We start from the raw sequence: 1153433 nt of genomic DNA, 5'->3' as shown, positions 1-1153433 counted from the left end.
GGCCACATGGTCCTGTCTCATGATTTAGTTGACTGACACATTCATGGAGAGACAAGAATTTGTAGTGTTCTCTCAACCTGTGTCCCCTGCTCTCTCCATCTGTGTCCCCTGTGCTTTCCTTAGGTGGTGCTGCCACTTGTATGCATGTGTTGAACCTCCTACCCCTTTCCCTTTGAACTCCTGCATCATAGGACCAATCTGTCACATAAATGTGGATCCAATATGATGTGATGCAAAGATCTATCTTCATATTCAAAATGGCAATATGTACATTCACGTAAACATTGTGCCGTCATCATTATACTCTCTGGTCTGAGCTTGGGACAAGCAAGCCATGACAATGCTTCAAGGTAGGTGCTGGTGGTGCTGCTGGATGGTCAGGGTAGAGAATATTTAAATCCCTGTTAGCATGCAGAGATTTGAGAGGGAAACTTTTGGGAAGAATAAGATGAATTTCCCTGTTTCTTTTATCATGCCAACAGTCACTTCTAGAAGTTGTTTTTTTTATTCATATGCTAAAAATTCTCATAAGACAATAGCATAGAAGGAAAAGAGTTTCAATCTTTGCTTTACTACTCCCAGGCAACAGTGCTAGTAAGTATGCACACTATGACATACAAATGCAATTAATGCAACTACATTGAGTACTTTCTCATTTCCTTTATTTTGAGTCATTGAAAAGCAGTATGTGATTCACACTTCAGGTGCTAAAAGTAGTTCTCCTTTTTAAATGTGAATGGCAAAGCTTAAAGACCATGTCTCCATTGCTTAGCAAAAGAGAGGGACAGTATTCCCTTCTCAGATATCTGGATATTTAAGCCTGCTTCCCTGTCAGAAATAGACCTGTGTCTGTCTTTTTCTCCCTAGCTATTCCTCCTTCCCTCTTTATAGCTATAATAGCTTCAGTGGGTTTTGAATTCAAGCTTTCAGCATCCCATGACCAAACCTCTGCAGATAGCATGGAGAATTGGTTTCCATGCCTGAGATGCCAGCTTTCAGAGAGCACGCTGATGCGTTGTGCTGAGAGAGGAAATGGACCAGACTAAAACTAACCTGGGGGTGTCAGCCGACTCTAGTGTTTTTGTGGAGGAAGCAAGGAGGGCTTGTGGTAGCCCTGATTAGTTATCCTGCTGGGTTTTAAACTGGTTTGTGGATTAGAATTTACTGGGAACTATATGTCCTGGGCTTTGTGCAAATCAAACTACAAGCTAGGCCAGCTTCAGGATTACTGGTGTGCTGAATAAATTGTGTTGCAGTGGCTGCCAGTGGGCACATAATTCTAAATGTTTGGCACCCAATTGTTAGGAGCAGCAGCAACAAAACACAGCAGCAAGAAGAGGAAAGATTTTAGGCTGAAATTGGATGACACTTTGTGAATTCAGACTGCTGCGTCCAGCTGTGTCACAGTCACACTCAAGACTCACAGATAGCCCTGCCTGGAAAGGCATGTACATGCTCCTTTTGTCTCTCCAGGTAGTTTTCCCAGCATTATTGCTTCTGCAGGCCAAGCAGGGTCCTCACTGACCCTTTGCTGTACTTTGTTGTGGGTTGGCACTGGGAAGAGCATCCTGGAGATCACTCAGGGGACTGGATGGATTAGCAAAGCTTTTTCCTGCGGATTGCATTGCTACAGAACCAGTCTGTATCCGTGACAGGTTTACTCTACTATCAAACCCGCAGGAGACTTGTGTGACCACTTAGACTATAAATCTGCTCTTTTTATACATTTAGTCCTCAGCTAGTCATTTCTCTCCTGTGATGTTTCTCATCTGTTTTCTGCACTGCTCCTCTTCAACATTGCTGTTAGTCCTGACTTCCCCCCCATCTCATTTCTTTCCCTCTCCCTGTTTTTCTCCTGTCAACAGATTTGCCTGAGCAGTTTGATTACCATGCTGTAGTTTTGGTTCTTCTATAGAGTGCACATGTTGCTTTTCCTGTCCTCCTTACCTCCCACATCATTCTAAGAAACTTGAGTAGGCACAAAGACTAGACAGAAACATTTTAAACCTATTTATTATCTAGCTTTGCTACAGCCCTCTTCTTGTTTCCCTTTCATGAATGAAATATGTGCCTATTTCTCTGTTCTACCAGCTTGTCATACTTTGCCTCTTACTGAGCTCCTGTGAACAAGGTGAAATGCTCTGTAAGGAGCAAGGGAAGGAGGGCCAGATTAATTGATAACAATTTGTAATAGTGTTTTTTCCTAGAATTGAAAAGTAGGCCATACTGATGGGTTTGGAGTTCTAGAGAAAATGTTTAAGCCCAGTGTCCTGTAATCTCTTCTGCCTCTTCAAAAGGCTCTGATGATATGATTTCACAGCCCACCTACCCTCTAGGTGTCTGAGTCTCTATGTGGCAAGAGACCAGACTTAGGTCTGTGCTACTTGGGGTTTGCACATTTAATCCAGCTGAATAAGAAAGTTAAATTACTGTATACATCATGTGCATGTGTCTGTGTGTGTATGTATGTGTGGCCCACAGTGAGTTCATACACAGATGCATGTACCAACCGTGGACACAGAAACAGTATACCCACATGCACAGTGGGGAGAAATGATTTAAAGAGAATTGACTGGATGTAATGGGAGACATAGAGATAAGATAAAGAACAAAGCATGTCTTCTGTGCCTGCCAGTGGAGCTGATGCCATCTGGGGAGAGAGAGAAGGGGGTAGCCACATGTTGTCAGTAATGGTTAAGCAGCTTTCATTGAAGCCAGGGCCCTACTGAGGCTAAGTCAGCCTGAGCCCATTGAAGAATCCCTGCTGCACCATGAACATCCTTCCTCAATGCAGAGCACTGCATAAAACCACCATCTGTCCTACTGCAAAGTGTGTTTTTAACAGTATCAGATTCCACCGAGAATTTGTAGCCTTGGCATGCCTTATTAGTTGTTTTGCTTTCAGATAACATAGCAAAAGGAGATTTCCTCCATGTTCTGTGTTGCTGGCTTTGGTTTGGATCTGACATTCACACCATTTGGAAAGGAATTAGAGCAGGAGTAATTTTCTAGTTTCACTACTGCCTTTTTTTTTTTTTTTTTTGGCAAGTGTTGGGGAGTGCCATACCTGGATTGCTGTGTTCAGGAGTGAGTAACTGGTCTAATAACACACTCTTTGTCATGGGCCAGAGGAAGTTGTTTCAGTAAAGCAGAGATTAGCAGTCACTGTATGCATGGAAAGCAGTAAATTGCAGAATCACTTGAAGAAAGAGCAGTGAGATCTCCAGGCTGAACTGGCAGAGCAGAATTTTGCAGGAGCTGCTGGTTTTTAGCAGCAAGTCTCAGCTTTTGACTTAATGGACCACAGGGCAGACGGTACCCAGAAGAAACTGAATCTGGGATCACAGATCCTGACTTAGCATGTCCTTCTGGGCTCCAAAAACCTGCAAGTGTTACTTTCTCTTTCATGGAATATCTTGTATCTCCTTTCCTATAATCTATGGGAAGCAAAAATAAGTGCTATATGCATTGCGCAGAGAATAGAAAAAAAATCTTTATATGACCCACATCTCTTCCCCCGCATCAAAATATCTTGGCTGCAAAGTCTACTATTTTTTTGTCATTCAAGCTGGGCAAAACTGCACTTCTGTCTTTCAGAGTAAGATAAGGTTGTCATGTCAAGCTAGCTTGGCTAGATACATTGAGCAGATACAGATAGCTTAAATTCTGACTTAAGTCTTGTGTTTCTACATAGCTGACTCAAACTTTTTAAAAGTTCATATCCAGAAGCGATTAGCAAGGGTTTTTAGGTAGAACTGAGACTGATCAAATTTGGCTCCTAGTCATTGAATTTTGGATCTCAAGATGACTTTAGGTACAGGTCTGCATCTTGGCTATCCCTACGTACCTGGCCAAAGTAACTGGGAAAGGGGAGGTTAGACTAAGAGAAAGAAGCTGTTTCTGCTCCTGTGTTTGTTTAGAGAATATTCTAAAAACAAGGAGATAATAAAACATTGTTAACAGGGACAGCTCTTTCTTTTTGAATGTCTGAAAAACACACAGTGCCTAGTGATCACTATCATAAATTCATTATATTCTGCCTCTCAGATAGTCTTTTTCATTAGCAGATCCCAGGGCTCAGCTGCAAATGCAATGCCCACATCTGTAAAAAGCTGTATTTACAAGCTGGTATCTCCTCTTTCATCTCTGTTGTATAGCCTTAATATAGTTTCCTAGGTTGTTCCATGCCAGACTGCTGCAGCTGTGTCCAGGTGTACTGGGTTCACATATTTGTAAGCTTCTCTTGGCCTGCATAGGCCATTTGCCTCATTTGTTTTTCCTCCCTTTGCCCTGTGTGGTGTACTTTTTGTTCTTACCACAGAAACTGGAGCTTATGCTCTGATCGCTGCAAGCCCTTGAGCTGATCCTCACTGCTTCAAAGCTGAAGTCCACCTTTTGCCAGACCTCTGGCTTTGTAGGTGGGGGAGTTTACGGACATCTCTCTTAGGGACCCATGTAACTTAAAGCAGAGTTATACACAACTGTAAACACTCAGAAATTCCATAAACTCTTTCCCTTTACCAGCACTTCTATATAATTTGTTATATATTGCAAAATAATACACTACCCACTACCCCACTTCCTTTCCCTTCTCCCATCCAAGGACATGGTGATCCTGTGCCTATCACAGAAATTGTGTGGCCTTTCTGTTTTCACCTTTTTCACCAGCCTTCCTCTCCAAATGACCAAGGAAACACTCTTGCTTTTATAGTAACTGGTTACCTCTGCAGTATGTCCCCACTTCTGCCTCACCAAGTCAGGTGCTCTCTTTCTTTCTTGCTCTCTTTCTCCCTTCCAGTCTTAGATTTGAGGTGGAAAATTGGCTTGTTCTAGGCAGCAGGCATTGGTTTTCTTTTATGTTCCAGTGGACATCATGAAAATTTAACAGGATTTTTTTGTTATCATTGTCATCTCCTGTGAATTTTAGTCCAACTTGGATACAGAAAAGCACAAAACAGAAAATTCAAACCAAATAAAGAGAAGGTGTCAGAGCCTGTCATTAAAACAAAGCTTAAAGTTTTCCACTAATACTCAAGCTCCCCGTATCAAACAGAGTTCATAAGCTTCACACAGATAAATTACCCAAATATTTGATGCAACTGGCATGTATGCACCTCATCATCCACTAACACGTGTATTGCTTGATCTGGAATGCAAATATTGGTTGGAACTCCCAGAAACAGGAAAGTGTGTGCACAGTGGGTGCAAACGCAAATAGCATCCCTTCGAGAGATGACCGTGAAGCTGCCTGTGGTCATGGAAACCACTTCTGTCTTTCCTCCCCTTCCAAGACAGTGGGACTGGAACAGTTTGTTCTCTCAGTAGCTGTCTTGTGCACAGTCTGAGGGGTCCTGTGAAGCTAAATGTGGCTAGCCTTTGTGCTTCGCTGTGCTTCCAGTGGCAGGCCACATACAGTTAACAGCCTTTCCCACACCCCACCAATACCCCTTGAAAGAGAAAATTAGATCAAAGTTTTATCAGTTCACTGTGTTCGAGAGTAACACATGCCAGGATTAATAGTTCTCAATTTTTCAGAAATATTAAAATTTGCTCTCTATTGTCAGGACAATAAATCTTTTACCCTGGAAGTTCATCTTGCTCTGGGAACGACCGAGCGATTACTGACCCCAATTACACAATTAAATCTTTGAAATAATACTGTTTGATATTAAACAATTACATTTCTCACATGAAAATATCACCATTCTCTTGCCAGCTAAGAGGGTATTAATAATGCATCTACACAGATTCTATTGTGTGTTAATAATGAATGTCTACAAAACCTTATAGGCTGTTAATACTGCATGTACCCACAAAGCTCTATAGGATGTTAATACACACCCACAAGACCCTAGGAAATGCAAATAGTGAATCCAGAGCAAGGAAATTGTATTCCCTGCCCATTCTAGTCTCCAAGGCAGCAGAACATCATAGGAAGACTTGAAAAAAGTTCAAATTTGAGCAGCAGGAGCAGCCAGATGGTCGGGAGATTGATTTGAGGGGCAAGGGAAACAGCAGCACTTGGTTAGTTGAGGTCTAAGATGTGTGAGTCATTAACTATCAGAAGTTATGTTTGAGACTCACGAGGAACCAAAGGTTTTTGGCACTGACCTCAGTGGGACTTGGACTGGAGAGTGTGAGGATTTAAAGGGGACACATGGGTCTAATCAGAGATCAAAATGGAAACATGGGAGCTGTTGGTCTGGTGAGCTAGCAAGTGGCATGAAACCCTCAATGTACCTGCACAACAAGTATGCCAGAATGTTTCCATCCCCAGATGTAATAAATAAAAGCAATAAAATTGCACTGAGAAAGGAAAGATGGAAACTGCCTGGAAGAACTTAAGATACTGAGACCTGAAATATGTGAAGGCCTGGAAAGATTAGGTAGAAGTCTTACTGCTGGCAATAGTTAAAACCAGTATGGACTAGGCTGGAGGAAAAAACACTGAAGGGAATTATGTGGTCCTGGCTCCACTGATGCTGGACTAGGTGACACAAATGATTACTTTTGCCTGTGCTGTCCCAGTTGCTCTGGAATACTGAAATACGTGAGTCTTCATCACTGAATTTGATTTAAAAATAAACAACTCTGCCACTTACTATTGGATGACAATGATGTTTTTCCACAGTTCCCTGCTAGAAGCTAATAACTCAAACCTACCAAGTGAAGGTTACTTGGTAATTATGGAAAGATGCCCTTTACTATTCACACTGGTACTTCAGCACTGAAAACAGAGAAACTTCTCTCTTCAGTGCCATACAATATATTATAAATTGGATAATACGGGATCTTTGAATCATACAGGATCTTTCTTTCAATTACATTGAAGGAAGATCCCATACAGAGCTGGCGAGCTTCTCCTGTTGCCGCAGAGTGGGGTCGATTCCTGTGAGTGGGCCTGGCTATTCTTCAAGTTTTTTTATGGCAGCACAGGACAGAGCAAGCAGTGACTTGCTTGGCATGCTCAGCAGCGACAGTCATTCTTTCTGTTTGGATGGTGCTTACCCAGTGCCCTGTGCTCAGTGGAGACTTCTGAGACAGGCTGGTAAAGCCAGCACACAAAGACGATGTATTCAGTATGCAGCACAGTTTGCGTGAGAGTGACTTAGGGAGAACATAACCCCTGACCGGGAGAGCTGGAAAAGCAAAACAAACCAGGAAAAAAAAAATACCCCAAAACTAAACAAACCTGCAGTCAGGTCCCCTAGGAACAGACTGGGGCAGTGTGTAACAAAAGAACTATTTGCTTCAGCTATAAAACATTCCTTTTGTGGTCTCTTCTGTGTGTATTGTAGTGAATATATTGACTGGCAGGAATGTTCATGGGAACAGTGAATTTTATGTAAATATTAGAGACTATTTGCAGGAAGCAAAATTTGAACTCATAAAGAGTAGTATTCTCTATGGAAGCCTGATCCTAAAGGTTACCCAGAAAACAGAAACATTCAATGGGATTTACTGCATATATTTAACAAAAATGTATCTAACCCAGCTCTGATTTTGAATATCGACTATCTAGGGACAGTTTGTGGACAAACAATATGCTGAGAATTATTTACCGAGACAAGTCAGCAAATAATTGCAAATGACAAATAAATTTGAGAAAATTACAAACTGCTTACGGACAATTCATGAACAGAAGCAAGGCAAAATTAATCAGATAAATTATTCAAAATGAATGAATCTCTCAGCTCTAATTAAAACTCTGTAGCATATTAATAATACATGCCCAGAGAACCACAAACAGAATCATATAGCCAAAAGGATCCATCTGTGTCTGCATCACAGACCTTCCCATCCTAGAAAAGGATTTGCTGTATCTTTCTTGCTGTAAGATTTCTCAGTATCTTTTTGTGTTTGCATGTTGATTCTTGTTGCAGCTGATAGAAACCCTTTCTGCACACAGTGTATGTGGTTAATGTGGTATGTTTCTCCACTGATGCTTGTGATGCGTGGGATCATTCCTTCACAGTTTTTTTGTTGATGATTTTCCAGCCCTAGAGAAATTCCTGGAAAATATGCAAAGTATCACCTGGGCTTATCTGAAGTTTTTAAAGCTTTTCTTTCATGAGTGTTGCAAAGGATTCTTTTCTAAGATACAAGTAAAAGCAAAGACCTATGGATTTAATCCTGAAAATGCTCAGAAGCTGAAATGATGCTGGCTCTCCCAGTCTGAGGCTGCCTACACCAAATCTGCCAGTGCTCCCCCTCCTGCCCCATGTACTGCAGTTGGTGACGCCTTGCATAAAGGTTTTCCATAACCTGATGTATGTTGCCTGCTTGGAGGAAGCCTTATCCTAAATGGGAGTGTTTTGAGGGGCTCAGTCACTGTGTGTAGCAGGAGGTCCTGCCAGGGGCAAGAAGCAGAAGCCAGTGGCAGTAGGCTGGCTGTGAGCTGGGCATCTGAACATCAGCAGTGCTGCATGTTTAAAAATCCCAGCAAATGAAGGAAATTGGCTCTTTCCCCCTCCCCCACCTGTATAATTTAGCTCTGCTTTTAATATAACTGTGTCTTTGTACTCTCAGGAACTCCCCAAACCCATTCCCCCTACTTTGATTCCCTGCCTGACAGAGAAGACTTAGTCAATCAGAAAATTGTTTAATACTTTTCCTTTTATTCCCAAGAGATCCCCTGGCTTTCTGTGTTCCCATTCATCAGCCCCTCTTCTACCAGCCACCCCCACCCCTCGTGTCTTTTATCTGCTTAAAACCAATCACTCTTCCCCTCTTCTTTTTTTCACTTCACAAAAGGAATCGGAATTTAATAAGAGAAAGCTGCAAAATATCAGCATTAATCCCCTTGTCCTCATGGGGCTGACGCCATGAGTCCCTGGGTCCCCTTATCAGCACCAAACTGTATTTCACCAGCTAGAACCCTTCTGATAGCATAAATACCTGCCATGCAGGTGTCTCCAGCTGACAAGATAACATGTTATCAGTCATACATCCCCAACTTATGCAAAAAGCCCATCTTCCTTCTGTTTATTTCATCTCGTGGTGGATGAAGAGCTAGGGAAGTGAGAGGCTGAAAAATTAAATCTTTTCTGTTCTCATACTCTTGAAGAGCCAAATGACACATCTCCTACCTATGCAAAGCAAAGGCCTTTCTCTCCTGTAATTCACTTGTTAGCGGTTGTGCAATGGTGTTGTTGCAGAAAAATGTGCAGGGAGTAATTGACTGTAGAATCCCATTAAGCTTTGTCATAATGCACAGTCCCAGAGTGGGCACTGCAGAAACACCTCCCATCAAACCCACCTGCTGGAGGGAATAGTGGGGTGAGGATTACACCATTGTGGAAGGAAAAAATGCTCAGAGTACACTCTGCTCTTCACTGGCCACCTTGGGTGCCTGTTTTACTCATAAACAAGGGCAGGGACACAGCTGTATCTCTTGGAACTGCAGAGCTAGCTCAGCCTTAAATTCTCCTGTGCAAGTAGTCAAGGGTCACATTCCAAGAGGATCTGTGTAGCAGATTGGGAAAAGACACTTGGTTTTGGCAGTAGCAAGTTTTCACCTCCGGGTGATGGTAGTGGGCTACTCCACCATCTGAAGAGGGTGCCAGTTGTCCATGGACAGCTTGTGGGAGTCCTCTGTGTCAGCAGCTGGCATTCCTCCTGCAAAAGCCCTCAAGTGGCTATTGCCTGATGAAACTTACTGGGACTGCAGGCTGAGGAGGATTTGCTTCAGTTCACAATCCTTTTAGTTGTGTCCTCTGATGCAATTCACCACCATCACCAAGAGAGGAATAGTACAGGTTGTGCAAGAAAATAGCTGTCTTTACTTCATCCTATGGGGCAGAGTAGGGCTGGGACTGATCTCAGTGAGCAGGATGCAGCAGGGAAATACAAGTGCATGGAAGATCACAGGTTTTCTAAAGCTTTAGTTATATTATCTGAACTACATAAGGTTAAACTGGTGCAGCCTCCAGATCCATAACAGCTGTTGGTATAAAGATGCCTTTAACCAGAGCAGCTTGTTCTTTTCAGTTTAGGAAATCAAGCTTTAATGGTAAAAGGACCTAATACAAGTCTACCATTTGTTTTGATTGAAATGTCCAGTTAAGACTTCACTAAGTCAAATAGTCAGACCTGTACAAAGACTGAGTTGACCAGCTTGACCTACACGCTGAAATCTGATCCCAGGGGTAGCTGAGACAGGTAGCTTGAGATCAGGACAAACCCTGCTGGAAAAAAAAAAAAAAAAAAAAGAAAGAAAGAAAGAATGGTACTTCATAAGCAGAGGAATGGTGATGCAGTGCCATTTCCATTCCTAGGAGGTAGCATTTTCTCTGCTCCACAGCACCTTCGGTTCACATAGTGACTGATGATGTGTGGGGAAGGAAATAAGCAGCAAGGGCAAATGACCTCAGAAGCAGCAAAGAGCTTGGTTTCCATTGCAAGTGCCCTCATTAGGATAAAAAAAAGGTAGGAACAAAAAAAAAATACAGAAAGGGCAGAGCAGAAAAATGCCTAGAAAAGATGTCTTCAGCTGTTTCCACACCAGCTTCAGCTGCTCCTAAAAGGGGTTGTGATTCCTTAAACATGTATTTAACCCTAATGTCACAAGTGTTTTCCTTAATAAAGGCAGATATTAAAAACAGTGGTGATTTCAGGTGAATCACACTTCAGTATTTATCTTGGTCTCAAATCTGCACTTGATTTGTAATGTGCTAGGAATAGGAGTTGTATCTTTGTTTTTTGTGTGTGTAATACTTATCGTAGTGCCTTTCTGTTCTGCAAATACAGCTCTCTTGTGCTGCCTCTGTACAAAAAATTAGAGATAATAATAAATCACAGTCAGGTCTGATTCTAGGCAAACCAGTTATGTGGGAGAGGAAAAGAACAGCGGTTGTTAAACTCAACTCATAGATGTTCCTGTACACTCTTTAGGTTGTCATCTCTTTTCGATGTTTGCCCTTGGTACGTGTTAAAAAGTAAAATGACTTCTCTAGGGTGAAGGCTTGTTTTGCTGGTGCTGAAGATCCCAACTTTTAAGCTCTGGGGACAGGTGTGGTATCTGCCATCACTCACAGAGCTTGGAAATCAAAACGCCTGTGCCTGTTATATCAGAGAGAGCGGCTGCCTCACTCTGACAAAGGACTCACTTGACTGGTAGACTAGCTATAATGAATTACTATCTGAGCCAGTGTCCCTTTCCTCCCTCATCAAGGCTAATTAGCATTCTGTACCACCCGGGTCCCTCATGCCTCAGGAGTCCTCACCTCTGCACTGAGGTGCTACAAGGAGATCAGCTCTACCCCCAGACCCTCCAATTTTCCATGTTGCAACTGATGTCACTTGCCAGACCTCTACCTCATTTTTGCCCTTGGGACCTCTCCATGAAGACACCTGCCTTATTAGATTAGGACAGTTCCCCATGGGGACATGGAGATGTATGGATCATGTCTACTGCAGTTCCCATCTCCAAACTATGACACATCATCGATCAGCAACTTTCTGCTCTTGTGTCTCCTCTCTCAGGCATTAATGACCTTGATGGACACCTTCCTCTGTAAAAGTATATTGTACTGCCATGTTTTACAGCACTGAAAAACATGCCTATGATGCTATCTGAAGCCTCCTGTTTCTTCTCCAGCACTGAAATTTTTGCTATATCCACAGCGAGAGAGAACATTAGCATGAATGAACATGATGGAGAGCTATAAAGATTTTATTATCGCAATTTTAGGCTGTTCATCTTATAAGTGGCAAACTAACTCCTTGGGAGGGAAGTGCTTTGGGAAGAACTCTCTGAGCAGTTCAGGGAGGAATCCCAGTGGGGACAGAAGAGAGGACGGACAAGAGAATTTGTGTTGTTCATAAAACCAGAATAAAGGCGGTTTGCCATAATCCCCTCTCAGCTACACTCAGGTAGTGTGAAATTGTTGTCTTGAACTGGCCTGCTCTGGTATAATAGAGAACAATATTTAGCCTCTTATATGTACTAGTTTGGGACTGGGTAATGTGATTAATAAAAAGCTGCTTGCACAATACCCAGCACAGCTGCCATGGCACATGTACACGTTCTGGATTTGTGGATGAATAGACTCTAAATGTGTAAGCACTTTTCTTGTATTTACTCCCCTTGGCCCTCCTCCTCATTTATAAAACACAATTTCTGTGCAACTTTCTCTGGTCTCTGGACTGTGAGTTTTAGATGGGTCTGGATAAGTCTGTGTGGGTGGGGGTTTTTTTGTCACTTATTGCTAGGGCACTGCAGAGCTCTCTGAATTTAAATTTATGTGTTCCAGCTTTTATTGCTGTGCCACTTGGCTCTTTTGAATTATCTCAGTCACCAAATGAATTTTATAGTCCATTGGGGGCTGTCCATGCTTGTTAAGGTGATATTTCCATCTCCAGTGTGCTGTGGAATCTCATCCGCCACACAGTGATCACTTCTACCCGCCAGCTGCCTATTGCTTCTTCAGGAAACGTCTCTGCTCCTTGGAGACTCATGCACTTATGGGATCACTTGTGGGGGGAGCTTCTGGAAAAAGAGCCAACTCGCAGTGCACAATGGGCATAACTTTTGCTCAGGAAAGAGGTGAAATAGATGCTGTTGCAATGTTGGGTTGTGCCAGCTGTCAAACTGGCTGTTTGGTGCAGAGAACCAGCAGGGTGTGACTTTCGGGTACTGTGCACCCCTGGGCCCCACTTCAAGGGTTTTGATGACATCCCCCAGTAAAGGGGGATTATCAAGCAGAGGAGGTAGCCCCATGGTAGATGACTACAGAAATGGCAGGGCTGCAGCTGCAGTAGCTACAGACTCCACTGCAACCTGATATTCTGCTGACAGTGCAAAGCCCATTCACCTGGGCCTGATTAGGCAAAGGATGTTTGACTTTCTGTAGGGTTTCTCACAGCATAGCCACTAAAGCTTGGCTCTAGTGTAGATTCCATCTTTGTGCAGAGCTGCTTCCTGTGCTTTTGTGACAAGGACCCCGGTATGGTCTTCCATCACGGTGTAGAAAAAGACTGAGACCAGACCTGGACTTCTCTTGCTTTGTTGCTCTTTCTTCTGATACCACCCTTTAATTCTTCATTAAACTGAACCCTCTCCCTCTTCCAGGGGGATTTGTCATTTTGCAATTGGCTCCCCAATGTTTCTACTGAAGCTGTCAAAGTTTTGGAGGCATTTTGGAGAGAGTTCCCCATCCCCTGCATCAGATCTCATATTGAAGCAGATCTGCATGGTGGCAGAGGTGGGAAAGAATATGAGGATTTTATCACTTTGCAGTGATGAATGCTCAGAACTTAATACGGTGCTGCAGTGTGAGTAGTCGTCCAAGGACACACCTAATACTTTGCACTCCTAGCAGGGATGACAAAAATCTCCTTTTCCAACTCTTTGTCCTGAAGCCCATCATCATCTTCTATTGGACAATGCTCTCAGGCATATGGTGTGATTCTTGGGGTGTCCTGCACAGGACCAGGAGTTGGACTCTATGATCCTGATCAGTCCCTTCCAACTCAGCATATTCTATGATTCTATTCTATGTCTTTCCCAGGAGACTTTACCTCTTCTCAGTGTTCCTCCTAGGACACCTACAGACATACTGCATATTGCTGTTTAGATGTCTCAAAATAAATTTCTTTCCCTTGGAACCTCACCTGGTTTTTCTGGGCCCACTACCCAAAAACCTTTTTTGGCCTTTGACAGCCTGGCTGGTCAGCAGCCCCAGGACTTCTGCAGTCGTGGGACCCCGGAGCTAGAGAGATCAGCTCTGTGTTTCAGCATGATACTGGTTGTTCTACAGGTCATCTAGGGTTCTTACTTTTTTTTTCCCTGATGCCTTTAGCAGTGCTCTTGTAGGAATAAACTACTGGAAGATAACTTGTCAATTTCTTTTTCCTGTGCAAAAGGCTCCTGGATGATATTTCTCCATGAGTCCTTGCTGGACTTAATGTGATGTTGTTTCCTCTCTGCAATCCTCCTTTGTAAGCTACTGATCTGTGATATATTGCAGCTGTTTTCCACAATTCATTTCCCTAAGCCTGTCGTCAGGCTAATTGGTTTTCTGTTTAAGTCCTGGATCTTTCAGATTACTATGTGTGGGCACTGTGCAGGATCCAAGCCCCAAATTTTCATTCTCCACTGTCATTAGCTATGTTAGAGTCTGTGTTAATCCCTCTCCAGCTAACTATCTTCATACAGCAATTTAACTGCTCCATATTGGCATACCTCTTCCATCAGGGTTGTGCTACGTTCCTATGTCACCCTTGTGGCGGCCATTGTGTCTCTCCTACTGAGTGCAAATAAAAGCAAATTATAAACAAAATAAAGCTTAGAGCTATACATTTCCTTCTTTTCCTCCCCTTCTGTCCCTCACAAAAAAATGAGATTCCTGTAAAATGTTATCGTGTCCACCATTTAACTAAACTGTACATATCTAGCATTTTTAATCTCCCTTCGTAAATCAGTCCCTCCAGGCCTTTATCTCATTCAGCTGTCTGGAAATTAAAAAATAAAATAAAGCTCACAATAGGAAGAAGTCCGGAATGTCTTTTGAGGGGAGGGAGAGTAGCAGGGGAGGGAGCGAGTGGTAGCAAAAAATTCTTACCCTTCCATCTAAGGATCTCAACGTACTTCACAAACGGGCATGAATTAAGGGTCATCATGTCCCCCATGAAGATGGGGAGTCTTGTCACAAATCTGAGCCAGTCAGCACCAGTTTTTATGAAGCACATGCAGGTGTTGGAATTGCTCAGCCACTGCAGGGATAGAAGTTATTTCTTCCTGCTGCAGGAAATTAGTATCTACCTGTTTCAGTTAGAAGTGGAGAGGAGAATTCGCATTAGAAGCAGAAGACATCTGAAAAAGATGAAAAATTCAGACCCCTTTTAGTAAAAGTAACTGGATTAAATATGAATGCATTATAAATACTCGGTATTTTAGAGGCAGGAAAATTCAGACACGTAAAGACAAAGTAATATGCCTAGCTCATGCAGCAAACTAAAGACAGAGAGAGGGAATCTTCATCAGTTGCTTTGACTGCAGAACAATCCTTTCTGCAAGTAGCAGCAAGTTTTCTCTACTTGTGGCCAGCAGCATGAAATTTGGGCTATACAGCTAGGGATTCAATTGGCTTTATCAGAAACTCCAGATTTGCTTAGAGGCACCAAGGGAACAGTCTTTCTCAGGAGATTTCCACTGCTTCCTGCTTTAAGGAAGATTGTTTTCAAGGAAGACAAGAGCAGCTGTCTTTCTGGTAGTATCTTGGCATTCCACACCAGGTGCCCCCAGCTCCAGGAAGGCACACTGGCCTGGCTGAGATGAGATAGAAGGTCACAGCTTTTTTGTCAGATTGGACCTAATTTCTCAATGCAGGCTTGCATTTGTTCTTCTCTTACTGCTTTAACCCATCCCCAATACTTATCTCCCAGATTCATCCCTTCCCTCTGTCCTGATTCTCCTTAACTGCTTGTTCAGATTAGGAAACATCCTTTCAGTGTCTCTCTCATCCTCATTAAATCTTCTTTTTATTTTTTTTTCTTTATCTTCATCTCCTCCTTCCTAGACTGTCACTAAATTAAAAAAAAAAAGGAAAAAAGTGAAGAAAAGCTCTTTAATGTGTTTTTAAAAATCTCTTTGAAAATTATACCATCTGTGTCACTTCTCTCTGTGTGTCTCTTGTTGTATTTATTTATTTATTTATTACAGACCAAACTAAAAATTGGCTTATTGATAAAAGCCACAGTGGCTGCTGTTTGCTGATGATTAGGTGCAAAGAGGCTTTTCCCTGTTAAGATGGATAAATAACAAGCAAGTTTGCCAATGACACCAAGCTGTGTGATGTAGTCATCACATTGGAGAGAAGGGATGCCATCCAGAGAGACCCTGGCAGGCTTGAGAGGTGGGACCATGCAAACCTCATGAAGTTCAACAAAGCCAAATACAAGGTCCTGCATGTGGGTTGGGCAACCCCAAGCACAAATACAGGCTGGGCAGAGACTGGATTGAGAGCAGCCCTGAGGATTTGAGGGTGTTGGTGGATAAGAAGGTTGACATGAACCAGCAGTATTCGCATGCATCGCAGGGAGCCAAACATATCCTGGGCTGCATCAAAAACAGAGTGGCCAGTAGGTCAGGGGAGGTGATTTTGCCTCTCTGCTCTGCTCTTGTGAGACCCCCCATGGAGTACTGTGTCCAGCTCTGGTCCCCCAACATAAGAACTACACGGGCCTGTTGGAGCGAGTCCAGAATAGGGTGACAAAGATGCTTAGAGAACTGGAGAACCTCTCCTATGAGTGCAGGATGAGAGAGTTTGTATTGTTCTGCCTGGAGAAGGCTCCAGAGAGACCTTATAGCAGCTTCCAGTACCTGATGGGGGCTACAAGAGAGTGGCAGAGGGACTTTTTACAAGAGCACATAGTGATAGGACAAGGAAGAATAGCTTTAAACTGAAAGAGGGCAGGTTTAGTTAGATATAAGGAAGAATTTATTTGTGAGGCATTGGAACAGGTTACCCAGAGAAACTGTGGATGCCTCATCCCTGTAAGTCTTCATGGCAGGTTGGATAGGGCTTTGAACAGCAAGGTCTAGTGGAAGGTGTCCCATGACAGGGCTGTTGGAACTAGATGATATTTAATGCCTCTTTCAACCCAAGCAATTCCATGATTCTAGGATTCTATTAAATATGCAAAACATGTCTTTTACATTGCAAGGACAGGCTGAGTATTTGCATTCCTCCTCCCCCTTCCAACACCTCATGTCACAGGGACAGATGTCCAGGAAAAAGACTGGACTAGAATCCAAAGATAAAAGCACTTTGCCCACAAATGTGCACTTAACCCCAGGCACTGATTCCAGAAACAGCTGATGTCTTCAGACCCTTGAGAAACGTTCTGGTTTTTAGCAGACTGCAAATTGCAGTATCTCAACCCTCATGGCTTCCATTAGTCAGCCCTAGATAGGAAATGGTACATAAGAGCAGCTTCTTACCCAATGGGAGCAAGAATGGGATGTTCTTTTTCACCAAGAAAAAGAAAACAGTAGCACTTTGCTGGTTTCAGATATGTGAGGGCCCAGACCAAAACAACTCCTCAAAATACCCTTAAGTTTAGGAAAATTCTTATCTGGATTCATGTACTTGTAGATGTTAAAGTTAGAAAAGACCAAATTTTGGCTCTGATCTCAAAGTGGTGGTACAATATAACCATGTGTTTCCATGCTATCATTGCTGTATCTATCTCAAGTATTAAGAGGAATGAAAATGCAGCAGCCTAGACTTCTGTGTTGCCCATATGCATCTATTCAGAGCTGTGTGCCTTTGGCAATTAAAACTTCTGCCCTTGCAGCTTTAAAGCTTCTGGCAAATAGGACAACCAGGTTGAAGGTAGCTGGCTTCTGGTATTGGTGATGGGGTTGGTAACTCCTGGTAGCAGACATCCAGACCATCTGTGCAATTCTGTTTAGCCACAGGATGGGCACTTTCATGAAAGAGAGAGTTTGATGACTGCGTGTAGAATCACAGAAGTGTGGGTTGGAGGAGACTGCTCGTTAGATCTCTAGTCTCCAGGCCAAGTTCCTTCTTGAAGCCAGACATCTCCCAGGTGCCAGTGTGTCAAGATCAAAAGGGTTACATCTCAGTGGGCTAATTTCTTCTTCTCCCAGCCTTCCCTGCCTCATGGCTGCTGCTACATCCTTGCCACTCTGCCAACACCAAGGGCGGCCTTGGCTGCCTATCCAAGTCTCAGTTCCAGAGGCACACGACATGGCATGTTGCAGAGCCAGTGTCAATCTAGATCAGCTTATTCATCAAGGCCTTGTGACTAGTGAGTGAAAGCTGCTTCGGCCATTGCAGACCACTGCTGCAGAAGGCAAGAAACAGGTTCAATGCACTCTGTAGTGGGGACTTCTCTGTCTCTGTGTAAAGACCCTACTGTGGAAAGTGTGCAGGCTACTGGGAGAAAGAACAGAGTCTCTGCATAATTAGGAAGCATGGGAACCTCTTCCAGTCAGTCTATCATTCCCTGCCATCCAACTGACTGGAGAGTCCGTGTCACAAATGAAAGGGTACATCATGGCTTTCCTGCTGAAATAGTGATGAAGTAGAAAAAGGGAAAAAAAAACCTAAAAATTGATAAAAACAAGAACTCACATAGAAAAAGTGAAATAAGACAAAGATGGAGGAGGTTTCAGAATGAAGAAACTTTGTATCACAGGGAAGGTCAGTACAAGTTCTCCTCAAGGTGGATCCAGCCAAGTTCCCCCAACAATAAGGAAGCAAGAGTGAAGCTCTAACACCATGAATAAATTTAGCTATGTTTAATCATTGCTATGGCTTGTACTAGAAGACAACACATAATAATACAAATAATACAAACTAGCATAGCTGCACAGATCCAAGGAACTCTATGCTCCTTCTCACTTTACTTCACATAAAGCTGAGTTCTCCAACAGCAGCAACAAAATGTTGCTGAGAATCCAGAGGAAGGTACACATGGATCAGGGGAGGACCTGTGCCCTGACTGGTGCTGGTAATATTTTGCTCAGAGATAGAAACTAATCTACCCTCTGTGGTGGTGCCAAACAAAGCCCAGAGCATATCCATTTGCAGTTTATGCTGTATCATTTTGAAATTGCCTTCGGCTCTCCTATTTATGTGTCATTCTGCCTTTTATCTGCCCCTTACTTTCTTGGTACATAAGCAAGTTTGATACCCTGTGCCTTGACGCCTGGAGTTGCCACTCCTCAAAAAAACAGTGAGGCTCAGCAATAAAATGCCATCCTAGCAGTGGGGACTGCTTTAATGTCTTCTGTCTCAGGGAAATAGCTAGCATTTGCCATACAAATCTCTGTAGTCCTCTTCAGTGTTTATTCACTAATTGTTATCCACTGCTCCCATAGAGCCCTTTGTTTTTGATGACTTATCTAAGTGACACATTTATTCCCACACAAGCTTTGTGAGTGAGAACAAATCTAGTTTATTCTGTTAAAGTGAAAATTAAACCAATGGGCTGCAGTATTGGAATCAGGAGTTATGCAAAATGAGACTGTAAAATGCACTGTCAGTTATCTATGTGACACTATCGCTCCCTTCCTAGTTCTGCCTTCAGGAGCTCTCTTCCAGCTCATGGCTCCTGCAGCCCTATGAATGCAGAGTGGACACCAGGAGGTATTCTTCCTGAGTGAATAACTCCTGCATTTCATAAGACCTTCTGGGATATACCCTTTCATCATTAAGGAACGATGGAGTGAAAGTTCCTTTTCAAAGCACCTCCTAACCCTACTGTTCTTACTAGGTTTTTTACCCAGAAAAGGAAGATGTACACTACTATAGTTCTTTCCATTCCTTATACGGTATTCAGAGTATCTCTGTTTGGAGCATCCTGTTCAGGATGTGATAAGAAAGGCAAACAAATAATTCTTGGTTTTGCATCTCCAGAGCAAGCATTAGGCCCTTCACTTTCTTTAATGCTGGCAGTTGAGGTCTGGTCCTCAAGGGCTCACACAGATCCAGTTGTCTCTCTTCAAACTCTTTTGCTTGTTTAGATGGAAGTCTCTGAGTAACTACGAGAGTCTCTTCCCCTAGGGGCCTGCACAGGATCCAGCACTCTGGGGCCTCACCACTACTGGGACACATGATCCCAAAAACAACCAAGCATGGAGGCTGGGATTTTGCTGGGGAGAAGTTCAGATCACAGTGCTGTGAGCAAGGGAGGTTTCCAAGTTTCTTCAGACCTGGAATGTGATCAATTAAACATGAAAAAATGTTTAATTAAACTAACTTGAAAAAGCCTGAAAGGGTCACGAAAACTGAAGGCGAAGATGCCAGTTCCCCACAGCATATGGCAGAGCAGCCACTCTCTCCGTGCTACAAACACAGGACTGTCACTTCAGAGGGATACACAGCCCTTTCATTTTGCCGGCTGTCACCACGGCAGCAGGGGGACCATCCTGGGAGCCACCATACCCACTGCCATGCTCCCCTTATGAACAGGTCCCTCAGGGCACCCAATTTAACCTGGGGAAGGTAAATAGGGAAAAGCTACCCATTTTTCCACTGTTGGAGACTGGTAGAGGACAGCATGATGCAGGAACATCATCTGTTGTGAAGGCTTTGGGGGCTCCTCTGCTACCTGCCACTGGGATTGAAGCACTTTATTCTTGTATCAAAGAGAATTTATACTGGACATTTAAAATAATTTTAAAACAGAGAAGTCTTGATTTACTCTGTGTTCATGGCTGTTTTGATGTGGGAGCATTTCAAGGGGAGGATAGCCCTGGTTTCTCAGCTCTACCTAGCAGTGCATACATCCTCAGGAGTGCTGGGGCAGGAGAACCCAAGGCTTGTCATGGGGAGCAGGTCTGTATTGCAGCCACCAGCTGGAGGGATGGGGAGCAACTTTCAGTTTTCAGAAAGGATGAGTGATTGAGTAAAGCCTTCTTTAGATCACTTAAATTATCATGATGAGCCCTTTCCCATAGGAAGATATTAGGAAATCTAGCTTGAGCATTTAGTGAGGGAGCTTCTGGTGATAGTGATGACTCCCACCATTGGCTTAGAAAGTTTTGCTGTCCATTTGCCTGCCGTGGCTTCCCTCAGCTCAAACAGCAATACATCATTTGGTATTCCCTTTTATGAACAGGTAATGTGCTCAGTTATATGTAAGCACAGAATGTACAATCACAAACTTGAAAGGTCCTGGGCTTGCAAAACACTGTGGGAGGAACAAGGAGGGTGGCCACATGTTGGTGGCTCTATTTTCATAGTGCACAGGGGAGATTTTTAAAGGGTTATGGCATCTCACTGGGAGTTTGGTGTTCAAGTATCCCAGTGTTTCAGGTGTTGGGTTTTCTTAAACATGCTGTCTATATTTTATCTGTATAGGAAGAAGAAGGGAGTGGCTCTGGCAGCACAGATTTATGAGATGAGGCCCAGAAACAGGCAGAGACATGACTGAGTGGGAAGCATAGGGCAAAGCAGGAGGCTGAACTCCTAGGAGGTAAAGTCAAGCATGTGAAAAGGACAGAGAGACTGAAATTGCTGTAGATTTTTGAAAGTGAGAAGAAGAAATTGAAACTCAATCCAGCAAACACTTCAGAACCAAAGGAGGGATGAAGCGGGATAGATGTGCTATGACGGGATTTCAGGGTGAGGAAAAAGAATGCTAATGGCTACATTGTGTATGCTTTGTGTGTCGGAAAAGCTGGGGAGAAGTTGCATTGCATGGAAGTTAAGCAGTAATAAGCGGCCAGGCATGTCTCCCAGCTGTCAGGACAAAAAAGAAGGGCTTGGGTGCTGGCTCTGTTGCAGAGCTGTTTTTATCCCAAGGGACTTCAGTCAGAAAGCCTTTCCTTAGGAGGTTCATTATCTCCTCTGTCTTCCCTGCAGTCTCTCATTCTCTGCACAGACAGAAGTGGCCCCCAAACTCCAGAGACCAGGCTGCATCATAGTGGCCTTATTCCTTTCAGACCTACCAACTCCCTAAAGGCTTCTGCCTTTCTGAGCTCTGTCAGGAAATTAGTTTGCTGAAGAGAAAAGGCATAGTCATGTAAAAACTATTCCAATTAAGATATTTAATTGCAAAGGAGGAGAAAACATTTGTAAATTAAATGAATCACCCTGTTTACGGCACAGAAGAGTAAGGAATGATCTGAGGGGAAGCTGACATTTTGGCAATCTGAGGCACAGGAGATGCAGCTGAGTGTATCAAAGTAGCAGAGGACGTAGTGGCTTTTACAGCAATAGCAAAACAATTAACCTTGCTTTCCCTGCACTTCCTTAGACATCTGATTGATTTTAAATACCAAAGTGTGTCCTGTATTCCAACTACCTCTCCAGCCAGGCATGTAGCGGGGCTGTGCTGAGGCAGGGGGCAGCAGGGAAGGGGCAATTGCTGCAGGCACAGCAGTGACCACCTGTCAGCTGAAGCTCATTAACTCATCTAGCACCTGCTCCCACCCTAATGAGATGGGGGGAGCACCTTCAGCAGCAGCTTCTTTGCCTGGACACAATGCAATTACATTTGGGTTTGTCTCTCTCTCTCTCTCTTCGTGTAGCATAAGACATCAGAGGTGCAGCAGAGACTGGAGCACTCCTGAGTAGTCAGGGGTTGTGGCTGCCTGTGCCATGTGTATATTTATAGTACAGCCTCCGGGCTTTCCTCTGAATTGCTGTTGCTGTGTGAGGAATGAGAATGGTGAGAGACATCCAACAAGTTGTCAGAAGGAGGTGGAATCCATGAAGCAGTCACACTTGGTAAGATATTGGCAGCAGTAGCTGTGTGCCTGGTTGCTTAACTATTAAATAGCATGTCTGTACTCCCATAGGATGTTCTGCAGTAATAATTAAGAGTGATTACATAGTGATAACACAATGGTTATGCTAATAGTTCTATCAGTTTGTATGTAAAGAAAGATGAGCCGCTACTATAAATATAGTACTGTGTGGAGAGCAGTCTTAATGACAAGAGCATTGCATATAGTAAATATGCTGATATTGTTTAGAGTAAATAGTGTAGATCCTTACCTACTATGATCCTTATCTACTTTGCATTTGCCCTGCAATTCACTTTCAATGTTTCAGTCCTGCTTTTCTGTTTCCCCCTCTACCCTCAGATGCATAGAGATGCATCAAGATTCATTGCTTTCAAGTCAAGAAGAAAACATGTTGGGCTGAATAGATGCCCATTAACATGCATACTAAACCTCCCAGCAGAAACCTAAGTACCCATGACAGACAGGTGCTCAGGACAGCTACAAGCTCAGGGCTCAGAAGGCTTTGCCTGGATCTCCACTTTCATAAGTATTTATTTTCCTTGCACTGTGTCACATGGAAAGATTGAAGAAGGTGGATGAGAAATGGGATGAAACCTCTTACATGGCTCAGTTAGGTTATGGTGTCCATTTCATCAAGGTGCCCTGCTACTCAAGGCAGGCACACTTACTGATTCACAACAGCTGTGCAAGAAAACCCAGCCTCCTCTGAGTAACTGAAGTGAGCACAGAGGTGCAGTGGTGCACGCTGCGTGCTCGTGTCTCCTGCCATTGACTTCAGGGAGGAACTTGGAGCTGTTTTGTATTTTTGGGGGGCTTAGTTCCCAGCCACTGATGCTTTCTCAGGGTGCTGCCAACCAAAGATGAAGGAAGGAAACCCTGAGGTTAGTGATATTACAAGCGCTAAAAAAAGATAATTGTAGGGAAGCAGGGGTTAATGGAAGGAAGATCTTCTGTAGCTGCACTAAGCAGGTTACCAGTTACAGCTGGAGAGAAGGGCTGCACCAGGGACAGTAAAGCAGTATTTGGGGAGGCTGTTTTTTACTTCAAGGCTCTTCTTACCAGCAGAAGCCTAGAAAGGAGACAAATAGATTCATAAGTCCTGTGACCTGACTGGCGAGCAGCTTGTTACCAATGGATTGCAATGTATAGAGAACACTAAGGTTTTTTCAGACCCAGACAGTTATGCTCTGCAGAAGAGCACATAGCATGTGGTAAGCTGACCAATAGGTCAAGTGTTATGAGATGATAAAAATGGGCAAGGTAGCATCAGGGAGAGGAAGAAAACTTCTTGGGAGTGTACCCACGGGTGAGGAATTACACACCTTGGACCATGCTGGAGGGTGCTCTAAAGCAGGTAGATCTGCCTAGAGACCTGGCTTATGTTCCTAGCCTAACAACAAGTTATACTTGTGGGGGAGCAGCAACTGCAGGCAATAACTGTGGACCTGTACCTGCTCCTGCTTATTAAAGCAATGGTGTGAGGCATGACTGTGGTGCTTGTCGGAGATCCAAGGAGCATCCTGGCAGGACAGATCTGTACAAACTTGGTGTACTTTTACTGTCAAATGGTGAAAGCTGCTGTATTGAGGTGCTGAAGAATATGAGGTGTAGTGTCTCCTAAGCTGATGCTTTTATGGGGTGCATTTTAAGAATATGTGTTGCTGCTATGGTTGAATTACTTGGAAGACATTAATAGTGGTGGATCAGATTAGACTTCTCAGTAGAGCACTGCATTGGTAGCGTTACAGAATTAAAGACCCGATGCTGGCTGGGAAGGGTGGAAGAAGTATTGCTTTTGCGAGAGATGTCTTCCTCCTTGTGGGCTTCAACCAAGCATATAAACCCTGTGCTGAAACAACCCCACCTGCCCTCTTACAAAATTCCTTGGTGCAAACTATTTTCCAAGTTCAATTACCCATTGCAGTCACATTATTATTACTCTGTAAGATTCTGTGTGTGGCCTGCTTGGCAAAATTTTTAGGAATGTTTCAGTCTTTTCTAAGGGTAGAAGTGACCTCATGGTCTGGTGGAAGGCAGAGGGCTTTGAAGGAATGCAAAAGTATCCTCAACATCTGTCTTTATTCTTTGAAGATCAGCATGGGATACAGAGGGTCCAAAGTGCTAGAAATATGATGTGCAGTGGCAACCTCTGAATCAAATCTATTTGCATAGGAATTGAAATGTGTGACTTCCTAGTTGTATTCTAAAGTGCCCATGTCCACTTCAGAGAAAATGCCTTTATTTTCTGGAGAGCTTACAATTCTATTGTACCTTGGCTTAAAACACTGTTTAGCGTTCACTGGTAGTGCAGCACCTGGCCTAGCAGAGGTGCCTAGAATTCCTCCCCCTCAGCACTTGTGACTAATCACCTTTGCCTTAAAGCCAAAGCAGGAGGGCCTGGGATTGACAACACCTGTGCAACCAGAACAGCAAGGGATAAACTTGCATGTAGGTAGCATTCCACACTTGCCATGCTGTGCGTGAGTGAAAGTTGATTCAATCTTTCTCACAGCCAAGCCCTAGTGAATGAATTAAATCCTGTCATAAACCACAGAGCCTATACACAGGAGAAACCTCTCTGTGCATTACTTCTTCCCACTGAGGAACCCAAGGATTTTAATGAAACAATACAGGAGGAAAATGACAGCTTGTATCCTAAATAAAAAAAAAAAAAAAAAAAAAAAGAAAGGTATAGGAGAAGGCGGGAGGCTGGGGACTAAAGGGAAACAGAAGGAGAAATTAAACTCTCATTTTCTGCTCTCCTTCTCTTCCCATTTCCTATTTTTCCCTGTTTGAGACTGTGTCAAATACCTCTATGCCTGTTCTCCTCCCCTCCTCCAAATATCGTCTCTCTTCAGAGCTTCAGCTTTATACATGCACACATATATATGCAATTAAATGCAGGCCTTGACTTTTCACCTGGGGAACTGGAGGGATAAGTTGAGCTAAGCTTTTAATTATGAGTACTCATTCTGGGAGGCAGGGAATTCAAGCTGACAGTAGATGCTGCAGTGCTGCTTAATCCTGTCTTACAGGAAAGAGAGGGAAAACCCCCATGAACCTGCTAGAGAAAAGATTCCCTGAATATATAAAGAAAATATTGTGTCTTTTTGCTCTTCCCTTTTCACCTTCCCCTTTCATATTTCTTTTTTTCTTTTTTCTTTTGTGCCAAGTGAAAACTAGGTGCTAAATACTGAGGATTTGATTTAGGCTTTTATTAAGGCGGAAATGTTAATGTGCAGCTGTGACCCCTAGGATCAAGCTCTTTGTGCCAGGGTATTTTTGGTTTTGCTTTTGGTTTGGCTTTTTTTCCTTCTCTTTCTTCATTGCTATCTCTTTTAGAGTAGATTTAATGGACTATGTTCATCTGGGCTTTTTCATCCATTGACATGACTGGAGTTTCAGCACAGACACCTTTGGCTCTAAGTGATTTTCTTGATGGGGGGTGAACAGCATAAGGAGTTTAATGGCACTACTTCCAAGGCAAGCACAGTTGGGTTTGTTTTGGAGAACGAAAGAAAAAGAAAAGAACATATTAGTTTCTGTCCTACAAAGAAATCACTGACAAGATTTCCAGCATTCAGGAAGAAATCTATTTTTCTCTTTTGCACACTACAGGCCAGATATGATTCATTGATATACACCAGTCATTGGATTTTTTTTCATTTTGTCCCAGGATTTGTCCCTGTGCTTTAGGACCAGTAAGTTCTTGCCTTGCTAAGCAAATGGAAAGGTAGGATCAAAAACTAGAATAGAAGTGAAGTGCACACACATTTTAGAAACGTAGTATCTCTGCCTAGTCACTGGAAGGCATCACGTCTCCACCTCTTTCTGCCCTGTACTAGGGCAGTGTCAGTCAAAGCCTGCTCCCTCTTGAAGCCGTTCATGTGCCATTTTCTGCAGTGCAACTTCCTCTGACTTGTGCTGGAGCCTCTTTTTTGCCAATCTCAGTTCAGGCTGGGATGTGGAGCTGTTCTAGTCCCCACCATTAGCTGTTGCAATGACTTAGAAGCTTCTCCCACTTCCTTCCTTAGGTTAAATAGCTTGGTAAGAGTGTGAAGCTACTGCTTCTGAGTGTGGTGGTAAAAGACAGAGAGGTCTTGCCTTCCATAAATGAATACAAATTACTAATACAGGGATACTTTGCAAAGAAGAGCTCATGGTACCATGCACAGGGACATAACTTTCTTAACATCCTTTAAATGTTTAAATTAAACTTTACTAAAACTTTTTTACATCCTTTAAAGAGGATGTAGTCAGGGCTGAGATTGTTAGAAGCCTATCAGAGAATGAGGTAGAGATGAGAGCTGAAAGTTCAAAGGACAAGTTAGACAACAGCATTATTGAGTTGTTGCTTCCTTCCTTGTTTCTGTGCTTCAAGAGGAACTGGGCTAACAACAGCATTTCAAATCGGATGTTTTTTTTGGTTTGAATACTTCCATCTGAACTTGTTCTTACAATTCTTGTTCTGAATGGTGTCCTGGTTTTGGCTGGGATAGAGTTAATTTTCTTCCTAGTAGCTGGTGCAGTGCTGTGTTTTTATTTCAGTATGAGAATAATGTTGATAACACACAGATGTTTCAGTTGTTGCTAAGTACTGCTTACCCTAAATCAAGGATTTTTCGGTTTCCTGTGCTCTGCCAGCAAGTGGTTGCCCAAGAAGCTGTGAGGGAGCACAGCTCCCTCAACTTGGATTAGGGCAACTAATCCAAATTGGTCGAAGGGATATTTCGTACTGTCGAATGTCATACTCAGTTTATAAATTGGGGGGAGTTTTCCAGGAGAGGCTGATGGCTGCTTAGGGATGGTCTTGGACTGGTCAGTAGGTGGTGAGCAATTGTGTTATACATTCCTTGTTTATATTGGTTTTTATTCCCCTCTTTCACATTTTCATTATTAACATTAGTACTACTATCATTATATTTTTCCTTCTTTCAGTTATTAAGTTGTTCTTCTCTCTAAACCTAAAAGGTTTAGGTTTGTTGTTTTTTTTTTCCCTTTGATTCTCCTCCCAACTGGGGAGAGAATAGTTAGTGAGGAGCTGTGTGGTATTTAGTTGTAGGCTGAGGTTAAATAATGGGTTTCTACTTGGCATCTCCTGACAGCTTTCTGCCATGGGCTGTGACTCTCTCTGCTGCATAATAGCTGAGGCCTTTGCATACCCTGCTGTTAACTAGGAGAGTTGTCTGTCTTACTGATATGAAAAACCTATCAATTTTCCTGCTGCCTCTGAATATCCTCTGTAATGCCATCATGACCCCTCTGATTAATTTCCACAATGCAGGTCTGCCAGGTGGACCTCAGTAACCTTCTAGCTGACCTCCATAACCTGCTGTTCCTCACAGAGTTCCCACTATTAAGAGCTGAATAATCCAGCTAAACTTATCACCTTCAAAGAGATTCATGGAATGGCATGGCGTTAGCATTTAACATGGACTCCAAAGACATCACTTGCACAAAATCTTTATTTCTTGGCCTCAGTTCTTTTTAGAGAGGCCAAGAATTCCTTTGATTGAATTCTTCAACTTGAAAAACTGGTATTGTGTCTGTGTGGCTACAGTCTGAGTCAGCTGTGGTAAAGGAGAAGTGACACAAATTATGTGGTTTTCAGTTTAGGATTTAAAAGTTTGTACAAGGGTCTTTGCTTTAGATAGATTTCCTGTGTGACTTTAGTCAAGTAGGAGGTATAACAAGGAATTTGGTGGTTGCTTAATGAAACAAGATCCATAGGGATCTGGGCTGCCAACTTGTGCATATGCAGAGAAGGCATTTGAAAAACTAATATATTCTTTAGCTTAGAAAAAAATAAATATGTATGGGCTTCTCAAGAACACTTGAAATCCCAAAAGAGCTGGTTGTACCCTTTGCAAGTCTTTTACTGCCACTTAGTCACTAGAAAAACGCTTGGTGAATTTTGGTTTTGGTCTTCATGATTGCATTACTTTGCCTGACTTGCAAAATGTGTGGTGAGCTGCTTCACTGAGACACAGAAGGATAAACATGTGAAGTCGGTGTTTGGCTAGTGTGGTGCCTGGCAAGTAGGCAAGAGGCACAGAGATGTGTTACTGGGATTCCCTATCCCTGCACAGGTACATGTGAGAGTTGGGTTTGTTTGTTGTTGTGGGGAGGGCTGTCTTGTTTCTGTTTGCATCTGAGGGCTGTTGCATACTGCCTTCTTGATAGGTACTTCAGTGGGTGAAAGAAATCTCAGCCCAGGCCAAAGTCACTTACTTTCTTTTCTTGGTTCTGCTGATCCTGAAGGGAGGGCTTTGCGAACAAACAGCAAGATGAATGCAGTTTGTGTTGGTGCCCAGTTTTGCTTAACATTTAAATGCACTCTGTGAGCCATCACTGGGCAAAGGCAAGGCATGGAGGGATTGTGAAGGTCTGAGGTAAGGACCTTGATCAGTTGTTTTGCTGCTTCCCCTGTTCTCCACCTCCAGCCTTGGCATCTCCTTCTGAGAGACTCACGTAAAGAAGCTCAACACAGCCATGCAAGATTAAGCACTCTGACCAGTACTGTAACCTACACTTCAAACCACCTTCATAGCAGGCAGTAAGTCTGGAGAAGGGACTCTACCTATCAAAGCATTTTGGGGAGTGGGTGGTTGTCATGGTAGAGATAGTTGTGATCGTGTGTATAATGTATTGTAGTATTTATTTGTACAGTCATTGTAATATATTCCCTTTCCCCACTTTGAGTCTGGTGTGTTTTGTCTGGAAAACCCATCTCACATTAAGTTGAGATGTGGGAGGGGGCTTAGACTAGGGAAATTAGATTTTGGGGCTATCTCAAACCATGACAGTGGTGAAAAGAGAGAAAAGAAATTACAGCAATGTAAACAACACACTAGAGAAGAGAGAAGCAAAAAGAGAAACATTCAGTTTCATTTGTTGTCAAAATACCTTGACCGTGGACTTGCCTTTAAGATGGTGTGAGAGAGGTGAGACTAACAGTGTAGTTGATATGTCAAGAGGGTATGTCTGGAAGAAGCATTTATTTAAGACAGTTGTGATCAAATATTCATCAACTCTCTCTCCCTCCATCCCACTACAGCTTCTTTCTCGCTTTTCTCAGCTGGAAAAGACTTCAGAGTAAAAGAGGGAGCAGCACTTAAATGCTTATTTATGTTGTCATTTCCAGGCATTTTATCAGGTCTCTAATGAAATAGATTTTCTCTCAAGAGGTGCATATTTTCTGAGCCAGAGGGGGAGAGCACTACAGATTGCTGAAAAGTCTGCCCACATTCAATACATTTGTTGCATTATTAATGATATAAAAGCGAGAGCTTATAAACATTTTCTATTCTAAATACTAATTGCAGCTGACCTTAGATTAAGAAAAAGAAAAACAAGGAAACTGGATAGGGTGGTGGGGCAGGGGAAGCACAAGAAAACCCAGTGAGTCCAAAATATAACTGTCAGTGCAAAACTTCTTTCTTGACAATCCCCAGTGCTTTCACATATATCATTTCTAGAAGTACTGCCAGAGCCAAACCATTTGGGACTAGAATTATAGCAGAGATTAGCAGGATTCTGTTCCAAGAATATCTTTATGGTGATCACTTGTCACTTGTCGTTACAAATAAATCCTATTGGTCTTCTTCCCTCGGTCTCACTCTTGGTTTACTTACACTTGAGAAATCATTCTTCTTGTCCCTTCTTTTTCAGAAAGTGAAATTCATGATGCTTCTTTGAATGGCTACTGGTTTATCCGGACTCAACACAGCCCAGGTGGAGGGGGCAAGGGGATAGACACAGGAATTTTTCATGCTTGTTTTTCATCCAGCTGCTGTTAAAATGTATTTTCATTGTTATTATCAGAATATTGGATGATCCTGTGGTGTCACTTGGGACTGCAGTGTGTACACAAAGGTTTAGACAGGTTAGCTTGCCTCAAAAAGAAGAGAGGTAATTTTTTTTTTGCTGTGATTATGTATCACAACAGCATCCAGAGCATTCAACCAAGGTGAGATTCCTGTTCCATGTACATGCAACAAAAGGTTGTCTGAGTAAACTGGTAGAAAATGAGGGCATGAAGAAATAAAGCAGGTTGTTCTCATTCCTGTATCAGTTCAGTGGCTGCCCTGGTAGAAGAACTCAGGCATTATGGGTCTTGCAGTGCTGCCCTGTCTAGTGAATCACATTCCTCCTCTCAGATACTAATACTCACCAGGCTCTGGACAGGGTGGTTAACAACTAGAACATCTGCTGGTGGTGCTCTTGTTCAGAGCAGCATGAGGCAAATTCTGCTGGTTGAATTCACCACAGCTGTAATGAAACCCACTGAGTTTTTATGGGTGATGCTGAGAGCAGGCTGAGGCATCCTAGGGCGAAGCAGCAGAAATGGAATTTGAAGCAATTAAGGATGATATTGTACCATTACATGAACAATTCTAGTTGTTTATCAATATGAACCCTTGGAAGGGTTCAGGCTGGAAAAGAGCTGTCCACAGACTTCTGTTGCTTTCCCTGGAGTTTTAAAAGAGACACTGTGTTTTAACATTGGAGCTTAAACTGGTGTTTGGATATGCTTTAAAAGAACTGAACACGTTCACTAATATGTTGGCTTTGTTTGCAACAGAATGCCTTATTTCTATTTATTATTTCACTCATTTATTATTTACATTGCAGTAGCAGCTAGAGGCCTCTTTCTGCTAGGTGTCACACAGATTCTTTGTAGGAGGAAAGTTTGTCTTCTAATACTCTGCCTTAGAGGAAGGACTGTGTTCAAAGGTAGTAGCAAATGTGTTGTGGAACTTTGGAAAAGGACTCAGCTCTCTCAAGTCCTGGCTTTTTGACTTAACCAGTGCCCCTCACAAAGAGCTATATGAAACAAAGCTATTGCTCTCACTTTGCATGCAATTTAAACTGATTCTGAGTGGGAATCTTTAAACATACCAAATAACTTATGCTCTGTTTGGATGGAAGGATGGTCATCCTGTAATAAATTGAGCATCTTAAAAGGACCACATGGCCTGAACCCATTGGCATCTCATTTTTTTTCTGGAGCCTTAGCTGGTTTTTCATGGGCTTTTCACATGGCAGAAAATTAGAACTCTTGTCCACATTGCACAAGATATCAGGGGAAACTTCCCCAGATGTGCAAGTTAAAAACTAAGGGGTTTGATGGCTGCTGGTCTCCTTGTCTCTGAGTTTAAAAGCAATCCGTCAGAAAGGAACTAAACCCTTGGGGATTCACATTTGCTTTCGTTAGGATAATTAAAGAACAGAATAAGCAGAACAGACAGACTTGTCCCTTTTAAGATGCAAATGAGAGATTCTGTGAATGGTGTTTTGGAGTCAGTTTCCCTTCATGCTTATGTAAAGAAATAAAATACCAGTTTGAAACATAATGGGATAGCCTTAGCATCTTGATTTAATGAGTTTTCTGCCAGTGCTGGGACATAGGTGATTTCCCCTTATCTTTTTCCATATAGCCATTTTCATTGATTATAGCCTCTTATGTAGGCTTCTGGTATGGACTGTGAGAAAAAGGTATTCTTCAGAGCCTTGGCCTCTTCTCTAGATGCTAATAGTGACCCAGGCAGCCCTTTTGAGACCTGTGTTTCCCTCTGGAGTAAGCTAATGACTGCTGGTCATTTGCTACATGACTCAGTATTTTCTGACGTAGGCTGAGAGTTGATATCACCTCATGAGGGCAGCTCCCATCCATGAAAGCACGCAGCAGTTGCTGGGGTGGGATGTGGCTTTCCCACAGGCAGTGTGTTGCTATCCAGTGATTACAGTCACGCAGGGAACATGCCAGAGCGCAGATTTGTGTGGAGACAACAAGCTGTTTATTTGGTTCTAGAAGCTAGGTGTACCCTGGCCTGTGGAAATGTTCTCTACTTCTCCTTCTGTGCCCCAGCAAAGATCAAGAGAGGTTGTTGAGGTTCTCACCTACAGGGAGCAGGCAGCTGCCAGTGTACCTAGATGGATCTGTGCTGGGAAAAGCTCAGTAGTAGTGGCCACAGTGGATCATAAAAGCATGAGACCTGGCCCATGAGCCTTTGAAACAATAGTACTTTTGGCTAAAATAAGTATTGTAATGAAGAGAGTTGTGGCTGTGTTTTTCAGAGGAGTGTTCTTGACATCTTTTCTAATCTAAACAGTATTCTTGTCCTTTGCCAAAGCAGCAACTTCTTACCTTCACTAATGTTACAGCGTGTCTGCATGCTTATTCATGCTATTGAATCATCATCCCTACTTTTTTTTTCTTTTTTTTTTCTTCTTTCAGTTAGGCCAAATAATCCTCAAACAGATGCCTTTTCCTCGGGGACATCACTAAACTAATTTCTGACAGATAGGGGAATTTTCTTATTATTTATTTAATAATTTTCTCTGAGGAGATCTAGGCCCTTCAAAAACGCTGCTTGGTTTTCTCCCAGTGCATTGAAGCTGTGTGCACACACCAGCGCTATTCTGCTCATGCATGCAGTGTCTTTGTATCTGATACAGTCAGTTCTTGTTCAAGTGGTAGACTTGCTCTTCTCTACTCGTTGTGTTGTCACTACATTTCCTTCTGCCCCTGGGACAGGTGCCAAAAGGCATGTGGGGGGAGGCAGTGATTCCATGGAGACTACACCAAGTATAACGCTAAGCAAATAAAGTCATTGCAGGATGCTGGCCTTCACCTCTAGTTTTGTAAACACTCAAGTATTAAATATAAATGAATGTTTCAAGGATGCATGTTTCTTCAGGGATGCCTGTTTACTTTACCATTGTTATAGGAAAGCTTGTTTCCTTGGGGACCAGAAAGCAAGAAAGATCATCTCTTTTTTGCTCCCCCTCTCACTTCCACACTTAATATCATACCATGGAATAGAATAGAATAGGATCACTCAAGTTGGAAAGACCTCCAAGGTCATCAAGTCCAACCTTTGATCAAACACCCCTGTCAACTAAACCATGGCCATGTCCAGTCATTCCTTGAATGCTCCCAGGGATGGTGACTCCATTGTTTCCCTGGGCATCCCTTTCCAATGCTTAACCAGCCTTTCAGTGATGAAATTCTTCCTGATGTCCAACCTGAACCTCCCCTGGCACAGCTTGAAGCCATTTCCTCTTGTCAACTTTCTTCTCCCTTCTTTCTTACTTCCTTCACCAAGCAGTAACAGTGCAATGACCCTTCCTAAGCAGGAGATCCCTTACGTACACATGTAAAATCTAAACTGTGTTATGAACCTCAGGAGCTGTCCTCTTCACACGGAGCTTTGCCTGACTCTGGTCTGTGTTTCATCTTCATGTTGCTCACCTGGGTAGCTACATTGCCTATAGTGCTTGATGACAGCCTGTTCAACAGGGGACACAGGCTGACATCAGAGCTTACAGGTCGCTGTCCATCTTCTGATACAGTTCTGTAGTAGCCCAAGCGTGTATTTTAACTAGCTCCACTTAATTGCTTCAGACTAAAAATTTGCTCTCCTGTTCTTTAGTAATTTTACAAATTAAATAACTGGAGACATCACCTTCTCGTTGGCTGCTTTATTTTTTTTTAAGGTAAGTTGTCTTGCAGTAGAGGCAAATCATCACTGGCTGAACTGCAAGGGCAAGATTACTACTGAATGTATGATCTTAATTACATCACATGAGTGTCATGTGCACTGCAAACTACCAATGAGATAATCCTAAACCATACCAGCTCTCAGCAAGAGGAAAGTTAGGGATGCATTTAATTTTTTTACACTTGGCTATTTTGCATAAATAAGCCATTGCATCAGTAGTAGTTTGAAAAACATGCAGATTAATTATTTTGCACTTACGAGCAAAACTATTTTTTTTTTTTTAAGTCTCTTATGGCATTCAGGATGTAACATGCCATTTGTATTTTTTTCAGTGGGGAGCTCACAACAACTCTACTCATAGTTTCTTGCAGCAGGGAGCAGGTAAAAACAGCAGCCGTAGGATGCTCCAGTCCCAGATGGATAAAGAACATATGCCACAGCACAAAAGCTATGTCACTAGGGAAGTGATCAAAGCTTGCTATTTAAAACTATTGAGTTTGTAGTCTCCTGCTGCCTTGGATCCAGGAGCACAGCTCTTCCCTGTCCCAGCTGCTTCCAGGAGAAGGTGCTGTCAGGAACTGCAGAAAATCACTAGCACCCACAGCCACTTCACCCTGTTGCCTTCCCGTGTCTTCCAGTTTTTAGCATGTGCAGTGTCACCAAATGCACAGCAGTTCTTCTTAAAAACAGGATTTAGCAAAATAAATGAGTTGAAACTCTGCAAGGAGATTATTCATCACAGCAGAAGCCTGAGCTCCCGGAGTGTTTATCATCTACGGTGCCTTTGTTATCAGTTCCATCATCAAAGCCAGTGCACCTTGTCATGTGGTAGAAGTCAAACCACTGGCCAGGGGCCTTTCCCTTCTGCTTTTGCAGCTAAGAGGAAAGGTTGAGGCATTTGAAAACAGTTCACACTTGCACGTTTGGGCAGAGACACTGCAGTTCACAAGTGGAGTATTTGTTTCTGTAGCATTTGTTTTACCTTAAAGGTGTGAGCTTTTTTCCTCACTTCTCTGCTCCAGTGGGTAAATAAGAGTTTGGGGGTTCCATCTCCCCCTCCCCTCACCACATTCCTCCATCTCCCCTCCTCTCTGCAATCCTTTTTTTATTTACCCCATCCTATACAAAGAGAGAACGGTTCCATTGATCTTCTTGGAAAGAGGAGAAATAAAAGAGTTTGATGAAAAGGAGGATAGAAGGATGACAGACCTGGAAACTAATGGAGGACAGGCTGGATGACAGATAACCTGTCTGCCTTTCTTACATATTTCTTCTGTACCTCTTTCCAGTCATGCTCATGTACTTTCTCTCACTCATACAAAAACATACACAAACTGTTATCTAAAGTCTTTTATTTTCCCACACATATGCTTTCTCCTCTTTCTTCTCCTCTTCCTAATTAATTACCTCTTTTGAATATGTTCAAGGGGAGATGTAAAAACACTTAAGATTCATTATGGCCTGGGAAGGTAAAAGCCAGCAGTAACATGAGAGAGTTGGTGTGGAGGAGGAAAGGAAATTCAGACATGTCAAACCTAGAACGCTATTATTTCTGGACCCTACTGAGGGGTAAGTGCATGTCTTCATATGGGAAGGAAAAGCCCAATGGCTGCTGTTTCTCTGAGCAACTTTCCCACATGCTGCTCTACAGGTCGAGATAATTTCATTGGGATCGGTATTCTGGATACTGTCCTGCACCAAGAAAAGCCCTGGGAGTAGTCACCTTTGCTTTAGGAGGTCACCATGACCACGAGGGAAAAAGACAGCATTGCAGAAGAGGAAGCACTTGAAGTGGTCTGTAATTTTGGATGCCTTGGTCCACTTAGCGTTTGAGACTGGCAGGACTCAGATTTTCAGAATTCACTGTTCAGGACACCTCAGCCTGGCCCCCCAAATATGACCTCATATCTTACAGCATTGCTTCCTTTCCAACACAGGGACCCTATAGAGAGTAGGGTCTGTAGAGAGAATTATCTTTTTTGTGACTTTTAGAACCCCATCTTGCCTGCCACTAGCTCCCTCTTCCTTTCAAGCTGCTGTTTTGAAATCTCATGGAAAATTGAACCAAAAGAACTGCAAAAAGGATGTGCACACAGACTTTTTTATCTTCACTTCCAAGGGAGGCCTGCCCTTTGTCCCCTTTTCCCAAATAACCAAAATTCATCAGATAACCTCTTAAGACCAAGCCTAAGGCAAAATCAATCTCCAAAGGAAATAGCAATCGCTGTTGCTCAGACAGCAAGCAGAACATGAAATTCATATTGGCTTATTAAAAGCACAGCCTTTGCCTTGCTCATCTCTAATGATTACAAGCAGCAATTATTTTTATTACAGGCACACATGGACACACGTGGGTAAAATACAGACTATTTTAAAGGCAGAGGTTTCCTGTGGGTGCTTGTAGTGATTCTCATCACTCCATTGCTGAGGGCGGATGAATCCTCTTCCTTGAGCAATGTCCTGTCTCAGTGTCTGAATGAAGTGCTCTGATTTATCTGTTTCCCTCTGGATTTTATTATCCATTCTGTTTCCTTGCAAGGAATTTGGAGGTGAAATGTATGGAGGTAAGACAAGCAAGTAGTGTGGACCTACCACCTGGGTCTCTAATGTATAGCCACAGGTTTTTAAAAATCAGTGGGATAATAGCACCCAATTGGTCCCTGAAAAGAAGGATGTTTCAAGCAGAGGATTTTTATCTGGGCAGGCTGGAAGGCTCCTAATTACTAGAAATCAAGAGGAGAGTCAGTCAGGCATGAGATAGAAACCTCACAGTGGGGAGACAGCTCAGTGAGAAATGGCTGTTGAGTAGACAAAGTTTCTCAGCTCTTCATAAATGTAGAAAATTATTATTGTCAACCTTTTTCTTTCTCCTTATCTTCCTTCTCCGTGGAAAGAAAAAACAAGCTCTGCCTCTCCCCTCCTGTCACTCTGGAGCCCCTGCAGTCATGTAGGGCACCCTCCCTCTGCCTCTGCCACAGTGCCTTATGCTGGCACCCAGCAGACCCCACACAGTAACCTGGGATAGGGTTAATGAGCTGGCCATGGCTCCCTTACATTATGTTTCTTGCTTCAAGTTTACCCTCCACCCTTACCCCCTCCAAGCCCTTTTCCCCAGGTACATCCACGATGAATCCAGCTGCGTGAGTCAGTTATGTAGTGACCTGCTTCGGGCCGTTTCATAACCTGTATGGCTGTGGTTAACTGGGAGAATCTGGTGACAGGTGAAACCAGGACACTGTAAGCACCCTGTGATTGCTGATTCCTTAGGAACACAAATTGAAGGGGAGGGCAAAGCGAATTACCTCTCTGATAGGATTGAGGACTAGTCAGCTACTGCCTTGACAAATCTGCCTTGTCTTTGGGGTTTTCTATCCCCATTTGTCACTGTGAAGATTTCCTCTGCTTTGTGGTTTCTCTGCTGTGATTCAAGCACAGGCTTGGGAACTGGGAACTCTGGTTTTTTTCCTAGATCCCTCAGAATTTCATGGAGTCACCATGAATATATTCAGCTCAAAACAGACTTGCATGATGATCTTGTCTCTTGCACAGGAACTGTTTTCCCTTTTTCACATGCCTAGCTTTGAGGGATGTGTTTCTGCCTTGACTCAAACTGTGATGCTGGGATGCTTCTTACTTTCATTATGAAGTACTGTTGGCCACCTAGTAAGACCAATGTCTCATGGAGGTGGAGAGGCAGTAAGTAAGGAAAGCTAGAAGGCACCTGTGTTGTGTTTGGTTTCTAGGAAGTCTGATCAGAGCTTTTTATGACTGCAGTGTCACTTTCAACTTTTTTTTCTTTCCCATCTCTTCCCCATAGCTCTGTATGCTACTGCTGATCTTCTGCTCAGTTATTGAGAATGTGTGGCACTGTCTTTTTGGCTGGGCAAATAACACTTGCAATTGTGGCTACAGCTGCTGCCATTGTACTTAGTCCTGTAGATATATAGGGAAGGGGTGGACCTGACACCTTTTACCCACAGTAGTGTTAAGGACTGCCCTACCTTGCTGAGTTCCTTCAGAATTTGGATTTTGGCTTGGATTCTCCCTGTTGGCTGCCTTGACATGGGGAGTAGTCAATTCATGGGAAGAGACAGCCAGTTCAGGCTAATGGGGAAAAAAAAAAAAAAAAAAATGCCCCTTACTTCTTTGGGAAGCTCTGAAAATGGGAGGAGGGAGACAAGTGTAAAAAGCCTTGCCTCAAGTCCTTGCTCAATCCTCCCATGAACAGCAACGCAGCCTTAACTCTTCCTGCACTCTGATTACATCTCCAGAATATGCATGGAAAGCAATGCTGAGGCAGGAACATGTAGGTTTGGGTTCACAGAAGAAATAAATGGATGTTTTAGCTACAAACACTACAAGATGCAGCATAAGTCCTTGCAGTTGGAGCTCAATTCATTTCACATCTGTGCAGTATGAACAGCTCTATCGCTAGCACTTAGCTTGTAGGCTGCTTTTTAACACCTCTGATCCAGAGAAATAGAATTTCCCTAATTCCCATTTTATAGATGAGATGAGGAATGGGCAAGTGAAACAGAGTCAGCAACTTAGCCAGAAATACAACATTTACCCTAGGATCTACACTAATGATCTTCATGTACATATTCTATATGAAAAACCAAAGTTGTATTTCACTGTTAGGATGGTGAGCTGTGGAGCTCTGGCCTGGCACTTTTCCTCAGGAAATGAATGTGCCTGATCCTTTTCCAGCAATCCTTGCTACACTCTGCTGCTGCCATGACTTACTGTCCACCAAGTTGTGCGCAGGTGATTTTCTGTAGTTAGTTTGGGATTCTTTTGTATCCTCTTTTGAGTGCCAGCCTTTGATGTTACTCCAAAGAGGATATCCCTATATCAGTGTTTCTTTTTTGTAGGATATTATAATTATAAAGCACAGGTATGTTAAAGCAGAATAAGCTTGTTTTTTACTGCTTACAGCCTCTGTTGCCTCAGGAGGTCATCAAGTCAATTATTATAAAAGCGTTTTAAAAATGGCCTGGATAATTTTATGACCATTTGTAATTATGTGTTAAGATAGGGGTAATCAAATCTTATGCTTTGTGGCAGATGATAACCACAGGGACCATGAAATGGCTCATTTTCTCTCTCATGCACCGGTTGACCATTAGGGTGGAGTTTCCGTCTTTCTCCAGACCACTTTAAATTAATTGCTGCTGAGGGCAGGAGACTGAAGGCCTTTAACTTCCTGATCTTGTCTGGCATGGTTGAAAACTGCTAGATTTTGGCCTGCTGCTTTGTGTCCTGTTTGTGGGAAATGGTTAGGGGAAATGGGTCTGGTAGAAACCCAGAGTTAGCACAGAGCGGTGGGAACAGTACCAGATGCCCTGTGCTTTTCATGACTGATGAAGCTCACGTCTGAATTGCTGGTCACGGGGGCTGCAGGCTGTGGACAGTAGAACAGCATCACGGCCATGTGGTGCGTGTTTTTTGGCTACAATGGCACAACCAGGGCAGCTTTCACTTTGCCTGGCCTCTAGGCAGTGTTTGTATAAGCAGCGTCTCTAGATGAATTGTTGCATTGGGTTTTGGATGAGAAATAAGTTGTGTAAGTGAGAAATAAGTCTTTGAATTTGTTCCAGGCTTCAGCTGTAGTGCTTGTGTTGGCTTATCTTTAAGATATGCATTGGGCAGGGGAAATCAGGCCAAGGGACGTTAGGAGGTAATATAAGGAATTTTTTGTTCTATTGCTGTGCTGTGCTGGCTCCACTGTGATCCATGGCTCTCTGCTCCATTTGTTTCATAGCATGGTGAAAATGGATGAAACATTTCACTGGATAATGAATTGTGGCCTTGGAGGGTCCTGCAAACTATTTCTGACTGTGAAGAAAGCGATGTTCTTGCCAGAAGCTGCTCTGGTTTATGCAGTTCCTTGTGCAGTTTCTTCATCAGCTTTCTATATAAAACTGTAATTTCAGCTGTGTCCAGTTTCAGTCACTGTTAGACAAACTAGTTTCCTTCCCTCATCTTTTTAACCTCTTTGTTTGCAGGTAGCCAGAGATCAAAATGCAATGTGTCTCGGATAAAGCATGGGTGAAGAAAATAAAGCCAGTCAGAGGTTTTATCTAAACACATTCTTTTTAGTCCTCTGCATCTCAAAGATACTGTGCATATGCATCTATGTGGCAATAGATTTGCCATATGCAGGATGGAAAAAGTCCTGTCAGAGATGGACTGGTGAGGAAAACAGCTCTAATGTTATAGAAACAGAATGCATCTATTTTTGGGGGATGGATGCAGTGGTGGCTTTTACACAGCAATGTTAACCAGTATCCTGGGACAACAAATAAAGCTAAAAAACTCTCTACTGAGTAAAGGAATACAGAAATGGCATTTTTCCATCTTATCCAAGCCAGGAGACTGCAAATGTCCCTGCAACTGTATGAGAGAGCCTCTTCAGTGCCTCTTGCTTCAGTCAGTAGTGCTCTGAACTGGTAAATCTGAACTGCTCTGAAATGCTGTTTTGTAGCGTTACGCTGCCCATCTCTTACCAATGGGAATCCTAAATACTTGATGGAGAGAAATGAGATCAAAAGGAGAAAAATTGCAGGCTGGTTGGCAAAGGAGAATAAGAGATGCTGTCAGGAGAGGAACTGAACTGAGAGGGGGAGTAAATGAGGTAGATAGATGCAAAAAGGCTGTTCAAAAGGCAGGACACACAGAGGAGAGGCTTTCACAGCAACAGCAATGAAAGGCTTACCATGCAGGATGGTGCAGTGAGGAGGGCAGTAGTTAGATAATGTAGGAGCTCTGTCTACTTACATTTATGTCTTGACATACATTAGGTCCTTCCCTGATGTTCCCTTCTTGCTCCCACCTGCTCCCCCCTTCTTACCTTGCGTTATATCTTGCTGCTACTTCCCAGCTATTGAGGTTTCAGGGCTTGAAAGAGAAGCTATTGATAATTCTCCCCAGCTGTCACAGGCTTGTCCAGGTCAGGATTAGATGATTCCATGATGATTCAAGATGGGTTTTTCTGCACCTACAGTAAAGAGGCAGTTTAATTTTCCTAAGAAACACTGCATCCACCCCTTGCCTCAGCTTGGTGGCTCTGCACCTGTACAGTCAATGTGCATATCATGATGTTCGATGTTCTCCCACAAATTGGGAGTCCTCAGGTCACAGAACTGTATGTTTTAGTGAGCTTGGTCTTCTCATTACCTGCAGTAATTGGGGGAAACTGTAACTTCGTGGGACAGAAATTGTCAAAACTGGTTTTCTAATATGCCCATAACTGAAAGAATTTGTAAATAGGGAGCGCCAGAGCAGCAAAGCACTGATTGGAGCTCACTGCAGAGTTTACCAACAACCACTAATTGTCAGCTCTGTTTGGATGAATTGTAAATGACCAAGATAATGCAAATTAGGAAGACACTCTCTTGACAGAATTTTAGCAGCTTTTGGGAACTGGGGAAGTCACGCAGCTCCCTCTAGTAGTGAGAGCAGAGCCCAGTTTGCTGTGGCTTCTGTAATGCTTGCTTAGGCTGGAAGTGAGTCAGTGGAGCCCAACTGGATCACATGCTGCCCTCCAGGGGTTTCTTGCTAGTTAGTCCCATACCGAATCAGGACATCTATTTATTTTTTTTTCAGTCTATTTATTTGTTGCTGATCATTTGAGGGGAAAAAAAAAAAAGAAGAAAAAAAAAGAAAAAAAAGCTTGAAATAAATATCAACTCTGATACTGATAAGGTTTGAAAGTACTTTGTTAAAAGCTAAGTTTTTTACTTTTATGCACTGTTTTTCCTTTAACCGTACTCATTTTACATTGGAAACCTCTCTGTCTGGGGGAATACTGGTAGGGATATGGGATCAGCTTCAGCTGAGGAAAATACCATTATCCTTATTCCCCAGTCATACTGCAGTTTTTTAAGCAACCTGATAAATCTGGGATTGCAAGTAGAGTGGGGTATGCTCCTTGGGGAAGGGAGGAGAGGAAACACATTTCCCACTGCCTGGCCCCTTCGAAGTTTGTTAGCCCTGCCTTCATGGAGAGAGCTCCAGCCCCATCCATGTGTGCTTAGGGAAGTGGGGAACTGTAGACTTGAACAGGCTGTGCTGCTGGTGGCCTGGTTTGGCAGGCTGTGTTGGAAGGGAGGGCGGATGTAGATACTTCAGCTTTTGCAAATGAAGTTCTCTTCCCATACTTTTTTCTGCCCCTTACAGCCATGTGGTTTGGTGGGGGCAGGGAGAGGAGGTGGGTTGTCTGCACTGGGTGAGGAATTAACAGAAACCCAAGTTAAGCAGGCAAGATGAATTTTGACCTTGCTTCGTACAGCAGCACAGCCTCAGCAGGGGAACACACACAGCAACTTCCCATTTGGGAAGGGATCCAGGTCCATGAGAAACCTTTGGCACTGACAAAAGGTAGTAGTTCTCTGGTGTTTGTGGGGGAAATGGATATCAGTGAGCCTGACAAATACCCAGCTGGAAATAGTCACAAACAGATAACAGATTGAAATCTGTCAAGATGATTTCTCTTGATTTGAAACTTCCTAGGCAATGTATGCATAACTCTTGGTCCAATAACAATTTGTTATAAGGATACCAAAGCAGCTTGAGGCCTCAGGGTACCTTTCATGCCATCCTACTCAGGCAATAAAGTCAGGGCAGCAACCTATCAGAGCAGCTACTAGTGGAGCCTGGAATTAACTTTCTTGACTCATGTCCTCTGGTAATTGATGTTTCCAGGAATGAACTTGTTAAGAATTTGCTCACCAGAATATTCATGGAAAGCAGACACATCAGGGGCAAGAGCACAGCCAAAGCACAACTGGTTTTAAAACTTAAAAAAAAAAAAATATAGGGGAAAATTGGATTTTGGTTTTGTTTTGGTTTTGTGTGGGTTTTTTTTTTTTTAAATCCAGTCAGCTTTCAGGAAAAAAAAACTGGATGGGAAAAGGCTGAGTGGGAGCCCATGTGTATGCCTATGATCACAGTGTTCCTAGTGGATAGTGAGAGCACGTGTATAAGACCTGTAAGGAGTGAGATTCCTGAGACTAGTGGTGTAATTATTTTGAATTTAGCTTGTTCAGAGTTAAGACTTGAAAGAAATGAGAAAAGCCTGGAGCTGTGAAGGCAGAGGAAGGACTTCGACTTTAGCAGTGGAGGAGAGTGGGTGCCTGTAGTGGAAGAATCTAGAGGCTCAAACCCTCTGTGTCTCTGCTTCCCCTTAAATTCCAAGTGCTGCACTTATGTTAAGCAACCCCCATCCACAATGAAAGCCAGTGTACTTTATTTAATAACTGTGTTGCAGGGCCCCTCTGAGAGCTGGAGTGCCAGAATTGGTTGGCTTTTTAATGGCGCCTGTCAAGGGAATTGGCTACAGATGGGTAAATGAGACGTGTTCACTCATCTCTGGTTTTAACGTCCCAACTCTGGAGTAGAGGGTGGGTTTTGTTAAGTGCACTTTGTGCCTCTTTCTCCTCTGTAACAGCCGACTATTTAATGCAAAATGCTGCTTCTCAGCCTTAACACAGCAAGGCAAAGTGCTGTGTTACAAAAGCACTGTGGGGGGGGAAAGAACGGGGAGGACAGCACGCGTGTTTATTTGCTCCCATTACGACAATGCTGCTGTGAGCATAGATCGAAGCTTTTCTTCCAAAAGGCCCCTTGGCACAGGTTATTTGCACATAAATGGCCGCAGGTGATTTATTTATTCAGCGCAGCTGGGTTCTGCAAAGGAAACTGTAGGCTATACCTACCAATAGGCTAATGCTCCTCCCTGCAGCGCTGGGAGGGCATGTGGAATTTGTTCTGCTACAGGAGACTAGAGACTCAAAGGCTCTGGCTGAAATTTTCAAGGGTGTGGGATAATTTTATAGATGTCCTGTCCTTTTGGCTCACTTGTTTGTTTTGCTCTTTGACGTGTTGCATAACCAGGCTAGTGTGTTAGCCTGTTGAAGAGAAAGAAGAGCCTGCATGTGAGGTAGCAACAGACATGGACTGCTGTGGGATTGCTCAGTGGATAGAATTGGCAATTCAGTAACTCACTGTGTTGAATGCCATGTGGCCATAGAAAAGTTATCCCTTAGCATGAGGTGTTTTAAACCTATGTCCAATTTCTCTATATAGGTGGTTAACTCTAGCTTTTGATGACTTTTATTGCTTGAATACCACTCATACTGATTTTGTTTCTTTTAGGGCTCTTGGTGTCCACCATTCTGTACTCAGACATCATGGTCTCTGTGTTTTCATAACTCATTAGAAAAAGTAAATTTTATCCCAAAGACCAAATTAAAAATTTCTGAAGTGCAGGATAATGTGTATTTACCTCTGCTGACTTCCACGGTGAAAAGGACTTTTTGAATAGAGCACCTGGATTCCAGAAGTTTTGGGAGAGGAGTATTCCAGAGAGGATTGTAGGGATTGGGTGGTTATGTACTTCAGTGGGGTGAACTGAGGATGCTATGGAGAGGAATTTTTTTTAGAAACCATCTTGCAAAATTTGGGGTCCTCAGAGCCATCGGTAGAGAAAGCAGTCTGAAAATCTCTCACATCTAACTTCAAAGGTGCTCAAAGACTTTCAAGTGCAAATGCCTAGAAGCTCAAACATCAGCTGAGAGCAGAGAAGGTGGCTTGTTTTCCCTCTCCTCCTTCTTTTTTCCCTAAGTGGAATTATCCACTCTGATAGTTCCATGAAGGTTTTCCACAAGAGAAGCCTGTCTCCATGGATAGCATATTTGCAGGAAAGGCCAAAAAGCTTGAACCCTGCAGCACTGGAACCCTACACCCCAAAGCACTTGTCTTTAGACATCTTTCTTCAATGAAAACCTTATTTGTTCTTCTGTAGCCTCATCCATTGCATCTGCACTGTGACTCTTCTTATATAAAATCTTAAGACAGGAAGGCTGTCCCTTCCTTTTCTTACCCTGCTTTCCCATATTTGGATGAGCTTAAAATTGGATGTCCACTCATCAAGGAAAAAAGGAACTGAAAAGAAGATATACTAAATATTTAGGTAGCTGCTGTCACTGCCTATCTGGTATAAGATTGTGTCTATACAAGACTTTGCACAGTGGAGTGGGAGAATATGGTGGTTAGGGCATGAACTAAGATTTGGAAGACCTGGGTTTGTAACAGTCTTGGTTAATTCTTGGATGACTTCTTTAATTTTTTGGAATTTTATCTTGCTATTTGCAAAACAGGAATTGTAACATTCTCTTAAATCAGAAGAGTTGGAAGCATATAAACATTATTGAGTCTAAGATGCTGGTGACTTTATAGATGCGTGATAGTTTCAACTGTTAAAATGAGATAGTGAGGCTTTGGTTGAAGGAGCTGGAAGGTAATTGGAGATTAAGTTCTGTTCTGGATTCACACTCCTCCAAACCTTGCCCATAAGAAGCTGAAATGAGTCTGGAATGTGACATCCAGTTCCTTGCCATTTCTAGAGAAGCAGAAATATCATCTAGAATGTACACTTAGGAAGTTAGCATATATCAATTTTTAACAGATCTGAGGTTATTTAGTCTTTTTCTGCTACTTCTATAGGAATCAGGATTTTTTTTTTGTTTCCCCCTCTTATTTTTATGACAAAACCCTATCTACTTAGAGTTAGCTCTATAATAAATTTTTTCTTTTCACAAATTCAATATTATAAAAATGTAATGTGAAATGCTTCTCTTCCATCACTGAACGACAAATCTAAATGTAGAAGCTGGAGTTGTCAGTGGAAAAAAGGTCTAATTTTTTTTCTTTATATTTTGTTTTATCCAAGTTTCTGCCCTTGGAAATAGAAATGTCCTCATGTACATTAAAACAGATTCAACTTCCTTGATTTGATGGAGCAACTTTTATTCATATCATTTAATTAGTGGATGCAGGACTAAAATGTGAATGTATATAATGTCCATATATTCCTCAAGTGACTATGCTTTTGAAGACTCAGCTTGTCTGGTCAAGAGCAGGCAGGAGTGATCGTAGAACGGCTTGAGTTGGAAGGGGATCTTAAAGATCATCTAGTTCCAAACCCCCTGTCTTGGGCAGGGGCATCTTCCACTAGACCAGGTTGCTCAAAGCCCCATCCAACCTGGCCTTGAACACTTCCAGGGATGGGGCACCCACAACTTCTCTGAGCAACCTGTTTCAGGACCTCACCACCCTCATAGTAAAGAATTTCTTCCTAACGTCCCATCTATCCCATTTTAGGTACTTGGAGGCTGCTGTAAGGTCTCCCTGGAGCTTTTTCTTTCCAGGCTGAACAGCCCCAACTTTCTCAGCCTGTCTTCATGAGTTGTGTTCCAGCCCTTTGATCATCTTTGTCACCCTCCTCTGGATGAGTCCTCTGGACTCATTCCAGCAGGTCCATACCCTCCTTATATGGGGGCCTCAGAGCCGGACACAGTACTCCAGGTTGGGGTTTCATGGGAGAGTAAATACAGGGGGAGATTCACCTCCCTCGACCTACTGGACATGCTTCTTTTGATGCAGCCCAGGATACTGTTGGACTTCTGGGCTGTTAGAGCACCTTGCCAGTCCTGTTGAGCTTCTGGGCAACCAACATCCCAACTTCTTGTCAAGAAGTACTGAGTCTTTCTCCTCAGGGCTGCTTTCAATCCATTCTCTATATTTGTGCTCAGGATTTTCCCAACACAGGTGCAGCACCTTGCACTTGACCTTGTTGAACTTCACGAGGTTTGCATGAGCCCACCTCTCAAGTGTGTCAAGGTGCCTCTGAATGGGGATCCTTATGTGATGGTATTACATAAGAAATATGGAAATGTTTGGAGTACTGCCTGTAAGACCGAGAAGATGAGGCAGAGAGAGAGTATCTTGCATGCAAATTTAGCCAGAGTATATCTATGAAGGAAGTTCTGAACATCTGCCAGTTTTAAATGGTTACACATGTGCTTAATTGCAGTAATATAGGTGCCTCAATAATGTATGAGCATAAAGATCACCAATAGAATCACCTTAGGTGCCAACTGGCTTTGGAGCAGAAGCCAGGTGGAGGTTTTATGACTGCCACAAGCACCTACATGTTCAAGGTCTGTTTTGGGGATTTAGTAATTGGCTTTCCAGGAATGATCACTTAGTTCTGTTCTGCCTGCCAGAGATGTCATGAGGATCAGTATACAATTGCTGAAACACCAGAAGTTGAAGGTGTTTGTAAGTACCTACAAAAATGAGACCAGGTTGGCTCCTAAGGAGTATCTGCAAAAATGAAATTGGAGCTTCATTTTTCTGAAGGAAAGCAAAGCAGAAATCCTGTTAGTTCTTTGCAGTAGACTGTTGCTGGTCTGAATAGTGCAATTGAGTTCATGCGATGAGGAGAACATTGTTCGTGGCATGGTTGGACGTAACAACATAGGATTTTAACCCTGAAGCATTTTCTGAAATCCCAGATGAAGAAATACAGTGCTTCTGTTAGGACATGTGTGAGGAAGCAAGAAACACTGCTGGGAAAAGTGCATCAAGAGAAGGTGTAATCTGGCAGTGGCAAAGCTTCTCAAGGTTCTCTTAGCCTTTGCATTTCACTCAAGCCTGAAAACCTATAAAGGTCAAGACAAATTGTGTACTTCCCCAGAATTATGGGGTAGGCTGTGTTTCTGATGTCTCAGGGTTTTTACATTCCTTTTATTTGCTTCTCTTCCTCTCCTTGTTTGTGCATCTGTTTTTTGCAAGTTGTTGGGAATCAAGGGAGAAAAAAAAAAAAGTTTTACTGTTAGGAAAAAAAATAGTCAGTACCCCTCACTTATGCACGGCTCGTGCACATACTTCCTACATTTGACAGCAAAATCAATTAATCATTAGGAATCTCCTCCTGGTATCAGCACAGAAAGGTTTCTACTCTGCAGAAAGTAAAAAGCACACAGAAAAAGGCAAAAAGTAAAACCATTTTTCCTTTTAATATTTTTTCTCTCTTATTTTTCCCTTTCCTTGCACATCGCCGCATGCTCACACCTGCAGATGTTGACACAGCAGTCTAGCTAGCCAGAGCTGCCAGTTAGTGCAAACATTGTGGGAAGGCAGTAAATATCACTCTGAGGAATAAATGCCCCCTGTCAGTCCCACTTGGGAGGAATATATTTTATCGGTCTCCTTTCTCTGTCCCTTATTCTTTATTCTCTGTTGAGAGCGTGTCCGTGGGGCTCCCCTTGCATTTCCCAAGAGACATGAGTGCCCCTTTCTGCCCCCTGCTTCCTGCAGAGGAGAGTCTGCAGAAAGACATCTCTCTGAAAATTTGAACAGGGTGTTTTCTCTGCTGATCAAGTGTTAGTCCCTTCTCTGTCTTCTAGGATACTTGTTCTCGATGCCCGTGTGTGCTTCTGATTTAATGCACTGCTGAGAATGAGCTGTGTTTCTAAGCTGCTCTATGGAAGGAAGGGCAAATATGTCATCTCTGCTAGCTGAAATCTTCAAGGTGAGAGAAGGGCTCAAGCATAAAGCAGAAGGTACTCTACATGAAGGTGACCCAGTGGTCATACGATTTTCATTTGTTTTCAGAGAAACCCTGTGGATATGTGTGTAGTGCTGTACAGAGAACAAAAAATGTTCATGGTACTTTGATCCTATACAGTCCTATTACAGCTCCAGCACAAGTTGATCTTAGTCAAATGTGGTTACCCATAGCTGGCCACCCAGAATTTCCTGCTGGAAGTGTGCATGTCCTGGCACTTGTTCCTGCTGCATCAAGGGCCCATTTCATTAAAAACTCACTTCTTATAAGAAGCACTGCTAAATGGATCCCTCCCTGACAGTCCCCAGCAGGCACCAAGCAAGTAGGTTCTAGGTTTCCTGTCTCTTCTTAGTGGAATGCAGGATCATGCACAGGGACAATATTGAGCTTAAATGTGAGAAGTGTATGTCAAAAAGCCGACTTGAGACTCCACATCCAAACAGAGACCTCTCTTTGCTCTGTAGGTAAAATTCACGTTCAACGCAGTTGCATGGTCATTCTTCCCACTTAAGCCATGCCCTACACTCCAATCACTAACTCTTCAGCCCAAGTGTTGGGGGTCAGGACCCTTTTCCTATTTGCCCAGGCAGTTTTGAGCATGTATTTCTGCATCCCACCCCAGGAGACAACATTGTCTTTTGGGATAAAAGATAAAAGAGAGCACAGCTTTTCTCCCTCTCTCCCCACTCTAATTCTCTCTGTGTCCTTAGTGCTATAACATCCATTAGTCTGAATGAAAATGTCTGAATGAAAACTCCAGTTACCCATCTTTGGAAGAATTTTTAAGTTCAGGACCCCAGTTAAAAAAATATAAAGTAAAATTAAGAAGACATGCGGACATTACCATTAAAATTCTGTGGCAATAACTACAGCATGTTTGAACTGGAAATTATTTGCTTTTTCTAATCCCCAAAATAAGCCAAATAAACCTAAAGCACCTCACTGCAAAGGTGACTCTCACTTTTTTGTCTGTTTGGAGTTGGCTGTGATGATCCTGAATATTTTGTCATGACTGAAAAGAAATAAAATTCAACCTTCTGTGACTGCAGCTCTGAAAAGGTTTGGTTTGTTCCAGCAGGTGCAGTGACTTCAGTAGCTGTGTAAGGAAAAGACTCTGTGGCTGAAAATATAAAAGGGAATTAAGAAAGATGAGGCACAAGTCTCATCTCACACCTCTCTTGGTGAGGGAAATTAGTCAAGTTATGAAAACTTGGATTTTTCCCCTCTGTTCAAGCCTGACTGACAGGCATGCTGCACAAATACCCTCGTTGGTACAGATTTTCCACTCTGGTCAGAGTCCGCAGCGAGGATGGTGTTAACAAAGAACTACTGGTTGGCTCCTTGGCTTAGGAGTCAATCCTATGCTAACCTCCATGTATAATTTAAAAGCAGCTTGAGGTAATATTAGCCTGAGTTCCTTTAAACTCTGCCATCTGGCCAGGGCCCTAGGGCCCCTAAGTGACAAATGAGCTGAGCCAAAGAGTGATAGTATTTCTTCCAGCTGTACCCTGTTTCACTTGCCATGCTCCCCTTACACTGGGGACTGCAGAGGGAATCCACTGACATCAGATTCAACTCTGCACAAGCTGGAAATATCCCTACAATGAGGTCTCCTGCATCTGAGGACATTTGGCAACTCACTGCTCTGCCAGCATGGGCTAATATCTTTCAATAAGAGCTTTAGATAGAGAGATTAATTTTTCAAGTCAATGCCACAATGAAAATACTTGGGTTTGTTTTCAAGCTGGTTTGTTTTGTCTTTTTAAATATTATTGTCTCCCGAGAAATCATCTCTATTTGAATTTCAGGGAAGATGATTTTCTGCAAGTCCAAAATATACATTTTTATGAATCAGTAGAGAAAGTGCTTGATCTCTGTTCTGCTTGGTCCTCTGTAAAACCATGTACTCTGATTTAATACAAGAGTTGTCTGTCACTGACAATGGGTGACTCCACCTAACAGAACTGTTGACGCACAAAAGTTACTTCCATTGCATCTACAAGCTTAAAGAATGTGTTTTGTAGATGTAATTAGTTTGGGACAAACCCTATGTATCCAGTAGAAAAAGTAGGACACAGCAAATCCAGATGAAAAAGAATGGCATCTTAGCCTCTTTGCTTGTCAGAACTGCATGCAGAGCAGAGTTGTTCGAAAACAAACACTGGGACTGCTCCACCCCCAGAATTCCAAAGCCTATTACATAATGCAAGGGTGCACCCTTTGCTGGAATCTCATTGGATTGGAGGAGTCATTATACCTCAAATTCCCAATCAAGTGAACGGCTACTGTAAATGATGTTACCAGGGCCTTTGGCTATAGCCTCTTGAAAGGTACAAAAAAATCTGTGTGAAGTTGGAGAAGAATATGTTAGTGCCAGTCACCCTGTTAATTACCTGGACTGGTGCTGGGAGAAGGAAAGAAGGGAGGTGAGCTCTGGTATATCAGGACTGAGGCAGGCCCCATTCTCTTCACTGCAGTTTGGGCTTATCTGATGTGCATTGCCTGACACCTGAACTTGGGTGCAGAACAGAAAGAACACGTCTGATTTGCTCTCTGTGGTCAGTGCCCTGTAGAAGAGCACAGCTGACGGGATTGCTTGGCCTTTAGTAGTCTCTTGTATTAGTATATTTATATTACCACTACAGGAAGAAGGGCAGAGAGGTGCCAAGACCCCAGTGTGCTGGGCAGTGTGCAGGCACAGCACAAGGTAGATGGCTCACTGTCTTGCAGAAATTCAGGGCTGTTCCTCTGCTTAAGTCTACTGCATTGTTTTGGGTTTTGTTTTTCTTTTTCTTTTCTATTTTCCTCTTCCCTAGAATGGGACAAAGGCCTGATCTAATCTATGGCTTGGTCTTCATAAAGGTCAACAAGTGTTCAGGCCTGACCACTTTGAGTGTTAGAAGTGATGCATGACAGTTTTCATTACTTATGTCCTGCGTTACTGGGAGACTGGATATAGGAGTGTTGGAGCTTAACATGTGAGGATACTTGGCAACAAGTTCAGGCAGTGGCAAAGTGAGTAATAGGATTTAATAAATACCTGCTTACCATCTAGTGAACAAACTTGCCAGCCAGCATACAGAATTCAAATAGATGCATGGGAGCTTTGGACTACCAGGGCTGACCTCCAGCACCTGGGCAAGCAGGAAAGCATTACAGGATGTTAGTTAAGAACAGGCACCACATTCTCCTCTGAGACCCAGCCATCAGCGTGCAGCACGTGTACACTGGCAGAACAATCACACAGCGTCTGTAATGCTTCATGACAACTCAACATCAAAGGCTTCCATACCAATGTGCTTACCATCGGGTTTCCTTATTCAAGCTCCCACCTCCCTTGGCTTCTCCCCAGGGTTGGAGTGGGAGGACACTGCCAATTATTCTATTTGTGCTCTGTCCACAGTCAGAAACTCTGCCCATTGTTGGAGGGAAGACAGCTGTTTTTGTTGAAATGACTAGCTGAAAACAAGTTAACAATTCTGACACTTAAATTGACATAATTAGGCTTCAGAGGCAATACCCACAGAGACCTGTGAGAGAAGCTGATATTTATCATAGCTGTTTTTTCAGTTCTTTTGCAAAGGAATAAGGTAGAGCTGTGCTGAGGTACAAGAAAAAAAAAAAAGTGGCTCGTAACCATTAGGATTATCACTTCAATAAGTGGAAATCTGAAGAGTCCTATAGTCTCTGCTGGGTGCTGCTAGAAGATATACTCCAGTGCATTGTTATCTGCAGTCTGACCCTTCCTCTGCTTTCTGAAATATTTTCCAGATAATTTCATGGTTTAATTGCTGACTGTGTTTGACATATAACTCACCTGGCTTTGCTTTATTCTTTCTTGTTCTCGTTTTTTAAATCTTGTTGAAACTCTTTCCTTTTGTTGCATGTTCTAGCTTGTCACAATGCAAATTTTAGGTCCGAGCATGCACCTGTGTACATGCTTGTGTGAAATTTGCCATGGTGTCCATTTGTGCCTTCCTCTGTTCTTGTAGCATGTTATTGTGTTTTTCACTGCATGTATAGTGTTACTGAGTGGCAATTTTGTTTACATTATGCTACCTAGAAAAAGAAAATGAGTTATCATAGAGGAAAAGGAAATATCTTTTTAATAGGCTCTATAACCCTTTTGCTGGTTTACCTGAAAACAGCTCTGAGCAGCCTGATACTGGCAAGGGTGCTTAAAGCTGAGGGTATTTTTTGTTCCTGTGGAGCAATTGTAGAACAGTGCAGAAGACCAAGCTCTCTACCTCCATTTGTGTAATGAGGCCACTGGAGGTAGAAGTTGAGATGCAGACTAAGTTGTGCATGAAAGATGCTGAAATGCTCTTAAAACAGACCTACATAATTAAAGTACTTCTCATTTTCCTGGAACACTGGTTTTGTGCTATTGGTTTCCTGACAAGGAAGTCTGCTTAATGTGTTTGATTTATTTTATTTTATTTTACTTTTTAGCACTGCTGGAGCCAGGGTGTAGTATATCCAGAAGCAATAGAGCTTTTATAGGAATTTGTGTCTTTCAAGCTGGCATTTGCCCTTTTGCAAGAAAAAAAGAAATTCTGAAGTCTTTCTGATGCCTAGTGAGTCCCCCAAGCGAGCCACAGAAGTCTTAAGGCCTGTACTGCAGGGCACACCATAGATCCAGACTGTCCTCCAGGACTGTTGTTTGAAGACAAGAAAAATGCTGGAAATGCAGTAGTCCAAGAAAAAAAATCAGTACTCTCCAAAGACAAAATATACTAAAGAATAATTATGTTGGGAGCTGCCCTGAAGAACCAAGTTTAGCTCTGCCTCTTCCTGTAGTTCCACGTTGCTAAGATCCAAGCCCTTGTGGTTGGCTTAGGTTCTTCCAAAAAAAACCCCCAAAAAACCAAACCAAACCAAAAAAACAACAAAATTAACCAAACAAAAAAAACCCAACAACAACAACAAAACAAAAAAAACCCAAACAAAACAAAACAAACAAAAAAAAACCTAACAAAAAAAAACCAAAACACAAACCACTATGACATTTAGTTACCCCTTTTCCTTACAAAAGAAGAAGCTAGAATAAAAAGTGAGGAGGAGAAGAAAAGCCATAAGGAAATGATAACACAGTATTTGGCTTCCCAAAGGCTGCTCTGGACTACAGAGATCCCTGTTGCCTCAGGCAGCCTGCCCACAACTGAGGGAAGCTTGAAACTTTCTTTCCAGTTACAGAGGTGCACTTTCTCAGAATCCATCTCTGAGCCTCAATGCCTAATTCTTGTGGGCTGACTTCCACTTTCAGGCTCTTTGCCATGTGTCTAACCTAGTACGTGTGGACTCTGCAAATCCATTTCTCCACGCTGGCCTCTAATATCTCTGCCCTCAAACAAGGACTTTGAGTCCAAAATGGCATTTATTATAGATTAAAGAAACCATCAAGAAAGAGAGCACAGCATGTTTATCTTAAGTTTCTTAATGTGAGAAATGATTCCAACCTCTTGCAAATTAGCAAACCCAATTCATGGACTAAAGAGGCTGGCTGGCTTTCAAAGAATATAGTCGACAAAGAGCCTAGCAAAGAGAAAACATTCTTTACTTCATGCTTGTGAAGACAAAGAATATTTTAAGCCTCTGTCCTGCCAGCTGTTCTATGTGGGTAGATCTGTTTTGCTAGTGAAAAACTAAAAAGGAAAAAAAAAATTAAAAATTGAAGAGTTATGGTTGCTGGACTGGTTTTTTATTCGATACACACCAAATAGTGAGAAAATCCCTGACCTCTGAGATAAAACATGGCATTCTCCACACCATACTCTATATCAGAGCTTCAGAGACCTATCAGAAGCTAACTTACAACTTTGTATAAGCTATCTTATACAAATTTCAAGCACAAAATTAAAGTATCTGATTTAAGAGGAAGAGTCTTTAATGGAAACAGTAACAGATTTATCCTTTAGTCAGTCAGTCTCTCTCCCTCTTCGTTCTTGAATCACCTGAGATGCCCAAACTCTTCACTTATGCTGCTCAGCTGAGGTAAACCTGGGTATAAATGGCAGGCAGACACCCCCTATGCCAATGTCTGTAGGGAGAGAGGGTGTATCTAGAGCTCTGGTTTATTTGAAGTTATCCGAATATCATGGTTGATCAAACTAGACCTTTTAAGGATCCCTAGTCCACGTGGCTCCCTGTACTAATGGTTGATCAGGGTTGTTACTGGAGAACTCACTGAGATAGTTGAAAAGGAGTAAATGTCTCTGGCATACTGTGAAATCCTTAAATGAACTCAAATGACTGGTCTCCCACTCCCTTATCCTTTAGTTGAGACAGAAGTTTTTAGCCCTTTGGTTGAGCTGGCAGCACAGACAAAAACAGCTGATTGGGAGTTGAATGTGAGGGGCCAGACCAAAGCTTTATCTGCTTACTTAGGACTGAAAAGGCCAAGGCAACCAAATAAGCTTTGCTTTTGCTGTGTAATATCAATTCATGATCAAGGTTTTGATCTTTGTCCTGAATTATGAACAACTACACCTCCCGTATTGTCAAGGTACAAGCCATGTCTCACCTCTCTGATTCTTGGGCAGAGCAGAGGTTTTTCTTGGAAGTTTAGAGTTGGTTGGGATATAAGATAACCAGTTTCTGTTAATTTGTCAGCAGCCATGGAATGAATGGCCATTGCAAGTCTCGCAAGCTTCTATTCCAAATGTAATGCGCTTCCTCTGCCTTTCTTCTCTGAGTATTATTTGCATGTATAAAATCAGCAAAACACATGAAAGAGCTACTAGGACAAAAAATACCAAACAACACGCAAACAAACAAGTAATCCTCCTCCTCTCTCAAATGTACTGCAGTTGATCTAGGGGAACAAATGAGGAAAAGAAAAAATGATCCATGACAGATGTTAGTCACATCATTGCCTTACTACAGGAAGTTGCTTTGATTTTTCCCAGAGAAAGAGTAGAGAAAAACCTGCACAGAAACAACACAATACTTTGCAACTAAAGCATAATTATATTTTAGATATTGAGTGCTTTAGATATGAGTCACAATCTGTATGCCACAGACCTAGAGGGTAAACCATTTTTTGATGCAAGGGTCAAAATGTCATCTAAAACAGAAAAAAAAAAAGGTATATCAAACTATTTTCATCAGGGTTGCTTTGAACTTCATGCCATGTTTAAGAATGTCAAGTGCTTTTCAGTTTCAAACTTCTTCATGTGCACCTTTGATTTAATTTTTAATGGCCGTGCAAGAAGAGTGAATATTATTCTCACTTCTTTTTTGAGGAAGATTAGGACTGACATGACTTCCTGAAAGTGATGGGAGGAGTCGGTAAGCTTTCTGTTTGACATAGTTGGACTGATCTTTCTCGAAATCTTAAACAGAGCACAGGTCAATTCGATGTAAAGGCTGTCTTTTATTCGTTGCCAAGATCACGATTTTGTTAGTCTGATTGACAGCATGTAATGTATCATGGAGGCTGTACAAATGGGAGCCATGCAGTAGATACTCTCTAAAGAGGGGCCTGGAAAGACTTAACCTGCCAACAGCACCAGTGCTGGCATTTTGCTCAGTAATATCCTTGACTTCTTTCCACTCTTTACAAATAGGGAAAAAAAAGAAGTAATCTGTCATTAAAGAAAGATATAATTAAAAAATAAATTAAGAATTGTTAATGTGTAATGCTAAAGCAGACAGCATAGGAGACCTCTTAATTCCAAGGAAATCTGTAGTGGGACAGTGCCATATGTTTAAAACATATGGACTGATGAAATAAAATGCTCTGGAGGGAGGGCACTCCAAGGCATTACACCTTGCCTAGCAGCATTTGAAGCCAGAATATAAAAAAACATGGTGGGGTGGGACAGAACTACCTGCTGTACAGACACATTAATGAGGTAAGTGGAGAGTTAATGGACTACTGATTAAGCACATTTTAGACATTCACTTAACTAAAGGAGATATTATTGTGCTGCTGCTTCTTACCCAGGAGGTCAGAGATTTAAGCCATAAGAAGCATCCCTGAGGGTTATTAAGACATAACCTTTCAGATCTTCCAGGAATGAGCATTCAGCAATGTACCATTAGCCTGTGAAATCGCATAGTCTTCCTACCCTCTCTTCCTCCAATTTTTGTTACATTCACCTGCTGGGTCTTGTCTTAAATTAGACTGTGAGCTCTTCCTGGCTGTCTTTGTATTTGCATAGAGACTAGCACAATGGGGCCCTGATACTGAATAAGGCTTTTGGATCCTACTATAATGCCAACATATGAGTAATGAATAGCTAATAGTAATAATAATAATAGTGTAATAGTGTCTGCTTTGTGTATAAGCTGCTTTTTTTTTCCCCTCCTCTCATTTGTGTGAGTTACCTCACCCTCAGTGGCTTGAGCACACAATTTCTTTTCTTATTTTTCTTTTGTAAATTGAAGTGTCTCCAGTCTAGCAAGCAGACTTACACTGGTGTGCTGAAGAAGAGCACAGGGCCCTAGCAGGAAGAAGAGGGCATACGACAGGTAGCACAGGCATTCGGTCAGGTCACATAACAGTGTTGTACCTTGAGTCTCAAGTTTCATCTGAGCTGCCTTTATAGTTGTTTTGGTAGCCTCTCTCCTGCAGTTTATTCTGTTTCTTGTGACCTTTCCAGCTCTGTTTCTTGCTTCACAGTTGCACAACGAGGATGCCAAGGGTAGCTTTACACAGAAGCCCATACTATAAACAGGGATGGCTTCTCTAAGGGGAAATTGCCTCTACTTGGAGAGATTTCTCTAGAGACAGATCACCATACCCTCAGAGGTAATAGGCTGGTAAAGCACTGAAGGCAGCTAGTGTAAAAAGAAAAACAACTTTTCAACTAAAATTGTATGTGTCAGAATTAAAATATTAAGAGAAAGAATAGGGTACAGTTAGTTACCTGTGAACTGCCATGGTCTAGCTCTGATTACAGTTCTGTTTAACTGTTCAGGGGCTTCTAATGGCTGCCTATTATTTCGATTATCTAACCTTTTTAAATTGAGGGAGACAAATTTCTTTAGTGGATGGATTTTTGGTTTGGGGGATTTTTTTGGTAATGTTAAAGTGGATACTTAGCCTGTGTAGCTGCACACACCTTCCCCTTGCATTACCAAATATTTTTTATTTCCGTACTGCATGTTGAGTTTTCTTTCTTCCCCTTATCCCGGTGAAGGTGACCCATCATTACTCAGCAAATATGGATAAAGAAGAGTAAAGCTTTGCTTGAACTTGTAATTCCCTGACCAGGTGAAAATGAGGACACAGTAGAGTCCTTGCAGGGAAGTTCTTACACTGTAAAGAGCAGTTCTAAAAGGGGCCTTCTGTAGACCCTTTTTATCCTCATGCCCTGCCCTTGCATTGTTTTCTAGTGACTTCCCTGCTACCGATACTGCTACTTTGGGGCCAAAGAGCACCCCAGAACTCCCTTACTATTTGAAGGAGTGGGACTGCTGCCAAAAGGATACTCTGCCCCTCATAGACACACATCAATGTAGATCTGAATGTGACCTCAGGGAAGCAGTGTGAATCTTGTGTTTGGAGAGGTGCATCCATGAGTGTGTGCCCTATTTTAAGTGGGAGATGATGCTTTGGGAAGACCGTAGCCTTCCAGAAGAACCAAAATCTATGCAGTGCACGGCCATTTCCTGTTTTTGGAGGTGCATACGCTCCGTGGACTGCCTTGGTGTATATTCTGAAGATAACCACGAGTTAGTCTGCCTGTCTGTCTGAAGGGGATATGCTGTAAGGATGGGTCTTTCCCAGTATAATTTTTGGCTGGAAGGAGACTCTGAGAGGTGTGTAGAAAAGGAAAGAGATAACCCCCAGGAAAGTCAAACTATCTATTTATTTAGTTATGTGTTTTGGGTTGCGTTTTGCATTAATCGCTGCCACACACAGGAGCCCTGTAATTTATTATTGGTGATAAGTGTGGACAGTAGCTATTATTTTTGTTCCCTGTTCTAAAACGTGGCAAGCGGGGACACTTAGATTTATGGAACATGCATTATTCAAATCTCGGGGCCCAATGGCTCAGCATGAACAATTCCAGCTATTTCCAGAACCTTTCATGTCTTTCCTCCTTTATTCCTCCTTGTTTTTTCCTTCCCTTATTTTTCCTTTCCTTTTCTTTCTGTTTTGTTAGGCTGTATTAGGACAAGGGGAGTTTATTTAGGCTAGGGTAGCTCCAGTGAAACTCGTGTTTCCATACCAGTGACAGGACAGGCCTCATCTCACAGGGACTTCACAGGCTGATGCAGAGGGACCCAATTAATGCCCCTTATGCAGAGCTGGAGGAAAAGGTGGTGTGTTTTTGAATAGATATCTAACTAATAAGAAAATGCTGACATGGTGAATAGTTTCCTGGGTTAGAGTCTTCTTTATTTACCCTTTAATGGCTGACTTCCTCTGGAGCTGTTGTAGTGCTGGAGCAGACTGTTCGTCTTCCCAGGCTGCTGTCCATGGCACTAAAGCTACTTTACCTCTCTTCCTCAGGAGTGAACTGCCTCTAGATGTGCCTGAAATCACTCTCACATCTGCATTCATTGTCTATACAGGTGGATTTCACACTGAGGATCTAAATACCTCTACTCTTTTCTTTGGTGTAAACTGCAGGATTATGCAGTGTTATTGGTTACACCAATGAAAAATTGTGGGACGTTAGGGAGTGCCCCTGGCAGACATGTCCTCTAGCCAATGCATATATTTTGGCTAGTTTCTCCCTCTAGCTGGTGGCAACTGCTGCTTAATGAATAGCAAGGAATTTCTGCAGGAAGGCAGAAGAGTTGGTGTCTAGGAAACTCCTACTTACATGCAGTTAGAAGCAAAAGAAAAAAAAAAATCTGATGTAGAGCCATGGGAAAGCTAGTAAATTCTGAGGAACCTTCTGAAGAAGTGATAAAATCCAATGGTGGTAGCAAAACTGAAAATGAAGTCTTTATCACTAAGAATAATATGTGGGGGCCTAAACACACCACAGCATGGAAAGGCAAGAATAGTCAAGCAGTAATGCTCAAAGCAGAAGCATAATTTCATCAAAATGAAATTATGAGTGACTTTCATCAGTGACTTGATACCACCTGGGGAAGTCCAAATAACACCTGATCCACACACACTCTGCTGAAGTCTTACAAGCCTCCATGTGAGCACGTCGGTGCCATCTGGGGCATGTTTGTATTGGAATGCCTTCCTTTTGTGCAGGAATGGAAATGATCTGCACTAGTATAGCCTTCTTTTGTATCAATGTAGGTACATCTGCTCTGGGCTTGTAGGATAAAACCACTACATTTTCACACACATAACCCTTGTCTCATATTACATACTACCTTTTAAAAATGCTGTTGGAAATAAGTTGGCAGAAAGCCACAAAATGTGGGAGACAGTGGAGAACTGAAGGAGACAGCCAAGCTAAGAGGCTCAGAAAACTGGAATCTGAGGGTTTATTTCCCCTGCATTAATTCACAATGATTTTGTCTGCCCTCCTGTTAAATTGTAGAGCAGGGAGCCAGGGGGCTCTAGTTATACTCATGAAAATATAATATATGGATAACAAATGCTTCCTTACACAACATGATTGTATTTGCTCAGTCTGTTTGTGTAACTACCAATGAGCCCTGGTATTCTCGTTATTCCCATACTAAATCACAGCAGAAGAAATCTTTATTTTTCCTTCTTTTTATTGAGACTGCTAGGATATGTTCCCAGTCCTAAGCATTCTTTAAAGAAATGAGTCAGAATTGGGAGGAAAAAAATATAAATATGCAACAGTGTAAATGGCAATTCTGAAACAAAATGGATTAGGAAAAATCAATGGGATATCATAAATTTTGTCTCTGTGTGGGAAAAAGTGTTGTAAGGTCACAGACAAGCAATCTACACAGATGTGTGCGGGCTCTATCAAAATACCAGTTCTAATAGAACCTTCAGTGAGAGAGATTTCAGGTCTCAAAGACATAAGCATGTTAACTGTCAGCCTCCAAAATACTACAGTGAAGAGACACTCAAAGCCATGCTTTTTATACTTTAGGAAAGAAACAAAATCAATACTAACTCAGAATTGGACCAAAGTTAGACGTCCTGATTGCAAGTGCCGCTGAACTTTGACATGTCATCTGCAACAGAACTTTGTGGTTTGTGCTTTTCTATAATAGGATTACTCTGAATTATCCAAACTGAAATTGAACACACATAGCTGCAGCATACGGGTTGGTGAAACAGTTTATCAGGCTCAAGCAAATGTTGTTTGTAGCAGCTAATTTCTTGAATGCACAATAAGGAGTACTGGCTTCCATTGTAGGTGCTCTGGATATAGTTCTGAAATAGAACATTTTCTCTGGTTGGAGTTTATTTGTTTGTGGTTTTTTTTTTTTCTTTAAAGTATAAAAGTAAAAATTAATCATGAATCAGGATGGAAGGTTGGAAAGGCAAGAACAAACAGATGATGATAAATTAATTTCTAGGAAAATATCTGAGCAAATTGAGTATTCTGCCATCCAAAGCTTTGATGAGATTAACACGTACCTGCAGACACTTTGATTTCCACAAACTTGCATTTTGATAGAGTTTTTCCAACAGAGTTTTTTTCTAACCAGTGTTGCTTATTGTGGCTCAGTCATTCTGAGTGACTTGGGTAGACCAAGTCTGTTATCTTCCCAGGGGAACCAGTTGAAGAGTGACGTGACACAAAACTTCAAGTAAGTAGATTATTAAAAACTCAGATGATAGTTGTAAGAGTCTAGAGGGAAACATAAGGATATTGAAATCCTTGCAATGCTCTGTACTTTATTTATAGTGTTAGGATAACGCCTAGAGGTGAAATAGAGTACCTGTCCCAAATTTGGTATGTTTTGAACAGCAAAGGCTTGAAGCTGCTATCGAATATCTGCAAAGGATTTTCTCTGTCTGTGAATAAAGGTGAGAACACGAAACCATGTATATCAAAGAGGTGACAAGGAAAACAGAATAGTCAGAACACATAAAAACTTTAAATGTTCTCAAAACCTGGAACCAAATCTTATGGGTTGTGTCTACATGAAAAAAGGAGAGAAAGACAAGATGATAAGGACAGTCATACACTTAAATGAATCAGCAATGCTAATAGCATGTGCCAGAGATTTCTGGTAATAGGTATATTGGAGAGATTAATGGATCTACGAAGAGATGAGAATAATAATTAGTGAAGTGTATAAAGACAATGAATGTATTATTTATAACGTGGTTCTCCATCTGGAAAATGTGTTTATTGGTAGTTTCCTGTTGATATCCATGAGGGTTGAATTTCCTCCTTCCTGATTCAGGCAGTAGGGCGTGGTCAAGCTGTCCTGTTTCCAGTAGTAGCTGGGAGACCTAGTGTCACCCATGTACTGCGAGAGGCACCCTCCTTGAAAGCACAGCCCATAATTTTAGGAATGTATTAGTTAAATCCAACATCGGCCCAACTGACAAACCTAGCTACTATGCTCCCAGGATATGTCCTTTCCCCAGTTAGTTCTTAACTTTTAATAGCTTCCCTTTCTCTGCTTATTTCTGATAGTTGCATGGTATAGCTGTTCTCTTCTTTTCTAGCTATGAGGGATGTTACTAGGGTAAGATTGCTTTTATTTCTTCCCTACAGCCCTCTTAATTCTCAACCCATTGCTAAACTAATCTAAGAATCCCTGTTTTTGACTGGGTTCTTCAATCCAGTGGAGACATTTGTACCCACTAAGTTCTGGTAGAGTCCAGCAGGTTACCTGCAAGTGATTTGCCTCTCTAGTCTGGATTCTTCCTCTCTCTTAATAGTTATTGTTTGTTCCATCTGTCACTGCCTCAGTTTCTTCACTTGTAAAATGAGTATAATACTAAAGCCTAAGCTTACCTGGAGCAGGAGTTGGCATAGTGAGAGTCTTAAAGATGTGATGCTGACAGGTGTGGAAGGAAGGCTATGTTGCATGCTGAAGTAAATAATGCTTATTATATTAAGTTTCTCAGTATCTCCCTCAGATTCCTTTGGAGATTTTCTTGTTTTTACCCTAAACTGATTAGTAGAGTTCTCTATGTTTTTTTGCAAGGACTGGTGCCAAACATCCACTATCTCAGACAAATGTTATAGATCCTCCAACACCAATAGCTTTTTAGAAGTTTTCAAAAGGAAGACAAGCAATCTTATTTATTTATCTGCTAATTCTCTGTTTTATTTAGGGTGTCTGCTGTTTGGATAGGTGTAAAGGGATTGAAGAATGTCAATGGGCTTTTCTAGAATAAAGGAGAAAGGATCAGATATCTCTGTAACCCACATAACTTGTAGATTAGTAATGCCAATGTATGTAATAAAAGTATCTTAATGGGCAGAGGCATGATTTCTGGATTGCCCCCACTTGGTGCCTCCTTGACTGTGTTTTGCCACTCATCTATTCCATGATAAAGTTCCCTCCAGAAGGCCAGTCATCACTTTGGGTTTTAGATATATTAGTTCCTTTTCAGGGATCTGGGGGTGCTATTAAAAACATGACACTGGCATCTGCAAGGAGTTGGGTTGGTTCCATCATTTGATCTTCATATCACGACTATCATGACTTACAAAACACAACAGGACTTAGGAGAAACCCACAGTAGGGGCTCTACCATCTCCATGTGCATCAAATATGAAAAAAATGACAGATGTTCTAGAAATCTTACCTAAAGAGTTTTATGACATGTACCTTGTTCTTCTAATCTATTGAAATTAGATGAAACCCTCTGAGAAATTTTGAGACAAGAGAAATATGAAAACCTATGTAAGAGGGATACCAACCAACTGCAGCTTATCTTTTTGCTCACTGAAATGAACACTATGACTGTTCTTTAAATCTTTGTGTGCAATCAGCATTTGGAGTAAAGCTTCAGGCTAGAACTAAGCTTGAGAGAGGAGACAGCTGTGCCGCTGGAGACCATGCTCCCACAATATTGCTGCCTTCAATCATTGGCAACTGCCTCCATCTTTATTTGAGCTCTTTTACTGCACTCAAGGAAAATACTTTCCCTTACCTCCATTGTCATGGGCAGAACAGTATCTACTTGGGGAATTCTATTGAAACTTCCTTTATTGCCAGTTAACATAGGCTTTTAATTACTAGTTTGTGTATGGAGAAGAAAAAAAAAAGAAACAGCAAAACAAACACAAGGAGAAAACCCTTTCTTCCCCTGCCCCAGGCTCAGCTTCCACCTCACATCTCCCCTTACCCCCTTAAATTTTTCTGCCACACATTATGCTCACTGTGACCTTGACGGTCCCTAGAATGAGCTGACAGGAGACAGAAGAGTGGGTTGGTACGTGATGATTTCTTGCTGCTGCTCCTGCTTTCTTGTTTTTATTTCCTTGCTCCTTTCTCTTCACCTGTTTCCTGCTTGCCTTAGGGCTCCACAGCTGTGGACCCACAGATCCCTGCTTTGGCGTTGGTCCACCCATAGCAGTAGTCACCTTAAAGGTGTACCTCCTCTTATAAAATCTCCTTTTGTGTTTCCTCATGTGTCCTCTCCAGAGCTCCTTACCCCTGTGCCCTGTGCTGGGGCAGTGGTACCAGGGCCCTCTGACTGGCCACAGCACAGTGGTGGCATGGGTTGGTACTGACTGGGACCAGCACAGGGCAGTCCCTGCTCTCTCCCATACAGGTCACCCTGCTCCCAGACCTCTGACAGTGATGCCTTTGTGTTCATCGGGGGGAAGGTGAGACATGCTCGTTAAAAGGAGAGAGGGCTAGCACATACTAAATCAGCAATGGTTTAGCCCTCACATGCCAGTTGTGTTGAGGTGCCAAGGATTTTAGACGTGCTGAGTAACACAGAGTAGACAAGCATAGCTGCTGTGCTGTTTTGAAAGAATGTGTGTGTGGTTGGGCTGTAAAAGTCTCAATTCAGGGCAGCTCCTTCAGCTGTTTTGCTTTGCAGTTTTGCCCATTCTCCTTAAATTTTGAATGTCTCCTTCTTCTGTGTAATTATCAAGACCACTATGGAAAAATCAGGAACTTGCCTTTGCCTTGTAAAATTTAGATTGAAGACTTGAGGCGTATCCTTTGGTAGTCCAAGGTCAGAGACATGGCATGATGCAGGGTTCCTTCAGCTCTTGCCCTGAGGTTTGTTGGAGGAGGGCTGCATTCATCTGTTTTGCAAGTCAGTTTAGGAGGGGCTGAAAGAAAAAAGAGGATCAAAAAAGGCTAGAAAGCTGGTGTATTTGACATTGGAGGGGAAGATCTCCCCTTGAAGTTGTCCCAAGACCTGTCTGAATAACGAGGCCTGTCATGGGTAGACAGATAAAGACCAACTGCTTGATAATGGCAGTAATAACATTTTATCATTGGTTGAAAATATTCCATGAGAGGTCTGATAACATAGCCAGGGATCATGTATGACTTATTCACCTGATGCTGGCATCTCCCCTTCAAAATAGTTTCTGTGGGCAACAGAATGCAGACTAGCAAAGTGTTTTGCCCTGGACAGCAGAGCACAAACTGAGCCTGAGGTCCCTTTAACAACAGAAGAAGAAGAAATGAGCAGCATCCCTGGGACATTTTGCTAGTGCCAGCTGGACTTTTAAGTGAGCTGAGAAAAGCAGATGTCATAGCACTGTGGAACTGAGAGTTCACTTTAGAGCTAACTCTTCAACAAGGAACTACTTTAGTTTTTTCATCAGTGTTGTTCAAAAGAGAGGAACCTTTTTTGACAGTCTGCCCTTTTCACAGTCTGTTTGTGTTTGTCAGCCTAATTTGAGCTTTAAAAAAAATCTTGCATCAGCGTGAGTATCACAGTGGGAACTTGAGGAAGCTGGAGATGCTTGAATATCTGTCAGGTAAAGGTTGTTTGTGCTCATCACCAAATGGAGTGTGCACTGTTTGGGATCATTGGGTACCTCTTCTTTCTTTGGGAAAACCGAGGACTGAGAGACCAGATGGAGTGACATGTCAACTCTAAGTTCCGTCAGGGCAGCTCTTGGGACCTTTTGACTAGAAGAGCAGCTGGTAGTGGAGGTAAAGATATAAACTCACCAGCCAGACTGTTATTCAGAAAGGGAGTAAGAGGCATTACAAGTCATCTTGTTGATAGCTGGAGCAGCTACCTATAAGTGCAGAGGTACACCATCCAAATTCTAAATAATCTCTCTTTTTGATTACATTAGGCACATGGAAAATATATATTTAATATTTGCTACTACTCTTCTTTCAGTTGTATTCTCCCTGTTCTGTACAGTGTGTTCATTTTAGGAATCTTCTTCTCTATAGTTTAAACCCCTGTGAAAGACAGCCTGTGTTTGCCCCTCAGAAATCCCTTAATTGTGGATGCAATAAATGTGACCCTGGAACATGCCAGCATGCACACAATGTCACGTGCTACAAGCTGGCAGATCCATAGACCCCTTTGAGCCAAAAGTGTATAGCATTTTATTTTTTTTCTTTTTTACCTCTATGTCTTCTAATACCGCTGTGAGAAAAGCTTCAGTTTGCATTCAGTATTTCACCTGATCCCATCCCAGCAGTTGGGGTGAAAGCAGCTATGTTTTTGCCATAAAATGTAAATCATCAATTTTCTTCCACCCAAGCCCTCTTCTGTGACTTGATCTTTATGGCCATCACACTCTGGCAATACTATCGCTGAAGATCAGGCACTTGTTCTAGGAATGTGCACGGAAAGAATTTCACTGTCTCTGCAACATGCAGTTGACCATTACTGCTGTTGAAATAACATACATTTTGATCTCTGGTGTGTTTGTTTCTCTCACCATTTAGTCAGGGCTCAAAGGTGACAAGAAAAGCAGATTGTCCTTTAGCTTAATAGGTTGCCCTGCTGTTTTCCGATGCAGAGATCCCTGGCTTAATTTATTGCTGGAATGGATTGCTTCCAAATAAGGATAATCCTCCTCATGCTGTTTCTTCACTTGGTTACCTTCCTGTTCTTTTCACTGGCAACATCCGCCTCTGCAATTCTGGTTTATTCTTGCCAAAAGACTCTTATTCATTTGCTGTGTTTATTGTAGTTATGGTCCTAAACCCGCTATCTTCAGCAGCTTAAGACTTTTCAAGACAACTGCTTCAGGGGCTTGAACTTTTTGCTCATGTTTTCAACCCAAAAGTGAGTTCCAGAAGAGGAATCTGCTTGGCTGTGTTGGTAGTGAGGATTTTGAAGTCATGCCTTTTTTTCTGGCTAAACACATTGAAAGTAATTACTTTGTGCTAGATCGACTCCTGCTTGCACTAGGGAGAGGAAATGCCAGAAGTTTCCTATCATGAAATTCCTACAGGAAAGCACCAAATAATGCAAAGACATCTCTCACAGCTGCTCTTTAATAAAAAGAGATATTTAATCTGGCTTAATGGATCCCCTTGGCCCTTGAGGCTGGACCCAGCTTTCACCATAGTGCCTGTGTCAGTAAAGAGTAAGAACCACTTCCAAAACACATGATTGGGTTTCACCTTCAAAACATCAAGTCCTCTCAGATCTGAAGTGGCTTTGGCAGCCTCTACTCCTATCTGTCCCACTGCTGTACTTCCTTTACTCATGTGATTGCAGAAAAGAAGATACTAGAGATGAGAGGTGGAATTCTGACTTTGGTGTGATTGATTGCAGTGCCCAGCTCAGTCCGATTTTGTTTCTCAATCCCTGAAAAGGCAAAAGGAATAGTATGTGATTGTCTCTTCCCCTCTCCAGTTTATGAGCACTTCACATCATTTCTTCCTCTCTCTCTCTCTTTTTTTTTTTGTTTGTTTTGTTTTGTTCCTTTGGAGGGGAGCAAGGGCATTGGAAAGGAAGTTAGAGGTCTTGCAACATTCAGATTCAAGCAAACTTGTGGAATTCAATTGCTACTTCTCCATACAACCTTTTTTCAGGTTTGCAGTGAATGGGCAATGACTCTCAGTAACAGTATATAACTAAGTGTAGCACTGGGAAAGAGCACTGGCACTTAAGTCTGTGCAAATTTAATTATCAGCAGCAATTCATTTATGCCAGTAATTTTCAGCAAGAAGCTCCTATTCTAAACAGAGGCTGAAAAGACTGTGTGAGAGTGCATTTAAGACCGAGACAACTTGCTGTCTAAAATGAAGAAATGTTCTTATCCAAACACCTCAAGCGCATGGAGTGCCACGATCTACCAGATCCTTGCCTCCCTCTGCGAGGGGCCAAAGATAAGGTTGCTCTCTGAACCTTGGAAGAATGAATTTCTGAGTTCCTGCATGATTAGCATCTCAACTGGAAAGCTACATCAACAGAGCTAATTGGTGCTAGACTAATTACTGTGTATGAAGGGGTTAGATGTTTTCTCATACAGGACCTCCACTAATGTTCTGCTGGGCAGCAACTCCATTAGTGTGAGAGTCAGCTTTCCTTCTTTAAAACCAGTGAAGGTGTTCTGCCTCAGACCTCCACACTGGTTGTTGGAGGACTGATTGAAATTTGAAGTCGTGCTCTTCCTGTCTGGCCTTTTGACAGAATGGCTTTAAAACCTGAACATTGCCCTGTCACCAAGGGACAGCGCAAAATTGCAACAGGGCCTGGATAAAAAGGCACTGTGGAATGGGAAGTTGACTGCTCACCTGTAGTGCAAAACAACCTCATTGATACACAGGAGACTTCAGTCTCTGTGACTTTCAACGTCTTCCACAGCATCAAACTGATATTTCAAAGCGATAAAGAACTGAAGGGAACATATGATATCCATTTAAAGCCAAGACTTCAGATTTAATGAAGACTGTATCAGAATGAGATATGATTCAGATATCAAATTACATTTGTTTAGCCCAACACGGCTTAATAAATCACAGCAACATTTAATAAATATTTATCTTCTTTTAATCACCAGTTAGTGCTTTTTCTGATCTCTCCATTCCCTTAATGGCTCACTCCTGTATTTATTAAATGTGATTTCCATTTCTCAAATAATCAATACATCTTTTTATATTTTATAATTTGGGCAGCTTTACTGAACTTTTGTGAGATTTAATTAAGATTAAGGTTTAATCTTTAATTTCAATATATAAATTACCATGCATTCTCTATTAAGACATTATTTTGTAACCTCATTTGGTTTGAAATCTTGACTGGAAATGTGGCATGCTCAACAGTAGTTACAGTACAAATGTTAATGAACTTCAGAAGAATCTTTGGACTGGAGAGGGAACTGGCTGAAAATGCATCTCCTTAGCTGATGTGGGTATCTGATTAATAATGTGAAATGGGCAATAAGGAAGGTAGATTCTGTGTTCAGACAAAGCTTTTGTTTGCATGGATATCTGGTGCAGCAGTAGGAGTCAGGGTGAAGTCAGCTGGAAAACAGCAGCCTGTGGAAATAACACTTGTAAATGATGACTCAGGCACCACACAATGTGCGGCACACGGGAGGCTCTGAGCAGGTTTGAGTCTAACACAGTATTTTCTATGCCACGTGCCCATACCCGCTAAAATCCATGGATTCATCCATGGCCAAGTAATCCAAGGGGAGACCCCAAGTCTGGCATAGGTGCTGCTGGAGGGGGTGGCTCTTCAACTCTTGGAAAGATCTTGACTGCCACCAAAATCTACCAAAACTGATGCTGTGTAGCAGTTCTGTACTGTCTTCTCCATCATTATCAGCTCCCTAACTCAAAATAATATAAATCTGCAAAGCTGTGAAGGTGGTTGTCAAAGTCTAATTTACATTTCAGGACACATGCATTTTGTGGCCCTCTGCCTGGCCCAGGTACACCACGAATCTCATCTGCTTACTGGCCTGGCTGTCCTTTCCATGAAAAAGAAAAAAAAAAAAAAAGGGAACTAACTGAAAAATCAAACAGAGGAAAGCAATATAATGTGTAGGTGTCTTGTCAAGACTTGGGCATGCACCGGGATCCTGGGGAAAGCTCTTATGTTCCACAATGCAGGTAGAGCTTATGTTTCCAAAGAGACTCTAGCCGGTTGTTCAAGTCAGAGATGTTTGAGTCTGACCAGGAGCTCATATTGTTTCATGACTTTGGCATTGATGGTTTGCTTGATATTGGTCAAAAGTTAAATGACTTTTTTACTTTTGTTTTTTCTCTGCGTGAGAAAGTTAAGCCCCCTGCAGGGTGTCATGATGTGCAGAAAACTTTTTTGGGTTTACCTACAGAACCAAGGATATAATCACTAAAAAAGCCATAAGGGTGAATGTAATATTTATAAAGGTAATGCACCTGTCTTTGAATATTCGGTGCTTCTGTAACATCTGTCATGTATCAATATAATAATCTCTGAATTTTGCATGACTCCAGAACATCACATCTGCCACGGCCCCGTCTGGCAACCTACTGCCTGGAATGGTCAAAGTGCCCCTTTTGCAACATCTACACCTAATATACCCCTGCCCCACCCCACGTGAGATACAGACCTTCTTGACTCCAACACGGGCATCACTCTTGCACAAAATTTCAGTTATTGATTCAGAATTCTCACTTGACCACTGGACAAGTATTTATCCTAGTAATATTACCTTTAAATGCTACTCAACCACTTTTTAAATGGAGTTTAACTCCTTCAGCCATTGCCTGTCATGTCTTCTTGATGTTCCCTTCTCTAGCCTTCTGAATGTGACAAGGTAAAATACAGACTCAGGCGCTTCATACTTCTTTTTGTAGACTTCTGCAGCACAGACATATCTCAACTGGGAGACAGACACTGATTTTAGTTAGTGAAGGGCTATCCCCATCTCTTGTTCTATCAGTCTCACTAATGCAACATAACTCTTCGCTTAAGCTTACTTTGATCATTGCTGCCTTTTAGGGGCCCTTTTCCTTCCACAGATGTCTAGGCACAAACACTGTTGGAAGTGGAGGAGGTTATTTGAGGAACTTTGCTTCCCTGACCCCATCATTGTTATTGTAATGAGATATCCCTTAGACTGGAAACAGGACTTGAGCAGATAACACAAGCTGTTTCTGAGAAATAGCATCCCAAACTACCTCTTCTGTTAGCTGTTCCGGAAGGCAACAGCGCTCCTACTGACATGAGAAAGGAGCAGGATTTCTTTCCTCTACTCCCTTAAGCCCTCTGGTTTGCTACCCATTGCAGGTTTTGAAAATGCCTGTAATGAAATTGTTTGCAGTAGCAAGGAGCTGGACTTGATCCAGAGGTCCTTTAAAGACCTAAACTGGTTTAGACTAAAATATTACTTTCTAGTGTAGTCAGCAACACTGCAGGCAGTAAGAAAAAAAAGGATAGCTGTATTAGATTCAACATTTTGATGATTAGGTGCATTAATCCAACACACAGGGTAATGTTCATGTTGAATATCTAAAACAGAGTTCTTTGCAGACTGCTTACTACTTCCTTCTCTCTGCCTTGAGAGTCCTCAGTTGTGGCTTGTGGAGAATAGGGGGTTTGAAAGGCCATTGGGTTGTCTTGCAAATGGCAAACTTGAGTCCTGGAGTGTGATCGCGTCTGACTGTGCTCAGCCTGTGGAACCATTTGGGACTGTTGCCTTGTGAAACCCTGCAGTGTGAGATATGGTGTGTTGGGGCAAGTTTGATGGGTAGCAGGCTGGACATTTGGAATTATCAAGCCTAGAGTACCCACATTAAAATCCTTTATTAATGGAACCTACCTTGCTTGTTTGAAAGAGACACTCTGGTAAGCTTAGCGGCCTGATATAACAATAATGGAAGTACTATAATGGACTGAACGAGAAATGCCATCACTCTCACCTAGTTGCTGACATCAAGAAGACATTTGGCTTTGGGCGAGTTTGTTGTGATTTTGTAGCAAGAGCTCTGGCTTAGGTTTCTGTATATTTTTGCTTTAGTTTGTCTCTCTACACCACAGAAATTGCGAATCCCTGCAGTCACAAGAACAATAAGAACAATAAATAGCAGGAATGAGTGCCCCTTTCATTAACATTTCCCCAAATTATTAGTACTCATCACTTTGAAAATAGGGAACCAGGAGGTTGGCATCTGTCCTCTGTCATCAGAGTATGCTGTATGATTTTGGGAAGCTTAGGTGTAGATTCTGTAGACCAAACAGTTCAGAGAAAATACAAAAGGTTAAAGAGGAGGAGATACCTACCTAAGTGGGGGAAACATTAAAAGCAATTAAAGTACAGAAAGAGCAGTTCATCAACAGTAAAGCAGGTGAAGTCCCGGCTGGCCAGACAGCTGTCTGCATCTATCAATTGTCAGCACCTGCAGACAGACATTTTGTTGTTCATATCCTGCAGCTACTCGGCACTAAGGCAAGGATACTTTGGGAGAAGCAGAGACAGAGAACAGCAGACATTTGAAGGGAATTTTGGACAGATGTAGGAAAAAAAATCATACCTTCTGCTAAGGCTGAAAAATAAGGTAGGAACACCAGGGGCTGTGCACTGGGAAAAGCCTTTAGGTCACTCAGAGGGGAAAGGAGGCAAGCAGGTGTATTGTGCGAGCATCGTCTTTCCCTTTCCCACCCCTCTGCTGGGTTGAGTATGAATAGCCTTGCCTTCTATATCCTGTAAGGATGATTGCTGCTATAGTATGCCAGTTGCATGGCTGCCAACCTCTTCTAATCTGCATGTAATGTATGGCAAAGCCATAATGTCATTTCATTGCATAGATCTTGCCAGAGACCACATTCAGAAGCCTGCTATGCAGTTTCTGGCTCTGACTCCACAGCATTAGTTACCCCATCAGCCCCTTTGGCACTGAGCTTACAAAATCGAGTCCAGATGCCAATTACTTTAATGAGGCTGCAGATTCTAAAAAGGACACTCCCCCCCACACCTTGCCCCTGGCTACTGTTTCCCTGGGAGCGGGCACGGGTGGTTTTGACAGACACTTATTTTTTTGCAATGAAGCATGCAAGAACATCTGGGGAAAGAGAGGGACTTCACAGTTGTCTGTAACTGAGAAGAAAAAGGCAGCTTGGCACAACTGCCTTGGATGTCTTTGGCTGACAGATATCATGTGAGTTGTGCCTTGTGAACGCAGAACAGCCTGGTGCCTTTAAAGTACACCAGATGCAGAGGTATCACTTTCCTGAAAGCACTGCTGTTGTTCTGCTTCCTTCTGGTTTTTAATGGTATAGCCTCAGCAGGAAAGCTGGATGTGAGGTAGGGCCACAGTTAGGAAAGGTCTGGGTTATCAAAGAGAAGGGTTTGCAGCCAAGCCTGTGGATGCCTGGAGGGAACTTGATGTGGACCAGCCAGAATTTTGTTGTGCTAAGGCTCTACCAAAGGCAAAACCCTTGACACACACACAAGGGCTTAAAAATAAGTTTTTACTTCAGTTCTCACAAACATTGGTGTTGCCCCCTTATGCTGAAGGGGAAATTGCACAGTTTGGAGGAGATAACTCAGCCTGTTCTTTTCCATAAATTGAATCACTAGAATGCAACACATACCCTCAACGTTAGAGAAGACTCACCCCAGCCATGAAGGTCCTCAATCCATGAGGATTGCCAGATAATAACAGATCCATCCTATACAGGCACAATTACCAAGTCAAACACAAAGGGTTGCAGTCTCATCTCCTTTGCAAGCTCTTGGACAGGGAAATCTTGTTTTGTTCAGCTCTTTCAGTTTGTTTTGTGTAGCACAAGAGGACACTGGCCCGTAATCACAGAGCCTGAGTGCAGCTGCAGTCCATCTGTTGAGATTGTGACAGCAGTGTGTAAAACGAAAGAAGTCCACTGAAATCAGTGGGATCATTTCCACTCTCAAGGGACTGAGGCCAAGGTGGGAACAGGGATCAGAGTAACGCTGTGGCTGTGGACTGATTAACTTCCTCTGCTGTGCCTCAGTTTCTCCATCTCAGAACTTGTTGATGACATACTTTTGCTATGTTGCCCTGTGTATTTGAGAGTGCTGTGCTGTCTGTAAAGGTGGTTATAATCCTCAGATATTGTGGGAGTGGGAGGGATTATCATAATTATTTCTGACAAGCAGCTATAATTCATCTTTGCTTACCAGACCCCTATGGTTGTTTTATTGTGAAATGAGTAAAGGTTATTTCAGTGTGGGAATCATGTGAGCTTATTTGTTGTGGAGCCTGGTAATAAATTGGCTTCAGACAGTGTTGCCTGAGCTGTGCAAACAGAGAAAATTTTATGATTCTTAATTTAATTTGTGTTTTCTATTTCACACTATTTGTATTCTCTCAAAGTCTGAAAACACTTCTTCACCATTTGATCTGGACTTTTCCCATCTGATGAATGCTGATTATTTCCTTTTCTCCTTTCCTGAGGTTTTTTCTTTTTTTTGTATAAATACAAAACAATGACTTAATTAAGTCAGTCTCTTGAAAGTAAAGCTTTTTTTTTTTTTAGTTATTTTAAGCTCCCTCCACTGGAGGCTTCTGCAACAGCATTGGAGAATGAACCAACCTGGGATAAATACCATTTGACTTGGTTTTATGCTGTGTGTTCCTTAAAGAAGTACAAGAAAGGGAGGTGATGTTTATCTTTTATTTAAGTCCAGAATTTTCTGCAAGGGGATCTTAGAGCATTTAACACACATTAAAGGCTTAACCCTTGTTACAGACCTTTGGGAAGTGAGTGCAGTGCTTTTAAGGCAAAATATACGGATGTAGTTTAGAAGAAACCTTAAGGGATATACCAGGGAATAGGACAAGAGAAGGAATGCAGGATCATAGTGAAAGCTGCAGAGAAAGTTCTTGCACCATTTTGAATGGACAGCAAATGTAGCAGCAGAAGAGAAGATGGTATTGTCCAAACTGAGAAAGCCAGAAAAAGGAATCAAATGAAAGGCTCACAGGATTGAATGAAATAAATTCAGAAAATGAAAACTCTGCAAGTATTCTTAACACCACCTTTCCTCCTAAGTGTCACTACACACTCTTCCATCCCATGCCTTCTGCTCAAAACGAGTTTTCAAAAATTCTGTTGCATGCTTACTGCACTGAAGAAGCCTGTTGCTTAGAGCATTGCCTGCAGTAATGTTACTGCATGACATGCTGGCCCTCCTCACTTGTGCACAGTGCCTGGGGAACCCTCCCTTATCAGGGAGAGCTTTGCAAAGGTGTGGGTGACAGCAGAGAGACAAAGCTTAATTGCATGGTGCTTTTTCTTCGTTTTTTTTGTACAGCTCTTAATAGCTGTGTAATAAACCAGTATTGATGAAAGAGGTCATTTGCCATTAACTTATTTAGTTTTCTGCAATGAGCTGATGTTTAATTAATGTGTAATAACTTTTGCAACCAAATGTACCCTTTTATGTTTACTATAAGGGACAGTTTGAAAATCAACTTAAGCGGCCAGTGACTGCAAATGTATTTATTAAGGTTTAAACATGTGTAAATGAGTTTGTGCTTATTTGCAGAGCTGTTAAACTACAGTAAATATGTTTTTTTGTCAATTGGTGGTTAATTAACATTCATTAGTTCTCCATTAAGAGCACAGTTTGGTGTCTGAATTTCCTTGCTTTGGATTACGGCTGTATTTTTTCCTCTTTCTACACAACAGTTTTCAAAATCCACTGCCAGTCCTTTGAATTTACCTTGCAAGGCAGGAGATTCAAAAAGGGAGAAGTGGAATTTTATTGCCTAAAGTCAAAGCTCCCATTTAGGAACTTGGCAGCTTCCTTCTTCGCACATCTTTCTCTCCCAGACTTTTGAAGCCAGTGCAAGTTGTAGAGTTGTCCCAGTTGTTTAATGCCTTTGTACCTCTGTGAGGGCTTTTGGAACCATTAGTGCAAAAGCTGCTAACACCTGCATGGAGGGTAGAGAGTGGACAGATCATGGAGGTCCTATTTCACCCCAAAGGAAATTTGCAAGGTTGACATTCCTGAATAAAGGCTTTTGGGGGCGAGGGGGTTAGGTACAGGCAGTATCCCCTCGGCTGGCCGCTATGTCAGCAAACAACCACAAGGTGACACTGTCCCAGTACATTATTTATGTTTTGACAGACGAACGTATACATTTCACATAAAAGATTGTTCTAAGCATCAGCATCCGCTCCATATTTCTTAACTGAGAACTAAACGTCTGAGCCAGGCATCATGCGCTTGTTAAATCTAGAAATTAGGAGATTTTCAAATTACCTTCAATACATGTCTTGTTACAGAGTGGATAGCCTTCAACAGTGGCAGTCCCATCCACCTGCCCCTACTCACAAAGGCGTCTGGGAACTTTGTCCTACAACTGAAAAATGCCAGATCAGTCGTCAGTCCCAAGTCATCATCAGAGCAGTTCTGTCTTTGTCCTCCATTCCTTTGCAGCTATCAACATTTGAGGTGATGGAGTATGTTGCTTAGAAGTAGATCCGGGGAAAAGTCCTGTTTCTTTCTTCAGTTGTGCAAATATGCAAGTAGAGAAATATAGGCCTGAGAGGCCTTTTACAAGTTAGGCTTTTGTCCGGAAATATTTATTTATTTACTTAAATGCAATAATGCTTTGGTTGTTTGCTGGAATTGGTTTTGGATGGTTTCACCCAGTGAGGTTAAGCTGTGCTATGTGTGTAACTCAGGTGTTGAGTAACAAGATCTGACATACATGTAAATGGCTGATACAATAAGCATCCTGGAATGAGTCACCATAATGTATGTCAGGTTTTTACAATCAGACATAGTATCAGAAGCATTTTTGAAAAAAAATAAAAATCTGTATAGTACATTAAATACAGGAAAAAAGCATGTTTGTAAGGGTAGACTTTGACCTGATTTTCCTCAGGGTGATGTTTGTTTACATCTGGCCATCCTGTTTTACCAGGTTAGGTTTAAAGAGTTAACTGGGTTGCTTGTATGTGTAATCATGAATAATCAGCTGAACTTGATACTGTTCAATTGCCACATGCTCTGCGCCTGCAAACGTCTACTTTGGTTCTAGTAACATTACCTAAATTAGTAGCAATGTTAAATGCTTCTCCTTGATTTCTCCCTCATGAACCTGCAGTCTCCCTGAGGTTTGTGGCTCTGAAATTATTAAAGGCACAGTCTTAGAAAACAACAGAAGTTTAATCAGCTTAGTCTTGTTTGATCAGTTATCAAAGTCCCCCCTTCAGTACTGTAGTAGTTGGGACTACCAAGATAAATTGCCCCAGTGTGTGTGTAAGGGGAGCACAAGTAAAGCATTGAAATATTCAGGCCAGTTCTAGAAATGCAGTAAATGTAAATGGGCTTTCCTAGAAAAGCAGCAGCTTATTCAGGCTCCCTCTGGTTCCATGCACATTTCCAGCCTCACTGGAGAGGAAGCCCTTTGTCATACCTGACATGGTAGCTGAGAGGAGTCATGGGGCATTGCTGATATTAAAACTATGCAACTTACAGAGAAGGGTGCCATATCAGCAAGCATCTGGGTATGTAACCCACCTTCTGTCAAGTTATATTAGCAGCTTTAATTTGAGGTGAGACATCTGTAAGTAGCAATCATGACCTTTCCTCCTCTTCCCTGCCAATTCTAGACAGGCCAGTCCTTGAAAGAACAACCCTGTAAGCTGCGAACAAGTGGACATGATGACCATATCAGCTGCAGACATAAACCCAAGGTGGCAGCTGCAGCAGAAAATCCCTCCTTCAGCTCCCTGTACACAGGCTTGACCTGAAAGAACTCATCCCAAAAAGTCAAATCTACTGTAGGATGCTTTACTGACTCATAGAAGGAGAGTTGGACTGGCATCTAAAGCATGTTATTGGGGCTATTCAGCTTTATATTTACTTCTTCACTAAATTGTCCAGCCCTCCTTGCTGCAGTCAGTGCCTCTCATTCAGGAGCTCAGTAGAGGCAGTAAGGAATAGTTTGATGATGATTTTCTGCAGAGCAATAGGATAGGGAGGCCCAGCCTTAGGGCAGGATGGGGACAGGCAGCACCTAACTAATAGAGTTATCAAGTTCAGTGGAAAAACAGGGACTACAGCTCCCAGGAGGCAATCCCTTCCCAAAGGCAGATGTATTGTTGAGAGACTCAAAAAACCAAAAATGCACTAAATTCAGAACGGCTGAATGTTTGGTTCCATCAAACCCACCAAAATTTCCTAATCAACCATGGCACTTTTTTTAAGCATTCTTGATTTTGTAAATGTGTAAAAAATATTTCAACTCTTTTCTCTAATTTAGGATGAATAGTGATGAAGTTGTTGAAATTTTCCACACAGAATAAGTTCTGATTTGGTTTTTTTCTAAGCTCAGCTTTAAAAACTGAGGTAGCTGCACTTGTTTCTGTGAAGTGCTTTGATATCCATGGATGAAAAGAACTATAGAAGTGCTAATTATTGTCATACTGGTTTTAATTATTCTGTCATACTGACGGAGCGACTGCCAGTTTTCAGCCAGTGATGTTTTTTTAAAAGATGTTGTCCAGTCCACAGTTTTCATAGAAACAGTCAGATACTTCTTTTTAATTGTTTTAAAAGAAAGAAAAAAATAAAATCCTCTCCCTGCTCAGCAGCTGCTACAGTTCTCTGATGGAAGTTCAAATCTGCCTGCATTTGTACAGGATGTTATTATCAGGATGGTAATGAAGAGAGGAGATGCAAAGCTCCAGTTGTTAGATACTACAGATAAAATAGTGGGAACTGCTAGCAAGGGTAAGACTCTCTGAAATTTGATGTCTACAATGATTTAAAATGGAAAATATGGTTTACAAAACTTTGGGAATGGTGTGATTTTCACCTCTTTTATTATTACTGTTCTTATTATTTTTGAAGTACCTTTTATCATTTTTCTGGGAAGGTCTAAATGAAGTACTGTGTTTCTAGTCGGCTCAAACAGACTACTACTACTACTTTTTAATTTAACCAGTTTGCAGAAAACCTTTCTTTACCCGTCATTATCCCTGGCTGTCATGGGACCTGTAGTTTAAAGGCCTCAGTGCTCTCTTCTTTTCAGCCATTCTGCCTGGCTGTGCTACAGCTCCCCATAAGGCATCATGCTCGTGCAAGGCCAGTGTCATGTCAGTGGAACCTCATGGCTACACTGGGGAATGTGTTTGTCCCTACAAAACTACCCAGTAAAAATCTGACTGGTTTACCTAAGGTCCTCCAGCAAAGATAGACCACCTGGCGAGGCAGTACTGGCCTGAGCTTAATGTATATTCTAAGGGAGGGTTTAGGACCAGGCAAACAAATATGCACTAACCTATCTAGTGTGTTCTGTTGTCATGGTAGAACTATCAGTGCCATGATGTCACTGAGGGAAAGGAACCTTGCAGTTCCAACTGTTAGTGACCTGATCTACCACCCAAATATGAACCAGGACATCTGTGGAAGTGATCTAGAGGTATTCATATCACCCAGCAGCCATTCCCCATAGGATAGGAAGCTGCCACATAGTAAGGACATCAGTGTACATGAGTGGGTAACTCAGTTCCACAGGTGCCACATTTTGGAGCAGGCTCTTTCTGTCTATGCAATTTATGGGAATAAGATGAAACTGTGCAGAATACTTCATAATTGCATTGTACCATCTAGAGAAAAAGCATTTGCAGAAGACATAACTGGCATTGGTGGGTCACTCCCTTGTTGTCATGGCTTTGTGTGTCCCTGTGTCAGCATAAGGCAAGCAGTGACTCTCAAGAGTGACACCGGGCAGTTGGTCTCCTTAAAAAGGTAACAGTGATACTTTTTTGGAGAAGATGCTCTCTTCTTGAAAGTATCTAAAATGGTCTGGAAAATGACATGACAGACCATTAAAACATAGAGATTATTTGCTTCTCCCCCATTTGCACTCTTTGTTTGCTTTCTATTTATTTCAAAAGCCAACATGATGCCCCAAATGGAAACCTAAGCAAAGTCTTTAACATCCAAGTCCTTCCACACGTGTATTCTTTGTTTCAGTGTAAAAAGAAATAAAAGGTCATTTACGTAAAAGCTTTTGATGCAGCAAGCAGTAATATTGTGTTGGGGTTTATTAATATGAAGCAGAAAGATTTTGCCCGTCACTGCAGTTACTACTCAGTTGTTGCCTGAGGATTATGAGGCTTTTAAAGAGATAATATGCAGTTATTTTTCCTGTTCTGGAGAGAGCCTGGTCGTTCTCCTGTGAGTCAGCTGTAAAGCAGAGGAAGTACACACAGCAAATGTGTCACCAGGACCTTAAGAGCCCCTTTTATACTCTGTTGATGGTGGTTTGGTGCCTGACTAGGCACCACTAGGCCTCACCAACTAGGTCTCTGGCCTGGTGACATCCAGGTGACTGTCCCACCTGAGCAAGTAAAAAGGCAGAAGGAAGAATAAAATTTCTTCTTCAGAAAGTCGCCCAGAGAAACAGCACAATGAAAGTGATGACTATATGGGGACCAGTTGTTTTTCTGAAAGGGCAGTGGGTATATTTAATGCGTCGTCATACCTTAGAGGCAGGGAATTTTCTTTTGCAATTAATGTTGAAAATCTAAATCTGAGTCATGTAAAAGTAACTTGTAGATTTGGGAAAATCTTATGGAATGCTTTAATTTAGGAAAGAAAAATTAGGATGGATTCACACAGGTACTGGGACAAGTAGCATTTTCTTTCCTACGCTATGGTCAGCAGTCATGACCCAAAGCAAGACTATTTCAGGATAAGCCTCAATTTGTCTGTGTGAATTGACAAGCGGCACATGAAATTCTGCCAACCTGGTAGGCTGGCCTCCACTTTCTTGTGTCCAGGATCAGGTCCATGCCTTGGACCTTTGTTGCTCTAATCGTAGGCATGAGGACGCAGGATGCTGAATGTGACACTACTTTGTAGCCAAAGTGCAGGTGCAGCTCTCTGGCCTTGTAATCTTTTTGCCAAGAGTGTTTACTGGGGGAGTGAAGAGACAGGAAGTATGTTACAGCCACATCAGCAGAATGTCAACTTAAGATGGCTTTGCCAACGGAGCTAAACCTTTAGGTCTTTCTCATGGGAGCTTTAAGGTGAAGCTGTCTTTGGGGGCATGTATTAACAGCCTAATGAAAACGAGACAGTATGATTTTAACATACGTTAAGCATAATGGCAAGAAGTAGCTTGAGGTTTAACTGATTTTTAATACATCATGGAAGCATACTGCCTTATTTGTGCTAAGCTGTTAATACACATTAGCTAGCTAAATATGTGTTCTTTGCACTTCTTAAATCCCAGTACGAACAGAGCCAGTAAGAATAGTTTTCTTAAAAGAACATCTATACCAAGTTAAAATCCTAAATGCACACCCTAATTGGGATTTTCCTTTCTTTTGATTGAATATATAAGTCTTACTGTGGCTTTTTGTATTTACTTTTGAAGATGTCTGATGAGGGAATAAGAAGAAATGTTTTTACATTGGTTTTTCTTCTTTACTTTTCATTGCTTATATTCCAAATGTTGTTACAAAATAATGAGAAAGCATTAATCATTTCTCTGTCTGGTCTAAGACAAATGGAAGGAATTTACAAATAATACTGAATGCTTTGGGTTTTAGTTTTTTGTTGTTTGTTTGTTTGTTTTTGTTGTTTGGTTTGGTTGATTGGTTGGGTGGGTTTTTTTGAAACATTTTCTAGTTTTAACATCTATTTCCCTTTACCCTAATTTTCCAAAGTTTTGTGTTATGACTTAGTATTAATATGAAGTAGTTGCTGTAGCTGCCAGATGAGTCATCAGAACAGCTTTGCATTTTTCAGGGGGATGCTAGTATTTGGCAATCTCTTCCACTCTGGTGAAATAACCAAGTGTCATGGTTTAACCCCAGACAGCAGCATCATGCAGCTGCCTGGTCACCTCCCCCCACCAGCACAGTGGATGGGGAGGAGAATGAGGGGGAAAAAAATAGTAAAACTCATGGGTTGAGACAAGAAAAGTCCAACAACTGAAACAAAATACAATATAATAACAATAGTAATAAAAAGAAGAGAGAGATAAAACCCAAGAAAAAAACAAATGATGCGCACATAACACAATTGCTCACCACCCGCTGACCGACGCCAAACCCATCCCCAAACTGCAATCAGCCCCTCTTCTGGATAACTTCCACAACTGTATATAAACTGAACATGACATTGTATGATACGAAATGTTCCTTTGGCCAGTTGGAATCAGCTGTCCTGACCATGCTCCCCCATGGCTTTTTGTGCACTTTCTCATTGGCAGAGCACGGGGAATGAAAAAGGGAAAGCACTACTTGCAACAGCCAAAACATTGGTATCTTATCAACATTATTCTCATACTGAATCCAAAACACAGCATTGTTCCAGCTACTAAGAAAAAAATTAACTCTATTCCAGCCGAAACCAGGACATTGAGGAAGACAAGAGCTGGATTCAGAGAATTGGACCACGTTGAGCAGCTCGTACATCCTTTTCGGATTTGCCATTAGAGCTTCATTAGCTCGATAATCACATTCCAATCACAAAATGTTTCTCTCTGTGTACTCAACCCCATCCATCTCCCTTACAGCTATCCAAACACTGTCAGCTTTATGGAAAGATACTACAGGAACTAGAAACAATGGACACCAGCTTCACATTGTAAAAGCTCTTGACTGCACACCTAAGGGTCATCTGTCCAATACTGATGACATCTTGAATCTTTCTGTAGGGAGTTGAATACATCTAGTAAACTAAAAGTACACTGTATGTTCCTCAGTCATCAATACATTGACTCTGCCCTGGCCAAGGTACTCAAACAGTGTGTTTTAAGATTGGCTCCTGATATTGAGGAGATCTTTAGAAAGCTGAAGGATCATGCTGGAAGTTATAAGGAAGTCTTGATTTCAGGGTGAAATATGGGCATTTTTGCCCTTTCTATCTAAGGTTATTTGGTTTGTTTTCTTGTCATAAGCATTGCTCCCTGACAAAAAGGCCATGGAGCCTAAAACTTAATATTTGTTCTTTTCAGTCATCCCAGTAGGTTGGAATATCCTGTATGCCGATCTCACCTTTCTTGCACTCACGCACACAAAGGGCATGATGGTGTCATATGCCCCTTTCCACAAAGGACTGTACCCTGACCCTCCTTCACCAGTTTCTTTCCTTATGGATTTGCAGTGCCTGGTACATCACCCTCAGCTCTGCTGTGCTGTGCAGGTAGAGTGGGGAGAGTTCACCCTCTGTGAAACCTAAATCCTTTGTGCAATTCTCTGTGGCAGTAAAGAGCAAACCACCTTCTTCACTGCAGAGATTTAAGCTATAACACATTCCTGCTTTCTTGTATATGAACGGAACTTCTGCTTCATGGAGCTTTCTCATTGCAGAGCTTTGAGGGACTGCAGACACATTATATATTAAGTGTTGATTTCTTGTAGTTTTCTTTGGACATTTTTGAGTGTTCATGGCCTTTCTCTGCTTCAATCAGTACTGCTTGATTTGCACAGTGGCATAGAAAGAGCTGTCCAGTACAGAGCCTTTAACAGAGTCATAGAATCATAGAATGGCTTGGGTTTGAAGGGATCTTAAATACTATCTAGTTCCAAACCCAATTCCATGGGAAGGGACACCTTTCACTAGACCAGGTTGCTCAAAGCCCCATCTAATCTGGCCTTGTGCATGGGTGGGGCATCCACAGCTCCTCTGGGCAACCTGTCCAGTGTCTGTCTCACCACCCTCACAGTAAAGAATTTCTTTCTGATGTCTAATCTAAACCTACCTATCACAATGTGCCCTTGTAAAAACCCCATCCCCAGCTTTCTTGGAGTCCAGCTCAGAAGAAAAAAGCAGCAAGGGCCATCCAGAAGCTTCCTGTTACCTATGTAAATATTTTCGTGATGGCTCTCAGAATTCATTTACAGACATTATGTTCACCAAAATGTTTAAATTTTGCTTGAGCTTCACTTGTGGTTCCTTTGACTTTGCTTGTGTGGTATTAGTGCAAATGTGTTGGTGTGATGATTTACAGTGAACATTCAAGTCTTGTATTAGCTGTGTGACTCAATGGGCAAATATTTTCAATGCTTTTTGAACCTTGACCCTTACTTACAGATATCTCCATCTTTAAGCCATGGAATAGAGGCTGAAAATTTCAGCTGGTGTGAGCAATGCATCCTCAGTACCATCAAAGGTATATTGTGAACAAGGCATTGGCTTTTCACGAAGCACTCATCAAACACTTACCAAGAGTGGATGGATTTGTTTCAGAAAGTTCTCAACCAACAGTGAGTGTGATCTGTACATTGCTGGTGGCTAGGAGTCTGATCACTGTGGCCTCTTGGTGTCTGAGTGTTGTTGTTGATTGAATGATGGTGGATAAGACTGGACGATTTGTAATTACATCATATTCAGCTAGTGGAAATATTTCCCAGGGGAATATTCTCATGCATCCATGTTTGTCAGGGATATGCAGACAGCTTGTCTGAAGTCAGAGGAAGAAGCTTTTCAATAACTTACATTAGTATATGTACTGTATTATGTCCTTTAGTAGAGAAGAGAAAAGGAAAGGTCTGGAATTAATCTATACTTCCAAAGAGCCAAATCTGTTTGAACCCCAGTACCTCTTTCCTGTTAGCTGAAAATTGCCTTCCTGCTGTGTGGGTGCTTAACAGATTTTCCTGTATGGTCTTCATCTGCCTCTTGGCACTGGTGGATTGGCTCAGCTAGTGACAGGATAGAGACAGGTCATGTCAGTTCTCTCTATGGCATTACATTCTCTTGGGTGGTTGCTTGGTGTGTACAAGCACACGGTCAGTAAAGAAGTAACTGCTGGGTTTGTGAGTTTTATTTAAAAAATACCAGTAACAGCAGAGACCTAAAATACAGCTCCTTCTGTGGCATATTACTACCTCTTTAGGCTTGGGTCCCTTACTGCTGGTCATACAAGTGCTTTCAGGTGTTGGGAAGCATTCGCAGGTGAGTGGGGATGTCCCATTTAGCATCATGCTTGGATAGAGGGTACTGGACTTAAAGTACCTGCTTGGCTTTTTCTGTCATGTGATGCCCTGCTGATACACATAGGCAGAAAGAGGCTGTAAGAATAGGGGCTTTCTACTGGCATTGGTTCTTGCATTCTCCCCTGCAGAAAATGTTTCTTGAATAGGGACCTTAGTTTGAACACTGCTTTCACTTCATATTGTGTTCTAATAATATCACATAAGAGACATGAAATGGCTTTGATCATAGGGAGTAAATGCCACCAAATATTCTTCTTCGTGCAGCCTTTTCCTTGCTACATTAAAAATTCATGGGCAGTAGCAGCTTCTTCTTTTCAGGACTTAGCTACATCAGCAGATGGTGAGAGCGGGCAGGAATACCAGGGCACGTTGATGGACAGAACAGGGGTGTCCTGAACCAGCCAGGTGCAGGAGAAATTTGCACTTAATTTTCTTATACTGGGTCTGTCTGAAGCCAGACAGATTTACTGTTTGTTCCTCACTTTGATGAGCAATGGAAAATTGTTGTAATTCAGTTAAATTGACATGAATCTGAAGATGTGCCTTAATTTCCATGTTTGCTTTATTCTTTGTGTTGCATTCATCCTCCAACCAAGAGGAGTTTACAGGGAATGAGAGAAAGGCAGACTTCAAGAGGTGAAATTGTAGCCCCACAGAAACTGGTGGCAAAGCTTCGCTTGATTATATCAGGGTCAGAATTCATCCAAGAGGCCGCTGCATCCGACTGTAGAACCTGTCAGGGTTGCCTTTGACATCTCAGACACTGATAGACAACTTGTATGGGAAAATTCTTTGAGCTTTAGGCTCCTTTTTTCTCAGATCCTCACCACATCAGCTGGTAACTCCTTGCATTTGGCAGCAGGTTTTATCATCCCAAGGCCTGTAAAAAGCTTTCCTGCCAGCTCCTTCATGCTATACACTCACCAGTTGTAAAGCATCTCTGGTAAACAATTTTTACTGTTCTTTCTCATAACTGTATGTGAAAGTGGTTGCTTACCAAAAGCTCAGAAGCAGATGCTTGAGTGACTTGGAGCCCTCCATTTCACAAATTCAGGCCTCCCCTGGATTCCCACTGATGTCTGGCAAACACAGGATGATTCCTTGCAGACAGAAAGAGTAGGGTGAAAAGGTGTTATGGACAATGACTTCAGCTAAAAAGTAATCAGATATTCTCAGAGAACACTTGAGGTAGACTTACCCAAGTTCAACGGGTGAGGTATATGGAGTTCATCTTCCAGTCCATTCCTCTATCAGAGGGCAAGTAATGAAGCATGTAAGTGCCCTATTCAGAGCTCCATCTCTTCATCAAAGGTTTTCTTTGGTCTTTTCCTTTTTACCCTGCTCCAGTCTGATCCAACTTTAGTGATTTTTTCACATCACTTGCCTTTGTTCAGCCAGCTGCTATAGTGCTCTGCCCAACCTGCTCTTTGTCCTTCCTTGATCTCTGCCTGCTGGAAGAAGCTAGCAGGCTCATTACATTATTTAAAAACTAGTGGTCTGTTGTATAAATTAAGAAGGTAATAAAGTGTTGCTGAAGGCCAGGACTGTGCACAACCCCCCAGGGGTTTCACAGGAAGCAATGTTTCCATTCCTGTTTGGGTTGTGAGCTCTTTGTTTTATAAAGCCCTGCCAGCTGCTGGATCTAACAGGTTGCTTGAGCTGAGTAAATTGTCAGTAGGGGGGGGGATGCATTTGCTGGCATTTCAGGACCTGCGCCAGATCATGTTCCCACATGGATTTTATGCCCCTCCAGGAGAACACCTGCCTATTCTCCGTCTTATCTGAAAGGCTTTTATAAATAGCCCACCCCAGACCTCTGCTTTAGGAAGCTGTTTCAGGATGTGTGCATCCCTTATTCAGCCCAGCCTTAGCAGTGTCTTTAGCAGTGATTCAGGGAAGAATTCCTGTCCCTTGAAAAGTATTGCTTTTTCTGATAGGTATTGCTTCATCTGAGCAGTTTGCAAGTTTGTCCACACTTGGGTTTGTTTCGACTTATCCAAGCTGATTTAAACATGACTTGGAATGAAATGGCATCAGGGTGGTTCTGAGATGAGGTCTCCTGCTGCTGCAAGGAGCGAAGCCCATAAGCCATACAGCTGCATAGCTGATGCATCCAACTGTAGAACTGGAAATTCCTCGGTTCTGTCTGACATAACCAGATGATGGAATCACCTTCAGCAAAATGCCTCCTCCCCCTGAGAAGCCACCTCATTCTTGCACCTCTTGGTGGGCAGGTCCTCTGTTGTTCCCTCCAACTTCACAGAATCACAATTAAAAGGGACCCACAAAGACCATTGAGTCCAGCTCTTAGCCGTGCACAGGACCATCCCCAAGAATCACACCATGTGCCTGAGAGTATTATCCAAACGCTTTTTGAAGTCTGGCAGGATTGGTGATGTGACCAGTTACCTGGGGAGCCTCTTCCAGCACCCAACCACCCTCTGGGAGAAGATGCTTTTTCTAATATCCAACCTAAACCGCCCCTGACAGAACTTCAGGCCATTCCCTTAGGTCCTGTCACTGGTCACCACAGAGAAGAGATCAGTGCCTTTCCCTCCTCTTCCCCTCACAAGGAAGTTGTAACTGCAATGAGGTCTCTCCTCAGTCTTCTCCAGACTGAACAGACCAAGTGACCTCAGCCACTCCTCATATGGCTTCCCCTCAAGGCCCTTCACCATCTTCACTGCTCTCTAATAGCTTAATATCTTTCCTATACTGTGGTGCCCAAAACTGCCACAGTATTCAAGGTGAGGCTGCCCCAGGTCAGAGCAGAGAGGGACAATCCCCTCCCTTGACCGGCTGGCAATGTTTTGCCTGATGCCCCCCAGAACACAGTTGGCCCTCCTGGCTGCCAGGGCACTGCTGACTCATATTCAACTTGCTGTCAACCAGGACCCCCAGGTCCCTTTCCATGGCACTGCCCTGTACATACATCTGGGGTTGCCCCATAACTTCTACTTTCCCCTTCTGTATGCTTAGACTTAGACCTAAAGTGCCTACCTTTGGCCCTACTTCTTTGCTATCTGGCTCATCCCCAGGACAGTGATATTTATCTGCCAACTCTGTTAGAGGCTGCTGAAAACACCCTATCTCCCTCTCTGGCATCAGATGTCAGGCATCTGTGGCAAAGTATTGGACTAGGAACAAAAGTGGTACAAAGTAAGACTCAAACAGATACAACATAATGCATTGAGGAGATAGTATTTAACAACAGGCAACCATTTAAGCAGACAAAGGCATGATTCAATTCAGTTGTTGGATGATAAAGGAAATAACATTTGTGGTTAAAACAACAGGAAAAATTCTTAACCTGGTGTGATAGTTAGTCATTGAACTCAAGAAGTGGGTGAGTTTCTGTGGCTTGAGGCAGGCAGCTCGACAGGATGACAGAAATGAGGCATGGGAGCAACCTAGGAAAGGGAGATAAACTTGAAAATATCAGGGTGAGGAGGTTGGAGGAGAGTAGCAGTATGGGAAAGATGAGAAGAAAAGGTAAAATGTTAAAAAGTATATGTTGAAAGACTAGGCAGGCACTAACTCCAAACACTGATGCAGAGACATCCCTGACTTGTAGCCTGTAAGAGTGGTTTTAACTGAGTCTTTGTCTGTGAGAGAGTTCTGCTGGCTTTTCATCTTGAAGATCTGGACATGTTAAAGATGTGTTTTCCTCATTTTCAGACCTGAACACAGTGAAACGACTGGAAGTGTTTTCAGAAGCTTGAATTCAGGCAGGTCATAGTTTCAAAGGAACTTTTACCAAATTTCTGCATAAAAATTTCTCTCCCTGTTTGTTGCACGTGAGGCTTTCTGACAGTGCCTGATCTCCTGATAACATCACAAATCTTGAGAATCTTTCTTGTCTTGCTGAAGGCCTCAGTTTAGGTTTCATAAAAGCTATGTTGGAGCTGCTGTAATGGACAAAAATGTATGGCACAACAGCCTGCCCACACTCTATTCTTCACAATAAAAATAATTCCCTGGTAATGATGGATGTGTAGCATGTATCATTTCAGCAAGACTTTGGAGCTCTTTTCAAGATCATTGCTGTCAGAATGATTATTCTCGTCCATTAGAATTGTGTTGAGAACTCCATGCCAGAGCAGGCCATCGAATATGCATCAAGGCTCAGCAGAACGGGTTTGATCACCTCTTAGTTGTATAGAATTCCTGTCTGCAGCGATCTACATCCCTTGCAACTGCCAGGCAGTTGTTTTGGGGCCTGTTAAAGAGTAGGCTAGAAATAGGTCACGCCTGGCATGTTCTGTAGATTGTGTCTTGCAGGGGCTTTCTGTATAGTGGTGTCAGGTCGTGTCAGATCATCCTGCAGTCTTCAGTGCTTCACACTTTTTAGACTATTGGAAGCTTATGTTAGGATCTCTGCTACGTAGCTGGAAACTTTGACACGCCCTGAGAGATAGGGCAATTTTATACAGTTAAAGTAGACATCTGCTCTGATGTGCCCTCAAGAGAAGATTACTTCTCTGAGGGCAGAGGGAGCCTAGGGTGATTAACTTTTTGTGCCTCTGTGAATGACTCATTGAGTGCTTTACCCAAATACACTGAGGAAATTGGGACGGTGTATCTCCCAATTCCTGCTAGAACTTCTCAACCTCTAGGTCACCTCTACTTCTCTGTTGGAAGGGACTGTTAACCATTGTAGTCTCCTTCTCTGAAGTCAATCCTAATTACTTGTGCTGAGGGCAGTACAAGTAATTCTCCAGTGCTGAGGAAAGTTTTGGGGGGGCAACTTGGGTGGATAGTTTTTGGATTTAAGCAGAGAGAGCTACTGCCTTCCTATGGGAAGTAAACTATTTAAAGACCTGTAAGGTTGAACTCTGGGTCTGCTGAACTCATCAAGTGTTATGTGACATTTGTGAGGCAACAGGACTCCCAAATATAAAAAGAGATCTTGAAGTTGTCTTCAGTGGGAAGTACTGACTGCTTGTCTAGATTCGCATGCCTAATTCCTATAGCCACACTTAAAAACACAGGTTGACATATTGCCTCGCTCCGTGAGAAATGTCGAACTGGGATCAGCTGTTTTCCTGCTTCTGAAGCCATGAGCCAGCCTTTCTTGTGAGGACAGGTCCCACAGTTTCCCACTGGGACTGCTGACTGGGCTGGGAGATGGCAGGCAGCTTGGCTCCCTGCCACGCAGCAGCAGTGGCTGAGCAGCGTGGCTTCCCCTGCTTTTGAAGTGATTTGACGCCCTCTGGCAAACAGCAGCTGCAGAGTCCAGTTCTGAGGTGTTAGTAAGGAAGTCGCTAATGGTACATGATCTTTCAGGGAAAAGGTAGTGTGACACTCTTGAAACCACTGACAACTTTTATTCTTGTGTTTACATCAGGCTGGAAGGGCAACTTTTGTTTTAATCAAAAAGGGAGCACTCTCTATGTCTCGTCCCTCTCAAGTAGGAAGGACCCTGTTACAAATGACTAAGTAGTTCTACAAGCACTTGCTGTGGTAACAACCAGTAATTAAGACCACAAACGAACTGCAGTGCTAATTCTTTAATCCTGCTTGGTCATACTGATGAAAAAAGGCATCTTTAGGCTACTATTTACCTCCTGTCCAGCCTTCAGATTTGGTCTTTAAATAAACGTGAAACTTTCTAAATTAGAAAGTCAGAGCACGCTCTTTATCCAGTCAAACAAGTTTTTCTCTTTCAAAGGTGATAACACAGTTTTCTACCCATGCAGTGCAGAGGAAGATGAACTTCACAACTCATGTTTAGGTGGTGGAAACCAGCATAGCTCTTCTGACACTGGTGGTGATATGTCAGCTTACAGCAATTGAGAGCCTAGCCCTTGACCTCTAAATTGTCCACACCAAGGACATCAATTGTGAAACTAGATCGATTGCATAGTAACATGGTTACAAATTTGTGAAAATCAGCTATTGTTCTTGTACGGCAGGAAGTTCTGTTACAGCTCAGTGGCCACACTTAGAAAGAGGTGTTGTGCGTGCACGTTATCGTCTGCAGTTATGGCCTATCTGAGTGCTCTCAATGCAGTAAATCCTTCTACCTAATGAGGTCCTTACTGCAGCAGAAACTTGGTCTTTTTGCATTATGCATCTGGATGTGAGTCTTGGCCCTAAGCTGGCTCTGATTCTCAGTATCAAAAGCCAGTTTAATTTATAGACTTGCAAAATATTAATAAAAACCATATCTTTCCTAAAGCACTTTAAGGAATGGGTACTTCTAGTATTAAAGCCATTTTATACATACATTTTTCTCAAACCACAGAATTTTTTCCTATAACATGTCCTTCATAAGTGCCTTGGGGATATAAATAAGTGGCATTGATGTTCTAGTCGGCACAGGATCATGTTTGGTAGATGGCATCCTGTCCTTAGCAGACTTCCTTCTAATGATGTCATGGAAATTATTTCTCTGCTCTTTCCAGCAGACTCTGACCTGGCATAGTTAGAGACCACTTTATTAGGGAGGTGTAGGTGAAGGAATGGACAAAATATGGTCTATGGGAACTCTCGGAATATGAGAAGGGCATTTACCATTTAATGCTCATCTTCTCCTCAATTTGCCTCTTGAGGCATCTGATATGTTCGAATGATTTTCATTTTCTCTTCTAGCCCTGCCTTTCCTCCTTTTCTCCTACTCTTGTGGCTCCCTGTATCCCAAGATCTAAGGGAGTGTGGTACATAGATGCTTAATTGCAGTGGGATGCCACCCTTGCACATCAGGGTGGAAATGTGTACATGTAGGAGCTGCAAGTACAGGAATGAAGAGAGGAAGGGGAGATCACCCCTGTCCTGCCATGGTCTCTTAATCTTCCTCCCCGTGTGGCAAAACCCCTTCGGTTCTTCCTCGTTCCTCTCCATAACTCCTCTGCCAATGCGACAAAATTGCATTTTCTCTTCATGGCTGAGAAGCTTTGAGCAGGTATTGCTGCAGAGTACAGCAGTGTATCTTGACTAAACATGTTATAGCTCACAAAACATCATATGTTTTTGCTCACTGTTGCAGATACCCCAAATAAAGTCCCTAGATGCTTGGACTCTGCTGACAGAGCCATGATACAGTCCCCTTAAAACAATTGTGTCGGTCATTATAGGGTCTGGAGACTGGTGTGAGCAGTTTTGTATGTTTAAGAATGCCTTTTCCCTGATTCCAACAATATTTGGAATCAACTTGCCAGTTTTGGTGTGGCTAGTAGTGCTTGAAAGTCAAGTGAGAACAGTTGCTGTTTTGTGGCTGTTTGTGGTGTGATTTCATGAGCCTTATTTCAGCTCCTAGAGGGCAGCCATCCCCATCATACAGATGGCTGTTGCACTGAGTGAAGTTTCCATGGATCACTCTTTGCATTTAGCCACCTCAAATGCAAAAAAAAAAAAACCAAACCAAAAAACCATTCCTATTTGTGGACACAGTCCATGCTTTCAGTGTCTCTTGGCTCTCCATGAAAAGCAGATGGTACTTCAGGCTTTCCCAGTGTCAATCCATGAGCATCTGTAAAACTGAGCTCCCACACAGGTAGGCGGAGGTGACCTGAGTACCTGTCCCAGAGGATCTCAGCACTGCCTATGCCAGCACAGGCTGTCCATCCAGGGCCAGCATGAAGCATCTCTCCTTCAGTTGGCTTAGTATCCAGACTGTGATGTCTTCAGCAGGTTTCCCTCACAGGGAAAGTAGGGCTCACCAGGCTATGTTAGCTCATGCTGCTGTTTTCCTTCCAGCTTGTATGCAGAACAATCCCACACTCATAGGGTGGAAACACAGACACCTTCCTGAACCTGTCATCCAAGCCTTTCTATCATGTCTCTGGCTGTGCCATACAGCCCACGTTCATCAGTGTGGTGCTCTATGCCCTGTTCCCTTTGAACAAGGTATAAGTGTTTTGCATTAGAGGAGGGTGATATGGTACCTGTAGGGCTGGGCTTGTGCTGCCCATCCGTTCCTGAACTGCATGGTGACAAAATTTGGTCAGCCAGGCTCGTTCCGCCAGTCCTGCACCTACCAGGAGTATTGATAAGTGGCATTAAAAGGCAGCAGTAGGGATTTGTGGTGTCCATGCTCTAAATGTTTACCTGAATTTTTCCTCAAGTTTTCGGAGGGTAGGAAAGTTAGAAAGCAGACCTGCTGTTCATTATCTGCTTCCAGCAGGGGGAGATGGGTCCAGAGAGTTATTTCTTCTGGGAACACGTACAAAAATAACATTATTTATTTTACTCATGAGGCGCTCTCCTAGGATTTGTGTGATTCCTGCTTGTTTGGCCTTTTACACCTAGGCAACCCCTTCTTTTTGCTTCTATATGCTTCTAAAAGCAAATAAGACCTATCAGCTTTAGTTTTTGTTTTATTTTTCCCAAGGTTTATGAGACCCTCAGGGAATTTCTTCCTCATCTCTCTGTTTATTATGATTATTATTATTATTATTAAATAGTTATGCTGTGGTGGTTCTAATGAGGATTGTATAAATGCGGAAGAAGATGAAGACATTCCCAGCACTGCCATATTAGCTGAGAGGCAGCTCAGAGTCCACAGTGATCCACCCCTCTTTGCAGGGAGGCAGGGCCACATGCAGTCCCATCTCAAATCAGGATGTTACTAGAGTCTGGAGACAGGATTGCTCCCTTTTCCCTCCCTGAAACCCTGTCGTTCTCTGTATAAAACATATTGGTGCCACTTTCTATGAACTATATTTAACTAAGCATTAAATTTAGATTTAACTGGATAGTTATTGCCTCCTAAGTAAATACTCTGAGATAAGGAAATATTTAGTGAGCTCTAGCAGTTGGGTGGCAGATGCTTCTTGCGTTGCATAATAGTTAATCTTCGACAAATATGTTTTCCTTACTCTGCTGGCATTTAATTATCATACAATAGCTCTTATTAAATGTAGATGAAACATATGTGGGACACCCTTGTAAAAAGGATCCATGTAACACTGGTTTGCAAGAGGGGTGCATTTCTTTCATTGGTTACTTCATATGAGACCAAGTCTTTTAGCTGTACTCGAATTCTGGCACAGGAGTGCATGGGTTTCCTGTTGGTGATGCCAATCTTCTGCCATGCCAGCAACTTGATGGCATCTTTGTCCCTTGCACTGTCCATTGCCCTAGTGTGGTGGTTACTAGCCAGAAATCAGATGTCAGCAGCATGGTCTTCAGAGCAATATCCTTGTCGGGTGACATCTCTCTCTGCAATAGCTTAGGAATATCTGGTGTGTGGATTAACCCCTTTAGCTCCTCATTCTTCTCCCTCTGGTGCTATCGGTGTCAAGTCTCCTGCAGAGGAAGTGTCTGACTTGCCTCACTTTTTGGCTTGAATACAAAGCAGTCATCTCTTTTTGCCACTGCATGCGTGGCACTGGAGCAGCAGTGTCATGACCTTAGTCCTTAATTTCTGTGCCTTTAACACTTGCAGGGATTGTTTAAGTACTCATAAACAGTGTGGCTTTTTTAAGTACTCATAAACAGTGTGGCCTTTCCATACCAAGGCTGCAGGGGCCAGTTTCTAGGCATTCAGAAAGCAACTGGACACATTCCTGGAAAAAAGAAAATCATTCAAGTACCATTAACTACAAAGACAGTGCCATTGGCTGGGGACATGCCTTAACCACAAATCACTGGAAATAGATAAGTGCCCTGGGGCAGTGCTTCTCTTGTGCTTGTGTGCTTCCTTAGGAATTGGCTTTAGGCTACACTTGGAGACAAAACTAAGGGTTAGAGGGACCTTTGATCTGATCCCATGTGGCCATTCGCATAACACAATGACATTCCTTATGTGTCTCCAGTTTGTGTCCACTGTATCCCACAAGGCTTCAGGAGCAGAGGTGAAGCAGGCATCGTACAAGTGTTTTTTCCCCTCCTGCACACACACGTAGCAGCGCTGTGATCCCGCAGGACAGCAATTCTCAGCCGATCTCCCATGGCTGTTCTTGCACCTGCTTCTCTGGACCCCTCTCAAACCACGCCTTCCCTCTTTGCTTCCCCGTCCCAGCCCCGCCGTGCTGTGGCTGCAGAAGGGTTACACTAGCGAAGCATCCCTAGAAACAGTTCTCGTCCCTCCCGCAGGGCAGAGATCGGGCTGGGGAAATGGCAGGCAGGCAGGCAGGCATCAGCAGTAACACACACAGCTTATTCCTCTCCATTAATTTAATCTCCCTTCTCTTTGCGGTGGCGGTGGTATGTGGGCTGCGGGAGCGTTCCCGGGTGGGCAGCGCTGCTGCCGGCGGGCGCGGGGCTCAGCTGCGGGCGCCGGCAGCCGGGAGGACAGGCCGAGCATTCACACCGCGGGCAGCTCAATGCCGGCATTGTCTCCGCTCCGTCCCTCCGGCTGGGAAAGGAGGTGGGGGGCGGGAAGGGCTGAGTGGAGAGAGGTGGGAGGGAGGGATGTACAACTGCTTATCTGTCGAGGGGAAAGTCTGAGAGGGGAAGAAGCAAGGTTTGAGGGTGCAGAGGCAGTTGCCAAGGATGCTGCTCTGTAAATCAGTTAGCGTGTGGCTTCAGGCCGCTAAGCCAAGTTGTTTGCACTTTTGGCCACGGACCCGTTTTCCTCACTATTTTCTCTTGAGAATATTGGCCGTACCTTCCTCCATTCTCTCTGCCCTGCTCCCTGTGCCTCCCTCCCGCTCAGCATCTCCTGGCGGCTCCTGCTTTCTCCTCTCCGGTGCTGCTTCCCGCTCGCGCTCTCTTTCTTCTCCTTTCCCCAGCCCTCTCTTCCTCTCCCATCCCCTTCCCTCTCTGCTTCTCCCTCCTCCCCTTTCCTTCGTGGCTTCCCCCTCTGCCCTCCAGCCCTCATCCCTTCACAAGCCCCTCTCCCTGCTGCAGTGCCCCGCTCCCCTCCCCTTCCCAGCCGCCGTCCAGCTCCCCGAGGCCCGGCCCGGCCGCCGTTTCCCGGTCCCCCCAGGGCAGCGCCGCTCCCCGGCGAGGGCGGGTGGGGGCGCGGGGGCCTCGGGGCGGGCTGTGCCCGCGGGAGAGGGATGGGGAACGCGGCTGGCGGCTCTTTCCGCGCCCGCCGCCGCCGCTGTAGTGCCGAGCTGCCGTCTCACGAGTGTGGCTCCCTCCTCCCTCTCTCTCTCTCTCCTCCTCCTCCTCCCTCGCTCCGCCTGGGAAAGTGGGTTAGGAGGGAGCGCGGGGCTGGAGGCTGCACAGCCACAGGACCATCCCCTCCCGCAGCCCGGCGGCACAGGATTCCTCTTGTTCCTTTTCCTTTTTTTTTTTTTTTTTTTTTTACCACCTCTCTACATCACTCTAAACGGGTCGATTTAATTGTTATTATTTTGTAATTATTTTACTACCTGACTTTTTCCTCTTGCTTCTTTTTTCTCCCTTCTTTTTTGATTGAAGGCTGTGCTAAGACTTTTTTTTCTTTTTTGAAAATCTTAAAAAAAAAGAAAAAAAAAAAGACCAGGTGGGGAAAGAAGCCAACAAGAGACTGAAAAGAGCAAGAGAAAGTGGCAGCTAAGAAGGACTGTGAAATCACCTCCCCTTTCTGGGCTGTCGATCAGAGCGAGAGTTGTACATTATTATTATTGTTTTTCTTTCTACATCTATCTGTCCACATACACAGGCAGAGAGAGAGACAAGTAGAGACTGAAACTCGACAAGACCAGCCATGGTAGCAAGGGCTCAGCCTGATCGGAAACAATTACCGCTGGTCCTACTGAGATTGCTTTGCCTTCTCCCTACAGGGCTGCCAGTCCGCAGCGTGGATTTTACCCGAGGTACCGATAACATCACCGTGAGGCAAGGGGACACAGCCATCCTCAGGTAGGGCATTTTGCCAACTCTTCTGCTTCTGTGTATCTGTATTTCTATGTATGCAACGTATACATGTGACGTGATACATATTTGTGTGTATATGTCTCTGTGAGAGTGTGTGTTATTTTACCTCTGGAACTGCAGTAGCAGCAGCTGCTACAAACAAGCTCTGCATGCGTGTACTTTAATATGAAAAAATCGTAAAGCTTTTGAATACTTCTTGCCACCACTTTGCTCTGTGCAGTGCTCTGGATCAAAAGAATTTCAGTGGGGAAGATCCGCTTGTGTTAGCCAGCTCTTGTGAACGTACACTTTCCACCAGCCCTGCAGTATCAATAGAGAAATCGAAAAGGGATCCAGCTGTGCTTGCCAGATGTTCCATTGATCTTCCCGTGCTTCTTTTTGTACATATGCAAAAACTTTATCCCTGGTGCTGCCAGAACTCTTGGGCAAGTTCTTTTGGAAAACTCTGGGTTTTAATTTTATTTGTTTATTTTTATACCCTGTGTGGAGGGAAGATGGATACAATAGTTGAAAAGGCTGGTGAAAACATGGTGTAGGAGCTATGACATTTTTGAAGGTTGTATCTTTTTCGGTGTGTTGATGTTTTTGCAGGGCTACAATAAATGGGTGTATGTTGTGCCTATGTGTCTGATTGTAATGAGGGTGTCTTTGCACATGAAACCTTGCTCACTGGCAGTATTGAGTGTTATATTTCTGGTTTTGTTGTGCAGGCTTTCTAAAGGTAGTTCTGACACTACTTGGGCTTTCAGTTAGGAGTGTCCCAAATAACTAAACTGCAGTAGTCTTTTTCCTGTGGGTTTTGTTTTCACATTCTGTCTTGTTCAACTTACCTGCAGTAACTTCCTTAGTGAAGGAAAATTCTCAGTGTGTGAGTGTGTGCACACACTGTGTATTATGACTATAAAACTACTGTGTGTAATTTAAAGTAAGTCTGTGATCTGTATGAAGAGCTGATAGTGCACAAACCCTGAAGCATCAAGGGAGCAATCCCCTAGCAAAGCTAACAGCAGCAGCAAAGTTTTCTTTCTCTTTCTGTGAAATAAATCCTGCTGAATGTCACCAAACGGTCTGCTACACGATCCCCTGCATCCTGCATCCCTCCCATTTAATGATAGAGGGAAGAAGGATGCTAGAGGAGGGATGTGTGAGTGCGCTTACGCGTATCGCTTCTCTCGGCTCCCGTGTGCTCCGTTGTTTTGATCCTGGAATATCCATTCAGCAGCTTCCATTCCCCAGCTCTCCAGACTTGTTAAGTCAAATGTGAGATTTATCCACATGGAGTAATAGGATTTACAGAGTAATTCATCTGCCTTGCATATGCAATGGAAGTGGTTCAGATTAGACATGGTAAACACCTAACAAGGGGTGTTGACTCTGACTCTGGCTTCTCTCCTTTCCCTTCCACTCACTAGCAATTCATATATCCTATTAACCCTTTTTTAGCAGGACTCCTAGCTGACTTATCCCATTTTTAAAGGCAAATCGCCTCCATCAATCATTTATTTTGGAGAGGCTGCTCAGACAGATGTTTGCCAGCATACGTTTGGTACATACAGCAGCAGACAAGTCATTAAGCTCACTTGCCCAGACAGGGGTCACTGAATTTCTATTTCCCACTTAACCCTGGAGCTTTTGAGTTTATCTAGACGCTGTGTGCTAAAGCTGCATTTGCAGCAGAGAGGGCTAAGCGAATGGTGGAGTTGGTGCCTGCATGTTCTGTGTGTGAAGCGTTTGCTCATCAACAAGCTCAATGGGGCTGCATGGGAGAGTGGTTTCAGTGATAGTGTGTGGCTTGCCAGTGTTATGTTAGGCACTAAAATAAAACACCTGAGTGAAATGATCCAGCTGTGTCAGCCAGATGTGTGCCAAGTGACACAGTCAGCAGGAGCAGCACACCACCCAGCCATGTAATGGCTTGCCCCAAGCAATACTGGCAAGGCTGCGTTTCTCTCAGAAGTGACTGTGGCCGGTACACAGGCTTTACCTCTCTCAACTGCCTTCCTAGGCTCTTTAAGCAGATCTGGCCAGCTATATGTTCCCATTTCTTGGGAAGGGCAGTTGTCCCTCCTCCTTTTCCCTGGGCCCATCCTCCTGTTTCTAGGATGTTTCAGTCTTTCCTTCAGAGGTGAGACAGAAGCCAGGCTGTACTGGGCGACAGGACTGCCACATAAAGCTGGAAGGTGTGAGATTTCCCTGTGTCCCATAGATTTGAGGTCCTGCAGGATAACATTTAATTTCCACCATTTTAAAGCAAGTGTTAGTTTGCTAGCTTCCCCCTTGCTGTTTTCCTTGACCCCCAAAACATAACACAGTTTAAGACAGCCTTGTGTTTGAAAAACTCCCAGTGTCTTGCTTTCCCTGTCTATAGATCCACTAGTAATGATGGAAGGGAAAGAGCTAGATGGGAAAAAAACATTAGATAATCTATACTAACTGTGTTCAGATCTTTACCTCCACAGAGTGACAGGTAAAAGATGTCTATACATGGATCATATCACCCGTCTTTGCTAAACATCTGCTTCAGAGGGAACAGGGAGTGTGCAGCATCAGTTTACCAGTGCTCAGTAGCTCTATCCTGTAGCTTGAAAGCTTGAAGGGAAATGAAAATGTAGGAGGGAGAAAAAATGATATGCAGTTGGAGAGAAATAAAAGCAATGTACATAATGATAAGATATCAAAAAACATTTTGTTCCTGTAAATTGTGATGCAAATCATTCAGCTAAGCACACAGGACAGGATATTCTGAATGAGTTTTCTCCTTTGGGGCCTTATGCATTTGTATATAGGGTTACACTTGTGGGCGGAAGAATGGGTGGGTGGACTGATCTATGAAGTGGAGAAAAATGGTTTATTATAAGCCCTAATGTTCCTAAAGGAAGCCACTCCTCTGAAGCTTCATCTACAGCTTGTTACTCAAATAGAATTATTCTGAGAAGTTTGGAGATGACTTTTTAAAACTACAGCATTTAAAATATTCTCTCACTATGGGACTATTAAAAAATGTCCCTAACTCTAAACTGGCTCATCTCCTAAATGACCTGGCAGCAGATTTGATTCATTTGTTGGCTTTGCTGAAGGTTGATGACTTTTAGCAAGTATTTGGCATGGGGAAGTTAGGGAATTGCAGAGAGAATAAAAATAGCTCATGATGGACTATCCACAGGGAAAAGGGTAATGATCCGTTCCTTAGAGCAAGGCAGAAAAGAGAGGAGAGGTCTGAGAGCTGCAACAGGTGATAATGGCTTAGCAGAGTTGCTAGTATTTATCCAGCTACAACCAAGAAAAGAAAGCAGGATGTTTCAAAGATGACACTGTATATTAGTGACACTGTCAGATTTTCTAAGGTTTGATTTTTTAACTCTGTCTTCAGCAAGTGAAGAAAGACACTGAACCTTATTTTCAGTATTGAGAAAGAATTGTAGGCTGCAGTTCCTGCCGATGTTTTGCTGACAAAATTACAGTCATGAGGTTGTCAGGTTTTGCAACTCCCTGGCTTAATGCTAGGAAAAAAAGGAAAAGAAAAGAATCTCCAAACAAGAAATGCTCAAAATATCCCCCAAATTAATTAAAATAGGAAAAGTAAAACAGTCCCCAAACCCAAGTCTTCTCCAGCATCCTTTCCCACCTCATTTACTGTTCTCATATTGGGTGAACAGGGACCCTGTGGTCTGTTGTGCACAGTCTAGTGAGGGGATGAGAAATAAGAGGATGTTGGCTAAGTTGGGACATGTGCAGTAATGAAGAGCAGCTGCTGCAAACTGGGGAAGGGAGAGAACTGTGCTTTTGTGCTGTGTTTGGCCCTTAAGATGGCTTAGAAGCAAAATGGCAGTGCTTATCCATGCTGTGGGATCACATACCTCTACAGCATGTTAGGGGAAAAACATCAGCTCCCTCAGGAACCATCACAGCAGTTCACCCCAAAATATCTTTAAAGCAGTATTCTGAGGGTGTCAGCGGGACTTGCAGGTTGTCCAGGGCTTTTAGTAGTCCTGGCACAAGTGCAGATTTGGCCTTTAAAGACTCCTGAAATGGAGCTTGTCACTAGCTGGAACCAAAATGGGTCACATCCCCATTCCAATCTGCTCAGTTATACCAGTACAAATCCACCAAAGCCCAAGGGCACTGCCAGAAATACCACATTTGTCTTTGGGGCAGATTCCCGGGGACTGCTAATAAAGAGGTACAAGTGACTCATACAGGGCTTAAGCTGCTGAGCGCTGCTCAGATGATGTTCAACCTGTTGGAGAACTGGGATCTCGCCAAGGCCAGCATTTGGCTCATTGCTCCGGAGTTTTTCCAAGCATCAACTTTTCATCAAGAATTAAATCAATCTGATGCTTATGTAGAGATGAAAACCAACATTTAACAGAGTGTGCATTTTTAATTTTTACCAGGTATTTCTAAATAATGTGAAATTTCAGGCTGATAGCGTGTTTAGGAATTTCCATCGTAATGGGTACTTAGTTACTTCAAGTTACATGTGTCAAAGGATGGGCTAGAATCAAATTACCAGCAGTAATGATAGTGCTGTTGGTATAATCCTGCAATATAAGCAATTTATGCAAACTCCGTTCTTGGCCTCCCGGTATTTTGCTGATACGTTACACATGGAGCTATGCTAGAGGACAAAGGCACCTCAGGCAAAATAGCAACACAGCATCACAACAAAGTTTATGCCCTATACAGTCATTTTAAAAGAAAAGTAAAAGCTGTTCAGATTACACTTATAATTAGCATATGATTTATAACAGGGAGCACTGAGCTGAGCTCTTTGCTAGAAATGAGAATAGGCATGTTCAAAGGTATAATGCTACATAATAATACAGTCTTGGCAGTAAAATTGTAACCTTAATTATTAGGGGTATTGTTGTGGCACTTAAAGGCCACCACTGAGTTGAGGGACCCTTTTGTATTAAGGGCCATGCAAGCACAGAGTAAAAGAGGCACCCTCTTCTGCAGGGCAGGCAGGCTATTAGCTGGATTGGACCGAGGCTGGGGGTGGGCAGGAGGTGCTCGGAGGGTGAGGGGACTCGCCCAGGGTTGCACGGCGGGGCTCAGGCGCACCCAGCCTAGCAACCCATCCATTAACTTGGGCTGCCACAACCCAGCAAACGTGACACATGAGGATTCCCTGGTATGTCCTCATCTGCACTGCTATTGACTACAAGTCCCAAGTGCTTTTCTCTCTCTCCGGTCTGTACAAAGCCTTCATTATCAAATCCAGTGTACATGTGTCGAGAGAGGGTGTGTTGGTATCTGTGCAAACTCTGCTGATGCTTTCCTTTAAATAAAAAATAAAAATGTATAAATGTAGTAACAGATGATGTTGCAAAACTTCCAGATCTGGCAGCAGATGGTGCCCTTATATGAAGACACACATGCATCCATAGATATGTGTGTGTGCATACATATGATAAAGGAAGTTGCAATATGTGTGTGGTCAAAGGCTGGTGATTTTCATCTCTCCTTATGCACACACAGTATTTCTATAGGGTCTGCCCAGTGGTGAGGGGGAGCCTTTGTGATACTGAGCTTTCAGCAAAGTGGGACTAACTCATCACAAGGAAAGGTGGAATGAAAATTGAAAAAGGATAGGCTTTCTTTGGTGAAATTATGTATATTTAATAACACCGTATGGAAAATCTACGCTCAGAAAGATGGAGGAGGAGAGACAATATCAAACTGTATGGCTTTAACCTCCTCCCCTGAGTCTGCACACACACTTCAGTTTGCAGCTAAGTACCATATGTTTTCCTACTTAGTTGGCATTAAAATTTATATAGTAGTACATGTTACCTGGAGTGTCTCAGAGTCAGTACCTCTTCCATCCACTCCCCTCCCCAGCAGGTCATGAGGAAGGACCTAGTCTTAAAATAGCTTGTAGTTACTGGAATTTGCCATCTCATAACTATAAATTTTCAAAATATATATTACGCATACCTGCCCTTTATATCCAGACCCACAGGCATCTGATTCTGACAGAGCTGCAGGGCCACAGCTCAGTGCTGATGCAGCGGCAGGACTTCAACAGGCTTACTGCGAGGCTGAATATAGCCATTTCCATTGGAGGTACCTAGTTTTGTTGTCCATCAAAATTCACTCTGGTTTGTGTGAACTCGTGCTCTGCTGGAGTAAGTGCAACAGAGGGCACAAAGGTGAAGTCAGGAATTTACTGAGTTTTCTTTTACTGTTCTCTTGCTGAAGAAGAAACGAATGTGATTTTCAGCTGAATCTGATACCAAAACATTTGCTTCAGGCTTCAGGCACATCTAACATACCTGGTTTTATGGTAAGTAATGGGAACTAATAATGATGAGTTTCACCTCTGCCTAGAAAACAGCTATTTCAAAATAGTTATTTCAAAAATAGCTATTTCAAAACATCCAGTCTCCCCTGTGCTTGTATATTTGCACAGATTTTTATTAGGAGCAACTTGATTGTGTGGGAGAGACCAGCTATGATCCCAGAGTGCCCCCACAGTCCTCAGCCCTGTGTAAAGAGAGAAATAGCCCTGCTGCAGCTCTATTGATTTCACCAGGGTTGGGCTTTTTGAGTCCTAGCTAACTTGATGGAAGTGAGCCCGCTCAACTTGGGCTGAAGTTCAGCAGATATTTTGCAATAGCACATCTGTATGAGATTTGGGAGGTGCGTGCTTGCATGTGCCTGTGCTCAAGTGTGCGTTTCCCTACATTTGCTCCCACTTAAAAATGGGAAGTGTTTTCTTGTGTGTAGTTGGACAAATGTTCATATAATTTGTAAAGTTGCCACACTTGTAACTGAGAGGCAGCACTGCTGGATGGACAGGATAAGGGTCTGCTTACTTGGAGGTCTATGTGGCTTTTTCCAAATCCTGGACCTCAGTAACCATTACTAATGCTGGAAGTGTCCTTTTGCTTCAGTATGTCTCAGTTGCTACAGCTGTTAAGGAAAAAAGCAGCAAGTGAGGAGAATATAGCATCTTTCTCCTCTGAGGCTTAATGGTTAACACCACTGTAGATCTGGCCAATACTGTCCCTTTCCAGTAGCAACCTGAACCACTCTCACTTCTGAAATTGGCATTTCTGTGGCAGAGGGAAGTAGTGAAAAGTTTCAAAGAGCAGGGGGTTCTTGTCTCCCACACATCCTCCTCTAAGAGCCCAGACATGCCTGAATGGTTTCTCATGGCATTTGATGAGTTCCTAGAAGAGCACTGGATTCATGTGGGGAAGGGAAATCCCAAGGGTGCTCCAGCTTGACCATGACTCAGAGCTGCACATCCAATCACCTTTCATGCCTTTCTGTGCAAACAAAACCCATGTTGAAATCCACTGGCAGGCAGCATCCATGACTTTGAATAGTAAATACAAATCTCTCCTTTTCCCTCTCTGTCTCTCTCTCTCTCTCTCTCTGTTATTAAGCTGACAGGCACTTAGCCAATTATCCAGTCGTCGTCTCAGCTGTATTTGGAAGAGACAACGCACACAGCTCTTGTCTTCAGGGCTTCAGCTGAGTCTCCCCTGTGTGCTGTAGCATTTTCCCTTGTGTTAACTGCTTAGGATGCACAGGGAAAGAAACCAATGAAGGGGATTAGTTGAGAAGAGGGATGGGGGGAGCAGAGGAGGTGCAAGGGGTCTGTTCCCCCAGACCAGGCACATGCCAGAGCTGTCATTGTTTGCCACTGCTTTTGTGTTTAAATTTGGCAGAACACACGTGCCTTTGTTGCATAACGTTGTGATGGATGGGGAATGCGGTGGCTGTGGGTACTTGCAAAGTCATTTTGCAAAGACCAAAATCCCAAACTATGTGGTGGCAGATTGTGAGTCTGTGACTTAAAGTAGGGGAGTCACATGTACTTGGGGACATGGTGTGAATCTGTGACTTGGATCCAACAGCCACCCCTAATCCCCAGTGCGGTATTGCCTAGAACATACAGCCTGCGCTGGCTCAAGTGTTTACTCCAAACAGCAAAATTTAGGCAAATAGCACTGAAGTGTTCTGTGAATATTTTCATGAATGTTAAAAATGAATTCACTTTGTCTGCAGCTGTGCTTCCTTTGTGTGTGTGCATGTGCATCTTTTTTTCTCTCCCCCATGTGAATAATCTGAGTGGATGAGTTTTCCTTGCCCTGGCGTTCATGGACAGAACATTTTAAACAGGTCCGTAGATGAGCGAAACAAGGCTCTAGCTGCAACTTTTGCAGCCGGAAGTCCCTGTCTGTACAGATTTGCAGACATGTGTCCTTTCCTCCCCTTACACCTAGACACTAACTTTGTGTGTGCCTATGGTGCACTTGATATATATTTATGTTGATTGTTGCTTAGGGAGCACTGGACATGGTTCTTGCAACCCCTCATAGGAGCCCAGGCATAAAGGTAGTAGAAAAAGCGAGATGTGGAGCTGATCACAGCTCGAGCCACAATAATTTATGTGCATGTGACAAGAGAAAATTACCTTTAAACTCTGCACCCAACCAATCAATCTTGCAGCAGCCTGTTTTTGCTAGGAAAGGTTCCTCAGGCCAAGCCTATCAAGCTCAGAAAAAGAAAGGTTAAAAGTTCTAACATCATTATCTCTTTCTTTTTCTTTGGAGGAGAGGAGCCACAGTGACAAAGCCTAGCTGACTCCTTCACACCAGCTCTTTTGTAGTGAGTTCCATTCCCACCCCCAGCCCAGATCCCCAACTGGAGTCAGCAGGAATTTGTCCACGGTCAGGCCCCGTGCTCATCTTGTCAGAGAACAGAAAGGAGAGCATGTGACAGAGAGGATCAGGCACAAATAAGCATGCTGGAATTGGAAAATGCCCAAGAGGATAGGAAAAACACCACCACAGCGAGGTAGCAACTACTAAGTGCTGCAGTTAGCACAGGAATGCTAGGAAACCCTCATCTGTTCCAGGGCGTCCTCTGAGCTTGGAGAAAAGTGAGATTTGAAGAGTGATTACTCCCTGAAAAATTATTGTCTCCTCTCTGCCAAATACAATATAATATGATCTGTAGTCTCCATCCCTGCAGCAATAGAGCAGGGAGCCTGCGCCAGCTGAGGCTGTTGTTTATTGGGGCTTCATGGGGACAGGGGCATTGGAGTCCCCCTTGTTGTATGAGCAGAGGCAGGTGTGAATTGTGAATCAGTGGGCCATGTTTGTCCTTTCAGTGCAGGCGTGTTTATTAGCTGTCCCCTTGAGTCAAAGGACAGGGGAGATTTTAAGCTGGTGGAAAGAGATGGGAAGGGACTGATGCAGCCTGTCCTCCCCCCTTTTCACATCAGCTGCCTCCTTAGCCTTTGGCGCTCTGTATAAATAGGGATGGTCCTTCTGTAACCCCCTGACATTTCTCAGGCAGGCTCTGTCCCATCTTCAGCTCTCCAGAGTGGCCCCGCAGACTTACCATGAGTCCCCCATTTAACAGGGTTCTTGTTCTTGACAGTGGGGTGGTGATGACCTCTGAGCCCCACAGCTTACTGAGCACCCACACCCTTCTCCCCTGTGGGAGATGGGGACATCTCTCACCACCACCTCTATTCCTTGTGCAGCAGAACTTGCAAGGTCCTCACAACCAGAGCGGTCAACCCCATCCATACCACATCACTCCTCTTCCTTTTAAAGAGCCCCTTTTGGATGCACGGGCTAACTTTCCCTAGCCAGTTACTGTTGTCACCTTGCCAGCGACTCCATGCCAGTGACCACTGGGGTGGCTGGCAGCACTGCAGAGAAGCAATCAGGGCTGGAGAGAAAGTGAGGGAGCAAGCTGCTTTCCAGAGTCCTTTGAGCCACCATGGAAAAATGACTCACACATACCCGCATCGTTGCTGGCACACACCTGCCATACATACACACACATATTTGTCTATTTCTTGGGTTACAGTGCTGTTTAATTGAAATCATTCGTGGGCATGGTGGAGCTGAGGTGGAGGTGCTGGCTGTGTGCTCAGACAGGCCTTATAGGTGCAGGTGGGTACCTTGTGAATAGCTGACTTGGGTCCTGTGAGCCACGGATGGACCTTGGGATAAGAAGCTAAGAAAATGCAACCCCCTTATAGTTACTTTCGCTCTCAACTTTCTCACTAATGGCAGTTGTTGTCTGAAATGGATCAGATTATTGATGGGGAACATGGAGGCAGTCTCCAGGTAGTGCTCGCCTCATGTTTATTGAAAGGGAAAAAAAGCCCACCACCCCAAGACAGAAAGTGTAAAGAAGTATGCATAGTCATATTTCATATTGCCTCTTTCACCTGCATGCTACAAAAGGCAGATATGGTTTTGGGCAGTAAAGAAAGAGTTCAGGACAGCATATGGGGGCAGTACTCCTTAGAATGTGCTAAATGTGGGCAGCAATAACAGGAGATCCGATCCTAATGAGGAACAGAAAATTAGTTACTTCTCTCACCAGATATTCCCACTCCTTAGGGCCTGTTGTTATTACACCTGCTGCTGAGGCTCAGAGTGTGCCCAAACCTTTTTAGTTGTGCACATGCTTACCTCATCCACCTTCCCTCTACTGCTACCCTTGGCTGTCTCTTGCCAGCAAGGAAAAGGAAGAGTGTGTTTGCAGACGTCTGTCCAGTGAGATAAGTTTATCAGAGAGACAGAACTGAGGTATTTTTCCTGTCTCCCCTCTTGCAAATCACACACAGCAAACTCTCCTTGGAACACTCCCCCATACAGCTTCCTACCTTGCTCGACGAAGTTGTCTGTCACATCTCTTTCTTGCTTTCTTCATATCCTCCCTCCCTGCTTTGCTTTCTCTCTCTATCTCAATCCATCTACTCCTCCCCCTTCACCCCTCTTCAGCACGTGTTCTCATTCCTGATTCCAACCCCTTCCCCCTCTTCCTTTCCTTTCTCTCTCTTTGCTCAACTCTGAATTCCCTTTAAATTCCCCTCCCTTCTGGACCTGAGAGATGGAGTGGAGGAAAAGCAGAGAAGAAAGGGGGTGCACCACAGTGACTGCAGTGCTCTGGCTCTTCTGCTGTAGATGATGGAGCAGACTGAGATCTGTTGTTGGACATGGTCACTCAATCAGCACTTTGTATTCAGGCCGGGCCTGTGGAGTATTTCCCAATGTATTTGTTTTCTGTTCCCACACAGAATGCCTGGTGCCCTTATGTCCTGTGAGCTCATAGAAAGGGAGTATGTGGGAGGGCTACTAAGAAGTGGGGCTGCGTCACCAGTAAAGCTCTTCCTTTTCCTAGTAGGAATGTAGCTGGATGCCTGTTGCATTCCAGTGATCTGCTTCTCCTGCTTTTAATTGCAGTCCAAGTTGGAAACAGAGCGATAGGAGAACACATTCCTTGATGAGGTGGTTGACAGGCAAGAGCTGAGGCTCCAGGCTGCTGTGAAAACCACCTTGCTGCTGTCAACAGAGGAACATGCTGCAGTGCATTCCTGGTGTACTGTGATTCTACTCCTGGAAGTATCTGGGGGCTTTTTCTCCCTCTTTTGTAGCTTTTTCTTGGGTGAGAAGCTCCTGTGTGATGCCACTGTGTGACATTGACATGGGGTGACAGATCAGTGATGGGGTGCAGACCTCAGATTTTCTTATGCAAGTGGCAAAGAAGGCAGATGCATTTAAAAGACAATGGTGGTGCAATATTAGGGAAAGTTCTTGGTGTTCGAAGTGCCAGACCTCTCTGACCTTAAAGAGAAGCATCAGGACTTTACCTCATGAGTTATGATCACTCCAGCCAGATTTGTCCATTGCAGGAGTAGCTTTCCAGGTATTTTGGAGAATGTCCCACGTGTTTGTCATGAAACCATAAGATGCTACAGAAAACCAGCTGCTAGTGCTGTAGCAGGGACATTCCTCAGTGCTAGACACCCTTTATTATCCTCCTGTGGTACTTCCTTTTTGAAGGACTGGGACTCTGAAGCTTTGGTGAAAACCCACACATCCTGGCTGCTTTTACGCTTAAGGGAGACCTGAGATTGGCATCCATAATCAGGAGCAGAAGGTGCTGCAGGCAATCTGTCTTCCTAGCACTGCATTAAACTCATTTTAGTTTTTTCAGCTAAATATCAAATTATCTGTCCACCCACACATCCTCCCCACTGCATCAACCACGGTTAGTGATGGGCCATCTGTAGGACTTTTACCTGGACAAGGGGATCCACGGGGGTTCTTGCGTAACATATTTCTTGCGTATTTATTGGCCTTTAGAGTGGCATTTCTTTTCTTCCTATTCTTCTGGCTAGTCTCCAGTCCCGGCAATGAGTCAGAGGCATGCAGGTCTATCAATTTGAAAAGTGTGTCCCAAGGTGGAGGAACACATGCAGCTTTGTTCCTACCTGAGTTGGGAAGCAGTGCTTAACTGCAGACCAGGTGGGTCAAGGACTTCGGACATAGTCAGATTAGATAGCCTTTTAAATGTCTTCCCCCCGTCCATGGGGCTCGAAGTGGAAACAGCATCCAATTCCCAGAGAAGAGAGAAGGGCATACAGCAGACTTTCCAGCATCATCGTTGTGTTCTGCTGTAGCCGTGTTCCTGCCTCTGTGGTAGTGTTGACTGCTTGCTGATCGCTGTATCTAGTGCAGTGGAGTCCTGTGTCTATTTGGAGTACTTTATGCTTCTAAGGAGATCTGGACCAGTTGGATGTAATCCCAAAGAGGGAAGTGGGAATGATCAGAAGTCTGGACAGCATACTCATGAGGAGAGATGGATGGAAATGGGAATTTTTGGGACTAAAGAAGAGGGGACTAGGCATGAGATTTGCATAACAGCATGCAGGTACATAAGATACAAAATAAAGGAATTATGTCTTCCGCAGAAGAAGATGAGGAGGAATAGTTTAAGACTGTAGCAAGAGAGACAGCCTGAATGTCGGTAAGAACTCTGCAGCAGTAAAGACAGCGGAACGTTGAATCAAACTGGCTTGGGAGGCTGTGTAACTCCATCACTGGAGGGCTTTAAGGACAGACTGGACATGTATGAGGAGTGACAGATGCCACGAATGACAAAGTAGAACTGATCCATCTTTCACAGAGTAGAACAGACTAGATGGTTCCTTTGGGTCACTTCTACCTCTGCTGCTTGATTCGGTACAGCCTTCAGGCTCAGAGAATGGCAGGAGCATAGGCAGAAACACAGCTGAAAGGTTCAGGGAAGTGCCTCAGCAAGAAACCAAGTGAGCCTGGCCAGGAGGTCCTTACCCATTTCTTTTGCTGTGGCTGTCCTTCTCCCTTCCATCCAGGAGCATGATGTGCTCCAAGGAGCCTGTAATCAGTGCCACTCCAGTGCAAGCATGTGACACTTAACCTATCTGACAAACAGAAGTAGGAATCAGTGTCAAGACTATCCCTAAAACTGATTTTTTTTTCATAGGAACTCAGATCTTTTTCCCATCTGCTGCCCTTGGAGGGCCAGAGGATCTAGAGAATATTTTACCACGAGTGTGATAGGGAAAAACAAATCAAAGGCTTAGTGTTTTATCCTGGCAAAGTTTGATGATGTTGCTGAATGCTCACCTCATGAGGCTTTGTCAGCATGTTCTGCTAATGAAATGTCACCTTCTTCTGGGGTGACATCACTTTGTGCATTGGTATATGAGCCCGTGAGGATGAGGGTCTACCCAAGGAGTGGATGTGGTACAGTTTATGAGTACTATTGGGATTTTTATCCACTGGGGAAGGGGCATGTGACATAAGGCACAAAATGGGGCAGGCAGCAAGCCTTGCAACTATTGACTGTCACACCTTAAGCAGTGAACTGGGTAACAGTTCAGTTACTGAAGTGCAGTGCAGTGAGGATGTAGGAGGAGAGTAGAAAAAGGACTTTTTAAAAGGGTGAGAAGCAATTTAAGAGAGGAAAAGGGAAGGAGGGGAACAGCATAAAGGGGCCTGATGTAAAGTTTGGAGGAATGTGTTTGGTGTTAATCTTTCTCTGGCTGTAGTGACCCAGGCCATTGCTAACCTGGCCAGGCAAGCTGCCAGAGGCTGTCTCCATTGCTCACCCATCGTCCACTCTCATCCTGTCTCCGACTTGTGTTTTCTTGTCAGCATTTCTCTTCCACAGATCGATTCCTCCTTGGCTCATCCAAGTGATTTTAAGCATAGAGAGAAACTTCCTCTTGGCGGTGAGAGATAATCAAGCTGAATATTACCCATCTCTAAAGTGCAGGCAGTCCATGAACAGAGCCAAAGTCAATATCTTGGCAGATGTTGCCTTGCATTGATTTATCTTCTCCTGGAGCAGGGTGGATGGCCTCGAAGAAGGCAGCACGGTCACCTGGCTAAACCCCAAAACATTTGCAGGCTACATTAGCTTGGTTGATTTGGTCTCCAGAAGCTGCTGTCCTCAGTGTCTGGGTGTAGAAGAGCGTGGTGCCAAACACAAATCCCTTCTTTTGCTCCTGTGTGACATCAGTGTTACTTCTTGTGCTGAGACACATCCTGGGCTCAGAGCACCAGCTCATGGTGCTGAGCTAATCCTGCCTCATTTACTGGTTTAATGGAGCAAGAAAACAAATGTGTTGGCTGCTACTGGGGTGGGAGAGGAACGGGAGACCAATGCCCCAGAAAGGCCTTGCAGCATGGGGGTTTTTCCTTGCGGGGAATCTGAATGTGTTGAAGGTAAAGCAGGGGAGAGGAAACTTCTGTATGAGCAGGGAGGGAGCAGCAGGAATTGGGGGAAACAGGCGGGGCCTCTCTTCAAGCCAAAGGAATTATAGCCAGCAGATTGTTGTACAGGACAGGGTGGGAGGAAGGGGAGCTGCTGACAGATAGAAGGGGGTGGTGAAGGCAGGCTGTGGAGGAACCGGTTGCCAGACAGGAGGACCAGGTCAGAGTGCTACTCCTGCCTTTGCCCTGTCACATCAAACAGATAAAGTGTGCAAAACTACCTATATAGAGTTCCAGTTCCCAGCTTCCCAGCATAATGCACTCTCTGTTTTCAGAGACTTTGAGCTCTCCTCCTGTGTCTGGGAGCTCCAGGTTTAGCTCTGGCAGGAAAGGGCCTCCAGCAGAGAAGGCAGGGGGCTTTTCAAAACCACAGCTAAAGAGAAACCATCTGTGTGATCTCAAGTAACAGACACTCGCATGCAAACCCCATCCCCTTTGGTACCATCCCCTTCTTCCAGCCCCCTTCCTGAGCCCCTCATCTCCCCAGCCCTGCCTGAGTCCTTTACAGCTCCTGTCTGCCCATCCTGCCGTTTTCATGCTGTAGCAAGGGGCACTGCACAGATACGTATACAACATCTCTGGTTCTGCAGTTTCCCCGAGGGTCTGGACAGATGCTGGTTGTCTTCATGCCCAGTTGGGGACAGCAGGAATTATTATAAATAGCTCCAGTTCCTTGCATGGCAAAGACAAAACTTTCCACTAGAAGTCCATCTCTCTACTCCCAGGACTCACTGGGAGGTCTCTTAAATGTCACAGTACGTTTGCAGCAGAAAGTACCTCTGGAGGCTTCCTGTGGGTTCAGGTCTTGATCCAGGTGGAAAATGGAACAAGTTTGCTGAATCTTTCCTCACAACCTAATTCCTTTCTGGCTGTCCTCATAATTTTTATGTGAATGGTACTTTCTGTTCAGAAGAGACTTGGGACTAAAATAGGAGTAGCTGCAGAAGTAAGCACTTAAGATGCATAAACCTGATGTGCTGAGGAAAGAAATAGGTCTGGAGCAGCACAAGGGATATAGGGGTGCAGTGGCGGAACTGATGTGGGGAGCCCCAGGTCAGGAGAACTTTGTTGTGGGAGGGGGGTATTGCCATTACTATCACACCAGACAGACATGTTAAGAGCAAAAAAACATTCCTGCAAGAAAGTAATATGTCTTCCGGCACTAAAGGTTCCCTCTGCTCCCCTCTGGAGTTAATTTGCTTCTACGGGAGTTCAAACTACGAGAGGAGCCAAAAGCAACCAGTTTAGAGGCACAATTGTTCATCCTCCCTCTCCCCAGCTCCCTGCCCTCAGGCAGAGAGTATTGTTTAACACCTGTGGGCAGATGAAGAAACCCTTTCCATCTCCCTAGCTAATATCAGACTGTCCTGCTGATGGCAGCCAGACATCCCCTGCTGCAGCACCATTTCAGCCCTAGGCACTGATTGCTGCTGCTGAAGCCTGTGTTTGCATCAGCAAAAGTTCCTTCGCTGGGGGTTTATGGCTACAGGGGCTGTGCTGTGCTTGGCAGCTGGAGATCTCCCTGCAGGCATTGTGAGGAGAGGCCCTGGTGGCATGTGCACAGTGATATTTAAATTAAAATTGCTCATATGAGATTGAAGGACTAATAAGGAACAGTACCAGGACTTGGATATCCTCCACCTCATGTGTGCCTCCCAGAGGCTCCTGGAGTGCCTCACAGCGGCCCAGTTTGAACTGCTGGTATATCATATATTATGTTGTTGGCTTCTCTTTGTGATTTCTACCCTGTCCTTGCTTGCTCTCTGGTTTCCTTTGTGTTTATTATTCTAATTTATTGAGTTACCTGGAGTGTTTTCTCAGACACCAAGGCTGCTTTGCAGAAATTAATGATTGTGCATTCTGCTTGTTGGTGCCTTGCATAGACTTTTCTTTTATGTGATGGAGCCTAAAATATGCTCAGAGAAAATGAAAATGTTAACCTCCATTAAAAACATACATAGATAAGTTGTCAGATCTATGCCAGAGCACATGGAATTACTTTGAGATTATTTAGCTCAGTAGTCCCTGCCACTTCTGAATCTCAGAGTATTTTAATTAATTTCTCCTTTGAGACAAGTCACCATTAGTGCCCCCACCTTGCAGAATGGAAAACCGAGGCTCAAAAAGGAGATTTGTCTCAGGAAAGTATTGGCCAGACATAGGTGACCAAACTCTTCGCAGGCTGGAACCCCAGTTTATAGGTCCTATTCAGTGCTATGCTGCCTAACTGGCTGCTGGACTAGGATATCATGTCTCCTAAGGTAATACAAAAGCAGGACATCATCTTTTCTCAGTTGTGGTCTGAGAAGCCAGAACTTGGCAGTTCCAATTCAGTGTAAATGAGCTGTGGGAGGGAACACTCAGCTTTTTTCCTGTTCCCAAGGAAATCAATGACTGATGCTTGCACCTGAGTGTCCTCCTCAGTGATGTGGAGATTCTGATCCAGAAAATGAGCATCCTGGTAAAGGAGGAATCTGCATTCATGTATTTCTGTAAAGGAAGTGAGGAAGTTGAGAGGAGAAACCTACAGATAGCAGTGCAAAGCGTTTTGTTGTTTTTTGATGTGCTTATTCACTTTTTTGAGAAGGAGTAAAGCAGGATATCCAAAAAGGTGATTGCAAAGTGTGTAACAGCTCACACAGCTCTGTTGGAAAGATCTAGGTGGGGTCATATGAAATGACAGACCTGTAAATCTTGGAACTATGTCTGTGGCAGGTCCTTGCAGGGACTGATATTATAAATCTATTGAAACAAGCTGTCTTTCCCTAGAAGTTTACTGAGAAAGCGCATTCCCTGATTGGTCAGGGAATGACAGATGCAGCATTTTGTGGATATTCTCCAAGTCACTATGGGTGATACAATACAGGGGGAAATTTTTAGCTGCTGGGACACGAGCCATCTGAAAGGGAAGTTTCTTTTCAGGTCCTCCATGAACTCATTAAAACAGTAGGATGATCATTTTCCTCTCTTGCTTGAACACTTAGAAGTCCTTAAGAGAGAGTGCTTTTCAAACAGACTCTTGTTTAGCATATATGAATTTCCTCCCAAACAGAAGAATTTAAGAAACAGCAGATGATAGCAAAACCATTTTACATCAGTATCTTGTATTTTTAAATTTACATTATATAAGAAAATACAAAAACCTCCTAAGTGGGAAAATATGCAGAATCATAGAAATAACTTGCTGATAGGAGAAATTTCTGTGTCCTGGACAGATTGTTTCCTTCTTATAGTCTGAAGCAAGAGGATTGACATCATTGGTGTTGCATGGAAGGGGTCATGAGGAGGTATTTTCATGTATAAAGTGACCAATTGTATTCTTGCAGTTCATGTAACTGGATTGTACTCTTTGAGGAATAGCGTTAGGCCTGCATGTTGTCTTGTGGCAGTGACTTCCACACAGTATTGCATGTGGTAGGAAAGCAGCAAGTCCCATCTAGCCTCAAATGGGTAGTGTTTCAGTTGTATGGGATGCTCCCTAGCTTTATCAGGGGGTTTGCCTTTGCTGTATCTTCATTGTTTTATATATCCCTACACTCTCCAGCCTGATTTGTTTCCTCTTTGAAGCAAAAAGCCCCAGTGTTTTCAATCTCCCTTCTTACCAATACTTTGTGAGGCCTTTAACTCATTGCTGTCACCTGTCCCTGAACCCTTTTTATTTCTATTGCATCTTTTGCAGATAGGATGACCTGATATGGGACATTGTATTGCAGTACAGTACTGCACTTGGCCTTATTTTTTTCTCTGTCTCAGTGCATCCTACGTTTGGATTCTTTCCCATTCTGAACTGAGGATATTTATGAGTTTGCCATAGATGAATCCTAATTTCTGAATTATTCTAGTTAACTTAGAAGCCAACAGGGTAACTTAGATAATTCCTTCTAGAATTTGCATCACTTAACATCGTGTGCTTGATCAATGCTCCTGCTTAAGACAGGGTATAGCCCAGCAGAATGGCTTTTGTTGTTTGTAAACTGAGTCGATGCACTGCTCATTTGTGCTCTTGTTTTATGGAGTGATGCTCTCCTTTTTTACCTTGAAATTAATTGCTTCTTAAAAGTGGGCTTATTGCCTTCTTTAGAATCTTTGAGGTGAGGTGTCACTGGTAATGGTGTAAGAATGTGTCTGTGGAGAGGTTGCTGTGCTCTGCTCACCACTCAAGCCCAGTCACCTCTGAAGTGGAACACTGCAAATATTAAACAGCAAATGGCAGTAGGTTCAAGACAAGAAAAGAAGAAGAAAACATCCAGTTGGAACTGCAAGGACTATTTTGGAAGGCAGATTGTAATTAAACTAATCGGAATTCAGACAAGACTACTGTCTTTGCACGCTTGCCTTTGAAAAGTGTCAAGTGATCTTTGATTATAAGCAGTCTTTTTATTTATAATCTTATAATAACAAAGATATTGCCCAAGGAACGTATTGTCTCCAATATTTAGTCCCTTGAAGATAGAAGATATTAAGTAGTTTCTTTGAGTACAGGAAAGCCAAAGCCAGCTGACAAAAACCATGGTGAAACCCATCCTCCTGCTGCACCAAAGCACAGAGCATCCCCAGAACTCTGCCACTCTGCACACCATTAGAATAACACCCTCTTCAGCATCTTTCAAAGGTCATTAGATTATTTTTTAGAGGTGAAGAAGTAGGGGAAAAATTATTCAGGTAGGAAGAAGTGGGCATGGAGGCTGGTGAATGAAGATGGACCTGCAGAAATCAGAGCAAGGAAAGGAGGAATATTTAATACGTGCTCCCTTAGAGCAAACTCTTTTGGGCCTGCCTATTACCTTGACCAGTTACTAGACCGTTGTGATTATTTCAGTTGCACTTTATTTGAGCTGTGTTATTTCATATGAAGCAAGAAGTCCTTTTGCCTTGTAACAAACTTCTTAAACCATGTGACTGACCTCAGTTCCCAGGAGAGCCTGCTGGAGAGTACAAATGTGCAAATGAAAAGCATTTGCACAAAATACAGGGTAACTGCTTGGTGTGGTTTTGACCTGAAATACACTCTAATAAGTTGCTGGTAGCAGAGACTGAGATCACATGATATTCAACAGAAATCCAGAAATAGCTTATTTTCTATTATTTTTCCCCCTATTTAAATTAAGTGAGGGAGGTATTCTAGGTCTGTGTTTCTGAAGAACGGTAAATCCAGGCATGTCTTTTTAGTAAAAACCCCTCAACTTTTTGATCTCCTAAAAGTAATATCAGCTTAGTGTGTGTCTAATACAGCCTATTGGTATATGCTTCCTAAAATCTTTGGAGTGGATGGGGACATGCCTGCTCTTAGGGTATGAAATACAAAAACTGCTAGCTTGATCACAGTGGCAGAGTTCAAGGTCTGTCTTTGACTTCTAGGAAAATATCAATCCTATGCATGTCCAGTGCTCTCCCTGCTTCCCCTCTTCTGGGAGCATGCAGCTGTGGAGCCTGGCAGAACTGGAGGGCCCTTCAGATAGCCAGGACTGCAGTACATTAAAAAGACAGCCTTTCATAGTAACAATATCATCTCCATCCGACAATTCCTTTCCTCACAGAGAGCAGTTTGCCTCCCACTCCATCTCCGTAACTTCACACTCTCTGTTCAATCCTCCAAAGCATTTTACGACTCTAATTAGACACGTATCTCCAATTTACTACTATTTAAAAGGGTAAGCAGTTAATGTCATAAAACTGAGAATGCCTGGTAATTAATTACTAACTCCAAGGACCTGGCTATCTCTCTAACCAGCCTTGTCTCAAATAGCATCTCTCTCTGTTAAAACCTCTGTTCACAGTAATTAAATAGTAGGGAGGAGGAGCACCTTGGAGCCTGCCCAACCAGGTCTGTGTGACACAAAGTGCAGTTCTGTCAGGCAGTCCTTTTCTACCTGACTATCCACCATGGACATAATGGGCAAACAAATTTTGATGACCATCAGGTGCACTCCAGCTTTGTCCAAAGGAGACTTCTGTAGCAGGATCCCTTTTGCACCACTGCCATGGAAACACAAAGCCATTTGGAACCCTCATCATCTCTGGGAAAACAGTACATCCCTAGAAGGATTACAGGTCCTCCTAGCAGTGCTCCCACCCTGTTCCCAAAAGCAAGCCATTATAAGCTGAGGAAGCTAGTTTGTGCTGCTGCCCCTGAACACTGCTGCAGTTTGCCTTGAAGCATCCTGTGAGGCAAAGCCTAAGTGGCACTTGGCTCAGGTTCTGCTCTTTACAATATTCTTCAGCCAAGATGTTTGCAGGTGGAAATGCTGGTGTGTTGGCAACCGATGTTTGTTAAGCGTGTACTGTGCCTTACGTGGAGATACAGAGGAAGATATGATTGATGGGGAGAATCTGTGGTTTGCAGTGAGAACACAATGAAAGCTTGATCTGTGGACTTGTAACCTCAGATTGGCTAGCTGGATGCATAAGTCTCACCTCATCAGTTTTAAATACAGATGTGTCCAGATGAAGTGAGCACAGGGATAATGTGGGAGATGGCGTACCAGATAGGATAGCAAGCCTGGGAAACCCAGGGTTTGTTCTCTGCTCTGCTTCTTACTCACTGTGTGTGGACTGTGGCACACCATCTCCCCTTCCTTGTTTTCCCTTTCCTTATCTACTATATGAAAGGGATAAAAATACTTAACACCTTCAAAAAAGTGCCTTGACCTCTATTAATGACAGGTATTAAGTAATGCTTGGGAAAAGCAGCATCGCTTTATTGTCTTCTGAACAAATTTCATTTTGGTGAATTTTCACCTTAGTTTAGGTTCCCATAATTGCCTCTGTGCTTTTAACTGCAAGAGGTATTCTTTAGGGCTTCCTTAAACTGTCTTATGGTGCATCTGTGCACTGCTAACAAGCTCTGCTTTTGAAGTCTAAAGGGAGATGCCCTTCTGTGAAGACTGAAGTGATCGTTCATTGTTCCTTCTCCATCCTCCCAAAGGTGCTGCCAAGCTTTAATGAACTATTCATCAGGTGCTTTGAGATCTTTTGATAGAAGCAGTCCGAGCAAGTGCATGATTCTCACTGCGTAGTGAGAGGGTGACATCCACCTGTTTACTCATCAGCTTTATCTGTACTGAATAAATAGCGCCTTTCTTTGGACAGGAGTCCAGCAGCAATAATACTGTTGTGAATTTTACATGTCAAGAAAGATGAAGTTGTAATTATGTCAAGCTCTTCGTTCTAATTGTTTGCATTGACTAGATCTATGGAAAAGATAGGCAGATTGTGTTTGGGGTTATGGTTTTGTTCGTTGTTGATTGGTTGGTTGTTTTTTTAAATGGGGTTTGCTTGCTTGTTGTTGCACAGAAAAGACTATTTTTCCAAACTGGTCAAGATCTGTTGCTATGAGTTGGTCAGAATTGAACTTTTGTGTGCAGGGTTGTCTTCTGTGCAGTCCTTGTAATTTTACCTCTGTAATAAAGCTCTGTGCATAGCAGAACTCAAGTGCATTTGATGTGCCAATAAATCCTGTGGCCTCACTGTGGTACCCCTTGTCTCTGCATGCATGTGTGGATAGATGGTGAAGCAGGTGGAAGATGAATATGTCTGAGTGATGGAGAGGTCTGATCTTCATGCTTATGTCTCTCCTGCCTGTACACGTAGTTGTCCGGTTTATAGTGCCACAGTATTCCGTTTATATTTTGAAAAGGCTGAGCCTCAAAAGGATAATGCACTTCACTCCTGCTGTCGCAAAATCTTTCCCTCTTCCTGCTGCAAGCAGTCTGTTTCCACATGCTGAAGAAGTCCTTCCATACTCCCTGGCCCTACATATCTGGGCTCCTTCTTTTTCTACTTCTTGCCTCTTTTTCTCATTTTTTCTTTCATTCTCAATTTCCTTTAGTTATACTTCTTTTTTAAACCTCTCCTTTCTGATTATTTTCCATTTTTCTCCTTTCATTTATCCAACTTCTCCATTTACTTTCTCTCCCTCATTCCGGTGGTCTTCCCTCATCCACTTCTCTTGATGTCGTGGCTGCAGCAAGGCTGAGGGACAGACAACACTGTTGTCCAAGCCTCCTTCGAGTAGCGCCACTTCCCTAACCATGCATGAGTCACCCCAGCTTGCTGGGCTTTTGTTGTCCTCCTCGCAGCCTGGGGTTGGTGATAGCTATATCCCTCGTGAAGTGCCTTGAGCTCTGCTTATTCCTGCTGTGGCCACGTGAGCCAGGGCTATGCATCTGTATCCCTTTTTGCTTGGCCCTGAGCACACAGAGAACAAAAAGGAGAATCCTCCTTCAGGGAGCTTATGCTCCAAGAGTTGGGGATAAGAGGTGAATGCGGACAGAAGGGGAGCACATGGAAAGCACAATATACTGCAGATCGGCATAATATCGTCAGTCAGGTCCTATAGAAGTGCTAAATAATATTATTCCCACTTCTATTCCCCTTTCTTTTCTCTTTTCTCTATCCTTTTAATCACTTTTGGGTCTTCTTTTTCTTCCACCTTAGAGATTATAGGGCTTTGTCATTTTGTTTCCAAGAACAGGGAAAGAGTACAGAGTGTTTTCATTAGGTCAGGGGCTGGAGGGAAGGAGAAAGCCATGGTATTTGCTAGCTTTAATCTTTATGGTAATACTTCAGTAAATATCTGCCGTTCTTTCTCTCCTGACAGTGTGGCAGCCTGTGAATGATACGGAGCTGAGATCAGGGAAGAAGAAGAGGCAACTGCAGAGAGGATTAGAAGGTTAAGATAGGATTACAGGGTCAAAATGGTAAAAAAAGGAGAAAAAAGAAACAGAAAAAGAAAGGAAAAGAAATGAAGTGTAGTGGTTGTGACAGGGGAAAGGAAGGCAAGTATACAGGGTAGAAGAGAAGATGAGATTTTTATGAATGGGTCGGTGCATTCAAAGGTCCTGGAGTCAATAGTCTCTCTCAAATGATTTATTGAAGAAAAATTCATTTGTTCTATATCACACCATGAAAACTTTTTTTCCCCTTCATCAATCCTAGGGATGGGATCTGCAAGGGCTGAACTGGAGGGATTCACAAACACTTCATTACTCCAGCATCCCTGATTGGACAGGAAAGTATGGTGGGTGGGGAATGTGGCAGTTGTGTCTGTCAGAAGGGGTGCAAGAGCCATCACAGCCACACAGGTGAAGGCTTGAGTAGTGGGAAAGGTGTTGCTCAACTCTGACAACCTCACCCACTCCCTTGGGGCCCTAGTGCTCAGTGCCCTACTTTTTGACTGTGTCTTGCTGAGAGTGACAGAAAAAGAGAACAGGGTCCAAGAACCTGTTTCCTTGAACTCTCTGTTTGGAATTGAAGGAACAGTTTGTGAGGCAAGTTCAGATTTGGGGCTTTGAACGTCAGGGCAGTTTGAGTCCTGCTTTTGGTTTGTGCAATCAGTAGGAAATAATGGGTAAAGCTTGCTTGGACTGAGAAGAAAATGACCCAGACCATTGCACACATTTAAGATATTTGGATGAATTAAACCAAGCAAGTCAAATGCCTGATCTGCAGTTTCTCCTCTAAAAAATAATGACACAAGAAAAGCCAACACAAATACAGCATCAGGGCTTGGTAACAAAGCTGTTGGAGTTAGGGCAAAATGAATGTCTCCCTTTCTCGGTGTGAACTGAACTTCACATTCAAAGTATTCTCACCCCTGGCAATGCCAGTGAAACATAAGCATTCCTCTTCTTGTTACATGTCACGTAACAAGAAGGTGCAGAGGCTGTGAAATGGCTTCTGATCTGATGTCAGAGGAGGGGATGGTAAGAGGCAGCAAGGAAGGAGCTGAGCGTGACTTATGTATCCATGTGCTTTTCCAAGCAGTCCGTGAGGCCCGCTGTATAGTCTGTTGCACAGGCTCTGCTGCTGACCTAGCATGAATTTTGCAGGAGGCATGGATGCCTTTCTGGAGGCAGGGATTAGGCAAAAGGAGCGCACCACTTCCTTTGCTTTAGACCCAGTGCATTCCATGGTAGGTTGCAGCCTGTAGCCCTTACATTCAAGTTATCAGATGCACTGCTGTTTGGCACCACTGGGACACGCGACAGCTGAGGAGCAGAGTTGTGAAGTCTCCTTTGGCCCTCTTAGTGGGAAAAGATAGATTCTGACTGGTCTATGTGCAATTGAGAGGTTAAAAGGAGTATTTGTCTTCTCTTTTGTATTTTTTTTCTGAAACAAGTTCTGCTTCTGTCAGGGCATGTAGTGTCTGCTTCTTGCTCTTTCCTAAGGGAGTGAAAGTTCGTTATAACTCGTTTCCTTCCTTTCTTTGTGTTCTACTCATGCTTTGCGAAGCTGGAGGTGGCAAGTCCTGCACTCTCCTCCTCTGATTTAACCCAGTCATTCTGTGGAGCAGGACACGGTGCTTGCTGTCAAATGAAGTTGGGAGGCTCTTAAAAACTAGACACCCCTTTTCTTCAAAATACAAACCTTTTGCCATTCTTTTATCTCTCGGTTCTCTCAGTCCGCTCTTCATTTGGGCCTGTGCTTTCTGAAGTCACCCTATAACCTGTATCACTCATTTGAGTTATTGCTGGGTGCAGCTCATCTGAATCACAGGTTTTTGCTCTCTCAGACCGTGTTCTCTGGACAAGTTAAGATCTCCAGAAGGTCTTGTGGGCTTTTTGTAATTGCTATCTGCATCCAGGCAGCTGGACTTCATTTTATTTGAATTTAATAATAAGCTGCTTTTCTTTAGCTGTAAGTTGCAGATTATCAAAACCCATCAAATCCTATCCATTGAAACTAAATATATAGTCTCCAATGAAATCCAGGTTGACTGGCTGCTGAATGGTCTCAGGGCAGGACTAGGACCACTGCTGTATATACAGGGGTGGGAATTTCTTTGATGTATTTCTCTAGGGGCAAGGCAAGACATTTCTGATATAATGTGATTGTTCAGAGAAATGCCTAAGCTGCCTTGGCCCTGTGTATTCATCTTTAATTATTAAAATAGGACAGATAATTCACAACCCTTGAGGTCTTTTATTTTTTGACTGTGATATTCAATGTATGCTTGGCCAAAGGGGAGAAAGGTAGATTCCAAGAGCAAGAGAACAAAGCAAGAGGAGCAGAGAGACGATGAAGCAAAGCAAAATAGAGAGATATTAAAATAAAAAGCATGTTGGAAATGAGAGAGAAGGAGGAGTAAGTGGGGGAGAGAATGAGGAGTAAGAGGAGTAAGTGGGGTGGAAAAGCAGAATAGCCTAATGGTTAATTCTTTTATTGTCAGGGACTGTTCTACATTGAACGTAGCCATATGGTTGCTTGTTATCACATACAAGTAGGTGCACTGATATTGCTGGTCCGTCCACTTCTGTATTTTGAGGAGTCCAGTGTGATCCAATTGAGACAGGCACTCTGCAGGGAGAGGGAGTGATGGTGCTTGCTCTAACATCTTCAAGTGCATATGCATTTGCATCAACTCACCACCAGAGCCAATTGCCAATCAACAACTTCTTCAAGGGGGTCTTTTCAGAGACTTTGGAGGATGAGATGCAAGAGAGGTGAGGGATGGAGAAGATAAAAGTAGAAAGAGAGGAAGAAAATACAGATAAGGAGGAGAGACTCAAATCACAAACAGGTTGCAATAAAGTCGGAGGGAATTAAGACAGACAGACCACTGAGTAAGAGCAGATCCCAGCAAGCTCAGAGGCAGTAATGTCAACGTCCTCTTGCTCGGTCACCATCAGTCAGTATAAATGCTGCTGTATATTCACAGCCAAAAGGGCTTAGCAAAGCTAATGAGCAGGGAAAGAATGAGGAACGGGGGAAGAATTTCTCTGTTAAAACTCTGGCTGAGATGGGATGTCTCTCTGCAAAAGGATTTGCAGGGCATAACAGCACCGCTAGTGCAATAAATAAGCAGAGGTAGGGCGAGAGTGGAGGGAGGGAAGGGAAAATAACAAGAAGTCAGGCTATAGTAAAGAAATGTGAAAGCATGCTGAATTTGCCCTGTCTAAGTCTGCTTGGTCCTGGTAATTAGAAAGAACATACTGAGAGTGTTTGTCAGAGTTGCAAGTTTAATGACTCAGAATTACAGCAGCTGAAGCATTTGTTTTGGAATTGTCATTTTTCATGAGGGAACACTGTCAGAGCACTGCCCAGTCTTGTGCTGGCAGAGCAACAAATAATTGGCATATCTAGAAGTTCAGGGCAAGAACGAGGACTATTGGCAGAGGTATGTTTGGGAAACTTGGGGCTGGAAGAGTGGGAGTGCTGCAGAGTAGGAGAGCAGCATTGGAAGGATTATATTCAAGCATACCACATACCTTCCCCAACTTGTGCCATTATTGTTTCTAAGTGTTCATATGCACATGCATTTTTCCTTTATGGGAGATGCAAATTCTGCTCTATTTCTGAATCTGCCGTACCTGGAGCATCGTATGTAGACAGGTCTCTCTGAGCAAAGCAGGATCTGCTTTTGTTCCTGATGGGGCTTGCATTCCATTCTGAGTTCAGAGGAGTTATAGGATCATCATAAAGTGAATTGGATTGGAAGGGACCTTGAAGATCATCCAATTCCAACCCCCCTGCCACAGGCAGGGACACCTTCAACTAGACCAGGCTGCTCAAAGCCCCATCCAGTCTGGCCTTGAACACTTCCTGGGATGAGGCATCCACAGCTTCCCTGGCCAGTGATTACCTATCAATGTTGTCCTCAATATTCCCATCTAAATGTCTGTGTCCTTTCTCCCTGCCTTAGTTTCCCCCACAGTAATATGAAGGCAACAGGGTTCCTCTGTTTCACAGAAATGTTCATTCATGGGCACACGTTAGTGAAGATCACTGTAGCAAAAATATTGCAGAAAAGCAAAGTATTACCTTTTGAACAAATCTCTGTACTTTGAGCGAAACTACTTCTAGTGGACATACATTTGCAGACCAGGGCAGGGAATGAATTGTTATGATCAAACCCCAAGCCTCTTCCAAGTAGTGGAATGTGTCATAAATTCAGAAAGCTACAAAAAAAAATACATTACTTCAGAGCCCATAGCCTGTCAGCATGAACTTGCAGAGCATGTCGGGCATTTCATCACGGATGACTCTGCAATGGATGTGGAAGGACACCAGGTAAACTCATTAGAAGCATGTTTAAAGTTCTAAGGAATCATGGTTTTGAGGCTTCACATATCACACCACTGTTGGGTGTTGATGATATAAAAACTGTTTGTTTATTGTAGGTTAATTTTATATATTTCCTGCCAAGTACTTCTTTTAGTACTTGGTAATGATCCCCAAATGTATACCAGTGTCAGCGTTTTAAGACCAGCAACTACAGTAGTTCACATCCATATTTTATTATCTATTTCCGAAATACATTTCAGACTGTTGAAACTGTGGAGTCCAGGATTGAAATCTGAGCCAAACCCCTGAACCCATGAAGTAGGTTGAGTTACAGCAATTTTGGCTCAGTCCAGTGAGCCCATGGCTCCATGTGGCTCCATGACCCAGGCCAGTAAGCAGGGATACCAGGTGCAGTGACCCTGGACAGCATAGATTTATGCTAGTAAGCTACTGAGAAGGTAGCAATCCTAAGGTTTGTGTGAAAATTCACCCCCTAGCAAGAGAGTATTCACAGCAAAATTCAGTGCCAGGTCTGAACTTTTCTGGCATATTTCATAGTATTTGAACTCAGGCTTTCTCAGGTCTGTTGCTGCTTAGAATATGCTTAGAATATGCAAATTTTGTTCTGCTCACCAAGGCTTTGTGTCAGTTGCCTGCTATTTGATGTCTTTATATGTGGGCTTGTTATAGCAAAAGATTCCTGACAGTGCCTTAGGACAGGAAGCAACAGTGTGAGTGCAAGTTTTTGGGATGACAGTACAGTACTGAGGATTGGCCAGAATAGCAAACAAACCCTCCTGTTTGTCATCCCTTAGAAACAGTGACTGGCTGAGAGATGGCTGCTGAATTTTAGCCGAAGAGCACCAAGCCATTGAGTCCTTTGGGACCAGGTCTGTGGCTCCAGCTTCACCAGTCATGCCAAACAGAGAAAGTCCGCCTGGCTTTTCCTTACTTTTTTGCCTCTTTAATCACCTTCCTGCTGAAGGTTGGCTGGTTTTGGAACAGATACTGGAGATCCTACATTTGTATCCTGTATTTTTTCCTCTCTGTACCATCTGTTCACAGACTGGATTACAGTTGCGCCAGTTAAAAAGCAGATTGCCTTGGCCCAAGGTCAGGATCACAGCCCCAGTGCCCTGCCTGCCTCCCGTGGATTTACACTCAACACAGAGCTCACTCCCGTCTGCTGCACTCCCTGAAACTCCCACCTGCTACCATGGAGGGATGCTCAGTCTCTTTCCTCCTGCACCATACTCACCCTCTTGCTCCCACCCATCCTCCTGTCCTTTGTCCTCCTGTGTGCGCTCCATTTGGCTCAGTTTAAAGGCCAGGAAAAGGGGGGAGAAGGTAAAAGTACTGGCTGTCAGCCTTGATTTACCTTCAGCAACACGCCGTGCTCAGACCTGTCAACACACCAGTCCCAGCATTCATCAGCCCTGCTCCAAGGAGCACTTCTCGCCATATCGCTTTGGTGACTTCAGAGGGACACTTTGATCCCACTTTGCTAACTGTTTTGTGGTTAACTCATTGATGATGAGGAGGAGATGCTGGGAGTTAGCATGTCCGTCCCCCCATGCTACATTTTGTCTATGTGGCAGTAGCAGAGAAGAAGGATTTGCAATGGTACTGCACTGCTGTAATCACAGGCATAGACATATCCTGTATTAAAAAATGAAGGCATTGCTTTTGTTCACCAGGGTCCAGTAGTATCCAGAGGGTTCTTATGAATAGCAGGTGAATTCCTGATTAATATTCAGGGGAGAGAAACAGAGCAGCTGGCAGGTTTACCCTTGGCCTCAGGACAACTTGCAGTCCCTTGTTCAGTGGCTCTGTGATTAACTCAGGCCATATAGCTGGCTAGATGTCCCATTAAGAAAGTGTAAGACTCCCCAGTCTTGGACTACTTAGGTTTAGCATGCTGCTTCTTTCCCCTGAGCTCAAAGTAGTCTTCTAAATCCCCAAGTTTGTCAGCACAGATTCACATGAACCGGGGGGCTGTGCATGGGACTAAATAGGAACCTGGTACTCTGATCTGCCCCTTTCCTTTACTTCTGAACTGATTGTATAGTCAGTTGCTGTTTGATTCTTCTCTTCTCTTGTTCCAGCACAAAACCCTCCTTAATGTACCCTCTGTGTTTTATGGGCAGTGCAGTGTCTCAATCAGCTTCTTTGCAGCAAATGGCAGGGCTCTCCTGATGCTTCCTTTTTTATGTACCACAGTCCCTTATTCTGCTTTCTTCTTCCAACTTTGAGTCACACACAGTGTTCTATCTGCCAGTGCACCGTCCTCATGAGTACAGTGGATCTCAAAGGGCTTTGTCCTTCATGTCTGCTTTGCAGATGGTCGCATTTGCTACATCCAGGTTCAACCACCTAAAGCAACTTCTAGACATACTACACACCCTGACCTGTCACATATTGTCTCCCCAGATCTCAGTCAGCAAATGCTCACAACTTAGGCTGAATAGTGTTAAAAAGCTGCTTGTCTTTTCCTTTGGATTCTCTTCACTTCAGTCTCTTTATTACTCCGTGATGAAAAAAAATCCTCCCAGTCCCATACTGTTGTAATATAGAGCCTAGATATTTTCTCCCTTGTATTTTCCCCAACATCTTTCTTCCTCTACCAGCTATAGGAGATCCCTCTCTTCATCACTTTCTCAACACCAAGAACCTTTGTTCATGCCTTAGCCTTCCTTAGTCTTGATTGTTGTAACATCTTCTGTCTCTCTTGCTTGAAAGCCAACTCACTTTCTCTGGCATACTAAAACTGCCCCTTTTCCTCTGCCATGCAGAACACATCACCTTTCTATTTGCATTGCTCTATCAGGTCCCCTTTGAATTTCGTAGTCCCTGCCTTTATGACCTTAGACAGTCCTGCTGATGTTTCTAATCCAACTTTCCCACCCCTCCCATTCCCTACATTTCTGTAAACTGCATTGTCCCATTCATCTCCCAGCAGTATTTTTCAGATACTGCTGGCAACACAACCCCTTTCTGAGGCTGGTCTTTCTCTGTATTTTCTCCTGGCTTTCTAACTCTCTACAGTGTTTACTTTCTCCTTTGCTTTTTCAGTGTCAAATGGGTGAACCTTCCTGCCTTCTTTTTCTGTGCCTTACCTCATTCATTTCTTTTGGCATTGAAGGGTGCTAGCTTTGTCCTCAGCTTTGCAGGACTGCACTTGGTGACTTATACACCCACTCAGCTGTCCTATAATCCAGCCATCCCTGCAAAAGTTTTAGCTCCTGACACCTCAGTAACCCATCTTACACACTACAACCTGCCTTGTTTTGACAAGTAGCCTTACAAAGAAGGTCAGGGATCTGGGTGGGAGCAGTACCCCAGGTCTGAGTGGGGCATCTGTGCTGGACATGGCTGGATTAGGGAGACTTAATCAGTTGTATAATAGCACCTAAGAGGATTGCTGTATATTTCCCAAGCATGACTCAACCGAAACGTATTTTAGATGTAGGTGGACAGGTGATGTGACCTAAGAGGGAAGGGAGGGGAAAGATTCCTCAGTCGTGTCTCCTTTTTTTTTTTTCTTCCCTTTTTAGTTTAGTCTTGTTCTTTTTGCCAGAAACACAGTACAGCACCTGACTCCTGCAGCAGAAATGATCCTCTTGACCTGACCTTCCTCTGTGGCTTCCCTGGAGGCTGCTTTGCACCACTTCCCCTAGTGCACATCCTTGCTTATCAGTAGAAGCAATCAAAGTGTGGGATGGGAGGTGGCAGCTGGGGAAGCAGAGATGGAAGACAGTCATCTGCAGGTATGGCGGAAAGGTCTTGGGAATGACAGACACAGAAACATCATTCCTAGTGTGGGGTTTGAGGAGGACCTAGAGAGGAAGAAGAGTCCCAGAGCTGACTCCTCTTGCTATAGGTCAATGATGACTCTGGACAGGGAGTGAGTCATTCCTTGTGCCACCCTCCATTAGCAGTACAGGTTCAGGTGGAAGATTAACGCCTGCCTATGGTGCACAGCCACCACTTTTCTCTACCCAACCTGTACAGATTAATGAGGTGCTCCCCTATGCAGCATATGGCCATGTGCTTGTGCAATTCAGCACAGGCCAGGTTAACTGCCTAGTCAGAGTTAAAGAGGTTTGGAACTGTGCTGAGTGGTCAGAGGAGAGAAGGAAGGGCTGCTGCTAGTTGGAGGGGGGCTATTAAAAGCCAATACACTAATGAACCAGCAATGGCACCTAATCAATGTGTGAAAAATGGGTAATTCTTGCTAATACCCTGTTAATGTTCTCATAATGATCTGTCAGGGAACTCTGGTTAATTATTGTCTTGGCAATTTGGCACAAGTTTGCTTGGGATAATGTGGCCTGAGTGAATGGGAGCACTTGCTGCCCATGTCCCAGTGCCCTGCTGCCCTTCCCAAACCTTCCTGCTTTTCTTCTACTATCTCCTTTTTCTGGTCACTCTTTTAATTAGGCAATTAGTTGATTGATTAGATAATGTTTGTACAACACTTTGTACATGTAAAAGTGCTAATTCTGTCCTCTTTGTGATTCCTCTTTTGCATCTGTATTTTTTTTCTTGCTTTTCTGGAATGACTGGGGACTAGTTGTGTTCTGTTATGTCATAGAACACTGGTGAGGTCATAGCTGAGAACCCACAGTGCAACTGCCTCCCCTTTATCCTTAACACCTGCCCCAGGACATATATTTTCCTCTGTCTATTACTTTGGTCTGCCATCCCGTTGCAGTACAGCACTGCTTGGTGCATGTAAATCTGAAATGTACTCCGCATTAATTTGAACTTCTCGGTGCTTAATTTAGGCCTAATGTGCTGCAGACAGCATGGGGCTTTGCCAGGGTTCTTGTAAATCGTGGGTGAACATGGCTCTCGAAAGTCTCTGCAGAGAATGGGTGTCATTGGACTGCTGATCCTGTTTTACTTGCCTATGGGTTGTTGACTTCAGGTTGTGTTTTTCCCTAACCTAACAGGATGGAGCTTAGGGAGAAGAAAGAACACGTTGTGCTCTGCTCATCCCTCTCACCTTTGGAAGTCATGTCTTTTCCCTGCTGTGCTAAATCAGGAATATTGGTGACTTACATTTAAGCTCTTGCTACACAAGCTTTCAGCTAGCTGGAAAGGAAGAGAGTGGGAGGGCAAGTGGAGAGCGACCTATTTGCACATTAATGAATGATACGCCCCATTGTATTATGTAAAGGCCTGGTTTTGCATGTGTTTACATAGCTTTTCAAAAGGGGAAACCCAGTCATTGGCAACCCTGGAGAGAAACATATGGCTGTAGAATGGCTGTACAGTTATAGAGAAGCTTTTCACTCATAGCTGACATTTCTACAGCACTTTTTAGTGTCATCCAGGAGGATCCCAAACCATTTAGCTCACTGCTGAAACACGGCCAACTCCGAGGTGGAACAAAGTCACCATTCTTGCAGTGGCATTCCTGTACAGTGAAAGTTTAGAAGGGGGTTTGGAAATCCTTTCTGTAGCAGGGCACTCTGGACCTCAGCTCAGCAGGCTAAGGCTCCAGCCGGTACCAAGCTGAAGCAAGCGTCACCTATGCTCATGACTTCTATGGGATTTCTTATGGATAGGCCAGGGGCCTTGTCTACTTCCAGTCTGGAAAACACTACCTCCCACAACTGTGTGCTCTCTTCAAAGGTTACACAAAGTCATTTCTCAGCTTCTTCAGCACTGGGAAAACCAAAAGCCATTGCCTGCTTCTAATGAAGGAGTAGGACAGCTCCTAGGAGCACAGCTCCTGTTCTGAGTGATGGCAGGGCAGTTATTTCTATTTTCTTCCACAACAACAACTTTGCTATCCCCTAGAGACCTGGAGAAGGTGTCACTACTGCTTAACATTAATGGCTGTGACTTGTTTTCCTCTCCTCTGACCCAGCCTGGCTCTTGAGAGTGACTTGCTCTGATCTTCAGCCTTCTTCATGTTTACTTGCTATATCACTTTTGTAAGATGTGGATGCTTTTGTACTTTTGAAGCAAATGCAGAATGTAAATCTCCTGAGATTTGGATAAATCCTGCCTGAATGTACCGTGGCAATAGTCGGCATGTCTGTTTCTAAAAGGCATTCCTCCTGTAAGTGACCCGGAGCTGATTCACATTTACTTTGGTATCACTCAGCTCAAGTTTGTGAATCTGGCCCAGGGACACATTTTGTCTATTTTTTTACAGGAAAGAGTCAACACAAATGATGGAGATATTGCTTCTGTCTCACAACTCTGAAACCCTCTGTGTTTTGTTCTAACCCTTTTAGAGCTTGTTTGCTTACTGAGCTGTGCTCCCTTCTGTGTTTCCAGAGTGAAGGAAAACAAGTACCCATATTCCTACTGTGTGAGTGGCTCACATAACAATATGAAAAAAGAAAGCACAACAAACAGAAAAATACTCTGGTACAAGATTAGACTGCTTAGATTTAGAACTGAAATGTGTAAGCCAGAGGGCATAGCTATATGTCTCAACTGTTTACTGATCAGTTTCTGTGCCTGTTCCCCCTCCTGTGCTCCCTCCTGTACCCATTTAGACACACTGGCCAGCATAGGGACCAGATAGCTTTCTGCTCAGAAATGTGTTTCCAATTACAGGTCTTGCAGGCACTCATTTGGATGAGAGATTAGAAAGTGACTTCTCTCTGCTGCTCATCCCCTCCCATAATTTACCTGCTCCTACATGTGCGTGTACAAGTTTGACGTGCTGCTTCCTTTACTTCTGTGTCTCCCAACAGGGAGAGATGGTATAGGCTAAACTCCCTGGCTTTGAAAAGAGACAGTAAAAGGAGGACTATAATGGGCATTTACAAAATTTTGAATGTTATGGAGAAGGTTTCACTGAGTACCCATAGTGCAAGAACTAGTAACAGGTTCAGAATGAACTGGAGTTACATTTTTCAAGCATGGATTACAGTGTAGAACTTTTGCTCATAGGCCATAGCAACCAGAACCAGATTCTAAAGGTCTTCTAAAAGTTACTGGAGGACATGACCATAGATTGCTGCTCTTTGTAGCACATTTGCTGCTGGTGCCCCTCAGTGATAAGCATTAGGCTAAATGCTGGCTGGGTCAGGTTTGAGAAAGCAGGGCTCATCCTCTCTGCTGTGGTCACACCTGATTTCCCCCAGGGTGGTTAAATGGATGTGTTTTGTGAGGAAGGCATGGTTCTGGGATTAAGACTCAGTACTAGGATGCTGTTTAGCATTGTTCAATTCACTGTCTTGTTTACAAGTTAGTTTCCAGCCTGTAAAATGAGAATTATAGTACCAATTAATATCTTAAATTATTCTACAAATGTCTCATCTGATTAATGTCCTTTAATACAATGTGTTGTCATCCCTTATTAGCCATGGGAGACTATACACAGGGGCCCCTTCTCCACTTGCACATATGTAGAAAGCCAAGTTACATTGTTTCTGCTCCTTAGTGTTTTTCAAGTGCTTTGTCACCTGTTCCTTCTTTAAACAGTTTCTGTTTTCTAAAATCTTTCCCATCCCGATTTTTTTCCAGGACTCTAATCGTTTGCATTATCTGTGTGTGCTTTTCTCACTCTTATTTTTAAGAAAAGCTCCAGAGCTGACCAACCACACTATTCCAGCTGAAGGTAAGACTTGATGTATGCAGTGGCATTAATACTTTTCTCAGTGGGTGAGATTCACCCACCCCTGAGAGAAATGACTCACACAAGATCTAGGCACCACTTAAATCCAACATAAGCTGTATTTTGTTGGCTTAGATGAGATTTTGCTGAAGCTTTGGCCTTGCACTGAGCCTCTGCACAGGAGTGATTTTTCACCAAGTATTATTTTTACATCTTAATGTTCCATTTACTTTTTGGCCTGCTGTTGAGGTACCTCAGAGAAAAGGCTTCATTGATCTGCCTACAGTAACTATAGGTTTTTTCTTGTCTGACCATACTTAATTTTACAACCCAGTAAGATACCTGAGGAGTATGGTTTATTCTTCCCAATACATATTGCCTGTGTCAAGGCTGAACTCTTTCAATGGTATGTTAGGCTGCTGCGTATCTTCTTAGCACTGTGAGGATCCTTTGTTCCTCATGCTCCAGATATAATCATTTTGCTTTATCAGTAGATGTTGGTCTCTCACAATTTCATTCTCCTACTCAGTGCATTAGCTGATGTATTACATATGCAGGTCATAACAAACTTCTCAGCAGCACTCCTGCTGTTAGGTTTTCACCATATTAACGGAAGATCCATTGTTCTTTCATTTCTGCTTTTTGTCTTGTACAGACTTGTTCTCCATGAGAGAACTTTACATTTCCAACCCAGGAGTTCTTTGAGTTTGGAACTTTTTTTTTTTTTAATTAAATTCTTGGTCAAAGACTTCTTGAAAGACAGTTTATAAAAATATCCATGTGTGCCCATCTTTTGCTTGAGGATATAACTCAGAAAAGAAAACCACAGAGAAAGGAATAAAAAGAAACCAGTTGTATACAGAACTGTTAAAGATGGGGCTCAATCAGAGTGTAATTGCCTCTAACAAACCCTGTGGCAAAGGCTGCAAAACCAAAACAGGACAACCCAGGCAGCTCTTCTGTGATGACCTTTGCTGAACCTCACATACTCCAGCAGTCCAGTTGATCCACTGACTTTCCTTTTGCCAAAACAGGACCATAATAATGAGCATCTGTGCAGCAAAGGACAGAGAGAATTATTATGAGTTACTGTTTTACAGTAATGCCAGACCTCGAGGCTTGTTGTCACAGTGATGTTCTAGCATATGGCAGATTTCAGGCAGCGAGTTATTTGTGATCATGCTTGGCAAAACTATGAGAATGGGGACAAGTTTGCCTTCCTTTGTTCCTTCAAGAAACATTTTTGTCTTCTTCTCCTTTAGTGTCGCATGATTAAACAGGCTTCCCTTCAGGTGAAGGTGAAATCCCAGGGCAGCTGACACTGGTAATGCCTGTGAAGGACACCCGCTAAAGCGCTGTCGGGGTGGTTTTGTTTTCATTCTATTTATTATTGTCCTTGAGGGCTCCAGAAGAACAAAATGTATTTTTCAAAGTCACGCATGAGCCGGAGTAGCAGCTCTTAGCAGGACATAGCCAGATACTGTACATCAGTTAGAACAGAGTATATTTGGGGACATGGAGTGAGGGAGACCTCTGGCTTGCATTTCTCTTGTGCTCTATTCCACCCCCATCGTCTTAGTGCAGGCCATCAGCTGTAGTCTTGGTAGAAAACTGAAAATACATCTTCCTGGAAAAGAGACTTTGAGAATGAGATAAAAAGCATTCTCCTTTTTCACTTTCTCTAGCTTTGCATTCCTCCTCCTCCACCTTGTCTTCCTCAAACACGCAATCACATGGATGTACTCACGCATGCAGGCACACACTCCTTTCAGTTGTTGTCCCTTCAAATTAAGTGTTGATCTCTATGTGGAAAGCTTTTGGCACAATAGAGGAACATAGATCTGTCTGTAAGAATACCTTACGAACGAAGCCACACACAAAGACAAACCTCTGAGTAACACTGAGTGAAACTGCGAGAAAGCTGTCTTGTTACATATAATTGAATTCCTCAGCACCCTTAAATGACACCTTTCTTGCTTACACATACAGGAAATATACTGCACAAATGCTATTAAGGTGGAGCTAAACTAATTTAGCTGGTGGAGTGGGTGGACAGAATCCTTCTTCCTTTAAGAAATTGTGTATCACTGATTGCCTGATAAATGTGTACTAAACCCCCACTTTTTAAAGAGAATGCAAGGATTGACAAAATGTCCAGGCTCATAGCTGGAGTAGAAAGGGACAGCTGTTCCACAACAGACAATTACCTTTCAGTGCAGAAGAGTTTACACAACTGCTTCACTGTAACAATGAGGGGGCGAGCTCCTGGCAGCCGTGTGCAGTTATAGTGCTGGAAGCTGCCGAATACCAGCAGCTCTGAGACATTGGCTTTTGCAAAATTCTTGCAGGAGCATTAGTGACAAGAAGTGGTCAGGCCCCTGTACTTAGTGTTCATCCATAAATCTGCTTGCTGTGTTTCTGAACCTGCCGAACAGCACATCGATCTTAATAGATCTAGTCCTTGCTTAAATCCATCAGGTTTCCATATGCAGTGGCAGACAGGCAAAACATGAAATTTATCATGAACATTAGTAAAGGCAGGCAGATGGGTAGGGGCTGGTGAGCATTGCCATTATAGGTGCCGAGAGTTGCTTTTGCCAGAAAGGCCAGTGACTGAATCCTGTTGTAGCATCTTGTGAAGATTAGGTGAATAAGATTCAATTCTCACTGTGTCTCTGGCTGGCAAACTCCTGAGCACTGCTTATTCATGTGTAGAAAAACGGTGATATTTCTGTAGTTGTGATAACCTGCCTTAGGGGCCCAGCTCTGAAAAGAGCTGATGGGGAAATGGTGCTGGTGTTGAAAGCTAGAAGTGAGGTGATGCCTCTCTCCATTAGTGTGAATTCATTATGTCATTATTTACTTCTTTTGGAAGCTTCTAAGGCCTTAACTTCAGTTATTGATGGGTAATTAGCATGTTTATCAGTAGACAGTGACCTGATATGATGCCAACTAGTCTTCAGTTATGCCGACCATGGATGCTGGGTATCTTACTGGTGGAACATTAGCCACTCATCAGTGAAACTAGGATTTCTGCAGTGTTGTCATGAAGATCTCTTGTTTTGCTTTCCCAAAGCAAGAAACTTAGGGTGGGATTAGCCAGCTCCCTTTCCAACAACTGTACTGTGTTGAGTAGGGAAACCAGCACATTAGCTTGTTAAAATCTGCTCTTAGCCAGAGTGATTCTCATCTTGAATTAAACATGGGTCAGATGAGCCTATGCTTAGAGGAAGAAGACGTTACATGGTGGAGAATCTCCAAAGGGCCTTTGCCCCATCTGTGCTTTCAAAGGAAGTTGATGTGAGGCTGGTGGTCTTGTACACTGGTTGTAGAGATCTCCTTTCTGATAGTTCTTAGTCACTGAGCTGTCTTAAGCAGATGTGTGGCCTTCATTGCCCTAGTATATGAGTACCTCTCAATCTTTTTAATGCGTTGTCAGAGCACCTCAGGCGTGCGAGGAAGTAAAATTACACTATTTCACAGATGGAGAACAGGAAAATTGATGGTTAAACCCTCAGAAGGATAATAGGTACCAAAGTCTTGCCCAACTGCTACTCTTGGCTCTTAAGTCCAAGTCTACTTATTCACTGATGCTCACTTCTATGTAGAGAAATATATGTATATTTCTAGTGTTTGCTGGCATTTATAACCATGTACTTGCAGTTGTATTTCTTTTCAAACCCAGAAGAACCCCACTTCTTCTTAGCCACTCCGTGTTAGAGCAGAGGCTGAGGGGCAGACATGGGAATGTGTTTATCAGCAGGCTGTGCATGGTTCTTGCTTTCTCTGACACAGTTAATTTTTATTAGTGCATGGCAGCTTCAACAGGAAGAGCTTAGTATCCTCTGAGCACTAGTGAAGATTATAGGCATTCCTCTGGGAAGTTGGAAAGGATGAACTGAACTTTCTCAGATAGAAAACAGAATTAGACCTACCTCCTTGATGAGTTTTTGAGCTGGTGGGTTATAATACGAAAAGGGAGTTGGTAGCAACCACTTCTTTCTTCATGATCTTTTCTGAAAATTATGGTTGTCCTGGGAGAGAGCAGATTTATTTTCCTGAGTATTTTAGCCAAAGAGATAGGTGGCATTTGCCAGGTTGATACAGTCAGCATTCCACTTTATGCACCACATACCATTAACATCTCTGAGGCATCCTTTTTTAGATACATAATACAGTAGCTGCTGCAGAGCTCCTTCAGAAGAGATGATGTCCAGAGACTGACTCTGCTCTAGCAGGTAAGTCGGCAGGTAGAAAGATTAAGTGCACAGTTTAGGAGGCCATGGGAAAAGTGGTGAAGCAATTTGCAATTTTAATGATTGACAATTGAGGCGGATCAGTGACAGAGACACTACAGCATAGCTCCTACACCAGGTGATTGTCATCTTCTCCACTCTATCTCCTTTGCCCTCTCAACCTCAAAAAGGTGTACAGAAGAAGGGCAGAAAATTTGATGTGAGAGTTTGTGAGTCCTGAGCTAACAGGACTGGCTGAAAATATAAGTGAGGTCTTTATAGACTATGAAGAAGATGAAGAAGATGAAGAAGGAGAAGCAGTTAAGAAGGGAATTAATTGAGTGCAAAATCCTAAACTGTATAGATAATGCCAGGGAATGTTACTGTTCACAGACTGGCTCATGGAGAGGACAGGCAGTGGCAAAGGAAATGAGTTCAGTTCAGCTTGTCTTTCAGGGCTTATTTGCACAAAACCTACAGGTGCCTGGGACAGAGACAACCAAAAGGAAGGAGCTTCAGTACAGCTAGGGTAAAAGGACATCTCAAGAGGAACAGAGAACTGTGAATGTCTGGACTAGATATCTGAGGAGGCAGATGGTGTAGCATCAAGCAAATTACTTGGTTACAAGCTAGGACCGTTCTGGCCTATACCTGTGGAGGTGAAGGTACAGCATGGGTAGGATTATCTGTGTTGTTTCAAGCTCGATAAATCTGGAGAGGTAATGTTAAGTCCTTGCCAACTCTATTTTGAGTGTTGCATGATCCACTCTGTGAATTTTGCTTCTTTAAGTCTTATTTTCAGAGTAGAAAATCTGATCTGCTCAGTGCCCCTGAAGAACCCCAGGGAGGAGCTTCCCTCTGCCCACTTAAACCTAGTGAAACAGGCACTGGAACCAAGTGTGAATGAGGAAGAAAGTAGTGCAGAGTTGCCCACTGTCAGTACTATACTAGATCTTATTTGATGTTTTAATTGAAGCCTGAGCATGGTGAGTATGTTCTTAGGAAGGAGCCTCCATTTTCTTCTTTAAGTTTCTGTTGTCTCTGTTTCCAGAAGGAAGCTAAGAATTATCACCCAAAATAACTGAAAGTCTTAGAAATCTCCTCCTCTTTGTTTCTTTCTCCTCCTTCTTCCCACCTTCTGCAATTATATTTTTGGTAGTTTAAGCAGGCAGTATTGCTGATAACATTTTTAACATGGTCCCTGCTCTGAAGGTTACACTAAATAAGGGAAATATCATTAAAACAGAGTAGCGCTTCAAAGGGAAGGTTTTCAGTATTAGCAGTGAGAATGAGGAGGGGAGAGGGCTATATGGGGACTCCAAGTAAGGAGGGAACATACTAAATAAGTGAAATCTGTGAAATTAGTGCAGTGCCATCTCTTTGCAGTCATTAGAACAGAATTAGTTTTGCAAGGGGAGAATACAGTTGGTTTCCTATATCACTGAAAAACGATTTCCAAAAATGTGCTGCAATGTGTGAGAATTTACTAAATTCTCCATTTAAAAATGAATAATAATAAGAATTTAGCTAATGAGAAATGTACACATACAAACAAAATCATCCTCAAATGCTGTTTAGCTTTTCCATATCTCCTGAGAATTAGCTTCTGCTTTCAGTCTGATTTTACCTGCTATTGCTCCAAGCTAAACTTTTCATTTATATGAGAAGAAATGGAGTCAGGAGGATTACGAGCCCCTCTGCTTTTGATTTTTAATAAAAAGCCAACATTTACTTCTGAACAGTAGCAGTGAGAAAGGGAATTAAATCTGAGGAGAGCAGGCTGACCTTTGGGAGTGCAGGCGTGTTCACACGCAGAGATTCCCTTGCTCTCTCCCTTTGTTGCCTGCTCATTTTGCTGGTGCACGCGCTGCTCCATGTGCATGCAAAGGTGCATATACATTGTATTGCTGTATGCTCTCACACACGTGGTTTCTCACATATGATCCCATTATTTTATTATTATTAATTATTATTTACATTGTTTTTTCTCCCCACCGTGTTACATGCACAAAACTCCACCCCCTTTTCTTACATCAAATGTTCACTTAAAACCATCCGTAGGGTTGTACTGTGTAGAAGTGTGGACGGGATCTACAAAAGCGTGTTTTAAAATATCAGAAGGCAGAATATATTTGAGGTTTGTCTTTTTGCCTCCTGCTTTTTTAGTGTGCATTTATAAGCTTTCATTTGAAACAACAATAGCTAGAAACTTAATGTTCATATTTGAAAGAAAAGCTTGAAAGACCTCTGGGTGATCATCCAACTTTAGAAGCTGGGACTTTTGGGAAAAACCCTACTAGTGTAGTCACAGAGCACTGATAAAATTGCAAATGTAGGCAATATCAATGGAAATCAAGATTACAGGAGAGGTGACTCCACACCACTGTTGTGTTTTCTGATCCTGCTCGGGGTAGGGCTTTTTGATCCAGCAGTAGGGAGAGGGAAACAACCTTTCCTTTTTCACTGAATATTTGTGCTCTTGAGACAGCAATCCATGTGCCAGGGTAGTCCTGGTAGTAAGTCAGTAGCGGAGGATTTCCCAAGAAAGAATAATACTGGCTGGGTTGAAGGAGCAGATGTACATGATTTGTATTGGCAGAAGCTGAGAAACAACCCAGCCCCACACCTAGAGAAGCACACTTATAATTAAAACCCAGTAGATTTATTGCCTTGACTCATTCTGGTATTTATAAAATTATAGCTGGGTGGCACAGAACTATATGGCATGATTTACAGTGATGGTGCGGAAAGGCGCGGCAGTGATTCCCTCCCAGGAGAACAGAGGGAGTGTTGTTCCTATTGTGATAGCACCAGACATGATGGGAGAACCTGGGTAATTGAGTGCTTTGTCAAAGCCAACCTCTTTCCTCCTCTGTGTGTGTTTGCACAGATCTAATCACTCTCATCACATCAGACACTCTATAATCATTCTGACGTTACATATGGGGGAACAGACATCTAAAGAGCAGGAGCTGCTTTCTTCACCACCATCATCATCATGATTGTCTAGCTGTGTTTTTTTAAACCCACTTATGAAAAAAACCACACAGGAAATTGAGAGCAAGAATAATGAATTCAGGAACAGGTTATAGATGTTGGCATCAACTAGGAAACAGGTTTTCCCAAACTTTATAATTCTTGTGTTCATTCGAACAAATCAATTTAAGTTAGCATGCAGTGATCAGTAGTATATAATTTTTGCATTTGGAGAACAACAGGGGAGACCCAATGAAGGCAATATAAGACCAGTAAATTGCAGACCCAGCAAAGAGACTGTGTTAGTCTCATCATGGATGCAGCGCTTGCCTCAAACTGTAACGACACAGAGTGAGTTCAAATCCCACCGGGGGTTCTGTTTTTATTAGAAATACTTCATATCTCTTATTCTCGGTGTCAAATGGATCGCTATGCTTTCAGCACTTAATTATCTTTATCATCCAAAAATACTCTGCCTCTAATGAAAATATTTAAGCAGCTCTTCCAGGAGCCAAACATAATGCAAGACCCTGTTGCTCAGAATGGCTTCAATTTTTGAGAATGTCACAGTGGGCGCGGAATGGGCTGCTACCTCACAGCTCACAGCCTCACATCCCCACATAGCACAACATTGGGGTTTCTGGTGGGTAGCAGAACTGGGCAGGACCTGGAGGATGGGCTCCCTTTCCATGTCGGTCAGCTGCGCCCATTTTAGCCTGATGTAACTTCACCAACTGGGGTAACCAAACATAACGTTATAGAGCCTATATGCTCTGTTTTGTTACCCTCCACGCATTTATGGTGCTCCACGTATTTCCTGCTATAAGGGAGCATAAGGAAGGCCTCCTACGACTAATCCAAGGCTTCCCGTTTCTTCTAGACTACAAGTGAAGTTTGTATTATCTTGTGACTAAACTGTGTTCTTGCTTCCATTATAGCAAGGGCAAATTCTGCTGATGTTGCTCATGTTTTGCTGACGTTTCTACCCATTTGTTTCCACCCCTGCAAAGTTTTCATCCATACTAGTTTTGCATATCAAAAGCTGACTACATCGGGTCTGTTATATATGGTGGGTGGAATGGAATTGTCAAAAGCATCTAAGTGGTTGAGGAGGTTTTGTCTATAGAGAAATCACATGTGTGATTGAAGCCTGGGTAGTCCTACCTGACCTAATTTGAACTTCAGAGCTACTTATTAGAAGTGAGATGTCAGCACAGATGTTGGCATGGGCTGTGAATGAGACTGTGAAGTGTCCAGAATGGCTAATTTTCTTTGAAATCTGTGCCATTGTGCCTTTAGTGCTGCTGTTGTCAATGAACTCCAGCTACTTTAATACCTTTGTGGCCATGTCAGATAAATTGTAGTCCTGTCTCCCATTGCAGTGCATATGCACTGCTTGGATAGGTCCTTGAATCCTGCAAGGGAAGCAAGAAAATGCAGAGACCAAACATAGCAAGGTGCTTTATAATTATGGTCTTGTGGTATATTTGTTGAGAGGGTTTATTTATTTATGGTGGTGAATGTGAGGTTTGATATTGCTAATGCTGGGTAAGAGTTCATGCTTCACTTTCCAAATAGAGGCTTCCTCTCTTTGTTAAGAGCAGCACACATGGCAAAATGAATTATTTCTTACAGCGTGGAGTACAATAACTGCTGCCTCCATTCACATGGAGAATACCATGGATTCTGCTGCCTTGCCTTCAGAGTATTATTTCTTGTCACAAAATACAGAGAAAAGGGCATTTTCAGAGCACTTTTCTTGAATGATTTCAGTCTTACCACTGTATTACTAATACTGTTTTGTTGTTGTTTCTAAATAGTGTGGCTTTCACTTTGCTTGACAGCATTTATTTTCAAGGACTGCATTTTGCTTATTACATGATTATATTCTGATTCTCAGATAATGTACAAACATTTCCATCGAGTCATAACATAGAAGCATTACTGATATCATTCTGCTTAACTGGGGATCAGATTCATTCAAAACTTGTGAAAGCCACCTAATGAATCTGAGCAGAATTTCAGCCCAGTGACAGACAGATGACTGAATACAGACAGCTTATGCTTAGCTTCGCCTTTTTTTTTTTTTTTTTTTTTTGCTGCAAGCATTAGATATGGCAGTAACAAAGTTCTGCCAATCCTTGATGCTAGAACAGACTGGTCAAAATGACAATCAAACTTGGCAAAATATCCATGTTTAAATATTTTACTTCTGTGATTTTGGAGACTTTCAGTATTTTCTGGAGTCATTTGCTAGAAATTATTTGGCAAATTTTGGAATGTTTCAATACTCTATAGAGCATCATTGAGGTTTCTTGTCTGTCTGACATGAACTGGCAGAAAGTGCTATATTTACAGCTACCACTGAAAATGTCAATTAAGTAGTGTACTACTTTTTGAATAATGAAAACTTCAAACAGCATACTCATTCAGCGTTCTCAGCAGATGGCCCGAGTGGTGGTGTTAGGTGTTTGAGCATATTTTGTGCCTGGTTTTTTTACAAGATATGTACTGTCACTGTGGAAAATCTGCTCTTGTCATTGGGTAAACACGCTCTTGGTGTGGGCCTCAGCCTGTGTGTGTGAGCAGAGCATTCCATGTAGGCTGAGGCTACTCTCGTAATTTCCCTCTTGATTTAGGTGTTTAGCCTAGTGATAAGATAAACTCTAACACTAGTAGTGATAACAAACCTCTCCAACTAATCTTGTTGGCCATCCTGCTTTAATTTGTACTTGAAAGTGAGTAATATGGCTGTACATTCACTTCTCAGGTTTGGTTTGGGAAGGATAGAAATATGCTGGGGAATTGCATGGATGGTGACCTTTCTACCTCTGGCGGAGCTTGGAGTTGAGCATCATTCTCTGGACTGACTGAAGTGCAGTGACAGGCTATCTTTGGACAGCCTCCCATGCTACCGTGCTGCAGCTTCTGGCACAGGGATGATGGATGTTGCATCCCAGCAATGAAATCCATATGGTCCGTGTGCCATACAGCCTGGGCCAGCCGGTTTTCTTGGGTTAGAGGCACTGAGCTCCTCTGACTGTCCAGACACCAGTAATTTCCCTCCTGTGGTGTTATCCTTGCTTTGTTTCTCTCTATTCGTTTCCCTCCCGACGTTTCTCTCTCTTCCCCCTCCAAAGACTGCCCCATTGGTACCTATAGCCCAAAGTTTCTGCTGCGTCTTCGTTTCTTCCTTGCAGATCAATTCAGCCTGTCCTGCCCAATTTGCGCTGCTGACTGGCCTTGGCAGCCTACATCCTTGTCAATGCTTTGCTGCATTCAAAATTAAACCATGTCAGATTAGAGAAGTGTAGAGGCCTTCTACAGGTCATCAGCAGAGTCTATTGACAGTTTCTCATCTCACTACCTCACATGCCAACTAACAACAGCAAAGGAAACTGTGTCACTTAAGCCAAAATCCGGCTAGGTCTTCTCCAGGTTTGACATCAGAAATATTTTGGGGATTTTTTCCTGTCTGTAGGAGGACAGCAGGGCATAGGCAGACATCAGTATGGCGACGTGATATGGGTATGCACTCCCAAGTCTATTTGAACGCGGGGTTGCCCTGATCTCACGTTTTGGCAATTGCAGTTTAAATTAGCTGAAAACTAGTTTTCAGTTTTGCTTCGTTGCAAGCATAACTCTCTCTCCTTAGCTGCTTTCTGCAAAGCCAGATCACTGCATGATTGGCACTGCTTTTGGTGCAGATACCTGATTTTAGAGTCGGTGAGAATATAGAAATACTGCAAAGACTTTCCACTGCAGAAATTCAGGGACCCAGTAAGTTTACATAGGAAAGCATCTAGCTGATGATGTGGTAAAGGGTTGCTAAGCTGAGTCAGACTGGGAATCAGTTTTACAAACCAAAGTTGTGATGTGTTGTCATTAACTATTTCCTTGGTCGTCTTTCATTCTCACACCATACATATTTAACACAAGTCCTCCAGTGCTGGTCTGACAATCAAATCACCTTCCCAGGAGAGGGGAGGTACAGGACATGAGTCTCAGGTAAGCTGGTACACTTGCATGCTCCTACAAGTAACAAGCCTGCTGCCCTTCTACAGTGTGAGGAGGCTGGGTGTTTTACCTGACTAGGAGAAGCATCTCCTCACTAAGGTGGGAAACTTGCAGTGCAGGAGTTGAATGTCCTCAGATATCCTGGTTTCTAAAAATGAAAGTGGAAAAGAAACGAGGGGAAAGACCACTTTGAGGAGGCAAAGATGTTTTACAAGATATACAGTTTGACCTTAAGATGTTGTTACCAATGCATCTGAGGAAAGATCAGGTACTTCTAGATGGAGCAAGGATTTTCTTTTCCCTTATCAGAGGGTTAAATTAAATGCTCTTTCTCTGCTGCCCTTTTTCCTCAGGTCTGCTGGCTGATAAAAGGAAGATCTGTGTTATCAGCCAAGGAGACCGGTAATCCTCAAGGAGGAGGCAGCAGGCTAGATGGTAGGGCAATAGAAAAGAAGGTTCTGTATTCCCTAGCAAGGAGGAGAGGGGCTGTGTCTCAGCTCTTTCTCCATGACATGAGACAGCACAGCCCATTAACACAATGCAGGAGTTGGGCTAAGGTCTGCTATTCAGTCACTGACTTACTCCCTTTCCTGGGCCTTGGAGGGAAAAGATGCTTTAAAAAGATGCAAATTCTTCTCAGCATCTTGTGAGAGAAACATATGAGTGAGAAGAATGAGTAATGGAGAGAGTACTGAGGTCAGGTTGAAAGATCACTGGCTAAGGGACAGTGATAGCAGCCTGTGTGATGGTCTGTGTTCATAATAATGCATCTTAGCATGGTTTTATCTCATCCCTAGATGTCCTCTCCGAGAGAAGTGCCTGGTTTTGGGTTCTGCCTCCATCCAACCTTTCTTTCAGCATTTTCTCCCAACCAAAGCCAGACTGGGCAATGATTAAATCTGAGAGGCAGGCTGGGCTCTTTGCAGTGGTGCTACAGCCTGCGTAACCTGTAGTTAGGTGGAGCTTTCCTGGTACTGCTGGCGAAACAGTCCCACTTTTAGAGCTGTTCTGGCTCCTTCAGGAGTGTCAGGAGAAAATAGTAGCATATGTTTATTTTAGTTAAGCAAGTGAAGAGTGCTCTCCTTGAGCAGCCCAGGGGAGAATGTGGAGAAAACTCTGCATTCTTGCATAGTCACTTTTCTGAATAGAGCTGCATTTTGAGAATGCAGAGCTTTGCTTGGTGTGGAAGGAACTAAGCTTTCATGCTGCTGCCTCAGCATTCGTGCCATCCGTTTGTGCCGAGCAGGTTTTTTTCCTTTTTTTCTTCTTTTTTTCCCCCCAGAGTGCTCCATGAGAGGTTAGTGACTCTTTAATTATATCAGGAGCTCCATGAGCTATTTTGATGTGTTGTCTCTCTGGCTTTGGCACATACTCTGGGCTGATGACACATGGTCACTGTTGTCTGTCTCTGTCTTACTCTGTCACCACTGAATTTCAAATGTCGCCCTTGGATTTGACACTCTGGGGACTGGCCAGACTTCAAAAAAATCCTCTCCTGCCTTCAGATACCAGTACAGATAATAAAAGGGATTTATCAGCCTGCACTTTTCTGTGCCTGTGCCTCTGGGGATGTGCAAGGTAAATTCATACCCAGTTCTCATGAGACCTGCTTGCCTCTCTTTCCTTCAAAATACCGTGCGGCACAACTTTATTTTCTTAAGGATATTTTTTTCCCCACAAACTGTACCTCAAATGCTTACAGAGGAAAACAATTCACAACAGTGGGTAAATGAGTATATTAGAGCCTCGAGCCAAAAAGCCAAGAACAGAGAAATGGGAAGAGGGAGCCATGAACAGCCTGGAGCTGGGGAGAGGATGAGGTCTGAGCTGAGTCAGGAAGCAGCAGATATGTCTGAGCTAGCAGCAGAGCTGTTTTACACAGTGGGAGCTGAGGAGGAGCTAACTCCTGGGCATAGATGTCTCATTGCATGGAGGCAGAAGGATAAGCCTTGTGTGGGGCAAGGCCAAGAGAAGATGGCAGAGAACTCATCTGGAACAAAGACAGGGAAGAGTTAAAAGCAGGGGCTGAGTGCTTTTGAGAAGTGCACGTTGTCTGTCAAGGAGTAAGGGTTGTTGGAACAGCTCAAACTGTAGAACAGCATCCTATGATTTCTGATAGGGAGAGACATAACTAGACTCATAGAGGCATATTGTGAGGGAAACTGGAGAGCCAAGTTTAAGGGGAAGGAAAGACATTTCCTCCTCACAGCCACCAGACACAAAAGCTTTGGAACAACTGCCTTTAGTGGCTGAGCAGGGATGAGTTTTGGCCTCCTGTAATTCAAGTAACCTTTGGTGGGGACCTATCTAATGTTTTCCCCCACCCACTCATGCCAGGGTTTGCCATCAGCACTCCCAGGCTTCCAGTCATGAAATGATTTGGCCAGTCCAGAGGGATTTGGGATTTCACAGACCAGGACACGCATAGGTGTGGCAGACAGCCACTAGCCAGTTGTTTTCTTCCACCTCTCTGTGCTAAATTGGTGTGATCAAAACATACCCAAGACCTGGGAGTCTAAATAATGGTCTTGTGCTCCCTGTGTGGAGCTCAGTAATATTTACTGAGCCTGACGGCTTCATTCTCCTGCGTGCTGACTGCATTAATGGCGGGCAGGGAGGGAGGGCAGGGATGAAGGATAGCTGAGAGGGGTCCGGGCGACACAGCTAACGGATGGCCTTATTAGAGACACTTTCCTGGGGCCTAAGTGGAGCTTTTTTGTCTGAGTCGGCAAGAAGTGGGTCATTTTGCTGGGCTGTCAGGCCCCAGCTCTCGCTGGAGAGAGGAGGCTGTGACTGCAGCAGCCTGCTGGCTTCTCGCTGCTGTGTTTGGTTGGGGGATGAGGTGGTGCAGGGCTGGGAGGGGACCGAGAGACCATATTTGTAATAGCCCTCAGGGATCCCTTCCTGGAAAAAAATAATAATGTCCAAATTGCTCTCTTATCCTACCCTGCCAGTGAGCAGTATTTGAAGGTCAGGAGGGAGGTAATGACAAGGCACAAGACACTCCCTTCTGCCCGACTTTCATTGCCATCTCTCTCTTCACTGTCTGCCTATCTGGAGAGGCAGTGATGCCTAAGGAGGTACAAGATCGAGCTGCTGTCCATCTCACCTGTCAGAGATTTTTTTAGAGAGCCTAGTGGCAACTAGGTCTCATTGATCCTGCATTGTGCCTGGTCCACAGGGATCCAAGCCTGCTGCAGCCTTCCATGGGAAATCTTGTCTCTCTGTCCTAAGGTCTTGCTGCTAATGGTTTTGGCTCTGTGGATAGCTGCTTCTCTCTGTTGTATTGGCTAAAAAGGGGAATATCACATATATTGTGATATTCTGCCCTGCCCATCCTCTCCATCATAACTGTGTTGATGGATCATCTGAAAAAAATGCAGTATCAGAAGCAAACGTGCTAGAATACACCACAAGGGACTGCTCTGAGGGTATTCCCAGCCAAGAAGGAAACCAAATCTCCTAAGAATTTACAGATCAATATCAGCAGATTTGAAGTTAGAGATAGTCCACAATGAGATGTACATTTCTCTCAGCACTTTCCCAAAATGCAGCTAGTGATGCTTGTGATGGTCACTGATCCTAGTAATGCAGATCAGCTGCCAGAGGACAATACAAGGTTTAACCAGTTAGCCCTACAGGGGAGCTGGTTAAAACAGAGCAAATACTATGTCAATCCTGTCCTAAAAGAGCTGAGAAATGGAGGGAATAGTTTGGGGACTACTGTTTTGTTCATACTTAGAGAGGGTCTGCTGCTGCATTACACTGACTTTCCACGTGAGCTGACATTATGTGAGGGATAGCTGAAAAGGGTGTTACAGCTGGGGTTAAAATTCTGTTTCATGAGGTGACATTTCTCTTACGCGTATCTGGCTCCGTACACTGGAGAAAGGCTGGATGAGATAATTTTGAGGGAAAATGCAGATCCAAGTGAAATGCTAGCCTAAGAGACAGGAGTGGAGCATTTGTTACAGAGGAGTTACAGGCTTGTGCTTCTTTTCTAATATGGTGGAGGTGAAGACAAGGGCCCAGTACCTGACCTTCCCTGCTCTCCATCTTCAATAGCTTTATTTTCTGAGATCATCTTCCACAGAGGCTAAACTGTGCTAATCCTCAGAGTAAACTCTACAGTTTGTACTCCCGTGGATGCAGGAGGGAATGCAGAAGGCAAATTTAATGTAGATTTATTTCTCCTATCCCATTTTTGTACTCCCAGGAATCGTATCAGATTCTGCACTTGCACTGATTGGGAGGTTGTATGGTCAGGGCTGCACATACAAAATTCAGGAGAGGTAGTGGCAGGAGCCATAGGCACTGCTCAGTCACTGGTCCAACTTCTCTGTGATTTGCTGCACACAGGAACATTGGAGTTGCCAACCTGGGTTAGACAGATGTAATATCTGGGCTCCAGTAATTGCCAAATAATTCAGAAAGGTGCAAGAAAGCCTGTACCGCACCATACCAGAATTACCTGCTCACAGGAGACATTTTCTTTCTGACTGAATGAGGTTAATGACCATCTTATGCCTGCCAGCATGAAGGCTTATAGTCCTTTATCAAACAGAGGTGATGACTCTGTTGTTGCTATAAATGCTTTGCTCAGGTTTTATCCATTTTAATTTTTTTTTTGTTTTTAATATGCAATAGGAAGTTCCAAAAAGTTCATTTTACATCATGTAAAAAAGTCTTTGGGCAAAAAGGAATTTGTGAGCGCTTTTGTCATTAGCTCTACAATATGTCTATAAAGAGGTTACAACTGTGAAGGGTGGTTATTGTTTAAAAAAACAAAGAAATCCATTACTTTATCCTCTGAACAATCAGCATCCTATTGCTGATTGCCATATCCTTGTGGCAGTAACGAATTAATGATTACCTTTAGATTAGGTCTTTACTGTGCGCGTGATGCACCGAGAGCACAGCTAAATTGGGCTGGATGTAGTAAGGATTGCTGAGTCTGTACTCGAGCCTCCTTGGGCTGCGATCTTGTCAGAGCTCATAAGCTGAGCCAAAGAATTTGATTAGGCGGCTGGGTCTTTGGGGAGGGTGTCGGAGAAGAGGGAAGAGCTCAGGCTTTTTGAGAGCAAAGCCTCCAACTCACCCATACCTGCAGCTGGATTTGCAGGGCAGTCAGGACCTAGGCACAAAGCTGGCAGGTGAACAAGCTGCCAGGATGCTCAGGCCCCCACACAGTGGGATGTCAGGGAAGTCGGTCCCTGACTCTCACAGGGGCCCTCAGTCACTCAGGGCCAAAGCGTGGCGGCAGTGACTGGCAGTGAGTGTTTTCAAGGGTGACCTGGAGCTCTTCAAAACTGAACAAAACACCTGCCCCTGAATGCAATGTGGTGACACATGCAGCATCTTGGGCACCCGACCAGCTGAATGGGGCTTGTCCAAATCATCTAAGACAAGACTTGGGTCCCAGAGAGCCAAATTGGTGGCTTCCCAAGCCAGCAAGGCTTTCTTTGGCAGCTCCACATCCAGGCACTGATTGGATCTGGCCCTTTTCAGCTTTTGACACAGACGTGGACTTTCTTCCTGGCATTAGGGCCTCAATTAGCCTTTTCTATTTCTGATGTTCTGAATTTGCATGGTGAGAGCCAGGATTAAGGACAGGCAGTCTTAATGCAGCTACTATTAATAAATAAGGAAGATTAGGAGCTTTGTCAGTAACATAGTCCTTCCTCCTTCATTTAATTATTCAAAAACACCTCGTGTTTAACCCTCCACCCTCTGAATGAAGTAAATAAAAAGAAGTGAGATTATTGAAGATAAAGTTTAAATTAACTTTCTATATATGGGTCAGGTAAGAAAATTCTGTCTCTTGACTGACGCTGGTGCTGGCTTCTGCAAGAGGTTGAAAAAAATCTTCTACTCCCTTTTTTACATAAATACATTTTTATATCAGGTTGGTAATATTTCTTTATGTGTTTGGGGACTGCTGTTACCTACTTACAAAGCACAAGTAGCAGCAGGGCAAATTTCTTTCCTATCTCCATGCCACAGTTCATCTCCAGAGGGATCACATTTGGAATTTAACAAGGAGTGAAATTTTTATGGCCCACGTTTCCTCACTGATACTGCCAAAAAGAAGGATGTCTAGTGGTCTATTTGAGATGATCTTTGGGTTGAGGTTTTCATCTCACTGGGAATTGTACTGAGACCCTCTAACTCATTTCATAGCTGGTTGTCCAAGAGGCATTAGTAGCCAGTAACTAGGTACCGAGGATGCATTCAAGCTGCAGTGACCTCAAGATAAAAAAGTACTTCATCCCATTCCTATGGAACTTAATTCCTTCGGGAGGTGTATCTCAAAGTGAGACTACAACAGTTTCCAGATGTTTCATATCTGCTCATGCTCTATAAAGAATGATGACTAAATTGCAGTTAAGTGACCTTAGAGATATAAAAAGGGGGAGGGGGAGAGGTGGCTGGCTGGCAGAGAGCTTTACAGTAATGGGATCTTTGCCAGTATCATTCATGCTTGAGTCAAGGACTTTCATTTCCCAAAAAGACGTGGGGATTAGCACAGCTTCTGCAGCCTGCCCTGCAAACAGACATGTCTTCCTCACGGATGTTGGTTGTGTGTTGGTGTTCTGAGGTCAGCTCTCCTTGTAGGGTTAATGAACATAGCAGAGATGGAGCTGCTTAATCTCAAAAATCCTGGAGGAAAAGGTGACAGTTACTAAATCTAGTATGTTCTACTTGCTTTCCACACTTCTGGTCAAGGTGGGCTCTGCAGTGTCCTGGTGCAGGCTGAAAAACCCAAACTCAGTGCTGTGTCCTTCCATCTCAAGCTCTAGGACTGACACCTGAAGAACTACTCTGTATTATTTGTTCTAGAAATTGATAGGGGTTTTTTGTCTCATGGGGCCTTTGGATTCAATGTCATTTCTAACAGGGGCAAGCAGGGACTACGATCACTGTAATTTGGCTTGGAGTTTTATTGTTGCCTTTTGCTGACTGCTCTTGCCTCATGCTCAGCGTTTTGGGATATCGGAGATGCTGCTTCCCAGCTCCCTGAGCTGTTTTCAGGAGCCCGTGTAATGTCTGGGCTGTTTGTTTTTTCTTGTGACCTAAGATCAATAGGTTGTGCTGTTTCCAAGTGAACTGCTGCTAAATGGCTCTCTGACTACATCTCTGGATTTTGTTCCTAAGCAGGCCTGCAAGTCTCTGGGCATGTAAAGGCACATTCGCTTTGAGGAAAGCCTGCTGTACATTGCCTGTTTCAGAGCAATTTTCATCTAGGAGATTAGCAGAGCACCACAGGGAGATCTTAATGTACAGTTACAAACTCAGAGGTGGTTTTCCAGGGCATCTATTCTAGTTTCCGGGTTTAGAAGGTGCTTTCAGCAAATAGTCTCTACTGTTCACTTAACACTGACTGTTTCTGTGAGTGTTCTGGTCAGTGAACGTATTCAGTAGAATAGGCCCAGAAAGAGACATGGCTAGAGCGAGCTAAATACATAATTGAAAAGACTATTTACTTGTTTCCTTGACCAGCATCTTGTACTGTGTTTTGTGTCATTCACATCCTTGTAGTGGATTATCTTGGTCTCCATAAAACACAGAATGGGGATGTATTTTTGCTGTTGAATATATCTACAGTGACAGAAAGGATGAACTCCAGATGAACAATGTACTTTCATCCTCATATTTTCTCAGCCTGTACAAACTCTTCTTGCTGTTTTCCTCCCTGGAGCTGTGAAAGTTTGGGATGTTGAGACCTGCTCTCTATTTTACCCTGTCAGGAGACATCTCTCCTTCCACTGAGGACAGTGGACCAGATTTTTTTTGACAATGCTTTGCCTTGCCACTGATCTACAGAGCCTTCCCACTAGGCTGTAAATCAAATGACCTTAGTCCACAGATCAGGCCTCTTCCAGAGACCCTGCTGGGAAGGGCTGGAGTTCAAACTACAGTGGACCAGCCACAAGTGTTTGTTAAGCTCAAAGTGAAAGACTCAAGGTGCAGGGGACAAATGAGCGTAGGGTAAATTCTGTAAGCCTTGATTTTGATTCTATGGCTACTGAGGAACTCTTCTTTTACCTTAACTACCCCATTGTCCCCAAGGGATTAATCAAGCCTAGCTGGAGCAAGGAGGAAATTCCCTTTAGGTAGAAAAATCATAATGTTTTTAGGCTTTTTTCCTGCATTTGGAGAACACAGTCAGCAGGTGGATAACAGCTATAAGAGTCATGTGGAAACTGGCTTTTGGAATAACTTGAGAGTATGATAAAGAAAAAGACTGGGAATGCTTTTTCATTTTCACAGAAGTGTGATGATGATAGGACTGCTTGCTGTGAGCTTTCATTCTGTCCAGGATGAAACTAGTAAGAGAAGCCCCACACACATGCAAGTGTGCCTTTGCTCTGAAAGCTCCCATGCTCTCTGTGTGTGCTGCTCCTGTCTGAAAGTATCATTTGTGTATTGCTCTATTTCAAATATGTCTCCTTTTTACTGTCTCTCTCTTTGTCTTTGGAAAATGTTAGGGCACTAAGCTGTGCAGGCTGATGGTGCCAGGTATCCTTTGTACACCCACACAGAGACTCAGAAATAAACATCCCTGCTGTGACCTGGAAGCTTTCTCTTCATAATAGCATGTGGGCACATACAGAGAGCAAGTGGCAAGAGGAGTCCTTAGGATGCTCTCCATACCTTTTGTTTGATGTGCAGGTTTGTGTACAGTGAATTAAGACTCATACCTGGGGAATGCATATTTTTATATAAGAGGATCATTTGTAAGTGGGGCAGGTCAAAGAATCTCGTATCTCACACTAAGCAGCTTTGACCCGTGTAATGCACATCAGACTGTCGCTCTTAATTTGATAAACTAAATGCTAGATTGATAATCCTGCCTTTCTTTTTTCCCCTTCTCCTCTTTCTAAATATATCCATGTACCTCTGGTTCTTGACTGCGAACCTCTATCTACCTCACTCCATAGATTAATCATAAATATGGATATAGATGACAGAAGGTTAAGGGCATGGCAGGGAGGCTAAGCAACTCCACTTCATTTATCATTGTTCCAGTGGATGTTGGGGGGGGTGCCTCACCTGTCCCAGCTTCTTTCAAGCAGTGTCAAGAGCAAAGGTGTTAAAACAAACAGGTCACAAACGCACTGATTTTAATCTTCCCTTCTGTATAGTTTCTCTATCCTCTGTGCTTTCTTGAGTGAGTAGAAAAAAAGTCTGAAAATTTTTAGTCAGATTGAGCAGTTTTACACTGAGGAACAGAGAGGCAGACCCCTTGACTGCTGTATGTCACCAGGATGTGCAAGGATTTTTGAAGGGGCTGATCATTGCTGACAAATATTTGTAGACAATCTTTCAAATTGAGTCAAGAGTTTTGGAAAATTATAAAGATGCAAGGTCATATTCTGGAAATGAAAGGCCAGGGATTTTCTTTTTTGTATTGGGCAAGCTGAATGAAATATGAATTAGAAGTAGGTAAAAAACCACCAATACTTCTGAAAACATTGAGTTGAAGATGAGCAAAAAAGTCCCTCGATGTCATTCTGAGCAACATGGACTGGAGTGTTATGTGCTAGGCTCTGCTGACATGCAGCCTACTGTTTGGGGCAACACGCTTTAAGGAATATGTAAACAAGCAGGAGAGAGTCCAGAGGGGAGCAGCAGGCTTTCCAAGAGGCTGAGCAAACAGGACCTGCATAGGAAGGTTAAAAGAATTAGAGCTATAAAAATTTACTTGCTCTAAATGGGGAAGGCAAAGAGAAACATAAGAGTTTTGTTCCTATAAATTGTTCTTTTAAAAGTAGTATTGATCTGTTGTGCTGCAAATCCCCAAGATGAGAAGTAATAGGTTAAATACTAAGAAGACCTTCTAACTAAGATGACTTTCTAACTGTAGGACTAGCAATGTACTGGAAGGGGTTAGTGTAGGTGGGAGGATATGGAGCTTCTTTCATTAGAGCTTCTTCAAACCGTGTAGGCAGATATTCTCCAGGAATGGATTTAAAAGAATATTTGATCCTGTCTTGGTGTAGCGGGCTAGACCAAATGATGTTCTTGAGGTCCCTTCTGGTTCCACCTTGCTGCAATTTCTGTGATTCGACACAGTCAAACCAATCTGACTTCCATGTAAGCTGGCTGTCTTTTTTTCACCCTGCTAAAATTACTCTAGTCTGAAACAGATGAGATAACAGGAAAGGAGTAAATTTCATGTAAGCAAACTTTTCCAAATGCTTGTTGGATTTGTTTCTTTACTCAGTCTCTTTTAGGAGATTATTAAGGAACAAACTTGTCATGGAATATGAGATAAAGCTGTATCATAAATAAAGTAAGAAGAAAAACAAAATTTACTGAATAAATAGAGAGGGAATATATAGCTGGTTCACAGCATGAAAAGATGCCACAGCTCAGCGGATGTGTCACTGAGCAGTATTACGGCTGGTGTTTAATATGGATTAATAACCCAAAAATGGGAAGAATACATAGAAGGAAAAATGTGTAGATAATAGAGCAATGTTTAGGTTACCCAAGCCTATAAAAGATACTGAGAAAGTCTGGCAGTGAGCTCGCTGAGGCAATTTGCAAGCATCATAAGAGTAAATGAAATGCAGTATGGCAAAGGCAAGGTGATGCACTCAGGAAACAACACATTAGAATTAGTCATGCTCGTTTCTGGGTTCTAAAATAATTGTAACCACTCAAAAGAAAAGAATGAGGGGGAAAAAAAGGCACGACTGAGCAACTCAGTAAAAACATTTGTTCCGTCTGTAGTGATGGTGAAATAAAAGCATGCAAGATGAGAGACTGCATTAAGAAAAGGGTAGAGAATAATAGATAAAATAATACAGTACCATTATATAAATTGATGGTACGTGCTCTCCTTGTACACTCTATTCAGTTTGCTCACCCGATCTTTCAAAAGGTAATAACAGAAATAGAAGAATGACCAGAGAAAGGGAACAATAATGCTGGAGTCTTTTAATAGCTTCTTCATAAACAATGATTAAAAAGAGCAGCACTGTTTTCTTGAAAAAAGATAAATAAGAAGCATTGTGGTAAAGGTATAGAAATCGTCACCACAAAAAAGAAGTTCACTCAGCTGTTCCTATTTACTTCTCATTTTATTAGAAGAACAACAGGGGAAGCAATTACATGAAAAACATCAAACCACTTTAAACCCCTGTAGAGGAAACTCTTTTACAAAATGTCTAATTAACATATAGAACTTGTTGCACCAGATAACTCTGAAATCAGAAACTTAGTAAGAGCTCAATAAGATTCAAAACAGACTCTAATTCTGATACTGTTAAGATTTACAGCTGAAATAGGGAAGATATGAAGATACAAAATATTGGAGGAGGTATTAATCTAAGATACAAGGATGTGAGGGGTCTTGAATCTTCTCATTCCAGGGTAACAAAAAAAATCAGGAAGTGGCTGGAGAGTAAGAGGCAATATTTCTTTGCACCATGTTTTTGTATGTGTGGCCAGTACTGGGTATTTTTGGTAGCTTTTCTCACTACAAACCTTTTGTAGAGGTGGGGCGTGGAAGAGGTGAGTTGTTAATGTCATGGTATATGTCTTCTGAATTATGGTATTGGAACAGTTTGGCAATAAGGCAGCTGCTTTCCAGTTCTGATTCTGCCACTGACTTTTTTTGGGGGTGTTTTGCATCCTCTCTTCTGCTTCAGTTTACCTATCTGAACATAACCGGATTGGTGCACACTTGTGGTTTAGGAGACTTATGAGGCTTAATCAATGTAACTCTCATTTGTGAGTCACTTGAATGTGCTGATGTGAAGTGTGCTGTTGATACCTATTTAGTGAAAAAGCCCTGGCAGTGTGCTAGGCTGCAGTGTCATGATGTTCCTGCACAATTTTACGTGTGGCTGGCCTTTGAAAGAGGCAGTTTTGTCTCCTCCACCCAGGCACGAATTCCCCTTTCTTCTCCCACTTGTGGTCATATGGCCATACCCATAGGGCTCAACACCCTGTTCATGGGTCAGGATCTCCTTTGCAAGACATTATGAAGACACAGATTAAAAATGTGATGTTTTCCCCTGCCTACTCTGTTTGTGCTATCTCCTGTGTGCCAGTATCCTTCCTCTACCAAATTGATGTTGATAACCACTTGTACCATCCATGATCAAACTGTTCCTGTGCCTGCAGTACTGCCTGGCCTTCCCTGTCTGCATTAGTCTCAGTCTAAAGCAGTTCCTCGGTATACCTATATTCTGTCAAGTGCTGAGTCAAATTCAGATCCTGGAGCCAATGTCTCTGCTAATCCAGGTAAATCAGCCATATCTGGAGACAGACAGACAGAGAGGGAAGGAAGGGAAGCTATTAAAACCAAAGAAGGCCCATTTCAGGACTAAAAGACATCAGCGAGGTACCTGATTTATAGGAGGAGAGTTGCCTTTCAGTCATTTTTAATGGAATATTATTAAAGGAAAATCAGGAGCTGTGAAACCTTTTGTGTCTCATCTCCTAATGTATTTATTTCTGCAGCAGAGAACCCTGTTAACCCCGCCAGGTAATGTATTCCTCGGCTGGCACGGGTGGCAAGGTTGTCCCCTAGAAATTTTATTATGGAACAAACTCAGTTAAATATTTGCACATGAAAAGACTATCTCAAGGTTTCAGGGGTCTTAAATTTGTTTCCAAGGAAAACTGCCTAGTAGAGCTGCTGAATCTTCCTGCATGTGGCTACAAAATACCATAATTTTGACGTCTCTCTGGCTTTTTTTCCTTTGTCAACGCAAATGAGTTTAGATAGATAGATGACTAGATGGATGCTTGCCTAAGGCAATGTCAGGCTCTGGGCAAAGTTTGGGTCGCACTTCTGAATTGCTTTCCCATAATTTTTCAAGCAGACTAATAGTTGAGGTTGTCATCATTGTAAGAAAGGCAAGTTCTACATGGCAAATGACACACAAGCCTCAATCCTACAGACACTTAAGCACCTATTTAGTTTTCTATGCTGCGAACAGTCTTGCAGCAGTTGCTGACAATTCTCACAGGTGACTGTATTGAAGTGACAACCTCAGATTTGACTGATGTGTAAGACTTGGTTTTTTCCTGATATAGAGAAGGACTGTACAAGAGTGAAGATGTCTGTATTGGACGTGTCCTTCGCTTTCTTCATTCCTGTTGTCAGCCCCTTCTTAGCTCTTTCTCAGTAATACTTTCTAATACATGCCGACATACTTACAAAGTTGAAAAAACACCTTTTCATTGGATTTCCAATTGGATGATACTGTTTGCATGAGAGAAGGTTCCTAGAGGTACCCACCTTTTTGGCTCACAGTGGTCAAGGGAGTGCGTGCAAAACTCAAAGCATTTAGCTATTGCATGAAATAATGAGCCATGTGCCTTCAAAGGCTCTGTGGATATATGTCAGCTAGTTGCATGTACGTATCTTTACACTTTCTTGTAAGGTGTTTCGATAAAAATTAATCACTCCCTAGGGTCATTGGTTTCAGCCAGAACAGGGGCACAGAGGGAAGTGTGTTTACATTCAGATACTGCCACCTCAAAAAAAGAAGAATCTGTAAAAACACAAATTTGATTTTATACGATCAGAGAAGAGAACATCCCAGTGCTTTCCTTTTTATTGTACTAGGTCTTCTAAGCAGGCTTTGTTTAAACAGCATGAAAGTAGCTATAACCAAATTAGGCAAAATCTGATAGTAGCCTGATTAGGAAGGTATAAGTTGCCTTCTTCCAGGTCCTCCCACAGCATGCCTGCTGAATGAGATTCAGTGCGACTTAGCGACGTGTGTCATCGTTCATGTGTGGGCACACTGAGAGAAACCCTGCCATTATGCTTCTTTGAAAGTTTTTGTTCAGCAAAGCTGTAAATGACAACACAAGTTAAAAGCTGATGGAGAACTAAGACCTCAAGCAAACCAAAAAGCCAGGTTATGGTCTTAGTATCACTGGAATAAAGCTGACATGAAAATAGCTATTGTCACTTCTAAGTGCACAATGGTATATCACAGCCAGACTCTGGTCTTCTCCTGGAAGGTCCATGCATGCTTACACAGGCGTGGGTTTTGCAGCACTGTGTGTGTATTGGCAGAGAGCAGTTTCTTGTGATACTTTCGTAACATCTCGTTCTGGTTCATGATTAGTGTTTTGGTGCAACCATATTAGACACAGGTCCGTTTAAATTCTTCTCAGGCTTTTTACATGTGGCTGTGTGTGCTGAAATTGTGATGCTTTCGGAGCATATGGTGAGCTTGAGATAGAGCTGACCTGCCAAGGGTGTATTTCATCAAACAGTGATGCAGAAGTCTAAACAGACAGTTGGGATTGGTGCAGTCATTTTAGGATCCCATTTACATGGGCCACAAGAGCTGTCAGATATTCTGATATTCTCTTTCTGGACTTTGTATTTTTGCTGGGCAGCAAAGCTCTGGCCCGGCAAATTCAATGGAAAATTTTCTAGTGGGCTTTGGAGAGATGTGCTCACTGAAAGGGCTACATTCAAACCTGTTGGACAAATGGATATTTTTCCCCACATGGAAAAGGGATGATCTTGCAGAAGTTTTCCATTAGCAAATTTCAGATAGTCAAAAGGTTCTCTTTTTTTTTAATCACAAGATATTCCTCCATGTGAAAAGTCTTTTCTTTTCTTTTGAGAAAAAAAAAAAAAGACCAGATCCTTAACTAATTTAGAAACTGAAATTTCCATTTAAAAAGTATTTCAAAAGCCAATTTTCAAGCAGATGCAGATCCATTCTTTCTCAAATCCAAAGATTGTGGCACATATTTGTCTCCAGTTGCAGTTGTCTTCCCAGCCTCTCTGTCCTACACCTCCCCCCAGGAGAGAGCATGTGAGAGACCAGACCTGTTCCTTAATCCCAGCAAAACTGTGTGTGCTGCATCTGGTCCCCAAAGACTGCTGTACCATATAAACTGACTATGCACAAAATATACTGATATACTGTGTATTTTTCTTAATATAGTATTTCCTTTAATATCCTCTCACACCCTCCTCTTTCTTCCATGCTTTTCTCCAAGGGCTCATGAACCTTTTTAATTTTAGGGTTTCATTTTGTTTTGGTAGATTATGTTTTGTTTATTGCTTTCTGGCCCTCTGAGGTTCCCATACAAGACTTAGCTTCATGTGGCTTTTATTTGAAGAAAGTCCAAGCTTGCCTCTCTCCTAACCTCACTGGGTTTTCTTTTTCTGTGTGTTTTGGATTTTTGTTTGGTCGGTTTTGTTCTGTTTGTGTTTTTTGTAGTTAGGAATCCCTTGGGCTTCTAACCTGCATTTTGACATGGGACAATGGTCTGTCATCTCTGGTGCGCTTCTAGAGACGGGGAAGAATAGGGATGGTTGTGCAATGGTTGTTTAATTAAAAGTGGAATGTGTATATTCAGAGGCGGGTATATCATTTGTGCACATATATATGTGTGAGCATTGTGTATGTGTCTTGCTGATAATTGCTTTGAGCCTCTTTCTTGCTTTCCTGAGCTGACATTCACTGTTCACTGTTTGCTACAGGGGAAAGAAAAAGCAGGGAGCACACAGAAATGTCACAGCTGAGAGGGTTTCTGTAATCTTCCAACATATGTTCAACATTAAAGCTCCTTCAGCAAGTCTGATGTGCTCACAGTCATCATGGGACCAGCAGTTAAAGCGCCCCAGTGCTGCCAGGAAAACGTTATCCTGGCCCTAATTGAGAGCGACTTAACTAATGTTTCATTTCCTAATTAGTCCTTGTCAGCCGCTGGAAGGCCGCGGATGCTGCTGGTGGCACGGGGCCCATCGCTGCTGTAATTGAAGTTGTTCTGACAGTCTAGGGCTTTGGGGTGATCCATAAAGTAGGGCTGATGGTTCGGGACCAAACTGGGTGGAATAGGAGAGAGGGTCAAGCATCAGCTGAGACACACTGTGAGCATGCTCTGCCAAACCTGAATGGTTGTGAATCAACTCTGAAATGACAGAGATGACAGAGTAACAGTGAGGGAATGAGGACATCACTCTATGCTGTGCTCAGTGGGAGCACAGCTGGCTGGAGAGAGCTAGCCAAAGAGAGCTGCTGGGACCAAATGGAGGTGAGAAGATCCTTTCCTGGAGAGGAGCTAATGGACAAGGAAAGGCCAACCACAAGGAATGCTGTGCTCATCTTCAGAGCACAGGGCAAGTGTTTTGCCATGAACTTGAATCTTAGAGCAGCGAAGAACTGTATCTTCCTTAAGAGGCTTTTGCCTCTTCTTCATCACTGTTGTTCTTTGGCATGAGTTTGGTGGAATGTACTCAGCCTCCTTCGCTTTTGAGCACCATGGCTGAGCTCTTGCCTTCCTTCCCACCACTGTCTATCCTCTGTCTCTGCTGGGACAGGGCATCCACATGGCTTTAGTGTTGATGTGCCAGCAATAGAACCAACACACAAGACAGGAACACCCTCCTGCCATGCTGGCGCTGTGTCACATCAGCCTGGGACAGGGTGTTTGGCTAGTGATTGGAAAACAACTTCTAGAACCCCCTTCCAGGTGAAGATAGGACAGAATGAGGATCTAAGCTTGAGATCAAATTTTAACTAGAAAGAAATTATTTGTGGTTGCTCAGCAGAGGGATTGTTGTGCCTTCACAGAAATAGTTTGCCAAAACCCTTGGTAAACAGTGGGCTGGGATGCATCTGGTGGAGGAACCTGGCTCGTCACACAAATCCCAAGGGTTGTGAAGTGGGGCATCTGAGCACCCTGGACTCGGCAGACACAGCTGGCAGGCACTCACAGGACAAGTGGGCAACAGGAAGCCTGCAAGAGGAAGAAACAGGCAGTGTCAGCTTTGAGGCTCACAGACAGTGCATGTTCACTTGCTGGCCTTCTCCAGCCAGCCAGCCCCATCTGTTCCCCTCCAGCTTTGGAAAATGGGGTGGATGGGATAAAAGCTTCTCCACAGTGCAACTGTGCTGACTGCTGGGCTTTGGGTCCTGTGGCAGTGCTGGCTGCATGCTGGGCTGTTGCAGTTCTGTGCCTCAAGAAATCATGACCCTCACAATGGGGGTCGGCAGCTCACAGACAAGAGGTACATGTGAAGTTTAGCAGGCAGTGGTAACAGGGATACAATGATTCCCTTAAACCAGGATAAATCTCTGCTTCTCCTTGCTGACAGTGGTGACACTTTCTTTGCTCTAGGGCTCTAAGTCTCTACCCAAAGCCTTTTAAGGAAGGACAAGCTATAGAAAACACTACATTCTCCAAAGATACCTGCCTTCTGTGGGTTGAAAGTGGAAGGTGACTGGGACTACCTCTGTCTGGGAGGTGACATCAGGGAAACAAGCCCAGCAGGTCCACATACATAACTTGGTATACAAAGATTCATACAAAGAATGAGGCACTGCACAATCCACTGGGTCGACTAATACAGTGTGCTGCTGTAGCTACCATGTAGGGCCCCTACTGTCCCCAGACCATGGTGGGATGGCTACCTGGCTACTCCAGATCACACAGGCCCTTCCTGTAGTGCACAGGTGTCAGGACAAATCTCGGGGTGATTAAGGGTGTCAGGACAAGTACCATGTTAAGTAAAACTCAACAAAGCTGAATAGACTCCCTCCTTAATTAATATATTCAGTGATCCATGCTGTGAATGGACAAGAAAGCATGGACTTGTAGCACAGCATCAGCTGAAAGGAGAGGGCTGCCACTTGGCACCAGATGGTGTAAATTACATGGTAGGAGAAGAGGAATTGAAGTGTGCTTGTCTATACTCAATATACACATCTTAGAATCATAGAACAGTTTGGGTTGGAAGGGATCCTTTAAGATCTTCTAGTTTAACGCATCCGGCAATGAGCAGGGAATGCAATAAGAATCTTTTCTCCAGAGACTCTCCTGTTTCCTACCAAGAACCCCACAAAGGAAAAAATGGGCTTTAGGATACATATGAAGCCCCACTGTGTACATAATTTCCATAGCAAGCCACTCACATCATATAGCTCACTCCTGGCGCCTGCCCAGGTGATTTCTTCTTTCGTACTGATGAAGTTGCTCGACCTTGGTGCCCTCTGTGAAGCTGTGAACTTGAAGGCAGCATAATAAATTTCCACCTCATCCCAGGTGCCTGTCAGCCTGAAGCTCCTGCAGTAAGGTGAAGGGGGAAAGAGGGGGATCATGTCTCTTTACCAAAGCAGGCTGGCTCTCTAATGCCCCATTAGCATACCACACACAAGCATTCAGCTTTTAATTAGTTACGTGGTGTGATAATTAAGTAATATTTCTCCACAATTTTCCTCCTGTGTGGAGCAGAGGGGAGGGGGATGGTGCCTGTTGGGGATGGGGGTTAAGGTTGTTTTAACGTTGTAAGTAATTGCGACCCCAAGGAGAAGCAGAAGCAAAATGCAAGCACTCCCTTCGAGAGTGGTGGAAGCCCCAAGGTGGGCTCTCTCATGTCTCTCCTCCCATTCCCCCTGGCATGGGCTTACCCTCCTTCAGTCAGCAAAGTGCTCAGTGGGTAATAACACATCCTCTGGAGCATCCTTCTCTCCATCTCAGTATATGCAGCTTCAGATCCTGGTGGGCTGATGAAGAGCTACCCTCCTGCCTGGATTCGAAGCTGTTTGTGTGTAGGGGACTGTTAGGGAGAGGCTGAAGAAGAAAGCACTGGATGGGGGAGAATCGCAGGCCTTTCCAGAGCTGGGGAGCTGTATGCAATGCAAAGGTGAAATAATCGAAAAGGTGTTTCACGGTGACATGGCAAAAAAATGTGTTGGGAGGCCAGAGCTAGGAGAGGGGAAGCTCTGCACAATGAAGTTTGTGTCAGATTTGGTGCTGCAATATGTGTGGTAATGAAAAACAGCTTTCCTACCATCAGGAACAGTGAAGGCCTGTGCCTCGCTGCAGCAGGGCAAATGTGGCCTCCTCAGCTGGGAATCTCTTACCGGAGAGCAGAACAGGTATAATTGATCCATGCAAAGCAGTGGCAGAAATAAAATAAAGCCTATTACCAAAGCAGGCTGTTGTTTCAGCAGCGTGCATGCCATTGGGCTGCTTATGACAGGGAAACAGATGGTAATTCTGCGAGCCCTGCACATCCTGGCACACGTGTAGATTCAAAGAGTTACTGCATCAGGGAAGAGGCAGATGCAAGTTTGTTGGGATATGAAATAACATACAATTTCCTAATGAATTCAACAGCTATACCATCCCTCAGTCCGGTCAGAATTATCTCCATTAAACATATCCCCACTTCCCAATAGGAAACTCAAATGAAAATGAACCCTAAAATATGGTGGGTTTATCTATTCTTAAACTGTGTAGAAGCAAAGATTGAGATACATCTTTGAAATAAGGTCCAGAAAAACCTTTGGAAAATTATCCATCAGTCTTCAGATCAACAAGGCAAAATAAATCTCTTCTAGGCCTATTAGGAGATCACTACCAACACCATGCCCTAGCGCTTTCATCTGCTAGGGTGAGTTGCAGTGCATGAATTTGCTTGCTCACCCTGGCACATCAGGCACTCCTGCCTTATCCGAGAGGGAGGGATTTATGTCCTCAGCGTGTCAAACTCAGGAGATGCTGAGGCACAGGTACATTTTGTCCTTGTAGTAAACTTTTGGTGGACAGTATGTGCTCTTTCACTGAGAATTGCTAAACTTCTAGTTTTCATTCCAGTCTGTTCCTATCCAGGTGAGGGGACATCTTCTCCAGGGCAGCTTGAAATGGGAGTATGATGTTTGTTGAAAGTGCCACTGTTTGGACAGCTGTGTCTTTGCTGCCATGGGAGAAACTGTCTGTGTCCATGTCAGTGGCCAAAAGCTGTTCCAGAGGGCTCTTCTCCATGCCGCGGAGAGAGGCTTTCTAGGAGGCAGTTTAACAAAGGTTGATTGAAAAAATGAAGTGTCGTGTCTCCTGTCACTGGCTTGTACTGTGTACAAGAGGGCAGGGGACACTGAGTATCCATGGAACCCTACACAGGTGGGCATGGGAGCTGAACAAAGAGTTGCAGAGCCTTTATGCGCCACTGAGCGTAGGTTGTTGTGGTGGTGGCTCACTTTCCTGTTGTTGGGCAACTCTGAGGGTGAGACCAGTGCTTTGCATCCTTCCTGCTCTCCCGGACCTGCCTCCCATCTGGGCCAGTACCTCTCTCTGCCCCACTCTCCTAGCCCTGGATATATTTTATCCCAAGGCTGTCATTCCTGCCCAAATGTGTTATGATACATGAAAGCATCCAGTGGGAGAATCATCTGCAATTATCAGAATACTTTCTTCCACTGACAAAGCTCAGCTTGGAATTTGGAGTACAAGACATAAAAGACCAATAGAATAGAGCTTGATTGATAGCTGGCATGATTGCAAAACTACAGTACCTGCATCCAGCCAGCTATAAATTGTACCACGGTGCCTATCAGCCAGCTTCTCTTGAAATATTTGATTAGAGCTTCTTTCAGCCACCCTTGGCCCTCCCCAGCTGCTAGGGAAAGGGCTTTTGAGGGAAAAAACCTTACATGATTTGAGCTGAAATCATGTCCTAAATATTTGAAGTGACATGAATTGAACACCCACTTTTTTTTTTTTTTGGTAGTCCTGAAACTGGCTACTAGAACTGCTTTGCAAAATGATTGGGTATTCAATAGCCAAAGCATAAAAATTGCTTGCCCAAAATAAAAGGACAGAAATGCCAAAAGATTATTTTGGAAGAAGAGGATTTTTGTCCCTTTTTTTTTTTTGTGGTTTTCATCTGGTCAGTGGCATTGGCATTTGAGCAAATCGTTGATTTTTGTTGTATCCCCCATCCTGGCATCCCTGGGGAAGAAGGCAGCTGGTTTCCTCACTGAGTTGGAACCTGGCTGCTCTCATGTCCCATTGGGAAGCACTGTAGTGATGTCACAGAGGCACTTGTGAGCTCAGACACAGCCCTCGTTCTCTTGGGAATCATTCCACACTCACGAGGCAACGCTAGAATCTTCACATGGCACATCACTGTGACATACAGATGCAGCAGCTTGTTCCTTCCATGGTGAGACTTCCTTGGAGACTGTCTTCACTGGGCTTTCAGGCATGCTGTAGCAGGCCAGTGAGTGTTGCCCCATCCCCCAGAGGAGGTCATTAGTAGAACAGGGAGTTGAACTCCATACAGGTTTCTGCATCCTGTTCTTCCCTCTCGCTGCTACAGAGAGAGCTCTGGGCTGAGGAGCATCCAACCCATGTGAATGTGAGTCACGTTTTGCTAAGCTGTGCACCTATGTGAGCGTACTACCAAGTTTAAATGACAATGGGCAGAGACCTCCCACGCAGAGCTGTCAGGGTAGCGATTATTTATTTATTTATTCTCTTTTTGATAATTTAGTTTAAATCAATGTGACACACACTAGTATGTTTTCCAGTATAAATCAACACCAAAATATAGTTCTGTCCTTGTTATGTGTACAGGCTGGCATATCTGTCTCCTTGGCAGAGAGGGCTCCAGGGGCCTGACAATGAAACTTCCCTGGGGGAAGACACTTTTGCATTCACTTCCCAAATTGTCTATTGCCTCTGCAAGCACTTTTTCTTTTACTAATGAGAATAATAAGCTTTCATGTAGAGACACTTGCAACATGTGTTTACTGCTGTGAAAGAATTTAGATAGAGGCTTAAAGAAAAGCAAAATAGGGTATTGTCTAGGATATCTCCTTGAGAACAATGTCAGTTTAAGTAAGGGAACTCAGGATTGTTGAGTATACTTGAACTTGGTTGTGGGGTTCTTTTGATGGAAGCAGAAATGAAATAAAACCACTTAACAGCTTTGAATCAAAATGCTGGCTACATTTGGCAGAAATCTGTGAATCGAATTATTCTGGTATGTGGAGCTATTAAGCAAAATCTGAATACATTTCTCAGTGCTTGAGAATTTGAATGGGAAAGGAAGTAAATACCACTCCACTTCGATGGAACAGAACTGCAGAGGAGGGGAAGGATTTTCACAAGCTGACTCAAAAGGCCAGTGTCCAACTTGAAGCTTCCAATTCTTTTTCTGTTTCCTACTTTTCACAACACTCATGAGTTTCCATATCAAGACCCCAAACCTATGACATTTCAGCATGACACTCATGCCATATGAGCGGAAAGCACAAGGACTTAGAAGGGGAGAATGATGGGTCTGCCTTTTTCCTTGCAGAACCCTTTTGCAGCCCTCAATGGAGCTCTTCCAAATGGAAAGATACAGGTCAAGAAAGGGCTTGCTGGCTGGTTTTCTCATGGAAAATAGGGCAAATAACTGCCACCCACCCACATCAGTGTGGAGCAGGTGAAAGGAAAACTAGGCTTTAACAACCAACAGCTTTAACTGCAGCTTTGTCAAGGAGACCTGTCCTCTAAGATCTTTGGGATAATGCAATAGGCACAGCAGTGGGGGGAGAAGAAACAAACCCTACAGAATTTGGGCTGTGGCCTCTTGCCCCCATGTCTTCAGAAAATGGCTTGTTCAGCACAGCTCACAAGCCTATTTTGCCTTCCAGGCACCTCAACACCAGGAAGATGCAGACGAATCATAGAGAATCTGGAGAAGCACAGCTAGCATGATTAAAGGGTTGAAGGATTGACTTATTAGGGAAGAAGATTAAAGGAGCTAAATATGGCGAGGTTGGCTAAGTGGCAACTTAAGACGGGACATGAATGATAACAATCTACCAGCTTTTGAAGGAAGGGAACAGCTAGGAGAGAGAAAGAAGAGGAATTGACAAATCTGGTTCAAGGGGTGAACAGTAACTGACTGAGCATGTGATAATTGAGGTCGAATAACACACAAACAAAAAAATCCCAATCAAAATCCTAGATAGCTGATGGGTATCTAAAAGGAAATAGACACTGAACTGTGAGTTGCATTTAAATAGATGTGTACTGTAAGAGCTGAACCCCATGCTCGACTAGTCTTCTATGTCTTGGCTGTAGTCCACCAACACTACAGTCCTTTCTAGCTCTGTCAGTAGTTGCTGCTCCTCAGATCAGGGCTGCTAACACATGCAAGCATTAGAGTGAGAAGTCTGTCCTGGGCACTCCACATCCATCCTCACCGAGGTCAGATCTATTAGGAGTAGAAAACAGGGGCTGAGCTGATGATGTGGGGTGGGGAGGCTGCTCAAGAGCATCTCACAGTTCCCTTCCTGTCTCATTGTGGGGATCTGAGGTACTTAAATGTGCCATTAGCTTTGTAACTTTATCTTGCCAGTAGGATCAGGAATCAGATTAAAGATTTCACCTCCTCCTCATTTCCTTCCTGCTAGTTGCATGGCCATTGCACAGAGCATGTGCTGAGCTGCCAGAAATTCTGCCTGTTGAGAAACTTACTATAAAGACAGCGTGAAATGGAGGTGTCAGAAAGCTTCGTGCTGCTAATTAAGCTGGTGTGCACGGAAACATAACTGTTGTCAGTGTTTAATTCTGTATCGTGCCTTAAAGCTCTGTTGATGCAGCTCTCTCTGCCTGCCCTGCAGCCTCCCAGATCTCCTCACCCAGCACTTCTCTTGACAGCTCTTCCTGCGCCCTTGCCACCCACTGCTGCTGCATTTCATCCTCCTGTGTAGATGAGCTTCCCCAAAAAATCCCCTAGCACATCATCAGGGTGCTCTGCCCCCCTCTTGCTTAACAAAGTTTCCAAATGTCCCACAATGATATTTCCCAGCCTGTCCTTGCAAGGGTGACAAGCTGTCTCTTGGATGGGTCCCTTGCTTTGCTGCTGGTAAACCTGAGGTGGATCCATGGAGAAACTGAATATATATGTTTTGGAAGAGTGCCACGGAGTTGGGCCTTGGCAGGGAAACGCCTGGGCTAGACTGTGTTCCAAAACAAGGTCCCTCAGGCACACTTTTTCACTATTGTCTGTGGAACTCAGGTGTAAACAGCCAGTATAATTTGCAAGAAAGAGGGAGATTGCAGTATTTCTGTCATCAGTAATAAGTGGCACAAGGTCCAGAGAAGGTAGTTTGCTTGGGTTGCCAGCTCTTCTCAGCTCCTGTCTGTGCAGGCAGACTCACTGGAAAAGGATGATGCTGTGACTCTTTCCTGTGCTGTGGAGATGGTGCTTCTTCAGCCCCATCTCTGCTCTGTTCGTCTTTCCTCACTGTGGTGCAAAGCATGCAGGTTTAGTGATGATCCAGCACTACCTATGTTGCAGAGGGCAGTGCTGGCTTGTCTCTGGGTGTACTCTGTAGGTCTACACAGTCAACCCTTCATAAGGTATAGATTTACTAGAATGAGAAAGGTTATAAGGGGAACTTCCTACTACATAACCAGCCCATGTTATATGTGCTTCCTCGTTGCATGGTGCAGTAGTCCTTCCATTGAGGCCAGGGCTTGGGCCACCTCTTGACACACAGGCAGAAATAACCAGTATTGCCTGTAATCCCCTGTCACTATAGATTATCTGTACAAACAACAGAGGATGCTTGAGAAGTCGAGGCAGGCAGGATGTAGTGCCAGCAGAATACAATACGGGGATGTGTTCCCATACAATAAGTTCTGCACGATTTGAAGCCAGCCCCCCCCCCCCCCATGTGACCAAGTATACTTACTGCCTGCACCCTCCTCCCTCTGCCTCTCCCCTCTTGCACAGAGGCTGTTTTGCAGAAAACACCATGGGGAAAGCGGCTTTTGCTAAATGTTTTATAACGTGCCAGGGAACCTTTATCAAACATTTAATCCCAAACCTGGCTTTGAAGCAGGGAGGCATACAATTCCGTAATTAATTTTTTTTTTACCTTCTTTTGCTAATCGCTGATAAAAAGCTTAATTCTATTAACAACTCGACTTGACAAATTGCACCGTTCAACGGAAGCGTTTAGAAATTAATTACGCATTTTATTGCATTAGATCGGATAAACAGGGGAGGGCCGGCTGAGCAGGAGAGGAGCATCAGCGCAGGGCCCACCGTTGGGATGGTGGCCATTTTTTTCCCCGGCTCCCAGTGAGTGGTTTACATGGCTACAGAATTGCTGACGGGACTGTTTTCCTGTTTGTTTGTTCTCGTCTCTTTGCTGATTGCAAAAGTTCCACGTAGGAGAGTTTATTTTTGTAAAGGTGAATTGCAGAGCTACGGTGAAAATTCAGCTAAGCACAAATTTCTGTGCTGAACAGCCTCCAGGGGGGACAGCCAGGCTCAGTGAGTCTGAGGATAATGAGAATATGGGATATTGGAACATGCTATGAGGTGCAGAACCAGTGAAGTGTTGTGCGCCACAAATGGGCAGACTGGGACAAGGGGAAGTCCAGTATGTCGTATGTACATCTGGCAAAAGAACCTCTGGGTTTTTAATACATGTATGTTCATAGATGTAGATGCATGTATATTATCAGCATGCCTAGGTACATGCACACACATGCATATGCGTGTAGATACAAACACATTCTCAAATTCTCTGGTGTAAAATTCAGAAACTATTCATAGTTTGTTGAAGATAGTCTAAAAAAATAGGGGAGATAAGAAACCAAAATGGTGTGCGAGTTTTACCTACCATTCTACTGTACATACCTTCCCACAGGGAGATTTAAGGATATTATGATTCAGAGTTGCATTAGTGAGTGTCTGGGTCTGAGATGCAGTTTTCACTCTGGGTCCTGTTTTAAACCTTGTTGACATTTGGAAGAAGATTTGGGTTCAGTCCTGTTAACCTGGAATGCATGGATGGCATTTCTCCTTCCAGCTTTGCTGCCTGTGTGCTGGGTTGTTTTTTTCTCAACTTTGTTTTTATTTCTTAGAGGCACATAAATAACCTTTCTCCTTGGCTGTAATCCATATAGTTGTGACCCTGATGAGTTTCAGTCTGATTCTGGAAAAGGCAAGGAGAAGAAAATGAACTTCATTTCTCGCTGCTGCCTCGTTTCCCGTTTGTGGGCTGGGTAGACGTGGGTGCCTATAACCAGCCCTGTCAGCTGGCAAGCTTTTTCTCCAAGATGTGTGTGGATCAGGTTGCTTGTGTGCTCTGGAGCAGCTCCTGCTTCCTCCCCACAGGATCTGTCTGCAGCGAGAGGACACACACAGTGGGCAGCAAAGCCTATGTGGCAGAACAGAGATGCTTCAGGCCAGGTCGAGCCCTACCTTTATTCCCCCAGTGAGTCCAGGCACAACCTCAGGAGAGGGAGGCAGCAGGGATGGCTGTGTCCAGACCATCCAGGAGAAGACCTGCTCCCTTGGGGAGGCAGGGAGAGACCTGCCCACATTGCTGCAGATGCTTGCTGTAAAAAGCAGCTTGCTCCAGCCTGGTTCTTGGCCATTTTTATTCCCCAGCAGCCCGCACTACAGTGGCCTCTGCACTCAAATGCCCTGCTGCTGCCTCCCTCTGTCCTTTACACGTAGTCTGCAGCTGGTGGCCAGAGCTCTGGAGCAGCAGTCACAGGATGCTCTCCTGACATCTATTTTCACAGTGCTTTGAAAAGACAGTAATTGAGGGCTCTCCTGCTCCCCTTGTTGTGGGAAGCAGTGGTGTGGGGAGATGGCCGAGGCACTGGGGAACAGAGGGGTCATGATTCCTTGGTGCACATCTCTCTTTGGATGGAGAATTTCCTTTACTTTTTAGGCATCGATTCTAATTCTTCAGTTATGGGTGAGTTTGTACTTCCCTTTTCAGGCTTATTTTTCGCTTTCTAACCTTTATTAGGAGGAACTAATTTGTTTGCATAGTGAGATGTTCAAAACCGGGTAAGAGATGTCAAGAGGAGGAGGGATTTTTTTCTTCTTTTTTTTTTTCTCTCTCAGAAAATGCAGAATTAAGAATATTCATGCTTTGGAAAAATCATACATTGACTGCACCTTCTCTTATTGCATCTTGAGTCTTCTTGACTGAGGTGCTCTAAACAGCTTTGGCTTGCCAGAGCTCATGACGTCAACACTCCTACACAGGTATTTTTCACAGGCAACAGCTGGAAACCAGAGGAGGGGAACCCAAGAAGGGGCATGGCCAGTTTTAAATAGCACTTTTAAGGGAAGAGGGAGTATGTGGGGAGAGGAGACAAGGGGCTGTGGTGATCAAAGGCAGTCAGAGAGTAATCTAGTTGCGGGAGCATGAGAGAGGCAGAAACAGATATACAGATGGTGCACAGCACCTAAGAAAAGAAACATGGTGAAGGAGTGAAAGAAAAATAAATAAAAGTTAATAGAGCTAAGCAGAAATACTGAGAGGAAAAATATAGTGCTTTTGAAAGAGGGAACAGAATGAACTTAGAGACAGGCAACAGGGACGCTGCAGAGAAAAAAAATATTAACAATAAAAGATAGATCACAGCATGTTAGATGGCAAGAAATAAACAGCAAGTTTATACAATTTCAAGGAAAACTATTGAGTCAAAACGTGTAGAGGGAAAAGGGAGGGAGAGGAAAGAAGGCAAGGTGGGGAAAAAGAAATTCAAAGGCTCCTTTGTAAAGAATAATTAAGTGACTAAGGCATCAGTGCCAAATTACTGTGGTACTCCAGGGGCTGAGACATTCAGCAATGAAACCTGTAGGGACTGCTGGGGAGGGGGGGGGCTGAACTGAGAGGGCCAAGAGACTGGTGGCAGCCTCCCAGCCCTCCCTCCCCGGGGGCTGCACAGCTATGTGCTGCTGGTCTGGGTCCCTGCACAGCCCTGGCAACCCTCATGGCAGGGAGGAGAGGTTTAGGGAAGACATGCCTGGAAAAAATGGGGAGAGGATAAATACATCTGCCTCAATAAGCCTTCTGGCTGGGGGGTCTATGCTGCTTTCGAGGCTCTATCTGCCCTTTGTGGGATGCTTCCTCTTGGCTTGCAAAGCCAAGCCCTATGTTTAGGGTGCAAGGCTAGTGTTACACAAGGCAGGAGCTAAGGGGGAATATGCCATTGGTGTCCAGTGAGGCAGGAGGAATTTATTAGTATTTAAAACTAAATCAATGCACTGCCTGAAAAAAATGATCCTTTTTCCCTGAATATTAATGTAAATTTGGCATATGATAATTTAAATTTAATTTAGTTGTATAGGATTCCTTCTCAGCCCTATGCATGAATGGACAAGTAATTTTACAACATGACTTCATCCAGCCTTTGTGCTTGTAAAGCCGTCAAAATGCATTCAGCCACAGGCCAGGATTTCCCCATCTCCTCTCTCCTCTGGTCCCCTGCTTTCCTTTACTGCCTTCACAGCACTAAGCCTGATGGAGCATGGCAATGACAAATGTGAAAACAGTAAGCAAAAGATTTTCACCCTTGCAGAAGGAGCCCTAGCAAAACCATCCCCGCATTCCTTGCTCAGGTTCCAGGAGCTATTAATAGAGGTCTGCGAAGGTTTATTAATTATGCTATTATACCAGGCCTTCTTCAATATGAATAGCGTGCACATTCTGTTCCCATTTCCCCATGTTTTTCTGTCATCTGAAAAGGCCTATGTTGGTGCAAAAACCTTTTAAAAGAGAAGGAAGCATAGCCAGGCAGGCACCTTCCAACGTGTCTGTTCCAGCCCCAGTGTAACCAAAAGACCTTTGTCCTGAGAACTGAGCCTATGTTGATGCTGTGGTTGTAGCTGGGCAAAATAGGAAAACTTGGTGTCCTCAGGGTGTTGGGCAAATCAGACTTTCTTCTGAATTCTGATCCGTGCCAATTGACAGCTCCCCGGAAAACCCACAGGTGAAACACATCAGTAAGAGTTCATTACTTACAGGCCTGACACCTTGGAGTGCAGCTGAGCATCTTGGCTTCCATTAATAGAAGTCAACATGACCTGACAGGACTTTGATCTCCTGCAAATAACACGAGGTTTCAGCAGGCCAGCAGTGGCTGTAGGGCTTTGTGGGCAATTTACAAGGGACTCCTCAGGTTCCTTCACTGAAGAGCTTAGCCTTTAAGAGCATGATCCTGTAAACCTGTGCTTAGGCAACTAGCCCATTGAGTTTAATGGGATTACTTGTGTGAGCAAGGCTTTGTGAGACACAGCCGTAAGGAGTGGTGGAAATGGATGGAGCTGCAACATTACTGTATAGCATGAGGGGGATGCATACAGCCCTGGCAATATATTTATTGCACTCACATGGATGTGGTTCATGTCACTTGGGAGGGGGTAAAGCCATTTGTGTCGCACGCTCCTGGAGTATGTTGAAGGCTAGATGGAGCAAAAAATGACATGGAAGTGGGGCTGGGATAGATTGGGACTGTTTGGACAGAGAGGATGCGAAGAAGGTAATCACTCTTGCGGAGCTGAGGAAACATGAGTGATGGGTGGAGACGGGGGCATGAGGAAGGGTGGCAGAAAGGCACAGCCACGGAGAATGCCAAGACCATGACGGATGGTCCCTAAGATGGCTGAGGTATCGCCAAAATGGGATGGAGGGAGTTTTGCAATTGTTTTGCTCTGATTCAAAATAAAATCTGGATTTGATGATGTTTGCAATCCATCTGCCATTCCTCTCTGCAGGCAAGGCAGCTTGGGTGGAGCAAATACTACAAAGAGGAAATTGCTACTATGAGTATTTCTGTCAAAGGTAAATTTTAAGCGATCTGTTGGATGAGGAAATTTGCATTTTGTGCTGCCAACTATTGTCCAAGCTTTGATTTTTCCTGGCCCTTAGTTAGCTGAGTCAAGTTGGATAAATCACACATTGTTTTACCGAGCAAAATCTTTGAGTGGCCCACTCAAAGTAGGTGCTATCTCAGTCTAACTGTGTTGCTTCCCCAGCCTCTCAGCACATCATGCAGGCCATGAGCTGCACCGGGAAACACTGGTGGTGCTGGTCTGCATTCTGCAGCTCCTCACATAAGCTCAGCCTTGGTTCATACACATGCCTGCACATTTTCCAGTGTTTCCACCGTATATGCGGTTTGTGTTGTACTGATTTTGTTAGCAATGCGGATGTTACAGTCCGGTGGTATGTAGGAGGGAATGGTGGATTTTACAGCTGACTGCAATATTCACAATATGTTTAATGTGTCAGGAAAAGATTGTTTGCTGCCAGAAAATACTTCAATAATCCCAAATAACAAATAAGCATGAGAGATGGATATTTCCCTTGCTATCACAAAAATGCTAGCTTTCATTAGACACTTTTATTTTCTCACTACTCATAAGTGGGTTTGGTCAGCAGTACAGCTTCCTCCTGATTTCAATGAGGAAAAAACCCTTAGCAATAGCCCTGCAAGCTATTGCCTCTTAAGGAACCATTTGACGTGAGTTTCAAGTGCCATTTAGCTCCAGGTTTTGCAGAGTTCTGTGTTGTCTGTCCAGGAAGCCCAGTAATATTCTCCAGATGGCATTTTCCAGAGCATGGCATCCACTCACTGTGGATATAATTTTTGTCTCTGTGGGGTTGGGCAGGGAGAAAGGACAACTTGGCATATCCCCTTCCCTGACAGCAAGCTACATTCCAGTCATGTTCATCCTCCTGTGCTGCACGTGAAGAGGCTGCCCCTGCACTGTCCCTGGTCAGTTTGTCATGCCCAAGGACATCCTACTGTCCCTCCTGCTCTCCCTTCTCTCCATGCTGCTAGTTCTCCACTAGGCTGGGGCTGTGATGTCACCCCACCAAGCTGGTTGGCATTTTGAAGTCTACAGCTTCAAAATGGAAATACTCCCAGGCCCGGCTGCTGCTGGGGATGGAGAGGAAACCATGAGAGCCCCACCAAAAACTGGACATTGGTACAGCCACTCTGGGGCTGCCAAATCTTCCTCATCCTTTCCTCCCTTCAGTCAGGGTGGTTAGCAGCCTTCTGGGCAGCCGACCAACGGGGCTGAGGTGTTCTTGGAGCTGGTGGATTGGGGTTCATGCTTCCAGGCTGAGGGTGTGGACCCCGAGGGGATCTCGCAGGAAGCCAGATGCCATGCTCGTCTGTGTGCTTGCCTCTCTGCCTGAATGCATGCGAGCTCACAGGGTTGGCACGTGTGCTCAGGCAGGGGAGGAGAGGAGAAATGGGAGGTGCTGGCTGTATTTCCAGAAGTGTCTGGCATGTGCCGCCTCTTGAGGGCCCCCCTCTGCAATGTGGTGCCCAGCACCTGGTAGGCTTCCCTACAAAAGTCAGGTTAAAGCTGTCTAATGCTGGACGTGCAGCACGAGGGCTGGGAAAAGCAGTCAGTCAACCGGAGAGCACATCTTCCTCCCTAGGAGAGCTAGTGCTTTTTCCTTCCTGCGTATATTGCTGGAGAGAAGCGATCCATGCTGATGAGCAATATGCAGCTCTTGGGATGGATGTGTTTGTCACCTGCCATGTGCAGGCACCCTAGGCTCTCCATGCTGGCGTGCCTGGATTTGTATGTCTGCCTTCCCCGGGGAGTAAATCATCTTGGCAGGGCTGACATGTGGGGGGCTGTGCCTAGTTGGGAACACACGCGTGGGGCTGTGTCGGGGGTGTGCCACCCTGTCCTCTGCACGTGTTTACCAGCTTGTGAAGTATGCACACATTCCCTGCATCTAACTACGGGGATTGTTAATCCTGTTTATAGCCAGCAGCAAGATGGGCAGGGAGCCGCTTAACAAGAGCTGACACACGAAAAAAAATAAGGCTTTTGTCTCTGTTGTACATTAAACAATTCATGAGGTTTGGAGTTGAATAAGACATTTAATGAACATTGGCCTGTTCGGCCTGCCTGCAGCTGGTCATTTCTCAACCAAGGGCTGGGTGCTTTTAAAGGCAGAAGAAGGAGACGTGAGCTTTGAGTTATAAAATTTTAACAAATAAATGGTATTTCCTACTTATCTAAAATGGAGAAATAGAGGAGAAGGCTAATAGCTGTGTTTCCAAGTATCTGGAACAGAGGCAGGTTTGTCGACATGGTGAAAGCCCATCTAAACTGATGTGAGGATTCTTTGTGAATAGCTTTATTTATTTATCACTGAAACTATTTGTTCAGTGGTACAGCAGCACAGCCAGAATCCCTGCTTGTTTTGCAGCAGGCACCTTGTTAATTCTCCGCTTAGATCTCACACAAGCATGTGGGGTGGAGTAAGGAGAAAGGAACTATTAGGGAACGGAGCAGACCTTGTAAGATTGGCTAATTGGTAGTCAGAGGAAGGGGAGGCTGCTGAGAAGACTGAGAGACCTTTGCGTTTGGTTACAGGAACGCGTGGTTATGTGCATCAGTGTCATCTTTGTTTTATATTATGCAAGGTCACTTTCCTTCACTCTAGAAGAAGAAACTTAGTGTTTACACACTTTAAATGTTCAGAAATATAACTTTACAGCATCATTCATGTTGCTGTGCTCCCACTTGACCCACTGCACCAGGTTTAATGGTGACAGCAAGAAGCATCAGATTTAGCCTTCACAGCTCTCTCTCTCTCTCTCTCTCTGTGGGGGCATGGAGCAGTAGGAAGCTGGATTCACTCTTGACTCTCTTGGATTTCGACCTTAAGCACCAGCATTGATGCAGTTCATTGGACCCTTCAGCCTTCCTGATGTCTCACTCTTTGGTTCTTGATGGGTGGCTTTCAGTGCAGCTCCCAGTGTGAGTTGTCCTCTCCTGGTCCACCTCTTTACCTGGAGCCCAGCTGTGACCTTTGCCAGCACTTCAGCAGAGAGGCCAAAGGCCAGATGGACCTGTGGGCACCGGGTGCCCCTGCATATGGTCTGCCCAGACTGGAACCCAGAGCTGAGGCAGCTGCAGGGGGATGTGCGCTGCCATTGCCAACGAAGTACCGCAGCTTAATTTGCTTTCAGGGGATGTTTCTTTGCTGCTGGCTTAGAGTACAGCTGCTGATTCCCCATACTGTAGGAAGCAAAGAGGTTGCCTTTCCCTCCCTGGTGCACGCAGACCCCCTGTTCCAGTGCTGGGGCACAAGCTGGCAACCCAAAACAGATGGTGCTGCTTTACGCTCAGCCTGCACCATTGCCTGAGGCAGACAGCAGGCGCATGCACTCCCATCAGATAATACAGGAGAGGGTATCTCAACATGATGCTTTTGTCCATCCATTCAAAGTGCAGAGCAGCTCAACCTTGGGACACCAGTCCAACTGGTTCTCAGCAGCACAGTTCTGTTGGAAAGGCACAACTTTGCTTTGAAAATCCTGTTTATAATCCCAGTCCAGCTTTCACTACAGCAGCAGGAGACTTTTGTTTTGGCCTGCTTATAATACTGAGGCATTTTGCTCCAGAACAAAGAATCCTGTTTTAGCAACAATCTCTATTAGTGCATATTAATGTGCTCAGTTTGTGTAATCTATTTTACCATGTAATTTATTTTAACATTTATTTTAACACTTTCTACCCCTACACTAGATTAATAACAATCTCTTCACCTATCAGTGGGAGGCAGCTATTTAGGATGTTTAACCTTGTATGCCCCGGCATTTAGTTCACTTTTTAGATTTGTAGCCTTTCAGCATGATGGTCTTCTTTTTCTTCTTGTACAGCAGCCTGATCCAAACATACAGCTCTATAAATAGCCATTACTACTAATGCATCTAATACGGTATGGAAAATTGATGCGAGTTCAAAAATGTTGTGAAGGAGAAAAATGCAACGTGATATGGAATCCTTAATGGTCTCAGGGATCATAGCATTGGTTTTACACAGCGGTTATCTTCCTCACTTCTGCAGCTCCTCGTGTCCTTTAATCACATGCCCCTCACATCAGAAGGGGGATCAGCACTGTCATGGCCTCAGTGAAGAAACATAGTCCAGTGGTACAAAATGCCATTTTCTTTGGCTGTCTCCTGGCTCAGGTTGTTACCATAGGTCTGTACGAACTTGCCCTTGAGATCTGATCAGGTCATGTCCCAAGATGTTGCTTTTTCTTAGCCTAGTCTTGAACACCAGAATTTACAGATGCAGCTTTAAAATAATCAGCTTTACAGTTGCTTCCTTTCACCAAAGGAATGCCTGCCCTCAAACACAGGGGCGAGAAAGTAGAGCAAGGGATTACATGGGAAGATGATATGCCATGCACAAATATGCATCAACGGCCTCAGGCTTTGACACCAAATTATTATGCTAATGCCATGCACATTGGTACAGTGATTGTTTGGAAAGGCAGTGTCTTTTACGAGTGGGTCAAAACCATATTTGCTTGTTTTCTCATAGGACTCATCCTGTAAAACTAGAGTTATAAACCTACCCTGATCCTTCACTGCTGTGAGATTTACAGCCCATAAGCTTGATTCCCAGAGAGGTGAGAGCTCTTTGAAGCATAACTATGTTGGTCAGTCGGACGTCCTTAGGTCTCATCAATTGGGAGCCTGCATCTGAGAAACTGGAGAGGGTGAGCAGAGCCAAGACCCTGGTACTTAAGCTGTGCTGAGTAGCTGCCTCGCCACCGAGTGGCATTTGCTCAGTTGGAAAGAGACTTACCTCGTGTGTCTGGGTTTTGGCCATACATAATCTGAACCTTATGGCATCAAGGAGTCTTTGTATGGTCATAAGTGGTTGATCAAAGCCAGCCCTTCATTTATGGAAGAGGGACAGCTGTAGAGGCTCCAGTCTGTATTCAAGATTGGAGAGGAGAAAATATGACTGAATTGGTGTTATACTTTGCTGCGGGAATCTTGGAAAAACATTTAGGATTCAGACAGGAGAATCACAACACCTTTTACTGTCCGTGAAAGCAACTGGCAACCTATTGCTCTATCCATCCTTCGGTGTATATTTTCTCTGTCTCTCTCCTTTCACTCCACCATATGTGGCATGTTGGATGCGCTGCCTCCCGCTCTTGTTTTCTGCCCCAAGGTTGTTGTGAGCTTAAGAATGATGTCTGGTAGCATTCTTTATTGCACACAGTACAGAGAAATACGAGGATGGCAACCCTACAGGAGCAGATGGCTTTACATGCCTGGACCTGTTTCCTCAGACAAAATAGGATACTGCATTTCATAGGGCGTTCATTTCACTTGGTAACATCTACTTGAAATATTGGTGGGTGTTGTACCATTTGGAGAAGCGGGTGGGCTGTTACAAAGACTCATGTGGGCAGGACATAGTGAGGGCATATAGATGCTGGGAATCCTGCACATTTCTGGTAGAGTGTCCCTTTTCAGAAGAGAGAACAGGATGCCAAAAGAAAGAAGTTGTAAGGAGAGGGGTATTTCCCTGCACCCCGCTGCATGCAAATATGTGCCCAACTCCAGCACGGCTGGCCAAGAGTAAAGGCATTCACTGTTTGGGAGGAATCATCCACAGACTCAACCTGGACACCTCAGGCATGGACCGCAAAGGCTCAATTTCTCCTGAGGATGTTGGGGAGTGGACACATAGTAAATACACTCTCCAGACAGTAAGTGGAGACTGCAACATGGCAGGGTCTGTAGCACTAGCAGGAGAAGGGCCTCTGCACCACCTACCCTACTCTGCAGGGTAGTACTTGGAGGTGCACGTAGGAGGAAAGGTGGGGACATAAAGAGACAAGCAAAGAGCAAGGACGTCTCTGTCTGCAGAGAGGACTCACCGATGGGAGGGAAGAGGGGGAGACTGATAAACATGTGGGGGAGAGAAAGGATTAATTAGACCAGCAAGGAAAGGGAAGATTCACAGCTCAGGGATGTCAGAGGCAGGAGTGGTTCCAGGGTGGTGGCCTAGAAGCGCTCCCACTCATCCCTGCATCGCCTCGCATGACAATGCTGTCCCCTTCTGTCAGCAGTCTCCATCATTCCAGCTTGCTGGCCCACCCTCTCCATGCTAACGTGTTTCTGATGATTACCATTTTTCAGAACTATTCTGACTGTTAAAAAATGCTTTTTTTAAAATATAAGCTGATTAAAAGAGACTACTCATTAGCATAAGCTCCTTGCTGTTCAGCCCTCTTCCTAATTAAAAGCACTCATCTGTGGAGACCTCGATTCTCCCCTGTCCTCTGGGCTAGCTTTTTGGACATTTTTCCCTGGCAGTTTGCTTTATTTTGCTTCATCTTCCTCTTTTTAGTTTCCTCTCCAGCAGCTTCCTGGCAAGGATGGAAGAGGATTCAGGCAGGTGGAAGCTTAAGTATTTAGTACCAGATGAAAACCAGAATGAATTTGTTGTCCCTTAAAGCATCATCTTCTATTTATTGCTGCTGGCTTGGAAGCAGAGCCAGCAGCATGTTGGCTCCTGGGTTCTCGGGAGATGCACCTCCTAGAGCAACGATCTCCTCCGGTCTAAACAGTGTTAGGCTGTGGTATGTTTGGGTGGCAGATCTGTAATGCAAACCCAAGGGTGCTGGTGGCTGTGCAGCAGGTGTTGATTTTTCTCTCACTCAGCACTAAGCCAAGGTCCCAGCAAGGGATCAGCTGCTGCTGTGTTGCAGGGAGAGCAGCTTTATGGTGAGCTGCAGAGGTCCCGACCACATAGCCATATGATGGCTCTCAATGTGTGTAGCCTCAGTACTTTGCAAAATTTTAATGCAAAGAACTATTTTCTCTCTTCCTTAGTGTTTCCCAATGGTCCTCAATTAAATAAAGTGGCCTCTTTCATCTCCCTCAGTGTTTCCCATTTCTAAGCAGCTGCAGTGTTTAGTCCGAAGTGGCAGAATTTATGAGGCCACTGAGGTCTGTTCCCCACAGGGGCTTGGAAACTTCCAGCAGAGCTGGAAGGCCCTGCAAATGATATTCAATGTCTTCTAAGCATCGGCCATTAAATCCCTGAGGCAGGAATGGTGTTTAAGCTGCCCCACAGCAGTCTGGCACTGCAGACAGCTTGCTCACGTCTGTGGAGTGGATGAGATGCTTGCTGGTGCTCTGCAAGTGCTCAGGAAGAGGGAAACTTGGTTGCCTGCACGGGTCCAGCTCACCAGCATGCGCAGAAGGAGGAGATTTCTCCAGGCAGTGGTGTTTAGAATTCTGTTCACTGATAATATCTTTCCATGCTACGGAATGATGGCAGACCCTGAACTACTCCAGCAACCATTTGCTTCACTGAGAAGAATTTCTGTGGTTCACCTGTGGAATGTGACAGATGTCTGCCATCAGCAAAAGTCTGGGTTATTCATTTAAGGAGCTCTGTCCTCAGCTCCAGTCACGCATCACTTGATGCCACTAATGATGAGGGGGTTAAAGGCTCTCCTTGCAGGGATGCCTTGGACATAAGTTTTTGTCTAAGCAAACTCAGGGCTGGCTGGCCTGGGACCTGTAACCTATCATTGGAATACCAGGAGACAGCAGATATTTTCCTCATCCCTGTTTCCACTTCATTCCCTCTATGCTAAGGCTGCATTAGAGCTGGGACTAGGTTTGGCTCAATATCCTTTCTCCCCAGGGTTTGTTAGTGTCTTATGCTTAGCCTTGCAGGAGCTGACACAGCTATGGAGAAGTGAGACTGGCGTCTAATTTGCGTCATGCCTCAGCAGCTATTGTCTCACTGTAGGCTCTTTCTTCCTGGGGTTTCTCTAAGAGCCAGAAAAGAACAGCTGATTTTCAGATCGTGGAGATAGCTGGGAGGTTACATACTCTGGGGTTAATGGTCATCTCTTTCGCATCAACTCTCCACTGGTGGAAGTCCATTGGTTGTAATGAAGTGATGCCTGATTTACCATGGCAGTTAGAAAAGCATCACTCTTACTTTATTTATTTCCTTTAGCACTGAAAAATGAAACCCATCTGAACTGAAGGGGAGAATGTCACCATCACGTGAGAGATTTATTCCGGTGAAAAGAGCTGCCCTTTCATACAGACTCTTTATACTCCAAACCCCACCCTTTGCTTCAACATCCTCCTTCCCTGCTTTCTTACATGATGTCTGTAAATCCCCTTTTGTGCTGCACATGCCCATCTCCTTCCAACTCATGTCGATTCAGTGGTACATACTGGGGGGAAGGTGTTGGCTCTTGCTTATACCACAGCACCTCAGAAGTAACTTGAGAGAAGTTTGTGGCACTGCAGCAGTCAGGCCCCAGGTATGTGTTCAGCCAAACCACAGCTGTAAAGTCGCATTTAAAAGGTCAGTAATAATGTTCTTAGCTCTCACCACCCCTTCATGGATCTGCTCTGCTTGCTTGACTGTCCTTTCAAAGCTGTCAGCCAGGCTAAGGTCTCACCTGGAATTCTGAAGGAAGCCAAAGGGAACAGCCTGAATAGGCTGCAAAGGTCAAGGCAACGCCTCAGCTCTGATGAAGGGCCAAAGTTACTCCTGGTTTCACACAGTTGATTCAATAACTTTACACCAGGATGACTTCAGCTTAAGGTAGTGGCTCCACCTTGTCAGTAAATAATCCAGTCTCACTTTTGCAAAGCAGGTGCTACCATCCTGCTTTCACAGGCAGAGAGTCCAGAGCAGAACCAGGGTTTGCACTGAATTCTCCAGGTTGCCAAAGACTTTCTCTGGTGTGTTGCTTTTCACCAGAACTCTCAGTGTCCTACATAAGAAGAATGTCATTATCCCTATTTTGTAGTTATAGAAACTGAGCAATGTTGAACTAGATTGGAAAGGAGTTTCCAGGGTGGCACAGTGTGCACTCCAGAACTGCCCTGATGCCTGCAGGAGCCAGATCCAGCAGATGTTAGACTAGGGCTATAGTACTCTCTAGCTCTGAAATATTTTAGGGAGGACATGTCACCTGTCCATCTTTTCTTCACGCAGGGGCCACATCACACTTAGAGCTAAGAGAACATAAAACAGGAGGGAAGAGCTTTCATGGAGGGGAGATGGTCTCACTCTCCTCAGTCCTCACAGCTCTCTCTGCATGGCAGCCCTAGCATCCTTCTCAAAAGTGGGGACAACACATATGTGTTCCTCCATCTTGCCCCCATGTGTGGGGCAGGTGTGGCTACTGTTTCTTAAGATTGAGTACATTCCTGTCGTGCACAGGCATGCAAAGCACTATCAGCCATGGCAGAATCAGTAGCATCTTCATAATGGGTGTTGTCAGTACAAGTCCAGAGTCAAGAGATGAAAGTTACATGGGAACAAAGTCCATTCCCCCTCTTCAGCGTGTAGGTGGGTCCTGCTGCTCAAAATCAAGCTGAATTCCAGCCTGAAGAGAGCAGAGGCTTTTAGGGCAAACAGTCAGGACTTTGCTCTTGAGTTTCACCACAGGGTCTGTCTGCCTTGGCTTTGCTGTCAAACCACATTTCTTTGACCTTACAGAGGCTAGGCGGGAGGGCTGGTCCTAAGGACTTGGTTTCTTAGTGTGTTTGCAAATGTCTGAAATTGGCCATCATGGTGACAAGCTGCTCTGGAGAGAAAACAGGAGAATGGACGGGCAGTGCTGATTTGAAAAACTGCGAAGTTTTTTACAAATCAGGAGTTTTAAATTTAGGCCATAGGATCTCTCTTTTTTCAGGTTTTATGAGACTTTGCAGGCACTGCTGCTCTCTTAGTAACATTTCTTCCTGACCCAGGCCACTTAAATTCTCTAATATTAACTCTAGAATAGACAAGTATTTGTAGATAGCTCATCTAGAGAAGGATATTTATTATTGGTCACCTAGAGCCAGCAGTCCTAATGGGCATCCATGTATTACTCTTAGGGAGCCGTGATGGATGGAAAAGGAGGTTTTTGTCTGCACTGAGGCAGTCTGTACATGGGAAACTTCTGAAGTTCCCAAACTGAAGTGTTTGAAAAGCAGTGGGTGCTACAGGATAGTTGGATGGGTAGGTAGATGCTCTTAATCCTGTAGGTTTGAACAGATTGTTCATTTCTTCTTCTCTCATTTGCTAGACTCCTGTATATTAGGAGTAGAGAAGTGAGACGTGCATAACAATGGTAAAATTCAAAGTAATTTCCAAAGATGGATTTCGATTAGATCTGAGCCATGAGTCTGTCCAAGAAAGCTCTTCTCTCTTGTCCAAGACTTACTGAAATGCTTCCATTTCTCCTCCTTGTACAGTTTCTCTTCCCTTGCATTCAGCAAGGCTGTCTGCTTCTGCTGCTGCCAGTGGCTTCCTTCGTCTCTTACACAGGTTATTTCTTATCCTTTCTGCTCAGTTAGCTCTCAGGTCTGTCTAAGAAGATGGGACTCTTATGAGGGACAGAAAGAGTTAAGCAGTGAAGAGGGAAGTCATCTGGCTAAAAGGAGGGAGAGGGGCTCTGGTCCTCTACAAAAAGTGTGTTGCAGTTGCTAGGACTGGCTCCCAGCATCAACTTTGTAAGAAGTCTGCCCTCTCTTTCAGGCATCTTGGTATTTTCCTTACTTTAGCAAGGGAAAAAAAAGCAAGACACAAACCAAAACAAAAAGCCTGACATCAGATCTAATTAATAATAATAGAAAAGCCAATTTCACAGCCCATTACCCCTCATAGCCAGGTGGGGGGTAGGAAGGTGAGGAGGAGGAGGGACTTGAAGAAACATGGGCGGGTGTGTTTGTGAACCTCATGAAAGAGATGGGGCGATGGTGACTCACAGAGTTTCCCTGCCAGACGTATAGCTTTAGGCTCCATTAACCCAGAACCCAACAGAAGGTACCATAGCCAAGGGGAAAATCTTTAAAAATGCCGACGGCATCATTTTGCTTCATTAGCAGGGCTCCTGCGCGCCTCCTTCTCTCTTCACTACCACTATGACCCCCTCCCCTCCATGCCCCCTCCTTTCCCTCTCTTTCCGTTTCGTTTAACTGAAGGCAATTCATCTCTTTTTAATTAATTTTTACTTGCAGCGTTATCACCCCGAGTATAAAGGCAAAAAGTTGTTTTTTTTAATTACAAAGCTAACGGCATTAATTACCAGTACAGTTAATGCATCAACGCATGGGAGCCAAGTGGCGTTTGGAGGCACTGAGGCAGTGAGCATTCGCGACAGCTGCAAAGGGTTTGGTGGTTTTTTCTCTCTCTCTCTCTTTTTTTTTTTTTTTTTGGTCTGTTTAACAAGCTTACCACAGAAAAGCCACACTTGAGGAAAAAACAGCCTGAGTTTTTTTAAACCACAAGTCAGCTCCAGCCACTCACTGGGATATGGCACCTGAAGGGATGCAACAGAGCATCCTTAAACTGTAGGGGTGCAAGAGACAGGAAAAGACTGTTTAGTCCATCCCTTTCCACAAGACAGATGCCACTAGAACCTGTTTCAGTCTTGATGGATGTTTGTTAACTCCTAATATGCACAGTGAGTCTAAGTCCAGTTGGTTGGGTTGTTCATGCAAGTTTCACCCCTTGTTTCCTTAGTGGATCCTTGTGGTGTGGAATATTTGCAAAGCTTTGATGAGCTGAGTAAGTGGATATGACTGTAGGGAGCTGACTTCTGTCCAGTCACGGCACATGAGTCCACTTCCAGGTTGTGAAGGTGACCCTTTGCTTCAGGTCTGAATGGCCTGGACTCTTAAGGACAGAACAAAAAGCATAAACCCAAGTACTTTGTGTTAAAGAGATGGGATTTGGTACAAGGGTTGCACTTTCTTCTCAGATTCATGGTGGTACAGAAGAGGCACATCATATGCCAAGGGAACCTGCTTTCTGAGAGGACTGGGCTTGGAGGAAGAAGTGTGAATGGCATTGAGAGCGATAGGAGAAGGGCTCTTAGCTCTCTTCCTTGGGCTATCAGGAGGCATCTGGCCTGGCTCCCTTTATTTTGTTCCAAGAGGAAGATGCAGAATCAGTTGAGGACAGGAGAGGAACACTTGAATGTGCCCATGTTGCACTGGTACTTGGAACATGAAGGTGGCTTGGCCTTTATCAGGCAATGAGTAATCTCTGGAGGAAAGGAAGGATGGTACAGGAAAGGCACCTCCTCAGTCAAATGGAGCAAGGGGAGATGATGCAGCATGTGAGGAGGATTGCTTCTGCTGCTCTGTTATTTCCATTATGTTAGGGATAAATCAGCCAGTGCTGAGGAGCAGGGGAGCCAGGCCCCAAACTGAAGTTTCCATATTTGCTTCTTGAGCCACATTTTACTTTGGCCTGTTTCTGGCTAAAACCATATCTGCTCCTGCCGTGGCAAAACCTCTCTGCTAAGTTGTAAAGGAAGTCTCATTCTAACCCTCTCTGAAAGAATGGGAAGAGGTGTCTTTGTATGGCCTTGCCTTTCAGTCAGAGCCTGACTGTGAAAGGACAGTTATAAGGTGTGAAAATGACCTTAATAAAGCGATGTCTATCATTTTCTTATTGCAACTGGAAATTCTGTGGCACAGAACATCAAAAAAAGGAACTTAAAAAAAAAAAAAAGGAATTTAGTCAGAAACAACCCGAAGGGAAAAAGTTATGAAATTAAAACCCAAAGAACCAGCAGGGAAAGTGCTTTAAAAAAATCCCTTATTAGAGTCACAGGAGGTAGCACCATACCCCCACATGAAAATCAAAATAAAAACCTGGAAGCAAAAAGGTAAGAAAAACTCATGCACTTAAGTACCAAGTGTTGGTTTATTCAAGTCAGAAAAAGAATCCTTTAAAAATTGGATATTCCATCCAAGTGATGCTAATAGAATGGAACATAAAATGGAGCACTGAGATGTAAAATACAGATTAAGAAAAAAATTGAAGACCAAATAGCCAAAGATAACACAAGCAATAATAATAAATTCTTTACATACCAAGAGTAGGCAGCCCCAGGGAGAGTCAGTTAAGGAAGTAATCAGGACAAATAGAGATTGCAGAAAAGACTTGGTCATTATTAGAGGGGAGAAGAGAACCCTGAGTGCCCCATCATGCATTTTGCAGAGAAAAGATGATAACTCTGTCCTTGGATAATATGTGAGTAATAATGAAACTGTGTACAAAATGGGACTGTAACAGATTTCCAGGTTATTGCAAAGGGATTCCATGTTGGCAGGTCCCACGTTTGACTTGCAGTCCTCCACAGAGGAATTTATATTCCCTGATCATTACCTCAGTACCACCACAGATTCTCTGGGGGAAGAAGCAGCCTAAGAAGAGCAGGTATGAAATGTGAATCTGTAGAACCAGCAGGTGGACTGCTACAAGAAGACATTCCTTAATAGGTTCACAGGAGATCACACCAAATTCCCAAGTTAAAATCAAAACCTGGAAACAAAAAGGAAAAAGGAACAAGTGCAGTTATGTGCCAAATTGCATAGGTTTATTCACATTAAAAAAAAAATAAAAAGGAAAAAAAAAAAAGAACAGAAGTAAAGATTATACCAGGGACATGAAATATCTTTTTTTTTTTTTTAATAATCAAGTCTTCATTTGTACTATCTTAAGCAGTTCTGGTATTCCCCTTTAATTGTCTCTGTTAGTTCTGCCCACTCTGAAACATCATTTTTTTGTCACTCATATTAGTCTTCAGGCTGATTTGTCTTTTCTTTTGTCATTTCCAAAATGAGGGGCTCTGTCATCCTGTACTCCAGGACCCTAGCATGGTCTCCGCCCAGCATCCCAAAGTGCACACACTGGGTGTACAACTTGCAAGTCCAATGGAGGAGCAGAAACTGGTCAGGAATCCATTAAAGATTATAGCCTGAGGAGTTGGTTCACATTCGTCAACATATTATGACATTAGTCTTTCTTCTCTACCTGTTTCTTCCTTTCTTTCCTAAAAGTATTTTCATAAGGACCCTTGGATTTCTGCCATACCTGACCTCACTTTCAGCTTAGTGCTAAATTGCCCCTCCCCTCTCTCTCTTTCACTGTCCTCCCCTCCACCTCCAGCCCATGCCTGTGATCTGCATCCCAGTCACCTTCCCAGTATTGTTCCACATCCTTCTCCCTTTTGCATTTAATTATTTATTTATCTTCCTCTGGGATGGAAGTGGGGGGAAAAATAAAAATAAATATGCAAATGAAAGGGAAAAAACTGAGAGAAATTTAATTAAAATGTGTGTGTTTCTTTCCCTTTGAGTGCTTTAGGGTGAAATAGCAAATTCTTAAAAAAGAGAGCACTCAGAATAAGGTTAAAGAGCTGAAAACTGATTACATGCAATTGAAAATGAAAGCAGGGAGGGGGTGGTGGAATTGTAGCATATTGAGATAGGTAAAAGGCTCAGGGAGACTCTTGCTGGCAATGGGGCATTTTTCACAGTGAGTTACAGCCAAGCAGGCATTGCATACAAGGTCCGTAACAGGGTTTCAGATGCTTTGCATCAGGAGAGAGGCAGGGAGAAAAGCATTTTACTTTGAAGAGCAATATGAAGAGGGCACCTTGCAGATGAAAGCTGAAAAAAAAAGAGGACAGCCAGGAAGGATAGAGGAGTGGGGGAGAGCTGTCCACTTCAACTCAGTCTGGTTTGTAACTGTAGATCTGCCATGCCCCAGGAGAGGACAGTACTTGTAGAGTGCTTGAGGGTAGGGAGGAGAGCAAGAAATAAATAACTTAGTCTCATGCTTTATGCAGGATCTGCAATCATTGGTTCTAAGCTTGATCAAAGCCACAGCTGTAATGCATCTGTGTGAAGGAGAAGAAGAGTTTATTTGGCTGTGGAGTTGTGCTTTAGCTTATTAAAGATGCGAGGGTGAAAGGAAGTTTTGGGGAGGGAATTGAAGTTCTCTAGCCTTACAGGCATGTTTGGACAGCAATGGTCTGGCTAGGTCCCATTTCTGATCGACCCTTAGGTGTTCGCAGGGTATTCTAGCAGCTTCCTAAAATAACAGAGATCCCTTAGACCAAACACTGGACCTTCAAGCGTAAAACTCATCTTCCCCACAGACACACTACAACAGGATCAGGGCCAGCAATAGATTTATGTACAAGGGGTGAGAATGTGTATATTATGTGGCCTCGCTTAGGAGCAGTGTTTTTCCAGTGCATCTTCATTCTGCTCTCATCCCAACATGGGAATATTTTCTTGGCAGCCTGTTGTAATTAAACAGAGCCTTTGAAAGACCACGTCCCCACTTGCACCCTACTTTGGTTCCAGCCTGTCAAAGCCTCTTCATTACTCGGAGCCCGTGGGATACTTCTTAATTTTTAAACCAGTGACATTCTAGCAGGTGTAGGGCTGTCCCACTGCAGTCACTGAAAGCAGCTCTTTCTCGGGGCCATTGCTGCCCACTGCAGGGACCAGGGAGCTTTCTCCCCAAGCTGAAGCAAAACCTAAGCACTCCTTTTCTTGCTTTGGCTGCTGGCACCCACATTGCATTGTCTACAGGAGGCACCATTTTGGTGCTGTTCCTGCCCTTCAGGGTCTTGTCTGGAAGAGGAGAGAAGGGTGCTGGAGGCAGCTACCGGTATGGGCGGTTTGAATAGTGTCTGGAAAAGCTCCCATCCTAAATAGCCATCCCACCCAAGTTCATGATTTCGACTCGTCCACACGCTGTCTGACTCATCAAGAAGCTCTAGCTCTCCTGGAAGGGGCTTAGCAGCAAAGACAATGGCTGCTTCCTACTCTGGTGTGGCAGGGATTGATGCTGCAGCTTTTATAACCCACCAAAGGTAGCTCTCCCCTTCTGCCCACAGATATTAAGGGTCCAATTTTCCTTTCTATTTCCTATGCCTTTTAGAATGAAAGAGAGAAAAGAAGTCCTCTTGCTGTGATGCAGAGTGATTGTTGCCATCTGACATTCACATTTATCTGCTTGGTCTTTTCATTATCTCCCTCCCATTTGTTTCTGCTCATTCTCAAGTGTCTGCTGATCCTCTCCCTTCCTCGGAGACTGGCTGTTGTTAAAACTCCTCTGCTTACCTGCTCCGTATATCTTGACTTATCTGCTTGGTTCACATCTCCGTTCATTGATTTTTTCGTACCCAGCTGCTAAATGAGAACTGTTTGCACCTCTTCCACAAGCATCTTCTGCTTTGCTACTGCAAATTCCTTTGTAGTCCAACTAAAACAGTGTAGCTTCTCATTACAAACAGAAAAGCCAGCAGGCTTCCGATTTTTCTTACTTCTGCCTGTGTGCTGCTTGTTTTATTTCACTTGAGAGGTCACACCACTGGTGACTCTTGCTAGAGCTGTTTCCCTAACTTTGAGCCCAATTTATCAGTTAGGATACAAGGCTCATTTTTCCCAGGTGCCCCAGACCAGGAATAGCCTCTGGCTGTTACATAGCTTTTCAACAAAGTGTGTCAAGAAGCAGTGAAATCCTGCCTCCGGGAACATGTTCCCTTTCTTAGTTTTATTCTGTATGGTTACAATCTCAGTTAGTGTCTCAATTACATATAGACAGGCATAAGCTGCAAATTCAGATCAGAAATTCATGGATGTTTGTGTCCCATGGGCTTGTCTACCTCAATTTTTTTGTACCACTACAACTATATATATATATATATATATATATATATGAGGGATAAGTGACAAATACCTTTGTAGGAGTTTCACTGTGCCTACATTGGAGGGTTATTCCATACCATTCAAAGCTGCTTTAGTAGTGCCAAATCTAGGAGGAGGATGCCTCCAAAGTTAGCTTGTAAACCTGAGTGCTATGCATTTCTCTGGTACAGGAATGCTCCACTGCAACTAAAGTCCAACTTATGACTTTTATCCCATTTGTATCTGCAGAGTCATCAATCTCACATTTCTTTTTCATGAAATCAGTGCTTTTTCTGTTAACTGTGACATAAACCTTCAGCTTGATCTTCAGCATAAATCTTCAGGCCTGCTGTATGGGGAAAGAGAGGGAATAATAAAACCACAAGACACAAAGCATAGAACTTCTGTTACATTGCAGTCTGGATAAAGGTGTGAAGATGTTGCAGGTAAAATAAGAAATGGCCAGAACTGATGCTGAAAATTCAGGCTTCCCTGTTGTGCTGCTGTGTGTTCACCACAGTTGGGTTTTGGAAGTTTGGGGCTGTTGGCTTTTTGAAGTAGGAAAATGGTTTCATTACCTTCTTGACACTTGTTTTATTTCAGAAATGGGAATGAGTTTGGCTCACAGGAGATGTTCTGTGCTTGTAATTGTGGGAACCTTCTGGTTGTCTTCTTATATACATCTACATCTGCTCCCAGTCAAAAAAGAAGTGTTGGGATAACAGACTTTTATCTTAAGAGTATCTAGGAAGTCCAGCATCTAATACTCATGAATTTTTACATATGAAGTAAAAAATTAATCAAATTTTCAAATATCAGGACTGGTCATACAATTGGAGATCCGAGAGGAGTCGGTTTGTTTAGGCTTAGATTTTACCATGCTCTACCCTCAATCGTTTGCAATGCAAGGCCAAGGGCAATTCTCCATGCTCAAGGCATGCAGCATATTTTTTGCTGCCCTTTTTGCTTTCTCATATTTTGAGGGACACCTCGTGCAACCAGGACTCTCTGAATGGTTCTGGACCAGACAGTCCATGGATAAAAAATCTGGGCGGAGAAGTACGGTTGGAAGCCCCACCAGAGGGCAGCGAAAACCCCGTGGTGTGCACAGGTGTCTGGGGGCCGCAGGGGCGAGAAAGGCTCCCAGGGAGTGAGTGGGGAGGTGGGAGCCTGCAGGGCTGCTCGTCCCAGCTCTAGTCCTCAGCTTTGCTTTCCCAGTTGCGAAAGGCTGGCAGCGTGCACATGTCGCTCTTAATCTTCCTTTTGCATCCCTGTTTTTGCAGTTGTCAGAGCGCCGTATTATGCAAATTGGAATTAAGCAATTAAGGCGATAATGTTTCCCTTGAAGAGTTTGACAAGGCAGAAGGAACACAGACTACTTTTCAGACAAGCTTTTGGTTGCATATTTACCTAAAAACAACAGCAAGAAAGAGATGGACAACTATGCACATGCCCACACACCAGCTCTGTGACCAAGCCACCCTTCCCTCCCCATGGATCTCTCCTTCTTGCTTGTTCCATAGCACCACTGAGGTCATGGGACCTCAGAGCGGCTGCTCACTTGCCCCCCTCACCACAGGGGACTCAGAGGAAGGGTCTCCACAGCCTGTGATGAATTTGCATCTTAAACACATGTTTAAAGGTATAGCTCAGCACCATACTTTGCGCTTAGGAACAAAGGCTTTTGTCACTTATGCGTCTGTACTTTCACAGATTTGCAAGGCTGTTGTGTGGGGGGTGAGGAGGGGGGAAGTTGCTACCAGTTTCTGGGAGACAAAAGTTCAGAGCTGCTCTCTGCAAGGAGTTTTTCTGACTTTGTGATTTTGCCAGCATCTTTTGTGACTTCTTCCCATCTAGTTCCCAGTTAAAGGTCCTCTTGTTCTAGAAAAGAACTTTCCAATCTTCCTTCATTTAGACTCGCAGTGGGTTTGTGAAAGAGGAGAGCGTTATTCTCTTGAATTGTTTTGCCATGGCAGCGATTTTTACATCACAATTGAAGATGGGCTAAACTAAGGCTGCAAGTCTCAATTGTGTTGGAAGCCAAGGTGCTGGGAAGCTAGCCTGACCTACGGAGATTCATGCTTCTGGTGCCTCTGCACCTTTCCTCTGTTCAGCAGATGAGGTTGTGCCTTTGAAAGCTGTTGATAAGATGTAAAATTTGCTTTGAACCAGTAATAATGCTAGGGATTGGGCCCTGGGGTACAAATGTTGGATTCTGCAAAATGGCATCATTTGAAATAAGCTTCACCCTGTGCTTTTCACAGGACGTGCTTTCTTTCCTTGGGATGTGGTTGGTCACCCCTGCTTTGAACTCGCTTAGCTCTTGGCATAAGCTAAGCATTTTCTGCATTTCCTACAGACTCCAAGAGGGAAAAGAGTAGAGAATGGGGAGCTCCTGAGTTGTTGCCAGCCGAGATACGTAGGGCCTGATTCACCACTGCTTCATTAGACCCAGAGAGTCACACTGGCATAAAGCGATGAATCAGAGACGGTGACTCAGGCTCCAGCGCTCTAAATAGTCAGCAGCAGTGGCAAGACGAGTCCCAAGTGGCACTAATGACTGAAAGACAGTTTAGAAAGTGTGTGGCTTAATGGGGTGTATTCCCCAGCTCACACAGGCACACAGGGAGTCATTACCAGATAGAGATAATTGGGTGATTGTGTAACAGAGTGGTCACATACACTGATATATAGTAGTGCATGGGAGGATTGGGTTCAGTTTAAACCTTTTCCCAAGTTGTATCAGCTAAAATGAGGGCAGGCCCACTCAGAGCAGATTGCTGGAAGCTGAGAGGATGTTGTGGGGATGGATAACCCCTTTACTCAAAGCATACTTCACTGCCTACTTTCAGAAAAAAGGATTAGGGAGGCCCTTGTTCCAAGTCAGCAGGGCTGATCTTAAGCTAAGTTGCTAGGTAGGGGTGTAATGAGATAATTCTGCCAGTCTGAGACCACTCTGCTTATGTAAAGTAGCATTCATGTGGAAGCAAAGTTGTCCCAGTTGGCACCCGTGTCCAAAGCTGCTCTTTACATCTCCATCTTGTCTGGTCACTTCCTAGTGAGGTCAGCTGAGCTTATTCTCAGTGGCAGTTTTTTGGCCTGAATTAGTGCTCAAGGAAGCATCGGCTCAATCGATCCAGATAACTCTATCTAACCTTTGTTTAAATAGGGCCACAAGTTCCCACCAGCTCTACATCACTTATCTGCTGTGGAGTTCAGCAGCCAAGCTGTGTTTGTGAAAGCAGGTAAAACAAACAAAAAGGGGAAAAAAAAATCCTACAACAACTAATGGAAATGCCCATTTCTGCTTTCATTCACAACAGTTGGAGGAGATATTTTGTGGCTACTATCTAGCCTTGGTCCCCTTCATCCCTTCCCCTTGCTTGCCAATAACTGCTCCCTGTGGCCACACTTAGTGGCTATTCCACACTGATTTGCCATTTAACCAGCTTATCAAGCCCTGGTTTTGACTGTGATTGCTCCTTTCATCTCACTAGCTGAGGGTTACACCGCATTCCCCTCCCTTCTTTCTTCCCTCCCCCCTTCTCTACCTCCTCAGAGGAGCTCTGGACGCTCTGCTGGATGTTTTAATGAGCTTGCATTTTCATGAAAGGCCAGATTTGATCGTGACTTGAATGGCAGCTGCCAAACAGACAGAGCTTTTAGTTTCAAACTCAGCAAGAAAATGGCTTTACCTCCCTTCAGAGCAGCTTATGTACTTCAGAGGCTCAGTCATTATGAGCAATTTCTATTAAGAGCTGAGTACCTTTTGTGTTCCTTGGGAGCAAAGGATGCTCTCAGGGTCTGCTCAGCACCATTGAGGATTGTGCCTTCTGTGTGTTTTGAACATCAGCAGAGATTAGACAAGCATGCTGGGAAGAACGTGACTACAGTTGCAGTCCCTGAAGGGATTTTTGTTATTCGCGGGTTTTTTTCTTCTGGTTTGCTAGGTATTCCCCCTCCCTTATTAATATATTTATTTAAAAAAAAAATAGAGTTTTGTACTTCTCCTGAAAAGCATTTTCCATTTTCTGTACGCCTGGCAGACCTTCTCGAGTGCTGTGCTTCCCACCGTGGACTGCAAGCATTCAAAAGGTAAATATTATGAAGGACAAGAGCTTCTTAGAGGGGGTGCCAGCCTGTGTAATTGGGAGACATGGGTTGTCATTACTGAAAGAAGATACACTGAAGTGCCTTGATGATGAGATTGGCTCAAGTCCTGGCAGCGGAGCAGATCTCCAAGAGGAGGGAGAGAGGTCTCTTTTCACAACAGTTTGAGTCAGTAGATATGATGAGGGGAACATAATGAGCGGGTGGGATTTTTTCTGTCTCAGAGGTGAGGGAATTTCGATCCAGTCCCTCTGAGACTTCCTTGGCCACAGCACCTGAGCACTCACAAATGTGAATTTGGGCATATTGTGCACTCCAGCAAACAGCCTTGGGAGAAAAGAGTATCAGGAAATGCTCCCAAGTACCACTCTTGTCCTGGTAAGGTCTTCCAAAGGGCAGAGGATGGTTAGGATGTGCTGCAGCCCAAAAGGAGATATTTTTTTTCTCTTTCACTCTGTGCCTCAAACCCCACAGGTGAGCCTGTGGCTTATGGCTGCCACAGCTTGCAAAGTGACAGGAAACCAAGCACCTGAGGGGAGGAGGTGAACAAAGCCTACCAAGTTTATCCTCTGCCTTCTTAGTATGTCATGGGTAGCACTTTCAGAGGACTCAGAGAGAGTGAGGTGTGGATAAAGATAAGGTGAGCATACTGAGATGTTTCCCATGCAAGGTGTTTTACAGAGTCCTACATATTGGAAAAGAGCAGTATGTCAGGAAAGCTACAAGAGACAACTTCAATAAAGCAGATGGTACTAAAAACACGAGAGAAGCACAGTAAGACAATCAATTCTGTGATGGGGACGGGGGTGCTTCAGGCTGCCTTTGTGTTAAACCTAAGCACAAAGCAAATTGAGAACAAGCCTTGACCTACAACTTTAGGAAATGGTGTTTTATCACAGTTGCCCAAACTATCAACTGCCCCTCACTGCAAGCAGGAAAAGACCATGTTTACACCATTGTGTGTCTTGAGCACGCCCACCAAAATGGGCACAGGCAATGTGATCTATCTACTAAATGCATCTAAATCTCATTGAGCCAGAAAGTAACTGGCAGGTGGGTGAATACTCAAGGCAATGTAGGAAATCTCTCTAGCCCAGTTCTCACCTTGTATGAAGTATTTATGTTACCCTCTGATCCATTTTATCACCATGCCAGAAACCTTTAGGTCCTTGTTTTTCCCAGGCATAACATGGGTCATCGAGCTATTCCTTCTGTTTGGAAGGAAGCAGCCAGAGCACGAGAACCTAAGTAACCTGTCCAACTAGTCAAGTCAGTAGCAGAGCAGAGAGCCCTGATTATGCGTCCCCAAGGCCTACATTTGTGTTTCTCTCCTGAACAAAATCCATGAGAGCCCTGCAGCTTCCCCAGCATCCACTGAAGTGTGCCTACCTTCAAAAGTTCCTCTAGCACAACGTGTTTGAACCCTATGCATCAGGAAAGTAGAGTGGCCCCATTTATTTCCATTAAAATGCAGGCACATACTGTTTATCTCCCTCTGGGAACATGACAAGAAGAGTTTTAGTGTCAGGAAAAATAGTAATAATTGTAATAATAATAACAGCAGCAATAATAATAAGAAAACCCTTTAAGTGTCAACTCCACATTTTCTGGGGCCTGGTTAAGTTCTCTGGAGCATAGCACTCCATCACTTTTCTCAGCAGGGTATAGTTGCTCATAACTTGAAGGTTTCATCTCTGGGCTTCCTCTACTAAGCAGGAGAAAGGAGGTAAATTTGGCATTCCATGGGAGCACAGATGTTTAATTAAGTATCACATTTAATTGTTCCAGATTTCTGTTTGACAGAAAATATGTTTTGAAAATTTTGCCTCCTTTTTTTTTTTTTTTTTTGGTATATGGTGTTCATCCCGTGTCTCTCATCTCCCTCTGCACCTTGGAGTGACTCTGATCCAGGACTGGTACCCACGTCCTGCTGGCATGCATTTGTGTGACTCTGGTGCACACTGCATTTCACTCCAGTCTTGTGGGGACAAGTCCCTTCCTGCTTCCAGTGGCCTTTTCTGTCAAATTACGTCTAACCTGACTTGTGCCTGCTCTGTGGCATTTATCCTTGGGTCTCTCCTCTTTCTTTTCCCCCGTTCCTTTAGGATTAGGGAAGGAAAGGAAAAAACTGCACCTTGGAAAAAATAAATGTTCTGGGCCTTTCTTGCAAAGATCTTAGATCTCTTGCACCTTCCAAGAATTAATAATATAAGGCTTGCTGCCACTCTTGCTGCTGAGACAGACTAGTTTTTTATTGTTGTTGTGAAATTAGCAGTCTCTTTGCATTCTACTTAGTCTATTTTAGGACCGGGACACCTTCCATCAGATCCTAAGCAACACACTCCAGGAACTAGAAAACCAGAGAGACTGGTCAGAGTGCAGTAGCCTCAACACAGAATCTGCCAATCCACCCATCATTCCCATCTGTGATGCTAGGGAGTCACACTTCCCACGCTATTGCAGACACAGAAGTGTGGTTAAAAGTGGTTCACCCAGAGGCCCAATGTTGATAGAACTTAAAGTACCTGCCTTGTGTGTGCTAACCCTCTTCCCTTTGCCAGTCCCCATCACAGGAGCTCTTCTGGATGGGGAGGAGCTGGGGTTGCCCATGTGCTTGCTCAGCCACTCACCAGTCTCCACTCTCCATACGATGAGTTTGTGACCTTGAGACCTCAGAGAAATGTTACGCTGGTTTTGACTGGAGTAGAGCTAATTTTCTTTACAATGGCTAGGATGGGGCTGTAGTTTGGATTTGTGCTGAACACAGGGTTGATAACATAGAGATACTTTTGTTATTACTGGGCAGTTCTTACACACAGACAAGGCCTTTTCTGCTTTTTGCTCTGCTGCTGAGGAGACTGAGGATGCATGGGATACTGGGAGGAGACATAGCCAGGTCAGCTGACCCAAACTGACCAAAGAGGTATTTCATACTACCTGACATCATGCTCAGTATATAAAGTTGGGGGGAAGAAGGAAGAAGTGGGGAATGTTTGGAGTGATGGTGTTTGTCTTCCCAAGTAACTCTTACATGTTATGGGGCCCTGCTCTCCTGGAGATGGCTGAACACCTACCTGCCCATGGGAACCAGTGAATTAATTCCTTGATTTGCTTTGTTTGCATGCAAAACTTTTGCTTTCCCTATTAGACTGTCTTTATCTCAACCCATGAGTTTTCTAGCTTTTGCCTTTGCAATTATCTCCCTGATCCTGCTGGTGGGGAGTGAGCAAGCAGCTGTGTGGTACTTGGTTGCTGGCTGGGGTTAAACCATGACAAACTTTTCTGGGGATAAGGGGTCAAATATGTCTCAAGCTGGAAGAGAGTCAAATTTAGACTCTGTCTTGTGATCTTGAAGAAACAGTCTCTGGAAGGGGAAGAGAAGATAGCTCCCCTCCAATTCTGCATGCCAATGAGCAGTGAGACATCATGACCTGGGCTCTGGTAGGGTGTGACACCTGGTTTGGAAACCACCAGGGCCAGAGGTGTGGACTGATGTGTGAGGCTATGCAAACTCTGCTAGGAGAGAGAAGCTGCAGCAAGGCATGAAGGGTGCTGGGGAAAATTGGGTCTATGGAAAACTCTCCTGTTTGACCAACCTCGAGAGACTTCAAAGGAGGAAGGCCTGACATTTACATGCAGTAGGTAGAAAGATCACAGATAATAAGCTCTGTGTGTGTGTGAGACAGTGAGAACTGAGTCACTCCTGCTGAATCTCATCATAAACAGTACCCAATAGCAGTTTCTCCAGTGGAGTTGTTTCCTGGGGTTGTCAAAACTGTGACAGAAAGAGAAGAATGTGGTGATTTGGTTTCCTTGTCTTTCGGCTCTTCTCTCAAGGATAAAAGGCAGTTCTGGGTTGCTTTCCTCCTACCTGCCTCTCTATTGCAACTTCTATATACAGCACAGCAACTCTTCTGTGCTGCATTTATCCCACCTCCGTACCAAAATCCTCTGGAGGCCAGCCTCCCACTGCCTGTGATTGATTGCCATGCCTTGTTTATAGCTCCAAGACACTGAGGTGAACCAACATCCTAGCCTGACTGGAATAAGGTGAATTTTAGTCTCTTTTGAGGGTCTCACAGTGGCAAGTACTACCATGGCTTGCTGAAGCAGAGACTCTGCCATCCTCAGCTGGGCAGAGGGAGCCTTTGTAATGCCATGACCACAGCAGCCCTTCAGTTCAAATGCAAAGTGAGACCTATGGCAGGAGACCACAAGAGGAGAGGCAGGATAGGAAAACAATGGGAGAGAAAAGAGAGAGAGAGAGACAACAGTTGAGGGGGAACAAAAAAAAAAAAAAGAAAGAAAGATAAAGAGTGACACGAAGACTTTACTCTTCATTTATAAAAGGCTTCATCTATCAGCTGGATTGCCTTAATGTGTCTCCTAACAAGGCTCCCCCAACACACACACCCTTTCCTTTGGTTTTCTTCTTTGATACTGTCACATGCTCTTCATTTTCCATCACGTTGCATTCATTCTTTGCCTTTAAACTCCAAGGATTAAAGCAACTGGATAAAATAAATAAATAAATGAAATTAAAAGAGCTGACATATCATGCTGTTGTTGGCAGCCTTTGATTTTCTTCCAGAACAAGATCATTACTTTTCTCTCCGGCTTTGAAAAAAAAAAAGAGATGGACAGATTCCTTTCTTATAAATTCATTTATCACTTGTGGGCTATGGTAGGTGTGGGGAGAAACTGAAGAAAGAGAAGCTTGTGTCTGCAGCATAGGGAACTGTGAATGACTGTATTAGAGCAAGGTAGTACCAAATCTAGTTCCGGGCAGGAAATGTCATTTTGCTGATCTTTTATACAAGCCCCACGACAACAACTTCATGGTCTGCACTGAAGTTTAGAGGGTGCTACCATATAGAAACAATAAAGACTGGGATCATCCTGATGAAGAGCAGCATCAGCTGTGAAGCTTTGAGTCCCACACCAGTATTTCACAAGCTTTCAGGAGGAAACAGGATGACCACTATGTTTTTTCAGCGCAATCAACTGTTACGAGCATGAAGCTTGTAACATGAAGTGTGAAGAGTTGGTTTTACCACATTTGGCACTGGATCTGAGTCTGTGCAAGCTTGCAAGTCTCCAGGCCCGGAAGTTTTGCTGACAAAAGTTTAGATCCATCCAGTAGCTTTTCATAGGTTTGAACCTATGAAGCTCAACCTTGAAGTTGAGCTTAAGCTTGCTGAGTCTCTGCCTCTTAGGAGCAGGCTGAGTTGCACCTCTACTTGCACAGGTGCAGTCAGGATCAGTGAATCTGACAGGAGCTGCTTGGGAGCCCACTAGGGGCACGTTTCACACCATGAAATTGGAGGATATGTGGCTGTTCAGATCCAGCCTTGTTTGGGCTTTGAGCGTATCATAAATCTCTGGCACTGGGTGATGCTTTGCTGCGCAAATGAAGTCCAAGGAGAGCCAGGAGCAAAGAAAACGTGTTTGCACTCACAGTTCCAGCCTGACTGAATCATAGAGTGGCTATAAATAAGGAGAAGGAAACTGCTGCAAGGAAGCTGATTACTTGCGTTCCTTACCTTTGCTTTCTTCAGGATGGTTCAGTGCATCATCTCTGTGTTTCTGACAGGACAATTTTGGTCCATTCTAATGCAGACTCTCTTATGGCTGTGGTCATATCGTAGTTTTTTTAGCATTACTCTGCAAAGTTTCTTGAGCTACCTCCTAAGATAAAACCCTGCATTGTAGTACTGGTAGTTTGGTGTTTGTCCTGAGCAGAAGGCAGCACAGAAGATAAGACAAAAGGGATGTCAAGATCTGCTCCAAGCTAACTTTTGCAAATGAGACATACGGGAATCCATTGATGGGATTGTTGTGCTCCATGCAAAAGGCTCTGTGCATATCCTACAAATGCTGCACATCACACAGTGCATTGCACTCAACTCTGATTGTATACTCTTGGTCCTCTGCTTTTGAGGACAATGAAATTCCTCTTGTCAGAACTTCTTATCTCAGCAGGTGTATTGACACAGAAGGAGCTCCAAGCCTGCGATGTCTAACGACAGGAACTCAAAGACAATGTATTCAAGGTCACCTCCTGAAGGGGCAGAACAGAATGATGCAGTGCAGCTGTCTGGGGCTCTCCAGCAACCATGTGTTGCTTTTTCTAGTCAACAGGCCTACATACCCATTTGGCATGCTGGGAGTTAACAGCAAGCGTCGTGTTCCCAGCCACACTGGCTGCACAGCTGTACCAAAACACAAATCTGGTTTCCCAGCAGTTGTCCAAACTGAGTCTCCCTATGGGCAACTCAGTTATGGCTAGAAAACAAATGAAGGACGTGTCTCTTGGTTTCAGCCGTCCCTGAACTCGTGTTGTACTGTGCAGCTGTTGCTTTAACCAGATACAGAGACTTAATTAGGTTAGGATGACCTCTAGAAGTATAGCATTTAACAGCAAAGTTGCAGAGCAAAGCACTCTGGGTACCATTCTGCAAATAAAAATTTTGTCCTGATGTTCTGTATTGCTCTCAGAATTTGCACATTTCGGAGCTCTGTCACCCTTCCCCATCCTGTTTTCTCCCCTGCCGCACACAAGCTAAAGAATCAGCTTTTGTGTTCTGGAAATACTCAAGGAAAAGGTCATTTTCAGAATTTAAGCCCACAAGTTAAGAACTTAAGCAAACAAGTTAACCTGTGCTTCCCTGCAGCAATTTAGGGAAAAAGGTTCAGATATAAATTCTTCTGCATACTCACAATTTCCCCCCTCACACACCACCACAAGTGCTTGCCCTGCCTCACTCTGTGCAACTTACCCCCCACAGTCACTACCCTCCACGTGTTACCATCATCTGCTCTCTCTCTTGCTGTCAGTCACAGCAACACCCTTACTTGAATTTAGTGACTCTCTGGACCTGTCTGTGTGCATCTTCCCAGCAATACCCCTGAGCACACCCTGCTGCACCCACTCGGCCTGCTTATATTGCTGCCATTCCCCCATAACCCCACCTGCATTTCCTTGCACGTGCTCTGCCACACAAAGTCACACTCACTGTCTGTTCCCCTTCCCTGGTATTTATTTCTGTGCACACAAGATGACCAACCCTGGGGACTTGCTTCTGTATTTGCCTTTGCAGTGAACACAGGCAAATTGAGGAGGATATAACAAATCTTAACCTGCAGCTATTAAAATGAGCTGTTCCTACAAGGCTCTGCCTGCATGGCAGCAGCTGCAGAGAGGTTGTTCTGATGTCCTCTTTGTCACCTTTCTGGAAAGCCCCCCCAAGGAGAGCCATGAGCCATTTGCAGAGGTTATGGTGCAGGAAACAGGAGGGGGCTGCTGCCCAGGCAGAGCTTTTGTTGACACTTGAGAACTTACTGGTCCACTTTGATACTGGACATACTGGGCAAGGGCTTATATTTGGAGCCTCAGAGATCAAACCCAGCTAGCTCCCACCCTAGTTTATTCAAGCACTGGGGATGATGAACTAGCTGGCTGGGACCACAGGACACAAGGAGAAAGGCTTTGTGAGAAGAACACCAGTTGTTCTTGTGTTTGACAGCAAAATTTAAATGAACCCACAGTAGGTGGAACACATCTGCTTTTACTCACTACCCCAGGATTATCACCTTCAATGGCATTTCCTTTTCCTTCTGGACCTAAGTGCAGTCTCCTCCCTCTCCCACACTGTTTTTCTGTTCCCAAAATTGACCCATCGAAGTGTTGGGTTCAGTCACTAGCTGTGAAAGTGCAGAGATGTGCTGCTGGTTCATTTGCTGACCAGAGCAGGTGAAGCTTAATAGCCTCCAATGCCAGAGAAGAAGCAGTGAAACACCAGGAGGGCAACAGAGGAATAAAGAGTAAGACAGATGTGCTGAGAGAGCACTAGATATTGCCGACTCAAGGAGGAAACACAGGCAAACACAAGAATAAGATTCTCCTCATGAATTCTCCTGGTTGTGGAAACACAGTGAACTGTTGTCTTTCTGCAGCTTCTTCACTGAGGTTTGTGTTCTCTCTCATTTCCCCTGCTGCTGGAGGTTGGCTCCTGAGTATGTATCATTTGTTTCTCAAACCTCTGCTTGGATAGGAGATGAAGCATCAGTCTGAGCCAGAAGTGGCACATATAACTCCAAGTGGCTTTCTCAGCAATCCCCACATCACATTTAAATGTGTTTCACCCTGACCAGAAATAGATCACCAATGCCAAAGATGGGGAACATTTCATTTTCCACAGCAGCCAGACAGCATTTTCCTTATGCTCCTCTCTACGTAAACTACTCTGCTTTGACATGAGAACAGGGTCCAGGCTCTACAGCCTCTCTACCTGAAACGACCACTGAAATGACCTGTCTAGCAGGCTCTTGGGTCTCCAAGATGGGCACTTCTCCATCTAGGCACTGGCTTATACTCACAGCATATTTCCTCTGAGTTGGTAGGCAGGTCTTACACAATCACTTCCAGGATTAAGACCACTGTAATTTTTCTCTGGAGAACCAGTACTTGTATACTTAGTGCCACAGGGGTAACTCGGCCTCTTGGTAGCAGGGAAATTGCCTAGCTCAAACTGTATGGAAAAGACTGAACTTCCACGGTAAGTTTTTGAAGTTAGATTTAGAAAGCAGGTGACATGTCCCAAAACCCGTTTTGTGCCTTGCAGTACAGATCCAACATCCTTGAGAAGACATTTTCAAGAGTGGTGATTATACTGGTAGCCTGAGACCTGAGACATTTGCATTAATTTCCATGCTCTAATGAGCATCCTGCATGAGCTGGGGTCTTGCTCAGTTGTCCAGGCATCTGAGTCAGGCAGGCTTAGACAAGGAAGGATTTATACCAGACCCTGGCTTCCTACGTGGTCATTACAGAGAATTAAGTGTTTCACTCATACCTTCTCATTGTGCTCTAGGGATAGGCTCTTCTTTCCTCTGACTCAGTAAAGAGTCAAGCTTTGCCGACCTTAAATAACAAGTGACCTCTGTCCCTTCAGCTAGGAAACAGCAAACAGTGAAGCCTGGTGCATGCAGGCAGTAGGGCCTCTTTGCTTCGGCACCCTGGAGCAGTGAGAGCATTTCACATCCTTCCAATGTGTTTCACGAGCATTAATTAATAATCCACTGCCCAGTTTTACTTTCTACAGTTGGCATTAAATGGGCAGAGTACTGTCTGGTTTGGGGTGAGGGGGTATGGTATGAGGTGTATTCTTTCAGTATGTGCTCTGAAGTGAGACCTCCCAGCTTTGCAAGCAGGGCCTGGAGTAATAGTCTTTTCTCAGCAGCATGATAAAATCCATTTGCCTGTGCCCACAGGTTCAGTGGCAGCTCCATTTTAGTGTGCAGTGTTTTGTCTCTTCAAAGATTGGGTACATTTGTTGTGTCAGAATCCAGTGGGAGCGATGCTACTTGTGAGACTTGATCACTGAAGTGAGGGTAACTCATGGACTGATTCAGTGATGTCACTATGTCCTTACAAGCCACTATTGACCCTCTAGCCCAGCGTTGAAGAAGCCTGAAATATTAGTTACAAATCTGATTTGTCAGGGCCAGGTTCTACTGTTGTTACAGCCTGCAGCACTCAATGCTAGGAGAAGTTTTCACTTGGAGGTGATGGTGAGAAGAATAAGGATATGAGAAAAGCAGAGGAGTGTTAAAGCATTGTCACTGTGTGATAAGCAATTTGTTTTTAAGCAGCTTCAGATTTTCTTCCAGTGTTTTAGGGCTTGGTAAGTGCTCACTAAAAACCAATAATTTTTGGGCCTCCAGCTGTTCTTTACAAAATGTTTGCTTCAGTGAATCATTACTCGCTTAGTATTTGCACTCTTTTATTTATTGGTTAACTGAATATCATGCTAATTGTTGTCTCTCTCAACTGGGTAACTAAAATGTTGGTCAGATTTTTTTTTTTTCAATTTCGTTGTTGGAATATTTTTTTTCCATCTGAAATAGCAGCATGTAAAATGGAAACATTTTACAGAAACATGTGTTTTTATATGCAGTGATCTTCACCTTTTCAGGCTCAGTATTTAAATTTCTGATGAAAAGATGAGAGACAAGGTTAAAATGGCCAGTAACTTCATGAGTGGGGATCTTGTTTGTAGAAAACTCTGGCCAAACTCTTGTGTAGCAATCAGGCAGAGACTTGTACCTGTATTTTGCATGTACCAAACAACTTAATGAGCCACTCCTGTTATCTGCTCAGGAGTGGCTCTTTCTTGCAGGAAAAAAAAAACAACCCAAAACTGTAATAAAACATGAGGACAAATTACAGCACTTCAAAATTTATCATGCACTGGAATTAATTTATTTTAATTATTTTGGCCAGTCCTGTGAATAACAACTAGCTTGCTGTCTGGTTAGAATCAGCCTTTGTATGACAAATCATGAAACCTTAGCAGTTCACAAATTTTCACGTGACACCCAGCAAGCTGTCAAATGTTCTCAAGTAACAAGTGTCATTAGAGAATGAACCACAAATATTCAAACTCAGCTCTTTTGCTTCTGAAGCTGTTAACCAATTCCTTTTATTGTTCTATTCACCTAGTACTAGCAAATACAATATTATCCACCAACAGAGAAGTAAAATAGGAGCCCTTGCCAACTGCAGCTGTTACGAGACCTCAGGAACCTCACAAAAAGGATAACCATGTCAGAGTAATGTGCCCCTTGCTTTTATTCGCTTTGTATCTCCTCTTTGATACTTTTGGTTCTTAACTTGAATCACCATTAGTTCTTTTGTTGATAATTATGTGCAGTTTATCATAGGTGAGGCTGATAATGATTGGAAGCAATTTTGAATATTTCTTAACAGAAAAAAAATTAAATAGGTTTCAGTTTTTTGGGTTTTTTAATGGCTAATTGTAGAGAATCTACACTTGATGTCAATGGTAGTTACAAACTGCAACCTCAGATACTAGGAAATAATCTTTTGGGTCTTAAAAAAAAAAAGTCTTCAGACAGCTGTCCAACTCAGGGAAATAAATGGGAACAATTTGATTTTAGCCATGACAATGCACAATCTGGCATTTTTTGAATCAGAAGAACTTGGAGCCTGGAAATTAAACTGTCAGTACCAGAAAGTATGGGACTGTGAAGCCCAAGAAGTGTTTAATCAGTATGTTAGGCTCTCAAAATGGGTAGGAAACATTGTCCTGGAAGGGCAAAACTCTACAAAACTTAATCGCTGTGTAAGGACAGAGGAAGGGACAAGAGCTGGAGAGAGAGGTGGAGGCCAGTGGAGGAAAAAAAGAGTTTGCTTTTTCTACCTAGTAATGCAGGAGAGAAAATTCATGCTCCCCACTAAATCCTTTCCACGCAATCATCCTTACCCATACCCATATCTTCAGGGACAGACCAGAAGCTGCCAATTCAGGCAGTGTTGACAACATGGCACTGGTGCTGTAAATGCATGGTCAGAGAGTTCCATGGTCAGAGACAAGGGAATGCAAGCACCAACATGGGGTGCAAGGACAGCAGTGGCATTACACTGTTAAATTTTGATACACAGGCAACCATTAGCTCTTCAGTACTAATGTACACCCTGACTCTGCATTTTTATTGAAGGCAGAACTTTGGGCCTTCATTTCATTGTTGTTGTCCTTGACAACACTACACACTCACTTCAGGAAAGACATTGAGGTTCTGGGGCATGTCCAGAGATGGGCAGTGGAGCTGGTGAAGGGTCTGGAACACAAGTCTTATGAGGAGCAGCTGAGGGAGCTGGGGGTGTTTAGCCTGCAGTAAAGGAGCTCAGGGGGACCTTATCACTCTCTACAACTACTTGAAAGGAGATTGTGGTAGGCAGGGATCAGCCTCTTCTACCAGGTAACAAGTGACAGGCCAAGAGAAAATGGCCTCAAGTTGTGCCAGAGGAGGTTTAGAGTGGATATTAGGAAAAATTTCTTTACCAAAAGGGCTGTCAAGCCCTGGAACAGGCTGCCCAGGGAAGTGGTGGAGTCACCATTCCTGGACATATCTAAAAGATGTGTAGATGTGGCACTTGGGAATGCAGTTTAGTGGTGGGGTTGGCAGTGTCAGGTTAATGGTTGGACTAGATAATCTTACAGGTCTTTTCCAATCTAAAGTGTTTTATGAACCCGGCAGTATCCCTGCACAGGCTGCAGCTGTATCATTCATCCAAGCTTTACTGTAGCAGCATATTGGACAGTAATGTTTGCTCCAGTCCCAGGGACAGTGATTGCATCTGCTGTCGAGTAACATGCCCAACATTTTCAATGAGCTGAAACCGAACAGTTTCTCTGTAGAGATGAGCTATGTTTTGCCATTACAAACCCAATGCACTTGAAAGGTTTTTCCCTCTCTATTGTCTCTGATCCTAACCATAATGTTTCCCTTCAGTCTTGCCCTCAAACAATATAGTAGAGCACAAATTAAGATACCTGTGTCCAGAATATTGTGTTGTTATGCGGTCCAAATATGGATGTGGTTTTCCATCATTCTGCCCAGTTTTATCCAATGTCTTTAAATTTTGGTGAATTTGAGGATATCACAATGAATTGAAGGGGAGAGGGCTGAACCTGAGCTCCTTTGCTCATGGCTGGTTTACATGCAGCTAAAACCGAGTGATGCCCGTATTTTTTGCACGCTCAATTATGTGGCACCTCCCCACAGCTTGTTAGCTGTCAGTTAGGATCTGAGGGGAGTGTCACAAACCAGTCACTCCCAAACAGTGCAAACTGCAAATTTGTGTATGAATGTAGCTTCCCGCATGCGTGTCTGATCAGCATCCGTAATTGATGTCAGGGAGATTGTTTATGGTGCTGGGATGAGGAGCCCTGTTTTCAGGTCGGAATGTGCGACTCTGCTGTGACTTTGCTTTCAACTCTCCTGTTGTTTGTTTTATTTGTAAAGCCCTTTTCCCTCATCCTCTCCATCCCTGTCTCTCTGTTTGTAGAGAAAACAGGCAGAACTGACATAGAAAGGTGCCCTCAGAGCCAATTTGCAGCAACTATTAAAGATCACACTGTATCCATCTAAAAATGCCTATCCATAGGGAGCTACCTCTGAAGCGGAATGGAGGAGGGTGTTTTAAAGAGGTGGCTAAAGCAGGAAAAGCAGCTGTTTTAAAGTAGAGAGAGACAGATCAGTGCAGAAACAACAAGGTTGCAAGGTTGTCCTCAGCCCCTCACCTAAGCCTTCTCTGAGAGCTGAGAGTTTTGTTGGTTTTGCTGCCTTTTTTTTTTTTTAATTTCCATACATTTTTGCACTGCTTGTTTTTAATTCAAAGAGCAAAAGCACTGAAGTATTGCTAAACACACTGCATTAACAACTCTTTTGTAACCACAAAGTAGAGAGACATGAACAGAATGCTCTAGACCATGCCTTTACAGATCCAAATCCCTTGGCATTTGGATGTCCCACAAGTTAGTGTGTTAGCCCTTACTTTTGGTTTCTTTACAGTTTTGTGGTGGCTTTTTGCTCCACCCCTTTGTAAAGCTAAGACCTAGCTGCAAAGTTTGTCTCTATATTTTGGCCAAAAATATTATTTCTTTTGCCCTATCTACCTAGCCAAACTAATTTGGAATTTTCTTGGTTATGCCAGCTGGAAAAAGGAATTGGCAATGAAGTGAGGTTTCTTTGGCAAGGTCTGGTTGTTCACAAGAATGTATCAAGGCTTCCTTTCTGTTGTGCAGCAGGGAGCACACAATCAGAGCTGGTTTCTTCATCCAGTGCTCCAGCTTGGTTGCAGTGAGCACCCTGATGCGAGAAACCCTCTCCTTGGACTCCCATCTGCTGGGTCATCTCTGTTGCTCTTCAATGTTCTCCTCTCTGTTAGCTTCAGAGTGTTGTCAGTTTTACTACCCCCACTGTTTGGTTGCCATTTGCATATCCAACAAGGTTTCTTAGCAATTCCAAGCTCATGCACACTCTAACTACTATGGTGACAACCTCAAGTGGCTTTTCCAGGAGCAGTTAAGCCTATGAGTTTCAGAAGGGTTTACCTTGTTTATCTCTAGCCTTTGGGGCAGGTTGGGTTATACTACAGGTCATGCCTGATGAGCATCAAGTGGGGCAAGGCATCTGCAGTCTTGTGGCTTTAGGCTGGCAGGTGATGCAAGGCTCTATCAGTTGTTTAGCAAGCAATGTGCACCTTCAAGTCACCTGTAAGGTTATTATTGCTAAGAATTTTCTTATTCTTTATTCCTTCTGCAGGCTTGTGTCTCCTTCTATCCCTTGCCCCTCATGTATGTTGTAAAGCTATCTTTAGCTGAGCAACTGGCTAATCCAGCATTAATCGACCTGCCTAATTGTACTTTGCTATTTTCTCTCCCTTTATCCTTAAATTGGTCTACTGGGCAGGGGGTCTAGGGGGCAAACACATTCATTATGTTACCAGCAAACAAGATATGAATCGCACTGCAGGGGACAAAATTAAATTTACAGTTTCCCCTTGTAGATGTCATAAACTATTGATTTAAACCAAGAGGGGACACAGCAGTAGAGCCAGCATATTGGCTATGTTGCATTGTTCTCCTTGTGTTCTGCCAGGGGTGTTTGCTGCCAATCCCTTTGTGGCTTTTGGAAGAGAGTGGCTGGTCCCCCAGGGGAAATGCAGGGCAGAGGGAAAGGTTAGGTGTAGTTTGTTTGGTAGGTCCATGAGTGGGTTATTTAAGGCTGTCTTCTCGGCTCTGGATCTTAGAGATCTCCCTTTGGCACCACTGTAATCTGTGGTCAGGGACTGCACTCGAAACCTTATCCCACACGTTGCCTGCGCTCAACATTCCCTGCCCTTTTTAGAGGTTTTAAAAGTGGCATCTTCAGATGTTTTGAGAACCACTCCAGCTCTGCCTAGGCTTCCTTCACCATGTTGGACATGGCATTTTGCCCCTGTTAAGCCTCCTGTTTTTTCCCCATCTCATCATTTGCTTGTGGGAAGGATTGTTCTTTCTTCCCACACATGCAGCAAGGGAACAAGGGAAGGAAGGGCTTCTAGATACTGCCCATGGAGCTTGGTGTTGCTGTTACCCCTGTATGCTTTGCAAAGAGAGGAGCTAATGTCTGAAACTTCACCAAGCCAGAGAGTGCCTTTGTCATGCTCAGCTAGAGTGAGTCCTAGCAACTAGAATTGCTAAAGCACAGCATTTGACTCTGTTCCCTGTTCCCCTTTCATATCATCTCTACTAGTCTGGAAGCACTCAGGTGGTAGGAAGCCAGGAAGAGACATACAGTACGTTCACATGGGAGAAATGTCCTACTCATGATAATGGTTGTCACCAGTGGACCCCGCGCTGTGCCCTTCCACTGCTGCTAGGAATGGTTTGAATGGCAGAGGCAGGCATGGGGCCAGACGTGAACTCCATGCTTGGTGAATCATCATCTATTCCGTGTTTAGTGATGTTGCAGAAGAGTTTAGTCCCTCCTGTGCTGTCAGCCAGTTCTCATCGGTTACTTGGACTAGAGATGCAGTCACTGTTGAAATCCATTGTCAGGAGCAATTTATTATATTAGTGTATATATTAGTGATATTATTATATCCCCAGCCTGTGTGAGAGGGTCAAAAGCTGTAATTACATAACCATTTTCCTCCTCCCATTCTTTTCTGGGGATCACTCTGGTTAAGGTGTACCCTGGCAAGACTAATACAACTGCTGATACACAACCAGGGATAAAACTGTGCTTTGTCCAGACAGCACAGGGAATTCAGCATTTCTCTACACCAGAAGCCTTGTCACTGCTCTCTGACAGCTGCCAGAAAGGTGGAAAGATCTGGGTGGAGAACCCTTTCCTTGCCTGTCTGTGCCCTCCCTGAGCTGTAGGCAATCTGACTGGGTCTTCATGGAGATTTAGATGCAAGATTCTGCATACTACCTGCTGTGGGACCTAATCTAACAAGTGGTCACAGATAAGCACTGTCTGCTGAGATCTGATGGGAAAAGCCATTCAGAGGAAGCTGTTTGCAGTTATGAACTTTTATTAACTCCAGAATATTGACTACATAGACTCAAGCACTGTTTTCTCTCATCTATTGCTTATCTATGTGCCTACCACTGACCTCTCTCTTCCAGATAGTTCCTTTAATCAGCTCAGGGATGTAGGAGAATATTTTGTCAGAGAGTATTTCTGACTGCCAAACTCAGTTTATTTGTGTCTCATTGCAAAATAGACCCCAAGAGGTGAAATGCTGTAATCACTTGCATTTCTGATTCCCCAGATCACTTGCCTCTAAATAACTATGATGTGCTTTGAGGACTGGGTACGAATTTAATGATGTTATCACAATTAACCTGCCATCTTTTTATTTTACATTTTTTTCTTTTTTTTTCAACTGCAGAATTGGCTTTAATTTTGAGTTGAAGGTTTTGTTGTCAACAACTTTATCTGCTAGTTGCCAACTCACCACAGAATTCTTATCAGCACATAAAATGAGAAAGCACAAAACATTTTAAAAATTAAGGACATCTTTATTTTTACAGTCTCTCCTGTTCCTTTTCAGAATGGTCTCATACACTCTGTAACATCTTACTGAAATTACTCACTGCCATGGCAGCCTCACGTACCCCAGACCTCATGAACCATGCACATCAGCTCTTCAAATACGGAGTCACAAAGTGGAAGCGGAGTGTGGTACTCCTGTGAGTGAGGAGTTTTGTTTAGTGGCTGTGGAGTTTCCTTTAGTGGTGATGTTCAAGAACAGGTTAGGAAAAGTTCTTCCCTGGGATCGTTGTGCATAGTTGATTCTGCTGTCGAGCTGGAGAGTGCATTTGATGGTGTCCTACAGTCCTTTCCATTCATGTTTTATTGATTCTGTGAGAACCTGCTATGTCCATTCTGCCTTCTTCCTTGATACTACGTGTTTCCTAGGGCCACCAGAACCTCTCTGATCAAATAAAATTCACCCAGGTGGGCTCCATACATTCTCCTGCCTTGCAGGACCTCTTCTAGAGATGGCTAAGGATCATGTTAGGGCTTTCACTCCTATTTCTTCCCCCCGCCCCCAGAAGATGAGAGCTTTCAATCCTTGATGAAGTACTGAAGCTACGGTGGTGGGTGCTTTTCACCTCTAGGGTCATCAGTCCCCCCCCAGTATGTCAGCTAACATGGGGGCTCTCACCTACCTCTCACTAGAAGACTCCAACTTAGAATCATAGAATCATACAATGGTTTGGGTTGGAAGGGACTTTCAGGATTATCTAGTTCCAACCCCTAACTTGGTACAGTCAGCTTTGAAACAATCTAATTTCCATCACTTCTTCAACAGTATTCACATGGGTTTTTTTCTTTAAACAGTAGTTTTATGTGCCATATTGAGATTTTAAAGTGATTTTCCTCCCACTGTGGGCAATTTAAGACTCTAACATGAGACAACTAAGCCATGGTGCCATTAGTCACTCAGTTTCTACTTTTCTCTTTCATATGACACATCTTCCTCTCCTTCCTTCCCTGTTCTTCAGCAAGGGATTTTTCTACCTTTCTCCTTCTCTGTGCAAGCTCAAGTATGAAGCAGAGCAGCTGTCTTCTTTCTGCCTGGCCCATGGGTCTGAGCATCTGGATGTAAGTGCTGACTCTTCTCTTTTGTGCAGCACAGAAAATGTACCCTAATACCCTTCACTTCCAAGCAGAACTGGAGCTGGTCCAGCCCATGAAATCTGCTTAGAATCTCTATTTTCCTCTCCTTGCCTGCTGTCACCAGAGAAATCCCAGCTACATCAAGTGCTTTTTCTGGTCCTTGGCTTGTCGAATTGCTGGGGAAGGTGACTCAGGAGAATTTTGGGTCCTTGCCAGTCATTCAAAAGCCAATAGCAGCAAAGGTAATTGTCATTCACAGCACTTGTGCCAAAATGTGGGCATGGGCCTAGGAGCTTTCAAGAGCCCTTGAAATGTCATGTTATGTGGTTGTTCAGGGATATTGAAGGGTCACCTGGTTTTCCCTATCTGCCCCTATCAGTTAGGGAAGTTACTCTTTTTTTTTTTTTTTTTTCAAATTAAACATATGCAGCTGCAGTCTGACCTAACCAGACATGATTGTAAGTCACTTCCAAGACCCAATTTTACCCTTTCTTCTTCTCTACCATCTATCTCTGTCCTTCTCTACCATCCATCTCTGAAGGGTAGGCGCCTGAGTGCAAGACCCTCTTGCACTTCTGTCAGTGCTCCCCCTCATGGCTGTTTGTTCTGCAGAGGCCATTGTGTATGTAGGAATTACTACAACACATGGCCATCACTCCACACTTCGTATGTTGTTCATCACATTAGAGAGTCCAGCCACATGTCCCTCCTGCAGCCAGGGGAAACTGTTGTCCCCGTCCCTGTCAAGTGGTCCTCCTAATCTCTCTGCAAGCAGCTTCGTGGTCGTTTGCAGGTGTTACTGAGATGTGAGGGTAGTGCCAAAAACTTTGCAAAGGATGAAGCAATAAGAAAGCAACTTGCAGAAATCAGCTCAAAGAGGGGACAGTACAGAGGAAATTGAGGAGAGAGGAGGAGTTCAGGTTTGCAAATGGAAGAAAAAGGAATAAAAGGAGTGTAATGACTTGAAGGAAGAAATAACGGACAGCTGTGTTTTGAAGGAGATATTTAATCAACATTCTCGCCTCTCTCAGCTATTAAATATCTCTGAGTTTGTTTTGAATCCCAGATTGTTATCCCAGGAGTCAGGTCTAACTAAATTCAGAGTGGCTAGTTGCAGGCTGACCTACTTGTCAATTCCATTCTGGTGGCTTCAGGGTCTCCCATTTTGGTGGCTTTAAGCTCTCACATTCTAAACTGAAATGTGTTACGTGACTGCTGTGATCTAACCCAGAAATGGCTCCTTCTCTGTGATAAGTGAAACAACTGTGACATAGGCCTCTCTGGGTTTCTATATGCCCATCCCAGTTCCTTCCCAGGAAAATTCCTTGCGTTTTAGAAGGGCATCCCTCCATATTTTGGGAACAACATATACCTTCAGAGGTGCTCAGAAATCCTCTGATTGCATAAACAGACGTGTGCCTGGGAGTTTCCAGCCCATTTATAACAGCTTCTTGGTGAAACTGCGGGGCAGCAGGGTGAAGAGAGACAACGCTGCTTGTGCTGTGTATTGGCCCCTGCACACATAGTGCTGGCAGATGGCAGAGCTCTGAGCCTCAAAAGAGGCTTCTGGGAACTGATGTGGGGCAAATCTCCAATTTACTCTTCCAAATTCAGCTTTCAAGCCACAGCTATACCACACAGAAGAAAAGAACTATAGCATCCTCCTTGAAATCACAGAAAAGTTTCAGTGGGTAAGGAGATTTGGAGGTCTCTCACCCAAGCCTCTGCTCCAAGTGGGGCCAACTTCAACATTAGATCAGCTTGCTCAGTCAAATTTTGGAAATGTCCCAAGACAGTGATACTTCAACCTGTCTTGGCACCTGTTCCAGTGCTGATCCACCCTCATTATGAAAATGTTTTTCTTTTATGTCCAACCAAATATTCTGGGAGCCCAAAATTGCTCCACATACAGCCTTGGAAGTGCTGAGTATAGAGGAATAATAATTTACTTTGGCCTGCTAGCTACACTCTCATCATTGCAGCCAGGTATGCATTTAGCCCTCCTTGCTTCAAGGGCATGCTAGCACACTCATTTTCAACTTTTGCTCACTGGGACTCTCTGATCTTCTTCAGAGCTACTCCTCAGACAGCGAATCCTCATCCTTCAGTGTTTCATGGGGATCATTTCAACAGGTGGAAACCTTTGCATTTATCCTTGTTGAACTCCATGAAGTTCCTGTCATCTGATTTCTCCGCATCCTCAAGGACATGAATGGCAGCTCTGCTCTCCAGCGAGTCAGCCACTCCCCTAAATTTGATTTCTTTACTGAAGTTGTTGAGTGTGTCTTCTGTCCCATCATGCAAGTTACTGATCATCAGGTACACCTTTCTTTCTGGTTGACTGTGCAGAAAAAACGGAGAACTTTATGATGCTTTGTTACTGTGATTTACATTTTGGAAAGCCAGAGGCCTTTCCAGCCTCTGAGGTATCAAAAAGTATGAGAATCCTTCTATGTTGAAGAGGATACAAATTAAATAGACACAGCTGAGAAAGGGCCGGTAAAAAAAAAATTGAGACTGGGGGATGTTTTGACCTGGTTCAGTTGATATTCACGCATTTTCAGTGCTGGAGAGTCGAACTGTGTTTGCTGAGTATTAGGACAACATGGTAAACATGCTGTGGGCTGCCCGGCTCACTGTGCTGCGTTATTATCTAGCCTGCAGATAAGCTGGGGAACTTGCTTTTCTCTCCCTCCCTTCACCTGGCTTTTTGGACGGGTTTGTCAGCCACCATCAACCCTGCTCCATGGGGGTGTTCTGTATGTTACTGCATGGCATGTCACAGGGCTGAGAGCTGCCCTGGAAGCAGGACTCCAACCCACTAGCCCCCTTCATGGTGAGCACAGAGTTTCAGCTTTTAGACAGATTAAGGAAGTAGTAAAATCTGCTAATGCAATAATAGTAATTAATAGCAATAATGGGTGCTTTTAATGTATTTTGGCATGATTTATTAGGCAGGGAGTGCTGTAGGACAGCAGAGACTTTTAAGGCAAGAATAAAAAGGCAAGGTGACTGGGCCCCAAAGTGCACATCTGGGCATGATTTGGAGGGGCGATTTATTGACACTATAAATGACGGCTTTTTCGAGCAGCTTGTTTTGGTGCCTATGTGGGAAGACATGATTTAAGGCTGTGTTCAGCAGTACTTACTCTCCAGGTGGGACTCCTGGGATGTTCCTCACGGCAGAGAACAGCTGTGGCTGGGCTGCTGTGAGCACGTCTTGATGAGGCATGGGACAGGCATGCAGTTCTTCATGGCATTCCCTGTCTCTCCAGTGCCTGTGTGGTCTCTTAAAGTCTGTACCATTGCAGATGTGTGTCTCTGCACCCTGGACAGGATCAGGGAAAGCCTCCCCCCCTGCTTCAGTGCTGTGTGCTGGGGCTGGTGCGTCTCAAAGGCCTTGCACAGCTCTGCAACCCTCTCTCTCTTTTCCTACCCTGGTAGCATGAGGGCATGTGGCCCCAGCTCAGATCTGGCCAAAGCTGTCAAACCACCAGGAGGGGTTACTTCTGCTCCTAGAAACAAACTGGTTTTTTCAGGGATGAAATGTGAAAGGCAAGGGAGAAGAGCATCCTTTGCAGCACTTAGTTGGTGTTTTCATTGATCTCAGTGATTTTGTGTCAGCGCAGTGGCAGGAATTGGCCTCTGTGCTCTAGTCTTGCCTGGGTGAGTGGACATCTCTCAATGGGTTTTATTACTATTATTATTATAATAGGGCCTGCACCATATTAAGAGCTTGCCAGGATACAGCACTCCCTTTCTCGAGGCTGCAGCCGTGTCAGGGGAGACGTCAGGGAGCAGGGAGGGTGCGATGGGCAGTAGCAGCAAGTCACAGAGGTTTGAGTGCCAAGGACTTGTCTGCATCACGTAGGCAAGTGCGTGGGGGTTTGCTCCTCATTAGGTTTGCCCCCTGTGTGGCGTGCACAGGATAGGTGAGCTTCAAACAGGGCAGCAGAAAAACTCAAGGAGAATGATGACAGTGAATCTTAGGCTGAAGGGCAAAATAAATTAAAGCAAACAAACCAGAAAAACAGTCCTTAAAAGCACTGGACTTGCCTTGGAGGTCATCACTGCCTTGGCGTGCAAGGAGGACATAGGAGGGTGGAGAGGAAAGGGGACAGGAAGGATCCACAGCCACACAGCAGAGTGTGGATTTTCATTAGGGTTCATCAAGCACCTTTTAATGAACGGCCAAACTGCTGGGGGTCAGATGAAACAGTAGGCGAGGTGTAAATGAGAAGGAAGCTGAGGGGAGTGAGCGGAATGGCAAGCCACGCTGTGGCTGTGCAATCCCGCGAGCAGGAAAGCTACAGGTGGGGGATGCAATTAAAGAGCTGAGCCAAAGCCAAGAAGCTGAGTCTCCGGCTTACACCAAGCTGCTTGCAGAGTCCCCATACCAGGCACTCTGGGATTTTTAATTTACCAAGGCAGAGAGACCCCCATCTGTGGGCTGGGACAGGCTCATGAGGTTCCTCTGCCCTAGCAGGTCTGTCCTTGTCAGGGAATGTGCTGCAGGGCTTGCTGAATTTTCCCTGGAAAACGGGAAAACTTCTGGATATGAACTTTAATTTTGAAGGGACCACATGTACTGGACTTAGAGCAAAGTATGCTAAAATTGGGGTGTGGGAGACACATTTGTGTGAGGAGGCAGCTGTACCTACAAAGGCCTGACACTCTGGTACCTTGGAGCAGCAGCTCTTCTGGCATCATATGTTCATCTCTGTGTGGGTTTTTGCTGACTGGTATGATATATGCATACAAGGTATTTTGTTATTGTTATTATTACCCGAAGTTATGGATCAGCTTGAGAAACTCAAATGCAGTAAATCACTGGGACTCGGGTAGCATTAGTCTCAGGGCTCTGAAGTAAATAATGCATGAAATATACTGACAGCAGTGTCTGACGGATCCTTATAAACAGCATCTCTAACGAATGCAGAACTGCTAATATTGCAGGATTGGATTTGGGGGAAAAAATGCTGAAATCTCTCCGCACTCAGGTAAAATTATGCAGATAGGCATGTACCACCCCTTCCTCGTCCCTGAAGATCAGGGTGTGATTTTAGAAGAGGAATGACAGTTGAGAGGGTTAAAAACAGGATGGTAGTTCCATATCCAGCTGTGGTGTGGACTTCATGGGCAAGCTGCTCTCCCTTCTCTTTCCCTGCTTGCAAGGAGAAGGTGCTGAAAGGCTGTCTCCAGCCTGTTCTGCCTTCACCCTGGTGTGGAATGCTTTGAGATCCTCAGAGAGGGAGTGCTCCAGGCATGCTAAGTACTATTATTATTTTTTTAATAATCGAAAGACATCCTGGGAATTACAGATCTATGAGCTCTCTTTCAGTTCCAGCCAAACTGATTGTGAAGCTAATTAAAGACAGACTAGTACAACGTTCGAGTAAGTATAACATGACAGGGTCAATCCAGTATGGCTTCTGGAAAAGAAAATTCTGCCTTTTTGTGCTGCAAGTGGGTTTTGTTGTTTTTTGGTGGGTTTTTTTGGGTTTTTTTAAAGTTTAATAAAATAAGATAAAGGTGATCCCCAGCAGACATAATGTACTTTGATTTTCATAAAGCCTTTGATAAGGCCTTTCACACAAAATTATGAAGGGAAATAAATAGCCATGGGCAAAGGGACAAGATCTTGTCATGGTTGAAAACCCAGTGGATTGTTAATTAGCAAAGAATACTTTCTCTTTTGCGTGGACAGAAGTTAATAATGGGAGTCAGTACACACTGTGGAGGTGTTTAGTCTCCCCTGTGTTATGTGGTTGGTGTGTTGGTACTTTGGTGATGACTCTTTGTTTGACTGATGAGAAATGCATCAGGGTTGTCAAAAGCCAAAGGAGATGTTAAGAGCAGGCCCACTCCATCACATCCTCTGCAGGCTTGCTGCACAGGTCATGGAGAGCCAGTGGGACCCGCTCACAGGGCTTGGCCTGGCTGCTCTGAGGTCTCCTCCCTGGAGCTGGGTCCTCACCCTGTCCCAGCATCCCTTGCCGTCTTGCCAAACAAAGGCAGGCTCAGGCTGCCACTTCCATGAGTCAGCAGGATTTAAAGGCACTGTGGGGACAGGGCAGCAGGATGACAGATGAGCTATAACGTGGATGAGCGTATGGTAATGCAGACTGCAAAAATAGTCTCCACTTCATCGGTACACTGATGAGCGCTGAGCTCCCAGGCTCCTTGGAGGGAAGAGATTGGGAGTCATGGTGAGTAACTAGATAAAAGCTTCTTCAGTGGGTTGCGTCAATTCCAACAGCGTGGAGGATGCTTGGTTGCCTTTAAGGGACAGAGAAACAATAGGAAATATGTTATAAAAAATGACATTATCTTGAACACTGGCTACACCCTCATTTATGACACCATGTAGAATTACGAGAGGGCCATGAAGCATGGTTAGTATAATCCTGCGAGATTTACCTACAAGGAGGCAGTCAGTTGGACTGAACAGGCCATGCCCTCTACTGTCCCTGAGCTCTCACTGCCTCTTCTTTCTCCTGGCCCACTCCAATGGGAGATGGCAAGCACCAGCCATCCACGTCCTCCCCAGAGAGACACACTAAAGGCTTATAACTGAGTTATTTACACTAATGAAGCATGTGGTGAAAACTGATCAGTCCCTCCTTTTTCTGTCCTCCTGTAATACTAGAACAAGAGGTCACTTGGACATGCTAATGGTGGCTTAATTTAGATCACATGAAAGAAGACACTTTTTCACACAGCAGGTAGTTGGACTGTGAAATCCACACTGCCTCCCGAGGTCAGAGAGTCAAACGCTGCAGAAGGATATGTACAGGTTTCTAGGTAATTTTCTGAACAATAGTAACTATTGTTACTGAGGATGCAGTAGCACCCGAGCAACCCCCATCAGGAGGGACCTCCTCTGCATAGCCCAGTGCCTGCCCAAAGCCAGCCTGACCTGGGTTGCTTAAGTCTCCATAGCCAAAGAAAGGTGGTGTTCATTTGTTTGGATGCTGGAGGGGTGATGGTGAAAGGGCCACACCCAAACTCAAGCCCTCTCTATTGCACTTTTCCTGCACCAGCTCTGTGCCCCAACATCAAGATAGTAGTTGCCTTCCCCTGACTTCATGAGAGCTCTGTTTTATAGCTGTAAGTCAGAGCTGTTCACTCTGATTTTAAAAGAGAGAGGAAAGGACAGAAAGTCCACAGCTGCCTTTATCCGGAGTCATCTTCCAATGATCTGCAGTGTTCTGGGTGAAGCTTGGGTGAGCTGCCTTAGGATAGAGGTTCATCTGCACTTCTGGCCCTTTTCCTGGATCTCTTCAACACCATGTCTTTAGTCTGGTGGCTTTGCCACTCCTGCAGTCAGTTCTTGGCATGCTCCTGTCTTCCTATGCATTGCCTGGGGCATTGTAAGCTACTTAGCAAGTCTGACTGGACATTGGTATTGCTGGATTTCCTCTGTGGGCAGAGTAGGCCTGTGGATTACGATAGCATTGAAGAGCCATAAACTTCTAAAGGTGTTTAAATTTACCACGATAGAACAAAGCGTAACAGAACAGGGAAAAATTATTTCAAAGGCATCCTTATCTCTGTACCCATGTTTATCTGACCTGCAGTCCTAGAAAGGTCTTTAGCCCCAGGAGGCTTGGGACTAAATCTGTTGTTACTGGTTTTCCTTCTGTTGATAAATCTGGCTCAAGTCCCTTGATTCCAATTTTGACAAGAGAGGCTGTCTAGGCTCAGAGTAGAGAGCTTTGCAGGGGATTGAGCAAGAGCACCAGCTCTCCTTGCATTGTTTTTTGACTCTTTACTGCAAAATGGCTATAAGGAATAGGCTTTTGAGTGTGTTTCCTTGTAGCTAGCTCCAGAATCAACTCAGTATGTGAACAGTAAAATTGATCATAATCCACTTGAAGGATGGTCTTCAGAAACTCTCACAGGCATCTCTCATTGCAGCAGCTCTCCAACTATTCCACCTGCTTTTCTCCTCACTGTTTGCTACTGCCTTGGTAGCTGGCTGTGTTTAAATATGTCAACCTGGGTTTTTTTTCCATCTTCTTGTTTCCTGTGTTCCTCTTAACAAGCAGCTTGCAACAGAACAAACAAGCAAGGCAGGAGCGCTCCAGGCAAAAGGGGTGTTTTGTGTTTGATTTGAATACATACATATTTTTCTTGGTTAAAACTTGTGATACCCATCAAACACATGCAGGAAGGCTGTGAATAAGACCTTTCTCTTTCTTCCTTTCTGACACGCGTACTGTCTAATATGAGCACCTTCTCATTTTCACTCTCGCTGTCTGATTCTCTGTGAAGAACAGTTTCTCTCGTATCCTTGCACATGTTTGGTAGTCTCATCCTCACTCCTGCTCTGTTGCGTACACAAAACGACCTTCTCATCTCAGCAGACCCCAGCACACATGCACTCTCACAGACATAAGCACGCATGCACGGCCACCCACACACTCACAAAGGTTTTATTACTGAGGGGGAAATTGCTATCAAATATGGGACTGGATATAATGAGACTGGATATAACTATGGCAGAGATGGGGAGAGATGGGAGCAAGACAGGGCTGGGAAATTGTATAGTCCCTTTGCCCTTTAGAGACATGAAGCACTACTCAGGTGGAGGGAGGAACATGGCCCCAGGGTCCTCATCCCATCTGCCATGCACAGACAAGCACCAAGTGTCACATATTTGCATCCTCACAGGCAGACTCTTACTGCTCTCCCTTAAAGTTTCTCAGTTGCCTGTTCTCGTGCATCCTTCCCTCTCCTTTTTGACTGTCTGTCAGGTCCTGATCACATCACTGTCACGGTTGCTATTATATCAGCATTTTCTGACAGGTGTATATGTTTCTGTCACTCCCAGCAAAGCTCTTTAGTACCCAGTCTGCTGCCGGATCTGAGCCAGGGTAGCACTACTGGAAAGCACGGCCAACAGTATCTCATATTGCTGCATGCAGAAGATTACAATCCTGATAGAACTGACTGCATGTTTTCAAATAAGGCCTTAAAACTAGTGGGTTTTTTTATGAAGAGTGAAGTTCACTGCTGTTCAGAAAAGGGAGGAACACTTTGGGCATTTCTCTTGTGAACACCCAGAGGTCTTCTTCCTCATCCTCTGAGGCAGGCTCTGTATTTGGCCTGCTGGACTGGACTACTGCCATGGGGGGCACTAACTTCAAAAATTACACTGATTTTCTACAACCCCCAAGCTTTCAGCGCAGCCCAAGGTGCTGAATGCTTCGTTACCAGCTGCAGGACGGGGATGGCCGCGTGGCCTCTCCTGACAAGGGGTAATGAAAACATATCATCTGCCACAATGGGGGCCACAGACGTGTTTCAGAGCAAGTCAGTGTAGGCCCTTTGTTCAGGAAATGGCCGCACGCCTCTGCAGGGGCTGTGAGAGTCTCAGAGCGTGCGCAATTTGGAAGAAATTTCAGGTTTTCCAATTACTGTAGCAGTGGCTGGTAACCTTCCAGCAAAGAGGCGCTGGAGCACAGTGTTCCCATGGCTCCTGCTGGGCTCAGCCGGTGTTTGTGTTTGAACTGGCACCAGGAAAGCTAGGAAGCGAAGAGATTATTAATAGGGAGCGCAAGGAAGAGGAAAGGTGTTTAAACAGTTCCCACTTTGCATGTCTAATTTGGGAGCTACCCTTCTGTAGTTCCCCAAATGAGTGCCCAAATCCAACGGCAGACTTCTGAGAAGCATAACTCATTAGGCTTTAGCACACCGTAAGATAAGGACCTTGCTTGCATAAGGCCATCAAGCACTGATATTGACTCTCCAGGACGTTTTTAAGGCTATTTATATCACAATAAAGCCATTTTATTAGTATCATCAATCAAGAGAGACTGCATTTTGGCCTGGAAATGATTCTGCTTGAGTTTCTAGAAAGGAGAAGGGTGAGTAATTATGGGATGCATTATCTTCAATCTCATTTGAAATCTCCTAATTGAAACCACATATGAGTGCAGTTTATTACTTATAAAATAGATGGTAGGGCCATTGCTAATGTACCTATGGTAAGTACAACCTTCCAGTTACCAGAGTGGCAAAGACTGGTTTTTCAGTAGGTAACACGTCTCTGGCAGAAGCTGTCCCTGTCCACATCTGGGCGAGCAGCTGGTTTCTGGCACATGGTTTGAACTGAAGCTTATGACCCACACTGGGCTGGTACTGAGCTTGTGGTACTTGGCATCTGAGGTTCAGCTCTGCTGCCAGGTACCAGTCAATCCCACTGGCAACATCAGGTGTCTTGACAGGATGTATCTGCTCCTGCAGTGGGTCTGGGGTCTGTGTGAGGGTGGCAGAGAGATGGTAACTGAGTCTTGGTCAAGGAGCATGGTAAAGCTTCCTGGCTCTCAGCACATGCATAGCTGGAGTCGCTGTCAAAGAGGAGAAGGGGACAGGTGTTTGCAGCTCTTCTTCAGGGTTTTGCTGGCCCCTGTTCTGTTTTTCTGCTATCAGCTCAGGGAAAGGGAGCAGACTTGCAGGAGCAGTGGTTACTCAGGTAAGGAGAGTGTAGCTTAACATTGCCTGTGGGGGCCTCTGAGACTGAGTAATGGCAGGGCTTGAAAACTGTTACAGATATTTGATAATTAATTGGCTGGGAAATCAGTTTATTTTAACGACTCCAGTTAAATAAAGAAGAGACCTAAAAGGGCTGCACTTTCCTGCGGTGCTAAACTACTTTCAGGGACAGAGAAAGCCCATTACATGTCTGCTTTTATGCCAACAGGGACTTTCTTGTGAAGGCTCTTCTGAAAGGTGGTTGACATCTTTATCTCCCCTGAATCCCAGCAGTTTCAGTTTTAGACAGGAAAGGCTGAAGGGTGGTTTATTACCAAGGATCCATCAGGCAGAGGGGACAGGGGAGTGGAGCTGCTGCTGTAACCTCATGCATCACCTCTGGCCAGATACTTACTGCAGAGTGGTTCCAGTTGTGGTTTATCACCATTTTATACTGCTCTAGTGGGAGCAATGCACGTAGCTCGGTTAACCTCACTTGTCTGTCCAAGTACTGGCTGATCACACACATACACACACACAAGGTGGAGACAAGACTTGTAACAGTCTAACGTACACGAGTACTTTTGCATGCTCTCCCTGCCTCTCGATGACTGTCCAGGACCAACCTCCTTTTCCCAGCCTAAGGAAGAAACAGTAAGTGGAAAGTCAGAGAGACGTTGGTGGCAGGTCCATTTGAGTTAGAGCTCTCTTATTTCCCATCTTATTGGAAGTATCATTGTTGTTCAGTGGGCAGAACTGTTCCTTTAAGAAAAACAATGTGCACCCTGGTCCTGTCCAAAGAAAGAGGACTTGACTGGGGTCTCAGGGCAAAAGTTTTGGAGGATCCTATTGTTTTGACCTTTATATGCTTCTGTAGGAAGAAATTTTGTGTGTGACGATGCATACTAGAGACCTCAGCATCAATGCTGAAAGAGAACTGGATCTGTTCTTTGTTGCAGATTGTGCCTTGGATGTGAACTTATGTCTTAAGCCAGTGTATCTTGTCCTGAGGGTTGTACAGCAAGTGCGGATATATGAACAGCATTCCAAATGCAGTCATATTTGCCAGAGTCTGCAAAGAGCCTGCAACACCATCTGTTTTAGTGAGTGGATAAGAGATTAAACTGTAGGAATCACGAGATCTGCACAATACATGAGAGCAGGCCAGACGATCACAGCACATCTTATTTTTTTGGAAGCTAAGAATAACATCCTTTCATTTAGTGTTTAATGTCAAAATTAAGTAACATTCTACTCCTGTCTCAAAAATCCCAAACTGTTCTTACTGGCCCCACTGCTGCCCTACTGCAGATTCAAATTCAGTGCAGATACCCCTGTCCCCCACCAGTGAAAATTTAAAACCAAAAAATAAGCCCTTCAGCCTGGTGGAGGTACAGCAGAACCTCTCTTCTGCTACCCTGTAGCACTTTGAACTGAGCATCTTCACAACAAGATTTCAACCTAGGTTGTCCTCCCAAGGGTGTGAGGTCCTATGTAAACGTCACTCCATGCACAAACACTGGGGATGCACAGGCATCCATCAGGTGGGCATGATCTCATCCCCTTTTCATGAACGATGAGAGCCTACCTTTAGCCAAGTGTAAACTCAGGGCAGGCTACAAATCCTCATCTTTAAAACATTCCCTGGATGTGAAACCTCATGCCAGCTGGAGCTTCTTTTAGCTGAGCAGACTGAAGTGCTGTATTTAATGAATTCATTTAGAGTCTGGTGCAAGGAAGAAGGGCTGATCCTCATCTAGTGTAAATCTAGGCTTCCCCCTTTACTTCAATGGTGCCCTGTTGGCCCTTGATTTATGCCAGCTGAAGTCGCAGTTTGGCATCTCCCCGTATGGTACAGGACTTCTGGAAATTATTTAGAGCAAGTGACCTGTCAGAAGAACAGGTATAGAAATCCAGCCTCAGACCAGTCAAAGCCCAAGTGCACAGCCTTAGACCAGCTGTGTAAGAAATTAAACTACCAGTAAGACTGCTGTCCAGAAGGGAGCTCCATGGGGAAATATCTGTACTGCAGATAAGCTGTGCACAGGGGAGAGGTTTCGTTATTCAGAAGGCTCTTGGGAGAAGAGGCAGGGATGTCAGTGGATCCAGATAACATATCCCTGGGTAAATGCATCCAGTAGGATTAAGCAACATTGTCTTCACTAAGAAATGAAAAGGGTTTATGTTCTGTGTTCCAGCCAATTTGTGCAGCTTGTTTTGCCAGTGCCAGAAGACTGCAGGTGGGAAGGTGCAGATACTCTCAGAGCAGTCCCTGTGGTTATGCCTGCACTGAAGTCATTAGCCAGGCTGGAGTTCAGGCTCCAGAGCACAGACCCAAATGACCCAAGCTGGTTTGCCTTCAAATCCTGGGGAGGAGGAGCTTCAGCCAGTCCTTTCTGCTGTGATTAAGTATCCCTGGGCGGATCCCAATTAGAGAGGAAAGCATGGTCTCTTGCAGTAGTGCTAAGATAGATGTGGCTGGAGGAGGCACGTGGGTTTGTGAAGGCTATTTTGCAGTCATCACTACCCCTCTCTCGCTATCGTCATGCAACCAATACACACCAAACCAAATTCTGTATGAGATAGGTCAGGTCTATCAGGTTTTGTTTCTGACAGTGAAATAGTTTCATTGTATGACTTTGCACAACCTATTTCTTTCCTTCTCCAATGTCTCCCTGTATGTGTAAAACAGATGTCATAACACTTCTTCACAAAGACAAGAGTTTTAGTTCCGCAGTGCTTAGTCTCTTTGACAAAAGCACTGCTTGCTGTTCAGCATGTGCTGAGATGCCTTGCAAGACCAAGTCCTGCAAGGGTCTCAGAGGAAAAACAGTGCAAGATATTAGTATGATTAGTAGGATGGCAAGAAGATCTAGCTGTGGGAGTTATTCCTGCCCCGGAGTTGTACCTTCCTCCCATTCTATTTCTGACTATGAGATTTTCAACCAGCTCCTGGCTTTCATATCAACAAATATCAAACTCCATCAAATATATCTTGACATTTCTTTTTTTCCACTCTTCCCCCCTCCTCTATTTATTTATTTATAAACATGTCCTCCTCTGCAAGGCATATTGTGCATGTGGAGATAAAGGTAGGCTCAGATCAAAGCTCTTGGGAGTTCTCCCTCACAGCATCTCCTCTACCTTCCCTACAAGTCTTTCAAATGCCTTGTTTCACAAGACCTGATGGTGGACAAAAGTGAGGCATTAGGGAAAGGCAAAATTTAGCAAAACTGCAAATAAAGGAAGTGGATCAGAGCCTTGCTGTTACAGTTTTACTGTGGTTTCCATGTAAAGGAATGCTTCAACAGAGGATAAATACAGCAAGGGAGTCTGAAGTTTGCAGCACTTTATTATATGATTTTAAAACACCCATGGGACAGATTTTCAAAAGTATGTCACTTAAGGCAGCAAGAGAAGTGGCTGTCTTGGTGAAGGAGCTCACTGTGCCAAATGCTGTTTTGAAAATTTGGTTCCTGCGTGTTAGTTTGGGAGCTGGTAGGCCCAAAAGTACTTGACAAATCTGGCTTTAATTTCAATGCTAAGCACTTTAAAAAGTCAAGTCTCACTTGTGACTTTTAAGTGCCGGACAACTTTACTCACAGAGCATTTGGGAATACAACCATATGCCAGTGCCTTTTGGAAATAGCAACACTGTTAGTCTTTGTATCAGTAATTTTCAACCTGTCCATGTGCGACTTCTAGAAAATCCAGTTTATGAACACAAATCCAAACCTGTGCCAGTTAACTCTAGTACAGTATGTAGAGATCTAAGGTCTTGACAGGAAATATATAGCTGTATTTGAAGAGAAAATAGCTGAAAACATCACTTAATCTGGAAGAAACTTGTGAGAGGAGTTGTCTTTTCCTGACATACTGATGAACTCTGTGAGGTAGGTGGTAAAGGTACTAAGACCAGTTCACTATAGTTTGTTCTCCCTGCAGCCCCTGTGAGGCTGGTCCCCCCATAGCTTAAACATCCTCTGGTCCTCACCCCAACTTTGTTCCAAACTTCTGAAAGATAAGGGCTTCCTTGCTTTCCTTGGGAGACTTTTTACAAGACTATCACTTGCAGACGACAAGAAGTTTTTCTTCAAGTTGGAACAGACTTAGTTCTCTTCTTTTTCTGACCCGTTACTCCTTTCTCGACCCCTGTGCATCTTGCTAAATAATTCCTCTCTTCCCTTGGTACTTTCAGCTTTCAAAGAGGTATGGCTTGTCAACATGTCCCTTTTAAGTCCTCTCTTAGTCAAGTTATACATATTTAATGTTTTTAAGCTTCCCTTAGATGCTGATCCCTTTCCAGCCCTTGATGAATTTTGTTGTTGCTTGCCTCTGAATTCCCTCCAATTTCCCCATATCATTCTGGTAACAAGGTGCCTTGGATTGACTGTTCCAGTCCAGGTGTATTTGGTATTTGGTGGCAGTTGTTTTTGGATGGAATTAAAAAAAGAAGCAGCAGAGTCTCTCAAAGGGAATCTGCTTCATGGTCTCCTCTCTGAGAGCATTATTTCAGGATGGTATTTCGGGACTGGCTTTAGATATGGAAATGAGAGCATGTGTCTTGCTCAGAAGCTGTTCTCTGCTTTCAAGTGGGAGAGAGATGGAAAAGGGGAAGAGGGGTTAAGCTCCTCAAAGGCTTTGTCTACATTAGGATTTTTTCTTCATATTTCCCACTGTTGCTTGCACGGGTGTAGCTCAATCCACAGTGGCACTAATGACAGCTCTGGCACAGGCAGGGAAGCTAACATGTTTCACTACACAGCGTCTCCACAATCTCTACAAGCCCCGACTCCACCAGCAGTGCTGCAGCAGCGGGAGCTGGAGAAGGAAAAGGTCAGCTGTAAATAATAACTGGAGTGTTTGCACATCAAGAAGGTGTCCTTCATTGAAATGCAGCAGCTGGGAGCGAGCAGGCAGGATGGACCCTCTTTCTCATTCATCTCAAAATACCACCCTTTACAGTCTGATGCTGGCAACTTGAGGATAACTCTTGGAAGGGAGGATGATAACTTGGTTGGGGCACCTCTGATATTCTCATGACCTCAGAAAAGAAGGACAAGTTAAGACTGATTTTCCCTGCTATCATTCCCATTCCCATTCTGATCTGCCACCAAAGAATTTCAAGACTGATTTCTCCTTGGTGCAGATCCTTCTCTCCCACCTCCCCAAGACAAGAGCTGATGCTTCAGATGTGATATTCCCTCTTGAAGAAGAGGCAGTATGAGATGAAACAAATATTAGGGTCCACAAAATGGAAAGCACATTCCTGTGTCTCCGGTTGCGTGCTCCTCAGGCATTGGAAAGAACTATTTCATACAGTACAAAACACAGGAGACACCTGCCAGTTTCACATAACATTTATATCTGATATTCTTTCACAGCCTTGTACCAGTTAATGGTTAACTGATAAAATTCTCAGCCAGAAAGTATCACCAAGATGAAGATGTTAATGAGTTTAAAAAAAGAAAAAGGGGGCAGGGGGTTGAGAAATGCCTGGGGATAAGAAAGCCAGCATACAAATTTACAAGGTGGATTGCAAGCTGTCACTCGGAGAGGAAGCCAATTTACACAGAGGGTAGATTTAGATTAAATATTAGGAAGAAATTCTTTACTTTGAGGGTAGTGAGACACTAGAATAGGTTACCTAGAGAAGCTATGGATGCCCCATCCCTGGCTGGCAGTGTTCAAAACCAGGCTGGATGGGGCTTTGAACAACCTGGTCTGGTGGAAGGTCCCTGTCCATGGCAGGATGGTAGAACTAGATGATCTTTAACCCTTCCTACCGAAGCAATTCATGATTTTCTTGGGGCTATATTTATAGGGTTTTATAGTTGGAAAGGATCATATCTTATTTAGAAGGTGATTTACATTGTCATTTTAGGATGTGTTTCATCTTTCTTTGAAATGTCTGTCACTAATCGTGGGATTATGGTCACTGGACCATGTGGCCCAATGCTCAGACATTGTGATACTGTTTCCATTTTCTTCCCCAAACGATCAGGTGTGAACATCTGGGCACTTAGTTCTTCCTGCATGTGTGGAGAGGTGCAGCCACTGCAGATCTACCTCAGGCACTACCTCAACAGGTATTGAGGTTAGTGGCCAAAATTAGTCCCTGACGAGCTGTTAGCCCTAATCTGATTGTCTGTTTGGCAGACAGTCACCTTCATCAGAAGCCTTCCTAGAGGTGGTGCAGGGCTTCGTGCCACCTGGCAGTCAGCTCTTCCTGACCCACTGAAAGGATGCTGACAGTCCTGTGGGCATGCCCCTCCTTTCTGACAGCCCCAAGAGTGCGTGCTGATGCTGCCATGTTGCTGTGTGGGATGGCACTTACAGCGCCTTTGCTTTCTGTAACTGGGCCATGGCACCATGGCATCAGTCATGTGGACTGTTTTGCAGGCTTACATGTGCCTCTGTGTGGGCTACCATGAAAGGGAGAGTCAGGGAACTCCCTCTTACCTCTCTGCCATACAAAATACATGGGCTGGTGGCCCAAAGCTCCAGTTTTAATTATTTAGGTCTTAAGCTTTATAGTCCTCTTCCCTGAGCAAACCACTGGAATCCGCAAGCTGGAAGGTACTATTTGCAGTGCCATGTCTCTCTTCAGCTGTGAGATACTGATTTTCACATCTCCTCCTTGCTCTGAAACAGCTTGTGGTGATACGTCCTGCATTTTTAGCCTGTGACTGCAGTGGGAAGAAGGGACCCTGGACCACACAAAATGTGTTGGAGCTCACTCTAGCATCACTCTCCCATTCCCTCTTGTATTTGCACTGTCCCTTTTCTGCATCTGCTCTCTCCTGACCTGCCCTCACTCTTTTTCTTTCTCCATTCCCCCCTCTTTCAGAGATGCCCTGTGTATTACTAATCTGTGGCATTATCTCATTCTCCAGTAGCTGTGCCGGCTGCCTTAATGTTCCTCTCCAGCTCTTGCCTCTCCCCCTCTCTTTTTCTCCCCCCGCTTGCCAGCCCATGATGTAGCACTCCCTTTCTCCATCTGCCCGATTGTCTCACTGCTTTTTATCTGGGTGCTGGAGCTCCAGGTGCTGTCATTCTCTGCGACAGCACAGAACGTTTCAGTTTCCCTCTGTGGCTGGATAATTACCAGATAGAGTCACGTGGAATTCCCAGCAAAACCCTCCCTCCCCTCCTGTCAGACAAGGAGATCACATCTCTGAAACACACTTTTCTTATTATTGTAATATTTTTTTTATTGGAAGAAATTCAAGGGAAAAATTTGGATTAGCTTTTCTGAAATTCACGAAAGTTACCTACAAGGCACTGAGAGTTCAGGTAGAATAAATAAGTGATTTCCAGTATTGACATTTGTGAAGAAAAATAAAGGGACTGATAGGCTGTATGGTCCTATTCTCATTTTTGGTGTATCCCTCGACTGGAAAAAAGTTGTAGTGGTGCAAAGACTCATCAGTAGCTGTTTGGTTTCCAGTTCTTTTACAAATTTGGTATAAGAGACAATACCCAGTTCACATAAATGACTAATTATCATTGTCTTTTGGTGAGCTTCTCTTCCTAAGGGACCACACATATTTTTAAAATATCAGCCTGTGCGTTCAGTGATGCCAAAAGCACAGGATCCATAATGTAAATGCAGTGCAACAAAAAGGCAAATCATCTGGCAGTGGGGAACACTGACATTCTGCATCATCTCTGCTATTCCTTGGTTTCCTGTTTTGACAGTGCAGGAAATCTGGGATGCTATGGGAAGCTATGGACAGCAGAGTGAGGCATATGATCCTGGTGGGACATTTCACTAAGACCAAACGATCAATAGCTGATGAGCATCGCCTAATCATACTGGATTAAGAACAGAGCCAGGGTTCTGGCTAGACTGAAAAGGGACACTGACAAGTCCTCAGCTAACCGAAAAAAGAAAGAGGGAGCTCAGCATCTATTTCCTCAGCAGTCTCAACCTCCCAGCTGATCTTAGTGCAAGACCCTGATGTGAGCTGTCAGAGCATTTGGCATTTCTGTAAGCATCAGCCAGAGTGCAGTTCATCCCCTCTGCACACATGTGGGAAGTAAGTTTCCTTTGGCAGGAGGCCCGTGACTGGAGACAGTTGTTCCAGATGCGTGCCTTGGAATGGCCAAAGACCTGTCCAGGGATTACCTGACTACACTATAAAGAGATGGAGAGTATTTTCTAGGTATGGTGGAAGACAAGAAAAGCTGACACTGTGGTGGTAGGCCTCACTCTGAGGCTTTTCTGTATTTTGAAGTTTTAAACCATGCTGGGATGTGGCTGGGATAGAGTTAACTTTGTTCATAGCAGCTCATATTGATATTTTTAAGAAGGTTCCTCTGCAGGAATGGATGTGGACTGAAGTTGTTTATGCAGGTATACTGATCCCCAGAAGATGGGAAGAGCAATAAATCATACCAGTGTAAGTTCCTTTATTCTGATATAGTTACATCCACCCCTTGAGAGTACTGGCATAAAAATCACTGTAATTTTGGGCTTGATTTCTGTTGGTTTTTGTTTTATTTTGTTTTGGTTTTTTCCTACACAAACAGGAACCTATATTCTTAAATAGTAATTTTAACAGAAAGAAAGCCCATGTGAGACCAGCTGTGTGTCTGCTAGTGAGAGCCCATGCAGCTAGCTGTCTTTTTAAGATGGCATATTTTTTGTGAATTCCCTTGGGTTTCATTTTCTATCCGTATCACATGGACTGAGAGACGAGGATGCTTACAGCACATGAGCAGTTCTGCACTGATACTCATCTTTGCTGGTTGCAATTCTTTTCGCTTTCATTAAAAAGAGTTGATGGGAGACACAGTGAGACAGGAACATTTCTGTACAAGGCACTGGGGACTCCATCTAAAAAAATGGGTACAAATTCTGGTCACGAAAGAGGAATTCAGACTGGAGCAGGTGCTGAGAAGGGCTACTGGGCTGTTTAGGGCAATGGAGAGTTTATCATACGAGAGGAAACCGGGAGAGTTTGGCTTGTTGAGTCCAGCAAAATGAAGGCTGAGAGGGAATATGATTTCTCTCTGTGAACACACTGGAAGATAAACACCTGAGAGAGAGAAGACCTATTTAAGCTAAAGGATGGCTGGCATGAGAGGGAATGGATATAAGCCAGGCATTAATAAATCTACACTTAGAGTTAGAAAAAAAGGTTTTAATCAGCAGAGGAGACAGACTTTGAGCAGCCTGACCTACAAAGCACGGGGACGATACCCCCCATCAAACACACTAGGATAAAGTAGGAATGAAGTACATATCTAAAAAAGATGATAAGGTACAGCTGGCTGTGCCTGCAGAGGCTGGGGCTTCGTGACCTGGTGAGCCTGTCCTAGCCTCATGCTTCCATAGTGATAATTTACTAGAGGATGAACAGAAGTGTAGGCATCCTATCAGCCATGCACCCTCCCAGTAGGTGAGTGGCCAAAAATTGTCACCTGAGTGCTGAGATACCCAGGGAGCTGCAGACAGGTGTGACGACCAAGGTCACATAATAATAAGCTGAAAGAAAGCGTGGGCTGAACAGATGCAGCATTTCCCCCTCCTGCCAGTTTTCTAGCACAGGACTAGGTTTAAGCAGTAGTTTTCTAAATCCCTCTGAGGACCTGTGTTATCATGCTGGCAGTGGTGACTCAGGAGCTATTTATGTCACATTTTGGGAATCCATCCTGCTGTGGAACAGCTTTTGCTCTCAAACAGTGACCCTGCTGTGTGTCATGGCACGTAAGAAGAGGAGTAGCAGCTCTACCAGGCTGGGGAAAGAGAGGAGCAGTGGCGGTGGGAAGGAGAATTCTGAGCAACACCTGATGCCCATGTGCATTCAAATTCAGCAAAATGAGGCTTTTGGTGCTTGGCTGAAAGGAAGTTTGAGATGTTTGGTTGATGTGGTCACCCACTGCCATCCACTTAATGGGCTCTTGCCTTCGCAGAAATGAAGATATGTTCAGCTGTAGGTATTGTCTGTAGCATGTCCAGCTGAGGAGAGCCTGATCTGGAGCAGTGGGAACCACCCAGGGACAACAGCTCTTACACTGCTCCACTCTACTATGTGCTCCTTTGTGCTCTGCCAGTGTACTCCTCTGGTGGGGACTGCACGCCAGGGACAGAGCTCACCGCTGCAGCAGCAGCGCTGCGTTGCTCTTGAGATGCTGGCAGGGTCCAGCACTGCAGTGGCGTTGCAGGGCCTGGCTGGACTCTTCCCTGAGCACCCTGCCCGGGAGGGTCAGGGCTCGCACGCCTGTGGTCTGTCCTTAGCCCTTACTCCTATATCACTGCTGGGCCATAGGCTGCACTCTTGCTGCCTCCTTGGTTGACCATGGCTGTGCTCCAATCCTTGCTTGCCAGGCAGGGAAGGACTGAATTGCTCGAGGAGACAAGACGAAACAGCAGGAGCGTGATTTGCTCTTGAGCTTTCCTCACAGGGCTGGGAGCAGTACTGTGTTTAACCACCGCATTAGCTTTCCAGGATCATACTTTGCAACACAATGGAGAATTTGTCTTGCACGTTCAGAGCTGGCAGCCGGGCTTTGTGCTGAACAAGCCGTGTTTGATCCCTCTCTCTTTTCCCTCCTGCCATTTTGCTGCCGGGGGTAGAGGGCAGTGGGGGAAGTTGTTAGCTGGATCCTGTGAGTGTGTGTGAAGTGAGAAGATTAGAGCAGGCTCATCACAGAGCTGAGGTGAAGGCAGGATATCTGATGCAGGATGGGTTGTGACATCCTCTGGCAGAAGGGGGTCATGTCCCTCAGTGAGTGCAATGGGGTGGGTTTTGGGTGCTTAATTGTGTGTGCAGCAGACTGCTGAGTTTGGGCCTGCTGCACAGAGTTTGTCTTACAGAAGAGATGATCAAAGGGTTAACGGAGAAAACATGATTAAAGAAGAGTGAGGGAATTATGGCACAGAGCTGTCACCACAACATGCTTTTGAGAAAGAGGGCAGAAAACACAGTCTCTAAACCCACTATTTATTTTTTTTCCCCAAAATGAGTTAAGAGCTGTGGCTTGCTGCAGCACACCATATTTCATTAATCCTAGAAGCTTGCCTCTTCTAACTAGGGGGGCTCTGGCAGAGAACTGTGGGACTGACTCTGCTGTAAAAAAAAAAAAAAAGTTTATTTAGAGTTACAGCAACAATTAAAAAACCCCAGACAATTATCCCAGGTTCAAGATGACACAACATATCATTGATAATGCTGTAAAACTCCCATCATGTTACAGTAATAATTTAAACAGCAGCTTCACCAGGTCCTAAAGGGCTTCCTTCCTGCCTCTTCATCACTGTAGGTTCTAAATATCATTCACTCCTTCACAAGGAAATGAAATACCCCCGCTCCATCTCCATAGGCTAGGGCCATAGCTGCTGTTCTGTTCTCTCTGAGGCATAATGGGAAAAATTGCTGAGACCCCAGTTCTCATGCATCTTCCTCCTCCTTCTCCTCACCCCTTGCAGTGCCCATCCTGGCAATGGTGCAGCCAGCCTGGGGAACCCATGCAAGGGCTTCCCAACTAAATGCCGCCTCTCAGCAGCGTGCCCGTCTGTTCGCCGGAGGAAAGAGAGGGCGGAAAGCTTAGGGCCGAGAGCTGCTGGAGTGACAGGCACAACATAAACTGCGATGAGTGTTACAGCAACATGCTGGGAAATCAATGCACTGAGCAGTGGTGCCTCGGCGGGAGGAGGAGCAGCAGTCACGGGGGCTGGGATTCAAGCACCGAGACCCGAGTGAAACGGAACAGGTGGTGAAACCTCCAGCCTTGGTGTTCAGCAGGAGAGGAGATGTGGATGCCTGAGCCTCACTCTCCTTTTCTTTGCTCGCTTTCCCACCTATCAATAGGCGTAATGTAATGTAATGTAAAGTAATGTAATATAATACTTCCAAGACGGGGAAAAAAAAGACATCTTCTCTATCCAGATGGAGTTTTCTTTGGAGCCTACAAAGGCAGGTTTGCGGGAGTACTGCTTTGGCCCAGAGCTGTGCATTAGATTGGCAGACGTGGGAGAAGTGAGGACCAGCAGCAGGGCCTACTCCTGGTTCCTGCCCATCCCCCTGCCAGATGTCCTGTCCCATTCTGATATCCAGGGACCAGGAATGCTAGTGGGCAGCTCTCCATCCCATTCAAGGCAATGGTTCCTACTGAAGGTCCAAAAGCATTCCCCTGCAACAAAAGCATCACTCCGTCCTCTCCCTCCTGTGGCATGGCTCAGCCCCGCTGTCTGTGTTTGCATGTGAGGAAACTGAGGCTGAGGGAAGAGCGCGAGGATGACCTGGCTTCCTTTCCCCATGTCCAGTTTCCAACCATCCTCTCCTGGCTGGTTGTTATGCAGTTGTTAGCCACTGTGTGAGAACTAGAAATGCGTCCGTAGCAGGTAAAAATGGTGCTGTCGCTAAAAAACCTCAGGTGTCATACTTGGTTGTGTTTGTTTATGAGGGGGCAAGGAGGGCTAATGGGGCATGGCAGCAAGGCTTTTGTCCTTCAGTGTCTGTGGTTTGAATTGGTGCGATATCAATAGTTCCCAAGTCCCTGCAGTGATCGTGCAAGGCATGACCACCACCACCACTCACTGGTCCTCTTGTTAGCCACCTCGGAGATGTCAAGAAATTAAACCTGAAACTGTAAGGACAAGCAAAATTAATGGATCACAAATTGCTTATTAGCTTTCACTGATGCTGATGGTAATGCTTTCAATAAGCCTAATGAGAAGTGTTTGACTGTCTCTGTGAACTTGATTATTGATTATTAGTGAACGATAAGAGTCATTTGATATCTTGCTGATGCCATGCTCCTATTGCTTTGCAGTTAAAATGTCAGTTAACATGCCATTTAATATTCTATTAGTATTGAATTAGCACTTATTACACTGTGAAAATCATCACCATAAATCCTTATTAAAGCGTGATCCATACAGCTGGGTGGCATCTCTGGCAGACTAAGAAGGTGCGTGTGTGCAGACAGACGTACTGAGATGCATCATCCACACAGATGCATGTTCAGAGCATGTCGGGACTGGGAATTTTCACATTTGTACGTTGATTTTCCCTGACAGTTTGAGAGGAACATGTATGGTGAACAGAGAGCTCAAATCCACTTCACTTATGTTTCCCATTTTCCTCCTTTCTTTCTGCCCTTCCCTCCTTTTTTTATTTTGGTAGCACTTGCTAACTTATTTCACAGGCATTTGCAAGGTTTTCTGACTATAGCTATTGACCACCGTCTAGGGCTGACCTTGATGGGTGTAGGACAGGTAATTACATGTTTTCTCTTCAAAAGAGAGGAGGGAGGGTCCCCAGGTGAGCATACCCTCAGAAGCAAGAGGACAAGGCTTTGCTCTGACCATGGCACTGAGCTGTTACTGACATGAGGCATATGACAGGGGCATCTTTGCTGCCTCCAAAGAGAGTTTTATAATGACTAAGTGCAGGACAGAGCCATGGAGGGCTGCGCTAAAGGTTTGGAAAGCAGCCTGGCAGGACTGGTGCAGTGCCCTGGATCTGCTGGAGCCCAGCAGCACATACAGGTGTTCTGGAGGATTTTCAGAAGTGACAGAACCTTCAGCTCCCACTGACTGCAGCTGTTAAACTGCTTAGCTTTTCACCACCAAAAGACCTAACTCCTGATTCTTGGTGCTGTTACGACTCTACACAGAAACGCATGTGCAAGAGGGCTTGTGACCCTTAGACAGCCAGCTCTGGAGGCAGTCTGGATGTTCCTGCAGGGGCTGCTGCTCCCAGACCTGGGGCACACTGCCCTCCTTGGGTCCTTGCTTTCACCTCCTGTCAATGCTGATTACAACCTGGTTCAGCCAATGCAACTGGAGGCATGCCCCGTTGTAGTAGTACTGTTTTCTACATGTAAGTGGCTGCTCATGGATTCCCCTGCCTCTTTCTATTTGACAAAAAGCAGCTTTTAAAAACAACTGAGATCACACCTGAGAGCTCACCTCAGGGGCAAGTGCCTGCCTGGCTGGGAGGGTGGGCTCTGGCCTGAGGGCCAAACCCTCTCCCTGCCTTTGGCTGGATGGCAGTAGTAAGGGACAGGATCTGTTGGGCTGCTCTCTAAAGCAAATGTTTGTTGGATCAGACAGAGCTGCTTACAGCTTGGCCAGCAGTGTGGTGAGCCTCTCATTGATGCTCACACAGCTTGGCTTTCCTGCTGCCCACAAGTAACCCCAGAACAACTTGGACACAGCATCCATGGGCATGCCAAAAGGGAGTGGGTGAGAGGTGCCGGCCATAATGGTAGGGTCACATCACAAGGGATGGCAGCTGCAGCACAGCGTGAATGAAATGCATTCAAATAGAGGAACTTGGAAAATGTCTGACCAATGCTAAAAGGCTGTATGAAAGCCTACTGTCAAATATTTGTCTTATCTTGAAGCAATAATCTTAATCCTCTCTCTTTTCTCTTTCAAATACAACACATGCATGAATAGTGAATAGGACACAATCCTGTGCAATGTGATGTAGAAGACTCAGCTTGAGCAGGAAAGTTTGACCAGATGACCTCACTGTGGTCCTTTCCAACCTTACCCATTCTGTGATTTTGTAGCAGTGGTGGGGAGAGGTGCTGGCTTATTTGGATGCTGCGACACTGTGGGCAGAGCTTTGAGAGGTGAAGGAGCAACACCTCTGGAGACTGAGCTTCCCCATTTATCCACAAAACAAATGAGGTGTAAGCTGCTGCAGGGCAAACCCTCTCAAACTATCTGGGCCCACCCTGGTGGGTACAGCTGCCAGGAGGAAAGAGGAGTTATGTCTCTGTGTCTTCTTCAGCCCTGGTCCTCTTGAATAAGACACAGCTGAGAGTGAGCAGAACGTGCCTTGTCATTGGCATCTCCCGATCTCTTCTGTGCAAGTTTTCTGGTGGTGGGAAGTGATGCAGAGCAGGTGCCTTTGCCAAAAGGGTATTTATCTTCGCAGCACCTTGTCCGCTTTGTCAAGAAACAAAATACTTCTCATGCAGTTGCAACAGGGTTAGTCAGTCCTCTGCCTTGTGATGGTTGGCAGTTGGGGCAGTTGGTTGCTGCTCCTCCTGCTGCTCCTCTGCATGCCACCCCTAGCTGTCATTCCTCCTCTCCTGTCCACCTGAGATCTTCACAGGATGTGCTGCGTGTCTCATAGGGATGGCAGTGACACCCTGCAGCCTCTCCTTTTCAGCCTGAGATCTGCACTTGCCTGCACAAGCAGGCAGATGTGCATCAGCGGGAAAGGATGGGGGGGGGGGTGTATGTGTTAGAAGGGTAAAGTTTGAGCAGTGAATCCCTCTTTCCACAAACCTATTTTTGGTCAGAGGGATGTAGAAGGGAGATATGCTATAGTTCTCTCCCCCTGTGCTGCTGAAACTGAGGGATGGAGGAGCTGTGCCCTAGCTGACAAAGCTGGAGCCCTGAACCTTTGCCCTCCAGGCTGGAAGAAGTCTGGGAGTGTAACTCTCTTGTATACTCAACTTTTGAAGGTGAGGGGAAAGCATAGGAAGAAGTACTTCTCACCTTTCCCATTGTCAGGGTTAGAAGGGATTTGGTGATCAGGATCTCTTTTGGCCTTCCAAAGTAACTTTTGGTGCAGATATAAAGAAGAGAGAACAGGAGACATGACCACCTCAAATCCCATGGTTTCATTAACCGAAAGTTCCTGAAGCCCTTAAAAAATCATTGTAAAATACATGTCCATGGGACAGCAATGATGAGAAGATGCTGTGGTTCACTGACAAGGCAGGAATGTGCTATGAAATTTCTAAGCAAAGTAGTAAAGGGGAGGGACAAAAAGGAGATGATGGAGAGGGTTGTTGATCTCCCGCTCACCTTTCTCATCCTCTGCAGGTGTTATGTAGAAGACAGAAGCTCCAAGGTGGCCTGGTTAAACCGTTCCGGCATCATTTTTGCTGGAGAGGACAAGTGGTCCCTGGACCCTCGAGTAGAGCTGGAGAAGAGAAACCCCCTGGAATACAGCCTGCGGATCCAGAAAGTGGATGTCTATGATGAGGGGTCCTATACGTGTTCAGTGCAAACACAGCATCACCCCAAGACTGCCCAGGTTTACTTGATCGTGCAAGGTAAGCAACATACCTGTTAAGAGAGCAAAGAGTAAAATAAACAGTGAGTGGGGGGATCTGTATCTTTCTTAGAGAAACTCCAGCCTGTGTATCCCTTATGTTTACAACAGGAGCCAGCAGGACTCTCCCCTTCCACTGCAGCACAGCATGGCTTTACTCTGCTGTCAGTTTGTCCTTTTAAAAGTGGTGACAGAGCAGGGGACACCAGTGATGCCAAGACATATTCTAGTATAATGCAAACCTGGCTCCTTGCTCAGGTTGCTTTGGCACTGAGGGGAAAGCATTTGTTCATAATGACACTTGTCAGAACATTGTGCTTGCTTCATCTCTTCCCAGACAATCCTCTGGTTTCTTCGCCTCCTCCTTCCTCCTCAGGTTTCCTTTCTTTTTTCTTGTGTCAACAAGCTACTGTGCTGTGTTTTTTGGCCTTCCATTGTCAACTCTTTGCAAGGCTGGGGAATTAATTTTTCTGGGTGTTTTTCTGTGCTGGGTCATTGGTTTGCAGGGTGTGCTGTCACTAGGCATGTGTGAAACCTGGTACCTGAGATAGCTGCCATGTACCTTATGTTGCCCTCTCCTTTTTTAGCTGCCCTCCTCCTGTGTGGGTTGTAGGGAACTGGAAACTTGGCAAACCAGCACTGTCCTATCTGTCTGCCTGCATTTATGGTATAACAGACAGTAAACACATTAAAGGGTTCGCCAATTACTGGTAAGGGCATTAGTGAGTTTACTTGTTCCATCCTGTCCTGACCAGAATACCAAACAAGTGAGTTTACTCAGTTTTCTTTTGTTTTTCTTTTGATATTCAGGCCATTGTGTCTATCTGTCCATTTATCTAAAATATTTATAGAGCAGCTTAGGTGATGGGTATGTATAAATGCATTTGATACATATTACCAATATGTTCGATTTCTACATTATCTTTCAGGCTGGGGTTTGTTATTTCTCCTGATTTGTCTAGTAACCCAAAAGGCTGTAGATTTTATTCCTCTCAGCAAGTTTTTTAATTGCTCTGGATATAAATGCATGCACAAAGGGACTTTTCCTCTTGCTGGTACTACTTGGCAAACCGGGGGGCTAACTAGCTTACCAAGTGTTTATCTGCAAGGTGGAGAAGTCCAGACATATGGTCAGAGGTGATGCTTTACACACAAGTGTAGTGAGACGGAGGGCTCCTGGTTTGCCTTGCACAAAATCCTCCCCCAGCGGCATGAAGAGCGGCACACACCAGCACACAGAGCAGCTCTCCCGGCCTGGCCGAGTGTTCGCTGGAGTGTGCCTGGTGTGAAATGCACTCAGCAGCCCTGGAGCTGTACCCCGCCTCGCTGCTCGCTGTAGCAGTGCGTAGCTAACCGTCTGGAGGTGGTTTATTGCTGGTAAAATCTCGCAGCACACAATTTCCATTTACCTGTCAAGAAAAATATAGGGATAAATGAATTTTAGAGCCATGCACATGTATTATTAATTTTATTTGTGCCTATTAGGTATGGGCCTAAGCAGCAAAATTGAGTTCTCTAGCTTAGCTTTCACCTAAATATATAGGTATCTGGCTCTGAACTACTGCCACCTTTCTGAGAATGAGAAAATTTAAGTTTTGACACACCTAAACTCTGGATACCTGTAAACAAGGTATCTGTGGGTAATCATGTTCTAATACCTGCTACAGATTTAGCCAAAGACCTGTTGTGATATCGCGCTTACTGTAATCCTGTAATTAGGTGAAATTCATAGCTTTAATTTTCTAAAACTAAATTTCATCTGAAAAAAAAAACAAGCAAAATATAAATAAAAAATCCTTTACAAATTGGAAGAGTTAGTCTCATTTTAAACCATGCTTTAAAAATAATCTTAACTAATAAAACTAATTTATTAGAAAAAAATATGTTAGAATCCCTTTTGTCTCTGAGTATCATATAGTCATATTGATTGCTATTTTTCTCAGATTTGCAGGTTGTCTGCCTGAAAAATAGTCTGCTGTTAGTACAAATTAAAGGAGTTTGGATATTGAGTCATGCTAAGCTTGTTATTTATTTAATGTTGTTTATTTACTTCTTGTGGTTTTGTGTTCATAAATTTCAAAATGTAGGCAATATAAAGCTCTGGGCATCCCAAATGTAAAAATAATAAAAAAGAAAATACAGCTCCGGAAACATTAAATGACAGGGTGGTCAACTGATCTGCCTGCTAATCTGTGAAGAGAATTTCTGGAATGATGGTCAGTGATTCCCTTCAAAAAAGCCCAGGGAAACAGAAACAAGCCAGGGTCAGAGACACCTTGCTGTCTTTGTGCACACAGTTGATGCCTGGATTAGCCAGTGAAAGATACTGCAATGATAGTTGCTCATGCCCTGGAAACAATAGGCTGTTTTAGGGCCATGCCCAGGCTTCCTGTTCTGCTCACTCAGCACTGTCATGGATTTTTCTGATCCCCTCTGCACTGTATCCTAAAGACAAGTCCTTTATCTCCCCTGGTTCAACTCTCTCATCTGTCTATCCCCTGTGGAAACCCAGCCTCTATTACCCCTAGAAATAATTGGGATAGCTATACCAGAGACTAAGAAATGAGTAGACAGATACTAGAGGGCTGTTGGAGCCCTTATAACTAGAGACCACTCCAAGTCCAAATGCCAGCTGAAATAGATGGGCTTCAGTGTATCCTGAAGATACACTGCATTTAGGTCACTGCAGTCTAATGGAGTTGCCTTCTAGGAGCAGGTCCTTTCCTTCCTTGAGAAAATCAGCTTTCTCCAGGGTGAGCTCTGCTTGGTAACCTCTGCTGGCCAGAGATGCAGAAGTATATCACAGAAAGAGGGACATCACCTCTCTAATGTGTGTGCCTGTGCCCTCCAGTATTTCCAAGGGAAGAGCCATTTCTGGTTTGTCAGCCAGCACCAGTCTCTATATAAAAGCCTACTCAGTCTACTCCTTTCCTCTCTTAAGTGTTTATATCCACTGATAGTATCCTTCTCAACTGGGGCGTATTGCAGACGTCTAAAAGGACATAATTAAACAACACTTAAAAAAAACAAAATCAGAACTTCATGGACAGCTAAAAGTAGAAAAAGTTTTCTTCATAGGTCTTTCCTGCTTTTGAAACATAAAGCCAACTCTGCTGGTAGAAGTAGGCATTCACTGCCAAAAGATTCGTCAGTGCAACTGTGGCCATCTCTTCTGTCTTTCTGACCCAGGTGTGCAGCACTGCTTGCAAGGTGGATTGCACTGGAGCGAGCTGTGTCTGCCCAGCTCAGTTTTTATGATGCTGGTGCTGCACTCTCTGCACTGGAATGTATAAATGAAGAGAATGCTCTGAACCACCACCTCACTCAAAGCATTTTTGTGCTGTTTCAATTGGAGTGTAATGGCCACTAGCAAATCTTTCTGTTTCCTACCCCAGATATTTCTGTTGGTGTCTGATCAGAAGAGTAAACATCTGGAAGGACTTGCAAAAGATGGTCTGGTCCCTCCCTATGCAGTGAGACAAGACCAGCTTTACAGTGGTTGCCCCTAACATGTATTTTTTGAAGACACCCTGTGCCTGCATAGCTGGTGCATGTCCATTATTCACTCTCCTTGCATTTGAAAAGCCTTTAGTAATGTACAATTCAAATTGATTTTGCTGCCAATTATTTCTGGTCCTTCCAAGATATGTGGTAGTATTTCTCCTCCTCTTCCTCAGAACTACCTTTTATCTGCCCGAAACCCATTAATTCCTGTGTCTCAGATGCCTCTAGTCCAGCTTAACAGGCTCATTGTTTCTCACAGGTCCTATTTTCCAGTCTTTGTGTCATACATATTTCACTACTGTTTGATTTGTCTACATGTTTTCTTAAATTTACTGTCCAAACCCAAGAAAGGAGTTCCAGTTCAGGATTCAGTCATGCAGATACAAATACCAGCCATGTTTTCCCTATCACACTTCACTTACCTGACCCCAGAATGAATGAGATTTACCTTTTTTTTTATAATAGTGCCTCATTACTTTCACTCAGTCTCTCTGCAGCTTTCTAACCCTCTCTTACTGGTCTGCAACACAGTCTGCATCTCATTCTCCACTTCTGTATTTGAACATTAATTGTTTTTCCTCCCTTCCTGAGCACAGTGCTTTGTGCTCGCTGTTGCTGGATGCCATCTGGTTGGTTTCTCCATGGAGACCGCTTCTTCAATTTACTTATGATCCTGGTCTCCAAAGCACTTGCAACTGCCCCCAACTTGGTGTCATCGACAAAAGTCAGGTGACTTCTTTCTGTTCCTTCATGAAGGTGTTAATTAAAGTATTCAAGAGATCAGGACACAAAAGCAGACTGTGGTAGGAGCCCACAAAAACCTCATCCCTGGTGGATAACGATCTGTTGATTGCCGCTCTTTGAAGCATCCTGATGGTGATTTAACATCCGCCATATTCTTGTAGCTTGTTGAAGACTGTCAGGTCTTCTGAAGTCAAGATATATCTCATAATCACACATACTGCTCCTGCATTATCTGCTATGCCAGATATCCTACAAAAAAGGGAAATGAGGCTGGGGTAACATGATATGTGCTTGCCAAAAGTACATTGCTTATTTTTTCTTTCACTCTGTTATTATCCTCTCGGTGCTTATAAATGGGATGTTTAATTATTTGTTCCAGTATGTTGAGTGACTTGTTCCAACAAGGACACAGTGACTGTCCCTTTCCCAGCATTACCTTGGCTTCTTGTTCTTTTAGGGCGATATCCTCATGCCCTTCTCAGGCATCAAATATCAATAGAGAAATCTCTATAGTCCTTACTTATCTCATCAGGGTCACAGACACAAAGGCACAGAGGTTTTAGCATGCATAGGGTTTAAAAGTCCTGCAATAAAGAGATAGGCCTGTCCAAGTCAATCTAAAGGAATAACTCTATTAGGAGGAAGCAGATGGTTGCTGTATTTGCTGTCCAGAGCCTTTACAGCTAGGCATCATTGTGAATGGAGGTGTTTGGGAACTTTTCAATGAAACAAAAACATTCCACTGTTTTTGACTTTTAAGTTTTAATTTAATCAGGAAGGTTTTAAAGGTCTGAGGTACTTTTTCTAGTCAAATTCGGGAAGACAAAAAGGTATAGCATTGCCACAACCTATCTAAAAAATAGAGCATTCAGTTGAGGTATGAAGAACTCACGTTCACATTTTTGCTCAGAGGCTGGGACTCCTGCAGACTCACTAACATTTCTTGTGATTCCCAGTTACTGGCTGTTCAAACATGTGGGCTCTCCCTTGGTTTAATGTTTATTTCATGAAAAAAAATAAATGAAAAGGCTTTGTCATTTTTGCAAAACAAAAACAAATTTAGAAAATGTCAGCAGCAAATGTTCACTAAGAGGAATGCTTATTTACTGTCCTGTCTTAATCACAAACCTAAAGTCAAATGCATAGCAGCTAAGGCCAAATCCTACAATTTTCTTTCTAACTGATAGGCATTAATGTGTGATAAAAAGCACAGAATGTAGCCTTTCTCCATTATGAATTGCCTTTGTAGAGCTCCTTGCTTGCAAAGATTCAGACTCACTAGTCATTGTTACAAAGTGGTATAAGGATGTATTTGTTGCTGCTGGGATTTAACCATAGAAAAATTATTAATAACTCTGTGAGTAGAATTGCTGTGCCTCCTCTCAGTCCACTCTCCTGAAATTAAAGAACTTTGTGCTGGTGACTGGCACAGCACAGCAGAGAGAGATCCTTTAGCCAGAAAGGCAGCTGAACCAGTCTGGCTTCCCCAGTGTGTGAACTGCTCTGCCAGTGTGCCCCTTGGTAAGAGCTGGGTCTAGGGCTGAGCAGGGAGGGTGTTGTCCACCATCCCTGGAGGTATTTGAAAGATGTGTAAATGTGGCTCTTAGGCACATGGCTTAGTGGTGGACTTGGCAGTGCTGGGTTAAAGATTGAACTCTTTGATCTTAGAGAGCTTTTCCGACCTAAACAGTTCTGTCATTCTATGATCCGCCCAGACCTTGCCTTCATTTCTGAGGACAGCAATGGGGAAAGATAATGCTTTAGACTTAGAGACTGTAGGAAAGGTCTCTGATCAGAACTGAAGCAAGGCACATGAGTGTGTATTCTAGGAGCCTGAAGTGGTGGTAACTTCTGCTGATCACCAGCCTGGGTCCTGAGCCAATGAGCCAGAGAGGGGAGTCTTCCGATCAAATGTAGATGTGACCATTGCAGTGGTTTATCTTGTACTCCCTTTGTCATTAGTGAGGAGACAAGACTCTTCTCAGGCACAGCCCAGTTCATCCTTAAGTAGCCATCCAAAATTCATCAGATGAATTGACCAATGGAAATGTGATTGTCCCTCCCCTGGCTGTAGCAGGAAGCCCAGGGTGAGCAGTGCGTTTGGTGCCATGAATACTCTTAGCCTTTCCACACCTCTTTCAGTCAATCTTCACTGGAGTTTATTCCCTGCCAGAATATGTCATTGGTGGCTGTCAGGACTTGCAGGAGGTTGCTGGGAGACTGGAGCCAGGCTGGTCTTGAGCTTAGCAGATCTGTGGTGGGAGCCCACCTACCCCTGGCATGCCTGGCCTTCCCACCTCTTCGGCCAGCACTAGAAGCGGAGTGGTTTGAAGAGATTTTTCCTTTGCTAGATAGACAGTAAGTGTGTTGGAGTCAGATGCTGTTCTCTGAGAGATTTTGACTTCCCCACTTTGTGGGTGCAGAGCCCAGAACTCTGAGGGATCTTTCTGAGCACTAACACTGTAGTGTTTTTCATTCCAGGGAGTATGCAGTAGGTAAGAACAAGCACAGGCCACTTTGTCTTTTTCAGGACATAGCTCCAATGGGAAAATAACAGCATATTTGGCATGCTGTTGCAAACAATAATGAGGTGACATGGGAATATGAATTTTCTGGGAAGTAGGAAAAAAACCATCATTTTTGTGGGAATGGTGGGGGAGGAGAAAAAAAAAAAGGTTGGAGGGAGGAGATAAAGTCAGGTTACTACAGGGACTGGAAGAGACAAGTCCAGTATGCTTGGAAGGAAGTGACAGCAGATCAGTTTGATGGGGAACAGGGAATAATCTTGGGGAACTGAAGGATGTCAGATCTTGCTGCACCCCTTTTGCTGTTACCATGGACCTTAATTTCTTACCAGCAAAATAATTCCAGAATGTGAGGCACTCGTTAGTATTGGTGGCAATTTTTCTAGGTTTTCCATGCTGGTTTGTTTTGGCAAACTCATAAATTGCAGGAAAATGCACCTGGTGTTTCATAGGTTATCAAGGAACTTCCTTCCACTCCCCATCTCGTATTTTTATTGCCTCCCCATAGTGTCCTGATGCTCTTAACTTCTGTTTTCCTATCTCCAGGCATGTCTGGAATGTTACTATGCATCACCAGCTTTGGCTCATTATATTGGTTGGATCTTAGCACTTCCTAGTGCATAAATCAGGAGTTTTTTCTGGAAATATTTTGGTGCTTGCTTTGCAGGTGCAGGCAGGAGACAAAAACAGAATACTTCAAAAAATGCTTACTCATTTTGGAGAAAGAAGTACAGCACAAAATATATGGAATTCTTTCATATGGCTGGGAGGAAGGATCTTGATATGATAATCCAAGTCCTTAGTAATATAAATCAGCTTAGCTTGAGTGGTCTCTTCAGAGCTGTATCAGCTGACTTTGTGTGATTTTGTCAGATCAGCTGATTCTAGATTCAGACCAGTCCTTTGAAAGATTTTGTCTTGTTATTTCTCAGTTTGATGGTCTCAGTCTACAGTCCCAAGTCTTAGCTCAGACTGTAAGACAGGGGAGCTGGGACAATATTTTTTTCTCAGCTCCAAACACAGCAAGAACTTAGTCCCACGACCAAGTCCAATAGTTCTTGAGAGAGTGCAAATAACCATCAGTTTTAAAGCCAACTATGTTCCTGCTCCCACTGCTGGAAGAAAGCTGTAGTAGCACAATAGGGTTGCCTTGACCTGTTGCAAACTTTGAAATTTGACCCAATTTTTCCACAAGAGGATATGTCCTCTTAGACATCCTAAGTCACAGATTGCCATTCCCTATTCCCTCCATCATGAACTGTGTGTTGTCAGTAGTGAGTGAATAATTTTTTTTGCCACATCCTCTTGAGATCTCTTTGTGGAAAAAAAAGTATATCAGGAATAAATATCTTAGTATAATCAGGAATATCTTACTCATTTTACATAGCAGGTCTGTAACTGCTTAGTGGCTTGAAAATGAGCAAAAATCTGTTTTTTAAAAATTCTCAAAAAGTTCTGATCTGAAGCTTTGGATTTCTAACACAAAAGAATGAGAAAAGATACATAGCTAGTCTCTATTAGATACTTAAGGATCAGCTTGTCTCTTTACTTGCAATGTGGATGTAAGCTAAGGTTAATTATGCTCCACATTTCTCTGTCTCAGCTCAACCTTTTCCATAACTTTACTGTCCATTTTATTTTCTTTCTTTTAGCTGAAAGAAATACTGCCAGGTTGAGATTAGCTAGATTTGTGGTTCGCTCAGTTGAGCTTTTATTATATCCAAACCCTAGAGGTACTGAGAGCAGCTTGGCTTCCTGAGGAAACAAGGGTGTATGGGTTTATTTATATGGTTATGCTGTTTGCTTGCCTTTCTGCTTGGCAGTCCTCTGCTCAGCTTACTCCAGCACCCCTCACACCTGCTGTAACCTTGCCCCAACAAGAGCCCCTAAAATTCTCCCAGTGGACCTCTGTCTTCTGTATCCCTTACCAATGGGATGTGTGAAAGGCTGTGTGGTTGAAGGTTGGTTTGGAGCCACGCATGTGCCAGCTGGTGGGGTGCCACCTTGCCTAAAACTGGTCAAGAACTCTGAAGGTTTTCCGAGGTATGAAGCATCAGGACCTAGGACACGTAGCTGTGGTAAAACAGACCTTGCAAATTCCAGTGTTTGTGGAACAGTGTGTTCTTTTTTCTGTTTACTTTATTTCATCGGTGCCAGTGGAGTCAATACTGCAAATCTGCCATGCTCAGAACTCCATATGGGATGAAGTTCCAGATTCCTGGGGTCCACCAGCTCACGCTCTTTGGTTTTGGCTGCTGTGTTGCTATCTACACTCATTGTAACTGTTTGTTAGTGGATGAGAACCTGGATCAAAATCTTGATTCCACTGAAGTTAAAGGGAATTTTGCTTCACTGGAGCCAAGATTTCATCTGAAATTGGAATTGGCTAGAAACAGATTGTAAAATAAACCTAAATTGAGCCAGCAGTTCAAAAATAACATCAAGACTTACAGAAAGAAGTAAATTTCTTTCCTATCTTAAAAGCTTTCAACTTTGCTCTTTAATATTAATTAATTACAGAAAGAAAGAAAGAAATCAGCATTTCAGGGAAGGGGAACAAGGAGACTCTCCTTTTAGAAGTGGCTCAAGGATTTGAAGAGTGGGGAGAAGCAGGTAGGCATGGTCTCTGTGCTGTGCCTTCCTACCACATCCTTCTGTCTGCTTGGTGGAACCTGACTCCAGCTGACACACAGTAACTGTGTGTTCTTACCATTTATCTCTCTGCAGTTGCTGACCCTCATCACTCCTGAACGAACGCAGAGTCTTTCTTTTTGGTGTGTATGCGTGCTATGCCTTGTAGGATAAGGCTCCAGCTGCTTTCCACAAAAACAACGAATGATAAATCGTATTAGGTAATAGGTTTTCAGGGTTTGGATTTTCATGGCTTTTTCAGAGCTGCAACTCTTCTTTTTATCTGTATAAACATTGGAATTGCTACCCCAGTAGCAGCTCCTTATTCACCAGAAAGTGAAGAAACATTCTAAGAAAATAATTGCTTAATATCACATTTGCTGTATAGCTGCTAAAATGTCAGTAGTTGGTTGCTTGGGAAAAAAAAAATCCACAAAATAACGGAATAGCAGTTCCATTTAATAAAGCCTGAGACGTGATAGTTAAGGGGAAAAAATAACTTGCCAAATGTGCACACAACAAAATAGACAAAAAAGAAACAGATACTTAGACATATGGCTTCCATTTACAGAGTATTCAGACAGTGAGCACTTTCTCAAAACCCAACCACAGCTTTTGAAAATGTCTTTGAGAAAACAAATATTAGGTTAAAAAGTGTTACGCTCCAACAGAAAACAGGAAGAAGGTTGTTCCTGGGAAGGAAACAAAGATTGGTGTTGGCATTCAGAGGGAGCATGAGCACGTGGCTGCTCTTGCTGGCAGTGCTGGGTCTCTGCATGTCACAGCTCAGGCTGTCAGTGGGCAGACCTGTGGTAGCAGAAACTGAGCCCTGCTTGAGAAGTTGTAGTGGTGTGTGAAAGTCTGAGAATAAAATCAAAAGATCACATTTTTTCTACAAGATGCATTGGGAATGCCATCATTTGCCTGCCTGCCTACCTCTTCCTGAAAGGGCCTTTGGAGATCCCCAAATGAGATTTGTAAGCTTTCTCAGTTCTGATATCAAAAGACAGAGGCTGCTGAGGCTTGAGGAACACTACTGTTAAAATTCCCTCCTTCTTCATCTATCAGATTTCCCTTACATTGTCTATTTGATGGCATGATCTTGTGCTTCCCAAGTCTTTCATAAAATCTTCTAGGAATGTCTGAATTTATTATGTGGACCTATAAGAATGAGGAATGGTTCTCAAAAAATAAAACTTTTGGTGCTCCTTAAACAGAAAAGTAGACTACAGATACATTTTTTTCCTCATTCCATGAAGGTTACCTTTAAAAAAAAAAAATCTGTGGAGAAAAAAAATTGATAACTAATTCTCTTTAACAAAAAGAGAATTGGATTTTGGTGATAAGTTTTAATTTAGGGCAAATAATTTAATTGGAATGACTCATTAATTTTGGGGTGCGTAAATTGGGCCTCTGGCAGCCTATTATCTTCTTTACTCCTTTCCGAGTCTTCTCTATCACTGGTATAAGAAAAGCTTTTTGCCTTTAATAAGGTAAGGAGACACTGCCTTTGAATGTGTGGGGAAATGACTGTCATGGTGTAATGATTTTAACGTAATGGCATCTCACCTTTAGGTGCCCTCAGCTTGTGAGATGCTCAGGCTGCAAGACCACTGAGTTTGTTTTCACAGTGTCTGGGCATATGGATACTCAGCTCTGCACAGGGTGTGGGTGATGTGGTGGGCCTGGGGCATCTACCCACAGTTGGTTTGGGCATAAGAGAGGTTAGTAGCACTCTGCCTGGGAGGGTGGTCATGAGCTGCCTGCTGGATACTCTGAGAAAATTCTCTACAAGGAGACCAGAACTATGCTACCAGAGAAAAATCTGTGTTAGGGCTAAAGTACTGTAAGCTGTACTCTGAGTTAGTGGGTGAGTGGGACATCTACTCATGTTTTGTTAGCTGGGAAGTTCAGCTCTCAGCTTTGATATCCAGCTCTCAGCAAGTATATCCATTAAATTGTTAAGTGTAGACAGGCAAAGTAAAATACACTGAGTAAGGAGCCTTTTGCAGGGAGAGAAGCCAAGAAGCAAGATCCTAAACCTCAATTCCACATGGCCCTCACGCAGGTGTCATGGCAGCAACTGTACTCTGGAGAGTCTCTTCAAAATGATTGTCCCCTTGTTAAACTGATGGGAATGTGACTTTTGGGTATGTTCCTGTTTTGAATGCAAAAAAAAATAAAAAAATAAAAAATTCTTTGAGAAGAAGTATGATAAATCTCCCCAAATAGCTACAGAACAGACTGTGCAAGGTAGAAGCCTTATGACCTTGACTATACAAATCCAGCTATGATTTTAGGGATTATGAATGCATAGAGCTCCCAATTCATGATTTTACCTGAAAGATTAATCCACTTGTTGACCTGTGGGAATGAGGTTAAGAACCAGAGTTCATAGGGAGACCACCACTCATGAATCTGTTTGAAGGGAGTGTTAACAGAGTGTCAATGACTGCTTCTACTGTGTTTTTAACTATTGTGAATATGTTTCACAGAATTCATGGCATGCTTGTATTCCAGGAGAATATTTATAGCTGTGTAAAATCTGTGGACCACCTCGGAAATTCAGGTTGACACCTTGGTTTTGCCTATACACTTTCTGTGGATAGTATCAGGGAAAGCCCTGGACTTGATGGCATAGATAAGCTCATGTTCCTGCCACTTGATGGTACTACCTTCTGGCATGGATAGATCACATCCACAGTACATTGGGCACTGGTGGGGAGGGCTGGTCTCCTCCATGCTCACTGTGGTGACCCCGTGGCCCTGAGACATACTTGGTTTTTGATTGCTTGATTTGTTTTCTGGTTAAAATTGCCTGAAATTATGCGAGGGCTGGGGCACAGTCTGGCAAACTGGTGCTTTTATAACTCGATGCCAAGATGTGTGTTGCATGGCACAAGAAGGTATGGAGGAATTTGAAAGCCTAGGGTCTGTGGAGTTGGAGGACTTTCACTGGTTGAGGAAGCCAAACTTGGCATTATTTGCATGTCTAGAGCATGCTGTCCATATCAGCTGTGCCTGCTTCTCTTCTGAGAGGGGATGCATTAGTTCATTCCAGGAAAGAACCTGGGAGTGGTCTCATATTTGTGTGCATGGATGTCCAAAGGACTGGAGCAAAACCAAGAGACTGTGGTTTGCTCTCTGGAGCAAAAGAGAACAAACCACTTTAGCAGTATAGATATTGCCATTCAAGGTCATAAAAGGTTCACCTCATTTTAACAAATCCAGGTTGTGTACATGGTGCTGCTAAATAAATTACACAGGGGGTCCTATCAGAGACAGGCCTAAAATCCGAGTCCAGAGATACACGTCTCTGTCATCGAGTCTTTTAAGTGTGACTCTCCTACTGTGTGGCATCTCTTGTCTGTATGGACATAAAGTCATGCCAATAGAAGTGGTATACTGCAGGTGAGATTCATCGCACTTAATCTTAGACATCTGAGTGTTAGTAGCACAAATCTAAACTAGTCATCTGGCCCTCATCTGTAGTCTGCTGTGAGAAGTTGGCATATTACTCTTTCTGCAGTCTGCCTTGAGATAATGTGATGGATCATCCTCTAGAAGTCCCTGTTACTTTGGACTACAAGAGGAATGAGAATGACTAACTTAGATTTACACAGCAAACTTCTTGATGCCTGAAATTTGGTGACATGAATCCACCCTGCATGCTGATGCAGGAAAGATAAAACTGTGTAGAAGACTAGTTTTGGAGACTCTGGCATTACCCACAATCTAATACTGTGTCCTCAGCTGCATTGACTCTTCCTCTTGCCATAGCTTGGATTGTGTGATATTAAATAGTATAACAATACCTTTTGTTTTAGTCTATAATCTGTTCTTCATTGGATAATGCTTTCAGTTATAATCCCTGACATATTTACTTGTCCTTGCAATGGGCAGCTACATTCCCCTCCAAATCTCGTGCTTTAAGCCTGACATAAATTCATACAAGCTCTCCCAGTAGAAGGTTGCTATCTCCTTGATTCGATACTCTTGCCTGCTGTTTCCCACAGTGCCAGAGGGTAAGGGACTCCCCTGAAAAGATTTCTGCACTTCCTGCCACCAGCCCAGCATAGCCTGAGGCACAGACTATATTTTTCACAAGATGAGTAATGCTATTCTAGCCCAAATTATTCCAGGGTACTTCATTTTTCTTCTGGATTTCATGCTGCCCTGTCTCTCTAGTCCTTGAACTCCTTTGAGATATCACTAGTGTTAGACTCAAGTGTTTTTTACTATCTTCTTTCTTCTCCCTGGGGGTAGAACGATATAAGATTTTAAAAAGAAACTCTGATATTTATTCACTTGCACATGTAGTTCTAGGGAGCTGCAATGCCTGTTGCATACCAGTGCTGGGTGTTGCCATGCTTGTTTCCATCTCTGGTGCTGCAAAGTCCATTACTCCTTATGGATTTCCCTATGAAATGTTACCTTCTTTCTCTTGGGGTTCAAGAGCACACTGCTGACTGGTTTCCCAGCCCTTTCACACTCCTTTAAAAAAAACCAAAAAAACATCTCTCCATCTCCATTTATCCAATCCTATTGGGTTTGTGGGCACGTTTCTCACAGCAATTGCAGAAACTCTTGAGTCTGCACCTGAACAGCAGAAACTCTCCTCTCTTTGGCTCCCAGATCAAATCAAATTGGTGTTTATTTCATTGCCCTGATAAATTTTTTATTAACTATGTTAGAAGTCTGTGAGGAAGAGAGAGGGGGAAGAGAAGAAAAAAAGCTGTTCAGGAATGTAGACTGGGCAAAGTGCCCACGATTAATGGGGTAGCAGCAACCAGCGGGTATTTGAAAATTCACCGGTGCCAACTGCCAGGAGGTTTTTGCTGCCTGTGACAGCTGGTCATCATTATCGGACGACTGCTTCTTTGTACATCTTAAATCTGTGTCTTTGTGTCTTACCAAGTCATTCTCAGTTTCTGTTTTGCAGGGACATACTGAAGCAATTAGGGCATGTTGGATGATTGCAGGGATGAGTGAACAGTGTTGTGTAATATACAAAAATTGCAATTTCTCTTCTATGCTAACCCTAATTCCCATATCTCAAGATGAGCTTAAACCACTGTCCCAGAGACAGGCCTCCCTCAGGATTGTATGAATTTGAATTGCAACTTTGCAGCTCTACCCAATCACTTGGTTATTCCTTATTCATGGCTGCTACAGGGCAGTTGAACTCCTCAAAGATTGTTACAGCCCATCTTTAAGGAAGCAAATCCCACCGTTTGGTGCACCATATATGTTGCTATGTTGCTGGCCCTAATGAAATAGTGAACACCTAATCTTGGTGAAGGGTTGCAAACTCGTTAGCAGTTACTGAGGGCAAACTGAGACTAGTGATTGTGTCACCCAACCTGAGGAAAAGAATCTGTAAGGCTAAATTTCTTGTATATATCTGCCAGAAACCCACCTAAGAGACATCATGTCTCCTCAGGAATGGAGTAAATCCAGCTGATAGGCCAAAGCGGAATGATTGTTGTAAAGGACGATCTCAGAACAGAAGGGTTAAGTACAATGAAGACACATTCAGGTGGGGGTGAAGTGGCAATGGTGGACATGTCAGGGGAGATAAAAGGCTTATACCAGTTCTCACTGAAATTTTTGATCTGGAGCTCCCCACGACAGGCAGTGGTTTGACTATATGTAGGGATTACTTGCAGGAAGACTTCTTAAGGATCTAGAGGGGACTCAGGCAAAACGCATTTACAGTGCCTGACATGAAGGGAACATATGAAATAGAAAATTGTCTTCAATGCTATACTCCCCAGGTCTTTTGTAGTTTCTGTTCCTCCTTGATCTGGTACACTCAGCCATTGTCCTGTTCTGGAAGGGGAAGCTCAGACCACTGATGGGAAGAGCTGTCCTGAGCTCTTACGAGGTGTACAGCCATGCCTTCTCAGGAGCTTTCCAACCCAGTCCTATTGAGCTAACAGCAGAGTGACCTGATTTTTTTGAAAGATCTATCTGGGGCACACTTGACACCATGCAGAGAAAGGAGGAATGTAGTTTTTTTGGATGAATAGCTTTTTCTTTTCATGGCAGCCTCAGAAACCTGGAATGGGTTGAAGGGGAGACTGAAGTATATCTTGAAGAACATTGTTCAGCCAGGGATGTTGGGCTTGGGAAATAAAGAGAGAATAGGGAGTCCTCCAGACTAAAGCTCCTGTGGGACGTGGCACCTCAGCAGGGAACTACACTAACAGCATTGTTTACTTTCTCTAAGTATGAATGGGTATCCATGCTGTGAACATTTTAACTTTTTTTTTTTGCTTCCACATCTCTGCAGTAAAATGCATTAAAAATTACTGTGCCAAAACCCAAGTAGAGAGGTATTCCAGACTGTGTCCCCATAAGCCTTTGTGAGGCAGCCTGTGAACCTCACAAGGCACTAGCTGGCAGAGGAACTCTCTAATTGGATCCAGACTGTTGTAAATCAGTGGGAAAATGCTTCTCATAATTTGACTGGTATTTTAGTTTATCATCAGTTAATGTTGCCTCTTATAGGGTCTCAAAGTATGCCACAGTTCAGGTTCTTCAGTGAGTTTGTTCATTAGCAGACCAATCACTGAGTTGTCTGCCATGGCAAAGCAGGTATTCTTGTCATACATCAGTTTTCTTCTCCTTCGCTTTTGCTGCTAGTGAGTTCTCACCATCCCCATCGTGTCTTCATTTCACTTGTTCACAGTGACACAAAATGTCTCCTGCCTGAGGTCAATCTCCCTGTGATAAAAGTCTTCCATAGAATTAGTCAGACTGGAAGACAGGCAGGTATCAAAAAAGTAAGCCTTCAGAAAATGGTGGCAGGCTGTCAGTTCCCATTAGCAAATGCTGCCTGGGCAGCCTGCTGACTCTTCACCGTTGTAGGTGGGAGAGAGGTGTTTTAATGAGCAGCAAGAAAGTGGAGAAGGGAGCAAAAAGAAAGTAGTTTAGATCTGAGATGATACTTCTGGTAGTGGATGACAGACATAGGTGTGTGCATGCTCGTGTTCATGTAGTGTTTGACAGCTGGTTTATATCAGTGCAATTTCACTGACTTCACAGAAGTTGCTCCTGATGTTTTCCAGATCAGTGCTGGGGTGTGCTGGATTGGACCTAGGTGCAAAACCACCCTCAAACAACTGTCAGACTCACCAAGTATTTAAAGAAGTTGTGTACTTCTCTGTGGAGGTCATAGCTAGGACTATCAAGGGCAGATCAGGAATGGGATGTATTCAGCTGTGAAATAGCCTCCCAAGGGCAAAGGTAGAAGAGTAATTTTCCAGAAACTTTAAAGACTAGTTGGCCAAAACACTATTAGATATGCAGCGGAGAACAAACCTGCCTTTCCGAGTGCCCCTAGCTCTGGAAGATGGAATAAGTGTGCAAATGATTCTTCTGTCTCTAGAGTACATGAACATCTGAGATCTGAATTGCTGCAGGTCCCATTCTTCTCCCTAGCATTTGACCTACATTTAAATTCTAATTGACTTAGAGTGAAGACTCATAAAGCTTTCTCTGTTTCACCCGGATGCTGAATCCTCAATGAAAATATAAACTGTGTCATTAGATGTTGGGCGGATGTTGAGCATAAAGAAGCTGGTTTAAACTGAAAATTGCACAGCTCATTCCAATTAGTCATTCTGCATATAAAATGCTCAAACTGACTATACTTTTAGCATGGAAAGACATTAGTATAACTGAATACATCCTCATGGATATTTTTATTAACACAAAAGTTGATGCTGGGATAGTGATGGAGATGTCATATGCCTTCTTCAGTTTTCTAGACAGATCCAACATCTTCCTCCTACTGGGAACCCCTTTTACTTCTTCAGAAAATGCATTGTCTGCCTGAGTGCACTAATAATACCAGACCTGGCTTTGCTCACTCTCCTGGAATCCTAGGGGACTATGCTGAACTGATGAGGACGCTGCCATGGTCATCCTGAGCACATTGTCAGTGCAAGCTGTGTGACTGGTGGGACTTACCTCACTGAACTGTGTCCTTCTAATGGGTATCTAACTGAGGTAGTCTTGGAAATGCTTGGAATGAATGGACCCCTGAAAATCACTCTCTATTCATTAGCTCTAAGGTTAGGTTAAAAGTAATAGACTCACAGAATCAGAATGCTTTTGGTTCAAAGGGACCTTAAAGATCCTCTAGTTTCAACCTCCCTACCGTGGGCAGGGACATCTTCCACTAGGCCAGGTTGCTCAAAGTCACATCCAGCCTGGCCTTGAACAATTCCAGGGATGCACTCAGATTAAATGTCTTATTTTAGGAGACTAAATTAACTGAAGAGAATTACCACCATCACCTTTACCAGCTTAAAATTGATGTGTAAATTCTCCTGCAGTTTGTTTTCTTAAGAAAATTGTGTTTATGCATCTACCAACAGCCTGATTCTGCTTGTCTCTGGAAGAGCAAATAGAGTTATGTTTGTGTAAGCAGGAGGAGAACTGGATCAGCAATAAAGGTTCCAAGTAACCAGAGACAAAACAGCTTCTTCCTCATTACAGTCTATCGCTAGTGAGGTGCCTGTGAGCCTCCCAGTCCTTCTTTGACTGAACACTAAAAATTCCTGCACTATTTTATGCATCAGAGGGAACTTTGCATAGAGGTGCAGCTTGCTTCATATATTATTAGAAATTATTAGAAACATTTTCCTCTATCTTGCTGTCTGTCCTCAAGAGTTTGCCCATAGAAAATTCACCACAGGGAAGGGAGTCTAGCATACTGTTGGGACTTGATTCAGTGTTTGACCATTACATTGCTGAAGTCCAGGGTGGAAATTAGGATTGTAATTCTGTCTTTTGAGTTTAAAAGGGTTTGGGTTCTTTATACATGAAGAAGGATCCCCTTTCTTTAGCCAGTAGAGCTCTCAGCAGCTCATGGCCAAAAGAAGAAATAAATCTCCAAACCCTTAACTGGAGCTCTCAATACATGCAGTAGTACAGTGTTGGCAGTAAGGCTTAGGAACGATCAGGAAAATAGCTCCCCAAGCAACACCTGTAGCATGTTTCCACTTCCCTAGGAGATTCAGGATTGGTAAGGCCAGATCCTCTGATGTTTGTCAATACAAGGCTCACAGTCCTCTTTTCTTATCCTTTGGAGCTGGACTGCCTGAGGGGCTTGACCTCTTGTTTGTTTGAAGTGCAAAAGGCACACACATATTTGGGTTTCCTCTCAAAACCATTGCAGATTGACAACCAATACGAAGAAGAAAAGGGAGTAAATATCTCTTTACGTTAGGCTTGTCTTAGTATGTCTCAGGCCCCAAGAAGACTGTTGGGGACTTCCATGTTACTGTTGACTGTCGTGGAAGATAGTCAAATACTGTGACAGACAGCAGAATCAAAGCCTTTAAATAGGTTAAAAAAATAGGTTGCACCTCATCCACAGGGCAAAAAAAAGGAAAGAGAAGAAAAAAAGTTGTATTTTCCCTGTTTCTCCAGAACAAGTAGCTAGTTGTTGGCAGAGTTTCTGTGCCTGAAGGCATTGCAATATAATATGTTTCATAATGGCTGCACACCTCCTGCTGTGGGCTGTGGGATTTGGAGAAGAGGAACCGAGGCTGGCCAGGAGAGCAGCTCACACAGTTGGCTTCCAGCTGCCGTTGTCATCCTATTACCTGGCGCTGCCTTCTCATCAAGGGTGAGGGTGAGGTAGGGCTCCTCTGCCAGCCAGGCCATCCCTGGCTCATCCTGCCGCATCAGCTGTGAGAAAGCTTTGCCTCATCACTAGGGGAGTACAGGAGCAGAGCAAACAAAATGTGCGTGACAGGCAGCATGAAAACAGGCAACACCCCTCCTGCTAAAATACTCCGTGAGGAACTGCTGTGGCCGCTCCCAATACAAGGCAGTGGGAAAGCCAAGGCCAACCTGACTGAAAAGAGCAAGGGAGGCAGGAGTGAAAGGAGGCTTTTCTCTCCTTTAGAGTAGAGAGCAAGGTCACTCCTGTGTTTTTCGTACCTACTGGGGGTATCTAGATCCCATCCTGTGCTGTGCATCAGGCTTCCAAGTAGCTGTGGGGGCATAATCTCTAAGCCTCAACTCTTGTAAGGCTGCTTGCAAAAGGCTTGTAGACTCAGGGTATGCACCTGGCAGGTTTTCAGAAGTGATCCCATGTTATCACAGGTAACTGTAACGAACATACAAAGCTTCACTGCACAACAGATGGTGTTTTCTGCCCTAACTGGAAGGCTGTAGCAGAAACCAAGGGTTCTGATGGCCAACCTCCCTCCAATTTCATCCTAAATACCACTCTCTTGTTCTTGATCATCCTGTCCTTTATCTCCAGAGAGATTCCCATTGGAGGAATACCCCAGGGAAGGAGTGCTAGTGGTACTAAGGCTGTTGTTTGGATGGTGGCAAAGAGAGGCTGCGTGATGATGTGACAAGGGCAGTGATCCTCCCCCCTGTACATGGCGCTGGTGAGGCTTCACTTTGAATACAGTGTTCAATTTTGGGTCCTTGACTACCAGAAAGACATTGAGGTGCTGGAGCATGTCCAGAGAAGGGCAACAGAACTGGTGAAGGGTCTGGAACACAAATTTGATGAGGAATGGCTGAAGGTGCTGGGGTTGCTTGGTTTGGAGAAAAAGAGGCTCAGGGGGAACCTTATCTAACTTCCGGAAAGGAGGTTGTAGCGAGGTTGGGATAGGACAAGAGAAAACAGCCTCAAGTTGTGCCAAGGGAGGTTTACATTGGATATTACGAAAAATTTCTTCACAGAAAGAGTTGTCAAACCATGGAATAGGCTGCCCAGGGAAGTGGTGGAGTCACCATCCACGGAGATATTTAAAAGATGTGTAGATATGGCACCTGGGGATATGGTTTAGGGGTGGGCTTAGCAGTGCTGGGTTATGGTTGGACTCGATGATCTTAGATGTCTTTTCCAACCTAAATGATTCTTTGATTCTATTGTATATCAAAGAAAGGTGTGGGGAGCTAGTCCGCTTTGTGTACCTGGAAAACCCAGCCAGAATCTGTATCATGGGAAGGATACAGGGGCAAGACACAGAAGAATCCCCTTGAGTGCAGCAAGGCAGTGGAGAAAACCCCTGCATTTCACAGAGCTTAATTAAGTAGCAGGGGGATTACGTCAGAGATCCTGTGATGTCCCTGCTGTGCCGTAAAACTGGAGAGACTGAGGAAAAGCAAAGTTCTTTTCCCTCTCTTGCTGATGCAAATGCTCTCTAGGAGACTCCTGGTTTTGTAGGAATTTGTTTTTCCAGAGCAGGTTAACAAGGAGGGGCTGGGTTCTTTACCTCGCTCTGTTTCCTTTAATGAATTGGGGTCTTCCTCTACCGTATACACAGAGAGAGAAACAAGGGAGTGTGTGCAGTCAGCTCTCACTCAGCTGGCCAACGAGATGTGAAATAGGTTCCAGGGTGGATGATACCCTTGAACGAAGTCACACTGACTTGTTTGCTGTGATAATGTATGGACGCTCCTTCCTTTAAAATCTCCTGTGTAATTCAGCCCTGGCACCTGGTAACTGGTAGCGAGTGAGTAAATTGCTAGTTCCTAATGGAGGTTAAATGCTGCAAGCCTTGTTCACAGCATCTTATCCAACTGTCCCAAATGCTCTCCTTGCCAGTGGAAACATGCCCTTCAGGGAAGCCCTGAGGCATGCAAATGTCAGAGGGATTCCTGCCTCCTCTACAGGCATCCCAAATACAAATTGTTTTCCACTGTGGAAGTTATGGTAGGCCACACTGGCTATTTCCCATTTAGTTTGGGGCGTTTTCGCTCTGCAGCTCCGGCTGTCACTTCCATTTCTTGCTTGGCATGCACTGAAATAGCCTTTTTTTCCATTGACAGCTTTTCTCACTCCGTGTGCTCTCTCCTTTTCATCTTGCATTTATTTCTTCCTTTTCCTTCTCTCTCTTCCTCTTGTCCATTTTTTTTTTTTTTTTTATTTTATTGTTTTACTTTCTGCTGAGTACAAGCCTGGAGGCTTTCCTGCTGGGTACCCCTCCTAGTGCATCAGTCATTCATATTACCCACGGTAAGTCACTTCCCCCACCCTACCTCATTAATGCCTCAATTTCTCCATGGATATATTTAGGATGGTAATTAGGTGTTTCACCAGTGCAGGAATTATAGGACTTGAACAGCTTGCTTTGAGGTCCTTGATAAACACTGATAATGAAGCCCATGCAGTCAGGCTGTGGGAAGACACACAGTGAAATAAAGGCTGCCCCTGGCACAGACTAAAACAAACCCATTTTCAGTTCCCTTTCATGATGGGCTTCATAGACTTTGGTAGCCATGGTGTCCAAGTAGATAATGTAAGGAGGAGGAATACCCCAGACTTTTTCTCACCTTACTATTCTTTGAGCAGCCACATAAAGCTTCCTCTTGTCAGTACCAACTGGCTCTTAGAGACGAGGCTGGGGATTGGTGTGGGCAAATTAACTTCATTTAATTTACTGCTCATTAACACAAACTTTCTGTAGCAAATGTGGATAGAGCCTTCCCAAATCTTCGTTCGCGAAGCCCAGCCATGACAACACAAACTTTTAATTTCTTGTTTGGCTATTAAGAAACAAAAGAGAAACAATGCAACAAAGGGAAACTGCTTTCCAACTGCTTCCTCAGGCTCAGCCTCACACCAAAATGTCTCCTTCCACCTTGAGACCTCTCTCCCCCTCTTTTGACCCCGCTACATTCTGTCCCTGCAAGTCCTTTGGGTGACACAACAGGCAGCGCAGAAGATGGAGTTGGGACAGTACGGTTTCTCACTGCCACTCCTGGCTTCCTACCCTTTTTTTCCTCAGCTCTTTCCTTCTTACTCTTTTCCTGCTACAGTCTGGGTCCTCCATGGACTGCAGTCTCTTCAGGGATGTCACTGTTATAGTGTGGGTCCCCCATAACCCCTTCATCTCCAAATTATCCCCCAGCACAGCATGCCTCCCTCCAAGAGCTGTTCCCAGCTCTTTCTCCAGCAATGTCCCCTTCCACATGCCTCCTTCTGTATCTGCTTCTCTGTCACCTCCTGTGTCTCCTTTTGTGCATCCTCACACCTTCTGCCTTGTTTCCTCTTATTTCTCTTCTCACACTTCCCTATATATCCCCTCCAGAACTCCCTGACCCAGTGGTGCCACCCTCCTCTACCCGTGCTGGGGCAGTAGGCTGGGACCCCTCTGACTGGCTGTTATGGCATTGGGATGCAGTGGATCCGTGCTGGCTGTTGCAGAGCTGATGGGACTAACTAGGACTAGTAGGGGTGACCCCTGACCTGCTTCACCCAGGGCACCCTGTGCCCCACCCCCCAAAAACCAAAACCTGACAGTTATGCCCAAAAAGGGGTCTATAGCAAAAAGAGGGGAAATCCTGCAAGATGCTGGCCTAGCACTGCTCCCACTCGATGGCACAGATACATAATCTGTGTGTGCCGTGCAGCTGCTGAGCAAACAAAGCAAATCTGAGTGGGTCATTGGCTAATTGCTCAGTTTTATGGTTCCTCTTGCAGCTCTTCCCATGTGTTTTCTCTCTCATCAGAGGATCAAGACAAGAGTACTTTTGCAGCAGTTTGCTGGACTGAGAACTGTTTGCTTTGTATTTTTCAGGGGGTCACCTGTTTGGGCTGGGAATACTGGCTTTTATTTTCCCCTCTTGCCACCACCCCGATCAGTGCTTTGTTTCGTGGGATGGAGTTTCGCAGCTGGCAGATGCTTGCATGAGAGGGGCGGTTTTGCAGAGGGCTGCGCAGATGTTTATGTGTCAGTCCTCCTCCAAATTGGAAGTGACATGCCTGTCAAAGTCAGGCAGAGCACGATCCCTGGGAAAGGGTGGGAGCAACTCTGCTAATGTCAGCTGAGCTATGCCAAAGCAAAAGCAATGCAAGGGAATGGAGGGTGAAACTCACTGTGAGCAAGCAGAGATACTATACACTAAATGGGTGGTGAGGGCTTCATTTTTCATCCTATGACTGACAGGCTTACCTTCATCTGTATCATCCCTATAATGGATGTTGACCTCTTCACTCCATCAGTGGAGTTTCAGTTGACAAATCCTGCCTCTCCCTCCTTCCCAGGCAGCGTGTTAGAGCAGCACAAGGCCATTTCATCAACTTTTGGCTTGTTGTTTCAAAGGAAATTAATATTGCATGGTCGTGGTGACTGTCAGTCCTGTGAACCCAGAAGCCTGTTGGCTGATTTCCACCACAGTTGGGGGAGGAGTTAAAGCCTCAAGGCTATTAGGGCTCCCATGTGTTTTGTGCAAAGTATGACCCAAAAGGAAAGAAAGCCTCTTTTATTACCTCCATGGAGAAAAAACATGAAAGAATGAGCACAACTCTTTTTCAGACATCAGCAAATCAATACAGCAACTCCACCTTTCACGGGAAAGCTGTGGGAAACCAGAAATATGCCCAGAGAAACTTCATTATGCTCTTCATCTTTACCTTTGCTTCCATGTACATGAACAAATATAGCTCCAAATAGCTCCTTTCCAAGTTGTGTAGAGCTCTGGTGTTGCCAGGGCGTGCTGCCAGCAGAGTCACAGCACCTCGTACGCTGCAGAACGTGTGATGGCTGCGGCGGCAGCCACTCCTGATGGGAACATTGTGTTGTGGGATTTCATCTGGGGAACTGCTTATGCAGTTATGCTTATGCAGGATGGATTTGGATTTGAGCACATGCCTCCATATTGCTGCAGTGACAGTAAGCAGAGGGTTTACATTGTTCCTGAAAAAAAAAAAAAAATAGCTGGGTAGGAGGATGTTTTCTAACCGGTGGACAAGGTAGGCTGTATCAAGTGGTGGGTTTGATGTGCACCCAGTTGTAGCTGGGCTGAAATTATCATCTCCCTGACCTGTTAGTGTTACAGGTGGTAAAAATGGACAGCCACTCATAGGCTGCAAAACAGCCCTGAGGAATGTTGTAAAGGTTATTGGGTTTGCTGATGTTCTGCTATCTCCTTTCTGTCCTATTCTTCTAGCCAGTACCTTTCATATAGATTTCTGATTCTCCAGTGGAAAGACTCATCATACTTGTAAAACTTTAAATATAGAACATTTCCAGAGCACCCTGACACCGTGCTGGAGTGAGGTGAGAAAGGTAATTTTCTTTTTCTCTTGTCCCTTTCTTTTGTCTCTGAGACCTCCAATCATAACCAAAGGACCTGCAAAAAGCAAAAATGTGGAAGAATACACTTCACAGTTCCTCGTGGGAGCTCTGGCTTTATTGCCTCTGTGCTGGTGAGGACCAGGATCTTTGTGGCATGCCTGTAAATGAAAGGGGCGTGCTTGTGCCAGGGATAAGCGAGTGGAACATATGTGACCCTTTGGTGGGAATGTTCTGAGCTAGCCAAATCCTTCCCCTTTACTCCAAGCTGCTTCCAACTATTCCAGCCCTGCACAAACATCTTCTCCCTCTTGTCCTTCCTTTTGCTTGTTCCAGCATCCCAAACTAGGGCCTTTGAGTTCTGCCCCTCCATCTAATCTGTGCTTCCCAGTCTAATGACATGCACTAATGTGTGCTAACAGATGTCTGAGTGAAAATTAGCTGTGGTGTCCAAATCAATTAGACTGGAGAGGCTATGCAGGAACAATTGCTCAATAGACTGCGTGGGTTGTTTTTTCTTCCCCTTTCCCTTTCCTTTCTTTACAAGAGGTGAAATTTTGCAGCCAAGCCTTTGCCTGCCTCCCTGCCTTGCAAGCTCCACTTCCATGCAGTCTGCTACCTCTGTGCTTAATGGGTTCTGATCTGGTCTCCAGATGGAGCTGGCTCCACCAGCTGCAGGCGAAGAGCAGCTGCTCTCCGAAAGGAGAGGTACACGCTTCTCCAGAACCTCGCAGCATGGGTACAGCCGGCACGTCAGAGGCAGCTAAACGATCCTGGCATTTTTCATGTGTTTGCCTGCTTTGCAGGAAAAGCAAATTAGTTTTACAGGATCAACCACTTGTGGAGCAGCATCTTGCAGAGAGCTCAGAACAGGCTATGGCACACATAGGCGTGTTGGCTCAGAAGTGCTTGAAACCATAGCTGGGATTCACCTGGTATGGGAAAGGTTCTTGGAGAGGCTGGGAACAGAGGACATGAATCCTGACATGTAGTTCCCATACTACTTGGGCAAGAGAAGATCTGCTGCTGAGGCACAGATTGTTATTGTGTGCTGTGACAGAAGTCTGTCTTTTCAAGGACCTTGCAGTAAAGCTCATGACAGATTGTTACAGACGGCTCATATAAGTTTTGCCTTCATTTTTAATTAAACAGGTTTCTCATGCCGCTTGTCAAAGAAATGACGAGTCACAGGCCCAAAATAAGCAATGTTGTTTGCAAGTGAAATACTGAGGTGCTCATAGAGATTGGTTTAGGGGTATACAGGTCTTTCCCAGCATTCACTGTCCTGTCTGGACTATCTTCCTAGCAGCTATTGATGAATTGGTCTACCGTGGGTGCTAGCCACAGTTTTGAAGACCAGATCTAGCCACAATGCATAGACCTGGCCAGGAAAGTCTAATTTCCATGAAACCTAAGTATTCTGGACATAAATTTCCAATTTCACAGAATTAACAAAAAAGGGGAAAAAAAAAAAAGAAAAATATTACATCTGGGAAAAGGAAAAAAAAAAAAAAAAAGAAAGACTCATTGCCAATGTGTATATTCTTGCACTGCTCAAAAGGCTATGGGATATTCCAGCTGCTGCTGTGTTCTCCTGAAGGCTAAACTGCATTTATGAGGATGCCCAGCAGTCTCTTTCTCTTTCCGAACTGAATTTACCTCATGCATGAAGTGGAAATGCATGACTTGCACTCACCTATAGAAATAAACAGTGGACTCCAACTATTTGCTTTCAGAGATGATATGTCTAAAAGCACATACCATCAAGAATAATCATATACCTAATGTCTTCACAAAGTCTTTCTGAACTCATTTCTAGTTTCAACCACCTTTCCTTTAGCTGCACCTTCCTTTTTGAGAACTAATAGTCCTTAAGAGTCTACAGCAAAAGTTTTGGCACAGGTAATTCATCATCTCAGCTGCTGATACCCCTCGAGTGGAATTTGTTTGCTCCTACCTCTCATTTTCAATACATTTCTTGTAAGATGGTACTGCATGAGGTTGCCAGTCAGTGAACCACAGAAGCATTTACTTTAAGTGGGCAAGTACATCGACCAAAGGAAGAGCCTTCAAATAATTTGTGTTCTTTGCTGAACTGTGGCCTAGGTGCATTTGGTCTCACTCAAGCCTTTTTCATTTCTCTGCAAGCTTGTGTCTGATTTCCTGCCTACTGTCACCTTTAACTCCATTTTGCTAGCACACTTTCCTGGCTTCCTTCTCCTCCCTCCACAGTTAAGTGTCTGTGTTTCTCTAGTTGTTCTAGTCTGCTTTTCCAAACTGCGTCTTGTTTTGTTTTCCTCTCCCCATTCACATCTCAGTAAGCCTGTTTTGCTCTTGATCTTTTAAAGAGTCTGTCCTACAGCACTGTATCTGTCCTGTTGAACAGACCCCCTGCCTCTGCTCTCCCTCCCGCCTGGCTCACCCCAGCCCCATGCTGCGCCCACCTCTTGCCCCCTTCTGTGTGTGCAGCAATGGGCTGTGAACACACGCTAGCATTGTGCTTGGTTCTGTCAGCTAGGCTTCCCAGTCACATTTATCAAAATTATCCCACAGTTCCTTGCAGAGTTGAATATTAATAGGGTTCATTTAAAACCAAGAGTGTCGCTAATGCTTTTTTTCATATGCACTAAATAGGAGGAAACAAGAATTACCCAAACAAGCACACATGCAGAAAGTGGAGCTGTTGGGAATAGTTAATAAGGCAAGCAAAATTATTGGTGGAGGGGATACAGAACAGAACCAGCAGGACACATAAGTGCCGAGTGCCCCAGTTGCTTCCCCCAGACCTGGTGTCAGGGCTGGTAGAGTGCTCCTCTGGCACCAAGGCAACGTGTTTCTTCCTGTCCTATGGGCTATGCTTCAAAGTTGGGGGAAACCTGGTGCTTCTCTTGCTTTAAAGGCTGAGGGATGAAAATTGGAGGTGAACTCAAGACAGGGATGAGAAGGGAAGCTGGAAGCTTAGTTAGGCAGGCTGCAAGAACAAAAAGATGCACCTATGTCATTCATCCCTTTTTCAGATGGTCTCTTTATTCAGAGCTTCTACAACATTTTGCCATTCCCCACTCACACATCCATCCACAAAAGTGCCGAAATCCTCCTCCTTTTCTGGTTGTAAGTTCATATATGTTGGATCCTGTATCTTACTGTTCATCTCCCTAGCCCAACAGTCAGAACAGGCTCTTTCCAAATGCTCCACCTCGATTCCCTTGCCCACATCAAAACTGAACCTCCAATGGATTTGTAATAGAGAAAGTACCCAGGATCATATGCTGTATAGGAAAAGACTTAACATGCTGTCATGAGTTCCTGTGGGCAAGTACTATGCTACCATCAGGCTGAGAGTTATGGCATTGTCTGGCTGCCCACAGCAGAGGGGTGAATAGCAGGCAGCCATCAGCACCCTGTGGCTGCAAGAGGGAGAGGAAGAGAGGGAGAAAGAGCTGCACTTCACAGCAATACTGAGAATTGCCCATGCCAGTGAGAGTTCATCCAGCACTGCTTTCTGTCCCAACATCTCATATCACAGACCAGGCTACTCTTCCTCATTATGGTTGGCCAAACTCAACTACAGCAGCCCCAGTCACTTGAAGAAGCAGCATAATTTCCTCTGGCTTCCAGGAGGCAGCTGCTTCCCTCACGCCCTCCCAGCTCAGGAGGACATGTATTCTTGTGTCTTAGGAATATCCCCCGAGTTTGAAAAACATCTCAGACCTTTGGCATCCTTATCTTCTCCCAGGCAGCTGGTATCAGGCACCCTGGATTTTTTTCTTATATTCCCTTGTTAAGGGATCAGCAATGGTCCACCACTTCATAAAGCATTTCCCTGCTGTTCCTTTGGTTTGTCTCCAAATGCAGCACCCGGGCACTTATTCAGTATTGCGATACGCAGCAGTCAGGGAACCTAACTCTGTTCATGCTGCTTTGGATAAGAGCAGAGTTTGACCCACTGCCTTTTGGGAATGGCCAGATCACTGCGCTGGAGAGAAATCCTGTGATGCTCTGTGAATCCTTCATGCTGAGCTCTCTCCTCCTTTTTTCCATTTCTGTCTTGACCTTTGCTGCTTGGCCAGCTGTCATGCTTAAAACAGCCCAAAGTGCTTTGTGGTTCTCACATGGGGATCTCCAGAGAGAGGCAACTTATGCCAGCTGCATTACCCAGGTTTTTCCTCATTCTGTTCTGCCTGGCCTGGGGAGCTATCCCTGGCTTGGGGAAGTGGAGGATCAGAAAGAACATCTCAAGTACATAAAAGCACAATGATCAGTACCTCTGTGCAGTTAAAAAAGCTGGTCCAGCCTTTCAATGCTTTGTTTATAGTGGCTCTAGCAGTAATGAAGTCATAAAAAGCTGGTATAATTGGCATGAGTGCTGGCCAGCTTAGTCCTGGAAAAAAGTGTTCATTCCTAGGAAAGAGTAATATCACTTCTACTGTCTTCAGCCTTTGACATTCAGTGGTAGGAAAGGGAACAGGGACTTAGGGAATGCCAAGGAAGCCTAGAGAAAAGTGTTTGCATTTAATTAAATATTTTGAGACAGCCAGAGCTTATGAGGGGTTGTCCAGTCCCACGAAACCAGGAATGTCAGGCTGATATGTGCTAGCAGGTAGTCCTAGGAATGAATGAAAGGGTTGGCATGAACATTCCAGGGAAAGATGGTATTTATTTCTGGGGGGAACAAGCAAAAGAGAAGGGAAGCATGAAGGTTTGGCTTCACAAGGGGAAACAGCAAAGGGATCATTTATTACTTACATGAAGGTTTCTAGGGAATTGTATGTAGAGGAGGAGTGGGATGAGAAGAAACAAACAAAAAACCAAAATGCCATGTGACTTCTGCAGCTTTATGAAGCAAAAACAGATCCTGAGCAGACTTCATGTATATTTGCAGTTTTATAGCTGTTAATGTGATTCCGGGGGGGGGAAGAGCGAGGGGGGGAGGGATGACAACCAAAAAATGACAACAACAACAACAATGAAAAAAACCCCACACAACAAAAAAAAAAAAAAAAAAGAGAAGAGTCTTAGCAGCAGTGACAATAAAGTAAATCACTTAAATGGGAGCAATTGTGTTCTCTAGTCTTCCTGCCCATCAGCTGGTTTGATATCCAGTGTTTGTAAAGGGAAAGATGTGATGATTTTGATGCTCCTCGTCTCAGGCTTTCCCAACACAAAACCCCTTGTGTCTCCTTCCAAGCCACCTTCATGTAAATCTCCAGCAACTCCATGGTTCCGTCAGATTTATACCTCTACAGCTAAGACTTAGTGGCCTCCTGTGCCCCTGTTCCCTCTTCCCAGTTGAGATGAGTATTTCAGGTACATAAAGCTACAGCTTCTAGACTGTTTTTTGTATAATACTGTTTCCAGCCAGCTTTACTCTGTTTGGGATTCTGCTAGAATTTCCAGAGGCTGTTTTGGCCAAGTAGAACTTGGTCAATGGGGAGAGAAAGAAAACAAAACACAAGACCTTTCCTGCACAGTCGTTTCACAAGAGGACAAAATTTAATTGCAAAGTGAATTGGGGAGATCAGAGCAGCAGTGGCTGCAGGCAGTGAGGGGGAAGTTCACTGCTAATAAATGAAACGTCCCTGATCCAAGGAGAGAAAATAATCAGCACAGCTATAGGACAAACTTGGGACATGACACCAGGCAGCAGCACCTGTCAAATTAATAACGCCCCTTTAATTTTGTCCAGCTATCCTATTAAGCCTTTTTCCTGTAGCTGAGTGCTATGAGCATGCTGACTCAGGAAAATAGGGAAGGGAGCTGGGACAAAGGAAGGAGCTCAGAGAGGAGGTTCACATGCATGCAGAGAATTTTGAGAATCTCCTTATTAACTTGTTGTGTGCCAGGAGATGCTACAGGCATTCAGCTAGCCTTGGAGCAGGTGCTGAAGGCTGGGACAGAGCCCTCTGTCAACAAACTCTGCAGTCCTGCTGCCTTGAGGGAAAGTGCTCCCCAGCTATTCCTGCTGTATTTATGCTGTCAAAAATCTTGGGTAGTTGCACTGCTCCTTGAGATGTCAGGAATGCCAATTGCTCTTCTGGAAGTCAGTTGTGGATAGGGAATCTGCGCTTCCTTCTTCCCAGTTCCCCATGGTGATGTACTGTACTCCTTATGCAGGAGAGACCCCCCATGCTCCCGTTTGTTCTAGAGAGCAGTGCAGTGCTTCCAGTCCTCTGCAAGCTCATGTACAGTTGGTCTGACATGCTTCTGGAGCAGTTCTAATGTTGGTGGAAGGCACTGTCCTCTAGACTGAGATCTCCAAAGGCTCTGGTCCTGGTCCGGAGAGACATGAGAGCATTCCCTGAGATACTGAGGGCTGAGACAGCCTTCCCCCGTGGTCTATGCCTACCTAGGTGGAACAAGAACATGCACATAGCAGTGCGTGATTTTTCCTGCCTTTCTACCCAAACCTCATTCTCCATTTTGTTATCCAGTGTGATAAGGCTCACAGCTCTGGCTTCAGATACCTGAGCAGGAGAAAGAAAGAACTGGAGTTTTTCTCAAGCTGCGAATAATGCAGCAGTAGCCTTGAGCACACCTGGTCTGTGAGTGGGGGGCTGTGGGGGCAGAGGTGGGAGGGCAGTGGTGGGAACAGACAGACAGACGCTGGGCACTGCAAGCGTAATTGCTGGCTTGCCTTTAGGTGAAAAGATTGCTGCTGCCATTCCCACTGGGGCCAATTTGCTGTTACTGCTCTTATCTCCGATGTTCATCAGGCTGCAGCTACAAACCTCCTTTGTCCAGGAAGTCATCTGAACCTCTCTCGCTTCCTCCTACCCTCTGCTGTCTGTCGACAGAAAAGGGGACAATATACATTTGCCTGTCAGGACATGGAGAGCTGTTCTGCTAAATTGGAAATCTAGCTTGAGAAGGAGAAGAAAATCTCAGCTACCAAAACTAGTGGTCCACTTACTGCAGCTGGGTGCCCTGTGGAGTGCCTGTGTGCCTGAAACCTGGCCTCTGGGGTTAGGTTCTGAATTTGTTATTGGATATTCTCTGTGTCTGTGTGTTAAAACTCTCGGTTCATAGCATCACACTTTTCATGTGCTAAAAGTACTTCTTCTCAGACTCTGTGACCCTGGGATCTAAGCCCAAAATTGAAAATATGAGGCCTCCTGACAAAAGCACTTACGTCCTTTGTGGTTTTTAGCAAGTCCCTTAAATTCTCTGGGCTCCATTGCTTCTCCTTTCTTCATCTCATCGACTTTAAAAAGGGAACTATTCAAACCTAGCTCAAATAATGTTATTTTAAGCATCCTGAACATAATTTTCTGAGGGGAAAAAATATATTTCAGGCTGAGTTGCCATGTTTTATTGAAGCTCAGTTGCAATTTTTTTTTAGTGAGGATTTAATATTTAATTTTGTCATTTTGCAAAGAACACCATACAGAATTAAAGCCACACTTCTGCAAGTGAACTAATACTTTAGATTGCTTATTTAGCTCTTAGATATCTAAAAAACAGGTTTCTTTTTTAACTTAACATTTGGCATTTTTTATGGTACAGACTAAACCACATAATTTCATTTTGCTTATTCCAATTAAAACTAGTGTACTGTCCACAGGCTCTAAGGTAAGTTTGTGAACAAAGCCTGAGAGATAGTCTCTGCCCTACAGAGTCTACAGTTAAAATGGACCTGATAAAAACAGAGTGGTACGAAAAAAGATTGCAACTCCCGGTGAGCTGAGGCACATGGAAGCTTGCCCAGAATAAGGGCAAATTAGTGGCAGGGCCTGGTTCTGAACTGCTGTAATCAGTAGAATATTCTATTTTTGATAACTTCCTTGTCTTCTCTGTCCCTTGACACCCCGTTCATTCAGAATTTTTTAGCATACATAAGCATACATTTTTTAGCGTACATACATTTTCAGCTTCTTTTTGCCCAGTTAAGTTTTAAAGACCTTAAATTAAGGAGTTGGAGTAGGCACAGGTGGACCACAGGTGATGTAAAGAAGGGACAGGCGAAATTACTTATTACTTTTCATTCCTGATAAGTTGTTCCATTTGGATTGCTCATTCTGCTTTGTTTTCCCTTAATTTTTTTTTTTTTTTTGAAAATACAAATACTAAATATAAGGGAACGCATCTGCTATAAGGGATAAGTTAGTCTGTCAAGTATTGTGGTCATGGAATGCAAAATTGCAAGGATTCACGGCTATGAAACAGTTAACACTTTAAAACACAGTCCTGTGACCTTCTGCATTTATAGCAAGGAGAGCAAATTCTGGCCAAGTTTTCAGGAGTGCAGGGGGGACACTCCAGCACTGGGTTACTTGGGGATTAAAATATCAAGCTCTTCTCTGGCTAACAGCAAGTGGTATAGATCAGTCTCAGATGAAGGGTTAGCCATGTTGTGGAATACTGTGAAATGAGCCTTGATTTAGTCAGGTTTTCATGTTGCAGTGAGATGTTGTGCAGGAGCTGCTGTATCGTCCTCTTTTACATTCAGATTTAGCAAGCTAAGGAATGCCTCTCCTGCTGTTTTCCAAATCTTTTGGGTGCTGCAGCAGAATGACTTGTGACATTGAATATGTATTGTTAGCAATGCTAAGAAGGGCCATTCTTCCACCACATGGTATTTTTTGGCTAAAACTTTACTCATCTACTATGTCATTTGTCTTGGTCCTAGGGATACTTCTTCAGCATTACTGTTAAGCATACTGAATCCAGGAATTTCAGTATTCTCCTTCCCCCTTCTTCACTGTGGTTAATTGTGCCTCAAATGAGGGAAACATTATCCTTGAAGCATTATTTAATTTATGTATTTTAACCATCTGTGAAAATAGATATGGGCTGATGTGCCATCCCCAGTACAGATGTCATCTAGATTGGGCCTTAGATGACATTTCCATCTAGTTAATAGGGTGCCTGGATGCTTTACCATTTATTCTTGTCTTGAGTTCAGACAACCCACAGTTTTACATTCTTCAGTCCTTTGAGAAATTTCACCCAAAGTTGCACATCCATTCTGTCTGAAAAGATGTGGGGGTCTCTTCAACTCCCATGATCTTCCCTTACCACAAGCTGATTTTTTTTTTCTTCAGTAGCAATAATCAATATGTTCCATTATTTTCTTTCTGCCCCTATGACTAATCCCTGTGTACCCCTTTATGTTTATCTGCCCTGATGGATGTTTGCAGCTCCTCCCAGTTGAGCATCATCCACCACTTTCATTAGTAAGCTATTCTTAAGCCTCATTAATGAAGATGTTAAATGAAAACAGACATCACATGGATTCCTACAGCACCTCACTTACACCTGCTTACAACTTTGCTCTTACATGCCCCTTGTCATTATCCCTTGTTTATGGTTCTTCAGGCAATTGCCAATCCATGACAGTGCTCCTAACCCAAGACAGATTGAATTAAATTTGCTAGCGGGAGTTCATGTGGTACTGTATTAAACATCGCATCCTCTGAATTCCCTTCAACCATGAATTTTAAAACCAGCCTAAAAATGATATCATAGGCCATGCATAGAACATAGTGGACCCTCACAAGTTACAGAGTTGGGGTTTGAGAATAGATAATAAATATTGTTAGCGTGATGAATCTGGAAATGTGCCTTGGCTCAGATCTCATCATCTCCAGAACTGACATTGCTTGTGTCATAATGTCAGGCCTGAGACACCTGATTTGGAAGTTTCATCTGTTTTACGAGCCACACTGTTTTTCCTCTTTGAATTAATAATTTAATTGCTGATATATGTGCTTAGCACTTATTCCTGCTCCAGAAGTGGATTCCAATGTCAGTGCTACAGTGCAGGGTGAGAATTGCACCAGTGAGGTTCCCATTCTGATCTCCTTCAGGGAAAAATCTCATTTTGGTACTAATTTTTCCCTGGTGATCAATTATTTCATCATTACTGTTTATTTATTTTCTATATATCCTACAATCTGCTGACTCTCCAAGGGCATGACTTTGGAGGAGTCCCAAGGAGAAGAGTAAACTTAAAGGGAGAGAAGAGGTAGTCAATATCCCCATGATCATTTCCTAAATGGTGCAAGCCAAAATGGAAGTGGTCAGGAAAATTCAGAAAGAAATTGTGAAAGTAGCGATCATAAGATGTGAGAGAAGTTCCTGTTGGAAGATCAGTTCTGTTGGTATCAAAGCATTTTGCAGGAGCATGGTGATGCAACAATTTTTTTTGGACAGATGAGTGTCACAACAAATCATTTTAACTTTCTAGTTTCATTTCACTAATGTCAAAATGTTTAACTGCAATGAGGCAAAAAGGTTTCATTTTGACTGTAGCATTACATTTAATTTTGTTTAGATTGGCATGTTAATTTTGATACCATATATTTATACCTAATGTTGCAAATTGTTATAAAGCAGTAAGAGAGAACCCCTCTTTCCATGCTTTTGAAATACAGACTTCAAACATTTGCACAGTTAAATTTTATTCAGTGACAGTGACATTCTCTCACTGGGGCAAATGTTGTACCCCACAGTGGCAAGAGGCAGCCTTCAAATTTTTCTACCAGCACTGTTTTCCTCTGAGCTCCATAGACTTCTGGAGTTCTCCAAGCCTTGTCACATATAATTAGCAGCTGTTGAGTGAATTGATCAGTTAATTTCCATCTCACACTCAGATGCATTTAATCCATTAGCTGATGATTTGCAGAGATTTTTTTTCTCCCGAATGTTTCCTCACCTGTGTTTTATCGATAGTTAAATGAATTGGGTCACCATTACTCACTGCTTCTCCAAGCCCTTTTTATTTGTTTGCCTCCCTCCAGACCACATCGTATTTTAACAAACACTTGGCATCTAGTAATTTAGATGTCATAATGAATGTCCCCTATTGAACAGTCTTTTCAAATGAAATTCAGTCATTCTTCCTGTCTGTAGCCTCTAGCATGATCCCATCACCGCCTTACAATACTTTTATCTGTTTCTCAGCTAAACACAGATAAAGGCAGGCCACCTTTGAGGTGTCCTGGGCTCCTCAGCAGTTCAGGATAGCAAGTTGGTCATGGTTGGTTTTAAAAGGCTTTTTGAGGAAGGGAATTTTTCAGTCTAATACTGTTTCCTCTGCAAGGTCTCATGTCTACAAATTAGATTTTCTAAAAATAAGCCTAGAATACAGGCCTGGTCTTTGCAAAAGCACAACCCTGGTCAAACTGCTGGGTGGGTGGCAAGTCTGAAATTCTAGGTTGTTCCATTTGTATTGTTATAGTAACCAAAAGGCTCAAGTAAGGCCCAGGCTACTGGTATGTATGCACACACACAGAGCTTGTCAATTCGTGATCAAAAGAACTGGAAAACAGAAGGCTCGGGAGAGGGAGGAAAAGAGAGGGTAAAGAGGGTTGGAACAACTGGCTCAGAACCACGCAATGGCAGAGTAAGAAGCTAGCCTTCCTTACCACCAGCCCGATGTCACACTGCTGAACCTCACAGCCACCTCCCTCAGCTTTGGTCCCATCTGTTCCCTTGGGCAAGTCACATTGCTTTCGATGTGCTTGGTGTTCCTTTCCTGTGACACTGGGATCATGACACCAGCCCTCCTCATGAACTGTTAAGGTGTGGCAGAGGAACCCGCATGCCCTAAGAAAGAGACTCTTTGGGAGTGGTCCTGATGTCAGTGCTTTCTTTGCCTCGTGGGTTGGAGTGGAAATCATTTAGCAGGTGTACCTTCCATACACATGTACCTCCTCAGCTGGACAGAGAGGCTGTCTGAAGGATTTTTTCCTGCTTGCTTCCTGACTTGGCGCTACCCAAAGCCCTGCTTAGCTAGCAAGCAACACAGCCCACTTACAGATGTGATCAGTGCCACCAGGGCCAATGCCCAGGTGCCAGGACACCACTGGTGGTGTAAGTGCTGTCCTACTCTGAGAGCCTGGCATTCAGGGATTTACATGTGCATCTCAATGACCTTCTGTTGTGGCAGGGACAGCGAGGCACTACAGAGGGTCAGTGGGGTGCCTTCACGAGCAAGGATGCCCATAATGGGTATGCGTGTGGTTAGAAGTGACTTCTTGTGGTGGGGCAGGATGTGTCTGGTAACCTTGCAAGGAGACAGGGACACTTAAAAGTACTGCAAGCCTCTACACATCAAAAGGTCCCCATGTGGCAAAAGGTCCCCATGTCTGCAGCTTCGTGTTTCTGCTCCTGTTGCTAAAGTGTCAATAATCAGCTCAATACCCCTAACAGAAGAAGACTATGAATCATGAGACATTTTCCTTTCTTCCCCTTAGTAAGTGAAAATCCATCAGATTGCCACAGTCTGTGACTCTCAGGAAGTATATGGACTTCAGGAAAACCAAACCTATTGTTAACAGATATATTCACTATATGGTGCATGTACCTTCCCCTGGAAGTTGCAAGGTGCCCTCAGAACAAGAGGGATTGGAAGCCACCAGTTTAGATCATTTAAACTAAGTTACACGAACACAAAGATCACAATTCCTGGAAGAGAAATGTCCACTTTACTTGAATGAGGGACATACTCGTGATTTCCCAGTAGGCCAAGCACAGCTTCCACTGTGCAAACAGTGAAGCAGATTAAAGCTGCCCTCAAATTTAATACAGCGCCACAGCCCGAGGGCACTACAGCTGATCTGATTTGGGCATAAGTCAGATCAGAATGGAGCTTGGCTCAGTGAGATCCCTGTTCTCATTTGATATTGAATTGAAGGTAGCCAGCAGAGCTGCACCACACAGCTCAGGGGACTCCGGTCAGGGCAGCTGTGTCACGGCTGCCTGGCAGCTGACAAAACACCAGCCAGAGGAGAGCTCTCCAAGAGGCTGGGAGTTTCAGGAGCAAATGGCAATATGTGCATGTATCAGTATGTATCTATCTATACATATGTACACTTTCTAAGTATGTTTATGTCTTGTATGTATGCACATACAAAGACACCCACATAAGATAGTTTTATGCCAGATATATTATTTCTCTGCATGGACTTGTCAGATGTTATCATGTGTATACATACTTCTACCCAAACTCTCCAAATATCCTGAACAGTTGTAAATCTTCAGTTTTTCACTCAAGCTGAAAAGACTGGCTTCTCCACTTGTGTAGCTGAGTCAGAATTTCTCCCTGATCAAAGGAAATACCAACAATACTTCTGTCTGAAGGAGGAATCTAGGTTTTTTCCTTTCTCCTTCCTTCCCACTTCTCTGTCCAAGCTCGGGGCATCAGTGGAGCATGCAGCAGCAGAGGCCATGAGAGGAATGAATCTCGGAGCAGGTGGTGTCCTTCTCTTTCTTGGTGCAATGCCTGGCGGTTGGTTGCGATCAGCTCATTGCAGGGAAGGGTCAGTGAACATGTCTTGTCACATAAATGTAAACATCTTTGGATGGCTACAAATGAGGTCACAGGGGGTCTGAGGTTGCTTTGGAAATCAGCTTCTGTGACTCTTAGTCCCTGTGGCAGATACGAGAATTTTTGTTGGGAGCTGAACATCTTCTGGGAGTACAGGGGTTGCAGAAGCTCCTGAGTGGGAAAAGATGAGTTGGAGGAAAGAAGGGAAGGGAGTAAAGAGGCAGACACATTTCTCAAACAATTGGGGCAGATACTGTTCAGTTTGGTAAGTTGTAATAGTAGGGGAGAAAAAGTATATTGGGTGAGGGCATCATACCATTGGTTTTCCCATTCCAACAGAGTTCACTGGAGTTCTGGGGGATGGCAGGAGCTTGTGAACTCCTCTTCTAAGACATGCAGGATCCTTTAAAAAGTTAGTGACAATCTCCTTAGCTGTGCAGGAAAGCATCTTGGAGCAGTGCCTCCCTGGTGCCGTCAGTCAAAGCTGCTCGCATCTCAGTGCCATGCTTCCAACTCAGTCAGCAGAGGATTTTGTCTCCCTCCTAGCTTTCCAGCACATCACCCCTCTATGCCAGAGCTGTGCTTTCCATTTGTACTTTCCTTCACGTTCCCTCAGTGCTGCAATGCTGGCTGTGCTCTACACCCTTTTTCTCCCCTCACAACAGGGGTATCTGGCTACTTGATCTCAATATCTTCCCTCAATTCCTCAAGGGATGTCCCAAGGCATGTAGTACTGTGCAAAGGCATGTGTCTGCCCTGTTTCCCTTGAACCCCAGTGAGTCTCTCCCCCGTTTTTCTCTTTCTTGAACCAGGCCTCTGTTTATCTCTTTGCTTTCTGCAGTGTGACTGGGTGGACAGCCTGAATCCAAAATGAGCTTCCCTGCCCAGCATGATGGGGAAGCACCTCTCCTTCCCCATTGTCACTACTTTGTTCCTGAGGTAACTAATAAATTGCTCTGAGTCTTTAAATGGGCTGTTATTTCTTCCTTCCATCAGCACTCTCTCACTCTTGACTCGCAGTGCAGCTTCAGCTTCAATGAATTTATTGGCATGACAAGGTACACAGGTGATGCCAAAGTTGACAACTTAATTCATCAAGTGCTACTGTCTTTTTTTCATTTGCACTCTGCTGTCGCTCTTTTTCTCTTTCTTCCTCCTCAGCATTCCTTTCTTTCTGTCTGTCTTTGTCTTTCAGTCTGTCTGTTTGTCTCTCCCTCTCTCCCTACTTCTCCCTCTAATAGCCTCCCCAGGTGATAGTTAGCTATCTCACACTCCAGACAGTCTGTCTCTCTTGACGAACGGAGCCATCAATCAGAGGGCTCACCAGAGAGGGAAAGGAATTGGTCTTTGCAGCATGTTGGTTGTTTTCTTGCCTTTGCAGCATGCATGGAGGCAAGGGTTGAGGGCAGCAGTTTTCAAACCAGCTTAGAGAGGCCACATTGGCTCAGAGGTTGGTTTGGGACTCCAGAAGAACGAGGTGTTGTGTTAGAGGGACAGAGAGGAAAGGAGTAAAGCCTATCAACCCCAAATGTGTACAGGCAGGTAGAAATATCATTTAAGAAGAAATCCAACATCTTGACAAAATCCCCCTAGAGGATAAAGTCTCTATTAAACAGAGTGGCAAATGATCTCTCCTTCTCACCCCCCCAGTCCCATAATCCTTTGTTGGCATGGCAATTGCCAAAGTGTATAAAGAAAGAGACAGATCCCTCAGGTATCTGTCAGCACTAGATACAATCTACCCAGGACAGTGTGTGTGTGGCATTTAATCCTCCATACATCAAGCGTATGCCCAGGATATAGTGTCACACTGTATTTGCGCTGCATCCCTTGTGCCTATTTGTCACAAGTGTCTGAGCCCAATCCAGTGGCAGGTTGATCCATAGTGTGATGCCATCTCGGCTATATCTCTGCTTTTCCTCAGGCTTTGGCAGAGTTTTCATCATTGTGTTCCGATGCAAAGTTTCTTTATATTTTTTATCACTCTTTGTACTTTAAGAAAATCGTTTTTTGCAGACTCCAGTATATCGTGACCATCAGAACGGAAAGTGTATGAATGTATCCTTATCATTCATCAGTATCCCTAACTATATTGATTACATTTCTATTCCTCTTCAGTTTGCACAATATTTTGTGAGTCTAGCTTTTTACACTGGGTTTATGAATCACAGGGCTGATTCTCTCCTTCTCTGCATTCCCTTTCTTGTAAAAGAGTATATTCTCTTTAGTTTATACCACCAGTAAAGGATCAGGCCTGTTTCCTGTGCCCATGAATAGGTCTGCCTTGGATTTGCCCTTTTTGCTGTGCCAAGGAACTTTGCAGCATGTTAATTCCTCATAAGGAACAGTCTGAGGCTTTGCAGATATTCTTCCCTTACTTCTCCTACTTGCCTGTTGGAGCTGTTGATGGTAAGGCACCATACCTCCTGTGACACCAGTCAGGTGTCAGTCTCAGGGGGATGCCACATATCTTGCACACAGTAGTTCCCTAAGAGTGACAGTGGGAACTGAGCCTTAGAAAGGTGGAGCACAAGTGTGTAGCAGAACAGCTGCTTTAACATGAAGTACCTGAGTGATTCCTTCAGGTTTTGGTAATGTTGCTTACCCTGCTAGCTGTGCTATTCCAAGTGCACAGATGTGGATGTGCTGCTACAGCAGAGAGACATGGCTTACGTTTTCCATCAGACTTAGTTTTTGATTCCCTATTGTGGTGGAAGTATTTGCAGTTTTTTGTTAGTGTTCTTTGTTGACAATCAGAGGAGGTATCTCATTCCTAATCTCCAGCTAGTAGCATTGGATTTCTGGGGTGATGAGCATTTGCTTGCAGAACCTTAGACAAAAGTTATCTGTAAAGCTGTTGTCCCACTCAACATAAAGGTGCTGGAAACCTTTCTGGATGTAACCTCATTGTCCTGGATGGACAATGTCTACCGTGTTCTTCTTGGTTTGTTACTTGTGATTCTGAAACTTACAAAATTTTGCTGCTTCTTTCTTGTAGGCACCTGCATTTATAGCTAACCCTGAGCATCTGACAGTCTGCCTCCTCCCAGCCTCTCAGAATAATTTGGGGGGGTAATCCAGCTCAGCTCTGGTGGAAATTGAGTACCTGAGGCTCTTGATCCTGCATTTCTCTTCAATCCTAGAATTTAATGTGTATTAGGAAGAGCATTGCCAGCAGATCAAGGGAGGTGATCCTGCCCCTCTACTCAGCCCTAGTGAGGACAGAAGTGCTGTGTCCGGTTCTGGGCTTCTCGGGACAAGAGAGACATGGAGCTCCTGTACCAGGCTCAGCGAAGGGCAACAAAGATGATTAAAGAGACTGTAGCATCTCTCTTAGGAGGAACAGGTGAGGGAGCTGGGCCTGTTCAGTCTCAAGAAGAGACAACTGAGAGGAGACCTCATCAATGTATACAAGTATCTGAAGGGAGGATACCAAGAGGATGGAGCCAGGCTCTACTTGGTGGTGCCAAGCAATAGGACAAGAGGCAACGGGCAGAAGCTGATACACAGGAAGTTCCATCTGAGTATAAGGAAGAACTTCTTTATTGTGCAGTTGACCCTGCACTGGAACAGACTGCCCAGAAAGGTTGTGGAGTCTCCCTCACTAGAGCTATTCAAGAACTGTCTGGATGCAATCCCATGTAGTGTACTCTAGGATGATACTTGAGCAGGGAGGTTGGACCAGGTAACCCACTGTGGTCTGTTTCAACGTGACCCATTCTCTGATTCTGTGACTCTCCCTCAGTTTGCTAACACTAGGAAATCAGAAAAAAAAATTGTCAGTTTTGAAGAGGACAGACTTGAACCCCCCTGGGGGAAGAAGACAGTGTTTTTGTGTGTCTTGGTAAAGCTGCAGGCCACATGGAATAAGCCTCATGCCTGGCAGTCTGGGAGAGATTCTCCTTTAATTGAAATGGCATCAATTCAATGTAATGTGTTTACAGAGCAAAGCTCTTGGAATTCATCCTTTTCCCCCTTTGAGGTTGTCTGCATGTATACAGCGCATCTTTACCACAGAGCAAAGCTTGGAAAGGGAAACAGTGGGAAACTTCCAAGACATCAAGGTGCTGCTGCACGTGGCTGAACCAAAACAGAGCACTCTCTTTTGGCGGGGAACTCTCTCCGACAGCAGAAATTCTCTTCCTCAGGAAACCTTGGCTGTCCGTTGGTTTGTGGGAATGAAATCACCACAATCACATCTCAGCTTTAGCCTGCTGCTTACTTTTTTCAAAGATACCTTTACTTCAGGAGTATTTTATTTGTTTTTTTCTCTTTTCTGCTTGATCAGACTTGTGTAGATGGGAATTTCCAACAAGAGGCATTCTTTGCCTTGAACTCTTTGGCTTTCCCTTCTGAGATGATGATAACACCCTGGCGTTTAGAAAGTAGGCTGCTGCAGCTATCACCAAGCTAACAAGTGGAGGTCTCACAGCTAGCATTTCATAACTGTGTGTGGTAGGGAAGGCCAACATCTGTGGATCCAGCAATAGTGACAAAGCAGGAATGTGCTGAGCAGCCCAAGCGAAAAAAATGTGAAGCTGCACTTTCAGTCTTTTTCACACTCAAAATTCGTGTGTTCTTAACAGATATCTGTCCTGGGCCATAAGTTGGAAATTTACAGATGAAGGACAGTGTACAGTACTTTACTGTCTTCTCCAAATCCGTGCACTTAACAGAAGAATAAATTTTATCTAAAGCATGAAGGATGGGATACCATCTAGAGGGAACCACACAAGCTTGAGAAGTGAGCCTATGGGAATCTCCTGTGATTTAACAAGACCAAGTGCAAGGTGCTGCACCTTGAGTGGGGGTCGGGGCAACCCTCAGTATCAATAGAGGCTGGGGGAGGAACAGATCGAGAGCAGTCCTGCCGAGAAGGAGTGTGGGGTGCTAGTAGGTGAGAGGCTGGACACAATCCAGCAATGTGTGCTCACAGCCCAGAAAGCCAAACGTGTCCAAGGCTGCTTCAAGAGCAGTGTGGTCAGCAGATGGAAAGAGGTGATTCTGCCCCTCCACTCTGGTGAGACCCCACCTGGAGTGCTGCATCCAGCTCTGGGGTCCTCAGCACAGACAGGACATAGACCTGTTGGAGCGACTCCAGAAGAGGGCCACCAAGGTGATTAAAGGGATGGAGCACCTCTCCTATGAGGAAAGGCTAAGAGAATTGGGATTGTTCAGCCTGGAGAAGAGAAGGCTTCAAGGTGACCTAATTTTGGCCTTCCAGTACCTGAAGGGATCCTCCAAGAAAGATGGAGAGAGACTATTTACAGGAGTATGTAGTGACAGGACAAGGAGGAATGGCTTCAAACTGAAAGAGGGTAGGTGTAGATTAGATATTAGAAGGAAATTCTTCACTGTGAGGGGGGTGAGGCACTGGAAAAAGTTGCTCAGAGAAGTTGTGGCTGCCCCATCCCTGGAAGTGTTCAAGGCCAGGTTGGATGGAGCTCTGAGCAACCTGGTCTAGTGAAAGGTGTCCCTGCCCACAGGAGGGAAATTGGAACTAAATGATTTAATATCCCTTCCAACCCAAGACATTTTATGATTTTATGTAAAGGTCCTAGTATGGGTATATTATGCTTGTTCTTTATACTTTTGACTGGAAGCAAACTCAGTATTTTCAAAGTGCTATGCTAGCTTTCTGCTCCCCCAGAAGCCTGAAAGCAATCCTGAAAGGTGGTTACAGCAAGCTCTCCCATTCCATTTTGCTCGTTTCAATGTGTAAGGAAGGAAAGCCTGCTAATAAAAGATATTTTACATGTACCACATGCATTTTATTTGAGTGAGAGGCTTGTCACTAAGAAGCTGTCTCAGTTGAAACTGCGCCAGATCCTTGGGTATGTGGTATGCACAAGACACTTAGGAGAGTTTGCCACCCTATGGTTTATCAAAGATGCTGTGGGATAAACCATGGGCAGCCAAAGGAATCTGAGAACAGCATTTGGAGAGAGATGCTTTTTCTTTTCAGCCTGTATGTGGATGTCTGTCAGGTGGCTCATGAAGGCTGTTCTGTTGGTTGTACTGTCTGTCCCTAATGAGCTGAACATAAGCACCAGCATAAGATCCGAAAACAAACAAACAAAAAACCAAACATTTTGGCTCTGTTTCTCCAGTATGTAAAGCTATGATGGACAACCTCATCTTCATCCAGAGTGGGGTGTTAGCTGACATTAACTTCCCTGCTTGCCTAATCAGGAAAATCTCAGTCATCTTCCTAAACCTTCTCTGTACCTGGAATTTCATAGGCTTTTCTCTGTTCTTTTTTCTCATACATGGCCTGTGCTCCCTAGTCTACTTCCCAAAGTAAGAGTTAACAGGCAGAAGCCAAGGACAGCTGGGACTCAGTTAAAAACCCATAATCTTACTTTTTTTCTCTCAACTGGCTTATAAAGCATCCCTGTTATGGCTGCAGCATTTCCTTGAAGCCATACCCATTCTGGCTCTATAAGAATTTGTCGAAAGGCCATTAACATCAGAGGAGGAGCTCCCTGGGCTCTGAATCAAGCCCTAGAAAGGCTGCATATTAGGACTCAGCTGCATGCCATATACATCCAACATGCTTAATGCTTCTGTGGAAAAGTTCTTCTTAAAAAATTCTCAGAGATGTCTTTGGAAGACCTGCACACGAAGGACAACTTTTCTCACAGAATTTCTCTTCCAGAATGGCTGATTATATATGCAGAAGAAAAGATTTTGTATTGTTACAGTCCTGTAAATAAATACTTCCCAGATTTAAAAAGAACAGTTTAAGGGAATATATAAATACACTTGAAACAAAGACCAAAAGCTGTGTACATCTATAGTCCCTAAAGTGTTTGGGATTAGGTTGCATTCCAAGGGTAATCCCTGGGGATTAGAATGGCAAGCATTTCTGTTGTTGTTTACACGTCCTGTGAGGAAGGCTGTGTTTTCACAGCAGGCTTCTTTAGGAGAGTTAGTTTTACAAGAAACACAAACAGCAGATAAGTGTCATAAATTTGCCATGTTAATATAAAAGAAAAAGAAGTTTTGTAGCAAAGAACCTCATATCCAGATGTGCAAATCTGGTGATAAGGGGACCACATAATTGAGAACCTGCTCTCCTGGGCTGCATCAGGATCTGCAAATGTGGGTTCTGTAACCTTGTGCTTGGTGAGGGAACACCAAAAAGCCAAGTGTATGTGGAATGCTATCAGCATTGGGCCAAGGCTGGCGTAAAATATCCAAGCTCAAAAATACTGGACTTGAGTGTCAGGGTCTTTTTCGGCCAGATAAGGGAAATGCAAGAGTTCTTAAAATCTTTTGGGGCCAGTTTTGTACAAAAGGGGTTCTCTCTTTTTGGGCTAAGAACAAAGGAAGATCCATCATCCTTGACAGGGGATGCCTTGCAGCCAATCAGAATAAAAGAAAAGCCCCTTTTTAGAGAAAAGAAACCTTTTTAGGTAAAAATGAATATATTAAACTTATCTGAAAAAGGGGGGGATTTTGTAAAACTATAAAATGAATGAGATATAAAGCCAATGGGTCTTTTCTCCCCGAAAACTCAGTGGGGGAAGGACCCAGCACGCCAAATAAATTCTTTTTTGTTTCTTTGTTCCCTGAGTTTATGCCGTCTTTCTAAAATTAAAAGAGGGGTTTTTCCCACGCTGGGGCTCAAGCTTGAAGCTGTAGCTGCTTTAGAATGAAAGCCTGGCATCCAAGTTTAAAGTAGAGGTACTGGGCTAGGAGCAGAAGTGAGACTGCTTTTAATCTTGTCCCACATTGTCACCTTGAGTGCACCTTCAGTGCACTGAGAAACAAGATTGGCTTGAGACTTAAGGTACTCTTTTCCATCCATTTCTCCCTCAGTCCTGAAGGTAAATACTTTCTCTTCTGAAAATTTCATGGAGAGAAATTTTAAAAAAGTAGAGTCAGTGGAAATGACTGTAAGCAACTGAGCTCAGTTCTGTGCTGACTTTTCTAGCAGCTCAGGAATGGGACAGTCCAACAGGTTTGCACTCTGTGCTGCTCTCTGCTAAGAAAGAATGTTCTGGTAGTGCTTCCCATGCAATGTTATGCAGAAAAATAGTCCAGACACTTAACTATATATTGGATGCGACACAGCTGTCCTTTGGACAAAATGTTTTGGCTTGTAAGCTCTTCCTCTCAGGTGTGGTGAGCTCTGATGTGCTACCCAGCTCAGCAAAGGGGGATCGCTTTCCACAAGGCTTTGATTTACAGCATCCCGTCTGCTTCTCTGCTCCCAGTCAGTGCAATATGTGCAGTCCCCATCTGGATTTTAAATAATTTCCTGCCTGGCGTCTCAGTGGGTGAGGCTCAACTGCGCAGTCGGGGAAGCTCATCAAGATGCAAGGCCCAAGGTAGCAGTCCCTGTGACTCCTTCTGCCCGGCCTCTCTTGGCATCAGCAGTGGTGCTGGATGGAGATCAGCCACGATGCTGCAGAGCGGTGAGGGAGCACACTGTGGTTTGGGAACTGCAGATCTCTTTAAGTGGTTTCCCTGCTCTGGCTGTGATAGACTCTTCCCTAAGGACCACGTGATAAGGCACTCCCTTTCAGACAATAAAAAGAAGCACTTTTTACACCTTGTAAAAACACTATATGTATTTGGGGTGGGTTTTTGTTCCCAGGGGATTAAAGAACAAAACCAAGCCTTCAGCATTTGCCTCTACTTCACAGAAGCGTTAATGCCGCGAGGCATTGGCAGGGTGAAACCAAGCCTAGAAAAGCGGAAGGTCAGAAGGCTGTTTCAGAGTCCACTCTCTTTAATGTAAAGTTCAACAACTTCAGTCTCTGCCCTCTCGCCCTGGTGACAGCTTCATCTCCCTCTGGCTGAGACTGCAGCGTGAATCAGACCGTAAAAAAACACATCTTGGGTCTCATGTCGCATTTCTTCTGCAAAACGCTTTCAGAAACATTAGCATGCCGCATCCCATAGGGTGTCTGGATTTTACTTTCCAGTCCTCAGCTTGCTCCCTTTGCGGACTTTAGCTTCAACAAGCTGTTTCTTGTTACAGCCCTAAAGAGCTGTGATTAGCCTGCTGTACACATAAGAGGGAAATTAAACCATTTAGTTGTGTTTAGCAGCTCAGCCCCGTCTTCAGGTCCTCTCTTCCCAACTAAACGCTGTAACTAAACAATGACTAATGAGGCCAATTTGCTGTCAATTAATTGCCCCAGGAAAGGACCCCTAATTGTGGTGAGCAAGGTGGCTGCTTCAGAGCATTCAAGGGGCATATGATGGGCAGCGTCCCCCCTACCTCTGCCTTGGGGCTTATTAGCGTCTTTGCATTTGTTGCAAAGTGCTGTTAATTGGGAGCTGGGGACAAGGAAATGAGAACTCTCGAGGCTAATTGATAGGCACCTGCGGAGGGCTTTAGTGGCTGCAAAGTTCCTTTGACTTTTGAGTGAAGTCCTGATGTTTTCTTTTTTTGCCCTGAGAGCCAGGGGCTCCTGTGTATTTTTGGATGTGAGTCTTAATTTTCTCCAACAGATGGGGGTCCTACTTGCCAATAGAGAGGAAGGAAATAGGCTGGAGGAAGCAACTAATGAGGATATATGGAAGGGATTGCAGTGACTTTTTCCATTTGTATCCAAGGTGCCCTTCTTGGGACAAGCAGAGCACTTAAATGAAGCTTATGGGCTTTCTTAGGAAATTTCAATACTGTTTGCATCTGTGTCTTGGAGGTATCAAATAGCTTTTGCTGTATCATAGGTCTGTTGAGTGGGAATAAGAAATGTGTTTTTTAAAATGTATTTTGTGATTTACTGACAAAATACTTGGCTGTTAAGCAGTCTTGTAATTTCAGATTGGGGAGTAGATGCTCCACTGTAGAAGGCTGCACTTAAGGGTCTTATGCAAAGTTCTGTTTGCCCACAGGGAACAGTCGGAATATCTGACTGTTAATTTCTTGTGTGTGCATTACAGGGCTCGAGGTGTCTTCCAACTAGATCTCCTCTGTTTCCATTTTTTTATTCTACCATACCTGATTTGAGTTCCTCGTCCTGTGCTTCCTGCCCTTGTCTCTCAAACCAGTCCTCCTCCTGTACTAAGATCTTGCGTGTAGCATCATGAAACTGGAGTGCCATCAGTGCAGGAGCCAGAAACTGCTGCCGGGGGCCTTTAAGTACCCCTTGCATATAAGTACCTCTTGTGCAAAGCAGTGGTTCCTATTCAACCCACTTTGTGCCTGTGCTGTGCTTAAATGTTTTGATCAAAAGGCAAGTATTTGAACTCTTTGGGAGCTGTGGCATGACCAGTTCCAGTGTAAACTAAATTAGGAAAAGGGGTGTAGCACTACTCCTTGCCTCCTTCCATAGCCTTGAATTATAATGTTGATCCAGCCTGCCCCACACCTTCCCAGGTAAATATCTCAGGGGGAGTTTTGAGCTGTGAAGGGCTTTGGTCATAAAAGGCAAGGATAACAACAGCAGATGTTTGCGTATTCTCTTGTTTGTGGTTTCCTTGCTGCCTCCCGTATGCAGCCCCTGGTCTGTAATAACTGCTATAGTGGGTATTTTTGTGGAAACAAATCACTTGCTTTCATCTGGAGAGCAACAGTGATTGTGCTGGGGAAGCATGCTCTATTTTTCATGTCTCAGTCTTTCTTATTATTTAAATTAATGTGAGTTGCAGTTGTCAGGAAGTGAAGGATTGACGGCAATTAACTAGAACAGGCTCGGTGCAAGCTGTTTCTGCAGAAGCCTGTCCTACCTAGCTCCCTCACTGCATCTTGCTTGGGACTTGAATTCCCACACTGGTTCTCACCTTGCACCCCTCCTGCCCTGCAGCCTTCCCAGCCCAGAGCACCCTACAGTATTTCTGCCCTTGTGTCACTCCTGCCTTGTAGCTCTCCTGCTCTTCCAGTCCAAGCTTCTTATGGCAAACGCCACTTGTTACTTTGGGGCTTGTTATTTACTGTCAGTGACGTGGAAGATGAGATGCTGACCTGGCATTAGCTTTATCCTATAGATGTGAAATGTAGAAGAAACAAATACATGAGTTTCAAGCCATTTTTCTCAGCATTCATTTCCTTCTTGTCAGAATCAGTCCCTGGTGTGGGTGGAGCATTCTGTCTCTCTGGGGATGAAGCAGTGCTTGCTTTCATGTCTGTCTCTGCTCCCCTCATCATCCAGGGGGATCCTAAGCACAGTGTAATGGATACCCCATACTATATTTACACAGAAAGGGAGGAAAAAATCCGGCAATTTCATCTTTTTCAGCAGTACCAGAAAAAGTACTGGCATTCATTTCCCATGGTCTTTGGAGCCAGAGGGGTCCAGCGGCAGCCTGGTCTCTCCTGGAGGAAAAAGTCAGAATATAAAAATGCCTAGAAGCACTGTTTAGCAGTAGTACTTGTCCTGTTGTGGGCCTGCAACCAGTGGTTTTGCCTCTGCTAATGGTTCAGAGAGGCCAGACACAGAAGAGTGTTGCAGTTGAGGGTCAACAGGAGATGGCTGGGCAAAAGGAGGCTCTGATGCCCAGAAGATCCTGGCCCCAGGAGATGTCATTCTCAGCAATTCTTCTTCCAGCAGTCTAGAACCTGTGAAAACATAACACAACCCACATATGGGAAAAAATAATAAGGTCAAAGCCTCTCATTTAAGGCTGTCCTAAAAAGGTGTGTGCAAAGTAATGACAAGTGCCAAGGAGGTAATACTAACTGTTGCTGGTGCTGACAGTTTTGGCATTTTAACATGCTGGCTTGACACCCTGAAAATTAAAAGTCTCTGACTTTTTATCTGAGTGAAATTATTGTCCACTGGCTTTGGAGTCTAAGCAGATGAAGCCAAACCGGGTTTTAAATTTACAGGGAAATTATTTCTTGCCCTATTCCCCCTTCTCTCAGCCTTTCCATGCCCTCTGACCAAGGTGTCAGCTGAAAGGAACCAGCCATTATATTCCTAACAGAATTTCAGCCTTGGATGCCCTTTCCTCCCTTGTCTGAAAAAGTGGCAAGCAAGATATGACCATCTGGACATATGCTCCTCCCCTTGGGCATTTGGTAGGCGTGGTCAGATCTGTATTTGCTGAGTTTACTTGATCCTGCGTGAACTAAAATGTCTTGATGGCTTTGGGAAGTGGCAGGTTACACATGTCCTAACTGCAGCTCTGCTGCTGCCCTGTGGTGGCTTTTGCTGCTCTCTCCTCAACCTTGGCTGGCATTGCACCATTCTGCTAGGACTTCACACTGGCTTACAGCTCCATCTGGTAATGCTGATTGAGCTTAGTCCTTCTTGGTTTGCTGCACAGCTTTTTTTTCCTGATGCAAATCTTAACCCTTTGAGGTTATGATAATATTCCCAAACTGTGGTCTAGCCACTGGTTTTACTCCTGTGTTCTGCTTGCCTGTGTTTGCCGGTGACCCATGTGTCCCTATTGTGCTGGCCCTCAACTGATTCCTCACTGCCCTCTGCACTCTCACTTCTCCGCAGGTTCTGGCAATCCTTCCTCAGTGTGCTTGGCTTAAATCATTCCTTGTCGGGATGAGTGAAAGTGTCAGCAAGTACATGCCTGCCTCACTTCTTTTCCATAGGTCCTCTTTCTCCAAGGGAGTCCCATGGTCATAGATGCTAAAGTGTTTTCCATGGGTCTGGGGCCTACAGAGAGGGACTAGTGAGCTGTGGGTTGTAAACAATATTCCTATGAATCCAGCAACACAGCTGGAAGTAGTGAGTTGCTCTCTTCAGGCTTCATTTCCTTTTCCCCACCTAGCTTATAGGCTTTGCCTCAAAAGGACCATCAGGCACTCCTGCCAGGGAGGGGGAAGGGGAGGCTGTTGTCTGTTTACTCCGTGGTAAGCAAAGCAGAAAATGATGTTGTTTCATTCCTCGCTACACACAAATTTGGAAGCTGAAAATATATTTTAAAAAAAATTAGAAGATTCCTTTTTAGTCAAACTCCCTCACTACCTCTGCAGTTTGAAGCATGGAAGAAAGACATGGATATGGGAGAGGAGAGACTACAACAGCTGACATACTCCACACCTGGATGTGTTCAGGTCCCTGCATGGTCACTCTGGTCCTGTGACACAAACTCAGCTAGCCTGGAAGGTCTTTAGGGATCCTGAATGCCCAAGCAATGGCTGGTCTAGTGAATTTTAGAGACCCTACTGTGCTTTTGGTGCTGTGCTGTGTGAGGTGCAGTCATCCAGAAGCTACCTACTGCAGGTAGCCCATGGGGCATCTCTATTGGCTGAAAGATGTCACAGAAACTTTCCTGCTGTTGCCACTGTAGAAAATCCCATTAGCTATGGTGCACATCCTTGCTTCTCATGCCACTGCACAGTCTCTACAGGAAGAAGCTTATGGACTCTCTAGTTCAGTTCCCAGTGAGCATTTGGTTATGTGAACAGAAGAGCAGTGTGCTGGCTAGCAGCATGGGTCCTATCTGCCCATGGGAGGTAGCAGTAACTACTGCACCCTCTGAGTCAGTGCCTTGAGGCCTTGCATTCTGCAGGAGGATGTAGAACTCTGTCTGGGACTGTTTGGAGTGTAAAAATGAGCTGGGATGGTGCTTGGAGCCTCCTGGCTCCTTCCATGCAGCCTTGGGACAGGCAGGCACATTCTTAGAGGTTGTTTTATGAAGACCTCCTAACCTGTTCAAACACAAAGCATTGCAGTTACAGCAAAAGGCCATTTCGAACTGCAGAACTTGAAACAGCGGTACATACTGTTCTGGTGTGATTTCAGAAACCCAGGTAGTAATGAGGAGTGCAACCTGTGACAGGGCTCTGCTTAATAGATAGGTAGTTTAATAAGCCAGAAAGGCTGCCTTCCATAATTCTTCATCTAACAACGTCCAACTTTCTTTTGTCTTCACAGTTCCACCAAAGATCTCCAATATCTCCTCAGACATCACCGTGAATGAGGGCAGCAACGTGACCCTGGTTTGCCTGGCAAATGGGCGTCCTGAGCCTGTCATCACCTGGAGGCACCTCACCCCAACAGGTAAGAGATCCAACTGGACTTGACTGTGCTGATGATTTGTGAACTGTTCAGTAGTTTCCTTCTCTTCCAGCATCAAAAGAAAATTTCAGTAGCAATACAGGCAGCTGTAGAAAAGTGGCAAGAATCTTAAATGCACTTCATAACTTGTTTTGAGTTGTGATTTCCCAGGCACAATAAACAGGTTTTCCAAGTGAACAAATGAAATTACTTCAGTAGATGCTCTACAGAACTGGACCTGTAATTCTATTTAGCTTTGGTCTTCATTGAGTTGTCCCAGTCTCTACTGCTGGTAATGCACAGCACAGTGGTGGAGAAAAAATGCTCCTGGTGCCAGACCGAGGGGAAAGGATTTCTGTTGAGATACTACATAAAAGAGTTTGCTTCCTACTGATTTGCCTTAAAAGAGAGAGACAAACAGTGGCACAGATGATTTCATATTACGCTGCACTTTGGCAGACAGTTGTCTTGTGTCTTGTGAGGTGAGTAAAGAAGGCATTTGATCCTCAAGGTGAGTGAAGAGCAGGATGGAGACAGAATAAAGGAGAACTCATCATCTTTGTTCTGCTATCTAACTGTGCCTTCCATGCTCAAGGACGTAACAAGCTTGGAAGGAGAATATCCTTTCAGTAGTCAGACTCTGTGGGGTTAGCAGCTTGGGTTGCAAGGAAACCTCACCCCCTGAAGATTTATCAGTAGGATGAGAACAAGAGGTGGGTTTCTCTTCCTCTGTTTCATGTACTTTGGGGAGAGAACTCTTTAACTGATTTCTTTTGCTGTCAGATATTCTTTCATCTGAAATGCATGGGGAAAGCATTGATTAGCTCTATGTGAATGGTATCCTGTGATACTCCCATATATTGTAAAGGGTTAAAGAGGATTTGAGGTAGGCAGAGTACAAACATTCTGCATGTGCTACAGATAGTCAAGTATCTACTGCAGTTCAGCAGCCAGAAAAGAGGAGAGTGTTTCAGAAAGAAGGTCTGAGAGAGAAAGGTAGAATGACACGTTGGAAGAGAGCTTAATCCTAGGGCTGCATCCGGAACCCCTCGGATTTGGAACTTGTGGTTCAGGTTGGGGTTACTCAGATTTCCTGTCTTGTCCCTTCAGCCAACCCAAAGTCCTTCTGGCGTTTCATGCATATGAAAGGCAGATATGCAGTTTGTATTTCTGGCCCATTTCTTGCAATGTCAAAAGAAGGAAGATGGGGAAAGAATGCCTGGAAGAGGTGGAAGGAGCAGAGCCGATGAGAGGAACACTACTCCTCTGTGTTCCATCACTACCTGACTTTCCTCTTCTGCTTTTTTCAGCATTAAGCATGATGGTGCCATTTGCATTTATAGGAAAATGGATCCTATTTTTTTCATCTTTAAATATGTATATAGAGCCTTCTACCTCTGTTATTTCTGTTCCTAAGTTTTATTTCAGATCAAATCTTTCATCTTACTTCTGCATCAGTCTTTCAGTTCTCTATCTCTTTCTGTATTCAAGTAGAAGATATTCCCTAGCTATTCTATGAGCACAGCCTAATATTGTCTGAGTTAAGGGTGTTCCAAGAATGCTAGTTTAAATCTTCGTGAAAACTAAGACCTGGTACACATGAGATACATTGTTCAAAGCAGTAAGAAGATTCTTGTCCTGACTCATCACTTTGGCTGTTGGTGCTTTGTGATTTTTTTTTCAATTGTACCACCTACTCCATTGTATCAGATACAGACTTCTTTTCTCCTTTTTATATAAGTCTCCTCAGAACAAATCTTCATTTTGGCTATCCTGTCTGGTGAGCAACAGAACTGGAGAACCCCATCCCCACTTTAACTCCAGAGTCAGATTGCCTGGATTTGTTGTTCAGTTTTCCAGCATGTCCCTTCACATTTTTTCTCCCATACTGTGTGTTTCAGAGCCTCCTTCAGCACCATTTCACTGACTTCCTTCCAACCTCTCCTCAGTCTTCCTCCCTACAGTGAAGCCTGCCAAGCACCCCCTTTGTAATGACCTAGGGGTTACAGTGAAGGGCAGGCAGTCCTCAGTCTGTCACCTCACTGTCTCACTGATTGTTGTTCTCTCTCTTTTTCCCCACCTGAACCCATGTGCTACCTTTTACAGATACAGAGGAACTACTTTCAGGCAGACATCAGGTCTTTGAGCAGCATGTAGCCCAGTGAGACATTTGTCCCAAAATGGGCGAGTGAAGGCCTTCTTTAAAGTGTTTTCCTTGAGGTTGACAATTAATATAAATTCCATATCTATTCCAGAGCTGCTGCAGTTGGAAATGCATCTTATCTTGGAATCTCCCTTTTCCAAAACTGCAAGGCATTTTGGCTCCGTTTATGCAAGTTTTGAAGAAGACATCTGCTATGCATCAAAGAGCTATTTTAGATCATTGTAAAGGTTTTTTAAAATATATCTCTCTCTGATTTTTTTCATGGTTAAACTCGTGACTGCAGAACTGGAAGATAAGAGTGTTATTGAGCTTGTGTGGGAGATTTTGAATGGACAGGTAGTGAAATTAAACCCATATTGGGGGGCGAGAAGGCCAAATTACTTTCTCACTGTGCACTCTCCTCAAGGAGTTCATTAGCAACTTTGTCCACTGTTTCTTTCATTCATTGACTTAGTCAATAGTGTTTGTTGGCTAATTACCCGAGTTAGGATCACAGAAATGATTTATTTCTTTTTGGCTGTGAAGTGGAAGATACAAATGCAAAGGGAAAGCAGTGCTTCTACTTATGCAGAGAAGGCAGGAATGCATGTTCATTTAAATTCTGTGATCATAGCCTACTCATCTTCCTATCTGGGAAGTTAAAAAAAAATATTTATAAAATGCTATGTCCTTTCCTTTGCTGGTCCTTCAGTGAACAGTTGAACCAGGCATTTTTCTCACATCAATTATAAGTCCCCAAGCCCTGAAGCAGCCCCAGGAAAAAACCCTCACCTAAGCCTGTGAGATAGTAAAGTGTGACTGTAGCACTGACACCTTAGGAGGAAGGCAGGTAAAGGGAAAAAAAAACCTTAATAATTCCAATGGCAAATGACAATACAGATCAGCTTTAATTTGCTGAAAGCAGGAATGACATTCTTTGGAATGATGCAAGTCCTTGCTCTCCTCTCCCATTCCTCTTCAGATGATTGACTGATTGCATTTTGACAGAGCAGGTGGAGAGAGTCACGCAGACCCTTTCCTTTCTTATCTGACAGGCTACTGTTCTGTAGGACATTGGCAACCTGGTCTAAATAGTTGTGGATAATTTAATAGACATTGTCTGGGAGCACATACAGCTTCATTAGTAACCACAGTGGTAGTGGATCAAAGGTTGGACTTGATCTCGGAGGTCCTTTCCAGCCTGGCTGATTCTATGATTCGATGATTCTGTGATTAGCTCTTCAGCTCCAGACAGCAGAGCACTTTTCTGGGATTGCTGACCTGCAGCTTCCAGCAGGCCAACACATCCCTCCCTGCTCATAGTCTGATCCCTTTCCTGTGATTCAGGACATAGTGCAGGCTTGTTGAGCCTGCCATGCCCTATGACTTTTGCCGTCCCTGTTTGTGATGGTAATCCATGGCAAAGATTGTAGCAGCGCTCTGAACTGGATTTGTCAGGAAACTGGGATTTGTTCAGTTAGAGTGGGGATGAGTACTGATGATGTCCTTTACAAACTGTATGAGTTAGCAATTGTCAGCATTAGAAATTCTTCACTAGGGAATATGCTGTAGTCTCTCATCTCTTGAAAGGGATAAAACCCAGACTCTTTGTACAAATAGTGGGTGGTACCCTATTGTTTCAGTCTCCTTAATATTAAATCATAACCTGCCTGATCCATGGTTCACAAAGGCATAGATTATATTTTCCTCACGGAATACAATAACCTCAAATATCCAGTAGCTGTGCCACAGTCTGGACAAGGTCCAAGCACAGGACCATGTATCATTTATCACACTGACATGGTCTGTGCAGGCTACCCCAGGCAGCCTACCCATCTATGGCTAGGTATGTTAGCAGGTGCTCTGTTTTCTTTGTACCATGCACAAAGAGAAAAACTAACACAGCCAAGAAAAAGATCCAATAAGGTAGATTAGACATGGCAGCCAGTGCCTGCTTTTGAGCTCATCTCAGTTTTACTTCATGTCTTTATTGACTTATTTTTATTCAGGATAATGTGACTTCTCCCTACCCATAAGATGCTGAGATCACAGTCCAGAGACTTGATAATTTATCACTGCTCATCCCTCTGTCTTATTTAGAGCCATACTAGATGCCTGGTTGACTGAAAAAAGAGCTTTCTGGGGAAAGTAAAGATTCATGTATGTTCATATTCTTATCAATAAACTTCCTCTCAACGGAAGCCCTAAAGAGTGGCCTCTTGGGAATTGAGTTAGCAGCAATATGAACATGGAGAGTTGTTGCAAGGTCTTTACATTACCAGAGATCTCACTGCCAATCCTTTTGCTGTGTATGGGCAGACAAATGTAGAAGAAAAAGAAAAAGGCAGCTCCTGTCCTGAGGAGCTTGTACTCAAGCTCACAGGAGTAGACCCATTCACATTTCTGCTCTTCTACCACAAACCATGTGGTTGAAACCTTCTTGAGGGCCTTGCTCATGGGTGCTGTGCCAAGTGCCATGGTGTTGGTATCCATGTTGATGATGACCTGACAGGCAGTGGCAGGGAGACAAAGCTATATTGATGAAAGTTGAACAATTGAGGCTTTTACTGATTGGGCTCAACCAGCTGAGGAGCAAGCAATTCCATTTTCCTAGAGAATGTGAAACCTGTATAAAACCACTAGGTACCTCATTCTTGATCCAACTTCCTTGGCTTCAGCCTGTCAAGGCTGCTTGATGGAGAAGAGAACAGTCTGGATTCTCCCAAATTCCACCTGACAGTCTAAAGATACCCACTTTGGGTCAGAAAAAGGAGCTTAGTTATTACAGTGGTAATCACAGCATAAGAACCAGTCTAGAGCAAAGCAGATAAGTACTGATTGCAACACCCAAGTTTCATGTCACAGCATAAAATGAAGGAGATGGGAAGGCTTGTCAAATATGCCACTCTGATTCTCCCTAGAGGATGCTAGAAAAAAAAATTCTCATTGAGCCTTAGAGAATTTGCCATAGCCTGGGAAGTTTAGAAGGGATAGAGAATACAGAAATGTGCCTGCATGCTCTGTGTAATTGAGATGGTATATGTATAAAATGTTTATAAACAGCTGTAGAACTCATTGCCACGGAAAGTTATTTAAAGATGAGAACTTGGCAAGACTCAAACAGCTTATGTATTCCTGAGGATAATGTGAACAAATCTGGATATTCTTGTTATTCACAATAAAAATATTGAAAAGGATGTTAAACTTCATGCTTTGGGGCTCAGAGATCAGGATAAGACCTAAAGTGAAAGAGACAGATTATCTCACACCCCCGCTCACTTGTGTATCTTCCTTCAGTGCATGCCAGTCTCCCTGTAGAGCTGAAAACTGAGCGCTGAAGGAAGCAGAGACAGAGAGCTTTCTGAAAGTATGAGATTTAAGAAGGCCATATCATTCACACTGGGCAACTTTGATCATTATGTCCTGTGTTTGCTTGCTTTTCATTGCTAAGTCCAAAGCCTTGCTACTTCGCTTTGAAGTAGCACAGGAAAAGCCAGTTTATGACCACAGAAAGTAACAAACAGAAAACCCTCATCCAGAGTCACCAAAAGTCAACCCTGTGGGTAATAGGTAGTGATGAGTGGGAAGTGGATTTTCTGGTTATCTAAACAGTTTGGATTTTTCTCACTTCTCTGCTGCATTCCTAAAAACCTCAGTAAAACAGTTGTGGAGAGGAGTGTTGTTTTGAGAGGCTAAGGGTGAGGTTTTTTGTTTGCATTTGGTGGGGGTTTTGTGGAGTTATTGTGCCAGCTCTTCTCATGTCACAACCTTCTCCCCACGTAACTGTCTCTGCCTCATCAGGAAGTTTAAGATTCAGAAGGTATTTGTTTGACCCTGCATTTTAGAATGTTGGGCGGGCAACTGATGATTTTTTAACCAGGTCTCCTTTTCCTCCTTTTTTTTTTCTTGCATCCTCAAAATACTCTCTGGTAAAAATGTGGTCTCATCTTCCACAGAGACCTTTCATTTGCCTCTTAAACACTCCTAGTTTGTTTTAGCACACTTTCTGAGATGTCTTTTTCTCTCTTGATCTAGTCTTCATCTTATCCAACATAAAAAAAAAAAGGAAGAGGATGCTGGCTCACAAAGAGCCTGGGAAACAAGCCAAACTTTCAACTTTTTCAGGTCTTCTCCAGAAGGCATCCAAAGTTGTTTCAACCTCTATTTGCTTCCCACTTACACTTGCTCCACATTTCTTATATTTTTAGAAGTCTGCTTTTCTTAGTGCCCACAATCCAGATCCCCCACCTCCTTCCTCACCTGTAACAAACTTAGGTTGAGAAGGTGCTCTTTCATTTTGCTTTCTTCCTTCTACACCCAGAGACACATACACTGCATGGAGATCACTCCTGTTGTAGTAATGCCCCATTTGGTTACTGTGGTCTGTGATGCTGTTTCAGTACAATCACTGTTGATGCATGAAACATACATTTTTTTAACAGCTTTGATTTCTCTCTCCTGTCCCAGGTCATAGAGGGAGAGCAAAGCCTCATGATTATTTTGGCGTTTCTGGGGAACAAGCAAATACAGCTGCTGTGTAGAGGAAATTTACTCTGCTGTTTCAGCAGTGGTTGGAGGGGAACATGTGGAGTGCTTGGCTGCTCCACCTCTGGCAAAATTTTCTGTGCTGTTGCTGGCAAGATGTGGCAGTTGTGTACCCAGTTAGTGGCCTTCCTGCCACATAATAATGTTGCTCTTTACAGCAAGTTGGAGTCTGGATAGAGTTACTTCCTTTTTTCCTTCTCCCAGATGGATACCAATTCTAGTCGGTCATGCTGGTAAAGTCTTTTCCATGGCATTTTAAAGGCTGAGCTGGATGGTGTCCATATGAAAACTTTCCTTCACCTACAGAAAAGCAGAATTTTTTCAGCTCATTGCATGCTGTAATACTGCTGTCTGTGCAGTGCTGTACAGTCTGCCCTCAAGATTAGTGCTGTATCTCTGCCTTGAAGGTTAGTGCTTCTCAATGGGCTGTTTGGTAAGGTCATTCAGGAATAGCTAGTTGCTTTCCCTCCCCTACCTCCATCAGCCAGTCTTGAAGGATCCCGGAGGGCTAGATGTGGGAGTGAAAACTGAGTACCCCAGAACATGAGAATTCAAAATCTTCCATAATTAATGATGACAGAAAAAGGAAGTGCCATACACTGCCACAAGTCAGATCTCAGCAGCAGGTTACTGAACCTTACCAATTCTCTGTCTTTCCCACCATCCCAAACCCATTATCAGTACTTTTTTGTCCTGATTAGAATTAAAAGAGGAGAGATCTGCTAGGCCTGCCATTCTTAGCATTGTAGATGGAGTCTACCTTGCCCTCCTTCTCTGCCAGCCTTTCTTGTGCTCCAGACATGCCATTGAGCACTCTTGTGCTCAATTGTCCTATACCTGTATAGTCAACTACAGCAAAACAGATTGTTATTGAGTGCAAGACACTGATGGGATGTGTGTGTGTTACTGTGTCTCCCTCTAGTGATCTGAACTCATGAGTCTGCTGTGGGTCTTTCGTGCTTGGAGCTGCTCGTTTGGTGATAGAGCTTCTCTGGGTTCACAGGGGTAAAGGGCAAATATTTTAGGACTGGGTCCCATTCACTCTGCCATCTGGAGGTCATATTCCCCACTGGCAACTCCATATTTGCAGCTGTAGTTTGCATCTGAAAATTTAAATGTGCTTGTAAAGATGCAGAGAAGGTTGAGTGTGAATTAAAGAGAGAAAAATTTCATAGCATGTTAAATTGAATACTTTCAATTCAAACATCCTTAAGAAAGTAGCCTTAAGAAGAAAATGGAGAGGCTGCATTTTTTTTTCCCTTGTAGCTGTAATCTATAAGTAGTTTTACTTTAGGCAAGCATATTTCTCACTTTCTCTTCACAGTAGGAGAGAGACAAACTAATAAAAAGAGAAAGTTAAAGTAGTAGCTTATAGCTGGTCCTTGCTTCTTTTTTTTTTTTTTAATTTAAAGAAAGAGACTTCACCATTTTGTTATTATGCTGTTATGTGACTACAGCTGCTCTCAATGGCTTCACTGACTTCAGTGTCTGGTATATTCTACACTGGAGCCAGACCTATTGTCTTCTCTCTTCTGAGGACCCCAGTGAGCATGGAGGACAGCATCTTCTGCAGCACATGGGTCCTGCCAGGACACTGATGTCTGGAGGGAGTTTCCTGTACAGCCCCAAAGGCTTCACCCCTTCACCACCAAAGCATCTCTTGCACAATTATCTAACTGTCTCTTGCCTCTGCTTCCACCCCCATGCCGATCTCACTGATGAAGCTGCATGGCTTCTATATTTCAGCTCTAGTGATAGCTGGAAAATAGTGAGAGAGAGAACAGAGGAGTGTAGGGAGAAGCAGGATTATTTGCAAGAATCTCCTGTATACAGAGATAGACCTAGGGCAAAGAAAAAGCCAGCTTTAGGGGCAAGACATCCTGAACCTGCTTGCCATTACAACTACAGCAAGGTCAGAGGTCACTCAGCCTCCTGTGGTGTGGAGCTTTTCTCCCAGGTCTGAATTCAGCTGTAGTGAAAATGGGAGTCTCCCAGCTGAAGGCAGTGAGCTATTTTGGTAACATAAGGCTGCGATAGGCCCTGGTGAACACTCGTGTTCTGTTTTCTTCCTCAGCCTCCTTTCTGAGCATTTCAGAAATGTGTCTTCAGAACATCCTCCCCTTTCCTGTCTGAAGAAAAACATGAGAGACCAAAAACATGATTCAGGGATTTTATTTTTGGGGGTGGAGGTGCATGTTCAAAAGCTTTGTTCTTATTTCTTTCTTATGATTCTCATTTTCTTTCTTATTTCTTCTTCAGATACTCTTTCTTTCTGAACAGCACCTGAAAAATATGACTCTTCTCATGTACTCTGCATTCTTTCATGCACTGGCTGAACAAATCATCCTTTCTCATAAACTCACAGTGAGTGCCCACCGCAGTGTTACTGCAGCACGGGAGCAAAGCAGGGGGGCTGGGAGGGATTGGTGAGTCCCAATCCAGGAAAGCAAGAGCTGCTCTCTGATGCAGCCTTTGAATTTCACGCCCAGTTTGGAGTGACTTGAGCCGTTGTAAAGATAAGCATATCCTGCCAAAGGATCAGCACAAGCTGCAAGCAAGAAAAGTGTAATGGAGGTATTGATGACCTGGGAAAGACATTGATTATGAGAGATTTCAGTTGTTGTATCGACTGAGGGCTGTGGCAGATTGGAAGGGTCATGGAGTGAGGACGGGACTGTATCTATGGCACACTTTAGAGCATACTCATAGAGCCCACACCTTGTTCTGTCTTGCGTCCCAGGAAAGGCACCAATGGGAGATGAGATGGCTGCAGTCTGGGGTAGGCAGAGGGAAGAGCGATGCGGCCTCCCAGGGGTTTCTTAGGCTCCTCATAAGAGTGCCTGTGGGTCACTGCCCTGTCATACGTGCCTGGCTGAGAACTGCTGGCAGGATCATCTAATTACAAGCACTGTAATGGTCACCATATGTCATTACCACCATCCTTACCTGCTGTGCAGCCTGTACATTTGTAAAAGCTGCCTGAGTATGCAGGTGCACACTGCTGTATGCGTTATTTGTGAGCATTTTACTGTGTGCTCCTTTGTATGTTGCCCAAGCTGGTGTCTGTCCATCCATTTTACTGCACAAAATGTGCAGCATTTTGATGTTTACCAGCCTTATTCACCAACCTCAAAGGCTTGCATTTTCCACCTTAAAGGTAGAACTGTGAAACATAGCAGTAAGCATGAAAAATGAGAGCAGAGTACCTACCATCCTTTGGCTGTGTGGCATGGTTCTGTCCAAAGCCTGCCTGTACCTAAAGTATAGCTGCATGACAGGGACAGAGAATTAGTATTTTTGAAGTCAGTCATGCTAGGAGACAAAACTTCAGAAGTTCCCTGAGCTGCAGAAGATCAGGTCAGGCTCCAAACTCTGTAACTCCAGCCTCTCGTGCTCACTTGTATCTATTGCATTTATCTCTGCTGTACTTGGGTATCTTCCAAGCAAATAAATAATTGGTTCCTGCTTCTATCTTTCCTTCTGCCCAAGGGACCTGAAGTTAATTTGTGCTGACTGTTAGGCTTTGGGTATGTGGTGGGTTGACCTTGGCTGGATGCCAGATGTCCACCAAGCCGCTCCATCACTCACCTCCTCAGCAGAATGGGGGGAGAAAATAAGATGGAAAAAGCTTGTGGGTCAAGATAAAGGCAGTTTAATAAAGCAAAAGCAAAGGCCACTCACAGAAGCAAAGGAAAACAAAATATTTATTTTCACTCTCTGCTTGCCACCAACAGGCGATGTTCAGCCTCTTCCCAGGAAGCAGGGCTGTAGCACACGTATTGGTTTCTCCAGAAGACAAACATCATAATAATGAATGCCCCTACCCATTTCTCTTAGCTTTTATTGCTGAGCAAATGCCATATGGTATGGAATATTCCTTTGGTCAGTTTGGCTCAGTTGTCCTGGCTGTGTCCCCTTCCAAGATTTCACTTACCCTTAGCATACTGGTGAGGAGGAAATGTTGGCGAGACAGCCTTGATGCTGTGCCAGTGCTCCTCACCAGTAGCCAAAACGCTGGTGTGTGTTATCCACACCTTTCTAGCTCCTAATGCAAAGCACAGTGCTATGAGATCTGCTGTGGGAAAAATGAACTCCATTTCAGGCAGACCCAGTACAGGGAAGAGGCTGCTATTGTAGAAGGAAATCAGGCCATATATATGTAGATGTTCCTTGCACTGTGAAATTCTAAGTGCCCCCATTTTCTGTGGGGAGAACTACAACCATTTGACTTCTGTGAGGAGGATTCCTTGTAGCTCTTGGGAGCTTTCCAAGAGGCAACACAGAGAAGCTAATGTTTCCTAGATACTCCTCCTGCAAGCTCCATCTTGGATGCCTGGAGCTTCATTTCACTTGAGTGAAATGCAGACCTATGGAGAGCCAATTCACTCCATGCAAGGGATGGGTCTTGGAGTTCATGCCCAAAGCAGAGGTTTTAAGGGAGTTGGGGACAAAGAAAAGTCACATTTGCCATGCAGCATCTCCTGTATGAGACCCGGAGAAGATGAGGGAAGGAGACTGTTAACTTGAACAGACAGAAGTAATTAGAGGAGTAAAATAATAGATTAATGAGCAGCCAGTGTCAGGGGAACTTATTAATTATCAGTAGAGGATTTCCTTCAATGTGCACTCTGGCCCAGGGCGTGCAAGATAGCAACCAAAACTCAAGCCCCATTTAAGGAAGCTACTAAGGAATTAGCAGCATTGGATGTCTGGAGAGCGATAGCAGGAGCTGACTTAAATGCTTCCGTTGAATCTCATGTTCTGTGTGGTTCAGGTAATGGCTGGGGATGAGGGGGATCTGGGAAACACTAGATTGTATCTAACCAGTGTTAATAATGGCTCAATAAAAATGCTCTGATAAGAACACATTAAAGTTGCACAGTTAAGCACTCACAAGCCAGGTAAGGTGAGACTTCAGGTTACAAATGCGCCCTTAACTCTTCTCCTGCTGAGGGTACCTTAGCAGGCAGCCTCTAATTAAGGGGCATTGGGCTATTGCCCAAGTAATATGTCATAACATCAGTTAAAGCTCTCTTCAGCTTTGGACAGGTGCACAGAGTGTCTTGCAGTACTGTGGTTTTGTCTGTGTGTGCCTGGTGAAACAGACTCCATTTGAATTATGGTACTGAGAATATTGCATTCATTGTACTGGAACAAAGCATGGTGGTTTAGAACATGAGGTCCATTTAGACTGTTAAGATACACGGCAACCCACCACCCATTCTCTCAGGTCACCATTTGACATGTCAGAAAGCAGTAGTTTTGGAAGATGTTGACATTTGGGGCAAGTTGTGTTGAAAATGGGGGTTTCCTTCCTAGGGACTGATTTCTACTCCTTTAGCTCAACATATTGTGTTTTTTATGTAGTTGCCTTACTGAAGCATTCAGACTGTTCACAGAGTGAGATGGTACCCTGTCCCACAAAATAATGCCTCTTTTCTATCACCTAGGAGTTAACTGTTCATATATTAATGTATTTTCCATTTACCACTCCTACATTTATAACTCTGAGTCTCACTGCATGTACAATGGCTGTGATATAATGGGAAAAAGAGAAAATGTAAAGGGGAAATTTCTTCTTGGGGAACACTGCAGAAGCAAATGGGTTCAATGGTTTTAAACCAGACATCATAGATCTGACATCCTTCCTTAACATTGATGCCGAGTCGTTAGCCTGCCCACTGAACACAGAGTTCTTTGAGGGGCGGCCAACCTTTCTGCTGTGTAAGTCCTTGAGTAAAAACCTCTGTCCTTCCCTGCATACCCTGCAGTAGTCTGAGATTTCTCAGAAGCCACTGTCCATGTGTCTGTCGAACACAATCTGCAGCACCTCCTGCTGCCCCACTGCTCATCCTTGCAGCTACACAGGGAGGCCTGCTTTGGTTGCATTTGAAGCAAATATTCAGCACTGTTCTACCATGAGCATTGTCAAATCTGTTGGGCATCATGCGAGCTGGGGTGCAGACTTGCATATGAGTTTGAGAGTATCTAAACCAGTTCAGATGCCCTGAGCTTTATTTTTTGCATTTTGGATCACTGTCTAAAGAACAGATGGGGTAACAGGAATGGCAAAGGCAAGGGCAGCAGTTTTAGCAGCAGCCAGAGATCTGTAGATATTTTTAAAGGTTTCCAAATGTGTATTCATCTGTCCTCAGCAAGAAACAATTGCGTAGTGAGAGCTGTCCCTTAGAGGCAGGTGCAGGCTGGTCTGAGTGGAGCAGAAACTCATCAAGGGGGTTACATATGAAAAGGAAAGGTCACATAAGCCCAGGTGGCCCTGCAGGAGACAGACAAGGTGGCCACAGTGGGAACAGATCTTATGTGCAAGGTACAAGAGAACAACTATGAGGAGGAAAGGTAGAGAATTTCATAGAAAGCCCCCAGCACAAGGAAACATGCTGATTAATTTCCACAGACCTGCACAGATCTGAAGCGAGATAAAAATTTCCTCACTCAGAGACTTTGGGGATCACTGAGCAGAGTTTGTTTAAAAGAAATGAGCTTCATCTGAGAGGTTTAGCAACTTGTGCTAATGAGAGTCTGTCTGTCAAACTTAAGTGGCATCAAGTGGCCCAGAACAAGGGCTCTTGGGCGTTAAATGGTTCCTACCAAATACCAAGCCCATTACCATGATTGGCTGTTGTAGCCCTCTAAACGGCAAAAGTGATTAAATTGGTCGTTATGAAACACTAAAGATGCATAATTATGAAAAATAAGGTTTGAGTAAGAGGAGAGTTCATCTCTCTGGATGCTTTGTATCTCAAGAAGGAATCAATGTAGAAATGTTTTAAAAGCATCCAAGGGTTGCCCTGTGTCTGGTTTTCTCTTGACAGTCTGGGAATCATGAATGTGTTTGGAAGTGAAGGTGTTTCTCCAGTCTCTAGGCTGATATAAGAACTGGAGACTGAATGTCCCAAAGTCCCCCTCTCTGCATAAGATTGTGTTTCATTGTCCAGTCTCTCCCTCCTGTTTGCTAAGGTGAGGTCCAGTGCATGACTTTCCTTGATCACCTTGGCTCATCAGGCACTCTTGCCTTTTCTGGGAGGGAGGGATTTATCTCCTCAGGCAGTGCTGCAGACATGACACAGGCACGTTTTCTTCTTCTAGGATACCCTCAGGTGTTCCAGTGGGCTCTTCTCCATGCCATGGAGAGAGGCTTTCTGGGAGGCAATTTAACAAAGGTTTATTGCAAAAATCAAGTGTTAGGCTTTTGGTCACTGTGTACAAGAGGACAGGGAACAGTGAGTATCCATGGAACTCTATGCAAGTGAGCGAGGAGGTTGAATAAAGAGTTGCAGAGCCATTACACATTGTTGAGCATAGGGTGTTGTAGTTGTGTTGGGGGAAAGGGTTGTGAAAAACAGGAAGTCTTTTGCTTTCATAGCAGCTCACTTTCCTATTGTTGGACAACTCTAAGGGTGAGACCAGCGCTTTGCACACTTCCTGCTCTCTCACATCTGCCTCCCAGCTGTGCCAGTACCTCTCACTGTTGCTTTGGAGCACCTCTCAAATGTTTTTATCCCATTAAAAGCCTGGAATAGCAACAGGCATAGAGCAGAATATAAGCATAGAGTTTCTCTGGCACAACTACTCAACTCAGACTTCCTAAAGCTTTAATGTTCCTAGTTTGCACAGACCTTCAGCAGAAATAGATTATTTATTCATTTTACTCTCCTTTTAGTTATCTCACCCTTTGGTGCTACCCCAGCCCTAGAAGAGTTTTACAGCCTCTTTAGAAAGAGTAATAGTGGTGGTGAGTTATTTCAGCCTCTGGGGCCCTCTGCTCTCCTTGGGTTGCTGCACTTCTCTCTAGGAGAGCACTAACTGAGCCACTGAGCCAAGTCCTTGTTTCTCTTGTCAAAACTAAGTGGTCACTAGGGATATGCTGGTATTTACATTCTGTTACTCCTGCATGAGATGTGTAATGTGCTAGCAGATCCTATCTGAAACTCTGCTGACCATTCATCTCCCTCATCTGTCTGTCTGCTCACCTTCCTTCCTTGTGTGACAGCTGATGTTGAATATCTTTCAGGAACTTGATTTGTTTGTAGATCAAATGCCTTTAAGAAATGATCAGACATTGCTTGGTATCAGAGTATGTCATTTAAGGCAGTAGTCACTTTTAAGAAAATACTCTGTGTGTGTGTCATTTATGGCATTATGCATATCCCAGAAGACAAGTAGTGTCATCTGCATGTTTATGTGAGACTGTGTGAGCCATCTAGTCAGCTGATTTGCCATATGAAGTTGTCTTTTCCCCAGCACGCCTGTGGCTGTTGTAGTCAAAATAAAATGTACCATGTCTTAAATGGAAAGCTGACTATCTCTGCCTTTTGAAGGGGCTGCACTCTTCACAAAGATAAAGTTAGAACATACCTCTTGGCACCTACCTGTGTCTCCAAACCTAAGGCAAACTTGATCTGTCTGAAAAACTACTTGTGCTAATTTAAACAGAGTTAGATGCATCCTGAAAAGTTTCAGACCATTCTTGAGGTGCTGATCAGAGGACAGCCTGTGAAAATGATTTGATTTCAATCCTTAGATGTTTTTCTAACTTTTTTTCACGGTTTCTGGTAATTTACGCATAGTTGTTGGCTTAAATCCTCAGCTGTACTGGAAATGATTATTCTCTGTAAGGGTGAATATTTTCACAAATTCTGGCCATGGGAATGCAGAAGTGTTTCATTGTTGCAGCTCTCTTCCAGAAAACACTGTGACCACTGTAAGGTTCTTTGCCCACACAGTAGTTTGTAGGCATTAAAAAAAATGTCAACATTTAAATTCTCCTGAAATTATGAATAAGTTTGTCTAAGACCTCCCATATTATTGACCTAACTTGTGCTAAAATATAAAAGGGTTGTGGTTGCCATTGTCTGTGGACTTGACACTATGGGTGTTTTTATTGGGACCCAGATCACTTGAGGATTAAGCTTTCTCACTGGAAATACTTCTTAGCAGAAAAATAAAATTAGCCCAGATGCCTTGAAGGCCTTAATTTGTGTTCAGGGAACAGTTTTTCAGGAAAGTATGTACTACAGAGCTTGTAGGAGAGAATGAGTCAAAAACTGATCTCAGTTTCACATGTGGAACCTTTTCTCAGCAATCTTTACCACAGAATATAATTTGGCCTATAAGCCCCAACATTAAGCATGTTAATGAGTTGCTCTTGTGATGGCTACTTGTATGACAAACAGTATGTGTGTGGGAAACTCAGTTATATAACCAAAGTGATTTTCATATAATTTGGAAAGGCCTCAAGACCTCCTCAAAGTTTATAGCCTTCGTGGCCAGCATATCAGTGTCTGGAAATTGTACAGGGAATTGTACCTAGTCAGGGAGGTTGCATGTTTCCATCCTAAAAATGAATATACTATTGGCAAACATTGCCCTGTGACTGTGGTCTTACTGATATTTGTTGTTGTTTTGCTGGTCTCTGTCACATCACTCCATGGGGCCAAATCTTTTATATAATCTAGTGGTTATACAATGTCAGTAAATCTAGGAGAGAATGTTGCAAATTCCTATTTCCCCCTCTCAAACCCTAGACTGGAAATTCAATTTTAAGGTTGTAAGTAGAATCCACTTGGACTTGTCTTCTCATTGCTATGGCAAATGGTGTGCATTGTCTTTATGATGATGCAAATAGCTTCACAAGGACACAGCTTTGTTCAAGAGAGTTGGTCAGAACAGATTTTCTGAAAGTGATTTTAAATATAAAAATATTGTCAAAATACAAATTTGCAGCTTGTTAGCCTGCAAACCTAAAAACTCTCTACTAGCTATTGTTTAGTAGACATCACCCTAGTAGAGGTATACCAAAGATATCCCTCTGTTAGTTGATTGTTCCTTTTCTGACCATTTGTAATGCAGGCTCTTTTCTCTCCAGAATTCCCCATGTTAGGAAAAGAAAATGGAGCGAGGTACCCTTGTCAATAGCTCTTCTGTCAAAGCCTGCCTAATTTATATGCAGGCAATAACTAAATGATGCCTGTGGGGAAAGGCAGCAGAGACAGGGCTGGTTGAGCAGTTTTAAGCAGTCCTTTCCCATATGCATTTTTCAGTGTTCTGAAGGCCATTTTAAAAGGTAATTTTGCTTTAAATTCCTGGACTTGCAAGTGTGTGAAGGAGCGGGATTATTAAAGCCATGCAGCCCCCTTAAGTATCTGAAAGAGAGTGCAGCTTGTGCTGAGGAGTTGCACAAGAAGATAAGACATTTGCTGCCTCAAGATGTTGTTCCCTAGACGGGTCTGGCAGTCTCCAAAGTGTTTGTCCTATAAATGTGGTGCCTGGGACAGGGATGTTGCCGGAGTCCCTCCTCGTGCCAGGAGCTGGAAGTTTGGGGGCTATGAAAGTGGAGGAGCGATAGTTGTCAAAGAGCTTGGAGCAGATGCCCGTGGAGGGAAGAAGGCTGCCCTATGTGATGCCTGTCTCAGGCAGGAATCCAGCACACTGACATTTTCACAATTGGCATCCTCGAGGACACTACGAATGAGGCTCCCTCTTCTTCTGCTTCTTTAGGTCATTAAATAAGCACTGCTCTGGGACTTGTCTCTTCTCCTCATATCAACATCAGAAGCCAATATGCATAGCCTCTTACATCCTTTCCCCCCACTCAGTGCTGGCAGCTGTTCTCCCACCCCCTTCCTGCACTTGAGATACCTGCCAGAGTAATGGGATCCTCCTGCAAGCTCTTTAATTGAAAGGAATTTCTGTCTGGCCTGAAGATGTCAGGAGGCTGACGGAGACGTGTTTCTATAAAATGAGGCTTGATCTACAGTGCAACAGGCACTGTCTGGATCACTGAGAATCCTTCACACTCGCTGGCTGCATCCAGCTTTTTGAAGGGGGGCATTAATTAAGGTGCGTCTGTCAGGGTGTGGGTTCTGGAGACCCCTCTGGCTCAGCTGCCAGCTCTCCCCCTGCAGTGTCAGCCTGCGAGGTGCCACTGCTTTCTTTCCACTTGGCGCTTCCCCTTGCCCGCTGTGCCACTTCCATTTCTGATTCCCATCAATTTGAAACAGAGCCCTGCTGACCCTGCTGACCGCTGCTCATACATCTCCCGGCATGGTTAATAATAATGGCCTCTGTGGGAAATGATGGGCTGAGACGGAGAAAGGACATAATGATGCTCTGGCTGGGGTAGGCAGAAAGAGGAAAGTGAAGTGACAGGCAGCTAAACAGCAAGAGAGGGGTGTGATGATAAAAACAAACAAATCTGCAAATGCCTAAAAATCCACAGCAATGGCATCCCTGAAACAAATGGGGAGAGACAAGCTTGAGTCCCTGAGGGAGGGAAGAGGGAAAAAGAGGGAGAGAGAGGAAAGCGACCAGAGAATCGGCCAATAATTGAAATGGCATCAGGGAAGAAAAGAACTGGAAAGCACAGACAGGCTTGGAATTGGCAGGTGGCAAAGAAAGAGGGTGAAAGACAGACAGAGAGAGCATGGAGGAAGGAAGATGCAGATGTAGAAAGCAAAAGGCAAAAATGGGGAAGGTGGCCATGGGGACCAAACCAAAGAAAATGGACACAGAATGGGAAGTGGGGAAGCAAGGAGGGGAAGAGACCCATGCCTAGGCAGAGGGAGGGGAGGGGAACTGAACCAAGGTAGAGGAAGGAGAGAAAACAATGTATTTGGGCTTAGGAAGAGGGAGAAAAGAACAAAGAAGTGGGAGAAAGAGTTAAAGAAGAGCAAATTGAAGAGCCCCAGGCCTATGCCATTAAGGTTCACCAAAGGCATAAAGAACAGGGTTTGAAAACCTGATGGTACCTGCTTCTCCAGAGCTTGGGATCCCAGTGTAAATTCCAGGGAAGTGCATGTCATTTTTGAATAAGCAGAGTTTGACTTGATGGAAAAGCTTTGAGCCCTGCGTTGCAGCCCTACCGCCCACAGCACGCAGCAGGCAGGTTTGTTGTGGGTTTCATCTCCATAGCAATATAATGACCCCAGCACAGAAAGCAGCAGACACCTCTTGGCTGGGCAGATCAGTCACTCCCCTGCTCCATGTTTGCTGGGTAATTGTCCCTAGTGCCTGATGCTATGCTGGAAGGTTGTTTCCTTCTGTTGGTAAAGCAGATCAATGCTGACATCATGCACTGTCAGAGATTTTTCTCTCAGTGCAAACAGTTGCGGCTGCCCCTGGCTCTCATCAATAACCAATTATGCTATCATCTGTGTTTCCTGGCTCATGATTTTTTACCCCCACACAGAGGAAATCAGAGAAGATGGTTAAATTTCCTCTCCATAATTTCTGTCCCTCAGCTGTAGCTGGAATGAAGCTGAGTGGCAGTTGCTGGAACAGGACCGCTTTTGCTGTGCCGAGGGGAGGTTAGCCAAAGCACAGGGGTGAGCTGTGGCCTGTCCAGGCAGAAGTGTGTGGGCAGATCTTTGGAAGGGTTCATCACTCTTCTTAGCTGCTCCCATGCTCAGTAATTGAGGACTGTTTTGCAAGCAATCCTCCATAGTCCTTCCATGAAACACTGGCACTCGTGTCCTGGATTCTGTGCTCATAGCTGTCCCTGCCCTCCTGTGTAACACTGCATAAGCCAAGGATCTTTCTGTGCACCTTTTTTTTTTTTTTCCTGGAAGAATTGTCTCCACAACATCAGCCGTGGGAATTTTAAATTTGTTGTACTTCTAAGGCAGTTCTGGTCTTTTTGATGGAATGGAACAGATATGCATTTATGGTAAGCACATAAATGGATTAGGGTTGGGTTACAGGTGAAAATACATGTACAGATAGGAAGTTTGTTTACTTCAGATCTTCCATAGCATTTGTCAAATTGAGGCAAAAGAATAAGTCTGAAAAGCAACCACAAAAACATCACAAACAGAAAAAAGTATTTTTTAAAGATCTGCATCAGTATTCATGGAACTATTTTTTATTGCTACCCTTTTCCCTAGCTTTTTTTCCAACTCCTTGGAAACCACTCTTACTCCTCCCATCTCTGCCATTTCAGCTTCCACCTATCTTGTGCAGAATGCTCAAATAAGCTCTTGTTATTTTTTCTTCCCTGGAAAAGATGACACTCGTTAGTGTCTAATACAAGTGGTTGTGGCATAGAGAAAAAGAGGGACCTGGGTGAGCCTCCTGGCTGGCATTCAGATGCAGAGATTTGGTTTTCAAGTAGATAATGCTCTCTGAAAACAGGACTGCTGGAGTACATGGGACAATATTGACTGAAGCACAAAACAATTCAGTGGGTGACCTTCATGGTCTTGCGTATGTAGCCAGTCAGGATGCCTGGTGTGTAAATGCCACCCACTCAGTATTCATTTCGTGTGACTCGTAACCAACCTGCACCAGGGAATGGATGAAAGGCAGCATTCAGGTATGTAATATGATTATCAGATGATATATCAGACTGTGATTCCACAAAGCCAAAGGGTCAACAAGACTGGAAAATGTGTTTTGCAGCTTCTGAGATGATAAATTTTTTTAAGATTACCGTGTGCTCAATATAAAATGAATAAATAAATAACATCAAATGAATAGATGTTATGTAACGTGGTTCCCGCCTCTCCTTAGCTGACCAGCTGTCTCCCAGGGAAACTGCTGACTGTGTGGACACCATTGTACATATTTGGTCTGGTTTGTGTTTGCACATATGAAATGAGAGAAAAGTTCTGGCCCCTTCACTGTTTAGGGCGAGAAGAAGAGGGTGGTTCGTTCCCACTGTTTTTCTTAGCCCTTTGAGATGGTGGTCTCTCTTACTGAGATGTCCTTTTGGCAGTCACCATGTCTGGACTCCCAGGGGTGGAGGCAAGGTCGTCAGTCTGTCTGTCAGTCCTGGATCCTCTCACTAGCATGCCTAGAGAAGGTTTTGTGCTGGGCATCTACATCCTTAGCAGCCTGACAAAGGTTTGAGTCAAACCTTTGCCTCACAGAGTAATGCACTTTTTCTCAGGAGTCAGCCTTTACTTGACCTTTGACTGGTTGACCTGACTCCCTCTCATTTGGGAGGATGAGAATGGACACTGTTATGAGGACTGGCTGAAGTTGTGCTGTTTAAAGTTTTAGCAAAACACATTCAACTGTTTTCTCCAGAGAGACTACAGCTGTGGTAATGTTATAAATCATTAACACCAACCTATAAAATAGGTTCCCAGGCGTTTGCACTGCTGCTGTTGATCTCTGATATGAGGAATAGCCTATGATACCAATTCCTGTCTCAAAAGATCATTTGTGTGATCTCACCAGCACTATTGTTCAGGCTGCTCGTGACAAACCACCAGGTTCAAAAAGATGGAGACAACTAGCACAGGCAGAGGGTTTCAGGTGTGTAAGTGGATACAGCTGTCCAAAAAAAGCTGGGAGCCATTATCACAAGGCACCCAGAATAGCTTGTGCTTTAGTCAGTGAGAGCAGCTTTTAAGACAGACACTTTCTTTTCTCACAGCTCAAAGAGTGAATAACAAAAAGTAGTGAATCTCAGAGAAGAGGAATGACCTCTGAATTTTCTCAGAAAAAAAAATGGATCTCTTGAACTGAAGAAAAAAATGTAGCTGGGCTTTGTGAAGAAATATTCCTTACGTTGAGCAAAATTTTAAGGCCAGAAGGATCATCTAATTTGGTTTCATTGTAGCACAGTCCAGAGAACCTAGCATGGCAATTTCTTCATTAAGTCCATAACATCCCTTGGAGTGACAGCCCATCTTTCACACAAGAGTGTAGGTGGCACCACTGTGGCCCTTCCCCATGGCCTGTGCATGCTCCACCAGAGTGCCCAAGCACTATGTCCCCTCTGAAGAGACTCCACTAGACCTGGCATCCTGAGAGCATAGCCCCTTCTCCCCTTCTCCCTTGAACCAGGATTTCTTTACATGGAGAGCTTCACACAACCTGTGGGGTGTATGGAGGAAGCAGGGGAATGAAAGCTAATGAGGTAGAATCTAATCATAGCACTCCTTCATACTCACAAGCTGCTGGTTCTGGGGATGGGCTACCACTGGTCTTTCTTCCAACCTGGCTTGAACTGGTGCACCTTTCCCCCACTGAAATGCTCATGATTGGAGTGCCTTAAGTGAGAGAAGCATAACAGCTTCACTGCACTTAGGACATCATTGTCCAGTTGAAGGACTGGGGAGGAGCCACTTCAGCTGAGGAAAGCATTTATATTCAGCAACTGCTAAAGTGCAGGCAGCTTCCTCCCTGTGGTCCCATAGGGGAGTGAAGCACCTTCTTGCATTTTGCCTGCTCAGGGAAACAGTTTGAATTTCAGAATGTGGACAAGGTAAGGAGAGGAGAAATGGGCAGGTGGTTCCAGGGAATGCACAGCTTTCTGTCCCGCTGCAAATGCTCCAGCATGGCAGCTGTTCTTTCTTACCATTTCAGATGTAACTGGAGAGAGAGGACAAAGCCCTGCAAATAGGTGAGGACAGGAAATCCTAGCCCCGAAGGGTGTCCCATGTAGCCAACAGAAAGCTTCATGTAATGTTTGCAAGTTACAGTGTCCGTTTTAAGTGAATACTAAATGGAGCTGGAAAGGGAACAATCTGACAGGAACATGTGGTTGTGTTTTGGACTATTTCACTACATTAACATGTGTGCATTTTTTGAGAGTCTGACTTTATATCTTCATGTATCTTAACTTTGGAGCTATGGGATCTGCTACAAAAAAATAAATAGAAATTAGGAAAGAAAGTGCAGTTGGGTGTGTGCTGTGCCCTGAAGAGACAGTGATCAGACAGTGCACAGAAAAACAGAAAAAATCAAGAATCTCTCCATCAAGAATGGGACAGACAGGTAGGCTTTGTATAAGTTGGGGAGAAATTTTATATGTTAGATCTTCTGAAGAAATGTTCCTTTGTGTGCAACTAGACTCAACTGATACCTGTTCCAACTTGCTTAAAGGAAAAGGACAACTAGAAAGTATTTAATACTGGGAAATCAAAGGTGGCTCTAGGTTGCCATTCTGGGCTTTTTCTGTCAGAGCTGCCCAACTGTTTACCTTCTGTGAACCATGGTTGTTTGCTTTTGTTATGGGATGGTAGAGAGCAAGGTGCATCCTCTCATATACAGAAAGGGTGATGGATCTCCCTGTCTCACAATAACCTGTAAAAGAGAACACCACTTTGAAATTGTAAAGTGTACTGACTTCTGAAAATTTCGACAAATTTTCTTCTGAATCTTTGGGATGATCTCCACTAGAAGGCAGAGCAAATTGCTTGACTGGATTTCTGTGATCTCACTGGATAGAAGTTGCTATTGTCATGGTTTACTGCTGATACTGCCTACCCATTTATTTGTCATTCAAGGATCTCAGTGTGGTTTACAATAGTGTGCTGTCTGGCTGTCAATCCGTGAGACGGGGAGTCACCAGTTCTGATTCTGTTTCCAACCCTATCCAAATTTGGAGTGTCTATCCAACAAACCTCTTTCCCTGTTAGTGCCTCTGAAAGCAGCGTCTATGCTCTTGCATTTGTGTGGAGCCCACTGATCCCTCAGACAGGACACGTTTCTACTACCTAGCACAGCTGATATGGAATAAGGATGAGCAGGAAGCTATGCTCTTTAGAAGTCCCACCTATTCTTCATAGTTAAATCCAACTGCCTTGGTAGCAGTATGAACTACAAAGAAGTGAGTGGAAGCTCATGGCTATCCTTTGGAAATTGAGATGCTCCAAAGGAGCAGCTCTACTTGAAGGACATGAATAATCTCCCTGTAGCCAGCACAGAGGCACCCTTATGCTTACAGTTGTTCCCTGGGTTTGGGGAGTGCTCTGGACCTCATGGGAGGGAGCATAGCTGGACTTTATGCAGGCAGTTTAAGCCTGATAGGACAAACAGTGAAGACACTGGAGCAAATGGGATAAGCCCAGTTGTACACAGACACATTTAATATATAAGTTCTGTTGGCTTAAGCAGATTCAAATCTCAGGGTTTATATTGTCATTTTTTCCACTGTGTGATAATGCAATTTAGTGGATAGACTTAATACAAATCTGTTAGCTAATTTGGAATTTTTAGGGGAATTGGCAAATTTGGGAATTAATGTATTTTGAAGACTCCAAGCTCATTAAGATTTGGGATTTAGGATAGGCTTGTCACATGTTAGGAAAATGATCTTGAAAGTCAGAAGTAGAAAAGGATGTTCAAGGAGAGATGCATGTTACCATACCAACAGTGCAGAGAGCAGGTGTTGAATGTGTATATGCCCTGTCTCCCAGACCTTCTTCTGACTTTGAGGGAGATGTCTGAGTGGTAAGAAATATGATATATTATTGTAGAGTAATATTTGTAGAACTGAAATTTAAAATCTGTGTCCTACAAATAGTTTTCTGTAACTGAGTAGTGATGGAGAATGCCTGACAACTTGAATAGAACAAGGTGGTCAGTATTCCCACCTGAGGACTTTTTCCTTGCTGCATGGCTACAGATATTCCAGCAAGAGCATTTTGAACAGGCTTACAAGAAGCCTCCAGACTATTCAGGATCATCCTATAGGTGTCTGTCCCAAGAACCATGGGAGAAATTGTTGATTTTAAAAGATTCTCAGTGTTAGCAGAGTTACCATGGCACTAGAAGCTGTTGAAAAGATAGGACAGCATTAGAAAGAAACTTTGGGTCTTTGAAGCAGGGCATTTCTTTCAAATGGTCACCTTCCCTTCAGGTACTAACAATAACTTTGTAAAGCTGTGGGTAGACGATAAACTCTGCCAACTGTCAGTACCATCCCTGGAAAACCTGTTTTTATTTAGGCAGGCCTCTGAACCTAAAGATTCTGGGCAAATGTGGGTTGTAGAATTAGATATGGAACTTTACATTCAATAGATTAAATTTTTCTAATCCCTTGGACTTCCACCACTGCCTCCCCAGGAAAGTGATCAGCATTTATTTGTTGAATGATTAGGTAATAATTGAAAGTGATTAATTGAAAAAGAGAGAATGGTGGCTTTGGAGAAGGAAATGCCTTTGACGGGTAATGAGAAAAAAGCATAAAATCTTCAATCCAGAAATAATGGATTAGATACCCAGAGAAGCAGGAGAGTAACACTCACCTTGCCTTGAGAGAGAAAGCAAAATCACAAAAGGGACTTTTAGCAGGTTGCCATAAAGCTGAACACAGAAACAGTGCTTGGTGGCAGATAAGTGGTGCTTACGTCTATTTTAGGTTAAGAGACATAGTAGAGGTAATTTGTTGTGCGTTGTTTTTTGTTTAATTTTTTTTTTTTTAAGAGGATTAATTTATTTTCTTAAAAGCCATTTCTGGTTTGCAAAATTAAAAATTGAGTATATTCTTTGGTTTTATAATATTTTAAAAAGGAACTTTGAAGAATGTATTTTCCTATATTTTTTTTTCCCCTCATCATTGAATGTGGTAAAATGATAATGCCATATGTATTTTGTGTTTATATATATTTACACTTTTCACTTTCTAATTTTTGGGAACATCTCCATTTCTGAATGAGCTAAAACTTGTCCATTTATTATACAATAACTCCAGAAGTTAAGAAAGCTAGAAAGCTATAACAAAAAAATTGAGTTATAGGAAAAAGCAAAGGTGAAAAAATAGATATGTATGGATTCAGCATCAAATAGAATGAGGAAATGGGCAAAGGGCAGGAGAGAAACACAAAACCGATATGTTTCCATTTTTTTTTAATGAGTATTTTTAAAAATACTTTTGAACTTGTAGCAAAGTTTTCTGCTGAAATAGTTTTCTTTTTGAAAAAAAAGATCATATGAATAGTACATCAGCTGTGGAAAATCAGGTTTTTCAGGAGTACCCTTCAGCTGGAGTATTTCGTCTGTCTGGAGAAGAGGACAACAAGGGCAATCGAGAAGTGTTGTGTGGCCTTCCTATCTGAGAGGCTGCAGTAATTCTGGGAACAAAATGTCTTTAAAAATGTTAAAGGACAGAAACAGGCATTATGGTTTACTTCTACATGTTCCTTGTTCAGAATACATATCTAAGCCCTTCCAGTGTGCATTCAGCTGTGACACGCTCTCTATGCAAAGGTACATGGTATTGAACTAGGTAACAAACCTTATTGTACCTGTGCAAATGTTGAAAATGAAGAGAAAGTGGAGTCTGGAAAAAGAGTACATCAATACAGACATAGCCCTCCTGACTAGGGAAACCCATACCTCAGCAGCAAACTGGGTTTATTGCTAGCCAAAAAAGTATATTTGGAGAAAGATTGCAGCAATAGCAGAACAAATCATTTTAGCATGGCATGGTGGGGCGTGGAATAGGAAACTGAGAATCCTGATGTCTGCTTTTGCATCTGGCATGGAATACATGACCCCATATAAACAGCACCCTTTCTTTGTGCCTCAGTTTCCTCAACCATAAAAAGGTATTAGTTCATCTTTAGAGCACTTTGGGCTGTGTGTCTGATAAGTCCTGTGCAAGAGCTATCCACGAATTATTTATCCTAAATGACAGCACCTCATGTTCGCTTTGCACTTTCCTCTATTACCAGCCCTTTCTTCACTCGTAGTTTTCCTTATTTATGTCTTTGCCTCCCCATTACCTTTGTGTTAAAGCTCGCATCTGCATTGATTTTACATCACTGCACTGTACTGCAGCCATTACAAGTTTACATTTCTGAGAGATCCTTCTGAATCTTTAACCCATTGCTCCAGAGCCCTGACCACAGGATTTCTATCATCAGGTAACCCCAATTGTGCTTATTGTGATGGGGTGTTAACTGACTGGTTACTACCAAGGGAAAGGGCCAAATACAGTGGTGATAACTGTGTTCCTGCAGCTTCTAAGTCACTCCTTCCTGGTGCATATAAGATTTTTCAAAGCAGGACACTGTCGGTATTAAAATAAAGCATTGTACTAACTTGGGAAGGTTGAATGGTGTTTCGTGTTGTGAGGAGACTTCTACTTGTTGGGACATATGAGTCTTTTAAAAAATGAGCTCCCTTGTTCCATTCCTCTGACTTTGTGTTGTTAAATCACCGTATGTGCAGCACACTGGCTTTGTGTGCACTATGGCAGCAGCATTTGCCATTGAGTGTGGAGAGAGCCAAGCATGACAGCCCTGGAGGAGAGGATTTCTGGTTTGCTTTCTGCTCTCATGAACATGGATGCCCAGCACACCCCCAAGCCCACATCAGCTGTCCTGGTAGCTAGACAGAATATAGTTTTTAATTTTTATTTTTTTTGCATCCATTCCTCATCTGCAAAACGTTATAAAAGCACCTCCCTACTTTATTGTGAAACAAAGTTTGCTATAGATAGTATGTTCCTACACATCAGGAAAAGAAGTACTCAGGCATATGAGACTAGTCAATAAGACACTGAAAATATTTACTCATGCACCTAAGGAAGGGTTTACCTCTTAGTTTTTTCAAGGGGTAAGCTCGCTGTTGCAGTTCATTTAGGAGGGGTAATTAGAACATAAAAATTTTATATCAGATCTTTCCTACAGTCTAGCATAACTCGTGAAAGTCTTCCTTCTGCTGACAGGGGTTTTAGGGAGAAGGCCTTATCTCCATGCCTAAACATCAGTCTTACAAAGGCAGGAGTAAAGTGCTAGCTATTGCCTTTTTGCTTCTCTGAGGATCAGTTTAGAAACATCAGTAGTCTGCTGGGATGAATTGGAAGCCTAAGTGACCTGTCAGTCAGGTTCACATTGACTAGAAAGCTCTGCAAATGATCTCATCGCTTGAAGAAAGCAGAGTTGAGTCCTTTCACTGTAAGTGCAGGTATTAATAAGTGTTTCTATGTTTAAGTTGCTGCATAACTTCAATTGCTTTTCACAGTGTACTAAAGCACAGATTTACAATGATGCTGGCACATAAGTAATTGCTTAGAGACAGCAGGGCGTAGGAAGCAGAGGAGCAGGTATCCTTTCATTTTTGAATTAGTTACAGGACTCACTCACCAGGAGTCCTGATGCTGGAATAACAATATCCTGACATTGGCATAAGCGTATACTGAGTCAAACTGGGTTCCTAATAGACTTGCCTAGCTGCTGAATGCAAAGAGTTTGAGTTATCCCTCGCAGAGTAAACGATGAGATGAGAAAATAAAAGATCCTGTGATTAATTTACTAAAGAACAGAAGAGATTTATTTTCCATGTGCTTAGTCTCGGTGTTCAAGAGTAATTGCTCATGGTCTTGTTCCATCTGAGAATGTGATTGTTTAGTGAGGATGAAAGCTGGGAGATCTGGAAGTTCACTCAGAGCTTGATTTGAGAAAAAAAATTTTCAGTGCTATCCAAGGACAGATGAAATGGCAAGACTGAGGGTATGCATTGGGATTAAATACTGTGATAAAGGACACTTCCTTTAAACTAAGAAGGTACTCCTATGTTAAGTATTAGACAAAGCTATCTTTTGGTTTCCCTGTCTGGTCTGCATTATGTTAGATTTGGTCCACACTGTCAGATTAGTTACAGGCAGAAGCACCTGCCCAGTCTCAGAAATGTCCAAAATTGTAGCATATGAATGATGTGAATAAGTTGTATTCACACAATCAGATTTTTAGTACTTGCTTCTGTCCTTGGGATTGGAGTGTGGGAGGAGTTGTTTGAATGATTGTTTTCATTTCCATTTGATTTGGTGGATTGGTTACTTTTTCAAAAAAATCAACATGACTTGATCCACTGTGAGTTAAAAACTAAGAAACTGCAGGCAAGGTACAGTCTGAAGCTTCATTAGTGCATGCCAGCAGCAGGATCTCTTATGGTGAAACTTTTGCCCTGTGAGTTTTACATCTGTGTGGCTTCCCACCAGTAGTCTGGTATGGTGAAGTGCCCAGGTTCAGCACAGCTCCACAGCTCTGTCTGGAGACCCCAGAGAAATGTGCAGTGTGGACTGTTTACATGAATGAGCCTTTGGCATGACGATTTATGTTCTCACTGTAAGCAAAGATTAAAAACTGGACACTGGGGACCAAAGGAAAAAGGTAAGTGACATCGTGTCTCTCGTTTTCTGTCTACATATAAGGCTAACTTTGCGTGGGGAGCCTCCCTGCAAAGATCTGGCAAGGCAGGCTTGCCCGGTAAGGAATAGCTCTGGTGTTCCTTGCACCTACCTACTGCCCTGGGAAAACTACATGAAGCTGTGTGATGAGAATAAAACAGCAAGGTAGTGCCTACGGCAGAGAGTGCTGCTGGCAGTGAAGATTTTTCAGTGCCCTGAGGCAAAACTGTTTTTAGTTGGGACAGGGGAGTGCTGATGTTCTAATTCAAAGGAAATGCTTGGCTCTAATTGCAGCAGAGCAGGAGGAGCATTGATAGGTTTAACAATAGATGTACCAAAAGAAGGCATGGCATAAGGAAATAGAGAGAGATAAAGACCTGGATTTGAAGTAAATGGCTCCAGCCCATTGTGCCAAATGGTTCCAATTAGTTTTGTTCTTCTGGCCCTCTTCCTCCTTTTCAGTGAACACATGTGTGGCTATACAGCTATTGTTTATCTAAGGTAAAATCCAGCTTTCAAGGGAACTGTTTTGTTATTCCTGAGCTCAGCATTGCATTTCAGTTGAGAAACTTAGCTCTGTTTTTTCTCTTCCTGGGTTTCAGTAGGCTAATGTATTTAATCCCTGCCTTGCACACGGTGAGTGGATGTGGACATAAGAACTGACTCAGAACTTGGACACAGATGGTGATTTCAAGAACAAATTTTCTAGAAGATTTGAAAGCTTGGGGGTTAGTTTCTCTCACAATGATCACTACTTTTTACATGCCTAGATGCTTCTTGATTTCAGATTCAACAGGGGAAGGAAGTGCCTGACTAGAAGGAAATAGACAACCTTAAGCTATTTCTTCATCATCTCAAGCAAGAAATCCCCTTAGAGAGCTCATTCAACTGAGATTTCTAGCTCTGTTTTGCAAACTGAGGCCCCTCATCTTTTTGGTGGAGACATGATACAGAGTGGCTTGGGAATTATAGTTTGTCCCAAATAGGTCGTCCGACCCTGGGAAGTTGCTCCTCTGCCCTGTGTGCCACTTTCTCCATCTGTAAAATACAGATAAAAATACTTAATAAAGATTGGTGTTGGATGGGCATCCAAAGCCAGTTGAGTGTGCCTCAAAAAGCTAACTGCTTCTCTTCATGACCTTTTTTATTCCCAGTTCTCAGTACTTATGGCATATAAAATTTTTCTCACCTTAAGGCTGGTGTGTGATTGCTCTTTGTTCACCCATCTGAATGAGATTGGAGTGAGTGTGAACAAATATGGTCCATTCATAGTCATTCTCACTAATGAGGTTCCCATTTTTCCACCAGGGTGGCTAAATGCTGTCCTGTGACCCAGGGCACCAGTCACAGTCCTCAAACTGCTGGGGCAAAGACTTTTGGTGTATTCTAGTACAGTGACATTTGTTAACGTTTTCTGTTCATTAAAAACTTTGGAGCAGCAGACACGTTCATAAAGCTCACAGCCTGCTCACAGATAATTCATGAGCATAATAAAAGGATTCATTATTCATGTAAGATCTTTGCTGTGAAAATTAAACCAACTCTAATACCTCACAAGCATTGGTGCATGTTGGGAGGGTTTATTTTGTGGCATTTCTCTTGTGCTTTGAGATCGTGGAATTAAAGTTGTTATGGAGAGAGAAAGCAGTATGGACCGAGTTTACAGCTGTCATTAATGCCCTCATTAGTTGAGGCCTTACAAACACATAAAGTGTAACTGCATAGCTGTAGTTAAAGCAGTGCATAACCAACTAATGCACAGTGTACTAAAGCAGTGCTAACAGCACAGCTGAACAACAGCAGGAAGACTATCCCTGTATATACGCATGCATGTTCCAGACATTAACTTTATAAACATCAGATGCAAGAGTATTGCCCACTCTTTCACCTGTGTTCTTTTTTAACTTTCTCCTTGCCGAAGATTGCAATTCTGTATAGGCAGAGGAAGGGGTAGCACCATACTTCTCTCATCTGCTTTAGTGTAAAGTCAGCTGAGGTTGCTGTTGGCTTTTTGCCTTAGATGGAGCAAGAGGTGCTGACATGGTCAGTGGCAGCAATAATCTCTAACCAAGAGGTAAGAGTAAGCGTGGGGAAGGGATGATATCTTCAGATGTCAGGCGTGGAGTGAGCACCAGAGCCTCCTAATGTTACTCAGACTATTACTATACAGGCACTCAAATTAGTTGTAGACTAGGCCTAATACCCCTAATAGAATCATTTCAGTGCAAGTTAAATTATATAAATAGTGCAGAAATCAATGACTATTTCTATCCAATCTGACACTAGCATAAGCTGTTTGTTATTGCATATTTGAAAGGGTATTATTACACATCCTAAACAGAAAGCTATGCACACTGAATGGCCTGTGCACAAATGGGCACTGAACTGCGATCAAAACAGACTGTTGTGTGTAAATGAATGTGTGAGCATGGAGATATTCTCCTGACAGGCATCCACATACATGCCAAGTGAAATGCACCAGTGAGGCATTGTTGGTAGTAGCAGTGGTTTAATCATTTTCATGCCTACAGGACCTTAAAGATCCCATAGACAGTGAAAGGTGCTTCAGGGAGAGGGGAAAGCTGTTATATTTATTTTTACCTTGTGGACTTTGGCAGTGGTGAAATTGCTTTTTAACCATTTCTTCTTACTCATCTGATGCATTTTGGGCAAACAGTAAGGCGAAGTTGTAACCAGGGATGAGAGGAAATGTGTTTTGTAGAACGTACCATTTACAAACAAACATGTTTGCACTTGTGCACTGGGGTCTCCCTGCAAATTGTTCCTGCTTTAATTTTTTTTGTTTTCTTTCAGTCTGTCACCTGTAGGGATACAGTGGGAGCAGGGCAAGCACAGCAGTGTGACCACGGTCAATAGACCCCTTGCAGTCCCTGAATAGGCAGTGAGAAGGGATGTGGACCATGAAGTCAAGAGAATGTCTAAATGAGGCAGGGACAGTCTCTGAGGCTCCTGGCCAGCACTTTTTATAGAGACACGCCTCTATATTCTACTGTCCCCAAAATGTGACACTGGGGAGGAGCTCCCCCAAGCAGAGACTTCACAAGAATTTCTGGGCACTTTGCTAAGGCAGGAACCAGCTGAAGAACAGGGCAGGTTCTGCACGAGTACTTTAAGCACTCTTTTGTTTCTATATCTATATTAAGTCACACTCTGAGCCAGCAAACTGCTTATGTGCTAGCCATACTGGCTTGCTGGGGACTATGGCTACAAATAGTACCTTCTTGAAAGAGCCTTGCATGCATGTTTATGGGGTGTCCTTCCTTTCTGGATAGATAAAATAGTCATATTCAGCTGCATCCTCCAGGCAGTGCATGGAGCAGTCCCATTGATTTTCTCCCCTCTTGGTCAGGGAGGGCAGAGCTAAACTGTATTCCTCCCCCACCTGAAGAAGATGTGAGATCCACAAGAGCAGACTAACTTGTCAGCACCTGGAGCTGAAGGCCTCGGATTTCATCAGCTACCAACCTGCACCTTTATTAAATATCATCCTACTGGCACTGTGACCTTCCAGAGTGAGTGCCTAAAGGAAGGTGAGCGAATACAGCAGTGCTCTACCCTCCTCCATAGTCTGTACCCCTGCGTGATCAGCCTTGGGACACTGCCATGGCCAAGATGTGATCTCAATGGGTGACATGTTTCTAGGCATGGACAAAGGCCAAGGCTCCATGCTGGAGTTCCTTGATATGTTGGTATTCTTGATTGCATTGATCAAAGAATTCTTTGAGCAGCATCAAGGACCCAGCAAGAGGTCGTGTTTGTTGGACAGATAGAAGAGTCAATATTGTTCCCTCCCTTTTGCTCTATTCTGTGCACACACAATCCCAGAGATGTGAGGCACAATCTGCTGCTTTGCCAATAACACATTGATGTGGTTCAGTTCTGCACAGCCTTCCCTACTGAGGCAGTGTCTGACAGCCTCACCAAGATGTTTCCTTGCCTGGAGGAAAGAAGCAGATTGACAAAGGGTGGCTACTTCCAACCAAGCACAGAGATCATGGAAGTGTTTGTGACAGGAGGGACATACTCACAACATATCATCAATTTGAGGCATCTGACTACCAGCCACCACACACTCTCCTGCTGGTCATCCTGAATTGCTAACTACTCTTGAGCACTCAGATCAAAAAAACGTCAAGGAAAATATGCTGCTATGCTTGTGGAGGTGGCCATACTCAGATTCTTGCCTTGAACAATTTATCCTGAAGGTGAAAACCTCACAATCCAAGCAATAAAGATATACTGCATGAAATGTTACTTTGTGACTTCCTGATAATCCATGGGTTTTTTCTGGGTTTTTGAAGCAATCGATCTGCTCCACAAAGCAGGTCTGGGCAACCATGATGGTCAATACTTAATCTGTAACTATCATCTTCCCACCAGAACACTCATCCCACTTGGTAGTATAGACTCTGGTACACAGGAAGAGCAACTTTCAAATAGCATTTTGTCTTGGGAAAGTTCCCTTGAGCAATAGCAATTCCTCCTCAGAAAGAAGAAATGAAATTGTCTTAATAGGTGGCAAGGAAGAGAAATAAAAAATATATCAGCAGTGAAGTTGCTCTTGAGGAGCACCTGATGAAGAAATGTGCCTTAGGAGTCACCAGGATGGATGATGGCCAAGTCCAATCCATAAACTGGACGTAGAACAAATGCTAGTTGAGTACTGGATGTATTTGAAAGTTGCTTTAGTTTTGTCCCTCTCAATCAGGTTGGAGATAAGGCCTGAGAAAAGCCTTGAGTCTCAAGGATTTTTCTGATCTTTAAAAATCGCTGGGAAAGACACAGTTTCTCTGTTTGGTTTATATGGCTCAGCCATCCTCTGGCTGTGAAAAACAGGGAGCATTTGTGCCAGCTGGGGAAGCAGCATATGTGAAGAGACAGCCACCTGCCCCCTCGTTAGAGCAGCAGATAACAGGAATGGCCTCCCCGTGCCAGGCTTGATCTCTCTTGGTCACCAGACATGCCACTTCTCAGTAGGGAAAGGGATCGCCTCGAGATCACCTCTCCCCATCCTGACTGCCCTGACAAGGGTAAGGAGGCCAGGCCATGTCAAGTGGGATGGCTTACATGGTAAGGGGAGCTGTCCCCATCCCTCTGAGCCTCCCCTGAGTCTGCTGCAGCCCAGAAACAGCCCTCAGTCCTGCAGAGAGCCCCTTAAAGGAGGGCTGGTGGCTTAGCTGCTTCCCCTGTGTGTGCACACCAAGCCCAGTTGGCTTGCACTCTTGCTTTCATTTTAACTCCTCAGCTCCCTGTCAGTGATGCCAACTGGCTCACCTCATTAAGTTACAGAGAAGGAGGCCCTTGGATTGATGGCAGGCAGGTTTAATGTGGCTCTTTCTGAGCACTCAAGTGCAGCATGTAGGAGGCTGCTGAGGAGATATTCCCACAGGCTCCAGCAGAACTGGCTGATTGAAGTTGCTCTGAATTGATGGCTAATGGGGGAGCTTTCTTTGATAGCTCTTTCATTCTGGGTGCAGCTGGATGGAAAAAGATATCTTGACACGAGGGAGAGGGGTTTTATTCCCCCCCGCCCTTTATTAACAGATGCTTCCAGGGCTTCCAGAAGCAGAATGAGATCTGATGAAAACCTAATGGTTTAAATGATTCTTAACTCCTTCTTTTTCAGCAGCAGCTCACTGATACACACCAACTGACAGTTAGGTCAGCCAAAAAGGTGATAACTATGTAAAGTAAAAAATCCCTTGGGAAAGTTTAGGCCACTGTAGTTGGATGCAGCCTCTCTGTTTGTGGCTCTGAAAATGGGTTCTTGTTTTGCTGTAGGTGTGGTAGCTGCAAGTAGAGCATCTAATGCCTTAATGTGATGGGTGGTTAGATAGTGATGGAGTAACTGAGGGGCAGGTGTAGGGAGCTGGTGTAGGGAGCCAGGGTGCTGAAGGGCCAGAGAGAGCAGCGTTAGTGGAGGCTTTAGAGAAGCTTTCATGGCACCTGGTTGTGTTATGTATGGCTCAAGCTGCTGTGGCAAGAATTAGGCACACTCAGGCAGAATTATATCAAAACTGATTAACAGAAACTGGCTAATGGTGAGCTTTTTGTGCCCTCCCCACAGAGGCCTCCGTTCAACAGGCTCATTGCAAGTATTTTTCCCCCTACATTATCTAACCTTTTAATCAGATAATGGATTTCTTCCCATTGCCATAAGTTCTACATCTCCTAAAGTTTCTGTCAGCCAGATGTCCTTGCAATCTGTGTGTATCCATGAACTGACATATTTGCGAGCATGCCATTTCTCATTCACATATACTGATCAGGGCATGTGTTAGAGAGTCCAGAAACTCCAATAATTTGATCCAGTTTGAGATCAGCAGGCCAGAATTTGGCTGATATAAATCAGTGCTTTCTTGGAGCACAGTCATTTTGCTCCATTTGGGGATCTGACTCATAATTTCCAATCTAGGCCCTGGCATCTGGCAGGCTCTGTGGCAGGGCACTAAAGGAGCTGTTTGTGTAGAGTTTGCTTTGCCCATTTCCATGGCTTGACACAGCAGCCATTTGTCTTCAGTGATGTGTGCTGTGCCCCGTCTTAAACTGCTGAGGTAAATCTAAGACAGTCAGAAAGTAACTACACCCTTACTTGGGAACTTGACCATCACATTGCACTTAAAACCCCTTTAAGTTTACAAGAAAGGACTTGGACTGCAGTGAGTTTTATTTGCAGGTGATCAGAAAATGTAGTTTTTCACCTCGGAGACAGCAGCTTCACTTTTTAATGACATGTTGAAGAGCAAGAAGCCTTGAGCTAGCTCTGAAAAAAAGGTCATCATGTCATAACACAGATGAGAATGGATGTGTCTGCTTGGTTGGGATCCAAGAGAAGACTTTGACCTGTGGCACCTGACAATCTGACAATAACTTACTAGTTAAAGCAGGGGGGGCCCATCCTGGCCCTCCCTTTTCCTTGATAAGGTCCTGTTCCCCTTTTAGCTGGAGGTGTCATGCACAACCCCAGTTACTACAAACTATGATAGTGTTATTCCTCCTCCCCTTCCCTGCCTGTAAAATGCCACCTGGGAAGAAGGGTTTCCACATATTTGCATATTTGCTGGCCAGCTGGGGTGATGTCCTGTGACTTAGTGTGGCTGATGCTGCAGGCCATCCCATAGCACTCCATCATGGCACCCATCCCCCTACCTGGCTAGGCCAGGGTTGAAGAGCCACAGGTGAGGAAGTGCCAGTGCAGGTTCACAGCAGCTTCCTGTGGATGTGTGCTAAGCTGCAGCCAATATGGCAACAAGGAAATCCTTCACATGTGAGTTAGACTGATTGAGTGCATTGATGTATCCTGGCAATTTTAATGGTAAGAATTCCTGTATACTGTTCCCCTCCTTTCCTCTTCCCTGTTGGTGCTCTGACCATCAGTGAAATGCTGGCTAGTGGCAGCTGCTGGTGAGACTCTGCTGTTGTCAGTACATCATGGGTGCACAGTGCTCATCTTACAGTGGATGAACAGAACAAAGGTCTTTAAAGGATCTCACAAGTTACCTAGTCCATATCCCTGCATAAGGGCAGGCTCAGCTCTTCCCAAGTCATTCCTGATAACTGCCTCTCTAGCTTGTTTTGAAGGACTTCACACCCTCCCAGGACAATTTATGCTTGTGCTTCAGTATCCTTTGTGTTCTTCCTGAGTTTTAGCTGACTCTTCTTTGTTGCAGTCTGAGCCTGTCATGAATCAGATGCAGTCATCTGTTACTTTCTTTACTTTGTGGGAACCTTGTCCATTATTTAATCACTTTTATTTCATCCTACTTCAGTCTTTTTTAAGCTAAGAAGGTGCCACTGCTTTTGTCTTTCTTTGTAGCATGTGTGTCCTAAATATCTGATCATTCTCCTGCTCTTTTCTGGACCCTTCAGTTGGTTCACATCCTTCTTGCTCTCACTCCTCCATACTTGTCCTGCTCTGGCCTTTCCAGTGGATTTCCAGTTTGTTAGATAAATACATTGGTGATCTATTGACTGCAACTCACAATCTGGTTGTAGGTAATGCAAATACGGGAAGACATTCATAATCCCATCAAATCTACAAATGTCCAGTGATTGTCTGCTGATTTCCCATCCTGGGGCTCGAATCTGGAACTGGCCTGGCAGCCAGTTGTTCTCAGCTGTAGGAGAGAAACATGTATGAAACCAACTGTCTGCCTTTTGGCCAGGACACAGATGGATTTGTGCTACTGACAGTGCAATTCCCATCTGCCCCCATCATCTTCAGCAACTGTGGAAATCATTCCTGGCTGCTACTCAGTAGCTGAGCCACAAGTTCGAAATAAGATTGTTGGAAACTGGAACAGTTATTTTGTGTGGTGCCCTAGGTTTACCTTTGCTTTATGGTGCTCCAAATACTATTTCACCAATAGTACACATTATTGCTGCTACTTAGAAGGTGCTTCCCAAGCCGAGCCACTCAGGGTGCAGGGATTGTTGAAAGTACATCATAAAGATTTATGGCAAGCCCAGTCATCCTCTTTTCATTACAAAAAAATCTCCATCTATTTCAAAGATATTCTTGGTGAAACAAGAAGAGGGGGTAAGACAAGCCTACTCCCATGTGCACTCTCTCATAGGAAAACAAATGTAGTTGCAACAACCTTCACATGTGCACTTAGCTCCTTAGTTCACCATGACAGAGCTGCACTGAGGTCAGGGCATGTCATCGATTCGCTTGTGCATTGGCAGAGTTACACAAGGGACAGACTGGGCCCTAATACCTGTGCTCCACACAGTGCTCATTTTGAACCAGTTACACCCCAGTGAGCGTGTCTGCAGAGTGAAGGTTAAGCAGGCAAAAAAAGACTTAAGGTCTAACAAACTACCTGGAGTTTGTCCCCCTCTCTTTCTACTTACCCCACAACCTTCCTCCCCTGAACTTTGGCCAAATATTGTTTATTATTTCTAGAAAGACAGCAGATTTTTTTATGCCATTTTCCCTGCTGCTACTCACTCTAGCCTGATATTAATGGCCTTTGAGATTGCACCACTGAGAATCTAGACCAGGGGCTTTGCTTTTAAAAGAAGCCTTCCATAGCCCTAATTTATTTTCTTTCCTCTTGTGTTTCATCCTCCTTTCTTGCATTTCTGTTGAGGAAGTATTGACTGTTTGAACCCCTATATGATGCTGGAAAATAGACCATTTTTGTGCATTGAGGAGAGAGGGAAAATGCTTTCATTCCCTGTCTAGCAAGAGGGTCTGGCAGGCTGATTTCTTCCCATCAGTTGGATCTCACAGTTCAGTACAGGAGAGCTCAGGGGTGAAAGCAGCTGAGAGAAGCTGAGGCTGGAGGTAAAGGGTGTGAGCCTGTCTGTCTGAGCTGCTGCACTATCTGGGCAGCAAGCAATGCTGGATGCAGGAGAGAGAGGTGGCTGGGAAGCAGGAGCACAGGCAGGCAGACCAGACAGCTGAAAGGCTAGGAGACATAAGCAGCCCATTTCAGCTGGTGACTGAGGGGTACATAGAGTGAATATGAACCCAAATCAATCTGCAGAATTAGCCAGGATGCCCGAGCAGAGCAGGAGCCTCAGCTCATTCACCAGCACAGAGGGAATTTCTGTGCTTTTGGGATCCCATGCTGGGCAGAGCAGAGCAGCTGGGCTAGGGGACCACATACCAAGCAACAACTCCAAGGGACCCATTAACTCAGTAAGTGAGATTCCCAAACCATGTGAGTTGCTCTGGCTGCCTTCAAACCAAACGGGGTGATGCTAGCTGTGAACATGACCAGGAGACAAAGGTTGTCTTCAAAGCAGAAGAGACTCCACTGACCTCCTTAGACTTTCTCTGAAACAGTGACGCTCTGAACAGATGATATTCCTCTCTCTTGCAGCAGATTATCCCCCCAGTTAAAAAAAAAAAAAATAAAATAAAAAAAGGCCTTTGTTTTAACTTCTATTTTGAGTGAAAGGGAAAAAATGCAGCTGTCCCCAGAACTGCTTGTCACAGTTCCAGTAACTGAGCAACTCATGGGCTTTCTGCCTCTTACATGATCATTTCCCTCCTGAATGAAGCAAACCTTGATGTTCAGTTTAGGGGCAGGGGACTAGAGGAACATCTTTAGTATGGTCTTATTCTTTGTTCTCTCTCGTCCTGGCAAGTGACCTTAGACCTTGCTTGCCTCACTCCCCATTTCTCTGCCTTCCTGGATGTCAAGAGAATGAATTTAGAAAGCACTTTCCCACTCCTGCTGTCTGGTGTTGCTGTGAATTTGGTACAGGCTCTCTTGAAGCCGCTTGCATTGGCTGCAGTGCTGCATTTATAGTTCATCTGAGTCCAACCTCCTCACTCATCACTTTTCCTCTTACCTAAGCTTTACAGTTGTCAGGACTGGTATCTCTCCCTCTTCTTGCCCTCAGTCCTTTGTTAACTTTCAGATCCTTCTCTGGACTGAGCAGGGGGAGGAATCTCAGGAAAGTTCAGGTTCCCAAGTCATTTTGGCTTTAAGACTGACAGCCCAGCAAATATACAGCAGTGGGAAGGGAGGGATACAGATACAGACTGCTGGGATCATCTGTCCATCAGTCAGCAAGAATGTAGTGCTTTATTCACTTACTGCATCTTCTCATGTCATAAAGCACAATCCAAATGAAGGCCTGGGGAAAATGGATTTCATACTCCATAAAGAGCCCATTTCTTGCACTCCTGGGTAAGACCATGAACTTCTTCAAGTAGGCTCTTTGCTGAAAATAAGAGACCTGAATGTCTGGCATTAACAGTGAGTAAAACATTGTGCTGATCTAGGCCCTGCGCCTAATACTGTGTGCTGAAGTACCTGGGGACAACACCACAGCCTTTGAAGGATCTCCTTCACTTAATAATAATGACAGGATACTTCAGATGTTGTGGACCACAGGGAAAATGCATTCATGTTTTCCAAAGAAGTGTGGGATGATTTACCTAGGGAGTGTAAAACCACCAGCTATATTGGGTTTGAAAGTATGTCAGGATTTAATTCTGGTCATGATCCCTTAGGACAAGAAGATGGAAAAAGAGAGAGAAAAAGAAAAACACGAAAAAGGAGAGAATGTAAGCCAGAAGCTACATACACAGTGGTGACCTTGTGTGTGAGTGCTCAGAAAGTGATAGGGTGTTGTTGCAGTGAAGCAGAACTTGGGTGTGCATGATGAGTGGACCTGAACTTTGAGGCTGGCAGGAATGGGTCACAGGAAGTTGTAGTGGGGAGAAGCAAAATAACATCAGCTACTGCAATTCCCAACAGCTTCTTGGTTCACTGTCCCTCTCTCCCACTGGGCTGGGTCCTGAGCTATACAGGCTGCTTGGGCTTTTTGGCCACATGTCCCTGCTGCTGACATACACTAGAGCATCCAAAAAGGACTCGTGTTGGTCCCTGGGATCAGCTCCAACCTGGAGAACTTTTGCCCTGTCCCTTCCCACTCCACCTTCCAATGAACAGGTTACAAAGTCATCTGAAACCGTGTTCTCTACCTGTAAGCACTTCATGCACTCAGGGTGTTTATGGAGCCAATTAAACTGCTTGCAGTGATAAAGGAGTTGGAGAAGTGTGAGAAGAAGTTATATTCATTCAGTGCACTCAGAGAACACCAAACTCATCCTACAGACTCAGGTTTTCACCTCATATGGCCTTTTTCCAGCCATTTTGTATCTGATGTGCCTCTTATATACAGCTTATTTTGTTGCCTGAATTAGGTTCTTGTCTCAGTAGGCATGAGTCTTTATGTTACCAGCTCTGGTAAATGTTTGTCAGCTAAAATAAATGCAGCATTATTTGGAATAGGCATCCTGGTAACAGCAGGAGATGGCCCTGCTCAGGAAAGAGCTCAGAGCTTAAAGAAGGCTCTTCTCCTTGCAGCCCTAGTTTTCAGGGTGTATGTCAGCCCTAGCTCATCCCTAGTGCATGTTATTGTCCCGTACACTTGCAGAACCTTGGATATCACACAGCTTTCCAGTCCTTAGTTTAGATGTGCGCTGTTCACTAAATCGACAGATGGTGAACGGGAACTAGTCCCCGCTCAGCAAATGCACTGCCTTGCTCTTGCTCACTGTAAACTCATCAGGCCACATCCTGACCTTTTTGGGATGAGTATAAGTCTAGAGTTAACGCCATCAGTTATGGTGGTGTACATCTGGCATTAGGCAGGTGCAGCAGAGATCAGAGCCTGTCCGTGCTTTTGCATTTGGAGTTCCTGGGCATTGACCTTGGCTTAGGTGCGTACCCTTAAGCAAGGGTCACTTCCATTTCCTTGCTCTCCTTTCCAGGTTCTGCAATGCTGTTTTGTTCATGTACCAGCTTCATGGACCCATTGCATACTGCCAAATCCTTGCACACGTTTGAGGATTTATCTCAAAGTGGCAGCAGATTTAGCCATTTCAATATTTCCTGTAAACTCGAGTCTCCCCAGAACTGGCTGTGTGGTGTTTCAGGCTCCTCTGGCAGAAAAGTAGAGATGGTGGTAGCTGGCTGTGTAGACAGTGAGAGTGAGCAATTCTCCCTAGAGCTGGATTGCCAGAAAGACAGACGTGACCACACTTCAGCTCACTTTCACTTAGCCCAAACCCACAGTCAGCAGCGGCCCAGTGCTGTAAACAGGGACAGATGATGCACAGGCACATAATGTGCATATTCCTACTGGCATTCCATGGAGCTGGTAATCTGCACCAGAACAACTGCTGGAGAGCACAATGTCATAAATTGTCTAGATAGACAGGTCACCTCAGTTCGTCTGCCAGGGCCCAAGTCTCTACAGGCAGAGGAACCAGCCTGTATAGCTCGGGCTGCAATGAACTTAACATCACTGGGGCTTGAGGGAAGCTGGGTCAATTATCTGCTCACACCACTGTTGAACCTATCAAGTTGCATCTCTTTCAGTTGCCCCAAGAAAACTTGCTCATTTTCTGTGTTTTGGAAAAAGCTGTTGATCCTATCTTAGGTCTTGAACAGAAATGTCTTTCTTGGGCATATTCTTCATTTTCTTTCAAATTTCTATTCCTTAATAAGTGAAGAAAGAAAAATGACATGTGTGAAGCTGACCTCTATATACCCGAGAGCAGAGCATAAGGCAGATTGCTGGGAGTGGTGGAGACCACGTATGTGAATGAATTCGCAGGTAGATAGAGCTGAACTAGGAGTAGTAGTGAGTGAGTGGTGGATTGCGCAAGGATAGTGCAGGATGGCGCTAGAACAGGATCAGGGGGAGGGAGATGCACCTCTGTTTCTGTACAAAAGAGTTTGAAAGAGGATTTGCATATGTAGCATGGGTATAGCTGAGAGTGGAGCAGTAATTGGGAGTAAGTGAAGGTGAAGCTGAAAGAGAAATTTCATGTTCAATGAAAGATCCTTCCATGTAAGCTATTGTTCAGAAAGGTTATTAGCAGACAGCAGTACAAACTGTCCTGAGCCGCATGCTCTGCCTTTGTCTGACTACAGGATTTTTACAAGCCTTTTTTTCTTTGAGAGCTGACAGCATAATAGTCCTGGACAATGCCAAATCATCATCTGCACACTCACTAGGGGAGCTGGGCTTTTATATCAGAGTGAAGAAGATAAAAACAGCACACTCAAAGCAAGACAGAAATGACTGAATAAGGGAATGAGAGAAGACGAGAGAGATTTAAATGCTGTTTGCTGGGCTGGCTGATTTTTTCTTCCCTTTAATTTTTTCCCCTCCCCTGCTCATCATATTCAGGATGTCTTGTTCCAAAACTGCTTTAGTAATTCTGTGGGCCTGTGTTTGCAGAGCATGAAGGCTCCGGTTTTGAGGTAAATACCAGATAGATCCTTTAAAAAATGAGGGGGGGGGGGAAAGGCGGGGAGAGAAGCTGCCGTAAGGAAAGTTTGGGACAAATGTTGTGTCTCCTTCCCCAAGCAGCATTCTGCTCCTGACAGGCAACCCTGCAGACTGTACCTGCAATGGAGCTCCACCAAAATACTTCTCCAGAAGTATTGCATAAATGAGACCCATTGGGTCAAGTTCTTAAACTGGACAGGTGGCCGGTTTCAATCCAGAAAAAGCAGCCTGTTTGTGATTGCTGCCTGCTGGATAGGAGTGCATTCATGTTGCAAGACTCAGACAGAAAGCCAAACTTTTCTAACGCTCAGGGGTATTAAGATAGATCAGCATTCATCAGACTCCCATAGGCGGACTCGGGCAGGGAGTGTATCTCTTAAGCCCTATTCCTCCCCTCTGTTCCCTTATCTCCCTTCCCCGAGGCTTCCTACGCATCCCTCACTGTGCAGTTCCTTTCGTAATACAGCAAGAGGATGAGTGACAGTCAATCTCCTGCTCCTTTTCGGCCACTTCCCTTACAAAGATTGCAGAAGCTGTTACAGTCGTTAAAACTGAAAAAAAACAGCTGTGAAGCATTTTTGCTGCCAGTCTGTGTTTGGTAGGAGGAGGATTTCCTTCAATCAGCAGGTCCTTAAGTTGCCCCAGATATACAATGCTTGCTGGTAGGGGTGGCATCTGGCTTTGTCAACTTTGTTGTTGGGAAAAAACTCCATATAGTAACCCTGTCATGCAGGAGTAAGGCAACATATTGCAATTCGTGTTGGTAAACCCTTTATGCTGTTGTGTGTTACTATTAAAGATATGATTGTGTCTGGCATTATGAAGTGTTTTAGAAATGGTTTAGGACATTTTAGCTCACTGTACCAGTTGCATCGTCTGCATGCCTTCAGTAACAGGCACCTTACTAATCTGAAGTCCAGCTTTACAGGGCTGAAGGAATCCTCCAAACTATCATCCTTCTGCATGTAAAATCATCTCAGTTTTTTGGATGCATTTTATGTTAGATTCTTCCAAGGCTAATACAAAATGAGGAACAGGAATTCTTTTCCTTTTTTAGTGAGTAAGGCTTTTCTTCCTACTAACTAAGGAGTGAAATATTGCAGTGTAACAATTTAACATGCAGAGAACTGGAAGTTCTACCGTGAGCAATGGGGTTTTGGTGGGGAAGCAAAGAGATATTTCTCTAGATAGCTGCTTTGCCTCTCCCTAGTGGTTTATGAATGGTTGTGAGTGTGGGGCTGGAGTATCATGGATGGAGAGAGTCTGGGTGTCCTTACCTATAGCTCTGCTCTTTGCAGGTATCTTTTGCCAGGCTACTAGTTTTGTGGCTGCATTGTCAGAAGACCTGGGGATCAGTCTTAGGAGCCTCACCCCAGTGTCTGGAGCCCTCTCTGGAGACTTTTCTGGCTTCTTGTGTGCTTCCTTGGGAACAGTATGCTTTGCAAAGAGCCTCGGTTTTGCTTTATTACTTGATTGCATATAAAGAGCTTATTAAAAAATGAGTAACAATAACCATGTAATTAACATTACATTTATTATCATCTAAGTCCTGTATTGACTGCTGGTGTTTGGCACAGGCAATGACATGCAATTTAAAAATAAATAAATAGACTAAATGAAAATTTAGCTTTTGGAGATTTTTTTGAAGACTCCATCAGTGCAGCAAATTAGTGGTACCATACTAACTCTGTCTTGGGACTTAGATTAAAATCCAGTAGAAGCTAGTCAGTCTGAATACATTTTCTAAAATGAGATTAGGTACTGAGGCTCAGGATTTCTGGAGAATCCCCTTCTCCTTTCAGGCTCCAAAGGAAGGAATCATTTTTCTAGCCCAATGTGTGCTGCTGTTTTTGACCTTCTGGCCCGAGTGCAGCAGAAACTCAGAGTATGTGTTACTCTTGAGAAGATGTTACTCTTGAGAAGATGTCCTCCTGCATAAGCTGCACTGTTCAAAACTTTCTCCCTGCCCCCAATCCAGGTGGTGGGATTAAGAAACAGTCAATTGAGGAATCAGTACCACAGCGCAGAGCAAAGTCTGCAGGTCTCCACTGTGCTATTGCAAAGCACTGAACAGCAAAGTGCAGTCAGCCTGTGCTCCCCCTGGACATCACATCTCACTGGGAGGAGAACTGTGATAGTCCTGAGTATTTTGAGGAGAGTAATTCTTGGCTGTGTTGCGAGAGCAGGACTATCAGTGTATACCTGGGTCTTCAGCCAAATGGCTCCTGCTTGCAGAAAAGTGTTGGTACTGCACACACAGCAGGCATCCCCCCGGGAGCCATGCCAGCTGCCATGCTATACCGTCAGGAAAGAGGAGGCCAGTGCACTCTATGCTCCTGCAGAAAAAATGAATTTTTTTTTTTGAATTTTAAATTGATATTTTATTTATCAATTTTTCCCCCCTTTTTCACTTTTCCAATATTGCTGTCCAGCTCCTGTCACAGACATTTGCCAGCACTCAGGTCAACTTTAAAAAGTTTTCAGACCACCCTTTTAACTGAGTAGGAGAAAAATCAAAACCTGAAGGAGTTCCCACAACCCCTCTGCAGCCTTTCTGCTGTCTGGCCTGCAACCAGAGCAGTCCCTCTCCAGAGCAAGCAGGGAGAGTATTAAGTAAGGGATGGGGTGCTGAGTCAATCCTGTTCATTCATTCATTCATTTCTTTCATTCATTTCCTTTAGTGCTGCTGCTGTTCACCTCTAGAGCAGTTTTTTGAACAGGTTGTGGGGGATACATAACCATACATGTGAGTGCATAGCACTGCACAGAGGTCTGCTCAGCAAGAGTGTCCCTGAAGTACCAGCCATGAGTGCCAGAAATCATAGAAAAAAAAGAGGAAAACCCCCACAATATCTGAGGTCAGTAAACAGGAATGGAAAAACCTGTTTACTGTCCACAGACTGAGATGAAAGGAAACTGTTGTTTGACGGCCCCAAGAGAAAACGGGAGATGTCCCTACCTAACAACTCCCTCTGAAAGCTTGGCTATAGCTTCAGGGTTTGCTTTGTGCTCTCTCTACTGGCAAGTTGGAATGCTGCTGGGCTCATCAGGGGAAAAAGGAGCTGAGATGAAGGTGGCCCTGCTGATAACAGTGGCCTGTTCTAGCCTCCCAAGTCAGCACTATGCACAGAGGAGAGAGGCAGGCCCTGTGCTGCCCAGGGTTTGTACTAGAAAGGAAGAAATAAGTCAGAGATAAAAGGGAATGCACTGGTCAGTTGTAGTAGCTCAAAATAAATTGCTGCATTCTTGCCAGCAAATTACTTTTTTCTGCAACCACAGCCCCCTCCTTCCCACACACACAGATGCCTCTCTCCTTCTCCCTCCATCTCTCCATAAACCTCTTCCAAGTTTGCCTGATGCTCCATTATATAGCATCAGCTCAGCATACTGAAAAACATACAGCTGTGGGTTGTGACTCATTCCTTTAAATGCCAGAGATCAGACCCACTCTCTGGAGTTACCTATGCCATTCTGTCCAGAAAGGGGACATGCCATCATCTCTACATCCAGCACCCCTCACTCTCTCTCCCATGTCAGCAATTCTGGCAAGGTTTCCAAGAGGATGGCAATACACTGCCATGGGCAAAGATGGCCTTGCCATCATCTTTTGCGCTTTCTTTGCTAACAGGAAACTTTTATCTTACATGTGTGCCTCCATCTTTAGTCTCTGTGTCTGCATTCTCCCTCATGCAAATCCCTCCTTCCCTCCCTACACCTCGCACAGATCCATCTCTCAGCACTGGTGGTGCAATTGCTCCTCTCCAAGGCCAAGGTCAGCAGACCAAGTGCCCAGCCCAATTAACCCACTGTGCTGGGACATAGATGTGATTGGGGACTGATGAAATTATTGCCTTGAAAACGTAATTCACGTAGCTCCAGGAGCGTGTGCACACCTGTGTCTGAGTGCAGGGGGTCATTTGGGGGCTCCCCATCAGAAACACAGAAGTGCTCAGAAGCAGGAAACTTGCTCTCCTTCATCTCCTGCTAACCGTGGCTGTGGAGCAGCAAGGTTGCTGCTGCCAGAGAGGTCCAAGGGCCAAGGGAAAGGCCAGGTGTGCAAAGGACAGAGTGAAAAATCAGCATGGGATGGATTCAGGTTTCCTTACCTCAGTCGGGGTTGTTCCTGATTGCTGATTTTTGCCTTTGAGGCCCTAGGACTGGGCAGACACCTAAACAGCATGTCCTGAGCTGTTGCAATAGTTGTTCTCTAAAACTTTCCATCACAGGAGGTGTCAAGCTGGTCAAACCTAATGAGATACTTGCTCTAATGCATATCCTGTTCAAGAGGAGGCAGCACACAGACGGCAGCTTCAAGAAGGCCAGCAGAGCTGTGCTGTCCAAGCATCGCCCATCAGAAAGCACCGTAGGGAGCACCACATTGTTGCTGCCTGAAGATAGGGCATGCAACTCCTTATCTGCCATATGCCAGTGCAGCACACTATTGGAGAGCCATCTGTGGGTCTGCACCCAGTTAGTGCTGCCTCAGCCTCTCCCAGAAAGACAACCTTGGAGTGATGACTACAGAGAAAATAATTATAACAGGAAAACAAACAAACTGAAAAAAAAAACCGCTCAGAGCTCCTGCAGCACTGCAGTCTGTTCCAGAAGGCCATCATGTCAGAGGAGAGCAGCATTTGACCGATGGAAGCTGATTTGTGTTACAGAAAGAACATGTAATGTCATATTGGATAATATCATCCCTTTCTCTGCATCTGGGTAAATCTCTCAGCTTTTGATTTCCCTTGGTTTATCCTGTTGTGACACTTCCCACGCAGAAGCATGGGATAAGCTCCCTCACCTCTACGCTGCTTGAGGGATGATTTTTTTCCTTTATCAGAGCACACTCCAGAAAGACACTGGATACTCAGCTAAATCTGCCCTCTTAAGATTTTACTTAGGAAAAAAAAAAACAACATAAAAGCTTTAGAAAAGCTTATAGAGATAGTAGGCACAACAGTGCAGAGCTGTGCTCCTTGGCCTTATCTCCTGGGTGATGCTGGCTGCAGTACACTAGCAAGCTGTAGCAGTTGTGGAAGCAGCTGCCGTCCGCCTGCAACAGTAACACCACCGTTACAAAAACCCAGAAATATCAGAAATTACATTTGTGACTGCACTGACTGTGCCAGCTGAGCTGACCTTGCCTTGCCAGTAGCAATGACAGCCAGTGCATGCTAAGGGAAGCACAAGTCTCACTGGAAAGTCATCAAAAAGGACTGTTCAGTCGGGTGGAGGAAGAAGCAGCACACACCATGTTGCAGCAGCAAGGTAGGCACAGCCAGCCACGGTGGCAAGTCACTCTGGATCAGGCCCTTAGCAGGATGTGCTGAGAGAATCACAGCTTTCCACCTAGTGGGAGTAGGTTTTGTCAAGCCTCCCTTGCAAAAGTCATTCCCTTTGCTTCTCACCAGGAAAGAGGTGTAGGCAGCCAGGGGAGCAGAATACGTCTGTCACCATGGGAAGGGGAATCAGACGGATCATGCTGAGGGGAAGTCCTGGGACAGGGCTGTGAATCAGCAGCACACGCTCGCTGAGACAAAGTAGGTTCTTCGGTGGTGATGCTCTACATTGCTCTGCCACACTGCCTAAGAGCTGTTACAGCCCACAGCTCAGGGCTGTTAGGCATACAGGAGATGTGCTTGGCCCATGCCAGACTTGGCATGTAATATGGCTATGTCCTTGGGATAAGAAATTGTGATGGCACCAGCTCAAACCTCTACCAGCATCTGAGAGGATGAAGGAGTGCATTGTGCTGTCACCCTGACCACCACAGGGGATGTTTCAAACATACAGACATTGCCCCTGCTCTATCCTCTGAGCTGGACTCTGCACCTGAGGCACTGGGAGATGGGGCCCATTGTGCTGGCCTGAGGCTGGCCTGGGACATTTCTCCCTCTCCACTGACTGCACAGGGAGACAGGAAGACAAGACACCTTGTTCAGGCCAAGCATGTTTTTTTCCAAAAGCCAGTGCCAAGTGAGACAGCTATCGGGCTTTCTGTGCTCTTGTAGATCAGGGCTTGCATCAAGTGTTTGGGGAGCCACTGGAAGGTCACCCTGGGTAAAAGATGTAGCCCCTTCTCTCTGCTGTCTGCAGTCCTTCTCCAACATGCAGTACTTCCACCTACATCCTTTTCAGTGCTAGAGCAATATCTCAGCAAAGGTACTTGGTTAAGTCTTCCCTTTTCCACCTGCCTGACCTTCCAGCTCTTCCCTTCCCTGGGCCAGCAGTGCAGCTGAGGGACAGAGAAGCTCCTTAGTGTGTAGCTCAGGTGGAAGCTGTGAGGATGGAGGCCTATGTCCCCCATCCTTCTCATCTGATGCCCCTGACAAGAGAACTGTTGCATTATGCTAGCATTTAAGAAATAATAATAACTAAAAGCTTTCTGATGAACATGGTTAATTTCCTATTCTAAAAAGCTGCTAAGGCAGCGCCTTTTGTGCATTAGCATATTTGCAAGGTTAATGTAGTGTACTTAATAAGATAAATAATGCTTGTCATGATATTTTGGGCCAATTTTAAGGGGAGGGAATAAAAAATACTTTGCTTAACATCTTAAGTTTTTGCCTGGTCAACTTTAAGTTAACTGCTGGGCTACCACTGAGTGTTAAGGTATGTTGTTCACTTTTCTCCTTGGCAGGTGCTCACTAGCACTTGCAGAGGGTTAAGAGACAGTCAAAGCACAGATGGCATGGGTGAGCTTGAAGTGGGCTCTGTGGTGACTACTGTGATAGACAGCACTTTGGGAATGTGCTCAGGAAGGGCATTAGGAAGGCAGCAGAGCTGTAAACAGGCTAAAGGAAAAGGATGTGGGATCAGAGACAATGTCTGTGACAGGGTAGGTACCAACCTGCAGGAGAGGATCTAAGGCTACAAACAAGGATGGGAAGCAGATGGCAGCAGTAATAAACCAGTGACTGATGCAGTGGGACTACAAGGCTGGAAGAGGTAGTGGTCCTCTTATTTTTATATCCTTCTTCAACTCTTATTTTTATATCCTTCTTCAACTCATAGTTTAATGCTTATTTTCATATGAACATCCAGAATTAGGGAAGCATTTGAAAAGTCCCCATGTAGGACACTATGTATGGGCCATGGGAGACAATCACAAACCTGCCTCCAAGTTAACAGCCCTAGGCAAGTCTCAGGCAATGATTAGCAGAGAGCCCTTGTGTTCCTAACAGCTTCTTTTGCCTCCTCTTCTGCAAAATGATTGCTTTCTTAGGCTTTTTAATAATATACAGTAAAAGCAGCTATATCCTTAGATAAATGAGGCCACAGTGGGCAAGGAAGAAAGACGAAAGAACTTTCCAGGCAAACAATCGAGGGCACCTGGCTTGCTACTCCCACATGCCCTTCCTTTCTCTCCCCTCCTCCCCCCAACCAGAAACACAGACCAAACAGCTCATTATTTTCTCATAATGATGAGGAGAGGGAGGGAGAAGCAAGCAAAAAAAAACCAAAAAAAAACCTGCTGGTATTTGCTATATAGGAAATTAATAAATAGATATGCCACACAGATACATTGCACAGTGAAAGTGGGGAAGGACTGGTAAATATTTAGCTGGTTTGGAATGCCAGACCAGTATGATGAAGGAAGGGAGGGACAGCAGAGGCAGCTGGAAGATAAGGAAGCATGGGGGAAAAGTGCAAGAAATAAAATGGAGAAAACAGAAAGCACAGTGGGGAAAGAAAGCCACTGGAAAAAAGATGAAGCAGGGGGAGAGATATGAGTGAGGAATAAAGAGGATGGGGATGGGTAAGCAGATGCAGCAAAAAAACAGACAGATGATTTTGGCAGAGGATGGAGGGAATAATATGTTGTTGTAGGTGTCCAAGGGGGAAGGTAGCAAAGGGGTAGAGGACCAGCTACAGTGGGTGGATTGATTTTGATGTTAGCTATATTGCAGGTCAAACACAGTCCTCACACCACATCGGCTCCACATCTGTTTCTTCTTCCGCGTGCCTGTCAGCCCCCCACTGTGTCCTAGATTTTTTCAGCTGGAGCACCTCTCGGGCTCAGCACTGACTGTCTGTCAGCCCCAGGGTGGGGGGAGACCAGAGCACAGGTGAGGCACGTACCAGCCTGCGTGTCCTGCAGCACCAATGAGCCCAGAGGCTAAGGGCAGCCTTACAGAGGTGCAGTTGTCAGGACCCTGAGCATGTTGCTGCTGGCATCCCACTCTTCTGCCCCCTGTCCTGGGGACAGGGAAGGCAGATTGGTGGCTGGAAGCCCATCCTGCAAAGGGGAAAGGGCTGAGTGCTACACCCAGTGTCAGACAGGCTCCGGAGTAAACCTGAGAGACTCTCTGGCTGGCTGGATGTGGGGCAACCCATCCCACCCCACAGGACACCTGTAAACTGGAGGTGGTGTCAGCCCATCTTGCTGTTTAACATGGGGAAAGGACTTTCACAGCAGCTCTGCAGGCTTCTTGTTGCTATGGTTTTGGCCTGTGATGATGGCCTGTGTCAGGCCAGAAGGAGCCATTTCTTCAGCCTTATCTCTGCAAATGGTATCACTTGGCTGACTTCTCTGTACTGTGGGGATTTCCTTCACCCTGGGCTGCTGGACCCAGATGCCAGGCTGAGGTAGCCTGGTATGGTGCAGCTTGTGCCCCCAGACAGCAGTCCTGCATCCCACCACCTCGCCTGACTGAGGTGTACTTGTCATCCTCCAGCACAGGGTAGACAGCCCCTAACATCAGAGCCTGCTACCTCTGCAGTGCTGCAGCACATTATTGTCGATAGCAGCTTATTAAAGAAGGAAACTAAATCATTCCCTCATCTCTATCCCAGCTGATGGTTTCTTTCAGTCTCTGGGGTACCGCAAACAGCAGAATTTACCACTTCAAAAGGAGCTTTGTTTCCCTACCCAAGCCTTGAGCAGCTCTGCAGGGCTCTGGCACAGGTGTGACCCATCAGGCTGGGTGCCAGCCAAGGCAGGAGAGATTTCAGTGCATCCCAGTGCCTGGGCAGGTGGATGAGTGGGTTGGGCTGCCCTGGAGATGGTGGTGGCCCTGGAGTGTCTCTGAAGCTGCCTGGCTCAATGCTGCTTGCAGCTTTCCTGGGGGAGAGCACACCCCTCATCACTCTGCTGATCCCAGTTGCATGATAACTTTGACTGCACTAAGGGATAAACACCTCAGTCAGAGCCCTCCCTGCTTCTTCCCTCACCTCCTGTCTGCTGACACCCATTAGTTTGCAATCACTCGACCCTTTTTCGTTTTTCTCCACTTGCCTTCCCTCTACATTTGCCCCATCCTGTTTCTGTCCTCTGTGAATAATGCTTGACAGCGTGGTGTGTTGCCATAAAGGAGTTAAAGCTGCTCTAGAGAATTAACCACTCATGCAGGAGAGGATCCTGAAAAGCAAAGTAAGAGAACAAACAAAAAAATAAAATCAGGTTTTCTCCATTCTCTGGCTCCTTAGTGCTTGCTAGGGCTATTGGCAGAGCTGGGGGTGGGGCACCCAGGGAACAGGGACGTTCTGGGTGAAGCCCCAGGTGCCTTGATACAGCTTTAAGAACAAAGACATAAATAGAAAGAGGAGGAGAACTGCCAAACCTGTATGAAGCTGAGGATTGAGATAACGAAGGCTGATGCCGTTGAAGACTGAGCTGTATTGTGTACAATGTACCAGCTGTCCAAGCCATTCTGCCCAGTGCCACGGGCTTTGCTGTGCTCAAGAGCTCTGGATATTGCCCTGTGGATTTCACAAACCAAGGAAACCTAGAAGAAATGCAAAAGAAAATAATTTTTTCCGAGTGGAGGAGGAACAAAAGGAGGGCATATTCCTCACCTTCCCATGTAGAGCCAAGTCCTCCATCACAGGCAAAAGCACACAGGCGTGCATACATAAATGAATGCACACAGAGCTCTTTTGCAGTACTCTGAAGAGATTCAGGAGCATTAGAAAGCTTCAGACTGAAACTCCCTAGATTTTGGCTCCCGTCCCTAATCTTAGTTCTTGTCTGCTCTTCCAGAGCATGCCAGCAAGGCTCCACCAGCTGCACTGCATCGATGGGGGTGTAGCAGACGATAATGGTGACATCAGGGAAGTGTTTTGCCCATTCTGTGCATTGTGTATCAGCAGAACACTCCTTGATCTGTTTATGAGGGCCATCAGATAGCAAAACTTCAGGAAGGAAACGTCCTATCAGAAAGCATTTGTGCAGTAGGCATGGGGATTTAGAATAGTGAATGATGGGTGAAAATGTGAGGAGGTATTCTATATATATATATATATATATATATATATATATACACATATATATATATAATGATAGCTCTTCACTAGGAAATGAAACCCAGCAGGGGAGAAAATACTGTGTAGATTTCAAAAGTCTTCACGTGTCCAGGCACTAAAGAGCATTTCTTCTCCTTCTCCTGTTCAGCCCTGACACCACAGATGCCTCAGACTTGAGCAGTCTGTTTGAACTACCTGCTGTTCAAAAATCCTGAGGAGACAGCTGAAGCTTTTTGCTGCTGAAGCCTTTCTTCCAGAGCTTCCAGGAGCCAGATAAGAGGAGCATCCAGGCTGCTTTCTGCTCCTAGGAGAGCAGGAAAACTGCCAAGTACCTCTGCACCCTGTTGTGCACACTGGTGTGGATTAAGGCTACTGAAACAGGGGTCCACTGGCCTGTGGTTGCCCTGCAGTGCAGTGAGTCAGTGATAAGCCCACATTGCTCGGGAGGTGGGAGTTCTCTCTCTCCTCAGGAGATCCTGAAGGATTTCTATTTTATTGGAAATCCTAATAGTAGCCAGTCTGACTTTTATCCATTAATCCTTGTTTTACTGTGAGCACACCCTCATTACGCAGCTTGTATTTCTCTATATTCAAGTCCTATCTTCTTACTGTAAACAACTGCCTATTTCTCTTAGTCTCACAGACCCAATAGAACAAAAAGTGAATGAGATTTTGTTTCCCCTTATGCATCATCAGCAGAAAAACCTTTGTTTCTGATGGCAGGATTGTTTCTGCTGGGAATGTTGGGTGAGGCACACAGAGTCTTCTCTGATGAACTTCCTGGTTTTTGGCATTTGAAAAAAGTATCCTTTGCCTTGAAAAATTAGCAACTCACATGGGGAATCTGTTCTGCTGTCTCACTTTTACAACCAGAGGTTGGTGCCTATAATCAGGATTTTTAAAGGAATAGCAGTGAAGTTCCTCAGGCAGAGGATGATGGAAATCTCTGCTCTGATAAATTTTTGGACATGGAGATCACAGAATAATCAGAAGAAATTCAGGATCTTGGAAGCAATCTGATTTTAGTGCACGTAGGTAGAAGTGGTGGAGTTTCCTTTTGCACTTAGTACAGTGAAGTGTTGGCAGTTGTCATGAATTTTCCACCCTGGGTGTAAGTAACTACAAAGGGAATTAATTCTGAATCATGTTTCATATACAGAAATGTACCACTTATTAAGTGCAATGCAACATACGGTACAGAGTGTGTTCACATTAGCATTTGAGTTTAAATCCTGACTGTGCTTTGGAAGCATATCTGCCCATCGTGTCTTTGCTTTAGTTCTGTTTCAGGAAGGTTTCTGGGCATATGGAGGTCAGCCCATGGGGTCTGAATAGATCTAGTCCCAGGTAAACCTCTGCAGTGTACACAGTGTAAACAGCAGGTCTCTAGAATCATTTTCCTCTATGAATCTGCTCCTTTGGCACTGCAGTGTTGATAACATAGTCACAGTGGTTATCTGGGCTACCTCCTTGGGGCTCAAGGACTGAGCCTTTTAAAAAACAAGTACTTTTTGGTCAAGTTTTAGCCACCTCAAAAAACACAACCTTGCCCATACAATCATTTCATTTGATAGTTTCCCCAACCTCATATCATTTGGACCTGCATATGGGTTTGCATTGGGGTCTAAACTTACCACCTATTGACTGCCTGGAGTTTACATTGATCAGGCCAAAACTCCTTCATTTTGATCTAGACCCACTGTTCTCCCAATTCCCTTACACCAGCGGGTAGCTACTTCTTCCCTAGTACATAGTGGCAGAGCCTGGCGCTTGGCTCTGTTTGGTGAGAAAGGGTGATGTGAAGAGACCCTTCTTACAGCACGCTCAGCACAGCATGTCTAGACTGGTGCTTTTCCTGATTACCTGCAAGGAGATTTTCTGTCTAAGACCAGGAGGACACAGCAGACGAGACCCTCTATATACAGATAGGAGCAGCCTCACATTCACAAGCAATGGTCCTCTTGGGGGTCTTAAACCACCACACTTTCAGTTGGAGTAACAACACAACAGGGCATAAGAAATTCAAGAGCTTCCTGGATTGTGGTGTTGTGTCACTTTCTTCTCCAAGTGATAGAGGAGCCAATGAGGAGAGGTGCTATGCAGAGAACAGACTGAGAGCAGCCCCGAGGAGAAGAGATTGCGGGTTGGTTGACGTGAAGTTCAACATGACCCTGTAATGTGCTTTTGCACCCCAGAAAGCCAACCACATTCTAGGCTGCATCAAAAGCAGTGTGGCCAGCTGGTCAAGGGAGGTGATTCTCTCCCTCTACTCTGCTCTGGTGAGACCTCATCTGAGTATTGCATCCAGCTCTGGGTCCCCCAACATAAGAAAGACCAGGATCTGTTGGAGAGAGTCCAGAGGAGGACCATGAAGATGATTGAAGGGCTGGAGCATGTCTCCTGTGAGAACAGGCTGAGAGGATTTATCTTGTTCAGTCTGGAGAAGAGAAGGCTCTGGGGAGATGTCGTAGCATCTTCCAGTACCTAAAGGGGGCTGACAAGAGAACTGGAAAGGGACTTTTTACAAGGGCATGTAGGACAAGGGGGAATGGCTTTAAACTGAAAGAGGGTAAATCTAGATTAGATATAAGGAAGAAATTCTTTACTGTGTGAATGGTTGAGACACTGGAACAGGTTGCAGATAAATTGTAGATGCCCCATCCCTGAAAATGTTCAAGGCTAAGTTGGATGGGGCTCTGAGCAATCTGTTCTGATGAAAGGTGCCACTGCTCATGGCAGAGGGTTGGAACTAGATGATCTTTAAGGTCCCTTCCAACGCAGACTGTTCTGTGATTCTATGGAGTTAGTCATCCAGAGACAGTGACTTTCTGTGCATACAGAGCATCTAATAATTCTCTTAAAACCCATGAAAAATACCAACATTATTTCCTATGCAGATGGTTGCTACAAAGAAGCAATTAGGAAGATAACCATTTTTAAAGCTGCAGGGGAAAATGGCAGTATTTTGGTCGAAGATAAGTATAAACCAAACCCTAAGGTGTTGACAACCCAAAATACTTGCATGTTTCAGTTTTAAAACATGCAAGTATAGCATCTAGACTTGTATCTTGGATATCATCCCTGGCTTTACTTCTTTGAATAGTAAATCTTTCTCACAGTTTGAACTGTGAATATAATTTAGCATTAATGTACCGTGTATGTCTTTGATATGGCCAAAAGGGACAAGTTATGTATCTGGTTTGGAGCAGAGAGGCATATCACTGTGTTGGCAGGATCTTTACCGCTGTAACACTAAGTCCAGGAATGTAAAACATGTGAGACTTGGAGTATATTTAGGTCTGGAAGAATAAAGTATGTTCATACATCTAGCAGTATATAGATCATGTGAAGTATTTCAGATGTAGAAGTGGGGTGCTGCTGTAGGGTGGTGGTGGAGGCAGAAAAGCATCTGCAGTGAGGAACCAGTTTCTGTGGCTACAAGGTCTCCCCCAGCAATGAAGAGGTCCTGGTTCTGTTTCAAGGTTCCCTCTTGGGAAGATTGTTTTTCTTTTCTCTTCATCTGTGGAAGAAAGAGGTAGAAAAAGGTTTACGGATTGTTTACGGATAGAAAACTGAGCAGGAGTTCTCAGCATGATACAGTCTTGTTAAGCAATGGTCTGTTTTTCCTCCTGTTGTCTTGATGGAGAAAGAAGGAAAGAATTAGCAATCCCTAGATGTGAACAGTAGAATTAATTGTAGCTGTGATTCATTACAAGCAAACCAGCTAACCCTTTCTCTGCTATTTTTAATTTTCCAATTGAATCATAGAGTGTGTTAAACCCAAGATAGGGTCTGAATTCCTAGGAACAACTTCATTCCAAATGTGCATGTAGCAGAATTGCCAGGAATTGGAGAAACAGTGCAGGCAGACAATCTAATTTTTAAAGGATTGAAAATTCCCTCTGTTGTTTTGTAGTTGGTCTTACCTGTTGATGGTGTGAGGGAGGGATGTCCACAGTCAGAACAAGCCAGATCACTGAGTTTTGCTTAAATTTGATCTGTTGTTTTTAATGTAGTCTGTGTTTTGCTCAAGAACTGGCTAACTGTGTCTCTTCTTTCCATTATTTCTTTTTTTTCAAGGGCGGAGGGAGGGTGTTCACTACTATTATTGCTACTATTGCTACTATTATTACTAGTTTGCAGTGGTTTTTTTAGTCATCTGTGTTCGGCTCTCTTGAGAGCAATGAAAAGAAATCAAACTGCTTTTGTGAGTTGTGGCAGAAGAGTGCAAATAGATTGATTAAAAACGCTGTTTCTTTTTTTAATTTAAACAGAGCAGAGGCTTGTGGGTAATGTGCATAATGTATGCTTGGTGGTAACAAGCCACTGTGGGGAGAGGGGATGAAAACAAGGGAGAAAGAAAAAAAAAAGGAAGCTGAGCCTGTGTTGTTCTACCTTTAAACACAAGATTGATTTTACATTTTCCCTGTGTGTCACTTTCATTACTAGCAAATTAATCCTTCTCTCTGAGGCTTGAAACTTATTTCTGGGGTCTCTCATAAGAAAATAGCTTTTGGTGTTCTACCTCTTCTTAAAAAGGGAGCTTGGGGCTCAGCTACATGAGGAAGTTGCACCCATTTAACCAAAGGTGTAATTTTAAAATTTACCCTGTTATAGAGGTGCACATGACTGGCTTATTTTGATTTTTTCTTTGTTTTGAATCTGCCTGTACTGGCAGAAACACAACACTCTTGAAATGATAGGAGAATGCTGACTAGGGGACAGGTAACATCACTTTAACTAAATCAATAAAAAGTTATCCCTTCACAGCTATTTCACCTTGTTCAGATAAAGAAGGCAATTACAGAGACCTGTGGTCTGAAGGATCAAGTCCTCAGCAAACCCTCTCGGAAGGAGGCTGTGAGATGCTTCTGACACTGATATAGTTCTGCAGTGCAGCATCGCTTTGAACCGTGAGGGTCTGCAGGCTGCTGTACCCTTGGGGACTCGGGGAGCTTCCCGGCATAATAAAGGGGCAGATGTATTGAACACTCATTTTAGGCCAATGATTACAGGCAATTAAATGATTAAATAATTGGACCGCCAAAAGCTACAACTCTATTGCAAGTTGAGTAAACCACTTTGAGGCTGCTGGGTTTCTAGCAAAATCATAATGCTGCTTTGTGGGGCTGCTCTCTCTTCAGTCCTCAATTCATGGTACCATGTGTAGAAATTTAGACTTGCTTTGTTTCTGTTTAAATTATCTGACATATCTAGAGCTTGCATCACCTGTGCTCTCATTGCAGAAGGATTTGGATTTCTTTCAGGTTTAGGTATTTTTTGCAAGTTGTACATTTTTCAGATCCAGGAGATACATGTGTGTTATCGTTCCTTTACAGTCCTTGGTCAGTCAAGTCACCGGCTGCTTACAAAAACCTGCTGCTTCTCTGTTTTGATGCCTCTGATGAAGTGAGAGGGCTGTTCTGATTCAGTTCCAACTCAGAAAACTGGAGAGTGACCCATAGCCACTTCTTTACTTCTGTTAACATTGGCACTTTCATTTCTGTTTAAGATGAGTAAGTGGGTCACAGCCTGCCCCACTCTTTGAGGATCACTTGCCAGCAGTGGCCCAAATCTGTCTGGATCCATGGTGCCGTAATGGGGCAGTAGTCTGAGATCTCCAGTGGCTGCCCAGTAACTGAGTTAATGTAGCAGCAATTTTTCATCATCAGTTGCTGCTACAGAGTATAAGTGTAAGAGTACAGTCTTTTGGGCTGACGTGAGCAGGGCCCTGTAGTCCTGTTGACAGCAGTGACTGGTAATTAGCTTGGGAAGGGTGGGAAGAAGGGCTCCATCTTTACTGCTGAATATCAAACAGCACACAGTGAAGACTTGCTCCTGTTAGTGAAAATGTTTTGTCTGACCAAAGGTCAGGTGTTCGTTTGGATTAACAAACAAACTGGACGCCAGGTGCAAGGAGGAGAGTAACTATTTTTATATCAAAAGACCTCTTATATTTTCCCTGTGAAAACTCTAGTGGCAGCATTTCAAGTTGCTTAGACTGTGTTTCAATGAAAATGACTTTCCACTTTTCCTGTGCTGTGCAGTGGCCAACTCTAACCGAGGATCTGGTATGTGATTAGGTTTCTTAAGTGGCAGGTGGGGGAGTGCATCCACTTACAGAATTATTGTTAAAGTGAGGAGCTTTTGGGACTTCTCTGCAGGCACTCTGGATTGCTGGAAGCATTCCATCTGATTTCTCAAAAATGCTCACTTATATTTTGAAAAACTGCAGCCTTTACTGCTCCTTTTGGATTTACTAGAGCCTTGAGCAAGCCATTTGCTTCTCTTTGAGCATGTACTCGTTTAAATACACCCATGCAGAGCAAAGGGAGAGACATGGTTGGGCCATATTCATTTCCATTCTGACTGACTCAAAGTGAAGGGTGCCTGTGAGCATCTGTGGGACTTGTTATTGCTCAGTGGGCAAGAGCTTGTCAGAAATGTTGAGCTGATTATCTGCTGTGTGAACCACTTTCTCTATAACTGACCTCTTTACTCCTGCCTTAGCAGAGGACAATCTTATTTTTTATGCTTCAAACAACTGCAATTCAGAGTGAATAGATCTTCACACTGAGACCTAGGATCCAGCTCTGTTCCCTTCAGAATAATTGGCAAAAGTTCCCAAGAAGGAATCTCAGTTTGGATCAGTGGATAGTTTTAGATACTCTATACTACCCAAGGCACTTCTGAAACATGCAGAAATGTCCCAGAAGGAAGCAGAAGAGAGGAGAGTGTCCGTGTAGCGGTAGGTATGTGGACATGTGCATGGGTATAGGAGTGACCTGTCTTTGACCTGGCTTGGGAGAGCAAGGACTGCAGCAGGGGAGGAGGGAGGACAGTGACAGAGCTGGAGGGCTCTGGGATTTGCCTGCAGTAGTAATGTTTGTACCTCATACAGTATAAAGCTTGATTTTCCAGCTACCAAAGGCATCAATTTTGTAGACTAGGGAGAAAAAAATATAAAGGCAAATATCACAGAGATTGGGGGGAGGAGAGAAATGAGTGTTACACTGGTTTGTTTATCAAGAAACAGAATTTTACTAGGACACAATGCAGAACTACAAGCATATTATCCTACTGCTTTTCCAGCTCCAGCACCAGCTCTTTTCTTTTCCAGGTGAAGCATTATTGTGTTAATACTTGCAGGAGGAGGGAAGAAATGAGTCCAAATGCCCCTGTTTGAAACGTCCTATCAGTGCATAAAATATGTCTGCGGATTTGAGAATTACGCTGACTTCACAACAGTAAATTTCAGATAAATAATTTATCTCCTGCAAACACATTTCTGTGCTCTTACACATCCATTTGTTTCTGGAAAGCAGCGGGGGTGTCAGGGAGGCAGAAGTGATTGGTGCTTGCTGGGGAACTTTCCGTGGAGCTGCCTGTAGCTTGGGTGTTGTTGGCCACTGAAGGTAGGGTTTTGTTCTCACAGCCACCAGCTCCCACATCATAAATAAAGCCATTTTGGAAACAGGAGGCACCTTGAGCTAAAACTGGCATTTCTCACAGTATTGGCAGATCAAGCCAGCAACTGTTGATTTTAAATGTTTAATGAGCAATATGTTGCTGATTCTGGTCATAATGTTGTGTTTGCCTAACCTTTCTCGATGTGCTCCCTTCTGCTGTATCGCTGGCAAGTTTCCAGAAGAGGAGGAAAGGGAAAGGTAAAAAACACAAATCCCACTACGAAGGGTGAAGCAGGGCAGAGAGAACGGAAAAATTGAATGACTTGAAGAGAAAGGGCATAAAAGGCAGAGGTAGAACTTAACTAACAGGAAGAAATAGCAGCAAGATATTGATGCCATGTCAGAGTATTAAATTAGGGATTGCAGAGAAAGACAACTTTTCCCTGCAGAGGTATTCATACTGAGGCAACTGGAAAAGAAAGGCTGGTTACTAGAGAGAGATGGACAGAGAGAGCTGTGTGGAGGTGAACCCCGAACCAGGGAGTCTCCTGAGACACTTCAGCTTGATGTTTAAAAGCAGGCAAATTGAAAGGGAAGCAGTATTGTACAAATCAGTAAGATGTTCAGTCACTTTCCTGTCAGGCTTATGTAATCTCATTCTAAAAACTATCTCCAGGATGCTGTATTTTTTCCAGTTTTTTTTGTTCAACCTCAAAACCCCCAGTGGTTCAGCATAAGCCTGTTTCACACTGGGTTGCAGGTTGGCTATAGAGAGGCTTATAAAGCATAAGTAGGTATCTCAGGATACAAAGGAGACTTCGTTGACCAGTGGAGGTAGGAGCATGCAATGGAAACAGAAAAAGACTGCTTTTATAGTACTAAATAGCAGCTGCTTCAGCTTTTGGTCCCATCCTATACTAGACACTCCCTCTACTGCTGTGGGTGCTGACCATTGCTTGCTGTAGGAGACTGATCTCTTGCTTAATACATACTACAACTCATGTGCTACGGAAAGCTCAAGACTGAAAGTAGAGGAAACTGAAGTCTTTTGTTTTCTGAACAGAGAGGTTTTTTGCACAGCAGTGTCAAATGCTTCCTATCCCTGTGCCTTGGACACTTCTCAGTAGGAGTTATCCAGTGACTTAATGTGTAAAAACTGTAGAAAATTTCTGTAATATGTTGATTGGGCTCTTGAGTGAGACCAGGCATTTTCTCATCTTTTAATCATTACCTGTTTGGCTGATGTTTAAATCAATGAGAGCATGCCAAACACTCACTGCCCTATTAGGAAGATGTTTCTTTGTTTAAATGATGGCTTATTTATTGCTTCCATTGTATGTACAGTGCAGTATATATTGTCCAAAAGGGAAATATAGTTACTAAGTCAAACTTGGTGAAGGAGGATTTTTCTTTTTTTAATGAGGAGAATATCAATTTTGCAATGCTTGTTATGCTTTCATATCCAGGCAGCTGCATACAAATTGTGTTATATAAAGTTGACCACACACAAATTGATGTATAGAAAGTGTGTGTTAAGACACTGTGAGATTGATGTGGAAAGAAACAGCACACAGAGGACTTGTCTAAGAACAGCCTTGCCAGAAAAATGGGCAGTGGTCCACCCAGGCCACCGTTGTTCCTCCAGCAATGAGAGAGGTTCAAGAAGGAGATAGTGTCCTTTATTTATATAACTGCTTGATTTATTGTTTTTCCTTCATGGATAATCTATCATCTCCTAAAGTTACTTGATTCCTTGTTAACAAATGAGAGTGAAACATGGATGTATGTTCCACACTAAATTTTCCATTTTTAAGAGCAGGTATGCGTGGGATTGCTGGATTGACCTCTCTCAATTTTAGGGAGTCTTTTACTCCCTCTTTTATACCCTCTTTTATATCTTCTGTTGTTTCCTTGCTTTCTTGATAAATGTCCTAAGCATCAAAGCTAGTATATGCAAAAAAAAAATTAATTAACCTTAAGCTGGTCACTAGGGTCCTCAAGTACAAACAAGCACAGGCCTTTACCCGTTCAAATCAAGCACGTCTTCAGTGGGTCATCTTCAAGGAAACTTCCAGCATCCCAGCTTCTGTAAGTGAAGTTCTTTGCTGCCAAAACCTCTAAGTGATTTCTCTTAAGCTGTAGCATACTCCATCAGCTGTAGGGTATTTTTTTACATTCTCCTCTCCACACCCCCTTGGTTCTGTTCCCTACAGCTTTGAAGTAGAATGAAGTCTTTCCCAGCCATGTGGTGCAATATGTCATCCTCTCCCTTGAAGCAATTGCCACATGTGTTTGCCATGTAACAGACAACTATAAAAGCAAAGCAAAGCCACAAGTATAAGAACTCTTTTCCTAAATGTTTCAACAATACACTATTCCTGCATGAATGCCTTTTGTCATTGCAATAGCTCAACTGAGTTACGGTCAGGTTTCAGTCTTGTGGACATACATACGAGTGGAAGGGAAAAAAAAGTTGGAAGATAAAAAGGAGAATAATAGGGAAAGAGGAGGAGGGAGACAGGGTAAGAGGAAAAAATGAAAAGACAAAAAAGAGGTATGTGAACTGAAAAAGGGAAAAAAGGGCTGTGATGGTTAAAAAAGCAGGAGAGGTTATTCAGACCTGTAGGATGGTAAGGTCTGAAGCAAGTGAGCTCTTGACAGGGCAGAGCCCTGCAGAATGCAATATAATCTCTATTAGGGCCCTTCAGTTTAGAGGCATATAAATGGAGTGAGGTTTATTGCGAATTCTGGCTAATAACTTTCTCAAAGGGGAAAACTTCTGTATTCTCTTTGAAATACAATTTCTTGTCTCATAAATTGAAACAGCTGCGACTGTTCCCTCTGCACAGAGACTTTTTTCATCTTTTGCCTTTTTTGCTGGGAGTATGCGTATGATTTGGCTTAATGATTTTTCCCTGCAGAAGGGACCCAGAATGTGGTGCTGTATACAGGTTTGTGATCAGTGTCTTTGCACAAGCACAAGAAAAATGCCTTGAGCATTTTCTGCTTTTAGAGAGGAACAAGTGTTAGGCTATTAGTCTGAATCTAACTTAGACTGCATTTCTCCTGAGAAAACTCAGTAAGAATTTCTGCAGCCTCATTCCCTAGAAAGACTCTTGCCTAAACTGAGATTTAATCTATCACCTAGACCAGATTCCAGTCTTGGAACTGTAAAGGCTGCTACCACCTCCATAACTACTATGCAGAAAGCAAAGCAAAGAATACAGGTGAGCATCGTGACAGGCTATATTTCTGCACAGGGATGCCGATGGGCACCACAATGCAGGTGGGAAGAGATATTCCCACTTGGGAAAGGAAACAAGACCATTTCCCTCCTTATGACTCTACGCAGTGCTAGATATTCTCTGCCAGCATCAACTCATCTCTGAGGACTCCTAAATGTCTCTTCTTTCTTCTTTTTTTTTTTTTTTTTTTTTTAATTGGAAGATTCAAGATTGCCTCTAGGCTTGTACAGAAATCAACCACTTCTGAGGATGACTGAATGTACAGAAACACAGATGGGGAGTCAAACCTTCTAGCCTCCAACTCGCTGTCTGCTCCAAGTTAAAGTGGTTAAATCCCCAAATCATTAAACAAGTGATATATGAGTTAACATAGCATGCTGCCAGCAGCAGTATGTACAAATGTCCCAAGGAGGTTCAGATTCAGAGGGCTATATGTCACCTTCAGCCAGTTTCTGTTTGGAGAGAGCTCAGGAGGGGTTTGAGGTTAAGTGACGAAATACTTGAATAGGTATCTCAGTATCTCAGTTTCTCATTTCTCCATCTCTCTCCCATGATTCCCTACAAGTGCCTCCAGCTGGAAGAGCAAAGGGGTGTAGAAAAAGCCAGAATTCATCAGATCTGAGTGGAGAACCCTTTTCCCTCATAGCAGACTTCAGCCTGCCCAGGGCAAGCTGCATTTTAGGAGATCACAGAGCAGCAAAGCCATTTTTCCTGTTGCGTTAGAAGCAGACCTGTGGTCCCCAGCAGGTTGGCCTTCTTTCCCATCCCCTCTTGCAGCAGCTTCCTGTTGCATCCCAGCCTACAGGCTCCCTCCCATGCCTGCATCCAGTAGTTCATCTGGTGGCCCAGCTCTGCTGTGTGACAAGCTGCTGCAGCTGGGAGATGTGAGGAGTCTTTGCTCACCAGAACAGATCTGTAAGTGAGGGCACCAAAACCTCAAATGACTCCAGTGACAGGTGACTGCAGAAGCTCACTGTTTCTTTCCTCCTTGAGCCTCTTGGCAGCCACAATGGCCTCCTTGCAAACCAGAGCATGTTCATAGCAAGAGCCTAAGGGATGAAGAGGAAAAGAAATGCATAGGAGCTCTTCCAGGGCTACATGGAAAGTGCTAGAGAATATCTTCTAGGTCTCCTGCAGTGCTAGAATTGTCTGGGGGTTGGGACTATGGCTTCTTCCTTATCTTTTTGATCCATGAATTGCAGACTGTCTTGTAACATGGAGCATTTTATTAACTAAGACTTTCTAGGGGACCTCTCTGTATTTGAGAAGGTAGCAATGAGAGCATTTGTTTGTCTGGAAATGGGATGGTTGTTAATGGTGTATTTTACCCACCTTTAATGAGATGAAGCAGGCAAAAAGTACGGAGGAGTCAGCACTAGACATTCCCACTCCACCCCAAGCCCTTATTACCAAAGGTCATGGGAACCTACCTCTCTTTCTACTTGTATGTCCTGTGCATGCATCTAAGTGTCTGAGACTCTCAGTGATACTGCCAACAACCTTCTATTGCCTGTGAGCTATGACATTGCTTACCACAGATCAATATAACTGTAATATATCTGAAAGACTCAGGCCTCAGTTGCCCCTTGCATGTTGTATTCCCAGCCAACACTAACTGCATTCCTCACTGCTTTCCCATGGCAATTCACCTTGCTCAGAGCTCTGCCTGTTTGCCATAACCCTCTGCATCCCCTCACTTTTTTTTTAATCAACCTTTCATCTCTATCTCATGGTCTGTGTTTCATTTTCTTATCTATTTCCTTTTCTGTCCTTCTCCTGAAGACTTGGGTCTCACAAGCTATCCTCTTTATGCTATTTTTAAAATTTTTTCTTGTCTTGACATTTTTCCCCCTGTTCTCTGTTCTCCTTCCTTCTCTCTTCTCCCCTCTCCTTCCTGCATGTTGCATCCCCCTGTATATGCAAGCTCATACTGCCTGGAAATTATCTCAGGACTGTCTACTCCTGAAGTAGTGAAAAAATACAGTCTGCAGGTGAATTTTCCATTTTAATGTAGTTAACATGCCTCCTCTCCTTCAACCAACTGCTGAGATTAGTGGCATAAAATCCCATCAGGATATTGACATAACCTATAAGCCAGGAAATTGTTTTAATCAAACCCAGCATCCCATTTGGAATGCCGGACATAGAAATACAAGGACAGCAGTTTTGAGAGCAGATGAGAAATAAGGAAATAAGTGTTTGAGGACAGGGTGTTTTAAAACCTGTTTTTATAATATTCTTTCAATACCCTATGGTCAGAAGTTGCAGGACTTATTTTTTCTCCACTGAGTCCTAGCCAATACAGAGTCCTCAGAGTATTGGTACTGGAGAGGTGATAGAAAGGAATTTGGTTGAATTACTGGTTATTAGGAGGGTCTGTTATCTAGTAAAAGTGTCAGAGGGCCTCAATCCACAAGACATGGATGATTACTGCAGATGAATTCCTGGTCCTTGGAGGCTGGGTGGGAGGGCATGATTGTTGGGTTTTTCCCCCACTCTCAGTAAAATTTAAAGCAGTCTTGGATGAGCCACACATAAAAAGATGTCTCTTAAGTTCCTTGGAAAGCAGTGAACCAAAGAAATAATAGAAGATACCCCAAACTATTTGTCAGTGTCTAACTTACAACTCCACCTCTCACTGTTTCCCTCTGTCTGCTCTTGGGTTTCTAAAGAGGTAACCTTTGTCAGTGTGTCAGTGTGATTCACACATAAGCAGGGTGAGGACAGATTATTGACAAGCTATTGCAGATGGTTCCAGTGGCAAAGCTGATAAAGAGAAGGTGCTGCAGTAGAGGAGGGGTGATCAGGTGCTATGTGCTGTGGTGCCAGTCAGTATGCCTGCTGTCAATACAGTCCAGTGTTGCAGCATTGTAAACTGCCAGGAGAGAGAGAAGTGGCCCATTTGCAACCTTGGTCTGTGTGTACCATGGCATGAAACCCCCACATAAAGGAGTTTGTACATTATGGTGATGAGAGACAAGGGGAGATTTCTGTCCCCAGCTGGTGATCAGTTTATTCACTGAAGTATGAGGATTGATAGCACTTGTCACTAATAGCCCAGCTAATATAGCTGCAGATGCTACATTTAATCATATAAACTGTGCAGTGCAATTGCAGAACAAGGGCCTCTGGCCTACACCACTGGAAAAGCAAGCAGAGCAGATTCCTAAGGGGCTGGTGGAGAATTGCAGTCATCTTACACCCTTGTGACAGGAAAAAAAAGATGTGTCCTGCTTCTTCATGACACTCTATGAAGGGGTACATGTTTATGTCCATGCACGTGTGTAATTTACCGAACGCACATGACAGAACAAAAGGACCTTGTGCATGAAATCAAGAGTATGTGTGAAAGAAAGGACAGGTCCACTGTGTAGAAGAACTGAAGGGAGAGGTTGGGGTAGAAGGATGTGCCAGTTCCATTTGGCTGTCTTTCACAACACTGTATTCCTGACAACTTTTTCTTGCTATCTGTGGCCAAAAGGAGATTCAGAGCATTTGAGAAGATGTGGTGCTGTCCAGCAGCACAGCTGCATAAAGCAGCTAAGACCAGAGTCCTTCAACAAGGTATCTGTAGTGCAATGAGGACAAGTTAGGGAAAAAAAGGGAATGTTTGGGCTTCTTAGTGCCCCCATCATCAAACAGCAACTCATTCCCCTTCTGCTGCTTTCCAGGATGTTTGAAACTGGACGTTATAGGTTTTCAGCCATTATTAAGGAGTCTTCTCTTCTCCCACCTGCCAAAAGGTGTTTTGTTAGATATGTACAGGACTGTGTGGATGCAGGCACCATGCAACACTTGAAAGGCAAATGCACTCTGTACTGCAGTCCTCCACACACAAGACCAGAGGCACAGCACAGCTCTGTGCTCATCCTCTCACCCTCTCCCCTGCCTGCCAGCCAGCCTTCCTTCCTTCACATCTTCACCTTAATGCTCCATCATACTTCCAGTCCCACACCTGTGCTTCCACATGTATTTTTTTCCACCTTCCATGCACCTGCACACACGTGTGGAGAGTCTCATCCCTGGGTACTCTTTCACCCATCTGCATTTCCTCTTGCATCCCCACAAGCTTTCGTACTGCTTTTTTTACAGTGCTCGGCAGCTCTTGCCCACACACCCAGCTGGTACTCACTTGTGCTCACCACACTCTCATGTTCTCTGTCTCTGAATGCCCAGCCCTGTAACCAAGCTGTTACTAGTTTGGTTCAGTCATATGTGTGTCCTGTCAGACACACATCTGCAGCCAAGTGGCCCAGAATGAGACTGGCATATATCAGGGTTAAAAACGAATATGCCAGGAATGTCCCTCTTCTCTAAACTCACACCCTGACAATATAGCCCCCAAGGGGATCAGTTTGTGGTGTTAAGAAGCTGTTTGTGGTTTTCACTAGAGGAGAGCATGGGGGAGGAAAGTCCAGCCCAACACCTAGCCCTTCAAATGAAGTGACTTGTCAAGTATGCAACTGTGACGGAGATCTGAGAAGCAATAAATTTAGCAGCACTCACTTCCAATGACAGCCTGTCATGTGCTTGAAACATAAATAGTGGTGGAGACAAATCACTGCTGTTTTCCTATTAAGCTTTGGCCCACTGGCCCTCTAGCTTGCCAGTAGCATTTCTACCTGGCCTGCCAGCATGCCTCGTCTCAGGGACAGATGTGCCTCCCCATTACAGGCTTTGGGAGAGTCAGAATGGGAATTATCATGCTGTTATTTCCTCAGGTGTCCTTGGTGTCTGAGTACTTGCTCCTCAGCTGATGGATTTGTCGCTCAGGTTGTGTGCTGCTGGCACCTCCCCCTTCCACCCAAGGCTGAGCAAACATGGACCCTCTCCCTAGAGAGCTTATGGTTTTCACCTTGGCCCCAAGTTTCTTCCGCGTAGCCTGCCAAGGTCATGCTGATGGAGTAAATGAGGCACTGATTTTAATAAGGGAGCAGAGGTGAAGTTTTCCAGTGCACCTGAGTGACATGCAAGCACAAATGCCATTGAAAGCTATTGGATCTTGTCCTGGTAAAGCATTTAGTAGCTTTTGGAAACCCTTCTTTCAAATATTAATTATTATATAACCATTTAATAAAACATGCCATCAGAAGCTCACATGAATCTTTACAGAGATGAGAGACATCCTTTAGTGCTTTAAATTGAGGAACCAGGGGCTCAGCACATTTCACCTTCTTCCCTCTCTCTTATCAGTTTTGATTCCTCTTCCACTCTCTCCTCAAGGAAGATGAAATCATGCCGGTGATTAAGGTGGCTGGCTCTGCGCTGTTTAATTAGAACAACTGCTGTTTCAGTTCCAGTGAAACTCTCACAGGTTTACAGTTGCAAAGGCACTCTAATAAGACCCCTGCCACTTCAGGAAATTTGAGAAGGAAAGGAGCCAATGAGTCCTCAACTTAAAATGAATATTTTTTCATGCTTTCTTGGGTTTTTTTGGCTGACTTGGGCTCCTGTTGGAGCAAGATGTTTCTCTCCCCAGAGAATGTAAATTATTTGAGGGAGCTGGGAGAGAAGAAATAAATAGATTCCTGCCCATGACAGTAACATGGTGGTGAAGCCCAGTGAGATGCTTCTGACTGACATGGCTGGCCATGGTCTTCTCATGCCAGGAGTGTTACAGTTGTTAGAAGTTTTCTATAAGCATCAGAACAAGAAAGAGCAGTAAGGAGTTGGGACAAAGGCAATGAAATATCTTTTAGGTTTGTCCTCAGACCCCTTCCTAAATTTATGGGGTAAGCTGTAAAAAGTCAGAAAGCAGTTGGTTTGAAACTGTTTTTTCTACTTACAATGTTCTGCCTTTTCCCTTTTTGGTGACCCCCTTCTTTTTCCCATATCCCTGGCGGAGAGACCCTGCCTCACAGGCATGAATTTCAATAGTGCTGATGGCCAACAGCTGCACCAGCAATGGTAGTAGCTGCACCAGGGAGCTACAAGAGCTCAAAGTCAGGGCCTGTATTTCCTCTCTGCTTGCCTCCCCTGTAGGACTGTATAGACTGCAATATTAGACACTGAGCAAACACCTTCCTCCTCCTTCGCAGCCTTGCAAGTTTGAGAGAGAGATTCCTTATTCTTTGGAAATCAAGGGAGTGGCTAACTGCATAGGAATTAAATATCATGGACCGAACCAATCATTTATCTGGCCCTCTATCACTATCAATCAACAGCAGATACCTCAGATGATAATATCACAGGAGCCAGCCCAATTGATCAAAAGTCTGTGCAGCGTGTGAGCCCAAACAATACCTTCCCAGCATACCCCACTCTGCCTTCAAACCTCTGTGATACTTGCCTTGATACTTGGCAGTGCTTCATGCCTGCTCAATCCTAAATCCAGCCAGTTAGCATCATCTCCTGATCCCTTGTTGTGCTCCCCACAGTTGTGCTCACCTGTCTTTGCTTCAGGAGCAGATATGGGGGATGGTGTTAGGCAATCACTGTGCTAGATCTAATTGAGAAACATTGCAGCAAGGAGAGGGGTCAACAGAAAAGCAAACAAAACGATTTTTCAAGACGCTAATCCACCTGTACAAATATTGGCACCAGGCATCACAACGCACTGGCATGTTTTTGAAAGGGTAAATCTTGCTGAGGGGTGGCTTAACTCTTTGACCTCATTTCCTCACTTGAAAACTATAGCTGTTTAAAAGATCAGTGGAAAGATCCAGGTTGATGCAGAAATCCCAGTCTTTATGTGTTCCTTGCGAACTTCATATTTAGAGTAGCCTCACTGAAAACAGGGGTGAGCTACAGGAACTGCCATCTTGCAAAAAGACAGGAGATTTGGAGGCTGTGTGATCTGACCAGGAAATATTTGGCATCAGCTTGCAGAGAAAAAGCCACAAAAATGTCTAAGCTTCTGAGTTAATATTCTTTCCCATTTGAAGTAAATTTGGGCCAATTCGTAATTTCTCAAGCCTTCTTCTAAGTTTCAAACATACAAGAATGGAATTCTATGGCCTAAGTTGAATCATGGCGGGGGTATTCAATATTTTTTTTTTTTTTAGTTTTTTTTTTTTTTTTTTTTTTAGTTTTTAAGTTAGGTTACAGTTATGTGTTCATTCTTACCCTCTCATCCCAAGAACCATGAGTGGACATAAGACAGAGGGGAGCAAATACATTAAATTTAGAAACAGAAAAACATTTTCATGGATGCCTACGAAAGAAAACCACTTGATTCTTGCACAATAGTGTATTGTGCATGTCTTGAGCTACAGGAGACACAACAGTCTTTGTAAAGAACATAACAAGGATTTTTAAAGATGGCACCAAACACAGACAAACCCTATAGTTCCTGGATTGAGAGGCTGGGACAGTTGGTACCACTGAGCACCATCACATGAGGTTTTCCTACAGTCTGGGCCTGACATAATGGTTTGTGGAATTAAACTAGGGACTACACTGCACACCATCCCCACTCTTCACAGGCAGGACAGAAATTATACAGTTCAGTCAGGCTTCTTGCCCCAGATGGAACTTGTTGCTGTCAGTCTTTTCTTTGGTCTTGAGTCTGTGAGGATGGTCTTCAAACTGTATAAAGATAATAGCACAATTGCATTGTCCAAAATAAAAGAACTTTAGGGGAAGGAGTACAGGAGGCCAAATGCCCCTGCATCAGCTCTTGGCTTGCATTACCTTCTTGTGTTTAGCACAGTGGGCAATAAAGACCTATTGATCACACACACACACACACACAAACACACTCTGCTGTTCCTCTTGCCAAGAACAACTGCTGGCCCATCCTCTTGTAGGTAGTGGAGGAAGAGGGTGCAGATCCCTACAGTGCTGACCACACTGCTGGGAGCGAGAGGTTGGTGTGCTGTCATCGATGTGTGCACATCGAACAATTCCTTTGCCTGAGCTGTGATTATTTGTCTGACTTCCTGTTTTCAACCTCTGCTTTATTATCTGCTCTAGCGTGGTCCTCATAGCCCTGAGGCTTTCTTAATACACTCAAAGATTTGGTGTCATCTCAGTGATTCGTCTAGCTGATGATGCCTTCTACCTCATGTTGTTGTAAAGTACCCTCTAAAAAGCAGCAGGCAAAAATTTTGAGATGCAGAAACAGTACAACTATTGGTATGTTCATGTTTATATGTCATTTTCTTGGCAGTAAAATTAAGGCTTGGTGTTTGGTAGCATAGTCATGACAACTCACATTGCAGTATGTAACATTTAGGGAGTGTAATATTGTAGCTGTGACATTAGATGACTTAATTTACCTCATGATTCATAATTTACTTTATACACTGGCATCACAGCCAAGTTTTATTCAACAGCAATTCATCTCTCCAAAAAATGCTGTTTGTGTTCATTAAAAAAGTGTTAACAAAATTGGTTTAAATTCAGTAAGTAATTTTTGGGAAAAAAAGTCATCTTCTTCAACATGAAATAATTATTTTAAATTATATCTCAAGTTGAGCCAGAACATTAAGTCCTTCTTCTGATTCAGCAAAGAACAGAAGAAAACCACTGGTCAAGCAGAAGGCTTTGACCTGAAGCAGGGTTGGATTTTTTTTTTTTTAGGGTGTGGTTCCCTTTCTTTCCGGTATTCACATATGGTTTTTGAAAGGAAAATCTAATCAGTTGCTGAGATGAAGGAGTATGTTGCACACCTGCTCCGTGCCCAGATTAAGGGCTGCGTATGAAGGGCTATTCAGTGTGATGGCCTTTAGTGGTTGTTTATGAATAAGAGAGGGTGGAAATTCAGACACACAGCAGACCCGCTGAGGCTGCCTCAAGCAGACAACCCCACTGACATGCACACACAGCCAGGTTGCAAAATGCCTCTGAGCTGTCAGCTTTTGGCTTCCATCTCCTGGGCAGAGCCATCAGCGATGGCGAATCGTCCCAAGTGGTTTGGTCAGTGCTGTCCCTGGAGAGAGAACACAGAGACATCATTCAGTCTAGGAAGGCTGCTCTTAACCTGGAAGGTTTTTTCTGTTTTGTTTTTTTTTTTTATTATTATTTGTATGCTAGGTGCATGGAGTTTGAAGAGAAAGACCCCACAAAAATCACTGGCTTTCTTAACGCTGGTTATGCCAGCAGATACTTTGTATTGCCTCAGCCGGGCAGCATCCCCGGCGCTGTCCTTGGCTTGGGAGGCACAGCAGCCAGCTTTGCACATAAGGTGCAAATGTGATTGCTGATGAGCAAGGTCCTGTGAACGCCAGGAGAAACCGTGCCAGGGTGTTTCCTCCTGATCTGACTCATTCTCATTCATGAAGCCAGAGCCAGGCCAGAGCCCTCCCTGGCACTGCACTAGTTTTTTGGTTTATGTGTAATAGCTACAGACCTAAGGGCATGGGAGGCATGAGGCCAGCTTAAACAATAAATACCCTGCTGTGCCTCGCTGCTTAAACAGAGTAATTACTGCCTTACTACATGTGACCCCTCTGTTCCTGTCCCTCTGGCAGTTGTTATTTCATGGCTCCCTTTACACAAGGGATGGCTCTGCCTCTCTCCGTGCCATACATCTCTCTGTCTGCCACTATCTCGTCTTCTGTCTTTCTCACTCGCTCTGTCTCAGTGAGTTTCTCTTTGTCAGTAGCTGACTACCATTTTCTCTTTTTGTCAGTCACTGAAGAATCTCATTGTGTTTGCATTTCTCTCTACCAGCCACTGTGCCTCTCTCCATTCCCTGTCTGGTTTTTTTCCATCTATTATCCTCTCTCTCTCAAGCTTTCCCCATTTTCACAACTTCCCATGCCATGTGAGTTTTTCTGCCTGCCTTCCTTACTGTATCATTGTAGCACTAGCTGTCCCTTTGCTCACCCACCATCTGCTGCTCTCCACCGATCTCTTTGCTAAAAACAAGCCTCTTCAACTAAGGGATGGGAAAAAAATGCCAAGCTCATTGGAATTTGTTATGGCTGACGAGATAGAGACTGATAAATGAAAACTTCAAAGTTTTGAATTAAAAAAAAAAATTCCCAGCTGGAGGTAAAACAAAAAAATTATGTCAAAGGCTCCCTTAGCTATTTTTGTCTTTCAAAACCCTGTTCCTAGGGTGTTCCTAAGGTGCAGAGAGAAGGAGGAAAGTTAGGTGAGCAAAACCTGAAACACTAAATGGGGAGTGCAGAGACAACAAAACCTGCGGTTCAGCAATAGAAGTTACAACACACAAAAAAACTTCAAATGGCATTTATTGATTTCCAATCCTTTTTATCTCCTCACATCTTGTTTTAGGCAGAGGAGGGCCCAACAAAGATTCATAACCCATTCTGCTCTCCCCTCTTCACAACTACAAAGATGCTTGGAGGGAAAACAAACGTAGGAGCAGGGGGGCTGATCTCTTTCCCCACATGTCAAATGCAAACAGATACTTTCAGTGGATCTGAACTTCAGTTTAATTTAAGACCACAGCAGTGCTAAAAAAATAAGAGAAGTAAAGTAATTTTTGCACAAGTGTTGGATGGACAAACAGGAGAGGAGATGGAGCAAAATGTGGCTGCCACCTCTGCAAATCAGCTTCCCCTTTGGAGATGTAAAGAACTGGGGCGTGAAGGGAAAGGCCTCTCTGGTAGACCACGTGACTGAACACATTGCTGGCCCCCTGACTACCTGAAAGAGCTGTCTGTACACAGTATAAGTGGGATTTTGTCTGCATGTGTGTCATCTCTAGAAAGAAAGCATTTAGCCTTTGAGGAAAGATATGGTGTGTGGCAGTGAAAGGGGTCATTCGAGTGGAGGTCAGAAGAGCCCATAAGTATGTAGGGAGCATGTGTTTCTGCACACACAGTGGGATTTATAGATATAAAAATTAAATACATAGTCTATAAAACACGTAATATTATTTATACATATATATTTATACACACACAAGAGCATAGGCAGGTGTGCACACCAACAAGGACAATATGCAGAGCCAATGGGGTTGCACAAGGCTGTTTCCAGAGGGCAGGGGGAGAGGGGGCCTGCTTGCCAGCAGGCTAGCACAGCTGAGCAGATTTGCTCTTTGAGTTCATTATTTACTGGGTCCAATTAGGAAGCCAGGGGATAGGAAATGTGGCTGAGGCAAGCGGGCCTTCAAAGCCTTCCTCCTGCACACATCAAAGCCGCCTGCCGCAGATCCCTCTGCAGAAAGGGTTCTGTCAGCTCCAAGCAGCAGCAGCCGCCTGGCTCGTGCTGCTCAGGGTCGTTCCCTATTGGTTTGATTGTCAAGCCTCCCAGGCTCGTACTCTCTCTATCTCCAGCCTCCAGAGCAGAAAGCTCCTCTTTCTGATTTACTGGGACAGAGTTAAGGAGCTACAGCTTGGCAAGATGGTGTTTAATGGGGCTGCAACAACCAACCAAGCTAACTATGAACGTGTGAAAGGCAAAAAACCTGCAGGGAAGCAGGTTGCCTAAAGTCACAGGAGGGGATGATTTGGGATGAGAAGAGCTGCACTGTGTGAATAGTCATCCCCTTAGGGAAACCTGAAAGGCCCCCCACTGGGAAAGGGCTGTACTGAACCAGGCAGAACAGCCAGGAGACAGCCCTTGTCAGTGAGGAAGCTTTGGCAGAAGGGTCAGAATTTCATCCCTTGAAAACATGCTCAAGGCAAATGTCTGCTCTTAATGGGAATGGAGTGGCTTGCTTGCCAGAAGCTGGCAATCCCTCTGTTCACCTAATAGAATATGTTCATTGTTATCAGTACCAAGGAGCATTGTCCAAGCCTTCTCCCTCCCTGCTTTGATAAACTGCATAGTGACAACCATCAGTTCCCTGACAAAGCTGGCTCCTGCGCAGAAACATTTGTAAATTCACTCGATGGATAAAGCTCTGTTCCTGCACCCACTACTCCCCTGTTTGCCTTGGAGGTTAGAGTTAATATGACTCACCTAATCTGGCTGCCAAAGTGAATTAGTGAAAACATCTCTACAGCTCTCTGCAAGATATCACAACCTGACATTTCTCTAACACACTGTGATACATCTATCCTCTCCCTGGTCTTTACTACGACACCTCGATTTTATATAAACGCTTTTTGTTAGAAATGGTTAATGTACTCTTAGAGGGGACAAGGCAGCAAGCAAAAGGGTCTGTCTTGCAAGTGAGAGCAGCTAAGTTCTTGTAGCAAAATGTTGATGCCCAGGGTCACCAGTGCAGGGACAAGAACAGTGCTACCACTATTTCAGCAAGAGACTGTCACAGAAACTTTCCCTGAAGTGTTGTGCTTGTATCTGTGTCCTGGAGCAGGGGAACGAGGAACTGAATAGGGTTATTGATGTCTTTGGCATGCCCTTTAAAACAGAAGTCCTGCCTTTACTTACCTCTAGAGAACTCCACTGGGCAAACCAGCAACTCATCATGTCTTGGGAGGGGTTTTGCGCAGCTGTAAATGCTCTCCTGCTGGACAGGGCACACGGTACATTTTAAGTGCGTGTATGTATGCAGGGGAGAAGCTAAAAACCATCTTCCATTGAGAAAGTATGTACCCTTTTAGGATACTTTGGCACTTCATTGATGTGGTTCTCTGACAGACAGACTGAACAGCACCCTTAATGAGCGTGCTACTCCATTAGAGCTGGTTAAGTCACCCTCAACCCTGTTTTCATTACGGTGACAGTCTTGTGACAAGGGCAAATTGCAGGAGAAGCCAGCCCCACTTGGAATGAACCCTGTGTATAAACAAGGCAGAATGGCAGAGCAAATGATTTGCAAAACGGAGGCAAATTACGTTTTAACCTTTTCTTTCTGAGTCTTTCCCTGATGTCTGATTAACTTTCCAGTCAACTGACTAACCTACCAACTGGGAGTGCTGCTGCGAAAGGAGGGTAGTGTTGGTTGTCAGTTTAAATTGGGGGTGGGATTTTAAAAGTGCTTTATTAGCAGGTAGCAATATGTCATAAGAGGATCGGGGAATTAAAAGGGTTCCCAAACAGAAATGATTCATGCTATAGCAAAAACACAAACAGCATATTTGCTATACAGACAGCAGCACAGTGCAGAAGTTGTGACCCAGTCCTTTATCTGTGTTCAGCCCTGGTAACACCTCATCTGAAATGCTGTGTTGGGTTTGGGATATTGCACTGCCTGTGAACCTGTCAGAGGGGTCTAAAAGCAAAGAACGAGAATGATCAAGGGTCTAAAAAAAACCTCACCTACAAAGGAAGGTTGAAAGACCCTGGCAATGTTCAGCCAAAAAAAAAAAAGATGACAACTGAGGGAGGAACATAAGTGATTTAAAAGTTGATAAAAGGCTATTGCAGGGAAGGAGGGAATGATTTGTTCTTTTGTCTGTAGTGGCTAAGACAAAAATAATAGCTTTAAATTGCAGCAAGGGAGACTCAGGTCAAACTTCAGGGAAACTTCAGGGTAAGGACAGCAAAGCACAGGAACAGATTGTCTGGAGTGGCTGCCGCTGGAGGGCAGAGGATGGCTCTGTCCCTGACATGACCCATGTGTCCTGCCTTGAGGTTGGGGAAAGGGTTAGGTGGTGACAGAAGTCCTTTCCACAGTGTTGTGACTCACCTAACTTTGGTCCTACAGGGTTCTGTAACATATTCATGAGTTACAGCAATAAAAAACACCTGTGAAAATTCCCCCTTGCTTCCTTCTCCACTGACTTTCCACAGCATCAGCCCCAGTGCACAGCAGAGGACCGAAAGCCATGTCCCAGAGCACCAGGTGCCCAAAAGGAGCCAACTTTGCCTCCCTCCTTTGTACAATGTGCTGCTCCCATGCAGGAAGGCCCTTCAGCAGGCTATCAGGGGATACAAAAACCAAAGCAGTTGTAAGTTTTAGACATAGCAATGAGATTTCCACTCACCTGAACATCTGGTAGGAGCTCAAAAAAAGGGACTGCTGGTTAGCCCTGCTGAAAGAGAGGGGAAACCTTGTCACTACATGAGTTTAATAGGTACACTGCTGTTTTCACACTGAGTCTCCGTGACGGGGGGTGGTTTTCCCCTAGAATGATTCTGAAAATTGCCTGGGAAAAGAAAATAAAAAAGACAAAAATAATTGTGTAAGGGACAGAGTTCTGAGCAGATTTTGAGGTTCCTAAAGTCCCTCTCTGATGCAGGAGGGAAATGCATGAAACTGGCATTGCCAGTGTGTGTGGCCAGCCTGACCCGGCCAACATGCAGCAGCAAGTCTGTGCCTCTGTTGTGGGATCCATTGCAGGTGGCTCCATGGCAACTTCAGCTCCAAAGACAGAGCTTACCCACTGCTTTCACACAGTGCCCTAAGCCAAGCAGAACAGCCCCATCCTTGCAGGCACTATTTGAACTCCATCAAACAACTGTAAGCACTTAGTGAAGTGGGCAGGGTTTCAGAAGTGCTCGGCACCTGCTGAGCAAAAAATGTCTTCTGGGCAGAGACTTACTTTGGAAAAATCTGCTCTCTGAGGAACCTGAACGTGAGACCTTGTGAGGTGACTTTTTTTTTTTTTTTTTAAATCTGGCTTTTACCCTTTGGGGGTTGGGGGATGCTTTCTCCAAACATACAAATACACGGGCTGGTGCTTCCACATTCCGTAGAGCAGTGCTCACGGCCCTCTCAGAGGAACGAATGTGGTTCAGGTTCTTTCCAAGAGGAGCCTTACTTTGCTTTTGGAAGGAATAGAGTAGATATAACAATCCTAATATTTCATGCTTCCGTAGCAACTTTCCTCCAACGAATCTAATGTGTTTTACATGGGTTAACCTCACCGCCCTTCTCTGACCAGGAGGTGATGAGAGAGGGGGAGCTATTTGCTGCAGTTCGGAGAGGGAGAGAGAAGGACTGACTCACCCAAGGTCGCACAGTGAATTAAAAGCAAGGCCACAGACCTCTCCCGATTCCTGCTCCTGTTCATAACCCCCACTGACACTCGAGCTGCTGTTTTCACAAGTGTGTCAGTGAGGCAGCACAGTTTAAATATGTCCATTTCATATGTACAGTAGATCAGGGATGCGTGATGATTATTGGTCTCCACGGATCAAATTACACTTTGTTTCTCTCAGTTGGGCTGTGTTTAACAGCATCTTGATCTGATCGATGGCACTTCAGGGTGATAGTTGCTCTGAGAGACAGAAGGACATTTTTCACAGTTTTGCAGTGGAGAAAAGGGTGCTGACAAAACACCACCACATCTGAGGACCCAGCTAGCCCTGCTTGAAGTAGCAATCAGCCACAGTCTGACTAACCTCTCCTGGTGCTCAGCCATCACACTAGTGAACTTATCTGATCTCAAGTGGTGGAGATTTTGCTTCTTGGCCTGGGCAGCCTGTGAGATGGGATGTGTTGGTACTACTTGTAGCTTCCTTCCAGATTTTCAGTTTTCCATAACTAATAAAAATGCTAGTATCTTGCTGATATGGCTTCTGAAATAACTTTTAAATCGCTCATGACTGTTGCTTATTTGCAGAATCCCTTTTGTGATTGTTCCTCCATAGCTATTCAGCAGGAGGTTTCCCAAATCTGAAAGCCTAACAGAACCATCCCCTGTATTTTTCTGCACTACCAGGCAGAGAGTTCGAAGGCGAGGAAGAGTATCTGGAGATCCTGGGTATCACACGAGAGCAGTCGGGCAAGTATGAATGCAAAGCTGCCAACGAGGTTGCCTCAGCAGACGTCAAGCAAGTCCGGGTCACTGTGAACTGTGAGTACATTGCAGCTGGAACAGGTCAACGGGGAGAACTTTGCCCACAGGCGGGGGTCACTTCAGGATAAATAGAGAAGTGTTTCTGGGTTTATATTATACAATCTGAAAGGGACGGTGCTGAGAAAACTATCTGCACACACTTGCCACAGGATATAGTTTGTGCTTTAAACCTGGTAATATATAAGAAAGGGGGGGGGGGCAGGCTGCGGGGATAGAGAAAAACAGAGAGGGAGAGAGAGAGGAGCTGTGAGTTGCCCCTGTCTCTCCCCTCAGAAACGCTGGCAATGCCTTGTTTTCACTCATTGATATTCGAGTGAACAGTAGCGTGAAGAGAAGCTTCAGCAAGGCAGCGAGGAGAGATAAGGGAGGGTTCAGCTGGCTCAGAGCAAACACACGCCTCCCTGCACCCAGCCATCTCAGCAGTGCCTTCACGGGTATCACAGCCCAGGGGACATGCAGTAGAGGCACGTGTTAAGGAGAGGGTACAAAAACTTTAATTTTGTGCTGGTTTCAAGCTCTGTCTGAGAGACCCTCCATGCACCAACGTAGTACAGAAAGGGGCTTGACCAAAGGATACAGCAGTCCACCTAAAAGCACTGAGAGGCACAGTTAGCTATGTGGCTTCCATCCACACCTGTGTGAGTGGGGCCTGGATCCCATTGCCCATATACGCTTAGACAGATGTCCAGTTCACTCAGCTGGCCTGTTCCTCTCACAGTGACACGAGATATGTCAGACTGATGTTACTCGTGTAATCCTACGCGTGTATATGTCCACCTCTGTACTTGCACGGTTTATATTTGGCACTGGAGTGATTTAAAGTGAATATCTGCATTTACCTGCTCTATTTCCTTACTTGGAGGCTAAAAACTTTGCAGCAAGGACAGATGAATAGGAGATACATAGTCTCTTGACCTTCTTCATTTTATACACCAGAATACTACCTTAAATTGCAATTGGAGATGATTACAGGCATGTTTCAGGGTGCATATTCATGGTCTTGATTCACAGATAGAACTGTCAGGAAGTGGGTTAGGGCAGAGACCTGATGGCAGTAAGTGTTTCAGCCCATCCCAGTCTTAATTTGACACCACAGGTGATTATAGCACCTTTTAATACCATTCTTGCTCTTTGTCTCTTTCTTTCTCTTTCGGTCATCACATCAGATCAACTTTTCTGTTTTGCTTAGAAGTCAAGGTTATAGGCTCCCTGCAGCATCTTCAGAATCCACAGTTTTTATAATTCCCTTAGAAACTGGGTGGCAGTGGTTTAATACCAGCTGCTTCATGGGACAAATTTGGCATAAATATGAACTGTAGTAGCAGATTTTCTGCACTAAAAGTGTCGAGGGTTTTTTTCTTGTCAAAAACAGCTGAATTTATAAAACTGAGACATTCCATGATAACCAATTAATATTTTCAAATATTTCTGTGAAACATAATTTCAACGATGCTTTTAATGTGTTTGAAACAGATTGTTTGTATAAAGTCAGAATGTTTGATTTTGACTTAGTTTCAACACATAATAACTATGCCACAGTTAGAGCTTAAACATTTTAACTGTTGGAATATATGAAAATATAATGTGATAGAGTATTGTAATATTAATATGTGGTGTAATTTGTAATGTAAGCAACTTAAAATTCCATCAGGACAGAACTTTTCCTTTGAAAGAAAGGGAAATAAAATCTAAGAGATCATGAGGACCATGCAGGAAAAAAAAGTCAGTCCTGTTTGAGGAATGAAAGCTAGACATTTGCATGCATCTTTCCTGAACCTGCTTCCTTAAACAACACCACAAGTAGCAGAAAGTGTGAAAACTACAGTAAGTTTGAAAAATGGGACCTGCCCAACCTAAGGAGCTTCCTGGCTATCTTTTATCATCTGCTGTGGAGCAGGTAGCTTGCCAGCTCAGACCGCAGGAGAGCATCTCACTTTGCTTTGGTCTCACACTACCACCTTCAGGCTTCCTGAGTAATGGCTCTTGTAGCACATCACAGACAGGGAAACTGAGGCCTAGAGAAGAGTGAAAGGAAAACAGCCAAAGGGAACCCACTCCTGGCTTCCCGGGCAGGAAACAGCTACACACAGAATATCTGCTTTCTGAATGCAATAGGCTGGTTTATTCGGGGCTCCCACCTGCCCCTTCTCATGGGAGAGCACTGCAGCAACATTTTAAAGGGGTGAAGATAGGGACTGCTCAGAGCACGGGCTCCCTGGCAGCAGGCTGGGGAGCAGATGCCTGCTGGGATCATTTTCTAAGCCCATAGAAAGGTGCCTGTTCATTCTGTAACTCGCCTCTTGTGCCAGATTCAGTGAAATGGAAAAGTCTTGTCTCACTTTAGACAGCAAAAAGATATACTGTTTGAACCAAAATTCAAAGGAGGATGGTTAAAAAAATCACCTTCACTATCCTTTTATTATCCCTCCTCCTTTTCAAATTAAAATATTTGCGTGAACCCACAGCCTTTGAATGTAGGATCCTATTTATGTACACTTATTAATATTTATGATGTTAGAGGGCGCACTGCAATATCCCTAAAGCCCTGCATAAAATCCCGATTAAGGTCAGGAAAGGGATCACACTGAGATGGCTAATGTGTTCACAAACAAATTTCCTTCCATACATTTTCCAAACAGAATTATTTTTTTTTTCTTTGACTGGCACAATCCATTTTGCTTGTCTTTTTCTTTGGCCTTTCAGTGCCGAGACAGACACAGACGGCAGAGCTGTACTCTGCACACGCACAGTGCGCTTTATGGTAACCCAAGTCTCAGAAAAGTAGCTGTCTGAGTTGCAGTCCCATAATCTCAGGGTGTGGAAGTATTAGTGATGAGAGACAAGGCACTTATTCCTTGATCCCTCTCAGCAGCCAAGGGGAAATATGTCTGCCTTTTAACGTGTAAAGCTTTATCACTTAATATTTTGAACATGGGGCTGGGATTGAAGATGCTGGTGCCTACCCAACCTGGTACCCAGCCAGTACTGAGACGTAGCTCAAGCAGGGCCCACCAATATGTTTTCCAAGTTTGTTTTGCCCATGGCTACAAATTAAGCAGAGGTGGGAACACCATGCTAGGCTGAGGGCAAGCTTCATGCAGAACAGTCACAAGCAAGCCTTCTTGAAGCTTGTCACAAAGCATGACGTCCAGGAACACTTGAGCAGGATTTTTAACCTTAGACACCTAAGGGAAGTGTCTCAACAAGTTATCTGTCTCTCAAAGTTGCACACACAGCTTCTCCTAAAGCTCTTCCCTTTTAAGCTGTGAATGTATTTCCATATCATACATGTTGCCTCAGTCCTTGCTTATTATACTTTTGGCATTAGACAAAGAGTTTGTACGGAAAATAATTTTCATGCTAGTGTTAAATTCCTTTATTCCTTTACTTTTACTGTCTTCCTTTACCCTTGATGAAGTCTTTCTCTCATGTTATCTCTGATGAGTCCATGTGAACTAAAGATCCATAGGTAAATATTCATAAATTACAGAAGTCCATCATTAACCTCAACTCTGCCTGTGTATGCCTATGCATTTATGACAGAATTTTATTCAGCAGTGCTGAAGAGAAGCACGTGTAAGGAGTGATGCTAACGTGGTATATTAGGGAGAGTTCAAAGAGCACATATTCTGCAGAGGAGCAGGGGGGAACATGTGCCACAGCAAGCAGCAGCTGTGGGTCTCCACTAGCTCGAACAGGTTGCATGAGGAAGCCATCCCTGACATAGTTTTGCTGTTTTGTCACACCTGGAAGTGTGTGAAGTGACCACACGTTTCCTTCCTGCAGACCCTCCCACCATCACAGAGTCCAAGAGCAATGAAGCGGCCACGGGACGACAAGCCTTACTCCGGTGTGAGGCATCAGCAGTGCCCACACCCGATTTCGAATGGTACAGAGATGATACCAGGTAAGACCTTTAGCTCGCCTCTTTTCTTCTCTCCTTTTCCGTCTAATCAATAGAGGACCCTTAGAGCATCGCCTATTGCTTTCCCCAACTCTTCTTCTCAAACAAATTGCTCCTTACAATCCATTTGAGTCACAATGACCCATCAGACTCAGCAGAACCAGCATGGTCAAGGCTGGAGGATGCAGTCTGTCTCTGTGCTGGGGATGCTGAAGGAGGTGCAGAGGGTGGAGCTCTTCCCTTTAAGTCAACTATGGGCCAACACACAATTAAGACAATGTTCATGCATTAAGTAGCCCATGTTACAGATAAAAAGGTAGGTAGTATTAGTCTCCAATTAGGTAATGCCAATCTAGGTGCCTTCATTTAGAGGAAGGAGCTGCTGAGGGAGGTGTGATTCCCCCATCTGTGTGACCTGAGCCTCTTAGATTTGCATATGAGAGTAGATGAGAAGAGAAAAGGGATCTGTCCTTTATACCTGAGCATTTACCTGGTATTAAGAAGGTTGTGTTATTACCCTAGTTTTTAACATGACATTACAGGCTCAGGGGTGACTTAGCTTTGGCATATGCACATATTGGAACACATGAATTGGTTCAAGTATGTACTAGCTTTCAGCTGGCCATGGTGTGTTCATTTCCAGTGTGAGCCTGTGCTGGAAAAATGCTTCCTCCCTTCGCTTGTTTTTTTTTTGCTTTTCCACTGCCTTACTGGTGGCATTTCACCCCACTGCACTCTTACTTCCTTTCATTCCCTTCTGTTTTCCATACATGCCTTCTTTGATCTCTGTCTTCTCACATCTCCTTCCCCCCTCCCTCTATCCTCCCCTTCCAGCTGGGCTGAAAGACTTTGGTTTACTGCCTGCCAGGCAGTGATTTCCTTCCCAATACATAGCTACCATTGCACTATACACCTCTTCTTCTGCCTTCCCAGGATAAACAGCGCCAATGGTCTGGAGATAAAGAGCACGGGGAGCCAGTCTCTGCTGATGGTGGCCAACGTCACTGAGGAACACTATGGAAACTACACCTGCGTGGCTGCCAACAAGCTGGGAGTCACAAACGCCAGCCTATACCTTTACAGTAAGTATGGGAGAGGGTAAAGGGAGGCTCTCACAAAGACCAGGCTCTGTAGAAAGCACATGGTGACCAAAACTCAGGAAGGCATCCACTTGGCAATCCAGGCCTCTCAATCCTCCAGCCGTGGAGGCTTTCAGCACTCTGCTTCAGATACCTACATGTTCATACTTGCCGTGAAACACAAACACAGCCAAATTAAAAGGTTTACAGGCAAGCCCTTTGATTGACTGGCTTTGGTGAAGTCAGATTTTGTTAAAATAATAAAAGCATGTTTGTTTTAAGGCTGGAAACAAAAAAACCCTTAGAATGACAGCCCCTTTAATAAGTAGACAGAAGGCCAGGGCTCGGAGGATCCATGACAGCTGAGAAATGACAAGTAATTCAGAGAGATGGAGAGAACTAACCACTGAGCCTGAGGAGAACAAGAGACAGTCAAGAAAAAGAGAAATTGGTTTGAAAATGGAGGAGAAAGAAATGAGAAAAGACAGAATGACTTTAAATGTGCATATCAGAGGGAACATGGGGGGAAAGGTAAACAGATGAAAAATGGAATAAGATTCTTTGGATCTCATTCTGCTACCTTTCAATTACTAAGTTTGTCTTAGTAAGTGTAAACACACAGAATCTGGGACTGGACAAAATTCTAGAGCAGAATTACCTGCTGGTTTTGAATTTTGCAGCTGATTCAAACCTGCCCATAAACAAAGCCCCTGCTTCTCATCTACCATCCACATGTACAACCCATACAAACCACGGTGTATTCAAAATGCAGTTCTCTATTCCAGGCCTAGACTTGGACCACATGGTATTGCCACAAGAGATAGACTGCAGCAAAATTGCCCACTCACACGAGGGACATGTAGACACAAAGGTGACTTATGGTAGTATTCCTTGCATGGTCCTAAATTGAATTAAAACACTCATGTCATGACCTGCATGTCCTTTTAAACAGAAAAACAGATAAGATGTGTGAAGCAGTCAGTATGGGATGCAGTTTAGTCTGGTTTCTACTCTGTGTGGTCAGATTAATCAAACCACTATAAAAAAAACAGTGTTTTGGTCTGGTTGTTTTTAACAGAGGTAGTGCAAAAGGATAAATCCATTTGTATTCCCTGTTTACCACCCTTGGATTTATTTCATGGCAGTTTGAATTTTTGCAAATTTCAGTGTATTTTGTGGAGGTTATTTTCTAAAGAACAGATATTATCATAAAAGAACATATATTTGATTTCCTGTAGCAGTGCAGCACACAAAGCAAATTTCTACTTTGAAATTCTTTTCACCCTGGTCTTGTGACTGTCATGAGATTCAGACAAAATCCTCAGGCAGCAATCTGGAACATAATTTTCAAATACTCCAGATTTGTTCTTGCTGATATTAATATAATTCTAAGTTTAGAATCCATTATTTGTGACTGAATTCTAAATTTGGCCCTCTCTCTTGGTTCCTGTTACACAGATGAACTGAAATGCATCACTAAAACAAAATATAAAATGAAATTCAATAATGTATGTATGCACATATGATTTTAGCTGGGGGGTTAGTTTTGCTAGAAAAGCATTTTGCATGACTTCAGAACTTCACCTCAAAGGATCTCAAAGGATTTGCTAGCAATGAATATTTTAATATCACAAGTTATTTAGAAATGGTTGAGTGTTATTAGCACTGTTTTGCAGTAGGAAGCTAAGGTACAGAGTGAAGAAGTGGTTTACCCATGGTCATAAAATGAGTGGCAGAACCTGTAAGAGACCCAAGGAAATCTTGCAAAGTTGCCATTAACTATTCCAGGAGGAGATGTGGCAACTATTAAAGATGGCTTGCAGCACCAAGGATCCTATTTTATCCCCCTTTTGATGTCTATGAAGAACACTTTCCTTCTTTCAAGTTGCTGGATTTTGTTTATCATTTTTACCTTAGAAATGCAAGGCCTATTTATGCTGGAGAATGCTGGCGAACTTCACAAGAGCCAGGTGAACAGGAGCTGAGAGAGATTTGATGATTTTCAGTGGACTCTTTCTAACTTGTTTTTTGTTGCTTGGTTAATCCCTGTTTCTTTAGTGTGTACTTGCTTCACAATGTTTCAGGAAATCTGTTCTTCTAGTTAGCGTGGAAGAGAGAAAGAGAGAGAAAAACACAAATTCAGGCAGACTACAGATGGTATTTTGAAGGTAAAGGGGGGAAATGAGTGAAAGGAATCCAGCTTCATAAAGATAAAGAATGCAGCTGAAAAAAACCTACAAGCCCAGATGAAAAAAATGCTGTAGTGATCACACAGTAGCTGAAATAACAGGTAATGCACACTCCCAGCCACACATCCAGACAGAAAAAATAAAGCAGCTTTTGCAAGGTACAGCAGATACTCAAATACTTGGGAGTGTTTTTCATCCCTGGAATCAGAGATTTTATTTCCTTTTTAAATAGAGAACAAGCTCACTGTAGAGCAACATCCCACTAGGGAGGTAAGTACAGCGATGGTTCCTCAGTGTCCCATTGCAGCACAAAAAAGAATGGCAGCGAGAAATGAAGAAACAACCAGAGAGTTAATAATGAGGTACTGGCAGCTTTGCCTGAGGTGGAGGGCAGACAGGGAGCTAGCAAAGTGATGTGAAAGAACAGTTTAGCAGTAGAGAAAAATGGGTGACTACCATTTCATGAAATCTCAGCCAGCACTGAAAAACTCTCAGAGAGACTGAGTGCCTTAGATGTCAACGTCATAGATAGAAGATGCATTAAAATACAAAAGCAGCTCCCTTGAGCTGTATGAATAGATAGCTAGTGATCTTCCTTAAAGAATGTAGCAGCAGGATTGCCTGCTGTAGGTGGAGAGATTTAATACCCCTCACTCCTGGAGACTGAGTTTACAATAACAAAAAAATGGCCACAACAAAGGTTTAACTTACCCAGGAACCTGTCTTCGACAGCAATATGGAATATGTTTGCAGACAGGCTACTTAGGTACAGTTTGATGATACAAGCGACCTAATAGCTTGCTGACATCCCTTCCTCCCCACTCCTTTTGCTCACCCTGCTCTCTGCCACATGGTTTCACTTATTCTGCTACTCAGTGGACACTGAGCCAGATCAACCTGATAAATCAGTGAAAAGGTAACTGAGCTTTACTGCTCACCTCCCCAGAATGCCCCCAAATGTTTTCTTTTGTTGTTCTGAGCTGAATTACTTCATGGACAGGCTTAAGAAGCACCAAAGCCCCATGCAAGAGAGAAAGCTGTATCATGCATCTGTGGGTGTGAGGAGTTGGGAGGCAGGACCATGTTTTGCAGCAGTGATGATCCAGTAGGTCAATTCAGCTCTGTAGAGCCTAGGGGTGTTTGTAAGCCCCAAGCACAAAATACGGTGAGACCTAAGAAAGGGGCAGTAACACACATCTCTGTGAAAATTACCTGATAGAGAGGCAAAGCCAGGGCTGCCATCACAGAGCAACAGAGGTGAAAAGTGATGTCACAACTGAAGGGAAAGGGTTTTACCTCCAGGTGTATTAGGAGGTAGGGATCATGTTTTCTTTTTGTTTTACTCATCTAACAGAGTGCTATGAAAAGCATTATGAGTAAAAGTCACCATTTGTATCTTAACCCATGTTACCCAGAAGTGTATATGTTTCTATATAAGTATATATAAATATACAGCAGATACACATTTGTTGTAGGAACACAGATACATAGGTTTATGTGCAGGTGAGTATGTATACATAGGCATGCACCTGTGTGATGTATAAGCAAGCCCACACACGTCCACCACAGGCACACAGAAGCAGGTGCATTCTAGCAAGGCAGAGGAAAGAAATGAAAGCTTTTCCAAATTAGCGACTTCTGCCTCCCGCAGAGCTAGCCCTTCCCATAGGATGAAACAGGAGACAACAGAGCAGTGTTGCACATCCTGATGCAGTCCTGCTGGCTAAGTTGTCTCAGTTATAGGAGACTGCCACCTCAGCAGATGCCATATCATCTGCATCCTTTGGGGAACTAGAAAACACGGAGGTGAAGCAGCCGCTGGCATGGCCGGTACCAACTAGAAGCAGCAGCAGCAAGCGGGATCCCACCCCTGCCTCCTCGAGAGGCTTCAGGTGGAGTCCAGCTGGTTTGATTGCAGAGGGGCACGTTCCTAAAGTGAGCTGGCACTGGCCTCTAACTTGTCATTATTCATTAGTGTCCTGCACAAGCGCTGGCTGTGTGCGCGGGCTGACACCCCTCCTTCTAACTCTCTGCCCACACTTCGTTGTGCCTGAGCATTTGCTTACAGTGGTTGCTGTGAGGGTTTGGAGTGTTAACTGGAGCTGAAATCCCTCTTAGTGGTTCTTAGTGCAAACCCTGTGTCTTCCCCCCAGCTGTCACTAACGGGGAGACTCAGGAGACAGGGAAAGTGGTTTGGGGTGACAGTCAGACGGGGCAAGGCTGAGACACTGCTAATGAGCCAGGGTGGAGCAATAAAAGCAGCACACAGCAGGTGAAGGGAATAGAGGTAGAGTCCTTGAATAGAAAGCAGCATGATAATGAGGCCGTAGTGCTTTGCTTTAACTGCTTATGCTGTGCAGCCTGTAGCCTGCTGTGCAGGAAGAAGGTAAAGGGGAGTTGAGTTATTTAACCAAACTAAATAACAAGGAAGTCTTGTCAGCACAACAGCCTGCTTTCGCAGAACAATAGTCCCCTGTTGCTACATAAACACAGAGATCCAGGCTAGACTTGTATTTGATCTCCCCTGTGCCTGCTGTGGATTCAAACAACTCCATTACCACCACGAGGGCAGAAGTTCTGCCAGTGTCACAGGGATCGGCCTGACCTGCTACATCCTTATGGGCTCCAGCGAGGCAGAAACTTACTCTTTGCGCCAAGGATACAATATAAAGACCATTAGCCTCCAAATAACTGGGCCTGGGTTGATCAGAGAATGATAGTGGACTACTATCCTGCCAAGCTCTATGTCCATCAGCAGTGATCTTAGCAGGTAAACCAGAAGACCACTCATTGTCCCAGGCATACCATCTGTTGCAGCTAAATGTGTGTGTACCTATGGATCAGTCCATGAGCAGGAACTTGTCTCAGTCAGTACAAGGCATCCAGCAAGTTCTGAAGGCAATGAAAGGAGACCCAGCAATCAGAGTAAAGCCTGGGGACCTTGTATTCTTGGTTCTATGCCTGGCTCTGCCAACAGTTCAGCATTTGACCATGGGCAAATTGCTTCCTTGCTCTGTGCATCAACTGCACCATCTGTGAAGCAGAATTAACACCACCGTTAGCCTCAGACTCAAGTCTCTGCTACTGCAATTCTTTTGGGATCCTTTCATGGAAGAAGCAAACTGTGAAGTCAGCAGTGACGTACAACAAAGTCCTGCTGTGACATATAATGAGGACATGCTGTAAAAACCCTATAAACATGACAGCAGGCTCTGGGTACAACTGGATTATGATGAGTGCAAAAACTCTGTTCCTTTCTGAGGAACAAAACTCTAAAGAAGGATTCTGCACAGTGATTGCTCCCATGCACAGATCCTCAGGGGACCTGTCACTGGGAAGAAATCCATTGTGGAGAAGGTTCTGGGGAGGCAGCAACTACCCATGGAGGGCTTCCACAACGCACCTCTCTTCCAAGACTAGCTTCCAGAAAGAGGTGTAGCTAAGAAGAATTGTAGAATGATGACATGAGTGGTCTTGAAAGTCAGAGGGAAGATATGGCCCATCAACTCCAATTACCTTCACTGCAGATGCTTAATCCCTCTTGCTGTGTGGCTGTTATTTGTTTAGTTTTTCAAATGACTTCTCTCTGACTCCCAGTCCCAGGGGTTGTTGATGTGTATTAGGCGTGTTGCTAGCAAAATGCTCTGTATATGAAACCTACTCCAGTTCATCTAATTTGGGGATGGACAACTCCATCAGGTTTGTATCTGCTGCTTGCTTGGTGTGAAAAGTGGCTTGTCCTTTTCTCCTGCATGTTGCTTATTGTTTTTTTTCCCCCCTTAGAACGAGTTTTACCCACACTCCCCAATCCTTTTCCAGGTCAGTATATGTTTTATGTTGAAGTAGCTCTTTAGCCGGGTCATTCTCCGTCATCCTGACAAGTGCTCAGAGTTAGTGATGGGCAAAACGGCTCAGAAATGCAGGAAAATAAGGGCTTTCCCTTTTCATTTACATGTCATTTTGTCTTTTCTGCTCACCTTCCTCTTTCCCCCTCTCTTTTTGAAAAAACAATCAATGGAACAGCAACAACCAACCTTTAGCCAAGCTTTGAGCAGTGACATTGTGTTGTCATGCAGGTCTGGACAGTTTTCAGTGAGGTTCAATTTGTCTGCAGACCTACACGTAATGTATATTTCCATCCTAAGCTGTCTTTGCCCACTTGTTCAGACTTGGATCAAAAGCATAAGCAGAGCTAAAATTTTGCAGTGACAGTATAAGGGACAAGTGAAAAACTAAAACTGAAAATGCTGCCAGAAGGTTTTTTCATTCTAGTTGTGCAACTAGATGCAACTGCATCCACAGGAAAACACATTGTTTTCTGAATCTTTTGTCACACTGCTCCAAGTCTGCCAGTCACGTAGTCCTGCATTTGATGCAGAGAGCATGTAAAGAGGCATGGTGAGGTGTTACTGTCTGCTTTATTCCAAGGGAAGAAGGGTGTGAAGGCAAAACAGAGTCTGTGTGTTTTTCCCACCAGAAAACAGAGTCTGGATGTTGTGTCTGTGCTGCCCAGTCATGCCTCAGGTCCTGGCATTGTTGCCCCAACATCCACATGACACTTGGGGCTTGGTTGTGACCTTGAGATTCTGATAAAGCACAGAGACCAGGCATTTCCAGAAAGCAGGCTGCGGCATTTGAAAGTGGTGTTTGAAACTAAATCAACAGTAAGACAGCAAGTCCCCGCGTTCACTTAAAAAAATCTTGGCCTAGAGCCCCTCGGTATCTTTGTTTTACTGCCGTATGATGAAGATGCACTCAACTCATGGGATGCTCAGAGACCTAAATTGTTAATGTCTGCGCAGAGCTTTGGGGTAGAGTGTTATTAGGAACCCATGTTGTTTTGCAAAAGAGCACCTGCTTGAACAAAGCACCTGCAGGTACTGCCATGCAAAGAACAATAAATGCTGGGTGTTACACCAGCTCCATTTAACCACTCTGCTGTTTTCAAATCAAGCTCTTGGCAACTTATTCACGTTCAGGATGTAGTCACAACTGCCTATTTAAAAGGCAAATCCACAAATACAATTAAAGAAAAGTACCTACAAAAAAAAAATGAGGGGAGAGGTAGAAATTAGGCTACCATTAAAATTAAATCCCAGAGAGTGATTTGTAAATAACATTCAAGGAGCTGAGGAAAGGAGTAAAGTAGGCCATTGGGAACCTAGTGTGGAAAAATAAATCCAATTAAACACCATTATTATATGTATTGCAAATGAAACTTGTGCTGGGATATGAAATTAAAGTTGCTGAGGCTGTTTAGGATATAAGGTTTTGAGGAGTATTCCAATTTTAGGTGCTATTTTTTTAAGCAGAATTTTCAATGACAAATATTTTTGTCTGATGAAAAACCCAGGGTTCTTTGGTTTTATGATTATTTTTATTATATATCCTTAAATTCCACAGGCAGGCAGTGTTAATTTTTTTCATAGGCAGTCCTGTTTACAGCTGGTTTTGAATTAGTAGCCTATTAACCTAAATGATAAAGCAAAATCTGTGAGTAAGCAAGGCCAGGATTCCCATTACAAATACACCTCCTAATCAAGTTGCCAAGGCCATCCTGCACAGCTTTAGTCTATCCTTTAAAACATTACCCTCTCTCTCTTTGAAGCTGTTATTTTTTTACTGCTCCCCAGTCTCCTGAGATCATCTTGAAGGACATCCTGGTGTGACATCACTTCTGTGAGGAGTCTCCAGGAATTTGTGGTGCCAAATGATGGTATATCTCCAGTGATCCAGGACACACTTAGAGGATTTTGCAGAGGGGGAAAGTAGAGTTTAAATACTCTCGATCTGTTTTCTGAAAGCCCCTACCAGCTTCTGCAGTGTGGGCCGTCAGCACAGATACTGGTGCTTATCTCAACATGTGCTTTTACTTTGCTGTTCACCTTCAAAAAAACCTTGGGCATAAAATTTTCTTGTAGACCTTTTCCTCCCTATGAGTTGATGTTCTGAGATGTAGTCCACAGCTCTCAAATAAGCATCTCCTCAATGACCAAATTCACAGCCTTCTTCCTCTTTTTCCTTTAATTTCCATTTCTCTTAATCCTCAGTAACACTTCCCTGCCCTGTGAGGCTTTGAGCATTAATTTAAAAGGAAGATGTTTTGAGATGAAGCAGCTATCATTAGCTAGCTGCTGTGGAAATATCTTGCTTTCAGGCAGGCTGGAGACTCAGAAGCAGCCCATTCAACTAAACAAATGGGACTTGAATTTGATGAGGCAGTTTCCTAAAAGGCTGGTGGAGCCCAGCTGATTCAGCTCTCAACTGAATTGTCCTTCAGTAATTTTTCCAGCCCTCCTAATTTTGCAGCCAGGCACTTCAAATGCCTTGAAATGTCTTCTGCGATGATGCCACATCTTCGTGTCTGCATTGTAACATCATGTTTTAATGGGCTGACACAAGACCTGGCTGTCACAAAGCAGAGGCCTTACTGCATCATCAGGTGCCTTTTCAAAAGGGTTTTTCTTCTTGAAAAGGAGAATTTGCTCATTCCCCATCAGATCTGCCAATGACAGAGCAAGTGTGGTCACTGTTGAAGCACTAAGGGTTCTGATACAATTATAGCATTAGCTCCATCTTTGTCCTCCATTGTCCCTTGTCCTCAGCCCTTTGAGCATAGTGTCCCTCCCCTGTGAATATCACCTAGTGTCCACATCAGAATGGCTTAGCCAGGCTAATGGGCTTCAAAACCTGTGAGTCTTCCTCACAGGAGTTTTGTGATGAGGGCTTACCACAGGCTAACTAGAGGCTTTCTCAGCATGGTTAGCTTGATGCCCTGGGAGCTCTGCAAGGGAGATGTGCTGTTTCCCAGAAAGGAGCACATCCAGAGCTGCTCAAGGGCAACAAGCATGTCAGTCTTTGGGGCCTGAACAGACAAAGTCATGGCCATCAACTGGTTGACAAAAGATTTATAGCAGTAGTATGTTAGCAATTAGTGGAGGGGGAGGGAAAAGGAGAATGACCAGTTCTGTCTTTCTGCCAAAACGTGCACTGATCGGAGAATGACCCTGTATGGCTGTAGATTGTAGATAGTCTCCATTAGCTGTAGCCCATGTAGCCTGTACTGTCACTAATGCCTTCATCAGGTGGGTGGGAGCTGGGGGAGAGAGATGTTCATTTGAGTTTGATGACCAGAGAGCATCTTTCTTTCTAATACTCTCTCAGTCCTCTTTCCTCTTTATGGAGGTCCTGGCTGTGGAGAAGAAAGCTCATCTGTTGCAGTGGTGACCTCCACCCATCCCTGCTCCCCTTTTGCTTTCTCTAGTGCATGACCCTGCCAGTTCTGCTGAGCCTGCAGCTCTTGTGTCAGTGGGGTCTGCTTTGGTCAAAAGATGAACATCTGAGTATTTCAAAGCTAAGGAGAGAAGCATGAGGGTTTACAACAGAGACTACAGACTGTAAAGGATTAACATGTTATGGGGGTTTGCTGACTAGGCAGTGGTGTGGGAACAGTCTGCAGAATACAGCCCTCCCAATACAACCAGCTAAAGAACCCATCCATCTCTGGAGTTCTCTTCACTGAGGCCAGAGGGTGCTTCCTCATCTGAGCTCCAAGAAAGGGTCAGTGAAAATCCAAGCCTTCAAGCCTTTGAAACAAACTAGTTGGCAGAGCTGGGGAAGCCATAGCATGAACAGGCCAAAATAGACAATCTTGCCTGACTGTGATCCTGACAGAGAAATAGAGAAAAAAATAAAGAGCGGGGGAAAATAATGGTCATAGGGACCAAGCACAGGAGGGCATATTTGGAGCCATGTGCAAATCTGGTATTTCCATAAATTCTAAGGCATTTGAGGGCCACAGTTCAGCTGTTCTGGTCACTCCACAGTGATGTGTGCCTGACTACTCAGAGCATGCCTCACTTTGGCAGCTGATAACGCCCATGACCCTGGGCGGGAAGCGCAACTCATGGTTCTCCTTGCTTCTCACTGGTGGTTCCAGCCAAGTTTTCCAAAGAACTCATTCTCCATTTAGGGAGTGCAGAAGGGATTGGCTCTGCAAAGTGGACGCTCAGACAGACCAAGCTTCTCTTGCCGATCAGTCAGTGTCTGTCCCTGCCAGTGCTGCCCACTGGGTGCCAGGCCTGTGGGGGTTTCAGGCCAAGGGAAGAGGAAGGACAAGACAGGGTGAAGGCAGGCAGCCAATATAATATTAATTGCTTCTTGCTATTTTATAGGTACCAGGCAAGGGATAGCACTGTATTTTATTTTGAATGTGTGGTTTAAAGTGAATAATATCAAAGTCAATGGTGATGATTGTGTCTTTCAAGAGGGGGTAGTATAGATGTAGCCAGAAACAGCATCTTAGGGAAAACAGAAATGCCAAGAATTATTTGTTACTACAGCTACCAACATTGCCTGGTGGTTTTTTCTGAATAGCAACAGACAGCTTCTGTTTGTTGAGATTGCTTTAAAAAAATTAAAAACCAGACTGCTTCTTCCCCCCCTCCCCCCGAAAAAAGTGTAGAGAAAAGAAATGAGCTTTCTGAAAGAAAACAGAGAAACACAGGGGAAAAGAAAGAGAAATGGCTTTATTGCTTGATCTGTTTCTGTACTTTTTGTTCATTAATTTTAATTTAGATTGATTTATTCCAAAATGAGCCTTGGGTTGCATATATTTGCATTGTAGCAGCACTGTGGAGGATCCAGTGAGTGAGGAAGAGCACCAGCAGAGGGTAGGAACTGAGATTAGAAGTCCCAGAAAGATATTCCTCCCAGCTGGGCCCTTGCAGTGGGAAGGCATTTCAAGGTCTGTGTAGTCACTGGTGTGGCTTTGCATCCACACAGAACAACCCTATGGAAGAGAGGTCAGGGCACAGCAGTCAGGTGGGAGAGTAGAGGTTGGGTGGAACCAGTGGGGAAGAAAACACACAACTGAACTGCAAAGATTAGAAACAAACCCATGGAAGAGTGACTGCTGTGGAAAATCAGTTGTCAGATAAGGACACTTACAGTGTCAGCATTGTAGCATGGACAGATTACCCTGCAGAACAGAGCTCAGGCAGGCTATAACCCTCCTGAGCCAGATATTCCCAGACCAGAGGACACTCACAGTCTCATATCATCTGTATGTTGGATGAGCTTTTGAAGTCATCAACTGGACCTTCCTCCTTAGACATGTTGAAGGCAACTTATCCCCACAGCACAGCAGGTGTACCTAAATCCTTGCTCTCCTTATTTCTCATGTTGAGCTGCCATACAGGCTGACTGGAACCCAAGTGTGGAGGGCAGCGAGGAGGAGGATGGAGAACAGCCACTGTTGTCTTGATTTAATGCTTACACACACACAAAAATTCCTCCAGCCCCTGTGAGAAAATAATCAAAGAGTAATTTCCACCTTCATCCTCCTTCCCCCCCCTTCCATTTCCAGTGTAAACCACTCAAGAATTTTCCTAACAAGTTGGCCTCCCCTCTGGTTATTGTCCTAAGTGAACAGTCTCTCCATTCACTAACGCATGACGGTAAGTTGGTTTGGGAAGCAGCAGGTTTATCTTCCCAGCTCAGGCAGTGCACCGGGCCTGCTTGTGAACCAGTTGCCATTCAGTGTCTGCACTGCTGTTGATAAAGCACATTACACATGGCTGGGCTTGCATGATTAATACAGCTGTCTAAGCGCTCTCTGTAAAAACAAAAACAACCAGAAAGGAGAAGGGAGGTGTGGGATTTGGGAGGGAGGGGATGCATGGGGAAAAATCCCAACCATTCCAAAGAAATCAGGCTTGCAGAAAAAACACAGCACTTCTGGTAGGCCTTCCCTTCCATGTGAGAGCTGGTCTGACAGCAGAGCTCCCCTGCAAAAGGGAGAGGCCTCATGGTAAGCTGGGCAAAGGAGAATTGCGCTTGGCCCTTCCCCAGCATTGCCTGCATGTCCCTCTGCAGTTTGGGGAGTGGATGCATGGATGGGAGCACGGGGTCAGGCCATGGAGAAGGATGTGCTATAACCAGCATAGCTCCAGCGAGGTCCAGTCAGGCAGCCTCTGTGGGAGGTGTTGCAGGTACGCAGGCACTTACACTTCTAAGCCAGATCACCACAGGCACCCTATGCACCCACATCCCATAGCCACCAAGCAATTTCCAGGCACCCTGGAACATCTAAAGGAGGAACAGGAGTAGCTTCCAGCATCTTTTCCATTCCTCCAACTCACCCAGCTGAAGGCCTGCTCAGCTGCCTGTGTAAGCTGTATTAACTTTCCCTGTTTAATTACTGGTCTGGGAACGGGTTGTGGAGATCCACAATGGCTTTCTGCTCTGGCTTTTCCCAGGCCTGGACCAGGTATTAAAACCATGCTTGCACTGTTAGGATGTTAAGGTGACCAGGAGTCTCACTCTGGAATTACAAACACACAGACATATCCATACATTGATGAGAACACAAAGCAATATTTACTTAGACCCCACACTTTAAGGACATACACCAGCCTGTGGGCCCAGCATGATTCTCATGACATCTCTAACTCATTGAAATGCTGAAAGGAGCACACAGGCTTGTTAAGAGTGTTCCTATGATAAAGGCCCTGTACTACCCATTGTTCAGAAGCAGCCTTTGACAAAAGCTAGCTTAAACCTCCTCCTATTTTGTTCCACTCCCAGGAAAGGAGGGATGGGGACAAGGGTTGGTCTCTGCTAAGCTCACTGCAAGGGAGTACCCAGGTACTAGAGAAAGGTAGGAAGGGCAGAGACTGCAATATGACTGGATTTCAGTACCACAGTAACCTCAAGCATGCTGGTCACTCTCCACCCCCATTTAGTTCTCCTTCTGCTCCGCTCTCCAGTCACCCTTAGGTGTGCCCCCCCTCTTCATTTCTGTCCACAGCCGCTCAAATCTTTCCCATGCCATATATTCAGCAAAGCTTGTAGGAAACCATAGCAGAGAAAAAGTAAATAAACAAACAGACATGAAGCTGATGAAACCATTAATTTTTCAAGAGGTTCCAGAGCCTCCAATTAGCAAACCTGCTTCCTAAGGCTGTGTGTGCTCTGGATGAGGGGAGCTATGCTGTTTGTCCTCTATTAAGACACCAGGTTATGTGCTGGCATCACCTTTGATCTTCTGTGCCCTACACGTGCTTGAGAGGTGAGCAGGGGAGAAACTGCTTTATTTTAGGAAAGTAAAAAGCAGAAAAAGCTCAGATCTTCTCCATTATGGCCTGTAAAAAAGTCTGCGCTATGTGGGTTTTTTGGATGTTTTGCTTGTAGAATGAGAGTCTTCAATAAGTGATTTGAAGACTATGCAGTTTTAAGTATCTGATTTTGTATCAGTCATTTGCCAAGTGTTGGGTTTTTTGTGTTTAGTTTTTTTTTTTCCTTACATCTCCAGTTGCTAGGGAAATGGAAAGAGTGGGAGAACTATTTCTTCAGCTGTGAAAAAAAACTTGGCACTTTTTTATACACACAGGACAGACTTGATGATGAAAGATCTGTGTAACCTTGAAACGTAGGTTGTCTTCTAGCTACCACCAGCCTCACTGGTCAGGATAACAGTTCAATTTTAGACTAAGATTACTGTAAACCAGCTTCAGGATAAATGGTGTAAGCATCCAGTCTTGAACACCACGACCTTCTCAGAAAGACACTGAGAAATACAATTTCAGGGATATTCTTTAGACCTTAGGGAAGGATGAGTGAGCTGCATTACAGAATGAATCTTCTCTCAGACATAAGGTGTGATAGATGAGTACTTAGTACACCATGAATGAGCTCCAAAACATGGGGAAGAACTGCTCAGTGCTAAAAAAGCATGAGCAAATTCTCAAATACATTAAACCAAGTGCAAAGATTGATAGACACCAGAGACATTTCCTTAATCTTGTTGGAGAGTTGCTGGAGGGCATCCTCCCTAGTTTACACAGTGGTACTTCCACCTCTAGGAAAGCCAGCCTATTGCCACTGCAGTCACAATCAAGTTTTAATTACAGGAGCAGAACTGATAGTGACAATGGGGAACGAGCAGGCAATGAACAAAGTAGTTTCAACACTGAGAACAGGGAGGGAAAAAAACGTATCTTTTTCTCAAAGAGGAGGGGGGAGGAACAGGAAAGGAGTAAGAAAAAAGCCCCAAATGAACCCTAGTAAGTAGAAGCTGGTAATCCCTAAAGCCTCAGAGTAGAGTGCAAAGCCCTGGAAGAAAGAAATTAATAACTTTCAAAGTATGACCTTGAAAATGGAATTAACAGTATTCCTCCCTTTTAAGCCTTCATGATAATAAAGATTTCATCTTCTGAAGCCTTGGCAGGAGAGTCAACAGACTAGGAAGAATTACTTCCTGCTCAGAATCTGGCAAGTGTAAACCCTAAGACCTCCTTCAGGCCTCAGGGAATGAGAGGATAGAGACACCTGTATGATGCACATCCTCTACATCCTCTTTCCCTCATGCCTTCTCCTTTAGAGGTGGGGGTTTTTTTTCCCATCCCTCCCTCATCTTGGTGGTTTTGTTCACTCAAGAAGCAGGACTCCAGCCTTCGCTGTAAGTAGAGGCAGCCTATCAATAGCATGGAGCCCAAAGCCAGTCAGTGTGAGCAGCACCGTGGAAAAACAGCAGGCTGGCTATACTTGTTATACCATCACTCCTTCCTTCCCATGACAGACAAGTTCTCCTAGCCCATCCCATGCTGCTTTCTGGCTCACTTCCATTCAGAAACTAATGGGGACTGATTGCCTCTAACACAAGGTGTTACCCCATGCTCTTTGACAGGATCCCAAGGGCAGATTCCCCAAAGCAAACAAGGAACCAGTAGCTCTCTGATACCCTTTGAAACTCCTCTGTGGGCTCTCCTCCATCAGCACTACAGATACATCAAGCCCTGGTGTCTTGTTAATGTAAATATGAGAAAAACTGCCATCTGCTGTCTCTTCTCCTGCCTGCATTTCAGTTTAATCTGATGATGGGACCCAAGAGCCAGTAGAATATTTTATATTGGTGAATATGAGTGTGAAACATGTAGATGGATGGGTGATTTTTTCCCTCTGGATTCAGACCAGGAATGTATTTGCTTTCTGCTTGCAACTCAAATGGCCATTTTTAAAGGCCTGTGTTAGGAATCTTGAAAGTCACAGGTTCAGTGTCTGATGGTTATGATCATGGTGCTTACATTTGGAGGCATGTCTCTGTGCAACCTGGTGAACTTGTGGCTTTGCTTACACATCTGGCCTCATCTGCCTCTTGAGCAAGGGTTACATGTCATGCCACAGCCTCCATCTCCCTCTCTAATGGGCCCTGTTGGTGTTACAAAAGGAAGCTGGAGGGAGTGAGGAGACAGAAGGAGAAGTATCTGTGTGGAGAAAGTAGAATTATAGAATGGCTTGAATTGGAAGGGACCTTAAAGATCACCTAGTTCCAAGTCGCCTGCTGTGGCCTGGGACACTTTCCACTAGACCACAGTGCTCAAAGTCTCCTCCAACCTGGCCTTGAACACCCCCAGGCGTAGGGCATCCACATCTTCTGTTAATGACTCACTACTCTCATAGTGAAGAATTTCTTCCTTATATACAATCTAAGTGTACACTCTTTCAGTTTAAGACCTGTACCTCCTACAACTACATGCCCTTACAGAAAGTCCCTCTTCAGCTCGTCAGCCCCTTTTAGCTACTGGAATGCTGCAATGAGGTCTCCCCAGAGTCTTCTCCAGGCTGAAAAACCCCAACTCTCTCAGCCTGTCTTAGGTGGTCCTTAGGAGAGGTAGTCCAGCCCTCTGGGCATCTTCATGGCCCTTCTCTGGACTCAGTCCAACAGGTCCATGTCATTCATATGCCAGGGGCCCATCATAAGAATAATAAGTAGAATGATTTACAGATTTCACCACCTCCCCCTGCAACCTCAATTTCTGCTGCCATAGTGGTAGATGTCATGGTTTTTATGGTTACAATCAACCAGTAGGTCAGATCTGCCCCCAAAGGAGTGTTACCAGGGAGGCTGATGCATGGTGGTTGTGGAGGGATGCAGGCCGGTGAGGGATCAGATTCCGTGCCCCATAAACGTGGCCGTAGGGTGCTGCTTGGGGCAGCAGTGGCTCGGAGCGCGCACGGCTGGCACCTTTCCCTCAGGATGGTACCCGGGGGTTTTACCGGGGGGATGTGCGGAGCCGCCCTGACCCCGGCTGTTATTCCCGGGGTTATCCGTGCCCTGTCCGGAGGCTGCCTGGAGTCGCAAGGGAGGAGCGCCCGCAGTATTTGGGTTTCGTGGCCCTCGGCTGCCACCGCGCGGGGAAGGAGCGGCGGATGGGCGGCGGCGGCCGCGGGTGGTGGCCGGGCGAGGAGAGAGGGAGAGAGGGAGGGAGGAAGGGAGGGAACAGCGGGGAGCGGCCAGACCTGCTGCTGAGTGTCTGCGGGGCACAGTCGAGACCGCCGGGGAAGGAAAGGTGCCAGACTGGGAGTTCGCGAGTGCGGTTCGCCTGCATGATGCCACAGCGCTGGCAGCACTCCTTCACCCGCTGCTCCTGCCCTTTCTCCTACCTGCTTGTCGGCGTTTGAGCTTCACTGGGCACCACATCCATATCTAAACAGCTCTTAGGAAACCCCACTTTTTCTTTTGCAATTCTGACCCCGGGCTGGTACTGGCTGCCTGTCTTTGCAGTCCTGGTACTAATGCCCTCTTCCGATAAGCACCCTCAGCCCCTCTACCTGTCTCCCTCTATCCCTGCTTTCCTATGCCTGATCAGGGCTTAATTTCCTCCTTTATCTCCCCTTCTCCGAGGACCTGTTTTCCTTACCTATCCAACCTGTGTGCTTACATAAAGCCCTACATTTCACCATCCTCACACTGCCTTGGCATCTCCTCCTCTTGCTCTCCTCCCATGTCCTGAGCTGAGCATTCCTGTATTGCCATTTCAATTGAAGACCTTCCCTGTCATTGTTTCCTCTGCTGTACATGGGTACAAGTGCAAGGCTCATCCTATCACCTCTGTCCATATTGCCCCCTTCTTATATCTCTCATCACAGCAGCCTTTTCTTGTGCCTCTTCCCAGATGCACTTAAGTGTTTATCACCTCCTCATGCAGTCTCCAACTTTCAATGGGCACTGTAGGCTTTAAAGGGCCAACACTAGCCATGAGGTAGGGCAGGTACAGGGCTACCAAGCAGTCTTCTGACCTTGGACACTGGCGCTGAATCTGTGTGTGTTGCAGTGCCTTGTAGCACTATAAATTCAAGTCTTGTAGGCAGGGAGAGAAAGATCAGGCCCCAGAAATCTGCCCCCCCTCTCAGTGACTTCTGCAGCTAGCAAGTCTTAGTCTGCCATAGAGGATGCACCACTGGAATCTCAGTTGCTGAGGCCTTGTGGGACATCATACTGAGTCCTCTCACAACTACACACCTTTCAGCTGCCGAAGTAGTGTCCACTAAAGGCTCGGTAAGAGCTGTGCCCCAGGTGTAGTGAGGAGACTTGCAGTTCTGTGATTCAGGACTTGAGCATTCCATGGCCACCAGTCTCTCAACACTGGGTAGTTTCTTTCTTAACAGTTTTCTTGACAAAAAGCTCATCTCTCCCCTTCCTAGGAAGATCTGAACACACTCCAGCTAATTCTTTCCACACTGAGCAGTTTTCTTAGCCTGGTTCTCCTGTAATCAGCAGAGGAGACTGCAGAGCAAGGAGTGACTGAGGCAGTTTTAATCAAGCCAGTTCAGGTAGCAATTAGTAGCAGGTGGTGTGCCAGGCCACCTGTTAATGTCAAGGTCCTAAAGTCACAGGAGAACATAGCACCCAAATTTAATGTGTGGCCATAATGTCACTGCTGGAAGCTGACTGCCGCTGTGCTCCTTAAAGAGCTAAGGGAGATTGTGGATATGGAAGTTTTCAGGCAGTCCAGAAGTGACTGAACAAGTTCATGTAATCTCTCAAGGGGTGCAGCTTCTGCTGGCTCAGGATATCTCTGAAGCACCAGGGGCAGGCCATGCTGGCCATGTACTACTCACCCAGCACCCACAGGGGACAGGACTGAAAGTTAGAAAAGACCTTTGGACTGACCCAGCAAAGGTCTTTTCTTGTGGTATGCTTCTCCTAGAGGCAGACTTTCTGAGGAAGAGAGCAGCTCTTGGCTTTGCAATCTGAGTGTGGTTTGCTGTGAGTGGAAGCAGCACCCTGCTTTTGCCCTCTCCCTCTCCCATCTCATCCAAGTCCCACCATTCTTCTTGCTACGTCTTTTCTTACACTCTTCACAGGAGTAGGAGTAGTATTTGAGCCATCTCACACACACACACGCACACACAAAAGCTTTACAGCTATATCAGGAAAATTACGGTATAGTAGCATACATACCTATCCTCTCTAGTGAAACCTAGGCTAGCCAAGCTTGCAGTCCTCTGCACATGAGAGCATGCAGCAACTCTTCCGCTTCATGCTGCATGGAAGAGTTTGCCTCAGGAGTGAGGAACCAGGTGAAATCACTGAAGTCGCATGCTTAAGGGCCTCACCACCCCTTCTCATCCCTACTCAAAAGTACATAGAAGTTCTCCCAGAAGTGTCAGGAAAAGAGTCCTGGAGCCTCTCTGTGCAGGGCTAGTATACAGGGCCATTACACGCATGCAGGTGAGTAGGAGCACCAAGGTCAGTGGCGTGGCTCTGTTTTTCCCATGGTTAAATTAAAGGATGCAGCTAGGGTAACCTGGTCTTGGGGAGAGGAGTGGGATGGGGGCTTCACATGGTCCTCTTCAGCCCTCAGAGAACTATAGCTTTCTAAATCTTGACCAAGGCTATTCTGGGGTGTATACCAGTGCAGATCACCCAGGGTGAACATGTGGCACAGATAAACCCTTGGAAACATAGGGCACAGCATCCTGTGAGGTTGTTGCAGCATGATGAGGCACTGTAGGGCTCCACCTGCATCTGCACCAGGTATCGAAATGTCTCACATTTGAAGCAGGGAAGAGCAGTGCAGTCATTTTGCCCTTGCTGATTTTCAGTCTGCTCCTTCTTGATTTGCTTAATGGAATCTGACTCGGTCAGCATTTAGGGTCTTGGGTCCCCTGGGAGTTTATCTGTGAAAAGCTGCCAGATATTCATATTCACTCGTAATCATCATCATCAGAAACTCAATTTCCTTCCCTGTCTGTGGTGGAAGAACACTCCCTTGAAAGCTGTTGCGTGGTCAGGGACTTGGCAGGGCTTCCCAATTGCGGCCGGGCAGTGATTAGCCCGGGATATTGCAGCCCAGGCCACAGGCTCAAGGTTACCGAAGCGGGAGAGCGCAGGGACAGCCCCGAAGCCCCCGGTGCGGGCGGAGATGTAGCAGGGGAGCGCAGGCGGGCCGAGCGAGGGCTTTTTTGGGGGGTCTCAGCAGGAGGCACCGGGCGGGGGCGGCTCCGGCGGCGGCGGCTCCGGCGGCGGCCGCCAGGGGGCGCCGGAGACCGCGCGGCGGGGCTGCGGGCGGGGCGGGGCGGCCTTCGCGGGCCTGGGGGGCTGTGGGGACGGGCGGCTGTGGGGATGGGCATGGCGGCGTGTGCGGGGCCTCCCGTGCGGGAGGGTGGCGTGCAGGTGCGGGGCGTGGGGGTGAGCGCTCATCTGTGCGTGTTGGGCAGCGCGGCGATCGCTGCGGGGGCTGGACGTTCGCCCGTGGCCGTGGGGGTGCCGTGGTGCCCGCGGCGGAGGCGGACGCGCCCCACAGCGGGAGAGACAAAAGAGAAGTCACCGCGCAAACGTGGGCTGTCAAAGCCCAAGTTGTGTCTGGGAAGGAATGGGGAAAGTGATAGAGTGAATTGAAAATGGGAGCTATTTTCTGCACAAAATCTCACTCGAAATTAATATTTCATTTTATTCTTACATTTTCGGTCTTTATTACACTTGAGCAATTAGTGCCCCCCAAAAGCCTTCGAGAATTTTATTTTGTGATCGAACTATAACCTTTCCCCATTTTTGCAGCACATGTGACAGTAAATGTATCATCCGTGGCATGTACTTAAACCAGTTCTGCTGTAAACCCCAGAGATTACACGTGGCCCCCAGGGTTACATGCAGGGACCACACTGGATGCCAGGCCTCACAGTCAGCATGAAACTCTGCCCGACACCTGCACAGCTACACACAGCCCCTTGGTGCAGACAGCTGCTGGTATTAGCATGGAGTGAGGTGCAGAAGATGATCAGGACTGCACCTAAGAGGTGTCTGTAGCAGCCTCACCACCTCACTGGCACTCACAGGAGCTTAGTGGGGAAACAGGACGCTGTGTAACTCGCACCATATTTTATCTGTGGAGATGGGAGTTTTGGCTTGTCAGATACCCTCAAGCTTATACACACAAGCTCAAGCAGAACAGAAGTGGCCTGACATTCTCCCAAGTCCTTCATCACACCATGTTTCCTTGGGTGTCCTTTCTTATACCTACGTGTTGCAGAAGGACATCTCTTTACCATACCATGCCACACCATGCCATGCCTCTGGCCCCCACCAAGCTCACAAACCCCGAGCTATGCACTGATATGTATCAAGGCAGCAGTACCCAGCCAAGGCCAAACATTCCTCTGCCTCCTCTGTGCTGGATATGAGTTGCAAGCCACCATCGGTGCATATGCCTTTGCTCTGATTGTATGGGTACCCTGGAAAAGTGACAAGGAGGAGGATTGCTGCCATGTGTGTATGTGTTACATACATGTCAATGTATGTGTTCAAACAAATACTATTTAAAACAAATAGTATTCAAGACAAATAGTACGAATGTGATGGCAGAAGATTTTGTGTGGGCAACACAGACTTGCCTGGTGTGCTCTTGATTATCTGATGGGCCAGAGGAGTCATGTTTTGGAACTTCTTCACTGACAATAAGGGATGCAAATGGTCCCAAACAGCCTCCCTAAAATTATTTGACAGTGAAAGATGCTTTCTCTGAAACATAGGTCAGGTAAGGGTAGTAGCTGAGTTTAAACGTGTTCCTGATCTCAGAGGGGGAAATAAGTTCCTGTCACCCAAAAAAGGAGTAAAAAACCAGTATTGTAGGATTTGTGTGACAAGCCACAAAAGACATGCATGGACTAGCAGAAAAAAGAAGCCATAGACGGAATATAAATTTTCCACACAGTCCAGCACATACTTTCTTAATAATGAAAGAATAGAATTGGGGCACAAACAGCTAATCTAGTAAGTAACAGGCTACATTAGGAAGAAATCAGACAAATGAAAGTGCTGAAGAATTTCAGAGGCTCTGAAGATATCCTTCTTCGATTTGCTGCCTTTCAGTCACCAGCTCAAGTTTAATAGTGACCGTGCTGCTGAGCATGCCTGTGGCACCCGTGCACCACGCAGTAGAGTGAGGGTCTTCGCCTGATAAACTCTGCAGGTTGTGAGAGGGGAAGTTGCACTTTGGTCTCACAGGGCTCTCCTCAACAGGGCCTTTTTTTTTTTTTCTGGCACCACTTAGATATCAGAATTTGCTTCTCATGGTAGTAAGCATGACTTCTGTCTTCTACAGCACAGTCAGTTCCAACACAAGAACTCGTCTCCATCTCCACACTTCAGCATTTTCCTGCACCTCTTCTGTGTAAAACACTGCACATACACACATATGTGTGTTTGTATACACTTGTATGTATATGTGTACATGCACACAGGCATGTACATATACACGTGTGTGCATGCATGTGTACATATACATATAAAACAATGTACATATATGTGTAGCCATATGTGCACATATGCATGGTGGGCATGCATTTACAGAACCACAGCCACGTACATCTCCCTGCCTATTATAAAGAAAAGACTGCCAGAGACTGGTGTTGCGGGGTGAATTTAAAACAGTATCACTGCCGTTAAAGCCATCCAGAAAAGGGGACTCATAAATGAGTGGATGAATGAGAAGATGTCAGGAGTGTTAGCGCTTAATATTCCTGGAGTGAGGCTGCATTATTTGTTGCTGCAGCAGCATGCTCCTCCCTGCCCGCTCTGACAGAGCCTGTGGATGCGCATGCACACATATGCAACTTCGTTTCCCACCCTTGTGAAAATTCAACCTCCCTGGCATACCCTGCACCCTCACCCCATAGGTGTCATGTCACAGGGCCATAAACACAGTAGCGAAGCCTGCCTTCTCTCCGATTCAGAAACGCTTAATTGCAGTGCAGCCTGTATGAGGGAGGGGAGACGTCCGCGTGTTGGCCCCATGTTTTATTGATCAGACCACTGTGATGAATCAGCTCCTGCAGAGCTGGTGTCTCGCTGCAGACAGGCACTGGCCACTGCACACAATTACAACGAGTCCTGGCATCTCAGGGCCACCACTGGGAAGGTGGCAGAGCGGGCAGCTGCGGAGCTGGTGACTAGGGGCTGTGTCTGCAAAGGTGTGAACTGTGTTCTCATGTTGGAAGGCCAGCAGTTCCCAGCTGGAGGCACAGCAAAGGATGGGATGTGGTTAGCAGCTGGGATTGAGCCTTCCTGCTTGCTCCAGCCTGAGTGTTTAGGGAAAACCACATGCCATTGGAGTGTTGGACAGAGGGAAGGAGCATGCTGAGCAGCTGCCAGGCAGCAGCCTGCACCTGGGCTGGAGGGAGCTCACTGAAGTGGGAAGGTGGCTGTGCCCTGCAGCCCCAGCCCGAGAGTGAAGTGTTGTGTTCCTGTGTTATCCCTATCTCACCCAGCCATGTGTAATCTTGTCTTCTTTTCTCTCCCTTCTCACACCCTGCAGGACCCGGCACAGGGAGAGTAGACAACGGCTCCATGAGTTTGGCCGTCCCACTGTGGCTGCTGGCAGCGTCCCTGCTCTGCCTACTCAGCAAATGTTAATACAAATCAGAATTAAAAATAATAATATTAATAATAATTAAAAAAACAACACGACAACGACAACAACACACAAAACAAAATGCGTTATACAGGAGACAGAGCGAAGAGAGGGGAGAGAGAAAAAAGGGGGGGGGAGAGAGAGAGACGACTGTTTCTTTCACAACTTTTGTGTGTTCAGGAGCGAAGAGGGGGGAGAGGAAAAATTACAGCAAAGAAGACTCAGCAACATTTAATCCAAAACCTGAAAAGCCGGCTGTCAAGTCACTGACTGTCTAGGAGGCAACACGAACCGAGGGAGAGAATGGGGCACCAGCAAGGATCGCGTCGCCGGAGGATGCTGCAATGTAAACAATCCAACAAAACCCATAAAGCCAATCAAACAGAAGATCCCTTTTCTTTTCTCTCCTCCTTCCTCTTTTCCATACTTCCTCACTTTCCTTCCTTCCTTCCTCCTCTTTCTTTCTTTTGCAGAAAGAGGTCTTTGCTTCGGTGTCTATAGCCATTTAACTTTTTGGATGCCCTGGGTCATTTTTGTGAGCTAATGCTCAGCCAGTTCATACTTTTGAAAACAAATTAAAAAAAAAAAAAAAAAGAGAAAAGAAAAAAAGAGGAAAAAAAAAAGCCACGAACCAGAGCAAGTCACCTGAAGCTCTCTGCACACTGGTGTCCTGTGAAGAACTCTTCCTCTCTTCACTTCACCCTGCGCTCATGTGCACCCAGCCCTTGCTAAACACCTTTTTTCCTGTCCCTTCCTTCATGCAACATCGCCCTTGCTGGCCTGAACTAAAGCTGTGTCAACTCTACTGAAAGCCTACTTTTCTTTTTTTTTTAAATCCTCTTCCTCTCCCCCCTCAATTCAACCAGGTGTCTTTCTCTTTCTCCTGTGTATGCCTGTGTGCGTGCGTGCGTGCATGTGTGGCTCTCGCTCTGTCTTCACTCTTTCTCTCTTTCTCTTCCTCTCTCTAAGCATGCAAAATGAACAGTCCATGTGTACATATGCTCATCCTGCTGTAGATAATGTCCTGCCTTGTAAGTGTGAGACAAGATGCAGAGAGATCACTCAGGCAGAGAAGAGGGGTGAGGAGAGAGGGGCAGTTGCAACACAGATTCCAGTGGATTCCTCTCTCCAGCATCCTCACTGGCTTTTTAACTTCTGGCCACCTTGCTTGCAAGAGTCAGTCTGCACCCTTGTCTACCCTTTTTTTCTCTCCCACCTGCAACCTGTCTGGCTCTCAGCCTCTAAGTACCAGCATAGCAGCCCCTGCTATGCATGAGTGCTCGCACACATGCATGGGGGTGTGCACTCATGTGCAATTGTCCAAACGAGCAGAAGAAACCAGGACTGGCCTACAGCACTATGGACTGAAGAGTGCAGCCAGCCATTCCTCCTGGGAATGGGAGGCTGAGCTGGTGGGATGTGAGTGATGAGACCTTGGACATCACCAAGCAGCCATTCCTTTTAGGTATAGTGTGTGCATAGAAGCAATGCCTCAACATGAAATCAGCAATCTGGTCATTCCTAACCATTTTGGTAGTCATGCAAAAATAGAGCCAATACTCTTTTTTGTTGTTTTGTTGTTTTCATTCTTAACTGTCCTCCCTGGTATAAAAGGAAATGTAGGCTGTGTGAGAGGGTGAGTGTGCGTGTGCATGTTTGTGTGCTGTACACCACTGCTACTACAAAACTCACTGCAAATTCCATGTTTGAAACAAATTGGGTCAGAAAATGTCCAAGACCTGTGAACGGAAGAAGTAAAACAAATCTCAGGTCCAAAATCCTGGGCTTATAAACAAGGAGCTTAAAGTGGTTCAGCAAAGAAGTGGGCAGCACAATTCCCCTTTCTCTTCTCTTTTCTCATCTCAAGGGTGCTGGTCTTGCTGGAGAGTGCTGTTGCTTGCCATCACACTTCCCATGGCAGAACCACATGCAGAGGTGCCAACAGGAGATGCTTTGTGGCTCCCAAGTGAGGAGAAGGAGAGAACGCCCTGTTAGAAACAGGGCTGAGAAAATGCTGAGTGGTGGCTGGAAGTTGCCACACCAGCACAAGGTCTGCTGCAGGGGGAGAGGGCAAGACAACAGTCATGCTCTCCAGTGGCTGCAGTGCATGTGTGTGGGCAGGGGCAGTGGGGAGAAACTCCTGTGTCTCCTGGCTAGTCACAAGCCCTAGTATCCACCAGCAGCAAAGATGATGAAACACAGTGTTTATCAGGTAGCCACTTGCTTTTCTGGGGAGAGAGATGGGCAGGAAGAACTTAAGTTAGCCCACACAAGTCGAGTGACCATCCCATGACAGTACAGCTCAGCACCACTGAGCTTCCAAGCACAAGGCAGCTTGCTTTTCTGTCTTTGCCCTGCAAGTTGGCACAGTAGCAGCACGTCAGGCAGTCGCGCTCACACGCTCTTGAAAGCAAGGGGAAAATTGCTTGGCCTTGCCGCTCTCCAGTGTGCTGGAGAGGATACCCACCGGGTGGTCCCCTGCCAGGAAGGAAAGTGGGAAATTGCTGCCTGCAAGCCCGTTCCCATCTTTGCTTGAGTGGGGCACAGTCTGATGAGGCTTCTCCCTGCTGCTCAGCCTGATGCTTTCGCCTTGCACTGCGGCACTGCTGACCCTGCCCCCTCGCTGCTGAGCTCAGCTGTTTCAGGCAGCAGCAGGCACGCAATTAAGCAGGCAGTCAAGGGCTCCTCACAGGCAGCCAGAATAAGCGAGGAAATTTATTGAAGACACAGGAGGCTGAAGTTTGGGCGTTACAAGAGTTGCTACAGAGCTACTGTGGGATTGCATGGTGGTGTATTATGCTCCTCCAGACCCCAAAGCCATACCTGGAGGTGTTTGTGCTTTGCTGCAAGAGGGGAAAGCCAGGCAACTGGTGCTTGAAATCCACTCAAGGCATCCACAGATGGCTCCCCTCTTCCAAGACAGGGCAGTCATTGGTGGGACCTGGGCATCTCCTTTGGAGACTGGTGTGCCTGTGGCGGCCCAGGAGGAAAATGCCCTGTATCCTTCAGAGCATTCAGACATGCCAGTCCTTGTACCTACCCTTAAGGAGCGTCGTGTAATTCGGTGTCTTAGTAACATATCCAGATTTCCTGCTGCGACAGGGCTCCTCTTTCCCCTGGTACAACCACGAGCTGATGCTGTTTCTAGAAGCCAGATCTGGGAACTGCACCCTTTCGAGCACACTGACACAAGGGAAAACACCACATTGCTCATTCTTGGGGCTGTACCTATGCCTGGATTTATTGTTGCAGGCTTGGTGTGAAAGGTGGGCAGCCTGCTGTGTCCTGCTGTCACAGGCTGTTCCTAAAGGCTGGGTAGGCCCACTTTAGGTTCTTTGATGTCAGCCTGGTTGCTGTTGTAGCGTCTGTCCCATGTGTTGTCCTCTGCATGTGTTTTTGTCACTGTGGGATCACTCCTAGGCACTGGGATCACACACATCAGAGCCCTATGGTGTGGTGGTGGTCACAAGTCCTGATACTTCATTGTCTCACACCTGTTTTGGTTTGAAGGAGTTTTGAGGGGATATTTTTTAGATGTCAAGGCACAGAGGCTTATGGTTAAAGGGAAATATCTCACTAAAAGCAGGACATCCATTTTTTGAAGCCACCTGCCTGTTAGCTGGGGGAAATGGACACAGCCCCGGTGCTGTGTGTGAGGGATCTGGTCTTTCATGCAGGCCCTTGGCAGATCTTTGCCTCTGTTGCATGGCCGTGAAATAGGGTTAAAGCCAATTATTTGCAGACCTGTCTGAGACAAGCCACCAATAACAAGTATGCCTGTTGTCTGCAGCAGTGCTGGGAACCCCGCTCCTGGCAATGTCTGTTCCTAGTAGGGGTGGGAATGTCGTGGGTAGGCTGGAGCTTGATTTACTCCTAGAATCTAATCCTGTGAGCTGCAGTGTGCATCACAGGATGCTCTAAACATCCCCCAATTTCTCCTGAACTCGGGCAGTGATTGCTCAAAGCATATGTCAAGTGGTGAGGCTAGATGAATATAGGAGACACAGGCAAGGTCAAATGCTTTTTTCCCAATCCCTTTCTCCACTCCACCCTCTGACAGAGATGTTGCAAAGGTTTTTCTCATGTCTCAGTCCCTTTTCTCTGAAATTGTTTCTGGTTTTCATCTATTCTCTGCTTTCATGTTGCTGTCTTTCCCATTCCCTCCCAAAAAGCTGGGCTCTTACTTCCTGCTGCCTCTCAGCTGGTTGAGGACCAGGAAAGATGGGAGTTTGGAATGGGACACCAGTTCCTTGAGCTTGTCAGTGTAATTGTGTTTGATTGATGGAGATTTAACATTTAGTGTTATAAAAAGAGAAATGAACAAAATGAAAAAAAAAAAAAAGAAAAAATTGTATTTCTTCAACTTGTTTGTAAATATTACAAGAACTACATGAGATGTCTGGTAATGTCCAAGCAGAGGAACAAAAACTTAGATTTAATATATGGCCCCATACTTGCTAGCAGATTTCTAACCCTTTTCGGATGACTGAGAGGAGGGGCGAAGGCAAGTCTTTCTGAAAGGAACTGGACAGGGGAAGTGCAGCCACCCCAAGCCACATGAACTCCATGCATGATTGTAGCATGTTGCTTGGAGCGTGTGCCTGGTCAGATGGAAAACGAAGCAAACGCCTGTCTCTGAACGGCTGGGAAGGGCAACATGGGATGCTCCAGCCGACACCTGTATCTTGGCAGTTGTGTTCATTTTTGTTTGTCTGCAGCCCCGTAGCTTGGGGGCATGTTGCTCAGTGATGCACCCCCTTCCTCTCCCCACTGCTTTCTTCTCCAGTGAAGTTGTGTCGCCCCATGCTAGCACCGAGTGCATGTTAACGTGCCATTCATGAAGATTTCATTGGTGACATGCCTTGTGTCAAGAGTTAGTCTTTGTCCGCACATCTTTCTCATGCCACTGACTGTTCACCACTTGGGCAGATCTCTCGTGTAGTGCTGCTTGCCCCACTTTTGGTCAAAGTATATCCAAACCCCACCAGCTCTTCTTAGCTCCAGGTGCATCCAGACCATGCCCCCAGGCCACCTGTCTAAGCAACCCCATTTTGAAAGTCCAAGCACACAGCATGGACAAAGTCACCGTCAATAGCCGCATGGGCTCCAGACTGAGTGGTAGCTACACATCTGGAAGGAATTTGGGGGAGCAGCAGTGAGTCCCAATGATACAAGAGCTTTTGGGGAAGAAGATCTGGGAAGTCAGAGGAGTTATGCTAGAGTCCTTCACAGCCCCACCACCAGGTGATGTTTCAGCTCAATCTTTGTGCAGTGTTTCATCGCTTCACCCTTTCCTGATGAGGGAATCTGCAGGCACAGGGAAAAAGCTCTTCTCCTCCCAACCCCTCTCACACCTCTGCTTCCTCTCCTCCAAGCACACTGACCTGCAGCCCAAATGCTGATGGTGCTTGATGTGACATAGCAAGTGACACAGAGGATGGCTGACCAAGACAGTCCGACAGAGGTGGTGCTAGAGGAGTGAGCAGTTCTCTCTCTCTCTCTCTCTCTCTCTCTCTCCTGATGGTGCACAATCTTACTGCTTCTCTGACTCAAGTACACAAAACTTCTTGATTTAGGGATGCCGGGAGCAAACTATTCTATGGGAAGAGGAAAACTTCAGGCAGAGAAGTGATGGAGAAACTGGATGGTAATTTCCAAGATGTGGTGCCAGTGAAAAAGGGTAGGGATGAGTGCTGTCCGTCGTCCATGCACAGAACTCTCAGGTTCACCAGTGAGGAGACCATGGCCTCTCAACACTAATCTTAGAGTGGCTTCATTTCCAGTGCGATGCCCAGAAGATGGTTTTTTTTGACTGCATGACTCCTGCTGACTAAGAAGCTGTGTCACACCATTAAAACCTCTTTCACTTTTCCTTCTTGTAACATGCTAGAATGATAATTGGGAAACTCCCACAGGCAGGCCCCCAAAATTTTGCTTGATGGTTGGCTCCCATTAGGGCAATATATGGTGTTTGGTTGTTGGTTCACTCACCGTAACAGGAAAGCAGAACTCATCTTGGTTAGGATATGTTGGTATGGTCCTCTGTACCTCTGTGGCTTGGGTTGATGTGTATGAGGAAGGAGACCTACCAAGGCAGGGCTTAGGAAAGAGGAGCAGATCTGATTAGCCCAGGCAGGTGGGAAGCAAAGCGTCCTTCATTTGCTGCAGGTTCAGGTTAACTGGTGCCACAGAAACTCAGACTGCCCTGCAAGCCTTGTAGAAGTGCCCAGGCAGCGGAGGAGGAAGGGGCAGTGACAGTCAGGAGGACATGACTGCAGTGCAGGTGATAGGGCTGCATAAGCAGCAGGGCTCCTTGGGTAGCATGGCTGAGGAAGGGACAGACACTGCATCCCAGAAGGGCCATTCCCAGGTAGGGCAGGCCCTTCCTTCTCTTGCTATGCTAACAGTGCATCAGAAGCTCCCTCCTGGCCTCGCAGGGCATGCTCACTGTGCTGCAATGGGCCTCACGAGTGATGCAGTGTGACACCACAGTGGCTCCAGCCGTGTCCTGAGAAAAGGCATGTGGATGTTTCTGTACATGACATAGGGCCATGGGTGGAGACAAGGAGCAAGGGCTACCTAGGAGCCAAGCAGGGAGGGGAGCACCTCCCAAGCAGGGCTGTCCTCCAAAATTATGACATTTGCTCCCCATTCGGCCACGCACAGGCGCGTACGCACACCCCCGCGAGCTCCACCGCGCACATGCCGCAGTAGTCCTCACGGCTACCATACAGATGCTCCCTTTTCCCACACTCTCCATCACACACACGGCCAGACAGGCACTCATCCACTTGCTCCTGGCCTGGCTCTGTCTGTAACCCACACAGCTACTGGTGACCTCCTGAGGAAACCAGGAGAAAGTGTGTGTGTGTGCCTGTGCCTGTGCATATAGGAGCACCTGTGTGTGCCTGGAAAGGGAGGAGGAGGCAAAGAGCGGGAACCTGCCTCCTCAGTGCCACCATCACCTCCCACAGTCATTCAGCTTTCCCAGCTGGAGCCAAGATTCATCCTCTAGACCTTGAGAATGAAGGCCAGTCCCTTCTTCTTGCTACACAGTGGGGTGGTTAGAACTCTCCTCATTAACAGTGTTATATACATATAAATATATATATATATCTATATCTTTATATATATTTTTCCCCAGCACTGTAGACATGAGCTGAACTTCTCTTTAATGAAACGAGAAAATGGCCATTTAATTTTTTGCCATTGGTTTGTTTTTGAAACTAGCTCTGTGAAAGAAAATTTTAAAAGCGCAAGTGTGTGTGTAAAAGAACCGATCAAAAAAACTAAACAACCCAACAAATGAATGAACAAAACCCAGTGATGGAAAAAAAAAAAAGAAGCTTTTTATTTTTTCTTTTCTCAATGTATTTAACTTCTGTTATCTCGTTTCTGTTTCTTTACATGTATGAATGCTCTGCTCTTCTGTGATCTTAAAAAAAAAAATACAAAAAAATACAAAAATTAAATAAACGTGAAAAGGAGGTACTGTTTCCTGATTTCCCCTCCCTTCCTTGCATATTCTGGCTTTCCTCCTCTCTGATCATGTCTAGTGATGATTTCCCAGCCCACCTGGGGAATGTGGGCCAGGCTACCCCTTCCTTCACTTTTCTTGGAGGGGCAAGGTGGTACAGAGCTGCAAGAGAGGCAGGGGCCAGTGCCGTGGGACTGAGGGTCCTGGGTCACCCCCAGCAGACTGGCCCCTGCAGTGCAGTGTCTGGGGGTGAAGGGAGCAGGCTGGCTGTAAATAGGTGTGATTTGGGGCTGCCAGGGTGGGGGAGGGAAGGGGAGGTAAGGGAGGGGAGTGGAGGGGAGGGGAGGAGCCATGGGTGAAAACTGCAGTGCCCAGCCCTGAAGTCAGCACTTGCCTTTGGCTCCTGCAATTTTATTATTTTTTTTTAATTAAATAGCATGATTGTATGTGTATGTGCAGATAGAGGCTGGGATCAGGGTTGCAGTCTCAAGAGGGGAAGAACAAGGAAGCTGGTGGAAGGGATGGGCTGAGGCTGAGCTACATAAGTGAGCACAGGACAGGAGCACCAAAATACAGAGCGTGATGGTGGAGGTGGTGGAGACAGAGGAGGAGGCCAGTGGGGAAGGAGGTGGGAAATAACTGGCCAAGAAACAGCAGGACACAGAACTAGAGGCAAGATTTTATATCAAAGAGGGAGTGGGGAGACAGGGGAACGGAGAGGGCCTGGGGCTTGAAGTGAGGGCAGCCGGGACAAGGGGAATAAGGGCAGAAGTCTAGTACCACGGGCACAAGCAGGCATGAAGGGAATAGGTTAGAAGAAAGGGAGCGGGAAGGAAGGGGCAGCAGAGTAGCCCAGGCAAGTTTTCAAGGAAACACAGCCAAGGGGATGAAGAAACCAAGAACTGGGATCCAGAAAACCTGTTAAAAGGAGCACCTGGGCTTTTTAAATGTGAGGATTGGAGAACCCAGGTCATCTACAGCCAGATAACTCCAATGGTGGTGTCTCTCCAGAATGTAAGTGCCATCTGGCTGTCACAGCCTGGCATCACTGTCCTTGTCCCAGTGGGAGAACCACAGGTGGCACAGGGCAGCAGTGTGACAGGGCTGGGGCAGCCCAAGGGTGGAGCCCAGCAGGGAACAGGGCAGCATGTGTCTGCACCCAACACCAGAGCAGCAGCACAAGGCTGCATGTGGCTGAGCTCAGCTTGGACAGTAGGAGAGCCTGCCTGCAACTCTGTGAGGGAGGTGGTCTTGTCCTTGCACGCTGCTGGAGCATGAGAAACCAGGTCTTCTTATTTCTGGGTCTGCTCTGCCCAGCACCTGTGTGGTACCTTCACTGCCTCTGTGTCGCTTTCCACCTTCTCTGCTGTTCCTATTTCACTGGGATAAAGACTCGAGACCTACATACAAAAGAGGGGTATAGTCTATGAAAAGTTTTATCTAATTTTGTTTCTAGAACATAACACATAGGACAATGAAAGCCTTGTTTTCAGTAGAGTACAGACTTGTTTCTTAAATTGCATGAAATTAAATAAAACCTGATCTATCATTGAGCACTAGGGGCAAGCAGGATGGTGAATATGAACGTGACTAGCCCCTACCACACCTTTGCTATTTGAGACGGAAGAGAAGCGATGGATTATAAACCCTCCTCCATCACCATCATTCTTTTCCATGGTGCTGGGAGAGTCAGGGAGCAGAGCATGGAGAAACACCGGCAGAGCTGCTGGGGGGAGTCCCAGGGAGGGGGAGTATCACTGTGCTGTATGGATATTAAAGTCCGTGCTGAGCTTTGTTGGCTGATTGCTGAGGTGGAAGCAGACCAGGTTTGTGATGCTGTACATGAATGACACCAAGCACTGCCAGGGCTCCACCTCGATGTCTGCTCTGAACACACCTGGAAAAGCTGTCCTTGCCTTTTCACCTCCACCACCTCAAAGCTGAGGCTAAAAAGAAGACGGGATAAACCCTGTCAAGCACAACCTCTCTTTTCATTAACATTTTAAATGGTTATTTTTAATGGTACATTTAACTAACACTAACTTATCCATGGGAAGGGAATTTGGCTGTTAACACTGGCATCTGCTTAACAAATTGAAGTTTTGCATTTGGTGAGGCGTGAGCATAACACCAATAGTACTGCTTGCTAACAGCAGACTCATTAACATTAATTCCTGCTTTTACTACCCTGAAGAGCTTTTTGTGTCTGTAACAGCAGTTATTAGATGTACCCCCTTCTTACCGAAAATGGTACATAGGAAATTATTAGCACTAATGCAGACCTACCAGTAAATGAGGATCTAAATTCTTAGCACTTACCATAACTCAGAACTTCCAGAAGAGTAAGAAAAGCGATGAGATGTTCTGAGGACTGTGTTCTTCATCTTTTCTCACTGGAGAACTATGTTCAAACACAACTAAACTGCAATTGGATATTCTTTAGGGGTTACAGTGCTCAAAGGCTGGAGCAAAATATGTGTCCATAAAAATATCTTGCAATTCAGCATAGACTTCCTATCCAAAGCAGGCATTTTCAGAATGGGCAAAGAGCTGGGTTTAGAGAGAGAAACTTGATGGATAAAACCAGATCAGATTTGCCACAGCTGTGCACTTGTTGGCACTATTAAGGTTGACAGGACTTGTCACTTATGCCCACCAGCAGCTGGATACACAAGGCAGCATATTTGTCTTAGACACACCTTATTTTGATACGTGGGATGTATAATAAGGAATTTTTTTTCATAAAAGTTTGCAAAATCTGACATTTCAGGCTGGATTATCACAGAAGCACAAAATCGTTAAGGTTGGAAAAGACCTCCAAGACCATCAAGTCCAACCACGTCAACTAAACCATAGCACTAAGTGCCACATCCAGTCGATTCTTGAACACTTCCAGGATGGTGACTTCACCATCTCCCAGGGCAGCGCATTCCAATGCTTAACCACCCTTTCAATGAAAAAATTCTTCCTGATATCCAACCTGAATCTCCCCTTCCATAGCTTGAGGCTGTATCCTCTTGCACTAGTTGCCTGAGAGAAGAGACCAACTCCCACTTGGCTACAACCTCCTTTCAAGTAGTTGTAGTGGGTGATAAGGTCTCCCCTGAGCCTCCTTTCTTCCAGGCTAAGTAACCCCAGCTCCCTCAGCTGCTCCTTGGATGACTTAGATGACTTACCCTCTAGATCCTTCACCAACTTCGTTGCCCTTCTCTGGACTCACTCCAACACCTTAATGTTCTTCTCGCAGTGAGAGGCCCAAAATTGAACACAGGATTCAAGGTGCAGCCTCATCAGTGCCAAGTACAGACAACCACTGCCCTAGTCCTGCTGGCCCCACTATTAATGATCCATTGAACTTCTTGGCCACCTGGACACACTCTGGCTTGTGTTCAGCTGCTGTGATCCAGCACCTTCAGGTCCTTTTCTGCCAGGCAGCTTTCCAGCCACTCTTTGCCAGGCCTGCAGCACTACATGGGGTTGTTGCAACCTAAGTGCAGGACTCAGCACTTTGCCTTACTGAACCTAGTACTGCTGGCCTTAGCACATCAATCCAGCCTGTCCCTCTGCAGAGCCTTCCTACCCTCCAGCAGATCAACACTTCCACCCTTACTGCCATCTGCAAACTTACTGAGGGTGCACTCAATCCCCTCTTCCAGATCGTTGATAAAGATATTAAACAAAACTGGGCCCAGTACTGAGCCTTGGGGAACCCCACTAGTGACCAGCCACCAACTGGATGTGGCACATTCACCACCACTCTACAGGCCCAGCCAACCAGCCAGTTTTTACCCCAGCAAAGTCTGCACCTGTCCAGCCCATGAGCTGCCAGCTTTTCCAGGAAAATGCTGTGGGAGACAGTACTGAAGGCTTTACTGAATTCCAGGTAGACAACATCCACAGCCTTTCCCTCATCTACTAGGCAGGTCACCTGCTCATAAAAGGAGACCAGGTTGGTCAAGCAAATATAAATCAGGATGGAAATGTCACAACTCATCATAAAACACAGACCCAAGCAACCCAAAAGCACTGGGGGCATTTTTCAGTGGTTGTGACATGGGATGTGTCCGAGAGCCAGAAATTGCAATGGTTTCCAAAGAAATGCCTGTATCTAACACCTTGTTACTGGTCTGTCATCTGTGTTATGAATTCTGTCCACATGGCAGGTGTGGTGTCTGTAAAAACTTGAAAACATGTTGGAGAATATGAGTCTTACACAATGTTTTCTGGTGATTAATACTTTAATAGTGTATGGTTTGTAGAATATTTACTGCTTTCTTTTCACAAGTGCTGCCTTTCCAGTTTAGCTTAAAAATGGTGCAATGACCAGGAAGTTAGAGGAACAAATGTTTGAACCATTATCACAGAGAGGAAGGTGCTAATTGAAATGCATAAGAGAGTTGTCATACATTCCAATAACTTTGGTGATAAATCTGATTTTAGGTCTTTTAAATTATTACAAATAATGAAAAACACTGACCAGGAATAACACTACTCTGCCAGATGAAAGCTACTCCAAAATTGTTACAGACCTGGAGGGCAGCAAGACTTTAGGCTTGGTTTGGAAATCACACTTTGGCATTGATCTGCTGCTGCCCCATCCTTGGGTGCTAATTTTTTTATCCAGCTTTCTGCCTGGGCTGACTTGAAGGCTGCAGTCCCTGACACCTGTGGTTACAGGCTGCAGTACTAAAAATGGGAGAGTTTGTGGAAGTCATTGGCAGAAGTGGACAGTCCCATCTTCTTCTGAAAGCTCAACATATGGATCTGGATTTTCCATCTCTTGGAGCCCAGCCTCTAAGGCTGCTTCTTTAGCTTGCAACCCAGTTTGCAACCTGGTCCTCCCAGATGGAGAAATCACCACAGAATCTGAACCCCTTGAGAGTGTCACACACACAGAGGGTCAGTGGGGATGCACAAGACACTTGACACAAGTGCAGGAATCCAGCAGAATTTCAGTCCCTCACAGTGCATCTGTCTTCCAGTCCTGGCCCTGCATTCCACCCTACATGATCACATATAGCTCTGATATTTCTGCAGGCTTGTTTCCTCTAGACACCTGAATTGAGTCCCATTATATTTTTGCCCTGATATTTGTATGTTCCCTTCCAGCACTGAAGCCATGCACTTTGTCTAGCATTGAAATTTTCATGGGGAAAAAGGGTCTAATTCCCACTGCAGACAAGTGGCAGAGCCAGGACCCAAAGATGCATGTCATTATGAGAGAAGTTATTTTGCTTTCAGGCCAATAGATACAGCAGCACAGAATGCAAGGATCTTGCACCAAAGAGTCTGCAAAGGTACTCCTTGCCACTCATCCCACCTTGCATAACAGAGCCAAGACACCCTTCCTTCCCAGAACCAGTGCTTGTGTGTTGGTTGTCTGTCTAGTGAAGGACAGGGTGGGCTCACCACATCTTTCTGTGACTGATACCTTACCCAACCCACGATCTTCCTTCCACCGCAGAACCCTGCGTACCTTCAGCACAGCCCCCTGCCACTGATCAAAACTCTTCTCTGTGGCACAGAAGCAAAGGTGTGCAGAGGTTCATTGCTGGAAGCAGCTGCTAGTGCCAGCCCCAGCTGCACCCCTGGTACCTCAGGATGGCATGTAGCCTCTCTCACTGCAGCTGAAGTGGAGCCAGGAGCAGCGCTGCTGTTTCCACCCACAGCACCTGGTGAGGATGAACACGGTGCCATGCTCTTGAAGCAACCTGCTCTTCCTGTTAGTGGTGCGGTGCTCTTCTGCAAGGTTTTCTGGGGCAGCTGTTGGCACAGTAGAGCTGCTGACAGGCATCAGGGCAAGCCTCCCACACTGCAGGATGGGGTTCCAGCTGACATGGCCCTGGTACCCGTCAACACAAGCTGTTCTGTGCTCTGTTAGAGGGACAGATCATATACTGGAGCCCAGTCAGGCCTTTTACTGCCAAGGGATCTGGCAGCAATTGGCTGCAGGAGGGGTGGGTGAGCAAACGAGGCCTTGGGCTGCTGTTTATCTGAGGATGATTAAGTGGGGCATCTCTCTAGGGAAACACACTTCTTGGTGTGCTTGGGGACCAGAGGGCTGTGGAGAAGACACAGGGACTTGTGCAGCTGGCTGAGCACCTCTGTAAGGAGCTGGCAGCTGAGAGCCAGCTCCTGACTCCAAGCAAACCTGGAATCAGCATGAGGGCAAGGACCACAAGTTCAGGGGGCATTCCTTCTCTTCTTTTGTTACCCTCATTAGCTAATTGAAATGGAAATAAAGATATCAAACATCTCTAAGAAGGGGCTGTAACAGTTGCAGTTAACAGTTTTCATCTGCTCTAAAGCACCTCCCTGGCCCCTGCCCCAGAGAACTACCCCGGGCAGAGATATGTCCTTGGGCAGCAGAGGGATGAGGCATCCTGAGGCAGCCAGATCAGACTAACAGCAGCTGATTGCTGCTGAGTGATAGCAGAGTTAACAAACCAAGAGGTACTAAGGAGAGTGACTGAAGAAAGGAAAAAAAAGGCACTGGAGGCACTTTGTGCCTCTAACAATGGCTACCATGTGACAAATGAGGGGAAAATTAGCAGCAGACAGACAAATGGAAACTCATTTCAAGAGGCACTGAATGAGACAAAATTGCAGTGAGAAGCTCAGGAGATTGACTCCATTGCATGAAATTTTACTTCCCAAGGAATCCAGTGCTCTTGCACACTCCCTTGCTCACTGTCTGTACTCTTGGAGCTCTCCCTTCATGCCCTTTAGTGATCCTCCTTCCTCTCATATAAATACTAGAGCTGAGAAAACATTTATTCAGAGCAAGAGGGTGAATTTGCTTTAATGCTGTCCTCACTCCCATGTTTTTTAATTCATATCTGCAACAGTTTTTTACTGTGTTCAAGGTGAACACGAGTAGGAACTCATCACTACTCTGGAGGCCAAAACCTGATGTTATCCTAAGCTTCATGCAGCAATCTGAGAAACTGGGATGGCCTGATCAAGGCTAAGGTGAGGTTTTGGACTGGGACATGAGGAGAGAGGCTGTGTACTATGGATTTTGCTTGTACACCAGAGGGAATATTCCCCTTCCTCGGTTGGGAAATTTAAATTAATGAATTGCAAAATTCTGTTATCTCCAAAACACTGGCAATGCCACTGCGTTCTCCTGCTTTGTGTCTGTGACATGTGACTGTGTTTTAGTCTTGTACCCTCTTGCCCTAAGAGATGTAAGTTTGTCAAGGGTGGGAAAAGATGCATGTCATGGGGAGAGAACCTGTTCACTGCTCTGTGCATCCTTCTGTACCTCGTGCCTACTTCAGGGTCACCTGTGACTGAGGAACAAAGCTTGACAGCCAGGCCTGAGCTGTCATGCTGTGCATGCAGGCAGTCAAAGCAATGCAGTAATTTAGGGAGCATGAAGTCTACAGCCTGGGACTCTCATTGTGGCAGCAGTTTCTGTCCAATGCTTACAAACAGTAGGGATTCATACCAGAGGTAGACTAGTACCTGCCTGAAGTCCTTATTGACACTTCCTGAGCTAACTGTGCCAGACCTGACTCATTGCACTGGATTAAGCTTCACTTTAAAAGGATTGCACCACCTTGGTGCGAGAGGTTACTTGGTGATGAATCAGGCACGACTGGGGGGGGGTTGGCATCTGTGCTCATTACAATTGTCTGTGGATAATCCCAAGAGAAACAGCAAAATGACACTATTTATGCTCAACAACGGTTCTGTCATCTGAAAAGACTACTGTGATTACTGTGCAATTTTGGTTTTAGGCACAGACACCTTCTTTAAGGGCCAGATACCCACGTGGTGAAAATCAGCATTGATATGCCAACACAAATGTGTCTGCTAGTGAGCTCCTCTCCCATGGCAGAGTTATCAGACTTAGAATCTATCAAACAGAAGGGATTCACCCGTGTCATATAGTGGTGGGACTCTGTGTTTGACAGATGCCGCAGAGGCAAAGGACAAGGTATAATATGTGGCATCTGCTCTGGAGGCTTGAAGTCATGCTGTTCCATAATGGCAATCTTACCCTAGAAATTTATTTTGCGGGACAGCCCATTTAGCTGAGCTACCCTTTGTTCAGCAGCCCCCAAGAAAGACTGTCTGGACTGTGAGTGTTCTGTGCACACGCTGTGTTTTCAACAGGCCCCCTGATGCTAGGCTCACTGGTCCCTCTGATGCTGGTTGCACATCTGCATCCCTCCAATGCCAGCAAGTGACCGTGGGCAAACCTGTCAGAGGCATTGGCAGTGGCTGAGTCTCACTTAGGAGCTGCAGCGTGCTGGCAGGTACCAGGCTGCTCTACTAAATTCCTTGTAATGAGCAAATTAGCTAAATCAAAACCAGTCTCCAGACACTTCACGGACAGATGAAAGAATTGTTTGATGGGTGCTCAGCTCTCCTGTTTTCTACTCTTATTCTCTTGCTTCTCTTGCTTCTCTGTTATTCAAATCTCTTTTCCATCTTTACTGGTGTTAGGTGGTTAATTTCCTTGCAGGGTTAGTGTTTGTCTCTTCCATTTCTGTTTCTTATGCATGAGTTTGTTGAGCAAGCACAAGCCATTTGGCCCACATTGATTATTTATGAAGGTGAGAACCTTTTATCTCGCTGCTTAGTAACTCAACAGTGGTGTAGAAAGAGGCTGTCTGCAAGAAGCTGCACGTCTTGCAAGAGCTGGGAGATGAGGGAAGGAGGTTGAGGCATTTCGGTATCTGATAGGAAAGGAGTAGGGAAGGGAGACAAATCGGGCTGAACTCACTGTAAAGCGTGATTTATCTATAATGCCATCAGAAAGTAGGGGAAAAATTATACCCTTGGGATTTGATAGCACTTTGCATTCACCTTGCAGACGTCCTAAGAAAATATCAGTAAAGAGTGAGACCCATTATTATAAATTCCAACAAGAAGGGATGAAGATTTCAGGAATACGGGCAAGGAGAACATGGCACCTATGCTTGTGCACTGGTAGATGCTCCACAGTTGCCTGGGTGCTGGCTGTACAGCCTGACTCTGCGAGTGCAGAGCCAAAAGGAACAAAAGATTTCCAGTTCGAGACAGGCTTAGTGGGAGAGGCATTGCAACCCTCCAGTGAGACTGCATACCGTGATTTCTGCAAAACCAGGCAAGTCACGCACTTGTAATGGGTCACTGGGACCTGGTCAGATGGAAATAGAAAATGAGTTTCCCTCCTCAGCCCCCGCCCTTTCCTACCCCAGTTTTTTGTATTTTCTCTCTTTTCGGTCGCCTATCTGCTCACATTGCACTCCACTACTCCAGAAGATGGGAGAAGAAATACATCTGACCAAGTGTTTACAAAGACTTTGCAGAGGGTCACCCATATGAAATAACATACTGTTGGGAGGATCCATTCTCAGGATCCAACATGCAAATATAAGGCTGGCAGCCTGGAAAGGTGTTGTCTCTTTCCTATACACATAAGTATGCAGGAAGGCAAATTCAATGTGTTTGGAACCTGCTCTAGAGCAAAACAAATAGATCAACACTAAAGGACAGGAGCTGAACTGTTTCATGAATGGAGATGCTATTAGAGTGCACTGCAAACAGGATAATGGAATATCAGCTCAAATTTCATGTTACTGTTACTACTAAATCAAAATCCTACACAGAGTTTAATATAGTTCTCCTAAAAATTTCCTGTCACTTCTGCTCTTCCCTTCATCCAGCGACAGCTGAACGTGTCAGATTCCAATCTGTCCCACCGTTTATGAAAAAAGTGTTTTATGGAAAAAATATTTTATGGGAACATAAATGTGAATGCTGCTCCAGCATCACTGCCTTTCAGAGAGAAAATGTTACAGGAGCTGCCTTTGAGATGACCAGCCAGAATACAATATGGTTAGTGTGAGGAAAGGAGGGCAGTCTGCCCCCTTCTTTAGCTGCCTGTCGTCAGGATGTGCCATGGTATTCCCTGGTGGGATGAAAATGGGACAAGGGCAGGGCATATCTGGGAGGCATCTGCAGTCACCTAAGGAAGCACACACATGCATCATGGGTCTTGAGCCGTGTTTAGCAAAGCACAGGTCCCAAGGATCTCTGCCATCATTTATGGCTTTCTGCATCACAAGTAGGGCAGCAGAGATAGTTGTTGAGGGAGGCTGATGTCTCTGTGGTGGGGATGCAGCGCCTCTACCCCAGCACAAGGCACAAAGCCAGTTGTGAAAGGAGAAGGTACAGCTCTCAGGGTCCCTCTCAACTGAGCCAACACCCAAATGCATGCACCATGAGCAGGTTCTGCTTTTCATCCAGCCACTGAGCAAGGCTTTCCGTGAGGCTGGCTGAACAAAAGGCAAATCTAATTTTCTCCTCCAGCAACTTCAGCAGCATCAGAAAGCAGGGCTGATCTGTTTTGAGCAGCACAGGGATGCTTTGCTGTGACTGCCATGCAGGCTACAAGGTTCTCTGGCTGCCCCATCTCCAAAACCTGCAGTGCTATGGGTTGCTGCTGTCCACCCCCAGTCACTTATTCAGTAGTGCTTTGCCTTCCTTATGTCAAGACTTCCTAAAATCCTCATTTTCTTTTCCTATTGCACCAGCTACTTAGTCACCATATGACAAAGGCTGCCCAGTGCAGGTGGCCATCACTGTACTGCCGGTTGAATGACAGTAGCATTTAAACCTGGATATTAACAGAAGTGTAAGGGGTGACTGTGCTCACGTGCAGTGCCATGGCTCTGTGCACAGCTCAGCTGGCGCAGAGCAGCTGAGTGAGCTAAAAAGGTGTTTCTAGTTTAAAATTTGGTTTCACAAGCTTAATATAGATGAACTAAAAGAAATTCTTAACATACATGTGCAGACTTTTCTGTGACTACAACAAGCGTATTCAGAGCCACAAGCACGGGATGCGCTATTTGGGGAAAGACAGAGGCAGCAGCACGTCGAGCGGGTACGTGCTCTCCCAAGGCATTTCACTTAACAGAGCATTCACCTACAGAGAGGGCCCCAAGAAGCCTTTTCCCTGATGGGTGTTTTGCTTACACAGGCATTCCCCAGAGATCATCCCTGGAGACAATTTTAGCCTGAGAAGACAGCTGTCTTCATGGCATGTATTTTTAACAAGGCTTAAAGGTATGTTATATTCCCATCCCATTCCCTGCAGAATAAATACTTCGGAGCAGAGTAGTTACTGATCTGATCTGCCCGAAATCCTGAGAGGAGCTCAGTTGTGTGCTCTGCCACAGCCTCTTCCCGTGCCCCTGGGCAAGCATCAAAGTCCTGCTGCCCAATCAGGAGGTAGATATTGCAAAATGTCTGGAGGGTCTAAGCCTTCACAGCCCTGTGTTGTCATAATCATCCTTTGCATGGTGCTCCAGGGGTTGTGAGGATAATACTGATAAGAGTACTGACAGTTCCTGACTGCAGTGTGATAGAAATGCTGTGATGATAAGGATGGCAGATTTCTGAGGTCTAGAGGCTTCACCAGCAATGTAAGACAGTCTTTAAGTCTTGGCATTGCTAACAACAAACTTGAATAGCTAGAGCTGACCAGCTACTTGGGAACCCAAATGCTCATGGAGCTCCTTATTTACTTGTGATGGCGATCAACAGCCAAGTGCCTGTGTGAACAAAATCTGTTTATAAAAAGGGTCTGAGCTAATAAATTGGCATGTGGAGGATTTGGCAAAATGTTTTCTGGCCATTTTAGAATTTTCCTGTATGAACAGAGAAGAAGGTTCACACCTCCTTTGTGTAAAAATGCCTGGATGGAGAAGTGAACCTGTATTTGGGATCTTCCCCACTGTTTCAGATCAAAATGCTCGTTTGATTATGTCTCTGTTTCAGGGCATATTTGACACCAGGATCTGTATTTTAAATGGAGACTTCTTGGCATGTGATGGCAAGCACAGTAGAGACAGGTTCTGCCAACCCCTGGTTCTGAGTTCTGGGGTCCCCAGGCTCCACAAAAAAGCAGTAAGGAAAGGAAGTCAGCTACAGTTGAAGAGTCCAGACCTTGTCATGCTAACAGATGGTAACTACAGAATGATGAGGGGAAGCCCGAATCTTTCTTCCATGTGTGCTTAGCACTTCTGTGAAATCATCTGAGAGGTTACATGAGGGATTGTTTGCTGTGGGGCTGATATAAAGTCTGCTGACTGAAAGTGAAAACATGACCATAATCTTTGCAGATGTGCACAGTATCAGTCCAGAAGATCCTTCAGAAAAATTGTGTTCAGCTATGAATGGTGCTCTTTCTTACAAGCAACGCACTTTGCCTCCTCAGAAAGTGCTTTCTTTTCTTTCCTCAGCAGTGAGTCCTCTGACTGCCTCAGCTAAACCAGGAAGTGTCCATCTGCTAAGCACCTGGGTGTGCCAGGGTGCAACCCATGTGAAACTTCATAGTTTCACACTTCTTGGTCCTTAGATTCTTGATTCGTGCCTTTTCTACAGAGAGAGTTAATTACCAGACTATGTTTAAACCTCTGATCTGGCTTGTTTAAAACTAGGATCATTCATTTCTCTATCCTGCATGGAGTGCTGCAAAAAGTCAGAGGCAGCCAAGTCTCACCCTGAGACACTCTCTGTGTCTGCTCATGTACTGCTGCTGCTTTACAAACTTGTCTCTTCCTTCCTGCAAATAAATAAATAACCAGACAACGCAGCAGCTCAGATGTAAGGGCTCAAGCTCTTGATCGTGAGCCACGTTTGGCAGTGGAGGAAAAACATGCAGACTCATTCATAGAGATGCTGCATGGAGCTGCTGAGAAAGATCCTGTGGGCGTATGATGAATGCTTAGTAATTAAGCTGATTCTGGGCATGCTGATTATCATTTCAGAGAGATGTGGAACATCCTGTAAATACTTGCATAAACATCTAATTCCCAGGACACACGTGAGCACGTGTGTGTGTGTGTGTGTGTGTGTGTGTGTGTTTATGTGCATGGGAGGGAAGGGGAAGCAGCCTGATAAGTGTTTTGAGAGTAAGAATAAATAGGTGCTGTTGCATCTGTGACTTTGCTTTGGTTTTTAATCCAGCAGGGAGGAACCACAGCAATTTGTACACTCCTAATCCTGCTTTCAGTTTCTGTCATCCAGAATGAACAACTCACTAGCATGAAGATTTTGCTCTTCTTGTTCATCAGAGTAACAATGCAGAGAGAAGCCCAGTGAACTTGAGAGCCCCTTGTTGAGAAACTCATGCCCAGAAGGTGGAGAATTATTATTCAAAATCCAGGTATTAGAAAGAGGTTCTTCACTCAGAGGGTGGTTCGGCACTGGAACAGGATCCCCAGGGAAGTGGTCACAGCACCAAGCCTGACAGAGTTCAAGAACTGTTTGGATGATACTCTCAGGCACATAGTATGATTCTTGGGGATTGGACCTGTGCAGGGCCAGGAGTTGGACTTGATGATCCTTGTGGATCCCTTCCAACTTGGCATATTCTGTGATTCTGTGATCTCTGTGATCTCTTGTACTTTTTGCTGTGATATCTATCACTGGTGGAAGACCAGACTGTTCTCATAGGGCATTATCCAGGCCTTACTCTTGTCCATGGAGTCTTTGATAAAAATTTATTTAGGACTTTCAGCTACAAGCTTTAGGCATGTGACTGCTACACAGACACACAAAAGGTTTGACTCTGGAGCAGAGACACTTGTATTTCTCTCCACCTCCAAAATTACTGAATCATAGAATGGCTTGGGATGGAAGAGATTTTAAAGATTGTCTGGTTCCAACTCCCCTGCCCTGGGCAGGGACAACTTTCACTAGAATCTTATTTCATTCTAGACTTTGGTGAGGCCATATCAGTTAGTTAGACTATTAGAGGTCTGATTTAACAGGAATCCAACAGGTTTGGAAAATGTTCCGATATCCCACCTGCCCTGATCTTCTGGGATATTTCATACAACAGAGTGAAATGGCACTATTTATTACACCCTTCCTTCACATTTCCCAGCCGAATCCTTGCTGTGTCAAGTACTACAGACAGGGCATCCAAAATCCAACATGCTTCTGTACTGTCTCACTGAAGCTCTGGACTTTCCCTGTATCCTAGCACAGCATTAGTGCTAAGGCAAAGAGGAAACTAATTGCCTCCAGGCATTTTTGTCAGCCTGTGCAATTCTTACAGAGCTCCTGGCCTTGCAAATTATGAAGATGGGCAGGGAGACAGACAAGGGTTTATCTCTGTGACAGGGTTGGGGGCAGCAGCTCCACACAGCACTGTCTACTTAATTGGTTTCCTTCCTTTCCCACTGTATTAATCACCACCTTGTGCATGCTGCCCAGGGCTCATTTCAAGTCATTTCACAGACCTACTGAGAGGGACAGGGAGCAGCCCAGGGGCGGGTTGCTTCCCAGTGGTCCCTGGTCAGAGGCACAGGTCCCTTTATCTGTCTCCCCGGCACCACAGCAGCCTACTTTCCACCCAGTCCCTCTTCGATGCTCGCTAATGGAGAAGGAGGTGAGCATGAAATGGACTGCTAAAACCTATGAATATTTCAGAGCAAAAAGTCAAGTGACTCCATTAAATCCTCTTCAGTCTCTACAAATGGAGCTGAGGGGCGGGTGTGCTGGTTAATAAGAAACTCCAGCACCATGTGACTGCATGATGCTTTCCAAAGTCTCCCTTTTCCAGTGTCCCCACTGAGTCACCCAGCACTGCTGCCATCCTCTCCTTCCCCAGACAAGCCCAAACTACTCTGCTGTCAGCCATATCTCCTGCCGCCTCAGCCTACCCCTACATGGCTACCTGATATTCATCACTCAGCTTACTCCAGTTGTCCTCTTCCCCCTATCAAGCCCATAACATGCCAGATTCCCTTTGAGCTGACCAGCATCCCAGTGTCCTACAGCAGCCCATCAGCTACCAGTACACTACCAGCACACTGTTTACCAGCCTCCCTCCCAGCTCACCTGCCATCTTCCCCCAGCCCCTTACCAAGCCCCCATCCTCATCACAGCCTCCTCAAGACGGCTGCCACCCACCCCCGTCAGCTAACAGCCAGAGCGGCGGCAGCTTTCAGAGCAACAGACAGAGCCTGACAGCCCCATATGTTTCAACAGAGACAGTTCCTCCCTCTAATGGGCCCAGAGGAGTGCAGCTTTCAAAGGATTCAGCATGGAAGTGACAGGCTGGAAAGTCTTATTAATGGTCTCTCCACCAGCACGGGGCTGGGATGCAGAACGTGCCAGCAGTCCAGCAGCATGGCTGTCCTGCCATGGGCAGGCAGAGCCAGCCCTTCCCAGTCACCAGCATCCTGCCACAGTCCAGGCACTGGTGCTACATGGGAGCTCGTGAGCTGAACCCTTCCCTTGGATGTGAGATGGGTTGGTGATGCCCTTGGCATGTTTGACTTTTTCCTAGAGACCAGTCAGCATGCGAGGTTTTTCAAGACCACGCACCTTGCATTGCACCCTGTTCTTCCAGCCCCAACTCCAGACATGCCATGTGGGGTGTCTGGCACCAGGCTTGGCTGTCATGCCCAGAGAGGAGCCCGAGGGAGACAGTCCACAGCTGTGTAGGTCTCCTCTCTCTTTGCCCTTGGGAAATGGTGAGGTCAAGGAAGCCAAAGTGCCAGCACACAGAAACTGCTCACCCCTTCACCGGGTGCTGCCATTTAACCAGGAACTGACTTTTGGTCTTTAAGTGACTTTTAGAGAAGGTGACCTGTCATCACTCACAGGGCTGCTCCTCATAGATGTCTTCTCCATGGTTTCCAGGAACATCAGTCCTCCACATCCAAAGGCACCAGTGTCTCCCCTGTTAGACACCAGCACCCCCTTAGGCCACCACTAAATGTGGCAGTTTCTTAGCTTTCACTGTGCTTTTCCTAAATTGCTCAGGTCTGCCTCAAAATGAGAGAGACCCAAGAAGGAAAGGTTGAGGCCGTGGGCAAACACAATGAAGAAGACTTTGCCCCATAGCACCCACAGTGAAATCATCTCCACACTTAGAAATGAGCTGCTGCACAGACAGGGATTGACTGAAGCTCATTGAAACTTAAGCTGCAGGCTGACTAAATGGCCAAGAATAGACAAACCCAGTGTAGAGGAGGAATACAGAACCCTCTCCATTAGACCTCTCCTCCAATGAGAGAAACTGTTTTACCCTCTCTGGGTCAGGGTCCTGAGGATGGCCACAAAACCCTTCAGAACATGACTGTCTCAAGACAAAAAAAGCAGAGAGAGACCTCACCAACAGTTTTCGGTTCACCCCAATTAACCCTTCCTCCTTATCCAGCCAGAGATGACCTGTACCATTCCTCTCTTGCACCACAGAAATAAACCTTGTCTTTCTCTTGGCTTAGCATCCACCCACTGCTCCTGAAGTGATAATTACATTTTACTCATAACTTGCTTAATCAACTACCGTAATTAAATTAAGCAGTGCCTTTCTCCCTGTACCCAGCTTGTGTTGTAGGCTGGTGCATTTGCAGAGGCTCAAGTACCCCAAGCCTGTTTCTGCAGCTATGGCAGTTTGTCTTGTACAAGCAACCACATCTCTGCAAACCCTGCCTCTCAGCTACAGAGTCAGTGGTGTTCCTCTGAGAGAACTGGGCTGTTACTTCCTTGTCTCTCTTATTGTTCATGTTCACCATTCCATGCAAAGCTAGATGAAAATTATTTCCTCTTTAATATAGAAAAATGGACCTACATAGAAAAAAATTGTTTCATTTTTAATAAAAAAAAAAAGTGATCTTAGGTACCGAAGTGCATAAATTCTCTTTTGGCTTTTTCTGATCATCTTCAACAAGGGAGCATTTTCTGTCAGATTGGATGCCAGCTCCGCATTCAGTGGTAAAACAGGGCAAAGTGTGGCAGATTAGGAGATTGTAAATGTAACAGAGTGCTTCATGTTCCCTGCTGGGTAAAGGAGAGCAGACTTAGAAATTTGAGTGACTGAGAAACACTGGTCTTTTGTCTGTGACCTCAGTAGAGCAGTGAAGGTGGCAAGTTTGCCATGAAGCTGTTGGCATTCTCAAAAACCAGAAAAAACAGAAATTTCTGTTGCAGTTTCCCCAAGGAGAGGAAGTGTTCCCCAGCCCAGTCTCTCTCCTATGACAGGGGATCACTACAGGAACAGGAAACATGTCGCTTGCACATATCTCATAAGCTGGGGAAAGGCTGTCGGTGTGGTCCATGAATGTGGGAAGATATCTGAAGGGAGTTCACCTTGGCAGAGAGGCAACTCGGGGGGTTGAACACGCAAGGTGAGTCGTGTCATTTTCTACAATTCAAGCAGAAAGTTTATTTCTATCTCACAGTGGCAAGAGTGTGACACTGGAAATCATGCAAAACGAGCTTTGTGTGCCTGGTTAGAAAGACTCTGGTGGAGATTTACATTAGGCTGTTTCAGCTGACACACGTCCCATGGGACAACTGTTCAGCCTCTTGCCCTGCCTCTCCTCTGTGTAGCAGATAAAAGAGTGCAAGACAGCCTTGCTACCTCAAGACAACCATTTACTTGGAGAGAGGTCCTTGACTGCCCCTTTATAGGTGTTTTGCCCCACAGAAGCAAAGTCAATCTGCCAGGGTTGAGCTCTGCAATCTAGTGATGAGGCTAATTGAAACCACTTGATTTTGAATGCTAAATATTTGTTTGCACACAAGATGGAATCCACGCCTTTTTTGGAGAAGCCATGAGGCAACTGATGATTACATGCAAGAATACAGACATCTAATTGTGTCATTTGTAAATTGGCACTTTGTCCAGAACCCATGTGAGGTGCTGAGGTCTGCTCTGTTTCCCAGGCAGTTCCTTGGAGCCTCATCATGAATTTTCCTGTGCCCTTGCTAAGCCAGCTGCTGTATTTCAGAGATGAGTTGCAAGTGATTTCTAAATAGTGGCTGCAAAGGTTCCTGGGATGAATGGATGTGATCAAAATGCTTGATTTCAGCTCTGCTCTTGAGCTGCTGACAGATACAGCACAGCATTAAGTCAGCAGCATAGCACAGCTTGGGAAGCAATTGCTGCTCTGTTCATATTTCATTGCACTTGGCACAAAGCTGATACTGAGGAAAATAACTTGGTGGGACTTCTTAGGTGTTGAAATATATATTTCTATATCAAAAATTTCTGGAGTTTCCCAGTCAACTACTGAAGATTTAAATGCGATGAGGAATTTGATACCTTTACGTACGCTTGCGCAAGGTTGCCTCACTTCTTTACATCGAGAGTGGCAGAGCACTGGAACAGAGAGCCCAGGGAGGTCGTGGAGTCTCCCTGTCTGGAGACATTCAAAACCCTTCTGGACGAGATCCTGTGTCAGCTGCTATAGTTGACCCTGCCTTGGCAGGCAGGGTGGACTAGATGATCCCCAGAGGTCCCTTCCAACCCTAACAATTCTGTGATTTTGAAGTTGTCTAAAAATAAAATAAAAAATAAATTATTCCATTTTGTACTCATTTTTTCTTAAACAGTACTGGATAGTGACCCACATTCCCATTTCTACACCCAAGCAAATTCCCTGAGTTGGAACATCCCAGGCCCAGATATGGTTGTGGACATTTTGCAGCTCCATGGTGCCAAAGAAAAGCTTTTCTCGGTTCAGCCTGGTATTTAGGCACTACCCAGTCAGCTACAGGCCAGTCTTTCTGGGGTCAAGAGCCTCTGTGGGGATATCTGTGTCATTTTACATAAATACTCAGAAATTTGCACAGGAGACCGCAACTTCCATCAGGCCTATATCCTCTACCTCAATGGATATTGAGCAGAGTAAAAACATACCAGGCCTTTTACCTCACCATTTCATTTTAACACAGCTTTTTCCCAGACAGAATAAGTAGAAGGCATTTCTTTCCACAGTAGTAGGACTTGACTGAGAAGGTCAAGGGAGACCGGAATGAGATTTTTTTGTAAAAGCACTGAAATCCTACACAAGGGAGAAAATTCTGTTCCAGGAGCAAATAATTGCACGCAACTACACAAATCTATAAGTGAGAGACTTTATTTGAACCAATTTTTCAAATACAGACATCTGTATTATTCTCACTTCTCGGGAATGTTTTCTGCTCATTTTTGAAGCTTGCAACCTTAGGACAATATTCAGGACATATGTGTACATTAGATCTCTGCAGATGGACACATTCATAATGCACAAGTACAATGAGTGAGAGACTCTTTCCAGATCCTCACACAAGAGCATCGGAAATGGGCCGCTCTAATCGTCAAGTTCTGCTCTTATTAGCTTCCAGACACGTCACAGTTCTTGATATTCTCTAGGCTGTAGCCACCTTCTTCAGGCCCCGATTTACTACTGTGTTACTTCAGCTGTATGCCAGTGTAACTCCTCAAAATAGGGCTTAGGTGATGCACAGGGATGTGTTTTATTCATTGGGAACAGGCATGAGCAGAAAAACCAAGCTATTGAGTGAACGGTTCACCTGGGATTTTCTTTTGTGAGAGTAGTCTAGGTCTCAGGCTGGGATTTATTTTTTGGAAGTGGCCAGTGGTTCTGGGTGTGTAATACATGAATCTTGATGTTCAGAGCATACAGGGGACCTGTGGCTTGGACCCCAGTGAGGTGTCTCTCAAGTTGGGCACTCCAGACGTGAGCCACTGGGGTCACTAGCCTGTTCTGCAAATCTCAACCTTCACCTCTTCTTTCAAATATTGCTCAACAGAGGAATGTAGTAATAAAGCATTGTAGGTAAGAATGCAGGCTCGCACATGACCTGAGATCAACACCCTGAAAAATGGATAGAGGGTAGCGCTTTCAGAACCACCTAAATGACTCATGATCTTCAGCTCCACTTTGGGAAATGACTGGAGAATTTCAGGCCTGAGACCCCCAAATGCACTGCAGAGAGGAGTTTGGACATCCTTCAGCATCTGGGCCTTAGGAACTTGCATCTCTTTGAAAGCCAGTGAAATGTGTGCTCTCAAGTGCCCATGTCACTTAGGTTATTCTGAAAACTGTACCCTATATACATATAGGTAGATAAGGGGCAGACTTTCACAGGCACAAGTGGCAGTTAGACATGTAACTCCCATTGATTTTTTTCCCCCTCGGGGACCTGGAAATTACCCCCCGAGGAGTTGAATCCTCCTCTCGCACTATTTTCACACCAGATTAACACCACTGGTTCCAGTGGAGCGACTCCTGAGTTACCCCGGTGTGAGCGAGAGGAGAACCAGTCCTGAGGTGCTCTAAATATCCAGTGAAAGTGCTAATGTGGCAATGCGGAAAAGCAGGGAATCTGAGCACAGGCCTGGAAGAGGACCCCCAACGCCACTTCTGGCATCGCTGAGCTGCAGGTGACCACCGAGCGGACTTCTTAGCCAAGAGGGACCACAAAAACAATCATTCAAACCCTTCCCTCCACCTCTGCAAACCACAGCCACTCCATTTCCTTCCGAAAACATCTATGACAAACACCAGACAAAAAGTCTCAAGTGCTAGTTTGCTGTTTGGAGACCACAAGAAAAAAGAAATAACTCTCATGGGGAGTTTGCTATGAACTCCCTCTTCCTTTTTTTCTTCTTTTCTTTTTTTTTAAATCCCTCTCTTTCAGTCATGGCCATTTCTTTCACACATTTCCCAAGCTTCTGTGTTTATGTGGTCACCACAGGTGAGTTACTTCTAGCTAAGGCCTCTCATGGGGCTGCATTAGGGTTTAGGGTTGGAAAACACTGGGTCTGAAGGGATCTTAGCAGAATGCCCTTCCCCTCCCTTTGGAATGTGGCTCATTGGGAAGCTCCTTGGCTGATGCAACTACTGCAAGGGTTGTGGGGTTTTATATGCTATCAGTGCAGATAGTCAGGATGCCACAAGCATTGCAAAGCAAACCAAATCCATGCGAACGATCTACTGCATTGACAGGAGGTGGGGGTTATGTTGAAATTTTTTTCACTTTTCCAAGGCTTAGTCTAGTGAAATGTAGTGAAATGTCAAGAGCTGGCCTACAGCTGGTACGAGCATTCAGTATAGCTGTGGGTCACTGGTGTGTCTTACTACAGAGGCATGGAAAAAGCCCCTCTTGGACCCTGAATTTCCACAGCACTGCACGGTGAGGTCAGGCACAATATTCCCAGTGTGAGTCACTCTGACATGCCCTTCCCTTTCCATACATAAAATAACAACCACAGACACCTCCAGGCAAAGCTATATTCTCTTCAGGGAGAGAGAATGAGATATATATTCCCTGGGGAATTACTGTTGGTTGTCACATCAGGACTAGTAGAAAAACTTCAACTACTCTGCTGATTACTCTTTGCTCCACTCTTTACTTCTGGGACCTCCTGCCTCTTCTGCTGCTCTCAGCTCGTTTGATATTTTGCTAGAAAAATCGTTCCTCAAACACCCTTGTTCTCTTTCCAGTTTCCATCCCATGCTACATCCTTTATGCTGTTTCCTTTTAGCCTTTGAAAATCTGACTGAGGAGGCAACTCAAGGAAATCCAAATGCTTTTCTCTGCTCTCTTCCTGTACCCTGAAGACAGCCCAGCTTCCTATACAAATCTTGTGTATTACACATTAAACCACTGCCTGCTCAAGGCAGGGTTTGTCTCTGTGTTCTCTCTCACGCTCTCTTTGCCCTGACTCTCTGGCAGGATCAGGACACGGTACAATAAGAAAGATAAGGGGTGCTTGGTTACAGCTAGAAATTTTAGACTGGAACCAAGGGAGAGGAATTAGTATTTAAATTATTTCGGTTTGCAGTTGGTAACCACATACCCCATTTTCTTTGTGGGAGGGGAAAAACCAAAACACAAAACCCAACCCTTTGTTCTCTAAGCAACATGGCAAAGTATGTTCTTACGAACGGTGACAAAACACGCGCGATGCCCCAACCATCAGCCAAGGGGGAGGCAACATGCGAAATACAAAGATAAAACATCCCTGGGGAGAGAAAGTTTTTTAATTTTTTGAGGAGGGAGGAAGGCCTATGTCCAGGAAGACATGAGAGGCAGTTTTCATTTCCTTATAAAGTTAAAAATAGTAATAGCAAACTGGAGGCAAAATGAAAAATTTGGCATCTGAAGTCAGAAGAGCAGGGAGACCACATGGTCTTTGAGGAAACAGGCAAGACAGTCCTTAAGAAAACTGTTGTAAATGGTCATGACAGGAAATAAAGCCAAACAAAAACTGTGCTCTCTCCTTCCTGCCTCCTCCCAAACACCTCTCCCACAAATCCTGAGAGCTGAACCTCAGTTCTCTCAACTCAGTGCTAGAGACACGGGGTTTCTGCAATGTCTGAGCTGGGCTGGGCACCTTGTGTGCTACGAACAGCAAACATACTCTACACCTCTCCTCCCTAAGCCTCAGCCCCCCGTGTCCGTCAGAGCGCTCTCCCTCCCCAGACACCATCCACACCCCTGCTGCTGTTGCAGCAGAAAACGGGCGGGGTGGTGAGACCTGACATACGGTCCAAGCAATGCCTGATGTCTGCGCTACATTTGCTGAATTGAGGTCAGGCTGGAAGGTGTCTCAGGGTTTACCACCCATCATGACATGGGAATATTAGCATATATATCATTTATGAAGTATGACACAATACCTATCTGTCAGTCAGCCCATCTTTCTACTTATTTAGTCTGTCTAATCTACTTTAGCTAGCTACGTTTCACTATCTCTATCAATCATCTATTGCTCCATATTATCTAATTTCTTCCTGTCTCTCTCTCATCTTTTTCACTCTAATCTTTCTTTCTCTAGCTATACTCCCCTCTCTCTCCCTATCATCCATCTATCCACTCAGAAATCTTCCCCCCCCTCCTCTCTCTAATCCCTGTTTTTAAAACTCTCTGTCCAATCTCTCTCCCACTCTCTCTTTCCCTCTCTTTTAAAAAATATTCCCAGTCTCTCTCTCTCTTATTTCTACACAGTGCCAGGAAGCACATCTAAATGAATCCTGACGTGTTTTGATGGCACTTGCAGTGAGCAGGCTACGTTCAAAGCGATCATTTCTGAGGAGACACTGTTCATCTTTTCTCCCTGTTTCCAAAAAAGAGATGGAGAAGAACAAACGAGTAGGGCAGGGAGGGCCAGCCAGCCCCTCTGAAGGCCATGGAGCTGCCACTCCAAGAGACATCAGCCACCAAGGGACATTGGAGCTGTCAGCATAACCATCTTTTTGGTGTTACTGCTGTGAGGGCAATTTAATCATGGCCCTGCAGCATCACAGAGTAACACTGCAGGGTACGCTGGCTGTCACTGCCAATGCAGCCGGGAAATCATGCAAGAGCTGGTGGGAAAGCACATGATCATAATCAGGGCAGTGACAGAGCAATAATAGCCAATAAGTGGGCTTTTATGAAAGTCCAGTTATTACTAAATATATTTTAACTGTTCACTCTCACAGCTCATAAACAGAGCAGCAGACCCAGATGGCTGTGCAGGCTTAGGGTTTGGCATCTGTCAGTCCTCCACTGGGACAGGCAGACATGCACCAGGGAACATCACACACCCTGTGGAAAGCAGTGGTGGAGATTTAGGATGTGGTGCTCTGCCCTGGCCATAAATGACAGCTAAAAACTTCTTTGTTAGAGCTGAGTGAACCATCCTGGAGTTCACCAGGGAGCAGGAATAGGTATTTCTCAAAGTGCTGTTGACTGGCTCTTACACCACCAGACCTCATCCTGCCCATGTGCCTATTTATTCAATGCATTGGCCCAATTTATTTTGCCAAATAGAACACTTTTGGAAGGCCACACTATGCTATGCAGTGACTTTTCCAACTCTAGCCCAAAGGGGTGACCATTATCCTGCTGCCAGGGGAAGCTCAGGCCCCAGGACCCTGTTCCCTCATGGCCCTTGGTGCACCTCTTGGCAGGGGTCAGACCTTCAGCATGGATCAAAGCAGGTCCCTTTGCAGGCTCATCTCTCCAAGGTCACCATAGTTTTCCAAATCAGGGCCTAGAGGTCTCCTAGAGAGCCACTTATCATATTCTTTCCTAAAAACTGATTTTGCAACTTTCGTTATTTATGTTAGTCAGTGCTAACATCTCGCTCAAAATCCAAGCCTGCTCCCCTTAAAAATCCCCTCAGCAGTGCCAGGGAGAGCAGTCAGTCACTGACTGGTGGCCAAGAAGCACAGCTGGACCACGCAAGAAGTGGCCAACCAGAGACCACAGGCCAGCAGGATGTACAGCAGTATAGAAATGCGACACGGTGGTATTAATGATCATTATTCTCATTTATTAGAATTATTTTCAGTTTGAAAAAGGAGCCTGGAGCCAAGCATTACGCTAATTGGCACATTTTTTAGTTGTTGTTGTTGTTTTAGTTCTGAAAACAAACTGGGGTTTAGTATTCTTTTTCCTTCATTTGTTTGTAGTGTTGGGTCTTTGTTTTTTTTTTTCTTTCGTTCATTCCATCACATTGAAAAAGGAAGAAAAGAATTTTTTTTCCCTCTTTTGTTTTAACTCACTCAGTAAGTCTGGACTCCTCGGATGAACGTAACATTGCACACACACACACTTGGAGAAGAGAGAGAGAGGAGAGGGAGAGAGAGAGAGAGAGAGCGCGCTCGCAGTGGGCAGACAGACACACGCACGCGCCAGGTCAAAGAACTCTGATACAGTGCAAGAATTTTCCCAAAATGATTGGATCATCATTACCAAAAACTCGCCATAACAACACCAAGAAACAAAGAAATGTTTAAGCCACACTGTTTGACTGGGATTTTTCCTGCTTTTTTTTTTTTTTCTTTAAATGTTTGCCACACAGAGAGAAAAAGGGTTTAAGTGGGAGTGGGAGAGGGACAGACAGGCTCACAGATGTGAGCAGGAAGGGGGGAGATCAAGATTGGGGTGGGAAGGAAGGATAGAGGATAGGGGGAGGGAGGGAGGGGCAATGGGGAGTCATTTCTTAATGTTCAGGCATTTTCTTGGTCCGCCTTGCTCTCTTCTTCTTTCACCTCTTCCTGCTGGGCACTTTCAGTAGGTTTGGTTTCTTCTACAGCATCTAGTGGGGAAAGAGATGGTCCAGGGTTAGTCAGCCATGACCTAGAGCATCCTGCATGTGCACACAGCCACTGCATAATGGACTGCATGGCTTCAGACTTCCCTCTCCCCAAAGTGACCCAGGTCTCAAAGTCCCTGGCATTTCTGCAGCACGGAAAGAACATACCAGGGTCCAGCACAGCAGGCAAGTGTGTAGCTCTCACAAAACACCTTCAGCCAAAAAGTATGTGCAACTGGAAGGAGCTGCCTTGCTTGCTGCTGAAGTGCCACGCAACCACTGTTCATGTCATCAGATGCACTTATTAGGCTCTTGGCTTACCAACTGGATCACACACCTTTTTATGGAACCCACTAACTGCACCAACTACTGCTGAATTGTTGTCCCTTAATTACAGCCAAAACTTATAGAGGTCACAAAGAATAAACTCTATAAACACTTGAAGCCTGCAAGACCCAGAGGGAAAAATTTTGTAACCTGTAACTCAGACTTCTGTCACACTGAACGAGGATCTAGAGAAATGTCTCTAGCCTTCAAGAATTGGAGCCTTCATCCAGGAGGTTGCCACATCTCTCCACTTTTCTGAGTTCTCCTTTCAAAAGCAAAGCTGCCCTGGGGGGAAGCAGTGAGTGTAACCGGAGGCTGAGCTGCCTGTCAATCAGACACCTTGTTCTGGCACACCATCCACATAAGAAGTTAAAACTAATGCTAGGAACAATCCCACAAAGAACTAGACAGAGGATCAGAACCCAGGGGAAGGCAGAGGCAGCCAAGAGGAACAAGGCAAACGAAAGGAGTGCCCCTCAAGCTGGAGTGATCTCACTGCTGGGTTCATTTAGCCTGAGACACCTCTCCTTCACTGCAGCATGAGAGATTTAATTGCCTCTGAGTTTCTACTGACCAGCTCTCACTATGTTCAGATCAGGGTACACTACTGTGTTCTCTGGCCTCTTTGAGAAACACTCCGTGCACTGTGTGGATTACTTTTACAGGACAAAGTGATGGTTGACCCAGGGCTGCAGGGCTGTAAGGCAGGATAAAGCACAAGGGTCTTAGTGTACTGGAGTGGTTGGTCTGCTGCATCACCATTTCTCCCCATTTCTCACTGACTCCCCCTCCCACACACACATACACACAGCCCATGGAGAGGTCAAGCAAACAGCATCACTCCACACTTGGCATAAAGAACAGGGAAAAGAAAACAGTGCTGATGGGCTGGGTGGTGTGGGACAGACCACATGTCATTGGTATGACACAAACCTGAATTGATGGCACTCGACATACCTCTGTAGCATCACTGTATCTCCAGTGGTAATTCAGAGAGGACTGTGGGGTCCCTGGATAGTTCCTGGCTTCTCTGATGAACTATCAGATTACAAAGTACCAGCAAATGAAATGGGCCAGGGACTGCTCCCCGGCCCCGAGGCCAGCTGGCACCACACAGCTTATGTCCATAACACAAAACTCTCTTATCCTCCAGAATGGGGTGGCTGTGTCTGGGACCTGTCTGGGGCACAGCTAGTTGGCGTATGCAAAAATCACAGCATGGCCTGTGCTGCCAGATTAACAATACAGATGTGCACTTGTCAGTGTTTAGTTTGTGAGGATTAGCATCCTCATACTCATGTTTAGCTTCAGCAAGAATGCTAATTGGGATGTGAAACTTTCCTTACTGACACCATTCGTGCATATTGGCCTGGTCCATTTGATGCCATCAGATGGCAGACTTGTATTTGCTTCCAATACTAGCAGTAGGTGCATTTCTGCTTCCCACTCCCCCTCTGCTCTTAGCCTAGCTTTTCAATATGTTCCTAGGCACCACTTCCTTATGAATCACCTCTGAGATGTGTGTAACTTCCCACCATGAATCATCTTCATTAAAGACTCTACTTCTGTACCTTCATATAATTTTTATCTTAGTAAACTATGACTGCTGATTTTCCAAAAGGTAAAAAATTCTGTGGGAACATCCCAATGGCCTGAACCACTGCACCTGCAAAACTTCTGGCAGCAAAAACATCTGTGGACTTTCCTTCCCTTGATACTGAACAGCTAAACAAAATCCTATTCAGGGACTCCATCTGCATCTGGTACAGCTACCACCACAGATCAAAGACAAAATAGGCTACTGATTAAAATAGGATGCAAATGTCACTGTAAGGCAAAGCAGGCCAGCTTGGGTTAATTTTTAATTTTGTTAATTTTCCTGAATGACTTGATCCCTGGGAGGGAGGGGAGTCCTTTTAATCCTGCTATTCTCCAAGACATTCACAGAGGAGACGTTGAATTATGAAGCTAAGAGTAGAGTCCCAATGCACAACCATCTACCCTTAAATTTGAGCCAAAAGACTATTGTTAGCCAGCAGCAAAGCCTAGTTTCTTATAAAGCCCTGACAGACAGATCCTAGTAAAGCAGAATTTCTGGGTTTTTTTCAACATGTGCAAGATAAGCGAAAGAGCAGCAAAGAATAGGTAATGTGGCTTCAGGAACACAAACCCTGACACTGTATTTCATTGTGTTTAAAACTTTTTGTATCTTCCTACTGAAAATATGCACAGGTTTTAGCCAGCAATCCCACAGCCTCCTTTAGCACAGCACAAGAGACGGGCCCGTAACGCAGCAAGCACAGGGACAGACAGACGCTGGGAGGTCCTGCACACCTGCTGTGCTGCCGAGTGCCTTGGCCAAGACATACGAACCGCTAAGCCACACAGATGCCCCTGTTGCATCAGCAGCTGAAAGTGGGGTCCTGCTCCTACACTAGTAAGCTCTTGACAGTTGTCCTGGAGGGATGGGCAGGAAATCTGGTCACGCTCAAAGTGGGGGAGCTGGCAACCTCGGTGCTGTGGGGTAGATCACAGTGTTTCCGTGCTGTTCTTGCTTGATAAGCAGGCAGGTTTAAACACAGTTTCCTGCCATGTTTTGTTCCCTGTTAACTCACCACAGTGGCAAATCTGATTTCCAGGGAGTGCCCGTGGCGCCTAGAGATCCCTGGCTGGCAGAGGAACTGCACAAAGGTGCCTCACTGTCTCCATTACTCTTCTTTGGGGAGCAGACAGCAGTAGGCAGATGACACTCTGCTGAAGCAGCCCAGAAACTGCACTGATTTCTGCTGTGGATGAAAGAGCCTGGACTGACTCTGAGGCTATGGAGCAGCAGGAACAATTTAAAGTCACTTCACCACATATTCAAGTCAAGAGAGAGGAATCATAAAAACCAAATGATGGACTGTGGATATCACAAGTATAAGTCTAGCTTTTTGAATAGGACTTATCATACAAAATTCAGTGAATCGCTCTCCCTCTTTTTTCTTGCATGGTGTTGAAGCAATAAGGGAAAATACTCTATGTACTACTGTACCCTGCTAAGCTATGTCTTATTTCCTAGCAGCTTTAGCAGCATTTCATTGATTTCTGGGATGGGGGAAAAGAAGCAACCTGGTGTTATTATATAGTAATGAAATTTAGCAAGAAGCAATATCATGAAGAATAAAGAATTCAGCACAAAAAAAAAAATAAATTTCAAGCTGTGGCACTGCTAAACCACGTCAGTAAGAAGAAGAGGATTCGCTCTGTGCAATGGGAGCAATGCATCACAAACCCACTGACATCAGGCCAAGTTAATAGCAGTTTTTGATTCACGACAAGCAGTGAGACAGTTTATCTGACTCACCAGTTTATTTGATGCAGGCAATTTCTGCACTGTTGTTCTCTGGGGTTTTCTCCAGCCTAGTTTTCAGTGTCCCAGCAAAGGAAGGCAAGGTATCCCTGGGGAGATTAGTAGATAGCTATCCTGGGGATTCTATACATCAGAGAGAATATTATTTACTTTGCTTTTTATCCAATACTAGTCTTTATCATCCAGTTTTTTGAACTCTAGGCTGTTGCACTTGTGGGTTTGTAGTGGACAGATACCATTATACAGACAGAACTGCACAGCCTTGGCATTGTACATTCACTTTGCACTTTGTTGACAAAAAAAAGCAGATGAGAATTCAAGCTGTCCCCTGCTAGAGAAACAAAAGCATTTCATTCTGGGAAGCCAAACTTCCACCTATCTAAAGCTGCCTCCCTTCTGAACATGCCAGCATTGTGAGATCTCCTTCTGCAAGATCAGAGTCCCCCGTGTCCTCGCAAGGGACAAAACAAGCAGGGGACAAAACAGCAGTCAGTTATTTCTTCAGATGAGTCTGGATTTGGGCAGCATCAGTATGCTCATGGTGAGACCATGAAATGAGAAAATTGAGGTCAAAGGGGATAGACATCTCACCTAACTGCAGATGTACACAGAGACATCTCTAGCTGATCTTCTTACTCTCTCCTTCCCTTCTAATTAGTGGAAATAAACATCACATTTCTAGGACTCTATTAACCTGTCCTGTTTAGATACCTACTTTAGGACAAGAGGAGTTGCAGTCTGGGAACATCTACATCTGTAACAAGTGAAGGTGGAGACATCCACATTTGTTCTAGAGCATTCCAGTCACAGAGCAAAAGGGAAAGACCCAAACTCACAAAATGAGAACTCAAGATGTGCACGCATGGATGAAACAGAACAGGAGGGGAGGCAAAGCTGTAATATAAAGCAAAACAAGCCTGAGGAGGGGCCAAAAAGAAATTCAGTCCTGAAGGATAAAGCAAGAATGGTTAGGTCAAAAAGCTAAAAAAAACCAAAACCCCAAACCATCAACAAACCCCACCTAGTTTGTGCTTGCAATCATCACCCTTACAGTTGTCTTAATGCACACCAGTCATTACTTGCACTGTTCCTGGTTATTCCAGTCCTGTGGTCCCACCCCCGTTGACACAATTTTGAGATTTTAGTTTGCTTTTTTCAGTCTTTGGAAAGCTACACTGCAGTCCAAATCATCCTGTAGCATGGAATAATTTTGCCAAAGAGGCAAGCATCTGTGAGCTGAGCTGCCACCAATCTCACTTCCACCTAGCACACTGGGCGGATCAGCCAAGTTGAGAAACATTTTGGGCAGCCTCAGATAAACCTTAAGCTGTGACTGCAGAATTGTTTAAGGGATAAAACAGCATGGTGGGACAGGCTGATATGTGTTTGCTTCCTGGCTGTAGGGCCTGTGTCAGAGAGATGCTTCATACCTACAGCTCCAGGTGGCACCTGCTAGGGAACAGCCTTACCCATGGAAGAGTAATAATATGGAATGAACTATGGATCCTTGCTGAAATAGGGTCTTAGAGAGTTCCTGCTCCTCAGCACTCCATTTATTTCCTGGAAAGGGTGAGAGTCATGTCTGTGAGCCCTGCTGGGGAGCAAACGCCTGGAACATATGCAGCTCTGGTTGCTGTAAAGCTGAAGCAGGCACGCAAGCAGCAGTTTTGCTGGATGGTGGTACTTCCAGCTGCCTTTGCCTACGCTGTGCTCTAATGGCTGAGTGTGCAGGCTCCCCTCCAAGTCCCTCCACTGCCCTACATTAGTGAAATTAGGTTGAGTGGATTTCCGGGTAAAACACTGTCTCTTGGGACCTGCCCAGCTCCTGTCTGACTTGCCAAGATTAATTAAATCAGAGCAGTCATCAGCTTATGACCATAGTAGCAGCAAGCTCTCTGATGATCATTTCTTTTGTGGCTGGTGGCTTGGGTTTTGTTTTCCTTTTTGTCTCTGTTCCACTGCAGATCTTTAAATTACCACAGCCAACGCCAAGAGAAGAGAAATTGCACAACACTCTGGGATTCTAATACAGATGCAGGGATTTTGCTTTTGCTGCTCTCTCTCTCTGTTTGCATAATTATTGCTGATATTGATTGTGCAGCTAGAACTCTCTTGTGCATTCATGCTAAAGTACTGCCCAGATCTATGCAGACACTGCTCTTTCTCTAGTGTTTTTCATGCTCCCTCCTTTCTCTGTCCTTTGCCAACTACAGCTTAGGCAGAGATGGATCTGAAAATCTGTTCCTCATCCGGTCTTCACTTTGCTTCCAAATACTAATCTGGGTCTTCCTGCCCTGTTTTAAGGAGATCTCATCTGCCCCAGAGATGACTCTGTTTAGAGACTTTTTTTTTTGGAGGGTAAGGAGCACTGGAAGGCTCCATTTAAAATCAATGACCTAAGCCTCTCCTAGTTTTAATGACATTTGGATCCACATTTGGATCCAGGCTTCACAGCTTGATTCATCTGTCCCAATCCATCTGTCCTTCTAGCCAGCCAGAAGCCTATTCCAGGCAGACGATGGTAGGTCTGAGACTGCTGAAACAAGACACACTTCAGGTTCAGAGCTGTTGCTTACACAATTCTCTTCCTGATCCATGTTAGCCCATTGCAGTCAGCCCTACGATGCGTCATATGCAGTGCTAAGATCCTACGCCCTCCCCACTCACTGCTTCTGAAAACTGGCAGACTTACACTGCCCCAGCAAAACACTGAGAAATGAAGAAATTGGATATTTCAAGTGAGTGACTGTGTCTGGTCCAGGGGATTGACTTCTCCCAGACCTCTGGTGAATCTCTCACTTGCTACAGACAGACCCAGGGTACCACCTGGTTCCTGTGAGCCCTGGGGGTCCTGGTGGGCACATGGCACCTGGGAGATCTGCATACCCCTGGCAAACCCTGCAACAACGTGATGGGGAGGAATGTCCTCAGTGCAAGTAGCAGGCAGGAGGTCCAGGGAAAGAAGCAGGCAAAGCAGACTGTTAAGGTTAAACCAAAACAGTTAATATGGCCAGAATATGCAGTAGCTTGAACCTCCTATTCCTAGACCACCTCACCTTTGTTTCAGAACCATGTATGAATGGCTGAGTTGCTCCAGCAGAGAGAAAAATAAACAACTTCTGCAAGTCCCATGGCTGATAACTTCAGTCCAAGCTTGGACAGCTGCCTCCTTTTCTGATCCTGCTGAATCCTCAGAGGACAGCCAGCCCCAGTTCTGTCGCCCCAAATGCCTTTGCGCTTTGTCAGGCTGAAGAGACAGTGGCTTAGGGATTTCCTCGCCCTCTCATCCCACCTCATGCCTTTCTTCCTCTAGCACCACCATGGAAATCCAACCCTGCATTGGCATCCACGTGCATAGTAGATGGAAAGGGAAGGAGTGGTGGGAGAGATACTCAGGGTGCGCAGCAGTGGGGAGGGGGTGCTGAGGGGAGTCAGGCTCACAGCTCCAATGCAAAGCATCTTTCACAGTGTCTAGACACCAGCTGCCGGGTTGCCACGGAAACTCCCCAACTCTGGCTGACAGGAGGGAGCAGTGAGGTCTCCAGAGAAATGGGAGAGATGGAGGAAGAGGGTGGGAAGAGAAAAGGGAGGGTGTTCCTTGTGACTTTGAGGTGTTAACTCTGTTACAGCTACATTTGCAAATATTTTTCCTCCCTGGAGAATGGGAAAGAAGTGGCTCTTCTTCCTTCGTCCACTGCCATTTCCTTCCCACATTCATGGATGCAGCAGGCCTGGAGGCTGAGAAAAATGACAGTCATACTGCTGACTATTCAGTTATTGCTGCCTATTACCAGCACTTTTGTCCCAAACTTCCCGTGTACTGTTCCCATAACTTGGCAATTTCAATCTAGCTAGAGTTGGAAGAAGTCTACCAGAGTGGTTTGGTTTTCAGACAGTGAGATCTTCTTTAACAATGCCACTCTCAGTCACTCTGACAGCTACAAGCAAAGGCAGCTCCGGGGAGGACAGGGTGCTCCCACCTGGCCAATAGTGTGATTTGTCACAATGCTTCTGTGGGGATGCTTTATTGTACCAGAAAGTGGTGGGCAAGTGCAAGGCTGCGTAGTACAGTGGCCAAAGGCAAGGTAAAAGAGCTCTTTGGAGATGAGAGTGCCTTGGAGGCAGATGTTTTACACTGGTATTGAGTGGCTTCCTACCATGCAGAATGGTGCTGTGACCTCAGCAGACTCCTACCAATGTTCCATGGTCTTCACAGCCAGGGACCTTGGAGGGGAGAAATGGGAAGTGACTTGTGCAGCATGTCCCCAGCCATCAGCTGGAGTCAGAGCTGATCTGATGCACAATCAGTTGCTCAGCTGCCTTGATGAACCAGAAAGGCTCCCTCCAGGAGCGATTCCAAGCTACCAGCCCCTCCATCTCCCACAAAAGGTGACCCGGAATCAAAGATGCCTCTGCAGACACTCGGATCACAGTTCTTCATTATCCACTGCTTGACTTTCCAGCAAGGTAGTGTACTAGTCTTTTTAGATACAATATCAAGTTTGTATCAGACCTATAAGATATAACAGTATATAATATCCAGATCATACATTTAGGATGAACCCACACCTTTGTGAACATCAAGAGCTGTCTCCCTTGTAACCTTCCCAGAATGCTACAGGCAGCCAGCAATGTAAGTATTTATATGGAGTTCATCACCTCAACAATAGCCTAACTCACAATCATGGGGGTATTTTATCCTTGTGGCACCCCAGTGAAGAAAGAAAAAGCTTTTATTTGCATTTTAGAATAAGCAAAGTATGAAGAACTGGGCTATGGTCACACAAAAGCCAGTGATGTACCCAGGAGGCTGAGTCACCTTGGCTTTTCATTCCAGCACCTCAACCAGCCATTCTGCACTCAGCCACACTTTCATAGGTGTGATGCCTTGGGCCTGTTATTTATGAAATTCCATGAAGTCCTAATTTCAATCCAAAACTGGAGGTGCAGCAATCTCAGCAATACTCCCCGAGCCATCACAGGAAGGCAGGTAGAAGAAAAGCATTCATTCCTTCACCTGAGGAAAACCTAAGAAGAAATCACCCAGAAGATATTCTTTACTCTTCTCCTCCCCTGCCCATGTTGATTTCACACAGGTCCTGGAGACCAGAAAGGGTGCTCTTTTGAATTCCTTAAATACCTTGTGATTCAAACAGCTTGAATAGAGGTTTTAAATTGCTTCCAGCTGTGGAATATAACAGTTGACAGCTGCTCTTGGCATATGTGTTGGAAAACAGGATGTCCCCATCTCATGCAACCGCATTATTTTGAGTCACCCATCTTTTCTCCCTTGCTGGGTTAAGTTCTGGATGATGGTTGAGAAATAGAGAGCATGTGAAGGGACAGAAGAACAAAGTCTTTGTAAGACACACTCATTTATTCTTTAGCCTCTTCAGAGCGACTACCCTCTGAGATTATAGAGGGAAAATCAGAGGAAAGATAAGAAGAAATGAAAATACCCTGAGTAGATACAGGCCAATTGAACCTTATTGAAGTGACTGATAGCGATTGTTCTACAGCCAGGACATTCCTAGAAAAGTAATTAATTCAGGGAAGGAAAGTCACAGCATTTGGGGATGCAGGTTTGGATTTGGAGAGGCCTAGCAGATGCACAGAGAATAGCCCAGCAAGTGACAGAAGTCTGACAGACAGATCAGGTCCTCAGAGGTCTGCCCATCTTACAGCTCTGCTGATCAGCCTGGCAATTGTGGTAGGATCAGTAGGGGGATAAAAATGAACCTGAAACTGTGGCAGACTGCTGGCATTCACGCACTGCTGATCCTGAAATAAAGAGGGTTAAGAAGAGGAAGGAAACATGCAGAGTGATAGAGCCTTTGGGTTCTCCACCTACAGCTCCCACCTCCTTACTCAGGACCAGCTGTGAGGCTGCTCTCCTCCCCTTCCCTGGCAAAGCTGTCCAGAGAAAAGAAACTACAGGAGGAAATCTTCTGTAATTGCAGCAAAATGGTCTAGAAATTCCTTCAGTGCATCCAGAATTAATGCACTGCTCCTCCCCTTGTACTCCTCCCCCTTCAGCTGCCGGTGGCAGGAAAACAAATTGCTGCAGCCCCTACTACAAACCACGCTCCCGCCTCCCTTCCCCCAGCCCAAAAGACATGTGCCATTCATAAGCTGCCTGACTGCTGGTCTCCATTATTAAGGCCTAGAAGACTGATAAATTGGGGATTCATGGAGCCTGCAAGCCTCCAACAACCACATTGCCATGGAAACCAGAGGCAGACTCCATCTCCAGCAGAAATGATATTGATCTAGCTGAAGGCAGGGAATTACAATCAAGGAGAGGACATAAAATGTCTCTTTTTCTTCCCTTTGCCATCCTCCCATTTTGTGTTTAAATGAAGGAGAAATTTCATTTAGAGATCATTAGTTTGTTTCTGTCCATCATCATACACCAAGGCTCTGTAAATTGGATTCTGAAATTAATTAAGTGCCTGTTGTCAGGCCTTCCACAGCCATCTTCTTGATAACTGTCTACAGCAGTTGCAACATCAACAACACCAGCTCTTTGCATCAAAGATATTACTAATATTTCTCAAAAGCACAGCTGGTGTGCACACCCTTAGAATCCCAAATGTGTTTTATGCAGAATGGGCACTGAAACACTGACACCGCTTTCTAGAAGGCAGTTCAGGCTTCAAGCTGTACCCAATGAAGCTCCTGGGAGCCTTTGCTTTTCATTTCAACAGGAGGAGATTTGAGAGCCCAGACACATGGAGAGGCATTTTGAACTAAGAGCACTTGTGGGGAAATCCCCACTTCAAGACAACACAAAGTGGCATTACTGGTGCAGAACAACCCTCCTATCTTCTAGAAATCCCCTGTCTGGGACTGTTTAATCACAGCCTCCACAGACAGAAAGATTAGGGGTCACAGCACCTGCCCTGCAAAACTGGATGGGCAGGTGGACACTTTCACCAGATCATCCTGCAAAGGTCAGATCCTCCTCAGTTTGTAGCCTCATCCCTTGGGGTACCCATGAGAAAGCTTAAGGGTTGGGAGGTAAAAAGTCACAGTTTGACTTCAGATGGGAGGTTGGGCTGCGTGGTGATGCCTGCTCGGTAAGTGGTCACCTCTAGGGGAAAGGAAGTGTAGAGCAGCCCTGAGCCAGGCACTGGTCACTGTCAGAGAGCCAAGCTGCACAGCATGAGGGAAGCAAGGAGCTACCTGCAAAACTGTTCATGAGTGCTCTTATTGCCAGCACCACTCTTCCCTGTGAAGGTGGCAGCAGCTAGCATCAGTAATTCTGATTTTAATTCAAATCTGGCAGGTTTGGTGGTCTGGTGGTTGGTTTTTTGTTTTGTTTTGTTTTTTGGGGGCTCTTGGGGGTTTTCGTTGGGGTTTTTATTTGCCCCTCTTTTTTTTTTTAACCGGTTTTTAGAGCCATTTCTCCCAGTTTGAGAGGGACTTCCCAGTCTTTGAATTCTCTTAGTGCTGCACCAAGCGAACCAATGTGACTGTCCCACAGTAGCCATCTCAGTTTAATTGGCTTTTCACAATAACAACTCAATCAGGCGGTTAATGAATTCGGCCTTGACACGAGAGCATTCAGTGGGACAGCTGCAAATGCTGGAGAGACCTCCTAGGGGCACAGAGAGGCAGCCCAAAGCCCCAAGCAGAGCCAGCTGTGCCATGGCCAGCTTGCATCACCTCTGCGGAGCAGCAGGTGTGTCTGGATTGTCAACAGCAAAGTTGAAGCTCCTCAGTACTGCCCTCTATGGCAGAAAAAGTATCCAGGCGGCTAAGATGGCCCTTTGCTGAGCTACTCTACAAAAACACAGCTTCTCTCCCAGGCATTTCAGCACTGCTTTGGCTGTCCCTTGCTAACACTTCCAGCCAAGGTAGCCCTGGCTCAGCTGTAGGGGCAAGCAGCAGCTGCTCCTTCACTATCTCACTGCTTAGCCAAAGTCTGCCATGAAGCTTAGCTCTGCACAGGTCCACAGAGACTGTGAGTTACCACAGGTCCCACTTGCAGAGTTTCTAAGTTTTTGGCCAAGGTGGAACAGCCCATACTTTAGGCTTGGGCACCACCATTGTGGTGACTGCAGTCACAAGAAGAGGGCCTTGTACAATACATGAACTCACCAGGCCTGAGCTGCTCTGAAATTGCTCTGAAACAGCACTGAGACGTAGGAAGTGGGACCCCAGTGTTTCGTGCTCATATTGTCTCCCCTGGTCCTCCAGCTGATTTTATTTGCTGCCAAGGTCCTTGGCTTAGGTCTTGCCTGCTGGTCACAGAGCGATGTTGTGAGATATCCACATGAATGAACATGTCTCTCTTACTCTTCCTCTCCTGATGGAGCTGTTCCACTTCCATAAGTCATTAAATATTCATTGGGCCAGAGGAAAACATGGACTCTGTAGACTAGTGGTGAATGCACTCATCTGGAATAGGGGAGACCAAACTCCACTTCCTGGCTCCAGCAAATAATAAATAATTTATACAAAGTGGAATAGCTCCAGCAGGAGGGATCAGGGGAAACTTTGTCCAGCAGCCCAATGGATTTTAGCTTCCTAGCATAAGGCATGGCCCCACCTTGTCTTCTGTCCCATTGAGGGAGTACCCAACCCTGACATGCTAGCTACTTTAAAAGCACGTAAAGGTTGCTCTTACTGCTTTAATCTACAAATCCCATAATTCCTGGTACTGGTATATTATGTTTACATTTGAAAAATTAAAGGGTTCTTTAATGAAAAAAAGAGTTTCACAAAAAAATTCCAGTCCAGCAGACTCAGAAGCCCTGTGTGGTTGTGATTTGAACTGCAACAAGACTTTACTCCTCTGTTTGGGAGAACCATGTGTATGTGTTTTTTCTGGAAATGAGGACAAGAAGTAGTTGTATGCTACATTAGTTAGGAGTGTCTGGAATTTTCTCCTTCTCTGATGTAAAAATCAGTGACTTCATCTTTCTAACAGTCATTTGTCTTCAGCCATGAAGAACGTTTTCTACCTTGAGGGAAAAAGACACGTTTTCTTTCTCACTTTGTGTCTCTTTGTTGAGTGCAGTGAACAGTGCTAGGTTAGTGTCTCTTGAGACCAAAGTCTGCTGCTCAGCAGCAGTGCTGTGCATTTCTTCCCCCTGCCTTCCTGGTGAGCCTCAGGTGTGTCTGGGAGACGTTGTGCCATGTCAAGTTCAGTCCCTGTGCCTGGCACCATGTTTGGCCACACTGGTAAGTCTTCCCAAGGAAGCCATGGAGGCAGTGTTGGGATGGCTTTGTGGCAACACACCTTCAACCTCAAAGATAAGCTTAAAGGCATGCGCCGAAACTGTTTGCACTACTGAGGCATCTTCCAAACACCCACCAGTCTCACTTCTTGAAAACCTGCAGCACCCTGAATGTCCATGCTAAACACAGGAGCTGTTCCAAGGGACAGATGCAGGACTGAGCAGGTGTGGCACAGAGTTGCAAGATCTAGGTGACACTCCCTGCTCAGTGTTTGGCAATAAAGAAGTTACTTTCTTCCACCATCTGGATCTCTGGTGTACCAATTGAGTAACGGACTGAGAATGCAGACAAAGGGCCAGACAGAATTGCTGCTCCTATAAATTACAGCAGCCTTACTGAAGGTAAACTCACAGCAACCCTCGGATGTGGGGGATTTTCATCTCTTCTGACAACAAGGGAAAGCAGAAGACCAATATAACAATATTGCACTGAGTCCCTTCCAGGGGAAGAAACATATGTGAGACCATTTGTGAGCAGATCTAAGAATAAGACCACAGACTCCTTCAACTCACACATCTTTCTGAAGTGCAGTGGGGCAGGCTCCATCCCAGAGTTTGGTCTCCTTTGGCATATCCCTTGTTTCAGCACTGATGACTGAAGATTACCCTGAATTACTTACGACACTGATGCTGAAATCACAGGTGAAATCCTAGCCTTTCATAAGTAGAGTAGGTAACACAGTATGTCTAAGCTGGAATACACATCCTTTCATTTCTAAGCCCACAACCAGTAAGGGAATGGAGTCCTATAATCATTTGAAAACTACAAATTATGGAGTTATAGACCTAGTTATGGGCCTAGTTACGTACCTAGTCTACACAAGCTTTCATTCACACCTCCCTCTTAGAGGCTTTTGTCATTTCCAAATCAACGCATGCCTCCAGTTAAAAAGTACTTTTTAAAAGTACTTGCCACCACCCCAACTTTAAATTACTTCTACCTTATTCCATCTTCCATCTCTTCAAATGGTTATCAAGTCAAATGGTTATCAAGGTCCTTGAAATATTTCTTCACAGCTGCTAAGACAGCTTTGTCAAAGTCTGGGAAATCCTCTTCATAATGGTCCCAGCTCTTGCTGCTGCTCTCCTATCCCTTTCCCGGTACATGCAATGCATTGTCAGCTATGGTTCTGTAGCACTGCACCACTTTAGCACTGTCCAAATGTCAGAGAGATTTTCTTCTTCATTAACCCCTGTAGGTTACAGGTAATATCCGGTTATCTTTAATAGCATTCCCAATTACAGTGTTTTGCTGAAGGAAGATGGAGAGGCTGAATAGTGTCTTCCACCTTCTGCTTTCTTTCATAATGAAAAGAGGACTCATTTGCTGTTGCCTCAAGGTACAGCTGGAAAGTGTGTGGTTCTTTGAACAGTGGATAATTGGGACCTTATGACCTTTATCTAAGACTTATTTGCATGAAGCATTGAGTCTCACTTTTCCGGTCATTAGGGGAAGAACATTTTCCTTTACATCTCTGGACACTGTCCAGCTTTCCATAGTTCTTTTCCTGACTACTCTCAGCCCTGCAAAGGGCAGGTGTCCAACAGGGACTCCTGACTGCCAGGACCTCAGCTGAGATCTTCCGTTCTGTTCCAGTGTCCCATGCTGACACTGATGTAACTAAGGACACAGAAAGAAAAAAGAAACATTTCCACAGATCACATTCACATTTGGTGATGATACAGCTAAGGCTCTTTACATGGTACAGGCCATTAGAGCTAAAGGATATGTAAAAGGAGCCTTTAGCAGGGAATACAGAACTAGGAAGAAAGCTGCAATTCTGGTAACCCACAAAACCAGACTGGACTCTCCTTCGGAGAACAGCTAAGCACATGATAATAGTACTCTCCATCATTTGGGTTTCCCACACACCTTTTTTTAAAGTGTCTCCTCTATTTTCTGCCTGAAAGACATTTAACACAAACAGATAGGAAAGCTAGGGAATAAGGAAGCCCTTCTTTAAGTCAAGCTTGCAGCATGAGTGTACTGTTGAGAAATAATTTATGTCTAGAGACCTGTTCAAATTCAGTTGTAATATGGTCTTTCACAGGTCTATTGGAGGTCCAGAACTGGAGGTGGAAACTATTCCACAGAGCTGATGCCGGTGGCTTGACTTGTAAGCCTTCTGCCACTGCTTACATTTTCCTTGGCTCTCTTGCCCACTCCCCAGTCTCACAGATCATCATATGGCTGAATAAAATATTTTGGCAGTGTCTTTACAAAGAGGAGAACTCCCAAGTCACTGCAGTCATCAGTGCTCATTGGGTAGCTGTCTTCAAAAGGCAAAGATGTTGCTGTGCCTAACAAATGGGATGAGAAGGAAAAAGAAAGAAATATTGCTTTCCTGGAAATAAGTGTATAGAAGTACAGCCTTTTCTGGACTAGTGTAAACAGTATCTGTCACTCCATCTCATAAAGGAGATTCACAGATTTAAAGGGAGTGAAGAGAAAAGCAACAAAGATCCTAAAAAGCATGGGAGTAATTTCATATAAAAAAGCAATTGAAAGCACTGCTTTTGTTTTCTCCATGAAAGAGGTGAACAGCAAGAGCTATGGTACCATGCCCTCTGTGCATAAATGCATATTATATGATGCTATATATACAATAATCAATTACATAAAGTAGGGCTATCAGAAGCTTTTGCTCTTTCTGTGACGTGGCACAAGTACAGAAAGATATTTAAAGCAGTGGTGGCCAATTTGTCACAGAACTTTATGGGCATTGTACAGTTGGTTGGACTTGGGGAAGCTGCTGACACTTAGTCAATCAGATACTATATATATATGTGTGTATATACATATATATATATATATACACGTGATATAACGCTGCATTTATATTAGCATCAAAAGAGAGAACACATCATGCTTTACCTGCTAAACCAAATCCTAGACAGTAGAGGACAGTGATGAGCCCTAGTAGTAGAGAGGCAGTTTACCCCAGATCTGCCCATAGCAGTATTTCTTGCTAGCTACTGTGAGAAGTACAATAAATAGATGTTAGGTCTGACCTGGCTTGGCAACTTGTATGTTTCTCTACCAGTTATTTGCATGGATCCTTGCGAGTACAACTTCACCTTGCCAGAGTCCATGGAATTTCCATGGAGATTGGAAGTGATCACTGCACTGGCATTGATAATCCAGTATTAATGCACGTATTACACAGCTCTTGAGGAATGTTTAACTAATCTGATTGTGCTGACCTGGTGAACTTTCCAAATCCTTTTCCTCTGCACTTGGCAGCCATCTGTACTACGGAGTCAGTACTGCTACTTTTAAAGTTCTGCTCCTTGGAGCTGTAAATCCCAGCTGATACTCTGCAAGCTTATATCTATCTGAAAAGTTCAGCCTACTTGATCCTAGTGTAAAGAGATGACACTGGCAGTAGTGCAGAGCACTTTTGGCAGATACAGCAAACAGTCACCACCTAAATTTCATTGTCTGTATAGACTATTCACTGGTCTGCTATTTGAGCCTTTCTCAGGAGAAATTTTAGTTGTCATTTATGGCAGAAAGCATTCCTCCCATGTAGAGATTTCAGAGCATTTTCTGAAGATGATCTGACTGCAGATGCAGTGAGCCTCCGTGAAAAACCTTGTAATGAGAGAGTGATTTTGAGCAAAATCTAGGTGGAGTTTAACCATTGGTCTCGGCTGTAGAGAGCCACATGTTAGCATGAGTGACTACCATACAACATGAGCACATACCATGACATTAGTATGCACTGCCCCTAAACAATATCATCTGTATGTATGGCTCATAGGAGCTCCATCCTATGAAGATGTGTAAGAGTGCAAACCTTGATATATCACCTAGAAAGTTCAGATTTGTATAGGCTCAAGGCTGATATCTTTGTTCTGTTGGAAGAATACCATAGAGATGCGAAAAATAGTGAGGCTGGCCAACCCTCTCCATGAACAGGAACTCTGTGCAGCATGCCATGATTTCTGATACTGCAACAGCTGCAGTTCCCAGCATCATAAGGGATGAAAGACTGCTGTCACCCTTTCTGTAATTTGCACCCTTCTCAAAATAACCCACTAAACCAGCCTTGAGTGTCCATGTATTTCTTACTGAGGCTCTAAAAGAACTGTTACCTCTTTGGTACAAAAGAGTGGTTAACCTTCTTTCCTCAAGAGGCCTTATCCAGAGTCAGTCCACACCTTTTAATCAGTAAATATGCTTAGTGTCACCTAAGATTTTATTAAAAGAGGTCAAGTGCTGCTTCACCACTAGCCCACTAGTACAGTTCCCACCTATATGGGGCAAGCTGCACCTCATTAGGAAGCAGCAGACCTGAGGCACACATGGGACAAGAGACAGTATTTCACTGCAACAGAGGAGGAAATCCTGCACCTGTAGCATGCTGTGTGTAGGAAAATTGTGACAGTTCACTTTTCTGACCCTGCCCCTCACATGGCTATTTGCACCAATGCAAACCTGGTTGTGAAATACCTACACAATGCTTATGCCCATGTAGACACAATGCAAAGATTAAAAATTTCAGAGCAACTGAGGACTAGACATACACTTCATACTCCAGCATGTGTCAAGTAATCTAAATTCTATTTATATTCCTACTTTGTTGCTGGAGTAGTACTGCAGACAAGAAAATATTGGCATCCTTGCTTAGATTTGTTCCCTCTGGGGCAGTCATGGGAAGACTACTGTATTTGCATTGCTTTCCTTGGCTGCCAGGTGCAGCAGCAGAGATAAGCTTCCATGAAACAGGAATGTCAGAGAGGTTGTTCTGCCTCATGCCAGCTACCCATGGGCCAAGACTGAAATTCCAAGTCATACAACTGCAATCCTCTTGCTTAGGCTGTACCTTCTAGCTGGTACAAGACAATAGACAGTGTCTTTATACAGCCAGTGCTCCCTACGTGCAGCAAGTATTGTCCTTTCACCAATATGGTGATTTAACTGAAAACAAAGAACAGATTCAATTCTAAACCATGAAAAAGGATCCATAGGGACTTGTTTCCTCTGAGGAAATGAAGTGAAGATTGTGCCTCCCAGTGCTCCTTGCTTGCAGGATACAGGACCCCGGGGGGAACTGCTGGTCCGCTTATATGCAAAGCAATTGTCACCTGGCTGATTTTCATTTCAGCTGTGAAGCTTCTCCACTGTAAAGCTATTTCATCAACCAGGAAAAAGCATTCTTCTTCATTTCCCAACAAAAGAAGATCCTTTTATTTCCTTAGGCACAATTTACTCTTTCACGTTCCTGGGCTTTGTTGTATTCTTCCCTGACAAAATGAGAGTGCTTTTGATGTAAGAGCCAGCCAAATTTGGAGGTGAAACTCGAAAACTTGTGAAAGTACAAAGAGAATTGAACATTGTGTGACATTCACCTCCTCTCCTCCCCGTAAAGTACGTAGTAGCCCATCTTCTTCCATAGTCTGCTATGCTGGATGCTGATCTCACTTCAAAGCTGCACTAACATAGACTCTTTCTGGTAACTTTGATGGAGACTCTCTGGATTTAAGCCAATGAAACCTAGATTAAAATAAGTCTCACTTCCTCGTCCATATGCAATGTATAAATTCCTCCCTACCACATTTGAATTTTATCCTGTTGAGTAGATTGGCATATAAGCAAGCCTCTCTAAGCATAATACCAACAAAAGAGGCAAAGGTTGGATCATAACAGAAAACCTATAAACATAACACAAGGAAGCTCAGATGAGAAGACAACTTTTTGCCATGCTATTCATCCACCAAAAACTGTGAAGAGGTTTAAGAGATTGTCCTTCTTGCATCAATCCCTCATTGCCACTAAAAAAGCCCACTGACTCTCTTCATGCCTTACCCAGGTTGGAATTCATCTGTTTTTTCCATATACTTTTTGGTACATTGAGGATTGCTTAGAAACTGCCCTACCATACAACTGGAAATGCCTGTGGTTCCAGACCAACTAATACTGGATACAGGACAGTTACTTGAAGCCATTTCCTTAGCCATTACCAACAGACAGAGTACATGGAACTGAATAACAAGGAGAGCTGAACTCTGTCAAGGGAACTACTCGCTAGTACAAGGAACCACTCCATCTCTCCCCCATTTCAGAAACATTAAATATTAAGCATTTAAAACTGTGCTTGTCTTTATCAGGCTAGTTATTCCTCTCCCTGCTTCCTCTCTTTTTTTTCATCCAGCGCTTAGACAAAGGCAAAAATTTCTTCTGGATATAAATTAAATGCCCTTGCCTTTTGCTCATGCTTGCACTGGGGAAGGTATTCACAGATAACACAATACAGCCACTGTAGTAAAATTCAAGGCAGGTGAATGTCGCTGCACAGAAGTAGCACGGTCGGCACACCTCACGGTAGTAGCAGCCAAGCATGCCATGGCAACCAGCCAACTGATGACATTGGCTAGGAGCCAATTTGATTTATTTTTGGCAGCCTGACACTGCATACTACTGTGCCAGTCTTCGATCACAGAAATGATAAGAGATGACCTTTGAAAGCCAAGGGGACTGATGAAGCTGAAAGAGGATCTGTCCCCGGGCTGCAGGAGTGCTGGAGTGGCAGAAGTTTGGTAGCCCTCCCTCTTTCATGAATGACCATCACAGCCATGCCAGCAACTACCAGTGCTGCATTTGCTGGGGGATGTCTGGGAGAAAGGTCAAGACACGGCAAATGTCTTTAAGTCTATGGAAAGAGTAAGTACCAAGAGAGAAACAGAGGTTTAAAGAGATGAGAGGGAGTAATAGGATGAAGATAGTAAAAAAGAAAACACAGGCTTTCTGTAAGGAAATATTTCCTGTCTGTGGTACTTTTGTAACGTGATGATGCTCTTTAGAGGAATATTCTTTAAGGAAGTAGCAGCTTCTTACTATTGTGAACACTGTGCTGTAGAGTGTATTGCAGAGCACAGCCCTGCATCCTCAGGGAGATGGACAAGAAGACTATCTAATCTTTTTGCATTTCTTTCCTGAATGACTCTGGGGACACTTAGCCAGCTGTTCGGGTTTGTGACTGGAAGGCTGATATCATACTGGAATAGGAATTCAGGAAAAAAATCTATATTCATTAACATTTTAAAGAGGCTATCAGCTTGACTCTGGCCACATACCTTTCCTGTTTGCTTTCTGCAAACATTGCTAAGCTTGAGTATTACTGCATGCATACTGAATAAGTATAAATAGATGCAGATACTGGTCTTTAACACTCAACCACTGAAAACTCATTTTTAAATATATATTTGATTGTAGATTTTCCAACTTATTCTGTTGGATAGATATTTACATAAGTAATAGTATCATGTGCAAATGCATATTAAATCATATATTTAAATGGCCACTTCAAATAATGTGGCCATGAATGGTTGGCCACTTCAAATGATGTTAAAGCCAACAAGAGCATGGGGAAGATATCTGTAAATTATTCAGAACACTGCATAGAAATAAACCATTCTTTGATGAGTGGCAACTCAAAACAGGTAAAATTAAGCAAATGAAGTAGCCTGCTACTATAATTTTCCTACTTCTATCAATTAGAGCAGATTAATCTGAGTAAAAATGGAATGTTAACTCAAAGGAGAATCATTCCTGTTTAGGAATAAGGCAACCCTAAGCCTTAAATAAAAGGTAATTAACATTCATTATCCTCTGTACAGAGGACCCCAAAACACTGATTCACTCTGTTCTGGTTTTGCCATTGATGTTTATACCTTTGGCAAGTATAAAACCAACACAAGTACAGCATGCAGCATTCCAAATTATATTTCACAAATGACATGACATTTATGTTTCCACTCAACTTATCACACAAAGTAAGAACAAAGAGCTGGAGACCTGAAGACCAAAAAGCCAACAGGGACAATGCATTTCAAGGCTTATTTCTAGGAACTTATAAATGAGCAGAGGTAAAACCAACAACTCTTTGTAGTTGTGTATAATCAGTTTAGACTCACATTCTTGAAGGCTGCTCCCCTTGCCCATACCTTAAATCATAAATGTTCTGCATGAGTTCCTCTCCCAGTACTTAATCTGTCCTTTTGGATATCTGTTCTTTCCTATGTCTCCACTTTGTTGAGCAGGAATACAGTAGCCGGAAGCCCTGGGTTAGCTATGAAGCTTGAAAGTCTAATTAGAGAGTGGGAGTTGTAATTTGTGGAGGAGAAGTAGTGGACCAAATGAAATTATGGAGAAACATCAATAAGTACAAGACTGGATGCTGAGGCTCTCTAAAATTTACATCAGGCTGTTTATGAATATCAAGATGCTATGCTACATTTTCCCCCAAAAAGCTAATGAATGCAGAATTCCCTGTACAACGGAGTGTTTCATAAATGTGGAGGTCAGTTTTGCTTGGCAGTGCCTCTTAACTGATTTTCATGCGGTGTCTACCCAATCTAACCTTTTTTTTGTTGTTTATGTTATTTTTCTTTGACAAAATAAGGAAAGCAAAGAACAAGAAAGAAAAATGTTCTCAGTTCTTTGATTTATTTTCTGCCCAGCTCAGTATTACAATTCAAAACAAACTCTTCTTTATGGTTTGTAAACAATATACCTCTGTCAAAAATGCCCACTTTTGCCTCTTGGAACTTTTCACCCCTTCTAAGGGGAAAGAGTTGAAAACACCTCCTAGAGTGACTCTTGGCATTCAACCCTCTCTTCTGTCCTCACTCACTGAGCTGTCAGGGCCTTTACTTCCCTTTCCCCACCTGATCCTCTTACTATATGAGTCTGAACCAGCTGACACGTCTAAAAGCTTCATGCAAGCATGGCTGTCATGGGCCTCTCCGAGCAGAGAGGCTCGAGGGATTGATGTGGATGAAACCATAAGCACTGTTGATAAAATGATGTTAATGACTAGGAGGTGGTTCTACTAAGAATATCACCCATTCACAAGCAGATGGAAGAAAGACTCTTTTGACTCCTTCTTGACCATTCCACCAGCAAGGTTAAATGGCCTCCTGCAGTATGAGAGAGATGTGGTCTTGTGAGATTTTCAGCTCAAGTTAGAAGCCTCTGGTGAGCTGGTATCAGCTCGGGTTGTTTTGCTGCCCCACTGGACCCGCCTGAGCTCATCACTATTTTTAGCATATGCAGAGCTTGGGGAGCTCTCTCCAGTTCCTCCAAGCCTCCCAGCTGGCTGACACTCTCCTGCCACCATGAAAAAAAGGCCTGGATGACACTTCTATCTAAAGGAACAGGAATTTTGACATGAGGTGCAATATTTCTAAAAGCTGACAGGAAGCAAGGAAGAGGGTGTTAAGCAAGAAAATTAATCTCCCACCACCCCTAAAACCCAGCAAGGGAATTCCCTTGTTAACTCTCAGTCTAATCCCTGCACCAGCTCTTGCTGGCCAACTTTGCATCCCCAGCAGACCAAGGGAGGTATCCATTTCTGAAGAGGCCCATTCCCCAGCGAGGCATTCACTCACCTGTCTTCTCTTCGGTTTGGCTGCTCTCCACTGTCTCCATTTGGGGTTGCGCTGTTGCCTTGGCAGTAGCATCCTCTGCAGCAGGGGTGGTGGTGGCAGTGGTGTCAGCAGCAGGCACGTCGGCTTGTTTAGGCTCCTCTTTGTCTTGGGCTTCGTCAGCCTTCAAGGACGGCGAGTTATCAGTGGAAGCTTTAGTGGCACTTTCCCTTTCGGGGGCAGTGGCAGCAGTGGGCTTTTCCTCTGAGGATGCAGCAGGAGTGGCAGCCTGTGGGGCTGGCTGCTCTGAGGCCGTGTCAGCGGCTCCATCCCCTTTTTTCTCCTCTGCTGGCGCGCTGCTGTCTTTGCTGCCCTCCTCCAGCTGGGCACTGTCAGCGGCGGCTGCTTCTGTGGCAGTGGGAGCCTCGCTTTCTTTGTTCTCGGCTGCTCCACCAGCAGGGCCTTCCTCCTTCTTGTCGGCAGCATCAGTCTCAGATGCTGGGGCATCTCCCTTCTTCTCCCCCTTGAGCTTTTTCCTTGTTATGTGTCCGCGGAAGCTGGCCTGGATTTTGGTGGCTGCCTTATGAGCTTTATCTTCTGGTTTGATGCCATCTTGCTCGATCTTTTGGTCTCCGTCCTCATTTTTTTCAACCTTTGAAGAAGAACAAGGGAGGAGGGCAGAGGAGAAAAAGGGAGATAAGATTTCTCCAGATGTATCACTGATTTTATTGGGAATGTCCCACCTTCCCCTCCTGCTAACCTGTGACAACTTTCAAAGCAGCCTTTCCATTTAGTATGGGTTTGGAGCCAGGTGGCTCTGATTTCATGCTAAGGCTGGACAGATTTAGGTCTCCAGCCAAACCTCCAGCCAGAGGTTTGTAAAAGGAATTTAAAGCACCTCATCATCTCCGTCAGCAATGCTGAGAGCATCTTGGCTGTGTGGAAATGCTTGCACCAGATGGGTTGTCTCTATTCCCATGATTTGTTTTCCCATCCATTTTGAAATACACCAATTCTTCCCCTAATCATGTTCAGAACACTCTCCCGAGGGGGATTTTCACAGTCCTTCCAAATCCACCTTTGCCTTCTGTGTTTCTTTTTAATGACACCTTGTTTCACAGGTGTGTGACTCTAATGACACCAAGTGCTTTGTCTGTTATAGCTTTTTGGCTCAGGATTGCCAACAGAGAACAGTATTGCTGCCCTCCCCACTGCAGTTATGTGCTGTCAGACACACACAGATATGCACAGGATATACTCCTCATAAACACCCTGCCTGCAAGCACTCCAAGCACTTTGCCTTTGCTCTCCGCTCATGGTTTCACTGAAGGATTAATAGGCAGATTAATATCAGTCTTTCCAATTTCAGCAGACTATTATTATTTCTCTGACTATTGGGTGAAATTCAGCCTTGTAACAAAGAACAGGCATTCCCCATGTTTTTTAGACTTAAATCATGCATTAGAGTTTTAAATGGGACCAAAACAGAGCCTGTGCCTTATGCTGGTCTGCTGCAGAGAGATAATGCTCAGCTTATAAACCTCCACTGAATCTACAGGACATACCATTCTTCACCCCAATAATTTAGCAGCCCTTGGGCAAGTAACATCTCAGCTGCATATTGATAAAAGGACACTGTTCTATTAATATTCCCATTGGGAAGCATTCAAAAGACCTACTTGGAAGCAGAGCCACTGGCCTGTTTGCTGTCTGCACCTGTTTTCCAACACTGGTTCAAGTAAGAAAACAAAGAAAACAATCTGGCTGAGAAAGATAGAAGGTTTACTCTGGATGGGAAGAGGGAACCACTGCCTTGAACACTGCAACTAAGATGTACCATCTGGGGAAAGGCTCCGGAGAAGAAGAGCAGAGAGAGAGGACAGTCTATAAGTAAATTAAATAAATGTGAGGCAGGAAGAAGGGAGAAGAAGCCACTGCAACATTCACATACACCACTGCAAACTTCATGTCTGTGGAGAGCGGGAGAGAGGACTGGCCACACTGGCAACAACCCCTGGGAAACAATGGAAAAGGTCATTTCTACAGCACAAGGTAGGGTCAGGCGCACACGTGTGAGCAAAGCTGTGCCAGTGAACCAAACAGTTGTCCACTGGCATGCCAGACATGGTACTCACTACCTCCCCTGGGTCCCCAGTGAGTACAGGATCCCCCACCCCACTGGTGCCCATCATTCCTGGAGTGGGTAGGGTGGCCAGGGAATGAGCAGTCTCAAATCATCAAGGAAAAGAGCTGCCCCACTGATGCAGAGGGTCTGTACACAGCAGGAAGTCTGAGAGTGAGACCAGGTGCTTCTGCAGTGGGTGTAAGCCTGTGAATGAATAGGTAACAGATCAATATGCCGCATTCTGCACAAGGAGTTCTCGTGCTCCTGACCATGCCCAGGGGCAAAATGGTTGTTGCACCAACCACAGGGGCCCATCTGAGCATTATGTCTACCCTTCCCAAAGTGCATTCAGTGACACTGTATGGAAAGTCATCTTTCATGTTTGTCTCAGCTTGTCAGAGAGCAGGTGAAGGTTATGTGCAAAGACGATGCAGACCCTAGCATGCTGTAACCATTCATGTATTCATATTTTTTCTTGCATAGCTAACTTGACACTGTGTTATTCAGCATATGGGGTAAACTTTTCAGACTACTTCAGCACAAGGGGGTTGGAAACAAATTGGAAGTACCTTTAAACTATCCAACTGCAGAGCTCACAAAGGCTCATCCATCTTGTTCCTTAGACAAGTTTGCAGATTGCAGTAAGTCCTGTGTTGCTGTGGCAACCTAACCTAATACCTGAACTAGCTAGTTTAAGGAGATCTTGAGTATCCTGGCACTACACTGTAGCCACAGCAACGTGAAGATAGAGTAGGTACTCCTTTATAGCACTGTATAACACTTAGATGTGCTAGCTTTGACTGTCTCTCCCTAAGGACTGTGGCTAGTCTCAAGCAGCACACAATATTGGGAGGCTGGAAAGACAATTTAGACATAACTACAAGACCCTGAAGTTCCAGTCTCCATGCCTAATTCCTGCAAAACCATGAGAGAATATGACAAAATTGTTAATCCCTAGACAAAGATGAAAACCATTGACTGAAGGGAGACGTCTCTCGCCACTTGAAGGGAGATCTCTCTTGCCACTGGCCTTGTTGCTTTAAGGTCCCACATACCTCTTGCACCAACCAAGGACAGCTATTGGGAATTCTGGTCTGCTGCATGTCCGACTCTATGACTTCAGAGGAGTTATCCTGTTACCTGGGCTATGTAGCCCTGTGAAGGCTTATCTCCTTCCCACTGCTAGCAGGAAGCAATAGGGGCAGCAAGGGAGCAGCGCTCACAAGAGAGCTGTGACCTGCCAGCCAGCCCTTGATCTGGCAGGCAATGGGGGAGCACTTCTGCCAAGAGAGGTCAGACTAAAACTTCTCACCTGCACCTAAAGCACGACAGAGTTAAAAGGCTCCTCTCCTATTCCAATTACATCATTGTCCTCTTATTCCTCTTATTCCAGTTGAGATGACATCTGTTTGAGTCCTTGCCAGATCCCAAGTTTTGCAACTGCAAAATGTATTTCCAACAGGGTGCTTTCAGCATAATTTCAGACACAAAAATAAGAAACATGAGACTAGGGCAGAGGTGGAGTTCAAGATCACGGATGAAAGAAATGTGCTAATCGTTTGTGCCAACTGGGTCCTCAGGAATCCCATTTCTATTCAGTCCTTCCAGAGGAAAGCATCCCAGTCATGAAAAATGACTTTTTTTCAGGCTACTGGCCTGCAGCTACTTCTGGGGTAGGACAGGGTATCCATACAGTATGTGTGTCATGTTGTATAACAATGGGTTGGGTGAGAAACAGGTCATTCAGGGGAAAACTTCTGCTCGCACAAAAGAAAAACCAAGGGCTTTTTATCTGTGGATTACGTGCACAGCAGATAAACCTTAATTAAGGAAGCGCTCGAAAATAACCTGTATACAGCAAAGCTCCTGGAAAGCAATTTGTCTTCCTTGGAAGGCTAAAAGGGTGAGTCAGCCCTGCAAGGATGAATTCAAAAGCATGTCAGTGGAAAATAAGGAATCTGTCTGTCTTATCTATCATCCATGCATATATGACATCTCAGTTGTAGAATTGTGGCTAGAATAAAGTGACTATTATTACTAGTGTTTGTATGGAATCTAGAGTTCCCAGATAGGAACCAGGTCTGGCAAGGATAGGTTTCACATATTAGTATTCCATCACATCCCCCCTTCATTTACACACTTATATGTAAAGTAAACTCATACTAATACTTAATATTGACATATTCATGATATTGTAAGAGTACATGCAATGTACTGCCATTTTACACAAAACAAATGTCCTCTGTTTCACTTAATGTGAAATAAATCATAGATCCTATAATGGCAGAAGGACTGGAAATCACTGAGGTTAGTGGATACAGAGCTAAATGGATATATAAAAAGACACACGTGGTCAAATGTCCATTTTTTTATTTGGACCATCTTCACATACCCACTGAAGACACTGTGCAAAGCTTTGCTTTTATGAAACACACTGTTAGGCTTTTATGTCTCAATCTACACAGCCCACAGCATTTTTCTAGTCCTAGAGGGATGATCCTCTCACCATCTCCATCTGCTTGTCTGCCACACCTCCAGGTTTCTAGGACATCCCTTCCCAGGCAGACTGTTCCTGTAAGTGAGATTTTCCTTGCTATCACATAGCTGAGAGAGTGGGAGATAAGAAATTAATGTTTAAGACACAGGTAGGGCAGAGGTTAGTTTTTAGGTACCAGAAATGTAGAAATTCCCTGGAGCCATGACCACAAGAAGATTTGTAATCTCTGGCCACCTTTTCACCTTTTGTCTCCAAACTCACAGCTTACAGGGGGGTCAGATTATGGCAAACAATTAAGAAAGTGTTACTATAATGTCCAGATCCTTTTAAATGTCTCACATGCTGGTATTTCAGGAAAGGAGAAATGGAGAAACTAGGTGCTTTCCAGATGTTCCATGTGGTTTGCAGCCACATATAGGCAAAGAAAGGAGGGGACTGAGTGCTTTGGTCCTTGATCGACATTTTTCCACTTGTCTCTCATGGTGTACCTCATTGCCTGGCCTTGGAAAAATGAACATATAGTTTTATATTTTGAATGCTGGGAGGGAGAGACCAAAAAAGAATTTGCAGTTCCATTAAAAGGTCCTTGAATATTATATGGCCTGCTCTGCCCCTCTCTATAGCTCTCCTTTACCTGGTGTTTCTCTGCCCTCCAATGCACAGCATGTATCAACTTCCTTAATGTTCATCCTAGGATCAGGCTGCTATACCATCAGCCAGCACCCTGGTATCCTGCTCTTTTCTGTCATTAGTTAGGAACTCCTCTTGAACGTGACACTGAATCCCAGAGCCCTTGCTATCTCCCAGTATTCTGAAAGCTGTGTGCTACAAACCCAGGTGTAGGACTTACACATCTTTCACCAGAGAAAGCATCAATACTGGCCAGAGCCTGGACATCCATTGGACCACTGACAGTCATCAATAATTCACTTCACAACCCAAGGGAAAAATGATATCCAACTATTAAGAAAACAAACAAACAAGCTGTGTTCTCCATATGCAAAGATATAGGGGGCCAAAGTCATTCCTTTCTCATGACACCTACACTAAGGTACGTGTGGAAATCTTTCCTTCAGTTACTTAGGTGAACTAGCATTGAATCGACTAATCACCTGTGCTATTTGTGGGGTTAAGGTGCATCTCAGCCCACGCTCTATTCCTGACTAGAGCACAATGTATGTTCACACTGATGTTATTAAGGTCACTTGGGCCCAGACTCACAAAGAAGTTTAGGCGCCCAACTCCCATTGATTTGACAGGATTGAGTCACCTCAGTGTCTTTTGTGGGCCTGGCTCTATGTGACCTGATTTGTCTCAGAGACAGCATTTAAGGAGCATAAAAAAGACCAGCTGTCTCCCCAGAAGGAGTGAAGCATGGACACGTGAGAGAGAGAAAAGGTTTTCACGCCTTGTGAAGTGAGGAAGCAATTTAACACACAGAACAGCTTTTTTTAACCCAGTTAAATGGTGTGAAGACACCTGGCTAGAGGATGGCACCTGTCAGCACAACCTGTCTGCAAGGTGAGGAAACAAACAGAGTTCCTTTTTTTCCCAGGATGACTATAGTGATGGTAGTTAAAACACCCTTGAGAAAGAAAAGGTTAATTCATCTCTCTGAAGTCCTATGCAGGATTGTTCCCCAGGGTATAACTAGCAGGACTTCAGCTCTCCAGTTTCAAATCCTCCAACAGTGGAGTTTCCATCCTTTTCTCTGCAAGATCCTCTCACGTATTGGAAATTTCCCCTATATTTTATGGAATAAGATAATGATGGTCAGGCAGATGGAGGGATGGATGTTATTCGCTCATGTACAGAGACTTGAGAAGAGAAGATAACCTAAGCTACACCTATTTAGATATTTCCAGTGTGCCTTCTCAGTACATTCATTATACTCCCCTCACCCACTTTGCGACTCTCCATTCTGTTTGTCACTCTGTTTCTGTCAAGTTGGTGGTTCACCATGGTGTCATCTACTACCTTGACGCTGCTACAGGGTGTGTGCATATTCTGGGGTATGAGGGCACTGAGAGCACAAGGTCTTTGTGGACTGTGTTGAAGATCTTGGGTGTTTGGCACAATCAACATCTGTGCTCTTACTTGAGCTTGGATCCTGGTGCAAACTGTACTGTCAGTTGTGCCAGTCTCCGTTTTGGAGGGAAATACGTGTGTCACTCCAGAAGGAGCCAGACAGCAGGCATTCAGATAAAGGGATCAAAGCCTAGAAAGGAAGCAGGAAGGTATCCAAGCTAACAGCATAAATCTACTCCCAATATAGCTTGCATTGAAGGAATTAAGCAAAAGGAACAGGTGAAAAATTTCCTTTGAACTATGCTTTGATTAGAAGACTCTATTCAAATATGTGATTTCTGATGCAGATATGCTTAGACAGAAATGCAACCTTGGATGTCACTGGACTGAAGAGAAATTTTATTTAAGCTCGAACTATGTGGTTGGTCTGGGTCAGTTTGGAAAAGGAAGGTTGCTGCTATGTGGATTATATTGAAGTAGTACATTCAGACTCTGAATCTCATGGTCTGCTGACCATGAGCAGGTAATTAAACCCAGAATTATCAATCTTTCTCCCTCCCCACCTTTTCTCTCTCACTCTCTTTTTTTTTTTTTTTTGCCTTGCTTGCTTAGTTTTGGACTCCACAAAAATTTTCAGGGAATTGTTATTAACCTCTGGTGGCTCAGAGTGTTTGCTCTCATGAGAGCTGGACACATTTGCTTTTGATCTATCTGCAGGCAAGGGACAGAGGCTAATTTACTGCTGACTTGCTTCCCTGAGATCTAGGCCAGACAGCTGCTGAGACTCCCCGGAGTCCAGGCTTATGCAAGGTCTCCAGAATCACTTGCACAAGAAGCAGCAGCTTGCATCCTGCTCCAACCCCATTCCCTCCATGGGAACACAGGGCATGCCCTCTGTGACATATAGCAGTTAAACTTCAGGAGGGACTGGGGTGTATATCCCACCTGAAAAGGAGGGACTGGGGTGTATATCCCACCTGAAATTACAAGGTGAACTGAAGAAGGCAGCAACCAGGATTCTTGACTGGGATCTGCCAAGGCCAGTAAAGTAAGTACTGCCTTTCTTACTGTTCTGTTAACCTCCTGGTAAGACCTTCGTCTTTTGTTTTTCTAACCTCCTGAAAGAGAGCCTAAACCCATACAACCACCTTTAACCAACAGCTCCCCCATTCCCCAAGTAGCACCACACAATCTTTCAAATCATCAGAGCTGCCCCCAGCAAAACCCAGGTAAACAATATTGCGGGTTTATGGAATTTGATAAACTGGCTCTAAAACAGCTCCACCCAAGATATCCTCTCTCATAACCTGTTCAGCTTGTGTTCCAGATAGACCAATCCCACATTCCCACTGCAGCTGAACTCTGTGTGTACCAGGATCTTGTTTCTGCAAAGAGCAGGAATCCATAGCACAGGCTTCTACCTATTGGTATAGACTCTTATCTCCTCACTGGGACAGCTGGCTTCTTCTCAGCTTCTGGTTCTGATGGATTCAACAGGTCTCAGTGGTATGTATGGTCTCTCCTTACCAGCCAGGATTGGCTCTACTGGCTCTGCTTATTGCTCCGTGGGATTTCCTGACCCTGCTACCATCAGGCCCAGCTTCACTAGGACAGGGAGTCAGCCTTGTTGCTAGAGGCAGAGAATTAGGGTGTTGAGTGCTGGTTCTGATCTTCATAGAAACTCAGTTAATTGATTTGTGTTGCAGATCTTCATGCCCATCTGGGCTTAGCTGACCCAGACACTGCCCTCATGCATCCAAATGTACTTTTTCCTCTGTCTTGTCCTGGATATTCTCTTCACCCACCTTTACTTCAGTGGTACCATTGGTGCTGATGTTTGCTCCACAGATCTTCTACAAGGTGGCTGATAGACTAATGACAGCACATCATGAATTCCCACCAAGCAGCGAGTAAGATATGGATGTTAACAAACAGTTGTACTGAGATCTTATTGGAAGTCCAATGCCAAATGCAATGTCAGATAATGAAAATGGAGCGTAATTTCATTGATTTCAATGACATTTTACTAGAGATGTATTTTACAAAACCTCTGTGGTCTGATGCTCCACACAACTTGCAAGAGGATACATTGTTAAGTTCCAGAAGGACTATGAACCCAATTGAATTTGTATTTATAGCATTGAAAGAGCCTCAAATGCATGCTGTGTAGCTAACTAAAGCATTGTGCAATACTTAAGCTGTATTCTTATCTATTTCCTCCTGTCAGTGCAGGATGAGAACATCCTCAAAGATAGGTTATATGTCTGCTGGAACCTGAAAGGTTTCCAGAGGGGACCTGTATGACACAGCTTCTTTCACCCAAGAACCTGGGCTTGAGTGCCTGAGAATGTGCCCAGTTTCTGTAACCTCAGTGCTTTCCACAGTCTGTAAAACTGATGAATCAGGCCTGTGATTGCAGCTGTGACTCCTGAGTGGCAGAGTGTCAAAGACATGATGTTGTGCCATACCCCTCTCCCATCTTTCAGGTAGTGTTGTCACCAGAGTACAGGCATGGTTTTGATTGGAAAGATCCGTTGGGGCCACAGGCAGCTGGACACAGACCCAGTAGCCCCAGGGCTTAATCACTTATTCTAGAGACTGGCACTGAGCTATGGGAAATGCACATGTGGCTTTGAGCCATTTTGTTTCCTACTTTGCTCCTTTACTGTATTCAACCCCACAGAAAAGAGAGAGGGGAGAGGCAAGCCTGCAGTGCGTGCTGCAAAAGGCTCTTTGTGGACCCTGTTAAGTTAGTTCTATAAAGACCCCCAGCCAAAGGGAACATGTTGAATAGCTGTGTTAGGGAAAAACTGCCACAAGTGTTTGGATCTGCCACTTAAAAGGGCTAGTATATCACAGCCACATTTAAATAGTCACCCAGATCTTCTCCTAATCTTCCTGCTGCAGGACAGCTGGTTTTTTCTTTCAATTTTTTCACTCCTTGGGATTTCCATCTTAAAGTTGTTATTAAAAAAAGGCTTCAATAGGCTTTAAACATCTTGGCCCTAAAGTTTTCTGTCTTTTTTCCATTCCTCAATCAGGAAGCATGTCATTATCCTCAAAGCACTGCACATTGTGATGTGTTTTCCCCAGGCACACAGTTTAGATGACTCTGTGTCTGGTGCATCTGTAGCAGGACTGTACTGTACATCCAGGCACCCCTGGAGACCTACCTGTGGGGGATTTACTCAGCAGCCCCCTGGCAGAGAAGTCAAGGGAAAAAGGATCCCCTGATAAGGACAAGGCTGGGCAGGCAAGGTGTGCAGAGCTCCTTCCACTTTTTTTCTCATCTGCTGCAGGTGTGATACGAAAATAGAGTTTTCATCTTGAGAAGGACTTATGAGTTTCTGGAAGAGGAATCTTCTTCCCTCAGGATCCTACGCAAAGCCAGACAGAAAGTACTGGGAAGTTTGCACAGACTATCTAACACCAGAAAATGGGCAGTGTTTTCTCTTCTGTTAGTAAGAGGAATTCACATTGTGCAGTTTTGTCACACACTGAAGAGGAAATAACTGGAAATCTCCAGGGTCCTCTAGCCCTACCCTGTACAGTGCAGCAGGGCTGCTTTTGTTCGTCTTTAACCCACAGTGCAAGAGTATTTTTTACCAGTCTTTGGACATTTCCCCCAAAGATGATTCCTCCTAGAGTTTTGGCCAGCCCCCTGCATCTTATCTGTGCCAAGATCAGCTTGTTTCTGCTTTTTTAGTAACACTCCTTCATATATCAATAGCTCTCACCTGTCATACCATCCCTCTTTGTCAGATCACTCTTCCTAGTCCTCTTAAGCCCTACTCAGAGATCTTACTTTGGTTACTGAATTTACATTTGTTCTACTGAGAAATTACTAAAATGTCTCTCCAGCTTTAATGAATAATGTAATGAAACACTGTACTTACTAAAATAGTAATTAGCAATACAGCTAAAAATAAATCAATGTGTGGATCAGACTCCCAAAGGCAGTAGGAAAAGCTGCAGCCATGAAAATAGGTGGAGCTGCAAATAGCTAAGTGCTCAGGGGGGAAAAAAAAAAAAGAAAAGGCAAAAAAAAAGCTTAGAGAAACTTATGAATGGCCAAGTGTCCTACAGATAATTAGCAATCCACACAGATTTTTAAACACTGCCCTGAGTCTGATTGCTCCATTTCCTGCAGCCTCCCCCAAATGCTATTCAGCATATTTAGGAGTTTTCTGAGGATGTCAAGAAGTTGGAGCAGCTAGGACAGGTAAGATGAACTGGAAGAATGTCACACACTCTCCAGAGGTTCTCCAAGAGTTTCCATTGTCCTAATGGTGAGCTTCAGGATAAAGGAAGAAGAACCAAATGCATAAGGATTTATAATGTTGACAACCATTACTATTTCTACATCTTTGGGAGAGATCTCCCTTGTGGTGTGGGAGAGAAAGCGACAAAACAAGCAACGGGAGACAAGACAACAGGAGTGTGCTGAATGCAAGAAAGGGCACAGGGAGCACACAGGTTTATGGAGGAAAAACAATTCAGACACTACAGGAGCCAGCTTGCTTTCTTCTAGCACCACAAAAAATATAGTGCCATTTCTTGGTAAGAAGACATAATTCCTGCTTCTTCAGGAAGCCTCAAGACAAGGCTGGCTCTTGCCAGTCCAATTTATTAAGCCAGTAACATTAAAAATACTAAGTCCTTCATAAGACACATCATTGGAGTCAAGTAAATCGTAGGTTTGCCCAAACGACACAAAGATTATCGTGTGCAAAATGTCTACCTTATGTGGCCACATTATGTAATTAATTACACTCTACTTTTCAGATGAACTGGTCCCTCAGTCATGAAAATAGACACAAATCATGCAAATTCCATCATGGTGAATGATTATTTATCTGAAATTTTCCCAGGAGCGTGATGGTTTATTTCTTTTTATTTTTTTACTAATTCTTTCTTTTGCTTCCTTCTCAGTCAGAGAGAGGAAATCATATTGTACAACTGTCACAAACTGCATGTCACAAACATTCACACACACATATATATATAAACATAGTGGAGTAAGTGAGTAATTTGCGAGAAATTCACTGCCTGAAGTGAGTTTGCATAATGAATTCACTAAACCCTACCGAAATTAAATCAGAAATGAACCCTAGATAGAGAATATTTTCAAACAGATTAAATTCAACAAGAGTCATTTTATCCCTTCCAGGAAGACTGAGTTGCAAATGTACAAACACTTTCTGTACTCCCTCAAAGAGGACACTAAGGTTTTGAGATCTGCATGATCCATAGTATTATCTGGGAAAACTCATGTAGAATTGCACCTATTGAGGCTTTCAGGTAACTAAAATTTTGATCCCAGTGCAAAGCAGAGAAAAAAGTTTCCACATGTATATTGCTTTAGTTGCAGAAGCAATTATTTTGAAGCCTGAAGAAAATACAACACATTCCCCCAAGATGCCTGCTTTACAGATTGTACTCTCACAGAACTTTACTATGAATTATTAACATTTTAGTGTACATTCCTATGCTTTAGCTCTAGTGGTTCTATATAAAGTTGATTGAAAGAAGAATTGAAGGGCTAGGTTTTAAGGAATGAATGGTGGGATCTTGACAAATGCCTACTTGCCTTAATCCTGTTGAAACCAGTGTGAATTAGGCACCAAGGCTCTCTGAAAATCCTGCTAGGCTACTGCCTATATAAATCTTACTTCTTAGGACAGTTCTGTAAATTTCCTAATACCACCCTGCCACTGTTTGGAACAAGGCTCGTAAATATCTGTTGCAAGATTGCAAAGTAAAACAAAGTAGCTTACAGAAGACTTAAAGCATTAGTAGGAAATCTGGATATTTGAAGCTTAGGAAACTCAGGGGTATAAAGAGATTACACTAAAATCTTGGTCCTAGTTTTTGCAGTTGGAAGTTGGAAAGTTAAAATGCAGGAGGCAGAGACTTGGCAAAAGAGAACAGAGGATCTCAGGGTTAGCCATCTGTTGGCTGCCCTACAGCACTGCCCCACCTTTGCTGCTGAATTCCTCTGTTATTCTGCCCGTACTTTTTGTGGGTTGATTCCTAGTGACAAGTTCTGCATCTCTGAGTATCTGACTTCAGACACCTTGAGTCTGATTTGGAGCAGTGCTGAGCACTCAGAGCTGCAGCTGACAGCAATGGGAGATGTCTTCAGATATGTGCAATTGAAAAAGAACAACAACCCACTTATAAAAGTCAGGTCCTCTGTTTCTGAAATTCAGGACATAAAACTAGGGATCCCTGCTGACCAAACTCTTTGTGCCTCAGCTGCCCATCTGCAAAAACAGAGTGAAAATACTCAGTTGCCTCATATGGGTGTTGCAAAGATTTACTAAGTAATATTAGGAATGTGCTCAGAATCATAAGACAGCCCAAGAGAAAATTAGTATTTCTGATTCCAGAGCAGAGTTTCAATACTATTAAGTAGAGTTGTGGGGTCACACGCTGACTTATTATGAGAAAACAAAATATTGAATAACTGCTCATTAAGTGAGCACTGTGTATTCTGTGACCTGAATGTGAGTAGGAATCCCTGAAAAGAAAAATAAGATGTACTACTGTTATTAGAAGTGTACTGAAATGCATTCACAGGAGGAAACAAAACTGAAGTTGCATGGGCAACTACATTCCCAATATTGGCTAATTCTCTTTATACTTGATTTAGCATTCTTAATAACTTTCTTCTAACAGAATTTCTCCATAGTCTTTATCACACATTTATAAGCTCATGTTGCAGCTGAAGCCTAAATCTATTTTCACTCTTAGTAATGTGGGATAATTCAACTTTTACCAGATTTCACTTTCTAAAATGTAATTAACTAAATCACAGGAGCTCAAACCTCTTGGCTTCATATGCATCTTACAAAAGAAAAAAAAAGAAAAAAAGAAAACAAATAAAACAACTTCCAGTGTCCAGGAGATGTCAAATCCCTACTTAGTACCTCAGGTGAGATGAGGGATTTTTCAACAAGCAACTCCCAGGCAGAAAACAGCAAACCCGGGGTGCCCATCCCGTGTGGGGCTGGGTGAGACCAGGTGTCCAGCTGAGTCTCAGAGCTTGGAGGAAGCTGTTGGCCTCAGAAGCCCCAGAGAGTTTCTTCCCACATGGAGATACTGATAAAAAAGCAGTCCTAACATCAGCAGTGTGCTGGAAGCAATACAACGTATTCCATAGCCTCAAGCTGCACCAGGGAAGGTTCAGGTTTGACATGGGGAGGAATTTCTTCACAGAAGGGGTTGTCATGCATGGGAACGGGCTATCCAGAGAGGTGGTGGAGTCACCATCCATGGAGGTGTTCAAGAAATGACTGGACATGGCACTTAGTGCTGTGGTTTAGTTGACAAGGTGGTGGTTGGTCCAAGGTTGGTCTTGATGATCTTGGTGGTCTTTTGCAGTGTAAATGATTCTGTGATTCTGTGATTCCATTGTGGGAGCCATATTTCAGTCACTGAGTATCTGCCTCTGGCTTAAAAGCCCCAAGTTGGCCATCTTTGATTTAGGTGAGGCAGGATTATCAGTAGAAAATGAAACTTTTTTCTTAGCAAAAAATAAATTAATAGAAAATATGTCTTATCTGGCAATTTAATGAGTGCACAACTGCTGCATCAGGGAATAGGCCCCTAAAGATTTAATCATTTAATATGTACAAAAAAGCTCCTGAACAGAGAATTACTTTGCTCAAAAGATCAGTTATACCCTTGCCTAGTTTTCAGCAACTCCATGGCTACCCGGGAACATCAGAGCTGGAATAGCAGGGGTGCTGCAGGGCAGAGGCACAGGGTGTTGATAAAAGTGGAGCAAAGTAATGGCAGAAATCCTGTTCAGCTCTTTCCTGTGCTCTGTGTAATTGAGCACTATTTCACTGCCACTGGCAGCAAACTGACCTCCTGTTTACACCAAAGTACTTGAAACTTGTGTTTCTTAAAAAGTATGTCTATCTCCAATTCCGATTAGCTTCTCCAGGCATTTCTGTGCTGCTCAGTTTTTGGAAATGGATTTCCAAACAGCAGAATCGCCCTGTATGGTACTTCTCAGAGGCACTCAGCATACTCTGTTGTCTGCTGCACCAGACAGCAGAAGAGCTTAGAGGCAAGTAACCAAGAGAGAAGTCAAAAAATTACAGGTTGGGGATATCAGCACCAATCGTACCGTACTGTGTGAAGCTGAGAGGCATGAATCATATGTGAAAGATGGAACTGAATGGATATAAGGAGACAGCTCAACAAGGAGCACATTTTCCCCTCTTCAGGGATAGGTCAGAACCACGGAAGAGAAAGAAGTAAGCAAGCCCTGCCAGTGTGCCCTCTCACTGCCCTTTGTGAGATGGGAAGGCTGACCTTAGCCTGGGAAGGCCCCTTCAGTTCTGGAGTGGAAGCTTACAAGTTGCAGGATTATCTGCTGTGGTCAGTGCTTCTTCTTCTTATAGGGAGAAGAAGCCAGTTAAGCCACATGATCACAGACACTTCCAACAAAACTATCTCCTGACCTAGTCCAGTACCTTTTCTGCCTTCCTGCTCACTTCTATGCTGTGGCAGCGTATACTTCTTCTGTGGCCAAGCCAGAAGCAAGGATGGCCGCAGGGTTATGCTGAAACCCCATCTGATTTGTCAGTAGTAGGGACTATAAAAACTCCACCATCTCACAAATGCTAACATAAGACCTACATTTCCACTGCTTCTTGGCAAACATGCATCAGGTTTGGCCCACAGAGACAACCACACATTCACTTGGCAACGAGGTCTCTTTCTTGCCTACACTGACAGCCTCTCCACTTCCATTCTTAACTGGCAGAGGGATAGTGTCCTTCCTCCACACCTGCCAACAGGACCTTCTCTTTTGGCCACCTATACCACCTCCACGATATATATCTTCGGTTCACTCTGCCTTGACTATCAATTCAGTCCAGTCAGCCATAGGTTTAACTCCAGAGGAGCAAGAATAAGGTCTCTTAAGCTGCCACAGAGGGCAATCTCAGCAGAAGGTCCTCAAAATAGGAGACAGAATATGCTTATGGGGCATAGGCTTCAAACCATAACTAGTGGCTAAATTTGGTGTGCTTACGGTGTCATGATCGTGCAATCCTGGCACATCTCAGGACAACAGACACAGGCACAACTCTTCTTCTATGCTTACAGAGGGCCAGAGAACTGCCTTTTATTTTTTCCCCAAGACACATGAATTTCTGTACTGGGATTTTTGTACTTCCATTTTAGTCTCTGCTAAGAAAAACCCTCCCTTGAGCAAGTCAGGCTGTTTTGTGCACCCTTGGGAGAGGTAAACTTCCTTCTGGAGATAATTCATGGACACATAGGCTTAAGAAGCAACATACCATTTCATCAGCAGCCAGCATATGTAGCCACAGCGGGAAAAATTCCTGATCTGTGCCGGGCCAGAAAACTGTGTCCCATCTTACACATCAGAGATCTAAGAGAGGAAATATGGATATTCGTGGCCTCCACAAAAGCAACAGCATATTCAGACTATGGAGGAACCCCAGGCAGGCTCTCATCAATAAAAGTGTATGACACTGTACCACCAAGGTTTTTGCCTCCCCTCAGGCTCCCTGTTAAGTCGGGTTTGAAGGCCCTGATCTATTTTTTAAGCCCATCCTGGTGTGGAGCTTACGACCCAGACAGATCTGTTGCGAGCACAACCTCCCCACCAGAAGATCCTCCAGGGCAGCAACCAAGAATCTGAACTTCACGAGAACAGCACAAGCTCAGCACCTGTGACACCACAGACCCACTTGCTTTCTCAAATTTCCATGTCAGCCCTTCCTTAGGAGATCCTCCCATGGAGTCCTTTAGGCAGATACATGTCCCACCCCACAGACACAAATATAAAACAACTGGCAAATAAAGCAAACAAATGCTTTCAAACTATCAAGCTTTTCAAACTATTTCTTCCAGGTAAGGAGAAGGGAGGGAAAGAAGAGAGGAACAAACCCATTCTTTTTATGTTATTTCTAGATTAATTCATGCAAGGCATATGAATACTAGTTTAAAAGCGACTGGTTTTATATAGAGAAAACAGGCATAATGACTTCAGCAGATTATTCCACTTTCTTCTGTGTCTCAGTTTCCTCACATTCAAGTGAAGTAATAACAAGAGTATTCCACGCTTGATTTGTTAAGGATTCAAGCTGACATCTTCCTACACCAGTGAAAAGTGTAGTACTAGTTTCAGTGATAACACATTTGGCCCATTTTTTCCCAATTATTTTGCAACCCATCATGCACAGGCACAAGTAAAAAGTAGTGTGATTCATGGATTACATAAAAAGACTGTCTTACAAGCATCTTTCTGGGCATATGTTAAAGGTGAAAGCAGAAAATGTAAAATGGAGACTATCTCTGAAACATCACTTTGACTTCCTCGAGCACGTGCCTTTTAATAGTCTTTGTCCTAACTGTTTTTTCTTGAATGTCTCCCCCACCCCAGCTATTACAAAGGACAGACAGAGCTCACTGAGTGGGTAACGATTCAGTATTTTCCTGTTATCCTAATTTCAAGCATAGCAAAGAGCCTTATTTGCCACACATCCTTCAAACCCATCACTGAATGCAGAATACTGATTTCCTCATGGTCTTTTTCAGTGGTGCTATTTTGCCATAATATCTCAGTGCTTCATAAGCCTTAATGGATGTTCTTCCAGGGAGGTAGGCGGGGTTGTTATCTCTATTTTACAGACACTAAAATCAGACACAAAGAGGCTAAGATCAAATTGGCCAGAGCACCCACTAATTTTGGGTCCCTAATTTGTGATGCCTTGGGTTAGTATTTCCCCAGGTCTGTGCGTGCTGACAGCAGACCCTCATACAATACTGGCTCTGCACTTCTGCAAGTCAAACCTCAGGTGGCTCAAACTGAGAACCCAGAAAATGAGAACACACCAATTAGTGGCCACCCATGGAAAACCTCATTTATATGGCCTTTTCATATCACATAGGAACTTGTGACAAAAGGCAGGAAAAAGCCTAATTCTTCAGGGCAGTATTCAATTACCAAAATATGAGACCATTCTTCTGTTTTTGAACAGCCCCCTGACCAATTCAATATGTAACCCTGGCAGTAAATGAAACAGGAGACCTATAGAAAACAGCTTCGTTTATGGCAAAACCTCATTCAGTCCCTAAGTATATTCCATTCTGTGAACTGAATGGGATCCCACTAAAAAAAAAAAAAACAAAACCAAAAACCCAACAGTATTTGATCTTATAATTAAGAATCACATTTTTATGTCTATTCACAAGAGAAGAGAAATTAAAGATGGACAGGCAACCCTTTTAATTAATTCTCTCTATTCTAAGTGTTTGACTTTGAAAACTAAATGTATGCTTAACAAAGGTGTTTAATCTATTTTAAAAATGTAAACTAAAAAGGAAGGAAATAGGAAATTTCATCATTTGAAATTATAACATTCTCCTTTTTTGTGTTATAAAGGCACAACTGTTGCCTACTAAATGGTTGCAAAACCCTTTGTGCTTTCAAAGCTTTATTCCTCTAATCTCAACAGATACAGACAAATAACAAATTAAAAAACCACAGTGTCTATTTGAAGAAGACCCCTACTAAGAAAATTCTTGTCCAAACAGGGAAAAGCTCAGCAAAATCTGATGTAGTTGAAAAGACTGCCTTTGACTTCTACAATTTATCTCATCTCCCAGAAGTTGGGTAATCCCAAATATAGGCAGGGTGTCTTGTTCCCCCTCTTGTGTTTCAAAAAGGTTTGGGAATAACCAAAGGATATCTTCCTGAGTGTTGTGTGGGCTCAGCACGTGATAATGGAAGATACCACAGATCAGCTTTAGTTCTTCTATATTCTCATGCAGCAATAGCTCTTCTGTGGCATGGGCATACATCCAGTGAAGGTGAATATTATATCTCAGTATGTTTTATTCTGTATTCCCAGCAACTGCTAGGACACATCATAATGGCAGCAGAGGGGATTAAGCACTGAAGGTGACTGCTAGTAGGAGTACAGCACTCCGGTTGGGAATTTCTGAGTGACTGCCACACAAATGCTTTAAGACAATTCATGTCAGGCAAGTAGAAGAAGCCACCAACTGATAAATCCCTTGTAATAATTCTCTCATGAAGATGATGAAAAGGGAGCCTCAGCGTGGAGTTCAGCAGATGTCTGGGTTCAGAAGATGGACGTTAAAGCTAAGTCTAGGAAGAAGGTGAGATGTCTTGCAGAAACCACAGACTTAACAAGAAACATAGACTGAACTAGAAAATATGGGGAAAACTAGGCAGCTCAGTACCATAATACACGAAGTAAATGCATTTTGAACCTGCCTAAAACAAATGCTGAAGACAGACTGACATCTAAACTGTCTGGGTTTTGGCATCTTGCTCCAATTATAGGGGGGAAAACTTTTAGTTTGGATTCCAAGCCCTGAATCCCTGCCCTGAAAGAGACAACTATAGTTCCTCTCTGACAACATGCAGTAGATAGGTATTTATTCAGTATCTCAGTGGACAGACTAGTTCCCCTAAATTATAGGAGATGTTGATTCAATTCTCTACTGTACCTGAAAAAATCTCAAGTCTTACCTTCCTTCTACAAAAGACTGTTTAGAGCAAGCTACTCCCATCTATTCCTGCTTAAGCTCTTAGGCTTTTTCCATGGAAGAATTAAATAAGCATGAGGCCAGAGATGGAGCACACAAAAGTAAACATTGCTTTTAGCCTATTGGTTAAGCACTCTTCTGCAAGAAAACAGGTTGGGTCCAGTTACTGCTTCAGTGACTATTTGATACTAATCATATGAAATAGTATTGAAAGAGCACAAGGGACCATTTAGTCCATCCTCTGGTCCAGAGGTGCCTCATACAGCCTTTCAGCGATTGGAGCTGCCATAGTTTTCTCAATATATTCCAGTGCATCACAGTTCTTTTGGATTCATCCTAAAGTCTAGTCTGAGTCACTCTGACATACCATTAAAGACCACTACTCCTGGTTTTATGCATCATGAAAAGCAAGAAGAGATTATTCCTATTTTCTTGCACTCTTCAGACTAGCATCTGAACCTCTCTCAGCCTTATTCCTTTTAGGTTAAACAGCCCTAATTATTTCAGTCTTTCCTCACAAAGTGTCTTTCCCTTGACCTCAAGCAATTGTCACTACCCCAGTCTGCACACTCTCTCACTGGACCACACTTTCTCAGAGTGCAGTAAGAGACTAAGGCAGGACATTTTAGCTGAGTTTTAAATGTGCACATCAAAGCTGAAAGCTTATTAGATGTGTCTTACAGTCTGTACTCCCATTTGCACAACCTGGTAAGATGGTGTTTCCCTTCCTGGCAATAGAATGCTGTTCTAGACTACCACTGAACTTTTGGTCCTCTAGAGACCCTGTCTCCCCTCCTGAAGGACAGCCTAGCTGACCTGTGGTATCCCACAGACAGCTGGCTGCAATTTAATAATCATTCCCATGGAGAGCACTTTACATTCACTCTGATGCTGTTCAAACCAGCTCTCTGGTTTAGCAAGCTTGTCTTGAATTACAGCAATTTCCACCATCCCATACCTGGCTTATGCCATCTGCAGATTTTATAAAACACTTCCTCTAGACAGTCATCAATAATAAAATTATAATATAAAGTACAATGTATTTAATGAAAATGTGAAGCACTAACAGGCCACAGCTCAAGCTTGTGGCAACCTGCTCAATAGAGTCTTCCGTTTCAACAGGAAATCAGTGAGAATTGCTCGCTGAGTAGGATTACCTACACCAGTTCTGCATCCCTGCTGTAATGTTGTCCTTTGGAACACGTTTCTTTGCTTCATTTATGATAAAAGCCTGTGAGATAATGTCAAAATCCTTACAAATGACAAGGTATGACAACTACTTCCTCTGTATCCACAAGGCTTGTTATAGAAGAAAGCTAAATTAGTTTGACACGATCTATTCTTGACAGATCTGTGCTGGCTTCTAATAATCTCCTTTATTTGATTATTTCCACCATTTTTTCTCCAGGAATGAACTCAAATTGCTTATCTTCTGCTCATTTTCAGCCTTCTGACACCTCATCCAGCCCTCATGTGTCTTCAAAGCACTTAAAGCTCATGGTTCAGAGATCGCTTCCATCAGCTTTGTAAATAAGCTAGGATGATTTGAAAGAACCATCTTACATCAGTACATCCTGACATGTTGTGCCCTTTTCATAGATCCTGATCTTCTTCCTTTGTGGCTCCAATAACTGTTATAGCCATCAACTTGCAGCTGATCATGTTACCGGAGATATGGAAAATGGGCATAAAATGCTTTGGCTTTATTGACAATGCATGATGTTAAGCTTCAACCAAAGCTCTTCCCTTGTCTCCATGAGTATCATAAACACTAAGGTAGAGAGTCAGGATGATATTCTTTCACTCTCTTGCTCTGGCCCAACTAATATTTTATTTGTCCGTGTATTGAGCTGATTATGGTTTATAAAATTAAGGACCATCTAGGCATGCCAGTAAGCAGCCTTTTAATGTTATGGGGGCTTTACAGTTGTAAGTGTAATTATCTTAGGCCTTTAGGCACCTCCACAGTCAGAAATGAAGGAAGCTTTAAAGTCCTACAGCTTATGATGGACACCTCTAAGAAGGTAGTTCAACTTACAACAATCGCTTATTTCTCAGTTCAGAACAATGGTAAAACACTGTGATATGTTTCAGACTCTTCTTCACAGCCACACACTGATTAAAAAGTAATGAAATTCCATAAGATAAGACATTTCTTATGGCATCTCTTCCTGAATTGTGGAATCATCCCACTCAAAGGAAAAAAACAAAGTACATAAGGAAGGAAGATTTACTAAAAGTTCCTATGAGCCACTAGGGATAATTTTTCACAAATTTGTCAATTCTTTTGTGTTCTACAGAGTCTTGTACACTGGTATCCTAATGGATGGTTCTTTTTGCTGCATATCTAGTTTCACCATATAAGAGGGAGCTTCAGGTACTGTTTCATATATTAACTTTGCTAATTATCCTCTGGAAGTTATCCAACTTCTGATGCTTCATGGAGATTTCAATCAGCTTCAGTTCTTCATGGAAGAAGAACTGAAGTTATTTTGGGGGGAGATTTTTTTCCTTAGTCCATTTGTCATTTCCTTAGGATTTAATCTCTTCTAACTGATATTCTGACTGGAATTTAGGATACAAGGGAAAGAGCATTTGCCAGTGCTGTGCTTTAGGTGGGACTGGTTGCATCCATATCATGCTTTTGACTGCACTTTTAACAGACATCAATTTTCTGTTGCGGTTGTCAGTCCTCAAAACTCTATATAGGGCTTGAAATTCTTCTATGTCTTCCACGGGAAATGCAAAGAGCAGGAAGGGTTAAAACAACTGTTTTTCATCTTTGGTCAGGCAAAGTCTCCATTCTGACAGAATCAACTCAGCCTGTGCAATCCAGGTTGCTGCAAGCTGCCAGTCTTACTACTCCAACATAACAAGCTAAGAATTAAAATCTTGACCCTTAGAAAGGTGCCCCCAATTCTAAGGAACACAATGAAGTCTCCCTGCTGAGGGTAAACTTTTGGTCCAGCTTCTAAAAGCCCCTTTGCCTCAGTTCCCCATCTTTCCAGTACTGCCTCTTAGCTGCATTATGCTTCTCAGGCACATCAAGCAGGTGATGCCCTCCCTGCATTTGCTCAGCAGGTGATTTCCAGCAGTGGATTTCACTCTTATATGGAACTAAATGGCTGCAGATTTTACTATCAGCAAATCAGCAACTGTCACTTGTTTCTTTATGTCTTCCCTTCCAAACCTAGATGATTTTTTTGTTAGATTATTTATAAATCCACCACAGAATGCCTTACTCCTAAAGCTGTGGGCAAACAGAAGATGGAATGATACCAGAAGAACAATGGTCAATTCAAAATCATCGTGGTTTACATCCTGCTAGTTTCAATTTGAATTAATATAAATGACTGGCATCAGGTGCAAAAGAGCAAAGCATAGTAACATGCTGCCCAACCTACACACCCTTGAGTACTTAACATTGCAGATTTATAAGGTCATTGGATGCTATTAATAAAATAAATGGATTAGACGCCATTCAATAGTCTGATGAACTGCATGAAAATTGATAATAGTCCTAACAATTGTAAGAGTAATCGAAACAGTAAATTATTCTGGACATCACCAATTATTAGAAATCATCCCAATTCATAAAAAAAACCCCTGAAGTTCCTGAGAGCACAGTATCACTCCTAGGAAATTATGAGAAGAGTGGAATAAAAGTAGCTTCAGAGCTAGGTTCAGATGTAAACACACTCCACTGCACCCCTAAATTTTAGGGTTATTCAAACCAAGTGAGTGGTTCTTTTGGAGCTTTTTAGCTTACAAATTACCATCGCTTACAGAAAGGTTTATCCTCTAGAGAGGGTGCTTAAATATTGTGAGATGTCCCAGCTTTCTATAAATAGAGATATACTGTCATTATGGCTGGAATTAATTCAAGAAACTTCAGATGTAAGATGAGTAATGAACGGGACTGACATTTATTGGTCATAATTTAAAACAATATAAGTACATCCTGGCTTCCCTTTTGAGACATCAAAATCAACTGATCCTGGTGCGAGGAAGGCAGGTTCAGGACATCCTGTCTTGGGCCAACAAGACAACTGGAGCACAGCCTGCCACCCAACAGTGGCATTAGTAGCCAAGAGACAAGCCTGGAAGAAGTATGAACCATCAAGAAAACAGGAATAGTGATAGTAGTTTGTACTGCATGCACCGCTCCTATTGCAGCCATACCCCTCCCCAGCAGCTGGGCAACCTTTTACCTATGCTAACAGCAAGGGGACAGGTGAAGACACACGACTTTCTAAGGGTGCTCATTTGTAGCAGCTGCAGTTGCTGCCCAAGTGGAGAAGAACTGGGAAATCTGCAAAAGCAACTGGAAGCACAAAGAATGAACCCAGCTTCCCTTCTGATGCCAATGCCAGGAGGGATGAAGGGAATAAGACCCGGGTAGCAGTGGCTGATGCTGCCAGCAGGAGTCCCCAAGAAGCACAGTGTAATGGAGGGCTGGTACCCAGTTGGAGGAGAGCAAGAGCAGCAGGAGGATTGCATGGTCAAGGGAGCAGGGGGAAGGCAAGGAGCAGAACAGATGGGGAGAGGAGACAGAATGAATAACAGTGGAGACAGCAGGATCAGTGTAACTCCAAACATACAAATTCCTTTTGTTATATTAAAACCAAATCACTAGTTTTGTTACATTAGTCCTCCACCCCATGCACATATTGAAGGTTGGATCATTACGGTGGTGGGGGAGGAGCTAGTACACTGGTGAATAGCAGGCACAGAATGAAGTTAAAGCCCTACTCTCAGGCTCTGGTCCATAATAATAAAGCCTGTGTCTGGGAAAAAAAATCAATGGTTTGTGTTAAAGGAACTCAAGGGGCTAATAAACATCCCAGCACTGCAGGAGTGACTGAGGATGGATAAAGCAGTGATTTGCCTGTCTAAAACACCTCTCACCTGAAGGCTTCTGAATCCTTTCTTTTTTCTCACCCACTAATTATTTAGTTTCCAAATTAAAGAAGCATCTTGCAGAGACGGCCATTACAGTCAGAGAATCTATGCTTAGATCAAGCTAGAAAGCAGGTTAATGGCACTGCTAGGAAGAGAAACCAGCTCTCCCTAAACCAATTCCTGTATACCGGCCTCTGGTGCTCGCAACCATGAAAAGCCATCGAGTTTTACACACACACTCAGCAGGTGATAGAGAGAGTCCTAAGGAAATATAAACACCTTCTCCACATGAGGCCATCAGAGCTCTGAGGTTACATGTCACCTCCTGGTGTGCTCAGGAGGATCTTGGAATTATAGATTAAATGAATGTGGATGAATTCCAGACTTTGATTTTGGACTTCAGATGTTAAAGGTATTTCATCTGGATATCTACTATGGTACTCCCACAGCAAGATACTCTGGTATTTCTACCAACAATGTATGTGTACCTTCCACCATGCCTTTCTGGATGACCAGCCTCTTCTTGCCAGCCTGACACTCCTCTGTGTGTGGTTGTTTCCTTACAGCTGAACACTGAGACTTCAGAACTTAAATCCAGACAGGTACAGATGGCTGCCAAATCTATCCCTGAGACTTGTTCAGACTTACAGCAAACAGGGGAATCACATAGTGACTTCCAAAAGGCATCAAGACAAAGCCACCATCAAAAGATTTGTCATTCTCAGGTGTCTTTAGCCTGATACTGTCATCAGAGCTATTGTTCATTCTAAAATCCAAATAAAGCCCTCCCTGCATAGGGAGGAAGCCTGAGGCAACAAAACAGACACAAGTCATTTATGTACAAGAAGAGGGAACAACAGGAGAGTTGTGCAGAAGGAAGGATGTGTGGGCCAGCAGTGCATGGACTGAGCAAACAGTAGCCAGTGATGCACCAACAGCTGCAGCCACGCAGAGGTATGAAGCTTTTGCTTCATATTATCTCATCCAAAAGTAGAAGCAATCTTCAGGATGTATCTGCTGTTTTACTTGTTAATATCTCAATCCCTCCGTATATACATGCCTGCTTGGTAAAGATTAGGCAGAACCCACTTATGCCCCATGTCCTCTGCCATGGACAGCACATGGAGCAGACAAAAGCCATTATGAGGAGCACACGCCCCACAGCAATGAGGCCAGGGAGCCCAAACAGGTATACACATCCTTGATTTGCATCATGCAAGACCATCAGAATGCTCTCATCTTGCCATGGGCAATGGGCCCAGTTCACCTTCCCACTAGCACAAGAAGGTCTTGCAACCTGGCAGCTGTCAGCAGTGGGGAATTCCTGCTCTCTAGGAAATGGGGAGAGGGAAATATAATGTCCATGCAGAGTGGCTACTAGATCCTGGGATGTCATCACAGAATCCATGACAACTAGCCTGAAATGAGAGTGGACTTTGGGTGAAAATTCTTTGCACTTTCTCCTTCTAGTCAGTCAAAGCAACATGACTGTAGGAGGAATCCCTCACATCACTCATCCCCAAGTGGTGCCCACCCTCTCAGCATGGCATGGACAGCATCTGGAGCTACAGTTCATTTTCATATCCTGAGGCAGAAACAGCTTTGAGATAATCCAGACAGGCCCAGGAAAAGTCCTCAGACAATACTTGCCAGTTCCTTGGGCTGCATATGTGTACCCAGCCTGGCACATCCAGACAGAAGATTCAGTTCAGCCCTCTCAGAAGGGATACCTCTGCATACTAGTGGGTACTGCCTGACTGTTTTTACTGGGACTTTCTTTTGGGAGCAAGTGGTGATAGACAATTTGGATCAACAGACAGGTTTCTTTCCCACTAAGCATTACCACTGTCCCTCTCCCCCTGGAAAATCTGCCTGCAATTAGTTCCCTAGGAGAGGGCTTGCCTGTGCCATTAAGAACAGTTACATTACACTATCTAGGAGAAATCAATGTCTCTAATAGTCAGCAAAGGCAGTGGAGGAGGGCAGGGTGATGGGAGGGGTGTTTCTCTGGAGACACCCTTCTCGGTAGAAATCCCAGAGGTATTGCCCCAGGAAGAGAAATAGTAGAGACCTAGAGTAATTAAACTTCCATGCAGCAATTGTTTACTGGAAGAAGCACAGAAACCACTCAGTGTCTCTCAGAAATGCAGGGGCAGTGACTAGGCTCTCCCCCGGTGCAGATGAAGTGCCTCTGCCCTAAAATCACTGGTCTGTGGTGGTTTACCCCACGCTGGCAAGTGGAGGGAGGAGGGGCATGGATGGACATCTTTCCTTTAAAATACCCCTTTCCCTCTCTCCATGTTGGTGTTTAAAGGTAAGACCACGCCTTGCAAGTTTTGAAGCATCTGTATTGTGTGGCATAATTAAGTTATCCTAAATGAGACCTGAGACATTTTAGCATCCTGAGGCAAGAAAGCTTAACTCTGCATGCATCTTCCTCCCTCTCTTTTTCTCCATTTCCTCTTCCTCATACACCTCTGCAGTTCCTGGAATGATAAGACACCTCACCGCCTGGCTGTAATTGCTAGAATAGTTCCCTAATGCTTTTGCCTTCTCCAATTGCATTAAACTGCATTTTTAGAGGTATAGCCCTGTTTATTCATGCTGCTCGTGTGGAAGGGGAAAGAAATGCAGACTGCCTTTTTTCCCCTCTCTCTCCTTTGATTTGATGGGTGTGGCAGGTCTAAACCTTTGCAGCCGCTGGCTCTCCAGCGCTGGAGTGAGGAGGAGAGGGACCGAATGGGAGGGAAGCCGTCGTATACGGCTGGTGATGAATGAGACTCATCTCACCCACAAGTGGGAAACCTGCTTGCGGGTTATTGTTTAATCACTCATGCAATCCAATACTGAGCACATACCCCCATAATGTCCATCTGGTATAGTATGCGGTGCATGCAACACTTGCATTTCTAGCCACCTATCTCACTATCCAGCTCTGCATGTTACTGCCTGCATCTCTTGCTGGCAGTAAGGGTTAAGTTCAGCTTTTCAGATATTGCTCTCGGTTGTGCTACCTTTCAGCTGAATATTTTGTGGGCTCACATTCAGAGCTGCAGTCAACTGTAGGCAGAAATGACAACGAGCTATCTACATCTCTCATGGGTGGGCACAGTCAGTCAGATACTTCGCTCTTCACACTGGCATCGCACCCACAAGAAAGAATATCTGCAAGGTATGAGCCTGTGAACATATTTGTCTCTGAGGGGTGGGAGGATAGACACACACAGGCACACCTAGACACAAATGTGAAGAGATTTCTTCCACGCCCAAGCCTGTAATTTCAACATTTTGCTCTTTAGCTGCCAGAAAGGCGGGACAGCAGGGGCTTCCCCTGGAAAATAATTTGAGGAGAGCTGTCTTTATTTTGGGAAGGAAACTCCTGCCTCTGCTGAAGAACCCATTCCATATCTTTCTCTCTGTGAAAGGTCTGGGTGGGGACAGAGGAAGAGCACAAGCTGAAAACCAAGGTCTTTTTCTTCTCCAAATTAAAGCTTCCTCTGGTGTATCATCAGCTTTCCTGGGCGAACTGCTATATTGCCAGTTTGGCAATAGTGGTGTGTATTCAGGTACAGGAGCAGCAACTGGGCTCTGAGCCCAGGAATATCCACTGAATATGCACAGGCAGGCACATTCAGGTTGTATGGCTGCATAAGGATCCAGAAAGCATGTGCGAGTGCACGGTGTGCCTGTGAGTGTGTGTGTAGTACAGATGCAGGCGGTCGGAGAGTGGAGATTGTGCTGCACATGCACGCGCAGAGGGGTGTGTACCATGCGGTGGATTAATGTACGGAGTGGGAAGAGAGGACTTGTGTGTGATCAAGATACCTGAATGCCATGCATTTCTAAATGTGACTGAATACAAAACGACAGGGGCAAACCCACACAGATATAAAGAACAGACACATCGGAACGTAATTCAGGAGCTTTAATGCCCAACCCGTGATGGTATGGGCAAAATCATCCCTCTCCCCCAATAGCTCTTTTCTGACTCCAAAGAATCCCAGAGCTACCGACTTTATTTTAAAATTTGCTGTGCACCTCTGCCCACTGCTCTGTCACTTTGCCTCCCTGTCTGCCTTCCTTCTCCTCCTCCGCTCTTTTCATCCCATATTTGCCAGCAGAACGTGCTCTGCTGGCTGGCTGCAACGTGTTCCCCCCCAAGCCTTCACTACCTCCCTCCAGATTTTAGTGAGCATATCATTAATTGCAAAGCATTTGAAAAACCTGCATGAGGAAAAATACAGGGTGACGCAGGGTCTCTTTCTATCCCAACCACTTGCCCCTCCCCATTATTTTACAAATTTTCTCCTTCTCCATCTCCATTCAGAAATATACTTCAACCTGAATTTTCTTTCAACACTGCTCTGTTCCACAGTAACTGTAGTTACTCACACCAGCATATTAGGCTATTGCTCCAGAATACTGCAGTGCTACATTGTAAAACACATAGAAATGTATGCATATTTAAGGAAAGTAACCAGTAGGGTGCTGTGCCTAAGACTGAGTTTTGTCCTCAGAACAAGGACCAAAGCTCCTTGTCACTATCTACAAATCTGTAATGTGTGGAAGTTTCAAAAACGCCTTACAAAGATATCTAGGGCCAGTTCCTGACTCAAAGTTCCAACTGCATAAATCCAGCATCCTCCCAAGCAAGTCCAAGAGGTTCAGCTAAAGTAGGCTCTCTTAATCAGGAGCAGGTTTTGGCTTTCACACAAAATAAAAAGGGAAAGGACGAGGGGAAAATTATCTAAGTAGTTTTGGGTTTTTTTCAATTTCATTATCATTTTGCACATAAATATGTTGACACTGAAAACTAGCCACCACCCAACCCTTCTCATCATCCCAATTCCTTTATAGCAAAAGCCAGGCGGTACCGGTAAAGAAAAGGAACTGGTTTCCAACAGGTTCACACTGCGAGCTTCTCTTATCCCACCCGAGTTCGGAGCTAACAGAGGCGTGGTCCTCTGTCTCTTTACCAGCTGGTGCACAGTTGTCTAACTGGTTGTACTATGAAGGGTATTGCAAAGAGGGTGAGTCTCCCACTACTCAGGCTAATGCTTTTGTTATTAATTAATTGGATTTTTCACTATAGCATAGGCTTAAAAAAAACACAAACAAACCCAAAAAAGCCACCACAAACTCCTTCAGGTTAATTCTTGCTCAGATTGTTTTAACAAAAAAAATTAATACACCTGTCCTTCGAGCCACCTCACGGCACAGGCACATAAAGCATCTCCCATTCATCAGAGCCAGGAGCAACAGAGAGCATTCTGACCAGGGATCAAGGCTCGCTGGGCATCCGTTCTTTTTTGGCATAAGATGAAGAATTGCTTCCTTTATCTCCAAGGTAGAGCCAGATCTCATCACGTTTCCTGCCAGCCGCACCCCCACCCCCCAATCCACACCCTCAGAACCACAGACAGAAAATCCTAGGCAATATAACTGCCCCCTATTAAAAAATAATAAGAAGAATTGAGGGGAGATTCTGGTAGCTCCCCAAATGTGGATGTAGGCCACCCCCCTTCCCCACATCACCAGCCCCGGAAAGGCAAAACAGTCACGTTGCAGGGTGTGAAAAGAACCTTCAGTCGCAAGATGCTAAAGAATTGCAAAAGAGACGTCTGCTGAAAGCAGCTGAAATTTCCTCCCCCCTTCCCCAGCCGCTACCCCAGCCCCTCACACACTCAGGCAGACACGCACCCCACGGACACCCAACAGCCTGGGAGATTTCTTAACAGAAGGAAATATAAAAATCTTCAGCTCTACCTGTTTTGTTCTTCTCATACAGCACAGCATGATCGTATTGTCCCCTTCCTTCCTTCTTCTTCCTTCCTTCTCCTCTCTCCTTTTCCTCTTCTCTCTCTTATCTCTCCCCCCCACCCTCTCCGCTCCCTCCCTCCCTCCCTCCCTCTCTCTCTCCCTCTCTCTCTCGCTCACACACACATACACGCACACGAGCACACGCGCACACACACACACCAGGGCAGTTAGCAGCAACTGTAAGGTCCACAGCTATTGCTCATCACACATGCACACGCTGCCTCTCCCTGCCTCCCTCCCTACCCTTCCCAGAATTGTTCACCAGCTCTCCCTGACTCGTCACCTCCCCACCCCACCCCCACTCCGGCAGCCACCCCCCCCCCCCAAGTCCCTCGCCAGCCTCATGAATAATTAAAATCTTCAATCTGGACCCAATTACCCAACGACTTTCCCACTGTACAGAGGCGACAGGGGAGAGGGGACACTGCGGGCTGCGGGAGGGCTGGGGTGTGTCTGGGAGGCACCGGGTGAGGAGGGGGACCGGGCGGGTGGGGAGCCCCCAACCCTACTCCCACCGGAGCAGCCAAAGCCCCCAGCCAGGGCCAGGAGTGGGATTTATGCATGAAGAAAGCATGAGGTGGGGTGGGGTGGGCACAGAGGGGAGAATAGGGAAGGGGGATATTGCCGTGGCAGGCGGTATATGCCATGCACAGGTGACGTACCATAGGTGGGAGCTGCGAGCTAAATGGGAATTGGAAAATATGTTAAAATGGCTGTTAAAAATCCCTCTCTGCAGCACACTGGAAAATATATATGCACGTGCTGCCTTCTTCCTATACACAGGCATAAACCCTGTGTGGGGATGTCCTGCAGCACCGAACAGGACAACTTTCCCCCTCGTTCCTTCAGTCCATCCCACCGATGTTCCACAGGCACAGAAAAATGATACTCCCGCAATACTTTTTTTTTTTTTTTTTTTTTTTTTACAGACTAGCTTCCAAACCTATAGAAATCATCCCTTCCCCTTCTGTGTAGATCTCAATTAATTTCAGTGTCGAAGTAATTTCTACGTCTATTGATCTCTGACTGCAAATTGCTGTAAACTATTCCGAGGAAGATGTGCGCGTTCACACACACAGCCACCCCCCCTGCACGTGTGGGAAGAGAAGTGTATGGGTTTGCATGCACAGAAGATCATGGCGATGCATGAGCCCGAGCGAACATTAATGCGCACATGCACTCCCAGGCACACGTCCTGAAAGTTATAACACTGTGTTTTCTCGGAATACACGTGAGCTGGACAGATATATCTGTCACTGTGAAAAAATATTCCAGACAACAGTTAAACCGAAGTATAACAATGCTGAGCACGTTAAAAATATAAAAAGACTGATGGATTTTTAGGATTTCATCTATCAAAAGTCAAATTTAGCTTATTTCATTTACTGAGTCTGGGAGGCACAGTCAGATGTTGTTCTCTTTTTTAGCACTAATGTCACTACATCAACTTCTCTGCCACACCATGGAGTTACTTCTAATTTATTTTTATTGTAAAACTGCCTGTAAAAGAGACAAAAAAAAATTGTCTTAGGTTATTTTTAAGGTCTTTGCTCTTTAATTGCATCTAAATACATTATTAACACAAATATTCATGCACACGTGCACTTTTATACAAATAAACACATACGTATATAGATATACTTTCTGGAATACCCCTCAATACAGACTCCCACATAATCATATTCAGTTGCTATGATATCATTGCAGTTCCCAGCACACCATTTATTTTAAGAAAAGCAAACAGCATTTCAAAGAAAATCTGGCTAGCTACCTTCATCTGTATGTAGTTTAAGAGAAGTGCCTTTTGGGGTCAAGAAGGTATCAGTGTTAGAACCTGGTTTTACAGGTTAGAAAAGGAAAATAATTATATGGTAATGACATTCAGAGAAGATACATAACTGGGAAGAGTTGCAAGCACCAGCTGACACAGAAGTAGACCAAAGGATTAAGTAACAAAAATCAGATTCAGTTTCAGAAAATGCATGCAGAGAAAAAGAAGGCAATATATAAAATCATAAAAGAAGTTAGGTAAGAAGTGGAGCAGTAGAAAGCAGTGGACATCAAATTTGAGGATGGGATCTCTGTAACATACATCACTCCTGGCAACACCATGCCAAGGCACTGAGGAGCAGTGCAATGGGATTTTGAATTATGTCTATGGGACTTAGAGCCTCTGCCCTGGCCCCAGGAGTTGCTGGGGGCTCATCTCCAAGATGAAGAAATAGTGTGACATGACCTTGTGGGCACCTGCTAACCCACAGGGCTGCTCCCCATTCCCTTGGGAGATGTGACTCCTCTGGTCAACCATGCATCTGAGAGCTTCACCCTGGTCTTCCTTTGGTGACAATGAAGAACTTTCAGGGTGTAATTCAGATCATCCTAAAGCAGGAGTCTAAACTAGGTCAGACAAATCACTCTTCAGAAGTGTTTTCAAAGCTTATTTCCTTCCCACTGACAAGGCCTTTTTAGGGAACTTCCCCGTGGTAGGGAGCCTTGTCGAGGAAAGCCTTCCCATCCCCCATCTTTCCCAGACACCCACCCAGAGGGGGAGCAGGCTGGCAGCAGAAGAGCTGTGCTTGTGCAGTAAGTGAGAATCAAGCTACCTTCCTGTGCTCACTCAGGGCAGTTGCTCATCACCTTAAGTCAGTGCCAAAGGCAGAGCCACCTCTCTTCATGCCCAGCCCTATGAGCACTGTATGCTCTAGCTTATTGCAAACCACTTTTGGCACATAATCAAGCCCTTAATAGGTTCCTCATACATATAGACTTAGTGATGAGTGGCCAGTCCACTCTAGAGTCACATCTGCATTTCCTCTGAATTAATCTTCTTATGCAGAAGAGCCATAAGCCAAAACCCGAATTTTCAGGGCATATGAGCTCCTAACATCCCCGTCTTTCAAATCAGGACCCTTTAAGTATATAAAGTTGAACTTTAAATTTTTCAGCAAATTATATGGTTCTGAAAATCACATCCCAGCATCCCTTGCCCTGCCATTTTGGCTGTTTTCACTTCAACCTGCAAGGCAAATTATCTTGTAACATGGAACAAAAAAAGGACAAGTCCATAGCAACGAAAAGGCCAAAAAGAATGGAAGAAATTAAAGGCACAAACTCCATCCAGGGAATTTATGAAAATCTGAAGCAAAATTCAAGGGATGAAGAGCAGGTGAATCTCCATTTCTTTAAGTCACCAAGTCAAGATGGGATGCTTTCATCCAAATGACACTTTTGTCTCTCCACTGCACTGCCATTCAGCACTCCTTCAGAGTTTCGGGATAACACTGCATCATGCAGTGTAGACATGCCCTGAAAGGCCCCTTTGACCTTGGCTTTTGAATCTACACAACTAAAAGCAAGAGCAGTTCCAAAGAATAACATGAATGGGGGACTAACTAGTGAAGGGGGCTGGAAGGAGGGGGTGAACAATGACCACAGATTTTAAAAGCTTCATCTGTGAGAACTGATTGAATGACAGCTAAGGAGGTGGAGAATTGTGATATTTTCAAAAGCTATATGCCTCATGAAGGAAATAATTTGGAGTGATATGTAGCCCACTGTTTGGTGTAGGCTGCACGTTACTTCACTGTGAAGGAGGGAATGTTTTGTATAAAGTAATTATTAAGACAACTCCTTTAATTCAAAGCCATGTCTTTGATTTAAAAGGTCCACATAATTTCAAAGTAATAAGATGTATTAGTGGTTGTTACAACATAGGGTGGGTGGAGTGAGAGACATAAACCGGTGCTTTTTAAGCCTGTTCAGTTCTGCTGCAAGGTTACCCCAGCAGCTCAAGGTCCTTACAAGTTGAAAGAAAAAGCATCTTCAGCCGAGCTACTAATTTAGGTTCAATAGCAACAGCTCAGATGCAGTTTTGGTTTGAAAAACCACTTAGTTTCAACCTGCTCCTGGGACTGTAATCAGGTTGATCCCCTGGCCAGAAAAAGCTAAATGGGACCAAGAAGAAGAGTATAGTTTGCCTATAAGAGCTGTCCCAATGGTAAGCATGCTAAACTGAAGAGGCGTCTCTGAGAGAAGTACTGTGAAAGTCCCGTTACTAGGGATATTTAAAGCTTCAGTAAAAACAGCTCTGAAGTGAGTGACTTGCTTTCATTGGGAGATAGACTGGGTTTTCTCTCTATTCATATCTTCCACATATAGTGGTAGCCTTGCCTTTTGTTAGCCAACTTTCATGCTGAAAAGGAAAAAAGCCAATTTTATAAAGATTTTTTGGTATCCTCATTTGAATAGACATTCCTGAAAATCCCACTGTTGGACAACTTGCATTTTCAGTCTCCTCAGTAGCTTTGTGACTCTGGTATCATTTGGCCTCACTTTCAGTTATCTATGTCTTAATGACACAAAACAGTGCAGTGCAACACTACAAATAAACTTCTTTTATAAATGATTTAGGCACAGTCATGGATCTTCTGGGAGGAGTATCCATTTTTCAGTATAAGGATCACTTATGACAATTTACCTTGGATTTCAGTTAATCCTGAATTATTAATAATAGAAAAGAAGAGCCTAGTTTATTTTGACCTAAGACTGTCCGTATGCCACAGACTGAAATAAGAGGTTTTAAACACATGATTTTCAAGAGCCACAATGCCACTTACTCTTGCAGCAAAGGCTTCAGGAAGTTCCAGTCCAGGAATGCTCTAATTCATTCCGTGTCTTTAATGATTGCTCGGTTGCTCATCCTGCACAATACTGAGCACACGTGACATTAGCACCTGTTGCCATCATGCTAGTCAAAGAGATATGCACAGGTGCTCTGTATTTATTTCCTGTGATTTCCATTTTTCTTTCTATGCCTGCTCAGCTGTGCTCACAGCACTGGAGACACCTGACTTTACAATAGCAAACATAATAAGAAATGGCCTCAATAATTTCCCTGTTTTCACCATCCTTAGCAAATGTGTGTTTTCTGTAAATTGTGTGGCATATACAAACTGGAATATCTACATGGGAGCAAGGATAGGCAGAATTTTAGTATGCACAAAGAATGGTCTGTACAACCCCCAGGTCAATGTTCATTATCGTTGAGCTTCAGAATCATCAAAAATGCAAACATAACAGTTAAATCTCAGCACAGTTTAGTGCTGAAGACTGTAACTCTTCAGTAAAATGAAATCTGATCTGCTTGTCTGTCAAAAAAAATAATGTCATCACAGAGAGAAGTCAACCTACCAGCTATTATCCTCAGTGTAGTTATAGTCTGCCATGGGAAAATGTGATACTTTACAAGCCAACCCAAATATTAGAGAGGATGACCCAGGAAGCCCCTTTTTTATTCTCCAGGGACCATTCAACATGTGCTGTTGGGTATACACAGCAGTCCCTTCCGCTGTAGCACAGGCTTAGCAAAGGAAGTTTTGAATGAGAATCAGGGTAAACCAGGAGCTCAGTGTGGGCTAATTCACCCTGCTTCTCAGCATGGCTCCATTCCATATTGCAAGTCCTGCAGTGCCATGACAAGCTGCTGTCAGCATCTAGGCTTACACCTTACAGTGACACGTGGGGGTGTCTATGCTGTTCCATGCTGCGGGATGTGATGGGACTGGGATGGAGAAAAACATTACCCACTAACTACACACATGATTGGAGAAGGAGAGTCCATCTTCAGTGCTGTTTTACTCCCCTCCTAGCTTCTTCAGTGCCATTGCCATTCCCAACACTGCAGTGCTGAATATGGGAGCTGCCCAGTGATACCAATATGATGACATGACAGTATTACTGTGTGAGTCACAATTTTCTGAGCTTTCTTTGGACCACCTGGCCCTGCTTTGCACCTGCCCACAATGCTCCTCATTCATTCCAGGGTGAGGATGATGATGCGGCTGCTTCAGCACTGGGAAGGTGGATGGGCAGGGATAGGTTCATCCTCTTCCTGTCCTGTCCCCTCAGCTGATCAGACTCTCTTCTTTCCAGTAAAGCAACTGAGTTGAGCTGAACCAAACTGCATATGGGAAGGTACATGGAGTACTCTGGCCCCAGAAAGGAAATGGATGAGAGCAAAAAAAGCTAAAGACCTTCCTATGCTCTTACTTGGCACTTCATTGTCAGCTGTGGGGTGAAGTTACCAGGGATGAAGAGCATCCAAGAGGCCAAATCTGTCCTAGCCTTTAGCCTTTCAGGAAAGGACATTAAAAATTTCTAACCATAGCCATGCTTCACTCACAGGCACATGGTGACCAAGCCATGCACTAATCAGGATCACAGCAGCAAACTCCATGAACCACACAGACAATTAAAGGACGTAGGAAGTACTTGTATTGGAGAAGTGATAAGTGATGGAGTAAGCTGACAGGACCTTTTCACTTACCCAGAGCTGTACTTGGGGAGTTAGAACAGCAAAGACCTACCTGAATTATATGGACAGGAACTGTAAACATCCACTTGCCTTTAAAGTTCCAATAACCCACTTTCCTTGCCATGGCTTCATTTAGATTTGCCACAAGATACCCCCTGAAAGGAAAGAGAAAAGTCCATATCCTGCAGTCTGTCAGGCAGACGTAACATATGCAGAGGTTGTTCTTTTGCAGTGAGATCTTTAACACACAATTCATTGCATCTGATTAAAGCAGAAGAGCTCCCCACTCCAAAATGCAGAGCACAGGGCTTTGACAGATAATGGGTCTGTACTTCAGTCTCACCATGGCCAAAATTTTTTTCATTTCCTTTAATTAGAAATCTGCTAGAAGTGAGAGATAGACCTATAGTGATTTTGATCCAATCCAGGATCAAACCTATATGAATTGCAGTTTGGGACTACAACACTCCTAAATGCTAAAAATTGCTCCATTTGGCCCATAAAACAATCAATAGTGGAGAATGGAAATTCATCGTTAAGATTTGGATAGATTGTCATCCAGCAGCATCAGAGCTGTGTTTTGTGTATGTGCATTACAAGGGGTCTACGTTGTCAGAGCCACTCCATGCCCAAACTTCTCAATAGTGCCCTATTATCATATTATTATTTCTTTTCCAAGACTCCACTGTTAGCCAAAGGAATTCACCCCAGAGGGCAGGAAACACAGATGGAATTTTATTAAGAGTCCAGGGCTGCAGGCAGGAATCCAAATCTTCTGTCCCGTGCATGGAAACTGCATTACAGCAGAAGGCCCTATTTTAGCTCAGCTCTACAGGATACAGAGCTGTATTTCCGGACTGTGTTTTTCTGGAGGTTTAGAAGTTACTCCAAGCATAATGGTAAATTTTCTGTGTAAATCTGGGGGATTAGCTCCTTCCCAAGCAATTCTGGTGGCAAGGAGAAAGAGAAACTTTCTGGAGAGGGGCAGCCTAATCTCTCCAGGCTGTTACACAGTTCTCCTTACTACCTGACAGATGCTTTATACAACAGAGTGCCATATACCATGCACACCCGGCATTCTGACATGCTAAGAAAGCCAGTCTTGTTTCCTGCCTGCTGCACCCCTTTCTTTGCCCTACAACCTGCATGAACAATTCACTCAGCTTGTCCCATCCTCCTGGTGTAGTTGCCTACAGCTGCCAGTCTCCTCTGCCCAGTAGATAAGGTACAACCTGACACAAGTAGAGGCCAGAGAGAGAGTTTCTTAGCCTGAGGAAAGTAGTGGGAAGCAGCAAGGGAGGTGATAACCTACAGTCAAGAACACAGGGAGCTTTATGCCTACTCTGGTAATGCCACAGCAGACGTTGCTCCATGGAGGTGGAAAGGTCTCCTTCAGCTCGAGGGAGAAAGGAGTTAAAAGGCATTCATTTACTTCCTACATCAGAGAAGACAAGTGTGCTGATCTTGATGGTCTTCTCATGTGCGTTCATCTCAGCCAGGTCAAGTTAAAATTTATTTTAATATCTTATGCTATAAAATGGGAAGGGTAATTCTTCCTTGTTACTCTAATTTATTCATCCAGAGAGGAGGAAAAAGAAGTTCATTCTCTGTTTGTTATGAAAGCTAAGCTCAAATATGAACAGTGTTCCGTAGTAAATGATGGAGAGTTTGACAATCTTATCTGTATCATATCATCACATATTGAAAGGTTCTATTGTTAAGAATAGATACAAGAGAATACAATTTCATTTGCTTCAGGAACTGTAATTCTGAGCTTCCTCATTTTAGAGTTCTTTTCAAGTCGGGGATCTGTGTTTTCTCAGCATAGTCTTTTGCATGTTACTTCCTTGGGTACTTCCTAAAATGAAAATAAGTCTTTGTAAAGACAGAAAAGCAAATTTGTCCAGCTTTCTCAAAGTTAGTCACAGTTACAAAATAAGACTGGCATTGCTTGGGCTGCATCAAAAGCAGAGTGGCCAGCAGATTGAGAGAGGTGATTTTGCCCCCCTTCTCCACTGTCATGAGCTCCCACCTGGAGTACTGTGTCAGCTCTGGGATCCTCAAGACAGGAAGTACACTGACCTGTTGGTACAAGTCCAGAGGAGGGCCACCAAGATGGCTGGAGCACCTCTCCTATGAGGAAAGGCTAAGAGAAGGGGGGTTGTTCAGCCTGGAGAAGAGAAGGCTTCAGACTGATCTAACTGTGGCCTTCCAGTACCTGAAGGGAGCCTACAAGAAAATTGGAGACTATCTACAAGGGCATGGTAGTGACAGGACAAGGGGGAATGGCTTCAAACTGAAAGAGGATAGGTTTGGATGAGATACTAGGAAGAAATTCTTCACTGTGAGGGTGGTGAGGCACTGGAACAGGTTGCCCAAAGAAGTGATGGATGCCCCACTCCTGGAAGCATTCAAGGCCGGGTTGGATGGGGCTTTGAGCAACCTGGTCTAATGGAAGGAGTCCCTGCCCATGGCAGGGGGGTTGGAATAAGATGATCTTTAAGGTCCCTTCCAACCCAAACCATTCTATGATTCTATGATTCTGTTCAAGAACAGTCCTGAGTTCTGCCTAAAACTTTATATGTCATTAATTTCCTCCTCAAGGCTAAAACCTAAAAAGAAAAATAAATATAAGAAAATAAAACATTGAGTCCTCAGGCGACACCAAGCACAAAGAGGTAACAACCTGACACTGTCAGATAATCTCCATGGCACAGGCCAGGCCCTCCCCTGCTTAGCTATTAGTCATTAACAGGGCACACAGAGCAGCATGGTCATTGTCATTCTTGCATTATGCTCAGTAGTTACCAAGCCATGGCTTGGGGCACTGTGACACCCTCAAGGTCTTTCAGCATCTCCTGCAAGTACTGGGAATTAATAGGCTAAAACTGAGCCCAACAGGCAGAGGAAAGTTGCTGAAACACACAGCTCATTTAGTATTGTTGCTTGGAAGCCAGAGAAGGTTATTAATTCTTACATCTTTGGTGAATACTGCCTCCTTTGTATGTTTAGTCATCCAAGAAGTCAAAATGGTCTCTCAAGGGATGCTGAGCTACCATGTCTGACTTAATTTTGATCACACTGTGCCCACGGAAAATGGGACTTTGGTGCATCTCCCTTTATACCACCTCATCAAACTCCTGCAGGCCCTTATTAGATCTTCTTCACACACAGTCCAACCTCACTGGCTCGAAATTTGTCTCATTATTTCCCAGGATTTCTACAAGTTCCTTCTGTGTAAGTACACTGGTGTCACATTCCAGGAAAATTAAAGGATGGGTCTGTAGTTTGAAAAATTAAGTCATGTTCAACATTAGAGTAAAGCCCTATTTCTCTTCACAGAAAAAATTTAGGAAATATTTGTTTTACTTTCATTGTCTTAAAACTGATCTTCAGTCCTATCTTACTATTACTTCCTTCAACATTCTATTGCACAATACTTTCTGTCTTTCCTGTAGCAGTGAGGTAATCTACATATCAAAGCTGTTTGTGCTGGACATGTCATTTCACCTAATACTGAGAATTTCACAACAGTTCCTACAAAGACATTATTAAAAAGCATAAGAGATGGTAAATCTTTCTGCCCTCTCCTTCAATGTTATTAAGTGGACAGAAATTCTACTTGGTAGTCACACGCTGTTTTTTGACCCACAGAAGCCAAATTGGCCTAGCTTAATAACTTTACTAAAGATTTAAAATTCTTTCATTATATCAAGTGCAGTCATGTGTTTCTGTAAAATCTACCCAAGCATTCTAATGTGTTTTGTTGTGAGTTTTTTTGTTTGCTTTCATTTTGGTTTTCTGTTTTGTTTGTTTTGATTCACTGGTAAGTGATTGGATCTGCTGTGAATTCTATCTTTCTAAGATCCTTCTTCCTAGGAGTTAAATACATAGAAGGATCAAAGCCAGGAGTCCTCAGATTGTCTAAAAGATGCCTTGATAAACATTAGTTTGCAGGTAGTTTTCAAACTTAGATGCAGAACCACTTGCTTTCAGCTTTTCAAATTTCTTTATAACATCCTAATGAACCTGATTCACTTATACTATCCTTGACTTTGAGCACATTTTCTTTCCTCCTCAGTCACCCCAGTGAAGGACCTAATAGATTCTGCTGCTTTCTTCTGATCTTGGTGTTCAATTACTCTTAACTAAAGTTTGAAGTAAGTCAGCATTAGCTCCTGAAACAAATGGACACTTTCGGGAAACAATTCTTTAACAGAAAGATGTATAAAGCTGACCAACAAACAACTCTTTCTCAATGTATGTACACTTATTCTCTGGCAGCAGCATTATCTGTTTTTTTTAAGACTTAGCCCAGAGTTCATATTATTTAAAAGCTATATGCATTTTCTTCAGTGTTTAGAAAGCAATCACTCACTTCTTTTTAAATTTCAAATAGTTTCATATCTGCTTTTCACTGCAGTGATATATTTACTGCTTCTAACATCCTTTGGGACCTTGATAAATTTACTTCAGTTTCTCAATTAACACATTCCTAAAGAAGAAAAAAAACCCTCACCCATCTTTATTTAAGTCTCTTTGAAACACATCATAGTTCATCCTTTTTATTAGTCACTGACAAACATATCTGTACTTAAGGTAATTAATATTACTGCATGTGATGAAGATGCTTTTTGAAATATTTAAATCTGATCCTTCTGAAGTCATATGAGGCAAAACTCCTGTTCCATGCTCCTGTGGTAAGCAGTATCCCCAAATCTACCCCATGCTCTTAAAATTTCCTCTTTACTATACTATATACCATAAACTCTCCCTGACATAGCCATTGTCTTTGAACCTACATGGTCCCCTCATCATTTGACTCCTGTAGCCCCTAACAGCTTTTTGCCTAGCCGTAAGGGAAGAAACAGAACTTGTCATGGCTCTTTCAGAATTAAGTTTTTTAAGATCATTTGTCAGGTATTTTCTTCTTCAGAAGGTATTGGAGCTACAGACTGTTACAGGCTGGAAGGTTACCTTTGCTGGTTTTTTTATTGCTTCTCTCTGTCCCTAGTTTAGGGTCTTGAATAAAGAGAGTGGACTAGATGGACCGTTGGTCTACCCAAGGATGGTCATTCTCAAGCTGCCAAACGGACCAAGTAATAGTTGAGTTTCCCTGACCCTTCATCACTAATTTGAATCTTTCTCTGCCCTCTACCCTGAGATGATGTGGAGACTGAACTATCTTTGTGACTACTCCTCGTTGTCAAACATGGGTGGGATGAGATAGTGAGTTGAAGTCTCCTCGTGGACAGGGACAGCAATAGACTGACATTCTGAGCCCGCAGAATCACCAGTGTATCGGATAGTTTTCTTTGTTAATGTAGTGCACTTTTAACATAACTTGCTCCAGGGAGATGTTTCCAAATCAATGAATACAGTATTTCAGACCATTCAGAAGCTACTCCTACAGCAGCTGGGTGGAAACATATTCCTTCTGCAATTTCTGGACTTCCCAACTGTTGTTGGGCAGCAATATTTAACCAAATGCTGTAGTGTAGGGCTTGTTTAGCCAATGATGTGTGTGATGCCTGTGGTGCCAAAGAACTGCTTTGAGCTACAGCAGTGTTAGGACTAACAACACTCTTCCAGGCTTTCCTACTCAGCAGGAAGCAGTCGCACAGCCATGCAAGTAAATTACAGGCTTATCATTCCTCATTCAAGCATCGGCACAGTCATTCAGCAGGATCCCCATGTCCCTACAGCAAGGACACAGAAATATAGTGGCTTAAACTGTACTATATATTTGTGCTTCACCTTATTTATTGTCCCTGCTCAGTAACTTAGCTTCATGGTTATTCAACAGGTGCCCTTTGAATAAGGAGCATGTGGCACAGAGATGACTGGCAGACAAGGCAGTAGAAAAGAGCAGTTTAGGAAGCAGTTGTTCTTATTATAAAGGGCAGCTAACTGATTCATCAGTGCCCTCCCCAGCAAACCATGCCATATAAATGTTATTTTGAAATTAGCCTTGTGAAATAAGAAGGATTAGTTGGCAAGCTTGAAGTGTGAATACGTAAAGTCCTCTCTCCCTAAAGGAAGATAGGGTTTTTTTCCCTCCAACTGCATGATGCATGGCTTCAGCTCAATTTATGATGTGTGCCCCAAGGCCATTTTTTCAGCCAATTCTAGTTAACCAGAATTAGGATTTTCATTCTCTGGCATTGGACTGGTAGTCTGGCTCTGACTCCCACCCAACGCTGGAGGAAGAAGGTAAAAGAAATAAGGTTGTAATCCAGCATAATAAGATACTGAAATAGAAGGAGATAGGAACCAGGGTTGCCTCCTTTTGTAGGTCTTGCAAGGAAAAACAGCAAATCTGCCAGGCTACAGATTGCTGTGTTAGCATGCAGTGAGGTTGAAAGAGCATATGGCAGGAGTGGCTGCCTGGCTGCAGTGCACCTATTGCCAGCCCGCTCATTCAGGGCTGTAGAGACAAGATAAAGAGTTTTTTTACTGCCCTGACAGCTGACAGGAACTTGTCATATTGCAGAAGCTGCTGAACCTCAGTCAGGGGAAGAAGGGGAAGGAAAGAAAAATCAAAAGCAATCACATACTTGGTGCATGCTTGTCTGATCTCCTGCAGGCAAGAGACAGGGTGAGGTCTCTCACGTGTTCTGTGCACACAGCACCTAAGACTAAGGGGTGCTAACAAGTGCAACAAGGAGACAGCAGAAGGAGGTGCCGGAAGAATCTGGACTGAACTTTATTTCATACTATACCCTCTTTTCAAATGACATGAGGAAATCTATTGCTGCTCGGTATTAGCAAAACTGCTCTGGGATTTCCGTGTAACTACTCAAAATGGAGAAGAATCTGAGTCGGCAGGATCTTCCTCGCAGTGCTCCTTTTAAGTGTAGAGTTCATTCCCACAGCTCCAGAGTTGGGAGAGGGGGAGGAAGAAGATGGTTTTTTCTTTAGGGAAAAATTTTATTCTTCCTGCAAAATCAGTAATAATTATTGGGCTGGAAACGTAAACACAGCAGTGTTTTAATTAAAATTTTCTGCAGAGAGCAGATACTTTCCCTTAGTCCATTTAGGGAAAAAAAATTTTAAAAAGAATGAAAAAGTCCCATAGAACAGTTTTGCCTAAGTTTTTGAGCTCAGCTTCCTCTCTATTTAGTTTTAGTCACATGGTTTACACCCAGTCCCTCTTCCAACTTCTTACCTTTACTGCTGATTCCAGGTAATTCATCACATAATAGGTTTTAGACTGTGGGCACTGCTGTGTGGTTGTGTCACTTCCATTCCCTGCAAACATGCAGCCAAACGTGCAGCCGTTTTCCCCACCAAAGTTAGTGGAAGCATCTCTCATATGGTGTTCTGCATCTTATCAGATCACGCCTATGGGCTGCTAGTTCCTTGAGGCAGGAGAGCTCCTTTAGACAACATTAGATACAATGCTGGCGCTAGACAGATGTGTCAGCTCCTTTCATCTGTTAACACAAGTGCAAATAAAAAGAAAAATCCGACCTGGATTTCAGTGGTAGCCGGGACTAAACTCTAGATTCAGATCCAACAAGCAAGGCATTTTAGTCAGGTTTATGTGCGTGCCTTGGAACATAATGTCCTTAAAAACAGAATCTGGATTCACTTCTAATTGACATACTGTGTCAGTGACACATCTTCTTAATGTTCCTCTGGTACCTGATTGTTCCTCATGTCTCCTCTGGCTTCACACAATAAAACACCTTTTGAACAAGCACCTTGCCATCTTGGAATCTGAATAAACTCAGTCTGTGCTTGAATCACTTAAGAAATGTAGGAAAGAAGGCATAAGAAATCTGCCAGCATGGCTGGAAGAGAAGCTTATCTTGCCTTGGCTGGGTTCACTTTTGTATCCCTCTCCAGCTTCTTTCCATCCACTGCTGTACCACTGTATCCCCAAGGATGCTGACCCCAGAACAATACACAGCAAAGATGATTACAGTCTAAAAAGGAAAAGAAAACCCTGTCATCATGGATGTTATGGGTTTCAGCTTTTCACATTTAATCCTTTAATTGGTCTTTCTGGCAAGAAGAATTTGATACTTGGCTTTATTGCTGCATGGATGAGCCCTATTGCAAATCCCATTGGGATGAAGTTACAGTCATTTGGCAGTAAGAAATTCCATAGCAACCTCTCAAAAGCCTACCCAGAGGGTTTCTTGTTGACATCACAGTTTCTGTGTGATGTCATAGTGACTCCTAGAAGACAAACAGAAAAAAAGCAGCAGAACCTCCGTATATTTGATGAAACTGAGGATAGTCCTTACTCTGCTATTGTATGTATCAAGAGATATGTCAAAGGAGAGTTTGGGTCCTGGCTTGAAGCCAGAACATTGATGAATGCAAAATAAGATTAAGAAGGTTGAATACACTGAATGCACAGTAATAAAATATTGTAAAGATGTTGTGTGCTGGACAAGAGGGAGTCTCAGATGTCTTCCAAACTTACATACTATTGTTTTATGAACAGTTTTATAGGTGACCTGTGTGCTGTTGGGCAGACCCAGAGGAGGGCTAAGCAATTTGAGCAACAGACTCTTTGGAGGAGACAGTTTTGTCTTATGAGAATATACAAGTATGTTGCCTTGGAACCTCCTAGCTAAACATTTCAATAAAATTTAATCTTGCATGCCCCAGGCCAAGAGTGATAGGAGCTTCTTTGCGTTCCAAATGAGCAACCCTTGAGGTCCGAAAGAGAGAAACAACTTCATTTAGAACAAAATGAAATATGGGAGTTCTGATTCACAGTACTATTTGTTAATGACTGGTAACTCTTTCTTCACTAAGATAAGGAAAGAATCAAGTCATTCCAATGGGTGCAATCCAAGATAGAAGTGTAATTTCTTCTGAGTTAAGAAGTTCCTGAATACAAAACTAAAGATTTGGTCCTAAAAGCCCTTCTCAAGTCAGTCAGTTTGTGCTGATGTAACTAATGAGACATCTGGACCCATTGTCATGAAAAGAGAGCAGATTAACACCTATGAAGCTAAAAATAAAAGCATCACCTCTGAGGTTGGACCTATTGTGCTTATTGCAGGGGGGTGGGGTGGGATTGGTAGAGCTGTGCGTCCATCGTGGATGTCACCATGGCACACCCACGCCAACATCTCCACGGAGACACAGCACATTTCTAGCTCCTGCATCACCAACTTGTTGCCAAGGAAACAAGAGGATGCAAAATAAAATAAAAAAATTAAAAAAAAAAAAATCTCAATGACATTCAATTTTGAGACAGTTAAGAAATCCCTGAAAGGGATTCTAAAGTGCTTCAGAAGGAAATGGAAATTGGGCTTCTAATTACAGATTCTCAACCAACTCCTTTTTATTCCCCGGTTATTCTGTCTCCTCACGTCACTGTCTTCCTGCCATTCTCTGTCTACAGAGGTACAAATGCCAGACATCAGTGAAAAAAGAATCAGAAAGAGCTTTCCTGGAGTGAAGGAGAGGAGGGAGGGAGAGTGGGGGAGAAGGTTACTCAGTACAAGCAACAGTGGAGATTCCATAACTCAGAGAAAGGTGGTGGACAGAAGTTGCAGAAAGGGAAATGTGTGGAAGAAAGGCAGAGTGGGAGAGAAGGGTTCTGTGAGAAGGCAATATGTGCAATTGGCAGGTGTGGGAGTACACATGTATATCCACACCAAAATGCATGTGTATTTTTATATATGCAGCTGAGAAGGTACGTGTGCATACAAATGGGTATCTAAATCCACCCTGAGTAATTAAAAACCAGAGCTGTGTACGCTCCAAAAAATGAGTAAATTGACTTAGAAATCAAGCAATTAAACAAGAAAGAGTATGTCTTCTAATGTTGTTTCTTTTAATCCATTATAGCACTACAAGCTTTCTCCAGAACCAGAAAAGCTACAAATCTGCATCTCTTTTTAAATGACAGCCAACATTTTCATGCAACCACTTGACTCTAGGAGCTGTGGCTTTGCAGAAAAGGAGCAAATGTAAGAAGAATCACAAGAAGGTGCTGAGAGGTGGCAAGCCTAGCAGTGCACATAAACACAAGAGCGCTCCAGAGAACCAGCAAATGCACCTGCTACAAAGTGTATGAGAGTACAAGGTGGAGTATGTCTTGGGTGTTACTGTGCAGAGAGACATGGCCACCAAGACAAGATGTACAGGTGTTGTCCAAGCGTAGCAGAGACACATTGCATGACCACTGAAACAAGCATGGTCCCAAATTAGACACCCTGGGTCTCTTGGGGAATGAGCACAGAGAAGATTAACTGTTTGAGTAGCTGCTTGCATATCATCTTACTTGGGCATGAGAGACAGGGAAAGTTTCATCATCTGACAGCACAAAGTGGCGCAGTTGTTCAATGGCTATCCTGAATGGCTACTGGTATGGCTTGCATTTGGGCTAGTGCTGAAACAGATGTGCTAGTGCTTCACTTTCTTCTCTTCACTATTCACAGAGTCTCACCCTTCTTCATGCCTCAAGCCTGTCATGAAGCTTGCAGCCAGAAGTGAGATTGCTGTAGACCAAGAAAGGAAACTTACTAGAAGTTAACTATTACTGAATTGCAACGAGGGTCTTACAGAATGACACAGAGAAATCCCAGTTAACGCCAAAGAAGTTTATCAAGGCTGAATACCTATGGAATTCAGCCCATGGATTTATGGCTATAGATAGTAAAAGGCTGTAAGGTTTGGACTTCACCCCAGGTAGACAAGAACCATCGCTGACCAAACATGAATATCCCTTTGTGGCCTCTACCAACTTCTTCCTGCCCCTTGCACGCGCCTTTGCAGGCCTCAGTAGCCTCTACCCACTTTGAGGCAGATTTTCTTCCCCTTGCTAGAAGCAGGTGTGAAGGAGGATGCCAAGTGCTTCTCTACGAACCCGTGCGGTGACAGTCCTGGCAGTACAACAGCTTTTCCTAAAGTTGCCATGACATGGAAGTGATGGGCATATGAATCACAGTTGTAGAGAACACCAGCCTACGTGCAGATGCTGCATTCAGATTAACAGAAGCAAGTCCTGACCATCCAGTTCTCCCCTGCTTACTGTATGAAGTAGCTTGGAGTATCCAGTCACCTCAGGGATTATAAGCCGGAGAGGAGAGGGAGACCACTTCCTACATGTATGCAGCAATATAGAACCGCAGGAACACAAGCAACCTAAATGAGGAAGCCAAGGTCAGATTTTAAGCAGTTATCTGTGGTCCACTTCAACTTTGTTCCTGAGTAAGGTGACAATAGTTAAAATGACTAAGCTGCAGGCCATAGTAAGTGGCCTCTAATTTGTGCTCCAGTGCCACACTGCCTGGCAGACTCAACCCTCATCCACGGAAGCAGAGCACAGTGTGGGCACATCTCAAGGGGCTCGCCCCTCAGCAGAGCTGTAAAGACAGTTGGTGTTGGTGCTGAGAAGGAACTTTGGGTAAGATGTAGGGTGGCAGAGATGCAAGGGCAGTTCAAGCCAAGGAGAAGACACTAGAAGTTTTTTTTCTCTCTTCAGCACGTAAAAAGAAATATCTGAATGCTCTATCATGTCTCAGTCATACTTTTTCTCTAGCATATCCAAAATGTTACCTTTTCTCAACGTAGATAAATACACCATGCACATGACTACTTTACGTATTAAAAAAAAAAAGGAGTGCTTTTAGAAGGCAGTTTAGATTCACAAAATACTCATGAAAAAGGATATAATGCATTCTTTTTAAAAATGCATGTATATATCACAACTTACAGCTTCTGAATCACCACAGTACATGTTCATGTTTCCTGGAAGGAAAGATGTTTTTCGGTAACTTACTGGTTTGAACAAATTTATCATGAAATACCCATCAAGTGTGAATATAATTTGCTTTGGGCAAAATACAGTTCTGATAATGTTTGATTTTTTTTGTTTCCTCCAAGTGCTGTTCATCAATGAACTGAACACTTATTCCATCTAACTCTTTTTTTCAGGAGGAATTTTATAATTCACATTTCCCTATGTATAGCTTTCTCTCTTCAACAAATATTTGAATAAGAATTTTTAAATGTGCTTTGAGTTAAAAAGTATAAAATACTCTAGGAAATTCCAAAATTTCGGGAAAATGTTTCTAAAACACTGACAGTGGCTTATTTTGTAAACAAAATTGAAACAGAATTTACAAATTATCTAAAATACATACAAACATACATAAAACATACATGCTGTGTTATTTTCATAGCTTTGTGAAATAGACATACACTGTGGCTTTCTCTCTCTCTGAGGACACACAGAATTGCTTTCTTATATTTAATATACACGGTGTTGGCTTTCCTGTTCATATGCATACATACACATGCATATATACTGTAACACACTGCATGCCTACAATGCATATACACCGTCATCTTGTCCTCTAAACACACACAAACAAACCTTCCCTTTAGCATAAGGACAGCTACACACACTTGCACAATGAAATCTTTCTAACACAGAGGCCCTGAAAACACAATTTTATCTCTCTCTAATACACAGTCATTCCTTTTTTCTAACACAATGTAATCTCTCACTTTCTTTCATACACACAGACACATAAACAGACACATCCAGTGTAATCTTATCTCTCTGAGATTCAACTATAGTAACTATATTATTTTCAAAATTGCATAAACATTTTCTGCCTGACATTTTCATTTGTAGACTCCATCATTCACAACTACACAAATGATTGCAGAGATGGGAGGATGTAGAGGGAAGTCCTTGATCACACAAATGCCTGTCTCTTAGGTAAAGAGGCCTTTTCTGGCAAGACTTTGTTTTACAAGGGAGAAGACATTATAAGAATGTTTTCACTTTGGATGCAGCATTAGTTACACAGTGCTTCTTGTTATGATATTACACCACCAACAAATAGTAAGGCACTTAAACAGCTTGATAAAAAAATGTCTGCTAGATTACAAAAAAGATTACTTCTGTATTGCTATCATTGTCAAACACTTCACTGATACGTTCCACAATACGTGCTGCAAGCAAATTACAATATGCAGTTACACTGATATTTCCTGTGACATATAATATGCAGTAGGCCCTGAAATTTCTAAAGAAAAAAAAGAAAGATGTATAGAGGAGGTTCCACCTCCACTTAAGCTATTATTTCTACAACAAAAGTCTATGCTTAAATCACTTGTATTAGCAGGATTGTTCTAATGGGAATATTAAATGAATGTCTGCCTCTGCGAGCTTCTTTGCACAATGGAGAGTGCTAACAGTAAGAATTAGAGGATGCAACACAGAGCACTTCTCTTGCATGCCATTGATTCAGAACCAGAGTAACTGGCTGATAATTTTGGGGGAACCTCTTCAAAAGAGAATTTCATATCCTTGCTTGATTCCTCCAAACTGCCTCATAACAGAAACAAATATTAAAATGAAAATGCAGTGAAGGATCCAGAGCTGATCAGTGATATCAAAGAGTAGCTAAAGGGGAACATTTTTGCTGGGCCATGCTGAGCTACAAGGATTTTTACTACCTCCTTAGAGCAAGTTTTGAAGAAAAACTGAAGAGGAAAAGGTTGTGTGTTGTTGGGTTTTTTTAAAATACCAGTAAGCCGGCTTCAGAGGTATTGTCTTAGCTCTAAATAAGCACTCTTGACTAAACACACCTAGAGTCACTAATAGAGAGTAACTTGTTATAATCCTTGGAAAAATACTACTTCTATGTTATAAGGGGAATTTTGCCTAAAAATTTGGGCCAAAGCATCAATATGGCTTAAGAGCACCTCCTGAGACACAAGGGAAAGTAAATACCTTTGTGGAGCGCAAACACAAAAAAAACCTGATCCACTGAGGGACTGGAAAAGCAAAAGCAGCTGTCCTACTGCCAGAAGGGAGTAAAAGAAAGCTTTTCCTTTTATGGCCTATGACACTGCTCTGATTAAGGACACCTTGCTTTGAGAACAGTCTGCTTGCCTGTATCAGCCAAGGGCCACACAGCTCCCAACAGAAAGACTGCTGAGCCAGGACTAGCTGGGATCACAGTGTAGAGGTACATAGGCAAAGACTAGAATAGACACTAGATCCCATTTTAGGAGTATTTCTTTAGGTTTGAAGGTGGAAGTGTGGCTATGACACTGTAGATAGCACAGGTGCATTGTCAGCAGCACTGAAGAGGTTACAGGAAAGTCCCATGCCCAGCAGTATTTTGGTCCTTGTTATGTTATAATCCCATTGGAATTCTGAAGCAGTGATTTCCTTGACCATGCCAGCGCAGCTTTCTGCTCCCACAAAAACAGCTAAAGCAAAGTGCATGGCAAAATAGACTACTTCTAGCCACTTTTGACAATATAGAAATTGACTCTACTGCAGGAAGCACATATCACCACAGACCTTGCAAAATCCATACAGTGAGTGTTAATGCCAGCCTCTTTCTCTCCACAGAATTGGTAGAGTGGAAGAAGATACATTGCAAACTTCTCCCATGCACCACATACCCTCATGTGCATCTTCCCCTTTTGCCCCTTGGAACAGACACCAAGTGTCCACAATTTCATCTGTGAGGCTGTTCATAGCACTGGCACACTGTGTTGCACTAGATAAAAGAGCATTTCACAAGCAGGACCCAATCTCATGCTACCCCTGAGGTAGGAAACCATCACCAAGCCCCTTTCTACAGTGAGAAACCCAGTGCAGTTACAAGTCTATTGCAGCACATGGATTTCCTGACCCTTTTTCTGCTATTTCTAATAGCCACGTGGTCATCTGCTGCAAGGATAATAATTCCCTAGAAAACAGACTGGGAGACTAGTTCAACTGCCCTCAGGAACCACAGACTTTTTTCCTTCTTCCTGACAACTTCTTCCTGACATTAAATACCCTGACACTAGGGATCCTGATCATTTTGAATGCTATTTAGATGCCTTTCCTGCTTGAGAAAATTCTGTAGGCCTCACACAGCCCCATGAGGGCTGCTGACCTTAAAACCTTACTTGCTGATTGTGAACAGATTTATTTCTTAGAATCACCTTCGATAGATTTCAGTAACTCTCTGGGGACCTGTAGGGAAATGCCACCTGTGGGTTAGTCAGCTCGTCTGGAAAATTATCTGCTCAGCATCTACTTATCATGGTGTCTTGGCTACTGGTTTGTCATTAGGAACAAACCTGTGTTTTGGTGTCCTGCTGAACAAATGGTTTTCCACAGGTCACTTGGTCAGTGGTGCTGTTATCACAGCCATCTCCACCTCAGTGGCCTTCTGACCTTGCTGTTGTTCCTCCAAGCCTGAACAGTGGTCCTGCTGTCAAACTTTCTAGGTAAAGCTCAGTATGGACTCCTGCAGCTCTTCCATTTTTATCTCTAATGAGATTGACCCACAGAGGCCATTCCATTGAGGATTCAGGAGAAAGCCACTAATCAAGCTGACAGAGACACAAGACAAAGCTTCTTCCTCTCTCTCTCTCTCTCTTCCAGTTTCCTCTACTTTTCTTACTGTGTAATCAACCTAGTTATCTACCTTTCTGTTGCAATAGTAGCTAAGTAGCTCTTCAATGTTTCAGAAATAGAAAAAAACCAACATCCTTTTTTCTTCTTTTCCTTCCCAGGCTGTAGGAGGAATTGTTCAATTAGTTTTTTTAGGTGGCATGATTTGTTTGCTTGTTTATAGGCATACATGTGAGTGGGTGTTTTATAGATGTATGTGAAAAGCTCAGTGGGGGAGGGCTAGGCTGGAGAGCCAAGCTGTGTATTTATTACTGAGAGTGGAGAGCCGCATGACCTTCCCCAGCTGATGAGGTATGGACCTCCACAGCACAGCACAGCCCCTGTTAGCACTCTGTCTCCTGCCTGTAGCTCAGCCTCACCAGCAAATCTGGGCAATTGCCATGGAAGGATATTTAATGGGGGAAGGAAGAAGAAAGAGCAGCAATTATTTTGATCTTGGCTACTTCAAGATTGTCTCTGTCCTAGATAAACAATATATCCCCCACTATTGCCTGAACATCTAAACAAGAGGCAAATACTGTAGAGAGGGTCAGTGTCTTTTCTTAGGCCAACTGCCATGGACAGGGAGGACATGACACACACAAGCTTCTCTTTGGGATTGAAGCAGTAGTGGAGTGAAACACTATGCAGACCTTTGTAGAAACTTTGACATTTCTACTGCTCCAAGACATGACAGAAGAAATTTCCTGGATAGTGTATTTCTCAAAAAAAATTATTTTTACCAAACTTCTCTGAAAAATGTGTGTACCATAAAGTACAAATATCCTAAAATATTTTGCTTTCATCGATGACAGATACTCCACTGGCTCCTAACAAGCAAATTTACTGAAACAGCTTTCATCCTTTTAACAGCTCTTCCTTTCTCCATGTACCATATGTTTTGTGCAGCTCCTACAAACAGAGAGAGCCGGAGGCAATACCAAGGGTCTCCTGCCATTTTTGAAGCTAAGTATTGCTCAAGGGATAAAATAGAATCAAACATGTCAGGAGCTTCACAGTGAAAGGACATGGCAGAAGGATGTATTCAAGTTGGGAGAAGATATTTCCAGCATTGGATTCACTGGAACAGTGTTACCTCTATCCAGACTGCATGGCCATTTGGGGACTTCACATAATGCAGGGACGACTGTTTGCAGATTTAAAAGTAAATGGTATGAAAAAAAAAAGTATCTTCATTCCCTCCAAGACAGTCTCTAAGTTTGTCCAACTGAATACCAGTCTTTCACTTTCCATCTGATTTCCAACAAATTTATCTGTTAAATTGGTAGTAGTGGAGTAGTAGAGTCATTTTGTATGAGTAAAGCCTTTCCTCACACACATGTGTACATGGAATTGGGACAGCGGGGAAACGTGAAAGTGAGATGCTGGGTCATGAAAGAACTCTTGGGTCCTGCAAGGCTTGTTTTTCAAAATTCTGAAAAAAACCCTAGAACTGCTGATGCAGCTGGATTAATGTTCTAGATGACTATAAGACAAAATGACTTCCTCTTGAAAAACAACAGCTGACGAGGAATGGTTTGGATAATCACATCCAGAGGGTAGTAGTCAGCAGCACAATGTCCAGATGGAGATCAAAGACAAGTAGTGTCTCTGAGTCTGTACTGGGACCAGTACTGTATACTGTCTTCAACAATATAGGCAGTGGGATCAAGTGCACCCTCAGCAAGTTTGAAGACAACACAGAGCTGAGTGTGCAGTTGACATATCTGAAGGATGGGATGCCATCTAGGGGGACCTGGACAAGCTCGAGAAGTGGGCCCACGTGAACCTCAGGATTTTCAACAAGGCTAAGTACAACATTCAGCACATGGGTCGGGGCAACTCCAGTATCAGTACAGACTGGGGAACGAAAGGATTGAGAGCAACACTGCTGAGAAGACTTGGAGAACATGGTGAATAAGAGGTTGGACCTGAGCTAGCAATGTGTGCTTTCAGCCCAGAGAGTCAACTACATTCTGGGATGCTTCAAAAGCAGCATAACCTGCAGGTCAAGGGAGGTGATCCTATCCCTCTGCTCCTCTCTCACAAGATCACACCAGGAGTACTGCATCCAGCTATGGAGTCCTCAGCACAGGAAAAATATGAACCTGATGGAGTGGGTCCAGAAGATGGCCACAAAAATGATCACAGGGCTGGAACATCACTCCTATGAAGGCAGGTTGAGAGAGTTGGGGTTGTTCAGCCTGGAGAACAGAAGGTTGCAGGGATACCTTACTGAGGCCTTTCATTACCTAAACGGGGCTTATAAGAAAAATGGGGACAAACTTTTTACCCTGTTGCACTAGGACAATGGGTAATGGTTTTAAACCATAAGAGCGTAGACTAGATACAAGGAAGAAAGTTTTTACAGTGAGGGTGGTGAAATACTGGAATAGGTTGCCCAGAGAGGTGGTAGATACCTCATTCCTACAAACATTCCAGGTCGGGTTGAACTGGGCTCTGAGTAGCCTGATCTAGTTGAAGATGTCCCTGCTCATTGCAGGAGGTTGGACTAGATGACTTTTAAAGGTCCCTTCCAACCTAAACTATTGTATGATTCTATGATTTCATAATTTACAGAGTCCTAAATTTCAGAAAGCAGAAGGGAAGAAAACAAGCACTTCATCTGTAGTACACTTGCAATGAACCATCCTGAATAGTCATTATAGCATCTCAGCATTGGGATGTCAATAGAAAGTCATTGCACCTCTGTGTGAGATTAGCTTAAAAAACATACCATAAACCCAACCCAAACCAAACCAAACACAAACAAACAAACAAACAAAACCCAAACTATCAAACCATATCATATGGATTCTTTTTATTTCCTCTTTGGGTTTTTAATCCTCAGATGTTCTCTGGCCCAGTTTTTCAGTTTTGTCTGCAGCTGTGAAGACTACAAGCACATATTTCGAAAAATGAATTTTTTTTATTATCATGTGTTTCCATGAATCTGGTGTCTGGGGATTTTAAGAAACACCTGAAGTATCACTCAGTGCACAGTGGTAACACTGCTGTTCCCTGAACAGGTCTTTTATGGTCTTTGTGTTCATGCACCAGGACACTTCCCTTTCCATATACCATGACTTTTCCTTAAAGTTAGGGATTTGTGGAACTGCTGAGCTACTGCTCTGTAATGTGTGTGCAACATTTGATCTGAAACTATGACAAAGTTTTCTCCTACAAGGTATAGCAGAAGTGATAGAAAAGCAGTGGTAGTTGCACCCAGAACTTATTTCAAATGTAGACATTTATGTCAGCACTGGAGGGAATACATCCCAAATTTCGCATGCCAGAGGGTCAAGTCCCTTCCGAGGAGATTAATGCTCTCTTGGAGAGAAGGCTCCCTCCCTCACTTTCTCTTGATTCCCTTGTTCTACTTCACCAAGAGAAAAGGTTGCATCTTTCACCAGACAGAGTCAAGCCTGCAAATCCCTTGGCAGACAGCAGCCAGATTTCTCTGTCTGCTGGTTCTTATATGACCAATTCACACAGTACAAACAAATGATGATGCAAATGCTAAAGATGGCAAAGACATTACAGTGTAAACAAAGGCTCTTATGGGATCCTGACAGCTTCAGCACTTAGATCACTGCACACTGAAAGCAGGAGTTAGGTCAGAATGACTGTCCCCATGCCACTTGGACTCACAGGTAAGATGGTTCATGCATATGTGAGATCTATAGGGCATATCAACGCTTTTCTTTTGAGTACCCAGGACTTGCACAGAGACCAAAAAGCTGGGAAAAGTTAAGGCTCTTCAGTCCTGACAGCATTATCAATAGTCACATGGAATTTTGAGCATCATGAAGCAGAAACAAACAACATTACACCATGGCAGTGGGTGTCTTGAAGAGCATGTTTGTCCAAGTCCCTGCCCATTCCCCAGGACAGGCAGAAAATCAGAAGCCAGATGATCAACAGCTTGGTAGAGCAGTGCATGCACCCCCCACTTCCCTTCTCTTCCCCAAGCAGCAAGCAAAGGAGGGTGAGTGCTAGGGAGAAGGCAGGCTGGCTCCCTGATGTGAGAGTCCTGCTCATAAAACTCAATTAAGTGGATTACAGATGAGCTCATTCCCAGCGGTGGGTCACATTCCATTAGAGGCAGGCTCAATGCCAGGCGGACTCAGTGCTGTTCGGATGGCAGCATGATCCGCCCCATCACTTACCGTCTCTGCCTCTGATCTCACCACACCTTGCAGGATTTCCTGCCCTGTGCCCCACACTGCATGGCAGGCTCATTGCTCATCCCTGATCATTCTCTCAGTGAGATAATCAGGACCAGTGTTAGGTCATGGAGAGATACAGGGATGGCCAAGCTCTCTAAAACACTGTGATCTTGGGCAGTAACGTGGGAAAGGAAAAGCATAGGGAGAAACAGGCAAGGGGAGAAAGAGGAAGGTGAGTAGAAAGGGAGGTTCTGTGGAAAATGAAGGCAGAGAAGGATGGAAACAGCCAGCCCCATAAATTGGATTAGTACTATTTTACATGAAAGTGAGAGCAGAGCTTCAGCTCACTAATCCCAAAGGCTTTTTCTCAGCATAGGTATAAGGTTACAGCATCGTCTGCTACATGAATGTATATACACCACCGACAGACACTGCACTCAGCACTCAAAAATATGTGTGTGCCTGTATGTGGGGAACAAAGAGTGTGTCTGAGGTAGATTTGTGTGTGGGAATGACCGTGTCTGGGAGAGAAAGTGGTGGGGGAGAAGAGAAGGTGAATGAATTTGTGAAGGGTGAGCGTGTGTGGGCGTGAAGGCAAGAGAAAGCTGGATGAATGAGTGTGTGGGTGTGTAATACACGGGCTAGAGTAAGTCAAATGTTATAAGCACCTGAAGGTATTTTGCCAGATTTGAGACCTATTTTGACTTGCTTTGTGCATCCCACTTTGCTTTTCCCTGTTTGCAAACATTCCTGGCAGCTCAGCTTAATTTGTACAAATAGCAATCGACTGAGAGCAAGCCAAATCTGTTGTGAAATAGGTTGAGGAAGACGCAGGATTTTGTGCAGATCCAAGCAGCAGGGGCTTTGTACCATCTGGAACCTGTGTACCAAGTCCCAGGGAAAGGCCTACAAGGGAGATCAATCTAGTTACCTCCCCACCATTTACCATCCCACATGAGGAAAGAATACTTCAGACCAGTTGCAAAGTGAGACGTGTCTGGACAATGATCCTCATAGGGCATGGGACACACACAGCGCAGTCATCTGCTATCCTGGCACAGGAGACTTTAGTATCCACAGTCTGAGAGAGAGTTCTCTGCTTTATCTCAGAAGGACTGAGAGGAAGACAGCAGCCTTATGTTTCATTCCCTTGTGCATGACAAGTAAACTCAGTTTGGCAGTGTAAGGTAGCAGGTTTTCTATTTGTTTTACCAGCACTTTAAGGGGCAATTTTGGACAATTTCACTTTCCTTCTCCACATCTCTGTTTCCTAAGACATAAAAAACTATCAGTAATGACACAGACGAGATATTTTGGTGAAAAGCACTATGTTAGACTCAGGTGATATTATTCTCCTGCATTAGCTAAGGGCATTTGACAAATTTCCTTTGCATTCATTGGCAGCAGTATCCAAACCTTAAGCCTTGAAGAAGTTTGAACTTGAATGCAGGAGCTCCAACCTTAGGCTCTCCAATTCTGCTGCTCCCTTCAGCAGATCATGACTCGAGTTCTGTCTGTGTGTCTCAGGACCTCCAGCATAATATTTAAAGCCCATCCTGGGTGGCAAGGGATCTCACAGTCCCTTTGGCATGTCCCAAGTTGTGCTTGCTACTCTACCCTTGGCAATGTTACCACCTGACCTGTATGTTGGGTGTATTAGAGTAAAGAATAGCTGGGATGCAAAAGTACCGTGACCACACAATTTCTCTTCCCATTAATGGTGCCAGAAGAATTTAGGGTCATATATAGCAACCAAACAATCAGACCCTTTGTCTTTTATTCTGATTTTCCCTTCATTTCTGACTGGCTTTTCTTTTTCAGCATTACTCCTTCTGCTACCCTGACCCAGATGTTTGCTCCAGCAAGTGCTACATGCACTGTGCCAAGCTGCCTCACCTCACCTTAATGATAGTACCTGGAATGGCTGACAGTACAGTGCTATATCCTCTTGTCTGTGTGCATGAATTAGCTAGCCCTTTGCTTTCACCTTCAACAGAAACAGAGTGACCTGTCAATGCAATTAGCCCCCTCTCCCTTTAACTAGAGGGAAGACAATATATTGCCTCTCTGGGGAACTCAAGAGAGAACAAGAGAAAAACCAGAGATGCTATCAAGGTGCCAAAGCATTACATATAAAAAGCCTTTCTCACCCTAATAGTATATCAGGTGCTGCCTCAAGAGCTATTATTGAGCAACAGCCAGAAATAGTGTGGTTCTATGCAGTGTGTTTTTCTCCATCCCCCTTTCCCTCCTCTGGCACTCCTCTCTCCATGAGTGTATTTCATTCAGTGAAATGGTTTAAGGCCCTGCCTTCAAGGAGGATCTTTTGTGAAATACCACATCTCTGCCTTCTAAACCTTGCAGCTGAATGAGAATAACTGCTGTGGTTGCCACGGCACAGGCTACACAAAAATGCTGCTGTGTTTAATTATACTGAGTGGTTGAGGCCACTGCCTTACTTTGCTCTGGGACACATTCCTCTGAAAAGCAGCCAGGTAATTCTGATGATGCTGCCATTCCCACAGTGTCGTGGCAAGGGAGGAAGGGTGACAGAGAGCAGGGCTTTCTGTCAGGTTATCTATAGGGAACATACCTGAGCTGGGTGGTCTCAAAGGATGTGGCTACACCAGAGATCCCTCAATGTAGTGGCAGAGGAGGCTGGTGGATTCTCAGGAGGGTAGGAAAAAATCAGTTTTGATGTGGAGATTGCCACTGCAGTATTCCTGTGCAAGAAGAGGAGAGAGAAAGAAAAAGGATTGGGAAGGTAAAGAAGGCAGAAAGGAACTGGAATGGAGTCTCTCAAGACTCCAAAAATAAGGGAATAGAGGAAACAAGGATGTTTCTGACAGGCCAGTAGCCTCAGCCATAAATGTTGTTGTACACAACTCAGCCCTTTTCTAAGTGGAGTTGACAGCCAGGCTTTGGCAGAGTTGACAGTGGGGTTGGAGGTTTTTCAGTACCTCTTGCAGCTCCTGCCTACTTTTTCTGGTTTTGGTCACGGGTAGTTGTGCCCCAAATAACTATAGAGGTAGAAACAATATAGCCACATGTGCTTCAAGACCCAACAAATTCTACTCAGAGATGGGGGATATTAACCTCAATGTCACACTATGCTAATATGGCTAATTTCCTTCCGGGGATCATATCTCTGCGTGGATATGCACAGATACATCATCTCATCTGGTGCATTCTCAAGTACTCACAGCACAACACTGCCTTACCCATCTGAACATATTTTGAATAACTCATCCATGAGTGCTGTTTTCACCTCCCTAATGGGCACTGTCTTTTGGAGTGCAAACAGTTCTTGAGCTCAAAAGTTCCTCTCCCCTACAACAAAATCCTCCTTGAATGCTTCAGGAATCTGCCACTATTTCCCTAAGCAAGTTTCATTCTCAGTGACCCTAAGGAGACCTGGCTAAGGGTGAATCCACTATTTCTTTCCTTTTTTGGTTTTCCCTCACTCTGGTTGAGTTCTCATATATGAGAACCAGTGAATGGCAAGTCTCTTAGACCATGTTTAGAGCTACCATCTTCTTAGACAGGCATGTAGGAATGGAGAAATTTTCCAGAGGCTCAGGGAAGTTTGCTGTCACCCTTCATGGGAGCCACCAGTGATGAGGGATTTTAAAGAGTTTTCTTCTGGAATGAATACTTAGGACTTCCTGAAAAGGATCAAAGTTTGTATGGAGCAGTAATAACTTTTATCAAATTACGATATGCTGCTGGTAAAATAAAATTTAAAAAAATTTAAAAAACACCAACAAAAAAGAAAAACAAACAAACAAACCCCAAACAAACAAACAAACAAACAAACAAAAACCAAAACCAAAACAACCCAAACAAATCCCAAAATACCAGGAAAGCTCTTGGTATACCTGAAGATGGATAGCTAGAAGTGTTACTTCAATTCCCCATAAACAGATGAAAAAAAACCCAACAAACAACCAAAAAAGTTTCATTGGATCCTTTTGGGCTTAACATTCAACATATTTATGTTAAATTTATACATAAATATACACTGATATATTTATAACTACCTAAGACAGAAATTTGAACACCTTAGCTAAAACTTAATGAATCCCATCCCCTACTCAATGACACCAATATATTTTAACCTTCAGTCAAAACTTCGTTTACTTTTCAAAGTTCGAGACAAACAATAGCTTTGCCACCTCCACCCTCCTGCCCTGCTGCACTCTCTTGCTGCTGCCTTCACTTTTGCAAATCTCTTTTTGGAAGACACTGCCTGCAATGGACACCAGCACATATTAATGGTGTCCTTCCTGTATACATATAGCCACTGGCTTGGCACCAGGCTGATTCCAGTCAATCCATATCATGGAATATATATAGTTCTCACAAAGATTGTCACCCCTGCCTTCAAAAGGTGAAACTAGCTGCATTTAACCCACTGGTCTCACAGCGCAAAACTCTAGGATTGGTGCTTTCCACTCCCAGGAAGATGCGGCACTGCTCGGTCACCATGGTGACAAGCACTTTGCTGCACGGTAACCACCACCCTGAACTCTGCAACTCTTTCCTTTGTGAAGCCCAAGCCCGTGTGCTCACACAGGCAGTTTGTTTTTCCTCTGCAGCCCCTCTGCGGCTTTGCCCACTACCCCACGCTCTGATCCTCGCCGAGCACCTGCCTGCACCCTGTGTTCCAACACCGGAGCGTGACCACGGGCACCATCGGGGCTCCCACCACAGGATGCGGCTGGGCTAAACTGCTAAATATTTAACGGGGAGGATGGCTGGTGCCTTCCCTAAGCCTGCTGCAGATCTCCACGGAGGATGCAGCCGCAGAGCTCTGTAGAGCAGTCACCTGGCCAGGCCTCCATGGAAGTGACAGCCTGCCACAGCAGCATCCCCACGTGCTCTTCATCCTCCTCTCCCTCCCCTGCACACCCTGTCACCGTCCTGCAGCCACCCCAGCGACCCCGGTCTCCCTGCTGCTGCCCCGCTGGGCCCGCGGGGAACACTCTCCCTCCCGAGCGAAGGGTTCCGGCCGCCGCCCTTCGCCGCCCTCCCTTCCCCTCCCGCTCCCCGCCGCCATCCCTGCCCGCCGCTCCCCCCGCGCGTCCCCGCAGACATCTCCCCTCCGCCAGGGCCTCCCCCCGCGGTCTCCATGGAAACCAGCCCGCAGCAGCTGCCGGCTGCGCCCCGCTCGCCGCCGTGTCGCCGGCGAAGGCGGTGGCAGAGGCGGCCACGGCCCGGCCCCGGGAGCCCGTTTGCTTCCCCGGGGAGCGGGGGCAGCCCGGCGTGTCCCGCCGCTGCAGTGCGGAGCATCCGGGCCCGGATCAGCGATAGGGTGGCCAGCAGGACTAGGGCAATGACCATCCCCCTGTACCCGGCCATGGTGAGGCCACACCCCGAGCGTTGTGTCCAGTTCTGGGCCCCTCACTACTAGAAAGACATTGAGGGTCTGACCAGGTATGGGCAGGAAGTATGACCAGGGAAAGGCAACAGAGTTGGTGAGGGATCTGGAGCACAAGTCCTATGAGGAGTGGCTGAGAGAGCCGGAGTTGTTTAGCCTGGAGAAAAGGAAGCTCAGGGGGAACCTTGTTGCTCTCTACAACTATCTGAAAGAATGTTATAGACAGGTGGAGGTTGGTGTCTCCTTCCAGGTAAATCATCTCCCAGTGACAGGACAAGAGGACATAGATTTAAGCTGTGCCAGGGGAAGTTTAGATTGGATTTTTGGAAAAAAATCTCGACTGAAAGGGTGGTCAGGCATTGGAACTGTGAACTGTGAACATTGCAACTGTGCAGGGAAGTGGTTGAGTCACCATCCTTGGAAGTGTTCAAAAAATGTGTGGATGTGGCACTTGGGGATGTGGTGAACATGGTGGTGCTGGGTTAATGATTGGACTCGATGATCTTAGAGGTCTTTTCCAACATAAAGAATTAATTCTATGATTCTAAAATAGAGGCGTAGGTGAGGTAGGTGCACCTGAGGCAGGCTGAGCCGTCTGCTGGCCCTGAAGTGGGATGTGGAGCTGAGCTCAGGGCTTTGTTTTCCTTTCTGTTCACATCCAAGAGGAAGACCTTCAGATTAAAAACTCCCCAGAAGTGTCACACGTTATACCACAGCTCCTCCAGCAAACACATGGCAGTAATTACCAACTCTTGTGTCTCCTCTCCCCAGGCTCATGTTCTGTTGAGGGTTTTGTTTGTTTGTTCGTTTGTTTGTTTTTTGGTCAGGTGCAGTTGACCTACCCTGAGATTCACAGCAAAACATGGAAGTTGATTTCACTTGGGATCATAACACATCCTCTTTGTGGCAAAAGTCGTCACTAGCTACTAGTTTACGCTAGTAGCCCACCTGCGCCTCTTTGGACTGCAGCTCCCTTTGCACTGTTCCCATGTGTTCCCACACAGGCACATTTGGTCACAGCTCCTTGGGGAAGAGCTGCACTGTGCAGCATGAGTAGGAAATGGCTCCAGAAGCCCTTGCAAAATGCACAGGTGACAACAGATCCCATGGGAACAGGTCAGGCTTTGCTTTCATCTGTGTGCCAGCTCGGAGAGTTGGCCTGGTGGTGAAAACACATGCCAAAGGATGTCCTGAAAGTAGGTTGAAACAAAATAGGAAATTCAGCTTTGCTGTCTTACTATCCACAGTGAATCATGTCTGGTTTTTTTACCACTCTTATCTCAAATACACCTCCCTGGCTAGCAAAACGCTATCTCCAGTTTCAGCTCTGAGAGACTTTTTACACCTATTCGACCTGTAAGGTCAAAGTAGGGTCCCAATTTTGGACTTGACTCTCTTTTGTTGTAGCCCCAAATCTGTCTTGTGCCCTCATCGTAAACCCTCACAAATCTCATCCTCTTGTCTCCTGTCCTTGATTATATGGCTGCTGAAATCTTTCTGCCCAATTTCTCTGTAATGTTTCATTGTGTCCCTAACCAGCCTTTACACATCAAATATCAAAAGGAGTGTTTCTCCATACAATAAGATCCTTCTGAGATTAAGATTTTGCCTGCGTACATGAGGATACTGTATTGTCTCTGCTCTTCTAAATCAAACTGATGCCTGTGGGCTTCCAGCTTTCCCTCCCTGCATTTTCCCCTCTAACAATCTCTGCCTATTACCTCCTCCATAGACTGAACTCTTGGCAGGCTAGGATCCTTTTTGATATTGTCCTCCCAAATCTTCCCACTGATGGGTCACTTCCCCATATGACACAGCACAGACACTGCGGCTGCAGTTTGGCTTCACCCTGGGAATGTCTCTCCCCCAGTGCTGTCAGCTAATTACAAGATCTGATTTGGTCTAATCGGCATGGCTGTTAAATGCAAACCCCCTCAGCTGCAAAATGTGGGTATATTTGCTGGCAGCTCTCTATTTTCTTATCACACTAAGTAAATATGATCTTTCCTTTTTCCTTACTAGAATACCCTCTTTACCAGACATTCAAATATGTGAGAATTGAAGGTGATAGAAATGCACAGTAATGGAGCATTGAGGCTATAATTTGAATACAGAGCCTTGGCTGTTCAATCCTTGTTATGCGAGGTTAGGACCTTTCTCTTGCTCCACAGTCCAGAGAAAAGATATAGAACAGAGGGAGATATGTGCTAAGTGTTACACTGGATTCTTAAGTCTGCTAGGCATGAAGATTGCTACTTGAGGTATAGATAACTATTATAAGATTTTGTCTAATGACATGGATGCATCTTTTTCTTTAGAATGAGCTCTTAAACAGGACATCCATATTTTTATGACTCTTACAGCTTGCCACAGTCGTGAATTCACTGTGGCCAGAGAAAGCTCCAATTGACTGATAACTCAGTAGGCATCTAGAAGCCACCAAGCTGCATAGCAACGAGCTGTGTAACTTAACTACACCACTCTCTGCCTCAAGACATTAGAACTCAGGTCTCATGAGCACCAGAACCTACCATGGAACTTCATTACTCAGCTGATGAACAGGTAGAAGAAAGAAAGACAGCATGAAAAGAAAGATGGGGAATTAGATTGCTGGAAGGCATGTGTGTGATAAAAGCAGTTTTGTCTGGAGCTCAAAACCCATCAGGATGAAGATGGTACAGGCACAGAAAAATTCAGCCAATATGAGATCAAGAAAACGCAAATAAAAGTAGGCCTGTTCTCTACTTCAGCATGTGGTTTGTGCAAATGTATATGCTAGACCATCTTACTTCCTGAGATACCTCATGTGTAACATGCACCATTCCTAAACTTCTGCTTCCAAGGGCCTTCAACTGGCTCTCGGTTAATTCCAAATTCAGAGAAAATAGCGCTCAAAAGGATACCAGTATACAGACACAGTTGCCTTCTCTGCCATAAGGCTGGATCAGATACCAAGAAATTACCAGTACTGTTTCCTTCATTACAAATTTAGTAAAGTAGTGGGATATTAATCAAGCCATCTTACAGCCTAGATGATGGGACAGATTCTTAAGAGATGTTTTGTACATGTAATGATATACCTTCTTCAGGGACATTGCCTATTTTCAGGCTTACTTTGCCCTCAGCTGAATGTAGGGAAGAGAAGTAAAAGGGAAGGTTTTAGCTCTCTGTTTCGTCTTCAAAGAGCTTAGCTATGTTAGCCTGTCAGTTGTGAGTTAGGAATCCTTTGTACCTAAAAATTGAATTTACCGTAAAACAAAACCCATTTTTTGCTTTGTACTGACTACATCTGAAGAAGTAAGGTCAGGAAAACCAATACCTAAATTAAGTCACTTATACTAATTTTTGCCTGGCCTGCATGTATCATAAATGGTAGGAAAGTGTGAAGACCTCCTTCTGTTGCTAGTCTTAGGATAAGCAAGCAGAACAATCAAGGGATCTTCCAGAGGCATGAAGATGACTTCTTGGCATACTTCAGAATCAGCGGGAACAAAAGTTAGCTTAAACCATCTTTAATTAAAGCTATGCTGGATCTTCTGTCTTTTACAGCAAGCAGAGTCTCAGCCATAAGCAGCTTTACACTGCAAATATAACACAGAGAGACCTGGAACAGAATATACTACAGAGACCAAGTCTCACTTTCAGTGGTGATTCACAGGGGCAAATGAGGACAAAATTAATGTAAGTAGAGGAGAAAAACTGACATTGCTGTGGAAACCATTTCACTTCATGGCACTTTAAGTCTAAACTAAATTCCTGACAATGAATCAGTGTAGTTTTGTGTTATCCTACTATTGCAGCCAACCCAGAGAGGGGCATGGTGACAGATGCCTTCCAGGCTATCTCCATGCAGCAGAAGCCCCTACCATTTCAGCCAAAATGCCTGTAGTGACAGTATATGCTTTATGTGGTTCAGCTAGGACTGGGAAACCCGATCTCATAAACTTCGTCACCATGAATTATGTTTTTATTATATTAAATCACATCTTGGGGTTTGCCCATATACCACATCACAGCCTCAGCAAACATAGTACAAGCTCCTCTGCCAGAGCGTGCAGGCATGGGGCAAAGTTGTGGTTGCTTTGAGGCCTCCCATCTCTGAGCCTGTCCAATTTGGTCATGATTGACATCTCAGCTGTCATGTTTCATCAGTGTAAGTTCCCCCTCCCCTGCCTCATTCTTCACTTTCAGAAGGTAGGCCCTTGGTCCTGTGTCTGTTCAGAGGAAGCACCATGACCTACACGTCTGCCCCTGACCTTTAGCCTGATCAATAAAACTACAAATTGGTCTTTTCTTATCCTCGACACCTTAGTCATAAAATCTCTATTGAGATGAAATGAAACACTGAATTTTATGTCTAGGCAGCGTCATGAACATGTTTTGTGGTGGGGAGAGACTGGCAGTATTTCAACCATCAAATATACAACCTTCTTTCTCTCACTTCCTCTCTGTGCAGCAATCCTGTGTGTGATATTTGAAACCTGTAGAACATCCTTATTAGTTCTATATTCACACATTTTCCCAAATATTCCAGAACAGCTAAAACTTCAAGTGTAGTTTAACGACACTTTTTTACTACCACACGTGCTTCTCCCTTTTGGTGATGTTCAGGAGGAAGAAGAGAAGAGGCATAATTTCTCTCCTAGGGGAACAAAGATCATTTTAGGAGAAGGTAAACAAAACCCAGTAAGAGTGTAACTCTAGATGTGCGCACAGTTGTTGCCAGTTTTTCTGCTGTCTGATGTTTTGTCGCAGTCACTGCAGAGGACCTGCCTGCACTGGGGCTGGCAGCATGAGAGGGCATGGGAGGGCACAACCCGGTGTGCTCCTCTTGTTAAACCCCGCAGCAGTGTCAGCAGACCTGAGCTTGCACTTGTGCAATAAACAGTACTTGGGGCTGAAAAAGCATGGAAGGGATCGGGATTTTATACCAACAGCTTTACCAGAAAATCGGGGAACTTTAACATGGCTATATAGGTGCTTATTGTGTTACTTTACAGCCATTGCAGAGTGATGCAGAGGGAGGAAGGAGGCTGTACTGCACAGTTTTGTGTGCAGCTTGGAAAATGTATTCCATCGTCTTTACAGTGAAAAAGCTGGTGGAGCCACGTGGCTTCTTCATGCTGGCAAGTTAGTTGTGTATTTAGCATGCTCAGCTGCTAGTAAGATTGTAAACCATACTTTTTACTCAGCTGCACTGCCATGGGATGGCCTTGAATAACCTCCTGTGTCACATCAGGGCTTTTAGCTGGTGAAATGAAACATGACTGTGAATCAGAGGAAGGAAGAAAACAGACTCTCTTCAAATTCCTTTTTGATAGCCAGGACATTCCTTTTGCCAGGAAGCCAGATCCAGTCAATAAGGCTGACCAGAAGACTAGGAGTCTTTTGGTTCTTGAAAACCCAAGAGGAGTGGTATGAAAATAACAGCATCTCCTATGTGGCTCTCTGGTGCTGTTGTATGCTGCCTCACACTGCTGAGTCTGCAAACATGATTTCCTGCGCCTCAGCTTGGAGGAAAGGCCAGAAATACCATGCTGGAATCACACAGCACATGTTCAAGGCAGGCAAGTGGCAGGTTCAAAGCGGAACAAAGAAACAGCTCCTTTACATAATGCACAGTTAAGCCCTGGAGTACATTTTCTCAGGATTTTATAGATGCTGGAAGTTCCTGTGAGTTTCAGAAGTAATTGAAATACAATCCTGGAAGAAATAAACATCAGAGGCTACCTGATGCAGCTCTGCTGCTGTATTATACAGGGGGTTCTTAAGCCAAAACTTACTGGAGACTGGAAGAGTATATAGGGCAGAGGTTGCTATATGCTGGCCCTACTCTTTAGTCTTACCACAGCACCACTGCTGGACATTATCAGAGAAAGGACTCTAGACTACACAGAATGGTTGCATCTGCTGTTGCTGATTTTATACATTCTTACATAATGCAGGATGAGACTAGAGTCTTCTGGGTTTACACACTTCCACACAGGGAAATCCCACCTTTGGGAAACAGAGGCTTTTTCTAAAGAGACTTTTAGTGACATCAGCTTTTAATGACAATAGATCCCTATATTTCATTCCAGAGATGGGACTTCCATCTTCACCTATTTATCCTTTATATAATTTGTAAGATGATCTTTGTGTCGTAACAGAAATCAGGTTTTTATTGTAATGTGTACTGCAATACCTTATAAGAAGAGAGAGAAGTTGCTCCTCAGAAGAATTAAATGCCAAAACCAGAAGATAAATAGAAGAAGCACAGCAGAACAGAGAGGGAACACAAGTTGGGGAAAAGTTGGTCCCATTGGAACTGCTGAAAAAACAGTTCACAACTCTTAACTCCCAAGTGATGCCCCACAAACCTCACAGACCACATCACCCATGGTCCAGTCTCAGGCTCATTTTAAACCCTACCTCAGAATGCTATTTTTGCTATTTTATTCATTGCTCTTGATTTCGCATCTGAGTGACTTTTCCCCTCTAGTGAGAAGCACTGCTGTCCAGCTCATCTTTTGGTGGTGGTTATCACTATATATCACTCTGTCCATCTTCTGGCGTTTTTCAATGCTACTAAGGGCCAAAGGAGCTAAGTAGTTAGAAGATAATACACCATTAGGGACCAGCCATAGCTGCACAATACATTTCAAGGACACGAATGTTCACCCACCAGTTTCATCTGTATTCCATGCTCTGCAAAATGATTCTAGCACTGATACAACTGAGGCTTGCCTGGAGACAAACTCTACTGGAAGCAGTGATATGACTAGACTACGATTTTAGCAGAACCAGGATTTCATATTCCGAGTTCCCAATATGTTGTCTCATATCATATTTGAACATGTAACTTGGAGAACTTTGTATGACATAAAATGTGCTGCATACCAACAGATTTGTGTTGGACTTGATCTAGTCATTTTGAGTTCTTTATTCATATGGTTGAGCTGTGCGAGGAATAAATATTTCTTGTACCAAATTTAGAAAGAGTGTATTTTATTTCAGACAAGAAGATATTATCTTCTCTGGTGGCAGTACTGGGGATTGATGGCAGTTTACAAAATGCAGAAACTGTGTGTGTGTGTGTTAATCTCTGATAGGCTTATCTCTGTACTAAACTGATCCCATAAATCGTAGACTTAATGCTGCTTTCAGATACACCAACACACCCCCAGTAACTCCTGGAGAATTTTACGATCTATAAGTTACAGCAAAATTTGATCCGTTGTAGTGTCAGTATTTTTTAATGCTCATCTATTCAATTGGTGGAACACTTAAACACTCCAGATTGTCATTTACTTAACCAAGTTCAGTCTTGCTGGAAAGCAGCTGAAGATACCCACTGAGTATAGGTAGGAGGGGCAGATTCCATAGACCCATTATATGGAGTTATATATGTGGCATTCATTATGCCTTGCCTTGTTTTTACAGTATATTGTTGGTCAACTCATAATGCATGTTATACTCATATCTGTGGATAAAATATGAAGTTCACAGAGGAAAAATTAGAACAGAATTTACATTTCATTCAGTTTTTTGTTTTTCTCTGCTCTTCTTACACACTTGAAAATCAAAATGCATTTGTTGTATCCTCATCTACATGAAGCTGTCCTGCAGGAACATTCATTATTCCTTTATTGTAGCAAAACACATTGAAACAGGGATATTAAACATCTGGCCAACATATGTTTATGTGGCCCAAATGGCATATTCAAGTTCTAAGAATATCAGAATTTCTTTGGAAACAAAAGCCTCTGGTTTTGGAGAGAAGTTATCAAATATGAGTCGTTATAACTAAAGCAGTTGCCTGAGACAATGGATAGCTTAAAACAGTACCTGAGAAGTGAAAACTCCTGTACCCTACAACTAATCTCATTTCAAGTCCAATGAGGGCACTTCAAATTAACTATTCTGCTGCTGAGCCTGGGTGATTGAAAGAGACTAGCTTAGGATTGGAGATAAGACAAAAACTGAATATTGCCAAAAAAAGGAAATGCAAAAAGAATGAAAGTAGTTAAGATATACAGAAGAGCAGGGACCAGGGGAAAAAAATAGGAAGTTCAGAAAGGACACAAAAAGAAAAATGTGTGGCCATAGGACGTGGGTATGTTTTCACCCCAGTAGAGAGGTCTCAGCTGTGGACCAAAGAAGGAGTTGCTGTTTGCAGCTCACAGAGGTGTGAGAGCAGGCACAGCTCAGCTCCTGTGAGGTTGGTGTAAAAAAACAAAAGACCAGGAGGTAAATTCCTGGGCATCAGGTCACGACCCCTGCACACCAAGGTTTTTAAGCCTCAGAGAATTTTCTTGCTTGCCAGCATGTTTTGGGTAAGAAAAGTGATTTTCTGCAAGAGGTGGAAAAGGGTAAGGAAGGCAGTTCCAAAGGCTGAAAAGTGGGGGAGCGTGGGAAGAATCAGTGATACTTTGGGCAGCATCAGTGTGATGGGAAGTGTGAGCAAGAGAGGATGGCAGTGGGATTTTCAGATTAGTAGGAGATGACAGACAAGTCTGTCAATTTTCCTCCAGTTCTCTTGCTCCTTCTTCCCCTGATGTCCTTTGTTCCTTTCTTACTCCCTGGAGTATATGGGCTCCATTTCCAATTTGCTACCTTCCCTATACCCCACTGTCTCTTTTCTCTACTTGAGCAGCCTTCTGCCCACATGTACTTCCTCCATCCCATCTACCATCCATTTACATCCTATCCCAGTCTGCACAACAGCTCCTCCAGACAACAGAGATTACTGTCATAGAGATGCAGGCTTAGGGACAGAGTTCGGAAAGTGAAAATGGTAGAGCAAGGAGAAGGGGATACAAGTGCAAATGATGATTGCTGTTGATGTAGAGGACAGAAAGGGCAACGTACAGATTGGGCCTCTTTAGGCTAGGAGAGAAAAGGCACCTAGTTATGCTTTACGAGGCTTCACCTTAACACTACTCTGTACCTTACAGCACTCTTAAGTCGCTGTAGTATGCCAAGTCACATGGGGTGGGCAGGGAAAGTCTACTCCTACCCAACACATGTGCATATGGGACACATGTGGGGATTAGAAGTCACATACTTGGTAGCAGCTGTGGAGGCAGCATCCTCTCTCCTGCTGTGGGATCCCCAGCCCCGGACACAGCTGGCTGGCAGACACGCGGGGTACCAGAGGGGGACACTGCTAAGAGTGCTGAACAACCTCCTGAATTGCCAGGAAATGTGGACACTGCACCAGGTGGTGGGAGGTGGGGTGAAACAATGGGTAACTGATGTGTCTCATACATAAGGTGTGCCAGCTGGCAGGGCTGCCAAGCCCATGTCCATACAGGGATGAGCAAGGCACAGACAAAACACCACTCTGGAAAAAGACAAGACCGAGGATGAGGTCAGATTCACAACACATCCAGACATATAATTTCCATCATGCAAGACAGTTCTGCACCTTTATTCAACATGATAGTTAAGAAGCTTGGAATAAACAGGAGGAAAAAACCTATGATCAAGGCACTATTACAGAATTCACACATCAGTGGCTGCCTGATAAAAAACGTTGGCCATTTGTTTTGTTGGATAATGGAGAAAACCTTGTCTTTTTTCTTCTTCTGTTTTAAAATGAAATAACTATTCTGTGGGGTCTTTCAGATGCTTTGATCAGTTGGCATTATAGGTTTATGTAAGTATGTGCCCATCTTACAAATTTAGCTAGTGTACTACTCTATTCTGGAGTAATTTCATTATTGCAGTGTGATGACTTGGAGTCAAATTTTCAAAAGTCCTACCAAATGGCTTAAAAACTTGCATCATATTTTCCAGAGTAACTTCAGCACTTCTGACAGGAGAAGTTTGTGGGTGGTGAGGGAATGGCTGCTGTATGAAGTACCACAGGTTTGGTTTCCTCAGGGCGAATTAGAAGGGGACTATAATAATGATAACAATAATAGTAACAACATCATCAATAATAATGATAAGTTAGCACTCTTTTAGCTGAGCTCCAGTAGCTCTACTGCAGTGATGCTGCTGCCCTCAGCTGCCCATCCTCCCCTGTGCCAGAGCCTTGCTGCTGCAGAAGCAGAGTGAGTGGAAGGGAATGCAAGCCTGAGTCCTTGGCTGTCCCTGCATGTAGCCCATGTGGCTCTGGCTAACACGTGCCACTGTGAAGTGCAGCCACTGAGCTGTGAGCACACCTTTCCTAATTCTGCTCCAGAGGTAACAGCCTCCAGTAGCAAGGTGGGATGGACAGCAGGGTGGTCAGGACAACATCCAACACATAAAAATCAGAGCTTTTATTTTTAACAAGAGAAATGGGGACACTTGTGCCATGTCTGAATACCTATGTCCCTATGTCCCTACCATAGGATTGCCACACTGACAGGTTTTTCCACTGGGTGAAGCCCAGTGCTTGGCAAGGGGAAATAAGTGTTTCAGATTAAGCAGAATGAGTAACCTGTTGTTAACCAGCAAGAAGAACAACTGAGGCTTAAGAGTTAGTTGCTGCCCCACTGTCTCAGGTCATAACCAGAGATCAGTGCAGAAATTGTTGCCCTGGAGCTGCTCCGTGTTCCCCCAGTTCTGGGGTCAGCCATCACCCATGAGCCAAGGCTGAGCCCTGCCCACTGCTATGCCTGCAAAATGTCCAGAGCTCTTCCTCTCAGCTGCAAACAGCTGTTGCTAGGGAACTGCTAAAAGTCAAAAAGACAGCGAAGGATAAGGGGAGAGCAGCAGCAAAGGGATAGCAGGCCAAGGCTGCAGATCGGGAAAGCGGAGGGGGAAGGGAGGTGAGAGAGTCAAGACAGAAGAGCCTGGAGTGGGAATTGGTCCCCATCTTGCCTCGAAGAAACAATTCCCTGTCCTTCTAGGACTGGGTTTTCTTAAAATTGCTGAAGAGCTTCTCTAGGTTGTTTTATTTTCTTTAGCATCTCTGGGACAGAGATAGGATATCTCTCTTTTAATTTAGTGTTTCCTACTGAATTATCACCTCTCTCTCCATCTGTTTCCTCTTTTAATAAGAAAATTGCAACTCTTATTTTTGCTTTCCTTCACTTTTAGGGACTGTTGCTCTTTTCCACTGCAGCACTGAATTTGTGGATGCACCTCATTTGATAAATTCAACTGACACTAAACAACAAGGGTTTTTTTCTTATGTATCGAAATTTTCCTTCTTTCTGGAGTTAATGGTGTGCTGACAGATGACCTCTCTCTGGGGTAACATCAGGGTTATTAAGTTATTCACCATACAGAGCTACCTAAGCTCCAGTCAAGATCTGCTTTGTTCATCTAAGGGGCTCTTTCGGAGCCAGCTAAAACCAGCAGCAGCTTGTCCTCATGCGAAACTAAGTCTGGATTATGCCAAATCACTACAAATCCCTGTTAGCTTATAGTCATATGTAAGAGATGTGGCTTACCTTTGCATCTGGTGGCCTTTGACTGCCCACCAAAGTGACTGGACACCATTAGAGTTGGTGAAGCTCTCTGCATCAAACCACTGCTCAGACTCCGGCTTTAGGTTCTCTCAAAAGATGTGTCGATCTCTCTGCTACCACACTGTCTATTGAGTGGGTTGGAGTGTGATAAGTGATGGTGTTTGAATTACGGTGGATTCTAATTGTGGGCAGTAGTAATGCTGTCTGAATAGTGAACAAATGCATCTAAATAAGGAACAAGATTATATAGTTCATTGCCAAACTGAAACAAGGAAACAAAATATTCCTTGCAATTTAAAAAAAAAATAAAATTATGTGTATAAAAAGGTTGGTAACAAGATATATATATGTATAAAGTCATTAAAGAAAAAAATAAGCTATGTGTGAAGTTTCCAAACTCCACTGTGGTTGCAATGCCTTCCAAAGAAAGCCATGTCATATAGTAAAAAGCTCTGTTTTATTGGTTTCAAATATTGCAATGTATAATTGACTTATGGCAGGGGCTTGTGGTGGGATAGGTAGTATTTCACTTCCAAGCATCTGGTCCAAAATCAGCCTTGGTTAGCAGTGATTGAATGTTATTAGTGTTTGATGGGTCTCTGGTGGAACCTGTGAAATGCGTCAGAGGTTTCAGCACACTTCTTAGTGGACAGGTGCCCATACCACTAAAACCACAGCTCTTTTGGAGCTAGTTACATTTACTCTCATTGGAAATCTCAATGGAGAGGCCCACAGCTGAATGGAGCATGAAGCTCCATGCTGACAGTTCTTCCTGCAAAGAAGGTCTGCCAGTCCTGTGCTGAGGCACAGTGAGGAAAGTACAGGGCTCGGTGGGCTGCTGTTCCTGTCTATTCTGAGGCCAGGAGCAAGAGCAATGAAGATTACTCAGCTCACAAAAACCTGTTCTTCCAGGAGAGGAACCAGGGAGGATTTAAGCCCTACATTAGTGCTTAGTCTCTTGTTCCCAATTCATCAGGCTTCAGGAAGGTCAGTTCTGTTTGTTGTGATCTTTACCAATCTTGTCTGCAGGACCAAAGGGCCTTGACTGGGCTCTTAACCCTTAGTGGGCTGTAATGCGTGCAGCTCTCTGTGACCAGAGGTATGCTCATCAAGAGGCACGAGTTACCCTAAGGATGCAGAGAATAAAATGCTTTGATAAGACCCATATTGTTTTCTGGATTTGGAAAGCTCAGTCCATCCTCCTTACTCAGTGACAGGCAAGAGGACCGACCTCTGTGAATAAAGGCTCTTTGGCACGTCAGGCTTGGTCTTTAGAGGTTATTCACAGAGCTCCAAAGCTCATGTTGCTTCCTGACATTTACATTTTACATATTGCTTTCACCAAGCTGCTTCTTGGCAGACTAATCAATCCACCTGGCTTTTGATGGCTCGCTGTCAGGCCGCTTCCCCCAGCCATCTCCAGGCCCTGTTCATTTCCCTCAGCAACCAGGGACATCTTCTGCTTTGCTCCTATATTCATTTGCGTTTGGCCTTGGGGTATCTGACAGGCAGTTCAACACCTGAGTCTGTTGTTATCCTAAGCAGACTGTATTGGGTGGCTTGTTCATTAACCTCTTTGCTGCCATAGGAGACATACACTGCAGAAAGGCCTCTCAAAGACAGGGGATGAGCTGTGGTCAGAAAGGTTGGGAAGGAAGAATTGCTGGGCAGCTACAGCTCAGGAATCTCCTTATTGCTATGAAAATCCTAAGCAACTTATTTACCAGGCACTGGATGACAACCAAAAGACACTACCCTTCTAATTCCCAATACTATCTTTTAGCAAGAAAAGCATTTGCATGGAGAACTAGATGCATGCCAGACCTATGACTACAGACTGGCCTTCTCTACATTCTCCAGCTTCTTCCTGCACCACAAAGCACAAAATCTGTCTTTGAATTACCCCTCTGAAGGACCCCTCTCATCTCATTAACAATACAGGCTACATGGACAAACGAGCTTCCTATCCTAGGCAGCATTCATGTCATCCTAAGAGGTGTCTCTAATGGAGGAGGCAATGTCATGTGTAGCCACTTATGTCTCCCCACTGATTACAGAGGGAGTCTGAATTCACACTTCTATATATACCTGATTTTTAGGTGGCTAAACTCAGCTGAAACAAACCTTGTGCTTGACAGTCTCAAGTTGACAACAGGGGGTTTTAAATGGTGGAAGTGTAAGTCATCTGAAATTACAGTTCTCTTCTTACAGTTTCAATATTTCCTGAAGGCAGTGAATATAACCCAATATTATCCAACAGGTCAATTTTGTCAGACATTATTAAAGATGGACTAAACCAGAATATTACTTTTTGTGTGCAGAAGTGGTTCTCAGTGACCACAGAGATTGAGTAAACTTTGAACTGGAAATGAATTGAGTTGATATTAATTGACTAGTTGTCTTTGTCCTGAGCAGGTAGAAAACTGCAGCTGTAGCTGCTGTCAATACAAGACAATACGTGGTCAGTGAGGTATAAAGCAGTAAATGATGAAAGAGGTACTTACCACAGAACCACAGAATCAACCAGGTTGGAAAAGATCTCCAAGATCATCAAGTCCAACCCTTAATCCAACACTGCCGTGGTTACTAAACCGTGGCACTAAGTGCCACATCCAGCCTCATCTTAAAAACCTCCAGGGACAGAGAATCCACCACCTCCCTGGGCAGCCCATTCCAATGTCTGATTACTCTCTCCATAAAAAATTTCTTCCTAATATCCAACCTAAACCTCCCCTGGCACAGTTTAAGATCATGCCCTCTTGTCCTACTACTGGTTGCCTGAGAGAAGAGACCGACACCCATCTGGCTACAACCTCCTTTCAGGTAGTTGTAGAGAGTGATAAGGTCTCCCTTCAGCCTCGTTTTTTCCAGACTAAACAACCCCAGCTCCCTCAGCTTCTCCTCATAGGACTTGGGCTCGAGTCCCTTCACCAGCCTCATTGCTCTTCTCTGGACCTGCTCCAGCACCTCAATATCTTTCCTGGACTGAAGGGCCCAGAGCTGGACACAGCACTCGAGGTGTGGCCTCACCACACCTGAGTACAGGGGCAGAATCACTTCCCTGGACCCGCTGAGCCACACTGTTTGTGTTGGTTTGGACCTGGCTCCCTGCCAGGTCCTCCAGACTACAGTGAAGGGAGCCTCCTTCCCCCTCCCCCTGTCACTCTGGGAAGTGAAGGGAAAGGGGAAAAAACCTATAAAACCCGAAATAAACTGAACTAAAGCAATTTATATATATATTTACACTTAATTACAGTTATAAAAACACTATATACATATAAGAAAGAGAACCCCAACCCCCCAAAACAGAAAAGCAGATATGCCCAACTGATAAAGAACTAATAAACCAAAATTTTAATACTTTCCTCAAAAAGACGAAAGCCACCTCCGAATCTCTCCACTCGGATCGAGAGCAGGCCTCACTCCCACGCAAGAGAGAGTGGCCACAGGGACCTGCTGTCTTCAATGTCCACCAAAAGAGAAGAGGGCAGACCCTTCTCTCTCCTTCTTACTTATACTCTTGCTTACAAAAAAAGATAGGATGGAATACCAGACATAGTACTTCCTTGATTTCGACCTGGTTGCCAAGGAAGGCCTAAAAACCAAACCATTACACTGTTCCTGATCCAGGCCAGGATGCCATTGGCCTTCTTGGCCACCTGGGCACACTGCTGGCTCATGTTCAGCTTCCTGTCAATCCAAACTCCCAGGTCCCTTTCTGCCTGGCTGCTCTCCAGCCACTCTGTCCCCAGCCTGTAGCACTGCAGGGGGTTGTTGTGGCCAAAGTGCAGGACCCGGCACTTGGCCTTGTTGAACCTCATCCCGTTGGAATCAGACCATCTCTCCAGCCTGTCCAGGTCCCTCTGAAGAGCCTTCTTGCCTTCCAGCAGATTAACACTCCCTCTCAACTTGGTGTTAGCTGCAAATTTAATAATGGTACACTCGATCCCCTCATCCAGATCATCAGTAAAGATATTAAATAGAACTGGGCTGCCAGCTGGATGCAGCACCGTTCACCACCACTCTCTGGGCCCAGCCCTCCAGCCAGTTCCTAACCCAGCACAGAGAGCCCCTGTCCAAGCTGTGGGCTACCAGCCTTTCCAGGAGTATGCTGTATGGTGCCAAAGGCTTTGCTGAAGTCCAGATAGATCACATCCACAGCCCTCCTCTCATGCACCAGGTGGGTCACCTGATCATAAAAGGAGATCAGGTTGGTCAAACAGGGCCTGCCTTTCCTGAATCTGTGCTAGCTGGATCTGATCCCTTGTCCATCCTGTAGCTGCTGTGTGATTGCACTTAGGATGATCTGCTCCATAACCTTGCCAGGCACTGAGGTCAGGCTGACAGGCCTGTAGTTTCCCCGGTCCTCCTTGCAGCCCTTTTTGTGCATCAGCATGACATTTGCCAACTTCCAATCATCTGGGACCTCCCCAGTGAGCCAGGACTGTTGGTAGATGATGGAGAGTGGCTTGGCGAGCTCTTCCGCCAGCCCCCTTATCACCCTAGGATGGATCCCATCTGGTCCCATAGACTTGTGAGGATCCAAGTGGCTCAGCATGTTACCTGTGTTACCTAGTAGGCTGAATAACAAAAGGGTGATGGTTTGATCAGATGTGGTAGAGGTGAGGGCTCAAACACCAAGAACAGCAAAGTCTTATCTAGAGCAATGGGAACTGGAAAGGAAGGGGGCAGGCCCTGAAGAACAGCAGTGCTGACAAGACAATATTTTGTAACGGGGAGGATCAGCGAGGCACAGCCTCAGCACTGAAGCCAAAACAATTGAGCATAATTCACTGACATTAACTTTTTCTCAGTGGCCTTTCATGTGCAGAGACTGTTATCAGAGGATATATGAAGAAATTGTAAGAAGGGCTTTGCAAGTTTCAAAGAGAAACGCCACTTCTTGACACCCAGGAGCAGAAATTCTGTCTGCAGAGTACACTTCCTCCCATATCAGTTTTGGGGTTTTTTTAGTAAGAGAAGCATTTGCTTTTGAAGAATTCCCCTTTCACTGCATGCAGATGCTTTCAACTGTCATTTCCTTTTTCTCCTGTGTCGAACCTTTTTTCCATTACACCTTCCCCTTACCTACCCCATTCAACATGGGTCCTTCTAGCAAGCAGGTTCATGTCATCTAAACTGCAGTTTCCCTCCTGTGATGAGATGGGCAGCTTAACATAAGCAATATCCCTTATTTTCTTGGAGAAAGTTAGACTTCAGGTGTAAGGGCTTCTGTTTTTGGTGATCTCTCTTTCACTGTTCTTCGTGTTCCAGAATCAATAGAAGCTCTTGGGGGAGGAAAACCCTGAAAGTACAGTCTGTGTGAATTTCAAACATAAATATATTTATTTCAATCACAGTCATGAAAGACATTTTTGTTTAGTTGGTTTTTAATGTAGAACCAGGACAGGAAAACATAGTGAGGATACGGTGCTGTCAAATGCTGTGGTAGAACTGTGGCTTGATACATTAGCAAATGTTGCACTGTAACAGGAATGGAACTCTAAAGCAAACCAGCTGGCACTGAAGATCTGATGTCCACATTTATGTGTTTGGGGGAGTTTAAGTTGGTTTAGCTGTAGTCTGGATCCATGGGCTGAATGCCATTTAGCTGCTATATTTCTGAACAAGAGTTTCTATTTAAATGGGAAAATAAACTAAATGGGGACAAGGAGATTTACTTCAGAAGTGCACCTTTGCACCAAAATAAAATGCTAATTTAGACACACGATATGTGGTCAGAAGTGTGCCTCCCCTTTTATAAAACAGAAGTGATGTTTATTTGCTCCAAGAAAAAGGGTATTATTAGCCACAGTCCATTTATCTGCTCAAGTGCAATGCACTAGCATGATGCATACGTAGAAACATTAACACTTGGAAAGCATATAGGAAAGCCCTAAAAAGAAACGTACCCTATGTTAACTATACTCTCTGTGCTTTAATGATCCACCCACGTCCAAAATGTTGCCTCCCTCTTTTTTAATCCTTCTTTGGCCACGTGCCACATTCACTTAAAGTAGTTTTTCCTTTGAATTATGTGTGGTTGAGAGCCCCTCGCTAAATGCTGAGAACCCTCAACACCTGCTGACTCTGGTAAAAACTGATGGCACTCAACACTCTCCTGTCTGCTAGAAAAGGATGTGGAGGGCAAATGGCTGTGTGGGTGTGAGCATGTCTACAGGGAAAAGAGGAAGCAGCTGTGTGTGAGAAAAAAAGAATGACCAAGGAAAAGAGTTGTGTGTTTGTGATAGGGGGAAGCTAATACAGTTAAAATTGAAGTGATAAATCATACCTGAGATCCCTCTTGAGACCTATAAATAGGAAACTGAAAAGCATTTCCTTCTATTTATTTTATAAGTGCTATAAACTTTATCAGCTTTTAGTATTGGAGACTCGTGCAATATTTATGGGCGGTTTACTTTAGAAGTTATTCAGAGGTTAGCGTCAGGAGGCTAATGAAAAAGAGAATTGGGATGGGTAAAGGAATGAGGGCTTTTCCTACAGCCCTGTAATAACAAATGCATCACATCTGAGTTGCTTGGCCCTCTTCCCAATATCCTTTGCTCCTGTATTTCTCTAGCAGATACTTACCCTGAGCTTCACAGATCCACAGGGGATCACAAAGAGCATCACTTATTGGTAAAACTGAAGACAAAACTTGCTCAGGAATTCCTTTGAGGAGACTCACATGGAGAAGGAGATTGCAGAGTAGGACTTGCAAAGAGGAGCATGTTTCAGAGATTTGGACAGATTAAAGCATGTAAAGATCCTTGATATGGACCAGAATCCAAGATCAGCCTCAAGTAGTCTTCAGTTACAATACAGAGGAAGGCTACTGTGGGAATGTCCTCTTATACTGGATAAGACGATGGAAGTATTTTTGGACTGATTTTGGTCTGAACAAAATTAACAAGATTCTCATCCCTCACAGAACTTCACACTTTGCCCAATCCAAATGTCTGATTTGCTTCTTGATGTCTGGAAACATTATTCAACTTTCCATACTTTTGCAGTTTCATAGATGGCTTATTTATGCTCTTTTCTTTCAAATGGAGACAACTGCTATTTTCAAAGTTTGGGGGTTTGAGTTATTTTAAAAAAATAAGTCTCTTCAAATTTATAGTTGAGTGAAAGAGCTTTCCAGAACCTGCTGCCATGGAGAATCCTTTTCTCAGAAAAAGTTGCAGCTTGTTCACATAAAGGAATGTGAACATACAGGGACTGCTGGGCTCAGTTATATGACAGAATTCCCCCCAAAAACTGTGAATACAAGCCAAAATAAAACAACTCCAGAGAGCACATCTTTTGGTTAGGATGGGAGGCCCCATGGGAAAATCACAGGCACCAAAGATGGCATCAGCAAAGCATAAGGACTCTGCCGTGTATGGCTGTTTCTGTACACAGCCATGGGGTGAAAACTGGACCAAGAAGAGAACATGACAGGGGGAAGCTCACAAGTCTCAGGAGTGAGGAGACTAACATATTGATAGCTCAGTCTGTTCACCATATCAAAGAGCAGAACAAGGGGTGCCTAACTTAAGATTTGTAAACACCCCAAGAGAAGTGCCCAGTGCTTATGGGGTCTGTAGTATGATAGAGAAAAATGAGCCAACAACTCATAATTTTTAGCTAGACATGGACAAATTCAGGTAAGAAACAAGACCTGGCTTATTTTAACAAATATAAGAATGAAGTACAATAATAGGCTGGCTTGATCACATTTTTTAAATCCTCAAATCAAGATCAGATGCCTTACTGGATGATACATTATTTTAACTACACACCAGTTATTGGATAAATATCTATGGTATGTGTCAGATTAGATGATAGTGTATTATTCCCTTCTGTCCCTTAAATTGTAAGTTTGTGAATGAAGAAATTACTTACTCCTGTAAATGTGAACCACTGCTTCTATTATTTGACTATAAAAACTTATTAAAAAAACCCCCAAACAACAAGAAACCAAACAGAAAACCAAACAACCCTTTTGTGAAGTGATGTTATAGGGAGTAATTTTTTTGCCTATGGCCTGACTGTATACCATGGGTAACATTTTGGCCAATGGGAATTATGCCTTGAACTTCAAAAAGGATGAGTTTTAAAATGTTGCCTCTGCCAGCAACTGTCCATTGTTGTCTCAGTTCTGAGAAACTTCCAAGTATTCTTCAAAGAAATTCAGCAGTGCACTGCCTGCTTGTCACCTAATGTCAGATGGACTAGCAGCAAGTTTTGTTCAGGTCCTTCAAAGAGCCCTGGAACAAACATTCAAGGATGGTCTTTCAATAACCTTTTTTAATTGTGCTATCTCACAAGTTTCTGCTGCTGTTGACCCTGGAGAAAACTCTGACTACATTATTTTTAAACCACCATTTTACAGATTAATTTGTATTTACTTGTAAAGGATTTGTCAAAAGGGCTAGAAGAAAAAATTCTTTAGAGTAAATAAACCACAATATGTGTCTCCTAGGATTTTATGTCTAGACCAGACAGTTAGTTATGAAATAACAAAAGAGAGAAAGAAGAGGAAAACAAGATGTTGTCAAAGGGAAGAGATCCAGTGTTATCTCCAGAAAAGACTGGAAGAAAAATAATGGTGACACATCGTTCAGCTGTTATAAGACAAAGGTTCAGAGACAGGAAAAGGCCTGAGTTACTGGAAAGAATGATTAAATTATTCTCCTTTTTACTGGCCTAAGGAAGATGTGAGTGAATATGTTACCGTTGAAGCCAGATTCAGGATAGTGATGAGGAACAGTCCTTTCTAAGCAGTTTTAGCCACAACATATATGCTGATCTGCCAGAATCAATAAAAGGCTCTTTTTTCGTAAGTGTAATTATTATAATGTTATTAACAGAAACAAAATGAAGCAAAAGCAACTCTCTTTCTTGTTTCCTTTTAATTCATAGGAAACTTCTCACCTTTGATGCAGGGAGTGAAATTGTTTACCATAAGAGTATTGTTTAAGTTATTCATCAATGACTTGGGTGAAGGAGTAGATGCCTTCTGAGCAAGATCAGTGATGACAAAAAGCTGGGAGGAGTGTTTGATGGCCCAGAGGGCTGTGCAGCCCTTCAGAAGGACCTCAGCAGGTTGGAGAGATGGGCAGAGAAGAACCTTCTGAAATCCAACAATAGAAAAAGCAGGGTCCTGCATCTGGGGAGGAATAACTCCGTGTACCAGGACAGGCTGAGGGCTGACCTGCTGGAAAGCAGCTTTGTGGAGAAGGACCTGAGGATCCTGGTGGACAAGCCATCCATGTGGCCAAGAAGGCCAATGGGGTGCATTAGGAAGAGCATTGCCAGCAGGTCAAAATAGGTGATCCTGCCCTTCTGCTCAGCCCTAGTGAGGGCTCATATGGAGTGCTGTATCCAGTTCTGGGCTCCTCCATAGAAGAGGGACATGAAATGGGCCCAGCAGAGGGCAACAAAGCCAATTAAGAGACTGTAGCATCTCTCTTACAAGGGAAGGTGGAGGGAGCTGGGCCTGTTCAAGAAGAGACAACTGAGAGAGAACCTCATTGATGTCTATAAGTAACTGAAAGGAGGGTGTCAAAACAATGGAGCCAGACCCTTCTCAGTGATATCAAGCAATAGGACAAGAGGCAGCGGGTAGAAACCGAGGCACAGGAAGTTCCACCTGAATAACAGTAAGAACTTCTTTACTGTGCAGCTGACCATGCACTGGAACAGATTGCCCAGAGAAGCTGTAGTCTCCTTCACTGGAGATATTCAAGAACCATCCAGTCACAACCCTGTGCAATGTGCTCTGGGATGACCGTGCTTGAGCAGGGAGGTTGGACCAGATGGCCCACTGTGGTCCCTTCCAACATACCCAGTCTGTGATTCTGTGATTTGAAGGAGTAAACACTTTTATTTCAGATTCCATGTGAAGTAGTGAGACCTGTGCACCTCCAGATTAGGAGTTGTTCTTCCTGTTCATTTTCATAGTCAGAAATAAACTGTCAGAAGAAAGCATACAGGAGTTGAACTTTCTAGATGTCAACACGATACCAGGGAGGTCCAGCTGGCAGCCTGAAGACCAGAACCAGCCTTCCTTCCAGCCCACTGTGTCTCCTCTGAGGAGGTAGGAAACAGCTGCCTAGGAAGCACATTTGGACCTAAGAATCAAACACCTTCCCCCATGCTTGTGAAAAAATTGATGGTTAGAGCTGCACATGCAGTAGAGAATGGCGCTGGCATAAAGCCTTTTTCTTTGCTCATACACTCCTACCAGCAACCTGGGAGTTCCTCAGAGAGACCATGAAAGATTTCTGTGATGTCACCCTCCCAGCTGTGGAAGTAGGTGCCCAGTCTAAGGGGTTTAGCAATGTTGAAGAAAACTTTAAAGAACCAAACCACACACACACAAAAAAACCCAACCCAACCCAACCCAACCCAAACAACAAACAACAAAAAACAAAAAACAAAAAACAAAAACAAAACAAACAAACAAAAAACAAAAAAAACAAAAACAAAACAAACAAACAAACAAAAAACCAAACACAAAAAAAACAACCAAACAAAAAACCAAAACAAAAGAACAAAAAAAAAAAAAAAAAAAAACAAAACTAAAAAAACCCCCACAACAAAACACAAAAAACAAACCACAAACGAAAAGCAGAATGAAAGACACCAAAGACAACTGAGCAAAGAATAAATATTTACCTCTTCACTGACAGGCTTTGGAATAAAGCAAGTAGCTCCATAAACACCACTACTATTGAAGCACAGTTTGCTACCCATCTGAATTCTGTAACTCATGGAAACTAAGAAGCTTTTTTCACATCTTGGATACCTTCAAGGGCTCTCTCTAGTGTAGAGTTTCTGATGGCTAATAAGAGTTGAGGTCACACTGTTTCCTTTCCTTGTTGAGACATTGAGGGGGTCTTTGTTATCCATCTGGTCAGAGTACAAAGCTTGTCTTTGAGACCTGTCCTCCCCATAAAAGAGCAAGTGGGATCAAGATGAAAAAGCAGGCCAAAGATAGGAGAGAGTGGAAGTAAGTCACTGGAGAGCAGGGTGTGTTGGGAGCCTTTACAACAGGCTACAGCATGTAAGGGAACAAAATAGCCACTGCCTATGACACAAGCTCCTCGAGTGTCCCTACAAGAGTGCAGGTGCTGTTCACAGACAGCAATGCCCTAGAGATCCGCTCTGCTGGCTGTAATCTTTGCCAGTTCAAAGGGCAAGAAAATCCATCCTGGAAAGGTTTGTCCATTGAAAAAGAAGGCAGCAATGACTTTGAAGTGCTAGAATGGGACACGCTGTGATGGGAGAAGTGTCAGTGGAGGTGACGATGGCTTTCTCACCAGGTGACAAGACCATAAATGTCAGTGGGCATTTCATTAGAGAGAAGGAAGAAATGTACAGACTAATAAAAGCACAATGCTGACAGCAGCTTCTCCTCAGCAAACATTTCCGGCCCACTCCTCTGTCATACAAGCAAAATTTATTGCCACCATGCAATGCATTAACCCTTAATATATTGTCTAGGCACCAGGGAATAGCCTTTTCTATGCAAGTTATGTCCCGTAATAGGAAGACAAGATTTGCCTGCAGAGAGAAGGCTAGTCATATCCTACCCATTCTGCCAGAGATCCCTCTTTGCTTGCTTAGCCAGCATGATCCAATTTCTCCTCCCCACACCTACTGTTGTATCCTGCAAGCCTAGAACCAGCTCTGTCTGCAGAAAGGATGGTCCTAGTCCCCACTGCAAGGCTGTCTTTGCATATGCTGATAATATGCTGGCTGCCTCACCCCCCAGCCCTACTTTTCACCTCAACCTGATACTGGCTCAGGGTGGCCCTTGAGCAATTCCTCAGGCACAGCACTGCAAATGAGGACGATGAGTGAGGTAATCCTACATAGCCCACAGCAGACCTCATAGCCTAAAGGCAGCCATGCTATAAGCACACGATGATCCACGGGTGGGAACTCTTGATATTTGGAACAAGAAAATCTTTCCCCACCAGCTTTTCTTTGCATTAATTGCAACCGCTCCTATTTTTTCAATGCCCTTTTATAAGATTTCCAGATGTGGGGTATCTGTGGATGCAACAGGGATACCCCCTTTAGACAGTCTATTCCAGTTTGTGTTCTTTGCTCCTTGTTACCAGCTTCCTCCTCCTCTGCAGGGGCTTCTTGTCTCCCCTTCTGCTGCTGCTCTGGGGAAATGCTAAAGCTAGCTCCTAATTAAAGTGTTTGCAATTCCCCACTGGAACAGTGGCACCTGGGCCTGAAACCCTCCTGTGTCAGTGTCCCTTAGAGACAACCCAAACATGCTCAGACACCTTGCTGCTCACTCCTTCCATCACAGACTTCTCTGTATTGGATCCAGCAGGTTTCTTCTGTTTTCTCATCTGTGCTAATCTCCTTCCAACTCTGCAGGCAGGGGATGGGGAGGTCACTCTGCAGATGAAATGAAGATCTCCCTGCCCTGAGGACGATAAAAGGGAAAGAGCCATGGGGGAAAACATGAAGGACTGAAGCAAAAATACAGCTCTGGCTCGTGCTGTGTCCACAGTGACAGCATTTCCATTTGACCTTCTACTGTCCTTTGTGGAGGCCCAACACACTGCACAGTGCCTGCCACCCAAATGACACTGAGCGTATAATCCTCTCACTGCTCTGATTAGTGCCTTGCAGGCACCATGTCCATGCTCACTCTGTCAGCACACACACAACGTATGGCCCACCCCACAAAACAACACAAATAAAAAGCTGGCCCATGTTTCTCGCCATGCACATTCTGCCCACCATGTCCACAGTCATGGCTCTTCATTAGTGCAACTCAGTAGTGCAAGAGCATCTTTTGTGCAGCACTGAAACACTGTCACTGAGCTGCAACATCACTTGTCACTCACAGTCACCACACCAAACAGGGATCATGTCATGGAACTACACACACCCCTACTGCAGTCACTGCCCACCATGCAGTAATATTACTCTGGCTAAAAATGTCCACCTCAAGAGACTCTTGGAACAGGGAGACTCTTCATCTGCAGAAGACTTTATAGCTGCCTCATAACCAGCATCATCTTTATTAGGTCCAGCCCAGGCAATGCACCAGAGGTACTGCAGTGGGCACCCCTTCATCTAGCATGTAATGCCTTACAGCCCCTCTCAGGAACTGGAGGTATTCGTCTGTTAGGTGGGAGCAGGCAATACAGACTGCAGGAGCCAGATGAACTGAGCTCTGAACTGAGCAAAACTCAGCTGCAGAATCGTAGAATCACAGAATCAATCAGGTTGGAAAAGACCTCTGCAATCATCAAGTCCAACCTACGACTGAACACCACATGTCAATTAGACCATGGCACTAAGCGCCACTTCCAGTCTTTTCTTAAACACCTTCAGTGTCAGTGACTCTACGACCTCCCTGAGCAGTCCATTCCAATGTCTAATCACCAGTTCTGTGAAGAAATTCCTCCTAATGTCCAACCTGAACCTCTCCTGGCATAGTGTGAAAATGTGTCTTCTCATTCTGTCACCAGTTGCCTGGGAGAAGATGCCGACTCCACTTGGCTACAATCTCCTTTCAGGTAGTTGTAAAGAGTGGTAAGGTCACCCCTTAGCCTCTTCTCCTTTGCCTGCAGAGAGACCTATACCAATGCACTACAGAATATATACTCAGCATCTGTGTTTTAAACCTTCTATGTAAACTTCTAGCAGCCATGATTAAATAAGCACAGCATTGGTCAAAATCATGCTCGTGCACAAATGCGTGTGTAAAATATATATTCCTTCCACCAGCCACAGACACACACTCACAAATGTACACATTTCTGAAGGTACCAAGGTCATGTCTCACAACCATTTAAATTACTTATGTTTAGTTATAGAAAACCCAGTGGTGGGAATACTCCCTGTGTTGTAACATCTTCCAAAGAATATGAGAGACTGAAGAACCTAAGTCTATTTGTCAATGTGTGGCAAAACCTTTTGCAGAGCTAGTTCAAAGTCCTTTGTTGGTGTAAATGAAGTTCAACTTTGCCACCTTACAGAGAAGCAGCAAGGATGGGCACTCACCACCTGGGGTTCTGACAAGCAGAGGGCAGAACTGAAGCCAGGAGAGCTACCACCCTCAGAGATGCCCAGTGATGCCAGGGGAGTGGGGGGAGGATGGGCAGCAGATCCTGCTCCCAGGGAGATGAGGCATAACCAGGCACAGCCGCTGGCTCACACACTTTGGCCCACAGGCCTGGCAGTAGCAGGCAGGTCCTCTGTGGCTCTGACACAGAAAAGAAGACAGAGGAGCAGTGACTGCTTTGCTGCCACCAGCAGTCTGCTGCCCTCAGCAACTGCCTGCTTTAGCTGTGCTTAAACCTGGCACTAATCATGCTGGCCTTGAATAAAGCTTAGGCTCAGGAGACTTGGCTGCTTTGGAAATTGTTAGTCTGTGGGTTTTTTTCAGCTGTGACGGACAAGGGTACAGTGGAGCAAAGGGGCAAAGAAAAACATTATCACAGAAGTTTGCTCAAAAGTTTTGATTCAATATACAAGAAATTGCTACGGGAAGGTAGGAACACCTGCTTAGAGATTCAGCTTAGCAACATCAGAAATTTACTGTCAGGTGTTTTAATAGAAAATCTCAATCAAAAGAGAAAAATGGAAAAATCATTTAATCAACAATTTCAATTAAACAACTTGAGTTTTCCTTATTGATTATTGGAAACCAAACTATTTTGTGCCAGAACTAAAATGGTCTGGTTGACAATAAAACAATAATTTTAAGTGCCATTATTTTTTACTTTGAAGTGGCTTATGGGAATAACAGTATGAAATGTCTTGTGCTCCTATTTCATGTTACCTCCTGGGGTCTTCAAGTGGGCTTCCTATCCCATGAGACGCATAGGTGTCAATCTGAGAGATTCCATCACCATTGCAGCTGTGTGCCACAGCCACCATGAGTAATGGTGGTTGACAGGGGTGCTTGGCTCTTAAGGGAAATGAGACAGCCTCCTGCTTCCTCTCAAAAAGAAAAGCAAATGGAAAAGACAGGTGCAGAGATGCACTGATAACAAGAGGCAAGGAAAGATCCTTCCAGTTAAGATCTTTAGAGCTCAGTACTTACACTCTGTTTCACTGAGGAGTGAGTTTGCAGACAAATACTGGCCCTGTTAAACTGGGACATCAACAAGTCTATGAATATAGCACAGTGTTAACCAAAAGCCTAAATAACGGCTTATGAGTGAAGTAATTAAAGATAAAACAACATGACTATCAACCAACCTTACAAGCCAGGGATACTTAAGGAACAATTAGTTGCTATTTCACCTTTCTTCAATGAAGAATCATCAGAACTGACAGGGTTAGGTAGAAGTAGTTCTTTCATATAGAGTTTAAATATATTTATATCTTCTTATAATAAGTTGTTCAGGTCAAGGGTAGAAATGCATTCAGAAAGGATTCTGATAGTTTCACTGCTGGTAACAATGGAACTTTATAGTATATCTGTGACTTTTGAATTTATCCGTGGATTTTGAATCTGCTAATTGTTGGGAGTTTGAAAGGTGGGTTTGGAAAAGATTGCTCACTGCTTGTTCACTGCCTTCAACTGTCCACACTGAAAACATAAAAATGGACAAGGCAATCTTACCAGTGCTGAGGTATCTGTTTTTTTGTTATGTGCTACCACACAGCAGGACACCACCACATGTGCTGTCTTACACTGAAATGAAAATGTCATTCAGCATCAACTCAGCCAAATATATCCAACTGTTGGTAAGACATTCAGGGATGTTCCCAATAATTCCTGTCTCAACTGTCATCGAGGAGTAACTGTAATCTCTCTCCAGATCAAAACATAGTCTCCTCAACAGGGAGCTAATAAAAGAAATCCAAATCTGAGGGGAAGAATGACAGGGAAATTTTTAGGCACGTAAATTATTAATATAAAAAAGATGTTGTTTTTGTTCAAAAATAGCCCAAGCTGCTAATACATAGTTTGGAGTTACTTTCTGGACAACAACCAAAGCAGCCTGTCTAAGAAGGGATTGTAAAACTCAGACTTTCATTAAAGTCGTGAGTAAGAAAGACTTCTGCCAGAGATTGCAGCAGATTTGTTACCTTTTTCTGGCTGAAGCTCTGCAGAAAAGAAATATCTGCTTAGATACTGACTAAGTAGTCAAACTAGAACCAGATTTCTTCTCAAAAAATAGTTCTCTTCCTATGCAGAGAATCACTCATCTCAACAACTTACTGTCAGAAAAGAAGATAGATTACATCAAGCATGCTAAAAGTATCACCAAATAAGCAATTCCTAGTGTTAGAGCTCCTTAAAAAACCCCACAGATCATTTGTTGTTGGCTGCCCATTATTGGAGCTACTTCCATTTCCAGATGTCCAAAGCAGAGATGTCTAAAGCAAACAGACTGACATTCCCAACCCAATGACTCTATTTCAAGTTTCCATTAAGTCTCCTACAAAAAACTACACACAGTAAGAGGATTAGATTTTCAATGCCTGCATCAAAGCATATGGGACCAAATAATCCCAAAACTCCTTTTCCTGCTTTCCCATGCCTAGGGTCATGACCAGACTATAAAGACAGAGGGGAGCTCCTATGATTCAAGGACTAGTTCTACTCTGCTTTACCTGTGAGAGCACAACCCTCAGCAGTAAATTCACCGATGGTTTACTTTTTTTTCCAGCAATATTGACCGAGTCAGTCATTGCTGCAGCACCTGTTGAATGTAAAGCCCTAAGAAGCTGCAGAGTCCACTTCTATTTCACAGCTAATCAAAGGGACTCAGAAACTGTGGTGTTGTGCTCATAGACTGAAATGGGCACGAATGCCCCAAATTCCTTCTAAGCTTGCTGGGATCTGATTTGGCCCTAGATAGACCATCTTATCTATTGCCATGGAAACCATCACATTCCTGGGCACAAGGCCACCTTTTCCTGGGTTAGTTTGGGGTTTTATCCAGCTCAAGTAGAAGTGATCATTCCGACAACAAAAGCAGGTAATAGTGGTGAAACACTGGAACAGGTTGCATAGAAACATTTAAGAAACATTTAAGGTCAGGTTGGATGAGGCTCTGAGCAATCCGATATGGTTAAAGATATCCCTGCACATTGAAAGAGGGTTGGAGTAGATGACCTTTAAAGGTCCCTTCCTACCCAAACTCTTCTATGACCCTATGAATATTCTAAGTAACAACATACAGAATATGAACAGATTTCTCTCTTTTGGATTTCAAGGAAGCCTTCTGAGATTTATTTGCTATTGTCAGGACAAGGAAAAAAGAGTGGGCTTGCTGAGACATTGATGGCTTGTGGGATATTGACCTTACTATTTCTCACCAGATGTGAGACAAGAGGGATATTGAAGATGATAACTTCTAATAGTAGCTACAGGGAAACGTACAACAGGATAAAGAATACACTGTACAGTAAAATGCTCCATAGTCATTTTGTCAGCAAGGCTGAGTTTGTCAACGTAGCAACTGCCTTGCTCACACAGAGATGTGCCATATGTTTTTTACAACCAATTATCTTCTCCGCAGCTAGAACACATTCCCCTACTAAGCCAAAGCCTGCAACTTCTGGTCCCTATCAAAGTCTCTAAATGTGCAGCCCTGTGACAATTTTGTCCCCCAGGGCCAGACATCTTTGCCTGAGTGATTTGAAAACACCAAACAGCATCTATGAAACCCCCAAATGAAACACACATGAAAGGAGGGAAGGGGAGAAAGAGCTACCACCTCCTCTGAAAAAAACATTAATAAGAAAAGAAAAGCAAGGCTGCACATTGCCTTCCTTCAGCTTCCAGCCAGAGCGTGCCATGAGGGCCATGACAAGGGAGCAGCCGCCCACATGGAGGGGTGAGCTCAGGGTCAAACTCTGCATTACCTGGCACTCCAATGCCATCAGGACATGCTGATCCCACTGAGCTACTGGTCAGCTGGAGACAAAAACACTCTGTCAAGAAATAGCCAGAAGGGTCCTTTTGATTCTCAGTTTTGGAATAAAATCTAATTCCAAAGTCTCCAAGTCTGCTGAAAAATTGAACTATTGCTTTCATGACAGCCGCTATTAGGGCTGCAAGCATGGCACAGAAATAACCCAAACTGAAAGTATTCTGCTTTAGAAAGACCTTCCAAACATAAAGGAACTCCAATCTCAGAAAACTCCTAATTTTGGAACAGGATTGTGGGTTCATTTGTTATCATCATTGAAAGAAAGAGAAACATAAACACACATATACATACCAAAGCTGAGACACAGAGTGAGGAAGTAAGTTCTTTTCCCTGTATTCTCCATACCTAGTCCTTGACAGTCGGTAACAAGCACCCTTGGGACAGCAGTAGTGGTGAAAAGAAATGCTCTCAAGTAGCACTATAACCCCAGTGTGCTGAAGGGGGCATTGGTGGCTCATACAAGATGAATGTAGGGTGCCGAGCAGACCACACCAGGGCTGATGTGCCACAAAGCACACCACAGAGCAGAGCTTTGCCTGAGCAACCCACTGTAATGACATGTTGAAGTTCATTGCAAGTCTTGCATGGCTTAAAAAGGCTAGGAGCTTTGTCATTGAAGTCAACGGCAGTGAGAGAAGCTCCAGGGAGACACAGCAATGAAATACTGTTGTCACAGGGTCACCACAGAGGGATGCCAGGTATAAACCTTGTGAGTGTGGCTGCCATCTTCTGACCTGCTCTTCTGTAGGTGCTCAGAGGAAAGCAATTTGCTCCAAAGGGTAGGCAAGGCTGGAGCTAAAAAAAGATAGATACAACTGCTAATATAAACTAACCTGAAAGGCCAAGGGTTTCTTTTTGATTTGTATTCTCTCCACTGATCTGTGACCCACTCTGACCTCTCCCTCTGACCCCTTACCTCTGGCAGTCAGGTTGAGAATTAGTCACTCCAAGTAAAGACACAGACCCTAGGGCTGTGGTCCATTCTGGTTTCCTTAGGATCAAGGCACTATAATTCCCTGCAGCATGTGCTGCAGGTCATGGTGCTCCTCCTGTTTGTCATCCATCTCCCATGGTTCCTCAGCAGAAAGGCAAATTGCTAAAGGGTGCTCCTGTCAGAAGCGTTCTTGTCATAGGATAGGTAGGTAGGTAGGTAGGTAGGTTGGTTGGTTGTCTTAGTATGGCTGCCTGCTCTTGCCTCATTTTTCCTAATGGGCAACAGAGCTTTGCAAGTTTGCTTCTCCAATGATGCTGCTGAAAGGATGAATCACTCCATCAGTCGCTCAGGGTATGCAGAGCTCCAGAAATTTTGTTCTGTCTTGTGACTGAGCCTTGGCTGGACCAAACACAGCAGGGACCATATGACTGACTTCTTACTAAAGCAGAAGTTAATCTCATCAGAGGGCTCAGTCAACAAATGCTGACTGAATTTCCTCAGGGTCTGCCCTGGTCCCATGGGAGGGACAACAGGGACATAGAATTGAAATGGATGGCTTGCTCCCACTGCAGCCTCTCCAGATTTGCAATTCAATTCAATAAAAGATGGAGCAGGCTGCTGAGCTGCCTTTGAAAGGGTCAGAGGGTTCAGAAGCAGCAGGAAGGCAATGAAGGCAGGGTACAAGTAGCGGAAGAGCCAACGTTATTCTTTCTCATTCCAGAGTGAATGCTCTGCTCCTGGGGCAGAAGAAAGAGCACACCTCTAATTGAATTACCAGAACTAGAAGAATAAGCAAGCACTGGATGGCTGACGCCCATGCCATTTAGTAGACATACATGTGGTTCAAACTGGGAGTAACAGCAGCTTACAGAAAGTCAGAAAACCTTTGCCCTAGGAATACTGTAAACAACTTTTTTTCACTTGTGTCCACATCTCTGTTCTACAACCCTCAAAGCACCCAAAGCTTTCCAGTTACAGACAAAGTCAGTGTATTATATCAAAGCATGAGAGATTGATGATTTTTGTAAGCTGCAAGAGGCTGCAGACCTGCAGAGACACAGAAATATATACTGAAATGTGCTGGGAGATCATGGTGACTTCCTCTTTGCCTCTAATCCCTCGAGAGGATGAGGTATTGCTGTGGGCAGTGCTGCCTAATTGCTAGCATGAATTACATTATGATGAGAGTAACTGAGTCAGACAGAAGAGGGCCTGAAAAACTTATGGATTAAACTCCCTGATTTAACCACGGAAATGTACAAAAGCATTGGTAAGCAAGATCTCCTCCTAAAGTTTTGATTTGTCCTTCCTACTGAAGTTCAGACAGCGCTAGTCACAAGAAGGCACAGTTATCTAACACAGTGTATCACATTAGCTCAAAGTACAGTCCTGTTCCATGTCTGTGATGACAGAGCTAGAGCTACAGGTTGTCATATCCAAGCCTGTGTGAAACTACATGATGAGGACTTTCCAAATCATGCACTTTTGTTCAGCCATGTGCCTCTGGATGAGGCAAGGCAGTTGCTGGATGTGGCTCCATGCCTGATGCTGGGATTGACATCAGGCAAGATGATACAGATGGATCTTTCCAGCCATCAGGACTGAATCTTCCCTGCATCTATTCCTCCATTTCTTTCTCACTCCTTATTCCCCCTCTTTTTTTTTAAAATTCTGATGGAACCTGTTATTGCCCAGTATCTTCATGCTGTGTGTCTTCAACCAGCATCACATTCTGCTCTTATCTTCAGAGCTTAGCAAGTTTGAGTCTTGATTTCTTCATCACTCCTTAGTGTAAGCCTGGAAGCTTCATATAGCAGATTGCAAACAGCGTTGCTTAGACTTCTACTGAGATAACAAGTCCTGAGTAAACTAAATCCATGGAGCAGACCTCTCCTAGTCCTACTATATTTAAAAGCCAAAAAGACAAGATGTTATTTCTCTTCTTGTATGCACTTACTTGTGTATTTCACAGCAGTGTCTACCCAAATATTTGCTGGATAAATTTCATCTCTATTGCAAAACAACTTAGGAAAGACAGATATCTTTGCTAAAGATCAAGGGCAAAACCAGGGCCTCCTTCATTCTTCTCTATTCACCAGGATTTAACTCTCATCTTTTCAGAGCATTCTAGCTCAGATAGCTTCAGCAAAGTGCAAATTCCAGCTGCTCTGATCTCATGGATTTAAAACTCAACCATTTCCATTTTCATGGCTACATGCTTCCTGTACTTTGAACTTCCTTTGAACTTTGGATTTGAACAAACTTAGGAGCTTCCAGTCATATTCAGTGAGATTTTATGTAGGCGGAAAAAAAAAGAAAAAAATAGAAAAAAGATGTTCTCTATGGATCAGACATAAAATCAGCCTTGGGTTCAGTCAGAAAGGTCAGATGAACTTCCTAATGAGCCCTACCTGAGTTTTAAGCTTGTACCGACAGCTGAAACTAGTAAAATTTCACTCCCTTTCAGGTTTCATTTCGGAAGTTTTATGCACTTCTAGACCTCATCATCTTCAACATATATAATTTGGTTATTTCCGCTGATCTAAAGAGTAGATATAAACTGTATCAGAAGAGAAGAAGGTGGCTGGACTGATAAATCTCTCCTCCGTTACTGAACTTTGACAAGGCCATTTTTTTCCACAGTGTGCTGAGGATGTTTCAGTTGGATGTAAAGGAGAAGTCACGGATGTCCATATGGTAAATCTGTGTCAGCCTTCCCCAGATAGAGTGCCCATGGCTTCATGGAAGTCACTGTAGGTGTCCACAAGTCCTGGGGTCTGCCTGTACGGTGAGACCTCTGGCCTCACCATCTTCTGCCCCATGCAGCAAAACACACTGCATTTTGGGCAGTTGGGCATGTATCCCCTGAGGGCCTGTGGAGCTGTAGAGCTCTGTCTCAATGAGTGATATGAGAATCTGACCTCATTTTCATGTGACCACCTGAATGGAAAACAGCACAAGGACTTGCACTCACATGGTGAGAGGCCCATAGTTGACTGATGCTAGCACCATCCCAACCATATACCCTTACTGGGTGCTGCCCTTTCTCTTGGCCTACAAAAAGCAACAAAAGCCCCAAAGCTGCTTTCCCTCACTTTTTTTACCTTATGCCACCTTCTAGTACACCTTCTGACAGGATCAATGGGAGTATTTCTATTTCTCCTTTCTTTCTGAAAACTGTTGCATGGGATCATGTGAGCTGCATCTGTTTGATTTAAACCTGAATGACACTTATGCAGTAGAGAGGCCAAAATCAGAACTGCTTCTCTGATATGCTTCAAGCTGAGGGACAGAGAGGGCATGAGCATGTCACAACAAAACAAGAGGCCAAGGCTTAGCTTAGTGCAGCTTCATGTCCAGTGTCCCATCCTGGAGGTGTTCAAGTCCAGGTTGGATGGGTCTTTGAGCAGCCTAGTCTACGGGAAGGTTTCCCTGCCCATGGCAGGGGGCTTTGAACTGGATGATCTTTAAGGATCTTTCCCATCCAAGCCATTCTATGATTCAGTCCTACTGTGCAGACCCCATTTGCAAACCAAGCTGGCTTCCACTTTGTCCCTACAGGTTACTGCAGGTGCACAAAGAGAAGCGGTGTAATATCTGTCCATGGAGATACAACTCTCCTGGATGAGGAGCTGAGCAAACCTGGTCTGTCTGGCCCTGCTTTGATCAGGAGGTGGGTCTACAGACCTCCAGAGATCCCTCACCACATCCTTTATTCTCACATTCAATGATCTTTCAAGTTGTTTCACTGACACATTTTTGGGCAGAAAAATAGAAGTGGAATGCAAAGTATTCATTATAAACATATAAATATATATAAGTATATTAAAAATAGATGCATTCTCCCATATAACAAACTCTAGTCCTTATTAGAGAAAAGAATGTGAACTCTATTTTAGCTGGTAGTGTTGCATCTCCTTTCTACTTATACAAATCAGGTAAAAATATTCAACGATGTCGCATGTCTACCCTTTTTCTTTCTAATAATTTTTAGCTAACTCAAAACAACTCAGATATACCGTGGGTCTAAAGTTCAGCTCCAACTCAGATATTATTAGGATCATCCACTACCTAAGAGTTGTGATACAGAAAAGGTGAAGGAATCGGAAAGAATAAAATTCCAATTAAAAATAGGAAGTGTGGAGTACAAAGAGAGATTGTGAAATGGTGTCGAGCGAATATAAGAAAGAGAAGCAGAGACTGTCAAATAAGCAGAAGGAGTGCAAAGAGATGGAGATTTTAATAAAAAAATACATGATAACCAAAGCTAGTCAGAAGCAATTGTATTTTTCTCTGGGAACATGAATTGCGAGAGTTTGGTTTTGTATTTTTTCCCTAAAGGCTTACTCTTAAAAAAAACCCCAAAAACAAAACTAGATCTTTCATCAAACACAAAAATGTTTTCAGTATAAACAGGAAAAATACCTTTTGAGATTTTTCTTTTTTTTTTTTTTAAGGAAAGAACAAAGGAAAACATTAATTATAAAATTTTAATTATATCTTCCATTGAATCTTCCACAGAAAAAAGTTTCAGACACCTCATGGAGTAATATGCAAGGTGATGGCAGCCTGGGGCAGCTTGGCTGCTGTCAAACCATTATCTTTCCAGCACTGCTATTTCACATTTGATTGTAAGAATTTTACACATGCATCATATTCCTTGGCAGAAAAAACACACCACAAACAGATTATTAGGGGGAAATAACTTCATATCTAATACAGTACTTGCAGAGATCTCCAAAGCTATAAATGAGAGATTACCCTTCTTCCTTCTGTTCTTTTCCTCCACCCCAAATAATTCCCAGCTTTCACTTCTGTCTTCTGCAGCCATTGATGAAATTTTTCTCCCTACAATACCCCCAAATGATCCTGTCTATACACGGCAGCCAGAGCAAATAATCCACTACCTTGTCCCTCTGCAACTTGTGACATAGTGAACATCAGGCAGTTTTACAATACAAAATGCTGACTTTTAAATTTTTCCTCATGTAAGGCTGTAGATATGGATAATGATATAAAGATTGAAATAGTTCCTCTGGTCTATTTGCTAAAGAGCTATTCTGGGAAAGGGAAAATCTTGGGAAACCCCAGGTCCCAGAACACTGGTTTATCAAAAGCCCCAACTTGTAATGGTTATTGGTCAAGCAAACTGGTGTTATCTGGAGTAGCAGCGAAATCCGGATCTACCTTCAGCCAGAGTTTCCTGCACGTATTCTCTAATCTTTGCTCTACTTCTAGCCTTAACTTGATTTAAGATTATGCTATTAAAACACAAGAAGCCTAAGGTAATGCCCAGAGCAAATATACAGATTCTTCTTACAGTTTTGCAATATCATACACCGAAGATGTGCTTCCCATCTTTGCCTATAGGACTCTTTATGAAAATGGTTGCCAGTATTAATCTTGCCTTTTTTTTTTTTTTTAGGTGTTTGTCCTTCTCACGTGGAGGAAGTCAGCTGGAGAAGCTGGCATCGTGCAGTTCTCAAAATATTTGTGCTTTTGTGCTTCTGAAAGGGAGTGCAGAGGGATTACAAGCAATGTCGCTGGGGAGGAGGAGGGAGAGAAGCAGGTCTGCTCATACACTATTTTCCACACACCTCAGCCTTACTCTCTTCAGCTGAAGTGCCACGTTCACCCCCCTAGGTCTGCACGGTCAAAACTGTCTTATCATGCAATCACACCCGCCCTTACTCACTGGTTTGGTAGTCTGAGCCATTGCATCTCATTTCCAGGAGGCCTGCGTAGGGAGCTATTGTTGCTTTTTGGCAGATAACATGAAAAAGAAAAAAGACAAAACATTGTAGTAGTTCTGATCTGAGCCAAAATTCAAATGCTTGGGGGACATTCCTTGCCAAATTATTCAACAAACAAATAAACAAACTCTTTTATTTCCCCCCTTATTTTGGCTCCAAGAAAACATGTCATTCAATTCAAAAGGAAATGTTCCCTTTCCATTTTCAGTAAGTTTAACAGAAACAAACTATGGGAATAAAACCCTGGAGGCAGACATTGCTTTATTTGGCAGTGCAGCGTTAAAAAACACAAAGCACAGGAGGCCAGCTTTCTCCATCTGATAGGACTGTGAAATATTCAAGTTTCCCCATTTTAGGCCTACCTGCTCCAATCAAGGAGGTTCTCATGTAGTTAAGATCAGTCTTCACATGGCTCTTTTTACTACACATGCAAATGCATGTAACCAACCTCTTAATGAACCCCATGCAAAAAGGATTTAAATACGTTATAGAAAGTGGAACAGCTCCAGCAGGAGGGGATAAAAGAGGTTTACCTCAGAAAATCTGAGTTAGAAATAAAATTTCAAGCTGGTGAGGCAGAGGCAGGGATAGGGTCTGTGTCTCCATTGGTGTGAGTGACTGCCTAGAGCAGACAGCTGGGTTAACATGGGCTGTTCCTCGTCATCCTCCGGTTTAGGAATTAAGCTTCCTACTCCTTTAAAAAAAAAACACAGACCAAACCAAACCCCTTTTTGGGTATTCAGCAGATCTAGTTGTAATTACTGTATGGCCAAGGCTGAATTCATGATTGTCGAGAAACAGTTTATTAACCAAAAACATTAGGAAAGGAAGAGAGAAAAAGAGAGAAAGAAAAAGAAAGAAAGAAGAAAGAAAGAAAGACCAAGCCAGATCACCCTGTTCCTAATGATGACTCCATACCTGCATTCTTCCCAGTCTGTTTATTCCAAGATTTTTCATTATGCCTAAAAGAGTTATTAGTCCAAATGATACTGACATTTGATAAATGTGGGTTAACTGATACTCTAAAACTCAAATGAAAATCTCAGCCTTAGGGAAAGGGAACAGAAAAAACAATCACCTTGGGAGCCTTCAACAATATTAAGACTGGCATCCTGAGGCACTGAAAATGGCTGGGGAGCTGAGCAGTGGGAAGAGCAGCATCTCAACCACAGCTCACCAGCACCAAGAGGCAAAAATTCAGGAGTAAACTAAACACTGCTCAATGTAGCAAGACTGCAAAGTCAGGTGAGAACCGCTTTGTAGGTCTACCAAGTCAGTCACCACAGACCCCAGTGAATCCAAACTTTTTCCAGTTCTCCTTCCTGTACCAGGAAAAAAAGCTGGGTGGGAACTGTCCAGATAGTGCCAGCTATCTCAGAAGGCAATCTGGCAGCACCAACAGTGCACTGCCTCCGCCTGGCACAGATCATCTTCTGCCCCTGCAGATCTAGGGCAGGTGGACGCTGTTTGCCCATTCTTTGCATTGGACTTCAAAAAGCAATGAAATCCATTTCAGTTTTTCATGTAACTCTCTAATTTCCACACTGTCACTGTTCCCTGGGAATCTGGCCCCTCTCACTGCACTTTTTTCTTTAATGACTTTTTTCTGAAACTTAGTAATAGTTACAGAAAAGCTTCTATTAGGCTATTCTAAATAAATGAAGGCCCTTTAAAAAGAGTTGTAGTGAAAATGAAATAAAAGCATTATCTGCCATGCTGTCCACAACCCATGCTTTCTAAATGTGTGGTATCCAACTTGTAGTATGAACTTTCTGTATAACAGGTACTTTAACATGACCAAATCTGGTCATGTTAGATTATACAGTACTCTAGATCTGGTTTCTGCACTCTGCATCTTCAGATTCCCAGGAGTATGGCAGGAAAGATGTGCATAATGAGCTTCAATGTTAAGTCAAATATTCTTTTTTGCTATTCCCATGTGAGTTAAATTAAAAGTCATTAAGCACTGTTTCTGCATACATGGAAACCCAGCAAGATGCTGAGCTGTACTGTAAGCGCCGTACGCAAAAATTGCTGTATGGGGAGAAATTGAATCAATGAAACCTGTTTGCAGTGCCCAGCCAGCATGTGCGAGGACGCTGGCTGAATTTTGAGAATGAAATGGGAATGACCAGGAATGCCAGTCCTGCAACCGATGGGGGTGGAGTAGCACAAGTTTTGAGCTATGTGAGAATCGGTGCTTTCCAAATCTAATTTCAAGCAGAGAATTCCTTAGAAAGGAAAAGAGAATTTCATTTTGCAGGACTCAAGTAGTCCCTGAGCTCCATACTGATACTGGCAAGCAGGCTGAAATACCGCCAGTAGATTTTTAGCTTGGTTTCTAAGGAAACAAGGCCTTTGTAAGCACACAGGAGTGTGTGTGTCTACGTCTGTGTGTGTGTCTGTGTGTGTATGTGTGTGTGTTAGCCTCTTGAATGCCCTTCACCTTCAAGCTTTTGAGCTCATTGCTAGATTTCAAACCAACTTTGCTGAAGATATTGAAGGTACCTTATTCTTACAAGAGTCATGAAAACAGGTGATCACATAAAGACTGTGCTATTCATTCTGCCACCGACAGAAAGGCTAACAAACTCACTCTTTCCAGACTGGACACCATACTTCATTATTTCCACAGGTCATGAATCTGGTTGTTTTCCCTTGACAAAGCATTGCCCGACAAACAGTGGATTAAGCCCCATCAAAAGCCTCTTCTAACAGCCACTGAACACCAATGCCCACTGGATGCAAGCTGATGTTGACAAAGGGATTATAGACATAAACTAGATAAAGTCTTGCATTGTCCTAGTGCATTATTTTTTGCAAGGAGCAGGAGAGCTGAGCGTGCACTTGAATCTCAGCTGAGTGGGTTTCAGGCTGTTGTACACATGGAGTATTTGAGCAAAGCACCTAAAATTCCCCGGCTTGGTTGCTTTTATTGTTGCTTTTCGTCTTCGTGCTGACTCTGCTCTCTAAATGTATCCAGAGAATGTCTCTAGGAGAGAGGGAATCGAGGGCGCCAATGAAGCGGAGATGTACTTAATGCAGACACCATTAATAAATCACTGATAGTTAAGATATAGATTGGGTGATGGGTGGCAGATGGGAAGGAGGAATGTCAAATTGCTTTTCTCATATAGATTATTGGATTAACAAGGAAGCAGCGGGCATGTGGCAAACCAGTGTAACAAATTACTATCATAAAAAAAAAGATAGAGCTCATCGCAGGCTGGTAATAATGCCATGTCGGCCATTAGCTCTCTGGAGAGGTACTTAGAGCGCAACATCCGTCTTCTGGAAAAGAGACGGCCACTGGAACACTAGAATGAAGGAGGCCCCCATTTACTTCTCCTTCCCCCTCCCCCTGCCTCTGACACTAGAGCCCATGCTGTTGAAGCAGGGTGGCCTACAGCAGCCATAATGAATAATCACCACACTTCTAATAAGTGCTGCTAATTATTCCCCCCTCTGCCCATGACTGGGCATTTGTGCTCCCCTGCACCAATGCAGACAATATTGGCATGAGATCAGTAGGCAAACAACAAACTGATGAACTGACTCTGTTCTTGGGTCCCAATCCTCCTCTGTCTGAAGTCGGTGACTGAAATCTCATTTGCCTTAAACAGAAACAGATCAAGTCTTAATTTTCCTGCTGTTCCAGCCACCAAGCATATTTGCCTACCTACACTGAAAGAATTATGTACTGTTGTGCTGCAAATAATGGCCCCCTATATGCACTGAAATAAACCTTGGATTGGCTTTAGTCCCTTCTGCCAGAGCCCTCATTGCCTTCTACCAGGAACTAGGTATGGCTGCATGCAGAGAGCCAACGCAGGAGAACAGTGGACTACAGGTGTTATGGGGATAGAAAATATATCTTCTAAAATTAATAAATTAAATAATCAGGCAGCTGTGCAGAGAAAAGAAGGAATGAATAGCACAGCATAGCGTAGCCCAGACTTTCTCTTTTGGTTATTAGTTAGTTTTTTATGTGTTCCAGTCACTTGGTCTCACAGACTTCCATTCTAGCTTAGGCTGGGTAAAATCATGTTTTTCTTCCCTCTCCAAGCATGTTTCCAGGTTCTGGCTTTGGACACCCTGCCTTGGTATGAAGGAGGCTGCAACCCTCTCTCTTTAACACCCCACTTCTGCTGCTCCGGCCCGGCAGAGACCCTGGGCCCCAGCTGCTCACACGGGCTCCTTCCCTCCAAAGAGTGAGTCAGTGTGAGTGAAAAAAACAGAAATTGATGTCCAGATCTCACGTATTTTTCTTAGCTTTAAAACACGCTAGAGCTATAGAGCTGGCACAGTAACCGAGGGAAGCCTTCCTCTCACTTGAGTGCCTTTCCCCTGTGAGCAGGGACTGCTGCCGCTGCAGCAGAATCCATCTGCTGACTGCCCTGAGCACTCGCTGCCGGGGAAGCTTGCGCAGCTTCCAGAGCACAGACAGCAAGGTGTGCCTGGGTGGCTACAAGGCAGACCCCTTGCACATAAGATCATAGGTAAGCATATAATCAGACGGTATTTTAGCAGCTATGTGCTACAAAGCCTGGAGGAGGTTGCCCTGCTAATATTTGACTTGGCAGTGGTTTTCTCTGAGCCCTGTGCTCCTCCTGATTCCTGTGTGACGAACCAGGGTTTTAGAACAGCAAGGAGCAGATCCCCTCCTGTGGAACCCCTCTGATGCCTCAATCCCCTTGCCCAGCTCCTGCATGAACCCCTCTCCCTGCCATCTCTGCATCTCCATCTCCGCCTCCTTCCTGCTCCTCTGATCTCTGCACCCCTTTCCCCTCCTTCCACCCCTCAGCTCCCAGCTCCATGCGAGATCCCTGTCCCTTGATCTCTGCCCCAATTGCTTCACTCCTCCTTCGAGCCAGGCCTTTGCCCAGCCAGTTGAGTTCTCTAAAAGCCTTGTAATTTCATTTACCTGCTGACCCTTCGGCTCCAGGCTGAATTTGGCCAGAAGCCTTGGAGAGTAGGACAGAGAAGGGCAAGAAACACCAGGAAGTTTGAAGAGGCTGGTTTTCTAGTTTCAGCGGTCAACCTCCACATCAGAAAAACCACTGGTGCTGTTGGTCCTCAAAGGTTTTTTTCTTGAGACTGGGATGTCACAGTCAGACTGGCAAGGGCACCAAGCGCCTTGTTGGTGCCACCCAAATCCCATACCAGATCTGTGATCAATCAAATTCTGCTTCCAGGGTTGTTATCTGGCGCTTCCCACGTTGTCAAAATTAAAGCCCCATCAAAGATGAAGTGTGTGTGTTTCTCCATGTGCACATTTGTGCACATACTAATGTCTCCGGACTGGTGGGACCAGGCTAGGGCTATCATTACAGCCACACCACAACCTACCACAGGCGCCAAGGGGTACAGCTCTCCATGGAAACTCTAATCCCTGTGATGGGATCTTAGTTTTGTTTTGTTTGGTTTGGTTTTTTTTTAAGAAACCCACAAAAAATAGCTGAGAGATCGCAGAGCTAGATAGAAAGCTTTAAGAAGACAAGAACGCCAACACCTTATCACACAGGCTGCCCCTAGCCCTACTCCCCAAACATTCAAGCTGGCTTTTAGGGTTTGTTTATGGAGACACAAGTTATTTATGATTTCCACCCACCTCTGTGTCAACACACACCTCGTCTGTTGTCTCTCCTTTGTCAGTTAAAAAAAAAAAAAAATAACAAAAACCCCCAGATAAAAATGGAGGGCAATTTTATCACCTACACATCTTTTCCTATATAATTTATCCTGGACAGATGAATAGAAATGATGGAAGTGGTTTAAATGTACAGTGGAGAAGCTGTTTGTCCATCATATGCTTAAGGGAAAAAATAGCAACACCACCCACTGATTATGCAGTCAGTATTATAACTTTACATATACTGCTGTGTGGAATAGATTTAGGAATGACAGTATCATTGTATACCAGTTGAGGATTCATTTTCTGGCTAATCTATAGCTCAGATCATTACTCACTTACAAAGCACAGCTCTGGCCTGGCTTTCTCACTGTGCTGTAATAACAAAGTTAGAGAGTGCTAAATCTAACCAATTTCCACGCAGCATTTCACTGCCTTTATTGTGGCATTAGTGCCACAACTTTAGGGAGGGATGGAATAACAAACACTTGATTTCCATTTTCCTGTCCAGTGCATTCGGGTTGCACTTCACGCCCAGTCAGTCCCAGCAGCTGCACATTTGTAAAGCACTGGGCACTTTCAGTTCCCTCTCCTTGCCTCACAGGTGTTGTCACCTGCTGTTACCCAGCACAGCGATGACATCACAGGGTTAGGTGCTCTCAACAACCTACATCAGGCTGTGACACGAGCTGATCAATTGTTGAAGTGCTAAACTAGACCTGATTTAAAAGGGAAAAAAAGCCAAAACCCAGCATATGCCCTAATTCGGTTCTCCATAGGAAACATGGATATTTGTCAATGAGGAAATGTTCCTGTTTTGAGTGTCTGTATGGTGTATGGCCTCCTGCATTACAGGCCAGTGCAACATGGCTCATCTATAGCACAGAACAGCAGACACTATATAGGAAACAGCAAGGGCTGCTACAAACATTCAGTTTATGAAATTAAATAAAATGTGTTTATCAAATCATGAGCTGCATATAAAAATAAGAAATTGTACCAAGTGTATAAGAAGTCCATCTTCTAACACACTGGCAGGGTTCAAATAAAGACTTCAACAGTAGCATCTAGAAAAAAAAATAATTCCAACTCCTTTAAGCATCCTTTGAGAGCTATTTGTCTGTCTATGGGCCATGGGCTGTCCTTGCTCTCTCAGGCCACTGGGACAGTTGGTTCCAGTCCTTCTCTATATCTGTTAAAGTGCCAGGTGCACCTGAAGAATTTAAAGCATATAGGTCTTTGTGCAGGAAGCTAATCTCTTGAATTTTATCTGTTAATTAACTAGATACCAACTGGAGAGTACAGGTGTTTGGCAGTTTCAGGAGACACACACCACAGAGCCAGCAGCTGCCATTGTACTACCTGAAACTGCCAAATGTTCCTCACTTGTAGCCCTGCACACAGGCCTGTACCAGGGGCTACCCAAATGCTGTGGCTCTCTGTGCTGCAATAAGATTTTGATCAGCCTTAGCAGTAGAGGAGGCTCAAGTCTCAGACTGATGAGACCCAGCAGGTCTAACCATTGGGTTTAGGATGTTGTGGTCCCAGCTGTGTTTCTGCCTGAGGTCCGAAATAACAGCAGGGATGCTCCATGGTACTTGTGCTAGTGTCTCTGCTCCCATAGTGCTGGTAAGCCTAGGGAGAAGCAGTCTAGAAATCGGCCTGACTGGCAACATGTGGCAGCAGCAGAGGCCACAGCCCCCAGCTGCCCTTGTCCGAAAGGCAGGGATGCATCTCAGGGGTTATGGCATGGTAGGAGGAAGGAGGAGAAGGATCACTCATCTCCTCCACAGACAAACAGAAAGGTCTGCAAGATGACACAGGATCCTCATACCTTATCCCCAACCCTGCCAGGGTCATACATTTGAAGAAGGTCTTGGCAGCCCATGAAAATGGGGGGGATGGGAATGGATCTAAATACCATAGCCCTCGTAGCTTCATGTCCAGAAAATGAGCAGCTAGGATTGGCTTCAGGTGGAAAAATATTCAAGTTTTAATACAAACAGCCTTGCTTCTCTGAGTGCCCCTCTCCCTTTCCCCCATTTGTCTTGCTTGGTTTTGTCTATGGTGGGGGTTCTGGTCTGCAGGTAGGAGGTAGCTGACGGGTACTGCAAAGGTACTGTAAAGAAGTTCAGGATCTGTTTTCACTGCTATGTCCCAGGCTACCTTTTATCTCCTAGTCACAGCTTTAAGAGGAATGAGTTTAAACATGTTATAGCAAAGATAATCATAGATGCCTATTGCCCTGCCATAAGCACAGGACAGCTATAGCCGCAGCTGAGAGGAAGCAGTAGTAAAACCCCAAGAGGATACTCAGTGAGCATTCAGAGGATACTCAGTGAGCATTCAGGCTTGATTTTTCAAGGGATGCTTAAGATAACAGTGCATCCAGCTCCCTTAAATATCCTCTGAAGACCCATACCTCCCGCAGGGATGAGATCTAGCACACACCCACCGAGTTTGTCTGCAGGAGCTGCAGAATGCCTGACGCAGGCACAGCGATGACAGAACAGCAGGGTTCCCTGGTGAGGCCACCAGAGCTGTGAACAGACAGCAAGGTCTCCTTTCACCCCAGCCCCCAGCTGATTATCATGCTCCAGAAAGGTTTTGCGCGTGCAAGATAGCTGTAAGGCCTGCTGCCAGCTTTTTGTCAAAGCACTGATTTTTCGTGATGTGAGTTACTGCTTTCTTCTAGTAATTATTGATAATGCTGTTGGATGAATTACAGACATTTAAAAATGAATTAGATTGTATGTGTGTCTGTCTCTCCGTCCCCTTTCTGTTTCTCCACCACAGGATCTCTGGCTTTGAAATGTTGATACATATTCATTACAGCTTCTAAGACTTGAAAGGCATAGCTAAAGGGAGAGCTCAGATCAACAAGAATGTGAAAGCAGCAATGAAAGCAGGATTCGTGGCTGTAAGCACAATGAGTAAGCAGCATTGGAGCAGTTAGCACATGGAACAAGGTACCACAATATCTGAATCCTGGTCCTGGTTCTGCTACTATCTCTGATGGCTGCAGTCAGGAATTTGTGGCTTGGCCCCTCAGCCATAGCATTGACATGGTGATGCTTGCCAGTCCTCTGAAGCATTATGCTACGTAAATGCCATCTCAAATTGGTGACAAATGAATCCAGTTATTACCTTTTCTGTCATTTCCAGTTGTCAAAACAATGAAACCAGTGTGAAATTCTTTGGGGAAAAGAAAAGCCCTGAGCATGTTCCAAAACCACAGGTGAAAGCATCCTCTGTTCATAGTGTTCAGAGTGGAATCCCAGTGGCAGATGGTGCACACACACTTTTCTACAGTCATGCACGCACTGGCACACATGCTCCATGCTTCCACAGAGACATGTTTTGTTCTGTCTTGTTTTGAAGAGTTCCCAACACAAAAGTTCAAACAATGTGGAAACTTTGGATGTCTCTTTCATACCTGTTCCTATAGTCTGGAATGTGATGAGAAAAGGCAGATGAAAGATGAATTTGTATGTCTTAGGGCTGTTGCAGTGGTGCAGGTGTGAGGAGAAGCAAATCATCTTTGCACCAGTGGGGTGGCATGGTATCAACACTCTGATCTGACCCTTTTTTCTCCTTTTCCGCTGCAGCTCCCTCTGTGCATTTCTTTGACATGAAGGTGTGTCTAGCACCAGAACGCATTTGGCTAGTGGCCTCCATTTAGGACAAGACAGAAAATCACATTTGGTAGGAATTCAATGATTAATCTGGAAGAAAACCTTCCCAACTGAATTTGAACTACTGATAAGTTTTAGATTTTAGCAACCTGGCAGTTTTTTGTTGCCAAATCAATGCAGCTGGAGAATTCCCAAGCAGGCCTTGCTGTGACATCTGAGCAGTTCTGTCTCTCCCTGGCACAGCTTCAGAATGCAAAACTGTTGCATTTGGGACATCTTCAAGCTCTCATATGAAAGCACAGTCACCTGTTAAAACTCTGCCTAGACTACTCATTTAGTGCCTTTACAATAAAGACACCACCTGCAATTTTTTTATTTCTTCCTGAGAATTGCTTTACGCTTGTGTTAAATGAGAGGCTGGTGAAAAGTTTCATATTAACAATAAAAGCCTCAGCAAAGAGCAGGTTGAGCAAGGAGTAATGCTTGAATAAGCTTTTTCTGTACAGCTTCTGATGCTAATGTGTCTCAGATTTTATCCCCAGAGATGAGAGACTAGCTTTCACTTTCTAGCCTCTCTGCCAGCCTTGCCAGTGAAAGAGGGAGACAGTTTCCAGCAGTGATGGTATTTCTGACGTGCACTGATCAAGTAGGAACTGGACTGGGACTAAGTTCATTTCCTATCGGCTGACAGCCAGTCAGCACGTGATAGAAATTTGCAGTCCCTGCTGGTGTGGGAGCTGGATTCATATTGGCAAACACCACATGAAAAGGCTGTCTAACCCATTACTAAACTGTTGATGCCAAGACATTTCTCTATCTCCTGTGAGGATTCATTTTGTAGTCTTTATGATGAATAACCCTTGATATGAAAAGTAGGGGATAAAAAGGTACAAAATAGAAAAAAGCATATACAGGAAGAAAGCATAGCTCTTTGTTTCTTGATGCACTAAGATCCATCTCTGAACTCTTGAAATATGCAGGCTGGATAATGGATGCCATTAGATTTACAAAGGAGACCTTCTTTTGTCACCTACACAAAGGTCACATCTGGAACATAGGCTCTAACCATCATGTGTGAAGAGGGATGCAAAGTATATTTCCAGGAACCCTGACCAGCTGTAGTCCCCAGGGATGCTCTGTGAAGATGAGTAGAGTTGGGACTTACTGTAGTTGAAGCAAGAGCCCCTTCTTCCCCTAATGCATGCAGAAGGGAGGTCACATAAGAAACCATCCTCAGACAAACAAACACAAGTCTTACACAAGAGTGCCTGGGCTGAGCACTTTGCCAATACATGGTAAAGCACAGGGTATGAATTAATACTCTGACTCACTTTATCATAAGTACATCATAGAAAACTCAGTAAACCCATCACAGAGCAGAAATCATGTGTCAGCCCCCAACTCTGCTTTCTTCTGGGTTTCTCTTGGAGTTTTTAATCCGCTGTTGCCCTGCAGCTCCCTCTTCCCAGGGTAGAGGTGGCAATATCTGCTTGCTAACATGAATCTGGCAGAAGGCAGCCAGGCACTTGATAGCATAAGCCAAATTAGTACCATAGGGCAAATATCTCTGTCCCAATTTTACACTGGAACATGGACCAAGTGCGGTGTTAGGTAGGCTATAAAATTGGTTGCTTAACTTATATACACTTGACACTTCAGAGAACACTGAAGGGCTGCTCCTTAAGCTGTTCAAGAAGCAGCAGACAGAGTAAAGGAACAGTGGTTTGGAGAGTCAGCCCTGCTACCTAACTGATGGGATGCCTTAGGGCAACACCACCCCACGTGAACCACAGAACATGTATTTAGTCATCCTTTCCTGGAAAGGGCTAATCATGCCCCAAGTGTTACTAGAGACACTTCTTATTGAGGTCGTGCCTGTGGCAGCTGATGCACCCTCATAAACCATCACAGGTAAGTCAGTCGCTTTGACTTACAGTGGCAAGATAGTTCTGCCTGATGACAGGCTTCTTTAACGTGGCTTTTATCAATGCCTTTCTCCCAAGATAAGGAGACTGTCAGAAAGATATCAGCAGTGGTTTAGGGGCATCTGGATGCTGCTGTTCTAAATTAATAGCAGGACAACCTCCATTCACATGTCCTGGTGTGAGGTGCCCCAGGAGGCTTAGCCACAAGGACTGTAGCACTCATGACACTAGTGTATGGGCTCCTTACAGTCAACTGTCCACCAAGTTACTTTCTAAGGATAGATTAGACTCCAAGTGGGCTGCATATTCCCCTCTGATAGCAGGCTACCTGGTCTCGTACTGTCTGTGTCCATCATCTCCCATGGCCAGACCACTCAAGAAAATAAACCACAATCGGAAGCTTGGAGAGTAGGAGGAGACATAACACTGGAAGTTCTTGTCAACCAGCAAGCCATAAAAGGTCTTCACTTCAAGAAAATCGGTGTCTCTAAACAGACAAGAGATTTCTGTGGATCCACACAGGAGATTCCAGGTGAGTGGCATGCCAAGCGCTGGAGCTGCAGTGGACTGTTACTGTAGACCATGGGTTTCCAGGTCCTAACAGATTAAGTGTGGTAGAGACCAAGGCAGGTACAGACCCTCACAGGGCAGTGTGGGATACAAAAAGACTTAATTCAGACTTAAAACCCCAGTGTGTCTCCTTGCTGATATTGGAAGAGGTGGGCACACTGAGGATGGAGGAGCAAACTCCAGGCTGTTAGTAACAGGGCTAGTAAATGCAGGTTATGGATTAAAGGAGCTAGTTGTGGGTGCTGTGATATTGCATCTCCATGGGCAAAGAGAGGTGGCATGGAGAGAAGTAAAATAAATCTAGCTGACAGGAGTTCATTGCCCATGCTAGAGTGCATGCATATGCCAGAGTCTGGTCCGTGCTACTGGCTGCCTTCCCAAACTAGTGCACAACAAGGCAGGAGGGAAATGACAAAATCTATTTCTGAGATTCTGGCAAAGGTAAACAAATTTTTCCTCAGAAGGGAGAGTCCAACATATTTTTTCTACCTGTTCAGTAAGCCACAGAACCAACAAAGATAGCAGTCTTCTCCCTTGGGCAGTATCTCTTCCTCTTTGCACTGCCACTGCCTGTCTGTGGCAGGCTGGTTTAGAGACTTATCAATCTGAGCTGAGGGACCAAATGCTCCACTACTTCTCCTTGACGGCAGCTCATTTCAGCTGTGCAAGAGGAGAACAGGAGGTATCCGATCTTGAGCTGCCTTCAGCCACAGAAGTTGAGTGGTGTCTCCCACTCTGTGCATGCTCAGCTACATACACACACAGTCACCACCCTCTGCCTCAGGAGGCTACTTGTCCCTACTGGCAAGGGCTAGTAGGGATTCCGAATGGGTGCAAGAGAGTCTTCTGCAAGTCCCTCCTGCTATTCCACCTCCTGCACATGGAAAATGCCTTCACTAGCCAGGAAGTTCTCTGTAGGGATAGCTATGGTTGCAAGCCTCCTCCATCACTAATGCCCGTTGTCCCTGTGATCCCAGCTACCTGAGGGAATTGAGTCATCTCAGCTATTTCAGATACTAATGTGATGCATGAGGGAGCCTTTAAGCTATGCCCACAGCTCTCCTTCTTCATAATCCAAGACAGGTCTCCTTCCTTTTCTTTTCTGTGGTGCAACAGAAAGCTGAGCTGTTAATTCATCCGTATATGTTCTTTAATTCTTCCATATATATAACAGCTGTATCTCTGAATTGCTAACACAAGATCAGTTCTCATTATACTGAAAAAAAGTATAGGGATTCATTCTCATTTTTAAAGTCAGACAATTCTTATATTGACTGGCTTTGGGCAAGAAAGTCATCAGCAAAGAAGCAGAGGAGCATGACTATCTATCTATCTATGTAATGTGTGTGTGTGTGTGTGTCTGTGTGTTTAGAGCGTGTCTGAAAAATAAAACTCTTCTGTATGCTAATTTTTCCCTTTGAGTTTCCAAGACAACAGTGGTTTCACTCAGTGCTGTCCCCATATAACTCCCTGGTCCTCCCTCTTCAGAGATGACTTCATGGTTTGTAAGGCCACTATTTTTTCCTTCATTTCTGTACCTTTTCCACATGTTTCTAATCACCCACACTGAACTATCCTGCCCCTGGTATCTGTGAGTACCAACATGCAAGAAGTTAGCCCAGAATAAGCTTAGAGTGTGATCCTGAGGAGAGCATCAGCAACTATGGTGTAATGGCCCCATGTGTACATTCTTTCCCCTTGTTTCATGTGGAGTCACTTATCCCATTTTCAAATAAACTATCTCACTTGACTGTGGGGTAGAAGTAGGTCCATGGGAAGGTTCTGTGCTGTCACGCTCTGAAGATCACACTTTAATCTGGGAAACCTTTTATCTGGTATACCTTGTTCTGCATCTGTATCCAAAGGCATTCAGAGGCATGAGCTCTCCTCATTAAATTTGTACTCTGGGAGGCATCTCAACAACAGATAGCAGTGGTTATGCCCACAGCACGGAACAGGATTTAGCAGCATTTTTCCTAGACTGGCACAGTCACTTAATAGATGTCATTTTTGCACAGGCACATACCAGCAGTCTTGTCACTTCTGTTTGCCACTGCCACTGTTTATGCTCTGCAGCTTGGAGTTTCCTGGTAATATAGCTAGGCAAGGGAAGCCTGCAGAAGTAATGCAGCAGTGCCTATTTCCTTCCCCACTTTCCACTGGGCACATGTCCTTCTATTGTCTGAAGTGCTCGCCTGCTGTGAAACAAACTTGAGGGCTTGTTTTGCTACCCCTTTCCTGGGAAGGTTGTTCTCCAGCCCCTGGGATCTCACCTGTGGGAACATTTTCCCAATTTTCAAACTATACTCTTCACTATTGCTCATTTCCATAGAGAGTGTGAGTCCAGCTCCTCTCTTTCTTGGCTGAAAACTCAGATCTTTACCCATTGCACCATTGTCTCCTCCCATGAATCTCCACCTCTGCCCCACAGCAAATATTGTAATGAAAAATCTTGATTAGTAGGGTTCAGGAAACCGCAGCAGGATATCACAGATTTCTAAATACTGCTAAGAGGTAGTGATTCAGACAGTGATTTGATAGAGGCTTCTTCTCCACCTTTGCTAGTAGCTCTCATTCCTTATCAGTCTAGAAGATCAAACTTGCTCTCTACCTAGTAGGACGTGAATGCTGGTTAGATATAAGCAAGTGCTTATGAAAGCAGTATGGTTCCTGAGTTGCTATAGGAAAGCACAAGAACAAGATTAAATAGCTGCATATTCTGTGAAGAAACTGAATTAGATGTTCCTGTTCTTTTTTCCAAGCTTCATGCTCCTGCTCTTTAAAGCAAAAAGCAACAGAAAGACAGATCCCAGGTCCAGGACTCATTTAGAGCAGCTTAGATTTGGTGCATTCAGAAACCTATGAGTTTGATACTTTGCAGAGAAATCCCCTCGGAAATGGATTTTTCCCTCCAGAAAGTTGGAGAAAATGCTCATATTTAGTGTTGGGGTAAAGTGAACAAAAACGTAAATGTTCTAAGACATTGTCTAAAGATTGTGTATTGCTGTAGAGGTGGAAGAGTGCTATGCAGCATTGCTAGACACCAGTCTGCCCACTGACTTGCTGTAGGATATGGGGCAAAGTGTGTCTCAGTGCCCCATCCATGAAATGCCCATGACAAGTCACAGGAAGCCTGGAAGATACCATTCATGTTTTTAAAATCCATTGAGATCTTCTGCAGAAATTGTTAAAAATGGACAAAATATTTTTTTATTTGGTCTTACTGTTTCAGGGGAGTGGAAATACTGAGAGGATAAAGAGAACAAATCTATTGAGACGTCCACATTTCATTCTGATCTTGAACTTCTTACATATACCTTTGATTTTTAAAGTCAGTGACTAGTGAATTTGAAAACTGTTTTGGGAACCTGTGCTGCCTTATGCATTCAAGGAGAGCAAGGTTTTGGACTACAACACATACAGGCAAGCGCAGATGCCCCTTTCAGTCAGCCACCTCAATTATGACAGGGAATTTCATGTATTCTTCTCAAAAAAAAAAAAAAAAAAAAGTCCTAAAGGTAGCTGGTGTCACACCACAAACAAGGTATTTGGTAATCAGATGTCCTCGGCTATATCGTGACCTTGGTCAGTACAGAAAATCATTCTGGAAACCCTCATCACCCTGAGAGATCCTTGATCTTTCAGCACAATACGCAGGTTATTACAGCTCTCCAGTGTTCCTGCAGAACGGCAAACAATCAGATCAGCCAAGAAGCATGCACATGCTCCTTCAGTTCCCAGAAGTGCTGTGTGCAAGACCAACAGCAAAATGGCTTTGTCTACAGGAGCATGCCTTAGGATCACACTTCATAAATCTGTGCCCTAACCTAACTTTGACTATGTGCGTTTATAAAGTATAGGGGATCAAATACAAAGGAAAAGGTAAATAATAGCAAATAGAAATGAAAAAAAAATGATAAAAATTTTAAGCAGTAGAGAAAGAAAAGCCTCAATCAGTCTGCAGCATTATTGCACAGCATGAACCCAACTGATGCAAAACTGCTATATGGGAGGAGTCCAGCTCACCTCCTTTGTCACCCTTGACTTGTAGGGGAATATCTGAGGAGATCACAAAGGGGACATATAGATTCTCAGCTTGTCACAAACAGCATGGCACTAGCTATTTACTTGAGATAACAAAACTGTGTATGAAAACACCCTTTCCAGAGAGGGCAAATCCAAATCTGCAGACATTCCTCCTATGAAGACAAGTCATACCTGCTTTCTACAGCTCACGACTTCATATGGAGCATCAGAATTTACAGAGCATTTCCTTTATATGCTATCAAAGTCAGTTTTCAGGTGTCAGGCTCAAATTTTAAGAGAGCTAGAGATTTTTGCATAGTGCTTTAAGGCACTCTGTAGAGTTCAAAAGCAGACTAAACTGCCCTATAGATATGAAAAATGATGTATTTTGGCTGCATTTTGTCTCATCACACTTCAGAAGAGGGTCAGGAACGACCCAAGTCCTCTGTCAATTCTGTTCACACCTGACTGTCACTAGCAAGTGCAAAGGTCTTTAACAACACCATCAGTCAAGGGAGGAAACAATGCAGAGTGCAAAATGGCTCACAGTGAGTCACTTGCAGCTACATGTAAAACTGGCAGCCTCAAGAAGGAAGCATGTGCTTGTTGTGTGATCCTGAATTTACTACTATGGATTAACATATTTTTCCCCTACCCTTTCAATAGTTCACTGTGGGATTTACAATGTCATGTGAAGGCCCCTTTTATAAACTGCTGTCTGTAATAGCTGAAACAATGAAAATCACCAAAGACAAGCTGAGTTCTGGCTCAGAATTTTAATACATTTTACAGGTGGGATTTTATATTTGGAGCAGATTTGCAGCAGTCCCTGTTTAGCAATCACAGTTGAAGCTTTCACACAGATAAACAAAACAGTGTCAACTTTTACACTAATCATCAGTTCATGCCAGAATTTCTGATGTAACAATTACAGATCAAGTTGACATAAGAACTTATGGTCAGCTATCCTTGGTTACATCAGAGGTCCAGGACCCTTTAGTCCATCAGTGACAGGAAGAAACTAGAGGGTGCTTGTTCTTCAGAGACCAAATATCAAATATATATCTGGAATATCCAGAAAACCCAAAATTCCCTCTAGCACACTGCAACCAGGGTTTCATGAGCCATTGTTCATGTCTTTATAACCCTCAGCAGGTTTCCCTGCCCTAAACTAGTCCAGACTCCTCCGAAGCCCATGAGAGCAAACATATAGCACCTACAGTGTCTGAAGCAAAGATCTTCACATGTGAACCACATATTCAAAGAACCACACCCTTTTAATGGCTCTGTTTCAGCTGTAAGTTTAATTCACTGCCCCTGCTTCTCTCACCAGCAAGCAACAATTCTCCATGCCATTAGTGAGAGAACAGAAAGGGTCCTGGCTCACTGCTGGGCACAGCTCTCCCAGCAGGTGCAGAAAGACCCTAAACCACTCACATTCATCCCAAAAACAGGACATCATCTGAGTTTTGAATCAAATCCAAGCCCAAGAGGTGTGGACATCATGAAAGAGTAGGGTCAAGATATTTGGGTTCTCACTGCTGCAATTCTTGACCATCCTTGTGGATTGACGCCTGCTTCTTTAACCCCCTTTGACACCCTACCCAAAATCCATGCAGGGACCCAGGGTCCCAGGGCTCAAGCTCATTACCATGAGGGATCCTGATGCCAGCCACTCTCTGTGAAATACTTTGAGGTTACAAATGAAAAGCACATTAAACTCCATCATATACTTCCAAGTTAAAGGCCCAAAAGATATCTGCCTTGTCCTGTGATATCTGCCTTGTCCTGTGTCTTCTTTCAGCTCCAACATGCTCTTCATTTGTGCAAAAGGATGTTCACTCAGACCCTGGGGGGAGATGTACCAGGAAAGCATATTACCAGAAAAGAACTAGTAAATAACAAGAAGTGTGGCACAAATGCTTTAGCTGGCTCCAAGGTTGAGTAGGCTGAGCTGAGGGCTGAGCAGTGAACATATCTCTCCATCTCTATTCACATATCAGCCCAACAGGATCCAGTACTTACTGTTCTGGAATAATTCTAAGCCTAATTTCAGGTGTGGTGTGGGAAGGAGCTAGTGATCAGATGTGCTGAAGAAGCGATACAAACCTTAGCCTGTGGAGCTCAGTTAGTTCTCCCTGATATCACTTCTGTACCATTAACCTAAGGTTAAATAAAAGTCAGGATAAGGCAACTGTTGGTTGCAAAAGGGGAAAAGGCAACATTCAGTGGGTGTTATCTGTTAGCTTCTCTCACACAAACGTCAGCAGCATCCACACATACTCACATACACACACAGAGCATCTACTTAAAAGGAGGGAGTACTGCAAAAAGGTCAGCAGCTTGTACTCACTTTTGGCTCTCAAGACCACAGAAGAAAAACATCAAGTCCACCCCCTGCCCCAGAGCAAGGTCAGTATTTGTACAAACTTGTCCTAATGATTGTCCTACTGTTCTGAAAAAACCTCTGGTGCTGACAATTCCTGCAGTATTCCTAGACTATCTATTCCTGACCTCACATACATTTTCCTTAGCTTAAAAACAGGTCCTAGTGATTAGCTTAAGCCTCCTTTACTGCAATTTAAGCTCAATACTCCTTTTTATACCCTCAGTAAAAAAGAACACTGTTTAATTTCCTTTCTCTGGAAAGCAATTTCCTATATATTAAAAGACTTTTTTTCCTACTGCTTCCCTCTAGACCCTGCCTTCTTTAGCCCTAACAACAATAAATCCTTCTGTCTTCCCTCACAGGTTGTGTTTTTTAGACCTCAGGTCCTTTTTATTCCTTTTCTCTGCTTTCCCACCAAATAGGCTGTCTTTATTCACATGCAGCAAACAACATCAGCTGCAGTGTTTCAGTGAGGCTGTTCCACCACAGAGCAGACCACGGCCTCCGATGTTACACACCTCTTTTTTACAGCCTGATATGACATTTGATGTCTGCTCTTTTTTTTTTTTTTTTTTTTTTTTTTTTTTTTTTTTTTTTTGTTGCAGTATGGCATTGACGGAATATGCATATTCCATCGTACGTTAAGAGGAAGAGGTGACAAAGTACAGAGACCAAGTAAAAAAAAGGCAGAGCTTGTGGACTTTTTTCTTAATCTGGGGGAATTATTATTTCCTTGTACATTTTTCAGGAACAAATGGAAAACATTGTATTGTATTTTGAACATTGCATTATATTTTGGATGTTGAAAGCCAGAGAGAGATTGACAACATTAAAGAGAAACTCATCGAAGAACAACAAAAATTGTTAAGAAGTAATAGAGAAAAAAATTAAAAAGAAAGTAATTATCTATAATTTAATCAAGTGATAATTTCAGGAGAGGATTAAAGGCTTAAACAAGCCTTGAAGATGGAAACACAAGCAATGCAATGGTTTAGAGTATTAAAGGACAGCAAGCAGATGGTCATAGGAGAATGCACTGATATGAAATTAATGAAAATACCACTTCAGAGTAACCTGGGAGAGTGGGATTTTCTAGGCAGTGAAATAATGTCCAGAAAAAGCGACAGAAACCCCACTGCTTGCAGAGTTTGAAGCCAGACTGGACACAAGAAATAATCAGTGGACAGCAAAGGAAAGGTCACTGGAGCAATTAGGGCTGAATCATTTTCTCTAGCGTCTACCATTCCTGTTTTCAAGGAAAAAAATATACTGATTATGTGTATTCCAACAGAAAGACCTCCCTATTTTGTTTTCCACTGATAGGAAGTTCATGCAAGAGATTTTGGGGGTGTCTTGATAAGCAAGAAACTAATCTGTAGCCCTAGAGCAAGAATCTCTCTTCTGACTTTGGTGGAATTAGGGAAAATCCAATGAAAATTACCTCATGAGGCAGAAAACCTCCTAAGGCAGATGGCAGCTTTTGTGTTATGTCTAATCTTGTCACAGACAAGAAGAATTTGCTACTGATACATCAGCAGCTGAGTAGAGAAAATGTGACAGCAAGGAGGCAGGTGAATTTTGTTCTCTGTTTTTGCTGAATCATTTATTTCCTGTAAGCCGCATTTTCTGGGATGCCAAAATTATCAGCACATTCAAACTGAATTTGCTAAATAATTTCATGTGAAATGAGACTAAGGGGAAAGAGGCCATATCAGTAGGGAGATGAGTGGTACACTTTCAGTTCTTATTTCTAAGTTCATTTCCTAAATGGGACGGAAGGAAAGCTGGGATACACTGAAGTGCTACAGCAGGAGCAGCCAGCCACCCTCCTTCCCCAACAGCATCCTCTTGGCCCAGACATAGTATCAGCCTCCAGTAAAGACAGAGTTTGAACCCACATTGTTTTCAGTCCCAAAGAGAAGGACTTAGTCACCAGACTGAGGTACTCTGAACTAGGCTACTGCCGGTCTTTCTGGCTGAGTTTGTCCCACTTTGCACCGACATGCAGAGGAGGAGAAAAATATACATTTTTGTCACTTGGCCCTCTGGTGACAAAGTTCTCAGCAGCAATGGGAACATTAAGTATTCTTGCTTTCCCACAGCTGGCTCTTGTGCTTGCACCGTCACATTGTGAACCAGGGCAGGGAAATAGTACCTTGGCCTAAAAATAAACTGCCAAAAGAGAAGCTGTGCTTTTAAAGCCCCATAGATTTTTCAATGTCCTTCAAAATCCAGCTGCCCAAAGACCTCTGCCATCACAATCAGGAACAGGGGCAAAAAGATCGCAGAAGATAAATATAAGACTCTACCAAAGATATGGGGAAAGAGGCATTGCTCTCTCACCACTCAGGAAAAGATGTTCAATCACAGGAATGATGAGGGAAAGTTATAGGAACCCAGAAAATGTGATGACAGAAAAGTGTATGATCCAGCAGGCAGGTATGAAAAGAGAAGGTCTTGTCCTCTCACACCAACAGCCCTGATGGTGCGGGCTGGTAGAAAAGGGTGATGGATTTCACAGGCAATTAGGTATTACACATTTATATTACTCTTTCAACTGAGCAAATGGTCTAACTTTCTTCCAGCTTCTACCAGTCTTCTACCAAAATTCAGTGTGACCTCTGCCGGTCAAGTAAAATGCTTTTTTGGTAAAAGTGACGAGGAAAATTAGTATTTCCTGAGGAAAACCCCAGTCCATTACTTCGTGTTATATTTATATATATGCAGGCTCACATGCCTACTCCTCATCTCCTGACCTGCAGTTAAGACTGAATTACAAGTCACAGGGTGGCAGCCCTTCAGGGACAGGCCAAGCCAATGCTGTATTACACCAGAGCACAGAGCACCCTGAGCCTGACCTGTCAAGTGTTATCACACTCATCTTCCTGGAGAAAGGCAAGGCTTCATAACTCACATCAGGTGGCTGCTCTCAGGTCCTGTGTGTCTATGCCCTGAGCAAATGAGCTGGTTTAGTTTTTGTCACAGGTGTTTTATTTTTTTGGCAAGAACTGCTGGAGTAGAATGCTATTAGTGCATCAGCAGGCTTGTCACTCCCTCCCTGTCACATCAATCAGAGAGTCTCTGTGGACTCAGGCTGCCTTGGCATGCATCTCAGCACACGAACAGTGGGTTCTTTCCCTTTGCATTCCTCATCCCCGTTGTGAATGAGCAGCCAGGTTGTTCTCCTATGCACTGCAGGAAGGCAGGGGACAGGAGCCATTGAGCCCCACCGTGAGGAGGACAAGCTCGAGGTGTTGCAGAACAAGGGGGTCAGTGGAGCCACATCCTTCATTATGCCTGGATTTGTAATCAAGGATGATTCCAGACAGTAGAGTTAATCCATGCTCCCCGAATCTCAGCTGGAAGAAAATGGATTAGCTTTACTGACTTCACTGAAGCCATGGCAATTTACCCTGGCTGAGCCTCTGATTCTTATCCTGGCCATCAGTTACTGTGTATGTTTCAGCATACAGCACAAAAGCACCATTTTTCAAGCTGACCAGGCATCTACCATGGCTCTTTGCCTGGAGGGAAGCAGCAGAGGTGAACCCAGGCAGTACCACTTCAATGTCCTGTAAGAAACAGGGGGAAAAGAAAACCCCATGTAACCTCATGTGTAAAACATCCCCCATCTCCCACCCCAGTATCAGCAGCTGAGGCACCTTTCCTACCAGCACAGAAGGCAGCTCCCTTGGTGAGGGCAAGCCAGCATAGATCCTGGCAGACAAATGATAAACAGTATTGCAGGGCACACTGCAGGGAACATGGGAGGTTGTAAATTAAGGTCTTCCTAATTAGAAAACAGTCAGAAGCACACAAGCACACACAGATTCCTGGTTTGGGGTAAGCTGCTCTTTACAGGTTACAGTAACATTAAAAGGCAAACCATCACACAGGATGCAGGGGCAATTCTGAACTGTGACCAAAGATTAATAGGAAATGAGAGAAGATGTCAGGATATGTGTAAAGTGTTAGCACACATTGCCTAGAAGGTCCATGTGGCTGGGACGCTGTGAAATAGAAATGTGCAATCATCAGGTCAGAAAATTTACAGTCTGAAAGATCTCAGTGGAGTAAATCCCTGTAGAAATGACAAAGGAGTGGAATTATGAAGATCCTACAGTTCCTAGCTGGTAGGTCAGTGCTAAACCAAATTCAACACTTCAGGGGGGAACAGAGGCACACACCTCTGTGGGATTTAAAAAATAAAAAAAATGGCAATTTCGGCTGCAAGGGCAAAGATGTTTTCTGGGATGTGCAGACACTAGATGTTCTGGTGCAGAAAGAAGAGTGTCCTCCCCAGACAGTCCTTCTTGGGCATGCTGTGGCAAGGGAATTACTCTGATGCTGCACCCTTTCCACGTCACACCTCACATTCAGCCCTTCTGGGGACACAGATGCAAAGAGAAGAGAGTAAAGAAAAATTTCTCAGGGGAAATGGCAGGGATCCTGTGACATAAAACTGGCTTGGATAAAGTATTCAAAAGTGTTTGATAGGAAAAGACCACATAGGACCTAATAATATTCTCTTAATGAGGCAATTTAACTGCCTGTAATTCTGTGTCCTGTGCATTGTGCTCTCCCAGCATAGAAGTTCAAAGGGTTGTCACAACAGGCCCTCAAAGGAGGGTTTTTTTAATGAGTGGGATTTCTTAGAGACTCAGTATGGGGCAGATATGCTGAAGAGAAGAGGAAAAAGGAAAATGTAGGATACACTGAAAAATTGGTCATCAAGTTGGATAAGTCACTGAGCCATATTGCTGCTTACTGCAGCACTAAAATCAGTGACGTTCTCCCATAGACCGTGGTCAGTTCTGGTTTAAGAGCAGATGAGATCCAAATTTAGTTTGACATCTTTAGCAAAGGGACTTTGGAGGGTTTCATCTGTTCGTCTCCTTCATGAGCAAATGTTTCCTCACTGTGAAAAGACAATAAGGCTTTTCCAGTGTTACTTGAAGGGAAGACCTGGATTCAATTAACTGGCAGAGAAAATGCTCTCTCTCTCTCTCGCTCACTCTCTCTCTCTCCCTTTCTCTCCTATTTCCTTAAGACAGTGTCTGTCCTTACACATGAAGGTCGTCCATAGAATGAGTCATGGGAAAGGTACAGAGCAAGGGAGGCTCATGCTGTGGTGGCTGCCACCCCAGTAACCTCTACAAACACAAACATCAATTGTGCAGAGAACAGTAACTGCACTAAATAGGTTAAAAAATAAAGCCTGATTATTTAATTTAACGTACATGCTAGGTGGGTCAATATCTATCACTCTATCCCCATCCTTCTTTCCCACCCCTCAGGTCTCTAAGGACAGAGTTTCAAGTCCCATCTGAGAAAACAGGGCATGCTTCATTTAGTAGCACTGCAGCAGGGCTGCCGGGGAAGTCATGCTTCTGATGAGACATTAAATCAAGGTAAACACTAATCTCATGGACATCGCTGCTTAAGAAGCACAGGAAGAAAAAAATAACAACATTTTCATGGCTCTTGTGCTTTGACCCCTCACTACAGTATGATTCCAAATGTATGTGGAACAGTAGGGATCAAGTTTTCTGCCTTCTTGTTCTTTTTTTTTAATCATTTGCTCTAAGGGACGTTTATTGTGAAGAAAGGGGTTCTGTTAAAATCTTCTTCAACAAGAGCAAGTAGATATCATCCCAAGACCCTATTTAGCATCCAAGCCACGAGACCATCCTCTCTTCTTTGCACCCCTTTCTCCATTCCTACTTGCCCTACAACCTCCTCTTGCCTTCCACTGCCTCAGCACACATGTGCCTCCCAAACCCCATGCCTCAACTAGCATCAGCCATTTTTCCTAGCTGGTGATTTCAAATCCCACTAGAAGGTCTGCAGCTCAGGTCTGGCTGAATCCACACAACTGCACAACAACTTGTTTCTTTCAGGGTGAAGAAACAGAAGACAGCTGCAGTACTTTGGTCTATTCTTCCTTCTTTCCCAGCCAGCCCCCAAACCCTATCCATGCAGAGGCATGATTTTCTGTTTGAAATAATCATGATGTACCTGGTAATTGCTGAATTCCTGAGAGTAATGGCTTAACAATAATTCTCTCTTTTTTCTGTGCTTTACACTAATTCTTGTTTAATAAAATTGCTGCTCTGTGAGAGAGACTGAGCTGTCCCAAAGACCAACAAGGAAGGAAAATATTTACTGCCTTACAGAGGCTTCATCACTTTCTTTGGGTGTGAGCAAAGAAAGCAGAGACTAGCAGGTTAGGTACTGTCTGGGTAAATAAATAACAAATTACTTGGGTTGTCCTCTCCAGTTTCCCTTGTTTTCTGTAAAAAAAACAACAACACACACACGCACAAAAAAAAAAACCAAAACCAAACCAAACCAAAACAACAACAACAAAAAAAAGCCCAACAAAAGACCAAAACAGACAATACCCCAAACAATACCCCAAACCAAACAGTAATTCAGTCCAATTTTTGTGTTTTATTACAGTTCTGAGGCAAGAAATCACATTCAGCAAATTCTGTAACTTATCGTGCCAAAAGTAGAGATAAAAACATTGCAATATTTAGTCCTATGCTTCATTTAGTCTTAGATCCAATAGGCTTTGCTGTCCCTGGTGTGGTTCTCCTCTCACTTTGATGCCAACAGGTGTCATGGTCAAAATATGCTGCACAGACCATGATTACTAGAACCAGCACCATTGCACTGGGAAGGAGGGATCTGTGAGTTCACAATGGGGTGAAGAAATCAAATCCAGACCCAGTTTGTTCCTTGGGGATGGCTGCAAGACGAAGGCAGGCTACTGCACGGGGTCCCATCTCTGAACAGGTACACATGCAGTGACAGGGCACAAGCCCTGCTCTGGCATCATGTGGGACAAAGGCTCACGTGAGACTGCACAGGCCCAGTGCAGGCACAGCTGCAGCCTCTCACAAGCACCTTTCCAATGATGGGCACTTTCTTCTAAGGAGGCAGGAAGAAGGGCCACTTCCCCTCATTCTGCCTTCACCATGTGGAATTAACAGACTAAGCTAAAGCCAAAGCTACTGATTTCATTAGATTTACACTAGGGATGAGTTTCTCTCTGCATACCAAGCAAGTCATTGCACATATTTAAAAGTTACTTTTGAGTAAGTCTCTTCAATTACCTTCACAACTCCCCATATCCCTAAACTCCTTGGATAAGCCGTATTAACCTCTGAAGAGCCTTAGACTTGCTCTTGGAGCATCTCTATCTGGCTTTCACTCTCCACTGGCTGTTTCCCAAGTCCCAAGATTCCTCTCCTTGAAACCTTGCAGATACCACAGGTTCATTCATTTCCTGAGAGCCTCTCTCTGCTGGAGCCCTTATAGCTCAGACCTTAATTCAGCCCTATTTTTCCCTTTTAACTTATCCTGCAGGGGACCTTCATCTGTACTCTGCAGGAACTCTGAGATATCTTTCCCCATCCCAGACATCTCCAGAATCTTCATTCTTGTGTCTTTGTCCCCCAACACCTCTTTAAGGTTGGTTTACATTCATCAGGCTCCATGCCAAAATCTTCCCCATTACTTGTGTTACTAACTTACCCTTGCTAATAAGGCTTCTGTCCTTCTGTCACCTGAGCCAGACACACAAGAGTCATCCTGGACACTCCAAGTGTAGAATGTGACTGATTTCTTTAGCAATATCCTTTATCCTTTGCATCTACCACTTTTAAATCCTTCTCAGACCCTTCTCAGACTGTTATTTGCAGTAATCTCCCACCTTCATGATGAATTTGTAATTTTTTCCATACTTCAGTCATCCCAGTTTCTTTGAAGGCCTGCTCCATGACATCCAGCTATGTCCTACCAGTGCAAGATGGTGTCTAGAAGAACCAGGATGTCAGGTAGGAGAGAGCCTGGTGTGATTCTCTGACAAGCTGGAAAAACCACAGAGAAAGTTTATTAAACCCCTGAAAAGTCCGGGGAGCTTTAAACATCTCTCTGGTGACTCCTCTGGCCTGACTGAACAGTCAAACATTTGACTCAGGAAAAGCACTGAGCAGTTACCCTGGGATCCATGCCCAGGTCCCTCAGGACAGGGGTTGGCTGAGATGTAGGTCCAGGGATACCGACATGTAGAACTCACATGCCTCCTCATTCTTACTTGCCTCTGTCTGAGAAGGATACTATGAAATGATTTTTGCTGAATTATTTAGTGCTGAAGAAATCTTTTCTGACAGGTTTGCAAGAGCAAACTTAACATACACACCCCAACCCTACAGTTATCCATCCCTTAGAGACTCAGGTGCCTTTCAAACATTATGTGTATCGGTGCCTGACTTTGTACAGATAACAGGAGAGCGGACTGAATGTGAGCAAGAGCGTTTTCACGCAGATCTCCATGACTTGAACCTGTTCCCCACCATGCCTGTGCAGGCATGCTCTCGAAAACAAAAGCGCGGGCCTATAAGTGTCCCCTCTCTCATCTCAGAGCAGGCACACCCACGCTCCGCTTCCCATCTCCCCTCCTAGCAGTTCCTCTCCCATTCACATTCGTAGCCATGCCCACGGACACACTCTCTGCACACAGATCCGCTCCTTTTCTCACAGGCACACCCACTCCATCACACGCGCTCTGCCTTTGTCTTGCCTTTCACAGCCACTGCCGCTCTTCATCTCAAAACTACCACACCCCACCCCACCCCCCCTCCCAGACAGATCTTCAGCTCCCAAGATGAAAGGAGCTTTTCATACCTAGGAAGAAAGGTTACTGCTCCTTTTGAAAACTATTTTTTTTTTTCTGATGAGCCACGGGAAGGGAGAGACTGGGGTCGCCTTACGGTGCAGACACTGTGCCCATGGTGAGGCGGTCCGGAGCACTTTTAGCCTGCAGAATAGCAGCAGATCCTCTGGTGAAGGATCAGGATTGCCGTTCATTAGGAGAATAACAAAACAGCCTAAAAGCTTCATCACTGCACTGCAGCAAGGAGTGAGCAAAATGGGGCTTCGGAGCCCTTTTCCACTACGAGAGAAAAATCGTGCCGGCATTGCCTCCCAAGGGCTGCGGATGCGGTTGCCGTAGCAACGCTACATCTGAGTCAGAACTATTAAGGATCACCATGGCAACAAGTGTCTCACTTGCCATTTCCAGACAGCTGACTGGGTTTGGACTGGAACCATCACACCACAGGAAAGGGGCAGGGTGGGAATGATCGCCCTACGGGTCCCGGGCGGGGGTAACTGCTCTGAGCCCCCCGGGCCACACTCGCTTCGGGGTACACCCCTCCTACAGCCCGAGCTCCCCATCCCGCCATCACCAAGTTCGATGGAGCCACAGCGTTGGTGCAACGGCCTCTGCACTCGAATTCGAACGTGCTGGTGTTGTGCCCCATGCCAGGCCCCCAGATGAGGCAGAGGCAGGGGTCAGGGTGTTGAGCTGACCCTCCCTGCAAAGCCTCGCAGATAAGCAGATTTTTTAACCCGTAAACTCCAGACAAAGGAGGAGACAAAGCTCCCTGTTGTCTGCCGGCTCTCACCCTCCCCTCCGCGCGGGAGCCTTCATGCTCCTGTGAATATTGAGCGGAGACAGAAGCCCCGAGGGATTTGCATTTCACGCTTGCCAGCAAATGAGCAACAGGAGGATCACACCGAGACCCCGGCATGGTGCTATTACCAATATGTGCGCTAGTCATACACTCACTGCAGAGCCTGGAATTGCTCCTTTCTCTCTCTCCTCCTCAGTGGAGAGGGAGCAGGCGCTGTCTTTGTGGTCACAGTGTCAGTGCTGTTTAAAGGCAGGTGCCCTGGGTCCTGCATTCAGAAGGGCTGCCGAGGCCAGGGCGTAGCAGATTGATGGTGTGGCAGAGCAGACCTCCTCCGTGCGTGCCGTGCCGTGCAGTCAGACACACACGTATGTGCAGAGAATGGCTCTGCATCTTCCACAGCAAGGTGGGTGTCACTGCTGCACAGACTGGCGGTTCAGGCTCATGCAGGCAGCATATAGAGGTACTCTGGAAATGCACGCAGAGCTTTTAGCACCACCGTATTTCCCTGTGGGACACAGGGTGAGAGGGCACAGACTGGCCTGCAGGTGTGGAAAGAAAGCATCCCCGAGACATTTATGAGTAGTTCATTTCCCAACCATGGACAAAGTGATTCTCACCAGTCTCCTGCTGTAAGACTGTCTGAGATGCCAGCAACACAGCTCTGACAGAAAATATATGAAAATCTCAGGGTTTAGTTCATGCAAGGTGTCAAGCACCTCTAAGTACCTGGACTTTGCCTACGTGCCTTTCTTTCTCAGCGCTCAGTCTCTGCCCTACCCTCCACACAAACACAAACCCCACACACAAACCCCCCACACATGACATCTTTACAACAAGGAGTGCCTGTTTGAAAACATGCCCATTTTGGAATAGATCACCTACAAGGCAGAGGAAGCATAGTTTTATGTGATAAGGTCTGCCTAGATGTATGGGGTCTCCTACCCATTCATTAGGCTGGTAGGAGTGCCTGCATGTTCCCACATCCCTCTGGCCTGTGTTCAGGACAACATCTATTGATAAAGTGTGCTTTTAAAGTCTGCATCCTTCAGAAACCATCCAATCCACATGTGTTGGAGCCAGACGTGTCAGCGGGTCTAATGACCCCCCTAATGACTGGGACTGTGCCACGTCATCTTTCATTCTGTTTTGAGCCAGGAGGACAAACACAGCCCGGGATGTGGAATGTTGCTTCTTATAGGACCAGGATTTGTGATTCTGGCACCCCTTGTGTCACTTTTTCCCCATGTTTAGACACCTCTGGCAGGTTCAATGATCTCTCTCTTCTGTTACCAGAAAAGAGCACTGATACTCTTCACCCCTTCCTCTTACTCCTCCTTGCATCATCCTACCTCTCTGAGTTTCGGTGCATCACCCTGCCAGCGGCTATGGCACACCACTGACACCTAACAGGCTCAGATAAACCTGTTCCACTAGAAGGACACTTTTTTTTCCTTTCCTTTTTTTTTTTTTTTTCTGAAAACATTATGTTTCAGGAAACAGGAGGCAGAATGACATGCTTGTTGCTCCCTGTTTGTCACTACTGAACCTGCCTTTACCTTTGAGCTCTTTCAAGCTGAGTGGTAAGGCAGCTCCCTGCTGGCAGCCCTCTTGCCTGGAGCTGTTGCAATTTGAGTGAGGTATCTTTTGAGATATATTCATGCTGTGGTAACTAAATTAGCAGGGCACTGGCACAGCCATAGCTGCTGTGGATCAGAGCACTTGTTGGAGGGATCAGTAACAAACACCCTCCTGCAAACAGGTAGACTCCTCTTCCACTTGGGACTTTGAAAATGGGTGAGTAGGGAGCATTTGCACTCAGAGTTGGCACCTGAAATAAATATGAAGCAGATCTTTAAGGTCCTTGAAAGACTGCAGCCTGTTTTCCTCAAAACAAGCTATAGGAAGAAGCGAGGTGGGGGTCGTGGTAGCCAGGGCACCAGGGGATTCCCATCTTCCACACCATTTGACTCCATGTTTCTTCAGTGCCATGGGCCAAACCAAGCTGAGTGAAAGTTGCCAACTGCTTTTCCCTGAAATAATGGGAGATTACTTCTGAAAAAGAAATGCCATTGTAAAGCTTGCCCCCACTCTCCTGTCTCCAAAAAGATGTTTAGCTCCTGGTTCTTTCTATTTTCTGATTTTTAATAAACTTTTTTTTTCTGAAAAAGACATTTGTTTTTCTCTTACAAAATGGGAAGAAATAGAGAAGAGTACTGATGAAAAGGTGACGCCTTGTTCTTGCCCCCAGCAGCAGTGCCATCCTGCTGCCAGGGAGTGAGCAGGGAACTGCACCATCCCTTCTATTTCTATAGTCATGCTGGCAGAGCTCTAGGCTTAGATTAGGAGTTTCCAGCCCTTCCCCATCCAGCTTTTTCACATTAATTAATTCATTTTTTCATTAATAGATGGCGTGCACACCACTGGCAGTAGGGCTGATGCATTCCAGATATGTGGAGATACTTGGTTTTAGTTTTGTTTTTAAAAAGCCCACACCAAAAAGTCTGCCTCAAAAAACCAAGAAAATAAAAAGCCTTATGATGAGATTTTCTCTCCCTTCTCTCCACAGTGGTGCAGGGGGACAGGAATGGGGGTTGCAGTCAGTTCATCACACATTATCTCTGCTGCTCTTTCCTCCTCAGGGGGAGGACTCCTGACACTCTCAGCCTCCTACTGTGAGGTCTCTCCTGTGGGAGACAGTCCTTCATGAACTTCTCCAGCATGAGTCCTTCCCACAGGTCGAAGTTCTTCACAAACTGCTCCAGCATGGGTCCCTTCCAGGGGGTGCAGTCCTTCAGGAACAGCCTGCTCTGCTTTGGGTCCCCCACAGGGTCACAAGTCCTGCCAGCAAACCTGTTCCAGCATTGGCTCCTGTCTCCATGATGCCTCAGGTTCTGCCAGGAGCCTGCCTCAGCATGGGTTTCCCATGGGGTCACAATGTCCTTTGGGCATCCACCTGCTCCACCGTGGGCTGCAGGTGAATATTTGGTCTGCCCGGGATGGCCATGGGCTGCAGGGAAATCTCTGTTCCAGCACCTGAAGCACCTTCTCTCACCTCTCATTTACTGACCTGGGTGTCTGCAGACTTGTTTCTCTCACATATTCTCACTCCTCTTTCCTGGATGCTGTTGCACAGCAGTTTTTTCCCCACTCTTGAATATGTTATCCCAGAGGAACTACTGCTATCAGTGATGAGCTCAGCTTTGACTGGTGGTGGGTCCATCTTGGTGCTGCTGGCATGGGTTCTAATGGACATAGGGAAGTTTCTAGCATCTTCTCACAGAAGCCATGCCTGTAGCCCTCCACTACCAAAGCTTTGCCACGCAAACCCAATACAAACAGTTACCTGTGTTATCATTAGTCCTCAAAGTGAACACACCTATTTAGTTGATCAAGGCCATTCACAATTCACTTTTCGTCTGAGATTTCATTTCAGGTAATCTTTCTACTGACAGCTCTGTGTCCAGTAGTAGCACAAAAGGCTATTCACATAATTGTTTAAAGATCAGTGCATACTTGCTGATCTAACAGACCTATAAAACACTATCTTCTTCCATTTTAATATGAGGAAGAAAAGACCAAGTTCTACTCAAAGTCTCAAATTACTTCATGATAGATTTAAGGCCAAGCAGCAGGTAACAGATTTAAGGCCAAGCAGCAGGATTCACCCTTCTTTTCTCCTCAGACAAAAAGAAGAAATTGGGGTCAAACAGTGACTGACTGTGGACCCTCTCCTGCTCCCCTGCTGCAGGCAGCTGTGGCCACATGTGCAGCCCAGAGCGTGTGACGGGGCAGTGCTGCTTTGTGCAGATGTTTTTAATGTTGATACAAATATGTGGCAAATTACTGTCCTCTAATGACAGAATGAGGCTATTCTCACTTATGAGTCACCTGTTTTTTCATATATATTCCCCATGTGTTTGTTGTCTTGTATTAGAGGAATAACAGCATACCCGCTGGCCAGAAAGCTAAGTGCCTCAAAATAGCACTGAGACGGATCTGCCTTACTCAGTGCCTACTGCTCTTTCAGTTGATCCCAGGCCCTTTTGATGAGCTGGAAAACATTGGGTTGTGTCTAGGGGTATAAAAAAGCAGTTGTCTCCCACCAGGTTTGGTATCTGGATCCAGAGTGCAAGGGCACAGTGCGCTGGGACAGTAGGCATGGCACTTCATCTCTCCTGCTTCCAGCTGGTTCGTCCCATGTACGTTTTCCTTACTCAGCTCCTGAGAAAAAATTAAATACCACAGGGACCAGCTGGCATTCTCCCACTCCTCCACGGACACAGCCACTAGACAAGCAATTTCATGTGCCCACACAGGGACTGAAGGAGCTGCACCGAGGCTTGGTGCCATGGCTTGACCCTCTCTGCATCTCTGAAGCTCATCTTACCTTCAGCTCCTGCCCAGCCAAAGGACAACTTTATAGGGACATGGAATAACTGTAGCACAAGCCCTAGCCAGCTGTGTAGACCCGACTCAGGTCTGTCCTCTTTTCTCTTTAGTTGATGCTCAGCCCTATGGAAAACTCCTTTGACAAAGGGATGCTCCTGCCCTGTGTTTAGACTCCAGGGAGGCTGTTGTCAGCTCCAGGATTCCCATGTACACAAGTTTCTCAGACTGGACTCTAGGACTACAATGAATCATGACTATTAGGTGTCAGATTTTTTTTCTATGCAGGAAGAGAAAGAGAGAGTCAAAAAAAAGTCCTGAGTGGTGGATATTTTTCGCTGCTGTGGCTGAGTCCTTGTTAAGTATTGACTAAAGCAAGCAAGCTGGAGGATTTTCAAAGGATTTTCCATTCAAATCAGTACACAAAAGCTTTATTACCAGTCCCAATGCTGGAAAATCATGTCAGTCCCTATCAAAATCATGACAGTGGCTTAAATCATGAGTTTAAAAATAGATGTGTTAGCTTATTATTATTTGCTTTATAGTTTCTGAATCATTAGGTTAAACTGGCATCATGTCCTTAGTGTTCCTCCATATCTAAAGCTCTAAAACCTCACTCTAAAAATACTAATGAAACCTCTGAGGTCCTCAACTCGTCATATTCCTCTAGAATATGAATATTTGTGGAAAAAAAGCAACGTACACTGTCATAAGAACCCTGATAAAGCCATGAGAACTGCCAACTTCTTTTTTCTCCTCAAGGGTTTAAAATATATGTTTTATCTGCTCATGTCTGTCAGCAAAAAATACAATGCTGTGACTAAACAGCACAAAGGCCAGGTTTACTTTTAGGAGAAAGTAACACTTCCAATTATTTAGGTGTTGGCAAAGAGCCCAAAGGTGCTGCTGATAGCCCTGCTATCAACAAACCTCCAAGCTAACATATTGTCTACATACTGCCTGGTATCCCTCCTTTTAATATACCCACTAGATCATGACCCAGAGTGCCTATACTGGTACTGGGTGAACTGTATGCAAATCCAGAAGCAGCACAGCCCCTCATCATAGAATCATAGAATAGTTTAGGTTGGAAAGGACTTTAAGGATCACGTAGTTCCAGCCTCCCTGCCATGGGCAGGGGCACCTTCCACTAGCAGCAACCTATGCAGTACCATGGGATAGCACTGGGCCCTGGCTGGTTGTCTGCATCTGGTCAGAGCAGAAGACCTGATGCCCTCACTGACAAAGAGATGTCCAGGGATGCTGCCTAGCCACCACCACCCTCCTTTACGGCACTCAAGCCAGAGCCAAAGCAGCAGCGCAGTTTTAAGGCATCCGATCAGTATTTAATCAGACCAAGGGGCACTTTCTTCTACTCTCCATCACTCCTTATGTCCTTGAGCCACTCACACATGACTTTCTTATAGTCAGCCCTGGATACCATCCTTTCCTGTATGACTGGACTAAAGTTCCATACAGATACGTCATAGTGGCAGGGAGGGGAGGGAAGAGAAGGAGGCTGTGGCTGAGGACAGAAAGGAGACACAGAGACGCATGGATGGCGGACACCAAGCAGTGACTTTGGGAGTCTATCTGCAGCATTTCTGGCTGTCAAGCCCAGAGGGCTGAATAAGACTCAGGCAAGCCACCAACTATGTCAACAAAGGAAAAACATAGTGACAGTGGTGGATGCTTCAAAAGGAAAGAGGGAAAGCAGATTTCAGCTTGGTTTCAGTGCAGACACAGTTCTGTCTCTCATGTGGCCATGGACACCCATGCAGATGTTGTAAACCCTGGCTATACTCATTGGCTGTCTAGCTGCTGTCTTAATTCTGTCTCACTCCTGGGGGACTGAAGCCCTCCAGTGTAAATTGGGTTTTCAGCCTTTACTTCATATCAGGCTGTGGTTGGGTTAACCTGTCCTTTGTCTATGTTGCCTCCTCCAGGCTGGATGTATTCCATTCAGAGTGCCTCAGGCGGCAGCTTCCCTGCCACCATCCCTCCTGGGAGACCATCCCTGAGGAAGGATGGCCTGGCATTTTCTGTAGCAGGGTGCTGTCCCCAGCAGATGTCAGGCTCACACATCAGTCTTGAGGGGACATTTCAGGGCTCAGGCTCAACAACCAGACTCACAGTTAACCCATGATCACACAACTTTTTGCGGAGTGTGGAAATATTAGAGCACCCAGATGCACTAGGCACTTGCTGCTCCTTCATACCAGCAAACACTGATGCTCAAGCACTCATCTGTTTTTAAGCTAGCCCTCTTAGCTATTTAAAATAGAAGCAAGTCAGTTTACCTTTGAAAGGTAGGTCCTGTGGTCTGAGCTAAACCATGCACACTTTGCTGGCTCCCTGGGGCTTGCATGGGCAGAGATCAGAGACCAGTCAGTGGGTTTGGTAAATGTGGTTAGAGTGGGCTAGTGAGGAGACTTCAGCGGGTGCTGACAGCTGGTGCAGCTAAAGGAAGGACCCTGGGGAGCTTAGAGATATGAGAAGGGCTGAGATGAGCTGCTAGGGGATGCAAGCACTGGAAAATAAGAAATGCTGAGAGAGCCAGCTGGGGGAGGTTAATAAAGCCTGCCTGTCAGGGGAACTATCTGACAGGCAGACAGCCAGAGGAGGGGAAAAAACAGCTCACTCGAGTCCACGGACCCATAACTGGGTTATGGAGCTATGTAATCCACTTAAGCTCTAAAACTGTCCTGCCTCCCTCCCCCAACTTTAACTCTCCTCTCCTGTACCTCTAATATTCAGAAATGTTTCCTCGAAGCTTCGCAGGAAGTCTTGACAGTGGTTCAATTTGATTAGCGTTAGCTGCGGAGTTTTCCCAGAGGATCTCGGGAAATACAGAGATACATACCCCCGAGAAACCTGCAGGGTATTGACGAGCTCATACACTGTCTGCAGCACAGGAGAGACCTGCTCTGTAAGAGGGCCATGCACACTAGCAGAGAGACAGGGGTGGGGGTTTTTTAACCTGCATTAGGAAATATATGTGGACACTTAATGCAGTTTATTCAAAAACAGCTGTCTTCTCCATTATGTGTCATCTACCCTGAGAGAGATTGGAGAAGCGCAAGACGCAAAAGGCCTCTTAGATCATCTAGCCCATCACCCCACAAATGAAGAATTAATCCCATTAAGGGCCACTATTGGCTTCGGTGGCTTCAAGATTTGGTCCTAATTGCACACACACAAAGCCATTACAAGACTGCAGTCTGACAGGGAAGCTTTCTTTTTTTACAGGGTATATAATTTCCTTAATTAAAGGGGCTTATCTGCATGCTAATAATTAGAAAAATATTGTCCACTTTTATTCTCATTTCATTCTTATATCCTGGTGCACTGGATATAGGCAGGAGGTGAGAATGTGCAAAGATGCATATGTGCTATGAGATCAACAATGCACAGGCATATCAAAAAGACAGGTCCTTGCCCATGAGGGGATTATAATCTAATTTATTATATGGATTGTAGCAGTGCATTACAAGCAAAAAAAAAGGTTCATTTTATAGGAGGGATAAGGATTGTAGCATCAAGGGAGGGGTCCACATTGATTTTCACATGCTTTGGATCAGAAAGCTGCAATAGCTGAACATATTGCAGGCTATGTACACATTTTGTTTGTTCTCTAATTATTAATTTAAAAAGGACATTCAGTCGATGAGGGGACTGGATGATAAATGTTCCTGGAAAAAATGAACAAGAAGGGATTTATGGTATGAGAGAGACAGAGTCCAGATGGTTGTCTCCTGCAGACAGGGTACAGTGGGAGAAGGTAAGAGGGCAGTAGGAGGAAGAGGACAAGGCTGAATGCATTGACAGTGTCAAGGGTGCAACCAGTGATGGACCACAGGATGGGAAAATGTGCAAAGAAGCCCCTTAAGAGAAGATCAATATGGAAGCAAAGTGGAAAACTCAAGCAAGGAATACATAACTGAGGAATCAAGGTATCACTGCTGTTTCTTCCTCCTCCTGCATATTGCAGATGACAACTAAGAGCTCAAAATCTTTGCACATCGATTAAATTTATTATAAAATGACAGCAAGAATAGCAACAAATTATCAAATTCAACTTTTTTTCAAGTTTTTAGTGGATAAACACTGTGGTCATCTTCCTCAGTAAAAAAAGTGTGTGCCACCATTGATCAATGCTAATGGCTTTCAATAAAGGCTAATTAAGTAATGCTCTAAGATTGGACAGAGCATAAGCCAAGTCCCAAGCATGCCCTAAAGCCAATTTGAGGGGAAAAGAGAAAGGGATCTTACCCCTATGAAGCTACAGGGGATTATTTCACCTACTGCAATCTTTAATAAGACTATCAATCAGCCAGAAGGGATGTTTATCCCTGTCTCCCAACATATCATACAGAGGCATTCATTCCCCAGACATGAGCAAATAATGAATTGTTCTTTGAACCAAGAGGAAGATGAGGCCATCTAGTCACCACCTCAATCAAAATGGAAAGCACCAAGTAAAAAAATATAACCCGAGGAAAGACAGGAGAGCAAAATATATTAAATCTATGTATAAATATTCGTACATAATAAGATATGGGATTGGAACAAAACAATAAACCTCAACAAACCTAAAGGACAATCCAAGAGATTTCTCAGAGTTGCTAATGGGAGATACATGTAAATTGTTACTGGCATCTTAACTTCTGCTGAACATCAGTGTAACAAGTAAAGCAAGGAGAAGGAGTCAAGACCCCAGAAATCAGAGTTGTCTCTGCTGCCTCACACTTCTTAAACCACTGAGATGTTAAAGGAGATCCTCAGCTTTCTTTATAAACATTTTAAAAAATTGATAAAGCATCCATCCTTCATGGTTGCAGATAAAAGCCTGGAAACACAAAGCAATTGCACCCTAATGGCAAGTGAAATGAACTCAAACCTTGTTATTTTGAAATACATGATTAGCTTAAACTCTCAGGACTGATCTCTGTGGGGACAGTCTCTTGTTTTGAGAGTGCTTAGGACTGAGAAAGAGGTGCTCAGAGGAAAGGGAAGGAACACTCCTTTCTGTATGCCACTTAGGCCAGGTGAGAAGAAGAAAAGGAGAAGAAAAGATGGAAGTGACAGACTTAAGAAAGAGACCTTTGCCTTGTTAAACACAGGTGACTGACATTTACAACATCCTTAATTTTTGTTTTGGTTCTTTTCTATCCCTTCTGCATGGCAGTCTACAACCCCCCAAAGGGGATTATGCTGCCCAAAAGATCTGTAGTAGCTTGTACCTATACGTATGTGTGACACTGCAGTTCGGGTCACTCTTCAGAACATTCTATATGCATTAATTAAATACCATGATAATTCTACAGCCACGTTTGCAAAGATAATACCTTTGGCATTGCTGATGGTGAACTTGTTGAAACTCTCATTTAAAGAGTGGCATACGAGGAAGCAAAGGGTATTTTTTAAGCAAAAATGTTTCTGAAGGGATTAAGTGATGCAGCCAGTGAGCTTTCTAATGCAAGCTCTCCTACGTCAGACTGCAAAGAACAGTGGCCATTAGTGGTGTATTCCATATTACACTAGGAAAACGTGCTTGAGACTCAGACTGAGTTATTTTACTGTTCAGTTCATTTTTGTTACTGATCTCTACTTTTTAACAGTTCTACTGCTAACATCTTCATGTATAAATGGTCAGATCAATGGTTCAAATCCTGAAGTGACAGGCAATTATTTAAATAACCTTTAATCAAATGTTAATGAATCTTGTTTGTTCCCATATCTTTATGAACTGTGGTATCCATGAGAGGTAATTAAAACAGCACATAGGTGTCAGTGGAGATGGGCACTTAGTAGGAATGCAGCTCTTAGTTCACACAAATTTAACATAGCATCACTGAAATAGCAGAAAAGATAGTCATGACAATCTAAGAAAATCAGGAAAACGAGCCGTTGGGGAAAGTAATAGATATTGTTAGAGTAGTTGATACAATTAAGAAAGTTATAAAGCTTCAGGCAGACAAACTCTTCCTACTGTCCTCCCTTCCCCCTCCTTCAGTATCAGCCAGTCTAATAAAAGGTATTGCAACTCCATACAAGCCTTGCTTCATTTACAGAGAAATGGACTTGTGATCAGGTGAAAAAATGCGACAAGCAGGACTGGCCATGCGTGCAAAACGGATCCTGAATTATTGAAAGGCAACCATGTGGCTGCCACCCGAGCAAACAGAGACGAACAATAAGAGAAGAAGTCAGAGGAGCAGCATCTATAGTTGTCTGTCATTAACCCCAGGTGCCTTTTATTTGTATCCATGTTTATTAGTGGCTTAATAAAAGAGTTTGTCTACATGCACAGACCCAGACACGTTACCTCTGTATATGGGCTCACTCTCCCTTACTTTCTGCTGTCTGACATCTAAAACTAGGGAAAATGAAATGGAGAATTGGTTAGGATTTGGCCTGTGTTCCTGCACATGTCTCTGGGTTAGATCTCACGTGATGTAAACTAATGCTGACCCACTGAACTCACATGGGTCTGCTGAGTTATGTCAGTGAAGGATCCAACTTGTTTACTTATCAGATGCTTATGTCTTACATGATAAATTGTTCTTGTACTGACAGTTAATAAAAGACATATTTATGTAAATGAGAGAGAGGGCTCATGCTCTCCAATGTTATGCCAGACTGGAGTTCATTTAGAAAGGATTGCTTTCTCCACAAAAAATATCAGTTGAAAGACAGACAGACAGGTGTCATGTTTGTTTTGAAATATTGGGGCTTCAGTGAAATGAAAAACCACACAAGCTTTTTTTTTTTTTTGGTACAACAAATGCAAACTTGTTATAAAAACAGAATTTTCATTTGGCGACAACACTGTTTTTTCAGGTTCTGCTGGAAAGCATTCAGCCTGGAGGTCTTAGATTCCCAAAGGCTTTTCTGTTGTGGGGTTTTTCCCTCCAAACAGGTCAGTTCATCTAATAAAAGAGGCTTCCCAGACTAAAAACCCCATCTCGCTTACACCTTGAAACATTCATACCAATTCTATAACAGCTTATATCAGCTATTCACTAATGATGGTTTATTAGCAGCAAGTGGGGTCTAACATTCACCATCTTCAGATATGTGAGAATTGCATATGTGTGTTGCAGATGCCTGAGAACCTGGAAGACCAGCTTGTGTTCCTCCCCCAAAGGGAAAGTATGAATTAGTCACAATATACAGCTGCAACATAGCAATGAGTATTGTCCTTTCATTTTCTGTGACAACTGGAACACAGACACTGAACAGCAGGACAATGGAGTTGTGTCAACATGCAGGAGGATTTCAGAGTGCTTTGCAGATGAGTCATCCTAGTCTGTTATGGAACACTAAACCTTTGGCATTACAAGACTTTCTCAGTGATTTGATTCTCTTTATTTTTGTCTTAATTACTTCAACCCATAATTTCAGATAGTGTGAAAGGAGTGCATTCAATGCTTGCAGAAAAAAAGGGGCACTCTCACTAGAGAACGGTCAAATTTCCCTAGGCTTCTTCATTTGACTTATTAACTCTTACTCCCTGCCATACATACACACAAACCCACACTTAAATATAAAATCTTCTACTTGTGTTACAGGTGAGAAAAATGCTGTCAAGATATAGCAGAAGAAAAGCCTTTTGTATTTGTTATAGGTATATACATTAACACAAGCGTCTTCCCTGACCATGGTTTTCCAATGTGTTTAGAGTTGAACCTCTTCTGTATATTCATTCACACTCTGTGCTACTGGTTACTCTGTAGTGCCCCTGTCTTTACTGCTAGGCACTTTTCCATTATTGTCTTTAACAGAACACCTTGCGTGTGTCCTCATAATTAAAAGAAAAACTCATCTCCCTTCCCTGGGCCTTTGGGACTTGAATGAGAGAGTCACCCTACTCCTTTTCCCCATTGTTACTCTAGGTGCACAATCGTCATCTCTAAATGCAGTTTAAGATCACTGATTCTGTATTTGATAACAATCTGGCAGAATTTGGCACACTGCACAGGGGTGAGGTCATTTGTAGAGCAGTGAATCCATGGGGATGTGTGGCTGTCTTGTTTGTTATTAATCTGTTCCTCCCAGGAACTCTTCTGCTGTTTTATCTTTTAATCTAACAAACATTTTGAGTACCATTCCTTTTCTGGAGAGATTATTTTCTCCACTGTCCTAAATACTGGTGCTACAGCCTCAGAACAACTGGTAGGGCTGGCGAGTGGGGCAGTGCTTTCATTTGGAATCTATGTGTTTCACTGCCTGTCAGAGAGAGCACATCTAGCTCTTTGTGGGATTAACAGTGACAAGGAACATTTGCAACGCAAGTTGTTTTGCATTGGGGTGTCCTTTCCTCTGTGTTGATAACACATAGATTCTCTCTGCTACTCATTCACCTCCTGTACTGCTCATCTGCCTTACCCAGCTAACAAACTTGAAGCACCTCCTGCCCTGATCATGGCCTTGCATATTTAAGTCATTAGAGCAAGGCACTTGGCACACACTAGGGATGTGGTGAAAGCTGATCTTACAAGAAATACAGCAATCATTCTGCAGCCAATGCTGTCTAGATCCCACTTTTATTTGAATCCCTGACACAGGAATTATTGAACTGGACTAATGCACAGGAGAAAGTAAATGTTTATTGAAGAACTGGTCAAGTTTTATCTAGCCACATATTAAATGATCTTGAATTTGGGGCAGAAATGGGCAAGAGAAGAAAACAAAGCAGCAAATGATCTGTCTGACAGGCCTTTGGAATCAAGCCATAACAGTCAAGTCTCCGTGCCTATGTATGTGTGTTGTGGAGGGAGAGGGGGATGCACAAAGGGAGGGGAAGCCAGGCAGGGGGAATATATCTGTATGAGCTAATCTGTTTCTTGCTTTCCTCCTCCCCTCCCCATCTCCCTTTCTCTGCCTGCCTCTCCTGGGAGATGACTCACACCTGCTCTGCCCTGATACTACCATTTTGCATCAGAAGCACACAGTCACTCTGAAGTCACCCAAGCTGTTCTGTGTTAGATCCCTGCATTGCCTACATCTGCTCTTTGGTGGGCAGGATTCAAATGCTGTGATGGACAACATGAGTGTAACTCAGCACAAACCCACAAAATCCAGCCACCTGCCTGTGACACACTGATGCCTTGATGGCATCATGGGCTTCTGAGTGCTCCAGCCTATTGGGAGTGGGTCAATAAATCTTGTTTATCAGATAGATGGTTTGTATAAGGACCATGGCAAAGCACTCATCAGTCGACATCAGGTCCTCAGATAGACAAATGACTTTTCAATTCTAAAGGCCTGAGTCATTTCATCTGCATCTGACCTTATTCCACCTACACCTCCCATCTTAGCTAAAACATGCTCTTTCACCTGCATATAAACAACGACAGTGCCATTCTACGCAGGTTCCCAATGTAGTTTGAAAACATTAATGGATGAAGAGTCAGGACCTCATCACAGTGTGGGTAACCATTATTTTAATTTACATTTTAGGAAACTAAAGGCATAGAGATAATCAGCATTTTCTCCAAGGCTATATAGGAAGTAGAGACAGAATATTGGAAAGGAATGGGGCAACATGGTGTTGTATATGGCACTGTATTTGAGAGGCAAACCCACTCTTAAGCTCAGTGGAAAGGACAAGCAGGCATTTTGCACGTGTTAGTTTTGCATCTCTAAGTTTCTCTGTGAGTTTCAGTTTCAAGTGAGCCTGTATACATCAAGTATGTTCAGTAATAATAATAGAATTTGACCACCATTGTGGCTCAAAGCAAGGCTACAGACAGAACAAAAGCTCAGGAAATCTTGGAGGGTTCTGAGTCCTGATGCCCACTGAAATATTGCATGGGACAAACTGCACATTATTTTGAAAGTCACCAAGAAAGTATTGTTCACCCTTATTATCCTGTAATTTGTTTTTCTTCTTTGATAGGTACACCTAAAATACCAATCACTACAGTATCCATAGCTCCTTACAGGTATTATCAAAGACAGCAAAAACGGTTTGACTTGAGCTGTCAGCAGCAAGTTCTCTATGTGCATAGATACTGCACTTATCCAGCGAACACCTCTAGAGCAGACAGCTAGAATTATCTTAAAAATATGACAAATGAAGGCGTGACGGTTTTCCCTAACTAGGAAGATGTTTTCCTTCAGATATGATCCCTGTACCGTGCTCTGACAGTTTCAAGCTTAAGATTGATCTCCAGGAGAAGCCAGATCTAAGCTGTGAGCCTTTCGCAGTGGCAGCTAAAGTCCCTGGAACAGGCTTCCTGGGAGCATGAGTGTCATCTTAAACCAGAGCTGTCACTCCAGCTCTTACAGAAACTGGTGGACAAGCCAGATGCCCATCACAGCATGTATGATCTAATTTTTCGAAGTGCTGTGGACCTTTACTGACATGAACCCAGACTTTCAAACAATAAGGAGAAAGAGGAATTTCCTTTCTCCTCAACACAAGAGAGGCAGCCATCCCTTTACAATTAAAATAATCATGAGCATATGTCTGACTTCTTGCATAAGGCAGTAAAATTACATCCACAGTTATATTTCACTCTCATTTTTTGGGGGAAATATGGTCCTGAAATAGAGCCTTGCCCTTTCCCAGTGAAAACTTCCCTGTTCTATTATAGGAGGAGTAGAACAACAGTTCAGCACAGGTTTCCAAGAGGGCTTTTACAGAGGGAAGGATGCATACTTTTTTTCTAGAGATTTTTATCTCTATTTAGTTCAGCCATTCATTGTTCCAGATGTCACTGGAAGTCCCTGTTAAAGGCCTCTTTTATATACACTCCAGAGTTTTTCTTCAGTTCAACAGTCCCTCACTGAGGCCCTGGATTTATACTCTGCGTTCTTCTCTGCCTCTCCTGGATATCTGTCTTCTTCCTAGCACTTTGTTCAAACTATGATGTACCTACTTCCTCAGCTTTCTACCCCCTACAATACTGCTTTCATTCATCCATTTCTGCTTCAGCTTTCACTCTGGCATTGATCAGCAGGGGCATTTGGGAAGTACAAATTCTGCCCTATCCCTACGGCTTGATACTGATCATGCTTAGCAGATGAATCTTACAGCCTGTTTTGGCTGGGATAGAGTTAATTTTCTTCCTAGTAGCTGGTACAGTGCTGTGTTTTGGACTTAGTAGGAGAATAATGTTGATAACACATGGACATTTCAGTTGTTGCTAAGTAGTGTTTACACTAAGTCAAGGACTTTTCAGTTTCTCATGCTCTGCCAGCAAGTGGCTGCGCAGGAATCAAGTGTGATCACGTAGCACACACAGGAAAATCAAGGGATCAGATCCAGACAGCCTGGGTTTAGGAAAGGCAAGTCCTACCGGACCAACCAGATTTCTTTTTATGAGCAGGTGACCCACCTGGTGGATGAGGGGAGGGCTGTGGATGTAGTCTACCTGGATTTCAGCAAAGCCTTCGACAGGGTCTCCCATAGCATACTCCTGGAAAAGCTGGCAGCCCACGGCTTGGACAGGGGCACTCTGTGCTGGGTTAGGAACTGGCTGGAAGGCCGGGCCCAGGGAGTGGTGGTGAGCGGTGCTGCATCCAGTTGGCGACCGGTCACTAGTGGTGTCCCCCAGGGATCAGTGTTGGGCCCAGTCCTGTTTAATATCTTTATTGATGATTTAGATGAAGGGACTGAGTTCATCATCAGCAAATTTGCAGATGACATTAAGTGGGGGGGAGTGTCGATCAGCTGGAAGGCAGGAGGGTTCTGCAGAGGGACCTGGACAGGCTGGAGAGTTGGGCTGATTCCAACTCTCAACAGTTGGAATGAGTTGGGATGAGGCTCAACAAGACCAAGTGCCAGGTCCTGCAGTTTGGTCACAACAACCCCCTACAGCGCTACAGAATGGGGACAGAGTGGCTGGAGAGCAGCCAGGCAGAAGGGGACCTGGGAGTTTGTTGTGGCCAGAGTGCAGGACCCAGCACTTGGCCTTGCTGAACCTCATCCTGTTGGAATCAGACAATGTCTCCGGCTTGTCCAGGTCCCTCTGAAGAGCCCTCCTGCCTTCCAGCAGATCAACACTCCGCCCCAACTTCGAGTCAACTACGAATTCGCTAATGGTACACTCAATCCCCTCATCCAAATCATCAATAAAGACATTAAATAGAACTAGGCCCAACACTGATCCCTGGGGACACCACTAGTGACCCAACTGGATGCAGCACCATTCACCAGCACTCTCTGGGCCTGGCCCTCCAGCCAGTTCTTAACCCATGGAGCGCCCCTGTCCAAGCCATGGGTTGCCAGCTTTTTCAGGAGTATGCTGTGGGAGACGGAGTCAAAGGCTTTGCTGAAGTCCGTAGTATTATTATGTTTTACTTTGTCTCAATTATTAAACTGTTTTTATCTCAGCCCATGAGCTTTACTTTTTTCTGATTCTTCTCTCCATCCCATTGTGGGGGAGTGGGCACACAGCCCCATTTACCCAGCTGCCTCAAAACACAGCAGAGAAGCAGTCAGGCATCGCCTTGCAGGAAGTAGTAGGGAATGTGGCAGCCAGGAAAATAACCCGTTATAGTCCTGGTTCCCAACTTGCTTATAGACATTTTAGATCTGGATTGGCTTTATCACGCTCCTGGGCTACACAACTTGTATATCAGTAAAGAGAAACAAAGCCATAAAGAACTGCTCCAGGTACTGCCTGCCCAGTGTTGGGACGGGAAAGTACTGGCCACATCTATACTTATCTGATCTTCTGAGACTCTGAAGGGGTCCCCAAAGCTCTCCCACACAGTCTGGGACCCCATGTTCACACTCTGCTGATAAGAAGCATGGACCTGAGCTGGCCATGCATCCCTGCCCTTGCAGTCCTTGATAACAGGGGCCTGCAGGGAAACATCCCACTCTCTTTCTTTACTTAAAGGTCGGTCACCTATGTCATTCAAGGCCCCTGGTATAGATGGAGGCTACCAGTGCAAGTCTGGATGACTGCAGCAGACTCACTGTGTGCTGGCATTTGCTTCAAGGCATATTCCCCTGCCTTAATTTCGACCCTCCTGCTACCGGCCATGGAGGTACTGAGCACTTAACCACAGAGCTCAAATGCACAACTAGGTGTTGTTTCTCAGCTGTCTGATAGGGCTCTGTTGTCTCTGTTCTGTGAAAGTCTAGAAAGCACCATTTTACTTTGCTGTGGCACTGAAATTCCACTGTGCAGCAGCAAGACAGCCCACCTTGCTGCCTGATCTGACATTGCCAGATTTTACTATCCACCTGCTACACACACACACTGACATACCCATACTGTCAGTCTCTCTAAACTTCTAATAAAATGTGATTGATTAACATTTAAAGGCCAACACAAAACCCCCTGTTGACCTGCACTTACACTGATCAATGTTTCCAAGAAACCTAGAACTCCAGCTTACTGAAGATGGAGCATGATTGATTTCTGATGCTGTACCATGTCTTTTTTGGATTAACACCTTTGGACAGTGTCCCTGTGGCTCAGGTGGACAGCAGGACTGCACCTGCTCTCTCTTCAAGGAACCAGGAATGAAAGAGCTTGTTCAGAGAGCATAGAGAGAAAAGTTCTAGACTTTTCTGGGGTTACAGGATGGCTGAAAAATAAGGGTTCCAGTGGTGGTAGGAAAAAAGTCTTAAAGTGGCAGGTTTGTACCTTCTACTAATCATCTTGCTTTGGTCTTACTGGGCTAACACAGGAAGGGGAGCTCTGATGCCTAGTTCATGAAATGTGTTGGCATTGTCTGAAGAGCCAGTGCTTTCTGGCCAGCAGTGCCTGAGACTTCCCCTGGGAAATCCACAAATTATTTACCTGCTAACCTTTCTAGATAACCACATTACCATCATTTGCAGGCTGCTAATCATGTCAGCTACCAGCTGCAGCCGAGTGATCCTTACGCTAGGATTCATGTGACACAAGTCAATGAACAAACACATCGCATCAAATGTGTACACATGGCCATTGTCTTTCAACATTCATCCATTAGTATACATTTCTTCTGGAAGTTTTACTCCAGAGAATGGCAACCTGCAGTGGTTGAAAATGTTAGGACTCCCTAGGAAATGAACCAAGCAGAAAGCACAGACTATCTGCAGTCTATTGTAGAAATTCACAGTTTGCCCACATCTTGGAGACTGTCTACTGCTCTGACTTCCCCTTTCAGGAAGGGACACAGCAAAGCTGGGAAAGGTTCAGAGAAAGATAATGAGGTTGTATGGAAAAGCTTACCTACAGGGGATGATAAGTCATCTAGGACTCTTTAGCCTAGAAATGAGACATCTAATAAAATTGTAAACCAAGTGCCATGAATAAGGTAGACACACACTGACTGTGACCTATCTTCTCTGAAACAAGAACCTTGAGCACCAAATGAAGCCAGTACGTAGATGGTTCAAAATAAACAAAAGAGGTAGTTTATCTCCAAACACACAGCTGAACTGGGGAACTCCTTGTCACAAGGTATGCAGTGACCTTAGTTATCTTCGGAGAGCAGCTGGACAAACCGGTGGATAATAAAATTCAGGGGCTCAGAAATAAGACCAGGTTCAGGATGTCCCTGAGATGGAAACAAAGCTGAAAGTAGTGTTATACATACTTTCTCTATTCTGATATACTTCTTCAGGTATCCGCTTTTGGCCAACAAGAGAGACCACATACTGGGACAGCTGAAACATTGTTCTAAGCCAGTACTGTTGCTTATGTTATATATAACATATCATCTCCTACTAAATGGAGACCAGCAGCTGCCACTTTACCACCACCACCTTTCCCTGCATCGAGCAGTATGTGAGAAAGAACCTGGTAGAGATAAGAGCACCATCTTCAGAAACAGAAACAAGCAAAAGGGAATGGCTACCTGGTACAATGAAAGGCAGTGTGAGGAAACCAAAAGTATTTCTTAAGTTATAGGTCACACATATGAAGAGACCAGACTGAGCAATACAGAGCAAGCCCTTGCAGAGATCGCTTTCCACCTCCATAAGCCTCTAAAAAAAAAAGGCAAAAACCAAAAAGCTTGCTGTTGCTGGAAAGAAAGAGGATAAGAATCCATATCACAGAAAAGCACATGCTTTTAGTTGGAGCAATTTTAGTTACAGCTCCATGGGAGAAACCAAGACCTGGAAGCATATGGAAAGAAGATACAGCTCAGTAGAAGAATCCCTGCAGATAGGAAAGCTAGCCTGTGATAAAACTCTTGGGTGTCATGTTTTGGTACTTTTGAGGGGCTGAAAGGAGACTGGATCAATAGCATTTGAGTAATATTTGCATTATTTTAATTTCATGCGTCTATCTTCCATTGGTGGCCTGTCTGGGCCAAATATAGGAATTCTCCCTCCACTTTTCATACCTTAATTGTCTGTAGGATGAGAAAATAATTAATTCCCACTGTAACTAGTGACTCGATGCAGGCAGGGCATGTTGTCATGCCTACCTGCACTGAATTTTCTGTTACCTGGTTGGTATGTTTTCCACACAAGCGCTCAAGGTTAAACTGATACCTGAATTCAGGAACAGGGGATGTCTTCCACTGGTCAGATCACTTAGAACCACTTGGAGGGGGTGTGGGTGAATCCCCATTAGTTTTCTTTCAGTGTTTTTGTCTTAGTATAGAGGTTATTTGTTTTTTAACAAATGCCTCACTATATTAGCAGCGTAGGATATTAATGGGGGTGACCTGTGTCCCTGTCCTCTTCCACGGAACAATTTATAAGCTTTTGGTCTTAGAATAAGTTGTGAGTTTATTGTAAGAGTACAGGGATTTATGCTATTCTTGTTAGCAGAGTAGATCATAAAATCATAGAATGGCTTGGGTAAGAAGGGACCTTAAAGATCATCTAGTTCCAACCACCCTGGAGACTTTTCACTAGATGAGGTTACTCAGAGCTCCATCCAATTTGGCCTTAAAATGTTCTGTAAGATGTTCTGTAAAATCTCCTGAACTAGACTTCTAAGGCATAGTAGTCCTTCTGTAGGTGTGTTGCTGGGAGTACAGAGACCCTTCTTACATCCAGCCTCTTTGTACCACTGTGGAGGCACAGTGAGGGGATACAATGGAGAAGCTTGCTGCACACTGCAGTACCTATGTTTTGAGGACTTGTGGATTTATGCTGTCAGGCAAAGATTAGGCTTCTGTGTGTGTCCCAAGATTGCCCTTCAGAACAGGACAGAAAGGCTTTTGTTTGCATCCAGACTGCTCCAAAATTTCATTTTCAATTCCTTTATTGTGCTTGTTGTCCACCATGGAAACTAGCAGGCATCCATATTCCTTCATCACCTCCTGCATAACTCGTAACCCTATTGTACTTAATTTCAAGGTTCAGAATGGCGAAATTCATCTGTGAAGCAAAATGCTATCCAAGGTAAAGGTCTTTCCTTCAAGCTTTTGTCTCACAAACCCCTCACATCCCCAGTGTTTACAGAGGTCCTGCCTGTGTGCTGGAGGTTGGCCCTGACTTGACACAACTAGAATTGGAGACATCCTGACCTGAATTTGGCTGAAGTGGACAGACTCTGCAGTGTGTGCCCATTTACCATAATTCTCACTGTCCGCTGTCAGCTCTAAAGACCACTCAACACCCTTCTTCTCTTAGTTATGTGCAGCAACTCAGTATAAAATACTCTGTCTTCCCACATCCTGTCATTTGTGACTCAAGTCTCAAAATTTTCTTCTATATTGACTAAGATGGCTATAACAAGGAATGGAGAAATGAGATTTTTTTAAAACTACAAGGTCCAAGTCTTCTACCCCGTTTGCTGAAAAGAGAAGCAGTGTACACTAACTTTGGAATTTCATCTTAACAGTCACAAATGCCATACCTAGAGCTGTATTTGGCATCTATCTCATGCTCCTTTTCTGGCACTAGAATGCCTTCCTTTCCCTTTGATTTTTTCCAGTATCTCCCAAATATTCTGCCTGCTCTGGCCACTCCTTCAGTTGAAGGCTGTGACTTCGCTTCCTGAGATTTGAACAGGCTGCCACCTTTCATCAATAACAATTTTCCTTTTTTCCCCTCCAGAAAGAATTGCCTGTCTGGCAGACAAAGGAAAGCACCTCTCACATAAAAGTGGAGCAGAACTAATGTATTTACTGTATTTGCCTATTTTATTATTCCTTGGAGATGTATTAGTCTAACAGGTTTATTTATGGTACGTGAAAAGTTAAATATTCCTTTGTCCTTGGGATTTACGTAAACTGGTGCAGTGTGAGATTCTGGCGGTTTTAATGAGGTATTTGTCAAAATACTCTCCCCAGTAGATTTTTTTTAATACCTTTGAGACCATAAAGGATCATTTTGCTACAATACTCTGCTTCTATCAGAGCCTGTGTGAGTGCCTTGTAATATCCTGTGGTTGTATTCCCTCTGGATGTCTGACTTCCCTTTTAGAGCAGTAAGAGACAAGACAAGCAGAGCTTGGAGGATGCCTGCCAGAACCTCCCCTGAGCCAAGACCGCATGGGACAGCACAAGCTTTATGCATTCCACCCGGGATCTTGGGGCCAGATCAGGGATCCTGCAGAGCCCACCCAATGGTCATGGGGCCCCACACCTGGAGTTAAGACACACAACAGGCTTCATGCAAGCTATAAGTGAAAAATTCTCCAAACCAAGGTATCTTCCTTAGTGGAGTGGGGACAAGCAGCTTAACATCAGAAAAGATCTGGAAGAACGTGACGGTGTGTGCTTTTGCTCTGAGGAAAGAGCGGCCAACACGTAATGTCTCGGTCTGTCAGCATCCAGGGCAGCCCTTACCTTTACCATAAGGACTGTACCATAGGAGCTGTGTCGAACCCACCACTTCCATGGATTTTAATGTTGGCCCCAGAAGGCACAGCACCCCTCTTGATGCCCTATTTGGACAAGACATGGGCTCCAGGTGGAGTCAGATAAATGACCCATCGCTGAACAGGCCCAGGAAAGATACACTGCACTTGCTCAAGCAGGGACAGCCTCAGTCTCCCTCACCACACAGAAACACATCCCAAAGGCTGGGTCCCACCAGACCATAGCTAGTAGCAAGTCCCAAGGGGAGGGTTACCTATGCTGGGACATGGCCAGGGCTGGAGAAGCAAGAAGGAATCTTGGTTCAGCTATAGGGATATGACTGCAGCCAGAAGGGAGGAAATGGGAGTGGGTTATGTAAGTGGCACCAGTCTCTCTATCTAAGGACACCGATGGAGATGGAGGGGAGACAATTATGTAACAGCATTATTTACAGGTCTGACCAAATCCTTCACAACTTCTGCACATCCTTTATTGTGCAAAGTAAGCCAGACAGGGAGCAAAAATTACAGCTAGTTAGGGATACCTTCATTAATTCTTTTTTTACTTCAGTACTTCTTTTGCAAATTAGAGAACCCAGAAAGTTCCTTTAAAAAAATCAAAAGAAAACACACACACAAAAAAAAAAAATCCAGGAAAAAAAGCTGTAGAAAAGAAACTAAATGCTAATTATCAACTTAGTGGAGTGAATCAATATTTACCTCAAAACATGCTAACAATATATTTAAACACATCCTCATTCTTTCTCAGTCTATGTGGGTGTTGATCTCAGGCTATGGCTCACTAGGCACAACCTGAGTAGTTCTTAACTCCAGTTGATCCCGGGAAGAGATCAGGCAGGCTCAGCTTGCACCAGAAGTTAGTTCTGAATCACATCAAATATCCATGCATCAGTGACTGAAGCATTAGATACAGGCAATTTCCAGCATGAAGTGCAGTCCCTAAAGACATGCAGAAAAAGGTTGCAAGGGCAAGAGACGTGGTTGGGATGGCTAGTTCCTTTTGGGGGTCTTTTTTCACATTGTCATGTAGGGAAATCACTATACAGGACTTTGACAACATCAAGGTTGTGCTGAGGTCCTTTCTTCAGCATGGTTTTGTTATCTTGTATGTGTGGGTTCCTTCCTGATCAACAGCCCAGTGCAGGTGGTCAGTCTTTCCATTGGACTTTAATGGCCTTTCGATCAAGACCCACAAGGTCAATTCTGTGAAGTTTTAACTAATTTTGAGCACCTTCAATTTCCGTTGAAATGTTAGTAGTCAGCACCTCCAGAGGTGTCTTATAGATTGGGGCTCTAGATCCACTATGACATGCAGTGAGTAATTTATTTGTTTTTCAGGTAACTCTTCCAAGGTCATCTGAATCATATGTAATTGGATGGACAAGTGAGGCCATCTCTATGGACACAAATGTCTCCTTATCCTCATGTTGGTTGGCAAGAGAGGCAGGATCAATCATCAATGTTGCACACAGTGACAGACAACTAAAAAAAAAAAAAAGAAATCAGGTGCAACGTTATAGAGTCAGGTTTCTTTTTACTGTAGGGCTGTTACAGCTCCTAAAATATTCATTCATTTTTTAATAGGTTATATAGCTTAAAAAAAAAAAAAAAAAAAAAAAAAGAAAAAAAAAAGAGTGCAGTTCTCCAAAACTAAATAAACACATTTGTTGAAGCTTTAAATTTCAGAGTGCATAGATAGCTTTAAAAGCTGAAGTGTATAATTCATTATTTATAACCACTTATAAATTTTAAGTAATCTGCAGAGAGTTATTATCTAACGCTTAGTTTTCAGTGTCCAAAACATACTTGTTGCATGTACACAGTTATTGAGACTTTCAGTGGGGCAAAGGAACAAATCTGACCGTAGCTGTGGTCTGCCAAGCATCCAGGCTCCCACTGGTCATCTCTGTAACAGAGGCACAGTGCTTCTTACAATGCTTACACCCCTCTCATCTAGAGTAGATGCAACTTGAAACCAAGACAGGTCTAAGCTACTCCTTAGGTTCCTGCTACAGTCAACAGCAATGAATAAAACATCTTCTGAGAATAGTTCACTCCATCCAAGGAGAAACGGTAAATTAGTCAGGACAGGGTGAACAATATGGGATGCAATGCTCTCCTGTCTCTTTATGTTTATTGTAGGGGAAGCCTGGACAGCTCATTTATTTTGCCCTCAGTTTTTTAGGGAAGATTCGTTCATTTATAGTCCAGTCTAAGTGATATTCTTAGCAAAGACTAATGCAAAAGGACTACAGCACACAGGGCCTCCAAATACCTACATGCTAGGGATAGGTTACAAGGATGGCATTTATCCAGAAATACTAAAGCTTCCAGGCGTCCCTCTTCACCCCAGACAATGTGCAAGTTGCACTGATTGAGACAAAGGACTGCAGCCTTGGACTTGGGCTTTTGCACATTCTTCCATTCTTCTTCACCTTTTTAAATACTTTCAGTCAGTGCTCATCTAATCCCATGAGCTGCTATTTGGTCTCTGAGGGAGTGCAAATGCGAAGCTGCTCAGACTCCCAGGAATCTGCACTGCTTTCCTCAGCTGAAGACCAGCACTGACATTCCCATATTTGCTTTCTTTGCCCAAGGGAAAAGACTGGAGCCATGTGTCGTGCTAGGTGCAGTAAGTAGATATCTTAGGGGATTAAGAACAGACACAGTGGGAAAAAGAAGTTACGATCATGCATATCCTCACATCTTCCCAGCTGCATTTCTGCACGTGGCCTGAAAGACTGAGAGACTTGGCTGCAAGAAAGCAGAGCTCTGATCATATGAATAACTGCACCAACAATCCCACTGGATTAGACAAAAGGTTCAGTGGTGAAGGGTTTAGCATGCAAAAAGGCAAAAGCAATGCCTAGGAGTTAGCTACTTCCATACATTATCCTCTTTCGTTGCCCATTTAATTTTCAGAAATATAAAGAACATTATCTCCAAAACTTTAAGAAATAATCTCTCCCTCTCTAATGTGTTCACTCCCTGCCATTTCTTTTTGCCTCAGTCGAAAATGTGAAAACAATCTTGAGCTGCTGAGGAGCGAAGCAGCTGCACTGATGTCAGAGCTTCTCTGAGGACATTTCCCAACAGGCCTGGAAAAGGATTACACCGTAGCTAGTAACAGTAGGGGATGTTGATTTTCAAATCCCTTTTATTCAGCATTTGTGTCGGCGTTTTCATGCGTGTTACCTCTGGGCTGTGCCAAACATAAATCTGTTCTTACCGGTCTGCTCATTAGCATGCATGAAACAAACATTAGCAGAGAGGGCATCGGCGCCAAATGATAGCGATCCATTTATATAGCTTTGGGAGGCAAACAGGAGGTAGGGAGCAGTGGAGTCTGACACATGGACCAGGTAAGGTTGCTGCTGAAAGTCTATACATGGTGCTGAGTGTCAGTCTGCTGCCCACAAGGTGGGGTGTGAGACATACAGCGTGTCAGAAGCAGGTATAGTACTGGAGTTTCAGTCGCAGAAACCAGGGGAGGTCCATTATCCATCGTTGAAAGAAAATTTCTTTCATGCCCAGTTTGTAATCTGCTTCTACATTCAAAGCCAGAGAAGAAATTTCTCAGTCACTGCCTTAAACCAGCACCACAGGAAGAAAGTCCAAGATTTTTTTTGATGGTGGATGATTTATGTACTTAAACTACGTGGATGCTCTAGGTTCTCAAAAGCATGAGGAATCATCAGCAAAACAGAGAGCATCAAAGAATATGAAGCTTCTCTGCTGTGAAAAACCCACTATGCTGAACAAATGTTGCTTCATAATATCATATTATAGATATATCTTTACTGTGAAAGCTTAGGCACATGTGAACAAAAGCTCTGTGTTAGGAGTCGTGGTAAATAACAAATGTTTCATACACCCCTGTGACTGTGGTGGCTGGACTTTCTCTTTTCATGCAGCAAAGCTACTGTAAACAAGACATTGTACCAGACTCTGCAGCAGATTCTATATCACTAATAACACTGGAAGCCTGAGAAACTGGTATCTATCAACAACATCCCTTGTGTTAAATTAATGACATGTACCAGAAGCAATGCAGGAAGATTGTTGGTTTTGGTCCCATCTGGGTCCTGTGCTGTGGAAGCAGAAAGTGATAGTGCTTTTTTGGAAGAAACATTTGGCTCTCCAATCAACCTTTGTTTTTTTGTGTGTTTTTGTTTGTTGTTTTTTTTTTTTTACTAAGTTACAGCAGGGCATTGCTTTGATATGGAAAGGGCACTATTTTCCTACACAGCTGACTTGAGCGTATGGAAGTGGAAAGATCATATCTCCATTCTTTGAAGTAAGAGGTTGCACATAGGTAGAAGGTGCTTGAGATCCAGCACCTCAAACCAGTAAGTCTCACTCAGCTTCTCTGGTGGATCAATACAAAGCCTTCTACCTGAATTACAATGACTTCGTAACTCCAGGAACCTTGGAAAGAGATGGTACAACAGGACACTAGGACACGTCTACTTACTCCTTCTGTGCTGTGAGTAACACTGAAGTGCTCCATTAAGATGAAGATAGGATAATCTATCGAATACTTCTGCCTGTGATGAACACTGAGCCCCTTAGAGGTGTGATGGCTGTCATTTAAGTTTCTTGCTCTCAAAGCAAATGTTTGAGGCTTTCTTACCCCCCTATGCTCAATAGTAAATAAATACCTCATAATTCAGAATGCATTTTCAAAAGCAGCCACGTCTAACACTAGACACACTCGTCCCTTGGTGTTACTGTCTGCAGAAACTGGCCCATCTTAGCACACTGAGACAACAGGTTTGTATGTTACCATTTTTTATCTGCTTATTTAATTGAGCTTCTGTAATGGGGATGCAGCATCATCCTCCCACGACTTTTTTTTTTTCAGCTAAATCAGCAGCATTTATCTCCCCTCTGTTCCCAAGTCAAGCACAGAGCCCTAACCTTCCATACCTGAACAGATTTTCAGTTACCTTATACTCAGAAACATGAATGCTTCTAGCACAGGAATCCTATATTGGTGGGAACAAGATTGTCTTATCACATCCAAACAGCATATCTGGACAAATGCAGGCCCTCAGGTTGTCTGTTCAGATGCCCATCAGCATCAGTCTTCCCAGAGAAGGGCACTCTAGGCACAGAAACTTCCACAGACACCTCTGTGTGGCTAATGCCCTCATCCTACTACCCGTACTTTCACTGTCCTGTAGTTAAACATGAGTTAAACACAATTCCCTATAACTACATTTGGGGCTTGTCCTCTTTAGTGTTCCCACCTCAGAGCTCCTGTAGTGACAGGCAGAAAAATTTCCTACCCTAGCTTGTGGCTGGCCCACCTTTGTTTCCATCCATCCATCCATCCATCCATCCATCCATCCATCCATCCATCCATCCATCCTTCCTTCTGGAGCAGGTGAGTTGGCTATTCCTGGGGAATGGGCAAAGTTATCTATCTTACCCTGATCCAAGAAAAAGGAGAACTGGATTTCTCTTAACTTCTGAATTTGCTTTTTCTAAATCATGTGCAATGTTCCCACTCTCCTCAGAGATTCAGCAGATGGCCAGGGAACTTGGCAGTCCTGGTATGCATGAAGTGTGATGGTCCTGCTCCCTTTCCCTCAGTCTGTGGGTGGCACTGGAGGAAATGTCTGGGCACTGAATGTTTTCCCACTCCTCTTGTCCCCTGGATGAAAAAGCAAAACAGCACATCAACAGTGATTTGGCCTATGTCAGTTTAGGGGTTTTATCTGAAGGGCATTAAAAGTGCCTTACAGTGTATTTTTGTCACCTAGTAATATTCTAGTTATGAGATCTCTTACCCTAGGAAATTGCCCAACATCCCAAGAAAAGCTGCTTTACAGCAGAGCTGGGCACACTGGGATTTCAGCAGTTGAAATGACCACTTTCCAGTAACTTAATTGGTCAACAACATCTGCTTGCATTTCTCTCATGAATTATTCTCCTCTTTGTACAATGAATACATTCACTGTTTAGGACATGCTTACACTGAGACTTCAAGACCATTTTGTTTTAAAAAACTGATCTAGATGCTGAGAGTGTTCAGACTCTCTGTGGGAAGGTGCATTCAGATCCTGCACCAGCCACTCTTCAGAAAAGACAACACAGGAGCGCTGTGTTGTTTTTAGTTGCCCCAAAAAACTGCTGGCAAAAGAAGCACCCTTAGCCATTTTTCCCCCCACTTCATCCCTTGTTCTCTACAAGTGTTCATGGGGCACAAGGGAGCTGGACCGCAGGGCTGACCCAGCTGAAAGTCAACCCAACCAAACACAAAAGTGGTTGTATAGGCGCTTGCACCGGCACAGGGCAAGGATTGGAACATGCTGACAGGGTGGAGTGGAGGGAGAGGTGGAGTGGAGGGAGGGAGATGGGGTCTTCCAGCCTCCACTTTGGTCAGCTTCACCAATTAGGAAACCACAACCTGATGGGAAACTGCCCAAAGGAACTAATAGGAAATACTGCAAGAAACCTCCCAAGGGACTAATAGGAAATGTTGTGATTAAAGGCCTTTTACTGGTCTTTAGCATCAAAGCGGAAGGAGGAAAAGAAGGATTTTATTAAATGCTTAAAAGCACATCTCAAGAGTAGCCTCTGCTCCCTTCCCTACCTGAGAGGGGAATCTAGGTGCCTCACACCATGGTGAATATCCTAAGTATTGGGTACATCTGCCTATCAGAACAACAGCACTGCCTTATTCAGCTGCACTCTGTTAATTCTGTGTGATTTAGACACACCTGCCAGGTCAGGATCCACCAAGGAGGCAGCTCTTCTCCTTCATCATTCCAGTCCCAGTCAAGGGCCAACGTTCAAAAGGCATTGAGCAGCTCAGTGTGTTTGAGGTGGTGTAGTGAGCAGCAGAGGTTTGATGCTTTACTGGTAGCCTTTACAACTAAAGTGAGTGTAAGGTTAGCAAGAGACATCTGTGGAACTTGAGTAGTGTGTTTAAGCATTGATAGTCTGCTTTGTGAATATCACTTACTCTGCTAGAATTTTTTTTAACTCTACCTTGGTTTTTTAAAACTGGAAATGTTTGACTACTATCTGCAGAATCTAGCAAGTGAATGTTTACATGATACCTGCCAAGCAAGACCTAAATTCTTCACTTTTTCACGCTTATAATGCTAGTGTGCTGGCACACGTCTGTGCAAAAATCTCTTTCATCTGGGGAGAAAAAAGTAAATTCTTGATTAAACAAGAAACATTCCTATCTCAGTTGGCATTGGATTTCTGCGTTTTCTTTCCTAGCTGGCTCTATTTTCTGTTTCCTGTGTCCTAGTGAAATATGAATATGCTTGCAGTGGAATGTATGAGTCTTTCTTCAGTGAAAAATTTAATAACCTTCTCTTAATCAAAACAGAAACAAAAATATCTTTTCTAATATTAATGTTTGTAATCTACCATTAAAAATACATCCGTGCCCTCCCACATACACCTCCTCCTAGTTCTAAATCAATTGCTGGTGCTAACAGTGCCATCTCTTGCATGAAACCTAAAATGGAGCTTCTAACCATTTAAAGTCATTGATTCCTTTAGGACTCTTATAAAGCGCTGGCACTACAAAATCTGATGTCTAGCTATGCTTTCCCCTTCACTTCACTTGGGTATGAAGCTATTTGTCAGTTTTATCTGAAGTTTTATAGTCTTAACACTGTTAAGCATTCTGCTTTGGAAGTACCTGTAATGTAAGGTGAGCAACATGGTTTCCTATAGAACTTCATGGAGAATTTTGGAGTGGGGGAAGAGGACATTCTGTAGACAGCAATTATGTACTACAAATATCTTCTGAGGAATAGAAGGGGTATTGCTGCTTGCAACTGATGAACCTCCATAAAAACAGACATCTTATTTTAAAATTCTCTAGTTAAAATGAAAGGTGAGTCAAAGTGAAAACAGTATGTAAAGGAATGTTACTAAACAAGTGACTCCATTGGGCTGATGTGTTAGATGTTTGGAGTAGTCATTGAGAGAATAGCCTTCTCTTTAAGTGCTATGTGTTCAAGCAATAAGCCATTGATGTCCTTTTTGTCTGCAAGTATTAGTTAACAACACAAGATGTCAATATTGGAACTGGCAGTAGAAACTGATGCCCAAGTCTGTGCTTTAGTCACCAGACCATGTGGCTTGCCACTGATCAGATCAAGATCCTGTATAAGAGGATGCTTTGCCTAGGTGGGGGTAAAATAGCTCAAACTTTACCCTATTTGCAAAAATTAACAGCAGTGGATAGAGAAGAGGGGTCAGGCTGCTGGTGTGTTGAAGAATGCTGAGACCAGCCTGACTCATCAATCTCAAAGTTAAACACTCTAAGGAAGAATGATGTTTCCTGGCTGAAACTGGAACTGGTGAGGGTGTGGCAGACAAAGTACCTGATCAAGGAACCAACAAGATAGTATTGGTAATTTATCTCAAGCTGCTGAGCTGACATAGCTGGCCTGGAGACATATAACTGACAGTCAATCATTTTGTGCTATAAAAGACCAGTTCCAGACTTAACAGTAGGGTCTTCTAACTCCCTTCTTGGGGTGCGTGTGAAGATTCCTCCCTTAAGTGGAGATGACTCTCAAGGTTACTCCTTGAGGCTGAGCAAAAGAGATTTGCCCACAGTCACTGGCACGAGTGAGTGACATCAATGTCTACTTAAGAATTATTTTGCTAGTTTTAATATAATTGCTTCAACAAACAGTGCACTACACTGCTAGTTGCAGCTATGTATACTGTGTAGTAAATAATTCTGATTAAGATCTTTTGGTCTAAACATTATTGTCACCCGTTTAAATAAATAATTTATTTATGTAAACTTATTTGGTTTGCTATCCTTCATTCTGCAGGATAAAGTCATATAAAGGCTCAGTTTCACTTGTATAATACTTTAGATAGAAAATGTTGACCAAGTCTGGGACTTCAGGATTGGATCCAGCCACACCATAGACTCCTCTCTGAGAAGGAGTTTAGAAAGCAAATGGGTCCTTTCTGCGCCTTGTGATTCAATGGGGGAGTCTCACTGACAAATCCTCTCTGAAGCTTCCACTCTGTCCATGACATCCCATAAGGATGTGGGTGCTGCAGTGCTTAGCTTTCATGGCCTTTGGAGCCCAGCATCCTGGCTTAGGCTCCCTTTGCAGTGTCTGAGGGAAGATAAATGGCACAAAAAGAGACCTACAGAAGCCTGCTCATTAAGCAAGGGCATAGCTCTGGGTCTGCTGGCAACCTGCAAAACCAAGGCAATTGGGAAGTGCTGGGGCAAGCAAATCCTCCTGCCCACACAATCGTTACACATAGATAGGCCCAGGTACTTGTCTAGGTCTTGCTGCTCTGAGAGCAAGAGCTCACTATATGGGATAACATCAGGAATACCATGTTGTGGAGGCCTCTCCTTGGGCAGCTTGTTGCTGCCTCAATACTAAGCCTGGAGCTTCTGCAGATGTGTTAGTTTAAGGGCTGGACTGGTTTGTATCAGGTCAGGAAACAAAAGTACATCAGAGGTAGGAGAAACTTTACAAGAAATGCCCCCATGTCCCTGGAGAAGACAGTCCTTCTGTTGTTACTGAGGGACACATAAGTTGTGGCAGAGGGCAGAACCCATCTTACATGTGCATTGCTGTCAGATCCTCTGCTGTTTGCAGGTGTGTGTTGCTGCATCTGTTGAAGGACTAAGCAAGGAATTTTTCTTGCCCTTTAATGCATCCAAAGGGGATTCTATCTAAAAGAACAGTCCTATGGTACAGTAGCTGTGCATGACGTAGGGGAATCCATGCTTCAAGGGTATATACCTATTACTTTAGTTCCAGGTAGGGTGAGACAGGAGCTCAGTGCAGAGGTGCTCCCATCAGGCACACCAAGAAGCAAAGCAAGGCTTGGAAATCCATGATGTGCAGGTTAGGGTGACACCTACATAAGAATGTAGTTGTGTGGTGTTCTCATTCTCCATCGCCTCTGTGGAAAAAGCAGTGGGATGGACTTGCCTTTGGAGGGGTTTATTTTGCTCATAGCTTTGCACAAGCAGCACTATGAACATCCTCCGGACTAAAGAGACCCATGGACTCCTGGAGGGAAGTGAAGAGGCCTACGGTCTTCAAGACTGGGAGGGTATATGATGGGAAAGGAGATTAGGAGTATTGAATTGCATTTTTAGACCTATGTACTTCTGTCTAATTGCCACTCTAGGTGCTCCAGCCTGTTACTGGATCTGCCTAGTCCCAAGTCTCTGCGTTTCAACCCTTCTGGCAAGCGTTTACTGCTGTTCTGTGTTCTGCCAAAAGCTTATCGGATATTAATGTGCCTTCCTGTGGTTTGAATGAACCAGGTCGCTTTAGCACTTTTAAGAAATACAGGAAAACCACTGATGCCATTTGCTTTCAGCACACCAGTCATCTTTGCTTCCCACTGAAATGGGCTTGAGAGCTGCAAATCCTCACATTTCTATCCATGTTTCACAGGAGACAAGCATATCAGATGACCTCTGCTCTGACCATTGCCACAATCGGTACAAAAGTTAATTATTGGGTGTGGTGTGCCCCTTCCATCCTTCTGCTAAAATCAATCAGGATCAGGGCTTTAGGTAAAGACAGATAGCAGAGTGCGGAATCTTTTCTTCCCCTGGAATAGAGAGCACATCCAGCATCCTTTGTGGCCCCAGCAGGCACAGGCTGCAGAAATAGCACTATTCTGTTTATATTTGGTTTCTCATGAGACCAAGTTCCAAATGTTCCTGTCTGCTTTTCAGTAAGCAGTCACTTCAATAGGCCTGGTCAATAGAGCAGACCAGGCTTTTACTAAACTCTCACTTCATGCTTTCCACTTCAGTGCTGGGTTTGTTATACAGTGACTGCAGTTGTCCCAGAGAGGTTTTCTCTTTACGCTTGAAACCCGCATCCAGTGTCACGGTGACAGTGAAGCTGAGAGCCATGTCTGTTACATTAAATAAAAGTGGAAGTGTAGCATGTGCTCACATCCTAGTACTTGCTTTCTGTTGGGAGTGTGAGTGTCTGGTTGTGGTGGAGATGTGACAGCATGAGCTAGCAGACAGTACCAACCAGTGCTTGGCCTTTGGGCACACAGTCTAGTGGCTATGATTTTTGTCCATAATCATATATTTTTATTGCTCTTTGGATCCCTCCAGCTGTCTAGATGTCACAACCACGGGCATGGTGGTATGAGTCCTGCTAATCTTAAATTTATGAACTAATGACAGTGGGGGACAGTGTTGCCAGTACAATCCCACAAATGCCAATTTTGTTGGCTCTCACCTGTGTGTTTCCAGGGCTTAGGTCCTTCCATGTGGTTTATGGAAGAATTGGACTGAGCCAGAGAGGTGGCTCAGTGAACTGTACAGTATTTGAGTGTATCAGTGCACAGTGGCTCATCCTGGCTTTTCTTTGAAATTGTTCTAATCCAAATGGTGAAAACACTTGCCAACTTAAATATAGCAGTACTCAGAAATTGAAGTATATGAGTTTCTTACAGTCTTCCATTTTCTTCTCTCTGCTAGGATAATTAACCATACATAGCCTAAGAGGATATCAAAGCATTACATAAAGGAGGTATTCCTATCTTTAAAAAAGGCTGCCAGAAGGGCGAGGTGAAGTGCTGTGTGCCAGGGCAATAGCAGAGGTGGCAGTAAGACTTTCTTCTCTTGGACAGTGATGCAATGTTCAAAGCACTACATCCAACCCACCCTCATCTACTGCTAAAGTTAAACCCATCTTCAGTGAGAAGCTCACATTCATACATGTTTGCAACAGTATAAATAATATCCCATATTAGGGCTGTAAATCAAGTGCTATTTGCTTGAAACTATTTCAAGCAAAAGCTTCTGCTTTTTTCCCAGCATAATCTAAAAGAGCTTTATTGATGTCCTGTCTACCATCTGTTTTACATGTGAACCTTGTGACTCCTAGCCTTTCAAGCTCGTTAATTAGGCCAATAAGAAGCATACTGCAGGAGTTCTGAAATACAACTCTTCAATGAAATGCTGGTGGAACACCTTTCCCAGGTTTGCTAGTTTCCTGGATGGGGAATCCTTCTGTAATCAGTCACCTTCTATATTTTGGGGAAAGGTGCAGCAGTAGCTATTTGCATTTTCTCCTGCCTTCTCACTTGTTGCAGGAGGAACCTGGGAAGGGAAAGGCTTTTGTGTATTTTTCTCCCTTGCTGCAGCACAGGCTGGATTTTTCTCAGCTGCACCACATCTTCATTGAGATCATCAGGCACTCAGTGCTTGAAGGCTGCCAGATGTACAGACAGTATGAGCATCAGTGTGGGCCTCCACAGGCATTCACCTCAGTGGTTTATGCTGATAACTAATTGGAGGAGATACAGCTCTAGGAAACAGAGGGCCCCATTTGGTATGCAAGCCACTGCTAAATGCTGGAGTCTTATGTTTACTGGCTGCTCTTTCTGAAGTCCAGTTTTGGTACAGCTTATGCATGAATACAAAACAGGAACGAAAGTGTAGGCATCTGTCCACTCATTCTTCTCTTCTGCCTCCTCCCCTTCATCATCACCAGCTTGCAGTATAAAGCTGTAGGCTCTGAAACAGAGATGCAGTTGCCTTTCTTGCTGTGCCACCACCTGGGGAGGGATGCTGGTTACCAAGAGACTGCCACGCCTTCTTGATGAGATAAAGGCACGAATGGGCAGCTGCAGATAACAGACCAAAAACTGGCTCGGGTTCCACTCACAGGTGTGTCATAAATTGTCCCCAGGAACTTCAAGGTGTAAATGAGTTGCTGTCTCCCTAAACAGATGCACAAAGTCTTAAATCGGAAGTCTGTTCTGAAATACCATCTGACAAAGCATGCCTTTTCCTAGAAAGAGATGTGTGGTCCGGCAGCTCCCTCCTCCTCTGCCTTCCCAGCAGAGGGAGAATGCTGCCCTCTCTTGGATATGGACACAAAGCCATGTTTGCCACCAGAAACTACCCCTCAGGGGCTAGTGTTTCTGGCCATCGGAAAGACACCATAGGATACAGCTGAGGTTGTAGCATCAGCTTGTAGATTACAAGCTCCCAAGTGTTGTGGTCAAGGCAGGTCATCTGACATGTTGTAAAGGGCTGCTGGCAGAGTATGGTACCCAACAAGCTTTGGTGGGTTTCCATCCAAGTAGTCAGTGTAGGGGCATTTAAGCAAGAAACACTATAACTGGGGAGGAGGGAGGGGGGGAGGTTGTGTGGGTTTGTTTGGTTTTGTTTTGTGGGTGGGTGGGTGTTTGTTTTACAAAAAGTGTTCACATCCTCCACTTATACATTAATGCCTGGACTGAACTCTGAGACCAGACCCAGGGTTAAGGCTATACCAGCTCAGTTTTCTTCCTATAGATGGATATTGGGTTTGGGACTCAGCTCAGATCTACTGGAAAGGAAATGCTTGTGTTGTCTTTATAGACTGACTGTGCAGGAATGAGGGCTGGGTTAATTTCCTATCTCTTCCTCCAATGTCTGCAGGAATGGGCTGAATGCAGGCACTGAACAGGACACTGCTAATGCAGTGTTGGGGTTTACCAGGGATTCAGTACCATGGAAGCAGTTCTACCTTCCACTTTACAGCAGAGTCTAGGGTGACAGGGTTCCTGTCCTTCAGCCACCTGGGATTTAACACTACTGTCAGATTTCCCTCCTGAATGATTGCCTTTTACAGCACTCTTGCATTATGAGGACTCAGAAGTCAAACAAGACAGTTTGAGCATTGCTTTGCTCTTTCCCTGTTTTCTTTCTCTGAGCTGCTCTCAACCCTCACCATCTCTTCAACATCAGATGAAGAGTGCAGTTTCCTTTAGAGTTGTTTTCTCTCCCAAAAGCAGAGATACTAAGTCAATTGAAGACCTACTTTGAGACAAAAGGGAGCAGACCTGCACAGTTGAGAGAGCTGGCTAAAGTTAAATTTCTCACTACATGTAGGCAATCCTAATCTTCTCTCAGGAACCCCGTGAGTGAACAGAGCAATCTCAAACATGGGACAAGCCTATCAAAATTACTTGCTCCTCTCCCTGTTTGCAGTTTTCTGTTGGTAAGGTGTGCTGATTCTAAGCATTCCCAGCATCTCACAGAATAAAAATATCTTTGGCTTCATACTGGAAAGCCATATGTTTTACTTGCAAGTTTCAAATTCATATTAATACATCAAGGAAGCACCTTCTCTACCAAAGAATCCAAAGAGCAATGCAGACAACAGATCAAAGCTTGTACTGGGAAATTGCTGTAAACTTATTGTTTAAACTCAGTCTGAATAAGATTAAACAACATATGAGCCATAGCCCCTGTGCTGCAGAAACACAACTAGCCTTTGTGTTCAGTACTAGCTCTGAGGGCTCAACAGCAAGAAGCAACAGTGGACAACTGGACACAAGGCAAGGTTTTGTAGAAGCAATGGCAGAAGGGAATCAAGTGCTAGGATGCCATTTTCCACCTTTGAAAGTCACTAAGGTTGGAAACTCAAAATTTGGAAGAATACCCTGGGAATGACAATGTCAACACTTGTTAGGGCCTTGCTTTCTGAATGTGGTGTTCATAGTGGAGCAGTGGCTCTGTAGTGATTCAAAAGGAACACTGCCATCTAGTGCACTTCGAACAGAGAATTTCCATACTATGAAAATAATGTGATTTGCATCTGTGTGTGCAAAGGCTGGAGGCACTGGTAGGTAAGAGAAGGCATTGTATTTTTATGCTGTTTAAAGAAACAGTGTTTTAATTTACAGGTGATCACTAAATATGAAGAGGAAGAGGAATGAACAATCCCCTTCTAACACACTCATTATGCATGAGTAATGCTTTTAGCTGGAATCTGTGCCTGATCTACATAGTAGGTTTCCACAAGCTCTCTGGGTGCAAGCTTGTCCTTCATATTGTCTGATTCCTTTCTGGCAGTGCATGATGTGTCAGGATGGTGGCATGCTCACCTATCTTGTGTGCACACTTGCACCCAGCTTGTTCCACGCCCCAGGCTTTCTCTCTGTACCTCTTGGCTGTAAGAAAAACTCTTGTCTGTAAAACTGAGTTGGATCACTTGGGTTTTTTTTTAAGAGAGATGGCCTGATGGGCTGTATTCAAGCAATAACAGAAGAAAGTGTTTGCAGTCCTCTCCCTGTTCAGGAATAACTAACTCTCTTGCCTTAGCACATGAGCTTCCCACATGCCGAGGCACACGGTGGGAAATGCCTGCATGTGACACCATATAGCAGCTGTCTGCCCAGTGGCAGACAGCTGAGCTCTGCACTGTGTAGCTGCAGGGAGTCAGTGGGGAATGAGGCTTAGGGGCTGGCAGAATAAACTGGCCTCAAGAGGGAGTCACTCAAGTTCATTTTCAGACTTATTAGAAACATAGCTCTCCCCCTTTTTTTCAGTGTAAGTCAAAATAATCTGTACAGATAAAGCAATGGTTAAATCTACTGGCACTAGGGTGGTTTGTGATGTTCCCTGCTTACCTGACCTGTTGGTGAACAGGTCCTTCTTTCAGGTAAGGACACCTGAACAGGTTTTGGCTTTGCAGCCTCTTCCATGTAGGAAGAAAGGATATCTCCCCCTCCATCTTGCTTGTGAAGTAGATACAAGTTCTTCCAAGGATCATGATCCTTACGGGTTTGTAGAAGGATTCAGAGGGAATTGAAAAGCGTTTGTTAGCCTCAAAATGGTTAATTAGTTTTAATCATTGGCAGCAACTCAGAAATTACAGCTGGTTCTCATGTTGATGCCCTGGAGCAGCAAAGCTGTTGCCCACAGTTAAAGGCAGCCAGTTGTTCCTTCCCAGTGCAAATGCCTGACATCAGTATAAACTGTCAGACTTCTCCTCATGACAAGAAATGCACCCAATTCACTCTGCACAGTGAATCACCACTGTGAGCGTGCTGTGTGAACTGCTTGCATCCTGACAAGGCTGAGAGTTCTGCTCCTACAGTCACAGCAGAAGTATGCGCTTACTTAGCAACAAACAGCTGATGAATTCATCTGATCCCTCCACTAGATGGGATGCAAGCACCATAATTTCTAAGCATTTCTGGTTGAAATGTGAAGTTCCAGCACAGCCTGCTCAGTATAACTGGTTCCCATGCCAGATACTACTAGCCAAGGGCTATGAAAGGCAAAAGTGTTTAGTTCCAGTTCCTCTTCATCAGAAAGAGCATAAAAAGGGAAATGATACATAAAAGAGACATGATACATAAATGATTGGGGATGACATCATCCACCAATCAGGCTATCCTGCAATCCTCTAGGTCCTAACCTAATGTGAACAGAAATGAGGGAGTGAGCCAGGGCGGAGAGTTGTCAGTTCAGCATTATCACAAGATACAGCAAGTGCTGTCAGCTGTCCAGAGAGAGACAAGCTTATTTTTGGAATCAGTAAGAAAGTTAACATTTTTACAGATCTCTAACCTCAACACAGTACAGTCTTACTCCATTATTGCTAGTATAATAATGTCCACTATGCCACTAATTATACTTATTCATTATCCCAGAGTAATGATAGTAGATAGTATATGAGTAATACCTCTATCCCTCTTGCTTTATGCTTTTAATTTTATGTGTATTGAATGTTGTTATTACTTCTTTTTCTTGGGGGAGGGGGGAAAGGGGAAGACACAAAGAATAAACAATTTGTCTGAGAACCCTCTGCAACTGTATAGCACAAACAAGCAGTTACCTGGATATCCTGGTTCCCCTGCTGTTGAACAATGTTCTGCATTATCAGGGCCTTTCACCACCATCAAATTCTCAGGCAGCTAGATCCAGTACCTTTAGAAAGCCTCCTGGATTTTTATCTTTGACAGTGCAGCAGACTAGACAGTGAATGTGTTGATTCTAATCTTAGAGGTACATTTTTACTGAAATTAAATGTGAAAATAAATAGAACCTTGAGGACACTAGGTCACATGTTATATTTTTATATTCAGGTTTGTTTAATCTTTTTACTTTCAGTTTTCAGAATGCCAAACACTTTTGTCCTGACACCACTCAAACAGGGTTCATGTATTGTCAGTCCAAATTGGGCAGTTGAGTAGAAGGTAACATGAACTTGTGGGATCTGGGAAGGTGTAAGGAATAAGTAGGAATTCTAGTATGAGCATGAGTTGATTAGCAGTGAAATGATTATGTGCTTTGTAATTTAATGCCTAGCATTACGTTCCAGAGTTAATGTCCCCTGGAGAGGAACTGAATGCTTGTAATTTCCCCCAAGCTAAAGCCTCAGAGTCCACTGAAGCAATCAGGCAATACTTCATCAGGTACATTCAGCTAATGCTTTCAGTGCTTCCTTAGGAAGGACTCACATTCTAAAGCAGTTTCATGGCAAAACGATGGATACTATTCCCACGGAATCGGGGAATGCCCTGGGCCCTTCAGTTTACTTTGAGCTAAGGGCCTCTCAACTTCATTCTGATACAGCTTTGTTTCATTTATCCTTAATGGTGCAATTCAAACCACTCTAACTGTTGCTCCTTTGAATGACAGTGGCACCTGGGTATAAATATCCTGTGAGCATTGTCACATATCAGATACCATAGGCAAGAGAAAAATCTCATTTGTTCTGGACTACAAAGGACTATTGGAGGGTCAGAATGTAGGTACAAGTCTCCTGGATGTTCCCTTAATATGCTGACATCACTCAGTTTTCAGGAACAAACACAACTGAAAGGGCAACACCAATGACTAGTATGTACCTCTGGTGTGCCCTGAAGCAACACTTTTCCACACTATTACCACTATTACTTCTGACTATACTCGCTGTTGTCTCCCCATTGTCCTTCTCAGGAGGTTCACAGGTCACCTTTGTGTGCTGCTAACATAGTTATTGCTTCTTGAAATGCGTATGTATTATTTATTCATGCTTTTAGTAATTGTGGCTTTCATATTTTAGTGGTGTTGACACAAGTCTAAGGGAACAGCATTTTACTCCCTTGCAGGTTTCCCTGGGATCAGGTGATATCCACTTTGCCTGTGGTGATGGACCAGTTAAGACAGATGCTGGCCACCTTGCCTGTCGGTAAATTTGTCTAGGAGTGATGTTCAGAAGCTGTATTCCACAGTGAGGTCCTCATTCAACAGACAATAACAGATAGTTCCCAACTCCGGAGAACACACTGCCTAGGGTTATGGAAAAATATATCAAGTGGAGGTCAAAAGAATAGTAAAGGGCAATAATAAAACAGTGGTCACCCTTGCTTTCCATGGGCCTCTTGCCTCAGGGGTAACAGTCAACCTTGCCTGCATAGGACCAGCTGCCTCTTACTTAATACATACATACACACACGCAGGCTGAGCATAAATTAAACAGTCTTTAGAGCACTAACAAAGAGCAAATGCTAAATTCAAGCCAGATGTGACCCCGTCCCTAGACACGAGGGAGGAGCTGGAGTCCCACGCTGGTGGAGGTGCCTTGGATTGCAGCCTCATGGAAGGCTCCAGCACTTAAAATCGAATGGGGGTCTTGAAGGTCTCACCTTTCCTCCAGCTCAAAGGACTTTCTGGACCGAGGCTATCATCCAGCAGGCAGACTGGCTGCTCTAGTGTCCTTGCACTTTGCTTAAAAATGTACTTCTTGGAAGAAAGCAGGTAAAGGGGGGGGGGGGGTCTATGTCCATGATGTGGGTTAAAATACGTTCTATTTAGATGTTGGAAAACAGATACGTAAACCTTTAGAGTCTGACAATCCAGAGGATCCCATTCCTATGTATCCTATTCTGTGTAGGCATCTTTTGGGGCCTATGCAATCCAGACTTTTCCTGCTAATGTTGCATCTGAGTCTCTCTCATATCCAGCGTAGCAGACAACTGAGTCAATGCAAGGCTGAGAAGCTGGAATTCCTGCGTGGTTTGCAAGATTGCAGCAGGATTTCTGCTTTTAAGTATCCTGCTACATGGCTTCAAAATGAACAGTGAACCTGAAGAAAACATCAGTGGCCTTGGTGCTTAGAGCGAATGCCTGTGGGAAAAGAGCCATCAGAATGGATTTGTGAATTAGGAACTCTTTTGTAAACAAGTCCAAAGTTGTCCTTGAAATTATATTTTTAATTTCAAAAGACTGCTTCTTCTGAATTTTTCCTTTTTAATTAACTAGAAATTGCATCAGCATCCCCATTATTTTTACTAAATAAACCTCTGTTTGAGTTTCAGTCCATAAAGTTTGATCAAATGCATTTTACTATTGCTGTCTAAACATTTCATCTGGTTAATGTCTAACTTCAAGTATTTTTAATATTTGAACTTACTAAATTATTCGGAGAGAACCTACTGATCCTAGGCCAAATGCTGATGTCATTTACACCAACAATCAGCCTAACATTGCTCAACTCTCCTCAGGTGCTGCCAGGGCTCCAGGCTCTGGTGTCCTCCCTCGTTTCTCCCACAGATGGCAGTCTCTTTACTTCTCTTTTTCACATTAGTTTCTGGGTAAAAGGCAGCAGGGAAAGCAGTCTTATTGTACTTTTGCCTTGAACATGAAAGATTTTTGTCCTTCTTGATTTAACCTTCGCTTGTCAGACAAATGGTGGTGGGGGAAAGAAGCCAATCTCTGAAGCCCAGGAAAAAGGAGTGGATTTCACATTAATACATGAAATATCAGGGACAATCATACAGTCAATATGTCATGAAATAGCTGTCAGAAAAGTCTGAGTCAAATGTAAAGTGAAATGTTCACAGAAAAAGGAAGCAAGCCCAGCCAAACTCCTCTGCTATGGCATGTTTTGGGGCAGAGCTGCCTCTTGCAAACACTTTTTAGAGACTTAACAAAGCTCTGGGGCTGGTTAAAAACAAGCCCTGGCACCTTTCATGCAGACTTTGTGAGGCCCTGTTACAGATAGGAATTAAAGCTCAACAACCTGGCAAGGTAACATCTAAAAGCCTTTTATAGATGGGTGAAGGTGAAGCAGCAAAGGTGAGCTACACATAATTTAGTATTAGGTATAAGTATTTTGGCAAGGGATAAGATTTTTTATCTTTTTGTTATAACAGTACGCTCCCTGCTGTGCCAGCAGTTGTAATGGTACAAAGGTATGTTATAGTGGTAAGATTTGCCCAACATGGGCATATTATTCTGATAAAAGTACTTGAATGCCAATATAGTTGTGTTAATACTAGAGTTTGTATAGCTTTACTGAACTGGTAAAGTTGAAGCAGTGCAACCTTGGCAATATAGATAAGGACTAAGTATCTTATCCAAATATATGGAGTAAGTAAATGACTGATCTGGGAATAGTACACAGCAGTCTTCATTCCCAAGCTGCTTTTCAGATTGCCTGAAACTATTCTGTTCACATTTCTTCTCACCAAAGGGTAACACAAAGCATCATTGTTTGTCAAAATGTCATGGTTTAAAAAGAGATGCCACACGTTTATTTATAAAAGCAAGTGAAACAAAACATTAGAAGGTATTTGTCTCCTGCATGTCTTCCTTCCAATGACACCTGGAATTCTTGTGTGCACTTCTAGAGGAGTGAGTTTAGTTGGTCCTGCCAAAAACAGGTATGTCTGCAGAATTACTTCCGATAGTTTGGGGGGATTTTTTAACCTATATTTACCAATGTAAATTTATGCAAACACCAGCATATCCATTTGTCCAGTGAAAGTACGGCAGAGGCTTCTCAGTATACATCTAACTGCTTGTAATATGTAAAGCATTAGAAATGGCTCTGTCCCTGAGGGATTTCATGAAGCCTTGGATGTCAGGTTTCCTCTCCATGTAGGTGTGGGACTCAGCACACTGAGCCCTGCAATGGAGCCCTAATAAGAGACCAACAAGGAGGAATGGGGTTGCCAAAGGGTCTGACATGGGAAATGAGGGGACAGGGGATAAGGAGAGGTCTTGGAAAGCTGTGTAATATCATCCAGCAGGATAGCAGGACGTGCAGCAATGCCAAATGAAAAAGCAACAGGCCTTTATTGGGCAAAGTGATAGGGCAGATCCACAGCTGCACCTCATGTGAAGGTTGTTTTAGTCATGTTGCTTTAGTTCTGTAGTTCTACATCCCTGCCTGGGCTATCATATACCTCACTGTTGTAGCAATTCAGATAACAGGTATTCCTGCTATCCTCTTCAGATTAGCCTTTGCAAGTTGTCTTCTACACATATTACACCAAAACTTCCTCACTCCCCGTGGAAAAACTATATGGTAAGGCAGGATAGCCATGGAGCTGCTCTCTCCAAGGAGCGTAATGAAGCAAGACCACAGAACGCTGGTGATGTGAGAGTCACTTGAAGCAGCTGGGATAGGCACAGACTGCTCTTCAGCTGAGCCAGACTGAAAAATTTCAAGACAGTCATTAAACCCAAATTAAATATTTCTGAAGTTCAGAATATTTTTTCTTTTCAAACCTAATTTTCTGTGAAAAAAACTGTTAAATCAGTATTTTGGGACAAAATTAATTTTGAATTATCTGGATTTCTCTTGGGAGGGAAATTCTGCTTTTCAATGAGCTGGAAGTGATGTATCTCAAAATTCCCAGGCAACAATCTTATATTGGTATTTTTAATTCTGAGGACCATTCCCATGAGTTTCTAGTGTTTTTTAAGTAGGTCAAATTTTGAACACAAAAAAAACCTAAAGAGTTATGCCCCTTTCATCTTTTCTTAGGAGCAATAAGCCTTTTTGATATTATTGCTGGCTTAAATATTAAACAGGAAGCAAATTACATTTCCAGCCATTAAAGTACAATAGAACAGCTCTATTGTCTGAATCAGTGCAATATTGGGTCAGATTGTCACAAAATGCTCGAAAATGAAGTCATATTCAAAGAATGCTATAAATTAGACTTTTTATGCTTTTACTATGAACTCTGTGTGATGAGGGATTATTTCTCCATTCCTGCCAATTAAGGTAGGACATTCAGCCCCCAAACCTTGAATTCAGTAAACATCTATATAGAATTTGATATTTATATGCATAAAGTTGCTAAAAAATGTAACATTTCAACGTTGCTGTTTACGAGAATCCAATCTTACCAGTCCTTTTACTGTGTGACCAGACACCTTATTTTTAACATCTGTTTCAAATGACTCCACAAATAGAAGCATTTTCTTGCAACTCTATTGGCATGAAAGGAATTGTTCCCTATGGGATTTTAGCTCAAGCAGCACAGAGGTGTAGATCTACAGAGTGGCCTTTTGTTATAATGCTCTTCTCGTCAAACCTCTGCTCATAAGAATGTAATGCTGGGACAGACCTGAAAGATCTTGCAGGGACAAGCGTAGGCAACAGTTGACACTATCTGACACCCAGTGCCTGGGAGTCTCCCAGAGTGGTGTCCTGACCATATTTATCATCTCCAATTTGACATGAAACCTGACAACACAACTAAGCAGAAGCTGGAAAATGCTCCTACTTAGGTGATATGCTACCACGGAGCTGACTGGCTGTTGCTGAAAGACCTGGGGAGGTTTGGGTTGTTTCTCACAGGTGCTTTGTTCGCAGTGCTGCAGTTCCCAGTCTGTCCCAGCAAAGCAAGGCAACACGCCCCTCAAATCTTCCTGCTTTGCTGGGCAACTGTCCGGAGGCTGGCTGGCTCCAGTCTGTTGTAGGTTTAAAAGCATTCAACATCGGGGATCCTATGGCCTCCAAAGACTCTGTTACACAGCTGAAACCACAAAGGGCTCTCCCAATATCTGAACTAAAATGCTGCTGTTACCTTTTGTCTTGACACAGTGGATTTGGAGAACAATTTATTTATCTTCCTCCACAGTAATTCTACTTATTGCTAGAACTTGGTACTGTTCCCCTCATTCTTTTGTCCCTTTTCTAAACAAATCTAGTTCTTTTTCCCTTCTCTTGTTGGCCATGTTTTCTAAGATCATTACCATTGCCACTTCAAAGATTTCAGTCTCTGATCTTTAGAACCTTTTTTAAATGCAGTGTCTGAAACCAAACACAGTATTCCAGCTGAGGCCTCCTTGGCACTGAGTATAGAAGAACTATTTCTCCCTGGGATTACTTTAAGTACGACTCTCCTGTTTGAATACCCCAAAATGAGATTTACCCTTTTCACCTTTATTTTTTATTTCCTTGGTGATCTATCCTGACCTCTTCAGTCCTCTTCTATAGTCTTTTTGCTTTCTTATTTATTCCTGTTCCAGGAGGAAATTCCTTAACTCTTTCTATAACTGATTTATATTTCTACACCATGCTAAGCAATTCTATTCAATACCAGGTTGTTGGTTGGATCGCTTCCTCAAGTTATCACAACTGGTTCTCATCACATCCTCTGGGAGCTTTGTAACATATTTCTTACCACAGATTTTAAAGGCATCTCACAGTTGTCAATGATGACATCAAAAATAAGCAGACCCACATCACTACTGGAAATACTGTTCCCTCCTTTGTCAGTAAATCACCGATAACTTGTTGGGCATTTCTGATACAACTGCAATTCCCACCAGAAATGCAGCCTCATGATCCATGGTGGACAATAAATGCTGTTCAAGGAGAGGAATTTCCTCTTCTGCATTTCTTTAAAATCCCCTGTCCTTCCACAGTGTGCCTCATAAATGTCCATCCACATATTTATTCATTGCCACTTCTACCTGTTGTTACCTGGAGTTACTAGCTGGGAGGTACCTGCTCTCTAATGGTCGCATCATTTCTCACTCAGTGAAATAACTCAGCTAGAGGAGCCTTCAACTAATTCTCGATACTTAGTTACAGGCTGTGAAAGATTTATGTATATGAGGTGTACTCGGTTTTACCGTCATGCATCATTGTTTTGACAGCCCAGATGAAGTTCCAGGTATGACATTATCAAACAGAATATGCCCTAGAGAAATTATTTTTCTAAGTATTTTATTTCACACTCTGTCTCAGCTTAAAAATGCAGAACAGGCCACAAGAAATGAGAAGGAAATTAAAGCTTTGGTTCGGCACAGAACCTCAGCTTATGCTTACATTGAAGTAGCTGTGCAGTCATTTTACACCCATGCTTAAAATCCAAGTGCTTCACTACAATGCTGAGCTGAGTCTTATGAGGGTCCTTACCTTCTTTTACTATCAGTTGTCATTTACTTACTGCCATTATATTAAAGAACCCACCAAACCCAAAAATTCCTCCAAAACACAAAGGGCTACATAGACTAAAAAATAAAGAGTATCTGCTAATTGGAGCAACAGAGGAGTAGTGGGGTAAACCATATGACTGGAACACAAATACAAAGGTAATGCCTTGTTCAAGGAGGTATTACGGGGAGGAAGAGAGATGGCCTTGTTTTCTACACACCTTTTCTGAAGCTGAGTGTGCTACAGAAGTGCTGCTTTGAGAGAAGCCCCTGGGCACGATGAGAGGAAAGAAGCTGGGCACTGTCCTGGTGAGGACCTCCTACAAAACCCATCTCATGAGACAGAGGAGCTTTGTGCAATCAGCCAGCAGAATCACCCAGGCGCATGGCAATGGGACACCCCGTTGTGCAAGAAGGACCCCAACAAGGGATGTTTCCGGGAAAACACTGGTGACAAACTTTGACGTGGAAGATGGAGAAACCATCTGGAATAGGAGTGTTTCCCCGTGTGGCTCCAAGAGACAGATAAAAATACTTGTGATTAGGAACACGGGAGGCAACTTGGATAAGGGTGATAACTTTAAATTGGATGGTTTGCGCAAAGGGAAGGACAGAGAACAGCGAACATAACCAACCTCCAGGATGAGGGAGCTGGGAGAACTGTTATGTTGGATCACAAAGGAGTAGTTCATCAGGAAAAAAGGAAATAGGAAGCTCAGGGTTCTTCAAAGGCTTGATAGCCACCAAATGTCAACTACTCTGGTGTACAGGAAGGAAAAGGAAGTACTGCAAGAGATTAATTTGGATAAAGCATGAGTTTTATTTGACCTGAAATAAAAAAGCAGCATTCAGAAAGCAGAAAGGTAAGTCAGGTGGAGAATTTTGGCAGAACCAAAAAAACCAGCAAACCAAAAACACCCCGAAAAACAAAGAGGTGTTAAGGACAGTGAAAAGCTCTATAAACATACTAACGGTATAACAACTGAGGAAGATCTTGGCCTTTTCCATGGGAAAGGATGGAGCCTGACACAGCCAACTTCCCTTCTGGAGGAACCAGGAACCAACAAGTGGGTCTTGGGGCTGAGAATTCCCGTGGTCTCCTCGGTTCGGACTCGGCTGCAAACCCAGCACTTGCAAATGAGCCTTTGCTCTACAAACACCTGCTGGCTCTGTCTGAGGGGGTCTCAGCCCTTAGCACAGAGGTCCCACAGCGCCCTGTGTCGGGGTGAGGCGTCCCAGGGCCATGGCAGGGACTGGAGCACTCCTGGGAAAACGCCTTTCCCCTCGCTGCTTCCCAGGATGAGCAGCCGAGACCGGCCTGGGACAGGCTGCGGGGCGGGCGCTTTCCTGCGGCTCAGGCCTGCGAGAAAGGAAGTGATTATACGTGTCCCTTCCTCCCATCCGCGGGAAAACCTCCAGACCCCTCGGTCCCCTTCCCACCCCCGTCCCCCCCCCCGCCGGGACCCCCCGCGCACTCCGGGCAGGAGACGCCCCCCCATTGGCCGCGCGCGGCCAGTCCGCTGCGCTCCCATTGGCCTGGAGCACCGCGGCTCCGCCCCGCTCCCCCGCTCCCATTGGCCGCCCGCGCCCGCGCGGCCCCGCCCCGGCCCCGCCCCCAAGGGGTCATTTAAGTTTATGGAGGGAAATAAATAAATAAAGCGGGAAATAGAAAATGCGCAGCGGGCGGGGGGGGGCGGGGCGCGGGGGAGCGCAACCGAACCTGCTGCCTGCGGGGCGGGCGCCCTGGCGACGACCAATCGGCGCCCGGTCGCTGGAGAGAGTGACATCCCCGCGGAGCCAATCACAGCCCGTGGGCGGCGAGGGCGGCCGCTGGCTTTCTAAAATCAGGCCAATCAGAGGCGCGGATGGTTTGACCGACGTTCACACCTTCCAATAGAAGCGGCCCGTAGCGGGCCGGCTTCGCCTATAGAGAATTAGCGCCGAGCCGCGAGGAGTGGGGCGGGCCCAGGCGGCGGCGCGGGGGGGGGGCGGGGCCAGACCGTGAGTGGCGGCCCTGGGAGCCAATGGGAGAGGCCCGTCGGGGCGGGGGGGCCCGGGGCCAATGAGGGGCCCCCGCGGGGCGGCGGCGGCCGCCTCTGAAAGTGCCGCGAGCCGGCGGCGCGCGCGGGGGGCGCGGGAAGATGAGAGAGGTACCGGCGCTTCCGGGGTCAGCGCGCGGGCGGGGGCGGGGCCTGCGCTGGGACACGCCCACGGGGGGCGGGGCGGGTGAGGGGACGGGGTAGGTGGGGGGTGAGGGTCTCCCGCGTCCCGCAGGAGAGGGAGGGGGAAAGAGAGAGAGACCCTGCTCCGGGAGGGAGAACAGCCTGTGTTGAGGGAGGGGGGACAGCCCGCGCACGCCGCCGCCCGGAGTTTTTTCCACCGTCCCGAAAAAAAAGTTTGGCATCCGGCGGGGCCGCTCCCCCGAGGGCGCGCGGCCGGAGAGGGAGAGTTGGCACCGATATTCCACCCCCCCGCTTATCCCCCCCCACCCCCGCGCCGCTGCTCCTCCTCCTCCTTCTCCTCCTCCTCCGGCCGCGGCGCTGGGAAAAGTTGGCGGCGCCTGTTTGTTCGCGAGGGCTGGGGAGGGGACAGAGATCCCGGAGCCGTCCGGACGCGGTCCTGTGCCATAGGATCTGTGTGCCATAGGATCCCTGTGCTGTGGGACGGCCCTGCTCGAGCAGGGAGGCCGGACCCGATGAACCGCTGTGTTCCCTTCCAGCCTGACCCCGCCTGACCCCCGGGATGGAGGCGGTGCGGGTGCCGCCGCCCGGGATGCCCTGCGGGATGCGGGGCCGGGTGGGAGCTGCTCGTCCTCCCCCACTGCAGAGCTCGGCTTCTTCTTTTATTTATTTATTTATTTATTTTTTAATGCCGTGGCCGAAGGCTCGCGGAGCAAATAAGTTGTTCCTCGCTGCCGAGGCTCTGGCAGGTCCCACCCGAGCGGGACTCCAAAAGCCCCCCCGTGCCTTGTGCTTCCAGCACCGGGCATCGCCCCTCGCAGGGACTCGCTCCCAGGATTCTTTAGCCCCGTCGGCAGGGAGGGGGCTCACGGGTGTAAATCGAAGAAAATGGGTATGTTGGATGCGAGGAAACGCGCCGCCGAACAGCCGGCCGTGTTCCCAGACTTTGCCTCCCTTTGCAGCGGAGTCAGTCGGTGTTTCCCAGGTTAAAAGCCCTCCTGTGTCAGCCCTGTATCCTCTTTGCTGGACGGCAGATGGGAAATTGTAACAAAGTAAGAGTCGCTGCCTAGTAAAGCAAAGTAATGTGCAAAGCCTGTAGCTGGGCTCTCTCGGCAGAGTAATTATTTGGGAGTGAAAAGTACCGCCATAAAACCTGTTGTTGTCTACAGCTACTGTATCACAGCCCTGAAATCCGAGCGCCTTCCTGGGTCGTTCTGAATACCTGGGATGTACTGTCCATGTAGAAACGATGTCTTTGGAATTTACGGGGCTAAGGTGGTAGAAATGCAGAATCATTTAGCATGCGTGAATCTTGGGGTGCTGTAAAAGAATGGGTAACTCAAGACAAAAATAAATCTATAATACGAAAGTATTGTTACCCTTCTCTCTCTCTCTCTCTCTCTCTCTCACACACACGCACACACACAAACCACCCTCAGAGGAAAGAGCTTTTTTAGCAGCTAGGCTGTCTTCACAGGATGCAATGAGTACACAATATTAGAGCTGATTGGGAGGATCCTTCCCATCCCAGTGGAAAATGTGGTATTTGTGAAGTTGCAGTTTTCTGCAGAAAAACTGCAGATTCCAGTTTTGCTGGAAAAAAAATAAGTTTGATTTTTCTGACCAGAAAATTAAAGTGATGGTTCATGGCTACCTGCCTTGAAGACTTATGTCGATTCTACTTTCTGCTTGCAAGGAGAAAGCATGGTTAACAACATCTTCCCCTGAGAGACCTTCACCTTTTTATTTTTGGTTTTTTTTTCCCCCTTTCTCCCCCCTTTAAAGGAATTGCTTGGAATTTTTATTCTACAAAGGACATGAGAGCTTTACTTCTTACCCTGAAACAGAACTGAACATTTTTTCATAGGATGAAAATTCCAGTATTTGGCCAGCCCGATTCAAAACTTCTGGAAACTTGGGGCAGATCTTTGGCTTGTACAAACTGGCTAGTTCCATTGTGTTTAGTCCACAGAGGATTTGGCCCTAGTTAATTAATGGTTCACCCGAGGTCATGCAGCAAGTTGATTTTTAAAGCTGGAGACTGAATCCAAAGCTGTTATTATTCAATCCTCTCACATATCTTGAAGTTTACTGCACAACATTATATTTTTCTTAGACAAGCTGGATTAATAAGAACTAGAATCCACAAGGCTCTGATTACAACTTTTCTTAAAAATCATGTTCTGAAAAATCTTTTCAATTGTGATCTTACTAGAAAAGCGAGTAAATATGTTGTAATTAGTGCATAGGTGACACTGACTACTGAGGGAGAGAGAGGCCTGAAAAACTGCTTTTGTTATTTAAACCTTTCTTTCAAAGTACAAAAGCATTTGATTGGCACTTCACTGATTTAATAGTCCATTTGTAATGCAGGAAGAACATTACAGAAAATTTTAGCATTATTTTAAATCTCATCATTTAATCTGTAGGTGTTTTTAAAAAATCCTCATTTCTAGGAGAAAAAAACTTTCTGATAGCATGTGGAATCTGTGCCTAGTCAGTTGTTAAAGACATGAATGCCTTGTGTCTTCCAAAATGAAATGGTTTGTGAGTCTTAAAATGTGCCTTGTTTGTTGTGTTAGCACAAAAAGAAAATAAAATAAAAATCCTTTTGGCTGAGGATTTCGTGGTTGCTCTTACTATGTTATAACATTAGGAATGGAACCCTAAGCTCCCTGCTTTAAAATCAGGGTTGCCAGCATTCAGACTAAAGAGGAGAACAATTCAGATCCTGTGCGGCAGTAGTGCCAGATGTACAAGATACAAGCTAGTTCATTCAATCATCTGAATTTATAGAGGTGGTCTTTCACCTGTACTTGCATAAAGATGCTTTGTGAAAGTTGAATTATTTCCTGTTTTACACATGGAGAAGATACAAAGGCAAGAAATCCAAACAGATTGGCTGCACACACCCCTTCCCCCTCCTCTATATTTCTGATTTTCAGAGGAAAATAAGATTTCATAAAGTTCATAAAGGCTTGCCTCTGCCTTCTGAGCATTTTGGGAGTGGCTTTGTTGTTAAAATATTATGTAGTAGAAAGACCCTGAATTAAACAGCACGGAAATGACTTCCCAATGTCAAAGAGCAGTCAGTGACAGAGTTTGAACAGACCTTCTGCCTCCCAGGCCACAGCTGCACCTATTGGCTTCATTGTCCCATCCCTCCTACGCACATGCATGCCTGGCATTGTTTTGGAAATACAGCAGAAACTTGATAATTCAAACTGATGACTCGGAGAGCCACTTGTGGAATTAATTTATTGGGTAAATTAATGACTAGGTATGCAGGCAGATTAAAAAAAAAAAAGATGGTGTGTCATAGTGTATGATTTGTTCTGTTACCTCAAACAGTGTGATTTATTTGTCACTGCATTAATTGAGTATCCTGGAGAATGTTTTGTTCGAAATTTTATAAGTGAAGTCTTAAAAAATCTCAGCATGGTCCTGTCCTTGTTAGGGAAATCTGTGAGGGGAATTGGGTTTTCAGCTCTTCAATGAGGAGTTGTAATTCGGATTAGAAATTAATCCATAGCACCTATTTTATGGCACAGGATTTATAGCATGCAGCAGAGGTTAAACCATAGCCTCAGTATACTGATCTGTGCTGTAGGCTTATTTGATTTCAGCAGGGCTGCCTGCCTAAGACAAATAGGATTTGATCCTTGCTGGGTAACCTTGGTCAAATTCCAGGCGGCCCTCAAGACTTGCTATTTCCATCTTGGTATTAGAAAATAAGTGTGTTCTTTCTGTTTATTTTTCACAGGGCCTCGGTATTGTTCAGTATAGTTTGTCATGTGAGGCTGTAAATCCCTTCAAGCGAGGTGGAATTTTAGATTTGCAAACTGTTCCCAAATGATCGCATGTGTATCCTGAAGGAAAAGGCTGTCCTCTAGCCAAGTATGGACAGAACTTACTGAGTTTAGCTCATTAAGATTCCAGAGTGACTGCAGATATTAATGTAGAAGATGCTATGGGGAAAAATAATTATTTTTAATTCGCTCAAAGTACCAGATTAATGTTAAGTAAGCAGAATTCATCTGTAATTGCCCAAGAAATCTTACCAGCAGTTTAAGCTCTCTGAAGAGCTATTGCAGAAAGTGTGCACAAATCATTACAGTATTGACAAACAAACAAAAAAATTAGTGTCTCAAATTGGCAGCTTTTAGTAAACTTTGCTTGTTTACCCTTACATAGGCATGATGACCCTTGATCTTGGGTATCAGAGCAAATCACAATTCAGTTCTTTAATTTTCATGTATACATTGAGATGAATCATTGGGCATTTCTGAAGCAGAAGAAAATAGTTGCCATTGATTGTTTTTCACAACCAGAGGTGATTTTGGAAGGTCTGTGTTGCTTCAGGAGGTCCCATGTTTGTGGCCTGATCAGGGTGAGCAGAAAAAAAAAGATTTTGGGGTGTAGATTGTTTTGTGCTTACCGATATCAGTAGGTCTCGGGTTCTACTCTCATTTTCCCAGATATTTGTGAAAGATACCTCAAGGAATACCAAAATACAACACTTTGTTATTAAATTTTCTCATAAGGGAAAGTTCTGATTCTGGTTCTTGTAGCTGCTTATTCAAAGAAATAATTACTCCTTCCTCTTTCCTTAATTTTTTAATCCAATATGGGGTCCAACTCAGTTATTGCTTCTTATGTTTTCACAAAAGCATGTTGAAGACTGAGTACTTGTTTACTGTTTTGGGTTCCTGGCTTAAGACTTGGGCATCATGAAGCTCTCTGCTCTGCCACAAATAGCATATTTGACTTTAGGGAAAATTGCTCAGTCTTTGTTTCCTATCTGTACAACGGGAATAATACCATGTGCTGTCATCACAAATATTTGCAAAGGTATGTACATGGAGAATTCCGAAATGCTGCTGTCAGGGTTATAAATAATATCTCAAGTAATAATTTCAAATGGTAGGTGCCAGTTTTTCCATTGACTGTTTGGTTTGACAATAAATGCCAATGCCAGTAATTTTATAAACTTTGGTGTAGTTATTCTGGGTTTGCATCAGAAAACAGAAGGTGGCTTAGACATGAATTTCCTCTTTGAAATAACTGAAGTGACATCAGTGGAATTATACAGGAATGATTTTGGCATTGATACTACTGAAAAACATAGTGCTCTGTGAGTGCTTTGGCCTCACACAAAGTGAGCTGTATTAGTAGTACAGGAGTACAAAACTTCTTTGGAATTGTAGTCTCCTCTTTACCATTTTAAGTTTTCAAGTACTGCAGCTAGCCAGCAACTTTTCTGTAAGAACTTACCGGATTCAAAAATGTGCACGTCTCACACTCAATACTAATTGTACACACAAATGACTTAATTTCCCATACGGCCTTTAGCACATCCATTTGACTAAAGCTTAAGAACGTAGAAGTTTTAAAGCATTTTTGTGACAAACTCCAGTCAGACATCTAGGCTGCTTTTCTTATACGTAACACTTTCTATTTCCAGACACTGTAAATATTGGCCTTCAGAAAAGCTTTGTACAGTGTTTACCCACATCACTTTATGGAAGATGAAGAAAGAAGAAAATACTCACTGTTTCCAAAACTGGAATTTTTAACTGCTTGTATTTTTGCATGCATCTTCTGAGACCCTGAGGCTTTATTTCCAACACCGGCACTACTGGTTCTGTACACATCCCTCTCCCACTGGTGCTATAATCTGTAAGTAGCAATCATTAAGCATAACTACCTCAAGGAAGATACTGAACACTGTCAAAACTCATGTAGAAGTTATGGCTTTTAGGTGTAGTGAAACAAGGGCAAAGTTCTTTGAAACAGATTGGAAGTGCCTGAGGTTTGGGCCCCTAGAAAAGTTGTCATTCTTCAGTATTTTTAAGTGTAACAGAATGAAGTGAGGGATTGAAATGGCAGGTGCTGCTGTTCTTCTGTTAAAAGCAGCAACACATGTTTTGTTAAGAAATTTTCTGTTTCATAGCTGTCAAGTAAATAAATAAAAGCTTTGTGCTATTTAGATGGAGTTTAAGTGTTGAGTCTAGTTTATCTCCAAAACGATTTGTAGGACTTCTCCCCCATTGTAGTGTATGAATAACACCCACTGAACTCAATGTGAGGGCTTTTTTATCATGTGGCTGAAAATAGCATTCAAACGTTGGCAGGTGCAAGACTGGTGAGAAACTTTAGTCTCACACATACAAACTAGTTGTTTAGGAGAGTCTTCTACATGGTGGTGGCTGCTCTTAGCTGGGCTGCTAGAATCAACAGAGTTGCTCACTGGCTGTCTTCTTGTTGAGATCAATCAGCTTGTATTTCCAGGAGGGTGTGTAACGAAGAAGGACCTGATGGTGCTGATTGCAGTAATATACTTAGCTATGGCAGCTTTAGCTATTATTTATAGAAGTGCTAATTATATCAATAGAAATAGCAATATTAATACTGTTAAGTGTCAGAATCCACTCTTGACAGCATGAACTAAACACAGCTACTGTGAAACAAAGCAGCCAGCTTGTCTCCCTTGTCAAACCACCAATATGCATTTCAGGAAGAGTACACACCCACCTTAATTGCTTGGGGTCTCACCATTTTTGCTCATCTTGTTATATCACTATCATTTTGAGCTGAAAACTCACAAGACCGGCTGTTCCCATGAAGCGTAGACTGTATTCAAAGTCAATCTAGAAAATTCAAACTGTGACTAAAAGTCTAACAGTGGATTCCAGTTTAAAGCTGTCATCCTACAATGCTGGAAACTGCAAAGTGTCTTGAAGTTCAGAATCTGATCCAAACTTTTTTTTTTTTTTAGTTTGTATTCTACCACGTCTTGTTTACAAACTAGTTGGTGAGGACTCACACAGACTTCAGTACCCACAGTTACCTTCAGACTACATTATAGCCAGCTTTAATTGGCGTCTTTTAAAAGGCAGAAATCGCATTACCAAAAATATAAACAAAACTAAAAGAAAACAAGAGCATATTGAGACATTGTCTGGCTGCTTTTTTAACATTTAAAATGTGCTTGATTTCCTGTCACAGCTCTTGTTACATCTGCCTACCTCTTGTGACAGTGTTTTAGACTGACTTCCCACAGGAGCTTACAAATCAAGCAGGTTAATGTCTTCATTAAAACTGAATAACAGTTTACTTTGGGAAAAAACATATTAAATATTTCAGGATATTGAACACCAAACTACTATTAAGCTTTAACTAATGCATTTACTTTGCTGACACTTGCTCTCCAATGGGACACGTAGCTGAAGTTAATGTCACTTGAAGTGATGTTTAAGACTTCATGAGAAAGTGTTTCCAACCCCTTCTAGATGATTTTACTCTAATTCTATCACTCTGTACTTGAGAAAAAGTTTTAAATAAGTTATTTCAGCAACGTGCCATCCTTATTTTGGAAATGTAGTGGGTATAAATGTCTCCTTCAGAGTTTTAAATAATCCTTTCTATGTCCTAGATACATGCGGTACACTGCGTAAAGAGAGTGACAGGCTGTTGGCCTCTGGACATATAAAAAATGCCCTTAGCATGCTTTGCCTTTGGGAGGAAAATTCAATGATTGTTGCAAACAGAAAAGCTTTGGGTTTCGTCACCCGTGACTGTGAACCTGCCTTAAGACATGACTGATTTAGTGGATCAGGAGGACAGAAATGGAGGCACATGGCCAGTAGGTCAAGGTTTCTCAGTTGGCAAGTGGTGGTATTCTGTGTGGGCTGATGTTACTGCAGAACTATGGGCTTGTGTCTTTCTCACTCTGTGCAGAATCTGTTTGCAATGATGCCATGTGGGACACAGGGGCATCCCATCAGTAATAGGAATGGGGTTTGTTTGGGTTTCTTTTGTTCATGTTGCACTGCAAATTCTGTTGGTGTAATTTGCTTCATCAGCTCTTTTGTTTTTGTTGGGATTTTTTTTGACCTCTTCATTTGGCAATCCTACGGTTTACTTATCTATTATCAGAGCCATGTCAGACTGTGATGCGTCATTCTTTCTGGATCCGACTGCAGCAGCATCCCAGTACATGATGCAATCAAACAACATTCCTCCCCTGGCAGATTTAGACCAATCCTTTTGAAGTTTGCTAATGTACCCAAAATCAAAGCCAGTTTCAGTTCTACGCTGTAAGAATACGGATACTTTGTTGTAACTTTTCCCATCGTCGGTCTGTAATAATCCTGGAACTCTTCTGACATCTCTTTAAACTCTGTGAACAGGTGATCTGTGAGTAAATCTCCCTGAGGAGTCACAAACTTTCTTGAATTATTTACATCTACTGTAGGAATTCTGTCTTGCATTGCATACTGGACTGATTGCATAGATGATACAAACTGAATGATGCAGAAAGAAATGGAGGATGTGCCTAGCACATAAAGATATGTGTTAGTCTTATGAATATATTATATAAAAAATAATTTCTACTGTAATGCTGCTGGCTTTAGTTGCGTTAACTTGAAAGGAAAAAAATGCCCACAAAACTTAGGGTCTTGGTTACAGCCATAAAGAGATCATTGAGAAAGATGAATGGCTTAGAAAATAATTTTTGCAATAGGACAAAAATAAAAAGCCTAGTTTAACTAGTAGTGGGTATCTGAAAGACGTCATTGCTCAGTGGTGGTGTTCTGGAATATAATGAGCACTAGCCTCATCTCATTTGGCAAACATGGTAATTCCTGGTAGGACAGTAGATAATTAATGAGTGCACATGGAATATGAATTGGTTTTTATTTTTACTGGTGGTCACAATGCATTTAAGTTCAGTAGAGTAGGAAAAAATAATTATTAGTTTTCTTAGAATAATTCTGTGGGGCACTCCACTTTTTGGATAAATAAGTACAGATCAACATTTTCTTGATTTTACTTGTCACGCACATTTATTCAGTATATTGTCATTCGCTCCCTTCAAGTGGTTCCATGTGTCACATTTCGGGGAAATTTAGATTTGTCATTTGAAAATAAAAATTGTCTTGCAAGATAAGTTAGATTGATCTGGTTTTGTTACCACAGTGGATGAATACTTGTACTCTCATGGTGCAAATGAATACTCAGGTTCACAATTTGTTTTCTGAAAGCCTTTGTGGCCATTTGTTAAGGTTTTGCTTTTAGTTCCAGTAAAATGTAACATTTTGGTCAAAGGATGTCTACTTAAATGGAGCAGGTTGGCTTAAAGTGAAGTTACCAAAAGAAACAAGGACCGACATGAAGAGGGTTAATAATCCCCCATTTTCGATGGATGGGTCATCTTGGTACCAATTTACCCAGTCTTGCTGTCCTGCACCTGTTCTGTGGATCCCATTCGCTTGGGCTGATGATCTGGTGCTTTTTACCAAAGCAGTGCTGCACAATAACCTGGAGTTGATATGATAAGAATGCTAACTCCAGATTCCCAATTACAATTAGTGTTATTTGCATGTGTGTATTCTAACAGAAACTGGGGAATTCCAGATGAGATCAGTGCCCCCATCCACCGGCGCTGGGTATTTTACATACTGTAAAACCTCAGGAAGCTTGCAGTTAATAAGGCAAGTTGGGAGAAAGGTGAGGGAAACAAAATGTTAGAATTTCCAGTGTTGTGGTTGCAGACCAAGGAACAGAGAAAAAATAGGTGACTTGATCGGGATAATCTAGGGAAAGCAAATAGAGGTTTTCAGAGGCAACTAACTCCCACTAAAGCAAGTATGAGAGTGATGTGCCAACCTGCCATTTGTGCCTTTGAAAATTTCCCCAGGGAGTCTATTGTAGAGCCAAGCATTGAACTCTGATCTTCAGTCCCCCACCAGACAATCGTTCCTTTCTGCTTTAAGTGTTTTTAATTGAAAAATACCATCTGAACAGTGTCTGTAAAGAATTACTTTTCCTCAGAACCTCCAAAAGAAAAGCAAAATGATGTGCTGCAGCAATAAATTAACCAGCGATCAAAATAAAAACCACAGTCTTGTTATGAAAACCAGAACTGGTGGGTAAATACTGTGAATTTATGACACCACTGGAAAAAAAAAATCCACTCTGGTAAATGTAATACTTTTAGAATTAAAGATTTTTGCTTTAATTATTAAACTATTCAGATCCCTTCTAAACAGACGTTACATGCAAAAGCTACAACTTGTTAAAAAAACAAGCAGAAGTTCACCCCTTGCTTTTCTACGGGCGCTATTTATATCTGTGTCGGTGTTTGTTTCAGAGAAGAGAATAAAACTGAAGTCCACATGACCCTATCTTGCTCTCCCCAAATAGCAGTAACACTTTTCCTTTTATATAGAGTTGTATGTATATTAACTCACACATTCTCATCACTTCATGAAGAGGTAGACTCCCTTCCCATTTTGCAGTTTGGGAAACACTGGCAGAACTCAAGGTTATACAAATCTGGAGAAATTGTGAGAGTCAGATTACACTGCTGGAGTGACCCGTGTTCAGGCCACTCCAACACGTCCCCTAATAATATTTTACAAGCCTTAGCCATCTGTGTGTGATGAGATCAGAAGTAAGGAAGTCTGTAGTTGCCAAGAGGATTTTAGCAAGCAGAACTGTACAGCTACAAAGAAATCCTACAGCATCAACAAAGGAAACAGAAGTATTCACTCTGAGCTCTTTTTGACTCTTTTAATTGAAGACCGTTTGTTCTTGTAAAATTTTAAGGGTTTGTTCTTCCTCTTGCACACCTAATTGTTATTGACCACATTGTAAGCTTTGCATACATTATTAGGAGTCTCCAAAATGGCTAATCCTGCATTTTGCAAAAGCAAGAAGATACTACTTCTGCTGCCTCTCTCTGTGCACTTGTAGGGGTAGCCAACCCCTTCATCCTGGCAGCATCCCAGGGATTTGCCCTCCTTCCCCTCACAAACACCCCACACATATGCTCAGAAGTACCCCAAACAAGAAATCTCCCAAGAATTCTCTATCAAATTCTGATTCATGGAGCTCTTGCCATGCATGGACCTCAGAGCAATTAGATGGGCTCATTACTTATGTCTTCCTGGTTTTATTTGTTTTTAAGATGAACTTCACAAAAACAAATAAATACAAAGGATAGGCCTTTCAGAAGCTCTCACCATCAGTCTTGCTCTTCTCCTTTTGCAAACAATCAGGACTGGACTGGACTGGAGGTGGAATTAAGCCCACATTGGGCATTTTCAACGCTCCCAGTCATAGCCTCTCCCTAGAGATTTTATAATCTTACAAAAGGGACTAATTGATTAATACTGAAGTTGATCAATTAATATGAATCTTAAGTTCTCAAGAACAGCTTTGATTCTGGAACAGAAAGTCCCCTGAGCTGCTGTTTTGGTTACTATGGGTTAAGTTCTATTAGGCTTTCTCCCAGTTTGTTTTATTAGAAAATGGTATTTATTTGACTGCGGTATGCTACCTAAAATTGTTATAATTTGTTTCTTTATTTCCATAAACATTTCTGTGTTTATTTTGGAAGAGTGGTTACTTAAGGAAAAAAAAACCACCAAAGTAAGCTTAAAAATATATTGCCTGTCTCTCATATCTAATTTTCTCTTGTAATCAGTGTATATAATTTTCCTATAGCACCAATCTAAACAAAAAAAATTCAGAACAAAACAAACAAAAAGAAGAGAGGGAATAGAGACATTAGAATCTATTTTCAGGATGGCATATCAGACCACACACACTTATGGGGTAGAATAGATTTGTTATTTTGGGCAGTAATGTGGAACTTATGAGAAGCTTTCTTTTTTTATACAAAGTTAGTTCAGAGTAGATTAAAGTTTATTTCAAACTCAGCATATTTGACCTCAAGCATCATAAGAGTCATGTAGAATTGGCTCATGCTATTAAATTCCTACAGCGAACTCCATAATAATGATTAATTTCTTTCATAAACTCTCTTCATAATTAATACAGGTTTCATTGTGGGCACTGCTATTCTCATATTGATTATCTCTACAATTTAGATTGGACTCGTAAAATGATGTCTTTGTTTACTCTGATGACCAGACATTTATTTTACTTGGATAACTCTCACCATTTGCAAACTGAACTGGGGATATTGCTGCCATATTCAGACCTGTTTCATGCAAGAGCAGGGATAATTTTTTGGCACCTGAGATTAATAATACTTTGGTGTTCTCTGATGCTTCTCATCTGAGAATCTGAGTTCTTTATGAACAATTAATTAAGCTTTTAATACACCCTTCTGAAATAGGGAAGCATCAGTAGCCTCTTGCACTGATGGATAAACTCATATTTAGAGATGTTGAGTTCAAGTCACCTGCCAAACTGTCTGTATTCAAGTTGAATATAACCCATTTGCTGAATACCAATCTTTCCTTCAGTTCTGAGGAGTTTCTTTCACCTGGCATGATAATTTTTGATGTGGCATTGTTCCTGTTGGTAAAATATGCATTTAAAAAAATTATAATGGCTGAGTATGCTTTAGCTGCTTGAACAAGTTTGGACCTTTCTTGTTGCTTGTTTCTTTTCAAAAATAATTTAATTTTATTTCTAGGAGCCTTTCATAAGCTACAGTTAAATCAATAAACTTCTAAGACTAATAAGACTAGTAAAACAAAGAAAAAACAAAAAGTGACTTTCACATTTCAGACAGACTTCAGGAGAAGCATCTTTAATGAGAGAAGGAGAAAATAATGAATGATGAGATGGAGTTTTGAGTGTATTGAAGGTAAAGAGCCACAAACTAGATTCTCTAACATTATTCTGTACCCTTTATACAATGTTATGCAACAGGTGAACCTTTCTCTTGTGTACATTAACAATGTAAATCCACCTTATTGCAATATTAAAGTAAACCTTTCTCATATAGCTAGAGGTTTCAAGGAGGGGGGCAGTATATTTTGTTTAGTTCTGTTGCCCAGACTATGAAGGGTCCTGAGTCCCACGAGCTCTGTTTTGTTAAATTGAGAAGGTGCCTGGCGAAGTTGCAGTGACTGGCAGAAGGTAATGTTTGGAAAGCCTTGGAGACAAACAGGAATTCCATTTTTTGAGCTGAATTCAGCCATCCCGCTGTTACCAAACTTACAAGCAGGGAGGGGGAAATGTGGATGTAAAAAGCAGCACTTATATACATATTAATGCTTGCAGTACAACATCCCCCATGCCTGAGGACACTAAGTGCAACTGAGGACATAGTGAGGTTTACAAGAGTACCTCACATGTTGAGATGCTTTATAGTCCCCCCTGTGAATAACCTAGCGAAAACCATATGTGAAATATAAATACACTGGGACTTAAAAATGGAGCTGCATTCCAGCCTTTTAAGTTAATTTTGTAACATGCTGCATCTGAGGGCTTGATGTGTGTTGTATCCAATACTAGCTGAATATTGCAGGGCTTAATAAATGCAGTATGTACTGGAGACACTAGAGGGTCTGATGGAAGACCTGAAAGAAGAAAAAGAAGATGGTGGGAAGAGCACATTTTAGTGAAAGAACAAATCCAGTTTGAACCAACTGTCTGCTTGCTTCCTTCGGTCCGAAGGCAACAATGAACTCCCGTTGTCATGCTGAGTCAGTTGGCAGTGACTCACTTTATCAGTCTCAAAATTGTCCGGCATTTCATCAGAACTGGATTACACAATGGGTTTTTCCTTTTCCCCCTTTTTTTTTTTTCCCAATACACTTTTATTATTAATAGGCACGTAAATCATCTGACGTTAACATGTTTCCTCATTAACTTCTACTTTTTTAATTATAAGATTAATAATCATACAACTTCCCTAAGAGGGAAATACAGTAATCCCAAATCTGACTTGAAATTCTGAAGCAAAAACTTTCTTAGTTATGTGGTTCTCTCAGTTAAAAATAAGTTAAAGCCTTTTGATACTTTCCACAGGATATTGGCATAGCTAACAGATGCTCACAATTGTTTAGCTGAGGTATGTGTTCTCTATTGGGTGTGGAGAGAAAATTTGTATGTGGAAACAGCAGCCAACATATCAAAGTTGAATTTTCTCTGCAGCATGACTTTTTTTGTTTGTTTTTTTTTCTGCAAAAGCCTCTTGGAGAAAACACAAACATAGCATTTTATCCACTGAAACAGTGCATGCAAATGACATGAAGTATTTTATAAGCATATTTATCCCTTGAACACAAGTTACCTAAAATGCAAAGCGTAATTAAAAAACAAGAACATCGTCATGGTCTCTGTAGCCTGTGAAAAATTTAGGTCTATGAGGCTTTATATCTAACTCTGCATATTGGTGCACTTCACCAGATTCTTTGATTTTAGCACCTATGCTGTTACACAGTTTCAATGCAAGTGATATGAATAAACTAAAAATGTGTAAAAAGTGATGCTGAGTTGGCTGGACAGCAATGCATCTGTTCTAAAATCCATCATTTCTAAGTTCAGCCATCTTGTCTGCCCTAATTTAACATCTGTATTTTCCACCTGCATGATTAAATTAATTGTATTCAATCAAATCCATTTTTAATTGCATATTTAGGGTAAAATATAGATCTTCAGTTTTTAATCTTAGAAGATTTGAGATATCTAGAATATGTTCAGTACCTGTCCCAACCTTGACGTCCTACCCTGGGTTTAATCCCATCCGTCTGTGTTTCAAATCAGTCCTGGTGGCTATGAAATGGAAAGCTTCCAAGAGTCTTTGAATAATTTTTTAATTCTATTCTTCAGTGGTTCTAGTTCTTTGTTGTTAATTAGATCAAACCACATTTCCACTGAGGCTGTAACGGTAGTGTCATCAGCCTGTAATCTGTCAAGTCCCTCTGAAACCTCCTTCAGCTGCTTTTGTAAATTTAGTACCTCTCTGTAAAGTTCCTTGCAGAGAAAAATGTGTGCTATTTTTTGATCAAAGTCCTTCTTGTTCTCAGTGCAAATTTCAAGACACTTGTTGATGCAAACGCAGAGGTACATGTTCCTGAGAGGAACACCAAGTGTCTCTGAGAACCAGAGGCACTTTTTCACTCAAGTTAACCTTCTTCACTTGATTTAGGCAGCCTGCTGGTGATAGCAGAGTGATTTTTGTCTTTAGGCTCTATGGTACAGTTTTGGAAAAGTCTGGCTGTTAGTTTTTCACTCAGTGTGGCTGCAATACAGCACCGAGCAGCTGTGTATCAGAAGCAGAAGAAATAGTTTTAAACATTCCTGTTTTGATTTTTGTTTTTGTTGTCTAACCTAAGAGCAAAGACACCTTTCTCATGTATCACTCTTGGTTGTTGGATGGTGTCTTCGGTAACACCACACCAAGATTTGTGATTTTCATTTTGGTACAGAATTAATAATAGCAAACAAGGACATACATTTCATTGTCCATAAGCTTGTGGCCATTAGGAGATAATTTGTCATGTTCAGACAGCAAACGTACACTAATGTCACTGTTCAAAGCTGTTACTTTTTCTTTTACTATCTCCCTGTTTCTGCTCTTGGAGATTCTTGTAGTGGACAGCTGAATTTACAAGTCTCTTAAAGAAATGTTTCAATCATTGCTATCAATTGCTTCTTTTGTATTCTACTGAAGGCAATATCATTAAGAAAAAATAAGGTTGCATCTGTCTTGTTAAGCAGAGCTTTTCTATACAGCATAATCAACTAGTAAGCGTATTTCTGGGTCTTCAAGACACAAAGGTGTCTAATGTTGAAGAGCATCTAGGAGGTTTAGAACACATTTAAATCATCATTACAGCTACATTTAATAATGATAATGATAGCATTAAAACTTCTCACTTTCAGAATCATCAAACTCATCAGAGTCCTGCTTCAGTAGTTTCACTTAAAAGAAATCTCATCTTGAAGTGTCTGCAAAAATGAATTGTCTACACTTTTTGAGATGGATATGAATTCATCCCAACTTATTCTTGAACAATTTTTGATAATGCCTACACTATACTGTTAAAGAATTATCTTGGGGTTTGTATTCCTTTGGTACATGCATACACTTGTTGCATTCTTCAACTTCTCTTGAAGTCACATAAATGAATATTTTTACGTGTGTTAGCCATTACGCTCCAGTCTTTAACACTGATATCTTTAATATTAACAGTAGAGCAAGAAGCCTGCAGCCTGGATTTAACAGTTAGGATGGAAAACCTAAGTGAGAACACTAGCTTTTGTTAGACCCTTGTTATAGAATACTCAGACTACTTAATAGCAGGTTTTAGATACTAAAAGTATTGTAAGCTCATGTTCAAAACTCGTTTCATTTATTACTTTCTTTTTAGCATCAGATGAAAAATGATTCCATCAACTAGCAGCACCTCTCTCATCAGGCCCTGAAAGCATTGCTTATTCTCCATGTAAGTAGAAAGGCTAAAGTGTACATTTTTGCTGTCTTTTATGAGGGACAGAAATCATTGTACTCTTGTCACTTTCCTGTTGAGTTTTAGAATGTTTTAATTTCATATTTACCAATAGAAATTTGAGCCTAATTTTTCAAGCATCACCTGTTCCTATTCTTTGTTATTTTCACGTAAACATTTCTAAGTGTCAGATCCTGAAGAGTCAGGACTAATAGAAAAATACCACTGGATTGTTCCTGTATCTGACATTGTAATACAGGTATCATGTCTCATGGACTCTTGGCCAAACTAGATATAAGCAACCCCCGCAGCAAAATGTAATAACATCTTCTCTGGGTCTATTGTGAGGGGCTGACATCTTGGGTCAAATGTGTTTCTGCTTTTGAAACTATCCCTAGCTTTGTCTGTCAGGTCTCTATCCCATCAATCACATCTGTGTGAGTTTTGGTTTGGTGTTTAAATGGGAGGGCATGGGAGCATCTCTCTAAAAGCCAGTGTTCCTCAAATGCTTTCAGTTGCTGAAAAGAGAAAAATATGCTAATTTACCAGTATCATACAATTTGTGCTGCTTTTGTTCATATTTGTCATATTTAGTGGTCCTTTATAGGTTATTGCCTTTTTTCCCTCTGTTTTATTTGTTTGTTGGCTTGTTTTTTACTTGGTTTGGGGGGGTTTTTTTGGTTTTTTTTTTTTTTTAATCTCTGTCATGGCTGCAAAGTAGTATACATCTGTGTCCCAGGAGTGTTCAAGGCCAGGTTGGGTGAGGCTTTGAACAACTGGGTCTAGTGGAAGGTGTCCCTGCCCATGGCAGGTGGTTGGAACTAGATGATCTTTAAGGTCCCTTCCAACTCAAACCATTCTATGGTTTTATGATTCCCTTCTCTGTGCAATCTTAGATTTAGTTCTGTTAAAGGAAAACCTAGCTATTAGTTTATTAGTTTAATAGACTAGCTGATCTAGTCTTTAGTGCACATGAGACAACCAAGGACTGAAAGACTAAGTTAACAGGAAGGAGTTGGAGTATGGAGGTGTGCTAAGAGGAGCAGGGTTGCAAAGCAACTGTGGTTTTTTACTATACTGTTTTTTAATTACATGCCACAATTCACAGATCTTCCCAGATGTATACAGACTTCTATGATAAGCCTAAAGGCTGCAGCTATAGGAAATTCTTTTTTAGCCCAAGCAGTATTAACCAGGAATTTGTGTTTAGCAGAAGAAACTTCAGTTCAAAGGCAAATCTGTGATGTTAGAGGTGCTTATGGCTGCTCCTAAAACACTGAAGTGCTTTCTGGCCATTTAATTGTGACAATGGAGTAATTCAAGGTACAAGGTTTGACTTCCAGCTTTATGGTCTGCCTTTGCCACAGTTTTCAATATGGTTCCTAGTCTTTAATTTACATTCTTTTCAGCTGTTAGAAAACAAACTGGAAATATCTTCTTTTACTCTAGTAGGAAGTTTTTTATAATCCTTGAGGAGAATGAGATAACTTTATGCACTTTTCCCTTATTTTATTCCCCACTTTGCCCGTCTTGTTCCTTGATGGCTTTCATTCTTTGATCAATTCCATCAATTTTAATTGGAATTTTTTTTCCTGTCTTCTCTTGTGATAAAAAGATATTTTCAAGTAATCTGTTTCTTTGGACCCAGTGGTAAAAGGGCTGTCTTTGGGAATTTGGACATCTATTTTCCATTAAAATGAATGGAATAAAGTGTTAGTATCTTGCAGGGATTTGAACACCTTTGAGCTATTGTGAAGCAAGTATTCTCATTTGTCTGAAAGTGAACTCTTGTTGTAGATAGGGATGGATAATCTTAAGCTTTGAGACCTGTGGATAGTGCTGCATGCACGTGGGTAGCACCTGTAAATCAATTTTTGGGTTTTATTTGTCTTGCACATAACTTTTCTCACAGGAGTAGCCTGTAGTTATCCCAAAGAACTTGCACATCATTAAGTACCTAACATCAAAAATTCACAGAAACTGCTATGTTGTGTCTGCTCCAGAAAATGATGTACTTTATCAATTATCTTCATATTTTGAAACAGGGGTGTGACCGAGTTGACTTTTAGCAGTATGGTAAACTGGTGCTTTTGTTCCCTGGTGGTTGACTTCTTGTGCTCCAAAAGTACAGCTTTAATTTAGGATGTGAAAAGCTTGTAGCCTACTTGACTGTGAAGTTCTAATTAAAGATTGCATCAGATGTGAACTGACACTTGTTTATTTCCAGTCGGTCTCCTAATACAAGAAGTCTTGGATGTCTGATGCAGTGTTGACTCCTAAGACTATTGACATTCATTTAAATGTAGAACCTATTTACTGCTTTACTGTTTTTGGTTTTGTTGTTTTTTTGTTGTTGTTTTTTTTTTTTTCCAAGAAATAAGACAGGAAAAATAAAGGAGAGAATCCTGTTATGGAGACCTTCAGCATTGTCACATCTTGATACCTTGAGCCCAGAGTATTGTTTATAGAAACAGCAGTTTGGGAGAGTAATGCCCCATAAATTCTCTTCATTATAAACCTGTTTTGTACCTTTTTTTAAACTGTGGGCACTAGATGCTTGCATGAGCTGGATGTGGCGCCTGAACAGCCAATCCCAGTTCTCTTGACTGACAATAGCTGTGTTGCACCAGACAGCCATCAACAGCTCACTCACAGTTTGCCTCCATAAACCCATATCTGAGAATCCCCAGAGAATTTGTATGGTATGTTGCAACTTTACTATAGGAATCCCTAGGAATTTCAGGTTGAAACTCATTTACTTACTCGGCTGGATGGATGGGTGATGTATAGCTCGATATTTATATGGGATTTTTCTCAGACTTGATTTTCATCTCTTGCTTGGTGCCTGGCCCACAAATGGTCTACTGCAGCTAGTGAGACACTAGCTGTTGTGGTAGTACCTTTGTTTCTGAAACAGAAAGCTTAAAGGTATACAGGCATCTGTGATGTTATCACAGTGTGGTAAAAACAAATGTCGATTCATTCCAAGACTGCAACTAAGAGTACTTAAAGTCATATTTGTATCCTGATTCTTACCAATATTTTGTTGGCTTCAGGACAACTCAACAAATGGAACAGTAGGACAGCAAAATACCTGTTAATATAAAGTTCTCTTTATTCCAACTTCTGTTTATTTTGTTGAGTTCTTTTGTTGCATACTATCAAACGGTTTCACAATGTGACCTCTGATTTTGAAACAAAACAAATTAAACATTAGTTAGTACTGATTAGTGCAATGTTAACATTGATTCTTTATTTACTCAAAAATCAGGAAATTAACGTTCCTCTGACAAACTTAATTATATCTAATTGCACAGATATTAAAAAGGGGATCCTTCATTATATAATCATAGATAATCCTGGTAGCAATACCAAATAATACAGTCCTAGCTAATAATTGCAAAGAAAGTCATAGAAAAACATCCCTTTGACCATAAAGGGCTTGGGCTCATTACAAAATGAGTATCTGACTTGGGCTCATTACAAAACCTGACTGAAGAGTAACACTGAAGTTGGTACACTTTGTTTCTATTATATCATTTTGAAAATATTATGTCACCTTGTTCTGTATGTTCTAGTTCTGTAATGAAAGACCCTTTTGTTCAAATACAGGCAAAATAAAAGGGTTGTTTGTCTATAGGATACCGAAGCTCATTTTTATCAGACTTACACCACCACTAACCTCACTAGATCTTCCAATTTCTGATAGGTCTGATTGAAAGAAAGGCTCTTATCTCTGTTCTTGTGTAAAATAAGACCTGAGGCTTAATTTTCAGTTAATACAACCTTTTGCTTTTAATTTTTTGGCTTTAAATAATAAACTCTCTCATCTTTTCCTTACAAAATGAATTTCAATTAATATTTCAGGAAAGAAATGCACTCTAAATGTGTCCTTTAAAACAGCTGAGCAAACTGTGTTCACCTTATAAAAAATATTCTCCTTTAGGCTAAAACTAAAAGACTAATTGGAACCAGTCTTGCCTAGTTTTTCTAATGGAACTTAGCTTATATAAAGTTTAAAAAAAAAAAAAACAGACCTTGACATTCCTTTTCTTTATTACATCTAGTGTATCTTATTTTTTATTCTTCAGAAACATCTTTTATTAAATGTTTCAAAGCTGATGAATCCTGCCCACATAGACACAAAAATAATCCCCCTGAGGTGGTCTACACATACTCAAGGTTTGTGAAAGTGAAACTTCTGTACATAATTTTGGTGGCATTACTGCTAGTAAAATGGTTACATCCTTCATAGTGTTTCCTGTGCATTTGATACAGAGGTCAGTGCTTACATTTATTATTGGAGTGGGCTTCTGAGGCTATCAATGATAAACCTTTGCTTGATGTTTTACTCACTTCTATTTTTTCCTGCATGGTCTCATAATATTTATCTTGCTCCACAACAGAATCAGGCACTTTTTTATACTCACAGGTCAGAGCCAATTGGCCTAAATGCCCCCAAGTCCCTGTGCTTTATGTTTTCTATTAGCTGGCAGTGGGATTTTAGGGGCATATATCCAGAAACACTAAATGTGGGGATTTAGCAGGAATTTAGGCCAACTGACACTGGGTCCTACAGTGAAATTTTGGGGTGAACTGCTTCAAAGTGAGACACAAGCCTACAAGGTCTGAGCAAAAGTCCAGCCTTTTAAGTAACTTACAACTTCAGTCTGCCTGGTAAATGCATTGGTTCACCCTTGCCTAGAATACACGAAGAAAAATCTCATAGAGGAACTTTCTCACAATGACTATATTTGAGAAAAATAATCCTACATCCACTGAAGGGATGTCATGGTGAAGTATGAGATGAATAATGGCGCTTAGTGTTGCCCCTTTCAAATATTCCAGCATTATTGTAAATGCTGAGATTTATTTTTATTTTTTGGTCATATAGGCTTAGCTTTAAGAAAATAAGTAAAGAAATCTCTAGTTTTAGTAATTGCATAAAAAAAGCTTAAAAAGTACTTCTGATCATAATAGAGATAAAAAAAATCCCTTGCTTTTAAGATAATCATGTAACTTTTAGAGCCTACTGAAGAGTTTTTGGATGTTTGAAGTTTCAATACTGTTTGTTTCTTTTCTGTAGAGGAGTTTTTTGTCCACTTCACGTATAGTCAATCAAATAAAAGTATGAAATTTCTGTCTTTGTACATCTGATGTACATAGATTGCATTTTTGTTTTTATTTTTCCAGAAGTGGCTATTCATTTGGGGCACAGTACTCTCAGATGTGATATTCTAAACTAGGAGATAATTACCTCTTGAAGGAGTAGCACCTTTGAAAATGCTGACATAAATATTTTCCAGGTAGAATGGATTCATGCTGATAGGCTTATGAAAATATTCAGTTGCACCCAAAGGGTAAAATAACAGCTTCCAAAATATTGCTAGTGATGCGTCTCACTTTTTTTCCCATCTAGATCAGATCTTCATTAACGATAAACTTAGTGCATTACAACTACTACAACAATTAGTAGAGTTGCAGAAGTTTGGTTTGTTTGTTGGCTATTTTCCCCCTACTGTTTAAAGAGGGTAAAAGTAGAAGTATTGGCCACCTTGAGCTTCAGAATTTTCGCTGCAGTTCATGTCATAGCCAGCAATCATTATGACAGCAATCAAATCCTCTGCACGCTCCCTAACTTTCAGGGACAAAAATAGAAATCTCTTATAGTCATCCTAGTTATCTGGTAGAAGAGAGCGATGAATGTGCATCTTGACTCGTTTGTTACCAAAGCTCCTTTCAGATGGTAAAACTATTTTTTACAATTCGTAGTCCAGTTTGGGATGGATTCAGCATGGATTTGCATAAGTAAATAATCAAATTTCTAGTCCTTAAATGTTGACTGAACTGCAACATGACTCTTTATAATGAAATTAGAGATAACCTTTGGGAACCATATAGTTATACAACAGAGGGTGCACCATACAATGCAGTAGGCTATGTAACAAGATCCAACTTCATTGTAACTCCGCAGCTTGCACGAGGGCCTTGCACGTTAGCTCAACAGCTAAATTGGTCACAAATGGCCTGCTGATGCAAATAAAGGTAATATCCCAGCACTGTGTAAGTGGGGAGGATGAACACACCTATAGCCAAGGCTACATGTAACTGCACCTCAAGCGTTAAATAATTGCAACACAATCTACACACTCAGGACAGAAAGCTGAACACGTGAACATCCCAAGTGTGTGTGCATGTATGTATGAGAACTTTTTGTATGGTTTTGGTTTTTGAATTGGAAAGTGATATGCTGGTACAATACTGGTCTTCTGGAGTTGAAGAGGACTCTCATCCCTGTAGGTGGTGATTGATATACACCAGTGTTGATGAGTATAGAAGCAAGGGATTGGCCCTGCTGGGACAAAATTTATTATGTTGCCAGATCTCACTGTCACAATTTACTGATGCAGCAGTAATACTTACCCACCACAGTACTAGAGCAATGCAGCACTGTTGTATCTGACATGGGATGATTATGCAACAGAAACACCATTTTGCAGCCTTTGTGCAAGGTGGCCTAAGGGCTGTAAGGGAACAGTCATTGTGCAAAGTGTTCCTTTACTTAAGTGCAGGTCGTTTCATCATAAAGGAAAGTGGGCATTTATGGTGCTTGGTACATACTATTGCAGACAGATTTACACAAAACTATTGAAACTGTTGGAGACATATCCGCTTTGCATCTGACTTATTATTCAGGACATTCTGAGATCAAAAATACCAAAACAAACAAGATTAGAAAAGCCAGTTCTGGTTCAGTAAGTGCGTCCCAGTCTTGCCAATCAATTGGGCTGTCTGAGAGACTGATCCATACAGACAACATAGCCTGAACTTCTGATCAGGAAAGGCTGACATCCCAATCTCACTCCTATTCTCAATGGAGTGATTAACTCTTTCCTTTTATTTTTTACTATCTGTAAAATGAGAATGACAGTAGTTTTTTTGCCAAAGGAAGTTGTGAGATTTGATTTGTTAATGATTATATGCACCTGAACTACAGAATGATGGATCACAGTTGCTAAAGAAAAGTATTACTTATTTGGAGGTCTGGCAGTAAGTAGTGGCTGCTGAGATGGGAGAAGAATTGAGATTCTTTGCATATTGAAGGGCACCAGAAGTACACTGTATTTCTCCCTTTCTATCCTCAACATCATCACCAGTAAATTTGCAGGGATAAAGAGCTTTGTGTGGCCCTTCTACATTTTTTACTGGCCCCTGCTGATGGAAATCAAATGTACTGTCCTCCTGTAATCTTCAAGTTTAAAAAACCTATTTTTAATCACTTCATACAGGTATCTAATTTGAATCAGCCTGCCACGCTGCAGGACTCTTGTGCTTTTTTAATTGGCATCTTTCTCATTACATTTGCACAAAGTTGCAGAGACACTGCAGGACACCAGTAGAGACATCTGAATCACCAATCCTGTTGGGCTGGCAATATGATGGTGTGATATACCAGGGGAGTCTAGGAGATCTGCATATGTGGTTAAGGGACTAAGTGGAAGCAATCAAGTTCAGACATGTTGCTGTGAGTGTTTCTAGGCCCTGCCTATACCATCTGAAACAGAATTGTGACAGAAATTTGCCTGGGATTTTTAACAGCGGTATGCTGTTAAACCAGCCTGGTTTCTAAGAACAGTTCCTGGGATTCTGGAAAAATGGAGCTCCCTGAAGGTATTAATGGAACTGTCGTAAGGCAACTATGTGAAGTACATAAAAAACAGTGTGTTAGCCCACCACAGGGATGGGCAAGTTATCCAACCAGTTTAGGAAGTCAGTCCCACTTAAATTTCATCAGAATTTGAAAATCAACCCTTAGATATCTGCCAAGAGGCCTAGGTTTTAGTTGGGTGTTTTTTCAAAGGCAATAGCTCTTACCCTCTAACATGGTTATATGATGCCATGACTCCTTTTCCAGTTTTGGTTTGCCAGCAAGATATACCTAAACTCAGCATGTTGGTGCACCTGCGGACATAAAAAGGAGAGGAGAGGTGCAGTATGGAATTATTTGGCACCAAAGCACCTTCCTTCCCTTTTAGTCCATCATCCAGAATTTTGTAATTTGCAGCAAAGTCTTTCACAGTTCTGGTGGGCAGTTTGGTTTTCCCTACCTCCCCTTACTACTGAAGATCAATGTGTTCATAGGGCTTTGCAGCTTCCTGAGAGAACTGTAGGTGGGTGCCCCTGCTGCACCAAGCACCAGAATTTTTCACCTCTCTTTACGGTGCTAGTATTTTTTTCATTCTTTTTAAGGCTTTGCTAGAGGGGTTGGGGCTCCTTTGCCTTCCTAATGACAGTCGCTAGAGACTAACTGATCTGAGAAGACAAGTTTGCAGAAAAAGAAAACCAGGAGTATCATCTAGTGGGTAGACCAGCATTGCCTGTTCTTGCATTCAGGATGGATAGTGCAGCCTTTTACTAAGACAGCTCTGAGCCCTCTGTTCCAGCCTCTTTCTTTTGGGGTGTCCCCATGTGTGGCATAACCAAAATTCGGTGCCTCTGCCATGGCAGAGAGACAATCCTGGGCACATGACAAGAATTTGCTTGCCTGTGCTATTGCATGGCCAAGTGTAGACCAGCCATGTGACTGCCATGCAGGCCCTGTCACATGGCAGGTCTGTGTCCTCTCCTGTGACAGAGCTGAAAGTTGCCAGCAGTTACATGATCCAAGTGCACATCCATCGACCTCCTCACATAATGGGGAGGAAGAACTGTAGGCCTACAGGAATGTGGAATGATGGCAAGCAGGGTTTCACTGAGCATTTTGAATCAAGCAAATGGGCAGCTTTTTGTTGGTAAAACATTAAATCAGGATTCTCTATTCAAATTGCACCATTCGGGATTTTTTTTTGAGCCATTGATGCTTAGGATCTAAATCTAAGAAAGATCTTCAGGCAAGGAACTACTTGTGCAGATCACATCTTGTGGTTATTTTCATTGAGTTATTTTCATCGACATATATTTGGATTTTATAAAGATTATAGCTAATTTGATTAATTTCTGATTGAGGGCCAAAACTAGCTAAGTTGGAATCTACTTCATATTTGCTATCCAATCTCGAGGTTTGAAAGTGTTTGGTTTAGTTCTATAGTTCTACAAGTACATAAACCTATGTGACTTTGGAAGGGGTGGCTTTGGGTTCCAGTTTGAGCCTGGCTTCTAAGCATTGTTGTAACAGGATGGAACTGGGCTCAGTTCTAGCGTTCTTACTGAGATTCAGGCCTCCTCAAAATACCAGCCTGTGATCCTTGATCAGATACATATATGACATTTCCAGAAACTTAAAGAAAGTAAGGATCTAGGTGCCTCTCTACTTACAGGTTTTGGATCTGGATCATTTGCAAATCTGAACATTTTTCAAACTTAAGTGTTTCCAACTCAGTCCTCAGATTTCAACCTGAATGTCTTAAATTTGAAGGGTTGAAGTCTGTATTTTATCTGAACTTGGTACATTTTGAATATCTCTTCAGACTTGTATGTGTAAGGTTGTAGGTGTAAGGTTGGTAGGACCGAGGAATTCATGTTAGCTTGGGGTCAAATACTGCAGAGTACTAAGAGCTTCTCACATCTGATATCCTTATTTTGGTGTAGATTTAGTTGTTAAATTTTAAATTCAGAGGCTATTCCATTAATTGAATTATAAGTATATAAAAACTTGTGATTTTCATCAGCTGGCTTTGGTACAGGTCCCTTTGATAAAGTATTTATATTTTTCCCATAATACTTGCCATCGTAAAACTCTGAGAGATGCCAGGCTGAGATGGGAAGACTCTTCACATATTTACAGTACCATCTACTCATGGAACTACAGTTGAATCTGTTTTACAGATGGAAAAACTGAGGCAGTGAGTGCTCAATTGGTACTTACACAGCCAGATCAAGTTACCACAGTTAGAAGCAAAGTCTACAAATGCCCCTTCTGCTTTCCTGACCTGACATACCCTTCAATAAGGTGATTATGGTCATAAAGTGCAGAGAAGAAAATATGTAATATGACTATATTCCTGCAGTATATATTTGGAGTAACTTGTAGAGCAGCCTCTACATATGCCAGGTGTGTACGTAGCTAAATATTACAGAAGGAGTTGAACTAAGTCACCTATTAGAGCTTTTTACTCTTTATATTTTACCCTAAGGTAAGAAAATCTGTCTTTTGATGAAAACACTAATGAAAATTAACATTTTGAAATAAATTACTTAATCCTTCTGTATTTACTGTACATCTGGATGAAAACAGAATGTTTATAAGCGAAATACGAAAATGTGTAGCATCTACCAGTGAGCAAAACTAATCACATTCACCAGTCACCAGGCTGGTTAATATTATAAAGACTCTGTGAATCATGAATATCAAGCCAGCCTGAGGGTACAAATCCATGAATCTAGGGAGTTTACCTGTCTCTCTTAGTCAGCAGGCTATCCCTTTTCCATCACTACAATTTAGGCATATATTGCCTAATAATAGATGTGATAACAAAAATGTATTTTGGGAAGCAGGATGTTGTTGTAATAGAGCTTTAGATCAAAAGTGAGACTCATTTGACTTAATTTAGCCAACTACCAGCTATCTGCCTAGCCTAATCTAGTTGTGTAGGCTCTCTCCTCAGTGGGGAAAGAGGGAAAAAAGCTGGGATGAATTACTTTTGGGAGGTGACTGACTCTCCACTGACAATAGAGGGAGCCTACACAACTGGCTTAGACAGGACACTTAACTTTTAGGTGGGTATGAATTACTACAGGCTAATTCTGTTTTGCTCCAGTAGATTTGGGTCCTCATCTTTTTTTCCACTGATTTACAGCATAACCTTGGGAATATCACTTAATGTGTTTTTTTTTTTCCCTTGGACTCAGTTTCTCCATCTAAAAAATACCCCGTAGCTAAAGTTCTTGGAGAACCTTTGCAAAGGATGAAATGTTGGTGCAAAAATGTTGTTTTCCTTCTCTCGCTACTTTCACGTGCCTGTAATTGTCATTAAAATCAACAGAATTTTTGTGACAGCATAGGTTTACGTGTGATAAGAGGCAGGGCTGAGTGAAAATTATTTTAGAAGCAGTCTATATCTTCTTCAGATGTGACAGAATATTGTAAAAATAAAAATCTAGTAACTGGTTGCATGTATTGATTTTCCCATCTTTGCTTCCCCTTCACACCTTCCCTCTACCCGCCCGTGTCCCCCCCCCCCCCAGCAAAAATATATAGGGAGTGGGGAGAACGTTCTTCAAATTAGACCTGTATTTTAAATAACCTTGGCCTGTTTGCAACTGGGAAAATGTTTTTTTACTTGAGAGATTTATTTCTGTCCTTGTAACACCATGTACTATATGCATTGCACCTGTTCAGACATAAGCACAGCACATTATTATAGCTGTAGGGGTAGAAGCTTCCCAATATATATTTTTGAAAGGAGGGAATGCTGGGGAGAATAGCCCTCTCTTTTCAATTGTTTACCGAGCAGGCTCTTAGGAAGACTTCTTCCTCATCAAGATCAATTTTCCCTGCTCCCCTATTGTCTGGGGAAACCTATCTTCAGGAGCGTCTTTCTTGAAAGATCTCATGACTTTAAAATCATCAGTGGGCTTTGTGTAGTCTGCCTGTCAAAAGAGATATGTTTACACCTTCCCTGCATGTGTTAGAGCTATAAGGTTACGGAGCAGAATGGCTGAGACGTTTCAGCGCTTCATGCTAATATGCACAAAAAAATGTATTTATGATAATCATATGGACTGTCTGAAACAATGCATTCCAACATCCTGTAACATAAATAAGAAAGGTGGAGCCAGCCGGCACCAAACTGTTTATTTGCCAGCAATCCTGCTCAGCCCCGTATACCTTTTCTACGCTGCCTCAGCCTGGCAGTATTGAACCTGTTGCTGCATTAGCCGAGTTGTATTTTGCTAGATAGGGGAAGGAGGGTTGTCTGCTGTCTGGTAGGAGGGCTTTGTCTGTGTGCGCCTTTCTCTCTCTCCCTCTCTCGCTCTCCCTGTCTCTCGCACTCTCGCTCGCTCTCGCTCGCTCTCTCTCGCTCGCTCTCCCTTTCCCGTCTCTGTGGTTTGTAAGGTAGGTTGCAGTGTGTGTATATACACAACATCAAGAGCAGGAAAATGGACTCATTAGGGAGGCAGGCAGTCATTACCACTCACACTGTACTTCCAGGGAGACAGCGACTATGAGGAGACAAACTGAGGACTGGGGAACAAGGTAGGCCAGTCAACTTTTATAAAAAATGAAAGAATAAAGCTTATACTCTCCTTAAACCACCAGCACTTCTTTATTTCCCCCCCCTACCCCCCCTCGATTTTTAATTTAGAGATGTAAGTTTGCCAGACCTATTTGCTAGCTTAAAATTCGGAACATCTATAGAAGGCCTTACCCTCTACAAATGTTTCCCCCCCCTCCCCCCCACTTATTTAAGGGTGTGCCCCCTTATGATTCACTTTAATTACTTTTTTTTTTAATCACGAAGGAAACAAATACGTTTGTTTTCCAACACTAGTTCCAAGTAAATCAATATCTTTCACTCTTGTAAAACAGCCCTCTCCGTATGTTTGTGGGTCTCTCTGCTTTTTCTTTTCTGTTTATGCAGTTCCATCTGTCCGTCCATATATCATGTTCTCCTTATTTACTGCTAAATGGGGTTTTATTAGTATTTGCCAATGACTTTTAACTGTAATGCCGGTGACCGGGGTTAACGGTGACTCTCGTTCTTTGTTTTCTATATATATGCACACTGTAAGTTTAAAGTCCATGCTTGGCATACTGTAAATAAAAGCAAAAAAAAGAGAAAGCAGGTTCCACTCCTCCTGACAGGATTTTTATTCAGAGATTTTGCTGTTTATCTGTTTTGGTGTGGGGGCGGAGGGGGTTAATTTTGGTTATTGTACATGTACTTTTTCCTCCTGGATATTTTTAACATCTATTTTTCATTATTAGTGTTTTTCCAGTTTCCTTTACTAGGAAGAAAGGAGACGTATATTCTAACTTTTATGTTGCTGATCTAATGTAACATTATGGAGGCATCACTGGGTTAATAAGAATTCAAACTTTCTAAGAGGGAGTTTGTATCCTTGGCTGCCCCCCACCCTCCCACTTTATGCATGGTTATGCTTGTGTTTCCGTGTGTACTGACGGGGAAGGGGGGGGGAGGGAATAGATATTTTTTTACAGTGGTGGCAAATTATGAAATCTATCGAGCCATTTTGTCCAGAAATAGTAACTATTTATTTACCATTTTTTCATTCCACAAATATGCTGCTTATTTGTAATTTCAAACACTGAAGCTTTTCTCTGAATTAATTTTTTTCTTCTTTTTCTTCTTTCTTTTTTTTCTGGGGAGGGATTTGTGATGCATTTCATAGCCCATTTAGCACTGTCGAGTTTTTGGAGCCCATGGGTTCTAAAGACTGCTTAAACTGATCAATTTGAAATGGTCTTTTTATCTGAGCTCTTGTCATTTCTGTTGGAGAGTAAAACTGCTACTCTGCTGGTAACAAAAAAAAAAAAAAGAAAGAAAGAAGGGATAGTGGAAGTGAGTTACATAAAATGTTCTGGAGAATCGTAAGTAATTATATAAAATGGACGCTGATCGGTGGAGATCTCTCAACAGTAACAGTCACCTTTTTTAATAGAAAATTATTTATTTAATAGGAAGAGGCAGACTTCTTAAAAACATGCATTAGGCCTTCCTTTTAGCACAAAGAAGTCTATAATGCAATATTCCTAACCCACCTGAGACTGCCTAGGAGATTCTCCAAAACCTTCAAATCCTTTGAAATGTTTCTTAAAAATCCATTATTTTGCGGCCAGAAAGAACTTTTGCTGCCAACAGGTTTTTTTGCTGTTGTTTGGGGGTTTTTTAGCTGTCCTTTAACTTACCAGTCCCCAGTTTCAACAGAAGTGCCTCCTCGCTGAACAAACTAAGTTAATTGAAATCCAAAGCAGCAGATCTATTCACTGGCACTACAACTACAGAAACTACTTGCTCCATTTTATTAGCAGCTTTATTTCCAGAACATAAGCGAAACTTTTCAAGGTTTTATATATCAGTGTGCCAAGAATTGGTGGCTCATCTCTTAGCTGGGGAATGACATTCATTATTTACTATTTTTTTTTCTCCTTCTTTTTATTCAAGCTTCCAAATTAATATTTTGTTGATAGACTTTAAATGTGTTTATTGCTTCAAATGATCTGCTAACTGCAGCAAGGTATTTCCTCCCCTCTCTAAAGTTTGAACCTTAAGCTTTGAAACTCGCATTGGTTGTAGAGGGGATGTTGAAGTTATGCCAAAAATGTAGGGGTCTTAAAGGTGGAGTTGCTGATCCCTCTAGATGGTGATCAGCCTCCAGTGAGGCAGCAGGAGTGTTAGCAGCCATCCTCCTCATGGGATGGGTGGTGGGTTTTCAGGCACCTGTCATTTTCTCCTGAACCAGTGCAGGTGTACGTTCCTCAACCGCCCAGGGGTTTTTTGTAGGAAAGCACATGGACCTGTTCTGAGGATTCTTGCACGTACATTTAGCAGAAGCCCAGACTCATCTTAACATTTTTGAAAAACTTGAAAACCGACTACAAGAAATCTCTTGATTTTATGAAAACTCTCGGCAAGAAGAATTCAAGCAGAGAAAGTGAGTCAGAGTGATAGAAACATTTTTCATTACCTAGTAAGATCTTGTTTTAATATTAAAACCTTTTTCACTAGGAGGCTGTAATTTTCTTTGAACCCCAAGTATATTCTAGCCAAAAAAAAAAAAAAAAAAAAATCTTAGCCCCTTTCAACAGCACAAAGTCCGTTTGCAATCTGGATACAGCAGCAAAGGGTAAAGTATGCCTAAGTAAACTTAAATCCGGCATATGGAATGTTCAAACCTGTTGGCCAGGGGCGTAGGACCGAGTTTGGCGTGTGCGGGGCAGCGCGGGGTGCCCTGGGTTCCCCTGCTCGCAGCCCGGGCAGCTGTGCGGGGCAGAGCCCGCGGTGTTGATTGGGTCACACTGTGCTTTATTTTAGTGTTGGAGCAGACAGTTATCTAACACACCCACATGAGGAAGTGCTCTGGAGCAGTTATTTCATGCTTTGCCATGCCCTGTAGCTAGAGTAATTTTGGGCTGACTGGCGTGTGTATATGCCTCTTTCACTCCTGTGAGACGAAAAGCAGTGCTGTTGGGGTTTTTGTGTGTATGTTTTTGTGGTGGTTTTTTTTCTTTTTTAATAGGACCAAAAATGGGATATAAGACAGTTAAATCCAAATACCAAACAAATACCAAGTCAAATTATTTTTAATAGTAGAAGATTTTTCTTTTCTCTTAAAGCAGGAAAAAATATCAATCTTGTTTATTTTGATAAAGACAGTTGTAGCAATTTCCTGCGTTGACTATATCATTATTATAAATATTACTCACAGTTTTCCTATTTTTGCATTTTCTTCATAGGCCCAGCTTATTCATAAGGGAAAACAGCTGCAGAATATTAAAAAAAAATGTAATATTATTTATATAAAACTTTGATGTAAATAGGGAACAGTGTCCCCTGCTAGAGAATTCTGTGGGATGGCTTACAAATCCCATACAAGAGAGATTACAGTCTTAGATAAATTGTTATTTAAATCGTTTCAAGAAAACCCTGTTCATTTTTGCAGACCATAGGAGGTTTTAAGCAGAATAATTTGAATAGGAGTTCTGTTTAGAAATTGGTGGCATGCTGTGGCCTTATAGATTTCAGTTGGTTTCACTCCTGTCTGTTTTTATAGGACTTTTTTGCACTGCATTCTCGATGGTGAAGAGTTTCTACTGAAAGAGATTCATAAATGTTAATAGAAATTTAAAGACTGAAATTTAACTTCAAGTTGCTTAGATATTTTTTTTTTTTTTGCAAAACTTTTAGAAAATCCAAATACTTTATAAATTTTGTTTGTTTGTTTGGGTTTTTTAATGAAACAATGCACTGGAAATAGTTACTTTTTAAAGCATAACTTGTTCCTTCTGTAGGGTCTGACATTCACACTGTGCTGCAGAGGGAAAATGATGGCAAATCAAAGTGAAACGGGCTTCACTGTTCTTGTTAGTTTGGCCCAAGAAAATTAAGGAAGTAAACAAACAGTATCGACAGTGAAAAATAACTTGGATTTTAATAAGCTATTTATGCAAGTAATCCAGGTTTCTCTTGGTGAAGAGAAGTGTTTGACCATATACCAAATTTTGAGATATTTTTGTAATATCTGTACAGCTTTAACTTGCGGAGGTTTTCACAGATGTATTAAACTTTCAGTGAGGAGTGAATAAAGGTAAAGGCTTTTGTCCAGGTGGTTTTTGCTTTGATAGTGTTGTCTATATTCTTGGTTATAATTTATCATAAAAGTTAATATTTAGTCCTAACTGCACTGATCCCATTCTGTTCTAATAGGAAACTGGCACTTCAAAATGATTGGTGCTTATGTCTTTTATGTTTTCTTACATTTTTGCACTTAATCCTTCAGTGCCAGCGAGTACTATGACGGCATTTTGACTGCCCGGCGCTGGCGGGAGTTCTGTTTGCAGACAAGTCTTGTAAAATGGGCACCAGAAGCACAGGGACATGCGCCACCTCCATCTTCCATAGCTGCTGGGGCAGCCAGGGCTGCCGGTGCCACGGCGCAGGTTGCTACACATCCCAGAGGTTTGGAAGAAGGAAGAAGTTCAGCTTTTACCACGTGCAGTGAAGGCTCTGTATCTTGAAGTAGTTAAAATACAGGAGTGGGAAATCAAGCTAATGGGACAAAGCTGTCTTTAAAGAGAAAAATGCTGTTTCTCTGACAGCTAGGTTTTGGCCTTGGTGAAATGAGTGTGGAGAGTCCCAGCCTGTTTGCGGTGGGGCAGGTGTTCGCCTCGCAGAAAAGTGAGCTGCTGACTGCCTTGGCACTAGGTGGCACTACGGGAAGAAAGGCCATGGACTATGCCAGAACAAAGGCTGAAATCCTTTCATGCCAAGAATGGTCTCATCCCATCAGCGATAACTTGCCCTGCCAGCCCCATGGAGGGCAGATTTGCAGTCTGTGCTGTACTTGTTGTTATCAGGTACCGTACCTCGACATCTTTTATGGCAGACAGGTATTCTAGGAGAAACTAGTCCTACCAAATTCAAACACTGTGAGTGTCTTTAGGACTTCATTCTTCAATACCTCATGTCATAAATCTTTCCTTGTGATTTTCTGAAATGGGTGGACACAGATCGCTAGGTAACATTTTATGGCCGATTTGCACAAGTATAAATGACAGTAGAAGGGATGAACCAAAACCCGTAGAGTCTTCCAGAAGGTTTGAGCTACTATCAAACTAGTGGTTATAAAAGTCTGTATTTAAACCAGTTGGTAACTACAGCAAAGAAGAAAGGAAACCTGAATAGGCAATGCTTCCAACCCTCTGCAGAGCACCTGGTGGGAAATCCTTTGCAGGACAGACTTGGTGCCATTCTCCTGTCACCTGTAGATGACCTCTTACTGTTATACTTCCCTAGTGAATTTATCTTGGGATTGTGGTAGAACTAAAAATGCAGACAAGTGTAGTGTGTCTTTTGATTCTGAGGTAAATACAGCACGGGAGTTACTGATTTTTTTTCCTTTTTTTTCTTCTCAACTAAAAGAAGAGCTTTCTAATATTTTGCTTCTGAAATCATCAATAGCTGTGTGATCAATCCCTTGCAGATACAAGAAGTAGGACTGGGAAAGTTGCCTTATGGACTTCAGAGTTGTCCTTTCAGCTGACTGAAAGTTAATTATTGATTTCTCTTTCCTCCCTAGAGATCCATATGCCTTTCTTTCTGACTAGAAAGTTAGTGGTCACAGTGCAGGAATTTGAGAGCAATCATCGTGTGGCAACACAAGATTTCATGGGCAGAATGTCAGGAACTGGTAAGATGGAGGTTGACATGGGGAGAGAGTGAAGAAAGACAAGTAGGTAAAAGCATTGTTTTTTTATGTGGGGTAGATGTGGAGCCTGTTATTCTCCATGGCTTTGGCTCCTAAACTCCTAACAATTTGATAGCTAAGTGAGTCACAGGCATTAGTGAAAGAGGAATGCTGAGAATAAAAACAAAACAACAACAAAAAACAACAACAAAAAAAATCTCATTGTTTAGGCACAAACACAAGAAAACCATGTTTAATTGCTGATGTGCTCCCTCTGCTGGTTCTCTAAAACTAACAAATGCTATTCCCAGAAGATTGGGCCACACCCTCTGGGACACTGCCTGACAAAAATTGTGCCTAAATGAATGGCTTTGAGCTCTCTTGCAACTAGCAGCATTATCAGCAAAAGAAGTCTTCTGATGAAGTGTGTTAAAGATTTGTATACCAGACATGACTGCTGAGAGGTCCTGAAATGTTCAATCCTGTAATTCAGCCTTTTTTGTTTCCAGTCTTACTTATACTTGATAAGCGTTCCTTTTTCTATCATTTCCCAAAGTTTGTATTTTTCATTTTGCTGTGGCTGCTTCTAGGATTTTTCCCATCTTAAGGAGTTTTATCTGATATCCTCATTGATGCTTTTAGTTTCAATTTTGGTGCATGTAGTATCTGAAGAAACCCTGATGTAGCTTAGAGTTTGGCAGCTTCCAATTCTTTCTGTCACTGTCAGTTAAATCTGCTTGTCAGCTTTATACTGTTGTGCCCACTTCATCCTGTCCTTTGGCTTGAATACCGGCTGTTTTTTCAGGATACTCTTGAACATCCTTCCTCGTTGTGATGAATCTGTATTTCTTTTCCAAACATAGACTGAACTGTTTAATATATTCCCTACACAGCATATTTCCCCAGTAGATAAGTTAATAAAATCCAGAATTTGCACTTTCATACTATGAAAAAAGGTCTAAGTCCTGGATAAGATTGAGTATTGGAGAGAAAAAAACTGAAGAAAGCTGTATTAATTTCCATAGAATATTTGCAATGTATGGAAGATTTCTGACATAGTGATAATATAATAAAAAATTGTCCTGTGTTTCCTGTATTTTCCACCTATGTGGACTGTCTTGATAAAGAGCCCCATCTTCCAGCCGTTGACACATCAGTGGGAATCAGCTGTGCAGGCTGTTGCAGGACTGGGCTCAAGTTTTCCATGTAGAGTAGTGAAAAGTTTCCTTTCTGCAAGTCTCATGTTTCCCATCTAGGTGACTGCTTATTAAATCTTTATCCAGTAGGGACAATAAACTAAACAGCCTGGTGGGTAGCTAATTGTCTGGAGTGACTCAAGCCACGTATAAATCTCATTTGTACTCAGTACGTTGACTCTCTCTGGCCTCATTGCTCTTTCTAGTATTCATTCATTTTGAGACGGCTGGAATATAATGCAAAGAAAATAATCCCTGGTTCTTCTTTCTCAGGGTCTCGGAGGATACTTGTAGACTGATGCTACATTATTTCCCCTTCATAGGCCCTGCAGTTTAGGAGCCCATCCTCCTGAAACAGCGCGGGGTACTGGCCCCCATGTGGGCAGTCACAGCAGAGATAGCACGGAGGCCTCATCACCCTCCTCTCACCAGGTCCCTGGACATGAGGAAATGTCGCAGTGGCTGGCATCTCTGTGATAGCTTGCCATCCTGCTGTACCTGCTTTGGGGATAAATAGAGAATACAGCGCCTGGGGCTACCAATCTGGCACCTTTTGCTGGTGCTAAACTAATACAAGTGATGAGAAGCGACATGAGTTCCCGGCGAAGGCCCAGCCTGTCCTGGCTCACGGGTGAACTGTTTGAAGTCCAAGCCGTGTTTTGTAATTTCCAGCATTTCATAAAAATGCTGCTTTTATTTTCCTATCCAAACGACGGCCAAGTTTTGAAACCTTCAAAGCTTGCTCCAATTGGATAGAGTAAGTGTTTTTAAGATGGCGACATTTCCTAAATGAGCTGGTTGCTTCTGTGCTATACCAACTTCAAATAATTTATCCACTAAGTCAGTCAGGCTTGTCCTGAAAGATTTCACTGCTGTGAAAGCAGCTGCTCCTGAATGAGATTAAAAGCCAGTTGTGCTTTTACTGTACAGTCGGCTATGCAGAACTTTGTGCTGGACAACAGAACACTCAGTTATTTTTCCCTGGTGCTGGACATTTCTGGTTCTGGAATTAAATTTTTTTTTCTTCCAATTTCCAAGTCGCATTTTAGATGGGAATGGATCTCATTCCAACTCTTTCTTAATACTTTTGTAGACAATTCTTTTTTCAACCTGTGTACAGCGATCTTAAATATTTTTGTCAGCACAAAGTCATGGTGCAGTATTAGAGGCTGTAATCAAATTGCAGTGCAGTCTTTACTGTATCCAAGGTACTGGTAAGGATAACCAGGGGAAGCAGGATTCGCTTTGTTTCTAGTTTTCTGTGTTACTTTCAACAAGTCACTTTATTTCTCAGTGTCTCAGTTACTTGTCTTTGGGAAAGGGATAATGATGTTTATTAGTTTCTGAGAGCAGTTAGGAGGCATTAGTTATAGCTATTCTAGTGAGTTTTGTCCTTCCCTCTTGGGTTTGTGCCTTGTTATCACCCTGAAGTGCATTGCAACCTTTTCCTTTAATCTATCTGCTTTGTTTTAGCCTCCCCATGAAGTTTTTGAATACTTGTGGTCTTTCTCTGGCATGTCAGACTAGAACTGATACCTGAAGTCTTGGGGTTTGGGTTTTTGTTTTGCTTTGTTTAGTTTTGGTTTTGAAAGAGTTTTTACCACATGGAAATTAAGAGCTAGCCTTTTCTTAGGTAGTTTGGATGACAGTAACTGTTCTGCCCTGATCATGCAGGCTGTATTATGTTGGAACTCAGGTGAATTTTGCATATGTTTTAAGCCACGTACTTTCACTGCATTTAGCCCTCTGCTGTCTTGACCAGACTGCTATTAATAACTGAGTTAGCTCAGTAAGGCTGTCTCTATGCTGGGGTGAGAGTCCTCTTGTCTAGATCACATCCATATCCAGCCCTGTGATAATTTATTCTGCTCCCAAAATAATTTAATTTAATTTTCATTCCACATCTTTTTCAGGGGAAAAACGTTGAAAACAAAAAGGAAGTGAGCTAAAATGCACTTTTCTGGAGTTTCCTGGTTAAGTCTGGTTGTGCAGTAACACAGTTTAGTAGACTGTAGGCTGTTTTAAAGAGTTATTAAAATCTGGAGTAATGTTACTGTGGAACATTGGCTTCAGTGTCGTAGAAGGACACAAATGGAGCATTTAGGAGGGAGGTTCGTGAAGAATGTCAGCAGCTAGAAGAAATAAAAGCTGAGACGCAGGCAGGGGGCAGAGCTGTTCAAAGAAAATGAGGACAAAAAGTCTGAACTTCATGCAAAAAGAGGGGCTAACTTGGTACCACTGGCAAGAGAGGGAGAAAATTTTAGCGGCAGGATTCTGTGTGAGTAGGACCGGAGCGGGGTGGGACGAGGCCACAGCCCTTTCCTTTTTCCTCATGAGCAGTGAGCTGGAATAATCATCATACAATAACCATCTTCAGAGGACTGTGCTCTTGGGATAAGAAGTTCCACGTGAAATTTCTGAATGTCTGTGTCTCTGCTAAAATGTTTGTGGGTCATAGTTTGCCCTACGTTAAATTTCTATAAAAGCAAACCAATTCCATGAAGTTTAGAAAAAATGACATTGAAGCAGGAGCTGAATTTAGCTTTGTATTTCTAGCCTGCTGGTGCAGCTGGCATACGTCTGAAGCAGTAAAGATGATGCATGGTACTCCACAAGTGATTTGTGACCAGGAGACAGTTTTCTTTAGGACAGTGCTGCTGAATTTGACCTCATTTTTGCTGTGTTAGATACTGTCTCCCCTGTGGCAGCATACATAGGTGTATTAATAAATTTCTTACCAGATCTCTCCTTGAAATCTCAGCTTATGGAACTGATGAAAAAGCTTGCTTTTACGAGGTGATGTTGATTATTCTCATAATGCCCAGGCAAAGCCTGCAAAGAATTTAATGTACAAAAAGTTGCCTTTTTTTTTTTCCTCATCTGCAAAGGTTTAATCCTGAGACCTTGAGTGATTTCTTTTTTTTGGTTGTTACTGTTTTGTTTTGCTTTGTTCTCGTTAATCAAAAAAGAGAGGCGCCAGTTCTGTCTAAGTCTTTCCCAGGCTTTTTTAGATAGAGGACTGACACATGCACTTCAAAACAGAGAACAGTTATCAGCAGGAGAAGGGAATGCTCACAAAAGGTTCCAGGACAGTTTAGCCATAGATAGCTGCTGATATGAATAAACAGCACTTTGCATTTCTGAAGAAACTTATTCAAATATCTTACAGTGTTTAATGAAAGTAGTTAATTTAGTTTTGCTTAATTCCAGTAGCTAAATCAACATTATTATTTCCAATTTTTAATCAGAAACAATTGAGGCACAGAGAGAAAAAGGAAGTGAGGCCTTTCTTTCTTCCTTCCTCAGTATACTGTACATGCAAATAGGAGCTGGAAAAGTAAAGACCATGTTCCATGGACAAAGGAAGCTCAGATGATTCTTGGCTATATTAAAAACTGTTAGGCTTTTTTTTTTTTTTTTAAACACCATTGTGGTGTTGTAACACATATACAACTTCTTTGCCATTAAAGTCTTACTTCTACTTTCAGAATGAGATATAAAACCCATACAGTTACTAGAAATTGATGCCAAATACATTTAACATACCAACACATCAACGAAGTCTTCAATAGCAGAATTTTTTAAGACAACAAAATCTTTTTGGTGTTTCGTTTGCTTATTATTTATAATTACTCTCTTAACTCAGTTAATGTAACTTCAGTTTTTTCGTTTTCCCCCAGTTGGATTTCTCTCAGCTGGATATATCCCGATGAGCTCCAGTGTTAGCTTTGTCCAAGAAGTAGATGTGTGAAAACTTGACCAGTCTGTCCCCTCTTTTTGTACTGTAATAATCATAGGGGAAAGTTATACCCGACTGAAATACATAATAGTGTTGCTTGACTAATTAAATAGTCATCAAGAGAAGACTAGAGCTTCCTGTCACGTAAAAAGACAAACGTACCTTCAAATAATTACATTGGTCTGAACTTCTTGTATGGATGTCTGCTGTATGTGCAATGGCTATTAACCTCTAAGAACTGTGATATGTAAAGAAGAACATAGCCCCTAAGGGTTCTTTGGACACAGGCATTTAAAGAGGATTGTTACTTCTCTGTTTAAACTTGTCAGTGGAAGAAAAGCCTATGCAAGTAATGATAGGAGCCTGCAAGTATTGGGTCTGGGCAGAACACAGGTGTATTGCTGCTGAGGCATCTGTCAGAGAGGGAACAGTAGGAGGAACTCGATTGTACATTCAACCTGAAAACTGTACAATGAGTAGCTGCATTTAGCTTGAGAATGACATTCTCAAGATCTGGAGATCTCAATTCTTGAAAACTTGCAAACAAGTTTTGGGTTTGTACTGCTTTCACTTCCCAAGAGCCAGTTTTAATGTCTGTTGATGCTTAGAAGACCAGATTGGAAGGACAGCAACAGAAAGTTTTATAAGCCAGCACAATTAATACTTTCTTCTTGGAGAGCCAAATTCATCTAGTGTAGTATGTTTACAAAAGAAAAGGCTGGAATGCACAATAAGGTTTTCCTTTATCAGAGACATATGGACTCACCATCACTGGATATATTTGTGAGACACTGTAACAAAGAACACTCCTCAGGCTTGTCTCACATTTCAAGGGTTGAAGGGCAAACCAGATGAACGTCCCTCCTAAAAACTGGATGAACCAGCTTTTTCATGTGCAATTTCCAATTTCAATAATCCCCAAGAAGCTTATAAAAGCCAGGATGGAGTCAGTAAAACCTCGTCTTATTAACCTCCAAAAGGACACAAAGGGGTTTGGATCTCAAGGCTGATCTGGGTGCCAAGTGCACCTCCTAAGTACTCTCATACCGTCTCAGCCTGCTGTAACTTTTGGCAGACACAGTATAGTAGGGTTCACAAAGCAGATGAATACAGTAGATGGAGACAGGTTTACTGGGGTAATTCCCACCTGTGAAAGGCAGGTCAAGCTTCTTTGTACAGGAAGGGCAGTAAATGTCTTTCCCTCCTCTACACCCCCTAAGAAGGGTTTTTTCCCCTGTCCCCCCTTCACATATACTTGACCAGTTTTGGAGATTGAATGGTCTCTGAGATTGATTTGTCTCTGCTGATAAGCATATGTCCTTTGAGAGATCCTCAAGCCAGTTGTATTTGAGTCCTCTTACTATTTAGGACCCTTGTGTCCATTTTACATGCAAAATTCAGACACAGGGAAGCTCTGCAGAGGTTCCTTGTTGCATAGTTGCCTCTACCTGTTGTTGTGGTTGTAAAAACTGGCAACTTTTTTCTGTCATTAAGTATCTTCACTGTTATGCATTTACTTAAAAAAAGAGTTTCTGGGTTTATTTTTAACTCACTGAGGTACAAGTTTTGCTATATTTAATTAGGATGCTTGTAGTCTTCAAAACTTAAAAGCAGTGCTTTATAGGATACACCATTCTTCTTTCTGGGTGCCATGAACCATTACATATCTGTATGGGTTTGGGGGAAAGATGGATTAAAGAGTCAGCAACTATGGAGGCATTAAGTCAGCAAATCTATTGGATACTTATTTCTTAACCATTTTATTGAACTCATGTCTTTGTGTGGCCCTTCCTTGGTGTTTGATGGGCATCACTGATGTGTTTACGGGGAAATTCTCCGTGGTTGTCCTGTTTTCCTAAGTTTCAAATGTGCCTATAGATCAGTGATGTGGGAACACAGCAGAGAGTTTGAAATGTGGAAGAATAACAGTCCATGGATTTCTCCGAGCTTTCTGGGAAGCTTGAGCAAATGAGCTGAACTTCTGGGTGAATCACTGTTAACCAGAATTGGTGAGGCTCCATGCCTTGTCCGAGAGAATCTTGCTTCCTCTCAGACCACTTCTTTGGGTAAAGGCCAGGAAGGAAGTAATTCCGCATGATTCTAGAGAGATTTTAATGGTCTATGCTCTGTTTTTTAGGAAATACGCAGGAAAAAGCCTACTTTGTCATATGCATAAAACTCTAGAGCTTCAAATCTTTATTGCTCTTTGCTTATTTTATAAAGCTTTTACTTTTCTGGATCTTTATTCTCAAAGCCTGTATATTTAACCTTAACTAAAGAAGCACAGTAAGCTGAGCAAATGGAGTGGTGTTCAGTTTGCTTACTTATTTTCTGCCTCAGCAGGTCATGTACCTCTTCTTGTGGCAGAAGGGGCCATATGCCATGGTTCCTGCTCTGCAGTGTAACCAGATCTGTTCTGTGTGCACAGTAAAACTGAGCTGGGCAGAATTCGGTCAAGGTGCACCAAGCTTACCCCTTGTGTGCAATTGAACTAATAATGTCCATGCTCAGGAGCTCCAAAGCTTCCTGGAATCACTGGATTTACTAAGAATGCACCATAACTGATTTGGATGTTTGAAATACAACCAATATGCCCCAAAGTTGCTTGACTGAATTCATGGTAGTTTTCTCAGCAGCTGTGCTGGGTTTGTATGGAAGTGGGTCCTTCTGTATAAGAAGCATTAGGAGAAGGTCATGAATCAGATAAATACAAATCAAGGGTCCCGAGTACAGTCTGCAGACACGGAATTTATTCATTTTAAAATTCAGGTACTATTTATAATGACCTTAGACAGAGCATGTATAAGAAGAGAAAAGTGACAAATGTAAATAAGAGGACGTTTTGGATCTGCTGTAGACCTTCTTACTGGTCTGGTTACTTCACCTCTCTGCTCTTCTGTTCCCTTGCAGTAAAATGGAGTGATGGGAGAAACTTCTGCATGCCTTGAAGCTTCATGAACATTTGTGAAGTGCTCTAATATCTTTAGGTAAAAGGCTGGGAATAACACAGTCATTATTGCCACATTTACCTTCTCTTGATCTGAGAAGAGGGAGTACGAAATGCAAACACTCGTGTTACCATGAGAAATTAAGATTTGTTCATTTCAAAAATTTTCCAAATGAAGAAGCCTTTCATGCCATCTGGAAATTTCTCCAGAAAACCATCTTCCTTAGCTTTGATTATTTTCCTCCTTATAGTGTTTTGCTTGATCATGTCATCAGTGGAAGAATACAGAAGTGAAACAAAGGGTAGTAGTTCTAAAAGGCAAATTTTGACGCTCCTAAACCTTGTATCCTACTGATGTCAGTGTAAGTTTTAATTCCAGTCGAGGGTTGCAGTTCTTCTCAGAGCAGCAAAAGATGAGCAGACTTGGGTATTTGGATGAAGAGGAAAATAACCAGCAAATATCCACCTAGGCTCTACAAAGGACCCAGCTGAGAGGCTGATCCCCCAGGGAAGAAGAAACATGGCTTTGGCATGATGTTTATATCTTAACCCTTAGTAGAGAGAATGGTTCAGGAGGATGAGATTTGGAAGAAGGATAGAGGTGAATCTAAGTTAGATGGAAACAAAAGGTGAAAAAGAAGAGGAAGGTGCTGTTCCATAGCAATGCCTGGATTCCTGTGTTGGTTCTGGAGTTTGTGGTGGAGCTGAGTGTCACCAGCAGCACTGCTGCATATAGTATGCTCAGTGTAAATAGAATCCATAAATAGTTTTGTAAAGAGTCAGGATTTTGCTTGTGAAGTGAGTCTTATGGTGACTCTTGCCTCTGCCACTTCTTTCCTTACCTTGTTGGTGGGCTAAAGTTAATATTGCTTAGCCCAGATTCACATATATGAATTTGCTTTCATCTCTTTCTCTGTTGCTTTGTTTATCTGTCTCTGTCTATCTCTCTGTGCGCCTGCTGCTTGTCTGCCTGCCAGTTTTTTCTTTGTCTCTATCACTTCATCATTGAACCCATCTGTGTAGAAAATGGAATATTTGGCTGTCTTGTATTTTTTTTTTATTATTTTTTATTATTATTATTTGTGTCATTTTGTTCCCTCAGACTTACGAGGATAAAACTCGCACTCCTGGGGGTGCCAGGCATTTTAGATCTTGCATTTAGGAGGAGCCGTGATGCTTTTTGCGTCTGTTTGTCTGTCCATCTGTCTGCTGGTCTATAATAAGCTGTGCAGCGAGACAGCAGCTTACTATCTGTGTGTGTGAAATTAGCTAATTGGTGTTAGCAGCAATATTTTCACATGTTTTATAAGCAAAGTGCAGCAAGGTATATAAATGTAGATATGATCCAGAGACACACACACATACACACACGCGCGCGCGCGCAAGCCTGTCGCTGCTCATGCATAGACGCTCAGAAGTAATTAATGTTAATAAGATTTTAATGTGCTTGTGAGATCATAATGAGGAGAAATGAATGCTCTGATTAGAAAAAGGTAACTGTGTGTGTGTTTTGGCTTAGAACAAGATTTCTCCTCTTTTTTATAAATCACAATTTCAGAACTTGTTTGTGATTGCATCAGTCGGTTTTTATTTTCAAATTAGAGGTCTGTTTAGCCATTTGAATGATTAGCCAAATAAATGGGTAGAACCCTGATCATAAGGAATCGTGCAGATTTTTTTTCCCCTCTTAGAAAGCAAAGCTACTATATGACAGGGCTGGGCAGCCTCATCCTTCTAGCATTACATTTTTTTGATGCTGCTTTTAAAGCCTCATCAGCAACTGCTCTCAGAGACAGTGCTCATTTTTTAGAAATAGAGATGTTTATCTATAGGTGTCTGCAATGCATAATCAACCACTGAAACTATTGTGCCAAGGCACATTCTTGTTCATCAGTAATGATGAATCCTCAGAGTCCAGGTGATCACATGATACCTTGATAATATTTTGAAATAATTAGTTTTGGAAAGCAGAACTGCATATATGTATTTTTTCTTTTCATCAGTCAGTTTCCAAATAAAAGGGATGAGAAAATGTTTGCAGGAAATATTTTACAAGCTAAAATGTTTTTTCATCCTGGATGCTGTGTAGTCACCAGACCCCAGGCTGGCTAAAATCCAGCTGGACACTAGGGGTCCTTCTCTCCAGCAAATCAATGAAAATATTGTTCTGAGGCTTTACTGCCATTTGTATACTTATTATTTTTATTATTTTAAGTACTCAAATATATCAAAATATTTAAAAGTTCTTGCTTGATAAGGCTATACAAATTCCTGTGGGATTGGGATTTTTTTTTAGTTAACACTGAGAGGTTAAATACTGAGTTTAAAAACATCTGGAATTGAAAATAAAAATTTTAGAAGTCCATGCTCCAGTGCATCCCATGTTGCATACTTCCCACTTTATTCTGGTGGTGCTTGGCTTGAGTGGTGTTTTAAAGTATTAGATCTATTACTGAATCCATGGAATATGGTTCATTTCCAGAATGTGCTGAGATACTGCAGCAGTGGTTGTGATGAGAAATGTTAGAGCATGGTGATAAGATTGCAATTTCCAAATTGTGCTGAACAAAAACCAGTGTCAGTACATACAGCTTTGACATGATTTGAAGTCTCTAAAGATGATGATGTGACAGTTCATTTATAATGAATGAATTTATTTTGGGGAAAGGAAACGTCAGGCATTATGTATATTTATTTATTCCTCTAAACACTCCTTTCAGCTAGCTGCTGTACAGTAGGGCCTCTAACACGAGTTCTGATAGCTGAGTCAATGAACTTAATTTTATGAAGTACCTCGGGATATTGTCTGCACAAGTGTGCGCATAAGGATGTCTCTGTGGGTACACCCAAAACATCACTGAAACCTGGGCATCCATGCAGTAAGGCCAAAACAAAGTGTTGCCCAACTACTGCCAGTATCCAGGTAAGTTCTAATGACCCTGGATGGAAGAAGGACATCTTTATTTCTCCTAAATGCTTGTAGTTATAGAAGTGCTTTACATTTTGACTTAAATAAAACGGTAGTCTGAGCTCTCTCAATAAGGAAGCAACTTATTTGCTTTAAAAATAACTGATCCTTTCTGTAGGTAATTTTGTTAGAATATTTTGGGAAATATCGGTCCCAGTTTAGGATTAGTATTAAATTGAATTAGTATTGAATTAACAGGCTACAATTCATTTACAGAGAGTGCTGAGGTACCACAACAGTGGTTGCGATGAGAAACAGTAGAGCATGGCGATATGTTTGCCATTTCCAAATCATTTCGTGATGAACAAAACCAGTGTCAGTAGATTATGGCTCCGACATGATTTGAAGCCTCTAAAGATGATGTGACAGTTCAAATCCCACTATGAGATTAGTATCCACTTGCATTTTTTTCATTGGCTGTTTCTGGTTGTTTCCTGTGTGTTAACATGTCAGTTCCCAAGACTGGCTTCCACAACCTTGAAGAGTGAGAGTAGGTAATGATAAACTCCAAATCCACTGAATTTTCATCTTAGAGAAGGAAGCAGCTAATCAATGCAAGGAATTTATTTTAGGGGGGTTTTTTCCCCCTGTGTTCTAGAAGGAAAATGTTGAAGAAAACACTGGGTTCCCACCATTGGAGATGAAGTAGCCAAGCTCCCTTCAGCTCCTTTCAGTTGAAAACTCCCTAAGGTTTGGGGAACTCAGGAAGAGCTAAGGCAAATTGGCTAACTGCATGAAGTTAGTATGCAAAAATGAGTTGTGCTGAGTCCTTGGGGGACTGCTTTAATTCAGGAGTAAATTAGTCTTAGACCAATGTAGCTTAACTGAATAAGGAACTACAGGGAGCTTTGCTGTTGAATTAGAGCATCTACTCACAGCTTCAAGACAATTAAATGTGTGCATATTGGTGTCAAACCTTTAGTTGTTTTGCCTTAGCATTCTCAATGTCCCCATGCAGACTTGGCTTAAGAGATAGATAAACTATCCCAGGCAATTAATTCTATACTGGGGATCCAAAGCAAAACAAATTTCAATAACTTTTTTGCTTTGAGGGAAATATCATAAGGCCAACTATTGCACTGTTCTTGACAGAGTAATAATGATTGCCCTTCCTCTCCTTGGACACTGTTGTGTTCCTGTGCAGTTGCTGAAGGGCCCACAGATACTGGAGATGGCTTTCTGCTACAGTCTGTTAGTACATATGTGAGTTCCAATATAAAGCATAGCAAAGGTAGATATACTGTGTTTTTGCAATGAATTCTAGAATTATTACAAGAAAAACAAATGTATTCACAAGTTCTGTTTCTGCTTTCCTTACATTTGTCTACTCTGGTGTAGTTCAAAGATGAGAAAGAGAGTTTTGGGGTGGGTTTGTTTGGTTGTGATGGCCGAACAGAATATGGTGGCAGCACAGTAATGACGAGCTACCTTGGGAGAAACTCGTTTTCTCTTAAAGAGGCCCGTGCACAAGTGTGAAAATAGGAGCTCATAGCTGTATGTTGAGATTGTGCTCTGAAGAGTGTTTTAGAGTACGTTTGCCAACCTTACTCGTATTACATCTGTTTAATTTTACTTTGTTCCTAGGTACACATATAAGGTTACAATGCTGTTAATTCGTGAATTTCAGAGTTAATGAAAAAATGAGTTAGTTTATAAAATCTCAATGCTAAACAACATTGGGTTTGCACAGTGAAAACCCTCTGCATAAGGATGGATTTTGAAAATATCTGTGGGTTCTAGCTCTATCAGGCAAGTCGAGAAAGAACTTGAAAGCTTCACTGGAGATAGTTCCCTGCTCGCATCATAGAGGGCTGCTTGTTCAAGTGTTCTAACTGCTCTCAGTTTTTTTTCATATGATCTAGAGACAGGAAACATACATCCTAAAACTGTCAAAACTTAAACTTTGAAATATGTGATTATCTCATCTTACTTTCCCAATTCTCTATTTATGTTTCTAAATAAGTAGCTGCTTTTTTTCCAAAGTGCTTAATGCCCAGGTGCACCTGCTGAAGCTGCTGGATGCAGAGAACTTCTAGTAGAATATGCATTTAGAAGCACAGTTTTAGATAATAGTTGGCCAGAAGACTCTTAGTTCTAGTGAACTTAGAAATTCCAAATAAATGATGTAACATTTCTGGCAAAAATGTTGTTTTAAAAAGTTATATAATTGCAGTGTGTGATATTTACATGAAATTAAAACATATGTATATCTGTAGGAAGACAGGAACTGTTGAAGAAATCAAGTTGTTTGCCTACTTTGGTCATCTCAGCTTCTGAAAGTACCTAACACTTTTTGAGGTAGGTAAGGAAAGCCTTCTCATGGGCAAGTATGGAAAAATCTAGCCATGGAGGACATTACTACCTTACTCTGTCATGAAATAATTGGCCAAGTGTTTGAACAATGTAGGTTTTATACTCAATTTGAATTCTGTTTGACTTAGTAATGGGTATTCGTACTAGCCATATGAAAGGAATTTTTTTGTTTGTTTATTTTTTAATAAGCTCTTGGTCTCACTGTTACTTTGTAGTAGATATTATCTAATCCACAGGTTGATTCACACATGAAAGGAAATGGCTTAATTTTTCTGAAGTTTTATATGTGGGTATTGGGAAAGCTGTTTGGATATTTGAGGTTTCAAATAATGTAGAAGCAGACAGCACTGAGCAACTAGACAGAGTCAGGAACATGAATCAGCATGGCATGGATTTGCTTCCTGGTATCTCAGTTTTATTATTTTGTGAACATGTGTGTCTTGTGATTAGCAGAATTCCAGAGGCTTCAGGGTTAGCTGCAGTCATCATGGAAGTGTACAAAATAGTTTATATATGTTCTTACTCCTACACTTATGCCTTTGTTTACCAGCAGTGCATTTGGAAAGAGTCTGAATGTATAAAAAGTGTTTGAATAATGAATTTGGGTAATGGCTCCATTTCTTCAAAAAATGTTAAAACTTAATCTTGTTCTCATTCGCCAAACTGTTCTGCCACTGATATTAGTAGCAGTAGGCCTTACCTATGCCTGCATTCATTACTCAAGAAAAATTGTGAACTTCCCATCTTTCCTGAGGCAATAGATATTATGTATTTACCCATCTTTAAGATATGATTGTTATTTTACAACTCCCTGTCAAGCAGATGGACTTTAATTGGTGGGAAGAGCCTTTGCATTCTTTTATGTGAAGGCCTTTCCGATCTGCAGGGCACTGTGAGGTTTGGGACTTGCTTGGTCAGTCAATCTCTACATTACACTTCTCAGCCATACTGTTTGCAGTTCATGTGTTGGCAAATGCAACACGGCAGCATCTCTTCTTGCTGTGCATCTCTGTATTCTGGATGCATCAGACCACCCTGCTGGCCAGCTGTGTCTTCTGTGTGCGATCCCGGGAATCAGAAAGAGTCTGTGGTGCTTAGCAGTATTCTGAGGGTTTTATGCCTCCAAGTGAACTTCTCAGCTCAAGGAGATCTGCCAGCAGGCATTTTGTCTGGAGTGACAGCCCAGGTAACACAAACTGCTGTGTGAAGTCTTATGCATTGGGCCAGCTGAGGTGCCTGTCTTCTAGGCAGGCAAAAAGCTATGAAATCTGACTTGGGAAATAATTTCCCTGCAGTCACCTTTTGTAATACATGCTGCAGACTGGAACAATACACTGAGGTACTTGAGCCACTCAGACAGCTAGAAGCTCCCAGCCCTGCCTACCTGGAGATTCTTATCTGACCACATGACAAACATTCTTCCTCAGATATTTGCCCCGAACATCTGAAAAGTGCTTAAGGCAAATAATGTGGCAGGTGGCAACTCGTTTCTGTAGGTGTTGGTAACCCAGCCTGCTCTGCCCCCAGCAGCTGCTGCCAAAACACTGACCCTGTCAGGATCTGCACTTTCTCTTCAAGACTAGGGAGGACATCCAAGGCAACACAGGGCAGGGATCATGGGGAGGTGGGCAGGGAGTGCGATAAGGTAAGAGGATGGAGTTGGACCCTGGCTTTGTGGAGGTGAGGAACGCAGGGAGGGAATGAAGCAGGAACCGGTGGTGTGGGATTAGCCATGATATAGAAGGGTGTGGACAGTAATTTGTGTAAATAAGTGGTTTGAGTAGAATCTGCACTAGAAGGATGGGAAGATGATGAGCTGGAGAGGTCTATTTTGAAGGGAAAGAAGGAACAGTACAGACATGCCTCCACCTGTGCACACTTGGGGTTCATGTCATTTCCAATGTGTTGGTACCATAAGAGACTTCACTGTTTTTGAGGAAGTTTGTAAACCGTGAAAGTAAATGCAGTTGAGGCCCACTAATTAGATTTTCTGCTCTCTCTATACAGGAGTCCAGTCTTGATGAATGTGTTTCTAACAAATTTATCAATTTTTGGTTAAAAAACCAAAATACTGTGCCCTGGTGCAATCGATTTCCAGAACTCTCTGCCTTTGCTGCTGCTTTCAAGATATTTCATACCTTTTATTCATTTTTCTTTCCCTGATAGTGAGCAGATGACAAAAGTTTTTAGACTTCCTGCTGCCACTTTTCTGTGACTCGTTGCTGGCATCAGGCTAGCAGAAAGGTCTGGCAGGTACTGGATTCTATTATGAAGACTCTCTGTTAGTCTCTAACACATGTGTTTTTGTGGATATTTTTCATTTGCTTCACATCTTCTTGAAAAGCATTACCCAGATTGTCTGTTTACATCCTGAAACTTCTGCAGATTTTGTAGAGCTGAAAGATTACTTCCCGTGTCCTTGGAGCAACATGTCTTTTTACAAACCCCAAAAGATGACTGACTCCTTGTCTGTCAAATATTGCTAACTGATATTAAGCTTGTAATTCACAGTAACTCTAGATCCTTTTCTGAAAACTGCTCAGTTATCACTGTTTTGTATTTGTGTCATTAATAATTTCTGCCCAGGACTACATTATCTGTAGTCCTGTTGAATCTTATCCAGTACCTCTAGACAATTTCTTTTATTTGCCAAGGTAGTTTTGAATTTTATTTAGTCACTCAGTGCCCTCCTAGGTTGATTTGTCTGCAGGTTTAATAAACATGTTTTCCATCACCTAGGTTATTAATAAAAAGTCAAATAGAAAAAAACTCGGGGCAGAAACCCAGTTGATGCATTCTTGTATTTTGGTAATTACTATGTGTTCCCTTATCCAAAACAGTTTTCCATCTCTGCGATACCATGGATATGCTTGTTTTGTTCCTAGCTTGCATATAAGAATATTATATAAGATGTCAAAGGCCAAAATAAAGTCAAAGTACATGACGTTTGCTTTCTACAAGGTTTCTTTTCCTGTTGAGAAGGAAATTAGTCTGTTTTGGCATGATTTGTTCTCAAAATCAATGTTGAGTACTATTTGTCTTTTATACTTAGGTGCTTAAAAGCTGGTTTGAGTCATTGTTCAATAGTTTTTCTGGGAATTAAGCTTAAATCGTGGTCTGGAATTCCCCCATTCTTTATTTTTTCTCTCTCTTTTCATAGTAGGTACTAGATTTATTCTTTGAGTCTTTTCTTACCTTCTGCAAAGTCTCAAAGTCTGTTTCAGGCAGTTCTTTAAGGAGACCAGGATGAGTTCATATATAAATGACTTGAAAAATATTTAACTTAGCTAAGTACTTTCTAATTTGTTTGCCATTTCTTCTGGAGTAAGACCATACCATACCCCTCTTCATGAGTATTAAGTGAATTATCCATGTCTCTCAGCTTGAAATTTTGAATGAATGGTGGTACAAAAAAGGTGTTAAGCACTTCAGCCTACTCACATCATCTGTCAGTTGAACTTCCTCTGCATTGATTAACAGAGCCACATTTTTCCTCATCTACCTAAATGTACCAATAGAATGGTTTCGTGCTATTCTTGACATTCCTTGTTAATTTTGTCCTTTGTGCTTTGAACCATTATGATTTTGTCTCTACATGTTTATGTCATTTTTGTACTTACATATTCTGATATCCTTCTGTTTTCTTCAGGATTTTTTTTCTATCTTGATAGTAGTAAAGACCTCATTCTTTAATGCTGCTAAAACTCTACTATTCTTGTTCTTTCCTCTTTATTGGCATAGCTTGTGCTTTTATTATTATAATTGCTTGGAAGAACAGTTATACCTCTTTATCTTCTTTATCCCTGTAGACTCTCAGGGACTTTTACCTACTAGTTCTTAAAGATCATTGAGATCTACATTCTGGAACTCCATTGTTTTTACTTTGCTTTTATCCCTCTTCCTTTTCCAAAGAATTTTGAACTTCATTACTCTGTCTTGCACTCTCACCTACTGAAGTCTGTTCATCCACACAGACTAGAGCCCAATCTGGAAATAATGTCCCTTTGGTCTCTTATTTACTTTTTGAATTTAAAAAAAAAAAAGAGTCCCATGTGCATTGCATGACAATGCTGGAAAGCTGAGATCTGCTGTGTTCTTTTCTCCACAGAATATGCATAATTAATTCCCATCTTCACCAACTTTTTCATGCAAATGCTTTGTCTTACTTCTCGAACTGTTTTCAAAATCACATTCATCTCCTGATTTGGTAGTTTGTGGTAGTTCTTGATCATGGCAGAATTAGTTACTTTTGCCTTTAAGCAAAAGCTACCTACTGTAGCTTTCAGTAGGTTTGATGCTCTGTACATTTTGGGCCTCAGAGCATGTTTTGTGCAGTCTGTTTTGCAAGGCAACCCTCCTTTCCTGTCTTTTTTCCTCTTTCATATACCTCTCACAAAGGTTATATATTTGAAGTGGTTTATAGTATCAATATATTATGCTTCTTTTCTTATATTTCTGGTTTCCATTTAATTTTTAAACAACTCCCCCCCTTCTTTTCTTCTTTTTAAAAATTACTACTTCCTCTTAACTTGGAAGTTCCTTGTGGCAAGGGTTTGTGTTTTCTCATGTCAGCTATATCTTAATAGACTTGCTGTTCTCTCAGTTTTCCTCAGACATAATTTTCTTGGTAGCGTTTTTGGAAGTTTTGCAGATCATTGCCATTACAACTATATGGTTCCCTATAATTTTCCTCTAAAATTAACCCTTTTTATCCTGTTTCTGCCTCAGCTTTGTGTGGGTCTTCCCTATTGAGTAACTTTGTTCATGCTCGTTTTTTGTTTCCGCCTGTTGTGAACCAGATGAAGGTTGAATGCTGCTTCCCAAACTTTAATTAATTAATAGCCACTTTAGAGCATTTGAACCCTACATACAAAGGCAATGACAGATTTCTGTCATCCTGAATCTGTCGTATTGCCACCAATGTTTGGAGACTTGTATGGAAGGAAATCTTCCATGCATGTGGATATGCAGTGGTCCTTGTTTAGTACTGGGAGAATTGGAAGGACATCTGAATGCGAATCTGTAAGGTTTTAGTTTTCGTTTTGTGGGTTGGTTGGTTTGGTTTTAATACCAAATAATTGGAAAATTCCATAGAAGATATGCACAACCTAATTGCTTACATTAATTCCTTTAGAGACCAGCCATTATAAATGATGTTTGGGTACAGGTTACTTAACTTTAGTCATCATCAAGGAAAACGCGTCAAGGCAGCTATTTAGTCTCCCTCTGTTATCAGTGGAGAGGAGGAGAAATACCTCTAGAGAGCTATTCATCCTAAATATATTACAGTTTTAGGATGGGATTAATGGCTCTCTGGAGATGATTACAGTGGCTTCAGTTTGATATCTAACTTTCAGGAAGATAATAGTTAGATTATATGCATCTTAGTCCTTGACCTGATCAGATTTATCTGAAGAATATTTCTACAGTCCAGACAGACAACGCAGAAAACTACCGTGCTTTGTCTTATTTTGTAGAAATGTTGTATGTTAGAATTTTCCAGAGTTTGAAAGAGTATTTGTATTTACTTTAAAATATTGTATATATTTGTATTCATTTTAAAATATTTCCTTTTTTAAACACTGCTTTGTCTTCTTTGATTGTAACTTGCTACTTAACTTGGTTTGTGGTGAAGAAACTGTTGGGATTCTTGGTTCTGTGTGGTCTCTTTTCTATGGGTTATGTCCTTTGAGACTTTCCTTCAGCCGTTTGCTCTTCAGTGTTGCAGGTAAATACTGTTCCATGTTACCTTCCTCACAGGTGACATGAAGACTAATTAAACACAGGTTCAAGTATATTAAACTCTTGTCTCTGAGTTATTATTTTTAGGTGAATATTTGTACTTGTATTTCAGAGCATTTCATGATGCAGCCACTAAAAATAAGTGATCCTGGACAACAGATTAGACATATTTGTTGTTTTTTGAGGAAGAGCTAATGTCATTTTGGTGTTGCACATTTCCCTTTTCATCTCTGTACAGCCGTAAGGTGTCCATGACACTATTATTCTGGCCACTCTGTTGCCAAAAAGTTGTCAAGAAATTAGTGGAGAATTCAGAGAAGAGCAACAGAAGTTAAGAGGCTGAAGAGATTGAAATATGAGCAAAGATTACAAGATTTTAATATGTACAGTTTGGACTAAATGATGACTAAGACATATGATAACAATCTACAAGTATTTGAAGGGTGTAAAATATTAAGACAAAAAAGGAATTATTTTAAGATGTTCAAAGGGGTAAAACTCAGCAGGAAAAATTTCAGTGTGAATCATAAAAACTTCCTGAGACTTGCACGTGCTGAAGTCACGGAGTGTGTTGTGCAAGAGAATGGTAAAAAGTCTTAAGTTTCACACAGCCCAGAGATCACACACATGGGTGCACAAAAAAGCTCACTGCTCTGGTCCCATCCATTTCCAAGCAGCTACCTAGACCAAGTGGTGCTTCAGCAGTGGCTTTTGGACTCTGTGCAGCCCAGCTGGGCAGACACATTCACCTGTGTCCCAGACTGGCCAAGGGCTCCTGCAGAATGAGCTATAGCTTGGAGGGTTCATTCTGGTGGCAGCAAACTGCCTTCAGCTGCTGTTTTTATGGAGAAACCCTTTTCTATCATGTGACTGTACATGCACCCATCCATTTGATAAGCATAGGCAGAATCAAACTGTCACCAGCAGAATATAAGCAGAAGATTCAGTGTAATGATGAGTAGCATTTTGGAATATCCCAGCAAAGGATTTATATGACATGGTATGTGTTTTCTTTTTCCTTTTACCCTCTTCTTTCACCTCTGTAAGTTGGTGCGATCACATTAAAAGCTCTTTTCTTGTAGACTTTTCCCCCACGACTTAAGTCATTGACACATATTTATTCCTTCTGATAAAGGCTGCAGATTTACACTGTGTGTTTAGTTTAGTTAGGAGGTTCTAGTGAATTGTAGTGGACTAGTTTAAGTCTAAAAATATTTAACTGTCATGACCACTGTTTAATCAGGATGGTATTTTTGCTTGATAGGGAAGCCTTTACTGTTTACAGCTGGTTTTACACTCGTGATAGATACAGACAGAAGGAGTGAGGACTACAGTTCTTGCTCCCCCCCTGCCCTCTGTTCCTCATTTTTATTTTCTTGTGTGCAAAACCATCATGCATGCCAGCTTGGGAAGCTGGCATCCCTCCTGTTAAGACCAAACTTGCTCTCTGTTGCAGTATAAATAGTGCTTGCTTCCAGCTTCAGAGCAGTACCCAGTGTTGCATGCGTACAGTTTCTCACTGAGAAGCAGTAGCTGTATTAAACAGGTTTCCGTTTATGAAAGGGTTTTGTGTTTCTGGCTTTGAATTCACTGGACAACTCTGAGCACACATCTGGGGATAGGCCTTTAAGCTTATGTGATATTAGGTTACTGGAATATTTCAGTTCTGAAGTGGCTCAATAAGAAGGTCCCACTTCACTGGTATGTACAGGAGAAAGCAAACCAAATGCCATTCTTTATAGTACTCCAGATACAAAGCTGGGAGCACACCCAACTTTGGTAATCCTGCATTATCTTTAATCTGCTGGAAACGGAGGGGGAAATTGCACCAGGTGAACCAGATAGGTTTTGAAATGTCATTTAGTCTTCTAGGCTGGGGCTTTTGATTTCATAAAAGCACCTTGTTCTGCTTTGTAACAGCACCTGACTGGGCAAAACGGGAGACTGTTTTGTCAGACCGAGGCCACAGAGGAAGGCTGAAGGGATGGGCCATTTTTGATTACAGAAGAGATTACTTCAGCAAAACCACTACAGTCTTTGCTGACAGCACGTGAGGTTTTGCTGTGACCTATTTAGTCAGCCTGCTATTGAAAAATGTCTTCTTAAAGTTACATGATAGAAAGCAGTTTGCTGTTTTCCTTAGACTCACTAGAACTGTTATGTTCACAATTGAAAATGCTGGGCTGTCTGCCCCAGTCATACTCTTGGGAAGAGCCTTTCCCATCCTTAGCTATCTGGCACATGTGGGCCAGCTACAATCTAAACCCTGAAGAATAAGAATTATTTTATCCCTCTGTCTGTTGTTTCATTTTCTGAGTGTGGATGATCCGCTTCTGCACCATCAGCCGTTGTTTAGCTTCAGCCTGGATGCGCCAGAGCAAGTGTTGCCGAGAGGGATGCTGGGTTTTGGGGTTATGCTGTGTTGCTACAGATCATGTCACCTCAGTGGGTAAACAGTCCAAAAATAAAACCAACGAATGATACAAAAAGGAATCCAGTTGTATTTTTATATCTCACTAAGTTTCGCTCCTCCTTCTGGTTTTATTGGCAGAGGTATCAGGGGAGTGTATTGTATATCTGCATCTGAGAAGAGGTGAAAAGTTTTGCAGTGGCTGTCTGGGTGAACACCTCTTTTTTTTTTTTTTTTTTCCTATGGAGATTAAATGGGAAGGGGTTTAGGATCTCCCACACCTGTCTCATTTGAGGAAATGCTTATTTTATCATGTATAGAAAACAGCGGCTGATTTAAGATTTGTTACTAGTAGCTTGCCCAGGAGTTCTTTATTTAGTTACTCCGCTTAAAGAGCTGCTGTCCCAAGCTGTCATTTAACAGAGAGGATTGCTTAATATTGCTGTGAGCTAAAGGTGTAGGTGGGTGGACTGTCTTTTGAACCCTGAACTTTCTCTGTGTGGTAGTGACAGACAAGTAGGAGTGGAAAAAAGGTGAGATTCCACCAACACAGGCTTTGGGGTCAACACATGGTCTGTCCCCAGAGCTCTGCATGACCTTTATTTATGAGTGCAGAATACTGGCTACAGGAACCTGTCCTGTTCAGTCTCCATGATTCAATGTGAGATTAATAGCTATTCAATACTTATCTTCTGTTATTTTGGGGTGTCCTTGAATGCTATTTCTTCCATTCCAGGAGATAGCTACGACTAGCTAAGGCTGGATAATTTTGTTGCAACTCGACCTGCATTCTGCATCCAAATACCTTGTGCAGCCCAAGTCAAGAAGGAAAGAATACTGCACGCCTTTGGTTTTAGTACACCTGGATCCACTGAGCATTTCCTTACTTACCATGGTTTTGTTGTTGTAGTTTTTCCCTAGCCTTGTGCTGGGGTCCTCCAGCATGCTCAACACCTGTGTGGTTAATGTTTTTTCTGGAAGTGAATGATGTCTGCCAAGATAGTTAAGGCCCTATCCTGGATATATTTCCATGTCACATTTAAGTTCATGCTCAGATTATGGTCCAGTCAGCTTTTGTTGCTTTTAAAATGGAATGGAGAACCTTTGTCTTAGGTTCATCTGTAGTAAATGTTTTACCTCTGGCAGATTTCGATCTTGAAAAAAGTTGTTTTTTCAGGCAGTAGCAATGGGTTTGATAGAATGGGAGTTATTATGACTCTCTTTATAGCCATAATCCTGTGCTGTAAGAATTCTGTTTGTCTCATGTCCCCTACTTATGATTTTTGTGTAGTTATTTATACCATGCTTACTAGATCTGGGATGCATGTGGTAAGGGGCATGACTCCCTAGTGTGGATCTGCAGACATGATGATGCATGGAAAACATTAGTTAGTATTTAATGGACTTCTTCCTATATTCAGTATGAAGACTTTGCTGAGAATATGAGCCTTGGCAAGTAGAAGTATCAGGGTTCTTTTCTTTTTTTTTTCTTTTTTCTTTTTTCTTTTAATACTCAAAGCACTGAACTTAAACACACTTGAACTCAGTAGCTAGAGAAAAACATGTGATTTTCCTACAGTAATTTCTGTAAGCTGATATTGTAAAATGGCCTTGCAAAGGACAACAAATGAGGTATTCCCAGGGAAAGTGTTAAAAACCCTCCCATAATTACAGAAATCCTTTAGTGTGTGCAAGTTGTGACTATTCTTTCTCTGCAAAACCAGTGTTTCTGTCACTTCACTAAAGGTGTCTTTGTACAATAGACAAAGACATATAAGGAAAACAAAACAAAACACATTGCAGTGTTTTGCAAGAGAGTATTTTCTTTGTTCCAACTAATCTATATTGTTAATTCTAAAATGAAATAGAATATTTTTCTAAAAACCTAGTATGCAGCTCATGCATTTCTGTGGAATGTCCTTAACTATTCACTGACTCACTCCCTATTCATTTATAGCTAATATATTGCACTTTTATTGTGGTTTCTAAAGTATGGAGGTTATGTGAGTCAGAGGCAATTTAGAATAGAGATTATCTTTAAATAATCAAAACCATACTTTGCCAAAAATACTAAAAAAAAAGGAAAGAAAGCATTCAGTGTTCTCAAAATATCAAGTGCTTTCTAAAAAGACCTTTTTTTTCAATAAATAAGGGGGAAGAAATGTTATGTAAACCTAAGTGTTTAGCAGACATCTGTTTACTTCCTCCAAGGAGACAAGGGGTTTTAAGATTTTCTGAGCTCATGAGAAAGGCACATCCTTGAGTTCTTTCACCAAGGATGTGATGGAAACATTTTTACTTGAAAATTTTCAATCAGAAGGCATAAGGTTAGAGGTGGCATGAATGATAACTTTCTTTGAGATTTTAATCAAGGACATTTTAGAGACTGTAGGTGTTTGGACCTCTCCTTCAAAAAAGGGGGGAAAATCCACAACGAAATACCCCTCTGCCTACCCTTTTTTTTTTTTTTTTTAATTCTTCCTTTTCCTTCTTAAACTGATTCTGCTTCTCATAAAGTTTTTCATCAATGATTCAGTGTTAGTAAGGGCAATTGTTAGTTTTTTTGCTGTGACTTTGAAGTTCCTTTGTTGTGACAGCTGTTAGGCTGGCATTTCCTGGACATCAGTGGGATATGATGATAGCTTGCCTGCTTCCCTTCTTTCTGATGGATTTTCTCAGAATGGATAGCAAACTGGCAGACTGAGATTCCTATATTAAAAAGCAGAAGGTGGATCGTAGTGGGCTAGAGTTGAGAGAAAGACGGAGATCCAGAGAATTATCTTCTGTTTCGTAACATAATCAGCAATGTGATTTATAGACAGAATCAAAAAGATCTCAGAGTTAGGAACACATATTCATCCTCCTGCTTCCACCCTCCATCCCTCCACCCCCCCTTACTTTTTCTTTAAGAGTTTGGTGCAGCAACAAATGGTGCTGGCCTGTCAACCTGATGCCAGCCTAAGTAGAAGCCACATTATAATAAATACATATTTTCACTATCAAAAGATAACATACTGTTGGCTTAAAAAAAAATCCCAAACAGCCTTGCACAGAAGGGTTTTCAACAGTATATTAAGCCTCATATTTTTCAATTACAGCAGGGCTTTTTTTCCTCTGCTGATCTTTTTTTAATAACCCAAGGAGCAAATATGTCTTGGGTTTGAGCTTTAATCTAGTGGTTTGTGTACTCTGATGACCTCCTAATCACACTCTCCATGACATGTCAATCTACTGCTATGGAAAGTGGGTGATTTGGGCTGTCATGAAAGTGTTGATATGCTCATATATCCTGTGCACTTAGGACAGAAGAGTTCAAAGAAATGCATTAACCAAAGGAATCAAGTGTTATGGGAACCCATAATTCAACTATTGAGTGTCCCTTTCCCAGTTCATGAGTGGTTCTTTATCTGTGTTGTGACTTTAAATGTGAGCACCAGGTGTGAAGATTTCTGTTTATTTTTATTTAAGCAAAAACAAACACAAAAGATTTCAGAGCTGATGCAGATGATGAAATGTAAAGAAGTGAGATGTGTTTAGTAAATAGTCAGGGTGCATATGTCTAAACAAGGAAGGGGATTGTAGAATGTGGTTTTAGTTTACAATGCTCTCCTTTCATAACTGTATAACCATCTGCCTGTGGCATGTTCCTTAAAATCTGGTGAGCTTACACTTCAGACTGTAGCCTTCAACATTACCCTGGTGTTTCCTTTGCTGTGCTGGTGGAACTGTCGAGATTGCAAGGTAAATGCTGTCAACATCTACAGTCTCATAAAAACTGAAAGATAGGAGTGACCTTTGTTATCAAATGGAGACTGGTCTAGTATGCAATTTGAGAGGCATGATGTGAATGTGAGTCTGAGGGCGAGGATCTACTCCCCTTGGTACAAATAGGACTTCCTCTCTGGTCTTAGATGCATTGCCCAACTGTTCTGCCTGGAATTTCCCATCCATGGTGTGTAGATAATGACACTTGTCTCCCTGCTGAAGTTTACGACAGTTAGTTAAAGTTTGTAAAGTTCAGTGAAAATGCAAAGTGTTGTTAAAAAACCCCCAAACATATATATATAAAAATTATGTGTCACCAGTTAATTGAAGACTGTCAAAGCAAACACTTTCACCTTCATAATCCAGCACCTTTTATGCTATTGATTAGTGAGTCATACATAGGTTTATGACATTGTGGAATTGTCCTTGTTTGAGGAAGGCATGGTCCAACAACTAAAACATACTTTTCTTTTTTTTCTTTGAGAAACAACATCATCATTTAAAAGTTATTACTGAGTCTTTCTTCTGAAATATTTTACAAAGGTTTTTCTTTGGCCGTTCAGTGTCAGCAAGAGTTAAGAGATGTAAATGGAGGCTGCATCTCAATCCATCCTTGGCTTGCTAGAAATCCAGAGCAAGTTAATTTGGCTGCTGCGCACTGAGTTTTGACAGATCTTGTTGGATCTGCCCAGTGCTCTACTGAATATTGTGGTGAAGGAAGCACAAAACTTGTCCATGGATACAGACTTGAGGCCTTAAAATTGCTGTTCCACTTTTCTTGTCCATAAATCGGTTACAAGGATGAGAGGAGATTCAGATCTGATGCACTTGTAAAAGATGCAAACATACAGTGTTTTTAATCATTTGCATGCCTCAGTGAATATATGATGGTAGTTTAAAGATTGGTGAAGGTTTCTTTTTGATGCATGGTCTTGCATAAAGGGTTAAAAGATCAGGAAGGCCAAACTCAGGTTAGCGGTTCTCATGGTTTTGTGGGGGGTTTTTTGTTGTTGTTGAGATTTTTTTTTTTTTTAGCTTTTTGTTTTGTTTTGGGGTTGGTTTTTTTGTGTTGTTTTTCTTGTGGGCTTTTTCGGGGGGGGGGGTATATTTTATCTAATTTTATTTTAGATACTTTTTGAAGAAAAGGAAGTTGAAGTTCTTTGCCTGGCTGTTCTTGAGTTGTGGTGTAGATGCTTTGAGGGTATAAACCACAGAGGAAGTTGGGATAAAATAGCTACTTAAAAAGAGATTAAGGGATTTACTTCAGTGCCTCTATGGGCTGTGATTTAAAGGGAGAAGAACCTAATTTTTCATATTACAGCTACTTTTATTAACTACAGGTTTTAACTTTTTGGAAAGGTTCTCACATCTTTCTATCAGCCAACTTTGGGAGTTAATCCAGGGCAGTCAACAGAACTGTATGTTGCACTTGATTTCTTGGTAATTTTAAAAGCTTTTCAGTGTCTAATCTGTCCAGTGTAACCCCTAGTCTTTTGCCACAGATGGTATTGATCAGCAAGAATAAGAGATAACTATACTTAAACTCCGTTTTCCAGAGGTAAAAAAAAAATAAAAATTAAAGTTGGGATGTGGAGGGAAGAAGGCATTACATAAGCCAGAACTGAGTACAGAATGATGACTCCAGATCAAAATACTTGAAACTTCTTGTGGTTAGTGATTTTTTTTCCCTGGGACAGGAGCTGAACTTTGTCTTCCAACTTGCTTTGCCAGTGATGATCAGCGGGGACAGAGATTTGTCAATCTTTGAGTTTGCTGATACCCTCAGAATTTTAGAACCACAGTACTCAATATTTTTGTAGTAGTTCCTTACTGGAAACTGGTTTCTATCTGAGAAATAAATTAGGGATGGCATGACATTGGGCAGTAGAGACAGAAAGCTCAATGCTGTTATCACTTTAGTAAACAGAAGGGTTTTTCAGTAGTGCTAGAAGAACAAAATTATATGCCAGGTAGTTGATGTTTGCATTTGAAAGGGTTTTCTCATTGGTTCTTGTGTGAAAACACCTTGAACCTCCTTAAATTTTCTGCTACAAAAGCTTGACTTTAGAATTGTTTTCCATTTGTACACATTTATTTTGTCTTTTTCAAATGTCAGCTCAGTTTTTCAATAGGAGATTCAATCATGCCTGAAGTTCTTAAAATCCATTTTCGGTAGTGGATCATCCGTTACGAGATAATGCCATCTGCATTTTTTTTCAGGCTTGATTTGTCTTAGGATCAGAAATACCCAAAGTCACTTTCGAAAATGAGTTGTAGATGCCAAAGTAACTTCAGCCAAAGTTTGAAAATTGTATGCTGTGGCTGATTTGTTCTCCCGAATGGAAGAGGGCCAGGAGGTGAGTTTAAGCACCTGACTCTTGATCATCTATGCCGTTCATGCGTTAGCTTTCCCTATGACTCCGCACTGCATTTTCTCAAGTGGTTCTGTTCAAGACAAGTCTGCTGTAGAGACATTTAGCTCTGAGCAGTGGGGATATGAGCTAGGCCCTGCCTCGTTGGTTTAGGAGTTCAGATTGCTCTCAGGTTTGAAACATAATGTCGCTGTAGAAACATTGTGTGGCAGGGAGCCAACTGCCTGAGGCAAAAAAGACAGATTCAATAAGAATGGGGTAGATGGGGTTGATTACATTAAAGATCCTGTTGAAATGGAATAGTAGTTCTTTTCTTTGCCATATGAGAACTGAGAATTGCCTGTGCCATGCACTGTTTGAGGGTGTGTTCTTTCATTGAGAAGGCAGAACAGCAGCAGATCTCATGGACTTGAAAGGTGTCTGTGACTACATTGACTTTGATGTTATTGAGGCACTCTACTACCATTTTGGGATTCTCAACTGAAGTTAAATGAAGACTTGAGGACTTCTCTGCTTGCTGTAGAGGGTATACTGTGCGAGTGAGTTTGTGAGCAAATGGAAGCTCTACTGTCCCCTGTAGACTCTGCTTCCAGCATTAGTCAGGACAAAGTATGTGGTTAAATAATCAGATATGTGCTGTCAGCCTCCCTCCATTATCTGTGATGATTTATGCTTGCTGAAAATCTACTTGGTAAGACTGAATCAAAATGTGAGGTTTCTTTGCTGGCCCATATGCATCATTTCTGTTAAAATGCTTTTGGGCTACTTTTTGTCTTGCCTGGGAAAGGGGAAAGAGAACTTGATTGATCCTGTGAACATGGTTGCTTTCTTTCATCCTTGACATATTTCTATTTCTTAGACTAGGTGGAATGTTCTTTAGTGGATTCCTGTGGAAGGCATTCAACGGTAAAAGTGTTTTCTTTCTTGGGAAATGTTTAATAAACATGAACAAAAATCCAACCCCCAGTGGTTTCTCTCATGTAACTTTTTCTTATTTCTTAAATTTCATTGTACTTGCTTTTAACCAAAACCAGACAGTTTAAGTCTGCATTAAGCCCATATTAAGGTCTAACTTTGTATTTTTGGTCTAGAGGTTGGAAATAGGAATGTGTGATGTCAAGAGAAATATATAATTTTTTTTTTATTCTGCGTAAATTAAACCCAACTTGATGGATTAGGTGGGGTTTTTTAAGGTATATGAGATAGTAACAGTGTTGAAAAACAGGTATAAAGGACAAAAGCTTTCAATTCAGGCTGACAGACTGTGTTCCAAAGGTCTTAAAGTACTGTTTGAAACTTCTGGAAGATTTAAGTTGAATACTAGAGCTCAAAATGCAAATAAAAAAAATAAATTTAGAAATATTTCAGGTTAAATCTTTTCAGTCTCTTTTTCTCCATACTGCCTTCCAGCATCCTGTGTTTTCTCTTTGCATTAAATATCCTAAAACCCTTTTCTACTTTCAGAAACTGTTTAAATGCTTATTTTATGACTAGCATAATACTTAAAGGTCTCACAACTTTCAGGACATTGAAACTAATAGTATTCCCTTCACTGTAGTTCTCTAGAAGTGAGTGAGACACAAATGAGAAAAGTAGCTGTGCATGTACCCTGTAGCTTTTGTCCAATATGCCGTAAAGTTAATCCTAAACCACTCCTGGCTTTCAGCATGGAAAGCTCTACCAGATAAGCTTAAAACAAATAATTGCTCAGTCTTCAGTAACAGCGAATGATACCCCTCTAACCCTCATATTTACCAACAACAGAATTTTAACATGGTTATTTGTGCAGCACTGACAGAGGGGCAGAGCTGTTATTTTCGTTTCTTAGATGGGGAATTGGAGCATGGTGAGATTGCCACTTGCCAAAAGTAACAGCATATGTGCAGAGCCTCTGGGTGAACCTGATGCTCCACAGCCTATGGCTGGTGCTCTAGAGTAGTGATCATCCTTTTATGACAAAGTATTAGTACATACAACATGTACCAAGCTATTGTGGAGAGATCTTTCACAGCCACTTAGGAAGTCTTTTGTACTGTTCTCTCACTCCTAGGGAAGAAAGAACAACCTCTTAAGTCTTGTCTGCTTTGAAGTCAGGTTTCTGTGTTTATATGTTAAACACAACCTGTTTGCGTAGTGGAGCTTCAGAAAAGTTCTAATCTCTACAAAGATTTGAGCTTCACAGGTCTGTTTTGTACCTTTACAGAATCCCTTTCAACCATACACCTTCTTAAGTGAAAATACACAATGGACTTACTGTAAAAGGGAACAGACTGACATTGGGAACAATAATTTCCTGCCTAGGTGACACCTGGAGGGCACATTAGGGATATGGTCTTGGAAGCACCTTATGGCTGTGAAAGAAGAGGGCAAAGTGAAACTTATCTTTTTATTCTCTTTTATGAAATAAAAATACTGGAAATCAGAAAGACTTAACCAGCTGTGAGTGCAAAATTCACAGCAGGATGCAGATTATGGAGGCCCCTGGTCCCCTCATAGTCATTATCCTAGTGCACTCCAAGGTGCGAGACAAAACAGGAATGTAAAGTGTAAGTGCTTGATTTTCTCCACCTTGCCTTTGATCCCAAGGCTTTTATTTTCAAGAAGCCAAAAAGGAATTGAGATTTCAACTGTATTGTTTAAAGGCTAAATCAGAGGACTTAATCTCTGATTTGCTCCACTATATCCCTCTGAAATGAATGTGCTTTGAAAAAATTAGATCTGATGGAAATCCACTTGTACAGTCGTAAGTCGGTGAAGTGTTGGCTCTGACACTTCTGAGTTTGGAACTGTGGCCATGTTCTAACTGTCATTGTAGAAATGAGAACTTCTGAATTACCTTTGGTAGCACTGGGCCCACTATAAATCTCTGTGATACTTCTGAGATGCTTAAAAGTTCTTGTGATGATTTGTTATGGTGTCTGGTCCCCCAGCTTCTCCTGTCATGTTCCCTCTGTTTCAATCTTCCTGTGTTTACAAAGGTACTAAAGAAAGTTGGGCCAAGCCTGGGGGCTCCTGGGCTTTCTGATTTTAAAGAATATTATACTTATTTACTTTAAAATTTCATCTACTTTTCAGTGCAGCTCATTAGCCAGAAAAAGAACTTACAAACGACTGTGTGCAAATGCACTTAGAAAAAGTGATCAACTCAGAGAACTTATATTTAATCATTATATATGGTATTATTGACATTAGTGGAGATTGAATTTGGTTTTGGTAGGTTTTTTTCAAGTTGCTTTTTTTTTTTCAGTGTTTTCCAGATCTTATCAATGGTTCCCTGAGTTTTATAGCATTCCTCAAAAAAACCCCCAAACCAAACAACAAACAAACCAACCAACCCCCCCCTCCATACACCCACCCACCCACCCACCCACAAGAAAAGAAACAGTCAAAGCAACAAAAACTTTGAGAATCCATTTAGAATGGTCAGCTGTGTTATGATCGAGTGACTTTACATGAGATGGGGACCGACCATGTACAAATCCTCTTTTTAAATGAGACAGCAAAGTGTTGTCCCTGAGTCTCACAACTCTGAAATGAAATCTCTTTTATCCTTCTCATTCTTTTAATGAAAGACTCAAGAGAACGTGCTCCTCTTCTGATCCAAAATGAAGAAAAAATAACACTGTAAAGTCTCGTGGAACAAGGGGAGAATTCTGCTCTGCTCTAGAAAATGCTGAAGCAATGCTTTCAGCATTAAAGCAAAAAAGGTTTCATAAAATGACTGTATTTTAAAACAAGATAGAGAATCACAGCTTCTACTATACTGCGATGAGGAGCATAGTTGATGTTCTTCATGGGCCAGCTGTGAATGTTTTTATTACAGAAGCTGTGAAGTGCACGTGCACTGAAAATTGGATAATGGTTTCTCCCGCTAGCATCTCTCATTTCTGTTACCTTTAACCATACTAAATACAAAAATTTGCAGACAAATGATTTTTTTTTTTCCAAGTGGAAGACCTTTCTTTATAAGAGGTTTTCATTGGTGCTAATAAGTATCATTCTCCTTGCTAGCATTCCTTGGGCTGAGAAGGTGGCAGTGCAGTTCTCTGATAAGGAGTTTTACCCACAAGTTCAGTTTCTATAGAGTACATCCACTGTTCTTCTGTCCTGTCCTGAAGTACATGGGAGGACTGGGCTTTTTGTTTGTTTGCAATGGTGGTCTAAGAGAAAGATCTGTCAAGTAAGATCCCAAATGAGGTTGAAAGGGTGGAAAGTATTACTGAGTAAGGATGGACATTTACATGCTTCTGAGCAGATCTGACTCTTACTCCATTTTATTTTCATAATGCCTATTTCATAGTGACTGCAAGCAAAGGCTCAGTTATGCTTCTTCAGTGGCATTTATTTCATCCCAGTTAAGTAGGGATTTTAAGAATTTTCCTTGAAACCACTAACTGCGCCAGAAGAGCATATATTTAGAGAGAGGAATGGAATAATACAAAAACATCCTTTGATCTTACCAAAGTAGAATATAACCCGTCTAGGCACTGTTTGCTGGTAACTTGCTTAGTTAAGGTGTGCTCATAATCCATTCAAAAATACAATTAAGAAGTTACTAGAATTGCACAGAGAAGTATTTAGTGTTTAAGGAGTGGCAAAATCAAGAATGAACATTTCATTTCCAAGAGGACATTGGCAGCCTAAAATCATGACTTTTCCCTCTTACTGTTGTTAGGGGTGTGCAGTGTTTTTATAGCTGAATGCTGATGAAAATAATCTGTGTGTTTTGTGTGTTTGGTAGGCCTTCAGTGGAGGCAGTTTGCCTCCTTGTTTTATGTATTTTACACTGTACATTGTACACGGCAATAGAAGAAGGAAAAAGCAATAAGAAAAGTGGTAAAATATAGATCATGGAGGAAAAAAAAAAGATATGCTTGTTAAACTCTGAACATTCGTAGAGCATCTCAGGAGAAACATTAAAACCAGATCTCTGCCTAGCTAATTTCATAAAAAAAGACAAGATTTCACATGGGTGGTACATCAAGTGGCTGTATGGTATGACTTAAGTGGATGTTGCAGGGGGATGCACAATATCTTGTAATAGTGGAGGAGCGTGTGTTAGACTTCGTATTTTTTTCATACGCTAGTGGTTTTTTTCATAGGTGTTGGGTTTGTCTTGGCTGACCCTAAGACTTTTTAAAAAATTACATCTTTGCATTTTTCCCTTGGAAACAAAGTGGCATTTTTAATGTACTGATATTCTACTAGCATTGTTTAGATTCAGAAGAAGAAAACCTTGAATTAAATATAAAACATGTATAAATTGTTTACTGGTAAACTTCCAGAGCTATATTTTATCCTGCAGCATGATTCAGAGTATTTTAGCAGCTTTTTTTAAGATTTGTTCCTCAGTTGTATCTGGTTATTTACACATTTTCTGCTCTACAGTTCAGTATTTCATCAATCCACAAGGCATCCATAGCAGGGGCAGTACTGTAGAAAGTAGAGTAACATCCACCGGTGTGGGCATGGAGCATCTTGTGAGGAAACCAAGGTATGGGTGAGAAAGAGGAAAAAGGCTGGTGTATTTCACTTTGATTTGGGATTGAGATGATCTCCTGAGCGTTTTCTTAGGAATTGCAATGAAGACCTGGGGCTTGTGTCCCTCATTCTAGCTCATCTCTCTATGGCCCGGGAAAATCTGGCCTCCCCTTTGTAACACTGGCTTTTGGGAGTGAGCCAGCAGGAAGAAGAGCATTCAAGGAAGAGCTCCTGGTTCAGCCTCCAGGAACCAGGTGCTCATTGTGTGTGATGCATCCTCCAGCACATCATCTAACATAAAGAGAAGAAAGCCAGTCATTAGTCCTGTTTTGTTGAAGTCAGTAACAGAAGAGCTGTTGTCTTCACTACTACCCGGGGCACAGCCTTACATGCAGTGCCAGAGGGTCCTCCCTGGTGCTCAGCTCCCTTCCTCGGAGTGCTGATGGAGGGAGATCCCGTCCATGCCTTGCCTCTGCAGTGCAGTCCTCCTGACAGCTTTCATCACCTACCTTTCACCTCCCTCTGCTCACCTCACCACTACCCAATAGGCAAAAGCTTAATTTAGTTAGTGTTATTGGGTGGGTAGATTATTTTTATCTAGATTTTCTTTGTCTGAAGGCCTTTTGTTCATTCTGATTGGAGGTGTTTGGCTCCAGTCACATTTATCTGTCTCTGTCCATGTTTCGAGGATTTCCATAGTATTGACATTTCCATTACAGGAATTGGAAAAATGTTCAATAATGTACAGGCCATGAAACATATTTACTTTTTTTCCCTTTTTTCTTTTTTTTTTCTACTGTCTGCCAACTGTTCCCTGCCAAACTTTAAACCGGGCTGCTATGACTTAAGATTTTAATATTTTTTTTTACATATCTGCTACATTGTAATATATACACATAGTGCTCACACAAATAAAAGCTCATACTGTAGTATTAGAAGACAGTACCAGATTTGATCTGGAGGATTATTGCAGGCCTGTTTCTAATTTATATAATGTTTTTGTTAATAGCAATACCTCTTTAAAATGCCCAATAAAATACTGTAGCATTAATTTAAATAGGAATTTCAGTCATTTTAGATATCCCCCCATTATAACAGGTCAGGCTTTTAACAGATGTCTCAATAACTTTGCTATTAGCAGGAATATTTCATGAATTAAAATCAGGCCTCTTTGTCTCTGTCACTCATTGAAATGACCTACATATTTGGCAGATGGAGAGGACTTGCTTGTGCATTAGTACTGCTGGGGTAGGGTTTTTTCAGCTGTGGATTTTTGGAGAAGAGAGAAAGATTTAACATAAGTTAACATAGTTTATTTTTTATTAATACCATACTTCAGTTGCTCTTTACAGAAAAATCATATTAGGCACATCTTGCCTTTTAAGCATAGAAAACATCTAGGACATTTCTCCAGGGCACCAGACTTGTATCCTAATGTAAACCTTTCAGTGAAGCAATGGACAACTTTTTGCAAGCGTATGGACTAAAGGAGCTGGAGCAGAAGGTGCAATAACTCAGTCGCTGCAGAGATCCTAGATGAAATCTCCTCCAGAGACCTGAGCGCTTTCCAGGCCTTTCTGGGGTGTTGATTTTTGTGATTAAGTATTTTCATTTCTCTTCCTGGCATAGTGAGAGTTTTTAAGCATTATGCTGAGGGTTCCCCATAAAATGGCTTGCTGACACGTCGTTGTGCCGGCACGTGTCTCTGTGTTCTTTCAGGAATCAAAAAGGACCTCTCAAGCTGAATGATGACAGCAGAGCCTGAGTCCTGCTGTGAAGAGGCAAACCATAGAGAGAGATTTAGTTGTAGATGTGGTCTGTTTATCTGCTGCAAAATCACTCTCTGGCGTCCTGTGCATTAGTGCAGGTAGAAATGAATTTTTATTATTTTTGTTGTAAGTTTGATTGAAATGTAACTAATTACACAAGGAAGTAGAAAAGCTCCACACATAAATGTGCTGCCTGAGCAAGCAATATATCCCACAGTCATTAATCAAGAGATAAAAAACACGTGGGATAGAGTGAAGTTACTTAAGGGATACATTTGACCCACAATTCAGGTTTTTTCAGTTTATACTAAAGGCCCAAGTCAAGGATAGATACTAAGTTTCTACAATTTCCATTAATATCAGAGAGAGATGCAAGCTCTTAATATTTTTTCAAATCAGTCTATTTGACGTCAAGTATTGATCCAATTTAATGGCATTTATTCAACAAGTTCAGAAAATAGCAAAATTAGTACTTACAGCCATTACAATGGTATTTTATTGCTGAGAGTTCTCCCTGTTTGCAAGGAAACGTAACTTTTCCTGCCCAGTGAGAGCAGCCTACAGGTCAGTTGGCAGCCAGGAGTGGTTTACCAGTCATTTCTCAAACCTTAAGGATATTCCAGGAATTGAAGAGGCAAATCAGGAAAGGTGTTATGTTAACGTAAACTTGTCATACTGTTCCCCTGGCCTGCACTCTCTAGGACTCCAAGTGGGGATATTAGGTGATATCTGGTGATTGTGGTGATGATGATAATAAACACCAGTTTTCAGCTCTCAACTAAACTAGTTGCTTAGGTTAATATGAATAAATTAATACAAGGGACTTGGTTTCCCTTCTTGGAGTTTTAGATCTCTTTCTTACTTAATTCAGGTAGAATCTGAAATCTTTATGGAGTGATGGCCTGGTACATTTAAACACAAAATTTATTGTTTTAAGGAGCTTCTAGAGATACAGGAGCTGCCTTAATTCCACCTGGCCTGTTCGGTCACATGGTTTGCACCTGTGTGCTACCAGAGGAAAGTGGCTGAAAAGAAAGCACACACCTTTTCGAAGGAAAACATCAATTCTTGAGGTAAAATCAGTGATTCATTGGGTTAATCATCATCTTGCTGGGTATCCGTGTTGTCTCTAAAATGGGAAAGGAGGTTTCTGATTTATTATAGGTTTTCCTGCAACAGGGATGAAAACACAGCCCCACAGAATAGCATTGGATGCTTATTATTTGAGTGTCAAAGTAAAAACAAACAAACAAACAAACAAAAAGTAGTGATGCTGTTTTAGCATTGTCTTTTAACTCTTTTTTGTCTTGTACAAAGACTGACTGTAAGGAGTGAGAAAGACACTTAGGCAGTGACAACAGGGGAAAGGATGTGGTACACCCTGCACCCGTTAACACTGTCAATTAACACCATTTATCTTGAAATTTGTCCAGCTTGGAACACAAAGTATGTACATCAGGGTTTGGGCCAGACAGAAACATAGAAAATGATGGTATTTGTGGAGACACTAGCCATTGTGGGGGAGAGAGCAAAGGCACACAGTAATTCTAGAAAGAGCTGCATTTTTTTGTGTGTGAAAATTTGATTATAAGATTATTCTTTCAACATAAACACAATTCTCTAAGGACTTATTAATGCTTCAGTAGCATAGTGGAAAGACTCTAGTGCAGTCCGCTTTAATAGCTTTCTGGCTTGAACCCCAATACATAATGTTCTAGTAATAGTTTATGGGTGACTGCAATAAATTGGTAGCAAGTGTTTTCCATTTTTTGGCTCTTCTTATCAGATCTGCTGGTGGAACATTTTGTTCTGAGAATATTGCAAAGGCAATTGATCTGCTTTGGATATGCGCTCAGGAGTTTTGTGTCTTTTAAAATATATGTGTATATGAGCTTTTTCGCCATGTTCCAAGATGTACAGTGTAAAGCTGGGGGCCAGTAAAATGTTACAGGGGATCTGAGCAGTTGGTTAGACCCAGCAGGACTCCACCTACCCTAACTAATGTTCTGCGAGTCCTGCCAAAAAGGCAGAGCTTTCCTCCCCCCTGCCACTTCCCTTCCCAATACTTTCATTGTTCTAGTCTTTTCATGCAGCAGTGGAAAATTTGTTCCTGTCCATGCAGGAATAAAGATCTTTCACACAGGTTCATTTTAGACCCAAATGGCTTTTTTGAAGTAGAAAGAAACGCGGAATAGTTTGCACTTAGTGGTTAGGGAAAAGAGCCACTTTTGATTAGAGATGGGCCTTATATGGTCACCTTTGATTTCTATTGGATTTGGAGCTGAACTTAACTGTAATTACAGAGTGAAATTCCATGGCCTCTATTATGCAGGAGCTGTCCCTCTTGGTCTTCAAATCAATTAATTCACAGCTCCAGATCATCTATATAGCCAGGCTAATTGAAACAGCCTGCTTTCATCTCCATTCCCAAGACTAGAAGAAGAGTTGAGTAGCTGAACCCAGATCGGAAATGTCTGGCTGCTTTCTTTGTGTAAGAGGCCAAACAAAAACCACCAGCCTGATTGCTTCTGGATTCCAGTCCTCTGGATATGATAAATAAAGTCAAAGGTACCAAGTATCAGAGAGTAAGCAAAATTATCCACTGGATTTTGCCACTGTGCTTGTTCCTGGCTCCATTTTGTTTCTTTAAACAGCTACCGTGCTGACTCTTTGCACATTCATCCAACATAGTTTGTAGATTAAATTCAAAATGAAAATAGGTACATTTCTCCAAGAAAACATTAAACATATGTAAAATTAAAGGACAGCCGAATACCTCCTTCATTCCTTTAATCTTCTGCATGTACTGGAACATTTGTTTTATATAAAGGTTATGTTATAAAAATACTGGACTTGGGGCAAAAATCAAATCTTAAAGAATGTAAACTAGAGCCTGGAGATCACTAAAACACAGAGTGAATAGATATTCAAGAAATATTTGAAGTAACAGAATGTGGACTTTGTCCAGTTAATGTTAAAAGTATCGCAAATGACAGCAGGGGAGTCAGTTTGGTTGTCATACAAAGCTGCAGAGAGAGTTGGAGATGAACAGAAAGTACTAAAAATCTGGCCTTGAGACAAAAAATGGAAGCACTAAGTGGATGAGAGTGAGAACTGATGAATGAAATTAGAAATGGAGAAGTGCAAAACGAAGCTTGTCATACCAGAACCACTTCTAATGGTGTTGACACTGTCATAAGCCTAATAAATGTGGATATTTGCTCTCTGATGCATACAAGGCACATTATAAAAGCATGTTATGGACTCATAGAAAGAGAAGAGCATCTGAATAAAAGGGTATGGTAGGTGGACTCTGACCACAGAGATTTAGTTCTCCTTCTAAGCAGTTCCTATCCTGCAGCTCTGTGCTGCTTTCACTCTCTGTTGTGAACAGGGATCTTTTTTTTCTTGTTTACTTATTTAATCAAATTATTAAGATAATACTGTCAACTACTTAGGAGTGCTGCCTTAAACAGTTTGATTTCATTATTTTCCAAGGGAAAAAACCCAACCCAATCCATGTTGAGATACAGTTCTGGGAAACTATTGCATATTGCATTCATGTAGGAGTTGCAGCTTTCCTTTTTTCGTCGTATGTAACGAAGAACAGTTTTCAAGCACTGCTGCTAACGATGCACTAGGCTGGCTGTTTCTCTCCACAAACAGAAATTTGTCTCATTTCCAGCTAAGGATTCTGGGCAGGGTTATCCAGTAGGTAAGTTCCTGCAGTAAAACATTATAGTAGATAGAGTTATCATTCCAGAGCACTGAACTTCCAGTGTCTTTTCTAAGTGCAGCACAGAAATCATGCAAGAAGCCACAGCAGTCAGACATGGCCATTGTTATCAATTTCCATTGTGCAAAAGCAAATATACAATGTGAAAAATGCAGAAAGTAGATGATCCTGTATTTGTAACAATTTCTATTATTAATATGCCCTTAAAATGTATGTGCAAGAACAATCATGCAACTCAAAGACCAAAACGGGTAATCCAAGAACAGTTAAAACCCCATTTCCAGAAATACCCCACTGCTTTCTTGTGCTTCTCTTATTTCTGAAGTAGTTTTTTTATTTTTACCGAGGATCAGGTTTGCAAGTATATGTTTAGAAAGCTACTTACATTACAGACAATCGGTAAGGTCTAGTGTAATAGATAGTATTTAAATGAGCATCATATTTAAATTAGCAAAATTCAGAATTGTGGTGATGTTGAGAATGCACAACGAGTAGCCCTGCAAGAAGACTCAATGAGGTGTAGTTCAGATTATCTGCTCTGGCTCAGAGAGGGCAATAATTATCTTGATTTTTTTTTTTTTTTGATAGGTCAAAAGCAGAGAATTTGCAGGAGAATGTTCTATTTAAAATTAGTGAAAGTGGGAAGAGAAATTCTTGATGTGTGTTCCTTTTACATTTACTGTATTTCTTCACTGTATAAAGTAGTCTACTTACAATGACGTGATGTGTTTGGAATAAACAGTAGAGTGCTATATTTCACTGTAAGTTCTGTCTATAGAGTAGTGCTGGCTCTCAGATCAGCTGTTTACATTTTTTTGAAAAAGCTTCCATCTGTTACGTCAAACTTGTTAATATAGGTCCTCAGGATACAATAACATTAATGCTTTAAGTATCCAAATGAAATGTCAGAGTCCAGTTGCAGATACCAATTTCAAATGTGTCAGTGTCCTGAATCCACCCCTTTTACTAACAGGCCATTTAATAATCCGTGTAAGTATCTATAGACGTCTAAGTCTTTGAAGGTCTGTGGGGGGCCAGATGTACAAATGCAGTTACAGCATCAAATCCTCACAAAAGCTTTTCTCCCACACTATCATGACCACATAAAATTTGGCCTCGTTTTTTTTTGGCTCTGCAGCTACAGCACCGTCAAGACCTATTTAGAGTGAATATAGGCTTGGTAAGGGAAGTCTCTGAGCTTCATATTGTTCCCAGTGAAGCTAAAGGCAAAGTGATTGCATAAATAGAGATATACCTTACTTTCATTGATATTTTGCCCCTTGTTTTTTAAAAAAAAAAAAAAAAGACTTTACAGTTTGTTTTGTTTCTTTGTTTTTTGTTATGGTTTGCATTGTTTCAATTTAAAACATAACTGAGTCCTTCATATTTCATTTCTTGTATGAGCTACTGTAATTTACTATTATAGTGGCCATTCAACTAGAATGAAGATGTATGCCCCTTTTTTGATCCCTGTAAAGATGGAGGATGAAATGTAAGTTTGTTATATTACCTTTCTTGTTTCTACTCTTTTGTATCCATGGTTTTTTAATTTACATTGCATTGTGAATGAAAACCCTTATCTTCTGTTATGTTTTTTTCCTGCCACTCAAATTTTGCATCAACACAAAAGGTTTGTTCTTCAGTTCGTGTTCAGTATTTGGTCACGTTCATTATGAGGGGTATCTAGAATACACAGATCACATACAGAAAATATCATTTCTCACTGTGTTTTCCTTGATATCTTATTATTAAAGGCTATTTTTTAGATAGAAAATCGTCTATGCATAAAACTGCATTCAAATGAGCTTTGCACATCTAATCATATCTGTTTTTATTCCCGAATGCTCAGTGATCAACAGTAATTTCAAGTACAATGGTTATAGATCATATGAGTTGTAAATACAATGCAACTGGTTAAATAGGAACATGCAGAGGGTTAATAGTCCAATAGTAATTAAAATAATCCTCTTCACTCTGGTAATAACTTTGGCCACCTGCCTTCATTCAGCCCCCAACACCACCCTCAAGTACTCTTTAAAAAAATATTCATGTTACGGACAATCTTGTGTAACAGATTAACATAACATATCTGGAACATTACTCAGATTTTTGGGCAATGGCAATCTGAACATGTTCATAAGTTAAGCTTTTTCTCTACAGCATCCTGCTGTTAACTCCTGACTTCTTCTAATTGGTGAGGCTCTACACAACTGGAAAGCACTGCCTCTGTTGTCACAGGGAGGTTATCTAAGTGTGTGCATTGAAGGGACTCTGCTGAACAGAAATGCCCAATATTTTAAGGGGCTCACAGAGCTAAACTCAGTATCACAAGGACTGAAATTTTACACTCACTTTCAGATTTGAACGTCCATGATACCTATTTGATAGATTATTTTAGTCATGATAGTGGATTACACAAATATGGATGCGAAGGTGGATATACAAGAGAGATGTTAAAAAGGCAGGCTTGTTTTTCTTTTAAAAATAAGGTGATGTAATGTCTCTGGGTTAGAAACAGAAACGTTATCATCTGAGCACAAGACTGGAAGTTAGGAAGCCTTTTATTTTCTTCTGTTTTTTATCCCACTCTGACTTGTTTTTCTGATGGCTTTTTCTCACTTGTAAAGTAGAAATCCTGCCAATGAGATTTGTGATAGAAAATGTTTGGGGCACCAGTTATTATTGTTGACATATGATACAGCCTTCAGTTTATTGTCCCTATTTTTTAGGTGACCAGACCTAAAATCAAAATAACTTTCTGCTATGAATGGCATTTAAAGTGTAAGTCCTGTTTATTTTTTTGTAACAGATTTCATCTTGCCCATTTGGTAAAATAGTTAGCCTTTGTAAAGAATCAGTAAGGAAATAGCCAAGCAATTTTTTCTGGTACGTATCGTAATTCCCATTTTAAAAATTACCTAATAAAATTGCCTTTTAAATAAAAGCTATTTGGGTTTATCAGAGGCATGTTGTACTAAACAAAAAGGGGAAAAAAATCTCTCTGTCATTTGAAATAGACCACTTAGCCTCTGAACATATTTGCTCCACACTAAATAATAGATGTTATTCTCATAGAAATAGAAGATGGTCTGTATCCTTCTATTGGAAACTGTTTTGTTTTGTCTGAACACTTCACCCACTCCATCCACCTGCCCCCAAAACAACAAACAGATTTGACTAGTATGTGTCACTAGTAGGCAAATTTTAGATGTATCATATAAATTACTAATTTAATAAAGTTAATGCTTAGTTAACTTTTTAACCATTAATAAAAGTGGAAAGTTCAGAGTTAAGATATTCTTCTTCCCTATAAAAATAAATATTAACTATTGTTCTAATTCCTATGCATAATGTCAGTTCCTCTGGTTTGGAAAGTTAACAATAGTAGATGGATATGAAGATATTATTCTGCAAAGTATTAAGATTACTTTCATACCCTTAAAAAAAATTGTCCAAAGGTGTTATTCACAAGTTAGTACCTGCAGGAGGAATTATTAGCATTAGCATTATTAGCATATGGATATACTCATTGCTGAGAGCTTTTCCATTTTTTTTTCTCATCACCTGGAGAAAGAGTCACAGGCACTGTGGTTTTCCAGTAGGTGCTTTTTGTTGAACATAGCTCTGCTTGCACTGGGCAGGTAAAATAAATAAATGTTGCGTGTACGGAAGGAGGTGGTAAGGTCTGAGATGCAAATTTATTCCTAGGAAAGGCCATTCCACTGCTGTTGCCCTGGAAGATCCTTCTGCTTTTGATGAATGAGCTGGTCAGCTGCTTGCTGCTGTTGTGCTTCCCAGTGGCAGGATCAGCAGCTGGAGTCCGGCTCCTAAGCATCCCTCTCCCTACTCTCCCCTCAGCCGTGAAACAATGAGAGTTGATCTTCAGCTACTGCATTAAATATTGATTCTTCTCTGCTGATAACAGATAAGCATTAGTGTTAGCATATTGCTTTTGTTTTAAACAAAGTGTCTTGCTAAAGCTGAGAAGCGTCAGTGTGGCAGTGGAGTTTCGAGCAGGCTCGGTGGTAACTGCTCGATTTGTGGTAAGTGTGCACGATTCAGGCCCATTCAGGAGTCTTTGTTTTAAAGCAAAACTTCAGAGCTTTTCCATGTACCTGATGGGTGCTTTTTGCCAGTGACTGAAGAAAGAGAAGAAGCTTGACTTTGAAAATTCTGATTCTCATTACCTTTAGAACTTGGAAATTAATTGAGTGAAAGTGCTGGTATTTTTTAATGTGACTCCATTGGTATCCTGTGATTCCTTTAGAAAACTCATTCCCAGGCTTTATTTGGCAAAAACACTGAAATACATTACTTAACATTCTCTGCATAGAATGGAGGCTGTTCGTCAAAGTCATTCTTTTGAGAGAGAGGCAAGACAATGTGTTTTTCATTCCTGTTGTCTGTTTGTTTTAATGTTGTAAGAGCCATCACTTTAATTTTGTGTTAGCCAGTTTTCATTTGGGGAGAGCTGTTTGAAATACCACTTTACAGTTACTTCAGAGCTTCAAGGTCCTATCTTGTAGTATAGTGCCAGATTTTTCTGATGTGTGCAGATCTGCAATAGAAAAGTCAAACGTTTTTGGATCCCCAGGTATGATTTCTGAGTTGACAGAGAAAATGATACAAGCATTTCTGTTTTTTAAAAGTTATTTCAGCCATGGACAGGTTCATTTTCACTGAGATTCAGAGGCATTTCCTTTTCTGAATAGTAGGACTTGTGATCAAAGTCTGATAGCAGACTTTTATCACCTTTCTTGGAAAAAAAATCTCATTTTGATGTGAGTTTTATTTATTAGCATTATTTATACTGTGACAGAACTGTGAATATTCCTGCTGGGTTTGCACTCTGGGCTAAGAGCAGCACAAATCTCATCTAGACCTAGCAACTTACACACATTTGTTTGGCCTGCCAGTAGCTCCAGAAATGTTTGAACACTCGGACTCTAAGAAGCAATGAGTTCTCACTGTCTCATTTGTCAGTACACTCACACGTGTAGCTGTGTGCACCTAACTTTCCACATGTGTGTGTTGACTAGCCAGCACATACAGACCTTGGCCCATCATCTTTTCTTTGCCTTGTAGAAAAGAGTGAAAAGAATAGGGAATAGGAATACTTTGTAATAGAATAGGGGTATATAGCTCACTCATCTAAACATGAGGCATTTAGTCTTGGCATCTAGGCTAGGTGGAAGGAATAGGCAGAAGAAAGGGTGACCTTTCTTTGGTGATTGACTTACCCGGGTATCTGAGAAGGAATTGCCCTTTCAAGATGCTCACCTTGCTCCAGTGGTGAAAGGAGTAGCTGAGGCAAGAGTGTCTTTTAGATGGCCAATGGTAGGTGAGATGACTTTACCCTTAATGTCTCTGTTTTATTTTACTACTTGCAAAGTGAGGATAACTTAGTTCTGTTGGGGTTTGCTTTAAAGTTCTTTGAGATTCTTGATGTTGGAGTTACACAAATGTGTAGGAGCATGAAGAGTTGCTGAGGGGTAGATGTAATAACTGGGATTGTTGGCTTTATATTAATTACTAGAGAGGAAGGAAGGCTTTGTTGTTAAAGCAGTGGAGTGTAACCTGAGATAAAAGTTCAACACTGTAGATTTTCTGAGTAACTCCAATCTGTGTGTCTCAACTCATCTGAAAAAGTAGTTCCTGCTCTTCCACTCTTTGGCTGGCATGTCTGAAAAGTTTTTTTTCTAGTGACAACTATCTTCCAGTCTGTGTCACCGCAGTGCCTAATACATCAATCTCACTGTCATCTCAAAACTCAGCTGTGATATAAATAATTAATTACCTGAGAACATCATCATGGCTAGGCTTCGCAAACGAAGATTTGGGAACCTGAGAACATAGTTTTGTGTTATATTACATGTTTCAGAAACTTTATTTAGTCTCCTTTAGCACAACAGGACAAAAACCTGGATAATCCATTGACCTGTATCAAATGGAAGAACAGTGCTAGTTTGAGAAAAATATAGATAGAAGTTACATATGTAGGTCCTATTAAAATCTTACTAAGTGGATTGTGTATTTTGAGACGTGTCACCTAAAGAAAGAGATTTACTATGGAAAGTATTTGTAATAAAGCTTTCTTATTTTAAAAACTCTACTGTGTAATAAGCAGTGAGTAAAATTCATCCTTGAATCTCATTGATTTTGGTAAAACTAAGCAAAGGTAAGTCTGATCCACAACTATCCCTTCACTTTTGCTGGTGAATTTTCAGCTAAAAATGTAGACACCCTTTTGTATTGTTGCCTTCAGATCTTAATCTGTACAAACTTTATATTTGTCCTTAAGGTACGATGCATTCTTGTAATGGAGATATCTGCTAACTTGCAATATAGCTCCCAACATGGTTTTGTACTATGTATTGCTGTTATCTCAGCTAAGGTTTTTACTAAATTGACTGTCCTCATGTCCTTAAAGCAGAATGAGTGTTAGAACTAAAAATGTCCTACTGATCTGAATATCTGTCTTCATATTGATTAATATAATAGTTATTTTTGTAATAATATTAATTTTTAATTAGACTCATTCTTGTTACTTGGTTTCTATGTACTCATTTTTATATATTAATCATCATAAAAAATAAATACTGTGTCTGTAGTGAATGATAGGAATGATCAGAAAAAATAAGAGGAAAAGTGATGTTAGGATCCAAAATGTTTTGTGGGTGCTATATGTAGAACTGTTTCAAGTGTGTACTTTTGTTCTAATTCCCCTTATGTTTAGACTAGAAGAACCTATTGCAGCATGAACACAAACATGTTTTGTGTCCAGAAGTCATTGCAAAGTGGCAAATATTGAATTTTTAATGTTCCCCAATGAATATAACTGGAGAAAGATACATTTTCTAAGAGGTTTTGTAGATTGTTTTGTTTTGTGGGTTTTTTCCTAGAGGAAATGTGAACTAAATTTTTCTATTGTGAGGCACTTTAGGTATGCCATGTAAGTGTTATACATGTATTGGAATAATTTTGAAAAATTCTGTAAAGTACAAGAATAAAAAGAATGTGAAATAGGCTCAATTTTGTTTTGTTTTTCAAAATAAAAAATGTTTTGAATGTCACTTGACAAACATCGACTGAAGATACTGAGAAAAGCTTTGGAACTGATATTTTGTCAGGGAATGTAATAAACAGTAAGGGTCCTTTGTTACAATACTGAAAATACTTCACCAGCAGAAAAAAAATGCTTTTGGTGTGAGCATGTATTTTTGCAAAAAAGAAGTTTGGTATTTACTGAAGTCTTAGCATCTGTCGTAGCTACCTCATTATGAAAATATTGATAGATATATTGACAAATTACACGGCAGAAGAAATACGGAAAGCTATAGGTTATTGATTGCAAAAAAGTTTTCTTGCCTTTTGGTGACCTTTTCTTTCTTAACTGGGGTATCAGAGGCAACTGGAGATCACTTGTCTTGGGAGGTTATCATTCATCCTTCACACTGATGCACTCACCTGTCTGTTGATTTCAGAAAAGCGCATTTCTGATAAGTGTGAATGCTTCACTTGTTAGAGATCAAAAGCAAGTGTAGAATTGTACCAGGACTGCTTATGGGTGTTTTCACATAGGGCTGATTCATGTCAGGCTAAAGGATTTTCCTTTATCTGGCCCTTTCAAATGTCTGCTGGTGTAGCTTTGATTCCCTTTGTAAGTAGGAGCATGAAAACCAGTATAGTTTTCCTCACAACTAAGGACTAAAGTCAAAATCTTCTTTCCAGTGGTAATGTCTGAATCAGTACAACCAAACTGGCTACAGCTATAGCTAGATAACTGGGATCCTTGCTCAGAGCTGCTCTCCAGCTCTTCAAGGAAAGCTTGGATCTGCTTTGGCTGATTGGTTCTCCTTTGGTTCCACCTGCTGCTCACATGCACTGGGCATCCTTCTCTGGGGCTTCCAGCTAGCATTGTCTAAGCACAGGCTGGAAAGGCTGCATAATTCATGAGGACATAGCTAACTTATCTGTCTCTTGAAAACTGTCCTGAAAGCATTCCTACACTCAAAAGAAAGATCCTACTTTGTCTTTTGGGTATGGTAAAATACAAAAGGTTTTGGGAGGATTTGCTGTATGTTTTGTTGCAATTGTCTCCATCGTGAGACTTCAGGAATTATGAAAGCTCCTTTCCTTCTGGAGGAGCCTCAGCTGAAATCAAAAGTTAAAGGAAGGATGGGCATTGTGCATATATCCCTAATGTTGCATCTTTTGTCTACCGAAGTATTTGTAAGCTTAACTCCATCACAGATACATTTTAGTGTTTTCTCTACATGTCTTCTTTTTTTCCTTATTTTTTGTAGCATTAGGTATACTTAGAAATACATGTATTACTTATACACTCTTCTCTGTGTGTCAAACAGAATTTGTAAGTCATTTGTGTGAGCAGTACACAGTAAACCATTTTCACACAGTGTACTAAATATTAAATATACAGCATAATCTGCTAATAAAATGTTGCTAACATAAGTAGGCCACCTAAATTAGAGACTAAGCCAGCTCTGTGATTAACTGTCTCATCTCCTGAATTGCACCTTTGGAAGGCTTTGGTAGGCAAAATAAAAGTATAGTACATAAATATCGACAAAATTTTTAAGATCTAAAACCAGGAAAAAACCAAATTATGTCCGACCATTATAGCAATTAACAGTAGATGAATAAATGTGTTATCAGATGTCATACTGTACACATAAGTAGCAATGATGAGGGAATATTAATATGTGAATACCTTGTTGAATATTATCGTATTGCTCTTGTGAAGACTTTGCTTGTGTGCCAAATTTTAGAATAGATTTTTAGTGACATGTCTCACGTGTACAGCTTCAGTGTATATGCATATGTCTTCATTAATCCAGGGCTTCAAAAGCAATATTATAGAATGATTTCCATGAAATGCTAGTTAAGAAAAATTGTTGAGATTCCCAACCATGTTTCTTTTGTGATGATGATGATACTACCGTTCAGAAAAAAAATTATGACAGTTTGATGGCCTGAGGTTCCTGAGAAGGACATGGCATTGTTTTATACTACTGATTGTTGGGGACTTCAAAGGGTATGTGCTAATTTCAGTAGGTAAAGAAATGTCACTTGTTTTATCCAGCAAGAAACTTTGCATTTCCCTCATTTTCAGCATATCATCCAGGAAGGCTGTCTCTTATCAGCACTGAATTAAACAGAACAATGTGTCAGAAGGAGATGGACCCAGCTGGAGGTCAGGCCTAGAAGAGCATCTTGTCAGAACCTCAGGGTCCAGTGGCGATGACCTTTTTTAATATTTAGAGGCACAGATAAGATTTCCTTTGGCATGGTAGCTTTATTCCATAAAGGAAATGGGATTGTACCTGGGACTGTTTTATGCCTCATTGTAGAATTTCTGTCTGGTATCTTCACCAGGTTCTCCCTCTGAATCTAGCTTCTTCCTAACAGATGTACAGAAACAAGAAAAGGTGCATATGCCTCACAGGAATCTTGTTTTTGCTCAGCTGCAAGTCAGAAACAGCCGTCTCATTCACTAGCAAACACGTGAATACAGGATCTTTATACTAAAACTTTTATTTCTCTATTTAAAATTCCAGCATGGTTTGGTGAGAGGAAGGTATTTTGGGGTTAATAAGAAATGTGTATTCTTCAAAACAACCCCACCTTCAAAAAAAAAAAAAAATTCCACAGCCTTATAAAATACCTGTTTTGTGTCCTAAAATAAAGCATGTATTTCATGCTCTAAAAGTCTGAGGTTTGTAGCTGAAAAAGATTAAGTAAATAATTCAAAATTTGTTATGTTTACTTGTTAATAATTAAGCAGGTTAGTCTCTGTGCTTTTTATAGACATTGAACTTTATTTATTTATTTTTATTTACTTGGCTCATGTTCTGATTTTTAAATCCAAAGAAGTTTCTGCCAAGGAAGAGTTCACGAGAGAAAGGGCATCAAGGAGTTAAGCGCTGCACAGGAAGCAAATTCTGCAGGGACACATAGCCTCTGGAGAAAATGGAGAATTGTCATCTCTCGCTTCCCTTCTGCATTCCTCCAGACTAGTCTCTAGTGCTTTGAGGGAATTAAATTTTAAAGGTGATAATGATTTTTCAGACAAAAGCGGCACCTTTGATTCCTACTTTGTTGTTGCCAGTGACCAGAGACAGAGAAGTCTCTCTTCGTTATGAGGTGACATTTGGTTCATCTCAGTCAAAGGAAAGTTTCAGCCTTGTTCTCTTTCAGAAATAGAACAAAAATCTGAAGGAAAAGATCAGGTAACAGACACATTGTGTGTCTGTTTTCTTGTTGTTTGAGTGAGTTACAGTCTGGTGTAAGCTGACAGATGAAAAAGTCTGAGTCTTTGTCTTTTGAAAAGGTACAGAGAGGCCAACAGCAGGTGAGCTGCTCTCCCAGACATATTTAGAACCGTCCATTGAGAGATTGCATCCTGTGGCAGGTGATAGTTTAGTCCAAGTAGATCAGTCTGGGCACCTTTGCCTTTGGTGGAAATTAACAGGCCAATAGTTTCCCAGGTTCCCTTTGAATCTCATATCTGTCACTTGAGAAAGAATGTACTGAGAAGTAAAATAATTCTGTGTTTTCCATGCAGTAATTTTTGGTTGCTGTTAACATAGTCTAGACCTGAACGTAGACTGAAACAGAGAAAGAAAAGAAATTTAGATTCAGGTTTGGTTCCCCCTCCTCATTCCCTTCCTACCTTAAGCAAAGCCATTGCCTAAATTTTTTTAATGTTTGAACTGTTCCTTTGGTCTTGGCAGAATAAGATACTATTTGATAATTTCACTTACCTTTTCCAAAGGGGAGAGAAAGCACTGAGTAGTGTGAAAAGTCAGTTGAAGTGATCAGCACTAAAAGACAAAAGCTGCTGAAATGTGAGAGTGATCTTTGGACTGTATATTGAAAATCAAAGATTTAAAAAGACTGTTTAAGTGAGAATTAATAGCCTGATTTTGTTGACAGTTGAAGTCTTCATCTGTTACCATGGCACGTTTTAATTCACTGTCTGCATTGGTATTTCTTTCTGAAGAAATACACAGGCTTTTTGCTACTGCCTCTGATATTAAAAGTGCCATTTGCTTCTCATGTTCCAGGTTATGATTTCTGTTTAAGTAAAGTTATAGTACATTAAGGTAAGAGGAGGTTAACCTGACAGAAAGTGTTACAGATGTTCTCCTTTCTTCATCACGTGACTGTTGCCTTCAACAATAGTTTATCCTGAGCCTATACAGTTAATCCAAGTCTTCCATGGAGATAAATATGGGCAGATAGTATTTTTCAAATAGAATTTAGAAGTGCAAGAAGTATTTAAATTGGTTTCTAAAAGACTTTTTCAAGTGTTAAGAACGGAACTGTAGCAATGTTGTTTCTTTAAAATGTTTCCATACATGTATGAAGCTTTCTTCTCTGCAAAAAAGCCAGTTCATACCCAGTTCATTGTCTTATACTTGCAGACTAAGTCAATGGTCTGCTTTGGGCAGTGGTCTTCAGAAATTCCTCAGACTTTGTCATTATCATGGAATTTAATACTAATTTAATAATAATCATTTGATTTATTCTTTTTCCCCCCCCCAGACAGACAAGCTTGACTCAAGTTAAAGATATCTCAATTGTAGTTATCATTGGACCAAAGTCCATGTCACAAAAACCATTACTACATTTGGTAATAATTGATCTTTGATTTTAAGTCCAATGAAAGGTTGAACCAGCCACAAAACCTGACCACTCAACATGGTCCCTCAGTTCAAAGTGAGGGGTAGTGGTGAGCCTGTGTGAACCAATCGGTTCTCCTGACAGAAATATTGCCTTGAAAATGAAAGGATTTGAAGCTCTAAGCCTACCAGATAAGACTTTTCCATGAGCAGTAAATTTGTACACTAGTCTTTCAGTCTTCTTTTTAGAGCATTGCTGTGATGCATTGTCCATTTTCGAAGGACATACTTTGCCCAAGCTCCATGCCAGGTTGACTGAATCTCAAAACAAACCAAGAGATTTACGGGTAGTCTCACAGTGAATCATTGTCTGAAATCCTTTTGGCTCCTATATTTGCAGCATTCATCAACAGTGATTCCTTTCATTCACTTGCTACCAGAGTTTAATTTGTATGTATGATGACTGTGTTTGGAAGGAATTGAACTGGAGTGATGCTAATATGATTTATTTTACTCTTTGAATTTTGTTCTTAAATATAGAATCTTAAAAGAGAAGATCCTCATAGATACCATGCTACAGTATTTTCTCCCCTCACCATGAAAGCTCTATAACCTTGAGGAAAAACATAAATAAAATTGACACATTATTTACATTTTCTTGAATGGAATGTATTTATCTCGATTTCACTTAATCTGATGATAGGCCACTGCATAGTGTTTTTTCATTAGTAGCAAATGTCAGAAGTCCATGCAGGGTGTAAGGCATCAACATACTGAAATGAACAAGTATGTATAGTTCTTTCTTGTTTGCATTTGAACAGCAGTACAGTATGCTGGTTTTACTGTACAAACAACTGGCAGAGTGAAGAGGCATTTTTTATTTAGGACTGTTTAAGTTATCCATTTTTGTATTTCTTAGTTCTGTGGTAGGATTGGATATTGAAAAAGAAGATTTAATAAGTGTATCTCATTTACTTCACCCTTGAAAGCACATTTTTCTAGGAAATTACCATGATCCACCTCAAGCCTCTCTGAGGATTGAGATGTACTTATGTTTGTGATGCCAGCAAGCCTATTGTGAGCCTATGATGTAACTTTCATGTTAAAGTTAACTTTCATGTAAAAGTGAAAAAGCAAAAGTGGTTTCCTGAGTTGTGTGCATAGTTTTTCACTCCATTATGTCAGATTTCGAGCATATTACTTGATTACATGATATCATTTGAATCACTAATAAGCTGTTGATCTAAGCTAAACCATTAAACATGGAGGTTGGAATTGAAAACAAAGTGAATGCCTGGAGGTAGCTGGTTTTGTCCAACAAATTGCCATCTCAACTATAAGACTTGATTAATTTAAACCATGTATAAAAATAATTTTAAAAACTATGGCAGAAATGTTGCCACTAATTAAACTCAGATGTTCAAATGTTTAGAAAGGATCAATTAGTGATTGTGAAAATAAAGTAACTGTAACAGTTATAAAGACTCTTGTACGACACTTTCTGGCAAAAATCACAACTGACAAGAGAGTAGCTGGGTACGTCATGAGTACTTGTACAAAATTTCAAATGACAGTAGGCCTGAGAAGAGAAACTGAAACTTTTGACTTGGATTTAATCCTTTGCAGAGCTTGAGTCTAAACACCAGTGGAGGTCTGACTGATCAGTGGATCTTCAAATACAAAATGTTCTTGTTCACCCTGTGATCAGATTTTCCCATGTTCTTTCCATGCTTTTCAGCTCTTCCAGGTTCACCAGTGCCACCTTTTTTTACTGGGCTCACTCATAAGAGCCATGTAGTGTGCCAGCAAGTGCGGAGTTGTTCACTTGTTAGATGAGGTGGACATTAAGGGAACAGTGCTGTTTCATACCTAACAGTATCACTGAAATCAAACATATCCTTGTGCAATACATCCAGCAGCATTTAAAGGTCAAACTCCTGTCCTCATTACTCCATTTTTTAGGTCTTCTGTTTTGCTTTATTCATTGTCTGTGCAGAACTGACAGACTATTCCAGACCATCCTTATGGATGTCTGTCCAGTGTGTCTCTCTATTCAGACAGCTGCAGGCCTTAGGAAAGCTGAAGCACATGTTAGACAGCCTTAGATCAAGCAAAATAAACCTTCTTCCCTGAAAACTGTGGAAGCTGCTACCGAACAGACTATGCTGAGTATGCTCAGAACCAACACACATAGGCTGGGAGATTGCCACGGGGAAATTTCCACGAGTACTGAAGCTGAGGCATTGTTTGATTGTAATCATCAGAGGTAGAAGGCACCCAGAAAACAAGAGGAAAAGGACAAGATCTGGAAAGAAATTGTGAGCATGTCTCAGAGAAAGAAACAGAAGCATCCCTGTAGTAGCAGGAACGGTAGGAAATCAAGCTTGGAAACGCCAAGCCTGAAAGCCTACTGGTGTTACACTTTTTTGAGATCTTTCTAAGTAAGTAAGGGTGCTCCGAAGATCAGTTCATTTCTGATAAGTAATCTGTTCCTAACAGTAATCCCAGTCATTAAAATGTCTTTGTGGCTAGCTATGTAACCCCCCCACTAGCAAAATATAAAAAATAAAAATTATTTTTAATTTCTAAATTATTTTAACAATTTATCTAAAATATTGTTTCACAGAAAAAATTGGTTTTTTATATTATTAAAGAATACCAGTAGTCTTAGTTAGTCCTGCCATACTCCAGCTGGCATTAGCTTTGAACACAGGCTCTTAGGTGGAAGGTCAGCACTTGAGGGGAACAAAGGAATCTCACTGCTTCTGCAAGGAAGTAAGAAGGCTGGCTGAAATGGATTTGAGCACTGTAATCTAAGTGAACCTCTTGTAACAGGAATTGGAAACTATACCATATTCTGTACTGGTGAAGGACAATGCCCAGGTCTTACTTTCAGTCTTCAAAATGCTTACTCTTTCCTTTGCTGTGTGCCAGCAACTTCTGAACATTTTGGTAATTAGCAGTCTATGGTACTAAGTCTCCTTTTAGTTCTTTTTTTTTTCCAATGCTGCCTATGGAGAGGTTTTCTGAACATTTTAGTAATTAAAGCCATTTATAGTTGAAAGATGTGAAGACTTCATACATATTTTTTCATTTAAAAAAATAAAAATAAACCAAAAAAACTCTTCAGACTCTTGACTTGTTAGAGTACTTAACTGTAACTTTTTCCAAAGTGCATTTGAAGGACAAACATAAGTGGCAAAACTTTGATTGTGACACTCATCCCTAAGAGGAATGAAACTACACTTATTGGAAAAAATGAGGGTTGTTTTGGTTTTTTTTTTTAAGCTTGGAGTGTTAGAAATCTCTCCCTATTAATTTGGTGTCCAGCTGTATAACTGTTCTCTCTGAAGCATGTGTTTAAAATGACATTTGAAATACTGGTACAGTTTATTGGTTTGTCACCTGTGTACTACATGTGAATGTGTAGGACTTTGTTTTGTCTTCCCTCAGATAGCTGTATGTTTATATATATATACAGTATTCCACCCACTTTCCCCACCGAACAACGAGCTATTTGACTGTTACGGACACTCAAGGTTTTTTGTGTGCAAATCCCTAAACATAAGCATTTCTTTTCTTTACAGCAGCACAAGAGAGAAGTGTTGAGAGCTGCTCTTAACCCTTTTGGAGTCCGAAGTCAAAAGGTAAACCCAAATGCTAATTTTTATGTTTCTGAAGGTGTTGATACCATAATTGTTTGGAAATGCTGTTTCCTTATCACATTTGAATGGAGATTTCCCACAGGAGAAAAGCAGGGATAAAGTAAGAAGAATCAAAACATTATTAGACCTCTTTAAGAGCCACCAGCATATCTGGGCATAAATTATACAGGTAAGTTACAACTGGTAAACTGCAATTATCTGTTTTACTTAATATGAAAACATCGGTGTTAAGAGTCAGTGGGACTTTCAGTAGGATTTAATATTGCTAAGGATTTAATGATTTTTGTCTCACTATAACTTGATAGTTTTTATGATATATAAAGTTTTTTCAAATTACAGTAAAACAAATCCTGTAGCTCTTTTCTCAGGCAAGAGTCCCTCAATGGGAGTTTTGCCTGAGTGAGAACTGAATGAGGTCTAAATAATTAGCAATTAAAATATTCAGTTATTGTGCTACTGTATATAACAAAGCACTGGAGGTATTAAAAATTGCTAATCTCCTCCTTATTAAAATGTTAACTGCTAAACATAATACAGTTTTGCATTTTCTATCATTCATTTTTGCAGTTCATTAGTAGAGGTGAAATGTTTGTGACAAATAGTCATTTGAACTTTTAAGGGATTGACTTTGTTTTCCTGGCATTTTAGTTAGTATTTCTGACTGAGTTAATTTACAAGCAGAAGTCTTTGTGGAAGCCATGGATTTTAGTCAAAAACTTGATCATGTACAGAGAGAAACTTCTAATATGCCATTCATGTGTATTTGCAGAAGAAAGCAGATGGTAAAGCTACTCATCAGGAGACAGGCCTAGGCAGTTTAGGTATCCAATTTGTATACATTTTGATCATCAGCTTCTTATAATGAACTCCAATAACAGGTTAAGGATTGTCCATAGGTCAATTTTCAGTGATACACTGGCTTGTGAATAGTACAACAACAGGCTAAGGAGCAAAGTTGTGCACCCAGGTCTGTTAATTAGCACATGAACTCTTTATTACTATGCTAGTTAATGTAGTAGACTGTGCTCTCATCCTGCTTCACTGGGCAAAAGAATGGGTAAGATGCATCTCCTGTCCCCTTCCTCACACAGTAGCAGAGGAAATGTGGAAAGGGACAATGGTATTTGATGGGTGAGAAAGGAGTGGTAAGTTAAGGTGTTAACTGGTAGAGGAAGAAGGTGAATTAATGAAAGGATTTGGTGGCAGGTGAATTTCCCAAGGAAGGGTGACACCCTCAATGCTATTTTTCCCACAGTCACTCCCTGGAGTAGATTTTGTTACTTATTATGCCTAAAGGTTTTTTTTTCTGACCTTCTGTAGAGCCGTTTTAAACCTAGTCATTTAATTGTGCAGTATAACTTTGTTGGCAATTCAGACCATGAATCTGCAAGGATTTACACATGTATTTCTCTTACAGCATTGTGAGTAATCCTGTTGAAGTACATGAGATTAATTGCAGGACATAAAGTTAAGCATGTGTATTTGTTGTAAAAGAGGTGTAGTTGCATTTATTTATTTACTTTCAGGGTGGGAAATTATTTTTTAAAATACATAATTACATGGAATTTTCCACTAATTTTGTGGCAATTAAAGAGTTGGTGGATTGTAACAAAATAAGCTTTCTGCTTGTTCCCAAAATTCACATTTTTGTCAGGTTCTCTGCTGTAAAGTGTGGGAAAGAATAAGCTGCTATCATTTTCCTTTTTACATGGACAGTTAAACATCTAGCTAGAATGAGATGATCATATAATTTATTATAGAAGAGTGAACAGGACAGAAATCAAACAGGAAGGCAAGTGTACTTGTGTGGACTCTTGTTTATAATTTCATCAGATTGGTGCACACCTCAGACATTTTATTTGGTGATAAGATATGCAAATTATTCTGGACCCAGCAGCAATACCTTCACCCGAATGTCAAAACTGACAGATTTTTAAATCAAACCTCAACAACAACTTGTATTTTAAAGCAACTATTCCTAAGATATAGCTACCAACTATAGATGAGTAAGTGCAGAATTGTTTCCTACTTTCCTTCATGCTATTTTCCTTCTTCTCGTTTTACCTCCATGGAGGAACAGGGTTGCAGGCTCACCTGTAAATACTGGGTGTAACTATGGGCAACGATGCAGAGGAGCTATAAATGTATATGGAAGTATGTGCAAAGCACAGGAATGCAGTTTGAAAGTGGGGAGCCTTATGAAATGAGGTGTATCAGAGAAGATATCTTCTAGTTTTCCAGATGCCTACATCACATCTTCCATATCTGTGAAGGAATGGGCAGCACAAACTCTTCATTTCAGTTGCTTTCTCTGTCTTTGGTTTTAGTTTTATTGCATTTGTGTCCTTAAATCAGAATGTGGTAGTAGAAGTCCATGGATACAGTGGAACATTTAGATGATAGCTTTTCCACGAGATTGAAAACTGAAATTCCTCAAAGCTGTGGATGTTTAGCTGCTGGGATTTTGGTTTTGAATGTACATACAGTCATGACAGAAAGGGTGTCACTGAAAATGCAGCTTGAGATTTAAATGTTAGATGTGTTTATTTTTGGAATCCTTGTTCCACTCAGTGCCCACTGCCTATAAAGTGATAATCTTGTGTATTTTCCCCAGATTCAGTTCCTCCTCTTCTCTCTGTGGATGAGTGCTCACAACTGTGTCCAAACGCTTCTATCTTAAGTTTTCCTAGGGCTTTTTTGGCTTGTTTTCTTCTTGTTGTTGTTTTTAGTGTGTGTACCTAATTAACCAGAAAGCTATCTGGACTGGAAACATTCAACAAAGGGTAACAACTTAAGTACTCCTGTATCTGTGCAGTGTGTGTGTGTGAGAGAGAGAGAGCTGTGATTAGAGAGGTTATGAAAGATCGTTTTTTGTTTTTGATTACATGCCTGCTTATGTATGTTGTTCTGTCTCTCTGCCTTCTCTTATTTTTACTTGGCCACTCTGTCCTAACAAATCCTCCTCTATGACAGATTAAAATTTCTGGTCAGATGCTTTAGATAGTTACAGCTTCTTCCAGGTTGGATTTTGTTATCCACATTTAAATAAGAGTAACATTTTTGTTTTCCTGCAAAGTGAGGAAAAGGATTTCTGTGTGTTCCTGATTGGAAAGACACAATGTAAGTCCCATAATACATTATCAGAGACCTGAGTCCTATAGCTTTCAGAGTCCCCCAAAGTACTCTTCGTGGAAAAAGACTTCCAAAACACTCAGGGCTTACTGCTTGTGCAGATTTAGGCCACTGCAGAACATTTTGTTTACAGCAACTAATTCTAGGACCTGCTTTGGTGTTGTGGATACTTAACTCCTACCCACTCAAACAGAGGCACTTCAAAATAATTAAAGTAAATGAATAATCTACACACAGAGCAAACCCTTTCAGAGGGAAAGTGGGTTTATTGAAAGAAAAAATTTGCTTTCTTTTTGGTTTGTTTTTGCTAAATAGTTTATTTCAAGGTCTTCTTAAGTAAGAAGCAAATGCTTTTGTTGGAAAATAAAAAATAAAATTGAATTTTTGATTGTCATTTCTGCAATGGCTGATGAAGTTAAATCATTGAAAGCTAGAAAAAAAAACAGATGGAATTTGTCTTTTCAAGCGAAAGTCTGGGTAGTAGTGTATTGCCCCTGTGCAAAAGCTGACTGAGGTAGCACTGAAAGAAATACAGCAGGTGTTGTGGTATGTTCATTTTAATGCTCTGCTGTAAAGGAATTTGAAAGATTTGAAAGTATTTTGAAAGAATTTCTGGACATTGTGGGAGACTGCAGGGTAAAAGCACCAAAGGAGGGGAATCAGCCGTGATGACTTTGGTTTTTCCCTGGTTGGCTATAGGTGAAAGACTCATGGTTTAATCTGTCACCTAAATGGATGCCCTTTAACCATCTGTTGCAGTCCTGATGCCATGGTTGCAGTTATCAACATTGATACTTCCCAGTTGCCATAAGAGTTGATGACTTGCTGCTGTACAGGGAATAATTGCCTAGATGTGATAACCTTATTAACCAATAACCTTATTAATCTTACCAAAACCTATGCATTCATATTTGATAAATTGAAATCTGTCATATTCTTTCAACATCAAGCTTCACAGGAAATCTCAGCACCTGCAGAAGTCTTCCTTATATGCAAACTTCAGGAGGGGAAATTCAGCTTCTTTCTTATGTTGACACTACATTTGCTGTTTTTTTCAGTTCTGAATTTGATTCCAGGCATCCACCAGGTATTCCAGAGGGAGAGGTGACCAGCATCACAGCCTGCAGTACTGCTGCTCCACTTGTCTTGAATAATATCCCACTGGGCTAGTTAACCATTACACTGACTCTTTCCTGTTCCTTCATTGCTGATTTCTGCCCAGGGGACATGGGTTACTGCAGTCTGGCTGCCAACACAAAGTTCAACATTGTGCATGTGTATTAATGTTTATCTTCGTGCATATGTGTTATGTTGTTCAGCACATACTCCAGTAAAGCTAACAATGCAAGGCCAGTGTGCCTGGTTTTTCTATTTAAAAAGCAAAAGTTGGAGGGCCTTCCCTCCTTTACCATTTTTGAAAATGAATGTGAAAGGATTTTCTTCTCTAACCAACACACTGGCACAACAGGTTTCTGCACTCAGCACTTGAAAAGTGGAATTTCAGGATGCTAAAATTTGGTTTTTTAGAGCATGTGGTCAGTGATTCATGTTGATCTGCCATGGGCCATGACCTGATACTTCTCCTATGAAAAAGACAGTGTCCCTGTTCTCTGGGAGGGAAAAAGTATGGGTGAAGAGTAAATGTCAGGGAAGTCTTTTGAGATTCAGAAGAAGGTATGGTATACAATGGTTTTTCTTAAATGTATGCCAAGGTCAGTTCCTTTCAGTCATTCTTATTTTCTTCTTCATCTGAACTGCAGATTATCTGGAGGATATGGCACAGGTGACACTTGGCACTTTTGCCACATGGAACATGATTTGGTTTTAAATTCTTTCTTCTATGCCAGTGAGTCAGTTTACTGTCATTGGAAATAATAAATAGCAATTCTGTTCTCCAGGTGTCAGATTCAGGTGTCCAGAGAGATTAAAGTACTGATCTTTAATGCCTCTGGTGTTTGTTTTGGGGAAGTTAATTTTGTTCAGTGAGTAGCTCAGGACAGTGAATTTTTTTGCTGCTTCTGGTCAGATTTCTATTCCATTGCCTTTTTAAAACCCAGTAGGCACTTGGTTTTCCATAAAAGTAGAACTGGGGCTGACAAGGAACTAATTTTAAAAGGGAGGGTTAAATCTTTTTTCTGGTGTTACAAGATTTTAACTTCAAACATTATTGTGTCCTGCAAAGTTCAATATATATACTTTTCACTGAGTAGTACTGTGAAATCCTTTCACCCTTCTCTCTCTCCCTCCCTCTCTCCTTCTTTCTTTCCCTTTATTTCTCTTCTTTTCCTCTATTTCTTTTTCTCTTCCTCTCTGTCTCAGTATCTCCCTCTTTCTCTCCCTGTCCCCTCTTTGTATAGATGGATGTCTGTTTTCCTGTTAGAGCTGAATCAGACATTTGTATGGGGACATGGTGGAGATGCCGCTGAACACCTTCCGCTGCCTCATTCATTTTGTAAACCTTCCAGTCAAAACCAACCTTAAGTTATGCAATAGTTGGATTAGCAGAGTAGAGTTACTGCATAACTTGGTGTTATCAGCAGTGTAGGACATTAAAAGACCAACCCCCTATTTCTTCTGTACCAGCAAATATAACAGCAGACAACAAAATGAGAGACAGCAAGAAGTCAGCAGCAGTGGGAGCTGGACCACTTATGTGGCAGCAGCACATTTTAATGCCAAGTAGATGAGGTAGACCATTTTGACTCTGAAAAGCAGCTTTGAGGCCATTTTAGTCATTCTCTTTGGTTCTTTTGAATCAAACTTGTATCATTCTTACTGATATTAATAGGACTTGGGGGATTATACAAGTCTCTATGCCTTCCGAAGGCATATCTTAAGGATGGCAGAGAGAATTCATGAAAGTAGGCAGAGACTCTTCTAAGAGACAAGCAGCTGAAAACATGTATATTTTCTGGCAAGAAATCAATACTGAAGAAGAAAATAAAGAAGCAAGAAATGTTGCTACTTAGTCACTCATAGAGCATTTTAATTACATAAGTTTTTATTAATCTGAATTGTGGTCATTTGCAGAACTTTGATCTTAGACTTTTTCCATCCTCTGAATTAAAATATCTTTACAATAATGTTTATAGGCACATTTAAATGTTTGAGGTTTTTTACGAGATGAGATTGCCCCAAGATCTCAGTATCTGTGTCTACATGTTCCGTGTGTTTCTTGTAACAGTTTTATTGGTATGTGGCTAAAACACAGTGTTCCAATTCCAACTACTTGACTGGGCTATAAACATGAGACACACTATTTCAATATAATAATTCAGTATAGTAAATTAAGATGCCTTGAGATTCTGGAGGCCACCAGACAATGTCTCTCAGGTGATCTCCTCCACCAAGACTGGAGACTCTTATCATTACTTCAGAGGTCATCAAGGGAGAGTGTCTTTCTCTTTGCCAAGATGTTATACTGCAGCAGAGATTCAGTTCATTTAAGGGTGACTGAAAAATAATATTTTTACCTGTTCAAAGTCTTTATGTTTGAGAAATAGCTTTTCTTTAGTTATTTTTGCAATTAGTTTAAAAAATCTTCATCCTCCTACTGTTCTTCATTGTAATTGGTGAATCTGAGCAGAGAGATGTGTGGAGGCAACACTGCAATGTGAAAAAACTGGTTATTATCCAGACTGATCCAAATAAGCAAGCCCATCTTCTTCCTAGGCTCTTCAGAAAAGTGTGGAACTTTTTTCCAACCAGTTGTCTGGGGAGGGGAGCTGCAGAGATTTTCGTAGTAATGCCTACATCTATCTATCTCTTAGGGAGATCTGCATGTGGATTTTTGAAGAGACAGTTACTCGTGTATGTACACTGAACATCAATGCCCTGCAGATAATCCTGTTGTCTCTAACTTGAGGACTGTGCTTTAGTAAAATAGATTAATGTTCAGTTACCCAAGCTTTGTTTATGCTTGTTTATTAACCGAAAGGCAGCATCAGCGCAGAAGTAACTTGAATATGCCCTCTCCTGGTGTTGACCAGTTGTATTAAGTGCTCTTTTCATTCTCCAGTTAGATTTTCCATAATCTATCCTTGAAATCATGAGCTGTTTAAATTTTCCAGATTCTGAGAGTCATCCTGTATTATTTTAAGTCATTAAATTAACCTAGATGCTGGACTTCTTATTGAAGAAGTAACGTGACCTCTTCTACTCCCTTCTTGGATACAAAACCTTCACCAATTTTTTGAAGAATATATGTGCCTGTAAATGATTTCTATCTCAGAAATAAGTCCATGTTTATCTGAGTATTGATTCCTTAAATGGCAAAAGAAATAATATATTATCACTTTGAAAACAGGTATCTTTTCTTTCTTGTTATGTAGCTGTTGGCAGTTTTGCCTAGTAGTTAAACTTGTGTTTACATGTTTAGATCACATTTTTTGGAACATGGCATTAAGAGGGAAAGACATCAGTTACAAAATCTCACTTCTCTTTTAGAAACCTTTTCCCTAACATCCAGTAATATGTTCAAGTTAGTTTGGCACATTTTAGGAATAATACATAAAAGTCTTGAGCTTAGATTTTGAAACTTGTATAGTCAAAGCATGTTGATCTGGACATAGCTTGCAGAATTAGAGAGTCTAGCCTTTAAATAAAATCTTACTTTAGTAACTGCTTGTTTGACAGTCAAGTAATTGTAAAATTGGTGGTTTCTAAAAAACAAAAAGCATGATTTAGCGGAAGTTTTTCCTGCTTTTTTCTAACCAGAGATTTTTTTCTTGAAGTCTTGCCAGTGACAAAGATAAGGAGGGAACATGTGGACTCATGCAGAGTGCTCACTAGGGCAAAAAAAAAAAAAAAAAGAAAAAAAGAAACCCCCTAAGTTTTGTCTGAGGAAATGTCACATTTCTGTGATATGAATGAAATGTAGAACTCGCTTCTTACTGCCTTAGAAAATGAACTAACCTCTCCATTTACAGAACAATTTCTCTGTGTGTTCAACTTCCATTTCTTACTAGAAATCAAACAGCTTTGTTTTTCAGCACTTCTCTTACAATCTTAGTCCCTCATGCACACACATAAAAACCCCTAAATCCATGTGTCCTAGGGAATCAGAGATTTAAGAAGGTACCTTTTTCATAGGTAGTTATAAATATGTATTAAAAAAATTCCCATTCCATGCATTTCTTAAGGGAATAATACATGAAATTACAAAGGAAAACGTTAGAGCAAAAAGTAATGAAGTAAACTCAAATCTAGATCTTCCTATTAGGAAGAAGCCAATTGAAGTAACAACATTGCTGAGATGCTAAAAACAGAGCAGTTGAAGTAGAACTAGGTTTCTATCTGAGGCTTTGCTTTTGACCTTTTACTAGTGTAGAATTCTAAGACAACATTGGTGTCATCTGCAGTTGCCTCTAGAATCCTTTTAGTTGTGGAAGATTGCTGCTCATAAAATATGAGTAGGACAAGAAGTCTTCACTTGTTTGTGTAAATTCAGGGTATTAATTGTTAACACAGCTTTCGATGAGCTAAAAGAACATAGTAACTCCTACAGGAAATATTTATGTGGATGATCCCTGAAAACCAGGAAAAAATGCTATATTTTATTTTATTCTATTTTATTTTTTCAGAGGAGGGGCTTGGGGAATGTCTGGGGTTTTTTTGAGTTTTGTCCTCTTTTTGCTAGCGCACTGCATACACCAAAATATGAGACAGTAAAACTTTCTCCTTACACAAAGCTGTCAATGTTTTAAGGCCATTCTGCTCCCTCTGAACCTGTATTGAAACAGGTGCCTCACTTGCTTGGCTCTCCTGGAGCAGTTTTATGGATTAAAGCACCACACGTACCCTGCACAGTGGCACTATTAAGAGTGTGGAATGAGGCTGGGAGAAAAACTCATATAGGAGCTACACACCTAGGTGCAGTTAGTAAACAGAGATAGTTACCCTCATTAAGCATAATTAAACCTAATATTGACTGTAAACTGTTACTTACCTTAAACTTCTCTGCAGACATTGTGGGAAAGGGATTAACTTAGCAGAGAGGTACACTAATTACTACCTTCTTCACATTAAAGTTACCATCAGCAAGGCCTATATTCATAAATAAAACATAGTAGGGGATGAGAGATTGAGAAATATGTAAATTCATTTGCAGAAAAAAAAGACCAAATTAAAAAAAGAAAGTTGAATGATGCTACTGGAAGCAAAATGGCACTCTAGCTAATTACCATGAAAAGTATGATAAATCATGGACGTGTATCCTTGACTTCTGACTGATAGAGCCTGCAGAGTGCAATCTCTCATGCGTAGCTGCCTCTGACTGATTTAAACCCATACCACTATCGGGTTTGATGGGAAAGCACAAAAGTGTGTTATTTTATTTCCTTGGGTATTGTTGCTACCTTTTTCTCCTAGAAATGGCTTGCAATTATTGTAAAAATACAGTCTGATTTCTGTTCTGCAGCAGATTTGTTGTTTGATGCAATTGACAAACAAAGGCTCCAAAGATGGTCTAGTTATGTTTTAATAGCTGCCTTTTCAAACACAATTGATCTGGTATATTGAGACAATTATAGAAATATAATAAAATGTCAAGGGAGGGGTTGCTTTTGCTTTGTTACACTTATTCTCATGGGAGAGATCTGGTGTCCCGCAGACAAGATCAGAAGTCAGAAACAGTTTAATTTATGAATTTCTGTTTCTTTTCTGTAGAATTTTAAGTGAGTCACGTCACTGCTCTGTGCTTCAGCTTTTTGATCTGTTTCCTCCCAAGTTTCATAGTTTTCTGCACTTAACAGGGACTGCACACATTTAGGATTATTCAGATGAGAGACGTTTGCAGGGTGAGGCCATACTATGTGTTACTGTGTCAGTGCTGTTACTGCTTAATCCTGTAAGTACTTTAAATTTTAATACATGATGATGATATGATTGCTGTTTGGGTGGTATTTTCTATTTTCCTTGGATATCTGTCCAGAGTACTTTTTTGGTTGAGCCACATCAGAATAAAAGTCTCTTCCTCTGGGCTAGCTCACACCAGAATAATCTGAGGACAGATTTATCCTGAAGTTCCTGAGCAGAGCATTGCCCAAGCCACAAGCGTAGGGGAAGCTTGAGTACACTAGTATTTAATGTGCAAGGTGGAAATTTAGCATCACAGTGGTATTCTTATTATGTGGATATTTTAACACAAAATTATTATTGGCTTCTACTAAGTATTATCCTTTAACTTTTTATGAACTTCCAACATTGGGCACTCCAGAGAGGGAATTTAATATTTTGTAATGGTCCTAGTATTGCATTTTGCTGAAAGAAGGAGTGGGAAAAGTGAAGTTGTTAGTTGAATATCTTCAGATAGATACTATCTAGTGAGTACCTTGATTGTTTGGTGTGGGGTTTTTTTCATTTCTTTTTGATTTCTCTTTTCTTCTAGAGACATTTACCCCTGTAATACTGATGTGATCTACAGGTAGGAATGTGTAGTTCCTAGGTATGAGTATTATGCTTCAAGAAACAATGCTTAGTAACTAACAGTGTTTTCCTGCTCTGGTAACCCTTATTCTTTTCAGCTTTTTGTGTAGCCAGCTGCAGTGTTTATAGATGCTATATTCATATGCCTTTCAAAGTTTCACTGAGTTTTGACAGCATAGGATTTGAAAGAAATATTTCAAAATTGTTTCAGAGCTGCAAGTTACTTTCAAGATTTACATGGCTAAATGCTGCAGTGACATACATGTCAAAACAGATAGTAAGCAAAGAAAAGAGATGTCCTCTGGGCAACAGTCCAAAATTATTACTAGCTAGCAAAATCACAGGTTAAAGTAAGAACAATTTAATGAAGTAAATACAAATTTAGGGGCTAGGTTGTTGCAGCATGAAAAAATATTTGCATCCCTTCTCTTGTTTAGGACTACAGAACTGCAGCAAGGAGCTTTCACCTGGGATTTACTTTGAGGAGCTATTTCTTCTGTCTCCTCCTTCAGGGAGATTTAGAAACACTCTGTTATGGGCTCGTAGCTTTTTTTCCTGGTTCCCTTCGACATCTTTTCAATGGGAAGAAAGAAGAGTCAGTGTATAGGAAACGGAGAAACAGACTTGGGACATGGAAGTTATGAGGCTGCATAGCCTTTACATTTCTGTTTATTATCAAGGTGCCTGTCTAGACTTCTCCAGGCTTACCAGCTAAATGTCATGGGGAGTCTTAGTCACATTGCATCTGTAACAGTGGACAGCCTAAATCCCAGGCAAGCATTTCAGCATTTGGCCTGTTAGTAGCAGCTGCATGCTTTTTCTGATTAGAAATTGAAATTGGGTATATATATATATAATGCTTCCTAGGGAAACATTGAAAACAAGTATTTTTGCTAAATAATAAATATTAGGAAAGCTCCATTACATAAGAAATGGGAATATAAACTCTAACCATGCTTTTGAGGAAGAAAGAAATTATTCTACTTTGTATGTTAGCATTCTAAAACCAAACTGTATTAATTCCCATCTACTGCCCATCCATCTGGTGTCCACTGGACACAATAATAATTGATCTCTTTGATCCGTTGTCAAACTCATTCCTTCAATTCTTTTAAGGGTGCTTTTGAGATTCTAGCAAAACATTTATCTAAGTAATAATAAACTTGAATCCCAGTCATCTTTGCAAAGTATAGGCCAAATTCTGTGAATTTATACTGAGCCAAAATTTCCACTGAAGTCAAAATTAAGAGCTTTGTCACTTGAAGGATTTCTCTCAGGCAGAAATTCCCTACTTACTTTCTTCCCCTGTGGTAAGGATGACTAAACATACTTATAGGTTGTTATCAAATTTAGACACGAAAAAATCCATTTTTAAAAAAGGCATATATTTTCATGAGCATTCTTTTGTGAAGGGAGTGTCTCATTTAAGCAATAATATTTCTTAAATAATAGTTAAATGAAGTATTTGAAGATTATAATTTTCATTTTCATCAATATCAGAACAGCTGGATCCCATCACTGACTCGAGACAAAATAACTGAATATGGACATATTTCTGCCAAGTATAATATAAAAATGGGAGGCCAAGCTTTAAAAGATGGATGATACTCTTCATGTGAATTTAAGTCATATTCTTAATCAACTGGTTTAAATTCAAGTTAGGCAGAACGTATCTGTTTGAAATACTCTTACATTTTCTACTGGATATGTAATAGGTTTCAAACATTTTTGTAGTGTGGATCTTACATGTGACAGTCAGATACACTCAGGTCCAAGAGAATGTCTGTAATTTCTCTATCTGAAGCTGTTCCTAGTGGAAAACTCTCTAGAATGACAGTAGTAGAGCTTCTGTCAGTGTCCTCATACTAGAACCTAATAGCAAATGTGCATAGCTGTGAGGACACTTCAGAAGCATCCTGGCATTTTCTTGATAGATATGAGTAGGTTCAGTTACTTGTCTTTTGGAATGTTAAATACTGCTGTGTTTTGAAACTTGCACTTTCTTGCTTCTCCTGTTTCCTATTCATTCCCTTACCTTTTCTTGTTTACTCTTATCCTTCCCCCATAGGTTGTCTTCTCTAATATCTCCTCTCCGTTTTCCTTCTTTCTTTGTTTCCTGTTTCTCAGTAGCTTTGCACTTTTGTGGCTAAAGCCCTGAATTTCATGGTCTGTCCTTCTGCGAGCAAAATGCCCACTGAAGTCAGTGAAGCCAGGGTTTATCTTCCCATGTTTTGGCCTTTGCTTCTTATGAAGTAGCTACATTATATCCATAGCAAACTATCTGTATTTTGGGATGTGCTTCAGCCAACATAAGGCCATTTATTTTACATTTACTTGTAGAATGAATCTACTTACTTCCAATCCCCCATTTGGAAGCTTGTTAGGAATGTGCATGCTGCTATAATATGCAAATTGTAATGAGTAGGTGAAGAATAAGTATGTTTTTGTCTGATAGGCTAGTACTTTTATTTCACCCATTTAAAGACAAGGATGGCAATCTGCTTATTTAATGTTCAGTAAGATCTCGGTGTTAAGTGTCCAGGGGGTATGAAGTGCTTAAAACAAAATAACTTAGGAGCTGAGGAGATAATTATCGATGAGAGGAAATACTGGGAAGGGCAGGGAATACAAATTAAGGCAAGCCAAGATAGATTCGGTGCCACAGAAAAACCCCTCCCTCAAATATGCTGACAATAACCTTCAAAAAGCTGGGTGAGTTAATGAAACTTTGCTGCATCTACAATGTTGATGCAAGTGATCATTTTACTTCTGCTGGATGTCCAAGTGTCTGAGCCCACCCTTGTTCTTTGGAGTCTCAACCTACACTTTTTTGTGTTGGGTAGAAAGTAGGAAGTGTTATTTCATCGGAGAAGAAGGGTTTTATTTGGGTGTTATGATTTCCTGTTAAGATTATTTCCTTCTGCAGTGAAATGGAACATATGGGCTTTTTACGCCAAGAGTATAAACTATGAGTGCCAGGTCATTGTAAAAGATAGTCCAAAGTAATATGCAGTCTGTAATTAGTCCTGTGCTCCCTTTCTTCCTTTGCTGAACCAAAAAAACCCTGACCACTTTCTCTATTAGAATATCAAAACTGAAGAATGTGTGTGTCTGCATCTCTGATATGCTGTTAGTCTGTAGCAGAATGCTTACAGATGAAAGTTGACTTACCCTCTTTCCCTTAGCATTTACTGTTGGCAGTGGGACTTGGGATTCCCGGTTAAACAAATTTTTGTCTGTCTCAGTTGCCTGTTCTTCTGCATGTCAGATCCATTGCATTTTTGATGCAATAGATTGTGGTGCTTTAAGGACATACTGTAGCTACTAGATGCCTGTGAGTTAACAAATTTTAAGTATTTAAATCACATAGGAAAATGAAAAGTGGTTTCTTCTGTGTTTGGAATGACTAGTAACTTTACAGCCATCAAATTGAGCTTGGAATGACCAATTGACCCTTCCACTCTGTATGTTGACTGCTGACTATAAATGAGAAGTCTTTCCAGTTCTGCCATGAGGTTATGAGACGTGGCTATGTAGTAATTAATGCCACTGTATCATTTTTTCACTGCTACAGAAATATAATATCAGATGCTCAGATGGCATCAATTGGCTTAGCTCCACTGAAGGCAACAAAATGCGATGCCAACTTATACCAGCTGAGGATCTGGCCCACAGTTAAAAGGAAAAAAGAGACAGGCTGCCAATATGGCAGGGAACATATTGAGATTTATGGTAGTGACTTAATCAGTAAAAAGTTCTGCTTGAAGTGGTTGTCTCTTTGCACATTCACATTAGTCACTTGAGCTGGAGACATTTGGAGCTCTAACACAGCCTGTGTGGGCACATTCCTGCTCTTCCACACTATTCCACACTTTATGCTCTTAAATATCTGAGAGCATCCCACCTCACTCCCATTCTTCTAGCTGGCAATCTCTCCTCACAGGTCTACCATAGATTTGGGGCCATACATTTTTTTTTAACATAATTTTAATTTGGATGACCCTGTTTTTTCACGTTTGCCTATATTTCTGGTGTTACTTTTGTAATCACACATAAAAATGAGGGGAATTTCACATGTCTCTGTTGTAACTCTCATCTAGCTGTCTTCCTATTTGCATTCAAGTATATTAATCTTGGTAGGAATAAGAAAATTCAGTTTGTTGCCTTTGTATTCAAATATGTATGTATTTTTTTTTTACTTGGAGATAAGTTAACTGTACCTAACGTAATGCTTGTAAATTTTTAGATGCTATAAATATGATTGAATAACTTGATGGATAGAAATTCTCCGTATTACAAAGTTAGTGAATGAAATACTTATTAAAGATGAAGTAGCTGTAGAATCTCCCCAACTTTTTTCTGCCTCAGTAATATATTTTGGCATTTGGTTTCTAATGAGTGCTGTCTCTAAACTTGTGAGCTATCCCCAGTTCTGATATCTTGGTTTTGATTGTTAACAATGTCCAGAGAATATAATCTTTAAGGTCTTGCAGTTTGCATGTTTGGTCCCAGCTGTAATGTAGGTTATTTGAGAAATTCTGTGATCCATTCTTGTAATATGAAGTTGAGGAAACACTTTGCTTCTGCACTAAAATCCCTGCCTTAAAAACTGTAACAATTGATTGATGACTTGGAATTTGACTACAATATGTATGTCCGGCCATTTTCGGGTTACACCTTACAAATAAATTTTTAAGCAGGATAAAGTTTCAGAAATAGAAGTATTTGCATATCTAAAGCCAGTAAAGTTTGTTGAGTTTTAACATGTAATGAATTTGCTCTTCTGTGCTCCAAAAGTACAGGAAAATAAACTAATCATTAAAACATCTATCCAAATACAAAACTCAGATGCAGTTTTTTAATAAGTTTCAAAGGATGCTTTGAATGACACTCAGTCTTACCAGGATATATTTTCCTGCACTTCAAAGTAAGAGTATATCTTCCGTGTGCATTTGTATCATGTAGGTGCTGAAAAGAATACTGAGGAGGTAGGACATGATGTTAATCTCTTTTTCTTTTAGTTTGCTAACTATTGTGTTTTTCAAAGAATCCGGTGCTACCTCAGCTGGAGGACTATTGACTGTCTTAGGAAAAAGTATAGGACTTTTTAGTATAGTCCGTCTCCTACTGAGGTCCTTGAAAATATTTATGTTTCAACCAACAGTTTTAAACTTAAAGCATGTAGTATCTTCAAATCCCTATGCTCATAATTGTAGTTGATTCACTTAAACATAGAAACACTTGAGAATACTGTAAAGTACCTAAAAGAATCACTAAAATATTGCAGCAAATGTTTAAATCAATATTGATTCCTATATTCTTGGTGTTTTTTCTTAGAAATAACAGTATACAAGTTTCCAAATGATAATACATTTTTTAAAGAACCTTAGAGTGGTTTGACAAAGTATCATTGTTCTCATTTGATAGATTCGATAGATGGGGAAACTGAAACACAGAACAGTTAAGTAATTTTCTCAAGGTTGTAAGATAATTCATGGCTAAACTAAGGATAGATTATTTCTTGACATTGAGCTTTTCATGCACTATTCCACTGCTTCCCTGTGTTAAAGAATGCTACAGTACCTTTATGATACACTTTAAAAAGAAACACAACTAGTGGTCTCATGTTTTCAAGTCTCTTTAAAAACCCTTTTCTTCAGCTGAACATCTTCATTTTCTATCCTGACCTTTTATCAAAATTAAATTTTCATACACACAAATCCCCCAGTAGAGAGGAAGACTGAATACCGTCTTTGACTTGCCTGGAATTAGAGTCAAAACCAGAGGGCAGAATGTAGCTAAAAAATATTGAATTGAAATTCTTATAAATGTACTTCAATGCTTCAAATACTGTTTCCTGTATATTGGACCAGAACAGAAGGTTAGTAGGAGATGGATGTCCCTAGTTATAAATAATTGTGACAACAACTAACAGTACAGTGCACTTGAAAGAACAGTTAAGTCTTGCTGCAAAATGCATCTTAACTACAAAAATGACAGCCTGAACGGTGCTGTGGATGGAGGGCAGCTTGTAGTCCTATTCAGAATAATAATATTAGCTTGTGTCTGTTTGAAATATCTCAGAATTTTGTAAATATCTCCTAGAAAGTAATCTGATGTTTCTTATTCCGGGATTATTTAGGGGTGTAAGAAGACAGTTGGTAAGAAATTTGAAGTCAGGTTATAGTACTTCTGGGGCAAGGTGTATAATTGATATTTTTTTTAAATTACAATAGCTTTTATTTTACAAACAGAGTAAGATGGCACACTTAGTGGTCTGGCTGGCACCAGTGAAGCCTGTGGTTAATCCAGTTTCTTATTTTACAGAATTGACTGCAGAAAAGGATACATTCTTCTTTCAGACTCCTCAAAGCTTTGCTGAGGTGCACACACATGCAATTTGAAGGAAAGTTTCAATTTACAGAGAGTGTAACTTCACCCTAAGATCATTGCCAAAATACTGAATCCTGGCCTGTTCTAGAATATCTAGGATCCTTACTTAGGGTTTAAAGAGAGTTTTTCGAATCACTGTTGTCATTAAACTCTATTGCACACTCTGTGCTTTCTGTTCTTGGATAACCTAAGAAATGTCTTTGCCTGCCTGTGAGTAGCTGGCAACAAATCTCAGCTGCATTTACATTAGAGTCCTTCCTAAATGTTCTCACCATTCTCATGCCAGTGTTAGCCTTAAGGAAGACATTCTCCAGCAAATGGAAAAACACAGTCTCCCCTACCAGTGGAGGCTGTATTATTAATTCTGGTGTCAAGTAGAATTGTGTGCATATATTGCTAGGGTTACTTGTCACCTTCAGCCCTCCTTGCTGAATAGATCTACATGTTGAACAATGGAATGAATAGGAGGTGTCTTTTGAGATTTTAATTCTCTTTTAGATAGGATAAGTTTCTGTTGTCACCATCTCTTTACCAAAGGGTCATTTTATTTGCCAAGTATGGGGGTGCATTGAGGATTGTCAGTATGATTCCTGTACTGTGTTTCAGCAGGAATTTCTGGGTTCCACATCTGTGGAACTGGAGGTGCACAAAGGGGACTCCAAAGCTTGTCAACTGTCAGCTGCAGGTGCTGTGTCATCTCAGGCACAGAGAGGGAAGGATGTACCCTACACTTAAAACAGAGAAACATGAAGTAACTTGTATTACTGTCTCAAGATCTTGGAACCAATCACATGAATAAAGCTGAAGTGGTAGCCAGTAAGATGCCTTCTTAGAAATTCATTCCTGTGTTTGCTTTCTGAAGTCTATGCAGAAAAAATTGTAAGAATCTTAACTGATGATTTTTTTTCCTGAAATAATTAGTCTATCAAGTCAAGAAGAAAGTACCTTTAGAAAAGAGAGAATTTTGAGAAATGAGCCTGTGTTGAAAATTTCTATAAAATTTTTAGCCCTTTACTCTTCAGCCTCTTGCATTTACTAGAATTATCCATTGTTTATCTCATTGAAAGTAAACTTAAGTCCCAGTTCATGAACTAGTCTTCTAGTCGAGCTAGAAGAGCCTTATACTCTTAGTGTTGAAGCACAGCTCTGATAGTAGATAACCAAAACTCAACCATGTAGGCCTTTTTCTGCTGGGGGATTTTTAGCAGCAAATTGAGATTATTTGGGTTATTTAATGCCCTCTCCCCTGCAGCACCAACAACATGTAGGACACTGTAATTATTCTTCACTAGGAAAACTGATGATTAGGGATACTGTATACTTCACTAAAAGGAGATTCTGGATCAAAAGAACTAACAGATAACAGTGTAAGCTAAGATAGCACAAGAAAAATTGTTAGACAGGGGCAACATTTTTGTCTAATAGTTGTACAGAAGTCGTTGGACCACCAAATAACAAAAGCATCGTAATGACTAATTCCAATTCTGGTTTAGATGAGTACATCAAACCATATAATGCTGGATAAGACACCTTTAGACTTTACAATATTCGCCTAGTGCCTAACCCATGGCAATACCATCCGCAGTAATTATACACTACTGCCAGCTATCTTGAGGATCAGTTTAGGAAGAGAGCAGTTGCTTTGCCCAGGGAAATTTAGATTAGATGTAAAATTGGATTTTTCATAAGGCCTTGTTTTTACCTAGCTACGAATGTTTCCTTAGCACAAGTGAAAACTTTACACATTTTAGCTCAAACTGTACTCTACTAAGCCTCCCACATTTATACCCATCTTCTTGGCAGTCATCCCAAAATATGTTTGGGTTGAAGCATTACACATTACATTTGGTGAAGCTTTAGCATTCCCTGTTGCTCACATCAATCCTTATTTCTGTTTGCTCTTGTAATTTACAGTTAATGAAAATTCTAAGTTTACCTTTGTTTTTGTTGGCGTCTGTACAAGAGAACCCTTTAGCCTTTTCAGCCTCACATCCAAGTGGAAAGCTGAATCCAAAAGGGAAGGTAAAACCTATCTAAGCAGTTTCATTTTAGAAAGAAGCCCTTAGCATTGTAACATTTCTGAACAAACAGCGAAAGACCCTTGCTCAAGGCTTGACCTGTGCCTGCTCTTGTGAGTAGGCTTGTAAGTAGCAGGTAGACACCAGATTAGCAGTTGATCATAACATCAGAATGCCAGATCTCAATGACCATCTGGTTAATGGCCTTAACCAGTTCCTGCTTCCTTCCAATTCAGGCAAGATTCTGGCTGAATTTAACAGGAATTTGCCTGATTACCAACGTGGGAACGTGGCTAATAACAAACTCGTACTGATGACCTTAACACAGCATAGGCAATATTGACAAAACAAACCATTCTGGAGTTAGTGCAGTCTTTTCTAACGAGCCTGTTACAAATTGTCTCACAGATTTTCAGTTCAGGATATACAATTTCTGTCTACCTACAGTACCACCTATGCACGGAGCTGTGTACATACAAGGTTATAATGTTAAGCAATGAGCTGTAAACAGATGGTACGTGTATAATTTCTGTACATACACACAATTAGATAATGTGCGTAATTTGTATTATGCTTTTAAAGACATTTATTTGAAAGACAGTTTTGTGCATTAAAAATTCCTATGCAGCTATCAAATTATTGTAAAAGTAAGCTTTAAAATACACCCTTTTCATTTATTTTTGATGCTCATTACGCGTTCTGAATCATTGCACGTTCTGAAACATTACCTTTTACATTAACAAGATATTTTGCAGGTGAGAAATACTGACAAATTCAGAAAAATGTGTAACACAGAATTATGGTACAGCTGCATGTTTCTGGAAAAAGCAGGTCTTCATGAAGGCAAGCCTGACCAAGCCTTCCTGCATCTGCTTACAGTGCTGTGTACAAGCTGTTTTTCTCATGTCATCAAAGCGTTGCGTTATCAGTAGGAACTCTGATCACATTTTGAAAGTTCATTTCCTGCTCTCTGGTTCTTCTGTTGCCATTGCAGAGGCTGTGCAGTCTCACAGGCTGGAGGACAAGGCATGGGAGAAAAGCACTGTTTGCACCTGTTTAAAATCTCCAGTGCTTTGTGTGGTTCCTGGGCAACAGGCAGGAATCCTGAAAAGCTAGGCTGCACTTGCTCAATTGTTGCTGGCAGCTGTGACTTTGAGAGAGCACATAGCAGCTCGTTAGCAGGTTGCTTGTGTTATGTGACATGCACCAAGCATGTCAAACTCTGAGCTGAGCTCGCCGCCTTTGCTGCCTACAGTCGAGGCCGGGTTGCCTGGGGTTGCAGACTTGGCCAAGGAAAGCATTGTAGGGATGTAAGGTGAGTTCCTCATTGGTAAAGGGGCAGGGAGGTGAGGCAAATAGATGTGAATCAGTGTTTTCTGGTTGCAAAAGGGGAACAGTAGCATGTAGGTTCTCTGCACCAATGGGTGCTATTTTCTTCTAGCAATTATGTTCTTTCAGAGTATATTTGCAATGGTGCAACATAGAAATGCAGGGGATAACATGGAATTCAGTGTGAAAGTGTGTGTAAGTGTGCACACAGACACATGCATACATCATATATTCATTTCAGTATGGAAATACAAGATGACTTCATGGGGTAATTTTAAATTTTATTATGAGCTTTGATTTCTATGTCTTGCTACTTTGAGGGATCAGAATCAAACCAACCTCTGCAATCTTGATCTTGGCCTATTTAGGCAGCATCCAAGCAGCAAATGCAGTCGTACTGTATGTCTGACTGGCAAATTCAGACCATTTCACCTTCATAACTACTCAATTTGTGCCTCTTCGTTCAGATCAAGCTTCTCTTTCCTTTTGTAAAAAGGAGTTAGTATGTTACAAATCTAGTCAAACAAACCACAAAGCTACAGCATTGTTATGATCTGTTGAAATCTACATCATAATATGGGAACAGATCTGCCATTGTCTTGAAATCTTTTACACTCCATGCTGTTTTAGCCAAGAAAGAGTGATCTATAGACCGATCTCTCTTCTGCAGCTCCAGAAAATCTTGTTTAGACACACAATGATAATATTGACAATGGAGGTCATTAACCCAAGCTGAAGAAAAAGCAGAAGGAAATCTGCCTACTAAGCAGATTAGATAAACTCATGAAAGAAAAGCACATCAAGGATCTGTTTAATGCCCAGATAATACAACAAATATATATTTATATGTATATATGAATGTATGTGTGTATGTATGTTTATATATATATATATGTATAACATATATAACCACTTGCTCAGAAAATTCCTGGACAGTGCTTTGCCAGCAACTGAAAAGATTTAGTTCAGGGCAACAAGACTTCTCAGTTGCCCTGCCCATAGATTCAGTAAGTAACTGCTGTGGCTAGTGTCAGGGTCATGCTGTTGAGCCTGTCTGTCTGGTCTATAATGGATGTGATCTGGACATGGTATGTTTTCAGTTGAACCATGCTCCAAATACATGCTTCAGTGCTTATCTACTGTTGTTGACTTCTTTAGCTGAATATAGAAACCACTAGTTGTCAGGCACTGAGGGTAAATGAAAAAAAAAAATTAAGAGAAACCAGAGTATGCCATAATCATGTATATTCAGCATGAGTTCCATGATTTATTTTGTGATCAGAGCTTTTTGTTTCCTCATCTAGAAAATGGTGATAATTGGTGTTTATCTCATATTGCTATACAAAAGCAGTTATGTTGTAAAATTTCTTTTCATGGTCGTTCCTGTGTTTTTCTGTTGTAATTTCATTTTCTGTCTCAAGCTTGGATTATACTCTCTTGCTGTAGAGGATCTTCTGAATTCACCATCTGATCTAAATTTGGCTATCAAATCATAGAAAGGAATAAACTGAGATATGTATGTAGGTCTGTGTGCTTTTTTTGCTGTCTTCTGTCATGCAGACTGGAAACTGGACCATAAAACTTGCAAACTGACATCACTTTAGTGTGGTCTCACAGTTTTTATTCAAGGACAATATACAAGAGTGTTATTCTTTAGGAAAGTATTTCTGATCCATTTGGTTGGCCTTAGCACTGTTCTTGATACCACCTCATCACTGCAGTAAAAGAATTGCAGGTTTCCTCCTCTGCAGGTAGTTTTTCAAATTCCTCTTAATATGGATCCACTGCTTTTAAAATTTAAAAAAAAAATGAAATCTGTAGGACTTAGTTTAGAACATGTTGTTAGCTGGTAATAACAACTCTGCTGCACGGCACACACAAGTCAGGGGCTGGATGTTTATGAAACACATGATAATAGGTGTTGCATTTTCTTATGTTCTGATTCATTTTACGTAAACTGTACAGCACCAAAAACACCCACTCACAAATAAAGTGCAATAGAAAAATGGCATTCAGATGTTAAGGATATGACTTAAACCCTCACAGCCAAGCACAATAAAATTGGGAGACTTATTCTGTTTATAAATCATACTATACTCTCAGATATTCCAGCTGATTTTGTGGTGAGGACAGACCCTACTAAGAGGATTATGTGAGCTATGTATAGGTACAGTAAGATGAATACAGTAGCATGAAATTTTAGTGGAGGTATGTCTGACAAGATTTTCTCTAACTTGGGACCACCATGTTTTAATTCATTCTGTAAATTATTCCTATGCTTGTAACATCCCCAGGTGTTGACAGTCCCCTGTCTCAGAATGGCATACTTTGTTTGTTGCTATAGATTATATCTGCATTCATATGCCATGACACATCTTTCACTGTTTCCCCATGAAGAGAGTTGGAAAAGGAAGATGTGCTTCTCTGGGAGCCTTGTTATGCAAGACCAGTGTGGAAATACCAGTCAATCTCCTTTTCCATAGGCTCCCTGGTCAGAATTTGGGGCTAGTAGATACACCCTTAGCAAGTCAATGTCTGTGGTGGCAGTAGACAGCAGACAGCTCTGAAGTGGCTGCATTATCAGCTGAAGAACCTGAAGAGTTATAGTGACTTGAACTTGGGTCACATCCAAACACCATTGTAGATGGAGGAAAGAAAAAAAGTCTATGTCTAGGATCATGAGCAGGAACAGAACCTCTCCTTTCACTGTTTCGTCTCTCATCTTGTTTTTTTGGTTTTGATTTTTTGGGGTTTTTTTTGGTGGGGGGAGGGGAAGAAAGCTCATTTTCAACACTGCATCTTCCACATGTCTACACAGTGATATGTAAAGACACTTCAGAGGATAGTGTTTCTTCTACTCTATAGTTCCCCTATTGCAGCAGGTAGTGAGTGACACCTGTTATTATATTTGTGATCCTTAAGTTTACTCAAAGCCTAGTGAAAGTCCACCTTAGCACTTGGATACAAGGCTAGGTATCTTTGACTTTTACCTTTTGGCTTGGTTTGTTATAATACATGTCAAATGAAGGAAGAGGAAAAGCAAGAAATGCCAAAGTAAGAGGTAAATAAAATAATTTTATAAAGCTGCATCAGTAGATGACATAAAACAAAAAAATTAACTAGAAGCTGAACTTTCCTTCCGAACTGCAGAGTCCTCTCTTCCTGGGCTTCCCAAGTAGCCACCCTGTTTCATCATTGAGCTTCCTTGTTTCAGAGGATATGCAGCACTAGATAGCATTGTTACTCCACTCTTCTTTGTGAATAATTTGCAGCTTGGCTGTTCTTCCTAGTCACTAGTGGGTCATGTGTTCAAATAGTCCGTCAAACATGCCTAACAGCAGTAACAGTGCTTTAAAAGAGAGAATAGTCAGCATCTGAGCACTGAAATTTCTGTTACAAGAATGTAATCTTTCCATTACAATGATAATATTTGAGCTAAATTTACTAGTGTTTGCTGTGTTATTGTTCTTCTGCACCTTTTTGTTCTGTTACTGATCTGCATTTAAACTTCATATCAAAAAGTTATGCTAAGAAACTAGACCCTCAGAAAACAGATTAGCACATGGTAATTTTCTTCCTCAGTCATTGGAGATTACCTTGCCCAGTCTGCTTGTGGCCTCAGCTTGCCTTTTTTTTTTATCCAAGCTCAACTAAATTGACAATTATTTGGAGACAGTGAGGCTAATTGTCCTAATTAATACAAGTGGACCCAGGTGGGGATAGAGCTTAAGACCAGTCAGGTGGTATGGGCAAAAAGCTCTCCTCTCTTTGAGAACTAGTACTGTAATGGAGAAGCTGGTGGTACCTACGACTGTAATGCTTTTGTAGTAAGTTTTTTGTTTTGTTTTTAATTTCTGCTTGGATTGTTGTGTAATATGTTGAATGTGTGGATTTTCATATATGAAGGGTGGTGTCTGAGAGAGGGGCCTTACCTTAAAGAAAAAGCTTCCTTTCAAATAAAAAGAGTTCACTGGTTGCTCCAGCCCTGTAGCTTTTGTTGATCCTGAAAGAGCAGAGTATTTCATCCTGTGTCAGAATGTATGGATTAATCTAGAAGCTGGAGGTATATTGATTAGCCACCAAGTGAAGAAGTACAAGGGAGTGTGCAGGATTGTGTCGTGTTTCTGCTGTGTTATAGTTCTGAAATGAAAGCTATGATAATACTAATAAGGTGCATGAAGGGAAATCTTGTTTTAACAGGTGTTGTTCATGGAAATGGTTAAAGCAAATTTGGAAACAGTGCAGAAGAAGGTGTAGTTTTTGTGTAGGAGATGGCAGAATATTATGCTTGTCTAACAAGCATCTATCATTTCCTTGCTATTTACTCTGCTCCTTGATCATCCTTCTTCGTTTCTGAGCTACCTTTATGTCAGTAGCTGTCACTGAAGACTTCCACTTGCTCCCTTGCATCTGACAAAGATTCTAAACAGGGCAGATTCTGGTTGTTGACTTTGAGAGTAGATTTTAGCCCAATTTTCATAGATAAGATTTGGCGTGCTGTCCTATCCCAAGTGTCTGTTCAGTGAAAAACATGCCACTCTCTGTGCCTCCTATCATTTTGTTTGCCAGCAACCTGGCACGCAAAACTCTCTTCAAGTCCTGACCTGGCTGATGGCTATTTGATGGCATAGAAAAAGAGGAAATAAACAGCAGTTGCAGTAGTCCAAAAGACATTAATTGGTTAAGGATTTAGACTAACTTCCTGCAGTTTCCTATCACCTTTGAGAATCTCAGTGAACTGTACTTCTAATCATCACACCTTTTCTATACTTGTGGGCTAAAGGCTTTTCCCTTTGGGAAAATGACTTTCCCAAGCCTGGCAATAACAGAGTTAAAAGGTATGGGAATAGGTCAGCCAGTGCCTGGTAGGGTTCTGTAGCCATAAGACTATCTTTCCCTTCAGACAAATCTGGCTGCAGTATTATTGTGTGTAACCCATGCTGATTCTAAAGGCAGTATGAATTGTATACATCTTGCACATCAGTTTCAGTGTCTTAAAAAATGAAGAGTTTTTTCCTTTTTCCCCTTCCTTTGAAGTTTTAAAGCAGAACTTGCTGGTGACCCACTTTTGCTAACAGTTCTCTTAACTAACCCCTGTACTCGCTTATACATTTTTTTTCTCTTCCACCCACTGTCTGTCTAGCCTGGTTTAAAATTTTTATATATGTACTTTTAAAAAATTGATTAGTTGGAGAGCTGCCCGTTCTTCTGAGCTGTATAATAAGGATTTAAAAACTGCACACTGAATTCTGTATAGTGTAATTAAAACTGACCCAGATTTGGACCTGAGAACACCAGGACTTAGCCAAACTTGCCATGAGCTGAGTTCTGATGGCAGATGGAAGCTAATGAGGACACACTACACTCCAGAATTTCCCAGCTGCTTGGCCCCTTTTTGTACAAACAAGGCTTGGAGTGAAGTCCCAATCCCAAGAGCATGTTCAAGCAAATGTACTGCACCCAGTGTTTTGGGAAACAAGTCAGTGCTGTTGGACTGCTTCAAGAAAATTTTGAGGTGTTATTTCCAATGGGCTTTTACTGTGTATCCCAATGTCATACATATGTTGTCTTCCATCTTATCCTAGGCTGAGTATGATCATATGCTTCAGACCATATCTGAATATCCTCCTCCCATTTCAGCTGGGAGGGCTTCCACTTTAATTTAACGGAGCATTAAGATCCCGAAGTACTGGGTCTCCGTTCGACCTGTGGTTCCCTTTAGTGGATTCAGTGTCCTGGGACTATTCAGGCAGATGTAATTGAATCAGTTTGAAGCAGCTGTAGCTGGCATGTGGTCTCTCAGATTGCTAGCACCTGCTTGGTTGGGTTTTTTTTGTTGTTTGTAACTCGCTAGAGTGAAAATAGTGCCAAAACCAGCATTGGTCTTGGAGCTGATAAAGCACTCCAGCTCCTATATCCTTTTCCCCTTCTAGCCTAGCCACCTCATTACTGGTGCCTGTAATAACGTTGTTGGTAGTGAGCAGAAACAGGTTTATGCTTCCCCTCCAACTGCCTCCCCCCCTCTTCAAGCCAGTGCACTGCCAATACTGACTCTCTTCTTCATAAGCAGCAAGAGTTAATAGTGCTCAGGTGTGCAGAGCGTCTGTGCCCTCCTTAGAAAATTGGGCAGCCCATGGTTTGCTGTATCTGATACAGGGAGCACCAAATTTATCTACTGCTCTAACAGTCCAGCTGCTGGCATGGCAAGTTACTGTTCATGTCTAACAAATGACCACAGAGTCCTGGGATGTTCTGTTCAATACTTCTGCTCCCTTCCTCTGATATAGTGTACATAGATTTTGATTACTGTGTTCCTACTACAGTCAAAGCTTTAATATGGTAAGATTTCAGAATGGACTGTGAGTCACTTGGTTGCCTTTCTGTATTGTGTAATTTATTGTAATCAAAGTTCAAATTAAATACAGTAGTGCACTTGGCCAAATACATTAACAACACACAGTGGTGTGGTTTTCCATGTAATATTACAAGATGGCATATTGCAACATTAATTTTTTTTAATATATTCCTCCACTGACTTCACCTTACTTTATGAATAAAGTTTATGTGCCTCCATTTTATTTTATCCCTCCCTGCTCCAGAGATAAAGGATGGATCTGGATTCTTAATTCCAGCCATCTTCGTCTTTAGTGTTAGCCCCACACCTCACTTCTTGCTCTTTTCTTTTGCTTACCTGAGTTTTTATTTTATGGACCACAGTTTTTGACTTTGTCTTGAAAGACGCACTCCACTGTGGAGTCCTGATAGTGAGGAAGAGGGTATTTACTGACATGAGAGTAATTATGATTAACTTTTTCTTTTGGCTTTAAGTATTTGGGTTGGCTTCTCTCTCTCTTTATTTTTTTTTCCCTTTCCCCTCATTTGTTGGGTATTACCATGTATTTCTAGGATCGAGAGGGTCTTGTCCTCAGATGATGTGTGGGGATTTAATTGCCTCCTGCAAGAGCTTTAAAAATTGCTGCTGTAGGCAATTAAAAGTCAGTTCCACAAAGTGTTCCAGGTGATTCTGAAGCTGTTTTTCTTTCTCTCCTTTAAACCTGTATCCTGCATTTATATCGCATATAAAAAGATTTGTCTGTAGATATTTGGGATGTAGGAAAAGTCTCCCCTACCATTGAATATTCCATTGCTTCTCCAACTCACGTGCTAATTCATAGCTCTCTGCATTTTGTTGAGCTTAGGCATTTGAAGGGCATTACTGAAGGCAACTTCTCTAGGGTTCAAAATATACTTTTGATTCAGTGGAAGGAAAATGTCAGTTGAAACTTACAGAGTTAATTGGTTTTGCCTTTTTTTTTCAGTACAAAGGAGATGCTTCCCTTTATTTCTTTGTTTTTACAGTACAGAATACTACTGGTTTTATCTTTAAGTTGCGTTAAATATACTTAGATACCCTGATAAACTACCTTGTATTACTTGTATCTGTGAAAGTGATGCAGCTAAACATTTTAATAGTTGTTTAATGGAACTACAAAGGAAAAAAAAAAAAGTGAAATTCCAATCAAGGCAGAATTGTTTTTACTAATCCAGCGAGGTGATGTCATTGCTTGATTTTTCTCTTGTCCTGTTGTGATTTGTAGTGTTTTGTTTGTTTGTGGGCTTATTTTGTTTTCTTTCCACTCAGGCTCTTGCTTTCCTGCTCCTTTTTGGTTAGACTCAAAATGTCTACCAATAAAAACATCCATTTGTAATGATAGCTTTTGCAACTCTTTGTAGTCTGGAAGTGCTGCAGCTACAGATATCATCTAATGAACAAAATGCCAGCAACCAGTTGTAAGAGGGGAGGTTACTAGGGCTTAAATTAAAATTGGCTGAGGTTTGTGGCTCTCAAACCTCGTATGGTATATGATTTTAAAGCATTTTCACTATAAGCAGCAATGCTTAAATCTGTGATTTAAATAATGGAGAGTAAATATGGAATATTTTATCTTTTTCACATGTTTTGAGTACCAAGCATCCTTGAGATCAGTAGGATTATGGAAGGGAAACTGTTCTTGAAACCACAATGAATATAGCACCCGTGAATATCTAAATAAATAGCAATAGCAAATCAGAAAGTGTTGTTTGTATGTAAAAATACTTGAGTGTGTGTGTGGGGAGGAAACAAGCAAAGAGTAAGTATGCAGGTGTCTATATTAGGATTTCTTGGTGCCATTTGTAGCCAGCCAGAACAAGAAAGCATCTGCCACTCTTATGGTTGTTTTGAAAATAAATATAGTATCAGGTCAGCAGCAACTGCTAGCTGACATATTTTGTTTCTAAAAGGCTTTTTTTCATGAACTAAAATTTACTTTAGAAATATAGGCATTAAATAATTGTGAATCTACACTAAGTACAAGAGGTAGTAGAAAACCAAGAGGATTTATATTCTTAAGAAGTCTATCTGGCATAAGTGAAGAGAAAAAAATATAGCTGTTCTTTTCAGTTTGCTAACATCCTGACTCTGAGTTGTGAATTAAGCAGTGTTTATAGTGCTGAAGCATCCTTTTTATACGTTCGATTTGAAGATATCAGTTTGGAGACTCTGTACATCTCTTACTTGTATACAGTTAACTGATCAATTTTATGTGAAGTATGCTAGCTTTTTGTGCACATGGAGTAGAGCACTTTCCAAACTAAGATGTATTAGTGACTAGCACAGAAGGGTGACAGAAAGGACAACAAAGGAAGTTAATAAATTGATAATGAAGTGGGATTATAGGGGATTGAGCATGGATATTAGAACCATCTCAAATATACTTTTTAATCACTACCACTCTGCTCTGATTCTGTCTAGTGGCTTTCTAGTGGCACCACCCTGTAATGTATTGTTGAGTATTTGGAAAAAGACCACTTGACTTGTTACTTATTGGCAAGCATGTCCGCATCCTTGACAGGGGTCAAGAGGTTAAATGAATGATAGACAAGATTCTTCTGTTTGCCATGCAGTTGGTCTCTCTAGAAGAGCTTTTGAATAAGTTGATAAAAATATTTGGAAAACTTGCAGTACTGTGTCTGATCTGTGAACAAAGCTTTTATTGTCTGGACTTTGCATTCCAGCACTGGATCATAAACGTACAAAATGAAGAAACTGGTGAACAATTTAACACTAAAGTGAATACAAAAAGATACTGTATTATAACTAACAAAACTGTGTAAGGGAATCAAACTAATACAAAGTACAGAGGAGGAGGTGCTGAGAAAAATGTAATCAACTCTAAATCTTGAAGTGTTTTCAAGAAGAAATCTCAGCCCAATTCTTTCTGTTATATCAACCAGGCAATTTCTTGAAAGAAGCATGAGTTGTCTCATGCAGTACACATAACTCTTGTCCACTCCCCAAAGGTTCAGTTTTTCCCTTTTCCCAAAATTCCGTGCTTGACAACTGGACAGAAGGCTACACTGAATTAAATTTTATTGTTCTGGTGTTCTCCATCCATTTACAGTGCACATAATCAGGAATTCAGTTATGTCCCAAGAAACCCGTTTAACCTAATGAGAGCAAATGGCAATGGGTGTTCCTTACCGGGGACTGCAGTGCCAACATTTCTGCTTAATTGGGACATATTTGGCTGGTTCCAGTGCTTCAAGTGGTTTTTAAACAGGTGTTTAATAGGTGTGGGATTCTGAACTCTGCCCTTTTGATACAGCAGTTGCCAAATAAAGATTAACAGAAATAAAAAGGTCTGATGTCGAATAATAATTTTTGTCTTTGTATATTTATTCAGCATAATTTTTACTTCAAGTCGCAGGCGGGTGGGGAGGTGTTTCTTCTCATAATTGAGAAAGTCCATTAAATAGAACAACAGGATGTCTAACAGGGTGTCCTAATTAAAATTACCCTGTAATTTGAACAAAACATTCATTTGTATGTAGGTAAGGTTGACCTAAACCCCATCTAAATCAGAAAAAATTATTATACAATTTTTTTTCTGCTGAAAATGAAACTTAGCATTCTGCCAGGAAACAGCATGGTTCTGTTATTATACAGGATTCAAGAGTAAGGATTTTCTCTTCAGTGTTGAAAAAATAATGTTTTGAGAAAAGTTTAAATAGATTTCTCTCCTACCTCCACCCTTTGATAGTATTCATTCACGGTTCCGTTTCTGTGGTATTTTGAGAGCAGGGACAGTTTTGTTCTGTGCATACTGTAAGCCCATCTGAAGCCTTTGGTTGTGGCTACTACACTGGTGAACTAATAAGCAACAGAGATAGCAGCTGCTTAGCAGGACTGATTGGCTCGGGCTTGACTTTGCTATCTGCTACTACACAGTTTCTGACTGGCTTGGAGTGCAAGCCGGGTAATTTTGTTATCTCAGGGAGTGTGGACCTGCATGCATAATCTAGGCTGTGTACACAACTGCAGAGATTTCAGGTTCATATGTAAAAATGACCCACTCATGCTTTAGCTGTCATGGTTTAAAATGCTGCTGAGGCAAATTGTATTAAATATAACTTATCAATTCAAAGTGAATGTTTGCAAGAATTTACTAACTTCAGAAATATTGTTTGTATTTAAAAGGGAATTCTCATCATCTTTAACTTGACAGAACTACACAAACTGCAGCTTCTGGATGTTGCTTCCATGACACAAGGTGGTGGAAGTTTATTTATTTATGCCCACTTTCTGGGCAGGTTGGGAAGGGGGAGGATTTTCAAAAGTATTTGAAGCTAGTCTCAATGTGCTGCTGATATATTCAACTTGGAATTCTTTGCCACGATTTGAGTGGAAAGAGAATCACACGCTTGTTCCTTTGGATAATCCCACTGCTATGTACAAAAAGTGGAACTTGATAAATGCCAGAATTTAATTAGGTGCAATAGGAGTGCCTTTCCACTGAATTATTCTTCTGCTTAAACCAACTTTTACATTTTCATCTCTCAGCTTCAATGGGGTATATAACAACAAAAGAAAGGAAAGGGAAAAATCTGATGAACAATTTGCTTAACCTACTTTAAGCACCAAGAAGAATTGTTAAAGAGAAGATAAAATTTGAGGCTGGTGTTGTGGTAATACACTTTTAAGGTGATGAAGAGCACTTGAATAGAAAGTATTCAAATATTGGCATAATTTAAATTTTTTAGATTCCTGTCATTATTTTAAAGACAGTCAGAATTGATGTGGGCATCTGCTGTATTGTAGAAAGAGTAAAATTAATTCAATCAAACAGATATTTGCCAGAATACTTTACATGTCTGTATATATGTATTTTAGCATGTAGATACTTAAGTATGCATGTTTTCCAATGAGCAGTTATTTTATGGAGACATGTATTCAGTGAGAAGCCACAGCAAGAATAATTTAATGCACAAGTGCCTTGTACTGGTAACTGCTGTATCTTAAAGGCAGTTGAAAGAAAATGGGAGTCTCCTTTTGGGGAAACCAGCCAAGCTTATTGTATAGGCATCATGTAACTTGAACATGTCTAAGTTTGTGTAACAACCTGTGCAGCTGCCCGTGACTGATAGAATAACTGCAGCCATCTTGAGAGTGTGTAGAAGACTGGAATGAAAACAAGTATTGTGTAGATGCTATTGCTTCAGACTCACATATGCTGGTATGTAGTGCTACATGTGAAAGCACAGTTTGTTATTGTTGAACAGAAAAAGTCACCAATTCTTATGCCTGGTCTGGAGTCCTGCCCTGGAGGCCTAGTTGTAACTTGGCAATACAAATTCTAACTGCAGTACTGAAAAGGCGGGTATTGGTTGTTGAGCTGATGAAGATGGATGAAGATCGGATGTCTGCACTGATTCTTTTTGTTTTCTCAGTTACTGTAATTTCCGAAGATGGTAAATCCCCTGTGGGTGCTAACTGGCTAGTGAAGCTCTTAGCAACTTCTCCTGAACTATTGTTGATAGTGGTGTTGGATGATTCCTTTATGCCAAAGGATCTCTCTTGTAAGGTTTAAAATGTTCTAATTTTTCTTATTCCTGGAGCCCAGAAGCTAAAGGAAGAGACTTGAACTGCAGTGTCTTCTGTATTCAGCTGAAATCCAGACACACATCCCACAGCCTCCTGCGCAACCGTTTGGGCAGAGTGACTTTAAAAGTACTGATGGTGGTAAAGCTCACTTTCTAATCAGGACGGAATTGATGCTTGTGCTCTGGAAAGTAGCAAAAGACATGCACAGTATGGTAACTCTAGAGATGTAAAAGAAATTTCCTGCTCTTTATTTCCAGAAGTATTTTCTGAAGTCCTTGAAAGACTGTTCAGGAACTTCCTGATCCTCTGGTAACAGTGGTTCTTAACCACATGATTTATCATTTGCCTTTGGCAAGAAAGTTCAGTTCTTTCCTATTGAATGCGGGACCTTGCCTTATTGCCTCAGGGAAGTGTTCCTGTAGTGCATGTCACTTGAGGCTAATTCAACCTGCCACTTGGAAAATGCCCCTGGTGCAGATTGTAGCACTGCACCATTATCTCAAGCTATTTTTCATCAGAAGCAGACTGCTTCTGTTCTGTATGATCTGTATAGCCCACCAGTTTATTTTAAGTTAGTATGTGGAGTGGGGGCTTTTTTCACCTATAAAGCTTTGATTGATTTGGCTTCCAGCTGTGTGATAAGAGCCTTTCTTCTGTGTCATACCAAAGCAACCCTAGACATCACAAGATGTAGGCCCACAGCAGCTTAAACTGATCAATGTTGATGCTGCTCTATTGCTGTTCCTCCACTTGAACAGTTCTACTGCCTCCTTAGCTGTAACCTCCGAGCTTTCTGCCTGGATGCTGAGCTAAAGCAGGGGCTTGATGTGGCTGAAAACAGATGGGAAAGAAACTTTCATTCATCTGAAAGCTCCCTGAACCAGACATTTATCCAGTCCTAGATCAAGGATAGACTTGGGGACATGGGGCAAGGAGAGAAAGGAGGTGAGAGAGGGGTGGAATTTTGGCAGCTGCAATTAAAATCAGCTTACATCTTAGTGCAGTTGTGCTCATAAGGTTCTGGAAAGAATAACTTAGTGGTTTCAGCAAGATATATCTGTGAGCATAGGATATGATAATCAGAGGAACTGTGGCTTTGGAATTTCCTTCCTCTTTAGTTTTTTAAGACATGCATTTTGGTATACTTCAGAAACGCTGAAGATCACACACCTCAACCTTTCCACCCTTGAAAAGGGAAAAGGGAAAATAATGTGAAGGCTTGATTAATTTCTTTTATGAGGTTTGTTTGCTATATGTCATTAGAAGCAGATCAGGCAGGGAAAAAAAAATAAATTTGTAAGCGCTAGGGAGTTTTCCCCTTTGAAAAAGAGTAAAGCTTCATTAACATTTCAACCAGCTTTAAATTAAAATTTTCATCTGAAAATAATCAATAATGTGTTTTGAGTGCCAGTGAGTCACATCAGGGCAGTATCAACCCAAGTTTCTTGTGTATACAGCTTGTGATGTGGATCCTTTATCATCAGTCACAGTGTTACTGTGCCACACATGCTGGTGTGAGTTTGCCTGTTGAATTAACACTTGGCCTTCTGCTGATCACATAAAGCCAGTGTGCTGCATACCACATGGCTGGCTGGGGCAAACTGAGCAGAGCAGATGACTGCTGGGTCCTGAATTTTGCACCTGCTTTGTATGCACACTGACTTGGCCTAATGCTTTTTACCATGAGTAGCCCTATTCCATTCCATAGCAATAGGTCTGCTTACACGAGAAAAGTTTTCACTTGATATGTTTCTGTAGGACAGGCTCTCAGAACATGCTGCCAGAGTGATTGGGTTTTCTTTAACCCATCCGTGTGCCACTGAATGCTGATACTTTACTTTCCCTGCCCCACTGCAGACAGGTCATTGAGTTTGATGTTGGGAAGGGGAGAGTTCAGAAGTGAAGCTACTGGCTCTGCTGTGCAGGCAGTGACAAATGTCAGACTAGTCTGTATCCTTGGGTTTTGCACATTTGAGGGGACGTGGGGATTTGCAGCATGCAACCTGAAATGCTTTTTTTTCCTGCAAGAGTATGTCAAGTCTACATGGATTAGATTTGTAGATGTCCTGAGCAATTGGTGCTTCAACTGCAAAGCCTTTGGAGAAAAACCCTTTGCTGATTGTATCATGCTTTTGGTAGGGCCTGTACTGGAGTTCCTGGCAACTGTTACTAAAGGTTTTTTCCTTCATGCAAGATCTTAAAGATAATTTTATCCTCTTTTTTTCCCCCCTCTCCTCAGGGAACTGGAGGGCTTGACGCATCCTTTACATCCTGCATTTACTCTGACCACAGTCCCTCCCTGTTCTCACAAGTAGAGCTCAGCCCTGCTTCCCTTCCTGTTGATTCCCAGTCAGCTACATGGTAAGTTTTCATTATCTCTAGACTTGTTGCCACAAGGTAAAATTCTGGCAGACTCTCTCTAAAATCCATTAGCACTGGGCATTGAGGGCAGAGTACTTCATGCCCATCAGAGATCGTTCGGTTGTATTCCAGGCTGACTGCAAGGAAAGGAAGATAGCATTGAATTAGCATAGGAGCTGAACTTCAGCATAGATTGTAACAGGAATAAAATATGAAGTAAAATATGTGACAGAATTAAATCCATCAGTTCTAATAAAGGAAACAGAAGAAAGCAAAGAAATATTGGACCCTTAAATCCCATTAACCAGGCCAGAGAGAGAATGCGTTAAAAGGAAGCTGCACTGTATCTTTTTTCATTGTTTGATGAAATAATCTTTTTCACCCTTTAAGTAGTGTGTTTAAAACTCCTAGTATTTCTGAAACAAAGAGAATATACAGCCACCGAGCTAGCTGGTTTTTATACCTTCCTTTTCTGAGTATTGTCCTTCAGTGCAATACAGAGCCATTTCTTTGTTCTCACAAGCTAGCAGTTAAATTGTATGTAAATGTATGCAAATTAGATGCTGTCTAATAAAGAGAGTCATTAGATGGAAGAAATATTTAGTTTAGGGGGAAAAAAGAGAAGAAAGCAGGTGTATTTTGCAATAGAAAAATGTAAGATTGCAAAAGCCCCTCAAACTTTGGATGAAGGCTTTTTATAAAACCATTAAGATATTTTCTAAAAGACTTGCCCTACTCTTGGTCCTATTTTCTGCATGTTTTTTTATGTCTATACACTTCTGTGTTCTTTTCTTAAAACTCACACTGGCTGTTCTGTACATACAGATATATAAGTATTGTATTCATAAGTTTTTTGTTTCTTTAAATCATATAGCTATGAATTTACATACATGTACCTTGCACTAGGCTATGTTTTTTGCTTACTGAGTAGACAGAGGTGGAATCCATGTGGTAAATTTTATTTTCATGGATTGATTTATTCATCATATGCTCTGACTGGGTACCTTTTTCTCACTAAATCATCTTCCTCCATTTAATCAAACCTCCCCTCAACATTTCAAAGCTTTCTTTTTCCCCCCATTTTATTTATCCACTGAATCTCAGTAACAGATATTTTTCCATTCTTTCACTCGCATTTTTTGCCAAGTTATCCCTTTTGAGGTATGGACCTGATTTAAGTCTGAAGCAGCAGTGACCTTCTTAAACATGAAGTCACAGCTTTACTGTCAGGTGTCACAGCACTAAAATGCTAGGAATGTGAAGCTTTGTGTCATCCAAAGCTGGAGATTCCACACCTCCAGTGGATGGAGCACTCGTATCCATCTAGGCTCTGAAAGATTTAAAACAGATAAACCTTATTTTCTTGCCACTTCCAAGGATAAAAAAATTTTGGACTTTTATCTCTCTACCTTAGAATTTCTAGTCCTGCTTTCAGCACTTCTGTTTGGGTGGACTAGAATACAAAGATGACATGGCTCAGTTATTTTGAAGTCATTGCTGTATTGTGTTTCTGATGGTCAGTTATCATGGTTCAGGCAGATGAGACAATAGCTGTAGGTTGACTTGCATATTTTTTCTGTTGCATTTTTGCAAGTCTGGAAGTCTAAAGACATATATATATGTGTGTGTATAAAATATATGTATATAAAAATAATGTTGTTTAAATATTTACATATAAAGCCAAGGGATTGGCTTCCTTCCCAGAATTACTGGAACTACCTTCACCAGGAACATTTGGACTTGAAAAATCTCTACAGCAACACTTTTCTTCTGAAACTAAACAACTTGTGAAATGAGTGACTAGTTCTGCACCCTTTGTTGTTCATGTGGGTTCCTTAGCTTGGGGTGATGGAGAGACCTCTGTGCATGGGTAATTCATTTCCAGCTAATTATGGTGAAGTTATCTTTTATTGCCCTTTTTCTCCTCAATTTCTCATTGCCTCATTTTATGAGAGAGAATTCACAAGGGAAACTAGCGCAGTGGGAGTATTTTTGCTACGGTTCTAGGACAGGTCCATGCAGTGTGCTGCATCTGGGCTGCGTGCAGTCTAGACACTGCAATTCCCTTCTGGTCAGCTAAAGGGCAGTCAGACTTAAGACTCAGTACAAGCTGACCTCCCAGTTGCCCAGTGTCCCAACAACTGACTGAGCACTCAGCAAAGAGGCCATAACATGTGTCTGCTACCCAATGGGAAATGTAGACAGGATCATTGAAGGAGGTAATGGAGGGTTAGCAGTGAATATTTCAGGTACTTTTGAAGGTATAATAGAATATGTAAGGTGAAGACTGTGAGGAATGCAAGGAAAATCTGAGCTATAATATAAGGATTCTAGAGAGAGATGAGGTTGAAGTGAGGGGAAAGATGGAGTACAGTGATGGCTAGGAGGAATGAGGCCACATTAGTGAACAGAAAATGTTAGTGGTTTACTGACTCACTTGGGGCAAAAGTCTTCTAGGCTTTCTGGCATTGAATGTCCAGGAGAACTGAGTTACTAGTGATGCAGGCATTTAACATGGATGTTGACACATAGTTTTCAATCTAGCTAGGTGTAGCTATGCACATTCCTCAGGTTTTGGGAGGTGGTTGTTAAACCTGAAACACTAATCAGGAGATTTACGGTGGAAATGGGACAGGCTAGCAGATAAAGTACCTTCTGTCTCTCATATTCTTCAACAGGTTGCAAAAAATACATACAGGCAAGTGATGTTCAAACGGGGGAAGAACGATGCAGGCTTAGGGGCAAGGATCTGATTAATTCCATGTTCCTTTCCATGCTTCCTGTGGTCTGGAGTAATTGTTCAGGGCAGGAGAGAATTCAGCGCCTACATATTTTTGAGGATACGCATCTCACTACCCTACTTGTCTCAACAATAACAATTGTTATACTACAACTTTCCTACCCTGGAAGTACATTGCAAGCATGTATATGCATTAAAAGATGTGAGACTTCTGTATCCTGGGATAATGAATCCAAAAGCAATACTGTAGACGGGGTGGGAATCAGACCACTGGTCCATCCGATCAGGCATCCATCCTGTTAAATGTCTTCTGCTGCAGCAGTGGGAGGCACAAGAAATCCTAAGTTGTAATAGTGGAACAACTAATTTTTTCACTATTGATCTTGATAGTAAATTAGAAGTTGTGTTTCTCAGGACCTTGTGCAGCTTTAAAGAAATAGTTTTAAGAAATAAAATATGCCACACTAAACTAATCCTAGAGCTAACGAACAGGCATTGGGACTAGCAGCTTTTGCTATTACCTACTGCTTATTATTGTTATTATTATTATTTCTTTTTAATTATGCAAAGTGCTAATCAGTTTGATTATGCACAGTGCTAATCAGGTTAATTATGCAAAGTGCTAATCAGTTATTCTCTAAGCACACGAGGAGAGCAGAGGTGCTGGCAGTGAATGGTGGTTCTAGATGGGGGTAGTCACGGCAGTCATTCCTTATTAAAAGAGGAGTAGGTGAGATGATAGGGGTTTTTGCTTCCATTAGAAGTAAATAATAAAAAAAAAAAAAAAAAAAAAAAAGCCGTGAGGGGGATAGCTCTGGTGGGGTAATTCTTCTTTCACAGCAAGGCAGACTTTTTTTCCAAGTCAGCTCATGCTGTTGGATAATTTCTGTAGGAGTTTGAGTGCACTGATTTGGGAAAATGTATTGCAGAGTAGCCTTTTAATGGATAGGGTACAAGGTGCACCCATTTAATATGTTGAGGTGCATAACTAGAAAAAATCACAAATTAAGGGAGTTTGGTCAATGTAGCAGTCACCTTTTAAGCACTGGTAAGTAGGATACTGATAATGTAACCTGTATGATGGTTGTTCATATGTTTTTATGGTTGAGGGCACTGTATGAGCATACAAAATATATTTCTTTCAGTGTAATACCTTTAAAAGCTGTAGGAATGTAGGTTGCCTTATCAGCGGAACGTATGTTAGGTGCATTTCTTCTTCCTCTTTAGTGCTAAATTATAAACAAGAATTTTGTCTTCCTGTGAAACAAGATCTGTTTTCAGTAAGCTGTGTTCTCCTGACAATTACTGAAGCTTCACTCTGTCTCTCTTATATGCTCTGTGTCTAATATCTAACCAGTATTCCTTATTTGATTATGTTTCAGTATTGGTGTGGGATACATAAGCATCACTTTTTTCAGTTAGTAATGGAGATGACATTCCCAGAGCAGAAAGCTACTTGCTCATAGAAGTGTTGGGTAAAGCATCTTAAGAGATTTTTAAAGTCATTAAAACAAAAGACTACTTCTGTATAAGGCCATCAGTACTAGAAGGTTACTGCGCCAACAACGCAAGAGAAATTTTCTTTGAAAAATTACTCATTGAGGGTACTTACTTATAGGGATTCATGACAAATTTCCAAGTATATTTAAGGTAGAAAGTAAAGCAAAGCATCAGTAATATATGGCTTAAACCAGAGCCTGAAAATGAATAGTATTGCCTTCTTGGCTGTGTGACTACTCCACAAGACACTGATCCTTGAAACAAGTTTACTACCAGATATGTGGTCACAAACACTCATCTATTCTTATAAATTCCTCTGGTGTTAGAAATCTAGACAAACCAATGGTCTGGTGTCAAGTCTAGAGCCTTAGGTCTGGAGGAGGGGAGTATGGGGTGCAAATAACCTTAAGTGAGAGAGGGATACACCAGACATCAGGGTCCTGAGATCTGAATGCTTTCCTGTCTGAGAAGAATCCTCTGAAGCTGATGTGCAGCTTCTAATAAACTGATGATGGATCAGGTCGTGGCTACCTTTAAGTGCTGCTCCAGAAGAACTTGGTCTGTTTGCCTCAGATCTGATTTTGACTTGAAGTTGTCTGTTCCTCAGCCAGGGTATTTCCGTAGGTTTATTGTTTTATTTTCGTTTATTATCAGTGGTTCCAGTGCCTGTTTGTTCTTTCAGTGCACTCCACTCCTCTCTCATCAGCATTTTGATGAGGCACAATAGGAGAGTGTGTATGATCTACCAAAATAGGGGAAAACTGACTTTTTCATGCAATCCCTTGGCATTGAGCAGTCCTGCAGGAAGCAGATGCTTACTTAGATTGCTGTAGTAACAGAAAGTGGCAGTCACACACGTTCTCTGTTTTTTGGAGGCTGGACTTGTTATATCGGAAGGGAATCAGTTTGAAATTTATTGCGATGCTTTAGGTATGTTCCTTGTTATCATCCACATCTTTTCAAATGCAAGTCAAATCCTACGGAAAGAAAACTCAAAAGTTTTCATGTTCCTATATGTATTTTCCCATAGTATTTAAAAGCTGTTGTAGAGGCAGAAGACCCTTGAAAGGCCAAAAGCATAAACCTCACACCATAGTATTTGCATCTTAGAAATATAAATCTACCTGAGACATAATCATAACTTCTGTTGAATTTCACCATCTCAGATGGCTGGCCTTCTGATGAACTGGGGAGCTAGAAAGGCACAAACTCACATTTGGCTCCCATTCCTACTGTTTTCTTTGTAACCCTGCTGAATTGCATTACCTTGCTCTATTTTAGTTTTTCTTGATGGTAATAAAGTATGGTTAATAACATGGACCTAATGCAGTGGAGGTGGTTTATGAGGCAAACATATTGTTTGCAAAGTGCTTTGATATCTCGGGACTAAAGGATTTATAGAAGTGCTGTGTACTATGGGGAGTTATTTGTGTTATTAAGAAGCCTCAACAAATCTTGTGATATTGTGTAAATTAGTGCAAGATGGCACCAAAACAGTTTGTGTATTCCTAAAGAGTGAAATAAGTGGATGGAGAAAACTCAGTTGCATTGACATTAAGCTAATGGGTTAGCAACAAATGAGGAGACCCTAGTAAAGAAACTGTGCCTCCTGTGCTTTAAGTGTGTCTTGAGTGAACAGAGAATGCATTTGCTTGTATGGTAGAAAGTCGTTGCTTCAAAACTGCTCCTGCATTTTCTTGAGGACCTGGTCTTCAGAGGTGCAGGCTAACTGCTACTCAGCCCAGTAGGAGCTGAGTCTGCTCATTGGCATTCACACAACTGGGAGCTGGTGGAGAATTAATAACAAAAAGATTTTAAATGTTCAGCCTGACCTTTTAAATTTACTGACCTGCATTCAGGTTACAAATACACAGCAATTTTCTCTTGAGCTGCAAAGACTCTAAATGTTAAATCAGTAACTCGATCAGACTAGCAGCCCTTCTCCTTTCAGTTCTCTTGTGCCCAGCTGCCATGACTGGAGTAAAGGAACAAGAAAACTATCTAAACGTGTCCCTATCTTACTGTGACACAAGTACTTGGAAGAAGCCCCACTGACATAAACTAACAGAAAGTGACAGATTGTTTAAAAATTTGTTTCAAATGTCTTCTCCCATTGATCTTCTTCAAGGGAGATAAATAAACACTGTGTGTGGTGCAGCCAGTCTGAGTATTTTTGCTTCTACAAGTGTTTATACATTCCCTGGTGGGAATGTATTGCTGTTTGTTGACTATAAATTCCAGACCTGTATGTTTGTAATGTATACATTTACAGGAGCAGTGCTGTTTTGGGAGTATGGTCAGGTTAGTGCCTCCTATGAACAGTACCAGGTGAATAGTGGGTGGGGTGTTTTTTTTTTTCCTCCTTCCAAAGCAGTCAGTTTGTCTTTGTGCTCCCAGTGAAAGAGAGTCTGTGGTAGCAGGAACTTTAGTAAAGCGGGACCTTCTGTGCTCAGATTAATGCAGGTAGGTGCACAAGAAAAGCCATGTAGGATTTGTTGGGGAGGAATAAAGTTACTTTAACTTTTCATCTAATTAAGAAATAACTTTGTCGTGCTCTCAGTTTGTTCAGTGATGATCTATGTTTTCTCTCAGGAGGAAGTGACTGAAGTTGTTACAGGTGACAAAATGCCCAGTGGCAGAGACCCCTCCTGCTCCTCTGTTCCTGCTTCGCAGTTCTCTCCCATGTCTTTGAACAAAATCTTCCCTTTTTCACTTACTGTTACTATCAGCATCTTAATCCCCAGGGCAGCAGGAGAGTGTAGAAGATTTTGGTGATGATGGAGGCACTTCTTCATCCTCTAAACTGAGTGAGCATTGCTGCCTGAATATAATGTATGTGTAGGAACAGTTCAGCTTAATCAGTCATCATTTCTTCTGTTAGGTGGAAATTTTCCTTGAACCCATGCTTCTGTCGTGTTTGTCCAAGTTAAAATTACATGTTTCTGATGTTCCAGATTGTTTAAAACCTGCCTAGCACTTTCCTTTTTGCTCTGTCTCATGCACATTATCTACATTTATTAGACACAGGTTTCATTGCCTTGCAGTTACCATTACAGAAACCACTCTCATCTAAGTTTTATTGAGTTGTAACCATTTTTAGTTATAGTAGCTTTAAACATAATTTTTGAGAGAGGTGCTTCTGCCACAGGTGAGCTGTTCACAAATCTGATGCTGAAGGAAAACATTTGGGTTTGCCCGTGCTAAAATATTCTGATAACATCTTTTAAGAGTTCTTGTGCCTTCATGGTTTGGAATGAAATCAGCTGAATGACCTTTGTGGCAAGGACGTATTATTTTTGTTCTACTCGATACTTGTGTATTTCACCAGCCTGACAATAGCTGTTCCATGAAATTAAGGAGGACCTACTACCATTATCAGCTCTTTAATGAACTCAAGAGGCAGAGATCTGTCTAGTGGGTCTGTTGATAGCCACAAAGCACTGATATGTTGGTGTGTAGCAGATTCCCTTTTTTGCTTGGCTATTTGAAAATCCAGGGAATTAAATACATGGGGGAAAAAAATGAAATAATATTTCATATATCTAAAAGTCAAACCTGTGAATACTAGAATTAAAGTTGACAGAGCAACCTTAATTCAACTTCCCTGTGCTTTTCCAGTTTTTAATTATGTGATCACATGCTGCTTTTGGTGGGAATCAGTCTTCTCATAGTACACCTGATGGACCTGGTCTGAGGTTGGAGAGAGGTTCTTAAGAGACTGTTTTCTTTAGAATCAGCTGCCTCGCTTTCTGCAAACACTGGAAAATGTTTAGTATATGAGACAGAACGTAGCAGAAAATCAAAGGGTGCTTTTATTCTCAAGCTTACCATGAGAGCATGCATGTGCTTATAGCAAAAAAAGTGCTTAATTGAGTTGCTTGTAAAATCAGACATCTTTAGGTGGATTACAAAGCAAGCTAGTATTTCTCATTTCTCTTACCAATTCACTTACTCATTTTAACTCTTCACTATTTCTATCCTTTAAAACATTCTGTTTGATTTCCCTGAAGGACAAAAATAAAGTCAATACCAGTAGAAACAGCCTACCCTGGTCTTGCCTTCTTTCTCATCACTTTGCTGGTATGCAAAACACTTTTTCTTTCCTTTTCCTTTTTTTTTTTTTACCTCTCCCTATAAAATTGCAATTTCCAGGATTTTGACTTTCAGTTGGTAGGAAGTGCACTATGTTCTACATTATTCACTGACAAAAGTGCACACAACTCTTCCTGACACTTTGACAGTTTAGTGGGAGATGCTGCTCTAAGTAGAATGTGTCTGTATCCAGGTCCGTTTTCTAAGCACTGGGAATTCAGCTGTTTTCTTGTGAATTCTTCTTTTCGTATTTTATTGCTACAAAGAGAACACAAAGAGTGCCTGTTTCTTTCTTTCTCTCTTTTTTTTCTTCCAGTTGACACAATCAGTATTATTTGAAGAAAAAAATTACACACAGAATGGGAAATAGGGTGGGAAAGTGTAATAGGATCTGCAAATCTTTTCTGTCTTGTCTGAGTAAATGAGAGCTGATGAGAGATGCAGCACAATGAGAGCTGGGGAATGCTTGCTGAACTGGTATATAAAGATTGTTTCATTTTGCTTCATTTCATTTTACTGTATTGAATTTGAAAGAGAAAATTGCAGCGGACATGAAAGTTTGCTGTGGAAACACCTTGGGTTGCTGTACCCTTGACATGAACCTGGGCAAACATGAAAAGGAACGTTAAGTAAAGTAGTGTATGAATTGTGTAGGTGTGCTTCAGAAGCTACTTTTTGAAGAATGCCCTTTCACAAAGAGTGGCCCTGCCTCTCGGGTTATTCTGCTGCTTCTGTTTTTAATCTCTTAAGGTGTCACTCTGAGTTGTCTTTCTTGAGGTTTTTTTAATAATTTGATGGGAGGGGGAGTGTGTTGATTCAAAACCGTACTGATTTGCAAGATTATGTAGCAACATCTTTTTTTGCATGCCAAATTTCAAGAAGACCAGAAGGAGATTATTTGTTCGCCTGTTTATGCCCACCCTAAAGGTTCATCCCCCTTTTTCAAATGCGTATAACTTGGGGGAACTTGGTCCTAGGTAGGGTACAACTACAGCAATGCACTCCTCAGTAGATAATTTTACCTTGCGTGTTACAAGCTGTGATGCTTTTGCCCAACTGGAGTGACTGCACATTGTTTGCTGGAAGGAGGAGCTGTAGTTAAAATCAGGTGTAAGTCAGTTTAATTTGAAAAGATTTTTCTTATGCTACCTTATGTATCATTAATTCTCAAAAACTGGGGAAGATAGGATTTTTTTTCCAAGTCAAAGTAGTTTGCAAAGGTCTGAAATAATGCATGAAAAGCAAACTTTCCTGCATAAAAACTCTGACAACACAGACACTATAAGATTTGACACTCCTGTTGGAGCCCTTGGGAGATGTCTTTGATGATAAAACATAAAAATTAAACATTTTTCCTAATCTAAGTATGCACATTGTAACATTCAGAAGTAAGATTCAACATCCTTGTCTTCAGAGTCCGGCTGATGTGACTCCAAGGCAGGTTCATGCCATAACCAGATTTAAGATTCTTCCCTTGGAAAAGTTTTTTGACTTCTGGGTTTCTATGACATAGGCATGCTTGGCAAGCCTTTACTTAGCAAGCATTTTGCTTTGTACACATATTCCCTTATCAAAGTCTCAGAAACTGAAGAGGATTAGAGGGCACAGGAAGAGAAATGAAGAGGGATAGTTTTACTTTTCTCCAAGCAGAGGGATAATGTACTATAGTTTTTCTGCTGCTCTGAGGGTAAGGGAAAGATTGGGTAAGTTATTTAATTCCTCACCCCTCCACACCCACCATTACCACTCCCTCTAAATGGAGACCTGGCAAGTGCAAAGGTACCCGTAGGGAAGTTAGTGTCTCTGGATGTGACTCATTCCAAGGAGCATCTTTTGAGTTCAGTGTCTGAAATCTTACTGTTGCTCAGTGTCATGGGTTCATGTTGTAAGTTTAAGCAAAATCAATTTTTTTGCCTGGTTGTGGTTTAGGAAGTGGAAAGGTTCCTCAGTTTGGTTTTGTTTTTTTTTTTTGGCAGGTAAACTTCATAGACTCAAACAGGTAAAACTTGGATAACAAAAGAAAAGTGATGAAATCAAAATTCTTCTCCCTCTAGGAGTGGATAGTGCATGGAAAAGGGGGCAGTGTTCCCAGTATGTTGAGTAGATGTAATGGCTACGCAGCATTAAGAACAGATCTAAGAATTTAAAGGCTGATTTAAATGCAGAATGTGTTGAGATATATTGGGGGTGCAGTAAGGTAATCAATCTTTTCTGCAAATTATTTTAGTCGAGTTTTTGTGCTGTGCAGTCTGTCTACCTGTGCTAGTTCATATACAATAGTAATTCAAGGAATATTCTGTTTTAGCAGAATAAACAATTTTTTGCTGCTTGCTGCGTGAAATGTTTGCACTTGTAAATTCCACAGCCTCTTCCTCCCGCCTCCCATCCAGCATTGTTTTGTCTGATTATACAACCTTGAAAGTTTAAAATTGGCTGGTTTACTGTAAGAAGCATTAAGTAAATGCAATCTCCCTGTTTTTAGTAACAGTAGCTCAAATATCATGTGAGATCACACCAGTACTCCAGTGTAATTAAGTTTTGGGTTTTCTTATGCACCCCAAAATGCCTGTGATGTGCAGTTAATAGTATTTTTCAGACAAGTATTAGGACACCTCAGCAGTGATGCCAGTGTGGGCTGGTGTCTATCAGCAATGCAGACACCACAAAATAAAGGAAATTTCAGGACACTGTTATAATTCGTCTAAAAATATGCAAGACAGCAGAGCTTTTTTACCTGAGTTTCGAGAGCAATAAGGCTTTGAATTAGAGTGAAGCTTCATAAATTAATAAGACACAAAACAAGATTTTCGAGTTTAAGTCCAGCGTGTATTGAGAGTGAAATATGGCTGAATATCAGATCTTCTGCATCTTGGATTTTGTATAATGACTGTACCTCAAGTCTCTTTTTTGCTATGCAGATTTTGACCATAAGCTGATATAAGACTGCACAAGAAGTTTTGGAGAAAAGCATTGAATAAACTTTTGGTCTGTGTGCATATATACAGAAATGTTATTTTTTTGTTTTGTTCTTTAAAGAAATCATGTTTTTTCAATACAAGAGCATTCTTTTTCTATTTCTAAGGAAATAAAATAGTACTAAAGATGCCTCAGAATTACAGAGGAATGCCTTGAAATTAGTGAAACAAAATATTTCATTTAATTTAAACTGGTGGAGATTTTTTTTGCTTATTTCGAAGAAGTTTCAGCTTTCAAATGTTTTGAAGATGAAGGCCAAAATTTTCAGTTCACAAGGAGGAAGAATTTTTCTGAATTGGCTCCATCTGACATGCTTTACCTAGGTAGGTTTTGGATATAGGCTATACCCATATGCAGTATGGGTATAACAGCTCTGTAAATGGGGACAAGACCTGATTATTCTGGTATCTTGGACTGTCTGGGCTTGAGTTTGCAGCGTCGAGATTTTGGGATTCTTGAGATTCAGCTTGGTTGTGTACAGAAATGTTGGAATTGAGCCCCTAGTTCCTTTCTGAAACAATCCCCTCGGATATGATAGGACTGTCAGACTTGCTGACAGTAATGGTAAAGTTTTGACGTGTTAATGAAGCCTCTTCTCCCCTAGACAGCTGAAGTATACTTGCTTTATGTAAGTATTTAGGGACACAGTAAAGACCAATAGGTAATATATGGGCCATCTTCTCAGTCACCTTCTTGTCAGATCATGAGCTACCACATGTGTAAAGCTTAGCTGTGTTGTGGGGACAGCAGAGCTGAAAAATTTCTGGCAGGTAGCCATAAAATAGCCTTTCCCTTACTTTATTAAAACAGCACATGCAAATGCTAACCAACTGTTTATTTTGTTCATGCAAATTTTTGCCCATGCAAATTTAGACTGCAGGTTTCCTTCATTACACAGAAAGAGGTTAGAATGTCCTTTTGAGTGGGTAATAGCAACAAAAATAATTTAGTAGCACCATCTTTTTTTCTGTTTTCTCCTTAATCAAACGAGAACCACACAGACTTCAGCGTGACGGCTGCATCAGGGAGGACTACAGGATTTGTCCCCACAGGTATTAGCTCGTGTCAGTCCTACGGGGAGCTTTCTTTGTCTGCTGTCTGCCTTTTAGGGGGACTGATGGGGGCAGAAAGCAGAGAAATTGGGACAGGCAGCGGGAGTACCTGCCGTGGCTTCAACTGCCCATTGCCAGCTTGGAAATGCTAGTTGACATTTGAGAGAACATACTTTGTATGAGAAAGTGATGAGTGAATGGAAATTAAAACAAAAGGGTTGAAAATGAAGCTGTAATCTATCTAGCCCTGCATCTCAATAAACCAGGGACATTATTTCAGTAGTGAATTTGGGGCAGATATTGCAGCAAGTGCCACAGTAGCGGGGGGTCTTCCCCCCACTCCCTCCTCCCCTTCCATTAAATCTACATTTGGAAGGTGGATGGTGCTGACTCATAAATTAAATTGGGGTAATGCATACAGTGTATATATATTTCTGTCACTTTGTCTCAAATTAAACACGAACCTTCTCCCCTGACAAGATGATAGAAAAGTTAATTGCTCGCCCTGGCTTTAAATTGGAATTTGAATTTGCAAAATGCTAAAGGTTTATGAGATCTAAATCATGAGGAGCTTAAATTACATTCCTGTGATAAAATATTAATAAATCAATTAAAACATAAGCCGAGTATAATATTACTTTTTTTGTAGGAACCTTGAACACAATAATTCATTAGAGTGTGCAGTAACAATTATTGTATCTTTTTTAATTTTCTTTTTTATTAGTTTCGCTTTTTTTTAAACTGGGGAAAAGGCAACATCAGATGGGAAAACACCACACAATGATGGAATATTATCCTGGTACCAAATCTAGTCATCTCCTAGTAACGATGCATGTGCATACAAAAGCATTTGAACACCCTGAACTCCACACATTGCATCATGGCTCCAGTATAACAAGATTCACTCACTGAAAGCTGGGGGCTGTTTTTTCCCTTTTCACCATGGGAAAGAAGGGCAGTAGCACAGGAAAAAGGGAAGAAACCTTACTGCTCCTAATTTTTTTCCTTTTTCTTTTCCAGCCCCTTTCAATGCCATTTTATCCTTTTCTTATTCTCCTTCTATTCTTCTTTCTCTTCGTTGGTATAAGATTGGTATGATTTCAGTGTCAAAACCATTAAAAATTCACAGACCTTTCTGTAAAACTGTCCTGACTTTTGTGTTGGATAAACCTAGCCTAGAATTGGATTTGGTTGCTAAATTTTTAGTTATGTTGTGAACAACTCTCACAGCTCTAATCTTTACATAACCCATTTCTGTGTACTATATAAAGAGCACTTCAGGCACAGTATGAAACTTAGTTATTATTTGAGGAAGGAGGTGTTATGCTAGCTCAGCATGCACTTCTTATATGCAAACATTAATACACAAGGAATGCAATTATTACATATACCTGCACACCTCTAGTGCCTGTGAAGGTGCAGATTCCTTTGTCAAGTGCTTTTTGCCTTCTGTGAAATGACTGGACTGAGTATCTGATACAGCTATTCTCAGTAAAGATTCTAATTGCTATTATTACATTATTTGTGTTTGAATTCTTGAAAGGTTATTTAGTACAAATTATGTGTTAGTGCCAAATTGGCAGCTCTGGGGACTGAAATCTGCTGAACATACCCATAGCATAGGTCCCATGGCTGATTGTTCTGCAGTCAAGGGGTTTTTGACTAAGCTAGGGAATTCAGATTCAAGCCTCAGGCTGGTCCCCCTCTCAGGGACCAGCAGAGGAGAGAACTGTGTGCAGGAGGTGGCAGGGAAGGGGTGTGCAGCTGCTGCTCCCCCCTCTGCCTGTGAGCAGCCTGCAGCCATCTCCCTCGCAGCAGTGCGGGGCAGCTGCCTTGGCCAGCTGAAAGCAGTTAGGGCCAGAGTCAGCTGGGGAAAACAGTGAGAGGAGATCCAGGAGCAGGTGGTGGTTTGTGCTTCTAACCACCTGTCTGAGTAATGCTTTCCTGTACTGCCCAGAAGCTATGGCAGACTCCAGTTTTCCCTGGGTATGGGATCCCTCATGATGCTCAGGGCCCTCCCCAACGTGACTGTTATGAATGGATTCAAGAATGCTGCTTAACTGTGCTCCTGGCTGTCCTAACTTGGGAGTGACCTCAACTTACAATCAAACCTTAGTTTCCTCAGGCTTTTGCACTTGCTGTTCCTTTGCTGATGAAAGCAGTCAGGCTCTTTGTAGTGATGCAGAATAAAATCAAACTTTGTGTTTCCAAGCACATGTACCATGTCAGTACTGCTAAACTCCTCATCAATATTAAAGAGTCAGTTGTTGGGTTTTATATGCATTGCTTTTCATTTTCCCCTTTTTACGAAAAGGGGACGTGAGGAAAGTTACTTTCTACCAGGTCTCAGTGTCATGTAACAAAACAGTGGTGGCGATTCAGGTAGACTACAGGTCTTCCAACAGCCCACCCTTGCACTGAACCTCACCAAAACTGGAGAAATGCCTGTTCATCCGGAAGTAAAAGGTGATCATTGAGCTTCTTTTGTGAAGACTGAGAAGCAGCCATCAGGTACTGAAATGAAATAGCATTTAAACAAACCAGCTAAAACTGAAGGCTTCATATCACCAACATGGTCTGATCTTCCTTTATTATGATTTTTCTAGCCATAGGTTGTTGAGGGTTGACCCAGTCTTATTTATTCATGGTGCTTGATAATTGCATTTACTCAATAGATTCCATACTTCACAAATTCTGTTTTAGAGTGTGAATCTTTGTGAGCATTCCTGTAAATAATTTTTTTTAAATTGGATTAGTTGAAATTCATGTGTGTGTAGGGAGGTGTTCCAGATTTTTCTTGTGTACAGGAATGACTTCCAGCAGAAGCTAAGAAAACTTTCAATGCCAAGTTATTCGTCAGTGCTATCTTTCATGAATCATAGGAGTTGCACTGGGGAAGTCATAGAATCACGGAATGTTAAGGGGTTTGAATGGACCTTAAAGATCATTTATTCCCAACCCCTTCTGCCATGAGCAGGGACACCTTCCACTAGATCAGGTTGCTCAAGTCCTTCTCTAACCTGGCTTTGAACACTTTCAGGGTTGAGGCATCCACAATGTCCCTGGGCAACCTGTTCCAGTCCTTTCTCTGTGGCACGCTGTCCTTGCTGGGGCATGAGGTAGACTATGTGCACAAGAGCATTGTTGCCTCCTGCCCCCAACTTGCCCAGAACTGAAAGTTTATTTTAGCCCTGGGTGACATCAAGTGCTTGAGATGGTGAGTTGAGGCTGCATATTGGCTCATAAAAATGGAGAGGAGGGCATGGGCTGGCCGGTGCCAGTACAGGGGGTACCCTGCAGTTCTGAGGATCATCCTGTCCAAAACCTTACTTCCCTGTTCCGTACAGAGATCGCCATCCCTTCTTTACCTTTGCCCCAGGGAGGCAGCCTGCAGATGGATGGGTGGACAGAAGCTGCCATAAGGATTTCCATGCCTGTTGGGGGCACTGAGGTTCTCGCCGATGATGGTAAACACGATTTGGCTCCCGCGCTCTTGTAATCAGCCTTCCTCGCGCTGAAACAGAGATTGCTCTATTGCAGTGCCAGGCCTCCAGCAATACCAACTGTTAAATAATAAACAGGCCCTGGTTGTTGGCAGCAGCTCCCCAGCCCCCCCGTCCCCACCAACATGGAGTCCCCATTTTCTGGGTTTACCTGCCTGCCTGTGCTCCACAGCACAGACCAGTTGCCCACGTTAGGTGGAGGTGGAAGCAGCGCAGAGACATCAGTCTCTGTCTAATCTGCTTAGTTTATTATTCTCTAAGGACCTGGGGTGATATAGCAAACATGCAGTGCTTTGGCAGCACTAACAATGGCTGTGCTGTCGTTCTAGATAATATTACAGACTTTTGCCTGATGCATGGGATATTTTTTTCCTCTATTCAACTGCCCATTCTTTAAGGTCTTTATTTCTTTGCCTTTATTTTTTTTTTTTTTTTTTGAGGGGTGGGGTAGCAGATGGGAGGGACTAGTTCCTACCTAATCAACTCTGCTTTTTCCTGTGAATTAAAAAATAAAGTAGTGGGTTTAACTGGCTTGTTCTCCTGGTGGCAGAATGGCATTTATTGTTTTATTGCATTAATAAGTATTACCGAGCATTTTTCCTGTGCTTTATAGTTAGAATGGGCATTGAAATGAAGAGCAATTTTTTTAGTGAATGAAGGGACTCCATTATGAAGTCACTCCACCACTGGGGAAAAAATACTGCAGCAAATAAACCCCTGTTCTTACCTCCATTTGGCCACTTCTGTAATTTTCATTTGATTTTCTTTTTACTGTGTGCACTGTACACGTGTGGAAAACAGTATGTCCTGGTTTATGCAGAAGTGAAGCTCCAGCTTGGAGATGAGTTAGGAAAAATATTGTGATATTGTGAAGAAGAAGAGATTATACTGCAGAGTTAAAATGTAACTGCGTGAATAGACTCAAGTGTACATATAATTTCCCTTTCGTTCTCTAAACCTTGAGTGGAACACAAGCCAGAATTTTCACTTGTGGGATAATGATTTTATTTTTGTTCAACCCATATATAAAATTAATTGTAAGCAAAGATCTTTTCCATTCCATACTATTAAAAAGTTCCATATTTGGAGTCAACTAAACTTTGCATAGTTTAGATTTGGTCATCTGTGAGGGAATATCCTGAGCTGTGGCTTAACCATGGCATGGATGCTATTTAACAAATATGGCACTATAAAACGTGGTGTTTTCCATTTTTCTGGGGGGAAATGTGTCATAAAATTCTCTATGTAGTCTACTTGAAACTCTACCCTTTATCATAATTGTGGCAGGTGCAAGTATAAGAAACCAAATGTAATTAATAGTCAGACCTATGAGTACTGCCCTGTCACTAACACTTTCTCTATGCAGCTTTGCCATTACAGATCTGAGAACCCTGTAAGGCCCTTGCATAATTAGTGTTTAGTTTTTAAACTGAGAAACACAAGATGGTGAGGTCTGAGGCTCTCTGATGCTGTTTCCTGTTAAAATAGAGGGCGTTAATATGTGTATATCCATCCATTTTCAAGTGATGTCAAGTCCAGAACAAGATGAGAAAACTTGAGTTTGTCTAAATCCTTGGGCCAAATCTTATCATATGATTTTCAGATCATCTAGATGATGTTAGGAGACCAGCAGCCTTTACTTCCCATGCATTTGTTTTCCTAGCATATTTGAGCACTTCTGAAAATTCCTGTGTGTTTTTTTAATCATCCCTGAAGGCTTTGGCCTGAACAAGCATCTGGCATTTGACGCAGTCTGTGTTGAGATTGCAGTAATGACTTCTTCCCCTGTTTGTCATTTACTTGAGGAGATCTCTATGGACGGTCTTTTGATTTATTCTCAGTGGGAACAAGTTGGAGTTCACTGCTTCCGAATGTCTTCAAAATATGGGAGAAGTACAGGCAATGAACTTGTTGGTTAACGTGTTCTTTCTGAAAGTTGTACGATTTACATAGTTTTATACTTTTTCTTAAACTTTTTTTTTATTTCATAAGAATGTTGAAGTGATGCCAACAGATAATTTTCAGGAGGCTCAAACAGGGCAGCTACAGGTATGCAGGGAGAGGCAGTGCACTCAGGAGATTAATGAAGTGCCTTTGCAGCTGCTATTGTAGAAGCTGGAAACCTTGTTTCATTAAGCAGAAAAATAAACTACAGAAACAGAAGACTCCCTCTCCTTCTCTCTAAAAGTGTTTCCTTTCTTAAAATGCACATTTTTAATCCAGTGGGAAGAGTCTTTTCTTACTGCTGACATACTCCTTAAATCATATTGTTTTCAGGCAGTAGGTAGAGTGTGCAGATGAGTGACATTTGCTTGTAACTGTAACTAAAACATAGTTTTAGTGACATCAAAAAAATTATTGCATTTATAAGCTGAACCATTTACAGCAGGTAGAAGGAAAATTCAAAGCTAGAATTAGGAATGGAAAACATCTCTTATCACTTTCAGTAACTGCAGCTGTGCCATCTTGGGGTGTGATTTATTTAATTGTCTGGTCAGTACTTGGTCACGAGAACCACTGGGAATAACTGGAGGGACCCTTGGGAGCAACTCAATAGGTCGTGCTGTTCCCTTGAAGCCAGCTCTGATGCTGTGTGCAGTAGGATATTTAGGGGGCTGTTTATTTCTACAGCTCTAACTTTTAGGTAGGACTTGAAAATCTAACTATTCACTGCCATAAAAAATTTCATTACTGCCTTTTTTTTTTTTTTTCAGTTGTAGCACTATTCTTAGGTACATATTTGAGCTTTTGGTAGCATGGATGATTGGAAATATAGTGGAGGATAAAACATAATAGTTTCAGAGTCATCTCATGTATACTTGAACCTGAAGCTTGAAGGAAATTTCAGGATCTGTGAATTCCAGGAGTCATGGTTGGGAAAAAAAACAACTCCATGGCAACAAATGGGCATATAGTGATAGGGCAAAGGGTAATGGCTTTAAACTGAAAGAGAGCAGGTTTAGATTATATGTAAGGAGCAAACTCTTCGCTATGAGGGTGATGAGGCTCTGGAGCATGTGTGGTTGCCCCATCTGTGGAAGTGTTCAGGGCCTGGCTAGCTGGGGCTTGGAGCAACCTGGTCTAGTGGAAGGTATCCCTGACCACAGCAGGGGGATTGGAACTAGGTGATCTTTAAGGTCCCTTCCAAACCAATTCTGTGATTTTTTTCCTTGCTGTGTAGATAGCATTCCTTAGGTAGCATCAGATTTGGCTTCCAGCACAAGGTGAAATTGAATCCAGAAGCAGACCCAGAGAGGACTTTAAACATTCCAGCTCTGGGAGTTGCTTGAATGTGAGCTCTCAATGGTGGCCCTCCATTGAGCTACACTCCGGTAAAATACAGTCACTTAACTAACAAACAAAGCAACACATTTTTTCAGAGGATATGAGCAGTGTCTTTCCAGGCTGTCTCCAGACTTCAGAATTCTTCTCAGAAACCGTCAGAAGCAGTGAAACCTGTTCCACTGTGCTGAACGCACATACATCTTTTGTGGGAGGACTGTTTGTTATGGTCACTCAGAAAGAAGAATGTTCTTTTTAATTCTGAGGGTACATAAAACATAATATCAAAACTTTCTTTTTGTATGGTTTGAGGTCAGAAAGGTCATTCCTGTTTTGAACCCAGTTTTGCACAAACAGATACTCTCCATCTTGAAACCATCAGGAGGTTAAAGCTCCTCCCTTCCATTGATAGTTTTGTTCCACTGGTCAATTCCCTTGCTGTTTAGAAATGTGGGATTTGTTTCTGCTTCGATTTGACTTTTCTTTCTTTCATTCTTGGCTTCATGTTCCAGACTTTGGTTCTTGTTATGCCTTTCTTCACCCAACTAAAGATTCCTTTAGAAAACAATGCAATAAAGAAAAGTAAAAATGCCTTCCCAAGCCTACCCACTATCTCCTGTTTATGCCTCCAGGGATTCTGTTAGCCATCTTTGCCACATTGCATGAGGTCTTCATGTTCAGCTGTTTATTTGTTGTGACCTCTACATCCTTTTCAGAATCACTGTTTCCCAGTTTTCACCCCACATGCATCCATGTCCCATCCTCTAGATAGACAGAGAATGCTTCCTTTTTCTTGAAGGCATGCTACACTAAAAAGCTTTATTTGAAAGAACAGAAGTTTTGCAAGTGCCCGATTCTCCCCATCTGTTGATACCCTGTTCTCCTGATCTTTTGTCAGTCTTTGCATCATCCAGAAATTTTTATCAGCAGTGATTTTAGAACCTAGGATTCATTGATCAAAATGCTGAATAGTGTTGGTGTTATTACTAATTTTATCTGCATTTTCCTAAGCCCACCTGTGTTTGTAAACCCCCTAGGGTAATAGGTTTCTGAGAGTCTTCCATTAGTTAGCCATTCAACATGTACTTTCATTGACAGAGCTGGAATTTTCTGTTGTAGTGCTAAGTCAAATGGTTATAAAAGTGTAAGTGTATAAGCTCTTTGGCTTATTCTTATCAAAGAATGAAATCAAGTTTGTTTGGCAAGACCTATTTTCTGTAAAATTGTGTTGACTAGCATTAATTATTTTCCTGCCCTTTAGTTCTTTATCAATAATTTCAGTCACCATACATGCGTGCAACTTTACTGGTGTCTGTAGATTTGTATATTTTGCTCACAGTGTTTTTAATCAGTATTACTAAAGAAAGCAAAAAATAAGGCAAAACTCACTGCTAAGGGTACTGCAACATACTCGAGTACTTTAATATTTGAAAAAGCAGTTTGTAACTTCTCTGTGTGGCTGTGGATGGAATGCACTGGCAAGTCCCAGTGACCATAGGCAGAGTGGACAGTGGGGAAGGTCTCTAACTGGAATTTTAATCCATCAAAACATTTGTGGAATTTCTTACAAAAATCAGAATTGGATCTGAAATCTTCTTTTATCTTGCATACAGCCTATGTATATGCTCTGGTGGCATTGACACAGTCCTCCCTCCTTGTTTATACTAAAGCTCAGAGTAGAACTTAGTGTTTCTTAGATGGTCTCTTCTTTCATTTTCTAAAGTTCACAAAGGGAATCTAGCGGGGAAATTCTCAAAATGCTGCAGAGTTGTAGGTACTGATGGGATGCCTATGAAGCAACTGTGCTGGTGTGGAGGCAGGAGGCCAATGATTACTGTAAATGTATAGGTGTTCCTTTCAGATAGCTTGAGACGTGATTTTTTTTTCCCTATTAGGTCTTGAGATGCTTTGTGCTTTAAAAACCCTATTTTGTCTAGTAAGCCTGAAATATTTTCCATTTACATTAGTCTCCAAATGAAAAATGTTGAAAGGCTCTGCAAGCAACATTCACAGGTTGCTGCATTTGACTTTGAAATTTGCAAGATGTGGATAAGAGTTGTGTGTATAAAAATATTTGAATTTTTGTATAAAATAAATGTGTGAATTTTATTTTGTCTTGAGGGCATGGAGACTTGGCCAAAATTGGGCTGGCATGGATGGCAAAAAAAAAAATAAATAAAAAAAAATTAGAGTATACCAGAATGACCTACTTAAAAAAATTAAACTGGAAAAAAGAGTAATGGCTTGTAGCTATGGGATAATGGAATTTGGGACACTTCATCGTAATCTTGCTCTTAATTGACAACAGGCGTGTTTGTGCTTTATTGTGGAAGGACTTTGTGATCAACATACCATTGCTGCATGAAACAGTTTTTTTTATGGTACTGCTCAGAGAAAATAGTCCAGAATTCCAATCTGTAGGTCCAGGATTTTCATTTGAATCCATTTGCCTTGTATTCTGAGGGAAATTCTCTCATTATTGAAAAACAAACCCCACTCAGTCTTCTTTCCCTCAAAAAATCTTCACTTTTTTTCTGAATATTAAAACTTCTTCTTGCTCAAAAGATGACATTGTAAAGGCCAGTGTTTCCCAAGAATATTGTGTGCCAGGTTCATGTTATCCCTGTTAAAAATACTGTGGGTAGGGATTCCCTCTTTCTTCATGGTGCAGGGGATTGTTGTTTCTGATCTGGCTCTCTGGGCATTATTGTGATACAAATATTTTAATTACCATGATGAATGAATTGTAGAAGTTGAAACGGATAATAAGTGATTTCTGTGTTGTAATGACTGATAAAATTCATGAGTCTCAAACCTACTCTTTTAGCACTAGACTTGTTTTACTCAGTAGCCATATTCTGAAACTTTATAAAAGAATTATGTTTTCAAGCCTGTTCAAGGAAGATCTTAGTAAAAAACCATTCAAAATAGCATTTTTAACTTACTGAGTCTTTTCACTCACAAATTTATTATTATTAATCTCTCGTTCTTCTTGATGAAAATGGTATTTTATGTCTTAGCAGTTTATCTATACATTCAGTCCATAAGCCCCTCCACCTTGAAAGTTCACAGTAGATTTGGTGAGATACTATATGCCTTGGGGAGCCTGAATGATTTCTTAAAATCCCACCCTTCATCCCCTTCCAAATATGACAGTCAGAATTCAAAGTGAGAATAATTACAGCTGTGCAGTTACGGCAGTTCTGAAAGACAGGGTAATATGAAGACTCCAGAGGAAATGTTAACAATTCTAATAGTTTTTTGTAAAAGACAGAGAGACACTGTCAAACCAGAGGTTTAAACAAAGAATAGGTTAAAATAAAAAAGAAAGGCTTAAAGGACATCAAGGACCAGTTGAACCATGGTACAGATGATAAGCAAGCAAAAACTTGTTGTCTAAAATATTGATATCTTGCTAGCAAAAAGAGACATGTCTATTATCTGCCCCACTAGATAAGTCACAGGGGGACACAGGAAAGAAATAAATCTCTTTCACTACCTCTCTCTGAAATACTAAATTAAGGTTAGTGGCTATATTTGACAAAGAAAAAGTGTTTCATCTGTGCTGCACATAGTGAACTATTAGTATGACTGCTGCATTTAGACAAATTGAATGGCATGCTATTGTCCGTCATCTTTTTATTTTCCTTTTTTTATCCTCGTTTTGAATTATTCATAGGAAAATGATCACTTCATAATGCCACAGCAGGCAAAACTAATTTTACATGATATGAAAACAGATTTTATTTATTTAAGAGTAATATTTAAAGAAAACAACAACTTTTTTGACACCAGCTGCTGGGAAATAAATAGAATATTTTATGACAGAAAAAAAAAATTCAAATGCGTTAAAAGCTGTTCCTGAGAGATGGATTAAAAACTAAAATATAGACGTTGGGCAGATAAATTTAAACTTGGTGATCACTGATGTAATTCTGCTCCTTAGTAGGGTCGAAGGATAGTTTTCCAGAGGAAAGGGAACTTCAAAGGAGTGCTGAGTTGTGCATAAGAAGTTGTCTGAATACCTGGTCTCTGGGTACTGGTGACTGGGGGCAACTTGGGTGACAACTCTGCAAGATCTTTTACATCCTCTAGACCAGATGGGGTTTTTTTCCCCTCGTGTCTGTTGCGTGAGAAGCAAGCCTTCTTTTTTTTTCTAGTTTTTCCATGTCTGACCTTGGCTCTTTAGCAGGGGGAAATGCTAAAGAGCTAAGATGCAACGTTAACCTACAAGTTTTTTTGCTGCCTTTTTTTTTCCTTTTTTGTTTTCCTTTTTTTTTTTTTTTTCCTTCTTGGACTGGCTTGATGAGTGCTGCAAGAGGTACGAGGAGGGAGCAGATTGACACCCAGTTCCAGTGGCTCAGGATGGGGAGGAGTTGGTGCAGAGCAGGAAGAAGGTTGCGCGGTATTTTAGCACGAGAGCAGTTGGAACAACTGCCATCAGTAATATAAATGTTGTGTGCTGCCTCTTCATGCTAAATTGTTTAACTTAAAAACTCTTAGTGACAGAGGGAATGTAAATCTGAGGCTGAGAGCCTGAGTCCCCAGCAGAAGTTTATTATTATCCCTGATAACAGCTGAATTCCAGCCTTTTTGCATGCTGTAAAATGGGGCAGTTTTGTCTATTATTGGCGCCGTGTGCACTGCTATAGTTAAGGGTTTGTCAGCAGTTCAACTGTAAGCCCCTGTTTTCACGGGTTTATAACTCAACTGTTAAAAATTCACTCCAGGCTGGAACTTGGCACACAAGATGAAGTCTCTGCAAGTTATGCTGAAACTTAGGCTGTCCTCAGGCAGCTTCCCAACAGTGTTAAAAGACACAAGTAGTGTGTACAGCTACTTTCAAAAGACAAGAGAGAGCAAGGACAAGGGCCCACCATTTTGTGCCTTTGATTAAAAATTACATCGGATTCTGGCACCCTGATGCTCCTCAGTGTTCTTACACTTCTTAAATTTGGAAAGACCTCTATTTAAATTTCATGTAACTTATCTGTTCCTTGTTATTTTTACATGGAGAAAAATCCATCAAGCCCTTTGTATACATTTATTTAAATGGAATTTAAATGCACTGTTGTTTTGCTATGCCTTAAGGTTTAAACATTTAATATTTCCATTTAACTAGCTATCATTAGTTAGTATTTGTATAGAGTTTGGGTGATTATAACAAGCTCTAAGTGTATGAAGTGTATTTTATTTAATGCTTCTAGTAATATTTTCCAAGAGATGGATTTCAAGGCTATCATACAGTTGTAACTGCTGGGTAGTTATAATTATAAAACCTTAGCTTTGACTCAGTCATCTGGTACAAGGCATGCTGTAATCATGTGAAGAGAGCATGGTTTGGTTTATTTGTCTGCTCTGCTCTATCAAGGATCAACATTTTGAACGGGCATTCATTTTTCAAAGTGGTTGGATGCTTTTACGGTGGTGTCATCTTGAAATTAATGCCATCGGGTTACTTTTGATTTTGTATCTGGTCATGGTGATCAGGGAGAACCTTCGGTGCTGCAGAACAGCAACAATCTTTTAAAGAAAGGAAGTGAATGGTGGTAACTCTTCATGGGGTTATACAGATTTGTAAGTAGATAGGTCTAGCTGTGAAATCTGAAGTTGACCTGGGAAAATGAACCTTTCTGTACATCAGAATCAAAAGTGTGGGTGAAAAGTTCTCTATTTGAGATGCTGCAAGAGGTGAAGGGTAAAAAAAAAATCAGTGGCTTAAAATTCTGTCTCTGACATATATGAAAAGATGGTGCTTGTCTTCTTGTCATTAATAAATATAAAATATTTATTTGAAAAAAAGTGCATTCCTTGCACATATAATTCTATTTAGATTTTTTTCAGCACTTGACCCTTTAGGTATCTAATGCTTAGCTTATATCCATCAATTAAAGAGCAAGAAATTAAATTCGCTCAGTGAAAAAAATTCTCTTCTCTTACGGAGTCACAAATGAGAAATAATCCTGGATTTTCATACAGTCAGTGTTCCGGATTTACTCTAGTATATATCTAAAATCAACATTTGGCCAGCTATCTAAAATTGGGGATTTTCAGTTTGTGTTGTGAAATAGGAATTGGTTGGCGTAGGCCTCCTTTTGCTGAGGTCATCTGGTCTTTCCACCAAAATCTACACCTGCAAACAAATTTCATTATCTTAATATCCACCATTCTTGATGGATGACTCTCCTGCCTAACCTTGATTATCTCTGGAGAAAACAGTTAAATACAGTCTTCTGGGATTTGCTACCAAATATTTAAACATATTATTGCATTGGAAATAGTAAATCTTTGTAATGAATTGTAACTAACAGTGAGTTTGAGGTGCATCTTCTGGAACTAACTTTTTGCTAAACTTTATTTGAATTCAGACACTATTGGCAGTGCATGTGAAAGGGCTTAAGGTCAAGGGGGTGCATAAGTAATAGAGTTCTGTGTGATCAGTCTTGGAGGTCTGAGTCTAAAAAGCATCATTAACTCAGTGTTACCTTTCAGTGCCTTTCTAAAATCTTCCATTTTAGACGAGAGGCCTGCGTGCAGAATTTAAGAGGCTTATTTTCTTACACAGAAATAATGCTGCTAAGCTGCTAGAAATCTCAGCAGCTTAATATAAATGTTCAAATAAAAAAGTTAGTATTTTAACTGTATAACCTTCAAATATAATTAATAATGAAATCCCAAGCAGGAGCCTAGGGGAAAGCATTTGGATTCTTTCTATTTGTGGAATAGGTGCAGGTCTCTAGTGTGCGGTTGAAAATAGGGGCTAAATATGAGCTGATGATTTGGAAATCACGAATGTGTGCTGCTGAATGCAGTCATGGTTGGGATGTAAAGTAGAGCACAGGAGAAAATGAAAACAGAGGGACCTGGGTCACCAACTTCACACTCAGATAAAATACCAAATTTGTGTACTAGGTGGGGATATTCAGATGCAGAGGGTTTTTTTTCATTTGGCCTGATGATTAAATTATGTTACCCTGCTAGTGCAGGAGGTAGTATTTTGGTTTTTTTCTTCATTCTTTTACCAGCGCTACCCAAATTATTATTATGGAGCTTTAATTATAGGAAACAAAAAGCACAGTAAGAGGGTGTGTCATGGCTACCTGTATCATGAGCCTGTTAAGATTTCTAGCACAGCAAGATGCTTTTCAGAAACACTGCCTCTCAGAAAGAGGTGTTGTCAAGAGGTAATCTGCAGGTGGTGGTCATGTTCTGACTTAGGAAAGGCAAAAAGAAGCTGTTCAGGTAATGAATGGCCTTCTCCTGTGTGGTTGGAATACATGGTGCTCTTTCTGTGATTATGCTTTTCAGAAGCTGTGCACCACTTCCACACATGAAGAATGCATGGAAGGGCCTCCAGTTTTTTCTGTGATGTAGTGCCTAAACTCTGCAGTAATATTGGGTGTAAACAGGAACTGTGGGATTATGTGGCAGAATTTTGGCCTTAATAATGAAATAAGCAGGGAGGAAAACTGTCTGCAGATACTTCAGTCATAAAGAATGTCCACACAGTACTCTTCCACAGTGCAAGCAGAAAAGGCAAAAGCCCTGAAAAGCACTGCTATTTCTTTTTAATTTTCCATCTCTTTAAGCAGCTTGAAGGACAACTTGAAGGCTGTAGGTTTGATTAAGGTATAAATACGTTGTCAAGTTGGGGATTGCTACATTAAAATCCTTGGAGTCACATGATTGGGAAAGAAAAGAAAAGAAATACGCGAATGGAAACGAAAGTTCGTTGTACACAGTAGTCAGCATTCACACATTGCTGTCATGGTGTGTGACCTGAGGTATTGCAGCTATTTCCTATCTAGGTATCAGTTGCCATTTTACTGACAGCTTCTGGAAGAGTGATGGTACTGGCTAATGGAGCAATCAAACTGCTTGTCAGAGGAAAAAAAAAAATATTTTTAGACTTGTCTTTTATAACAACACTCTGAAATGGTTGATGATGCCTAAAGAGACAACATAGAAGTCGAACTGTTACTTTACATTCCTGTTTTTCAAACAGGAAAAAGCAAAAATCTCATAGCATGTGGAAAGGACAGTGCAGATTGACTCCCAGACTACTCTTCTAGACCCCTACCCCGAGCACAATGGCTGCCTGCGCTGCATTTCAGTCCTGGGGCCACGTTCTGTCTCGCAGACCATGTTGTGTTGTACCCTATCCATTCTTGCTTCATCATTCTTTCTCAACTGCTCGGCAGCAACTACTCTTTTGCTGCAAGAGCTGTAGCCTAGGTTTTTCTGACTGTCTGTTACCTTTGTAGGAGAATCTCTCTTCTATGCTGCCTTTTCCTTGGGAAAAATTATTTGCTGACTGAAGTACTTGTCCATATCCAGCCCATTCCTTACCAATTCATTTATGCTTTCAGATTAGGCTGAATCCTTCTCCTACCTCAAGCAATTGAAGGGTGTACTAATGAGTGGCTGTTTAGTTACTTCAGATGGTTTATGTAGTCTTGAAATCTTTTATTTAACCTTTCACATGTGATGGTCACGTCTAAATGTGCCTTGTGCCATTAACACAGCTACGTGATTTCTGAAGCCAGAAGCAGACTGGTTTGAAGTTGCAGAAAGAGAAATAATGTAGAAACTAACTTTTCCCCTTACTTTGGAATCAGAAAGATATTCTGGGCAGCTTAAGATATTCGTAGATAAAGCTATCCAAAATATTAGGAGATTCCTCTAGTAACATATTTGTTATGCATAATGATGCTTCTTGGTGATACATAGTCTTTGTTCTATCTCAAGAAGTTAATGAGAAGGCTATTTCTCACAGGGTTCATTTTTATCAGGACTCCTGAAGGTCATAGAGGAGAAGAATACACTTCCAGTAATTTTCAAGAAACAACTAATTGTTTCAGTGAGCCCTGGAATCTAGATTTTCTACAGATTAGTGTTATGATTGATTGACTTCTTGACTAAGAAGGTATGACCTCTCACTGAAGTATTTTCCTGGGTTTTGAGATGTTTATAAATCCAGTTCTGTGGTGCTAAGTTAAGGTATGAACTTGTACTGTTGGTTCTGTCTGGGGGGGAATTACTAGTGTCTCCCTCTATCCCTGCCTTTTTTCTTTTTTTTTTTTTTTCAATGAAGCTTATAGGAATCAGCCTTTTTGTTCAGGGTGATAACCCTCTAGCAAATTTGGTTGAAATTGGTAAATTTAGAGTATTAGTGAGAGGATGTATTGAGACAGTACAATTCTAGCCTTAATGAGACCAAGAAAAAAACCTGGTATCCAGAGATATCCTTAGTTATTCCAGGCTTAACCAATGATTTGCTCTATGACCTTTGGAAAACCACTTGTCTCTTTATGCAGTAAGAAAATATCGATTGATTGAATTGATCTCTGTGTGGGATGAGGGTAATTTTCAGATTCCTGATTGAGAATCTCAGGGTTCTTTATTGCCGAATACTGAGAAGGTGGCAGGTGATGGTAAACAGGCTGTCAATATTTTCTTAAGATATGCTGGCATACGTCTTGATAATGATTCATATTTAACGATTTGAGCAGGTTCTGCTGATTGAATAATGCAGGTGAAAACATTTTTCTGATTTGAGGACAGTTTGGGTATGGACTGTGCAGCTTGAAGAGAGGAGACCTGAGAGCATTTACAAATTTGAGAGGTTACCTGAACATTATTTTACCATCAACAAAATAATCTCGTGAAAATTAGGAGAGTCTCGTTTAACTCTTCGTGTACTATCTGTGACTTACTGATAATTGAAACTTGCTTCTCTTACGAGAAACAGATTACACGGGTTTACTTGGGTGGGTTTTTTTGGTCATACACTGGCAAATTTGTGGAAAGTAAAGCATCAGGACTTCTTTTGCATTCCTTTCACCTGTCTGTAATGTATGCTAGAGCCACTCCCTTCCTTCTTTTTGTATTTGCTGATGTGATGCAACATGTGAGACGTGCAATGAGAAGCTGCGTATCGGCATCAGTTACAAATAACGAATTTGGAAGACTGGGAAATCAAGCCAGCTTAAAGCTTGAAAGCAAACCTTTACTGGGCTGGTATTGATTAACAATACATATAGCAAATAGTTCTTAATCACTATTAGTTCTTATCGCTGCATATTCAAACAGTAGGTTCTTAACAATCCCATATTTTTCCAAGTATTGCTTAAGAACTTGCACCAAGAAACTTAACAAGCAGTATTTTGGTCACCCAAAAGAATAAAAATCACTCTGTTGCTTGCTCTGAATTTATTATTAATCATCCAGTGTTCTGCACCTGTTGTCCACAACACCTTTCAATAAAAAATAGTATTGTACCGTTCAAACTGCATAGGGAAGGTATAACAGAAAAGAAAAATAAGGATTTTTTTTTTTTAAAGAAGGAAACTATGACAGCATTGTACTTGTAACCTGAACTATGTGAATTTTAAGTTCTCTTTTATAAGCCATATCTGATAAAATGAAAACATGAAATTTGCATAAAACATGAATGACAAAATTGGGGATTGGTACAATCATGTCCCTCAGAGATGCACACAAGGTTATGAAAAGAAAAGAACACCAGCATTTCTTTTATATATGTATCTCTCTCTCTCTCTCTGTGTATAAACAAAAACTTCCAAAGCAAAAGTGCAGAAGTTGCTTTTCACTCTCCTTCCTCCCCCATCACTACTTTGCTTAGTCCTGTCAGCCTCTTTTTTACAGAAAAAGGCACAAATTTCAGTTTTTTGAGTTGCAAACTGTCTTTAAAGATCCCTCCTACTTTAATATTTCTAGCTTCTGGCTTTCAAACAATTGCCATTTTACCTAAAAGGGCAATGTGTTTACAGATTGTATGTGAAATCACTTTCAAGAGTAATGTGTTTCCTGAACATTTCTATTTTTAGCACAGTGATAGCTCAAAGCTAAGAACCCTTCCTAATTGGAACTGTACTTGCGGGAACTTAAAGATAGGGTTCTTATTTTTTCCTGATATGGACACATCTTGTTGTGGGTTACATCCTAGGAAGTGAGAGACAATCCTCTTATTCATAGATGTGAGGCTTCTCTCCCCTCTGCATTGGTTTGCGTAGTTTTCTATTCAAGAACTAACTGGGGTTGCTTCCAGTGCAAATCTTGAATGTACTTTTAGCTAGTTTTGTTGGGAGGTTGTTGCTTTTTTATGTGAGAGGACAGGGTGGTGGTGGTCAAATTGTTTTCAAATGAAGTTTAGCAACTGCAAAAAAGGTGAGCCAGAGCAATGTGACTGAAGAGTTTTCTGCAGGCCAGAAGCAATACCAGTGGTATGTGGACTGCTGTGCTGCTTTAAGAGAAATGGTGGTAATGGATGACTTCAGAAGTCCTACAAATAAAAAGTGGTCTGGAATGTTTCATTAGCGTTTTTAAGAACAATTAGGGGATGCAGATTGAATGTGCTAATATGTTTAAGTGGCCTTGGTACCACCTTATTTAACACAGTGGAATTTTCTGCAGTCTGTAGGGTTAGGAAATAATTCTGTATGCATTTTCTGTGCAGGACTTTCTCCTTTTGGACTTAATGTGTCTTAGAATTAAGAAATAACCCAGCTTTTCTCCTGTAATTCACCAGGGGAAGCATTTTTACATACATTAGAGATATATTTTTTTGTCTCTGTGAACTGGCTATTTTTCTTAGTGCAGACTTAAACTCAATGAGGACAGAAAGGAGATCACAGACTACATAAAACCCTAGGCTGGTTTGAGTTACAGCTCAGGAGATGGAAAGTTTTTTTCTTGGCCAAATACGAGGCTCAGTCATTTAGAAAATAGAAAGGCACTAATGTCGTAGGACGTTGTTAAAGAGTAAAAACTTAAGCTAAAAGAGAGAAATGCATGAGGGAGAGAGTTTTATGTCAGATGGCTACAGCAGAAGATCTGGCAGCTGGACTTCATAGTTCTGCTCCAGCATCTCTGGATCTGCTGGGGTAATAACGTAGTTGTTGGCATCCCTGTGTCTCTTAATGGAAAAGAAATTGTGTTTCTAAATAATTCTGAGATTCAAGGAGGAAAGGCTGAATATGTTTGGAAATTTCAGCCCAGTTACTGCACCAACTGATTATAGGGACAGTTGACTATATGTAATTGAAAGCAAACCTTCATTCAATTGACATAAAATAATATGGTGTTTTGTGTCATAGGCTCTATTAGTACACATAGATGCATAATGAGAATTTATAGGTACATATAAATCCTAGAATAATATTCTTTTTATTGTAAACTATTGCCCTAAAGTTCAGCTTCTTATTATATTTCATTCTGTTGCTTGCATACATTAGAATAAACAGGCAACAATCTTAAAAAAGGTAACCACAGAGTGGAATAGCAGTTGGTGTTTTGTATCCAGGCAGGCTCAGTGTATTTTGCAAGTGCCTTTACTGTGGAAGATACAGGTTCAAATTTTGTTCCTTATGTATTACTTAGGTGGGAGAGGGTGGGGGGAGTGGCAGAGCATGAGATGGTGCTGTCCTGCATTATTTCAAAAAGAGTTCCTCAGCACATGCAAAGAAACTAAGCAGTCCCTCCATGATAGACCCACTTCCTTTTTATAGTTATTTATTGAGAAAATACTTGGAGAGTGCTGAGATCTTCCATGCAAATTAGAGGCAGGTTCATCTTTGGTAAATTTTGTAAATGTAAATGCATCTCAGTTATGACAACAATAGTCCTGAAGGATCTCTCCTTTTAATTCTTTCAAGGTATATTGAAGAAATAAAAAGTTTAGTTGTATAATATGTAAATGACCCTTTTTATTTATGAATATTATTATATTGTCTCAGCAATTGGGGCTGAAATATTTTTCTGGGCTTAATTGCAACATAAAGGCATTAGATCAAGAATGTTCTGAGATTCAGATTGGCTGGTATTTGCTTATATCACCATGAATGAATGTTACCAGTTTTAAAATGCTTTTTTGTTGTTCAGGAAATTTTAAAACAGCTTTGATTTCAAACATGAAACTTGGCAAGTGACTAGTCCATAATGTGTTCTAATCACTTCTGGTATTTTGGAAAAGACTTGAAAAAGATTGAAGTTGTTATTTTATTAAAAATTTAGTTACCACTAGCATATCTGAACTTCTCTTCTTCTTTATGTGGAATGTAATTAACATATGGTCTTGTAGTGTTTTGCCCAGTGTTAGTTGTTAACATGGTGGAACTTAGTGTTATATTTTTCTGTATACGATTTTTTGTTAGAATTTTTTTTACTGCTAAAAAATGATATATCAGTTTCAGTTCTGTAGTTTTGTCGACCACCAGGAGAATACATTTATCTCTTTGTTTAAACGCAGATTACGGAACAGGTTGAATACTCAACCTCATTTTTCTAATAATAACATTTTATTGTATTTTCGGGGTGTTTTATTTTTTGTAGTGCAAATGGAGACAGAGTGAATTTTATCTTGGAACTTCAAACAATTCAATCATTGCAGAAGCCCTGCAAGTCTAAGCTCATACCTAGCGTGTACTCTTCATCTTAAATACTTGAAGCAGAGGTAAATTGTGCATAGATTTAAGTGTGTACACTCCATAGCTCAAGGTCCCTGGAATAACTGCAAATATAATTTGTATTGGACCAGGGCAGCAGGATGCTGAGGTCTCTGAATCCAGACTTTAAACTTATCTAGTCATTATGCTGTTGCTTTATTATATAGACTTTGCAGAATGTGGCTGGCAACATAGAAAGCTGTTTCTTGTTTTTACTAATATTGAAAGTAAATGGAAGGTTTTTTTCTTATTTTTTTTTCTAAATATTATTTCCGGTCCTGACACAGTGATCAGTTAGAATCATTGCTGATATATTCTTTTTTTTTTTTTTCCTGCATTGTTTCTCGGGAAAAAAATTACAATAGAGCTTTGCCAAATCATAATGCAGGCACTGAACTTCCCTGGACTTTTATATAGTTCCATCTGAGTTTGAATTTCACTTCTTGTGAATTAAACAAGAATTACATATATGGACTTTATTGGGGAATATTTGAGAGTTTACGTTGGTGTTACATTAAAAGTTTAAGCATCAGATTTACAGTTAAGTCCAAAGGTCTCAAAGCCCTCTGGTATTAAATTTGTAAAGATTTCTGAGATGAATGAAATTGGAGGGAGTTGGTAGCATTGTCCCTGTAATATTGAATCTCAATAGCCTGTACAATAAGATATTGTTCAGTATCCTCGTTGGGCCTTGAGCTTAATATGGGAGTTACATAAACTGGAATAATGTGAAACTTCTGGCCATGGTTAGTGCATGACATTGTGCAAGATGATGTTGGTTTTGGGCTTCAGGTTAATGGCCTTCTGGCAAAAGAATAAGTAATGTGCCAAAGTAAAAGACTGCATTGATTTGTCCTTCTGCACATGGTGGGATAAAATCTGTCCATGTGTAATCTCTAGGAGTCCTAGTACCACCTGAGATGCACCTGCTTATATGAAGTCCAAACTTATCCTGTAGACTTTGCTTTTTTTTTAAATTTTATTTATTATTGAAAGGTTTTGCACATCAAAATCCCAGCTTTCTCCCAAGGTCCTTGGCAGACCTGTAGAGATAAGGCATCTGCTTCAGTTAGCATAACAGTGATGGACTTACAGTCCATCTAAAGTGTATCAGGACCACACTTACACTTGCTGCTCCAGAGACCTGAAGTGGGTATTGCTGCCTCTCATTCATTCCACTTCTCTGGCATCAATTAGAACTCCAAATTCATGTCTCTTTGCTCATTGCACTTCCCCCATTGTCTCTTTCTCCTGTGAGGTGAGTGTCACACCTTCATTGTAGTCCCTTCTCTCTCTGCAGTGAAGAAGGGAAAATGGAAGCTTTGCAGTGTAAACAAGGTGGATTCTCCCAGTGAAGGCAGAGGGAAGGAGGTGCTTGTCAGGGAGATAGGGTTAGGCTGCTACATGAAGGTAGAAGTAGTATTGTAGATCCTGGGAGAAGATCAGAGGTCCCAAAAACATAGATGACAGATTTCATAGGCAATGGAGATGAGTTACCAGGCACAGTTTCCTGATGTCAGATAGCAAGGCGATGACCATTAGTGATAAGTCAAGAGTAAAAGTTGTGACAACTTTCTGAAATTTCTTACAGTTGAAAACCTGTAGCCTTCACTCACTTATTCAGTGTTGCTGTCTAAAGAAAGAGAACATTAAAAGTTATTTTGGCCTTATTCTTGGAACAGCACAAGTAAGCTGAGGTTGTGATGCTGGGAGTGTGTTCTCCATGCAAGGAAAAGGAAAGAGAAAGAGGTAGGATATAATGAACTTCACATCTTGCTGATATTGCTGGGTTTATCATGTAAATATTCAACTATGTTAAATTGCTCAACACTTAGGAATATGTAGAATTCAAAACAAAGGTTTATCACTTTGATCTCTGCCATAATGTCCCATGAAGTGTATGTGCATTGCCACGTGGTTTTTCATTTCATCTGAGTACATTGCCTTTCATCCAAGATCTTGCCCTTTCATAGATAAGGGTCAGACTGACTTTCCTTGGGGCAGATCTGTGAAGGAAGTGGAGAGGTAGTACCCATTAAACTTGGGGCGTTACATGTACGCAGTGTGTCTGTGGAGATAACTCAATGTCACCTCCTGTACCAGAAACCAGTAACAAAAAGGCTTTAACTATGCAGGGCAGTGGAAATTCAGGAGCTACAACTAAAGGAGGACCTCGTTTCCAAAGAAGAATCGAAGGATGTTATGTGTGATTACTTAAAACTTCAAAATTGTAATCATTAGAACTAATATCCTTACTCTAAGAAAGTAAGCCAGATGATTGTCCCTTACCACAATGACTGCAATTTGTTATTTTACTTTGCTTTTCCAAGGGAGCCAGTTTCACAACTAGACCATAAAAGTGCAGAGTACCATGACGAAGTCAAACCAATACAGTGAAAACCTTATTTCTGAGTTCAAAACAAAATTCTCTATTGGTTTTCAATAATGATTTTGCATTTTAAGATATATTAAATACCACATTGTTCTGGCTCATGCACATCTGCATTATTTCTATCTTACAATATTGATACCTTTCATGTATCATCAGTTTTGGATGCTGTCAATATTTACCTTCACTTTCTCATCCTTAATGAATCTGTTTAATGATAATCCTAGCACCTATTGCTCGACATCAGAGTAGATTCTTCTTTCTATTCTTTCTATTCTTATCTAATACCATTGATTAATAACTCATTTCTTCCTATCTGTCAGACAGTTTTTATCCACCTTATTTTAATATAGTATCCAGACCATAATTCTCTAGTGCCTCTATGAGCTTCCTGTGTGGCACTGTGTGAAAGGCCTTGCTAAAATCCAAACAAATTATATCCACCACATTACCTTTATCTGCCCAGTTTGTCACCGCATTGAAATACCCATCACAATGAAGCACTTATTGATGTAAGTTTCTGTGTTAAACCAGAATAAATGTAAAGGTTCTGCTGTGATTACATGATAGAGCCTGCTTCTTAACAGGTATTATCATTTTATGTGCTAAAGATAATATGAGCCATGGGAGATGATACCATTTAGCAGGAGCAGGGAGGCTGTGAAGATCAAAGCATTACGAACCTTGAAAAGAACTAGGAGAAGCTTATATGCTACAATAGCTTGTAAAGGGCATAAGTGAAGTCTTCAAGCTTTATTCCAAGAGATACTCGGAGAATATCAGCTTCAGAGCTGCTTCACAAAAAACCCTGCATCTTTAGAGAAAGAATTGTTTGGGCAAGGCCTCATGAAAGCTGCATGCTGTCACTGTTCCTGTTCCTTGGGAACATAAACAGGATCTAGGGACAGCTTGTGCAAGAAAACAGTTGGAATAAGGAATATCGTGGTTTTCAGCAGCCAACTTGATTACCATCATCGCCCCTGCATAGGAGGAAAGCTTCAAGAGGTATTTAGAAGGATGCTGGGTCCCACCTGATTATAGAACTATCCATGAAACTGCACTTTAGGAGTCCAGGTCAGATCTTAAGTACAGTTATAGAGACTAACTCTTCTTTGGGTTGAGAAGTTCAGCTTCTCATGTGCTTTCACAGCTGGGCTTCTCAAGTGCTTGTTGCTTACTCTGTTAGCAGTAGGAATAAATGAGAGGGGTGGACTGTGCTATTGGGGGATCCAACACATCTAACAAGTTTGAGGGCCCTTGTGTTGAAATTGCATTCAATACCTGTTTCAAAGTGACCATTAGGGTGGATTATGCATGGTGCCTTTTATACAGTTGAGTGCCTCTAACTTTCTGAAACCTAGATTTCAAGGAGTGTTAGTCTTTGCCCAAAGGTAGTTTTTTTCATACTTGAACAAAAATAGTTCAAATGCTGTCGGGGGATGTGTGTGAAATGTAGCCAAAAGTACACCTTTTTCCTGATTAAAATGTTTTTCTAGCTGAAACAGCCATGGTTTGGAAATTAAAATTTGTGATGGGTACAGTCTTCACTAGGAAAGTAAGCTCAAAAGATGAATGCCATAAGGAAGACAAATTCTCTGTGGGCGCTCATCTTTGCAGTGAACTAGTAACAGATGGAGACTTACCATTTTGACAAAGAAACCTTTAGTCTCCTGTTGTCCATTCCTGCAGTGGAAGGAGCCCTTGATCCCAGCACAATGCTGTAGGTTGTCCTCTGCTCCTGTCCTACTGAATCACAAAAAACCTCAGGTTTCTGCCATCAGCAGCCCTGTGACTGGTTTGAGCCATAGTGCTATAGTGTTACAAATAAGCCCAGATCAACACTGCTATACCATACAAATAGCTGTGAGTTTGAACGCAGAATTGGAGATTACCAAAATTCCTGCATATTTTTAGAAAATGTATGAAGGTCTCCAATTTAGGAAAGCTTTTCGGAAGGATTTTTTCAAGCACTGGCATTACTTTATTCTTTTTTTTTCCCCCCTCTGTTTAAGGAGAACTAATACCAACTACAGTGCATTCATCTTAAAAAATCAGTAGTGTAATGTTATATCTATGTTACTAAGATTTATTCTTTTGCATTACTGATAAACCTGGACAGAGCATTGTGCTGGTGTGTCTATGGTTCCAATTTCAAAGTTTGCTTATTTGTTGTTAGATGAGGAGCCCATAAAAGATTGACATTCCTTTTTCATTTCCGTGATGCAATTAGTCCATAGCCTTGTTTATGTTTTCAAATCTAAAATGTCAGAAGATAATCTGGGCCATATTCTAAGTAATCATTTAGATTCTGTAGTTGGAATGAGGTCTCATGTCTGGCCCATTAGCAGTTTTGAAAATTCTCTTCTAGGTCTTGGGTTGGTTTTTTGTTTGTGTACATCTGTTTGTCATCCAGTACCCTCCCCTTCCCCCTTTTCCTATTGCTGAAGGTGACTTTCTGAATATTATCAATGGGGTTTTTTCTTGAGTCAGGACATCAGTATTTTTCCTTCTCTGAGTAGTTATGTGTGGCAGTTGGTTCATCATTGATTTTCAGTTCCAGAAGTGAACTTGAGAAAGATCAATTGACTGATGCTGTAACTTCTGTATGTAGAAAATTCTAAATATATCAATAAGTGTTGTACTATATTCTCTCCTAGCCTTCCCTGTCCTCATAAGTAATCAACTATATGGGATTCTAATTAACCTGCTCCATCTGACTTAAGGTATTCAAAGAAAATCAAAACCTCCCAGATATGGACTTCCTTTCTGCTAAGAGTTTGCAGAAAGCCGACGTCTTCTGAAATGGTTCCCAACAACAAATTATACATTTTTTTTGTTCTCTTTAATTTTTAGATGGAATGAATGTGGTTCTTATGAAAGTGGGGAACTAGACCATAAACATGAGTCAGGCAGAGTCAGGAGCCCTTGTAAGTCATGGAATATTGTTAATGAACTTCAGTTGTACAGTCGGTAGCTTTCCTCTCACAGTTTTCAGTCTCTGCATAAGCTTTATGGCAAATCATGAGAAAGCAAAGCGTGTTTACCTTCTCATATTTGTTTTTGAAGCCTTTCCTAAGAGCTTGCTGTTAACACTTTACTCATGTGCCTCATTCCTGACCTGCCATACTCTTCATTCTTGCAATTCCAGCTCTTGGACCTCTCTCAAGTAAAAGTTCTTGCCTATTCTTGAGCCATGTATCTTGCTTTCTGTAAGGGACTTAGGGCACTCCTTTCAGTCAACAATCATGATCTCCTGCCCCACAGATATTAAGCATCATCACCTGTGCACAGGAATGCAGGTCTCCTGCTTAAGAATCTACCTCTGTTTCTACCTCTCACTCATACAGGTGAAGTCACAGATTTCTCACTTTGTAAAAGGAAGATACTGCTAAAGTGGCAATAATAGGTATTCTGAGTTTCATGAGGTTTTCTCTGGGTTTAACATTAATTTGTAGCTAAAATGGCTCTTTAAGATGCTCTGGCTGTGTTTGTTGTATGTCAGGTGCTCTGTTAACTATGGTTATTTAATTGCAAGTTTTTCAAGATGGCACTGAACATGCTCTCATAAAGAGCTGTTTCCCAGACTGTGTTCCTTTTAGTGGAAGGATCATGGCGTGTGCTGGTTGTGCCTGCCTCGAGGAGAGGGATGGCTTTATCTGCAGGCACTGTGCCCTCATGTTTAACTTACAGAGTAACGCTAAATGTTGCATTCCCTCCTTTCCCTTTCCAATCCAAGAAATATACACTGAAGAGTTGTCAGGATGGTGCCCAGCATGGGAAGGAGGTGCTATGCCTTTGTGCTTTGATAGGAGAGGGCCATGTTTCCTCATTCTCTACAAGAATTTGGACAAAATTCGCAGTGGTGAAGTCCATGCACCAATTTATTCCTATTTAGGTCATTGGAATAGGGCTTCAGTGGTGCAGTCTGTATGCTGGCTCTCTACACAGGGATACATTTCACCCTCAGTGAATGCTCTTTGTTTTCTCAGTTGAGGTCAGTTTTTCATTGCATTCATTAAAAGAAATAGCTTTGGATTGTAAATACTGCTGCCCCTCTCCTTCCCTGCCAGCATTACAGTCCTGAAGATGTTAGAAAAGGGGTAAATTTGGAAAGGGAAGGAAGAGAAAGAATTGAAAGTTCAAAGGCTGAAGCTGTTATCACTTATATGGCAGTTGTGCTCTTGCCTGCTTCTGATGGACTTTCCAATTTTCTTGCCTGGGTTTCTCCCTTGTTTCTCAGTCTATCTGACTACATGCCAGTCAGGAGAAAGAAGGAAAGTTGCTTGATATAATATTGTCTAAAGGATGAAGAACATGTTTCTCAAATGCTTCCTTCAGGAAAATTTCATCCAAGCCTATAAAGGTTATCTCGTGGCATCATCCTACTGCCTGTGTTGGTGGGGGCTCTTGTTCCATTATTCAAATGCTCAAGAATTGTTTCTGGTTCTTACTGTGCTGTCCTCTTCTGTACTCTCTGCTTTGTCTCCTGATCTTCAATACCTCTGATCTTGATGGAGTGGGAAAGTTAAACCCACAAGCAAGTTCGTGAGCTCGTTCTTGTTTGTGGTATACATGTGTGTATGAACATGTTTGTGTGACAGTATATTGTCTGATACAGTGCATTTCATTTTAAACAACTGTGGGGATGGATTGAGAAGGCTCGTATAATTCTGCAGTCTGAAGAACTGGATTTTTACTTATGGGAGAATAAAGCAAAATTTCACTTAGGAATTGGTCCCAGCCTGTGGGACATTCAAAATCAGTATTAGATTCACATCCAGAATTTATTTGCTGATCTCTGTCGGTGTGCTGATGGTGAAGAGAATAGCTTGGACTTTGAATGAGATAAATTAGGCAAATTCTGCTGTCACCTTTTAAAAATAAAATTTAATCAAGTTTTGATTTGTTTCTTTAAGGAGTCACTGATACATTGTATGTGTCTGTGTATATTGCTGTATGGTTTGTTATTATGAGGCTGAATCCTGACAACTTATTGCAAAATTGTTTGAATTTATTATTAATATTTTTTTGTTTTCTCATTTCTCCTGGTTTTGGAGCTTTTATAATTAGATATAATTAAAACCACAGGTTTTAAACTCCAGTCTAACATTTAAACTCATATTTATGGTGCAACCCCTGGAGTTTTATTGTCATTCCAACTATTCCAACTGCATTTTGAAAAAAAAAAATATATATTTTTTTGCATCTGTTCAAATACTATGTCTACAGCTACCACTTCTTAATCATCTGTTTTGCACAGTAACGTGACATTTATTTTACATGATAAAAAACTGTGCAGTTTTATAGATGAGCTATTTTGTATCCCTTAACAAAAGGTTGCAAGGGACCTTTTGCCTTGTACACTTTAAAACAGCTTTCCTCTTTTTGAACTTGTCTTTCTCTGCTCCCCCATGCAACAGTCTAAAAGTGCTACATGCTGTAGAACGAATTTTTAAAAATGTTGTTGGCTGGCATTATGTAAAACCATATTTTCCCTTTTGGTGCGTATGTTCTGGTCCTAGCAATGTCCTTGTTTTGCTGAAATTAACATTTTTCTCCTCACAGTCGTTGGTATGTGATGGTGTTTTTCTGTCTTCTTTAATTGTCATGCTTTTTTTTTTAATTAGTATAAGGTTGATTGTTAAAATTAAGTGGCAGAAGGCTTCTTTCCAAGTTATTCCGAGATCTTTTGCTGAAGAAATATATTTTGCTACTCTCAATTGCCTTTTTCCCCTTCTTCTTTCATTGCAAACTACTCTGGGAAGAGCTTCTTTTAACAAAAAAAAAAAAGGCTACGCTTGACTGATAATGCATTGCTTTGGATGGTGAAACATTATGAAAGTTTAATTTTTAATTAAATCTGAAATACCAATTATAACTGAAAGAGATTTTAACCTGTTTCTTTTCAGACTGCCTGAAGTTACATTGTAGATGCTGAAATCACTGCACCTTAAAAACAAAAAGATTAAGCTGCACTGCGTTCCTGTAAGTAAAAGCTTTTCCGGTACCTTTTGTCCGTATTTTTCCTCTATATGCATCCAAAGTGTTAGCACAGTAGCTGGTTTTGGATAAAGGTCAGAGTCCCCTTGAATAGGATTTAGGAGTTCAAAGGACGTTTTATTTAAAAATTAAAAAGGAACTTACATCTAGCAGATCTTTAATTTCAGACCACTGAATAGATCATTCTTTTCTGCTTTGTTTTGCGTATTATTGGGAATACTGTGCATCTCTGTTTATTGACTTACAGTTCCTGTTGCTTTGTCAGTGAGGATTTCTGCATGTTGGTGCAGAGATAACAGAAAGTAGCAGAAGATTCCTTATAGCACAAAATATAGTTTATTCTCTTCTTATGATGTCGTAACAAATTCTTCTCCTTTATACAAGAAAAAAAAACAAACAACTTTCTGATGACATCACAGGGGACTTCAGCTGCTTTAGGGTGTAGATGAAGGCAGAAATGCCTAATTCATCTGTGCTGTGACACAACAAAACAGTCAAAATAACATCTACGTCTCTCAGCAAGAAAGGAGTCTCTTTCTAAGAGGAGAGTTATTCCATAAATGCAGGTCAGATTGTACATCACTCTGATCCACCCTTATTTAGAATCTGAATGTATTTGGGTTAATAATTAAGATTTGGAACTTCAATGGCTCAACAACAGGCATGCAAAAGAGGATTGGAAAATCTGCTATATTCAGATACTCTTAATTTAATGAAATAATATATGAAAAAAAATCCAGGATCTTGTAGATAGTAAGAAAAAGATTGATTTCAGTTGAACAGTACAAAGCTGGGGAATATTACGAAGCAAAGTCAGTTTGTTTTCTTGTTTGAGATCAAAATGTGCAGTCTGTAATGAAATCCAGAGCCTTCTTCCAAAGTGGTGCTTTTGTACTTCAGGGCTAAAATATTTTAACTATTAGGTGGGATTTATCACTCCTTCCTCCCCTTTTTTCTTTTTTTAATATATTTTAATGTTTTATTGTAAACTAGCTAAAGGGTACAGTCTCACTGTGGGCAGCTAATTCATGCCCCTTTCAGCATGTAGTGCCAAGCATGACTCAGACAGGCAGATTGTGCCATTCTGGCTCTATTCCATTGTGTTTTTACATTACTGGCAAGGGCCATGCCATTGTGTTGTTTAAATATTGTGTATTAACTGCAGGCTGTGGCCAGTGAATGGTATTTAACATTTTCTGCTCATCATTGCTGAATATGAGCAGCTTCCTTGGCCACCAGAGGTTAACCTTGCAATTACACTGGTGAGCAGAGTTGAAAACACTCGTGGATTTGCTGAGTCCAGCAGCCATTTAAAGGGAGATGTTTGGGTAAAAATGGGAGACCTCTTCTGAATCTGTGAGTACAGAATTTCATACTTGTCTTCTTATTTAGTGTGAACAACCGTGGCAATTTTTGTTGGAAAGTAATTCTCTTTCGAAAATGCAGCAGCAGAGTGAGGAGTGAATTTAGACAAGTTCTTTGAATCCTTAGGATCCAAATGGTCACTAACTACTGTATGGACAGCCCTAAGGCAAAATAACAAGTAGCAATATATGGACCTGATAATTGGTGCTGCCTGGAATGTGCTTTTTTTAGTTATATGAGACTTAAGGCTTTGGAGGGGAAATAAATACACAAGTGTAAAAGTCACGTATAGGAAATATTTTTTAATTTTTTTATTTTTTTTTTATCAAGAGCATCAAGTACATCAACACAGATGTAGGGCAGCTTTCTCAAGGTCCAAGTAAATCAGTGGTCAAACTGAGAATGGAGTGTGGGATCATGACTCCCAAGTCTTTTCTACCTAGTTCTTTCCGTTCCATGAAGTAAAAGGCCGTGTTTCTAATCCTTGAGTTTCTTGTATCATTTGCTTTAAAACAAAAAGCCCCACTTTTAAACTTTTAGCTGTTCCTAAGTTCTGTAGCCTTGGCATACAGCCTGTCTCTGGAATACAGAAGAACAAGGTGAAGAAACTTTTACATATGCACATGTATCCTGTAAAATGAGGATGAGATTCTTACTACACCTTGTGTCCATGCAACTCGTTACTTGCCACAATAAAAATGGTGGCACTTTTTTTATAGAGGAAGGTTTGCTTTAAGGATTTCCTTTGTTTTCTGTATGTTTGCTGTAATTAGATCTTTAATAAGGTGAACTTGCCAGTATGGCTTTCCTGTACTAACTCAAAAACAGCAAGAAGAAAAAGCAAACCATGTTCTGGTAGTTTTGTATTTGATTTTTTTAATTGAAGGGTGGGAATCTTGCTTTAGGGTAGGGATGGCTCTAAAACAACTGATTAATATAAGATGGACCAAATTTTTGGCTAATATAAAATATGCTTGACTTGGTGCCTGGCATTAGAAGAAAATACATATTCACGACACGTGAACATCTGTCAGACAGCTGCACGAGAACTCAGCTTTCTAAATGTGGTGTAGGTACACTCTTTATGGAAAAGGTCTGTGGGCTGATTTCTACGTTGTGTGCTCTGTACTAAACTTGTGTGGGTTGATAGGCAAGTAGATCCATTGAGGTCAGTGGGACTACTCAAATACTCTTTTATTTTGCTGTTTGCAGCTGACCCCAAATAGGATTCAGTCAAGCATTTAGAGTTACCTCTGCCCACATTCAGCGTCTGCATGATTTTGGAATGAGACAGTGACAATGTATTGTGTGTGGAGAAGATTCTGTATGCATAACCTTGTAAACCTATACAAGAGATATGGTAGATGTGCTTTCAAAGCAGTGGTTTTAGTTACACTGCCAAGGGCCAAGGGCAATAAAGAGTATATGACGTGTTTTTTTTGTTAAAAAAGAAGTTGGTTTGTCAAGGTTTCAGCCTTACACAGCTTTGTGATCTGATTACTGACCAAGAGATCCGATGTTCTAATCTTAATGGATGCTGGATCAATGAGTGGCATTGGACAAGTCATTTAACTTCACTGTGCCCCGTTCAGCTGATCACATTTTCAATCTGGTTCAAACTGATACAGCTCTGTGAACATTATTGAATTTGTGTTTGTAAAGCTCTTAGAGGATAAATAGTAACCATTGTTATTATTAATAAGTATATTGTGTTGACAAATCACAATGGATGGAGATATAGCCACTTGTGGGGGTGATCTTTCATAACTTGGTTATGCTTTTTTTTAATTCCATCACTCAAAGTTATCAAGGCCAACTCCAATTTACAGAAGTATTTCTCATGTCGCTCTCCCTACTGTTGAGTATTTTATTGTTTGTGTTCTCTCTCTGCGCTGCTGCTTTGCTACTTCCCTCCATGCTGAATTAACCAAACTTTATTCCATTTTTTTGGTATTATACAGCAGAGGCATTTGTGTAGCCTACAAATTACATAAAGCAAATTCATTTTGCCTAGTGATTGTTTGCTGATGATGTATGAAACAGACAGAAGACAGTTTGAATTTTCATAAGTTCAATTGAGCTTGCAGGCATAAGGAAAGGAAGAGGCAGAACCCAAGCCAATGTGACACAGTAAACTGGCATCCCAGAGTGCAGGCTGCATGTGTAGCGTCAGGATGTCAGGGCTGAGAAGGGCTTCGTCCATCACAGTAGTGCTTTCAAATGAAGGAAGAGTTTTGGAGCAACAAACAAGTTACCCTACCATGTTCTTTATAGTGTAAGAATCCTCACAGTTCCTGATGGATATGCGATCTGTCCTTCCCTCTTGTAGCTTGCTGTTTTAACTAGAATTTCAGGTCTAAGATGGGCTTTGAGTCCTCCAAATTCCCAGTTCTTGTTCCTCTGACAAAACATAAGCCCCCCGGAGTTTAAGCCTTTTTCTTTTTTTCTCCTTTTTTTCTTTTGATGCAGAAGATACTGGCTTGTAGAAGCTGTGCTGCAAATGTGAAATGAGTATGGAATTGTGCTTGCTTTGAACAAAGATCAATGTCTTGGGGCTGACTGTCACTGAGGAATAGTGTTAGCATTAACAAAGAGAATTAATTTTGGCTTTTCCCCTTCCTATACCAAGACATTAATCCAGAAACTCATGGGGATAAATTCTGCCCTGATTTCTACCTGTAGAACCCCAGTGGAAATGTGGAGAGGTCAGAAATGTTTGTCAAGGCAGAAATTGTCCTGGAGTTGAAATTGTTGAGAAAGCAGAAACTGGTTGATTGTTATGTAGCCCAGGGGCAAGAGGATATATAGGAGCCTTACATGGTATTATATGCTTCTGAAAGTGTTGCTTTTGTTGTACATTAAGGAGAATATGATTTTAAAAAAAGTCTAGTGAGTGAAAACTTATAATCAGGAGCACAGTGATTAATTGTTCTTCATGCCCACTGGGAGAAAGACCTAAAGAAATCAGTTCAATGAGCAGTGAAAATTACCAAGTCACATACCAGGAACCATATTCTGACTGTATCAGCTGTAAAGTGCTGGAATGCACAACCTGTGGGTATTGTGGAAGCAGGGGGAGTTTCTTTTTTAAGGAGTGGCCATCTCTCTGAGAGACGGAAAACCATCTCTCAGTGTGTGGTAGAACTTCCCATAAGGCAGAAGACCAGCCTGGATGGGTTCTGTTGCTCCCTGGTATTCTCTGATTCAGCATACCATTTGGGAATGTTGGTATGTGGCTAATACATTCCTAATTAATAAAGCTTAATGTTCCCAAAAGATCTCCAGGGTTCTAATTTTTCCATCCTCTCATAACTGAAACCATGCTGTCTCTACAAAGATTCAATTGGGCTACTAGGATTTTGCTTTGACCCTTCTTTTTTTTAGATAAGGACAGGGGAGGGAGTCATATAGATACTGAAGAACAGATTCTCAGTTGCGCAGTGTCTGCAGGGTTTCTTTCCACTCAGTGCACAAATGCTTATTTGTTTCAGTTACTGGTTTTTAAAATTTGGATTAGTGGAGGCACTCCAGGTATTGTCTGATACAAACTCCTCTGACACAGAACATGGAGACAGTTGAAAGTTGCAAATAGGATTGATGATCAGAGAAAATATGTAATGAGGCTGAAGTAAAGGCTGCTACAAAAAGGTAAAAGTCTCAGGAGACTGGGAGCTTTATAATTGTCTCTGTTCTCTTAATTGTCTCTGTTTTCTGAATTTTCATGAATTTTCATCCTTGAAAGATGTATTCACTTAATGGAACTGCTAATCTCAAAACCCAGTTGGCCAGCCTGAAAATTTTGTTAGTTCTCAGGTTGGTTTTAGTCAGTCTCATTCACAACTTAGCACAGAAAAGGAGTTGGGAATTACTGTTGATTAAGTCCCTCATGCTTTATTTACATTTTTACATTTACATTTACATTTTCTTACAAATGTTTAACATTTAGGGTTTTGGGGAGATGGAGGTTGTGTGGGGCTTTGGTTGTTGTTGTAGGTTTGTATTTTAAGGGCATCAATTGTAGTGTACAAATGGGTAGAATCAAGACTTTTTTTCAGAGATGGCAGCTCTTATTTTTGCAGAATAGTGGCCACAATAGATGAAGATAGGAAAATGGCTCTCCAGTGTGTGGTTGCTTTAGTATATAAAGGAGTATGGACTGTGATTCACTCATATTAAAAAGGCATGGGAATATTAGCATTGATTCCCTACATAGCACTGCTGTAGTAAGTTGTAGTAAAACACTTAAGCATTTCACTACCTGAAGGTGTTGTGGTGAAAGTGGAAAATCTTCCACTACATTTATGAAAGCATTTGCTAGTCTACTTCAAGATAAAATAAAAATTAAATATTATTGAGCAAGGAAGGTTAACTTAGACCCGAGATGTCATCAGATAAACTACAAAAGAAAAAAAAGACAACACAGACCTGGCCTTTTCCAAGCCTTAGTATTCTTATTTTGCCCTTAACCAGTGTGTAATGGGAGGGACTCCAGAGAAAGGCATTGCGGTTATTCTATATTTACATCAGTGTCTCTGAGGACACTCACACTGAATCATTTCAAATTCCAGAATCAGATATAGGGCAGTCTGATGAATGTAAGTTACCCAAACTTTCTGGTCTGTTTTCTTCATTAGTATAAGTTATCTAGCTCTGAATTTTACTATAAAGGATCTCATTCTTATTGCGCTCTTTCCCATCATTGCACCTGCATCTAGATAATAGATTAGAAGAGAATTTAATCTGTTGTGTCAAAATTCATCTGTTGTTTTCAACAGTTTCCACTGGCATGAAAAAGATAAGTTTATTTGTTTTATTTATTTTTTTTTTATTTTTAAATCATAATAAAAAAATAAGCATTTGACTTTGCAAGATGTTTTGGTGTCAGCAATAACTGAAGACAACCCTAAGTCAGAACCTGCATTAACAAATTTTTTGAACCTGTTGCTTTCTCTGGCAGATTTTTTTTCATTGTCTTCATAATGTTTCCATAGAAATTTTGTTCTAGTTCATGCAGTGTTCTTACTGAAATTTTGAATAATGAAACTATTTTGCAGAATGGAAGAGTGTTATCTCCTTTCGTTCAAGACTTGCAATAAGTGATTGAGAATCATGTGACTCTTATTAGCAGAACCTTTTCAAGGCATAAGTTTTCTCAACATTATTTCTCAACAGCAGTGGTAGCAGTTGTGCACCAGATCACTCCATGTTATGAACCAGGCCATAATCATGCAGCCACAATTCATTTAAGTGGGGTATAGTGGCATGATTCCTATATATATAGTTTGCAAGATCAGACCATCAATGGAAAAATCTGAGCCAAAGGCAGCTGAATTCTTATATCTTCCCAGCTTCTCTTTCCATTCATTAGGGTTTCAAGTGAGGAGAATAATCTGTTTTGTCATGTCTGTTGCCCTGTTTTAATACATGACTAACCTTCTTATGTCTCAGTGGCTGTCACTTCTCCAGAACAAGTGATACTGGATTCTTGAAGCAAACAGCTACAAAATTATCATCCTTTGGGGCATGTTTAGTGTGTAAATGACAGCTTTAGCCTGGGTGCATTTAGCAATTAGAGAGAAATTCTATGGTCAAGGCATCACACAAGCCTGAGGAATGCAGAGACAGGATGCTGAGGGATCCAGAAACCAGGTGACCAAGAAGGTATAGAATTAAATTAGTCTATCATCTTGATAGAAAATATAGCAAGATTAGAAGTGAAAAATCTCTGAGTCAATAGGAAGAGTTGCTGTAGGTACTGATGCTCATGCATGGCACCGGAATGTAAGAGTTTTGATTCCTCATAATTGTTTCAATCCTGCAGGAAGGAAGGGATTCTTTTGTTACTTTTGTCAGGGCTGCAGTGCTATCGAATTTGTCCCTGTGACTCTTGGTCGTGTGAAAATCACCCCAGAAATGATCCCGTTTTCTGTTTCCTTCTGTGTAACACATTGACATATTACTACTTCTCAGCTTCTTTGTGTGTGTGGCTTAGAAAATACTACTCTTTACATCTGCATCTGCCCTTATTCTGATCATGCTTTCCATTCAAGAAGACATTTGTCATGAAAAACTCCTGTTCAATTTACCAGTCTTTATTATGCTGTGCTGGTTTCATGCCTATGTGCTGATACACGTGACTCTAGAACAGCATTGAGGGAAACAATCAGATACTAGTACAACTCTAGATACCTAGCAAATATTTAGTTTCCTCAGGATACCAGTCATGGTCACCTAAAGTGGTTCCCTGTCCTGTCCAGGGAACTGTGCTTTGGCAAGAGTTCAGAATTCTTAATGTAGGAAGGTAATCACAACAAGTAGGTATGATTATAATCTATAAAAAATATAAAATCCTATAATGTATATGTTCTTGGAGTGTTATTGAACCAAAGCTTTGCATTCAGACAGCCTCTGAACTTCTGGGGTGCTCAAAATGTCATTCTTTTCTTGTATGTATATCTTAGACTGTTGCAAAGATACGGAAATTGATGATGAAAGGACACTTTGCTACTAGCTCTAAAGCTAGATGCAATAACATTCAGGTGCATGACTCCAAGCAAAATTCAAACCCCAGAGTCAGGGTCTTTATCCAGTACTTGAGATGTATTAAGGGCAAAGGGAAGCATCTTGTTAGATGGCGTTCAACCTAGAGGCAACCAAAGGGAAGCTCGAGAGAGTAAAGACTTGGTAATTCTTCCATGGACAGGGTTTTTTACTAGTAAGATCTTTTTCCTTACTGCAATCATTTGTGTCCCAGAGAATTCCAAATGCACTAGGTGCATTTTACTTTTTATGAAATTACCTGCTGTTAAAATACATATTCTATCCCCCTATAGAATTTTCCTTTCATCAGCATGAGATAGGCATAGATTTCCTGTGCCTTATAATGGTGGAAAACATTTCTGATGTCCCTGCATTGTCAGACTGTCAGGAGCACAGTTTTCTATGTGATTATCTTTATTATGATTTAATTACATTTAAAAGCATTTGATTTCTAAAAATCTCTTACTCTGCCTCTGTCATAATGTTTATAATGTATCTATACCATATAGTAGTTATTCTTTAAGCTCCTTATGCCTCTATTTCTTGTAAAATAAATGTACTGTTTAGCAAAATAGATGTTCCTTATTTAACGTTGAACATAATTATTACCTGTGATCCCTGCCAGATCTCTGCACACCATTTCTGTATTGAGTGCAGCCATTTCCTGATCACTTCTTTTACAGATAAAGAGAGAAATCCTGGCCCCAGTGAAGTCACTGAGATTCTTCCACATTCCTTTCAGTGGAGTCAGGAATCATTGCAAATGTATGTGCTTGAGCTGCCCCTTTACACTGGGTGGCTTGTGGTATGTCTGATGCATTTACATGTATCCATCTGTTACCCCCTCTCCAGCAATGCTGCCCCCGGGGAGGGGCAGTTACCAATTGCTCTGTCTGCTGTCTTGCTGGAAGTGCAGGACTTTCCTTAACTGATGTAGGGAAAAAAATATTTTACAGTGGGAAAATAAATACATCATGCTTTCTTTAGAGAGTCTTTTCTTTCTTTTTTTTTTTTTTTTTAAACAACTAGATTTACCCTGTTTTAATATCAAAGTGACATAAAAGTTGTCACGTGCACATTTTTGCCTGGTAGTGGTTGAATGAAGGTTTATTTTGGATTTATTCCTATTTCCAGGTGGTTTGGAGTTCTTTTATAGAAGTTTATAAGACTATATTGATAAGAAGTCATTCCCCTCCTCACTTTTATCTAGCCCACTTTTGATACTAGCTTACAATCAGTTTTTTAGTTTGTGGAGTTGATGAGGAACTAGGAAATTTTGTATGCAGTTCTGACAGACTGGTCCTCTGCTGGACTGGGTTTGGGTTCTTGCTTGAATCAGGGGTAAAAGTCCCAGTCTCTGTCTCACTTTGGATTTTTACTGCTCTGCATCACTGATATGCAAATGGAAACTCTTGCACCGATCTTTCTCAGTGTTGAGAGCTTTCAGAACCAAGTCTGTATTTGTCCTGTATTAGTTTAAATATAGAAAAAAATAATGGAGCCTGTTCTGCATATTTGAAATCTCAGCCTTCTTACTTAAAGCTAGGTCAAATATTCTGTGTATTTGCAAGCATGGCAGAAATTCATCTGGCCAAATTGACAGCAGTGGATAGTACTGTTGTCCTTTATAGGGTCTCCATTTAATGTAGTGGGATTTTCACCAGTTTCAGTGCTTGGAAGGTAAGTTATTGTGCCTTTCACCACTTTGATAATATAGCACTGTTGTTATAATTCCTCCCCAGTTCATTTCTAATAGCCATATCATTAGGACCTTTAGGTTATAGAAAGATATTGATGGTGCGGAGGACAAGAAATAGTAAAAAGCTAAACATGAAATCCTAGTGCAAACCTTATGGAACACAAATTATAGGAACAGGCATCTTCAATGCTGCTATGTTTACTCTGGCTGCTCAGTGTACCAGTCCAACTTAAAATGTGCTCTCCTCTGCCCAGTAGATCTAGACCAGTAGAGAGGAAAACAAATTGTGTCCCCTCTTCTCCCTGCTCTCCCCAGTTCATAACTAAATCCCAATTGTCTTGTCAAAGTGAAGTTTTTATGGGGAAAAAGGTAACATATCACCACAATAACTTCTGAGCATAGCCCATGCCTCAGGACTTGGTGTAGCACAGAAGGTCTTATTTTACCTCTAGGCCCTGTACAAATAGAAATGCCTTGAACAGTGAGCCAGCAAAATGTGAAATTAAACAGGGGCAAATGTACATTTATTTTATGTATGGTCACATTAAACAGACATATAATTTTTCTTTGGAAATGACTGTTTCAACAAAAGCAAAATTATAGCAATTAAAATGTAAGGAGGAAAAATAATAGTATTGATTTTGTTTTGCATGGGTTTGTTAGTTTTTTCTTAATTTCATGATATGTAAGTAGTAGTGCATGTCTTACTGCACGTCAATCTGTTTGTTAGACTGCAAGAGGCACTTAGATTTCAGAAAGGTGAAGATTCAGTAACTACTAAGTGTTAACTTAGTAACTTTTTTCATTGCACGAAATGCTGCTAGTTTTTCTACAGTGATGTGCAATAATGCAAATACAGAAATAGAAAAAAATGAAAGGGCTTACTTGGAAATTCTAATACACAGAACTTTCAAAACAAATTTATTTTTGGCTTCTTAATTATGTGGGAAGGTTCAGTATCACTTCTTTTTGAATCCTGACTTCAAAAGGAAATTAGAAGTCAAAATTTCTGCCTTTACTTGTAGCTCTAAAATGCCACAAAAGGCCTGGTAGCTCACTAACAAAAGTAAGTGTAGAATCATAGACTGCCCTAAGTTGGAAGGGGCCCACAAGGATCATCAAAGCCCAACACCTGGCCATGCACATGACCACTCTAAGAGTCACACCCTGTGCCTGAGAGTATTGTCCAAACATTTCTTGTACTCTGTCAGGCTTGGTGCTGTGACCACTTCCCTGGGGAACCTGTTCATCCAACCACCCTCTGGGTGAAAACTTTTTTTCTAAAATCCAGCCTAAACCTCCCCTGGCACAGCTTCATGCTGTTTCCTCAAGTCCTGTCACCACAGAGAGGAGATCAGTGCCTGCCCCTCCTCTTCCCCTCATGAGGAAGCTGTAGACTGCAATGAGGTCTCCCCTCAGTCTCCTCCAGGCTGAACAGACCAAGTGACCTCAGCCTCTCTTTATATGGCTTCCCCTCAAGGCCCTTCACCATCTCTGCTGCCCTCCTTTGGAAACTCTCTAACAGCTTAATATCTTTCTTATATCGTGATGCCCAAAACTGCCACAATATTCAAGGTGAGGCCACCCCAGGTCAGAGCAGAGTGGGACAATTCTTTCCCTCGACAGGCTGGCGATGCTTTGCCTGATGCCCTCCCAGACACGTTGGCCCTCCTGGCCACCAGGACACACTGTTGACTCATAGTCAACTTGCCATTGATCAGGACCCTCCACTGAGGCACAAGAAATAAGTCTGGGATCTACTTTTGAAATTCTATAGGGTTGTTGCTCAGAGAGTGGAGTTCCCATCCCTGAACGTGTTTAAGGCCAAGCTGGATGGGGCTTTGAGCAACCTGATCTACTGGAAGGTGTCACTGCAGTGTCACATGGCAGGGGGTTTGGAACTAGATGATCCTGAAGGTCCTTTCCAACTCAAATAATTTCATAGGTTTGAAATTCAATTTCTATGATTTTATTAATTTCTAATGCTGTTTGTAATGCTATGAGCTGCATCTCTCTCTCTAATTTTCCACCACCATTCTTGTGTCTAGGTACATCTAATTCTTTCTAAAAGAAGAATTGGGGTGTCAACCTCCCTTTTTGCTGGCAAAAGCTACTACATTACATAGTTGAGTATTTCTTTTGAGTGCCAGGAGGAATGACTATTTTGTGGACAGATATTGTAGTAGACAGAAGTATTGATTGGGTTTCATTGTAATAAACACTGCCAGATGTTATCTCAGTGTGTACTGTTTGCATTAGTAAATAAATAAATCCTCCAGAGCACAATTATTCCCTATAATGTTTTTTCAAAAGCTTACTGTTGTCTTACTACTGAACTTCCTCTGCTTTCTGTGCAGTTTGAGAAACTAATTGGAGCATGTGAAGCTAATTGAAAAATTCAAATCCTGCTCTAGGTTCAGATACCATGTCAAGGTCAAATCTGGCATGTATAAGTGACGCTATCTTCACTTGAGGTACTCCTTCTTCATCGGAGACTTTCTCCTGTAGGAAATAACTGATGAGATTTTATTCACTGCTGTGTTACTATCCACACTGGTGAACATGTTGTTAGGGGATTGCACGGTAAATATCTGTGTCCTCCGACTCTGGGTAAAGACTCTCAGCTTGTGGGTCACTTGGTAGACAAAGTGATGGTCAGATCCCAACCTACATGCTGTCACTGAAGATGGTTAAATACCAGTGCTTGAAGCCCAGCGTGCCAGTTATCAAGTTAAACCAGCTGAGTAGCAATCTGAGCTTCCTCAGAAACCAGGAATACTAAGAGTCCAGATTCACTGATCAAACTGTGAAAATCACATTACATAAATGTGAAAAGCACACTGGTGCCCAGCACATCATCAGAGTGCTCAACATATCAGCGTGGGCCTGTGTGCAGTCCCTGCATGTAAGCTGGGCTAGTGCTCCCTTTTTCCTCACAATAGGCAAGGCAGATTGAAGCAAGCTTTGATTTGGGTTCTCTGTGAAGCATACTTAGATTTGAGTTCCCTCTGATTCCTGGTGTTTTCAGCTTTCCCAAAAACACAGAGCAAGTTCACAAGTGGTTTTTTGAGGTGTAGTCAGTGTCCATAAAAATTAATGTTAAATGAGAGCTGAAGTTGTCTGCTGGGAATTCTGAAAATTATTTCTTTTTATTTTCAGTGTAGACATACCTGTTCCCTAAAATAGTGGTTCCTTGCTCTGCTGGACTAATGTAACTTGTAATTTATGATTCTGAGTGTTCAGTGTGCTGAATACTGGCTTCCACTGAGATACAGGTTTTCTTGGCAAGTTGGCTCATTCTGGATCCTCCCTAAAACATGCTTAAAACAATTTAAAAGGTTTAGAAAGAAGCAATGTGTATTTGAATTCTCTGCAAGTGAATCAGCATTATTAACCTTATGACTCCTAAATTAAATCATCATTCTCTGTGTCAGATCCTAAGTTTAAATTCATATAAAAGATGTGACTTTTTCCCAAATTCTGAATAGTTTTACTATTTTTTGTCTGCTCCTTCCAGTTTAGCAGCTGAATTTAACTGTACTTAGTCTATCTACTTAGGTATACTTAGAATTTTTATACATTTTACTGGAACTTGCTGTGATAGAAATATTTATGTGTGTATGTATTTACAGGTATACTTTAAAACTTGTAAGGCTACTTCCTCTCAAAAATTTTATTTTGGATAAGGATCATCAAATCAATACTTTTTTATTTTTCATTTGTTAGCATCTTCCTTTTTCTTCTTGTTGGTAAAAAAGGAAAAGAAAAAAATTAATGAAGGGTAATGGAAGGAGAAAATGTCTGACCTTCTTACCAGCTTTTTCTTGTATACCTAAATACTTTCAGTGATGCCTCTGAAAACTTTGAAAATAACTACTTGCTTCCAAAACTCCCCATGTAAAATTAACAATACTTGGTCATTTTAAAGGCTGCTCTATTTCTAATCTCACCTACCTTTGAGTAGTCAAGTGCACGTGCAAGCTACAGCCACGGAAGAACAATTTCAAGTTGGATGCAAACTTGGCTCATCAGCTGTGCATTTTTGCTGTTTCTAAGGTAGGGAGATCAGAAGTGTGAAATGAAACATAACAGAGAGGCACCCGAGTGCAGATCTGAAGGTGCAATCTGCATTGGCTGCCCTTCAGCACAGATGGTGGACAAACTTAAATCTAGTGTTGAGTCCTGAGATCTTTACCCCTCTCAGGTTAGCAAATGTATCTAAATGTAGGAAGCGGAGTAGCTAATTCCCAAATGATTTTAATGATTCATGGTCCCTAAAAGAAGGAGCCATGAGAAATATGCCTGAGCATCACTATTTTGTTGTATGTCATAGGATATTTGTTTAGTGAAATAGCTTTGCTAATAGCTTTGTTAATCAGTCAGGTCCCAAATAAAATAGAAAGTGCAGCACAGCCCTCCTCAGGTTTGGTCTTCTGCAAAATTAAATACCCCATTTATTTCTCTTATCTAGGCAGGAAAAATGGACCAAATAATGACCAAAGCCTGCACTTGTTTTGAGGCTCTTTTGATTTTAGGGTTAAAGGGTTGCATGGGCTTGCTGCTTCTTCTTCAGGAGTTATGATGGAAAACCTTTGCTGTATTGTCCTCTCCCCATCCCCTCCCTGTCTGAGTTCTCAAGTGATACAGGGCCACAACATAAGAAACCTCCTGGCTTTGCAGAGGGTGAAAACTGCTGAAGTCCTGGAGAACTAGTTCACACTTCAGGTGAATGTTGCAGCAACTAGGTGATGTGACTACAGGTTTGTTTTCTGCGTAATAGATAGATATATACGTGTTTCCCTTGCTCCACATCTGCACGGAACAAAAATACCCTGTTTTTTAGTGATCATTTCCCAGGATAAGGTGGGAAGTCTGACTCCGGGACCAGTTTGGTTTTTGGCATCTCTCCTGTTACTGTGTGCAGTGATGCTAGTTAATGCTCATTGAGGCAGTGGATTTGCGATTCTGGTTCTTGGCCTGAAGTGGATTGAGATTCATAAAAAATAATCTCAAATCACAAGGCCACCATGGGAGGCTTAGAGCTTCTGTGACTATCTCACTTGGACTAGATTTCAATCAGGAATCAGGAGGTGAATGGTTTTGTTCTTATCCCATTGCCAATTTCCTGAGCTAACATAATCTGAGTGTGTGTGTCACAAAACTTTATTTTCCAATTGAATGCATCCATCCTTTAAAAACAGGTTAAAAAATAAGAGACCAAATGTAAAGGAAATTTAACATCCAAAAATACAGAACAGTGCTCAGGACTTTCAAATATATGTAAACATCAGTTCCTGCCAAGTTAGTCATTACTAAGAGTTGTTAACACGGGGGATTGATTGAGAGAATGATTGTTGCTGTAGAATGATGATTTAATAAGAGAAAAATCTGATAGATTTGACATGCTACATAAAATGTGCAGAATGGTTATTCTTTGGTAAATTGCAACTTTCATCTGTACCCCTTACAGACGTGTTTGTTCTGTGCCTTGCCACATTCCCCTTTTTATTTTCCTGTTATTCTTTTTAATTGCTAGAAATCATTAATATTCACCATTGTTACACATGTCACCCAGAAAAACATACATACACCCCGTTTTCCTTCCACTTCTTGCCTTCTCTCGCACCTTCATCTGGTCTGTTCTTGTGTGCTCACCTACCTCCTCTGGTGTTCAGCAGGGCACTGCAAAATGTCCTGCTCCCCATCTTGAAAAGGTGCCTACCAAGAGCTCAGTTTTATTTGCTCTTTGCTCACTGTCTTCATATACACCCACTCCTCACTGTTCTGGTTGATGATTATTTATCTGTTACTTAGTCCTAACAAAATGCTTGGTGCTTTGTAAGCCAGGAAATGAAGGCTGTCTCAGCTCAAGGAAGTTGTACAGGACAAGTTGATGAGACAGCCCTTCTATTGTTCCCATTTTTACTGACTGTACTCCATCCTTGCATTTCTCAACAATAATTTATGAGAGTGTGGATTGAGTTTTTTTTAATTCTGAAATGACCAGTGCTACTGTGAAGATCCTACTGCAAGTGTTATTGGTGTCTTTGGTCTTCTATAAAATCTGGTGTTTCCTGCAGGCCATGCCCAAGTGACAGAGATCACGTTGATCTGAGCTGCTGCTGTGCCCTCTTTCTGCAGATAGGGTAGTCTGGTGTCAGAGGCTGGGCCACAAATGGTCTTTGGCTTGCCTTGAGAAAATGTAGGGCTAGCCTTGGTGCTTGTACTCTACGAATAATAATAATAAAAAAAATCCTAGAGTCTGATTACAACAAATAAATTCCATAACACCCTCTGCACTATATCTGTTTTTGTGCCAAAGAGCATAACATAAAATGACTGAGAACAACAGCAATTCAAAACAGCAGCACACAATAGTGTAATTGGACCCTAAGCACATAAAAACAACAGTTTAAAAGGAAGAAAAAAAGGCAAAAATGGGACCATGGAGTGGTATCAGGGACAGTGTCATGAAACTGTGGTAAGATACATGAGCCTAGTAGAAAGAAAAAGAGGGGGTGGGGGGTGAGTTACTTATGAATCAGTACAACTGTGCTTTGTTCTGCATGAGTGTTTTAATAGAGCAAGTGTAATATAAGGATCAGGTGGGCTCGTGGGAATGGAACAAAAGGTTTTGTAAAATTAAAGCAAAATAATTATAGCTCTAGGTGTAGAGTGAGCACACTCCAGCAGTTGATAGCAAGAAGCTGCTCAGAACGGAGAAGGGAGGAGGGAGAAAGATGCAGTTGAAAAGGTTTTTTGGTTTGCTTTTTTTAATACGTGCATACACACACACACATGTACATATATACATGTGCATATATAACACAAAAAGATTCATCTATGTATGCTAACAACAACTTTAAATCAGTGACAGTTGTACGCAACTTTAGAAGTGACTAATATACCCCCCCCAAAAAATGCATTAAAATGAAAATTTAAGAAATTATCTCAAATGAATTAATTAACAACAACAAAAATCGCAGCAGAACATTGCCTTTCTAAAGGAATGAAGGACTAAAGCCTAAAACAGAGACTGTCCTATCGCATGGGATTCAAAGATGTTCCTGCCATAAAAGCCCGGTGATGAATATATGCAGAGTCCTCAGTATACTAATAAAGCAAACTCAAAGTTCCAGAAGTAAATGTGATCAGAGGGGGGTCACAAGAAAGCTGTCAGCAATGTATTGTGTTACATCTCTCATATTAGGGCAAAGCATTCTGCTGTGCTCTCTTGCAGAAAAAGCTGTTTCCTACCTGAATTTGAGAGTAGTTTTACAAGCAAGATGAGAGCTTGGTTGATCACAAGGTGGCCTCCCTGTATCTAGTTGTGTGCTTTCTCTTTCCTTTACCATCTGCATATATATGTACCAACTATATGCAGATTCTGTGTAAAAGTAGAAAACAAAAGAGAAACCTGAAAGCAGAGTCACAACCCACACTTTCTAAGTTGCTGATTGTCCTAAAAATGTAATTAAAGAGGAGATGTCCAGGATCCAGGAGTGGAGGAAAAACTGTACTCAGGTGTGCATTCTTCTCCTTAGACATTAGCTGTGTTAGGTTCAAAATGTTCAGATTATGCTCCTATTTTGGGCGGTGACCTCCCAACAAATAAATTATTTTATTTGTAGATATATTGAAAGAGAAAGAGCTAGTGAATTTTAATACCAGCCTCATTAACTCCCCATAGCACCTGTGGGTTAGGATGGGTTTCCTTCCGCTTATATACTGCTGTATGGAATGTAATAAGGAATATGAGCAGCTACCAGTGACAAAATGAACGTAAAGTGAGAAACTGGTTTTGTTACATGACTCAAATTACTTCCCTTCTGTGGTGGATGGTTTCTGATGGGCAAGACGATTGCACCTCATTGTGGCTCATGACAGAGCTTGTGGAAAGGAGATTCAGCGTAGTCCACAAAACTATACTTGCAGGCACAGCTACTACAGATGGCTGGCGTGCAAGATAAGGCCTTGACAAGGGAGGGGGACAATTAACCTTCCTCCCACCACATTTCCCCTTATTCTGTAGTCAGATTTCCCTTATTCAGAGTTTGTTCAGGGTAATTGTTCACAGACAATATATTTTTGTGCTCACGGTGCAATCAGAGGCTGTTCTCACTTGAAGCAGAGCACATCTCTTAGGTAGTGCTTTCTGCCAGAATGTGGAGGCTGAGATCAGAGTGAAGCTTTATGAGCTCCATTTGGTGCTTTTTACTTCCGTCTTGTTTCTCTCTCTGCAGGGGATGTGAAACTAGATTTGTCCTGTTTCCACAGCAGGGTTTTGGTTTATTTTGTTTTTCCAAAGCATTTCATTCGGTGGCGCAAATCCAGAGGAGAGTGTGTTGCAGAGATGGATTTGAATGTTAGACAGAAAGAGTTGTGTTTAATAAACTCTTTGTTGTAAATTATAGAAACTTGAGAGCAGGAGGCCCCTGTTTAATACAAACATTCTGTGGCTAAATTATCGCTTTAAGTATTTGCCCTGTAACTTAAAGAGCAATAAGACAAGGTAACTTTGGTAAAATGGCTGCTTGTGGGGTCTGAAGCTCAAGCCTGAAATTCTTCAGCTCTGGGTACTCTTCTCAAACTCTTTTTGCCTTCTATCTGCCTTTGTCTTTCACCTTAGAGGTGGCTACCAAATAGAACTGAGTGAAATACAGGACTAGTTAAAATAAAATTCATAATCCTAAAGCAACAAAAAGCCCTGTCAAACCATTCCCCCAGAAATAAAATAATAATAAAAAAACCCCAAAGTTTTATAGGCTTTTATGAAAAAAAAAAAAGGAAGGAGATACTTTAGTAATATGCAGTACTTGAAGATGATAGCCCAACATGCAAACAGTTGGACGTGTAACTCCCATTATATATGCTACTACTGCTTATCTCCTCTGCTCCCTTGCTTTTGAAAACTCCTTTCTGTATCACAGCACAAACTACCTGTCTGTGTTGATCTCATTTTGAAATGATTTGTCAACATGAGCCTATTATAAAATTAAAGGTCAGTAAAAGGCCGGGCATTCTTTGGGGTAAGCGCTGCATACTAGAAAGGGAGAGGTCAAGAATGGCTCATCACATCCCAGCTCTTCAGATGTGCCTCATGAGCTGTGCATATTCCTCCTTAGGAGCAGAGATGCTGTAAAGCTTCAGAGTCAAGCCCTCATTCACAGCAAGACACAATATGCCAGTATCTGTCACATTCCAAGTCCTTGAAACACTACTGAAGTCAGAGAATTCAAAGTCCCAGATTCTTTGCTTCTTTTGAGATCAACTCATTTTCTTCTTTGCCATTCTAGTAAATTCGACATACATACATGCACATGCATGCTTGTGTAGACATACTGACATCTTTCCAAAGCTTGAAATTAAAAAAAAGGGAACAAAAGCATGGGGTTTTCCCCTTGTCCTGTCACTTTCTGACAAAAAAAAAAGAACTTCATAAGTTGTTTATATTCCAGCTTTGTTTTCTTTCATTTACTCTTTCCCAAGAGCAAAGTCTAAAGGATTAAGACAGGAGCAGCCCTGTGTTATATTTGTATATTATTATATATATAATATACACTATTTGGATACTAAACCTGTTCTAAATTGTACTAAAAAAAAAGGTAATATTTCCACTTTTGCTCAGAAAAAACTGATGCAGTGCTGCTCACATTTCCCTGCTTTTCCTCCATCTATTTTGGAATTCAATAAGCAGTAGTATACAGGCATCAGTAAAGACTGCTGTCCCTCCCTTTGCTCCTTTGTCTGATTATTCTTTTCCTAAGTCTGTAGGAGAATGGATCCAGTCTAACTGGAGAATTTGCACCCTGATTTTCTCATAAGGCAGATAAGTTTTTTAGATAACAGTAGGGACAATTTCTGGTCTTATTGAAGTTGTTGGCAGTTCTCCAGATGATTTGTTATGAGATTTGGCCTTGAGAAAGAGGATCAGTCACACTCATCTCCTTTTTATTCTAAACTAGAATGACCCATATCACTGCCCAGTGATTGCTGCCTAGGATACTAGCAGTGAATTTTTGGAAAATGATCAAAAGTTCAAATATATGCAAGAATGCATGAAACCCACTGTCTGAGAGACCAGAGAGAATGCAGTTGGCCACAGCAAAATACGTTGTTTAAATAGAACTAAATGGAAAAACTGGAAACTTGTTATGAAAGATCATCTATATCCATTTTATTATTTTTTCTATATAACATCACTTTCGGATGAGACCTGGAATGGTCCTCTCAAGCCTAAACTTATGTATATCTTTCTCTGCTTTTTCTAAAATCTTTTGATTGCAGAGCACTATAAATGGAGCAAAACAAAGTCTCTTTTCCAAGTTCCCTACAGTGAACAACTTAGGAGCATTTAGTTTTAGCTTGTATTAGGACTTCATGTCCTCAGAGAACAGATTCTGCCCCTTTGATCTCTGAATATAAAAATCACTGTTTCCCAGCGGTTACAGATCACTGGGGCCCAAGAAAAGTGCTGGGGAGATGCTGAATGAGGACCTCGCAGCTCCAGTCCATTTCCAGCATTACTGCTGGCTTCTTGTATATTTGTAAAAAACTATTAGTGGTCTCCAGTAATCCCCATTTCTGAAATTAATTTCAGACTACTTATGTAGCTTAACAACATGCATTAAGGAAGGGAAAAATAATTTTTAAGAAATAGTCATACTCTCTAACCTTATCATAATTTCTTTCATATTTTTATGTGTACAGATAGTCTGCAAAGTAAATTCACAAACATATGATTTTATATGGTTTTATCTCCTATTCAGTGGCCCTTCCTATGGGAAACAAGTTGATCAAAACTAATATTCAAATCCAACAGTTTTCCTTGTCTTTTAGAGGGAAGGAGATGTAGGGGGTCAAAAAAATATAATATTTCATTACAACACAGTCCTGTCTGCAGCGGAAAGCATTTCACTAACGTGAATCCAGTTGCTATCTGGAGTTTTCCCTTTCAAAATTTCTTGTAGGAGGTGAATTTTCCACTTGGTTTGACTTTGCTGTCAAAAAAGTCAAGCTGATTTTTTTTCTTTCCTTTGATTAAGGGAATAAAACGTTAACAGTAATTAAGCCAAGGAGAGTTTTAAGTTTCATTGATTTGGGGGGTTGTTTTTTTTTCTTAATTCCTAACCTGGTAAACAAACTGCTTGTATCCATCTTTGCAGAGATAACTTGAAACCCGTGTGCTGAAAGTATAGTGTAAAAACACCATTTCTCACTTCAGAGACAAAACCACTTTGATGACCTTCAAACCTCATGTCTTAAACTTGCAAGTAAAAATCATATTTTTCATTATTTTTGTTACCTCAAGGTTACTTCAGGGCTAAGGTTAGCTGTGAAGATCAAAGAAGAGGGTTTTTTCTCTCTTACACATCCTCACTTATGCCCAGATTATGCCCTCTGTGAAAATGCTAAACCGCAGACGTTGTGGCCTTGAAGCTGGAGGGAGGATTGCTTGGTGTTATTAAGGCTCTGATCAGCAGACCAGACCAAGATCCGGCTTCTCCTGTCTAGCTCAGTAACCTTGGAAAAGTCAATAATATATCTGTGCCTACATTCCCCAGCTGTAAAAGGAAGGGGATGCTATTTCCCTGCTGCAGAGGTGCTTTAAAGATAAACCTGCTCTCTGAAACTGATGGTGAGTACTGGAAAATGTGCATGTGGGTCAGGTTCCCAGTCCGCACCACTGGCGGTTTTTCTGACACCACGTGGTCCTGAAGATCCCCCAGAACATTATCTGTGCTTCAAGGCAATCGCAGCAGTCTTTGCTCCTTCCTGAGCAGACCTTGGCAGCAGCTGCTTTGGGAAATCTCCACATCTCCCTCCCTGTTGCATGGGGCTGTTGACACAGAGGAAACTTCTGTGTGCTCCTCTCATCCTTGCAGGATGCAGTGAGTGAGCTTGCCCAGCCTAGCTCATTAATTTGGAGGGTTTGATAGCCTTTGCAGGATCAAAGTGGTTGTTTTAGAGCAGATAAATGTAGTGCTGCTTCTGTGATTTATTATCTGCAAATGTTCGTGTTCCTGATACGTTTCTTTTTAAATGTTTTGCTGAAGCCTTGTTCACATAGGCTGATCGTACGTGCCCCAGATACAAACAGGAAGACAAAGTTTCCAGTTCCATCTGCTGCAGTCTAGAACAATTTTATCCACCATTCACTGGGGGAAAGCAATTCTGATTTAAATGGCACATAAGCTGTGCATTATTAGTCTGATAGGATAAAGTATTACAGTTTTTTCCTGGTGGGTTTTTATATCTGAGCTGGAAATAACTGCACTGCATGAACACTAAGTGGGGAAGTATAAAACAAAAAAAACCACTTGAGAAATAGCAGAGGCTGGAACTGTACATCAGTGATGTCTGCTTAGCATCTGGACTGCTTGTTAAATCTCTTTTGAACGATTCTTCCACCAAAATACCTGACCAGCTCTTCTCCAGCAACTTTCAGCAGAGGTAGGCAGGAAATCTTATCAAAAAAACAGCGAAACAAATGCAATTCCCTTGGAGCCACCACTGTTTGGAAATGAACAGTTAACAAATGCAACCTTTTCACTGATGCCCTAAATTCCTTTGTCACTTAGTAACAGCCTGTACAAAGTACGCCTCCACGCCTGACCTAAGTTATATCATATTGCCAAGTTGTAGAATAATCTATTGTTGAATGTGTACAGAAAATTAATTATAAGATCAATTATATTATAATGAGAACTCATATTTTTTCACTAAATAAATGGTAAGGTTTATTTAGGAAAAATATCAGTGTAGAGATCAAAATAAAAAATAAGTTCACATGATATGCTTGGATTGAGAGACGTGTCACTGTGTACCTCCTTTAGCTTCCTAACACTGCTGAAGGGAAATAGTGATAGCCTTTATCTCCTCACTGAGCTGCAGTGGACCTTGGTGCCTGCCAGGAGACAGTTTTCCAATGAAAAGCTTTCTATAGCAAGCTGTTTCTTACTGATCATCTTGTCAGTTGTCCTTAAGGCATCACTGCCTTAGGTCAGGTTTGGGGCACGGTCACACCTTTATAATCTGTGGGATTTTAGTAGAAGTAGCTCAGGTTTGTATCAGTGTTACTGTCCAGAAGCTTGTCTGTTGATTTCAGTAGGAATTTACCTGGAAAAAGATGTATCATTAAGCAGCTGCATTTTAACTGTTCTGAACCAGTTGAGTCCTTTATATTACCAGGTTAGCATACATAAATGTGGGCTTAATTTGCTTTTCTCTTTTCCTCAAAATTAATGATTTCTGTACGTATAGTGTTTGGAGTCTACTTTCTTCATTTCGAAGTAGCTAAAGATGCCCAGCAGTAGTTGTAGTACACATTATGTAGATAAAGCAGAGGGTTAATTCAGTGCAGAGATGGGATAGAGATGTTAGTACTGGGAGCTTTGTGGCACAGAAAATAAGCACCAAGTTGTTTTGAGAGGAATTTTTCTTGTTAGAAAAAGCACTGCAGCATGCCTGTCCAGCTTCGGGTAGTAAAAATACCTTCGGAAGCGAAAGCAAGTAGGTGCTGCAAGCGAGGGAGAAAAAACAAACGTGAGGTTAAAACGTTAGAGTGACCATGCAGCCGATTTCCTGTCAGTTGGACTTGGAAGGGATTCCTACCAAAACATGCATGTTAAGACACGGGCCGTGTTTCAGCCCTGCTGCTGAAGCATCGCGCCACGTGAGTGCTCGCTCCCCGGGCTGCGCAGCGAGGAGGGACCGCTGCACTTGACTGTCATCCCTCGGGGGACGAATGTGAAGGAAGGAAGCAGATCACAGGGTATGAAGTCTGAGAAGTGACAGCGTTTTGCACTGGAGGCAGCTGTGTGAGGTTACCTGAGGACAATGTCTGGCTCTACTAGCTGATTGCTTAGAGCATTATTAAAAAAAAAAAAAAATCCAGTTAATGGGGGCACCTCCTAAACAAACCAGATATCCCTTTCACCATGCAGTCCCTGTTGAGAAGAGTATAATTTTACATTAACTACACTGGATAAGTAAGAATTTGTTATGTTCTGACTTTATCCAGGAAATTCCCTTTTAACCCAATTGTCCCTATTAAGTGTGTCAGCTCTTCTTTCAAAAGCTCTGCTGCGCAAAGGCAAATTAGTATATTAATGTGAAAGCACGTAATTTTAAGACAAAAAAAACTGGGAAGGCCTTATCCATTTTTTCAGAAAGAATTATTTATTACAAAATATTGCAACAAACTCTGCTTGCTTACAGTTATTTATAAAAATTAAATTTATTTTTGTTCTTATTTTTTATTTTTCCCTTTTAAGCCTTAAAAACAGAATTATCCTTGTCAGTTTCATTTTCTTTAATGTACTGTAATTTTGTTTAAAGTTGATTTAAAGTTTCATTTTCAGGTTCTCATCTAAATATTGAAAAATCCGACCTGAAAGTATCTCCTAAGACTGATCTACTCTTCACTGCCCTCTTCTTAAATTATACATAACAATAACTCAACAATAGTCAGGTTTCATTCTGAAACGCTTTGTTTATGTCAGTTTAAGTCAAAGCCTAAGGGAGAACAGTTAATCTTATGAACAATTAGTGTGTAGCTCTGTTTAAGTAAAGTTCAGTATGTGTTTCCCTCACAAATAAGCATTGAAGAGCAGGTCCACTGCTGTCTTCTTGAAATGTGTTAACTCTGTTGGCTGCTTCAAAGCATACAGGATGGGCTCTACCTGGACACTAGGAAGTTCTGTTTTGAAGGCATTTGTATAGCTAGGTCTATCAGCCACCAGATATATTATTTGTGCACTGTTTTTAGAGCTTTCAGAGGAAAATCAGCTTTAGGGAAGAAGGGAGCAATGCACTCGAAGAGGGTTTTTCACCTTTCTCATGCTGTTTGTTTCCCCATCCTATTTTGATTTTGGAGAATGCTGTCTTGGATGGAGGAGATGGTCAAATTCATGGATCCTGCTGTTCTGTTGCTGTTTGACTGAGAGGTGGGGAGAGACAAGTTAAATAATTTCTAACATGAATTGACAATCAATCTGGACATATGGCATTGTAGGATATATGTGTACAATAATCCTAAAGTTGACTGAGTGGTTTAAGCATATTTCTAAATTGTCTGCTTTTTAGCAGTAGATATATAGGATATATGTAACAGAAATGCATTTTATTAGGGGTGTTTGGTGCCTCTGATACAGTTTGTACTCTGAATGTGGGATTTTGAAGTGCTTAGTTGTACGTGATGAATTGTTATCACATATTATCATACTATGGTTTGAATTTGTGGGAATTCCACAGTTTTCTACAATATCACTGCATCATATGAAATACACACAGTCCTTCTAAATGCAGTAAAGTGTCTATGATGTGATGTTATTCTTCAGTTTGGGGCCCAAAAGTTGTTTTCACTCATGTAAGAAGTAGCCAGACCCAAATTGATTTTGACAGATGATGCATTTCTATCCTAAAATGGATTTAAAGGGATTCTGGATCATACTGTTCAATCCCAGGTGTGTCTTCTTTTTTTTCTTCTGCTCCCAATAATAGTGTTCCTGTTTTGTATTTCAGAACCTAGATTTTCATTTAGCAATTAATGTGGGTGATTCAAGTCACTCCTTCTGTATTTTATGAATTTTTTCCAAATATAGTATTTCTCTGCCTACTGTTGATTGAGCAGAATGGGACTTGCCTACACAAAATTTCTTAGGAAATACAATTTGCACATCCAGATTTCTAACTACACCCACTCTCTCCATTATTGCAAGGTGTTAATCTAGTTGTATGATGCTGCTTGCACAGATGCATGCATACATACCCTCTTTAAAAATAGGTTGTGTCTAAATCCTTACAAGAGATCTCATATACTGAGTTTTTCTAGGTCTGTGTGCTCACTGAATATTTAGCCTTTGTGGTTAATGCAACAGAGTTTTTGTGAAGACTTTTCCGTGTTTTTAGGAGGTACCTTTAGTAAGTAGTTTAATCCTAAGTAACAGCTGAGTTCTTTTGCAGCAAATTTTAATTTAAAACTAATTTTAAAATTACACGTATCCATTTTAACAGCACTTGAATTTAAGCAGTTCTTTTCCAGAAATCTACCCTGGAGAAAATGTTTTTAATCAGGTTAAAATGGAGGCAAGATAGAGAAAAAAAATGTTTGCTGTGGCGTGACTGCAGCAGTGCTAATGAGCTCTGCTCTAATACATGAAGGAACATATGGCCCCCATCTGAATACAAACTGGACACAAAGCAGTAATTCAGCTGAGATGTCCTGAATATTGTAAACTGGGTGAATGTGGTTGAAGGTGTTTATAAATGGTGGCTGAATCCCACACACTGACTCACTGCCGTCTAATGTCCGGGGCTCAAGGTGCTATTTGTAAGAGTATAGAAAATGACCAGTAGAGGGAATTCTTAATTAATGCTAACAAAATAGCAAACTGAAGTGTTATGTTATGAAGAAAAGACTTCTTGTGCTCATGACGCAGCAAGAGACGGATTATGGAGAGGGCGAGTTAGGAGAAGAAAAATCACAGGACAAGCAAATTGAGTATTTACTGGCAAATAATTGCGCTCTTAAGCTGTGGCTCTCTTCCTAAATTCTTGGCATTCCTGAGCACTAGAACCATTTTCAAAAAATGCATCGTTACAGAGTAGATGTAAAAAAAACTCTCAAAGGCTGATGGTACAGACTTGTGCAGGTAAGAATGTGTGTATTACTGCATATATTTCTTCTAAAGCTTTAGATTGTCCATCGTTTACAGGACTGATGCTTTTTTCTGTTTCTGATAGTACTGTTGTTTTGGTTTCATAGCTAAATTTTGTCTAAAAGTTGGGGAAGTGAAGATAGTTTTTTAAGCAGTCTGCAGTGTGTGCTTTTATGTCAGCACAGATGTATCGATGTACAAGAAAACAAAACAAGGGCTTGGAGAAAGTGTACGGCCCGGTTTTATTTAGTTTAAATGGGTTCTGGCTTTTATGGAGGTGCCTCCTAATAAAAAACTACACATGAGCTAAATGTGGGGCAGGAACATGTGCTTGCATTGCTATGCTGATTTCACTGGAGGAATGCTTGTGAGATGCTGCAGAGAAAGAACTTTTTCTAAGCAACTCTTATGGACTACCTGCATCCCTAGGGCTTCCCTAGGTGTGGCTCCCCAGAGAAATGAGACCTTTGGGAACCCACTCCGTTTGCTCCTATATACAGTTTGCCTACCTGTCTCCTACTCCTTTCCTTCCCAAATCTGAGCACTTTTAGCCAAGTTTGATGGGTGAAGGTCTCCAAGATATCTGAGCTTCCACATTTTTTTTCTGAAGTAGACAGCAAAGGGGAAAAGCTCTTTTAACGGCCTTGCTGTGGGAGAGGCTGCTTTGCAATTGTACTCAAAATTATGCATCAGACGCCACACTCCGACAGAAACCATAAGAAAGGAGGCTCATTTGACTCTCCATGAGCAGGCTCAAATTGACAGACGATTTTATTTTTGTTTATTCCACACGTGAACTTCATTTTCTAATACTAAAAAAGTCTACTAGGGCATGGAGATGTATAGGTGGTTACAAATACTTTATCTTAAAATATAACTCTTATTCATGTCTTAATCATCCTATAACAAAACAATAACATTGCCGTTTTTTATCAAACCTACAAAATGTTGTCCTTCATTTCTTCTCCCCATTTCATCATGTGCATTAAAAGTAATGGCTGAAACAATTTCAAGTCTCACAACTAAATAAACATAGCACATGTTCTTGAATAACAAACATGTTGCTTTGATTTTACGGGGATTTTTTTTGGTTGTATTGACTGTGTTCAGGAGGGGTATCCAAGCTGAACACCTGATCGATGGGCATATATGCATTGCAGATGCACCTCTGGAAAGCCACACAGTAAGCATTACAGAACCTAGTATCAGATCCTTCAGGAAAAAAATGGGTAAAGAGTAATGGCGGTTTAACTTTTCACACAGGGGTAGTTTCTCATTAATAGGTATCAAATTGAAGTTGGCTTATGTCTTTAAACATGGGTAGTTTTCAGTCCTCAGGGTTTATTGTACCCTAATTGTGGATATTCTGTTTATTCGGTATTATGCTAACTATTTCTGTAATTATATTTATTATTATAAAGGGCCTTATTATTGTTATTATTATGCCAATAATTATTCCTTTTTAAACTCATAAAATCTTGGTCCATCTGATGTCTTGGGTACAGAGTACTGTAAGTTTATTATATAGTACGTGGATGAAAAATAATAATCCTTTTATTGGTTTTAGTATTCTGCCTTTTAGTTTTAATGACTGTCCCATCTTTTCTTGAGAGGTCAGATTTATTTTTTGCTCTATGCAGTTACATTTATATCACTTCCACTGTATTCAGTCTTTTTCATTTTCTCTGTCAGTTTGAAGCTTTCTAAACTTTTCGCATGAAAACATCTTGAGTCTTTTTTTTTACTTTCTGAACCCTTTTTGTTTTTTCTCTATCCTATTTGAAAACAGGGTAATCAGCGTTGACTGCAAAATCTATGTGATGGCATAACAGCAACTTACACAACTACTTATAACTACTTACAGTAGTTTCAGAAGTATTTCCTTTGGCCCTCCACCATTGTTCACTGTGAGGCACTGAGCAACCCCTCCAAATCCCTCCATTTCCTTTCCTGAGTTGGGTTATGTGAACTTACTGTGCGCTGAGAGATGGAGGCAGTGCAAACTATTTCTTTATTTCTGTTAATGGGAAAAACTAGCTACAGAATCCTAAGGAAAGAGGGGGCTTTTTGGAAGTCAAAAGAGATATCTGTGGAGTAGTATCCTTGTACCTTGTGTGCAGCAAACTGGAAGGATTCCATAAGATGGGGATGGCTGACATAGAAAGGAAGTACAGCTTGTTCTGTGGCTTCTAGACCATCTGCAAGTGACTTACAAGAGATGAGAGGGTGCCAAACAAAAGCACAATTGTGATATAATGGAAGTATGAATCAGTCATTGGTCTACTCTTACTGGAAAAAACAGGCAAAACCCGGGACTGTTCCTTGGGTGGTACTATGATACTTCATTCCTTTGAAAGATGTGTTTTTCAAGCACTAATTCAAGACCAGCAGTCATGTTAAAATGTCTGAAAAAAAAACGTTTTTCAGTTTAGATTGTCAAATCTTATCTTTTTATTTCTGCAGATATATGGACACATGTTATAGAAATATATAATACATGGTCCCTGGCTCCCAGTAGAGCATACTGAGTTGACTTTTGCTGGAAGCAAGTGAGTTTTACACCCATTCCTTTCCTATCAGTTCACCCCCTCCACCCTCTTTTTGCCTCCTCTTCTTGCCACTCCCTGCCTTCCACCAGAAATTTTCTTCCTTTTTCTTAGTAAAAATTCTACCTGACATGGTATATTTTTCTGCTGTAAATGATCACTTCCAGCATTAAGGTGATAAAACATACTTTATGCCTTCTTGGTTGCTCAAGAGATAACAAATAGATTTTGAAAAGCAGATGGTTGACTAGAGAGCCCTAAGGTATTGCAGTGCTAACAGGTGCAGCTCACTCTTCAGATTCTGCAATGCAAAGAAATTCTGTTTCCAAGATGAGGAAAAAAAACTAGGAGAAATAGCAAAAAGATGGACTTTAAGAGTGCAAATACATATATTTTTTAATCATGTTTATGATAGGTGATACAGGGACAGTGTTTTCATGCTGGAAGTAGACATCCATTGCCAAGAACAAGGCAAGCTTCATGGCTAAAGCAGAGTGTTGGAAGGTAAAGACTTGCACTAAATTCCATTATGGCCATTGATGTGCTGAGTCATTTGCAAAACTCTTTTCATGTCTGTTTCCTACAAAAAAGCAGGACAGTAGCAGAGGAATAACTAATGTCTTCTACAGATCACTGTGAACCCTGCTTGGGAAAAACTAAGGAAAGAAAAGTGTATTACTGTGGAAATGCTAGATACTGAGGCAACTCAGTGCATGTTTCTGTAATATAGAGAGTAAATTACTGAATACCTCAAGCAAAACAACACATGTAGGTCATTAACAAAGAAAGAAAAATCATATCATCAACATTACCTCTGTCTAGTCACATCTGTCCTATCTTACACATTTAATATGGAGTAGACAAAGTATCTATCCAGTCTTCCAGTGGTTAAGGAGCTATGTCTGCACTTCTTCAGTTCTTTATGTTTTGATTAGACGACTTCTGTGAGCTGTTGATACCTTCAGATATAATTTATACTGGGTTTTATTCACACTACCATAAATCCCAATTCAGAATGAAAATGATTGGAGAATATCAATGCTTCATTATTAATAACATCATTAGGCCCTAATTTTGTGATCTTAAGCTAGAGCTGTCCAGCTGAAAAACCCTAGTGTGTGCTTACTGAATCAGGGCTGGGAGTACTTCATTGTCGTAGGTGCTCTTAAACAGATTCAGTTTTGGGATAACAGAGGACTATGAAGTGGTGCAACCTTTCTCTAGCGGTCTGAAGAGTTGTCCTTGCAGAAGCAAGTAATTTATACAAGTCAACAAAATCAGTTTTTTGCATTGCTGGAAGTAGAAAATATAGAAACACTAATTTCTAGCCTTCTAATTTGAACACTGAAGAGTAGGGCAAAATAAAGGTAAAGGAAACCAAGAGGATAACTAATCAGAATTTTAGCTAGTAGTGCAAAATGAGGAAAGAGCAGATAATGCTTGGGGATTTAATGTTCTTACTGCCCAAGCATTATATATTAAAATCTTCAAAATGTAGATTACAAGGAAAGTGTTTTGGTGTGTTTAGTCATATTAGAAAACAGATTGGTAACCATAGTCACATTTTAAAATTAATGAATACAGGAATAAGAAAGTAATATAGATCAATAATCTTATGGAAAAGTTTCTCTGGGAGTTATGGAATCTGGTGCATCATATCTCAATTTTTCCGTAAAAACATTTTTCCATTAGTCATCAGGTTGATGCAAAGTTTATACAAATTGGAAAAACAAGTCATAAGGCTATAAAACATTTCGAAAAGTTAAAATGAAAAGATAAATAGGATGGAAAACTTTCTGAGAACTTGGAAGAAAAGGAGGTAATGGGGAAATTTTTTTCTGCTTTTGTTTAAAAGATAGGATCTTGATGGAGAGTTAAGCAGGAAGAATACTGTAGCCAACTATGAATATGTGGTACTGTTGGAGGAAAGATTGTTCTCCTGTTCCTGTTTTCAGGCAAATCGCCCTAGATGTCCTGGTCCTTTGGTTCCACGTAATTATCAGCTGAGTTGAAGGAGCTCTCCCTATAGCTGTGAGTAGTAATGAGGGTTTAGCATTTCTTTGTACATCTCTACTAGGATGTGACCTCTCTCACTAGAAGATTCACCTTTTCATTATAAAGGTGTTACTTATTTTCTGCATATTTAAGGCATCACTCAGGTTACTGTACAATCCCTTCACTGTGAAGCTGTAGAAAATGCAAGCCAACTGAAGTTCCAGAGAGCTTCTTTAGCCTTGGGATGTGAAAGGTGGTCAGTGATGGAGGTTTCAGAGCTACTTGGGCAGGAGTTTTGAAGAAGAGCAAAAGAATGGATTCATTTAGAATTGTACTTAGCATATTGTATAAATGATGCAAGAAAAGCAGAGAAATACCACAAACATCTCCACACAGGGAGATGTCAGAGACAGAATGAGAGCTGCCATTCAAAACTGTGATGACATTTGAAATATAAATAGTTGTAAGGCAGCGATGGTGTCCTTTTATGAAGACATTTGTTCTTTCCATGATGATTTTCCCCCTCACACTAGCTCACCTACTCGCCTGTGACACAGAATTGATGTTACGTGATGAAATTCCAAGAGGAGTGGAAATCAGACAAAATGGATGTTTCTACAAAGGGCAGATTACCCTGTCCTCCTAGAAATAAAGGAAGTAATGGTGTGAGTCAGTCCTCAGAAAATGATGTTTGAAGTGAGATTGATAAAAAGTGCTGTGGCACAGAAGCTCTAAGTGTTGTGAAGAGGTGATACTGTGTGGCAGATTAACCTGGGATTTATGTGCTGGCAGGAGGACAGGTGCTGGGGTAGGAAGGCTTTTTATGATAAAGCAGAGTAGCTCAAAGCAGCACTGGTTTTATGTGTGTAAATGATAGACAGTGGTGAATCAAAGTACAGCAGAATCCTAAACCAAGGGATGGTGATTGGGCAAATTATAGGGGGATTTATGCTCTGTGCAGCTATAGCTCCGATGATTTGGCTATGCTTTTCCTTTTTCTCACACTTTGCCCATTTTGTATTATGCATCATGCCTATAATTGTTTTCTCTGTTGTTTCTCTCCTGACATGTTTAATCCCACAACACAGTCTAGTCTTGATGTTTTCCTTCTCCTTCAAAGAGTCCCAAGGGAGAAGCAAGGAAGGTAGATGTATTTGACTTTGGAAAATGAGTTGATGCCAGTTGCAAAGGAAATAAAATATATCACAGGGGTCTGCTGCGGGGCAGGGAGTGAAAATATTGCTTGTTTGTGACAAAGGATTGCCTTGAAGACTGCTTCAGCTTGATCAGTCTGAAACCCATGTCTCACTGTTTCCATTACAAAGGCTTTAATGTTCCTGTTTCTTTTGGAAAAGGACTTCATCTATTTTGAAATAAATCCAAGGCTCCCCAAATGTACTGTTTGCTTTCAGGCCCAGCACATGAGAGCTGTGCATCAGGGTCACATTGCAGAGGAGTTAAGAGAATGTACATTCTTTAGGTCGTGCGCCAGGTTAACTGAGGCGTCCGCACGTGACCAGCCCCATGGTGGCAGAGGAGCCACAGAGTTGGGCTCATGCAGCGTGTGCTACTTCTGCAAGGACTTGGGGTGTGGGGGCATTCGGGCAGCACAGCTGTTCCCCAGTACATGCCCATGGCTCCTCCCCAGCCCCGGGCAGTGGATGCAGTGTCGTTAGCACAGCAGAGGACAAGCTGTCAGGCTGTGCCTGGCACGAGGGACCACAATATAGGGGAGAAGCTAAAGCACTCCCCTGCACAGGTGGTGGTGTGCTGCAATGAGTGACTGCAGGGCTGGAATTGGATGAGGACGTTCAATCTGAACAAGTGAAATCCAATAGATCTTTATTTTGCGTGGGGCTCATCTGGTTTGCGTGTAGCAAGGCAGGACTTTAGGACCTGTATTATGCATAAAGGCAGAATAGTGTATATATGATGCCTTCTTGCTTTCAGATCTCTAACTCCGTGCTAATCATTCTTTCAGTGGATCTCAGACTGGATATGTTCATTGGAGTTGATCATTACAGAGGCTTAGTACATCAATTCAAGTTCTCAGCAAACAGTGGATCAGTATCCCCTACAAGCTCCCAGTGGCTTTCTATGCAGAAGACATAACTTTCTGACATGTTTTTTTTTCCCTAATCCTGAGATATCCTTAATCTCTTCCAAGCATCAATCCCCATTTTTCACTTTGCAGCAGAGAACTATTTCAGTGCATACCTGTGGAGCTCATTCCTAACTTATCATTTCATATTAATAGTTTAACCCAGTGTTAAAATACTGCTTCAGTCCTAATATGTAGAAAGAAAGAAAGTAAATTCTCCCTCTGAAAGGGACAATACAGTCTTTAGTTAGTGGTGGCCATCTTTGATAATGTATCCCTGGTGAAATATTTAAAGTTTAAGGTCTTTTTTTATTTTTCTTTTTATTTCTTTAGCTTGTTTCTGTATTTACATCAACTGCTGATGCTTTTACCTTAGATTTTTTTTGTTTAGAAATCTTACAGGATTTTTTTTAAAATTTCTATTTCTCTAATTCAGCTTTTGAAAGATATTCTAAAAACCCCTCATATAAGATGAGCTCAAGTGAACTGCTGCCAGCAGGTAATTTCTTTGTTCTGTAAGTGGGCTTTGTATTTTACATATGCTAACCATCATGTCCTGCAACAACTGCTTATAACAGTCCATCAATCCAGAAAAATACATGTAAAGGTGACAGGGGTGTTTGTACTGCTAAGTTACTGATATGAGAAGATGCCTTATTTCTAGGAGATCATCCCCCTCCTCCTTTGTTAGCTTAAAAATGTCTGGTTTTAAGCACGTTTGGCAGAAGGGGAGGGAGTGCAAGGAGACACAATTCCTACAGGTGTTTTTTTAAAAACAGAAATGAGACAGAGGCAGAAACTGCTGTTACTTGTGGGATGACTTGTCTAATTCAGATAACCTCTTGCCTGTCACCATATCCAGAGGTAGTTCAACAAAGCAGCATTGTTTTGAGATTAAAGATGAATTGCAGGGAAAAAGACACAAGTTCTGGTCTTCAGATAATACACATGAACTTGACAAACTGATTGTAGTGTCTGTGTCTTGAATTCTTTATCTCTGAGAGAAGAATTAAAATACATGTGTGCTTCAGAGGATACCTGAGATACTTCATCCATTTGGAAATGATTTTTCTCCTTTAGGAGACAGATGCTTTACCTTTTCCACGAAAAGTTGTAAATGTTTCAGAAACAATTAATGAAGCTTCCTGATATCCTCTTGGGTGAGGAAATATGATTGCTGTGGGAAAACTGAGGCAAAAATCTGTCATGTGAATATTTTATTTTAATAGTTAATGAACAGGGAAAAAAAGTATTACTGTAAAACACATGAGCAAGATTGCGGAAAACTTTGGCAGAGAAAGGTTCTGAGATAAATTCTGTCTTGATTGGCATCTCTTGAAGGTCAAAGTGTCTACCCAGTGTATAAGGCAGGATTAAATTTGGCTCATGGTGTAAATACAGTCAGGAGACTTACCTCTTAATATACTTAGTTTCAAAATGCACATACTGCATAAGGCAGGCTTGCAGAGTAGAAGTAAATACTTTGAAAAGTGACTACATGAAAAGATAAACTTCCTCTGGTTTCACATCAGCAGTTTTTTTACCATTACTTTTTACATGAAAACCACCAGCCTCTTGTGGCAATGGCAAAAGAACTCGAGCAAAATGCACCACATCATCTTGAGGTATTGGTGTTGTGTACAATTAACATTTCCTATTTAAGCATTTGGAAATTGAGACACAGAAATGTAGCAGGTCACACAGCAAATAAAGTGGCTATTGAGGAAGAAAAAAACAGATGCCCTGACCTTTTCCTCTCTGTTTAAATCAGAAGATCCATAGTCCTTGGAAGCACACACATGTCCTTACAGTTCAAGCTGATTTTTGTTCTTTCAGGCTCTGTGTAACCTCAGATGATCCAATTGTTTTGACTCTCTTATCCCAAGATCCAAGTCATAAAATCACTAATCCTAGGTAGTCTCAGTTCTTCAAGGAGAAACCTCCCTATATTTTTTTTTTTCAGTTCCTAGTAGATTTTAGACTGAACACACACAGAGCAACGTTTTGAACTGCACTCACTACATGTTATTGACAGATTATAATGGTATGGATATGTATGTACCAGTATGTATTGAAAAGTTAACTGTAGTATCTGCGGCAATCCCTTTTCCCCATTAGACATCTAAAGCTTTTTATCAGTTCAGTAGGTAACTACATCTGTTAGTAAAGCATAATATAAATCAAGAAAAAGGTAAAAGCTTCAGCTCGTAGGAAATAAAAAATTTATTGTGAGAAAAGACCACCCATAAGCATCAGGTAATACTAATGCTAAATGGTCATTTTATATTTCTGTTTGTTTGAGGGGATTTGCCTTTTTTTTAGGATGAACTTCTCAAAAGTCAGCAATTGCTTTATGTGCGTGGAAGTCAATGAGTGGTGTACCATGCAGTTTAGATGAAACAGACCAGTACCACCTATTGTAAAAAACTCACTCCTAAATAAAGCCAGGCTCATTTGAAAAAAAAAACCAACAACAAAAACCCAACCAAACAGAAAACCCCAGCAACAGCTGAATAACTGATACACACATTTGCTTTTTTGTTCCTGAGTCAGATAAGGGAAGGCAATGAACAGAAATGGGAATTATTCATAATCAGGGAGAGTTGGTGCTTTCCATCACCCTAGCCTTATTTCAAAATTGCTTGTTTTTTTAATTGTCTTGCAGCCAGCTCATCTGTGCACCCAGAGGATTTTCCTCTGGCCTTTTAAAATCTACAAAGTTGTTGAAAATACTAGACAAGAACCCTCTTCTCTTTCTACTTGCTTATGCCATTTCTAACTGGTAGCACAAATAGAAATAAAAGCTCATTCTTTTAGGTTCTTCTAGGAGAAGAAAGTTGATGAGGAGAGCACTAGCCTTTTGAGGTCAGAAATCACAGATCAATTCCCCATCAGTGTCACAAGATTTGGACTGCCTGGTTCCTCTCCCTGGATAAGGTCAATGTTCTCCAGGGCAGTGCTCTTCAATTCTCAAGTTGTCTAGATGTTGCATGTGCCTGAACCCTGATTATGCAGTGGGATTAGTTATGATAACTGAGAGTTATCCTGGTTTTACTGTATTTCTGTTCTTCAGAGTGTGATGAATGTCTGTAGTTTCCCCTGGCATTCAAAATCTGAATGGTCCCTTAGTTTGTAGATGAGGGGAAATTCACTTACTGGTGGTGTTCATGATATATATGTGAACTGACCGCTTTCATTGTGGCCATGTTGGAGTCTGGAATCTCTAATAACTGTTTCAAAAGCAGACTTAAGATGGAGGAGATCTGGCTACCAACTGGTCTTTACTCATTAGAAATAGACATTTGTGCTCTTTGTGTCCCTGAGCTGTAAATCAGAAGGAACAATCCTCGTTTTGAATGCCATGCTTATTCTCAGCATGATGTGTTTGGTGAAGAAGGCATTGAAAGAAAGCATTAAGGCTAGGATAACATCAAAGAAAATGCTTCAATTTTTATTCTCTCTTCCATGGTGGATTAATTAAAACTGAATGAAACACCAGCAAACTTAAAACCAAAAACAAATGTGCATGTGTAAACTATGGCAGTTTATTCTGAAAATCAAAGTAAAATCTTCCCCCTCCCAAGCCATAGTTCTAATGACCTAATGTTTGAACAACCTAATCCTCTACCTTGCTTGCTTTGATGGATGTTCTCAAATTCTCTGACCAGCCTATACGGTTGCTTTGAGGTCTTTGATGTCCTTTTGCTTGGTTGCCTTTCAGAGCTACAGCAGGTGACTCAGACCTAGTATCTGCTGATATTACATTGTGTTTAGAACAGGATGTCACTATATTGCACCAACCCTCTCAGTAGGCTTAAAAGTAAAACACATCCCCTCTGAGCACCTAACACGTGGTGGTGACTATAGGAAGATGGGAAGTAGGAGCTTTTGAGGACGAAAGGATTTAAGTAGACAACCTCACTCTATGCCCTCCTTTGAATTAAAAACTGCATGGCACAGTATCCTTTTTATAAAAAAGAAGAAAGAAAATATCTTTTCTTTTTTCCTATGCCTTTGTGCTTTATTTTATTTTACAATAATTATACCCTGTATGGAAATATCCTGTCCAGCAGGCAAATATTGCTGTGGAATACAATCCTAAGCTCCACCAAACCATTCCCGCAGTCCACACGGGGCTGGCTTCTGCATCAGGACACACCAGAATGGCCACAACAGTGAATTTCATTCAACTGGAACTATGAGATGCTTTTACTATTTGACAAAAATAAATCCAGAGAGTAACTAAATGACTTCTCAAGTAACAGTCAAGGTAAAATATGTGTGCGTGAAAGAGGAGTGTAAAAGTCAAATCCTAAGTAGATAATGTGGAAGCCAGTTGTAACAAACAGCTTACTTTTCACGTGTTCAATGAAGAAGTGTTTAATTGTTTTCCCAGCTTTATGAGGTGAGGTGCCTAGTAATGCATTTTTCCCATGCGTTATGTTGCAAGGGGTTTCTCATGTGTTATGTGGCAAAGGGGGGCTGCTGGTTGAAGCAGGCATTGTGCTACTGAATTCCTCTTTAATCTTAGGCGAGTTAGTGATTCTGTTTATGTTTTGTGAGCAGAGAAGAGTGGTAAGGTTTCTGCCTTAAACAATTTGAGAGAATTGTTGATATATTAGGGGACAAAGCATGTTGATAGTAGTAATACATTTGTCTGAATAAGTGCACCAGTATTTGGCACATAGTTATTAACACCTTTGTGCACTCCTTTTTTTTTCTCAAAGATGATGTGCATGCACACAAATAAACCTACATTTCAACTTTTATTTCAGTGTATGGCTATGGGGAAAGAGGACAGACATCCAGTTGTACAAATCTAAATACATCCTAAATTATTTGTGGCAAAATCAGTTTTTTGGACCTTACTGATTAGAACAAGACACATAGTTATTACTGAGGATATCAGCTGTAGGAAAGAAACACTGTCTCATCTTTATACCACATATCCCATTCTTTTGTCAGCTTACATTATAAATAAATAACAAAGCAATTTGACACATGCCCATTGATTAAAAATAAAAGTTGTCAGAGTGAGAGGAGAAAGACAAAAATATGAATTATTAATAACAATATTAAGCAATGCAAAAAAGATGCTTAACATGCAGGAAAGTCCCTGAAAAGTTACTTAGTGAAGGGGAAAGGAAGGACAGCCATGAAGGCCTTCCCTCCACTACTACTTTGTCTTTTCTCTGCTGCTTGGGCCCTTGGAGGTCAGGGTGACCATGTGGAAGAGAAGGATGAGTCTGTTAATTTATGTAATCTTGTTTACCTCATCTCTGGTATTTCTGACATGTACTGCCTGCAAACATGGAAACATCATGTAAGGTATGGAGTCGATTTATAGCAATTGTATTGTGTCATAACTTGGATTGACCATTTTCTATTACTGACTAATCTTCCTGGCAGTGGGGTTTGAACGACCAGTTGACAACACTGACACATCAATTGGACAAGTTGAGCTAATTTATACTCTCTCTAAATTTTGTGTATCACACGTACCTGTGATTTAGTGTGCAGATACTAAGGTATGCATAAATGCTAGTAGTTTGTGTTCTGTACTTTGTGATGCTCCAAATGATAAAACATAAACAGTACCCTAGTAGCTGGCATGATTATGCATTTCTTTTCCCACCTTCTGTCGCTTATTTTGGTTGCAACTATTCAAATGCTTTCATTTATCAGACCAGTTTGAATGGCTGTTGGGTATATTGACCATCCTGGCAATACTTAGTTTTCCATCTGTGAAGATCAGATATCTTTTTTTACTGAAGAGAAAAGGAGGAAAAAAATATACTATTGAAGAAAAAGAGAGACAATTGCACAACTTTCACAAAAGCTGTGGGAAACCCCTTGGTGACAAATTTGCTGAAGAATGCTCTTGCCCTAAAGCAGGTACAGTGTGTGCTATCACAATAGAATAGCTAATCAGAAAGTTTTCCTGGTAGTGGTTGAAGCAATGCTGTCCCTAGAGAAATATCCTATATTAGACTTCCTCGTGGCCACTCTGAGCATTGTATTATTTGTAGCTGGGGAGATGACATCATCTTAAAAAAAAACAAACCTGCAGGAGCAGTAAGGCTCCTATGCTGAGCTTATGATGCTAATGTTTTGAATTAATAAACTGTTGATGAATTCACAACATGATCTCCCAATTATTGTGCATTAATTCTGGAAAGCTTCTTTTTATGCATCTTTGGTTCAAGTAAGGGCTAAGCACTTGTAGCTTTTGTGGATTTCATGAAATTCCAGAAATGCTCAGAGCTCCTGAAAACCGGGGTCCAAGGATCTTCTCACTGACATTCAGTTGCACATAGTGCAGGTGCCTCCATCCTCATTTGGACTCCCTTTGCAGTCAGTTGGAGAATATTAGGCACTTAGAGGTGTGATTCAGCCTGTCACAAAGAAAGGCATCTGAAATACTCCCTCATACAAGGGATCACTTCTGTTCGTAGATTATGAAGTCTGAATGAAGACTGTAAACAGTTTAAAAGCTTTCTGAGATTCTTCTGTGCATGTTGCTGAAAGCTTAATAACCAAAATTAGGGAGTTGCCCTAGAAATGTTAGTCTTCACTTTTCTGTTTCTGTGTGTAAATTGGGAGTGCTGTGCAGGTTTACAGGTTATGGGAAGATGGACTTTTCTTACTTGATATGTAATTATGATGATGTGACTAGTTATTAGCTCCTAAATGGTTTGCATTTACATTTATGAGCTCTTTTTAGTTTCACATACAGTATGAGTATAGATTAGCACCGAGTGGTTATGTCTCAGCATGGGTACCTTACACTATTGCTAAATTTGGCTGTATATGAAATTATTGGTCTCTCTTAAATATTAATTGATGTAGCCTGACTCCCTTTAGTACTTCTAATCTGCTGTATCTGATCCCCAAGGTTTTGATGAACATTAATTTGTGCATTAAAAGACTGAATTTAAGTTAATTTCATTGGTTTGAAAAAGTTACACATACCAATAGTTGCTTGACAGAGCTCAAGTAGAGACCAAACCAAGTGAAAGGAAATGGCTTCTGGGGCAGAAATGAGATGATGGAAAGCTGCCCTTTCTCACACATACCCAGAACTATAAGCTAAAGTCAGAAAAAAACATGTAAAGAGATCCTAGCATATTATGCTACTCTCTATTGGGACTTGAAGGCAATAATTTCTTAAATTGTTTTTGTCTACTGGCACGATATGTAGCCTTATTCTAAAATGTTGTTCAAATGCCTGCAAGGAAATCTTTAGACAGTTGAAATTATTTTTCCTTTGAAAAGGAGATTCTTAAGAAAGCAAGTAGGCTTTAAAATTCAGCAAGGAGGGTTAAGACAACATTTGATAAGGAATTTTAAAAATCTGGGAGAAAGCACTTTAATAACACCATTATAGTATTTTTCATCAGTCTTACTACACCCATGTGCAGTATTTCAGCTCTGTAAACTGAAGCTTATTTATGTTAAATGATTTGCCCAATATCTTATCATGGGTGAGTGGCAGGCCAGAAATGGAACCCAGGAGCCCTGATTTGATTTCTTGTTGAATTCAGAGTCAGTATACTGCCTCTGAAGGAAAAACACTCAAGAATTCAACAGTAGCACTCTGCTTGAGGAGTCTCCCATTTCAATAAATGTGTGGTTGTACTATGTCTGTGCTCCACTGACCAAGGTCCCCAAAGTTGCTTTCAATCCAAACCCATGTCTCCTTTGTGGGGCACATTGCACTACCAAGTCTTGCAGTGCTCTGAACCAAAAGTCTTGTTCCTAATGGCTGTGTTGGGGAAAGTGCAGCCACTGAAAAGTGCCACCACTGCCAGTGAAAAAAACAAGTACAGGTGAAATAAAAAGAAACTGTAGAATCATAAGAATACAGGCTGCAGTTTGAATGGTTCTACCAATGTTGGCCTTCTTATTTTAGAGTAGTGAAGATGAGACAGCAGATGATATTATTTATCTTTAAATCCCTGTCTAATCGTATTTACGATATCTGTGAGATCTTGAATAAATATGGATAAGTCTCTGTGTTTTTAAATTCATATTTTCAAATTTGACAATGCATTGTGTGAGCTTTACAGGCAGGTATTTCTGGGTTTTGAGAGAAGCTTCTTCATGTCAGCTTGTCTTCCTGGTAGCTTTCACAGTGCATGAAGAAGGAAGGTAAGAACTAGGGCAAATAATAGTTTCTTCCTGAAGCATCTGGGCAAATATTTGAAATCAGTGGGTTAAGTGTGTTGGCTGGTATAAGAGACTAGTGGAGTCTGTGGATCTAGTCTGGAAAATTCAATCTCATAAGCTTGAAAGGAAAATTCAAGAGCCAGGGGAAATGCATTCCAACACAATTTGTCCAGTCAGGACTTTGTTTGTGAATTCCTGTCAGGATTGAGCTCAGTGTATTTATAAAACGCAAAAGTGATGTTCTTTCTTAGAATTCCAAATTTTCCCTTGATCAGAGGAAATTTTGCATATGTTACAGCCGGTTTAATTTGCAGAGATAGCATATAAATTTCCTCAGCCAAGACACGGAGGGCGTAAAGTGAAGTTTTGTGAGCAGAGTTTTCATTGATATCTCGTGTTTGATATCAGAAGGAATATGTCTTTTCTACGTTTTGGCTGATGACGAGAGGGCCTGAAAGCAATGAGTAGATGGAAAGGTACACGTGCACTGTCTGTACAGTAGAGGCTCAAACGCAGGTATTTGTTATCACGGGAGATGCTGTGGGATACACTGCCTGGCCTTCAGCTGCTTTTCCCAAAAGACAGTCATCTCAGAAGTGGTAAGTCGTATTCTGCTACCCATGTCCAGATGTGCTTAAGCCCTAAGGCTTTTCTGATAGCACTTGAAAGCTATGTTTAAGCAAATGCCTTGAGCTCTAAACCCCAAACTTTACGTACTTGAAACCACATTTAGCATATGATTTATAGTCATAATCCTACCATAGAGTATTTTAGGATAAATACTTTTATAGCAGTTATTAGAGGAAATTTCTGAGTCTGTTAAAATGGTGTATAATACAAAGAAGGTGGGGCGATCTAGACTAGTTGATTTCATTAATGCTGATTTTATTACCTCAGTGATCCTGTGGCAATTTAGATGAGCCCATAGGCCAAGATTTTTACCTACTTGTACCATGTACTGGGGGTGTGATGAGCAGTTAAAAAAAATTAGCATACAGTTAAACTCTTAAGAAACCTGACATAGTATAAAAGCTTCCTCAGCACGTTTGCTGAGTGTTGTGAGTACGACTTGAGTTCCCAGACTGGCAGGAGTTTGTGCCTGTTAATTGTAGAAAAATTTACTAGAAATTGAATTGTTTTATTTAAACTCTATATTAATTGCAATACATATCATACAAAAGTGAAAAACAATTTATGTCCATATTACTGAAATCTGTGCAGGATGTGAGAGGGAAATATTAAATATCTGCAGTTTGGTAAAATCTGAAGTACAAAGGAAAAACGTGTATTATCTGAAGTTACTCAAGATGTGTACCATATGTTTTAAACACTAGGATTCTCATTCTAGATAGTGTAAAACATGTATTGATCTTGTCCTAGTCTATGGGCATTATTTTCTTCTAAGCTGGTAATGTAGTGTTATATATTAACTAATAGTTAATATTAGTTTGGTCTGCTGAGTCCTTTTTTTGAATATGTAAACCTTACTAAAAGCAACACTGTGAAGTCTGAACCTTTTTCTTTCATTTCAGGCACAGATATTTCTCTGCAGCTATTTTCTACCCTGAAAATAAGAATAATGCCTTTTACAAACTTTCTTCTCAGACCTTATTCCGGGAAAGCTCCCACTGACTTCATTTTTTTTACCTAAGTAGAAACTAAATCAAAAGTTAGCGAAGTATATGGGGATTATAAGTGCTTTTTAGAGGGACTTGAAAGAATAGATTTATTTGATGGTGAAATGCAAGGAGCTTTTGAATATGGCCGGTCCTGTTTAAACCTTTTCCAGAAACCTATATTTTGTTGACAATCAGCACTGATAGGTTTAGTTTCATGAAACTTCCCCCTAGAATCAAACTTAGAGAATAGAAATTAGCAAGGTCAATTAATTTATTTTATTCTCCAGTTTTTGAATCTTCCATAATGGGCAGTCTCATTTGTTCCCTGTAAGGATAGCATGGGAGATAGAGAATATAAACCTGCCTAATGATCAATCAGTGGAATAAGATACTGTTATCCTGGCCAACTTGATGTTAATTTAGGAAGTTGCAAGCTGTGCATTTTCTTTTTTTAATTTTTGATATTTCTTTTTTTCATATGTTCTACCTTGATAAAGGCAAAATTCATGATCTCTGCTTACTCTGGCAGATTTATTTTGACTGTGGTCAGTACTTGGTGAACTTGGGGAAGCCGCTGTTACTCATTGTTACTACTTGATTTGTCTTCTGTTCTGGTTAAAACTTGGTATCATCCAGGGTCACTGGGTTGGCTCCAGCCAACCAGCCAACTATTTCCAGTGCACATTGGTGATAGCATTGATTAATTCATGATCACAAAGTGTTTTGGTCTCCTGGCAGAGACCAGCAAAATGGAAGTGCAAAGTATTATTAACGGAACAAGTGCTTGACATACTTAGTATACAATGTTAAGTATCTTTTGAGGATGGGTACATTACATCTGAGAGTGACTCAATTGAAAGTAGTTATGGTTATGTCTTTAACTGAGAAAAACAGATCCTTAACCAGTCCATCATAGTTTCAGCCCTAATGAAAACTTCCTGGTTAGGTTTATGGATCGATTTCTTTCATCTAACTAACATATGGTCTAAGAACTGGGTGCTGATAGCATCTTCTGAGTTTGGGGAACATATGCAGTCACTTTGGTGTTGATGGCTGGGAATTTCTCTTCCTCTCTTAACTGGACTTATCCAAGCTTTCAGCTGTGATTTAATTTCAAAAAGCAATATCATGCTGCAGGACATGTATTTCCCCCTTTTCCAGGTGCTTGGTAGAAGAAATTTGTAGTTGTTTAGGAACTCTGTAAAACATAACATTAATTCTGATTGTATTTATACTGGGAAAAATCTTGCCCTGGTTTACATTAATATGAAATTTACCACTGTATTACCAAAACCAGGGTTTGGCATATAAGAGTCCATTCCTGCTTAGTGGGAAGCACTTGACCACTTTGTAAAATCATGGGTATGTTATGCTATCCGGCTTTTCTCCAGAGCAACTCACAACTACAAGGCTCTTTTTGTGGAATTTCAGTGTTTACGCATGATGTGAAAGCCAGAGGGATGTGCACACCTATATTAATGTTTTATTTTGCTGGAAGTGGTTGCAGTTTTACTGAAAGTGTCATAATATCTGATGTTTTTCTTAAAGATTGTACTCTTGATGTAAACAGATAATGTCAAGTTCTTTGGTTTTTGTTTGTAAAATAAGTTTCTAATCCTCATGATTGGAGAGAAGACACTGAATTTATGATCAAAGCATAATACAAAGACCCAGAAAGGGAAAAAAATATAAATATAAAGGCTGGTACTTATTTGATTGGTTAATAATATTTTTAAAACTTCAGAATTTTCAGAGGAAAAATGGAGAAAATTGTGAAAGGCAGGAGGGAAACAGCATGAGCTCAGGATCAGCAGTAGTTCATTTGCATTTTGTTTTCGGTTTGGTCTGAGGAAAAGTTTAATGGTCTGAATACTACCTTTGAAATCCCTATGCAAGTGGAATCTGTATCTACAGTATCAGCAGCAGGACTAGGAATAAAATTCACACCTTCACAGCTCTACAAAGAACAAGTGTAGCAGTGAGATTTTATTACATATTTTGCTAGTCATTTAAATAAAGATTACTGGAACTGTTCTATCTGGTATTACTTATCTATGCCTTTATTAGTTGACCAAGAAATGCACTATTGATCATTCATCTGTGTGATGTTTCTGTACCTCTGCCTGCCTGCTTGCTTGGCTAGATTTCCTCTTCTCTCCTCACTTGTAAGTGTTTGAGAAGTGAAAGTACATAACTAAAACAGATTTCCAAGGTATTTTGTGATATTCTGTTGGTTTAATTCCTTAAATTAAGATCATAAGTGTTAATAAATGTTATGTGCCCATTCAGACACTTGTCATTAGAATTGCTACGGGAATTCTTGGGTGAAATTTAAGTTCTTTATTGTATGGGAATCAAACTGCATGATACTGAGGGTCTTTCATGGCTCTGAGAGCTGTGAAATAGCTTTCAAGACTTAAAATGAATGGTTATGAATAATTTGGGGGTTTTCTCTGTAAATTTCATTACAAAAATAACAATAACAATAAAACTGCAAATAAAATAGTTTGTTTGCCTAGGGAATTGTTTAGTTTGTTATTTGGATTGTAATACTACCCAGTCCCCAAACAGAATTAGGGTCTGTTTCTAATAAATATTTGGGTAAAAATTAAGAGATTGCCCCTGCTTTAGATTTTCATAATCTACATCAGAGATTCATACAAATGAGAGGAGACATTGCTATAGGCAAAATGTCAAAGGACATTTTGGAAAGACGGGCCAAGCAATTCTAAATCACATCTGAACCGTGCAGAATGTGGTAGACACAAGACTATTCTGTGGATGAAACAAAGCAGTATAAACTGTGACTCTTTTTTTTAAGCCTAAGAGTTTTTTAAAACTATGTTGAAAATCGACTTCCAGAGAGAATACTTTGGATTTTCAACTGTTTTCCACAAAAAATTCTTTCAGTCTTCAGTAGAAGTATGTGCCTTTCAAAAACCTTTTTCAGCTGCAAATAAAATTTTTATTGTTGTTTTCACAAATGCATTTCTTTTTTTGTCAGCCTTTGTTGGGGAAGAGTTGGAACCTAGTAATAGTGGCCTGTGGGTTGTCACTTTTTGTGACTGTCATGGCTTGAAAATTTGTTGAAAGGAACCTAAAAATGTATATGACTTTCTAAAGGCAAGTGCCAAACCACTCTCCCTACACTTTTGGAAGCTGTTGGGATTCTTCCTAGAGTCTCACCTAAAACAGCATTGCCTTCAACAGATTTTAGGTAGAAAGTATCTCCAGAATTTGAAGTCAGTTCCTAACTCTGTTTTGTTGATGGGACGTAGAAGTAGTGTTTTTATTTCTCTTACCTTGATTTTTCTGTTTCTTAGACGTAATGGCTACTTGAAGAACAAAATAAAAAGAGATATCCATTGCTTTTTCCTGCCTTGCTTCCACTTGTAGAAAGTCTGCTCTAGTGAGTAAATCAAGGCAGTTGCCAGGAGTGCTGCTTCCCCAGCCAGCAGCATAAGGAAACTGTCTCGCTGTACTGAGCAAGTTTTCCCAGCCCTGTGTTTATTAAAGTTGTGAGGAGAAGCAGAAGCACTAAAAGCTTTTTGGAAACTTAAAAAAAAAATAAATAAAAAAGCATCAGCTGGTATTTTATGTTAGGGATTTTATGCAATGCTGACACAAAACCCAAAATCTTAAGACTATTTTCATCCAATAAATCTTAGGAGCTCCTTGAAAGCTTGAAACTTCATTTGCTAGACCACTTTAGAGCAGCTATAAAGCTATTGTATTTTAAATTTGTATTGTTCAGTTTCCCAAGATAAGACGTATTTTCTTGGACCCTGAAGAATAATGGTAAAGGCTACAGAGAAAATTGTGAGTCTGTCCTATAGATACAATGCAGTTTAGGATGGGGGCAGAGTTATGTTAGCAGGTCTTAAATAGAAATATGCATACTGCCATAGAAAGCCAGAAGACACTGTGATATTTAAATGAATCTGAATTTCCTCCAGCTAAAAATAAAATAAAGGAAATGGTGCGACTTGGCAAATACATGTTGACCTCATGCTATTTTTGCAAGTCAGACAGATGTGCAGCCTCCAATAAGCTGGTACCCAGGATGAGCTATCAAATCAGAAATCTGTGGACTCACTCTTCAAATCCCAGCTCTAATCGCAATGATAAAGAGCTACCTTTTGGTTAATCCTGTCCTGGACTTTAGACAAAAGATACTGTAGTTTAATTATTGAGTGAAATCCACTTTGTCTGATCTACCAGTCCGCGCTGTAATGTCATAATATAATCAGCTTCACCCCTGTCTGAAGCTCTAGGGCTGTGAAGTCCAAGGACTTGATTGGGAGAAATAAAACAATGTTCAAACAACCACCAGCCACAGTGCTGTAATTACAAAAATCTTGTTTGCATCTGTCTGTCACTTTTACCATTGGTTTTTTATGACACAAAGAGGCAACGAGAGATCATGGTGGATAAGAACAGCAACCTGACAGGTGACAAATCAAGATGTGTAATGGTTTTCTTGTAGAAAATAATCAATGTAAAATATTCAGGCTAATTAAACTGGGTCTCTTTCTTACATATTTCCCATCGGCTTCAGTGACACATGCCGGTTCAAGCAAAGCCAGCTATCGGTACTGTCATTTCATAATTAAAACCTGTAACTGATCTGGGAGTGTCTCCACCAGAGGTTCCAGTGCAGGGGTAGAGTCATGTGAGTCTACTCATGTGAGAGAGGCAGCAGGGCTGCCACAGTGTGAGATGTTTCCTCCCACCCCTCTTAGCAGATATTAGCCACAATCTGGAAGGTGTTTATTCAGACAAAGAAAGAGGCCATGGCTTACTGAAACACATTGCTCAACGTTTCTTGCACAGGTGTATGTCTCACTTCCTGCTGCTGTGTGTGAGCTCATTGCATCAACTCCCACCAAAAGCAAAAGGAGAATATAGGATGCTCCTGATCTCTTGGTGTCAGGCCTTCTTCCCCCCAGCCTCCTTTATTAAGGGTGCAACCAGGGACCGTCAGCAGCAATTTCTTTTAAATATACCATGGAGAGTATTATTCTGGAGAAGTTCATTACCTTTTCCAGGCTCATTTCACAGAGCTGACTGAATACCAGTGACTTCCTCTCACCTCTGGCCTCAGCAGAACTGGATCATTAACAAGAGGTGAGAAGAACCGAAGTTTTTAATACATGTTTTGTTTGGTTATTTTTGAGGCCATGCCAGGGAGGTTGTGGTAGAGGTATGGAAAAAAGAATAGCTGAGAAAGCCCTCAAAAATACTCTCAGGTAATTGCCAGACATAGATGCTAATGAACAGAAAGAGAAACACAGTTTTTATCTAGCTGCATCATTTAGAGAGGGCACTCCAAATCTGTGGTTGGGTTAAGTATGGTTGGATTTATTGACATCTTTTCAATGCTTGGGTTTTCTTCCCCCAACCACCTCAAAATCCTCATTTATCTCATCTTACTTGCTTGTCATTTGGTTTTCTCTCCATTTCCCTTTAAATCTTTTATGTCTTTTGGCCATTTTCAGACAGATCTTCCTTTTTCTTCTTTTTCTTACATGATATAGTCAGTCAACCCATACCATCTCAGTTGCAGTTTTGACTCTATTCCTGTCTTTTAGCATGGCATCTTATACTGTCACTCTTCTCCCAGCTCCTCTCCCCTAAAAGTACTTGGCAATTTCCATCTCTGTCCATTTGTTTTTATAGAATGAGCTGGTAGACTGTTATGAGTCACAACCAAGTTTGAGAATAATCCCTGTGCTGCTTTCTCCTCAAAGGATGGGCTTGTTCAACACCTATGACTAAAGAGGCCAAGCACAGGGTAAGATGAATGCTCTCTAGGTGTCCTGGAGCTGTAGCCTGTGGGTAGATTTCTGTGCACAGACCGGTTCTCCTCTGTACTGCAAAATCAGAGCAATGTCTTGGGGCAGAGACTGTGGGTGAAGAAGAATATCAGACAGCAGTTGTTAGCAGTATGTGTCTGTGCCTTAAACTTGCAATACATTTACTTTCTTCCTCTTCCTTTTGTACCCTGTAGCTGACAGCGATGCCTAGCATTGCCTGTCAGCAGGGATGGCATGCAGGGTGTTTTGCAATGGAAATCTGGCTTTAAACTTAACTGGGTTTGTCACTACTGTTTTAACTTCTCTATGGTATTTAAACATTACAGTCTGCAGACTCAGTTCCAGCAGGATCTATCTGGAAGAGGCTGTCTAGAGAATCTCCTCTGAACCAGCTGTGACTAGCAGCAATGGCCCTAATGCTTTATTTGGACAGTACTTTTACCCTCAGTCTAATCCTTTCCTTTAGAAACAGGAATGTCAGAAGGAAGATGTGCACAGCTTCTTTTAAATCCCAAGTGTATTTTTCAACATGAAAGAGTCCATCTAGTTCCATGGCTTTGCTAAGACCAGTCCGCTGCACTGGTGATCTTGCTCCTAGGACAAAAATACCAGGGGAACCTGAACAATAGTGGTATGGCCAGTTACTACAGAAATGATTCTTTTCCAGATACAAGGGCAATGGAGGGCATATGGTAGCAAGTAAAAGCACCTAAAAAGAACAGAAGAAATTAGTCTGTATTGCTCGGAGTAAATTGTGTTCATTTATAACAGGAAAAGGATACATGCAGGTGGAGTACAGGTTTAGTGTGGAAAAGCCTTGTTACAATGTTTAGTGACTTGAAGTTCCCATCTTTCTGAAGATCTCAGTTCATACTCAGGTGTTTGGTGTGCTTACAGCAATAAAGGTGGGGCATTCTTAAGGTAAGGCTCTCACATGCTTTGATGTTTTGTGTGCATGATGCTGTACTGCAGCCCAGTTACAACTTTGGGGCCTTCTGCACAGACGTAGCACAGGTTCTGGGGAAGCTTAAGACTACCACCACGTTATTTGGACTGACATAGGAACTTGTCAGAAGACCCAACTCAAAATGTTCATGGCTGTATAGATTATTTTAGCCTCTTATCTCCACTGGCAAAATGAGTTTCTCTTCTCTTTATTGCTCAGTTATATTTGTAGATCCATTGTAGATACCATGGTATCTTCCAAAAAATGATGCTGCTGCTAGCCCTAGTACTGTGTGAATTAATGATTTTTGCTGTGCTAAATAAAAGTAGAAATGATCCATAGTTAGAGGATGTAGCACAGATAGGAGGAGACTAGAGGAGAAGTAAGCAATGGAGTGGTTTGAGGATCAGTGAGGAAAAGTGGCAGACTCAAATCCCATCCTTCATCACCCATAATGTTTTCTGTGCTGGTCCTTCATTTATTCCTTAGCCCTCCTACTGCTTGCTCATAGTTTTGTGCCAATGCTCGTATTAGCTCCACAGTTTAGACTGAGCTCCACATGCACATGGCTCACCATGACGTTTTTAAAAGTTGTATGAAGTGTTATCAGTGCATTCCTAGGTCCCACATGGCATAAGCAAAATCTATTGGAAGTAGAGTGAGACTGGGAGCAGTTCATTCGGATGCGCGAATCAAGTCCAGCTCATGGAGAATCAGGAGCAATAGCTAAATCTCAACTCTGCTCCTCAGATGTGAAAATTACTGGGAAGTAACTAATTTTCTAATTGACAATTATAGAATCACAGAGTCATTAAGTTTGGAAGAGGTCTCTGAGATCTAATCCAAGCTTTGACCAAACACCACCATGTCAACTAAACCATAGCACTAAGTGCCATGTCCAGTTGTTTCTTGAACATTTCCAGGGATAGTTACTCCACCACTTCATTGAGCAGCCTATTCCACTGCTAAACCACCCTTTAAGTGAAGAAATTCTTTCAGATGTCTGACCTGAACCTCCCCTGGCGCAGCTTGAGGCCATTTCCTCTTGTCTTGTTGCTAGTTTCCTGGAAGAAGAGGCCGACCTCACCTTGCTAAAACCTCCTTTCAGGTAGCTGTAGAGAGTGTTAAGATCTCCACTGAGACTCCTTTGCTCCAGGAAAATTGCCTCGTGGTGCTAAGGAGAACACTGCTGGCAAGCTGTCATTTCACCATATCACTCCTTTTTCTCTTTAGTGCAAAGACTGATGAAAAGAACTTTCTGGTTAGTTCTGATGACACAGAGATTGAAAGCTTCAGAGGTTTAGGTCTGAAGGCATTTGGCCAGCTTATTTTTTTATAATGTTTGAGACCTGTTACTTCTGTCCCAACAAAGAAAATAAAGTTCTTATCCACTGGCCAGCCTTAATCAAAATTACCCACTCCCTAGGAACAAGCCTTCTCTTTGTCTAAGCACATCGCTTTGTGCACCAGAGAGAGGAGGTGTGCTGAGAAACCCGAGGAAGGAGGGGAGCCAAGTCTTTTGCTCAACATAGAAAAGGTAGAGCATACCTTGGAACCACACAGGGTGACTGCTCATCCATTTGCTAACAACACTGTGCTGATATGCTGTGTCCATCAGCCAGGTCACCTTGGCATTCATCAGAAGGCAGAGCTATGTTTATATTGCCATGCTTACCCACTTTTTAAATGGAGGTTGAATTGAAGATCTTGAGATTCTGCAAGAGTCAGAGGAGAGTTAATATTTTTAGTCCTACCACTGCTGCTAGCAATGTTTTAAGGGCAGAAGGCAACTGCTAATTGTGATGTAACTTGAATGATTTCATCGCTTCACTCCTCTCACCCTATTGGGACATTCATCAACTCTTTCTGGTCACTGCTGATCTGGGATGCCAGAAATCTGGCAATCTTGAATAGCAACTTCGCCAACCTAGAGTTGATTTATCCGCTCTAGTCCATTTCTGTAGATGTTTTTCTTACCCAGTTATATGCAGAATAATCTCATGCTTAGAATTGTGTGGAGACTTCTGATTTTGTTGTCTTTTATAACGGTTTTTTTTCACACAGTTAAACTATATCATGTCAAGGGTGAGGAGAAACCTCATTTTAACATCTTGTTGCCAAACCCCTAAGCTACAGATTTTTCCCTAAGCTTGCTGCTCTCCTAAGTCGTAAAATACCCTTTTTGGAATAGTTATCAGTTGCAGACTCTTTCTCCCCTTCAGCACAAGGAGTAGTTAAGAAACCAGAGGGCAGCTTACTTGACTGTCAGAGCCTTTATTGAATTCATCCACAGGTCTAAAGAGATCAAAATTGTTTGAATTGACCCCTTCTCTTGCCAATCTGAAGAGAAATCCCTTAAGCTTTTTGCTTTCTTGTCATGTACAGTCTCCCTTTGTCAGTTCAGTCCAAGGTCCCCGTTTTCATTTTTCTTAGGGATAGCGTGAGCTCTAGCAATATCTGTCTTTATAAAGCCTCCAGTGAGAAAGCAAGAGGCTGAGCAGCAGAGGGTGTGGGGAGAAGGGTAGAATATACTAGGTGAGTATCTGACCCTTGAATATCTTACACTTTCTCTGAGAACCACAACCTTATCGAGAATAACAGTTGTGGCTTCTGTGGCAAAGGATGACAACAAAAGCAACTTTACCCACCACAATGACTATTCGGAATTGAGGCCTGGATTTTAAAACAAATGCATTTGGAACATAGATGTGGAAAGGAGGAGAAACACAAGTGTTGCTTATTGGGGGCCCTGCAGACAGAAAATTATTGTGTTTCTAACGCTATTGATTTTTTGCAGCAGCTGATATTTCAATCTGGGTGCAGCATGTCTGAGAGTCTACGCACACTGTCAAGAAGAAATATGATAGTGTCTTAAAAGATTAATAATATCGCTGGTCCTCAGGAGGCTTGTCTTAATTCACTGGCCTGTTCCTTGGCATGTACTGTAATTTATCTAGTCTGATTTGAATAGCAAATGGCAATCGGCTGCCATTAGGGAAATAGGCATCAGTCTTATTGATCCAGGATGGGCTGGATTTTATTTAAGGAGAGCTGCAAAATGTTATTAACTTCCGGATGAGAGGCTGGAGGTGAAGAATTTTTTGCAATGAATTTTAAAAGTGGGAGGGTGGTGGTCAACTGCTACCACTTTGCTTTCAAAGACACCAGTTATTTCCAGCACAACTGTTCTCTTCCCTAAACTCTCTGTATGTCTATGTCGATGACTTACTCAATTGTCTTTGGTGGAGGCAAGGGTACTAATATCTGGAGAGAAGAAAAAGTGGCATTTGATCTTCCTATTCCTTCAGATAAAGCTGGAATTGACTCTTCTCTATGATGCATGAATTGTGGGTTTTCCAGACCCCCTCACTGTACTTAACAGGAGCTATGCAATTGAACCTCCTCATGGGGAATATGTAGTCCTTGCTGATGCTCTGCCTTACGTGTGTTTGGAACTGCCACCAGCACTTCCTGAGGGGAGCAGCTGATGTGGCTAGAAGGGAGGTAATATTGCATTGGCTGTAGAGGTCCTGTACTGGATCCCTTTCAATACCAGTTCTTGTCAGCAGTCACTGTGGAGAATAAAAACAGGTTTTGGATAATATGTAGGTGCTGCAAATCCAACTTTTTCTTTTTTTTTTCCAGTGGACAGTGTTGTTAAATGTCATACTGAGCTATGGACATGAGGAAGTCTGATGCAGTTTCAGTCTCTAGTCACAGAAAAGAAATTTTATGGCAGTATTGGGAGTCTGAAAACTAATGCCTTCTTAATAAAACTAAACATAAAGCAGTAAAAGTACAACAAATACCTTGGGAAATTTCCAGTCTCATGACATACCACTGTGGAATAACCTCCCCAGGGAAGGGAGCCCAGTTATTTGGCACTCTCTAAAGTTAGACTAAATAGAGCATCAGAAGAAATAGCGTAAGGAATATCCCAGCTCAGGTGGGAGGATGGACTAAATGATTAAATACCATAGGTCTTTCCAGCTTTAGTCGCTGTAACTCTTTGATACATCAGACTCTCCCAGCAGGAATCACTAAAAAGAAAGATGTCTATTAAAAGCTTAGAGATACTTCCAGCAGGAGACACTGTAAGGAACAGTGAAGGAGTGTTGTACGTAGGGGAGTTCAAAGCTACCCTCCAGTCCCGCTCTCACTGGGAAGCCTGCTCCTCAGGGAACAGTGTGGGAATGGTGGCTCTCGGGAGCTCACAGACCATCCTGCACCAGGCTCCATGCAGGAGGCACTGGGAGGACTGGGCAGGGGTTGCTCTTATAAGAGGTGGGGTGCATGTAGTGGAGAAAGGGATGGGGAAGGGAGGGTGCTTGTGGCTGGTCACTGTTAGCTTTTTACCTTTGAGAAGCTTCTTGAAGTTCGCAAGAGGGTCTTACCAATGTCTTTTTCTAACAGTATTCACAGTAAGGAAAAGCTGTGGCAACTTTTTAGAGAAGTAGCTTCTTGTTGCTTGCATTCATTTTCTTTTGCACCTAAAACATGGGGATAGAAAATAAAACTCTACAGGAAATGGCCACGCACAAAAGCAATAAAATAAATTGAAACTGACTTTGAGGCTTTTTTGAGCAGTGGTAATTGCTATACATTGTGATGTTTGCATAAGAAATTAGTTAATGTGTAGGAGAATGACATGTGATACATTTTATTTGCCTGATGACTGTAGTCTCTGAGTGAATGACTTATTAAGGTTAATAAAAAAAATTTGCTTGTGACTTGTAATAATTCGATTGCTAGAATTTAACGTCCCCTTATGCACAGTTGCCTAAAGGGGGAAACTAAATTATACATACGTTCTAATGACCGGCTGGCTATGCTTTTATTTATTTCTTAATAGCAGTTTGAGAACAAACAATGTGTTCTAAATTGTTGGTCTGTCTGTCTTTCTGCCTGCCTGGGCAGGAACGTTATGGCTTTCTTAATTCTCCTGTGTGATTTATCATCCCCAATTCATTGTTTTGCATAACTCTGCTCAAAATGAAGAAATGTCATTATTTTGCAGTGAAAAAATTGTCATTTGCATAATGCCTGCCATTAATTATTGTGAGACTAATGCAGTTGTTGATATTTTTAGGGCACAGTGGTACATCCTGCACCTTGTATAATGTCATTCTGAAAACATGGGTAGTTAATAGGTGCCACAACACTGCACAAATGCAAGAAAGGAGGAGAAAAAGAAGAGGAAGGGCACATAATGGAACAGGCTGTGATCTTTATTTAGATTTTTCTTTTCCTGAAATACATGGTGAGAGACGACTATAAACAGAAGCAAAGGATAGGAAGCTGTGACACCCAAGAGAATGAAGGAATGAAGAATCAAAAATGTTCCCTTCCACATGTGTTAGTCAAGATGGACCTAAATAAAACTCTCTCATGCTGATGTTATCCAGAATTTGAGAAAACTCCTGGCAGTAGTTAGTGACTGCTATCCCATAACTGGCACTTCTTTCCCTCAGAGAAGTAATTTGTTATTCCTTTTAGTAGCTTATTTAGTTTTACAATGGAGTTGTTTTATGATTCTTTTTCAAACACATGTAAAGGGAAAATCCCTGCATATACATAATAAATAATATTTCATAATGTTCTTTGTGTCTGTGAGGGGAGAACATAACAAACAGATCTGACCTCCATTAACAATTTATTACCTGTAGTTACTTAAGTATTGTTCTTGATCTCATCTTTGCATCCAAAATTCACTGTTATTTGAAAGGGTCACTATTTGAAAGCCACTAGTGGTTCTGGAAAAATATCCTTGCCCAGCTGGGCTTGCACATAGTCAGAGAAAATATCTTTTTCATTACTTTCTCATCCTAAAGGTAGTGGATTATGCCCACAGATGTTAGAAATAGGGAGCAAGAAGTGCAGTCTACTGTACTTCTATAAATTCAAGAAATTAGGAACGTGGGGCAGGACTTTTTTGGCTGTCTTTTCTAAGGACTTCCATTGCTCCCTGAGTAATTAGGACCTCCTGTTCTCTGAATAAGATGTGCACAGCTATAAACCATAATAGTTGAATGAAACAAATATTTGGGTCTGAGGCTGGATCTTTCTATGTGTTTTGTGTGACTGCTATTGCAACTGCAGGACAGCCTTCATGCTTCTTTTTCAGGTCTTAGTAAGAGAGTGATAGTGAGAAGTTTCTGAGCCTGTAGTTGTGGTTGTATGCTAATGGGAAGAAATTAGTTCAGAAGGCCATAAAACATCAACAGATCCTTAGGGTTTTGGTATCTTTACCAGAAAATAAGCTCTACATCTCTTTTCTGTTCTACAGATCTGTTATGTCCTTTCCCTGTTTGCTGATGTATCCTAAAATGGCAGAAGGAGACAACGTGGCCATTTACTCCTCAGATCCTGAGATTCACTGCCTCTAGAGGGATGTTGTTTTGTCTCCTGTTTTCTGCCATTAGAATTAAAACAGCAACAAAGAAAATTAAACCACAAAAGTTCAAATAATGCTAAGAGTCTAACTGAAACCCACAAAGGGCAGGAAATTCATCTCCAAAGATTGCCAATCTGTCCTCAGCTCACCCTATTGTCACAGAGAACTGAAAGTTGTTCCTGCAATGTGTGATCTTACAGACCACAAATGCTGCAATGCATAGGCACAATAGAAGAACAGACACTGAGCTTTATTCTTAGTTTCTTGGGTGAGACAGACCATTAAGGTACATGAGGCTATTTTTTAATGTTTTTTATACACTTAGATCACAAGTGGAGTGTATAAAGAGTGTTTCATAAAGTTGTAATTCATAGTTATGAACTACACTACAACTATAAATTTTCATCTTTAACATTACAGAAAGAGTCCATGTGTTAGTTGTTCATTTCTTACATCCATACCAGTGCCCCTGCCTCAGACTTTCTAGAAAAATATGATTTAAAATACCTTATGTTGACAAGAATTCTAGACAAAGCAAATCTGAAGGAGAATTTTTTTCATAGGATTGTAACAACAGAATGTCATAATTTTGTTGTTCATCGTGCTGATGATCTGAGTATCTCCAAGGGGTCTACCAGTCTTGCTGTGTTGAATCCTTTGAGACACTTTTCCCAATTCACAGGATTAGACAGATGGTGTTGTAGGAATGGGGTCCCTGTCCATGGTATCCTACCCCCATTGGAGAGGTTTATGGTATAGATGAACTGCAGATCTGCTGGAAGAGCACAAATTCTTGGAGTGCTCCTTCTATAAGATAAGTTCAGGAGATGCTCAGCACCCCTTATAATGAACAGATATAAATTGTCTTTCTGTCTTTGATACAGACTCCCTGTGTGGCCACAAAAAAATTCACATAATTTCTCTCATAATTTTCATCAATGAGGAATTAAAATCATTCCAGGCATCTGAGGGTACATTGTGAGGAATAATTCACCAAGATTGTTGAGATATTCAGATGCTATATTGATGAGTACCACAGAAAATCCAGAAACAAAAAACCATCTTATTTCATGCAAGACTTGGATGCCACTCAGTAAACAAGGCTTGGGGCCACACACTGAACAGAGAGGATAAAAAAAGAGTATTTGAATTAGTCTCATTCCCTGGATGTTATCCATTATACAGAACACAAAATATACAATCATAACATGGAAGATTGTATTGTAACACTACAGCTGTTGTGACAGACTTCATTTTGGTGTTTTTGTACTTTGGCATGCTCTGCTCTATGACCTGAATGTTTTTACTTAGTTTTAAAAGGCATTTGTGAGTGTAACATGCCCAGTAGACTAAGTGCAGCTCCCCCAGAAATCATTCCGTAGCGTGAATGTTGAACACCCATTAGAACCAAAGGGGTATCCTCACTGGTAACTACATAAGGTTGATGGTTTTCATCTTGGGAATGAGTATCACCTGTTGGAATCTTAGTCAGTTAGGAAAGCATGCTGTACCTGTTTATCACAAGTCTCCTGAAAGAATACCTTGTCCTCCAAACATTTCTGTTTCATTCTTAACTCCTTTTCCTTAACATACACTTCAACTATGGTTGTACCTGGGGAAGGATATTAATCAACATCCAGTAGGTTGACAGTGCAGTAGTAAATCATCAGTTGCAGCCATAATCCATGTGCTCCATAAATTCATTTTAAAGCCGGAATCTCTGTGATCTATGGTGAGGCTTAGCTGCTGTCTGATACACGTCAGATTGGTTCATTCTGCTCTTCAGAAATGTGCAGATGAACCTTCCCAATTCTTAGTGTGGAGTAGTGTTTTCTGCTTTTGCATCGTGTTTAATAGTGCTGATAGAAAGGGCTGTTAAAGCCTAAGCTTTATTTTTTTAATTTTGTCCGATTGGTGTTGGAAACCGTTTTTGCTTTTGGCATTGAAAGCATCCTGTGCCAGTGAATTCCACAATTTAATTACATACTGTGTGAAAACGTACTTCCTTTTGTTTGCTTTAAACCTGGTGCTTGATAACTTCTTTGGATGCTTTCTAGAAATATGTAATGAGAAATAGAGAGCAATTATTAGCAGTTCACCTTGTCCATGTTTGTTATGATTTTATAAAGGTCCTTTATATTTCTCTCAATCATTTATTTTCCAGGGCAAAGAACTCAATTCCTTTTAATCTGTCCTTGCACAGAAGTTATTCCATGCTTTGAACATCTCTGTGCCCTTTTCTGCATCTTTCTGGCTGCTTACATCCTCTCTTTTATCGAGAGTTGAAACATACATATAGTCTTCAGTATGTGAGTCTGCTATGGATTTTATTAGAAGGATATCATTATGATTTTAGTTTTACTTTCTAGTTGTCTCAATAATTCTCAGGGGTTTTTTTTTAAAGGGTTTTTTTTCCCTCCTTCATGATGAATGCTGAGTATTGAGCTGGTGCTTTCATAGGTATATCCACAAGGACTCCACACTGTCTTTCCCGTGTAGTAATAGCTACATTAAGTCCTATTTTGTTGCATGAATATTTAGTCTCTCTTCTCTTATGTCATGATAACTTTCTTTTAGAAAGTTACTTTGGTGAGGTTTTTAATCTTTTTTTATTTTTCAGCAACTAGTACTGCTTGAATCTCTCACACATATGCCCATTGATTCATTCAGAGAACTGTTGATTTGTGAATCAAAATTTCCTTCTGCAAAAATTCATGTTGTACCTTCACTCTTTTATCTACTCAATTGTCTATTATTATTTATTGTAATTTCTACCAGTTTCTATGGCATAGACTATAGACCAAGTGATCTATGTGGATCTTCCTAAAGCCCTTTTTTTTACTATTGCCATTAAATCACTTTCTATTCTTTTGTTGTACAAGAGTTATTAGTTAAGCTCTTTCATGACTGAGTTTCTTTATAACAGTTTCTTTTATAACTGTTAGATGGGAACCATTTAGTCTTTCCATTATACATTTTCTCGGACTTGACCTTCCAGAGAAGGGATTTCACTTGCAAACCTTTTTAAACTACTCCATAGAGAACACAAATACAAAGAATTAATTTGGGATTTTTGTTCTTTGAAGAATCCTATTACACCTCATCTGTTGTCAGAAACAGATTCTATGTGAGGGGTTTAACAAGGTTATTTATGACTTTAAAAAGTTGTTTGTCAACATTTTCATGGGCCTGACTTATTCAACATTTATTTTCTTTAAAAAAAATCAACAAAATATACACTTTTTTCCTACTTTCTACATTTCACTATGAATTCCTCATTTTGGATGGTGTCTTTTTACTTCTAGTAAATCCCTTCACTTGGGTCACTTTCAAAATCCTATTATTTTCTTTTTTACATGTGCTTATACATTTGTTTTGTGAGTTCTGAGTAGAAATAAATTACTGCAGGGCAACTTTAAAGGTTCTTGCATCTAAAAGTACCATATTATGCACTTCTGGAGATTTTTGCCCTCTTGCAAAGGATTTTCATCTAAAGAGGTAACCGAATTATGACAGTTTACAACGTAGCATATTCAGGTAAATCAGAACTGTTTAGTACCTGTTTAGTACAGCCTGGTACCTCAGGCTGTAATCTGCTGTGTCTGCCTGACAAACTGCTGAGATGTTTCTCAAAATGATTGAGGCAGACAACTGGGGGTCAGGATTATTGTAGCTATTCTAAGGTGAGGCTTTCCTGTTACTTGTAAGAGACATGAATCTCTGATATAATATCTTCTAACAGTAGCATCTCAAAACATTTTACCCTTAGCTGCTTCTTTTTAATTTCCTTTTTTTCTGTGTTCCTTATTTTAAATAGGATTTTCTTTCTGGAATTATATATTGCTGTAGTGGATTATGTTGTTATTTTTTCAGTCTTACGGAGAACTGAATTTGTGTGCGTTATGTTCATCACTGCAAAGTGGTACTTTAATACACACGTATTAAAGTAGGCTTAGCACTAAAAAGGAAAGTTGCTCCTTCTTTCATAGGTTTTCTGCCTCTGAGCTTTTTTCCATTTTGCTTTTCATAGTCACAATAAACACTTTAGTAGGATGATGTGCATAGTATGATTTTGGTACTTTTAAATTTTCACTTATTCCTTTTATTTAGATATGTTTTAATTCACAGCAACAATCCCTCATCTGTGTGTTCTGCTGATTATTATGAAGTGCACCAGTATTGCAACAGACAACATCTCCAGCTGCTAAACTTGTGTCTTATATAAGTTGTTTGGGGGTTTTTGTTTGGTTTTTTTTTTAATAGATGTTGCACTCCTCTTAGTCCCTAGGTTTTGTCTTGAAGTGCTTATGCGTTTGCCCTGGCTGTCTAGATACTCTACTCAGTGACAACAGACTTGTTTTGACTATTGAGGCAGTCCTTTGCTGTATTTGGTACCTGAATTGTATTGACTTAATGTTCTTTTGATACAGAGGCTCATGGTTTCACCCATAGATGATGCATCATTCTGGCCTGTGTACAGTTCTGTAACTCTACCCTTAAAATCTCTCAGACAGTATTTCTAAGTCTGCTCCATTTTGCTCTAGTTAGAATCATTTCTCCTTTGTAGGAACCCTCACATCTAAGGGATTCTTTAGCTAAACTTCTCTTTCCTTAAATAAAGACCCTCCTCAAAAAAAGAGCAAATTTTAATGTAATATCTGACTTGCTAGCATCCTATTCAAACAAACAGTCACTCATTCAAACTAATATACTGCTGGGATTAGAAATTTGTCAGATCGAGCTCACAAAATAGTTTTGCTTTTGTGTTACGTATTGGCTGACACACTTTCCTGTCGTTTGGCTTGTCAGGAGTGCTGCCTCCCACAATCTTGGGGATGCTTCTACCCCAGAGGACCTACAAGACCTGGAAGCCCTCCCAGTTATACATTGTAAAAAATAGTTTAAACGGTTTCCAGATTACATCAGAATCTCAATTATCTGAAGAACATGAGAAGAACACTGAATAGCGCTTGATAATCGCGTTTACCAGTAACCAAAATGCCCTGCATGCCCATGGATCTGTGGAAATAATTAGTAATAGAAGCAATTTACCATTTAATTAATAAATGACAAGGGGCAAAACCTTGTCTGGGTTCACTGAATTTGGATAATTGAGGCTCTGCTGTATTTTAAAATCTGAAATATTAACCATTATTCTGTGTGCTTGAGATAATAATCGTTTCAAAAATGTGCACATAACAGGACCTAAGCCTGGAAAATCTCTATTATTTCTATAAAGGAAAAATTTCGTAATGTCCTACATGCAAAGATTTGCTCTGCAAGAAAAAATCACTTTTTTTATCTTGAAGTATCTGGACTCTGTGTCCTTAAATATATAGATCTGTGTTAGCTTTGAATCTGTAACTACATTCAGGAGCCAGTGAGGAATTTCAGAGGGCAATGAATAACCTTTCACTAAGATGAGTAAGAACTAGTGCAGCAGAACATCTTTAGACTGGTTCTTGTCTCAGCTACCCACAAAGGAATTTAAGATTGATGGAGATAACTTAAATTTTATAATGAAATAAAAAAGATATTAGAATTGGTGCCTACCGTGAATAGCCATTGAGAATATGCTGTAGGAATTGGATTGTGGAAAGCTGGGATTGAAGACAGAAATTCTTAGCTTATTGTATATTCCAGTGGGTTTAAATGACATAAAAAACTGGGTTTCTGCCTTTTCAGTTCTTTGAAAAAAGAGTTCCAGGCTTCTGCCTTTCTGTGTTCCATGCCATCTTACACATTTAAAAGCTCCTACCTGTGTGGCATTGAAGCAGTATGACAAGAACAAGGACTAAGCCCCTAAAAGACGACATCTTAACATCACTCCTAAGCTGTCAAACCCCAAGGCAATTCCCTTCCCTTTTTTCTCACTGATGTTGTTTGTTGCATTCTCTTTTTGTCCCTCACATCTCCTCCATACTGCCATGGTCCTAAGGGGATACTGCAGAAGAAAATTGGTGTGGTCATAAATGAAGTCTGATCTCCTTCAAAATGGCAATCCACCGCTAGAAACCTGCTACTGGAAACAACCTATTCCTCTGCCCAAGAGATTGACTGTAAATCAATTTGGTTTGTACTATCCTTTTCAAATATACAGTAATCATCAGAGAATAGGCAGTCCTTGCAGAAGGGTAATTCCAGCCCCACACAGATGTTTCATTCATAAGAAATTGAAGGAATGAATAATAAAACCATGCTATGAAGTTCTAGGTGTCAGGGAGTCCTGTCTGTTGCTTTTGAAGAGAGTAAAATTGGTCATTTCAGTCAAGTTGTTGCTGTGCTCACATCAAAAGTATCACAGCATTTGGTGTGTAAAGTTGTTTCTGCTCAAGGGATCCATTACCAAAAAAGCAGGGGCATTGCATCAGAATGGATGAGTTGGCACCATTCATGGTGGTAAGGGAAGCTTGGTTATGCAATGAGCCACATCCTGCTCTCCTGACTCTGTGAGTAGCTCTGTTGAAGTCAATAGTAATTACATCCATTAAAATCAGTGGAACTACTTGCATCAATAAGATAAGTAGGATTTGGCCCAAAGCTTGGTTGATATCAATGCTTTTAATCTCTCATTTTCATAAATGCTAAATTCATTCAAGCAATATAAAATGAGGTGAATAAAGAACATTCTGTGCTTTTGAATAGTTTGGCATCGTATGTGGACAGGGCATGTGATTAATACCATATTGTTGGCTTTGTTCTTTGCTTTTCAGTTGTGGCTGGCAATGTCCTTTTCATAATTGCTGGTATCCCCCTGAGCCTATATAATCACTCTCTCCAGCTTTTCTATGATGCCCTTAGATTTTTCCTGTACTGAGTGTAATATGTTCCTGTATTCACTTACCCTCCCATCAGAACTGTAATGTGTTTCTGATGTGCTACTCTGACACGGTCAGAGCTGATGTGGAGCAATGTATTCACCTGGCAGTGTTTCCCAAACCATTATGTTATCTCTATTTTCTTGAGCATAACCATCACCACTCCTTTGTAGTTGCACTTCTGGGAAAACCTGTGGAAGCATAACTGGTTCAGTCAGCGGTGTTAGACAGGAAGTTGGGTTTGAATTTCAGACATTGTAGTTCACTCGGCTGCCTGAAATAATAGAATTAGGGGATAAGTAATAAACAATCCTGTTCTCTTCATAGGACTACAAACATAGACTACTTCTTAGAGCATGATAATCTTGATACTTTCTACTGAAAACAGTCAATATATGATATTACTGTTAAAGCAGAGCTATGAATTCTGCAGAAACATGAATGAGGAATGGTGTTGCTGAAATTAAACTCTAGTGTCAGTGTGGGTAAAATCACATAGTTAGAAATTCTAGCCTCATTTTTTATATTTTTCAATAAGTAATACATAGTATGTTTATTTCCATCCAGCAAGCTTCCTGACAGTATCTTACTTCTTGGATGGGCATTTCTTGTCACCAGGAAATTTCTTTTAAAAAAAAGACAGTAAGGACTGGTAGTTGTCTGCTATTTAGCGTGTGTCAATGAAGTGAAAGCTTTACCACAATCAGAAAAGATTCATTCATGTGCCATGAAATTCTGCACTGCCTTCTTACAAGAGAATTCTATTTTGTTATGTTCTCACTGATGTGACATTCAGGACCAGATTCTGCTTTCAATGAAATGTGAGGTCATTTGACTAATATGAAAGAATTTTTACTGATTTAACAACAGAATGCATAATTTACAACTACACAGAGGTAAAGGGAGAAATACTGTTAATATTATAATTGTTACGTAGGTAACACCTGCATGAGTTTATAGTAGTAATCCATTCACTGATTAAGTTCCTTAAGGAGATTCACATATTCCCCCTACATATGTAATCCCTGGTGTTCCTTAGGGTGGAAATTCCTTCAAGATTCTGAAAATCTGTAGCCACACATCTCCCTGCTGATGCTCTGGGATTTCATGGTCCATATGTCTCTATGGGTACAATTTGCTCCATTTTCCTGGATGTTTGAGATATCTGCTGGTACTATGCAGGAGAGGGAGATAAGATTTGGATCACCAGCTGAGGGATGAGAAGGATTAATCCTTGTGAAAGCAGAAGTCTATTACTCAAGTCTTTGCACAATGAAGTATTACGCGTGTTTACAGCTACTGTAAATAGCCTCCTTGCAAGTTTTTTTCTTGCATTGTTTATCCAGCTACACTTATATTGATGACACACTTTATAAACAATTCATAGTAGTTTATATATGATTTATCAGCATTCTAAGAACATTTTTGAGATGGATAATAAGTATTCCACATTTTGTAAGTGCATCATATCTATCTGTAGGTTATTAGAAACATCCATTGGCTTGTTCCACTCAATCCTTTATAACAGTTAATAAGCATTTATTTAAAGCCTTTATTAATCATTTTCTAAACCCTCAGAAGTAGCATCTTTGAAAGTATAACCTATTGGCTATTGAAGAAATCTATATGTTCTGAATTGAGAGTAAAAGATGGACAGTCCAAATGCAAATTTTTCCTAAAACAGAATTGGACAGCAATGATAAAACCTCTTTTTATATTACACTGCTGCCCAAGCATTTCTTCTAATCGGTTGTTGTAGAGAATTATCACATCTTTTAACAATCACATCTGAAAAAAATCTCACTTATAGATACTAACAGAAATCACAAGAAGGTAAATTAATTTTAATTCTGAGCAACTGAAAATTCAGTAGCACTGTGCTCTAGTAAAAGCTTGCAAAGCTTGATATGCATCAGAACACTGCTTTTATAATTACATCTTTTAGACTGGTAGAATGACCAAAGGATTCTGACTCTGTTATCATATTTGCCATTTATTGCTTTTCCCCATATTTCAGAGGAGATGAGAGGACTGGAGATCATGAGTAAGAGAAGAAACTGGCCTTTACTAAATTTCTGTTCATTGCTTTGGCGTTTTTGACTAGTTTTAATTCTTAAGAATATTGATAGCTCTATATACATCCAGTTGGGGCTCTCCAGATACAGGTTTTCTAGTTGTGGTGGTTGGTATTTGCCTGTGTTTTTCTGGCTTTGAAACTTCAACTGAATGATTACTGCTTCACTTCTTTCTCTGCTGCAATTGCTGTGTCTCTTTCTGGCTCTTATTTGTACAAAATAAAAAGAAATAATGGAAAGACTTTTAGGAATTATATTACTGTTTCCTGTTGCCTTGTAAATAATGATACTTTTTAGAAACTGAATTTAGAGAAGCTAAGAGTTTGCATATTAGTATTAATGATGTAAATCAGTTGGATCAGAATTGTCCATTCATGATTTGGACTTTCAGAAGTAACTATTAGGCTAGAAAAAAGCATCTGGTTGAATGTGTGCAGGCAATCATTAGTTCTTTCTTGGACATATTTACATCAGTGGATCAAAGAGCCTTTAAGCTTTGTTGAGATGCAGAATGAAGATTTGATTTCTAAAGCAAGGTGTCATGCAGAGATAGGGAGATCTGATAGTGTATAGATTATAGTGACCTGAGTCTCTGTCAGACTCCAGCAGCTATCATAAACAAAATACATGAACAGGATGTGCCTTTTGCTGCTACTGAAGGTGTTATAAAAGCATACTGATACTTCTGCCATCTGTTCTGTTAACCTATACAGCCTGGAGTCCAGCTTTATATTTCTGAGCAGGACCAAGTCAAATAAAGCCATGAGCAGGACCATATTTTAATATGTTTTGGGGTAGCTCCTAAATTCATATCTGAAAAGATTTCACAGAACCATTGAGGTCTAGTCTAATCCTCCAGCTCAAACCAGCTTTACCTAGAGCAAGTTGCTCAGTGCTGTATTGAGTTAGTTTTTCAGTATCTCCAAGGATGGAGACTCCAGTCTCTCTGAGTAACCATTCCAATGTTTGAATCTCTCTGAGTAACAATTCCGGTGTTTGAGTACCCTCAAAACCATGGGTTTTTTCTCACATTTAAATGGAATTTCCTATATTTCCATCTGTGCCCATTCTCTGTTGTCCTTCCATGGGAAAACATGGTCTTCTCTACTCCCCCACATCAGATATTTGCTGAAACTCCCTCTGAGCCTTCAAGATAACTTCCTGAGATAATAATGTACAAAAATCTTACTCAATAACTTTTCAGTGCTTACATCAGGGAGTAGGATGCTTTTCTTCCATTGTGTAAGGAGACAAATTATTTGCAAAAAATTCTGCAGGAAAGTTGGGATGATTAATTTAAGTTAATAGTGGTAGGACTAAGACAGGCTCTTAGTTTTTTGTCAGCATTTTATTTGTTGAGGTAATTCATTCTTTTGTTCAAGATGATCTACAGACTTAACTTTTTTCTTTTTGTTTTCCCTTTATTCTCAAGAATGTGTTTCTGCTGGGTTCTAAGGAGGAATAAGGCTATTTTCTGTGTTCAGAGAATCACAAAGTATTTAAGGGTTATGAAGAGCTAGGAGCTTCTGAAAAGATATATCAAACTCAGTGTTAAAGCCCTGGAACACTTCCATTTGGGAAGTCTCTTTATAATATTTTAAAATTCATCTGTTGATACCGCAGTTTCAAGAGTGTATTTTTTTCTTAAGTCATCTGTATACTCAGAGGTGCTTTAAAAAAGAAAAAAGAAAGAAAAACTGCGTTGTGCTAAGCTAGGCATTCCTGCAGCATTCAAATTTTATTACAGCTCTATTGTTTCTGTAAGTGACTTTTCTAAGTCGCACTTCTAGTCTTTTGTTACAGTTATGGGTAAAATAGTTGAGATAGTGGTGGAATGATGTGTTTCAGAAAGCTCATTGCCTACCCTGCTTCCAAATTTTAAGTGTTGTTGGCCACCTGAAATCTTCATAAAGAGGTGACGATGGTGCCAAGTTGTACTTGTATATCTGTGGCTTAAGACTTTGTTAGGAAGCAGTACTGGTCAGTTGCTGATGAGATTTCAGCCTGTTCTATGCAGAGCTGCTAAACAGTCTTGGTTGGTTTACAGTGTCCATATAATTCTTTGAAATTGTCCAACTGAACTCCAACAAAAGAATTCTCCTTAATAATTTCTCATTACTGTCTGTCTGATGATAAATTGGACAAATATTTTCTTTTAATATTTAAATTCTTATTGTTGGTCTCTGAAATTCTGATTCTCTACATTAGTGTGTGGCCCATATAGTTTATTTGCTTTTAAGTCTCATGTATTTGAGGCAGTTTCAGGTTTGTTGAGATTAATCAGGAATTGTGACTATTGGAATAGACAAGTGGTCCTGAGTATTTTGTCTTAGAAGGTCTCAGACATCTACTAAGGTCTAGTATGTGCATAGATTTTAGACTAATATAATTGCTCTATTTGAAAGGATTGATGTTTTTACTTAAGTAATTATACTAGATCAACTTCATGCATAGATATAGTTATACTAATGTAAAATTGCATTATAAACTCATACAGTTAAATCAGCATAAAATTACATGAGTCTTGGTTGTTTTTTTTGAGGGAAGGATAGGGCTTAAATTTTTATATTTTAATTTATTTGGAAGTAAAGGGTTACTTTAACTAATTTCAATTTTAACATACCATTAAATCTGCTCCAAGTAATAAGATAGTATGTTTAAGATCCTAGATATCAGTTAGCAAATCCAATAAAAAGATTCTTTAGGAGGGATAGATATATGTCAGATGTTAAGATTCTTCAAGCAATGCAAGATGTATCAGATGTTTGTCCTAGCCTATATTTTTTCAGTGCAATGTATACAGAGAGAAGGGTACATTTCTTGAACTCCAATAATATTCACTCTCTTTGTCATAAGAAAGGAGAGAGTTTGCATTAAACAGATTCCTTTTATGTTCTACCTACAAAATTTCAAAGAATGCTGAACAAATGAGGTTGGAGTTTGTACATTTGTGCATCAAAGAAATGCTTGAATAGTTTCTTATATGTATAAAGGTACATTGTAGGGCACCCTCAAAGAGAAACTATATTCTGTAATCAGTCTGCCGCCACCTGAATAATTAAATAATGTTTTTCAATTTAGAAATGCTCTTAAATACACTAAAACTATAAAATACCCCGCTGAGAAAAAAATTAATGGACTTGTTGCTAAATGGTCACTGCTAAAGATGAAATAAATGTAGAATCATTACAGTAATCACAAGCTGTCATTTTTAGCACTATTTTCATAATAGATCATACTAGATTGATGGTGCTCAGATAATGCAGAAGTTAACCAAAAATTCTTTCTCTTTCCTCTTTCAAATTCATGTTTTATTTGTAGATGGCAAAATTTTTAAGTAGAGTGCATCTCCTGTTACTATGTAAGTTGATCTGAGCAGTTAAAAAATAGTATGTTAAGAGGATGGAATTATATTTTTAAAAGTTTTAAAAGAGTTGTGTCAGCCATCAGGGGTAAGGGATAACTTTACCAGTGAGGAAACCAGTTTTGTTCAGTAGCTGCAGTTCAGTATAAAGATTGAGAAATCAGAATATTAAGACCAAAAAGAAATTAAATGAAGATACGTAGAAAATCTGTCTATTTGAAAAGTATATATATTATATTTAAATACCATCTTGTTTGTAGATTTTCTGTATATGCTTTCAAATGGACCATCTAATACCGAATAAGTGTAAAATTACTACAGGAGCAGGTCTTCAGTATGATTAAGAGAATGAAAGAATTATCCAGAAGTCTTTGATTTAGGAAGCAGTATTTCTGATTTAGTTTATCCAACATGATCTTGACATAAAAAGTCTTCTTAAGGTGTTTTTTTTGTTGTTTGTTTTTTTTTTATTACCTGATTTTGAGTTCTAGAACTTCTTTGGGGTTTTTTAATACGTCCTAATAATTTGCTTATCCATTAAGTGCTGCTAGTTAATATACTTATTACCTGGATTTCAGAAGAGACTCTTTCTTAATACTTGAGTATAGTTTTTTACTCCTGTAAAATCCCAAGATGTGTTGTTTGGCCCTATTTGTAGCTTTGTAGGATTTCAGAAATATTATGCGTAAGGCCCTCTTAGCTGCCCTTGATACCCAGTAGGTTCTTTATATTTTATTTCTTTAGCCTATATACCCAGCAGTTTTTGGCTTAGGGATTCCTGCTCTTTTCAGAAGAATCCAGAGGTCATGCATGAAATCAGCAGTTATTTTCACTGTCTTATGAACAACGGGGAAGCCAAAATATAACTTTGCTATGAGGGGGATAGAAAGAATTCCCTAGTGACTGTTGCCTGGCTTTGCTCTTACTTTGTGTAAACTCCTCCTCCACCCCTTTGAGATAGTAGGATGTGAACAAGTAAAGTACTGAACTATGATTTTCCAGCAGAGGCATGCTATAATCTGTTTAAATTGGCCTGAGGGAGGCTCTATCACATTATGGCATCAAAGAGACCGTTAGTGTCACACACTTCACTTCCATCATCTCCTTTGGCAGTTCGGATAGACTTCAGAAGCCTAGCCAGCAAGACCTAGCTCCAGTCTAAGGAATGGGGCAGAATACCTGCAGTTCTCTCTGGTGATACAGGGAAGGAAGTGTGGCATGCTGGTTTCTCCTCATGTGAAGGTGAATGTCCCCATTTATGCTCTGGTAATTCGGGAAAATGTTTATTTTTAAGGCCTAGGGAATGTTTGGTCTTAAAATTGCCAGATTGACCTGGATCTGGGGTCACACCTTCTTCCTTTCCTCTAGGGGTGGTCTCCTGAACTGGCACAGGGTGGCCTAACTCTTGCCTTTTTAATGACTAGCCTGAGGTAAACTGTTAGTGGTACCAACAGGGAATCCATTTACTGACAGGATGGCAGTGATTTCACAACTGTGTCAGGTACACTTAAACAGAAAAAACTCCAAGCAAAATAACAGCATAAACTGCTACTGCTTGCAAAGCTACAACAGCGGAGTAATGTAAAGGAAACTAATTGTATACAGTCCTCTTGACTAGGCAGCCTGCTGAATAATAAACCTTCCTAAAGCCAGCAAGGCATATTCACGCAATAGCTTATGATTTTCTCTGTGCATGTGTCTTCGTTTATATTGTGTATACTGCATATGTTTATATTTACACAAATCTTGCTGTTGAACAGAAGCCCACTGTAAGTACACATATTCTGGGGCATGTGTGTTTATATGTGTCTGTATATTTGTGTGCGTGCACGTGTGTATATGTATATATGTCTGTGTGTACGAGAAACAGATGCACTGTAGGCAGATAAACCAGATAAATATAGATTCAGATAGAAGCATAAGCCTATAAATATAGAGAATATATAGAGTGAAAGCAAGCAGATCAGCACAGTTTTGCTATTACTTGTGTTCTGTATAATAAAAAGAGTCTCTGACACTGAAATGACTGAGGGGATGACACTGTTGGCTCCCAGCAAACAAAGTAAAAAGGTAAGAAAGCTTCTTTCCAATATGAGCAGCAAAAATGACATATTTACTATCTCTAATAATTTGCTTAATACAAGTCATTGTGTAGTTTCTTATAAAGTCAGAGGATAGAAACAAAGCATAACATTTGTAATTTTACCTTAAAAGAAGTAAAGAAAATAAAAATCCTGACTCACAGTCTGAAAAAGTGCAACATCTAGTTTCTATTTTACAGTAAGCCTCACACACTGTTTGTCAACTTTCTGCTTCCACTGTACAACTGATCTTTGCTTCAGGTCCTTCAGTCTCTGCGGATGAACTTGTGTGGCAGAGTATTGGGGAAAACATTTAACTTCATGATAAAATTGCCTTCAGAAATCATGTTGTGAGTGTGTGTCCATATATGTGTGTCTTAGTCTTCTGTTTTTAAATCTCTGATGCCTGTTTTAACACTCTTCTTTCTCTTTGTTGTAGCAATATAGCTTTGGTTAATCCATAGCTGTTATGTAGGTAGTTAAAGTCTAAAAGGTCTTAACCTTACTAGATACAAAGAAAACTTTACAGCTATTCAGAAGGGCCCGAGAAGTCAATTTTTTCCTATTTTGTAGCATTTGGATAAGGATGTTTAGATAGATCAAGGTTGTTGGAAAATGCCTGAAAATTATCAGAGCTGTGTTTTTTGGTTTGGGTTTGGTTTTTTAATATAATACAGGTAGTACGAGGTGTTTACATCAAAGGCTAGCAGTAGAGTTTGGTGTTCTGCTTCCAGCTTGACCACTTGCCTAGAGTGAGATCTTGCACAAATTATTTAAAATCTATGTATTTATTTTCCTGTTTGTGAGTAGAATTGTTGGTAATTATGCCAAAGAGTTGGGTAATTGAATAATACCCTGGTTTTTTAATCAGTCTCATGATTCCACCGGAACTACTCAAGGAGCAAGGTATTCAGTAAGAGCACATCTCTTTTTACAAAGTACTCTGACGGTCTTGAGGAAAAATGAAGGGATAACAGTAGGAAATACTGTTGCTGATGCTTTGTGTTGTGTTACAAACAATTCACTTGTTTTTAATTTATTTTTATTCAAAATATGCCATCAGCTGATGAGTGTGGCCAATTTTCAGTATTCTGAGGAACTTATAGCAAAGCAGAAGAAAGGTAAACATGTATATATTCATACTCAGACCAGCAATACTCAACATGACGAAACATAACCAAGACAGAAAATTAAGATGTCAAGTGGTAAAAGGCTTACTGTGTTATTTAGCTCATATAATGCAGGTTTTCTTAAAGAATGTAGTCTAAAATAATTTTCCTCTGCAGATTAAAAGGGAAAAGGCAGCCCAGAACATCTGGAGTTCACGTCTGAACTCATTATTGGGTTTGGCACAAGCCATTTTTTACTCAGTTGTCTTATTTTGCTACCTGAAAATAAGTCCTTCCAAGCATATTTTAACATATTGTTTGGTTTACACCCCAGCTTCCTATCACCTTGGTGCTTCCTGAAAATTTGGTCTTTGAGTCATGCGAAGTATCCTGTGAAGGTGCTTGTTTTTACTATATCTCTTGAGATACTTGAATTAAACACAGGGAGGAGTTTGAAGTCATATGTGTATGAATAAGAAGCTATGGAAAATCCCTGACTGATACGGGAGGTGCTGGCACTTTCTCTGGTCAGTGGGCTAGTGAAAAAGTTCTATAAAACCAGGACCCGGACTTTATTCAGGTGCTGCTTGCTGCTCATGGTGGCTGTGGTGGCAGCAGCTGCTCTCACCTCTGGACTGGAGGCTGCTCTCAGCTCTGGGCACAGCCCTCACGCCTCACAGGAGCACCTTGCCCTCTGCACTTCAGGGATGCCTCAGATGTGCCATCTACCTGTTGCCTGAAAATCCTCAAGTTATTCAGATTTCCTCAGGAGAAAACCTGTGTGTTTTAAGAGTGATATTAAGAGAAATAAGATGAATTAATGTGATAAATTACAGTACTTCAAAAATTAACTGGCCTATCCAGTAAATTCTTCTGAATCCCTCCTAGTCTTTTCGTGAGTTCACTGCACATTACAAAAGTCACACTTGCTTCAAAACAAGGTTTTGCTTTTAGGGACCAAAACAACTATTAAGGTTTGTTGGACAGGGATTGTACTGAGCCACCAATTACTTTAGAAATATGGTCTTTTCAAAATCTCATAGGGAATATCCGGAAGTTATGCAATCCCAGAAAGCATTTGCTTTCTGAATTCTGAATTTTGTTTTCTGCTTTCTCTCCCTAATTCTGATGAATTAGTAATTCATTACCAGATTAAACTATAACATTAGATTGCTTTTGCAGTAGGGGAAATATATATTTAAAGAAAAAAATTGCTCTTGATCTAAAACTATGCACGTGTTGATTTGACTCTGGATCAGATCGTTGCAGCTGAGTTATAATCCTGAAAACTGATGTTTATTATGGAAACACTGACATAACCTCTACTCTTTTGGTTCTGGCAGACATGTCAAAAATATCCAGAGACCATTTTTTCTGACTGAGTTCTTTGCTAGTCTCCTTGGACTTTGCTTTCTGAGTCTTTGCCAATTTTACTGCCATTCATTTTGTCTAAAACCGTCTTGGAAATACGTCAGTCTGTAGGAACCATTAAGAAATAACACCATTACACATGTTTAATAGGTTAGCTGAAGGGTGGGGAAAGTTTAGCAACTTCTGCTGTGTCATGGTCATTCCAAAACACTGAGTCCAAAAGGTTCATGTGAAAGAGAAGTCAGCAGGAGAAAAGTAAAGGTAAATTGCCAAGAAAAGCATATTTGTTGTGAATTACTTTTATTGCAAGTACAGTCATGTTGCACAAGATCTGCAAAGGTTTATTGATTCTTTAACTAGCAAGGACAGTTGGCAAGCGTCTCTAGTATGCTTATATTTAGGTTTTGTCTCTATCATTTTAATATTTTTTTATTATTCATTTTGCCATTAAAAGCCCATGGCAACCTAGCACTGTGCTTATCTCCTCCTACAGTCATTAAAAAGACAGAACCTATATTGAGAAACATTAAGCTTACATGTAAAATATGAAATCCTAGAGTAATAACTTGTTTATAAGCTTAGTCTCTCCCTTATGATACAGTCTTTAATGAGAAGTCACATAGTTTTTCTGCAAATACAGAGCTGTAGAATCCTTGATACGTGCAAATGGCACCTAATATTAATGTGCTTCACTAATCAAAAAAACCCAAAAAACCCTAACCAAACCAGCTGTCTAATGTAGCAAAAAATAATGTTACTTTGTAGGTGTGTTCTCTTGTAGGGAGAACATGTATCAGATACATTAAAGAATGTAATATACAATTAGATACAAATACAGCAGGTTATTTAGCACATACATAGCAGGGTTTTTTAGGATTTTCTGACCTAAATGTATATCCAAGCTGCACTTCATAAAAGGTTTGGTAGGGTGTTGTAGCTATGTGGACTTTTAAAAACTTCAGTATTTATCATAGTAGAAAACTTTTTCTTGAAACATGAATCTAGCCAGTATTGACTTTATAGGCTATGAGTCCCTTCATATTTTCAGTTGTTAATGCTTTTTGCTATAGCTTAATTTCTTTTTTCCCCCTTTCTCTTAAATCCCTGGATGTTCTTTTTTTTTCCTTTTTTTTCCTCATTCCCTTTTGTGTAAAACAGATGAACTTTTATTTATTCAAGTTTTCATGAAATTTAAGATTAGGTAAACATTAAGAATAGAAAATTTACATAGTGAAGTTTCCAACATTTTTTAGCGATTGAAGGCAGATGGATTATAATGGAAACTTTTGTCAGCTTCGCTTGATTCCCCTCAAGTACAAATATATCAGAACTGAACTCCCTAATTTGTCTCCCCATATTTTTAGGGGATTCAAATCTCTGGTTGAACCTGATATGTACAGTCCACAGATAGTTACTTATAATCTGACATGCAAACAAGTGCTTAAAAATTTATGTGCTCTGGACAATGATAAAGCAAGTATAGCAGCTTTGGAGCTACCCTTACAAATATCTGAGCTTGCTTTCCCTTAGCTGGTATTTCTTTAGTTTCTCTCCATATCTCTTTTATATAACATCCTATAAGACTCTAAAGCATTTTAAGATTTTATGCTGCATCTCATAAGGTGAGGATATAATAAAAATACAGACTAACTTTAAGTGCTGAAAAATATGTTCCTCTTAACGTGCAGTCTTTTCAGAACAGTGTGAGCTTTCATTGTTTGATACGCTGGTCCTATGGTCCAGTCTTCATGAAACACTCCCCATAGCATCACTCAAAGTCTGATCATCTCTAGTGACTGCAAGACACTGAAGTAGAGTTTGTCTTCTGTGTCTCATTTCTTTCCCCCACCTCTCCTACGGTGAGCAAAAAAAAGGTGCCTGAGCACATTCTGAGTTGGCCCCATCTGTATTAGTAAGTGCCTAATACAGGTTGCATGCCTAGATCCCTCTTAATGAAGGCCTTACTCTTTTTCTTTCATTTTAAGACAAATCAGACTAGCTAGGCTGCACATGACTTTTTCTGTAAAATTTGCTGGGTAATTTCAATGCAATTCTATTTATGTGCAAACAAAATGAATAAGCATGTGCAAGACACTGAATATATGTTTTGTTTTCCTAACATCGTGACGGAGATCCCGACTGCATGCTGCCTGGTAGTACCCTAGTTAATGTTAGTAGATGTGGATCTGGGAAAAAGAAAAAAAAATAAATAGAATAGTCAGAAACATTGGATATCTGTGTAATTTCCTTAAAATAGGGTTTGCCTTTCTTATAACATGGAGTTTTTTGTTTGCACACTGTGCTATTTTAGGACCTGTAAAAATGCCTGATGTCAGATCTGCAAAGAAAAAACATGTTGCCCATTAAAAATGATTTGAATAAATATGGAGAATGGGTATCTTCCAGTAAAGATAATGCAAAAGAAGTTTTAAGAGCATTGATAGTTGATTTTTTTTTTAATCAGCACACTCAGTTTAGTTTCTGATACTAGGCTCAGTGTCTGCTGTGGCTTGTAATAAACTTCCTTTTAGTCTTCAGTCTTTCAACATCCTTTAGAAACCACGTTAACAGACTTTAGAATCCCACTGACATTATCAGAAAAATCCCCAACCCAATATAAATAAATAAATGGCTGCCCAGAAGTTCAGTGTTGTGCCAGCCTAGTGGCCTTTCCTTGCTTTGTAGGATCTAGTGTCAAGTGGGAGCAGGAAGAGTTTGGGTAGCCATGTCTCACTTTGGAGGCAAAGGATTCAGCAACGTGAGGGGAACGAGAGGATTTCTCCTTATTGACTCAAAACTATTCTCATTAATGAGCTAGAGGCCTGTCTGTCTAAATTGGTGATTCTGGCTGTGTGCTTGTGGAAAAGAGAGAACACATGGATATATTAATGAGTGAACAAAATAGGTTAAACTTTCCTTGTTTCCAGTCTCTAATTCCCGTATTTCAATGTCGTCCATCATCTCAATAAATGCAGGGCTTTGTATTGCATACTATGCATAGTGTCTATGATTTCTGTGTGCCTACAAGCCAGTAGGTCCTGAAGGGATAAGTAAAAAGTTCATGTATAGTATTACTAAAGATATCTCTTAGTAACCTTAATGACCCTCATGATCAATAAGACCTTGCTAGGCATCTTTATACCTAGCACAAAATGTCACAAAAGCATTAATTGGTAGTTTTTTGTAGTTTCTAATAGGATTTGGGCATGGGTGTAGGAGGGAAACCTTACTTTTGGATGGAGAGGTTTGTGGGTTTTGTTAGGCATCCGCTCTTCCACCAAAGGACACAAAACTGAAAAGGTTGGGAAAAGCATGTTTAGTTCAGAAAAGCATAGTTCTGTTTCTACATGCTTTGCTTCCCTCTTTCCATGGCACATACCTTAAATCTGCATCCATCTCCCCCCCCCCACACACACACACACACATTTCTTTGCGTGTATCTCCCTCTTGGAGCTCTGCATTCAATATAAGGAGTAGTGTAAATCAATAGTAAATGCTAACCGCCCACTCTGTACTCAGTTACGCAATATCACATACCGTGTACACAGAGACAAAAAGGGAAAAAGCACACACAGGCTTTACATTCAAAAGCTCTTGCATAATTTTGCTTTTCTAAAGCCAAAAGAGGAAAAAAAAAAAAAAAAGGGAAATAACAGATGGGGAGACTTGCAGGTTTTTTTTCCCTTTTCTCAGACTGTACAGAGGCGAGTTCGTTTAACATCCATGGTCATTTCTAATTGCCCCGTGCTGCAGATAAGCAAGGCAGTCTTCCTTGTGCTTGAAAATAAGACTTTTTTCCAGCTTCCATGATGTGGTGCACTTTTCAGGTAATATAAGACGATCTGTTATGAAGTGTTTAAGTCTGAATTGGTTATTTCTTTAGTCTTAGTGAAAACAAGAAAAAGAAACACCTCACTTCAACTATTCGATACATGTTGCAAAGTGAAAGAGGGACGAGGAGTAAGCGAGGTTGGATTGAATGCTCTGACGTGGTTTGTGCCTTTTTTTTTTTTTTAATCTTTTTTCCTTTCTGAAGAGCAAAATATCTCTCAATGTAATATTTATGTAAAAAGCCAGTTATGTAACTCTCGCCTGCCTTTCGCTTTTGTTACCTCTCTGGACTGTACAGCTCTACTGTTTTTCCTGACGACAGATTGTATTAAAACCTGCAAATCCTGATGAAAGGAAAGAACAACTGGGTGCCCACAGCACAGACTTTAATTTTGAGCCTTTTTAAGGGCTTCAGGCTGGAAGACAATGGATCTATTTAAGATCTGGTTTTGGCTGGAGGAATTCTTATTGAGTATTTTCTTGTCACAGTGTGCTCTGGAACATCCCTGGCTTCTACACAGTGTTTCTGCCTCTCTCCTCCTCTCTCTTCTCCCCCTCCCTCCAGCTTTTGGATGTATACAATGAAAGCTTTTTCTCTTTCCTCTCCTGACCTTAATGCAAGTGTCAGTTTGGTTTCTGTGTAACAGCAGCAAGTGCAGAAGAATAGTGAAATTTTAGGTTGTGCTGAACTTTATTTATTAATTTCTATTTTAAGTGACTGATGTCCATAAAGGTCCAAAGATTCTTCTGATTAGGATTGTTTGGGATATTTTAGCAAGCAAAAATACATATAGCCCTGCTGAAATAATTTTTTAAACAAATAAATAAATAAATGAGGGATTTGTGGGCTTCAAAAAAAGGAACAAATGGGTCAGTACTAAAGAAAAGTTCATACTTTTTTTCCTGTTCATTCCTACCCTACAGGAAGAAATTATTCCTGTAGTTATTGCAAGCAATTTATTCCTAGTTGTATCCTCTGAGGATCTGACCTGTTTGTGGTTGTGAGCATTGTGTCGGGGTTTGTTTTCTTTTGCCCTTTACAAATCGTTCTTGTCTGTGTGCACATTCTTGGACAGATTCTTCCCTAGTGTAATGCTGCTAATTCTGTTGATATGATGTCAGGAGTCTGTTAGGTCAATTATAAAGTTATAGGGCTCGATCCTCAGTTATTTTAAAGTGTTTTTCTGGCACTGGAAAAGAGCCATAAAATGAATCTGCATGTGAATTATGCCCACTTCAGGGCATAATAGAAAAAAAATATTTAAAGCTGACAACTTTCAACAGTGATCCCTGAGACAAACTTTAAATGAAACAGGATTTTGTGAAAACAGGAAGTGGAATATTTTAAGCTCTGTAAGTGTATTTTAAACTGTGTAAGTATATTTCACCAAATTGCTGGGGAGTACATATATATTCAAAAGTGCATCGGAACACCTGGATTCCTTGCCTGATTCTGAAACTAGCCCTTGCTTTGGCTCTGAGCAATGAAAACTTCTTCTGCCTCCATTTGTTTCTCAGTACAGAATCACTTAGGGATTATAGTCGTAGATACTTGCTTTATTGTGCCCTGCAGAAATATTCTCAAGCTATGTTATTAATGTTTATAAAATCTACTTAAATGCATAGGGAGGAGGTGTTGAAATAATTTGTAGAAGTTAAAAAATTATTTAAACTTCAGACTGGTGTTGCACAAAGACCAAACTTTGGGCACCAACCACATATAAGTCTTAATAACCCTATATATTATGGATGATCACATATAAATGAAAATGGCCCTAGTCACCAGAGCACTAAATGCTGGAAGACTGTCCTATGGGAATTATGGGGCATGAAAATCTATGTAATTGTAAAGTGGAGCTAAATCAACATACCAATAGCAGTTTATAACATAATTGCAGGCAGTAGAAGAGAGTAACCTCCTTAAAATCCCTTATACTTGTGCTCCTCGTAGCTGTCAGCCCTTTAGAAAATGCTCAGAAGATGAAGATGGTGTAACTTTACAGTGAACATGATCAATAAGGAGTCCAGTGTTTAACTTAATCAAAAGGGTGATCATTTGTCTTTGAATGAAAATTATTTTCTGCCTGCCTTCTCAGAGTCTTAGTCTGTAAGTTTTTTTATCTGCACTGATTGCAGTGGGAGACTTATTTGGAATAGGTGTACAAAACCTGATAACTTTTAATGGTAGACAAGCAAATTTCCCTCTTAAAGGCATCTGCATGCTTTTCACTTACTGAGACATTTCTCTGCATGTCACTAGGTTACTACTAACTTCCAGTCTTCAGTCCCCGGCTTTACTTTGTATGATTAGGTGAACTACTAGCAAGGCACTACCCTTCCTTAATGGTCAAACAAACATTCAATTACTTTCTGAGTATTTACTAATCAAACAAGATAAAAAACCTTAGAAATGCCTGCTGCCAAGCTCTGGTTATATATACACAGTTGAACAGCAACCAGAATGAGGGAATTTTGTGTTTTCTGCAGAATGGAAATCTAATTTTAATTTATGGAGGAGAGGGTGATTTGACTTGACCAGATGCTAGACATGCAACCTGTGAAACTTCTGTCTTCCTAAATTCATAGGCAAAATAGGCAAAAGGGATGGTTTGAACAGTTTCTGAAATGAGATGTTAATATTCAGTTTTAATGAATAAGTCTTCACAACTTAAAAAGACTGCTATTTTATTTTTAAACATAAGCTGTTTGAGTCCTGCCTCTATAACGATCTGTGCCTTAGTTTTTTTAAATTCAAGTTTGTTATTTTAGGGAAAAGGTTAAATATGAACACTAAAGATTCAAAAACAACAACATAAATGAAAGGAGCTCTACATTAATTTTTATTTTAAAATTTCGTTATTTTTCTTCCCTGACACACACTTGGGGTATATTTGAAAAATAGCTAGCTAAATGATTTTTCTGTATCCAGCAATGTGCTGAATTAGCTACGGTAGGCTTTTTATCTAGCAATTATTCTGCAAGGTTTCCTCCCTCCCTCCCTTCCTCAGAACTGTCGTTTTTTGCAACTCTCACACTTTGGTTGAAGTTTATGACAATTTTGTGTCCTTCACTATCAGTAATTCATTGCTAGTGCCTTCAGTAGTTTCACTGGTCTTTTTGCCTTGCAGAAGTCCCTAGGAAACGGCGCAAAAAGCAATATTTTTATAATAGTTGTAACAAAAGTATCAGGCCTAGCTGCACTGAATGTTCCTGCGGTCCTCCTTTTCAAAGTTATTATCTTCCATGTTCACAGCAAACAAAGCAGATGGTTCATTTCTCCCATCAGAGAACCTGTATATTCTTGCCGTTGCTGTTAAACCTGGTGTGTGCAAGTGGGCCATGACACCTGCAGGGAAGGATCACTGAAGTCCAGTGGTGTAGAGGAGTTGTCAGGATGTGTGCAGTGCTCAGAGCAGGGTCAACACTTCGATGTTCTTTACTTTTTCTTCTGTACAGTGGTGAATGTTTTCCTGTTGTCACAAAATGCAGTGAGGACTCTGGACTGAGTGCCTTCATCAGCGTGAGCCCCACAAGAGGATGTACCATGCTGCCTGTGAGAACCCCCCTGGGGAAGGAGTACATCCTCATTTGCTCACGGGTTTGTTTCCTGGATGTCTGGTCTCATCGCTGCTGAATGCTGGTGGCCAGGGTGGAAAGGACGGATAAAGTCTCTTCACCTTGTTGATGTAGAGCCTTAAAAACAACTCTTTAGGATGTGACCTTTAATATCTGTAGCAGAAGAGAGCAATGAACTAGACTTGATGATCCGGAAAGTGTGCTCCAGGGCAAAATCTTGTAAAAAACCTATTTCAGTTAGTTCAGTTTCGGTGGGGACTCGATTTGGGGTATTATTTCATAATTTCAACTGAAGAAGCCTCTAACTAGTTTGACTTTTGGGATGCATGATGAAACTCACCCCTTTAGGGAAGTTCTTGCAGAGACAAGATACAAGGAGAGTTTGCTTGTCTAAGCAACAGAGAGGGTTGCTCACTCACGAGTTTGTGCTGATTTATATGTGACTGGTTGCAGCAGAATAGATGGACTGTGCTGTGAACAAGAGAAAAATACACTCAATTGATAATGTTTTAAATCAAAATAAATAATAATGTTCTTCTTCATGGAAAGACTGTGGAAAGATATTAACAGAAAACAATGCAGAAAGAATCTGAAACCACCTTTGCCTGTAGTTTCCACTGCATATGTTTCTTAAACTCTTTTTCTGCTCACAGTTTTTATTAAATATTCTGGTTGCCTTAGGCCCCTTACACGACTGGAACAAAAAAAATGGCAAAGTTTCAATCTCGTCTTCTAGGAACCATCTAAATATACATTTCTGATTATAAAGTGTCAGTCACCACTGAGGCTGGAAATGGCCTGTTCTGCTTTGAGGGAGGGAGAGGCAGATCACTAATGGTTGCTCGGGCTGTCATGTTTCTGAGAATCAGCTGTTTTTTCTTTATACTGCAAAGATTAAACAAAGAATGTTAAACATTTCCCAATTTAGCATTTATAATGGAAAGCGGCTGTAGGGCCACAGCTTGCTGCTGCAAGGGCAGGCGTTCATATGAGGAGTTGCTTAAAAAGGCTTTTATTTTCTTTGAAGGCCTATCCATTCCTCTCCCAGCCTGGCCGCTGTGCTTTGCAGTCAGGTGGAGGCAGCTTTTAATTTTTACTTTCATTTAAGTGGGAGCTAATTTACTTTTGGAAATGAAAGTTAAAGCATCTCAGCCATCTGCAAAGTGGAGGAGGAGGCAGTGGGTTTTTTTAACTTTTCAAATCTCTACAATTCTTTTTCACACCAACAGGCAAGCAAAAATTACCTTCCTGAGCTCCTATTTGTAATAATATGTAGTATTAATGATCTAATTTCTTAGCTTCAGCTCTTTATCTCAGTTTTTAAAATATACCTCTTGGTTATGTTCAGTCTCCTTATACTTGCATCCAGCTCAGGAGTTTTGAAATAAAAAGTTGTAGTTCTGAGTGCAGCAAAGCCACAGTTTTTGACCTACAGGCAGCACAGCTTTTTCTAAACCATTTCATTAAGGATTAAGTGGAGAGCCGTGACTTTCTGTTTGTCATAGTAGAGGCAAAGGACACTTAAGAGTAACTGGTAAATTAAAAAAAAAAAGGAAAATAAAAGGGGGGTGACATTTTTATATCCTGTCATTATATATGCTTTTATCATGTTTGTTTCTCAGCCTTTCTTACTTTTTATAGTTTTACTTGAAGAGTCCATAGTGCACATAAATAAATTGTTCAGCTTTCTTAGTTGAAGCAGAGGAGAATTTCAGTTTTATGCAAATATGTATTTTATTCCCTATCAAAGTGAAATAAGTGTTAATACACAGGTTTTTTAACAGAGCAGCTAAAAATGTCCTTCGTTTGCCTCTCCATTGGCTAGTTTTCAGAAATTCAGTAGTTCTCTGTCATCACATAGGGACAAGATCTAAACTTCTTATATAATTAAAACATTTTCAGAAAAAAATATTTCTGTTTTCTTGTATAAATTGTAAGCACTCTAAAGACATCAGATATCCATTTTCTGCCTTCTCCAGGCTGCCTGCAAGTAGGTTTTCTCTAAACAAAACAGTCTTGTGCTTAGAGCTCACAAACATTTGTGTATTACTTAGATACCTACATGAGTAATTTTATTGGCCTCCTTCAGTAGCTTAAATATATTTGTAAATGTTTGCCCACCTTTTTGTTTCTTAAGGCAAGCTTTTTGCCTTTTAATAACTCAAAGTTTGAGTTTAAAAAATATTTCAATCTTCTTGTGATTACATTTCTTACAGAATGTTGGAATTTTTGGACTGTGCATCTGTTTAGGCACGTGGAGAAAGACAAGACTGAGATCATGTAAGTCATGAAACTGAGGGTTAATAATCCATACTTTGTTCTCTCCCCATTTTTACAATTTATAGCCAGATGCAAGTAATAAACCAAAAAGGAGAAAAAACAAAAACCAGTTAGCTTTTATTTTTGAAGTGATTAATGAAAAGCAAAGTTCAAATGAGGCCACAAATCCTGGTGGTGCACAATGGGTTGATTTATTTTGTAAATAGACCATGGATAATTAACCATAAAACAAAACTTTTTTTTTTCTTTTTTGAAACTTGCATAATGACACTGGTTTCTTTTAGTTGCTGTGAGTTGCACAGAGGGATAACGACTTATTCACAACTGGTTGCAACTGGTTACAGCCAAGAAAGGAAAAATCCCAGAGCAGCTAGAGGAAAAAAGCTGTTAAAACCCTGCTGCTGCACTTGCAGTTTTGTAGTAAGGCATTCACTAGTGGCTACAGAATGAGCAAAGCTAGCAATAACAGCAAAAGAGTAGATATTTACGTTCTCTGATGATGCTTGCCACGTTATCCATGTTTTGGCTTTAAACTCATAAACAAAAAACAGCCCCTGCAGCTGGCCTTGCAGTCCACAATTTTGTATTGACTTCTAAATAGAATTATTTATGCTTTGTTACAAGTTTCCATGATGTATCTTACTACTCTGACGCTGAGGGAAGAGTCTTCTGGATAGTCATAGTCTGACTTCCTGCCAAGTCCTCTTGTGAGCCAGGGAATGATGCTAGTTTTTCAGATATGTGATAGGAGAAAGCTGCCTACCCAACATCCCCAAACTTTGTCTCTTCATAATCCACAGTCATCTGTGGAAGGGATCTCTGATGCCCAAGAAGGAGAAGGTCCAATTTGTTGTGAAAGTATATTCACTGCTAATTAAAACTACCAGCTGGGATTACAGCCCTGGAGACTGTAAATAAAGTCGAGCATGAGATGTTTAGATGACAATATGGCCACTTCTGTGGTGGTTTGTATTAGTTGCCTGTAGTCAGATTTGCTCATCTCGTGCCGATTTATTAGAGGGAAGAGAAGGATTATGTAGGTAACAGTCAATATGCGAGAGGTTGGATTTGCCACACAGCGACTGACTGTATGGACACCCTAGCTTGCTCTCACAGGCCACATGGGCCTTAAAATTCTTTTGACTGTATAGATAAGATCTGCAATTCACAAAGCTAGAATCTGTGTTCATGTTGATTATTGGTGCAGCTGTGCTCTGTTTCACAGATGGTGACTCCGAAGTACTTGAGAAAAACCCTCCTCATTCCGAACGATAGCCTGGGTAGGCAGAGGTACTGGGTAAAAATGCTTAAAACAAGTATTGTTTTACATGCATTGAATCCGTTTGTTACAGCAGTGTTACAGGCTGATGTTTGTAAGGGTTCTCTATCCTAAACTTATTTGTGCACATGCAGTTTCTTCTGCAAATTCAGAGTATTTATTTGTCAGCAATGCACTGTAGAGATTGAGAGGAGAAGCAAATTGTTAACGTCAGACCATCGCCTGCTACCCACTTGAGCTTATTGTAGATAACTGGGTATAAGGGTTGTGTGTTTTTTAGTCTAGACCCCAGTTACAAGACAGGATCTTAGATCAGCACTTTAAACATAACCAGAGAACTGATGAGTTCCCACTGTGTTACTGACACTAGTAACTACAGCACATGGGTTGCCACTTCTAATCTGTTTTTAGGCCAGAGTCAAGTTAAAATAGCACTTAGTTTGAGCAAGAGGCTTCTGTTGTGGATGGGAATCATGCTGGGGGCAACATTAGCATTGTACTTACAAACAACTGTTGCAATGAAGACAAGACCCCAAAAGGAAGTTAACTCTCCAAGGCTCAATACAGTCTTTGGCTTCTCTACAGGTCCTGTTGGAAGGGAAGCCAGCCAAGGTCCACTGTGGTACTGCTAAATGGATGGGCCTGTCCCATGGGGTCTCCCTTGAAACTGCTTTTTCTCAGGCTTTTGCTTCTGGGAAGCATGTCAATGTATGGAATCTGCTGTGTGCTGTTTATGAGTTAGAACTTGATTTTATTGACTAACAGAGTCCTTGTATCTTGTGACAATCTTTTTCTGTGCTCTGCATCATGCCAAAGAGACAGGGGAGTGGTGTTGGCATGTCTTTGTATGAATAGGTCTGTCATTAAATATTTGAAATAGAAACATCTGAAATAGATCTTGCCTGAGAAGAACAATGGGATAACTAGAGAAAGCCAGTTTTCTCCAAATTTGCTTTTAGAGGCTGGAGCTTTAAGCAAACAGAAAGAAAAGGCAAGGAAAAAAAAACACACACAAAAAAAAAAAAAAAAACAAACTAAAAAAACAAAGAGAGCAGGTATTAGTACAGAGGCTTAAAAAACCCAAACCCTGGGAGACATAAGGAAAATTAAGAGAGGAGGGTGGACAAATGCTTAGCAGAGGGGGGCGTTTCTCATTTGTTTGTTTTAATGAGACCCGCTAAGGGAGAGGGAAGCTGGTGGTAGAAGAATTGAAAGTCCCCCATTCAGAAGAGGCACTGTGTTTAGGAAAGGGAAATTTTTGTCTGATATGGATCTAAGCCTGGGGACCATTGACTGCTAGTCATGAGAATGCTGAGGCATGGACATGCATTTGGGTATTTTCTGTTTTCTCTGATCTCTAAATCTGTATTTTTATTTTGCGAAGGGTGAGGGATTCAGTCATCTTCCTCAGGCAGTTAGGCTGTGAAATCTCACTGTTAGAAAGGGTTACAGACAGCCTTAGATGAAGGCACACACAAGGTGAAGGGGAGAGTTTTCAACTCCTTTCAGATTGTGCAAAGTGTCAGCACATGGCTCCAGTATGCAGAACACAAATTCAACAGACTGCTCGGTGTGCAGCAGGAAAAGCTCTCTTAGAGGTAATTGTAGTTCAGGCTTTTGAACAAACCTTTGTATTTCCCTCATGTTAATAACCTATTGGTAAGGATATGCAATCCAAACTCCTTTTATTTTAGCTGCTCTCTCTCTTCCCAAATACCTCTCCCCAAATCTAATGCTTCAAAAATCCGACAGATGAGATAATCCCAACAGTTTTCCCAAAGACTTGACCCATCTCAGCCGTGTGAATCGTGGCATCTGATGTTCTGATAGGTCAGTTCAAGTTCCTGTTAGAATGTGCTTTCATGGGGGACTAAGTAGTACAGCTGTTTGAATTCTTGGACTTCTGCTCCAAGCATTGCATTCAGAAATTTGCTGTATAAGAAACAAAAATTATTTGGTTCTTCCTGAGATTCTGACAACATTACAAAAAACCCTTCACCAAATGGCATGGGAGACGACCACTTCTCATAAGCATCTCAGTGCTGAAACAGCCAGGCACGACTGGGCATAATGAGTATCATGCTTAAAGGACTAGCTGTACTTCAGCTCTCCTTATGATCTTCCTAAATAAATAGTTTCAGATGTCGGCACTCCTGCTGCTACCTGATCTAGGTGAAATCCCTCAGTTCTTCTCTGTTTAGGCCAGGATTTGTCTCATAGCTTCAGTCAAGCTTCACATGACTTCATGGTATTTCGCATTTTAGTAATTTGGAAATGTATGAGCAGTGATCAAGAGCCTTCTTAGCAGAGGAAGCAAATGGTTAAAGAAAAAGGAATTTTAGATATTTAATATCTTATTAATCACAACTGCTCTTACATTTTTCTCTAAGTTAAGTTTAAGGTTAAAGGACAGAGCAGAAACAACTAGCATTCCCCTCACTTCTCCTCACTCCAGAGTCTTCTGTAGGACTCTCTGTGAGTTTCAGTCTGCTGCTTTATCCTGCTCAAAACTGGTTTTGATATTTGCCCAAATGGCAGTAGTAATTAATGGTACTTGACCCAACAAGATGTGTGTTAGTCATTACATAACTGACTGTCTGAAAAAGCTTCTTAGCTTCACCAGTTTTTGGACAAGAACAGCATAACACATGGGTTATTAATAATAATTAGATTGTCACTGATATATTGATAGTATGGCAGAGGTATTATAAGCTTCTTCTGAGGCTTACTAAAGTGTACTGAAGGTCGGGACTAGAAGCACTAAAAAATACTGGTTCATTAAAAGAAGAATACTTCCAGGACTCTTATTTATTTTCATTATTCATATTTCCAGATAAAGCTTTTTGGAATTTGTGGAACAGAAATGCATTTGTTTCAAACTTTTATTTCAAAAATGTATTTTATATTCTAATATAAAATTTAAATCAAAGCTGAAACTAGCAATCAAAACAAAATTATTTTGTCAAAACAGCATTCAATTGATTGAAATGATTTTTTATTTTTGTTTCATGGGTAAATTTGCAATGCAGTGTTTAATTCAACTGTGAAACAAAAGCACATTTCAAAGTCTAGCTGTCCTATAAAGCAAGAATATAGGGTTGTGTTTGGGCTCTTCTAGGTCATGCTGAAGGGAGTGCTTCATCAGAATTCTACTGAATCTGTTGAATCGACAAAAATTTTAAAATGTGTGAGGACCTGTCAGGCAGGACAAGAGGAAATGGCCTCAAGCTGTGCCTGGGGAAGTTCAGTTTGGACATCAGGAAGAATTTCTTCATTGTAAGGGTGGTTAAGCATTAGAACAGACTTCCCAGGGAGGTGGTGGAGTCACCATCCCTGGAGGTGTTCAAGAAATGACTGGCTATGGCACTTAGTGCTATGGTTTAGTTGACAAGGTGCTGTTCAGTCAAAGGTTGGACTCAATAATCCTGGAGATCTTTTCCAACCTTAATGATTCTATGATTCTATGACCCTAAAACTATGCTGAAGTCTTCTTGTGTTGATGTTATAATGGGACTTTCTGTCTCTGTAGCAGTTGATCAGAACCTGTCTTAGCAGCTGTAAGTAGATCTCCCCTGGGAATTCTGTGTTTCTGCTCAGAAAATTGGGAAGCCTTTGACACCATTTCAGCTCTCCTGGCTTTCTTCTTTGTGGGCTAGTCATGAATCAACCCTTTCAAATTCTGGGTGCCTATCTCAGTGCAATTGCTTGCAAAGTGAGCAAACAGTTGAAGGTAATGATAGTGTGAGTGTGAAGCCTATTAGTGCATTCCCTTTTATTTGTTACTTCTTAGATTTGATTTAAGAGGGACCTTCCACTAGAAGAGCACATTGTGGTTATTGCTTTGAGTCTCTCCTTGTCCTTATAACACCCATAACACATTATCTCTTTTTCTTCCTCATGTAGAATCTGCATACTTAAACAGTAAAATTCTTCTGGCAGCAGTCTTGTCAAGGGCCACAGTGTGGTTTGTGCCTCGGAGGCATTTTACTTTAGCTTATGGTTTTGGCTGAGTTTAAATTCTTCAGGAGTGGCCTAAATCTGTTTCAGTGAGAGCACCCTACAAAGGAAGAACATGAATGTAATGGGGGTATTTTGGACAAGTAGGGCAAGAGTGAAGATTAAAAGCAAAGAATATAGTTAAGAATTGCTCTATTGCTGGAAAATGTAAAGCATCTGACCTTCTCTCAACAGTGTGATGAACTTTTTGAACAAGGACTGAGATACTTAACCCACTCAGTGATACCTTGGTTATTTGGATCTGTCGTCCTTGAGTTTGGGTAGATACAACATTGTCATAGTCCTTGAGAACATCAGCACTGCAACTTTTGTAAGTTAGGGATAGATCAGTCTGATCCCCCATTCAGGGGGAGTTGTGGCTCTGCAAACTTTAGTGTGCTTATTCCCATTGGAGGTAAACAGAAGATGACAAAATAATACAAATTGAAAAATTTTTCCATTCATTAGACCACTTCACCTTTTATTTCTATTTTTCAGACCAGGAAAGGGATATTTTGTGATAGCAAAAAGCTGCTTTTAAATAAATGTATATTTGAACAATAGTGTTTTTGGTTCAGTATTTCTCAGTAAACAGGCCTGTGACATGAAAGGCAGGAAGATATGCTTTGTCCAACAGCTGTCTCCCGTATCCATCAGAATTTTTTTACGTGACTAAGCGTATGTAACCTGCTATATCAGTATAAATTGAATTTAGTCTTAAGAAGGCTGACTTAATCTGAATATTATCTTTTACACTGGTCTTGGACATGAAGAGCTGAGGTACTGATGTAATTGGGCCTTAAAAAAATATAACAATAAAATCTCCCCCACCTCAGAGCTAAATAAATAAATAAATAGAATAGAATAGTTTATGTTTTGGACACGCTCACAATATTTCCTGCATGCCAACGGAGCAGTGCACATCAAAAAGATAATAATATAAGCAGTAAAGTATCCCAAGCAAACAGAAAGCATCTGTAGATCTAGATCTTGCCTAGCTGGCTTAGTATTATTGGCATGGTTGCTTTTAGCTTACCATGCCATTAATGCTTTGCAAATGTATATGTGCATGCTGAGGGTTGGCCAGGAATTGAACTGCCTTTATAATGGTTATATTCAATTACTGCATTGTGCCTGAATGCCTACAGATATGTAAGAGAGCAGGAAAGGTACTTGAGAAACTATTAGACCATGCAGGATCTGGTCTACCAGCTCTGGTCACAGGTGAATGTAACGAGCTATAAACAGGATGTAAAGAAACATTTGGAAAGGTGTTCGGAGAAATCCTGGGATGTAACTGAAGTGTTTGTTAGCTGATGTACCAGGATTGATGTATGTCCCTTTTGTTCTGCTATTGCCTTTAATAAATACCACGTTAAACTCAGAGATACAATTTAAACTGGAAAGATTTGTATTGCTAAAAATGTATCATAAATGTAAAGAGAAAGCTATTCTTCCTCTCCTCATTCAGTACCTTTCTTTTCCCTCACTATTTGTAATAGGGGAATACTGATGCATCTCACTAGGCCTTCAGTGAACCTGATGTTCACTTTCCAGTCTGTCTTCAGAAAGCCAAGGCCATTTCTGCAGGGTATAGGAGTGGAGGTTCAGGGGTATGGACAGGACGTATGACTGTATGGTTTTTAAATGAACTGTGTTTTGCTTTATATAGTGTTTCTTGTAGAAAACAGATTAAGTTCCCTTGGAACATGTATTGAGCCTCATCTAAGTTGTCTCTTTGGCTTTAGCAGGCTGGGGATCAAGTTCATGCTGGAAATTCTCCATTCAAACCGTTAGATGCACTCAGAACCCATGACTCTTGTTCAAGGTATTGCAGCCTGTGCTGCCTTCAGCGCCAAATCAACACTGGCAGTAAAGCCTGATTGCAAATACAGAAGTCAGAAAACATTTGATGTTAACTTTGTATTAAGTGTTAGAGGTGAATCCCCTCTTGGAGTGTGAGTTTGGGGAACCCTGAGATTTCCTGATCTTTTTTTATCTTCCCTTACTGTCTCTAGAAGTAAATGGGCCATTTTGAAAGAAAATCAAGATTATAAACATTAACCCAAATGGGTTCCCAACAGGAGGAATTTGGCAACACAGGTAATACAACCCTGCTAAGAAGGCAGGCTCCCTTTCAAGAATCAAAGGTCTTCAGGTTAAGAAGTGAGAGACTTTCCCAAAAGTTGATTTGGCATCAGTATGTCATGGATTGTAGCTCTTCCAGAAGTGTTGGCATGATAGATATCACAGTATATTCTTTAATTCCTATTTCTTTAACAGTTTGTAAAGCATCTTCACTTACAGTTTTTTAATATTCAGTGAGAAATAAATTTGGGAATAGGGTCCTTCAGTATGGAGCCTATTGCAGAAGTGCAGAAGTTGTTTGATCATTACATTGTACAAACACGTAGGATTTTTACAATTTAAAGTTCTGATATAAATATTAGATTGCTGTATTTATGGGAAAATCTTGATATGATTTTACTGTTATGTGGAGCATTTAAGAAATCCTGAAATATTTTTAAAGATGAAACAATGGGAAGCTGCTTACCTCATAACATAGTAAGGTAAAATAAGGTCATTAAAAAGTCATGGTTGCAGCTCCAGCAAGAGAACTGAATTAATTATTTGCAACAAATAATTTATTTGCCAAATATAACTTTTCTTGTCCATCAAATATACACAAATTGATCAGTCTCTAAGATTCAGGAATCGTTGGAATTTATTTGATGACTGCTTTCAAAACTTATATTCTATGGACTCTCTGTAAGGAGAGGTGAAAGAAGGATGGCTGTGGTTTTAATACTATTTGCAAAAGCCTATTCTGTAATTTTCCTCTCTGGCATCCATCTTGTAAACTTGCATTGCATGATGCCAGGCATTTAGGAGTCTGTAGTTTTGATGACAGAGGGTAACTTTAGTGTTCATACAAGACTTAATCTTCATACAACACGAGTTAGCGTTTGGCAGATAGGAGGCTTCACACAGGTTTCTGAATTCTCACACATCTTTCATATTACATGTATTTTATTAACCCTATGACTGAAATGGTAAAAGGTAAGGAATGAAAAAAAGAAAAAGGAGTTCCTGATGCTGCACGGATGAAGTGGGGGATGGGATGGGATTATTTCATGTGTGCACTGATTCAGAATATCAGGGTGAAGCTAGATGTTTCTGTTCACTGCATACAAGGGCAGAAGCATGTCAGAAGTTGCTGGTAGTGCTGCATTCATAAAAGGAGCATAGCATTCACTTTCTAGCCACCAGAGAGTAAAGGAAAGACAGAGATCTGCAGACATCTGTTACTGTGTTTGCTTACCTACCCTTGTTTCTGGAGGTTTGAAATAGGATTTGAAAAGCACATATGACAGTCATTGTTTTTGACCATGCTTTACAACATCCTACTGACTTTAAAAAGCTAAAATTTGGACCTGCATTATTTAGCCAGCAATATACTCAGGGCACTATCAGTGAAAAGGCTGGGAACAAAACTTAGTTCCTGTTTTCCTTCTATTATTTAGTACATATCTGATTTGAAATCTATTTTCTGCATACCCTTGCGTGCATATTCCTTGGCACATGTGCTTCTTGCCATTATGGGGCAGATCCCATAGATTTTCTGCGTCATTAGTAGAGAGAGCCAGTCATTAAAGAAAAAAAAGCTTATTTGCCTGAGCCGTTAAGATTTTTTCTCACAGTTCTGCCTGTGGCGCCTGTCACTAGCAGTCAAATAAGGACAATTTTACCATTCTCTCCTGCTGCTCTAATTTTTTTTTTCAGTGCCAGTACATGTATTTGTTATTCTTTATAACTCCCTTTGAAGTTGGGAATCCAAGGGGAATCTAAAACCGACCAGATGTTTCTGCTGCTGGAGACACAGAAGACAGCAAGGATTAAGTTTAACTGAAACTTAGTTCTCTACAAAACCCATTACAGTGAGAATTCTTCCTCAGTTATTTTTATTTATTATTTATATTTGCACTTGCAATCCTGGGTAGGTGATACCTCAAGTCATCTGGCCTGGGAGAAAAATGGATGATTTATCCAAGTAAATAGTGTATCAGCAGCTGCCTGCGTTGATTTCCCTTATGGGGTTTCAGTTCCATTACACTGCATATTTCCCACCCACACTCTTTATACAGCATTTCATGTTGAGGAAAATCATTCCCATCTTGGTAACTTCAGAGAACAGATATGTGGAACCATCCAGAGAGAGGGCAGTGCAACTCCTGCGTGCGTGGGGAGGGATGATATACTTAAGAAGGTATTGGCCAGAAAGCAGCATGAGATTTTTTAACTCCTTCTTCTGTCATGGTTGGAAGATGAGAGAAAGGAGTAGAAACTGGTGTGGGAGACTGGCTGTGGGAAGGAAGGGATGTGCTACGCTCCTAAAAGGGGGTCAGAAGAAGTGTCTCAGGTGGGAAAGGACAGGAAAAAATGCTATTAATGACTTCTGAGTTCAAGTTAGATGCTTTTGAAGCTGCAAGACAAGAAGGAGGAAAAAGAAAAGGAAAAAAGTTTTAAAATAGTCTCTGATAAGAAATGAAATACATGTAGTCCTGTGTGGTATCCATGTCCACATTAAGCAATGGGAAATCCTGCTGGCCTGCTTCTGCAGTCATGAGAAATAACCCACAAGAGAAAACAGTGCATGGTCAGACCTCACAGAGGTCCAAATGGGAAGGCAGAAAACAGAACAAGGCTTTGGTCTCTCTCTACCTTGGGCATGGCTAAAGCTGAAGTTTGGATCCACTTCCAGATTTTAAACACCTCAGATTTCTGGAGTACTTGTTGCCAAGTTATCTCATCTAAGTTTATGGGACTGCCTGTCCCTGTGCCCATCTGTCACACCCATACGTAGCTGCTGAGTGTGCCGATCTCTTTTAGCCAAGTCGGAAAGAACTGAAAAGATGATTCGTCTTCTACAGAATGGGTATCTAAGGAGAGGAGAAAAACTCAAATTAGTGCCCCTGCTGAGGGAAAGACAAGCAGAACTTATCAGCTAAGCATGTTCAGCGGAGGACAGTTGGCTGGCCAGCACAGGCTTTGCTCCAGCAGAGTCACAGCACATGCTGTCTTTTGCTCACTGGGAACATTATCTTTGTTGTGGGAGAGACCAATGACAATTGTACTCGTATTGTGTAGCACTCACAGGCTCTGATTGCAAACCTGTAGGAAGACAGACTTTATCAGTATCTGTTTCATGTCTGAACTGTTTTGTGTTCTTTAAAGTCCAGCCTTTTTTCTTGTTGATAAGTCAAGGTACATCTCTGGCTGTTAGCGTTTTCCCTTTCTTCTCTGCTGTGGGACTGTAGTAGCTCTTCCCTGATTTTTTTCTTTATGTGTTCACTTTATTGTTTCACACCAAATCTCACTGCTTCTCAACTCTTGATGTCACAGCCACTATAACTGAGAAATAGTATTGGGCTCTGCCTAAGTTACTCTTTAATTGGCCAGATGGATTGCTAACACCTTCACTGAGGCACTGTCCTCCATCATTAGCTGTTGGAGTTGTCGCCTAATATTGCAAGGCCCTGCACACCACTCTAATTTGTTTTTAAACAGGGAAATCAAAACCTTGGTAATTGTATAGAGCCTCCTAATAAACACCAGGTAAAATAACGCACTGTAATGAGCTCTTTTCAGAATAGCAAAAGGAACTGAAGAAAATTATTTGCTAGTGGTTTTATTTACTTAAAGCTGCTTTTCTGATTTTAAAATATAAAAGAAATCAGGTCCTGGGAACACTGGATGATTTTGGATGTTCTGTAAGGTTTTGAGGAAAGATAAAAAGAAAAAAAGTAATTGCATGTTTTTCATTTTATATTTTTAGGACCTGAATTTCTGAGCTTTGTATTAAAGGGAAACAGGTTACAATCAGAGTATTTTGGACTTACATATTTTCTCTTCTTCTTTATTTTTTTGTCAAAGCATCAAGGCAGATGGTATGAAAAGCATTTATATTGGTCTCTCTGCTGATGGAGCTTAACCTAATAATCCAGGACTTGGAACTGGGTGCTTCGATAAAAACACTTTCTGGGAGATTTTTCCATTCAAAACACCAGGAGAAGTTTTTTAATTGACAACATCAGAAATTAGTATCCTGCCAGGACTTCATTTCTTTGTACCTTATTACTCAGAACAAAAGATTAATATGTGCTCATTCTGAGCATAAGAGTTTTCAGTAGTTTTTTCCTAAATTAAACCAAAGTTGAAGTGAAATGGTTTACCACAGGACTGTGAGAGTGAAATGGGGAAAAGCCCAGTTCCATGTGTGGTGGGCTGACCCTGACTGGTCTCTAGGGTCCCATCATAGCCACTCTATCACTCCTCTCTTCAGCTGGATAGGGGAGAGAAAATGTTGCAAAAGGCTCATGAGTCGAGATAAGGGCAGGGACAGGGACACTCACCGATTATCATCATGGGCAAAACAGACTTGACTTGGGGAAAATTATTGTAATTTATTACCAGTCAAATCAAAGTAGGATAATGAGATATAAAACCAAATCTTAAAAGCATCTTCCCCCAACCCCTCCTTTCATCTTGAGTTTCACTTCACTCCTGATTTTCTCTAAATCCTCCCTCTCATGGTTCAGGGGCAATGAGGGCTGCAGTTAGTTCGTCACAGAGTGTCTCTGCCACTCCCTCCTCAGGAGGGGAGGACTCCTCACACTCTTCCCCTGTTCCAGCATGTGGTTCCTCCCATGAGAGACAGCCTCCATGAACTTCTCCAATGTGAGTCCTTCCCATGAGCTACAGTTCTTCACTAACTACTCCGGCGTGGGTCCCTTCCACGGGGTGCAGTCCTTCAGGAAAGATTGCTTTAGTGAGGGTCTCCCACAGCATCACAAGTCCTGCCAGCAAATCTGCCCCAGCATGGGCTTCTCTGTCCATGGGGCCACAGGTCCTGCCAGGAGTCTGCTCTAACCTGGGCTTCCCATGGGGACATAGTCTCCTTCAGGCATCCACTTGCATGGGTGTGGTGTCCTCCATGGGCTACAGGGGGATCTCTGCTCCACCATGGACCTCCATGGGCTGCAGGGGGACATCCTGCTTCACCATGGTCTTCACCATGGGCTGCAGTGCTGGGACCACCTCCTTCCTCTCTTTCTTCACTGGTCTTGGTGTCTGCAAAGTTGTTTCTCTCACATATTCTAACTCCTTTCTGCTGCTGCTGTTCTGCAGTTTCTTATCCCCCTTTTCAAATATTTTATTCCAGAGGTGCTGTCACAGTCACTGAGGGGCTCAACCTTGACCAGAGGTGAGTTCATCTTGGAGCCAGCTGGTCTTGGTCCGTCAGACAGAGGGAAAGCTTCTGGCAGATTCTCACAGAAACCACCCCTGTAGACTCCTTGCTACCAAAGCCTTGCCATGCAAACCCAATATACCATGTCAGTTATTTCTTTGTCAGTTTAAGCACTCGACTCTCTTCTGGTGACTGCTCTGTTTTCTTGGGTTTGGTGTGTGCTAGATATTTTGAAATTTGCAGACTTACCTCAGTCTTTGAAATGAAGACATCTCAGCTTTGAAGATGCCAAATTAAACTGTGATTCTGAGTTCCCCTTAATTGTAAGCACCTTCACATACAGAAAAAGTAGCACTCCAGTGTGATTCCCCCTCATTCAGCTTTAATCTGAACTTTGTCTCATAACCCAGCTGTACTGGGGAAAACTGAAAGACCAAAGCCAACGTGTAAGAAGATAACATGATTCACATCTAAAATTTGGAGCTCAGCTCTGTGCAGATCCCACCTGCATTTTTAGCTTTTTGTATGTGTGTGTCCTTTAGACATTGCATTTGAAATATATACAGGAAACTAAGCCTAGCTGGAAGATTATAACTTGTAAACATTTTCCTGTGTATGTTTTGATAGAATGGTATGGGGGCGGAGGGCAGGGCTGTGGATTTAAAAAATATTTTTATGCTTTCGTAACACAAACCATAGTCCATTTTAGACTTAGATCAGATAAAACAAAGATATTCCTATGTGCTGTGGACGTTAGCAAATAGTGAAACAGGTTCCTTAGCATTGTGACACCGACACTCCAAAGCAGCCTGACTAAGTGGGAGGTTGCACCCTACTTTGTTAGGTCAATTTGTGATGTTTTTCCAGCTCCCATACAGTGTCTTTAAAGATTATTTCATGTCACTTACAGTTGTCTTCTTCAATATAGGAGCACTGCAGGCAAGAGTGTGCAGTGGAAAGGGCTAGTTTCTGCAAACAGCAGGTGACAAGGACATGGCTTACCTATTTTCTGTAACATATTGTCTTATACAGTCAAACAGGAATCTCTGTTTTATCTCTTTCAATCTTGGGTATTAGAGCATATAGGCAATGAGTCCAAACCAACAGGGAGCCAGAGGGTAGATTGCACATCTGACTGTGAGAGTCATCATCAGGCCAAGTACTCCATCAGGCCAGTTGGAAAAGCATCTTGTTACTGAGAGGTAGAGCTGGATTTATGTTCTGCCCAGCACGCTCAATTAGAGAGGAAGGATTAGATAGCCCATAATATAGCTGTGATACTCTTGAGCACTGAGGGCTTACAAGTCCTTCCGCTGTGCTCAGAGTAGCGACTATGTGAATAGGGTAAGGACTTGGATGCAGCCCCAGTACCCCCAAACTGTCTGAGTTATTCCAGTGAAGTAGCATAGACCTCTGTGGAGCACATTCTCCGCCAATTTGCGAGCATTTATGTTCTTGGAAAACATTTATGCCTCCTGCGATGGCTTTCTCAAACAATGTTCCTGTTTCCCTCATGATTTAACAGCTGCCTTACAGTTGTGGTTCTTAGATCTACCTTTCTTAGATCTCCAGTTTGCCCCATAGCCTCTTTCATCTTCCTTTCCCAGGGCCCTGGACAGATTCTGAGCTTCCTGCTAGCTTGCTGTTGCTTTGTATCTGCCCTCAGATTGCGGGTGCTGGTGTTCTGACAGTCTACCCAAATCCTTCGTTGCTCAGAGGAAATAATAACTCTCATTCAGCTGCTTTCTTAGCATTTATTGTGACATCCGAAGACAAATGCAAACTCATCTCTAGAATCATTATTCTCTTTGAAGAACAACGGATTGTCAGGGGAGACATTTTTTGTGTGGATTCACTTAGAAGTTCTGTCCCCCAGTGTGGTTCTCCAGCTGCCCCTGTCATATCCTCCGTTGTTGTTTATCCAACTTTTAATAATTTCCTTTTCATGCTAGAAAGGGCCACATAATTTTCTCTCTGTGTGTGCATGTATTTGTATCTACTTCATGTTTTTTCATTTCTTTCAATTCGTAACATACAAAATATATAGGAAAAGACATCCATGGCAGCAAATAAATTTATTATTTATGTATGTTTTCTATTTTTTGGCCTAAATTTCATTAAATGCCTAAGGATTTTGTGCACCTCCATTTTAAGAGCTCTATTAGTCATTAAGGCATCTCTTAATCACCTCACATCATGACTAATTTTTGGAAGAGACATAGGGATAGCTAGGTTACACCTACTTCTGTGTAGAAACAAATGGAGGGGAGCCTTGTTGGGATTACTAGAATAGGTAGAGACTATGGATATTGTTCTGTGTAGTCCAAAGAAAGAGTATCACTTAATATATTACCATCAACATTGCTTCTCACACCTGGGCATCAGCTATTTATCTATGTTTTCTGGATCACCAAATCTGCTTTGAGATACCAGTGTGATACTCAAGTGGCTTTGGTTAAATTATTTTGGTTTCAAGTCATCTCTTTTTCTGATGGGAGATCAGGCCTGGCCTGGAACCAGCCATAGGTGGTGTGAAACTGCGTAGCTTAATTTGCTCTATTAACATAAGCTTTCACCTAAAAGTGTTGAGATCAGAGCAAGGGTTGCCTTTACAGCAGTGTGCACAGATCTGAGGGTGGAAAATTGCTCAGAGGAACTGTCATTCAAGTAGTAGAGTAGGAATGTTGTTTATTCCCCTTTCCCCTTGAAATAACAATGACACTTTACCTGTAGTAAAAGGAACAGAAGGAAGCAGTGGAGAGAAGTCCCTCCAGTCATGACTTTGGTTTTGACAGTTTAAGCACTGGCTACCATTCTAAAAAAAAGAAAAGCAATGACTTGCAAATAATCAGGTACAACATCACTGGTTGGGGAAAAGGGGACAGAGAAAAGTGGAGAAGATCAGTGGAGGACATTAGAAAGTGCAGCCCTCATCCCGCTGGAGTGAGCGGGATTTTTGTTGGCATCTTTCTTTCAGTTCTGCCTCCCTAAAAAAAAAAAAAAAGCCAAAACTTGTTGCATGCACTTAAGAGGAAAACCAAACAGTGTACCAGCCTGAAACACATAAGCCCTGGGCTGTCTTGTACTTTGCCACCTCTCTCCCAGAGGACCCTGGGGAAGCAGCATGCTCTGCCTCCCAGGGGCAGTGACATGAAGGCACTAGAGGTGGAGAGGAGCTCAGGCACAACGGTAACAGTAGCCTTCCAAAGAAGTTAGATAGGTACCAAGGTTTGATTGATCTGAAGGTGGAAATTGTGAATCTGTGATGAAAATGGTTCCTCATACTGGGATCTGTTGTGTGGGCTCCAGATATCTGCCTGGCTGTGAGCTGCTGCACGGCTTTTCTTTCTATGTTTTGTTTAAAATTTACACCTAAGTGTTTGTAGTGTAATAGTGATTTTCTCTTTCTGGCATTAAGACAAGTGCAATCTATATACTGTATTTATTAAATAAGGATTTTACAGGCATGAGGGACACCCATCTGTGTTACATAAACATAGGTACCTTTTGGTTTCCTTCTCCTTTTCTTCCCATGTTTATGCTGCACAAAGAAGTTATTAAAGCAGATACAGTTATGGAGTTTTTAGCTTTAATCTGCACAAGTTTTTTTAAACCTTTTCTCACATTATAACATACTTAACTGCTGCTTTAATGGCAAAGAGGAATTCTGTGGCTGCAAGCAGAGGAATATAAGAGGTATAGTAGCTTTCCTGTGAGAAGAATATGAGAATATTCAACTGACAGAGGAACTATGAGGAACAATTATCCCAAGCTGTGTCTTTGACAATGCTGTCAGATTTTCCACTTCCATGAGCACAGCTGGGCATGTGGTGCCAGGGTGAGAAATTCCACAGTGGCTGGAGGCAGAGTGCACTGGGTGCTGGCCTGGCTGGCAGTGTTGGAAGTCAGGAGTTGGAGCTGGAAAGAAAAGAAAAATGACTTTCTACAGCTTTGAGACTGTAAGGGAACAAAAACCACTAAAAACCCCAGTTTGGAATGTAAGGGAAGTGTCTTTGAAAGAGACCCCTTCCCAGACTGCTGCTCCTCAGAGGCTGATTCTGATCTTGAGGTTCAGGTTCTTAATATATCTGTACTGCCTGCTAAGACATTTTCTCCTCTACTTCCAATTAAAGATTTGATTTTTTGCAAATTTTCAGCTTACTTATGTATCATTTGAAAGCTTAGTGGTTGGTTTATTTATTTATTGGATTTTCTGTATCACTGGTACTTTAGGGGTTTTTTTGTGTATTGGGTTTGTTGTGTTGGTGTTTGGGTTTTTTTTAGTGGGGGAGGGTGGTTTGATGTGGTTGTTTTTTTGTAATCGAAGTATTTGCCTCATGTTATCTAACTGAATCTGGGAGCTCTGGAAGATAAGGAAATGGTGCAGGTCATACTCTGGTGGGCACTGAGGTCTGAGGTCCATTTGGATGTAGTTTTGGATGTAGTTTCCTTGGGGTCACCCAAGGATGTTGACCCTCTGATTTAAAAGTATAACAGTGTATTAGCTAGACTTCAGAGTGATAAGTTGGTTGCATCCAGAAAGGCAAAGTGTTGAAGAGGTTCTGAACAATCAAGAGGAGACAGTGGATTTCCTCATTTGCTAGTGCTCCAGGGGCTAGAGGTTGTTTCTTTTGTATACATCTCATTTTGCATGTTGTTTGAAATTGAAAATGGTATAGCTGTATGTTACACCTTCCGTTTTGAGCACTATGTGCTGTTCTTCATAACTTGTAGGATTTCTAGCTATTTAAGAATGGTTTACTGAACACTTGAGTTTGATAATCTTTGGGACTCCATCTAAAAGATTACTTCTTAAATTATCATATAGATTGCTTGTTACATCAGATTGCCTTGACTTTTACCTACTGCCTTGTCTTAGTGTTTGGAAGAAATGGTGTCTTTTATCGTTCTTTCTATGAGTTGTTTCATAGAGCTGTTCCCTGGCCTACCTTTTTAATGTTTTCTAATTTCTCTGTTGAAAACTTGGGAATTCTGGATAATTCCCCTATCAGGCAGACAGCTCAAATAATGGACCCCAAAATGTAGGCTGTTAATTATTTTTCAGTACAACGGCAATGTAATGTGTGACAACGGAGCTTTTTGGTAACAAGTGAAATAGTTTTGGACATACTGAAGACTAGAGTGATTAGCACTTAAATAACACCACGCTTCTGAGGATATCAAAGCACTTCATAGCATTTAATGAAGGAGGCTTTCCTTACATACCCAAAGGATGTACTTCACTGCCTCTAACTCTCCTCATAGGGAAGAGAGGAAACTGGTTCAGGGAGAGGTGAGGGACAAGGCAAAGTTATAATTAGTGGCTATATTGTCTGATGATGATCTCAGTCAAACACAGACCAAAAGACTGCATTTTAGTGCTCTGCATGAACCCTAGAGTGTCCCATTCCCAGCAGGGAATTTCTGCAGCAGCTACTGCCTTACTGGGCTCCACACAACCTGACAGGAAGGTGGCTCTTAGGGGAGAAAGCGCTACTGCAGGCTCATGCAATGGCTACAGAGAGAAGGGAGAATATGAACACCTTGTAAAACCATGGGTGGATAGCTGGTTATGGACAGAGAGGAGAAATGCAAGAGCAAGGGAGAAAGTAAATGAGACAGTGCATGTTTGAGGGGGAGAATTAGTGCATACGTGAGCCCAAGAAATAATGGGCAAAGGAGAGAATCATATTTACTTTCAGCTACTGAAACACAGAAACTCATTTGGTTTCCTGTGTAATCAGCACTGAAAAAACAGGTGTTTTTGTTGTTAATGCTCAACTCTGAAAAACCAAGTTCTCTACCTGTGTTTTGCAATACCTTTGATCTGGACACATGTAACAAATATCACCATGTGGTGGCCCAACAGGATTATTTTGGGATAATGGTCAACTTGAATCTTTTAGCCTTTATGTGGAAAACGTTGAGGCCATTGGCTCATGGTTGCCCTGGCTAATTGTTTTAGTAATTTAAGAGTACTATATTGTGAAAATCTTCTCTGTGTGCTCAACCTATCCATGAGAAAAGGATATCAGACCCCAAAGTCAGTCTTAAATTCCTTTGTAAATAGGTACAAGTGTTTTTCTGTGATGTTTTTCCTTGATTATTACAGTAAATATGAACTTTAAGTTGTATCAAGTCTGAATGTGTTGGGTTTTTCTTTTTTACTTTTGCTTCAGCAGTATTTTTAGATCCATGAAGGATCTAAAAGAGATTTGTTTTTAAATTTTGAGAGAAACTCCCCCTAGGCATAGAAATACAGGATTAAATTTGCTTTCTGGGCATTAACATAGCCTTAAAGCAGGCAAAGTGGGCATTGAGGGTGATAGCTGTGCTTGACTCTTAGGATTGATTTTGCTATATTAGACAAGCTACCTTTTAAATTCAGCATTCTGGTCTTAGGAATAGTCAGGGAGGAAGGCAGATATCTTCTGACATATATGTGTGTGTGACATTTAAAAATTGTCTTACTTGAAAAATACCATCACAGTTACAATTTATTCACTGCTGAAGCATACGTACAGTTGAGAAAGGTCTGTGCTGATTAATGAGACAATTATACACATTATTACCAGAGTATAATCAGACCTCATACTTTTAAGACACCAACATAAAGACACAAATACATTTTTGAAAAGCTTTATGCTATCTGTAGTTGTCATTGGCTAGCTTGGCTGAGATGTGCATAATGATAATTAGACTTAATAGTACTAAAGCACTGTCACTCAAATCCCATGCATTACCAATTAAGAAAACAAAACACTAATGATTTGAAAGATTTAACCAAGCCCATGACAGAATTTTCTGGTTGGCAGATGACACAGGAGTGCCACCATTCAGACCCATGCCATGAGTTCTCAGCTGTTGTGTCCTGGATCCTGAATCCAGGTGCAACATGAAAAGTCTGCAACCAAAAAATGTTATCCTGTTTTAGGGATCCATATTTTGTAGCATCCTGGATACATTTTCCTGCTCTTTTTGAAAACTATGGCTCTCATTTAGGTGTAGGACTCTGACATAAGATGATGCTAATGTGAAATAATGAGAGTTTTATCAGAGCAAACAAATATACATTGAAGTCCCACTACTGCAATCAGACAGCAAAAGGGTACCTATGAAAGCTCACGTTTACTGTATAAAACACATTTTCAGGCAGAATAATAATATGTTTCTTTAATTTTTCCTGTGGTAGAAGTGTGGTCCTTGGCCTAGTTTCATATTGTCTCTGTGCTGCGAAATGGATTAACCTTGAGCATGTAGCATTTGCAGCTGAGTTTGAAGGCAGTCTCATCTAAAACTGAAGAACCCTAGTGTTTCTCATCTAAGGGATTCTTGTGCACAAGTTTTGTGTTTAGTTCTGAATATCAGGTTGTACCACCATTCTTGGCTTTAGCACACCTCCATAGCTCCTCACCAGTTCTTGAGAGGCCTTTTGGCTGTATGTTTTATTATTTGTATTTATTATTTTCAGTCTTCTTGAAGTTTTCTTTTTAAACAGTAGACAGAGCAGGCTCACTGCTGTTGACTTTGTGACCTGCTTCCCATTTCAGTCCCCACATGCTTAAAAAGTTTAGAAGTTGGCAGTATGTCTCCTGGGACTGATGTCTGAGCAATGGACCATTAAAAAGCAAAATGAAATGTAAGACTCCTTTTTGCTCGTGTTAGGAGCTCTGGATGTGCAAGTGAACACTTGCTTTGCTGATCACTGAACCTCAGGAAGGGAGAAAAGAGAAGGACTCCTTTTCAAAGCAAAATGGCCTACTGGAAGTCAAAACTGCATCTTGCTTGCTGTATTAGCTAGTAAGACTACAAGCAAAAAATAGCTTTTTTTTGTTCTTCATAAAAATACATTGAAATGTCAGGAAGAAACTAAGCAGTTTAGTGAGGAGTGAGTGCAGGCTATGGATTTTATTTTGGTTTTATTATCAACTCACTGTGTGACTTTGATCATGTGTCTTAGTTTTCCCCTGCATTAAGTGAAGACTGGAAAAATGTGTACTGTAGTTTTTGATGTTACACTTTATTTATATAGATTCCAAGAGCCCCTGCAGTGGTTTAGGTGCTGTCCGCCTGTTATGGAAGTGCCATGTAGACTTCAACAACTTAGTTTAGCTAAACTCTGACAGGTAGAAACTTCATTATGCTAACTTTCCCCACAGCTAGCTTCTCCCATCAAAAGCAAACCTCTCCTTTAAGCCTCTGTGAAGTAACAGCACATTTCTGGATATCTGAAAAGGCTCAAATGTAGTGGAATGAAATTATTAATGATGTATTCCCTCACAGCAAACAGATTTTGGTCTCCTGTAATTAAGCAATACAGAAGTAGTACTTGTCACCTTCCCGCTAGAAAAAGTTAAAATAACCACCACACAATGTTAGGCAGTTTTCTCCAAAATTAAAGTTTTATTGTTGAATCCTTGCAAGTCTTATATTAACAAAAACATATGTTTTATTTTCTTAGATGTTAGTACAGCTTTTTGTTTGCATTTAAATGTTCTTGTGGAGTGTTTATACCAGTCCCAAGGAAGAACATTGTTCACACATGAAAATCTGTAAATGAAACCAACTTGAAACAAGAGTAAAGCCAGGACATCTGTTTTAATATCCCAGAGAGTAAACCAGCTGTGTGTATATATATAATATATACATGCTAGTAGTAGATGTTAAATTAGATTTTAAGAATTTGTTTCAGCTTAATAGCCTAAAATGTTATTAGTAACATAGATAAGGAAATTACTTAATGAAAAATATATGATTTTTAACCTGACAGTGTCCCTCTTAATTAAGTTATGAGATCCTTAGATGAATGATGTTATAAAAGTGCAGTGTGTAGCTTCTATTATTTATAAGACAATGCCAAAGAGCTAGCTCAAACCAATTAAAGCAAGGAAAATCTCATTGAAACTTGCCATTCTGAGCAAGTGAATGCTGAATATTTCTAGAGAATTCATACAGCTTTAGCATCTCAAACATGGTACCCAGTTAGTTCTTTTTGATGCAGGAATTGCACATTTTGGGAAAATAATGATAATAATAATAAATTAATGAAAATTATGATTTTCACAGGTTTTGAAATGTGAACAAAAATCTAAGTATTTTAGTATTGGTGATCAATAAAATTTAAATTAGAAGTCCTGGTATCCTCACCTATCTTACAAAGTCAGCCCTCCAGTGAAATTTTGGGGTTTTTTATAAAAATCCTCAAATATTCCTATTAGGCAGCTAATTGAGTTCCGCTGTTAAAGACCCCTATGAGGCTTATTTCTACTTGCCTGAAGCTGGTCCGGGTTTATCTACCCTTCAGCACAGCAAGCAGTATAGACCCACAGACCTTTAATCTACAGGTCTCCTAACAGTGACAGCAAAAAATTTTAGTATTTAGCTGTACTCAGGCGTGTGAGCACTCTTAAGTTCAATGCAGGGCTGAGGAGGGATGATGTATGATGCACAGCAGGGCCGAGCTGGCACAGGGCACCGCTGAATCATTTCCGTCCCTCACTGTGAGGACCAGGGAGGCCAATATTAGCAACTCACTCGGCGTCCCAGCTGCAAGCTCAGCTCAGCCCAGTTGGGCAGTAAAACAGCGGGATCCTGGAGAGAGTTTGTGATCTCCAACTTGTGAATTGCTTTTGGAGGTCCCGTAACTCGTATCTTTCTTCGTCTGTGGAATGTGTCTTGTGGCTTTCAACTGTGTGGAGATTAGGTGTGGTACATGGCTTTAAAGGCAGGAAGGTTAGTTGCTCGTGATCTAAGAGAATTAAGAGGGTAAATATTGGGTTTGTTGGTGGTTAACTTATCGTTAGTGATTTTTTACTTCTGCCAGTTACTTTATCAATTAGGTACTTTAGTTATTAAATTATCTACAATTTAAGCAAATAAGAAATCTGAAATCCCAGATATATGGAAATAAATGTGTTCTTTCTGGGTCCATGGGTTTATCCTAAATATCCAAATCATTGAGTTACAATTGATTAATATCTCTGACTTTATCTTTCCCGTGCTTACCACTCTTGAGGGCTGTAAAAATCATAAATTGCGTGGAATTTCAATCAAACTGTATGCAGCACAAGCAGGCTATAGAGATCTTGTAACATCTTTGAAACCTTTTTCTACTCTGCCTTCAGAAAAATCCTAAGCAACACAAATAATGAAGTAGTCAGTTTTAATGGCTTGATTCTGGGAATATTGTTGAAGCAGTCAAAATATGAAATTGCTAAGCAGATCTTTAAGAAAATACATGTAATATCTTAACATGATTATAATTTTAAGCTAGTTTTCTATAGTGGTTCAAGCTATAACCCCTAGAACTGATAGACTATAATCATGTCTTATACTGATCATGCTTGGCATGGAAAATGAACGTTCACAAGGCTTCGGCTTAGATTAACCATGCACCACAGATGTGTTCAATGAGCCTGTTTCCTGTTTTGCTGTATAAGCCCCCCCCAATCCAATCCTTTAGAGACATTTTTATCTGCTAATAAGCATAATTGCAGTCATTCCTGCTGTCATTTATAAAATTATAAGACATTTATTTAGTCGGTTGTGGTGCTTAAGGCTGCTAAGTTTCCCTGACCAGAACTGAAGCTCTGCTGGCAAATGTTTCTTTAAGACTTCAGTGGTACACCTGGTCTCCATGTTCTTTCTCCAATAGCTCTGTGATGAGCCATTTACTATGTAGAGGTTTGCACCAGATAAGTAAAATGCTCTGGTTCTCACCTCTGTCCACTTGGTACCATTTGTGGTTGCACAGAGATGATCCAGTTTTCCTCTGAGTCTTTCAGATTGTGAGTGTAGATCCTGAAGCCAGGAAGGTTTCAGCATCTCTGTGAGAACAAAATGCAGGTCCATGGCGATTAAAGCAGAGAAATGGGGTGTGTGATGTCTTGCAAATTGGGTGAGATTGTTTCAGAGGAGTGGAAATGTGCTGTGGAGGCTGCCATAATTGTCACATCTTACCACAGAAGCATAGAATGGTTTGGGTTGAAACGGTCCTTAAAGATCATCTAGTTCTAACTTCCCTGACATGGACAGGGACACCTTCCACTAGACCAGGGTGCTCAAAGCTCCATCCTCAAGGGAAAGGAGACCATCTTGCAGGTCTTCTGCTGCTCATGGTAGCTTATTGGGCTACATTTAACTTCAGGCATCATTTCTTGTGTAAACCATTTGAACACTCTTTTTTTTTTTTCCCCTTCTGCCATATTTTTAAACTGCAAATAATGAAAACAATTTGAGGAATACATCTGGAGACTGGAATTTCTGTATTTATTCTGATGTTACATACAAAGTGTCTGCCACTCGGCCCAGTTCCCTGTTTCAAGAGTTGAGTACATCTTCTTAAATCAATAGGAGTTTAGCCATTTACTTGAATTTAAGTAGTTAAAAGGACTCTTGTTTTGAGGTATAACTAAAAGTTTCAGAGAAAGCACATCTGTTAGCCAGACATTGCTTCAAAATCCTGAATTTAGTAGGAAGTTTTAAAGGCTTTGTGGGAAATAATGGACTGCTCTGGGGAACTGCAGAATATTCAGATTAATCATCTAGACAGAAGTTTGTGGGTTTAGGGACTCTTCAGTATAGAAATGCTGGAATCATGAGCTAAACATTATGGTGCATCACTTGGTTCTACTAAAAAAGTATATCATCCTTTTAACTTGTGAAATCCTACTGTACAAAGATCTGCCAAAGTAAAATAGTTCAGGGGGGCAACACTGGTGAAAACTGTGACTGTTACTAATTTCACCCTCACTGGTGTTTGTTCCATGCAACTGCTGTTTCTTCTTCCTTATTCATATTATAGTTGATTTTTTTTTTTTTTTTTGTTTATCCACATGAATAGACAAGCTCATGAAATGGTCTCAAGCAGCAAACGGCTTTGGAAGTCAGACAAAGTGAACTAATCTCCAGTTTATAAACGTATGGGGATGCTGAAAGGACAAATGCTTCAGCAAGCAACTTTAAAGAGGAATTGGGATGTGGAGTTTCCGAAGGAAAGGAATTGGAGGTGACAGAACACAATACAGCCTGAGCATAATGACACATTGAGTAGAGAAATTTAATTACATAAAGAGGGATAATAGATGAATCAACTAGAAAAACCAGAGAGAGCAGGGAGAAATGAAAAAGAAAAGAACCATCTGACCGTAGGAAAACAAAATAGAGAACTTTGCAGTCTCTTACTAGCCAGCCTTTGAAATTGAAGAGGGTATATGAAATTTTTAAAAACTCATTTGTTTCTTAGGCTGCCAGGGGAAGGAGACTGCAAGGGAAGAAGTGACTCTGCTCTCATATGGCTCAAACTGCTTCAAAAGTCTTCCCGGTGTGATAAATAGTGCAACTCCTTTGTGATCTCTGGATGAAAGTCACGCTAGTAAGTCCAAAAAATCATTCAAAGGCCAAGTTCAGCAATCCTCAGCCCTGATTCAGGCAAAACTGCCATTGTTTCACACATGAGTGTCTGGAAAACAGAGGATACAGGGGCACTGAGCCAACTGTTCTTTTTTTACTTCATCTTCCTTTTTTTTTTTTTTTTAATTTATTGTAAGAAAAAAAAAGGCTGAACGGCTTTTCGGAGTGGAGAAAACTGTGAGAAAGGGAGGGGGCCACCCACTTGTGGTGGCCTGTCAAGGCTGAGCAGATCCTCCACTTTTTCCGTTCCACCTGCCCCCAATCTGCCTTATAGTTTGCATCGAGGCCAGTCTTTCAGCCCAAAAGGAGAGCTTCGCAGAAAGTTATGGGCAAACAGTCTGAATGCAAACTGTTCTGCAAACTTAATTATAGCATTTGCAGTTAAATGCAAACTAGTAGCAAAGCAGTGGGAAGAACTGGGTGCTCAGCAGGGAGAGGCCAGGTACAAATGCTTTGATAGTTAAATGGATTCGAATTTGAATTAGACACCTTTTTAGCATCTTAGAAGAAACAATCTCACCTCTGGTTCAGGATGTATCTTTTTTTTCTCTCTCTTTTTCCCCGTTGCCTGTGTGTACAATTAAATCATAATCAAAGCAAAGCAAGCAGCTATGGTTCTCCTAAGGGCTATATTGAAATCAGTGAAGCATCTTCGTGATCTATTGTTCTTAAAAGTGTTCACACTGAGTCACCTCCTCAGCATCTTCCTGCAGTTCAGGGTAGAATTTCACCTCAGGTTTCACTGATTGTTTGGGAGGCTGTGAAGGGATTATGGCTGCTTTCCTTTTCCTTGGGAGTAAGTTTTCCTAGTTCTGGTAACTTTTACAATTACTAAGTAATAAGAAAGGCAGTTATTTGGGTGCCATTCCTTTTAAGTGTTGAAGCCACTGCGAGTTTGGAAGAGCTCAGCAGAATGCCTAACACATTGCAGAGACAGGCTTCATGCTGTGCTTCACAGGCAGTCTTAACTCAGGCAAACTCATACTGAAGTCAGCTGAGGTTTTCCCTGAGTGAGAAATGAGTTAAAAACTGAGGCAAGATCCTGATCTTTTACCCAGGCACAACTCCAACAACTTTAGAAGAGTTGCTTTTGACTTACAGCATTGTAACAAAGATCAGAATCTGGGCTTCAATAAAGACTTCGGCATTTGGCCCCAGTCCTGTGAAGGCCTTTATTAATTTATTTATTTATTAAAATGGACAATTGCTTTGACTTTAATAACCCTTACCTCAAAGTTCACTTGAAAGAAAACTAATAAGACTTTTTATTGAAAGGGGAAAAAAAAGAGAAGTTTAGCTATGGTCAGCCAGGGTGGGAAATTCCATTGTGGCTGCAAGCCCATGGCAGGTAGAGTGGAATTTAATGAAGGAAACTGCTGTGTTTTTGTGTCTTTCTGTATGTTTTTCCTTTAAAACCAAGAGCTGGGCAGGCTTCCCATTTGACCTGATGTGACCCAAGCAAATTGCTTCTTATATAAAAACAACTGCAGACTTGGAGAATGTGAAAATGCACTGTATCCTTTTTCCAACTCAGGGAAAATGAAAGCCTGAGAAACAGGACGGCCCTGTCAATACTGGTTGAGCAAAACTATCACTCAAGCCCTATAAAGAGAGATTAGAACAGGCTTCCTTATGCCAGAGGGATTCATTAGAAGTTAGATCTCTTTACGTGTTTTTTTTTAAAGAAACACACCGTCAGTAAGAGAAAAATCCATTTTTCAGATTTTTTTTTTTTTGGTTAAGGGAGGAGAAAAAGAAGTGCTCATAAAAGAGGAGAAAGAGACAGCGAAGGGAAGAAAGAGGTTTTAACTAACACACCCAAATGAAAAGAAATAAATTGATAATTGTTAAAATTCAGGCAAAAAGCCCAACTTTCAGCTTTTGCTGTAACTTGGGAGAGCACAGGCACAGGGATTCAGGGTGTGTCTACTGATATTGTATTCAGATGTGTTGCCTTGGCATGTGTACTGACGGATTTATTTAAAAAACAAAGCAAAAAAAAGAAAGGCATTGTGTGCTCGTGAAATGACTTCATAAAATCCTTCCCTTTATGAATTATTTTGATCACAGGGCTTGTTGTTTAAATTTCTAAAGTAGTGTGCTTTTTTTTTTTAATTGCCTTCTTTTCAGAACTGTCTGTTCTCGAGTTGGCACCTTCCGCATAGCAGCATGCAGAGATTAAAGGAGAGGGGAGGGAGGGGAGGTGTGGAGGCTTTCATCAGACCAAGGGGGTGACGTGGTGCATGAGTAAACTCACATCTTCTGTTGGTCACCCCCAGAACGTATCTCAGCCACTCTTCTCCCTTATAGGCATGTCTAATCTGCAGCGCCTACTCTGAGGAGAGACAAGCAAGCACTCGGACTGTCACATGCTGCCATGTTAGAGGAGACAAAATAGACTTTTGTTTGCTGTGTCTTGCTTAAAATGGAGGTGAAGAGCTTCCTACACAGGAAAGCAAGATATGGTAATGCTTTCCAGATTCACTGAGGCCTACTTTTCCGAAACACAGCTTTTGCTTGTGCTCTGTGGGCTTCTGACTGTTGCTGCAAGTTTTTTCCTTCTGTGGCTCGTGAGTGCAGCTGATGGATACGATGAGAACTCCTGGCGTTGCACACTAGTCGGGCAACATGTAGAAGGAAACTCTTGACTGTTTTGCTCCAGATATGGTGTCAAGGATCTCAAAAGTCGGTAGTAGTTACTTCCACAAGATCAGCATTCACAATCATCATCATTCAGATCCTGTATTTATCCAGAGGTTGCAATGGAATTTTCAGACTAAGCATGAAACCTAGGGTTCAGGAGAGCACAGCTTCACTGGCTATGTCTTCTTTTTATTTGCTAGGGAACATTCACAAGGTCCTTATTATATTTCTTGTTACTTGATAGAGTCTGATGTGAGGTAGTACTTGTGACAGCCCCCCCAGGACTATTTCTGCTTATGTAAAGGAGGAGGTCAGAATAGTACTGCCCTGAAAAGGGCTGTGAGCTTTTTATTGTAAGGTCGTATTTATAACATTAGGATTTCCAAAGAAAGGTGGTATTTCTCTCAGGAATGCTTGTATTTTCAGAAGGTGGTACACCAATTCATGAGCCTGGCACTGATTTGAGGATAGGATTAATAGATTTGTATTGTATGTATTGGGTTTTCAGGTCTCTTCTCATTGCCCTGTCTACTGAGCAAACAGATGACAGCTGCACATATAAATGGGTGTAAGGTAACAGCAAACAGTGATTCAGGTTTCTAGATTATGTTGGAAAGGATGCTGATTCCATGGGAGCAAAGAATCCTTGTTTGGCTGACTGTGTGCAGTGTTAGAGCTTTGCCTTAGTCTTTAATGGTAAGACCAGTTGTTCCTTGGATACCCAGCCCATGAGCTGGAAGACAGGGATGGTGAGCAGAATGAAGCTCTCATAATCCAAGGAGAAATGTAGTTAGTGAGCTGCTACACCACTTAGACACACATACGTCTGTGGGCCAGATGAAATCCACCCAAGTGTACTGAGTGGGTGTACTGGCTGAAGTGCTCACCGAGCCACTTTTCATCATGTATCAGCAGTCCTGGCTGCTGTCCCCTGGGAGGGGAGATCCCAATTGACTGGAGATTGGCCAGTGTGATACCCATCTAGAGGAAGGGCTGGAAGGAGAATCCAGGAAACTACAGGTCTGTCAGTCTGACCTCAGTGCAGGGGAAGGTTATGGATGGAACCAAATCATCTTGAGTACCATCACGTGGCATGTGCAGGACAATTGGGATATCAGGCCCAACCAGCAGGAAAGGCAGGTCCTGCTTGACCAACCTGATCACTTTCTATGACAGGGTGACCTGCCTAGTGGATGAGGGAAGGACTATGGATGTTGTTTACCTGGACTTCAGTAAATTTAGCCTTTTACACCGTTTCCTACAGCATTTTCCTGGAGAGACTGTCCTGACCTGGGCAGGTGCACTGTTCATTGGATAAAGAACTGTCTGGATTGCCTGTCCCAGAGAGTGTTGGGGAATAGAGTTACATCCAGCTGGTAGTCAGTCACTAGTGGGATTCCCCAGGGCTCAGTATTGGGTCCAACCCTGTTTATCTTCATCGACAATCAAGTGTGCCCTCGATCAGTTTGCAGACAACACTGAGTAGGGCAAGGAATGTTGATCTGCTGGAAGGCAAGAAGGCTCTACAGAGGGATCTGGACAGGCTGGATCAGTGGGCTGAGACCAATTGTATGAGGTTCAACAAGCCCACGTGCCAGGTCCTGCACTTGGGTCACAACAACCACGTGCAGTGCTACAGGCTGGAGGTGGCTGGAAAACTGCCTGGCATAAAAGGATGTGGGGGTGCTGGTTGACAGCAGCCGAATATGAGCCAGCAGTTTGCCCAAGTGGCCAAGAATGCCAAGAGCTTCCTGGCTTGTGTCAGCAATAGCACGGCCAGCAGGACCGGGGAAGCAATTCTCTCCCTGTACATGGCATTGGTGAGGCTACACCTCAAATCCTGTGTTCAGTTTTGGGCCCCTCAATACAACAAAACCTTTGAGGTGCTGGAGGGTCTCCAGAGAAGGTCAATGGAGCTGGTGAAGGGTCTGGAGCATGTGTCTTACAAGGAGTGGCTGATGGAGCTGTGGGTGTTAAGCCTCAAGAAAAGGAGGCTCAGGAGAGAATTTATCACTCTCTACAGTAGCCTGAAGGGAGGTTATGGCAAGATGGGGATCAGCCTCTCCTCCCAGGTAACAAGCAGCAGGACAAGAAATGGCCTCAAGTTGCACCAAGGGAGGTTTAGATTGGATATTAGGAAAAATTTCTCCACTGAAAGGGCTGTCAAACCCTGGAACAGGCTGCCCAGGGAAGTGATGGAGTTACCATCCCTGGATGTATTTAAAAGACATGTGTATGTGACACTTGGGGACATGGTTTAGTGGTGAGCTTGGCAGTGCTGGGTTAATGGTTGAACTCAATGATTTTAAAGGCTTTTCCAGTTTAAATAATTCTATGATATTTTTTTTTTCTGCATGGAATTTTTCTTCAGGTAGCATAGCTTCCAGGTCCTGGTAGGCTTGTTTTTAACTGTGTACAGGAAAGGTACAAAGAGAAAAATAATGGAAACCCTATTATCTTATTCTAGAGAATTTTCTTCACAATGTAGAGATACTTTGTTCCCAGAAATTCTTTTCCATTCTGTATCACTCTGATACAGAGAAATAAGATGTATGTGGAAGTTTTCTGTTTACTTCAGGCCTTTTCCCTTTGCAGATTAGACATCATTCTCATCTCCAGAACTGCACTTAATCTATTCATCCAGTAGCAGATAAATTATTTGTTTTACATATGATTTTCTGTTGCTTTTGTAATTTTTTTTGTGATCTGCTATCCACACAAATGTTTTCTAGCCTGGACTCTTTGTGTAACATCTAATGTAAAGTGCAACATACACATCAACAAAATATTGTGACATTCTTACTGTGTAACTTTGGAGAGAATGCCTACTTTAAGAGCTTGTTGGTATATACAGTAATTTCTGTGAACTATATATTTTCTTAAAGAAAACGAAATAAGTAATGTGCACTGGTTTTAAGTTAGTCTTAATATTATTTATGGATGTTTAGAAATACATAATTTCAGCAGTAAAATGCAGTGCCTAGCCTGTCAATCAGTCCTTTTCTATCATTTTACTGGACAAAGTATTTGGCAGAGTTAGGAGAACAGTTTAGGTACATGGATGTCTTCCTGAGATTTAAAAGTGAAGCACTGTAAGGTGGCTGCATTTTTGACAATGGACTTTAGAACTGTTTTGAATTCCAGCAAAAGACCTAAGGAAATTACTAAAATGAGGTCAAAGTGCATTTGGCAGGTCATGGAAGAAATCCTTTCGTATGTCAGTTCTTCCAGTTTGGGCGGACTGTCACAGGACCATGTCACAATATGTCATCTGTTATTCGAGTAAGATAAATTCTCAGCAGCTTTTTTTAGCCCATACTCTCTTATAGATCTCAGAGGAAGTTCTGCCCAAGAAAGAAGCAAGTAGTGCTTCAGATTTTAATGCTGAATTTTTATGTTTCTGGTCTTGACCATGTATGTGACCAGATTTCTGACTGAAAGGCAGGACAAAACAAAGATGTTGCTATATGAAAAGCAGATGAAGGAATTTCTAGTTTAAAAATCCAAATTAAGGTATCAGCTGGAGATTTGCAGCCCGTTTAGACTATTTCTAATTTGTACAAGCCCATGTGGACCTATTTATTTCTCATGTAATGGCACACTCAGAACTTTCATTGGCTTCAGTGCAATTATTGTTAGAGCTCCAGGAACTTTCCCAATCAGCCTACATCAAAACCCATTTATCTAAGTGGGAATGCTTCCAGTAACACCTGTATGCCTCAGTCTGGGCTGCATATGCAGGTACCTCTGAGCTGAGTACTATTGAAAACAGTCTGTGTTCTTGTTTAAAAAGGATATAATATAAAAACAGATGTTCTGATCAATAGTACTTTTTTGATGTAAAAAGTACTAACAACATGACAAGCTACCAATAAGAATTATAAAAATTACATGATGTATACTGCAATTTGCAATATATATGGCTCAGAAAGATTTGTTTCTTCTGGAATTTGAGAATGTCACTGGTTTTGGGATATCTCAGTTCTGCTGGGAACTGCATTTGTAAATATTGCAATATTTACCTTACATATGCATTTTATGTTATATATTTGTTATATTTTCAGAGCAGTAATATAAACTCTGGTATTAGTATTTTGAATTTTGGTAGGTTTGTTTACCTGAAAAAATTCTGATGGAACTTATAAACTCTTGTGAATACTTATAACTGCTTACTATTGAAGTGTGTGACTAGTCCTGTAGGACTAAAAATTCAGGGGAATAGCTAACCAGCTGTAAGCTAAGAATATGTGAGTGCATGTTTTCATAATCAGTGTTTTAAATTTTTTAAGAAACTGCACAGGAATCTTATCATCTACTTCAAAAAAACAAGACCTCCTTTTGGAATAAGAAACAAGTGCATTACTAACCTAAAATAGAGAGGGAGAAGTTAGACTGTTGAAACTGCAAAATGGACTGAAATGAGCAAATTGTATTTACCCAGTTTGGAATCTGGCAAGTGCACTTAAAATACTCTTATTTTTCTTTCTTTCTTATTCAGAGTTGCAGGATTTGAGCTAGGTCTAAAGTCAAAATAAATATGATGCCTCACTCGAGAAGAACTTACCTCCTTTATTTAAAATTCATATAAACCATTCAATGGGGTTGAGTGGTATTTTATTTGGTTAAATTAGGGTTTGAGGTTTGTAAAGTTTAAACTTGGTCCCCTTTTGAGAATGATTTAAGACAGGAATGCTATAATCATCCAGTTATATGAGGCTGGAGCAGGTGCTGGGTATGGAAAGATATTTTTTTTTCTCTTTCCATCTCTTCTCTGAAGAACTATTTAATTCTTCTTGCAGGAATCTGTTAAAAGCTTTTCCTAAGGTTTCCCTGTAGGCAGACAATTCACTGCAGAACTCCACAGGCAGTGCCTTTGGATGTACTGGGAGTACCCTGTGCACAGGCTCGTCCTTCTTTTCCAGGTGGAATGAGAAAAACAGGAAAGTATGCTTAGGGATCCTCTCTGTACCTTTCTTTTGAGTGCAGCAGAGATTGGACAAACTGAAAAGTAGCTTCATGATCCATTTCTTCTAATGGGAATAGCATTACTCTCTGTTGTACTTAAAACAATGAAGGGAATTGGGTTGCTTTCCCTTCTGTGTGAACATTATTAGTGTCCATTATTCCAGTTTCTTTTTTTTGAATATCCAAACAAATGATAAAAGAAAGCGAAACCACCTTGCAAGTGTTTAACTTGTTATAGTTTCTGCTTCTGAATCAAGGCAACTTGAGTTTATCAGGCTAGATGTCCTGTTGTTCAGCAAATAAATTGTGCTGCATTCCTTACTACTTGGTTTGTCTTTGTGACAGGGATCCCCAGATGTCTGAACTTTGACTTTTTTTTTAACTTAGGGTCATGTTCTCTTCTTAGTGCAGATTTCTTCACAATACTTCTGCTAATATTAATGGGATTCATACATAAATCCTTTTTGTAGATACAGAGGAAGGGATCCCAAATGTTTTGGTCTTCTCATCTGTGTACTGAGACCGTCATCACATGAGAAGGAAAAAAAGAGTACCAGTTTACAGCAGAGGAGTTCCCCCAACACACTCCTCCCCTGCAGGAAAAGAGGAGCATGTGTATACAGGAAAAGTCTGATAAGTTTGGTGTGAGTTGGTATTTAAACTTCCTCCAAGCTCTGAAGTTCAGAAATCCAGCATTTGGGTCTAACTCACCACTATTTTGTGAGCTGGCAGAGTCAAAGTTGCAGCTAAGGGTAAAAATCCTTCCTGCTTAACTTTGGAAACCTGAAAGTCAGGATTTTAGATTTTTCTCTAAAACAAGTTAAGATAAATGAGCCCTTCCAGAGTGTGAATTATTCCTCTCTTTTGATAGTCCTGTTATGATAGGACAGATTCCTCTGTCCTATTAGGGTTAGCAAGGTACCTGGATAAATGCAGACTTTACAGATGGCTACAATAAGTGAGTTGAACACTATCCAATATTGCCACGCTTGGATGTGTTTAAAAAAATGATAGCTGGTCTTCTTCATTTCTAATTTGAGCTTTCCAGTTGGGTTTTCCCTGAGCCAATATTGATTGATTGAAATGGACCTTTAACTCAGACAGTGATCAGGCTTAACACAGCATAAGTGTTAATGCAGGGAAATCTTCCCTATTTCCAGAGTGTTTAAATTTTTTTTGTTACCCTTTATTTCCAAATGACTTGATATCTCAGCTAAATCATTGAAGGGAAGGAGAATATTCTGGGAAGGTATGACAGGAGGCTTGCTTTGGTTTTATACCTTTTCTTGTAGATGAATGCTCTTGACCTCCATTGGAGAGGGAGGACAGGGCTAAGTGGAGCATATGCCCCCATATATCGCTGTGTCATTCAGGAGACTTTATGCATGACATGAATGTACATGTACACCTATCAAGACTTCGAGTCTCCCGAGTACTATGGGTAATTATTTTCATTCCTTTTCTAATAAATAGGTAAGTGGAAACACAAAATTCTCCTATGACATGGTAGCAGAACCCACAAACATATGAATCAAGAACCCAGAGCCTCTTGGTTCAGCTTCAGGTCGTAGTACAGTTCCTCTTACCTACACACACATCATTCCTGCTTGAACTCTTTGATAGGGGCAACTTAACTGTCTCGCCAGGAGATGGAAAAGAATAGTTCTCTCAAAGAAACCCTATATGGGTTCCTCTGAGCACTATATGGGACTAGACTGCTAGTGAGACTGTTAAGATATTGATGTGAGAGGAGGGCATATAATTGCTATTCTTCCTGCCCAGACAGCAGGAGCGCTGCTTCAATGCTTTCTAGTTGTTTGCAAGTCCCAAGTGTGCAGTGCTGCTACCATGCCAATGAATTGTTCGTTAGTCACTTTATATTGTATATTTAGATGTATTATATATATAGTTTATGTATAAATACAAGAAAGTATTCAGGTGTACCTACATGCACCCAAAGGAAGCTCTATACTTAGCAGTTTCAATTCAAATGACTTAGTAGTGAAGGCTTGAAGGTAATTGGAATACCCATAGCAGTCCTTCTGTCTTCCCTGTAAAAGGACCGTGCATGTTACATATATCCACTTTGCAAACTTGCTCTTTCCAGACACTTTTAAATAATAGGATCAGGACTGCATTTGTCTTAAAGAAGTGTGGGTGATCTGAGCAGTTATTTCTATGATAATGAAAGCATGTTTCAGATATAAGAAAGTTTTCTGCTAATCCTGGTTTCTAACAGTGTTGTCTCTGACAATGTTTTCCTTCTGTGGCCTTGAGTAGATCACAGCAGCCCTGTGCCACTGTTTTCCCATTTCAGCCATTGTGAGTCTTGACTAAGTAACATTTAGAAGCATTTTTGCAAATGAAAGCTAGTCGTAGAAATACACAGATAGAAAAGCAAACATTATGATCCTAGACTGGTGTTTTCCAAAGGCATTCTGATGCACTTTCCCTGAAACTTCACTCTCTATCAGTGAGCTTTAAAAAGTAGAGACAATATCTGTAGTATTATATTTAGTTTTTATTCATTAAAGGAAGGTTTGAAATACATTATTCTGTTTAGTCCAGCAAGGAGCCCAAAGTTAAGTGATGTGTTATGGGCTGCTTCATGGTGCGAAAGCGTAACAGGAGAAAATATTCTCTTTTCCTTTTCCAGGTTTTGCATTGTGACCTGACATTTATGTATATTGCATAAAGCAAATTCTGAGTACTACAGCTTCTCTGACTTGGGACTGACAAACATTTTTTGTCCTTTTTACTTGCTTTTTGTCATTTTCTGAGAAGTTAAACATATTCTACTATGCAGCTCTTTCCAGAGAGCACAGAAAGGCTTGGTCATGGACTTTAGCTGAGGCTGCACTATAACTTTAGCTCATGTCCAGCTTTTCAGTACAAAAATAATGTGTACCTGAGTTCAACCAAAATGGTTGTGTCTGCCTGATCATATCCTCTACAGAACCAAATAATCTAAAGTATGCATGGTTTGATAGACTAAGCATCCAACAAAAGTTCCCATAAATGAGTCATATCTTGCTTCAAGAGTCACATTAGTTGAAATTAATCAGTCTTCCTCTTGCTGGCACTCGAAATTTAAGAAGAAAAGCAAAAGAATTGCTGCAACATAACAATGCCATCCATTGTAAGGCAGTGCCAGCCAGGGATACCAGGCAGCAACCAGCCAGGCCAAATCAGCATTTATTTATTAATTCCAGGAATGTCTCAAATATTTGAGGGCAGTATCCGGACAGAGCAGTGATAGCAGAGTGTTCTGGCATTACAGTTTGTCAAGGCGTTATGGATCTCCTGTTGGGAAGTGTTCACATTGGGGCACTCATTTCATTACACTTGAAATAATTGTCCTTCACGCTGTTCTAGCACGAGTGGCAAAAAACCTTCATGGACAAATAAAGGAAGCAGCACTTCTTCCAGCATCCCTTCTGGAGGCCAACTTCATTTTTCCTTTTTCTCTTTTTGAAACTTAGTTTTATGTCAAGCAAGGGGTCAAAATTCAAGCATGATAGTTCAGACGTGCTCACCTAAAAAGTATGTATTGTAATTACTATGTCCTTGGTCATTCTTAGGCATAAAAGGAATCCATCTTTATTTTTCCTTACTCCCTTGCTGTCCTAGTGCTGTTTTCTCTGCATTTGATTTACGGATTTATTAGATCTTTTGCAAGTACCTCCAGTCAGTGTGGAGGTACCTATTCTTTCAAGTGTTGCTCTCCCTTCATTGCCTCTTCTTAACTGACAGTTATTTTCCCATGACAGGTCAAGCTCTCATTTCCTTGATCTCTCTCTTATCTATTTTTTCCTTCTGTTTTCATGATTTGAAGAAGTTCTTGCCTTATGGATTGAATGCAGACATAACCCAGTGAAATTCTGCAGCTTACATTACTAAGGAAGTAAAACCGTGCTACTTGGGTAGACTGAGCCATAAATCTATTGATTTATTCATTTCAATTCCATGGATAAGTGTTTCCTTCTGAACTCTTGAGTTGCATCCAGTCTTTTGCATGAGCAATAGTTTAGATTTCTTTGTACAAGCAAGATGCAAACACATCAGTTGGTCCCAACCTTGCAGCATAAATTCACACAGAAAAAAAGAAATTCAATCTAAAGAACAGTAAAATGCAAGGAAGAAAACCCAAGCCTGAAATAGTTTTCAATTCTATTTTATAGATTATCATTCTGCACTCATAGTATTTGAGCATGTCACAGAAGTTCATTAAGCAATGCAGCTAATATCTGACATGAATATATGGACTTGTTTGGCTTTTGCTTTTTCTCATCCAGCAATAGAATACAGTACTCAACTTACATCCTGCACTTCCATCACCATGCCTTTTCCAATTCTGTTACTGCTCCATCCTGCTTACTCATTCTCTCAGTTGCTTTCCCTAATTTGCAACTATAGGTCTAGCAGTGTTTCCTAGAGACATGGTTCTCAATTTCTTTAAAGCAACCCTACTGCTCACATATAACCAATATTGTTCTTGTCCACTTCTCATCTATTCAGACCTGGTGTTAGGCCAGACCTGCTGTTCTTTCAGAAGCAAACGAGTGATGCTCAGTGTAGCCCACCTGGCTGCTGAAAATTTGCCTCCTTAATTTTTCTCCACCAAAGACTGATGGAATTCATGGAGTTCCTGGTTTTACATTCTGCTCCAAACATTGGTTAAGGATCAATGTTTCCCACTTAACACTTGCCTAGTCTTCTTTGCTGTACTTCTCCCTTTCAACTATAAAGTGCAAAACAAGGTTAACTGCTTACCCAACAGCAGTCTGCATTGCCAAGCAAGATACACAAGATAAACACAGTTTCTTTCAAGTTCACAAACTAACTTGAGATCGTAGCAATGAAGGTATGCTGGGATCAGAGAAGGCAGGTAAATGCAGGGTGGCTGTAGAGCTACCCAAAAATGGTGATTACAGTCTGACGTGGAAAATAGTCCCAGGGAAAATAGTTAAAAATGAGAGCAACTATAGCTTAATATTTTGGGAGTGATGAGGAAACAGTTCTTCATTAGTAGACTGTAGCCTCAATAAAATGTAGAGATTCTTTCTGAATTTATGCTTAGGTCTCGAAAGGCTGTCTTCTTCCCTGTTTTTTAATGTATTAACCATATCGTTACATCTTCAATCAATAAAAGTATGTGTTTTATATATATATGTATACTCATGCACATATATATCACTCCAGTAAATAGCTGTGGAAAGGAGGAAAAACAGTTATAAAAGTAAGCATTCTGAACAAAAAACAAACTTAGTGTATAACTAAAGGAAACTTTGAAGAAACAGGCCTTCATGAAGAAATAACATTGTTGAAACCATATGTTTTCCATGTACCAGGAGACTGTTTTAATAGTTTACGAATATATTTAACCACAAAAAATCTAAAATTAGTCAGTCTTTTAAAGGGCTAAAGATTGACACAAGTCATTCCAGTTAATGAAGGATTTCTTTTCATCCACATCCAGTGAATAAACTTATGTGACTGAGCAGGAGGAGATGTTTGTGGGGGACTGGTGTGTCTGTGGCTGCTGATTAGAGTTGTATGGAACTCCGCTATTTTGAAACTACTAATCTGTAATATTAATTTTCTTCAGATGTTGTGTCTAGTGAGAAGTATGGTGGCCTAGACCACAAGTAACCCAAGTTCTTCCCTGCTCTGCTGCTGCTATGCTAAATGCTCTTGAACGAGGCTTTCCTCCTCACTGTACTAGTTTTGCCCTCATAAAATAGGAAATCCCTTTGTAAACTGCTCTGAGGACTGCTGATGAAAGGTGCTGGCTTGAGCTTAGCCAGTCTTTTCTCCTAAAGTCTGCTTGAGTTTAGTAGCCCAAAGCAAAACTCAGGTGAGTCTTCAGTGCCTTCAGGATTGGTGCTGAAGTTGAACAAAACCTTGTATACAGCATGTTTTCACTTTAACAGCTCCAGGGTTAGTCTGAGCTGGGCCCCCCATCGTTAACAGGGCTTGTGAACCTCAGGAAATCCTTCATCATCTGATCTGAATTATGAATTGGCAATGAAATCAACATCTTCTGTTGAGCAGCAAAGGTTTTATGAGTCTATGCAACACTGTCTCCACAAAAGCTTAGCCCTCTTTCGGCAGTGCTCAAATGCCAGCTCTGCTCTGTTGCACACCCTGTTCATTCTCCTCTTCATCCTTAGATGAACTTCATCCCAGATGGCTTCATCCTTAATTGATTCTGTACTATGTATGGCCATAAGTGAGGCATATGTAATGATGTCACCCTGTTCTGTGATGTCACAGGCCTCTGCTGAACATGACCTGGGTTCCTGCCTCCATGATACGGTGTTCTCAAATGCAACATAGGTTTGCCCTTTCAATCCAACTGGACATCTTCCTCATCATGACAGCTCTTTTCGTTATGGTTTGAGCTACTTACAGAGAAAACTAAGTCACAGAGCTACCTGTCAATGTCAGTCATTGAATAATGCTTGAGCAAGCTTTCCTGCTAGTTCTGTAGTGGCTCTGTGCTTGCTTGACAGGTTTTCATCACAGTGGCTCTTCTACTGGGCTTCTAGTCTGTAAGGAACTCATCTTTATTCTATGCAGTCCTTGGTAGGAGCAAGCTTAAGAAAAAAGCTTAAGAAGAAGGGAGGAAAGTGGGTTTGGTCCTCTCTAGGTAGGTCTGCTGCTTTATCAGAAATCTGGACAGGATTTCCTTTTTTCTCCCTCATGATGACAATACAGTAATGCAAAGAAACTTGCAAGAAAAAAAAAGCTTACTAGATTTTCTGCGTTACTAGAAATCCCATCCAGATCTTTTATTTTAAAAAATGGTCAAAATGTGCATAAGAAAAGGAGCTATATTAGCTCTTTTAATAAAGTATTCCTTTCACTCTCTGTCAAAAATGGTCACATGGTAAACATTGAACAAAAAAATTTGAAATGTTAAAGGAATAAAACTCTTCAGGGAATAAATTATTTTTACAACTGGCCAATATAAAATAATACAGTACAAGTCTCTTAAAGTAGTAATTGATAAAGGAATAAAACTGCTAAAAGAGTATATTTTTCATTCGCTGGAGCTAACTGTATAATAGCACTCAGCTGTATTTAATCTCTAGGGGCTACAGAACAGGCACAAAAATGAACGTAACTTAAAATCGACGAGTGATCTTTCATGAGATCTGTGATACCTGCTGCCTGCTGGCAACAGCCATGTTATGCAGCAAGCCTACTTGCTCAGCCCTACCATTCTGAGCCTTTTTTTATCTGGATTTTAAGTAGATAATTCCCAAAGCTTCCCTATTAAGTGGAAAAGAATGACCCTTCCAGCCTGACACCCAGGGAAACTGAGACACAGAGAGGATAAAGTCTTTGCCTGGGGTCAGACCAGTTTGTTCTACCATGTAATATGGCTGTAATGGGCCTCAGTCCTTCTACAGAATGCTGGATGAAAACATGCTAGGAAAAAAAATGTAAATTTTGGTTTCACCAGATACTGCGAAACAGGATTACAACTGTGTTGGACCCAGGTCCTTCAGCTTCATACAGTGCATACATGAATCTCAGTATGGAAACCAAGTATCAGTTTTATATTAGTGTCTGTTTAATTAGAGAACTCTCACGTTATATTTTAGAGCTATGTGAGTGCGCTTCAAAGGCTGACCTCACATGAGGGCAAAAACAGAGTACCCCAAGAGGGAGAAAATTCTTCCACTATGTGGCTATAATGTGATTCTTGTTTGACTTCAAAACAGATCTGTCCCAGAACTTTCTTAAACTTTCATTGAGGAAAAGAAGATAAATTTTTCATTAGGTAGATATATGCAGAGAGATTCTTGGTTGAGAAAAATAGAAAGAGAGTGGAGACTTGGAAGAATGCATACAGATGGCATTGCATTTATCCTTCTTATGTCTTGGTGGGTCTTTGAGAGGCCAAGTGATTTCTAGCTTGTGCAGGCTTCACCCAGTGGCGTTCTCTCCCCAGTGTCTCTTCCTTGTTTTTCCATTCACTGCTCAGACTGTCTGTCCCTGCAGAACTAGTTTATTCTTCCTGAGATCAGTCACACTGAAGCAACTGCATGGAATTAGGCATTTTAACTGTGTCTGTCAAATGGTTTTTGGTTTGCTGGTGTTTCTCTCATTGCCTGTGACCTCATTCTTCATTAATTTGATCAGAAGTAAAACCAGGGGCTTTTAAATGAATAGTCTTAAATTTGGGGTATATTTTAAAATGTAATCCTTCTTTATATTAAAATTACAAGGGCAAAACTAGTACAGTGAATGAAACTACCTTCTTTTCATAGAATTTCCTTATAAAGCTATTGACCCAATTGTATTAAATTTTAACAACACTTGAAATGTAGAAATGTATCTACATTTTACAGCATTTCTGGTGTTAATGGCCCCTAAAAAGGAAATAACTGGCTTCTTATTTTCTTGCACTGTTTACCTTGTTTAGTTCTAGAGGAGAATATGCAAGAAACTTTGATGAGTGAGTAAATATAGTAAAAGATAAATGTGCCTTTGTAAAGTTCTACCCCGTGCATACCCTGCGCCTTACATCATGCACTCACCTGCTCTGTTCATTGTAAACAGACTGCATCAATTCAGGAATAGTAGCATGCTCTTACCAATAAAACAGAATTTTTTTCCTTTCATAATCCACAGTATCAGTTATAAATTTATCTCACTAATTATTTTAGGATAGAAACTGTTGTACTTTGAGATCTGGTGGGATGAAATTTAAAAAAAAAAAAAAGGCAGCTAGAAAAAAGATTCACTCTTTTTCTTAATGGAGTTTTAAGCATATAGAAAGAAGTGAGCAAAGAGAGAATGAGAATAAATTGCAGTATTCCTAACATACCAAATAATATATTTTGTTTCTGCCTCACTTCAAAATGACCCAAATCAATGTTGTTTAAACTTGGCTTATTTTGTAGATACCCTTGAGAGTCTGCTAATAAATCAAATGCCAAACAAGTTAGTTCAGTAGTTTCAAAGTGATATACACATAACACATGTAGACAGAATATCACTTGTGCCTGAACCTCACTATTTTTCTTAGTTGAGATCTGTCTCCATTCTCATGGAAACCAACCACTGATTGACAGTAATGCTGTGAACTTCCACTTATTAGCTAATGATGACTTTTCATGAAAATAGGAGCTGAGTGTAGCATTATGGAATATTCATGGAACAAAATTCCAGAGAGAGAGGTCTCAGGGTCAGGAGGAGGGAGGGAATGAGAGACAGATGCCAGATTGCCTGTAGAGAGTCCAAGCATGTGTTTTTGTTTGCAGCAATGATGCACATGCCTTTTGTGGGTGCAATTATTGCTTCTGCCTTTGAAAGTTTTACCATAAATCTGTTTCTCAATCTCCCTTCGTTTTTGACCCAAATTAACCTCTTCTCCATACAGTTCTTTTACTTAACCTCAGTTTCTCTTGGGAATATCTCCGCACCACTATGCTGTAGGTGTTCTCTCCGGAATTTTAGAGGTCACTCTCAAATATGTTTCTGATCAGATTTAATTTGTTAGTATTTCTGTCTTTTCATGATCTTCATGCATTGGATTTTATACTTCACTGAGTCATTGCAATGAACAACACCACATGAGTAAAAAAAAAAATTGCCCTTTATTTTTGGTCTCTGCCTACCATCCAGCTTCAGGAAAAGGCATGCGATCTGTAAGCAGATGAAAACTGAGACCTAAAGTATTTGAATATCCATTTAACATATCATGACACTTTCCTTTTAATCTATCAAATGCCTAAAAATCTGAGATCTCTTCTAGCAATAGCTTGTCTTATTTGAGTGACACTTCAGGTCTAATGAAGCTGACTGCAGGTGACTCACAGCTAACTATGCAACAGATGTGGGGTGAAAGCTTTTAGCAGCCATGCACCTCCAAGTGGGAATTCCCAGCCTGTAGTATCTGTGACATTGATACTGTGCTATTTTCCCCTGTCAGACTCAGCCTTTATTGTGGACCTGACAGGTTCAAAGTCACATAAGCTACATCTTGTCGTAGAGTGTTTCAGAGAAGAGGCATTTAATAGTGTATTAGCATTTGTTAGTTTTATTTAGGAAATGGACAAAAAAATGCATCTCAGTGTTCTTGTACTCTTGAGGAGCTTTGAACCTTCTGTGAATTTTCTAACCTGGGATGTCAGCAAGTGTGCTTGAGCTTACTAGGTGAAGAGATTGCAGTTAAATTCAGCTGCCAGTCATGCGATATCTGACTGAATAGAATATGCACTGGTTTAAAATGTTGTCTAAGTAGTCATGAATAGCTAAGTATCAGAATACAGATTCATATCATACTAGGTACACAGTCAGGAACCTTCTGTCCCCTTGTCTTCTGGAAAGAGAAGCTCTTTGACAGCTTAGGAGATTGTTTTGGGGAGATATAGCATGTTGCCTGCGAGATTCCCCAAATGCTTGAGGTGCTTCGCCTGTGGTACATCCGGGACTGATGCTGGGAAAGTAAGAGCTGTGGAATAGCTCACTAATATGAGTCTTGTAATGCTGGGCAAGTCAAGGAGGGTCAGATGGGTTAGCAGAGTTTCGTGGTTTCTGGTGTGCTGCCCACAGTGGTTTGAAGTAACTGCAGTTTTCATCAGTTCTGTCACAGCTGAGTGGTAGACTTCATCCCACGTGGGATGCAACCACCTAAACAGGGTCAGTCACTTGGGATAGCTGTTGAATATGGATTCCCACTGTCCTAAAGGGACTGTGAGCTTAGTGGGTTCCAGCCTAGAGCTCCCTGCAACCATATTTATCAAGAAACCTATTCTGTTGAGCCAGAGGTGTATATCTGGGCCCTCAAAATAGAAGTAATTTAAATGCATATATATGTATTTTTATTTTATTTTATATAGGGCAGAGTTGCCTGAAGCCTGTTTATTAGTTAATAACCCCCTCCAGGTTACCATCTCTAATCTTGTAATGAAATTGAGTTAATAAATCCAAGATATTATTAAATAAAGTAAGTATTTAATATTGCTTGTCCTCTTTGAATCCAAGTTGCAATACAACAGAATTTCATTTTATAAATAACACCTTTCGTGCTAGCACCACAGGGCATGATTCAAAAGAATCTAAATAGAACATGAATGCTGTAATCAAATGCAGACCCCAGGAAGGCAGATTAAAAAGGCATGTTGCTGGTTAGCACAGCAGACAGGGTAAGTATAGCAGGTCACAACAGAAAAGCTCGTTACAAAAACAAGAGCACAATCAAATGAAAATTGTTTGCTTGCCCACTCCAAACCATGACTGACCGCTTCTGTGTCCGTGACCTATTTTTTTTTAAATGAAGGAAGATTTTGAGCGGTTTTTACATTTTAATTGCTTTGTACTAAACAAGAAAACAACAAAAATCTCAACTCTGTGTTTGCATCTGGAGGACACCAGGAGAATCTGTATTTATAGGTGGAGACACTACATCTGGGGAAGACTTTTCCACTAGGTTTAATTCATCTCTTTTTGTTTATCTCATCTGTTTGCACCCACTGCCAAAGGCTGTGCATCTCCTCCCATAGAGAGGAACATATAGCAGAGGGAAAGGCTGCAGGGAACTGCAATGAAGCTTGCCTTGCAGAGAAGGGGAATACTTGCATCCTGCAAGTGTTCAGTGGTGAGGCAGAACTGGCAGGAGCAAAGGAAACTGGTCTCTGAATGCTGTGAAGCCTGGGATCCAGAGGCAGCCCTGTCATGGTATGACTCCCATTTCAGTGCTGCCTGGCTGCCGGCACGTGCCTGGCTTCCCTGTCCACACCGTCTCGCAGTCTTTCCTCCTTGAGGGTGTCACAAAGGTGGAGCAGAGGTTAATGGAGCAAAAAGCAGAATTAACCTCCATGTGCTTATCTGCAGCTGCTCCCAAGGTCTGGTCACAGCATGGCCTGTCTCTAAGCGCAGAGGTTTAGTTGCATGGACAGATGCATAGAGGGGAGGAGAGAAAAGTCAGGGTCTCCAAGCACTCTCTTGCATCTGCTGGGATTCTTCTCTCTGTCTTTGCTGAGATGGGGAAAGCATCAGCCTTTTTGAAGCTTGTCCTCTCTAGACTGGCATACGGTAGGCAGAGAAACCCTTAGGTCGTACTGTTGTTTTTGAAATGCTTCTGTTTAGCTTTGTATTTTATGTGTGTGCACATATGCAGAATTGAAAGCATTGAGTCTTCTAGTTCAAGGGCTAACAGCCAAGTAGGAGGCAGAAATAAAGCTCTGATGATTTTATTTATATGTATGTGTGTATGTACAGATGTACACATTTATATTTGTGTATGTAACACAGTTATGAATATTAAAAAATATTTTATGGAACAAGCTTGTGTTATAGTAAGGTACCACCTCTGAGACTCCCAGTTATTTGCATACAGGTCTCAAGAAGAAGGAACATTAGTACAGTTGCCTCACCAAGCTACTTAAAGAATGAAAATATTTCTGTAGGCAGTCTGTTAATTTACTTAAGCAGGTAGGATTAAACTAGCCTAATGCAAATAAGGAATCACAAAAACTAGTCTGTGAACAGTATTGTGGGGAAAAAAAAAAGAAATAAACCTTCCAGAGTGGTCTGCTGTACTCAAGGTAAATGAAATATTTAGTGGTGGCAGCAGCAAAAAATGAAATATGAGATCTTGCATCCCAAGTTATTAGTGACCTGTTAAAAGACAGGCTGAAAAGTGCCTTTACCAAATTAAAACTTTGAAAAAGGGCACAAATGGGAAATGTCAAAATAAAAAATCTGAGGAAAATTATTGTCCTCCTGGCTCTTATTATTTTGCAGTTCTGAGGCTGCGGCCACTGTTAATGCTAGTGAAACAAGAATGGCACAGTTCAGTCTCCTGAAGTCTGTAATGGAAATAGTCTGAGCTGACAGGCAGACACATGAAATTTACTGAGATTTTAATCTGTTTGCTGCATGTGTTTTTTTATCTAGTCTAAATTTCAGAAATTCCACAGGCTTTTTTTTTTTTTAATAGAAGATTTCATTTAGTTCTCTGTACCCTGTGTTTACAGTACAGCATCCCTAATGCTTAATGATACTAAATAATAAGAATGCCAGAGTACTTAATTTAATGTCTGCTATTGATCTCTGGACTGTTTAGCAAATGACTTATTAAACATAAGGCCATACAATGCCCTCACTTCCATCTACGTAAATTCCCTAAAGGCAGCTAAGGTATTGGGAACCTGAGGTCAGTTGATCAGCTTGCTAATTGTGTTTCCTGCTTAGAAATGTTAAAGGTTTTTCTCGTCACAGACAGGAATTTCTATTTCAAATTCTGTTCCATTATCATTTGTGCACCACTCTCCTCTCTGAGCACCTGGCTCTCTGGACACCTCTCACTAATAAGGTTTCACTTGCAAGAGCTCACATTTGTCTCAGTTTTCTTAAATATTTCTGGCAATGCTGGTAAACATAAACATAGTGAGAAAGGTGAATGCTGAGCTGATTTGTAAATGAGCAAAGCCTTTCTTGGTGAGGTCAGATCAGCCAACAGCTTCTCTGTCACCCAGTGTCCTTCCAGGTTAAGGACCTCTTTGGTACTAGCATGTATGAGCTAGATGGTCAGATTTACAATTTGCCAATTAATCTGGTAAGATTAATGAGACTCACGTCCTTCACACAGCTCCCCTGGTGCTGTTTCAGTGATGTCACTTCTACTGCTCTGTCTTAAGAAATCTCTTCAAAATGCCTCCTTTTATTTTATTAAGATCACCTTGGTATTGTAGATCTCGAAATGCTTTAACAATATCTTCTCCTAAAGATCTGAGCCTGAAGAAACTGTGATTTACTATAAATTTTGCATTAAAGGCTTTTATTTTCAAACATACTTCAATCTTAAGCTTGTCTCTGCCTTATCCACCTGCACTGTAGACTGATTGTTGCTAGCAAAAGCCTATGATAGCAATATTTCAACAGCAACAATGCACAGATGTAAAAACTAATTAGTTTTAAAAATATGTTTTCATTTGTGTCCTGTGAATATGGTAGTCTTCAGGAATTCAACAGGTTAGGCAAATTTTTTGAGAATTGGTAAACTGAATTTTGGGGTGGGCGCTATGCACTTTTAGCATCACATCACAATCTTAAAGGTGGAGTCCCCTAGAACTGAAGTGCAGGTTGTGCCAAGCCATTTTCAGTTATCTCATGATCTTTTAGTCTCTTACTCCACTTTTCCTCTGAAGTAGGTCCTCACCTCCTGTACTCTGGTTTCCTAGTCAGGACCCAAGACACAGCACTGCCAAGCACCTCAGTTCTCATCAGCAATCTCTGATCTTTTACTGCTGTACAGTGAGACAGGTTTAATAAGCTCGCTAATAATGACTTGTAGCATACTGGCTTCTCATAGGCTCGGGCCATCTCACATTCTAGGTCTCCAAATGGGCTTGATAAATTATTTGAATTACTCTTCCAATTGCCATCTGTAGTTCCTCATGAAGAGACTGCTATTTGTTGTGCGCCGTGCCAAATCATGCAATAGGTTTTTTTGCAAAGCTAGGGACTGTACTGAAATCACCAAACTCATGTCACTTGTGAGCTGCAGTATGATATAACGTGTTAGTTTTAAGTAGATTACACTTGTAGTCTCGTGAGGTGAGAATGAAGGCCTTGGAACTCTGGCCCGTAAATCTCAAAAATTATGGGGAGTATGAGAGAAGAGAATTTCATCTACCTCAAGTTTTTAAATAGCTATATAAAAACATGCTTATAAATATGAATCATAAAATGTGAATATTAGGCATAAATAAATATACACATATATACATACAGGTCTGCACAAACAGATGCATATACTGTGACCTTCTCTTCCTTCCCCTCGCCTTGAACTTCCTCCTTGAATGTGTCCTCATGGCGGAGCAATGATCATCAGACCTAAAGAAATTCAGCACTGTGTGAAACCTTGGAATACTGACATCTGTTGAATTTGGACAGTTTTGTTTGTCTACTGGGAAATCGCATGAACTTCCCAATATTTTTTTTTAAGTTCGCGCTGCCCTCCTCCTCCCCACCCCCTCGCTCAAGGGAGGGTGGCTTCAGGAGACATGGCTGCTTTCTTGCTTTCTGGTGTGGTGTAAAGTTTTCCGTCGAGAGACAATAATGTACATTCCTCTGGCAGGACGGGATGGATTTTTTTGTTTCTCTTGCTGTTGTTTATTTATAAGACATTTCCTCTTGCTTAGTGGAAGTTTGATCGTAAGAGGCTCCAGTGATTTTCCTTCCCACCTCTCCCCTCCCTAATTTCTCTGCCTCGGCACTCGCTCTGGAACAGAGCGAACTCAAAAAGCCCATCGGCGCAGGGCGCGCTTCGCAGCCAAGCCCTGCCACTCTCCAGAGACTGTGAGGTGATTCTCCTTCGTCACTGCTTGGACCAGGAACCACAGCCCTGGTGAGTGGTGAGCTCCCAGAATTTGATGTGTCAAGGCTTCTATTCTCGGGGCCGCCGCGGCGAAGCAGGAAATAAAGGTTTTTTTGTTGTGTTTTGCCTTTTTTTTTTTTTTTTTTTTTTTTTTTTTTTTTTTTTTAGTATATAAAAGCAAAGATCAGCAACAAGCACAGGAGGAATATGAAGCTTGGAGCGCGGAGGCTGCCGAGCGGAGTGCGGGGAGCCCGGCGTCGCCCGGGCAGGGGGGCTGTGCCCACCCCGGCATCCCCACCGCCACCAGCGGGGGTCAGGCTGGGCAGCGCGGCCGGGCTGCGGCGGGGAGGGCGGGCAGGAGGGGCTGGGAGAGCCGGAGAAGGGCGGGGGGGAGATGCTAATCCTTCGCTTGGAGTTTCTGTCTGGCAAGTTTTCATGCCTCTGTGTTCTGAGCATTTACATTATGCTCTGAATACCTGATTGCCCAGCCAAGCAGAAAAGAAACTCTACAGTGGATGCATAGTAAAAGAAAATGCTTCTGTGGAAGCCACCTCTGGGAATAGGAAGAACTAGTTGGTTTATAGGCTGCTGGTCCATTTGAGGGAGAGGGAAGGGTTGGATTTTTTTTTTTTTTAACTCTCTCGATTCCCTTATGTTCTCTGTCTGCTGTATGGGGAACTGGAAATCAGAAAAAAAAATGTACTTTGAAGAACTTTATATACAAAATCTTGGATGCTAAAGAATTGAGTGTCTCGGCCAACATCAAGGTACTTACACAGAGTTATTTTCAGCTGTTGGATAGGGAAGATGAGACTTAGAAATCTGCAGTGATTTGCTCATGGCCACATGGGAAAGCCAGCAAAAGAAAAAGGGGTAGGATGAACATCTCTAGTTCCAGGCCCAGACTGTATCCTTTTGTCCTCTCTTGCCCCACTGAATGTATCACTTCTGTTAATATATTTCTGCTGTAGTGATAAAGGCGGCCAGGGCAATGTGTGGGCTGTTCCGTTCATCCTTCATCATCTTCCATATTATATGACTTGAAGCAATGAATCATTTCTTGACTAACATTTTCTACTCTTAACAAAGTAGGCATATAAGAAACACAGGGCAGCAGTCAAAATATTTGTATTTTGAGTTATTATCCTGTTCTTTGAAACATGTCCCTGGCAAAAGACCAAGATCTTTAATGGCACCAATATATCTCACATGGGATATTAGCTAGGAAGCATTCTTCTCGCCTTTGTCTTGCTTTTGAGTAGGATTCATTCAGCACATGTATCAACAAGCATGTCTCTCTGACACCCAGGGAGATAGCCCCTCTTCAAATGCTGCTGGTCACCTGTGACATACAGAAAAGTCCAGTCACCTTTTCCCTGGTTTCATGCCCAGTATAAGTCCCAAGGACGGTACGTAAAGGCTGGCGCTGAGCAGTCTTTCATTGAAGTTATTGGAGGCTTTGACATTGATTTCAGAACTGAGCTCAGTATCAAATCACGTCCAACCCATATTAAAGTACTTGCTATTTCTTATAACCAATAAGTAAAGTCATGTAAGATTTGGTGGTTTTACTGCTTTGCAATTTTTGCAAATATTTTTGTTGGTTTCAATCCATGTGGCTTGTCAGTCCCTCCCCCGCTTCAATTTCAGCATGCAGTTTGACTGCCTGGAAGCCTGAAAACTTCAAGTGAAAGATAGACGAAACCTCTGAGTTTCATCTGGTTTTGTATTAGAACCATAAAGAACTGTGAACTTCTCTTTTTTCATATACAAACCCCTAAGTTGACCACAAACGTTTTTCAGCACTGAGCAGCAAGGGTTAGCTGTTTCTCTTCATTCCCTGGTGCTGCAGACCTCTCTCTGAACTTCAACTAAATCACCAGCTCTCAACAAAACCCGCAATTAAGTTGGCTGATCCCTTCAGTAAAGAGTCTTACATACACATAGAAATAACCTTTACATACATCAAAGCCTCAATCCAAATGGTCCTGGCTTTTGACTAAATTGATGTTAAGATCCCGACTTAGCTGTTGCATCACCTTTCTACAGTGTACTCAAAGCAGCTGACAGATCAGAACATCCCAAACTTTCAGGCAGTTCACATCACAGATAGAAACATAATGGATTTTTTTTCTTTTCTCTAAATGGGCTATACTGAACGCCCACACACACTTTTGGGTCTGATCTTTGAAGCTTATCTCTGATTTACTTTCTCCCTCCAGGCAGTGTAAGTCTGAAAGACATAAGTACTTCTGAAATGGAAAGTTCTCAAAGCACAGTGCTAAATGTCTGAAACTTCAGACTTCTGCCTGTATAACACTTGTTCTCTGGATATACTGAAGTCAAGGACTGTCACTCTGGCATCTTTCACCAAGAAGGCAAAACAATGTTTAATCTCTTTTTTAAGAGTCTCTGTGTTGCTCTAAACCTCTTGATGTTTAAATTATTTAATTAATTTATTTATTCTGTAATTCTCTCTGGTAGCAAAGGAACTCGTCTTTGCTGGTATTTATGTACAGCAATGTGGAAAAAATAGGCAGTTTTGCTTATTATGGTATAAGCTGCTTATTGACTGTAAGCCAAGGTTCTAATGGTTTGTCTATGGTCTAAAATCATTAGGGTGAAAATCTGCAATTTCAAATCATATTCTAACATGCCATTTAAACACTTTGGGATGGTAAGATGATAAATTGTCTCATTAGTACTAGCTTCTTTGTCTACTGTGTAACAGTTTATCATAGTTGCTTTAAAAAATTAAAATTAATACATATGGTCATTCTTTTATACAGGCACTGTCTACTTCTAGCAGTAGCCATTTTAGTTACATCATCCCTTCCAAGTAGTAATCTCAAGTGCTTTACATGCAGTGCCAAATTAAAACCTCTCTTTTACCCATAGATAAAGTGGGAAGGTTGTCATCCTTTCTCTGACACCACCAAAGAGAAAATGGTATTCTTTCACTCATGTTCAAACCACCAGTTTGAACATTTGAACTTTTGGGGAAGAGAATATATATTTATGGAGTAGAATGAAAACCACTGTTTTTTGCACAATTGTTTGATGTGATATGCTGCTTGTTCTATGACTGTTAACTGCATCAGACAAGAACAAAGCACAGAAAAAGATGTAATGATAAAGGTACACAGATTCATAGGTACTGGATGCTACAGAAGTACAAGAACTTAAGCAATATCCAGAGACAATTTTTGCAGTAAAAGTACATAAAAGCAAAAAGGAATAAAATGCCTTGTTTTGAGTACATTGCCTGTTTTAAGGTATTCTCAATTTGTTTTCTTATTTTATAGTGTAAGCCTATCTTTTCTAAAAGTTGAACAACAGCTTTTTTTTCCTGGGGCACAACACTGAAGCAGCACTAATTTTCCTTCCTGTAATTCAGAAAAGAAAGTGAAACTTGATTTTGAATTAAGTCATATGACGGGGAAAGTTAGGAAAGTAAAAGGGATTTGCAAGTTATTGAGATAAAGCAGCCACTAACTACAGATCTCTAATTATCAACTGCAGTCATGTCCTCAGCTAAAGGATAAAGAAATAGGAAGGTTCATGAACGGTAAGATGAAGGGTTTTTCTTCCTGTCCTGGGCTGAGAAGGGGGTTGTAGGAGTAACATAATGACAGTGGAGAGAAATGGAATAGACTTTAGGAGACGTGAATCTGTATCCCAGGTCTATCACTGTGATCTTTACCTCTGTCTGTTTCTTACCCATCTGAAAAGTGGAATTTTTTTTTTCCTACCCTCACAGGGCTACTAATGAGGTTTAGCCAGGCTCAGGCATGCTTAAAAGAGGAAAAAAAAAAAAAGAGAAGCAAGCCTATAAATACAGCATGTAGATCTCCCCATTGCTGCCTTGTTTGTTTTTTTTTTTGTCTTTGCAAGCTTCGAGTTCCTGGAACGGGGGCAAGTTCCAGAGCTAGCATGGGTCTGTGCTGCTGGCAAAACAAAGCAGGTGCAAATTACGGTGGAAATGAAGCAGTGGTGCTTTGAGGCAGTGGAGTGCCCAGTTCACCTCAGGGTATATGTCTGCGTTCACAAAACATGACTATCACACATACCCTGATTCATTAGATGTGTTATCTGGCAAACAAGAAGCCTAATCATATTTTAGCAGGAACATTCTTATGATAAACTCTGCTTTAGTGAAACTCTGCGTATAGTGCAATTTCTCCCGGCCGGGTATATTACACGGTGAAGAAAAGCTACCCCGCTGCGTATCAGAAGGCTGTAATTTCATTTAGGGGTTCTATTGACATCATAAACTGCAAGAGCAGAGCTCAAGTGGCTATTTAAGTCATAGGAACTTCAGACTGAAATTACTGCCTGGCAGTAACTGGCTCTCCCCCCACGGGCCCCCATGTACGTACTTCATGTTTTCATCCCTCTGCCTATAAATAATAAATCTCTTCAGTGGCTTCGGAAGAGAGCAGTTCCAAAATACTGGCGTTATCTGCCACCCTCGCAGGCAGTGGCGCCTTCCCAATAGGCAGGGGAAGGAGAGGGAGCCCCAAGCCGAGGTGGGAGCATGCCCGGAGATAGCCGGTGCTCCAGGGCTGCTGCTCCCGCTCCAGCTCCGGAGGCGTCCGCCGCCTGTGAGCAGCGAAAGGTGAATACACCCCTGCCTGCTAGTAAGGCTGTTTGTTGCCATCATAGCTGACATACCTGACCTTTCCCACTCGTAAGCTGTAGATATCCACCCTGGCGCGTGTGAAGATAAATGCTCTGTGCCACCTGCGATCCACAAGGCTACAGCACATCTCCTATTTATACCGCGCCTCGCTGGAATCGCTGCCTGCTGCCCTAGGGCTGCCCCGCTGCTGGGAGAGCAGGAAAGGGGATGGGTGAGGGGAGAGGGCTTGGCACTGCCCCAGGTCTGTGCCTGCGAGAGCAGAGCTGAACTTCCCCGCGGTGGAACCTGCCGTGCCTGAGGAAAAAAAAAAATTCCCCTTTTTTTTATTTTAGCATTTAAATAATGCACAGGGCAGCGGTCGTGTTGACAGAAGTTTGTATATTTCATCCATGTGGGCTTGTTTCAAGAAAAGAGTGAAGTCAGGGAGCATTTGCTTTTTATCAGGAAAGCGAGGTTAACCATTCATTAGATCTTGTCAAGAAACCTCAAATTTAAGCCAATCACAGGAAGAAACTCTCGGTAGGACAGTGAACAAGCATGATTAGTTTTCTGTGCCACAGATACTCAGCGTGGGCATTTTAGTTTGGCTGTCTTAAAACCAGTGCATCTGAAGTTCATGTAAATGTTAATCTTTGTTTTTTCCCAGATAGTCGGAAAGAACTATTTTCTGTACTCAGTGTTTTCAAGACCTTGGGGTACAAGATAGGTGTTAAATTACCAGTGGGAACAGAATTAGTATTTATGTATTTTCTCTGAACTGTTTTGTCCCTTATTATATTTTATTTAACAGAGTGATAGTTAACGATGTTAAATTATATAAAGAACTCATTTATATTATTAGTATTTCCATTCTTTATAAAGGAAATTTTATTCTGCTTTTGGACCTAGCTTTTTCCTGGAAAATCAATGAAAGCATCACCTCTACTTCTTAAATACCACCATCTTGTGATTCCTGAGACCGTGGTACAGCTTAAGTGAAACAGCAGCTTTGAAATTAAATAAACAAGGTTTATATAGTTATTAGACATGGCAGTGTGCAGAGGCAAGACTTTTCTGGTCTGTAGGTAAGCTGTTCACGCTTGCATTTCATCTGACTTTGCCCCATGAACTACACTAGTGAGTCTGGATAGGCACTTATCCTAGAGAGTGTGCTTTCAGTGTTTTCCATAGGTCTGGGGGAGCAGCTTACACACACGCACACGGCATAAATGGGAGAAGTGAATTTTGAGCTCCATGTTGCTCACTCTGGGGCTGGGGATGCAGGTATCAGTAGCATCTGTGCTCTTTCTGCTGCTGTCCTAAAAGGCTCCAGCCAGGTGTTTTTGTGCCAGTCCTTACCCAATTCCCTCTGCTTTAGGGTCTTCTGAACCTTGTTATGACTGAAGTTACTATGCTGCCTGTGTGCATGCTGCAAGTGAGAAAAAAAAACAATGAAGTGCACAAACTGTGGATAACAGCAGATCCCACAGCACAGTGAAATCAAAATAGGATGTTGTATGCCAAGACGCAAAGTTCTCATGGACCTTAATCTCTCTATGGAATAACTGGAAGTGGTTACAGTTTCCTTCATTTAGTATAACTGAACGTATCAAGGGCTGAGTATCTTCAGTGAGATATTGACTGCCTGATGGCATGCATCCTAATTTCGGGATGTGATGTCCTGGCATGAAGATAGAGTAGCCGTTTGTCCTACAGAGTCTTGAGTGCCTGAAATCGAAAGCTATGTTACTGTATTGGTGTCTGTCCAACAAAGATGTGTGTTCTACTTGTACCATGTGGAAAAATGAATAAAATATCTAAAGTTAAAAAACAATTCATAAACACCATATGCACATACATACTGCATGCACAACTTCTCTTTGAAAATATTACAATGGGACACCCTTCCAGATTCTGGTTGTAAAAGACTGTAATGATTTCTTCTACAGGTTTTTAGTCAAAAAATACTGCAACAGAGTCTGTTTTCTTTCAAATCAGCAAAAGTACAGCAGAATAGAAACTGTTCTTTAAAATGAAATATCGATCTCTGTCTAACATACAGTTCTTCTAAAGCTGCCGACCTCTTAACTCGTAGGTGCCAAAAACTAATTCACACTTTGGGGATACTGAGGCAGAAATTGGTGAGGTGACTAATCTAACACCATGCCCTCATGGAGTCTGTCTGACTCTGAGTCCCCTGCCATAGCTGCTTTGATTAACTTGCCAGAAGAGCTGGTGTAGCCTGTGTGTGGATGTGGGAGCAGAGAACTCTGCAGGTCCCTGAGTCATGTTGTGGGTTGAAACTCGCTGCTTGGGAACCAAAGCCTCTCAGAAGGGGGCTGTTCCCAGCTATGGAGCACCGAACTCCTTGTGTATCCTCTAGGGAAGCCACCATCATTTCTACTGAATGTCTGACTCAACAGAAAAAAAACACAAAGTGCTCTTCTAGTCCCATCTCCTGTTTGCTACAGCAGTACCATAATTTGTTTTGCCAAAATAGTGCTGTGATGTCTTTGTAAAACTGGAGAGAAGCTGTGGCACTGGGTTAGAAATGAAATAGATGACATTGCTGCAGCAGGGAAAGATCAAAGAATATCTGACATGCTTTTTCTTCCCAAACCTGAGATCTGCCCACTTGGGTTTAAGATTAGATAGGATCACTGAGGAAAATTGTGGGTGACAAATTTTACTTTTTAATTACTTAAAATGACCTGTGATGTATTGGGCTCAGCAGTGTCACTCTGTAGCATGACTTCATCGTGAGACTTCCTGTGTCCACTAGAATGAGGGGTGCTGATGATACCTTTGCTTTCAATGTGTGGTACCCTGCCATGTAGCTACAGCTGTTTTTACTTTAGAAATATTAGTAGTCTGTCTAATATTGTATCAATGGGACTTGCTGCTCCAAAAAACTAACTGTTCTCTAGAGCAAAGACACAAGTACAAGGGCAAGCTGAGTCATTGCCTGTATTTGGATGTGTTTTCACATACTTCTGTGGGGAAAAGATGTATACTTGACAGGAGGAAGGCTAATTCTTCTCTGTCAGTCAGTGGAAGGCAGAAGGTTTAGTGAGAAGAGATCAGATGGGCTTGAATGAATTTTGTAATTCTGAACGTATCTAGGAAATAGAACTGAATGATGTATAGAGAACTTCTCTGTCAGTGTGGAAAATTAGAGATTTGAACAAGATGAGTTTAATACTGAAATGAAATGAGAAGAAGTTTATGATTAATAGGACCTGGCAGAGACAGCATACTTATATATAATTTTGAAGGCTTAGGAAATGATCCTTGGGTAGATGTGGGTCTGAGGGCTTAATTAGAGAGGCGTGGGGTGGCCCCACAAGGAACCCCAGTTGGCTTGTCTCTTTTCAGTGAAAGACCCAAAAGTTTGACACAGCAGGCATAAAATGGAAGAGAAAAATCTTCAGTTTCAGAAATTCAGAGCATCTTTAAAAATATTTTACAAGATTGAAAAGATAAATTAGGAATGAAGTATATATTGAGCTGAAAGAGGATTTTGGTTTATCTCATTTTTATTACTTCTTCTACCACCAGTTGTTTCAGGACAAGACGTTTTCGATCTGGATAGTTTCCTTCCAACTGAGCAGTACTGGATGCTGCACATGGAGACTAGGTTTTCTTTCCCCTTTGACAATCAACCTGTCCTGAAACAGCACTTTGTTAGATGCATTCATAAATGGCAAGATATGCAGATAGAGGAAATTTGCCTTGTCTTACATGGCTACAGATGCAGCTCATAATCATTAAAATTACTCATTGGCCTGTGAGGAAAACATAAAGAAAATTATTTTGTGGAAACTAACAGAAAAGGGTAAGATTCGCAGCTCAGTTGTTATCTTTGTTCTAGGCAAACAATTAGCTGTTTTATTATATTCTAAGGAACTTTAGAAATTTGGGTTGTATTCTCCCCCCAGGACATGGTGAGGTTCTATATATTTTACCTTGTGCTCTCCTATTTTGAAATTTTCCTTCAGAGTGAGAATTATTTCTCCTGTGAACACCTTTATATTTTTTCCCTGTGTAAGAGAAAAGCCATGTTCTCATACTGATGTTCTCTGACTTACAATTATCCATGTAAAGTCAGCAAACATGGAATAATTACTTCTAATGCAGACTTTGCAATAAGCAAGTTTTATTAGAAATGGGGAAAGTGCACCTCTGGTCTTTGCCTGCCCCTCTCCAGAGTCCCATCATAGTGCACTTTCCTTTAGGTGGCACTCCCACATTAACTTGTGTATGACCTGAACAGCTGTTTGTGATCTGTCATCTGTCTCCTGAAATATGATGGAGAGACTTAGAAATTATGTTAATTGTGGTGTCCACATCCTCTCTTCATTAAAAGTTGAAAATTACGTTCAAATATTTCATAATCAAAAAATTAATCCCAGTCTACCTGTTCCAAATCATATATTACGCCCTCTGGGAATGAATCCCAAATCCCTGTTACAATTTGGATGCTCTCTCCTCTGGGTATTGATTGCAAGTTCTGGTTATTGTTCACATACTTTGTCATAGGGGGAATTAATCTCAAGTTCCTGTCTACTGTTCTGGGACTGAAAGCTATCTATAATTAAGATTTTTCTATTAAATGGATATTGACAATGAGCTTTTTCGTCTACATTTTTGGGGTTATCTTCTAGGAGGGAAACTCTGTCTAAGCTCATGGGGAGATTCTGACCACCAATTTTAATGCCACAGTGAGTACAGACATTTTGCAGGAGCCGGTGGCATAGCCGGGCTGTTCTCTAGCGTTGATGTTGGGTAAGAAGATGCAGACATTTTCACAAGGACTCAGCAAAGTGAAGCAAATAAACAGATGAATAAAACCAGAAGAGTTGTATCAGAAATGTAGAGGAAGATGTGAGCAATTGTGAAGTGCTCTACGATTGCAAACCAGTTGCCTTATGAAATCGTAACGATCTTAGATATGTAAAAGGGAAGAATAGTTTGACCTCTTTTTCAGCAGTGGGTAGAGTAAGAATGAAAATACTGTGGTGAAAGGTAGCAGTATAGAAGTACCAGAGAGACCATGTATTTTGGATGTGTGAATCTGTGTTCTATCTGATTATTTCAGCAATTTGGACTACAAAACTGAGTGCTCTTACTTCCACATAGATACAGTTATTTTCCATATAATGATGCAAAGCACAGGGAAAAAAAAAAAAAGTCTTCAGTTCCATAGCTGTGTCTGTCCCTGTTTCTTCATGGGCGGAAAGTTGGATCAGAACAGCCCTGTTTTTCAGATAATCTGGAATCTGGACCAAGGTTTTTGTGTTTCAGACCCACTGCTGCTGCTAATAGACATGGTGTTTCCAGTGGCAACAGTTGGCTCATGCATTCTTTCACACTTTAGAAAAGATCTCTGTTTCCTTTTTTCCCTCTCTTCTTTAGCAGTGGGCAGCCCCGCAACCTTTTGATCATACCGACTTTGTACGTTACATGACTGAACTCAGCTATGCCAAACATCCTTTTAGAAAGTTTGACATTTGTGCCATTTGAAAAAAGGGAGGGAGAGAGAAAGAGAGGGGGGAAAGAATGAATCCTGGCGGCTTCCTCCTGCCCTTTTGATTAAGAGTACAGTAAGTCAGCAGAAGAGGTGGGACTTTTAACAAGGAGGGGGGTGTAAGCTGGTTGTGCTCTGTGATGTATGCACACACAAGCACGTGGAGGAAAGGAAAGAAAAAGACAGAAGGTAGACAACATTAATCAGAAATGACTACAAGAAATTAATTAATTGATGGAAACTTTATGGTGACAATCAAAGAGACAAGATGAGACAAAGGAGTTGGCCTTTGATACAATCCTAAACCTAGTGAAGGAGGTTGAACTTAGGAACTTCCAAGGTCCCTTTCAGACCTAATAATTTTAATTCTGTAACAGATTTGCTCCTATTCATTACCTTGCAATTGCTATTTTGTGTGCACAGGGTATTCAACTTCTTTCTTTTCTATGATAAATTTTGTGCTATCATTAATACTTCCAGTTCTTCTAAATTTTTGCCCACCTCTGTTACCCCAGTCTTGGAGATGGTCCAGAGTTTATGGAGCTGGAATGGCTGTTGTAATGCTGACATGCAAAGAGAGCACAGAGAAGGCTTATTAGGTATTCTGGTATTTGCAAAAAAAGACAGGGAGAGAAGGCTGTTGCATAAGTTTGGACAGGTCATAAGACTTTGTTGTGTCTTCTAACTCAGTCTCTTTATTTAGTTAAAATGCCAGATGCTCACTGGAATAAAAAAGTGTCCTAGCCTTGCAGTGAGTTTGAAAATTGCCCAGTTTGCTCCTTTCCCAACATGATCACTTACAAAATTTTGCTAGTTTTTAGAAATTTTGGCTTCCTTTTACTATTCCTCCAGAAAAAAGACAAATCTCTGAAGGGAGTTTTGTTACTGGCTACCATGTGAGGCAGTCTTGGAGGAGACAGTGTTTGCATTGCCCGGGGATACACACCATGCTCCTGGAAAGAGATGTGTCAGGCAAGCTCTTCAATGAGCTGGCTGTGCCCTAGCACATGGACAAGAGATGAAGTCACCCAAAGGGGCATCATCGTGTCTTGTGTTGCAGAGTCTGGGTAATCAGCCCTTGTGAAGAGCAACTTCATAGCTTGGACACTTGGGTTTCTCTGTGAGGTTCAGGGATCATCCCAAATGATACTTGACTTCAGTCTTTAGACTGAAGCCCATCTCTTCTGAGGTATTTGAAGATTTTGTAGCAGGGGAATACTGAGGTCTTTTTACATCTTCCTTCAGTATAGCTGATGCTGGCCTTTGCTGAAGATGTGCTACTGGAGTGAATGAAATGCTGGATTAGTGTTTTGTGATAGCTCCTCAGTTACTATTTTTTAAAAAGAGAGAGAGGGGAAGAAAGGAAAAGGGGTGTGTGAGGAGAAATGATAGGCTAGAATGGGCAGTAATGTTAGACAGGCTCTTTGAAAGTCCTAAAGAAAAAGTACTGAGTGTTTTAAAGGAAGTTTGCAATGATGTGTAAAATAGTTCCCTGTGTGAAAATCTATATTGATTTTCTTTTCTTTGTTTGTATAGAGATTATTCACAGAATAGAAAGGCTTTAACATTTTGCCTTCTCATATTCTTAATTAGTCATTTGTGTCATCCCCTCTTCCACACATATGTGCTTTGTCTTCTCTGGCTGTTGGCAAAGGGTGGCTACTTTCTACTTTAGCCAGGTCATTTGTAGAGCTATGGATAATGGTGTTGGAGACCCTGCTGCAACTCTGGTGGTTGTGGGATGTGTAGTGGATATGTGGGGGTAGGGAGGACATGCTTTGGGTGGTGACAAGAGTGGAAAACGAAAAAGGCTGACTGTTGTAGTCCACGATACTATTAATTGCCAGATGTGCCAACCTACAGAAGTGTGTTGGCTTTTGAAAACCAAAGACTTCTACGTCATCAGGAGCAGGACATTGCCATCAGAGTCCTTGCAGTTGTTTCCACATGGCTTCATGCTCAGAAAAGTAGATTTAAAAAAAAAAAAAAAAAAACCAACAAATTTTGTTTTGCTTTGGCAAAGGTTGCCACGAATAATCTGACTGATAAAGTGATGTGAAAACAAGCTCCTCTTGAACACTGCACATGCTAGTCCCCATTCTTCCAGTGAGATTTTATGAAGTCTTGTGTGGCCAGAGACAAGAGGGAAGTTAGGGGAACAGTTTTCAGTGAAGAATATTGACTTTTCTGCAGCGATAATCATAGAATCATAAAATGGTTTGGATTTGAAGGGATCTTAAGATAACCTAATTCCGACTCCCCTTCCGTGGGCAGAGACACATTCCACAAGACTGGGTTGCTTAAAGCCCCATCTAGCCTGGTCTTGAACATTTTTGGAGATGGAGTATGCACAACTTCTATGGGCAACCTGTGCCAGTGCCTCACCACCCTCATCATAGAGAATTCTTTCTTATATCCAATTCAAATCTACCCTCTCTCAGTTTAAGGCCATTATCCTTTGTCCCATTACTTCATGCCCTTGTAAAAAGTCCATCATCTTTCTTGTCAGGCCGCTTTAAGTACTGGACAGCTGCTGTAAGGTCTCCCCAAAGCCTCCTGTTCTCTGGACTGAACAACCCCAGCGCTCTCAGCCTGTCTTCATAGGAGAGGTGCTTCAGCCCTCCAAGCATCTTCATTGCCCTCCTCTTGGCTCCCTCCAATGAAGTAGAAAACCACAGGGTGTTGCTGTCCCATCAACAGTCTTGCTTCTTGGCTTTTCTTACAGCACTCTTCACTCATTGAGGTGCTCTCAGTTTCTCTGGATTTTTCTGCGACAGGCCTTGCTGTTGTGGTGGTGCTAATTTCCCTTTCTCTGTGAAGCAGCTGTACTTTTGAGGGGGAAGGAAGCATCCAGCAAGGAGCTGGGTGTGATGGTGGTCACCCCACCTGCTGTCATTGCATTCAAGAGAAATCCTGCAGGACAGCCTGGGGGCAGTGGAGGCAGTAGAACCTTGCAGGAATCAGTGCCTATGCCTTTGGGAACAAGGGAGAAAATGGCTCATTGTAGCTCCACTTCCAAGTGGCTGTGTGCAGAGGGACTCACTGAAGCTATTTTATTTTACGTGGTTGGGTATAAATGACCCATTTTTACTTCTGCATAGAACATCTACATCATCCCTTCACTTCCTTCCTCTTCTAGTGATGTGTTATGCATAGATTTGTCATTTACACTCCAACTGCATTTTGCATTATTACATTTTAATGATATTTGAAGTTCTTGCATACGTATTTGAGTTCACTGATATAAATGAAAAAAGAGAAATAATCAGCATACTTGGTTTATCTGATGGCATAAAAATGTTCTATCATAACTTTTGCAATTTCTTGGATAAGATCAAGCACAAGATCAAATACTAAGAGAGGGTCCAACTACAGCTGTCTGTCTCAATGGCTCTGAAGTTAGGGTCGTTGAAAGTCAACAGCTGAACTTTGCAGTTTGGCCCCCTTTGTACCTCAGATTAAAAAACAAACAAACAAACAAACAAAAAAAACATTTACCCAGCTATACCCCTTAAGCTTTGTAACTCTTGGGTTAGGTTAAAATGAAACCGAGACCTGAGTGGCCCTTGACTGTCACTGTTTTTTTTTTAAAATGAACATCTCTCATATTGTCTTTGTTTGAGGATGCTCTGCATGATCTAGAGGGTCTAACCTCCTCATCCTGCATCTCATGCCGACTTACAATCTGTTATAATCTATTAGGAATCTTGAGGCTTGAGGGCAGAATTTTGTGTAGGGATAAAAGATGCTTTCATGTTGGTGCTATGGGATATTTTCTTTTTTAATTCTTTCTCTCATTCTCTGTTTCATGAAAATTCATTAATCTGTGACATTTAAAGACTCTGTCTGAGAGGTGTCTGGAGCAGCGGCCGGCTGCATACATCAATAGTTTCTCAGAGTCTGGCACTCTGTCAATATTTGGGGGCCTCAGTAACAGCACTTAAATGCACTGCCTGCCAGCCGTCACGCTCTTAGCATGTCTGTAAGAGTCTGAGTGAGCGGATATTAGCACGTCGGGTCCTTTCACAACTGGCAACACTTTAGAGACAAACTGCTTGGTAGGTATCTCTCCTCTTCCCTCCCCTCCTGTTTTCTGGCATGTCTTCTTTGTTTGTCTGATGTGATTTATGTATTTACACACAAATATGCATCCTGTGAGGAGGCATCATAAATCCTGAGGCTAGAGGTGGTATTATGGCATAATCTATATAACAATGGAAATGGGCTGAAGCTGGATTTGGACCCAGAACCAGATTAAGCTTGGGTTGACTTCTGGGCCAGTTGAGTCAGGAACAGAGTTTTGTTTGGATTTCATGGTGCCAAAATCTTTTGAGTTCAGTTCCAAATAATGAGAATCTTGGACATAAATTTTGCAGGAAGTGCTACTGTGGCAGTATTTCAACCAGCTCCAAACCAGAAGTGGAAAACAAGCCATTTCAAGACTTGGGTTGTATTCAAATCAAAACTGTTACAGCAGGTTCAGAATCCAGACCTTCTGTTCCTCTTTTAATCCTATCCCACTGCATAAATTGGATGCACAGCTGAATATTACATGGGATTACCCATGAAACCTCCCTTTTCAAAGAAGAGAAAAGTCAGGGAAGCAAAATACAACTTTTTTGTCATTCCTCTGGTGGAATAGGAAGTATAGTAAAAGACATTTGAATTCACAGACCTTTATTGATATCCTCCTTCCCCCTTTTGTTTGGATGGCCAGACAGCAATCACTGTCTTTTATAATACAGTCACGTTTATTTTCTCTTTACCCATTGTGCTTCACCTCTTTTTTATTATGTTGCTGGATATGGCTCTGAAACCAAGTTGACTAGAGAAGTGAAAGGCCACAGTGTCTGGAAGTTTGCATTGGCTTTGTAGGGCTGAATTGTGGATGGAAATCAAGCCATGAAACTCTGTCTGAATCTTTCAGTTTCTAAGTCTCCTTAGAATATTAATTTTTTCAACCTATTTCATACCAAAAGGAGATGAAGGGATGGGTGCAGAATAAACCCCCCCCTTATGAACATTTTCCTGACTGAATTTTGGGAACAAATTCTTAGAAGAATAAATCTGAACTCAGAAGCTATCTGAAACCACTTCCATATAATTCCTACTTCACAAGTCCGGTAACATCAGCCAGTGCCTCTCAGCTGTGACCTCCAGTACATCCTTCAGTGCTAGCTCAAGCTAACAAATTCTTCATCCTTTTACGATAATGTTCAGAAACCTTTTTTTTAACAAATTTCCAAATTTCCCCTGGTAACACCTGCAAAAATTTGGCATGATAACAAAATAGACCAAATTATTCTGTTATAGCTACCTTGCAAGAGTAAGTTGGCAACAAAAGTAGCTAACTACCCCTTCTCAGTCATTTCTTTGCTTGTTTTAGCACTCTCTTATCTGCTGCCTTTATCTTCATGTTCCCCTTACTCCAACTACAGCTGCATCTGATCTCCATTTTCCTGTTTGTGTTGCAGAGCACCTGCAGTTATACAGTATTTTGTCACCTGTCGGGAAAAAAAAACGAAAACCCCATGAAAGTTTACAAACGTCTCTGCAGAGGCAGCAAGTAACAAGGGATGCATTTATCCCTGCTTCAGGCCAAACAGCAATGGGAAAATAAACAGGCTCAAGGCTTCTGTGAATATTGGAAATGCATCTGGCTAGATGGCAGCAATGGCCAATAAGTACAGTCAATCGACAGGGAGGATGATTTATTTTTAATGATAATAATTGCTCCTTTAGCACAGCGCGGGGGATGCAAACACAGAGGGGAATGGCCACCTGCAAATGCTGCCCTTGGACAGAATGTGGTCACCTTGGCATCGACTGGCACAGTCTGTACATCTGTCACAGTCCCCTCACAGGACATGGGGGCTGAGGCACAGCCACGGGGGCTGCGAAATACTGGTGGAGTCTCCCAGAGCTGAGCAGCAGCCCCAGGGATGGAGAAAAGTAGCATAAGGTTAAAGCTCTGGGGGACTCTGGGATACCTGGAGCACCCAGCATCATGCCTGTACAGTAGGAATAACCACCCTGTATTCTCCACAGTTCCTTCTTTCTCAGTCTGTACTTTGCACTGCCTTTTACGGTCTCAGCCAAGTAACACAGGAGCTTACAGTAACCCACGCACCTTTTGTACCCGGGGAGTACATCTCAAGACATAATGGGGCACATTTGCAACTCTGTCCCCAGTGTTTTAAAAACGTGACTGTCAGTGACAGCCGTGTGTACTCTGAGAAACCTCCCCACCCCCAGCCCTAAGCGCTGCACATGAAAATTGAAGAGTCGGTAGTGTTGCAGTCGTTTTTGTTTCTGTGTTGTTTACCTTCTAATGAGCTCTAAAGTTGTCTTTAAACTAGGTAAGTTGGCCTTGTGAGATGCTAGGGGTCTTCAAAGTAGAGGCAGGCAGAGCTCTTCCCTGCAATCCCATAGGCTGTTTCCACCTCTCTGCAGACACTGAACTGGCATTTCCCGTTCCTACTGGTGACAATTGTGTGCCTAAAAGCCCAGCACAGAGAATTTAGAGGTTGCCTGTGAGGCTTTCCACTAATCAGCTCTTTCAATCCAGCTAGCTTTCCTTCCCTGGAGGAAGGAGAGGATTTGTCCCCAAATCATGGGGGTACAAAAGTACTGAGGGGATCTCGGGTTTCAGGTTTCATTCAGTACATGTCCCTGTTGGTTCCTGGTAGCTGTAAACGAGATGCTTTCTTTGAGGGCTCAAATTGATGAAGGAAGAAAAATCCAGACTTGCTGTCCGTTCATATTTTACGTTTATTAAGAAGTAATTAATTAAAAAGAAAGATGATGTTCCCATGATGGGCTGCTAAATATATGCAAGTGAAACTATTGGCATTAAAAAGAGATTTGACTGCAGTTGAGGAGTTATTTATATTATAGTAAATCATATAGGCCCCAGTTGAGATGAGCAATCTATTGTTTTAGGCAATGTACAGACATGCTGTAGGAGGTGCATCTCACCCCAGCGAGCTCAGAGACTGCAGAGACAAAGTGTGGACAGAGACAACCATAAAGAAATTAAATAATAACTCACCTTGGACACAAAGACAGGGGCTAAACCAAGAAGAGAATACAGATCCCCTGCCTCCCTGCTCTTCTTTCAGTAAGTCAGGATCCAGTCAACTCACAGTTCAGCCCTTAGATTTAAATCTGGGTAAAATTGTTAAGTTAAATATTTTATTTGCTGAAAGCTGCTTGCCTCAGATATGGGTTAGGCAGAATTATATAAAAAAATAAACTGAGAAAAAAATTAAAAGTTTTGGAAAGCCAAAAGGTTTTGTTTTGATATTTCTAAGCAAGGTTTCTGGCTTTGTTTTGAAACTAAGTCAATTTTAATGGAAATGTATCAAACACAAACAAGAAAACTAGTCCATTTTGTTAAACACATAGGTGATTTTTGTTCGGGGCTTTTTTTCCTTTCCACGTTCTCAGTTTGGTCAGCTAGCCAAATAAATCAGTTATTTGCATGACTGTAATTCTAATTAAAATGTTGGGCCCTGGGGACTTGGGCTATATATTTCAATACAGTACATATTTATAATAATGAGTACCCTGCCTGGAACTCCATATATAATAATAGCAAGCAGTCCAGTGCACTGGGGAGATGAGGGCACTGGGAAAGACCCACTGCCTTTTAGCTTTTCAGATTTTTATTATAAGTTGATAGTTGTATTTTGGGGGCTATTGCTTACAAGATAAAATTTACATTTATTTGAGCAACTCACAAAGGGGGTTCACTGCAAAGCTGTCATTAGAGGGAAATAATGCAAAAGAAGGAATAAAGGATACATTCTCAGCAGAGTCAGACATGTGGATACTTTGAAAGATCCTTGTCACCACAGGAAAAATGCTGTCTTCACTCTACCACGACCTCCCAAAATCCTAAAAACCAAGCAGTTAAGTACAGGGGTTGCTCATAAAGTGCTGTGACTGTTCTGCTATATTTTTGTCTGTTTCTAGTGTTTCTACCTTGCAAAGAGTTTAATCATTTCTTTGTGATCATTCCTGTCTAGAAGCAGTTTCCTCTTGTTCCAGTTCAAAACCACAGAGCCCATTTTCCCCAAGGTGGGAACTCTGGTATCAGGTTGTCCTGATGTGCTTTTTGCTTGTTTATGTATTGCCTCTCTACTGTAGGTAGCTGGTAGGAACTGAAGGAGTCACTCTTAAGTTTGGCTGTATGTTACTCTTCTTCTTCTTGTTATAACTGATATGATTAAATGTTTTCTCCATTTACATATATCCATGAGCAATAAACCCATGATGTTAGTCAACCTTATAACCATGTTAGAGATGCACAGATAGGACAGGGTGAGATGTTTTCTTCCCAGCACGATCAGTGTGGTATTCATTCTGCTCCGTTGTTGCAGAAGAGCCCCATAGCCTGAGCTCTGTTACGCAGGGCACTCTGCCACTCTCTCTGCAGTGCCTCAGCCTGTGATTTGGCAATTGTGACTCTTCCTTCAGTTGATGTTCTCTGTAGTGTGCAGAGCCAGTCCTTGTTTTGGCACTGCCCCAGTCCTGGTTGAAGGGCTTTGGTTTACATCTCATACGATCTTTATGTAATGAAACAGACTTCTTCCTATGAACCTCTAGTTGGTTGGTGGAAGATGCCTATAGGATTGCTAGGCCTTGACTGCCAAGTCCTTGAAGACTAGGACCAGGCTTTCTAGTGGAGAATTCTTCAGTGTTCACTTCCCTTGACTGAAGCATTGTAACTGTAGAAAAACACCACTGCCATTCTTAATCTGATAGTCTAGCTGCAGAATGAAAACCAAATAGGGAACTATGGATCACATATAAGAAATGAGACTTGACCAAGCCCTCTCTGACTCTCCACAGGTACTCTTTGATGAGGTTGGGTTTGTGCACACTTCCGGAAATTTCTTTTGACATCTGTGAGGGCCTCCTATCACTTTGTCCTTACCTCCAGAAGTCTGGGGCATTGCTGGACAAAGTGAGGGTCTTCTCCAAGCTGTCAGATTTCTTTCTCCATTGTCTCACAGCTGCCCCATTTAATACTATCTGATGGTGAGTAAGGCACTTGAACAGGTTGCCCAGAGAGGTGGTAGATGCCCCATCCCTGGAAACAAGATCAGGTTGGATGGGGCTCTGAGAAAGCTGATCTTGTTGAAGATGTCCCTGCTCATTGCAGGAAGGTTGGGCTGGGTGACCTTTAAAAGTACCTTCCAACCCTTCTATGATTCTTATTCTTTGGTAAATACCGTGGGATTGAAGATAAGTGAAAATGTGATAGAAAAAAAAGTAGATAAGATGGGTAGAACTAGAGTCTTGACTAGGGGAGCTGAGAGTATGCTGTGATATGTAGGAGGATGGGCAAACATTTTTACCGAGTGCATATAATAGAATCATGCATGTAGGGAGGTGCCTTCATTAGTCTTTATTTGTTCAGGAATTCTGCTGTTAGATTTCAGCAGTCCTAGTACTCAATCCTAATATTCCCATGGGATTATTTGATGCCTGTGACACTTGCAGCCCCATCAAGAAACAGGGGTCCTCCTGCTGTTGCTGCCAGTGCCCTGGGGAAATTTTTACTTCTGGTTGTTGCTGTTTTCTTTGTGCGCTTACTGGTACTGTACCAAGCAAAGGTTTGTCTAGACCAGAGCTCAGGGTTAATTATTATCCTCATAATCCATTTCCTTCTGCCAACAGCAGTGACTTATGTGGCTAAGTCAGAAGGGAATGCTCTCATCATGGGCAGCCTCTTTTCTATGATCTTCATTAAGCTTTGGACCATTAACTCAAGATGCGTGATTATTTTGTTTGTTCGAACAGCAAGACGAGCAGAGTCTCCTCTGAGTGTTTCTTTCAAGCAAACCAGCATGACTGAAAACTGGGAGCTTGCCAGAAAATGTTACGTGAAATAGTAGTGGCAGGTTCATCTTAGTGTGGGCGGAGAGAGAGCGATGTACCCTCTATTTTACTACTTCAAACATGCAGTGTCCATATGTCATAGTTGAGTTGGTTTATGGATGGAGTATGAAGGATACTACTTCATCTACTCCATGCAAACACTGTGTGAGTGCTGTAGAATATGTAGTCTCATGGATGTCAGTATCAGCTGTTGTTGCAGTCCAAACACACGGCATCAATATTCAGTATGCTATAGACAGTACTGTTTTTCTCCTTTATATTTAGTGTTAGTACACAGAGCCAAATACTAAAAGGGGGGTGGGTGGGTCACATGATTAAATTAATACCATTAATTATTTAGAAACAATCAAAGGAAATACAAGACATCTGGCTTTAAGCCCAAACAACTCATGGCACTGCTGTTGCCTTGTAACCTCATCAGCTCTTAGTCCAGTCATCTCTCTTCTTTCATTATGAACGCAGGAGATGCTCCCCACCAACCCCCCCCACCCCTCTTTCCTGCCTTATTTCTGGCAGCTTGGAACATAGATCACAAGACTGGAGTATCTAGTTGTCTGGTTTTGTGTGTATAAACTCTGATTAGTCGTACAATGAAAAGGCATTCCCCCCCCACAGCACCATGCTGTACAATAGCGTTTGATTAGCAGTGTGTTGCAGCCATAGGTCATATTTTTCTCCTCATCTTGATATTGGAAATTAGCTGCTGTAGGAGGGACAAACACTGTTGTTACTGCATGCTAAAAATCATTAAACACACATGTTACAGTAGGTTGTATACAATATACAGTGAGAGAGGATTCCTACCCCAAGGCATGGAGAGTCTACATAGGCAGAAAAGCTGGAGGAGAATTAACATCATGGAGGATGGATGCACTGTGCCAGTGATTTTCCAAGAGGACTGTGGCAGACCCAGTCCACTTACCTTGGTTGGTATTTGCCTTCCCCTGGCTGAGACCAGTGGTCCTATCCTTTGTAACCGTGGCCAGGTGTTTTCCACTGAAATGATTTTTCAGTGAAAATCCTTTTTCTTGATATGAAAATTTTCTTTGGGAATAAACGTTTTACCCAAGAAAAGTCAAAATAAATATTTCCCAAATGCTGGTTCTGGAGGATTCTATACTCTTTTTTCCTTTTCCCCCTCCTTTTTCTGGGTACTTGATGGAAATTTTCTATTTTGATTATCTGAGAGTTGCATTTTTGTGGAAACATTTTCTCATGGGAAAAAAAGACCCACTTGGCTGGGGATTTTTTATTTCAACTCAGGAATAGAACATTTTGGGGCCCCTTTCCCTCAAGTGATTGTATGTGCATGATAAGATAGGTCCATTTTTTCTTCAGCTCAGTCTTTCTTAGTATAGATAATTGAATACAATTTAATCATGTGACTCTCATCTTCTGTAGGCAAATTAGTATACACAATTTTCTGATATGGTTTTACAGTTATTGGGGAAAAACAAAGTTCTTGCTGATCACTGGGATTCCACTTTTCTGTGCACTGGTGACTGTGGAGCCATTTTGATTACTAGCAGATGTATTGAAGTCATTCTCGTTACGTCTACATCTGTGGAGAACACTGACTTTCGTTTTCTTGCTTTAATCTGAAAAGCATAGATTCACTGACTGTTCTCTTAGTAGTTACTGAGAGTTGCTTTGAAGAACTCTTATTTTATGAAAAGGCATTGAGAATTCTGTCACAGTAAGCATCTCTAGGCAGTCTCTACCTACTCTTGACTACTATTTTGAAGATGCACATTGCCAGTTATCTGTGGAAAGTATCAAAGTATGCTTTCTTAGTTCTGAAAAGCACACTTTAGACTACTGCTCTCTATTATTTGTAGTATTCCATAGCCTACACTTGTCCTCAGGGAACAGTGGCATCAGTTGAACATATTGGGTGTGATTTTTTGAAGTATGCAGTTACCCACATTCGGTTCCTTCTGTATGCAGTGTGTGTTAACACTACCTTCAACAAAGGCAGAGTTAGGCCTATGCAGAAGACTGTAAAAACCAAAAAATGAAACCCACCTCTTGCACCCTGGGCTATTTGCAGGCAAGAACATATGTTGGGAGTGCTTCTGCTGCTTTGCAGGGTGTTTGTTGGAGGGGCTTAGGCTGCTGTCTGAGTAATGGAGTAGTTAATTTTGATGCTATGATAGGTTTGTTTCTTTAATGTTGCCCTTTAAGTTTATCATATGTTTTCAAAGTATTCTATCTCTTGAAAAGAAATGTAAAAATTATTCTCTGTATCAAATAAACAAAAAAAAAAAAAAAGCCAAACCAACAGCCAACCTCTTAGATTAAGCTGTTCCAAGGTTTTGTTTATTTATTTCCTTATACTAAAGCCAGTACTTTGTATTTTGTTTTTCTCAGACGTAGTCACTAGGTACAGTTTATTATTTATGTAAAACTTACAATTTTATTTTCCTTTTCTTCTCTCCCTTTACTTTTCCCTTTCCTGACATCTCCATTGCATGTTGATGTGAAGAGCAGCAGCGGTTGGCAGTTTTCCTCAACTTTGCAAGAGAGAGAGAGATTCGGTTGGAATGAAACCTTGCTCTCCGTACATCCTGCTTGAGATGCAGCATTGAAAGGTATAATAATCTCATTTTCTGTCTTGAAACCAGAGCTGAAAACCACAAACAGGTAGAAATCTCAGTGCCAAACCACCTGTTGAGTCACAGACGAAAAGCCCTTGGCAATACTGTTCTCACTGTATCCAGTTGGAACAATTACATGGCTGATTCCCACAGTATCTGTCCGTACCTGCAAGTTTGGTAAAGAGGCTAATTCATTTGAGAGGATTTGGATTGAAATTTAGGTAAAGTTAGCATGGAAAAGAATCTTCTGATATTAGCCTTGCTTTTTGCCTAGAGTAGCATACATCACTGATATAATTTGGTTCAGCATTGAAAATACCAATCCTGAAGTCACATACTGTGCATTATAGAGCAAAATGAGATTTGTTGAAACAGGTTTGTGTGGAGAGTCCAATTTTGCAATAGCATGATATCCTAGGGGTCAGAATTGAGGTGACTGGATGAAACTGTGAAGACAGAAGTTGTTAAATAGCCTGCTAGTAGCATCAATACTTCATCTTTTGAGAGTATTACAATTCAGAAAGTCACTTGAAATCAAGTTAAAATGTTATCCTTGAACTGCTACACATATGCTCCCTGTGACATATGCATTACAAAAACAGCCACTGTGTGTTGATATGGCATTAAAATTTTGGACTCCACCCACAAAAATTAATAACATTCTTGAAATAAGAGTGATGTAGGATGCTGACACATTTAAGCCCATATGTTCCTGGACTTGTGTCCTCCAGTGCATGAAAGAACTAGAAATCCCAGATACTCTATTTTTTCTTATTTCCTGTAAAGCCATGCTGGGAAAGTAGGAAAATGTAAGGCTGGCAGGCTTTGGACCATGAATAGTTGAGCCATATTTTATATTTTTATGTGCTCTTATCTGTTGTATTCCGTTAGTGGTACTAGTTGACTTCCATGGGTTTGTAGACACATAATTTAGAACAGATTTAGGCCAAACTATTTATATTCATGCCGATTGCTTCATGTTTGTGAAACAATTATTTCCTGTGGATCTGTAGCATTGTCCAGTGTTGTGAAATGCTTTCATATGTATATATGACTGGTTAAAACATGAAATGTGTTTTGAAGCAACATGACAAAGAGCAGTAAAAGCTGCACAGTAACTAAGTATACTTGGCTGTCCATATAATGTCCAATTAATGTGGTTACTGTGCTCTGAAGCCTTTCCAAGGCTGAATAAGACATGCTGTGGCCTTGTAAAAGACAGTTTTTCCCTGAATTTTCTTAAGATTTCCGTTACAGATGCTACAATGACATGAGGACACTGTAATCTGTATCTTTAGTAGCAGTAACAATGCAGGGTGTGAAGTATATCCCCAAAATCCGAAGGTGTGAATTCTAACCCATCCTCAAGCTGTGTGTGAGAATTCTATACAGTAAAACCTAATTCTGTGCTGAAGAGGAACACTGTGAACACCCAGAGTAAAACAGAGGATGTTCTGTTCTCTACTGCACTATCTTGAGCCAAACTTGGGATCTAAAAGCCAAGCGAGGTTCTTTCATCACCAGTCATGAAGATGCTGTAAGTCAGATTGTCCCCTCAGGCTATATTTTGACAATGTAATAAATCGAGCTTTGGGAACTTTCTACCAGATCGAGAACTCTGTCACCTCAAAATGCAAAGCACGGATCCATTATAAATTCTCTGATGCAGTTTTTTAAATATATTTTGATGTGTTGACTTTTACCAGCAAGCTCCATGCCTTATCTGATACCTTTTGTTCCCTGCTGCTAATATTAACACATATAAGGGCTGGCAGAAATGTGATCTCATACCCTCACATGATCCAGGTGAAGTCTGTACTGTGAAGTTATCTGTTAGTGCGGTCTCTTAAAGTTTCAATGTTTAAGCACCGTCAACTCAGTTACTCCTCTGCATTTTGTTGTCTTCCTATTCTTCACTTAATACTGGAAGGTGGCACAGGCATCAGGAAGTACAAAATTTGATTTATGTTGCAAGTGGGATCAGAAAATGTCTTTGATTTTGTATATGTGTGTCAACACTTCCAATTTGGTGAACTGTGTAGAAAAGAGTGAAAAAAGCTAAGTCTTGTTTCTTGCACAGAGTGAAGACAGAGTGCTACAGGAAAACTACATGGGCAAGTTCCTTTTTGCCTAAACTCTAGAGAGGCTAATGAAAAGGCAAACCTTCAGAGTTTTGATTTGAGGATGAATTTGGCCAGTATTAAAACTCATCTAAAATTCTTATTGTTTTCTTTTGCCTTCCTCTCCTTTGCTTTTCTGTTTTGTGTGATGAATGTATCATGTCCACATTTCGTGACTGGAGCTTTGTGCTTTAAAAGCCACATTGTCACAATGACTGTCTTTACTAAATTGTATTTCAGAATTTTTCCAGGGAGTTTGTAGTTTGGAAAGCTGCTTGCAAAAGCTTCAATTTCAGAAATGTTCTGTACTTGAATGCATATGGTTTCCTTGACCGTGATGGGCCAAGATGATTCTCAGTCTGATTATCTTGGTCTCTGGAAGGAAGAATAGGGGAAGAGGAAGGAAGAACTTTATAGTGAGATTGTTGACACTGCTGCGTTTAAAATGTATTGTTTCCTGGAGTCTTGAGAAGTTTTCAATTTGTTTTCCTTCCCTCTCTGACCTAATTAATTTTCAGGGATATCCCCAGGGATGTAATTTATAAGACAAATGAATTACATTAAAAGTTGCTGTCATGGTATAAACCCCCTTGTTTAAGGTAGATTTAATATGTTTCTGTATTCTTTCCATCTATAGTGATCTACCAATGATGGTCTTTTTTCTTTATTTTTCACAAAATTTTAGATGTGTAGTATCTTATTGTCAGTATTGAAAATACTAAAAAAATGGAAATTTGGAAGGAGAAATAATACTATAATTCATCTGTGACTAGCAAAAACCTTCTGAAGTAGCATGACCTGAAAGGTAGGGCTTTTTCCTTTGACTTTTTTGTCTTTAAAAATAGATTTATGTAGAAAAGAGTCAAATAATAACTAGTATACAAGTTTACTCACCAATTTTCAGCTTACTGTGAGATAAAAACATTTGCCCTCAAGAAAGGAGTTTTAGGAAGGAAAAGCACATACCACTTTCACTGTTCTGTTCAGGACTGTCCCAACTGCAGTGTTTGTATTTGTGAAGCTGTTTAACCTTTTGAAGCCCGTGGGTCTTTGTGCTGTCTTTTCATGCAACCTTTTTTTAATATCCATGCAACCTACTGACTTCACTGAGATAATAGACACATTAAAACATTTACCTTGGGCTTCCAAGACTGTGCATTCTTTTCTGAAGGATTAAGGAGATACAAGGGATAGTTGCTGTTCCTGGTAAAAGCTGTGGACGTTTTGAGAGGAGGAGCAAGTTTGCTGTAAATTCATGCCAAAATACAAGTTTGGATTTATTTGGGTCCCAAAATTTTCCATTAGCATTGCAGCTAGGTCCTTATTCCTAAGATTGGATAGTGGCACTGTCTTTCCTTTTCCATAGAGAATGAAATGCAGAAAATAGCTTAAATGGGGATAAAACGAAGTACGGTGCATCTTTAACAATTTTTGATTAAATGGAATAATCCAAGGAAGAGAACTTCTTTTGTAAGAACGTGCTAAACATAGCAAAACATCCCAACATTAGCTCAGCAGAATACCCAAGCCAGTGTTTAAAGTTCAGCTTGTGCTCCAGTGCAGCGCTGACATGGAGTGCCTGTGCCCTGGCATGGACTTCTGTGGCCAGGTCCCAGCAGCCAGATCCCAGCAGCTCACTCACACTCTGAGCAGGATTTGGGGAGGATCTTCTAGTAAGTGTGAGGCACTGCTGAGCTGGGAAGTTTGCCTCAGGAGATGACAGCAGGGAAAGGGTGTTGTGCAGGGAACTTATTTTGAAACACTGGATGCACTTTTTTTAGTTTTCTATTTCTATCCTGTGTTCCCGGCTTTTCTAAAGGAATCCTAAGTAATTTCAAAACTAAATTACTTCACTAGCAGTTTTGTGGCCCTCGTGAATACAACAAGCCTTACACTCTCTCTGTATCACTTTTTCTTGGGGTGCTTAACAGTCCTACAGCATTTTAAAAATCTTCCTTCTACATTCAGACAGGATATTTCTTTAGTTAAAGATAAGGTTCAGAGGCAAATATAAAATATTTATTTTAGGTCTGCACTAACACTGCCTTTTTTTTTCTTTTTCTTTTTTCTCTTTTTTTTTTCTGAGATCATAAGTTATTTTCCTTTCTTTAGACAGATTATAGAGAACATGGTGCTATCCCACAGTCACCAGCTTCAGTTTTAAAATGGATCAAGTTTAGGTTCTGACATAATTGGCAGAGTACCATCGTTTTTCTACCCCTCCCTCAATCTGGGCCATAATTGTGGATATCCTGTGGACTGCAGCCCAGAGACTGCCAGTACTGGGAGCATACGGAAGGGAAGAGATGATGGCAATAGCTTTGTAGCTTGACCTGACATTTGCATTGTTTCTCAGCTGCTAAGTGTGGTGAGGGGAGCAGAGGGTTTGGCATGAACTGTAAGAAATTGGCCACGATTTGGAGGAGTAATCTCACCTACCTGGCTCAGATGTTATTAGTAGGTGCTGTTTGCACTTCGAAAAAAACTAACACAAGGTGTATTTTAAATAAAGAGAAAGAAAGCAAATAGATAAAGTCATACTTTAGGTAATTCTGCTGCTTGCAATGAAGTTGCACTGGGGATAGATATTGACCCCATAAAATCCCTGGGTCACAGACAGCCTTATGACAGACCCTGATAGCTTTGTGAAGACAGATTATGTCAAACCCTCGAATTTGGAAACATAGCAATTCCTCTGTAGTAAGATTGCAAATGAACACCCATTTGGAGATTGCCAACATTATCACAGTTTGTCAGGGTGATCTCACAGCCCACAAAGCGCCGTAAGAGATTGCTTTACAAGTTCTGAAAGATTAGAGCGTTGAAGTATGTGACACCGAATGATGCTTTGATGCCTGGCTTTGTCAGTCAGCCAGACAAATAAATAATATCCAGTGTTTTTATTCGTGTAAAGCATAACAGGTAATGGAAATGTATGGAGAAACACTTTCTTGTCACAGCTACACGGAGTACAGAAATGTAGGCTAAAAGAAATTGGGGATGTGTTGGTGTCAAATCCTTGTGTCTGCGTGGGTCAGTAACTGTAGCACAGCACTTATTGCCATTTCAGCAGGTAGTAGTTTAAAGCATTAGAATTGTTGCATGGCTAAATGAAACAGCAGAAATAATTTGGCAGTCTTGGATTTTGGTCACCTAGTGAAGCATGAAAACATATATTCTGGTAAAATAAGGATGGCTGACAAGGAGGAAAGGGCCTGGGCTGCAGAAACCGCAGGTTCCTGTCATGGGTTGCAAGAGAAAGAAATGTAGATGTACACTTAGAAAGTGTCATGGAATTAAACAGTAGAAGAAGATAAAGTCCTACATTTCTTCATGGCCTGGAATTGTGGAAAAGCTTTTGGGTAATATGGCGTGCTCAGATTTTTGTTGAGAGTTTCAGGTCTCTTAAAATTTAAGAGATTGATGTGAAAATAATCTACAAGCATGGGATTTGCTGTTACCACTGAACTTTAAAGGGTACCCTTGGTCTGAAAACCATTTGTGGAGTTTCAGATGAAAGCCATTCACACTGGTAAAGAGTTCCAAACAAAGCAAATGTGTTAATCTTTGTGCTTTGATACAAAATATTGGTATATTTTTGCATATACCAGTGTTCCACCAAAGATCATCCATGGATCTGATATATGTCAATTTTCAGCCTCTAAACTTTGTGGAATAGAAGATCTAAGATGCACATTTGTTGCACTTCTTCTTACAGAGCCAGTAAGTTGTAGAAATGTCAGATGAGCTACAAACTTCTGCATCTCTGATCTACCTGTTGTTAGAAGACTATCATCTGCAGCTCTCTCTTACCAGGAGAGCAAATCATAATTTGTCCCTGACCCTGGAGACCTTCTGCCCCTTCTGCCCCTTTCTCCATCCTTATAGCAGCAGAGTACTCCCCGGTACCCAAGCATTAGTTAATAATTGCTTACACAAACCTGGAGAAGCTTGGATGAAAGACCCTGTGTGAGGGCATAGAATTATTATGACTATTATTAACTGAATTCCTAAACCTAGACAATGTATTTGCACATGTAAGTAATTATGATGCACTTCAAGGCATTCTGTTTATAATGCTTTGTAATGCTTTGCTCTCCATTTCCTACAAATCAAATTACTCAGGGATAGATTTGATTTCCACATCATTTTGAAAATATTTTCTTTTTCTTTTTTTAATTTCCTTTGTATTAATTTTTTTCAAAGTTCAAAACACAACCAACTGTGACTAAATGCATAAACCCAAACAAAAACCCCCTAAAGTATAACAAAATTAAAGACAGCCTAAGATGATATGCAGCAAACAATGTAAATCATACCTAACAAACATGGTTGTAATAATATACCTTATCCATGTCTGATCCACTAATAACAAATACTTATTCAGAGAACAAATAACTCATTCTTTTTCTGAGAGAAAGAGGCAAGACCCAAATTCAAATTATATCTTACAGTCTAAACAAATATGAAAAACCTGCCAAATCTTCTTATAGAAATCCCAACAATCTTGTATTTTCTTGGTATCTTTTGGGAATAAGGAGATTGGGAGGAGGGGGAAGAAAGGCCAGCTTTTACTGGAAATGTGTGTCCTGATCCTGTAGCTTTTCCCTGAGAAGTCCTTGCTGCCTTCTGTTGAAAGGTTTCTGTTGTGGGTACTGGATTCAAACCAAAACCCGAAAGTACAGCTTAGGGTTGTTTTTAATAATTAGTGATTTTTCCCCTCCCTTATGAAAAGTTTCTTAAGAGTGTTGAGTTGACAAGTAGATTACAAATGATAACTCTGGTCAGTTTATAAATGCCATTACAGGAATAAAGACCGTAACTAGAAATTAATGAATGCTTTCCTTTCTCCATCATGTCAGAAAAGGTTTTTGACATCTTCACATTTCCTTTATGGTTAAATAAACAATTACTGTGTGCTTAACAGAATAGCATCATCCTCCTTGTCCTACACTGTGGGTATATCACCATCTTCCCTGCACCCTTCCCTCCCTTTCATGAAGTTAGTCCTGTTCAGTTTAGTTCTGGGCCACGAGTTGCCATCAGTGTGGTTAACGTGCCTTAAAAATGTGATTCAAGTATAGCTGGTACAGTATCATGTTTCAGCGTGTGAGATCCCAGTTGGAAGGACTACTTTCCAAAGCTGGAAGAGGCAGATGTTCAGGTATCTTGGCAGCTGTGACACACCTTACATGCCACACAATGCATATCTGTCATTTGTGCTCAGGTCCTGATTCAGCTGGCTGCAATGCCAGCTTTGCCACTTGCCCCTGTCAGTGTGCAAGGAGTTCTGGCCTCACTGCCTGCTAGTCAGAGCTCATGTCTAATGGCTTTTAAAGAAAGTGAGAAATATTTGCCCTCTCACATTAGAGACTTAGGGGTAGAAAACAACAGTCTGTCTCATGCTCCTCACTCCTCCTCTGTGGGCTATGGTCCTTGTGGGGAGAAGAAACTCAGTCCTTTGCTCATCTGAGCTGGTGAAACTGCTGCCTTGTAGGGGCTCTGTGCTAGGAGGTGTAGCAGTGTGTTTCTGTGTGTCTTTTGATTTTGCCTTGAGGCCTCTTGTTATTCAATAGCCCCCTCAACTCCTTGCCTGCTCCTCTCCCACTCCCCCAACATGTCCCTTTAGCTGCTGATCTACCCAAAATGCTCCCCTGCTGCCCCTTGCCTGGGGTGGTCCCTCAGGGTGCAGGCAGCAGCAGGGGTGGAGGAGAGCAGGGTTGGCCAGACAAAGAGCACTGCTCCAGTGGCTGTGTGAAGGAGAGCAGTGGTGTGCTCACACTGAGTCATACTGCTACTGCTGGTAATGGGCTCTCTGCCCCTTCCCCAGCCTTACACCCAGTCCTACACAGTGGCCCGTGATATCTATATGTCAGAGAGAGGATTGAGCAGCCCAACAGTGATCAGTGCCACAAGGACCCAGGTGGCTGATTTGTGTTGGAAAGGTGAGGCTTTTTTTCACATATATTCTCAATATCTGTATAAATACCTGAATCATCTTGGAATCTGCTATTCTCCTTGCCTGGGGAGTTATGGTCATGAATTTTGAAGTTTCTAGGTGATACTTCTTCTCAACCATTGTTACTTGAAGTTTAAAAGGCACCTCTGGCTGAATCCAGGCTGCCTCTTGAAAGACCCACTGTCTAGTACATACAGTTACCATGTGAATACATCAAAAACAATTGGGAGATGAGTAGGATGACTAGAGTGATGTAAGGTAAGGAACCATTGTTAGAGCTTCTCCTATTGTATTTTGCATCATGAACTTCGGTTTAAATTCTGTCAACAGCAATTTGTATTTAAAACCAAAGCCATAGAAATTTCTCAAGATCATAGCTGAGAAACGTGCCTTAAAAATGTGACTCAAGTATAGCTGCTACAGTATCCTATTTCAGCGTGTGAGATCCCAGATTACTGCCATTTAAGTTTTTTTCTCTGTTTAAGTTGTTTTCTTTTTTATTGGGGAATACTTGATTCCACAATCATGATTTCCAGTGAAGATGTTTTCTTCCCAGCCCAAAAAATGAACCTTTTTAGCTGGAATGTCAAATGAAAGAGAGAAATGGCTGTGCCAGCTGCAAAAACGGAGATCCCACATTCAGATACAGACCAATCCCCTAGCAGTGGCCAAACAGTGTTCACTCCTTTCTGAGTACCAGGGAGAAAATCTTAATGCACTTTGTGTGTATTCTCTCTGAGATTCTTGTTAAATGTCAGATACCAGGCCCTTTTCCCCCATGCATCTGTATAAAGTCCTGTCAGGGGAAAGAAGGATTTAGGTAAAGGGAGGATGTTTATAGCACGTGTTCTGAGGGGCTGTGTAGAGCAAATTGACTTCCGTGGTAGATGGACTTAGGAATGAAATGGGGTAACAGGAGAAAAAAAAGAGAAATTCATTCGTGTGTAGGCAGAACTTCAAAGGTGAGAGTTAGATTATATTATTTCTTTTCATAGTAAAGTTGTCTGCTTCATGAAACAATATCGTAGATATTTAGCCTGTAATGTTTTCATAAGAATGCATTTCCATTTCCAAAGAGACAAAGAACCTAGGACATGGTTTAGGAATTGGAGAGAATGTATGTCAGTAACATCTGAGAAACTACTCTTTACATTGCAGTGAAAATTAAATTTGTGGTACTGGTGTAATTCTTTGACTGAGAGATGTGAAGCTTACAGTGCCTGTCATTTAGTAGGGCTCTGCTTTAGTCAAATTGGCCAAACTATCAGAGAAAATTAGGCTACTGAATTTAAATCTTTAACCTCTTGTTTTTAGCATTGCAGCACATCACTTCACTGCCCTGTAGCCCAAGAACTACTCAAAGTATGGTTCATAACTTGAACTGGTGGTGTGCTGATCCAGAGCTGCACTGTGACACTTCCAGTTAATCTTTCTGGATAAGGATAGTAATTAAAATGTCTATGTTGAGATCTAGTGTATTGTCCTGTGCTTACATCTCTCTCAACCTGTCCTTGATTCTAGTTGTTTAAATGGTTTTGGATTTTAACCTTGTTGGATCTTCCCTTTAAAATTTCCCTTCATTTAGTCAGTGTGGAGATGATGTCTCTACTAGAGCCCCACATGGTTTTTCACTTGTGTCTGCTTTTTGAATTCTGACCAGTAAGAGGTTGCATGCATAAGATTTGTTCAAGGAGGCTGTATTCATTTTCAGGAGACATGTCTCCTGTTGCACTGTGATAACATGGACAAGTTAAAGTTGCATTTATTCTGCAAGAGCTTAATTCTGTAGCTCCTACTGGCAGAACATCAGTGGTATAGTCTATGTAAGTAGAAAGGGTTTGCTTATGTGTTGGAAGACTGTGGTGAGGCCATAAGAGGCAGGACCTCCTCTATAGCACAGCCCAAATAGTGCATTGTCCCCAGGGGGTGGCAATAGCAGATGTTTGTGAATGGCAAGACCAAGCAAAATAATTCTCAGCAGAAATTTCACTTCATTGTGCTGAAAGGAAGCGAAGTGCCATTTTTTGATACGACTGAAGAGTTTTACATTCTGTTGTGTTACGGATAGAGAAGAATAGTAAAGCAGCTTCTACTTGGCATGTTATCCGTGCAGCCACCAGTTATAGGGAATTCAGTCACGCACAGTGCCTTCACACCAGGGAAAGTAAACCTCTGTGATACGTAGCATAGTCATCAAACCCTCTGCATGCACATCTAATCTGTGCAGCCATTTCCTGGGTTATGGTCTAGTATGAATACAGGTATACATTACTGCTTCCCATAATCGTGCCAGTGGACAGCAAAAATAGACATACAAAGGCTTAGGAAGGCAGGAAAACGAACACGCACATGTTCTTCATCTCTCTGTGCAGTCACCATGTATCAAAAGTACAGATATGATGATACATCATATGTCAGGGGGAAAAAACTAGACTACACCCCATGCAGCCATCACACCTTGAAAATAGACATAAAATGTTAAGTCAATATGAATACACAGCTCCTAACAGCCTAATAGAATAGATCACACCACAGCCAGGTACATCTGTTCTCAGCACTAACCATTATCATTAGCTTAAAACACTTAAAATCACTGAGCTTCCTCAGGTCTGGGGACAGATTATAGCACGAAGAATCTGCTAAATAGATTTAGCAATGTAGCAAGCAGGGACCTTGACTACATTAAAGCGATACATTTTGCATCTCAAAGGCTGTAGGCTATTTTCAGAGGAACAGTCTGAATGAAGAATGACACTAACACTGGATAGCAATTTCTTTATCACTGCTTAAATACGGAGCTTGAAACCCTTGGACAAACAATTGTGCCAAACTGGAAAACAATTTTTCTGTGAAAAATCAGGCCTGCCTTGTATGGCAAGTCATCAACCATCCTGTGTTCTCGTCAGACTTCTGCACAGGCTGCAAAGACCTAACTGTGACTGGACTTCAGACTGTGTGGCTGACAAAAGAAGAATCAAATCTCTCTTATGTATGAAAAGAAACAGAAGAAATAGTATACTTCTCTCTGTCTCTCTGTGTTCACATGCTGGTATCTGCTGTGAAATGTGAGATGCAGGTTCTTGCAGAGACCGTCAAGTCATGAAAGCTTCAGAGGAAGTTTCAAAAGCAAACAAACAAAAAAGCAGTTTGATATATATGCAGCAGTGACTACTAAGGTGGTGCACTGCTTCTTGTTTAAGACTTGATCTGAAGAAGCTGATGAGGAAGGTATGTGACTGATTCAGTGCCTGGCTCTTAAAAGAACGGGAAGTGGAGATAGGACATTATGACCATGGTAGAAATAAACATATGAAATACTATTTTTGATGATGAAAAGTGTCTGAAAGATGGAATAAAAGGCATGTATGTTTTGTATGCTAGCTGAGAACATGTCCAAAGAAATAGGTAAAGGTTTAGCCTGTACTCTCATACTTCTTGTCAGAAAATTCTTTGAACTTCATGAATGACCACAAAGGACAAATACCTCTGGCAGAACTTCAGTATGTGGTTCCATATATCTTCACCCAGACTTAGAGTTCTTCAAGAATACTTCAGCTCTTAAGAGAAAAAGCATGGAAGGTCATCCTGTTTTTAATCAAGCTCACTCTTTTTTCTATCTTCAACAGAGAGCTGAAATCCCATCTTCCACAGTGCCATCTTTTCCATATCTCCCCTCATCTTGTCTCATGCCCCAAATTTCTGAGGCATTAAGGCCAACAGGAGTTGTGTGTTCCCTCACAACTGAGCAGGCTGGGTGTGTGGCTTTGTGCCAACATGGGAACCTCCTTCACTGTTCTGATAAGGTGAAATGTCTTTGTTGTTCACCACTTTGACCTGCAGTTTGATAAGCTGTTTTTCCTGTGTCTGAAAGGCCACCCTTGCAAGGTCCTGAGAATGCTTCCTGGGGAAAGAATCCTTGCCTTCAGAGTACCCACATAACCTGCACACAATGTATGGAGGTCCCCAGAAAGCTGCTGTCAACAGCCACGCTTCTCTGGCACAGTCTCTCTGTGCTAAAGGACAATCTGTAATTTTCTTGGGAGGCAGTCTGAATCCATGCAGTTAATTTCCTGAGGAACTGGTGGTTAGTACATACCTTACCACTCCCTGCTTCCTATGGTAAGTTTATTGCTTTCACCGTGTCTTCTTACATATAAATACAGACCATCAAGCACATGAGAAAGCTCCTACCAAAACAGGAAACCATATGGCACCTACTTCTGTCTTTGGAGAAAGGAAGGAGTAATTCATGGTAGGTATGTTGGATGGCATATTCAAAGCAGTATCTGGATGATGCTCTCGTAGCATGGCCATGGTCAGGGAATGAGAACCTGAGTAGAATAGGTGAATACCATGGACCCTGGCAGGTGGAAAGGACAGCTTATGACAAGAAATAACTCATGGTACATGCCTGTTCATTCAGCCTCAGAATGGGGATAGGTGGGATATAATCTTTTTAAGAAAAAAACAACTAATAAAGTTGCCAAGAACAGATATTTTATAATCTGTGCTAAATCTCTGCTGGAAAACATGAACAGCAATGAAACTGAGAAGACACTAAAAGAAATTCGGGGCAAAGTGCCAGACGCCCAGACGGAAGCAGAATGTGGACCAAAAAGCTTGCGACAATTGGGTAATTATGGTTTATGAATTTCAGCTTTAATCTGTAGTTCAGTGAGTCCTGATTAAATATCTGTTAAACACAATTAAAGTTTGTTTTTGTATTTCACCGTCTTGATCAGAATAATTAGAGACTGCGTGTTTCATGTCAAAAGTAGCAAGAGGAATTTTAGTGAATGAACATCGTTTTTAAAAGCCATTTGTAGCACCAGCTGTTGGCATTATTTTATATTTTAGTGTTATCAGCATAAAGATGGGTCCTCTCAATGCTGAATGCTTTCCAGCGGGGCTAAGATTCTGGGAAAGGCGTGATACAGTAGGAACTGTGCCGGGCCGTGGGGCTACGCAGGGAGCCCCGGGTGGGACTCTCTCGCTACAACCGTAGACTGTGCGCTTGAGCGGGGCAGGGTGAGAAGTGCTGTGAACGGGTCATGTAGCGCCCAGCCTGCGCTTCTGTGCCAAAGATGTTTTAGATAGCAAGTGCGATGAGTGATAGGAAGGATCATTGGAAAGGGCACGTATCTGATGAGCTGCATTTGGATTCTCTCATCGCAGTGTCTTATCAGAAGCTCCGGGTGTCCCCAGGGTTAGGTGTTAGAGTGTTAGCCCGGAATGATTATTGTGGTAGCGTTACGAGTGCTCTTGGGAAGGAACCCTTAAACTGTGCTGCTGGTGCCTTAGCAAGGGCAACAGGCTGCAGTGATAGCCCTATGCAGTTACTGAAAAGGATGGGCATGCCCATGCCAGCTGCTGCAAGTACTACATGTGTTCATTTCTATCAGAAGCAGTTTTATTTAAGTGAGGAGAGGGGGTAAAGTCTTCTGAGTTGTGCCTCTAAAGAATAGGAAATAGTGTGGTGGAGGAAAAGCAGGAAAGTTTTAAATAAAGGAAAGGCACACTGAGATACAGCTCCCATCGATGGAGCTAATTTTTTTTTCAAGAACCTGAAATGTATCTGAATGTCACCTGAATGTAGTTAGGATGTATAAATAAATCCAGGGAGTGGGGGTGGGAAGGGACAGGGAAGGGTGTGTGCACATGTGTATGGCTGACCTGTTTTTAGCCTTCATCTGTCTCTTTATACCAGCAAAAATGAATCTTCAGTCGCACTTAGTGGTGCCTGAGGAGAGGGAATAAATCTCAAATATCATAAGCTAAAAATTGAAAATACCTACTAAAGAGACTTGAAAGACAGTGCCAGTTTCTCCTTTTGAGAATGTGTTTTGCTGCTCTGTGTTTAGTTTACTTCAAATTGTATAGTTTCTTTGGCCTTTTCAGCTTCAGCATCTTTTCTGGGTGTCGAAGGAGAAATGCAGGTGTCCTATGCAGGGGAGACAGTCTCCAAGCACAGGACTGAAACCGCAGTCCTACTGAGTAGTCATCCATTAGTAACAGCTCTCAGTCACCAGTGGCCTTGTGGAAGGTCTGTGTGGCTCATTATCATCCTACAGAACCACTTCATTTGCTGGCAGCTTAATGATTCAGTAAGATAGTTGTTCAGTAAGCATAACTCAAAACTCAAGAAAGGTGTTAGCTTATATAATATAGTTCCTTTTTTTTTTTTTTTTGTAACACTGGTCAGTTTCTTTGTGTTGCTTTACCTACCTTTCCAGCTAAGAGAGGAAAAATAGTGCCAGAGAAAACGGAATTTCTAAATTAGCCCTCCAATGAAACTATAGATCTGTTAATTCCTAAGTGAAATCAAGGTTAATGGTGAAAGAGTTGAACAGAACTTAAAAATCAAAGATACTTTGGAAGACAACATCAAAGGCATATCAAAATATGGTGGTCTTTTTATAAGCTGCAAGCCCTGAAGAGATGGTGCCCCTAATAGAGCTGAGGGAGAAAGGATCAAAGCGATGATCACATGAGTCTTTAAAGTAAAAAGAATATGTGGAGTGAATCTATGAAGAGACAGGTTTTGGATGAAACTTACACAGCGCTGGGATCATTTATCGCATCTTGAAGCCCCGGTACAGTACAAATGATCAGATTTCACCAGGGAAGGAGGGAAAGAATATTCGATTCAGAATAGGAAAACTAAGACCAAGTGTCTATCTGTGGAATAACAGTATCCATGTTTAAATGTGTGTATATTTACATATATATATAAACAAATACATTTTTAAAGTGTATATTTTATGAATTTTAGCCATGACCACTTTCTTCAAGTGAAATATATTCTGGTGAAACAAAAGACGTTGGTGGTATTTGGCTGAGTGTATGATTTTTTATTTTTACATCATAAAGTTACAAGGAGAAGAGAAATGGAGTTAGGGCTTTTCTGTTATCTTCTGTTGCATTTCTGAATTACTCTGGTTTTCCCTTGGAACCAGCTGTTTAAGTATATCTCATCAAATGGCTGAGCTTGTCCAAATCCACTACCCTTATGTCTGAGATTAAAAAAAAACAGGGCAGTGTGTAGGTCTTAATACGAGTTGCTTTATATGGGGGTGGGGATGGAAATGGAAATACTGATTTATAATTCAGTGTGTGTAGGCCTTTCACAAAGTGTATACATACAAGACCAGTGAAAAAAAGGAGCTATTTCTTCTTTTGGCAAAGGTGTACGTAGTTTTTCCAAGGAGTTTTATACTATGCCTGAGGGTCATTTCTCTTTTAAAGAAGCACTGACAGCTGTGATGAATGGCATTACCTGGGAAGAGGGAATATCTAGATGTTTAAACAGATCAGGTTTCTTCTTATAGAAGAGTAAACATTAGGTCACAAATCTGACTGTTCTACTTTCATGGACAATCAGGATCAATTCTACGTTACTTAAATGTGAACTGGAAAGGCTTAAGTATAGCTGCATGCTGACATTAACAGAGGAGGGTAGTTTATAACCTGTGTACGTTGTCACAGATATCCTTTTACATGAAGTCATGGATGAATGCCATGTGCCCATGTTGAGTTGCCTCCTTGTCAGCAGGTAAGATTGCCCGTCCATCACTATTATCTACAACGAGGCTCATTACCTGCCAGCCAGTAAACATCTCACTCTTACCATCTGCAGTGAATTACAAAGTGACTGGAAGAATCAGGATCAGTTTGCCTTGCAAAATGATTGTCAAATTCATTTTCATCTTTGGAGGCCCTTTGGAAATGGGAAAGATGGTGACTGAGATGGGAAAAAGGATGATGTCCATTACCCTCAGCCATACAATCTGACTGATGCTATTCTTACATGCCTTCCATTTTACCAAGTGTAGGTGCCTTGAAATTTTCACAGCATGCAAGTGAAATCATTTCTTTTATTCTTGACTGGCTGTATCATTTGTGATAAATAGTGGTGCCATTTTCACATGAGTGGACAATGTCTTCTTTCGTTTAGGAAAGATTTTTTTTTAATAAAACATTAATTGTACTCAGTACAAAGGCATCTCCTATTGGCAAAGTTGATGTCCAGCCCATCAGCGATGCATTTAGAAAGGAGGAGTAGCATATTATAGTAATTTTTGCTGTTAGCATTTTGCCAGTCAGTGGGGGTTTTTTAAAACTTCCAGGTAGCTTGACAATTATTGTAAACCTTGGTATCACTGCATGGGCATACAGTGAATTCTGAGCATCTGCTCTAGAGAAGATAGAATCTATTTCATACAGCAGTTAAAGGAAAACATAAAATAAGTGGGGCAAATCAAGAATTTGTGAATGCTTGGTATAGGGTCTGTTGGTAATGTACAGATAGATGAGACGTCCTGCTGTTGGTACTGGGAAGGCAGACAGAGTCAGTGTTAGGAAACAAAGGCCATTCTAATGGCTCTTCCCTTTGGCTTTCAGGACACACCAACACAGTGCAGAACCTGGCTCTGGGCTTGAGTGTCAGTCCTTTCTTTTTGGCCTCTCTCTCTCAGCAAAATTCAGAGTTTAAAAAAAAAATTGAAAAATAGAGTGATATGTGTTTGGTATGTCAGCCAATGGCCACATGTGCAGTGAGGAAATTTTCTCGGAGAGCTCCCAAAGCTCATAATCATTGTGCAAGACATAATTATACTCTTTAGAAATCCAGATCGGTCCACAGTAAGGGGAGGATGGGAGGGAATGTTACAGACGGATTTTAACAAGTGTATGTGTCTCCTTTCTGCAACAATTTTGGTCTTAAGTGCACTTGGCTAAATTCTCATTCTCCCCCGGGAGGGTTACTGGAGGGATTTCCAGGCTTTTCTGTCTGCCTGCAGCAGGCTCATGGGGAGCAAACACGCTGACTACCATTCTTTGCACCTGCTTCAGAGAGGGGCAGCGTACACTCCCAGATGCTTGCCTCAGGGTGCCAGCAGGAGCGGGGGGAATAGGAGGAGGCTGGCATTGCACTTCAACAGACAGTCATCCCCCTTGGGAGTCCGGAGATGCCAGTGGGCATGATGCACCCAGGACTTTGGAGCTGAGCAAGTGCTAATGACACTATTTTACCTGATCCCGGTCAGATAAATAAAGAGGTTCGGATAAGAAAGCTCTCCTGAACCCTTTCTTCGCTCTCATAATGCTTCAGGAATAGCTGGTATTTAGCTCTCTGTAAGAGAAGAGCTTTGTGCTCTTTTGTAGAGAGCAAAATCAAATTAAAATGGAGAGCAACCCTGATTTCTGACTGGGTTTAACCATTGCTTATCTGACCTAATCATTTTTTTTTGCCTTTGTCTGTTTTTTTGTTGCTGTTTTTGGAGAACCTGTTTAGATCCTTTGAATTGTAAACATTATTTGCTAAGGGAAACAATTTCCTGAACAGTTATTTTTTCCATAAAACAAGGATTCAAAATGGCCTGCCAACCCAATTTTTGGTTATACCCAGACATCTGACTGACTAGGCATTTTCTATATTTTGAAACTGGAACAAATGCTTTAATGAAGTAAATGAACAATACTAAAGTAAATGAACAATAATTTCTGAACCCTTGAAGTAAATGGAAATTTTGCCTCAGGCAAATAATGTCTGGAGCTTCAGAGGCACCCGTGCTTTATACAGAAAGAAAATAGATTGCAGTTATTTCTGTAGCATGAAGGGATGATCTGATACCTAGAACCAGATAGGGAATTGCTGCATGATGGACAGTGTAGCCTCTCTGGATCATACCTCGATATTCAGGATGAAAGATGAATGTCAGCCCTTACAGCAGTGTTTTATATGTTGTGTTTGGCAACACATTCGTACTGTTGTCACTTTTCCCATTTACAGAAACTCTGCAATGGAGGGATCTAGTTGTTGGATGCCAGATTATCAAAAGCATTTAGATGTTTAAAGATGTCATTGATTGCCTGAAGGTATTTTCAAGAGCACATTAGCAGGTTAGGGGCGTTCCTTTGGCACTGGATGCCTTTTAAAATTCTGGTTGCTGCCTGCTGTTGTGTTTGATTATAACAATTTCTCTAAAGATCTTTGTTGCCACCTCCAAGGTTTGCCAGCTTGCCCACCGGAGTTGTGAGTGCCCTCTAGGCTTCTCCTGTATGAAACCTGTGAGGGGGTGATATGGCCCCAGTCTGCTTCTCTCAAAGTACCGAGAAGTATGTAAGTATTGAGAAGAAGGTGTAAATAAGAGGGAGCTGGAAAAATAGGAAATTTCAGCTGCCTTTTTAAAGGATAGAGAAAGCCTGTACAATGAGCACTGCACTGAAAGCATTGTCATTGTGCTGTGTTTGCTCATCAGGGATGAGATGGATTTGAAGGATGGCATGCTTGGTGTGGGCTTCACAGTCACACTGAAATACTGAGCAGACATGTCAGCTGCAATATGAACTTCAGCCATTCAAGTCAGCATAGCTTGGCTTGATAAACAGCCTCTCAGAAGAAGATACCTACGTCACCAGTCCAGGCACAGAGAAAAGCTCTCCTTTATGTTATGTTTTGACTATTATGTGCTTCCAAATGGTACATTTAGTGACACTGATAGAGAAAAGACGGCTCTAAGTATCAAGCAAGAAGGAAATGTTAAAACACCAAGCTGTTGAAATAGCATATCTACTAGCCAAAAGAATGTCTGGCCACATTTTTAGATGTTGTAAAATCAGTATGATTATTTAGATCTTAGTTGAAACATACTAAGTTATACTTGCAAAATACCCAGCCCTTTGTTTGTGATAATTCATGTCAGTAAGAGCTTTCCCTGTGTGTAGTTAAGTGTTTCTGTAGGGGTGTTGATATTCTGAAATTTCAAACACACATTTTTAAACTAAATTAAATGGAAATGTCACTCCTTGTAACAGGTCTCATTCTTTGGGGTTTTTGAATCGTAAAACATCTAAAGAAAAACCTGAGACAAACCGGAATCTACAAATTGCAAAGCCAAAGATACCCTTACTCTGGTGAATTAATCAAAAAGTACAGAGATTTTCCAGCAAAACACCTATGTCAAATAGCAATAGAATACTTGCAGTTACACAAGGAAGAATTCAACATACTTGATATTTTGCAAGAATTTGGGAGTTTTCATAACTTGGAAAGTGTTTTGGAAGTACCTTAAATGGCATGCTATAAGAAATAATTAAAAGATGAAATAACATACCATGATTTCATACATATCTGTTTTATTTGATGATATTTTCCAGAGGGACCACATAAGAAAAATGTTGGGTTGATAAGAGAAATTCACACCAACTTCACTGTGCCTTAAATCAGATTAATGGCAATTCAGAAACCCTAAAAATAGCAAGAAATAACTTTTGGGAACCTTTTAATTGAAAAAGTGGGATGACAACACAAGCATTGAATTACATTTCTTCCTAGACTTTGTTTGACAGAGCTAGCTACTTTAGTTCTCTGGCAACTCCCAATGCAAGTTTTTCAGAGAGTGATGAAGGTGGTATTCTATATAAAATGTATGGCAGAATGAATTACAAAATGAGGCATTTGTGGGATTTTTAGCTAGTAAAACACCTGCAAGAGGCTGCTTAGATGTAGGATTTGAGGAGGACCTTGATTGAACTAAAGCTTTGTGGGTTTAATGTTTAAATAACTGTGCCACTGTTTGCAAGTGCAGCACTCGTTAAGGTGATTGTATATTATTTTATGTACTTTCTTTCCTTTTTCTGAATTGTATGAAATTCAGCAGGATTGTGAAAGAAATGATGGTCCAGCATCCTTAACAGCATCTTTCTTATAAGATTGAGATGATACAAGCCCCCCCCCCCCATCTTTTCCTCATTCAAATTCTTCCTTGACTTCACTACCTGGGAAGTGTAAGTACTAGCTGTGAAATGGAGCTCTAATTCCTTTTCACTTACCATTTCACAGGTTGAACAACTTGTTGTAGTTGGTCACAACTGGGAATTTGTTTGATTTTGTGAATTTATTTTGGTGGAGAAGTTTATAACGTCCAGGCAGTTGAGGAATAAACAACATGTCTGTCAGTTGCCAAATACTCCTCAAATGATGCCTTAGGACATGGAAAACGACATTCTCGTTGAAGTATCACATTCCATAACTGAAACAAAAAGGTCATGCTGAAGTATGAATATGGCTGGATTTCAAGGCAGAATCAGTGGTTGTTTTGAAGCTTTTCTTGTGATTTTCTGTCTATATATCTTGAATCCAAGTGATGTAAGATTAACTTTTCTCCCAAGATTTCTGCACTACATTTTTCAAAAAGGATTGGTAGAGGAAAATTTTCATGATATCTAGATGGCACCAGGGAATGCACATCTTCTGGTTATTTACAGTGGAAATTAATATCCAATTTAAAATAATCGTACCCTTTTGTAAGAGATTTTTGAGACTGCACCTGCATGTATATAGACAGGGACTTGTGACTGTGTCATAAGATGATAATGTTATTTGAAAGCAGTGCCTGAGTCTGCCTGTCTGTACAGTTCTAGAGCACAAAGATGTGATGTGTCCACATAATCATAATGCAGATGCCCAAGATGTCTAAGACTGGAGTTAAGTTACCACAGAAAGAGTTGCCACTGGAAAGACTGGATCTGGGTGTTTGTGCAGATTAGTACTGTTTGAGCACAGGAAGTTGTGGAAGAGAAAGAAGGGAGGGTCTTGTCAGTGTTTCAGCTAGAATTTATCAGTGCAGGGATTTGTACTAATATGTGATCTTTGATGTATCATTATTGCTTGCAGAGTTTGGAGACAACTGTTGTTAATAAATGAGGAGAGGTTTTCAGAATGTAGCTATCATGCTTTTGGGTCCTGAGGTCCTTCACTGAATCTTGCACTGAGATGAATTCTTCAGAAGACAGGATCATCCTTCATTTGACATTTACTCACTCAATTACCTTCCTGCATTTTGTGCAGGCCACATTAGACTTTTCATATTTTATTTGTTCATGCCAGACCACATTTATTCATTAGCTGTATTTATTGTAGTTATGGTTGAAACAGCACTTTTATTGCAAGCCCCCTATCTTTGGTGGTTTATAACTTTCTGAAACAATTACCTTTTTGGCTGAAATTTCTCAAGCTTGTTCTAAGCTCAGAGGTGAATAATGTTTCAGTAAGTTTGAAAAAATCCATTAAGCCATTTATGAGGACTAGACGTTCCAATAAACGTAGGCGCATTTATTTTTTGATGACCTACTTATCCCAATAAAGTACATTATTATTCTGTTTTCTCCTGTTTTAAATTATGTTGTCTTTTAAAAGAGAATGAGGACATTTTATACCAGATTTTTAAATGAGCTTCAAGCAAGGTTTGTTCACATGCAGTTTTGTGCAGGCAAGCACGCTGGCTTGCTACACTTAGCTCACTGATAGGTCTGTTTATGGGTGCAAAAGCTTTTGGGGTTCAGCAGATTGTTCTCTGCAGGAAAACAACAGCTCAATCCCATGTGGTTCTGGTGGATAGTTGACAGTGCATATGCAAGTCTAACTACAGTGCAAGGTTAGATAGACAAAATGAGGCCGTCTTTTGAATATAGGTCTTTAGTTGTGCAATGATGCTAATATAGCTGAAGATCCAGATATTGCTTTTGTAACACTACAATGAATATACTTCTGCTGTCTTGAAGGCATGGAAAACAATTTTTCATCATACTGTCCTGGACAATGTAAAATAATTTGAGAAGTGATAAAGTCTTGTGCAATTGAAAAGGCAGAGTTTTTTTTCTTATTATTTTTTTTAATTGAACTTTTGCATAGGCTATGTAATTAAATTTAACTATGCTTTGTCTCATGTCTACAATGTACCTTTTAGTACATATGTAATGTTTTGTGTATTGCATACATTGTGGGAAGTTCTAGTGTTTATGCACACCAATGTAGCATGGCAAAAAAAAACAACTCTGCTTAGTAAAATAAAGATATTCTAAATTTATGCCAGTGTTACTGAGAGCAGAATTCGGCCCAGTATGATTAAGTGTACTGATGAATTTTGGTGCTAAACTCCATGACCTTTGCACAATTAAAATCTCAACTTTAACATTACATTAGCCTAGGTTTTCATTTAATTATACATATTTTGTTGAAAGCTTCAAAAATTTTAATATTTTAAGTCTCTTCTCATGTTTGTAATTGAACTTTTTTGTATGATTGTTTTTGCAGTAATCAAGAGGATATTAGCATGGACAGGAAATGAATCTGGAACTCTAGAGATTAATATTAATCTGCTAATGTCCTGTCCTGATGTTCTCAGGAATCCTTTCTTCTCTAGCACATTATGGTACTTTAGTAATCAGCAATTAGAGTTTTCTTATGCCTGAACTATGTCCTCGTATGTCTTTCATTTTCTGATTGCTGTGGGAATGATGGGTCTCCCCCCCATGGAGTCAGAGCAGAATGTAATGTTTCTTCTTCAAGAGCCATACTGTTAAGACAAATGCGGAGCTGGAGGCTTAGCATATTATCAGGAAGGAGATCTGAGAGTTAGTTAGGGGAGTTTAACATCAGTTTGTATTTCTGTATGGTATCTGCCATGCTTCCATGTTTTGAAATACTTATCTTGATCCCTGTGCTAACTCCTGTGTAAAGAGGCCTGGGCTCAGTGGCAGTGCTTTGGGAAACAGACCCATCTGGCCCTGATCCACAGCAGCACTTAAAAGCATGGGCCATGCTGAAATCAACATCAGGAGCAATGATCTCATCCTCCGATTGTGTAGTTCAGAAAAGACCTTTTTTGCAGGCCCAGTCCTGTAGCATCAGGCAGAAATTCAGAGGCACTGTGCAACCTCAGCCCGTTTATTCCCTTGTGCAAGGGACCTTTTTATCCCAGCCCACAGACATACTGATGCCCCTGCAGAAATTATTGTCACCCTAGGACTCCAGTAGACTCCACTGATAGTGCTTAAGTTTATATATGTAGCATTTAGGCAGGAGGTCCTGTATACCCAGTTCTCTAAACCACAGTATGTCTTCCATGTTATTTCCTCTTCTTGCCACTCCCCAGATGGTCCTGAAACATTGCAGGCATCCGTGGCATTTAGGAAATACAGACCTATCTCCAAGTATCCCCCTCTCATTTGCATAACAAAGCTGAACTGATTTTTATTTCCTTTAGCATGTGTGCAGAACTAGACGTGAACGGGGAGAATTCGTTTTCAGGTTTTCACAGCACTGTAGGATTCTCCGGGTTGGTTCAGGGGGAGGGGGTGGTGTGTGTTTTCTTCCTTTTCTGGCATAAGGGCCCCTGGTTTTACTCCAAAAAATTAATTGATAGTCCATTAAAAACTTACAACATTTGTTCTGACTTCTACTTTTATTTTTAATTTCTATTATGCAATTCCATCTGAATAAAAAACCCTCTAGAAGGTGCAATATTGAGATGCAATATTGACTTGATTGTAGGAGATAATTCAATTTTTTTCCCTAAACAAAATTTCATTGAAATTGTTGTATTTTCAGTGCTTCACTTTTGATAAATAGGCATCTTCCAATGGCCATATGTTCTATTGGAAAAATCTCAAGTCGTCCTAGTTGTATGCACCCAGATGATACTCAGTTTCATGATATGTTCCGTCGTATGGTATGTAGTACAGAAAGAAGAAAACAAGAAAGTGATAGCGGAAATGACACTGAGTCCTGTGCTTGCACTTCAGAATAAGCAGATTGGAGTCCAAGCATCACTTAAAGCTTCGAGTTCAGTAATTTTTATTTTGGTTTAGGATACAGAATAATTTCTGTTTATCTCAAATGGGGTTGTGTCCTTTGTAGCCTGTTTATTCCAATGAAAAATGCCTACATAATCTGAACCTTTGACTGGCCAAATACTTATTAGTGGTTTTGTATGATATTCGGGTAATTCAGCTTCCGCTCTCCTTAAGCAGATGAAGTGGATGATAAAGTTGGTTTGAATTCCTAGGAACTAGGAAACAAAATACCATTGCAGACCTCAGCCTTAATTTTTTAATGTATCACCATTTCCCACCTGTACGTACATCTCTTTAATTTATAAAAGATGGAGAGATGCCTGATGTGGACTATACAAGTACCTAAAAAGATGAAGAGAATGAGCCCAGAATCTGGGTCCGTGGGGGCTGAGGGGGTCGTGAGAAAGCCTGGGTTTCTCTGCCTATACAGTTTCTGCTATGGCACTGGGGTTCACAGGGGAGAGATTCGCTTCAGGTGGGTAGAAAAGCTGAGAATTTTGACTCATGAGTGCAGACAGCTTGTACTGGTGTGGTAAGTAAAGTTACCTGCCCAAGCTGACTGCTCTATCCCAACTCTACAAATATCTGACATTGTTTTGAAGCAACTCCTGAACCATAACAGTTTATTACTAAACATTTTCAAGAAACCCATCACCACTTATTTTTTGGTTTATTACCTTGAAATGTGAGCCATGGCACTTCAAAATCTGCTTTATGAGCATTTCAGGCAGCATTGTAGCAGTGGTGGATAGAGAGCTGGGTGGCAGCAACATTTGACATCCCAATACCTAGAACTGATTCTAAGTCATACCAATTCCTTTTGCTCTAGCATTGAGGTCAGGTGCATCCTCCATCTGTGCTCCATCTGCTCAGCAGGAATGCTGATCTGGTGTTCTGTACCTAATGCAGTATATCTATCTTGGTATTAGATTTGAAAAGGACAAAATGCCCTGAGGGAGATCTACAATGTATAAGTATTTTTAAAGATTTGGCTGAAAACATTTAAACTTCATGCTTCAATGGTCAACAGAAGATTTGCAGCAGATAAGATTTCTTTAAGCTCCCTTCAGAGTCCTTCTTTTCTATATTGATCTGGTTTTCCTTTTCCAGAGGATTCCTGGTTCTTGGAATATGAACAGAAGTTGCAAGAAAGCTCACTAGAGGCACAGACTTTATGCTAAGGCTCTCAGTATCTTGCTGAGATATTGACTGTCTTATGGCTGATGGAATTTCAGTCTTCTCCCCTCTTTGAAGTGTGTTCTAGGGATCCAGGGCTTTTTCTTGAGACAGTAACATATTCAAATTTAAAACCAATAGTTTATTTTACAATTGAATTTATTCCCTAGTGTCAAAGGGAAACTGAGGCAGAAAATTACTAGATCGTACAATGGAGTGAGTATCAAAGCAGGGAATGAAATCCCATGTTTAATGCTGGCTTCTTGAAATCAAAGGCAAAGCTGACTGATGGGACCAGCTTTTCTGAAGATAGCTCCAGGCTCTTCATCTGTTTTCTGTCCATTTAACCTTTGAGTACTTATAGGCTAAAGTTCTAGGAAGTTCAGCTTAGCTAAGTATCCAGAATGGTAGGAGCTCCTTTGAATGTTTATATTTTCAAACTGGACTGTAAGTTATTTAAGAACTGTGTTGAACAGAGTATTTTGTCACTTAGTGTCATAGGCCTAGCAAAATGCATTCTATGTCTAAACAAAGTTTTTTCAAAAGTTCATTGTATGAATTTAGTAAGAAAGAGTTCGGTAATTCCATCAACATTTTTAAAGTTTGAAGAAGATTCAGGGTCCAAATATGCAACACTTCCCAGAAGAAAATGCCTGTTTCTTTTGTTGTTGCCTCCCAAACTGGCATGGTTAAAGGATTCGTTACTCAGCAGTGTTCTGGGTAAAAGATCAGGCTGGTTTGCATTTTTTTGTAAGGCAGTTCACCCTTCCCCTGGCAGAAAAGGACAGTTGTATTTATACTGACAAGAACTGTAAATCAGAATTAGAATAGATGTTGGCACTGGCTCTTAATTATTCCTGGGAGTTGGGAATCAGGTACGGCTTGCATTTATACCACGACTCTAAAAGGCCACAGAGTACTTTCCAAAAACTGAACAATGCACGTGTCCGTTTTCTGGGGGTTTCAGCTATAGTAGGCTGCAGCCCACTGCTCAAACATCTGTTAAAGGAATGGGCCCATTAAAAGAACACAGCATCGCTGGAGTGTGGTGATGCATTTTAATTGTCTTCTACTGTACTTTTTCGTGCTTTTTTAGCCCTGTGGAAAAAAACAAGTTCTCCTCCAACTGGTCAGAAGTGTTCACACGAACTTACTTGCCTTGAGTTTCACTATGAGTCACCCTGATTTCAGAGGATACTGCCCAGGTGTTCTTGTTTCTTAGCAGTTTTTTCTAAGCGAGTCTTCAAAAATCTCAGTTTTCTCTAGGGTGCAGGGATGTGGGGAGTTTAGTGTTTGTCAGGTTGTTTATGGAGGACTTAAAAGATCTTTGCTCTTTACCACTGTTGTTCATCACTGACCCATCAGGCCCATGGTGCCATATAGCTGTAGGGTAACTGTTCTTCACCATGGGGCTGGTGGAATTTCGTGATAATTTTGCAAAGCCTCACTAGCCCCTAGACCATGCTTCCTTCTCTACTTATGTTTAAAGAGGTGGCTGTAAGTAAGTGCTTGCATATTCTATTGCAGGCCATCATGTTTTCAGAAGCATTTAGAGATTTGAGTCACAGCTTTCCCATATCAGGCAGCAAATACTGATTTGAGAAAGGAAGAGAGATCATTCCCTTGACCGAATTGCATTTTTTTATTTTTACATCGCCCCAGCTGGAAATTAGTCATTTTCCCAGAACAGCCCTGCTGTTCCATACACTTCCATACATACATAAAAGGTGAACTGAAGCTGAAGGAGTTGTACTTTTGGTTTATTGTTATTATTTCATTTATTAAACGGAAGTGTCCATTGCATTACTTTTTTTTTTTACTGGAATTTGAAATCTTGAAGATCAGAATATGCATAACTCTATCATTATGATAAGGTGCTGAGCACCTTGGAAGCTGATAAAAAACAAGAGCATTAGGACCTTCTAGGATTGGTTGTCTAAAACCTTTTGAACAAAATTCATGTCTAACTATACAATGTATAAGGTTTTATACAAATGTAAATGTAAATGAAGGCATATTTCAGTCTCTTGATTTGCTGATATTTTGCTGTTTAGTATAACTCAAATGTCCCAGTCCCCTTTTTTGTATTGAACAAACCCCATGGGTGCTTAATCTGATGCACGGTGTTTATAGTTCAGGGAAGTAAATAATGACTTACCAGCATGTTATTCCTGCTGTGGAAAGACCATGAGAAGGGGTTGATTTAGCATGGGCATTTTGTTTCATTGCCACTGTCCCTATTGATTTCTCAATCTGTTTTAAAGATTTGGTCAGGATCAGTGGCCAGGCTCACCTGATACAACTCCTCCCTTTGGGGATGATGATGGCATATCACAGAATCATTAAAGGAAAAGACCTCAGAGATCATCAAGTCCAGCCTTAGTATGACTTGGTAATTCCTAGGTTAAAGCTATGGGCACAAAGCAGTCCTTACACTCAAATTGGACTTTCCTCGGTCTGAGTTGATGGCCACTTACTCTTGGGAACTTCCAAGAAACTGTTGATCCAGCCTTTGCTTTTGGAGAAATGAGACTGAAAACATCATACCCTTTGAGTGTACCTGTCAGCACAAGGCAGTGGTTGGGTGCCACTGGGAGAGACAGCTCCCTGGAACCCCTATCTTCAGTACCTCACATGTAGGGACCTTCATCTAAGCAAGGAATCTAAAGAAGAACCTGTATAAACAGTCTGCAAATCCGACTGTAATGAGACATTCCTGAGGTGACTTCTGAACTTCCTCACCCAGATGGGTGTATTCTCCCTAGGTTGCAACCATGCTAGTCATGGAAGGTAGCAGAATAGAGACTGGATCACCAACAGTTGTTTCTTAGGCCTTGTAGTTGCAGACGTGTGACTGGGAGAAACATCTGAGGATGTCTGGGTTGTACAGGAGTTAACAGAGAGAGTGATTTAGGCCACCAAACGTGGATAGTTTATTGTGGCCCTATTGTAACTTTTCTTATATTTTATATCTTCTACTGACTGCACAGTCCTGTGACCTGCCTTCTGGCTGTGATTTATTTTTCCTGTTAAGTCATTGTTCATCATTATGAGCTGAGATTATTTTTCTGTGTAAATTTAACAGAGAAGCATTCTTGAACTTGAACACATTTTTAATTTTTAAAAAGCAGCAGAACCCCCTTTGCCCGCCTATAATTATGATACTAAGCAATTATAACTCTTTACCCTTTGGTCTTTACAGCATTCTTGTCAGATTAGTACAGGGAGAGGCTTAAATCAGGACACTGCCCCTGAACCACCTCACCAGCTATGGGCTTTGAACAGCTTTTTAAACCTGGATCCAAACAAAATCTTGTCTGAACAGCAAATGCAGAAACGTGGCAGGGAAGCAAGGCCGTGCAGTCGTCAGATGCAGATGTAATTTTGTTGTTATTGCTAATGCTGAAATCCTGAAGGAACAAAACTTGATTGAGGAAGCTGTTGAAGGGGAAAGAAAGAGACCTGCTAGTTGACCTTGGCAAGTGTCTGATGCCTTAGGAAGACTTAGAAGTTCTCTTGGGCAGTCTGAGAGAGGGTGAGCAGGCCTTCCTGGCCACCCAAAACTTGGCGTGAAGAGAGGAGCAGGTGCACCTGAGTAGGTCAGAGAGTGTTCCACTTGGCCTTTGGAGAATTTCTAAGGAACAGGTACAAGGCCAGCTGCACGTCTCGATTCTTCACAGAGGGAAGGTCATGGAAGTTGTGGAATTGTTGTTGTGTAGGGCTAGAGTATCAGGATGCTTGTCAGATGACAGAAGACATGTAGTGCTTGAAGCAGGGAGTCCTTGCTTGACAGGGTGAGACCTCTAGTTTTGCCTTTTCAGTTGCAACACAGTGGGCTGAGTAATCCTTTCTCTTGCCATTTATATTTTCTTATGCTTGGTTAGAAAAATGCAATGATATCCTCCTAGCTAAAGCAAAGCCTGATATTTCTTAGTTGGAAAAGAACTATCCAAAAGCTGGGTTAGATATACAAGTATTTAATTGTCATTTACATTTTTCTGTTCATGATACTTAACAGTGTTTTGCTTACCACTTGATTAATCTCTTTGTCTTGGTTTATAGTCTATATTTTTCCACCAACCCCAAAGGCTCCCTAACCTTTGTTACTTCTTGCTTGAGAGTCTTTGTGGATTTGTATCTCACTTCTCACTTAACCATTTCTTTCCCTTTTCTGTTCCTTTGCTATCCAAATAGCAAAGTTCATAATTTTTACTATGGGTAAGGAACCCCATTTGTATTTGTCCCAAACTTTGAGGTCCACTAAAAGAGGGCAGGGGGAGAAACTAGAATGGAGTGAGTCATCTTTCTTGGCTCCTTGAAAGCTGGAACCAACTTCAAAGGGAGCCTCAATTTGGGGGCAGTTGCACAGATGAATCCCAAACCTTTTTACGTTCTTCCCTTTCCTCCTTCTCTCTCCTCATGTAGTCCAAACAGATTTGGCAATTTCAGTTAAGCACGTCTGTGCAGTTTTTTAAAATCCATTACATAAGTTTGTTAGTTAAAGACTCTCTTTTTCAACATATGAGCCTAAAATGGCTTTGATTTAAAAATGGAACTTGGCAGGGAATTTGTTCATATGGTAAGATTTTTTTTTTTCTTAGTTTGGTTTCATTTATAATATGTTTTAATCATTTTTGGTGTTTTCAAAACAAATGGTGAAATATGTTTTTTTTTTCTTCAATTTTTGGCTACCCTCCTCTGAAAGGCCTCACTTCTCCCTATGTGTTTAATTTGGTGCTTAAAAAAGCCTTTTTAGATAGAGGCTGCAGAATGTAGACTTAACATCCCTGTGAGGAGGGAAAATTCAGACATAGATCCTGCTGGCCAGAACTTTGCATCTCAGGGCTCTTCTCTGGTAGAAAGCAGAAGGGTCACTAACTGGGTCTCAGAGAATGTACAAATATAGAAAACAAGTGAAATACAAGGAAAAGAAAGGAGGGAAACAAGGGGGACAACACTGTTTCTATATTCACGATCACTGCATCACAATTATCTGAGCAGTTATTATTTTAAGGAAATTCTTTTCACAATCTCAGATGCAGCAAAGCAGACTGCTGCCAAGCAAAACTCTTTCTTCTAGTTCCTGAACAGAGGGGCTCTGCATTCTCTGATTGGCCCTAATTGCCCTGAGTTTTCTTACAGAGGTTTTCCTTCATGATCTCCTTAGCACATAGAGTAACCCATAGAAGAGATTTTTGCCCTTTAGCAGGTGGTTCAGACCATGCATCCTGTTAAAATCTGTGCAGTGGAACTGGGTTCTCATTTTTTGAGTGATCTTCTCTTCCTGTGCAAAGGTCCCAACTTTGTGGGAAGTTGGGCAGCAGGACACAAGTTAAAGCTGTATTCAGTCTGGAAACTGGGAATAAATGCTTTTAAAAGAAATGCAAGTCTGACTACCTGGGCCACCAGTTGCACCCAGCTACGTAGGAGACCCCAGCTTGTGTTTATACACAGACTGGCTGAAACAAAATGCGCGTTGCTTTTGCAAGGGATAACAGCAGAGAAGAGCACTATCAATCTGAAGAGCAGCCCCTTTTTTGAAAAGGGACAAGGCCTGAAAAAAAAATCTCCTCTAAGCATCCTTTGTGGGAAAACCAGTTGCCATTGCTGACAATTTAGGATGAGAAGGAAGTAGACACTGCAAAGGAAAGGAGAACAGGATCCACCATAGGAAACTATGGTAGAGGGGGAAAAAACCTGAAACTACACTTCATTCTGGTTAAGGCTGATATATGAGGTAGAGGGAAGAATCTTTCAGGCTCAGAGATGGGCTTTAGAAGATCAGCCAGAAACAAGCACACGCAAAAATAAGAAGGCAGAAGGCGTGGGTGGTTATGGGGATTAGTACTGACATATGGAGCCTATCAGCTTGAAGTTACATGTTTAAATCTGACCTAGGTCAGTCATGCCCCAAAGTCATTACGTCATTACTGTCGAACAGCTGTTGGGTGGCCTCTGTGAAATGACTTAGGGGTTTGAGCCCAGTTTCTAATGGTAGGTGTCCAAATTACCCATAACCCATCTATATTAATTACCTCCCTATGTCTGGCAATCCCACCAGAAGGACCAAACACTAAGGGTTCACCACAGAGATTGAGCTGTCCTGTTTTATCTTGGGTGGCACTTCAAGGAAGGGGCTGAAGAACTTTGGGAAAAGTATCATAGGAGAAGACAGGGCATCCCCTGCTCTGTGGTTAAAGTCAGACCACTGGTTTTCAAATCCCTCAGACCTGCAGATTTCACTAATGCTGCATTTACTCTTGAAGTCAGCAGAGGGTATTTCATAACTGACTGCTTGCATGATGTTGAATATACATCATTTGGTTTCTACTTTCGGATCATAATAGTATAAACAGGAAAACTACATTTTGAATTCATTAAGTTCTTCCTCCGCTGTTTATAAAAGATAAAAACTTCTCTCTCCTTTTTTTTTTCCTAAGGATTGATTGGTGTCATGTACATATTCGTTCACTTCTGTTTATGCAAGATAATAAGAGTATTAACATGGAGGTGGAATAATGGTGTTTATAGTTCCATCACCACTGTTTATATAAGATAAAAACAGTTTTAAAAAAAAATGAAAAAAAAAGAAAAATAGAGAGAGAACATTTGCTGTTATGTACATATTTTATTTTTTTCCACTTCTGTTTGTAAAGAATGTAAAAGAAAAAAAGTGTTGCAAGTTGAAGAGGAGTTGATTCTGTTTGTAATACTTCTGTGCTGTTTACCTAAGATAAATTAATTTAGAGTTGATGTAATGACTATCTTGGGAGAAGAGAATTGGGGTGAAAGAGGGACTGCTGGGGTTATGTCTGATACTCTTAGTACCTTGTAATCCTTTCCTTTATTAAGAAACATGAAAGATGTATACTGAATCTTTCTAGTGGGAATACGATACCACCGGTGAGGCTGGGGACACACGGTGCTGTCACGCCAGCCAATACTGCGGCCGCTACCGAAGGGGTTGGAGGCTTTTGCTGGCAGGAGAACTCTCAGAACAGAAAGGATACTGCAATAGTCTGAAAAGATCTCGTGAACGTTAAACCCCTTGGTATCATTGTCCATGGACTTAGTCCAATAATTGTGTGCCTGTATGACTCTGTTTTGTTCTGCAGCTTTGAAGTCTAATCCTAATTCCTTCAGGGAGAAAGGCTTGTAAAATGCCTGCATTTCAGAGAGACAGAGAAATACTACCTTTGATGCAAGCTCTATTGTCAGTCCCGCTCAGTCCTTCTGATTCACCCCTGCTCCTGCCCTGTGCATGGGCATATTGACAGATGAGGGAAGCTGGCAGATGTGAATGTTTCCTTGGGATGAGCACTGATGCACTGTTTCTCAGTGTCAACCAGAAAGGCCACTTATACCTAATAAAAGAGCAACTGTGTGGACATTAACACACACGCAGACAAAAAGTCCGTGAGTATTCACTTACTTTTACAAATGAGTTTGCTCCAGCTGTAGTCACGCCCTTTGTGTGTTTGCTTTGTGCAAACATTCAAGAAAGGCAGGCTTTGCTCTAGTCAAAGCAAACGGCCCGTTTGAAAAATCACATGTTCATATACTTTCAGGTACTGAACTATCAGCTCACGCACATACTTACCGTGTAAGTGGTAAGTGCTGTGACAGACGGCTTTCTGCACATGCTTTTTACCTTCCTTTGTGCAGGCAGAGGAATCAGCCCAGGAGCTGCCCTGACCTTCTCCAAATGGTGATGGACATACATATAAGACTAGCTTAAGGAAAAATAGTGAGAGAAAATCAAACTGCATCCCTAACTAGAAAGCTATAGAGTGAGTATTAGTAAATGTAGTATTGCATCAAAAATGCTTTTTGTCTTCCAGAAGCAGTTACTGTCTTTTATAATTTCATAGTGACATTTTTCTCTCCTGTAATCCTGAATGTGTCCAAATCACGATGATGTCTTCATCTCTTCTTCCCAATTCTTACTTCAGCTCTGTAAGTGGTCTTTACAAAGCAAACCATTTAAGCACATGCATAAGTCCATTTCTGTTAAGGTAGTAAAGGTTAAAGTTAGGGAAGTAAAGGTTAAATTTTAATTACATGCTTGAATCCCGTTGCGTTCACACATCTGAAGTTAAGCATGGGCTTAAGTAAATGGTTTGAGAGTTCAATGGTTTAACGTTAATCCAGTCAGGATCCAAAACCAATGCTGTACATCAGTTGTGTGACATGGTCTATTGCATTGCTTGATCCCACCTTTGCACCCCTGCTCTGAGTGTCAAGTACTTGAAGCAGATCGTATATGTTTAGTGGGCAGAATTGCCCAAGGTAGATGAAAAAATAAGCTGCATTGGGAAAAAGTTGCAATTTGCAGATGGGCCTTCCAGAAGTGGATAAGGGTTCCTTGAAAATTTCTCTCTACTAATTGCCAGCCCCTATTGCCCTTAGTGCATCTACATGGAAGTGGATGCAAAGAGCAGGGATAGCTCTCTCAGCAGGCTGAGGAGTTTAAAGGAGCTTCAATCAGAAAGTTTTGTTTTTCAGATGAATATATATTGTCATGGGTACAAAATGACATTTCCTGAAGTGAAGGCCATTCTCATCTGTCTCAGAGCATTCCAACATACAATACTGTGTGTCTTAATTATGGTGTTTCTGTGTCTAAAAAAGGCTCAGAAATTTCACTTTTCAGAGTTGTCTAATCAAGTTGCTCCACCTTGCTATTAGGCATGAATGGCAGTCAGTGCTCCAGGGAAGCCTGAAATTGAAAGAGCAGCAGGTGGGGAGCAGTGGGTCAGGATGGGTATGCATTTAGGAGAGCTGTGTGGGGAGTCCAGAAGTAGAATAGCGGGAAGTGCTGTAAATTGGATTGAACACGTTGCTAGTGGACAGGGTGAAAGATTATACAGCATTTGTCTGTGTGACCATAATGAGCTTTTTTCCCATAAAAGATTTGGGGAGAAAGTACTTTGTATGAATAGGGTCCCTTTAAGAAGCACTTTTAAAAGAGCTCATTTTCGATTCCAATCATGTATATGCCCCAGCAAGACTGTAGCCAGATGCTTGTAGATCTGAAGAAAACAGCCCAACCCTTTTCCTATCATCTACCAGAGATGACAGACTTTAAAAACTCAATGGCACTTTCGATAACTTCTAACAAGAACTGGGACTTGCCTGGCTCCATTTGTCTGGTCAATGCTGTATTTCTCTGATTTATCCCATGGAGATTTTCAGCAGAACTTTACACTTAGTGTCTAAATTAATGATATTTCTTCCTTTTTGCCATGACAAAAACCACTCTGCACTATATACATTATGCTAAAGTTTTTGTCATGGATGTAATCTGTAAAAGCTTTTTCAGCTTCATCGTTTTGACAATCTGATTCCATTAAACCCTTCCCAGGGATCACTTTTGTATGGTGTGCATGGGGGAGACTGTTTGCTCACATGGTTTTCCCTTCATTGAAGCTAGAAAACAGTGATCATCTCCCAGGTTACATGGTATGTCTTTCCACTGACCTGTCCCCAGGAAAACATATTTTGAGGAAACAGAGGCATTTTCTGTATAGCTCTCCTAGTAAACAGAGTCTTCTCATTAGTCTAGTCCATAACTTTTCTTCAAGGCTCTTTTAGGATGGAGATGTGACCTTAGCTCTTAAGCTGTATAGATTGGTTTGTTGATATCTCTGTGCAGTAAAAAGCTCTGAATACATAAGACATTTCTAAGTATTTTTCACCATTTCACTTGCACTGAAATGGAAATTGTTGAGTGCTTTGAATAAGGAAACTCTCTAGTTGTTCTCAAATACATGGTTAACTTAAAATCCTCCAGTGAAGATTCACCACAATATGGTGATACCTCTGCCAGATACCTTGCACTATTGGGGGTTCCAAAGGCGTCTGTTGCCTCTGATTCTGCCACAGTGGCAAGTGATAGATGCTGCTGATAAAAGCTAGAGCTGGTAAATGATAGAGTTGATAATGAAAGAAAAAAAGATGCTTTATTTTAAAATTCATCCCCTCACAGCATACTTTCTAAGGAAGTTTGTTGTTTTAATCTCAGTTTTATGGCAATCAGGAAACTAAGATTTTGTGGTGAAAGCAGATAGGAGCTGGGGGGAAATCTGATCCCACAAAACCTACGTTTGTCTTCAAGGAATGCTTTTTATCTGCCTTTGCTACAAGGGAACATGGTGCAGAGGTACCTCTTTGCTTCACTCTCAGTGAAGTCAGTAGAGCTTTTCATGTCGACCTGGGTGATGGGCATGACCATCAGTCTTTTTGGGGATAACTGGCAGTGCAGAATAGCAGTGCCTACAGCCTGCTTTAGCATAAAACCAAAATCTATCTCAGTAGGCTTCCAAGAGTGTCAAAGCATCTCAGGTCAATTAATTCATTTATCCATACCACAAACCAAAAGTAAATTTTAAAGTGTTGGGGTTTGAGGGGTTTTTTGCCACCTGCTAATAACTTTGCCTTCCTTACTTGTCCAGAGTGTTTCCACAGATACTCATATTTCTCACCCTGACAGCTTTCTGATCCCCAAGACTGAATAGCTGGGTTATCTCAGCTACCCATCTTACATGAAGTTTGTGTCCCTCATTTTAAATAGCAAAAGCACTGTCCGCATAAACAGACCATTATCCTGGTTGGGTTGTTAAAGTTACTGTAATGCTGACTTTATTTTCTTGTAACAGTTCAGAACAAAATGTTTCCTTTGGAAGGTCTCAGACCTCTATCCTCCCAACTCCTAATCACAGTAATATCCAACCTCAAGGAGTCATTAGTGAAGACTCACAATATCCTGTAACAAGTCAGCTATGAAGAAATTGGCGTAGTTTATCTCTTTGATTCATATGTGTATGAAAATAATGGGTTGCAAAATAAAGCTAGCATTGCTCTCATGCTATACAGTATCCACTGGATTTGAGTCTTTCCTCCCCTACCCACTTGTCTCCCAAACTAACCCTGAATATAGTTCTGCAATCGCATATGAGACAGGGTCCATCTATAGAAGTGACATGTTCTTAGACTATAAGGCCTGTTTATTGTGCTGCTTCTTAAACTGACTCACCTATAAACCTCCTTTTGATCATGGTAATTTGTTGCATTTTTAGATAACTGGGAAAATGGTGTGATGATTATATTCAAATCCAACCCATAAGGAAGGGTTTATGTTTCTGAATTGAATGGATGCAGTGAACTATGTAAACTGAGTTTGAATAAGTTCTTGGAATTACTTGGTTTTGGTTTTGGTTTTGTCTTTGTGAAATGGACATTTAGCTTTACAGGAAAGCTGATAAGTAGCATAAACTATGGCTCACCACTAAGAGACTTTGTGAAATCTCTGTGTCTGCTGTTTGGTTTGGCTTCAGCAATCAAAGGGATTGGCTTTTCTTCACTGAAAGGAGCATGCAGGTGGCTTTTCAGGTTTCTGTAAGGATTTTTCTTCTCATTTGATGTGATACAGGCTCTAAACTGGGCATCAAAAGATGTGAGTTCATTTTGTAGTTCTCCTTTAGTATTGATCAGCTTCAAGATTAGTTTAGCTTTCTCTTCTTTCCTTTTTTCATTCCATACAATTGGAATAAGGACAATTACCCCTATAAAGCAAAAAGTGATGTTCAGCTCATTGGTGGTTTGTTTGGGTTTTTTTACAAATAAAGCTTCTGAGACTATGTATATTGAATTTCACAGCTTTAGGGCATGTTAGTTACTCTCTGTAGCTGTACAGATATGGATAAGCTGTACTGTTTTGGGGAAAACTGGGAAGTTTGGAAAACTAAAGAAATAATTCAGACAGTCAGGAAGCATATCCTACAATTCAGTTATGAGTATTGTTTCTACTTGTTGACTGGGTCAGCAAATGAAATTGCCAGGCTGAGATAGCCCAAGATGGTTTGGTTGTTCAGGAGAGGAAGTTCAGGACTGTAACAGAAGTGTTGCTTTATAGGCTGAGTCCTACTAAAGAAGGTGCTAGCTACTCACAAGTGTGACTTCTTTTATATTATGTCTGACTGGGGCATATACCTTTTCCCTTCAGTTACATTTTGCAATAATTTGATTCAGTCGACTACCCTGTCTTGTCCTCTATCTATATTATCAAATGGATACTCCAATTAAGGTAGAAGAGTTGGTAAAAAATGCCATCTAAGCTAGTCTACTGTTGCACAACCTAAACTCCCTTCCTGCAGCATCATGTAGGTGGTGAGAGTCAGGGAGGGAAGCATGTCAAAGTTAAACTGACACAACTAGGATTCAAGAGGGGAGGTGGTTTGGATACATTAGCAGTAAAATTTAGGATTAGGTACAGGATCCTATAAAATACCATCAGATTTGCTGATAAGAGGGATCAGATTCAATGATAAGAGACTACATTCTTGACACTTCAGCCGTGCATCCCCATATAAAAGAGCAATGAAAAACTTAGTTCCTCTGAAACTCAATTGTCAGGGCACGCGTCACAAAAGTAACAGCATTTCTACAGAGTACACTGTTCTCATACCAAATATGAAATGGAGAGTATTGTTCCCAGAAACCGTTTTAGTAGATCTTTATAAGGTAGTTTTGATTTATTTTAATAGGCATAAAGTGAGAAGAAACGGGTGAAAAATAAATTCCAAAGTATTGATTATGGCCTTTTAGGAAAAAACAAGTTGGTTCTCCTTCTGGAAAGCTCAGACAAAGCACATACTTAACTTGTCTTTGTAGATGCCAAAGGCTTAACACTGCATACAGAAGTACAGCTGCGTAACCCTGGTGACTTCAGTGGGTCTGCAGGGGTTTAAAGGAAAGTGAAATACTTTTGCAATGCTTTTAGTCTTGTTCCAAATGTTGCATACTGTCACAAGAACACAATTCATGTTCGAAGCAGCACAAATTTTAAAAAAATGGAGCAGAAACCATATGCTATCTTATCCTTCAAGAATTTACTGTTCTTGTGTACAGTCTCTGTCAGGTTAAGATTTTCCTACAGGTCTTCGTATAGTCAAGTTCCGATTTCTTTACTGGATAGGCAGATACCCTTTGCCCCTCCAGCACCCATGGATGATGCAGACCCCCACATCCCTGCACAACCCTCCAGTCTCCTTGCAGCTCAGGCTTCACAGTGTCCCCCACCCTAGCTGAGCCTGTTCTCAGAGCATCGTGGTACTCGCAAACTCAGCCAGTGCCCTTTAGTTCTGATCTGCAGTGCCATCAGGGAAAAATGATATATCGGAGTACTTATGTCCCAAATTGAATGTTAGTCAGACATTAAAATGAAAGAAATATTATGGGGAGTCAGCACGTCTCACTGTGGAAATAAATTACATAGAGTGGGGTGTCATGGCTCTTGGGACTGCATATGGTCCAAAGACACCATTTAGAGAAGTGATCACAACACAGCCAGGTTTATCAGATCATGCTGGAGGAACATTAATACCCAGAAAGAAAATCATAATTAGCAACAGAAAGCTCCCAACCAATAACTTAAACTCATTTTCCAGGGTCACTTCCTCACATTAGTAACCTATTTGTATGTATCACTAGATTTTATAGTAATTATCTCCTTATTAATAGTAACTTCACTAATTGCTATTATTAATAAAGATGCATTTAGTTCCTAATACCTTTTTTGCTCAGCTTAACATTTTGGTTACTGAAGTTGAGTCTGCCTAAATAATTCAGTATTATTTGATTGTATTTTCCTGTGCTGTGTAGTCCAGTTTTGGAACTGCTGAATTCAGGACAGATACTTGAGAGGGTGCAGGGAACACTGAACTGACCCTGCACTAGAACTGCAAATCTCCAAGCAGGGAAGCAGAAGATATGCTTCACTGCTTATCCAGCTTGCAATAAGGAGAGCACAATTTGATGTGGCTATGGTGTAAGGCAACAGATCTAACTTGTGAGCTGCCAGTTCAACCACACTCCATCAGAAAATTCAGAAAATTCACCTACAGGTGTGAGCAGAGACAAGACGTAATTTTTAAGGTATGATCCTGAAAGGCAGAACTTTTAGGTATATATCTTTGTATATTTTGGTAGTTATGTTTTCTATTTTCTTCTGTTTGAGGAATTTGTAGCAATATGTTGGAACTTAGCTCTGAGACCTTAAAGATGTAGTCAGGGGTTAGAGTTACTGAAAGATAAAAGTAGTACTATTTCAGGCCATCTTTAAGTCAAGGTGCGTGCTCAAAATACGTTTACATTAGAAAACAAGAATCTATTTAACATTTTTCTTCCTCTCTTTTGGCTACCTTTGCTCTCACCCTGAGCCTCTTAAAGCAACTAAAGCTGTAATGCGCTGTTGCTTCCAGAGAGCTCTCCTACTCTTCTTTTAAAGATGTTTTCCTCAGAGGTCGTGCTTTGTATAGAGACTTTCCTTGACTGCAGTTCTTAGGGAGCAGGAGACCTCCAAAGGATGTTAATTAGAGTTCAGTTTGCAGATGCAAGAGATTACTTTTCTTATTTCATCTGTCTCACTGTTTTCACTCAGAACAGCTGTTAGGACTTATTTTGGGCTAAGTTACCTGTGGTATGAGTCAGCTTGATGTCTTTTTGAATTAGCTTATATATACATGAAAGTCCAAATTTTGATTGCATTAATTTCTTTTGTCTTATCAAAACATAATATTATCAAGCCTTCTTGGCAAACAGAGTATGCTGAAACATGTATTCCATCAAGACTTTTCTTTTGTATTTTCTAGTTAAGGGTCCGTGAAGTTTCTGGTTTATAAAAGCATTTTTATGTGTGTGCATGTGTATCACACATTTAAAGTCTCCTTTTCTCAGTACATATTTCTCAATTTGAAAAAGACAAGACTAAAATTTTAACTATTCTTAATTAAAAAAAAAAATTAAAAGGCTCCTTTGACTAAATTTTCCAGCTCAAATTTAACAATGATACTTTCACACTAGTGAAAGAAAATATAACCTTGAGCTGTGTTATAAATCCTCTACAGTATGTGTTGAGGTAAACTGCAAGGCATTGTCTTCAAATTTGAGAGAGGAAACAGTCAGTTGCCTTTTCTATTATCTTGTGCACTGTAGCTTCTAAACATGCTCTGTCTTTGGAAAATGAGTGATGGAAGTATTATTGATAAATATTGATTCAAAATTGTTCTCAAGTCATCATTGCATTCTCTACAGAACAACAATTTGGCTGTTTATTGCTTTAAAAAGGGCATGTGCACCTGTAGGTGGGTAGATTTTTTCAAATTCTTTAATGATACAAAGCAAAAATACATATATGTGTACCAATGTTTGCAAACGTATGTTAATACTAATGTAAATAGAAAAACTCCCTGTCATTTCTCAAAGATCATTTTATTTTGATTCTCCAGTATTGTAGATTAAGAGTTGATAAATGGCCATATAATTGGTTCTAAAGCTGAATTTGCAGTGTCCTCTTCCATATGAGCTTTCTTCCTCACTGCAATAAGTTTTCAGTGGTAAAACCATCCCTCAGTTCATCTCTTTCCTAGCACCAGCTCAACCGAGTGATGGTAATTTCCCTTCGTATTACGTAGAGTAGCCAGCCCTTCTCTTCAGTCTTGTATGACTAAATAAGTCCATGAGGACAGGGGCCAGGCTGTGGAGCTTCCTCCTCTAGGAGGCACACAGAGGTAAAGATGCAGAGGAAGAAAAGGAATCTGCCCAGTTAATCTTTTGCAAAGACTTGCTTGATAACAAAGGGAGCAGAATTAGGCCTCTGCAGAGGTCAAGATCCATAGAACTGCTTTTCTCTGATGGGCCTTTTGGGCCACTTCTGTGCTGTGACACTCTGCTTAAGTAGGTGTCATTATCAGTCCCTAAGCAGACACCATTGTGCAGTGAAGCCTGTTAATACAGGTGACTGAAATTCCAGATATTTTGACTGCTAAAGGAGATGGCCACAGGAAAAAAAAAAAAAAAAAAAAGGAAAGGGAGAACTTGAGGATCATTTTCCTCTCTCTGTTGCCATGTCACTTTTCCTGATGTGGCCCCTTACCTCGTGTGTGACATCTGTGGCTAGGGCGTTGTCATATTTCTGGTATGCTAACATAACATTTGACTGCCTTCCTCTGCATTCTTGTAATTAACTCCTAATATTAAATCACTTTCCATCTCTGGATTCCTCAGCCAGCTGATTGAAAGGTGATTTAATTGCACAGCATTGCCAAGAAACATGTTAGGTGATTGCTGGCTGTAGTAAGAAGTAATGGGAAGGTAATAGGAGATATCACAGGGACTAAGATTCTGCTGGCCATTAGCAGAGGTGACTTCAAAAGGCAAATGATAATTAGTATAGATTTCACTGAAACAAGTTTCCATCTGCTGCTAGTCACTGAGATTTTGAGCTGCTCTCCTATTAAGGATTTGCATGTATGTTCCTGGGTTCTCAGTGAAAAGGACACTTAGGGGGAAAGGGTATAAATCAACAAATAACTGTGTAACCTGCAGAAATATAAATCTATGTAGATTAATCCGTGTTTCCTAAATTGCATACTAGATTGTAATTCAATCAAAGGGTAGGGGTCTTGTGACGTTTATGAACATTTATGGATAGTATGAACGCTCAGATTAAATGTCAAACCTGGTATTCAGTTTAGAATCATGTATTATTGTTATTCATTAATATATGAAAACAACAATTATATCCACTAAAATCCTCAATTTAATTTTGCTGTAATCTGTCTCGGCTGTGTCAGAAATGCAGTGCAGCCTCTTTGCCCCCTCAGATCATTTAAAGGGCTCCACTGAATTTCAGCTGTCTGCTCTTTCACTGCATTCCCCCAGAATGGCACTGGCTCCATTTGACCCCCTCTGAACTGCAGAATTCTCTAGTAAATTATTTTCTTTATCTTCCACTGGGATTAAATTTTAGTTTAGATAGCAGGTGTAGTGCATTCAGAAGGGGAGGGGAAACAAGGCTGCATCTTAGATCCAATTCACTGAGTAGATTACATATGATAAAGCTGTGCCCTTCACTGGTTTATGTCAGTAAAGGGTGAAAATGTTTCCAGGCAGACCAGTCATTTTAGGATTATCTGAATCTGTTATCAGTCCTTCAATCCTGCTTCTTCCCAGCCTGGGGCTGAAGGAATGCTCACCTTGGTAGTGCAGTGTATCAGAGAGATCCTAAATCACTTTGCAAAAATGGAGCAGAATTGCACTTGAAGCAGGTTAACTCAAGCCATTTAGTGAATAAATTCTAAGAAGCAACTGAATGCCAATTGCAAAAATGTTTTTGACACCTAAGATATTCTCAATATTCTCAAGTCCCTGCATGGTTTACAGCCCAAATTTTACTGACTTCCAGTGGACTTTAACTTGAATGCCTCAGTCACTTTTGAAAATTGTAGTTAGCCTCATAAATCTATTATCTGCTTATATAAAGTAACTCATACCACTGGCTTTCACCATCTCAACTGCCCATAAATAGAAATTCTTCAGTGTTTAGGAACCTTATTCTCATTAAACTCAGGGGGGACTAGATTCCTAAATAGCCTTAATATTCAAATCTTGCTTGTCTTTTAGTCTTTGTGATTTAAATAAAATTTATTCATGTAGCAAAGAAAGAGAAAGTGAGCAGAATCTGGCCACAATGAAGAAAGGACAGGCTTAAGATTAGCCCTTGGTTATTCTGTCCAATGGCCAAAATGGCTTCTAAATAATAATGATTAATTAACACTTGGAATTCAATATAGAAAAGATCAGTGGATTCCATTTGTCCATTCCACCAAACAGAGCCATACTGGGTTGAAAACAAATGACATAAATTGAGACAGGATACTATTCTGCTTCTAACAGAGCGACCTGGAGAAAACAGTGAGCTTTCTTAGACTTCATTTTCTTATGTTGTTATATAATAATATATCTTGAAGAAATCTACTGTGTTAATCCAATGTAATTAGGTTAAATGTCTCTAGTGACCAACAGTGCCATATCATAAAATGTTTCACCCCAGCATTTTAATGGTTCAGGTTCTGCTCATGGTTTCAATTAAGTTAGCATGATTGCACAGGGCAGTGACAACAGGATTTGGCCCACTTCTCTCCCGCATACGTGTTCTGCAGTTATCTAACCTGGAATGAATCATAGCTTCCTCAGACATGTCTTGTTTTTCCAGTACTTTACAGGGCAAGTTTTGTTTTCGTATATTTTCTTTTGAACGAAACTGGTAATCAAGTGTCCAGACCAATTGCAATCATTTAAAAAATTACGGTGTTTCAGTTCTGATGATTTGCCAGATCCTGGTTTGCACCTTCTAGTATATTGTGCCTGTCTAAAATTACCCTACGGTTTTAATAAGGCATGACAATCTTGTTCACTTCTTACAGCAAATTTGGTGGTAATGTTGGTTTAAGTTATTACTCAGCACCTCCAGAATCTCAGGCTGTAATTTGTAGAATTCTTTGGCATCCATGTTGTCAAAGTTGCTTGACGTTTTCCCTTAAGAGACCTTGTTTTATGTTGCTTATAACAGAGCCAAACACTAACCACTCAGCCTAAAATTTTCCATTCTCTGGGGTTTTTTTCCCATACTGGATGCCTCCCACTTTTTTTTCTTTTACTTTTTTTTTTTTTACTTTTTTTTTTTTTTTTTAACTCTGGGCCTCCAAGGCACATTCTTTGGCTCAGACCTCTTGTCTCAGGTTCTTCCTTGTTTTGCAGCTCACTGTCCCATCTGCCCAGAACCCTGAAAGAAATACTACCCAACTACCAGCCACTAACAGTCCTTCACATATCATTTATTACAGGTGAGCCTATGGGCTTCCATGATTAAATCTTCAGGAGCAATGTAAAGGAGAATAAGGGATACATGCTTAGCAATGGAGATTTTTTTCCACCAGGAGAACTTCCCCCTTAAAGTTCATTAGAATAATGGATTCTTGAAAGTAAGACCTTCTCTCCACCAGCCTGATCTTGCCCTTCCTTTCATTTTATGTCATTTCAGCTTTTCAATCTGGGCAGAATCCATCCTGTTACCTGTCTCATGCAAGTCTTCCTTACATGTGGGAGCAGTCAGCTTCTTTAAAGAGACATTTACTGTTAAACAGGGCCTCTCTGGGTGGCCGATCTGAAGGATGCTGTAAACATCTTGTTTCCTGCTCTACAGGTTTTATGATTCTCTCTGCTCTTTCCTCTATTTCTTCCACCTCCCTTGCTAGTGACCAACCACTAGATATGCAAAAATGCTTTCTCTCACACTCTCCTCTACCAGGACCATAAGTCCCACAAACAGTTGCTACAACTCTGAACAAATTTTCTGCCTGCCTTTCCTCTCTCTCTGCTGTGAGAGCTCCTCTCTTTTCCTTCACTGTCTCAAGTCATGTTTGTATTTCTCTACCTCTTCCTGTAACTAGACAGGAAACAGTGGTTGAGGGCCATATCTTAAGTACTGTAGCACAGACATGGGTCTCATGGTCTTTGTCCACTGTGCTCCTCATTCCCTGATAGCAACCTTATGGAGAGCTCTGTCTGGTCTGTCTACCAAAATTTTTTTCAGCTTGGTGAAGGGAAGCGGGGACAGGACTGATTTGTAGCTTTGAACATTTGGGGAGCGTCTGCCTTTGTTTTGTGTGTCCAACAGGAGTATATGGATATAATTGTTGTTTTCATGTATTAATATATTAATATTGTTTATTGCTTCATCTCAGGTTAATATGTTTTGGAAATAAATATGGAAATAAATATATTGACAATAAAGCTTAGGTACTCCATAGCAGACCTGTAGTCTACCAAAAGTTTGCAATCCTTTTGCCATTCCACTTTCATGCAGTCATTTTTTTCTTAGGGGTCTCAGGGTAACAAATCAATCAAATCCGAAAGGTACTATGTTGACAGAAGGAACTAAGACAACACAATTTTTCTGTGCAGCTATCAGCTGTAATGTAAGCATTCTCAGCCCTAATAATAAGCCTAACCCCTCTTCTGTGAAGGTCAGGATTGAGAAGGCGAGTTCTGTTTCAGAATCCTGTATATCTGGCACGACTGGTAAGAAGGATGCCGTTCAAGTCTGGCAGTGTTTTTGTGATAAGAGCATTTGTCCGTAGGAGCCACAAGCCTATTTCATGGAGACTGTTGAAAGGCCACCAGAGAATATTTAGTCTTTGCTGGCTTGGAATTATTCCAGGACTGAAAGGCTCCTGAACCACTACCAGTTTTCTCAGCTCCATAGTTCTGGGGTCAGGTAGTTTAAAGCCTCCAAGATCTATGCAGTTTGTGAATTTAAAACACCATTTGCTTTTTTTTACCTCTTCTGTGGGAATTGCCACCATCTGTAAGTCTCCTCGATCCCTGTTTTATATTGGTATAATTTAGTGTGTTTATTGTAACTTGATTTCCTTTTTTCTTTCTCCCTTTTCTTCTCAGATCACTCACAACCAGTTTGTGGCCTTTCTCTGAAGGAACCTTTTCTGTCTCTTGAGTAAGTATTTATACTAAACATTTTATACTTTTCATTGGTATGAGTTGTGCAGTTCCATCAAAGTTAGCCCAGGGCCCTTGTAAACTTTTCTGTTGCTCCCCATGGCCACGGGACTCAATATTGAGTTTTTCTTCTAATGCAGTCCAAGATTTTGATGCAGTATCACCTTATGAGACTCAGATTTTAGTTCAGTGACATTGTGTGATTGATAGATCTGGAATTTATATGTGCATTTCTGGATGACAATATGGACGGTGTTTGTTTATACGTGGGAATATACTTGTTCTGATGGCCATTATGCCGTTGTGCTCTAATTCAAAATAAAACAGTATTCCATCCTGTGCAAGTGCACAACAAGTACAAAAAACAGTCAACTAGCATTGCTACCTGTCCTTGATGAAATTTGACCTTGTGGCATGGGACTCTTCTTTACCCAGTCCTGAGTGCTCTCTGACCTGCTCTTCTTATATGGGTAGATTAAATATGCTGTATTTTGTTTGACACCTGACCATATCAGGATTAAAAATCTATTAGTGGTTTCTTTGGAAGATGTTATGCAGGATTCTCTTCTCATCTGGTCTCCCTTTCACTTGAGTTTGGATGCTGCCATATAGGTTGTTGATTTGGTGACCTTTTTAGGTGAAGAAAATACTGTATTTGTTCAGATTATTGCATTTTTAAGACCCAGAACGAGAAGAATTAATTATTTCATAGTTTAAGTTTTGTTTTTTCCTTTTTTGGGGAATAAGGAACCTTTGGGAGTGTTTGTTTGTTATCATTTGAGTTTTAATTTTGTCAGGTTCTGACACATGATGGTTTTGCGCATTTGGAACAAAAACTCACATTTTTCTGGGATTCCTTCATACATATTGGCAGTGAAATCTAGTGCTTTTAAAACAATGACTCTTCTTGTTGCAATCTAAAGAGAAATATAGCACTACCGCTTCATAATATTTACCATAGTTAAGTAAAGACAGACCAAAGTTTTTCAAATGTCCACCAGCATTTAAAGCCACTGTTTTGGGATGTCCAAGGTGAAGCTATTTAGTGAATGCCAAAAATAATGAGGGCTTTTAAATTGGTTTAGAACTCCATGTCCAAATATGATGATATTTTCCAGAGGGACCACATAAGAAAAATGTTGGGTTGATAAGAGAAATTCACACCAACTTCACTGTGCCTTAAATCAGATTAATGGCAATTCAGAAACCCTAAAAATAGCAAGAAATAACTTTTGGGAACCTTTTAATTGAAAAAGTGGGATGACAACACAAGCATTGAATTACATTTCTTCCTAGACTTTGTTTGACAGAGCTAGCTACTTTAGTTCTCTGGCAACTCCCAATGCAAGTTTTTCAGAGAGTGATGAAGGTGGTATTCTATATAAAATGTATGGCAGAATGAATTACAAAATGAGGCATTTGTGGGATTTTTAGCTAGTAAAACACCTGCAAGAGGCTGCTTAGATGTAGGATTTGAGGAGGACCTTGATTGAACTAAAGCTTTGTGGGTTTAATGTTTAAATAACTGTGCCACTGTTTGCAAGTGCAGCACTCGTTAAGGTGATTGTATATTATTTTATGTACTTTCTTTCCTTTTTCTGAATTGTATGAAATTCAGCAGGATTGTGAAAGAAATGATGGTCCAGCATCCTTAACAGCATCTTTCTTATAAGATTGAGATGATACAAGCCCCCCCCCCCCATCTTTTCCTCATTCAAATTCTTCCTTGACTTCACTACCTGGGAAGTGTAAGTACTAGCTGTGAAATGGAGCTCTAATTCCTTTTCACTTACCATTTCACAGGTTGAACAACTTGTTGTAGTTGGTCACAACTGGGAATTTGTTTGATTTTGTGAATTTATTTTGGTGGAGAAGTTTATAACGTCCAGGCAGTTGAGGAATAAACAACATGTCTGTCAGTTGCCAAATACTCCTCAAATGATGCCTTAGGACATGGAAAACGACATTCTCGTTGAAGTATCACATTCCATAACTGAAACAAAAAGGTCATGCTGAAGTATGAATATGGCTGGATTTCAAGGCAGAATCAGTGGTTGTTTTGAAGCTTTTCTTGTGATTTTCTGTCTATATATCTTGAATCCAAGTGATGTAAGATTAACTTTTCTCCCAAGATTTCTGCACTACATTTTTCAAAAAGGATTGGTAGAGGAAAATTTTCATGATATCTAGATGGCACCAGGGAATGCACATCTTCTGGTTATTTACAGTGGAAATTAATATCCAATTTAAAATAATCGTACCCTTTTGTAAGAGATTTTTGAGACTGCACCTGCATGTATATAGACAGGGACTTGTGACTGTGTCATAAGATGATAATGTTATTTGAAAGCAGTGCCTGAGTCTGCCTGTCTGTACAGTTCTAGAGCACAAAGATGTGATGTGTCCACATAATCATAATGCAGATGCCCAAGATGTCTAAGACTGGAGTTAAGTTACCACAGAAAGAGTTGCCACTGGAAAGACTGGATCTGGGTGTTTGTGCAGATTAGTACTGTTTGAGCACAGGAAGTTGTGGAAGAGAAAGAAGGGAGGGTCTTGTCAGTGTTTCAGCTAGAATTTATCAGTGCAGGGATTTGTACTAATATGTGATCTTTGATGTATCATTATTGCTTGCAGAGTTTGGAGACAACTGTTGTTAATAAATGAGGAGAGGTTTTCAGAATGTAGCTATCATGCTTTTGGGTCCTGAGGTCCTTCACTGAATCTTGCACTGAGATGAATTCTTCAGAAGACAGGATCATCCTTCATTTGACATTTACTCACTCAATTACCTTCCTGCATTTTGTGCAGGCCACATTAGACTTTTCATATTTTATTTGTTCATGCCAGACCACATTTATTCATTAGCTGTATTTATTGTAGTTATGGTTGAAACAGCACTTTTATTGCAAGCCCCCTATCTTTGGTGGTTTATAACTTTCTGAAACAATTACCTTTTTGGCTGAAATTTCTCAAGCTTGTTCTAAGCTCAGAGGTGAATAATGTTTCAGTAAGTTTGAAAAAATCCATTAAGCCATTTATGAGGACTAGACGTTCCAATAAACGTAGGCGCATTTATTTTTTGATGACCTACTTATCCCAATAAAGTACATTATTATTCTGTTTTCTCCTGTTTTAAATTATGTTGTCTTTTAAAAGAGAATGAGGACATTTTATACCAGATTTTTAAATGAGCTTCAAGCAAGGTTTGTTCACATGCAGTTTTGTGCAGGCAAGCACGCTGGCTTGCTACACTTAGCTCACTGATAGGTCTGTTTATGGGTGCAAAAGCTTTTGGGGTTCAGCAGATTGTTCTCTGCAGGAAAACAACAGCTCAATCCCATGTGGTTCTGGTGGATAGTTGACAGTGCATATGCAAGTCTAACTACAGTGCAAGGTTAGATAGACAAAATGAGGCCGTCTTTTGAATATAGGTCTTTAGTTGTGCAATGATGCTAATATAGCTGAAGATCCAGATATTGCTTTTGTAACACTACAATGAATATACTTCTGCTGTCTTGAAGGCATGGAAAACAATTTTTCATCATACTGTCCTGGACAATGTAAAATAATTTGAGAAGTGATAAAGTCTTGTGCAATTGAAAAGGCAGAGTTTTTTTTCTTATTATTTTTTTTAATTGAACTTTTGCATAGGCTATGTAATTAAATTTAACTATGCTTTGTCTCATGTCTACAATGTACCTTTTAGTACATATGTAATGTTTTGTGTATTGCATACATTGTGGGAAGTTCTAGTGTTTATGCACACCAATGTAGCATGGCAAAAAAAAACAACTCTGCTTAGTAAAATAAAGATATTCTAAATTTATGCCAGTGTTACTGAGAGCAGAATTCGGCCCAGTATGATTAAGTGTACTGATGAATTTTGGTGCTAAACTCCATGACCTTTGCACAATTAAAATCTCAACTTTAACATTACATTAGCCTAGGTTTTCATTTAATTATACATATTTTGTTGAAAGCTTCAAAAATTTTAATATTTTAAGTCTCTTCTCATGTTTGTAATTGAACTTTTTTGTATGATTGTTTTTGCAGTAATCAAGAGGATATTAGCATGGACAGGAAATGAATCTGGAACTCTAGAGATTAATATTAATCTGCTAATGTCCTGTCCTGATGTTCTCAGGAATCCTTTCTTCTCTAGCACATTATGGTACTTTAGTAATCAGCAATTAGAGTTTTCTTATGCCTGAACTATGTCCTCGTATGTCTTTCATTTTCTGATTGCTGTGGGAATGATGGGTCTCCCCCCCATGGAGTCAGAGCAGAATGTAATGTTTCTTCTTCAAGAGCCATACTGTTAAGACAAATGCGGAGCTGGAGGCTTAGCATATTATCAGGAAGGAGATCTGAGAGTTAGTTAGGGGAGTTTAACATCAGTTTGTATTTCTGTATGGTATCTGCCATGCTTCCATGTTTTGAAATACTTATCTTGATCCCTGTGCTAACTCCTGTGTAAAGAGGCCTGGGCTCAGTGGCAGTGCTTTGGGAAACAGACCCATCTGGCCCTGATCCACAGCAGCACTTAAAAGCATGGGCCATGCTGAAATCAACATCAGGAGCAATGATCTCATCCTCCGATTGTGTAGTTCAGAAAAGACCTTTTTTGCAGGCCCAGTCCTGTAGCATCAGGCAGAAATTCAGAGGCACTGTGCAACCTCAGCCCGTTTATTCCCTTGTGCAAGGGACCTTTTTATCCCAGCCCACAGACATACTGATGCCCCTGCAGAAATTATTGTCACCCTAGGACTCCAGTAGACTCCACTGATAGTGCTTAAGTTTATATATGTAGCATTTAGGCAGGAGGTCCTGTATACCCAGTTCTCTAAACCACAGTATGTCTTCCATGTTATTTCCTCTTCTTGCCACTCCCCAGATGGTCCTGAAACATTGCAGGCATCCGTGGCATTTAGGAAATACAGACCTATCTCCAAGTATCCCCCTCTCATTTGCATAACAAAGCTGAACTGATTTTTATTTCCTTTAGCATGTGTGCAGAACTAGACGTGAACGGGGAGAATTCGTTTTCAGGTTTTCACAGCACTGTAGGATTCTCCGGGTTGGTTCAGGGGGAGGGGGTGGTGTGTGTTTTCTTCCTTTTCTGGCATAAGGGCCCCTGGTTTTACTCCAAAAAATTAATTGATAGTCCATTAAAAACTTACAACATTTGTTCTGACTTCTACTTTTATTTTTAATTTCTATTATGCAATTCCATCTGAATAAAAAACCCTCTAGAAGGTGCAATATTGAGATGCAATATTGACTTGATTGTAGGAGATAATTCAATTTTTTTCCCTAAACAAAATTTCATTGAAATTGTTGTATTTTCAGTGCTTCACTTTTGATAAATAGGCATCTTCCAATGGCCATATGTTCTATTGGAAAAATCTCAAGTCGTCCTAGTTGTATGCACCCAGATGATACTCAGTTTCATGATATGTTCCGTCGTATGGTATGTAGTACAGAAAGAAGAAAACAAGAAAGTGATAGCGGAAATGACACTGAGTCCTGTGCTTGCACTTCAGAATAAGCAGATTGGAGTCCAAGCATCACTTAAAGCTTCGAGTTCAGTAATTTTTATTTTGGTTTAGGATACAGAATAATTTCTGTTTATCTCAAATGGGGTTGTGTCCTTTGTAGCCTGTTTATTCCAATGAAAAATGCCTACATAATCTGAACCTTTGACTGGCCAAATACTTATTAGTGGTTTTGTATGATATTCGGGTAATTCAGCTTCCGCTCTCCTTAAGCAGATGAAGTGGATGATAAAGTTGGTTTGAATTCCTAGGAACTAGGAAACAAAATACCATTGCAGACCTCAGCCTTAATTTTTTAATGTATCACCATTTCCCACCTGTACGTACATCTCTTTAATTTATAAAAGATGGAGAGATGCCTGATGTGGACTATACAAGTACCTAAAAAGATGAAGAGAATGAGCCCAGAATCTGGGTCCGTGGGGGCTGAGGGGGTCGTGAGAAAGCCTGGGTTTCTCTGCCTATACAGTTTCTGCTATGGCACTGGGGTTCACAGGGGAGAGATTCGCTTCAGGTGGGTAGAAAAGCTGAGAATTTTGACTCATGAGTGCAGACAGCTTGTACTGGTGTGGTAAGTAAAGTTACCTGCCCAAGCTGACTGCTCTATCCCAACTCTACAAATATCTGACATTGTTTTGAAGCAACTCCTGAACCATAACAGTTTATTACTAAACATTTTCAAGAAACCCATCACCACTTATTTTTTGGTTTATTACCTTGAAATGTGAGCCATGGCACTTCAAAATCTGCTTTATGAGCATTTCAGGCAGCATTGTAGCAGTGGTGGATAGAGAGCTGGGTGGCAGCAACATTTGACATCCCAATACCTAGAACTGATTCTAAGTCATACCAATTCCTTTTGCTCTAGCATTGAGGTCAGGTGCATCCTCCATCTGTGCTCCATCTGCTCAGCAGGAATGCTGATCTGGTGTTCTGTACCTAATGCAGTATATCTATCTTGGTATTAGATTTGAAAAGGACAAAATGCCCTGAGGGAGATCTACAATGTATAAGTATTTTTAAAGATTTGGCTGAAAACATTTAAACTTCATGCTTCAATGGTCAACAGAAGATTTGCAGCAGATAAGATTTCTTTAAGCTCCCTTCAGAGTCCTTCTTTTCTATATTGATCTGGTTTTCCTTTTCCAGAGGATTCCTGGTTCTTGGAATATGAACAGAAGTTGCAAGAAAGCTCACTAGAGGCACAGACTTTATGCTAAGGCTCTCAGTATCTTGCTGAGATATTGACTGTCTTATGGCTGATGGAATTTCAGTCTTCTCCCCTCTTTGAAGTGTGTTCTAGGGATCCAGGGCTTTTTCTTGAGACAGTAACATATTCAAATTTAAAACCAATAGTTTATTTTACAATTGAATTTATTCCCTAGTGTCAAAGGGAAACTGAGGCAGAAAATTACTAGATCGTACAATGGAGTGAGTATCAAAGCAGGGAATGAAATCCCATGTTTAATGCTGGCTTCTTGAAATCAAAGGCAAAGCTGACTGATGGGACCAGCTTTTCTGAAGATAGCTCCAGGCTCTTCATCTGTTTTCTGTCCATTTAACCTTTGAGTACTTATAGGCTAAAGTTCTAGGAAGTTCAGCTTAGCTAAGTATCCAGAATGGTAGGAGCTCCTTTGAATGTTTATATTTTCAAACTGGACTGTAAGTTATTTAAGAACTGTGTTGAACAGAGTATTTTGTCACTTAGTGTCATAGGCCTAGCAAAATGCATTCTATGTCTAAACAAAGTTTTTTCAAAAGTTCATTGTATGAATTTAGTAAGAAAGAGTTCGGTAATTCCATCAACATTTTTAAAGTTTGAAGAAGATTCAGGGTCCAAATATGCAACACTTCCCAGAAGAAAATGCCTGTTTCTTTTGTTGTTGCCTCCCAAACTGGCATGGTTAAAGGATTCGTTACTCAGCAGTGTTCTGGGTAAAAGATCAGGCTGGTTTGCATTTTTTTGTAAGGCAGTTCACCCTTCCCCTGGCAGAAAAGGACAGTTGTATTTATACTGACAAGAACTGTAAATCAGAATTAGAATAGATGTTGGCACTGGCTCTTAATTATTCCTGGGAGTTGGGAATCAGGTACGGCTTGCATTTATACCACGACTCTAAAAGGCCACAGAGTACTTTCCAAAAACTGAACAATGCACGTGTCCGTTTTCTGGGGGTTTCAGCTATAGTAGGCTGCAGCCCACTGCTCAAACATCTGTTAAAGGAATGGGCCCATTAAAAGAACACAGCATCGCTGGAGTGTGGTGATGCATTTTAATTGTCTTCTACTGTACTTTTTCGTGCTTTTTTAGCCCTGTGGAAAAAAACAAGTTCTCCTCCAACTGGTCAGAAGTGTTCACACGAACTTACTTGCCTTGAGTTTCACTATGAGTCACCCTGATTTCAGAGGATACTGCCCAGGTGTTCTTGTTTCTTAGCAGTTTTTTCTAAGCGAGTCTTCAAAAATCTCAGTTTTCTCTAGGGTGCAGGGATGTGGGGAGTTTAGTGTTTGTCAGGTTGTTTATGGAGGACTTAAAAGATCTTTGCTCTTTACCACTGTTGTTCATCACTGACCCATCAGGCCCATGGTGCCATATAGCTGTAGGGTAACTGTTCTTCACCATGGGGCTGGTGGAATTTCGTGATAATTTTGCAAAGCCTCACTAGCCCCTAGACCATGCTTCCTTCTCTACTTATGTTTAAAGAGGTGGCTGTAAGTAAGTGCTTGCATATTCTATTGCAGGCCATCATGTTTTCAGAAGCATTTAGAGATTTGAGTCACAGCTTTCCCATATCAGGCAGCAAATACTGATTTGAGAAAGGAAGAGAGATCATTCCCTTGACCGAATTGCATTTTTTTATTTTTACATCGCCCCAGCTGGAAATTAGTCATTTTCCCAGAACAGCCCTGCTGTTCCATACACTTCCATACATACATAAAAGGTGAACTGAAGCTGAAGGAGTTGTACTTTTGGTTTATTGTTATTATTTCATTTATTAAACGGAAGTGTCCATTGCATTACTTTTTTTTTTTACTGGAATTTGAAATCTTGAAGATCAGAATATGCATAACTCTATCATTATGATAAGGTGCTGAGCACCTTGGAAGCTGATAAAAAACAAGAGCATTAGGACCTTCTAGGATTGGTTGTCTAAAACCTTTTGAACAAAATTCATGTCTAACTATACAATGTATAAGGTTTTATACAAATGTAAATGTAAATGAAGGCATATTTCAGTCTCTTGATTTGCTGATATTTTGCTGTTTAGTATAACTCAAATGTCCCAGTCCCCTTTTTTGTATTGAACAAACCCCATGGGTGCTTAATCTGATGCACGGTGTTTATAGTTCAGGGAAGTAAATAATGACTTACCAGCATGTTATTCCTGCTGTGGAAAGACCATGAGAAGGGGTTGATTTAGCATGGGCATTTTGTTTCATTGCCACTGTCCCTATTGATTTCTCAATCTGTTTTAAAGATTTGGTCAGGATCAGTGGCCAGGCTCACCTGATACAACTCCTCCCTTTGGGGATGATGATGGCATATCACAGAATCATTAAAGGAAAAGACCTCAGAGATCATCAAGTCCAGCCTTAGTATGACTTGGTAATTCCTAGGTTAAAGCTATGGGCACAAAGCAGTCCTTACACTCAAATTGGACTTTCCTCGGTCTGAGTTGATGGCCACTTACTCTTGGGAACTTCCAAGAAACTGTTGATCCAGCCTTTGCTTTTGGAGAAATGAGACTGAAAACATCATACCCTTTGAGTGTACCTGTCAGCACAAGGCAGTGGTTGGGTGCCACTGGGAGAGACAGCTCCCTGGAACCCCTATCTTCAGTACCTCACATGTAGGGACCTTCATCTAAGCAAGGAATCTAAAGAAGAACCTGTATAAACAGTCTGCAAATCCGACTGTAATGAGACATTCCTGAGGTGACTTCTGAACTTCCTCACCCAGATGGGTGTATTCTCCCTAGGTTGCAACCATGCTAGTCATGGAAGGTAGCAGAATAGAGACTGGATCACCAACAGTTGTTTCTTAGGCCTTGTAGTTGCAGACGTGTGACTGGGAGAAACATCTGAGGATGTCTGGGTTGTACAGGAGTTAACAGAGAGAGTGATTTAGGCCACCAAACGTGGATAGTTTATTGTGGCCCTATTGTAACTTTTCTTATATTTTATATCTTCTACTGACTGCACAGTCCTGTGACCTGCCTTCTGGCTGTGATTTATTTTTCCTGTTAAGTCATTGTTCATCATTATGAGCTGAGATTATTTTTCTGTGTAAATTTAACAGAGAAGCATTCTTGAACTTGAACACATTTTTAATTTTTAAAAAGCAGCAGAACCCCCTTTGCCCGCCTATAATTATGATACTAAGCAATTATAACTCTTTACCCTTTGGTCTTTACAGCATTCTTGTCAGATTAGTACAGGGAGAGGCTTAAATCAGGACACTGCCCCTGAACCACCTCACCAGCTATGGGCTTTGAACAGCTTTTTAAACCTGGATCCAAACAAAATCTTGTCTGAACAGCAAATGCAGAAACGTGGCAGGGAAGCAAGGCCGTGCAGTCGTCAGATGCAGATGTAATTTTGTTGTTATTGCTAATGCTGAAATCCTGAAGGAACAAAACTTGATTGAGGAAGCTGTTGAAGGGGAAAGAAAGAGACCTGCTAGTTGACCTTGGCAAGTGTCTGATGCCTTAGGAAGACTTAGAAGTTCTCTTGGGCAGTCTGAGAGAGGGTGAGCAGGCCTTCCTGGCCACCCAAAACTTGGCGTGAAGAGAGGAGCAGGTGCACCTGAGTAGGTCAGAGAGTGTTCCACTTGGCCTTTGGAGAATTTCTAAGGAACAGGTACAAGGCCAGCTGCACGTCTCGATTCTTCACAGAGGGAAGGTCATGGAAGTTGTGGAATTGTTGTTGTGTAGGGCTAGAGTATCAGGATGCTTGTCAGATGACAGAAGACATGTAGTGCTTGAAGCAGGGAGTCCTTGCTTGACAGGGTGAGACCTCTAGTTTTGCCTTTTCAGTTGCAACACAGTGGGCTGAGTAATCCTTTCTCTTGCCATTTATATTTTCTTATGCTTGGTTAGAAAAATGCAATGATATCCTCCTAGCTAAAGCAAAGCCTGATATTTCTTAGTTGGAAAAGAACTATCCAAAAGCTGGGTTAGATATACAAGTATTTAATTGTCATTTACATTTTTCTGTTCATGATACTTAACAGTGTTTTGCTTACCACTTGATTAATCTCTTTGTCTTGGTTTATAGTCTATATTTTTCCACCAACCCCAAAGGCTCCCTAACCTTTGTTACTTCTTGCTTGAGAGTCTTTGTGGATTTGTATCTCACTTCTCACTTAACCATTTCTTTCCCTTTTCTGTTCCTTTGCTATCCAAATAGCAAAGTTCATAATTTTTACTATGGGTAAGGAACCCCATTTGTATTTGTCCCAAACTTTGAGGTCCACTAAAAGAGGGCAGGGGGAGAAACTAGAATGGAGTGAGTCATCTTTCTTGGCTCCTTGAAAGCTGGAACCAACTTCAAAGGGAGCCTCAATTTGGGGGCAGTTGCACAGATGAATCCCAAACCTTTTTACGTTCTTCCCTTTCCTCCTTCTCTCTCCTCATGTAGTCCAAACAGATTTGGCAATTTCAGTTAAGCACGTCTGTGCAGTTTTTTAAAATCCATTACATAAGTTTGTTAGTTAAAGACTCTCTTTTTCAACATATGAGCCTAAAATGGCTTTGATTTAAAAATGGAACTTGGCAGGGAATTTGTTCATATGGTAAGATTTTTTTTTTTCTTAGTTTGGTTTCATTTATAATATGTTTTAATCATTTTTGGTGTTTTCAAAACAAATGGTGAAATATGTTTTTTTTTTCTTCAATTTTTGGCTACCCTCCTCTGAAAGGCCTCACTTCTCCCTATGTGTTTAATTTGGTGCTTAAAAAAGCCTTTTTAGATAGAGGCTGCAGAATGTAGACTTAACATCCCTGTGAGGAGGGAAAATTCAGACATAGATCCTGCTGGCCAGAACTTTGCATCTCAGGGCTCTTCTCTGGTAGAAAGCAGAAGGGTCACTAACTGGGTCTCAGAGAATGTACAAATATAGAAAACAAGTGAAATACAAGGAAAAGAAAGGAGGGAAACAAGGGGGACAACACTGTTTCTATATTCACGATCACTGCATCACAATTATCTGAGCAGTTATTATTTTAAGGAAATTCTTTTCACAATCTCAGATGCAGCAAAGCAGACTGCTGCCAAGCAAAACTCTTTCTTCTAGTTCCTGAACAGAGGGGCTCTGCATTCTCTGATTGGCCCTAATTGCCCTGAGTTTTCTTACAGAGGTTTTCCTTCATGATCTCCTTAGCACATAGAGTAACCCATAGAAGAGATTTTTGCCCTTTAGCAGGTGGTTCAGACCATGCATCCTGTTAAAATCTGTGCAGTGGAACTGGGTTCTCATTTTTTGAGTGATCTTCTCTTCCTGTGCAAAGGTCCCAACTTTGTGGGAAGTTGGGCAGCAGGACACAAGTTAAAGCTGTATTCAGTCTGGAAACTGGGAATAAATGCTTTTAAAAGAAATGCAAGTCTGACTACCTGGGCCACCAGTTGCACCCAGCTACGTAGGAGACCCCAGCTTGTGTTTATACACAGACTGGCTGAAACAAAATGCGCGTTGCTTTTGCAAGGGATAACAGCAGAGAAGAGCACTATCAATCTGAAGAGCAGCCCCTTTTTTGAAAAGGGACAAGGCCTGAAAAAAAAATCTCCTCTAAGCATCCTTTGTGGGAAAACCAGTTGCCATTGCTGACAATTTAGGATGAGAAGGAAGTAGACACTGCAAAGGAAAGGAGAACAGGATCCACCATAGGAAACTATGGTAGAGGGGGAAAAAACCTGAAACTACACTTCATTCTGGTTAAGGCTGATATATGAGGTAGAGGGAAGAATCTTTCAGGCTCAGAGATGGGCTTTAGAAGATCAGCCAGAAACAAGCACACGCAAAAATAAGAAGGCAGAAGGCGTGGGTGGTTATGGGGATTAGTACTGACATATGGAGCCTATCAGCTTGAAGTTACATGTTTAAATCTGACCTAGGTCAGTCATGCCCCAAAGTCATTACGTCATTACTGTCGAACAGCTGTTGGGTGGCCTCTGTGAAATGACTTAGGGGTTTGAGCCCAGTTTCTAATGGTAGGTGTCCAAATTACCCATAACCCATCTATATTAATTACCTCCCTATGTCTGGCAATCCCACCAGAAGGACCAAACACTAAGGGTTCACCACAGAGATTGAGCTGTCCTGTTTTATCTTGGGTGGCACTTCAAGGAAGGGGCTGAAGAACTTTGGGAAAAGTATCATAGGAGAAGACAGGGCATCCCCTGCTCTGTGGTTAAAGTCAGACCACTGGTTTTCAAATCCCTCAGACCTGCAGATTTCACTAATGCTGCATTTACTCTTGAAGTCAGCAGAGGGTATTTCATAACTGACTGCTTGCATGATGTTGAATATACATCATTTGGTTTCTACTTTCGGATCATAATAGTATAAACAGGAAAACTACATTTTGAATTCATTAAGTTCTTCCTCCGCTGTTTATAAAAGATAAAAACTTCTCTCTCCTTTTTTTTTTCCTAAGGATTGATTGGTGTCATGTACATATTCGTTCACTTCTGTTTATGCAAGATAATAAGAGTATTAACATGGAGGTGGAATAATGGTGTTTATAGTTCCATCACCACTGTTTATATAAGATAAAAACAGTTTTAAAAAAAAATGAAAAAAAAAGAAAAATAGAGAGAGAACATTTGCTGTTATGTACATATTTTATTTTTTTCCACTTCTGTTTGTAAAGAATGTAAAAGAAAAAAAGTGTTGCAAGTTGAAGAGGAGTTGATTCTGTTTGTAATACTTCTGTGCTGTTTACCTAAGATAAATTAATTTAGAGTTGATGTAATGACTATCTTGGGAGAAGAGAATTGGGGTGAAAGAGGGACTGCTGGGGTTATGTCTGATACTCTTAGTACCTTGTAATCCTTTCCTTTATTAAGAAACATGAAAGATGTATACTGAATCTTTCTAGTGGGAATACGATACCACCGGTGAGGCTGGGGACACACGGTGCTGTCACGCCAGCCAATACTGCGGCCGCTACCGAAGGGGTTGGAGGCTTTTGCTGGCAGGAGAACTCTCAGAACAGAAAGGATACTGCAATAGTCTGAAAAGATCTCGTGAACGTTAAACCCCTTGGTATCATTGTCCATGGACTTAGTCCAATAATTGTGTGCCTGTATGACTCTGTTTTGTTCTGCAGCTTTGAAGTCTAATCCTAATTCCTTCAGGGAGAAAGGCTTGTAAAATGCCTGCATTTCAGAGAGACAGAGAAATACTACCTTTGATGCAAGCTCTATTGTCAGTCCCGCTCAGTCCTTCTGATTCACCCCTGCTCCTGCCCTGTGCATGGGCATATTGACAGATGAGGGAAGCTGGCAGATGTGAATGTTTCCTTGGGATGAGCACTGATGCACTGTTTCTCAGTGTCAACCAGAAAGGCCACTTATACCTAATAAAAGAGCAACTGTGTGGACATTAACACACACGCAGACAAAAAGTCCGTGAGTATTCACTTACTTTTACAAATGAGTTTGCTCCAGCTGTAGTCACGCCCTTTGTGTGTTTGCTTTGTGCAAACATTCAAGAAAGGCAGGCTTTGCTCTAGTCAAAGCAAACGGCCCGTTTGAAAAATCACATGTTCATATACTTTCAGGTACTGAACTATCAGCTCACGCACATACTTACCGTGTAAGTGGTAAGTGCTGTGACAGACGGCTTTCTGCACATGCTTTTTACCTTCCTTTGTGCAGGCAGAGGAATCAGCCCAGGAGCTGCCCTGACCTTCTCCAAATGGTGATGGACATACATATAAGACTAGCTTAAGGAAAAATAGTGAGAGAAAATCAAACTGCATCCCTAACTAGAAAGCTATAGAGTGAGTATTAGTAAATGTAGTATTGCATCAAAAATGCTTTTTGTCTTCCAGAAGCAGTTACTGTCTTTTATAATTTCATAGTGACATTTTTCTCTCCTGTAATCCTGAATGTGTCCAAATCACGATGATGTCTTCATCTCTTCTTCCCAATTCTTACTTCAGCTCTGTAAGTGGTCTTTACAAAGCAAACCATTTAAGCACATGCATAAGTCCATTTCTGTTAAGGTAGTAAAGGTTAAAGTTAGGGAAGTAAAGGTTAAATTTTAATTACATGCTTGAATCCCGTTGCGTTCACACATCTGAAGTTAAGCATGGGCTTAAGTAAATGGTTTGAGAGTTCAATGGTTTAACGTTAATCCAGTCAGGATCCAAAACCAATGCTGTACATCAGTTGTGTGACATGGTCTATTGCATTGCTTGATCCCACCTTTGCACCCCTGCTCTGAGTGTCAAGTACTTGAAGCAGATCGTATATGTTTAGTGGGCAGAATTGCCCAAGGTAGATGAAAAAATAAGCTGCATTGGGAAAAAGTTGCAATTTGCAGATGGGCCTTCCAGAAGTGGATAAGGGTTCCTTGAAAATTTCTCTCTACTAATTGCCAGCCCCTATTGCCCTTAGTGCATCTACATGGAAGTGGATGCAAAGAGCAGGGATAGCTCTCTCAGCAGGCTGAGGAGTTTAAAGGAGCTTCAATCAGAAAGTTTTGTTTTTCAGATGAATATATATTGTCATGGGTACAAAATGACATTTCCTGAAGTGAAGGCCATTCTCATCTGTCTCAGAGCATTCCAACATACAATACTGTGTGTCTTAATTATGGTGTTTCTGTGTCTAAAAAAGGCTCAGAAATTTCACTTTTCAGAGTTGTCTAATCAAGTTGCTCCACCTTGCTATTAGGCATGAATGGCAGTCAGTGCTCCAGGGAAGCCTGAAATTGAAAGAGCAGCAGGTGGGGAGCAGTGGGTCAGGATGGGTATGCATTTAGGAGAGCTGTGTGGGGAGTCCAGAAGTAGAATAGCGGGAAGTGCTGTAAATTGGATTGAACACGTTGCTAGTGGACAGGGTGAAAGATTATACAGCATTTGTCTGTGTGACCATAATGAGCTTTTTTCCCATAAAAGATTTGGGGAGAAAGTACTTTGTATGAATAGGGTCCCTTTAAGAAGCACTTTTAAAAGAGCTCATTTTCGATTCCAATCATGTATATGCCCCAGCAAGACTGTAGCCAGATGCTTGTAGATCTGAAGAAAACAGCCCAACCCTTTTCCTATCATCTACCAGAGATGACAGACTTTAAAAACTCAATGGCACTTTCGATAACTTCTAACAAGAACTGGGACTTGCCTGGCTCCATTTGTCTGGTCAATGCTGTATTTCTCTGATTTATCCCATGGAGATTTTCAGCAGAACTTTACACTTAGTGTCTAAATTAATGATATTTCTTCCTTTTTGCCATGACAAAAACCACTCTGCACTATATACATTATGCTAAAGTTTTTGTCATGGATGTAATCTGTAAAAGCTTTTTCAGCTTCATCGTTTTGACAATCTGATTCCATTAAACCCTTCCCAGGGATCACTTTTGTATGGTGTGCATGGGGGAGACTGTTTGCTCACATGGTTTTCCCTTCATTGAAGCTAGAAAACAGTGATCATCTCCCAGGTTACATGGTATGTCTTTCCACTGACCTGTCCCCAGGAAAACATATTTTGAGGAAACAGAGGCATTTTCTGTATAGCTCTCCTAGTAAACAGAGTCTTCTCATTAGTCTAGTCCATAACTTTTCTTCAAGGCTCTTTTAGGATGGAGATGTGACCTTAGCTCTTAAGCTGTATAGATTGGTTTGTTGATATCTCTGTGCAGTAAAAAGCTCTGAATACATAAGACATTTCTAAGTATTTTTCACCATTTCACTTGCACTGAAATGGAAATTGTTGAGTGCTTTGAATAAGGAAACTCTCTAGTTGTTCTCAAATACATGGTTAACTTAAAATCCTCCAGTGAAGATTCACCACAATATGGTGATACCTCTGCCAGATACCTTGCACTATTGGGGGTTCCAAAGGCGTCTGTTGCCTCTGATTCTGCCACAGTGGCAAGTGATAGATGCTGCTGATAAAAGCTAGAGCTGGTAAATGATAGAGTTGATAATGAAAGAAAAAAAGATGCTTTATTTTAAAATTCATCCCCTCACAGCATACTTTCTAAGGAAGTTTGTTGTTTTAATCTCAGTTTTATGGCAATCAGGAAACTAAGATTTTGTGGTGAAAGCAGATAGGAGCTGGGGGGAAATCTGATCCCACAAAACCTACGTTTGTCTTCAAGGAATGCTTTTTATCTGCCTTTGCTACAAGGGAACATGGTGCAGAGGTACCTCTTTGCTTCACTCTCAGTGAAGTCAGTAGAGCTTTTCATGTCGACCTGGGTGATGGGCATGACCATCAGTCTTTTTGGGGATAACTGGCAGTGCAGAATAGCAGTGCCTACAGCCTGCTTTAGCATAAAACCAAAATCTATCTCAGTAGGCTTCCAAGAGTGTCAAAGCATCTCAGGTCAATTAATTCATTTATCCATACCACAAACCAAAAGTAAATTTTAAAGTGTTGGGGTTTGAGGGGTTTTTTGCCACCTGCTAATAACTTTGCCTTCCTTACTTGTCCAGAGTGTTTCCACAGATACTCATATTTCTCACCCTGACAGCTTTCTGATCCCCAAGACTGAATAGCTGGGTTATCTCAGCTACCCATCTTACATGAAGTTTGTGTCCCTCATTTTAAATAGCAAAAGCACTGTCCGCATAAACAGACCATTATCCTGGTTGGGTTGTTAAAGTTACTGTAATGCTGACTTTATTTTCTTGTAACAGTTCAGAACAAAATGTTTCCTTTGGAAGGTCTCAGACCTCTATCCTCCCAACTCCTAATCACAGTAATATCCAACCTCAAGGAGTCATTAGTGAAGACTCACAATATCCTGTAACAAGTCAGCTATGAAGAAATTGGCGTAGTTTATCTCTTTGATTCATATGTGTATGAAAATAATGGGTTGCAAAATAAAGCTAGCATTGCTCTCATGCTATACAGTATCCACTGGATTTGAGTCTTTCCTCCCCTACCCACTTGTCTCCCAAACTAACCCTGAATATAGTTCTGCAATCGCATATGAGACAGGGTCCATCTATAGAAGTGACATGTTCTTAGACTATAAGGCCTGTTTATTGTGCTGCTTCTTAAACTGACTCACCTATAAACCTCCTTTTGATCATGGTAATTTGTTGCATTTTTAGATAACTGGGAAAATGGTGTGATGATTATATTCAAATCCAACCCATAAGGAAGGGTTTATGTTTCTGAATTGAATGGATGCAGTGAACTATGTAAACTGAGTTTGAATAAGTTCTTGGAATTACTTGGTTTTGGTTTTGGTTTTGTCTTTGTGAAATGGACATTTAGCTTTACAGGAAAGCTGATAAGTAGCATAAACTATGGCTCACCACTAAGAGACTTTGTGAAATCTCTGTGTCTGCTGTTTGGTTTGGCTTCAGCAATCAAAGGGATTGGCTTTTCTTCACTGAAAGGAGCATGCAGGTGGCTTTTCAGGTTTCTGTAAGGATTTTTCTTCTCATTTGATGTGATACAGGCTCTAAACTGGGCATCAAAAGATGTGAGTTCATTTTGTAGTTCTCCTTTAGTATTGATCAGCTTCAAGATTAGTTTAGCTTTCTCTTCTTTCCTTTTTTCATTCCATACAATTGGAATAAGGACAATTACCCCTATAAAGCAAAAAGTGATGTTCAGCTCATTGGTGGTTTGTTTGGGTTTTTTTACAAATAAAGCTTCTGAGACTATGTATATTGAATTTCACAGCTTTAGGGCATGTTAGTTACTCTCTGTAGCTGTACAGATATGGATAAGCTGTACTGTTTTGGGGAAAACTGGGAAGTTTGGAAAACTAAAGAAATAATTCAGACAGTCAGGAAGCATATCCTACAATTCAGTTATGAGTATTGTTTCTACTTGTTGACTGGGTCAGCAAATGAAATTGCCAGGCTGAGATAGCCCAAGATGGTTTGGTTGTTCAGGAGAGGAAGTTCAGGACTGTAACAGAAGTGTTGCTTTATAGGCTGAGTCCTACTAAAGAAGGTGCTAGCTACTCACAAGTGTGACTTCTTTTATATTATGTCTGACTGGGGCATATACCTTTTCCCTTCAGTTACATTTTGCAATAATTTGATTCAGTCGACTACCCTGTCTTGTCCTCTATCTATATTATCAAATGGATACTCCAATTAAGGTAGAAGAGTTGGTAAAAAATGCCATCTAAGCTAGTCTACTGTTGCACAACCTAAACTCCCTTCCTGCAGCATCATGTAGGTGGTGAGAGTCAGGGAGGGAAGCATGTCAAAGTTAAACTGACACAACTAGGATTCAAGAGGGGAGGTGGTTTGGATACATTAGCAGTAAAATTTAGGATTAGGTACAGGATCCTATAAAATACCATCAGATTTGCTGATAAGAGGGATCAGATTCAATGATAAGAGACTACATTCTTGACACTTCAGCCGTGCATCCCCATATAAAAGAGCAATGAAAAACTTAGTTCCTCTGAAACTCAATTGTCAGGGCACGCGTCACAAAAGTAACAGCATTTCTACAGAGTACACTGTTCTCATACCAAATATGAAATGGAGAGTATTGTTCCCAGAAACCGTTTTAGTAGATCTTTATAAGGTAGTTTTGATTTATTTTAATAGGCATAAAGTGAGAAGAAACGGGTGAAAAATAAATTCCAAAGTATTGATTATGGCCTTTTAGGAAAAAACAAGTTGGTTCTCCTTCTGGAAAGCTCAGACAAAGCACATACTTAACTTGTCTTTGTAGATGCCAAAGGCTTAACACTGCATACAGAAGTACAGCTGCGTAACCCTGGTGACTTCAGTGGGTCTGCAGGGGTTTAAAGGAAAGTGAAATACTTTTGCAATGCTTTTAGTCTTGTTCCAAATGTTGCATACTGTCACAAGAACACAATTCATGTTCGAAGCAGCACAAATTTTAAAAAAATGGAGCAGAAACCATATGCTATCTTATCCTTCAAGAATTTACTGTTCTTGTGTACAGTCTCTGTCAGGTTAAGATTTTCCTACAGGTCTTCGTATAGTCAAGTTCCGATTTCTTTACTGGATAGGCAGATACCCTTTGCCCCTCCAGCACCCATGGATGATGCAGACCCCCACATCCCTGCACAACCCTCCAGTCTCCTTGCAGCTCAGGCTTCACAGTGTCCCCCACCCTAGCTGAGCCTGTTCTCAGAGCATCGTGGTACTCGCAAACTCAGCCAGTGCCCTTTAGTTCTGATCTGCAGTGCCATCAGGGAAAAATGATATATCGGAGTACTTATGTCCCAAATTGAATGTTAGTCAGACATTAAAATGAAAGAAATATTATGGGGAGTCAGCACGTCTCACTGTGGAAATAAATTACATAGAGTGGGGTGTCATGGCTCTTGGGACTGCATATGGTCCAAAGACACCATTTAGAGAAGTGATCACAACACAGCCAGGTTTATCAGATCATGCTGGAGGAACATTAATACCCAGAAAGAAAATCATAATTAGCAACAGAAAGCTCCCAACCAATAACTTAAACTCATTTTCCAGGGTCACTTCCTCACATTAGTAACCTATTTGTATGTATCACTAGATTTTATAGTAATTATCTCCTTATTAATAGTAACTTCACTAATTGCTATTATTAATAAAGATGCATTTAGTTCCTAATACCTTTTTTGCTCAGCTTAACATTTTGGTTACTGAAGTTGAGTCTGCCTAAATAATTCAGTATTATTTGATTGTATTTTCCTGTGCTGTGTAGTCCAGTTTTGGAACTGCTGAATTCAGGACAGATACTTGAGAGGGTGCAGGGAACACTGAACTGACCCTGCACTAGAACTGCAAATCTCCAAGCAGGGAAGCAGAAGATATGCTTCACTGCTTATCCAGCTTGCAATAAGGAGAGCACAATTTGATGTGGCTATGGTGTAAGGCAACAGATCTAACTTGTGAGCTGCCAGTTCAACCACACTCCATCAGAAAATTCAGAAAATTCACCTACAGGTGTGAGCAGAGACAAGACGTAATTTTTAAGGTATGATCCTGAAAGGCAGAACTTTTAGGTATATATCTTTGTATATTTTGGTAGTTATGTTTTCTATTTTCTTCTGTTTGAGGAATTTGTAGCAATATGTTGGAACTTAGCTCTGAGACCTTAAAGATGTAGTCAGGGGTTAGAGTTACTGAAAGATAAAAGTAGTACTATTTCAGGCCATCTTTAAGTCAAGGTGCGTGCTCAAAATACGTTTACATTAGAAAACAAGAATCTATTTAACATTTTTCTTCCTCTCTTTTGGCTACCTTTGCTCTCACCCTGAGCCTCTTAAAGCAACTAAAGCTGTAATGCGCTGTTGCTTCCAGAGAGCTCTCCTACTCTTCTTTTAAAGATGTTTTCCTCAGAGGTCGTGCTTTGTATAGAGACTTTCCTTGACTGCAGTTCTTAGGGAGCAGGAGACCTCCAAAGGATGTTAATTAGAGTTCAGTTTGCAGATGCAAGAGATTACTTTTCTTATTTCATCTGTCTCACTGTTTTCACTCAGAACAGCTGTTAGGACTTATTTTGGGCTAAGTTACCTGTGGTATGAGTCAGCTTGATGTCTTTTTGAATTAGCTTATATATACATGAAAGTCCAAATTTTGATTGCATTAATTTCTTTTGTCTTATCAAAACATAATATTATCAAGCCTTCTTGGCAAACAGAGTATGCTGAAACATGTATTCCATCAAGACTTTTCTTTTGTATTTTCTAGTTAAGGGTCCGTGAAGTTTCTGGTTTATAAAAGCATTTTTATGTGTGTGCATGTGTATCACACATTTAAAGTCTCCTTTTCTCAGTACATATTTCTCAATTTGAAAAAGACAAGACTAAAATTTTAACTATTCTTAATTAAAAAAAAAAATTAAAAGGCTCCTTTGACTAAATTTTCCAGCTCAAATTTAACAATGATACTTTCACACTAGTGAAAGAAAATATAACCTTGAGCTGTGTTATAAATCCTCTACAGTATGTGTTGAGGTAAACTGCAAGGCATTGTCTTCAAATTTGAGAGAGGAAACAGTCAGTTGCCTTTTCTATTATCTTGTGCACTGTAGCTTCTAAACATGCTCTGTCTTTGGAAAATGAGTGATGGAAGTATTATTGATAAATATTGATTCAAAATTGTTCTCAAGTCATCATTGCATTCTCTACAGAACAACAATTTGGCTGTTTATTGCTTTAAAAAGGGCATGTGCACCTGTAGGTGGGTAGATTTTTTCAAATTCTTTAATGATACAAAGCAAAAATACATATATGTGTACCAATGTTTGCAAACGTATGTTAATACTAATGTAAATAGAAAAACTCCCTGTCATTTCTCAAAGATCATTTTATTTTGATTCTCCAGTATTGTAGATTAAGAGTTGATAAATGGCCATATAATTGGTTCTAAAGCTGAATTTGCAGTGTCCTCTTCCATATGAGCTTTCTTCCTCACTGCAATAAGTTTTCAGTGGTAAAACCATCCCTCAGTTCATCTCTTTCCTAGCACCAGCTCAACCGAGTGATGGTAATTTCCCTTCGTATTACGTAGAGTAGCCAGCCCTTCTCTTCAGTCTTGTATGACTAAATAAGTCCATGAGGACAGGGGCCAGGCTGTGGAGCTTCCTCCTCTAGGAGGCACACAGAGGTAAAGATGCAGAGGAAGAAAAGGAATCTGCCCAGTTAATCTTTTGCAAAGACTTGCTTGATAACAAAGGGAGCAGAATTAGGCCTCTGCAGAGGTCAAGATCCATAGAACTGCTTTTCTCTGATGGGCCTTTTGGGCCACTTCTGTGCTGTGACACTCTGCTTAAGTAGGTGTCATTATCAGTCCCTAAGCAGACACCATTGTGCAGTGAAGCCTGTTAATACAGGTGACTGAAATTCCAGATATTTTGACTGCTAAAGGAGATGGCCACAGGAAAAAAAAAAAAAAAAAAAAGGAAAGGGAGAACTTGAGGATCATTTTCCTCTCTCTGTTGCCATGTCACTTTTCCTGATGTGGCCCCTTACCTCGTGTGTGACATCTGTGGCTAGGGCGTTGTCATATTTCTGGTATGCTAACATAACATTTGACTGCCTTCCTCTGCATTCTTGTAATTAACTCCTAATATTAAATCACTTTCCATCTCTGGATTCCTCAGCCAGCTGATTGAAAGGTGATTTAATTGCACAGCATTGCCAAGAAACATGTTAGGTGATTGCTGGCTGTAGTAAGAAGTAATGGGAAGGTAATAGGAGATATCACAGGGACTAAGATTCTGCTGGCCATTAGCAGAGGTGACTTCAAAAGGCAAATGATAATTAGTATAGATTTCACTGAAACAAGTTTCCATCTGCTGCTAGTCACTGAGATTTTGAGCTGCTCTCCTATTAAGGATTTGCATGTATGTTCCTGGGTTCTCAGTGAAAAGGACACTTAGGGGGAAAGGGTATAAATCAACAAATAACTGTGTAACCTGCAGAAATATAAATCTATGTAGATTAATCCGTGTTTCCTAAATTGCATACTAGATTGTAATTCAATCAAAGGGTAGGGGTCTTGTGACGTTTATGAACATTTATGGATAGTATGAACGCTCAGATTAAATGTCAAACCTGGTATTCAGTTTAGAATCATGTATTATTGTTATTCATTAATATATGAAAACAACAATTATATCCACTAAAATCCTCAATTTAATTTTGCTGTAATCTGTCTCGGCTGTGTCAGAAATGCAGTGCAGCCTCTTTGCCCCCTCAGATCATTTAAAGGGCTCCACTGAATTTCAGCTGTCTGCTCTTTCACTGCATTCCCCCAGAATGGCACTGGCTCCATTTGACCCCCTCTGAACTGCAGAATTCTCTAGTAAATTATTTTCTTTATCTTCCACTGGGATTAAATTTTAGTTTAGATAGCAGGTGTAGTGCATTCAGAAGGGGAGGGGAAACAAGGCTGCATCTTAGATCCAATTCACTGAGTAGATTACATATGATAAAGCTGTGCCCTTCACTGGTTTATGTCAGTAAAGGGTGAAAATGTTTCCAGGCAGACCAGTCATTTTAGGATTATCTGAATCTGTTATCAGTCCTTCAATCCTGCTTCTTCCCAGCCTGGGGCTGAAGGAATGCTCACCTTGGTAGTGCAGTGTATCAGAGAGATCCTAAATCACTTTGCAAAAATGGAGCAGAATTGCACTTGAAGCAGGTTAACTCAAGCCATTTAGTGAATAAATTCTAAGAAGCAACTGAATGCCAATTGCAAAAATGTTTTTGACACCTAAGATATTCTCAATATTCTCAAGTCCCTGCATGGTTTACAGCCCAAATTTTACTGACTTCCAGTGGACTTTAACTTGAATGCCTCAGTCACTTTTGAAAATTGTAGTTAGCCTCATAAATCTATTATCTGCTTATATAAAGTAACTCATACCACTGGCTTTCACCATCTCAACTGCCCATAAATAGAAATTCTTCAGTGTTTAGGAACCTTATTCTCATTAAACTCAGGGGGGACTAGATTCCTAAATAGCCTTAATATTCAAATCTTGCTTGTCTTTTAGTCTTTGTGATTTAAATAAAATTTATTCATGTAGCAAAGAAAGAGAAAGTGAGCAGAATCTGGCCACAATGAAGAAAGGACAGGCTTAAGATTAGCCCTTGGTTATTCTGTCCAATGGCCAAAATGGCTTCTAAATAATAATGATTAATTAACACTTGGAATTCAATATAGAAAAGATCAGTGGATTCCATTTGTCCATTCCACCAAACAGAGCCATACTGGGTTGAAAACAAATGACATAAATTGAGACAGGATACTATTCTGCTTCTAACAGAGCGACCTGGAGAAAACAGTGAGCTTTCTTAGACTTCATTTTCTTATGTTGTTATATAATAATATATCTTGAAGAAATCTACTGTGTTAATCCAATGTAATTAGGTTAAATGTCTCTAGTGACCAACAGTGCCATATCATAAAATGTTTCACCCCAGCATTTTAATGGTTCAGGTTCTGCTCATGGTTTCAATTAAGTTAGCATGATTGCACAGGGCAGTGACAACAGGATTTGGCCCACTTCTCTCCCGCATACGTGTTCTGCAGTTATCTAACCTGGAATGAATCATAGCTTCCTCAGACATGTCTTGTTTTTCCAGTACTTTACAGGGCAAGTTTTGTTTTCGTATATTTTCTTTTGAACGAAACTGGTAATCAAGTGTCCAGACCAATTGCAATCATTTAAAAAATTACGGTGTTTCAGTTCTGATGATTTGCCAGATCCTGGTTTGCACCTTCTAGTATATTGTGCCTGTCTAAAATTACCCTACGGTTTTAATAAGGCATGACAATCTTGTTCACTTCTTACAGCAAATTTGGTGGTAATGTTGGTTTAAGTTATTACTCAGCACCTCCAGAATCTCAGGCTGTAATTTGTAGAATTCTTTGGCATCCATGTTGTCAAAGTTGCTTGACGTTTTCCCTTAAGAGACCTTGTTTTATGTTGCTTATAACAGAGCCAAACACTAACCACTCAGCCTAAAATTTTCCATTCTCTGGGGTTTTTTTCCCATACTGGATGCCTCCCACTTTTTTTTCTTTTACTTTTTTTTTTTTTACTTTTTTTTTTTTTTTTTAACTCTGGGCCTCCAAGGCACATTCTTTGGCTCAGACCTCTTGTCTCAGGTTCTTCCTTGTTTTGCAGCTCACTGTCCCATCTGCCCAGAACCCTGAAAGAAATACTACCCAACTACCAGCCACTAACAGTCCTTCACATATCATTTATTACAGGTGAGCCTATGGGCTTCCATGATTAAATCTTCAGGAGCAATGTAAAGGAGAATAAGGGATACATGCTTAGCAATGGAGATTTTTTTCCACCAGGAGAACTTCCCCCTTAAAGTTCATTAGAATAATGGATTCTTGAAAGTAAGACCTTCTCTCCACCAGCCTGATCTTGCCCTTCCTTTCATTTTATGTCATTTCAGCTTTTCAATCTGGGCAGAATCCATCCTGTTACCTGTCTCATGCAAGTCTTCCTTACATGTGGGAGCAGTCAGCTTCTTTAAAGAGACATTTACTGTTAAACAGGGCCTCTCTGGGTGGCCGATCTGAAGGATGCTGTAAACATCTTGTTTCCTGCTCTACAGGTTTTATGATTCTCTCTGCTCTTTCCTCTATTTCTTCCACCTCCCTTGCTAGTGACCAACCACTAGATATGCAAAAATGCTTTCTCTCACACTCTCCTCTACCAGGACCATAAGTCCCACAAACAGTTGCTACAACTCTGAACAAATTTTCTGCCTGCCTTTCCTCTCTCTCTGCTGTGAGAGCTCCTCTCTTTTCCTTCACTGTCTCAAGTCATGTTTGTATTTCTCTACCTCTTCCTGTAACTAGACAGGAAACAGTGGTTGAGGGCCATATCTTAAGTACTGTAGCACAGACATGGGTCTCATGGTCTTTGTCCACTGTGCTCCTCATTCCCTGATAGCAACCTTATGGAGAGCTCTGTCTGGTCTGTCTACCAAAATTTTTTTCAGCTTGGTGAAGGGAAGCGGGGACAGGACTGATTTGTAGCTTTGAACATTTGGGGAGCGTCTGCCTTTGTTTTGTGTGTCCAACAGGAGTATATGGATATAATTGTTGTTTTCATGTATTAATATATTAATATTGTTTATTGCTTCATCTCAGGTTAATATGTTTTGGAAATAAATATGGAAATAAATATATTGACAATAAAGCTTAGGTACTCCATAGCAGACCTGTAGTCTACCAAAAGTTTGCAATCCTTTTGCCATTCCACTTTCATGCAGTCATTTTTTTCTTAGGGGTCTCAGGGTAACAAATCAATCAAATCCGAAAGGTACTATGTTGACAGAAGGAACTAAGACAACACAATTTTTCTGTGCAGCTATCAGCTGTAATGTAAGCATTCTCAGCCCTAATAATAAGCCTAACCCCTCTTCTGTGAAGGTCAGGATTGAGAAGGCGAGTTCTGTTTCAGAATCCTGTATATCTGGCACGACTGGTAAGAAGGATGCCGTTCAAGTCTGGCAGTGTTTTTGTGATAAGAGCATTTGTCCGTAGGAGCCACAAGCCTATTTCATGGAGACTGTTGAAAGGCCACCAGAGAATATTTAGTCTTTGCTGGCTTGGAATTATTCCAGGACTGAAAGGCTCCTGAACCACTACCAGTTTTCTCAGCTCCATAGTTCTGGGGTCAGGTAGTTTAAAGCCTCCAAGATCTATGCAGTTTGTGAATTTAAAACACCATTTGCTTTTTTTTACCTCTTCTGTGGGAATTGCCACCATCTGTAAGTCTCCTCGATCCCTGTTTTATATTGGTATAATTTAGTGTGTTTATTGTAACTTGATTTCCTTTTTTCTTTCTCCCTTTTCTTCTCAGATCACTCACAACCAGTTTGTGGCCTTTCTCTGAAGGAACCTTTTCTGTCTCTTGAGTAAGTATTTATACTAAACATTTTATACTTTTCATTGGTATGAGTTGTGCAGTTCCATCAAAGTTAGCCCAGGGCCCTTGTAAACTTTTCTGTTGCTCCCCATGGCCACGGGACTCAATATTGAGTTTTTCTTCTAATGCAGTCCAAGATTTTGATGCAGTATCACCTTATGAGACTCAGATTTTAGTTCAGTGACATTGTGTGATTGATAGATCTGGAATTTATATGTGCATTTCTGGATGACAATATGGACGGTGTTTGTTTATACGTGGGAATATACTTGTTCTGATGGCCATTATGCCGTTGTGCTCTAATTCAAAATAAAACAGTATTCCATCCTGTGCAAGTGCACAACAAGTACAAAAAACAGTCAACTAGCATTGCTACCTGTCCTTGATGAAATTTGACCTTGTGGCATGGGACTCTTCTTTACCCAGTCCTGAGTGCTCTCTGACCTGCTCTTCTTATATGGGTAGATTAAATATGCTGTATTTTGTTTGACACCTGACCATATCAGGATTAAAAATCTATTAGTGGTTTCTTTGGAAGATGTTATGCAGGATTCTCTTCTCATCTGGTCTCCCTTTCACTTGAGTTTGGATGCTGCCATATAGGTTGTTGATTTGGTGACCTTTTTAGGTGAAGAAAATACTGTATTTGTTCAGATTATTGCATTTTTAAGACCCAGAACGAGAAGAATTAATTATTTCATAGTTTAAGTTTTGTTTTTTCCTTTTTTGGGGAATAAGGAACCTTTGGGAGTGTTTGTTTGTTATCATTTGAGTTTTAATTTTGTCAGGTTCTGACACATGATGGTTTTGCGCATTTGGAACAAAAACTCACATTTTTCTGGGATTCCTTCATACATATTGGCAGTGAAATCTAGTGCTTTTAAAACAATGACTCTTCTTGTTGCAATCTAAAGAGAAATATAGCACTACCGCTTCATAATATTTACCATAGTTAAGTAAAGACAGACCAAAGTTTTTCAAATGTCCACCAGCATTTAAAGCCACTGTTTTGGGATGTCCAAGGTGAAGCTATTTAGTGAATGCCAAAAATAATGAGGGCTTTTAAATTGGTTTAGAACTCCATGTCCAAATATGCCTAGATTTTGTGCTACTTTAGATCTCCATTTTGCAATTTAAATTCATGTCTCCTACCTGTTCAGAGAGGAAAGTAGATGATTGTAAAAGTGCTGCCTGGAATTTAAAAAAAAAAAAAAAAAAAAAAAGGCAGCATAACAAGTAAGAAAAATAGCTCTTTCATATTTGGGGGAGGAAGTTAACCTGCAAATCTGTAAATTTAATTTTGAGTAGTGTTTTGATTGTTGGAATTTCTTCAAAGAGATGCTGAAGTGCAAATGGACATTCATAATTTTTTCAGGTGCATACTGGAACAATGAAAGAGGTGTCTTTTCCTGATTCTAGACCTAAAATATGTGACTTTAACATTTAAAATTGACCCACTACTTTTGCGGTGTAGAAAGAAATGGCACAGCGCCTTCTACCCTGCCCTGTGGGCAGTAAGATGAGATATGCTGCAGTGGCTGCAAAAGGTGGTATGACAACGCCAGCTCCCAAGGAGATGTATTTGAGCTGACCTATCATGCCTATGGTGTCCCCATATTTCTTTCCTTTCCCCTTTGCCTTTCATTATAAGGTGTCCCAAATCTGTAATTTACAACATGCTGTTCCAGTTTTGTTCTGATATATTTGCTACAAATAAGTAGGAGTCTATGTGTGTCCATAGCTCCCTGTGGCGGTGTCAGGCCTATGAGATGAGGGGAGCAGAGGCACCCACAGAATGTAACATGGCTTATGTCTTAATGTGACATTTATTTGACTCAGAAAGGCAATTGATTAAAGGCCCATCAGACCTTTGCCATCATGTATTATGTATTTATCCAGCAGGGGCGGTTTATAACAGCCCCTGACAAATCCCATTATTTTTGTTGCAGAACTTCATAATATCGATAAAAAGCATTAATGATACTCCGGGACGTGAAGCGTTAACACCACTGGTGTAACACTTCCTGCAGCAGTGGCAAAGCCATTTGTCTGTGGCAGAGAACATGTGCCTTCAACATTTGCACAAAGGCACCAGTTTATCATTGTTCTACCTCTGCAGGGCAAGGCAGTTTATGTGGAAGCAGCAAGCTGGCTTCATGGTAGGCAGGCATGTGGAAACCCAGGGCCGAAATCCCTCTTCAGCAGTGCTTTGCTGTGTGACCATGCATAAGTTGTTTCCCATCTGTCTGCCTTTGTTTCTTGACATGTAAAACGAGTCACATGCTTCCTTAAATCAAGCTTATTCCACAGCCAGGAAGGTGCTCCTCCATTCCCAAATTAGCAAGCGCCATAGGAGCCCTTCTGTATTTCAGGTGTGTGCGTAGAATTTGTCTTGTTTGTACTGGTTCTCTCCTTTCTCTCTGGAAGTCAGGTCCTTCAGGCCACTGATAATCTGGGTTCTTTTCAGTAGCAGAAAAAGTATAATTGTGACATTTTTACATTAGAAGTTGTAATGGTACCTCTCAAGCATGTTTCTGTTCTAGAGATAACAGATTTGTTCTGCCCTCTGCCTCAGTGTCTAGCACCTGGGCTCTCTTTTCATATGCCTACCCATAATTTGTTGATGATTTAGTCTTTATCCTCCTCCCCAAGCTTACACAAGTGTAAGTCTGATTATGGCACCAGGGTTTTGGAGGTGGAAGGATTTCATGGATCTCTCCCCCAAACTGTATTTCCACTTAAGAGGAATACGATTAATCTCTGCTCCACTCGAATGTCCTCAGGACTTTGAGAGAAGCAGGTGTATTCTTGATCAAAAATTATCCTTTTCATGGAAGAAGTCTTCCAACCAGCCTTGAGCCTTTCACTCATAATGTCAGCAGCGTGTAGTAGTATCAACAGTGCTTTACAGTAGGATAAATAGCTACAGTAGGACACTTCTTTTAATTCCAGAGCACTCCCCATTCAGATGGAACCCATACAATATTGAAAAGTTATCTGCTGTTAGATTTGATAAGTGCAAATCAGAAGTGCACCAGAGTGATCCAGATACAAGGAAGTTGCAGGACATGTTAACCTAATTCCATGAACATCTGTCCATTGTTATGAAATACATTTCTGATATAACTGAGTTGTACTGAGCTCCAGCATCATTCCTATCAGATTCAGCACTGACTGATTCTAATTCTTGTTATTTGACATCCTAGTTTAAAAAGAGGGGCGGGGGAGGGGTGAAGAAGGAAAAAAGTGCAAAAAGTGCCATTTATTCCCAAGCTTCATGAAGACGTATTTGGTCAAGTAATGATGACCTAAGGGAAGCTGAGCAGCATCTTACTGATCTCATCATAGTTATGAGAACCATCCATCATATGGTCAGTGATTTGTATGTCAAAAGACACCCAGCAGTATTCCAGCCTGCCAGTTGCCAGTTTCTGAGAATATGTATTCACTTTTTCAGGCATGATGATCCTCAAATAGTCTTTGATATCTATGTATATGTCCCTGCTGTTGGTACTTGTTCACCACCGAACTGTCATCTGTTACCACTCTGAACCATCATCATGAAATAGCAACTAATTAGCACCCTCTGAATCCCTTTATTTAGTTCGTGTGCTTAGTGCTGTTTGGCAGATGAGGAACAACAACAGTGATTGCTACATCAGGAACAGGGAGGAGGCATCTTTTCTCAGGTTTCTTAAGCAGCTCTCCCCTTACTTCAGAAGAGGATAATAACCTCCAGGTCAAGCTTATTCATAAATCAGAAATGAACATTTGCAAAATGCCAAAAAAAGTCTACATGTAATAAGCCTTATGTTTACAACAGCTTTCAAGAGTTAGCATTTTTCAAGAATTATCATAATTAATGTAATAAACAGACATGCAAATTATCCAGAAGAATCAGTTTATCTGCTGCTGAAAATAAGGAGGTTCTGAAAGGGAATGGTCACCTACACAGCAATCTGAGACAGGAATGGAATATTATTTCCCCAGCTTTTACGTGTTTCCTGAAGGAAGGGAATGTTCCAAAAAAGAAAACAACATGGGCAGAGGCACTTTATTTGGCATTTGCAAATGAGAGAACTGGTGAAACAGCCTCGAAATGGCAGTAGAGCTGAAATTCTACTCTGATGTGTTTATAGAAATCACACTGTATATCTGGGAGTACACCTTGGGATGAATGTTCTTGAACAACTGCCACAACTTTATTATTTATCTGAAGACAGAGCCATCAAATAGAATTAAGCAATAGATATACATAGAAAAAAAACCCCTCCTTATTTAAAACAAATCTGATAATATTCATGGATTTGTTCTAAAACATATGTGATAAAAATAGACCCAGTATCCATAGGGTTTATGGATACAGAGACATAGCCAGGTTAAAAAAAAGGGGAAAAATTTGGTACCAATTTTTCATTCAAGCATTAATTTAAGTGTTGACATTCAAATTGTTTAACAAGTAATAATGGCTGCACATAGCTGTGAACTTGATGTGTGGATTACAACAGAGGCATGTCTGCAACCTACTTTCTAACTGCAATGCCTACAATACATCCACTGAAGCTGGATGAGATTGAATTTAAGATTGGCCAGCATGACAGCTGAAAATGTCAGACCTTTCTGCCATTATGCATACTAGCAGTCTCTTTGTTCTGGGTTATTTTTCACTTACTTAGTGTAATATTATGTACTGATTGTTAGCTTTTTTGGAAATATTACAGATTACGGCGAAAAAAATGAGTTTTAACTAGACAGTTGCAGGAGCATAATATTTTAGATTTAGCTAGAAAAAAGAAGGGGACAGAAAGAAAATGCAGTTGTTCAAAGTGCTTTTACCCCACACTGGCATAATTTAATATATTTGGATGGAAAAGATCACCTTTCTGAATCAGTAGCAGCATTTCCTACAGCAGTTTGAATACCAACCATCAAAATATTAAGACAGACAAGTTTGTTAGGTTGAAATCACTGTGCAAAATGGTAACAACTACTGCGTGTGGCAGAGTTTTTCAGAATATTCCCTTTGCAGTTCTGGTAAATTATCTTCCAACTTTGGCAAGCACATTGCTATTCTACAATTATATCACCAAATGTCTCTCCGTCTTTTCTGAAATGTATTGTTCAGTCCTTCTCCTAGAGCAGAAATCCTCTTTGATACACCCTGCTTTAGCATCATGTTGTCTATCTCTCTCCATAAAATGTACACACCAGATATAAGATAAAAATGGTACCAAGAATAAGTTGTGCTGGAGGAGTGGTTACTATGAAACACAGTATCCAGAAATACATGATTTCCCAAAAGTCACCTCCTGATCAAGGCACCATAGATTTGACTATTGAAACTGGCACCAAAATAGGAGTACTCACGGAGGTCTACATGCCCAACCATGTGTCCATATTCATACTGAATGTCCTATGTGTGAGACACAATGATTGAAAATGAGCTTGAAAGAGTATCTCCTCCATCTCCTTTTCCTTTCCACCTCTCCCACTTAAAAAAGAAGTGAAAGTCATCTGCCATGTAGTTCATTTGTGTGCCATTACTATGTAACATGTCAAAGCACTTTTGAGTCTTCAGGCCATGCTTCATGAGGGCTGTTTTACCTTTTGGTGGGAATGGGAACTCTTAGACATAAAAGATTCACAGCGTATTAAGAAATAATGTTTCCTTCCTCTGAAGTTCACTGCTGCTGCTTTCCATCATTTTGGATAATATCATGCTGAATATGGTTCACAAATTCAGCCCCCCAGGTAATATTTTCATTTCATATGTTTGCATGCCCAAGATATTAGATTTTTGCACATCACTGAAAGGAAATGCTTTTGGATTTGAATAGATCTCACTCTCTCCCATTCCATCATACTGAGTTTTAAGTTTAATAGAATATCTGTATCAGTTTTCTGAATGCCGTTTTCTAATGTTTTAGCTTCTTAAGCATACTCTAAACAGCTTGATTTTTCAGGGACAAAATTGGAATCCCAACTTCAAATAGCATACAATTTAGAAGTATTCATGCTTCACTCAGTCACCAAAGTAAGGATCAATTGCAACATTTGGATCTGGATGTGTATTTAAATTTCATATTTTTTCTATGTTCACTTATCCTGGATATCTGTAAAAGGGATTAATTGCATTTCACTTTTTGTAGTAAATCCACTTTTGCATGAAAGACAAAAAATAATGTGTTACATTCTGGATGCTCTGCAATATGCACTGAAGGTTGTGAAGGAAACCTACTATGTGTCATCAGCATATAACCAACCCCAAAGAATGAAGTGTTTCAGACACTGGTTTTCAATTTTTACACTTAAAAAATCCTTCAAGTTTTGAGATTTAGGGCAAATTTCTTGTGTGAATGTCCATGCATACTTAGCATGGTCTAGTCACAACATTAAATAATTCAATTTTGCTACAGAAGGCTAAAACAAAGATACAGCTTTTCTTCCAGTGGACTTTAATGGAAAGGTAACAATTTAAGTCATTGAAATATGCGTGGACTGAGGCATGCCTCGAGGAAGATTGTCAAAAGTCCTATGTTTTTTCTTAGCTTGTTGAAAATAGATTGGCAGATCATTTATTTTGGAGGCTGCAAATTAGTCTCACATTGATACCTTCTACTGTGACTTCTGTGGCACTGTCTTCACCTTCTATCCTGGCGTGGCTGTGCTTTGATGCACGTCATCCTGGTACATGCAGTGTGCCAGGGCAACACTATCACCTTGCTAAGGGTCAGCCCAGTTTTTCCTGTTGAAGAAATTCACAGTACGTCATAATCTGACTAGATGAAGAAAAGCATGTAGTGTGTTCAGGGAGAAGCAATGCTTTTGTAAGTGCTTCTGTTCACCAACTATTTCTCCTCCACACCATATCCAGCAGCATTTTGTTGGGAGACAGGGTCCAGCATTCAAAGGAGATCTAAGGTATTCAGCAAACAGATTTTGTGGATGAATGGCCATCCTGTTCTGGGAGTAAGAATATTTTAAAAGCACAAAACTGAACTAGATATTTAATTCAACTGTATAAGTAAACTGCTGAGTGAGAAGAAGAGAACCATAGAAATAATATTGAAACATTACAGATGAATGAGGCCTAAATATTGCTAATGAGCAATTTATTGAAGTTGACTGATCCCTTTATGGCTGTTAAGCATGCTCCCAATTTTTCCTAATCTATGGCCCCTCCCTTTGAGGCACCTCATAAGGAAATATTACCTATTCCACCCAAATCTGAGCAAATACAAAATGCTATTTTTTTAACTAAAAAATTATGGATATATAGCCTTCACCTTGCCCAATAATTCTTTCTTTGCCACTGTTCCATTCCCCCTTCAGGTTAGCACTTATTCACCTTACAGTCCTTTTGCAAATCTTGATCTAAACTCATAATTTCCCTTGTGATACTCTATCAAATACTCTACTGATAAATTAAATTTACTGCATTTCCTTTGTCTAGATAATCAGTTATCTTATCAAAGAAAGTGATCAGGTTAGTCAACTACAAACTACCTTTGGCAAACTCATGTTTTGTTTTATCCAATTTTCCATTTACCTTCATGCCTCTTCCATTATTTTTTCCTTCAACGTTTGCTGCACTCATACTATTGAAGATTCTGATGTTACATCAACATCAAACAGGTGTGAGATCAGAATCAGTTTCAATGCGCTGTAGCACAGCTTTGCAAAAGGCTGTTCATTCTCATGTCTGCAAAAAGCTAAGTTCTCATCTGTCAGACAAATAAAATATCATTTTTTATTTTTCATTGTCATTATAGCAAAGGGCAGGTGAGCTGATTTTGAGCATTGGCTGGTGAATGTTTGCAATGATGTGCAAAAGGGTTTCTAGAGATAGAATCAGAGACATCTACCTGCACATGAGAGTGCTTGGGCACTTGCATTAGCAAAACCTTAATGTATGTATCAGTAATGAAAATCTTAATTAAGAACGCTGCATCATTGTCCATGAACACTCTTTCTTTCTCTGTGTGTGAAGTCCTTTGTGTATTGCAGCATCTACCTGGTCCAGACAGACAAAGCCCCTTAAAGAGTGTGTCTGGCAGATCTTCTCTTGATTACTACAACTAGTAAATGGCAAACTCTTACTCTTCTTTTGTCCTGACACTGGAACTCAGAATAGTAGAGCATATAGCATAACATACAATTTGTTTGGATTTTTTCTACTGCTTTTTCCACTTCTTTGTTATGTTGGTGGGTTTCAAAATCCAGTAGCATTGATTAGAACTGAAGAGTGTAGCTTAGAGTTGCCAAAATGTCAATGCCAAATGACACCTATTTACCTGATGGCACATCTTTTCCTTTAGAAACAATACACTTGCCTAGGCCATGTTCTGTATGTACAACAAAGTGTGCTAATGGGATGTGACGACTCAGATTTTAATCTCCCTGAACTCAGGAAATTTAGAGTTAAGGTTCCCACAGCAACCTTACCTCTGCCCTTGCTTACAATAGGGTTTCTTACTGATCCCTACCTGTGGGCTTTACAATGCAGATAGTACAGAGAGAAGACAGTGCAATGGATAGGAACTGCTTTTTCCCCTGTAATTGTATTCTAGTGACATTTATTTGTTGAGCACTGCTTGTATGTTTAATGTGGTTTGAAACACATTCAGAAAACCTCTCAAAGTAGTGGACGTACAACTGAGTTATAGGTGTACTGATAAAAGTGCATGAAGATGTATCTTCTGACATTGATGGTTTCTGTGGACTCACACCTGCATGGTAGGAGGATATGTCCCAGGAAAGGCAAGAGCAGGAGGGTAATGTTATTTATTTTGAATAATATACAGCTATGGAGTCTCTTCTTGTCTGTACAAATCAGCACAGTTGAGTCTCATATAAAAACCTATAAATGCAGTGACTTTCCTTTTGCATCTTTAGAAAGAGTTCCTCCAGCCTGACAGAAGAGTTCATGCTGAGGCCAGTGGTTCATGCAAAGTCATGTATGCCTTTACGTTGTCATATAAAAAAATAGTTCTGAGAGCGAAACCCATGTAATCCAGTAATCCATCAGACTACAGCTGCTGTTTCAGCCTTCACTAATATTCTCAAAACCAACACTTATTCCTCTAAGACATTAGAACCTGGAATATTACAGATTAAATGAAGTGAGATCTAAAGATGATTAGGGGACTGGAGCATCCCTCTTATGAGAAAAGGCTGAAGAAGCTGGGCCTTTTTAGGCTGCAGAAGAGATGACTGAGAGGGGATCTTACCAAGGTATATAAGTACAGCAGTGTGCCCTTGTGGCCAAGAAAGCCGCAAGGTACCCTGGGGTGCATTAGGAAGAGCATTGCCAGCAGGTCAAGGGAGGTGATCCTGCCCCTCTACTCAGTCCTAGTGAGGCAAATCTGGAATGCTGTGTCCAGTTCTGGGCTCCTCAGTACAGAGGGACATGGAGCTCCTGGAGCAGGTCCAACGGAGGGCAACAAAGATGATTAAGGGACTGGAGCATCCCTCTTCCAGGGAAAGTCTGAGGGAGCTGGGTCTGTTCAGCCCCAAGAAGAGATGACTGAAAGGGGATCTCATCAGTATCTATAACTATCTGAAGAGAGAGTGTCAGGAGGATGGAGACAGACTCTTCTCAGTGGTGCCTAGCAATAGGACAAGAGGCAAAGGCAGAAAGTTCCACCTGAATATGACTTCTTTACTGTGTGAGTGACCATGCGCTGGAGCAGGTTGCCCAGGATGTTGTGGAGTTTCCCTCACTGGAGACATTCAAGAGCCATCTCGATGCAATTCTGGGCAGTGTGCTCTGGGATGACCCTGCTTAAGCAGAGAAGTTGGGCCAGATGACCCAGTGTGGTCCCTTCCAACCTTACCCAGTCTGCGATTCTGTGAAATGGCTGATTGGTAACTGCTTGGTATCATGGCAGTGCATTTCTGTCTATGCTGAATATAAACAAGGAAACATCTCCATCTGAAATGATGCTGTTCTATACCGAAATGCAAATATGCGATAATTAAAACTGTAGAAGTATGTAACACCAAATTGAATTCAGAATCTTTATGGAAAGCTATGGCTATCACAGCAGAGTGCCAGGTGTTATGGGCAAGGTGAAAGGATACAGTCGTCCTTGTCCCACCTTAAGTGCCAGTTCCAAGGTTTTTAGCAAGTACATAATCATAGGTTTGTACTAGTAGTTGAAGCATGATCTTGAAAGCAGACTGTGCCACCTTCATGTTTTCTGACCTTATTGCCAGCTATTAGTTCACCAGCCATTAAAATTCATGGTGACTGGCCTGGGCTTGGAGAGAGCGACCTTGAGCCACTTGCCAGCAGACGAGGCTGAAGAGTGTGAGTGTCCAGCTGTTACCAGTCTCTCTGGAGTGCATGCAGCCAAGCTGGGTCTTGTGAAAACACCAGGCTAGAGCTTTAGCCGTGCTCTTCCAGAGTGCATGTGTGTATGTATGCAGAGTGCCCCATATACAGGTCCGAGCTTGCCTCCCAATGTAAACAGTGTCCCCCAGTCCTCCCTGTTACAGCTCAGCTCAGTCACAGATTGCAAGAATAGTGTCCTTTTTTTTCCTCTTTTTTTTTTTTTACTGATCATTTACACAATTGACTGTCTACCATTAGAAAAGCATAGGTCAGTGTCTGGGAGAATATTTAAGAAAATAAATATTTTTTAATATGGTAAAAACCTTTTCATTTCAAAACTAAATGGTTTCAAACATGTCAGTGCAGCTACTTCTCTTTCAGGACTATGTACGTGTCAAGTTTGATGTTTTAAAACAAAGCTGTGTTATAATTATACGAGCATGTTTGAGAAAAAAAAGCTTATGGAAAACTTAACAGCTGGAAACTGTTTTTTACATACTTGGATGACTCAAGAGCAGCTGAATGGCTTTTTGCAAAACTTTACCAAAAATGACATTTCTGGATTGAGACAAGGCATGAGAAATAGCAGCTCAAAAGGTAACAGTTTCACAAAGGTATGAGCAAATATAGACAGAGATTATTTAATTCTTCAACTTCCACTGTACAGTCATTAATGTAATGCTATAAAAATAAAAGGATTTGTATTTATATAGGTTTTCAAGGATTTGAAAGATCTGTACGAGACTTTAAGGAACTAAGCTTTGTAGATGAGAGTTAATCAAATATTAATATTTATATTTCATTGGAATACCACGTATTCAAACAGGAAAACAAAGACATAGAGAAAGGTAGAGGGCTTGCCAGACTTTACACAGAAAGAGAAGAAGACCACATTTAGCACCAATGCCTTTGGATCACTCAGCTTGGCAGCGTGAGAGCATGCTCGGCATTGGGGAGCTCCTGGCTTACCTCTCTCTCTGACTCCCATTTCAGGCACACCCAGCTTGCAGGTGAAGAGCCTCGCTCACACACATGCACTGGGCTCAGATACCCAGCTCCCTTCTTTCTGTCTCCCCACTTCATTCCCAAAGGCAAAGTCTGACAAATTCTGCCTGCTGTGATTGTGAAGCTTGGCCATATTCAAATATCACCCCCAATTACACACGTACATACACTCCTCCTTCTCCCCCAGTGCTCCTGAGGACTGTCAGGGTGAGAGAGCTGTCACCAGAAACCTATTCTGGGGTCTTTTTCAGTGCATGGTCCAGTCTATAACTCAGTAACAATCACTTTACTGTTTGAAACCTCAGTCACTGAATAAATACGATTTTACTGCTGCTTAGTTTGGATGTTGAGCTGTATTGGAGGAAACTGCTCTTCTTTCATGCTGAATTTTTTTTCAGGGTGGTGTGTGTGAAAAATAACACAAATAGGAGTGTTTTTGGATGGTCACACTGAACAGTCAGCAAGAAGAAAAGAACAGTATGGTGAAGGGAAATCTGTTTGTAGTGAAAGCAATATGAGCCTGTGGTTTGCTAATGGGACCAAGAACATGGATTTTTTACTTTAACCCTAGCAGTATAACTCCCTCCAATGCTGAGGAAATCACTTGATCTCCTGTTGCTGCACCTCAGTTTCTTCTTTGTGTTGGTAACCACCGTGACCCAACTCAACAGAATACCATTCCTCTTGAAGTTCAGATATTATCAGAGGTTTTGTAGAGATCTTTTCTAACCTAACAAGCCCACTCCTTGTCAATACTTAGAGTGTCATTTTCTTACTTTTCCAACTAAACAGGCTTTTATGGCTTTCACTTTTTTAACTGTGCAGAATCACCAATTCTGAGAGCAAGAGCAAGACTCAGTGCTGCCTTGTACATTATGCAGATTTTCAGTAGCAACCCCAGGTTAAGAATTTGGTGCTGATATTTTCAGTGGGACATAAATATAATTTCATTTTGTAAACACAGTTGATCTGAGCTTCTTGAGAAATGCTGATCATGAGACATTGCCATCTTTGCAGGCACATTTGCAGTAGCACTAGATTTGGTTAGATTTAATCTGTGCACATAAACTATGCATTCACATGAAGAAAAAACTTCAATTTAGCCAGCTAGGAGCACCTAACTCCACAAATTCCCTCAGCAAAAGCAGGGTGTCATCAATCTTTTCTCAGCTTTTCTGAAGTTTTGGCTGTGTGCCCTATGTGTTGACCATCTTGCTCATGAACGGCCTCAGTTTTGTTTTCCTGTTATCATTTCCACTTTGAGGTGTCTAGTGTTGCAGTGGTTCTCACAAGAAGCTGTCCTTGTACTCCTGCCAAAACCAGAATCACAGCCTAAGCCAGCCTTTAACTGGGCATTAGAAGGAAATGACACTCTTCTAATTTTGCTAGCAGTATCACTTCCTGAGCTTCACAAATCATTATCTGATCCAAAACTTCTCCATTACCGTGTTTAAGTGTTTTGCAGTTCTTGTACCTAAAAAACCTGCTGAGCAGTGTTGTTATGCATCTCTCTCCTTCTTGTATGTGTATATCCTGTGCACCAGGAAGTGCCAGGATCATGGATCTTTTTACTGGAACTCATCAGTTTTTGTTTTCCTGAGTCATCTTTTAGATTGTATGATTTTTAAATATTTGTTGGCTAGAGGATGATATGTTGAGATGACTGGATAGAGAAAAGAGGAAAAGAATTACTAAAAGGCAGAAGTCAGGAAGTTGGGTAGTCTGTTGAAGATAAATCCTTTCCTAGACAAAAAGTTACATCCTGTAATGCCCAGGGCGATTTGAGTATAACAGAGTTTCAGGCTGGCAAATTCTCTGGTTTTCTGCAAACTATTATGAACAGAACTTAAAAAAAACCAAAAACAACAAACCAAAACAACACAAAAACAACAAATAGAAGATTAAATACAATTACATTTGAACTCTGGTGGAAGTAGGACAAACAAATCTAGTAAACAGTCTTGGAAAGTATTTCCCATTATAGTCCATACAAGAACTGGCATGATTTAAATAGCACAGATGTATATGGGATGCATTTAGGAAGCAGCAGAAACTTAGCAGCATCCTCTTTGCTCCCACTCCACCTCCAGCAGGCTTTTGTTCCTCAGCGTAGCTGCCTTTGCTGGACTGCATCTTAAGCTGTTGCCAGTTTTGGCTGAAAGTTTTCAGACTACATCACTGAAAAAAAAACTAGGGAGAGAAACAATTAAAAGTTTCATTTTTCTTGCCTAATTGAAACAGCAAAATTAGTTTGGCTGTTTTGGCATGAGAGGCAAGGCAGAAAGTACAGCCTCTCCCATTTTAAATAACATAACTATTTTACAACCCACTTTGCACAAATGGAGCCACAGCGGTAGGCAGGATGGGTTGTGAGAGAAAGAGACTGTAAGGAGAAGCAATGCAATCTCTTGCATCTATTAAACAACAATATGGATATTTAAATCTCTATATGCACAAAGTTTTGTTGAGCTTTCATAGCAAGGTTGTGCTACCTGTATATGTGTGGTCCACCTGCATATATTCACAATTTGTGAATCTTTCCCTCCACCCATTTACAGTTTACCCAGGGATTTAGCAGAGTTTTGCAGTCTCACAGAAGTCTGGCTTGTCAGATGTAGCCTTAAATGAAATTGGTTTGTATTGCAACAGGATTGGTGGGAGGATCAAAGTCTTACTGTAAAATAAAAGGAGGGTTTTGGTTTCTGTGTGCTGAAATGTTTCTATTTCCCTTCATTTTTTTATTAGTGTATTAAGCAATTGAGTTCTCCAGTAGTAAGCAAAATGCTGTACCAAAGCGGTTATTAAAGAGAGGATTACCTCTTCGGTTACTGGGAGAAGGGGGTGCATGTTTCTTGTACGAAGGGTCTCAAAAACTGTGTTCTCTTAAAGTTGATTAACATTTTGTTTTAAAATCACAGAGGTGTGTACATAGACAACATGATGTATCTGATGATTCTAGCTTACCCTGAAGAGCCTGTGGTCGGCTAGAAATTTGGCAGATTGTCTCTCAGGTCAGGAAGTAGTTCTGATTTACAAATTTAAAAGCCAAAATCTGTTTTGGTATTTCTTAAATGTCAAAACAACCCTCTGACCTTGAAAATTACTTTCTCTGTATACTTTTAGGGTTTTTAAGCAAAAAAAAGGGCTTTTTCCTAGTGAAATATGGTAACCTGTTAGTCATCAAATCTGAGAATTTAGAGAAGAGAAAGCGACATTAACTCATCTTTCCTTTTGCCTGTGCAAGAAGGGGCTTCATTCATATCAGCTGGAGGGAAAAAGACTTGCTAATCTTTAACTGTGCTTCCAGTTTATTTCCATAATGTACACTGTGTCTTCTTGAATGACAGGTCCTCCATCTGCAGTGTTTCAGACCTTATAACAATAATAACTGGGAGGACAAGTTTCTCTGCTGAGTATCAGAAGTAACCTCCAGTGCCTTGATTTTGGTCTGTCCCCATGTAAGCACGGCAGGAAGGTAAAGGCCATCTTTAGTGCAGCTGGCCAGTTGCACGCTTCTGTAACCCAAGCTGATAATTTCTGACCCTTAATATGATCCATTGAACTTAAATATGACATTTCAGCAGCCCATTTAGTTGATGTATCTTCAGTATTCTCCTTTTGTGGAAAGTAATTTGGCCACTTCTGGTGGAAGTCTGATGGTTTTCCCTCCTCTGAAAATACTCCCTTCCTTCATCCCTTCTTCATCCACGTCTTCTTCTTACTCTAGCATTTCCATTTAGAAAGCAGGCATCTGTGTGGTGCCCCTGTTTCCATCAGAGCAGAAGCATCCTGCAGTTCTCACTGTGAATGAGAAGTAGCATGGGACAGAGCAGTCTGAAGCCCATCTCTCTTCCCTGGAAGTGGAGCATAACACATCCTACCTGTTCCCAGATGCTGCTGCTCTGCGCAAAAGCGACTTCAGATCCTTTTGGTTCTGATATGATGAACCTCAAAACTTCTTACAGTGTGAACTCTGAGCCTCTTCTGCCTCAGTTATTCATAGTATGTAATGTTATTGCATTCTCCGAGGCTTCCTATCCAAGGAGTTGCAATTACTAAGTAATTGTTAATGACTTAGCTCTCCCTGGATTTTGTGGATGGATTTCCATGGATTCTGTGAAGTAAGGGGGTCATATTTTCAGCACTTAGCTTTGGAGGAAACTGAGGCACAGGATGGATCACTTCTGGATTTAACAGAATACCAGAGCACAGATTTCTTTGAATTTAAGTGTCATTTTAAAAGATTTTCTGAGAAATCATTTGAAATGTCTGCCTCAAGTAGTCTACTGAAAAGTATTTTATAAATAACTGCGTGGTCTTTACAACAATCAATTAATTAGGTACCATTGTTATGCAGAGATGGGAAAACCAAGGCATAGCATTTGCTTAAGGTCAAGCAACCTGAGAGCTTATGCTCGTGGAGTTAAGCAGCTTGCTTTTCTTAGTCTACTGTGATTATTTTCCTTCTTTTCTCCACGTAGTTGATCATTTAAAAGATTGAACAAGGCTCTTCGGAAAAGAGATTAAATTTTGAGGTGTTGGCTGTAGTGTTCCAAGGTGATGGTTGTCCACCCAGTTTACAATGTAGTATTATAAATTATGAAGTAAATTAAAATGCTGAAAAGTAATATGTGCTCATTGATATGCCAATGTAATACAGAAAAAAACACCTACTGCTGATCTGTAGTTAAATTATTTAATCTAGAACTAATCTACTGCTCAATCCAGTTTTGAAAATGGAATAGTTTTATCGTTGAAAATAATTAATTGTTCAAACCCATCGGGCTAAATCCAGCAGTGACCTAAATGGTAGAATTACACATCAGACACAAGTGTGTGGGAAAATAAGTACCAAATTAATATATGTTGCCCTGATTCTCTCTTATCCTGGCCAGTATCACACGCTTTTGTTGGTAGGGTTTTTTGCTTGTGCTGGCTTTGCCCCCCAATTCCTCTCTCCAGCACTTGAGTTTAAACACTTTTATGACTATCTCACAAGGAAAGTTAGTAGAGGTTTATATTGTCCCTGCCCTGCATCCATTTACACCCATTCTGTGACCTGTGATGGGGTTCAGGCCCAGCTGGTCCTGGCAAAGGGCTTTGCTCAGTAGGGCTGACTCCGCGTACGGCAAGGGGAGCTTCCTGCCAGACCATTCTGGATGACCTCAGTTGAATTGCTACTGTTCACCCTGGTGTGAAGATGAGCAGGTCTCGGCCCAGTAGCCCTCAGTCATGAGGTGTTTCCAGCACCTCGTTTCAGGAAAAATACTGAGCCCCTTGGAAGAAAAAGAAAAAAAAGAAAAGTGCTTTTTTTTCTCCCTCTTTCCAAACGCTTCCGCAGAACAACATGGGGAAAAGGAGAATAGCAAGTATTCAATGGGAAATTTTTTCTTCTTTTTTTTTCTTCTTGGAGAAAAAAAATCCCCCCACAAATCAAAACAAGATGGAGCGCTGGAGCCCCACCTGCTGACTTGAGGAAACAGAGAGAAGGAAGGGAAGATGCCTGGTCCTGTGCCAAGCATTCAGCACTGGGCTTGTAGCACTGTGATGTGGCACTTGAAGCTCTAGGGGCCTGGAGCCAGCGTTACAAATGCAACAAGAACTCTCATGAAAACGAGCCTCTTAACAGCATGTTGAGCTGGTCTGTGATGGCCTCAGGAAATCCCCCTGGCTAGACAGGGCCTTTTTATCCACTACATTGCTCTGACTCAAAGAGAAATCTCACGTAACTTCCTTGACCAGAAACTGAGCATGCATGTAGTCTGCAGCACGGGGCTTTGCAATTTCCTTGTTTTCAGTTAATTATTACCCTCTTTCTGCTCTGAAGAAGTCTGCCCTGCCTTTCTTTGCTGTCTCATCGCACTTAGGGCCCAATGCTTCGAGCGTGTGTCATGTTCTCAGCCATCAGGCTTCATGCTATCCTTCCTTTGTGGTCAGATCCTTAGCTAATGTACACTGGCCTAGGGCCATTGATTTGAGTTGGGATTTTCAGTCGTTGAACATTTGGCCCTTTGAAGCCCAGACAACTACTCCTTTTTAAAAGCACCACAACTGACACTACTTGTTTTCAGGCTCAGGACTAGCTACAAGCAAATGCTTGTGTATTAATTACAACAAAGAGCAAATCTACTTGACATTTGATTTTGTTTTTCTTGTTTCCTTGCAAGCTTGAGAATGAGCTGCTTTTGCCAAAAAAAAAAAAAAAATCAAAATGCATTTCACGCCTTTTTTTTTTTAACTTGAAATAGGCCCCTTGGAAAAACTGACATGTTAAACACCAGGAAGAAAATGATTATTTGGACATATGGCTCCTCTTCCTGAACTTTGCAGAGAGGTTAGATAACGCTCTTTCACATCTTAAAAGACTAGACTGCTGCTACATTACTAACGTATTCTTATGTAATAATCTGATACTGATGATACTTTATCCAGTTCTAGTAATGTAAGACTCATTTACGGTTCGGTCAGTTGTGAGGGATTTGGTTTTTTTACAGATTATCTTCTAATTTGTTGGTTTTTTTTCGTTACACTGTCCTGAAGTAGAATATTGAATAGAACAGAATCATGCACAAAAATTGATTGCAGCTCTGTCTTTCAGGAGGGTTTTGCATTGTATAGATTGTTTCTATTAAACACTGCATGATTAGTACAGAAGTAAAACCAAATTTTAAAATCCCACTCTTAAACTAAGAAAAACTCATCTGAACCCATATATTTACTTTTAAGATAAGGCTGTTTCATAAAGTGAACAATTTGTAAGAATTAAAATAAAGGTGTCAAACCATCTGAGATAGTGAAATATTACAGAAAGATTGTCATTACCCTTGTCACAAGTAATGTTAGCAATCATGTAAGGTCTGCAGGTACTTGCAGAATGCGCAGTCATATAGATGAGCTGGCCAGAAAATAACAATGTCCCACAGTGAAAATATTTGCAATTTTGGAGTGTGAGAATTAAACTTTATGAAACTTTTTCATAAAAAACCTAGGTTTTAAAAGACCAGGGCCAGGACTTCTCCAGTGTGGGAGCCTGTTCACTTCCAGGTCTCCCTCATCACATCCTGACTCACCTGGGTCTAGGGTCAGCATCTTTCTCTGACTTTGAAACTTTGAGTTTCTATCCTGGACCCAAGAAACTTCCCTAATAATACTTTCTGTAAAAACTATGTTTACCACAAGTTGTTTCATGTTCAGTGGCAGAGCTCTGCCATGGAAAATTGTGGATTCACAGAATTCTGGAATAATGAAAATCAGAAAGGACCCCCCCAAGTCATCTGGGTCCAGCCCTCACCCTGCTCAAAGCAGCACCAGTGAGGACGAGGTTACTTTTTAAAGCAGCTTGTTCATGTCCATGTATATCCTTCTTTATGTAAATATATATATATAAATATATGTGTATATGAAATATATCAATTTTATAAGTACTTATATCCTACTGTGCATTTTTTCAATAACCGTGTTTCTGAAACTTGAGATTTTTAGAATAATTTTAAGTTCGCTCAATGATAAGCAGAAACCCTTGATCAGAAACTGTCCTGCACAGGAATGAATGCGCAGCTGTACAGTCACTGTACCCAACTCTTGCTGACCCTCATTCTTTCCTTTCATTGCAAGACCACTTTGTTTATTGACAGTGAGTAGTAGGGGCTTAAATATGTAACCTAAATCATAAAGTAATGCTGTAACCAAGGACTGGCATTGACTATTCTTAGACTGAACCCTGTTCCTGCACAGAGAGGAGACCCCACTTCTGCTACCCTGCATTTATTGCTGCTGTCTGTGGCACACAGAATGTTCTCCTAGATGGAGCAGTGGTCTAATCTGATGTGGCAGCTCCTACGTTTTTATCTTGTAAGTGCTTTACTTACATGAATTAATTCTGAAAACACTCCTGTGACGTTAGTCATTGTTATGATTCCCATTTTAGAGACCCTGTGTCTAATTCTTAATTATACTAATTCTTCCTTATGCTGGTGAGGTTCTGGATCTGTGAAAGGGTCTCCCAATTCAGGGAGATGGATTGCAGAAATGTCAATGGCAAAATGAGAGTTCTTTGCCCTCTGGCAATTTTCTGTTTTTTCTAAGGTTGGAGAGAAATATTGGAAGATGAGTATAAAAGTGGCTCTGTTGATTTGTACTAGGGGCTACACAGGAGATGCATAGCTCAAGCCTGTAAGAGGTGTTGTATTAGCCAAAATTAAATTATTGAGATTGTTGACACTTCTTTCAGTGTGGCCACAATCTCATCAGAAGAAAGTGAACACCACCTCTGCTGGCCCTTCTTTTCCTTTATCGGGTAACATTATCAGAGAATTGACATCCTACCTCCCAAAGTAAAAAACAAACAAACAAACAAAGAGAAGAGGCAGTGAGCTTGAGGGAGGGAGGAAGAGACTGAAGTTTGCCCATGAATGAATAACAAGCCATTTTAAAAGTAGTAATTATGTGCTGTAACCAGAAGGACCTTCTGTCTTTCTCTATGATAAAACTACCAGTGAAATGTATTGCAAGATAATTAGGAGCAAACAGGCAGGAAAAATGAGTGATGTGCTACTCTTCATTTCCTGAGCCGATCTTGTTCTAGTCAATGTGCAAGCTGCAGCTGTGTCTGTGGAGAGAGTGGAGGGGGAAATCAACCCTGTCTGTGTCTTCTTCCCTCATGGCTTCACCCAGCCCAAGGACATGATGGACAATTATATCAGATGCAGGAAATATTCAGAACTCTACACTCTCCTCTGGGTTTTTGGCTTCCAAGTCTAAGAGATAAAGTGGAATGTGCAGATAGAGACCCTTTTGCATCTGTCCCTGAGACAAAACTAGATGGTTGGACAGAGAAACCAGAAGCCCTCGGTGGGGTTATTTTGGTGGCAATCTCATGGTTTTGGTATGCTGAGGCTGTACAACTCCCCAGACTGCTAGCAATGCTGTTGTTCTTAAAAAGTTTTATCTAGAATGAGGAATATGAGAATAGTTACAGTTTTTACTCAATATTGAGCCTATGGAAAAGCCTACGGAAACAACAAATCTTTAGATGAGAAAGACTGGAGGCAGCAACACAATACCTGTCACCTCCAAATGCAGGAAATAAGGTTTTTGAATATGTGACAGGACCAAAGTTAGCAAGAGGGATATATACCATGTTTCCCGTCAGCATTTAGAACAGAAATGGGGCAGACGTCCGCTTTAAAGTTCTTCAAATCAGAATTATAATTGTCTTCCCATGAAAGTGTGTGAGAAAATTAAGCCTCCTGACATCCTGAAATACTTATGCTTCTTTCAAAAATCTTAGAATAAAATATAATAGAATGGAGTAGAGTAGGCTGAATATAACATATGATGCTGTTTAAGTAATTTTCATTTTTTTTAATTTTGGAGCAGAGGTGCAAACAGTAATGACAGTATGGAATCATGATAGAGGGTAGAGAGTGAGGTAGAGAGTTAATGTTTTTGGTGTTTAAAAATCTTCTGAGGCCTTCACAGTAAACATCCTTATAAACATGCAGAAAACATGTTACCTGTGAAAGTCACCTCCTCATTTACCTGCTTCTTAACCAGTAATCAGATTTCCTTAATTTGTTGTAAAAACACACTTTTGAAATGTTACTTTTTGACCCAATGCAGCTGAGTACAAAGAAGGGCAGGAGTCTTGCTCTTCTTGTGTCTTCTCAACCATGTGTTTTATAGAGTTCCCCTAGGTTGCACTGTTGCTTTTCCTCTGAAGGCAAGGGGATTGCACTGGTGCCCATGAGGGCATGGCTCACTTTTCAGCATCTTACTGTGCTGGTAATGCACTAAAACAGAAGAACCAAATGTCCCTCATAGACCAGTTTGCAATATTTTCTTTTTTTTTTTTTTTTAAAAAGAGAGGTTCCCCCACAAAATAGGCCATTATATTTGAATTGCCTAAGAGAGTAAAACTATGAAGCCTCTGTGATGTTTCCATTTACATTTCCCTATTGTCAGCAAACGTCTGAAAGGAATTGCCTTGGGAACTGGGAACTGCACAGTGTCAGTAAAAGGTGCTTTAGGAACCAATCCTGGGGATTTCATATAGTTTAGGGTAGGGTGGAGGGTGCAGGAGGAGTTGGTCCTGGTAATCAGTGTAATAAGAAATAAGCTTGTATGTTTTACCCCAGAAAATCAAATTGCATATATGACAGAAATGAAGTAGATGCAAGGCATGGTACTTTAGCATACAAAGGTATCTACTGAGCACAATGGTAAAAGTTAGGAATGATGCTTACCCAAAAGATAAGCAAGCAGTAGATTTCTGTAATAGGATGGACTTCCCAGTCTCTTTCACTAATTTTTTATGTATTGAATAATAACTATATTCACCCTCACCAACGTGCTGTGCTGGTTTACATCTGAACAAAAAGCACAAACTCACAGCTGTTTATGAAGACAAGCCAATAAATCTAGAGGAATATATTTATACAACTCATCCTGAGATTACATAGTTAAATGCCATTTTTTCGAGTAGGCAGAGCTCCTTCTTTGCAAAGGAACCAAATTCCTCTCTGTGCCACCCAGATCTGTTGATTTCCCATTAATGTCAGCTCTTGTCAGCTCTACTGAGTGCTACAAGTTGCACTGTAGAATGTTTTATATACATTAAAGGAGTAAGTAGTCTGCCATTTCCATGTCCTTCTTTTGGCTGGCATTAAGTAATGCATGTAGAAGACAGAAAGTGAGGAGCAGTTCTGATGGCTCTTTCAGAAATCCTGCCATTTGCCACTGGCAAATCCAGGTACAGTTCTCATAAAGATCTCTTCCAATTCTGTAGCAACACTTTCTTCCTATGGAGAAAGTATCATATATATGAGTTTGAAAGCTTGTTGCAGCACTGATTGCTTTTTCCATAGCAAAGAGCTAACTTTATTCAACTGATTAGACAGACTGAGCTTTGAATTATTGCTTCTTTGCCTAAATCTCCCTGATACATGCAATGATTTATATGAAGGAAGAGCAAGCAAGAGGGTGCCATGCAAAACAAGAGATCATCATCATGTATCTAAGTTAAAATCTGTGATAAAAATCTCAGGAGGGTTAGGTGATGTACATTTTCTGGAGCTCCCACTGGCCTTTTGCATTTATTTAGACTGTGGGTTGGCTTTTGGATGAAATCCATGTAGAAAGCAGGAGGTCTTAGACTTGTGTATCTTCTAGTAGAAGGGGACCAACTGAGAGCCAGACTTAATAGTAGTGCTTGCTACATTAAACGCTATAGGAAATTTGGGGATCACCATATCAGGAACACATGCTAATAAAATGTGTGCCACATAGTAAAAACTCACCTGGGTGAAATGCTGCTCCTTCTGATATCAATGGAAATTTCCTTTTGACCAGGGGTTGCTATGGCAGCAAGCACTGGAAATGAGAACAAGGACATTTTGATATGTCTACACTGTGGATTGCAAATTATGATATCCGAGTTAGTTTTAAACAGTCTTGCAAGGAGTGGTCTAGTTAAGGCAGCCTGGAACACCACGTGGCCTAATTTACTATACTAAGCAGTTTCCTTTCCTCCGTGCTGAATGTCTGTCTGTGTCTGGGATAGAGCAGAGGTCGAGAGGCATTTGAGGGGATGCTTATTTTAGGGGAATGGGATGAGGAACAGGCTGCGATAAGGAGTAGTGTAGGGAGGGAGAAATAGTATGAGCAAAAGTAAGCTAGAAAACAGGAGATACAGCAGTCCATGGAGTCAAGAGAATGGAAGGGATGAAAGCAAAATCAACAACAACAGAAGATGTACGGGTTTGGGAACCAGCGACCAAAGGGTCTCTTCCCATGGCAGTGCACTTTGCTCTGCTCTTTGGAAGTCAGCCTAGGGCTCCCGACTCTCAGCAGGAAGTAAGCAGTGTCAGGAAGACGCTGTCAAATCACTGAATGAAGTTTCCTCACAGTCTTCCAGCGGATTGATCAGCTCCTAAGCACCGTTTTACTTGTGCTGCTGATGACGCTGCCGGCTGAAGTGGTGAAGTTCTGTATTACAGCTCCACAGGTGCTAACCCACCTCAGCATCAGCAGCAACATGGAAGAGCTTTCGATTTTTAAGTTGACTTTTAAAGAAAACCCTGAGAAATTATACTGAAAACGCATTACCATAATGTTAATGTTACTAAGTCAAACACTTAAAAGTTAGGAAATGCCACAGTTAATGTTGTCTGTGCCACCTTAGGGAGGGCCCCTTGTACCATTACCATAGCCTGTAATTACATAACTGCACACTGTTTCTTCCACTGAACCCCTGCATAAGGTGGTCAAGTCCTCTGCATATTTCATTAGAAATGTAGCCCAGAGCTGTTCTGCTGCATTATTACTTTGGTATTGACCTAGGGAAGAGAAAACTACTTGTCTATGTCACCGTGCTCTACAAAATCTCCTCTTCTGGAAAGGGGTTGAGGCCCTTAATGGCACTGTGTTTCTCTGAAATCTCCTTTTCTGTTCCTTGGGAGCATCTTACCTTCCATGGTATTTCAAGTGTGAGCAACTCATATTGGGAGGCTGGGAAGAAAACTCATAAATAACATTTAACGGACCTTTTTAAGTCCAACATCCCATTTGCTTCTGCAGTGCATCCCTCTCCTATTGACCCTGGTTAGGTCTTCCTATAATCTGTGCTGAGTCAACAAGCTCCAGTGGGCTGGTAGGCAGGTGGGACACAGATACGCAGCATGTGACATTTTCAATGGTGGAAAAGGGAAGGAACCCACCTTTTCCTATAGCAGAGGGTGATAGAAGGAATGAATAATAATGACACCTCCCATCAACTTCCCATTAATGGCAAAACACATAAAACTGGTGCCAGTTTTGCCTGGACATGTATGTAGAAAAGACAGTGAAATTAATATAGAGAGGTTGCTAGAGCCTCTGTCTCTTTTGTTTCTTCCTTCCTTAAGCATTTGTACCCAAAATGAAGAGTGATGGGGGAATCACAGCACTTCCTCTCAAAGGCCAGCCGTCAGCCACGTTGTGAGTCCCTTCTCTACTTTCTTCCCATGCTTTTGAGCAGTGCTTGCAGGTTAGCCATGCTCATTTTAAAGCTTATATACAGCAGATGTTCACAGAGCTGATCAGGAATTATGGACTTGCTGCTGTAGCTGCAGCCCTGTATGAAATACAGAGAATGTATATAAACCACAGAGAATATAGCTGCCTTACACAATAAATTCACACACCTTCCTTGCTGCTATTCGCTCAGGAGGGGACATCAGAGCCCCTGATGAGGGGGCATTCAGTGTCCTGAAATCGAAAGTAGGTCCCTTGCATTTGACAAGGGAAAGTTCTGGTGGGGCAGGGGGGTGATGTCTGGGGGCTAAACATGCTGACAGCTTGCTGTCAGAGCAGCATGTTACTTGCTGCCTTCCGTCTCAGAAGGAGAGGCCACCTGCCCCACACCTTTGTAGAAGCAGACTTTAAAGAAGTGTCATAAATCTCTGCCTGGCCTGCCACACAGCACTGCCGCTGCCCTGGATATCACCAGAATTCATCCATTTGAACTGTACTTCATTTTGCAGCCCAGGGTAGAAGGAATAGATTGCTTTGACACCTATTTTGGGGTATAATTTCTCCACCTTCCCAGTGCCTGGGACTTGTCTTATCCCAGTACCCAGCACTGCCTTTTTACAGCATCTCCGTCTGTATCCTGCAGGTACTCGATTTGTCTGTGTTTGTGCAGACATGCATGGCAAGGATGTGCTCTCAGAGCTTGTGTAGTTCCAGAATCATAACATTCCAGTGATCCATCAGGAAAATTCAACCGAAGGGCAGCATGGTCTTGCTTTAAGCGAGCTGAAGTAGTAGGCACTCCTTTCCCCACCCCACAGGACAGGTAGTCTTTGAAGACTGTAGGAAGGTGTGGGTGTTTATTTTGGTGAGAGCTGCGGTGATGTGTAAAAAGGAGAGGGAAGGGATCTCCCAGCTTTTTGGAGATGGCCTCTGTATAATGCCATTTAAATCTGTACTTTTTGTTTGGTGGTAAGTTTTAATAGTTATCCTTTGAGGATTTTCCCAGCGAGCTTATCTGAATACACCAACAGTCTTTTTTGTAATATTCGCATTTCCCCTTTGGTTCAGCCGAGCCCACTGACAGATCATTCAAATTCAATTGTTTTATGTCTAAGCCGAACAGCTAATTAAAGTAGGGATGATTAACCTGACTGGCAGTGTCGCTCTCTCTCCCTCGCTCTCTCGCTCCCTCCCTCCCTCCCTCCCTCCTGTTCCAATCAGTCTTTTTCTCACACTCTCCCTCTCTCTCTCTCTCTCTCTCTCTCTCTGTCTTTTGCTCTACTGTGTGTGTGTGTGTGTTTTTTTTTCCTCTCTCCTAAACGTGGTCTGCTTGCTGATGGCAGAATGGCACTCGGAGATTTGTGCATTGTGTCTGGTTTCCTACGGGCAGGCTGACCCAGTGCCTCTAGGGACTTATCAATAGACCACTCAGAAGAGACAGAGACAGGAGAAAGGAGGAGGGGTGGGGGGGGGAGAGAAAGAGAGAGGGAGAAAGAGAGAGAGAGAGAGAGAGAGAGAGAATCAATATCAAGAATAGAAGGAGCTCCGAAGCCATTTTTTTTTTTTTTTAAAGAAGTATCAGGACTTGGGAAGAGGGTGACAAAAGAAGGTTTTTCAAAGAGGCAGTGGAGGAGGTTCTAATAAATTTGGAAGGAAACAGTTCCCTGTCTTGGGAAAAAAGGAGAACTCCTGGCTGATTAGCATTCACACCAGGTATGAGATGTTCCCTACCCCTTATCACTGTCGCAACCGAGATGGAAAAAAGCGCTTTTCCCCCCTTTTTTCTTTTTTTTTGTTTTTTCTTTCCCCTCATCCCCCCCCTCTGCTCTTTAAGGAGATGGAGCGAGCGTTTATTTTGGTACGTTGGTTGGTGGTGGCAGGGGGAGCGCGAGCCGTGGGCATTTGTGTGCTGGGAACAGGGAGAATGGAAGCAGGGCAGCGGGGAGGGGGCGGGTGGGAGAAGAGCCGGGAGTGTGTTACTGTGTCTCCTCTTTGTGCACCCCTGGGGGGGTTACCCAAGTTCATTTCCAGCAGGTGGATTTAGAGAGGGAGTTACTTAACGCTTGACCGCCAGTTTTGAAAAAAAGGAAAAAAGAAAAAAAAAAAAAGGACCTGCTTCCTATGTCTATTAAAGGAAGCTCCAATTTTTTCCCTCTCTCTCTCCTCTCTCTCTCTCTTTCCTCTCTTCCTAACCAGACAGCGGGAGGGTTTCTGGCTTCTCGCCAGCCCAAAAGCCTCTAAGTGTTTTGCACTTGTTTCAGGGAGCCCGGGGATTTTTTTCAGCATTTTCACTAGAGAACAAAGAGTTCTTTACAAAGGAAAGGGGGAGAGCGAGCTTAACGCCTGAGATATGTTTTTCTATTTTTATTAGGGATTTTTTTTCCCCTACTAAAAAGAAAGAGAGAAGCAAAGCACAGAATGTGTGGCAGCAACAAAATAGATTGAAAGGAAATGCAGTTCTCTTACCTCCAAATTATAATTTGGAATTAATAAGAACAGGAATGGAAGGGGGACAAGACCAAGTGAGTTTGGTATGTTGTTCTTTTCTCCCTTTTTTTAAACTCTCTCTTTAAATTCCAACTGCTGTTTTGCCAACTTACCTAGCATCTTTTTTTTTCCATAAAAGTTATATTGCAAACAGTTTCTGTACAGTTTCTGTTTACTTAAAAAATCAAACAACAAATTCTTACTGAGGAAAAAAAAGGAGGGAAATGGGGTGGTTATGGTAGAAAAGAAACAAATGAGTGGGAACAGAAATCTTTCACTTTCTGTCACTTAGAAAAAAAGTTGGTAATGGCTTGTTGAAGCTAGGATCCTAAAATACAGATGGGGCACTAACGTCTGTGTCCACGGACCCAGCTTTTCCCTGACCATCTGTCTAAAAGTCACCTCTCACTGGCAGCTCAAATGATTAGTCGGAGCTCAGGGATTTTTTTGTTTATTTGTTTGTTTGCTTGTTCCTCCTGTTTGGTGGGACCCTCTCTCAAATGGCTCCATTTCACCTTCTGAGTTTAGTTCTTTAGTCGAGCCCCAGATTGAGGGTTTCTGGATAGACCTCTTTGCACTGTAGATTTTTTGTTCTTCTGAATGTATTTCTTCTAGATACACTCTTTGTCTATTTGTACGTGAAAAAGGCACATGCAATAGAGAAGGGAATAGCGCATCACATTTAGGGAGGTGTTTAGATTTGAATTTTATTGCATATAGTATATAGCATACAAGACATCTTCTTTACAGTTTCTCCTGAACAGTGGTTAGGATGTTTGAGAATATATACTGTTGCAAATTCAGTAGCTTGAGGAAGTGCTTTCTTTACCCAAATTCTGCTTTCATTCCTTTATTGATTTGTATTTTCCTGCCTTTGACAATTTACCAGTCTAAGAACAGCATCATATAGCAGAGGTACAGAAAACAAGAGAGGAAACTCTTGGTTTTGATATTATATCCCCCCTAAAAACCATAAGCAATTTATACACAGATCTGTATCAAATTATTATAGAGTTACGACGATTGTTTCTGGATGCAGAGCACTATTACTGCAATACCTTGATTTTTATTTTCATGCTGCAGGCTTCCCTCAGGAGAGGTTGTCTGTTACAGCTACATAGGTATTGCATATGTATTCGTGCCACTGTTTTTAAGCAACACCTGTGCATCGTGTAAGGGTACACAGAGAATCAGTCCATTTACATCTTATATGATGAAGGGGGGAAAAATCCATTCTTGGGCTCTGCTTGTGCTGCTTTAGAAATCCCACTACCCTACAGTGGCAAAACGTCCTGCAGGATACAGCCCATCTTTTGCAGAAGTGAAGGGAAACTGTCCACGACAAGTGAAACCACCAGTTAAAATACAGTTTTGTTTTCATGCCAGTATCCAATCTGGGGGCTTGTAACCCTCCAGCTTTGTTAGCTGGGACTCTTCCCTCTCCAAAGCTGTGGTGGGCACAGCTTTCCCCGCAGAAGTTGGGGGGTTATCGTGGCCTGAAGTGCCCTGCTCCAAGACTAAGTTCCTTCACTGCAGGTCACCCAGATGCTGCCTTTGCACAGGTAACAGCAATAGTGGTGCCCAGTCGAAAGTACTTTGCGGGCTTCCCAGTTTAATGTAAAATGCTTGGCCAAGAGGTATGGACCACCAAAAAGAGTTAGTCGTTCTCTTGGCAAACATAACAAATAGAACAACTTTTGGCAAATTACAAATGCCTGTCTTTTACCTAAAATCCTTGCTTTCCTCATTCCTCCAGAGAGTTTTCCCAGTTCCTGATGTTTTTCATGGTCTGAATGTTTTCTGTGACATTTCTCCCTTGCTCTCTCTGAAAAGGGAGGAAAAAAAATCACAGGAAAAGTAAGCAAAAGAGCACAGAAAGGGGACTTGATCTTTGAAGTTTTCCATAGGATAAGCAGTCTAATTTTTTTTCTGCCTGAATCTTTTTTATTCTCCCCCACTCCCTCTTGATTTTTTTTTTTAAATCTAACATGCTTTTGTGAGTATTTCGTATCTGCAGCCTTGGAGGTGATGACAGAAGAGAGAGGACAGAACAGAGCTGAAACCTAGATTTAGCCCCCTCAGTCTCAACTAGAAGGCATCTTCCAGTGGCTGTCACTGCATCCAGAAGTAGGAAGAAAGACGGTAGCTGTCTTTCGGGGACTCCGTGGAGCTGACCTGAGAGTAGCACATTCACAGTACAGGAGAAAAGAGAAAGAGGGGGAAAAAAAATTAAAAAAAGGGGAAAGAAAAGCTCTTTGAGCAGTAACACACTGGCTCTTTCTTCCTGCAGGCAATCCGCTCCAGCTCCTGGCGACGTGTCCTGCACTATCAGATATCATATGACTCTTTATTTGGCCTCCCGTTAGCAGTATGGGCCTGTTAGGAGGCTGTTTGTTTTCTTTTCCTTTCATTTCCTTCTCCTCAGTCCCCCCTATTTTATATTTGCCTGTGTGAGCATATCCCCTTTATAATCTCTCTTTTTGTGCTGAAGCTTTATAGAAAAGAAAAAAAAAAAAAAACTTAATCATTTCCCAGGACTGTTTTTAATCCTCTGCCAAAATTGAAGTTCATTGTCAAGTTGTAAAAATAAATAACACCTTTGGGTTTTATTTTTCTCTTTTACTTCTTCCTTTGCCCTGGCACTTCTCAGTGTGTCCGTATATACTCAAGCATGTCTTTCTGTCTCTCCTGCCTGAGTGGGTGAAGTTGGGATACACCTGTATCAGTCTAAGCAGAAGTTCAGAGCTGCCTGCAGCTGCTCCTGCTGTTTCTTGCCATTTGTTTCACTTTCATAAACTTTCCTCTGTTTATTTATTTATTTCATTTGGGCACCTTCTTCACACCGAGTTTGAAAAGCTGTCAGGCAGCGATTCCTGTGCTGGGCTTTTCTGCATTTAGGTGAGCAAACGGGGGAAGTTAAGGCTGTAAGAAAATGAAACATTGTGCTGAAGGAAGAGAGGATGAAGTGCGAGGTAGAAATTAGACGCTCTTTGTGTACGCCACCCATAAAAGTTTCCTGAACCAGAATGCTGGTGCCTACTAATAGGATGAGGGGAGCCAGACAGCAGCTAACAATCGGAGGTGTGTAGCCAAGTAGCCTTATGGCAGCATTTCTGATAGCCATTTCTGATACCGAATCACATTTTAGTTAAGGGAGATGAGATTTTTTTTTTTCCCTATTTGTGCTGTCTGTAGCACTACATTATTTAGATAAACACTGTTGCAAAACTTTTTTGCCTGAAAATGCTAAGTCACGTCAACAGAAACAGTGAATTGATACCAAACGAATTAAATTGTTGCGAGGAAAAAGTCCGTCTTTCCAAAAGAGAGGTAATGTTTTGTTTTGATACTTTGCTATGGGATATTTTAATTTCTCTTTGTAAACTAAGGATTTATTTTTAGAATTGTTAAGAATTTATTTGTAAAGGAAAAAGACGGGGGGTGGAATCCGTAAAACTTAAATGATAGATTTTGAAAGGGGGGAGATTTAGTTTTTTTAGGAAGAATTTAAAATGTTCGGGTTTTTGTTCATTTTTTGTTCAGTTTTATGCAACCTGAATCATAATATACTTTGTCAAGCAAACCAGAAAATGAGCTTTTTACACAACTTTGCTCCCTCTGTAATTACTGCTGTATTTTTATGGAACTTGGTGTTTTATTCATCCAAATTTGGTAAGATTAGCAAAGCCGAAATCCTGTTTGCACTGTGGAGACACAAAGGAGTTACTGATACTTTCTGTCAAAAGTAGATGACTTTGGCCAGTCAGTCCTTCCACCAACTTGTGCTGTTGAGCAGCTGGCTGCGTGCGGGCCGACCACCACGCTCCAGGGAAAGTATGGGCATATTTTGTACACGCAATTTATATACATTTCGTGCTGATATTCATTAGCACAGCTGAAGAGCTCTGAGTTTTAGCATTTCTTCTGTGGTGTATACTTAGGCCAGTGTACAAGAGCAATCTTGTAAGTGAGGCAAATACAGACCAGAGGTTTTTCTGTTAATAATCCAGAAACAACTGCATTTCAGCCTTACTGTAGGTGTGTTGAACCGAATTGAGGTCTCCCTGCTAGTTGGTGGTATTTCTTATTTCTCATCTAACTTCCCACTGAAGTCAGTGCAGGTTTTCTTGAGGAAAAGTTGATGAAAAACAGAGCTAGAGCATCAGGATTTAGGGTGGTCCCCTTGAATCAGTGTTGGAAACCAGACACCCCAGAGTGTGCACAGCCTAGCATCCCTCTGGAGCCTGTAGGGCACGCTTGTTCTAGTGGAGTTGCTAGAGCTGAGCTGAGCTGACTCCAGCAGTCTGAAACTTTATTTGCATGTGCCTCGAGTTCCTTCAGAAAAGTACCAATATCTCTGCTTCACTGTCAACAGCACACTCTTTCTTTTTGTTTAGTTTTTGCCGGTCATTTCAAGGAGGATTAAGAGGCTCTTTCACCAGAGACAACATTTTGAGGCTTATTTCCTTTTCTCTCTTCCTCTAGCAACTTAAAACCAACTTTAATGTTTCATGCTTGGGCACATTCATGGTACTGAGAAAGGAATTACAAACTTTGTTGGAAGAAATCTGGTTTTGGAATAAGTGTTAAGAATGTTTAAAAATTGCTGTGCATGCACAGTACGTGATGTTCCCTGTTACTCTACACGTGCTCCAATACTCTGAGCAGTCCTAGCTGTGGGTATTTATTTGTGAGCTCATTCTGGGAGTTGCCCGTGAATTTAGTTGACAGTCAGTAAACAGCCCCATGATAAGGCTGAAGCGTGAGAGCTGTGTAAGTGGGAGGTAGAAGACTTCTTTCAAGTTTTTGGCCGTTTCAGTGTATTGTTGCTCAGCATCTTTATTTATAGAAAAAAAAAAGTTATCCTCAAACTTGTTGCCTTCATCTCTGCAGAGCAGATTATTCTATTTCAAAGATATTACAAGCTCAGGTAATGATAAAATACATACTTATCTACCTTGTGAAATAAATATAGCTAAAAGGTGCGGAAAAGTGAAAGCCAAATGCTGCAACTAATGCTTGAGTGTGTGACTTGGGCTGGGCAGAGGCTTGCTGCTGCTGAAGTTTTGTTAGCATAACTTGGACTTGGTGGAATTGCACCAAAGTTGTATTTTGACTTGGCTTAACTTCACTGCTTTCATCTGACTTTTTTTCTAAGCCAGCCCAATCCAGATCTGCTCAGTGCTCAGGAGGGTGATAGCCAAGGGACAAAACAGCTTGTCTAACACATGTCTCTTTAGTGTACCAGTGTGTGGCTTGTGAGGCCTCAGAGTGGATCACCACTGTCAAGAGAAATGTGTTTTCCTACAGTGTAATAAGTTGTCCTGCTGCTTTCAGATGTCAGAGATCCCTGGTTCAGCACTTGGTGAAAAGGTCTGCTTTCAGAAGAGGCTTCCCTTCCATTTAACTTTTCATTAGAGCATGCAACTCATGTAAATGTGATGTGGCCAGTAGAAGCAACAAATTCTGTTTTATTTTTGCCAGGATGTATGTATTTTTTCTTTGTCTGTATTAATATTATGGTGAGATGGTATTTCAACCTGAACACCAATTTCAGTGGCTTACCGCTAAAAAATGAGCTGAGTTGAAATGTCAAGTAGTCGTTCCAAGCTCAGAGGTGAAGCTTATATTGTTTTGGAAAATATGAGGAAAGTCATGGTTACTTTTTTCTTTTTTTTTTCTTTTTTTTTATTTTTTAATGTGTTGGGCAGTCACACTAAGACAGGAGCATTTTCTGATTAACTAATTACTGAAACCCATTAATTTTTCCATTCTCATTCTATTTTTAATTTTTCTTATTTCTTCAATACAAAATGAAAATTATAAAGAGCTAATTTCCTTAAACTAATTAGATATACAATTTTAATCTCACAAAACCCAGGAAATTCCAAGCGATGTTTTTTTGTGACTCTGCCATGTTGCACATGCCTCTCTCCTCTTTGAAACCCTTGTATTGGCCTTCAAAAAATCCTGGGAAAACACTCAACACTTGCCTGAGCCAGCCTTGTCGGTCCAAACTCTCCTGAACTTCTGGCACTGTTAGGCATACAGATCCAGGTTTTGTGATTTGAGCTCATCACTTTTGAAAATAACAACATGGAATTTCCAGACATTTCCTTTTATGAACTTAAGGGTTTTTTAAAAAAATAATTAGTATTTAGAGTGATTCTATTTCCACTGAAGCCAGCACAAGCAGAATCCACATCCTCTGGTTAAAATTTCTCATGGCACTTTCCAAAACTTGATTTTTGCTCAGATGGCTTTTTCAGTTTTGACCATCTGGAGAGCAGTTGTACATAGAATATTTTTTAGGCAGTCCTCTGAATAGGAGACCTAAAACTCTTTGACCTGTTAATCTCTACTACATATCCCATAAAGCCAGTGTGAGAAATAATTTTTGTTCTATCCTTCCAGAGAAAAGAATTTAGTGATGATTTTTTTGGCTGGAGAATCAGGAAATACCAGTGAAAACTCTTTGTAGGAAGACGCGGGAGTCTTCTTCAGTGAGATCAACTGTTCTTTATATATAGATATATAGATATATAGATATATATAGTGCCTGTTTTTTTTTTGCTTGTTGAAATATATCCCCACAATCTTGAGAAGCCACAGAAAATTATCAGTGCCACAGTAACCTTATACAGATGGAGAATGCTAAACAGAGCTGATCTGAGGCAGCCTTCCCCACTAATGAGACAAGCCAGCAAGTTGGTTTCAGGCTTTAGTTTACGGCATTGCCTGCACATTGCTGAAGCACCAGGGTGTACCCTACAAGGAATCTTCCTCTCTGTAATCATTTTTAACATCCTGGTCCAATTCTTTAACTTCTATTTTCATGAAATTCTCACCAAAGTCATGAGGAAATCTCTGTCTGGCAAGCATGGAAAGAAATGGAGCCTCTCTGAGTGGTCTCTACTACTTATATAGTTAAAAATTCAATCCATACCTCAAAAAAAAAAAAAAAAAAGTTGATATATATTAGAAAGCAAAGGGGAACATTGATTTGCAGCCTATTCATTTTGTATTATGCTCATGTCAGACAGCATAAGACTGTTCCGGTGCTTGCTTTGGAGGACTTGTCTGAAACTCTGTAGAGCTGCACAAAGCAAAGTCAGTGAGTGAGAAGCAATCTTATTTCTGATCAAAATGAAGTAATGTGCCAACTAATGATGACAGAAACCTGGAGAACTGTAGGTGCTCCCTTTTATCAGAGATATAAAAATAGAGATTTAGACCGCTGTTAAAGATTGCATAATGCCCTGGCTAAATTTCAATGAAGGTAATTGTATTTGGCCTCCTTGAATTCCCTCTGAAGTGTCAGTTGTGTGAGGCAATATTCACTTTCTGGCCTGATCCACACCATAAGGGTATAGAGCATAGTTAAGCAGCTGCCACCTCCCACTCCACGGATGGCTTTATTAGCTCAGTGTTGAGCAAAGTAACCACTTTGCAATTTGATCAATGACTGAATAATGACAACAGCCAACACCTCTCTTCTATACCTTCATTTGTCTCAAAATGCTTATTATAAAATCTAACAAATTGGACCTCATTCCCTCAGTGCTGTGGTGATATTTGTAAGAACTATCTTTATTTTGCAGAGGAGGAAAACTGAGGCACAGAAATGTTTGAGTGACTTTTCTAAATGTACACAGCAAATCAGTGGCAGAGCCAGGAGAATAACTTGGGAATGCTGCTTCGCAGTCCCATGCTCTAAGCACTAAGAAACACTACCCCTCTGAATGTAAGTTATTGTTATTAAGATGTGGTTTATCTTTCATGTAAGTCGCCATCTGTTATATTGCCTACTTGCTATTAGTTACGAAAGCTATTCAAATTTTAAACTGTTTTGCATTCTCACAGCTACTTAAGCCCACAGTAGACTTTTGACAACAGTAACAGTGCTTCTCATGTGAAAGAACTGGACAAATATTAACTCATGTTTTTTCAGTAAATTTTTGTGATGCCATAAACCCACAGTTTAGACTGAATTTAAACAGACCTTGAAAAATCCATGTATTCAATGCTGATTGGTTCCATATCTGTCAGTTGTACTTAGTTAAGACATGACTGTATATTCTCATAGATATGATTAAGAACATAAATATCCAAATGGTAATTTAATGTAAATTGAGTCATTGATAACTTCATGTGTCTTGGGTCTAACAGCTCTGTGGCTGTTACGGTCCTTTGAACATGTAGTAGGAAAAACGTATTAATCTTGAGCTCTTAGTGATGCTTCTGGGGACCTCAGTGAGCCAAGGAGAACTAGGTCAGTCTTCTTGGAGGCAGTCTGGAAAAGCCCTGAGCAGAAGCTGGGGCAGGGACTGGAGCTGTAAAATGAGGAAAGGCTCTTGAAAAGTAAAAGTTGTTCTGTTTTTCTCTCAGTGTACAGATGAGTGCTAGGGAAATACATCCATTTAGATCCTCACAGTCACCGTTTTTAAAGGAGCTATGAAGCCCAGGCTTGGGAAGGGGTAACCCTGCAAACAAGGAGAAATAGCATTGTAGTTGAAGAGAGAAGGAATTGTCTCAAACTATCCAATATCTGCTAGCAGGTGGAATAACAGAGGCAACGTCAAACAAAGTCCAAGACAGATTGGACACTGTTGCCTTTTCATCTCTGAAGATGGTCAAGCAGCAAGGGCACTGCTGATAGTCCTAACTAGTTTCCTTTATGTGAAAAAGCCTACTGAATTTCTGAAAGCACTTTGCTTCTGCTGAACTAGAACATATGTTTCAGAAAGATAATCTTTAAGTCTTTAAGTAATTGAGATATGTAGTCATAAGGAATGACCACATATTTTACACAATTATTCTGAAGATTTTGAAATCTAGTTCACTTCTTTTGAGTCTGAATTTGACTTAACTTCAGCTATGCCTTTGTCTGGTGTATTAAGGAGCCCTCTACTGTCAGAAATCTTCTCCCCGTGCTTGGTATTAATAAACTTTGCTGGTCTGGCTGATGGATGGTGATTTTTTGACACCCAGAATACGGTTTGAGTGGATGGGGAGGTGAGTAGTGGAATTTGAAGTAAGAGGTGAGGAATTACTGGTTGCAGAAGTGGGTGAATAGAGAAGAGAAACAATATGCAGAGAGAGCAGGTTTCTTTTTCTTCCTGAGTATTTAAGGCATAAATAAAAGAAATATGTGAGTAAAGGCAAAGATCCAGTTATAAAGAGGGAAAGAGATGGGAATATAAGTGAAAAGGTCTTGAGAACAGACACAGAGAGTAGCGTAAAAAGAGAAGCATCGTAAAGCTATTGAAGACAGGAGAAAGAAACAAATGTAGTCTGCAGGATCAATAAGGTCAGACCAAATGGGGAAATATCAGAGCATGTTAAGAATGTAACAAAAAGTAGCAGTAATTCACCATGGGTACTTTGGACTAGGGCTTCTCAAGCAGCGGGTACTTTCCCATCTCACAGGAGGCCAGCGGGCTTAGCTCATTATGGCTTTGAAAATGCACTGCTTAATCTGAAGGTTAGTGAGAGGCTGGTACAGTTTTGAAAGGTCTGAACACATTCAAACTTAGTGAAAAAGACTGGCCAAATTTTCTGCCCAAGGCCTCTCTGTCCTCAGGATTAAAACTCCAATGTTCAGGGCATAACGAAAGGGAGGCCTAATTAGAGAGAGAAAGGTCTTCTGACACACATAGCTTTTCTTTTCTTTTTTTTTTTTTTTTTTCCCCTGACAGCAAAGGAACAAAGAATAGGGTAAAACTTTATTAGGGTAAGTGTATTGTTAGTTTTCTCAAATTGTTTCCCTTCTAGCCCTCTCCAGAGCAACACCTCTCTTTGCCCTGGTGGCTGGGACATCACAATATGGGCATGTTCCTCATATGCTGCCCACTCATTGGTGCAGCCTGGAACAGGTCACTTAACCCCCTGGCTTCAAATTACTACAAACAACTCTAAAACCAGCCAATGGTTTCCTATCTCAGGAGCAGCTGAGAAGATGGTGTCAACATGGCCTGTGAGATGTTAGGAAATCATGAGGCACATTTGGCAAGGTTGCCTTTATCTTTGGATTTCATGGAGTTCAGTATGAAGAATTCTTGTGTCTTCACTTCAAATATTCTGTCATTCCTCTCCTGTCTTCCTTTACCTGTGAAATAGCTCTGGTAATGCTCATCACTGATGCTACAAGATAAATGAGTATCAGTGTAATGAGTTTTTTGTGCTTTGAAGGTATTAGTGTTCTCCTCTTAAAACCTGATAAAATACTCCGCCCAAGGTAAAAGTCTGGTTGGTTTTTATTAAGAAAGAAAAAATATTTTTCTGAAGGACATTGATTTGCTTTTTGAAAGGCATGAGTAGTCCTAATCTGGGAAAATAGAGTGAGAAAAGTGATAATTTCTAAGTTGCCGTTGTAGGCCAAGCACTGAAATGGGGCCAGTCTGGATCATTCATACTAGCTTTTAAGAAGATAAGATACTTTTAAGAAGATGAAAAGAAAAAAAAGCCATCCCTTCAGACTGGTTTTGTATGGCTGACTTGTCTCCAATGTGAATGAAGTGTGTGGAAGTTAACGCCATGACACTCACCACTTACTAGAAACACATATCTGGGTGTTCTCATTGATTGATGGATTACCGAGTGTCATATTCTAAAATCTTTCAAACAAGGCTATCCTGTTGCACTTGTGCAAGCAAAGAAAAAATTATTCAGAAGCAGAAAGAGGTAAAAACTACTGGAAACATGAAAGTCCTTTCTAAAGCCATTTCTCCCTGTCACTGGTATGAGAAGAATTTTCATTCTCTTTAAGGCTATTTAAAATATACTTTGGGGCTAAAATAGCAGAGAAGACAATCCAATGCATTCTCAGCCCTGAAACCACAATCGGTTACAGATCCTTGTTGCCACATCGCATCCAGTGAGATAGCTTACTGGAAGACCTGGTCAAAAAAAACTCAATATTGATTGGGGGGAAAAAAAAGAAAAGTAAAAGAAATTAAATTGTTCTCTTTCCCCTTCCTCTCATTCTTTTTTCAAGGCAGAAAAGCAAAACACTGTTTTTTATTGTTTAATTTAAATGAATTCCAATTTTTCAGTGATTTTAATTTCTGTGAATTTTCATTCTCGTTTTTCACAATAGATGAAATACCAGAAAACTGTGCAAGCAGTTAAAATTTTCATTAATTTTTTTTTCATTTTTAATTCAGTATGAAAGGTTATTCTCTCACTTTCTGCTGCCATCCTGTCTCTCTTTTCCATATTCCTACAGACTCATGGATGACTCTGAATGGCATTTAGCTGTTTCACTCATTAAGACAGAGCAAGTAGTGGTTCCATAAGTTTATTGATTTAAGGTGAGATGGTAGGGACCACTCTGGATTCTGTAAATGACACAGCTTCTTGAAGATATTCTTTACAAAGCAAGTAAGGAATATGATAGTATCACTTCTAATCAAGATGAATATCATTGCAGACAGCAGTAGATGTCACAAGCTGTATGGGTACATCAGGGATCTGACATGTGAACACTTATGTTCATACTATTTCTGTCACTTACCCAATGTACAAGTTCCGACTTATCTATTTTGGCTTGTTTTCCACGTGAGGATGACATGGCACAGGCAATAAACCTAAATTTCTTTAGTTTGTTTGACAGATTATTTGAGGAGTTATCTGTGTGTATGGCACTCATATTTGGGGTTGTTACTATTGGAAGGCTAACACCACTGATTTGGTCTGTGCTAACATTTATCTCCACGTTGAAGGCATGATTTTTTTTTTTCAAAACATCAAATAATGGTGAAATTAGGATGCTCTGTAATGATGTAGATGTTGATACGACATTGCAGTCCACCTGTAGCATCTTCCATATTAAGCTGAATGAAATGTCAGGAGTATTAAGGAGGAGAACCTAAGTGGGCGTTATTGACCAGATGGATGCAGCTGCTCTGTTACATTCCCACCATTTTGCATTTGAGCTGTTTATTTTCACTCTCTGGCTGTCAGTCATCACACAAATTAGAACTGAAAGACTTTTTTCCTGCTGTAGAATCCATAGTCACGGGTCCACCAACGTCCAGGAGTGACTGTGCTGTTTAGTTCAGTCTTCTTTATCTTCTGGCCTTTCCAGGTAGGGTTCTGCAGATTAGCATCACAGTTTACTTCCAAGAAATGCCAGACAAAAGAGAGGCAGAAATTTGTCCCATTAGGATCAGAGGAAACCTTGAGTGATTTGACCCAGTCAACAACTGTCAGGAAGCATTGCCACTTGAGAAAAGTAAATGCCTCATTATTGTTGCTAGACAGATGCACCTCCATAAAACACCTGGAAGTGGTCCACAGACCACAGACAGAACGTCACTGAGGTTGATTTTTTTTTTTTAATGGGGAGAGAGAGCAGATCTCATATTTTTAGACATAAATTGATCATCAGCTAGGGTGAGGAAGTAATCTATTGCAGTTGAGCCTCATGCAGAAACCAGGCATGTTATAAGGTGATGTTCCTTTCATCTGATGTTGACCACTGTAGGGGGAAGGACATCAGACTGCCTGAACCATCATTTTGAAGAGAGAGCTCACAGAAGATATGTTACTTGTGGCGAGGCTGAAAGTGAATGAGGTAACCACAGAGTAAGCTGCTAATGATGTGGATTGTGGGAAGCACTACTGATAGGAGGCAGACAGTTGGATTGATTAGAGCAGCCCCAGGGACTAGTTCTTTTTCTTTCACCGTCCTGGGGTGAGGTTAAACCTGCTACTGGTAGTAATGAAGAATAGCTAATACAGAGCAAACTCTGCCAAAGTAACAGCATTGGCATCAGGAGCAGAAAGTTTTGCAGATTTCTCTGTGTGTGCACTTGCTACTGGTGTTCCTGGTGGGTGGCTGAATCATCCTGATGGCATTCAACAGGAACCAGCTGCTGAGAATATTAAAATGCAAGCATTTATTCCTCTAGAGAGACAGTAGCATCTGCAAAGTTTTCCTGTCTTGATGGTACAGATAATCCCATGGAGTATTCTCTAGTAGTTTTTAACTCTCAATTCATTTATACATGTTTTTAAAGCTGTAAGTGCTTTGTGTCTGCACAGAAAAAGCCTAGTCTTAGAGCTGAGGCCACAACTGTCCTGAGCATATATCTCTGCTCAGGCTGAGGTACCTTACATGGGGAAAAAGAAGTCAGGCTTTGCCTCCTTCTCCCGCTCCCACCTTTTTTCTTCACCCTACTCTTCTCAGGAAGAACTGCTTTGAAGACTGGTGTGCCACAGAGAGGGAGTCCTTGGCCAAGCCATGATTTTGTAACTTCCCTATCAGGGTAAGCTCTGTCTTGAAATTTATAGTGGCAACAATTGTAAGAAGTGGTAAAAACTGCAAGAAAGTGATTTAATGGTCTGATAGAGTAGGATGTTGAACATAGCCATTATTGTTCATATTTTTTTTCCCAAAGAGGAACATGTCCCTTCAGAAGCCTGTAAGCAACACTCCCCAGCCTTATACTACTTAGAGTCTAGGGGATACCTCTGGAAAGGAAACCAGGCCCTGACAACTTTAACAACCCATCAAAAATGGGGGACACTCAGCACCCATCAGAAACTGGCTCTTAGAGCAACATGGTTGTAAACAACAAACATCATAACCAACACAGCTGAGAGAAGAGAAAAGGCAGATAGTAGCAACAGTGGGGAAAAAGATGGTAATTTCTTCTTTTAAGTCTTTGCTTAGCTCTGCATATCTCTTCTGCTTTCCCTAGAATATATTCTTATGCAAATAGTGTGTGATTTCACATACTAAAGGTATTTACAGGAAGGAAAAGGCAAAGATTCTGTCCATGGCATATGATGTGAGTAAAGGTGCAGGATTGTTTTATGGAGAAAGAGAAACCAAGTTCTTTTGCAGTGTGGCTGCAATGTTAGCACAGAGAGAAGAAATGAGTTGTAGATAGCCAGAGCTGTGTAGCAATATAAAGGGTGCAGTTTATGATTTTATTTTAAAAGTAGCATAACTTGGTGCACTCATCACAGTAGCATTTTATTAAGGTATTTTATCCATATCTAAATAGCCTTGTGTAAAATGCCTGCCTAATACCTTAAGGCTGTGAATAGTTCAGCTCCATTTTTCTAAGCTGGAATATTAGTACATGGTGTTAAAAGAACAAACTCGCCCAAGGCAGCAAACCTCCATTCTTTCTTCCACCTTTTGTCATTTCCAGTCATCCTCAGAGCCTGTCAGGGTGCGTCAAGAAGTCAAGGTTTTGACAGGATCTTACAGGCACAAGAGGGACCACAAACACCACTCTACAAAGTTTATTGATAGCCTCTCTCATGATATGACAGGCCAAGGAAAGCTGTTGCAAGAGAGGTGACAGCAACAGCAGCACTTTATAGCCCTTCCTGATTTCAGCTTCTCCTTGGAAAGAGCTGTTGAAACCTCTTAGCGGTGTTAGACATATAGTTTAATCTCAGTAAGACATCACAGTGATGATGCATACATCAAAGACTGTTGTGCTTTCCCCTTTTTATGTGAGTTATGTTTGCTCATTTGTTTAAAAAAAATAGCATAATGATTTCAACTTTAAGAGGCTTAAGCCCAAAGCTTTGGAAAGTCTTAACAAAGAATGATTTAATGAACTGGCTATTGTGTTTATTGTTGTGCTCAGCTACTTAAGTATGTCATAGGCTCTGCAATACAAACAATTAATGGTCAAGCTTCTGAGCTCGAGTGCTATGGTCTTCTGCCTTCAGAAAAGGAGAAGTAGCATTTGAGGTCTGTTCCCACTTAAGAAGTAGTGCAATAAAAATCCAGTGGATTTAGACTAAATGCTCTGGGGGTGGATTTGTTGTTTGCTTGTTGGTACAACACAATAAAGTAGAACTTAATCCTGAATAAGAGCAGCACTGGAAAATTTCAGGGAAATACTGAATAATACTGAATAATCTTCCTCTAAGGACACATCTCTCTCTTAAAACAGTCATAGAGAAGAAAAGACTCCTGAGTTTTGTCTTGATAAGGGGTGTGAGTGAGCTTTGCTCCAGTATGCCCACCAAATTTAGGAATGGGTTGATCCACGTTGCATACCCTGCTGTTAGGCCACAGGGCATCATATGGCTCTTAATGCAGTTCAGCTCATAGTATGAGATGGTACCCATCCTGAAAGCCACACAGCATGTATCCCAACATATCCTGGGGACTTAAGTTCTCTAGTGCAATACAGGTTATGAATAATCTTTAAAAATTATCAAATCGCTTTTTTTGCTGAAAATACTTTTGCTGAAAATAATTAAGTTTTATGATTTCTGTCATGTCAGCTAACTTCTGCTCCAAGTAAAGGCAGAGGAAGCATCACTTCTATGCTTCTGTATTTTGTCATGGGTATTTCACGTCTTCTGTTTCCACTGCTTATCTGCACTTTGTATTTACTACTGCAAAATGATAATGAGGAGGTGAGGGTTAAAGAAAAGTAATGAATTTTTAGAGCTGTTTATTGTCCTCAAACAGCATGATCCTCTAGGGCAATACCCTCCCACCTAGTCTAAGCAGCCAGCAAAGAGACATTTGGACACAAATTCAACCACTAAGAATGAAGTCAGAGCTCAGAGCTATCGTAATAAATTCCATCCTGAGAAGAAAGGAAAGGCTGAGGCCACCAGTGGAGCAACTGAGTATCTGCAGAGCTATGACTTGGTTCTCCCTTTGCCATTTCATGGCTGAAACCAAACTATGTGAGTTACTTACCTCTCCGGTCACAGGAAAATGGCAAACTTGAAAAGCCCATCAGTGCGGTCCACATAGCAAGAGCTGCCCCTTTTTCAGCTCTGAATACTGTCACACCGGAGTAGCAAACTACACTAACTCTGCAATAAATATGATAACAATGGTTACTGCTGCATTATATTTTACTAGGAATGCTTTTCCTAGTGAATTTTGATCAGGCCCTCCACCAGCCCAGTCCAGTCAATGTCTGCTTCCCCTGCCTGTTCAGTCAGCCCTGTACTGTGGTAAATAAATGTGCTATCAGCATAACGTGTCCTACCAACTTCCCTCTTCATCTCTAGCCTATTTACGTTCAGTGCAATTCTTTGACTCGCGCCAGCTCACTCGCAATACTCTGTCCTCAGCCTTTTGTTCTTCAGCTTTCACTCTGTGGGGGAAAGAAATAAACAGCAGCTGCTGGAACCCAACGGCTGAAACTGTTGAGAGTTCATATTTCTTTAGGGACAGAATCTGTGAGGATTTTTTGTCCAATCTTTTTTTTTCCTCTTGAAGATTTAGAAAGAGTCCCATGCATGTGTGCTTTGGTAACCCTTCTTTGCCACCTGAAACACTGTTGTTCATACTGCCTTTTCTAAGAGAAAACGTGAATTCAGCAAATATATCAGGGCCACCAAAGATGGGCCACTGTAGCCCACAGACTTCCCTGCAGCCTGATAACTCATTTGGCATGATCAGGATTTTCTTAAACTTCCTGTGTGCCGTTACCTTTTTGCAGGGAGATTTCCTCTGTTCTGAAACCTCTCAAGTTCCCCATTCAGGTGATACTCTCTCTCTCTCTCTCTTGCTGGGAAAGGGAAATGTAAACCCATGGGGGAACACTTGTGTGAAAATTGGAAGCACATGGAAGATGCATTCCCATTGGGGATGCAAGGACCCTTGGAAGTATGTTAGGGCTTCTTCTGCTCTTTCAGAAGAGAGTGACAGAGTGATCTCTGGCACATCCAGGCCACACTGAGCAATGCAATAAGAAAAACAGTGAAATGTTAGTTTGCTGCTCTGCCCAGGAAGAGAGTGATAGATTAAGCCCTGAGACAACTACTCACATAGCACGGGCTTAATAGCATCTTTTCAAATGACATTAATAAGGTATCCTATGTTTCCATAGCATTTTTGGGAAGAAAAAGATGCAGCTGGAAGAAGAGCATTGCTCTTTAGTTTATGGAGCAACATTTGTCTTTGTGCCTTAGAAAAACTGAACATTTTCTTGCATTTTAAGAGGAGGGAAAAAGGTTGTGAAGATAAACATTTTATAGCTTTAAGCTTATATTTCAAAAGTGACTTCTAAAATTCTGGGTAATATGTTAAGACGTGTGGAATTTTGGAGCAAGTGAAATTTTATTCTAGGTTCATGGGGATTTTTATTTCAAATCCATCTCTTTATCCAAAACATGGTTGTGAGCAGGTATCTGAAATTTAGCATATGAGATCGAGACCCCTGTGAAAGTCTGGCAAGGCCCTACGCAAGGCAAAGGGGGGGAATGCCAGAGAAACAATACTGTGTTTTTCATCAGACATTTTAGGGAAATCTGGGTGATCCTTCACCGAGGTTTAGCAGAAGGCTAAAGGATTCAGAAGACACAGAATAGCTTTTGGCTTCTTGCAGTCTGTGATGTCCAAGTACACGCAACACTATGAAGAATGAAGAATAAGTCAAAAAGAACATTTCTTCTCCCATATTTTCTCTGAAAATCTCAGCCACCTTTGTACAGTAACTTCTCCATTAGCTTTCAGTTCCAGCTACACACTACAGGGATAGACATTCATTCAGAGATGGTGAAGCCTTCATTATTTTTAGAAAGTTCATCACAGCACATTTACTTGTACACTGTGAAGTATTTCCACAATTTAAAACCTAAGGAGTTGTCAAAATAAATGAACAAAGTGTGCTCTGTGATGCTTTATTCTTTATTTATTTATATTTTGTGTTGTCTGTTCAAGTGTTTGTTAATTTGAAAAATTCAACTATTTGTGATAGGTCAGCATCCTAGCCGTTAGCTTGAATTAGCAAGATCATATTATTTTTCTGACTAGATATGCTCCTAGTAGCAAAATTATTACCTGAAACAGTTATATTTGGGCTGGAAGAACTGTGGTCGCTACAGATAATCCAAGGGATTATTCCATGATGGATTATCCTAAATGAAGGTTTTCCCAAACTGCCTGCTTTCGTGAAAGGTCACATCACTTCTGTGCTAGACTCAGTGTCAAACCACATTTCATTGTTTACAGGAGGAAGAATTCCAAAAGGAAGGGATGGAGGTGGCAGAACTGGGTGCCATGTGGTAGGCAAGTCAGCGAAGGGAACGGCATGCCACACACCTGCTTTGGGGCTCTGCCGTGCCACAAGTTAACATTTTGATGAGCAATTTCCATTCTGTTGTTTTCTCTCAACACATGGGGTTCAAAAAACAGTTAAAAGAAAACTGTACCCATTTGCTCATCTCAGAAGCCTGTGATTTCAGAAGAGTCTGCCAGATTAATTTTCGCATATACACTGTTTCAGAGTTGAAACACACAGAGGATTGCAATTTATCTTTTCAAATTGTAGTGTGATGGCCAAAGAAGAATAGGTATGCGTTGCTCAAACTTTATCAAATGCCACTGACTGATGGTTTATAATTGTCAAAAAAAAACCCCTTTTGCTGTTATCACAACCTTCAGAGTTTTCTCAAGTCTATGAAATAATCATGAAATCTCTACAGGAAGGGTTTTCTTCAGCAGCTATATTAAAAAAACTACAGACATGCAACAATCGTTTTGCTGGCTGCACATCTGTGAAGAACATGCTTTCTATAATAACTGTACTTGAACTTGATTCCCTGTAAACCTGAACTTGGATGATGGAATATAATCTAATGTTAAAACACTTCATTTTTGTCCATAACACCCTCTTTGGTTGAGAGCGGGCAAGAGGTGAGGGAGGGGAAATGTCTGCAGAATCTGACTGTCATTGCTGCTGCAGAAAGTGTGCAGGTCTCACAGCAACACTCTTACCCAGACTATGTATTTTAGGCAGAAATAGGCTAGTCCTTTGCTAATTTACCTTGAGCAGTAACTGTCATGTGGTTGAGGAAAGAATTAAACATGTATTTCCTGGTTAAACCCCTAATCTGATATTCATATTGCTGATTTGGTTGTAAATTTTGGCTACTGAAAACTTTCTGGCTTGTGGTAGCCCTGTATCTGTGTAATTGGAAAACAGAAGAGATTCTCTCACTTTAATCTGACGCTTATCTCCATCCTCCTTAAGGCAGGAGAAAAGCCAAGGGATTTAGCATCTTCCTTCTTTTTTTGCAACCTACTGAGACTAACTGTGATTAGAAGCTCTTCTTGATGCATTTTATAGCAGGATGTCCATGCTGCTAGATACCTTTTGTTGCTGAAGTCTGAATCATTAAATCATTCAATAATTCCTTATTGTCTTCCAGGAGAGCATTAGCTTGTAAATAGTGACATGATCAACACAAAAGTTATCATCCTCTGACATGCACTTGCACCCACAGATCATGTTCGTGCACTCGCTAGCAGAGCAGTTTTATAGGTTTCTCAGCAACCTTTTAATAAAGAGTTAATTTCACTGGTCCCTTTCAAGGGGTCCCCTTGATTCTATACCAGTAAAGAGAGATGGTATTTGAGAATGGTTGATGTGCTCACAATTTTTGTAAGCAGAGACCTTGACGAGTTCCTCCACAGTCAGTCTCCTTGGGCTAAAATTTCAACCTATTACATGGGGATTTAGCCACTCATTTCCCATAAACATCAATGGGAGTCATGTGGCTAAATCCCTGTGCAACACATTGAGAATGTATTCCCTTATGTTTAAACTCATTTTGATGCAGATGCTTTCTTCTGCAGGAAACAAGCGAAACGTAGAAGCCATTTATTTCTTTCATTTGTCTGCCCCAGATCACCAAACTCCTAAATTATCTTCTCTTCTGCCTAGGTACCAGAGTATCCCACGGGACTTGCTGAATCTTTGTGTGACACCAAGTTAGAGGCCAAGCTTCAAGACGTTAGGACAATGGATGCTAATTTGTATTTATTACCTACTCATGTGTGGGGGAAATTGGACAGATGACAGGCTGTCCATTCACCCATGAGAACAAGATTTTTCATTTCTCTCAGTTCTCCATCACCTACTGTATTACATATTAAAGGCGGGACCACATGCTGTTTTTAACTAGTGGTCTTTGACTACAAGTTACAGTGTAGGATCACTGCTTGGCTCTCAGCTGATGTGAGCTTTGTGATACTCTCCCACAAGGTTAAGGGATCTGCTATGATCAGGATATGGAGACTCTACTAACCTCCTTAGTCAGGAAGAAGGTCTTTTAGATTAATTACTGGAGGGAGGGGAAATGAAAGGCTATCAGGATGTAAGCACAAATGTGAATATACTATTTCAAAATCATCGGGCATGATTTTCAGTAATGGCATATGTGTGTTAAGATGCAATTTTGTGCCTGGAAAGAATTGTGTTCATTATAAATGGCAGGTGCTTTTAAAGCATTTAAATATTGCATTTTCTATTTCCACCTGCACACCAGGTAACTGGGTATTAATATGCTACTAGTTGAGCCCATGATTCATTGCAGGTGCAGTGCTTGGGAAATCAAGGATTGCATTGAGGTCCTGATGAAAATCATGCCCTCAGGCACATCTGAGCTCCATTTTGATCAACAAGCCAAAAATAAGACTTTTATTTCAATTACAGTTCGTCTGATTTTGAACTTAATGATGCAACTTGAAGTCTATTGGCTTAGCTCCTGAGACCCAGGAAGGAGGATGTCTGGGACCTTGCCTATTCAGTGGAATAGAGGTTCCCATTAAATTCACTCTGATCTCATTACATCTTTTATTTGGTCAGAAGCTCTATTTTTGCTCTTCCTGGCCTTATTGAATCTGTTGTTGATTCATTGTGCAGACTTGGTATTAATGAAAAAGACTGCTTCACTCAGGTCTCTCTGGAGGGTGAGATTTTCCATAGCCCTGTGTCTGTACCACGCGTTGGAAGCACAGACTCTGATGGGTTGCCTTGTGAAACTAGATTCGAGCAGAGCTTTATTAATAGGCTGATGAGATGTATCAGCCAGGCGAGGCTGCCTGCCTCCATAATGAGCGAGGGCTGTATTTTACTTCACTTAACGAACAGAAAAATCCTCAGCAATGCCTTTCCTGTACCCCTGCTATCCTCGCTCCACATTCCACTTTCAAAGACCTCTTTAAAGGTCTCTATTATCCCAGCTGCCTTTAGGTGTCACTCCAAGCTTTGGGTTCCTCCTATTCATCCGGCCCTTTGTGTGCTGAGCCCTGCCCTGCCACTCAGCTGCCCCAGCAGCTTGGGGGCCCGCTGGTCACCCCCCAGCTACTGCCTCCATTGCTTCATGATTGCATCGGTTGTCTGCACTAGTTGCACAACATTACAGTTGAACAAAAATGAAAGTAATTCATTTTAGTAGCTTTTCGCATTTTAAGCAAAGCTGGATGTCAGAGGCTGCACCTGCGTGACTGGATTGGCAACTTTGCCACAGAAGACCATGTCTGTCCTAAAATATATTGTGGGCTGAAGACCTGTGGTTTTAAATTGCATAACAGTTGAAGGGCTGACTTCTGTCTTGCTTTTGCCAGGCATTGTCAAGCTGTCCTAGCCCCTTTTGGTACTAAACTTCAGGAAATGTTAATCTGGTTCTTTCCATTTCGAGACAGATATGAAAATTTTCGAGTGGGCCAAATACTTTCTTGGCCTTCTGACGAAGCTTAGGTCGCTCATATGGTAAATCATTAATTTGGAGACTATATTCCGCCTTTGCTGTGAGTTAAGAGTGGTGTTCTAATAGCCTCCTTCCATCTGGAACAGTCATAAACCAGATGGATAAAGGATTGGCACCACTTATTTTGAGTCTTTACCCAATTCACCCTGTGTAAAGGGATCTTGCAGTATCTCCCAGACAATTGTTGCATTTATCCAGAATCACAAGTGAAAAATATCAGGATCAGATGTGTGGGCTGCCACTTGGGGAAAGTTTTGGAGAGGGTGAGCAATAAAAATTATACCTTCCTTTAGCAATATAATATTGGAGTCCCTGATTAGGAACCATATGTAAGATGGGTTTGGTCTAAGAATTATTTGAAAAAATGATCATCTAGTTTGAATTCCAAAGTTTATATTACCTTGGATTAAGCCACTTCAATGCAAAATTTTTTTCTTAAATAGAATGGGAAGAGATAGATTTTCAAGAATGTTGTGTATAAAGATCTTGGCATCTTGTCTTACCAGATTCATTGTCTTCCTCCCTACTTTCGTGAAAATAAATCCATCACACTGCATTTTAATACATTCCTTTAAAATTATTTAGTAGGAATGAGAATATTGCCAGACACTCGAATTTATTTATTTATTTAGGTAAATTAGAAATATTATTTTCATTATTGAATGGCTAGAAGGAAGAAGTCAAGCAGTTGTGCAAATAGCATTTATTATGGAAAGTGTTTTCATTTATAATATGCCTTTAAAGAACTTCTCTTTGGCCCAGGCCACACTACAGAATTGCTTTGGAAACACTTCTGATGCTGCTGAATACCAGAAGAGATACATAATGGTAGCCTATTTTATTTTGGCTTAAAGAAAAGAAAGGAAGAAAAGAAAGATAATTCAAGGAAGACTGTAAAATTCAAAATTGAAAGGTTCACAAAGACTTCTTACCATATCACAAACATGGTATCATGAAGTGTAAGAAGCAGAAAGGTGAGTGTGCCCAAATGAGCAAAGGTGTAAGAAGTTGTTCAAGTCAAAAAAATACTTTTCACTAAGCACAAGTCTAGGCTAAGCAGATCCATAAGAAAGTTTTATAAATCCCAGATAAAAGTTACAGAAAAAAGGATGCAACAGTGGTTGGAAAAGCAAAGAGCAAATCCATAGAAAGAAGAGTTTCTGTACTTAAGTTTCAGTTTGAGGGGGAATAGATACTATCAAAGAAAAGAGGAAAGACATAAGGATAGGAATACTGAGGCATTGTAAAGAGTGTCTTTTTGTCATAGTTGTTTATATTGGAGGAGATCGTTATGATTTTCAGCTGATTAAGATCCTTTTTAGACACCTTCCACAGAGAGGGTGTAGTGACGTATCATCTAGGATTATGTTTCATATGAATCCTAGAGCATTCAGGGAACTGAAACGAAGGTGTAGATGCTCCTAGCCAAAAATAAAACAACAACCAAACAAAAAATGCAATCTGTTCTTAAAATTAGTTGGAGAAACAAGGAAATTCAAAGATTGCTCAATTACTTTGAAAGACCAAGTGGTCATCTTTCGAGTTAATTTAGCAAACCTTGTTTTGGTAGTTTGTAAATTGTTTACCACTATGGTTAAAACCATAGACAATTTCTCCACTTGATTGGAAGAATCTGTCCATGCCTGAGTGCTTCAATGCCTAATGCCTCCTGAGCAAACAGGCCATCCCTCTGGTCCCAGGTGTCATCTCTGCAGATGGGCACCTTCTAAAGTACTGAATGCCAGGAGGTTCTGCTGCTTCCCACTACCAGCTAGATGCTGGTCTGTGAAGCAGTAATTGGCAGCTAGCATTGTGTATTGCATCCAGGATCCATTTCCCAGGATATCCATGAGGATAGAAGAGATGGGGCAAATGTTATCACTACAGAAGTTAAAAATTTGTTCCAGTCTGTCTTTGTGGTTTCACAATAAGGAGTGTATTAGAAGAGCCAGTTCCTTTTAGCAGTTTCTCCCTGAAATGTGTTGGAATGTGAAGTATTCAGATGAAATCCTTTGTGCTAGCACCTCTCTCTCTTCATCTTCTGCCATTCCCAAATTGCAAATTTGTCTCAAGAAAGATGCTAAATCAAGGTACTGCGTCAAGAAATGTGTATCTTAGAGCAATTCATTAGAAAACACTTAAAATAAAGCTCTGTCTCTTTTTATAAAATCAAGTTAAATTAAACTATTAAAAAAATATATCAAGAAGAAAATCACCAAAGTAATAAGCAGAAACATATTGGCATTCAACGTGGTTCACCTGACCCTTATAATATGGAAATACACAATTTAATCAGATGTTTACAAACTGCAGACAAGAACACAGCCTGTTAATAGCAGTAGTCCAGTTTCCCTATTGCCATGTTTGTAGCACCACTAGAAACCAGGGAGCAAAATTTAGACTTTAAACTTCAGACCTAGTTTTTGCTACTAACTCCTTAAATTGGTGCTGGATGAATGCCAAAAACTCTGATCTAACATGGGACCAGCAGGAAATTAACAGCTTTTCTCTCTTAAAATGCCAGAGGTACAGAAGCCGTGTATCCAATACTGTGGTTCTCAACTTTCTGAAGGCACATAGACTGTTCTTCATTATTTACCCCACCATTCACAATATCAAAGTTACAGTAGTCTTGTGGCAGTCTTGCCTTCTGCCATTTTGTTTCAATATATCTTCAAGTCATCTCTTGCTAGAAACTAGAAAAATTGGTAACAAAAGGGCAGTATCACCAGTGTCAGTTAGACTACCAAAATAAGAAAGGCCTGTGAGGATTAGGCTCTCAGTGGTCATGCCAGCTAGAAATAGGTTGGGATCCCATTCAATGTCAGATGGTGGTGGCAGCTGACATCTTCTGCCCTGCCTATGTTAGAGGCAATTCTGTGGCCCCATAGTAAAGCTTTCAAGGCTATTGTCTTGTTTCAGCAGCAGTTCCTGATGATGATGCACCAAAAAAAAGGCAATTCTCTCTTTCTTCAATGAGAGGAAACAGTGTAGAAACACAGTCGTGCAGAATAACATCTTTAGTTCAGAGGAACAAAAGGTTGAGCTGAGAAGGTCATAGTTTTGGCTTTTCTTGCTTATGTTTGCCTGATTTCTAACTTTAGAATTACTATAAAATGTATCTCCTTTGCTCATCTGTTTTCTCTGACTATATCTGTAAAGAATTGTTAATGCCTTACAAAAGCGCTTTCATAGCTCACCATGATGATCAATATGTTGAAAATAGGCATCTTAAAATATGGATTACTGGTGTGATCATTTGCCCCAGTTTCAACCTTCCTAGATAATCTCTAACACAACAGGCATTAAAAAATACAGCATGTGATAACAGTAGCTGCTTAGTTGCTCCCTAGCAGAGCTACAAAGAACTCTGTATTTTCACTTTGCAAACCTTGGCAAAGATATAATACTGTATTTGCCAAATTTTAAAAAATGATGGAATTTTGCTTTCATGCCCAGGAATAAAACTGCCTAAGGTACCAACCAATAGAAAACTTGATGGTGGGGGGAATACCCCAAGAGCCTTGGATGCTATTTTTTGATAGACTTCAAACATTAGCAGATATTATTACAGCAGGACAAAGAGTTCTCTGGACTTTTTGCTCTGAGAACTACAAAAATAAGCATCTGACATCAAATAGAACAATGAAAATACCTTGTCAGACTCTATCCTGATTTGACAAATCTCAATGGAAAGTAAATGAAATAGTTTAAATGCCAATACCCTGACAAAAATGGAAGAGAGATGTTAGAACAAAAAATTTTATCATCTAGGTTAGCAATTGCTCTCTCTGTTATTAAAATTGAAAAGACAAGTTAGTAAACCCTGGATCATTCAGCGACTAGGTTACTTAATAGATCAACGCAGAAGTTTTCAAAATTTCTCTCAATTTTACAAAACACCAGTTCATTTCTGCAACCTGGAGTGAAGCTGTTTACAGCTCTGCACTAAGTAGAAAGTTCAAATCAATTCTTGTCCATTAGAGTTAGATATAACTGATGAAATATCCCCAAAGGAGTATTGTAAATGTATCAAGATGTCCTCCCCCATTACAGAAATGGGGAGGCATGGTGAATTACTTACCTTCTCTCTTACACTTAATGTCTCTGAAATGCTGCCAGGCAGAAAAGGCTTATCTTGTCTCTCTGGGTTTAAGAGAGGTCTGTACTGTAGTCTGGAATACAGGGGAGGAAAAAAAAGGTAACAGTACTGAGGGCAGACCCATATTAGTCTTTATTCCCAGACAGGACCAAGAAAAAAAAAAAATTAAGAAAAGCTACTCAATAACCAGCAGTGGATTCAAAATACATGCAGGAAATATCTGATCCAAAAATCAGTACTAGGGAGTTTTTAATAATGTAACTGAAATTTTTGTGCAGTGAGCTATATAATAAATTCAGTCATTAAAATGTACACTGAAATAGCATTGGGGCAGAACATACAAACAATAGAAACCAAGAAATCCATGCTTAAGGATGTCTCTAAATGCCAAAGCACAGTGAGCATGGTATTGAAAGTAGCTAGCATTCGCAATTTGTCTCCATCAGGAAAAGAGCCTTCAGCCTACTTCTCACATGCTATCAGTTTGGCTCTAGGATTGTACTTGAAGTTGTAAAGAAATATGGGAAGACTAGGTTCTTGCATCAGGGGAGCATCATTTTGTATAAGGCCTTTGCTAGGGATGTAATGAGGTTTGTGGCTGCCAGACACACTTCACTTTTTACGACAGCTAACTGAGATGTTCTCGGTCTACTGTTGCTGCTGGCATACAAGATTGCTCAGTTATGGGGTCAGCGTGATCTCAGCTGCTTCTGACAGTTCTGCCACCAAGCACAAGGCAGTAGAGTTGAGGGGAAAACACAACCGGTAAGACCTCTTGAAGACTGAATGTCAGAGAAAAGAGGAAAGGAGATACAGGACTGGGAAACAGCCATGCTCTGAACTGGTCTGTGAAAGTGAATCTTGATGTAGACAAGGAGTTCAGGTTTATGAAAGACTCAATAAATATCCAGTGCTCTATTAGTATTAAGGAAATCAGAAGTGCACAATGCAATAGGAAGAAGTGCCTCCCTTAACAGCACCAGAAAATGTTGCCATAACAAAATATAGTATGTGCTGCCTATGGAAAACTAGACTCAAACTTTGCATGGTGCATGAATTTTTAAGCAATTCAATGAAGCAAAGGGAGAAGATAGAGTCAGAAGTTTAAAAATCCTTGGTGGGGTTTTTCTGACTCCTGGGAGTTCTAGCACAGCAGCTTCTACTGATCTCAATTGGAACCAAGTGAATGCAGAAGGAAAATCAAAGGTGGAACAGGAATAGTGGAAGTAACTTGGAGGGGAAAAAAGTATTCAAAACAAAATACTTGTTAAGTAAAATCACAGGACAAAACCTAATGAGAAATTACAAAGCTTCAAGGTCCAGTTTAATTATGTGGGAGGGCAGGAGGAAAAAGGTCTGCAGGGTCTTAAATCCCAAAGTGGACAGTGTGACTATTCCAATAGTTATGTCACTGACTTGGAATTCTAAAGTCTGATTTTCAGATTTTTGCATATTATTTTCTTTTTTGACCCTGGCAAGTAACAAGCCTTAGTTTCTAGCCTGTAAGATAGGAATACTAGCACCTCAGTAACCTACAAGGATTTTGTGAGACAAAATATTTTGAAGGTCTTGCAATGAGGTCATGCTACAGCTCTATGATTTGCATAAGTATCTAGAAAAGAAATGTTGGGAATGTGGATCTATGGAGTGAGACCTAACTTGAGAGCAGTGGAATGTAGATTTGGTTGTACAAAATGCTCTTCCATCATAAAAGAATGATGATGCCCAGCTCACCTCACAATCTCAGGTATAGTTTTCAAAGGATTTTGCAAAGGAAGTTAATTTCGTGACTTGGAATGCATTAAACAGGCAACTGAGTGTCTAAAGGATATTGAGGTACAAGTAAACGTCTGTTGATGTCAGTAGTATATCATCTCAGCACTGCTCATAATCAGAAGAAATCATTGTTGACAGCTTCGAGTTGATCTACATTTTTCTCCATTGTTTTCCTTCCAAACCGCAGTGTCTAAGATAACCTCTGTTCATAACAGCTGTCAATATGTTAATAGACACAAGAAAATAGTTCGATCACTCTACATAACTATAAAGAGACAAGTTCACATTTATGATGGTTTTGGTGGTGTTCCCCCAAGCAGAACCCTTTCTTACTCCTCTGTCCAAAGCACCAGGAGCCAGCCCCCACTGCCCACCGCTCACGTGCCCACTCCAGGTGGTATTTTTTTGGCATGAGCCGCTCTTTTGCATCATGGGAAAGCAGCTCTTTGCCAGCTCTGTTCTTGAAATGCTTGAAACCCATAGCACAAGTGGGTCTAAAGGCTGCCCAAGGCCAAGGAGTAATCATTTAAACTCCCTGCACTCCAAGATGTATTTTCCTGCTGCCTGCCACTACTGTCACATACTGCTGTCACATACTACTGAACACATCTTTTCTCTGGGAAGAGAGAGCTTTATATTGCTCTCAACCAATAATCATATTTGTTACCTCCACTTCTCTCCCACTCTTTCTGGATGGAGAAGGCTCAAGGACCTGAAGTGAGATTGCCAGAAAACAACAAAATGCACCCAAAGGTTAAACTGAGTAATTAGTGGGAAGGTTTCTGTTCTTACTGCTGTGATCTAGCTAGAGAATGTTTGACACCTGGCATAACATCTTTAAACTTTGGGAGAATCACTTTCCTGGAAAGTAAAATCTCTGATAAGTTAGTAAGTCTTCCCAAATTAATGTCATAAAATCTTAATGCCAGTCTCTAACTCACGACATGCAATTCTTTGTAAAGTAAAACCATTTGCAAAACTATTAAGAGTTCCTTATTTCACCTATTTGTATTTTGAGTCTTTTATCTTAGGCCTGGCAAAGCACTACAAAATGGCATCTGCGCATACTTGTCCAGAGTCTATTTTATTCTGCCGTATTTCTCTCCTAATGAACATTTTCAAAATGTTCAGGTGAAGATTTTTGTGGTTATGAGGCACTTCTGCATCACTTGGAATCTGTCCTCCTGCTTGAAAAGTTTGTCATTCAGTTAAAAACAGGAAGCATATGACTTAGATGGCCAGACGCATAGTATAAATAACAAATGGCAAAAAAAATGAATCCTTCATGTATTGCCAAAGGTATATGTACCATTTATCCAGACTGTTCAGCTCACACAACTGAACAAAAACATGACTAGAAAAGATTGAGACTTGGGTACCAAAAATAAAAAGGGAGTAAATTTTTCCATTCTGCATCAGTTGTACAGTCAACTCTACCAATCCTTCATGACCAGCCTTAGAGATAGGGAAAGCTGTAAACATATGTTAGAATAATTACATATATGGCTTTTCTGTACGTAGTATTGCTGTGAGTAGCATCGCTGATCTCTCAGGACCTTACAAGCCACCTTTAACCCTGTTCTGCATATTTTCCTTGAAAATCAAAGGGATTGTATTGCTTCCATACAGAATTCTTCTGTTTCCTTCCATCGTGAATTGCAAAATTCACACATTTTATTTATCGTTTCTCCAGGAATCAAAACTGCTGTTCAGCCAAACACTTTAGATATCACAAAAGACACATCAGAAAGATTAGGAAGTGCTCTATGAGTGTAAAATGCTTACAAGTTACATATGCAAGTGTATGTATAAGTATTTATACAAATGTGTGTAAATATGTATAGGTAAAAATAAAATTAAAGAGTTGTTTGCACATATGCATGCATGAATATGTATAACTGTTTGATGGGCGTGTGTGCAGACATATATGTTTATATTTGTATATTAAATATGTGATATGTATTCGTATAGTCACTAATTTCAGTCTAGTAACAGGGTCAAAAATAAGCATGATATGCTTTATTAAGAAACCTGCTCTCTTCTCCAGAGCAGTGACACTGACCACCTTCTAATGCAAAATAGAAATTGTACATGAGACAAAATTTTGGATAAAGACTTAGGCTTCTGCAGTTCTAATGAAGAATATTATATCTCTTACAGAGAAGAAAAACCTGTTTCCTTGTCTGGGAAGAAGCAGTTGTTTGAAGGTGCACAGGGTGGAGAATTGTTAATCTTATTCTTGGGAGGAAACCTTAGCCAGCAGGAGATGCTAATATAGGACACTTAAAATTACTCCTGTGAAAAATTAATTTAGAATACACATATATGATTCATTACAGGTCTGTTGCTTCTACATGCATGATATATGGTGCTTTCTGAAACTGATATTATTAGGAGATGAAATTATCTGACTGAGAAAGGTTGTGACTTTATAGATTCCTTTCTAAGAGTTTTGGGCATTGGAAACCATTAAATAAAAATCCTGAAAGCTGCAGATCAACCATCTGCATCACTCAGAACATTACCCTTTGCAAACATCTTATTTCTGGGGAAAATAGTAATAATGGATACCATAATCCATAGATATTCAAGGACACTTGTCCTCCATCCTTTGGGCTTTGTGTCATCTTGGGACAGGTGGATTCTTACTGTGATCATGACACAACAAATGTTCTTGCTGATGTATTTCATCAAAACCTGCTCTAATCCACTCTGCTCCCCGTTGCCCTTGGAGATCATCTTCATTTGGAAGGAGGAGTTGAGGGAGCTATAGTATTCTAATGGCTTTGTGATGAGTGTGAAAAGCCCCTTTCTGGGTATTTGGAGGGTGGACTTGGTGTATCCTTGGGTCATTTCTGTACTGTTATAAATAGGCTGCTGTAAATAAGAGGACAAATTACTCTGACTTGTTCCAGACAGACATACAGTACGTGCAGCTTAGCAGGCAGCTTTCTGAGTCACTGTATGCAAATCAAGCTTCCCATGAGACTTTGCGATAAAAAGAAGAAAGCAACTTGTTATTTCAGTAATTGTGAGACACTGAGCCAAATAAACTAAGGCTGCCCATAAAGCCACCCAAAACCTGGGGAAGGACTGTCTGAGGCTTCTGCTTTCTCTCCGATCACTAACGGCACTGGGATTCCCAAGAGTCACTGGACCATCTTGATTAAGTCAACTTTTGTCTTTGGTTTGACTAGAAAATGACCTCTTAAAGGTGAGTCTATCCTGTGCAGTCAAAGGAAAATTTGACCACTTTTGAGTCGGATTCACAGACCAGACTGCCTGCGGCTGCTGCACGTTCCCTCTGGACTGCCTGGTTGCCAAAGCCCACTCACCACTTAAATAGCCATTGAAAACAGTGCATGATGCTTTGACTCTGAGCAAGGAGCAGTCAGAAGAGTCTGGACAGACTGATCAGCACCAATAAAGGGCTCCAATCTGACTGTTGTATATGTAGGAACAAGCTTTTTCTATAAATTCAAGGTAGAGCCATCCAGGATAAATGTGCTCATGGAGTGGGCTTGATACATAAAATGTACAAGAAAATGTTTGCACAGATAAATGTAATGAATTTCGTTTTCTCTCCTTTTGCTTTGTCATATTCCTCATCCATACAAAGCCACAGTTTATCTTTCTGTCCTCAGGAACAAGGAAGCTGCCAGGAAAAAATCAAAGAGCCACCCTAATGCAGAATGGAGCAAAATATTCTCCATCATCTGTACAGATCTGACCAGCCTGTATTTAAGTTTTCTTTCTGTGCAGGCACAAATGCAATTAAGAAACCTGTGATTTCTCCTGAGCCTTGCCAGTCTGACAGCTTGGGAGAAGGAAGTGAGGAGAATGCAGGGAATCACTGGGCTAACAGTGATCGGCAGCCACACTCAAAATGTCTGTTCAATCAAGGAGGGCGTACCGGGCACCAAGGTCTCACTTCACTCTACAAACTGCGGCATCTCGGCGCTTGGAGGCACCGTGCTCATTGTCAATCTGTGACAGCCAGCACTGCCTCCACAAGCACTTCATTCCTCCTCCTGCCTTTTCTGGAGTGGCAGGAATTGAAGAGGATAGGAAATCAGAGTTAACTAAAGGTGAAGGTGTGAGACAGAGGGAGTTTATCCTAGTAAATGGAAGGCAAAGGTAAACACACAAATTACAATCCTGGTACTGTGGTGGTATGGAACATTGATGGTGCCAGGAGAGTTAAGTAGGAACAGCAGGGAAAAGATGTATGTTAGAGAGTATTACAAAATATATACGTGAAAGCAGAGAACAGGTGGCAGGCTAAAGGAATTACTAGAAATTAGTAAAGAGAGACCAGAAAAGGCAGATAAAGGGACAGGCAGAAAGAAAACTGTGGAAAAGGGAGGAACACAGTGGAATGGAATTTACAATGCATGCTTTCATGAGATCCTGTGCCCAAAAAAAGAGGTGGATAGGATCTTTGAAGCCTTCAAAAGAGTTTAAACACACAATTTAAATTGAAATAAAATGAGAGTTATGAGTGTAACACACCGAGCTGGTCTTAAAAATTCTTCTCTGTATTCATAGCAGTGTAGAGTAACATTAGCATGGGCTGCATGACTCAAAGCTCTACAAATCAAAGTTAGCATGGGCCCCAAACATTTTATTAAAGTCTTACACGTACACCATGCAATGTCAGTGTGTACCAAGAGGTTGGGTATTTTTGTCAAAGACATGTATGCATGTTTGTGTTTGTTCCCTACATGCTATAGATAACTTTACATAGAAGAAATTGCTACAAATTGCTCATTCTGAGATTTTGGATCAGTTGCCAATTACTTTGCAGTCTTCATACCATGGAAACTCTGTTCTGAACACATACATGCTACATTCCTGTCTTGAATTTCACCACAGATTTGCTTTCAAAGTTCCTTCTGTGCCATGCATTGAGACATAAACCAGAAAGAAGTGCTAATGCATTTCCTGAAGAAAATATATATTCTCGAAGAATATATATATCTATATATTCCTGATATAAAAGTCTTTTTTGGGGGGAAATGAAGGGCTGCATATAAGGAAGCAGGTCCATAACTTCAAGTGAAGTTCCTAGAAGAGAAGTGGCATATGGAGGCAGCTCAGCTCCCACTTTGCAGAAAGTTTCATTAAAACTGAAAAGTAGCATCTGATAAGACACTTCTCTAGAGCCTCCTAACCTGTCAACAGGAAGAGGAAAATCTTTAAAGTGACAGCAGAGTTTTACTCAGTATATTGCACATAGCACGTGCCACAGCCACGTAACAATACAGAATTTCTGTGGCTTTGCCTCTTGTGTATGAATCCCAAGCCGGGTGATCATTTGAGGCTTTACGTAGTGTCATATTTTCTTTCCATTTTACACAGATATCAGTAATTGCATATGATAGTAAGCAGTCAAGGATGTGGGTTTTTAGTGCCTTAAAGTCTGAAGTGGACCCTCAGGCTGAAGCGTCCTGCTCCAAGTTTGAAAGGACAACAAAATGCAATGACAATTATACTCTTCTGAAATAGAAGGTTTATTGTGTACAGCCAGGGCAGATGCTCACTTAGCTGTAACTGAGCTGCTAAAACAAAAGCTGTGTTTACCTGCTGCTGCTCAGCAGATTTGAAATCTCACAGATCTGTTTGCCGCAATGTGAGAGGAGCCATGAGCATGCTTTAGCTTTAATGGCACACCTCATGATGGGCCCTGAAATACTGTTCTGGGAGGTGAAGAGAAGGTGAAAATACACTCTCCTCAATCAAAAAACATCTCTGGACCATGAAAGTGAACTTTGGATGGGAAAAGGTGCATCACAACAGTGTCAAAAGGGGAAATACAAGGGTCAATAAAGAACCATGGACAAAATCTGCCAGATTTAACAGAACATTAATTCAACCTGTTAGGCTTTAAAACCAAGCTTTTCTTTAACCATTTTTCTGGGAATGTTAGTGAAGAATATAAACTAAAGCCCAGCTGATGAATCCAGGCAACTGTGATATGATTAATTTTTCTTAATGTAAATAGTAAAGGGACTGTTCAGTAAAAGATAACCTGTTACATTCTGATTTAAAATAGCCCTATTTAGAACCAGTTGCTTTTTATTATATAGCACATGGGTTTCCCTTAGCATCATCAGGATGACTTCATGCATATCCTGGGGCAAGTTTTGGCCCCAGATGTCCTATAGTAAAGTTCTAGTGGCACACACTGTAAGCTCATGTTTTGGATAACTTACTTACGGCTGTTAGCATTTAAATGGTCACAACTGGGGCCTTGATGTTAATGCCCCATTAATCCTCTGCCCTGGGAGTCAGGTTTTCCTGCTTTAACATCTGTTGCACCAGCAGTAGGTGCACCTACACTGGCAGTATACAGACAGTCAGGTACACAGGGGAGGGTGTACAGGTCTCTACTAAAGGGACTGCTCTAGCAGGGCCACAGTTTGCATTGGGTGGAGCCATGCTCATTGGTTCTGCCTGAAAAATCATCTTTATGTACCATAGCCAGCCAAGCCCAATAATGGCTAAAGTTTTTTGAAATGTCCTAGACTCCCATTTGGGTCCACCAGCATCTCTTATTTTAGCAGGAACTGAATCAGACATAAAATAGAGATTAGATATTCTAGTACCTAATACTCTATGAGCCAGAAAAAAAAAAAAAAAAAAAAAAAAAAAAACAAACAAAAAAAACTTTGCACCCTTTGGATGTCAAGATACCTGTATTTGGAAATTAAGACTTACTTGCATTTGACTGTCTTTTGTTGCTCTGGTCTCAGAAATCTTAGACTTGTCAGAAATGTAGATGCTTTCTGAATATAGACACATGGTGTTGTTTGCATTAGTATCTGGTGGGGAATTGTAATAAGATCTTTCTCATTGTGAACCCTACTATGATTGTCTCTGTGGGGGATGGTTTAAAAACTTCAGCTCGTATACAGAGCAAGTTCTTGCTTGCATAAAATTTTTTCTGCCACTGAATTTAATATATTAACACTCTTTGGATGACACTGACTTCCAGGTCATTCTCAGGCATAATCTAGGAGATGCTTTTTGGCCTTGGAGGGGTTTTGTGGTGTTTGGTTGCTTTCTTAACAGCTGAATTAGCCTGATTAGCTCTGCCATTGATTGTCTTGCATGCCTTATCTCACTGGCTACATTGGTGTACCCTTCCTCAGAGAAAATCAAATATTGTTATATTTGGGGGGGAAAGCCCTATCTGTTTTCCCAGGCTTGAGTGGAAGGCTGTGTAAACTGAGGAAAGGAGGGCCAAGCTTGTTTCTGTGAGCGGAGAGACCTTTATTAATGTTGGTATATGGCAAAGGCAGACTGTTCTTTGTATATACCACAATCACAGAATATGCCAAGTTCGAAGGGACCCACAAGGATCATTGAGTCCAACTCCTGGCCCTGCACAGGACCCTCCTCAAGAGTCACACCATGTGCACTTCTTGAATTCTGTCAGGCTTGGTGCTGTGACCACTTCCCTGGGGATCCTGTTCCAGTGCCCAACCACCCTCTGGGTGAAGAATCTTTTTCTAATGCCCAACCTAAACTTCCCCTGACATAACTTCAGGCCATTCCCACAGATCCTGCCACTGGTCACCACAGGGAAGAGATCAGTGTCTGCCCCTCCTCCTCCTCTCACAAGGAAGTTGTAGACTGTGATGTTGAAGATAATTTGCATACACACATCAAACTTTTAGGTAGGCTTATTTTATAAATCTTAGTAAATTTTAAAAATCCCTTTACACTTAAAGAGAGTTGTCATAAGTTTTGTCAAAGTGATAAAAATCACACCATTTTAGGCAGTTTGAGTCGCTAGTGACTGCAATGTTATGCCTGGTGTTTAGAAAAGCTCTCAGCTGTCAGTCATATCAGCAGTACACATAGAGCTAGGAGTGCTGGTTTGGACGGGCTGAAGGTAATTAAAACATTGTATCAATAAGGACTTACAGTATTAACTTTAAAATTAGCTTGCACTTGGGGGAGTGAGCAGCATTGTATTTCCTTCTCATATTTAAGTGTTATCCTACCCAGAATGGGTGTCAGAAGTGTTTTGTCTGTCAGCTGCTTGGAAGGTCCTTTGTGACGTACATGGGGGTTTAGAATATGGAGCCAGTAGAAGCTGAGGTAAGCGATGAAATATTACATGAATCTTGTAAGTGTAGAGGTCAGGTTATCAGTGCACATCAGCTGGAAAATAAATGCACTGCCTCAAGCCACCTTTGTCACAGGACTCCACAGCACCAGGCAGACACATAGTGGGCTTGTCTTCTGTCAGGCTCAGCAGGAATTCCTTTCTGTTCTTTAAAAGTAGCTATTTTTGGCTCTGCAGATGGACAGGTACATACCATTAGTTAGCAGGGACCTGCAGAAAGCTAATAAGGTGCACAGGCTGTGGTTTGTCGACACATGGGCTTCAGGGACCAAACCAGTTGAAAAAATTTCCCTCTTTGGCTGCTCAGATTTGCCAACACGTTGCACAATTCCCCCACTCATACCAGCACAGCTGTTTGTAGAGTTGGGCTATGAGGGGAGACAACCAATCTTTCTTTAAATCATAAATTTTTGCAGGGATTGGGGAGTAATTTTTTGCAATGGCCTGGGGAGTAATGAGAATACCTTATCTGATATTGCCTCTAAAATCACTGTTTCATTGGACCTCGAGCCTCAGGGCATGATTTGCAAAGTAATCAGTGCTGCATTTATGTTTACCATTTTGTGCAGGAAGCACCATTGCTGGTACAACCAGCTCAACTTCAAATTCAGCATCAAAATGCATCTTTGAAGAAGTTGTGCTCCTGAAGGTAGAGCAAAGGGAAAGTCTTCTGGGTGTCATACTTGACCAATGAGAAATATTAGCAGAAGAATAACTCAGAAACCAATATGATCTTTGTATCATGAAACTCCATGAGATGTTTTTCCTTCACAACGTGGAAGGATCTGACAGTCAGCAGAGCTGTACTCGTAAGACCTCAGGCCAAGCTAGCAGTGTTGGGAAGGTGCTGCCTTGTCAGGGCTACATGGCAGCACCAAATCTGAAGTAAGCATAGAAGAGTTAAATCAGTTAGTGTCTCTGGTCCAAAGGAGGTTGTCTTTTTTCCCCTTGCTTCCAAAAACCATAAAAACAGACACAACTCAAATGATGATATCATTAACCTAATTTTTCTCTTTGATAATACCACCACTTTAAACTGTCATTAAAAACAAGTTTATTTCTGTCTCTACCTACCCCTTGCCTTTCACCCATAAGTCCTTTACTTTCCAGTTATAATAACTAAGGATTATTTCCAGTGCAGGCTGAAATCAGTCAGAAATGTAATAATTTCTATGTCTCAGGTTTAGCTGGTGGTTTTCCTGTCTGCACTCCTTGCTGCTGGGGGTTTATGGATGGGAAGTGACAGCAGTGTTTCACCTCATCTTGTCTAGACACTTGCAGTCCCTCCACTACCACCCCCTGCATGACTTTAATATACTTTTTGTCTGTGTGTGCAGATTTTTGCAGTGTTTTAATACTCAAGTAAGTGGAGTATTATTTTTTCTTCTATTTTCTTATATCCATTCAATAGCATGGAAAGGTTCAAGGCTCACTCTGTCTATCTGTTACTGACTTTCTTAGGATGCTTTCTAGAGAGCCTAGCTCCCTTTTTGCACAATCAGGTTTCTGGATTTGTGATGCAAGCATTTAAACTTTCCATAGCCTAGTCAACTCATGGTTCAGGAGGTCACATATCCTTTGAAGTAATTTCCCCAATTCCAGTCTCACATCTTGTTGCCTGATCCATACATGCTATTCTCTTTTTATGCGATGGATTGTTTATCCACTCTGCTGTGTGGCTATTCCTCGTTATACTGTCTGATTCTAAAAGTCCTTTCCTCAACTGGCTAGGTTTTGCTTCTTGCTGTTTTACTTCTTTCTTCATGTACAGCTCTTCCTAATTCACAAGATTATCCAATGAACATGAATTTAGTCTCCTTCTGGTTAATCATCTTCTAACCTGCCAAAGTGTGTTTCATGGGTTTCCATATTTTTACAGATGGCTTTTAGGCCACAAAAACAGAGTGTACCTTGGAGTCATCAAACTGGAAAAACAATCAAGACCTGCTCAGTCCATCTTCCCAGGGCCAGTGAAGGATGGTGTGTGCATCACGTCTAGTGTTTTGTCTAGGTCAGTTTTAAATACACCGTCAAACTTCAGTTCCTTCCCTAAGCATATTACTCTTCAGGCTTACGCTATTTGCTCTTTGGAATGTCAGCTTTATGTTACTGGTCTTGATTTTATCTCTACACCTTTTTATTATTAGCTACCCTCTCTTCTTTCCCTTTTTGTTTCTTTTTTTTCTCTTTTTTGTTTTTGGCATTTGCACCTTTCAATTATATGAAGCTTGTTTTCATGCCTTTCCCTTCATCTGATAGTCACTGGCATTGTAACTGGGCTATTGCAGGTGTAGTTCTTCATTTCTTTCCCTAATAGCTCAGTCTTTCCACCACTCTGGTCATTTATATGGCAGCTCTTTGAACTCTCTCCAATCACTCTGATGAGGAGGTGCCCAGAAACAAATCTCACATTCCAGGTGATTTCACCTCAGAGCAGAGACAGAGATACTATTGCTGTAATCTTGCTGTTATGTGATGTGATTACTTAGCTTTTAATGTTGATGATTTGTCTTGACTTTTCTCTGTGTGTTCAGTCTAGACTGTGGCCATTGTCTGTGGCTCTTTAAAAGATCCTCTTTAGAAGCCTCCAGGTCTGTTCCATTGATCTGAATTTGTTCATTTTCCTTTCATGTTCCTTCAGCCCCTTTCCTCCCTCATTTTCCTCAAGTGTAGTTGTCACAGAGCTCAGTATAATCCTCTCATCGTTCGTGTGTTTTGGATACTGCAGTTAACAGTTCAGCTCCCTCTGCTCTCAGAGCCAATCCTGTGGGCTGAGTTTTTGAGGCTACTTGCTCCCATGTGCAGCAAAAACAGGCACTCAACTTTAGTTACCTAAGTCTATCCAAGGCTTTTTTGTAAAAGTTTGGGTAAGTGAATCATATTGTCCTGTAATGAGTCTTCATGAGACTAGGTTTTAAAGTAACATGCACCTGCAGCAAAATGCTCGTTCTGGGTACTTCTGCCCAGTCTTTGGGTGAATTATGCCCAGATATTTCACCTTTTGATGTTTATCCATATAAAAAGAGCCAAAAAGAAACAACCTGTTGAGATATTTTGGAATTTTTGGAGGTGTATGCATTCCACTACAAATTTTGTTCTAGCACTTACTGTCAAAAGAACTGACATCTGGTTAAAGTAAACAAATAATCTGAGGAGCTTCTTAAAATGCATGAAATGTAAAAGACAAGATTTCATTTACCTACAGTGCTCTCCACCAGGTAAACCTACCTTGTCCATCTGACAGTTAAATATTTTGATCCTTGTTATGCTTATGAACATGGGGGGGGGTTTGCTATCATTGTTCATTAAATGTTTACTCTTGACATGCATATATTCAGACATAAAAAAGCTTTTTCATTTCCGTATACCCAGAGTGCTTTGGGTTCATGCTTAGCTGTAGTGTGGAACCCCTTGAGTAGCAACACTACTTGTGACCTTTGTGCTAACTGCGATGTCATGACCTCCGTCCTAATTGTAGCTTAGTATTGAAAAGACAGAATTTATGTCCTTGTTAACAAAGCCTGTTCAGGATAAGATAAGAAAAAGATGCATACCTTTCCACTGTCTGCTAACTTTGATAGTGCAAGATAAGAAAAATATGCAGAATACAGTGGAAGGCACGTATGCTGTAAACAAGCAGCTATAAATATATTTGCATTGGAATGCATTTTGAGTTCTCTGTGTCCTGTAGATGAACATAGTTGTGGTAGTCCTTTTGGATTGGTAACACATCACTGCTTGGGGTTTTGGTAGATATATCCTTAATCAGTAAACTAACCAGAGTTTGGGCAGTTCTAGCTCTTGAGTTCTTTCTTAACTCTTACTAGAGACAAGAGTTGTGACAAACATTAATGAACCTATTTGATTCTGCAGATCTGACTCATGGTATTTTGTGTCTTCTGTTTGTCATTTATGTCTAAGTAAAATGGTTTGGAAAAGTTGTATCAAAGTTGTATTAAATCAGAATAATTTTGTTTTGGTTTTATAATTCTCTTCATTTTAGCATTCTTATTTTTTATCTCTTTTTCTTTCCTTCTGATTTAGTTTATGGGTTTACTCTATCAAGGCCTATTCCACCACATCTACTATTAGAAAACTCAAAATTTTTAGAAAGCCAGGTCTACTTTAAACACAAGCAAAAAAGGTAGTTGCCTAAGGTTGTGGATTGGTGGACCAGAGAGACCGAGTGGTTGGTCCCGAGAGTCTTAGAGCAATATAGTTTCTCACCTGAACTGCTGCTGTCAAGAGTCTGTGCAAATAGACAACTCTCCAAGTAGTCGTAACTTCTCCTCATCTCTGTTTTTATCAGGCCAGCAGAATGGTGTTACCTCACTGGGATAACACAGGCATGTGTACACAATGTTTTAAGGATGCAGCCAGCCAGGGCTCCCTGTTACCTCTTGTATGATGATGTTTGCAGGGGCAACTTCTTTGCCAATTAGCTGGGAAGCTTTACACTTCCTTTGGAAATAAAATACAAAAAAGGAAGTTATTTGTTCTTTTCTTTTGATTTCCAGGAAGTGGTTGAGCTGTGGAATCTCTTTTTCAAGTGTTTCCCAAATCTTTACATTCTTTTTTGTCTTTCCTTCCACATATAGTTTCTACATAAATACCTTAAAGGTCTTTGCTCAGCACCCATGAGTTAAGCTTTAGAAGATGCCTGCGAAGTAGAGCTATTATTATCTTGATTGGCCTTACAGAGAAGCTGAAGCACAGAGCACTGAAATATCTTTCTCAAGGCCAAGCATAGATTCCCCAGAAGAGGTGTAAGTAGGACCCAGATTTCCTGATTACTAGTGCTGCTCTTTAAAATAAATAGAATTCCCTTTTGACTTCTGAGGATGTTCTTTGATGGTGGTGACGGCAGTGTAGCAAGCCTTGTTTCATATTTGTAAAATTTTTCTTTTCCTTTTTGATCTCACATCCTTTAAACCTTATCATTATTATTATTATTGATGCCAGCTCTAAAAAATTTCTATTTTTATTTCAGCAGTCATGAGTCCTCCATCAAATTGGTGGAACTGTCACTTATTAAACTTCTTCATAGTATTAAAATTGATGAGATTGATTTGAGGCTGCTTCTACTCTTTTTTTAAAACTTTTTTTTTTTCTCTTTAATAAAGGAAAATCAAACTGATATGTTCCACATTTACACCTGTACTTTCTTTTACTTGGTATATTCTTATTGATGGCTCTATTTCTTACTATTTCTTTTCTATTATCATGCGTATCCATTTGTAGTAAAATACCCATCTATCCTCACTGTTGTATTCTCATACTGCAGTCAAAAAGCTCATTGCCTCTCAGGCACCAATTGCAAACCCTTTTCTTTTCCATCCTTTCCTGGAGATTTGTGTGGCAGCTCAGTACTGCTGAAGACTAAAACCTTTGCCTCTTTTTCCTTACTCATGCTATGAAGTCATAGCTGTCTGTGATATTACATAGGATTGCTCTGGGAAACCTTGTGATATCTGAAGAAGAGGATTATAACTAGGTTAACAAAGCAGTGGCAGGACTGGAATGATAAAGGTGTTTATCATACCATAAAGCATCTTGGTAATTAGAAATTTAAGCACAGACGTTTCCTGTTTTTTGAGGGAGAGCTGGAATTTTATCTGTGTTTTTCTCATGCTTCATCAAGGAAATTCACATTTATAAAGCAAGAAGAATTGAAGCTGCACTTTGTTTTTCTCATAGTAAGAGGGAAGGGGAAAATGTGCAGGCAGGCTAGGTCTATAACATTGATTTGTAACCAACAAAGGAAATGTCTACTTATGAGACACAAATCAATGTAACCAGACTGTGAAAGTGCAAACAGAGATGTGAGAAAATTATTTGATCGTTAGTCTTCCTTTTGAAAAGACAGAGGGCCAAATTCTGCTCCCATTTATGAGTATGTAACTTCCACGAAACCCAAAGGAGACTTGCCAATGTAATTATGGACAAAATTTCATGTGGTGTCCTTCTGATGGATGGAGGTGTAAGGCATTAGAGTCAGGAAGGGGGCTAGGCAGGAAAGGAAGGATGCTGTAGCAAAGAGGATATGAACCAAGTTTTGCTATTAATGAATTGTAGGTACAGAAAACATATTGATGTTCCCTCCCATGTAGAGGTGACCTGTATGAACTGTGCACCTTCTTAATTCAGCTGAAATCTTAAAACAGTTTTCATTAATCTGAGAATTTGTTGCCACAGCCAGAAATGTTTTCTTGGAGATGGACTTGTCTCCTGAGAATAATCTAATCTTGCAGATTCTAAACTACAGGGTCCATTATCTAGAAAAATCCTATATTAACAATAAAACCACTGTGTTTTGAAGGTAGGAAGAAAATTTGGCATTCTAAGTCCTTTTGGCCCATGGAAAGTAACAGATACCAGTTTGGAAGTGAACCCCTTTATTCTTCCATGGCTCGTCTTTAAAAAGACAGTCTGCTTCTCAGATGGGGGGACTTCGTCTCCCCTGGAGCTATTTGCACCCCCAGATTTACCCTGTAGGTTGATAGAATTGGTTGTTTCCATGCAAAATCAATTTCTGAAGCTGTGGTTTGATGGCATAGTGGATCTCAGTCATAAAACTGTATCAAAACCACTGTAGCCATGTAACACAAAGTGTTATCTGGGATAAATTCACATACTGATTTGGATGTTTTCAGAACAAATGGATTAACTTTATATCGCAGGCTTTCTATCAGATCAGGTATCACCCGTCTGCGCCGCTCTGACTTCGGGCTAGATTATATATCGTCTGTTCTCTTGCAGCAATACAAACTCTTGCTAATTTAACAGTAATGTGATCATGTGCCCATGCCCAAACCAGGTCAGATCTATACTGCCAGCTGATCCTGTGGTAACGGCTGTGGACTGATAGCCTGAGTCTGTTCATTAGTGGGGGAAACTCATCTCGACTTCAGTTTCAAAAATACAGCAAAGCAGAGGCAAACTGCCTTCCTTAGCTGCACACCCTACTCCAGTCTAGGCTTTCGTCCCTCTTCACCTTCAGCAGTTCCCTCTGTTTGCACAGGTACTGGGATTTCCCCATATGTCTCCATGAAATTCCATTAGTGCAGTCACTGGAAAGAGAGAGGCCAACACATACACAGTTTTAAAGGCTTGGGACTCATTTGGAGAGGTAGATATTTTTATTCTGGTTAAACTACTCTAATTCCTGTGGATATTGTTTTATTTATGCCACAATACAAGATTAAATCAGGCCATGGCTTCCCAACAGGCAAACAAAGCTAGTCTAAACAAATTATATTTTTGAAAGCTTTTGGGATAAGAATAATTTTGAATCTAAAACGCATCAAAGTGACATTAAATAACAACAAAAAGCTTACATTCATTACAAGTTAAATTCCCCTTTACAGAAGAAGGTGCAACAAGTTCTGTCATTTTACTTTGTAAGCCAAAAGAAGTCCTCTTTTTGATTTTTCTGTACTACACTTGGCCTTGTGAGATGGAGGCAAAACTCTCCCTGGCACTTGCCCCCAACTCTCACATGTAGTGAATATTTCCCCTTGGGTGCTCTTTGTGTCATGATATCTTAAAATAAGTGTCTTTCTGTCAGGCATTACTCTTATATAATACATGTTGTCATCTGGAGTGAGGCACAGTTGTGCATATTTAGCTGCTTTGCTTTGTAATGCGTCATTACAAGTGACCAAAAACATGGTACAGGAAGTTGTTTGTGTGCTTTTTTTCCTTGTTTATGCAACTCCCAAGCAGAAAATGTTCTTGAGAGCAGATGGTACAGAAAAGTCAATTGCAAGTTCCGTTTTCCAGATGCATAGATGTTTCATGTCTACTTGAAGCCAGTTCAGATGGCTTTGTAAACTTGAGTCCAACTTTTGTTTAACCTTTTACTGGGTCACCAGTTAAAGTGTTTCCTACAGGAGTTTCAGCCCTAACAAAAATAACCTGAGTGCACAAGATCAATTGTGTTCTCAGATGTTTAGCTGGAATCTGGGCAATACTGGTTTTTTAGCAGGAATGCTGAAAGTTCAGCAACTGATGCATGTTCTAGGGTTTCCATTTGCTTCTCTGTTTCAACTTTCTAAATAATACGTTGTAATGCAGAGTGGCCAATATGTGAATTTCTTCCTGTTTGACAAGGGGATTACTAGACAGTGAAGGCAAATTAATTTGACTTCCTACAGAAAAGGTAAGAACTTCTTACCCTAGAGCAGTAACACAGTCAGCTCATGACTGCACAACACTGATAACCTACAGTTTACAACTCAGCAGGTTTCTTGTTTGATTTGGGTTTTTTTGCTGCTGAACCATAGGCTTTTATTTGATAACAAATAAAAGTATCAGTCCAATTTTTTCCCTGTTGCACCCAGAGAAATCTGTGTGACATCATATGAGTATCACAGACTAAGTTAGTGGGAGGGCATCCATGAAAGCTGGTCTGCAATTGTTGGCCAGACCAGTCAGTTTGTGAGTTCAAATACAATTTATGTTTAGTTCATTTCGGACTTTACTGTAAGGTGATTTGTAGATCCAAGAAGTAAGACACTTGATCCCAGAATAACAATACCAAATTGTTAGTCATTGTCCATAGATCCCAAGAAATAGGAAAGTATGATTTCTCAGAGATACTGCCTGGCTATATGGTATGTCTTGATCAGAAGTAGGCTAGAACCAGATTCTGACATCTGATCCACTAAGTTTTATTGTTTTCAAATAATCCCAGCAAACTTTCAAGAAGTATTATCCAAGCTAAGAAAGATAATAGATTTAGAAATGAAAGCTCAAGGAGAACATTTTTTATTATGTGATCGGTTAAGTTTTTAACTGCTTATTCACGTGTTTTATTCACATAATGTGAAGAAATGAACCTAAACTGAAATCTCAAAGCTGAACAAATTCAGAAGTGAAACTGACTTACCAAATCCCTGCCTTCAATTCCTCTCTTACACTGAGATAATACAGAAGTTTAGGGTGACTGAAGCCTGGCTCTTACATTGGTAATACCATATAATCCAATCTGAGATGCCTGGATATGGTGATTGATGACAACAGAGGTCAGAAGGAACAGGTTTCTTTGGAAAACCTTGTGAAACAGTCTAGAACCACTCTATTTGCAAACCAAGCCCCTCAGAGTTCAAGAAGCACCTGGATGGTGCTTATAGTTATATGATTTAATTTTAGTCATGCGAGGAACAGGGAGTTGGACTCGATGATCCTCATACGATCAATTCGAGATATCTATGATTCTGTGATTCCCTCCCTTTGAAGAGTCTTGTGTTTGTTATTCACCAAAATCAGGATACTATAGTTGATGGACCTGAATCATGTTTCTCTGCAGAAAAATGTTGTCTCATTGGGAAAAGGACGGGCAGTTCAATGTCTCACAGAAAAGCAGTGACATTGCCAGTGAAAATTTCTTCTTTAACCTCCTACCGAATGAAAGTTCAGATTTTTTGTGACACCATAGTAATCTTCAGAAACTCCTCCTTTCTGTGGACCACTCATGGATTGCAAAAATAATTATATTTTTAATTTATAAAGAAGTTTCATTTGAAGATGTCATCATTAATTTGCACCATTCTCCATTAGGCTGGCAGTAATGAGGGGGTTGCGTATTGTTGTTTACTTTTCCAAGGGGGAAACTGAGAGGAGGAAAAATAAGGTTTGTCAGAACTATGAGAAGTACCAACTTGATTAAAATGTGGGCCTTCCCTAAGAGACAGAAGGAGAGTTAAAATCTAGAAAGTTTCAAGCTTTCAGGACAGGATTCAACCATAGCCCTCACCATTCAATGGTCTCTCAAAACCAAACAGAGCTGTCAGGTTTTGGTTTTGCTCCTTTTTGCTGCTTGGGCTGAGAAGCAAGTTGCACGTACTGGACTGGCTTCTCAAGGCAATAAGTGAAAATGGCATTTCAAAATAATAGTTGTCTGGTCCTGCAGCTCAGAACTGTCATATTGCATGTGAAAAGCTCACTCCTTCCCAGAAGTGAAGTGTAGAAAGTAATATGAATATGTGTGTGTGCGTGCATGTGGATGTGTCTGGTCTGGGACACAGACAGATTCCCTACCTGGAAATGGCTTGCTATTATTAGACATGGGGTTATGTAAGACAATTGAAGCTCTGTTTTTTAACGGAGACATGATTCATGCTACGTGTAGTAACAGTAACCACCTCCAAATGAGACAGAAAGCAGATACAGACAAAAGGCTGAAGAAATCAATGCTGGCTGAACACAGCCATCCTCCTGATACCTGCTGCCTCTCAAACAGCCTTCAGGTTATCAGCAGCTGAGGTTGATGGTAATTCCAAAGACTTCTGGAGTTACTGAGCCAGTGCATCTGTGTCAGTGGTGTTTGGAGGGAGTGGCTGAGGCTGCAGGAGCTCTGAGGGGTGACAGCATTGGGCACACTTTGCCATGTTCCCGGCAACGTCTCTGGTGTTCTACAGGAGGCTGAGGGAGCTGTGAGCAGAACTAGCACTCCTACTCTATTTTCTCAGTTACTCCTGCTGGGAAAGGCTGGAACCAAAACAACTTTTGGCTCCTCTGCAGTTAACACTTCTACAGACATTTTTATAGTAATGTGGAGGGAGAGTCGAGACCTGGAGTAGCTTTGAACTTCTGCCAGCAGTCTTCATTAGAGCAAATTGTGAAATCTGATTGAACTAGAATAGCTCTGAGCTCCCCTACAGCTAAGATTCCTGATCCATCTCCTATGGTACTTCTTGCCGGTCATGGCACAGATTAGAATATCTGCAAGCACCTTGATAATTTTGTTCATCTGGGCAATTTTCTTATAACATTTTCTGTCAGGAAATCGCAGGAGTAAGGTAGCTGCCAGATTCTCTGCAGTCTCCTCACAGAATTTCTTTTCTGATAGGAAAAAAGATTGAGTTCAGACACTGGTGGGGTGCTGATTTACAGTGTCACTTTCCAGAAAGAAAAGGTGGGGAAGTTGCTATTGGGTCACCTCAAGTCACTGCCATTCCCTACCTTGTCTCCTGTTGGAAGATTGTGGATCTCCTGTAAAAATTTCATTTCAGCATCATCTAAACCATTCTGCGTAGTAACTTCTGCTGTCAAGGAAGAAGATGCTGAAGATTTGCAAATGGTCTTTTTAACACTCAGGAGACAGCCCTCCTACGTTAGCAGAACTTACCCAACAACAGAGCCAACTGCCTTCAGTTTCATTCAAAAAAGTTTTGAAATGACCAGAGAAGAGGCCTCTAAGAGCCACAGAAGAGATCTGAATACTGAATTCCAATAAATCCCAAGAGTTTATCATTTGCTAATACTGAAGTAAGAATAACAATTATTGCTATGCTATTTTCCTTAATGCATCATGCTGCATATACTGCACAGAGTAGAAATCACTGCAGCTACTATTAATGCTAGTAATCATTCTCCATCAGCCACACTGCATACAGTTTTAAGAGAAAAGTGAAAAATAACTCAGAGTGCCTTAAAAATGGCATTGTAGTCATATCCTGACTCCGTGTTTTCCTGGCACAGGGTGTTTAAAACCCAGATCTGAATAACACAGCTGGCACTGACATCTCTACATTTCAGGCATACTTAAGAAAAATCCTGTTTTGATGCAGATGATACATAACTTTAAAAAGCAAATAATTATCACAAATATACATCACACCTCAGGACACACTGCTGTCAGTGACTTGACATTTCAAATGATGAGTTTCACAAATGTGCATAACCATCAGATTTGATTTAACAATGTTTTAGAATAATTCACATGCTCATCTAGAACTTTTTTCATTGTGTTTTGGCACTGAAGCATGAAACAGGAAATCTACAGTGGGTTTCTCTTTGCATATGAGGAAGCAAGGGCTTTGATCAGTTTTTCATACTCCAAGGCTGTAGTCAGTTATTCCTCAATGGATAATGAAACCAAAGCCCACAGTGACTCTGTTTCTCTGTGGATCCCCTATGATATTTTATATATAGTTTTTGACATAAATCAAACAAGCTTTCATTTGTACAGTTTGAGGCCAGAGGCAGCAAACACACAGGAAGAATGGTATGAGAAAACATGTTCACGGTGCTTTTTACCTAGTCTTTTCACTGTGTTGGTTACCAACTCTTTAATGAATGACTTGCAAGGGAAATCTTCAGAGACAGGAGACAGTCAGCCAAAACAAAAAAAAAAGTTAGAAATCATTTTAATATTTTTTGTGACTGTCAGTAACGCAGTTGTTTAGCTCAGCATTCAGGCAGTGGTGGTATGAATTTTAAAACTTAAGGAAAAGATTCCTTGTCTCAGAATTTACCCCTCAGAATCCATGCAAACAAGATTTTTAATATAAACCTTCCTCTAGTAAAGGCAGGTAAGAATCATGCCAGCATCTTCCTCTCCTTATAAAACAATTTGCATAATCAAAGCTCAGGGAGAGGGAAGAATTCCATCAAGAAGATGCTGTTTTTTGTGGGGGGAGAAGAGTGTTCAATTTTTCTGTGTACCTGTTTGATAACCTGGATCTTGGTGCTTGAGAAAACCAGATGTATCTGTGAAACTGTTATTTCCTAGTTTACCTTGATGGAGATGGTTCTGTGACAAATGGGTCAAATACGTGGAAATTTGTAGCCGAAATTTATTTCATTGTCCTACAGAGAATTATACCTTTAATTAATGTAAACAGTTTCTCATAGTCTCTGCAAGCAACAAGTCGTGAAAAAAAAGAGTATTTCATTACTTTTATCAGTTGCCATTTTGTATCACGTTCCATACTTATGATGATGTACTTCCGACTTGTGACTGAGATCATCTTTCAGCATAAGAACCACAAATTTGGTGGCCAGACATCGATGCATCAAGTGCTGTACCATTGTGACCAGGAGGGAGGTCGTATGGCAGAACCAGTGTCAACAGTGTAAATCTTCATTAAATTGTGTTATGTGTTGAGATTATATGGTCCTTGCACTTAGTTGAAAATACATTTTCAGTTTGAAAACCTGGTTACTGAAACATGGAGATCTGTTCTTTGAGAATAGATTCGGTACTTTCTTCACTTCACCAACATCTATGGGGCTGAGGGTTTCAGGATTTAGGCCAAAGTACTCGTAAGGACAGCATTCAATGAAACTAAAGCAACGTTTAGGAAAGGAGGAAAAAACTCAGCTCATTTTCTTCGTATGCTTTCATTGTTTTTGTTCTTCCTGAAAAATAATGTCCTTTCAGATTTCGTTTGACATCTCCATGATGTTGAACAGATTCGGAGAAATCACCAATATTTTGACAGGGTTCCTTGGCAATGAAATGTTCATGAAGCTCATCTGTCATGAGCTAATCTGGCTCATCTAGCCAAAGCAGTAGCTTAGGCGGATATATTACTGTAACAATTTAATTTCTACACATTTTCTTTGTCTCTGGTGATTGCAGTGATGGCAACTCATATTTCAGTTGCAGAAACATCAGTATTAATTGCAGCACAACTATACCTTTGGTTTTGTGAGAACCCTGGTTAAGGCAGTGTTGTGTTGTCCAAGTGCTGCTTTCTTGTTAACAAGGCAATGGTTTGATTGCGCTGGCCATCTGCAGTGTTCATGGCTTCAAAACCTCAACCTCTTCCATTGAGTTTCATACCTTTTAACCTACAGCATCAGCACATAAATGCCTGAGGCTGTTTATACTCTCAAACTGCTTCTGTAAATACTAAGTATGTGTAGAAAACTAGCACTCAAGATTCAGCAATGCTACCAGCATACAAGCACTGCCCACAAATCAATCTGTTTCCAGAATAGGTTACATAGGAGCACAGAAGATTTACTCCATATTTGACCAGCAGCATAAAATTACGAATTTATCTATTTGCCTCAGTCACACCCCTCTTTAATGAACTATTTTGAAAAGTATGTGGTTTTAACATTCAGGTACAATTGAGAAGGCTCCATAGTAGGAATATAGAGAATTCTGTGTTGAATACCCAGCAATGTTTTGCCAGAACAAGATAATTTTAAAATAATAATCATGTATATAATTATACGCACATATAAATATATGGTTAATGGATATGTATATATCTACATATGTGTACAATACTGTTTCTTCGTGTTACCACCAGTGAAAAGTGGTCTGACACACTCCCATGGTTCAGTCTGGCATCATAGATTTTTGTATTCCTTTAAATCTTTAGCTGAATGTTATATCAGGACTTTTGGTGACCTGCTTCTGCTCTCATTAAGCCCACCAACTGCTGACATTTATTTGCCTCTTCCTGGTGTCAGTTATCTTCACCATTTCAAATCAGGTGTGCAAAGTCCAAGCAGTTGCTTAACGTTGCCTAACGTGGCTTTACCCTGCTCCACCCACAATGAGGTGTAGCCAGTGCAGCCAAGAGGGCGGCACACATTGTGCTTGGGCACCATCTAACCAGGCTCACCTACAGGTGTGGAGTTTATACACCCAACACACTAAACATGATGAGATCTTCATTCATGGAAAATAGGCAGCACCCAGATTTAGATCTTCAATAAGAGAGAACTTTTCAAAATGTTCAGGGTTGAAGCCTTGTACCACTGTACCTGGTAGGAGGGGCCATTCGGCATGGGAAGTGGAAAGGAAAGTCAATAGGAGAAGAGTTATCCTTTTTGACCTGAGCTCTTAGGTATGGGTAGCTGTTGCATTGAAAATATTGCTTAGAAATAGAAAGGAATACCAGAAGAATAAACAGACAAAAGTGAGACCTTAAAAATGCCTATTCCAAGTGCCAAAGTCAAATTTAAGAAAAGAATTGCAGCTTAAGAGCAGTGAAATTTTATACTATCAGATAAAAGGCAGTGAAAGAAGGGAAAAAGAAACAGATGCAGACAAATAATAGAGGGTCTATAAGACAAAAAGTGGGAACATAATGTAGACTTTCCTACAGACTACTTTGCTATTCTGGATTTCAGTAGGTACCCCTGGGACTTCAGGGAGAGATTTTTTTTCCCTAGTACTATTGCAAACATGTCCTTGTGGGAAACTGGCCTTTACCAGGCTAGAGCAGTCTAGGCTCTTTAAACAGTCTTTCTGCAAATGTCTAATCCATTAACAAATTAATTTCTGAATTTCAGATCATACTGATAGTGGACATACAGTGTTCCCAGTAGAATACAAAAATGAGCAGTTTCCTGTCCTGAATGAAGCCTTGACTATTGTGAAAAAGTCATAGTTATGGCCTTCTGATAGCATGTCGTGTGTTGCTAAATTTTTATGTTTTCTATGGCACAAGTTCTGGCCTCTGTTGGAATGGTGGTTTTTATATCAGTCTATCTTGATCTCTGTATAAAGACACTGGGATTGGATATCTACCTACAGGTAGCCAGTGGCCTAACCTTGTTCTTGTAACATAAATGCTGTAGTCAGTCGTAGTCAGAGGATGTACCTTCTTTTGAATAAGAAACACTAAAGTACATCTGAAATAACCCACTTCATGCAGAAAGTTGATTCTTGAATGTTTATTGATGGCTAACACTGATGTTCTCATCTCCTCTGCTACTTCCAGAGAGAAAAAGTGACCAAAAAAGAATTAGATTTAGCTTAGAGAGCCCAGTCTGAAAATATATCATGACTGTGAAAGCATCAATTAAAACTGACCCCACCTTACTCAGGAGACCTGTACAATATGTGAATTAAGATCAGACATGCTAACTTCTAAGGCACAAGCAAGTTATTTTCCATTGCCTCATGATCGACAGCACTGTACCAGCACAGCAAATAAGAATAATCAGAAATAAGCTCACAAGAAGCTCATCTTTTAATTTTTTCATTACTAGGGATCACAGGAAAGGCAGAAGGAAGCAGCATTCTGAAGATATCAGGGAAAAGACTATTGCAGGGATAAAATAAATAGCAATTAAGTAAAAAATTGAGTCTACTTGATCAGGACTCACTGCAAGAAAGTAACAGAAGGCTGTGGTACCAGGTCTCAAGCAAAGAAAGGGCTGTTTTCATGACTGTCCCTTGCTGGTCAGACATACGAGTGCCCCTAACAAACCGGGAATATTGAAGGTGTTTGATGGTGTCTCTGAGCAGACGGGAGTATGTCCAGGGGGAGAGAGAGAAATGTCCTGCAGGGAACCAATCTAGAAAAAGCCAATTTCAGGACCAAGCACCAGCAGTAAATTGATGTTTATAATATTTAAGTCATCTATAAAGGAAATATGATGGTGTGTTGTGTAAGGAGCAGAGTCAGGCCAATGATTGCTTCTGTGTGTTTTAAGTAATACGATATGACAGACCACATCAGATCAATGGTGCTGATTAATGAACAGCTCTGGAAAGGTAGCTAACAAGAGATGAAAGGGTCAAGACACACATTTCAGGAGGGAGAAGGACGATCAGTGCCTCAGAATACAGAGTTATGGTCCTGGAGTCCATTAATCATCAGCACTATTATGTAAAGTACCACATTTTCTCCTGACTTTATGCCCACTGCAACTGCACTGAAGTCAGTATAAAACTGACCTAAAGTGTACATCTTAAATCACAATCTGTAGTACATCACTGCTATCATAAAAGGGACCTTCCTTAATAAAAACACTGATAGAATTAATGTTTCTTACACCCTCTAAATTAACAGATAAAATTTGGAAAGATCAAGGTGGGATAAAAGTGAGCATATATAAAATGCCCAAGTTATTACCATTAGTGGGAATATGTAAGTAATAAAAGTCTGCATTTCTGGAATGCATTCATGCAGAAAACTTATCCTCCAAAATCTTAATTAAGCACACAGTACCTCATGGAGCAGGAACGTAATGCTTTCCTTTTCTGGATAGAGAAGCCCAGGTAGAGAGGGAAGGAGTTACTTAACCCACTGTCACGCATCCCATTCCTCTGTTGTCCTGCTTGCCTCTCTTATGGTCAAATATCCTTCTCCTCTAACTTCTCCCAAGATTAAGTCTTTTAGAAAAATTTGAAGTGTTTCCTTCTCTGTTGCACCCCCCATGTCTTCAGAAACACCATCAGCTTTGCTGATTTTACATATTTAAAAAGTACCTAACAACTGATGAGGATCTCTGTGCTTTATGCTCATTACACTGGAGGAAAGAGATATCTCTTCCTAGGCCATAGCAAAAAAATATGGAGCAAAATGGAGATATTTTAAGTATTGCCTTTCACAGAGATTCCTGTGCCCAGATTTTGTAGAAGACTTTGAACAGCCCATCTCTAACAACTTGTCTGCCTGACCCTTGATGTGAAGCCAGATTGAGTGCTAGGCAGTGCTACAAGAGAGAACCACTTGGATTGGGATCCCAGAGATTAGAAGAGCAATAATGACAAAAAAAGAGAGGTGACAAAATATGCAGGATTAGTACATGCAGTTCTTAGGCTTCTCTTGTGTGAAATTAGGAGTGAAGTGAGCAGGAGTTCTGCAAAGTAAAGACTAAAGATGCAATCCTGTGATTTTTCTGCTTCTAGTACAAGTTAAAATGCATGTTAACTGAAGTACTAGGCAGTCTTTAAGGCACATGGGATTTATGCCTTAAAAAGGTGAGGAATAGCCAGATAAAAGACAGACCTATGAGTGCAAGGTGGATAAAAGAAACAAGGTCAGCATTAATAGAACAGGTGGGGCGTATATGGAAGTGGGAAGGAGAGCTTGAAAGTAAGCCATGCTGAGTGTTAGCAAGGGCTTAAATCTACAGAATCCTTGGGCGCTGCTGCACCTTTGAAATTCAATTCTTGGTACTGGTGAAAGGTGTCACTGTTTTATGTAATTCTTTTGAGCTAACCTGATGCTGACATATGGTTCCTCTCCCAAGCCCTGGTGAAACTCAAAGGTTTAGGCTAAGTTGAGGATTTTTGTGTGTGTGTGTGTGTTTGAATTTACTTAATTTGCAATTCAAAGCAGACTCCAAGAGGGAAGAACCTACAAAAACTGGAATCAAAGAAAGTGTTTGCTTGAGCCCCTGTGAAGTGTAGCTGCCAGGTTTCATGTGGCCTGTTGAAATCAGTATGTAGCATCTATCCCAGTCACTAATAATCATCATCATTACAAAATGTGTGAATTGAACATAAAACTGAATGTATATTTTGTGAAGTACATTATTACAGTGTCATCTAAAATCCTTCATTGTGTCTGTTGGCACTCATTCCTGTGCTCCTGCTGCATGAACAGTGGGGTTTTTTTATTGTTTTGCATTTACAGAGATAAATTCCAACTTGCACAGTGACATTAGCTACCTGTGAAATAACAATTACATCTCTTATCATTTTTTGTCCACCTTCTTGATTTTTTTGATAAAGCAAATATTTGCTTTTCTTGTCTGATCAGAGTAGGCAAAATCATTTCTTCATGGAAATAGCACCAGTGGCTTCACTGTATATGATGTCCTGGGAGTTCTTTGCATAAGTGAAGTAAGCAGGATTTAATTCTGTCCCTGGATGTTAACTTCAGATGTACTTCCAACATCCACAATGAACCACCCAAGGATCATAGGAAGCTAGCAAAGGCAGAGTTCTATAAGTCTAGAGAGGCATTCAAGTCCCCTAAAAATGTAAATACTTCCAAAAACTTAGGTCTGGATGGTGAAATCACCCTCTAATAAATATTGGAGCTGAGGTTTTTCTGTGGATCCCTTTCTATATTAGTCCACTGGTTCCAACTCTCTCTTTAGCTCAGAAGATTTCAGAGATAAAACTGCTGCCGAGCTGAATCTTTCCTGCAAGGCTGACAATAAGTTAATTCCCTGGTGCCACTGCAGTAGACCTGGTGGCTGATGGGAGATAAGTGGGGTTTCTGCTTTGATATGAGCCATCATTTTTGTGATGTGAAGACAGCAAAAGACACGAAGGAGGATTTTTTCCTTCCTTTTCCTGCCTTTCAGTCCTGAGGAAGCATTTGTTGCTCCTCTGAACAGGACTAGCCTTGTTGTTCTGATGAGATGCACTTGAGTATGCCAAGTTTGTGCTAGCTCTCCCATCACTGCTCCGTGCTCATGCCATTAGAGTGAGCCGCTTCTCAGAATGAATCCTACTGATAGCACTTTGCTGTCTAATCCTCCCTCTCCTCCTCGCTTCACCAGATTAGTTGCATGGGCAGCCTGGGATAACTGGGGACTGACTCTGTGGTAATTTGCAGCCAGAGCTGGAGGGATTGAAGCAGGAAGAATCTGGTGCTACCAGGCTGCAGCCAGCTGTACTGACAGTGGAGAATGCCAGTTAGCGTTGTAGCAAATTTTCTTGCTTTTATTAAATAATTATTATTTGCCCCTGACCTTTCCTTTTGATTCTTCTTGGTACAGACACAGCCTCTCTCTGTTCCCTGCCCCAATGAACGTCTGCACTAGGTCCAAGGCTTGGAGTAATTTACCTGAAGAGTGATACCATTTGGAAACCACTGTAAGTATATTTTATCTCTTATAAAAGACTTCTTGTTCAGCAAAAAAAAAGACATCTTAAAAAAACAAAACCAAACTGCAGCACCTGCAAGCCTTACTGATGAGGGTAAACTAAGTTTTGCTTTTGAAATTTGCAAGGAAATATGTGGGCAAAAAGTATGTCAATAAAAAACTGTTAAATATTTAAGTCATAGCCTCACAGCATAGTTCAGCAATGGCTGGTTTGATCTGCTTGTATCTTTTAGTTTGGCAGGTTCTCCCTACTTACTGCTCTAGTTCATGCTGTTCTAGTTGGTTCATCCATGTTTGTCTTTGGAGTGTTTATCTTCTTTTTTATTCTTATAACTTTTTAATGAGACACCTTTTCTCTCACTGGTGTTTCAGGCAATACAGATGAAATGTACTGCAGCTCCTTAAAGGTTTACACTATTCTTTCCAGGTCTTGAGTCATTTATGATTTAAGGCCATTATGATTTGTAAGATTTGGCTGGATTATATAGGTAAAGTTGTCTGAGAAAATTTTGACTTTGCATTGTGGTTTTATTATGCTCTGAAATGACCACTTGTCTGTTATTTGCGGTTTTTCCCCTGTAGATCCCTTATTTTTGAATTCTTATGATCAATTCTCAGTACTTGCCAGTATTGTCACAGTGTTGCTGTAGCTGAGATGCTCTGAGGTTTTAAGTCAGGCAAGTTTTGTAGTCGGGACCCAACTTTCATGAGACTTGTGGTTGAAACAGAAAAAACAGACAAATCTGGGGGCATGTAAACCCCTCTTCAGGCCTAAAAAAGACACAGCAAATTTCACTCTAACTTAATCTCTGAGTTTAATTTAATTATGTTAATCAGTCTCCTGTAAGGGATTTTGGAGTTTATTTTACTTTTCTGTGTTGATTAAATTTTCCAGGCTTTTATTGCACTAGAACATTGGGTCTCTCTTGTCAGTTCTCCATGCCTCCCATTCTTGCTTTGCAGTGTTCTGCTGGGATTTCTCTTTCGTATTACATTTTATGGCGATGTTTTCAGGAGTTTGTGTTTTCCATTGTATGACACAAACTTGCAATCAGAGATTTTAAACAAACTGCCAGTCATGTAGCTGTAACAGCATGAAGATCAATGTGGCTGCAAAATCATCAGAGAAGCTCCGTGAATATTCAGACAGTCAGCCTGTGCAGGACTTTTAACTACTGAACAACACTTCTGGCAGGAAAACTGTGATGGCTCAGGTAAAGCGAGCTTATCTTGTGAAGCTTCACCCTCAGTTCTGGCATTCAGAGTGCCCTGAATTTTGAGGTGAAGTCTCTGGGCAGATTTCAGTGTTTTTTGTTGTTCTTTCAAGCCTTTTTTTTTATATTCTGTGATTGTGCTCATCTCTCTCCCTCTTTACTTCGTCAGTTTCTAAATATGTATTGCCAATGTCATGTCTGGAAGAGACACAACACTGGCAGTGATAAGCACTGATATCAGGAGCTGTGTTAGCCGCACACAGGCAGAAGAAGAATGTGCAGCAGAAGACTCAGGAAAAATATTACTTAAAATCAGACATGAACTATTTTCACACTCTTATTTTTAGGATCTGAAAAGCTGGAGGTTTTTTTTCAATTATATATAGCCTCTGTGAATTACTAAGGTTACAAACGAACTGTACACCAGTGAGTTAAGTGCAGTGCTTGGACACTACAGGCATCTCTGACCTGAGGGCACTTACTGTAAGGTGATGCCGTATCTGTGTGGAGCTGAAATAATGCCTGGAACATGGGTGGGCAGACTCAGCCAGCAGCAACACTCATAACAACATCAGCAACCCTGTGGTGTGTTCCCTCCATGCTGTTTAATGTGCGATGAACAAAGGTCTGGTTGGTGACCCAGCCCTCCCTGTATTCAGAGGCTGAAAACTGCCTCATTATTGTTCATTATGTAGTATTATTCTCATGCAGTCACATTATCATAGCTTCCCCTGAGAGCCAGGATGCTACTGTGGGCTCTGCGTGGCTACACTGGCTCCTATACCTGAGCTAATTTGTTCATTGCTAACCTGGTGTCTCTGCAGGATAGAGAGCTGTTCCCCTTGTAAGGGAAGGTTCAAGCATTAGTTATAGCTGCTGGGTGAGAAGTACAACATACATTGTCTATTTTTGACAGGGACCTGGTTTGCTGGCCCTGCTGTGAGAACGTGTTAACTCATCCAGGGGAAATTCATTCCAACTGTGGAGAGCAAGTGGAGGGTTGAGGGAGAGAAAGCTGTATGCAAGAGTGGCAGCAAGAAAGGGGAAGTGTAGCAGGGCATTCCAAAGCTCAAAAGTAGTAATTAGTTTCTAGATAGCTTTGAGGTTAGGACATCCAAAATATTACCCATTCTGCCTTCAAATTAAACAGAAAGGAGCCAATTCGAGTTTACAGCCAGTGCCCAGATCATTGCAGCCACTGCATCACTGTGAGTAGCCCCTCACTTGAGACCTTGTTGTATGATAGTGCAGTGCTAAAGTATGTGGACAGGAGGGAATATCTCAGTGCAATGAAGATACTGACAGCAAACAGAAATAAAATTATGACAGTGATTGTACATCTTGCTTTACACATGAGCTGGCAAGTACTGATATGCCCAGTTCAGTTCGAGGATGACAGTGGATGCAGTTAGCCTAATACTGGTACTGGAGAACATACAATGAAGAAAAAAGAGAATATATTTTAAGTGGTGTAAATTAACATAATGAAAACAAACACAATAAATATAAGGGAATGGTGAAAGTGAATACCAACAAAAGTACCTGGACATAGGACAGCAAATTTAAAGAGATGGAGTAGGTAGAATGTTTAGAAATGGACCGGATGAATCTCTTGTAAATCAGTAGCAAACACGAGTGCAGTATTGGAAAGGACCTGTAATGCAACACACGTGTGTGTGGAGAAGGAGCTCAGAGATAACTGGATATCAGAATGGAGCCCCTTGCTCCAAGAGCACATTCCCAAGTCTTTTGCAATTAAGTTGCAACTTTTATTGCCCTGACTAACAAGTAAATAGCAAACATCTTGTTTCCAGGATTAGTCTGTAGAGAAGAACATAATCACAAGAACTAAAGTAGCAAGGTAAACTGACCCTTAATACTGAAATAATCACATAGGGTTGCCAATCAATGAAGTCCAGAGGTGGTACATAAGTAGGTATAGTTAGGGAAGGTTCCATGAACAATATTTATTACTTGTTTCATTCTCATTCCTACACTTGTTCTTTCAGGGTTTTTCATGTAGCTATAACAAGTCATACTCTTCCACAGTTAGTGTGCTATTTTAGCTTCTGGAACTTGGAGATATATTAGAGAGCTTGCTGATGGAAGTGTTCATAGAAGAAGTGTGCAATCAGAAAAAAATTAGGTTGGAATGGTCCTCTTGAGGTGTCTAGTCCAATTCCCTGCTCAGAGCAGAGCTGACTTCCAAGTTGGATTAGGTTACTCAGAGCCTTGTTCAATTAAGTTTTGAAAATCTCCAAGGATGAAGGTACAACAACGTGATTCAGCACTTAACAACTCTCCCTGTGAAGACTATAGTAATAACATAGCAATAGAAGTAGACTATGAAAGAGAATGTAAGAATATTTAATTAGTATATATAGGTGAAGATCATAGCAATAGGAGCTTTCTATATGGGTGATAAGGTAGAACAAAAGAATAGCAATATACTTACAACAACGGCAGGATTGCTCTGGCTTTGCCTTTGCTGGCAACAGCAGTGGGACATTGCAGAGTGGAGAACTTTCTTTGGGTTTCTTCATAGGTAGTTTTGATCACAGTGTCTCCAGGATTTTTCTTTTCTGAAAAGTTTTCTTTAGATCCTTAACTGACCTGGCTGATTCCATTACTCAGCCTTTCTCCTATGGAAGCCTGTGTTCCTTTCAGGTGGTACTGAGATGCCGAACATGTCTAAACAGTGAGAGAAATGAACTGCTGTGGAGAGGTATTGTCTCTAGTGCCAGTCAGCATCGTTGCTATTCTTACCATCCTAGTAAGCACAAGTCATCAAGCTGCAGGACTCTGATGTTGAAAAGTGATGACAACGAGCATCTTGATAACACAATGTCAGCCTTAAGAGCAAAGTAGAAAATATATGGCTTTGGAAAGGAAGTAGCAGGGGGTCCTTTGCACAGTCTCCTTGGTGTTACTACCTGTTGCTATAGCATTTTTTAACCTATCCCTCTAATGAGTTTTGAAGGCCTGGGAGGCACACGCAGGATCAGCCACAGGATGAAGCATCAGTCACTGCTTGGTCTAACAGCACAACTCTGGCTGTGCTAGTGGCTGACAAGTCATGTTTACTTGGACTAAGCCTCTACCCTACAAATAACAACAATGTCCTGCCCAGGGTAGGTGGCTTTGTGTGTGGATAGAGCTGGAGTCAGAGGCTGTATTCTAAGCATGTAACCTGGCTTAACTCTGAGCTGAAAACATACCCTAAAAACAGCACTTCAGCTTCCAGATGCAAGGAACTTCATTGCCCTGTGCATCCAGAGTCCAACCTTACATACATCCTTTGCTGCCTGGACAAAAAGATGTGCTATCTGAAAGCTGCTTGGGTAGCAGTGCTGTAAACCCCCATTGTTTTACACACAGATTTCCTGCAGTCCCTAGTGCATGTTGGCTACACATGGGAGCATCATGGGATCTGGAAATGAGGCATGTGAAGGTGTGCCAGAGTTCGTATGCCAAGGATCCATGCAGACTGTTACAAACAAAACATATGCAGTCCACGTACTTCAAAATACATGTGCCCACATACAAGCTCTATGTCTCATGCATTCTCAGTCGCGTTGCAAAAGATGGATCCTTCCCATGACAGAACGGGAACAGACGGATAGATGCCCAAGCTTGGAGTGACAAGATGCTCTGTTTACTCTTCATGCAAAAAAATACACTTTTAAATGCTTTCATTTTCCTTCTGTTTAAAATAGAGTTAAATCAGCTCGGCCCCTTTCTATACCTCTACAACTTTAAGTAAGGTCCATATAGTCATGTGCTATTGTTTTAAATCAGATTAGATTTCAGCCAGTGTATTTTGAGCATATTGATTATAGACACGTAGTTCACAGAAGCAGTACCGCTGGCCCGTCCCGTGGCGTGGGGGTTTGTAGCCCCAGTAAGACAAAACACATCAGGGCTGCCGGCAGCTGCGGGGTTATCGGTGTGACCCCCATTGGCGATGCCTCATGTGCGGAGCTCAGCTCCCCGGCCGCGCCCCGGAACCCCGTCCCGCTGAGACAGGGCGCCCTTTCCTGCCCAGGGCATCCCTCCAGCGCCGGGCAGCCCAAGGCAGGTGCCGACGGCCAACCCGGCCCAGCACCTCCGAGGGAGAGGGAGGCTTTGCAAGGCCGGGGGGGGGAGGGGGGGGGGAATTTGTTTTATTACTTTTTGTCCCGTTTAACTTTTCTTTATTATTACAACTGCAGTTTTTCTGCCCGCTCTGCCCCTCGCCCCGGGGTGTGCGGCCGGGCCGGGCCGGTGCTGCCCCCCGCCGGCGGCCGCGGGGAATGGCGGCGGGCCCGGCCCTGCCCCCGGCCGGGCGTGCCGCCCTTATGTAACGCCTTTATGTAACCGGCCGGGCCGGGCTGCCCCTCCTCGCCCCCCGCGGGAACGGGGCCTGCCTTGCTGTAGCATCGAGTTACGGAGAGGGCCGCTCTGGCTCTCAAACGCCGTGTTTTGGCGTGTCATCTGCACGCCGCCCGTCCTGGGTGGGGTGCAGGAGGGCAAGGGCGTGCGGGAAGAAGGGGCTCCCGCCTTGGCCCTTCAGGAGGAGAGCCCAGCCCTGTTGGGAAGGGCTTTGCCCGCAGATGGGAAGCAGGACTGTGTGTGCGGGGCGCGGGGCTGCGCTGCCTGGGCTTCAGCAACACCTCTGCGCTCTGGGACGGCCCTTGCTCGGGCCGGACGCTGCCCCTACACCGCGGTGTCCCAGCAGCGTGAGGCGCTGCCCCGGGAAGGATGAGATGACCCCCCACTCCCGGGGGGATCCGCCGCTGCTCGCACCTCGAGTGTCAGCAGCAGATAGCGGCGTTTTATTTGGATGTCTTCGGCCTCCGCACCTCCTGTTGCTCCTTTTCCGAGTGTGACCCACAGTTCTCCGCCTGGCGTGCAGCGGGAACTGCCGAATGTTTGCCGGGGTGCCGTCGGTGTGCCCCGGGCCAGGGCAGCAGTGCCCCTGGCTGGGCAGCGACTGGCCCCGGGGAGCACAGGAGGGAGCACCTGCACCTGTGTAACGGAGCAGGGGAAACAGAGAGACCCTGTGCAGAGTGTTCACTGTGCGATGCAAAACATGCCACGTCACCTCGTACCTCAGTTTCTCCATCTGTGGAAACTAAGGTGGTGATTGACTACCTGCTTGATGATGTACCACTGAGGCTTAATTCCTTGGAGGTCCTGGATCAAGGACAGTGTTGAGAGCTCATGTGCACAGTGCTCACAGACCATTATTCCATGCTCCAAGTCTTCATGCTTTACTTAGATGATCTCTGCATCTCAAAATTGCTTCAGTTTTTCCCTACAAAGTGAGTCTCTGCACTGATTTGTTTTGAACTGGAAACTTGCATATTTGTTTGCTTTTCAGACAATGCTGTTAGATTTCTGTATAACTCTCTCTATTCAGAATGCTACAGCCTTGGTTAATATTTGTCAAATGGAGCTCCAACTGTCTAAACCACTGGGACGAGTTTCATTTTATATGTCATCAGTAGGGGCAGAATGAGGAGCTTCGTGCTTGGCCTATTTGCTGTAACACAGTCTCAGGGCCATTGCATCAGAGTCAAAACAAGGAGCAGCTTGTTTCCAAACAAGAAGCATGGAGGAAAGTCTTCTCTGCCTCCTTCCCTGTAAGGGAAAAGAGAGGCGAGAGGGGGGTGGTGGTGGGGGAAGAAAGTTATCTTTAACAGATTCTAAAAATGCCTTTTCCCAAATATGCAGTCAGTCCCTTCAAAGGTCTCTTTGTTTATTTTCAGGAAGAAACCCAAGACAGCTGAAAACCAGAAGGCGTCTGAGGAGAATGAGATTACTCAGACGGGTGCATGCAGCGCCAAGCCGGGCCTTCCCTGCCTGAACCTTGAAGCTGTTCCGTCTCTGAGCCCGGCCCTCATCCACTTTCCACATTCACCAACAAACCTGCACGCACACACAGGGTCATCTGATTGTGAGTACACCAACATGCTGCTGGGTTGTGCTGGGGTTCTTGAAAACACGTTCCCTATTGTGGACCAGGTTTTCCAGTTGGATGCTCTTTCCATAATGTCATAAGCAGGACTTCCTCAGGGCTTACCTTCACCCTTCTTTGGGAATTACCACTGAAACAGAGCATTTTTCTGTTGAGGTCGTGATAATGCAGTCGAGCAGAGGAAGCTGAGACCATGTTGTTGGGTCAGGTTGCTGCTTCTTACAAATTAAAAAGGAAAGATCCCTCAAGCGTGTCTCTGTCCAACTAGAACTGTAGTTGCTCCTCTCCAGGTAATCACATGCTTCTCATTACCCAAGCATATCTGCTGACTGGAGGGTTTCAGCCTGTGCTGTATTGCAGTGGTAGAAAACAAGCGTCTGGTTCTGACACTCAACATTGTAAAGGATTTCCACGAAGAAAGGGGAGTGTTTTGTGGAGAGAATCAGTCTGTGAGAATCTGGAAAATCTTTGTAGACCTGTTTGGTTGTTAAGTTTTAAGGCCCTTGTTTTGAGTGCATTCACTTTCAGGTTACTCAGCATGGGTTAATTGGCATTTTAAAAATGTTCTTTTCCATTTTGCCAAAAAATACAAAAATAAGGGAGGGAATGATTAAAACTCGATTTTGGAAAGTCATGACTTACCCTGTCAGCTCTTCAAAACATTGTTGTTTCACAGTGGTCCCTGCCTGGAAGTCTCTTGGGCAAGAATGTGCAGGGTACTGTGAACCTCATCATTCACTAGTTTTAGAATATATAGTTTACCTCTCCTGCAGTGGTTTTAGGATGTTGTAAAATTTACAAGAGGGGGGGGAAGAAGAAAGAAAGATGATGACACCATGTTTCAAGAGCTTGGAAGCCAACCAGACTTTGCAAAAACCTATAAAAAAAATCAGGGCATGACAATAAAAAATCAGATTAAAAAGTATGTGTATTCTTTTCTTTTTTTAATTTAAAAATCCTGCCTCAGGGCCAAGCTTGGAAGCAGCCGGGTTATAGGGATCATCACTATCAAAATCACTTTAGCTGCAATTCATTCCTGTTGGCTTCTGACTTTATTCATTATGAGCTTCTGCGAGAGATCTTGATTTTAATAGAGCTGGTAAACATTGGGGACACTTTCCTAAATCTCACCTGGTGATTTGGGGAGAAGAAAGAGATGTGAAACAATTGAACAGCAGGCAGCATGCAATTTGGTATATACAAGAATTCTCTTCAAATTGAAGATGTCAGGCTCTTTGTTAAAACTGGGGTGCAGTTTTGTCTTGTAATGTTTTCTGAAAACAAAAAGCTTGTGAAAAGATGCAAAAAATGAGCAGAACAACAAGAAGAAATAATCCTTATTTTCAAACAAAGAATCCCTTTATCCCATTCACAAAGATGAAAGAGTTCATTAGTAAATGGGATTTGAAACCTCACATTGATGTTTTTTGACAGTACAAATGGAAACCCATGAAAGCAACCTTAGGACAGAGGCCAGCAGGGATTGTAGGGAACTTGGAGAATGAACTCCTGCTTTTGCTTTCTGAGGTGGCCAAGTTCAGGGGTGAGGAATATTGGCAGAGGGCAGCAGGGGGAGGTGGAGCCTGCAGCTCTTCATGCTCTACCTGTTCTGTGGACAGTCTTTTAGACTCCTAAGTTTTTAATGTTCACAAATCATCTTTCAGATGATCTCAAAGATCTTTTCCAACCTAAACAATTCTGTGATTCTATAAATATGAATAAACTGCAAAGCCAGGTTAGATGCTCCTTTCACTCTGAAAGTGTGGGGTTTTTTTCAGAAAAGAGGTTTAATAACAATTTCACCTTTAATATTGTCCTGTCATGAATTATGGAAATTTAGTTCCCAAAATATAGAGTCCTGCAAAAATTCGGGGAATGGTAAGACCTCTTGTGGTGTTGATCTCTGTTAGTTGATTCCAAATGCTTTGAAACCCATAGAAAAACTTCCATTATTTATGATGGGTTATGACCTTTATCAGGTCTGTATTTGTTTGGGATGGTATGCATATAATTATTATTTGGCATGCCTTTGCAAAATAGCAGTGCCAGTTTCTCACATGAACTAAAATGAAGCGTGATGAATATTTACTGTATATTTACTATAGCTTTCTCTCATGTTCTGTGGTATTTTTTTAATATTGCCTCAAGACTTACTGTTGGAATATGTTCCTTGACACGAGAGATTAATATTTTTGGCTCCCAACATTTAAAAAAGGCCTGTCATTACAAGTTCCTTCTCCATCACCTGTGGCAATGCTTTTCTTCTTTGGGCCAGCAACACTTCCTGTTCTTCTCCCTTCCTTCTAGACAGTACAGCATTGCTTCTCCTCTCTTGCCCAGACTATCATACTGCCTCTTCCCCTACAGCTGGGCAGATTATTTCATTTTTAAAGGACTAGTGGAGAGTTTTCTAGTGGATTGCAAATAATATAAAAATACTTAAAAACTAGCGTTAGATAGGAAGTTTGGGAGAAATTTTTGTTGAAAATATCAGAAACACCCAGAAAGAGTTAGCATGGTAGGGTATATCAATTCTCGGAAAAATGCACAGATGTACAGATGGTTTCATAAGGCCTCATTCATGTGTCTGGAAAAAAAGACTTGGATTTTATGGGCCACCTATTCAAATCAGTTTGAAATCTTCACTGACCATTTTGCATGCACAGTCACTGGTGCTTGGCAGAAAACACCACCACGTATTTTTTATGAGAATTATTCAGAAGCCAATCTACTTTAAAATATTAGGGTGCTTTTGGAATGATTCAGATCAAAATACTTTTTCCAAGCATAGGAAATAAAAACTCTATGATAGCCATCTGCTCTTCAGCTGTAAAAGGCAGAGGTGAAGAAAGCTTAAGCAATAGTATGAATGCCACTCTTACTGATATGAATGCTTAGCAAAAAAAACCCCTGAAGTCGTATGTGACACTCAGTTTAATTTAGGGTTTTATTGTAGCATAGTATGTTCTACATGCTGTTTCTGGTGCCACTTATTCCAAATGAAATTGCATTATTTCTCACACTTGTAGGACTGGGTCCTAACATTCTGGATTTGAGTATTGTATTTCCAGCACAGATGAATCCTTGAAGCAAAATCCAGAACCTAGGATGCATTGTGTCCAGTTCCATCTCTTTCAGTCTTGGGAAATGCTAAGTCATGCAATGCAATTGGAGAAACAATCTACAGGAAGAGGTTCTTCCTGAGGTAACTGTTTTCATGGAGGGCTTGGCAGATAAAAAGCACCACTTTGAATTAATTTGGAATTAAGTGATAGAGTGAACTGATAGAGCTCCAGCTGAGTTATACCTCTAGCTACTCAGCTGTCACAAACACATGTAGCTGCTTACCCAGAAGAGAGGTGTTTGTACAAAAAGCTGCAAGGACAAGCACAGGTTCTGGAAAGGTTACAAAAAAACAAAGGAAAGCATATGAGATTTGTGCTATATGCAGTTTTTCACATATTTCCTTGCTTGTGGATAGAGAATGCATAAAGTTAGTAGAGTTCTTGTTTGAAGGCTGAACTGCCTCAGGTAAAGCTTCTGAAGATTTTGCTGAGAGGAAGAAAGTCATTAGGACTTGGCTGTATTTAAACTGAGTTGATCTGTATAGGCCACTTATTTCAGGAGCATTTCAGAAAGCATCTATAACTCTATATGTTCTGCAAGTACCAAGAGATAAGATCATTTTGGCAGAAACTTTCTCAGAGATACAATCAGACAAAAACTTCATTCAAGCTCTGATGTATGCATCTTAACAGATGTGTCCAAACTCAAAGGAATCCCACGGGAACAGTGCAACTGAATCTCTTTGTCTCTATTGATAGTTAAAAGAGTTATTCTTAGATATTGGATGGTCCATCTGTGAAGGAATTTGTTCCAGACAAGACAAAAGCAACATCTTTGCAAAGAGTTTCCATGGGACTGAGAGACAGGTTGGACAATCACTGGAAAAACTTCTGAAGCAATTTTTATGATTTTAGAGAACACAGAATTCTTCCAGAGACCTGAGGTTCTGGTAAGGAATGAGTTGAGAAGGAAAGTAAGGCATGAATATTTTTTGAAAAATCCATTAAACAATCATTGGCAGGATGTTGAAATAGGAGAGGACTTTCTAAGGTTATGTTTTAGCAAGGGACCAGGAAGTTTTTGTGCATTAAATAGAATGCATTTTATAAACACTCTCAGTGATAGACTACATCTGAACTTTTTGCCCCTACATGCTTAAGTAACGTGGCTGAGTTGGTCTAATTCCAGCATTTTCCAGCTTTCACAGGATGGGAACTCTGAAGTAGTCTGTTTTCTTTTTTCCTTCTAAGTTATGATTTTTGTGGCTTCATAGCCTTCCAGCGTGGCAGGGAAAGTCAAGAGAGGGAAGCTCATGAGGTTCCTGAGCTCCACAGAGCATTGAGAGTGGATATGGAAACTCTGGGTTTCCATTTTCTTGAGCAGCTAGAGGGACCTACCATTCTCTTCCCATGAATCTGCAGGTTTGATTTTTGATTTGCCTGGGGCTAATACAGAGGCTAGATGGATCTGAAGGTGGTTTGGCCTCATCTTTACCTTTTAGGTTTCCTGTATTCCTCTTTGAGGTTCTGTGGCAGGAAGAGAATGGTTACATGCCCTTATGGTCTTCCCTCTCCCTCTGGAAATATCTGGCTATGATTCCCTAGGAACTGCTTTGGAGCTTTCAAATGGTTTCCACCCTCAGTGAGGAGAAGAGGGGCCGTGATTCTAGCAGCTTCTTTGTTTATAGTCAGACAGTATGTCAATAGTAATTTCATCTGTGTTTTTGCTAATCTATGTATGGTATGTCTTAGCTAATGCTGAATATTTTTAGGTTGTTTTTGGTGACCTAAGAAATGATGTATGTTTAGATATCTATTTTAGATGATATAATAATAATGATACAGGCCTTTTCCGTAGAAAGCTAAACTGAAAACGAGGGTACCCATAGTTCTCAAATACTAGTGTCACAACACTTAATTTTACTTTCATCTTGAAGAATATTTGAAATTTTGTTTAATAAATGCTTTGCTTTTTAGTAGTTGTAGGTGGTTTCTATGTCCTGTACACTTATATTTCTGTTTGTAAAACTCTCAGAGAAATATCAGTCAGGAATTACTTGTTTTTTCATAGATGCAGATATATGTTGCTTGAGTTGTGTAGAGACAGAAGTAAGTACAAGTACAGCTATGCAAAACTCTAAGCTGAGCTCACCCTGCCTCTGTTGAAAAAGTCACTGTAATACACTGAAGAATTGGCAGTGTAAAATGTTGTAGTACTGATAGGAACTGGTCTCTACATTCCTAATCAGTACACTAAGTGAGTTTTGTCAGGTTGGTCTCTCGGGCTTTTCTTCTCTTGAGAAATGACTAATAGCATATGGTACTTCAGTTATGAAGTCAGTGAGTATGTTTTCAGAAGCAACTGTGTGACTTTGGAGCCTGAGTTTCACTGATGCATAAATCACATTTCTAACACGTAGACTCCTTTGAAAGTTTGTCTAATTATCCTAAATGTTGATTTTCTTATTTGATGACCCCTTGATACTGGGTTGATGCTAGGTTGTCAATTCTTGTGTTATTCAGCACTTTTCTTACTGCTCTCCATTTAGAGAACTCTCAGTGATAACGTGTAATATCAGCTTTGGTTTAAAACTGCCATGCAAGTATGTAGCTTTCATGATTTCAGGGAAGAACTTGAAGATGTGTCTGCAGTTTATCTATTCTTTCTAAATAGCAGGGAAAAGGATAAGGCTTATTGATCTTTACAGTTCCACAGCTTCCATTCTTGACATGACTGAGTTGGTAATACTGTGGTGTCTCTGTTTCTAAGTCATGCTGTAGCCACCAAGGCATGCTTTAACAGTCCAGTAAGATATCTGCAGTCTGAGTTTACTTGTTCATGTCTTCCGAGTCTGCCTCTTCCAGGATTTTTATTACCATTCTTTAAGTTGTGAGTCTTCCAGGAAAATCCTTATTTTATATATTGGATGAGTGTTTCAACACCTTCACTCATGAAATGAAGGACTGATGAATACTGTGCAAATATCTGTCACTGTTCAATGTGCGAAGATTTTCCAGTACTTTTTGGTTATTGGGGATTTTGTTCATGTTTTTTGTTTCTGTAATGGGGGTTTTGTGTTTGGTTTGGGGTTTTTTTTAACAAGTCTCCAGAGCAGTGCTTTCTTCTTCTCCTGTTGAGATAGCTTACCTTCTTCCATCATACTCCATTTTGAAAATTAAAGCAATAATGTCAATTCCACTATAGAGTTTCTGTAACCTCTTTAATTACCTTTACTGCTTTCACAGACCAGTAGTCTAGCTAACACACTGAATCTACTGGTTGCCTACTTAATCTATCAATCCACATAATCTACAGCACTTCCCAGGTACCAGTTGTTCCCCTGTAAACTTTCTCTGTCTGATATGTTTAAATAATGTTTTATTGCGGTATTTATCTTTATGCCTTTAGTGAGTTTCTCTTTAAGTTTCCTCTTTACCCTATGTAATCTTTGTTTTACATCTAGCCTGCTACAGTTTATGCTCAGTTCTATTAGTGTCACTTGGACATGATTTCCATATTTGGAGAATGCATTTTCAGCTTTAATGAACTCTTATACCTTGTTATTTAACTATTGTAGCATTTTCTACTTCCTCATCTTTCTGTTGTTGTCTTTGGGTGTGCATAGGGACTCTATTAAAGTATTATTAAGGCCACCTCCCTGCTGATCTTACGGATTTTACTTCCTTATCTTTTCCTTTCAGACCCTTTCTGACTAACTTCCTCTTCTTTTTTTTTTCCTTTTAGTACTTGTTCTTCCCAAAGTTGCACATACCAAAACTGTCACTTTATGTGATCTGCTTGAAGGATGTCAAACAAAATCATGCCAATCATTGTTATTTTGTCTTAGCCATACATGCTACTGCTGTCATCTCCTCTGTCCTAACTGGGTGAGAAGACTAAACCAAATGCACCATTTTGCTAATATAGTCTACAGAGGGGCACTTCAGTGTTTGACAGGTGACTCTTGTCTGAAGGAAACTGAGGAGATGTAGATATAGCTGCTTTCTATCCTACTGTGGGTTGTTAAAATGCTATGTAGCTTAGTGCTTGCATCTCTCTCGGGAGTCACGTCCCATGGTTTGAGAAACATTGACTGGTGCATTAGTTGCCTGGTTTGTTGCAACTATGCAACTCCAAAGTTACAGGTGTAAAGACCTGCTTGGTCACCTTCTGCTCCTGTTCACCACTGTGATCTGTTTAGCATTGGAGCTTTCTGTTCTTTTCCTCTAAGCTTCTCTAGTCACTTCCTCCTCTTTTCTCTTGTTTGCCTATGGAAGAGTAGCCATGTAATCTCTGTGCTGTGATCCCCCTCAGTAACTTCAGAAAAAGGTAGGGCCAAATCAGTATTCGAATAAGAGGAAACCAAAAACAATTCTTGCCTTGTTCTCCACTGAACAGCTGAACAAAGAGAGCTCTTTCATTGAAGTCTTTTTTGAACTGAAGCCTTAGCGTGGTACTGGGAGAGAACCTGAAACATAATACCGAGGTGCTGTTTAGTACCTCCTACTAATGTGTATAAAGTGTGCTAGGAGATGTTGTGGGGCAAACTCACTGTATTTTCACAAGAAACATGGTGTTTGATCTACTCCATAGGTGAAAGTCAGTTGTAAGCCTGTCAGAATGTCACTAAACTTCATTTGCATCGTGGTGTTTGCCTTGCAGACCACAGCAACGTGTTCTGGCTGGCACTGTGCATTTGGATTCCCAAGGACTTCAATTACATTGTTTCTAGAGGGGATGCCATTGTGCCATCTTTTCATCTATGTTTCCTGTGACAATTTTCATTGTCCACAGAGTCACATAAGACTAGATCTCATGTTGTTTTAGCCTTATAAGTATCTACCACTCAGGAACTAGAGTACAAAGAAGATTCAAGATGTCTAGGTAATCTGACAGCTCTATTAGCTCCTTGAGGAATTAACTGCACCTATGAAAAAAGATAAACAAATCCTAGAACCCTTACTCATCCCAGCTTTGTTTTATTAAACAGTGAAAGGATCTCTGCCTGGCTGGGATGTGCAATATATACTCTGTATCAATCTGTGACTTGTATTGAAATGCTGCTTCTTGAAAGCCCACGAGAGAGAAGTAGTATAAATTAAGAGTAATCTCACAACAGCTATTTTTGACTTCTTAACCAGTGAAAATGTAAGTGTAGCAATATTGTGCATCTATTAAAAATCTTGAAAGGCTCTTTATAACTAGATGATAGGCGTGATAACGTGTAATTTATTGATGTTACACAGATAGAGAAAAAATCCACACAAAGTAGCAATTTTTGTGTGAAAAGGGGTATGATAGAGGAAATAAAAACAGAGAAAGGGGCTTCTCCCCGTAGTTCCTTGTCTATGTGGGCAACCATGTCAATTTTAACAGAACTACCTTGTGTTTTGATCCTATGCCACATTTCAAAACAGAATCATAGAATCATAGAATAGGTTGGGTTGGAAAAGACCTCCAAGATCATCAAGTCCAACCCCTGATCCAACTCCAATTACTATATCATGGTACTAAGGGCCACGTCCAATCTCTTTTTAAAAACCTCCAGGGATGGTGAATCCACCACCTCTCTGGGTAGGCCGTTCCAATGCCTGATAACCCTCTCTGTAAAGAATTTCTTCCTAACATCTAACCTAAACCTCCCCTGGCAGAGCTTGAGCCCATGTCCCCTTGTCCTATTGTTGGTTGCCCAGGAGAAGAGACCAACCCCTGCCTGGCTATAACCTCCCTTCAGGTAGTTGAAGAGAGTGATGAGGTCGCCTCTAAGCCTTCTCTTCTTCAGACTAAACAGCCCCAGCTCCCTCAGCCTCTCCTCATAGGACTTGTGCTCAAGTCCCTTCACCAGCCTCGTTGCTCTTCTCTGGACCCACTCCAGCACCTCAATATCCTTCCTGAACTGAGGGGCCCAGAGCTGAACACAATACTCAAGGTGTGGCCTCACCAATGCAGAGTACAGGGGAAGGATCACTTCCCTGCTCCTGCTGGCCACACTGTTCCTGATGCAGGGCATATTCCCTGTATTCAAAATAAAACTCCCAGATGCTATCTCTAATGTTCTTAGCTGAGTAGAAGGTAGAATGTGCCTGAAGGCAGACCTGAGAAATAACTCTCATGCACTGCATTAGTATCACCTGTTGGTGTCTGTATGCTTGTGTATACATGTAATTCCAGGGCCTTTTCCCTGAGGGGTAGTGAGAAGCGTTGGAACTGACAATGTACATTTAATACTAGAGATCCATCTGATGATATCCAGCCACCCAGCAATGCTGTGTTCCTGTTTATTTCCTTGATTTATTAGTTTAAAGCATTCTGCCATACATTTCTATTTCTATCAAAACTAAGTAGGTGATTTTGGAAATAAATCTGTTCCCAGGGATTACAGAGCACAGAAACTTTCCCTGTGGCCTTCAGCATTGTTGACATGAGCATGTGCTGTTTCCCACTGATATTTAAATCTGAATTATAAGCAGGCCTGAACAGTCATCCCATAAACTCAAAATAAAGAAGCCACAGTCCAAAACAGTATGAATATTTGTCTCACGATACTTCTAAGTTGAAATATTCACCAAAGCACCCAGTTGTACTAGTTGACAATTACCCTTTCACTAGTAGATAAAAAAGATAAATGGAAAAAATAACCAAATAAAATCTAGCATTTTCATGTGATAGCTTTCCTCTACTCAGGGCTTAGATAAAGTCACTGGAAGAGATAAAAGAATCCTTTTGTCAGCCCTGAGGACTGGCATTTACAATTTTTCATCCATCCCTTGTTTCTCCCATCAACCAGTAGTTTTGTGACCAGAACAAAATCTCCTACATGGAAAGGCCTTTCTCTGGAACCATGCAGGATATAAGCAGTGCTCTTCTGCAGGCAGCAGCTCTCCCACAAAACTCAGACATATCTGACTGCACCCTTCTCCTAACAGACCGCTACAAACACTCCCTGTAGAGGATTCTAGCTTGAATAGAAACCTTCTAAACAGGTAATTACCTTAAGAGGTTTTAATCTATATTTTCCTTTAACCAAAGCCCACAGGCTTTCAGGCTTACTGAATTTAACCACACTCAGGCTGATAAGCTTTTCCTCCTTGTCTTTCTGCCTGGGGGAAAAACCTAACAATACAGGGCGAACGTGAAAGAGTTCATGGAATAGCAGTTGTCTCTTTTGGAGACATGTTTTAATATATTTGCACCTATTATCCTTTTAATTCATTCCTTCTCCAGACCCAGCTCCCACCTCCAACCCCAGCCCTTTCTCCTCCCTAAACAACGTTTCTGAGAGAGGGTATAAGTTTATACAGTTCCCCCACAGCAAGATAACCAAAAGCAATCCTTATCCACTTTCCTTATGGGTATTCAGTCTGAAATACACTATTTAGGATTTAAACAAAAGCCCTTAAAGCAGGTGAAGGTATTCTTAAGGACTAGAGTAATCTTTTAATCAGGACCATAGAACAGCAAAATAAATCACCTTGTTTGCCTACATTTTCCAAAAAGTGATGGGTTTTTTTCCCAAGAAGCATCCCCCTATTCTTTCTTTGGGGAGTGCTCACACCATAACTCCACCAGCACTGCTGGCCCATCTCACCCCTTCCCTCTCTTGCTGCAGGTCCGCCAGTGCAAAACACCCTCTGAGTAACAGCACCTGGCACTGTAAGGGAAAACTAGCAATAGATGCACCTAGATTTTTAAAGAGCCAAACTGCTATAAACTTATAGCCAATTAAAACAGTTGGACCATGCTGGGGCTTGGCAGGATCGTGCATGACTCCCTGGGAACAAGAAAGTGTGGTTGAAACAGTTTTCACGTAGAACATGAAAATGTTCCCTGCTGAAGAAGGGATGAGCGTGGCTTTGTATCTCTTCCTAGGAAATGGTGCCATCATGTGGCCATGTTGTTTCTCTGCTTCCAAATTTAAGAGGGCAGTTGAATAGTTTTCTCCCTTTACATTTTTTAAAAAGAGCATTAAAATGCTATTTGGCAAGCTTATATTTTGTTAACATAAATAGGTTGCAGCTGGCTGGGTCACAGGAATTACCACCCTTGTAATGATATAGCCAGTCTGTTGAAATCCCTGTTAATGCAGCTGTGATGACAGCTTCAGTGGTTCTTCTGGTAATGTCATACAGGTTGATTGGAGGTGGTGTAGGTACCTGCAGGAGAACTGTCCCCCACCAATGTAGTCTATGTTAGGGGGATATGATGGCACGGCTGTAGCAGCACAAGGTCTGAAGACAAAGTCTGAGAGAGGACCTGAGAAAAACAGTGTGTGTGTATATGTGTGCCAGTGTTTAATGTGGAGGTATATTGGACTGGACCTCAAATATGTGCCTAGGAATAAAAAATGGCTTTTGCCTATACCATCTTTAAAGTATCTTTGAAATTCCTAAAATAGCAAGTGTACAGATTGGACTGAAAGTGGGAAAAGTAAATACCCTGGCTAAAAATGTTACTAAAAATGTTGTACTTCTCTAACTTAAAAATAGCTGAACATGCTGTAACACTTAGAAGGCTTTGGTCCCGACACTGCTATGAATTGGAGCAGTTTTTACCTGGTGTTTTACGGTTTTTAGTTGGATGCTGACCATAAAGAGGTATAGAGGAAGTAAAGCACTAAACAGTTTGAGAAGAAAACAACTTTTTGGTAATCATGGAGAACAAAATCTGAAGAGAACTTCAGATTCTGGAGATAATTCTTCATCTTTCTGTAGTATTCTTTATCCAAGGAACGCAGAACAATTTGTTAGGATTAATTAAGGCGGGCAGTCCTGCAGGATGAGATGAGTGATGCTGTCTTTGTTCTACATGTGGAGCAAACTGAGGCACAGACATTGCCTCCTGTGGATTGTAGAGCAAACAGGATTAGTGCTGATGGACACCTCTCGTGGTCTTTCAGACGAAGCACAGGAAGGTGACTCACTGCCTGCTCCTCAACCGTGTAGGCTGAAATAGAGGCTTTTATTCTTGACAGTGGGGATTTATACCCACTGAATATAGAAGCCATTTATGTACAGAACACCTATGGTTTAGTCTTCAGTTTTATGTAAAATGGATATCTCCTCATTAGGTAAATGCTAAAAAGGAGAGGGCAATTAACTGAATAAATTGTCCATAGGAAATTTGCTGAATATTGTCTAGTCTCAGAAAAAGTCTATTTCTTGAACAAAGTTTAAGCAAACTCTTTCTTGTTTGCTGTCTCTTCGATATGTTTTATCCTTGGAGAATAAGGTTCTGTTTGTGTGTGCGTGCATTTATGTCTTTCAAACAAATGTAGTTATTAGCGATGAAATTTAGAGAAGTTTGACAGCTTTCAGAACGCAGTGATTCTTTCTTCCATAGAGTGTATTACTGACACATTAATAGATGTTGTACTGGTAAAAATACAGTACTTCCTGTTAAATGTAGACTGCTACATATTTTGATTCTAACAACAATCTGGTAGGGTTAGGGCAATTTGTGTAGTGTCATCTGGTGTTTGTTTTGGATAGATATTATAGAAGGAGATACTGAATTTCAAGATGTTCAAGCAGATGATTGGGTGAAAACTCCAGCAAACCTTTAAAGCAACAGAAAGCAAGGGCTACTCCTGGTCAGATCTCCTGCTGAGGATACAAATGTTCTTCTGTGTTCCTGAAACTCCATATAAGCTTTTCCTCTTGCTTAGAATGAGGCCAAATATTCAGGAGAATCAGTCTGAGCAGGAGTGACTAAAATGGCCTCTCCACTGTCTTTGAGATATGCTGAGAAGTCAGACATTACCAGGTTTTCAGGATTTGAGTTCTGGTCACTTCTTCGAGTGGAAGAAATGTTGCCCCACTAAATTGGTCCCAGAGGGTTAGAACATGATACAGGACTAATTTTGTGTATGGAAACACTATATAGAAATTTTTGCTCTGTTAATTCAGTTTTATTTTAGAGTAACTAACTTTAGGACAACAGAAAATAAAGCTTTGTCACTTGGGATAAATCGGGTCACTGGAGCTGAAGAAAGCAACAATGGTTATGGTGCTAAGTTTGGAATATAACACACTAATGTATGGAAATGAAAAAACTTCCTATGGAAATTTTGGGGCTATGGTAGTTTTCATATGTTGTGGTGGAAATGCTGTATTTCCACTAAACTGTTGTATTTTGCAAGAGTTGAGATTTTCATCCCAACTTAAGGATTCTTTACTGAGATATATCTTTCTTAGGGCAAATCTGTTTTGATAACAGGATTTTGTTTGGTTGGTTTATTTATTCTGTAAAGTCTTTAAAGAGTATCATATATGATGATAAATAGGCAACTCTTTCATTCACCTCCACTGTAGGGCTGCATTTTAAGTGAAAGACAGACAAACTGGAAAAGAGATGGAAGAAGATAAAAATGAGGGGAATACCTATAACCAATGAGAATGATTTGGAGACCTGAGTTTGTATTTCCTAGAAAAGATAGGTCTAAAGAAGAAAAGTGAGGCACCTTCCAATATATGGAGAGTCCGATAAAGAGGGAAGTGGTCAATAGTTCTCTCTATCTGCTGGAGGAAACGATGAATAATCATTTTCAAAGTTAAATACTAAGACATCTTTCTTGCTAGAAAGATAGCAGACAGTCTGTCTGGGGAGGGAATGGAAATCCCCCACAGTGTTGATTTTTTTGCAAACGCGGTAGACAAATTACTGAAGAGATAGTGTGGGTAAGTTGTTCCCACCATGAGGAAAGGGAGTAGACTAGATGACTGTCTGAAGAACCTGATGCATCCTTCTGATACAAACAGAAGGCTGTGGTCATAGAGCACTTGGTGTGAAGACCAAGGATTAGAGTTTTCCAAAACCACCCATGGTAGAGAAAGAGAGTAAGGAGTAGATAATAATGCTTTTCTCCAGCAGCAGTGGGTTAGTTAAGCTTGTTGCGCTCCCAGGAACTAGTGGCTGGATTACTGATGCAGAGAGGAACAACTTCAGAAGCAGGAAGAAGGCCTACTAAGCCTAACTTCTACATCTTTGTCTTAGCTCAGGGTGTTCTCCCAACTAGGGAGGCACTTGTCATTTTGATATTAAGAATATAAAGTTATCATATTATGTACAAGATACAATACCTCCAACTTTTCTGCTCTCTCTCAAAGTGTGTATTCTTAATGCAAGGGCTGAGAAGGTTGTCAGGAAGACAAACTAGGCAAATATATCAAGCTAGTTCTAGTTGATCTTGTTTTAGTACCAGTGAGATGGGTTGCCAAACAATTTTCTAAATGCCTCTGCAGAAGATTGAGGCTAAAACTTAATCTATATGTCTTAGCAAGCCTACCAGTTCTCAAGAATGTAAGACGATTATTCTCTTTCCCTTGTAAGTATGAAAGCAAGACAGAGTCTTTGGGTTTCACTCTGCTAGTAATTCCTGTGAAAGAACACACAGTAAGTTTCCAAAAAGAGCTTGGATTCCAGTGTCCTGGGCAGTTTTGCTTCAGGTGCAGGCTATGCACCAAGCTACTGCTGAGTTACAGTGACTGTGGTGGATTCATCATCAGTGTGTTTCTAGAAATGGTAGTCATCAATGAGCTTTGAGATACTGTGATTTTAAAGGACACTAGAGAAAATCAAAGTCTCTGATATCCTTCAGGTACGAACATTAAAGCTGTCAGCAATTGGCTTTGCAGAAAGGGACATCTAGTGGCTGTACAAAAAAATCCTTTCTCAATGCATTTTAAAATGTACAGCATAGTCATTTGTGTTTGGCCTTCAGTCTTCAATCTTCTGTACATCCTTTTAGCTCTGCTACATCATGTGTTTGCTGGGGGTCATTTTTTATGGTTTTGGCAAAAAAAAAAAGTCACCTTTGCAAGCCGTAACTTTCTAGTTTATGTAGGTCTGTGTATGGTAACCGTGGCAAATAGAAAGCTGCCTCAGGCCATGCTCAATGTACCTCACTGCAGCACTTCCACATTTTCTATAGCATCTTCCAGGAGTCCACTGCCTGCTGTTTCCTTCTGCCATTGCCTTCCTCTTTGGTACTGTACTTGGAGAGGTTGTCATTGTTATTGTCATGGTAAAACCTACTTTCTTTTGAATGCCCATAGCATAAAAGTCAGCAGGAGGGGTGGATGAGATTCAGGGAAACACTAATCTAAGCATTCAGTCATGTATTACACAACAAAAGTTTTTTCCTTTCCCATCCACGTTGTGCTCCTTCTTACTAGTTGAGGATGAATTCCATGCATGTTTCTGTGAATAGCCTGACAGTTTAATCGGTACATTTGCATACGGGCAAATGAAGCTTTTTTCAAAGTTGCACAGTAATATGTTTCACCTTTATGCCATGCCAGCTTCAAATTGTATCCCAGGAGGATTTCAAATGTGCATAATCTGTGCAGTTGTCTGGGCTTTTTTTCTTTTCTTTTTTTTTTTTCTGCCTTTTTTTTTTTTTAACTGCAAATGCCTATTCATTGCCCATCTGGGTAAGAATGGCCTTTGCATTTTCACACCCATTCTTTCCTATATGGTTTGTGAATACCCCTCCAATCAGAACTAGCTTCACAGAAAGGGGACAAAACCATTTTACAGGAGTTTCTCAGAACAAGTCCATTGGGATCTCTGCATCATGTTTACTGGACAAAAAAAAAAGGGGGGGATACTTAACAAAGACCACTTGAATTTCGCAGAAAGGTTCCCACTGTCTCGAGTTTAAAAGAGTGGCAGGCCTGAGAAGAGCCCGAGACAGCAGTCTTTTTCCTGAGCCAGGCATTCTGTGCGGTGACGAGTAGGTGAGTGCGCGTGTGTATAGCTGGGTCTTGTGAAGAGCTGACACGCTTTCTGGCTTGTCCAAGGCTCTAGTAGCCTTTGTCAGAATGTGGCATTTACTTAGAATCAAACCTGCATTGGCAAATCCACGTTTTATGGGAAGCATCAACTTTGGGCTTTCGGCTTTCAACCACAAAAATCTGTACCCAGTTTCCTGCAGAGGGAGAGGATCTGAATGGGACAGCAGGTTTTGCTACAGACCAGTCTCTGGAATTTGTTAAAACTGCTCTTCATACTGCTGTGGTTTGTGCAGTAGTGTCTCTGACACTATTGCAAATTATTTGATTGCCTGTACTTTGGATAGATATAGTTTACAGTGTTGAATGTCAAGGAAGATGGCCTAGAATAATCATCCTCAAAATCTCTATTACCTTTTTTTTCCATTTGTTGTGTGTCTCTTCCACCACCGTTCTTGTTTTATCCTTAAGGAGTAAATTTCAGTTGTTTCTCAGGTGAAGAAGTGGTATTTGTTCCAATTTCACTTGAAGAAGTAAAGGAGGAAAGGATTTTTTTCTTCGAAGGGCAAACTCTGTTTTTACTAACAGGAACAACAAAAAGCATTCCATGCCATTTATGAAGTGACTCGGTTTTCAGATCAGGTCCTACACCACAAGGTGCACCCTAAATCAGCTCCTATAGGAGAGAGGAGAGATATTCACATCACTCTCAACAATGCAAACAAATCTCTTTTCTGTGCCGTGGTTAAACCCAGCTGCCTGATTTCATCAAGCCATCTAACAACAGAATACTCTATGGCTACACAACTCTTGATTCCCACAGCCAGGACCTGAGAAAGGCTGTTGAAACTTATAGATGAACCTTGCCCTTCCTCCTTTCTGTACATAATTTGTGGGTAAGTGGCAGAGTTTACTTTCCCAAGAAGTCATCCAGTCTCATGATGCATATTACACCTTTCTGGAAAGGACTTGTCCTGAGGATGCATTTTTCAGAGTTCCACTCACAAAATTATTTTATCTGCCAAGGAACATAAGGGAAAAAGTAGATTACTTTGCACCTGTTCAAATCAAGAGACCTGTCTGTAGCCTCTCTGATATGTGTAGAATATTCCACACTGTGAATGTATGTGGAAAGCAGGGTTTTTTGGTTATTGAGTTGGACTGCTGCATATTCCTTATTATCAAATACCTCATTTGACAAAGCAGAACATAAAGTCATGTTTCTGTGAAAAGACAGTCCTAGGATCAAATCAAGTTGTCATTGATACTACTCAAGACAGAGATAAATGGGTAGCTATACAATCATTTGCTGTGGCCTACAGTAGGTCTTGAAAAGATGTGTCATCTATTTATCATTAATTTTCCACCTTCTGTTGCTTCACCAGAACAAAGCTTTTGCCAAGGATTCTGACTTTTTATATAAATACATTTTGGATTCTTGTGTGATCTGACATGTTGGGAAGGGAAGCATCCTGAACTGCCCTGTAGGCATTTGGAGAATTACTCTGTCTGGAAGGAGGAGAAAATACATCTCTTCTGTACATTATTTTGTGTAATAATAGTTACAATGTATTTGAATGCCTAAGATGTTTTTCCGGTCCTATGGTCAGTCTCATCGGAGGAAGAAACTCTGGTTTCCTGGCTAAGCTTATGAACAAGACAGATGTATTTCACAACCTCCATCATACTGTTAGTAGTTTCCTCCTTGTTTCTGCTCTGTGAGCATCCCTGCAGCGTGCTAATCACACATGGCAATTAGTACCCTTCTGGTACTGGTTGGTTTACATCTGTTAACATCAGACTTCTTCAGACAGCCAGGCCCCATCATGATTTCCAGTTCCTGACCTTTGTGCTTCCCTTTTATCATTAGCTACTTCAGAGAATTAAAACAACCACCTGTGTCCAAGATGGTTTCTCTTTGAACCACCAGAACAGAGGGTGCTTGAGATATCAGAAGTGAATAAATGTGAAGGAAAAGGCAGACCATGGAAGATGTCACATTTTCCTGCAAATTGCAGTGAATAGTGTTCTAGTGCCCGTGTATGAGATGTAAAGCACTTCTTAGGGTGGACTAGAGAGATGTTGCTGGGCTAAAAGACACTGCTTTCAATGCTATCAATGCTATTTATTTGCTCTGTATATTTCTGTTAGACAGTGACAATAAGCTAGTTTAATTTACTCATGCTTGCTTATCAAATTTTCCTTTTGGATCCTCACACATTGACAAGTAATTGTGGCAAGAGGGGTTGTAGCTTTAGGTAGGAATATTCAAGTTAAAATGTCTGTAATACTAGTGGTGATTTAGCATTACTTTTCTCTGCACGCTTTTCTAGGAACCAAGGTGATGTATGTGCTACAAATGCGAAGAGAAGAAAATTATTAATACTATTTTATTTGTTTACCATTCCAAAGGCAGTTGGTTCTTCAGAGTTAAACGGTGAAACAACAGTTTCTGCCCATCAAAATCTGAATAGAACTAAAAATGGTAAAGAACAGGAAAGGAAATAGAAAAGCATTAAAACCAAAGGAAGCAAGATGAAAATAGGTAACAGTGGATAGAGAGATTAAGAAGTTACTTTTCAGTCACTTGTAAAAGTTAAATTTGAAGATTATCTTGGCTCTGTACCCAATTTGGTTAGATGCTTTTCTAAACTGTTCTCTATTTAGATTATCCAGCCAAACTAAGACAAAATCTTCCTTGGAGTAAATGTCTGTAATTTTCCAGTTTCTGTCAAGTAAATAACAGCAGGAGAACATTTGTTTTTATATGATGGCATTCTGCTGCAAGTCAGAACTTGGGATATGCTAAAAATTAAGGGGACAACTCATGTTAACTTTTTGCTTTGGGTTCTTTCAGAGGACTGTTTGTCACTATTGGGTAGCGAATGTTCTAAACCAGAACCCAGACAAAACTGTGCGTGGGATTTTAGGAACATTTACAGCCTAAATCTTGAACCAGATTTGGATTTTACAAAGTAACTGCCAGTTTTTTTCACTGTACTGTGAAACATAGGATCCACATTCCTTAAAATACCAATCTAGATAGAAATCACATTTTCATATATACTCTTTGCATTAACAACTTGGGGCCATTAAAGTAAGATTCTGATCTCTTCTGGCATGGATCCACATCCAAACAGTTTAAAATCCAGCTTTAATCCATGTGCTCAGTGTTTATAATTGGCTGGCTCTAAGCTTTTTAAAGCCAGAAAAACCGATAGGCCCAGTAATATGATTGGAATTTAGGTCCAGCTACACCTGTCTTCACTTTCTTTTGCCCAAAAATTCAGGACTTGAGCATCTGCAAATGGGTAGCAAAATTTACTCCTGGCCTTACAAAAATGGTGTCTTCTTACCAATGCCCTTGTATGTGATTTTTTACAGTGCAGTCACTTTTGTTTACCCAGTGGGCAGTCACCTTTGCCAGTGCTCTGACTGTGGCCCTGCAGAGGACAAGACTCAATCTGTTCTTTTTTTTTTTTTTCTTTTTGTCTCCTGCTTTGCTCCAGGTAACATCAGTTGCAAGGGGATGACAGAGCGCATTCATAGCATCAACCTTCACAACTTCAGCAATTCTGTGCTCGAGACCCTCAACGAGCAGCGCAACCGTGGCCACTTCTGTGACGTGACGGTCCGCATCCACGGGAGCATGCTACGCGCCCACCGTTGTGTGCTGGCGGCTGGCAGCCCCTTTTTCCAGGACAAATTGCTGCTGGGCTACAGTGACATCGAGATCCCCTCAGTGGTGTCAGTCCAGTCTGTGCAAAAGCTCATTGACTTCATGTACAGCGGGGTGCTGCGGGTCTCACAGTCAGAGGCCCTCCAAATCCTCACAGCTGCCAGCATCCTGCAGATCAAGACTGTGATCGATGAGTGCACAAGGATTGTCTCGCAAAATGTGGGAGAGGTCTACCCAGTGATTCAGGATTCTGGCCAGGAGACACCCAGAGGAACACCCGAATCAGGCACCTCGGGGCAGAGCACCGACACAGAGTCTGGCTACCTGCAGAGCCATTCACAGCACAGTGTGGACAGGATCTATTCGGCCCTCTATGCCTGTTCCATGCAAAATGGCAGTGGGGAGCGCTCCTTTTACAGTGGAGCTGTGGTCAGCCACCATGAAACAGCCCTGGGACTCCCCAGGGACCATCACATAGAAGATCCCAGCTGGATTACCCGGATCCATGAACGGTCGCAACAGATGGAGCGGTACCTCTCCACCACTCCAGAGACCACACACTGCCGCAAGCAACCGCGCCCTGTCCGAATTCAAACCCTGATGGGCAACATCCATATTAAGCAGGAGATGGAGGATGACTATGACTACTATGGCCAACAGAGGGTGCAGATCCTTGAGCGCAATGAGTCTGAGGAATGCACTGAGGACACTGACCAAGCAGAAGGCACTGAGAGTGAGCCCAAAGGGGAGAGTTTTGACTCAGGCGTCAGTTCCTCCATTGGCACTGAGCCTGATTCCATGGAGCAGCAGTTTATGGCTGCTCTGGGCCGGGATGGGCAGCAAGAACCTTCTCAAGCAGATCAAAATGACGTCCCTGCTGATGGCACTCAGCCGCAGCAGCAGCAGCAACATGTAGATGCCAACTCTTCCTCACCAGAGAGAAGCAATGACGTTGAAATGGACAGCAAAGTGCTCACAGTCAATAACAGCACCGAAAAGGGGGCTTTGCAGCCTTCTGTCAACACAACTGTTGCCCAACCATTGCCAACCACACAGATCTACTTACGCCAGACAGAAACCCTCACCAGCAATCTGAGGATGCCACTGACTCTGACCAGCAACACTCAGGTCATTGGCACAGCTGGCAACACCTACCTGCCTGCCCTTTTCACCACGCAGTCTGCTGGCAGTGGCCCTAAACCTTTTCTCTTCAGCCTGCCCCAGCCTTTAGCTGGCCAACAGACACAGTTTGTGACAGTGTCCCAGCCTGGCCTGTCAACCTTTACTGCCCAGCTGCCAGCCCCACAGCCCTTGGCCCCGTCTGCGGGCCACAGCACAGCGGGTGGGCAAGGCGAAAAAAAGCCTTACGAGTGCACTCTCTGTAACAAGACTTTCACCGCCAAACAGAACTATGTCAAGCACATGTTTGTACACACAGGTAAGAGTACTTCCCTTTGGCTTATATATGAAGCCAGAGAAAGTCCTTTACAACCACGAACTTAGAGTCTGTTTGCCAGCATGCCAGCCCCCAACACAAACAGAAGAGAGGGGTTATCCAGGGTGTCACTGAACACTCCCCAAGCTTACTGCACTGAAGTTGAGCCTCTGCAGAAACGTACAGATCTCATGTAGGGGCCTAACTGTGCATGGTACAGAAACAAGCTCATTTTAGTTGGAGTAAAATGTGCCCTGTATCTGTCCAAGGAAATGGTAAGCATTTGTTGTATCCTGCAAGGTGACCAGGCAACCTTAAGTGGAAGTGGCATGAGGAACTGTAATAAGTCATAAGAAAAACTGTATCTACTAAGAAAGGGCATACCCCTGTAGGTTTTAAAGCTACAGGGGTTTAAGCTCAAGTGGTAATAATTGGCATGAGGTTAGGGCAAAGTCATTACTGATGGAGCTGCAGCAGTAGGTCCAGACCTGGATGTTACGCACATTGCCACATATTTTCTTGATCTCACATATTCCTATAAGAAAGTAAATTGGGAGTTTTGTAAGGAAGGAGGGAAAGAGGTCTTTCTGTACTACATTGAAGCTGATTGCTGTAATCCCTTCTCTCTTGGTAAGTCAGATAATTCACTAGCTGTGAGTACAGAAACATAGGTTTCAATGAGAAAATTTTGAAAGAATATAAGTAAAACGCAACAGAACACAACATCAGCACTTTTTTGTTTAAAAATGCAGCTGCTTTAGTATATGGTTTATGGGCTACTGAGACAATATAGGTAACCATATTTTCTACTGAACCAAAACTGCCTTTTCTAGCTTTCTCAAGTTATGAGACTTCAAAGCAAGGAGATATATGTATCTTACATGGAGGAACTGTCATGAGTTCAGGACTAAATTTTGCTTGCTTTAGCCCTCAGCTCTTTATGACATTGGAGAGAAATTCTAGTTTAGAGAAAGAGTAAATATTTCTTTCACCAAGCAGTGGTTTTGTTAACATCAGATCTTAAAATAAATGCTGGGTTTGTGATACATGGAGTAGAAACCTGGAAAAATTACCCAAAGTATGGGAGGAATGTAGGTCATGCCTCTCAGTTGTATGCAATAGACTTCAATTCCATGTGAGTATGTAAATGTTTAACTTCAATTTACCTATATTTATCACTTAAATGAAAAACTCCTCTAGACATCTAAGGCAGACATGTACGTATACAAAAAGATCAACATTTCAGGACTGGTACAAAATGTATAATTGCAAGGATCAAGAGTCCTGAATCCCAAGATTACCCTTTGTATCTGTTTATGTTCTTCATCTTTCTGTTGTGGACACATAGCTAAAATATTACATACATAGTGTTGTTTTATTCAGAAAAATATCTCCTTCAGAACACATTCAATTATATCTCCTTGCATCCTTGTTCTAAAAGCTAGAAAGGCATTTTCACAAATAATTTCACTGAAATTGGGTGCTTTATTTCTCCTACCACCAAGCTGTGCACTGCACTTTTTATTTGGAGTCAGATAAAGAGTAGTACTGGAAGATCTGACCTTAAAACATTCCTAACTATTACACGTAATGCCAACCAAGAAAACTGGTAGGCATCTCTAATCATTAATTAATGTTATATTTGTATGGGTCTGAGAATGCCCAGAATAATAAACTCTGGTGGCAAGGAAAGATTCAGGGAGATAAACTATTTCAAAATTCATTTAGGAACAAACTGGCTCCTGGAATGTCTGGGAGAATAATTGCACCTCAACCAACAGAAGGCTGGGTTTCAGAAAACCCTTTTGAAAATAATCTTTGTATGTGCAGCCTCAGAGATAGAATGTCTGCTACCTTGTCTAGTGCTGGACAGGATCATTACAAAAATGGAGAGCAGACAGCTGTTCCCACTGTCAGGGTTATTTTCCCTATCCCTGGTCAAAGAAGCCAGGCAAAGTGGCTCTGGAAAAGATCCACAGAAAAAGGGAAAGATTTAAGACACGTAAATGTTTGAATTAGTCTTTCTGTTTGGAGGGCTCACAAGAGAAGTCATGGAGGAGTCTAATCATAAACCAGAATTCAACAATCTAAACGTCTTCAAATCTCTGTATGTTCTTATGCTCCGAAAACTACGGTCTGGTGTAGCTTTCCATGCAACAGAAACCAACTTCCTTTTCTTCTTTCACGTGGATGCAAACATACTAGAGATGAGTATTTTTCCATGTTCCCTACAAACTGGCCTTAGTGTATCCTGCAATGTTGTTCTCCAAGACACGCAGTGTTGTGGAAATGCAGTGCTAGAATGGATGCAATGTCTGTGCAGGGCCCCAACACTGCTGCCTCCATACCACCGTAATCTGGGGCATCCATGGTGATGGGATGAGGGGAAGTCATATGAGGAGCAGCTGAGGTCATTTGGCTTATTCAGCCTAAAGAGGAGATTGAGAGGAGACATTGTGGTCTGCAGCTTCCTCACGAGGGGAAGTGCAAGAGCAGGAACTGATCTCTTCCCTCTGGTGACCAGTGATAGGACATGAGAGAATGGCATGAAGCTGTCTCAGGGTAGATTTAGGTTAAATATTAGTAACAGGTTCTGCACCCACAGGGTGATTGGGCACTGGAACAGGTTCCTCAGCAAAGTAGTCATGGCACCAGCCTGACAGAATTTGAGAGGTGCTTGGACAATGCTCTTGGGCACATGGTGTGACTGTTGGGTGCTCCTGTGCGGGCCCAGGAGGTGAACTTTGATGATCCTTGTGGATCCCTTCCAACTCAGAATATTCTAGGACTCTGTGGCCTCAGTGTCAGACCAAGCATCCATTATGGTTAGGGTTAGGGTTCAAAGAGCCACAGAGGCTACATCTCCAGGAACGCTGGAGCTGGAAAAGGCATGCTGAAGGGACCATGGCCGGGCACTGACATTGCTTTTTCTGCTTCCAACTCAGGATATGCTGTGATTCTATGTTTCTAAGTGCCCCACATTGCTGTCTAATACCAGCCAAATACAAAATAAAGAAGCAAAAGGAGGAACATGCACATTTAACTCACTGAGCAAAGTTTTCTCTGACTTCAAGATGAAGAATCATGGGAATAAAGAATCTACAGTGCTCACTGAGGAAGCACATATATTTACATACAAAAAAAAAACCCAACAACTAAAAAGTTTTGAGATTCTTAGGAGAGGAAAACTCCCAGGAAGGCTTTGAAACTGAGGTTAAAAAGCCAGAATTCAGTGTCTCTTAGGAACATATGCAGGAAAAAAATTAAGGTGTTTTTATAGCATAGTCCTAACAGGGTCTAGAGTGGAGGAGACCAACTTATTACAAACTCTGGGACATATATTTCCCCAGGCAAAAATGAGCACTGTAAATATAATTGATCTCTTTTAAGTTAATCAGATGTTATTCTAACTGATAGACTATCATTTTCCACATAACATGTCAAGCAAATTGGTCTGTCTGCACTCATTTCACTACTGTGTTCGGCAAAGCCATCAGGAAAGTAAGGACTCAGTGTTTTGACCAAGTGTCTTTCACCAAATAGGGACAAACTCATGAGTGCAAGGAAGAGCAGCAAGTGGATTTCATTCATGGATGTCACCATCATATATGCAAACTATGAAATAAAAAGGAACAGAGACTCAGAGAGATAAAAAAGTAGGTCCTTCACATCCAATCCGTATTAATTATCTCCTATTAAAATTGAGTATAACTGGCATATTGTAATCTCACTATACAAAGAGTAAATTATATATTACCACAGGCATGTCATGGTCCCTGAAGATTGACTCTTCAGGATTTAAAACAGTGCAGACAGACTGTAAAAAGGAGGAAGCAGGATGTCTGTGGAAAGAAAGAAAAATCTCTGCTAGATGGGAAATTGCAGAATAACCACAGGAAAATAATTTTTTCAATCAGTGAAACAGAGAATAATTTTGATTGTTACAGAGCTATCTCTCTCCCTAACAGCTTTGGGGATGATGAATTACCAAACTTGAAATACACCACAAGCGATTCAGAAAACAAATTAAAAAGTAGCTTTTGATGGGGCATCCAGGGTGTTAGTTATTGTCTACATTATCAATGCAACAACGTATCATGAAAATGTTGCTTGATACCATGAAACATGAGACTGTGGCATTGTTTCCCAGAAGAACTCTGAGCATGAGGAGGATTTCAGAGTAGCCTGAACAAAGCAATCATATGTTCTCAGTTGAGTAATTTTCCCAGTTCATCATTGTAGTCACTTGTTTGTCAGAGTTCATGATCAGAGTTCAGTTATACAAGTTACCATAATCAGTTTTACAGCAGTCCTGGAGATCCAAGGCAATGTGGTAGATTACATAAGTATATTTTATCTCTGATTTACCTCATAAGGTGTTTTATTTAATTGGCAGTCAAATAATTTAAAATTCCTTTCTCTTACACTAGAATTTTATCTGTTAGGTTGTCCTTCACATGGTGCTGACCAGCCTAGGCAATTCTGTATACTGAGGTTCCCTTTTCAGTTACTCTTATCCATGTTTCATCCATGAGATTTGACCAGAAAAAAGGAGGCAACAGATGTAAACCTCTTGTAAAGCATTGGATTCCTTTGGCAATCTCTGGCATTTCTCTTCTGAGAAATACAAAGCAATTTGGCCAAAATAAATGTGTTACAGGTCAGCTATATAGTAATCACTAGCTTTGTCCATGCTTTTATTGCACGCAGGCTGCATGCAGGGAAATGGAGATGCTGAAAGGTAAAGTAACCTGGCTAACACCTGTCTAGAAATGAGCATGAGGACACGGGCAAAAGAGGCTGTGCCATTGGAACTGGGTGTAGATATCAGGACATTTTAACTCCAGTCCCATCTTAGTTCCTACTATGTGAACTTGAAGAGATCACCTGAACTCTTTTTTACTGTACGTGGATTGGGAATACCTACAGCCCCCTTTGTAAAGCATTTGTAACCTCTGATTACAAAAAATGTTGTGTATCAAAATACACTTATTAACAGAATTACTCTTCGTTAGCCAGAGCAGCTCTTCAAAGACCCCCATAAGACTTACCATTAGTTTATTGCCAACCATTCTACTGGGCTGGTTTAATTTTACGATCTTCTTTTTTTGTCTGTTTTTCTTTCTCTCTCTCTCTCTATCTCTCTCTTTCTCATTGGTAATGGACAGGTGAGAAACCACACCAATGCAGCATCTGTTGGCGCTCCTTCTCTTTAAAGGATTACCTAATCAAACACATGGTGACGCACACCGGCGTGAGGGCGTACCAGTGTAGTATCTGCAACAAGCGCTTCACCCAGAAGAGCTCCCTTAATGTGCACATGCGTCTCCACCGTGGGGAGAAGTCCTACGAGTGCTACATCTGCAAGAAGAAGTTCTCCCACAAGACCCTGCTGGAGAGGCATGTGGCTCTGCACAGTGCCACCAACGGCACGCCTGGAGCCACCGGCACCGGCGCGAGGGCTGTCCCCGCCGGGGTGGTGGCCTGCACGGAGGGGACCACGTACGTCTGCTCTGTCTGTCCAGCTAAGTTTGACCAAATCGAGCATTTCAACGACCACATGAGGATGCATGTGTCAGACGGATAAGTAGAATCTCTCTCTCTCTCTTTGTTATGAACAACAAAAATAGAAACAACAAAAAAAAAAAAGAAAGCTATGGCACTAGAATTTAAGAAATTATTTTTGTTTCATTTTTACCTTTATTTTCCTCCTTTTTTTGGGTTCATTTTGTTTTGTTGTTTTTGTACTACATGAAGAACTGTTTTTTGCCTGCTGGTACATTACATTTCCGGAGGCTGGGTGAATAATAATTTTCCCAGCCTCCCTCGGATGGTGGCCTTAAGGCCAGGTAGTGCTTCATGAGCTCCACTGGTTGGATCTCTAGCTACTGGCCTCTAAATACAACCCTTCTTTACTACAAAAAGCAAACAACAAAAAAAAAAACCACAAAAAAAATTTAAAAAAACAGACAGAAAATAATAAAAAAAAAAAAAATCTTTTTTTCTCACTTGTGAAGAGCACTACAAAAAAAACAAACAAAACAAAATATACTACAAATCTACAAGGCCTACTGTCATTATAAGTACACCGCTTGCAGTGTTTCAATGGACATGATTCACATTGCTGACCGCTTTTGGACTTCACAGTATCCAGTTAGAACTGTGGAATATTTTGCTTCTGGTTGAGCAGCAACCAGAGGAAACAAGGCCCTGCTGGTTTCCACCACGAGTCTGCTTTTTCACACACACGCATCCACAAACACACAAAAGGGCTGAGGGGAATGCGAGGCAGTGTGGCTTGGATAGTGTGGAGTCCCTGCAGGGTGAGGAAAAAGAATCAGAGGTTCCTCACCTGGATTCTGCTCCATCCCACGCTCTCTGGCGCACCCTCCCCGCTGCTTTTCTCGTACCACCACCACCACCTTATAGCAGAAACCAAGAAGATTCAGACAAAGAGCAACGGTGGCTTTTTGTAATTTATTCAGTGTCTTCGCTGAGCACAGGGCCTCAGCACAATCAAGAGGGACTTTCACAGAAGGCAAAGAGAAACACAGAGGAAAATCAAAGATACCAGAGGTTGCAACCTATGGATCTAGGTACAAGAGAAGGGTTAGTTCCCACAATCTTTGCAAAAAAAAAAAAAAAGTTGCATCAGGATTTATTCTTGTGGAAGAAAGAGGAATAGAGGGTGGGTGGGGAGGGGAATAATAATTTAAAAAAAAGAGTTCTTGGGACTTTTTTAATTCAAAATTTTATAGAGGGGCAAAAGTGACGTTTACCAGATAGAATGCTGATTTTTTTAATATATTTACAACAGTATTTGTGTAAAAAAAAAACAAAAAAAGTGAGATTGTTAAAAGTAATTTTTCTTTGTTTTCTTTTTTGTTTTGCATACACTGCCACTAATATCTTCTCTTTTATTATATATATGAATATATATAAAAATATATATTTTATTTTAAATTGAGACTGTTAAGGTTAGCTAACCTGCTTCCAGATAGAGGGGGGGAGGGGAGATGATCTTGATTTTTATTTTAAAAAAGAGGAAGGATGTTTCTTAATTTTCTTTTCTAGTATTATTCTCTCTCTTTTCTAATGGAATCAAGAATTACCTGGGTCGATGAGGGGCTCTGTGAAGTCATCTGTGAGATTATCTACTAGTGTTTGTGCATCCTGCAGTATCATTTGAACTGCTACTTTGTTTTTTGAATTACATGGTTCTCTTTTTGGCTCTTACCAAGCTTCTATTGTTTCTTTTTTGGTTCCACCTCAGAATTTATTTCTGCTGAAGGATGGTTTCTTTTGAGAAAGAGATTTTTCTAGCAATGTTTCCTTGGTTTTGGGAATGATATAATCTGTAGTCTTTCTTCTTATTTGAAAAAGTAATGAAAGTTTTGGAAGTGTGTAATAACTAGGATTTCCCTTCTTTTTGGTCACTGGACAAGAATTAATCTGCTGTATTGTTCTCTCATCCCTGCCTTGCTCGCTAGAGAGCTTCCATATTTGTGTGGGAATCTGATCCTGCCCCTGGTAATTTGTGCTGATGCCAAAATAACTTAAAATGTTACCATTGCAAATAATCTTCCCTTCATTTGCAAAAGTGTCTAATGGAAGGGCCACATCCCGCATTCTCTGCATATACCAAGCTATGCAAGGAATGTAGGATCAGTGTGAAAGATTGATTCCTGATCTGCATATATATGTCGGTGTTCTGTATTTTGTTTTACTGTGTTTGAACTGGTGTTCTCCCTAGTTGTCTTCTGTGTATCTGTGTAAGAATTTTTCCCCCAAAGCCAACTCCCAAAGTACGTGGGTCCTTAGTTCAGTTGGATCAGTGTCTGACACTGTCTTGCTTGAAATCTATAGTGAGGACTTGCACCAGCTGCACTCTGGACTTCATATTTTAGGCAGAGAAAAAGCACCTAACAAAAATATGCAAAAAGAAAAAAAAAGAAAAATTGCTAGTTTAGCTTTTACTTGTGTTTATATTTAAATTAAGCTTTCTTAAGTTTACAGAACTTTGCTTGTGAACACTGAGCATTTCACATGAGACATTTTTTTATGCTGGACAACCTTCTAATTGTTGACTTGATAGATCTCCATATACAACTTTGTGTGTTCTTTACACCTGCGGCTTCTCTATCAGATGTCTGTCATTCAGTACAGGTAACTTCATTTATATGTTCTATGCCTGTTCCATTACAATTTATTTGGGAAAAAAAACCTAACAGGTGGTTCAGTCTCAGAATCTTTCTATGCCCTGCAAGGTATTGTTCAGCAGATCCTAAACGCTGAAGCCCTGATTCTCATCTGCAGTATGCAGCATAAGAGAGGCTTTGAGGTGAGTGCCAGAGCAAATGAGTCTCTTTTATGGTAACGTCTTTCTATGTTACCAATTTGTTTGGGTAGCTCAAGGGGCTGGAGAAGGAGCACAAGTTAGTTAACAAATATTGTTGTTTTAACCATACTGGAAAAAGCAATGCCAGCATGTAAACCGAGAAGTGAAAAGACAAAGCCCAGGACACAGAGAGGGAGAACTAATATCTGCCATGCAAAGGCACACTAAATCTGTGTGCAGAAAACAAAGGTTCTGGAGACAAGGGTGTGGAAGAAAATGGGGAAAGTGAACCTAGACAAAAGGATTAGAGACTTTTCTCTGGGGAAAGGTTGTTTTCTTCTGAGATCTTTCGTATAGAAGAGTGTTATCCCATATGAGGAATGAGTGAAAAATTTTACCCAACTTAAAAATATGTAGCTGCTCATTTGTCATCTGAGGTAGGGGAAAAGCTGTTTAATTTGCTGTTGTGACTCTGGTGAACTATAGTCAAGATGTAGCATATTCTGGAATATGGTTCTGATACCAGAAGAAATATACCAGTAAACAGGAAACAAGAATCAGGGTTTACATCCACCAAAATCCAAGTACTATCATGTTTAGAGAGAAAAATCCTATCCAAATTTTAATCCTTCAGCTTTCATCCTTCCCTAAATCAAAGAAGCATCATCTTTTAAATCCAAACTTTTTATGAGGTCTAATAAATTTGAATTAAAGATCAGTAGTGAATGAATGGAGGGTGCCAGTTGAATAAAATAAATAGACAAAGTTCTTCAAGTAAAGCTAGGGCTTACTAGATTGAATTCTAAAACACTTGTCAAAGAATTTAGGCCAAGTTCTTCATAAATGAGTGCCTGAAATATTAACTGATTTTGTTGAACTTCAAGACTTGATTTTGTAAAACATGAAGCAACGTGCAGCATGACTGCTAATGTAGCTGAAAGTGCTTGCCAGGTCACTGTGAATTTAGGAGCTCAAACATAACCCCCTTTGTCTTTTACAATGTTAAATTCTTTTTAGTAATGTTTCCTCCCATCTTTGAAATACTTATATGCTACTTGGAAACAACTATAATATCCAAATGTTGCAGGTATATTCAGCCTTCATGTATTGCTACAATATTCCTTAGCAGAAAGAATGGCAGTCACAGTGATCTGGAAACCACTGCTGACAGTGGTTTAGCGAATCTCTTCTCAGTATGCTTAAAAGGCTTCCTGCCAAACACCTGATAAAATGATACAGATGAGAAAACACAGACTGTAGCACACATCCTTCTGATGAAGCATGCAATATCCTGCATTCCTTGAGCTTGATTCTCACTTTTCCTTAAGCTCTCTTTATATTGCTTTGGTAATGGAAAAGGGCATTAAATAGAACATAAATTCAAGCTTACAAATCCAGGCCTCTCTGCAAGGCAAAAGTGCAATAAAGGAAGCCTTAGAGTAAATGAGAAGTAAGTGCCTTCTCTTACTGCTGCTGAGGCTGGTGAAGTAAATTGGAAATGTAGGATTGGCCGGAGCAGATCTGCCCTGTGGTCCATCTCACCCAGTACTCTGTCTCTGACATGTGGCCACTTAGAGATGATTTGAATGAAGATGAAAGACCCATGTTGGATAATTACAAAGCAATAAGCCTAAGGGAGAAGATTTATTATAATCCTCATTAACTATTTGTACATATAAAAACATATAAATTTGAATAAAATATTTACTTGCCTATAACTTAAAGACATAATTTATGGCTTTAAGTTTTTATCCCATATAAAAATTATATATTGTGGCAGGTAATTCTCATTGTCCTTTAAAGATCTATTTTATTAATTCCTAGCTGGGCCCCATGCTGTCCTGTGGAAGTGAGTTCCTCAGGTAAATTACCCCCTCGTTGAAATGATTCCTTTTCAAGTTAATTCTGTTGCTGTTCCTTGAAATACCCTTCTTCTTGTATTATGTGAAATCATAAATCAGAGAACCAAAATTTAATTTCTCTTGCCCATTCCACTGAGGTCTGCCTGGGAAATATGAATCCACAAGGAATGCAGGACCACAACCTCAGTGTCTGCTGATCAGCAAGGAGAGAACAGCTACTGAGTGTGTCCGTGTGCATGTCTGGGGTGTGTGCATTAGTGAGGTTTTCCTACAGTGGTCTCTTGCAGAGGACTAGCAGGCACAACTCATGAATAATGGAAACATACCAGTACAGTACATAAATTGTACTATAAATTGTAATATTGTATTTCAGTCTGGTCCCTCGTCTCAGAAAACCCATATTAATAGTCTCTTATAAGAGAAATAGTTACAGATGTTTTGCAGGAGCTACTCTGGGGACACTTTCTCAACATCTGTCATGCTTTCACTAGACCTGCTTCTGGCCCACGCTGTTAGTTAGCTTCAAAACCAGCTCAAGTTCACAGTAAGCTAACAGGGAAGAGTAGCATTTAATTGACTTTAAGTGAGTGAGGTTTCCTTTTGCTCTAAGATCAAAGAGGCCAAGTGGAACCCATTTTTCCTCTTTTGATTTCTTTCATCCAAAGGAGAGTTGAGTAATAACCCACATACCATCAGCCCCTTCACTTCTTATCAACCCCAAACTGATTGACTTCCTTCAACCTGGAGCTACTCTTTTAACGCTTGATCACTCACATGGTGGAGGAACAGATCTCTTCCCTTTAGTGAGTATTATGCTAGCATTTACTGTGTCTCTTAATAATGAAAACAAATCCCAAAAGGAGAAGGTCCAAAACATACTCTTCACAGGAGTGTTGAGTCCAGTCCAAAATCAGAAGCACACAAATCATTTCAAACATGACCAGACCTTCAGTGTACCTAAATCTGCTTCCCTTCTGACAATTATGCTAAGGAAATCCTCTAACTCTCACTGATGAAAATGACTTGCCACTCAAAAGGAAAAAAAAGCATCGGCCTGAAAAAGGGAAGGCTCTGGGGAGACCTTATGACAGCCTTCCAGTACCTAAAGAGGGCTGACAAGAAGGCTGGAGGGGGACTTTTCACAAGGGCATGTAGTGATAGGATGGGGGGGAAATGGCCTTAAGCTGAAGGAGGGTAGGTTTAGATTAGATACTAGAAAGAAATTCTTTACAAGAAGAGTAAAGACAGTGGAACAGGTTGCCCAGAAAGGTTGTGGACTCCCCATCCCTGTAGGTGTTCAAGACCAGGCTGAATGAGGCTCTGAGTAACCTGGTCTAGTGGAAGGTTCCCTGCTAGTTGCAGGGGTTGTTGGAACTAGATGATTCTTTAAAGTCCCCTCCAACCCAAACCCTTCTATGTTAGTATCACATTAGCACCTGGTGGCTGTTCTGCCAAGAAAGACTAGTCCTTGGTAACCAACCCTTTCAATTCAGCTCCTCTGAGTTATTGTAATAAACCTTATAGAAAAGAACCAGCAGGTAGCCTAATTTTATCAGCATCTGATCAGCTTAAAGCAAAATAGCTGCTTTTCACATTCCCTGATTTGTTTTTATGCTGGCTGTGAAAATTTGTGAAGGAGGTGTAATGTGATGAGAACTTGGCCCTGAGAGGTTTTGAGCCTCCTCTGCTCCCAGAAGGTTTCTCTTCAGTAAGACCTTGGCCCCTAAGCAATCACAACTCTGCTGTGAAAAAAGGCTTATGAGGGAAACTACAGATAATACATTGTCTGGAGTTTGAGTTTGTAATTAATTGAAAACCTTGACAGTCCTGCTGACAGAAACCAAATACAGGTAGAAAAGCCTTGCAGAGGGGCAGATGCTGAAAGTAGCAAGTCTCTGCAGCATGTCCAGTAAGACAGTCAAGTGCATGAAGGTGGCCTAGTGCTAGATTCATGTCCATCAGGGGCTTGTCCATGCCAAGTCAGTGTTCTTGCTGCTGTTAACCTTATTTGTCCAGCAAGAAGTAATAAGCTCTCAGCTAGTTTCCCTTAAAGCTGCTCAGTGCTCCGGTTCATTTCAGCAGGAGTAAAGGTGTCCAGATATTTTCACAGATGACTCAGGTGGGAAATATGGAGAGAGCTTTAGGTGTGTGCCTTTCTTCAAACTAACTCTGACCAAAAAAAAAAAGGTGAGTTATGTTTTCTCTGGAATAGAACAGAGATATTTGGTCCGCAAGAGAGATAATGACAGAGAGATGACCTATCTGAAAAATAAGCATTATTAACTCTTGTAAACCTATTGGGGAACAATAGGAACAAAACAAGGGAACACAAGGAAGAATCTTTTTTTTGTTCTTCTAAGAAAATGTAATTGAGAAACATGTTATATAAGAATGTATGTCCATATAATTATTCCTAGTGCGGATAACTAAACAGCTAGATTAGGAAAAGGCCTCTAAGATCATGAATGCAACAGTTAACCCAGCACTGCCAAGCCCACCACTCAACCATGTCCCAAAATGCCACATCCACACATGTTCTGAACACTTCCAGGGACAATGATTCCACCACTTTCCTGGGCAGCCTGTTCCAATGCCTGACCTCCCTTTTAGTGAAGAAATTTTTCCTAATATCTAATCTAAACCTACTCTCATGCAACTTGTGGCCATTTCCTTTCATCCTGTCACCTGTTACTTGGGAGAAGAGAGTGACCCCCCACCTCACTACAACCTCCTTTCAGGTAGAGACTGATGAAATCTCCCCTCAACCTCCCTTTCTCCATATTCCTCTCTGGAGCCTTCTAAACACTTTGTTAACTGTATTTTAATCTCCCACTTTACACATCAACTATTTTTCAAAAAGCAAAGAGCATTAAGATACTTCTTTCAGAAGCAAATACACTACAGCCTTGAATACACTACAGCCTCATGGACAATGATGCCTTAAAACAAAATGCATCTGAGCAGTGTGGAGCGTACTTATGTTTTGTATCTATAGCAAAGTTTTATCTAAAACATTCCTTTCATATGAAATATGTTATGTTGTGTTTTCCTGTTTGAAAGGGCAGGAAAGAAGGAAAGAGGTATTAGTGAGGCATAGTGTTCTCTTCATATTGGAAGGTGCTTCTCCGCTGTTTCTTACCTTCAGTTACAGCTCCAAGTTCCGTCCTCTTCCAAAGAGATCTCCTACTTTTGATTGGGTTGATTGGCATCAGCTCCCTTTAAAACTCCTGAGGGTAAATGGTCTTCCTAAACCAAATTAATAATATGGGGGTAAGGCTGTGTGATTTGACTGCAGACTCTAGCCTCTCCAGTGCTAGTGGAGAGAGAAATCTAGTGAAAAGCTACTTCCCAGTGGCAAATTCTGTTCTGAATTTCTATCAATGCAACCTCTATTGGCACTTTTGGGATTGCATGCATGTCACTGGCGATAAATATAGACTCTTTGATTAGTTTAGCTGCGATTCCTTTTAAGAAAAGCATATTCTAAAAATATCCTTTTGCTGCAGCAATAACATTACACAAACAAAAGAACTACCAATATCCCATCATGTGTGAGAACTTCTATCCAGTTCAGCCCATAGGGACATTCTTGTTTCTACCCCTCATGCAAACTTTATTAGCACTTGAGCCCTCTTTGTGCTGCGAAATTCATGCGTAGTCATGCAGCCACACCTCAAGCATCCCTCCTAAATGCTCTGTGTCAGATTGATCTTAGGTATTACAGTAATCCACATGTTTTCGTAAGATCCCCACTGGGACTTTTCCTGCTGGAAAATCTGCTACCAGTGTAGGAAAACATTGCTTGTTTTAGATATTTTCCAGACAGAACTACAGACTTCTACACTTTATACTGTTGACTTGATTTTTTTCCAAGTTCATAGTCCTATGGCACTTGGGAAAAGTGCAGACCTTGGTTAGATACTTATTGTTGTGCTTAACTGTCTGATTCTCCAGTGTCCTGTTCCTACTACATGGACAGACATCTTTCTGAGATCTATATGTTTAATTAGGCACCTTTTCTATTTCACTTTGCTCCTTTTCTTTTTGCCACCTGGATATTGCCAATTTCTTTGTTAAACCTTATAAAATTCCCTGAAGGTTCAACCCTCATGTCGAATATACGCTGTTTGACTAGAGAGGATCATCGCATTCAGGAAGCAGGATCCCATTCCCTCACCTGCCCAACTTTCTTTTCATTTTTCCCATGAAGTCCTTTACTTTCATTTGTCACATAGTCTGCTGGTACCCATGGGATCTTTGAGTAAAACCAAATTATTTGGCCTGTGTGTGTGTGCATGCAGATGTATGTCTGAGTATGTGTGTGTATGTATGTATGTCCAGGTAGAGAGCCAGTTGTCTCCTCCTGGCTTTACAGACAGGTTGCTAACTGAGCATGTGGATATGCCTGGTTTAGATGCAGGAAAGGGTTTAGATGAAACAACAATTACAATATTAACTGTGGAGCATTGACATGACTCTAGTGAAAAATAAGTACGCTTCTCATGCAGTATATATGCACATATATATTCATTTTAAAAGTTCTGTTAGCCAAATGCTCACAGTTGGATGTTTGCCCAAATAAGATGTTTGCCCTCATTCAAAATGTGATACCCAGATTTGGTCCAGTGTATTTTTGTGAGTACTTATTCTAAAGGGAAGGCTGATTTATGTCTCTCAGAGCCTTATGTGGTCTTTCAGCCACAAAATAAATAAACCAGTTGATCTCAGCAGGCTTCACTAGCAGAGATAGGCATCCATGGAGGATGACAGCTCTGGAACAATACTGTTGAGTTCAGTCATTCATTTCCATGTTCACCTTACAAAGAAATAAAATCCAAGCAAAATAACTTGCTTGTTCACTCTCCCTTAAAAAGAACACTAAGAAATTATCAAGTCTTTAAACAGGTAGCAGCACAGTATATTGAGAGGCTCTAAAATATTCCAGGTCTGGAATCTCTGGTTTCCAAAGTGCCATGTCAAACAGCTCTTTCCCCACCTCACGTACTCTGAAAGATATTGATTATGAATATCTTTACATGTCGTCTGAGATCCATTTCAAATGTGCAGTCACTACCAAATAACAAGTAACTTTCTCTCCCTTGGTCTTTGCCAAAATCTCTTCAGGACCATGGTTAGTGTGTCTAGAAGACCAATAGATTTTCAGAAGCAGAAGAAATTGGTCAGTAAGATTAATTAGTATGTAATCCATGAGAACTGCAGGACTTCTAGAACTCATTCTGCGCCTATTCAGTTAGTGGGATGATGAAGTATGTTTAGCTACAGCTGCATATTTTGGTATCGTGCTGGCCCCCAAAGTAGCATTTTATTAACTCTTTTGCCTGACTAGGGGGTTTTCCTTGGTCCAGACAGGATAATTGAAGATTTTGGGGGATTTTTTTTCTTTCATTTTCAGTCATAAAATTTGAAGTAAATGCTATTCCTCTTCTTAGATTGGTGGCATTTCCCTTCCCCTTTTGAATAAGATGATAATGCAACAGTTTTGGCTGGTTGATTTTGGGGTGAGATTTTTATTTTGGTTTGGTGTTTTTCTTTGGTTAAATGTACATTGTCTCTCTATAGTCAAAATGTCTTGTGACTGTAACAGTATGTATTTCTTTTACTGGAGAAAATAGACTTTTTGGTTTTTGTTAACAGTACTAGTGACTTTGTGGAAAATGACAAGTTGCTATTTAGATCTGCTTAGTTAAGTACAGTACACTACAATACAGTATTTCTGAAAGCTAGAACATACAGTACACAATATATATAGCAATTCTATATCAATATATATACATAGTATAATCATTTAACTTTTGCATCTGCCTATGATCATAGAAAAATAATTTTTCACATGTATCATTCACAACCCAATCAAGTGCTGCAGCTATTTGAAGCATTTACCAATATTACAGCTCTAGTGTGCTTTTTCATATTATTGGCTTCTTTATTGTCTTTACAAGCAATTTTTCAGGATTTTTTTTAAATCTCTATGTAGTAAGATGTAGAAAAGTAATTTTTTTAAAGAAAAGGTAAAACAGTATTAGGCTCTACAAAAAGTTAGAGATTGTTCCCTGCTACCCTTTCATATCAGAAGAACAATTAATCAAGACAATTAAGGTTATCTATTAGCTCTCTTCTAAGATGTCCTGTTATTTCATTTGTAATAGTGTATGTCAGACTTTCCTCTTCCATTCCTAGCCTTGGAGAAAGATGCCACAAGTGGTCTTTCACTCCTTCCAAGTTCTGTTTCTTTAAAGTTTTAAGGTTTCCTAAAATTATCTTCTGCTTTAAGGTGGGATAGAAAAAATTGTTCTCTCCATAGTTATGCTGAATGTGGCCAATGGATTTCGCTAGGAATTGGATAAGAAATACCTCCATCCACTGCTAGTAATATATTCCAATTGCATCTTTATTTATCCACTTGATCACCCCTTTTTCAAATTAAAACAACCTCTGAAAGTTTTAGTTTCAGTTCATAAGTTTTTAAAGGTGAGTGTTCCCTGCACCAGCTTCATAGGACATTCCTGCTGGGTCTGAATTTTGTGTCAGTCCTGCTGGATTTTAATTGTCACCACAGAGCTGCTGAAAAAAATGTCACTAGGGAGGGATATGTCAACATCTAGATCCAAATGGCCCAGGGAAAGCTGGTAGACACCCAAGCCTCATGGCTTTTTATGTCCTTTCTGTATTCTGATCTTGCAACAGATGTCCCAGGCAGGAAGTCTTGATTCAAAATTAGTGAGAGTGCAAACTTATGAGAGCATGGGAATTTATGTTTGCTTTCCTAATTCAGGTACATCTCAGCTGATCTTCACTCCTCTGGTTGATAACATTTCACTTCTAAATGAAAATGTGCAAAACCAAGTGGATGAGGGTTGTGGAGGAGGTGTTCATTATATCTCATTTCTCCTAACTCTGAATACTGGAAGAAATGAGAGATGGTCACATCAATTACAAATTGTGCTTTCACCGAGAATGAGCAAATCTGTGTCTCTGCAAATAAATAGTTATTTTGGAGTGAGAAGAGAGGGAAGGAGTTACCTTTGCCACATCTTGGGGTATTGCAATCAGAACTTCAAGCATGGGAATCAAAAAGTGCCAGCATTCCTTACAGGCTCCTGCCATTTGCACTTATGTGGAGGCCACATTCTTTTTCTTTCTACTTGCAGTTTAAAAGTTATGGTCTTCCAGCAGTGATTTCTAAGTCTGGCTTTTCTTTACTCTGTGTATACCCATTTGTAAGGGAAGGAGGAGACTATCCTCTCAACATTAATTACGCAGGTAACAAAACTAGATTACCCTACTACATGAAGGATGGGCTTTGTCCCATTAAGCCAAACAGGTGCCATTTCCCAAATTAATTCCATATAGCTGCTGCAACAGAGTGCTGATTCAGTGGTCCACATTTTCTGACCATGCTCTTTGCCTTTTCCTTTGACTGAATCCTGAATCATACATATTTTTTTAGAAAGTGTTCTCACTTGACTGAGAATGCCAGATCATTTAAATGGCTGCGTACCCATTCCACACTTGCCCTGCTAATCCTTTGTGAGGTTCAGTAATTCATTTAGCATAACTACTAGTTTAACATTTTTCTTGATTTAACTTCTTTGTTGCCTTTTATTTTTCCTAATGCTTTTTTTAAACACCTCAATTCATTTTGCATGTTATACAGTTTACAGTTTATATTTTTAGGCTAAGAAGTGGTTTTACAAACAGGATGGTACCAAACAGGTAGATTATCCACACTAGAGATTGTACTTTTAGAACGCAGTGTGTACAGATACAATTGCCTAAAGGAAAGTGAAACTAACAAAATAATCAGCTGGTGAACACTATTTTAACATATCTTTTACATAAAAGACAGTCAGTCATTTGTGAATCCAGAAATCTTGCTTTTTTATGAACATATATCCTTTCTTTTTCATTCTCTGAAGAAATACTAATCTTAAGAATTGTGATTTTCTAAGAAACTCGTTTCATATGTGCATATTTTCTGCTTTTTAAGGAGAGAGAAAACAGAAGGTGATATCAACTTTACAGTTTATAGATTCTTGCAGTGGCTGCTTTTCTTGAGTGATATAAACATCAAGGAAAGACTGTCCAAATATTAGCTTTATTCTAATATATGGTTTTCATTATTACTTTCGTTTTCCATCTCCTTGTTGACCAAGTAGACCTCCAGGGCTAATACAGGCAATGGTCTCACGTTTCTGTGGTCGACAGCATTTATACTCAGCTCCTTTTTGCACTTCTCTTCTGTTTTATACAGCTTTTGAGGAACACAACGGTTGAAGTAGGTAACACTGTCACCACGAGAGGGAGAACCTTGTACTAAGAGAGTGTTGCTCTGTTCTACTGTGCCGGGACAGAAAGGGATTTTAAAGCTTTTCCCTGCAAGGTTGAATAAGAGGAGAGTCCCCCACTTTGGGGGTGCTTGCACCAAAGATAGGGGGCCTCCCAGGAGAGGGGGTGCTTGAACTCCATACAAGGGACTTGCTCTTCACCCGTGCCACTTAGAGGAAAAGACCGAATCCCCAGTATCTGCTGCTGCTTTTTTTTTTTTTTTGATGTATGAATAACTTGTAAAAAATGTATAGTTCCTATTTATTGGTGGAAGAAGTGTCACTCTTTCATTTATTGGAATCAGAACTACTTTTTCACAAGTATCTTCAACAAGTTTAATTGTCTTTCGGGGTGCCCTGTTTGCTTTGTCCTAATGCCAGGATATAGCTTGGTCTGCTGTGAAACTGATAGAGGTCCTTTAAGTCTGGAATTTATTCCCAGTTTCATATGTTCTGAACAATCAGTTCCCTAGATTCTTGCCTCAAAGTTCAGGTTCAAAGAAATTCTTATAATGAAATGAAGCAGAAAATTGGTGATTTCCCATACACTCCCCCCATAATGAGCTTTTGTTTGTCAAACATAATATGAATAGGCTGCTCAGTTCAGGGAGGATGTACACCATGACCTTTCTTGTCAGCATCAGTGAGATCTATGCTTAATCCTGAAAATTGATTGGACCAATACTCTGTGGGCCAAATTCTGCAGGCAGGACTCTCTTTTGTTGACTTCAGTCCATTTTCTCTGACAGGGAAAGCATATGTAGTCCTAGTTTCATATACACCCTTTAAGATGCCACAGGATTGTTCCCCATAATTTAGCATGTTTCTGCCCAAAGTTTCTAATCTTCATAAAACTGAGCTAAGATTTGATTTCACTCCACTAGGCAGATTTTGCCTGTGTTAAGGGCTCTGTGATTATATAGTCTCTCCTTGCTGGGAAACTTAATTCAAAAGCACTATATAAAGCAGGAAGGTTGCTTCCATTTGAACAAGGCATAGAATTTTTTGTTTTATTTTGTTTTGTTCAGAGAATCCTAAATAACCTTGAGTCTTTCTTTGGGTTTGATTTATTGGTGATAGCATATTTATCTTAAATAATTAAATAGTGAGCCACAACAGCTAGTGTAGATATATGCTTCACTGCAATCCCTTTTCCCTAATTTATACCCTTGCTATGTCCCTTTTCTGTTGTCAGAACAATGTAAAAGCATTTGGGTATTTGGATATTTGGAATTACTTGATTCCAGGTTTCTGACTGCTCTACCCAGAAGCACTCTGGCCATACCTTTTCTGTTATGATGGTCACATATTCATGTGGGTAAAATAAAGTTGCTTCTTTGTAAGATCTGATTATATAACCCTAAATTCAGACTATACATCAAGCTTTTTGGTGGACCTTTTTTTTAATAAGTGCTACTGCATTAGGTATGCAGGAGAATTTATAGTGTGAACAGCATTTCAGCAAACAGGTAGGACCCCCTCAAAGTACACACAGCTGAACAGCAAGAAAATTCATTGCTGCTGATTATACTGACTAAATTGGTGTTTATAGACTTTACAGAAGAGCTGACAAGTGTTATTCATTTTGTCTCATGTGTGCTCAGGCATGGGATGCACCACTGTAGCTCTGCACTCTGAGAGAGCAGGTTTAGGTCCTCTCCCTTTGCCACAGCTAGTGATTCCATTGTGCTCTCTTTGTTTTTCATTGTAGGCTCATTGGTAAAGATAAACAGCAAGTCTTTAAAGCCTGTTTTCGAGGTGGATATTCAGGATCCCTGCACCCCTACTTAGTTTCTTTCTCTTAGGTTCTTTCTGTATTTCTGTGCATGTGAAACGCTTTTCTCCACTGGGGTTAAACAGAGTGTATCTGCCTGCAGGCAAGGCTTGTATCTTTGAAAGAGAAAGAAAAAGGAGAAACCTGCTTCTTGGTTATAATTTGGTTTATCTTTTGGTATTTGCTTTTGTTTACATTCTGGGGTGAGCTACCGTCTTCAATAAGGGACTGGGAGTGAGAGAAGTGGCAGAAGGCAAGAGGGAAGCATGTGCCTGAGCCTAAGTGAAGCAGCGTGCAGTATTCCTCTGTACACTGAGCAAGTACATTGAGATTAGTCTAACAACAGCAGTATTGTCCTAATGTGTTCCATTTTTCATACATTTTCCTTTCTTGCTCCTCCTTCCTTGATGTGGCCTCTTACACTGATTTTAGTGGTTCCCCATACTCCTTTCTAGTAGTTACAAGGGTTTGATGGAGGCTCTTGTGGCTGTCCAAACTGAAATTATAACCTCCAAACCAGTGAATACCCCAAAGTCTTTGTTGTGTTTTCCCAAGTGTTCTCTTCACAAGTGGCAAGCCCTGGCAGATGTTTTATTTTGTTAAAAGAGATAGATGGGCTAGGGGAGTTATGGGCTGACTGGGACTCAGTAACATGCTTGCCTTTGTAATTAGTGAGCTTTATTTTGTTTTTCTTATGTGTCTTCATTTTAAAGTACTTAAGAGCTTAAATTCCTGTCATCAAAATTCCTGCTTTTCCCACCATAGCCCTAGGTGGGCCATGAAATAAATACTTCACATATATCCTCAAGTATTTGCAGGATGGAGGAGGGAGTTGTTCATGCACGTGTGCCTGCATGAGCAGGAGAGAACTGAGGTTAGTGGTGATCTGTTTTAGGTGGTGATTTGTTTTAGGGTGGCCACAGAGAGCTTCAAAAACTTGATTGCACTACAGAACCTTAGCTTGGGCACTGTTAAAATAGGGACTGTATATTTGGAACAGGGAAGCATCTTAGATTTTTTATCCACACATACACATGCCCTTTGCAAGGAGTGCCCTTGCAAAGTTTGCATCCAACAACTTTGTGTAAAACCACTACTGACCTTTTTGCCATATCCATTTAGTTCTCTCTTCTTTCTGCAGCCCCCCAACAATAGCTTGTCTCCTTTCTGATTTCTGTCATTTGACTTACTGTGTTTTCAGTAAATGTCCTATCTGCTAATGAGATCTCCACATGGAGTGGGAGGAGAGAAAATGAGGCATGTGAAAGTGTGGCTGGGAGACTGCAAATCCCCCTTTATTTTGGGGCATTCATATACTTTTACTGAGTGCTGATTTCTTGGGGGCTGGGTGGGGTGGGGAGGGAGTCTGTGCTTTTTTGGTCTGGATAAGGCTTTTTATTTTTGCACTAAGTATGACTGCACTGCACTGCATTGCACTACTGAAATGTATTTACATGTGGTGGGATTGGAAGGGGCCAATTAAGCAGGAAGGGAGAAGAGAAAGGGATAGGCACAGAAACCAGGATGTACCATAAACCTGACCAGGTTGAAAGAGAACTAGGGTAACCTTTATTTAAGCAACTAGTCAGACACTGAGACAGCTGTATTAGATACCTTCTCTTAAAATAAAAGTACTATAATATAATAGAAACTGAAGAGGCATCACAGGTTTCAGGGTGCTACAGATCTTTTCCCCCCTTTCTCTAGAGACTGTTCTTTGGGGCTGTGAGAAAGTTAAAAGAACTGCTCATTTGGTAAACCAGTGTAAGGCTTCAACATAAAGATACCGATTCCTAGTTCAGATGTCAAAACTTGCACTGTCGGATAGAATCTGTTCAAGAGGTTTGACTGTGATTAGCATCCCTTCAGTATAAGCATGATCTCTCAGCTCAAGAAGTGAAGCCACAAAGCAGACTTACCAAAGGAGAAGGTCACTGGAAAAAAGCACGTCTTTCTGAGGCTGTTATGGGAACAGTGCAATAAACAGTCATCCTGAACACACAATTACAGGTGTTCCAGTCAAATCTTTGGGGTAAGAGGAAGCAGGAGGGACATCTGGGCAAGAAAGGGTGGTGTGGAATTCAGTACATAAAAAAATATTCCTGCTTAGGCAAAGATGCTGTCTAGCATTTTAAGATCTCTCTGATTTGTCTTCTTAAATGGATAGTCTAGCATTGTGAAGGCTTTCAGCTGGAACCAAATGGAATTCTAAGTTGAAAAATACTGTTGCAGTCAAGATGCATGTTGGCCTATGCCTTGATCATTAATTTTGTAACAAGCATAATATGAGAAAAATTAAAACAGTGGTAATGTGCAGCAAGATTCATCTCTGCTGTAGCTCTTTGTGATCTATAAACTCTCAAAAGTTTGTGTTGAATCTCTTCAGTAAGACTATAATTGCAACTTCAGCCAGGTGGTAAAACAGGATCATGAAAAATGCTCTGTATAGCAACTGGGACAAGAATGTAAAACGTGAGTGCATCTGCTTTGGTCCTATAGTGGAGGGGCCGCCTGTCTATACAGAGGTTTCATGGACAAAAATGGGGAGGTAGTCATCCAGTTGCTAAGGGAAGTCTAGAATAATTGGGGGACTAGAAGTCTATTCATGCCCTGAATTTCTCCTTAGACTTGAAGCTAAGATATTCTGGCTTCATTAGCACCAAGAAATGGGTAGTTCAGATCTTTCACAGAGCTGCACAATGCAAAGCAGATTGATGATGGTCAGTCTGTTGGACTGCCTCATTTGAGAAAAGTATTAAGAACTAGAGGGGGAGTCGCATACAGGAGGCGGTGCTAGGTGGGAAGGAACAAGTCTGTCTGGAACCAGGAGACACTTTGGAGCTAAGGATGTGTTTTTCTGGTGAGCTCTGAGATTTCCACTCAGATTTCAGCCATCCTGGTTTGAAAGGACTGGAAGAGAAGAACTGGAGATATCTGCTGATGTACTGTTAGATGAACTACTGAATGACTCTTCCCTTGAAAGCAAGCAGGACAATGGAACAGGCAGTCTCTCTCTTTGCCATATGCAGGAACCTTCTAAGATGAAAACCACTGGAAGATCAACTTCCAGTAATGAGTCAGTAGATGCCCAACAACAGCACAGTTCATTTGAGAGCCAGCATAATAGAGAGACAGGAGAGCACCTTTATTTTGTAAAGTGGCGTTTGCTTCCGTAAGAGTAATGACAGCTACAGAGTCATGATATGGGAGGAAATAAAGTCAGTCTGCTGAAGTCAGTCTGCTGAAGTTAATTCACGTTATGAGCCAATATGCCTGTTTGTTGTTTAGGTGAGTTTTTGTTTTGTTTCCTTGTTTAAGGCAGCTGCATATATTGCTACTGTCAGAGTGGATTTGCATTGTCAAAGAGGAGTAGAGGACTGCTCCAGAAGAAAGGTGAAGCTGAGGGTTTACTGAGCCTGCTGTGTCCAGAGTGCCTTTCCTGCTGTGGTAAAATAAAGAACTTTTCTAGTTTGAGCTGTTCCAGCTGACTGATTGCTGCATATTCCTCCCTTGTGGTGTGACCTGATGGCAACCATATTTGGACAAGGAGAGGAACACTGCATATTTGCAATGCTGTGATAAGATGCCATTTGCACTAGTTTTTTAGAAGTACTGCAACCTGAAGAAGTGGGCTTTGAGCCGTGCTCCAAATCCTGGTTTGAATTCAGCCTGTTTAAACCTGATTCCAGCTGACTCAGTTTCAAAAGAACTGGTCTAGTCCACGTAAACAGGAATTAAAACCTTTTTTAAAAGCCAGATTCCAGTTTATGTTTCCTTTCAGTTCAGTGCTCGACCAGACCAGTTCTTGGGCATAAGTGTGATTGTATAGTTTTAATGGCTTTTAAATAAGTTTTTCCTTTTTACGTGGTCAGTTTGAAACTAGTTTAACTGGAACTGCATTTAAATATAGCACAAACTCGTTTCTTTTTTTCAGCATGGTACTAAAGCCCCATGTAGACAGTGCTTGACTGAGAAACCAAGGATAACTTGAGGTTTATTTTAAGAAGCCAAAACATATGTTGCTGACTAGAGATGCCACATAACTTAATGCCCTATTTTTTCTCCAGATGGAGAAACACTAACTTGCATAATTCCCCTCCATTTGTCATCCTGCTTCATTGTTGCACCTTTTCTCTTGAATGAAAATCCCTTTGGCCAGTAGGCTAGATCCAAAACAGAACTTTCCTATACTGTTTGATCATCTTGTTTCTGCACGTTCCTTTCCTTGACAATGGCAAGCACTACTGAGGATCAGCTTGAGTTTTTGCTGGGACTGTGGCGTAGTTATAGTTCAAGAAGATGCTAATGATATTTTCAACATTATGGTAATTTCAGAGGTTACCCTTGAGGAAAAAGTTACGTTTCAGAAGTTCCACGGAAAAAAAAGAAAATGCCAGGAATCAGGATGGAGCTTCAGTCACAGTGCTGTAGCCAAGTTTGTAGGGAATGCATTTCTGGTGGCTGGTGATGCTGACATTTACAAAGGCAATTCGAAAGCCATAGAGAATGTATGCTTTCTCATCCCCGCTGAACTAAGAGAATTTATACTAACAGAATGATCCCAGAGTAACCTGTCAGTGTTCACACTTCTCTAATGGAGGAGGCTGAGCAATCTGTCACATCACCTTAGACAGTCTGAATTTGGTTAAAGACTGCTTCCGAATGGCCTGCCAGCCAGGTGCCCTCCCTCATTGATCCTAGTATCACACCTGGCTGGGGATTTGTCACATTAGCCGAGGTGACCTTGGGATAGCCTTGCCCTCCCCCCAGCTAGGAGCCTTTTACCTTTTCTTTTCCTTTTGGTTTTCCATTGAACCAGGTGTGCATTTAGTGGTGAAGTAGATAACAGGTCAGCTGTTGCTCCAGATGACAAGAATGGCAAAGCCACATGGCAACTGAGCTACTGTTGTCCTCAAGGACATTGGTAAAGGCAAAAGACCAGGCTCTGTTTGATGGTGTAGTTATAAACCTACAGCTTCTGCTGCTTGCCCCTCCAAACTTGTTTTGGTCAACTATGTTGTTGCCCTCAAATATGCTTTGTGTGTGAAAAGCTGAATGCAGTTGTTCTGTTGTCTGTCTTCTTTCTTCTGCATCATGGATGTGGCACCAACTTACTCTCACAACAAACTTGAGTTTTGTTTTGCTGTTGTTATTAACATGTAATTCTACTGTAGACCAAAAAATACGAAAAGGAAAAAAATCAGTTTCAAGACATAGAAGACCAGTGAGTGAAAGGTGAAAAATTTAGGAAGTGAAGGTGTGAGAGGAGAAGCAGTGGTTAACTGTGTTAAGTTAGAAATCTCAGAATAGCCTTACGTATTTCTTAACCAATGCTTACCAATCATCCAGTAGTGGGGTTAGATAGCTTTCTTGGTTCATTTGTACTTGTATCCTAATATATATATTTTTTATTTTTGTTTCTTTGGTATTGCTGTTGCACATCATGTTGTCTTTTATAATGCCTGATTTTTATTGTATTGTACTTTATCAGTCTGTTTTGGTTTTGTTTCCTTTTGAAGGATGGGGAAAGTAATGTTTCCTTTTTGTTTTGAATTTTTGAGAAAAAATGCACTGGAAGTAAACACAAACACATTTTGCCATTTGAAAAAAAAAGGAAAACACACAGCCACGCAGTGGAAAAGGCTAAGAAAAAGCTCCCCTCTTCTTTATTGTTATGGAAGTATCCTTTAAAAGATATGCTAGAAAGAAAACAAACATTCTCATACAGAAGAAGAGAGAAGCCTCTTTGATCCTAGCTCTGCAATCTGGAGTATTTTAGCACAGTATTCTGCAGGGTTGGGCTCCTAAATGGCCAACATTTGTAAAATCCAGAACCACATGGGGCAAATTCATCCCTGGTGCAAGCAGATGTAATTGCAATGAAGTCAAAGGAGGTACCCAAAGGATGGATTTAGCCACATGCGTGCAAGATACAGCTGCCTTCCCTATAGTACCTAAGTCCCCACTGCTAGATTTTATTGCTGTCAGAACCGTTGGTCTTTCGGCTGTGTTAATCGCATAAAATCCCTTGAACATTTTTCAAGGTAGGCAAAACACTTTCCCACTGAATAAATCAGTTCTGGATGCACCTTGGTGTGACACTTCTTGCCTACCAGCTTTCAGCTGTTACCCACTCCCAGACGTGAACTGATGTGATCTATCTCTGGCTTGCCTTTGCCAGAAAAACGGACTTGACTATTAAGCGTAGAAAAACTTTTGCGTATTTAACTACTATGATCCAGAAATGGCCCTTGCACTTTTAAGGCATATGGAAACATCCTCTCTGTCTTTCAAAATGGCAACAGTTCTTTTGTGAGTAAAACATCGTGTGCGCAAATGCGCCCCAAATTCTTCCCGGATCTTTCTGTGCCCAGCAGTGTCCTGTCTCCATAGTGCCTGGTCGTTTGAGTACAGCAGGGCAGAGACTAGTGTTGAGATAAATGCAAAAAGCATGCATTTTAAAAGACAGATGATTTTCCTGTTATGCCATCATCTTTGAATCCCCATATCAGCTGATGGGTTTTCCTAGCCTGACGGCTTTCAATCAGTTGTTGAAACATTGGCTTTCTCTGTTTTGTTTCCTAAGGAGGGAATGTGGGGTGGGGAGAATAATGAGGTGTTGTTTGTAACTTCACAGTCCTGATAGTTGGTTTTTATCTTCCATATTTTATGCAAAAACAGACATTATAAGTCAATAAATACTTGTGCCCTAGGTTGAAAGTTAAGTGTTCAGGAAAGGAAAAAAATGGTTGGCATTTTTCTACATTTTTGTGAAGACTCTTTTGGAAAGGAAGGGTACATATTTTTGTTGTGTAGTATTTTCTATTTTTGAATGCATTTTCTTGGTACAAGACTGTTTTGTGGAATTCTTTTTCTTTTTGGTGAACACATTATTTAAAAAAAAAAAAAAAGAAAAGAAAGAAAAAACTAATTGAAAAGTTTGCCCTTAAGGATATGCTGCAGTTTTGAGGTTTAACATTAAAAAAAAAAAAAACATTCAAGGCGTGTGTTAAAAGTTGGGGGATTGTATTGTTGGGAGTTTTTTTGTAATTGTTACAAGAAGAAGTTTGTAGCCACTGCTGTTTATTTTGTTTCAGATGAGTAAGTAAAGGGATTGTTCTTGTGTTATTCTTTTTTTTTTTAAGAAAAAGTTATTTATGAAATGTCACAAACACTGGACTGTGAGTTTGTAGGGAAGCATTTTACCACCCTGTGTCTTCATAGAGCTGTTGATGATCCTACTTCTCATTACTCTGCCTTATGATTTCCTGAGCAAATTTGGAGGGGCTGGGGGGAGAAGGAGGGAGAAACTAAATGCCTTTTTGAGTCAGAGACTCGGGGGAAAAATACAAAACAGTGTTTTGGAATCCCAAAGCTGGACCATCAGCTCTGCTACTTCTCCTGTCTACCACAGAAATGAAAAAGGCTTACAGTCACTGGAGGAGAAAGAAAAATCATGGTACTGAGATGTGGCAGTGCACAAGGGGTTAAGTGACTGAGAGACATGATGATCATAATGACCTCTGTAAATGACATCTCAGTTTCTCAGTCAACAGCTCCCTTGGTTTGCCTTCATCCTACCAGTGGCTTTTGTGACCAACACACCAACCCAACTGAAACCATGAGGATAACTTACGCTTTCAGTCACTGATCAAAGCCCTTTTTGGCACCCCAGCAGTGGGAGTGACCAGCAGGGAGCACTACTCAATTTGATCACTGGTCTGGATTTGAGGAGAAGTAGAGGCTGAGGGTGACCAAAGAGGTGTGCTGTGTTCTTCATGTTTGAAGAACAGGCTTAAAAGACTAAAGCGGTGCTCCAGGTACTCATGGGACCGGAGAAAAGGGAAGGAGGAAGACACCAACAGCCATAACAAAAACTGGAGATATGTAACTGGGCTACATTCAAAACCAACCAGACTCTTTTCCTTCCTGGACGAAAATGCAGCCAAATCTTGAGACTGTCAAGCAGACAGAAAGCTGAATGTGGCCTTCATTTCTCCTGCCTTTCCTTTTTATTCTCCCTCTTCCTTTACCCTGAGGTTTCTTCTCAGTGAGCACCTGCTCCACTGAGCACTTTTTTGCCCTCCACCTAAACTGCCCTTGCTTTCAAAATGTGGGTTCAGTCAGGACTGAGTAAAATCATGTGCCTTCTTTTCCCCTTTTGTAATTATACCAGCCTCCTCCCCTTCCCCAAGTTACACATGTGAGAGACACAGGAGGGGGCTCTTCAGAAGTGCTACTTGTCTATAGGTGTCCAGCAAAACAGTAAGGTGGTGGTGAAAGGAAGAGGAGCAAGGGAGATGCTATTAGCTCCTTTCCCTTTCCACACGTAGCAGGTCTTCCCAAGGAGACACCCTTCACCACCACCTCCTCAGACACTCCCCTCTCCTACACTGCAGCTGTAGTGAGCATGGGGTGGTTCTTCTCTCCCATTTCTATCCTACTTTGTGAAGCACTCAATTGCAATTCATGTCATTTGCAAGCAGTCACATTGACAGGACAAATGCAGTTTGTGGCCTTATTGAGATGACTTTTAAACCACTAAAGAAAAAAAGGCAACTCATTTCCCGCCCAAGGTTTGTGTCACTTCTAAAAACCCAGTCCGTAGCAGTTTAGACTCCTTTAATCTCAGTCCATTTTAATGATGGTGGCTAAACTGACTAGCCTAGAGCTTAAATGCTAGACCATCTGGTCTCATGTTTTGTTTGCTATTGCCCCTACTGTCTGCTTGCTTTTCTCATTTTCTACTATATTCTCTGCTTTACAAGGCAGCCCTAGCCTTTGGTGGAGGGTGAGAGGAGCCAGTGGGATCCTGGCTCAAGGAAGGTAGTTCATGAATCGTTTTCAGCCTTGTAGCAGGAGAAGGATACACCAGCTACCACAGCAAATGCATATTATGATAGGCTGACTGCAGTGTTTTTAGGGCAAATTAACCCCACCCAGTTACTGGAAGATGACTTGTTCCCAAATCAAAACCATGGAGTAAAAAGAGTGCACTGGGCCAATGGAAAAGTGGCTTGCAACCCACAGCTGCTTGCGGGCAAAGACAGGGACCCAATTGCCTCCCAGCTTCTCTGCAGGCTTGCCCACTGCACAGTCAGTGTTCCTGACTCCATGGAGGAGCCAGATGTGCTGTAGAAGCTTTTCTGGTTTTAAGAATCAGTGCAAAGCAGCCCCTGAGAGGTGTCTGTCTGTCAGGCAAGCACAAGGGTGAACGCCCGCCTGTGCTGTTTTTCTGCAGATCAGGAAGCTCCACGCAGGCTTTCCTGGAGCTTGGCCTTTCAGAAATCCACCTGTAAAACCTGTAGCACCTGGGTGGTGGGAATGAAAAATCCCTAGATTGCTTCCATAAATGATCCAGTAAATGAAAATGTTGCAGATGGGGGATTGGAAATTTATTCTTTAGGCTGGGCTCTAAAGCCAGGGAGGAGCAACAGGGGAATGGTGTATTTATTTCCCCCCTCCCAATGAACAAGTCTGCATGTGTTCACATACATACAAGAGAAAGGGTGTATTCCTACCCATCTTTGGTGCTGATGGACTTAAGACATTTGTCCAAGGCCTACTTTTGACACAGAGAAAATAAAAATAAACTCCTATCACATGCAATATTTCCCCCCCAAAAAAGTGAGGGAGGGAGAGGAGAGCAGTGTGGGCAGTCGGGATGGTTAGGGTTGGATTATTTTGCATCTTTTGTAAAACTGTAATTTCAACAGTGCCTTATTCCTAATAGATGCTGGCACTTGGGAGACACACACAATGAAAGACAGAACTAGGGAGAGTCAGATGTATACATCCATAAGACAGAGGTCATTAATCATTGTAAAGGAAGCTGTATTGGGAATGACACAGCTGTGTCAGAATTGAAAACAGTTCAAATATTCAACCTCTAAAGCAATTTCCCTTCCACCACCTCCTGCCTTCCCTCTTTGCCAATGGTGCTGCCCAGTAATAGCTGCCTACACTGAGGCCTGTCACTGCCCCATTTGCTTTTAGTGTTGTCAAGTCCAAGGAGTTTAGCATAGTCAAGCTTTCCACTGCAATCATGTTTTCCATGGGGTATGTGAATGCCAGTTATTTTGCTTTAAATGCACTTTAAATAAAAAAAAAAATCAAATCAAAGCTCCAGACTGTTTCAAATACATAGGAGAAGATAGTGCATATGTGTTTGAACCCAGTTGACTTTATCTCCAGTTAAAGTGTACTCCATGCAGTGTGTATGTATAGAACAATGTGTATGCATACAAACACACACGTCAACCTTAAGTATCAACAGACTAACCTTTCTCCTTAAGCTCATGAAACCAGATGATACACAAACACAGCAGCAGCAGAGGAATTATGGTTGGGTTCTTGAAATAGATCACAAAAAACAAAAACAACTACTTGGTCCTTTCTGTACATTCAATAATTACAGAAGGAATTGGGTTGTAACCAGAATAAAAAGGAACGGTGCTAAATGAATGAATGGGCAAAAAAAAAAAAAAAAAGAAGACTAAGACAAAAACTCAGCCCAATAACACAGTTTGACTTTTATGCTAATTCTCACATTGGGTTGATTTGTTACCCTTTTTTTTTTTTTTTTGGTTTATATGAAAATAAAATTCCATCTAAACTAATCCACCACAATGATAACAACAAAGTAAGCAAACAAAAATGCATCCTGGCCTGAGGAAGCTCTTGTTTATGGAGGATGTCAGAAGTCTCAAAACTCTCGGCCTTGCTCTCACGTACCACATGCTCAATCAGTCCTTTTTTTAAAATGTCTGAAACTGAAAGAAAAATTTAAAAAAAAAAAAAAAGAAAAAAAAAACTTTTTGAAGCACCTTATGTGGCTGCCCATTCCTGGAGTGGGAGCTGCCTTTTTTTCTTTGAGCACCTTACTGATGTGTTAATGCTATCTGCTGTCTTTTTGTTCCCGAGTGGCTGGCTGTTGGCATGGGCACGGAGCGTGCGGGGTGCGGGGATGGCTGGGTGGGGGCTGCAGTGCTGCACACACACACACACACACACACACACACACACACACACACACACACACACACGTGGGCACCGGCCTTCCTGCAACACGCTGCACATGCACGTGGAGGGGGCATCCAGCCGCATTCCCATTCCCCGCGGCGCTGCCTTGAACCCAGGTGGAAATTTGTTGGTCAGTCTTTGCTAAATGGTGGAGGGGAGAGCACACACTTCTTGTGTGCGAATGTAAAAGATAAAAATTGGACATTTTCCTCTTGGGGACAGAAGAAATTCCCAGCATTCAACAGATGCCGAGTGAATGGGAAACTGCACCCAGGCCTAAATCCTGAGGTCTTTATGCAGGCAGCCAATGATGATGACCTCGGGCACCGGCTTGCCAACATTGAGACTTCAGGATTTGGCACAGGAGTGGCAGGGATCCTCCAGAGGAGATGGGTCTCTGCAGGTGCCGACACACGTTGCCATGGTCATACATGTCGTTGGACACCCACCCATCCTCACCCCCCCGAGCACGCACTGCTGCCTGCACACACACACACCCCCACACCCGCTGTACAGGCATCTCTCTCGAGAAACATGGTTTGTGACAATGTGAAGAGCAGGTCAAAAGTTTTGAGGGGTTAAGTTCCTTTTTTTTCTCTCATTATACTCTGTAAATGGTATGTCAGTTATCAAAAACAAGCAAATAGAAAATTGTTAAAAAAAAAAAACCTTGCATACGCCTTTTCTATCAAGTGCTTTAAAATATAGAATAAATACACACATCCTGCCAGTTTTTTCTTACAGTGAGAGTATCCTTACCTGCCATTTAATATTAGCCTCGTATTTTTCTCACGTATATTTACCTGTGACTTGTATTTGTTATTTAAAACAGGAAAAAAAATAAAAAAAGAAAATTAACTGTAGCGCTTCATTATACTATATTATTATTATTATTATTGTGACATTTTGGAATACTGTGAAGTTTTATCTCTTGCATATACTTTATACGGAAGTATTACGCCTTAAAAAAATATGGAAATAAATTTTACAAGGTTTCTGTTTTGTGTGGAAGAGTAATTGATGTTGCTAAGAATGATGTTTGTTTTTTGTTTTTTTTTTTAATGTTACCAGCACTTTTTTTGTAAGTTTCACTTTCTGAGGTATTGTACAAGTTCACACTGTTTGTGAAGTTTGAATATGAAGGAATAATTAAAAAAAAAAAGACAAAAGAATGTGGCAGGTGTCTTTGTGTGTTCCTTTTTCTATGGAGGACATGGAAAGTGGATGGCAGGTGTCCTGCGGACCCCTCTTAGCTCTGATGCAGCGTGGCATGAGTCCTGCTGGTGGCTGTCTGCAAGATCAGCCACAAACTTTACCATGTTGGGGTTACTGTCAAGTCTGAACATCAGCAGTATTTGATGTTGGGGCCAGATGCCTGGAAGTCTGGGGTACTGGTGTCTGAGATACTGTTCAGAGATAAAATTAGTGAGTTTCTGTTCTTCCGGTTTTAAGAACTCTGCACTAAGTCTATCAAAGCAAGGCATTCCACTTGCTCAGCCCTTGTCAGCCCCCTCCAAATATCAGAAACATATTCTGCCAGTCAGTTCAGGCTCTGAAACAGCAAGGTGCTCCTTGGGAGCAGCAGGATCCACA

General features: G+C 41.9%; 3 protein-coding genes and 10 long non-coding RNA genes across 48 annotated transcripts in view; 5 read left to right on the top strand and 8 right to left on the bottom strand.

Moving 5' to 3' along the window:
• Positions 1-401802, top strand: part of LSAMP (limbic system associated membrane protein) — a 1003852-nt gene extending 602050 nt beyond the window's left edge. For 2 of the 7 annotated variants that reach the window (XM_064644400.1, XM_064644398.1), the window contains exons 2-9: positions 95471-95549; positions 235719-235951; positions 287486-287611; positions 366301-366435; positions 370225-370345; positions 371276-371424; positions 377394-377429; positions 394211-401802. In XM_064644400.1, coding sequence (XP_064500470.1) covers positions 95471-95549; positions 235719-235951; positions 287486-287611; positions 366301-366435; positions 370225-370345; positions 371276-371424; positions 377394-377429; positions 394211-394308 — 977 coding nt within the window. In that variant the 3' untranslated portion in view covers positions 394309-401802. Of the gene's footprint in view, positions 1-94812; positions 95550-163094; positions 163113-235718; positions 235952-287485; positions 287612-366300; positions 366436-370224; positions 370346-371275; positions 371425-377393; positions 377430-394210 lie in introns of those variants that run through there. The other 5 variants (XM_064644403.1, XM_064644401.1, XM_064644399.1 and 2 more) reach the window with 4 other exon arrangements.
• LOC135406691 (uncharacterized) lies at positions 74579-78129 on the bottom strand. 2 transcript variants are annotated; one of them, XR_010426418.1, is made up of 5 exons: positions 78030-78129; positions 76372-76474; positions 75899-75975; positions 75106-75205; positions 74579-74773 (listed from the first exon to the last, which is right to left on the bottom strand). It is a non-coding gene; the product is annotated as an uncharacterized LOC135406691 (long non-coding RNA). The 2 variants fall into 2 exon arrangements; XR_010426419.1 differs by having other exon boundaries at positions 76372-76496; positions 78030-78123.
• LOC135409199 (uncharacterized) lies at positions 235981-237959 on the top strand. 2 transcript variants are annotated; one of them, XR_010428091.1, is made up of 3 exons: positions 235981-236660; positions 236761-237580; positions 237902-237959. It is a non-coding gene; the product is annotated as an uncharacterized LOC135409199 (long non-coding RNA). The 2 variants fall into 2 exon arrangements; XR_010428090.1 differs by having other exon boundaries at positions 235981-237580.
• LOC135409196 (uncharacterized) lies at positions 270800-306081 on the bottom strand. Its single transcript, XR_010428087.1, has 3 exons — positions 306065-306081; positions 294012-294596; positions 270800-285204 (listed from the first exon to the last, which is right to left on the bottom strand). It is a non-coding gene; the product is annotated as an uncharacterized LOC135409196 (long non-coding RNA).
• LOC135409202 (uncharacterized) lies at positions 318135-320452 on the top strand. The gene is made up of 2 exons (XR_010428094.1): positions 318135-319051; positions 319553-320452. It is a non-coding gene; the product is annotated as an uncharacterized LOC135409202 (long non-coding RNA).
• Positions 401803-420649: 18847 nt separating the features above from the next.
• Positions 420650-479219, bottom strand: GAP43 (growth associated protein 43). Of its 2 annotated transcripts, none has more exons than XM_064644407.1 (3): positions 479196-479219; positions 448945-449572; positions 420650-426627 (listed from the first exon to the last, which is right to left on the bottom strand). In XM_064644407.1, the coding sequence occupies exons 1-3, from the start codon at positions 479202-479204 to the stop codon at positions 426539-426541; spliced, it is 726 nt and encodes a 241-aa protein (XP_064500477.1). In that variant the 5' UTR covers positions 479205-479219; the 3' UTR covers positions 420650-426538. The 2 variants fall into 2 exon arrangements, with proteins under 2 accessions (XP_064500477.1, XP_064500476.1); XM_064644406.1 differs by lacking the exon at positions 479196-479219 and adding an exon at positions 478806-479093.
• A 1103-nt stretch (positions 479220-480322) lies between these two features.
• LOC135409192 (uncharacterized) lies at positions 480323-493262 on the bottom strand. The gene is made up of 4 exons (XR_010428081.1): positions 493204-493262; positions 492991-493103; positions 492341-492608; positions 480323-487030 (listed from the first exon to the last, which is right to left on the bottom strand). It is a non-coding gene; the product is annotated as an uncharacterized LOC135409192 (long non-coding RNA).
• Positions 493263-570717: 77455 nt separating this feature from the next.
• Positions 570718-573481, bottom strand: LOC135409191 (uncharacterized). Its single transcript, XR_010428080.1, has 3 exons — positions 572979-573481; positions 572292-572410; positions 570718-572161 (listed from the first exon to the last, which is right to left on the bottom strand). It is a non-coding gene; the product is annotated as an uncharacterized LOC135409191 (long non-coding RNA).
• A 6171-nt stretch (positions 573482-579652) lies between these two features.
• On the top strand, positions 579653-585104 carry LOC135406682 (uncharacterized). The gene is made up of 3 exons (XR_010426415.1): positions 579653-579730; positions 584230-584405; positions 584999-585104. It is a non-coding gene; the product is annotated as an uncharacterized LOC135406682 (long non-coding RNA).
• Positions 585105-620648: 35544 nt separating this feature from the next.
• On the bottom strand, positions 620649-621983 carry LOC135409189 (uncharacterized). Its single transcript, XR_010428078.1, has 2 exons — positions 621573-621983; positions 620649-621212 (listed from the first exon to the last, which is right to left on the bottom strand). It is a non-coding gene; the product is annotated as an uncharacterized LOC135409189 (long non-coding RNA).
• On the top strand, positions 621922-1152562 carry ZBTB20 (zinc finger and BTB domain containing 20). 27 transcript variants are annotated; one of them, XR_010428058.1, is made up of 9 exons: positions 650084-650451; positions 709794-709853; positions 744331-744452; positions 785362-785437; positions 892577-892705; positions 938242-938342; positions 983541-983595; positions 1092308-1092404; positions 1099380-1099519. XR_010428058.1 is itself a non-coding variant. In XM_064644394.1 (4 exons), the coding sequence occupies exons 1-4, from the start codon at positions 1098832-1098834 to the stop codon at positions 1126084-1126086; spliced, it is 2316 nt and encodes a 771-aa protein (XP_064500464.1). In that variant the 5' UTR covers positions 1098005-1098831; the 3' UTR covers positions 1126087-1152562. The 27 variants fall into 27 exon arrangements, 2 of the variants coding, with proteins under 2 accessions (XP_064500464.1, XP_064500463.1); XR_010428064.1 differs by lacking the exon at positions 892577-892705 and having other exon boundaries at positions 650086-650310; positions 650407-650451; positions 709797-709853; XR_010428057.1 differs by lacking the exon at positions 892577-892705 and adding an exon at positions 814181-814266 and having other exon boundaries at positions 650111-650451.
• Positions 888718-920560, bottom strand: LOC135409190 (uncharacterized). The gene is made up of 3 exons (XR_010428079.1): positions 920369-920560; positions 891052-891158; positions 888718-890080 (listed from the first exon to the last, which is right to left on the bottom strand). It is a non-coding gene; the product is annotated as an uncharacterized LOC135409190 (long non-coding RNA).
• Positions 1053152-1073722, bottom strand: LOC135409187 (uncharacterized). The gene is made up of 4 exons (XR_010428077.1): positions 1072885-1073722; positions 1071673-1071740; positions 1063159-1063249; positions 1053152-1053383 (listed from the first exon to the last, which is right to left on the bottom strand). It is a non-coding gene; the product is annotated as an uncharacterized LOC135409187 (long non-coding RNA).
• Positions 1152563-1153433: the final 871 nt, after the last annotated feature.

Source organism: Pseudopipra pipra, chromosome 2 (genome assembly GCF_036250125.1).
Source record: "Pseudopipra pipra isolate bDixPip1 chromosome 2, bDixPip1.hap1, whole genome shotgun sequence".
Classification (NCBI taxonomy): Eukaryota; Metazoa; Chordata; class Aves; order Passeriformes; family Pipridae; genus Pseudopipra; species Pseudopipra pipra.
This window is presented reverse-complemented; position numbering and strand designations above follow the sequence as displayed.

Excerpts from the sequence above, each read along its gene's own strand:
- GAP43 (XM_064644406.1), bottom strand. The coding sequence starts at position 478,835 with ATGCTGTGCTGTATGAGAAGAACAAAACAG. Across the intron at positions 449,573-478,805 it reads GTATGAGAAGAACAAAACAG|GTTGAAAAAAATGAGGACGG; the intron begins GTAGAGCTGAAG and ends TCTTCTTCAAAG. Across the intron at positions 426,628-448,944 it reads CCAAACCGAAGAGAAGACAG|ATGCTGTAGAAGAAACCAAA; the intron begins GTGAGTGAATGC and ends TTTCCCCACTAG.
- ZBTB20 (XM_064644393.1), top strand. The coding sequence starts at position 1,099,126 with ATGAGGAGCTTCGTGCTTGGCCTATTTGCTGTAACACAGTCTCAGGGC. Across the intron at positions 1,099,568-1,118,894 it reads ACACACAGGGTCATCTGATT|GTAACATCAGTTGCAAGGGG; the intron begins GTGAGTACACCA and ends GCTTTGCTCCAG. Across the intron at positions 1,120,503-1,125,667 it reads GCACATGTTTGTACACACAG|GTGAGAAACCACACCAATGC; the intron begins GTAAGAGTACTT and ends GGTAATGGACAG.